This window comes from Lithobates pipiens, unplaced genomic scaffold, assembly GCF_037356315.1.
Source record: "Lithobates pipiens isolate NorthernLeopardFrog02 unplaced genomic scaffold, aLitPip1_a1.2 Scaffold_8, whole genome shotgun sequence".
NCBI lineage: Eukaryota > Metazoa > Chordata > Amphibia > Anura > Ranidae > Lithobates > Lithobates pipiens.
Window position 1 is genome coordinate 383,212,793 of NW_027507903.1, and position 907,046 is coordinate 384,119,838.

Sequence of the window (907,046 nt, forward strand, 5' to 3'; positions counted from 1 at the left end):
GTGACCGTACATGGTCGATGACTCGCTCCTGATACATTAGCAGTCTGCTTTGTCCCTCCTGTGCAATGTAAGTTATTCCTGCTTCTCCTCCCTATCTGCTGGTCCATATCTCCCTCTGAACTCCCTTCCTCTTCCTCTCTTGTGGGCACCCACGTGACATCACTAGACATGTCATCATTGACGTCACCTTCCCCACCGCTATAAGTAGAGATCTCGGAGTAGGCAGCAACACCGGGGACCAACCTCCTCATTGGGCTGATCTGGGTACTGTCGTCAGACTGCTGAGTGGCGATTGTTGCTACCTCCTCTTCCTGATCCAATGCCAAGAGTGGCTGCGCATCAGAAATGTCTTGCTATGGATCGGAAAATATTTCCTGTGACTCAAGCGGAAGGTATGTGGCGTTGGAGGTGTTGGTGGTAGTGTCTTTGGGGGTGCACATATCAGAGAGTGAAGAAGAGGGTGCAGATCGAGAGGATGAGGAGGGTGCAGAAGAGTAAGGCTGAGTGAGCCAGTCAACCAATTCTGGTGCCTCCTTTGACGTAATCGCACGCACCTTCTGCAATTTCCCACTTTGGCTCAAGCCTGTTGCTCCTGCCCTACCCCTACCACCCCTGCGGAAGGGCCTGCATCTTCCTCTGCCTGTCATTTTTTAAACGACCCTGTGACAAAACTCTCAGACCCTATACTGATAAAGGACTGCTGCAGAATAGGGCAGCAGTCAGCAGTAGTGCACCTCAACCCTATATATTGTGGACCTATACCAGTCCTTAAGGATTAGCAGACTGTACCTCACTCAACCCTATATATTCTAGTACGCTATACCTTACCAGTCCTTAGAAGGACCTTTGTGCAACTAGTAGGCTGTGATTAGCAGACTGTACCTCACTCAACCCTATATACTCTAGTACGCTATACCTTACCAGTCCTTAGAAGGACCTTTGTGGAACTAGTAGGTTGTGATTAGCAGACTGTACCTCAGTCCCTATACTCATAAAGGACTACTGCAGCAGAAGGGCAGCAGTCAAGTATAATATTCTTTCTATATTTGGAAGAAAGAATATTATAAGTGTACAACCCTATTACCATACCAGTCCTGAAAAGGACCTTCGTGGACCTAATAGTAACAGCTACTGATTAAACTGACTGTCCCTCACTGCCACACACAGCTTCCTGTCTGTCCCTATTTAAACTGACAAAACACAGGCTGCTGCAACAATAACTTGAATTGCACTCAAAACTATATCCTGTACTACTACACCATACCAGTCCTGAAAAGGACTTTTGTGGACCTAATAGTAACTAGTGATGGCCGAACGGTTCGCCCGGCGGTCGTTTCGCGGCGAATTTCCGACATTCGCGGTCCGCACGTTCGAACGCCTTTTTCCGTCGTTCGCCGCGGCGGACTTACGTGTTTAATGTATACAAGAACTTTAACCTTTGGTGACACGTTTATCATGTGATACAGGACAGCCAATTGAGACATGACAGCACATGGACACTTGTACATTCCCCCTAACCTATAAATACACCCGATCCGGTGGCCATTTTACATTCTTTCTTCTGTTAAGATAGGGACAGGTTCCTGTGTGGAGTAGGGAGAGATAAACCACTAGCTATTTGGTACACAAAAGTTCTTTTCAGGACTGGTATAGGTGTTAGGTGTTGATAGGTTTGCTGTGCTGCTGATTCTTGCAGCAGCCTGAGTGTCTTTTGTTAGTTTAGAGAAAGGGAAAGGACGGTGTATGCTACAGGGACAGCCAGATTAGTCTTTCATCATCATCATCATCATCATCATCATTAGCTGTTACTATCAAGGTCCACAAAAGAGCTGTTCCAGTAACCACTAATCGTTCTCTTTTTTTGCCAATTTGTATAGGGACAGGAAGGAAGCAGTGTTGTCAGGCAGTGAGGGTAATTTTAAAGACTTGCTGTTATTATTAGTTCCACAAAGGTTCTTTTCAGGACTGGTATCAGTGGTACAGTAATAGGCTTGTACATGTATAATATTCTTTCTTCCAAATATAGAAAGGATATTATACTTGACTGCTGCCCTTCTGCTGCAGTCTGCTAAACATTCACAACTCACTTGTTCCACAAAAGTTCTTATAAGGACTGGTAACTTGGTATAGGGTGCTACGGTACATAGGCTTGAGTGCGGTACAGTCTGCTGTTCTGTAAGGACCGCTATCGGTCCACAATAGATAGGGTTGACGTGCACCACTGCTGACCGCTGCCCTATACTGCAGCAGTCCTTCAGCGGTATAGGGACTGACGTACAGTCTGCTAATCACTAACACACAACCTGCTTGTTCCACAAAAGTTCTTATAAGGACTGGTAACTTGGTATAGGGTGCTACGGTACATAGGCTTGAGTGCGGTACAGTCTGCTGTTCTGTAAGGACCGCTATCGGTCCACAATAGATAGGGTTGACGTGCACCACTGCTGACCGCTGCCCTATACTGCAGCAGTCCTTCAGCGGTATAGGGACTGACGTACAGTCTGCTAAACACTAATACACAACCTGCTTGGTCCACAAAAGTTCTTATAAGGACTGGTAACTTGGTATAGGGTGCTACGGTACATAGGCTTGAGTGCGGTACAGTCTGCTGTTCTGTAAGGACCGCTATCGGTCCACAATAGATAGGGTTGACGTGCACCACTGCTGACCGCTGCCCTATACTGCAGCAGTCCTTCAGCGGTATAGGGACTGACGTACAGTCTGCTAAACACTAATACACAACCTGCTTGGTCCACAAAAGTTCTTATAAGGACTGGTAACTTGGTATAGGGTGCTACGGTACATAGGCTTGAGTGCGGTACAGTCTGCTGTTCTGTAAGGACCGCTATCGGTCCACAATAGATAGGGTTGACGTGCACCACTGCTGACCGCTCACCTATACTGCAGCAGTCCTTCAGCGGTATAGGGACTGACGTACAGTCTGCTAATCACTAACACACAACCTGCTTGTTCCACAAAAGTTCTTATAAGGACTGGTAACTTGGTATAGGGTGCTACGGTACATAGGCTTGAGTGCGGTACAGTCTGCTGTTCTGTAAGGACCGCTATCGGTCCACAATAGATAGGGTTGACGTGCACCACTGCTGACCGCTGCCCTATACTGCAGCAGTCCTTCAGCGGTATAGGGACTGACGTACAGTCTGCTAAACACTAACACACAACCTGCTTGGTCCACAAAAGTTCTTATAAGGACTGGTAACTTGGTATAGGGTGCTACGGTACATAGGCTTGAGTGCGGTACAGTCTGCTGTTCTGTAAGGACCGCTATCGGTCCACAATAGATAGGGTTGACGTGCACCACTGCTGACCGCTGCCCTATACTGCAGCAGTCCTTCAGCGGTATAGGGACTGACGTACAGTCTGCTAAACACTAATACACAACCTGCTTGGTCCACAAAAGTTCTTATAAGGACTGGTAACTTGGTATAGGGTGCTACGGTACATAGGCTTGAGTGCGGTACAGTCTGCTGTTCTGTAAGGACCGCTATCGGTCCACAATAGATAGGGTTGACGTGCACCACTGCTGACCGCTCACCTATACTGCAGCAGTCCTTCAGCGGTATAGGGACTGACGTACAGTCTGCTAATCACTAACACACAACCTGCTTGTTCCACAAAAGTTCTTATAAGGACTGGTAACTTGGTATAGGGTGCTACGGTACATAGGCTTGAGTGCGGTACAGTCTGCTGTTCTGTAAGGACCGCTATCGGTCCACAATAGATAGGGTTGACGTGCACCACTGCTGACCGCTGCCCTATACTGCAGCAGTCCTTCAGCGGTATAGGGACTGACGTACAGTCTGCTAAACACTAATACACAACCTGCTTGGTCCACAAAAGTTCTTATAAGGACTGGTAACTTGGTATAGGGTGCTACGGTACATAGGCTTGAGTGCGGTACAGTCTGCTGTTCTGTAAGGACCGCTATCGGTCCACAATAGATAGGGTTGACGTGCACCACTGCTGACCGCTGCCCTATACTGCAGCAGTCCTTCAGCGGTATAGGGACTGACGTACAGTCTGCTAAACACTAATACACAACCTGCTTGGTCCACAAAAGTTCTTATAAGGACTGGTAACTTGGTATAGGGTGCTACGGTACATAGGCTTGAGTGCGGTACAGTCTGCTGTTCTGTAAGGACCGCTATCGGTCCACAATAGATAGGGTTGACGTGCACCACTGCTGACCGCTGCCCTATACTGCAGCAGTCCTTCAGCGGTATAGGGACTGACGTACAGTCTGCTAAACACTAATACACAACCTGCTTGGTCCACAAAAGTTCTTATAAGGACTGGTAACTTGGTATAGGGTGCTACGGTACATAGGCTTGAGTGCGGTACAGTCTGCTGTTCTGTAAGGACCGCTATCGGTCCACAATAGATAGGGTTGACGTGCACCACTGCTGACCGCTCACCTATACTGCAGCAGTCCTTCAGCGGTATAGGGACTGACGTACAGTCTGCTAATCACTAACACACAACCTGCTTGTTCCACAAAAGTTCTTATAAGGACTGGTAACTTGGTATAGGGTGCTACGGTACATAGGCTTGAGTGCGGTACAGTCTGCTGTTCTGTAAGGACCGCTATCGGTCCACAATAGATAGGGTTGACGTGCACCACTGCTGACCGCTGCCCTATACTGCAGCAGTCCTTCAGCGGTATAGGGACTGACGTACAGTCTGCTAATCACTAACACACAACCTGCTTGTTCCACAAAAGTTCTTATAAGGACTGGTAACTTGGTATAGGGTGCTACGGTACATAGGCTTGAGTGCGGTACAGTCTGCTGTTCTGTAAGGACCGCTATCGGTCCACAATAGATAGGGTTGACGTGCACCACTGCTGACCGCTCACCTATACTGCAGCAGTCCTTCAGCGGTATAGGGACTGACGTACAGTCTGCTAATCACTAACACACAACCTGCTTGTTCCACAAAAGTTCTTATAAGGACTGGTAACTTGGTATAGGGTGCTACGGTACATAGGCTTGAGTGCGGTACAGTCTGCTGTTCTGTAAGGACCGCTATCGGTCCACAATAGATAGGGTTGACGTGCACCACTGCTGACCGCTGCCCTATACTGCAGCAGTCCTTCAGCGGTATAGGGACTGACGTACAGTCTGCTAAACACTAATACACAACCTGCTTGGTCCACAAAAGTTCTTATAAGGACTGGTAACTTGGTATAGGGTGCTACGGTACATAGGCTTGAGTGCGGTACAGTCTGCTGTTCTGTAAGGACCGCTATCGGTCCACAATAGATAGGGTTGACGTGCACCACTGCTGACCGCTGCCCTATACTGCAGCAGTCCTTCAGCGGTATAGGGACTGACGTACAGTCTGCTAAACACTAATACACAACCTGCTTGGTCCACAAAAGTTCTTATAAGGACTGGTAACTTGGTATAGGGTGCTACGGTACATAGGCTTGAGTGCGGTACAGTCTGCTGTTCTGTAAGGACCGCTATAGGTCCACAATAGATAGGGTTGACGTGCACCACTGCTGACCGCTCACCTATACTGCAGCAGTCCTTCAGCGGTATAGGGACTAAGAGTTTTGTCACAGGGTCATTTAAAAAATGACATGCAGAGGAAGAGGCAGGCCCTTCCGCAGGGGTGGTAGGGGTAGGGCAGGAGCAACAGGCTTGAGCCAAAGTGGGAAGTTGCAGAAGGTGCGTTCAATTACTTTAAAGGATGCACCAGACTTGGTTGAGTGGCTCGCTCAGCCTTACTCTTCTGCACCCTCCTCATCCTCTCGATCTGCACCCTCTTCTTCACTCTCTGCTATGTGCACCCCCAAAGACACTACCACCAACAACACGACCACCACCACCACCACCACATACCTTCCGCTTGAGTCACTGGAATTATTTTCCGATCCATATCAAGAGGACATTTCTGATGCGCAGCCACTCTTGGTATTGGATCAGGAAGAGGAGGTAGCAACAAGCGCTACTCAGCAGTCTGACGCCAGTACCCAGATCAGCCCAAGGAGGAGGTTGGTCCCCGGTGTTGCTGCCTACTCTACTTATAGCGGTGGGGAAGGTGACGTTGATGATGACGTGTCTAGTGATGTCACGTGGGTGCCCACAAGAGAGGAAGAGGAGGGGAGTTCAGAGGGAGATATGGACCAGCAGATAGGGAGGAGAAGCAGCAATGACTTACATTGCACAGCAGGGACAAAGCAGACTGCAAATGTATCAGGAGCGAGTCATCGACCATGTACGGTCACATCTGGCGCTCCCAGGACACCGGCACATGGCTCCGCAGTGTGGGCTTTTTTTAACGTGTCCGCTGCTGACAATAGCGTTGCCATCTGCAATCTTTGCAGTCAACGCGTTAGTCGCGGTAAGCCCAATACTCACCTAGGGACGACCGCCTTAAGAAGGCACATGAGCAGCCATCACCGAGCCCAGTGGGAGCAACGGAACACACAAAGCCACACTGCAGGCTCTCACCGTCCAGCCTCGTCTTCTACTTCTCCTTCTCCTCTCTCCTCACAATTGTCCTCCACTCCACCTTCCATCACGCCAAGCTCACATTTTTCTGCAAAAAGGCAGGCTTCCGTGGGCCTAATGTTTGAGCGTAAAAAAATGATGACGCCGGATAACCCTCTTGCCCAACGGTTGGCGGCTGGCTTGTCAGAACTCATAGCCCGCCAACTACTGCCATATAAACTGGTGGACTCGGAGGCCTTTCGCAAATTTGTGGCCATTGGAACACCACAATGGAAGGTCCCAGGAAGGAAGTATTTCTCAGAGAAGGGCATCCCAGAGCTATATGGCCATGTTCAGCGGCAAGTGAATGTATCTCTGGCACACAGTGTCGGTGCCAAGATACATCTGACCACAGACACGTGGTCTAGCAAACACGGGCAGGGAAGGTATATCAGTTTTACTGCCCACTGGGTGAACCTTCTGACGGCCGTCAAGCATGTAACCCGTGGCACCCGTGTAGATTTGGTTTTACCGCCACGGATTGCATGCAGGCCTGACTCTTCTTCTCCTCCTCCTACTCCATCCTCCTCCCTCTCCTCCTCAGCTGCCTCCTCCTTTTCCGCTGCTAGCGTCTCTTCCACTGCACCGCCCAAGCTCCCCAGAACCTATTCCACATGCCAGGTGAGACGTTGCCATGCCGTGCTGCGTCTGTTGTGCCTGGAAGCAAAGAGCCACACTGGCCCGGCACTCCTTTCAGCTTTGCGTTCACAGGCAGATGAGTGGCTAACACCGCTCAATTTGACAGTTGGTAAAGTGGTGTGTGACAACGGTGCCAATCTGCTTAGCGCATTGAAACAGGGCAAAATCACGCACGTGCCGTGCATGGCACACGTCTTAAACTTGGTCGTGCAGCGATTCCTTGTCAAATACCCTGGGGTCCAGGACATCTTGCGGCAGGCAAGGAAAATCTCGGCCCATTTCAGAAGATCTTACACGGCCATGGCTCGCCTTGCTGACATTCAGCGGCGACACCATCTGCCGGTCAGACGTCTTATTTGCGATTGCCCGACGCGATGGAACTCAACCTTCTATATGCTTGATAGGCTGCTCCAGCAGAAACGTGCAGTTAACGTCTACCTGTATGAACTCTGCGAAAGAAACGGTTCTGGGGAGCTGGGTTTTTTTTCACCGCGCCAGTGGCTGCTCATGCGCGACACATGCAGACTTCTGCGGCCATTTGAGGAGATCACCAAACTGGTCAGTCGCAGCCATGGCGCCATCAGTGACATGGTACCTTATGCCTTCTTTCTGGAGCGTGCATTGCGTCGTGTCATTGATCAGGCTGTGGAGGAGCAGGAGCGGGAAGATGAGGAAGTCGCAATGCTGGATGAATTCCCAGGGGGGGCTACTCTATCTGAGACAAGTCAACAACAGGAGTCTGATGAGGAGTCAGAGGAGGATGGTGCCGGGGCGGATGAGCAGGAGCAAGAAGAGCATGCTTTAAACCTTTCTGGGATCCCTGTTGTGCGAGGATGGGGAGAGGAGAATGAAGAGGACGACATTATCCTGGATGATGAGCAGGAGCCAGGCCACCACACCGCTTCCACTTTAGTGCAAATGGGGGCCTTCATGCTCCAGTGTTTTAATAGGGACCCCCGTATAAAAAGCATGAGGGTCAAGGACCAGTACTGGGTGGCAACGTACTTAGACCCCCGGTACAAACACAAAATGGCGGAAATGTTACCGCCGTCGCAGAGGGCTGTCAGAATGCAGCACTTCCAGGCCTTGCTTCGAGAAATGCTGCATTCTGCTTTTGCGTGCGCTGGCAGAGGAGCAATTCCCACTCCCAGAGAAGGATTTGCGGGTACCAATCCAACAGCGCCTGCAAGAAGAGGCCGGTTTGAAGATGTGTTGGTGACTTCGGATATGAGGTCATTCTTTCAGCCGACCCATCGACAGGTGTCATCCGGATCCAGCATCAGGGAACGCCTAGACCGTCAGGTGTCCGACTACATTGGGTTAACGGCCGATGTGGACGCTCTGAGGAGTGATGAACCCCTAGACTACTGGGTGGGCAGGCTTGACCTCTGGCCAGAGCTTGCCCAATTTGCAATCGAACTGTTGGCTTGCCCCTCATCCAGTGTCCTGTCCGAAAGGACGTTCAGCGCAGCAGGGGGGATTGTGACCGATAAGCGTACTCGCCTAGCTCACCACAGTGTTAACTACCTCACATTTCTAAAAATGAATGAGGCATGGATCTCGGAGGAATTCAACACATGTGATCAGTAGACCATGTATATGTCTATAAACAATTTTTGGAATCAAGCACACAGACCTTCTTAATTCATTTGGCTCACTTCCCTGACCCAAAAAAGCACACCGTACTATATGCCCCTACCCTCCTCTTTGAAGAGGTTGAGCGGTGTCATATTTCTACTGGGGCTGCTTATTATGAGGGGTTCCCACCATCCCTGTGCTGTGCTGACTTCCTCCTGGGTGTTCTTATTATGAGGGGCTCCCACCATCCCTGTGCTGTGCTGACTTCCTCCTGGGGGTTCTTATTATGAGGGGATCACACCATCCCTGTGCTGTGCTGACTTCCTCCTGGGGCTGCTTACGGTGCTGCTGTCAGCGCTGTATGTCACGGAGCTGCTGTCAGCGCTGTATGTCACGGAGCTGCTGTCAGCGCTGTATGTCACGGAGCTGCTGTCAGCGCTGTATGTCACGGAGCTGCTGTCAGCGCTGTATGTCACGGAGCTGCTGTCAGCGCTGTATGTCACGGAGCTGCTGTCAGCGCTGTATGTCACGGAGCTGCTGTCAGCGCTGTATGTCACGGAGCTGCTGTCAGCGCTGTATGTCACGGAGCTGCTGTCAGCGCTGTATGTCACGGTGCTGCTGTCAGCGCTGTATGTCACGGAGCTGCTGTCAGCGCTGTATGTCACGGAGCTGCTGTCAGTGCTGTATGTCACGGAGCTGCTGTCAGCGCTGTATGTCACGGAGCTGCTGTCAGCGCTGTATGTCACGGAGCTGCTGTCAGCGCTGTATGTCACGGTGCTGCTGTCAGCGCTGTATGTCACGGAGCTGCTGTCAGCGCTGTATGTCACGGAGCTGCTGTCAGCGCTGTATGTCACGGAGCTGCTGTCAGCGCTGTATGTCACGGAGCTGCTGTCAGCGCTGTATGTCACGGAGCTGCTGTCAGCGCTGTATGTCACGGTGCTGATGTCAGTGCTCTGTATTACGGTGCTGCTGTCAGTGCTCTGTATCTCCTGCACCCTCTTGTTTGCCTACCCTGGTCCCTGACCTTCCCTCTCCTCCATTGCCTTCATTAGCTCCATAGTCCTGAATTGTCAGAACAATTTCCCAAATAAAAAAAAAATGCTTGTAGTTATCGATCCCAAATTCACCTCATACATGTATTATGCTATTGTCCAGGTGGTGGGACTACGTGCTACCCCCTAATAATTACCCCGTGGCCGCAAATTCGACCTAAAGGTTTGCGAAATTCGCCTCCCATTGAAGTCAATGGAGCCCGCGGCGAACGGTCGTTTTCGCGAACGTTTGTGTCCGTTCGCGTTTCGCGTTCGCGAAACGTCCCGTCGGAAGTTCGTCCATCACTAATAGTAACAGCTAATGATTAAATTGACTGTCCCTCTCTGCAACACACAGCTTCCTATCTGTCCCTCTCTCAGCACTGACAAAATACAATCTGCTGCAACAATGACTTGAATAGCAGTGCCTCAAACCTATATCCTGAACTACACCTATACTATACCAGTCCTTAAAAGAACTTTTGTGGACCTAATAGCTAGCAATTTGGGTCACTGCAGTCTCTCCCTGCTCCACACAGCAACCTCTCCCTATAGTGACAGTAGAAAGAATTTAAAATGGCCGCCGGATCGGGTCTATTTATAAGTTGGGGGAATGTCCAAGTGTCCATGTGCTGTAATGTCTCAATTGGCTGTCCTGTACCACATGATGGATGTGTCATCATAGGTCAAAGTTTTTTTTACACAGTAAACACGTAAATCCGCCGGGCGAACAGCGGCAGTAGTCCGCCAATCGGGCGGACCGCGAACAGCCGAAATTCGCCACAAACCGACCGCCGGGCGAACCGTTCGGCCATCCCTACTTATCAGTTCTCTCCCATTCATCTTTAAATAGATCCCCTATTCACCTATAAAAGGGAAGGCTTCTGGTTCTCTTTCTTTAAGTTTGGGAAATATTTTCAAACTTTGTGGTTCCACTTTGTCTTCTTCCCAGCCGATCGCTTTGATTTTGCGAAAGGTTCGACTAGGAGAGAAATCGAATCCTGCAGACATCCCCTGATCTTCATCTCCGGAGGAGGATTTTGCCACTTGAGTGCAATGGAAATCCACTGATGATGTTCTGGGAGCTGGCCTGTCCATTAATAGTGCCGTTGTCTCCAGTATGGATTTCTGCACTGACTCTTATGAGCTCCGTAACCATCCTTACGTCTGATTCCTTTTCTTTTGTTGCTTCATTGAAGCATGAGCAGCATGCTAATTCATCTGGCAAGGCAGGAGCACCGCATACCCAGCAAAGGTTTGCTGGAGGGAGGGTGTGGGGGGCTCTGGCGGTGTGGTGAAGGTGACCGTCTGCGGTGTGACCAACTATGACGGGAACGGCTGTGGCGTGAGCGGCTATGCTTTGATCGGTGGTGGCAGGAGGAAGATCTTGAATGGCTTCTGTGGGACCTCCTGCTTGAAGCATGACTTGACCTTCGTCCATGCCTGGAACTTGTGGCTCTTGACCTGGTAGGGATGTCAAAAATGCAACATTAGTGGTTTGGCTCTCTTTTTTCTCCCCTTCTTCAATACTTACCAATGACAGACGGCCTCTTACCTAGTTTCCTGATGGTGGTCTGTGTGGGCAGTGGACTCCATAGTAAATAGAGATAGGCAGCCTGAAAGAAAATAAGAGAAAAATCTTTTTTTTTTTTTTTTTTTTTTAATAGGAAGGAAAGGCTAGAGAGAGCCCTGAAGCAGCTGGTATAAAACTTACCTGATTTGCTAAATCAATTTGGCAAGGCAGGAGTGAATCACAGTTTCCTGTGCATCTACAGCATTATACACAGGAAAAAAAATGGGTTTTTAAAACTGGTGCTGCCTTCACAGGAAAAAGACGCTCCCGCGCATGCGCAGTAGCTTCCCGAGCGTCACTGTGCCATCTTGGAGTGGGGCACAGCCTCTCATTGTCAATTACCTCATTGTGCACATGCACAGAGTGGAGGAGGAGTGCACGGCGGCCATGACAGCTATACGGGACGGCGGACAGCATGACCAGCAGTCTCTCAAGCAGGGGGGAACAATAAATGGAAAAAGAAAGAACAGGCAAGGATAAAGAGTGTAGACCACTGCAAAGTCATGATGCTTCTGAAAAGCTTAATGTGCCAGCATATCCAGATGCCTGAGACCACCAGAATGGGGGTTCCCTCCATAGAAGCTCCTTTAGAGACTGTACAGGAGGGACTTCCAAACAGGAGAAGCTGGGGCGAGTACGGTAAGAGGCTCTTTTCCTTGGTCTTGTAAATAGGAGAAACCTTGTCCATCCAATCTGTCAGGTGAAGATAAAAAAAGAGAATACAGCGGGGTGTCTCCCCTTCAAATTTATAGTTAACCAACCCTGTCTGGTTGTGGGGGCGGAGTCACAACCCAGTGTGTGCTGCCATGAAGCGTCAGGAAAAAATTTTCTTCCTCAGAGATGTAAAATATGTAGGATTAATATCATCTACAATGAGAACAAATCATTAAATACAATTTTAAAGCTATTGTTACACCAATAAACGTGCACTTTTGAATATCATATTAACTCATGCTACTGAGTGTACACACGGACCGCCATCACTTTTAAATCCTATAAACATTTTGCTGCTGTTCACTCCTCCCCAAGGAAAACCACTGGACCAGAATCTGGCCACCCATGTATTATCAAAGCCACCTGGATACATCACAGATGGGAAGCAATGAGCCCATCAATTACCCTTAATGTACTAAAATATATGTTTGAAATAGTGATTGATAGGCTGTGTGGGTCCCTCCAAGTTAGGCTAGGCCCCCGTACACATGGTCGGACATTCTGCCAACCAAATCCGTTGGATTTTGTCCGACGGATTGTGTCCGAAACTGTTGCATACACACGGTCGGACCAAGTTGTCGGATTTTGCGGTTGCCAAGAACGCGGTGACGTAAGCCGTGTACGGCGGGACTAGAAAAGGGAAGTTCAGCACCACGTCCGGCACCCTTTGGGCTCCTTCTGCTGATCTCGTGTTAGTAGAAGTTTGGTGAGAGACGATTCGCGCTTTTTAGATTTGTGATTCAGATCGCTACTGCTCTTCGGTTTGTGCTTGTCTTTGCGTATCTGATAATCAGTGCGTGCAGTCAGTAAGTATTTGTTGATCATTGTGGACTATATCTTGGTATAGTACGCTTTGAAAGGCATTTTTTATTGTCTGCTTGCTTCTGCTATTCAGGTCGTTCTTTCAGGCCTTGCTGTTTATCGGTGCTTTCTGGTGTCCGTTCTGACGAGCCAACCGTTTTCAAACCATGTTTCGTCTACGTACTCGTCGTAGAGTTTGTGCTGTGCAGGGGGTTCATGTTGGGGTTCTTACTTTGACACAAGCCCGGTCCATGAACAGGGAGGGGAGGCGTTTGTGGACCAAGAATTGGTTGCGCCAGCGTGACCAGTTCTCGCACATGCCTTTGCTCCGTGAGACCCGGGAGAATAATCCTGATGATTTCAGGAATTATCTCCGGATGACGGACCCCGTTTTTCACCGTCTGCTGGCTTTGCTGACCCCTTATAGGATACCTGCATGCGGCAAGCCATCACTCCGGAGCAGAGGCTCATCGCCACGTTGCGCTACTTGGCGACTGGGAGAAGCCTTCAGGACCTCAAGTTCTCTACAGGCGAGATGCTAGAGACCTGTTCTGCCATCATTCAGGTCCTGCAGAAGGACTATATGAAGGTAAGTTTTATCCTTTAACATCACATTCTATGTATTTCATGCTCGCTAATGTCTTGCATTTCTTTCCTCATTCCCTAATTACCATCATTTCAATATGCTCTAATTCATATGCTCTGCCCCTTTGTCCTCATGCAGATTTGCTTCACTAACTTCCCCACCATGCTCTTCTTGGCCCATAAAACTAGTATAGTCTACCAATGTCTTTTGTCAGCTCCATAGTATTGCTTTCGCCTAAACACCCCCTAAAATGTCTACAAATGTTATGTGTGTGCTTCAATTCATGCAGAGTCACTTTTTTTTGGGGGGTTGTGCCAAACTCATTAGGAACCCCCCTCCCCCCAACTGCTAGCTCAGATGATAGCAACTATACCTACCTTTTTGATGCTCACATTTATGGATGAATTCACCTAAGCATGTAGTGCAAGGGCCTGCCTCAATACTTTCAAATGCTATTATTTTTTTTTAACCTATTAATTATCTGGATATGTAATAGCAGAATGTTGAAAACAAAGTAGCACACATTATTTAGCCATTCAGCTCTCAATCAAGTGGAGAGGGTTACCTGTCCTAAACATCCCCCCTCATTTTTTAGCAAGGGCCCATCAGATGGGGGATATGGGGGGTGGGGGGTGATGACTCTCATAAGGGGACATTAGACTTTAAATACTCAGTTCCCAAAATGTTATACTAATTTTGACAAAAAATGTTGGTGTCTAATCTGCTTGCAATGTTGACTTGTCAAATTACACATTTTTGTTCTTGTTTCACTTCACAGTGTCCTTCAACGCCACAGGAATGGCAGACTGTGGCCTCCCACTTTGCCAGTAGTTGGGACTTTCCCAATTATGGAGGAGCAATAGATGGGAAGCATGTCCGCATCGTCCCACCACCCAACTCGGGGTCGTACTATTATAATTATAAGGGGTTTCATAGTATCGTGATGTTGGTGGTGGTGTCTGCGACATATGACTTTTTGTATGTGGACGTGAGGCAAAATGGACGGATGTTGGCTGGTGGAGTCTTCGCACGGATGGAGTTCTACTGGCATCTCCAGAGTGGCAGTCTGGGCTTGCCACCCCCAGAGGAGAATCAGGAAGGGCTCCCGTTCGTCTTTGTCGCGCATGAGGCGTTTGCCCTGGCGAACCATCTGATGCAGCCTTTCCCCATGAGGACCCTCACCCCAGACCAGAGGATTTTTAATTTCCGCCTGTCCAGAGCCCGAAGAGTGGTGGAGAACACTTTTGGTATACTGGCCAGCCGGTTCCGCCTTTTTCTTACGCCTATTCACATGGACGGAATACAAACTGAATCACATAGTGCTGGCGTGCTGTGTTCTGCACAATTTTATGAAAAAAGTTTCTGTGAACTATGCGGTCTCAGTTGGCCAACAGGAAGCAGACTTGCTGGAAAATGAAGATAACCTTGAACATGCTCATCCTGGCTTGCCCCCCCAAAGCGCCCGTGAGGTTAGAACACAATACATGGACTACTTTGTGGGTAGGGGGGCCATTGATATGCCAGACAATGTCTGAAACTCCATCATTTACTGCTTGGCTTGGTTTTAGGTGTCTCCTAGGTATATGTCAGGCTAGGAGCAGATAACAAGTAACAGTTCAGGTGTGCTGATTATACAAGGAGTTCAAAGCACATACCATGAGCATGTCTAAGCAGAGCAGGTCAGCTGGGACTTGTAGTACACCACTGCAGATGAAGGTAGTTGATTGCTGGACCTTGTAGTTCACTGCTGTAGATGAGGATAGATGATGGCTGGACCTTGTAGTTCACTGCTGTAGATGAGGATAGATGATTGCTGGACCTTGTGGTTCATTGCTGCAGATGAGGGTACTAGTAGAATCAGGAAAAGCGTAGTCTAGGCAAGCTGGGTCATACACGGGTAGATCAGAATCCAAACGGTACCGAATCAGAAGCAAGCAAGGAGGGTCAAACAAGCCGGGTCAAACACGAAAGACACAGAGAAAATATCAGCTGGATCAAACACAAGTGAACTCTAACACAAGCACTGACTGAATGCTGATACAGGTGATTTAAACGTGAGCTGGCCAATCACTGTTGTTTCCCAGACACAGGCTGTGTCAGGTGAGTTGTGCTGGGTCCTAAAGGGATTCTAGTGCTGACAGTATATTTAGGTTTTTTCAAGTTGTGCCTTTTTCACCAACAGTGCAAACCCAAGTTCAGAGCGAGATGAGGGGACAGTCTCTTCTTCAGATAATCTTATTATGTTGTGGGTCTGCTACACACACACCTTGTTTTTTGGTAACTAATGTATGTAGTGCATTACTGACCAAAATCGTGCTCATTTTCAGCACCATGGCAGGAAAATGGCATGATTGTCCAAATTTACACTTCACTGTGGGTGTTTTTTACAAAATAAAAACCTAAAAAATACAGCGCTGTTCCTATGTAAACTTAATGTGAAGTAATGAAACAAAAAAAAAAAATTGTGAATTATAAACGCAGCAGCAGCTTTAACCGTGAGATACCCACAATTCAAATAATTATTCCCAAATAAGCTGCGCTATACTGATCCGATAAATGCTATGTGAAGCAAATGAGTGAATAAATAAAGCATGAAATCAAAAATATTAACAAAGTGCAGACAGGGAAATGCATATACTAATGTTCAAATATTAGTCCATCATCCCATCAACAAAAAATGTTTTGCTTGTAATCTCCAACGTGTTTTAAACACACCACACCGATATAGGAAAAGTGTCATCAGAGTTTGCAGGAAAAAAGAGGACTTCCACCACCAACACTACTGCCGCTTACCAGCTACACTGATCCCATCTCAGAGACCAGATATCGCCAAATCAAAAACGCTTCCTCTGAGTCAGGACTGCATGGAGGGTGTATCCTCTTTAAGCGCTTGGTTCAAGTGGTTAGAAGAATCCTACGGCCACACCGCTTATTCCACTGGTTAGAAAAATCCTACGGCCACACCGCTCATTGTCCAGCACATATAATAACGAAAGGAATCGCCATAGTGTGATATAGTCACGAAATTTAATATAATAAAAAAGATTGCACTTACATCAAGTAGAAAAAACTTTGCTTTGTAAAACAAACAAATTCGCCGGCCGGCTTAGTAACGCTGCCCGTCGCTTCCGGGTCCAGCGTAGATCGCGGTGACGTCAGTACGTTGCTCCTCCCTACGCCGTTTCGTTATAGGTAACGTCTTCCAGGGGCACTATCAGGGGCTGGCCAATCACTGTTGTTTCCCAGACACAGGCTGTGTCAGGTGAGTTGTGCTGGGTCCTAAAGGGATTCTAGTGCTGACAGTATATTTAGGTTTTTTCAAGCTGTGCCTTTTTCACCAACAGTGCAAACCCAAGTTCAGAGCGAGATGAGGGGACAGTCTCTTCTTCAGATAATCTTATTATGTTTTGGGTCTGCTACACACACACCTTGTTTTTTGGTAACTAATGTATGTAGTGCATTACTGACCAAAATCGTGCTCATTTTCAGCACCATGGCAGGAAAATGGCATGATTGTCCAAATTTACACTTCACTGTGGGTGTTTTTTACTAAAGGCACATCCACTATGCACTACAAGTGCAGTGCAATAGTACACCAGAAACTGCACTTGGAGTGCAAAGTGGAGTTGCCTTTAGTAAATCACACTCCTTCTCAGCACAAACTTAAATTTTACTCCAAATACATTTTTGGTGCAATGAAAAAGGAAGCCACACATTGTTGATAATTAAACTTTTTAATACAAGCACATTCACATGTGCGTTTTGAAAAGGTTTTTACAACAAACCAAGAAATTGTGTGTTTCAAAAACAGAGTTTAATCAAAATTTGGTTTACTTGGTGTTTTTGGGTAAACAGGCATGTATCAAACCGTAAAATACAGAACACATCAACTTTCAAAGTTCAACTTTGAAAAGTGAAGACAATATCAGACATGAGTATGTACAAACTGGGCTGATATTGCCTTCATCACATGGGGTGTCACCCCTGAAAATTCCAAATTTGGAAGATAAACACAGTGTGTCAACATGTGCTATCTCCCATCATGGGTGATCAATGTACATGCTTTGGGGCTGCAACACCAGAAACACACTTGTGTGGTTTGGCCCATGCCCCTGCTCCTCCTCCTTCTGCCACACCTCCAGCACCACAGCCACAGCCTGGAAGGAAGCGTGGAAGGAAGACCAGAGAGTGATGACCTGGGTTCAGTCTGGTCTGACAGAAGATGCAGCCTGTTGTAGTACCACAGCCTGGGAACATAGATGTCATCTGATGCTGTTCCAGGTTTCTTGGACTTCAGGACCAGACTTCTCTCCCACAGACATGTATTCCTCAGGCCACCAATTTTTGCGTTTAACCACTTGCTTACTGGGCACTTAAACCCCCCTCCTGCCCAGACCAATTTTCAGCTTTCAGCGCTGATGCACTTTGAATGACAATTGCGCAGTCATACAACACTGTACCCAAATTAAATTTTTATCATTTTTTTCCCACAAATAGAGGTTTCTTTTGGTGGTATTTAATTACAGCTGGGAGTTTTATTTTTTGCTAAACAAACAAAAAAAGATGCAAAATAAAAAAAATAAAAAAAACATGTTTAATAGTTTGTTATAAAATTTTGCAAACAGGTCATTTTTCTCCTTCATTGAAGTGCGCGGATGAGACGCACTGATAGGCTGCACTGGTGGGCACTGATAGGCTGCACTGGTGGGCACTGATAAGCATAGTTAAGGCGCAACTAATAGGCACAGATAAGGTGGCACCGATAGGCACAGATAAGGCAGTACTGATGGGCACAGATAAGGCGGCACTGATGGGCAAAGATGGGCACAGATAAGATGGCACGGGTGGGTGGCACGGATGGGTGGCACTAAGGGGCACTGATAGGTACCACTGATAGATGGGACTGATGGGCACTGATAGGTGACACTGATAGGTGGCTCCGATAGGTGGCACTGCTGGGGACTGATGGGTGGCACTGATGGGCACTGATGGGCACTGGTAGATGACACTGATGGGCACGGATATGTGGCACAGGGGTGCAGCACCGTTGTTGAGGCAGATTGTGGGTGGCACTGTGGGCACTGCTGGGTGGCACTGTGGGCACTGCTGGGTGGCACTTACGGGGGGCACTTATTTATTCCTGAGGGGGGCAGGTGGGCACTAGTAAGCTGGCTGTGATCGGGATGTCCCGATCACGGCCGCCGGTGATTGGCGATTACCGGCTCCGTTGTATCACATGATCAGCTGTCATTGGCTGACAGCTGATCACGTGGTAAGGGGTCAGGATCGACCCCTTGCTTGGATCCATGATCAGGCGAGTCTCATAGACTCGCCGATCACAGAGCACGTCGCGGGCGCCCCTCAGGGGGCGCGCAGGCCGCTCGTGCACGGGACGACGTCAATAGACGTAGTCCCGGCAAAGGAGGTCCGCGCTGTAGCCGTCATTTGGCTATAGCGCGGGTCTCAAGTGGTTAAATAGTTGATGTGTGCCCTGGGGGCCAAAGGCTTCACGAATCTCCCCAGTTTCAACATTGCTGCCTCCTTCTTTATCTGTTACTGACACCGAAATAAAGTTATTTTTTTTGTTTGAAGAAATACTTCCAAAAGGCCAGTTTATTTGTGAGCATGCAGGTACATTTCAAAAAAACAAAGTGAAATAAAGGGGATCAGTCATGTGACCCGTGACGAACACGCGTCGGGACACAGCAACCAGGAAGTGACGTAGACCGAGCCCGCAGCTCGTTTATACACTGCTTGTACAGACTGTTTGTTTGTGAGTATTTTAAACTGTTTTAATAACAATAAACCTGTTGAAGCATCTTACACTATGGAGTATTCTTCCTCCATCTCTGCTTAAACCCATGTATATGCCATACCACTGAGGAACCCTGACTGCAATACCACAGAGGAAACCCCCTTAAAGGGACCATATCATTGGTCAGGACCTGGGCACCCCACATTAAAGGGAAAATTCCGCTAAAGGATCCCAAAAAGCTCTCTATATATACGCTGTTACCTTACAGCGGTAAGGTAAGGGGACATCCATTACTGGTATATACGGGACCACCAAGGCCACATCCCCTTCCACCAGCACCACTGCCCTTCCCATTGCAACAGCTCCACATCGTATATCTTGTTGAAGAAGTCACATCCTATGCGATTTTGAGAATAATCGCAGCACTTTGCACTGAAAACTGACTTTTTGTCTGAAACACTTATATTTTTTGTCACTTAATTATTATTTATGTTTGAAGGTTTGCCTATGTGCACCACAGCAGAACACCTGCACTTTATGCGATTTTAGGATCGCAACACGCTGCACTTTTAAATGTTATATTGTGTTTTTTCTTCTTTTTTCTTGTTTTTATTATTTCACGGTTTTATGTTGTAGATTTTACACTAATAGCAACGAACACTATTGTTTTATCAGCCACAGCGGCACATTGGAATATTTGCACTTTTATGCAACTACAGGATCACAACACGTTGCACTTTGGATTTTATATGAATTTTAACTATTTTATGTATTTATGTTGTGGACTATTAGTAGAAATGAGTGTTGCTGTTTAAACTAGTCACATAGACATACCCAGACCTGTATTGTTTACTGGATATCCCCCCATTGCGAATTTTATATACTGCTTTTATCAATAGATATATCCTCCTTGTGTACAGCGCACCACTACCCTTCTTACTCATTATTCCCTGGGGTTCAGATATTTCCCTTTCAGTGTGTGCAGCAGTACCCTATCTCCCTCTATTTCCCTGACGTAGCGCAGGAATACTTCTTTTCCATTGACTCCACTTTTGTTGAGAAAAAAAATACATTCCCAAGGATTTTGACAAACTTTGCTGCAGATTCCTACTTTTTTTACGCTACAGAAATCCCTGTGTGTTTGTCTGTGTCCATGTTCAGGAGTGAGTCTTAATTATAAACCAGATGAGGAAAGCTGCTGCACCTGCATCCCTTTTAGATGCAATTTCCTATTGGGAGTATCTCAACAAAAATTACATGTTTGTTGCAGAGGATGCCTGAAATCTGATTTGTATCTTAGTGCAGACTTCTGGGAAAGTCAGTAAGCCAATCAGACAAGCAGTAACTTACATATCTGGGGGCCTTTCTGTACACATTCTGTGTACAGAACACCTCCAGGTACTGTTGCCGCTGTGTTCGCCGCCTTCTGTTCTTCTCTTCTTCTCCTCTTCTTCCTTGAGATGTTGACTCTACGCTCTCTCTGGATACAATGACAGGGGTGCGGCGACTTATATAGGGACAACGCCGGGTGATGTCCCCGCCCATTATGATGCCACAGTCCCAGAGGATGCTGGGACTGTGGCATCATAATGGGCGAGGACATCACTTGGTGACCCGGCCCATTGTCCCTATATAAGATGCCGCGCAACACATCCCTGTCATTACGGCCAGAGACAGTGACGAGTCAACATCTCAAGGAAGAAGAGAAGAACAGAAGGTGGCGAAGACCTTGGTGACAGTAGACTGGGCTACCGCCAGCAAAAGAGTTGGAAGAAGGAGCAGAGGCCCGACAAGAAGAACCGAAGAGGGGGACAAGACCCCCCGAAGTCGGAAGAAGACCCCCGGGCTCCTCTGCTAGTAAAAGAGCTAGCAGAAGATAGCGGAGGAGTCTGGCGAGAAGACCCCCCAAGACGGAAGAAGACCCCTGGAGCTGTGCAATAAATTATTTTTAACCCTTGTGTGTTGTGTTTTATTTACATTTTTTTCACAGGTGAATGGGTAGGGGTACATTGTACCCCATACTCATTCACATAGGGTGGGGGGCCAGTATCCAGGGGCCCCCTTATTAAAGGGGGCTCCCGGATTCCGATAAGCCCCCCGCCCGCAGACACCGACAACCAACGGCTAAGCTTGTCCAGAAGAGGCCCCTGTCCTCATCAACAGGGGGACAAGGTGCTTTGGGGTGGGGGTGTTGAGGGCACACGGCCTGGTATGGCTCAGGAAGGGGGGCACTCGCTCGTCCCCACCCCCTTTCCTGACCGGCTGCTCTGCATGCTTGGATAAGGGTCTTATATGGACCTTAGGGGGGACACAAAGTGGCCAGTTTCATAGCAATGAGACAAGGGAGGGCACAAACAGGGGCATGAGGGCAGATAAATACTGCCAATGAAATCTAGGTCCCCTGCCTCCTATTTGACCAGCAGTCTCCATAAGTCCTTAGGTGCTCAGGTGCTATCCAGCCCACAGGCTACATGAAAAAAAAGATTGCAATATATGCCCAACAAGGACCAGCAACAGTAGGTTGCTGGACTTTGAGTGGTTATACCAGAATGCCTGGGGGTTTAGGTATTATCTTGGTATCATTCTTTTCAGCCAGCGGTTGGCTTTCAAGTAAAAGCAATCCTAGCAGCTAATTATCCTCTAGACTGCTTTTACAAGCAGTACAAACATATGCCCATAGCATGTGTGAGCAATATATCATTTAGTGACAACTTTGTGCAAAAAAAAAAGTTTGTCATATTCCCGCAACTTGTGACAAAATATAAAATATTCCATGGACTCAACATGCCTCTCAGCAAATAGGTTGGGGTGTCTACTTTCCAAAATGGGGTAATTTGGGGGGGTTTGTGCCATCTTGGCATTTTGTGATGAGTGAAATCAAAAATTTACGCCCTTAGAAATCCTGAAGGCAGTGCTTGGTTTCGGGGCATCGTACGCGGCTAGGCTCCCAAAAAGCCCCACACATGTGGTATCCCCTTACTCAGGAAAAGCAGCAAAATTTATTTTGGGGTGCAATTCCACATATAACCATGGCATGTGTGAGCAATATATCATTTAGTGAATTTTTTTGTCATTATTCAATTACTTGGGACAAAAAAATAAAATATTCAATGGGCTCAACATGCCTCTTAGCAATTTTCTTAGGGTGTCTACTTTTTTCATTTGGGGGTGTTTTGTACTGCCCTGCCATTTTAGCACCTCAAGAAATGATATAGGCAGTCATAAACTAAAAGCTGTGTAAATTCCAGAAAATGAAAATGTACCCTAGTTTATAGATGCTATAACTTTTGCGCAAACCAAAAAAATATTTAGGTTTATTGACATTTTTTTTACTAAAGACATGTGGATGAATACATGTTGGCCTAAATGTATGATTAAAATTGAGTTTATTGGATTTTTCTTATAACAAAAAGTAGAAAATATTATTTTTTTCAAAATTTGGGGTCTTTTTCCTTTTATAGCTCAAAAAAATAAAAATCGCAGATGCAATCAAATGCCATCAAAAGAAAGCTATGTTTGTGGGAAAAAGGGACGCAAATTTTGTTTGGGTACAACATTGCATGACTGCACAATTACCAGTTAAAGCGGTTCAATGCCAAATTATAAAAAGTCCTCTGGTCTTTGACCATCCAAATGGGCTTAAGTGGTTAACAACCGATGAGTCATAAAAACACGTGGGGCCCCCCAAAATCCATACTGGACCCTTATCCGAACGTGCAGCCGGGCAGGTCAGGAAAGGGGGGAGTCGAGCAAGCGCCCCCCTCCTGAACCATACCAGGCCACATGCCCTCAACATGAGGGGGTGCTTTGGGGCAGGGGGGCTCTGACCCCCTCATCCCCACAACTGTGGCAAGTGGTTTTGGGGGTCTGCGGGCAGGGGGCTTATCGTAATCTGGATGCCCCTTTTAAGAAGGATGCCCCCAGATCCCACCCCCCACTTGAATGAGTATTGGGTACATAGTACCCCAACCTAGCCACAAAAAAGTGTCAAAAAGTAATAAAAACACACACATACACACACAGTTTTTGACAATTCCTTTATAAAAAAATTGTGTCCCCCGATGTAAATCTACAATCGCGCCATCTGCCACACTTGAAAAATAAAAAAAACAAAGATGCTCCCGCCGTTGATGGGGCCTGACTGCCTTCTGCAGGCTCTGCCATCTGCCATTTCTTATATAGGTCGTGGACCAGTGCATGCTGGATTGTGCATCAGTTGTTAAGGACGGCATATTCGGCTTCCCAGCCCACTCCTTAGCAATCAGTTATTTGTCAAAAGACAGCGTGTGGGTCCCCTGACCCCCAGGCTGTTTTTTTGACAAAAACTGTATATGATAATGCCAGTTAAACTATGGTGGTAATTATCGCATGCTTTTTACTTTCTGGTCCATTTGTGAATTGGACTGAAGATGTCAGGGAATTCCCGTCAGACATCTGGCGCATAGATGTGTGCAAGCGCATAGAGTTTGCCTAAGAGTGGCTAACACGCGCACGCATGAGTCTGCAGGTGCGCATGCGCACACGCATAATCCCTCTTGGTGCCAGACGGCCTATTCCTAGTCTAACCTCCTATCCTTTGCTGACTTATCTTCAGCTGTGTCCTGATCTGATCATGTGTTCTTCTAGTTGCTGACCTGGCTTGTCCTCTGACCTTGGCTGTTTTCATGTTCCTGTTCTGCTGCCCACCTCTGACCCGGCTCCATTCCTGACTCTGGCTCTGTCTATGATTTGGTACCCCGATGCCTGCATGCTGACAACCCTGGCTATTCCTGAGACTCTGCTCCTATCTAAGATCCTTACTTCTGTTACCCCTCGGGTGCCTGCCTGGCTGTCTCCTGCTCCAGCTCTGCACATAGCTGCATACTCCAGTCTCCAGAACCCTGACAAGCTGCCGGTCCAGAACATCCTCATCAGGAGATATAAGAGAGGCTGACCTCATCAACCCAGTCTCCTATCAGGTACATGACAGAAGAGCTTTTTATGCAATATTTACCAGCACATTTTTTTTCTGGTAAATACATAATCATTATCTTTTGTTGTGATTTGGAATTAATGTACCGCATGAGATCATTTATGCATATGAGTAACATGATGCCCTTATCGCATACAGTAAAGCTTAGGGAATTGATCCCATGGGCTTAATTAGATACATCAAGAAATTCACAGAAATTACAAATCAATTGTTACAGATGTAAATTGAAGGAAAAGTAGGATGCCATACAGAATATAAAATAAACAAATAAACAGCCCACAATCAAACATTGAAAGATATATCTAGATCTCCATTCCTCCTGATTTACTATGTCCAGGGGGGGTACAGCCCATACAGCCCATACACTTGTAAGGAGCCCGAGCATCTAGAAGGGTCAAGCTGTCTGTACCTGTGTACATATGTGTGTGTGTCTGTGTACATGTTTGTGTCTGTGTACATATGTGTGTTGGTCTGTGTACATACATGTGTGTGTGTGTCTGTGTACATGTGTGTGTGTCTGTGTACATGTGTGCATCTAGCTGTGTACGTGTGTGTGATATATACACAAGTGAGACCATACAGGGGTTAGGGGGCTGAGTGCGTACAGGTGTGCGGGGGGCTGAGTGCGTACAGGTGTGGGGGAGGGGCTGAAAGCATAAGGTGTGAGGGGGCTGAGAGCGTACAGGTGCTAGGAGGCTGAGAGTGTACAGGTATGAGGGGGCTGAGAGCGTAAAGGTGTGAGGGGGGCTGAGAAAGAACATGTGTAAGGGGGGCTGCGAGTGTACAGCTGCTGGTTTGGGATGTCTCTTTTGGGCAAAGTATAATTTCCTACTGTTAAACCTTGAAAGCACTGATGACTTATATTACACTGTTCATTTTCATATATGACATTGTAAGAGTGTTAAGATGAAAGCGTGTCCACTGAAGGACTTGGTGGGGTGGCTAGTGGGCGAATCCAATGGGATGGCCAGTGGGCAGGCCCTGGGGAATGTTGGTGGTCAGGCCCGGTGGGGGGGGGGGGGGCCCGGCCTAAAGCTGTCTAAGCCCTTGTATACACGGTCAGAGATTCCGACGGAATGTGTCCGATTGAACCGTTTTGTCGGATATTCCGACTGTGTGTGGTCTCCATCGGACTGTTTCCGTCGGAGTATCCGACGGACCAAGTTTTCCAACTTGTTGGTAAAATTTTCAGACAAAATGCTCCAATCGGACATACTCCGATCATGTGTAGAGAATTCTGATCAGACAAAGTGCCACGCATGCTCAGATCAAATTCCTACACCAAAGCTATTGGCTACTAGCGTGAACGTAGTCCCGTCGTAACAAAATAACGTCATCACGTTCTGAACGATCGGATTTTCCGACAACTTTGTCCGACCATGTGTATGCAACAGTTTCGGACAAAATCTGATGGATTTGGATGTCAGAATGTCCGACCGTGTGTACAAGGGCTAAGGGGTCCCACAATTTCTGATGGCTGCCTCTGACTACGTTCTAGTTTAACCATTTGAAAATCAGGCATTTTTCTGACACTTGTTCACCTGATGCTTACAAGTTATAATCAGTATTTGTTGCTAGAAAATTACTTAGAAAACCCAAACATACACATATATATATATATATATATATATATATATATATATAATTAGCAGCCACCCTAGATAATAAAATGGCGGTCATTGCAATATATTATGTCACACTGTATTTGCGCAGCCGTCTTTTAAATGCAATTTTCTTGTGAAAAAATACACTTTCATGAAATAGAAAGAAAAAAAAACCAGTAAAGTTTGCCCAATTTTTTTGTGCAATGTGAAAAATTATGTTACGCCAAGTAAATAGAAACCCAACATGTCATGCTTTAAAATTGCGCACACTCGTGGAATGGCGACAAACTACAATACTTAAAAATCTCCATAGGCAGCACTTTAAATTTTTTTTAATGATTACCAGTTTAGAGAAGGCCTAGTGCTAGAATTATTGCTCTCACGATGCTGGCGATACCTCACATGTGTGGTTTGAACACGGTTTACATTTGTGGGCTCAACTTACCTATGCGTTCACTTCTGCATGTGACCACAGAAGGATGGGGCGCTTTACATTTTATTTGACATTTTCTTATTCATTTTTTTGTTTTCATTTTATTTTTTTATACTGTCCGTTTAATTTTTTTATTTTTTTTATCACTTTTATTGCTGTCACAAGGAATATAAACGTCCCTAGTGAAAGCAATAGTCACGTGTCAGTTGTTTTTTTGGAGAGATCTGGGGTCTGAATCTGGCAGTTTAAAATACTGACTTTTTAAGGCTCCAATAAACTGGAAGTTTTACATCGCTTCAGGTTCTGAGACGAGCCGTGTTCAGGTCTCCAGCCACCCGGTGGATATGCCGGCTGGTCGCTCAGGCCTCCCAGTGGTACAGGAGAGCCCGGGCGGAGCTGCTTGTGATAACAACCGAGCGGCTGTTTAGTCGCATCAGTTGTTATTACAAGATAACCGACCTACGCCTCTATAAAATGGTACCAGGGTACAGCACAGCCGGCTCTCTCCTACCCCTACATGCATGAGGCGGTCGGCAAAGGGTTACATTTGGTAATATGATCTTTTTTTTGCATTCATTTATCTGCAGGAAGTGCATCCTCCACATGTAAATGTACCGAGATGTTTATAACAAGTCAGCACTAATACCACAATCTAAGCTAGCAAAAGGGTAAATATACAGAAACCCCTCAAAGCAATCAATTTAACAAAAAAGTACAGCGCCTTAATGCATTAACCATTCGCCGACCAGGCACCATCATTATACTGCGGCAGGTTGGCTCTATTGCACGAATCACCATAGCTGTATGTCGATTCGTGCAATAGATACAATGGGAGCACGTGCCCGCGGCTTGGCATCAGAGCCAATGCGATTGACCAGCAGTCGCGGTGTCTGCCGGCCACCCACATTCACTCCACAGATGTAAACAAATAGATCCCTGTTCTGACAGGGGAGTAGAGAGAGATTGTATGTACCTAATGTAGCACTAGTCCCCTTGAGGACTGCTTAGATATACCTGCTCATCTGCATTGCCATGACCCTGTGAACCTTCCAACCCACCTGACACTCTGGGTTCAGACATCTTTCACAAGCACCTTTAAATGACACATCACACAAGTCAATATATTTGTATTATCTCAGCTTTTACTGGAGTAAGCAAAGTAGTATTAATTTACAAAAAGGAAGGACAATAGATCAACCGAGTTCTGGATAACTGTCAGGAGGATCCTGCCAGAAACAGTCGAGCTGGTGACCTGCTGGTGCATGATCGCGGATGCTGATGCACGTTAGCTATTTAAACCTCCCTGACACAGGTGGACTTTACTGTCTGCTCTACCACATTCGCTGTGTTTCTTGCCTACCATATCTGATACCTGTTCCATTGTGACCTTGTTTCCTGATGTTCCTGCCTTCTGCCTGTATCCGACCCCATCTTGTTCCTCATTCCACACCTGTCTGCTCCTTCTGCTACTTCACTGCCAGCCTGTTACTGCCCTGGAAAGTGTTCTCAAGTTAAAGGTGTCTGTACACAGTGTTCAAATAAAGTAACCAGGGAAAGATTGCCCTCTCACTAACGATTGAACTGAACTAGATGCCGAAGGGGGGCGTGGCCAGCGCATGAGCCGAATGGAAGCTCTGTGAGAGAGCTCCGTGACACGAATGGGCATATTAGCGACAATTCACAGCGAATATCGGTAAAAAAGATACGAACAGACGACGGAAGATTTCCTGTATAAAATCTGGTATAAAAATTGGGCAAATAGATAATAAAATAAGTCTGTTCGCAGATGACATAGTGCTTATAGTGTCTGATCCTATTTCATCTCTCCCGAATCTCCAAAATATACTAACGACATTTGGAGCAGCATCATATTATAAAATCAATGAAACCAAGTCCCATATTTTAGACCTAGGATTAGATAACACAACCAGGCAGTTATTGTCTAATAAATACCCCTACCACTGGAAAGATGAGGGGATTTCTTACTTAGGAATCACTCTCACTAACAAAACAAAACAGTTATTTAAAACAAACTTTTTACCATTTAAGAAACATTTTGAAACAGATCTGACAACACTTAGTAAATTCGAATTTACATGGGCTGGTCGCCTGGCAGCTTTCAAAATGATGACCTTACCAAAATTATTATATCAACTCAGGTCCCTTCCAATATGTATCCCTAAATACTACTTTAAATCCTTACAAAGCAGTTTGGGAAAATATCTATGGAATGGCAAAAAATCCCGTTGCACATACCATATACTAATTAAACATAGAAATATAGGTGGTGCGACCGTACCTGATCTACAGGATTATTATGACGCAACTCTTTTGACCCAATTGCAAGAATGGTTCTTGCCTACTCCTAAAACTTTATGGGGACAAATTGAGAAAGACATCACACGACAGCCTAATATGCAATTCTGGTTACTTAGTAGGAAAATTAAGTCCACAATTACAGCTCAATACCCACCAATGGTGAAAGCGACGCTACACTCTTGGCAGAGAATCATCACATACAAATGGGATAAAACTCCAATCACGGTGTTAAACCCTCCTCTAACAATCATACCAACATTAATTCCTGGCGTACAAATACACGACTGGAATTTGGGTCGGGATATCAAACTTGGTTCCTTCTTCCAACAGGGCTCATTAAAGTCTTTTTCTCAGTTAAGTAATGAATTACAGCTTCCGAATTCTGAGCGATCTACATATATTCAAATAGAAAAGTGTCTGCTACACAATCCACAACTCAGAGCTTCAATCCCGGTTAAAATATGGTCTTTCCTCAATAACCATGCCACCTCACAGAAAGGAGTAGCTACAATATACCCAATTCTAGGGGAAAAAAAACATACCCAGCAAACTACCTTCCTTCTTTAAATGGGAACAAGATTTGGGGCAAGACTTTTCAATTAAACAATGGATGGCTTCCCTACGAAGCATATATAGGGCCTGTCACGATCTGGAGTCAGGCTCAGAGACCAGTAGCTATAGCAGCAGAGCAGATATTCACACAGGTCACCCTGGCTGATGGCACGGGTTCACCTGAGGCGCGGGGTCTAAGCACTAACCGGTATTCACCAGAGCTCCCAAAGGTGGAGATGGGCTTGGCTGCATGTTAGTGCTAGGTCGCGGTCCTCAGGATAGCCCCACCAGGAGGTGAGCAAGCCGGGGGTCTGATAGCAGATATAGCAGGTAGAGATCAAGCAGAAGCGTAGTTGAGAAACAAGCCAAAAGTCGGTAACCAATAGTTGCAGGTTGGGATTCAGCAGAAGCGTAGTCCAGGAGCAAGCCAAATGACGGTAACGAAAGGTAGCAAGGATACGGTCGGCAGCAGGAGAGATAGAAGCAAGATATTGGCTGGTAAAGGCACAATATTCTGGCAAGGAGGAAGTGCAGAGACATGGCTTATATCAGGAAGTTCATGGGAGGAGCAAAGGGTTCAAGGTTCAAGGCAAACAAGATTCAAGACAAGATCACTAAAGGAATTGTCCAAGGAGCTGTCCAAGGAGTTGTCCAAGGAGTTGTCCAAGGAGTTGTCCAAGGAGTTGTCCAAGGAGTTGTCCAAAGAGTTGTCCAAAGAGTTGTCCAAAGAGTTGTCCAAAGAGTTGTCCAGCATTCCAGGTGGCTCAGCAAGCAGAGTCACTGCCAGACACACCAGATGTCCCAGGTTCAAGCCCAGGTCCTAACAGTACTCCCCTCCTCCCAGGACATCCCCTGGATGTCTTAGGGCCAGGTTTCTGAGGAAACCTCTGGTGGAATTCCCTTGTTAATCTAGGGGCATGAACATTCTCCTCAGGCTCCCAAGAATTTTCTTCTGGCCCATATCCTTCCCATTGAACCAAATATTGCAATTTGTTCCTAGAGATCCTGGAGTCAAGAATTTTTCCCACCACAAATTCTTCTTCACCCTGTACCTCGACAGGTGGGGGAGGAGGATGAATTCTTCCAGAAAAAGTGTTTTCATGAAATGGTTTGAGTAGTGATATATAAAACACAGGGTGAATCTTCATATTGTCAGGAAGTTTTAGGCAAAAAGTGACCGGGTTGATTTGAGCAGAAATCTCAAAAGGTCCCATAAACTTTTGACCCAACTTAGCACATGGAACTTGAACTTTTAAATTTTTGGTAGATAACCAAACTTTCTCACCTACTTGAAAAGTGGGGATAGACCTACGATGTCTGTCAGCAGCCTTCTTGTAATATTCCTGCGCCTCCTTCAATGTATCAGTCAATTTCTCCTGGATCTCATGTAATGAAGTTAGTCTGTTGGTAACAGCAGGAATTGAAGTTGAGATGGGGAGATCAGGAATAAAAACTGGATGATACCCGGTGTTTAAGAAAAATGGGCTTTGGGATGTGGAACTATGTTTAGAGTTATTATAAGCAAACTCTGCCGTAGGAAGGTAGTCCACCCAGTCATCCTGAAGATAACTCACAAAGCATCGAAGGTATTGCTCCAGAGTTTGATTGGTCCTCTCGGTCTGACCATTAGACTGCGGATGAAAAGCCGAGGACAGATTAACGGTTACACCCAAAGCTGAGCAAAAACTTCTCCAAAATTTTGAGGTAAACTGTACCCCTCTGTCAGACACCACATCATCAGGAATTCCATGAAGTTTAAAAACTTCTCTAACCATTACCTCAGCAGTATGATCGGCGGAGGGTACCCCTTTAACTGGAATAAAATGAGCCATCTTAGTGAGACGGTCAACGACTACCAGAATGGTGGTCATCCCTTTTGAAAGAGGAAGGGTCAACCACAAAGTCCATAGAAATTGACCCACATGGTCTTGATGGAACAGGTAGTGGTAGAAGTAACCCCAGAGGAGAAGATCGAGGTGTCTTATTGCGAGCACAGGTTAGACATGAAGCCACATAACTCTTAACATCTTTCTTGTACCCAGGCCACCAAAAGGAACGTGATAAGAGTTCTTCTGTTTTAGAAACCCCAAAATGACCAGCAAGCTTAGAGTCATGTACCAACCTGAGGGCTTCTACCCGAACTGATTCAGGTACATAGAGGCAATGCGCTTGAGTCCAAAAACCATTGTTGTACTTGAGGTTAATGTCCTTAGGAGGATTATTAAGAAGTGGGTCATTCTCATACTCCCTCCTTGAGAAGATTAAGGCCGCGTACACACGGGCGGACTGTTCGCCCAACCTTGTCCACTGAACAGTGTTTGGGCGGACAGTCCGCTCGTGTGTGGGGCTTCAGCGGACAGTTTCAGCGGACAGTTGGACGAACAAGGTCTTACGGAAATTCCGAAAAACTGTCCGCTGAAACAAGGTTTCAGCGGACTGTTCGCTCGTGTGTAGGCTTGTTCGGCCAACTAAGTCTCGCGCATGCTCAGAAAGGATTTCCACGTCGGAAGGTTGCATTGCAGTGTATTGGACGTCGAAATTTTCGTCCCGTCGTGCGTGCCGTTCACGTCATCGCGCACGGTTTCAGCAAACTGTTCGTCCGTCGTGTGTGGCCATGTCCGTCCATGCTAAGTTTGAGCGGACTGTTTGCCGAAACTGTTGGACGGACAAAGTTGGGCGAACAGTCCGCGCGTGTGTACGCGGCCTCAGAAATGTCTTTGAACTCATGGCCCCTAGAAAGTTCTTTTGAGGCAGGATTGTACATTCAGAGGTGCTTTCCTGGAGAGGCCCAGACAACATCCGTGATAGGGCATCAGCCTTACCATTCCTTGACCCAGGGCGGTATGAAATAACAAAATTAAACCTGGAAAAGAAAAAGGGTCCAACGTGCTTGTCTAGATGACAACCTTTTAGCAGACCTAATAAATTCTAAATTTTTATGATCGGTGAGAACGGTTACAGGGTGCTTAGCTCCTTCCAGCAGATGCCTCCACTCAGAAAATGCTTCCTTAATTGCCAGCAGCTCCTTGTTTCCAATGTCATAATTCATCTCGGCTGAAGACATCAGTCGAGAGAAATAAGCACAAGGATGAAGCTGCATTTTTTCTCCCATTCGCTGAGAAAGGATAGCTCCCACAGCAGAATTAGAAGCATCAACTTCTAACATGAAAGGTAGTTCTGGATCTGGATGTACCAGTATTGGTGCAGAAGTGAAGAGAGTTTTCAGTTTACTAAAGGCAGCCTGTGCCTCAGGTGACCACAAAAAGGGCACCCCTTTCTTTGTCAACTGTGTGATTGGAGCAATTACCCTAGAGAAATTCCTTATAAATCTTCTGTAAAAGTTGGCAAATCCAACAAATCGCTGTATCTCGTTAACATTCTTAGGGGCGGGCCAATCCACCACAGCTTTGATCTTATCGGGATCCATGCTTACCCCTTCAGAAGAGATTATGTATCCCAAGAACTGGATCTGAGTTTGTTCAAACTCGCATTTCTCTAATTTTATGTAAAGTTGATTTCGCCTTAATCTCTCGAAAACAATACAGACATGCTTGCGGTGTTCTTCCAAAGTATCAGAGAAAATGAGAATGTCATCCAAATATGCTATTACAAACTGATCAAGCAAATCTCGAAAAGCATCATTAATAAAATGTTGAAAAGTTGCAGGAGCATTGCAAAGCCCAAAGGGCATGACCAAAGACTCAAAATGTCCATATCTGGTTCTGAAAGCAGTTTTCCATTCATCACCGGAACGAATGCGGACAAGGTTGTATGCCCCCCGTAAATCTAATTTGGTAAAGAGCTTGGCAGAGCGGAGTCTCTCAAGCATTTCTGGAATCAGTGGGAGTGGATAGCGATTCTTAATTGTGATCTTATTTAAATCTCTGTAGTCAATACACGGACGCAGGTTGGAGTCCTTTTTCGTCACAAAGAATAAGGCTGCGCCAGCAGGAGAGGTTGAGTGTCTGATAAAACCCTTCTCAAGATTCTCATTAATCCACTCCCTGAGCACTTTCAGTTCAGGTTCTGATAAAGACTAAAGGCGACCAAATGGTATTTCTGCCCCTGGAAGCAATTCAATGGGACAATCATAAGAGCGATGAGGAGGCAGCTGATCTGCGTTCTTTTTATCACAAACGTCCCGAAACTCAAGATATTGTGGAGGTAGCTTGTCGTATGACTGGATAGTTGCCAAAACTGCTTGTAAATCTTGGGTTGGTGGAGGGCTTATTTGATAAGATTCTTTGCAATGTTTCTTGCAATGGTCAGCTTAAAGCTTAAAGAACGTGTCTCCCAGTTGATGGAGGGATTATGGATAGAGAACCAAGGAATGCCCAGGATAATAGGGAACTTGGGTGATGTAATCAGCTCAAAGCTGATAGTCTCCTGATGGTCAGTTTCAATTAGGAGTTTAAGTGGGATTGTCTCGTGGGTAACAGGGCCTGAAGTTAAAGGTGAGCCATCCACAGTTTCCATATCAATTGGGGCAAGTTTATTTCTTATTTGAATGTTATTACTTTGGGCAAATTCGATGTCAATTAAGTTTCCCCCAGCCCCTGAGTCCAGCATAGCAGAGCAAGGTATTTCATTGTTTTTAACAATAAGCTTTATAGGGATGACAAAATGAGTTGATAAAGAATTAACTTTATTTGCTTCCTGAATCAAAGGAGAGATGGACTGAGAAATTGAGTTTATTTGTTCAGATACTGTAACATCCATTGCTGCAATTGTTCTTTTAAATTTATTGGGACAATTAACTGCGTAATGTCCAGAGTCTCCACAATAAAGACATAAGTTTTCTGAACGTCGTCTTTCTTTCTCCTGAGTAGTAATAGATCTTTTAATAGCATCCACCTGCATAGGTTCAGGAGTGTAAGAATCAGGAAAAACTCTTGGACCCTTAGGAGGATACCGAGTAGTAGAAAAACGCATGTCACCATTACTGCCTAGGATTCCCAGTCTCTCCTTTCTCCTTTCAGTAAGTCTCTGATCAATTCGAAAACATAATTTAATAAAAGCTTCAAGGTCATCAGGACTTTCTACTCTGGTAAGCTCATCTTTTACTTGTTCCAAGAGTCCTTGACGGAACTGACTCTTCTGTGCTGCTGGATTCCAATTGGTATCTGAGATCCAACGTCGGAATTCAGTTGTGTACTCTGCAACAGAGCGTCTTCCCTGCCGTAAATTGTGCAATTTTGCCTCAGCAGTAGCACAGCGGTTAGGATCATCGAAAACTTGGTTCATCGCAGTCACAAAAGAATCAAAATTATCCAGGATGACATCATCTTTCTCCACATAAGGGGAGGCCCAGGCTAAGGCTTCCTCAGTCAGGAGGTTGATAATAAACAGCACCTTTTTCCTGTCAGAAGTGAATGCAGCAGGTTGCATCTGAAAGTATATACGACATTGATTAAGGAATCCTCTATAATGGCGGCGGTCTCCGCTAAACTTGAGTGGTAGGGGCATTCGTGCATTAGTTTCTATGGCAGCAGTATCTCGGGCATGAAAATCCCGCAATTGTTTGTGTAGATCAAGGATTTCCTCTTGTAGACCTTTCACTTCAATTTGTAACTCAGAAACTTTTTCCTGGTAGTCAACACCAAATGCCTGTAACTCAGCGATTTGAACCCTGAGAGGAGCCACGGCAGCTGCTACAACGGCCTCCATGTTTTTGGCCAGAATATTCTGTCACGATCTGGAGTCAGGCTCAGAGACCAGTAGCTATAGCAGCAGAGCAGATATTCACACAGGTCACCCTGGCTGATGGCACGGGTTCACCTGAGGTGCGGGGTCTAAGCACTAACCGGTATTCACCAGAGCTCCCAAAGGTGGAGATGGGCTTGGCTGCGTGTTAGTGCCAGGTCGCGGTCCTCAGGATAGCCCCACCAGGAGGTGAGCAAGCCGGGGGTCTGGTAACAGATATAGCAGGTAGAGATCAAGCAGAAGCGTAGTTGAGAAACAAGCCAAAAGTCGGTAACCAATAGTTGCAGGTTGGGATTCAGCAGAAGCGTAGTCCAGGAGCAAGCCAAATGACGGTAACGAAAGGTAGCAAGGATACGGTCGGCAGCAGGAGAGATAGAAGCAAGATATTGGCTGGTAAAGGCACAATATTCTGGCAAGGAGGAAGTGCAGAGACATGGCTTATATCAGGAAGTTCATGGGAGGAGCAAAGGGTTCAAGGTTCAAGGCAAACAAGATTCAAGACAAGATCACTAAAGGAATTGTCCAAGGAGCTGTCCAAGGAGTTGTCCAAGGAGTTGTCCAAGGAGTTGTCCAGCATTCCAGGTGGCTCAGCAAGCAGAGTCACTGCCAGACACACCAGAGGTCCCAGGTTCAAGCCCAGGTCCTAACAGGGCTACTGCATGTGTTACACTATGGGAATTGGCACAAAAAATTGTTCAAAGACAATACCTGACTCCACATATCCTAGCAAAATTCAAGGGGAACTCATCACCTAATTGCTGGAGAAATTGTACCCAATTGGGGACCCTATTTCATATTATGTGGGACTGCCCAACTTACATAACTACTGGCAGACAATCTCCCATTTACTCACTTCCGTAACAGGTATTGTCCTTCAACTTTCACCAGAACTAGCCATTCTGAATATGAATTTACATACGATTCCCAAACAATATCGTAAAGTAGTAACACATATACTTTTAGCTGCGAGACTATCCATAACTAGAAAATGGAAAACTGACTCTCTTCCTACTATGACAGAAGTTATAGAATTAACCCAACTCCACCACTTCTACGAATTGTTATTTCCTAATGACAAATCCCTACATATTAAGGAATAACAACTATGGGAACCTTGGAGTACATGGTACAAAAATTATACTTCCACAATTTAGATAATGCTGATTCTTTAATCATATAGAAGAAAGAACTCCTGTGCGTTTTAATATTTTTTGGATGGCATTAAAAATAATTTCATAACAAAGTGACAAATATATCACATGTCTGTTTATCTGAATTGAGCTGCGGAGTAAGAATAGATCTTTATTTTCCTTCATAAAAGATAAATACTGTGTTTGAATTTCCTTTAGGATGTTGGCCTAGGTACTCCAAGACACAGATAGATCCCTGTGAGGGGTGTCTTGGGGTCCAGAAGTGGCCATTATCCATATCGCTATTTATAAATCTTACAATAATTATATTACGGACTTTATTATACAAGTTCTAAGAGACTTACTCTTGTTCGAGTCCCTTTATGACTATGAATATTATATACTTGGGAATACTACTTTATTCTTTATTGTGGACTATTTGTTACTATGCTATATTGTGCTGAGAAAACCCTGTCACTACATTATACTGTGTTATGTTACTTTTATTACTATATATTATTATTATTTTTTTTTTTTTGTAACCCTTGTTGTAACTAACTCTGCTAAAAATCTTAATAAAAACATTAGAAAAGAACTGAACTAGATGCCTTGCAGACAGTGACCTGGGAATAGACGTCCATCACCAGCGATGACCCACGAGTGCAAAGCATGGATGAACGTGATGTCGAGCTGCTGAGTTGGTGCCACTTGGATGTCTGACGAACAGCAAGCAGAGTTGGACCTTCCAAGGCCGGGCTGGAATCACTTGGACACCGTGTGGTAGGCCACAACCTCTCTCTCCCCATCACGGAGAGGTGTGCAAGGCCCAGGAAGAAGAGAGCATGGGGCAGATCTCTGGCCTCCTTTATAGGCTTTCCCAGAAGTCTCCTTGACTGGTATCAAAGATCCCTGGGATGTGTAGTCCTGCTGTAGGTTTAGGCAATGAAATCTCTGTTCAGAAAGACCAATAATCCCACAATTGATGAGCCCATTGGGTTGGGCTCACTGATACTAATGATGACAGTCACTGGCATTAAAGAGACACAACTACAGGTAGGGATTAACGAGGAATCATAGTGTATTATGATTATAGTCCACTATTGCTACATCCTCCCCCACCTGAAATTCATTGGTCCCAGAAGACAGAACAGAACCTGTAAGATCACTTTACTGTATCATAAGAAAATAAACAATTAGTTATGCTCTGGACCAGGAGTGGTAACAGTCAGCAAGTGATCCAAAGAGGGATTCTTTAGAAGCAAATGTATACATTGTCAGGCAAAGTCATATCCATTTTGTGACAGGCCAGTAATATATCAGTGGCCCAACCAATAGTGTCACGAGGGAGATCAAGGTCATCCTCTAGCAAAGGTTCGATAAAGGAGGCAAGTATCAGGGAAGTAATTTGAATCAAACTCACCATCTACCTGCGCATAGACGCACACAAATTTGCCATGGATCAGCGCTCCGGCGCACGCACATTCGCAGCCCTACTGAGAGGCGTGCGCGAGTGAGCTCAAGCACACGCATAACGTGAATTCCCTGACCAGCCTATAAAAGGATCCTTAGCACACAGACAAGTTGCTGGTTTGTCTCAGCTCACCTGTGTTTCCCTGCTTCCTGTTCCTGTTTGCCACTTCCTGTTTTGACCCGGATTGCCTGAAGACTATGCTGATTCTCTCCTGACCTGACCCCAGGCTTGTTTAAACGGACTTCCTACTCTTAACCTTGCTGCGCACTGGACTGATACTTGTGTTTGACCCTCGGCCTGCCTCTGGATTATTCTCTGTCTGCTGCACTTAGCCTTGCTGGCTCCAGGACTGATTACTGGTGTTTGACCCTCGGCCTGTTTCTGCACTTTCTTTACTTGTTTTACAGACCTGCTGGCTGCTTACCTTCTGGTCCGGTCCATCCTGCACAAGCCTTCCTCCAGACCTTCACTCTAGTCAGGTATCCCGCTGGAGGCTTGTGCCTCTTGGTGCAACCCATTCCCTGTATCACCTCCAGGGGTGGTGTGCGCTGAGTCGCAACAGCCACCGCTCTCTGCATCTTGGCCTCGGTGAGTACCTCTTTGCTGATAGTACAAACCAGCCATGTCAGAGGCGAACAGAGCGGGTTCACCTTTGGAGATGTTGTGCCAGCAAGTTACAGCCCTTGCAGACGCTGTGCAGAAATTGCAAGAAGGGTACACCCAAATCGACAGCCGTCTTCAGCAATTAGCAGGAACACCTTCACCAGTTAATGCAGCACCAGCGCCCCCTGGCGGAGCCTCCCTACCACAGGCCCATTCACCGCCTGCCCTGGTGATGGCGACTCCTGAACCAAGGGTACCTATGCCTGAGCGATTTTCGGGCGACCGAAAAAAATTCAGGGCATTTAAAAATGCCTGCTCCTTATATCTGGCCCTGCAACCAAGGACTTTTTCTTCTGAAATAGTGAAAGTTGGATTTATTATCTCCTAACTATCCGAAGAACCCCAGGCATGGGCACATAGCCTTATGGAACAAAGAAGTCCTCTCCTGAACTCGGTGGAAACCTTCTTTAACTCCATGGGTCAGTTATATGATGACCCACAATGTACTGCTACAGCTGAAGCCACTCTGAACACCTTAACACAAGGAAAGAGACCAGTGGAGGACTATACCGTCGAGTTCCGTAAGTGGTAAGCTGACACCGGCTGGAATGAGGCCGCCCTCAGGTACCAATACCGACAAGGCCTTTCCGAAACTTTGAAGGACGAATTAGCTAGAGTGGAGACCCCCGCCTCTTTGGAGGACCTGATTCAATTAGCCACCAAGTTGGACAGGCGCATGCGGGAGCGTCGCTCTGAGCGCCTTCAGACCCCTCGGCCCAGCTGGATGCTCCCCAAGTCGACCACTCCTTACCCTCCAATTCCGGTTCCTGCCGGCCCCTTGGCCGCGGAAGGGGAACCCATGCAGCTTGGACTTGTTCGCCCTCGTCTCACCCCAGATGAAAGGCAACGAAGACGACTATGTCTGTACTGCGGAGGGGTTGGCCATTACCTTCGCAACTGCCCAGTGAGACCTTGTAAGCCACCTCTGCAATTTGTTATGAACTATCAAGCCACAAACCTCACCCAGTCTTATGTTACTCTTTCTGTTTCTCTGCAGCTGGCGGAAGAGAGGATTCAACTACCGGCCGTAATTGACTCCGGAGCATGCAGTTGTTTCCTGGACATCTCTGTGGCTCAAAAACTTCACATCCCTCTCCAAGACAAAAAACAAAATCTTCTTGTCCACTTGGCTGATGGGTCTTTACCTCGCTCCGGACCAGTTACACAAGAGACCCAGCCGATTCTCACCATCACGGACTCGGGCCACCAGGAGTTTCTACGCTTTGATTTGATTTCTTCTCCCATGTTCCCTATTATTTTAGGACTCCCTTGGTTGCAGGCCCATGACCCCCAAGTTAACTGGAGCAGAAAGAAGGTCTCTTTTACATCCTCTTACTGTTCTCAACACTGTTTTCCTCCAGTTCCAGCTACCTGTATGGCAGTCGTTCCTGCATCCGACAGTCTTCAGCATGTCCCTCCAGTATATCTCGTGTTTAAGGATGTTTTTGATAAGAAGAAGGCCGATTGTCTACCACCTCATCGGTCTTACGACTGCCCCATCGAATTGTTACCTGGATCTGAAATTCCGTTCGGGCGCATATTCCCGCTATCCGAGACTGAGCTAAACGCTCTCAAAGCCTACATCGATGAGAACCTGGAAAAAGGCTTCATTCGGCCCTCTTCATCTCCAGCCGGGGCGGGTATTTTCTTCGTTGAGAAAAAAGATGGCTCCCTCAGACCCTGTATCGATTATAGGGAACTCAATAAAATAACTGTCAAAAACCGATACCCACTCCCGCTCATCCCAGAACTATTTCAGCGCTTTCGGACTGCCAAGATCTTCTCCAAACTTGACCTACGAGGCGCTTATAACCTTGTTCGGATTCGTACCAATGACGAATGGAAAACAGCCTTCAGGTCCAGGTTTGGGCATTTTGAATATTTAGTGATGCCCTTCGGTCTGTGCAACGCCCCGGCCACCTTTCAACACCTGGTGAATGACATTTTCAGAGACTACCTTGACGACTTTGTAGTCGTATATTTAGACGACATTCTCATTTTTTCTGCCACCATTGAACTACACTGAGACCATGTAAGAAAGGTCCTTACCATTCTGAGGAAACATAAACTATACCTTAAGGCAGAAAAATGCGAATTCGAGAAGACCGTTGTCCAATTTCTTGGATTCATCATTTCCACTCAGGGGATCGCCATGAGGTCCCCCCAAAAGGTCAAGGCGATTCTTGATTGGCCCGCTCCAGGGGACAAAAAAGCTGTGCAAAGATTCATAGGCTTTGCTAACTTCTATCGAAGATTCATTGCCGGCTTCTCATCCATTGTTTCTCCGATTACGCAGCTGACCCGTCAACATGGACGCTTCCAGTGGTCCCAGGAAGCTCAGGAAGCCTTTATTAAACTGAAATCTTTGTTCACTTCAGCACCCATTCTACAGCATCCAGACACACTTTTGCCATTTGTGTTGGAAGTTGACGCTTCTGAAACCGCCACTGGAGCCATTCTTTCACAAAGACGGGGCCCCAGTAGCTTTTGCCTCCCGAAAGCTAAATCCTCCGGAAAAGAATTATGATGTCGGTGACCGAGAGCTATTGGCCATTAAGTTTGCCTTAGAAGAATGGAGGTATCTCTTAGAGGGTGCAACTCATCCTATTACAATTTTTACGGACCACAAGAACCTGGAATACCTCAGAACAGCCAAGTGCTTAAGACCACGACAAGCCCGTTGGGCACTTTTTTTTTCTAGGTTCAACTTCCACATTTCCTACCGTACCGGGTCCAAAAATGGCAAAGCGGATGCACTCTCCCGGATGTTCCCTGAATCCCCCCAGTTTACTGAACCCAGCACCATTCTGTCACCGCAAAATTTTCTGCTGCTTACACAATCGGACCTGGTAACCGCCATTAAAACAGCCTCAAGCCACTGTACCGATCCCGTAGTGTCTTCCTTGAAGAAACGCAATGATCTACTTTGGGCACATGATAAGATCTTTGTCCCTCAGGAAGTAAGGCCAGCAATCTTAAAGACTTTTCATGACCACAAGTTGGCCGGCCACTTCGGAATACGGAAGACGTCAGAATTGATTTCCCATTCCTTCTGGTGGCCTGGTTGGAGGCGGGACTGTCAGAAATTTGTCTCCTCATGCATTCCGTGCCAACGCAACAAAGGATTTAAAGCCAAACCTTGGGGATTACTGAGACCCCTACCTATCCCTGAACGGCCATGGGCAGACATTTCTATGGACTTTATTGTGGACCTGCCACCCTCAGAAGGGTTTACCACCATCTTGGTCGTGGTTGACCGTCTTTCAAAAATGGCCCACTTCTTGCCCATGATTGGTACTCCCTCTGCCTTGGACACTGCCAATACTTTTATTAAGGAAATAGTCAGACTCCATGGAGTACCTAACAGTATCGTCTCAGATAGGGGCGCTCAGTTTACTTCTAAATTCTGGAAAGAACTCTGTAAGGCCTTGGAAATCAAGGTCTGTCTCTCATCCGCTTACCATCCTCAGAGCAACGGTCAGACAGAAAGGACAAATCAATCTCTAGAACAATATCTCTGCTGTTTCTGTTCCGGCTCCCAGGATGACTGGTCTTCCCTTCTGTCTTATGCAGAATTTGCATACAACAATTCTGTACACACGGCTACTAACCAAACACCGTTTTGGTCGAATTTTGGATTCCATCCCTCCTTCCTCCCCAACTCCATCCCTGAAACGTCAGTCCCTGCTGTTCAGGATCAGATAGTCTCTATCCAATCAAATTTTCAAAAGATTCGAGCAACCATGCAAAGAGCTCAAGACGATACAGGAAGTACTATGACAAAGGGAAAAAGGAGAATCCAGCTTTTGAAATTGGCGAGAAGGTCTGGCTAGCCTCTACTCATCTCAAACTACCCTGCCCTTCACGTAAGTTACGTCCTAGGTTCATAGGCCCATTAACAATCAAGAGAATGGTGAATCCTGTGGCCTTCGAGTTAGACTTACCCAGATCATACAGAATACATCCAGTTTTTCATGTATCTCTCTTAAAACCAGTGGTTCCTAGTCCATTTCCCGGAAGAGAGGAGCCTCCCCCACCTCCAGTTGTAATAGATGGGGAGGACGAATTTGAAGTGGAAGCCATACTTAGCTGCAGAAAGTCGGGCAGACAACTTCAGTACCTAGTAAAATGGAAAGGGTAAGACAACTCCTGGGAACCTTCTGGTAATCTTCATGCTCCAAGATTGATTAGAGCTTTTCATCAGTAACATCCGGAGTTGATGGCCAGCTTGGGCGTCCGGAGGCCGCCCCTTGGGGGGGGGGCACTATCAGGGAAGACAGAACAGAACCTGTAAGATCACTTTACTGTATCATAAGAAAATAAACAATTAGTTATGCTCTGGACCAGGAGTGGTAACAGTCAGCAAGTGATCCAAAGAGGGATTCTTTAGAAGCAAATGTATACATTGTCAGGCAAAGTCATATCCATTTTGTGACAGGCCAGTAATATATTAGTGGCCCAACCAATAGTGTCACGAGGGAGATCAAGGTCATCCTCTAGCAAAGGTTCGATAAAGGAGGCAAGTATCAGGGAAGTAATTTGAATCAAACTCACCATCTACCTGCGCATAGACGCACACAAATGTGCCATAGATCAGCGCTCCGGCGCACGCACATTCGCAGCCCTACTGAGAGGCGTGCGCGAGTGCGCTCAAGCCCACGCATAACGTGAATTCCCTGACCAGCCTATAAAAGGATCCTTAGCACACAGACAAGTTGCTGGTTTGTCTCAGCTCACCTGTGTTTCCCTGCTTCCTGTTCCTGTTTGCCACTTCCTGTTTTGACCCGGATTGCCTGAAGACTATGCTGATTCTCTCCTGACCTGACCCCTGGCTTGTTTAAACGGACTTCCTACTCTTAACCTTGCTGCGCACTGGACTGATACTTGTGTTTGACCCTCGGCCTGCCTCTGGATTATTCTCTGTCTGCTGCACTTAGCCTTGCTGGCTCCAGGACTGATTACTGGTGTTTGACCCTCGGCCTGTTTCTGCACTTTCTTTACTTGTTTTACAGACCTGCTGGCTGCTTACCTTCTGGTCCGGTCCATCCTGCACAAGCCTTCCTCCAGACCTTCACTCAAGTCAGGTATCCCGCTGGAGGCTTGTGCCTCTTGGTGCAACCCATTCCCTGTATCACCTCCAGGGGTGGTGTGCGCTGAGTTGCAACAGCCACCGCTCTCTGCATCTTGGCCTCGGTGAGTACCTCTTTGCTGATAGCAAGTGTTTGACTAGAACAGGGGTCTCCAAACGACGGCCCTCCAGTTGTTAAGGAACTACAATTCCCATCATGCTTAGTCATGTCTGTGAATGTCAGAATTTTACAATGCCTCATGGGATGTGTAGTTCTGCAACAGGTGGAGGGCCGTAGTTTAGAGATTCCCGGACTAGAACATTGAACAGGGGTGATAAGTTCATCAGAATTTTCACCAAAGGTGTCATAGCTCAGTCTCTTGGGGGGGGCAGGGTGGATTTTCGGTCTCAACCTCGAATAGAAGCTTTCCAGAAACTACACCTGGATTCTGGTTCAAGCACTGGCTCAGGTTCTGGCCCCTTTAGGATGCTAGGAACACTCTTGCTTTAAACTTCCTTATTAAAGACATGTACGCAGCCGAATTGCAGAGTAGGCGTAGGACATACATGACAGGGTGTAAGTAGCTTACTATAACAAGGGGTTAAGAAAGGAAGAAAAATAAGTTTATGTCTAATGCCCCGTACACACGAGCGGACTTTTCAACATCCAAAGTCCGTCAGACCGAGTCCGTCAGACTATCCGATCGTGTGTGGGCTGCAACGGACTTTAGCTTCGCAAAAGTCTGACGGACTTTAGAAATGAAGCATGCTTCAAATTTTCCCGACGGAACTCCGCCGGACCCAGGTCCGATGTAGAAGTCCGCTCGTCTGTATGCTGTTCCGACAGTCCTAAAACGACGCATGCTCTGAAGCAAGTACGAGACGGAAGTGCTCGGTCTTGTAAAACTCCAGTTCGTATTGGAAGTAGCACATTCGTCATGCTGCAAATTCTGTGCTCGTTTAAATGTATAGCGCATCTTCTTTATAATGCTAGAAGAACGAAGCCTTTTTATTTATAATGCTAGAAGAACGAAGTTGCTTTGCTGCTCATATTCACTCACAGAGTTCTCACCAAACACATTTCTGTTTTATTTCTCCTCATCTCATGAATGATCTTGTTTTTATTTTAAAGCCCCATCTCAATATTTTTTATTTTTATTTTTTTTTAATAATTTTTTTTACTCCATATTTTTGGTACAATTCTTTACCATGTTTTTCTTGTGATCTCCATATGTAATTATTCTGTCAATTAAAACCAAAAAAAAAAAAAAAAAGTTGTTAACTTGACCGAATAATTAAATATGGAGATCACAAGAATAAAAATGTTCATGATTTCACCCAAAAATATTGATGAAAAAATTACTCCAAAAAAATAAAAAAAAACAAGAAAAAATGTTGGTGACTAATTTTTGGCCTACATATTTTTGGTACAATTCTTTACCATTTTTTTTTTATTGTGATCTCCATATTTAATTGTTCCGTCAAGTTAAAACCAAAAACTTTATTTTATTTTATTTTTTTTTTCATTACCACAATAACCTTTTTATTTTTATTCTGGTGACAAGTTACCACAATAACATTTTTATTTTGTTTATAACCTCAAGGAGGTTAGTGTCCCTTGTTAATTTCACATTGTCTTTTATAGAAAGGTATTTGACCAAAAAACACATAGGCAATTATATTTTCAAACAAAAATATCCATTTATTCTGGTTCTACAAACAAAAAAATGAAGGCAACACTGGAGAAAATTGTGACATTTGTGTAGCCTTTTGGCCCCAGGGCAAACGTGAAACTCTGTGGACAAGAAAATTCAAATATTACAAAATCCAATATGGTCCCAGAATCCCAGACATCAAGAGCAGCATCAGATGGTATATATGTCCCCAGGCTGTGGTACAACAGGCTGCATCTTTTTGGTCGGACCAGAGTGAAGCCAGGTCATCACCTTCTTCTCTTCGCTCCACCCTTCACTGCACCCTTCCCTGCAGACTTCCCTGTAGCCTTCCTGGGAGGCTGTGTCTCCGGTGGTGGACTCGTGGCAGGAGGAGGAGGAGGAGGAGGAGGAGGAGGAGGAACAGGAGGAACTTGCTCCACAATATTACTGTTGGCAGATAATTCTCCACTGAACCCCTTCTGTAACGCCAGGAAAATGAGCCTTTCACAGTGGAGACGTTGGCCCATCTCTAGTTGCTGGAGCCGGCTGGCGATGTAGCAGCCATAGGCCTCTTCTGCGTCAGGGGGGCTGTTTAAAACATTAGTAGCCTCTCTAATTAGTCGCAGGGATTCCTCTTGTGCCTGCGTATTTTTTTTGGCCCTTTTGGATGGAAGACGGAGGGGAGGCACTTGAGATGTTGTCATGCTTCTACTAGGCCCGGCCACCTCCTGCCTGACAGAGGGCATGGACTCCTCCTGGCTGAGAGTGGGCATAGCCTCCTCCTGCCTGCCACTTTCCCCACCTTCCTCCTGGCTGAGCTCCTCCTGTGTATAAAAAAGGGACATTGTTTTAGTTTTTTGTTCATCAATCCTAAACATTTTTCAGCTCCTGACTTCAAAATTCTGTTAATACATATAAAAGAGTATCATTATGACACCACTATTTCTTGTTTCTGCTGGTGACAAACATTTGTGGCCACTACTGTAAATTGATATGTCCAAATTTTAACTATTTTTTAACATCAATAATAGAGTACAAATTCGAATAACATCTAGTTAACATCATTAATATTCTGAATATCACTATTTTTGGTAAAAAAATACCTGGCTCCAGCTGGGTGCATCCGCTTCTTCCAGGATGGAAGGCTCATCAGCCTCTGCTGAGGTGGAGGGAATGCTGCAGGGAAGGGTGGAGGGAAGGGTGGAGGGAAGAGTAGAAAGCGACTCCCTGGGTCTACACCGGTCGTCCAGGAACCGTAGCTTTTCAAAGTACCACAGCCTGGGTACATACACATCACCTGGTGCTGCTCCTGATGTTTTGGATTGTTCTATTTTCCTCTTTTCCTTTCGGTACATATTTTGCAATATTTGAATTTTCTTATCCACAAAGTCCACGTCTGCCTCTGGGATCCAAGTCTGCACAAATGTCACAAATCTCTCCAGTGTTGCCCTCCTTACTGCTTTATTAAAATAATCCTTGTGCTTGGTATGCCACAGATTTGACATCTCTTTATACTTGTCGATAAACAGACTTAAAAATTCTGGATCCCTGAATTTTTGATTCATTTTTCTGCAAGACAATACACAAGCCAAAAAACATAATGTTAGCTCAGACTCTCCTAATCTTAGCCCAAGATAGACTCCAGGATCTGCCACTTATTTGGGGAAATGGTTTAAACTTACCTTCGTTTTTCTTGCTCCCAACTTCTGTTCCTATTTTCGCAAACGAACATACGACATGTGATTTTTGTCGTTATATACAGTGCGCACGCGTAGAACTACGCCTGCGTTGCCCGCCCCTGACGTTCTTTTAGTCAAGTTCATGTTTTCCCGCCCCTTTCTGCGCACTTAACGTACGTACGACATGTGCATTTTGGCTTAAGATCCAGTGCGTACGCGTAGAACTACGCCTGCGTTGCCCGCCCCTGACATTCTTTTAGTCAAGTTCATGGTTTCCCGCCCTTTCTGCGCACTTAACGTACGTACGACGTGTGATTTTGGCGTAAGATCCAGTGCGTACGCGTAGAACTACGCCTGCGTTGCCCGCCCCTGACGTTCTTTTAGTCAAGTTCATGGTTTCCCGCCCTTTCTGCGCACTTAACGTACGTACGACGTGTGATTTTGGCGTAAGATCCAGTGCGTACGCGTAGAACTACGCCTGCGTTGCCCGCCCCTGACGTTCTTTTAGTCAAGTTCATGGTTTCCCGCCCTTTCTGCGCACTTAACGTACGTACGACGTGTGATTTTGGCGTAAGATCCAGTGCGTACGCGTAGAACTACGCCTGCGTTGCCCGCCCCTGACGTTCTTTTAGTCAAGTTCATGGTTTCCCGCCCTTTCTGCGCACTTAACGTACGTACGACGTGTGATTTTGGCGTAAGATCCAGTGCGTACGCGTAGAACTACGCCTGCTTTGCCCGCCCATGACGTTCTTTTACAAGAATATTTCCCGCCCCCTTTTCTCTACGGTGCGCAGTAGGAGAAACATGGCGGAAACACAACAGGTGCTTGATATGAACGACTCCAGTAGTCAGGAATCCCCGGAGCCACAAACGTCCCGATCCGGAAAGAGGAGATTTAAGGCCTCAAATATGGCATTTCAAGAGATGGTGGAGATGGTGGGAATCTTGCGAAGTAAGGATTATGATGGCAAGCATGGACCATACACCCATCCGAACTTGCGCAAGGCCAATCATGGCCAAAGTAGTTAAGACCCTGCATAATCGTTTTGGGGTACGACGGTCAAAAGACCAATTGAGGAAACGGTGGTCCGACCTGAAATTGAGGGAGCCGGATCAATACAGAAGGATCAAGAAAGTTCTGAAAAAAAGTAAGTACTTGTCGTGTGTTCCTATTTTATGATTATTGCATACAGATCCATATGCTTTACCTTTGTACAATGTAAAAAATTGCTGCTTTCATGTTGTATACAGTAAAAGAATCGTATCGTTTTAACAAACCCTCGTAAATTGTTCGTGGCAAACCTCGTTTATGATACAGGGTTTGAACAGCATTTTTTGGGTGTGTAATTTTTAGGACACAACAAATGATTAGTACATTGTGGTTTAGATGTGTTTCAAAATACAATGACTAGAAAAGAACATTCAGTGTAATTGAAGGAGAGGACACTTGGCAGCTGGGTAAAAACACATCTGCACTCATGAGCAAAGGTGTGGGACACCAGAGAACATTTATTAGGGTAAACCACACGCCACACGGGGTTCCCTGGTATACTTGGGGGGGGGGGGGGGGGGGGGGGGTTGGGCATGTGTGAACCTTCGCACAAAAAGCTAATTATTTGCTTTTTTGGCAAAGTGAATTGATTTCTCATGTCTTCACATTTTGCATCTCTTCATAAACCGACAATTGTACAACACTTCTAATCAAGGTTTCATCTTCCTAGTTCTGGCCTTAAATATCTGTGTGCTAAAGTATACCTTTTTGTTTGTTAATTTCTCATAGGGGAGAAAAGCCTCACAAAGCAGGATCCCAGGGACCGCCACCCTTGCCAGCAGGAATGTGAGGTTAGCCCCATCCCCCCCGTGGATGTGCATGTGGAGGAAGGAGAGGTGGAAGAAGGAGAGGAGATGGGCACCCCACCAGGTGAGTGGCTGACACCACAGCTTCAGGTAATCGATGTATACCTGCATATTTCCAAACACATTTTTTTACATCTATTTTAGGTGATGTTGTGGTTGTGGAAAGCGACACATTTCCAAGCACCAGTGCCCCCCCCGAGGATGTCGAGGAAGGAGAGGTTGAGGAAGGAGAGGTGGAGGAAGTAGGGGAGCTGGGCACCCCACCAGGTGAGTGTCTGACACCCCAGCTTGTTGAAATCCATGTATGACTGCATAATTTTTGACCCAATTTTTCCCATCTATTGTAGGTGATGTTCTGTTTGTGGAAAGGGCCCCATTTTCCAGTGACAGCGCACAAAGGCTGATTGGCCAGATAATGGGCTGGAATGGGGAACTAGATGACATGCGAACTAGCCTGGATCTCATGAAGACTCAGATTGACAATATGCAGCTGGAAATGAAGAACATGATCGATATTTTGGGGAGAATATAATCCGTTTCTCCATAATATCGATCATGTTCTTCATTTCCCTTGTTTTAGTTCAAAGATTGTTACTTCACCAATTTTTACGATTGTGGCTGATTGTTGTTTTATACATTTTTCATAGAAAAATAAAAACCACAAAAAAAAAAAAAAAAAAAAAAGTTTTTAAAAAATTGAAAAAAAAGCAAACCAAAAAATGTTTGGCAAAGAAAGTTAAATAAACCCAAAAAAAAAATTTAGATCACTAAATATTCAATGGCACATGTGAATGTGGCCAAATTAAAATTTTGAATAATCAACAATGTGTGGCGTATTCTTTCAATGCTTAATACCAGTTTGGGAAAAGGGATTTTGTGTATCCAGTGACAATGGGCCTTATTGAATTTAATGAAAATACACTTGGCACTACAAGTGCACTAGGATAACATAGGAGACAGCACAAACCAAAAGCAAGCAAGAAAACACATTTCAGATTTGAGGTTATTTTATTATTTTCCTCTTTTTAAAAATTAAATATTGGGTGGCATTGCAATGGCCCCCCTACCGTTAAAATAAGTCACATATCTTTCGCGCACTTCACGTGCACTTTGGGGGGCCAAGCCAGTACGGCCAGTATCCAGGCCTGTCATGGATTCTGGACCAACTCCAGCCTCCGGCATTATTCCTGATAAGTAAGTATTGGAGTATTTGTGCAAAAAGTTGTGCAAAATGCAGCACGTAAGGATGACATAGTTCAGTTTGTATTCCGCTAGGTTTAGAGCCGTCAGAAATACACGGAACCGGCTGGCCATTATTCCAAAAGCATTTTCCACCACTCTTCTCGCTCTGGCCAGCCGGTAGTTGAAAACCCTCCTCTCCGGGGTGAGGGCTCTTTGGGGGAATGGCCGCATTATGTGGTTGTCAAGAGCAAAAGCCTCATCCGCGATGAATACGAAGGGTAGTTCCTCCACATTCTCCGAATCAGGTGGCAAGCCCAGGCCACCTGTCTGTAGACGGCGGTAGAACTCCGTCTGGGCGAAGACTCCTCCATCCGACATGCGGCCATTCTTCCCCACGTCCACATAGAGAAATTCATACTGTGCCGACACCACCGCCATTAACACAATACTGTGAAACCCCTTGTAATTAAAAAAGTATGACCCCGAATGGGGTGGTGGCACAATGTGGACGTGCTTCCCATCTATGGCACCACCGCAGTTAGGAAAGTCCCACCGGGTGGCAAAATGGGATGCCACAGTCTGCCATTCCTGTGGCGATGAAGGAAACTGGGGAGGCAAAAAGAAGAAAAAAAACAAAATAAGTACTTTTGCACATTAAACATTGTACATTACAACACAAACTTTATTTCACGCTTCTGCCTAGTCACATGACACCGATCGTCTGCTCCCTGTCATTGGGAGCAGTGATCAGGGTCATGTCACTGCTAGCCCATCCCCCAGACAGTTAAGAAAAACACTCACCCAGAACACACTTTAAACCATTCCTTGGCCCCCTTGTGCTTAATAAAACACCTTCACTGCATGTGACATTTTTACAGTAATCAAGACAATTTTTGACAGCATTGATCACTGTATTAATGACAATGGTCACAAAAATGTTTGGAAATTGGCCAATGTGTCCGCCATAATGTGGCAGTCACCAGAAAAACAAAAAACAAAAAAAAAAAAAAAAAAACGGTTAGCAACGCCATTACTATTTTCAAAAATGGCAAGATTTTACAAATGCCAGCAAAATAGACCATATTTACGAAACGATTGAACTTTTAACCAAAACAATCAAGAAACGCTTAAATTGTGATTCATTTTAACACATTTTTGTTTACTAAAAGACTACGTATCAGCATCAAATGATGTCCCAAAAAATCATGGTGATATATTTTTGTGCCTATCTTTCTTTAGAGCGAAAAGAGAGAAAAAAATGCATATTTAGAAAAATGCATTTTGGGTTTGTTGGTGGTTAATCACCAAAACTAAAAAAGCAGAGGTGATCAAAGACAACCAAATACAAAATCGCTTTGTGCTAATAAAATGAAGATAATTTACTAGGAGGAGCCATGTTACAAGGACGCACAATTGTCAATTCAAACAACGCACTGCCAAATCACCCAAAAAAGTGATGAAGGTCAGGAAGGGGGGAAAATCATTCCAGGGTTGAAGTGTGTTAAAAATACAATATATAATTCAACATTAATTTAAGGACACACAGACTCGTTGGAATTATATTAAGTGTGTGTGGGGGGGGGGGGGATCCAGTTAAAGGACACACAGACCATTTGGGATACTATTAAGGGGGGGGGGGGGGAATTCAGTTAAGGGGACACAGACCATTTGGAATAAGCTTTAAAATGTTTGGTTTTAGGATAAAGCAATAGAATGGAGCTGACAAAAGACATTTTAAGTGACTAGACTAGGTGGATATGGGCCTACCATAGCATGTTGGTGAGGTTTAATGAAGGCAAATATGCATGAAAAACAAAAAAGGAGCATTAAAAGATTGCAGCATGCATGAGGACAAAGGGGACATTCACAGCATATTGCAATCATGGTAATTAGAGATTGAGGAAAGAAATACAAGGCATTAGCAAACATTAAAGACAATAAAATGTGATGTTAAATGCTAAATCTTACCTTAATATAGTCCTCCTGCAGGACCTGTATAATGGCAGAACAGGTCTCTGGGATAATGATCCCCAGAGCCTGGGGGGAGATGCCTGTCGAGAACTTCAAGTCCTGAAGGCTTCTCCCTGTCGCCAAGTAGCGCAACGTGGCGACGAGCCTCTGCTCCGGAGTGATGGCTTGCCGCATGCAGGTATCCTGCCTGCTGATATAAGGGGTCAGCAAAGCCAGCAGACGGTGAAAAACGGGGTCCGTCATCCGGAGATAATTCCTGAAATCATCAGGATTATTCTCCCGGATCTCACGAAGCAAAGGCATGTGCGAGAACTGGTCACGCTGGAGCAACCAATTCTTCGTCCATGAACTCCTCAACACCCCGTCCAAGGACTGTTCTTGGGTTGCAGAATGAACTACAACACCAAGCGCAAGCAAAGCACGAACTCGACGACGAGTACGTACACGCAACATGGCTTCAAAACGGTCGGATTGTCAGAGCGGACTTAACAGACGTCACTGAAGAACAGCAAGGCCTGTGAAGAGCGAGCTGAAAGTCAGCGAGCGCAGTTAGATCGCACTGCAAAATACAGACACGAACTGACTACACGCACTAAAAAACAGATACAAACCTCACAAGCACAAACTGAAAAGCAGTGAAAAACGTTCTGAAAAATACGAGTCTGAAAAACGCGAATCGTCTCTCACCAAACTTCTACTAACACGAGATAAACACGAAATTAGCAGAAGGAGCCCAAAGGGTGGCGCACTTGGTATTGAACTTCCGTTTTATAGTCTCGTCGGACCTGGTGTACGTCACAGCGGACCAGACGGGCGGACTTTAGTGGGATCGTGTGTAGGCAAGTCCGTTGCGTCGGAACTCTGTCGGAACTCCGGCGGAACTCCGGCGGAAACTCCTTCGGATTTAAGTCCGCTCGTGTGTACGGGGCATTACCGGATTGGTAGCTGGGGCAGTAGGGGAGGAGTGTAGTTGGTGTCCAAGGAAGGGTCGAGCAAAGGTCAGCAGTTTGGGAAGGAGAAGCGAGGTGAGAAGTTCCCGCCCGCCCGCCCTATGGTTTTTTGACAGTACATAAGGGTAGTGGTTATGGGTGGAAAGCGGTGTTGTGGTCTTTGACGACAAGGAATAAAATTTAGGAGGTATTGATTAAATGGTGAGACTCATTTCAGGTGTGGAGTCCTCCCGGTGGTCTGGTTGAAGAATAGACTACCAGGTAACAAAATTTGGTGGGGTCTGTGGTCAGTTAGTGGTCCCCGAGGCAATTTCTGGTGGCTGGGGACAGATACTAACTTAAAGGTATTACAGACCAAAAAAGTTTGAAGATGGGGTCGTCAGGGACCAGCAACAAAAGGTATAGGGATTGGAGCTGGAAAGGTTTTGTTGTAAATAAAGTTTTTGGTTTTATTGAGTTTTTTGGTTATTTATTGTTAATAAAAGGCCGAACAGGCCATTTACATCCAGCAGGTGTCAGTGTCATTATTAATAAGTGTAAAGTCGGTAAAACATGTTTGTTTGGGGTAGTAAGGTATCGGACTGCCCTAGTCAAGGAAACAGGGGTTTCTGCCACATTAGATGTCTTCCATCTTAACTACCTCCACATTTCCGGGGGGCTTGGCCAAGAGTGGCATGTGAGTGGCCACATCTGAACGTCCTACCTGCCACATCTACTCGGCAGGGCATCCAGTGGAATTCAGGAAGCCCGATATGCTGACATGGAGAGGCAAGAACAACAATATGCAGACAGGATTACCTCCTGGTCGTCCACCGCACACCATGCTGGCATGCCTGCTTATTTAAAAAAAGATAAAGAAATTGTTCTCAGAAATGCTAGAGAACAACGCAATATCCTGCACAATGGAGTTTGCATATTCTTTTACCCAAACTTTTCAGCTGAGGTCCAGTGTAGCAGGGCCCGTTTCACAGATGTTTAAAGAATGGCTTCAATGTCTTCAGGCACCATATGCTATGCTGTTTCCAGCCCAGGTTCGTATTACTACCTGGGGCAGCATAATTTTTTTTAATCGGCCACTGAAGCCTCAGATTGGCTGGATGCAAATGAGAATGCTAAACGCCAGGCAGAGAGGAATGCCGCCGCAGCTGTCTGACGAGTCAACATCATGGTTCCCTCTTGGACCATGATGTTGACTCGTCAGATAGCTTTTGCAATGGAGATGATCCGATGGCTGGAAGAATGTTTTATCCTTTTGTCAAAAAGAGCTATACAAAGAGCGACTTCACAGATGTTTTTTCATATGTTTGTACTGGGCCCTGCTCATTGGTTTTTCTATGAAGCAACCTGTTTTCCTCTTTGTTTGTTATGTTATTCAAGTTGAAGTTGCTGGTGGTGGTGTTGTGGAAAATTTTATGAAGATGTATTGGATGTATTTTAATATGTATTGTCATAAGAGTCCCCCCAGTTTTCATTCCTGAGAGCTGACTGGGGCAGACTGACGCGGGTTGAGACCTGTTAGGCAGTGGTAAACTTCCTGTTATTTGGAGAGGTGTTTGCGCAGCGAGGACATGTCTGCCAGCGAAGTGCCCCTGTGCATTGCACAGACGATCATTGTTGTAATATATATATATATATATATATATATATATATATATATATATATATATATATATATATATATATGTCCATGTATTTTATATATGGTGTTATATGGACACTGTGACATTGGGGTGTTTAGCTCAATTGGTAGATGCATTTTTTAGTTCACATCAGGCAGGCGTTTATGGTTAAGGGCCTGGTAGCCCATGTTTATTATAAGAAAACAAAATATTAGTCCATCCAGAAATCCCACGCAGGGGTCCAAGCTTACATTAAGTACACAAAAAAATCCAAATGAAAATGCTAGCCCACCTGGCTACTCTTCAGCAGTAGTGCTGCTATAGGTACTTGCTCCGTCCACCAAACTGCTTGGACGCACACAGTGTTAGGCTCCTTGGACGCACACAGCTTCAAGCCCTTTAACACACAGCTTTGGACTCCTTGGACGCACACAGCTTCAACCCTTCAACGCACACAGCTTTGGGCTCTTTGGACGCACACAGCTTCAACCCTTCAACGCACACAGCTTTGGGCTCTTTGGACATGCACACAGCTTCAAGCTACTCCACTCCACCATCCCTCACACTCTACTCCCAACAGCCCCTTTGTTTTATGGCTGTGTGCAGCTGGGCACACACCCTGCTCGTTATCACCAAGACCTGGACACAGGGTTGGAGATCCCTTTTTCCCTCCAATTTTATAGGGACAGAGCCTCGCTCTGTCACATATCCCCCCCCCCTTTGTTTCGATCCGGAGGGAGGAACACCAGCACCCATCATGATGGTTGGGACACCTCTGTGCTGGCTGTCAGCCACGTAGGCCCAACCTTTTTCTGGGTGTGCTTCCAGGAACATTCCCCCCCTTTGTTTCGACCCAGAGGGCGGAACCCCCAAGTTACTTTTGGCACCTCTGTGCCAGATACCATTTACAGAAGTACACTCCTGTCCAACCTCGCTTCTCCTAACGGGGAACTCTACCCAATGCCTCCTTTGATGTCTCCCTCTAAGCCTTACTGTCACTCTGCTATGAGCTTTGATGCAACCTTCCCAACTTTTCTTCCGAGTGCATTTCCATAAGCACTTCCTCTCCTGAAATCTTAATGGGTTCCCGTTGGTCTTTCTACCAACCCTTCTGCCTCCACGCTTCAGGTTCCCAGGTTTCCCCAAAACTTTCTCAGCAGTACTATTCTGAGACTGTAGGGGGCCTATTTCTATAGTGTTTAGAACGGAAACCCACCTCTTATTTCTGGTACCTAACTCAGCAGTCACTAAATTGATTACCAGGTTTACCTGTACCTTTGGGCACCACATTATCATGTACCATTAACACATTATTTGGTTCATCATTGACAGACATATTCAAACCAACATTAGACCTCTCAATGTTGCACATGTCACCAATGCCTTTTTTTTCAAAATTTGCTAGGGCAGAGTCTGCAGAGGGCACACATACCAGATGGCCGCCATCACCCACAGGAACCTCACAGGACGCCACCTCCCCTGGGTTCACCCACTCTGCAGGCAGCTGTCCTACCACTTGACCCGTTCTGATGCCATCTGTATTTTTATCCACCGGAACAGGCCAGCTCTCGTCTGATCCACATACAATTTTTACCACGCTCCTTGCCCATTCCCCTGTCCCGGGGACCTTATTAGGTTTGTCACCTAAACCAAGCACTGGACTGGGGACCCCAGTCTCTTTAACCACCTTTGTTTGAGCCCTGGTCAGGATCTCTGCTGCTTTCAGGTCCACACATGGCCCTTCCACCTCATGTGGTTTTTCTACTGGTGCAGTATACACGCCCTTCACCAACTGACCAGCACCACACTGGACCATAGCAGCAGAAATGCTTCCCATCTGGCTGTTAGGAGGTGTAACCACAGACATTTTAGGCTTATTTTCAACTTCTCCAAAGTCTGTCTCAAATATTTTTTCTACACGTAGTCCAGCAGCATACGTAGCAGCAACTTTTAACAAAAGTAGCAAATTTAGGAATAAACCATTCCTGTCCCGTTTTGCTTTGCTCTGTACAGCCTGCCATACAGTGCTCCACCTAGTGGTGCTCCGCAATACCAGACCATCAGACTGTGGAGGAGACACACTAGTATAGATTGGCTGTACATCCCAAAGTTCAAGCATCTCTTTTAATGCTTCAGTTATAAACCAGGCCCTTGACTCCAGATCTACAGTAAGTCCTTCCTGGGGATTTTCATGACACTGGGGATACAGAGAGACTCACTTGCTGAGACTTGAAAAGTTGCAACGGTTAACGGAACCTTCTCGCAGCTGGAGGTAAACACAGCCTAGTGCTCCACCAGAGCGCTGCCAATTGCTGGACTCATACCCAACTTCTCAGGCTCAGCATCAGTGAACTGCTCTAGAACATTACCAGTGACACTCCATGCCAACCTCAGTTTTTGTGGGTCACGGACAATGTCTCTGCTGTGCCCTTATTTGGTTCATCCTGCTCACCAGGGTTAACCCCTGCAGCAGCCACCGCGCCCTCAGGTACAGGCTGTTCTGCAGCCCCTCCTGCTGGCACAGCAGAAACCGTGTCCACCTTATTTTTGTGCATAAAAGCCTTATCTATCAGGGAGATAAGATTTTCACCCCAACTATTCCAATCTATTGTATGTGAGCTCCCTTCTGCGGTACTCCTCAGCACCGATCCTTCTGCCCAAGGAGACACATAAGAACAGACTGGCTTAGTTGCAGACTCATAACACCAGTCATTGTAAATCATGTCAGACTGTGGTAGCACAGGTTGCAATACACCATATTCACTACCTTTCTCTGCTTGCATTTCATAAGCCTCACACACTTTTGCATTTTTCACAGGTTGTGTTAATCTACCATTTACCTGCACATTTTTAGTACTAGCAGCTTGCACTAACACATTACCATTACACAGTACAGTTCCATTCTGTCCCACCAGAGTGACATCGCAGTTGTCCAGGGCAACCTCTGACTCCAACACATGAAGTTCCCTGGAGATTCCTGTGGACAACTGTGCTGTCTTACCACCAGTTGCTACAGGCAACGGCCCATTTTTGATAACCCCAGGTTCTTTCAGAGCAAAAGTTTTCCCAACAGCATTAAACTTTTCATTAACAGTAACACTTATAGCATTTTTCGCATTTGTAGGCTGTCCTAGCCCATGGTCAACTTGAGCCTGATAGTCATTAGACACAACACTTTTAGTCATCAACACAGGTTCTATTTGGATTTTAACCCTTGCATTCCCACTATATAGGAAAAAGTCATTCTCAAGTGCACATTCAGTGGCCCCACTAACTGGGGTCACTCTCACATCGTCATGGACAGTCTCGTAACCAGTCCTTTTATACATGAAATCAGCAGTAGTTGGTGTCACCATCTTCATTTGAGTATGTCTTCTTATGCACCAGTCCTCTGCTGCACTTTTACTGGCCAACTCCTCCTGGTGGCCATGGGATGAAACTACAGCAGGTATCTCCCACCGTTTAGCACCCCCTGCAGGCACAACAGGAAACTTCTTGTTGCTAGGGGTGACTGCAAACATATTTTCACCGGAATCTGGGCCTACAGACAAAACTTTCTCAGCAACATTATCTCCAGCCGTATTCCACAACCTAGGGCAAGAAAACATGCCATGCCCCAGCTGGCCACATTCCAGGCATGGTACTGGACGATTTTTTTCCAAAGCGATTCTCTCCTGGTGATTCCCAGCTGGCCGGAATGCACAGGCCTCTTTGTGGGGATGCTGAACCAAACCTCTACTGCAGCTCCTTTCAGGCATAAATTTCACTCCGGTTGCCATGGGAGACCGCACTCTCCCAGCAGAACTTTGCTGGCTCTCTCCAACATGATAAATTGGCTCCTCCTTAAGCCACTTTCCACGATCCTTATTAGACATAGCCCATGGTACAGAGATAGCCCGACTGGCTTCCTCTGCGTTGCTATGGGCAACCACTCTCATCCTCAGCCTTTGATCAGCCTTGCTCCTTGCATATAGCATGGGCTTCTCTCTGCTGGATCCCGTCTCATGCTGTGACACATTCACATCTTTCACAATAGCTGTTTTAACTGCATCAGCTTTGCCAGGGGCAACAACAGCCCTCTTCCAGTTATGGACATCCAGCGGCTTTCCCCTTGCACTGAGGGTTGGCTTCCTTTCCTCTGTAGCTTGGTTCAGTGCTGCTAAATGCCGCTTGCACCAATCCACTACAGATTCAAATGCTGGTGGACTCTCCATAACAGCAGTCACCTGTGCACTCATTGCACCAGTGTTGCTAGGGACAACCCCAGCCCTTTTTCTCCTTGATACACTCTGATCAGGTATGTATGGGGCTCGTTCGGGCGGTAACAACCCCTCCAACCACAGAGCTCTGTCTCTCATTTCAGCAAACCTTGCCTCTTTTAGGAGCTTTGACCGCCCCAGACTCCAGAACAACTTTAAACAGTCCAGGAAAATGAAAGTGTCTCCTTTAAAGCAAGTTGCTTTTCTCTTCATGCAAGCTTTCCTCACCTGCACATTGCACACACTGATTGTGCTCTCATGCACACAAACACAGTTTATAGCAAGAAATTTTTTTTTTGACTTTTCATTCACAGGTACACCACCTGCAACACGCAATGCCTTTTGCCTGGCTGCACTTCCACACACAGCCAATAGTTCCTGACTTGAACTTACTGTAGAGCAAGGACCCGGATTCCACCGTCTTATGCCCGCATTCGAACACCACTTGTGACATTGGGGTGTTTAGCTCAATTGGTAGATGCATTTTTTAGTTCACATCAGGCAGGCGTTTATGGTTAAGGGCCTGGTAGCCCACGTTTATTATAAGAAAACAAAATATTAGTCCATCCAGAAATCCCACGCAGGGGTCCAAGCTTACATTAAGTACACAAAAAAATCCAAATGAAAATGCTAGCCCACCTGGCTACTCTTCAGCAGTAGTGCTGCTATAGGTACTTGCTCCGTCCACCAAACTGCTTGGACGCACACAGTATTAGGCTCCTTGGATGCACACAGCTTCAAGCCCTTTAACACACAGCTTTGGACTCCTTGGACGCACACAGCTTCAACCCTTCAACGCACACAGCTTTGGGCTCTTTGGACGCACACAGCTTCAACCCTTCAACGCACACAGCTTTGGGCTCTTTGGACATGCACACAGCTTCAAGCTACTCCACTCCACCATCCCTCACACTCTACTCCCAACAGCCCCTTTGTTTTATGGCTGTGTGCAGCTGGGCACACACCCTGCTCGTTATCACCAAGACCTGGACACAGGGTTGGAGATCCCTTTTTCCTCCAATTTTATAGGGACAGAGCCTCGCTCTGTCACAACACATACAGTACAAGACAGGCCAGATTTCAGTTGACTGAGTGACTTGTCCAAACCATTATAGACATGTGCAGAGTAAAAATTTTTGTTTCGTAATTTCGTTTTCGAAAAATTCATTTATTTAGTTACTCCCGAAATTCGTTTTTATTTATTTAGTTTTTCGTTAAAAAATTGCATTCGTCCGAAAATCCACATGAATTACGGTCAAATCTGTCTTTGAAGGCTTATGGTGTCTGTCGAATGTATAAAGAAGATTCGACGGAGCTAGTATATAGCATACTTCGTGTGAACTTTAGAACCCTATTAAAGTCTATGGGACTCCAATGTTCAAAATCTAAAGTGCTAATTTTAAAGGCTAATATGCAAGTTAGTGTCCTAAAAAGTGTTTGGGGACCTGGGTCCTGCCCCAGGAGACATGCATCAATGCAAAAAAAAGTTTTAAAAACGGACGTTTTTTCGGGAGCAGTAACTGGGGGGTGTCTATAGTATGCCTGTGAAGGGGTGCATGTTTCCCGTGCTTAGAACTGTATCTGCACAAAGTGTCATTTATGCAGGAAAAAAAGTCCTTTAAAATCACTCGCAGCTATTATGAATTGTTGGCTCCGTAATACAGAGAACACTCATTGAAAGTCATTGATAAAAAAATAAAAAAATAAAAAAGCGTGGGGGTCCCCCAAATTCAATTACCAGGCCCTTCAGGTCTGGTATGGATATTAAGGGGAACCCTGCGTCAAATTAGAAAAAATTGACATGGGGTTTTCCCTAAATATCCATACCAGACCCTTCAAGTCAAATTTAAAAAAAAATTGACGTGGGGGTCCCCATAAAAATCCATACCAGACCCTTTATCCGAGCACGCAACCTGGCAGGCCACAGGAAAAGAGGGGGGGGGACAAGAGAGCGCCCCCCTACCTCCTGAACCGTACCAGGCCACATGCCCTCAACATTGGGAGGATGTTTTGGGGGTCTGTGACCCCTCGAAGTACCTTGTCCCCATGTTGATGAGAACAAGGGCCTCATCCCCACAACCCTGGCCGGTGGTTGTGGGGGTCTGCGGGTGGGGTGCTTATCAGAATCTGGAAGCCCCCTTTATCAAGGGGACCCCCAGATCTCACCCCCCCTGTTTGAAATGGTAAGGGGGTACAAAAGTACCCCTACCATTTCACAAAGAAAGTGTAAAAAATAGTTAAATAAGACAAAGACACCGAAAGATTCCTTTATTAAAAAAAAAAAAAAAAAAAAAAATAAGATTCCAGCGGTGGTAATCCACTCTTGCTATCCAGCGACGGATGATCTGAACCCCGGTCCAGCGATGGCTGATCTGATCCAGCGCAGCGAATCCATCCATCTTTTGTCTCCACAGAGGAGACACTGCGGGGATCCCGGCAGCCTGACGTTTGTTATATGAGGAGGGCGGGCCATCCATCACTCCGCCTCCCTCTGACGCAAGGGGAAACCCGGGCTTCTCCAGTAACTTATGGGTGACCCAGCCCCCCTCTGATGTAACAGAAACCTGCCTGTGTATTATGGAGCCGACAATTCATAATAGCTGCGAGTGATTTTAAAGGACTTTTTTTCCTGCATAAATGACACTTTGTGCAGGGACAGTTCTAAGCACCAGAAACATGCGCCCCTTCACAGGCATACTATAGACACCCCCCAGGTATGAAATTTAAAGGAATATTACACTTTTATTGTTTCACTTTAATCATTATTAAAATCACTGCTCCCGAAAAAACGGACGTTTTTAAAACTTTTTTTTGCATTCATACATGTCCCCTGGGGCAGGACCCGGGTCCCCAAACACTTTTTAGGACAGTAACTTGCAGAATCTTTTCTCTCTGTAAAATCTTTTTTCTCTGTCGAATATTTTCTCTATATAATCTTGGACTAATAGAGGTTCTAAAGACACAGATTGTTATTGTCAGAGTCACGTCGAATCTCCTATTCTATATCGAACTGTTGTAACAACGAAAACGAAAATAAAGCATTTATTTATGTCGGATCTTTCGTTTTTCGGATTCTGTGCTTTCGTTATCATTTGTCAAAACGAAAACGAAAATACCTGAAATTCGGACGAAAACGAATGCACATGTCTAATGCTTTCTATATTTGAAAGAAAGTATATTATACGTGTATTACAACCCTATATACTGTACACCTATACCAGTATTTAAAAGGACCTTTCTGAACCTAATAGTAGCTAGCTAGTAGCTAGTGAATTGCAGACTGTCCCTGCTCCAAACACCAAACTGTCCCTACACTGAGAAACAACAGCTGCAGAATCGGTCAGCAGCACTGCACGCAGTGCACTATAATATGTTTCTATATTTGAAAGAAAGTATATTATACGTGTATTACAACCCTATATACTGTACACCTATACCACTCGTAAAAAGGACTTTTGTGGACCTAATAGTAACAGACTGACCGTCCCTGCTCCACACAGCGTCCTTTCCCTACACTGACAAAAGACAGAATGTAAAATGGCTGCCAGATCAGGTCTATTTAAAAGGTAGGGGTATGTCCATGCTGCTGAAATGTCTCAATTGGCTGTCCTGTACCCCATGATGGATGAGTCATGGGTCAAAGTTCTTCACAATGTAAACGAATATGTCCGCCTTGAACAGCGACAGAAGGCGGCCAGTTCGGCGAATCGTGAATGAGCAAAGTTCGTAGCGAAACAACCATTGGGTGAAATGCAAGGTCATCTCTAGTGGGTATTACCAAAGTATAAGCAGTGTAGAGAACAAGTTTAAGTAGTTAAGTTCATACCTTTAAAATGAGTGGGAGAGAGCTTCTTTCAGCCGTCCGGCGCTCCACAGATTTAGCTGTGGAATGCCGATGGGTCTACCATTGAGGATATATATAGGGTAGCTCCTCCAATCAGGCACCGCGAGCAATTTGCAGCAGCTGATGGAGGAGGAGAAGACAGATGGGCGGGCACAGATCCCCTCCCCGAGCAAGTTGCGCGTGGCCCCATCCCAACTGTGCATGTCAAAGACATGAGCGTCGGAGCGGGGTCCCGCCCACTCCACCCGCCGACGCAATAGGCTTCACCCGAGCACTGCGCATGTGCTCTGGGTTAGCCAATTGGAGATCGGCCGAAGGTGGAGTGCTGGCCACGATCTCCCACAGCGCCACCAAAAGCTAAACAAGCTCAGGCGGCTTGGTGTGCTGGGTGACTACCCTGTGCTCACCAGACGGACCTGAGGGGCAACGTAAGGAAGGTGCAGTGAACTTATAAAGAATGCAAAAATATAAAAATATATATGTCAAAAAAATATAAAGAAAGCATGCCAGTTGCATGTGATGTACAGTTATAAAAGGAGTTAGTTTTTTAGGCCATCCTTAATAGAATAGCAAGGAGGGGAGACTATCCGAAGCTCGGGGGTCATATACAGTCAATGGGATTATATAGTATTATATTATACAGTTATGTATTGCATTGTATACTGGAAATAACAGTCAAATATAAATAACGAAAAATCACAACTCTCATAAAAAGATACATCATACATAAAAATCATAAAAAATTCATAACTTTACATATTATTGCAAAAAAAGAAAAAATAATAATAATTTAAACCATTGATATGTTTTATACATTCACCTGTAGTGATATTCAGTTCAAGATTGTATAGAGAGGAGGTTTAATTGTGAACGTAAGCGTAAAGTCACTGTACAGTGTATAAGTAAGGCGTTGTTATTATCAATTAAACACTTGATATCAAGGTATAGAGCCAAAGAGTTTATTATTCCTCCATACCATCTGATGAAAAACCTTCAAGGAAGGGCTTAAACCAGATCTTATCATTTAAACCCGGGGGTCCAGTGGCCCTGAGTTTGTATATCCACCAAGATTCCAATTGGAGAAGGGTCTTATTCAAGTCCCCTCCCCTGGAATCTGGGTGTTTACGATCCAATATCAAAAATGATATTGATCTTGGGAAACGTTCCATTGTGTACTACAGAGGTATGGCGGCCCAGGGGCAAGTCCGGGTCGCAAGATTGCATGTTAAGAATATGTCTTATAGGCACTCTTCCAAAATTCTACTTTCGTCTTGCCGACATAAAAGCAATTGCATTCATATAATAGTAAATAGATGACACCAAACGTACGACAGTTCGCAAAACGTTCATCTTCTGAGATTTTCCAAAGCTTCTTCTGCTCCGTACTGTGCATGCACAGTACGAGGTGGACATTATCCGATAGCAGGACACTATATGCCAGAACACCGGACGGCTGAAAGAAGCTCTCTCCCACTCGTTTTAAAGGTATGAACTTAACTACTTACACTTGTTCTCTACACTGCTTATACTTTAGTTCTTTTTTGTCTCTTGTCCTTTTTTTCTCAAGGGCGCAATAATTTGTTCACCTCAATGCCTTTCCCGTGTGCTCCTCATGGATCCATCTTCCTTCTGGGGCTTTATAAAACCTGTGGCTGCATAGTGTTCACTGATTTTGCTGAATGTTACAAATTTATGGAGATCTTTGAAGCTCGGGAGTCATCTATGTACATTCTTTCATGTACTTTTTTTGCTTTTAACTATTGGCATACCATCTATACATAGCATAATTTATTGATATGTAAGTACACCATTGTAGATGACATAATTTTTCTCTCCTCCCCCCTCTCTCGGCAAATTTGTCGATTATCCTAATGCTCTGCTGTTTGTATTTTAATAGAGCTATATTCCATACTCCATATTGTACATCTGTCCCTGAAGAAGGAGATTCCCAATCCCAAGGCTCCGAAATGCTTAGGGCAATTAATACTATGGCTAACTACTATGATGATACGTATGGATAACCTATTTTTTTGTACCCCATGTATGATACTGGTTAAATTTCTGTATGGCATAATTTCATGTTATTAAATACATTTTGTAATTTGTTATATACTTTTTTGTGTATGTTCCTAAAAAGTCTACCACTAGGGGAACCACCCTCTTTTTTTTCTAGTACTATTGGATGTGGCACCTTGCCGTTCTACCCAACCTTGATAGCCAATGAATGATGACTACAATTCCAGAGAACAATGCATACCTTAATTATGCTACCCTTCCTTGTAGATGGAAGGCTATTAGCAGGTGCAGGCTGTAAATCTCGACATGTGCCGATCAGACACAGCAGAGACAATGGGCGTACATCTGCCCATTACCGATCCCTGCAGAGTGAACATATTCCCTCACTCTGCAAAAACCTCTCTCCAATGCCAGGAAGTTTTCCACTACCTAATGGATCTCAACCAGCATTTGTCTGCCCCAGTCAGCTCTTTAGAGTGGCCTGCGGGACTGCTAACACTGGGAGACTCTTATGACAATACATTAAAATACATCTTTATAAGATTTTCCACAACAAGGGTATACAGAGAGGCTATTGTATGCAGAGAGGCTAGTGTATACAGAAGACTGTCTATACATAGAGGCTAGGGTATACAGAGAGGCTGGGGTACTAGTGTATACAGACTTGCTATTGTATAAAGACGGACTAGTGTATACAGAAAGGCTGGGGTATACAGAGAGCCTATGGTATAAAGAAAACAGGCTGGGGTATACAGAGAGGCTAGGGTATAAAGTGAGGAAAGTGTATACAAAAGGCAAGCTAGGGTATACAGAGAGGATAGTGTATACAGAAAGGCAAGTGTTTACAGAGAGACTGGGTGTTAAGATCCTCAGGTGGTGAGTCTGACTTAGTGGAAGGGGACCGCTCTTACGGCTCTGGTTCTGGTCTCTCTGGAATGGGAACAGGGAGACCGGAGCACAGCGGGGTAGGAGAGTCCAGCCAGGTGCAGCAGCAGGTACCGGATAGAAGAGGATCCTCAGGAGCAGGAACTCGCAAAGGCAGGCAGGCAGCTGGGAGAAGACTGCAGGCAGGATGGCGGGCTCTTCTGGATGCAAGGTACAGATGCAGGAACGAGCAGGAACTGGCAGAGGTGTCAGGTGTAAGCAGGGGTTCGGCAACGGGTAGACAGTCCAAGAGAGGTCAAACAAGCCGGGGTCAGAGCAGGAGAGGTCAGCAGAGTCAAACGGAGCCAGGTCAGGTATCAGGTAGGTAGCAGATGAATCAACAGGTTTCTTCAGGCACAAGCTGCAGACGAACAGCACAGAATGACTGCAGCTGCTCCTTTAAAAAGGGCCACTGGCGCCAATAGCGCTAACGCGCACTCGTGCGTGCGTATGCCGCGCGCACATCCGAACGACGTGCACCCGCTCGTGCATGGAGACGCGCGTGCCCACAACGACCCGCGGGACGAGCGCGCGTGCGCGAACGGACACCGATCGTGCAGAACGGGCGGATTCCTGACATTGCCCCCCCACAAGGGGCAACCTCCGGGTGCCCCTAACGACTCTCTTCTCAGGGTGTGCAGTAAAAAAGGCCTGAATTAGTCTATCTGCATGTAAGTTGGCAGCAGGTTCCCAGGAGTTATTCTCTGGACCATAACCCTTCCATTTAATTAAAAACTGACCTTGTCCATGACGTCTTCTAAAATCCAGAATGGCCTCCACCTCATATTCCTCATTGCCGTCGATCAACACTGGATCAGGAGGACCTGTTCCTCTACCGGGAAAAGGATCAGGTACAGCCGGCTTAAGCAGAGCTACATGGAAGACCGGGTGAATTTTCATAGAATCAGGCAAAGACAGTTCATAGGAAACTTCATTGATCCTCCTTTTAACTGGAAACGGACCCAGAAGTTTGGGTGCCAACTTTTTAGAAGGGCAGGCTAATTTTAAATTAGAAGTGGAAAGCCATACCTGGTCCCCGACTTGAAGAATCAGTTCTCCCCTTCTTCCTCGATCGAAACTCCTCTTGCTATCCGCCTGAGCCTTGGCTATGGTCTCTTGGAGGATTTGGTTGTTCCGCTGCAGAAAAGATACGGTGTCCTGTACCGCTGGAACGTGGGATTCTGAAAGAATATCAGGGAGAAAGGACAGGTTAAAACCAAAATTAGCGAAAAACGGGGATTGGCCGGTGGTAGCATGGCTGGCATTGTTATAGGCGAACTCCGCCAAAGGTAAGAGGGAGACCCAATCGCCCTGGACAAAGGATGAAAAGCACCTAATGTATTGTTCAAGGGTTTGATTGGTGCGTTCCGTCTGTCCGTTGGTCTGCGGGTGGTAGGCGGAGGACAGGGCCAATTCTATTTTTAGGGCTTCACATAAGGCTCTCCAGAAACGAGAGGTGAATTGCACCCCTCTATCAGAAACAATATTGGAAGGTACCCCGTGAAGCCTGACTACCTCCTTGATGAAGATATGAGCCGTCTCCGATGCGGTGGGTGTTCCCTTCAAGGGTAGGAAATGGGCCATTTTAGACAAACGGTCACAGATCACAAAGATGGCTGTACAGTTCTCAGAAGGGGGAAGTTCCACAATGAAGTCCATCGTAATCATCCGCCAGGGGCGGTCGGGCACGGGAAGTGGTTTCAGCAGACCCCAGGCCCGGTTCCTGGGGACCTTGTTCCGGCTGCACACAGGGCAGGAATTCACATATTTCTTGCAGTACTCCCTCATGCCTGGCCACCAGAAGGAGCGCTGTACCAGCTCCAGAGTCTTGCGGACACCGAAGTGCCCGGCGAGGGGATGATCGTGGAGGTGACTCAAGACCTTTATTCGGACGTCCTCCGGGACAAAGATTAGATTGTCCTTCCAAAGCAGACCTTCTCTGGAAATAAGCGTAACTCCTGGAGGACTGGAGGACACGAGGGAAGCTCTCTTTAACAGAGACAGGAGGTCCGGCTGGACGAGCAGAAAGGTGTTGGCTGGGAGGATGGTATCAGGGGGTGCGATGTCTTTGGGGCTATCGAACATGCGGGAAAGCGCATCTGGCTTTATGTTTCTTGACCCGGGGCGGTAGGTAATATGAAAGCTGAACCGGGAGAAGAAGAGGGCCCAACGGGCCTGCCGAGGTTTCAGACGTTTGGCGGTACGGAGATACTCAAGGTTCTTATGGTCTGTGTAGATAAGTATGGGGTGTACCGCCCCTTCCAGTAGGTATCTCCACTCCTCCAATGCAGACTTGATGGCGAGTAGCTCTCGGTCCCCCACATCATAATTTCTCTCTGCCGGAGAAAGTTTACGGGAAAAGAACCCCACGGGGTACATCAGGTCATCTTTACCTTGGCGTTGGGACACCACCGCCCCTACTGCTACCTCAGACGCATCCACCTCCAGGATAAACTGTCTTGATGGATCCGGGTGCCTGAGAACGGGAGCAGAGGTGAACAGACTCTTGAGTCTCTGGAAGGCGGCCTGCGCTTCGGGTCCCCAATGAAAGCGTGTATTCTGTTTGGTGAGCTGAGTGATGGGAGCGATGATGGCCGAGAACCCCTTAATGAATCTCCTATAAAAATTAGCGAAACCCACAAAGCGCTGGATTCCCTTCTTATCAGTGGGAGCTGGCCATTCGAGCACAGCAGAGACCTTTTGCGGGTCCATTTTGATGCCTGCTGGAGAGATTTCTAGGCCGAGAAATTGGATACACTGCTGCTCAAATTTACATTTCTCGGCCTTAGCGTAAAGTCCGTGTTGCCGGAGCCGGAGTAACACTCTGCTGACATGCCCACGATGCTGTTCTAGGGACCCAGAAAAGATGAGAATATCGTCCAGGTACACAATGACGAAGATGTCCAGAAAGTCTCAGAAAACATCATTAATCAGGTGCTGGAAAGTGGCCGGGGCATTGCAAAGTCCAAAGGGCATTACTAAGTACTCGTAATGCCCAAAACGAGTCCGAAACGCAGTTTTCCACTCGTCGCCTGCTCGTATTCTGACCAGATTGTAGGCTCCCCGCAAGTCCAACTTAGTAAAAATAGAGGCTGACCTTAATTTTTGAAAAAGCTCCGGAATCAGTGGTAAGGGATAACGGTTCTTAATCGTGATCCGATTTAACTCCCGGTAGTCCACACAGGGCCGAAGGGTCTGATCTTTTTTGTAACAAAGAATATTCCGGCACCGGCAGGAGATGTGGAATGACGGATGAACCCCTTCTTAAGATTTTCGGTGATGTAGACCTTTAGGGCCTCCTGCTCTTTCTCGGACAAGGGGAAGACACGTCCGAATGGGATCTCTGCCCCAGGAAGGAGCTCGATAGGATAATCGTAGGGGCGATGTGGGGGAAGAGAATCAGCCCCCCGTTTACTGAAAACATCCAGAAACTCTTGGTAGGATTCTGGAACTAACTGACACAAGTCCTGGTCTGGATCCAGACAGAGGAGTGTTCTGGGTTGTACCGGAGCTCCGGGCAAACAGTGATCTTGGCAGTAAGAGGAGAGGAACCTCACTTCCCCGGAAGACCAGTCGATGGAGGGGTTATGTGCCTGAAGCCACGGAATACCCAAGATCACAGGAAAGAGTGGTGATGAGATAACGTCCAGGGTTAGTAGTTCAGTATGTTGGCAGGAAGTGGTAGTGGGTAGCGGAAGAGTCTCCTGGGTAACTCGGCCAGACTTAATTTGCGAACCATCAGCCAGGAAGATGGAAAGTTCATGGGGTTTCTTCCGAAGGGGGATGGAGTGCAGACTGGTGAATGCAGCGTCGATGAAGCAGCCGCAAGCCCCTGAGTCAAGGATAGCGCTGACGTGAATCATTCTTCCCTGCAGCTGGAATGAGAGCAGAAGAGCGACATGGAACGAGTTGGAAGGCAGGGTTACAGGGTTGTGAGATACAGAAGAAAGGCACTTACGTGTCTTAACAGGGCAGTTGATCACGTAATGTCCAGGGCCACCGCAGTATAGGCATAAGTTCATCTGCCGGCGGCGGGCTCGCTCTTCAGGTGACAGAGTAGGCCGGAGTAACCCGAGCTGCATGGGTTCTTCAGATGCTTGGGCGGCACTGGCAGGTCTCCCTTGAGAGGATGGTATGAAGAAGGGTGCTGAGGAAGGGGTCCTGGCGGACATCCAAGCTGGTCTTTGGGATTGGGTGGAGCGTTCTGCCCTACGTTCACGGAGCCTCCTATCAATCCGAATGGCCAAAGTGATTAAATCCTCCAAGGAATCCGGGGTTCCAACACGGGCCAACTCATCTTTGAGGCCCTCGGACAGACCCAAGCGGAATTGGTGTCTCAGGGCCGCCTCGTTCCACTGGGTATCTGCGCTCCAGCGTCTAAAGTCTGATACATAGTCCTCTGCCGACCTCCGGCCCTGCTGGAGCGCAGTTAATGCAGATTCTGCGGTAGCGGACCGCTGGGGGTCCTCGTAGAGCTGGGCCATTCCCTCAAGAAAGGTAGCAAGGGTCTGGGTGAGAGGACTGTCATTTTCCAGGAGGTGATGGGCCCAGGACTGGGGCTCTCCTTGCAGAAGGGAGATAACGAATCCCACTTTAGTAGCCTCCAGGGAAAAAGTCCTAGGCTGTAGAGCAAAGTAAAGTTGGCAGGCGTTACGGAAGGCCCGGAACTTGGAGCGGTCCCCAGAAAACCTCTCAGGAATGGGGACCCTAGGTTCAGATGGAAGCATCATCACGGTTGGTTGGATGGCAGGCTGAACAGGAGGAGGCTGAGGAGCGGTGATAGGAGGACCGGAGGTAGATAGCTGTTGCACACGTTCCTCCAGCCTGAAGTAACCATCCTGAAGGGACTTCACTGCTTGAGTCAGGGCCGCAAGATGCGAGCAGATCTCCTTCATGGCGGAGGCCCCTTCCGCAGACTCAGACATTATGGCTGTTCGTACTGTTAAGATCCTCAGGTGGTGAGTCTGACTTAGTGGAAGGGGACCGCTCTTACGGCTCTGGTTCTGGTCTCCAAGAGAGGTCAAACAAGCCGGGGTCAGAGCAGGAGAGGTCAGCAGAGTCAAACGGAGCCAGGTCAGGTATCAGGTAGGTAGCAGATGAATCAACAGGTTTCTTCAGGCACAAGCTGCAGACGAACAGCACAGAATGACTGCAGCTGCTCCTTTAAAAAGGGCCACTGGCGCCAATAGCGCTAACGCGCACTCGTGCGTGCGTATGCCGCGCGCACATCCGAACGACGTGCACCCGCTCGTGCTTGGAGACGCGCGTGCCCACGACGACCCGCGGGACGAGCGTGCGTGCGCGAACGGACACCCGATCGTGCAGAACGGGCGGATTCCTGACACTGGGGTATACAGAGAGGCGAGGGTATACAGAAAACATTCTGGTTTATAAAGAGAGAGTAGGGTAAAAAGGCTAGTGCCTATAGAAGAGAGGTACGTGTATACAGAGGACAAGATGGGGTATACAGAGAGGCTGCCGTATACAGAGAGACTAGGTTGTACAGAAAACAGGCTAGTGTATACAGAAAACAGGCTAGTGTATACAGAAGACATTCTGGGGTATACAGTGAGGCTGGGGTATACAGAAAAGTTAGGGTACACAGAAGACATGCTAGTGTATATAAAAGACAAGCTAGGGTATACAGATAGGCTGGGGTACACAGAGAGGCTAGTGTATAAAGACAGGTTAGTGAATACAGAGATGCTGGGGTATACAGGGAGATAGTGTATACAGAATTAATGAAATACTTGTATAGCACACAATGCGAACAGCCAATGGTATATTGAGGGGCTAGTGAATACAAAGAGGCTAGTGTATACAGAAGACTGGCTAGTGTATACAGAGGGTCTAGTGTGTACAGAAGATAGGCTAGTGTATAGAGAAGAGAGGCTAGTGTATACAAAGAAGCTATGGTATACAGAAGACAGGCTAGTGTATATAAAAAACAAGCTAGAGTATGCAAAGAGCCTAAGGTATACAGAGAGCCTAGTGTATACAGAAAAGCTAGTGAATACAGAGAGGCTGGGGTATACTGCAAGGCTAGTGTATACAGAAAACAGGCAAGGATAATCAGAGAGGATGGGGTATACAGAGAGACTAGGGTATACAGAAGACAGGCTAGTGTAAATAGAAGACAGCCACGTGTATACAGAAGACAGGTTGGGGTATACAGAGAGGCTAGTGTATACTGAGAGGCTAGAGGATACAGTGAGGTTATTGTATATAAAAGGCAAGCTAAGGTATACAGAGAGGCTAGTGTATAAAGATTGGCTAGTGTGTACAGACAGGCTAGTTTATACATAGAGGCTAGTGTATACAGAACACAGCCAGTGGTATACAGAGATGCTAGTGAATACAAAGAGGGTAGTGTATATAGAAGAGTGGCTAGTGTATACAGATAGGGTAGTGTGCACAGAAGACAGGCTAGTGTATACAGAAGACAGTCTGGGGTATGCGGAGAGGCTAGTGTATACAGAGACACTGAGAGTATACAGAGAAGCTATAGACAGGCTAGTGTATATAAAAGACAAGCTAGGGTATACAGAGAGCCTAAGGTATACAGAGAGCCTAGGGTATACAGAGAGGCTAGTATATTCAGAAAAGCTAGTGTATACAGAGAGACTGGGGTGTACACTAGCGAGGCTAGTGTATACAGAAAAAAGGCTAGCAAGGCTAGTGTATACAGAAAAAAGGCAAGGGTATTCAGAGAGGGTGGGGTATAGAGACAGACTAGGGTATACAGAAGAAAGGCTAGGCTGGGGTTTACAGAGAGGCTAGTGTATACAGAGAGGCTAGGGGATACAGTGAGGCTAGAATATACAAAAGGCAACCTAAGGTATACAGACAGGCTAGGGTATACAGAGAGACTGGGGTATACAGAGAGGCTAGGGTATACAGAAAACAGGCTGGGTATACAGTGAAGCTAGTGTATACAAAAGACAACCAAGTGTATACAGAGAGGCTAGAGTATACAGAAAACTGGCTAGTGTATGCAGAGAGACTAGTGTGTACAGAAGACAGGATAGTGTATACAGATAGGCTAGTGTATACAGAAGGCCCTCTGGGGTATACAGAGAGGGTTGGGTATACAGAGAGGCTGGGGTATTCAGAGAAGCTGAGGTACACAGAGAGGAGTTGTCAGGGCTGGCTTAGCCCTTCCTTCTCTGGGCTGGCTGTTCAGCTGGCGGCTAATTGCCAGCTCTCATCTCTCTCCACAGTTACCCAGCTGTTCCTGATCCTGCTCTCCTGATCTGCCTACTTAAAGCTGTCCAGCTCACTTCATCTCTACCTTCGCCTTGGTCACATCACAAGAAACCATCTCCTGCGGTTCTGTTTAAAGACTGCCTTGCTTACATCCTTTCTGGCTCCTTATCCTGCTTGCTGTTCCTCCACCTGGATCCCTGACTTCTGGCCTGGCTGATTACCCGATCTGGTTATTGAACTCTGGCCTGGCTGACTACTCGATCCAGTTACTGGACTCTGGCTATGCTTTGACTACGCTTACTCTATTTACCTTTTTATTTTTATTTAATAAACAAGTGTGATTTAATTGTACTTCTGTCTCGATCTAATTCATGGTTTCTGACAGTCGTTTGCCATCCTCATTGACTCCAGACTCCGAGAAAGGCTTTCTTTTAAGGAGTGCTTGCGGAAGCCTCCTGTACATTTGCCTCCAAGCTTTGCAGTCCCACCCGTGCCTCCCTCACCTCCCTTGCCCACTGGTACCAAGTCGGTCTGTGATGATGAACCCATGCACTTGGGCTTCACGCGTCTCTCTGCAGATGAGAGAGCCTTTAGAAGAGGGAGAGATTGTGCCTTTATTGGGGTCAGGCAGGTCACTTTTTGAAGTCTTGTCCTACCCGTCCAGGGAACGTCCAAACCTTGAAGCCCTGTCATGGACAGACCTTAGGTGGCGTTGTTTCGTCCCCAGTTATCCAGAAGGATAAGCCTCTGGTTTCGATCACCCTTTCTTGGGCTGAGTTGTCCATCGAGATACAGGCTCTAATCGACTCTGGGGCTGCAGGCCTGTTCATTGATACTGCATTTGTTTAGCAGCACTTGATTCCATTGCAGCTGTGTGACACTCCACTTGCCATTGAGGCTCTTGACAGGAGACCTTTACAGCCTGCCCATGTGACTCATGAGACGGTTCCATTGTCCATGGCCGTAGAGGCTCTTCACCATGAGATAATCCAATTCCAAGTTATTTCCTCACCCAGGTTTCCGCTGGTTATTGGTTATCCTTGGTTACAGAGGCATAACCCCTCTTGATTGGCTTCTTGCTGAGGTTCTCTCCTGGTCACCACAATGCAGAGAGACATGCTTCCTGAATGTATCCAAGGTCCTGTGCACCTCTTTGCTCTCCTCCCTGCCGGAGTAGTAGCAATGTCTTTGACAACGGTCAAGCCGGTAGTTTGCCTCCACACCGGTCTTATGATTGTGCAATTGACCTTCAACCTGGTGCAATACCTTCTAGTGGCCGGGTTTACCTGTCGGTCTTGGAGGATAAGGCCATGGAGGAGTATGTTGCAGATGCACTTTCTCGAGGTTTCATCCGCCAATCCTCGTCTCCTGTTGGTGCTGGTTTCTTCTTTGTGAAGAAGAAGAGCGGTGAACTGAGACCTTGTATAGATTATAGGGGTCTCAATCGTGCCACAATTAAGAATGCCTACCCGATTCCATTGATTACAGAATTATTTGACTGCCTCAAGGGAGCAATGGTTTTCACAAAGCTTGACTTGAGAGGGGCATACAATCTCCTGCTCATTAAGAAGGGCGATGAGTGGAAAACTGCGTTTAATACCAGAACAGGCCATTATGAGTACCTGGCAATGCCTTTTGGCCTTTGTAACGCCCCTGCAGTTTTCCAGGAATTTATTAATGATGTCCTCCCAGATTTGTTGCAGTTATGTGTGGTGGTTTATCTCGATGATATCCTCATGTTTTCCAAGTCCCTGGAGAGCCATCATACAGATGTCTGTCATGTGCTTCAGAAACTAAGAAAGAACAATCTCTATTGTAAACTGGAGAAGTGCGAGTTCCATCGTGAACAGGTTACATTCCTGGGCTATGTCATTTCCACTGCTGGTTTTTCGATGGACCCAGAGAAACTTTCAGCAGTCCTACAGTGGCCTCGACCCGTGGGTTAATGTCCTTTGCATCATTTCCTGGGCTTTGCCAACTACTATCGGAAGTTTATTCATAACTTCTCGTCTCTGGTCACAAGCCCCTGACTGATATGACCAGAAAGGATGGTAACCCACAGAGTTGGTCTCCGGAGTTCATTAAGGCCTTTGAGACTCTCAAGGCTGCCTTTGTTTCTGCTTCTGTGTTGGCACATCTTGATCCTATGCTGCCTTTTATCCTAGAAGTTGATGCTTCTGAGACTGGAGTTGGCGCCCTTCTGTCTCAACGTCCTAACTCTGAGAGCACTATGCATCTGTGTGGCTACTTTTCCAAGAAATTGTCACCTGCTGAGAGCACGTATGAGATTGATGACAGAGAGCTGAAAGAGTGGAGATATCTCCTTGAAGGTACCACTGTGCCAGTTCTTATTCTTACTGACCATAAGAATTTTACATTCTTGTCTGAGGCTAAGCGCCTCTCTCCCAGAAGGGCACGATGGGCTCTTTTCTTGTCGAGTTTTAATTACATTGTCTCATTCTTACCCAGTACTAAGAATGTAAGAGCCTTGTAAGGACAATTCTCCTCCTCTTCCAAGTCGGAGTCAGTTCCGGTTCCTGTGATTCCTGCTGATGTATCTTGGCTATGGTTCGTACCAGTCTTACTTCTCCTTTGGGTGACAAAATTCTTGCTGTTCAGGTCCATGCTCCTCCAGTGAAACCTTGTGACCGCTGCTTTGTCCCAGAGAGTCTCCATACTGCCATGCTCCAGACTTACCATTCTCCCAAGGCAGCTGGCCATCCTGGGAAGAATCAACTCATTTGGGCCATTTCCCAACAATTCTGGTGGCCTAGTCTATGAGCTGATGTTACTGCCTTCGTAGCTGCCTGTCCCGTGTGTGCTCAGAGTAAGACTCCATGACACCTTCCAGTGGGCTAACCCATACCCAATGGAGAGAGGCCCTGGACTCACCTGTCTATGGATTTCATTGTGGAATTGCCCAACTCCCAAGGCAACACTGTTATCCTTATGGTGGTTGACCGGTTCTCAAAGATGTGTCATTGTATTCCACTTAAGAAGTTGCCCACCTCTAAGGAACTGGCTTCCATTTTTGCTCGGGAGATCTTTCGCTTACATGGGCTACCCAAGGTGATTGTCACGGATAGGGGCAGTCAGTTTGTCTCCCGGTTCTGTCGAGCCCTTTGTGCACAGTTGGGAATCCGGCTTGCGTTCTCTTCTGCGTATCACCCGCAGTCTAATGACTGCGAACAAGCCAATCAGTCCTTGGAGCAATTCCTACGTTGCTATATTTCTGACCATCATAACAACTGGTCTGACCTATTACCTTGGGCAGTTTGCTCACAACAGTGCCTTGAATTCTGCCTCCCGATTGTCTCCATTTATGGCGAATTATGGTTTCCAAACTTCCATGTTGTCTGACTCATTTGTTCCGCAGAGTATTCCTGCATTAGAGGAGCATCTCTGTGGTCTTTGTTGCACTTGGGAACAAGACCAGGAGGCTTTGCGTCTGATAGATACAGACTCCATGCTGACAGCAGACGCCTGCCTGTGCCTTCCTACCATCCCGCAACCTCTGACTTTGTGTTCCCTCACTGAAGTTTTCACCTCGGTTTATTAGGCCTTTCCGTATCCTTCACGGGATTAACCCAGTGGCTTACTCTTTGGACCTTCCTCTTAGTATGCGCATCTCAAATGTGTTTCATGTCTCCTTATTGAAACCGTTGGTCTGCAACTGATTTACCACCTCGGTGCCACGTCCTCACCCTATTCAGGTTGAGAACCATGAGGAGTATGAGGTACGATCCATTGTTAACTCCCGTAGGTTCTGTGGGCGCATACAATACCTGGTGCATTGGAAGGGATACGGTCCGGAGGAACGCTCCTGGGTTGCATCCTCAGACGTACATGCCCCTGTCCTCCTCCGCAAGTTCCATAGACATTTTCCCCTCAAGCCCGGTGGCCCTCCGAGGGAGAAGGGTCATTGAGGAGGGGGTACTGTCAGGGCTGGCTTAGCTCTTCCTTCTCTGGGCTGGCTGCTCAGCTGTCCGCTAATTGCCAGCTGTCTCCACAGTTACCCAGCTGTTCCTGTTCCTGCTTGTCTGACCTGCCTACTTAAAGCTGTCCAGCTCACTTTATCTCTGCCTTCGCCTTGGTCACATCACAAGAAACCATCTCCTGTAATTCTGTTTAAAGACTGGCTTGCTGACATCCCTTCTGGCTCCTTATCCCTGACTTCTGGCCTGGCTGATTACCCGATCAGGTTATTGAACTCTGGCCTGGCTGACTACTCGATCTGGCTATGCTTTGACTACGCTTAGTCTATTTACCTTTTTATTTTAAATTAATAAACAAGTGTGATTTAATTGGACTTCTGTCTCGGTCTGATTCATGGTTTCTGACACTAGTGTATGCAGACTTGTTAGTGTATACAGACGGACTAGTGTATACAGAGAGGCTGGAGTGTACAGAGAGTCTATGGTATAAAGAAAACAGGCTGGAGTATACAGAGAGGCTAGTGTATACAGAGAGGCTAGTGTATACAAAGAGTTTGGTGTATACAGGAGACCGGCTAGTGTATTCAGAGAGGCTAGTGTATACAGAATACCATCTGGCCAGAGAGGGTGGGGTATACAGAGAGGCTGGGATACACAGAGAGGCTAGTGTATGCAGACGGACTAGTGTATACAGAGAGGCTGGGGTATACTGAGAGCCTATGGTATAAATCAAACAGGCTGGGTTATACAGAGAGGCTAGTGTATACAGAGAGGCTAAGGTATACAGTGAGGCTAGTGTATACCAAATGCAAGCTAGAGTACACAGAGAGGCTAGTGTATATAGACAAGCTAGTCTGTAAAGAGAGACTGGGGTATACAGAGAGGCTAGGGTATACGGACAGGCTAGGGTATACTGTGAGGCTAGTGTTCACAAAAGACAAACAAAGGAATACAGAGAGGCTAGTGTATCCGTACACACTAGCTTTTTGGTATTCCTTTGTCTATTCTGTACATACACAGAGACTAGGTTAAAAGAAGACAGGCTAGTGTAAACAGAGATGTTGGGGTATAAAGGGAGGCTAGGGTATACTGTGAGGCTAGTGTACAGAGAAGACAAACAATGGAATACTGAGAGGCTAGTGTGTATGGAGATGCTAGAGCATACAGAAGACAGGCTGGGGTATACAGAGAGGCTAATGTATACAGAAGACTGGCTAGTGTATACAGAGAGACTAATGTGTACAGAAGACAGGCTACTGTATACAGATAGGCTAGTGTAAACAGAAGACAGTCTGGAGTATACAGTTAGGCTGAGGTATACAGTGAGGCTGGCATATACAGAGAAGCTGGGGTATAAAGAGAGGCTGGGGTACACAGAGAGGCTAGTGTCTAAAGACAGGCTAGTGTATACAGAGAGACTAGTTTATACAGAGAGGCTAGGGTATACAGTGAGGCTATTGTATACAGAAGACAGCCAATAGTATACATGAGGCTAGTGAATGCAAAGAGGCTAGTGTATACAGAAGACTGGCTATTGTATACAGAGGGCCCATTGTGTACAGAAGACAGGGTGGTGTATCCAGATAGGCAAGTGTATACAGAAGACAGTCTGGGGTATACAGAGAGGCTAGTGTATACAGAGAAGCTGTGGTATACAGAGAAGCTATGGTGTACAGAAGACAGGTTAGTGTAAATAAAAAACAAGCTAGGGTATACAGAGAGCTTAAGGTATACAGAGAGCCTTGTGTATACAGAGAGTAGGGGTATATAGAGAGACTAGGGTATACAGAAGACAGGCTAGTGTAAATAGAAGACAGGCATGTGTATACAGAAGACAGGTTGGGGTATACAGAGAGGCTAGTGTATGCAGACTTGCTAGTGTATACAGACGGACTAGTGTATACAGAGAGTCTGGGGTATACCGAGATCCTATGGTATAACGAAAACAGACTGGGGTATACAGAGAGGCTGGTGTATACATTGTGGGAAAAAATTAGAACTTCAAAAAACTCACCATGCTTCTTACTAAATACCTTGGACTGTCTAATTTCTAAAAAGGGGTCATTTGGGGGTATTTGTACTTTCCTTGATTGTTAGTGTCTCAAGAAATGAGATAGGCCTTCAGTACATCAGGTGTGATCAGATGTGATCAATTTTCAGTGATTTGCACCCTAACTTGTAGACTCTATAACTTTCACACAGACTAAATAATATTGACTAATTTGGGTTATTTTTACCAAAGATATGTAGCAGTATAGATTTTGGCCCATATTTATGAGTAAACTTACTTATTTGCAAAATTTTACAATAGAAACTAAAATAAGTGTTTTTTTTTTTAATGTTCACTCTTTTTTCTCTTATATCGCAAAAAAAAAAACAGCGGTGATTAAATACTACCAAAAGAAAGCTCTAATTGGAAGAAAAAAATTATAAAAATTTTGTTTGGATACAGTGTAGCTTGACAGAGTAATTGTCATTCAAAATGTGAGATTACTGAAAGCAGAAAATTGGTCTGGGTGGGAAGGTGTTTAAGTGCCTTGTATTGAAGTGGTTAATGTGTACTTTTTCCTCCTTCTGACACCAATAATGTGTCATTGTTCTTTCCACTGACACCAAGGCAAGGATGGGTCACTATTCTATTCACTGACATCAATGATGGCTCACTTTTCCTCCCATTGACACCAATGAAGATTCACAATAAATCCTACTGACACCAATAATAGGTATCTTTTACTCCCATTGACATCAATGAAGGGTCACTATTCCTTCCACTGACACAAACATTGGGGCAGAAATCCTTCCTCTAACACCAATAATGGGGACTATCACTAATGTGTTATTTTTCCTCCCAGTGACACCAATTATGGGTCACTATTCCTTTCACTGACACCAGAAATGTGGAACTGTTAATTCAATAGTGGGGTACCATTCCTCCCACTAACATCAATGATAGGTTACTATTAGGTTACTATTCCTCCCACTGACATCAATGATGGGTCACTATTCTTCTCACTGACACCAACAATGTGAGACTGTTCATTCCACTGACATGAATAGTGGGGTACTATTCCTCTTTCTGACATCAATGATACATTACTATTCCTCTTTCTGACATCAATGATAGGTTACTTTTTCTCCCATTGGTTCCAATGGTGAGTCACTATTCTTTCCTCTAACACCAATAATGGGGATTATTATTAATATGTAATTTTTCTTCCCACTGACACCAATGAGAGCTCACAATTCTTTTCACGGACTCCAAAAAATTGGGACTGTTCATTTCACTGCCATCAACAATGGGGTTCTATTCCTCCCACTGACACCAGTGATATGTTATTTTTCCTCCCAGTGACACCAATGATGGGTCACTATTTCTACCACTGACAGCTATGAAGGTTTTCTATTATTTCTACAGACACCAACAATGAGAAACTGTTGGTCTCATTGACACCAATGAAGTTCAATCATCTTTTCTCTGACAGAAATAATGGGCACTGTTCCTTACACAGACACTAATAATGGGGTACTATTTTTCCCTCTAACGCTAATGAAGCTTTACCATTGCTTTCACTGAAACAAGTGATGGGTCACGATACCTTTAAGTGACACCAATGATGGGTCTCAATTCCTTCCCCCCTAAGATGATGTGACCCATCCACTGACACCAATATTGAGTCACTTTTCTTCCAACTGACACCAAATTTGGAGTAGAATTCCGCCCTTTGACACCAATAAATGGGAGTATTCCTACCACTGACAACAGTTATGTGTATTTTTCTTCCCACTGATGGGTAACTATTCCCTCCACTGACACTAATGATGCCTCGCTACTCCTCCACGATTCTTCCAACTGACACCAACAATAGGTCAATAGATCACTATTACCCACACTGACATCGATGAAGGGTCACTAATCTTTCCACTGACAAAAATATTAGCGACTATTAGTTACACTGACACCAACACCAATAATAGGGTACTATTTCTCCCACTGACACCAATGAAGTATCACCATTCACACATTCACTATGTCTCTCCCAGTGACACCACTGATGGGTCATAATTCCTTCAACTGATCCCAACTGACCCCAACAACTTTTACACCCACTGACACCAGTGATGGGTCACGATTGCTTTAACTGAAACCTATGATGCGTCACTTTTCTGTCCACTAAAACCAATATTGAGTCACTAGTCTTTCCACTGACATAAATGGGGACTATTCCATCCACTGATTGATGTGTATTTTTCCTCCCATTGACACCAATGATGACTCATTATTCTTTCTACTGACACCAGTGGTGGGGCACTATTCTTCCCACTGACACCAATGAAGGTTCACTATTCCTCCCAGTAACACAAATAATAGGGGCTGTAAGTTACACTGACACCAACAATGGGGTACTATGTCTCTCCCGGTGGCACCACTGATGGATCATAATTCCTTCAACTGTCACCAATGATGGGTCACTATTCTTTCCACTGAAACCAAAAATTTGGGACTTTCTTCCATTGACATTAAGAACGAGGTTCTATTCTTCCCGCCGACACCAATGATAGGTAACTATTCCCTCCACAGACAAGGTGTCACATACCTGGTGGTTGAGCCCACTTATGCAGGGAGCGGCTTCTCGTATTCCTCTGGCTCAAAAAACCCCTGATAGAGCAGACAGGGGCTCAGGAGTGCAAAGGGGCACAAGTGCCTGACAAGTCACAGGTGAAAGCCCTTGTACACATGGTTGGAAAATCCGATGGAAAATGTCCGATCATTCGACAATGTGTGGGCTCCATCGAACTGTTTCCGTCGGAATATCCGACGGACAAAGTTGGAGAGCTTGGCTATAAAATTTTCCGACAACATGATCCGATGCACGTCAGTTCCAATCGTGTGTAGCCTAGTCCGATGGACAAGGTGCCACGCATGCTCAGAATAAATTCTAAAAAGGAAGCGCTCGGTCAGGTAAAACTACCGCTCGTAATCGATATAGAACATTCGCCATGCTGCAATGTTAAAAATTCTTTAATGCAGCGCATTCTCTTTTTCTTTACAATGCCACAAGAATGAAGTTGTTTTGCTGCTCATATTCACACACAGTTCTCCAAAACGTATTTCTTTATTCTTTTTCCTCATTTCATGAATACAATATTTTAATTTGTCACATCTCCCCAATCATTTTTTTGTTTTTTGTTTTTGGTTTTAAATTTGGTGTTTTTTTTAATCAAGATCTAATTTTTTGACAGTTTGCTCATCTTCGCAATTTTTTTGGTGTGTTTTGTGTGTCAACTTACCACAATGCCATTATTTATTTTATTGTTTTCTTTTTTCATCTCTAGGAGGTTGTTTGGTGTTGGTGCCCCTTGTTATTAATTTGACGTTGTATTTTTGAAATGTACCTGTCTACTCAGAAATAAACTGTCCTTTTTGAAGTAAAACACATAGGCAAGTATTTCTTCAACCAAAAAAAAAACCTTTATTTAGGTGTCAGTAACAAATAAAGAGGGAAGCAGCGCTGGAGAAACTGGGGAGATTAGCGAAGCCTTTGACCCCCAGGGTACACATCAACTATTTAAATGCAAAAATTGGTGGGCAGAGGAGTACATATTTGAGGGAGAGCAGTCAGTCCAAGCAACCCGAAACAGCAGTAGATGACATCTATGATCCCAGGCTGTGGTCCTACAAGAGGCTGCATCTTCTGTCAGACCAGACTGAACCCAGGTTATCACTCTCTGGTCTTCCTTCCACACTTCCTTCTAGGCTGTGGCTGTGGTGCTGGAGGTGTGACAGACGGAGGAGGAGGAGCATGGTCCAAATCACGCAAGTGTGTGGTTTGTGTGATTTGGCCCATCAACCCCTTGTTGAGGGTGTGGATGATGAGCTCCTTCCACAAGAGGTGTTGCCCCTCCTCCATTTGCTGGAGTTTTCAGGCAGCCAAGGCGGCAAAGGCCTCTTGATATGTGGGGGTGGCTTTGAGGGCCGATGAAGCCTCCTCGATGAGCTTCAGAGCCAACTCCTCCACATTTCCCCCCTTTCTGGCCCTTTTGGGTGGAAGGCGGAGGGGAGGGACTTGGGATTCAGTCAGGCTCCTACGGCTGCCCACCTCTTGGCTGCCACTTACCCCTGCCTCCTGCTGGCTGCCACTTTCCACAGCCACCTCCTGGCTGCTGCATTCCACACACTCCTCCTGGCTGAGGTCTTCCTGTGTATAAAAAAGGGACATAGTTTTAATTTTTGGTTCATCAAAACAATTTTCAGCTCAAGACTGTTGCAGATTGTTAACAAATAGAAAAGACTATCATTCTAAGCCCAACATTTTTCATTCTTGGCCCAAATGTTTTGCCCACTACTGTCTATTGATATGTGAAACACTTTCTAAAATCAGCAATTAGTGAGCAACAATCAAGTTAATCATTCATTTTTACTCCCAAAATATGTAGAACAATACTATACCTGGCTCAAGCTGGGCTCCTCCAGTTCTTCCTGTCTGGAAGGCCCAGGTTGGGTGTCGGAAGACTCAGCAGGGGTGGAATGTAGCATAGAAGGATACATGGAAGGAAGGGTAGAGAGGGATTCCCTGACATCTGCCTGGTCTGACAGAAAATGCAGTCTCTCATAATACCACAGCCTGGGGACATAAACGTCATCTGCTGCAGCTCCAGTTTGCATGGATTTCAGCACCTTCTTTACTCTTCAGGCCACCATTTTTATTTTTTAAATAGGTGGTGTCTGCCCTGTGGACCACTGGCTTCACAAACTCCAGCAGTTTCTCCATCACTGCCTGTCTCTTTAATTTGTTACTGTAGCGTGGATGTGTAGCTTGCCACAGACAGGGCAGCTCCCTGTACTTATCGATGAACAGAGGGAGGAAACTATGGTCGTTAAACCCATCCATATTCTCTGCAAGCCACAACACAAGACAAACCCTAATGTCAGGCTAAACTCTACTAAATCTTGTCCCAATACAGGCCTCAATCTAGAAGCAGTATAGGCTAGTGATGTACCAAGTTAAAAATGGTACCTTCGTTTGGACGATCAGCGCGTCAGTTTCTCCCTCTGCTCACAGATCGTATGTACGACACATGCGTGTTGCATTTTATATACAGTGCGCATGCATGAAACTCCTCCCGCCCCTGACGTTCTTTCTAGACTATTCCCCGCCCCTTCTCTTTCGGCAGAGTGGGGAGAGCACATGGCGGATACACAGCAGTGACATGCTAATTCCACTAACGAGGAGGAGGACGAGGAAAGCCCGGAGCCTGAAACATCCCAATCCCGGAGGAGAAGATTTAAGGCCTCAAATATGTCTTTTGTTGAGATGTTGGACATATTGAAAAGGAACGACTATGATGGTAATTATGGACCTTACCCAAACCCAAATATCAGAAAGGCCAAGATCATGACTAAAGTAGTGAAGAGTCTTCAGAAGAATTTTGGGGTACGACGATCCAAGGATCAAATGAGAAAACGCTGGTCAGACCTGAAACTGAGGGAGCACGATCAGTACAGAAGGATCAAGCGAGTTCTTCAAAAAAGTAAGTAGTTGTCGTGTGTTCATATTATTATTATTATTGCTTGCATACTGCTCCATGTGCTTTGATTTAATGTTGTATAGTTTAAAATGGCCACTTGTTCATGGGTTCAATCGTTCGTAATAAACATAGTTCGTTAGCCCACTCCAAAACAATGTTTGGCCAACTTGCACTTGACTACATTTGTTCACACAACAGGTAAGTATTCCAGCTTTAGAAAGTGTCAAAAATAATGTTTTCATCTTTGAACTCTGCCAAAAAACCCAATTGTACGACAATTCCAAGCAATGTTTCATATACCTATTTCTGCCCTCTGTATGCTAAGTATTCCTTTTTTACATTCTCATAGGGGAGAGAAGACTTTGGACGTCTGAGGACACCAGGGACCCCACACCTCCCAAAGAAGGGGAAATACCAAAAGCACAAGCAGAGGAGGAGGAGGAAGGAGAGATTGTCGAAATTGGCCCCACAACAGATGAGTGTTGGAGACCACAGCTTCAGCTAAGCTAATCAATGTATGCCTGCATATTTATAATACATGGTGTGTTTTTTTTTTGGTTTCTTTTTAGGTGATGTGGATGTTGTGGAAGAAGAATCGCATTTTACCAGTGAAAGTGCCCAGATCCTCATTGGGGAGATAATGGGGTGCAATCGCGATTTAGAGAATATACAGAAAAACATCAATGATGTTCAACAAAAAATGAAGAACATCATTGATGTTTTGGGGAGAGTCTGAAACACCCTAAACTAGCTAGCATCGGTTTTAAATTTAAAAAAACCCTTTCATATTTTTAGAAAAGCCAAATTTGGAAGATGCACACAGTGTGTCAACATGTGCTATCTCCCATCATGGGGGATCAATGTATGTGTTTTGTGGGTGCAACCCCTTCCTTGCTACTAAAGTGGCTGAGATGAAGGGGTTGCACCCCCAAAACAAGTACATTGATACCGCATGATGGGAGATAGCACAAGTTGACATTAGGCATGGGATCAGGAGGAAACTGGCCACTTTATGATTCTCAATTTGTGTGCATCTTCCAAATTTGGCTTTTCCAGGGGTGACACCCCATCTGATGAAGGCAATATCAGCACAGTTTGTACATACTCATGTCTTATATTGTCTTCACTTTTCAAAGTTGAACTTTGTAACTTCCTGTGTTCTGTATGTCATGCTTTGATACATGCCTGTTTACACAAAAACGCCAAGTTATAAAAATGTTACCCAAAATAATGTTTTCTAAACACCAAATATGTTGGTTTGTTGTAAAACCCTTTTCTAAACGCACATGTAAATGTGCTTTGAGTAAAAAATTAAATTATCAACAATGTGTGGCTTCCTTTTTCAATGCGCAAAAGCAGTATTTGTAGTAAAGTTGTTGTTTTCTGTGGCAATGGGTGGTATTTACTAAAGGCAAAACCACTTTGCACTCCAAGAGCAGTTTCGGGTACACCTTTGCGGTGCACTTGTAGTGCATAGTGGATTTGCCTTTAGTCAATAACACCCACAGTGATGTTAACATTTCCCCAATCACGCCATTTTCATGACCCCATGGTTCTGCCATGGTGCTAAAAATTAGCACTATTTTTGTCAGTAATGCACTACATACATCATCAACAAAAACAAGGTGTGTGTGTAGCAGACCCACAACATAATAAGATTATCTGAAGAAGAGACTGTCATCTCATCTCGTTCTGAAATTGCACTGTTGTAGAAAAAGGCCCAAAAAAAAAACACAAAAAAACCTAGGAGACACCTAAAACAAAGCCAAGCAGGAAATGCAAACAAAGATTATTGGTATTCAAGTTTTTTTTGGGGGAGAACCCAAATACGGAGGGAAATGGGACATTAACAGTGCAATATTTTTGGTTTAACAAAAAAGAGAATTTTTTTTTACAAAAATATAAAAAGTATGTTTATTTTAACAATTCAATAAAAGAAGCCAGCATTGCTGAATATACAAAAATGTTACATATAACAATGGGTCCAAATAATAGTTCAGTTAAAGTGCTTGTAACCGCTTATCCCAACATGTTTCGCAACAGCTTCCTCAGGGGATATACAAGCTAGAAAATGAATGACATCAAAACAAATTAGTTAATGAACAAAATACATTCAAATAAAAAAACAAACCAAGAAACAAAGGAATAATAATATCAATATAGATCAGTATGCCCAAAGCTTTAAATAGAGAGGGGCGCTTACCCTTACTCCACAACTATTATTTCCTGCAGGAAAGGACCATCGGGATGTTATAAAAAGAAAAGTGCAAAAGCACTGTATCTGATAGCCGGACATTGCAGCAAGGAGGACATAGACGGGGGCCAGTCTGGACAGTAGAAAGAACAAAAAATCAATTTCCTTACAGGTCAATAAATTCTATATTTGAACCAAATAAAAAATTTAATTAAAAATAGAGGCAAAAAGAAAAGGACCTCCAAGGGAATTGTATTATTTTTATTTTTATTATCTGGGCTTTAATGGTTAGATTGCAAGCATTTAGACCATAATTGACTTATAGAAGTTAAAAATACCTTTAAAAATAGATTAATAGTATTATAGTTACTTAGTTACAAAACGTAGCATTATATCCTTTCTTCCACTCAAGTCAATAAAAAGATACCAAGTATCATACAGCCAATTGAAGATGAAAAGAACACAGTGCTGTGTAATTGCACCCACAAGCTATCCAGCTTGATTCACAGGTGTCTAAAGTATATAAGGATATACAGTAATATAAGGTATATAAAGATATAGTATATACTTTATCCACTTTCAGACCGGACCAATTTGCTGGTCAAAGACCAGACCACTTTTTGCGATTCGGCACTGCGTCGCTTTAACTGACAATTGCGCGGTCGTGCGACGTGGCTCCCAAACAAAATTGACGTCCTTTTTTTCCCACAAATAGAGCTTTCTTTTGGTGGTATTTGATCACCCCTGCGGTTTTTATTTTTTGCGCTATAAACAAAAATAGAGCAACAATTTTGAAAAAAACGCATTATTTTTTACTTTTTGTTATAATATATATCCCCCAAAAATATATAAAAAAACATTTTTTTCCCTCAGTTTAGGCCGATACGTATTCTTCTACATATTTTTGGTAAAAAAAATCACAATAAGCGATTATTGATTGGTTTGCGCAAAAGTTATAGCGTTTACAAAATAGGGATAGTTTTATAGCATTTTTATTAATAATTTTTTATTATTTTTTTTTACTAGTAATGGCAGCGATCAGCGATTTTTATTGTGACTGCGACATTGTGGGGGACCCATCGGACATTTTTGACACATTTTTGGGACCATTGTCATTTATACAGTAATCACTGCTATATAAATGCAGTGATTCCTGTGTAAATGACACTGGCAGTGAAGGGGTTAACCAGTGGGTGGCAGTGTAGGGGTTAAGTGTTCCTAGGGGTGTGTTACTAACTGTGGGGGGGTTGGGCTTTCATTTAGTGAACACTGATCTCTGCTCCAATCACATGGAGCAGAGATCAGCGTCACTAGTTGCTAGGCAGAATGGAGAAATGCTGTTTACTCGGCATTTCCTCCATTCGGGCGCTCCGTGAGACAATCGCGGGGATGCCCGCGGCGATCGAGTCCACGGGTCCCGCGACCGGACTCACGGGGGTCCCGACCAGCGCGGGAGTGTGCCGCCAGCGGTGCGCTCCCGATGGCAGGGCGGCATTGAATATTGGACGTACCTGTATGCCAATATGCCTGCCCGTGCCATTCTTTCGACGTACATCGTCGTGCGCTGGTCGGGAAGTGGTTAAAGGATAAGGATAAAGTATATACTTTAGACACCTGTAAATCAAGCTGGATAGCTTGTTGGTGCAATTACACAGCACTGTGTTCTTGACTGCCACTCTGGAGACGCCAGTAGAATTATGTCCGCGCGAACATTCCACCATCTGACAGATGGCCATTTTTCCCCACTTCCACATACAGGAAGTCATACGTCGCTGACACCACCGCCAACATCACGATTCTGTTATACCCCTTGTAATTTTAATAGTAGGACCCCGAGTTGGGGGGTGGGACGATGCGGACGTGTTTCCCATCAATTGCACCTCCACAATTGGGAAAGTCCCAACGGCTGGCAAAGTGGGAGGCCACAGTCTGCCATTCCTGTGGCGTTGAAGGAAACTGTGGAGTCAAACAAGAAAACAATTTGTCATTTTGCACATCAATATTGCAAGCAGATTAGACATAAACATTTTTGGACAATATCAGTATAACATTTTTGGAAATGGGTATTTAAAGCCTAAAGTATAAGGTCCCCTTATCAGATTCCTCACCCCCCCCCCCCATCCACCCCCCATCTGACGGCCCATTACAAAAAATGAGGGGGGAGATGTTTTGGACAGGTAACCCTCTCCACTTCATTGAGAGCTGAATGCAGAAATAATGCGTGATACTTTGGCCAGCCCGTCCTTACTTAGACTATTGGCAGCCCACCGGACAGGTAAGAAGTGTCATAATACCAAAAAAAGGATGGAATGGAAGCACATTTTGACATTCTGCTATTACCTATCAAGATAATAATAGGAGAAAAAAAAACTTTAAACTGTAGCATTTGAAAGTATTTTGGCAGGCCCTTGTACTACATGCTTCATCCATAAATCTGACCAGAAAAAGGGTAGGTATAGTGTGTATTGGGTTTGGCAAAGTCAGCAGTTAGAGGATTGCTATCAGCTGACCTAGCAGTTGGGGGAGGGGGGTTTCTAATGAGTTTGACACACCAAAAAAAACATCTCTGGCACTCTGCATGAATTTAAGCACACACATAACATTTGTACACATTTTAGGGGGTGTTTAGGGGAAAGCAATACTATGGAGCTGGGGAAGTTAGTGAAGGCAAATATACATGAAGGACAAAAAAGGAACTTGAAAAGCTTCCAGCATGCATGAGGACAAAGGGGCACAGCATATAAATTACATCATATTGCAATCATGGTAATTAGGGAATGAGGAAAGAAAGAAATGCAATACATTAGCAAACATTAAATACATAGAATGTGATGTTAAATGAGAAAACTTACCTTAATATAGTCCTTCTGCAGGACCTGAATGATGGCAGAACAGGACTCTGGAATAATGATTCCCAGAGCCTGGGGGGAGATGCCTGTCGAGATCTTCAAGTCCTGAAGACTTCTCCCTGTCGCCAAGTAGCGCAACGTGGTGATGAGCCTTTGCTCCGAAGTGATGGGTTGCCGTATGCAGGTATCCTGCCTGCTGATATAAGGGGTCAGCAAAGCCAGCAGACGGTGAAAAACGGGTCCATCATCCGGAGATATTTCCTGAAATCATCAGGATTATTCTCCCGGATCTCATGAAGCAAAGGCATGTGCAAGAACTGGTCATGCTGGAGAAACCAATTCTTGGTACTCCTCCTCGCCCTGTTCATGGACCGGGCTTGTGTCAAAGCTAAAAGCCCAACCCCAAGCCCCTGCACAGCATGAACTCTACGATGACACGAAACATGTCTTGAAAACGGTCGGCTGGTCAGAACGGACAACAGAAGGCACCGATAAACAGCAAGGCCTGAAAGAACTAACTGAAAACCAGAAACAAGCAGACAATAAGCAATGAAAATCAAAGCGTACTATATACCAAGATATAGTCCACAATGACCAACAAATGCTAACTGACTACACGCACTGATAAGCAGATACGCACAACAAGCACAAACTGAAGAGCAGTAACGATCTGAAGCACAAATCTGAAAAGCGCGAATCGTCTCTAACCAAACTTCTACTAACACGCGATAAACACAAGATCAGCAGAAGGAACCCAAAGGGTGCTGGACGTGGTGCTGAACTTCCCTTTTCTAGTCTTTCTTGGTTGTCGGAATATCCGGCCGTGTGTACAAGGGCTAAGGGCTGATCTGGACTTCAATGAACTGTGAGGAACCCAGATGCGGACTGGAGCCGAGACCAGCAGGAACAGCAGGAGAACTGGGAGCTGGACCGGAATAGGAGGTGTATCGTAGTCCAGAAGCCGGAAGCTGAAGACTGCAGACAGCAGGGTGGTACAGCAGTGCAACAGGAACAGCAGGGAGGACCGGACTGGAAGCTGGAGGCAGCAGCAACCGGGAAGTGTTCTCTAGTTCAGGACACAAGCAGGTCACAGGCAGGCCAGGTCAAACACTGGCGGGCAGGAACAGTACCGAAGCAGCAGGCAAGGCGTAGTCATGAAGCAAGCCGGGTCATACACTGGTGGGCAGCGAGGTACCAAGGAGCAGGCAGGAGAAGTATCAAGACAGGCTGGGATCAGACGCTGGCAGCAAACAGGGAATGGTCTAAGACAAGCTGGGTAACAGGAATCAGATCAGCAGACAAAAAAATCAGCAGGGGGTCTCAGGAACTCTGTACACTGGACAGCAAGGAGACACAGTAACAGATTCCTTTAAATAAGCCTCTTTGGCACCAAGTGCTGTCACACAGCACGTCCACGTTCACCTGTGAACATCTGCGCGCACCCACGCCTTAGCACGCACCAGCGTGCACCTCTTGGCCTTTCTGCTAGGAATTCTGCAGACAGGTCTTCCAGACACCAATGATGGGTCACTATTCCCTCCCAATATTCCCTATTCTTTCCACTGACACCAACATTGGGGTACTTTTACGCCCACTTGCACCAATTAAGGGTTACCATTGCTTTCACTGACACCAAACATATGTCACTCTCTCTCCCACTGACACCAGTGATGGGTCACCATTGCTTTAACTGACACCAATGATGCGTCACTTTTCTGTCCACTGAAACCAATATTGGGTCACTATTCTTTCCACTGACACAAATGGGAACTATTCCATCCACTGATACCATTGATGTGTATTTTTCCTCCCATTGACACCAACTCATTATTCTTTCCACTGACACCAATGGCGGGTCACTATTCTTCAAACTGACACCGATTAAGTTTCACAATACCTTCTCCTGCCCCCAAGATTAGGTCACTATTATTCCCTTTGACACCAATGAAGGGTCACTAGACTGGTCCTTACACTGACACAATGGGGTACTATTTCTCCCACTGACAACAATGAAGGGTCATCATTCCTTCAACTGACACTAATGATGGATCATTAATCCTTCCACTGACACCAATGATTGGTTACTATTGCTCTCACTGACACCAATAGTGGGTCACTTTTCCTCCCACTGACACCAACAATGGGTTTATTTTCCTTTTACTGACACTAATGATGGGTTACTATCTCTCCCACTTAAACCTGTGTTGGGTCAATATTCCTGTCCCAGACACCAAGAATAGTGTAGAATTCCTCCCTCTGACACCAATAATGGGGACTATGACTATCTTCTAAATAGCTGAGAAATAGTTGCAATCGTCTAAATTTAGCAGATATCCCTGTCACACTGAGATGGCTGATATTAGGTGAGTGATCGTGGTATTACACTTTGCGTTTCCTATTGCAGAGCGATAGTAGCAAAATGTCTGAATAGCAATTACAGTCTCAATTACAGTTGTATTACTCGTAATATTTGCAGTGTCAGGTAGCAATAAGGGTTCATAAGAATTTTGCATTACCGTCCTTATAAAATGGTTTTAGAGATAGCTTATGAAAAATAAATATAGCAATAAGTCAGGATAATATTGAGACAGTATATATAGGTCGAGATAAAGTTGAGATACACAAAATATATTTCTTACCGTTATATAGGGATGAGCCGAACACCCCCCGGTTCGGTTCGCACCAGAACTTTCGAACGGACCCCAAATTCGTATGAACTTTAGAACCCCATTGAAGTCTATGGGACTCGAACGTTAGAAATTAAAAGTGCTAATTTTAACGGCTAATATGCAAGATACTGTCCTAAAAAGGGTTTGGGGACCTGGCTCCTGCCCCAGGGGACATGGGTCAATGCCTAAAATGTTTTTAAAAATGGCCGTTTTGGCGGGAGCACTGATTTTAATGACGATTAAAGTGAAAAAAAAGTGAAATATTCCTTTAAATATGGAGCCTGGGGGGTGTCTGTAGTATGCCTGTGAAGTGCCACATGTTTCCCGTGTTTAGAACAGTTCCTGCACAAAATGACATTAAACGGAAATAACATCATTGAAAACTGCTTGCGGTTTTAATGTTATATCTGGTTCCTGCAATATGGTTGAAAATCATTGAGAAAAATGGCATGGGTAGCCCTCCCTGCCCATTACCAGCCCCTTTGGGTCTTGTACGCATATTAAGGGGAACCCCTTACCCATATTAAAAAAAGGAAATACGTGTGGCCCCCAGGCCCTATATACTCAGAACAGCAGTATACAGGCGGTGCAAACAAGACAGGGACTGTGTAGGTTTGTTGTGTTAAGTTGAATCTGTTTGTAATTTTCAACTGGTACATTTTTAAAGTGTAGCTCCAGTCAAAAAAACTATTTTTAAGCTTTTTGGAAAACATAGGGAAGGGTTATCACCCCTGTATAATTTGTTTTGTCGTCCATCTTTTTTCATCTCACTTGCTGTTGTCTCCTTCCGTTTGCAAGTAGGAGATGTTTGTAAGTTGGATGTTTGAAAGTAGGGGCCTGCCCTATATGCTCTGCAGAAATGGCGGAACAAGGTGTTGGTTTTGCCACAACATTGTAAGCCCTCAAAGTGACTCTTGGTGGGCGCTGGAGCGCCCTGCTGTGAACGATTATATCAAGAATTGTAATTACATGCCATTGTTGAACAGTGGTAGAAAAATTGACCTATGGTGGTTGTGGTGCTAGTGCCACAACACTATAAGTCCTCACAGTTACTCTGGGTGGACACAGGAACGGGCCCTCCTGTGAAATATTATATCAAGAATTGTAATTACATGTCCCTGTTAAACAGGGGCAGAAAAATTTTGCCTTAGGCACTGGTGCTAGTGCCACGACACTGCAACCTCTCCCATATACTCTAGTTTTATTGCAGGAATTAGCCCTGCTGCAAAGCATTGCATCAAAAATTGTAATTAAACGCCCCTGTTAAACAGGGGCAGAAAAATTGGGCTTTAGGCACTGGTGCTGGTGCCACCACACTGCAACCTCTCCCATATACTCTAGTTTTATTGCAGGAATTAGCCCTGCTGCAAAGCATTGCATCAAAAATTGTACTTAAACGCCCCTGTTAAACAGGGGCAGAAAAATTGGGCCTTAGGCACTGGTGCTGGTGCCACGACACTGCAACTTCTCCCATATACTCTATTTTTATTGCAGGAATTAGCCCTGCTGCCAAGCATTGCATCAAAAAATTTAATTAAACGCCCCTGTTAAACAGGGGCAGAAAAATTGGGCTGATGGCATCACCCAGAACCAGAAATGTTCTTCAAACATATCAGCGGAGGAGGAAGAGGATAGACAATCAACATAACAGGACAGTCATTCAGCATCAGCATAGGCAGTCTTGAAGGGATGTGATATTTTTAAAAAAATTATTCGGTTACATCAGCTTCAGGTGCTTGGTAGCTGTGGGTGATCCAAGACTGATTCACCTTGATGAAGGTCAGTCGATCAACTGATTCTGTGGACAGGCGCACCCTGTGATCGGTAACAAAGCCACCAGCAGCACTGAAGGTGCGTTCCAAAAGAACGCTGGATGCAGGACAGGCCAGTAACTCAATTGCATACTGTGCAAGCTCTGGCCAGTGATCCATCCTCAAGACCCAGTAAGCCAGAGGATTTTCGGTGGGAAAGGTGTCCAAGTCTGACCTTGCCCCTAGGTATTCCTGCACCATGTAAATCAGACGCTGGCGATGGTTGCTGGAACCAATCATACCTTGGGGCTGCGGACTAAAAAATTGTCTGAAAGCATCAGTCAGATGGCCACCTTCTCCACCGCTCCTTCTGACCGATGCCTCAGCAACACGTTGTCCAGGACCAGGAGTTTGTAACCTCCCAGTCTCTGGCAACGCGTTGCACAGACCTTTCTGCAAGGCCACCCGGAGATGTCTCATCCTCTGCTCCCTCTGCGATGGCAAGATAAGGTCGGCAACCTTACCCTTGTACCGTGGATCAAGGAGAGTGGCCAGCCAGTAATGGTCCCTCTCCTTGATCCGAAGAATACGAGGATCCTTCCGCAGGCTTTGCAGGATCAGGGAGGCCATGCAGCGTAGGTTAGCTGAGGCATTCGGTCCGGAGTCCTCTGGGTCACTAAGAGCAACATGATCCGCAGCTACCTCCTCCCAGCCACGTACAAGGCCACGTGTTTCTTGGGACTGTAAATCATCCCTACAAGACTGCTGTTGCTGCTGCTGCTGCTGCTGAGTGCCAGCCTCCACCTCCATGCTGACACAATCATCCTCCTCATCCTCTTCCTGTGTGATGGGTGGCACAGCAGGAACACTGTCTGGATAAAGGGGGCCTTGAGAGGCAAGGAAGTCCTCCTCTTCCTGCCTCTGTTCTGGCTCAAGTGCCCTGTCCATTATTCCACGCAGCGTATGCTCCAAGAGGTGGACAAGAGGTACAGTGTCACTGATGCATGCACTGTCACTGCTCACCATCCTTGTGGCCTCCTCAAACGGTGACAGGACAGTGCATGCATCCCTGATCATGCCCCACTGGCGTGGTGAGAAAAAAACGAGCTCCCCTGACCCTGTCCTGGTGCCGTAGTCGCACAGGTACTCATTGATGGCCCTCTGCTGCGTGTGCAGCCACTGCAGCATGGCCAACGTTGAGTTCCACCTGGTGGGCATGTCACATATGAGGCGGTTCTTGGGCAGGTTCAACTCCTTTTGGAGCTCAGCCAGCCGAGCACATGCATTAAATGATCGGCGGAAATGCACACAGACTTTCCTGGCCTGCTTCAGGACATCCTGTAAGCCGGGATACCTGCCCAAGAACCGCTGCACCACCAGGTTAAGGACGTGAGCTACACAGGGCACATGGGTGAGTTGTCCCTGTCGGAGGGCGGAGAGGAGGTTGGTACCATTGTCACAAACCACCATTCATGGCTTAATCTGGCGTGGCGTCAACCACCTCTCGGCCTGCCCCTGCAGAGCTGACAAAACATCCGCCCCAGTGTGGCTCCTGTCCCCCAAACAAACCAGCGCAAGCACGGCATGGCATTGTTTTGCCTGCGTACTTGCGTAGCCCCTGGAACGCCTACGGAGCACCACTGGTTCTGAGGACAGAGCACTGGAAGAGGCCATGGAGGAAGAAGAAGAGGAGGGGGTGGAGGAGAGAGGTGTGTCACAACCAATAGTAGCATTTTGGAGGCGTGGTGGCGGAACAACCTCCAACACTACTGCACCTTGTCCTGCATCCTTCCCAGCTGCCAGAAGAGTGACCCAATGGGCAGTGAAAGACAGGTAACGTCCCTGTCCATGCCTGCTGGACCATGAGTCAGCGGTAATATGCACCTTACCGCTGACCGCCCTGTCCAGCGAGGCAAGGACATTGCCTTCCACATGCCGGTAGAGAGCCGGAATCGCCTTCCATGAGAAAAAGTGGCATTTGGGGACCTGCCACTGAGGAACCGCACATTGTACAAACTCACGGAAGGGGGCCGAGTCTACCAACTGAAAAGGCAGCAGTTGAAGTGCTAGCAATTTAGCCAAGCTAGCATTCAACCGCTGGGCATGTGGATGGATGGGAGTGAACTTCTTTCGCCGGTCCAGAAGCTGGGGCAGGGACATTTGCCTGCTATAATCGGACGTGGGTGTACTGCTAGCAGAGTGCCTGGAAGCACTTGGCTGTGACACACCTAATTCTACACCTTCATTCCTCTCAGAGCAGGTTTCAGAGAGGACTGAAGGTCTAGTGGGGTTGGAGATGCCAGCTGATGAGGAGCAAGGAGAGGTCCGCTTTGTTCTTTGGTGTGGGTCTTTGAGGTACGCTTGCCAACGAGCTGCATGGCAGGTCAACATATGTCTGGTCAAGCATGTGGTGCTCAAGCGGCTGATGTTTTGGCCACGCGAGATACGCTTGAGACATATGTTGCAAATAGCAGCGGTGCGATCTGATGCACTCGTCTCAAAAAAGGCCCACACCAAAGAACTTTTAGAATAACGCGCAGAGGCAGCGCCCTGCACAGGCGGAGCTCTGCGATGTGATTCAGTAGGTGTGCTGCCCCTAAGTTGGCCCCCGGAGGGCATCCTGCCTCGTTGGACATGTGCCTCCTCCTCCTCCTCTCTCCTAGCAGACACCCACGTGGAGTCAGTGCCCTCATCATCCCCTCCCTCTTCATCGCTGGAGAAAACCTGGCAGTATGCTGCAGCTTGTGGAACATGACTGCCAGATTGCTGTCCTTCTTGAGCATCCCCTCTTTCTGCGCTCACGCTACTGCCTTCCTCTAGCTGAGTGTCATCATCAGAGCCTACAAAACACTGGGCATCCTCCTGGAGCATGTACCCAACACTGTGCTCAAAGAGTTCAGGAGACTCCTCAGGACGACGTGGTGGGTCTAGGGAAGGAGTCACTGATGATGACATTGAGAGGAGGGAAGACGATGCGTTGGCAGCTGCTTTGCTAGTACCCTGAGACTGGGTAAGAGAGGATGAGGAGGATGAAGAGGGCTTGGTCATCCACTCTACCAAGTCATTGGCATGTTGCGGTTCAACATGTCCAGCTGCCGAAAAGAAGGACAAGCGTGTCCCATGGCCACGTGCTGATGACAATGCACCGCGTCCACGACCAGCACTGTTGTCTCTAGACACAGAGCCTGCTTGCCCTCTTTTATCGGTTTGCGCCTGTCTGCCTCTCCTTGCTGGCCTTCCAGACATGGTAATGGCCTGAAGGGAGTTGGGTAAAACAGCAGTTGGGTAGTGTATATTGTGCTGGAGGCACACAACACCCACTAACTCCTGCAGATGCCTTTATTATAGAACACCAGAGATAAAGGGGTATACAGTAATGGAGTCACACAACACCCACTAAGCCCTGCAGATGGCTCTATTAGAGAACAGCAATAAACGGTAGATACAGGTGTATATTGTGCTGGAGGCACACAACACCCACTAACTCCTGTAGATGCCTTTATTATAGAACACCAGAGATAAAGGGGTATACTGTAATTGAGTCACACAACACCCACTAAGCCCTGCAGATGGCTCTATTAGAGAACAGCAATAAAGGGTAGATACAGGTGTATATTGTGCTGGAGGCACAAAAAACCCACTAACTGCTGCAGATGCCTTTATTATAGAACACCAGAGATAAAGGGGTATATACAGATGTATACTGTGCTGTGCTGGAGGCACACACAACTTCCAATAACTCCTGCAGATGGCAAGTGGGCTCAAATAGAGAAGAGCTATGTAGGTGGATATAGCGGTGTGTACTGGGTACAGAGCACGCAGATAGCACGCACAAGCTCCTAACACTACTGACTGCAAGCTCTATTATAAAAGATAGATCACAAACTATATAGGTGAGGTGAATATAGCGGTGTATACTGCGGTCAGGGCAAGCAGACAAAAACCACTACAGAAGAGCAAGATTGAAAATCGGCCGATAACGATCGGTGTGTACTGTGTTGAAGGTACACAGAACACCCACTAACTGCTTCAGACGCCAACACACTACACAAGGCCGCCGCGCTGGCGGCCTTATATATAGTGTGGGGCGTGTACTACACAGCCTGAGCTATGATTACCTAATATTACAGAGAGTAAGTATAGCAGTTAAATGGTAAGCGCTCAGAAGCGTTAGTTAGTGATGGCTGAACGGTTCGCCCGGCGGTCATTTCGCGGCGAATTTCGGCTGATCGCAGTCCGCCCGATTGGACTATTGCCACCGTTCGCCCGGCGGACTTTCGTGTTTACTGTGTAAAAGAACTTTGACCTATGATGACACATCCATCATGGGGTACAGGACAGCCAATTGAGACATTACAGCACATGGACACTTGGACATTCCCCCTAACTTATAAATAGACCCGATCCGGCGGCCATGTTACATTCTTTCTTCTGTCACTATAGGGAGAGGTTGCTGTGTGGAGCAGGGAGAGATTGCAGTGACCCAAATTGCTAGCTATTTGGTACACAAAAGTTCTTTTCAGGACTGGTATAGGTGTTAGGTGTAGTTCAGGATATAGGTTTGAGGCAGTGCTGTGCTAGTGACTGTTGCAGCAGCCTAAGTGTCTTTTGACAGTGTAGAGAAAGGGACAGGATGCCGTGTGCTGCAGGGACAGTCAGTTTAATCATTAGCTGTTACTATTAGGTCCACAAAAGTGCTATTCAAGTTATTGTTCCAGCAGCCTCTGTTTTGTCAGTTTATATAGGGACAGGCAGGAAGCTGTGTGTGAGGCAGTGAGGGTCAGTTTAATCAGTAGCTGTTACTATTAGGTCCACAAAGGTTCTTTTCAGGACTGGTATGGCAATAGGCTTGTACATGTATAATATTCTTTCTTCCAAATATAGAAAGAATATTATACTTGACTGCTGCCCTTCTGCTGCAATCTGCTAATCATTCACAACCTACTTGTTCCACAAAGGTCCTTCAAAGGACTGGTAAGGTATAGCGTACTAGAGTATATAGGGTTGAGTGAGGTACAGTCTGCTAATCCTTAAGAACTGGTATAGGTCCACAATATATAGGGTTGAGGTGCACTACTGCTGACCGCTGCCCTATACTGCAGCAGTCCTTCATCAGTATAGGGACTGACGTACAGTCTGCTAATCAGTCACAACCTAATTGTTCCACAAAGGTCCTTATAAGGACTGGTAACTTGGTCTAGGGTGTTACAGTACATAGGGTTGAGTGAGGTACAGTCTGCTATTCCGTAAGGACTGGTATAGGTCCACAATACATAGGGTTGAGGTTGCACTACTGCTGACCGCTGCCCTATACTGCAGCAGTCCTTCATCAGTATAGGGACTGACGTACAGTCTGCTAATCAGTCACAACCTACTTGTTCCACAAAGGTCCTTATAAGGACTGGTAACATGGTCTAGGGTGCTGCAGTACATAGGGTTGAGTGAGGTGCAGTCTGCTATTCCGTAAGGACTGGTATAGGTCCACAATACATAGGGTTGAGGTGCACTACTGCTGACCGCTGCCCTATACTGCAGCAGTCCTTCATCAGTATAGGGACTGACGTACAGTCTGCTAATCAGTCACAACCTACTTGTTCCACAAAGGTCCTTATAAGGACTGGTAACTTGGTCTAGGGTGATACAGTACATAGGGTTGAGTGAGGTAAAGTCTGCTATTCTGTAAGGACTGGTATAGGTCCACAATACATAGGGTTGAGGTGCACTACTGCTGACCGCTGCCCTATACTGCAGCAGTCCTTCATCAGTATAGGGACTGACGTACAGTCTGCTAATCAGTCACAACCTACTTGTTCCACAAAGGTCCTTATCAGGACTGGTAACTTGGTCTAGGGTGCTACAGTACATAGGGTTGAGTGAGGTACAGTCTGCTATTCCATAAGGACTGGTATAGGTCCACAATACATAGGGTTGAGGTGCACTACTGCTGATCGCTGCCCTATACTTCAGCAGTCCTTCATCAGTATAGGGACTGACGTACAGTCTGCTAATCAGTCACAACCTACTTGTTCCACAAAGGTCCTTATAAGGACTGGTAACATGGTCTAGGGTGCTGCAGTACATAGGGTTGAGTGAGGTGCAGTCTGCTATTCCGTAAGGACTGGTATAGGTCCACAATACATAGGGTTGAGGTGCACTACTGCTGACCGCTGCCCTATACTGCAGCAGTCCTTCATCAGTATAGGGACTGACGTACAGTCTGCTAATCAGTCACAACCTACTTGTTCCACAAAGGTCCTTATAAGGACTGGTAACTTGGTCTAGGGTGATACAGTACATAGGGTTGAGTGAGGTAAAGTCTGCTATTCTGTAAGGACTGGTATAGGTCCACAATACATAGGGTTGAGGTGCACTACTGCTGACCGCTGCCCTATACTGCAGCAGTCCTTCATCAGTATAGGGACTGACGTACAGTCTGCTAATCAGTCACAACCTACTTGTTCCACAAAGGTCCTTATCAGGACTGGTAACTTGGTCTAGGGTGCTACAGTACATAGGGTTGAGTGAGGTACAGTCTGCTATTCCATAAGGACTGGTATAGGTCCACAATACATAGGGTTGAGGTGCACTACTGCTGATCGCTGCCCTATACTTCAGCAGTCCTTCATCAGTATAGGGACTGACGTACAGTCTGCTAATCAGTCACAACCTACTTGTTCCACAAAGGTCCTTATAAGGACTGGTAACTTGGTCTAGGGTGCTACAGTACATAGGGTTGAGTGAAGTACAGTCTGCTATTCCGTAAGGACTGGTATAGGTCCACCAATACATAGGGTTGAGGTGCACTACTGCTGACCGCTGCCCTATACTGCAGCAGTCCTTCATCAGTATAGGGACTGACGTACAGTCTGCTAATCAGTCACAACCTACTTGTTCCACAAAGGTACTTATAAGGACTGGTAACTTGGTCTAGGGTGCTACAGTACATAGGGTTGAGTGAGGTACAGTCTGCTATTCCGTAAGGACTGGTATAGGTCCACAATACATAGGGTTGAGGTGCACTACTGCTGACGGCTGCCCTATACTGCAGCAGTCCTTCATCAGTATAGGGACTGACGTACAGTCTGCTAATCAGTCACAATCTACCTGTTCCACAAAGGTCCTTATAAGGACAGGTAACTTGGTCTAGGGTGCTGCAGTACATAGGGTTGAGTGAGGTACAGTCTGCTATTCCATAAGGACTGGTATAGGTCCACAATAAATATGGTTGAGGTGCACTACTGCTGACTGCTGCCCTATACTGCAGCAGTCCTTAATCAGTATAGGGACTGACGTACAGTCTGCTAATAAGTCACAACCTACTTGTTCCACAAAGGTCCTTATAAGGACTGGTAACTTGGTGTAGGGTGCTACAGTACATAGGGTTGAGTGAGGTACAGTCTGCTATTCCGTAAGGACTGGTATAGGTCCACAATACATAGGGTTGAGGTGCACTACTGCTGACGGCTGCCCTATACTGCAGCAGTCCTTCATCAGTATAGGGACTGAAGTACAGTCTGCTAATCAGTCACAATCTACCTGTTCCACAAAGGTCCTTATAAGGACAGGTAACTTGGTCTAGGGTGCTGCAGTACATAGGGTTGAGTGAGGTACAGTCTGCTATTCCATAAGGACTGGTATAGGTCCACAATAAATATGGTTGAGGTGCACTACTGCTGACTGCTGCCCTATACTGCAGCAGTCCTTAATCAGTATAGGGACTGACGTACAGTCTGCTAATCAGTCACAACCTACTTGTTCCACAAAGGTCCTTATAAGGACTGGTAACTTGGTCTAGGGTGCTACAGTACATAGGGTTGAGTGAGGTACAGTCTGCTATTCCGTAAGGACTGGTATAGGTCCACAATACATAGGGTTGAGGTGCACTACTGCTGACGGCTGCCCTATACTGCAGCAGTCCTTCATCAGTATAGGGACTGACGTACAGTCTGCTAATCAGTCACAACCTACTTGTTCCACAAAGGTACTTATAAGGACTGGTAACTTGGTCTAGGGTGCTACAGTACATAGGGTTGAGTGAGGTACAGTGTGCAATTCCGTAAGGACTGGTATAGGTCCACAATACATAGGGTTGAGGTGCACTACTGCTGACCGCTGCCCTATACTGCAGCAGTCCTTCATCAGTATAGGGACTGACGTACAGTCTGCTAATCAGTCACAACCTACTTGTTCCACAAAGGTCCTTATAAGGACTGGTAACTTGGTCTAGGGTGCTGCAGTACATAGGGTTGAGTGAGGTACAGTCTGCTATTCCATAAGGACTGGTATATGTCCACAATACATAGGGTTGAGGTGCACTACTGCTGAATGCTGCCCTATACTGCAGCAGTCCTTCATCAGTATAGGGACTGACGTACAGTCTGCTAATCAGTCACAACCTACTTGTTCCACAAAGGTCCTTATAAGGACTGGTAACTTGGTCTAGGGTGCTACAGTACATGGGGTTGAGTGAGGTACAGTCTGCTATTCCGTAAGGACTGGTATAGGTCCACAATACATAGGGTTGAGGTGCACTACTGCTGACCGCTGCCCTATACTGCAGCAGTCCTTCATCAGTATAGGGACTGACATACAGTCTGCTAATCAGTCACAACCAACTTGTTCCACAAAGGTCCTTATAAGGACTGGTAACTTGGTCTAGGGTGCTACAGTACATAGGGTTGAGTGAGGTACAGTCTGCTATTCCATAAGGACTGGTATAGGTCCACAATACATAGGGTTGAGGTGCACTACTGCTGACCGCTGCCCTATACTGCAGCAGTCCTTCATCAGTATAGGGACTGACATACAGTCTGCTAATCAGTCACAACCAACTTGTTCCACAAAGGTCCTTATAAGGACTGGTAAGTTGGTCTAGGGTGCTGCAGTACATAGGGTTGAGTGAGGTACAGTCTGCTATTCCATAAGGACTGGTATAAGTCCACAATACATAGGGTTGAGGTGCACTACTGCTGACCGCTGCCCTATACTGCAGCAATTCTTCATCAGTATAGGGACTGACGTACAGTCTGCTAATCAGTCACAACCTACTTGTTCCACAAAGGTCCTTATAAGGACTGGTAACTTAGTCTAGGGTGCTGCAGTACATAGGGTTGAGTGAGGTACAGTCTGCTATTCCATAAGGACTGGTATAGGTCCACAATACATAGGGTTGAGGTGCACTACTGCTGACCGCTGCCCTATACTGCAGCAGTCCTTCATCAATATAGGGACTGACGTACAGTCTGCTAATCAGTCACAACCTACTTGTTCCACAAAGGTCCTTATAAGAACTGGTAACTTGGTCTAGGGTGCTACAGTACATAGGGTTGAGTGAGGTACAGTCTGCTATTCCATAAGGACTGGTATAGGTCCACAATACATAGGGTTGAGGTTGCACTACTGCTGACCGCTGCCCTATACTGCAGCAGTCCTTCATCAGTATAGGGACTGACGTACAGTCTGCTAATCAGTCACAACCTACTTGTTCCACAAAGGTCCTTATAAGGACTGGTAACATGGTCTAGGGTGCTGCAGTACATAGGGTTGAGTGAGGTGCAGTCTGCTATTCCGTAAGGACTGGTATAGGTCCACAATACATAGGGTTGAGGTGCACTACTGCTGACCGCTGCCCTATACTGCAGCAGTCCTTCATCAGTATAGGGACTGACGTACAGTCTGCTAATCAGTCACAACCTACTTGTTCCACAAAGGTCCTTATAAGGACTGGTAACTTGGTCTAGGGTGATACAGTACATAGGGTTGAGTGAGGTAAAGTCTGCTATTCTGTAAGGACTGGTATAGGTCCACAATACATAGGGTTGAGGTGCACTACTGCTGACCGCTGCCCTATACTGCAGCAGTCCTTCATCAGTATAGGGACTGACGTACAGTCTGCTAATCAGTCACAACCTACTTGTTCCACAAAGGTCCTTATCAGGACTGGTAACTTGGTCTAGGGTGCTACAGTACATAGGGTTGAGTGAGGTACAGTCTGCTATTCCATAAGGACTGGTATAGGTCCACAATACATAGGGTTGAGGTGCACTACTGCTGATCGCTGCCCTATACTTCAGCAGTCCTTCATCAGTATAGGGACTGACGTACAGTCTGCTAATCAGTCACAACCTACTTGTTCCACAAAGGTCCTTATAAGGACTGGTAACTTGGTCTAGGGTGCTACAGTACATAGGGTTGAGTGAAGTACAGTCTGCTATTCCGTAAGGACTGGTATAGGTCCACCAATACATAGGGTTGAGGTGCACTACTGCTGACCGCTGCCCTATACTGCAGCAGTCCTTCATCAGTATAGGGACTGACGTACAGTCTGCTAATCAGTCACAACCTACTTGTTCCACAAAGGTACTTATAAGGACTGGTAACTTGGTCTAGGGTGCTACAGTACATAGGGTTGAGTGAGGTACAGTCTGCTATTCCGTAAGGACTGGTATAGGTCCACAATACATAGGGTTGAGGTGCACTACTGCTGACGGCTGCCCTATACTGCAGCAGTCCTTCATCAGTATAGGGACTGACGTACAGTCTGCTAATCAGTCACAATCTACCTGTTCCCCAAAGGTCCTTATAAGGACAGGTAACTTGGTCTAGGGTGCTGCAGTACATAGGGTTGAGTGAGGTACAGTCTGCTATTCCATAAGGACTGGTATAGGTCCACAATAAATATGGTTGAGGTGCACTACTGCTGACTGCTGCCCTATACTGCAGCAGTCCTTAATCAGTATAGGGACTGACGTACAGTCTGCTAATAAGTCACAACCTACTTGTTCCACAAAGGTCCTTATAAGGACTGGTAACTTGGTGTAGGGTGCTACAGTACATAGGGTTGAGTGAGGTACAGTCTGCTATTCCGTAAGGACTGGTATAGGTCCACAATACTTAGGGTTGAGGTGCACTACTGCTGACGGCTGCCCTATACTGCAGCAGTCCTTCATCAGTATAGGGACTGAAGTACAGTCTGCTAATCAGTCACAACCTACTTGTTCCACAAAGGTACTTATAAGGACTGGTAACTTGGTCTAGGGTGCTACAGTACATAGGGTTGAGTGAGGTACAGTCTGCTATTCCGTAAGGACTGGTATAGGTCCACAATACATAGGGTTGAGGTGCACTACTGCTGACGGCTGCCCTATACTGCAGCAGTCCTTCATCAGTATAGGGACTGACGTACAGTCTGCTAATCAGTCACAATCTACCTGTTCCACAAAGGTCCTTATAAGGACAGGTAACTTGGTCTAGGGTGCTGCAGTACATAGGGTTGAGTGAGGTACAGTCTGCTATTCCATAAGGACTGGTATAGGTCCACAATAAATATGGTTGAGGTGCACTACTGCTGACTGCTGCCCTATACTGCAGCAGTCCTTAATCAGTATAGGGACTGACGTACAGTCTGCTAATAAGTCACAACCTACTTGTTCCACAAAGGTCCTTATAAGGACTGGTAACTTGGTGTAGGGTGCTACAGTACATAGGGTTGAGTGAGGTACAGTCTGCTATTCCGTAAGGACTGGTATAGGTCCACAATACATAGGGTTGAGGTGCACTACTGCTGACGGCTGCCCTATACTGCAGCAGTCCTTCATCAGTATAGGGACTGAAGTACAGTCTGCTAATCAGTCACAATCTACCTGTTCCACAAAGGTCCTTATAAGGACAGGTAACTTGGTCTAGGGTGCTGCAGTACATAGGGTTGAGTGAGGTACAGTCTGCTATTCCATAAGGACTGGTATAGGTCCACAATAAATATGGTTGAGGTGCACTACTGCTGACTGCTGCCCTATACTGCAGCAGTCCTTAATCAGTATAGGGACTGACGTACAGTCTGCTAATCAGTCACAACCTACTTGTTCCACAAAGGTCCTTATAAGGACTGGTAACTTGGTCTAGGGTGCTACAGTACATAGGGTTGAGTGAGGTACAGTCTGCTATTCCGTAAGGACTGGTATAGGTCCACAATACATAGGGTTGAGGTGCACTACTGCTGACGGCTGCCCTATACTGCAGCAGTCCTTCATCAGTATAGGGACTGACGTACAGTCTGCTAATCAGTCACAACCTACTTGTTCCACAAAGGTACTTATAAGGACTGGTAACTTGGTCTAGGGTGCTACAGTACATAGGGTTGAGTGAGGTACAGTGTGCAATTCCGTAAGGACTGGTATAGGTCCACAATACATAGGGTTGAGGTGCACTACTGCTGACCGCTGCCCTATACTGCAGCAGTTCTTCATCAGTATAGGGACTGACGTACAGTCTGCTAATCAGTCACAACCTACTTGTTCCACAAAGGTCCTTATAAGGACTGGTAACTTGGTCTAGGGTGCTGCAGTACATAGGGTTGAGTGAGGTACAGTCTGCTATTCCATAAGGACTGGTATATGTCCACAATACATAGGGTTGAGGTGCACTACTGCTGAATGCTGCCCTATACTGCAGCAGTCCTTCATCAGTATAGGGACTGACGTACAGTCTGCTAATCAGTCACAACCTACTTGTTCCACAAAGGTCCTTATAAGGACTGGTAACTTGGTCTAGGGTGCTACAGTACATGGGGTTGAGTGAGGTACAGTCTGCTATTCCGTAAGGACTGGTATAGGTCCACAATACATAGGGTTGAGGTGCACTACTGCTGACCGCTGCCCTATACTGCAGCAGTCCTTCATCAGTATAGGGACTGACATACAGTCTGCTAATCAGTCACAACCAACTTGTTCCACAAAGGTCCTTATAAGGACTGGTAACTTGGTCTAGGGTGCTACAGTACATAGGGTTGAGTGAGGTACAGTCTGCTATTCCATAAGGACTGGTATAGGTCCACAATACATAGGGTTGAGGTGCACTACTGCTGACCGCTGCCCTATACTGCAGCAGTCCTTCATCAGTATAGGGACTGACATACAGTCTGCTAATCAGTCACAACCAACTTGTTCCACAAAGGTCCTTATAAGGACTGGTAAGTTGGTCTAGGGTGCTGCAGTACATAGGGTTGAGTGAGGTACAGTCTGCTATTCCATAAGGACTGGTATAAGTCCACAATACATAGGGTTGAGGTGCACTACTGCTGACCGCTGCCCTATACTGCAGCAATTCTTCATCAGTATAGGGACTGACGTACAGTCTGCTAATCAGTCACAACCTACTTGTTCCACAAAGGTCCTTATAAGGACTGGTAACTTAGTCTAGGGTGCTGCAGTACATAGGGTTGAGTGAGGTACAGTCTGCTATTCCATAAGGACTGGTATAAGTCCACAATACACAGGGTTGAGGTGCACTGCTGCTGACCGCTGCCCTATACTGCAGCAGTCCTTCATCAGTATAGGGACTGACGTACAGTCTGCTAATCAGTCACAACCTACTTGTTCCACAAAGGTCCTTATAAGGACTGGTAACTTGGTCTAGGGTGCTACAGTACATAGGGTTGAGTGAGGTACAGCCTGCTATTCCATAAGGACTGGTATAGGTCCACAATACATAGGGTTGAGGTGCACTACTGCTGACCGCTGCCCTATACTGCAGCAGTCCTTCATCAGTATAGGGACTGACGTACAGTCTGCTAATCAGTCACAACCTACTTGTTCCACAAAGGTCCTTATAAGGACTGGTAACTTGGTCTAGGGTGCTACAGTACATAGGGTTGAGTGAGGTACAGTCTGCTATTCCGTAAGGACTGGTATAGGTCCACAATACATAGGGTTGAGGTGCACTACTGCTGACCGCTGCCCTATACTGCAGCAGTCCTTCATCAGTATAGGGACTGACGTACAGTCTGCTAATCAGTCACAACCTAGTGTTCCACAAAGGTCCTTATAAGGACTGGTAACTTGGTCTAGGGTGCTACAGTACATAGGGTTGAGTGAGGTACAGTCTGCTATTCCGTAAGGACTGGTATAGGTCCACAATACATAGGGTTGAGGTGCACTACTGCTGACCGCTGCCCTATACTGCAGCAGTCCTTCATCAGTATAGGGACTGACATACAGTCTGCTAATCAGTCACAACCAACTTGTTCCACAAAGGTCCTTATAACGACTGGTAACTTGGTCTAGGGTGCTACAGTACATAGGGTTGAACGAGGTACAGTCTGCTATTCCGTAAGGACTGGTATAGGTCCACAATACATAGGGTTGAGGTGCACTACTGCTGACCGCTGCCCTATACTGCAGCAATTCTTCATCAGTATAGGGACTGACGTACAGTCTGCTAATCAGTCACAACCTACTTGTTCCACAAAGGTCCTTATAAGGACTGGTAACTTAGTCTAGGGTGCTGCAATACATAGGGTTGAGTGAGGTACAGTCTGCTATTCCATAAGGACTGGTATAGGTCCACAATACACAGGGTTGAGGTGCACTGCTGCTGACCGCTGCCCTATACTGCAGCAGTCCTTCATCAGTATAGGGACTGACGTACAGTCTGCGTATCAGTCACAACCTACTTGTTCCACAAAGGTCCTTATAAGGACTGGTAACTTGGTCTAGGGTGCTACAGTACATAGGGTTGAGTGAGGTACAGTCTGATATTCCATAAGGACTGGTATAGGTCCACAATACATAGGGTTGAGGTGCACTACTGGTGACCGCTGCCCTATACTGCAGCAGTCCTTCATCGGTATAGGGACTGACGTACAGTCTGCTAATTAGTCACAATCTACCTGTTCCACAAAGGTCCTTATAAGGACTGGAAACTTGGTCTAGGGTGCTGCAGTACATAGGGTTGAGTGAGGTACAGTCTGCTATTCCATAAGGACTGGTATAGGTCCACAATACATAGGGTTGAGGTGCACTACTGCTGACCGCTGCCCTATACTGCAGCAGTCCTTCATCAATATAGGGACTGACGTACAGTCTGCTAATCAGTCACAACCTACTTGTTCCACAAAGCTCCTTATAAGAACTGGTAACTTGGTCTAGGGTGCTACAGTACATAGGGTTGAGTGAGGTACAGTCTGCTATTCCATAAGGACTGGTATAGGTCCACAATACATAGGGTTGAGGTTGCACTACTGCTGACCGCTGCCCTATACTGCAGCAGTCCTTCATCAGTATAGGGACTGACGTACAGTCTGCTAATCAGTCACAACCTACTTATTCCACAAAGGTCCTTATAAGGACTGGTAACATGGTCTAGGGTGCTGCAGTACATAGGGTTGAGTGAGGTGCAGTCTGCTATTCCGTAAGGACTGATATAGGTCCACAATACATAGGGTTGAGGTGCACTACTGCTGACCGCTGCCCTATACTGCAGCAGTCCTTCATCAGTATAGGGACTGACGTACAGTCTGCTAATCAGTCACAACCTACTTGTTCCACAAAGGTCCTTATAAGGACTGGTAACTTGGTCTAGGGTGATACAGTACATAGGGTTGAGTGAGGTAAAGTCTGCTATTCTGTAAGGACTGGTATAGGTCCACAATACATAGGGTTGAGGTGCACTACTGCTGACCGCTGCCCTATACTGCAGCAGTCCTTCATCAGTATAGGGACTGACGTACAGTCTGCTAATCAGTCACAACCTACTTGTTCCACAAAGGTCCTTATCAGGACTGGTAACTTGGTCTAGGGTGCTACAGTACATAGGGTTGAGTGAGGTACAGTCTGCTATTCCATAAGGACTGGTATAGGTCCACAATACATAGGGTTGAGGTGCACTACTGCTGATCGCTGCCCTATACTTCAGCAGTCCTTCATCAGTATAGGGACTGACGTACAGTCTGCTAATCAGTCACAACCTACTTGTTCCACAAAGGTCCTTATAAGGACTGGTAACTTGGTCTAGGGTGCTACAGTACATAGGGTTGAGTGAAGTACAGTCTGCTATTCCGTAAGGACTGGTATAGGTCCACCAATACATAGGGTTGAGGTGCACTACTGCTGACCGCTGCCCTATACTGCAGCAGTCCTTCATCAGTATAGGGACTGACGTACAGTCTGCTAATCAGTCACAACCTACTTGTTCCACAAAGGTACTTATAAGGACTGGTAACTTGGTCTAGGGTGCTACAGTACATAGGGTTGAGTGAGGTACAGTCTGCTATTCCGTAAGGACTGGTATAGGTCCACAATACATAGGGTTGAGGTGCACTACTGCTGACGGCTGCCCTATACTGCAGCAGTCCTTCATCAGTATAGGGACTGACGTACAGTCTGCTAATCAGTCACAATCTACCTGTTCCACAAAGGTCCTTATAAGGACAGGTAACTTGGTCTAGGGTGCTGCAGTACATAGGGTTGAGTGAGGTACAGTCTGCTATTCCATAAGGACTGGTATAGGTCCACAATAAATATGGTTGAGGTGCACTACTGCTGACTGCTGCCCTATACTACAGCAGTCCTTAATCAGTATAGGGACTGACGTACAGTCTGCTAATAAGTCACAACCTACTTGTTCCACAAAGGTCCTTATAAGGACTGGTAACTTGCTGTAGGGTGCTACAGTACATAGGGTTGAGTGAGGTACAGTCTGCTATTCCGTAAGGACTGGTATAGGTCCACAATACATAGGGTTGAGGTGCACTACTGCTGACGGCTGCCCTATACTGCAGCAGTCCTTCATCAGTATAGGGACTGAAGTACAGTCTGCTAATCAGTCACAATCTACCTGTTCCACAAAGGTCCTTATAAGGACAGGTAACTTGGTCTAGGGTGCTGCAGTACATAGGGTTGAGTGAGGTACAGTCTGCTATTCCATAAGGACTGGTATAGGTCCACAATAAATATGGTTGAGGTGCACTACTGCTGACTGCTGCCCTATACTGCAGCAGTCCTTAATCAGTATAGGGACTGACGTACAGTCTGCTAATCAGTCACAACCTACTTGTTCCACAAAGGTCCTTATAAGGACTGGTAACTTGGTCTAGGGTGCTACAGTACATAGGGTTGAGTGAGGTACAGTCTGCTATTCCGTAAGGACTGGTATAGGTCCACAATACATAGGGTTGAGGTGCACTACTGCTGACGGCTGCCCTATACTGCAGCAGTCCTTCATCAGTATAGGGACTGACGTACAGTCTGCTAATCAGTCACAACCTACTTGTTCCACAAAGGTACTTATAAGGACTGGTAACTTGGTCTAGGGTGCTACAGTACATAGGGTTGAGTGAGGTACAGTGTGCAATTCCGTAAGGACTGGTATAGGTCCACAATACATAGGGTTGAGGTGCACTACTGCTGACCGCTGCCCTATACTGCAGCAGTCCTTCATCAGTATAGGGACTGACGTACAGTCTGCTAATCAGTCACAACCTACTTGTTCCACAAAGGTCCTTATAAGGACTGGTAACTTGGTCTAGGGTGCTGCAGTACATAGGGTTGAGTGAGGTACAGTCTGCTATTCCATAAGGACTGGTATATGTCCACAATACATAGGGTTGAGGTGCACTACTGCTGAATGCTGCCCTATACTGCAGCAGTCCTTCATCAGTATAGGGACTGACGTACAGTCTGCTAATCAGTCACAACCTACTTGTTCCACAAAGGTCCTTATAAGGACTGGTAACTTGGTCTAGGGTGCTACAGTACATGGGGTTGAGTGAGGTACAGTCTGCTATTCCGTAAGGACTGGTATAGGTCCACAATACATAGGGTTGAGGTGCACTACTGCTGACCGCTGCCCTATACTGCAGCAGTCCTTCATCAGTATAGGGACTGACATACAGTCTGCTAATCAGTCACAACCAACTTGTTCCACAAAGGTCCTTATAAGGACTGGTAACTTGGTCTAGGGTGCTACAGTACATAGGGTTGAGTGAGGTACAGTCTGCTATTCCATAAGGACTGGTATAGGTCCACAATACATAGGGTTGAGGTGCACTACTGCTGACCGCTGCCCTATACTGCAGCAGTCCTTCATCAGTATAGGGACTGACATACAGTCTGCTAATCAGTCACAACCAACTTGTTCCACAAAGGTCCTTATAAGGACTGGTAAGTTGGTCTAGGGTGCTGCAGTACATAGGGTTGAGTGAGGTACAGTCTGCTATTCCATAAGGACTGGTATAAGTCCACAATACATAGGGTTGAGGTGCACTACTGCTGACCGCTGCCCTATACTGCAGCAATTCTTCATCAGTATAGGGACTGACGTACAGTCTGCTAATCAGTCACAACCTACTTGTTCCACAAAGGTCCTTATAAGGACTGGTAACTTAGTCTAGGGTGCTGCAGTACATAGGGTTGAGTGAGGTACAGTCTGCTATTCCATAAGGACTGGTATAAGTCCACAATACACAGGGTTGAGGTGCACTGCTGCTGACCGCTGCCCTATACTGCAGCAGTCCTTCATCAGTATAGGGACTGACGTACAGTCTGCTAATCAGTCACAACCTACTTGTTCCACAAAGGTCCTTATAAGGACTGGTAACTTGGTCTAGGGTGCTACAGTACATAGGGTTGAGTGAGGTACAGTCTGCTATTCCATAAGGACTGGTATAGGTCCACAATACATAGGGTTGAGGTGCACTACTGCTGACCGCTGCCCTATACTGCAGCAGTCCTTCATCAGTATAGGGACTGACGTACAGTCTGCTAATCAGTCACAACCTACTTGTTCCACAAAGGTCCTTATAAGGACTGGTAACTTGGTCTAGGGTGCTACAGTACATAGGGTTGAGTGAGGTACAGTCTGCTATTCCGTAAGGACTGGTATAGGTCCACAATACATAGGGTTGAGGTGCACTACTGCTGACCGCTGCCCTATACTGCAGCAGTCCTTCATCAGTATAGGGACTGACGTACAGTCTGCTAATCAGTCACAACCTAGTGTTCCACAAAGGTCCTTATAAGGACTGGTAACTTGGTCTAGGGTGCTACAGTACATAGGGTTGAGTGAGGTACAGTCTGCTATTCCGTAAGGACTGGTATAGGTCCACAATACATAGGGTTGAGGTGCACTACTGCTGACCGCTGCCCTATACTGCAGCAGTCCTTCATCAGTATAGGGACTGACATACAGTCTGCTAATCAGTCACAACCAACTTGTTCCACAAAGGTCCTTATAACGACTGGTAACTTGGTCTAGGGTGCTACAGTACATAGGGTTGAACGAGGTACAGTCTGCTATTCCGTAAGGACTGGTATAGGTCCACAATACATAGGGTTGAGGTGCACTACTGCTGACCGCTGCCCTATACTGCAGCAATTCTTCATCAGTATAGGGACTGACGTACAGTCTGCTAATCAGTCACAACCTACTTGTTCCACAAAGGTCCTTATAAGGACTGGTAACTTAGTCTAGGGTGCTGCAATACATAGGGTTGAGTGAGGTACAGTCTGCTATTCCATAAGGACTGGTATAGGTCCACAATACACAGGGTTGAGGTGCACTGCTGCTGACCGCTGCCCTATACTGCAGCAGTCCTTCATCAGTATAGGGACTGACGTACAGTCTGCGTATCAGTCACAACCTACTTGTTCCACAAAGGTCCTTATAAGGACTGGTAACTTGGTCTAGGGTGCTACAGTACATAGGGTTGAGTGAGGTACAGTCTGATATTCCATAAGGACTGGTATAGGTCCACAATACATAGGGTTGAGGTGCACTACTGGTGACCGCTGCCCTATACTGCAGCAGTCCTTCATCGGTATAGGGACTGACGTACAGTCTGCTAATTAGTCACAATCTACCTGTTCCACAAAGGTCCTTATAAGGACTGGAAACTTGGTCTAGGGTGCTGCAGTACATAGGGTTGAGTGAGGTACAGTCTGCTATTCCATAAGGACTGGTATAGGTCCACAATACATAGGGTTGAGGTGCACTACTGCTGACCACTGCCCTATACTGCAGCAGTCCTTCATCAATATAGGGACTGACGTACAGTCTGCTCATCAGTATAGGGACTGACGTACAGTCTGCTAATCAGTCACAACCTACTTGTTCCACAAAGGTCCTTATAAGAACTGGTAACTTGGTCTAGGGTGCTACAGTACATAGGGTTGAGTGAGGTACAGTCTGCTATTCCATAAGGACTGGTATAGGTCCACAATACATAGGGTTGAGGTGTACTACTGCTGACCGCTGCCCTATACTGCAGCAGTCTTCATCAGTATAGGGACTTACGTACCGTCTGCTAATCAGTCACAACCAACTTGATCCACAAAGGTCCTTATAAGGACTGGAAACTTGGTCTAGGGTGCTGCAGTACATAGGGTTGAGTGAGGTACAGTCTGCTATTCCATAAGGACTGGTATAGGTCCACAATACATAGGGTTGAGGTGCACGACCGCTGCCCTATACTGCAGCAGTCCTTCATCAGTATAGGGACTGACGTACAGTCTGCTAATCAGTCACAACCAACTTGTTCCACAAACGTCCTTATAAGGACTGGTAATTTGGTCTAGGGTGCTACAGTACATAGGGTTGAGCGAGGTACAGTCTGCTATTCCGTAAGGACTGGTATAGGTCCACAATACATAGGGTTGAGGTGCACTACTGCTGACCGCTGCCCTATACTGCAGCAGTCCTTCATCAATATAGGGACTGACGTACAGTCTGCTCATCAGTATAGGGACTGACGTACAGTCTGCTAATCAGTCACAACCTACTTGTTCCACAAAGGTCCTTATAAGGACTGGTAACTTGGTCTAGGGTGCTACAGTACATAGGGTTGAGTGAGGTACAGTCTGCTATTCCATAAGGACTGGTATAGGTCCACAATACATAGGGTTGAGGTGCACTACTGGTGACCGCTGCCCTATACTGCAGCAGTCCTTCATCAGTATAAGGACTGACGTACAGTCTGCTAATCAGTCACAACCTACTTGTTCCACAAAGGTCCTTATAAGGACTGGTAACTTGGTCTAGGGTGCTACAGTACATAGGGTTGAGTGAGGTACAGTCTGCTATTCCATAAGGACTGGTATAGGTCCACAATACATAGGGTTGAGGTGCACTACTGCTGACTGCTGCCCTATACTGCAGCAGTCCTTCATCAGTATAGGGACTGACGTACAGTCTGCTAATCAGTCACAACCTACTTGTTCCACAAAGGTCCTTATAAGGACTGGTAACTTGGTCTAGGGTGCTACAGTACATAGGGTTGAGTGAGGTACAGTCTGCTATTCCATAAAGACTGGTATAGGTCCACAATACATAGGGTTGAGGTGCACTACTGCTGACCGCTGCCCTATACTGCAGCAGTCCTTCATCAATATAGGGACTGACGTACAGTCTGCTCATCAGTATAGGGACTGACGTACAGTCTGCTAATCAGTCACAACCTACTTGTTCCACAAAGGTCCTTATAAGGACTGGTAACTTGGTCTAGGGTGCTACAGTACATAGGGTTGAGTGAGGTACAGTCTGCTATTCCGTAAGGACTGGTATAGGTCCACAATACATAGGGTTGAGGTGCACTACTGCTGACCGCTGCCCTATACTGCAGCAGTCCTTCATCAGTATAGGGACTGACGTACAGTCTGCTAATCAGTCACAACCAACTTGTTCCACAAAGGTCCTTCTAAGGACTGGTAACTTGGTCTAGGGTGCTACAGTAAATAGGGTTGAGCGAGGTACAGTCTGCTATTCCGTAAGGACTGGTATAGGTCCACAATACATAGGGTTGAGGTGCACTACTGCTGACCGCTGCCCTATACTGCAGCAATTCTTCATCAGTATAGGGACTGACGTACAGTCTGCTAATCAGTCACAACCTACTTGTTCCACAAAGGTCCTTATAAGGACTGGAAACTTGGTCTAGGGTCCTGCAGTACATAGGGTTGAGTGAGGTACAGTCTGCTATTCCATAAGGACTGGTATAGGTCCACAATACACAGAGTTGAGGTGCACTACTGCTGACCGCTGCCCTATACTGCAGCAGTCCTTCATCAATATAGGGACTGACGTACAGTCTGCTCATCAGTATAGGGACTGACGTACAGTCTGCTAATCAGTCACAACCTACTTGTTCCACAAAGGTTCTTATAAGGACTGGTAACTTGGTCTAGGGTGCTACAGTACATAGGGTTGAGTGAGGTGCAGTCTGCTATTCCGTAAGGACGGGTATAGGTCCACAATACATAGGGTTGAGGTGCACTACTGCTGACTGCTGCCCTATACTTTAGCAGTCCTTCATCAGTATAGGGACTGACGTACAGTCTGCTAATCAGTCACAACCAACTTGTTCCACAAAGGTCCTTATAAGGACTGGTAACTTGGTCTAGGGTGCTACAGTACATAGGGTTGAGTGAGGTACAGTCTGCTATTCCATAAAGACTGGTATAGGTCCACAATACATAGGGTTGAGGTGCACTACTGCTGACCGCTGCCCTATACTGCAGCAGTCCTTCATCAATATAGGGACTGACGTACAGTCTGCTCATCAGTATAGGGACTGACGTACAGTCTGCTAATCAGTCACAACCTACTTGTTCCACAAAGGTCCTTATAAGGACTGGTAACTTGGTCTAGGGTGCTACAGTACATAGGGTTGAGTGAGGTACAGTCTGCTATTCCGTAAGGACTGGTATAGGTCCACAATACATAGGGTTGAGGTGCACTACTGCTGACCGCTGCCCTATACTGCAGCAGTCCTTCATCAGTATAGGGACTGACGTACAGTCTGCTAATCAGTCACAACCAACTTGTTCCACAAAGGTCCTTATAAGGACTGGTAACTTGGTCTAGGGTGCTACAGTAAATAGGGTTGAGCGAGGTACAGTCTGCTATTCCATAAGGACTGGTATAGGTCCACAATACATAGGGTTGAGGTGCACTACTGCTGACCGCTGCCCTATACTGCAGCAATTCTTCATCAGTATAGGGACTGACGTACAGTCTGCTAATCAGTCACAACCTACTTGTTCCACAAAGGTCCTTATAAGGACTGGAAACTTGGTCTAGGGTCCTGCAGTACATAGGGTTGAGTGAGGTACAGTCTGCTATTCCATAAGGACTGGTATAGGTCCACAATACACAGAGTTGAGGTGCACTACTGCTGACCGCTGCCCTATACTGCAGCAGTCCTTCATCAATATAGGGACTGACGTACAGTCTGCTCATCAGTATAGGGACTGACGTACAGTCTGCTAATCAGTCACAACCTACTTGTTCCACAAAGGTTCTTATAAGGACTGGTAACTTGGTCTAGGGTGCTACAGTACATAGGGTTGAGTGAGGTACAGTCTGCTATTCCGTAAGGACGGGTATAGGTCCACAATACATAGGGTTGAGGTGCACTACTGCTGACCGCTGCCATATAATTTAGCAGTCCTTCATCAGTATAGGGACTGACGTACAGTCTGCTAATCAGTCACAACCTACTTGTTCCACAAAGGTCCTTATAAGGACTGGTAACTTGGTCTAGGGTGCTACAGTACATAGGGTTGAGTGAGGTACAGTCTGCTATTCCATAAAGACTGGTATAGGTCCACAATACATAGGGTTGAGGTGCACTACTGCTGACCGCTGCCCTATACTGCAGCAGTCCTTCATCAATATAGGGACTGACGTACAGTCTGCTCATCAGTATAGGGACTGACGTACAGTCTGCTAATCAGTCACAACCTACTTGTTCCACAAAGGTCCTTATAAGGACTGGTAACTTGGTCTAGGGTGCTACAGTACATAGGGTTGAGTGAGGTACAGTCTGCTATTCCGTAAGGACTGGTATAAGTCCACAATACATAGGGTTGAGGTGCACTACTGCTGACCGCTGCCCTATACTGCAGCAGTCCTTCATCAGTATAGGGACTGACGTACAGTCTGCTAATCAGTCACAACCAACTTGTTCCACAAAGGTCCTTATAAGGACTGGTAACTTGGTCTAGGGTGCTACAGTAAATAGGGTTGAGCGAGGTACAGTCTGCTATTCCGTAAGGACTGGTATAGGTCCACAATACATAGGGTTGAGGTGCACTACTGCTGACCGCTGCCCTATACTGCAGCAATTCTTCATCAGTATAGGGACTGACGTACAGTCTGCTAATCAGTTACAACCTACTTGTTCCACAAAGGTCCTTATAAGGACTGGTAACTTAGTCTAGGGTGCTGCAGTACATAAGGTTGAGTGAGGTACAGTCTGCTATTCCATAAGGACTGGTATAGGTCCACAATACATAGGGTTGAGGTGCACTACTGGTGACCGCTGCCCTATACTGCAGCAGTCCTTCATCAGTATAGGGACTGACGTACAGTCTGCTAATCAGTCACAACCTACTTGTTCCACAAAGGTCCTTATAAGGACTGGTAACTTGGATTAGTGTGCTTCAGTACATAGGGTTGAGTGAGGTACAGTCTGCTATTCCGTAAGGACTGGTATAGGTCCACAATACATAGGGTTGAGGTGCACTACTGCTGACCGCTGCCCTATACTGCAGCAGTCCTTCATCAGTATGGGGACTGACGTACAGTCTGCTAATCAGTCACAACCAACTTGTTCCACAAAGGTCCTTATAAGGACTGGTAAATTGGTCTAGGGTGCTACAGTACATAGGGTTGAGCGAGGTACAGTCTGCTATTCCGTAAGGACTGGTATAGGTCCACAATACATAGGGTTGAGGTGCACTACTGCTGACCGCTGCCCTATACTTCAGCAATTCTTCATCAGTATAGGGACTGACGTACAGTCTGCTAATTAGTCACAATCTACCTGTTCCACAAAGGTCCTTATAAGGACTGGAAACTTGGTCTAGGGTGCTGCAGTACATAGGGTTGAGTGAGGTACAGTCTGCTATTCCATAAGGACTGGTATAGGTCCACAATACATAGGGTTGAGGTGCACTACTGCTGACCGCTGCCCTATACTGCAGCAGTCCTTCATCAATATAGGGACTGACGTACAGTCTGCTCATCAGTATAGGGACTGACGTACAGTCTGCTAATCAGTCACAACCTACTTGTTCCACAAAGGTCCTTATAAGGACTGGTAACTTGGTCTAGGGTGCTACAGTACATAGGGTTGAGTGAGGTACAGTCTGCTATTCCGTAAGGACTGGTATAGGTCCACAATACATAGGGTTGAGGTGCACTACTGCTGACCGCTGCCCTATACTGCAGCAGTCCTTCATCAGTATAGGGACTGACGTACAGTCTGCTAATCAGTCACAACCAACTTGTTCCACAAAGGTCCTTATAAGGACTGGTAACTTGGTCTAGGGTGCTACAGTAAATAGGGTTGAGCGAGGTACAGTCTGCTATTCCGTAAGGACTGGTATAGGTCCACAATACATAGGGTTGAGGTGCACTACTGCTGACCGCTGCCCTATACTGCAGCAATTCTTCATCAGTATAGGGACTGACGTACAGTCTGCTAATCAGTCACAACCTACTTGTTCCACAAAGGTCCTTATAAGGACTGGTAACTTAGTCTAGGGTGCTGCAGTACATAGGGTTGAGTGAGGTACAGTCTGCTATTCCATAAGGACTGTTATAAGTCCACAATACACAGGGTTGAGGTGCACTGCTGCTGACCGCTGCCCTATACTGCAGCAGTCCTTCATCAGTATAGGGACTGACGTACAGTCTGCTAATCAGTCACAACCTACTTGTTCCACAAAGGTCCTTATAAGGACTGGTAACTGGGTCTAGGGTGCTACAGTACATAGGGTTGAGTGAGGTACAGTCTGCTATTCCATAAGGACTGGTATAGGTCCACAATACATAGGGTTGAGGTGCACTACTGGTGACCGCTGCCCTATACTGCAGCAGTCCTTCATCAGTATAGGGACTGACGTACAGTCTGCTAATCAGTCACAACCTACTTGTTCTACAAAGGTCCTTATAAGGACTGGTAACTTGGTCTAGGGTGCTACAGTACATAGGGTTGAGTGAGGTACAGTCTGCTATTCCGTAAGGACTGGTATAGGTCAACAATACATAGGGTTGAGGTGCACTACTGCTGACCGCTGCCCTATACTGCAGCAGTCCTTCATCAGTATAGGGACTGACGCACAGTCTGCTAATCAGTCACAACCTACTTGTTCCACAAAGGTCCTTATAAGGACTGGTAACTTGGTCTAGGGTGCTACAGTACATAGGGTTGAGTGAGGTACAGTCTGCTATTCCGTAAGGACTGGTATAGGTCCACAATACATAGGGTTGAGGTGCACTACTGCTGACCGCTGCCCTATACTGCAGCAGTCCTTCATCAGTATAGGGACTGACGTACAGTCTGCTAATCAGTCACAACCTACTTGTTCCACAAAGGTCCTTATAAGGACTGGTAACTTGGTCTAGGGTGCTACAGTACATAGGGTTGAGTGAGGTACAGTCTGCTATTCCATAAGGACTGGTATAGGTCCACAATACATAGGGTTGAGGTGCACTACTGGTGACCGCTACCCTATACTGCAGCAGTCCTTCATCAGTATAGGGACTGACGTACAGTCTGCTAATCAGTCACAACCTACTTGTTCCACAAAGGTCCTTATAAGGACTGGTAACTTGGTCTAGGGTAATACAGTACATAAGGTTGAGTGAGGTACAGTCTGCTATTCCATAAGGACTGGTATAGGTCCACAATACATAGGGTTGAGGTGTACTACTGCTGACCGCTGCCCTATACTGCAGCAGTCCTTCATCAGTGTAGGGACTGACGTACAGTCTGCTAATTAGTCACAATCTACCTGTTCCACAAAGGTCCTTATAAGGACTGGAAACTTGGTCTAGGGTGCTGCAGTACATAGGGTTGAGTGAGGTACAGTCTGCTATTCCATAAGGACTGGTATAGGTCCACAATACATAGGGTTGAGGTGCACTACTGCTGACCGCTGCCCTATACTGCAGCAGTCCTTCATCAGTATAGGGACTGACGTACAGTCTGCTAATCAGTCACAACCAACTTGTTCCACAAAGGTCCTTATAAGGACTGGTAACTTGGTCTAGGGTGCTACAGTAAATAGGGTTGAGCGAGGTACAGTCTGCTATTCCGTAAGGACTGGTATAGGTCCACAATACAGAGGGTTGAGGTGCACTACTGCTGACCGCTGCCCTATACTGCAGCAATTCTTCATCAGTATAGGGACTGACGTACAGTCTGCTAATCAGTCACAACCTACTTGTTCCACAAAGGTCCTTATAAGGACTGGTAACTTAGTCTAGGGTGCTGCAGTACATAGGGTTGAGTGAGGTACAGTCTGCTATTCCATAAGGACTGGTATAGGTCCACAATACATAGGGTTGAGGTGCACTACTGGTGACCGCTGCCCTATACTGCAGCAGTCCTTCATCAGTATAGGGACTGACGTACAGTCTGCTAATCAGTCACAACCTACTTGTTCTACAAAGGTCCTTATAAGGACTGGTAACTTGGTCTAGGGTGCTACAGTACATAGGGTTGAGTGAGGTACAGTCTGCTATTCCGTAAGGACTGGTATAGGTCAACAATACATAGGGTTGAGGTGCACTACTGCTGACCGCTGCCCTATACTGCAGCAGTCCTTCATCAGTATAGGGACTGACGCACAGTCTGCTAATCAGTCACAACCTACTTGTTCCACAAAGGTCCTTATAAGGACTGGTAACTGGGTCTAGGGTGCTACAGTACATAGGGTTGAGTGAGGTACAGTCTGCTATTCCGTAAGGACTGGTATAGGTCCACAATACATAGGGTTGAGGTGCACTACTGCTGACCGCTGCCCTATACTGCAGCAGTCCTTCATCAGTATAGGGACTGACGTACAGTCTGCTAATCAGTCACAACCAACTTGTTCCACAAAGGTCCCTCTAAGGACTGGTAACTTGGTCTAGGGTGCTACAGTAAATAGGGTTGAGCGAGGTACAGTCTGCTATTCCGTAAGGACTGGTATAGGTGCACAATACATAGGGTTGAGGTGCACTACTGCTGACCGCTGCCCTATACTGCAGCAATTCTTCATCAGTATAGGGACTGACGTACAGTCTGCTAATCAGTCACAACCTACTTGTTCCACAAAGGTCCTTATAAGGACTGGTAACTTAGTCTAGGGTGCTGCAGTACATAGGGTTGAGTGAGGTACAGTCTGCTATTCCATAAGGACTGGTATAGGTCCACAATACATAGGGTTGAGGTGCACTACTGGTGACCGCTGCCCTATACTGCAGCAGTCCTTCATCAGTATAGGGACTGACGTACAGTCTGCTAATCAGTCACAACCTACTTGTTCCACAAAGGTCCTTATAAGGACTGGTAACTTGGACTAGTGTGCTTCAGTACATAGGGTTGAGTGAGGTACAGTCTGCTATTCCGTAAGGACTGGTATAGGTCCACAATACATAGGGTTGAGGTGCACTACTGCTGACCGCTGCCCTATACTGCAGCAGTCCTTCATCAGTATAGGGACTGACGTACAGTCTGCTAATCAGTCACAACCAACTTGTTCCACAAAGGTCCTTATAAGGACTGGTAAATTGGTCTAGGGTGCTACAGTACATAGGGTTGAGCGAGGTACAGTCTGCTATTCCGTAAGGACTGGTATAGGTCCACAATACATAGGGTTGAGGTGCACTACTGCTGACCGCTGCCCTATACTTCAGCAATTCTTCATCAGTATAGGGACTGACGTACAGTCTGCTAATTAGTCACAATCTACCTGTTCCACAAAGGTCCTTATAAGGACTGGAAACTTGGTCTAGGGTGCTGTAGTACATAGGGTTGAGTGAGGTACAGTCTGCTATTCCATAAGGACTGGTATAGGTCCACAATACATAGGGTTGAGGTGCACTACTGCTGACCGCTGCCCTATACTGCAGCAGTCCTTCATCAATATAGGGACTGACGTACAGTCTGCTCATCAGTATAGGGACTGACGTACAGTCTGCTAATCAGTCACAACCTACTTGTTCCACAAAGGTCCTTATAAGGACTGGTAACTTGGTCTAGGGTGCTACAGTACATAGGGTTGAGTGAGGTACAGTCTGCTATTCCGTAAGGACTGGTATAGGTCCACAATACATAGGGTTGAGGTGCACTACTGCTGACCGCTGCCCTATACTGCAGCAGTCCTTCATCAGTATAGGGACTGACGTATAGTCTGCTAATCAGTCACAACCAACTTGTTCCACAAAGGTCCTTATAAAGACTGGTAACTTAGTCTAGGGTGCTACAGTAAATAGGGTTGAGCGAGGTACAGTCTGCTATTCCGTAAGGACTGGTATAGGTCCACAATACATAGGGTTGAGGTGCACTACTGCTGACCGCTGCCCTATACTGCAGCAATTCTTCATCAGTATAGGGACTGATGTACAGTCTGCTAATCAGTCACAACCTACTTGTTCCACAAAGGTCCTTATAAGGACTGGTAACTTAGTCTAGGGTGCTGCAGTACATAGGGTTGAGTGAGGTACAGTCTGCTATTCCATAAGGACTGTTATAAGTCCACAATACACAGGGTTGAGGTGCACTGCTGCTGACCGCTGCCCTATACTGCAGCAGTCCTTCATCAGTATAGGGACTGACGTACAGTCTGCTAATCAGTCACAACCTACTTGTTCCACAAAGGTCCTTATAAGGACTGGTAACTGGGTCTAGGGTGCTACAGTACATAGGGTTGAGTGAGGTACAGTCTGCTATTCCATAAGGACTGGTATAGGTCCACAATACATAGGGTTGAGGTGCACTACTGGTGACCGCTGCCCTATACTGCAGCAGTCCTTCATCAGTATAGGGACTGACGTACAGTCTGCTAATCAGTCACAACCTACTTGTTCTACAAAGGTCCTTATAAGGACTGGTAACTTGGTCTAGGGTGCTACAGTACATAGGGTTGAGTGAGGTACAGTCTGCTATTCCGTAAGGACTGGTATAGGTCAACAATACATAGGGTTGAGGTGCACTACTGCTGACCGCTGCCCTATACTGCAGCAGTCCTTCATCAGTATAGGGACTGACGCACAGTCTGCTAATCAGTCACAACCTACTTGTTCCACAAAGGTCCTTATAAGGACTGGTAACTTGGTCTAGGGTGCTACAGTACATAGGGTTGAGTGAGGTACAGTCTGCTATTCCGTAAGGACTGGTATAGGTCCACAATACATAGGGTTCAGGTGCACTACTGCTGACCGCTGCCCTATACTGCAGCAGTCCTTCATCAGTATAGGGACTGACGTACAGTCTGCTAATCAGTCACAACCTACTTGTTCCACAAAGGTCCTTATAAGGACTGGTAACTTGGTCTAGGGTGCTACAGTACATAGGGTTGAGTGAGGTACAGTCTGCTATTCCATAAGGACTGGTATAGGTCCACAATACATAGGGTTGAGGTGCACTACTGGTGACCGCTACCCTATACTGCAGCAGTCCTTCATCAGTATAGGGACTGACGTACAGTCTGCTAATCAGTCACAACCTACTTGTTCCACAAAGGTCCTTATAAGGACTGGTAACTTGGTCTAGGGTAATACAGTACATAAGGTTGAGTGAGGTACAGTCTGCTATTCCATAAGGACTGGTATAGGTCCACAATACATAGGGTTGAGGTGTACTACTGCTGACCGCTGCCCTATACTGCAGCAGTCCTTCATCAGTGTAGGGACTGACGTACAGTCTGCTAATTAGTCACAATCTACCTGTTCCACAAAGGTCCTTATAAGGACTGGAAACTTGGTCTAGGGTGCTGCAGTACATAGGGTTGAGTGAGGTACAGTCTGCTATTCCATAAGGACTGGTATAGGTCCACAATACATAGGGTTGAGGTGCACTACTGCTGACCGCTGCCCTATACTGCAGCAGTCCTTCATCAATATAGGGACTGACGTACAGTCTGCTAATCAGTCACAATCTACCAGTTCCACAAAGGTCCTTATAAGGACTGGTAACTTTGTCTAGGGTGCTGCAGTACATAGGGTTGAGTGAGGTACAGTCTGCTATTCCGTAAGGACTGGTATAGGTCCACAATACATAGGGTTGAGGTGCACTACTGCTGACCACTGCCCTATACTGCAGCAGTCCTTCATCAGTATAGGGACTGACGTACAGTCTGCTAATCAGTCACAACCTACTTGTTCCACAAAGGTCCTTATAAAGGACAGGTAACTTGGTCTAGGGTGCTGCAGTACATAGGGTTGAGTGAGGTACAGTCTGCTATTCCGTAAGGACTGGTATAGGTCCACAATACATAGGGTTGAGGTGCACTACTGCTGACTGCTGCCCTATACTGCAGCAGTCCTTCATCAGTATAGGGACTGACGTACAGTCTGCTAATCAGTCACAACCTACTTGTTCCACAAAGGTCCTTATAAGGACTGGTAACTTGGTCTAGGGTGCTACAGTACATAGGGCTGAGTGAGGTACAGTCTGCTATTCCGTAAGGACTGGTATAGGTCCACAATACATAGGGTTGAGGTGCACTACTGCTGACTGCTGCCCTATACTGCAGCAGTCCTTCATCACTATAGGGACTGACGTACAGTCTGCTAATCAGTCACAACCTACTTGTTCCACAAAGGTCCTTATAAGGACTGGTAACTTGGTCTAGGGTGCTACAGTACATAGGGCTGAGTGAGGTACAGTCTGCTATTCCGTAAGGACTGGTATAGGTCCACAATACATATGGTTGAGGTGCACTACTGCTGACCGCTGCCCTATACTTCAGCAGTCCTTCATCAGTATAGGGGCTGACGTACAGTCTGCTAATCAGTCACAACCTACTTGTTCCACAAAGGTCCTTATAAGGACTGGTAACTTGGTCTAGGGTGCTACAGTACATAGGGTTGAGAGAGGTACAGTCTGCTATTCCGTAAGGACTGGTATAGGTCCACAATACATAGGGTTGAGGTGCACTACTGCTGACGGCTGCCTTATACTGCAGCAGTCCTTCATCAGTATAGGGGCTGACGTACAGTCTGCTAATCAGTCACAACCTACTTGTTCCACAAAGGTCCTTAAAAGGACTGGTAACTTGGTCTAGGGTGCTACAGTACATAGGGTTGAGTGAGGTACAGTCTGTTTTTCCATAAGGACTGGTATAGGTCCACAATACATAGGGTTGAGGTGCACTACTGCTGACCGCTGCCCTATACTGCAGCAGTCCTTCATCAGTATAGGGACTGACTTATAGTCTGCTAATCAGTCACAACCCACTTGTTCCACAAAGGTCCTTAAAAGGACTGGTAACTTGGTCTAGGGTGCTACAGTACATAGGGTTGAGTGAGGTACAGTCTGTTTTTCCATAAGGACTGGTATAGGTCCACAATACATAGGGTTGAGGTGCACTACTGCTGACCGCTGCCCTATACTGCAGCAGTCCTTCATCAGTATAGGGACTGACTTATAGTCTGCTAATCAGTCACAACCCACTTGTTCCACAAAGGTCCTTATAAGGACTGGTAACTTGGTCTAGGGTGCTACAGTACATAGGGTTGAGTGAGGTACAGTCTGCTATTCCGTAAGGACTGGTATAGGTCCACAATACATAGGGTTGAGGTGCACTACTGCTGACCACTGCCCTATACTGCAGCAGTCCTTCATCAGTATAGGGACTGACGTACAGTCTGCTAATCAGTCACAACCTACTTGTTAAACAAAGGTACTTATAAGGACTGGTAACTTGGTCTAGGGTGCTACAGTACATAGGGTTGAGTGAGGTACAGTCTGCTATTCCGTAAGGACTGGTATAGGTCCACAATACATAGGGTTGAGGTGCACTACTGCTGACCGCTGCCCTATACTGCAGCAGTCCTTCATCAGTATAGGGACTGACGTACAGTCTGCTAATCAGTCACAACCTACCTGTTCCACAAAGGTCCTTATAAAGGACAGGTAGCTTGGTCTAGGGTGCTGCAGTACATAGGGTTGAGTGAGGTACAGTCTGCTATTCCATAAGGACTGGTATAGGTCCACAATACATAGGGTTGAGGTGCACTACTGCTGACTGCTGCCCTATACTGCAGCAGTCCTTCATCAGTATAGGGACTGACGTACAGTCTGCTAATCAGTCACAACCTACTTGTTCCACAAAGGTCCTTATAAGGACTGGTAACTTGGTCTAGGGTGCTACAGTACATAGGGCTGAGTGAGGTACAGTCTGCTATTCCGTAAGGACTGGTATAGGTCCACAATACATATGGTTGAGGTGCACTACTGCTGACCGCTGCCCTATACTTCAGCAGTCCTTCATCAGTATAGGGGCTGACGTACAGTCTGCTAATCAGTCACAACCTACTTATTCCACAAAGGTCCTTATAAGGACTGGTAACTTGGTCTAGGGTGCTACAGTACATAGGGTTGAGTGAGGTACAGTCTGCTATTCCGTAAGGACTGGTATAGGTCCACAATACATAGGGTTGAGGTGCACTACTGCTGACCACTGCCCTATACTGCAGCAGTCCTTCATCAGTATAGGGACTGACGTACAGTCTGCTAATCAGTCACAACCTACTTGTTACACAAGGGTACTTATAAGGACTGGTAACTTGGTCTAGGGTGCTACAGTACATAGGGTTGAGTGAGGTACAGTCTGCTATTCCGTAAGGACTGGTATAGGTCCACAATACATAGGGTTGAGGTGCACTACTGCTGACCGCTGCCCTATACTGCAGCAGTCCTTCATCAGTATAGGGACTGACGTACAGTCTGCTAATCAGTCACAACCTACCTGTTCCACAAAGGTCCTTATAAAGGACAGGTAACTTGGTCTAGGGTGCTGCAGTACATAGGGTTGAGTGAGGTACAGTCTGCTATTCCATAAGGACTGGTATAGGTCCACAATACATAGGGTTGAGGTGCACTACTGCTGACTGCTGCCCTATACTGCAGCAGTCCTTCATCAGTATAGGGACTGACGTACAGTCTGCTAATCAGTCACAACCTACTTGTTCCACAAAGGTCCTTATAAGGACTGGTAACTTGGTCTAGGGTGCTACAGTACATAGGGCTGAGTGAGGTACAGTCTGCTATTCCGTAAGGACTGGTATAGGTCCACAATACATATGGTTGAGGTGCACTACTGCTGACCGCTGCCCTATACTTCAGCAGTCCTTCATCAGTATAGGGGCTGACGTACAGTCTGCTAATCAGTCACAACCTACTTGTTCCACAAAGGTCCTTATAAGGACTGGTAACTTGGTCTAGGGTGCTACAGTACATAGGGTTGAGTGAGGTACAGTCTGTTTTTCCATAAGGACTGGTATAGGTCCACAATACATAGGGTTGAGGTGCACTACTGCTGACCGCTGCCCTATACTGCAGCAGTCCTTCATCAGTATAGGGACTGACTTATAGTCTGCTAATCAGTCACAACCCACTTGTTCCACAAAGGTCCTTATAAGGACTGGTAACTTGGTCTAGGGTGCTACAGTACATAGGGTTGAGTGAGGTACAGTCTGCTATTCCATAAGGACTGGTATAGGTCCACAATACATAGGGTTGAGGTGTACTACTGCTGACCGCTGCCCTATACTGCAGCAGTCCTTCATCAGTATAGGGACTGACGTACAGTCTGCTAATCAGTCACAATCTACCAGTTCCACAAAGGTCCTTATAAGGACTGGTAACTTGGTCTAGGGTGCTGCAGTACATAGGGTTGAGTGAGGTACAGTCTGCTATTCCGTAAGGACTGGTATAGGTCCACAATACATAGGGTTGAGGTGCACTACTGCTGACCACTGCCCTATACTGCAGCAGTCCTTCATCAGTATAGGGACTGACGTACAGTCTGCTAATCAGTCACAACCTACTTGTTACACAAAGGTACTTATAAGGACTGGTAACTTGGTCTAGGGTGCTACAGTACATAGGGTTGAGTGAGGTACAGTCTGCTATTCCATAAGGACTGGTATAGGTCCACAATACATAGGGTTGAGGTGCACTACTGCTGACCGCTGCCCTATACTGCAGCAGTTCTTCATCAGTATAGGGACTGACGTATAGTCTGCTAATCAGTCACAACCTACTTGTTCCACAAAGGTCCTTATAAGGACTGGTAACTTGGTCTAGGGTGCTACAGTACATAGGGTTGAGCCAGGTACAGTCTGCTATTCCGTAATGACTGGAATAGGTCCACAATACATAGGGTTGAGGTGCACTACTGCTGACCGCTGCCCTATACTTCAGCAGTCCTTCATCAGTATAGGGGCTGACGTACAGTCTGCTAATCAGTCACAACCTACTTGTTCCACAAAGGTCCTTATAAGGACTGGTAACTTGGTCTAGGGTGCTACAGTACATAGGGTTGAGTGAGGTACAGTCTGCTATTCCATAAGGACTGGTATAGGTCCACAATACATAGGGTTGAGGTGCACTACTGCTGACCGCTGCCCTATACTGCAGCAGTCCTTCATCAGTATAGGGACTGACGTACAGTCTGCTAATCAGTCACAACCAACTTGTTCCACAATGGTCCTTATAAGGACTGGTAACTTGGTCTAGGGTGCTACAGTACATAGGGTTGAGCGAGGTACAGTCTGCTATTCCGTAATGACTGGTATAGGTCCACAATACATAGGGTTGAGGTGCACTACTGCTGACCGCTGCCCTATACTGCAAAAATTCTTCATCAGTATAGGGACTGATGTACAGTCTGCTAATCAGTCACAACCTACTTGTTCCACAAAGGTCCTTATAAGGACTGGTAACTTGGTCTAGGGTGCTACAGTACATAGGGTTGAGTGAGGTACAGTCTGCTATTCCGTAAGGACTGGTATAGGTCAACAATACATAGGGTTGAGGTGCACTACTGCTGACCGCTGCCCTATACTGCAGCCGTCCTTCATCAGTATAGGGACTGACGTACAGTCTGCTAATCAGTCACAACCAACTTGTTCCACAAAGGTCCTTATAAGGACTGGTAACTTGGTCTAGGGTGCTACAGTACATAGGGTTGAGCGAGGTACAGTCTGCTATTCCGTAAGGACTGGTATAGGTCCACAATACATAGGGTTGAGGTGCACTACTGCTGACCGCTGCCCTATACTGCAGCAATTCTTCATCAGTATAGGGACTGATGTACAGTCTGCTAATCAGTCACAACCTACTTGTTCCACAAAGGTCCTTATAAGGACTGGTAACTTGGTCTAGGGTGCTGCAGTACATAGGGTTGAGTGAGGTACAGTCTGCTATTCCATAAGGGCTGGTATAGGTCCACAATACATAGGGTTGAGGTGCACTACTGCTGACCGCTGCCCTATACTGCAGCAGTCCTTCATCAGTATAGGGACTGACGTACAGTCTGCTAATCAGTCACAACCTACTTGTTCCACAAAGGTCCTTCTAAGGACTGGTAACTTGGTCTAGGGTGCTACAGTACATAGGGTTGAGTGAGGTACAGTCTGCTATTCCATAAGGACTGGTATAGGTCCACAATACATAGGGTTGAGGTGCTCTACTGCTGACCGCTGCCCTATACTGCAGCAGTCCTTCATCAGTATAGGGACTGACGTACAGTCTGCTAATCAGTCACAACCTACTTGTTCCACAAAGGTACTTATAAGGACTGGTAACTTGGTCTAGGGTGCTACAGTACATAGGGTTGAGTGAGGTACAGTCTGCTATTCCGTAAGGACTGGTATAGGTCCACAATACATAGGGTTGAGGTGCACTACTGCTGACCGCTGCCCTATACTGCAGCAATTCTTCATCAGTATAGGGACTGATGTACAGTCTGCTAATCAGTCACAACCTACTTGTTCCACAAAGGTCCTTATAAGGACTGGTAACTTGGTCTAGGGTGCTGCAGTACATAGGGTTGAGTGAGGTACAGTCTGCTATTCCATAAGGGCTGGTATAGGTCCACAATACATAGGGTTGAGGTGCACTACTGCTGACCGCTGCCCTATACTGCAGCAGTCCTTCATCAGTATAGGGACTGATGTACAGTCTGCTAATCAGTCACAACCTACTTGTTCCACAAAGGTCCTTATAAGGACTGGTAACTTGGTCTAGGGTGCTACAGTACATAGGGTTGAGTGAGGTACAGTCTGCTATTCCATAAGGACTGGTATAGGTCCACAATACATAGGGTTGAGGTGCTCTACTGCTGACCGCTGCCCTATACTGCAGCAGTCCTTCATCAGTATAGGGACTGACGTACAGTCTGCTAATCAGTCACAACCTACTTGTTCCACAAAGGTACTTATAAGGACTGGTAACTTGGTCTAGGGTGCTACAGTACATAGGGTTGAGTGAGGTACAGTCTGCTATTCCGTAAGGACTGGTATAGGTCCACAATACATAGGGTTGAGGTGCACTACTGCTGACCGCTGCCCTATACTGCAGCAGTCCTTCATCAGTATAGGGACTGACGTACAGTCTGCTAATCAGTCACAATCTACCTGTTCCACAAAGGTCCTTATAAGGACAGGTAACTTGGTCTAGGGTGCTGCAGTACATAGGGTTGAGTGAGGTACAGTCTGCTATTTCATAAGGACTGGTATAGGTCCACAATACATAGGGTTGAGGTGCACTACTGCTGACCGCTGCCCTATACTGCAGCAGTCCTTCATCAGTATAGGGACTGACGTACAGTCTGCTTATCAGTGACAACCTACTTGTTCCACAAAGGTCCTTATAAGGACTGTTAACTTGGTCTAGGGTGCTACAGTACATAGGGCTGAGTGAGGTACAGTCTGCTATTCTGTAAGGACTGGTATAGGTCCACAATACATAGGGTTGAGGTGCACTACTGCTGACCGCTGCCCTATACTTCAGCAGTCCTTCATCAGTATAGGGGCTGACGTACAGTCTGCTAATCAGTCACAACCTACTTGTTCCACAAAGGTCCTTATAAGGACTGGTAACTTGGTCTAGGGTGCTACAGTACATAGGGTTGAGTGAGGTACAGTCTGTTTTTCCATAAGGACTGGTATAGGTCCACAATACATAGGGTTGAGGTGCACTACTGCTGACCGCTGCCCTATACTGCAGCAGTCCTTCATCAGTATAGGGACTGACTTATAGTCTGCTAATCAGTCACAACCCACTTGTTCCACAAAGGTCCTTATAAGGACTGGTAACTTGGTCTAGGGTGCTACAGTACATAGGGTTGAGTGAGGTACAGTCTGCTATTCCATAAGGACTGGTATAGGTCCACAATACATAGGGTTGAGGTGTACTACTGCTGACCGCTGCCCTATACTGCAGCAGTCCTTCATCAGTATAGGGACTGACGTACAGTCTGCTAATCAGTCACAATCTACCAGTTCCACAAAGGTCCTTATAAGGACTGGTAACTTGGTCTAGGGTGCTGCAGTACATAGGGTTGAGTGAGGTACAGTCTGCTATTCCGTAAGGACTGGTATAGGTCCACAATACATAGGGTTGAGGTGCACTACTGCTGACCACTGCCCTATACTGCAGCAGTCCTTCATCAGTATAGGGACTGACGTACAGTCTGCTAATCAGTCACAACCTACTTGTTACACAAAGGTACTTATAAGGACTGGTAACTTGGTCTAGGGTGCTACAGTACATAGGGTTGAGTGAGGTACAGTCTGCTATTCCATAAGGACTGGTATAGGTCCACAATACATAGGGTTGAGGTGCACTACTGCTGACCGCTGCCCTATACTGCAGCAGTTCTTCATCAGTATAGGGACTGACGTATAGTCTGCTAATCAGTCACAACCTACTTGTTCCACAAAGGTCCTTATAAGGACTGGTAACTTGGTCTAGGGTGCTACAGTACATAGGGTTGAGCCAGGTACAGTCTGCTATTCCGTAATGACTGGAATAGGTCCACAATACATAGGGTTGAGGTGCACTACTGCTGACCGCTGCCCTATACTTCAGCAGTCCTTCATCAGTATAGGGGCTGACGTACAGTCTGCTAATCAGTCACAACCTACTTGTTCCACAAAGGTCCTTATAAGGACTGGTAACTTGGTCTAGGGTGCTACAGTACATAGGGTTGAGTGAGGTACAGTCTGCTATTCCATAAGGACTGGTATAGGTCCACAATACATAGGGTTGAGGTGCACTACTGCTGACCGCTGCCCTATACTGCAGCAGTCCTTCATCAGTATAGGGACTGACGTACAGTCTGCTAATCAGTCACAACCAACTTGTTCCACAATGGTCCTTATAAGGACTGGTAACTTGGTCTAGGGTGCTACAGTACATAGGGTTGAGCGAGGTACAGTCTGCTATTCCGTAATGACTGGTATAGGTCCACAATACATAGGGTTGAGGTGCACTACTGCTGACCGCTGCCCTATACTGCAAAAATTCTTCATCAGTATAGGGACTGATGTACAGTCTGCTAATCAGTCACAACCTACTTGTTCCACAAAGGTCCTTATAAGGACTGGTAACTTGGTCTAGGGTGCTACAGTACATAGGGTTGAGTGAGGTACAGTCTGCTATTCCGTAAGGACTGGTATAGGTCAACAATACATAGGGTTGAGGTGCACTACTGCTGACCGCTGCCCTATACTGCAGCCGTCCTTCATCAGTATAGGGACTGACGTACAGTCTGCTAATCAGTCACAACCAACTTGTTCCACAAAGGTCCTTATAAGGACTGGTAACTTGGTCTAGGGTGCTACAGTACATAGGGTTGAGCGAGGTACAGTCTGCTATTCCGTAAGGACTGGTATAGGTCCACAATACATAGGGTTGAGGTGCACTACTGCTGACCGCTGCCCTATACTGCAGCAATTCTTCATCAGTATAGGGACTGATGTACAGTCTGCTAATCAGTCACAACCTACTTGTTCCACAAAGGTCCTTATAAGGACTGGTAACTTGGTCTAGGGTGCTGCAGTACATAGGGTTGAGTGAGGTACAGTCTGCTATTCCATAAGGGCTGGTATAGGTCCACAATACATAGGGTTGAGGTGCACTACTGCTGACCGCTGCCCTATACTGCAGCAGTCCTTCATCAGTATAGGGACTGACGTACAGTCTGCTAATCAGTCACAACCTACTTGTTCCACAAAGGTCCTTCTAAGGACTGGTAACTTGGTCTAGGGTGCTACAGTACATAGGGTTGAGTGAGGTACAGTCTGCTATTCCATAAGGACTGGTATAGGTCCACAATACATAGGGTTGAGGTGCTCTACTGCTGACCGCTGCCCTATACTGCAGCAGTCCTTCATCAGTATAGGGACTGACGTACAGTCTGCTAATCAGTCACAACCTACTTGTTCCACAAAGGTACTTATAAGGACTGGTAACTTGGTCTAGGGTGCTACAGTACATAGGGTTGAGTGAGGTACAGTCTGCTATTCCGTAAGGACTGGTATAGGTCCACAATACATAGGGTTGAGGTGCACTACTGCTGACCGCTGCCCTATACTGCAGCAATTCTTCATCAGTATAGGGACTGATGTACAGTCTGCTAATCAGTCACAACCTACTTGTTCCACAAAGGTCCTTATAAGGACTGGTAACTTGGTCTAGGGTGCTGCAGTACATAGGGTTGAGTGAGGTACAGTCTGCTATTCCATAAGGGCTGGTATAGGTCCACAATACATAGGGTTGAGGTGCACTACTGCTGACCGCTGCCCTATACTGCAGCAGTCCTTCATCAGTATAGGGACTGATGTACAGTCTGCTAATCAGTCACAACCTACTTGTTCCACAAAGGTCCTTATAAGGACTGGTAACTTGGTCTAGGGTGCTACAGTACATAGGGTTGAGTGAGGTACAGTCTGCTATTCCATAAGGACTGGTATAGGTCCACAATACATAGGGTTGAGGTGCTCTACTGCTGACCGCTGCCCTATACTGCAGCAGTCCTTCATCAGTATAGGGACTGACGTACAGTCTGCTAATCAGTCACAACCTACTTGTTCCACAAAGGTACTTATAAGGACTGGTAACTTGGTCTAGGGTGCTACAGTACATAGGGTTGAGTGAGGTACAGTCTGCTATTCCGTAAGGACTGGTATAGGTCCACAATACATAGGGTTGAGGTGCACTACTGCTGACCGCTGCCCTATACTGCAGCAGTCCTTCATCAGTATAGGGACTGACGTACAGTCTGCTAATCAGTCACAATCTACCTGTTCCACAAAGGTCCTTATAAGGACAGGTAACTTGGTCTAGGGTGCTGCAGTACATAGGGTTGAGTGAGGTACAGTCTGCTATTTCATAAGGACTGGTATAGGTCCACAATACATAGGGTTGAGGTGCACTACTGCTGACCGCTGCCCTATACTGCAGCAGTCCTTCATCAGTATAGGGACTGACGTACAGTCTGCTTATCAGTGACAACCTACTTGTTCCACAAAGGTCCTTATAAGGACTGTTAACTTGGTCTAGGGTGCTACAGTACATAGGGCTGAGTGAGGTACAGTCTGCTATTCCATAAGGACTGGTATAGGTCCACAATACATAGGGTTGAGGTGTACTACTGCTGACCGCTGCCCTATACTGCAGCAGTCCTTCATCAGTATAGGGACTGACGTACAGTCTGCTAATCAGTCACAATCTACCAGTTCCACAAAGGTCCTTATAAGGACTGGTAACTTGGTCTAGGGTGCTGCAGTACATAGGGTTGAGTGAGGTACAGTCTGCTATTCCGTAAGGACTGGTATAGGTCCACAATACATAGGGTTGAGGTGCACTACTGCTGACCACTGCCCTATACTGCAGCAGTCCTTCATCAGTATAGGGACTGACGTACAGTCTGCTAATCAGTCACAACCTACTTGTTACACAAGGGTACTTATAAGGACTGGTAACTTGGTCTAGGGTGCTACAGTACATAGGGTTGAGTGAGGTACAGTCTGCTATTCCGTAAGGACTGGTATAGGTCCACAATACATAGGGTTGAGGTGCACTACTGCTGACCGCTGCCCTATACTGCAGCAGTCCTTCATCAGTATAGGGACTGACGTACAGTCTGCTAATCAGTCACAACCTACCTGTTCCACAAAGGTCCTTATAAAGGACAGGTAACTTGGTCTAGGGTGCTGCAGTACATAGGGTTGAGTGAGGTACAGTCTGCTATTCCATAAGGACTGGTATAGGTCCACAATACATAGGGTTGAGGTGCACTACTGCTGACTGCTGCCCTATACTGCAGCAGTCCTTCATCAGTATAGGGACTGATGTACAGTCTGCTAATCAGTCACAACCTACTTGTTCCACAAAGGTCCTTATAAGGACTGGTAACTTGGTCTAGGGTGCTACAGTACATAGGGTTGAGTGAGGTACAGTCTGCTATTCCATAAGGACTGGTATAGGTCCACAATACATAGGGTTGAGGTGCTCTACTGCTGACCGCTGCCCTATACTGCAGCAGTCCTTCATCAGTATAGGGACTGACGTACAGTCTGCTAATCAGTCACAACCTACTTGTTCCACAAAGGTACTTATAAGGACTGGTAACTTGGTCTAGGGTGCTACAGTACATAGGGTTGAGTGAGGTACAGTCTGCTATTCCGTAAGGACTGGTATAGGTCCACAATACATAGGGTTGAGGTGCACTACTGCTGACCGCTGCCCTATACTGCAGCAGTCCTTCATCAGTATAGGAACTGACGTACAGTCTGCTAATCAGTCACAATCTACCTGTTCCACAAAGGTCCTTATAAGGACAGGTAACTTGGTCTAGGGTGCTGCAGTACATAGGGTTGAGTGAGGTACAGTCTGCTATTTCATAAGGACTGGTATAGGTCCACAATACATAGGGTTGAGGTGCACTACTGCTGACCGCTGCCCTATACTGCAGCAGTCCTTCATCAGTATAGGGACTGACGTACAGTCTGCTTATCAGTGACAACCTACTTGTTCCACAAAGGTCCTTATAAGGACTGTTAACTTGGTCTAGGGTGCTACAGTACATAGGGCTGAGTGAGGTACAGTCTGCTATTCTGTAAGGACTGGTATAGGTCCACAATACATAGGGTTGAGGTGCACTACTGCTGACCGCTGCCCTATACTTCAGCAGTCCTTCATCAGTATAGGGGCTGACGTACAGTCTGCTAATCAGTCACAACCTACTTGTTCCACAAAGGTCCTTATAAGGACTGGTAACTTGGTCTAGGGTGCTACAGTACATAGGGTTGAGTGAGGTACAGTCTGTTTTTCCATAAGGACTGGTATAGGTCCACAATACATAGGGTTGAGGTGCACTACTGCTGACCGCTGCCCTATACTGCAGCAGTCCTTCATCAGTATAGGGACTGACTTATAGTCTGCTAATCAGTCACAACCCACTTGTTCCACAAAGGTCCTTATAAGGACTGGTAACTTGGTCTAGGGTGCTACAGTACATAGGGTTGAGTGAGGTACAGTCTGCTATTCCATAAGGACTGGTATAGGTCCACAATACATAGGGTTGAGGTGTACTACTGCTGACCGCTGCCCTATACTGCAGCAGTCCTTCATCAGTATAGGGACTGACGTACAGTCTGCTAATCAGTCACAATCTACCAGTTCCACAAAGGTCCTTATAAGGACTGGTAACTTGGTCTAGGGTGCTGCAGTACATAGGGTTGAGTGAGGTACAGTCTGCTATTCCGTAAGGACTGGTATAGGTCCACAATACATAGGGTTGAGGTGCACTACTGCTGACCACTGCCCTATACTGCAGCAGTCCTTCATCAGTATAGGGACTGACGTACAGTCTGCTAATCAGTCACAACCTACTTGTTACACAAGGGTACTTATAAGGACTGGTAACTTGGTCTAGGGTGCTACAGTACATAGGGTTGAGTGAGGTACAGTCTGCTATTCCGTAAGGACTGGTATAGGTCCACAATACATAGGGTTGAGGTGCACTACTGCTGACCGCTGCCCTATACTGCAGCAGTCCTTCATCAGTATAGGGACTGACGTACAGTCTGCTAATCAGTCACAACCTACCTGTTCCACAAAGGTCCTTATAAAGGACAGGTAACTTGGTCTAGGGTGCTGCAGTACATAGGGTTGAGTGAGGTACAGTCTGCTATTCCATAAGGACTGGTATAGGTCCACAATACATAGGGTTGAGGTGCACTACTGCTGACTGCTGCCCTATACTGCAGCAGTCCTTCATCAGTATAGGGACTGACGTACAGTCTGCTAATCAGTCACAACCTACTTGTTCCACAAAGGTCCTTATAAGGACTGGTAACTTGGTCTAGGGTGCTACAGTACATAGGGCTGAGTGAGGTACAGTCTGCTATTCCGTAAGGACTGGTATAGGTCCACAATACATATGGTTGAGGTGCACTACTGCTGACCGCTGCCCTATACTTCAGCAGTCCTTCATCAGTATAGGGGCTGACGTACAGTCTGCTAATCAGTCACAACCTACTTGTTCCACAAAGGTCCTTATAAGGACTGGTAACTTGGTCTAGGGTGCTACAGTACATAGGGTTGAGTGAGGTACAGTCTGTTTTTCCATAAGGACTGGTATAGGTCCACAATACATAGGGTTGAGGTGCACTACTGCTGACCGCTGCCCTATACTGCAGCAGTCCTTCATCAGTATAGGGACTGACTTATAGTCTGCTAATCAGTCACAACCCACTTGTTCCACAAAGGTCCTTATAAGGACTGGTAACTTGGTCTAGGGTGCTACAGTACATAGGGTTGAGTGAGGTACAGTCTGCTATTCCATAAGGACTGGTATAGGTCCACAATACATAGGGTTGAGGTGTACTACTGCTGACCGCTGCCCTATACTGCAGCAGTCCTTCATCAGTATAGGGACTGACGTACAGTCTGCTAATCAGTCACAATCTACCAGTTCCACAAAGGTCCTTATAAGGACTGGTAACTTGGTCTAGGGTGCTGCAGTACATAGGGTTGAGTGAGGTACAGTCTGCTATTCCGTAAGGACTGGTATAGGTCCACAATACATAGGGTTGAGGTGCACTACTGCTGACCACTGCCCTATACTGCAGCAGTCCTTCATCAGTATAGGGACTGACGTACAGTCTTCTAATCAGTCACAACCTACTTGTTACACAAAGGTACTTATAAGGACTGGTAACTTGGTCTAGGGTGCTACAGTACATAGGGTTGAGTGAGGTACAGTCTGCTATTCCATAAGGACTGGTATAGGTCCACAATACATAGGGTTGAGGTGCACTACTGCTGACCGCTGCCCTATACTGCAGCAGTTCTTCATCAGTATAGGGACTGACGTATAGTCTGCTAATCAGTCACAACCTACTTGTTCCACAAAGGTCCTTATAAGGACTGGTAACTTGGTCTAGGGTGCTACAGTACATAGGGTTGAGCCAGGTACAGTCTGCTATTCCGTAATGACTGGAATAGGTCCACAATACATAGGGTTGAGGTGCACTACTGCTGACCGCTGCCCTATACTTCAGCAGTCCTTCATCAGTATAGGGGCTGACGTACAGTCTGCTAATCAGTCACAACCTACTTGTTCCACAAAGGTCCTTATAAGGACTGGTAACTTGGTCTAGGGTGCTACAGTACATAGGGTTGAGTGAGGTACAGTCTGCTATTCCATAAGGACTGGTATAGGTCCACAATACATAGGGTTGAGGTGCACTACTGCTGACCGCTGCCCTATACTGCAGCAGTCCTTCATCAGTATAGGGACTGACGTACAGTCTGCTAATCAGTCACAACCAACTTGTTCCACAATGGTCCTTATAAGGACTGGTAACTTGGTCTAGGGTGCTACAGTACATAGGGTTGAGCGAGGTACAGTCTGCTATTCCGTAATGACTGGTATAGGTCCACAATACATAGGGTTGAGGTGCACTACTGCTGACCGCTGCCCTATACTGCAAAAATTCTTCATCAGTATAGGGACTGATGTACAGTCTGCTAATCAGTCACAACCTACTTGTTCCACAAAGGTCCTTATAAGGACTGGTAACTTGGTCTAGGGTGCTACAGTACATAGGGTTGAGTGAGGTACAGTCTGCTATTCCGTAAGGACTGGTATAGGTCAACAATACATAGGGTTGAGGTGCACTACTGCTGACCGCTGCCCTATACTGCAGCCGTCCTTCATCAGTATAGGGACTGACGTACAGTCTGCTAATCAGTCACAACCAACTTGTTCCACAAAGGTCCTTATAAGGACTGGTAACTTGGTCTAGGGTGCTACAGTACATAGGGTTGAGCGAGGTACAGTCTGCTATTCCGTAAGGCCTGGTATAGGTCCACAATACATAGGGTTGAGGTGCACTACTGCTGACCGCTGCCCTATACTGCAGCAATTCTTCATCAGTATAGGGATTGATGTACAGTCTGCTAATCAGTCACAACCTACTTGTTCCACAAAGGTCCTTATAAGGACTGGTAACTTGGTCTAGGGTGCTGCAGTACATAGGGTTGAGTGAGGTACAGTCTGCTATTCCATAAGGGCTGGTATAGGTCCACAATACATAGGGTTGAGGTGCACTACTGCTGACCGCTGCCCTATACTGCAGCAGTCCTTCATCAGTATAGGGACTGACGTACAGTCTGCTAATCAGTCACAACCTACTTGTTCCACAAAGGTCCTTCTAAGGACTGGTAACTTGGTCTAGGGTGCTACAGTACATAGGGTTGAGTGAGGTACAGTCTGCTATTCCATAAGGACTGGTATAGGTCCACAATACATGGGGTTGAGGTGCTCTACTGCTGACCGCTGCCCTATACTGCAGCAGTCCTTCATCAGTATAGGGACTGACGTACAGTCTGCTAATCAGTCACAACCTACTTGTTCCACAAAGGTACTTATAAGGACTGGTAACTTGGTCTAGGGTGCTACAGTACATAGGGTTGAGTGAGGTACAGTCTGCTATTCCGTAAGGACTGGTATAGGTCCACAATACATAGGGTTGAGGTGCACTACTGCTGACCGCTGCCCTATACTGCAGCAATTCTTCATCAGTATAGGGACTGATGTACAGTCTGCTAATCAGTCACAACCTACTTGTTCCACAAAGGTCCTTATAAGGACTGGTAACTTGGTCTAGGGTGCTGCAGTACATAGGGTTGAGTGAGGTACAGTCTGCTATTCCATAAGGGCTGGTATAGGTCCACAATACATAGGGTTGAGGTGCACTACTGCTGACCGCTGCCCTATACTGCAGCAGTCCTTCATCAGTATAGGGACTGATGTACAGTCTGCTAATCAGTCACAACCTACTTGTTCCACAAAGGTCCTTATAAGGACCGGTAACTTGGTCTAGGGTGCTACAGTACATAGGGTTGAGTGAGGTACAGTCTGCTATTCCATAAGGACTGGTATAGGTCCACAATACATAGGGTTGAGGTGCTCTACTGCTGACCGCTGCCCTATACTGCAGCAGTCCTTCATCAGTATAGGGACTGACGTACAGTCTGCTAATCAGTCACAACCTACTTGTTCCACAAAGGTACTTATAAGGACTGGTAACTTGGTCTAGGGTGCTACAGTACATAGGGTTGAGTGAGGTACAGTCTGCTATTCCGTAAGGACTGGTATAGGTCCACAATACATAGGGTTGAGGTGCACTACTGCTGACCGCTGCCCTATACTGCAGCAGTCCTTCATCAGTATAGGGACTGACGTACAGTCTGCTAATCAGTCACAATCTACCTGTTCCACAAAGGTCCTTATAAGGACAGGTAACTTGGTCTAGGGTGCTGCAGTACATAGGGTTGAGTGAGGTACAGTCTGCTATTTCATAAGGACTGGTATAGGTCCACAATACATAGGGTTGAGGTGCACTACTGCTGACCGCTGCCCTATACTGCAGCAGTCCTTCATCAGTATAGGGACTGACGTACAGTCTGCTTATCAGTGACAACCTACTTGTTCCACAAAGGTCCTTATAAGGACTGTTAACTTGGTCTAGGGTGCTACAGTACATAGGGCTGAGTGAGGTACAGTCTGCTATTCTGTAAGGACTGGTATAGGTCCACAATACATAGGGTTGAGGTGCACTACTGCTGACCGCTGCCCTATACTTCAGCAGTCCTTCATCAGTATAGGGGCTGACGTACAGTCTGCTAATCAGTCACAACCTACTTGTTCCACAAAGGTCCTTATAAGGACTGGTAACTTGGTCTAGGGTGCTACAGTACATAGGGTTGAGTGAGGTACAGTCTGCTATTCCATAAGGACTGGTATAGGTCCACAATACATAGGGTTGAGGGGCACTACTGCTGACCGCTGCCCTATACTGCAGCAGTCCTTCATCAGTATAGGGACTGACGTACAGTCTGCTAATCAGTCACAACCAACTTGTTCCACAATGGTCCTTATAAGGACTGGTAACTTGGTCTAGGGTGCTACAGTACATTGGGTTGAGCGAGGTACAGTCTGCTATTCCGTAATGACTGGTATAGGTCCACAATACATAGGGTTGAGGTGCACTACTGCTGACCGCTGCCCTATACTGCAAAAATTCTTCATCAGTATAGGGACTGATGTACAGTCTGCTAATCAGTCACAACCTACTTGTTCCACAAAGGTCCTTATAAGGACTGGTAACTTGGTCTAGGGTGCTGCAGTACATAGGGTTGAGTGAGGTACAGTCTGCTAATCCATAAGGACTGGTATAGGTCCACAATACACAGGGTTGAGGTGCACTGCTGCTGACCGCTGCCCTATACTGCAGCAGTTCTTCATCAGTATAGGGACTGACGTACAGTCTGCTAATCAGTCACAACCTACTTGTTCCACAAAGGTCCTTATAAGGACTGGTAACTTGGTCTAGGGTGCTACAGTACATAGGGTTGAGTGAGGTACAGTCTGCTATTCCATAAGGATTGGTATAGGTCCACAATACATAGGGTTGATGTGCACTACTGGTGACCGCTGCCCTATACTGCAGCAGTCCTTCATCAGTATAAGGACTGACGTACAGTCTGCTAATCAGTCACAACCCACTTGTTCCACAAAGGTCCTTATAAGGACTGGTAACTTGGTCTAGGGTGCTACAGTACATAGGGTTGAGTGAGGTACAGTCTGCTATTCCATAAGGACTGGTATAGGTCCACAATACATAGGGTTGAGGTGCACTACTGCTGACCACTGCCCTATACTGCAGCAGTCCTTCATCAGTATAGGGACTGACGTACAGTCTGCTAATCAGTCACAACCTACTTGTTACACAAAGGTCCTTATAAGGACTGGTAACTTGGTCTAGGGTGCTACAGTACATAGGGCTGAGTGAGGTACAGTCTGCTATTCCGTAAGGACTGGTATAGGTCCACAATACATATGGTTGAGGTGCACTACTGCTGACCGCTGCCCTATACTTCAGCAGTCCTTCATCAGTATAGGGGCTGACGTACAGTCTGCTAATCAGTCACAACCTACTTGTTCCACAAAGGTCCTTAAAAGGACTGGTAACTTGGTCTAGGGTGCTACAGTACATAGGGTTGAGTGAGGTACAGTCTGTTTTTCCATAAGGACTGGTATAGGTCCACAATACATAGGGTTGAGGTGCACTACTGCTGACCGCTGCCCTATACTGCAGCAGTCCTTCATCAGTATAGGGACTGACGTACAGTCTGCTAATCAGTCACAATCTACCTGTTCCACAAAGGTCCTTATAAGGACAGGTAACTTGGTCTAGGGTGCTGCAGTACATAGGGTTGAGTGAGGTACAGTCTGCTATTCCATAAGGACTGGTATAGGTCCACAATACATAGGGTTGAGGTGCACTACTGCTGACTGCTGCCCTATACTGCAGCAGTCCTTCATCAGTATAGGGACTGACGTACAGTCTGCTAATCAGTCTCAACCTACTTGTTCCACAAAGGTCCTTATAAGGACTGGTAACTTGGTCTAGGGTGCTGCAGTACATAGGGTTGAGTGAGGTACAGTCTGCTATTCCATAAGGATTGGTATAGGTCCACAATACATAGGGTTGATGTGCACTACTGGTGACCGCTGCCCTATACTGCAGCAGTCCTTCATCAGTATAAGGACTGACGTACAGTCTGCTAATCAGTCACAACCTACTTGTTCCACAAAGGTCCTTATAAGGACTGGTAACTTGGTCTAGGGTGCTACAGTACATAGGGCTGAGTGAGGTACAGTCTGCTATTCCATAAGGACTGGTATAGGTCCACAATACATAGGGTTGAGGTGCACTACTGCTGACCACTGCCCTATACTGCAGCAGTCCTTCATCAGTATAGGGACTGACGTACAGTCTGCTAATCAGTCACAACCTACTTGTTCCACAAAGGTACTTATAAGGACTGGTAACTTGGTCTAGGGTGCTACAGTACATAGGGTTGAGTGAGGTACAGTCTGCTATTCCGTAAGGACTGGTATAGGTCCACAATACATAGGGTTGAGGTGCACTACTGCTGACCGCTGCCCTATACTGCAGCAGTCCTTCATCAGTATAGGGACTGACGTACAGTCTGCTAATCAGTCACAATCTACCTGTTCCACAAAGGTCCTTATAAGGACAGGTAACTTGGTCTAGGGTGCTGCAGTACATAGGGTTGAGTGAGGTACAGTCTGCTATTCCATAAGGACTGGTATAGGTCCACAATACATAGGATTGAAGTGCACTACTGCTGACTGCTGCCCTATACTGCAGCAGTCCTTCATCAGTATAGGGACTGACGTACAGTCTGCTAATCAGTCACAACCTACTTGTTCCACAAAGGTCCTTATAAGGACTGGTAACTTGGTCTAGGGTGCTACAGTACATAGGGCTGAGTGAGGTACAGTCTGCTATTCCGTAAGGACTGGTATAGGTCCACAATACATATGGTTGAGGTGCACTACTGCTGACCGCTGCCCTATACTTCAGCAGTCCTTCATCAGTATAGGGGCTGACGTACAGTCTGCTAATCAGTCACAACCTACTTGTTCCACAAAGGTCCTTAAAAGGACTGGTAACTTGGTCTAGGGTGCTACAGTACATAGGGTTGAGTGAGGTACAGTCTGTTTTTCCATAAGGACTGGTATAGGTCCACAATACATAGGGTTGAGGTGCACTACTGCTGACCGCTGCCCTATACTGCAGCAGTCCTTCATCAGTATAGGGACTGACTTATAGTCTGCTAATCAGTCACAACCCACTTGTTCCACAAAGGTCCTTATAAGGACTGGTAACTTGGTCTAGGGTGCTACAGTACATAGGGTTGAGTGAGGTACAGTCTGCTATTCCATAAGGACTGGTATAGGTCCACAATACATAGGGTTGAGGTGTACTACTGCTGACCGCTGCCCTATACTGCAGCAGTCTTTCATCAGTATAGGGACTGACGTACAGTCTGCTAATCAGTCACAATCTACCAGTTCCACAAAGGTCCTTATAAGGACTGGTAACTTGGTCTAGGGTGCTGCAGTACATAGGGTTGAGTGAGGTACAGTCTGCTATTCCATAAAGACTGGTATAGGTCCACAATACATAGGGTTGAGGTGCACTACTGCTGACCGCTGCCCTATACTGCAGCAGTTCTTCATCAGTATAGGGACTGACGTACAGTCTGCTAATCAGTCACAACCTACTTGTTCCACAAAGGTCCTTATAAGGACTGGTAACTTGGTCTAGGGTGCTACAGTACATAGGGTTGAGTGAGGTACAGTCTGCTATTCCATAAGGAATGGTATAGGTCCACAATACATAGGGTTGAGGTGCACTACTGCTGACTGCTGCCCTATACTGCAGCAGTCCTTCATCAGTATAGGGACTGACGTACAGTCTGCTAATCAGTCACAACCTACTTGTTCCACAAAGGTCCTTATAAGGACTGGTAACTTGGTCTAGGGTGCTACAGTACATAGGGCTGAGTGAGGTACAGTCTGCTATTCCGTAAGGACTGGTATAGGTCCACAATACATAGGGTTGAGGTGCACTACTGCTGACCGCTGCCCTATACTTCAGCAGTCCTTCATCAGTATAGGGGCTGACGTACAGTCTGCTAATCAGTCACAACCTACTTGTTCCACAAAGGTCCTTATAAGGACTGGTAACTTGGTCTAGGGTGCTACAGTACATAGGGTTGAGTGAGGTACAGTCTGCTATTCCATAAGGACTGGTATAGGTCCACAATACATAGGGTTGAGGGGCACTACTGCTGACCGCTGCCCTATACTGCAGCAGTCCTTCATCAGTATAGGGACTGACGTACAGTCTGCTAATCAGTCACAACCAACTTGTTCCACAATGGTCCTTATAAGGACTGGTAACTTGGTCTAGGGTGCTACAGTACATTGGGTTGAGCGAGGTACAGTCTGCTATTCCGTAATGACTGGTATAGGTCCACAATACATAGGGTTGAGGTGCACTACTGCTGACCGCTGCCCTATACTGCAAAAATTCTTCATCAGTATAGGGACTGATGTACAGTCTGCTAATCAGTCACAACCTACTTGTTCCACAAAGGTCCTTATAAGGACTGGTAACTTGGTCTAGGGTGCTGCAGTACATAGGGTTGAGTGAGGTACAGTCTGCTAATCCATAAGGACTGGTATAGGTCCACAATACACAGGGTTGAGGTGCACTGCTGCTGACCGCTGCCCTATACTGCAGCAGTTCTTCATCAGTATAGGGACTGACGTACAGTCTGCTAATCAGTCACAACCTACTTGTTCCACAAAGGTCCTTATAAGGACTGGTAACTTGGTCTAGGGTGCTACAGTACATAGGGTTGAGTGAGGTACAGTCTGCTATTCCATAAGGAATGGTATAGGTCCACAATACATAGGGTTGAGGTGCACTACTGCTGACTGCTGCCCTATACTGCAGCAGTCCTTCATCAGTATAGGGACTGACGTACAGTCTGCTAATCAGTCACAACCTACTTGTTCCACAAAGGTCCTTATAAGGACTGGTAACTTGGTCTAGGGTGCTACAGTACATAGGGCTGAGTGAGGTACAGTCTGCTATTCCGTAAGGACTGGTATAGGTCCACAATACATAGGGTTGAGGTGCACTACTGCTGACCGCTGCCCTATACTTCAGCAGTCCTTCATCAGTATAGGGGCTGACGTACAGTCTGCTAATCAGTCACAACCTACTTGTTCCACAAAGGTCCTTATAAGGACTGGTAACTTGGTCTAGGGTGCTACAGTACATAGGGTTGAGTGAGGTACAGTCTGCTATTCCATAAGGACTGGTATAGGTCCACAATACATAGGGTTGAGGGGCACTACTGCTGACTGCTGCCCTATACTGCAGCAGTCCTTCATCAGTATAGGGACTGACGTACAGTCTGCTAATCAGTCACAACCAACTTGTTCCACAATGGTCCTTATAAGGACTGGTAACTTGGTCTAGGGTGCTACAGTACATTGGGTTGAGCGAGGTACAGTCTGCTATTCCGTAATGACTGGTATAGGTCCACAATACATAGGGTTGAGGTGCACTACTGCTGACCGCTGCCCTATACTGCAAAAATTCTTCATCAGTATAGGGACTGATGTACAGTCTGCTAATCAGTCACAACCTACTTGTTCCACAAAGGTCCTTATAAGGACTGGTAACTTGGTCTAGGGTGCTGCAGTACATAGGGTTGAGTGAGGTACAGTCTGCTAATCCATAAGGACTGGTATAGGTCCACAATACACAGGGTTGAGGTGCACTGCTGCTGACCGCTGCCCTATACTGCAGCAGTTCTTCATCAGTATAGGGACTGACGTACAGTCTGCTAATCAGTCACAACCTACTTGTTCCACAAAGGTCCTTATAAGGACTGGTAACTTGGTCTAGGGTGCTACAGTACATAGGGTTGAGTGAGGTACAGTCTGCTATTCCATAAGGATTGGTATAGGTCCACAATACATAGGGTTGATGTGCACTACTGGTGACCGCTGCCCTATACTGCAGCAGTCCTTCATCAGTATAAGGACTGACGTACAGTCTGCTAATCAGTCACAACCTACTTGTTCCACAAAGGTCCTTATAAGGACTGGTAACTTGGTCTAGGGTGCTACAGTACATAGGGTTGAGTGAGGTACAGTCTGCTATTCCATAAGGACTGGTATAGGTCCACAATACATAGGGTTGAGGTGCACTACTGCTGACCACTGCCCTATACTGCAGCAGTCCTTCATCAGTATAGGGACTGACGTACAGTCTGCTAATCAGTCACAACCTACTTGTTACACAAAGGTCCTTATAAGGACTGGTAACTTGGTCTAGGGTGCTACAGTACATAGGGCTGAGTGAGGTACAGTCTGCTATTCCGTAAGGACTGGTATAGGTCCACAATACATATGGTTGAGGTGCACTACTGCTGACCGCTGCCCTATACTTCAGCAGTCCTTCATCAGTATAGGGGCTGACGTACAGTCTGCTAATCAGTCACAACCTACTTGTTCCACAAAGGTCCTTAAAAGGACTGGTAACTTGGTCTAGGGTGCTACAGTACATAGGGTTGAGTGAGGTACAGTCTGTTTTTCCATAAGGACTGGTATAGGTCCACAATACATAGGGTTGAGGTGCACTACTGCTGACCGCTGCCCTATACTGCAGCAGTCCTTCATCAGTATAGGGACTGACGTACAGTCTGCTAATCAGTCACAATCTACCTGTTCCACAAAGGTCCTTATAAGGACAGGTAACTTGGTCTAGGGTGCTGCAGTACATAGGGTTGAGTGAGGTACAGTCTGCTATTCCATAAGGACTGGTATAGGTCCACAATACATAGGGTTGAGGTGCACTACTGCTGACTGCTGCCCTATACTGCAGCAGTCCTTCATCAGTATAGGGACTGACGTACAGTCTGCTAATCAGTCTCAACCTACTTGTTCCACAAAGGTCCTTATAAGGACTGGTAACTTGGTCTAGGGTGCTGCAGTACATAGGGTTGAGTGAGGTACAGTCTGCTATTCCATAAGGATTGGTATAGGTCCACAATACATAGGGTTGATGTGCACTACTGGTGACCGCTGCCCTATACTGCAGCAGTCCTTCATCAGTATAAGGACTGACGTACAGTCTGCTAATCAGTCACAACCTACTTGTTCCACAAAGGTCCTTATAAGGACTGGTAACTTGGTCTAGGGTGCTACAGTACATAGGGCTGAGTGAGGTACAGTCTGCTATTCCATAAGGACTGGTATAGGTCCACAATACATAGGGTTGAGGTGCACTACTGCTGACCACTGCCCTATACTGCAGCAGTCCTTCATCAGTATAGGGACTGACGTACAGTCTGCTAATCAGTCACAACCTACTTGTTCCACAAAGGTACTTATAAGGACTGGTAACTTGGTCTAGGGTGCTACAGTACATAGGGTTGAGTGAGGTACAGTCTGCTATTCCGTAAGGACTGGTATAGGTCCACAATACATAGGGTTGAGGTGCACTACTGCTGACCGCTGCCCTATACTGCAGCAGTCCTTCATCAGTATAGGGACTGACGTACAGTCTGCTAATCAGTCACAATCTACCTGTTCCACAAAGGTCCTTATAAGGACAGGTAACTTGGTCTAGGGTGCTGCAGTACATAGGGTTGAGTGAGGTACAGTCTGCTATTCCATAAGGACTGGTATAGGTCCACAATACATAGGATTGAAGTGCACTACTGCTGACTGCTGCCCTATACTGCAGCAGTCCTTCATCAGTATAGGGACTGACGTACAGTCTGCTAATCAGTCACAACCTACTTGTTCCACAAAGGTCCTTATAAGGACTGGTAACTTGGTCTAGGGTGCTACAGTACATAGGGCTGAGTGAGGTACAGTCTGCTATTCCGTAAGGACTGGTATAGGTCCACAATACATATGGTTTAGGTGCACTACTGCTGACCGCTGCCCTATACTTCAGCAGTCCTTCATCAGTATAGGGGCTGACGTACAGTCTGCTAATCAGTCACAACCTACTTGTTCCACAAAGGTCCTTAAAAGGACTGGTAACTTGGTCTAGGGTGCTACAGTACATAGGGTTGAGTGAGGTACAGTCTGTTTTTCCATAAGGACTGGTATAGGTCCACAATACATAGGGTTGAGGTGCACTACTGCTGACCGCTGCCCTATACTGCAGCAGTCCTTCATCAGTATAGGGACTGACTTATAGTCTGCTAATCAGTCACAACCCACTTGTTCCACAAAGGTCCTTATAAGGACTGGTAACTTGGTCTAGGGTGCTACAGTACATAGGGTTGAGTGAGGTACAGTCTGCTATTCCATAAGGACTGGTATAGGTCCACAATACATAGGGTTGAGGTGTACTACTGCTGACCGCTGCCCTATACTGCAGCAGTCTTTCATCAGTATAGGGACTGACGTACAGTCTGCTAATCAGTCACAATCTACCAGTTCCACAAAGGTCCTTATAAGGACTGGTAACTTGGTCTAGGGTGCTGCAGTACATAGGGTTGAGTGAGGTACAGTCTGCTATTCCATAAAGACTGGTATAGGTCCACAATACATAGGGTTGAGGTGCACTACTGCTGACCGCTGCCCTATACTGCAGCAGTTCTTCATCAGTATAGGGACTGACGTACAGTCTGCTAATCAGTCACAACCTACTTGTTCCACAAAGGTCCTTATAAGGACTGGTAACTTGGTCTAGGGTGCTACAGTACATAGGGTTGAGTGAGGTACAGTCTGCTATTCCATAAGGAATGGTATAGGTCCACAATACATAGGGTTGAGGTGCACTACTGCTGACTGCTGCCCTATACTGCAGCAGTCCTTCATCAGTATAGGGACTGACGTACAGTCTGCTAATCAGTCACAACCTACTTGTTCCACAAAGGTCCTTATAAGGACTGGTAACTTGGTCTAGGGTGCTACAGTACATAGGGCTGAGTGAGGTACAGTCTGCTATTCCGTAAGGACTGGTATAGGTCCACAATACATATGGTTGAGGTGCACTACTGCTGACCGCTGCCCTATACTTCAGCAGTCCTTCATCAGTATAGGGGCTGACGTACAGTCTGCTAATCAGTCACAACCTACTTGTTCCACAAAGGTCCTTAAAAGGACTGGTAACTTGGTCTAGGGTGCTACAGTACATAGGGTTGAGTGAGGTACAGTCTGTTTTTCCATAAGGACTGGTATAGGTCCACAATACATAGGGTTGAGGTGCACTACTGCTGACCGCTGCCCTATACTGCAGCAGTCCTTCATCAGTATAGGGACTGACTTATAGTCTGCTAATCAGTCACAACCCACTTGTTCCACAAAGGTCCTTATAAGGACTGGTAACTTGGTCTAGGGTGCTACAGTACATAGGGTTGAGTGAGGTACAGTCTGCTATTCCATAAGGACTGGTATAGGTCCACAATACATAGGGTTGAGGTGTACTACTGCTGACCGCTGCCCTATACTGCAGCAGTCCTTCATCAGTATAGGGACTGACGTACAGTCTGCTAATCAGTCACAATCTACCAGTTCCACAAAGGTCCTTATAAGGACTGGTAACTTGGTCTAGGGTGCTGCAGTACATAGGGTTGAGTGAGGTACAGTCTGCTATTCCATAAAGACTGGTATAGGTCCACAATACATAGGGTTGAGGTGCACTACTGCTGACCGCTGCCCTATACTGCAGCAGTTCTTCATCAGTATAGGGACTGACGTACAGTCTGCTAATCAGTCACAACCTACTTGTTCCACAAAGGTCCTTATAAGGACTGGTAACTTGGTCTAGGGTGCTACAGTACATAGGGTTGAGTGAGGTACAGTCTGCTATTCCATAAGGATTGGTATAGGTCCACAATACATAGCGTTGAGGTGCACTACTGGTGACCGCTGCCCTATACTGCAGCAGTCCTTCATCAGTATAGGGACTGACGTACAGTCTGCTAATCAGTCACAACCTATTTGTTCCACAAAGGTCCTTATAAGGACTGGTAACTTGGTCTAGGGTGCTACAGTACATAGGGTTGAGTGAGGTACAGTCTGCTATTCCATAAGGACTGGTATAGGTCCACAATACATAGGGTTGAGGTGCACTACTGCTGACCACTGCCCTATACTGCAGCAGTCCTTCATCAGTATAGGGACTGACGTACAGTCTGCTAATCAGTCACAATCTACCTGTTCCACAAAGGTCCTTATAAGGACAGGTAACTTGGTCTAGGGTGCTGCAGTACATAGGGTTGAGTGAGGTACAGTCTGCTATTCCATAAGGACTGGTATAGGTCCACAATACATAGGGTTGAGGTGCACTACTGCTGACTGCTGCCCTATACTGCAGCAGTCCTTCATCAGTATAGGGACTGACGTACAGTCTGCTAATCAGTCACAACCTACTTGTTCCACAAAGGTCCTTATAAGGACTGGTAACTTGGTCTAGGGTGCTACAGTACATAGGGCTGAGTGAGGTACAGTCTGCTATTCCGTAAGGACTGGTATAGGTCCACAATACATATGGTTGAGGTGCACTACTGCTGACCGCTGCCCTATACTTCAGCAGTCCTTCATCAGTATAGGGGCTGACGTACAGTCTGCTAATCAGTCACAACCTACTTGTTCCACAAAGGTCCTTATAAGGACTGGAAACTTGGTCTAGGGTGTTGCAGTACATAGGGTTGAGTGAGGTACAGTCTGCTATTCCATAAGGACTGGTATAGGTCCACAATACATAGGGTTGAGGTGCACTACTGCTGACCGCTGCCCTATACTGCAGCAGTCCTTCATCAGTATAGGGACTGACATATAGTCTGCTAATCAGTCACAACCTACTTGTTCCACAAAGGTCCTTATAAGGACTGGTAACTTGGTCTAGGGTGCTACAGTACATAGGGTTGAGCCAGGTACAGTCTGCTATTCCGTAATGACTGGTATAGGTCCACAATACATAGGGTTGAGGTGCACTACTGCTGACCGCTGCCCTATACTGCAGCAGTTCTTCATCAGTATAGGGACTGACGTACAGTCTGCTAATCAGTCACAACCCACTTGTTCCACAAAGGTCCTTATAAGGACTGGTAACTTGGTCTAGGGTGCTACAGTACATAGGGTTGAGTGAGGTACAGTCTGCTATTCCATAAGGACTGGTATAGGTCCACAATACATAGGGTTGAGGTGCACTACTGGTGACCGCTGCCCTGTACTGCAGCAGTCCTTCATCAGTATAGGGACTGACGTACAGTCTGCTAATCAGTCACAGCCTACTTGTTCCACAAAGGTCCTTATAAGGACTGGTAACTTGGTCTAGGGTGCTACAGTACATAGGGTTGAGTGAGGTACAGTCTGCTATTCCATAAGGACTGGTATAGGTCCACAATACATAGGGTTGAGGTGTACTACTGCTGACCGCTGCCCTATACTGCAGCAGTCCTTCATCAGTATAGGGACTGACGTACAGTCTGCTAATCAGTCACAATCTACCAGTTCCACAAAGGTCCTTATAAGGACTGGTAACTTGGTCTAGGGTGCTACAGTACATAGGGCTGAGTGAGGTACAGTCTGCTATTCCGTAAGGACTGGTATAGGTCCACAATACATATGGTTGAGGTGCACTACTGCTGACCGCTGCCCTATACTTCAGCAGTCCTTCATCAGTATAGGGGCTGACGTACAGTCTGCTAATCAGTCACAACCTACTTGTTCCACAAAGGTCCTTAAAAGGACTGGTAACTTGGTCTAGGGTGCTACAGTACATAGGGTTGAGTGAGGTACAGTCTGTTTTTCCATAAGGACTGGTATAGGTCCACAATACATAGGGTTGAGGTGCACTACTGCTGACCGCTGCCCTATACTGCAGCAGTCCTTCATCAGTATAGGGACTGACTTATAGTCTGCTAATCAGTCACAACCCACTTGTTCCACAAAGGTCCTTATAAGGACTGGTAACTTGGTCTAGGGTGCTACAGTACATAGGGTTGAGTGAGGTACAGTCTGCTATTCCATAAGGACTGGTATAGGTCCACAATACATAGGGTTGAGGTGTACTACTGCTGACCGCTGCCCTATACTGCAGCAGTCCTTCATCAGTATAGGGACTGACGTACAGTCTGCTAATCAGTCACAATCTACCAGTTCCACAAAGGTCCTTATAAGGACTGGTAACTTGGTCTAGGGTGCTGCAGTACATAGGGTTGAGTGAGGTACAGTCTGCTATTCCATAAAGACTGGTATAGGTCCACAATACATAGGGTTGAGGTGCACTACTGCTGACCGCTGCCCTATACTGCAGCAGTTCTTCATCAGTATAGGGACTGACGTACAGTCTGCTAATCAGTCACAACCTACTTGTTCCACAAAGGTCCTTATAAGGACTGGTAACTTGGTCTAGGGTGCTACAGTACATAGGGTTGAGTGAGGTACAGTCTGCTATTCCATAAGGATTGGTATAGGTCCACAATACATAGCGTTGAGGTGCACTACTGGTGACCGCTGCCCTATACTGCAGCAGTCCTTCATCAGTATAGGGACTGACGTACAGTCTGCTAATCAGTCACAACCTATTTGTTCCACAAAGGTCCTTATAAGGACTGGTAACTTGGTCTAGGGTGCTACAGTACATAGGGTTGAGTGAGGTACAGTCTGCTATTCCATAAGGACTGGTATAGGTCCACAATACATAGGGTTGAGGTGCACTACTGCTGACCACTGCCCTATAATGCAGCAGTCCTTCATCAGTATAGGGACTGACGTACAGTCTGCTAATCAGTCACAATCTACCTGTTCCACAAAGGTCCTTATAAGGACAGGTAACTTGGTCTAGGGTGCTGCAGTACATAGGGTTGAGTGAGGTACAGTCTGCTATTCCATAAGGACTGGTATAGGTCCACAATACATAGGGTTGAGGTGCACTACTGCTGACTGCTGCCCTATACTGCAGCAGTCCTTCATCAGTATAGGGACTGACGTACAGTCTGCTAATCAGTCACAACCTACTTGTTCCACAAAGGTCCTTATAAGGACTGGTAACTTGGTCTAGGGTGCTACAGTACATAGGGCTGAGTGAGGTACAGTCTGCTATTCCGTAAGGACTGGTATAGGTCCACAATACATATGGTTGAGGTGCACTACTGCTGACCGCTGCCCTATACTTCAGCAGTCCTTCATCAGTATAGGGGCTGACGTACAGTCTGCTAATCAGTCACAACCTACTTGTTCCACAAAGGTCCTTATAAGGACTGGAAACTTGGTCTAGGGTGCTGCAGTACATAGGGTTGAGTGAGGTACAGTCTGCTATTCCATAAGGACTGGTATAGGTCCACAATACATAGGGTTGAGGTGCACTACTGCTGACCGCTGCCCTATACTGCAGCAGTCCTTCATCAGTTTAGGGACTGACATATAGTCTGCTAATCAGTCACAACCTACTTGTTCCACAAAGGTCCTTATAAGGACTGGTAACTTGGTCTAGGGTGCTACAGTACATAGGGTTGAGCCAGGTACAGTCTGCTATTCCGTAATGACTGGTATAGGTCCACAATACATAGGGTTGAGGTGCACTACTGCTGACCGCTGCCCTATACTGCAGCAGTTCTTCATCAGTATAGGGACTGACGTACAGTCTGCTAATCAGTCACAACCCACTTGTTCCACAAAGGTCCTTATAAGGACTGGTAACTTGGTCTAGGGTGCTACAGTACATAGGGTTGAGTGAGGTACAGTCTGCTATTCCATAAGGACTGGTATAGGTCCACAATACATAGGGTTGAGGTGCACTACTGGTGACCGCTGCCCTGTACTGCAGCAGTCCTTCATCAGTATAGGGACTGACGTACAGTCTGCTAATCAGTCACAACCTACTTGTTCCACAAAGGTCCTTATAAGGACTGGTAACTTGGTCTAGGGTGCTACAGTACATAGGGTTGAGTGAGGTACAGTCTGCTATTCCATAAGGACTGGTATAGGTCCACAATACATAGGGTTGAGGTGTACTACTGCTGACCGCTGCCCTATACTGCAGCAGTCCTTCATCAGTATAGGGACTGACGTACAGTCTGCTAATCAGTCACAATCTACCAGTTCCACAAAGGTCCTTATAAGGACTGGTAACTTGGTCTAGGGTGCTGCAGTACATAGGGTTGAGTGAGGTACAGTCTGCTATTCCATAAGGACTGGTATAGGTCCACAATACATAGGGTTGAGGTGCACTACTGCTGACCGCTGCCCTATACTGCAGCAGTTCTTCATCAGTATAGGGACTGACGTACAGTCAGCTAATCAGTCACAACCTACTTGTTCCACAAAGGTCCTTATAAGGACTGGTAACTTGGTCTAGGGTGCTACAGTACATAGGGTTGAGTGAGGTACAGTCTGCTATTCCATAAGGACTGGTATAGGTCCACAATACATAGGGTTGAGGTGCACTACTGCTGACCACTGCCCTATACTGCAGCAGTCCTTCATCAGTATAGGGACTGACGTACAGTCTGCTAATCAGTCACAACCTACTTGTTACACAAAGGTACTTATAAGGACTGGTAACTTGGTCTAGGGTGCTACAGTACATAGGGTTGAGTGAGGTACAGTCTGCTATTCCGTAAGGACTGGTATAGGTCCACAATACATAGGGTTGAGGTGCACTACTGCTGACCGCTGCCCTATACTGCAGCAGTCCTTCATCAGTATAGGGACTGACGTACAGTCTGCTAATCAGTCACAATCTACCTGTTCCACAAAGGTCCTTATAAGGACAGGTAACTTGGTCTAGGGTGCTGCAGTACATAGGGTTGAGTGAGGTACAGTCTGCTATTCCATAAGGACTGGTATAGGTCCACAATACATAGGGATGAGGTGCACTACTGCTGACTGCTGCCCTATACTGCAGCAGTCCTTCATCAGTATAGGGACTGACGTACAGTCTGCTAATCAGTCACAACCTACTTGTTCCACAAAGGTCCTTATAAGGACTGGTAACTTGGTCTAGGGTGCTACAGTACATAGGGCTGAGTGAGGTACAGTCTGCTATTCCGTAAGGACTGGTATAGGTCCACAATACATATGGTTGAGGTGCACTACTGCTGACCGCTGCCCTATACTTCAGCAGTCCTTCATCAGTATAGGGGCTGACGTACAGTCTGCTAATCAGTCACAACCTACTTGTTCCACAAAGGTCCTTATAAGGACTCGTAACTTGGTCTAGGGTGCTACAGTACATAGGGTTGAGTGAGGTACAGTCTGCTATTCCATAAGGACTGGTATAGGTCCACAATACATAGGGTTGAGGTGCACTACTGCTGACCGCTGCCCTATACTGCAGCAGTTCTTCATCAGTATAGGGACTGACGTATAGTCTGCTAATCAGTCACAACCTACTTGTTCCACAAAGGTCCTTATAAGGACTGGTAACTTGGTCTAGGGTGCTACAGTACATAGGGTTGAGCCAGGTACAGTCTGCTATTCCGTAATGACTGGAATAGGTCCACAATACATAGGGTTGAGGTGCACTACTGCTGACCGCTGCCCTATACTTCAGCAGTCCTTCATCAGTATAGGGGCTGACGTACAGTCTGCTAATCAGTCACAACCTACTTGTTCCACAAAGGTCCTTATAAGGACTGGTAACTTGGTCTAGGGTGCTGCAGTACATAGGGTTGAGTGAGGTACAGTCTGCTATTCCATAAGGACTGGTATAGGTCCACAATACATAGGGTTGAGGTGCACTACTGCTGACCGCTGCCCTATACTGCAGCAGTCCTTCATCAGTATAGGGACTGACGTACAGTCTGCTAATCAGTCACAACCAACTTGTTCCACAATGGTCCTTATAAGGACTGGTAACTTGGTCTAGGGTGCTACAGTACATAGGGTTGAGCGAGGTACAGTCTGCTATTCCGTAATGACTGGTATAGGTCCACAATACATAGGGTTGAGGTGCACTACTGCTGACCGCTGCCCTATACTGCAAAAATTCTTCATCAGTATAGGGACTGATGTACAGTCTGCTAATCAGTCACAACCTACTTGTTCCACAAAGGTCCTTATAAGGACTGGTTACTTGGTCTAGGGTGCTACAGTACATAGGGTTGAGTGAGGTACAGTCTGCTATTCCATAAGGACTGGTATAGGTCCACAATACATAGGGTTGAGGTGCACTACTGGTGACCGCTGCCCTGTACTGCAGCAGTCCTTCATCAGTATAGGGACTGACGTACAGTCTGCTAATCAGTCACAACCTACTTGTTCCACAAAGGTCCTTATAAGGACTGGTAACTTGGTCTAGGGTGCTACAGTACATAGGGTTGAGTAAGGTACAGTCTGCTATTCCGTAAGGACTGGTATAGGTCCACAATACATAGGGTTGAGGTGCACTACTGCTGACCGCTGCCCTATACTGCAGCCGTCCTTCATCAGTATAGGGACTGACGTACAGTCTGCTAATCAGTCACAACCTACTTGTTCCACAAAGGTCCTTATAAGGACTGGTAACTTGGTCTAGGGTGCTACAGTACATAGGGTTGAGTGAGGTACAGTCTGCTATTCCATAAGGACTGGTATAGGTCCACAATACATAGGGTTGAGGTGCTCTACTGCTGACCGCTGCCCTATACTGCAGCAGTCCTTCATCAGTATAGGGACTGACGTACAGTCTGCTAATCAGTCACAACCTACTTGTTCCACAAAGGTACTTATAAGGACTGGTAACTTGGTCTAGGGTGCTACAGTGCATAGGGTTGAGTGAGGTACAGTCTGCTATTCCGTAAGGACTGGTATAGGTCCACAATACATAGGGTTGAGGTGCACTACTGCTGACCGCTGCCCTATACTGCAGCAATTCTTCATCAGTATAGGGACTGATGTACAGTCTGCTAATCAGTCACAACCTACTTGTTCCACAAAGGTCCTTATAAGGACTGGTAACTTGGTCTAGGGTGCTGCAGTACATAGGGTTGAGTGAGGTACAGTCTGCTATTCCATAAGGGCTGGTATAGGTCCACAATACATAGGGTTGAGGTGCACTACTGCTGACCGCTGCCCTATACTGCAGCAGTCCTTCATCAGTATAGGGACTGATGTACAGTCTGCTAATCAGTCACAACCTACTTGTTCCACAAAGGTCCTTATAAGGACTGGTAACTTGGTCTAGGGTGCTACAGTACATAGGGTTGAGTGAGGTACAGTCTGCTATTCCATAAGGACTGGTATAGGTCCACAATACATAGGGTTGAGGTGCTCTACTGCTGACCGCTGCCCTATACTGCAGCAGTCCTTCATCAGTATAGGGACTGACGTACAGTCTGCTAATCAGTCACAACCTACTTGTTCCACAAAGGTACTTATAAGGACTGGTAACTTGGTCTAGGGTGCTACAGTACATAGGGTTGAGTGAGGTACAGTCTGCTATTCCGTAAGGACTGGTATAGGTCCACAATACATAGGGTTGAGGTGCACTACTGCTGACCGCTGCCCTATACTGCAGCAGTCCTTCATCAGTATAGGGACTGACGTACAGTCTGCTAATCAGTCACAATCGACCTGTTCCACAAAGGTCCTTATAAGGACAGGTAACTTGGTCTAGGGTGCTGCAGTACATAGGGTTGAGTGAGGTACAGTCTGCTATTTCATAAGGACTGGTATAGGTCCACAATACATAGGGTTGAGGTGCACTACTGCTGACCGCTGCCCTATACTGCAGCAGTCCTTCATCAGTATAGGGACTGACGTACAGTCTGCTTATCAGTGACAACCTACTTGTTCCACAAAGGTCCTTATAAGGACTGTTAACTTGGTCTAGGGTGCTACAGTACATAGGGCTGAGTGAGGTACAGTCTGCTATTCCGTAAGGACTGGTATAGGTCCACAATACATAGGGTTGAGGTGCACTACTGCTGACCGCTGCCCTATACTTCAGCAGTCCTTCATCAGTATAGGGGCTGACGTACAGTCTGCTAATCAGTCACAACCTACTTGTTCCACAAAGGTCCTTATAAGGACTGGTAACTTGGTCTAGGGTGCTACAGTACATAGGGTTGAGTGAGGTACAGTCTGCTATTCCATAAGGACTGGTATAGGTCCACAATACATAGGGTTGAGGGGCACTACTGCTGACCGCTGCCCTATACTGCAGCAGTCCTTCATCAGTATAGGGACTGACGTACAGTCTGCTAATCAGTCACAACCAACTTGTTCCACAATGGTCCTTATAAGGACTGGTAACTTGGTCTAGGGTGCTACAGTACATAGGGTTGAGCGAGGTACAGTCTGCTATTCCGTAATGACTGGTATAGGTCCACAATACATAGGGTTGAGGTGCACTACTGCTGACCGCTGCCCTATACTGCAAAAATTCTTCATCAGTATAGGGACTGACGTACAGTCTGCTAATCAGTCACAACCTACTTGTTCCACAAAGGTCCTTATAAGGACTGGTAACTTGGTCTAGGGTGCTACAGTACATAGGGTTGAGTGAGGTACAGTCTGCTATTCCATAAGGATTGGTATAGGTCCACAATACATAGGGTTGATGTGCACTACTGGTGACCGCTGCCCTATACTGCAGCAGTCCTTCATCAGTATAAGGACTGACGTACAGTCTGCTAATCAGTCACAACCTACTTGTTCCACAAAGGTCCTTAAAAGGACTGGTAACTTGGTCTAGGGTGCTACAGTACATAGGGTTGAGTGAGGTACAGTCTGCTATTCCATAAGGACTGGTATAGGTCCACAATACATAGGGTTGAGGTGCACTACTGCTGACCACTGCCCTATACTGCAGCAGTCCTTCATCAGTATAGGGACTGACGTACAGTCTGCTAATCAGTCACAACCTACTTGTTCCACAAAGGTCCTTATAAGGACTGGTAACTTGGTCTAGGGTGCTACAGTACATAGGGCTGAGTGAGGTACAGTCTGCTATTCCGTAAGGACTGGTATAGGTCCACAATACATATGGTTGAGGTGCACTACTGCTGACCGCTGCCCTATACTTCAGCAGTCCTTCATCAGTATAGGGGCTGACGTACAGTCTGCTAATCAGTCACAACCTACTTGTTCCACAAAGGTCCTTAAAAGGACTGGTAACTTGGTCTAGGGTGCTACAGTACATAGGGTTGAGTGAGGTACAGTCTGTTTTTCCATAAGGACTGGTATAGGTCCACAATACATAGGGTTGAGGTTCACTACTGCTGACCGCTGCCCTATACTGCAGCAGTCCTTCATCAGTATAGGGACTGACGTACAGTCTGCTAATCAGTCACAATCTACCTGTTCCACAAAGGTCCTTATAAGGACAGGTAACTTGGTCTAGGGTGCTGCAGTACATAGGGTTGAGTGAGGTACAGTCTGCTATTCCATAAGGACTGGTATAGGTCCACAATACATAGGGTTGAGGTGCACTACTGCTGACTGCTGCCCTATACTGCAGCAGTCCTTCATCAGTATAGGGACTGACGTACAGTCTGCTAATCAGTCACAACCTATTTGTTCCACAAAGGTCCTTATAAGGACTGGTAACTTGGTCTAGGGTGCTACAGTACATAGGGTTGAGTGAGGTACAGTCTGCTATTCCATAAGGACTGGTATAGGTCCACAATACATAGGGTTGAGGTGCACTACTGCTGACCACTGCCCTATACTGCAGCAGTCCTTCATCAGTATAGGGACTGACGTACAGTCTGCTAATCAGTCACAACCTACTTGTTACACAAAGGTACTTATAAGGACTGGTAACTTGGTCTAGGGTGCTACAGTACATAGGGTTGAGTGAGGTACAGTCTGCTATTCCGTAAGGACTGGTATAGGTCCACAATACATAGGGTTGAGGTGCACTACTGCTGACCGCTGCCCTATACTGCAGCAGTCCTTCATCAGTATAGGGACTGACGTACAGTCTGCTAATCAGTCACAATCTACCTGTTCCACAAAGGTCCTTATAAGGACAGGTAACTTGGTCTAGGGTGCTGCAGTACATAGGGTTGAGTGAGGTACAGTCTGCTATTCCATAAGGACTGGTATAGGTCCACAATACATAGGGTTGAGGTGCACTACTGCTGACTGCTGCCCTATACTGCAGCAGTCCTTCATCAGTATAGGGACTGACGTACAGTCTGCTAATCAGTCACAACCTACTTGTTCCACAAAGGTCCTTATAAGGACTGGTAACTTGGTCTAGGGTGCTACAGTACATAGGGCTGAGTGAGGTACAGTCTGCTATTCCGTAAGGACTGGTATAGGTCCACAATACATATGGTTGAGGTGCACTACTGCTGACCGCTGCCCTATACTTCAGCAGTCCTTCATCAGTATAGGGGCTGACGTACAGTCTGCTAATCAGTCACAACCTACCTGTTCCACAAAGGTCCTTATAAGGACTGGTAACTTGGTCTAGGGTGCTGCAGTACATAGGGTTGAGTGAGGTACAGTCTGCTATTCCATAAGGACTGGTATAGGTCCACAATACATAGGGTTGAGGTGCACTACTGCTGACCGCTGCCCTATACTTCAGCAGTCCTTCATCAGTATAGGGGCTGACGTACAGTCTGCTAATCAGTCACAACCTACCTGTTCCACAAAGGTCCTTATAAGGACTGGTAACTTGGTCTAGGGTGCTGCAGTACATAGGGTTGAGTGAGGTACAGTCTGCTATTCCATAAGGACTGGTATAGGTCCACAATACATAGGGTTGAGGTGCACTACTGCTGACCGCTGCCCTATACTGCAGCAGTCCTTCATCAGTATAGGGACTGACATATAGTCTGCTAATCAGTCACAACCTACTTGTTCCACAAAGGTCCTTATAAGGACTGGTAACTTGGTCTAGGGTGCTACAGTACATAGGGTTGAGCCAGGTACAGTCTGCTATTCCGTAATGACTGGTATAGGTCCACAATACATAGGGTTGAGGTGCACTACTGCTGACCGCTGCCCTATACTGCAGCAGTTCTTCATCAGTATAGGGACTGACGTACAGTCTGCTAATCAGTCACAACCCACTTGTTCCACAAAGGTCCTTATAAGGACTGGTAACTTGGTCTAGGGTGCTACAGTACATAGGGTTGAGTGAGGTACAGTCTGCTATTCCATAAGGACTGGTATAGGTCCCCAATACATAGGGTTGAGGTGCACTACTGGTGACCGCTGCCCTGTACTGCAGCAGTCCTTCATCAGTATAGGGACTGACGTATAGTCTGCTAATCAGTCACAACCTACTTGTTCCACAAAGGTCCTTATAAGGACTGGTAACTTGGTCTAGGGTGCTACAGTACATAGGGTTGAGTGAGGTACAGTCTGCTATTCTGTAAGGACTGGTATCGGTCCACAATACATAGGGTTGAGGTGCACTACTGCTGACCGCTGCCCTATACTGCAGCAGTCCTTCATCAGTATAGGGACTGACGTACAGTCTGCTAATCAGTCACAACCAACTTGCTCCACAAAGGTCCTTATAAGGACTGGTAACTTGGTCTAGGGTGCTACAGTACATAGGGTGGAGCGAGGTACAGTCTGCTATTCCATAAGGACTGGTATAGGTCCACAATACATAGGGTTGAGGTGCACTACTGCTGACCGCTGCCCTATACTGCAGCAATTCTTCATCAGTATAGGGACTGACGTACAGTCTGCTAATCAGTCACAACCTACTTGTTCCACAAAGGTCCTTATAAGGACTGGTAACTTGGTCTAGGGTGATACAGTACATAGGGTTGAGTGAGGTACAGTCTGCTATTCCATAAGGACTGGTATAGGTCCACAATACATAGGGTTGAGGTGTACTACTGCTGACCGCTGCCCTATACTGCAGCAGTCCTTCATCAGTATAGGGACTGACGTACAGTCTGCTAATCAGTCACAATCTACCTGTTCCACAAAGGTCCTTATAAGGACTGGTAACTTGGTCTAGGGTGCTGCAGTACATAGGGTTGAGTGAGGTACAGTCTGCTATTCCATAAGGACTGGTATAGGTCCACAATACATAGGGTTGAGGTGCACTACTGCTGACCGCTGCTCTATACTCCAGCAGTCCTTTATCAGTATATGGACTGACGTAAAGTCTGCTCATCAGTATAGGGACTGACGTACAGTCTGCTAATCAGTCACAACCTACTTGTTCCACAAAGGTCCTTATAAGGACTGGTAACTTGGTCTAGGGTGCTACAGTACATAGGGTTGAGTGAGGTACAGTCTGCTATTCCATAAGGACTGGTATAGGTCCACAATACATAGGGTTGAGGTGCACTACTGCTGACCGCTGCCCTATACTGCAGCAGTCCTTCATCAGTATAGGGACTGACGTACAGTCTGCTAATCAGTCACAACCTACTTGTTCCACAAAGGTCCTTATAAGGACTGGTAACTTGGTCTAGGGTGCTACAGTACATAGGGTTGAGTGAGGTACAGTCTGCTATTCCGTAAGGACTGGTATAGGTCCACAATACATAGGGTTGAGGTGCACTACTGCTGACCGCTGCCCTATACTGCAGCAGTCCTTCATCAGTATAGGGACTGAAGTACAGTCTGCTAATCAGTCACAACCTACTTGTTCCACAAAGGTCCTTATAAGGACTGGTAACTTGGTCTAGGGTGATGCAGTACATAGGGTTGAGTGAGGTACAGTCTGCTATTCCATAAGGACTGGTATAGGTCCACAATACATAGGGTTGAGGTGCTCTACTGCTGACTGCTGCACTATACTGCAGCAGTCCTTTATCAGTATAGGGACTGAGAGTTTTGTCACAGGGTCATTTAAAAGATGACAGGCAGAGGAAGAGGCAGGCCCTTCCACAGGGGTGGTAGATGTAGGGCAGGAGCAACAGGCTTGAGCCAAAGTGGGAAGTTGCAGAAGGTGCGTTCAATTCATTTAAAGGACGCACCAGACTTGGTTGAGTGGCTCACTCAGCCTTACTCTTCTGCACCCTCCTCATCCTCTCGATCTGCACCCTCTTCTTCACTCTCTGCTATGTGCACCCCCAAAGACACTACCACCAACAACACCACCACCACCACATACCTTCCGCTTGAGTCATAGGAATTATTTTCCGATCCATATCAAGACATTTCTGATGCGCAGCCACTCTTGGTATTGGATCAGGAAGAGGAGGTAGCAACACCCGCTACTCAGCAGTCTGACGACAGTACCCAGATCAGCCCAAGGAGGAGGTTGGTCCCCGGTGTTGCTGCCTACTCCGAGATCTCTACTTATAGCGGTGGGGAAGGTGACGTCGATGATGACGTGTCTAGTGATGTCACGTGGGTGCCCACAAGAGAGGAAGAGGAGGGGAGTTCAGAGGGAGATATGGGCCAGCAGATAGGGAGGAGAAGCAGGAATAACTTACATTGCACAGGAGGGACAAAGCAGACTGCAAATGTATCAGGAGCGAGTCATCGACCATGTACGGTCACATCTGACGCTCCCAGGACACCGGCACATGGCTCCGCAGTGTGGGCTTTTTTTAACCTGTCCGCTGCTGACAATAGCGTTGCCATCTGCAAACTTTGCAGTGAACGCATTAGTCGCGGTAAGCCCAACACTCACCTAGGGACGACCGCCTTAAGAAGGTACATGAGCAGCCATCACCGAGCCCAGTGGGAGCAACGGAACACACAAAGCAACACTCCAGGCTCTCACCGTCCAGCCTCGTCTTCTACTTCTCCTTCTCCTCACAATTGTCCTCCACTCCACCTTCCATCACGCCAAGCTCACGTTTTTCTTCAAAAAGGCAGGCTTCCGTGGGCCTAATGTTTGAGCGTAAAAAAATGATGACGCCGGATAACCCTCTTGCCCAACGGTTGACGGCTGGCTTGTCAGAACTGATAGCCCGCCAACTACTGCCATATAAACTCGGAGGCCTTTCAAAAATTTGTGGCCATTGGAACAACACAATGGAAGGTCCCAGGAAGGAAGTATTTCTCACAGAAGGGCATCCCAGATTTATATGGCCATGTTCAGCGGCAAGTGAATGTATCTCTGGCACACAGTGTCGGTGCCAAGATACATCTGACCACAGACACGTGGTCTAGCAAACACGGGCAGGGAAGGCATATCACTTTTACTGCCCACTGGGTGAACCTTCTGACGGCCGTCAAGCATGTAACCCGTGGCACCTGTGTAGATTTGGTTTTATCGCCACGGATTGCATGCAGGCCTGGCTCTTCTTCTCCTCCTCCTACTCCATCCTCCTCCCTCTCCTCCTCGACTGACTCCTCCTTTTCCGCTGCTAGCGTCTCTTCTGCTGCACCGCCCAAGCTCCCCAGAACCTATTTGACATGCCAGGTGAGACGTTGCCATGCAGTGCTGCGTCTGTTGTGCCTGGAAGCCAAGAGCCACACTGGCCCGGCACTCCTTTCAGCTTTGCGTTCACAGGCAGATCAGTGGCTAACACCGCTCAATTTGACAGTTGGTAAAGTGGTGTGTGACAACGGTGCCAATCTGCTTAGCACATTGAAACAGGGCAAAATCACGCATGTGCCATGCATGGCACACGTCTTAAACTTGGTCGTGCAGCGATTCATTGTCAAATACCCTGGGGTCCAGGACATCTTGCGGCAGGCAAGGAAAATCTCGGCCCATTTCAGAAGATCTTACACGGCCATGGCTCGCCTTGCTGACATTAAGCGGCGACACAATCTGCCGGTCAGACGTCTTATTTTCGATTGCCCGACGCGATGGAACTGGTTCTAGGGAGCTGGGGTATTTTTCACCACGCCAGTGGCTGCTCATGCGCGACGCATGCAGACTTCTGCGGCCATTTGAGGAGATCACCAAACTGGTCAGTCGCAGCCATGGCGCCATCAGTGACATGGTACCTTATGCCTTCTTTATGGAGCGTGCATTGCATCGTGTCATTGATCAAGCTGTGGAGGAGCAGGAGCGGGAAGATGAGAAAGTCGCAATGCTGGGGGGGCTACTCTATCTGAAACAAGTGAACAACAGGAGTCTGAAGAGGAGTCAGAGGAGGATGGTGCCAGGGCGGATGAGGAGGAGCAAGAAGAGCATGCTTTAAACCTTTCTGGGATCCCTGTTGTTGTGCGTGGATGGGGAGAGGAGAATGAAGAGGACGACATTATCCTGGATGATGAGCAGGAGCCAGGCCACCACACCGCTTCCAGTTTAGTGCAAATGGGGGCCTTCATGCTCCAGTGTTTTAATAGGGACCCCCGTATAAAAAGCATAAGGGTCAAGGACCAGTACTGGGTGGCAATGTACTTAGACCCCCGGTACAAACACAAAATGGCGAAATGTTACCGAGGGCTGGCAGAATGGAGCACTTCCAGGCCTTGCTTCGAGAAATGCTGCATTCTGCTTTTGCGTGCGCTGGCAGAGGAGCAATTCCCACTCCCAGAGAAGGAGGTGCGGGTACCAATCCAACAGCGCCTGCAAGAAGAGGCCGGTTTGAAGATGTGTTGGTGACTTCGGATATGAGGTCATTCTTTCAGCCGACCCATCGACAGGTGTCATCCGGATCCAGCATCAGGGAATGCCTAGACCATTAGGTGTCCGACTACATCGGGTTAAGGGCCGATGTGGACGCTTTGAGGAGTGATGAACCCCTGGACTACTGGGTGGGCAGGCTTGACCTCTGGCCAGAGCTTGCCCAATTTGCAATCGAACTGTTGGCTTGCCCCTCGTCCAGTGTCCTGTCCGAAAGGACGTTCAGCGCAGCAGGGGGGATCGTGACCGATAAGCGTACTCGCCTAGCTCACGACAGTGTTAACTACCTCACATTTCTAAAAATGAATGAGGCATGGATCTCGGAGGAATTCAGCACATGTGACCAGTAGACCATGTATATGTCTATAAACAATTTTTTTAATCGAGCACACAGACCTTCTTTCTTCATTTGGCTCACTTCCTTGTCCAAAAAAAGCACACCATATTATATGCCCGTACCCTCCTGTTTGAAGAGGTTGAGCGGTGTCATATTTCTACTGGGGCTGCTTATTATGAGGGGCTCCCACCATCCCTGTGCTGTGCTGACTTCCTCCTGGGGCTGTACCTCTGCTGTGCATATTATGAGGGGCTCCCACCATCCCTGTGTTATGCTTATTATGAGGGGCTCCCACCATCCCTGTGCTGTGCTGACTTCCTCCTGGGGCTGCTTATTATGAGGGGCTCCCACCATCCCTGTGCTGTGCTGACTTCCTCCTGGGGCTGTACCTCTGCTGTGCATATTATGAGGGGCTCCCACCATCCCTGTGCTATGCTTATTATGAGGGGCTAGCACCATCCCTGTGCTGTGCTGACTTCCTCTTGGGGCTGCTTATTATGAGGGGCTCCCACCATCCCTGTGGTATGCTGACATCCTCCTGGGGCTGCTTATTATGAGGGGCTCCCACCATCCCTGTGCTGTGCTGACTTCCTCCTGGGGCTGTACCTCTGCTGTGCATATTATGAGGGGCTCCCACCATCCCTGGGCTATGCTCATTATGAGGGGCTCCCACCATCCCTGTGCTATGCTCATTATGAGGGGCTCCCACCATCCCTGTGCTATGCTCATTATGAGGGGCTCCCACCATCCCTGTGCTATGCTGACTTCCTCCTGGGGCTGGTTACGGTGTAGGTGTCAGTGCTGTATATCACGGTGCTGATGTCAGTACTCTCTATCATGGTGCTGCTGTCAGTGCTGTATATCACGGTGCTGGTGTTAGTGCTTTATGTCACGCTGCTGATGTCAGTGCTCTCTATCACGGTGCTGGTGTCAGATCACTCTGTCACGGTGCAGGTGTCATTGCTGTATGTCACGCTGCTGATGTCAGTGCTCTCTATCACGGTGCTGGTGTCAGATCACTCTATCACGGTGCAGGTGTCATTGCTGTATGTCACGCTGCTGATGTCAGTGCTCTCTATCACGGTGCTGCTGTCAGTGTTGTATATCACGGTGCTGGTGTTAGTGCTTTATGTCACGCTGCTGATGTCAGTGCTCTCTATCACGGTGCTGTTGTCAGATCACTCTATAACGGTGCACGTGTCATTGCTGTATGTCACGCTGCTGATGTCAGTGCTCTCTATCACGGTGCTGGTGTCAGATCACTCTATCACGGTACAGGTGTCATTGCTTTATGTCACGCTGCTGATGTCAGTGCTCTCTATCACGGAGCTGGTGTCAGATCACTCTATCACGGTGCAGGTGTCATTGCTGTATGTTACGCTGCTGATGTCAGTGCTCTCTATCACGGTGCTGGTGTCAGATGACACTATCACGGTGCAGGTGTCATTGCTGTATGTCACGCTGCTGGTGATCATCTCCTGCACCCTCTTTGTCTATCCTGACCTTCCCTCTCCTCCATTGCCTTCATGCGCTCCACAGTCCTGAATTGTCACAACAATTTCCCATATAAAAAAAGAATGCTTGTTGTTGTCGATCCCAGATTCACCTCATACATGTGTTATGTCATTGGCCATGTGTTGGGACTATGTTTGCACAGCTATTAATTATTTTGTGGCTGCAAATTTGACCTGTAGGTTTGCAAAGTTCGCCTCCCATTGAAGTCAATGGGGCCCGCCGCGAACGTTACGGTTCGCGAACTATCGGCCGCGAAACGTCCCGTCGGAAGTTCGTCCATCACTAGCGTTAGTTGCATTAGCTTCAAAATTGCTGAGAAAGAGTTGCATTAGTCTAAATATAAAAGATATCCTGGTAGTACTGAGATGGCTGATATTAGATGAGTGATCGTTGTATTACACATTCCGTTTCCTATTGCAGAGAGATAGCAGCTAAATGTCAGAATAGCAATAAGACGGTTTACTTTGGTAGCGAGAGATAGTTGAATTACTCTTAATATGTGCAGCGTGTCAGGTAGCAATAGCATGGTTTTGTGACAATTTTGCATTAACATAAATTTAGCTAAAGATCTTATAACAGTGAGTAGGTTTACCAGGATTTAGAGGTAGTAATCTCTATAATCTCGATAATTAATATAGAAATAAGTCAGGATAATATTGGGACAGTATATATAGGTCGAGATAAAGTTGAAAAACACACAAATTATAGTGCTTACATTTATATTGTTTGAGAGATAGTTGAAAGGCAATACAGTAATTTTAAGGCAGAACATCGGATTAGCAATGAGATTAGATAGTTGCTGCATAACACCAAATGTGAGCATAGCCGTGTCTATAATTTTTTTTAGGATAGTTACATTAACATTAATTCCATTTATACTGCTTACAGTAATAGAGCAGAGTGTAAGCTGAGCAGTTAAACGGTATACATTATTTAAGGGAATGTTGAATTATCGTAAAAATTCCAAAGTCTAAATATTTACATTATCTAAATTTATCAGATATCAGGTTAACATTGAGAATGTTGATGTAAATTAATCTAATGTTCCATTATGCTGTCTTTTTCCATAATGTAATATCAGTAACCCCTAAGTGTTAAGATTGTGATCCAGTTTACATTATTTATTTATTTTTATTTTTATTTTTTTTTTTTTTTTCTTTACCACTCAGTAAGGTTTGTTTTTTATGGATTCTAATCAGATTGACTGTCTGAATCTTATCCTGTGTTCTTAACATCATTGTGGCAAAAATTTCACTTTCTTTTCTCGATCTCCCTTTTTCTTCTTCTTTTTTTTTTTTTTTTTTTTTTATTTATAATTAAATTTTTCCTTTATTAGCATAATTCAGTTTAATATTTTACATTAAAAAAAGAAAGAACCATCCACATAGAGAAGAAAAAAAAAAAAAAAAAGGGGGGAAATCGAGAGGAAAAAAAAAGAAGAACCAACAATAAAATTGACCTCTACTTAGTTGTTATTGCCTTCTTATTCTTGTTACCTTAACTCTTTAACTCTTTGACTCCTTGTTTTATTTAGTTTTTTCCCACCCACCCTTCCATCTTCTCCCCATCTGTTGACCTTCCCCATACCCACTACTCTTTATTCCAATAATGCTTGAGTATAATGCTTTGTCTTTTTAAATATTCTCCACTTTTCCCACATTTTGCGGTATTTTGTCATGTTATTTTCCTCCATTTTTCTTAGGTATTCCATATTATTGATATATTCTATTCTTTGGATCCAGTCCCTGATCAGGGGTTGTTTCACCTGTAACCAATTTATTGGTATTAAAGCTTTTGCGGCATTGAGTAAAACGGGTGTTAATGAGTTTTGTATACTTCTTTTAAGGAGCTTACCCGTTTTTACATCTACCCCTAAAAACAAACATACCCCTGGGGTTAAAGGTATTTTTTGCCCTGTTATTTTCTCTATATATACTATAATTTTACTCCAATATTGATTTATTACTGGGCATTCCCACCAGAAGTGGAATATCGTTCCCGGTATCCCACATTCTCTCCAGCATAACTTGGAGTTGGATGGTTCCATTCTATGTAATTTATCTGGTGTTAAGTGCCATCTCATTAGGCATTTATAATTTACTTCAATTGATCTAATATCAGATACAGAGTGATATACTGAGTTAATCATTTGGGTCTCATCAACCTCATAACCCAAGTCCCTCTCCCATTTAGTTATGGATGGGATTTGTCCTTGGCCTTCTATTTCCGATAACCAGTCGTATAGCTGTGAGACACAATGTTTAACTGCTCTTTTCTTTGTACATAATTTTTCCATTGCTGTTAACCTTTTTTCATTTCTTATCGGTTTTGGGATGGAATTAAAGAAGTGCTGAATCTGGAGGTATTCCCAGTCCTTCAATATTTGCCAATTATGGTTCGTCATTAAATCTTGTTTTGACATTAACTTCCCCTCCCTTATGATGTCTTTTAATTGTAAATCCCTCAATCGATTCCCTAGTGATGTGTCATGACCTGGTATAAAAAAAACTCGTTCCCTCCAGGGGGATTAATGGTGAATTATATTGCCATTTGTTTTTACGCTGTGTTGTGTCCCATTTTTTAAGTGCCGTTAAAGTGATATCGTGCGTCCTACTACTAATTGCTCTAAATTTTGGTGGAATCCATATATTTTTTTTTAATTGTGACCCGGTCAATATCTCCTCCATTTTTGCCCATTTTTTTTTCGTGTTTTGATTTGTCCATTCTACCAATCTCGTGTAAATGATTGCTAAGTAATATCTGTGAATGTCAGGTAGTGCCATTCCTCCCCTATTTTTTTTCCTGGTTAATAAATTAAATTTTATCCTGGGTTTTTTGTTTAGCCAAATAAATTTTGAAAATAACGTTCTTAATATATTGAAAAAACCTATTGGGATGTTTATCGGAAGCATTTGCATTTTGTATACAATTTTTGGTAATACCACCATCTTCAGCACATTAACCCTTCCCATCCAGGATATTTTTCCTTTGTTCATCTTCGTTAATAGCGCTTTGACTTCGTTTATCAACGGGATGTAATTAGCTTGATATAGCCCCCGGATTGTTTTTGTTATTTTGATCCCTAAATATGTTATTTCTTTTTTTTCCCATGTAAAAGGGAATTTATGCCGTATCTTTTCTTCTTCGTATAGATCTAATCCGATATTCAGGATAACGGTTTTAATTGGGTTTATTTTGAAATTGGATAGGGCCCCGTAGTCTCTGATCTCCTTCATCATACCTGATAGAGATGTTTGGGGGTTGGTCAAGTATAGGAGTATGTCGTCCGCGTATGCCGCCACTTTATGTTCCTCCCCCCCCAATCTTATTCCTTCGATATCTGCGTTGTTGCGAATTTTTGCTAGTAAGGGTTCCAGAGCTAACACATATAGCAATGGCGAAAGGGGACACCCCTGTCTTGTACCATTCTGCATATCGAACGCGGACGACATACTCCCATTTACCCCCACTCTGGCTGATGGATACGTATATAGATTGTTTACCCATTTTAACATTTTTGGGCCTAGTCCCGTTGACTGTAATGTTTCCATTATAAAGCTCCAATCGACTCGGTCAAAAGCTTTTTCTGCGTCGATCGAGACCAAAATCATTGGAGGATAGATTTCCTTATCTTTCCCCATTAATAACAGCGTTCGCAAGCTGTTATCACGACCCTCCCTCCCTGGTACAAATCCTGCTTGGTCTTCATTGATCAATTCTGGGAGTAGATTTTTTATCCTCGTTGCCAACACTTTTGCATACAGTTTAATATCTGTATTCAAGAGTGCAATTGGACGGTAATTAGAACAACTCGAAGGATCTTTACCTGGTTTTGGAATTAATGTGATATTAGCTAGGAGTGATTCTTTCCTCGGAAGCTCCTCCTCTGCCCATTTGTTCCAGAGTTTACATAACTGTGGGACCAACAGCTGTTTGAATTTTTTATAATACCTGATGGTAAAACCATCTGGTCCTGGGCTTTTCCCGTTGGGCGTGTCCTTTATTGCAAACTCAATTTCCTCTGGCGTGATTGGGGCTTCTAGGCTATTAGACACTTCAGGGGTTATCTTTGGTAGATCTGCTTCCCTCAGGTATTCTTGTATTTTAATTTTCCTGGTCTCCTTCTGACTTTCAGTCTCCTTGTTCCTGATTGACTATAGGGCGCTATAATATGTTTTAAACGCGTTAGCTATTTCTGATGTTCTATATTTTATTTCACCATTTGCGTTTTTGATTTTTTCTATATAATTCATAGCTTTTTTGTCCTTTACTATTCTGGCCAATTGTTTCCCAGGTTTATTACCCCACATGTATCTTTCTTTAGCTACGTGCTTATAGATTTTTCTTGCTTCTTGCTCCAATCTATTGTTTAGTTGCGTACGTTTATGTATTATTTCTTTATAAATGTTTTTATCAAGTTGACCCTTGTGTTTCTGTTCTAATAAGTGAAGTTCTTTTTTTAACTCGTTTAGCTTCTTTTCACTCTCTTTTTTTACCCAGGATCCTATAGATATTAATTTCCCCCTGATTAGGGCTTTATGGGCCTCCCAGAGTGTAGCCCTTGGGATCTCCTCTGAGTCATTGGCTAGAAAGTATTGTTCAATTTCATATTTAATAATGTTTTCAGTTTCCACGTCTTCCAGAAGGGACTCGTTTAGTCTCCATAACCCTTTACTATGTTCTCTTCCTAGATCTTTTAATTTTATTATTACAGGTGCGTGATCCGAGAGGGTTATAGGTTCTATTTTAACTTCTAATATATTTTCTAGTAGTTCGTGGTCTACAAATATATAGTCCAATCTAACATACATATCGTGTACTGTGGAATAATATGTGTAATCCTTTTTCCTTAAATTAAATATTCGCCAAGTGTCCATTAATTGGTGCTGCAACATCTTCTTTTTCAAGGTTCTATGTTGTTTGATTTCGTGTACCATACCCAGTGAAGTGCTATCTATATATGGGTCCATGGCGAAGTTTAGGTCCCCTCCAAAAATTATATGGCCTTGTTTGCATGTTTCTAAAATATTCAGCATTTTGTTTAGATATTTCTTTGGGCCTTTATTGGGACAGTATATATTTACTAGTGTGTATCTGTCTCTTTCTATTAATCCTTTTACGAATAAGTACCTCCCCTGTGGATCCGTTTTTATTTCTTCTACTTTCCATTTGACATTTTTAGAGATCCCAATTGCCACTCCCCTAGAGCCCCTGATTGGGGTGTCTGCATAATACCACATTGGATAATTCTGTGTGTTTAATCTGAGACTTAGATCAAGAGCCAAATGTGTTTCTTGTAAAAACACAATGTCTGCTGAATAGCCCTCCAGCTCCCTTAGTATTTTATACCTTTTTTTTGGAGAATTCATTCCTCTGACATTGTATGTTACTATTTTAATTTCCGGCATTATACGTGTTTAAAATTTTTTCTAACCTTTTTTAGTAGGAGCAATGGTTTCTTGTCAACAGATTTAACCTTACCCCCCCCTCCCTCCACCCACCTCCCATTTCCCCTTTACCCTCCCATCCCATCCCCCACCCCATCCCCCCATTAGATGTATATTTGACCAACTGGTCCGGGACCTTTTATCTGGAACTTCCTCGTTCCAGTTATCCCTTGGCCCTAGGGTGGAATTCTGCTCAAAGGTGCGATCACCCATCCCGTCTTTCATTGGCGGGGTGGTTAATCCACGTACAAGGGGCTCCCCTACCCCCACCGCACCCTCCCCCCCCCCTCCTCACCCAGAAAGAAAAACGTCCCACCCTACTGGGAGTATAACTCCCCCCCTCATTAATTTGTAACTTTATCCTTCACGTCACCCTCCATCTCCTCGTGAGAAGAGGAGGGACTAATTTTCATCTCTGCTCCCTCCCCTCACCTCGTCCCCTCCCCCCGGAACTGGGATCCCCAATTTTCCACAAAATTCTGCGGTTTCTTCTAAAAATCTTAATCTTGCTGTGCGGCCGTCCTTTCTCCCTATTAAACTTGCAGGAAAGCCCCAATTATATTGCACTTCATTCTCAACCAGGATTGTCAGTAACGGTTTAAGGGCTCTTCTCCTCTTCAAAGTTTCCAGGGAGATGTCTTGAAATATCTGAATAGCATTTCCTTCATATGTTAATGGTGCTTTTGATCTAATATTCTTCCATATTTGATATTTATCTTCTTCGTTTTGGAATCGCACTATAATGTCTCGTGGCGTTTCTTGTGGGAGACCTTTAGGTTTCCTTACTCTATGAACCGTTTCTATTTTTATCTCATTACTCCTTTCTTTGTTCATTAAAGGAATGCAAATCTTCTTAATTATAACCGTTAAATCTTCTCGTTGTTGTGCGTCTGGGACCCCTCGTATTCTTAGATTTTTTCTTCTGTGTCTATTTTCTTGATTTTCGATCTGATATGCTTGTTCTTGTTGTGTCATTTTTAAACTTTGTATTTCTGCTTCCAAATTCTTTATTATGTTCGTGTCTTTTTCCACTTTTTCTTCCACCTTTACCATCCTTTCAAGTATATGTCCTAGGTTCTGATGTAATCTTTCCATTTCTACTTTCATGGTATTTTCCAGAGCTGCAAACATAGAGATTATCTCATTTTTAGTGGGCAATACTTGAGGATTTTCTAGTTGTGTCTGTTGGGATGTTGAAAATTCAATACTTTGATCTGGTTCAGTTATTAAGCCTGTTCCTTCCTCTGGTGGAACGTCAAGTAATACATCCATGTCATGTGAATTTTGTGTTTGAAGTTTTCTTTTCTCTTTTCTGCTCTTTTCTCTTTCCCTTTTTTCGGTACTTTCTGTCTGTTGGATTTTTATGTGTTGGGATTGAGGTTTTTCTGCCTGTTGTTTCTCTGTGATTCCCGTCTGTGTAACATATTTGTTCATAGCACCTGGGCTGGCGACTAAGCTCCGACGTGGGGATTTCGGGGTTACCCCTGCTTTTGCTGTTTTTCCCTTCATCTAGCACAGCTTTAATTAATCGCCTCTATTGCTATTATTAGATGTGCCTCTTCCCCGTTCTTGCCCCCTTTTTTTTTTTTTTTTTTGTATTTTATTTAATGTCCACGGGTGTCAGCGATCTTCCTTATCTACTGCGTTATAGTTTTAAAATTTCTTATTATCACTGTGTTTTTGCGTTACCTTCGGTATGGCCCAAATAAACCCTCATTCCAACCTCTTCATATTCGTTTTTCCACTCAATAGTTTCTATTTCATTTTTAATGAAGTAGGATCACATAGTATACCAACTTTCCTTTTATTGAGGTAACTCGCTTACTTTTACTTTACCGCTTTAATTACTTGCCAATACATTTACTTGCCAAAACTTTTACGCCACAGAAAAAGTATATTCCTTGTTATTTGCAAATGTTGATCTTGCTGCTTTACCACTTAGTCCCAATATTTGACAGAAAATACAATACGGTGTACTTTCAATATTTTATATTAGTATATCCACTTACCCCGTAATTTTTTAGAGTAAGACTTTATCTTCATTATTGGGATCTATCCAAGATTCAGCAAACACAAACCCTTTTTTTTTTTTTCCTAAGCACCATACATTCTTATGTATACTATGGGCAGTATCTTACTTTGTCCAGTAGATGGCGTCCGGAGCTCTGAGCATACCTTTCCGAGGCTTACCGAACATTTCCGAGCGGAGCCTTGCGCTGCCCGCAGAGCAAATAGACCGGCGCCGGTGAACGAGCGCTCCTACGAGGGGGTCACCAAAGCCGCACTGGGGGGTCGCAGTCACCAACGAGGGTGCCGCTCAGCCCATTGTCGTGCGTCCCGGTCCGAGGGGAAGGCACGAAGGAGGAAGGTAGGGAAGATCCTTGCAGAGAGAGGCAGCCAGGGGGACGGGTCAGAAGGAGGAGATCATCGGGGAGCCGATATCGGCGGCGTTGTCCATGCGGTGGGGGCCATGGAGCTCCTGGACGTTAGATACAGACACACACCATTACAGGCTCCTCCCCCGCCTCCAGTTTACATTATGATGTAAGATTGATGTGGATGTAACATAGTTGCATTATTTTTCTTAAACTTATGGCAGTAAGACAAATTACATTGGCTGCTGTCCTTCTACACTGGTTTTCAGCATGATGTCAGGATATCAGTAACTGTAATATTAATAGTGTGAGATGGTTTACATTAAGATTTATGATTGGTGTGGATGTAAAATAGTTGCACTATTTTTAATCTTAAACATATCACAGTGAGAAGGATAACACTGGCTTATAGATACTTTAATTACCTTACTACCCCTCATTTAACGTAATCAGAACTTTATTGTTATTTTTTAGGAAATGCAACAAGCTGTCAATTATGTAAACCATCCCCCTGCTTTCCTCATATTTTGCGGCAGTGAAAAAGAACTGTGTAATGCAACGATCACATTTTACTGATATCAGCCATATTAGTGCTATCCTGATATCTGCTAAAATGAGAATAATGAAACTATCTCTCAGCCTTTGAAAGCTTGCCCAACTTCATAATAATATGGATCAAACTTTGCATGATTATAGGATAACGATCTCTAAACTAATAGAAATATCTAGGCTGACATTGTCTATTTTGTATTAGGCATCAATAATCTCCATCTCATTGCTATTCTGAAATTCTGCAATTATTAAGGTAATGCAACTATCTCTTTAAAAATATAATGTGAGCACTGCTTTTTTTAACACCCAGCTTTATTGTGTGTATTGCAAATTTATCTAGACCGTTATGTTATCCTGGCTTATTGATGCATTTATTATGGATGCAACTATCTCTCAAAGAATGTAAACCGTCTCACTTCTATACTAAACAAAAGAATAACACCACTAATCCTCTCACTGATACCAATTATGTTTTACTATTCTTAAATTAAAACACAAATGAAGGATCGCTATTCTTTCCACTGAACCTAATGTTGGGTCACTATTTTGTTCACTGAAGGGTGACTAGTCTTTCCACTGACACCAATAAATGGAGACTGTCCTTTACCAACATTACCAACAATGGGGTACCATTCCTCCCATTCCTTTCACTGACACTATTGATGGATCACTATTCTTTCCACCGACACAAATAATGGGGAGTGTACTTTACACTGACAACAACAAATGGTGTACTATTGACACCAATGAAGGGTCACCATTCTTTCAACTAACCACCAATGATGGTCACTAATCCTCCAACTGACACCAATGATTGGTCGCTATTGCTTCCCCTGACACAGCTGGTGGGTCACTATGCCTCCCACTAACACCAGTGATGGTTCACTATTCCTTCCACTGACTCCAACAATGAGGAAGAATGCCTCCCTCTAACACCAATAATGTGGACTATTAATGTGTAATTTTTCCTCCCACTGACAACAATGATGGGTCACTATTCTTTCCACTGACACTAGTGATATGTTATTTTTCCTCCACTGACACCAATGATAGGTCACTATTACTCTCACTCAACCAATAAAGTGCCACTATTCTTTTCACTGAAACAAATTTTCCCTCACTTCCTCTTCCCCTTGTCTTCCTCTCTCCTCCTATCTTAATCTTTTCCCTTCTGTTCATCTCTCCTCCTATCTTCCTCTTTCCTCTTCTGGTCCTCTTTCCCCCTTTCTTCATCTTTCTCCTTCTGCTCCTCTTTCCTCCGAGCTTCCTCTTTCCCCTTCCTTCTTCTCTCCTCCTATCTTCTGCTTTCCCCTTCCCTTCCTATCTAATCCTATCTTATCTTTCCCTTTCCATTCCTTTCTCCTCCCATCTTCCTCTTTCTCCTTCCCTATTTCTCTCCTCCCATCTCTCCTGTTTGAAGAGGTTGAGCGGTATCATATTTTTGGGGCCCAGCAGCAAGTTGCTGGTATCAGTGCTGCTGTTAGTGCTCTCTATCTTGTGCTGGTGCCAGTGCACTCTATCACCGCGTAGGTGTCAGTGCTGTATATCACAGTGCTGGTGTCAGTGCTTTATGTCACGCTGCTGATGTCAGTGCTCTCTATCACGGTGCTGGGTTAGACATGGGCGCTGTCAATAAATTTGTTTTGTTCTGTTCCATTACGATTCGTATTAAAATTAATTCGTACTTCATATTTCGTGTCCGAAATTCCGCTTCGTACGAAATACGAATTTCCATTAGGTTCGTTAATTTGTATGAACGACGTTCATTAAAGGCAAAAATATACCTCAATATGACAGTCAATGCTAATGGAAGTTTGGTTTTTATCCGAAATACAAAATTCTGTTGAAGAATTTCCTATTCGAAATACGAAGTTTCATTAGATGAGAAAGAGAGAAGCGGATTGTCTGCCATGCACCCCTGGTCCAGTTTGCACCTGCTCCTCCTTGGGCTTTTTATTATGAGGAGCTCCCACCATCCCTGTGCTATGCTGACATCCTCCTGGGGCTGCTTATTATGAGGGGCTCCCACCATCCCTGCGCTGTGTTGACTTCCTCCTGGGGCTGTACATCTGCTGTGAATATTATGAGGGGCTCCCACCATCCCTGTGCTATGACCATTATGAGGGGCTCCCACCATCCCTGTGCTATGCTGACTTCCTCCTGGGGCTGCTTATTATGAGGGGCTCCCACCATCCCTGTGCTATGCTGACTTCCTCCTGGGGCTGCTTATTATGAGGGGCTCCCACCATCCCTGTGCTATGCTGATATCCTCCTGGGGCTGCTTATTATGAGGGGCTCCCACCATCCCTGTGCTGTGCTGACTTCCTCCTGGGGCTGCTTATTAGGAGGGGCTCCCACCATCCCTGTGCTGCGCTGACTTCCTCCTGGGGCTGCTTATTATGAGGGGCTCCCACGATCCCTGTGCTGTGCTGACTTCCTCCTGGGGCTGCTTATTATGAGGGGCTCCTACCATCCCTCCCGTGCTGTGCTGACTTCCTCCTGGGGCTGCTTATTATGAGGGGCTCCCACCATCCCTGTGCTGTGCTGACTTCCTCCTGGGGCTGCTTATTATGAGGGGCTCCCACCATCCCTGTGCTATGCTGACATCCTCCTGGGGCTGCTTATTATGAGGGGCTCCCACCATCCCTGTGCTGTGCTGACTTCCTCCTGGGGCTGCTTATTATGAGGGGCTTCCACCATCCCTGTGCTGTGCTGACTTCCTCCAGGGGCTGCTTATTATGAGGGGCTCCCACCATACCCTGTGCTATGCTGACATCCTCCTGGGGCTGCTTATTATGAGGGGCTCTCACCATCCCTTTGCTGTGCTGACTTCCTCCCGGGGCTGCTTATTATGAGGGGCTCCCACCATCCCTGTGCTGTGCTGACTTCCTCCTGGGGCTGCTTATGATGAGTGGCTCCCACCATCCCTGTGCTGTGCTGACTTCCTCCTGGGGCTGTACCTCTGCTGTGCATATTATGAGGGGCTCCCACCATCCCTGTGCTATGCTCATTATGAGGGGCTCCCACCATCCCTGTGCTATGCTGACTTCCCCCTGGGGCTGCTTATTATGAGGGGCTCCCACCATCCCTGTGCTATGCTGACATCCACCTGGGGCTGCTTATTATGAGGGGCTCCCACCATCCCTGTGCTGTGCTGACTTCCTCCTGGGGCTGCATATTATGAGGGGCTCCCACCATCCCTGTGCTGTGCTGACTTCCTCCTGGGGCTGCTTATTATGAGGGGCTCCCACCATCCCTCCTGTGCTGTGCTGACTTCCTCCTGGGACTGCTTATTATGAGGGGCTCCCACCATCCCTGTGCTGTGCTGACATCCTCCTGGGGCTGCTTATTATGAGGGGCTCCCACCATCCCTGTGCTATGCTGACATCCTCCTGGGGCTGCTTATTATGAGGGGCTCCCACCATCCCTCCTGTGCTGTGCTGACTTCCTCCGGGGCTGCTTATTATGAGGGGCTTCCACCATCCCTGTGCTATGCTGACATCCTCCTGGGGCTGCTTATTATGAGGGGCTCCCACCATCCCTGTGCTATGCTGACTTCCTCCTGGGGCTGCTTATTATGAGGGGCTCCCACCATCCCTGTGCTGTGCTGACATCCTCCTGGGCCTGCTAATTATGAGGGGCTCCCACCATCCCTGTGCTGTTCTGACTTCCTCCTGGGGCTGCTTATTATGAGGGGCTTCCACCATCCCTGTGCTGTGCTGACTTCCTCCTGGGGCTGCTTATTATGAGGGGCTCCCACCATCCCTGTGCTATGCTGACTTCCCCCTGGGGCTGCTTATTATGAGGGGCTCCCACCATACCCTGTGCTATGCTGACATCCTCCTGGGGCTGCTTATTATGAGGGGCTCCCACCATCCCTGTGCTGTGCTGACTTCCTCCTGGGGCTGCTTTTTATGAGGGGCTCCCACCATCCCTGTGCTGTGCCGACTTCCTCCCAGGGCTGCTTATTATGAGGGGCTCCCACCATCCCTGTGCTGTGCTGATTTCCTCCTGGGGCTGCTTATGATGAGTGGCTCCCACCATCCCTGTGCTGTGCTGACTTCTTCCTGGGGCTGTACCTCTGCTGTGCATATTATGAGGGGCTCCCACCATCCCTGTGCTATGCTCATTATGAGGGGCTCCCACCATCCCTGTGCCATGCTGACTTCCCCCTGGGGCTGCTTATTATGAGGGGCTCCCACCATCCCTGTGCTATGCTGACATCCTCCTGGGGCTGCTTATTATGAGGGGCTCCCACCATCCCTGTGCTATGCTGACTTCCTCATGGGGCTGCTTATTATGAGGGGCTCCCACCATCCCTCCTGTGCTGTGCTGACTTCCTCCTGGGGCTGCTTATTATGAGGGGCTCCCACCATCCCTGTGCTGTGCTGACTTCCTCCTGGGGCTGCCTATTATGAGGGACTCCCACCATCCCTGTGCTATGCTGACATCCTCCTGGGGCTGCTTATTATGAGGGGCTCCCACCATCCCTGTGCTGTGCTGACTTCCTCCTGGGGCTGCATATTATGAGGGGCTTCCACCATCCCTGTGCTGTGCTGACTTCCTCCAGGGGCTGCTTATTATGAGGGGCTCCCACCATCCCTCCTGTGCTGTGCTGACTTCCTCCTGGGGCTGCTTATTATGAGGGGCTCCCACCATCCCTGTGCTGTGCTGACTTCCTCCTGGGGCTGCCTATTATGAGGGACTCCCACCATCCCTGTGCTATGCTGACATCCTCCTGGGGCTGCTTATTATGAGGGGCTCCCACCATCCCTGTGCTGTGCTGACTTCCTCCTGGGGCTGCTTATTATGAGGGGCTTCCACCATCCCTGTGCTGACTTCCTCCAGGGGCTGCTTATTATGAGGGGCTCCCACCATCCCTGTGCTATGCTGACTCCCCCCTGGGGCTGTTTATTATGAGGGGCTCCCACCATACCCTGTGCTATGCTGACATCCTCCTGGGGCTGCTTATTATGAGGGGCTCCCACCTTCCCTGTGCTGTGCTGACTTCCTCCTGGGGCTGCTTATTATGAGGGGCTCCCACCATCCCTGTGCTGTGCTGACTTCCTCCCAGGGCTGCTTATTATGAGGGGCTCCCACCATCCCTGTGCTGTGCTGACTTCCTCCTGGGGCTGCTTATGATGAGTGGCTCCCACCATCCCTGTGCTGTGCTGACTTCTTCCTGGGGCTGTACCTCTGCTGTGCATATTATGAGGGGCTCCCACCATCCCTGTGCTATGCTCATTATGAGGGGCTCCCACCATCCCTGTGCTATGCTGACTTCCCCCTGGGGCTGCTTATTATGAGGGGCGCCCACCATCCCTGTGCTATGCTGACATCCTCCTGGGGCTGCTTATTATGAGGGGCTCCCATCATCACTGTGCTGTGCTGACTTCCTCCTGGGACTGCATATTATGAGGGGATCCCACCATCCCTGTGCTATGCTCATTATAAGGGGCTCCCACCATCCCTGTGCTATGCTGACTTCCTCCTGGGGCTGCTTATTATGAGGGGCTCCCACCATCCCTGTGCTGTGCTGACTTCCTCCTGGGGCTGCTTATTATGAGGGGCTCCCACCATCCCTGTGCTATGCTGACTTCCTCCTGGGGCTGCTTATTATGAGGGGCTCCCACCATCCCTCCTGTGCTGTGCTGACTTCCTCCTGGGGCTGCTAATTATGAGGGGATCCCACCATCCCTGTGCTGTGCTGACTTCCTCCTGGGGCTGCTTATTATGAGGGGCTCCCACCATCCCTGTGCTATGCTGACATCCTCCTGGGGCTGCTTATTATGAGGGGCTCCCACCATCCCTGTGCTATGCTGACTTCCTCCTGGGGCTGCTTATTATGAGGGGCTCCCACCATCCCTCCTGTGCTGTGCTGACTTCCTCCTGGGGCTGCTTATTATGAGGGGCTCCCACCATCCCTGTGCTGTGCTGACTTCCTCCTGGGGCTGCTTTTTATGAGGGGCTCCCACCATCCCTGTGCTGTGCTGACTTCCTCCCAGGGCTGCTTATTATGAGGGGCTCCCACCATCCCTGTGCTGTGCTGACTTCCTCCTGGGGCTGCTTATGATGAGTGGCTCCCACCATCCCTGTGCTGTGCTGACTTCTTCCTGGGGCTGTACCTCTGCTGTGCATATTATGAGGGGCTCCCACCATCCCTGTGCTATGCTCATTATGAGGGGCTCCCACCATCCCTGTGCTATGCTGACTTCCCCCTGGGGCTGCTTATTATGAGGGGCTCCCACCATCCCTGTGCTATGCTGACATCCTCCTGGGGCTGCTTATTATGAGGGGCTCCCACCATCTCTGTGCTATGCTGACTTCCTCATGGGGCTGCTTATTATGAGGGGCTCCCACCATCCCTCCTGTGCTGTGCTGACTTCCTCCTGGGGCTTCTTATTATGAGGGGCTCCCACCATCCCTGTGCTGTGCTGACTTCCTCCTGGGGCTGCCTATTATGAGGGACTCCCACCATCCCTGTGCTATGCTGACATCCTCCTGGGGCTGCTTATTATGAGGGGCTCCCACCATCCCTGTGCTGTGCTGACATCCTCCTGGGGCTGCATATTATGAGGGGCTTCCACCATCCCTGTGCTGTGCTGACTTCCTCCAGGGGCTGCTTATTATGAGGGGCTCCCACCATCCCTCCTGTGCTGTGCTGACTTCCTCCTGGGGCTGCTTATTATGAGGGGCTCCCACCATCCCTGTGCTGTGCTGACTTCCTCCTGGGGCTGCCTATTATGAGGGACTCCCACCATCCCTGTGCTATGCTGACATCCTCCTGGGGCTGCTTATTATGAGGGGCTCCCACCATCCCTGTGCTGTGCTGACTTCCTCCTGGGGCTGCTTATTATGAGGGGCTTCCACCATCCCTGTGCTGTGCTGACTTCCTCCAGGGGCTGCTTATTATGAGGGGCTCCCACCATCCCTGTGCTATGCTGACTTCCCCCTGGGGCTGTTTATTATGAGGGGCTCCCACCATACCCTGTGCTATGCTGACATCCTCCTGGGGCTGCTTATTATGAGGGGCTCCCACCTTCCCTGTGCTGTGCTGACTTCCTCCTGGGGCTGCTTATGAGGGGCTCCCACCATCCCTGTGCTGTGCTGACATCCTCCTGGGGCTGCTTATTATGAGGGGCTCCCACCATCCCTGTGCTGTGCTGACTTCCTCCCAGGGCTGCTTATTATGAGGGGCTCCCCCCATCCCTGTGCTGTGCTGACTTCCTCCTGGGGCTGCTTATGATGAGTGGCTCCCACCATCCCTGTGCTGTGCTGACTTCTTCCTGGGGCTGTACCTCTGCTGTGCATATTATGAGGGGCTCCCACCATCCCTGTGCTATGCTCATTATGAGGGGCTCCCACCATCCCTGTGCTATGCTGACTTCCCCCTGGGGCTGCTTATTATGAGGGGCGCCCACCATCACTGTGCTGTGCTGACTTCCTCCTGGGACTGCATATTATTGTTGTGCTGACTTCCTCCTGGGGCTGCTTATTATGAGGGGCTCCCACCATCCCTTTGCTATGGTGACTTCCTCCTGGGGCAGGTTTTTTTTTTTTTTTTTTTTACACAATTTTTATTGAAAGGTAACAGAACATTACAATCAAGATTGAGTCGCACAGTGACGTTTGCATTTCAACACGATATCTTAAGTGTAAGCAAAGATACATAAGAGATTGCAAAATTCACAGGGATTGAACAGTTACAACATAGGATGTTTTAGACAGAAATGAAAAATTGTATTCGTCAGATAAGGCGGAAAGAGAATCAAAGCATATATAAGGATAAAATAACAATATTCTTGAGGAGGAAGGGGAAGGAGGGGGAAAGGAGGGATAAAAAAAAAAAAAAAAAGGGGGGGGGGAGTTTATATTTAGGCGTAGTGGCAGGAGGGAAGATCAGGCAGTGAGGAGGGGTGGACAGCGGCCTGCGCTGTATGAACATCTCATGTACAAAAACATAGATCAATGACAGAGAATCGGCAACAAATAATACTTAAATAGACGATTTATATTCCTGAGTATCTTTAAAAGCTAGCCATTTTGACCAGGTTGAGGTGAATTGTAATATTCTTTCCTGCGAGATACTGATAAGCTCTTCAATAGTTTCAATAGAGGTGATCCTTTTGAACCATTCTTTTTTCGTAGGGATTGAAGTTGACCTCCAGTGAGAGGGGATGCAGTGTCTAGCAGCGTTTGTCATAATCATCACTAGGGATTTCAAATATCTTTTTGAGGGGATTGTGTTGTGGTGCAGTAGAAAGTGGGCTGGGTCGAATTCTAACGGTTCTGAGGTTATGAATGTAATGGTTTCATGAACCATTTTCCAAAATGGTTGGATATGAGTGCAAGACCACCATAGGTGGAATAATGATCCCCCTTCACCACTGCACCTCCAGCACTTGTTGGAGATCTGGGGGTTGAATTTCTGTATGGTGCTGGGTGTTCTATACCATCTGGTTATAATCTTAATCCGCAGGGCAGCTTTTTATGAAGGGCTCCCACCATCCCTGTGCTATGCTTACTTCCCCCTGGGGCTGCTTATGAGGGGCTCCCACCATCCCTGTGCTGTGCTGACATCCTCCTGGGGCTGCTTATTATGAGGGGCTCCCACCATCCCTGTGCTGTGCTGACTTCCTCCTGGGGCTGCTTATTATGAGGGGCTCCCACCATCCCTGTGCTGTGCTGACTTCCTCCTGGGGCTGCCTATTATGAGGGACTCCCACCATCCCTGTGCTATGCTGACATCCTCCTGGGGCTGCTTATTATGAGGGGCTCCCACCATCCCTGTGCTGTGCTGACTTCCTCCTGGGGCTGCTTATTATGAGGGGCTCCCACCATCCCTGTGCTATGCTGACTTCCCCCTGGGGCTGTTTATTATGAGGGGCTCCCACCATACCCTGTGCTATGCTGACATCCTCCTGGGGCTGCTTATTATGAGGGGCTCCCACCTTCCCTGTGCTGTGCTGACTTCCTCCTGGGGCTGCTTATTATGAGGGGCTCCCACCATCCCTGTGCTGTGCTGACTTCCTCTCAGGGCTGCTTATTATGAGGGGCTCCCACCATCCCTGTGCTGTGCTGACTTCCTCCTGGGGCTGCTTATGATGAGTGGCTCCCACCATCCCTGTGCTGTGCTGACTTCCTCCTGTGGCTGTACCTCTGCTGTGCATATTATGAGGGGCTCCCACCATCCCTGTGCTATGCTCATTATGAGGGGCTCCCACCATCCCTGTGCTATGCTGACATCCTCCTGGGGCTGCTTATTATGAGGGGCTCCCATCCTCCCTGTGCTGTGCTGACTTCCTCCTGGGACTGCATATTATGAGGGGATCCCACCATCCCTGTGCTATGCTCATTATAAGGGGCTCCCACCATCCCTGTGCTATGCTGACTTCCTCCTGGGGCTGCTTATTATGAGGGGATCCCACCATCCCTGTGCTGTGCTGACTTCCTCCTGGGGCTGCTTATTATGAGGGGCTCCCACCATCCCTGTGCTATGCTGACTTCCTCCTGGGGCTGCTTATTATGAGGGGCTCCCACCATCCCTCCTGTGCTGTGCTGACTTCCTCCTGGGGCTGCTTATTATGAGGGGCTCCCACCATCCCTTTGCTTTGCTGACTTCCTCCTGGGGCTGCTTATTATGAGGGGCTCCCACCATCCCTGTGCTATGCTGACATCCTCCTGGGGCTGCTTATTATGAGGGGCTCCCACCATCCCTGTGCTATGGTGACTTCCTCCTGGGGCAGCTTTTTATGAGGGGCTCCCACCATCCCTGTGCTATGCTTACTTCCCCCTGGGGCTGCTTATTATGAGGGGCTCCCACCATCCCTGTGCTGTGCTGACTTCCTCCTGGGGCTGCTTATTATGCGGGGCTCCCACCATCCCTGTGCTGTGCTGACTTCCTCCTGGGGCTGCTTATTATGAGGGGCTCCCACCATCCCTTTGCTGTGCTGACTTCCTCCCGGGCTGCTTATTATGAGGGGCTCCCACCATCCCTGTGCTGTGCTGACTTCCTCCTGGGGCTGCTTATGATGAGTGGCTCCCACCATCCCTGTGCTGTGCTGACTTCCTCCTGGGGCTGTACCTCTGCTGTGCATATTATGAGGGGCTCCCACCATCCCTGTGCTATGCTCATTATGAGGGGCTCCCACCATCCCTGTGCTATGCTGACTTCCTCTTGGGGCTGCTTATTATGAGGGGCTCCCACCATCCCTGTGCTGTGCTGACATCCTCCTGGGGCTGCTTATTATGAGGGGCTCCCACCATCCCTCCTGTGCTGTGCTGACTTCCTCCCAGGGCTGCTTATGATGAGTGGCTCCCACCATCCCAGTGCTGTGCTGACTTCTTCCTGGGGCTGTACCTCTGCTGTGCATATTATGAGGGGCTCCCACCATCCCTGTGCTATGCTCATTATGAGGGGCTCCCACCATCCCTGTGCTATGCTGACTTCCTCCTGGGGCTGCTTATTATGAGGGGATCCCACCATCCCTGTGCTGTGCTGACTTCCTCCTGGGGCTGCTTATTATGAGGGGCTCCCACCATCCCTGTGCTATGCTGACTTCCTCCTGGGGCTGCTTATTATGAGGGGCTCCCACCATCCCTCCTGTGCTGTGCTGACTTCCTCCTGGGGCTGCTTATTATGAGGGGCTCCCACCATCCCTTTGCTTTGCTGACTTCCTCCTGGGGCTGCTTATTATGAGGGGCTCCCACCATCCCTGTGCTATGCTGACATCCTCCTGGGGCTGCTTATTATGAGGGGCTCCCACCATCCCTGTGCTATGGTGACTTCCTCCTGGGGCAGCTTTTTATGAGGGGCTCCCACCATCCCTGTGCTATGCTTACTTCCCCCTGGGGCTGCTTATTATGAGGGGATCCCACCATCCCTGTGCTGTGCTGACATCCTCCTGGGGCTGCTTATTATGAGGGGCTCCCACCATCCCTGTGCTGTGCTGACTTCCTCCTGGGGCTGCTTATTATGCGGGGCTCCCACCATCCCTGTGCTGTGCTGACTTCCTCCTGGGGCTGCTTATTATGAGGGGCTCCCACCATCCCTTTGCTGTGCTGACTTCCTCCCGGGCTGCTTATTATGAGGGGCTCCCACCATCCCTGTGCTGTGCTGACTTCCTCCTGGGGCTGCTTATGATGAGTGGCTCCCACCATCCCTGTGCTGTGCTGACTTCCTCCTGGGGCTGTACCTCTGCTGTGCATATTATGAGGGGCTCCCACCATCCCTGTGCTATGCTCATTATGAGGGGCTCCCACCATCCCTGTGCTATGCTGACTTCCTCTTGGGGCTGCTTATTATGAGGGGCTCCCACCATCCCTGTGCTGTGCTGACATCCTCCTGGGGCTGCTTATTATGAGGGGCTCCCACCATCCCTCCTGTGCTGTGCTGACTTCCTCCCAGGGCTGCTTATGATGAGTGGCTCCCACCATCCCAGTGCTGTGCTGACTTCTTCCTGGGGCTGTACCTCTGCTGTGCATATTATGAGGGGCTCCCACCATCCCTGTGCTATGCTCATTATGAGGGGCTCCCACCATCCCTGTGCTATGCTGACTTCCCCCTGGGGCTGCTTATTATGAGGGGCTCCCACCATCCCTGTGCTATGCTGACATCCTCCTGGGGCTGCTTATTATGAGGGGCTCCCATCATCACTGTGCTGTGCTGACTTCCTCCTGGGACTGCATATTATGAGGGGATCCCACCATCCCTGTGCTATGCTCATTATAAGGGGCTCCCACCATCCCTGTGCTATGCTGACTTCCTCCTGGGGCTGCTTATTATGAGGGGCTCCCACCATCCCTGTGCTGTGCTGACTTCCTCCTGGGGCTGCTTATTATGAGGGGCTCCCACCATCCCTGTGCTATGCTGACTTCCTCCTGGGGCTGCTTATTATGAGGGGCTCCCACCATCCCTCCTGTGCTGTGCTGACATCCTCCTGGGGCTGCTTATTATGAGGGGCTCCCACCATCCCTTTGCTGTGCTGACTTCCTCCCGGGCTGCTTATTATGAGGGGCTCCCACCATCCCTGTGCTTTGCTTACTTCCCCCTGGGGCTGCTTATTATGAGGGGATCCCACCATCCCTGTGCTGTGCTGACATCCTCCTGGGGCTGCTTATTATGAGGGGCTCCCACCATCCCTGTGCTGTGCTGACTTCCTCCTGGGGCTGCTTATTATGCGGGGCTCCCACCATCCCTGTGCTGTGCTGACTTCCTCCCGGGCTGCTTATTATGAGGGGCTCCTACCATCCCTGTGCTGTGCTGACTTCCTCCTGGGGCTGCTTATGATGAGTGGCTCCCACCATCCCTGTGCTGTGCTGACTTCCTCCTGGGGCTGTACCCAGGGCCAGATTAAGAACATCATGGGCCTGGTGCTGAGGATTTTGGTGGGGCCTTTTATAAACAATAACTAAATAAAAATGCAAACTATTTTTTGTTATAACAAATTAAATTAAAGCGAGAGAGGGAGGATGAGAGAGAGAGGAAGAGAGAGAGAGAAAGGGGATGAAAGAGGTGTGAGGGGTAAGGGAGGGAGGATGAGAGAGAAAGGGGGGGATGAGAGAGAGAGGATGCACATGAGCATGTGTGGGAATGGCATCAATGCAGCCTGGCCAAGGCAAGTGACCGAAGGCACAGAATCCAGAAGGAAGACCCGGTGAAGATGGAAGTGCCCGGGCCCCGCCAGATTGATCACAGCACAGCACTGGAGGGCTCAGTCTGACAATTTAAGTGTACCCTAATGTGCTAATATGCTGTGCATACTTGTACATTATGGCATAACCTACCCCAGGGCCTCTAAAAAGTAGTAATGTTAGAAAAGTTTACTACAGCTTTAATATCACAGGAGCCTCTCATGGGGTCCCCTACTGACCCTGTGGCCCTTGGGCAGTGCCTAAGTGCATAGTTGTCAACATTTCAAAAATAATTTCAGGAACGCTTTTTTTACAAGTGCTATATTTAGAGTAGCTGACATCCCCTATATTCCTCTATACATCACAATAGTAATTACAAAATTAAATAAGTACTAATAATGGGGCAGAACAAATATGAGGGCTTTCCTTTAGTCGAACTGGCAAAAGTGTGCCCATTCTAGAGCTGGTAACATTGAGGATATTCAGTATAATTTTAAAGAACAGTTTTTGTGGGTAAGAGGCATAGGGGAGGAGTATGGATGGTATAAAAGTGGGAAGTATGTGCAGGTGAGGGAGAGGAATGTGGAGGGTCTAACAGTGGGCACTATGTACATGAGAGGAGTGTGAAGGGTATGACAGTGGGCAGTATGCACAGCAGAGGAGTGTAGAGGGTATGACATTGGGCACTATGTATAAGAGAAGAGTGTGGAGGGTATGACAGTGAGCAATATGTACAGGAGTGTGGAGGGTATGACAGTGGGCATTATGTACAGGAGAGAAGTATGGAGAGTAGGACAGTAAGCAGTAATTACAGGAGAGGAGTGTGAAGGGGGGTATGACGGTGGGCACTATGTATAGGAGAGGAGTATGGAGGGTATGACAGTGAGCAGTATGTACAGGTATGTACAGGAAAGGAGTGTGGAGGGTATGACAGTGGGCACTATGTACAGGAGAGAAGTGTATGACAGCGGGCACTATGTAGAAGAGAGGAGTATGTAGGATATGAAAGTGGGCGTTATGCATAGGAGAGAAGTGTGGAGGGTATGACAGTGAGCAGTATGTACAGGAAAGAAGTGTGGAGAGTATGACAGTGGGCACTATGTATAGGAGAGAAGTGTGGAGAGTATGACAGTGGGCACTATGTATAGGAGAGGAGGATGAAGTAATCTGGGAAGGAAAAATGTAAAGGTTTGTGGAAGGATGTTTAGGGACTGTGTAGTGGTTAAGCGGGCCAGACATGGATTGAAATTACAGCCATAGTCAATCTATGTATGGGCTAGCTGGTTTTACACAAGTCAACCTATTAACCGACTAGATTACAACCAGCCTGTCAGGTTTTCCCCAAAACAATCAGTGCTGCCAGCTATAGTTAGCAACACTAATCATTGTATTCACTGGCAGAACACAATAACACTGCGGGAGTGATTGCCCCATTCACAGGTCAGCAGGTGAGAGGGTGTGTGGGGACAGGCTGGGGAGAGATACTGGTCAGTCCCTGGGTAGGCACTGGTTAGTATCAGAGCCAGATACACACAGGTTACATACGCCACGATCGTTAGAGCGAGAGCAATAATTCTAGCACTAGACCTCCTCTGTAACTCTAAACATCTAACCTGTAAAAAAATGTAAAGCATCGCTTAGTACACAACAAAAAATTGTGCTAACTTTAGTGTTTTTTTTTCTGAATAAAAAAGTTTATTTCCAAAAAAAGTTTGAAAAATTGCTGCGCAAATATCGTGTAACATAAAAAGTTGCAAAGACCACCATTTTATTCCATCGGGTGTCTGCTAAAACAATATATAATGCTTGAGGGTTCTGAGTAATTTTCTAGCATAAAAAAAAATTATGGTTTTTACATGTAGGAGAGAAGTCTCAGAATGGCCCTGGGTGGCAAGGGGTTAATTATCATAAGTAATATACAAATAATTATTATAAGCCCTGTGAGTTCATTCTCTCCGTCTGCTGCAGAGTGTTCCAGCTTGTATTTATACTGGCCGCTCTGTATGTAGCTTCTGACAGGCTGCGCAAGGAGCCCCGTATCTCCAGAACCATAGATGATAGCAGACCCATATTTTAACCAGTGCTGGAGTGGGTCTTTAGCTACATACCCCCCAAATGTGGGGTCTCTGTGACTCCTGATCGCCGAGCTACAATCCTCGAAGTTGATCTTTTTTTTTGGGCAAATGGGCCTATCTTGAGAAAAGGGCCTGGAGCTGCAGCTCCAATAGCCCCTATGTTAATCCGGCCCTGACCAGACGCCTTAGTATCGTCGCATATGAAGACCTGGAGCATCCAAGTGTGGTCAGGCCTTGTCGGTTTTGCGTAGGTTCTTCTCGAGGCCAGGGGAAGCATCGTCCTTACGGAGTCAGGAAGACAGCGGTACGTATTAAACCAAGCTTTATTTAAAGAACGTTTTATAATGCCATAAAACTACATAGACTCATTCATGGCTCTATTAGCAGACCTGAAGAAGCACAGGAAATGGAGATAAAAGAGGAGCAGCCAAGGTAAAAAAATATATATATATATATACAGTAATGCATCTTCTCATTTCATATGCCTGATGTACAAACCTTTATTGTACGTCCTCTTTCCCATCCCCTAGCACATCCACTTGTCGGAGCTTAGAAGAGACAGGACTCTACAAGCAACATTCGGTGGATTCTCCCTTGATCCGAGGAATTCAGAAGTATTTGGAGACATCGGGATCAAAGGAATTCATCAGACGGCAGGTAAAAATGTCAAGCGTTACACACTGCAAAGTTAGTTAAAGCGGAGCTCCACCCTAAAGTGGGCATTTAATCACTTCAGCGCCAGACCATTTGGCTGGCCAAAGACCAGAGCACTTTTTGCGATTCGGCACTGCGTCGCTTTAACCACTTGCCGACCATTGCACTCTGATGTACGTCCCTACTTTGGGGACGAACAGAGGCGTCTTTAGGGGGTGGCCGTAGTCTGGGACCAATAGCCCAGAGTCTTGAGTCTCGGTCCAGAATGCAGGGAACAGGGGCAGACTGAGCCATGGTTGGCTCCGGCTCCAGCTTTAGCTCTGCTCCACTTCCACCCGACTTTACTCTTGGTCACTGATTGCTATAGCTGCCTGGCGGCTAGCAACCATTAACGTCACTGCCCACTGTGCCCACACTGCCCAACATTCAAAGCAGAGGAGGATTGCACTTCCTCCTCCTCCGCGCTATTGCTCATGGGGCCTGGCCTACGACTTCTGGTCTGGATTGTCCCGCAGCTGTTATGGTAGTGTGGAGTGTAGAGCCCAGGAGGGAGAGAAAGGGATGACGCCACCACCCTGAGCAGCATTCGCAGCGGCTCCCTTAGCCTACACTCCTCCAATCTTAGTCCTCTCCCAGCTCGCTGTCCTGGAGCAGGAAGAAGGCAGAAATGACAATGCGGAGGCCGCACCACATCAATACCCACTTGGGCGAGCGGCACTCCTCTTCTCCTCTGGCTGCCTTGCACACCAGCAGCACGGATAAGCTGCTGCTGTAGTACCTGAACACATGAAGTCTATCTCCTCCTGGTCAGGTAGGTCAATCAAGTTTGTATGTCAGGTACCAGGTCAGTGTGTGTCAGGTAGGTCAGTGTATGTGAGTGTGTGTCGTGTAGGTCAGTGTATGTATGCCAGGTAGGTCAGTGTAGGTCAGAGTGTGTCACGTACGTCAGTGTGGGTCAGGTAGGTCAGTGTATGTATGTTGGGTAGGTCAGTGTGGGTCACATAGGTCAGTGTGGGTCACGTAGGTCAGTGTATGTATGTCAGCTAGGTCAGTGTATGTATGTCGGGTAGGTCAGCGTGTGTCGGGTAGGTCAGTGTGGGTCACGTAGGTCATCCTTTTTTCCCACAAATAGAGCTTTATTTTGAAGGTATTTGATTGCCTCTGCAATTTTTTATTTTTTTTGCGATATAAACGGAAAAATCAAAAATATTGAAAGAAATTTATATTTTCTGCTTTTTTTATAAGAAAAATCCAATAAACTCAATTTTATTCATACTTTTAGGTCAAAATTTATTCAGCCACATGTCTTTGGTAATGTTAATAAGCGTATATTTATTGGTTTGCGCAAATGTTATAGTGTCTGAAAACGATGGTACATTTTCTGGAATTTACGCCGGTGCTAATATGGCATAGTTGACTTCTTTTTTTCCCTTGTTTCCCAAGGTGACCATCTTGGTGTTTGTCAAGAGGGTTGAGGGTGCCAAAAGTGAGTGCCTATAGCAACATCACCCTGAAAGCATCTGATACTAAGCAGGGACGGGCCTGGTTAGTACCTAGATGGGAGACCGCCTGGGAATACCCTCTTGAGAAATGCCAAGATGGTCACCTTGGGGAACCACAAAAAAAGGCGGTCTCCCATCCAGGTACTAAGCAGGCCCATCTCTGCTTAGCCTTCAAGACCAGATGAGATCGGGTGCTTTCAGAGTGGAATGGCCATAGGCAATCTCTTCTGGCACCCAAAACCCTCTTGAGAAATGCCAAGAAGGTCATCTTGGGAAACCAGAAATAAAAAACAGGTCAACTCCAAAAAAAAAAAGCCTACAGCACCTGGTATTCCCAGGCAGTCTCCCATCCAGGTACTAACCAGGCCCGACCCTGCTTAACATCCGAGATCAGATGAGATCAGGCGCATTCAGGGTGATGTAGCCGTAGGCCATCTTGCTGGCCACTCTAAATCCTCTTGACAAACGGCAAGATGGTCACCTCTGCAAACAAGCAAAAAAATAAAACAGGTCGTCAACGCCAACAACATATTAAAAAAAAGCCTACAGCACCTGGTATTCTCAGGGGGTCTCCCATCCAGGTTCTAACCAGGCCCGACCCTGCTAAGCTTCCGACATCAGATGAGATTGGTTGCTTTCAGGGAGATATGTCTGTATTCAATCGCTTTGGGCACTCTCAACCCTCATAAAAAACGCAAAGATGGTCACTTTAGTAAACAAGGAAAAATAACAAGTCAACACCCAAAAAAAAAAAAAAAAAAAAGTCTATGCCACCTGGTATTCCCAGGCAGTCTCCCATCCAGGTACTAACCAGGCCTGACCCTGCTTATCCTCCGAGATTAGACAAGATTGGTTGCTTTCAAGGTGATGTGGCCATAGGAAATTTCATTGGGCGCCCTCAACTGTCTTGACAAACGCCAAGATAATGCTACTGCCTTCCTCTAGCTGAGTATCATCATCAGAGCCTAAAAAACACTGGGCATCCTCCTGAAGCATGTACCCAACACTGTGCTCAAAGAGTTCAGGGGACTCCTCAGGAGGACGTGGTGGGTCTAGGGAAGGAGTCACTGATGATGACATTAAGACGAGGGAAGAGGAATGCGTTGGCAGCTGCTTTGCTAGTACCCTGAGCCTAGGTGAGAGAGGATGAGGAGGATGAAGAGGGCTTGGTCATCCACTCTACCAAGTCTTCAGTATGATGCGGCTCAACACGTCCAGCTGCCAAAAATAAGGACAAGCGTGTCCCATGGCCACGTGCTAATGACGATGCACCGAGTCCACGACCAGCACTGTTGTCTCTAGACACAGAGCCTGCTTGCCCTCTTTTATCGGCTCGCACCTGTTTGCCTCTCCTTGTTGGCCTTCCAGACATGGTAATGGCCTGAAGGGAGATGGGAAAACCAGAAATTGGGTAGTGTATATTGTGCTGGAGGCACACAACACCCACTAACTCCTGCAGATGTCTTTATTATAGAACAACAGGAATTAAAGGGTAGATACCGGTGTATACTGTGCTGTGCTGGAGGCACACAACACCAACTGTCAGGAATCCGTCCGTTCTGTGCGACCGGGTCTCCGTTCTGTGCGACCGTGCCGTGGGTCGTCATGGGCACGCGCGTCTTCAGACGCGCGTGGGTGCACGCCGTTCGTATGTGTGCGCGGCACACGCACGCACGTGTGCGCGTTAGTGCGATTGGCGCCAGTGGCCCTTTTTAAAGGTACAGCTGCAGAGGTTCTGTGCTGTTCGTCTGCAGCTAGTACCTGAAGCAATCTGTTATTCTGCCTGAAACCTACCTGATACCTGACCCGGCTCCGTTTGACTCTGCTGACCTCTCCTGCTCCGACCCCGGCTTGTTTGACCCTTCTTGGACTGATACCTGTTGCCGAACCCCTGCTTGTTATCTGATTCTTCTGCTGGCTCCTGCTTGCTGCTGTGTCTGCTGCTCTCCCACCCAGAGATCCATCCGGGCCTGCCTCTGCCTCTCCAGACCCGTGCACCACCCGTCCTGGTTCCACGGCCTGTTTGCCAATCTCCATCGGCTGCCTTCCTGCTATAGAGAGCTCCTGCACCTGAAGATCTTCACCTTCCTAGCACCTGCTGCTGCATCTGGCCAGACACTCCTACCCCGCTGTGCTCCTGTCCCTCTGTTCCCACTTCAGAGAGACTTGAACCAGAGTCGTAAGAGAGGTCTCCTTCCACCAAGTCAGACTCACCATCCGAAAACCTAACAGTACGAACAGCCATGACTGAGTCTGCGGAAGGGGCCTCCGCCATGAAGGAGATCTGCTCGCACCTTGCGGCCCTCACCCAGGCCGTGAAGTCCCTTCAGGATGGTTACACCAGGTTGGAGGAGCGTGTTCAGCATCTGTCTACTCCCGGCTCATCAGTCACCGCACCTCAGCCTCCTCCTGTTCAGCCAGCCACCCATTCGGCCATTATGATGCTTCCACCTGAACCTAGGGTTCCCATTCCTGAGAGGTTTGCAGGGGACCGCTCTAAATTCCGGGCCTTTCGCAACGCCTGCCAGTTATATTTTGCTCTACAGCCTAGGACCTTCTCTCTGGAGGCAACTAAAGTGGGTTTCGTTATCTCCCTTCTGCAAGGAGAACCCCAGTCTTGGGCCCATCACCTTCTGGAAAATAACAATCCCCTTACCCAGACAGACTCTCTCTACCTTCTTCGAAGGGATGGCTCAACTCTACGATGATCCCCAGCGGTCTGCCACCGCAGAATCTGCATTAACTGCGCTCCAGCAGGGCCGTAGGACGGCTGAGGACTATGTCTCGGACTTTAGACGCTGGAGCGCAGATACCCAGTGGAACGAGTCGGCCCTAAGACATCAATTCCGCATGGGCCTGTCTGAGGGTCTTAAGGATGAATTGGCCCTTGTTGGTATCCCCGACTCTTTGGAAGACTTAATTGCCTTGGCCATTCGGATTGATCGGAGACTTCGTGAGCGTAGGGCCGAACGCTCCTCCCAAACCCAAAGACCAGCCTGGATGACCGCCAGAACCCCTTCTTCAGCACCTTTCTTCACTCCCCCCCCTCAAGGGGGGCCTGCCAGTGTTGCTCAAGCTACTGAGGAACCCAGGCAGCTCGGACTACTCCGGCCTACCCTGTCACCTGAAGAGCGAGCCCGCCGTCGGCAGATGAACTTGTGCCTGTATTGTGGCGGTTCCGGACATTACGTGACCAACTGCCCTGTTAAGACACGTAAGTGCCTCTCTTCTGTGTCTCACAGTTCCGTAACCCTGCCTTCCAACACTTTCCATGTTGCCCTTCTGCTCTCATTTCAGCTGCAGGAAAGAACGATTCCCGTCAACGCTATCCTTGACTCCGGGGCCTGCTGTTGTTTCATTGACGCTGCCTTTCGTCAACTTACACTCCATTCCTCTTCGAAAAAAGTCTCATGAACTTTCCATCTTCCTGGCCGATGGTTCACAAATTAAATCCAGCCGAGTCACCCAGGAGACCCTTCCACTACCAACTACCACCTCCTGCCAACATATGGAACTATTAACACTTGACGTCATCTCATCACCACTTTTCCCTGTGATCCTAGGTATACCATGGCTGCAGGCACATAATCCCTCCGTTGACTGGTCTTCCGGGGAGGTGAGGTTCCTCTCCCCATACTGCCAGGATCACTGCCTTCCTGGGGTTCCTGTACAGCCCAGAACGCTCCTCTGTCTGGACCCAGACCTGGACTTGTGTCAATCAGTTCCCGAGCCTTACCACGAGTTTCTGGACGTTTTCAGTAAACAGGGGGCTGATTCCCTTCCCCCGCATCGTCCTTACGATTGCCCCATTGAGCTCCTTCCTGGGGCAGAGATCCCGTTCGGGCGTGTCTTCCCTTTGTCCGAGAAGGAGCAAGAGGCCCTGAAGGTCTATATCTCCGAGAACCTCAAGAAGGGGTTCATCCGCCACTCCACATCTCCTGCCGGTGCCGGAATATTTTTCGTTACAAAAAAGGATCAGACCCTTTCGACCTTTTGTAGATTACCGAGAGCTAAACAGAATCACGATTAAAAATCGTTATCCCCTACCTCTGATTCCGGAACTCTTTCAAAAACTGAGGTCGGCTACTGTTTTCACCAAGTTGGACTTGAGGGGAGCCTATAATCTGATCCGTATACGAGCGGGTGACGAGTGGAAGACTGCGTTTCGAACTCGTTTTGGGCACTACGAGTACCTAGTGATGCCTTTCGGGCTTTGCAACGCCCCAGCCACCTTCCAGCATCTGATTAATGATGTTTTCCGGGACCTTCTGGACATTTTCGTCATCGTATATTTAGACGACATCCTGATTTTCTCCGGGTCCCTGGAACAGCATCGTGGGCACGTCGGCAGAGTACTGCTTCGGCTCCTGCAACACGGACTTTACGCTAAGGCCGAAAAATGCAAATTTGAGCAGCAGAATATCCAATTCCTCGGCCTTGAAATCTCCCCAGCAGGCATCAAGATGGACCCGCAAAAGGTTTCTGCCGTTCTCGAATGGCCAGCCCCCACCGATAAAAAGGGGATCCAAGGCTTTGTGGGCTTCGCCAATTTTTATTGAAAGTTTATTAAGGGGTTCTCGGCCATTATCTCTCCCATCACCCAGCTCACTAAACAAAATATACGTTTTCATTGGGGTCCTGAAGCACAGGCGGCCTTCAAGAAACTCAAGGACTTATTCACCTCTGCTCCCATTCTCAGCCACCCGGATCCGTCTAGACCCTATATTCTGGAGGTAGATGCCTCTGAGGTAGCAGTAGGGGCGGTGGTCTCCCAGCGTCTAGGTAAAGATGACCTGATGCACCCCGTGGGGTTCTTTTCCCGAAAACTCTCTCCGGCAGAGAGGAACTATGATGTGGGGGACCGAGAATTACTTGCCTTCAAGTCTGCTTTGGAGGAGTGGAGATACTTACTGGAGGGGGCGGTACACCCCGTACTCATCTACACGGATCAGAAGAACCTCGAGTACCTCCGTACCGCTAAACGTCTGAAACCTCGGCAGGCCCGCTGGGCCCTCTTCTTCTCTCGGTTCTGCTTTCACATTACCTATCGCCCTGGGTCAAGAAATGTGAAGCCGGATGTGCTTTCCCGCATGTTTGATAGCTCCAAGGACATCGCACCTCCAGATACCATCCTTCCTGCTAACACCTTTTTACTCGTTCAGCCAGACCTATTGTCCCAGTTGAAGAGAGCTTCCCTCATATCCTCCTGTCCCCCAGGAATTTCATTAGCATCCAGAGAAGGGCTGCTTTGGAAGGACAACCTGATCTTCGTTCCTGAAGACGTCCGAATAAGGATCTTGGGTCTCCTCCATGATCATCCTCTCGCAGGGCACTTTGGTGTCTGCAAAACTTTGGAGCTTGTACAGCGCTCCTTCTGGTGGCCAGGCATGAGGGAATTCTGCAAGCAATATGTGAATTCTTGCCCCGTTTGTAGTCGGAATAAGGTCCCCAGAAACCGGGCCTGGGGTCTGCTTAAACCACTTCCCGCACCTGACCGCCCCTGGCGGATGATTACTATGGATTTTATTGTGGAACTCCCTCCTTCTGAGAACTGTACAGCCATCTTTGTGGTTTGTGACCGCTTGTCTAAGATGGCCCATTTCCTACCCTTGAAGGGAACCCCCTCTGCATCTGAGACGGCCCACATCTTCATCAAGGAGATAATCAGGCTTCACGGGGTACCCACCAATATCGTATCCGATAGGGGGGTCCAGTTCACCTCCCTTTTTGGAGAGCCCTATGTGAGGCTTTGAAAATAGAATTGGCCTTGTCCTCCGCCTACCACCCGCAGACCAATGGGCAAACGGAACGTACCAACCAAACCCTCAAGCAATACATTAGATGCTTTTCATCCTTTGTTCAGGACGATTGGGTTTCCCTTTTACCTCTGGCAGAATTTGCCTACAACAATGCCAGCCATGCTACCACAGGGCAATCCCCGTTTTTTGCTAATTATGGTTTTAACCTGTCCTTTCTTCCTGATATCCTTGCAAAGTCCCATGTTCCAGCGGTACAGGACACAGTAGCTTTTCTTCAGCGGAATAACCGGACCCTACAGGAGGCCATAGCTAAGGCTCAGGCTGACAGCAAGAGGAGCTTCGATCGAGGAAGAAGGGGAGAATTAATTCTTCAAGTCGGGGATCAGGTATGGCTTTCTTCTTCTAACTTGAAATTAGCTTGCCCCTCTAAGAAGTTGGCACCCAAATTTCTGGGTCCATTTCCAGTTAAGAGGAGAATTAACGAGGTGTCATATGAACTGTCCTTACCTGATTCCATGAAAATACACCCAGTCTTCCATGTAGCTCTGCTTAAGCCTGCTGTACCTGATCCCTTCCCCGGTAGAGGAACAAGACCACCTGACCCTGTGCTGATTGATGGCAGTGAGGAATACGAAGTAGAGGCCATTTTGAACTTCAGAAGACGACGAGGACAAGGTCAGTTTTGGATTAAGTGGAAGGGCTATGGCCCGGAGAATAATTCATGGGAACCTGCTGCTAATCTACATGCTGATAGATTAATTCAGGCCTTTTTTACTGCACACCCGGAAAAAAGAGTCGCTAGGGGCACCCGGAGGTTGCCCCTTGTGGGGGGGCAATGTCAGGAATCCGTCCGTTCTGTGCGTCCGGGTCTCCGTTTGCGCACGCGCGTTCGTGCCGCGGGTCGTCGTGGGCACGCGCGTCTTCAGACGCGCGCGGGTGCACGCCGTTCGTATGTGCGCGCGGCACACGCACGCACGTGTGCGCGTTAGCTGATAGCTCAATTACAGAAGAGCAATATAGCTATATAGGTGGATAATGGTGTATACTGCACTCAGGGCACACAGACAACACCCAGAAACTCCTGCAGATGGCTTATAGCTCAATTACAGAAGAGCAATATAGCTATATAGGTGGATAATGGACGTTGTATACTGCGTTGAAGGTACACAGAGAACACCCACTAACTCCTGCAGACGCTGGCGGCCTTATATAGTGTGGGGCATGTACTACACAGCCTGAGCTATGATTGGCCACAGGGAATCATGGCTGTCCTCATTGCCGGCGCTGTAATTGGCCAAGCATGTGGGGTCACAGTGCATGCTTGGCCAATCATGAGCCAGCAATGCACTGCGATGGCGCAGAGTTCTGGCTTCCCGAACGGGCGATGAGCCGGTGTTCGAGTCGAACATGTGTTCGTCTCAAACACCAAGCTCATCCCTAATGTACATATGTTGACATTGACAGATCTTTCTAGCTACAGGGACCTGTAGTCAGGATGTACACATTATGTATATGGTTTCTGTTTGTGAAAGAAAATATATAAATCATCTTTTTTTGATACCACATATTTATTTGTACAAAGCCCTTTTCCAGGTGTATTGCCTTTTTCCCCTTCCCATTTTTGCTTATGGGATGCCCTTGCTCCTGGGTGCAGGACCAATTTTTGTTTTTCTAGACGATGGGGACACGGCTACTTTTAAGAGGGAGGTGAGTATAGCACCCTCTAGTGTGAGAGTAGAAAAAAAGCATATTTCTGCTCAGGAATAACCTGAATCATTAAATTGGGTCTGGGTTACTAGAGGCCAGGACTGGATGACTCCTCTTGGCAGCTCTCTGGTGCCTCCCCATGGTGTCTAGAAGGTTGAAGAATCTTCTAGAACTAGAAGGTAGGGGTTAGGAAGGGCTGACATGAATGTTTATGGGGTCCCCAGAAGTGGGTTGGCAAAGGACTGAGACAATCCCATAAATAGACATGGACCATACCAGCAGGGGAGTTGGGTGGAAGATGGAGAAGCAGTGCTGAGGAGAGGTTGTTGGTGGCCCTTGAGGAAACCCCTGCCGGCAAGGGGTGGTAGCTCAGGCCAGGGGCTCAGGAAAGCTGGCTTGGAAGGATCCTGACTCAGAAGGCAGTGAAAGAATCCATGCCGGAGAGGCAAAGGGAAGGAGCAAGGAGAGACAGTGAGTAGATCAGCGCGGTGCAGGAACGGACAAGGTGAGAGCCTGCCATCTGCAGCAGGCCTCCCTGGAAGACCGCATAGTGCAAAGTCTTCATCTATCCTTGCCCTTGGACGGTGATGGTGAACATTGGCACCCCAGATGTTTTGGAACTAAATTTCCAGTGATGCTCATGCAGTGTAGTTGAGCATCATGGGAAATGTAGTTCCAAAAATCTAGGGTGCCAAGGTTTCCCTTGTTTCCCAAGGTGACCATCTTGGCATTTGTCAAGAGGGCTGAGGCTGCCCAAGAAGATTGCACATGACCCTGAAAGCGCCTCATCTCAAAGGCTAGGCAGGGTCGGGCCTGGTTAGTACCTGGGTGGGAGACCGCCTGGGAATACCCAGTGCCACAGGCTTCTTCTTTCTTTTTTTTTGGCGTTGACTTGTTTTTTTCTCTTGTTTCCCAAGGTGACCATCTTGGCTTTTGTCAAGAGGGTTGAGGGTGCCCAAATAGATTGCCTATGGCCACATCACCCTGAAAGCAACCGATCTCGTCTGATCTCCAAGCCTAAGCAGGGTCGGGCCTGGTTAGTACCTGGATGGGATGCCGTAGACTTCTTTTTTTTTTGGGCATTGACCTGTTTTTTTTCCCTTTTTTCCAAAGGTGACCATCTTGGCGTTTGTCAAGAGGGTTGCCAAAGTGATTGCCTATTTCCACATCACCCTGAAAGCGTCTAATCTCGGAGGCTAAGCAGGGTTGGGTCTGTTTACTACCTGAATGGGAGACTGCCTGGGAATACCAGGTGCCGTAGGTTTCCCAAGGTGACCATCTTGGAGTTTATCAAGAGGGTTGAGGATGGCCAAAAAGATTGCCTACGGCCACATCACCCTGAAAGCGCCCAATCTCAGAGGCTAAGTAGGGTCGTGCCTCGTTAGTACCTGGATGGGAGAACGCCTGGGAATACCAAGTGCCGTGGGCTTCTATTTTTTTTTTTTTTTTTGGCGTTGACTTGTTTTTTTCCCTTGTATCCCAAGGTGACCATCTTGGCATTTGTCAAGAGGGTTGAGGGTGCCCAAAGAGATTGCCTACAGCCACATTTCCTTGAAAGCGCCCAATGTCATCTGATCTTGGAGACTAAGCAGGGTCGGACATGCTTTGTACCTGGATGGGAGACTGCCTGGGAATACCCAGTGCTACAGGCTTCTTTTTTTTTTTCTTTTTTTTTTCTTTTTTTTTGGCGTTGACTTGTTTTTTCCCTTGTATCCCAAGGTGACCATCTTGGCATTTGTCAAGAGGGTTGAGCGTGCGCAAAGAGATTGCCTACAGCCACATCACCCTGAAAGCGACAAATCTCATCTTATCTCGGAGGCTAAGCAGCGTCGGGCCTGATTCATACCTGGATGGGAGACCGCCTGGGATTACCAGGTGCCGTAATTTTTTTTTTGGCGTTGACTTTTTTCCTCCTTGTTTCCCAAGGTGAGGATCTTGGTGTTTGTCAAGAGAGTTGAGGGTGCCCAAAGAATTTGTCTACGGCCACATCATCCTGAAAGCGCCCCAACTCGTCGCATCTCTGAGGCTAAGCAGGGGCGGGCCTGGTTAGTACTGGGAAAACCAGGTGCTGTAGGTTTCTTTATTTTTGGCGTTGGCTTGTTTTTTTCCCTTGATTCTCAAGGTGACCATCTTGGCGTTTGTCAAAGAGGGTTGAGGATGCCCAAGAGATTGCTTACGGGCCATATCACCATGAAAGCGCCCAATCTCATCTGATCTCAGAGGCTACGCAGGGTCGGGCCTAGTGACCATCTTTGCATTTGTCAAGAGGGATGAGGGTGCCCAAAGAGATTGCCTATGGGTAGGGTCGGGCCTGGTAAGTACCTGGATGGGAGACCGCCTGGGAATGCAAAGTGCTGTAGGTTTCCTTTTTTTTTTTTTTTTGGGGGCGTTGACTTATTTTTTCCCTTGTTTCCCAAGGTGAATCTTGGTGTTTGTCAAGGGGATTGAGGATGTCCAAAAAGATTCGCTACGGCCACATCACCTTGAAAGAGCCCCATCTTGTCTCACCTCGGGGGCTAAGCAGGGGCTAAGCCTGGTTAATACCTGGATGGCAGACCACCTGGGAATACCAGGCCCCTGGGCTTCTTTTCTTTTTTTGCATTTACTTGTTTTTTTCCCTTGTTTGCCAAGGTGACTATCTTGGCGTTTGTCAAGATGGTTCAGGGCGTCCAAAGAAATTGCCTATGGCCACATCACCCTGAAAGCGACCAATCTCGTCTAATCTCGGAGGCTAAGCAGGGTCAGGCCTGGATAGTGCCTGGATGGGAGACTGCCTGGGAATACCAGGTGGCATAGGCTTCTTTTTTTCTTTTTTTTTTTTTGCCGTTGACTTATTTTCCCTTGTTTACCAAGGTGACCATCTTGGCGTTTTTCAAGAGTGTTTAGGGTCCCCAAAGCGATTGCCTAAGGCCACATCTCCCTGAAAGCAACTGATCTCGTCTGATCTCGGAGGCTTTGCAGGGTCGGGCCTGGTTAGAACCTGGGTGGGAGACCCCCTGGGAATACCTAGTGCCGTAGGTTTCTTTTTTTTGTTTTTTTTTGGCGTTGACTTGTTTTTTGTCCTTTGTTTCCCAAGGTGACCATCTTGGTGTTTGTCAAGAGGGTTGAGGGTGCCGAAAGAGATTTCCTACGGCCACATCACCCTGAAAGTGCTCGATCTTGTCTGATCTCCGAGGCTGAGCAGCGTCTGATCTGGTTAGTAACAAAAGGGAGACCTCCTGGGCAGTGGCGGCTGGTGAAGTTTTAGGATGGGGGGGCGCAAGACCACACCCCCTCAGATTTGCCCCCCCACTTATCACAAGCCACACCCCTTATTGAATCAACATCATATACCAGGCTGCACATTATACACTGGGCTCTACTAAAGCAGATGAATCATGCCAATCTTGTGTATAACCACATCAGGCACCTTTTCTGCAACCTGTAAATGGCACATATTTGCATTCTGCAACCTGTAAATCACACATATCTGCCTTCTGCAACCTGTAAATCAAACATATCTGCCTTCTGCAACCTGTAAATGATACATATCTGCATTCTGCAACCTGTAAATTGAACATATCTGCAATCTGTAAATCGCACATAACTGCGTTCTGCAACCTGTAAATTGCCCATATCTGCATTCTGCAACATGTAAATCACACATATCTGCATTCTGTAAATTGCACATATCTACAACCTGTAAATTGCACATATTTACAACATGCAAATCGCACCTATCTACAACCTGTAAATTGCACATATCTAAAACCTGTAAATAGCACATATCTACAACCTGTAAATTGCCCATATCTGCATTCTGCAACATGTAAATCACACATATCTGCATTCTGTAAATCGCACATATCTGCATTCTGTAAATTGCACATATCTGCATTCTCTAAATCGCATTCTGTAAATCGCACATATCTTCAACCTGTAAATCGCACATATCTGCATTCTGCAACCTGTAAATTGACCAAATCTGCATTCTGCAACATGTAAATCGCACATATCTGCATTCATTAAATCGCACATATCTACAACCTGTAAATTGCACATATTTACAAGATGCAAATCGCACATATCTACAACCTGTAAGTTGCACATATCTACAACCTATAAATAGCACATATCTACAACTTGTAAATAGCACATATCTGCATTCTGTAAATCACATTCTGTAAATCGCACATATCTGCAGCCTGTTAATAGCACATATCTACAACCTGTAAATCACACATATCTGCATTCTGCAACCTGTAAATCACACATATCTGCCTTCTGCAACCTGTAAATCACACATATCTGCATTCTGTAAATCACACATAACTGCATTCTGCAACCTGTAAATTGAAAATATCTGCATTCTATAAATCGCACATAACTGCATTCTGCAACCTGTAAATTGCACATATCTGCATTCTGCAACCTATAAATTGCCCATATCTGCATTCTGCAACATGTAAATCGCACATATCTGCATTCAGTAAATCGCATTCGGTAAATCGCATTCGGTAAATCGCACATATCTGCATTCTGTAAATCACACATCTGCATTCTGTAAATCGCACATCTGCATTCTGTAAATCGCATTCTGTAAATCGCACATATCTGCAACCTGTAAATAGCACATATCTACAACCTTTAAATAGCACATATCTACAACCTGTAAATAGCCCATATCTGCATTCTGCAACATGTGAATCGCACATATCTACATTCTGTAAATCGCATTCTGTAAATCGCATATCTGCATTCTGTAAATTGCACATATCTTCAACCTGTAAATTGCACATATCTACAACATGCAAATCGCACATATCTACAACCTGTAAATTGCACATATCTACAACCTATAAATCGCACAAATCTACAACCTGCAAATCGCATATATCTACAACCTGTGAATAGCACATATCTGCATTGTGTATATTGCATTCTGTAAATTGCACATATCTACAACCTGTAAATCGCACATATCTACAACCTGTAAATTGCACATATCTACAACCTGTAAATCTTGTTTGGGGGGGGAGTATGCTGCCGACCACCGATAATAACCCTTTTTTTTAAATCTTGTTTGGGGGGGTATGCTGCCTAACACCGATAATAAGTTATTATCTGTGGTCGGCAGCATACCCCCCAACAAGATTTAAAAAAAAAAAAAAAAAAAAGGTTATTATCGGTGGTCGGCAGCATTAACCCCCCCACCCCGCTAAACAAGATTTTAAAAATAAGGGTTATTATTGGTGGTTGGCAGCATACCCCCCCTAGACAAGATTTAAAAAAAGGGTTATTATTAATAACCGTTGTTTTTTTATAGCTTCTTGGGGGGGGGGGTGTATGCTGCCGGCCACCGATAATAACACTTTTTCTTTAAATCTTGTTTAGCAGGGGGGTGAATGGGGTTGGGGTATGCTGCCGAGTGCGACCACCATAGTCACCCTGTGGATGTGGAGGGGGTACCGGCGGCGGCTCTGAATAAATAATAAAGAATTAGTAGGCTGCCATGCGGCAGCCCCTTACCTGATCCTCTCAGAGAAGTGCTGTGCCAACGTCACTTCCTTGAGTGATGTCGGAAGCACCGCCCACCGCTCACTCAAAAAGTGCAAGTCTGTTTTTATTTATTTGAGTGTTGACTTGTTATTTTCCCTTGTTTACCAAGGTTAACATCTTGGCGTATTTCAAGAGGGTTGCGAGTGCCCAAAGTGATTGAATACGGCCACATCTCCCTGAAAGCAACCAATCTCATATGATCTCGGAGGCTTAGCAGGGTCAGGCCTGGTTAGAGCCTGGATGGAAGACCCCTTGGGAATACCAGGTGCCGTAGGCTTTTTTTTTTAACATGTTGTTGGCGTCGACGACTTGTTTTATTTTTCTGCTTATTTGCCGAGCTGACCATCTTGGTGTTTGTCAAGAGGGTTGAGAGTGGCCAGCAAAATCGCATACGGCCACATCACCAGGAATGTGCCTGATCTCATCTGATCTTGGATGCTAACCAGGGTCGGGCCTGGTTAGTACCTTGATGGGAGACTACTTGGGAATACCAGGTGCCGTATGCTTTTTTTAAATATGTTGTTGGCATCGACGACCTGTTTTTTTTTCTGCTTGTTAGCCGAGGTGACCAAGAGAGAGGGTTAAGAGTGGCCATCAAGATTACCTACGGCCACATCACCGTGAATGCGCCCGATCTCATGTTATCTAGGATGCTAAGCAGGGTCAGGACTGGTTAGAAACTGGATGGGAGACCGCCTGGGAATACCAGGTGCCTGTAAGGGCTTACCTAGATTGGAGTCCATGTTGCAGAGATGTAGGCTCACCCTTGCAAATAAACACAGCCCACAGTAACAAACAGATAAGCTACCTGGGCTGTGAATCTGTGCACGGGGGCTTGACAGGAATTTGCCAAAGGATTGTCCAGGTAAAGCCGTAGTCAGGGATTCCAGAAGACAGAATAAACGATATACAAGCCAGGGTCGGTAGCCGGGGTCAGTCTTGGAACTCAGGAACTCAGGAACTCAGGAACCTTTGGCAACAAGAGACAATGAACTGACAAAGCCCTCAGAGTGAGGCAGTGTTTTATACCCAGCTGATTAGGTAACCTGCCACAGCTGATCCAAGAGTGACAGGTACAAACAGAATTGCCCACAGTACTTATGCAAAACTAGACATGGCTGGAAAGCAGGCAGAATAGAACTGAGGTGTGGCTCAGAGGCAAGGCAACGGGAACAACCACTGGCAGCCATGAGTTCAATACCACCCAGAGCCACCCGAGGCGTGACTACACCTGGCCGTCCAAAATACACGGTAGGGACCGTGACAGTTCCCTCCCCTTAGGAATGCCCTCAGAGCATGGAACATCCTATTTCTTTTGGGCTTTCTTAGTTTTAGAAGTTCCAGTTGGGTAGGCTTTCGTCGCTCGCAAGGCTCTTTCGAAAATCTTCAGGTCCTGCTTACGGACTATGGTGCCATTTGAGGCATACGTACAGTCAGGAGATAGCGGGATCACCGGCACAGGAACTTCAAGCGGGGTCACCGGCACAGGAACTTCAAGCGGGGTCACCGGCACAGGAACTTCAAGCGGGGTCACCGGCACAGGAACTTCAAGCGGGGACACCGGCACAGGAACTTCAAGCGGGGACACCGGCACAGGAACTTCAAGCGGGGACACCGGCACAGGAACTTCAAGCGGGGACACCGGCACAGGAACTTCAACTGGGGAAACAGGCACCGACACTTCGAGCTGGATAGCAGGCAGAGATTCAGGGACAGCAGGAAGGATCCTAGAAGTACCCACTTGGAGAACCTTAGACCGAGGTGGGCGAATTGGACAGAGAGATATAAGATGCCCTCTCCCCCCACAGTAAAAACAAAGACCACAGTCTCTCCTCCGCTCTCTTTCACCTTGGGATAGCTTGAGCCGGATGGCCCCTATCTCCATGGGTTCTACGTCTCCCAGGGAAGGTGTGCGTGTGACCTTAGGAGCGTCTAGGCTTTGTGGGGTAAGGACTTCAGCTTCATGACTTGGAACATACTGTGATGGCATGGAGTCGTATCTGTACCGGGTACTTCTGTCCTTGGATTCCCGCAGGCCACGTGAGCAAAGAGTAGACTTGGGAACTCTGGTCTTAGAAACACGAATGTAAGAATCCAGAGCAAACATGAATGCCTCCCAGCTATCCAAGACTGGACTCCTTTCCTGTAAAAGCTGATGAGCCCATGTTTTGCATTGTCCAGTGAGCAGGTTGATGGAAGCACGAATCTTAATAAAGTCAGTGGCATAGGTCCTAGGCTTAAGGGCAAACAACAGCTCACAATCCATCTTAAAACAAAAGAAGGATGCACGATTACCATCAAACTTCTCAGGCATCAAAACAAACGGTTCTGGACATGCAGGTTCCAGGGTTGGGTGTACTGTGCCTCTAAACAAACGGACTTCTTGCTGCAGCTCAGCAATGGTCTGGCCCAAGCTGGAGATTTGTAGAGCAAGGGAGGTGAGCATCCTGTACATCTCTGCGGACTCCCTGTTGGTCAGTTCATTATGTAAGGGCTTACCTAGATTGGAGTCCATGTTGCAGAGATGTAGGCTCACCCTTGCAAATAAACACAGCCCACAGTAACAAACAGATAAGCTACCTGGGCTGTGAATCTGTGCACGGGGGCTTGACAGGAATTTGCCAAAGGATTGTCCAGGTAAAGCCGTAGTCAGGGATTCCAGAAGACAGAATAAACGATATACAAGCCAGGGTCGGTAGCCGGGGTCAGTCTTGGAACTCAGGAACTCAGGAACTCAGGGACCTTTGGCAACAAGAGACAATGAACTGACAAAGCCCTCAGAGTGAGGCAGTGTTTTATACCCAGCTGATTAGGTAACCTGCCACAGCTGATCCAAGAGTGACAGGTACAAACAGAATTGCCCACAGTACTTATGCAAAACTAGACATGGCTGGAAAGCAGGCAGAATAGAACTGAGGTGTGGCTCAGAGGCAAGGCAACGGGAACAACCACTGGCAGCCATGAGTTCAATACCACCCAGAGCCACCCGAGGCGTGACTACCCCTGGCCGTCCAAAATACACGGTAGGGACCGTGACAGTGCCGTAGTCTTTTTTTTAATATGTTGTTGGCGTCGACGACCTGTTTTATTTTTCTGCTTGTTTGCATAGGTGACCATCTTGGCATTTGTCAAGAGGTTTGAGAGTGGCCAGCAAGATCGCCTATGGCCATGTCACTCTGAATGTCCCTAGACCTAAGTGCAGCGTTTGATACAGTAGATCACAATATTCTACTCGTCCGACTCACAGAAGTAGCCGGAGTCCAAGACATAGATCTCCAATGGTTCGCGTCCTTGGAGCAACGGGGGGGGGGGGGGCGTCTGCGGGGGTCTGCGGCAGTCTGCCCGGAAGTGGGTGCAAATACCTGGATTATCCAGGTAACTGCACCCCCTCCCCCCTGAAAGGTGCCGATTGTGGCACCGGAGGGGGGGAGAGATCAGATTAGCGGAAATTCCCCTTTAGGGTGAAGAACCGCTTTAAGGCTCCTCATTTTCAGACATCAGTGTAAAAAGGGCTTAGCCAATCATTGGTAGTATATAAAAAAAGAAAAGGTCCTATTGGTTGTCCGCAATTCCAAACCTCTATAAATTCTACAGACACAGCCATTTCAAGCAGAACTCCTGATCCTGAGATCGCTTGCAAAATTGGATTGCCATTTTGCAGATTGCCTCTTTTAAAAATCTTTGATTTTTATCCTTTTAATATTCACATTTGCATAGATTTATCTTGTCTTTGTCTATTCCTTTTTATAGTTATAGATATTGTGTAGTTTATTATTACTGTTTATTATTGCCAGATACTGTGTACTGCATTAAAGTGGTTGTCCGGCCAAAATTAGACTTTTTAAATAAAAATAACCTATCATACACAAGCTTAATGCATTCTAGTAAAGTTAGTCTGTAAACAAAGGTCCGTTTTGCTAGGTTATTACAGCATTTTGTAACTTTATAAACTTTCAGCAGACCGTGGCCATCTTAGGTTTGGGCATCTGAAGCCATACTGTATTTCTTCCTGGATCTCAGCCTTGCAAATCTCGCACATGCTCAGTGCTACACAAGCAGTGAAATAGGTTTCAGGTCAGGTTTCCATAGCAACGGCAGTGTCAGAGGAAGTTACCGCCCCTTAGCTATGCAAACCTCTCCTCCCCTCCTCCCCCCAGGAACCAGGAAATATACTGCATTTATAACAACAAAAAACAAGCAACAAAAGGAAGGAAGCTTATAAATATACAAATTGTAAATGAAGTGCAGATATATCTAGATAACAAGAGATATATAGCTTGTTATATATGTATCTTATGTGTGTGTATGTATATATTTATATAGATATATCTATATCGCTTGTTATTTATGTATCTTGTTATGTATAGATATATACATACACATAACAAGATACATATATAACAAGAGATATAGATATATCTATATAGATATATACATACACACACATATCTCTTGTTATATATGTATCTCGTGTGTGTGTGTGTGTGTGTGTGTATATATATATATATATATATATATATATATATATATATGTATCTCGTTATGTGTGTGTGTGTGTGTGTGTGTGTATCTACACCCGGCGGCTGCTTTTTTCTGTACAGCTTTTCATTTAAAATAAATAAATAATAATCTCAGCAACAAAATTCATTTACTTGTAGGTACTTGTACTTCTGGCTGTTACTGGTGGCAGTTACTGCTGGTCGGCTCTGGTACTGGCGTCCAAATCGCGGGTTCCCATGCATTAGTGTGGCAGAAAACAGAAGCATGAGACTGCTGTAGAGAGCAGAGAGAATGTTTCCTGTCACAGGCGGTAGTACATTTGGTATCACTCCGCCTGTGAAGGAGCTGGCGCTATACAGGAAGCATCGGCTCTGCTTCCTCTAGCGACAGCTCCGTTCTTTGCACTGATGCTCGGAGATGGCGGGTCAGGAACCCGCGATCTGGGCATGCTGACCCGCCATCTCAGTGCAAGACATGGCGGGCCACATCAGAGGGCCAGCAGTTGGGCACACCTCGATTAGGTCATTGAGCTTATGTGTAAAAAAATAAAAATTATACATATATATTAACCACTTCAGCCCCAGACCATTTTGCTGGTCAAAGACCAGACGACTTTTTAGGATTCGGCACTGCGTCGCTTTAAATGACAATTGTGCGGTCGTGCGACGTGGCTCCCAAACAAAATTGACATCCTTTTTTTCCCACAAATCGAGCTTTCTTTTGGTGGTATTTGATCACCCCAGCGGTTTTTATTTTTTGCGCTATAAACAAAAATAGAGCGACAATTTTGAAAAAAGATGCATTTTTTACTTTTTGTTATAATAAATATCCCTCAAAATTAGGGGTGCACCGAATGGGTTTTTTGGTGCCAAAACCGATACCGAAAATGAACAATACACTAGGCCGAAAACCGAAACCGATACCGAAACAGCACCGATACCGAAACATATTTTTTTTTTAAATATTTTTGTACAGGAGATGGTCAGAGACAGAGGGCATGGTACAGGAGATGGTCAGAGACAGAGGGCGTGGTACAGGAGATGGTCAGAAACTGCACACATGATAAAAGAGATCTATGCAGCCTCACCAGTGCCCGTCAGATGCAGCCAACCAGTGTCCCCCTATTATTGCAGCCAGAGTGTCCCCTCATTATTGCAGCTAGCCTGTGAAGGGAAGAGAGGAGAGCTACCTCTGCCGCCTGTTTGATCACAGCACCGGGAACAATAGCTGTGTGTTCCCGGCCACACGCCGTCACATACAGCCCCTCCCCCTTGTCCGGGCACTTTGATAGACAGATCAAATCCTGCGGGTGATCTGTCTATCAAAGTGCCCGGACAAGGGGAAGGGGCTGTATGCGACGGTGTGTGGCCGGGAACATACAGCTATTGAAATGAAAGCTGTGATGTTCCCGTTGCTTTGATCAATGGGGTAGGCAATATTGATGGCAGTAAATATTGTATTGCCTTTAACCCTCTTGACAAATGCCAAGATGGTCACCTCGGCAAACAAGCAGAAAAAAAAAAACAGGTCGTCGACGCCAACAACATATTAAAAAAAAGCCTACGGCACCTGGTATTCCCAAGTAGTCTCCCATCAAGGTAATAACCAGGCCCGACACTGGTTAGCATCCGAGATAAGACGAGATAAGACACATTCCGGGTGATGTGGCCGTAGGCGATTTTGCTGGCCACTCTCAACCCTCTTGACAAACACCAAGATGGTCAGCTCGGCAAACAAGCAGAAAAATAAAACAAGTCGTCGACGCCAACATGTTAAAAAAAAGCCTACGGCACCTGGTATTCCCAGGGGGTCTTCCATCCAGGCTCTAACCAGGCCCGACCCTGCTAAGCCTCCGAGATCAGATGAGATTGGTTGCTTTTAGGGAGATGTGGCCGTATTCAATCGCTTTGGGCACTTGCAACCCTCTTGAAAAATGCCAAGATGTTAACAGGGCGGCACAGTGGTGTAGTGGATTAGCACTCTCACCTAGCAGTAAAAAAGGTCACTGGTTCAAATCCCAACCATGACACTACCTGCCTGGAGTTTGCATGTTCTCCCTGTGCCTGCATGGGTTTCCTCCGGGTACTCCAGTTTCCTCCCACACTCCAAAGACATGCAGGTAGGTTAATTGGCTTCTGTCTAAAATTGGCCCTAGTATACAACTGGGGATCTTGGATTGTGGCTCCTTGAGGGTAGGGACCAATGTGAGTGTGCAATGTAAAGGGATAGGGACAATTGTAGACACTCACTCAGGTTGAACTGGATGGACTGATGTCTTTATTCAACCTTACTAACTATGTAACTATGTAACCTTGGTAAACAAGTTTTTGGTTCTAAAGCCTAAAAACCATGGTTTACCTTAATACATTCCCTGCACTAAGGTACACATGTTTTGGTAGCAGTTGCCCCCTCACTCTATAATTACCAGAGTCCCCACTCGACCAGCTCTGTGTCAGTCGGTAGCAGCTCCCCCTTCCCTCTCGCAGGATTTGCTAAAGCAAAAGCCAATGGCTTCTGCCGTCAGTCTAAACCTATGTGGAGCAAGCATGAGGCAGGGCCAAGCCACGCTGTGTCTGTGGATGTAGGCAGTGCAGCATCAGTTTGCGATTAGGGGTGTGAAGAGAAAAAAAGGGCAGAGAGGAGCACTGACAAAAGAGGAGGGTAAGGGCCACTCTATGCAATTTCATCTCATAGAGCAGGTAAGTATACAATTTAATACACGTTAAGACTTTGCAATAATCAAGAGATTTTTTTCCCTTAGTTTCATACTTACCCAGGTGGATGCAGCATCAAACCAATGCTGCAGCTGTCCCCCACCATCTCTGCACTGATAACTGAGCCACTGGCTAGGCTCTCACAGATCTGAGAGGAGAGCTGCTGACAGTCATTCAGCATTTCTTCTCTGCTCCTCCAATAATCACCGTTTTCTCCCATTGGGACAGCTTCCCCTGCTGGGAGAAGACTATGGCCATGGAAGGAGGGATTCCTGAATCAACACTGTCTGTGCTGCTGATGGTAGAATCAAGCATCTTTCCTGCAACCCATGGTTGCAGGAAATAAATTCACTTGGTGTATGGCTGGCCTAAGTCCCAGCAAGAGAAATTGAGTTCTAGTTGCGCCCATTTATTTTCCGCCTTTGTTTTTTTTTTTTTTTTAAAGAACAATGAGAATCAAGGCTTTAAACATTTAAAAAGCCAAACCCACAAGTCTGTCTCATCCATGTTGTTGCTTGGGTCATATTATGGCTTGTGAAAAAGGTTGCTCCTGAAACAAAAACAAAAATAAGCACCTTTGCCTGATGATCAGTAATGCCGCGTACACACGATCAAACAATCGGGTGGAAAAGCCCGGCAAACTCAAGTCCGCCGGACAATCCCGCCGTGTGTAGCCTCCGGCATACTTTTTTGACCCGAAAGTACGGCGGACTTAGAAAGTAGTTTTGCACTCCAATCTTCCTGCCGAACTTGAATTTCGGTGGACAATCCGGCCGTGTGTATGCCACTTTTGAAATGAACAGACTTTTCCCACCCGGAGAAAAGTCCGCTCATTTCGAGCGGGTCTCCAGGTAGGCAGGCCCCCCTCCGAGCCGCTCCAGGCCGTGTGCCCTCAACATGGGGGGTGCCTTGGGGAAGGGGGGGCCACCCCAAAGCACCTTGTCCCCATGTTGATGAGGACAAGGGCCTCTTCCCGACAACCCTGGCCGTTGGTTGTCGGGGTCTGCGGGCGGAGGGCTTATCGGAATCCGGGAATCCTATGTGAATGAGTATGGGGTACAATGTACCCCTACCCATTCACCTGTAAAATAAAGTACACAAAAAACACAACACACAAGATAAAATAGTTTATTGCACATCTCTGAGGGGTCTTCCGTCTTCGGGGGTCTTCTCGCCGGACTCCTCCGCTATCTTCTTGTAGCTCTTTTACTAGCAGAGGAGCCCGGCTTTCTTCCTCGCCGCCGCCCTCTTCTTCCGACTTCGGGGGTCTTGTCCCCCTCTTCGGTTCTTCTGCCGGGCCACCGCGCCTTCTTCTAACTCTTTTACAGGCGGTGGCCCAGTCTTTGGGGTGGGGGGGCCGCACGGCCCCCCCTTCCCCAAGGCACCCCCCATGTTAAGGGCACGCGGCTCGGAGGGGGGGCGCTCGCGCGTCCCCCCTTTCCTGGCCGGCCGGGTAGCGTGCTCGGACAAGGGTCTGATGTGGACCTGGGGGGACCCCCACGACGATTTTTTTCGGTGTTGGGGTTCCCCTTTAAGTCCATACCAGGTGGTGGGGCCAGCGACGTCTCCTTTGCGGGCCCCGCTTACCTGGAGACCCGCTCGAAATGAGCTGACTTTCCTCCGCGTGTGTCGGCAAGTCCGTTCATTTCAAAAGTAGGGCGGATAGTACGGCGGACTTAGTACGCCGTATTAGTCGGCAAAAAAAGTGCCGTGTGTGGGCAAGTAGCCCGTTTGGAAAGTCCGACGGACAGTTTGGCGGGAAGTCCGCCAGACTAAGTCCGTCGGATAGACGGCTACATGTGTACGCGGCATAAACTCAAGTCACATCAATGGCTGTATAGAACTTACGCAGATATCCACTGTTAATTGTTAACTTGTTAAGGTTCCTTTTCTTGTGACACCGATACACAGCTCCGAGTGATGCAGTAAGGGGAATACAATGAGAGCTTTTTATAAATGCAGGTTAATTCACAAAGCAAAAAGACAAATGAGGGAGACAGAAAGAGAGGAAGAGTAAAAATGATGAGTAGGCAGGGTAAGATGTAAAGAAAAGACTTGGTAGGACAGAAATGAGCAAGGTTGATGGAGGAGAAAAAAAATGGAATGTTTGGAGGATAGATGAAGAGCAGTTTAGGAGCAGGGGAAAAATGACTTACCCTAGAGGTCATCCGGCTACCGGTACCATAGAGGCAGGCGTCAGCTGGGTTCTTATGTATTAAACCAAGCAACATCTGCCCCTTCCCCCCTGAAGGAGCGATTCGTGACCCCATAGTCGTATTTCAGCTCCGTGCCAACTGGAAGATCTTCTATGGCCACAAACAGAAGAACGGGGGTGGTGCCATCGCTCCGGTAATTCAGCCTTGGCTTCAGGTTCGGGTGCTTTTTGGAATGATTAATCTTCCTCCCAAAAGTTGTTGGTAGGGAGGGATGACAGGGGCACGGGACATTCTTGCCATCAATGCACAGCTTCCGATTGTTCCTCTTGTCCTCAAAAAAGAAGAGGTAGCCCATCTCACCTGCCAAATAAATGAAATAATAAGTGCCATGCTGCTAATAAAAAGGCAAAAATAAATAAAGGTATGTCTCAATCAGCAAAATAAGTAACTAGAAATGGACACATGTATATCAAAATATCTTTATACCCATAAAACATGCTGTTGAATAAATGAAATAACTTGAACCCCCTCAAGTGGTACACTGACTGGGTTTATTTGACCCCCTGAAAGTGATTGCAATAGAGCACTTTTTTAGAAAAGACAAAAACACAACAGATTATACTTATCTGCTCTGTGTAAAGTTTTTGCACAGAGCAGACCCAATCCTCCTTTTGTGGCCGCTTGCTATGGAGGCACATCCTCCAAGCCGCTGCTCTATTACTGGCTGTGATTGACAGCAGGGGGAGAAGTGTAGTGTGCAGAATCAATGGTATCAGATTAACACGTGTGATCGCTTGATAGTCATGTTTTGCCAACCTCACCATCTTACCTTCTGCCATGGCACTCATAAGCTCCTCTCCTCTTTCACACGGAATTAATGGTCCATGGTAGTCACAGACCACCTCACCTTTCTTGAATGGTAAGGTCGTGAAGACCGTCTCCCCAGTGTTTCCAACACGGTCTTTTATAATGGCAAGCCCCTTTCAGTCTTGCAAGGCGATGTGACTTTCTAGGTCCATTTCTTCTTTAGCCTTCCCCCTGTCCATGTTGGGTTTCCAGCTTTCAAGGATGTCTTCCATCTTTGGTTGGTTTGTTGTCCATCCCTGCGTTTGACAAAAAGAGGTTACCTGCTCTTCTGTGGGGGTATTCCTCTTGAAACGTCCTGAAAGCAGAAGACCATATATTACAATATAAGGCAAGAATAGAATATGCTTAAAAGCAGAGTTCCAGACATTTTTTTTATTCAGCATCTACAAACACTTTCGTTAGGTGAGATATTAAGCGCCAGTGATTTTTGGACATTAACTTTAAGGCCTGAGATAAGCGAAAATTCCTGTAATACAATTATAAGGTTTGGGGCAGAAGTTTGTGGTGAGGATAAAAATAGCAGGATGTCATCCGCAAATAAGCATATTTTATGATGGCATCCACCTAAATCTATACCTGTGATTGTAGGTTCCATTCTTATTCTTTCTGCTAGTGGTTCAATTAGCAATGCAAATAATAATGGAGAGAGTGGACAACCTTGACGTGTCCCTCTCTGTATATTAAATTCATCTGATTTGTACCCTGCATATTTAATGTAGGCTTTGGGATTTTGATATAATGCGGAAATCCATTGTAAAAAGTGTGGACCAAAGCCCCATTTATTAAGGGTGAATTGCATGTAGGACCATGATACAGTGTCGAATGCTTTCTTAATATCTAAGGAAAGAAAGCAGGTTGGGATTCGACGTGCCTTAGCGGCATGTGACAGAAGTGCTGCACGTCTGATATTATCGCCAGCCTGTCGGATAGGTATGAAGCCTACTTGGTCATGATGTATGAGGCTACCAATAATCTTATTTAATCTATTGGCTAAAATTTTTGCCAGAATTTTTATGTCTAGATTTAATAAAGAAATAGGACGATAGTTTGACCATATCGTTTCATCCGTATGTGGCTTGGGTATCATGCAAATAATTGCAGACAGCGATTCCCTCCTGAAGGAATGACCCTCCAATAGGGAATTAAAGGTATTCATCAAAACCGGTGATAGAATATTTGCATAAGTTTTGTAGTAGAGAGCAGAAAATCCATCAGGACCAGGCCTTTTGTTTAATTTCAGGTTCTTGATAACTTCAAGCACCTCTTCAATAGACACAGATTCTTCCATCATTTCTAATTGTGTTTTAGATAAAGTTGGGAGGGATATAGGAGAGAAGAAATCATTTGCTTTGGATAGATCTAGCTCATTATCGGATGAGTACAAATCTTTTAATTGTGATTTCAATTTATTTAAGATTTTCAGTGGATTATTTGTGTATACATCTCTGGAGGTCTTAAGACGAATAGGTTTGGTTGAGGTATGGCAGGATTTTAGAACCTTGGCTAAAAGTGTGTTTGGTTTGTTTGCATTCATATAGAAGTTATGTTGTGATCTTTTAATGGTTTTGTCTGCACATTCAGTAAGGAATAAATCAAATTCCAATTTGGCTTTATCTAATTCTGCTTTGGAAGAAGGATTGGGGTTTCGCTGAAATGCCATATGGCATGAATTAAAATTTGTTTCTAAGGTGCGACAAAGGGTTTTTCGTTCTCTATTGAATATATTGGCTTGTTGTAAACATATGCCACGAATGACAGGTTTGTGTGCTTCCCATATAGTGGCCTGGGAAACATCAGGTGTAGAATTATTTAATAGGTAATCCTTAAGTGCAAGTCCAATATTGTTTTTATATATTGGGTTTTTGATTAAAAAATCTCTCAATAGCCACGTTGAATCTTTTGCTCTTGGAACTAACGAAGACATAGTATTGAATATTGCACTGTGATCCGACCAAGGGAAGGGGATTATTTTTGAAGTTAGGATTTCTGGCACCATACCTGTGGATATAAATATATGGTCGATTCTTGAGAGTGAACGATGTGGGTGTGAGTAATGTGTAAATTGTCTCATGGTAGGATTCAATTCACGCCAGGAGTCTACCAGGTTGTATTTCGTGATGAGTTTTGAGAAAGAATGTTTATCATTTCTTTGGAGCTGTGGAATTGGTGATTTATCTAGGAATGGAGGTAGTCAATGATATGTAATAGATGGGAGAAAAAGGCGTTAGGCTGTTTATTAGGGGCGTAATATAATACAATGGTGATTGCGGTATCCAGTAAATTACCTTTAAGCATCAAATATCGGCCTTCAGGATCTTTGATTTCTTTCAATAGTGAAAATGGGGTGTTTCGATGGAATGCTATAAGCACACCACGTTGTTTTGTGGAGGCGGAGGCTGTAAAAACTTGTGGATAAGATTTACTAAAGAATTTGGGGGTGGATTGTGTAGTAAAATGGGTCTCTTGCAGACATACAATATGTGCTTTTTTAGATATAAAGGTACGAAAGGCTTTAGTTCGTTTTTGCGGAATGTTGAATCCCTGAACATTCAGGGAATGTATGTTCAGTGGAGCCATATTTTTGGAGGAGATATAGATATGATAATGTATGAATAAGGAAAATGAGAAGAAATTTTTGCCACTGGAGTGTAAGAGGAAGGGGAGGAAAGAGGGTAAAAATAAAAAAATTTAAGAAATAAAATATGACAAATATATATCATAAAGATATAGTACAACAAATGTATTCCTAACATATCCGTTAGGGGGAGAAAAAATCTCCCTCCAAGGGTACATGAGTCACAGTCAACTGCCTGCGGAAGTATACATTTCCATACATATTTGTTACAAGAGGTTGTTATAGGTGTATAAAATTCCAGAACGTCGTGATAGTATACACAATCGGCAGTAAATCTTGAGACAGTATACATATATCACACATGGAACATTTGGATCAATAGTCAACAGCATTGATTCAAAAATTTTACAGGTGATTAATGTAGTACTTAACAGTTGCAGACTTTCCTTTACATGTAAAAGGATATATACGCCTCTAAGTTAGGAAAGCAGATATATAGAAAAGGTGAAAGAAAAAGAAGACCATAGAAAAAAAAAGAAAAAGAGAACTGAGAAAAACCAAGACCAGGATTTAAGTGGTCTGGGAACAAATCCTCTAACAAAATATAATCTGAAGAGTATTATATTACCAATTTGGACCTCCAGTATGGACCTATAGGTATGTATCTGCTATGGTATAGCATAAATAACTTCCTGCCTTATCTCTTGAAAGTAATGGACTCACCCTTTTGGGCAAACTTCAGTATTTACCAGTATAATCTCACGACTACTATGGAAGTTTTTCCAGCCAGCATTTCCACCTACCATCAATCTGTCTCTTGGAACCTGATTTTACAGCCCATAAGGCTTCCCATTTGTAGTGTGTTTGTATGATAGGATATATGTCCGAAATGTTTTTGGGAACATCACTTTTTCACTTCCTAGTAATAAGTAATCCTGCAGCTACCCTTGAGGTGGCACTCCTGGGCTCTTATTCCGAACTCCTGAATTTGGTCCACAGAGGCCCTAGGTCCAATTCTGGGGTTACTCCCTCGATGCGGACCACACTGAGGGTCTGGGATGCAGTTAGGGCCAGGATAGGAAAACCGCATAGCTGGTCCCCTGCTACTCCGTTGTGGGGGAACCCGCGGCTGCCCCACTTTCAAACCATTCCGGACCCGCTGTTATGGGCCCGGAGTGGTACCAAAACTTTGGCGGATGTCTCCTCCTCACAGGGGTTGCTTCCATTTGATGAACTGAAACATAGACACGAGATGCCTAACTCCATGTTTTTTAGATGCATCCAGCTCCGGCATGCCTATCGAGCACAGTTTACATGTGCTATCACTCTGGAGGCGACCCCTGTGGAGACCATTCTGGCCCTATCGAATGAAAAGAAAACGTTGTCGACCCTATATGCTGTTTTAAACAGTATTGATACCTCTGTTGTCTCCCGTCTGTTCTCCAGATGGCAGCGAGATATACCAGAATTAGAGGAGGGGGATTGGGAGGAGGGTGTCTAACAATATCTACCTCTCATGATATCCTCTAGAGACAGATACACCCAGCTTAGGTTTCTTCACCGAGCTTACTACTCCCTGGAACGTCTGGCCAGAATTTACCCTAACAGAAATGATATGTGCCCTAAATGCGGCTTGGCCTCTGGTACTTTCTTCCATATTACATGGTCCTGTGTGTACTTGCAGACCTTCTGGAGGGGGGTGGCATCGGAGATCAGTTCTATAGGCCAGTTTGAAGTCCCCTGTCATCTGCTACCCCTTTTATTGGGAATTGTAGATACGCTCCCAGCATCGCAGGCTAAAAAACAATTTGTATTCTACTCAGCCTTCTATGCTAGGAAAGCTATCCTAATTAAATGGCAGGACCCTAGTCCCTCAATGGTTTCTCAATGGAGAGCCCTGATTGATGCGGCCTTGCCGCTCTATAAATTGACGTACCTGGGAAGAAGCTGTCCCAAAAAATTTGATAAGATATAGGGCCCCTGGACCAAAGAGAGACCACTTCCTTAGTCACTAAGCTGAAGACGGGATAAGAATCTCTAAGTAGGAAGGTGGTGGTGGTAGGGAGTGCCGGGGAATCTGTTTGCCTTTTTCAGTTAGCTGGGGATGACCTGTGTTTGGTATAGACGATGGTACCCCCCCTGTGATGATGTGTACTACACTGACCTTACTTTCTGAATGCAATTCTGGCTTGACAAGGATACTACCTGATTGTATGTTGTAATCTGATATGTTATCTATGCTGCTTAGCCCAGATTGGATTTTTCTCTCTATATACTCTTCTTGGTCTACCGCTGTAAAATGTCATGACAATCACTTCTGAGATTGTACCACTGTTCTGACATGTACTGTACAAATTTAATAAAATCTTATGTTAAAAAAAAACAAAAAACAGGCCCGACCCTGCTTAGCATCCGAGATCAAGCGCATTCAGGGTGATGTGGCCGTAGGCAATCTTGCTGGCCACTCTCAACCCTCTTGACAAACGCCATGATGGTCACCTCTGCAAACAAGCAGAAAAACAAAACAGGTCATCGACGCCAACAACATGTGGGGAGGCGGGACGTAGGCCCGCCTCCATTTGTGGGAGGAGCCTCGCCGGGGGAGCGGGGGGTAGTCGCAGGTTGTCAGAGGGGGTCATTTCAGGTTAGAGGTATGGTTGCGTTCTGATGGGGGGAGGGGGGATTGTCACAATGTGTGGTTCATTTTAATCATTTGTAGGGATGGGGGGTGGTCACAGCCAGCAGAAGTCACTGCCTAATTTTTTCGTTTCAGGGGGGAGGGGGGGTGGCACTGGTGTCATTATAGCGGTGCATTCTATAGGGGTATCACTGGCCAACATAGGTACGTTCTTGCTGGAGGTTGTGGGAGTTTCCCAGGGATCATGTTGGGGGGGAGGGTGGTCTGACAGAAGGCGCTGCCTGCTGTTTTGCTCGGGGGGTTGGTGCAGGGGGGGAGTATGTCACTGATTCACAAACAGCAGTGTTTCCATAGGGGCATCACTGTCTGGGATAGGACATTTTTGCTGGCGATATTGTAAGAAGTAGGGCGGTGTCATGGTCATGCACGGGTAACGGCTGGGGTGTTTTGCAGTCATTTATTTCCGGTTGTCATTTCATTGTCATGTTTCATTTTATGTTCCCAGGCTCTGGCTCCTCACTGCAGGGCACTGTGGAATGTTGGGGGTTTCTCTTTTCAGTTATACTGCAATGTCATTTTATGCTATGTTTTCCTTTCCTTTTCCCTCAGGAACTACTTTGGAGCTGTGTATGGTTGTGAGTGGCCAATACAAGTTATACTTTTGTCAAACCCGTAGTAAGTGCCTGTGCGGTCGGTTCTGGGTTGGTATTGTCGCTGGGAAAGTTCGGTCGGTATGGGGTCCAGGCAGGGCACACATGCAGGGTTTAGGGTGGTTTTTCTGGGAGGGGGGGGTGCGTTTGGTCCAGATGGTCAGGGGATGTTTTGGGGGAGGGGGGAAAGGGAGCCTCTCATGTTGCTGCGATCATGGCGGTTATGGTAAGCTCATTTATCATCAGGGCCTCTCTCATTTCCTTTGGGGTATTTTCTCGGTACGTTTTACACGGGTGGGATCAGTTGTATGTTACTCTGGTCAGGTCTTGGTTTCTGTTGATTCAGCCGCGAGTCGCATGGCTATTTGGCTTGTCTCATTTCTTTTGTCCTTAGTCAGTTCTACGTACTGTCAAGTGCCGGCACGGTTGCAGGACCTCAGGGGTGTTTTCTTCTTTAGATTTGCAGTCTAGGCTATTTAGGTAGGTTCGGGTTACTTAGGGGTTTGTTACCTCATGGTAAGGGCCAGGTGGGAGGTCACCAAGTTGGGTTTCGCAACACGGCTTCACCACTGAGGTACTTATTTTATTTGTATGTTTACAGGTTGGGAGAAGGTCGGTCTAGGTTGTCCAGGATTGCTTAGTGGCAAGTCGTTTATTCATTTCCCTCATTTCATGCTGTATCATTTCACCTTTCTTATTATCCTATCTGACACATTTTAAGGTTCATGGGGCCTGAGTGTACGTTTTTAATTGCCTGCGGAATCACAGGTGGTTCGGCTCTATCCATTTCATGTCAAACGCTTTTCCAGTTTTCTCTCTTTATCGCAATTTACGCACGGGAAGGTTGGTATGTTGGCAGCGGCGGCTGGTGAAGTTTTAGGATGGGGGTGCAAGACCACGTCCCTCAGATTTGGCCCCTCCCACCTCTCACAAGCCACACCCCTTATCGAATCAACATCATATACCAGGCTGCACTTTATACACAGGGCTCTACTAAAGCAGATGAATCATGCTTATCTTGTGTATAACCACATCAGGCACCTTTTCTGCAACCTGTAAATCGCACATATTTTCATTCTGCAACCTTTAAATCACACATAACTGCATTCTGCAACCTGTAAATTGCACATATCTACAACATGCAAATCGCACATATCTACAACCTGTAAATCTTGTTTGGGGGGGCAGGTATGGGGGTTAACGCTGCCGACCACCGTTAATAACACTTTTTTTTTTAATCTTGTTTGGGGGGTATGCTGTGGTGGTTGGCAGCATACCCCCCAAACAAGATTTTAAAAAAGGGTTATTATCGGTGGTCGGCAGCATACACCCCCCCTTATTATTAATAACTCTTTTCTTTTAAAGCTTCTTGGGGGGGTGTAGGCTGCCGGTCACTGATAACACTATTTCTTTAAATCTTGTTTAGCAGGGGGTGGGGGGTTGGGGTATGCTGCCGAGTGCGACCACCATAAGATAGATCGACGTGGAGGGGGTACCGGCGGCTGGGCGGAATAAACGATCAAGATTGTTTAAGCTGCCATGCAGCAGCCCCTTACCTGATCCTCTCAGGCGGGCAGAATAGAGAAGCGCCGTGCCAACGTCACTTCCTTGAGTGACGTCGGAAGCACCGCCCACAGCTCACTCAAGTGCAAGTCTATGCACTTGCTCGGCCAGTCGATCGTGCCGGAAGCTGTGGCGCGATCGGCTGCGCCATAGAGCGCTGTTTTTTTGGGCAAATGAAGCGCCTTGTCTGCAATCTTGTGATTGCATAGATGTGGTGCTTCTTATATTGCACTGCGCCCGGCGCCAGTGCACATAGGGGGGGAATTTGAAAAAAAAAAATTTTTTAAAGGGACATGTTTAAAAAAACACATATAATATATATATATATATATATATATATATATATATATATATATATATATTTTTTTTTACTTTTTTTTTTACTGCATGGGAGGGGGGCGGCGCCCCCTATGGACGGGCCTCCACTGTATGTTTGTGTCGGGAGGATTGGTAGGTTGGGGGAGGGGGGTGGGGTCATCATTTCAGAATATCAGCACTCACTCTAGTCTCGGGTTAGGTTTGTCAGGTTGGTTTTCCTAACTCACTGTCGCTTATGTCAAATTAGATCATGTCTCAGGCGGCAGATATCGAGGATTCTGAGATCGACCCTCCTTCCCAGGCGGGGGAGTCTGAACATGGCAGCACACCCTCCATGAGGTCTTGGACGGTCCCCAGGTTGATGGCTGAACTTCGTCTGGTTATGGCTGTGCTGGAAAACGATGGGGCTTCGTACATCTTGTGTTGTGTGCCAACTTTAAATTCACCAACTTTAAATTCACCAAATATTAGCATTAAAGCAGTGGCACATCTCTTGGATGGTTGATTCTTGCCATTCCTTTTTATTGCCCAACTGCATCATTTTCATACTGTACATTGACAGTGTTGCTTGGTCCCGCTCTCCCCTCACTGGCAGGAGCCAAATACACTGGCTGCTGCAGCCACTGGATTGTGTGCGATAACCCCTGCTGTCAGGTCTGTACGACATATGGACCGGACAGTGAAAGGGTTCAAATAGATTGTACACTGTATGGTCAGCCTCAGCCTGTAACTTTGCATAGTCCATACCAGACAAGCAATTTATTCTCCCAAACAATATTCAGGTATCAATGGAAGCCCAAAGATACATGCATGTTCCCTAACCAAATAGTAAAATGTATAGTGTAAACATGCTAGGTCACATGTCCCTGCAGCCATTCAATGCTGTCCATTTTTCACATTTGGGGAAAACATATAATATTTTAGTAATATAAAGCCTAGCTAGCACTTTGTTGCCTGCTCTTAAGATTCAATGTTGAAACCTGGATGCAGTCAGCTTTGTCCAAAATCATACATCCGCCCTTAAACACACGTCACCCCTTGGTGTGTGACTACATGAAAACATGATCAGTTGCTGTCGGCCTGACATGTTTGTATTGGCTGAGCGGCCATTACTCTTTGCATGCATTTTACTCCAGCCTCAATGTGCTCACTCTTGCTCCTGGAATCACGTGTATGCTGCTAAACTGCTTTGTGAAGAACAAGCGAGTACTGTTGTGATACTGCTTTGTGAAGAACAAGCGAGTACTGTTGTGAAGCTTTCAGGCAGCCCAAGGAGTACTGCTTGGTTGACAATCCCCAAAAATTGGATGCAGTAATGCAGCTACAATTTTCTCATAGAGACTTATGGATTTTCACCCCTTTATAAAAAAGGGATTTTACACTCATTGTTGCGCAAGCCTGTGATCAGTAGGACAAAATATTGCCCCATCCTTGTTGGGGGTCAGTGTATTTATGACAGTTGGTTGTTGGTAGAAAGAATAGTGCCCCAAGAGCCACAGTTTGAAGACCCATGGTCAAGATCAATAATGATCATCAGATGATTGATGGTGTAAATGTAGACAGGCTGTAATAGAATCAAGCTGTAGAAAATCCCAATGAAAATGCAAAGGAGACTGAATCAAGTGAAAAAATAAATTATATAATCTATATTTATATCTCTATCTATCACATCTTGACATATGGTGCTTACCTGTGCACTGCAGTAAATACATTGCATCTCCAGAAAGGCCAGGGATAACCACTCTGCACAAATTTTATTGTAGAATCAAGGCTGTGATAGAATAAAACCCCAATGAAAAAGCAAAGGAGACTGAATAAAGTGGAAAAAAAGATAGAAAACATTTTGACATGGTGCCTACCTGTGCACTGCAATAAAAAAAGACATTGCGTCTCCAGGGATATCCACTGTAGAGCCACTCTGAAAGATACCCACACATACGTTTACAAAAGCACTGTGTCCATAAATGGATGTTGGAGTAATCCAACTTTATTGAAGAATCAAGCTAAAAATGGTGGTATTTTTCAGAAAGTATTGGATCTAACAGTCAGTCAATCGCAGACAGGTGACTGATAGATTAGGCCATAGGCTGCCAACCCCACCACTCTAGAGCATCAAAGACCAGAACAGGCAGCCGAGTAGGTAAAAAAAAATACTCGGTAGTGCTAGCTGTAGTGTCTGACGGAGCAATATCAACCATACTCTGCCCATTATTCCTGCAAGCAGCATAACCGACAGAAAAAGTAAATTCAGGTCAGTGTCTTAAGCATATCACTGGGCATAATAAGCAGCTATACTTAGCAATGAACATAATAGCACCTAGAAAACAACAATGGAGCTAACAGCTATTATGCCACTTTCACACTGATGCGGTGCAGTTTACCAACATTTTGTGGGTTTATTTTTTATTTTATTTTATTTTATTTATTTTTTTAGCAAAAACTTCAAATAACCCAAGCACATGTTTGAAAGGATCCTTAAAAAACGACTTCCAAGAAAATAATTTAAAATACAGGATTAGTGTCATCTTCCATAGAGCCACTGGCAGAGGTGTGCATCAGTGTCATGCTGGCTGGCCATAGAAGTGGGTACACAAGCACGGACACAAATGCATGTCATTTTGGACAGGCAAACTGGAGCAGGCACACACCTGACAGCATCTCTGGATGGTGGATTATCGCAATCTGGTACAAGATAACCTTTCTATGGTATAAAGGTTCACTGTAAGATAACATTTTAACCATGTTTTTAAACCTATGCATTTTTTTAATTGATAATTTAAGAAGAATTTTACTGTAAACCTGAAAGTGGGTCTAACTATTCTCCATTTTACTGGAAAAAAATAAATAAAAAAAACCCCCACAAACCACACCTGAACACCTCTCTACCCATTTTTTTTACATTTTCAGCCATTGTTTGTTTTGTCAAAGAACTTCTTGTAATGGCTCTAACTACCTAGAACTCCACACATAGGGTTATTTGTGAAGTAAATGTAGCCCATTGTACATGAAACCTTAAGCATGCAAGTACTGCTTTTTTTGCCACAATTTGCATTTTTTCAAATTTTTTTTCACTGTATATAGTTGGTTGCTAAGCAACCACAGTGTAAAAAAAATAAAAATAAGCAAAATGCGGTAAAAACGTGTGTCCAAAAATGCGGCAAGCACTGCAAAAGGCACTGCAGAAACGCTCAAAAGAAACATGCATAGATGGGAACTCAGCCTTAGATGTTCCTGCTTCAAAAGAGTTTTAGGCTCAGTTCACACTGGTGCGATGTGGGAAACTCTGTGAATCCAGTGCACCTGAATTGCCGGCAGTTCACACTGCCCTCGGCGAACCACTACATGTGTCGATACAAAGTTGACTCCCGGATTGGATCACAGTGCAAACTGTGAATTCAGACAGGAATCAGATCGCATGGGCGTGAATACCCATGGGATCCATTTCTGGTTCAGATTAAAAAAAGAGTCTTGCATGAGTTTGCTCAGAATGCAATGCAAATTCAGCCATACCATTTGTAAGGCTATTCAGCCAAACAAACTGGTTGCATTTGCATCACATGTGATCTGCACAGCAATGTGGTGCAAATTGCATGCAATATCTGGCATTGCACCCAATGTGAACCAAGCCTTGGTGGCATTGTATATGCATTTTGAGCATCTAATTGGCTCCTGGATGCACACAATTCTATTTTCTCTCAAAGCAACTGACTGCACCTAAAATGCATTCAAAACCAGTGTGCATACCCTTTCATACTAGGGCGGTGCGGGCGTCGGCGGTAAAGTGCTGCTATTTTTAGCGGGGCTTTACCATCGTTTTAGCGACGGTATGCAGCCACTAGTGGGGCAGTTTTAACCCCAGCTAGCGGCCAAAACAGGGGTTAAAACCACCCACAAAGCGCTGCTGCAACGGCGCTTTGCCGGCAGTATAGCCGCACTGCCCCATTGATTTCAATGGGTAGGAGCGGTGAATAAACCGCTCCATAGATGCGGCTAGCAGGACTTTTTTCACTGCCCTGCTAGCGCACCACTCCAGTGTGAAAGCCCTCCGGCTTTCACACTGGAGTGAAAGGGGCTGTTTTTTTCAGGCGCTACATAAGCGCTATTTTTAGCGCTGTAGCGCCTGAAAACCACCCCAGTGTGAAGGGGGCCTTAGGCTTGATTCACATCTATGCATGTTGCTTTTGAGCGTTTTTGCAGTGCTTGTTGCGTTTTTGGACATGCGTTTTTGCCGCGTTTTTCTTTTTTTTTTCTTCACTGTGGTTGCTTGCCAACCAGTTATGTACAGTGAAAAAAAAAACCCCAAAAAAACAAAAAAATGCAAATCGCAGTAAAAATGCAGTGCTTGCGTTTTTTGATGCAGCTCCATTGACTTCTATTACATGAAAAAACGCTGCATTTTTGCATGAAAAAAATGCCCCACCCTTTCCAAAAATGCAGAGGCACAAAAATGCATTGATGCGAACATGTTCCATTGGAACCCATGTTAAAAAAAAAATGTCCCTGCATTTCTGAAAAATGCATCAAAAAAACGCGTTAGTGTGAATCCAGCCTTAAAATCCATTATATTTTATTTAGAAATTTCCTCTAATTAACTATAGATGCAGCCTTGACAGTGCCAGTGTAAATGAGGCCTAATAGTCAATAGTCTGGTGTAAAATGCATAAAAAAGCACACCTATGCTTTTTTTTTTTTGTGCATTTTCAGTTTTGCATAAACACCATTTAAAGTGGTTGTATACTCTTTTTTGTAACTTTTACCTACAGGAAAGCCTATAATAAGGCTTACCTGTAGGTAAAAAAAATATCTCCTAAACCTGTACGGTTTAGGAGATATTCCCCTCGGTATGCGCCGCTGACTGCAGCGGCGCATGCGCACGAGGGGATTCTCGGCCTGAAAATCCGGCAGTGGCCGGCGGCCGGAAAGAAATCTCCCGCGCGCATGCGCGGGAGTGACGATATCGCGGCTCCAGCCACTCACAGCGCCGGAGCCGCGATACCCGGAAGAAACGCCGAGGGAGCATGTCAGCTCCCTCGGCGTGGATCGTGCCAGATGTCGGGGCCTCGTTCTAAGGTAAGTATTTCATAATGAGCTAGTATGCAGTACTTACTAGCTCATTATGCCTTTTGCTTTGCAGGTGTTAAAAAAAAATAAAAAATAGCGGGTTTACTACCGCTTTAACAGTCCATTTAACCATTTTACAGTCCATTTAACATGGTTTCCTATGGATGTAGTTCACATCTGTGCATTTTTTGGAAAGGGCCAGGGATTTTCGATTTTTGGTTACATTAGATGGTTTAAATGGTCTAAAGATGTGCATTGAAAAATGCTAAATACACCTGCAATATGCAAACTGCAACCTGCACAAGTGTGAATCAGACCTTGGACAGATTTAGAAGCTGCAGTGTGCATGGGCACTTAGGCTGGATTCACGCCTGTGCATTTTAGAGATTTGTACTACAGAACGTGTTCCATATGAAAACATGTTAAGTGGGCTGTAGTGAAAATCTGCAGAATGCAAAAAGCACAAAAAATGCATGGGTGTGAATCAAGCCTTATAGCTTATGAAGAAAAAACTATCCAAGGAAAAACCCTTACCTTTTTTTATGTATAGGTTTTGCTTGCGAAAGCTTTCTTCTCCCAGGATGTCAGTTTTTCAGACAAGAGAATGACAGCATTTTTTTTAAATTAGGAGCACTGGCCTTTGCTTGTGACCAGACAGTGAACCCTAATTGTTACAATGTTGTATCCTCCTATCAGGACAGGTTTTGGACTTTTAAACCCGGGTGACTCTGTGCTGTTTCTTACTTTCCATTTTGGATTTTATCTAGAGTGGATTGAATTTGGGCTTTCATTTAGTGAACACTGATCTCTGCTCCAATCACATGGAGCAGAGATCAGCGTCACTAGTTGCTAGGCAGAATGGAGAAATGCTGTTTACATGGCATTTCCTCCATTCAGCCGTCCCGTGAGACGATTGCGGGTATGCGCGCGGCGATCGAGTCCGCGGGTCCCGCGACCGGACTCACGGGGGTCCCGACCAGCGCGGGAGCGCACCGCCGGCGGCGCGCTCCCGATGGCAGGGCGGCATTGAAGATTGGACGTACATGTATGCCAATATGCCTGCCCGTGCCATTCTGTCGACGTACATCGTCGTGCGCTGGTCGGGAAGTGGTTAAAGATGCATTTAGCCTTTAACTCCAGGGCACGTTCATCCCATTGGTGGTCAATGGGCAGCATGTCTCCCCTTGGTGGTCAATGATGGGCAGCATGTCTCCCCTTGGTGGTCAATGATGGGCAGCACGTCTCCCCTTGGTGGTCAATGATGGGCAGCACGTCTCCCCTTGGTGGTCAATGATGGGCAGCACGTCTCCCCTTGGTGGTCAATGATGGGCAGCACGTCTCCCCTTGTTGCTCAATGATGGGCAGCACGTCTCCCCTTGGTGCTCAGTGATGGGCAGCATGTCTCCCCTTGGTGGTCAATGAGGATTCACTATTGAGTTGGCCCACCCTTTTGCAGCTACAACAGCTTCAATTCTTCTGGGCAGGCTGACCACAAGGTTTAGGTGTGTGTCTTTGGGAATGTTTGACCATTCTTCCAGGAAGAGCATTTGTGAAGTCAGGCACTGATGTGGACGAGTAGGCTTGGCTTAGGATTCTCTGCTCTAATTCATCCCAAAGGTGTTCTATTGGGTTGAGGTCAAGAATCTGTCCAGCCCAGTAAAGCTCCTCCACCCCAAACTCACTCATCCATGTCTTTTATGGATTAAGCTTTGTACACTGGTGCACAGTCATGTTGGAACAGAAAGGAGCCTTCCTCAAACTTCCCACAAAGTTGAGAGCATGAAATTGTCCAACATTTCTTGGTATGCTGACACCTTAAGTGTTGCCTTCACTGGAATTTAGGGGCCAAGCCCAACCCCTGAAAAACAACACCACACCATAATCCCCCCTCCACCAAGTGATTTGGACCAGTGCACATAGCAAGATCCATAAAGACATGGATGAGCGTGTTCGGGGTGGAGGAACATGACTGGAATGCAGAGTCCTGACCTCAACCCAATAGAACACCTTTGGGGTGAAATAGAGTGAAGGCTGCGAGATGGGCCTTTCTCGTCCAACATCAGTGCCTGACCTCACAAATGTACTATTGGAAGAATGGTCAAATATTCCCATAGACACACTCCTAAACCTTGTAGACAGCCTTCCCAGAATAGTTGAAGCTGTTATAACTGCAAAGAGTGTGGCAACGAAATATTGAACCCTATGGACGAAGACTGATATTCCATTAAAGTTTGTGTGTGTTCGTGTGTAAAGGCACTTTTGACAATATAGTGTATGTGTAAGGGGGCACTCTGCCACACTCTGATGCAAGGGGGCGATACTCTGCTATAAAGTGGGACTCTGATGTAAGGTGTTGTGGGTGATGCAATGGGCTTTGGGGAGATTCGATGTTCAACCCCCCCACAGTTAGTAACACACCCCTAGGAACACTTAACCCCTACACTGCCACCCACTGGTTAACCCTTTCACTACCAGTGTCATTTACACAGGAATCACTGCATTTATATAGCAGTGATTACTGTGATGTGCTGCGATGTGCTGGGGGCGATGCGATGTGATGTGCTGGGGGCGATTCGATGTTCTGGGGATATGTGATGCGATTGGGCAATGGGATTCTAGGTGTTGGGGTGAAGCGATTCGATGTGCTGATGCAATTCGATGTGTTGGGGGTGATGCAATGTGCTTTGGGCGATGCGATGTGCTGGGGGTGATTCGATGTTCGTGGGAGATGTGATTCGATGTGCTGGGGGAGATGCAATTCGATGTGCTGGGGGAGATGCAATTCGATGTGATGCCATGTGCTGGGGGGCGATGTGATGTGCTGGGGTGATGCGATTCGATGTGATGTGCTGGGGGCGATTCGATGTTCTGGGGAGATGTGATGCGATTGGGCAATGGGATTCGAGGTGTTGGGGTGAAGCGATTCGATGTGCTGATGCAGTTCGATGTGTTGGGGGTGATGCAATGTGCTTTGGGCGATGCAATGTGCTTTGGGTGATGCGTTGTGCTGGGGGTGATTCAATGTGCTGGGGAGTTGCGATTCTATGTGCTGGGGGAGATGCGATTCTATGTGCAGGGGGAGATGCGATTCTATGTGCTGGGGGCATTGTGATGTGATATGCTGGGGGCGATGCGATGTGCTGTGGGCGATGCAATTCGATGTGTTGCGGGTGATGCAATGTGCTTTGGGGAGAGTCGATGTTCTGGGGAGATGCGATGCGATTGGGCGATGGGATTCGATGTGTTGGGGCGAAGCGATTCGATGTGCTGATGCGATTCGATGTTTTGGGGGTGATGCAATGTGCTTTGGGCGATGCGATGTGCTGGGGAGATGCGATTCGATGTGCTGGGGCCAATGCAATGTGCTGGGGGTTATGCGATTCGATGTTCTGGGAAGATGTGATTCGATGTGCTGGGGCGATGCGATGTGCTTGGGTGATGCGCTTCGATGCGATGTGTTGGGGCAAAGCGCTTCGATGCGATGTGTTGGGGCAAAGCGATTTGATGTGCTGATGTGATTCGATGTGTTGGGGGTGATGCAATGTGCTTTGGGCGATTTGATGCGCTGGGGCAATTTGATGTGCTGGGGGTGATGCAATGTGCTGGGGGAGATGTGATTCGATTTGCTGGGGAGATGTGATGTGCTGGGGGCGATGAGATGTGCTGGGGCTATGCGATTCGATGTGCTGATGCAATTCGAAGTGTTGGGGGTGATGCAATGTGCTGGGGTGATGTGATTCGATGTTCTGGGGGAGATGCGATTCGATGTGCTGGGGCGATTCAATGCGATGTGTTGGGGGCGGCGCGATTCGATGTTCTGATGCGATTTGATGTGTTGGGGTGATGCAATGTGCTTTGGGCGATGCAATGTGCTGGGGGCGATTCGATGTGCTGGGGGAGATGTGATTCGATGTTCTGGGGAGATGCGATTCGATGTGTTTTGGGCATTTCGATGCGCTGGGGGTGATGCAATGTGCTGGGGGAGATGCAATGTGATGGGGGAGATGCGATTTGATTTGCTGGGGCGATGAGATGTGCTGGGGTGATGCAATTTGATGTACTGATACAATTCGAAGTGTTGGGGGTGATGCAATGTGCTGGGGGTGATGCGATGCGATGTGCTTGGGTGTTGAGATTTGATGTTCTGGGAGAGATGCGATTCAATGTGCTGGGGCGATTCAATGCGATGTGCTTGGGTGATGCGATTTGATGCGATCTGTTGGGGGCGACGCGATTCGATGTTCTGATGTGTCGGGGGTGATGCAATGTGCTTTGGGCGATGCGATGAGAAGTGTTGGGGGAGATTCGATTCGATGTGCTGGGGGCGTTGTGATGCAATGTGCTGGGGCGATGCGATTTTACGGGGAGGGGGGCGATGCGATGTGCTGGGGGAATATTTTCTTATTTTTAACCCGATTATCTATGTAACATAGAGAAAGTTGTTTGTGCAAATAGTTGTAAATAAGCAGTTTTTTAAATACTCCCACCATCCCATCTAAGGCCCCATTCACACATGCGGACATTATGTGCGTATTTCATCCATCCGTTTGCGGATGAAGTACGGACATGCATGCATTCCTATGGGATAGCGGGAGTCGGCGGATGAACATCCGCCTCCGCAATTGTCCGATTCTGCAGACGGAGGAAAATCCTATTTTTCTATCCGTCTGCAGAGCGGATCGGATGAACACGGACAGACGATCCCCCATAGAGGAGAGCGGAGAGCTGACAGGGCGGTCCATGCACAGTGTACTGGGACCGCCCTGTTATCCTCCGTCTCAGCGGGGACAACAGAGCGATCCCCACTGAGCAAGTGGATCATCACGGGGCGGATCATTACTGATCCATCCCGTGTGAAAGGGGCCTAACACCAAAACACAAGCACAATTTTTCAAAATTAACCACTTGCTTACTGGGCACTTAAACACCCTTCCTGCCCAGACCAATTTTCAGCTTTCGGTGCTCTCACACTTTGAATGACAATTACTCAGTCATGCAACACTGTACCCAAATGAATTTTGTGTCCTTTTTTTCCCACAAATAGAGCTTTCTTTTGGTGGTATTTGATCACCTCTGGGGTTTTTATTTTTTGCGCTATAAATGAAAAAAGACCGAAAATTTTGAAAAAAAAACGCATATTTCTTTGTTTCTGTGACAGAATTATGCAAATTATTAATTTTTCTTCATAAATTTTGGCCACAATTTATACTGCTACATATCTTTGGTAAAAATAACCCAAATTAGTGGATATTATTTGGTCTTTGTGAAAGTTAGAGAGTCTACAAGCTGTGGTGCGAATCACACAAAATTGATCACATCTGATGTACTGGTGGCCTATCTCGCTTCTTGTGACCCAAACAAGTCAGGAAAGTACAAATACCCCCCAAATGACCCCTTTTTGGAAAGTAGACATTCCAAGGTATTTAGTAAGAGGCATGGTGAGCTTTTTGATGTTGTCATTTTTTTCCCACAATTCTTTGCAAAATGAAGATTTTTCATTTTCTTTATTTTTCTCCACAAAATTGTCATTGTAATAGGTTATTTCTCTCACGTGGCATGTGTATACCACAAATGACACCCCCCAAAAAATTCTGCTACTCCTCCTGAGTATTACAATACCACATGTGTGGGACTTTTTCGCAGCCTGGCCACATAGAGAGGCCCAACATGCAGGGAGCGCCATCACGTGTTCTAGGAGCATAAATTACACATCTAACTTGTTGACTACTTATTACACTTTTGAAATACCAGGACAATGACACGTGACACTGATGACAGATGGCACTGATACGTGGCAATGATGACACTTATACGTGGCACTGATGACACGTGGCACTGATGACAGATGACACTAATATGTGGCACTGATGACACGTGGCACTAATACGTGGCACTGATGACACGTGGCACTGATGACACGTGGCACTAATATGTGGCACTGATGACACGTGGCACTAATACGTGGCACTGATGACATGTGGCACTAATACGTGGCACTAATACGTGCCACCGGTGACAGATGGCACTAATATGTGGCACCAATGACACGTGACACTGATGACAGATGGCACTGATAAGTGGCATTGATGACACGTGACACTGACAACAGATGGCACGTGACACTGACAGGTGGCACTGATGACAAATGGCACTGATACGTGGCACTGATGACAGATGGCACTAATACGTGGCACTGATGACAGATGGCACTATGTGGCACTAATAACACGTGGCACTGATGACAGATGCCACTTATACGTGGCACTGATGACAGATGGCACTGGGGACAAATGGCACTGACAACAGGTGGCACTGGGGACAGATAGCACTGCGGGCAGGTGGCACTGGGGTGGGGTGGATTGCACTGGGGTGGATGGCACTGGGGCGGATGGCACTGGGGCGGATGGCACTGGGGCAGGATGGCACTGGGGCGGATGGCACTGGGGCGGATGGCACTGGGGCAGGATGGCACTGGGGCAGGATGGCACTGGGGCAGGATGGCACTGGGGGGGGGGCATGGCACTGGGGGGGGGGGTGGCACTGGGGGAGGATGGCTCTGGGGGAGGATGGCACTTTTTATTAAACTTTTTTTTTACTTTTTTTTTTTTTTTTTTACTTTTTTACACTGACGGCTGCTGCAGCCGTTCTTCTCTCCCCTCTCACACGCTGTCTGTGTGAGGAGGGAGAGCGGCGCTGAGAGATGATCTCATATGTTTACATATGAGATCATCTCCCATTGGACACGCCGATCACGCTGTAAACGGCCGCTGTGATTGGCCGTTTACAGCGATCTGTGTTTGCCTGTCCCCGGGGGACACGGCAAACACAGAACTTCCGCGATGCGCGCCCGCGGCGGCGCGCATTGCGGAAGTAAACACCAGGCCGTCCAGGGACGGCCAGGCACGGGAAGCCGCCCGCCCGAAGGCCGGCATTCGGCTATAGGGCGGGCAGGAAGCGGTTAATATGCACAGTTTGAACTTCATAAAGTTGTCTTCAATACGTCTAGATGCATAAATGAATTGTGTTGCTGTGATTATTATTTTTTTAATAATTTTTTTTTCTTTTTAAATGAAAAGCTGTACAGAAAAAAGTATCAGCTGAGTGTAGATATGTGTGTGTATATATGTACAGAACATAATATATATATAGTGTGTGTGTGTGTGTGTGTGTGTGTGTTTCTTGAATAATATTCCTTGTACATGCAGTATATTTACTGGTTCCTGGAGGGAGGAGGGGTTTGCATAGATATGGGTGGCAACTTCCTCTAAAACTGCTGTTGCCATGGAAACCTGACCTGAAACTTATTACACTGCTTGTGCAGCATTGAGCATGTGCGAGATCTGCAAGGCTGAAATCCAGGAAGAAATACGGTCTGGCTTTCAGATGCCCACACTTAAGATGGCTACAGTCTGCTGCTAGTTTATAAACTTTCAAAATGCTGTAATAACCTAACAAAACGGACCTTAGTTTACAGACCAACTTTACTGAATACATTAAGCTTGTGTATTATAGGGGCATTTTTATTTAAAAAGTGTAATTTTGGCCTGAGCACCACTTTAACCACTTGCTTACTGGGCACTTAAACCCCCCTCCTGCCCAGACCAATTTTCAGCTTTCAGCGCTGATGCACTTTGAATGACAATTGCGCGGTCATACAACACAGTACCCAAATGAAATTTTTATCATTTTTTTCCCACAAATAGAGATTTCTTTTGGTGGTATTTAATTACAGCTGGGAGTTTTATTTTTTGCTAAACAAACAAAAAAAGATGCAAAAAAAAAAAAAATCCTGTTTAATAGTTTGTTATAAAATTTTGCAAACCGGTCATTTTTCTCCTTCATTGAAGTGCACTTATGAGGCGGCACTGGTGGCCACTGATAGGCTGCACTGGTGGGCACTGATAGGCTGCACTGGTGGGCACTGATAGGCATAGTTAAGGCGACACTAATAGGCACAGGTAAAGTGGCACCGATAGGCACAGATAAAGTGGCACCGATAGGCACAGATAAGTCAGTATTGATGGGCACAGATAAGGCGGCACTGATGGGCAAAGATGGGCACAGATAAGATGGCACGGATAGGTGGCACTAATAGGTACCACTGATAGATGGGACTGATGGGCACTGATAGGTGGCTCTGATAGGTGGCACTGATGGACGGCACTGATGGGCACTGGTAGATGACACTGATGGGCACGGATATGTGGCACTGGGGTACAGCATCGTTGAGGCAGATTGTGGGCACTGATGGGTGGCACTGTGGGAACTGATGTGTGGCACTGTGGGCACTGCTGGGTGGCACTATGGGCACTGCTGGGTGGCACTATGGGCACTGCTGGGTGGCACTGATGGAGGGCCCCTTTTTTTATTACAGAGGTGGTACTGGCAGGGGGCAGGTGGGTACTGGTAAGCTGGCCGTGATCGGGACATCAGTGATCGGCTCTTTTTTTTCTCCTCGCGCTGTCAGCGCGAGGAGGAAAAATAGCCGATTGCCGGCTCCGTTGTATCACATGATCAGCTGTCATTGGCTGACAGCTGATCACGTGGTAAGGGGTCGGGATCTACCCCTTGCTCGGATCCATGATCAGGCGAGTCTTGTAGACTCACCGATCACAGAGCGCGCCGCGTGCGCCCCTCAGGCTGCTCATGCACGGGACGACTTCAATATACGTCGTCCCAGCAAAGGAGGTCCTTGCTGTAGCCGTCATTTGGCTATAGCGCGGGTCTCTACTGGTTAAACTGAGCCGCAGATCTAAACCATTCTGCAGAAACTCCAAAACTACTGAGGTGGACGGAGTGGTGGGGTCCCACTGCTTACTTTCTGCAAATGTTTTAAATGTATTCCATATTTTAGAATAGATAAAGTTCGTGGAAGGTTTCCTAGCCTTTAGGAGAGTAGAAATCACCCCCACTGAGAATCCTAATGACTGGATATTCTGCCGCTCAAGATCCAAAGATGTAGATTCAGTTTGTGAGGAGCTGGATGCACCAATTTCCCCTGTGAGAGAAGCTGCGGGAACACTGGGATCTTGAACAGCGGGGCATACGCTGAGGTTCACTGCCCAAGGGAACCACGGCCTCTTCAGCCAGTACGGCAGAATAGCTATCACTCTGAGACCGCGTACACACGCGGGGACTGTTCGCCCAACTTTGTCCGTCAAACAGTTTCGGCAAACAGTCCGCTCAAAATTAGCATGGACGGACATGGCCACACACGAAGAACGAACAGTTTGCTGAAACCGTGTGCGATGACGTGAACGGCACGTACGACGGGACGAAAAATACGACGTCCTATACACTGCATTATAACTTTCGGCGTGTAAATCCTTTCTGAGCATGCGCGGAACTTAGTTTGACGAACAAGCCTACACACGAGCGGACTGTTCGCTGAAACAAGGTTTCAGCGGAATTTCCGAAAAACCTTGTTCGTCAAACTGTCCGCTGAAACTGTCCGCTGAAAGCCCACACACGAGCGGACTGTCCGCCCAAACACTGTTCAGCGGACAAAGTTGGGCGAACAGTCCGCCCGTGTGTACGCGGCCTGACTGGCTCCATCGATAATCTGATTAAAAACTTTGCGATCAAGGGTCTGGGGGGAAACGCATATGCGGTCTCGCATCGCCACGGACTCGAGAGGGCATCTACTGCTTCTGCACGGGGATGAGGCAGACGGGATGGAAATCTCGACAGCTTCACATTCATTGGAGAAGCAAAGAGATCTATTTCTGGTGGCTTCTGCAGACTCATGATCCAACTGAAGTCTGATGGGTGCACTGCCCACTCGTTGCTGTCTGGAAAACAACGTGATAGGTGATCCGCCTGCTGATTAAAACGGCCCGGAAGGTAAACTGCCTTTAAATCCAACAAATTTCTTTCCGCCCATAACATAATGGGCTCTACTTCCTTTAATAATGTGATGCTGTGCGTTCACCCCTGCCGTTATATATATGAAACTGCTGCTCTGTTGTCTAGCCGAACTAGCACTTGTTTCTGCCGTAGATGTTCTTTTAGACTCAGCAGAGCTAAATACACTGCTCGCAGCTCTAAGACGTTGGAGACTACCCCCGCCACAGGGACGTCCCATTTCCCTTGCACTGCCAGGTGATCTCAGTGTGCTCCCCACCCTTTCGAACTTGCGTCGGTGGTAAGAATGGTCCAGGAAGGGCATTGCAGGAGCCGAGGCTTTGAAATGAGGTCTTCCTTTGACCCCCAGAGGAGACTTCTCTTCATAGAAGCTGAAATTGATATTCTCTGACATAGGGACTTCTTCCTCCACTGCGTCAAAAAGCCCCATTGAAAAGTCCTCAGATGCCAATGAGCCCAAGGTAACATTGGAAGGCAAGCCGCCATGGTCCCGATTAAACTCAAGCAATTCGAGGCTGACAGGTGGGAGAGAGATCTGACGTGGACCATCTTCTGAACAATCGCCTTCACCTTCTGGGGAGGGAGGTGCACTGTACCAGCCTTGGTGTTGAATAGAGCACCCAGGTAAATCATCACCTGAGTTGGGGTTAGGAGGCTCTTCTCTGTATTTACTAACCATCCAAACTCTCTCAGAGTCTTCAGAAGAATCTCCTTGTGGTCCCGTAGCTGGGCTTGATCGGACGCTAGCAGTAGAATGTCATCCAAAAAGTGAAAGACTCGAAGGTGCCAGGGCTGAAATTAGAACTTTTGAGAATATCCTTGGTGATGTGCATAGGCCAAAAGGCAGGCATTGAAACTGAAGATGTGTTGAGCCTATTGCCACTCTCAAAAATCTTTGGAACACTGGTAACACGGGAACATGGAAATAAGCATCTTGCGAGTCTACCGATACCATCCAGTCTCCTGGTTGGACCATCTGGATGAACGTCTGCAAAGATTCCATCTTGAACGAGTCGAGCTGTATGAAACGATTTAACCTCTTCAGATCCACCACTGGTCTCCACTCTCCACTCTTCTTGGGGATGAGGAAGAGAGGAGAATAGAATCCCATGAATCTCTCGGAGGGAGGGACCAGTAAAACTGCCTGTTGTACTACAAGAAGGTGAAGATATTTCTGCAGAGCTTCTGCTTTCTGCTGTGAAGTTGGACTTTTTGTTAGAACTAACAAGTCTTGTGGGGGCACATCTTGGAAGGTCCAAAAATGGGTAATATGGACTGTAGAGACCACACCCACGGATCTTCGCAACGACTGCCCGATACCTCCGCAAACCTCTTCAACCTGGCTGCAGTGGCCTTTTGTCAAAAGGACTTTGTCCCCTCCTGCGTATTGGAGAGGCTTCTCTATTTGCCTTTAGAAACGTGGCCTGAGTACTCCTCCAATTCTTTTTGGGGTCTCTGCCTTGTCTAAAGTTGGAGAAATTCCGATTCCTGGAAGCTTGGAATTTTGTTGATACCACGCGTGAATGCCTCACCCTTCTATCCTGGGGAAGTAGCCCCAACTTCCCTCCTGTCACTCTCGAGATTGCCTTTTCCAGTCTTTCTCCAAAGAGTGCCTTCCCATCAAAAGGGATTTTGCACCAGTTTTGTTTTGATGCTGCGTCGGCTGCCCATGGCTTTTATAATGTCGTCCTTTGGTACATCTTCTCGGATGACTACTTCAATGTTTTCTGTCCAAACTTTAATGGCATTAGACACCAAGGCTAAAGCCACAGCAAGTCTACATGCTCCTCCAGCCAACTGATAGGCTTTTTTCAAATCCATCTATACGCCTGTCCAGAGGATCTTTAAAAGGAGGCGGAATCCTCCATAGGTAGAGTGATGTTCTTGGTTAAACGCACCACTGCTGCATCAACTACTGGAGGTGTATCCAGGAAGGCTGTATCTGACTTGGCCAGCGGGTACAACTTCTGGAGTCTATTTAGGGAGAAGCGTTTATCCGTCCTCTTCCATTCCCCTTCTATTAAATCCTTTAATTCTTCTAGAAAGGGAAAAAAATGAATTTCATTTTCAGAAATGGAAAAAAGGTTTTTGTCTTTTTAGGAGGCTCTTCCACCTCTTCCCAGCAGATAGCTTGTTTAACCGCCAAGACAAAAGGTTGTACTAATGAAAAATTAAACCCCGAGGGTTCTGATTCATCTGAGGAATCCTCCGACTCGGCACTGTCCCCAGCAGATAAGGGAGGCGGGGTTGAAGAAGTGCCTGCTGGGTCCGCGGATGATTGACCCTGGTTAGTCATTTCTGACGTTTGACCCCTAAGCGTGGAGGGAGTTGTATGAATTAGCTCTGCTAATGAGTCTTTAACCACTTAACAACCGGCCCATAACCGAATGACGGCTACAGGGGCGCGCACTCGAGAGCATCCTTGACTGCCGGGTCCACATGATCGCTCCATCAAATGACGGAGTGATCACTTGTAAACAAACCGATCGGTACAGCGGAGGGGGAAGAGATCGGTGTCAGCAGCGCTGTGGGCTGCATCTGCAGTGCCCACATCGCTGCTAACCGAAAATTAACCCCATCATACCCTGCCATTACTCTGCAATACTCTGCTTCAATACTCTACAATACTCTGCTGCAATACTCTGCAATACCCTGCAACAACACTCTGCAATACCCTGCAACAACACTCTGCAATACCCTGCAACAACACTCTGCAATGCTCTGCAACACCCGCCAATACCCTGCAACACCCGCCAATACCCTGCAACACCCTGCAATGCTCTGCAACACCCTGCAATGATCTGCAATGCTCTGCAACACCCGCCAATACTCTGCAACACTCTGCAATGCTCTGCAACACCCGCCAATACCCTGCAACACCCGCCAATATCCTGCAACACCCTGCAATACCCTGCAACACCCGCCAATACCCTGCAACACTCTGCAATGCTCTGCAACACCCTGCAACACTCTGCAATGCTCTGCAACACCCGCCAATACCCTGCAACACTCTGCAATACCCTGCAACACTCTGCAATGCTCTGCAACACCTGCCAATACCCTACAACACTCTGCAATGTTCTGCAACACCCGCCAATACCCTGCAACACTCTGCAATACTCTGCAACACCCGCCAATACCCTGCAACATTCTGCAATGCTCTGCAACACCCACCAATACCCTGCAATGCTCTGCAACGCAATACTCTGCAACGCCATACTCTGAGATATCCAGTCATACTCTGAGATACCCAGTCATACTTGGAGATACCCAGTCATACTCAGAGATACCCAGCCATACTCGGAGATACCCAGCCATACCCAGCCATAGTCAGTGATACCCATAGATACCCCCCCTCCCGCCGCCCTCTGGTGCTTCTACCGACTCGCCAATACGATCAAAGCCAAAATCTTTTTTTTTTTTTTTTCAGGCTTCCCAGCTTAGAGGTGAGATGCGGGGTCTTATTGACCCCATATCTCACTGTAAAGAGGACCTGTCATGCCATATTCCTATTACAAGGGATGTTTACATTCCTTGTAATAGGAATAAAAGTGATCAAAAAATTTATTTTTGGGGAAAAAAAGTCAAACTAAAATAAATAAAGTAAAATGAACAATAAAATTTTTTTTTTTTAAAGCGCCCCTGTCCCCATGTGCTCGCATGCAGAAGCGAACGCATACATAAGTCCGCACACATATGAAAACGGTGTTCAAACCACACATGTGAGGTATCGCTGCGAACGTTAGAGCGAGAGCAATAATTCTAGCCCTAGACCTCCTCTGTAACTCAAAACATATAACCAGTAAAAAAAAATTAAATCATCGTCTAAAGTAAGTGAAGGGTACACATTTTTTCTTAATTTTATACATTTATTTTTCTTTAAAGATGCATTTAGCCTTTAACTCCAGGGCACGTTAATCCCATTGGTGGTCAATGGGCAGCATGTCTCCCCTGGATGGTCAATGATGGGCAGCATGTCTCCCCTTGGTGGTCAATGACGGGCAGCATGTCTCCCTTTGGTGGTCAATGATGGGCAGCACGTCTCCCCTTGGTGCTCAATGATGGGCAGCATGTCTCCCCTTGGTGGTCAATGAGGATTCACTATTGAGTTGGCCCACCCTTTTGCAGCTACAACAGCTTCAATTCTTCTGGGCAGGCTGACCACAAGGTTTAGGTGTGTGTCTTTGGGAATGTTTGACCATTCTTCCAGGAAGAGCATTTGTGAAGTCAGGCACTGATGTGGACGAGTAGGCTTGGCTCGGGATTCTCTGCTCTAATTCATCCCAAAGGTGTTCTATTGGGTTGAGGTCAAGAATCTGTCCAGCCCAGTAAAGCTCCTCCACCCCAAACTCGCTCATTCATGTCTTTTATGGATTATGCTTTGTACACTGGTGCACAGTCATGTTGGAACAGAAAGGGGCCTTCCTCAAACTTCCCACAAAGTTGAGAGCATGAAATTGTCCAACATTTCTTGGCATGCTGACACCTTAAGTGTTGCCTTCACTGGAATTTAGGGGCCAAGCCCAACCCCTGAAAAACAACAACACACCATAATCCCCCTCCACCAAGTGATTTGGACCAGTGCACAAAGCAAGATCCATAAAGACATGGATGAGCGTGTTTGGGGTGGAGGAACATGACTGGAATGCAGAGTCCTGACCTCAACCCAATAGAACACCTTTGGGGTGAAATAGAGTGAAGGCTGCGAGATGGGCCTTTCTCATCCAACATCAGTGCCTGACCTCACAAATGTACTATTGGAAGAATGGTCAAATATTCCCATAGACACACTCCTAAACCTTGTAGACAGCCTTCCCAGAATAGTTGAAGCTGTTATAACTGCAAAGAGTGTGGCAACGAAATATTGAACCCTATGGACGAAGACTGATATTCCATTAAAGTTTGTGTGTGTTCGTGTGTAAAGGCAGGTGTCCCAATACTTTTGACAATATAGTGTATGTGGAAGGGGGCACTCTGCCACACTCTGATGCAAGGGGGCGATACTCTGCTATAAAGTGGGACTCTGATGTAAGGTGTTGTGGGTGATGCAATGGGCTTTGGGGCGATTCGATGTTCTGGGGAGATGTGATTGGGCGATGGGATTTGATGTGTTGGGGCGAAGCGATTCGATGTGCTGATGCGATTCGATGTGATGCGATGTGCTGCGATGTGCTGGGGGCTAAGCGATGTGATGTGCTGGGGGCGATTCGACGTTCTGGGGATATGTGATGCGATTGGGCGATGGGATTCTAGGTGTTGGGGTGAAGCGATTCGATGTGCTGATGCAATTCGATGTGTTGGGGGTGATGCAATGTGCTTTGGGCGTTGCGATGTGCTGGGGGTGATTCGATGTGCTGGGGAGATGTGATTCGATGTGCTGGGGGAGATGCAATTTGATGTGCTGGGGGTGATGCGATTCGATGTGCTGGGGGAGATGCGATTCTATGTGCTGGGAGCAATGTGATGTGCTGGGGCGATGCGATTCGATTTGATGTGCTGGGGGCGATGCGATTCGATGTGTTGCGGGTGATGCTATGTACTTTGGGAGATGCGATGCGCTGGGGGTGATTCGATGTGCTGGGGAGATGCGATTCGATGTGCTAGGGGAGATGCAATTCGATGTGATGCCATGTGCTGGGGGCGATGCGATGTGCTGGGGTGATGCGATTCGATGTGATGTGCTGGGGGCGATTCGATGTTCTGCGTTTGGGCGATGGGATTCGAGGTGTTGGGGTGAAGCGATTCGATGTGCTGATGCGATTCGATGTGTTGGGGGTGATGCAATGTGCTTTGGGCGATGCAATGTGCTTTGGGCGATGCGTTGTGCTGGGGGTGATTCAATGTGCTGGGGGAGTTGCGATTCGATGTGTTGAGGGAGATGTGATTCTATGTGCTGGGGAGATGCGATTCTATGTGCTGGGGGCAATGTGATGTTATATGCTGGGGGCGATGCGATGTGCTGGGGCGATGTGATTCAATGTGATGTGCTGTGGGGGCGATGCGATTTGATGTGTTGCGGGTGATGCAATGTGTTTTGGGGAGATGTGATGTGCTGGGGGTTATGCGTTTCGATGTTCTGGGGAGATGCGATTCGATGTGCTGGGGCGATGCGATGTGCTGGGGTGATGACAATGGACATCCCTGTCTAGTACCGTTTTTAACTTTTAAACAGGTAATGTTTATTGAACATTATTGCAGAGATTACAATCACAGTGGCATACACCGAACATTCAAAAGGCGTTGCGTCATAACCATAACAGTAGATAAAAGACATTTTTCCATTACAGTAGCGATTATGTATCACAGTCAAGGAAAGTCCAAACATTGACATGTTATTTACTGTAACAGTACATCAAATTCCCTCATCACACGTGGCAGCCTCCTGCAGCCATTTATCCCATATTCTATGATATTTAGCTGGGCAACCCCTATTTTTATATAAGAATTTTTTGTATGGGAGCGTAAGATTAACTTCCCGTTTCCAGTCCTCAACCCGGGGTGGAAGGGGCCTCATCCACTCTCTAGCTATCACTTTTCGAACAGAAAACAAGGTTTCCTGCAGGAAAGTGCCAGTAGTTTTATCTAATACGTCAGGAAATATCCCTAGTAGACAAGGTTTGGGGTCTAGAGCCAAGGGCGAGCCCATAACATCATGTAGAAATGATACTACTTGTTTCCAAAGTCCCTGCAGTTTGGGGCAAGACCAGATAAGATGGAAGAACGTCCCCGTCTCGAGAGTACACATCGGGCAGAGCACAGATTGATTCATATTATATTTGGCGGTCCTGAGTGGGGTGAGGTATGCTTTATGCACTATGTAAATCTGAGAAAGCCTGTCCTGGAGCCTAGGGGACACCAACTTGCACGTCTCCAGAGCCTCCTCCCATTCCTCGTCTGTCAGTTCACCCACATCACCCTCCCAGCGGGACTTCAGAGCATACGCTAGTCTCGCCGAGACGGGGGCCGTAAGCATACCATAAAAGCACGAGATAAGCTTTTTGGGATCAGTGTCCTTCACTATGGCGACAATAGGATTGGGAGCAGGCCGAGGCAATGACTGCGGGAATTGTGTTCTAAGTGCATGTTGAACCTGTAGGTACTGAAATAGCATAGTGTTTGGAATACCATATTCCTCCTGCAGCGCCTGAAACGTTTTAATAGTACCATGGTGAATCAGGTGATGCAGGTAGTATATTCCCCTCGATATCCACAACTGAACACTCTGGATCTTTTGAAGTTCCGGCAATTGTTTGTTATGCCAAAGTGGGGTATAGTCATTTGGTGATGCAACATTCAGTTTAGTGGATGCCAGATCCCAAATCTTTCTGTAATGAAAAAGCATGGAGTGTTTACCTGGCTCCACGACTGAGCTCCCCGCCCCCGTCGAGATAGCAGCTATTGGATCATCTGCCATTTGTGCCCAAGTAGGGGAGAGAAGGGTAAGAAAACGTTGTTTATCAGTCTTGTCTATATGGAAAAGCTGAGACAGTTGTGAGGCAACATAGTAATGATTTAGATCTGGAAGAGCCATGCCCCCCATATCAGTCAGGCTTTTCAAAGCCTGCCAAGCAAGCTTGTGTCTATTATTTCCCCATACAAAGGGTCTAAGGAGACATTCAAGGGATTTAAAGTATTTCAGCGGCAAATATACCGGGGCATGCCACAACACATACAGTATTTTAGGTAATAGGACCATTTTAATCAGATTAACGCGCCCCCAAACCCCAAGGGGGAGACGAGACCAGGCCTGAATCTTAGTACGCACTAGGGAGAATAATGGTTCTACATTCAGCGCAATGTAATCTGCTGGATTCCTAGAGACATATACCCCCAGATACTTAATAGTACCGACTCACTGGAGAGGCAGACTGGCCTGAGATTCTGACTGTGGGAAACTGTCAATAGGCAAAATTTGGGATTTTTCCCAATTTATACGAAGACCGGAAAAGCTACTGAACCACTCTATCTTTTGTAGGGCCTTTGCGAGGGAAGGGCCCGAGTCCGCCAGGTATAACAGCGTGTCGTCAGCATATTGACTGATTTTTTCGGTTAGTCGACCCATCGTCAGTCCCCTGATCGCAGGGTCCTCACGAATCGACACCGCTAAAGGTTCAGCAGCCAAGGCATATAGCAGCGGGGACAGTGGACACCCCTGTCTGGTACCTCTACTAAGGCCAAACTCCCGGGAGGACCACCCATTCGCCACCACCTTAGCCGTTGGGTGATGATACAACAGCCTCACCCACCGGATAAAGTTCGGGCCAAAACCGTATCCCGCTAGACACTTCCACAGATACTCCCATTCCACTGAGTCAAATGCCTTAGCCGTGTCAAGTGTCACCACCACACGCTCACCCACTGCCTCATGCGTTGCCTGCAGATTTATATAGAGCCTGCGTAGATTGAACGATGTATTCCGCCCCGGCATAAAGCCCGCCTGGTCAGCCTGAATCAGGCTAAGGATCACTCCGTTCAATCTAGTAGCAAGTATTTTAGCTAAAATCTTAATATCTACCTGCAATAGGGAGATTGGGCGGTATGATTCCGGGAAACCCGGATCTTTGCCAGGTTTGGGAATCAAAACTATCGTTGCCTCCCTCATGGACGGAGGCAATGTCAGTGTATCAAAAAGACTCCCGTAGAGGGCAAGAAGCTTAGGCGCCAGCACGTCTTGGTAACGGGAATAAAATTCAATGGGAAGACCATCTGACCCCGGCGACTTGGATTTTGCAAATTCCGCAATAGCACCCACTATTTCATCGGTGGTCAGGGGGGCCTCCAGAGTCTGCACCTGTTCCTCCGTAACCTGGGGGAGGGAAACCTGAGCCAAAAAACCGTCCATCGGAGTGGTGTCGTCGGAGACTGTAGTGGTGTATAGGTCCGCGAAAAAGTCCCGAAATCTAGCTGTCACTTCAGAAGGGTCCGTGACCATTGTATCACCCTGACCCCGCAAAGAAATAACAACCGGGGGCCTGTCTGTCACTACCGAGGTAAGGAGGCCGAGATGCTGAGAGGGCTCCCCTTGCGGCCGAGTGCAGTGCAACCCTGGAGATGGCACAGGGATGCAGTGCCCACAGTAGCACAGGTTGCCGGGTAGCAGCAGTAGATGGAAATGCTGAGCAGACCAGTCTCTGGAGGCAACTGTGCAAGAAGTCCAAGGCGGGGTCAGGGTCAAGCCGAAGGTCAAACACGGGAGGTCAATCCGGAGGTAAGAAGGATGGATACTGAACTGGAGACCAGGAACGGAGGTCAAGCCAAGCCGAGGTCGGGTGCCGGGAGCAGACAAGGAGTATCAGGGACAAGCCAGAAGTCGGAGCCAGGAGAGTAATCGGAAGCAGGTCAAACAAGCCGGGTCGGTAACAGGAGATCAGGTAGCAGAGATAACAGGCACGGGTACTCAGGAAGAGCTGACGATAAACCAGCAATGTGATGCTGTCAGGTGAACGTTTAAATAGGCACGGCGCTTGGATTACGCCGTGAGCGCGCCACCGCGTTCGTACGCCTACGACGTGTAACGTAATGCGTTCGTACTACCCGGCGCACGCGTACTCGATCGGAGGCTCCATCAGGCGTTCGTCTGGGAATCATATTGCGTCTTCGTGGGCGCTGACGCGCGTTAACACGATCGCGTCCCACAAGGTAACTCCTATTTCCCTGACAGTGCCCCCCCCCAAGGGGCAGCCTCCGGATGCCTAAACGAGCTCATTTTTCAGGATGAAGACATCGAAACCTGTGTATGAGTCTAGGTGCATGTACAAAACTTGCAGGTTCCCAAGAATTTTCCTCAGCCGAATACCCCTTCCATTTAATTAGAAATTGGATTGTCCTACCTCTCCGACGACAATCAAGGATAGATTCGACTTCAAATTCGGTTTCATCACCAACCTGAACCGGAGGCGGGGGCACTTCTTCTCTACCTGAAAAAGGACTGGAGATGACACGTTTGAGAAGGGAGACATGGAAAACGGGATGAATTCTAAGAGAATTAGGCAAAGCAAGTTCGAATGCTACAGGGTTAATTACACGTCTAATCTCAAAAAGGGCCCAGGAACTTGGGTCCCAACTTCCGAGAAGGACATGACAGTTTTAAGTTCACAGCAGAGAGCCACACTTTGTCCCCTATCTTAAAGGCAGGGTTAATTCTCTTTTTCTTATCATAATGTCTTTTGTATTCCTCCTGAGCTTTCTTCATGGTATCCTGGAGCAACTGATAGTTCGTTTGGATGAGGTTTACTCTATCCTGAACGGCTGGGACCGTAGATTCAGGAATGGTATTGGGTAAGAACGAAGGGTGGAACCCGTAGTTTGCCCAAAAGGGTGATTGGTTGGTCGAGGCATGCACTGAATTGTTGTACGCGAATTCCGCGCAAGGGAGCAGGGAGGCCCAATCATCCTGGGAAAAAGAACAAAAGCATCGCAGATATTGTTCGAGCGTCTGGTTGGTTCTCTCTGTTTGTCCATTACTCTGTGGGTGGTAGGCTGAGGATAGACATATTCTAATCGATAACAACTTACAGAGCTCTTTCCAGAACCTGGAGGTAAATTGCACCCCTCTATCTGATACGATGCTGTCGGGTACACCATGTAGGCGGACAATTTCCTTAATGAAGATTTTTGCGGTATCCAAGGCGGAGGGGGTCCCTTTCATAGGCAGAAAGTGTGCCATCTTAGATAGGCGATCCACCACTACCAAGATGGTAGTGTGCTCTTCAGAAGGGGGCAACTCCACAATGAAGTCCAAAGAGATTTCCTTCCACGGTTTTTCTGGGACTGGTAGCGGCCTTAACAGGCCCCAGGGTCTAGCGTTAGACCCCTTGTTTCGTTGGCAGGTCGTACAGGAATCAACGTACTCTTTACAGTCGGATCTTAAGGTAGGCCACCATAAGGACCGCTGCACAAGATCAATCGTCTTCCGCACCCCAAAATGGCCGGCCAGTGGGTGGTCGTGGAAGGTCCTTAGTACGAGTAACCTGGCCTGCTGAGGCACAAAAATTTTGTTCTGGTGCCATAGAAGCCCGTCTTGACTTCTCAAGGAAGAAGCTTCTATGTCAGTACATTGGTTAGAGGCCTGTGCTATCGAAGCCCTTAGGTCCGGTTGCATTAGTAGGAAATTCTGGGGAGACAGAATTGTACTAGGTGTAATCTTCTCTGAGGAGTCTGGGAACATCCGGGACAAGGCATCTGCCTTGCCATTTTTTGATCCTGGACGGTAGGTCACATGAAAATTAAACCTTGAGAAGAATAAAGCCCAGCGGGCTTGTCGGGGTCTCAGACGTTTAGCTGTGCGAAGATATTCTAAATTTTTATGGTCGGTGAAGACCAGGATGGGGTGAGCGGCACCTTCCAAGAGATACCTCCACTCTTCAAGGGCGGTCTTGATTGCCAAAAGCTCCCGGTCACCTACATCGTAGTTCCTCTCTGGGGGGCTCATCTTCCGTGAAAAGAAGGCTACAGGGTGCAATAATGCCTTGGGACCTTGTCGCTGGGATAGAATTGCTCCTGTGGCCACCTCTGAGGCATCGACCTCCAGAACGTAGGGTAAGGCGGGATCTGGATGCTGCAGGATAGGTGCGGTAGTGAAGAGGGTTTTGAGTTGGTCAAAGGCAGATTGTGCTGCTGGAGTCCAGAGAAACTTGATATGTTGACGAGTGGTCTGCGTGATGGGTGCTACTATGGTGGAGAAGCTCCTTATGAACCTCCGGTAGAAATTAGCAAACCCAATGAACCTTTGAACAGCCTTCTTGTCAGAAGGAGCGGGCCAGTCTAGGATGGATTTCACTTTCTGGGGGTCCATGGCGATTCCACCTGTGGAAATGATGAGTCCCAGGAACTGAATAGATTCTTTTTCGAAGTCGCATTTCTCGGCCTTAACGAATAGTCCGTGGGTCCTGAGAATACCTAACACTTTTTTAACATGTATTCTATGGAGTTCTAGAGTGGTCGAGAAGATCAGAATGTCGTCCAAGTAGGCGACGACAAAGTGGTCCAAGTACTCCCGGAGGATGTCATTAATAAAGTGCTGGAAAGTTGCTGGGGCATTGCACAATCCGAAGGGCATGACCAAGTATTCGAAATGCCCAAATCTTGTTCTGAATGCCGTCTTCCACTCGTCCCCCTTCCGGATACGGACGAGGTTGTAGGCTCCACGTAGGTCAAGCTTAGTAAAAATGCGGGAAGTGTGGAACCTTTGGAAAAGTTCTGGGATGAGCGGAAGTGGGTAGCGGTTCTTGAGGGTGATGTTATTTAGTTCCCTGTAGTCCACGCACGGTCTCAGAGTCTTGTCCTTTTTTTCTACGAAAAAGATGCCCGCACCAGCAGGGGATGAGGAAGGACGGATGAACCCCTTTGCCAGATTCTCATCTATATATTGTCTTAAGGCCTCAAGTTCAGTCTCGGAGAGAGGGAAAATCCGGCCGAAGGGAATGGGAGCTCCCGGCAATAATTCGATGGGGCAGTCATAGGGACGGTGCGGAGGTAAGATATCCGCCTTTCTCTTGTCGAATACGTCCCTGAACTCTTGGTACGCTGCTGGTATGTTAGGAGCGGGACTGAGTACGGGTTGGACGGTCAAACAGCTGGGCAAGTTTCTAGATTCGGGGTCCAGACAGTGTTGTTGGCAGTAAGCTGAAGTGAAGGCTATTTCTTTCTTGGACCAATCAATCCGAGGATTGTGTGCCTGAAGCCACGGGATTCCTAGGATGACAGGGAACATGGGAGAACACAGGACGTCGAACTTGATAAACTCCCGATGACCAGAATCTGTGGTCGTTAGGATGGGTCTTGTTTCCCTGGTGACATGGCCAGAGCTAGGTAGGGAGCCGTCGGCCAGACGGACAGTCAGCTTTTGTTTCTTCAAGAGAAGCGGGAGAGCAAGGTTTTTAGCCAGGGTTGAGTCCAGAAAGCAGCTGCAGGCCCCAGAGTCCAGTATTGCCTGTAAGTGGATCTCCTGACCTGACATCGTCAATGTGACAGGAAGGGCGATGTGGGTTGAAGCGGGTTTCGTTACCTGGAGATGACATGGAGTGCAGAGGGTGGATTTACTTGGCCTGGTGGGACAGTGGTCAATACGATGTCCTGATTCCCCACAATAGAAGCAGAGATGTGCCTGACGGCGGCGAAGCCTCTCTTCAGTGGTCAAGGGAGAGCGGAACGGGCCATTCAGAACAGAGGATGCCGCTGGGCAGGCCGGAGGTGGAGCCTGGGTAGAGTTAAAGGTCCAAGTGGTTTCAGACCGGCGTTCACGTAGGCGCCTATCAAGCTGTGTGGTAAGTTGGATGAGTTCCTCAAGTGTTGGGGGAACCTCCAATCTGGCTAGCTCGTCCTTGAGGACCTCGGACAACCCCATCCGGTACTGATATTTTAAAGCTGCCTCATTCCAGCCGACATCTGCAGACCAAGTACGGAACTCTACTGTATAATCTTCTGCAGGCCGCTCGCCCTGGCGGAGGGAGTACAAGGTTGCTTCGGCTGTAGTTGTACGAAAGGGATCATCGTATAGGCGGGCCATAGCTTGAAAAAACTGATCCAAGGTACTAATGGAAGAGCTGCGTTGCTCTAGTAAGCCGTGAGCCCAGGTCTGGGGATCGTCCCTTAGTAGTGAGATGGTAAAACCCACTTTGGTCATTTCAGAAGTAAATGTCTGAGGCTGCAGAGAGAAGTACAAGTAGCATGAGTTCCTGAAGGTTCTAAATTTTCTTCGGTCCCCATGAAAATATTCTGGTGCAGGGACTCGTGGCTCGGGAGAGGTTGAGACTATAGCGCTAGGATCTTGGCCAGAGAGGACAGATGGCTCAGGAGGGTGCTGCAGACGTTCCTCCAATCGAAGGTATTTCTCTTGGAGACCCTTAATCGCTGGGGTCAGGGCCATGACTTCCCGTAAGATGGCCTCTATCGGGGAGTTGCCTCTGTCGGCCTCTGACATATGGCTGGTTTATACTGTCACTACCGAGGTAAGGAGGCCGAGATGCTGAGAGGGCTCCCCTTGCGGCCGAGTGCAGTGCAACCCTGGAGATGGCACAGGGATGCAGTGCCCACAGTAGCACAGGTTGCCGGGTAGCAGCAGTAGATGGAAATGCTGAGCAGACCAGTCTCTGGAGGCAACTGTGCAAGAAGTCCAAGGCGGGGTCAGGGTCAAGCCGAAGGTCAAACACGGGAGGTCAATCCGGAGGTAAGAAGGATGGATACTGAACTGGAGACCAGGAACGGAGGTCAAGCCAAGCCGAGGTCGGGTGCCGGGAGCAGACAAGGAGTATCAGGGACAAGCCAGAAGTCGGAGCCAGGAGAGTAATCGGAAGCAGGTCAAACAAGCCGGGTCGGTAACAGGAGATCAGGTAGCAGAGATAACAGGCACGGGTACTCAGGAAGAGCTGACGATAAACCAGCAATGTGATGCTGTCAGGTGAACGTTTAAATAGGCACGGCGCTTGGATTACGCCGTGAGCGCGCCACCGCGTTCGTACGCCTACGACGTGTAACGTAATGCGTTCGTACTACCCGGCGCACGCGTACTCGATCGGAGGCTCCATCAGGCGTTCGTCTGGGAATCATATTGCGTCTTCGTGGGCGCTGACGCGCGTTAACACGATCGCGTCCCACAAGGTAACTCCTATTTCCCTGACACTGTCTTCCCTGTGTACCAAATATGCTAGCAACTTACCAGCTCTTTCCCCGGATTCAAAGTATTTTTGTTTGGTAAAAAATAGTTTCTGTCGGGCCTTGTCTTGGTGTAGCTGGGAAACCACCCTCGACTGTAGTCCAAGTGCATCTGCGTTTGTCGTAGACGGGTCATCTATGTAGGTGCGTTCCCTGGAGCTCAAATCAGCCTCAATAATGGTAGTGGCCGAGTCAGCTTTGAGCCTATTAATGTGGGCAGTCAGCACCGATTGAGCGTGTAATTTAAATGTATCCCACACTGCTGGGACTGAGGCCGTGTGGTCATTATCCTCAAAAAATTTTATCCACTCCGCTTCAATAGTGTCATCTTCAGGTAACAATGTCAGCCAGAACGGATTTAGTCGCCACGCCCGCGGAGGCCTACCCAGGGGCACGTCAAGCACTACAGAGTAGGGGCTGTGGTCCGAAAGTAGCCTGGGGCAGAACAATACTTCCCTGAGTCTGGGAGTGAGTTGTTTAGATATTAGTATAAAGTCAATACGGGAGAGAGAACCATGTGTGGGTGAGAAGCATGAATACTCCTTCTTTTGAGGGAATTTGTGCCTCCAAGTGTCCACAAGGTGAATGGTGGTTATAAGCCTGGACAACCTAGTGGTCCCAGCTTGCCCCACCATCAACTCGGGGGGTTTGAGCCTATCCAGGGAAGGGTTAAGCGTAGTGTTGAAATCCCCCAGCCAGATAACAGGGACCGCCGGATGTCTGGACATAAAAGATAGACCCTCAACAACCAACGTCATGGTAAATGGAGGGGGGATATAGAAGGCCATAATAAGGTAGGGTTCCCCATACAATTTAGCATGTAGAAAAACAAACCTGCCCTGTGGATCAGTAAGAATTTCGCAAAGTTCAAATTGGACAGACTTAGCTACAAGTACTGAAACCCCCCTTGAATGAGACGTGTAGGTGGAATGAAATGCCCACCCTATCCAAGGGCGTTTAAGGGCCATCTGCAGTCCACCCTCCACATGCGTCTCAACTAGCACCATCACTTCCGCCCTTTGCTTTTTGAGGAACGTGAAGGCTGCTGCGCGCTTAATTTTATCGCGCAGGCCCCTCACGTTCCAGGTAAGAAACCGTATAGATGCCATAAAGATTCATATAAAGCAATAGGTGCAGTCGGCTTACCCCCTAACAGCCCTCCTAGAAACACACCCCAATACAGTCGTGTTTGATCAAGCCCAAACAGGGGCTGTATAGGCAGTAGTGGTAAAAAACATTCAGTAAAAGTAACACTTAGTTCAGATACATACTTCGATATATTTATAGTAATCTTCTGCATAACAACCCTAACCAAACCATCCCCCTCCCCCCACCCTACCCTGCACCAACCCCAACTTGTGCGGGTATGTTCCCTGAAAAACCAAACATGTCTGGCTGGGAAAACCAGTTCCATTAAATCAATAAAAAGGTTTAGAACAATAAGTCTGGAAGAGGGTCGCGGCCATCGGCACCAGACGGCTAGGCAAAGCAAAGCCCCCTGTATAACAGTACACAGTGGTGACCCGGGTAAATAGGCAAAAGTGCCGGTTGCCGTCCAGTTCCAGTGATCAGCTCCCTCTTGACAAAAAAAAGTCCCAGCAGACAATGGAGCAGTGTTCCGCTGCACCGTGCAATTAGCCCGTAGGCCTAACATGTCTCCCCTTGCTCCGGGAGAAAAAAAAAGGGAAAATCAAAATTGTTGAAATAAAGCAAACAGGTATGTAGTGCAGAAAAGGTCCCCCAACAGGGACACTAAGAAAAAAGGAAAAAAGTTGATCCATGAACGTTGACACCATCAGCCGGCGCAAATGTCCCAGAATCGGAAAGTTCAGCAGATCTCAAAGTAGAAAAGGGCATAAAGGTAACATACGCCGCAGATGCAAGCACCCTGGCGATAATAGAGCAGCAAGTAGAGATCAGGCGACCTGCCACAGTTCCAGAACACCAGGGGAGAGACGGAAAAAAAAATTTGTTAGCTCACACGTCCCAATGGGTCTCAGGCAGCTCCATCTTGAGGCCCTCTGCGTTCCAACCATGCTATGACCTCTCTGGGTTGTTCAAAGAAGATCGCCCGGTCTCCTGCCTCCACCCTGAGGCGTGCTGGGAATAGCATAGAGTATTTCACTTGCTGTGCACGCAGTAATCGTTTGGCCTCCATGAAACTCTGTCGGCGTTTCTGGACGTCCGCGGAAAAATCAGGGAAGATTGCAACTTTAATATTGCCCACAGGAATATTACCCTTTTCCCGAGCCATGCGGAGGGCCGCGTCTCTGTCCTTATAGTTCAGGAGTTTTGCAATGAAGGTGCGTGGAGGTGCACCCTGAGGTGGAGGCCTGGCAGGCATACGATGCGCGCGTTCAACCGCCAGCATGGGGGAAAAAGACTCTCGGCCATAGGTACTTATCAGCAATTGTTCCAGAAAAGTTGTGGGGTCCTTACCTTCAGCCCCCTCCGGGAGACCAATCAATCGGATGTTGCATCTGCGTATACGATTTTCCATTTCGTCCTGTTTAGCAATCAGGAGATCTATTTGCTTCTGCATGTGGTCAGCATCACTTTGCAGTGGTGGGAGAGCGTCTTTCATATTACTGATACGGGTCTCAGTCTCCCTCACCCGGTCGCACAGTTTCTGAAAGTCTTGCCTCAATAAAGAGATGTCCGTTTGCACTTCCTCAATTTGGGATGTAAGGGACGTGCGGCACAATGTAATAGCTTCAAGAAGCCTGTCCGTGTCTCCCGCCACACGCGGCCTTCCCGGCTCCTCCGCGCCGCCATTTTCCTCCCCCTCCTCACTCACATGTCGGCGGTATTGTGACAATCTCGCCGCCGCCGATTGTCGGGATTTCGAGTGAGACATACGTGCCGGAATGGAGGGACGCCTGCCAGACGTGGTTAGGTGAGTATCGGTGCTGTGGTGTCACAGGATCAGCGTGGGAGACAGGATTCCTCGGCGGAGCTCCGGAGACACGCGTCCTACTCCATGCAAGGTCAGGCCACGCCCCTCGTCTAGTACCGTTTTTAATAAACACTATGTCTGAAAGTGACCCATTTACCTTAAGCCTGGCCGAAGGATTCTGGTACAATGCCGAAATCCATGCCATCATGCCAGGGCCCAAACCAGTGCGTTTGCATGTCTCTAACATGTAATCCCAAGCTACTCGATTGAAGGCCTTCTCCGCGTCAGTCGACAGGAGAAAGCCCTCGATCTTTTGCTGGTGTGCTAAATGGATCAAATTCAGTGACCTCGTCACGTTATCTCTTGCCTCCCTACCAGGCATGAATCCGGCCTGAACGGGTCCAATCAGATCATGAAGTAGGGGTCTCAACCTGTTGGCCAGAACTTTTGCTATAAGTTTGACGTCAATATTCAGGAGGGAGATGGGCCTATAGCTGGAGCAGCTGAGCGGATCCTTCCCCTCCTTAGGTAGGATAGTAATAAAAGCAGACAAAAAGTCATTAGAAGTCGAACCCTGAGTTGTCAACGAATTCATAGCGTCTTTGAAAGGGGTAAGTAAAATGTCCATGAATGTCTTATAGTAGATGGCGCTAAGCCCGTCAGGCCCAGGACTTTTGCCCGTTTTCAACTCCCTAATAATCTTGATTTCCGCATCATCGAAGGGCCTGTCTAGCTGAATAAAGTCCCCCTCATCTAGCTTGGGAAGGTCCGCTGCGTCTAGGTAGGCCTGTATCGCCTGAGCCTGATCACCCTGTATATCTGATGGTTTGTGCATAGTCGGGAGGTTATAGAGGGCCGTGTAATAATTTTGGAAATGTCGGGCAATCTTCTCAGTTTCACTGTCAATTCGTCCACCCATAGCAGTAATGCCCTTAATGTGGTTGTGGGTTGTCCAAGTTTTTAGGGCTCTCGCCAAGATCTTGCCCGTTTTATCCCCGTGCTCATAGTATATTTTCTTCTTAAAAAATAAAAATCTCCTGGTGGTATTATCTAATATCTGTTTTAGAGTTTTCCTGGCTTCAAGTAATGCCCCCGCTGAGTCAACAGCAAGGGAGCGTTTATGTAGCGATTCTAATGATCAAATTTTTGTGGTCAGATCCATAATCATTTTGTCTCTCTCCCTTTTTTTACGGGTGCCCATACGTATCAGCTCACCCCTAATATGACATTTGTGGGTTTCCCAAATCACAAGGGGGCTCATCCCGGGTGTATTATTCAGCTTAAAAAATTCAGTCAAGGAGGAAACTAGATCAGGGAGCAAGGTGGGATCCGTCAGTAGAGATGAGTTTAATCTCCACATATTATGTTTGGTAGGGGTGCTCATCAAGTCCAATGATACGGAGATTGGGGCATGATCTGAAATAGTTTGCAGACCGATGTGAGCAGCGCTCAGCAGTGGTAGGTCCCTCTGTGTGATGAAGATATAATCTATTCGTGAGTGGTGGTTGTGTGGGATAGAGAAGAAGGAATAGTCCCTTCCTCCGGGTTCAGGTGGCGCCAGGTATCGACCAAGTTCATAGATTGTAAGAGCTTCTTAATGCTTTTAAGGACTTTGTAAGTGATAGTAGTCTTACCATTGGAGGTGTCCTCAGTTGGTATGAGGGGGATGTTAAAATCCCCGCCTAAAATAAATCTACCCGAGCTGAAGCACAGCAGCTCGGTGGTTAGTTTCCGACAAAAAGTAAGCTGGGCTGAATTGGGAAAGTACACGTTAGCTAGTGTCAGGGGGGCCCCCCTGCATGTCCCTTTTAGGAAGAGAAATCTCCCATCTGGGTCAACTAGTTTGTTGGTTACATCAAAGGCAGCATCCCTGCCTACCAGTATCGAGACCCCTTTTGACTTGGTCCCGGGACTGGTAGCGTGATGCGCCTCAGTGAAGTACGAGTCAGTGAGCATTGGTACGTGGCCTGTCTTAAAATGGGTCTCTTGTAGAAATATAAAACTAGGCCTACCTTTTTTAAGTTCTCTCATTAAGGTGGATCTCTTTTCAGGGATGTTAAGCCCCTTAACATTGTGGGAGATCACCGTAGGATTACGACCCAAATCGGAATATGCCATGGTTCAGACTCAGGGAGGTGCGGAGTTCAGTACCTGTAATTATAGTCCCAGCAATACACACAAAAACAAAAAGGTAGGTTTTTAGTTGCAATCAGTAGAGAACAATAAATCTTCACCAACGCGTGCGTCGTGATAAGGCAAAAGAGAGAGCTAAAGAGCAGCAAAGAGAATGAGAGAAATAAGAAAGAAATAAAGAAGGAGTTGTAGGTTACACCCCCTTTAGACGGACTGACCGTCCCGGGAGGTTAATTTTAGTGCACGTGAACAGGTCCTAAAAGAACCCGTCTGGAACACTATTGAGGGGTCCGGGGAGGCTCTCCCCGGAGACAGCAACACTCACCGTGCGAAGCACCTCAGGTTATCTAACCAGGTGCCCGCACCGTGAGAAGAAATAACAAACAGTACCGAACTATCACTAAATCAACAGTGGGTACTCAACTTATTCAAGTAGGAACCGTCGTGCGCGGCCCTAGAAAGCATATGAAAAGTATTAAACGGTCTGTTATAACAACGCACATTTAAAGCAAACCAATGACTAATAAATAGCAATGAGCATGCTTGACAGATTACGAGCATAATATCTGAGCATATTTAACCTTTTAGGACAGTAGGCACACCACCCGCCAAAATCTGAACAGAGGAAATCAACCCCTTATAAGCAACCCCCACCACCATCATAGAATGACCCACGGGGTACTCTCATCCCACGATCACTTCGGAGTCCATGCCTCTCCCCGGTCCAGACCATACAAACAAAACCACATATGTTCGGGACTCAGGGAATCAGCAATTCTCCAGCAGAGTATTAGTCCCACAATTAACAACTGCCAAAACACTCGAACTATAGCTCCAATGAGTTATGGTCAAAATCCCAAAAGCTGTCTTTGTACACTGTGCTTCCATAAGGCTCCATGTCGGGAGTATGTGAACAAACATGTAGAAGCACTCCACCCCAGACGGCAGTGGAGCAGCGTGGTCGTGGTAAGTAAGCGATGGTCGAGTGGAAAGAGAATTGCGTTAACAAAGCAAAATAGCAAAAAAGACAAAAAAGGAAAAAAAAAAGAAAAGCAAAAAGGGGGATCCCAAAATTGCAGGCGGGTATAGGTACGTCATATGCTTTAGACTTCCATCAGGTTCCTAGAAGAGTGTGGACGACTTCGGGGTGTTCCCCTTGGCGGTGTTTCATTGCGTCCCTGTCTCTGCCTCTTGGTGAGATGTTGTGAGATCCGTAATGGCTGCAGAAAACGAAGCCTTAATGTCAGCCGCAAAGCCTGACATGTCCTCATAGGTGAGTGGGTGAGTAGTGCGAACACTGCGCCTACCGTTGTCCTCCGCGGCTGACTGCGAATCCTCGCTGTAGTCCTCGTCCGCATGGACCGGCGCCATCTTGCCTTCCTCCGATACCTTCAGTGCTGAGGCCTGTGTTTTAAAGATATCCGAGATGTCGCGTCCAGAATTAGCTGCCGCTGAATGGCAGGGACGGGTCTGATGCTGATGCTTATTCTGCTTGCTCATTTTGTTTTGTTCGACGGTGAAAACAGACGAGCTGGGGCCACTAACCGACGGAGCTCTCTTTCTAGGCTGCCATCTCCGTTGCGCGCCAAGCCACGCCCCCCGATCTGCTAAATTTTATAACAGAAACAAATAAAAATTCATTTTTTTACAGAATTTTCTGTATTTTTTTCTTTTATAGCACAAAAACTAAAAAACCGAGCGTTGATTAAATACCACCAAAAGAAAGCTCTATATGTGTGAAAAAAAGGAAAAAAAATTCAATTTAGGTCCAGTGTTGCATGACTGAGTAATTGTCATTCAAAATGTGAGAGCACCGAAAGCTGAAAATTGGTCTGGTTATTAAGGGTGTTTAAGTGCCCAGTGGTCAAGTGGTTAACCACTCTTTTGATCAACTCTGTAACTTGTTCCACCTCTGCCTAAACGCGATCCGTGCAGGCTTGAAAACAGTCTTTACAGATCAGTTTATCTGTCATCGGGGGGTGCACATCATGCCCTACATTCCCTCTTTACCTGCCTGGGAGGGCTAGCTGACCGATGCCTTTTGGATCTTGCTCTTTCCTTAGAATGATGAGAGCTAGTTGAGCGGCTGTGCGCCGAACTTGGGCGTGTGCGTCTGTTGTGATGACCAGATGTCTTATTAGACGTTCTCTTGTGTATAGGGCTGAAACGAAAGTAATAGTGCAAGGCACTCTTTTAGTCTGGGATAAACACAAAAAAAACGGAAAAAAAAAAAACCATGAGGTACAAACCCTTACCTAAGTAAGCAAGGGTATTGGTCTAGCAGCGGCTGACTCATAATCGCAGGGCAGGCAAGGGCAGAAAGCGACTGGACAGAATACTAAAAAAAGCACAATAGAATCCCATGAAACCCCCTGGCCATACACCCCCCGATTTTATATATATATATATATATATATATATATATATATATATATATATATATATATATATATATATATATATATATATATATATCATAGTTGCCAACTGTCCCGAATTTCCCGGGACATTCCCGGGATTAGGACATTTGTCCCGAATTAATTTTGTCCTGGGAAATGTCCCGGGAAATTCGTTTTTTCCCGGGAAATTGAATTTCCCGTTTTTTTGCCGCCGGCCACTAGAGGTCTATGGGAGGACATTGTCTCCGCCGGCCGCCATTTTTAAGAAGACCAGAAGTTGGTCTACACCTGTGGCGCCGCCCACCCCCGCTGCCAGTGTGTGTGTGTGTCAGTGTAAAGTGCAGTGGGCGGCGCCACAGTTAAATGTCTCCGCACGGCAACGGCGACATATCGGGGGCCAGTCTGTCACTGTGGATGTCGGGGCGGGGGCCAGTCGGATGTCGGGGGCCAGTCATGGTATGTGGATGTTGGGGGCCAGTCTGTGGATGTCGGGGGCCAGTCTGTGGATGTCGGGGGCCAGTCTGTGAATGTGGGGGCCAGTCTGTGGATGTTAGGGGCCAGTCTGTGGATGTGGGGGCTAGTCTGTGGATGTCGGGGGCCAGTCTGTGGATGTCGGGGGCCACCAGATGTAAGGAGGGGCTCTGCTGATGGACACAGATGTGAGGAAGGTACCTCTGATGGGGCACCTGATGTAAGGACAGACTCCGCTTGGGATACCTGATGGCATCTGGTGGCAGGCAACATGGCTAGTGACGCGCTCAGGGCTCCCACTGATTCTGCATTATGGTGAGTTGAATGATTTCATTTCATGTTACAATGTAATAATAGAAATAATGCGCTTCAATCATCCTGACACCATAACAATCATGGTGCCGGGATGATTGAAGCGCCAACACCAGGTATTTGGAGTATCTTTATCTGCTGATTGTCAAACTCTGGAAAACACATATTGCTATTGTGGTGTAGGATCGGGGGGCTGCTGTCCCTCCTTTCCCTCCCCCCCCCGTTCCCTCTCCATCCCCCTCCTTTCCCTCTCCATCCAGCATTCATCTCAGACTCTAACCACACCCATTTGAGCCGTGCCCTATGTAAGCCACGTCCACTATTTACGTAAACCACACCCCCGTTTGCATGCCCCGAATTCCAATATAGGAAGTGGCTGCTGCCCCAAAAGACCCCCAGAAGTGGCTCCCCTCTTATTAGCGCTAGTTAGCAACCCAAGACCAGGGACTGCATCTGGGAGAGGCCAGAACCCAGACGGAAAACTGCCCAGGGCAGAGGTAAGATACGTCCAAATACTATCCGTTAGGTATGAGGAAAAAAAGGAGAATGCTGGGGAGGTAGGGTTGTCATTTTTATAAGCTATTAACTATCCTGAGGGGAGGACTTCGGGGCGGAGCTATCACAGGTATGCTGCCATGGTGGCACCAGAAAAGTTTTATTTGTGGGGAAAAAATAAAAAAATAAAGGAAAAGGACAATATTTGGGCACGATGTCGCTCTTACTGAATTTTGCGTTCGTGGCTTGAAGGTGTTACTTTTTTTTTTTTTTAGAACGGTTGGCTTTTTAGTGATAACAACCAAGGCGGCTAAAAGCCGTTCGAGAGGGGACGTCCAACCCCCCCTCCAGCTGCTCTTCCTGTCCTACTGGTAGACCTGAGCCACCAGTCGGCATGTCCGCCCTCCAAGCTGAGACCTGAACAAAGCCAGATTTGGTTTGTATCGGGTCTCCGATGTAAAATCCCAACAGCACCGATTTATTAAAAAAAAATAACAGTATTCAGAATCGCTGATTTTGGCGATCTGAATACTTGTAAGTGCAAAAGGAGGGTCTTTTAGACCCCTTATACCTCCATAAAGAGTACCATTCACATGCCTATTACTGTCACATTCCTTGTGACAGCAATAAAAGTGATCAGATTTTTTATTTTATTTTTAAAGGGACAATGCAAAAAAAGAAAAAAAAATAAGATTTTTTTTTTTAAAGCACCCCCCTCCCATCCTTACCAATCCTTAGAAGGACCTTTGAAGGACCTTTGTGCAAATAGTAGGTTGTGATTAACTGTACCTTAGTCCCTATAATCATAAAGGACTACTTTACTACTACTACTAGAAGGGCAGCAGTCAAGTATAATATTCTTTCTATATTTGGAAGAAAGAATATTATACGTGTACAAGCCTATTACCATACCAGTCCTGAAAAGAACCTTTGTGGACCTAACAGTAACAGCTACTGATTAAACTGACTGTCCCTCACTGCCACACACAGCTCCCTGCCTGTCCCTATTTAAACTGACAAAACACAGGCTCCTGCAACAATAACTTGAATAGCACTCAAAACTATATCCTGTACTACTTTACCATATCAGTTCTGAAAAGGACTTTTTAATAGTAACAGCTAATGATTAAACTGACTGTCCCTGCTGCACACAGCGTCCTGTCCCTCTCTCAGCCCTGACAAAAGACAATCTGCAGCAACAATGAGTTGAATAGCAGTGCCTCAAACCTATATCCTGAATGACACCTATACCATACCAGTCCTTAATAGAACTTTTGTGGACCTAATAGCTAGTGATTTGGGTCACTGCAGTCTCTCCCTGCTCCACACAGCAACCTCTCCCTATAGTGACAGAAGAAAGAATGTAAAATGGCCACCGGATCGGGTCTATTAATAAGTTAGGGCGAATGTCCAAGTGTCCATGTGCTGTAATGTCTCAATTGGCTGTCCTGTACCCCATGATGGATGTGTCATCATAGGTCAAAGTTCTTTTACACAGTAAACACGTAAGTCCACCGGGCGAACAGCGGCAATAGTCGGCCAAACGGGCGGACCGCGAACAGCCGAAAATCGCCGCGGCACGACCGCTGGGCGAACAGTTCTGCCATCCCTACTGGTTAGTACCTTGATGGGAGACCGCTTGGGAATACCAGGTGCCGTAGGCTTTTTGTTTAATATGTTGTTGGCGTCAACGACCTGTTTTATTTTTCTGCTTGTTTACCGAGGTGACCATCTTGGCGTTTGTCAAGAGGGTTTAGAGTGACCAGCAAGTTTGCCTAAGGCCACATCACCCTGAATGCGCCCAATCTCATCTGATCTCGGATGCTAAGCAGGGTCAGGCCTTGTTAGTACCTGAATGGGTGCCCGCCTGGGAATATCAGGTGCCGTAGGCTTTTTTTTAATATGTTGTTGGCATCGACGACCTGTTTAATTTTTCTGCTTGTTTGCCGAGGTGACCATCTTGGCGTTTGTCAAGAGGGTTGAGAGTGGCCAGCAAGTTCCCCTATGGCCACATCACCCTGAATGAGCCTGATACCATCTGATATCAGATGCTAAGCAGGGTCGGGCCTGGTTAGTACCTGGATGGGAGACCGCCTCGGAATACTAGGTTCCATAGATTTCTTTTTAATATGTTGTTGGCGTCGACGACGTCTTGTTTTTCTGCTTGTTTGCAGAGGTGGCCATCTTTGCATTTGTCAAGAGGGTTGAGAGTGGCCAGCAAGATCACCTACGGCCACATCACCCTGAATGCGCCTGATCTCGTCTATTCTTGGATGATAAGCAGGGTTGGGCCTGGTTAATACCTGGATGGGAGACCACCTGTGAATACCGGGTGCCGTAGGCTTTTTTTTTTAATATGCTGTTGCCGTCGATGACCCGTTTTATTTTTCTGCTTGTTTGCCGAGGTGACCATCTTGGTGTTTATCAAGAGGGTTGAGAGGGGCCAGCAAGATCACTTTTGGTCATATCACCCTGCATGTGCCCGATCTCGTCTGTTCTCGGATGCTAAGCAGGATCAGGCCTTGGATATACCATGTGCCATAGGCTTCTTTTTAATATGTTGTTGGCGTCGACGACCTGTTTTATTTTTCTGCTTGTTTGCCGAGTTGACCATCTTGCCGTTTGTCAAGAGGGTTGAGAGTGGCCAGCAAGATCTCTTACAGCCACATCACCCTGAATGCACCCAATCTCGTCTGATCTCGGATACTAAGCAGGGACGGGCCTGGTTAGTACCTGGATGGGAGACTGCTTGGGAATACCAGGTGCCGTAGCCTTTTTTTAATATGTTGTTGGAGACTGCCTGGAAATACCTGGTTCCGTAGGCTTTTTTTTAATATGTTGTTGGCATCGACGACCTGTTTTATTTTTCTGCTTGTTTGCCGAGGTGATAATCTTGGCGTTTGTCAAGAGGATTGAGAGTGGCCAGCAAGATCGCCTATGGCCACATCACCCTGAATGCTCCCGATCTTGTCTTATCTCGTCTGATCTCGGATGCTAAGCAGGGTCGGGCCTGATTAGTACCTGGATGGGAAACCGCCTGGTAATAACAGGTGCCATAGTTTTTTTTTAATATGTTGTTGGCGTCGACAAAGTTTTATTTTTCTGCTTGTTTGCCGAGGTGAATATCTTAGCGTTTGTCAAGAGGGTTGAGAGTGGCCAGCAAGATCGCCAAAGGCCATATCACCCTGAATGCGCACAATCTCGTCTGATCTTGGATGCTAAGCAGGGTCGGGCCTGCTTAGGTGCCTGGATGGGAGACCTCCTGGGAATACCAGGTGCTGTAGGCTTTTTTTTTATATGTTGTTGGTGTAGACGACCTGTTTTATTTTTCTGCTTGTTTGCCGAGGTGATCATCTTGACGTTTGTCAAGAGGGTTGAGAGTGGCCAGCAAGATCGCCTACAGCTACATCACCCTGAATGCTCCCGATCTTATCTTATCGAATGTTAAGCAGTGTCGGGCCTGGTTAGTACCTGGATGGGAGACAGCTTGGGAATACCAGGTGCCGTAGGCTTTTTTTTTATTATGTTGTTGGCGTCGGCAACCTGTTATATTTTTCTACTAATTTACCGAAGTGACCATCTTGGTGTTTGTCAAGAGGGTTGAGAGTGGCCAGCAAGGTCGCCTACAGCCAGATCACCCTGAATGCTCTTGATCTTGTCTGATCTCGGATGCAAAGCAGGGTCGGGCTTGGTTAGTACCTGGATGGGAGACCACCTGGGAATAACAGGTGCCATAGGCTTTTTTGTAATATGTTGTTTGTGTAGACGACCAGATTTAATTTTTCTGCTTGTTTGCCGAGGTGATCATCTTGACGTTTGTCAAGAGGGTTGAGAGTGGACAGCAAGATTGCTTACAGCCACATCACCCTGAATGCGCTCTGTTTCATTTGATTTTGGAAGCTAAGCAGTGTCGGGCCTGGTTAGTACCTGGATGGGAGACCGTCAGGGAATAACAGGTGCTGTAGGCTTTTTTTAATATGTTGTTGGCGTCGACGACCTGTTTTCTTTTTCTGCTTGTTTGCCAAGGTGACCATCTTGGCCTTTGTCAAGAGGGTTGAGAGAGATAATGAAGAACCCCTAAGGCCTCATCACCCTGAATGCGCCCAATCTCGTCTGATTTCGGATGATAAGCAGGGTCGGGCCTGGTTAGTACCTGGGTTGGAGACTGCTTGGGAGTACCAGGTGCCATAACCTTTTTTTTAATATGTTGTTGGCGTCGACGAACTGTTTTATTTTTCTTCTTGTTTGCCGAGGTGACCATCTTGGCGTTTGTCAAGAGAGTTGAGAGTGGTCAGCAAAATCGCCTTCGGCCTCATCACCCTGAATGTGCCCAATCTCCTCTGATCTCGGATGCCAAGCAGGTTTGGGCCTGGTTAGTACCTGGATGGGAGACCTTCTGGGAATACCAGGTGCCATAGGCTTTATTTTAATATGTTGTTGGCGTGGACGACCTGTTTTAATTAAGCCTCTAGTCTGGTTGCTAGGTTTACAAAAAGTTGTCACTAAATGATATATTGCTCACAAATGCCATAGTTATATGTGGAATTGCACCCCAAAATATATTCTGCTGCTTCTCCTGAGTACGGGGATACTTTTTGGGAGTCTAGCCGCGTACGGCACCCCGAAATCCAATCACTGCCTTCAGGATTTCTAAGGGTGCAAATTTTTGATTTCACTCCTCACTACCTATCAGTTTCGAAGGCCATAAAATGCCAAAATAACACAAACCCCCCCCCCCAAATGACCCCATTTTGGAAAGTAGACACCCCAAGGAAATTGCTGAGGGGCATGTTGAGCCCATTGAATTTTTTTTTTGTCCCAAGTGATTGAATAATGATACAAAAAAAAAAGTTTACAAAAAAGTTGTCACTAAATGATATATTGCTCACACATGCCATAGTTATATGTAGAATTGCACCCCAAATATATATTCTGCTGCTTCTCCTGAGTACGGGGATACCACATATGTGGGACTTTTTGGGAGCCTAGCCACGTACTGGACCCTGAAAACCAAGCACTGCCTTCCGAATTTAAATATAAAACGCTACCAAAAAACACTGTTAGCAATCGCAGGGATCAGGCCTGACTCTGTGAATGCTGCAGTTATGTGTTTTGTAAGTGACAATGATCGATCGATACTGCACTTGGGTGGGCTGAGCGGAGGGGCAAAACGCAGGTGCTAGCAGGTATCTGGGCTGATCCCGCTAACAATATGTTTTTTTGGAACCCTAAACTGCTGGGGACGTTAGTATAGATCTGATCAGTCAGATATTGATCTGTTCAGATTCTATACCACTACGGGAGGTTTATGCTGTGCCCGTGGGTGTTAGCGGTACTGGCACTAACCTAGCGCTACCTGGGGCGACGCAGACCCTGACCCTAAAATCTAATTGATATCACCCGCCGGGTGATCAGGGGCTTAAACCTTTATTAGGTAATAAATGGTGGGTGCCCTGATGCTATAAAAAGCAAACTAACTAACCAGAGTCACCCATAACACTTATACGGAGATCACTGGTGAAAGGGTTAACTAGCGGCAACCAGGGGGTTAAAATCTTTATTAGGTAGTATATGGGGGTCCCTGGCGCTATATAAAAACCTGACGGGGAACCTAAATAAGTAACTGGCTAACCAGCGTCACCAGTGACACTTATACGGTGATCGCTGGTGAAAGGGTTAACTAGGGGCAATCAGGGGGTTAAAACCGTTATTGGGTAGTATATCGGGGTACCTAGCGCTATAAAAACCTGGCGGTGAACCTAAAAAAATAACTAGCTACTTAGCGGCACCAGTGACACTAATGCAGCGATCAGAAAAACGATTGCTTAGTGACACTGGCAAAAGGGGGTGAAAGGGTTAACTCTAGCGGCAATCAGGGGGTTAAACCTTTATTGGGGGGGGTAGGGGGCTACCCTGGACCTAACATTAACTGCCCTGACAGCTTTTACTGTCACAACTGACACTAAATGCAGTGATCAATAAATAAATGATCACTGCAATCAATGAGACTGTGACTGGGAGGGGGAGGGGGGGTTTGTGTGTCTATGTGTGCCTACATGTCAGTGTAGTGTTGGTGCACACTTACTTTCACTGTTCTCCTCGTTGTCCGGTCAATAAGACCGCCCCGAGGAGAATGACATCCCTGCCTGTGTTTACTATACACAGTGGGGGAAGCTTCTCATTCGCCAGGAGCGATCGAGAGGGGATGGCCAGAGACCAACGGCCATCCCCTCATCCCGGATCGCTCCTGAAGCGAAACGGACCGCCGCATCCAGCGGGAGGGGGGTCCGATCGGACCCCCCACCCGCTGGAAGGCGAGCATGTACATGTACGTGCTTTCATAGTTTCATAGTTAGTTAGGTTAAAAAAAAGACACTAGTCCATCTAGTTCAATCTGAGTGAGTGTCTACAATTGTCCCTATTCCTGTACATTGCACACTCACATTGGTCCCTACCCTCAAGGAGCCCACAATCCAAGGTCCCTATGCATATACTAGGGCCAATTTTGAACAGAGGCCAATTAACCTACCTGCATGTGTTTGGATTGTGGGAGGAAACTGGAGTACCCGGAGGAAACCCACGTAGGCACAGGGAGAACATGCAAACTCCAGGCAGGTAGTGTTGTGGTTGGGATTTGAACCAGTGACCCTTCTTACTGCTAGGTGAGAGTGCTAACCACTACACCACTGTGCTGCCTTTGGGCCTGTTGGCGCCATTGCACCGATGTACATTGCCATGCGGCGGTCCTTAAGTGGTTAAGGATGATAAAATAAGTTGTCTAACATGCTATAGAAGCAGTGTCAGAGTTATGAGCTTTAATCATAACTCATTGCTTGGGTACATCACTGAATTTTGTGGACCCAAAAATATTGCTTGACTGCGTTAGGAATGAAAAAGTATATAGCTCAATCAACTGCCTGAGTTATGAGCTTTAATCAGAACTCATTGCTTGGGTTTACCCACTGAATTTTGTGGATCCAAAAATATTGCTGGATGGAGTTAGGAATAAGAAAGAGAGCAGGGATTTCAGTCTGATCCCTCTTGGGAAAGTCTACAGAGAGCCCCCGCTCTCTGGAAGTAAAGGGCGGCTGTTGGAAGACCATCTTACATTTCAATTGTAAGCTATAATTAAGCCTCTAGTCTGGTTGCTAGGTTATTCTGAAGTAGAAGGCTGAGGGACTGGGTCAATCTCAGTTCGTGCTGGACTTGCGGAAAAGTGCTCATTCCTCTGAGAAGGCCGGGCTAGATCTGATTCAGTCTCTCTCTCTCTTCCAACTGCTTCTAGGGCAACATGGCAGGCAGTCCAAATGTTTGGTTATGGCCTATAAAGTGAATGGCAGATCCTATTCTAACTGTTTATCCTTTCTTCCTGGGAATTCGGTGTTTTGATCTTGGAATGGTTCTTAGCTTTTCTTGGTTAGAGTATGAGGGCACCATACTACAGCCAGCAAACTTTGGCCAGGCCAAAATCAACGTGCCCTATTCTTGGTTCAGACTTTAGGGACTGGGTCAAGATGTCTTCTCCCCATAGGGGAAAAGGTATGACACATGCTATTCCCACACAAATAGGTTTAAACGTCCATAATTTAAACCATATGAAAGTTTTCAATGAAAACTATTCATTAATGTCCATGTATAGTGTAGCCAGTAGCAAGCAAAAACAGAGTAGGGTTCAGGCACAATGCACGTAGATATCACTTGCTGCCCATTTGCTAGAGCAGGATTTAGACAGGACCCCCTCCCAAGCCCACTGTAGCATTGTTTGTATATAGTGCTGTTAACTACCCGTTTGCTGCTCATTAGTATGCCCACCTTGGAGCAGTGTAGAATGCATTGCCAGTGATTTCCCCTTGCGCATATGCTCTGTGGTCCCAACAGAGCGCATTTCATAGGCAATGTAAATAGTAAATGGCTGCTCTACTAGAGCCGACCTTTGGTTTATATGAAATTCAAATGATGTGTTGTGCAATCAAGCCCACTGAAGCATTGTTTGTTTACAATGCCATTAATTCCCCTCCACTACACATTTATATGCCCAACTTGGAGCAGTGTAGAATGCATTGCAAATGATTTCACCTTGCGCATATGCTTTTTGTGGTCCCAACAAAGCAGCATTCATAAGCAATGCAGATAGTGATTGGCTGCTCTAGGGGAGCCAGTTATATGAAATGCAAATGATGTGTTGCACAATCAAGCCCACTGTAGCATTGGTTTTATACAATGCCATTAATTCGTCCTTTGCTGCTGATTCATACCCAGTCTGGCACAGCATAGAATGTATTGCGACTGATTTCCCGTTTCAGGCTCTCTGTGGTCCCAACAGAGCAGTGTTCAGATGCAATGCACATAGATTTCTTGCTGCCCATTTGTTGCAGCTAGGCTTTTGACAGGACCCCCTCCCAAGCCCACGGTAGCATTGTTTGTATACAATGCCATTAATTTGCCCTTTGCTACTGATTCATGCCCAGCCTGGCACAGCATAGAATGCATTGTGATTGATTTCCCATTGGTTTCCAGCTCTTTGTGGTCCCAACAGAGCAGTATTCAGACACAATGCACATCATGGATTTATTTTTATTTTTTTGTTAGGCTTTAGTGCGGTTATTAGTTAGCATTAGAACCATATTGTTTAATGTGAAAATTATGTATATTTTTTACTGCTGAATGCTTTATTTTTTTAGAAGCCAGGAAAGCATTTTATTGTTTTAAAATGCCTAGCTTGTCAATATTACAATTGAGTGCAGTGTGTTTTAAAGGTTGTTAATGCAATAATTGGGGCCTAAAACCCCATATCATCCTCCTTGTGTTTTTTAATGTTACCAATATCTCGTTGCAGATGACTGGAATGAGCACAAGATGTATGTGTGAAATGCGTCCACATGACCATAGTTTGGTGTCTTTGGTGTTATCTTTGTGAAACAATATAAAAGGCAATCGGAAGTTCTGGATCTGCAGTCATTTCTTTCTTCCTTCTGACTGGAATGATCCAGTATGGCTGGGCTGCTGTTCGATCTAAAGTAAGTGAAGGGTACACATTTTTTCTTCATTTTATACATTTATTTTTCTTTAAAGATGCATTTAGCCTTTAACTCCAGGGCACGTTCATCCCATTGGTGGTCAATGGGCAGCATGTCTCCCCTTGGTGGTCAATGATGGGCAGCATGTCTCCCTTTGGTATGTCAATGATGGGCAGCACGTCTCCCCTTGGTGGTCAATGATGGGCAGCACGTCTCCCCTTGGTGGTCAATGATGGGCAGCACGTCTCCCCTTGGTGGTCAATGATGGGCAGCACGTCTCCCCTTGGTGCTCAGTGATGGGCAGCACGTCTCCCCTTGGTGGTCAATGAGGATTCACTATTGAGTTGGCCCACCCTTTTGCAGCTACAACAGCTTCAATTCTTCTGGGCAGGCTGACCACAAGGTTTAGGTGTGTGTCTTTGGGAATGTTTGACCATTCTTCCAGGAAGAGCATTTGTGAAGTCAGGCACTGATGTGGATGAGTAGGCTTGGCTCGGGATTCTCTGCTCTAATTCATCCCAAAGGTGTTCTATTGGGTTGAGGTCAAGAATCTGTCCAGCCCAGTAAAGCTCCTCCACCCCAAACTCGCTCATCCATGTCTTTTATGGATTATGCTTTGTACACTGGTGCACAGTCATGTTGGAACAGAAAGGGGCCTTCCTCAAACTTCCCACAAAGTTGAGAGCATGAAATTGTCCAACATTTCTTGGTATGCTGACACCTTAAGTGTTGCCTTCACTGGAATTTAGGGGCCAAGCCCAACCCCTGAGAAACAACACCACACCATAATCCCCCCTCCACCAAGTGATTTGGACCAGTGCACAAAGCAAGATCCATAAAGACATGGAAGAGTGTGTTTGGGGTGAAGGAACGTGACTGGAATGCAGAGTCCTGACCTCAACCCAATAGAATACCTTTGGGGTGAAATAGAGTGAAGGCTGAGAGATGGGCCTTTCTCATCCAACATCAGTGCCTGACCTCACAAATGTACTATTGGAAGAATGGTCAAATATTCCCATAGAGACACTCCTAAACCTTGTAGACAGCCTTCCCAGAATAGTTGAAGCTGTTAGAACTGCAAAGAGTGTGCCAACTAAATATTGAACCCTATGGACGAAGACTGATATTCCATTAAAGTTTGTGTGTTGGTGTGTAAAGGCAGGTGTCCCAATACTTTTGACAATATAGTGTATGTGTAAGGGGGCACTCTGCCACACTCTGATGCAAGGGGGCGATACTCTGCTATAAAGTGGGACTCTGATGTAAGGTGTTGTGGGTGATGCAATGGGCTTTGGGGAGATTCGATGTTCTGGGGAGATGCGATTGGGCAATGGGATTCGATGTGTTGGGGTGAAGCGATTCGATGTGCTGATGTGATTCGATGTGATGCGATGTGCTGCGATGTGCTGGGGGCGATGCGATGTGATGTGCTGGGGGCGATTTGAAGTTCTGGGGATATGTAATGTGATTGGGCGATGGGATTCTAGGTGTTGGGGTGAAGCGATTTGATGTGCTGATGCAATTCGATGTGTTGGGGGGTGATGCAATGTGCTTTGGGCGATGCGATGTGCTGGGGGTGATTCGATGTTCGTGGGAGATGTGATTCGATGTGCTGGGGAGATGCAATTCGATGTGCTGAGGGTGATGCGATTCGATGTGCTGGGGGAGATGCAATCCTATGTGCTGGGAGCAATGTGGTGCGATGTGCTGGGGGCGATGCGATGTGCTGGGGCGTTGTGATTCGATGTGATGTGCTGGGGGCGATGCGATTCGATGTGTTGTGGGTGATGCAATGTACTTTGGGAGATGCGATGTGCTGGGGGTGATTCCATGTGCTGGGGGAGATGCGATTCGATGTGCTGGGGGAGATGCAATTCGATTTGATGCCAAGTGCTGGGGGGCGATGCGATGTGCTGGGGTGATGCGATTCGATGTGATGTGCTGGGGGCGATTCGATGTTCTGGGGAGATGTGATGCAATTGGGAAATGGGATTCGAGGTGTTGGGGTGAAGCGATTCGATGTGCTGATGCGATTCGATGTGTTGGGGGTGATGTGCTTTGGGCGATGCAATGTGCTTTGGGCGATGCATTGTGCTGGGGGTGATTCAATGTGCTGGGGGAGTTGCGATTCGATGTGCTGGGGGAGATGCGATTCTATGTGCTGGGGGCAATGTGATGTAATATGCTGGGGGTGATGCGATGTGATTTGATGTGATGTGCTGTGGGCGATGCGATTCGATGTGTTGCGGGTGATGCAATGGGCTTTGGGGAGAGTCGATGTTCTGGGGAGATGCGATGCGATTGGGCGATGGGATTCGATGTGTTGGGGCGAAGCAATTCGATGTGCTGATGCGATTCGATGTTTTGGGGGTGATGCAATGTGCTTTGGGCGATGCGATGTGCTGGGGAGATGCGATTCGATGTGCTGGGGCCAATGTGATGTGCTGGGGGCGAATCGATGTGCTGGGGTGATGCAATGTGCTGGGGGTTATGCGACTTGATGTTCTGGGGAGATGTGATTCGATGTGCTGGGGCGATGCGATGTGCTTGGGTGATGTGTTTCGATGCGATGTGGTGGGGCAAAGCGATTTGATGTGCTGATGTGATTCGATGTGTTGGGGGTGATGCAATGTGCTTTGGGTGATTTGATGCGCTGGGGCGATTCGATGTGCTGGGGGAGATGCAATGTGCTGGGGGAGATGCGAATCGATTTGCTGGGGAGATGTGATGTGCTGGGGGCGATGAGATGTGCTGGGGCTATGCGATTTGATGTGCTGATGCAATTCGAAGTGTTGGGGGTCATACAATGTGCTGGGGTGATGCGATTCAATGTTCTGGGTGAGATGCAATTCGATGTGCTGGGGCAATTCAATGCGATGTGCTTGGGTGATGCGATTCGATGCGATGGGTGATGCAATTTGATGTGCTGGGGCGATGCGATGTGCTTGGGCAATGCGTTTTGATGCTATGTGGTGGGGCAAAGCGATTTGATGTGCTGATGCGATTCGATGTGCTGAGAGATGCAATGTGCTGGGGGAGATGCGATTCGATTTGCTGGGGCGATGCGATGTGCTGGGGCGATGCGATTCGATGTGATGATGCAATTCGAAGTGTTGGGGTGATGCAATGTGCTGGGGTGATGTGATTCGATGTTCTGGGGGAGATGCGATTCGATGTGCTGGGGCAATTCAATGTGATGTGCTTGGGTGATGTGATTCGATGCGATGTGTTGGGGCGGCGTGATTCGATGTTCTGATGCGATTTGATGTGTTGGGGTGATGCAATGTGCTTTGGGCGATGCAATTTGCTGGGGGCGATTCAATGTGCTGGGGGAGATGCGATTCGATGTTCTGGGGAGATGCGATTCGATGTGCTTTGGGCATTTCGATGCGCCGGGGGTGATGCAATGTGCTGGGGGAGATGCAATGTGATGGGGAGATGCGATTCGATTTGCCGGGGCGATGAGATGTGCTGGGGTGATGCGATTCGATGTACTGATACAATTCGAAGTGTTGAGGGTGATGCAATGTGCTGGGGGTGATGCGATTCGATGTTCTGGGGGAGATGCAATGCGATGTGCTTGGGTGTTGCGATTTGATGTTCTGGGAGAGATGCGATTCAATGTGCTGGGGCGATTCAATGCGATGTTCTTGGGTGATGCGATTTGATGCGATCTGTTGGGGGCGACGCGATTCGATGTTCTGATGCGATCTGATGTGTCGGGGTGATGCAATGTGCTTTGGGCGATGCGATGAGAAATGTTTGGGGAGATGCGATTCGATGTGCTGGGGGCGTTGTGATGCAATGTGCTGGGGCGATGCAATTTTACGGGGGGGGGGGGTTGATGCGATGTGCTGGGGGAATATTTTCTTATTTTTAACCCGATTATCTCTGTAACATAGAGAAAGTTGTTTGTGCAAATAGTTGTAAATAAGCAGTTTTTTTAAATACTTCCACCATCCCATCTAAGGCCCCATTCACACATGCGGACATTATGTGCGTATTTCATCCATCCGTTTGCGGATGAAGTACGGACATGCATGCATTCCTATGGGATAGCGGGAGTCGGCGGATGAATATCCGCAAACACCCAATATCGTCCGCTTCCGCAATTGTCCGATTCTGCAGACGGAGAAAAATCCTATTTTTCTATCCGTCTGCAGAGCGGATCGGATGAACACGGACAGACGGTCCGTGCTCATCCGATCCCCCGTAGAGGAGAGCGGAGAGCTCACAGGGCGGTCCCTGCACAGTGTGCTGGGACCGCCCTGTTATCCTCCGGCTCAGCGGGGACAACAGAGCGATCCCCGCTGAGCAAGCGGATCATCACGGGGCGGATCATTACTGATCCATCCCATGTGAAAGGGGCCTAACACCAAAACAGAAGCACAATTTTTCAAAATTAATATGCACAGTTTGAACTTCATAAAGTCGTCTTCAATACGTCTAGATGCATAAATGAATTGTGTTGCTGAGATTATTATTTTTTTAATATTTTTTTTTCTTTTTAAATGAAAAGCTGTACAGAAAAAAGTATCAGCTGAGTGTAGATATGTGTGTGTGTGTATATGTACAGAACACGATATATATATATATATATAGTGTGTGTGTGTGTGTTTCTTGAATAATATTTCTTGTACATGCAGTATATTTACTGGTTCCTGGAGGGAGGAGGGGTTTGCATAGATATGGGTGGAAACTTCCTCTAACACTGCCGTTGCCATGGAAACCTGACCTGAAACTTATTACACTGCTTGTGCAGCATTGAGCATGTGCGAGATCTGCAAGGCTGAAATCCAGGAAGAAATACGGTCTGGCTTCAGATGCCCACACTTAAGATGGCCACAGTCTGCTGCTAGTTTATAAACTTTCAAAATGCTGTAATAACCTAACAAAACGGACCTTAGTTTACAGACCAACTTTACTGAATACATTAAGCTTGTGTATTATAGGGGTATTTTTATTTAAAAAGTGTAATTTTGGCCTGAGCACCACTTTAACCACTTGCTTACTGGGCACTTAAACCCCCCTCCTGCCCAGACCAATTTTCAGCTTTCAGCGCTGATGCACTTTGAATGACAATTGCGTGGTCATACAACACCGTACCCAAATGGAATTTTTATCATTTTTTTTCCCACAAATAGAGATTTCTTTTGGTGGTATTTAATTACAGCTGGGAGTTTTATTTTTTGCTAAACAAACAAAAAAAGATGCAAAAAAATTAAAAAATCATGTTTAATAGTTTGTTATAAAATTTTGCAAACAGGTCATTTTACTCCTTCATTAAAGTGCACTGATGAGGCGGCACTGGTGGGCACTGACAGGCATAGTTAAGGCGACACTAATAGGCACAGATAAAGTGGCACCGATAGGCACAGATAAAGCAGTACTGATGGGCACAGATAAGGCGGCACTGATAGGGAAAGATGGGCACAGATAAGATGGCACGGATGGTTGGCACTAATAGGTACCACTGATAGATGGGACTGATGGGCACTGATAGGTGGCACTGATAGGTGGCATTGCTGGGCACTGATGTGCGGCACTGATGGGCACTGGTAGATGACACTGATGGGCACGGATATGTGGCACTGGGTGCAGCACCGTTGTTGAGGCAGATTGTGGGCACTGATGGGTGGCACTGTGGGCACTGATGTGTGGCACTGTGGGCACTGCTGGGTGGCACTATGGGCACTGCTGGGTGGCCCTGATGGAGGGCCCCTTTTTTATTACAGAGGTAGCACTGGCAGGTGGCAGGTGGGTACTGGTAAGCTGGCCGTGATCGGGACTAATGTCCCGATCACAGCCACCGGTGATCGGCTCTTTTTTTCTCCTCGCGCTGTCAGCACGAGGAAGAAAAATAGCCGATTACCTGCTCTGTTGTATCACATGATCAGCTGTCATTGGCTGACAGCTGATCATGTTGTAAGGGGTCGGGATCGACCCCTTGCTCGGATCCGTGATCAGGCGAGTCTTGTAGACTCGCCGATCACAGAGCGCGCCGCGTGCGCCCCTCAGGCTGCTCGTGCACGGGACGACGTCAATAGACGTCGTCCCAGCAAAGGAGGTCCACGCTGTAGCCGTCATTTGGCTATAGCACGGGTCTCTACTGGTTAAACTGAGCCGCAGATCTGAGCCTGCGGAGGATTGCGTCATGACGTAGGGGGCGTGGCCGTGGAGCTCGTTCCTCCGTGTCCCCCCCGCTCTCCCTCGCTACCCCTCACCTCACGCCGCATGGAGCGCGGCGTACTCTTCAGCCCCTCGGTTCGTACGGACGGACCGGACTGCTGACACCGGGGATACGGTCTGGACGGAGAAATCGAGCGGACCGGGAAGCAGGCACAGGCGCCGGGGCCATACCGGGATGACTGGGTAGGACCCCACCGTTCGCCGTCTGCTGCTAACTCTGCATAGGCTGGCTGATGCTCCGTGCTTTAACATCCTCGTTGACCCTCGCTTCCCCAAGCTGCTCCGGGATGAAAGAAAGCATCAGGAAGATAATGCTGATGACGGGACGCTGGGACTGACTCCTCAGGGCTGCACCAGGGAGGTGGTAAGCTTATCAGCCTGTGAAGGCTAAGTCAGCTATACAGTATCTTTGCTTGGTGATACTGAGGAAGTTGTTATATTGGTGAAGCTTCGATATCGTATATGTGCTGCGGGCCCCCTCAGAGTAAACAGCGGGGAGCTTATGGACCGTTCTACACCTATTTAGAGATGAAGTAATAGTAATAGACTTTGAATGAAAATAACAGTGACTGGTACTACTCTCTGCGAATTCTGCTGGAGCTGCGGAGTAGCGGCTTAATAAACACAGGAGATATATGGACAGTATACCAGACAGGAAGGTATCCCCCTGGTTATAGCTTTGGCTTACTTCTGTGTACCTCCCCCCCCCCCTCCTTTATGGAACAAGAAGGCTGTTTTTGAACGCGGACCCCCGAAGGACAGTATTCCCCCTGCACGCCCCAAACCTGCTTCAATTAGGCTTTAAGAGTAGTTGGAGAGGAGAGGGGGAAGAGATAAGAAGAGGAAAAGTAATAATCTGCTTGCTGCTGGAACCTGCTTTATCTGCTAAAACCCCCCCCTTTTTTTTTTTTTGGAAACATAAAAGAATAGCTGAATATATACGTACATAACCAAAGGGTGAAGTTTTTGCTGTACTGAACAGTAGCCACTGGATGCATCTTGATGTTTGATATCTGATGTAAGAGTTTCTCTGGCGGGAAAAACTGGAAAATGCATTTAAAATCTTTTCCTGCGGTGGGATTGTTTTGCTTCCCCCCATTCAACAGTTAAAGGACTGGATATATTCGATACCGTTCCTTGCTTTCTGATTTCAGGGTGGGATAATTTACTACCAGTATAAGACGTACTCATTACAACAGCTATAATAATATTAATGTCAATAACTTTTCGCTGCCTAGTCTGTTACGCTATAGGTAATTCGTGGAGATATACGGTATGGACTTGGACAGATGATTTACCTGTGGCGTGGAAAGCATTTGAACTAGGTCCCATCCTTTTTGTTTTGTTGCTGAAAGTAGCTAGTGGCTGCTGTTGATACTTTTGATTTAATTGTACATCATTGTGGGTGGTATTAGTCCCCTGGGAGATTTCTCAAGGTCTGGGAGGGAGGTATATTAGACTAGGGTGGAGATAGGGGGGAAGAGGGGGAAGGAAAGAAAAGGGAGGGGGAAAATAGTAAAGAGAATAACTTGGTGATCGATAGATAGTGAGAGGTGGACCTTGGTCTGGCCAAAATGAAGGGAAAGGCAGGTAAAGCAAATAAGACGATCACCCCGGCGGCAAGCCCGGTTGGAATCCAAAAATACATGGCTGCAAATTCTAGTATAAGAGAGGATGAAGAGATCGGTAGCCCCAGAACAGAAAAACCATCCCGCTCGGGCCCAAGTAGACAGAAGGGGGAAGAGGGTAGGGGGGTAAAAAATCCTGCCATAAAGTCAAGTGAGTTTAAAAAAAAAAGCGGAGTAAACCCACAGAATGAAGGAGCAGATCAGAATAATCCCCGGGGAGAGGTGGAGATGGGTAACAGAGAGGCAGAAGAAATGGTTTCGGATAGTCACAAAGAAACCCCCCAGCCCCCACAAATTAGGGAGATGCTCTCTGAGATGTTCTCGAGAATGGAGGTCTCTCTAAGGGCAGATATCGCAACAATAAGAAGCGATATAGGCTTGGTCTTAGGGAGAGTGGAGGAGATAGAAAATAGAGTTGAGACCCAAGAGCGTAAGATGGACGGAATTTTAGAGCAGATAACAGCCCTCCGGAGGTCAAATAGAACAATTAGATATAAGTTGGAGGATCAAGAAAATAGAAGTAGGAGGAAGAACATACGGATAAAAGGTCTCCCTGAGTCACATAGCGGTTCCGCCCTGGGAGAGATAGCTCAACAGATTTTTAACCCTCTAGTGGATAAGGAAGTTACAGTCCCATTGAAAATTGATAGAATACATAGAATGACACGTCCCCTGGGGATTAGATCAGAAGCACCGCGAGACGTTATAGTGCGATTTCATAATGAAGCAGAAAAAATGCAGGTAATGAGAAGAGTGAGAATACAGTCTGGGGTGGTCCATGAGGGCATGGAACTGCAGATTTATTCTGACTTAGCGGGGGAGACACTGGGAAGAAGAAGATGTTTAAAACCACTCACGGAATTATTGAGAGCGGCGGACATCCCATATCAATGGGGATTTCCAGCATGCCTCATAGGGAAGAAAGAGGGACGATCTGCAGTTCTACGCTTCCCAGAAGACCTCCCAGATTTTTGTGAGCAGTTAGGTATACACCCTGCCCCAAAGATTGAATGGGGTTGGGAAGATGTATTAGGGGGTGAAGGGAATAACACCCAGGGGAGGAAATGGCAGGATGGACCGAGCAGTAGGAGATGAAAGCAGAATACTGGAAATGAGCTGAGTTAATGGGCAGCGCTGAGAGCTGAGGAGTGCGGGAAGAGGGGAGATGGAGGGAGGGGGGGAGGGAAGGCGGGGGGAGTGTCGGGCGGATAAGGGTACGAGCCCTAGGGACACTATGGGGGTGCGGCGAATACAAATATCGGTCCACCAGTGCCATGGGCTTAACGGGAAGGGGGGTGTCCTACCCAGTCTCATAAGACGTTCCGTTATAGGACAAGGGGGGGCTAGGGAGGGGAGAGGGGGGGAGGGAGGGAGAGGGTGGGGGGGGTTTTTGGTTGCTTTTTGGGGCTCTCACTCGGTCCTCCCATAGGGTTAAGGGGGACAGGTACCACTGGATCCACTAGACGCTTCAAGAAGGGAAGGAAAAAAGAAAAGAAAAAAAAAGAAGAAAGAGGGGGAATTACCCCGGGTAGAGAGGTATGGTAGTCCTTAATGTTATCACTTATAATGTAAGGGGTTTAAACTCAAAAAGGAAAAGATATAGGATAAATGACGAATTGCAATACATGGAAGCTAATATAGTATGTCTTCAAGAGACGCATATAACAGGTACTTCTGGGGTTAGATTGAATTCGGCTAATTTTCCGGTGTGGTTTTATGGGGATTCCCCATCCCCCTACTCAAGAGGGGTTGCGATAGGGTTTAGTAGTACAATGAGGTTTAACCTAGAAGAGCGACTAGTGGATCCGGAGGGTCGTTACCTGTGCCTAAAAGGCAGGTTGTTGAATTTTAAATGTACAATTGTCAATATTTATGCCCCAAACAAGAATACGGGTAGATTCCTGAAGAAAGTATTGAATAAAATAGAAGACTTTAAAGAAGGGAAATTAATCCTGGCAGGGGATTTCAATTGGAGTATGAACCCTAAAATAGATACTACAGGGGCGGGCCCTAGGATATCTGAACATAAACAGAAAATGTTCTTAAGGGCGTTAACTACATGTCAATTATACGATACCTGGAGAACACTGCATCCAAAAGATAGGGATTATACATGTTTCTCCTCGGTCCATGGTTCTTTCTCCCGAATAGATTATATTTTTTTGGAACATTCATTTTTAAGGGCACTCAAGAAGGCTGAAATAAAGATAAGAACAGTTTCAGATCATGCACCTGTGTTGATCCAGCTGGAGATCGGGGGGGGATCATGGACCGAGGATGAACTGGAGATTGAATGAATCCCTATTACAGGATAAAGATACAGTAGACAGGATCGAGCATGAGATTGCACAATTTTTTAGTCTGAATGACATACCGGAAACCTCTAGCCCTGTATTATGGGAAGCGCATAAGGCAGTTATAAGAGGGGTATTAATAGGGATCGGCGCAGGGAAAAAGAGAGAGGGAGAGGAGGAAAACTCTATTATACGAGGAAATTCAGAGATTGGAACAGATGGGGAGACCATGGGGGCTTCGGGACACCCAAGATTTAATAACTAAAAAACGAGAGCTAGATGAGTGCTTGGAGCAGGATAGAAGAACGGCCTACCATATTTTGGGAAGAGAAAGGTACCAATGGGGGAATAAATCAGGTAAATGGTTGGCGAGGAGGGTGAAGGAAAAGAAAAATAGAACTTTTATCCCAAAAGTAAGAAATGCTGAGGGGGACATACAAAATATGCCAGATGATATTATGAACACATTTTTTTCATATTATCGGGGCCTTTATAATATCGGGCGACAGGATAAGGTAGAGAATCGAGTAGGGGAGGAAATAAAAGATTACTTAAATCGGATAGATATCCCCAGGGCCAAGCAAATAGAAATGGAAGCACTAGAAGCCCCAATATCAAGGGGGGAAGTTGAGAGGGCGATCAAAAATACAGCTAAGGGAGGTTGCCCGGGGCCCAATGGTTTCCCGATCTCATACTACAAGCAATTCCAAAAACAGCTAGTCCCAAAATTATGCGACTATTTTAACGCAGTGGGGAAGGGCGAAAAATTCCGCGAGGAAACACTCTTGACACATGTGGTCCTGATCTTGAAAGAGGGAAAAGGACCCAACGGCAGTGGAAAGTTATAGGCCAATTTCCTTACTAAACTCAGACATTAAATTGTTTGCAAAAATGATTGCTGAAAGATTGGGACCACATGTGTCAGAGTGGATACTGCAGGATCAGGTTGGATTTATCGAAGGGAGAGAGGGTCGGGACAACACACTAAAGACCATCATGTTATGCCAAGAAGCGGTAAGACGGGGTGCCCCCACGGTACTCATGTCAATAGATGCGGAAAAGGCATTTGCCAGAGTGGGGTGGGGGTTCCTGTTTGAAGTGCTGGAAAGGTATGGATTAGGGGAGCGGATGAGGGGCTGGATAGAAGCCCTATACACCCACCCTAAAGCTAAAATAAGAATAAATGGGGCCCTGTCTTGCCCCCTTGAGCTGTTCAATGGGACAAGACAGGGTTGCCCGTTATCCCCATTATTATTTATATTGTCGCTTGAACCCCTGCTGATGGCCATTAGGAAGAATCAAAACATTCATGGGATATGGGCTGCTGAGAGGGAGTTCAAGGTCGCAGCGTTTGCGGACGATCTCTTGCTCTATGTTTCTAACCCTGGGTCTTCTATACCAGCAATAATGGAAGAATTATCAAAATATGGGAAGGTCTCTAACTTCAAGGTTAATATATCTAAATCGGAAATTTTGAATTTAAATACGCCAATAACAGAGCAAAACATCCTCCAATCTAAATTTCCCTTTAGATGGTGTGGGAGGGAATTGGCCTATTTAGGAATAAGGTTGACAGCAGAGATGAGTGATCTGTTTGAGGCCAACTATATGCCCATATTAAATAAAATTAAACAACATTTGGAAAGGTGTCAATATAAAGCTCTATCATGGACAGGTAGAATAAAATGTTTATTTTACCAATTTTCACCTATACATGCCAAATGATCCCAATAGTGTTACCACAGGTTTATTTAAATAAACTAAAAACTTTGATTAATAGATTTATATGGAAAAAAAAAGCGGCGAGGGTGGCACTGAATACCCTGATAAGAAGTAAAGACAGGGGAGGGCTGGCAATGCCGGATCTCAAAAAGTATTATGAGGCCATAGCAATTTCACGAATCCCGGATTGGATACACAATAAAAAGGGAAAGGATTGGGTTGAATTAGAAATTAAGTTAAGTAGTAGGGAATTAGGGGAAATAGTATGGATAGCTGCAAAACATAGAGAATTAGGCCATAGCACAAACACACTGACAAAAAACTTACTTCAGATATGGGACACAATAAATAAGAGACATAACTGGGGGCACAACTCACCACTAATGCCACTATTGGACACTAAATTTTTTATCCCAGGGCAAGAAGAATACTTATATTATAGTAGATGGGTTAAGAAAGACAACATTAAACTACAGGAGGTGATGGAAGGAAATAGGATGTGCACATACGAGGAAATTATAGGGAAATGGGGTCACAAACCATTAGATAAATGGAGATATTATCAATTATATTATTTTATTCAGTCTCTACCACAGCCATTACGGGGTAAGGAACAATTTAGACCACTGGAGAAGCTATTAGTGAACCGTCAGTGCCTCAAAAAAAGGATCTCAAAACTTTATAAAATCCTAATAGAAAGAATAGAGCAAAACTACCCCCCCTGTCTAGAAAAATGGGAAAGCGAAATCGGGTCCTTAAGTAACGATTACCATAGAAATAGGATAATTAGACGAACCTATTCGGTTGCCGTAGACTCACAAACACGAGAGATGTCATATAAACTTTTAACAAGATGGTATATAACCCCACAACAAGGAAATAAAATATGTAGTGCGACCCCCCGGTCATGCTGGAGAGGCTGCTTGGGGGAGGGGTCATTTGCTCATATATGGTGGCTTTGCCCTAAGATACAGACATTTTGGGGTAAAGTAATTGAAACTATTTTTGAAATAACAGGGGAAAGGATTAGGAGGGATCCATGGGTATGTCTATTTCATGATATAGAAAAAGGGGAGAGGGAGAATGGGTATTCCTTGATCCCCTGTTTATTAAATGCTGCTAAATCATTGATACCGTTAAGATGGAAAAGATCTGATCCTCCCTCGATGAGGGAGTGGGCAGAAAGATTAGAAAGGACACGAATTATTGAAGAGTCAATGTACAAACTGGATAATATGGAGGAGAGGTACCAGAATAAATGGCGTCTCTGGGTACTATTTGGTAAAACTGAAAATTATTTGAAGATGGTGGAATGTTAGCTAAAAGGAATCCCATGGAGCAGGATCGAGTGAGAGAGGGGAGGGAAGGGGGGGGAGGGAGGGTAAAGGAAGACAACCTTTATAAGTATTGATGCTGTATCTATTATTATGTGGAATGGTTTATATATGTTTTATAGCTGTCTGTAAATTTTGGAAAATCTCAAAAATAAAGAATTATAAAAAAAAAAAAAAACTGAGCCGCAGATCTAAACCATTGTGCAGAAACTCCAAAACTACTGAGGTGGACGGAGTGGTGGGGTCCCACTGCTTACTTTCTGCAAATGTTTTAAATGTATTCCATATTTTAGAATAGATAAAGTTCGTGGAAGGTTTCCTAGCCTTTAGGAGAGTAGAAATCACCCCCACTGAGAATCCTAATGACTGGAAATTCTGCCGCTCAAGATCCAAAGATGTAGATTCAGTTTGTGAGGAGCTGGGTGCACCAATTTCCCCTGTGAGAGAAGCTGCGGGAACACTGGGATCTTGAACGGCGGGGCATACACTGAGGTTCACTGCCCAAGGGAACCACGGCCTCCTCTGCCAGTATGGCAGAATAGCTATCACTCTGACTGGCTCCATTGATAATCTGATTAAAAACTTTGCGATCAAGGGTCTGGGGGGAAACGCATATGCGGTCTCGCATCGCCACGGACTCGAGAGGGCATCTACTGCTTCTGCACGGGGATGAGGCAGACGGGATGGAAATCTCGGCAGCTTCGCATTCATTGGAGAAGCAAAGAGATCTATTTCTGGTGGCTTCTGCAGACTCATGATCCAACTGAACTCTGATGGGTGCACTGCCCACTCGTTGCTGTCTGAAATTAGGTCTTCCTTTGACCCCCAGAGGAGACTTCTCTTCATAGAAGCTGAAATTGATATTCTCTGACATAGGGACTTCTTCCTCCACTGCGTCAAAAAGCCCCATTGAAAAGTCCTCAGATGCCAATGAGCCCAAGGTAACATTGGAAGGCAAGCCGCCATGGTCCCGATTAAACTCAAGCAATTCGAGGCTGACAGGTGGGAGAGAGATCTGACATGGACCATCTTCTGAACAATCGCCTTCACCTTCTGGTTAGGGAGGCTCACTGTACCAGCCTTGGTGCTGAATAGAGCACCCAGGTAAATCATCACCTGAGTTGGGGTTAGAAGGGTCTTCTCTGTATTTACTAACCATCCAAACTCTCTCAGAGTCCTCAGAAGAATCTCCTTGTGCTCCTGTAGCTGGGCTTGATCGGACGCTAGCAGTAGAATGTCATCCAAAAAGTGAAAGACTCGAAGGTGCCAGGGCTGAAATTAGAACTTTTGAGAATATCCTTGGTGATGTGCATAGGCCAAAAGGCAGGCATTGAAACTGGAGATGTGTTGAGCCTATTGCCACTCTGAAAAATCTTTGGAACGCTGGTAACACGGGAACATGGAAATAAGCATCTTGCGAGTCTACCTATACCATCCAGTCTCCTGGTTGGACCATCTGGATGATCGTCTGCAAGGATTCCATCTTGAACGAGTCGAGCTGTATGAAACGATTTAACCTCTTCAGATCCACCACTGGTCTCCACTCTCCACTCTTCTTGGGGATGAGGAAGAGAGGAGAATAGAATGCCATGAATCTCTCGGAGGGAGGGACCGGTAAAACTGCCTGTTGTACTACAAGAAGGTGAAGATATTTCTGCAGAGCTTCCGCTTTCTGCTGTGAAGTTGGACTTTTTGTTAGAACTAACGAGTCCTGTGGGGGCACATCTTGGAAGGTCCAAAAATGGGTAAAACGGACTGTAGAAACCACCCACGGATCTTCGCAACGACTGCCCGATACCTCCGCAAACCTCTTCAACCTGGCTGCAGTGGCCTTTTGTCAAATGGACTTTGTCCCCTCCTGATTATTGGAAAGGCTTCTCTATTTGCCTTTAGAAACGTGGCCTGAGTACTCCTCCAATTCTTTTTGGGGTCTCTGCCTTGTCTAAAGTTGGAGAAATTCCTATTCCTGGAAGCTTGGAATTTTGTTGATACCACGTGTGAATGCCTCACCCTTCTATCCTGGGGAAGTAGCCCCAACTTCCCTCCTGTCACTAATCCATAAAAGACATGGATGAGCGAGTTTGGGATGGAGGAGCTTTACTGGGCTGGACAGATTCTTGACCTCAACCCAATAGAACACCTTTGGGATGAATTAGAGCAGAGAATCCCGAGCCAAGCCTACTCGTCCACATCAGTGCCTGACTTCACAAATGCTCTCCCTGGAAGAATGGTCAAACATTCCCAAAGACACACACCTAAACCTTGTGGTCAGCCTGCTCAGAAGAATTGAAGCTGTTGTAGCTGCAAAAGGGTGGGCCAACTCAATAGTGAATCCTCATTGACCACCAAGGGGAGACGTGCTGCCCATCATTGAGCACCAAGGGGAGACATGCTGCCCATCATTGACCACCAAGGGGAGACGTGCTACCCATCATTGACCACCAAGGGGAGACGTTCTGCCTATCATTGACCACCAAGGGGAGACATGCTGCCCATCATTGACCACCAAGGGGAGACATGCTGCCCATCATTGACCACCAAGGGGAGACATGCTGCCCATCATTGACCACCAAGGGGAGACATGCTGCCCATTGACCACCAAGGGGAGAAATGCTGCCCATTGACCACCAATGGGATGAACGTGCCCTGGAGTTAAAGGCTAAATGCATCTTTAAAGAAAAATAAATGTATAAAATGAAGAAAAAATGTGTACCCTTCACTTACTTTAGATCGAACAGCAGCCCAGCCATACTGGATCATTCCAGTCAGAAGGAAGAAAGAAATGACTGCAGATCCAGAACTTCCGATTGCCTTTTATATTGTTTCACAAAGATAACACCAAAGACACCAAACTATGGTCATGTGGACGCATTTCACACATACATCTTGTGCTCATTCCAGTCATCTGCAACGAGATATTGGTAACATTAAAAAACACAAGGAGGATGATATGGGGCTTTAGGCCCCAATTATTGCATTAACAACCTTTAAAACACACTGCACTCAATTGTAATATTGACAAGCTAGGCATTTTAAAACAATAAAATGCTTTCCTGGCTTCTAAAAAAAGAAAGCATTCAGCAGTAAAAATATACATCATTTTCACATTAAACAATATGGTTCTACTGCTAACTAATAACCGTACTAAAGCCTAACATAAAAATAAAAATAAATCAATTATGTGCATTGTGTCTGAATACTGCTCTGTTGGGACCACAAAGAGCTGGAAACCAACGGGAAATCAATCGCAATGCATTCTATGCTGCGCCAGGCTGGGCATGAATCAGCAGCAAAGGGCAAATTAATGGCATTGTATACAAACAATGCTACCGTGGGCTTGGGGGGGGGGTCCTGTCGAAAGCCTAGCTGCAACAAATGGGCAGCAAGAAATCTATGTGCATTGCATCTGAACACTGCTCTGTTGGGACCACAGAGAGCCTGAATAGGGAAATCAGGCGCAATACATTCTATGCTGCGCCAGACTGGGTATGAATCAGCAGCAAAGGGCGAATTAATGGCATTGTATAAAACCAATGCTACAGTGGGCTTGATTGTGCAACACATCATTTGCATTTCATATAACTGGCTCCCCTAGAGCAGCCAATCACTATCTGCATTGCTTATGAATGCTGCTTTGTTGGGACCACAAAAAGCATATGCGCAAGGTGAAATCATTTGCAATGCATTCTACACTGCTCCAAGTTGGGCATATAAATGAGTAGTGGAGGGGAATTAATGGCATTGTAAACAAACAATGCTTCAGTGGGCTTGATTGCACAACACATCATTTGAATTTCATATAAACCAAAGGCCGGCTCTAGTAGAGCAGCCATTTACTATTTACATTGCCTATGAAATCTGCTCTGTTGGGACCACAGAGCATATGCGCAAGGGGAAATCACTGGCAATGCATTCTACACTGCTCCAAGGTGGGCATACTAATGAGCAGCAAACGGGTAGTTAACAGCATTATAACAATGCTACAGTGGGCTTGGGAGGGGGTCCTGTCTAAATCCCGCTCTAGCAAATGGGCAGCAAGTGATATCTATGTGCATTGTGCCTGAACCCTACTCTGTTTTTGCTTGCTACTGGCTACACTATACATGGACATTAATGAATAGTTTTCATTGAAAACTTTCATATGGTTTAAATTATGGACGTTTAAACCTATTTGTGTGGGAATGGCATGTGTCATACCTTTTCCCCTATGGGGAGAAGATATCTTGACCCAGTCCCTAAAGTCTGAACCAAGAATAGGGCACGTTGATTATGGCCTGGCCAAAGTTTGTTGGCTGTAGTATGGTGCCCTCATACTGTAACCAAGAAAAGCTAAGAACCATTCCAAGATCAAAACACTGAATTCCCAGGAAGAAAGGATGAATAGTTAGAATAGGATCTGCCATTCACTTCATAGGCCATAACCAAACATTTGGAACTGCCTGCCATGTTGCCCTAGAAGCAGTTGGAAGAGAGACTGAATCAGATCTAGCCCGGCCTACTCAGAGGAATGAGCACTCTTCTGCAAGTCCAGCACGAACTGAGATTGATCCAGTCCCTCAGCCTTCTACTTCAGAACAACCTAGCAACCAGACTAGAGGCTTAATTATAGCTTACAATTGAAATGTAAGATGGTCTTCCAACAGCCGCCCTTTACTTCCAGAGAGCGGGGGCTCTCTGTAGACTTTCCCAAGAGGGATCAGACTGAAATCCCTGCTCTTTCTTATTCCTAACTCCATCCAGCAATATTTTTGGGTCCACAAAATTCAGTGGGTAAACCCAAGCAATGAGTTCTGATTAAAGCTCATAACTCAGGCACTTGATTGAGATATATACTTTTTCATTCCTAACGCAGTCAAGCAATATTTTTGGGTCCATAAAATTCAGTGGCTAAACCCAAACAATGAGTTATGATTAAAGCTCATAACTCTGACACTGCTTCTATAGCATGTTAGAAAATTTATTTTATCATCATCCATGATTTTTATGTAGGTACCCACCATCTGCTAATGCTGCAGAAGCAGAAAAGGGATTGCTGGAAGAGGCAGAAGACAAGTCACCCACCAGAGAAGAGACTCAAACCCAGCTGTCACCTGATTCCTGGCTTTAAACTCATCCGGCACCCCGCAAAGAACCCCAATCTCATCTATGTAGATCTGAGAGTCAAATGACCCCAAGGGAGAGGTGTCCCTACGATAGAAGTGAGGATCCATATTACCTAATAGTTAGTTTCATAGTTAGTTAGGTTGAATAAAGACACCAGTCCATCCAGTTCAACCTGATTGAGTGTCTACAATTGTCCCTATCCCTGTACATTGTACACTCACATTGGTCCCTACCCTCAAGGAGCCCACAATCCAAGGTCCCCATTCATATACTAGGGCCAATTTTGGACAGAAGCCAATTAACCTACCTGCATGTCTTTGGATTGTGGGAGGAAACCGGAGTACCCGGAGGAAACCCACGCAGGCACAGGGAGAACATGCAAACTCCAGGCAGGTAGTGTCATGGTTGGGATTCGAACCAGCAACCCTTCTTACTGCTAGGTGTGAGTGCTAACCACTACACCACTGTGCTGCCCATAAATCTTTAAGCTGGGACTGGCCCTCTAGTGGCGGAATTGTATCACTACATCCCTCCTTTGGATTTCCTGATGGCTATTATTTATGAATGAAATAAGAGAATCCTGGAGTTTGTTTGATCAGCTTATTCACTTCGTTTGAAGGTGAGAGTTCTGGGAGCCTTGAGTAGCGGATATTCTATCATTGATCCCTCCTCCATTTTATATATTTTTATCCGTGCTTTTTTATGGACTATTTTTTTCACGGCATTGAATGTATGCACATATTTATATTAATTTGAATTTGTGTGTTTTATTTGAGTGGCACGATTTGCGCAGAACCCACCCCTCTATATCCAGGTACCCCGATACTACCCAATAATGGTTTTAACCCCCTGATTGCCCCTAGTTAACCCTTTCGCCCCCTTTTGCCAGTGTCACTAAGCGATCGTTTTTCTGATCGCTGCATTAGTGTCACTGGTGCCGCTAAGTAGCTAGTTATTTTTTTAGGTTCACCGCCAGGTTTTTATAGCACTAGGTACCCCGATATACTATCCAATAACGGGTAGTATATCCCCCTTTTGCCAGTGTCACTAAGCGATCATTTTTCTGATCGCTGCATTAGTGTCACTAGTGTCGCTAGGTAGCTAGTTATTTTTTTAGGTTCACCGCCAGGTTTTTATAGCGCTAGGTACCCCCATATACTACCCAATAATGGTTTTAACCCCCTGATTGCCCCTAGTTAACCCTTTCACCAGCGATCACCGTATAAGTGTCACTGGTGATGCTGGTTAGCCAGTTCGTTATTTAGGTTACCCGTCAGGTTTTTATATAGCGCCAGGGACCCCCATATACTACCTAATAAAGATTTTAACCCCCTGGTTGCCCCTAGTTAACCCTTTCACCAGTGATCACCGTATAAGTGTTATGGGTGACTATGGTTAGTTAGTTTGCTTTTTATAGCAGCAGGGTACCCACCATTTATTACCCAATAGAGGTTTAACCCCCTGATCACCCGGCGGGTGATATCAATTAGGTTTTAGGGTCAGGGTCTGCGTCGCCCCAGGCAGCGCTAGGTTAGTGCCAGTACCGCTAACACCCACGCGCAAAGCATAAACCTCCCGTAGTGGTATAGAATCTGAACAGATCAATATCTGACTGATCAGATCTATACTAGCGTCCCCAGCAGTTTAGGGTTCCAAAAAAATGCATCGTTAGCAGGATCAGCCCAGATACCTGGTAGCACTTGCGTTTTGCCCCTCTGCCCAGCCCACCCAAGTGCAGTATCAATCGATCACTGTCACTTACAAAACACTAAACACATAACTGCAGCGTTCGCAGAGTCTGGCCTGATCCCTGCGATTGCTAACAGTTTTTTTGGTAGCGTTTTATATTTAAATCCGGAAGGCAGTGCTTGGTTTTCGGGGTGCCGTACGCGGCTAGACTCCCAAAAAGTCCCACATATGTGGTATCCCCGTACTCAGGAGAAGCAGCAGAATATATTTTGGGGTGCAATTCCACATATGACTATGGCATGTGTGAGCAATATATCATTTAGTGACAACTTTTTGTAAACATTTTTTTTGTGTCAATATTCAATCACTTGGGACAAAAAAAATATTCAATGGGCTCAACATGCCCCTCAGCAATTTCCTTGGGGTGTCTACTTTCCAAAATGGGATCATTTGGGGGGGGGTTTGTACAGCCCTGCCATTTTAGCACCTCAAGAAATGAGATAGGCAGTCATAAATTAAAAGCTGTGTAAATTCCAGAAAATGTACTCTAGTTTGTAGACGCTATAACTTTTGCGCAAACCAATAAATATACGCTTATTGACATTTTTTTTACTAAAGACATGTGGCTGAATAAATTTTGCTCTAAATGTATGACTAAAATTGAGTTTATTCGATTTTTCTTAGAACAAAAAGTAGAAAATATATTTTTTTCTCCAACTTTTCGGTCTTTTTCCATTTATATCGCAAAAAATAAAAATTGCAGAGGCAATCAAATACCATCAAAAGAAAGCTCTATTTGTGGGAAGAAAAGGACGCAAATTTCATTTGGGTACAACATTAGGCTGACAATTGGTCCGGGGCTGAAGTGGTTAATGAGTTTTATGTAGGTACCCACCATCTGCTAATGCTGCAGGAGCAGAAAAGGGATTCCATCTTGCTTGAAGAGATCATGGCTTGCCATCTTGCTTGAAGAGATCATGGCTTGCCATCTTGCTTGAAGAGATCATGGCTTGCCATCTTGCTTGAAGAGATCATGGCTTGCCATCTTGCTTGAAGAGATCATGGCTTGCCATCTTGCTTGATGAGATCATGGCTTGCCATCTTGCTTGAAGATTTAATGGCTTCCCATCTTGCTTGAAGTTTTCATGGCTTCCCATCTTGCTTGAAGATTTCATGGCTTCCCATCTTGCTTGAAGATTTCATGGCTACAGTGGGCTTGGGAGGGGGGTCCTGTTTAAAGCCTAGCTGCAAGAAATGGGCAGCAAAAAATCTATGTGCATTGCGCCTGAACACTGCTGTTGATTGAGCTATATACTTTTTTATTCCTAACTCAGTCTAGCAATATTTTTGAGTCCACAGAATTGAGTGGTTAACCCAAGCAATGAGTTATGATTAAAGCTCATAACTCTGACACTGCTTCTATAGCATGTTAGAAAATTTATTTTATCATCATCCATGATTTTTATGTAGGTACCCACCATCTGCTAATGCTGCAGAAGCAGAAAAGGGATTCCGTCTTGCTTGGAGTGTGCCTGGCTTCCCATCTTGCTTTGAGAGATCATAGCTTCCCATCTTGCTTGAAGATTTCATCGCTTATCAAACAGTCAGGAAAAAGAGAAAATTTACAATGGCATTATGCTTACTTATCCAGAGATAATGAAATCTGAGGTTTGGGTTAAAAATACACAATCGAAACCATGGCACGATATACATTTTTTTTTACTGTTAACCTAAAATGCTTACTTCATGGTTAAACCTGGCTTAATAATAAGGTTGAATATAGACAGGCACAGGGAGAACATGCAAACTCCAGGCAGGTAGTGTCATGGTTGGGATTTAAACCAGCAACCCTTCTTACTGCTAGATGAGAGTGCTAACCACTACACCACTGTGCTGCCCAAACCACTGTGGTTCAATATCTCCATGTCACTTAACCCCTGAATCTCTAACGCTGGCCATGCACATGTCAGTTTTTTTTATTCAGCTAGTGGGTTAAATTTAAAAAACAACACCTGACTGCATTCCTTCATCCACACACTCAATGTCACGATCTGGAGTCAGGCTCAGAGACCAATAGCTATAGCAGCAGAGCAGATATTCACACAGGTCACCCTGGCTGATGGCACGGGTTCACCTGAGGTGCGGGGTCTAAGCACTAACCGGTATTCACCAGAGCTCCCAAAGGTGGAGATGGGCTTGGCTGCGTGTTAGTGCCAGGTCGCGGTCCTCAGGATAGCCCCACCAGGAGGTGAGCAAGCCGGGGGTCTGGTAGCAGATATAGCAGGTAGAGATCAAGCAGAAGCGTAGTTGAGAAACAAGCCAAAAGTCGGTAACCAATAGTTGCAGGTTGGGATTCAGCAGAAGCGTAGTCCAGGAGCAAGCCAAATGTCGGTAACGAAAGGTAGCAAGGATACGGTCGGCAGCAGGAGAGATAGAAGCAAGATATTGGCTGGTAAAGGCACAATATTCTGGCAAGGAGGAAGTGCAGAGACATGGCTTATATAGGAAGTTCATGGGAGGAGCAAAGGGTTCAAGGTTCAAGGCAAACAAGATTCAAGACATGATCACTAAAGGAATTGTCCAAGGAGCTGTCCAGCATTCCAGGTGGCTCAGCAAGCAGAGTCACTGCCAGACACACCAGAGGTCCCAGGTTCAAGCCCAGGTCCTAACACTCAATGTGGGTGCTGGAATCCTCTCCACTGTATTATTGAATTCTGACAGCAGGAAGGCTACCTTGCTGTCAAAATATACAGATTATCTCTCCAGCCTACAGCCCTGACTGATTGGGAATATCCTGACTTCTGTTCAACCACAGTGGCCACACATGGATCCAAATTCATCTTTAGTTACTCTTATGCCGCGTACACATGATCAAACAAGCGGGTGGAAAAGTCCGGCAAACTCAAGTCCGCTGGACAATCCCCCCGTGTGTAGGCTTCTGGCATACTTTTTTGACCCGAAAGTACGGCGGACTTAGAAAGTAGTTTTGCACTGCAATCTTCCCGCTGGACTCGCATTTTGGCGGACAATCCGGCCGCGTGCGTGCCAGTCCGCCGTACTTTTGAAATGAATGGACTTTTCCCGCCCGGAGAAAAGTCCGCTCATTTCGAGCGGGTCTCCAGGTAGGCGGGGCCCGCGAAGAAGACGCCGCTGGCCCTGCCACCTGGTATGGACTTAAAGGGGAACCCCAACGCCGAAAAAAATCCGCGTGGGGGTCCCCCCCAGTCCACAACAGACCCTTGTCCGAGCACGCTACCCGGCCAGCCAGGAAAGGAGGGGCGAGCGAGCGCCCCCCCCCCCTCCTGAGCCGTACCAGGCCGCGTGCCCTTAACATGGGGGGTGCCTTGGGGAAGTGGGGGCCGCGCACCCCCCCTACCTCGAAGCACCTTGTCCCCATGTTGATGAGGACAAGGGCTTCTTCCCGACAACCCTGGCTGTTGGTTGTCGGGGTCTGCGGGCGTGGGCTTATCGGAATCCGGGAGCCCCCTTTAATAAGGGGGCCCCCGGATACCGGCCCCCCACCCTATGTGAATGAGTATGGGGTACAATGTACCCTTACCCATTCACCTGTAAAATAAAGTACAAAAAAAAACACAACACACAAGATAAAATAATTTATTGCACAGCTCCGGGGGTCTTCCGTCTTCGGGGGTCTTCTCGCCGCACTCCTCCGCTATCTTCTTGTAGCTCTTTTACTAGCGGAGGAGTCGGGCTTTCTTCCTCGCCACCGCCCTCTTCTTCCGACTTCGGGGGTCTTGTCCCCCCTCTTCGGTTCTTCTGCTGGGCCACCGCGCCTTCTTATAGCTCTTTTACAGGCAGTGGCCCGGTCTTCTGTCGCCGCTGTCACCGCCGCTGCCGCCGCCTTCTGTTCTGTTCTTCTCTTCTTCTTCTTCTTCAGATGTTGCCTCGTCGAGTCCTCCGCTCACAATGGCTCTGACCGGGCACGCGGTGACTTATATAGGGACATCACCGGATGATGTCCCCGCCTATTATGATGTCACAGTCCCAGCATCCTCTGGGACTGTGACACCAAAATGGGCGGGGACATCATCCGGTGATGTCCCTATATAAGTTGCCGCGTGCCCGGTCAGAGCTATTGTGAGCGGAGGACTCGACAAGGCAACATCTGAAGAAGAAGAAGGGTCGTCGAAGTCAACATATTATAAAAAAGCCTACGGCACCTGGTATTCCCAGGCGGTCTCCTATCCAGGTACTAAGCATGCCCAACCCTGCTTAGCATCCGAGATCAGACGAGATCAGGCCTATTCCGGGTGATGGGGCCGTAGGCGATCTTGCTGGCCACTCTTAACCCTCTTGACAAATGCCAATATGGTCACCTCGGCAAACAAGCAGAAAAATAAAACAGGTCATCGACGCCAATAACATATAAAAAAAAAGGCTACGGCACCTGGTATTCCCAGGCGGTCTCCCATCCAGGTACTAACCAAGCCCGACTGCTTAGCATCTGAGATCAGACGAGATCAGGTGCATTCAGGGTGATAAGGCCATAGGCAATCTTGCTGGACACTCTCAACCCTCTTGAAAAACGGCAAGATGGTCACCTCAGCAAACAAGCAGAAAAATAAAACAGGTCGTCGACGCCAAAAACATATAAAAAAAAAAAGCCTACGGCACCTGGGGTTCCCAGGCGGTGTGCCATCCAGGTACTAACCAGGCCCGACCCTGCTTAGCATCCAAGATCAGACAAGATCGGGTGCATTCAGGGTGATGTGGCCAAAGGCAATCTTGCTGGCCACTCTCAACCCTCTTGACAAACGCCAAGATGGTCACCTCTGCAAACAAGCAGACAAACAGAACAGGTCGTCAATGCCAACAACATACTAAAAAAATGCCTACTGCACCTGGTATTCCCAGGCGGTCTCCCATCCAGGTACTAACCAGCCCTGACCCTGCTTAGCATCCGAGATCAGATGAGATCGGGCGCATTCAGGGTGATATGGGCGTAGGCAAACTTTCTGGCCACTCTAAACCCTCTTGACAAATGCCAAGATGGTCACTGTTATCTGGGGGCTGCTTACCTATGGCTTTCTTGCGGAACCAGGCTCGTCCACCTGACAGGCTTCTATATACATGTGCCCAGAGATCAAGCTCATCTACGAGATAATACCGCCCAGCTGAATTCTGGACGGCTGTTTTTTCTTTTCTTTTCTTTTTTATTTTTTGGTTATAGTTATGGTTCTAAAAGTTACTATGATGCATCTGTTAATTGTTTTTTGATTCACATGTTTCAACCGACTGACTTAAGGTGACATTGGCCCTTTCTCGGTACGCACAAACCAACATCCCTCCACATCATTCACTCTAACATGCAGACACACAAACTATTTAAGGAAAAGGTCATCGGTTTCCACACGCTCTGGGATAAACATCCCATCCCCTCTCAAGCTTGCCAAGGTGACCATCTAGGCGTTTGTCAAGAGGGTTGAGAGTGGCCAGCAATATCGCCTACGGCCCCAACACCCGAAATATGCTTTATCTCGTCTGATCTCAGATGCTAAGCAGGGTCGGGCCTGATGGGAGACCGCTTGTGAACACCAGGTGCCGTAGGCTTTTTTTTTTTAATATGTTGTTGCCGTCAACGACCTGTTTTATTTTTTTGCTTGTTTACTGAGGTGACCATCTTGGCGTTTGTGAAGAGGATTTAGAGTGGCCAGAATGTTTGCCTACGGCCACATCACCCTGAATGCGCCTGATCTCGTCTGATCTTGGATGCTAAGCAGCGTTGGGCCTGCTTAGTACCTGGATGGGAGACCGCCTGGGAATACCATGTGCCGTAAGCTTTTTTTAATATGTTGTTGGCGTCGACGACCTGTTTTATTTTTCTGCTTGTTTGCCGAGGTGACCCTCTTAGCGTTTGTCAAGAGGGTTGAGAGTGGTCAGCAAGATTGCCACATCACCACATCACTGCTCACGCTCAACCCTCTTGACAAAAACCAAGATGGTCACCTCGGCAAACAAGCAGAAAATTAAAGAGGAAGTAAACCCTTCCAAACAACTTGGACCTATAGGTAAGCCTAGATTAAGGCTTACCTGTAGGTCCAAGCAATATCTCCTAAACCTATATGGTTTAGGAGATATTTGCCCGAAAATGGGCACCGCTGTCTATGGCGCATGCGCCGTAGACAGCGGCGCGCATGCGCACTAAATGCGGCAAATCCAAGAATGGATTTGCCAAATTTGTCGACTCCCGTGCGCATGCGCGGGAGTGACGTCATCGCGGCCTCGCCGTATGACAGCGGCGGAGCTGCGAGGCGCGACTCCCGTGCGCATGCGCGGGAGTGACGTCATCGCGGCTTCGCCGCTGTCATTGGTCGGAGCTGCGAGACGCCACAAGCAAGATGGACGCGGCGGACTACAGGGATCAGCGGCGACTTCGCTGGCTCCTGTGTCAGGTAAGTGACACATAATGAGCTACTATGCGATGCATAGTAGTCCATTATGCTTTACCTTTGCAGGGAAAAAAAGAGGAAGTAAACCCATCAGGGTTTACTTCCTCTTTAAAACAGGTCGTAGACACCAACAACATATTAAAAAAAAAGCCTACAGCACCTGGTATTCCCAGGTGGTCTCCCATCCATGTACTAACCAGTTCCGACCCTGCTTAGCATCCGATATCAGATGAGATCGGGCACATTCAGGGTGTCGTGGCTGTAGGCGATCTTGCAGATCACTCTCAACCCTCTTGACAAATGCCAAGATGGTCACCTCGGCAAACAAGCAGAAAAATAAAACAGGTCGTCGACGCCAAAAACATATTAAAAAAAAAAGCCTACGGCACCTAGTATTCCCAAGTAGTCTCCCATCAAGGTACTAACCAGGCCCGACCCTGCTTAGCATCCAAGATCAGACGAGATCAGGCACATTCCGGGTGATGTGGCCGTAGGCGATTTTGGTGGCCACTCTCAACCCTCTTGACAAACACCAAGATGGTCAGCTTGGCAAACAAGTAGAAAAATAAAACAAGTCGTCGACGCCAACAACATATAAAAAAAAGCCTACGGCACCTGGTATTCTCAGGGGGTCTCCCATCCAGGCTCTAACCAGGCCCGACCCTGCTAAGCCTCCGAGATCAGATGAGATTGGTTGCTTTCAGGGAGATGTGGCCGTATTCAATCGCTTTGGGCACTCGCAATCCTCTTGAAAAACGCCAAGATGTTAACCTTGGTAAACAAGGGAAAATAACAAGTCAACACCCAAAAAAAAAAAAAGACTTGCACTTTGATTGAGCGGTGGGCGGTGCTTCCGACGTCACTCAAGGAAGTGACGTTGGCACAGCACTTCTCTGTTCTGCCCGCCTGAGAGGATCAGGTAAGGGGCTGCCGCATGGCAGCTTACAAATTCGTTATTATTTATTCAGTGCCTCCGCAGGTACCCCCTCCAAATCCACAGGGTTACTATGGTGGTCGCACTCGGCAGCATACCCCAACCCCCTTCACCCACCCTGCTAAAAAAGATTTAAAGAAAAAGTGTTATTATCGGTGGCCGGCAGCATACATCCCCCCCAAAAAGCTTTAAAAAAAGGGTTATTAATAATAACCCTTTTTTAAAAAAAACTCTTGTTTGGGGGGGCAGGTATGGGGGTTAATGCTGCAGACCACCGATAATAACCCTTTTTTTTTTAAATCTTGTTGGGGGGGTTTGCTGCCGACCACCAATAATAACTTATTATCGATGTTTGGCAGCATATCCCCCAAACAAGATTTAAAAAAAAAGGGTTATTATCGGTGGTCGGCAGCATACTCCCCCCAAACAAGATTTACAGGTTGTAAATACGGGGAGGGAGTTGTATGAATTAGACTCATTAGCAGAGCTAATTCATACAACTCCCTCCCTGCAAGACACGCTTAGGGGTCAAACGTCAGAAATGTCTAACCAGGGTCAATCATCCGCGGACCCAGCAGGCACTTCTTCAACCCCGCCTCCCTTATCTGCTGGGGACAGTGCCGAGCGTCGACGTCCTGTTTAATTTTTATGCTTGTTTGCCGAGGTGCCCATCTTGGAATTTGTCAAGAGGGTTGAGAGTGGCCTCCAAGATCGCATACGGCCGCATCACCCTGAATGTACTCAAGCTTGTTTGATCTTGGATGCTAAGCAGGGTCGGGCCTGGTTAGTACCTGAATGTGAGACCGCCTGGGAACACCAGGTGCCATAGGCTTTTTTTAATATATTGTTGGCGTCGACGACCTGTTTTAATTTTCTGCATGTTTGCCGAGGTGACCATCTTGGCGTTTGTCAAGAGGGTTGAGAGTGGCCAGCAAGATCTCCTACGGCCACGTCACCCTGAAAGTGCTCAATCTCATCTGATCTCAGATGCTAAGCAGGGTCGTGCCTGGTTAGTACCTGGATGGGAGCCCGCCTGGGAATACGAGGTGCTGTTGGCTTTTTTTTTTAATATGTTGGCGTCAACGACCTCTTCTATTTTTCTGCTTGTTTGCTGAGGTGTACATTTTGGCGTTTGTCAAGAGGGTTGAGAGTGGAAAGCAAGATTGCCTACGGCAACATCACCCTGAATGCGCCCGATCTCATCTGATCTCAGATGCTAAGTAGTGTCAGGCTTGGTTTTTTTTATATGTTGTTAACATCAACGCCCTATTTTATTTTTCTGCTTGTTTGCCGAGGTGACCATCTTTGTGTTTGTCAAGAGGGTTGAGAGAGGCCAGCAAGATCGCCTATGGCCACATCACCCAGAATCCGCTCGATCTCGTCTGATCTCGGATGCTAAGCAATGTCGGGCCTGGTTAGTACCTGAATGGGAGAGCGCCTATGAATACCAGGTGCCGTAGGCTATTTTTTAATATGTTGTTGGCGTTGACGACCTGTTTTATTTTTCTGCTTGTTTGCCGAGGTGACCATCTTGGCGTTTGACAAGAGGGTTTAAAGTGGCCAGCTAGACAGCCTATGGCTACATCACCCTGAATGCACCCGATTTCGTCTGATCTCGGATGCTAAGCAGAGTCGGGGCCTGGTTAGTACCTGGATGGGAGACCGCCTGGTAATATCAGGTGCCGTTGGCTTTTTTTTAATATGTTGTTGGCGTCAATGGCCTGTTCTATTTTTCTGCTTGTTTGCTGAGGTAAACATCTTGGTGTTTGTCAAGAGGGTTGAGAGTGGACAGTAAGATTGCCTATGGCAACATCACCCTGAATGCGCCCGATCTCAGATGCTAAGCAGGGTCCGGCTTGGTTAGTACCTGGATGGGAGACCGCCTGGTAATACCAGATGCCGTAGGCTTTTTTTTTAATATGTTGTTGGCATCAATGACCGGTTCTATTTTTCTGCTTGTTTGCTGAGGTAACCATCTTGGTGTTTGTCAAGAGGGTTGAGAGTGGACAGTAAGATTGCCTATGGCAACATCACCCTGAATGCACCCGATCTCATCTGATCTTGGATGCAAAGCAGGGTCTGGCTTGGTTAGTACCTGGATGGGAGACCGCCTGGTAATACCAGATGCCGTAGGCTTTTTTTTAATATGTTGTTAACATCAACGACCTATTTAACTTTTCTGCTTGTTTGCTGAGTGTTTGTCAAGAGGGTTGAGAGTGGCTAGCAAGATCCCCTACGGCCACATCACCATGAATGTTCCCGATCTCGCCTGATCTCGGAATGCTAAGCAGTGTCAGGCCTGGTTGGTACCTGGATGGCAGACTTCCTGGGAATACTAGGTGCCGTAGGCTTTTCTTAATATGTTGTTGACGTCAACGACCTATTTTATTTTGCTGCTTGTTTGCTGAGGTGACCATCTTGGCATTTTTCAAGAGGGTTGAGAGTGGCAAGCAAGATCCTCTATAGCCACATCACCATGAATGTTCCTGCTAAGCAGGATCGTGCCTGGTTAGTACTTGGATGGGAGACTGCCTGGGAATACGAGGTGCCGTTGGTGTTTTTTTAATATGTTGTTTGTGTTAACGACCATTTTTCTGCTTGTTTGCTGAGGTGAACATCTTGGCTTTTGTCAAGATGGTTGAGAGTGGACAGCAAGATTGCCTACGGCAACATCACCCTGAATGCGCCTGATCGCATCTGATCTCAGATGCTAAGCAGTGTCAGGCTTGGTTAGTACCTGGATGGAAGACCGCCTGGGAATCCCAGGTGCCGCAGGCTTTTTTTTAATATGTCGTTAACATCAACGACCTATTTTATTTTTTTGCTTGTTTGCCGAGGTGACCATCTTTGTGTTTGTCAAGAGAGTTGAGAGTGGCTAACAAGATCCCTATGGCCACATTACCCTGAATGTGCCCAAGCTTGTCTGATCTTGGATGCTAAGCAGGGTCGGGCATGGTTGTTACCTGGATGGGAGGCCGCCTAAGAATACAAGGTACCGTAGGCTTTTTTTTTATATGTTGGTGGCGTAGACGACCTGTTTCTTTTTGATTGTTTGCCGAGGTGACCATCTTGGCATTTGTCAAGAGGGTTGAGAGTTGCCATCAAGATCCCCTGATGTGGCCGTAGGCGATTTTGGTGGCCACTCTCAACCCTCTTGACAAACACCAAGATGGTCAGCTTGGCAAACAAGTAGAAAAATAAAACAAGTCGTCGACGCCAACAACATATAAAAAAAAGCCTACGGCACCTGGTATTCCCAGGGGGTCTCCCATCCAGGCTCTAACCAGGCCTGACCCTGCTAAGCCTCCGAGATCATATGAGATTGGTTGCTTTCAGGGAGATGTGGCCGTATTCAATCGCTTTGGGCACTCGCAACCCTCTTGAAATACGCCAAGATGTTAACCTTGGTAAACAAGGGAAAATAACAAGTCAACACCCAAATAAAATAAAAAAGACTTGCACTTTGAGTGAGCGGTGGGCGGTGCTTCCAACATCACTCAAGGAAGTGATGTTGGCACAGCACTTCTCTGAAAGGATCAGGTAAGGGGCTGCCGCATGGCAGCTTACTAATTCTTTATTATTTATTCAGCGCCGCCGCCGGTACCCCCTCCACATCCACAGGGTGACTATGGTGGTCGCACTCGGCAGCATACCCCAACCCCATTCACCCCCCCCTGCTAACAAGATTTAAAGAAAAAGTGTTATTATCGGTGGCCGGCAGCATACGCCCCCCCCAAGAAGCTATAAAAAAACAACGGTTATTAATAATAACCCTTTTTTTTAAATCTTGTCTGGGGGGGGGGGTATGCTGCCAACCACCAATAATAACCCTTATTTTTAAAATCTTGTTTAGCGGGGTGGGGGGGTTAATGCTGCCGACCACCGATAATAACCTTTTTTTTTTTTAATCTTGTTGGGGGGTATGCTGCCGACCACAGGTAATAACGTATTATCGGTGTTAGGCAGCATACCCCCCCAAACAAGATTTAAAAAAAAAGGGTTATTATCTGTGGTCGGCAGCATACTCCCCCCCAAACAAGATTTACAGGTTGTAGATATGTGCAATTTACAGGTTGTAGATATGTGCGATTTACAGGTTGTAGATATGTGCAATTTACAGGTTGTAGATATGTGCGATTTACAGGTTGTAGATATGTGCAATTTACAGAATACGATTTACAGAATGCAGATATGTGCTATTCACAGGTTGTAGATATATGCGATTTGAAGGTTGTAGATATGTGCGATTTATAGGTTGTAGATATGTGCAATTTACAGGTTGTAGATATGTGCGATTTGTAGGTTGTAGATATATGCGATTTGCAGGTTGTAGATATGTGCGATTTACAGAATGCGATTTACAGAATGCAGATATGTGCTATTTACAGGTTGTAGATATGTGCAATTTACAGGTTGTAGATATGTGCGATTTGCATGTTGTAGATATGTGCAATTTACAGGTTGTAGATATGTGCAATTTACAGAATGCAGATATGCGATTTACAGAATGGGATTTACAGAATGTAGATATGTGCAATTCACATGTTGCAGAATGCAGATATGGGCTATTTACAGGTTGTAGATATGTGCTATTTACAGGTTGCAGATATGTCCAATTTACAGAATGCAGATATGTGCGATTTACAGAATGCGATTTACAGAATGCAGATGTGTGATTTACAGAATGCAGATATGTGCGATTTACCGAATGCGATTTAATGCAGATATGGGCAATTTATAGGTTGCAGAATGCAGATATGTGCAATTTACAGGTTGCAGAATGCAGTTATGTGCGATTTATAGAATGCAGATATTTTAAATTTACAGGTTGCAGAATGCAGTTATGTGTGATTTACAGAATGCAGATATGTGTGATTTACAGGTTGCAGAAGGCAGATATGTGTGATTTACAGGTTGCAGAATGCAGATATGTCTGATTTACAGGTTGTAGATATGTGCTATTTACAGGCTGCAGATATGTGCGATTTACAGAATGTGATTTACAGAATGCAGATATGTGCTATTTACAGGTTGTAGATATGTGCAATTTACAGGTTGTAGATATATGCGATTTGCATGTTGTAAATATGTGCAATTTACAGGTTGTAGATATGTGCGATTTAATGAATGCAGATATGTGCGATTTACATGTTGCAGAATGCAGATATGGGCAATTTACAGGTTGCAGAATGCAGATATGTGCGATTTACAGGTTGTAGATATGTGCTATTTACAGGTTGAAGATATGTGCGATTTACAGAATGTGATTTAGAGAATGCAGATATGTGCGATTTACAGAATGCAGATATGTGCGATTTACAGAATGCGATTTACAGAATGCAGATATGTGTGATTTACATGTTGCAGAATGCAGATATGGGCAATTTACAGGTTGTAGATATGTGCTATTTACAGGTTTTAGATATGTGCAATTTACAGGTTGTAGATAGGTGCGATTTGCATGTTGTAAATATGTGCAATTTACAGGTTGTAGATATGTGCGATTTAATGAATGCAGATATGTGCGATTTACATGTTGCAGAATGCAGATATGGGCAATTTACAGGTTGCAGAATGCAGATATGTGCGATTTACAGGTTGTAGATATGTGCTATTTACAGGTTGCAGATATGTGCGATTTACAGAATGCGATTTAGAGAATGCAGATATGTGCGATTTACAGAATGCGATTTACAGAATGCAGATATGTGCGATTTAATGAATGCAGATATGTGCGATTTACATGTTGCAGAATGCAGATATGGGCAATTTACAGGTTGCAGAACGCAGTTATGTGCGATTTACAGATTGCAGATATGTGAAATTTACAGGTTGCAGAATGCAGATATGTATCATTTACAGGTTGCAGAAGGCAGATATGTTTGATTTACAGGTTGCAGAAGGCAGATATGTGTGATTTACAGGTTGCAGAATGCAAATATGTGCCATTTACAGGTTGCAGAAAAGGTGCCTGATGTGGTTATACACAAGATTGGCATGATTCATCTGCTTTAGTAGAGCCCAGTGTATAATGTGCAGCCTGGTATATGATGTTGATTCAATAAGGGGTGTGGCTTGTGATAAGTGGGGGGGAAAATCTGAGGGGGTGTGGTCTTGTGCCCCCCATCCTAAAACTTCACCAGCCGCCACTGCCCAGGAGGTCTCCCTTTTGTTACTAACCAGGTCAGACGCTGCTCAGCCTCCGAGATCAGACAAGATCGAGCACTTTCAGGGTGATGTGGCCGTAGGAAATCTCTTTCGGCACCCTCAACCCTCTTGACAAACACCAAGATGGTCACCTTGGGAAACAAAGGACAAAAAACAAGTCAACGCCAAAAAAAAAAAAAAAAAAGAAACCTACAGCACTAGGTATTCCCAGGGGGTCTCCCACCCAGGTTCTAACCAGGCCCGACCCTGCAAAGCCTCCGAGATCAGACGAGATCAGTTGCTTTCAGGGAGATGTGGCCTTAGGCAATCGCTTTGGGCACCCTGAACACTCTTGAAAAACGCCAAGATGGTCACCTTGGTAAACAAAGGAAAATAAGTCAACGGCAAAAAAAAAAAAAAAGAAGCATATGCCACCTGGTATTCCCAGGCAGTCTCCCATCCAGGCACTATCCAGGCCTGACCCTGCTTAGCCTCCGAGATTAGATGAGATTGTTCGCTTTCAGGGTGATGTGGCCATAGGCAATTTCTTTGGACGCCCTGAACCATCTTGACAAACGCCAAGATAGTCACCTTGGCAAACAAGGGAAAAAAACAAGTAAATGCAAAAAAAGAAAAGAAGCCCAGGGGCCTGGTATTCCCAGGTGGTCTGCCATCCAGGTATTAACCAGGCTCAGTCCCTGCTTAGCCCCCGAGGTGAGACAAGATGGGGCTCTTTCAAGGTGATGTGGCCGTAGCCAATCTTTTTGGACATCCTCAACCCCCTTGACAAACACCAAGATTCACCTTGGGAAACAAGGGAAAAAATAAGTCAACGCCCCCAAAAAAATAAAAAAAATAAAAAAAAAGGAAACCTACAGCACTTTGCATTCCCAGGCGGTCTCCCATCCAGGTACTTACCAGGCCCGACCCTACCCATAGGCAATCTCTTTGGGCACCCTCATCCCTCTTGACAAATGCAAAGATGGTCACTAGGCCCGACCCTGCGTAGCCTCGGAGATCAGATGAGATTGGGCGCTTTCATGGTGATATGGCCCATAAGCAATCTCTTGGGCATCCTCAATCCCTCTGTGACAAACGCCAAGATGGTCACCTTGAGAAACAAGGGAAAAAAACAAGCCAACGCCAAAAATAAAGAAACCTACAGCACCTGGTATTCCCAGTACTAACCAGGCCCGCCCCTGCTTAGCCTCAGAGATGCGACGAGTTGGGGCGCTTTCAGGATGATGTGGCCGTAGACAAATGCTTTGGGCACCCTCAACTCTCTTGACAAACACCAAGATCCTCATCTTGGGAAACGAGGGGGAAAAAGTCAACGCCAAAAAAAAAATTGCGGCACCTGGTAATCCCAGGCGGTCTCCCATCCAGGTATGAATCAGGCCCGACGCTGCTTAGCCTCCGAGATAAGATGAGATTTGTTGCTTTCAGGGTGATGTGGCTGTAGGCAATCTCTTTGCGCACGCTCAACCCTCTTGACAAATGCCAAGATGGTCACCTTGGGATACAAGGGAAAAAACAAGTCAACGCCAAAAAAAAGAAGCCTGTAGCACTGGATATTCCCAGGCAGTCTCACATCCAGGTACTAAGCATGTCCGACCCTGCTTAGTCTCCAAGATCAGATGACATTGGGCGCTTTCAAGGAAATGTGGCTGTAGGCAATCTCTTTGGGCACCCTCAACCCTCTTGACAAATGCCAAGATGGTCACCTTGGGATACAAGGGAAAAAAACAAGTCAACGCCAAAAAAAAAAAATAGAAGCCCACGGCACTTGGTATTCCCAGACGTTCTCCCATCCAGGTACTAACGAGGCACGACCCTACTTAGCCTCTGAGATTGGGCACTTTCAGGGTGATGTGGCCATAGGCAATCTTTTTGGCCATCCTCAACCCTCTTGATAAACTCCAAGATGGTCACCTTGGGAAACCTACGGCACCTGGTATTCCCAGGCAGTCTCCCATTCAGGTAGTAAACAGACCCAACCCTGCTTAGCCTCCGAGATTAGACGCTTTCAGGGTGATGTGGAAATAGGCAATCACTTTGGCAACCCTCTTGACAAACGCCAAGATGGTCACCTTTGGAAAAAAGGGAAAAAAAACAGGTCAATGCCTAAAAAAAAAAGAAGCCTACGGCATCCCATCCAGGTACTAACCAGGCCCGACCCTGCTTAGGCTTGGAGATCAGACGAGATCGGTTGCTTTCAGGGTGATGTGGCCATAGGCAATCTCTTTGGGCACCCTCAACCCTCTTGACAAAAGCCAAGATGGTCACCTTGGGAAACAAGAGAAAAAAACAAGTCAACGCCAAAAAAAAAGAAAGAAGAAGCCTGTGGCACTGGGTATTCCCAGCGGTCTCCCACCCAGGTACTAACCAGGCACGACCCTGCCTAGCCTTTGAGATGAGGCGCTTTCAGGGTCATGTGCCCATAGGCAATCTTCTTGGGCAGCCTCAGCCCTCTTGACAAATGCCAAGATGGTCACCTTGGGAAACAAGGGAAACCTTGGCACCCTAGATTTTTGGAACTACATTTCCCATGATGCTCAACTACACTGCAGAGTGCATGAGCATCCTTGGAAATTTAGTTCCAAAACATCTGGGGTGCCAATGTTCACCATCACTGTCCAAGGGCAAGGATAGATGAAGACTTTGCACTATGCGGTCTTCCAGGGAGGCCTGCTGCAGATGGCAGGCTCTCACCTTGTCCGTCCCTGCACCGCGCTGATCTACTCACTGTCTCTCCTTGCTCCTTCCCTTTGCCTCTCCGGCATGGATTCTTTCACTGCCTTCTGAGTCAGGATCCTTCCAAGCCAGCTTTCCTGAGCCCCTGGCCTGAGCTACCACCCCTTCCCGGCAGGGGTTTCCTCAAGGGCCACCAACAACCTCTCCTCAGCACTGCTTCTCCATCTTCCACCCAACTCCCCTGCTGGTATGGTCCATGTCTATTTATGGGGTTGTCTCAGTCCTTTGCCAACCCACTTCTGGGGACCCCATAAACATTCATGTCAGCCCTTCCTAACCCCTACCTTCTAGTTCTAGAAGATTCTTCAACCTTCTAGACACCATGGGGAGGCACCAGAGAGCTGCCAAGAGGAGTCATCCAGCCCTGGCCTCTAGTAACCCAGACCCAATTTAATGATTCAGGTTATTCCTGGCCAGAAATATGCTTTTTTTCTACTCTCACACTAGAGGGTGCTATACTCACCTCCCTCTTAAAAGCAGCCGTGTTCCCATCGTCTAGAAAAACAAAATTGGTCCTGCACCCAGGAGCAAGGGCATCCCATAAGCAAAAATGGGAAGGGGAAAAAGGCAATACACCTGGAAAAGGGCTTTGTACAAATAAATATGTGGTATCAAAAAAAGATGATTTATATATTTTCTTTCACAAACAGAAACCATATACATAATGTGTACATCCTGACTACAGATCCCTGTAGCTAGAAAGATCTGTCAATGTCAACATATGTACATTAGGGATGAGCTTGGTGTTTGAGATGAACACATGTTCGACTCGAACACCGGCTCTTCGCCCGTTGGGCGAAGCCAGAACTCTGCGCCATCGCAGTGCATTGCTGGCTAATGATTGGCCAAGCATGCACTGTGATCCCACATGCTTGGCCAATCACAGCGCCGGCAATGAGGACAGCCATGATTCCCTGTGGTCAATCATAGCTCAGGCTGTGTAGTACATGCCCCACACTATATAAGGCCGCCAGCGTCTGCAGGAGTTAGTGGGTGTTCTCTGTGTACCTTCAACGCAGTATACAACGTCCATTATCCACCTATATAGCTATATTGCTCTTCTGTAATTGAGCTATCAGCCATCTACAGGAGTTTCTGGGTGTTGTCTGTGTGCCCTGAGTGCAGTATACACCATTATCCACCGATATAGCTATATTGCTCTTCTGTAATTGAGCTATCAGCCATCTGCAGGAGTTTCTGGGTGTTGTCTGTGTGACCTGAGTGCAGTATGCACCATTATCCACCTATATAGCTATATTGCTCTTCTGTAATTGAGCTATCAGCCATCTGCAGGAGTTTCTGGGTGTTGTCTGTGTGCCCTGAGCACAGTATACACCTTTATCCACCTATTTTGCTCTTCTCTAATTGAGCCATCTGCCATCTGCAGGAGTTAGTTGGTGTTGTGTGCCTCCAGCACAGCACAGTATACACCGGTATCTACCCTTTAATTCCTGTTGTTCTATAATAAAGGCATCTGCAGGAGTTAGTGGGTGTTGTGTGCCTCCAGCACAATATACACTACCCAATTTCTGGTTTTCCCATCTCCCTTCAGGCCATTACCATGTCTGGAAGGCCAACAAGGAGAGGCAAACAGGTGCGAGCCGATAAAAGAGGGCAAGCAGGCTCTGTGTCTAGAGACAACAGTGCTGGTCGTGGACTCGGTGCATCGTCATCAGCACGTGGCCATGGGACACGCTTGTCCTTATTTTTGTCAGCTGGACGTGTTGAGCCGCATCATACTGAAGACTTGGTAGAGTGGATGACAAAGCCCTCTTCATCCTCCTCATCCTCTCTCACCTAGGCTCAGGGTACTAGCAAAGCAGCTGCCAACGCATCCTCTTCCCTCGTCTCAATGTCATCATCAGTGACTCCTTCCCTAGACCCACCACGTCCTCCTGAGGAGTCCCCTGAACTCTTTGAGCACAGTGTTGGGTACATGCTTCAGGAGGATGCCCAGTGTTTTTTAGGCTCTGATGATTATACTCAGCTAGAGGAAGGCAGTAGCGTGAGTGCAGAGAGAGGGAATGCTCAAGAAGGACAGCAATCTAGCAGTCATGTTCCACAAGCTGCAGCATACTGCCAGGTTTGCTCCAGCGATGAAGAGGTAGGGGATGATGAGGGCACTGACTCCACATGGGTGCCTGGTAGGAGAAAGGAGGAGGAGGCACCTCTCCAACGATGCAGGATGCCCTCCGGGGGCCAGCTTAGGGGCAGCACACCGACTGAATCACACCGCAGAGCTCCGCCTGTGCAGGGCGCTGCCTCTGCGCGTTATTCTAAAAGTTCTTTGGTGTGGGCCTTTTTTGAGACAAGTGCATCAGATCACACTGCTGCTATTTGCAACATATGTCTCAAGTCTATCTCTGGGCACCACATGCTTGACCAGACATATGTTGATCTGCCATGCAGCTCGTTGGCAAGTGCACCTCAAAGACCCACAAGAAAGAACAAAGCGGACCTCTCCTTCCTCCTCATCAGCTGGGATCTCCAACCCCACTAGACCTTCAGTCCTCTCTGAAACCTGCGCTGAGAGGAATGAAAGTCTAGAATTAGGTGTGTCACAGCCAATTGCTTGCAGGCACTCTGCTAGCAGTACAGCCACGTCCGATTGTAGCTGGCAAATTTCCCTGCCCCAGCTGCTGGACCTTAGAAAGAAGTTCACTCCCAGCCATCCACGTGCCCAGCAGTTGAATGCTAGCTTGGCTAAATTGCTAGCACTTCAACTGCTACCTTTTCAGTTGGTAGACTTGGCCCCTTTCGTGAGTTTGTGCAATATGCGGTTCCTCAGTGGCAGGTCCCCAAACGCCACTTTTTCTCACGGAAGGAGATTCCGGCTCTCTACCGGCATGTGGAAGGCAATCTCCTTACCTCGCTGGACAGGGCGGTCAGCGGTAAGGTGCATATTACTGCTGACTCATGGTCCAGCAGGCATGGACAGGGACGTTACCTGTCTTTCACGGCCCATTGGGTCACTCTTCTGGCAGCTGGGAAGGATGCAGGACAAGGTGCAGTAGTGTTGGAGGTTGTTCCACCACCATGCCTCCAAAATGCTACTACTGGTTGTGACACACCTCTCTCCTCCACCCCCTCCTCTTCTTCTTCCTCCATGGCCTCTTCCAGTGCTCTGTCCTCGGAACCAGCGGTGCTCCGTAGGCGTTCAAGGGTCTATGCAAGCAAAACGATGCCATGCTGTGCTTGCACTGGTTTGTTTGGGGGACAGGAGCCACACTGGGGCAGATATTTTGTCAGCTCTGCAGGGGCAGGCCGAGAGGTGGTTGACGCCACGCCAGCTTAAGCCAGGATTTGTGGTTTGCGACAATGGCACCAACCTCCTCTCCACCTTCCGACAGGGACAACTGACCCATGTGCCCTGTGTGGCTCACGTCCTTAATCTGGTGGTGCAGCGGTTCTTGGGCAGGTACCCGGGCTTACAGGATGTCCTGAAGCAGGCCAGGAAAGTCTGTGTGCATTTCCGCTGATCATTTAATGCCTGTGCTCGGCTGGCTGAGCTCCAAAAGGAGTTGAACCTGCCCAAGAACCGCCTTATATGTGACATGCCCACCAGGTGGAACTCAACGTTGGCCATGCTGCAGCGGCTGCACACGCAGCAGAGGGCCATCAATGAGTACCTGTGCGACTACGGCACCAGGACAGGGTCACGGAAGCTTGTTTTGTCACCGTTTGAGGAGGCCACAAGGATGGTGAGCAGTGACAGTGCATGCATCAGTGACACTGTACCTCTCATCCACCTGTTGGAGCATACGCTGCGTACAATAATGGACAGGGTACTTGAGGCAGAACAGAGGCAGGAAGAGGAGGACTTCCTTGCCTCTCAAGGCCCCCTTTTCCAGACAGTGTTCCTGCTGTCCCACCCATCACACAGGAAGAGGAGGATGATTGTGTCAACATGGAGGTGGAGGCTGGCACTCAGCATCAGCAGCAGCAGTCTTGTAGGGATGATTTACAGTCCCAAGACTTGTACGTGGCTGGGAGGAGGTAGCTACGGATCATGTTGTCCTTAGTGACCCAGAGGAATCCGGACTGAATGCCTCAGCTAACCTACGCTGCATGGCCTCCCTGATCCTGGAAAGCCTGTGGAAGGATCCTCGTATTCTTCGGATCAAGGAGAGGGATCATTACTGGCTGGCCACTCTCCTTGATCCACGGTACAAGGGTAAGGTTGCGGAGCTTATCTTAACATCGCAGAGGGAGCAGAGGATGAGACATCTCCGGGAGGCCTTGCAGAAAGGTCTGTGCAATGCATTCCCAGAGACTGGGAGGTTAGAAACTCCTGGTCCTGGACAACGTGTTGCTGAGGCATCGGTCAGAAGGAGCAGTGGAGAAGGTGGCGTCTGACCGATGCGTTCAGACAATTTTTTAGTCTGCAGCCCCAAGGTATGATCGGTTCCAGCAACCATCACCAGCGTCTGATTTACATGGTGCAGGAATACCTAGGAAAAGGTCAGACTTGGACACCTTTCCCACTGAAAATCCTCTGGCTTACTGGGTCTTGAGGATGGATCACTGTCCAGAGCTTGCACAGTATGCAATTGAGCTACTGGCCTGTCCTGCATCCAGCGTTCTTTCGGAACGCACCTTCAGTGCTGCTGGTGGCTTTGTTACCAATCACAAGGTGTACCTGTCTACCAACTCGGTTGATCGACTGACCTTCATAAAGATGAACCAGTCTTGGATCACCCACAGCTACCAAGCACCTGAAGCTGATGTAACCGAATAATTTTTTTTGAAATATCACATCCCTTCAAGACTGCCTATGCTGATGCGGAGTGACTGTCCTGTTATGTTGACTGTCTATCCTCTTCCTCCTCCGCTGATATCTTGGAGGAACATTTTTGGTTCTGGGTGATGCCACCAGCCCAATTTTTAATGTAATGCTTTGCAGCAGGGCTCATTCCTGCACTACAACTAGAGTATATGGGAGAGGTTGCAGTGTCGTGGCACCAGCACCAGTGCCTAAGGCCCAATTTTTCAGCCCCTGTTTAACAGGGGCATGTAATTACAATTTTTGATGCAATGCTTTGCAGCAGGGCTCATTCCCGCACTACAACTACAGTATATGGGAGAGGTTGTAGTGTCATGGCACCAGCACCAGTGCCTAAGGCCCAATTTTTCAGCCCCTGTTTAACAGGGGCGTTTAATTACAATTTTTTATGCAATGCTTTGCAGCAGGGCTCATTCCTGCACTACAACTAGAATATATGGGAGAGGTTGCGGTGCCTAAGGCCCAATTTTTCAGCCCCTGTTTAACAGGGGCATGTAATTACAATTTTTGATGCAATGCTTTGCAGCAGGGCTTATTCCTGCACTACAACTAGAGTATATGGGAGAGGTTGCAGTGTCGTGGCACCAGCACCAGTGCCTAAGGCCCAATTTCTCAGCCCCTGTTTAACAGGGGCATGTAATTACAATTCTTGATATAATATTTCCCAGCAGGGCCCATTCCTGTGCCCACCGAGAGTAACTGTGAGGACAAATAGTGTTGTGGCACCAGCACCACCACAACCACCAAAAGCCCAATTTTTCTACCACTGTTCATCAATGGCATGTAATTACAATTCTTGATATCATCGTTCACAGCAGGGCGCTTCAGCGCCCACCAAGAGTCACTTTGAGGGCTTACAATGTTGTGGCAACACCAACACCTTGTTCCGCCATTTCTGCTGAGCATATAGGGCAGGCCCCTACTTTCAAACATCCAACTTACAAACGTCTCCTACTTGCAAACTGAAGGAGACAACAGGAAGTGAGATGAAAAAAGACGTATGGCAAAAAAATTATACAGGGGTGATAACCCTTCTCTATGTTTTCCAAAAAGCTTAAAAATTTATTTTTTGACTGGAGCTACACTTAAAAAATTTACTAGTTCAAACTTACAAACAGATTCTACTTAACACAACAAATCTACACAGTCCCTGTCTTGTTTGTACCGCCTGTATACTGCTGTTCTGAGTATATAGGGCCTGGGGGCCCCACGTCTTTCCTTTTTTTTAATATGGGTACGGGGTTCCCCTTAATACCCGTACAAGACCCAAAGGGGCTGGTAATGGGCAGGGGGTCTACCCATACCATTTTTCTCAATGATTTTCATCCATATTGCAGGAACCAGATATTACATTAAAACCGCAAGCAGTTTTAAATGACTTTTTTTAAATGTCATTTTGTGCAGGGACTGTTCTAAACACGGGAATCACGTGGCACTTCACAGGCATACTACAGACACCCCCCAGGCACGATATTTAAAGGAATATTTCACTTTTTTTTCACTTTAATCGTTATTAAAATCAGTGCTCCCGAAAAAACTGCCATTTTTAAAAACATTTTAGGCATTGACCCATGTCCCCTGGGGCAGGAGCAAGGTCCCCAAACCCTTTTTAGCCATTCAAATTAGCACTTTTTATTTCGAACGTTCGAATCTAATAGACTTCAATGGGGTTCTAAAGTTTGCACAAATTTGCAGTCCGATCGAAAGTTCTGGTGCGAACCGAACCGGGGGGTGTTCAGCTCATCCCTAATGTACATGTTTTCTAGAGCACCTCCCCCAAAAGAGGAGCCCTCCCAGCATGACTGTAAGAATAGCAGGTCCTAAAAGTCCAGAACTAGACGACAGCCGTTCATGATGGTACTGCAAGAAACAGAAGAAAATACATCCTCAGACTAAATGAATTATCTGTACATTCTGCTAACAGGAGGTTATAATCCTGCTGGCAAAAAATAAAACTTTGTACATAAAAGTTTGTGAAGGAGGAGCCCCTCCACAGTAGTGATGCCACATGACACTAGGCCTCATCCAAGGATCTTCTTCAGGAGACCATCACTGGAAGCAGATTAGGGAACTAGTCCACAAGAAAGGAATTTAAGGGGTAGCAGACCCTTGTTTGCAGCTAGAGTTTGGTGAACAGTTTGAGCCAAGCAAAAGTTCGGGCCGAACATCGCCTGTTTAGTGAACACCTGAATTTGCGGGGCTCTTAGGGTTGCCACCTTTTCCTCAAGCCAAACCTGAACACTTTAGTGGCGCATGGCAAATTTTTTTGTAGTATGCACTATAGGATTTTACTGAAACTACTGGTACCATCCACTGCTCTACCGACACCGTCCTCTGCTCTACCGACACCGTCCTCTGCTCTACCGACACCATCCTCTGCCCTACCGACACCGTCCACTGCCCTGTTGACATCGTCCACCTCCCTCCCCACAGACTCCCCTTCCTTATATTGGTCACCCCCCTCAATTAGATCAGGGAACCCACCCAAAACCCCTGCCCCAAAAGACCCCCATTGGACTGCCTTACCGAGAGCTGCTATGAGCCAGGAAGTGTAGGAGCTGGAGTTTGGGGGTGGAGCTCCTCTACTGTAGTGCTGTTTTCCTTCCTTCCATTGTGTGGGGAGCCTTGGGGAGAAGTGTGCCGGCAAAACACAGGATTCAGGACACGTGAAATTGTGCATTCACTCACTAGGCTGCTGTTAGCAATTATTGGGGCCCCATAGAGCTATACTCATGGGGCCCCCATCCCCTGAGGAGGGAAAGAGGTGGGGGGAGGGAGGCGAGAAAGAGGAAGGTAAGAGGAGGAGGTGAGAGAGAGGCGGTGGTGGAGGGTGAGAGAGGGGAGGGGGGTTAGTGAAAGGGTGTGAGAGTGGGGTGAGATGGTGGGGGTGAGAGGGATGGGGGTGAGAGGATGGGGATGAGAAGGTGGGGGTGCAAGAGGGGGAATTAGAGAAAAAAGTGGTGGGTGCGAGAGGGGGGGTGAGCGAGAGGCAGAGAGAGAGAGAGGGGGTGAGAGAGAGGGGGTGAGCGAGAGAGAGGTGGTGAGCGAGAGAGAGAGAGGGTATTGAGAGAGAGAGAGAGGGTGTTGAGCGAGAGAGAGGGAGTTGAGCGAGAGAGAGAGGGTGTTGAGCGAGAGAGAGAGGGTGTTGATCGAGAGAGAGAGAGAGAGAGAGAGGGTGTTGAGCGAGAGAGAGAGAGAGAGAGGGGGTGTTGAGTGAGAGAGAGAGAGGGTGTTGAGCGAGATAGAGAGAGGGTGTTGAGCGAGAGAGAGAGAGAGGGTGTTGAGCGAGAGAGAGAGAGAGGGTGTTGAGCGAGAGAGAGAGAGGGTGTTGAGCAAGAGAGAGAGAGAGAGAGGGTGTTGAGTGAGAGAGAGAAGGGGGGTGGGTGAGTGAGAGAGAGAGGGGGTGGGCGAGAGAGAGAGAGGGGTGGGCGAGAGAGAGAGGGGGTGGGCGAGAGAGAGGGGGGTGTCACGTACCTGGTGTAGGAGCCCAGAATGCAGGGAGCGGCCTCTCGTAAGCCTCTGGCTCGAGAACCCCTGAAAGTGGGGACAGGGACTCTAGAGTTCAGAGGGCACAAGTGCCAAGCAGGTGTAGGACTGGTCCGGACCTCAGGGAAGGCGTAAGAACACAGGAACACTGGATCAGCAGGCAGCAGGAGATGCACAGGAACTTGGCAGAGCACTGGATCAGCAGGCAGCAGGAGATGCACAGGAACATGGCAGAGTGCTGGATCAGCAGGCAGCAGGAGATGCACAGGAACGTGGCAGGGACACTGGAGCAGCTGACAGTGAGGAGGTGTCCTGAAGCACAGAAGAAGCTGGAGGCCGGTACACTCGGTAGGCAGGCTGGAGCAGAAGGTAGCAGAAGGAACACAACAGTCGAGCAGGAACAGCGGAAAGCCAGGGGTAGTCAAGGTACAAGCCAGGTCGGTAACAGACGGGCAGCAAACAGTTCCAAGGAAGAGGCAAAAGCGTAGTCAGACAGGCCGAGGGTCGGAGGCTGGCAGCAAACAGACGTCGTCAGGATCAGGCCGGGTAAACAGGAATCAAGGACAACAGAGTAGCAGAAAGCAGGAACACCGGACACGCTGTAGACTGGACAGCAGGGAGGCACAGTAACAGGTTCCCTTAAGTAGCCTTCTGGGTGGCAAAAACGGTCGAACGGCGCATCTGCGCGCACCCGCGTGTAACCGTGCGCCCGTTCGTGACATCACGCACCCGCGTGCACCCGTTTGTAACCTCGCGCACCCGCGTGCACCCGTTTGTGTCATCGCGCACCCGTGTGCGCCTGTTCGTACCAACGCACACCCACGTGCGCCCGTTCACGACAGCGCGCGCCCTAGGATACCGGTTAGTTCTTAACATAGGAATTCTGCGGGCAGGCCTCCCATGTACCATTGGATTACTGGAACGACCATGACATTGCCCCCCCCCCCCCAAGGGGCAGCCTCCGGATGCCCAACTGTGCCATCTTACCTGGATGGGACTTCTCAAAGGCAACAATCAATCTCCTGGCATGGATATTGGATTCTGGCTCCCAGGAATTTTCCTCAGGCCCATACCCCTTCCATTTCACCAGAAATGTAATCTAATTACGTCTTCTCCTGCAATCCAAAATGGATTCAACTTCGTATTCGACTTCTCCATCGACGATCACAGGTTCAGGGGGACCGACCTTCCGGTTGGCAAAGGAATCTGGAACTGCAGGTTTGAGTAGGGCCACATGAAAAACCGGATGGATCCGAAATGATTCTGGTAACTTCAGCTCATATGCCACGCTATTCACCTTCCTTACAACCGGAAAGGGACCCACAAACCTTGGACCCAATTTCTTGGATGGGCAAGCCAGCTTCAAATTCAAGGTGGATAACCAAACCTGATCCCCGACCTTGAGATCAAGTTTCCCCCTTCTTTTTCTGTCAAACACCTCCTTGTTGTAGTTCTGAGTCTTTGTCATGGTCTCCTGTAGAAGCCTATTGTTTGCCTTGAAGAAGTTAAGGTTTTCTTGGACAGCTGGTACTGGGCATTCAGGGAGGTTGTTGGATAGGAACAGAGGATGAAAACCATAATTCCCAAAAAACGGGGATTGCTTCGTGGCAGAATGAACAGAATTATTGTATGTGAATTCGGCAAGGGGTAGAAGCGGAGCCCAGTCATCTTGAGAGAACGAGGAAAAGCAGCGCAAATACTGTTCCAGCGTCTGATTCGTTCTCTCAGTTTTACCATTGGTTTGGGGATGATAGGCAGAGGAGAAGCAGAGATCTATCTTCAGAGTCCCACAAAGTGCCCTCCAGAACTTGGAAGTGAATTGCACCCCCCTATCTGACGTGATATTTGCGGGGATGCCATGGAGCCTCACAATTTCCCTGATAAACGTCTTGGCCATCTCCGCGGCAGAGGGAGTGCCCTTCATTGGCAAAAAGTGGGCCATTTTAGATAGTCTATCCACCACCACAAAGACAGTAGAATAATTATACGAAAGTGGCAGCTCGACAATGAAGTCCATGGAGATCATCCTCCATGGTCTGTCCAGGACGGGTAACGGCTTCAACAAACCCCATGCTTTAGACTTGCTGACCTTGTTCTGAATGCAGGTGACACATGCCTCCATATACTCTTTACAATCCTTCTTCAATTTTGGCCACCAGAACGCACGTTGAAGCAGTTCAGTGGTCTTAAGTACCCCAAAATGGCCAGCCAGTAAGTGGTCGTGACAGGAACTCAGGACCGAAACTCGCACTTCCTGGGGGACGTAGATCTTATCCTCATACCATAGGAGGTCATCCCTGGCCAGTAGGGGGTATCAGGCGGAAAAACAGCACTAGGGGAAGCTTGCTTGATTTGGGACAATAAATCCCCCTGGAGCAGGAGTAAGTTTCCTGAGGACAGGATGGTGTCTGGGGACAAAGGAGTTTCAGGTTCGCTGTACATACGTGACAAGGGGTCAGGCTTGGTGTTCTTCAAACCGGGGCGATAGGTGATATGGAACGAGAATCTGGTGAAGAAAAGTGCCCACCTGGCCTGTCTCAGTCTTTTAGCAGTCTTCAAGTATTCTAGATTCTTATGATCCGTATACACAAGGATCGGGTGGGCTGCTCCTTCCAGAAGATAGCGCCATTCTTCAAGTGCCGCTTTAATAGCCAGTAGCTCGCGATCACCTACGTCGTAGTTCCTCTCTGCCTCGGATAATTTACGAGAGAAGAATGCGACTGGGTGCAGAAGGGATTTAGGCCCTTGTCTCTGAGAAAGCACTGCTATCTCTGAGGCATCCACTTCTAAGATATATGGCAGGGTCAAGTCGGGATGCTTTAGAACTGAGGCTGAGATGAACAAGTCCTTCAGAGTAGTAAAGGCTTCTTGAGCTTCGGGAGTCCAATGGAACTTTAAGCCCTGCTTGGTCAGTCCTGTGATGGGAGAAATGATAGTGGAGAATCCCTTTATGAATTTCCTATAAAAGTTTGCGAAGCCCACAAACCGTTGGATCCCCTTCCTGTCAGTAGGTGCGGGCCAGTCCCGGATGGCAGAAATTGTCCATCTTAATGCCTTCCACTGAGATGATCAGACCAAGGAACTGGATACTTCGTTGCTCAAAGACACATTTTTCTGGCTTGGCGTAAAGACCGTGAAGTCGGAGTCGCGATAAAACGTTTCTAACGTGTTCCCGATGTTCGGCTAGGGAGGAAGAAAAGATTAGAATATCATCCAAATAGATAATTACGAATAGATCAAGGTAGTCTCTGAAAATGTTGTTTACAAAGTGTTGGAACGTGGCGGGGCATTGCACAGACCAAAAGGCATAACCAAATATTCAAAGTGCCCGAAACGTGTACGGAAGGCGGTCTTCCACTCATCTCCTCTCCGAATGCGAACGAGATTGTAGGCACCCCGAAGATCCAACTTGGAAAATACTACAGCTGATCCCAGTCTTTGAAACAATTCGGGCACTAAAGGCAAAGGATATTGGTTCTTGATGGTGACCTTATTAAGAGCCCGATAATCAACACAAGGACGTAGGGAGTGGTCTTTCTTCTCAACGAAGAAGATTCCTGCACCCGCCGGGGAGGTGGAAGGTCGGATGAACCCCTTCTCCAGGTTGTCGTCCAGGTAAGATCTCAGGGTCCCTAATTCCCTTTCTAATAGAGGAAAAATTCTTCCAAAGGGAATCTCTGCTCCGGGAAGTAGTTCTATCGGACAGTCGTACGGCCTATGTGGAGGTAGGGTTTCTGCACCCTTCTTACTAAAAACGTCCAAGAAGCTGTGATAGACTTCGGGTACAGCTTGTCGGACCTCAGCGTCTACTTCCATGCAAAGTAGAGGAGAAGGGGCTTCGTTGACACCCGGAAGACAATGCTGGAGACAGTAGAGTGAGAGAAATTCGATTTTCCCAGAGATCCAGTTGATTCGTGGATTGTGGACTCTCAGCCAGGGCATGCCTAGTATGATAGGAAATAGAGGAGACTTGATGACGTCTAAGCACAGTAACTCCTGGTGAGTCCCGGCAATGGTGGTAAGCAAAGGCGAAGTCTCCTGGGTCACCGGTCCGGATTCAAGGGTAGAGCCATCAGCCAGATACACAGAAAGTCCTTTCGCCCTAGGCCGAAGGGGAATGTCATATTTTAAGGCGAAGGACGAGTCCATGAAGCCACTACAGGCCCCAGAATCAATTATTGCGCTGGTTCGGATAGTCCCTCCGGGAGCTGCAAGAGAATAGGAACAGCCAGATGAGAAATGGCAAAACAGGAGGAAGAGCAGGAGAGATGGAAAAGCATTTACGAGGTTTAGCAGGGCAAGTGCGAACATAATGTCCTGGTTCTCCGCAGCACAGGCAAAGGTTGCCCGCCCGACGGCATTGGCGCTCTTCAGGTGTCAAGGAAGGTCGGAGCAAACCCAGCTGCATGGGTTCTGGAGTGTCCAGGGCGGCCGTAGCTGAAGCAGAAGAGGCTGAATGGGAGGAACTAGGCACTCGTGGTAACATCCAAACGGGACAAGGGGTTGCAGAAGAACGTTCCAAGCGACGCTCTCTTAGGCGTCTGTCAATCTGAACGGATAGATCTATGAGGGCTTCCAGAGTCTCAGGGATGCCCACTCGGGCCAGTTCATCTTTCAAAGGCTCTGAAAGACCCATACGAAACTGGTATCGTAAGGTAGCATTATTCCAGTCTGTGTCAGAACTCCAGCGTCTAAATTCCGACACATAGTCTTCCACGGGTCTGCGGCCTTGCTGCAGCACGTGCAAAGCTGCCTCTGCGGTGGCAGTTAGCTGAGGGTCCTCGTACAATTGCGACATAGGTTGAAAGAAGGTATTCAAGGTATCCAGAGAGGGATCTTTCCATTCCAGGAGACGATGGACCCAGGCCTGGGGTTCATCTGCCAGCAGAGAGATGACAAACCCCACTTTGGTAGCCTCAAGAGAGAAGGTCCTTGGTTGCAAGGCAAAGAAAAGTTCACAGGAGTTGCGGAAAGCCCCGAATTTACCCCGGTTGCCAGAAAATCTTTCAGGTGTAGGAACCCTGGGTTCAGGCGGCATCATCACCACCAAAGGTGGAGCAGAAGTCCTGGAAACAGCTGGCGTAGATACAGATAGGGCTTGGATACGTTCCTCCAGTCGGCCATAGCCTTCCTGCAGACTGTTCAGCGCCTGAGTAAGTCCAGCTAAGTGGCGGCAGAGTTCATCCATAGGGGAGGCTCCCTGCATGGGCTCGGACATGGCTGTCCAGTACTGTCACGAACCTGGTGTAGGAGCCCAGAATGCAGGGAGCGGCCTCTCGTAAGCCTCTGGCTCGAGCACCCCTGAAAGTGGGGACAGGGACTCTAGAGTTCAGAGGGCACAAGTGCCAAGCAGGTGTAGGACTGGTCCGGACCTCAGGGAAGGCGTAAGAACACAGGAGCGCTGCATCAGCAGGCAGCAGGAGATGCACAGGAACTTGGCAGAGCGCTAGATCAGCAGGCAGCAGGAGATGCACAGGAACGTGGCAAGGACACTGAAGCAGCTGACCATGAGGAGGTGTCCTGAAGCGCAGAAGAAGCTGGAGGCCGGTACAGTTGGCAGGCAGGCTGGAGTAGAAGGTAGCGGAAGGAACACAACAGTCGAGCAGGAACAGCGGAAAGCCAGGGGTAGTCAAGGTACAAGCCGGGTCGGTAACAGACAGGCAGCAAACAGTTCCAAGGAAGAGGCAAAAGCGTAGTCAGACAGGCCGAGGGTCGGAGGCTGGCAGCAAACAGACGTCGTCAGGAACAGGCCGGGTAAACAGGAATTAAGGACAACAGAGTAGCAGAAAGCAGGAACACCGGACACGCTGTAGACTGGACAGCAGGGAGGCACAGTAACAGGTTCCCTTAAGTAGCCTTCTGGGCGCCAAAAGCGGTCAAACGGCGCGTTTGCGCGCACCCGCGTGTAACCGTGCGCCCGTTCGTGACCTCGCGCACCCGTTTGTAACTTCGCGCACCCGCGTGCACCCGTTCGTGTCGTTGCGCACCCACGTGCGCCCGTTCGTACCAATGCGCACCCGCACCAACGCGCGCCCTAGGATACCGGTTAGTTCTTAACATAGGAATTCTGCGGGCAGGCCTCCCATGTACCATTGGATTACCGGAACGACCATGACAGGGGGGGGTGGGCGAGAGAGAGAGAGAGAGAGGGGGGTGAGCGAGAGAGAGGGGGGTGAGCGAGAGAGAGGGGGGTGAGCGAGAGAGAGATGGGGGGATGAGCGAGAGAGATGGGTGGTGAGCGAGAGAGAGGGATGGGGGGTGAGCGAGAGCGAGGAGGGGGGTGACACAGAGGAGATGGGGGGTTACACAGAGGAGATGGGGGGTCACACAGAGGATGAGGGGATCACACAGAGGAGATGGGGGTCACACAGAGGAGGAGGGGGTCGCACAGAGGAGGAGGGGGGTCACACAGAGGAGGAGGGGGGTCACACAGAGGAGGAGGGGGGTCACACAGAGGAGATGGGGGGGCACACAGAGGAGGAGGGGGGTCACACAGAGGAGATGGGGGTCACACAGAGGAGATGGGGGGCACACAGAGGAAGAGATGGGGAGCACACAGAGGAGGAGATGGGGGGGTCACACAGAGGAGGAGATGGGGGGGTCACACAGAGGAGCTGACAGAGCAGATGAGACCTCAAGAAACACATTGTGAGGCAGGACTCTGGAAGGAAGCAGGTGCGATGATCAAATCCACAGTGCAGCCCTACCCCCGCCTCCACACCTGACCAGCACCAGCTCCGCAGGGCCATTAACAGACCCCCATGTCTGCCGCCCGGCCCGTCCCGCACATGGCCCATTCGGCCAATCGCAGGGCTCCTGCTGGCTCAGAGCACCGTGCACCTGTGTCATAGTGATAGCGGGCACGGAATCCTGCACGCAGCCCCTCTAGATGTTGCGGCCGGGGACAGAGATCTGGCGGCCATAGGTCCGTGGAATGTGTGCCCGGGTTTCCAGCAGGCGGAAACCCGGGCACATGTGTCAAAGCCCGGACTGTCCGGGTCAAAACCGGACAGGTGGCATCCCTAGGGGCTCTCTGTGGGATGCTCGCCCACCAAGCACCCTACAATGCACAGTGCATAGTAGGGCCCTGATTGGCTGAAGCAATGCTTCTGACCGCTGGTCAGGTGCAAAGCTTCACCTAATCGGTGCACAGAACACTGAAGACTTTGCTTAATGATTTCTCAGTGATCATAGTCCCACCCCACACTATAAAAGGTTCCTTCCCACAGGAAGCTTTTGCAGTGTGTTGTTGGAGTGGCGATAGATAGAGCAGGGCTTAGTTTGCTACTAGAGAGTTAGTGTGTTATTGTGGCTCAGTGGAAAGTGTTAGTATAGTGTGAGTATCGTTTGAGTATAGTGTGTCAATATTGTGTAGTTTCAGTATGGTATGAGTATAGTGTACTGTGTCAGTATAGTGGGATTATAGTGTAGTGTGTGCTTCCTAAATCCACAAACACAAGACCAATATTTTGGCTATTGCGCGGTCAGCATGTGGTTAACCACTTCCCCCCCATATAACAAAATTACATCTGAGAAGTGGTTTCATTATCCTGACTGGGCGACATATGGCGTCCAACAGGATAAGACGCGATTGTGTGCCCGTAAGGGCGTGCATCGCAGCGATCGGTGGTGTGTCAGTTTGACATACTGCATCTTCGATCGAGCTAAGGAGCCTCTAACATAGGTTCTTTACCCGACCCTGCTTAGCATCCGAGATCAGGCGCATTCAGGGTGATGTGCCTGCAGGCGATCTTGCTGGCCATACTCAACCCTCTTGACAAACAGCAAGATAGTCACCTGAGCAAACAAGCAGAAAAATAAAACAGGTCGTAGACGCCAAAAACATATTAAAAAAAGTCTACGGCACCTGGTATTCCCAGGCTGTCTCCCATCCAGGTAGTAACCAGGCCCGACCCTGCTTAGCATCCGAGATCAGACAAGATAAAGCGCATTCCGGGTGATGTGGCCGTAGGCGACCTTGCTGGCCACTCTCAACCCTCTTGACAAACAAGCAGAAAAAAAAAAATACGGTAAGTATGAAACAATTTTCCATTTTCCTGGTGCCACCATGGCAGCATACCTGTGATACAATAAATAGCTAAGACCAGGGTGGGTACTGCTTCAAAGAAAAAAATAGTATTTAAGGAAATGCGAGAGCTACCTCAATCGCCCTTTCCCTAAATTCTACTCAAGTGAGTGCTCTGGGGGTGATGTAATGTGCTGGGTGTGATGCGTGTTGATGTGCTGGGGGAGATGCGATGAGCTGGGGCAATGCGATGTGATGTGCTGGGGGCAATGCGATTTGATGTGTTGCGAGTGATGCAATGTGCTTTGGGGCGATTCGATGTTCTGGTGAGATGCGATGCGATTGGGCGGTGGGATTCGATGTGTTGGGGCGAAGCTATTCGATGTGCCGATGCCATTCGATGTGCTGATGCGATTCGATATGCTGGGGTGATGCAATGTGCTTTGGGAGATGCAATGTGCTTTGGGAGATGCAATGTGCTGGGGGAGATGCGATTTGATGTGCTGGGGGAGATGCGATTCGATGTGCTGGGGGAGATGTGATTCGATGTGATGCCATGTGCTGGGGGCGATGCGATTGCCATATCACCCTGAATGCGCCAGATATCGTTTGATCTCGGATGCTAAGCAGGGTCGGGCCTGGTTAATAACTGGATGGGAGCCCGCCTGGGAATACCAGGTGCCGTAGGCTTTTTTTTAATATGTTGTTGGCGTCGACGACCTGTTTTTTTTCTGCTTGTTTGCCGAGGTGACCATCTTGGCGTTTGTCCATCAAACCATCATCTTGATGGCCATTTGTGGCTATCAAGATCGCCTACAGCTTCATCACCCTGAATGCGCCCGATCTCGTCTGATCTCGGATGCTAAGCAGGGTCGGGCCTGGTTAGTAGCTGGATGTGAGACCGCCTGGGAATACCAGGTGCCGTAGGCGTCTTTTTAATATGTTGCTGGCGTCGAGCACCTGTTTTATTTTTCTGCTTGTTTGCCGAGGTGACCATCTTGGCGTTTGTCAAGAGGGTTGAGAGTGGCGAGCAAGATCTCCTAATGCCACATCACCCTGAATGTGCCAGATATCGTTTGATCTCAGATGCTAAGCAGAGACGGGCCTGGTTAGTCCCTGGATGGGAGACCTTTGGAAATACCAGGTGCCATAGGCTTTTTTTTTAATATGTTGATGGCTTCGACGACCTGTTTTATTTTATTGCTTGTTTGCCGAGGTGACCATCTTGGCGTTTGTCAAGAGGGTTGAGAGTGGCCACCAAGATCTCATACGGCCACATCACCCTGAATGCATTCAAGCTCATTTGATATCGAATGCTAAGCAGGGTCGGGCCTGGTTAGTACCTGGATGGGAGAACGCTTGGGAGTAACAGGTGCTGTAGGCTTTTTTAAATATGTTGTTGTCGTCGACGTCTTGTTTAATTTTTCTGCTTGTTTGCCAAGGTGCCCATCTTGGCGTTTGTCAAGAGGGTTGAGAGTGGCCACCAACATTGCATACGGCCACATCACCCTGCATGCATTCAAGCTTGTTTGGTCTCAGATGCTAAGCAGGGTCGGGCCTGGTTAGTACCTGAATGGGAGACCGCCTGGGAACACCAGGTGCCATAGGCTTTTTTTTTTTAATATGTTGTTGGCGTTGACGTCCTGTTTTATTTTTCTGCTTGTTTGCCAAGGTGACCATCTTGGCGTTTGTCAGGAGGGTTGAGAGTGGCCTGCAAGATCACCTACAGCTACATCTCCCTAAATGCGCTCGATCTCGTTTGATCTCGGATGCTAAGCAGGGTCGGGCCTGGTTAGTACCTGGATGGGAGACCACATGGGAATACCAGGTGCCGTAGTCTTTTTTTTTTATGTTGTTGGCATCGACGACCTGTTTTATTTTATTGCTTGTTTGCCGAGATAACCATCTTTGAGAGGGTTGAGAGTGGAAAGCAAGATAGCCTACAGCCACATCACCCTGAATGCGCCTGATTTCGGATGTTAGGCAGGGTTGGGCCTGGTTAGTAACTGGATGGGAGACCGCTCGGGAGTACCAGGTGCTGTAGTGCTGTAGGTTTTTTTAATATGTTGTTGGCAACAACGAACTGTTTTATTTTTCTGCTTGTTTGCCGAGGTGACCATCTCGGCCTTTGTCAAGAGGATTGAGAGTGGTAAGGAAGATTGCTTATGGCCTCATCACCCTGAATGCGTCCGATCTCATCTGATTTCGGATGCTAAGCAGGGTCGGGCCTGGTTAGTAACTGAATGGGAGAACGCCTGGGAATATCAGGTACCGTAGGCTTTTTTTTAATATGTTGTTGGCATCAACGACCTGTTTTATTTTACTGCTTGTTTGCCGAGGTGACCATCTTGGCGTTTGTCAAGAGGGTTGAGAGTGGCGTTCAAGATCGCCTATTGCCATATCACCCTGAATGCGCCAGATATCGTTTGATCTCGGATGCTAAGCAGGGTCGGGCCTGGTTAATACCTGGATGGGAGACCGCCTGGGAATACCAGGTGCCGTAGGCTTTTTTTTAATATGTTGTTGGCGTCGACGACCTGTTTTTTTTCTGCTTGTGTGCCGAGGTGACCATCTTGGCGTTTGTCAAGAACGCTTGGGAGTACCAGGTGCCGTAGGCTTTTTTAAATATGTTGTTGTCGTCGACGTCCTGTTTAATTTTTCTGCTTGTTTGCCAAGGTGCCCATCTTGGCATTTGTCAAGAGGGTTGAGAGTGGCCACCAACATCGCATACGGCCACATCACCCTGCATGCATTCAAGCTCGTTTGATCTCGGATGCTAAGCAGGATCGGGCCTGGTTAGTACCTGAATGGGAGACCGCCTGGGAACACCAGGTGCCATAGGCTTTTTTTTTTAATATGTTTTTGGCATCGACGTCCTGTTTTATTTTTCTGCTTGTTTGCCAAGGTGACCATCTTGGCGTTTGTCAGGAGGGTTGAGAGTGGCCTGCAAGATCACCTACAGCCACATCTCCCTAAATGCGCTCGATCTCGTTTGATCTCGGATGCTAAGCAGGTTCGGGCCTGGTTAGTACCTGGATGGGAGGCCACATGGGAATACCAGGTGCCGTAGGCTTTTTTTTAATATGTTGTTGGCACCGACGACCTGTTTTATTTTATTGCTTGTTTGCCGAGATAACCATCTTGGCGTTTGTCAAGAGGGTTGAGAGTGGAAAGCAAGATTGCCTACGGCCACATCACCCTGAATGCGCCTGATTTCGGATGTTAGGCAGGTTTGGGCCTGGTTAGTAACTGGATGGGAGACCGCTCGGGAGTACCAGGTGCTGTAGGGTTTTTTTAATATGTTGTTGGCAACAACTAACTGTTTTATTTTTCTGCTTGTTTGCCGAGGTGACCATCTTGGCCTTTGTCAAGAGGATTGAGAGTGGTAAGGAAGATCGCTTATGGCCTCATCACCCTGAATGCGTCCGATCTCGTCTGATTTCGGATGCTAAGCAGGGTCGGGCCTGGTTAGTAACTGAATGGGAGACCGCCTGGGAATATGAGGTACCGAAGGCTTTTTTTTAATATGTTGTTGGCATCGAAGACCTGTTTTATTTTACTGCTTGTTTGCCGAGGTGACCATCTTGGCGTTTGTCAAGAGGGTTGAGAGTGGCGTTCAAGATCGCCTATTGCCATATCACCCTGAATGCGCCAGATATCGTTTGATCTCGGATGCTAAGCAGGGTCGGGCCTGGTTAATACCTGGATGGGAGACCGCCTGGTAATGCCAGGTGCCGTAGGCTGTTTTTTAATATGTTGTTGGCGTCGAGGACCTGTTTTTTTTCTGCTTGTTTGCCGAGGTGACCATCTTGGCGTTTGTCAAGAGGATTGAGAGTGGCCAGCAAGATTGCCTACGGCTTCATTACCCTGAATGCGTCCAATGTCGTCTGATCTCAGATGCTAAGCAGGGTCGGGCCTGGTTAATAGCTGGATGTGAGACCGCCTGGGAATACCAGATGCTGTAGGCGATTTTTTAATATGTTGCTGGCGTCGACTACCTGTTTTATTTTTATGCTTAAATCAACTGTACACGAAAGGCCGCGCTTATGGAACAGGTCACAGTCACACAGGGATATATGTGAATGCCTATATCTCCCCCTGACTCTATTGATAATGTATTACTAATTGCAGTATTTTATGAGGTATAGCAGTGTAGAAAATACATATATAAAAGTTGGACCTATTTATATTAGTCACTATGAGGTTGCTGCCTCCCTAAGAACACAATCTGAAACCCAGGTTATGTTTAAAAGTAAAATGGTAATAATGGGCTAATGGCGCTACCTCAAACCTATTGTTTTGTGTTTATATCCAACTAATTCTTTCTATTATTCCAAATTCAACCCTGTGCCACTACAAGTCAAATATATTCCTTACCCTAAAAAAGGTGAGCACGCACAGTTCTTCACTAACGTGATCGAACACTCAGTCAAAATCCCTAAAAAGCACCCACACTACATGTAAAATCCAAGGATCCCAAACAATATTCAAAATAATTTTGTGATAGTAATTTTTGTGATCCCAAAAAATATTAATATACTACACAGCCGACTACCATACACAGTGTGCAAGACCCCTATTCGGGGGAAAGTTTACACTTATAGTCGCACTGCGTTTGTGCAGTTCCTGTGCAATTGCTATCACTGGGGAATCAGTTTTCCCCTTTAAGAGAATACACATACAACACATACCCGCAGGAGGACGTTCAATATAGGAGAGAATCTAGATATCCACCTAGGAAGCCAATGAGAGGCTATGGGGATTTTCGCGGGAATGGCCCCAGAGACAGACCACCGGGCAGATGGACTGCAAGGGTACCTTACAGAACCCCGAGATGGAGAGGAGGCAATGGAGAGAGAAGACATTTCAGAGAAGGCCCGTACAGGAGAGAACAACACAGGGAAGATCACAGAGAAGACAGGGGACAATGGATCCCGAGAGGGAACTGGAACAACCAATACAGGAGGAGAATGGAAGACACTCAAGGTTATGGCGAAAGAGAGGAAAATACAGGGGATGCCGAGGAGGAAAGAACAAGAAAAAGAAGAAGAACATAATAGGAAAAGGGATATATAATCTAAGTAAAGTAGAATTCAGTGAAGAGGAAATGAAAATCTTGGATTTAGGTTTAAAATATGCCCCGGAAAAACACCTTAATAAGTTTGAAACTTTTATAGACCTCAAAAAATTTATGAGAAAATTGAATTTAAAAAAACACTTTGCAATAAATACGGAAAGCAAAGTGAGAACGGAATCATTATACACCCAAACAGAACTGAAAAATAAATCAGTGTTCAATCCAAACACAGCAGGAAACCAATGTCTGACAGCTTTCAGCAAAATGGTAGAAAATGATTTGAGAAAACTCAAAGATAGTAAAAATAAGAGATCAAACAATGTATGGAAAACGATCAAAAAATTGGGGGATAATAAAGAAGTAGTGATAAGGCCGGCAGATAAGGGAGGAGGCCTAGTTATTCTGAATAAAAATGACTATCAAGAGGAAATGAAAAATCTATTACAAGTCGAGAATACATATAAAAAACTGAAGGGTAACCCCAAATCAAGATATGAAGCCCAATTGAAAGCCTATGTGAAAAAAGGGCAGACAATGGGGATACTCAATGATAAAGAGGCCGAATATTTGGTGTCAAATTCAACGAAAACACCTGTTATGTATTACAATCCAAAAATACATAAAAGACTTGATAAACCACCTGGAAGGCCAATCATCAGTGGTATAAACTCCGTTTTCTCAAGATTGGGGGAATACCTAGATATCTTCTTGAAGCCGTTGGTACTGAAGGGCAAGTCCTACCTCAGGGATAGTGCCCAACTTATAGAGCTTCTGAATAACATCCAAGGCACAGACCAATATCTATTAGCAACTATAGATGTAAATTCGCTGTATACAAGCATTGTGCAGGAGGACGGTCTAATAGGGGTAGAAAGAGCACTACATAAACACACGAACATGAAACAAGAACAAGTGCAATACATCTTAGAGGGCCTTAAGATGGCCATGGCCTGTAATTATTTCTGGTACGGACATCATTATTATGTACAGACCACAGGAGTGGCTATGGGTGCACGTTATGCACCAAGTGTCGCCAACCTGCTTATGAATCTGTGGGAGGAGGAGTATATATACTCAAGGAAAATACCCCAGCTAAAGTTTTTTCGACGGTATATCGATGATCTGGTGATCTTATGGGATGGAACCCCAGAAGAATTTGAAAGATTTCTATCTAATCTGAATAACAACAAGTATGGACTCACATTTAGTGGGAAATGTCACAAACAAAAGATAGAATTCCTTGATTTGGAAATCTTTAAGAGGAATGATGTTCTTCATACAAAAACCTTCTTCAAAGAAACGGACAGAAACAGCTACATCCCTACTTCAAGCTGCCATCATCCTAAATGGAAAGCAAATATTCCAAAAGGACAGCTTTTAAGAATCAGGAGGAACTGTAACTCTATTGAGGATTTCTCTTCCCAAGCAGACAAATTGGTCGCACAATTCATCGAAAAGGGATATAAGTATGAGTCGTTGGTTAAAACAAAAACTGAAGTTGGGAATACTGATAGAAATACCCTGATAAGAAAAACCATAAAAGAAAAACAAAAATTTGATCTAGCATTTATCACCGGATACAATGTACAATATTATGAAATAGAGAAAATAATAAAAAAATATTGGCCTATCCTTCAAGAAGACAAAGTCTTGTCAACAATCCTCCCAAAGAAACCAAGATTTATCTATAGGAGAGCGCCGACACTACGTAACATGCTAGCACACAATGTAGTCGATGGCCCTAAGAATAGTACCTTTCTGGAAGAATTGAAAGGGTTTTATAAGTGTAACAAATGCTTGGCTTGTAGGGCTAGTAAACCCCAACCTCGAAGGAGGAAAACATTTAGATCTAAAACAGACCACACAGAATACAAAATCAGAGAACTCATTACATGTCGCAGTACACACGTGATATATGTGCTGGAATGTCCATGCAATTTACAATATGTGGGCAGAACCACTAGACCACTATACATTAGGATTAGGGAACATGTTAATAACATCAAGAAGGGGTTCCCTAATCATAATGTATCTAGACATTTTGATCTTTTCCATCAAAGAGATCCTTCTAAAATGGTATTTTATGGTATCGATTGCATAAAACAAAACTGGAGAGGGGGCAACATGACCACCCTTATATCTCAGAATGAGACTAGCTGGATATATAGACTGAATACTTTGGCCCCTAAAGGGCTAAATATCGATATAGATCTTAATTGCTTTATAGCAAATCCATAGACAGTAAGGTGGGACATATCTTTGTCCAAGGCTCACTGTCTGCTAGGCAGTCCTAGAGCCCCCCCTTATATATATATATGAAATTCTATGTGGTAGGTGTAGGTGAACTGGAATTGCTAAAACGTGGTACATGTAAAATGTAGATTACACCTATCTACGGTTTTTTTTGTGTGTGTTCTCTCATCTCCTTTTGATTCATTGTATGGTTTAGTTCCTTAATTGACTATATAATGGACTGAACCAAAAAATCTCATCTCCTTTTGATTCATTGTATGGTTTAGTTCCTTAATTGACTATATAATGGACTGAATCAAAAAAGGTGTTTTCAGAGGTTTTTTTAGCGTCAGACATAAAAAATACAAAATAAAAAATTAAAAACCAGATTGATTATAATATAGATACGTACATTGATGATGGCATATGGGTGTATGTATATATATATGCTTTCAAATATTAATCATTTATTATAGAAATATAGAATAGGATTGGGGATGACCCTATGTCTTAATGATGGCATATATATATATATATATATATATATATATTGCAAAGATTAACTATTCACATTGGAAATGTAGGATAAGGATGAGGCTCTAATTTGCGAATAATATGCGAATAATCAAGTTAAATAAATATAAACCTACTAATGTGAATAAGTAATCTAAGTTCCCCATTTGAGGTTCATAGGATATTATCTGAGAATGAAGAGGTTAATATAGGTATAAAAGCAGGAAGAACCTCTTGAATATTGATAAGAGGTTCATATTTAAAACCTAAAAAATTTATAAAAACTCCCTAACTCACATCAATTTTAAAAGGTAATATCTGGTATATAAAATAGTAAATAGAAGTTTCCGTGAAATTACCAGAATGGGATAAGAAATAGGGAAATTAATTCAAGAAATCATAGGAAATTTAATATTGAAAACAACACCTCCTTGATTTACTATTAGATTCAAAATGATACCGGGTAAAGGTATTGGGACACTCGGGATGAGCAAAATATAGCAAGGATGGTCCCATGCGTATAAACAACTTAGAGGGCAATGTAGAACCTATTTGTTAACTAAATAATTAAAAAACCCCCTTTCCCTGAAATAAAAATCAATATAAGTGAAATAAAATTAATTAGCTAGGTGGGTACATTAAAAATCCTACTAAAAAATATTTCCCCTTTATTCCTGTGAAAGTCCGGTTCTCTTTCTCTTTAAAGAGCATTATGTACAAAGTAAGGAGTATTGAGAATATATCCACTATTATTGTTATGGCCCCTTATGATAATAAAAAACATTGTTTTAGTATATAAACGTTAGTAGTATGATCACAAAGATTAGTCCGTATGAGCTAATGAAGAACGCAATAAGTAAACAAACCGGCAGATCCGCCCAGTTCAGTGATTGGCTGAAGGCTGGGAATGGGCAGTGCAGGCACCTTTAAAGACGTGGTTATGGGTGTACGTGATATCGCTGCTGAGGACGTCTATGACGAAACGCGTCCAGCGTCATTACGTACACCACGTCACTTCCGGTGCGCCTGACCCGGTGGAGCGCAGTTGGAGCGCATGCCGTTCGAATAGGGGATTACCCTTGCGGATGGGCGAACCGGGCTGGTGCTAAAATTTCTTTCAAACCTCCATTCATAGGAGGAATACTGCTTCATTAAGATAAGTAGTTTTGCATCCAGTATATGGGAAGCCTGTAGTGCCTAAACAAACGGGACCCCCCAGAGAATTGAGTACTTAGGCTCCATACAACTGTGTATAGCGCTGGTTTGCACTAAAAAGGACTGTTGTTTTTAAGATATATTTTATTTTTTACTTTTTATTTTTTAATATTTTTCTGCTGTTCGGGTTTTTATTTTATTTTTGTTTTTGCCATTTTTTGTTAAACTTTTCTGAGACACATTATTGGTATATATATATATACTAAATTTACAGGCGTATAGTGCTATTGCTGTAGATCGCATTTTTGGTTTAAAGGGACATTTTTGTAAAAAAGCGTTTCCTTGCACTAAGCACTGTAAACTAAATTTTTTAGCATATGTGAAATCTGTCTCTCTCTCTTTTTTGTAATTATATAACATTTTTGTAATAAAACATATTTTGAGTGATCATTAGTCCTCTGCTATATACATATTAATAAGATATATAAATCATTGCAGAAGCTATTATTTTGGGAAAGCCTATTTTTGAAGAACTTTTTTTGTAGCCCGTTTCCCTTTCTCTCAAGTGGTCAGTTATTGAGAATACTACACCATGAGCAGATTTTTTCTTTCTTGAGGACCCACTGGCGGATAATAAAGCCTCCTTCTCTCATCATTTCCAATAAACCCTGGGGAAGACCAGCTGAAGACAGAGTTAATTAGAAGAATCCTCAACCTAGTGGAGCACAGATTACAGGCAACATACCCCCTAGGGGGTGCGTGGATTCGGTGAGTGGGGACCCTTGAGGGGGAACGAGCACGGAAGTCACCAATAAGCAGGCTTAATCACAAAAGTCACCTTCCTGTTATTTGAAAAAGAATAATCGCATGGTTGAAAGCACATGATAAGAGACTCCTTGTGGACCTTATATATATAGATACATAAATCTATTGATATCTTTTGGATTTTTATTTACACTTTTTTCAGGTTTTTTACACTTTTTTCAGGTTTTTTGTATTTTTCACATTTGTAAGGGGGTTAGGAATCACCCCGCACATTTACTATATTTTTTTATTTTGCTGCCTTTGACTTTTCTATTTTTATATTTTTTATTGTCTTATTTTTTGTATTTTTCATGGTCTCGGTGGTTTTTGTTCTTTCATTGTAATATATATTTTTTCCATCCACGGGGTATTATAGTGGTAATATAAATTGTGCACAGTGATAGCAATTGCACAGGAACTGCACAAACGCAGTGCGACTATAAGTGTAAACTTTCCCCCGAATAGGGGTCTTGCACACTGTGTATGGTAGTCGGCTGTGTAGTATATTAATATTTTTTGGGATCACAAAAATTACTATCACAAAATTATTTTGAATATTGTTTGGGATCCTTGGATTTTACATGTAGTGTGGGTGCTTTTTAGGGATTTTGACTGAGTGTTCGATCACGTTAGTGAAGAACTGTGCGTGCTCACCTTTTTTAGGGTAAGGAATATATTTGACTTGTAGTGGCACAGGGTTGAATTTGGAATAATAGAAAGAATTAGTTGGATATAAACACAAAACAATAGGTTTGAGGTAGCGCCATTAGCCCATTATTACCATTTTATTTTTATGCTTGTTTGCTGAGGTGACCATCTTGCCGTTTGTCAAGAGGGTTGAGAGTGGACTGAAAGATTATCTAAGGTCACATCACCATGAATGTTCCCTATCTCGTCTGATCTTGCATGCTAAGCAGGGTTGGGCCTGTTTAGTCCTTGGATGGGAGACCTTTGGGAATACCAGGTGCTGTAGGCTTTTTATTTATATGTTGTTGGCATCGACGACCTGTTTTATTTTTCTGCTCGTTTGCAGAGGGGATCATCTTGGCTTTTGTCTAGAGGGTTGAGAGTGGCGACCAAAATTGCCTATGGTCATATCACCCTGAATGTGCCAGCTGTCGTCTGATCTCGGATGCTAAGCAGGGTCGGGCCTGGTCAGTAACCGAATGGGAGACCGCCTGGGAATATCAGGTGCCGTAGGCTTTTTTTTTAAATATGTTGTTGGCATTGACGACCTGTTTTATTTTACTGCTTGTTTGCCAAGGTGACCATCTTGGAGTTTGTCAAGAGGGTTGAGAGTGGCAAGCAAGATCACCTAATGCCACATCACCCTGAATGCGCCCGTACGGGACCCTGAAAACCAAGCACTGCCTTCCGAATTTAAATATAAAACGCTACCGAAAAAAACTGTTAGCAATCGCAGGGATCAGGCCTGACTCTGCGAACGCTGCAGTTATGTGTTTAGTGTTTTGTAAGTGACAATGATCGATCGATACTGCACTTGGGTGGGCTGGGCGGAGGGGCAAAACGCAGGTGCTAGCAGGTATCTGGGCTGATCCCGCTAACAATGCGTTTTTTTTAACCCTAAACTGCTGGGGACGTTAGTATAGATCTGATCAGTCAGATATTGATTTGTTTAGATTCTATACCACTACGGGAGGTTTATGCTTTGCGCGTGGGTGTTAGCGGTACTGGCACTAACCTAGCGCTACCTGGGGCGACGCAGACCCTGATCCTAAAACCTAATTGATATCACCCGCCGGGTGATCAGGGGCTTAAACCTTTATTGGGTAATAAATGGTGGGTGCCCTGATGCTATAAAAAGCAAACTAACTAACCACAGTCACCCATAACACTTATACGGTGATCACTGGTGAAAGGGTTAACTAGGGGCAACCAGGGGGTTAAAATCTTTATTAGGTAGTATATGGGGGTCCCTGGCGCTATATAAAAACCTGACGGGGAACCTAAATAACTAACTGCCTAACCAGCGTCACCAGTGACACTTATACGGTGATCGCTGGTGAAAGGGTTAACTAGGGGCAATCAGGGGGTTAAAACTATTATTGGGTAGTATATCGGGGTAGCACTATAAAAACCTGGTGGTGAACCTAAAAAAATAACTAGCTACTTAGCGACACCGAATGCAGCAATCAGAAAAACGATTGCTTAGTGACACTGGCAAAAGGGGGTGAAAGGGTTAACTAAGGGCAATCAGGGGGGTTAAAACCATTATTGGGTAGTATATCGGGGTACCTAGCGCTATAAAAACCTGGCGGTGAACCTAAAAAAATAACTAGCTTCCTAGGGACACTAGTGACACTAATGCAGCGATCAGAAAAATGATCGCTTAGTGACACTGGCAAAAGGGGGTGAAAGGGTTAACCAGGGGAAATCAGGGGGTTAAAACTGTTATTGGGTAGTATATCGGGGTACCTAGCGCTATAAAAACCTGGCGGTGAACCTAAAAAAATAACTAGCTACTTAGCGGCACCAGTGACAATAATGCAGCGATCAGAAAAACGATTGCTTAGTGACACTGGCAAAAGGGGGTGAAAGGGTTAACTCTAGGGGCAATCAGGGGGTTAAACCTTTATTGGGGGGGTAGGGGGCTACCCTGGACCTAACATTAACTGCCCTGACAGCTTTTACTGTCACAACTGACACTAAATGCAGTGATCAATAAATAAATGATCACTGCAATCAGTGACACTGTGACAGGGAGGCGGGTTTGTGTGCCTATGTGTGCCTACATGTCAGTGTAGTGTTGGTGCACACTTACTTTCACTGTTCTCCTCGTAGTCCGGTCAATAAGACCGCCCCGAGGAGAATGACATCACTTCCTCCCTGCCTGTGTTTACTATAAACAGCGGGGGAAGCTTCTCATTCGCCAGGAGCGATCGAGAGGGGATGGCCAGAAGCCAACGGCCATCCCCTCATCCCGGATCGCTCCTGAAGCGAAACGGACCACCGCATCCAGTGGGAGGGGGGTCCGATCGGACCCCCCACCTTCTGGAAGGCGAGCACGTACATGTACGTGCTTTCATAGTTTCATAGTTTCATAGTTTTATAGTTAGTTAGGTTGAAAAAAGACACCAGTCCATCCAGTTCAACCTGAGTGTCTACAATTGTCCCTATTCCTGTACATTGCACACTCACATTGGTCCCTACCCTCAAGGAGCCCACAATCCAAGGTCCCCATGCATATACTAGGGCCAATTTTGGACAGGGGCCAATTAACCTACCTGCATGTCTTTGGATTGTGGGAGGAAACCAGAGTACCCAGAGGAAACCCACACAGGCACAGGGAGAACATGCAAACTCCAGGCAGGTAGTGTTGTGGTTGGGATTTGAACCAGTGACCCTTCTTACTGCTAGGTGAGAGTGCTAACCACTACACCACTGTGCTGCCCTTGTGCATGTCGGTGCCATTGCACCGACGTACATTGCCATGCGGCGGTCCTTAAGTGGTTAAGCATGATAAAATAAATTGTCTAACATGCTATAAAAGCAGAGCTTTAATCATAACTCATTGCTTGGGTTCATCACTGAATTTTGTGGACCCAAAAATATTGCTGGATGGAGTTAGGAATAAGAAAGAGAGCAGGGATTTCAGTCTGATCCCTCTTGGGAAAGTCTACAGAGAGCCCCCGCTCTCTGGAAGTAAAGGGCGGCTGTTGGAAGACCATCTTACATTTCAATTGTAAGCTATAATTAAGCCTCTAGTCTGGTTGCTAGGTTGTTCTGAAGTAGAAGGCTGAGGGACTGGGTCAATCTCAGTTCATGCTGGACTGGCGGAAGAGTTCTCATTCCTCTGAGAAGGCCGGGCTAGATCTGATTCAGTCTCTCTTCCAACTGCTTCTAGGGAAACATGGCAGGCAGTCCAAATGTTTGGTTATGGCCTATGAAGTAAACGGCAGATCCTATTCTAACTGTTCATCCTTTCTTCCTGGGAATTCGGTGTTTTGATCTTAGAATGGTTCTTAGTTTTTCTTGGTTAGAGTATGAGGGCACCATACTACAGCCAACAAACTTTGGCCAGGCCAAAATCAACGTGCCCTATTCTTGGTTCAGACTTTAGGGACTGGGTCAAGATGTCTTCTCCCCATAGGGGAAAAGGTATGACACATGCCATTCCCACACAAATAGGTTTAAACGTCCATAATTTAAACCATATGAAAGTTTTCAATGAAAACTATTCATTAATGTCCACGTATAGTGTAGCCAGTAGCAAGCAAAAACAGAGTAGGGTTCAGGCACAATGCACGTAGATATCACTTGCTGCCCATTTGCTAGAGCAGGATTTAGAAAGGACCCCCTCCCAAGCCCACTGTAGCATTGTTTGTATATAATGCTGTTAACTACCCTTTTGCTGCTCATTAGTATGCCCACCTTGGAGCAGTGTAGAATGCATTGCCAGTGATTTCCCCTTGCGCATATGCTCTGTGGTCCCAACAGAGCAGATTTCATAGGCAATGTAAATAGTAAATGGCTGCTCTACTTGAGCCGACCTTTGGTTTATATAAAATTCAAATGATGTGTTGTGAAATCAAGCCCACTGAAGCATTGTTTGTTTACAATGCCATTAATTCCCCTCCACTACACATTTATATGCCCAACTTGGAGCAGTGTAAAATGCATTGCAAATGATTTCACCTTGCGCATATGCTTTTTGTGGTCCCAACAAAGCAGCATTCATAAGCAATGCAGATAGTGATTGGCTGCTCTAGGGGAGCCAGTTATATGGAATGCAAATGATGTGTTGCACAATCAAGCCCACTGTAGCATTGGTTTTATACAATGCCATTAATTCGGCCTTTGCTGCTGATTCATACCCAGTCTGGCGCAGCATAGAATGTATTGCGAATGATTTCCCGTTTCAGGCTCTCTGTGGTCCCAACAGAGCAGTGTTCAGATGCATTGCACATAGATTTCTTGCTGCCCATTTGTTGCAGCTAGGCTTTCGACAGGACCCCCTCCCAAGCCCACGGTAGCATTGTTTGTATACAATGCCATTAATTTGCCCTTTGCTGCTGATTCATGCCCAGCCTGGCACAGCATAGAATGCATTGCGATTGATTTCCCGTTGGTTTCCAGCTCTTTGTGGTCCCAACAGAGCAGTATTCAGACACAATGCACATAATTGATTTATTTTTATTTTTTTGTTAGGCTTTAGTACGGTTATTAGTTAGCATTAGAACCATATTGTTTAATGTGAAAATTATGTATATTTTTACTGCTGAATGCTTTATTTTTTTAGAAGCCAGGAAAGCATTTTATTGTTTTAAAATGCCTAGCTTGTCAATATTACAATTGAGTGCAGTGTGTTTTAAAGGTTGTTAATGCAATAATTGGGGCCTAAAGCCCCATATCATCCTCCTTGTGTTTTTTAATGTTACCAATATCTTGTTGCAGATGACTGGAATGAGCACAAGATGTATGTGTGAAATGCGTCCACATGACCATAGTTTGGTGTCTTTGGTGTTATCTTTGTGAAACAATATAAAAGGCAATCGGAAGTTCTGGATCTGCAGTCATTTCTTTCTTCCTTCTGACTGGAATGATCCAGTATGGCTGGGTTGCTGTTCGATCTAAAGTAAGTGAAGGGTACACATTTTTTATTAATTTTATACATTTATTTTTCTTTAACCACTTTCAGACCGGACCATTTTGCTGGTCAAAGACCAGACCACTTTTTGCGATTCGGCACTGCGTCGCTTTAACTGACAATTGCGCGGTCGAGATTTGATGCGATCTGTTGGGGGCGACGCGATTCGATGTTCTGATGCAATTTGATGTGTCGGGGTGATGCAATGTGCTTTGGGCGATGAGAAGTGTTGGGGGAGATGCGATTCGATGTGCTGGGGGCGTTGTGATGCAATGTGCTGGGGCGATGCGATTTTACGGGGAGGGGGGTGATGCGATGTGCTGGGGGAATATTTTCTTATTTTTAACCCGATTATCTATGTAACATAGAGAAAGTTGTTTGTGCAAATAGTTGTAAATAAGCAGTTTTTTTAAATACTCCCACCATCCCATCTAAGGCCCCATTCACACATGCGGACATTATGTGTGTATTTCATCCATCCGTTTGCGGATGAAGTCCGGACATACATGCATTCCTATGGGATAGCGGGAGTCGGCGGATGAACATCCGCAAACACCCGATATCGTCCGCCTCCGCAATTGTCCGATTCTGCAGACGGAGGAAAATCCTATTTTTCTATCCGTCTGCAGAGCGGATCGGATGAACACGGACAGACGATCCCCCATAGAGGAGAGCGGAGAGCTGACAGGGCGGTCCATGCACAGTGTACTGGGACCGCCCTGTTATCCTCCAGCTCAGCAGGGACAACAGAGCGATCCCCGCTGAGCAAGCGGATCATCACGGGGCGGATCATTACTGATCCATCCCGTGTGAAAGGGGCCTAACACCAAAACACAAGCACAATTTTTCAAAATTAATATGCACAGTTTGAACTTCATAAAGTCGTCTTCAATACGTCTAGATGCATAAATGAATTGTGTTGCTGACATTATTATTTTTTTAATTATTTTTTTTTTCTTTTTAAATGAAAAGCTGTACAGAAAAAAGTATCAGCTGAGTGTAGATATGTGTGTGTGTGTATATGTACAGAACACGATATATATATAGTGTGTGTGTGTGTTTCTTGAATAATATTTCTTGTACATGCAGTATATTTACTGGTTCCTGGAGGGAGGAGGGGTTTGCATAGATATGGGTGGCAACTTCCTCTAACACTGCCGTTGCCATGGAAACCTGACCTGAACCTTATTACACTGCTTGTGCAGCATTGAGCATGTGCGAGATCTGCAAGGCTGAAATCCAGGAAGAAATACGGTCTGGCTTCAGATGCCCACACTTAAGATGGCCACAGTCTGCTGCTAGTTTATAAACTTTCAAAATGCTGTAATAACCTAACAAAAATGACCTTAGTTTACAGACCAACTTTACTGAATACATTAAGCTTGTGCGTTATAGGGGTATTTTTATTTAAAAAGTGTAATTTTGGCCTGAGCACCACTTTAACCACTTGCTTACTGGGCACTTAAACCCCCCTCCTGCCCAGACCAATTTTCAGCTTTCAGCGCTGATGCACTTTGAATGACAATTGTGCGGTCATACAACACCGTACCCAAATGGAATTTTTATCATTTTTTTCCCACAAATAGAGCTTTCTTTTGGTGGTATTTAATTACAGCTGGGAGTTTTATTTTTTGCTAAACAAACAAAAAAAGATGCAAAAAAATAAAAAAATCATGTTTAATAGTTTGTTATAAAATTTTGCAAACAGGTAATTTTTCTCCTTCATTGAAGTGCACTGATGAGGCGGCACTGGTGGGCACTGATAGGGATAGTTAAGGCGACACTAATAGGCACAGATAAAGTGGCACCGATAGGCACAGATAAAGTGGCACCGATAGGCACAGATAAGGCAGTACTGATGGGCACAGATAAGGCGGCACTGATGGGCAAAGATGGGCACAGATAAGATGGCACGGATGGGTGGCACTAATAGGTACCACTGATAGATGGGTCTGATGGGCACTGATAGGTGGCACTGATAGGTGGCTCTGATAGGTGGCATTGCTGGGCACTGATGGGCACTGGTAGATGACACTGATGGGCACGGATATGTGGCACTGGGGTGCAGCACTGTTGTTGAGGCAGATTGTGGGCACTGATGTGTGGCACGGTGGGCACTGATGTGTGGCACTGTGGGCACTGCTGGGTGGCACTGTGGGCACTGCTGGGTGGCACTATGGGCACTGCTGGGTGGCACTGATGGAGGGCCCCTTTTTTTATTACAGAGGTGGCACTGGCAGGGGGCAGGTGGGTACTGGTAAGCTGGCCGTAATCGGGACTGATGTCCCAATCACGGCCACCGGTGATCAGCTCTTTTTTTTCTCCTCGCGCTGACAGAAAAATAGCCGGTTACCGGCTCCGTTGTATCACATGATCAGCTGTCATAGGCTGACAGCTGATCACGTGGTAAGGGGTCGGGATCGACCCCTTGCTCGGATCCGTGATCAGGCGAGTCTTGTAGACTCGCCGATCACAGAGCGCGACGCGTGCGCCCCTCAGGCTGCTCGTGCACGGGACGACGTCAATAGACGTCGTCCCAGCAAAGGAGGTCCACGCTGTAGCCGTCATTTGGCTATAGCGCGGGTCTCTACTGGTTAAACTGAGCCGCAGATCTAAACCATTGTGCAGAAACTCCAAAACTACTGAGGTGGACGGAGTGGTGGGGTCCCACTGCTTACTTTCTGCAAATGTTTTAAATGTATTCCATATTTTAGAATAGATAAAGTTCGTGGAAGGTTTCCTAGCCTTTAGGAGAGTAGAAATCACCCCCACTGAGAATCCTAATGACTGGAAATTCTGCCGCTCAAGATCCAAAGATGTAGATTCAGTTTGTGAGGATCTGGGTGCACCAATTTCCCCTGTGAGAGAAGCTGCGGGAACACTGGGATCTTGAACGGCGGGGCATACGCTGAGGTTCACTGCCCAAGGGAACCACGGCCTCTTCGGCCAGTACGGCAGAATAGCTATGACTGGCTCCATTGATAATCTGATTAAAAACGTTGCGATCAAGGGTCTGGGGGGAAACGCATATGCGGTCTCGCATCGCCACGGACTCGAGAGGGCATCTACTGCTTCTGCACGGGGATGAGGCAGACGGGATGGAAATCTCGGCAGCTTCGCATTCATTGGAGAAGCAAAGAGATCTATTTCTGGTGGCTTCTGCAGACTCATGATCCAACTGAAGTCTGATGGGTGCACTGCCCACTCGTTGCTGTCTGGAAAACAACGTGATAGGCGATCCGCCTGCTGATTCAAACGGCCCGGAAGGTAAACTGCCTTTAAATACAACAAATTTATTTCCGCCCATAACATAATGGGCTCTACTTCCTTTAATAATGTGATGCTGTGCGTTCACCCCTGCCGTTATATATATGAAACTGCTCCTCTGTTGTCTAGCCGCACTAGCACTTGTTTCTGCCGTAGATGTTCTTTTAGACTCAGCAGAGCTAAGTACACTGCTCGCAGCTCTAAGACGTTGGAGACTACTACGTCCCATTTCCCTTGCACTGCCAGGTGATCTCAGTGTGCTCCCCACCCTTTCGAACTTGCGTCGGTGGTAAGAATGGTCCAGGAAGGGCATTGCAGGAGCCGAGGCTTTGAAATGAGGTCTTCCTTCGACCCCCAGAGGAGACTTCTCTTTATAGAAGCTGAAATTGATATTCTCTGACATAGGGACTTCTTCCTCCACTGCGTCAAAAAGCCCCATTGAAAAGTCCTCAGATGCCAATGAGCCCAAGGTAACATTGGAAGGCAAGCCGCCATGGTCCTGATTAAACTCAAGCAATTCGAGGCTGACAGGTGGGAGAGAGATCTGACGTGGACCATCTTCTGAACAATCGCCTTCACCTTCTGGGGAGGGAGGCGCACTGTACCAGCCTTGGTGTTGAATAGAGCACCCAGGTAAATCATCACCTGAGTTGGGGTTAGGAGGCTCTTCTCTGTATTTACTAACCACCCAAACTCTCTCAGAGTCTTCAGAAGAATCTCCTTGTGGTCCCGTAGCTGGGCTTGATCGGACGCTAGCAGTAGAATGTCATCCAAAAAGTGAAAGACTCGAAGGTGCCAGGGCTGAAATTAGAACTTTTGAGAATATCCTTGGTGATGTGCATAGGCCAAAAGGCAGGCATTGAAACTGGGGATGTGTTGAGCCTATTGCCACTCTCAAAAATCTTTGGAACGCTGGTAACACGGGAACATGGAAATAAGCATCTTGCGAGTCTACCTATACCATCCAGTCTCCTGGTTGGACCATCTGGATGATCGTCTGCAAGGATTCCATCTTCAACGAGTCGAGCTGTATGAAACGATTTAACCTCTTCAGATCCACCACTGGTCTCCACTCTCCACTCTTCTTGGGGATGAGGAAGAGAGGAGAATAGAATCCCATGAATCTCTCGGAGGGAGGGACCGGTAAAACTGCCTGTTGTACTACAAGAAGGTGAAGATATTTCTGCAGAGCTTCCGCTTTCTGCTGTGAAGTTGGACTTTTTGTTAGAACTAATGAGTCCTGTGGGGGCACATCTTGGAAGGTCCAAAAATGGGTAAAACGGACTGTAGAAACCACCCACGGATCTTCGCAAAGACTGCCCGATACCTCCGCAAACCTCTTCAACCTGGCTGCAGTGGCCTTTTGTCAAATGGACTTTGTCCCCTTCTGATTATTGGAGAGGCTTCTCTATTTGCCTTTAGAAACGTGGCCTGAGTACTCCTCTAATTCTTTTTGGGGTCTCTGCCTTGTCTAAAGTTGGAGAAATTCCTATTCCTGGAAGCTTGGAATTTTGTTGATACCACGTGTGAATGCCTCACCCTTCTATCCTGGGGAAGTAGCCCCAACTTCCCTCCTGTCACTAATCCATAAAAGACATGGATGAGTGAGTTTGGGATGGAGGAGCTTTACTGGGCTGGACAGATTCTTGACCTCAACCCAATAGAACACCTTTGGGATGAATTAGAGCAGAGAATCCCAAGCCAAGCCTACTCGTCCACATCAGTGCCTGACTTCACAAATGCTCTCCCTGGAAGAATGGTCAAACATTCCCAAAGACACACACCTAAACTTTCTGGTCAGCCTGCCCAGAAGAATTGAAGCTGTTGTAGCTGCAAAAGGGTGGGCCAACTCAATAGTGAATCCTCATTGACCACCAAGGGGAGACGTGCTGCCCATCATTGAGCACCAAGGGGAGACGTGCTGCCCATCATTGACCACCAAGGGGAGATGTGCTGCCCATCATTGACCACCAAGGGGAGACGTGCTGCCTATCATTGACCACCAAGGGGAGACGTGCTGCCCATCATTGACCACCAAGGGGAGACATGCTGCCCATTGACCACCAAGGGGAGACATGCTGCCCATCATTGACCACCAAGGGGAGACATGCTGCCCATTGACCACCAAGGGGAGACATGCTGCCCATTGACCACCAATGGGATGAACGTGCCCTGGAGTTAAAGGCTAAATGCATCTTTAAAGAAAAATAAATGTATAAAATGAAGAAAAAATGTGTACCCTTCACTTACTTTAGATTGAACAGCAGCCCAGCCATACTGGATCATTCCAGTCAGAAGGAAGAAAGAAATGACTGCAGATCCAGAACTTCCGATTGCCTTTTATATTGTTTCACAAAGATAACACCAAAGACACCAAACTATGGTCATGTGGACGCATTTCACACATACATCTTGTGCTCATTCCAGTCATCTGCAACGAGATATTGGTAACAATAAAAAACACAAGGAGGATGATATGGGGCTTTAGGCCCCAATTATTGCATTAACAACCTTTAAAACACACTGCACTCAATTGTAATATTGACAAGCTAGGCATTTTAAAACAATAAAATGCTTTCCTGGCTTCTAAAAAAATAAAGCATTCAGCAGTGAAAATATACATCATTTTCACATTAAACAATATGGTTCTAATGCTAACTAATAACCGTACTAAAGCCTAACAAAAAAATAAAAATAAATCAATTATGTGCATTGTGTCTGAATACTGCTCTGTTGGGACCACAAAGCGCTGGAAACCAACGGGAAATCAATCGCAATGCATTCTATGCTGCGCCAGACTGGGTATGAATCAGCAGCAAAGGGCAAATTAATGGCATTGTATACAAACAATGCTACCGCGGGCTTGATTGTGCAACACATCATTTGCATTTCATATAACTGGCTCCCCTAGAGCAGCCAATCACTATCTGCATTGCTTATGAATGCTGCTTTGTTGGGACCACAAAAAGCATATGCGCAAGGTGAAATCATTTGCAATGCATTCTACACTGCTCCAAGTTGGGCATATAAATGAGTAGTGGAGGGGAATTAATGGCATTGTAAACAAACAATGCTTCAGTGGGCTTGATTGCACAACACATCATTTGAATTTCATATGAACCAAAGGCCGGCTCTAGTAGAGCAGCCGTTTACTATTTACATTGCCTATGAAATCTGCTCTGTTGGGACCACAGAGCATATGCGCAAGGGGAAATCACTGGCAATGCATTCTACACTGCTCCAAGGTGGGCATACTAATGAGCAGCAAACGGGTAGTTAACAGCATTATATACAAACAATGCTACAGTGGGCTTGGGAGGGGGTCCTGTCAAAATCCCGCTCTAGCAAATGGGCAGCAAGTGATATCTATGTGCATTGTGCCTGAACCCTACTCTGTTTTTGCTTGCTACTGGCTACACTATACGTGGACATTAATGAATAGTTTTCATTGAAAACTTTCATATGGTTTAAATTATGGACGTTTAAACCTATTTGTGTGGGAATGGCATGTGTCATACCATTTCCCCTATGGGGAGAAGACATCTTGACCCAGTCCCTAAAGTCTGAACCAAGAATAGGGCACGTTGATTTTGGCCTGGCCAAAGTTTGTTGGCTGTAGTATGGTGCCCTCATACTCTAACCAAGAAAAGCTAAGAACCATTCCAAGATCAAAACACCGAATTCCCAGGAAGAAAGGATGAATAGTTAGAATAGGATCTGCCATTCACTTCATAGGCCATAACCAAACATTTGGACTGCCTGCCATGTTGCCCTAGAAGTAGTTGGAAGAGAGACTGAATCAGATCTAGCCCGGCCTTCTCAGAGGAATGAGCACTCTTCCGCAAGTCCAGCACGAACTGAGATTGACCCAGTCCCTCAGCCTTCTACTTCAGAACAACCTAGCAACCAGACTAGAGGCTTAATTATAGCTTACAATTGAAATGTAAGATGGTCTTCCAACAGCCGCCCTTTACTTCCAGAGAGCGGGGGCTCTCTGTAGACTTTTCCAAGAGGGATCAGACTGAAATCCCTGCTCTCTTTCTTATTCCTAACTCCATCCAGCAATATTTTTGGGTCCACAAAATTCAGTGGGTAAACCCAAGCAATGAGTTCTGATTAAAGCTCATAACTCAGGCAGTTGATTGAGCTATATACTTTTTCATTCCTAACGCAGTCAAGCAATATTTTTGGGTCCACAAAATTCAGTGATGAACCCAAGCAATGAGTTATGATTAAAGCTCATAACTCTGACACTGCTTCTATAGCATGTTAGACAATTTATTTTATCATCCTTAACCACTTAAGGACCGCCGCATGGCAATGTATGTCGGTGCAATGGCACCGACAGGCACAAGGGCACCGACAGGCACAAGGGCAGCACAGTGGTGTAGTGGTTAGCACTCTCACCTAGGAATAAGAAGGGTCACTGGTTCAAATCCCAACCACAACACTACCTGTTCTCCCTGTGTCTGCGTGGGTTTTCTCCGGGTCCTCCGGTTTCCTCCCACAATCCAAAGACATGCAGATAGGTTAATTGGCCTCTGTCCTTGGATTGTGGGCTCCTTGAGGGTAGGGACCAATGTGAGTGTGCAATGTACAGGAATAGGGACAATTGTAGACACTCACTCAGGTTGAACTGGATGGACTGGTGTCTTTTTTCAACCTAACTAACTATGAAACTATGAAAGCACGTACATGTACGTGCTTGCCTTCCAGTGGGTGGGGGGTCCGATCGGACCCCCCTCCCGCTGGATGCGGCGGTCCGTTTCGCTTCAGGAGTGATCCGGGATGAGGGGATGGCCGTTGATTTCTGGCCATCCCCTCTCGATCGCTCCTGGCGAATGAGAAGCCTCCCCCGCTGTGTATAGTAAACACAGGCAGGGAGGAAGTGATGTCATTCTCCTCGGGGCGGTCTTATTGACCGGACTACGAGGAGAACAGTTAAAGTAAGTGTGCACCAACACTACACTGACATGTAGGCACACAAACCCCACCCCGCCCCCCCCTCCCCCTCCCAGTCACAGTGTCACTGATTGCAGTGATCATTTATTTATTGATCACTGCATTTAGTGTCAGTTGTGACAGTAAATACTGTCAGGGCAGTTAATGTTAGGTCCAGGGTAGCCCCCTACCCCCCCAATAAAGGTTTAACCCCCTGATTGCCCCTAGAGTTAACCCTTTCACCCCCTTTTGCCAGTGTCACTAAGCGATCGTTTTTCTGATCGCTCCATTAGTGTCACTGGTGCCGCTAAGTAGCTAGTTATTTTTTTTAGGTTACAAAAGAAATTAGAAATCTGCGCTTAGTAAAATAAAATAAAATGATATAAAAACAGCAGCTGAACACTATAACCCGGATACTGGGCACACAAAAGCAGAAAAAAGTAAAAGTGCAGCGCTTGCCCTCTTAAATATAAATGTGACTTAATAGGAAAAATGTGTGTTTATGGAAAATGTGAAAAACCTAAATAATGTGAAAAATCATTAGTGAAAAATACTTTGAAAACCCAAATGTCCAATGAAGTCAAAAGAAATTAATCTGTAACTCAAATGTCCATTAAAGTGAAAAACCAAATAATCATAAAAAATAATGTGACACAATATAAAGTCCCATGTGAAATATAAGACAAAAAATGATGATTGATCTTGTATGTTCAAAACAACAATAATAATGCTTGACCACGTGGACCCTTCACCTCTGTAAACCAATAATGAATGGAGGCTTACCAGATCTCCAGTGACCCCCTGTTAAGGGAGGTCTGTCTGCGCAGATACGATCAACATAGACGTTTCGATAAGGAAGCCGAAAGCCGACCCAATCGTTCGGTGCAAGAAGCCGGGAAACGACCCAATCCTTCGGATATCACGTAGTCTCCAAATACGCTCGGATCCTCTCTTAGGCCTCAAAACGTCATATCACTGGTGCTGCTCCTGGATAATGCTAATGCACCTGGGGTGATTAGGGTGTGCCCAGGCACGCTGCGTGCCTGGGCACACCCTAATCACCCAAGGTGCATTCATTATTGGTTTACAGAGGTGAAGGGTCCACGTGGTCAAGCATTATTATTGTTGTTTTGAACATACAAGATCAATCATCATTTTTTGTCTTATATTTCACATGGGACTTTATATTGTGTCACACTATTTTTTATGATTATTTGGTTTTTCACTTTAATGGACATTTAAGTTACAGATTAATTTCTTTTGACTTCATTGGACATTTGGGTTTTCAAAGTATTTTTCACTAATGATTTTTCACATTATTTAGGTTTTTCACATTTTCCATACACACACATTTTTCCTATTAAGTCACATTTATATTTAAGAGGCCAAGCGCTGCACTTTTATTTTTTTTAGGTTCACCGCCGGGTTTTTATAGCGCTAGGTACCCCGATATACTACCCAATAGCGGTTTTAACCCCCTGATTGCCCCTAGTTAACCCTTTCACCCCCTTTTACCAGTATCACTAAGCAATAGTTTTTCTGATCGCTGCATTAGTGTCACTGGTGCCGTTAGGTAGCTAGTTATTTTTTTAGGTTCACAGCCAGGTTTTTATAGCGCTAGGTACCCCGATATACTACCCAATAATGGTTTTAACCCCCTGATTGCCCCTAGTTAACCCTTTCACCCCCTTTTGCCAGTGTCACTAAGCGATCATTTTTCTGATCGCTGCATTAGTGTCACTAGTGTCGCTAGGTAGCTAGTTATTTTTTTAGGTTCACCGCCAGGTTTTTATAGCGCTAGGTACCCCGATATACTACCCAATAATGGTTTTAACCCCCTGATTGCCCCTAGTTAACCCTTTCGCCCCCTTTTGCCAGTGTCATTAAGCGATCGTTTTTCTGATCGCTGCATTAGTGCCACTGGTGCCGCTAAGTAGCTAGTTATTTTTTTAGGTTCACCGCCAGGTTTTTATAGCGCTTGGTACCCCGATATACTACCCAATAACGGTTTTAACCCCCTAATTGCCCCTAGTTAACCCTTTCACCCCCTTTTGCCAGTGTCACTAAGCGATCATTTTTCTGATCGCTGCATTAGTGTCACAAAGTAGCTAGTTATTTTTTTAGGTTCACCGCCAGGTTTTTATAGCGCTAGGTACCCCCATATACGACCCAATAATGGTTTTAACCCCCTGATTGCCCCTAGTTAATCCTTTCACCAGCGATCACCGTATAAGTGTCACTGGTGACGCTGGTTAGCCAGTTAGTTATTTAGGTTCCCCGTCAGGTTTTTATATAGCGCCAGGGACCCCCATATACTACCTAATAAAGATTTTAACCCCCTGATTGCCCCTAGTTAACCCTTTCACCAGTGATCACCGTATAAGTGTTATGGGTGACTCTGGTTAGTTAGTTTGCTTTTTATAGCAGCAGGGTACCCACCATTTATTACCCAATAAAGGTTTAACCCCCTGATCACCCGGCGGGTGATATCAATTGGGTTTTAGGGTCAGGGTCTGCGTCGCCCCAGGCAGCGCTAGTTTAGTGCCAGTACCGCTAACACCCACGCGCAAAGCATAAACCTCCCATAGTGGTATAGAATCTGAACAGATCAATATCTGACTGATCAGATCTATACTAGCGTCCCCAGCAGTTTAGGGTTCCAAAAAAATGCATTGTTAGCGGGATCAGCCCAGATACCTGCTAGCACTTGCGTTTTGCCCCTCCGCCCAGCCCACCCAAGTGCAGTATCGATCGATCACTGTCACTTACAAAACACTAAACACATAACTGCAGCGTTCGCAGAGTCTGGCCTGATCCCTGCGATTGCTAACAGTTTTTTTGGTAGCGTTTTATATTTAAATCCGGAAGGCAGTGCTTGGTTTTCGGGGTGCCGTACGCGGCTAGACTCCCAAAAAGTCCCACATATGTGGTATCCCCGTACTCAGGAGAAGCAGCAGAATATATTTTGGGGTGCAATTCCACATATAACTATGGCATGTGTGAGCAATATATCATTTAGTGACAACTTTTTGTAAACATTTTTTTTTGTGTCAATATTCAATCACTTGGGACAAAAAAAATATTCAATGGGCTCAACATGCCCCTCAGCAATTTCCTTGGGGTGTCTACTTTCCAAAATGGGATCATTTGGGGGGGTTTGTACTGCCCTACCATTTTAGCACCTCAAGAAATGAGATAGGCAGTCATAAATTAAAAGCTGTGTAAATTCCAGAAAATGTACTCTAGTTTGTAGACGCTATAACTTTTGCGCAAACCAATAAATATACGCTTATTGACATTTTTTTTACTAAAGACATGTGGCTGAATAAATTTTGCTCTAAATGTATGACTAAAATTGAGTTTATTCGATTTTTCTTAGAACAAAAAGTAGAAAATATATTTTTTTCTCGAACTTTTCGGTCTTTTTCCATTTATATCGCAAAAAATAAAAATTGCAGAGGCAATCAAATACCATCAAAAGAAAGCTCTATTTGTGGGAAGAAAAGGACACAAATTTCGTTTGGGTACAACATTGCATGACTGCATAATTACCATTTAAAGCAGTGCAGTGCGAAATTGTAAAAAGACCTCTGGTCCTTAGGCTGACAATTGGTCCGGGGCTGAAGTGGTTAATGAGTTTTATGTAGGTACCCACCATGTGCTAATGCTGCAGGAGCAGAAAAGGGATTCCATCTTGCTTGAAGAGATCATGGCTTGCCATCTTGCTTGAAGAGATCATGGCTTGCCATCTTGCTTGAAGAGATCATGGCTTGCCATCTTGCTTGAAGAGATCATGGCTTGCCATCTTGCTTGATGAGATCATGGCTTGCCATCTTGCTTGAAGATTTAATGGCTTCCCATCTTGCTTGAAGATTTCATGGCTTCCCATCTTGCTTGAAGATTTCATGGCTTCCCATCTTGCTTGAAGATTTCATGGCTACAGTGGGCTTGGGAGGGGGGTCCTGTTTAAAGCCTAGCTGCAAGAAATGGGCAGCAAAAAATCTATGTGCATTGCGCCTGAACACTGCTGTTGATTGAGCTATATACTTTTTTAATCCTAACTCAGTCTAGCAATATTTTTGAGTCCACAGAATTGAGTGGTTAACCCAAGCAATGAGTTATGATTAAAGCTCATAACTAAGGCAGTTGATTGTAGCTATATACTTTTTCATTCCTAACTCAGTCTAGAAATATTTTTGGGTCCACAAAATTCAGTGGCTAAACCCAAACAATGAGTTATGATTAAAGCTCATAACTCTGACACTGCTTCTATAGCATGTTAGAAAATTTATTTTATCATCATCCATGATTTTTATGTAGGTACCCACCATCTGCTAATGCTGCAGAAGCAGAAAAGGGATTCCGTCTTGCTTGGAGTGTGCCTGGCTTCCCATCTTGCTTTGAGAGATCATAGCTTCCCATCTTGCTTGAAGATTTCATCGCTTATCAAACAGTCATGAAAAAAAGAAAATTTACAATGGCATTATGCTTACTTATCCAGAGATAATGAAATCTGAGGTTTGGGTTAAAAATACACAATCGAAACCATGGCACGATATACGTTTTTTTTACTGTTAACCTAAAATGCTTACTTCATGGTTAAACCTGGCTTAATAATAAGGTTGAATATAGACAGGCACAGGGAGAACATGCAAACTCCAGGCAGGTAGTGTCATGGTTGGGATTTAAACCAGCAACCCTTCTTACTGCTAGATGAGAGTGCTAACCACTACACCACTGTGCTGCCCAAACCACTGTGCTTCAATATCTCCAGGTCACTTAACCCCTGAATCTCTAACGCTGGCCATGCACATGTCAGTTTTTTTCATTCAGCTAGTGGGTTAAATTTAAAAAACAACACCTGACTGGATTCCTCCATCCACCCACTCAATGTGGGTGCTGGAATCCTCTCCACTGTATTATTGAATTCTGACAGCAGGAAGGCTACCTTGCTGTCAAAATATACAGATCATCTCTCCAGCCTACAGCCCTGACTGATTGGGAATATCCTGACTTCTGTTCAACCACAGTGGCCACACATGGATCCAAATTCATCTTTAGTTACTCTTATGCCGCGTACACACAATCAAACAAGCGGGTGGAAAAGTCCGGCAAACTCAAGTCCGCCGGACTTAGAAAGTAGTTTTGCACTCCAATCTTCCCGCTGGACTCGCATTTCGGCGGACAATCTGCCCACGTGTGTGCCAGTCTGCCGTACTTTTGAAATGAATGGACTTTTCCCGCCCGGAGAAAAGTCCGCTCATTTCGAGCGGGTCTCCAGGTAGACGGGGCCCGCGAAGAAGACGCCGCTGGCCCCGCCACCTGGTATGGACTTAAAGGGGAACCCCAACGCCGAAAAAAATCCGCGTGGGGGTCCCCCCCAAGTCCACAACAGACCCTTGTCCGAGCACGCTACCCGGCCAGCCAGGAAAGGAGGGGCGAGCGAGCGCCCCCCCCTCCTGAGCCGTACCAGGCCGCGTGCCCTCAACATGGGGGGTGCCTTGGGGAAGTGGGGGCCTCGCGGCCCCCCACCTCGAAGCACCTTGTCCCCATGTTGATGAGGACAAGGGCCTCTTCCCGACAACCCTGGCCGTTGGTTGTCGGGGTCTGCGGGCGTGGGTTTATCGGAATCCGGGAGCCCCCTTTAATAAGGGGGCCCTCGGATACCAGCCCCCCACCCTATGTGAATGAGTATGGGGTACCCATTCACCTGTAAAATAAAGTACAAAAAAAAACCCACAACACACAAGATAAAATAATTTATTGCACAGCTCCGGGGGTCTTCCGTCTTCGGGGGTCTTCTCGTCGCACTCCTCCGCTATCTTCTTGTAGCTCTTTTACTAGCGGAGGAGTCCGGCTTTCTTCCTCGCCACCGCCCTCTTCTTCCGACTTCGGGGGTCTTGTCCCCCCTCTTCGGTTCTTCTGCTGTGCCACCGCGCCTTCTTATAGCTCTTTTACAGGCGGTGGCCCGGTCTTCTGTCGCCGCTGTCACCGCCGCTGCCGCCGCCTTCTGTTCTGTTCTTCTCTTCTTCTTCTTCTTCTTCAGATGTTGCCTCGTCGAGTCCTCCGCTCACAATGGCTCTGACCGGGCACGCGGCGACTTATATAGGGACATCACCGGATGATGTCCCCGCCAACATCCTCTGGGACTGTGACACCAAAATGGGCGGGGACATCATCCGGTGATGTCCCTATATAAGTTGCCGCGTGCCCGGTCAGAGCTATTGTGAGCGGAGGACTCGACAAGGCAACGTCTGAAGAAGAAGAAGAAGAAGGGTCGTCAAAGTCAACATATTATAAAAAAGCCTACGGCACCTGGTATTCCCAGGCGGTCTCCTATCCAGGTACTAAGCATGCCCAACCCTGCTTAGCATCCGAGATCAGACGAGATCAGGCATATTCCGGGTGATGGGGCCGTAGGCGATCTTGCTGGCCACTCTCCGCCTGGGAATACCAGGTGCTGTAGGCTTTTTTTTAATATGTTATTGGCGTCGATGACCTGTTTTATTTTTCTGCTTGTTTGCCGAGGTGACCATATTGGCATTTGTCAAGAGGGTTGAGAGTTGCCAGCAAGATCCCCTACGGCCACATCACCCTGAATGCGCCCGATACCATCTGATCTTGGATGCAAAGCAGGGTTGGGCCTGGTTAGTACCAGGATGGGAGACCGCCTGGCAATACCAGGTGCCGTAGGCTAATTTTTAATATGTTGTTGGCGTCGACAACCTGTTTTAATTTTCAGCTTGTTTGCTGAGTTGACCATCTTGGCGTTTGTCAACAGGGTTTGCAGTGACCAGCAAGATGGCATATGGCTAAATCACTCTGAATGCGCCCAATCTCGGATGCTAAGCAGGGTCTGGACTGGTTAGTACCTGGATGGGAGACCGCCTGGGAATACCTGGTGCCGCTGGCTTTTTTTTAATATGTTGGCATCGACGAGCTGTTTATTTTTATGCTTGTTTGCCGAGGTGACCATCTTGGTGTTTGTCAAGAGGGTTGAGAGTGGCCGCAAGAACCCCTATGGCCACATCACCCTGAATGTGCTGATCTCATCTGATATCGATTGCTAAGCAGGGTCAGGACAGGTTAGTACCTGAATGGGAGACCGTCTGGGAAGACCAGGTGCCATAGGCTTTTTTTAAATATGTTTTTGGCGACCTGTTTTATTTTTCTGCTTGTTTGCCGAGGTGACCATCTTGGCGTTTGTCAAGAGGGTTTAGAGTGACCAGCAAGATGGCCTACAGCTACATCACCCTGAATGCGTCCGATCTCGTCTGATTGTGGATGCTAAGCAGGGACGTGCCTGGTTAGTACCTGGATCGGAGACTGCCGGAGAATACCAGGTGCCGTGGGCTTTTTTTTATATGTTGTTGGCATCGATGACCTGTTTTATTTTACTGCTTGTTTGCCGAGGTGACCATCTTGGCGTTTGTCAAGAGGGTTGTGAGGGGCCAACGAGATCCTACAGCCCTATCACCTGGAATATGCCTGATCTCGGATGCTAAGCAAGGTTGGGCCTGGTTAATACCTTGATGGGAGACCGCTTGGGAATACCAGGTGCTGTAGGCTTTTTTTTATTATGTTGTTGGCGTCAATGACTTGTTTTATTTTTCTGCTTGTTTGATGACCATCTTGGCATTTGTCAAGAGGGTTGAGAGTGGCCTGCAACATTGCCTATGGCCACATCACCCTGAATGCACCCGATCTTGTCTGATCTTGAATGCTAAGCACGGTCAGGCCTGGTTAGTACCTGGATGGGAGACCGCCTGGGAATGAATGAATGAATGAAATACTTGTATAGTGCACAATGCGCACTGAATCACCTCTAGGCGCTGTGGCGAGCATTGATCATCTGCTAAAAGAGGAAGGTCTTGAGGTTTTTCCTAAAAGCCAGGTGATTTTCTTCCAGGCGGATGTTGATTGGTAGAGCATTCCATAGCCGAGGCCCTTGGACAGCGAATCTCCAATCCCCCTTGGATTTAAGACTGCGGTTTGGTGTGTAATGATTTATTTTCTCCATTAGGTATTGCGGAGCTTCTCTATGCACGCATTTGTGGGTGAGGCAAAGGGTCTTGAACGTGATCCAATTTTTTATGGTTAGCCAATGTAAGCTCCTCAGCGAAGGAGAGATGGATTCCCAGGGTTTTTTTTTCCTGTTATCAGCCTTGCCGCCGTGTTTTGGATCAGTTGTAATCACGCAAGTTGATATTGTGGTAATCCTATGTAAAGCGAATTTGCGTAGTCCAGTGGTGAATTAATGATTGTTCCAACTACCACTGCTTTGTCATTCTTTGGGATAAAAGGGATGAGTCTGCGAAGCATGCACAGCAGATGGTGAGATCCACTGACTACTGCTCCTATATGCGCATCCATTGACATTTGTGCGTCTAAAATAACCCCGAGACTCTTCGCTTTGGTCTTTGGGGAGATAGTCTGCCCAAAGACGGTTGGTGGAGACCAGGAGGTTTTGGTTTTGGGCTTATGATTTGGGTGTAAGATAAGAAGCTCTGTCTTTGATTCGTTCAGCTGGAGGGAGTTAGTGGTCATCCAGTCCTCTATTGATTTGAGGCAGTTTTCAAGTTGTTGTTGGTGATCTTTTTTTCCATTGATCCGGAAATAAAGTTGTGTGTCGTCAGCGTAAGAGTGGAAGCAGAGATCTGAGCATCTGATGATTTGAAGGAGTGGGCGAATGTAAATGTTGAAGAGAACGGGTGACAAAGGAGAGCCTTGAGGGACTCCGCAGGTGACTGCCTGAGTTTCGGAGAGGAATTTTACTAGTTTCACTGTCTGTGACCGATTTCCTAGCAAGGACGCGAACCATTGGAGATCTATGTCTTGGACTCCGGCTACTTCTGTGAGTCGGACGAGTAGAGTATTGTGATCTACTGTATCAAATGCTGCACTTAGGTCTAGGGACATTCAGGGTGACATGGTTAGCACCTGGATGGGAAACCGCCAGGGAATACCAGGTGCCGTATACTTTTTTTTAATATGTTGTTGGCGTCGATGACCTGTTTTATTTTTCTGCTTGTTTGCCGAGGTGACCATCTTGGCATTTGTCAAGGGGGTTGAGAGGGGCCAGAAAGATCGCCTACGACCAAATCAGCCTGAATTTGCCCGATCTCATCTGATTTTGGATGCTAAGCAGGGTCGGGCCTGTTTAGTACCTGGGTGGGATTCCGCCTGGGAATTCCAGGTGCCGTAGGCTTTTTTTTAATATGTTGTTGGCGTCGACGACCTGTTTTATTTTTCTGGTTGTTTGCCAAGGTGAATATGTTGGCGTTTGTCAAGAGGGTTGAGAGTGGCCAGAAAGATCGCTTACTGTACATCACCCTGAATGCGCCCGATCTCATCTGATCTCGGATGCTAAGCAGGGTCGAACCTGGTTAGTACCTGGATGGTACACTGCATGGGAATACCAGGAGCTGTAGGCTTTTTTTTTATATGTTGTTGATGTCGACAACCTCTTTTATTTTTCTGCTTTTTTGCCGAGGTGACCATCTTGGTGTTTTTCAAGAGGGTTGAGAGTGGCCAAAAAGATCGCCTATGGCCACATCACCCTGAATGCGCCTGATCTCGTCTGATCTCGGATACTAACCAGGGTCGGGCCTGGTTAGAGCCTGGATGGAAGACGCCCTGGGAATACCAGGTGCCCTGCTTTTTTTTAACATGTTGTTGGCGTCGACGACTTGTTTTATTTTTCTGCTTATTTGTCGAGCTGACCATCTTGGCATTTGTCAAGAGGGTTGAGAGTGGCCAGCAAGATCGCCTACAGCCACGTCTCCCTGAATGTGCCCGATCTTGTCTGATATCGGATGCTAAGCAGGGTCTGAAATGGTTAGTACATAGATGGGAGACCACCTGGGAATACCAGCTGCCATAGGCTTTTTTTTTATATGTTTTTGGCGTCAACGACCTGTTTTAATTTTCTGCTTGTTTGCCGAGGTGACCATCTTGGTTTTTGTCAAGAGGGTTGAGAGTGACCAGCAAGATGGCCTAAAACAGGTAAAAACAAATAAAATAAAACAGGTCGTTGACGCCAACAACATATTAAAAAAAAGACTACGGCACCTGGTACTCCCAGGCGGTACATACTCTGCAATACTCTGCAATACATACTTTGCAATACATACTCTGCGATACATACCCTGCCAATACTCTGCAATACTTACTATGCCAATACCCTGCCAATACTCTACAATACTTACCCTGCCTATACTCTGCAATACTTACCCCGCAAATACTCTGCAATACATACCCCGCCAATACTCTGCAATACTTATCCTGCCAATACCCTGGCAATACCCTGCCAATACTCTGCAATACTCTGCAATACTTACCCTGCCAATACTCTGCAATACATACCCCGCCAATACCCTGCCAATACCCTGGCAATACCCTGGCAATACTCTGCAATACTTACCCTGCCAATACTCTGCAATACTTACCCTGCCAATACTCTGCAATAAATATCCTGCCAATACTCTCCAAAATCGCATTTTATTTATTTGTTTTGTTTGTATTACATATAGATATAAAAGAGGTATGTTCTCATCTGAAAACAGTATTTCTTTTGGATAATCAAACCTATAACTGACTGGAGAAAAACAAATGTCACTTGTAGACAAACCTACACTTTGTTTCAAGGCGGGGTCTGGGGAGGGGCAATGGGTGGGACCAGGGGTGGGGCTAAATGAGGGACCAGGGGCGGGGCCAGGGTGGAGCTGAAGGGGGCCCCATCAGGTAGGCTGTACGGGGCCCCATGATTTCTATCAGCGGCCCTGCCTACGGCCATATCACCCTGAATGCGCCCGATCACATCTGATTTCAGATGATAAGCAGGGTCGGTCCTGGTTAGTACCTGGATAGGAGACCGCTTGGGAGTACCAGGTGTAGTAGGCTTTTTTAAATATGTTGCTGTCATCAACGTCCTGTTGAATTTTTCTGCTTGTTTGCCGAGGTGCCCATCTTGGCGTTTGTCAAGAGGGTTGAGAGTGGCCACCAAGATCGCATATGGCCACATCACCCTGAATGCACTCAAGCTCGTTTGATCTCAGATGCTAAGCAGGGTTGTGCCTGGATAGTACCTGGATGGGAGACCGCCTGGGAACACTAGGTGTAGTAGGCTTTTTTAAATATGTTGCTGTCACCAACGTCCTGTTTTATTTTTCTGCTTGTTTGCCAAGGTGACCATGTTGGCGTTTGTCAGGAGGGTTGAGAGTGGCCAGCAAGATCGCCTACGGCCACATCTCCCTGAATGCGATCGATCTAGTTTGATCTCGGATGCTAAGCAGGGTCGGACCTGGTTAGTACCTGGATGGGAGACCGCATGGGAATACCTAATGCCATAGGCTTTTTTTTAATATGTTGTTGGCATCGATGACCTGTTTTAATTTATTGCTTGTTTGCCAAGATAACCATCTTGGCGTTTGTCAAGAGGGTTGAGAGTGGCCAGCAAGATCTCCTACGGCCACATCACCCTGAATGCGCCTGATCTTGGATGCTAAGCAGGGACGTGCCTGGTTAGTACCTAGATGGGAGACCGTCAGGGAATAACAGGTGCTGTAGGCTTTTTTTTAATATGTTGTTGGCGTTGAATACCTGTTTTATTTTTCTTCTTGTTTGCCGGGGTGACCATCTTGGCGTTTGTCAAGAGGGTTGAGAGTGGCAAGCAAGATCGCCTAAGGCCACATCACCCTGAATGCGCTAGATATCATCTGATCTCGGATTCTAAGCAGGGTCAGGCCTGGTTAGTACTTGGATGGGAGACAGCCTGGGAATACCAGGTGCCGTAGGCTTTTTTTAATATGTTGTTGGCGTCGACGACCTGTTTTATTTTTCTGCTTGTTTGCCGAGGTGACCATCTTGGCATTTGTGAAGAGGGTTGAGAGTGGCCAGCAAGATTGCCTATGGCCATATCACCCTGAATGTGTAATACGGATATATATATTTGGTTATAATGTTTGTTGTAAAATGTATTTATATGCATTAAGTTATTTTGTTTCTAAGAATTTTGTATTTTCATCTGCTGGTAATAAAAAGGCTGCTATGGCCATTCGACTCCAAAGAGAATGTGTCGTCTGGTCAATCATAAGTTATTTAAGACAAAGGTATAGGTTTTTTTTGGGGGGGGGACCTCACAAAATAGGCACATCATGAAACTTTTCTCTAATCAACTTCTCTCGAACCGGCTTGTTGGAAGGTTTTACTTTCAATAAGTGCTGATTATTTTATTTTGACAGTGGGGTCATCTCCCCTTTTGTCAGAATACAATAACCCAGAAAGAAGGATTTCTCTATTGACCCCACTTGTGTCAATGTGATAATCGGTTCAGTTGTTTTTGCTTTTTTTTGATTAGCCCACTTTAACCACTTAACCACTTGCCGACCGCCGCACGACGATGTACGTCGACAGAATGGCACGGGCAGGCATATGGGCGTACCTGTACGTCCCTGCGTTCCCGCGGGTGGGGGCCCGATCGGGCCCCCCCCCCGGTGCCTGCGGCGGTCGGTATTCGTTCGGGAGCGATCCGGGATGAGGGGGCGGCCATTCATTCATGGCCACCCCCTCGCGATCGCTCCCGACGAATGAAAATGCTCCGTGACATCACTTCCTCTCCTGTAATGTAAACACAGGAGAGGAAGTGATGTAATCTCTCCTCCGTGTCGGTATTTTTCGTTCCGACACCGAGGAGAGAGGATCGGTGAGTTGCACCAACACGACACTACACAGTAGAACATGCCAGGCACACTCACACCCCCCCGATCACCCCCCCAATTACCCCTGCCCCCCAGTCACAGTGACACCAATGTCATTTTTATTTTTTTTGCATTGGTGTCATTTGTGACTGTAATAACTGTTAGGGCAGTTAGGGTTAGCCCCCTTTAGTTCTAATGTACCCCCCTAACCCCCCCAATAAAGGTTTAACCCCGTGATCACCCCCCGTCGCCAGTGTCACTAAGGCTGGGTTCACATTGCAGCGGTTTATGAGAACGAATGTGATTCGCACCGCACTGCAGTGCAAATCACATCCGATCTCTGTGCGATTCGAGTTCAGCCATACAGATAGTATGGCTGAATTCGCGCCGCACCCGCCGCAAATTCGCACGGGACCCTTTTTTTGGTCCGCAGCAGAATCGGATCGCATGGGTGTTCACACCATGCGATCCAAGTTTGCAGATCGCACTGCGATATGCGAACTGATCTGGGGGTGTCATTAACATTTCACTGACACTCCCAGCAGTTCGCATAGGGCAGTGTGAACTGCCGCCGGGAGGCATGCGATGCGGGAACCCGCCGCGGATTCGTGGCGTTCCCGCATCGCTCCAGTGTGAACCCAGCCTAATAAGCGATCGTTTTTCTGATCGCTGTATTAGTGTCACAGGTGACGCTAGTTAGGCAGGTAGGTATTTAGGTTCGCCGCAGCTTTTTATAGCGCCAGGGACCCCCATATACTACCGCATAAAGCCCCCTGATTGCCCCCTAGTTAACCCTTTCACCAGTGATCACCATATAACTGTTACAGGTGACGCTGGTTGGTTAGTTATTTTTTTATAGTTTCAGGGCACCCGCCATTTATTACCTAGTCTCACTAGTGTACCCCTAAATTTAGGGGTGTCTACTTTCCAAAATGGGGTCATTTGGGGGGGTTGTGCCATCTTGGCATTTTATGGCCTTCAAAACTGTAACGCCCTTAGAAAGCCTGAAGGCGGTGCTTGGTTTTCGGGGCCCCGTAAGCGGCTAGGCTCCCAAAAAGTCCCACATATGTGTTATCCCCGTACTCAGGAGAAGCAGCAGAATTTATTTTGGGGTGTCATTTCACATATGCCCATGGCATGCGTGAGCAATATATCATTTAGTGACAACTTTGTGGAAAAAAAAAAAAGTTTGTAATTTTCCCGCAACTTGTGGCAAAATATAAAATATTCCATGGACTCAACATGCCTCTCAGCAAATAGCTTGGGGTGTCTACTTTCTAAAATGGGGTCAATTGTGGGGGTTTTGTGCCATCTTGGCATTTTATGGCCTTCAAAACTGTAATAGGTAGTGAGGAGTGAAGTCAAATATTTACGCCCTTAGAAAACCTGAAGGCGGTTCTTGGCTTTCGGGGCCCCGTACGCGGCTAGGCTCCCAAAAAATCCCACACATGTGGTATCCCCGTACTCAGGAGAAGCAGCAGAATTTATTTTTGGGTGTCATTTCACATATGCCCATGGCATGTGTGAGCAATATATCATTTAGTGACAACTTTGTGAAAAAAAAATAAAAAAAAATTAGTTTGTAATTTTCCCGCAACTTGTGGCAAAATATAAAATATTCCATGGACTCAACATGCCTCTCAGCAAATAGCTTGGGGTGTCTACTTTCTAAAATTGGGTCATTTGTGGGGGTTTTGTGCCATCTTGGCATTTTATGGCCTTCAAAACTGTAATAGGTAGTGAGAAGTGAAATCAAAAATTTACGCCCTTAGAAAGCCTGAAGGCGGTGCTTGGTTTTCGGGGCCCCGTACGCGGCTAGGCTCCCAAAAAGTCCCACATATGTGGTATCCCTGTACTCAGGAGAAGCAGCAGAATTTATTTTTGGGTGTCATTTCACATATGCCCATGGCATGTGTGAGCAATATATCATTTAGTGACAACTTTGTGAAAAAAAATAAAAAAAAATTAGTTTGTAATTTTCCCGCAACTTGTGGCAAAATATAAAATATTCCATGGACTCAACATGCCTCTCAGCAAATAGCTTGGGGTGTCTACTTTCTAAAATTGGGTCATTTGTGGGGGTTTTGTGCCATCTTGGCATTTTATGGCCTTCAAAACTGTAATAGGTAGTGAGAAGTGAAATCAAAAATTTACGCCCTTAGAAAGCCTGAAGGCGGTGCTTGGTTTTCGGGGCCCCGTACGCGGCTAGGCTCCCAAAAAGTCCCACATATGTGGTATCCCTGTACTCAGGAGAAGCAGCAGAATTTATTTTGGGGTGTCATTTCACATATGCCCATAGCATGTGTGAGCAATATATCATTTAGTGACAACTTTGTGTAAAAAAAAAAAAAAATTTTTTTTTGTCATTATTCAATCGCTTGAGGCAAAAAAATAAAATATTCAATGGGCTCAACATGCCACTTATCAATTTCCTTAGGGGGTCTACTTTCCAAAATGGGGTCATTTGGGGGGGGGTTTGTACTGCCCTGCCATTTTAGCACCTCAAGAAATGAGATAGGCAGTCGTAAACTAAAAGCTGTGTAAATTCCAGAAAACGCACCTTAGTTTGTAGATGTGACAACTTTTGCGCAAACCAATAAATATACAGTTATTGACTTTTTTTTTACCAAAGACATGTGGCTGAATACATTTTGGCCTAAATGTATGACTAAAATTGAGTTTATTGGATTTTTCTAATAACAAAAAGTAGAAAATATAATTTTTTTTCAAAATTTGCGGTCTTTTTACGTTTATATCGTTTCCCTCCGGGAGCGATCCGTGATGAGGGGATGGCCGTTGGTTTCTGGCCACCCCCTCTCGATCGCTCCTGGCCAATGACGAACTTCCTCCCACTGTGTATTGTTTACACAGGAAGGAGGAAGTGATGTCATTCTCCTCGGGGCGGTCTTTTTGACCGGACTACGAGGAGAAGACTAAAAGTAAGTGCACCAAAACACTACACTGACACATAGGTACACATAGGTACACAAAACCCCCCCCGATCCCCCCCCCCCGCCCCCCCTCCCCCCCCAGTCACAGTGTCACTGATTGCATTGATCATTTCTTTACTGATCAATGCATTCAGTGTCAGTTGTAAAAGTAAAAACTGTCAGGGCAGTTAGTGTTAGGTCCAGGGTAGCCCCCTATCACCCCCCAATAAAGATTTAACCCCCTGATTGCCCCTAGAGTTAACCCTTTCACCCCCTTTTGCCAGTGTCACTAAGCGATCATTTTTCTGATCGCTGCATCAGTGTCGCTAGGTAGCTAGTTATTTTTTTAGGTTCACCGCCAGGTTTTTATATCGCTAGGTACCCCGATATACTACCCAATAATGGTTTTAACATCCTGATTGCCCCTAGTTAACCCTTTCACCCCCTTTTGCCACTGTCACTAAGCGATCATTTTTCTGATCGCTGCATCAGTGTCGCTACTGTCGCTAGGTAGCTAGTTATTTTTTTAGGTTCACCGCCAGGTTTTTATAGCGCTAGGTACCCCGATATACTACCCAATAATGGTTTTAACATCCTGATTGCCCCTAGTTAACCCTTTCACCCCCTTTTGCCACTGTCACTAAGCGATCATTTTTCTGATCGCTGCATTAGTGTCGCTACTGTCGCTAGGTAGCTAGTTATTTTTTTAGGTTCACCGCCAGGTTTTTATATCGCTAGGTACCCCGATATACTACCCAATAATGGTTTTAACATCCTGATTGCCCCTAGTTAACCCTTTCACCCCCTTTTGCCAGTGTCACTAAGCGATCATTTTTCTGATCGCTGCATCAGTGTCGCTACTGTCGCTAGGTAGCTAGTTATTTTTTTAGGTTCACCGCCAGGTTTTTATAGCGCTAGGTACCCCGATATACTACCCAATAATGGTTTTAACATCCTGATTGCCCCTAGTTAACCCTTTCACCCCCTTTTGCCAGTGTCACTAAGCGATCATTTTTCTGATCGCTGCAGCAGTGTCGCTACTGTCGCTAGGTAGCTAGTTTTTTTTTAGGTTCACCGCCAGGTTTTTATAGTGCTAGGTACCCCGATATACTACCCAATAATGGTTTTAACATCCTGATTGCCCCTAGTTAACCCTTTCACCCCCTTTTGCCAGTGTCACTAAGCGATCATTTTTCTGATCGCTGCATCAGTGTCGCTACTGTCGCTAGGTAGCTAGTTATTTTTTTAGGTTCACCGCCAGGTTTTTATATCGCTAGGTACCCCGATATACTACCCAATAATGGTTTTAACATCCTGATTGCCCCTAGTTAACCCTTTCACCAGCGATCACAGTATAAGTGTCACTGGTGACGCTGGTTAGCCAGTTAGTTATTTAGGTTCCCCGTCAGGTTTTTATATAGCGCCAGGGACCCCCATATACTACCTAATAAAAATTTGAACCCCCTGATTGCCCCTAGTTAACCCTTTCACCACTCCGGGAGCGATCCGTGATGAGGGAATGGCCGTTGGTTTCTGGCCACCCCCTCTCGATCGCTCCTGGCCAATGACGAACTTCCTCCCACTGTGTATTGTTTACACAGGAAGGAGGAAGTGATGTCATTCTCCTCGGGGCGGTCTTTTTGACCGGACTACGAGGAGAAGACTAAAAGTAAGTGCACCAAAACACTACACTGACACATAGGTACACATAGGTACACAAAACCCCCCCCGATCCCCCCCCGCCCCCCCCTCCCCCCCCAGTCACAGTGTCACTGATTGCATTGATCATTTCTTTACTGATCAATGCATTCAGTGTCAGTTGTAAAAGTAAAAACTGTCAGGGCAGTTAGTGTTAGGTCCAGGGTAGCCCCCTATCACCCCCCAATAAAGATTTAACCCCCTGATTGCCCCTAGAGTTAACCCTTTCACCCCCTTTTGCCAGTGTCACTAAGCGATCATTTTTCTGATCGCTGCATCAGTGTCGCTAGGTAGCTAGTTATTTTTTTAGGTTCACCGCCAGGTTTTTATATCGCTAGGTACCCCGATATACTACCCAATAATGGTTTTAACATCCTGATTGCCCCTAGTTAACCCTTTCACCCCCTTTTGCCACTGTCACTAAGCGATCATTTTTCTGATCGCTGCATCAGTGTCGCTACTGTCGCTAGGTAGCTAGTTATTTTTTTAGGTTCACCGCCAGGTTTTTATAGCGCTAGGTACCCCGATATACTACCCAATAATGGTTTTAACATCCTGATTGCCCCTAGTTAACCCTTTCACCCCCTTTTGCCACTGTCACTAAGCGATCATTTTTCTGATCGCTGCATTAGTGTCGCTACTGTCGCTAGGTAGCTAGTTATTTTTTTAGGTTCACCGCCAGGTTTTTATATCGCTAGGTACCCCGATATACTACCCAATAATGGTTTTAACATCCTGATTGCCCCTAGTTAACCCTTTCACCCCCTTTTGCCAGTGTCACTAAGCGATCATTTTTCTGATCGCTGCATCAGTGTCGCTGCTGTCACTAGGTAGCTAGTTATTTTTTTAGGTTCACCGCCAGGTTTTTATAGCGCTAGGTACCCCGATATACTACCCAATAATGGTTTTAACATCCTGATTGCCCCTAGTTAACCCTTTCACCCCCTTTTGCCAGTGTCACTAAGCGATCATTTTTCTGATCGCTGCATCAGTGTCGCTACTGTCGCTAGGTAGCTAGTTTTTTTTTAGGTTCACCGCCAGGTTTTTATAGTGCTAGGTACCCCGATATACTACCCAATAATGGTTTTAACATCCTGATTGCCCCTAGTTAACCCTTTCACCCCCTTTTGCCAGTGTCACTAAGCGATCATTTTTCTGATCGCTGCATCAGTGTCGCTACTGTCGCTAGGTAGCTAGTTATTTTTTTAGGTTCACCGCCAGGTTTTTATATCACTAGGTACCCCGATATACTACCCAATAATGGTTTTAACATCCTGATTGCCCCTAGTTAACCCTTTCACCAGCGATCACAGTATAAGTGTCACTGGTGACGCTGGTTAGCCAGTTAGTTATTTAGGTTCCCCGTCAGGTTTTTATATAGCGCCAGGGACCCCCATATACTACCTAATAAAAATTTGAACCCCCTGATTGCCCCTAGTTAACCCTTTCACCACTGATCACCGTATAAGTGTTACGGGTGACTCTGGTTAGTTTGCTTTTTATAGCATCAGGGCACCCACCATTTATTACCCAATAAAGGTTTAACCCCCTGATCACCCGGCGGGTGATATCAATTAGGTTTTAGGGTCAGGGTCTGCGTCGCCCCAGGCAGCGCTAGGTTAGTGCCAGTACCGCTAACACCCACGCGCAAAGCATACACCTCCCGTAGTGGTATAGAATCTGAACAAATCAATATCTGATCTGATCAGATCTATACTAGCATCCCCAGCAGTTCAGGGTTCCAAAAAAACGCATTTTTAGCGGGATCAGCCCAGATACCTGCTAGCACCTGCGTTTTGCCCCTCTGCCCAGCCCACCCAAGTGCAGTATCGATCGATCACTGTCACGTACAAAACACTAAACACATAACTGCAGCGATCGCAGAGTCAGGCCTGATCCCTGCGATCGCTAACAGTTTTTTTGATAGCATTTTATATTTAAATCCGGAAGGCAGTGCTTGGTTTTCGGGGTCCCGTACGTGGCTAGGCTTCAAAAAAGTCCCCCACATGTGGTATCCCCGTACTCGGGAGAAGGAGCAGAATTTATTTTGGGGTGTAATTTGACTTCTGCCCATAGCATGTGTGAGCAATATGTCATTTAGTGACAACTTTGTGCAAAAAAAAAAAAAGTTTGTAATATTCCCGCAACTTTTGGCAAAATATAAAATATTCCATGGACTCAACATGCCTCTCAGTAAATAGCTTGGGGTGTCTACTTTCCAAAATGGGGTCATTTGGGGGGGTTTTGTGCCATCTTGGCATTTTATGGCCTTCAAAACTGTGATAGGTAGTGATAGGTAGTGAGGAGTAAAATAAAAAATGTATGCCCTTAGAAATCCTGAAGGCGGTGCTTGGATTTCGGGGTCCCGTACGCGGCTAGGCTCCCAAAAAGTCCCACACATGTGGTATCCCCGTTCTCAGGAGAAGCAGCAGAATGTATTTTGGGGTGTCGTTTCACATATGCCCATAGCATGTGTGAGCAATATATCATTTAGTGACAACTTTGTGCAAAAAAAAAAAGTTTGTAATATTCCCGCAACTTGTGGCAAAATATAAAATATTCCATGGACTCAACATGCCTCTCAGTAAATAGCTTGGGGTGTCTTCTTTCCAAAATGGGGTCATTTTGGGGGGTTTTGTGCTATTTTGGCATTTTATGGCCTTCGAAACTGTGATAGGTAGTGAGGAGTTAAATCAAAAATTTGCACCCTTAGAAATCCTGAAGGTGGTGATTGGTTTTCGAGGTGCCGTGCGCGACTAGGCTCCCAAAAAGTCCCACACATGTGGTATCCCCATACTCGGAAGAATTAGCGGAATATATTTTGGGGTGCAATTCCACATATAACCATGGCATGTTTGAGCAATATATCATTTAGTGACAACTTTTTGTAAAAATTATTATTATTTTTTTTTTTGTCATTATTCAATCCCTTAGGACAAAAAAAATTAATATTCAATGGGCTCAACATACCCATCAGCAATTTCCTTGGGGTGTCTACTTTCCAAAATGGGGTCATTTGGGGGGGGGGTTTGTACTGCCCTGCCATTTTAGCACCTCAAGAAATGAGATAGGCAGTCATAAATTAAAAGCTGTGTAAATTCCAGAAAATGTACTCTAGTTTGTAGACGCTATAACTTTTGCGCAAACCAAAAAATATACGCTTATTGACATTTTTTTTACTAAAGACATGTGGCTGAATAAATTTTGCCCTCAATGTATGACTAAAATTTAGTTTATTCGATTTGTCTTATAACAAAAAGAAGAAAATATCTTTTTTTTTCAAAATGTTCGCTCTTTTTCCATTTATATCGCAAAAAAAAAAAAATCGCAGAGGCAATCAAATACCATCAAAAGAAAGCTCTATTTGTGGGAAGAAAAGGACGCAAATTTCGTTTGGGTGCAATATTGCATGACCGCGCAATTAGCAGTTAAAGCAGCGCAGTGCGAAATTGGAAAAAGACCTCTGGTCCTTAAGGTGTTTATTGGTCCGGAGCTGAAGTGGTTAAAAAAAACTTCCATGTATGGCAAGCCTTAGAGTAACTAAAGATGAATTTGGATCCATGTGTGGCCACTAGGGATGAGCTTCGTGTTCGAGTCGAACGTACGTTCGACTCGAACATTGGTCGTTCGGGCGCTCGCCGAATTCCGAACGTTTGGGCCGTTCGCGGCAAAATTCGTCTGGCCCACAATGCACTGCGATGGCGCAGTGCATTGCTGGCTCATGATTGGCCAAGCATGCACTGTGACCCCGCATGATTGGCCAATCGCAGCGCCAGCAGCGAGGAGAGCCATGATTGGCCACGGGCGTCCTGCCTGGGGCCAATCATAGCTCAGGCTGTGTAGTGCACGCCCCACACTATATAAGGCCGCCTTTGAGGCGGCCTCGTGTAGTGTGTTGGCATCTGAAGCAGTGGGTGTTCTGTGTACCTTCAACACAGTTACACACCAATCGTTTTTGGCTGATTTCCTATCTTGCTCTTGTGTAGTGGTTACTGTCTGTGCCCTGACCGCAGTATACACCACTATATTCACCTCACCTATATAGCTAGTGATCTAGCTTTAATAATAGAGCTTGCAGTCAGTAGTGTCAGGAGATAGTGCGTGCTGTCTGCGTGCTCTGTACCCAGTACATACCACTATAATCCACCTACATAGCTGTTCTCTATTTGAGCCCAATTGCCATCTGCAGGAGTTATTGGAATTTGTGTGTGCTTCTAGCACAGCACAGCACAGTATACATCTGTATATACCCCTTTAACTCTGCTGTTTTCTGGTTATTGTCTGCGTGCCCTGACCGCAGTATACACCATGATATTCACCTCACCTATATAGCTAGTGGTCCATCTTTAATAATAGCGCTTGCAGTCAGTAGTGTCAGGAGATAGTGCGTGCTGTCTGCGTGCTCTGTACCCAGTACATACCGCTATAATCCACCTACATAGCTGTTCTCTATTTGGGCCCAATTGTCATCTGCAGGAGTTATTGGAAGTTGTGTGTGCTTCCAGCACAGCACAGTATACATCTGTATATACCCCTTTAACTCTGCTGTTTTCTGGTTATTGTCTGCATGCCCTGACCGCAGTATACACCGTGATATTCACCTCACCTATATAGCTAGTGGTCCATCTTTAATAATAGAGCTTGCAGTCAGTAGTGTCAGGAGATAGAACGTTCTGTCTGCGTGCTCTGTACCCAGTACATACCGCTATAATCCACCTACATAGCTGTTCTCTATTTGGGCCCAATTGTCATCTGCAGGAGTTATTGGAAGTTGTGTGTGCTTCCAGCACAGCACAGTATACATCTGTAAATAGCCCTTTAACTCTGCTGTTTTCTGGTTATTGTCTGCGTGCCCTGACCGCAGTATACACCACTATATTCACCTCACCTATATAGCTAGTGATCTATCTTTAATAATAGAGCTTGCAGTCAGTAGTGTTAGGAGATAGTGCGTGCTGTCTGCGTGCTCTGTACCCAGTACATACCGCTATAATCCACCTACATAGCTGTTCTCTATTTGGGCCCAATTGTCATCTGCAGGAGTTATTGGAAGTTGTGTGTGCTTCCAGCAAAGCACAGTATACATCTGTATATACCCCTTCATCTCTGCTGTTTTCTGGTTATTGTCTGCGTGCCCTGAACGCAGTATACACCGTGATATTCACCTCACCTATATAGCTAGTGGTCCATCTTTAATAATAGAGCTTGCAGTCAGTAGTGTTAGGAGATAGTGCATGCTGTCTGCGTGCTCTGTACCCAGTACATACCGCTATAATCCACCTACATAGCTGTTCTCTATTTGGGCCCAATTGTCATCTGCAGGAGTTATTGGAAGTTGTGTGTGCTTCCAGCACAGCACAGTATACATCTGTATATACCCCTTTATCTCTGCTGTTCTATAAAAAAGGCATCTGCAGGAGTTAGTGGGTGTTGTGTGCCTCCAGCACATTATAAACTACCCAACTACTGTTTTACCCAACTCCCTTCAGGCCATTACCATGTCTGGAAGGCCAGCAAGGAGAGGCAGACAGGCGCGAGCCGATAAAAGAGGGCAAGCAGGCTCTGTGTCTAGAGACAACAGTGCTGGTCGTGGACGCGGTGCATTGTCATCAGCACGTGGCCATGGGACATGCTTGTCCTCCTTTTCTGCAGCTGGACATGTTGAACCGCAACATGCCAACGACTTGGTAGAGTGGATGACCAAGCCCTCTTCATCCTCCTCATCCTCTCTCACCCAGTCTCAGGGTAGTAGCAAAGCAGCTGCCAACACATCGTCTTCCCTCGTCTCAATGTCATCATCAGTGACTCCTTCCCTAGACCCACCACGTCCTCCTGAGGAGTCTCCTGAACTCTTTGAGCACAGTGTTGGGTACATGCTCCAGGAGGATGCCCAGTGTTTGGTGGGCTCTGATGATGACACTCAGCTAGAGGAAGGCAGTAGCGTGAGCGCAGAGAGAGGGGATGCTCAAGAAGGACAGCAATCTGGCAGTCATGTTCCACAAGCTGCAGCATACTGCCAGGTTTGCTACAGCGATGAAGAGGGAGGGGATGATGAGGGCACTGACTCCACTTGGGTGCCTGGAAGGAGGGAGGAGGAGGAGGAGGCACATGTCCAACGAGGCAGGATGCCCTCCGGGGGTCAGCTTAGGGGCAGCACACCAACTGAATCACACCGCAGAGCTCCGCCTGCGCAGAGCGCTTCCTCTGCGCGTTATTCTAAAAGTTCTTTGGTGTGGGCCTTTTTTGAGACGAGTGCATCAGATCGCACCGCTGCTATTTGCAACATATGTCTCAAGCGTATCTCACATGGCCAAAACATCAGCCGCTTGGGCACCACATGCTTGACCAGACATATGTTGACCTGCCATGCAGCTCGTTGGCAAGCGTACCTCAAAGACCCACACCAAAGAACAAAGCGGACCTCTCCTTGCTCCTCATCAGCTGGCATCTCCAACCCCACTAGACCTTCAGTCCTCTCTGAAACCTGCTCTGAGAGGAATGAAGGTGTAGAATTAGGTGTGTCACAGCCAAGTGCTTCCGGGAACTCTGCTAGTGGTACATCCACATCCGATTATAGCAGGCAAATGTCCCTGCCCCAGCTGCTGGACCGGCGGAAGAAGTTTACTCCCAGCCATCCACATGCCCAGCGGTTGAATGCTAGCTTGGCTAAATTGCTAGCACTTCAACTGCTGCCTTTTCAGTTGGTAGACTCGGCCCCCTTCCGTGAGTTTGTACAATGTGCGGTTCCTCAGTGGCAGGTCCCCAAACGCCACTTTTTCTCACGGAAGGCGATTCCGGCTCTCTACCGGCATGTGGAAGGCAATGTCCTTGCCTCGCTGGACAGGGCGGTCAGCGGTAAGGTGCATATTACCGCTGACTCATGGTCCAGCAGGCATGGACAGGGACGTTACCTGTCTTTCACGGCCCATTGGGTCACTCTTCTGGCTGCTGGGAAGGATGCAGGACAAGGTGCAGTAGTGTTGGAGGTTGTTCCGCCACCACGCCTCCAAAATGCTACTATTGGTTGTGACACACCTCTCTCCTCCACCCCCTCCTCTTCTTCTTCCTCCATGGCCTCTTCCAGTGCTCTGTCCTCAGAACCAGCGGTGCTCCGTAGGCGTTCCAGGGGCTACGCAAGTACGCAGGCAAAGCGATGCCATGCCGTGCTTGCGCTGGTTTGTTTGGGGGACAGGAGCCACACTGGGGCGGATGTTTTGTCAGCTCTGCAGGGGCAGGCCGAGAGGTGGTTGACGCCACGCCAGCTTAAGCCAGGAATGGTGGTTTGCGACAATGGCACCAACCTCCTCTCCGCCCTCCGACAGGGACAACTGACCCATGTGCCCTGTGTAGCTCACGTCCTTAACCTGGTGGTGCAGCGGTTCTTGGGCAGGTACCCCGGCTTACATGATGTCCTGAAGCAGGCCAGGAAAGTCTGTGTGCATTTCCGCCGATCATTTAATGCCTGTGCTCGGCTGGCTGAGCTCCAAAAGGAGTTGAACCTGCCCAAGAACCGCCTTATATGTGACATGCCCACCAGATGGAACTCAACATTGGCCATGCTGCAGCGGCTGCACACGCAGCAGAGGGCCATCAATGAGTACCTGTGCGACTACGGCACCAGGACAGGGTCAGGGGAGCTTGGTTTTTTCTCACCACGCCAGTGGGGCATGATCAGGGATGCATGCACTGTCCTGTCACCGTTTGAGGAGGCCACAAGGATGGTGAGCAGTGACAGTGCATGCATCAGTGACACTGTACCTCTTGTCCACCTCTTGGAGCATACGCTGCGTGGAATAATGGACAGGGCACTTGAGGCAGAACAGAGGCAGGAAGAGGAGGACTTCCTTGCCTCTCAAGGCCCCCTTTATCCAGACAGTGTTCCTGCTGTGCCACCCATCACACAGGAAGAGGGTGAGGAGGAGGAAGAGGAGGAGGAGGATGATTGTGTCAGCATGGAGGTGGAGGCTGGCACTCAGCATCAGCATCAGCAGCAGCAGTCTTATAGGGATGATTTACAGTCCCAAGAAACACGTGGACTTGTACGTGGCTGGGAGGAGGTAGCTGCGGATCATGTTGTCCTTAGTGACCCAGAGGACTCCGGACCGAATGCCTCAGCTAACCTACGCTGCATGGCCTCCCTGATCCTGCAAAGCCTGCGGAAGGATCCTCGTATTCTTCGGATCAAGGAGAGGGACCATTACTGGCTGGCCACTCTCCTTGATCCACGGTACAAGGGTAAGGTTGCCGACCTTATCTTGCCATCGCAGAGGGAGCAGAGGATGAGACATCTCTGGGAGGCCTTGCAGAAAGCTCTGTGCAACGCGTTCCCAGAGACTGGGAGGTCACAAACTCCTGGTTCTGGACAATGTGTTGCTGAGGCATCAGTCAGAAGGAGCGGTGGAGAAGGTGGCCGTCTGACTGATGCTTTCAGACAATTTTTTAGTCCGCAGCCCCAAGGTATGATTGGTTCCAGCACCCATCGCCAGCGTCTAATTTACATGGTGCAGGAATACCTAGGGGCAAGGTCAGACTTGGACACCTTTCCCACTGAAAATCCTCTGGCTTACTGGGTCTTGAGGATGGATCACTGGCCAGAGCTTGCACAGTATGCAATTGAGCTACTGGCCTGTCCTGCATCCAGCGTTCTTTCGGAACGCACCTTCAGTGCTGCTGGTGGCTTTGTTACCGATCACAGGGTGCGCCTGTCCACCGAATCAGTTGATCGACTGACCTTCATCAAGATGAATCAGTCTTGGATCACCCACAGCTACCAAGCACCTGAAGCTGATGTAACCGAATAATTTTTTTTGAAATACCACATCCCTTCAAGACTGCCTATGCTGATGCTGAGTGACTGTCCTGTTATGTTGATTGTCTATCCTCTTCCTCCTCCGCTGATATGTTGGAAGAACATTTTTGGTTCTGGGTGATGCCAGCAGCCCAATTTTTCAGCCCCTGTTTAACAGGGGCGTTTAATTACAATTTTTGATGCAATGCTTTGCAGCAGGGCTAATTCCTGCAATAAAACTAGAGTATATGGCAGAGGTTGGAGTGTGGTGGCACCAGCACCAGTGCCTAAGGCCCAATTTTTCTGCCCCTGTTTAACAGGGGCGTTTAATTACAATTTTTGATGCAATACTTTGCAGCAGGGCTAATTCCTGCAATAAAACTAGAGTATATGGCAGAGGTTGCAGTGTGATGGCACCAGCACCAGTGCCTAAGGCCCAATTTTTCTGCCCCTGTTTAACAGGGGCGTTTAATTACAATTTTTGATGCAATACTTTGCAGCAGGGCTAATTCCTGCAATAAAACTAGAGTATATGGCAGGGGTTGCAGAGTGATGGCACCAGCACCAGTGCCTAAGGCCCAATTTTTCTGCCCCTGTTTAACAGGGGCGTTTAAGTACAATTTTTGATGCAATACTTTGCAGCAGGGCTAATTCCTGCAATAAAACTAGAGTATATGGCAGAGGTTGCAGTGTGATGGCACCAGCACCAGTGCCTAGGGCCCAATTTTTCTGCCCCTGTTTAACAGGGGCGTTTAAATACAATTTTTGATGCAATGCTTTGCAGTAGGGCTAATTCCTGCAATAAAACTAGAGTATATGGCAGAGGTTGCAGTGTGATGGCACCAGTGCCTAAGGCCCAATTTTTCTGCCCCTGTTTAACAGGGGCGTTTAAGTACAATTTTTGATGCAATGCTTTGCAGCAGGGCTAATTCCTGCAATAAAACTAGAGTATATGGCAGAGGTTGCAGTGTGATGGCACCAGTGCCTAAGGCCCAATTTTTCTGCCCCTGTTTAACAGGGACATGTAATTACAATTCTTGATATAATATTTCACAGGAGGACCCCTTCCTGTGCCCACCGAGAGTAACGGTGAGGACTTATAGTGTTGTGGCACCAGCACCACATCCACCAAAGGTCAATTTTTCTACCACTGTTCAACAATGGCATGTAATTACAATGGGCTTACAATGTTGTGGCAAAACCAACACCTTGTTCCGCCATTTCTGCAGAGCATATAGGGCAGGCCCCTACTTACTAACATCCAACTTACAAACATCAGACAGCAGAAAGTGAGATGAAAAAAGATGGACGACAAAACAAATTATACAGGGGTGATAACCCTTCCCTATGTTTTCCAAAAAGCTTAAAAATAGTATTTTTTGACTGGAGCTACACTTAAAAAATGTACCAGTTGAAAATTACAAACAGATTCAACTTAACACAACAAACCTACACAGTCCCTGTCTTGTTTGCACCGCCTGTATACTGCTGTTCTGAGTATATAGGGCCTGGGGGCCACACGCATTTCCTTTTTTTAATATGGGTACGGGGTTCCCCTTAATATGCGTACAAGACCCAAATAGGCTGGTAATGGGCAGGGAGGGCTACCCATGCCATTTTTCTGAATGATTTTCAACCATATTGCAGGAACCAGATATAACATTAAAACCGCAAGCAGTTTTAAATGGTGTTATTTCCGTTTAATGTCATTTTGTGCAGGGACTGTTCTAAACACGGGAAACACGTGGCACTTCACAGGCATACTACAGACACCCCCCAGGCACCATATTTAAAGGAATATTTCACTTTTTTTTTTCACTTTAATCGTCATTAAAATCAGTGCTCCCGCCAAAACGGCCGTTTTTAAAACCTTTTTTTGCATTGACCCATGTCCCCTGAGGCAGGAGTCAGGTCCCCAAACCCTTTTTAGGATAGTATCTTGCATATTAGCCGTTAAAATTAGCACTTTCCATTTCGAACGTTCGAGTCCCATAGACTTCAATGGGGTTCTAACGTTCGTTTCTAACGCGGGGTCCGTTCGAAAAGTTCTGGTGCGAACCGAACCGGGGGGTGTTCGGCTCATCCCTAGTGGCCACTGTGGTTGAACAGAAGTCAGGATATTCCCAATCAGTCAGGGCTGTAGGCTGGAGAGATGATCTGCATATTTTGACAGCAAGGTAGCCTTCCTGCTGTCAGAATTCAATAATACAGTGGAGAAGATTCCAGCACCCACATTGAGTGTGTGGATGGAGGAATCCAGTCAGGTGTTGTTTTTTAAATTTAACCCACTAGCTGAATGAAAAAAACTGACATGTGCATGGCCAGCTTTAGAGATTCAGGGGTTAAGTGACCTGGAGATATTGAAGCACAGTGGTTTGGGCAGCACAGTGGTTTGGGCAGCACAGTGGTTTGGGCAGCACAGTGGTTTGGGCAGCACAGTGGTTTGGGCAGCACAGTGGTTTGGGCAGCACAGTGGTTTGGGCAGCACAGTGGTTTGGGCAGCACAGTGGTGTAGTGGTTAGCACTCTCATCTAGCAGTAAGAAGGGTTGCTGGTTCAAATCCCAACCACTCCCTCCCTGTGCCTGTCTATATTCAACCTTTTTATTAACCCCTTCCCGCCGAGCGTACGCAGATGTGCGTACTCGGCTTCCGGGCGGTATACCGGGATGATGCCCGCACCTGCAGGCATCATCCCGGTACCGTTTTTTTCAGCAGGCAATTGGCTATCCAGCCATAACAACCGATGCGGCTAAAAGCCGCTCGGCTGTTATGCTGGAGGAGCGGGAGGGGACGTCCCCCCCTCCCGCCGCCTCCCGCCGCTGTTATCGGTGCTCCCGCTCGATACGGAGCACCGATTCCTGGTGCGATGCCGCTGGGGAGGAACTGGAACGAAGCCGTAATCGGCTTCGTTCCAGTCTCCTCATAGTAAACACGGAAGCGACGTCATGACGTCACTTCCCGTTTACTCAGCTGCCAATGGTGCCGATTTAAAAAAAAATATCCGGTATTCAGAATCGCCGTTTTCAGCGATCTGAATACATTGAAGTGTAAAGGAGGGGTGGGGGGTCTTTTAGACCCCCGATCCCTCCATAAAGAGTACCTGTCACCGCCTATTACTGTGACAAGGGATGTTTACATTCCATGTGACAGCAATAAAAGTGATCACATTTTTTATTTTATTTTTAAAAACAATTTAGTCATTTTAAAATAAATTAAAAAAAAATTTTTTAAGCGCCCGCCGTCCCCGCGAGCTCGCGAAGCAAAGAAAACGCATACGGAAGTCGTGCCCGCGTATGTAAACGGTGTTCAAATCACACATGTGAGGTATCGCCGCGATCGTCAGAGCGAGAGCAGTAATTCTAGCACTAGACCTCCTCTGAAACGCTAACCTGGTAACCGTAAAAACAATTTTAAAGCGTCGCCTATTGAGATTTTTAGGTACCGTACTTTGTCGTCAATCTACAAGTGCGTGCAATTATAAAGTGTGACATGTTTGGTATCTACAGTGGTGTGAAAAAGTGTTTGCCCCCTTCCTCATTTCCTGTTCCTTTGCATGTTTGTCACACTTAAGTGTTTCGGAACATCAAACCAATTTAAACAATAGTCAAGGACAACACAAGTAAACACAAAATGCAATTTGTAAATGAAGGTGTTTATTATTAAAGGTGAAAAAAAATCCAAACCATCATGGCCCTGTGTGAAAAAGTGATTGCCCCCTAAACCTAATAACTGGTTGGACCACCCTTAGCAGCAACAACTGCAACCAAGCGTTTGCGATAACGTGCAATGAGGCTTTTACAGCGTCCTGGAGGAATTTTGGCCCACTCATCTTTGCAGAATTGTCCTAATTCAGTTACATTAGAGGGTTTTCGAGCATGAACGGCCTTTTTAAGGTCATACCACAACATCTCAATAGGATTCAGGTCAGGACTTTGGCTAGGCCACTCCAAAGTCTTAATTTTGTTTTTCTTCAGCCATTCGGTGGTGGACTTGCTGGTGTGTTTAGGATCATTGTCCTGCTGCAGAACCCAAGTTCGTTTCAGCTTGAGTACACGAACAGATGGTCGGACATTCTCCTTCAGGATCTCTTGGTAGACAGCAGAATTCATAGTTTCTTTTATCACGGCAAGTCTTCCAGGTCCTGAAGCAGCAAAACAGCCCCAGACCATCACACTACCACCACCATATTTTACTGTTGGTATAATGTTCTTTTTATGAAATGCAGTGTTCCTTCTACGCCAGATATACTTGGACACACACCTTCCAAAGAGTTCCACTTTTGTCTCATCGGTCCACAGAATGTTGTCCCAAAAGTCTTGGGGATCATCAAGATGTGTTGTGGAGAAATTGAGACGAGCTTTGATGTTCTTTTTGCTCAGCAGTGGTTTTCTCCTTGGAACTCTGCCATGCAGGCCATTTTTGCCCAGTCTTTTCCTGATGGTGGAGGCATGAACGCTGACCTTAACTGAGGCAAGTGAGGCCTGCAGTTCCTTGGACGTTGTTGTGGGGTCTTTTGTGACCTCTTGGATGAGTCGTCTCTGCGCTCTTGGGGTAATTTTGGGCGGCCGGCCACTCCTGGGAAGGTTCACCTCTGTTCCATGTCTTCGCCATTTGTGGATAATGGCTCTCACTGTGGTTCGCTGGATTCCCAAAGCTTTGGAAATGGCTTTATAACCCTTTCCAGACTGATAGATCTCAATTACTTTCTTTCTCAATTGTTCCTGAATTTCTTTGGGTCTCGGCATGATGTGTAGCTTTTAAGGATTCTCTGGTGGACCTTACTGTGTCAAGCAGCTCCTATTTAAGTGATGCCTTGATTGTGAACAGGTGTGGCAATAATCAGGCCTGGGTGTGGCTAGAGAAATTGAACTCAGGTGTGGACAACCACAGTTATAGTATGTTTTAACAAGGGGGGCAATCACTTTTTCACACAGCGCCATGATGGTTTGGATTTTTTTTCACCTTTAATAATAAACACCTTCATTTACAAATTGCATTTTGTGTTTACTTGTGTTGTCCTTGACTATTGTTTAAATTGGTTTGATGTTCCGAAACACTTAAGTGTGACAAACATGCAAAGGAACAGGAAATGAGGAAGGGGGCAAACACTTTTTCACACCACTGTATTTACTCAGCGTAACATTATCTTTCACATTATGCAAAAAAAAATGGGATAATTTTACTGTTTTTTTTTTTTTTATTATTCATGAAAGTGTCCCTTTTCCCAAAAAGTTGCATTTAAAACACCGCTGCGCAAATACCGTGTGACATAAAATATTGCAACAATCGCCGTTTTATTCTCTAGAGTCTCTGTTAAAAAAAATATATATGTATATATATATATATATATAATGTTTGGGGGTTCCAAGTAATTTTCTAGCAAAAAATATGGATTTTAACTTGTAAACACCAAATGCCAAAAATAGGCTTGAAAGGGTTAAGCCAGGTTTAACCATGAAGTAAGCATTTTAGGTTAACAGTAAAAAAAATGTATATCGTGCCATGGTTTCGATTGTGTATTTTTAACCCAAACCTCAGATTTCATTATCTCTGGATAAGTAAGCATAATGCCATTGTAAATTTTCTCTTTTTCATGACTGTTTGATAAGCCATGAAATCTTCAAGCAAGATGGGAAGCTATGATCTCTCAAAGCAAGATGGGAAGCCAGGCACACTCCAAGCAAGACGGAATCCCTTTTCTGCTTCTGCAGCATTAGCAGATGGTGGGTACCTACATAAAAATCATGGATGATGATAAAATAAATTTTCTAACATGCTATAGAAGCAGTTATGAGCTTTAATCATAACTCATTGTTTGGGTTTAGCCACTGAATTTTGTGGACCCAAATATGTTTCTAGACTGAGTTAGAAATGAAAAAGTATATAGCTCCAATCAACTGCCTGAGTTATGAGCTTTAATCATAACTCATTGCTTGGGTTAACCACTCAATTTTGTGGACTCAAAAATATTGCTAGACTGAGTTAGGAATGAAAAAGTATATAGCTCAATCAACAGCAGTGTTCAGGCGCAATGCACATAGATTTTTTGCTGCCCATTTCTTGCAGCTAGGCGTTAGACAGGACCCCCCTCCCAAGCTCACTGTAGCCATGAAATCTTCAAGTAAGATGGGAAGCCATGAAATCTTCAAGCAAGATGGGAAGCCATAAAAACTTCAAGCAAGATAGGAAGCCATTAAATCTTCAAGCAAGATGGGAAGCCATTAAATCTTCAAGCAAGATGGCAAGCCATGATCTCTTCAAGCAAGATGGCAAGCCATGATCTCTTCAAGCAAGATGGAATCCCTTTTCTGCTCCTGCAGCATTAGCAGATGGTGGGTACCTACATAAAACTCATTAACCACTTCAGCCCCGGACCAATTGTCAGCCTAAGGACCAGAGATCTTTTTACAATTTCGCACTGCACTGCTTTAACTAGTAATTACGCGGTCATGCAATGTTGTACCCAAACGAACTTTGCGTCCTTTTCTTCCCACAAATATAGCTTTCTTTTGATGGTATTTGATTGCCTCTGCGAATTTTTATTTTTTGCGCTATGAATGGAAAAAGACCAAAAATTTCGAGAAAAAAAGATATTTTCTACTTTTTGTTATAAGAAAAATCGAATAAACTAAATTTTAGTCATACATTTAGAGCAAAATTTATTCAGCCACATGTCTTTAGTAAAAAAAATGTCAATAAGCGTATATTTATTGGTTTGCGCAAAAGTTATAGCGTCTACAAACTAGAGTACATTTTCTGGAATTTACACAGCTTTTAATTTATGACTGCCTATCTCATTTCTTGAGGTGCTAAAATGGCAGGGCAGTACAAACCCCCCCAAATTACCCCATTTTGGAAAGTAGACACCCCAAGGAAATTGCTGAGGGGCATGTTGAGCCCATTGAATATTTTTTTTTTTTGTCCCAAGTGATTGAATATTGACACAAAAAAAAAAGTTTACAAAAAGTTGTCACTAAATGATATATTGCTCACACATGCCATAGTTATATGTGGAATTGCACCCCAAAATATATTCTGCTGCTTCTCCTGAGTACAGGGATACCACATATGTGGGACTTTTTTGGAGTCTAGCCGCGTACGGCACCCCGAAAACCAATCACTGCCTTCAGGATTTCTAAGGGTGCAAATTTTTGATTTCACTCCTCACTACCTATCACAGTTTCGAAGGCTATAAAATGCCAAAATAACACAAACCCCCCCAAATAACCCCATTTTGGAAAGTAGACACCCCAAGGAAATTGCTGAGGGGCATGTTGAGCCCATTGAATATTTTTTTTTTGTCCCAAGTGATTGAATAATGACACAAAAAAAAAAAAAAGTTTACAAAAAGTTGTCACTAAATGATATATTGCTCACACATGCCATAGTTATATGTGGAATTGCACCCCAAATATATGTTCTGCTGCTTCTCCTGAGTACGGGGATACCACATATGTGGGACTTTTTGGCACTGCCTTCCGGATTTAAATATAAAACGCTACCAAAAAAAACTGTTAGCAATCGCAGGGATCAGGCCTGACTCTGCGAACGCTGCAGTTATGTGTTTAGTGTTTTGTAAGTGACAGTGATCGATCGATACTGCACTTGGGTGGGCTGGGCAGAGGGGCAAAACGCAGGTGCTAGCAGGTATCTGGGCTGATCCCGCTAACAATGCGTTTTTTTGGAACCCTAAACTGCTGGGGACGCTAGTATAGATCTGATCAGTCAGATATTGATCTGTTCAGATTCTATACCACTACGGGAGGTTTATGCTTTGCGAGTGGGTGTTAGCGGTACTGGCACTAACCTAGCGCTGCCTGGGGCGACGCAGACCCTGACCCTAAAACCTAATTGATATCACCCGCCGGGTGATCAGGAGCTTAAACCTTTATTGGGTAATAAATGGTGGGTGCCCTGATGCTATAAAAAGCAAACTAACTAACCAGAGTCACCCATAACACTTATACGGTGATCACTGGTGAAAGGGTTAACTAGCGGCAATCAGGGGGTTAAAATCTTTATTAGGTGGTATATGGGGGTCCCTTGCGCTATATAAAAACCTGACGGGGAACCTAAATAACTAACTGGCTAACCAGCGTCACCAGTGACACTTATACGGTGATCGCTGGTGAAAGGGTTAACTAGGGGCAATCAGGGGGCTAAAACTATTATTGGGTAGTATATCGGGGTACCTAGCGCTATAAAAACCTGGCGGTGAACCTAAAAAAATAACTAGCTACCTAACGGCACCAGTGACACTAATGCAGCGATCAGAAAAACTATTGCTTAGTGATACTGGTAAAAGGGGGTGAAAGGGTTAACTAGGGGCAATCAGGGGGCTAAAACTATTATTGGGTAGTATATCGGGGTACCTAGCGCTATAAAAACCTGGCGGTGAACCTAAAAAAATAACTAGCTACCTAACGGCACCAGTGACACTAATGCAGCGATCAGAAAAACTATTGCTTAGTGATACTGGTAAAAGGGGGTGAAAGGGTTAACTAGGGGCAATCAGGGGGCTAAAACTATTATTGGGTAGTATATCGGGGTACCTAGCACTATAAAAACCTGTCGGTGAACCTAAAAAAAAACTAGCTACTTAGCGGCACCAGTGACACTAATGCAGCGATCAGAAAAACGATCGCTTAGTGACACTGGCAAAAGGGGGTGAAAGGGTTAACTCTAGGGGCAATCAGGGGGTTAAACCTTTATTGGGGGGGTAGGGGGCTACCCTGGACCTAACATTAACTGCCCTGACAGTTTTTACTGTCACAACTGACACTAAATGCAGTGATCAATAAATAAATGATCACTGCAATCAGTGACACTGTGACTGGGAGGGGGGAATCTGTGTGCCTACATGTCAGTGTAGTGTTGGTGCACACTTACTTTCACTGTTCTCCTCGTAGTCCGGTCAATAAGACCGCCCCGAGGAGAATGACATCACTTCCTCCCTGCCTGCCTGTGTTTACTATACACAGCGGGGGAAGCTTCTCATTCGCCAGGAGCGATCGAGAGGGGATGACCAGAAACCAACGGCCATCCCCTCATCCCGGATCGCTCCTGAAGCAGAACGGACCGCCGCATCCAGTGGGAGGGGGGTACGATCGGACCCCCCACCCGCTGGAAGGCGAGCACGTACATGCTACGTGCTTTCATAGTTTCATAGTTAGTTAGGTTGAAAAAAGACACCAGTCCATCCAGTTTAATCTGAGTGAGTGTCTACAATTGTCCCTATTCCTGTACATTGCACACTCACATTGGTCCCTACCCTCAAGTAGCCCACAATCCAAGGTCCCCATGCATATACTAGAGCCAATTTACCTACCTGCATGTCTTTGGATTGTGGGAGGAAACTGGAGTACCTGGAGGAAACCCACACAGGCACAGGGAGAACATGCAAACTCCAGGCAGGTAGTGTTGTGGTTGGGATTTGAACCAGTGACCCTTCTTACTGCTAGGTGAGAGTGCTAACCACTACACCACTGTGCTGCCCTTGCGCCTGTCGGTGCCATTGCACCAACATACATTGCCATGCGGCGGTCCTTAAGTGGTTAAGGATGATAAAATAAATTGTCTAACATGCTATAGAAGCAGTGTCAGAGTTATGAGCTTTAATCATAACTCATTGTTTGGGTTCATCACTGAATTTTGTGGACCCAAAAATATTGCTTGACTGCATTAGGAATGAAAAAGTATATAGCTCAATCAACTGTCTGAGTTATGAGCTTTAATCAGAACTCATTGCTTGGGTTTACCCACTGAATTTTGTGGACCCAAAAATATTGCTGGATGGAGTTAGGAATAAGAAAGAGAGCAGGGATTTCAGTCTGATCCCTCTTGGGAAAGTCTACAGAGAGCCCCCGCTCTCTGGAAGTAAATGGCGGCTGTTGGAAGACCATCTTACATTTCTTTTCAAATGTTTTTATTGAGATTTTTAGCAGAGTTGGTTACAACAAGGGATACAAAACAAAAAAAATAATATATAGTAATAAAAGTAACATAACAGTATAATGTAGTGACAGGGTTTTCTCAGCACAATATAGCATAGAAACAAATAGTCCACAATAAAGAATAAAGTAGTATTCCCAAGTATCTAATATTCATAGTCATAAAGGGACTCGAACAAGAGTAAGGCCGTGTACACACGGGCGGACTGTCTGGCCAACTAAGTCCATCAGACAATCCGACAGACAGTCCGTCCTACGTTCGAATGAACGGACTTGACCACACACGATGAACAGACAGTTCGCCGAAAGCTTGCGCGATGACGTACAGCACGTACGATTGGACTAGAAATAGGAAGTCCAAGACACAGCAAAGCACCCTTTGGGCTCCTTCTGCTGACTTTGCGTTAGTAGAAGTTTGGTTAGAGACGATTCGCGCTTTTCAGACTTCAGCTTAATTTGTCCGTTTACTGCGGCGCAGTCTAACTGTGAGGTTTGTATCTGTCTTTCGGTACGCGTGGATCAGTTGGTACCTGTTGTTAGGCGCTTCTGGTCCGCTTGTTTCTGGGTTTCAGGTCGTTCTTCATAGGTCTGGCTGTTCTTCAGTGCGTTCAGTTGAGCTTGTTTGTCCAGCCGACCGTTTCAAAGCCATGGAGAGTGGACGTACTCGGGAACGAGTTCGTGCTATATTGGGGCTTGGTGTTGGGGTTAATACTTTGACCCGAGCCCAGTCTGTGAACAGGGTGAGGAGGAGTTCATGGACAAAGAATTGGTTGCGCCAGCGTGACCAATTCTCGCATATGCCTTTACTCCGTGAGATCCGTGAGAATAATCCTGATGATTTCAGGAATTATCTCAGGATGACGGATCCCGCTTTTCACCGTCTGCTGGCTTTGCTGACCCCTTATATCAGCAGGCAGGATACCTGCATGCGGCAAGCCATCACTCCGGAGCAGAGGCTCGTCGCCACGTTGCGCTACTTGGCGACAGGGAGAAGCCTTCAGGACCTCAAGTTCTCGACAGGCATCTCCCCCCAGGCTCTGGGGATCATTATTCCAGAGACCTGTTCTGCCATTATTCGGGTCCTGCAGAAGGAATATATGAAGGTAAGTTTGTTCTTTTAATATTGCATTATATGCATTGTATGTTTGTATTCATTTCATCATGACTTTTAATATCCATGACAGGAATATGATGTGAATGTCCCCTTTATATGAATGCATGCATTTTTTTTTTGATGGTTTTTTTCAAAAAAAAATTGTGTCATTTTTTTGGAGCTTTTTACCTTTTTGTGTCCCACGTGCATATTTGCTTTCACTAACGTCCTCAGCATGCAATCCTGGGCCCCTATACACCCACAGCCGAGACTGTTTTTCTCTATAATTCATATTGTCAGCTCCATTGTACAATTTTACTGCCCCCCCACCCTTTGTATACTCTTTGTATACACCCTGTGTGTATATATATATATATATATATATATATATATATATATATAAATATATATATATATATATATGGATTGTATACTCATTAATTAGTCCCCCACTCAAATTGGTTGCAGGTATTGTCTACTCATTAATTAGTCCCCCCACCCCACTCAAATTGGTTGCAGGGATTGTCTACTCATTAATTAGTCCCCCCACCCAACTCAAATTGGTTGCAGGTATTGTCTACTCATTAATTAGTCCCCCCACCCCACTCAAATTGGTTGCATCGATTGTCTACTCATTAATTAGTCCCCCCACCCAACTCAAATTGGTTGCAGGTATTGTCTACTCATTAATTAGTCCCCCCACCCCACTCAAATTGGTTGCAGGTATTGTCTACTCATTAATTAGTCCCCCCACCCCACTCAAATTGGTTGCAGGTATTGTCTACTCATTAATTAGTCCCCCACCCCACTCACCCACCTAACTTATGTCCCCTGGTCCATCAGAGGGCTGAGTAATCTGTGAATTGGGTTGTCTGTTTTTTTTTTTTGGCAGAATTTTTTTTTCAATATTTCTGTTTAACTGTTGTTCCAAAATGTTTTTGAGTTTTATTTGTTATGAATTGTTTTGATTTAATGACTAATTTTTATTTTTTTCCTGTGTTTGACTCCCCAGTTTCCTTCCACGCCACAGGAATGGCAGACTGTGGCTTCCCAATTCGCTGCCCGTTGGGACTTTCCCAACTGCGGAGGGGCGATCGACGGGAAACATGTGAGGATTGTGCCCCCACCCAATTCGGGGTCCTACTATTGGAATTATAAGGGGTTCCATAGTGTGGTGCTAATGGCGGTGGTGTCAGCACAATGTGACTTTCTATATGTGGATGTGGGGAAGAACGGCCGGATGTCTGACGGAGGAGTCTTTAGGCAGACCGAGTTCTGCCACCGTCTCATCACTGGTGGCCTGGACTTGCCACCAGATGCCGAGAATGTGGAGGGTCTACCGTTTGTGTTTCTAGCTGATGAAGCGTTCGGTCTGAGTGACCATCTGATGAAACCCTTCCCCCAAAGGACCCTCACCCCGGAGAGGAGTGTTTTTAATTACCGGCTGGCCAGAGCAAGAAGGGTTGTGGAGAATGCCTTTGACATTATGGCCAGCCGGTTCCATCTGTTACTGACAGCGATCAACTTAGCAGAGTATAAACTGAACTATGTGATTCTTTGCTGTTGCATTTTGCACAATTTTCTCCGCAAACTTTCAGGGAACCAGTACCTGCATCCTATTGGGCCTGAGGCCGGACTAATATTACCAGAACTCACAGGGCTGGATCATGCCCTTCCTGGCTTAGCCCCCCAAACAGCACGTGAGGTGCGTGACCGGTATGTCAGCTATTTTAATGGTAGGGGGGCTATTCCAATGCCAGCTGACCAATAAAAATTTATTTTTCTTGAAATATGTATTGTCTGTTCAAATTTTTAAGTTTGGTTCTTGTTTGCTTTTCACGGTGCTTGTCTCCTACATTCTCCTAATTCAGGGATATGCAATTGGCCAACCTCCAGCTGGTGCAAAACTACAAGTCAATCATGCCTCTGGGTCTCATGCTTGTGGCTGTCAGTCTTGCTATGCTTCATGGGACTTGTAGTTCTGCAACAGCTGGATTTCCACTAATTGCATATTCCTGTCCTAGTGCATTTGTATTGCAAAGTGGTTTTTGCCAATAGTAAATAAGGCCCTTTGTGACAGAAAACACAAAATGACTTCCCAAACTGGTATTGAGTATTGAAAGAAGTAGACACACACACACACACACACACACACATCTTTTTTTTGGAATTTTTAATAGTGCACATTCCAACCAGTGCCTCTTTTTTAGATATTTTTCTTTTTGTTTTTTGTAATTTTTTTTGTTTTTTTGGAAACATATAAATATATAGATATATCTATATATATATCTATAAAATAAAATTATAAAAAAATACATAAAATCTAATTTTGAACTATTTACAGAAAACAAGGGGTAAAGCCAAATTTTGAAGATGCACACCAAAAATTGGTAATGTCAACATGTGCTATGGACCATCATGAGTGATCAATGGACGTGTTTGGTGGGTGCAATCCCTTCCTCTCACATACTAGAATGAGGAAGGGTTTGCAAACACCAAATGCGTACATTGCGATCCTCTGATGGCACATAGCACATGTTGACACACCGTGTGCATCTTCAAAATTTGGCCTCTAAAAACAATGTTTTAAAAACATTAAAAACTTTTTGACAAGGAAATGAAGAACATGATCTTTCGATTTAGGGAAAAGGGGCTTAGATTCTCCCTAAAACATCGATCATGTTCTTCATTTCCTGCCTCATAGTGTCCAGTTGTTGTTGCATGGCATGGATTTGTTGTTGCATGGCATGGATGTTGTTCTCCATCAAATCAATCCTGCCATTCCAGGCCATGATCTGACCAATGAGTCTCTGGGCACTATCGGTCGTAAATGGCTCCGCGGCTTGTCCTTCCACAACCAGATCACCTAAAAACATGTGTATATAAAAAATTGGTTAAAATATACAGCCATTAATTGTTTACCTTAAGCTGGGTTGTCAGACACTCACTTTGTGGGGTGCATATCTCCACCACCTCTTCCTCCTCCACATCTAGCCCTGGGCTGGGCTGATCCAGCTCGGACACTGGGCTGGGCTGCTCCCTCTCGGACACTGGGCTGGGCAGCTCCATCTCGGACATGGGGCTTGGGCTAACTGCCCAATCAGGCTGGTGAGGTTGGGGGGTCCTGGGCTGCTCCGCCTCTTGTCTGAGTCTTTGTTCCCCTATGAGAATGAAAAAAACAAAAAAAAAGTATACTTTTAAGCATAGTGATATTTGAGTTCAGAAATTGGAATCTGAAACATTGGTTTGAAGTGGTGTACAATTATTAGCTGGTTATTACAAGATCCTAGTTTAATACATCATTAAAATGACATTTTAACCACTTTCAGACCGGACCAATTTGCTGGTCAAAGACCAGACCACTTTTTGCGATTCGGCACTGCGTCGCTTTAACTGAAAATTGCGCGGTCGTGCGACGTGGCTCCCGAACAAAATTAACGTCCTTTTTTTCCCACAAATAGAGCTTTCTTTTGGTGGTATTTGATCACCCCTGCGGTTTTTATTTTTTGCGCTATAAACAAAAATAGAGCGATAATTTTGAAAAAAACGCATTATTTTTTACTTTTTGTAATAATAAATATCCCCAAAAATATATAAAAAAACATTTTTTTCCCTCAGTTTAGGCCGATACGTATTCTTCTACATATTTTTGGTAAAAAAAAAAATCGCAATAAGCGATTATTGATTGGTTTGCGCAAAAGTTATAGCGTTTACAAAATAGGGATAGTTTTATAGCATTTTTATTAATAATTTTTTATTATTTTTTTTTACTAGTAATGGCGGCGATCTGCGATTTTTATTGTGACTGCGACATTGTGGGGGACCCATCGGACATTTTTGACACATTTTTGGGACCATTGTCATTTATACAGTAATCACTGCTATATAAATGCAGTGATTCCTGTGTAAATGACACTGGCAGTGAAAGGGTTAACCAGTGGGTGGCAGTGTAGGGGTTAAGTGTTCCTAGGGGTGTGTTACTAACTGTGGGGGGGTTGGGCTTTCATTTAGTGTACACTGATCTCTGCTCCAATCACATGGAGCAGAGATCAGCGTCACTAGTTGCTAGGCAGAATGGAAAAATGTTGTTTATACAGCATTTCCTCCATTCGGCCGCTCCGTGAGACGATCGCGAGGATGCCCGCGGCGATCGAGTCCGCGGGTCCCGCGACCGAACTCACGGGGGTCCCGACCAGCGCGGGAGCGCGCCGCCGGCGGCGCGCTCCCGATGGCACGGCGGCAACGAATATTGGACGTACATGTACGCCAATATGCCTGCCCGTGCCATTCTGTCGACGTACATCGTCGTGCGCTGGTCGGGAAGTGGTTAATGACTAAAAAAAGGGCCATGTACAAGTTTGGGCCGGATGCGATGCGAATTCAGCCATACTATATGTATGGCTGAAATCGCATCACACAGAGATCACATGTGATTGCACTGCAGTGCGGTGCAAATCACATTCGATCTCGTACATTGCAGCAATGTGAACCTAGCCTTTAACCAAACTGTGATACTTTATATCTTTTGTCCAAGTTTCACAGACGGACACACTCGAATCATCCCCTGGAGTACCTGTGTGTGATTATGACAAAAAATGTTCTATGATGTCCCAAACTACACTAAATGATTCCCAGTCCAGATGTTGAACCAGCATTTTATCTATCTATCTATCTATCTATCTATCTATCTATCTATCTCATTTTTTTTATGGAGACTACATTACACTGAATAAATTTATGAAACTTTATTAAAAATGTATATCCCAAACTGAGTGTGACAATTCAGTTTATCATGAACAATACCAAAAAATTAATAACTAATTAAAATCTAATCAAACACCAGATAAATTTACACCATATACAAATCCATGCTATTTACGTCCACATATACGAACAAGCATATTCACGCATTACATGAACTATTAACCACACGAACGATCAAATTCGCCAGATTTACAAATATATCGTATACCTATACGAACAATTATGTCCGACAGTCACGATAAACGCAGAGTTTACTCACTTTTTTTCAGGGCCTTTTTGATTCGATGGTATTGGTCCGGCTCCCTGGATTTGATGTCCGACCATCGTTTCCGGAGCTGATCCTTGCCTCTTCGGACCCCAAATTTGCTGTGCAAAGTTTCGGCAACTATATCCATGATGCCGTTTTTGCGGATATTGGGTTTGGGATACGGGCCATTTTCCCCATCGTAATCCTCCCTTCTCAATATATCCACCATCTCCACCATCTCTTCAAAGGCCATGTTTGTGGCCTTATATCTCTTCCTTGTTCCGGAAGCATGTGGTTGAGGGCTTTCCTCCGCGCTGCTCACTGAAATTCCGTCCGCCATTTTCACCTATCAATCTCCCACAGCGGAACGAGGGTAAAAGGGGCGGGGAAATGCGGTCACACGGGAACGTCAGGGGCGGGCAACGTGGGCGACGCAGGCGGAGCTTGAACGCATGCGCTGTATATAAAGCGTTACCGCGAGCCGTACGCTTGTCCGAACGGAAGCAGCGAGTGCTACACGCGACAGTAAGATGGTTATCTTTTTAATTTTATTTTAATTTTAAGCCTGCGTTAGGAATGTATATAGTGAGATTTCACCTTGTTGATGGTTAATTGATTTTTATGTGGGTTGGTGGTTGAGTGGGGTTGGTGTTTTGTGTGGTAGTGTGGGGGTGGGTGTATGGGGGGGGGGTAGTGTGTGTGTGTGTGTGTGTGTGGGGGGGGGGGTGGGTGTATGGGGGGGTAGTGTGTGTGTGGGGGGGTAGTGTGTGGGGGTAGGGTGTGTGTGTATGGGGGGTAGTGTGTGTGTGTGGGGGTAGTGTGTGTGTGTGTGTGTGGGGGGGTAGTGTGTGTGTGTATGGGGGGTAGTGTGGGTGTGGGGGGTAGTGTGTGTGGGTGGGGGGGGGTAGTGTGGGGGGTAGTGTGTGTGTGTGGGGGGGGTAGTGTGTGGGGGTGGTGTGGGGGGGTAGTGTGTGTGTGGGGGGGGTAGTGTGTGGGGGTTGGTGTTTTGTGTGGTAGTGTGGGGGTGGGTGTATGGGGGGGGGTAGTGTGTGTGTGTGTGTGTGTGTGTGTGTGTGTGTGTGTGTGTGTGTGTGTGTGTGTGTGTGGGGGGGGGGGGTGGGGGGTGGGGGTGGGTGTATGGGGGGGTAGTGTGTGTGTGGGGGGGTAGTGTGTGGGGGTAGGGTGTGTGTGTATGGGGGGGTAGTGTGTGTGTGTGGGGGTAGTGTGTGTGTGTGTGGGGGGGTAGTGTGTGTGTGTATGGGGGGTAGTGTGGGTGTGGGGGGGGTAGTGTGTGTGTGTGTGGGGGGGTAGTGTGTGGGGGTAGTGTGGGGGGTAGTGTGTGGGGGTAGTGTGGGGGTAGTGTGTGGGGGTAGTGTGGGTGTGGGGGGGTAGTGTGTGTGTGGGGGGGGGTAGTGTGTGGGGGTAGTGTGTGTGTGTGGGGGGGTAGTGTGTGGGGTAGTGTGGGTGTGGGGGGGTAGTGTGTGTGTGTGTGTGGGGTAGTGTGTGGGGGTAGTGTGGGTGTGTGGGGGGGTAGTTTGGTGTGGGGGGGGTAGCGTGTGTGGTAGTGTGTGTGTGGGTGTAGTGTGGGTCTCGCCTACATTGTCACAATATAAATAGTGTGCATTTGGTCTGACATTATTTATTTATTTTTTTTTTTCAGAAATCAAAATGCAAAAGTATACCCCAGACCCCTTTAAGGTGGAGGCCTTCCTCTCCATATTTATTGATATAATAGAGTCGCACAGGAGCCTGTGGGATTCCAAACACACACAATATTCCAGCCGTCCTGGCCGGAGGAAGACACTGGGGACAATTTTGACGTTTGTGCAAACCCGACTCCCCCAGGCAGACATTGACTTTGTGAGCAACAAAATTCAGAACCTGCGTAACGTGTATAGGCGGGAGCGCAAAAAGGTCCTAGACTCCCAAACATCAGGAGCAGCAGCAGGTCAGATCTATGTACCTAGGCTGTGGTATTACGACAGGCTGCGTTTTCTGGATGACACGTCAGAAGCCAGGCAGTCACTTTCTACTCTTCCGTCTACCCTTCCCTCCACCCTTCCCTCCACCTCAGGTGAGCCATCCCTGGAAGATCCAGACCCTTCCTTGCTGGACGAAGTTGGTGCGCCCAGCTGGAGCCAGGTATATTTTAGTTTCTAAAGTTAGGATTGCTCAAATATTAATGATGTAAAGTTCAAGTTTGAATTGCTTCCAAATCTAGGATTTCATCACAAATTAAATTAGATATAGGGATACAGTAGTTTCCACAAATGTGGCTCAAATCTTGGTGAACTGATGGAAAAATGATGGTGTCAAAATGATAGCCTTTTGTATTTCAAGACAAATGTATTTGCAAGTGAGAACTGTAAAATTGTTAGTGATTGATGATTTCAAAATATAGACATATTTTAGTTATTGATTTCTTTGTTTTTTACACAGGATGAGCTCACCCAGGAGGAGGCCGGGACCAGTGGTATGGAGGAGGAGGCCGGGACCAGCCACACACAGGAGCTAGCTGGGCCCAGCAGGAGTCGGACCGAAAGCCAGGTCCCTCCCCTCCGCCTAGCCAGCAAAAGGCCCAGGAGGATGACACGGACAGAGGAGGAGTCATTGGCACTTATACACCAAGCCACCCAAGTGCTGAGCAAACCCCCCAATCCTGAGGAGGCCTACGGTACATACTTGGCAAGCAAGTTGCTAGAAATGGAGAAGGCACAGCGCAACTTGTGCGAAGCCATTTTTTTTGATGCGATTCAACGGGGTCTGAAGGGTGAGCTAACACCGACCACCAGACTGTATAACACAGACCCTACTGCTCCTCCTCCTCCTCCTCCTCCTCCTCCTACCACAAGTCCACCACCAGAGGCACAGCCTCCAGCGAAGCGTGGAGGGAAGACTAGACGGAAGAGTCGGAAGTGACTGCCTGGCTTCAGTCTGCTCTGACAGAAGACGCAGGCTGTTGTAGTACCACAGTCTAGGGGACATAGATCTCATCTGCTGCTGTTCCTGGTCTTTGGGATTCTAGGACCATGTTTTGCTCCCTATTTACATGTTACACAGGTTCTGAATTTTGGTGGCCACTCACTTGATGTGTGCCTGGGGGACAAAAGGCTTCACAAACTTCAAAATTGTCTCCAGTGTTGCCTCCCTCTTGATTTAGTTTTGTTCTGACGAAAAATAAATATTTTTTATTTCCAAAAATATTGTATGTTTTTTTTTTGTTATTTTGGCTTAAAAAAACAGAGTTTATTTGTGAGTAGGCAGGTACATGTCAAAAGACTCTGGGGGTTATTTACAAAACACACGTTCATGTTAATAGAAATATGCTAACTTCAAGTGCAATTTTTAAAGCACTGCAAGTGCACTTGGAAGTGCAGTCGCTGTAAATTTGAGGCTTAACATTTGAAATGAGGGGAAGCTCTGCTGATTTTGAACATTCAATCATGTGTAAGCTAAAATGCTGGTTTGGGTATCTATCCATCTATCTATCTATCTATCTATCTATCTATCTATCTATCTATCTATCTATCTATCTATCTATCTCTACTTACATAGTCCTGCTTGGCCAAAAAAAAACAAGTCCATCTTGTTTCAAACCCCCCCCCCCCCCCCCAACAAAAAAATAAATAAATAAATAAATAATTTTTAACTGACAATAGTAGTTCCAAAAATATATAGTAATATATAAATTCTATAATTTATATATATATATATATATATATATATATATATATATATAATTTTATATATATATATATATATATATATATATATATATATATATATATATATATATATATATATATATATATATATATTTTTTTTTTTTTTTTATATTTTTATAAAATTGGAATATTAATCATAGGATGAGGATGAATAAAAACATTTGGGATAACTCTGTGTGAATATAAGCAGCAAAGCTACTTCACTTTTCTTGCATTATGAAGAAGAAAAGAACGGGCTATATTAAAAAAACACAAAATTAGCAGCATGACGAATATGCTAGCTTCAATACGAACACTAGTTTTACAAGACCGAGCGCTTCCGCCCTGTAAATCCTTTCTGGGCATGCGTCATACTTAGTCCGTCCAACTTGCCTACTCACGAGCGGACTGTCCGCTGAAACCAAAGTTGGACGGACAATATTACGGAAATTCCGAAAGACTTAGTCCGCCAGACTGTCCGCTGAAAAAGTCCGCTGAAGCCCACACACGAGCGGACTGTCCGCTGAAACACGTTTCAGCGGACCAAGTCCGTCAGACAGTCCGCCCGTGTGTACGCGGCCTAAGTCTCTTAGAACTTGTATAATAAAGTCCATAATATAATTATTGTAAGACTTATAAATAGCGATATGGATAAAGACAACTTCTGGACCCCAAGACACCCCTCACAGGGATCTATCTGTGTCTTGGAGTACCTAGGCCAACATCCTAAAGGAAATTCAAACACAGTAGTTATCTTTTATGAAGGAAAATAAAGATCTATTCTTACTCCGCAGCTCAATTCAGATAAACAGACATGTGATATATTTGTCATTTTGTTATGAAATTATTTTTAAAGCCATCCAAAAAATATTAAAACGCACAGGAGTTCTTTCTTCTATATGATTAAAGAATCAGCATTATCTAAATTGTGGAAGTGTAATTTTTGTACCATGTACTCCAAGGTTCCCATAGTTGTTGTTCCTTAATAGGGATGAGCTTCGTGTTCGAGTCGGACATACGTTCGACTCGAACATCGGCTGTTCACCCGTTCGGCGAAGTCCGAACGTTTTGGTCCGTTCGCGCCAAATTCGTGTGGCACAGTGCATTGCTGGCTCATGATTGGCCAAGCATGCACTGTGACCCCGCATGCTTGGCCAATCGCAGCGCCAGCAGCGAGGAGAGCCATGATTGGCCACAGGCAGGATACCTGTGGCCAATCATAGCTCAGGCTGTGTAGTGCACGCCCCACACTATATAAGGCCGCCAGCGCGGCGGCCTTGTGTAGTGTGTTGGCGTCTGAAGCAGTGGGTGTTCTGTGTACCTTCAACACAGTACACACCGATCGTTTTCGGCCGATTTTCGATCTTGCTGTTGTGTAGTGGTTGTTGTCTGCGTGCCCTGACCGCAGTACACACCGCTATATTCACCTCACCTATATAGCTAGTGATCTATCTTTTATAATAGAGCTTGCAGTCAGTAGTGTTAGGAGCTAGTGCGTGCTGTCTGCGTGCTCTGTACCCAGTACATACCGCTATATCCACCTACATAGCTCTTCTCTATTTGAGCCCACTTGCCATCTGCAGGAGTTATTGGAAGTTGTGTGTGCCTCCAGCACAGCACAGTATATACCCCTTTATCTCTGGTGTTCTATAATAAAGGCATCTGCAGGAGTTAGTGGGTGTTGTGTGCCTCTAGCACAATATACACTACCCAACTGCTTTTTTACCCAACTACCTTCAGGCCATTACCATGTCTGGAAGGCCAGCAAGGAGAAGCAGACAGGTGCGAGCCGATAAAAGAGGGCAAGCAGGCTCTGTGTCTAGAGACAACAGTGCTGGTCATGGACGCGGTGCATTGTCATCAGCACGTGGCCATGGGACACGCTTGTCCTTCTTTTCGGCAGCTGGACATGTTGAGCCGCAACATGCCAACGACTTGGTAGAGTGGATGACCAAGCCCTCTTCATCCTCCTCATCCTGTCTCACCCAGTCTCAGGGTACTAGCAAAGCAGCTGCCAACGCTTTGTCTTTCCTCCTCTCAATGTCATCATCAGTGACTCCTTCCCTAGACCCATCACGTCCTCCTGAGGAGTCTCCTGAACTCTTTGAGCACAGTGTTGGGTACATGCTCCAGGAGGATGCCCAGTGTTTTGTAGCCTCTGATGATGACACTCAGCTAGAGGAAGGCAGTAGCGTGAATGCAGAGAGAGGGGATGCTAAAGAAGGACAGCAATCTGGCAGTCATGTTTCACAAGCTGCAGCATACTGCCAGGTTTGCTACAGCGATGAAGAGGGAGGGGATGATGGGGGCACTGACTGCACCTGGGTGCCTGGTAGGAGAGAGGAGGAGGAGGAGGCACATGTCCAACGAGGCAGGATGCCCTCCGGGGGCCAGCTTAGGGGCAGCACACTGACTGAATCACACCGCAGAGCTCCGCCTGTGCAGGGCGGTGCCTCTGCACGTTATGCTAAAAGTTCTTTGGTGTGGGCCTTTTTTGAGACGAGTGCATCAGATCGCACCGCTGCTATTTGCAACATATGTCTCAAGCATATCTCGCGTGGCCAAAACATCAGCCGCTTGGGCACCACATGCTTGACCAGACATATGTTGACCTGCCATGCAGCTCGTTGGCAAGCGTACCTCAAAGACCCACACCAAAGAACAAAGCGGCCCTCTCTTTGCTCCTCATTAGCTGGCATCTCCAACCCCACTAGACCTTCAGTCCTCTCTGAAACCTGCTCTGAGAGGAATGAAGGTGTAGAATTAGGTGTGTCACAGCCAAGCGCTTCCGGGCACTCTGCTAGCAGTAGACCCACGTCCGATAATAGCAGGCAAATGTCCCTGCCCCAGCTGCTGAACCGGCGAAAGAAGTTCACTCCCAGCCATCCACATGCCCAGCGGTTGAATGCTAGCTTGGCTAAATTGCTAGCACTTCAACTGCTGCCTTTTCAGTTGGTAGACTTGGCCCCCTTCCGTGAGTTTGTACAATGTGCGGTTCCTCAGTGGCAGGTCCCCAAATGCCACTTTTTCTCACGGAAGGCGATTCCGGCTCTCTACCGGCATGTGGAAGGCAATGTCCTTGCCTCGCTGGACAGGGCGGTCAGCGGTAAGGTGCATATTACCGCTGACTCATGGTCCAGCAGGCATGGACGTTACCTGTCTTTCACGGCCCATTGGGTCACTCTTCTGGCAGCTGGGAAGGATGCAGGACAAGGTGCAGTAGTGTTGGAGGTTGTTCCGCCACCACGCCTCCAAAATGCTACTATTGGTTGTGACACACCTCTCTCCTCCACCCCCTCCTCTTCTTCTTCCTCCATGGCCTCTTCCAGTGTTCTGTCCTCAGAACCAGCGGTGCTCCGTAGGCGTTCCAGGGGCTACGCAAGTACGCAGGCAAAACGATGCCATGCCGTGCTTGCGCTGGTTTGTTTGGGGGACAGGAGCCACACTGGGGCGGATGTTTTGTCAGCTCTGCAGGGACAGGCCGAGAGGTGGTTGATGCCACGCCAGCTTAAGCCAGGATTGGTGGTTTGCGACAATGGCACCAACCTCCTCTCCGCCCTCCGTCAGGGACAACTGACCCATGTGCCATGTGTAGCTCACGTCCTTAACCTGGTGGTGCAGCGGTTCTTGGGCAGGTTCCCCCGGCTTACAGGATGTCCTGAAGCAGGCCAGGAAAGTCTGTGTGCATTTCCGCTGATCATTTAATGCCTGTGCTCGGCTGGCTGAGCTCCAAAAGGAGTTGAACCTGCCCAAGAACCGCCTTATATGTGACATGCCCACCAGGTGGAACTCAACGTTGGCCATGCTGCAGCGGCTGCACATGCAGCAGAGGGCCATCAAAGAGTACCTGTGTGACTACGGCACCAGGACAGGGTCAGGGGAGCTCTGATTTTTTTCACCACGCCAGTGGGGCATGATCAGGGATGCATGCACTGTCCTGTCACCGTTTGAGGAGGCCACAAGGATGGTGAGCAGTGACAGTGAATGCATCAGTGACACTGTACCTTTGTCCACCTCTTGGAGCATACGCTGCGTGGAATAATGGACAGGGCACTTGAGGCAGAACAGAGGCAGGAAGAGGAGGACTTCCTTGCCTCTCAAGGCCCCCTTTATCCAGACAGTGTTCCTGCTGTGCCACCCATCACACAGGAAGAGGATGAGGAGGAGGAAGAGGAGGAGGAGGATGATTGTGTCAGCATGGAGGTGGAGGCTGGCACTCAGCATCAGCAGCAGCAGCAGTCTTGTAGGGATGATTTACAGTCCCAAGAAACACGTGGACTTGTACGTGGCTGGGAGGAGGTAGCTGCGGATCATGTTGTCCTTAGTGACCCAGAGGACTCCGGACTGAATGCCTCAGCTAACCTACGCTGCATGGCCTCCCTGATCCTGCAAAGCCTGCGGAAGGATCCTCGTATTCTTCGGATCAAGGAGAGGGACCATTACTGGCTGGCCACTCTCCTTGATCCACGGTACAAGGGTAAGGTTGCCGACCTTATCTTGCCATCGCAGAGGGAGCAGAGAATGAGACATCTCCAGGAGGCCTTGCAGAAAAGTCTGTGCAACGCGTTCCCAGAGACTGGGAGGTTACAAACTCCTGGTCCTGGACAACGTGTTGCTGAGGCATCGGTCAGAAGGAGCAGTGGAGAAGGTGGCCGTCTGACTGATGCTTTCAGACAATTTTTTAGTCCACAGCCCCAAGGTATGATCGGTTCCAGCAACCATCGCCAGCGTCTGATTTACATGGTGCAGGAATACCTAGGGGCAAGGTCAGACTTGGACACCTTTTCCACCGAAAATCCTCTGGCTTACTGGGTCTTGAGGATGGATCACTGGCCAGAGCTTGCACAGTATGCAATTGAGCTACTGGCCTGTCCTGCATTCAGCGTTCTTTCAGAACGCACCTTCAGTGCTGCTGGTGGCTTTGTTACCGATCACAAGGTGCGGCTGTCTACCGAATCAGTTGATCGACTGACCTTCATCAAGATAAATCAGTCTTGGATCACCCACAGCTACCAAGCACCTGAAGCTGATGTAACCGAATAATTTTTTTTTTAAATATCACATCCCTTCAAGGCTGCCTATGCTGATGCTGAGTGACTGTCCTGTTATGTTGATTGTCTATCCTCTTCCTCCTCCGATGATATGTTGTTCTGTTTCTGGGTGATGCCATCAGCCCAATTTTTCTGCCCCTCTTTAACAGGGGCATTTAAGTACAATTTTTGATGCAATGCTTTGCAGCAGGGCTAATTCCTGCAATAAAACAAGAGTATATGGGAGAGGTTGCAGTGTCGTGGCACCAGCACCAGTGCCTAAGGCCCAATTTTTCTGCCCCTGTTTAACAGGGTCGTTTAATTACAATTTTTGATGCAATGCTTTGCAGCAGGGCTAATTCCTGCAATAAAACTAGAGTATATGGGAGAGGTTGCAGTGTCGTGGCACCAGCACCAGTGCCTAAGGCCCAATTTTTCTGCCCCTGTTTAACAGGGACATGTAATTACAATTCTTGATATAATATTTCACAGGAGGGCCCGTTCCTGTGCCCACCCAGAGTAACTCTGAGGACTTATAGTGTTGTGGCACCAGCACCACAACCACCAAAGGTAAATTTTTCTACCACTGTTCAACAATGGCATGTAATTACAATTCTTGATATAATCATTCACAGCAGGGCGCTCCAGCGCCCACCAAGAGTCACTTTGAGGGCTTACAATGTTGTGGCAAAACCAACACCTTGTTCCGCCATTTCTGCAGAGCATATAGGGCAGGCCCCTACTTTCAAACATCCAACTTACAAACATCTCCTACTTGCAAACAGAAGGAGACAACAGCAAGTGAGATGAAAAAAGATGGACGACAAAACAAATTATACAGGGGTGATAACCCTTCCCTATGTTTTCCAAAAAGCTTAAAATGTTTTTTTTTGACTGGAGCTACACTTTAAAAATGTACCAGTTGAAAATTACAAACAGATTCAACTTAACACAACAAACCTACACAGTCCCTGTCTTGTTTGCACCGCCTGTATACTGCTGTTCTGAGTATATAGGGCCTGGGGGCCACACGCATTTCCTTTTTTTAATATGGGTACGGGGTTCCCCTTAATATGCGTACAAGACCCAAAGGGGCTGGTAATGAGCAGGGAGGGCTACCCATGCCATTTTTCTTAATGATTTTCAACCATATTGCAGGAACCAGATATAACATTAAAACCGCAAGCAGCTTTAAATGACGTTATTTCCGGTAAATGTCATTTTGTGCAGGGACTGTTCTAAACACAGGAAACACGTGGCACTTCACAGGCATACTACAGACACCCCCCAGGCACCATATTTAAAGGAATATTTCACTTTTTTTCCCACTTTAATCGTCATTAAAATCAGTGCTCCCGCCAAAACGGCCGTTTTTAAAACATTTTTTCTTGCATTGACCCATGTCCCCTGGGGCAGGAGCCAGGTCCCCAAACCCTTTTTAGGACAGTATCTTGCATATTAGCCGTTAAAATTAGCACTTTTAATTTCGAACGTTCGAGTCCCATAGACTTCAATGGGGTTCTAACGTTCGTACGGATTTGGGGTCCGTTCGAAAGTTCTGGTGCGAACCGAACCGGAGGGTGTTCGGCCCATCCCTATTCCTTAATATATAGGGATTTGTCATTAGGAAATAACAATTCGTAGGAGTGGTGAAGTTGGGTTAATTCTATAACTTCTGTCACAGTAGGAAGAGAGTCAGTTTTCCATTTTCTAGTTATGGATAGTCTTGCAGCTAAAAGTATATGTGTTACTACTTTACGATATTGTTTGGGAATCGTATGTAAATTCATATTCAGAATGGCTAGTTCTGGTGAAAGTTGAAGGACAATACCTGTTACGGAAGTGAGTAAATTGGAGATTGCCTGCCAGTAGTTATGTAAGCTTGGGCAGTCCCACATAATATGAAATAGGGTCCCCAATTGGGTACAATTTCTCCAGCAATTAGGTGACGAGTTCCCCTTGAATTTTTCTAGGATATGTGGAGTCAGGTATTGTCTTTGAACAATTTTTTGTGCCAATTCCCATAGTGTAACACATGCAGTGGCCCTATATATGCTTCGTAGGGAAGCCATCCATTGTTTAATTGAAAAGTCTTGCCCCAAATCTTGTTCCCATTTAAGGAAGGAAGGTAGTTTGCTGGGTATGTTTTTTGCCCCTAGAATTGGGTATATTGTAGCTACTCCTTTCTGTGAGGTGGCATGGTTATTGAGGAAAGACCATATTTTAAACGGGATTGAAGCTCTGAGTTGTGGATTGTGTAGCAGACACTTTTCTATTTGAATATATGTAGATCGCTCAGAATTCGGAAGCTGTAATTCATTACTTAACTGAGAAAAAGACTTTAATGAGCCCTGTTGGAAGAAGGAACCAAGTTTGATATCCCGACCCAAATTCCAGTCGTGTATTTTTACGCCAGGAATTAATGTTGGTATGATTGTTAGAGGAGGGTTTAACACCGTGATTGGAGTTTTGTCCCATTTGTATGTGATGATTCTCTACCAAGAGTGTAGCGTCGCTTTCACCGTTGGTGGGTATTGAGCTGTAATTGTGGACTTAATTTTCCTACTAAGTAACCAGAATTGCATATTAGGCTGTCGTGTGATGTCTTTCTCAATTTGTCCCCATAAAGTTTTAGGAGTAGGCAAGAACCATTCTTTCAATTGGGTCAAAAGAGTTGCGTCATAATAATCCTGTAGATCAGGTACGGTCGCACCACCTATATTTCTATGTTTAATTAGTATATGGTATGCGCAACGGGATTTTTTGCCATTCCATAGATATTTTCCCAAACTGCTTTGTAAGGATTTAAAGTAGTATTTAGGGATACAAATTGGAAGGGACCTGAGTTGATATAATAATTTTGGTAAGGTCATCATTTTGAAAGCTGCCAGGCGACCAGCCCATGTAAATTCGAATTTACTAAGTGTTAGACCATCTTACATTTCAATTGTAAGCTATAATTAAGCCTCTAGTCTGGTTGCTAGGTTGTTCTGAAGTAGAAGGCTGAGGGACCGGGTCAATCTCAGTTTGTGCTGGACTGGCGGAAGAGTGCTCATTCCTCTGAGAAGGCCGGGCTAGATCTGATTCAGTCTCTCTTCCAACTGCTTCCAGGGCAACATGGCAGGCAGTCCAAATGTTTGGTTATGGCTTATGAAGCGAATGGCAGATCCTATTCTAACTGTTCATCCTTTCTTCCTGGGAATTCAGTGTTTTGATCTTGGAATGGTTCTTAGCTTTTCTTGGTTAGAGTATGAGGGCACCATACTACAGCCAACAAACTTTGGCCAGGCCAAAATCAACGTGCCCTATTCTTGGTTCAGACTTTAGGGACTGGGTCAAGATGTCTTCTCCCCATAGGGGAAAAGGTATGACACATGCCATTCCCACACAAATAGGTTTAAACGTCCATAATTTAAACCATATGAAAGTTTTCAATGAAAACTATTCATTAATGTCCATGTATAGTGTAGCCAGTAGCAAGCAAAAACAGAGTAGGGTTCAGGCACAATGCACATAGATATCACTTGCTGCCCATTTGCTAGAGCAGGATTTAGACAGGACCCCCTCCCAAGCCCACTGTAGCATTGTTTGTATATAATGCTGTTAACTACCCGTTTGCTGCTCATTAGTATGCCCACCTTGGAGCAGTGTAGAATGCATTGCCAGTGATTTCCCCTTGCGCATATGCTCTGTGGTCCCAACAGAGCAAATTTTATAGGCAATGTAAATAGTAAATGGCTGCTCTACTAGAGCCGGTGCCACATCACCAGGTGGCACCAGGAATACCAGGTGCCGCAGGCTTTTTTTAATGTGTAGTCGGCGTCGAAGACCTGTTTTATTTTTCTGCTTGTTTGCCGAGGTGACCATCTTGGCATTTGTCAAGAGGGTTGAGATTGGCCAGCAAGATTGCCTATGGCCACATCACCCTGAATGCACACGATCTTGTCTGATCTCGGATGCTAAGCAGGGTTGGGTCTGGATAGTACCTGGGTGGGAGACCGCTTGGGAGTACAAGGTGCCGTAGGCTTTTTATAATATGTTGTTGGCGTCGACGACCTGTTTTATTTTTTTGCTTGTTTGCCGAGGTGACCATCTTGGGGTTTGTCAAGAGGGGTGAGAGTGGCCAACAAAATTTCCTACGGCCACATCACCCTGACGGTTTTCAGATCCACAAGCTTGTCCTCCGGCAACCTGCATTCCATCGCTTCAGAATCCAACACAATACCCATAAAGGTGATGACCTTCCTGGGCCCTTCCGTCTTGTCGGGTGCCAACGGGATGCCGAACCGTTCCGCTACGTGTTCCAGCGTCGCCAGCAACACCCCGCACACTCTGGAATCTGGCGGACCCACGCAGAGAAAGTCATCCAAATAATGGATAACAGAGTTCAGCCCTGCGACATCCCGCACCACCCATTCCACAAATGAGCTAAATGTTTCAAACACCACGCATGAAATGGAGCACCCCATGGGGAGGCAACGGTCAACATAAAACATGTTGTCCCAATGACACCCCAACAACCGAAAACTTTCGGGATGGACGGGGAGCAACCGAAAAGCCGACTCAATGTCTGTTTTCGCCATCAGCGCCCCCCACCCATATCGGTGGACCCATCTCACCGCCGCATCAAAGGACGTGTAGCTAACTGTACACTCCTCAGGATCAATGGCATCATTGACCGACCCCCCTTTCGGAAAAGACAAGTGGTGAATTAGCCGAAATTTCTGCGTTTCCTTCTTTGGAACCACCCCCAAAGGAGAAACCACAAGATCAGGGAAAGGTGCCACCAGAAAAGGGCCTCCCATCCGTCCCAACTCTACCTCCTTACGCAGCTTCATAGAAACCATGTCAGGATGCAGCAAGGCCGACTTCAGGTTCCGCGGTACATCTAACCTACCCGGTATCCGAAACCCCTCTGTGAAACCCTCCTCCAAGAGGCGTGCTGCCTTCCTATCCTTTCCACCATCACTGGCGTCCTCCCTCTTTTGCGCAGCATCTCTAGATCTGTTCCTGCCCTGTTTAAAACAGCGTGACAACGGGCGCGTTCCCCCGCAGCCGGAACACTCGTGCTTGTACCGACAGGATCCGCCGAACTTACAGAATCCCTCGTTGAACTGCCAACACGTTCCCTTCTTTCTACTGGCCGATTGTCCGGGAGCGGAAGATCCACTGCCCCCCCCCTGAAAAAACTGGCCCAGTGCCCTCGTCGACGTCATCGGGCGCATCCACAAACTAATGTCCTTGTGGTCCCATCTCAGCGACGGCCGCACCGCTCTCCGCTGGCAAAACTATTCATCGTATCTCAGCCACGCGGTTCCCCCGTACACTCGGTAAGCTTCCCCAACCGAGTCCATGTAACAGAAAAGAGCCGAGCAATGCTCAGCGTTCTTTTCACCAATCACACTCGCCATGATGGCGAATGCCTGCAGCCAATTCGCAAAGGTCCTCTGCATCAGTCTGTACCGCCGCTTCAACTCGTCGTCTTTTTTAGTATCATCCGGCTTGACCCTGTCCAGGTTTAACTTCTCTAGTGGTAGTAGTGAAAATATCTCCATATACTCACCCTTCCATATTTTCTCCCGTACCTCTGGCTTCAAATGAGCCCCCAACGGCCCTTCAAAGCAGACATACACCTCGCATTTCGAAGAGTCCGCCAAATGCACAATGTCTTGTCTAGTAGAGGACTCGCTCCCGCTCGATGCCTTAATGGGCACTGGCGGCTCCTGCCCCGCGGGCCCAGCCACTGCCGGGACCACCACTTCCGTGCCTTTTGCGACACCCCCGGACACCCCGCCAGAAGGGACCCACGCCGCCGCCGGGCCAGCAGCAGCCCTCTTCTGGTGCTCAAACCTGCCCACCAGCTCCTTGATCCCAGCCAGAAAACCCAACAGCCCACTCTCTGCCCTGACAGCCCCACCTGTCCTCAAACCCCCCTGCTCCACCACCTCCTGTGTACCCGCACTCACAGCACCACCGGCACCCGCCGAAACAATCCCCCCACCAATAGGTAAACTTAAAGGGTACTCACCGGGCTGCACAGGAGCGATCCCACCAGCCGATCTCTCGGACACCCTAGCAGGGATTGGACTCTCGGAACCTCCTCCTCCGATTCGGACACCTTACCCTCCGACCTGTGACCGGACATCAGCGCATCCTCTCCAGACAGCCCACCAGGGGACACTGCCCTGGCTGCCGAGGTTAAAACAGCCGACCTGGCCTGCCGCCGTGCTGCGTACCCGCCAGTGGATTTTTGCGTTGCCTTTGTAGGGCCGGTGCGGACCACCTCAGCCCCGTCCGATCAACCACCAATCGCCGACGCCAGTCTCCGTCCCTGCATCCACTCCTACTGCTCTCCTATGGGGCCCAGAGGCTCCAGTAGATCCCCCTTCCGGCCTGCTCCTCTGTCCCAGCCTCCTTGGGGATGGGCTCCTCAGTCTCCCCCCTCCAGTCCTGGTGGCTCTCTTCACCGGGGGCCCGATGGAGCCCTCCCCGGACTGCTGGCATCAGCCCTCCCTCTCCTGGGGGGTTCAGGTGAAAACCTGGATGGGGGTCGTGACCTCCGTGGGCGCCCCCCCACCCCCCCTCCGTCCGTGGATGTCCCCCCGGCTGCCCCAGCAAAACCCCCAGTGTCTCCTGCACCCATGCCTCCCCCCGAGTGGCTGCCTCCTCTCTAACCTTTGCAATCAGCTCCTCTATGGCTGCCATGCTGCTGTCCCATACAAACTTTTTTCTTGAATGCTGCCTCGTGGAGGGGGCGGGATCAACTTCTCTGCACTGAGTAACTCCCACCCTACTCCCCTCGGCCAATCCCCCGCCCCCTATCATGCAGGGCTGACATGCACTGTTCACACAGTCATGCCAGCCCTCTGCCTACGGGGTTTTGTTAACCCCTGCGGCGCCGGGCTTTTCTGGAAAGCATTTTATTGTTTTAAAATGCCTAGCTTGTCAATATTACAATTGAGTGCATTGTGTTTTAAAGGTTGTTAATGCAATAATTGAGGCCTAAAGCCCCATATCATCCTCCTTGTGTTTTTTAATGTTACCAATATCTCGTTGCAGATGACCGGAATGAGCACAAGATGTATGTGTGAAATGCGTCCACATGACCATAGTTTGGTGTCTTTGGTGTTATCTTTGTGAAACAATATAAAAGGCAATCGGAAGTTGTGGATCTGCAGTCATTTCTTTCTTCCTTCTGAATGGAATGATCTGGCTTTGTTCAGGTCTCAGCTTGGCGGGCGGACGTGCCGACTGGTGGCTCAGGTCTACCAGTGGGACAGGAAGAGCGGCTGGAGGGGGGGTTGGACGTCCCCTCTCGAACGGCTTTTAGCCGCCTTGGTTGTTATCACTAAAAAGCCAACCGTTCTAAAAAAAAAAAAATAGTAACACCTTCAAGCCACGAACGCAAATTTGCATACAGTAAGAGCGACGTCGTGCCCAAATATTGTCCTTTTCCTTTATTTTTTTATTTTTTCCCCACAAATAAAACTTTCCTGGTGCCACCATGGCAGCATACCTGTGATAGCTCCGCCCCGGAGTCCTCCCCTCAGGATAGTTAATAGCTTATAAAAATGACAACATCTCATTTTTTTCCTCATACCTAACGGATAGTGTTAGGACGTATCTTACCTCTGCCCTGGGCAGTTTTCCGTCTGGGTTCTGGCCTCTCCCACATGCAGTCCCCGACATCCACAGACCGCCCCCCCCCCCACATCCACAGACCGCCCCCTCACATCCTGCACAGAACGGCCCCCACATCTCCAGACTGGCCCCCGACATACCACTGGCCCCCAACATACCACTGGCCCCCAACATCCACAGACTGGCCCCCGACATCCACAGACTGGCCCCCACATCCACAGACTGGCCCCTAACATCCACAGACTGGCCCCCAAAATCCACAGACTGGCCCCCACATTCACAGACTGGCCCTCGACATCCACAGACTGGCCCCCGACATCCACAGACTGGCCCCCGACATCCACATACCATGACTGGGCCCCGACATCCGACTGGCCCCCGCTCTGACATCCACAGTGACAGACTGGCCCCCGACATGCCGCCGTTGCCGTGCGGAGACATTTAACTGTGGCACCGCCCACTGCACTTTACACTGATACACACACACACTGGCAGCGGGGGTGGGCGGCGCCACAGGTGTAGACCAACTTCTGGTCTTCTTAATAATGGCGGCCGGCGGAGAAATTGTCCTCCCATAGACCTCTAGCGGCCGGCGGCAAAAAAATGGGAAATTCAATTTCTTGGGACAAACCGAATTTCCCGGGACATTTCCCGGGACAAAATTAATTCGGGACAAATGTACTAATCCCGGGAATGTCCCGGGAAATTCGGGACAGTTGGCAACTATGATATATATATAATCAGGGGGGGTATATGGCCAGGGGGTTTCATGGGATTCTATTGTGCTTTCTTTAGTATTCTGTCCAGTTGGTTTCTGCCCTTGCCTGCCCTGCGATTATGAGTCAGCCGCTGCTAGACCAAGACCCTTCCTTTCTTAGGTAAGGGTTCGTACCTCATGTTTTTTATTTTTTATTTTGTTTTTTTTGTGTTTATCCCAGACTAAAAGAGTGCCTTGCACTATTACTTTCGTTTCAGCCCTATACACAAGAGAACGTCTAATCAGACATCTGGTCATCACAACGGACGCACACGCCCAAGTTCGGCGCACAGCCGCTCAACTAGCTCTCATCATTCTAAGGAAAGAGCAAGATCCAAAAGGCATCGGTCAGCTAGCCCTCCCAGGCAGGTAAAGAGGGAATGTAGGGCGTGATGTGCACCCCCGATGACAGATAAACTGATCTGTAAAGACTGTTTTCAAGCCTGCACGGATCGCGAAAAGGCAGAGGTGGAACAAGTTACAGAGTAGATCAAAAGAGTGGTTAACCACTTGACCACTGGGCACTTAAACACCCTTAATAACCAGACCAATTTTCAGCTTTCGGGGCTCTCACATTTTGAATGACATTTACTCAGTCATGCAACACTGGACCTATATGAAATTTTTGTCCTTTTTTTCACACAAATAGAGCTTTCTTTTGGTGGTATTTAATCACTGTTCGTTTTTTTTTTTTTTTTTGTGCTATAAAAGAAAAAATACGGAAAATTCAGTAAAAAAATGAATTTTTATTTGTTTCTGTTATAAAATTTAGCAGATTAGTAATTTTTTCTTCATAAATTTTGGCCAAAATTTATACTACTGCATATCTTTGGTAAAAATAAGTACAAGTTGGTGGATATTATTTGGTCTTTGTGAAAGTTATAGAGTCCACAAGCTATGGCGCCAATATCTGAAAATTGATCACACCTGAAGTACTGAGACCCTAACATGCCAGAAAAGTACAAATACCCCCCAAATGACCCCTTTTTGGAAAGAAGACATTCCAAGGTATTTAGTAAGAGGCATGATGAGTTTTTTTTAAGTTGCCATTTTTTCCCACAATTCTTTGCAAAATCAAGATTTTTTTTATTTTTTATTTTTTCTCACAAAATTGTCATATTATCAGTTTATTTCTCACACACAGCATATGCATACCACACATTACACCCCAAAACACATTCTGCTATTACTCCCGAGTACGGCGATACCACATGTGTGAGACTTTTACACAGTGTGGCCACATACAGAGGTCCAACATGCAGGGAGCTCCATCAGGCGTTCTGGAGCACCCAGGACAATTCTGACATTTCTCTCCTACATGTAAAAATCATCATTTATTTGCTAGAAAATTACAAAGAATCCCAAAACATTATATATGTTTTTTAGCAAACACCCTGGAGAATACAATGGTGGTCGTTGCAACTTTTTATCTCGCACGGTATTTGCACAGCAATTTTTCAAATGCTTTTTAAAAAAAAAAAAACAGTTATGTGCTTAAAAAAAAAAACACAGTAAAGTTAGCCCAATTTTTGCATAATGTGAAAGATGAAGTTACACTGAGTAAATAGATACCTAACATGTCACTCTTCAAAATTGCACACGCTCGTGGAATGGCGCCAAACATCTCTACTTAAAAATCCCCATAGGCGATGATTTAGATTTTTTTTACTGGTTATATGTTTTGAGTTACAGAGGAGGTCTAGGGCTAGAATTATTGCTCTCGTTCTAACGTTCGCAGCGATACCTCACATGTGTGGTTTGAACACCGTTTTCATATGTGGGCGGGACTTACGTATGCGTTCGCTTCTGCATGCGAGCACATGGGGACAGGGGCGCTTTAAAAAAAAAATTTATTGTTCATTTTACTTTATTAATTTTAGTTTGACTTTTTTTCCCCAAAAATAAATTTTTTGATCACTTTTATTCCTATTACAAGGAATGTAAACATCACTTGTAATAGGAATATGGCATAACAGGTCCTCTTTACAGTGAGATATGGGGTCAATAAGACCCTGCATCTCACCTCTAAGCTGGGAAGCCTGAAAAAAAAATAAAAAATAAAAAAAAGATTCTGGCTTTGATCGTATTGGCGAGTCGGTAGAAGCACCAGAGGGCGGCAGGAGGGGGGGATGTCTATTGGTATCACCGACTATGGCTGGGTATCTCCGAGTATGGCTGGGTATCTCCGAGTATGGCTGGGTATCTCCAAGTATGACTGGGTATCTCAGAGTATGACTGGATATCTCAGAGTATGACTGGATATCTCAGAGTATGGCGTTGCAGAGTATTGCGTTGCAGAGCATTGCAGAGTATTGGCGGTTGTTGCAGAGCATTGCAGAGTGTTGCAGGGAATTGGTGGGTGTTGCAGAGCATTTCAGAGTGTTGCAGGGTATTGCAGAGTGTTGCAGGGTATTGCAGAGTGTTGCAGGGTATTGGTGGGTGTTGCAGAGTGTTGCAGAGTGTTGCAGGGAATTGGTGGGTGTTGCAGAGCATTTCAGAGTGTTGCAGGGTATTGCAGAGTGTTGCAGGGTATTGCAGAGTGTTGCAGGGTATTGCAGAGTGTTGCAGGGTATTGGTGGGTGTTGTAGAGTGTTGCAGGGTATTGGCGGGTGTTGCAGAGCATTGCAGAGTGTTGCAGGGTATTGGCGGATGTTGCAGAGCATTGCAGAGTGTTGCAGGGTATTGGCGGGTGTTGCAGAGCATTGCAGAGTGTTGCAGGGTATTGGCGGGTGTTGCAGGGTATTGGCTGGTGTTGCAGAGCATTGCAGAGTGTTGTTGCAGGGTATTGCAGAGTGCTGTTGCAGGGTATTGCAGCAGAGTATTGCAGAGTAATGGCAGGGTATGATGGGGTTAATTTTCGGTGAGCAGCGATGTGGGCACTGCAGATGCAGCCCACAGCGCTGCTGACACTGATCTCTTCCCCCTCCGCTGTACCGATCGGTACAGAGAGGGGGAGGGAGGAACGCCGTTATGTTATGTTATGACGCCGGTTTGTTTACAAGTGATCGCTCCGTCATTTGACGGAGCGATCACGTGGTAAACGGCCGCGATGAGCGGCCGTTTACCGTGATCCGCCGGGTCCTGTGGACCCGGCAGTCAAGGATGCTCTCAAGTGCGTGCCCCAGGGGGCGCGTGAGAGCGGAATTCTGGGAGGACGTCATATGACGGCCTCCCAGAGTTAAACAACCGCCCTGTAGCCGTCATTCGACTATGGGCCGGTTGTTAAGTGGTTAAAGACTCATTAGCAGAGCTAATTCATACAACTCCCTCCACGCTTAGGGGTTCAAACGTCAGAAATGACTAACCAGGGTCAATCATCCGCGGACCCAGCAGGCACCTCTTCAACCCTGCCTCCCTTATCTGCTGGGGACAGTGCCGAGTCGGAGGATTCCTCAGATGAATCAGAACCCTCGGGGTTTAATTTTTCATTAGTACAACCTTTTGTCTTGGCGGTTAAACAAGCTATCTGCTGGGAAGAGGTGGAAGAGCCTCCTAAAAAGACAAAAACCTTTTTTCCATTTCTGAAAATGAAATACATTTTTTTCCCTTTTTAGAAGAATTAAAGGATTTAATAGAAGGGGAATGGAAGAGGACGTATAAACGCTTCTCCCTAAATAGACTCCAGAAGTTGTACCCGCTGGCCAAGTCAGATACAGCCTTCCTGGATACACCTCCAGTAGTTGATGCAGCAGTGGTGCGTTTAACCAAGAACATCACCCTACCTATGGAGGATTCGGCCTCCTTTTAAAGATCCTCTGGACAGGCGTATAGATGGATTTGAAAAAAGCCTATCAGTTGGCTGGAGGAGCATGTAGACTGGCTGTGGCTTTAGCCTTGGTGTCTAATGCCATTAAAGTTTGGACAGAAAACATTGAAGTAGTCATCCGAGAAGATGTACCAAAGGACGACATTATAAAAGCCATGGGCAGCCGACGCAGCATCAAAACAAAACTGGTGCAAAATCCCTTTTGATGGGAAGGCACTCTTTGGAGAAAGACTGGAAAAGGCAATCTCGAGAGTGACAGGAGGGAAGTTGGGGCTACTTCCCCAGGATAGAAGGGTGAGGCATTCACGCGTGGTATCAACAAAATTCCAAGCTTCCAGGAATAGGAATTTCTCCAACTTTAGACAAGGCAGAGACCCCAAAAAGAATTGGAGGAGTACTCAGGCCACGTTTCTAAAGGCAAATAGAGAAGCCTCTCCAATACGCAGGAGGGGACAAAGTCCTTTTGACAAAAGGCCACTGCAGCCAGGTTGAAGAGGTTTGCGGAGGTAACGGGCAGTCGTTGCGAAGATCCATGGGTGTGGTCTCTACAGTCCGTTTTACCCATTTTTGGACCATCCAAGATGTGCCCCCACAAGACTTGTTAGTTCTAACAAAAAGTCCAACTTCACAGCAGAAAGCGGAAGCTCTGCAGAAATATCTTCACCTTCTTGTAGTATAACAGCCAGTTTTACTGGTCCCTCCCTCCGAGAGATTCATGGGATTTTATTCTCCTCTCTTCCTCATCCCCAAGAAGAGTGGAGAGTGGAGACCAGTGGTGGATCTGAAGAGGTTAAATCGTTTCATACAGCTCGACTCGTTCAAGATGGAATCTTTGCAGACGATCATCCAGATGGTCCAACCAGGAGACTGGATGGTATCGGTAGACTCGCAAGATGCTTATTTCCATGTTCCCGTGTTACCAGCGTTCCAAAGATTTTTGAGAGTGGCAATAGGCTCAACACATCTCCAGTTTCAATGCCTGCCTTTTGGCCTATGCACATCACCAAGGATATTCTCAAAAGTTCTAATTTCAGCCCTGGCACCTTCGAGTCTTTCACTTTTTGGATGACATTCTACTGCTAGCGTCCGATCAAGCCCAGCTACGGGACCACAAGGAGATTCTTCTGAGGACTCTGAGAGAGTTTGGATGGTTAGTAAATACAGAGAAGAGCCTCCTAACCCCAACTCAGGTGATGATTTACCTGGGTGCTCTATTCAACACCAAGGCTGGTACAGTGCGCCTCCCTCCCCAGAAGGTGAAGGCGATTGTTCAGAAGATGGTCCACGTCAGATCTCTCTCCCACCTGCCAGCCTCGAATTGCTTGAGTTTAATCGGGACCATGGCGGCTTGCCTTCCAATGTTACCTTGGGCTCATTGGCATCTGAGGACTTTTCAATGGGGCTTTTTGACGCAGTGGAGGAAGAAGTCCCTATGTCAGAGAATATCAATTTCAGCTTCTATGAAGAGAAGTCTCCTCTGGGGGTCAAAGGAAGACCTCATTTCAAAGCCTCGGCTCCTGCAATGCCCTTCCTGGACCATTCTTACCACCGACACAAGTTCGAAAGGGTGGGGAGCACACTGAGATCACCTGGCAGTGCAAGGGAAATGGGACGTCCCTGTGGCGGGGGTAGTCTCCAACGTCTTAGAGCTGCAAGCAGTGTATTTAGCTCTACTGAGTCTAAAAGAACATCTACGGCAGAAACAAGTGCTAGTGCGGCTAGACAACAGAGCAGCAGTTTCATATATATAACGGCAGGGGTGAACGCACAGCATCACATTATTAAAGGAAGTAGAGCCCATTATGTTATGGGCGGAAAGAAATTTGTTGGATTTAAAGGCAGTTTACCTTCCGGGCCGTTTGAATCAGCAGGCGGATCACCTATCACGTTGTTTTCCAGACAGCAACGAGTGGGCAGTGCACCCATCAGACTTCAGTTGGATCATGAGTCTGCAGAAGCCACCAGAAATAGATCTCTTTGCTTCTCCAATGAATGCGAAGCTGCCGAGATTTCCATCCAGTCTGCCTCATCCCCATGCAGAAGCAGTAGATGCCCTCTCGAGTCCGTGGCGATGCGAGACCGCATATGCGTTTCCCCCCAGACCCTTGATCGCAAAGTTTTTAATCAGATTATCGATGGAGCCAGTCAGAGTGATAGCTATTCTGCCGTACTGGCCGAAGAGGCCGTGGTTCCCTTGGGCAGTGAACCTCAGCGTATGCCCCGCCGTTCAAGATCCCAGCTTCTCTCACAGGGGAAATTGGTGCACCCAGCTCCTCACAAACTGAATCTACATCTTTGGATCTTGAGCGGCAGAATATCCAGTCATTAGGATTCTCAGTGGGGGTGATTTCTACTCTCCTAAAGGCTAGGAAACCTTCCACGAACTTTATCTATTCTAAAATATGGAATACATTTAAAACATTTGCAGAAAGTAAGCAGTGGGACCCCACCACTCCGTCCACCTCAGTAGTTTTGGAGTTTCTGCAGAATGGTTTAGATCTGCGGCTCAGTTTAACCAGTAGAGACCCGCGCTATAGCCAAATGACGGCTACAGCGAGGACCTCCTTTGCTGGGACGACGTATATTGACGTCGTCCCGTGCATGAGCAGCCTGAGGGGTGCACGCGGCGCGCTCTGTGATCGGTGAGTCTACAAGACTCGCCTGATCACGGATCCGAGCAAGGGGTAGATCCCGACCCCTTACCACGTGATCAGCTGTCAGCCAATTTTTCCTCCTCGCGCTGACAGCGCGAGGAGAAAAAAAAAAGAGCCGATCACTGATGTCCCGATCACGGCCAGCTTACCAGTACCCACCTGCCCCCCTGCCAGTGCCACCTCTGTAATAAAAAAAGGGGCCCTCCATCAGTGCCACCCAGCAGTGCCCATAGTGCCACCCAGCAGTGCCCACAGTGCCACACATCAGTGCCCACAGTGCCACCCATCAGTGCCCACAATCTGCCTCAACAACGGTGCTGTACCCCAGTGCCACATATCCATGCCCATTAGTGTCATCTACCAGTGCCCATCAGTGCCGCCCATCAGTGCCAAGCAGTGCCACCTATCAGAGCCACCTATCAGTGCCCATCAGTCCCATCTATCAGTGGTACCTATTAGTGCCGCCCATCCGTGCCATCTTATCTGTGCCCATCTTTGCCCATCAGTGCCGCCTTATCTGTGCCCATCAGTACTGCCTTATCTGTGCCTATCGGTGCCACTTTATCTGTGCCTATCGGTGCCACTTTATCTGTGCCTATCGGTGCCACTTTATCTGTGCCTATTAGTGTCGCCTTAACTATGCCTATCAGTGCCCACCAGTGCAGCCTATCAGTGCCCACCAGTGCAGCCTATCAGTGCCCACCAGTGCCGCCTCATCAGTGCACTTCAATGAAGGAGAAAAATTACCTGTTTGCAAAATTTTATAACAAACTATTAAACACGATTTTTTTTTCATCTTTTTTTGTTTGTTTAGCAAAAAATAAAACTCCCAGCTGTAATTAAATACCACCAAAAGAAATCTCTATTTGTGGGAAAAAAATGATAACAATTTAATTTGGGTACTGTGTTGTATGACCGCGCAATTGTCATTCAAAGTGCATCAGCGCTGAAAGCTGAAAATTGGTCTGGGCAGGAGGGGGGTTTAAGTGCCCAGTAAGCAAGTGGTTAAAGTGGTGTTCAGGCCAAAATTACACTTTTTAAATAAAAATGCCCCTATAATACACAAGCTTAATGTATTCAGTAAAGTTGGTCTGTAAACTAAGGTCCGTTTTCTTAGGTTATTACAGCATTTTGAAAGTTTATAAACTAGCAGCAGACTGTAGCCATCTTAAGTGTGGGCATCTGAAGCCAGACTGTATTTCTTCCTGGATTTCAGCCTTGCAGATCTCGCACATGCTCAATGCTGCACCAGCAGTGTAATAAGGTTCAGGTCAGGTTTCCATGGCAACGGCAGTGTTAGAGGAAGTTGCCACCCATATCTATGCAAACCCCTCCTCCCTCCAGGAACCAGTAAATGAGAGTAGGGGGAGCATACTAGCGCCCCCTACATATGGGAATAGGGACAAGGGAATTTCAGTTAGATTTTATAACAGTAATTAATTGGTTACTTACCTGGTCACCTGATCAATCCTCCAGAATATTCTACAGTTAGATCAGGTGATCCAACGAACCTATGAAAATAAACAGAAGGTTATAAAAGGAAAACAACCAACGAATTTCTTCAGAACGACGGTTGCAGCAGAAGAAAAAGGCACCCCTACGTCGTTCTCTTACCTGCCTTGCATTCTTTGCTGCGTCAGCTGATGGAGAGGGCCTCTGCTCCGAATGGTGATGCCTGGGTGAGGTTCTGTTTGTCTTCCGGCCCATCTACGGCTTCTTCGCCTCCTTTGTCTCCCCCTTTCCAGGCTGTAGTTCCAGGTCTTCCTCTTTCTTCATCCGCTCTGCCCTCCGCCGTTCTGATGCGATTCTGCGATTATGCGATCCTGCTTGTCCTCAGGCCAGTCTTCAGCTTTTTCTCCGGCGTTGCCTCCTCCCTTCCATGCCATAATTCCGGGCCTTTCTCCTGCTTCCTCAGCTCTCCCCTCTGCCGTTCCGCCGCCATCTATTTCAATTATAGAGGATACAGTTGCTCAGCTGTCCTCTCTTCCTTCACAGTCCCTTCCTCCTATGGCTCCTCCTCCTGTGCATCGAATTATTCCCCCCTCCGGAAACTCAGAAGTTGGCTTCTTGGTTCCTCTGCAAATGAGTGATTCCTCCACTGCAGCGTCATCTGTTGCTGGGCAGACTTCGGAAAGCGATGCTGGAGCATGCGCAGTTGCCACTGGACGTCCACAAAGGAATAGACAGAGGTCGGTTCGCTGGATCGAATCCAGGTAACAGCCTGTGAAGAAGAAAGCAAAAGTTAAAGGTAACAGTAATAGCTCCCAATTTCATTGTAATTCTTCTTTTAAAAATGATTTTGATATGCATTCTTTGAGGGTCAGAGAGCAAGTTGATGAAGGGATGGAAAATATTATTTCATCGGCTGTTCCATTTATTGCTAATTCATTCGCTGATGATAATGCTTTATTAACGTCTACTGAATTGATTGATTCTACACCTTTACCGAATAATTCTGTGAATACTGTTCCATCTCCTTCATTTTGCAATATATTGCCTACTTTTTCTTTACCGTTTCCTAATACTTTGTCTGCTGTTTCTCATTCCTCTACTTCTGTTACAGAATCGCATGACTTATTGGCACATTCTGCATCGCTTGCAGATGTGCAGCCGGGAAATTCTGCACAAGTTTCGTCTTTGACGACTGCATCTTCTCAGGCTTGGGTACAGCCTGTGGAAAAAGGTGAGTCTGCTCAATTATGATCGTTGTTGTCTTCGTTTAATTCCTTTACTGATTATTTCAAGCGTTGCATTAACAATTTATCGGTTAATTCTGATTCTCCGTTGTTGCAAGCTTGGAAGGATGTTGCTTAACCTATTTCAATTGTTGTGCATTCAGAAGTTTTGCCTTCGGCGTTTTATGCGCCGGCTATTGCTCAGATGTCGGTTCCTTCAATCCCTGAGAGTTGCTTTAAAGAAGCATTGGTTTGTGAATTGTCACCTCTTGGCTTTCATTTGCCAGCAACTATTAAGGAAAAAATCTGGAAGGGTGATTATGTTGATATTCTTTCCCTTCTCCCTTCTTTTAAAGAGAACCGTTTAGAATAGAAGGAATCTGAAGATGGCAGAAGCAAATCGGCTCCTCGTTCTTTTAATAACTGGCTTCAAGCCTTTTGCATTTTTGCAAGCGTTATGGGTGAAAAACACCCTGAATTGTGTTGTGGAATGTTTCAACATGTTGAGATTATTCTTGAAGCTTTTAAAAAATTTTCTGGACTCCCATGGTTCTATTATGACGAATCGTTCCGTCAAAAGTTGGCAATCCATAAAAAATTTGAAATGGGGTTCCAAGGGTGTTGGTTTGTGGCTCAATCTCTTGATTCCTAAGAAACAATTGCTTCCTTCTCTATCTTTGCAGCCGGCTCCTTTCCGGAAAGGTCTCTGTTTCGGATTTGATGAGGGACAATGTAATTGGTCTAATTCTGGCCGTTACAAACACGAATGTGCCATATGTTCTGGTAATCATCCGTCTTTTCGTTGTTTTAAAAAAATCGTCTACTAATGTCCCATCTAATGTGCGGGATAATTTTCGTCCTAGCGGCAGCTCCAGTGAAGTTAGTCGAAATGTTGCCATTTCTGCAATTTTGGCCAGATCGTCTGACAGTGGATCTCATAATTAATTGCGAGGGCCGTGTGGCAGGGCCATTTTTCTTCGCCACCTTTTCTGAATTTTGGAGTGTCACCTCTTGGTTTGATACATAAAAAGACAAAGGTGGTTTTCGTTTAATACATCATCTGTCATACCCTTTGGGCTCTTCGTTAATTGATTGCTTTAATCCTCTAGATAGTTCCGTTACGTTTTCTTCGTTTGACGATGCGGTTTCCAAAATTCATCTGTTTAGTCAATCCGCTTTACTAACGAAGGCCGACATCATGTCGGCTTTTCGTTTACTGCCTATTCATCGCTCTGCTTACAGCTCCTTGGGTTTTTGTTTCGCTGGTGCGTTTTATTACGATAATAGCCTTCCAATGGGTTGTTCACTATCTTGTAAATATTTTGAAGCTTTTGCATCTTTCTTTGAATGGGCAGTTTCATATCAAGCTAATTCGAATAATGTTATTCATTATTTAGACGATTTTTAATTTCTGGCCCCGCTGATTCTTTACATTGTTTTTATTTGTTTAGTGAATTCCGTGTTTTATGTGCGCGTTTTGGTGTTCCCTTGGCGCTTGCAAAGACTGTGTGGCCCGCTACCTGTCTGGAATTTTTTTGGGGATTACTATTGCTACTTCTTTGATGGAATGTCGCCTCCCTTCGGAAACAGTTGTTAAGTTGCGTCATTTAGTTTCCTTTGTTGTATCTAAACGAAAAGTCTGTTGGGCATGCTTGCCTTCGCAACTCGCATAATTCCTATGGGTCGTGTTTTTTTATAAAGGCTCTACAAGGTCTTCGCTGATTATAAGTCGCCGTTTCATTTTGTTCGTCTTTCCTCTGAATTGATCTCAGATATATTAGTTTGGGATCGATTTTTATCCACTTATAATGGTTGTTCCATTTGGCGAGCCCCGTTTTGTGACTCTTCAGCTTTTTCACTATATACTGACGCGGCAGGTTTGATTGGTTACGGCGCATTTTGGCAGGGTCACTGGTCTATGGCCTTTTGGCCTACTTCTTGGGTTGAGCAGGGTCTTACAAAAAATATAGTTTTGCTTGAAATTTTCCTATTTTGGTGGCCCTTGATCTTTGGGGCAATCGATCTAGGAATTCTCGCATTCTCTTTCACTCTGATAACAAAGGCGTTGAATATGCAGTAAATTGTTTAACATCTAAATCTTTACCAGTATTAGCAGTTTTGAAGAAGTTGGTTTTTTATTGTTTGAATTTCAATTTGTGGATTAAGGTCAAGTATATTCCAGGTAATATTGATTTTATTGCTGATTCTTTGTCACGCTTTCAGCTCGATCGATTTCGCAGTTTGGTACCCGAAGCGGATCCAATTGGTTGTCCTTGCCCGGAAGCGTTGTGGTCAGTGGTTTGCCCACCGTAGTTTCATCCATTACCAATTCTTTGGCACCTTCAACGCGGGCGCAATACAACGCTGCGTGGTCACTTTGGTGTTCCTTTTTAACTTCTAACCTCATTGATGTGAATCAATTTTCTGAAGCATTGGTTTTAGCCTTTGTTGAATTTGTGATGCTGGATTCTTATTCATATTCTCATCTCGTTAAGATATTAGCAGGCGTTTCCTTTTTTAATAAAATGAGAGGGTGGTCTCCTTGCAACCATTGTTTTTCGGTTGTTCAGGCACTCATGGGATATCGCAAATTGCGCTTCCAAGTTAATAATAGAGTACCTATTACCTTGATCATTTTACGACGTCTCTTGATTGCGTCATCTGACGTTTGTTTTTAGGATTATGAATCCATTCTTATGCGAGTTTCCTTTTGCCTTTGTTTTTTTGGTGCATTTCGCATTTCCGAATGGTTGCCTAAATCTTCTTCGGCTTCTGGAGGTCTGATGTTGTCCGATGTTTTTTATGAAGGATGATCACGTTAAAAATTTTATTATGCTTCAGCAAAACTGACCAGTTTGGGAAGGGTCGCTGGATTGCAATTCATAAAATGAGCGATTCCCCTCTTTGCATTTTTTCTTTGTTATCAAAATTCTTATTGTTACGTCCACTACACAGTAGCCATCTTTTGGTACATGCTTCAGGTATCCCACTTACACAATACCATTTCAGAGTTGTTTTGAAAAAATGCCTGATGTTTTTGGGATTACAGCATTTGAAAATCACCACTCATTCTTTTCGCATCGGAGCGGCAACTGTAGCAGCTGCGCTAGGTTTTTCTTCCAATGCAAATAAAAGTTTGGGTGGTTGGCAATCTAACTGTTTCTAAATGTTTTTCTGCTTTGTAGGGACACCTTGTGTGGTGTGGATAATCGGACGTTCATTCGTTTTTTGGGCTGAAAACAGAGCTTCATTACGCTACTACGGCCTCAACCTAGGTCTGGATGATTCCTCCTATAAAGTAATTTGGTTTGGATGCAGAGGAATGTCGTGGTTCGAACTTCATTCGTCGATTCGTGCTCGGCTTTCTTCTCACACTCAACCATCAATTATTATTTTCGTGTAGCTGGTGATGATTTAGGTTCTGTTAAAACTTTGGATCTGGTTGTGCAAATGAAAACGGATCTTACTCATCTTCACGATATTCTACCATCAACTGTTTTAGTTTTTTTTTTTCTGAAATTATCCCTCGGTTAAAATGGTTGGTTGATCCAACGCATTTCTTTTTAGAAAAAATTCGTAGACGTGTAAATAGATTTCTTGAGAAATTTATGCCTTTGATAAATGGACTGTCCTTCCGTCATGTCGATTTGGAGGGTGGTTTGCCTGGTTTATATCGTTCAGATCAGGTGCATTTATCTGATATTGGCAATGATATTTTAAATTTGGATTTTATTGCTTGTAGTGAATTGGCCGTGGCCTGGGTGGGGTGCCAGGCTCCTTGAGTTTAAGGAGCCTGGCGTGTGGTATAGTGTTTTGTTATTACTTTATGGGTTCGAGCTTTCAAAGCTGAACCTTTTTTGGTATTTTATAATCTAAAGATGATTATAAAGGTTATATCCTCACAATGTTTATACTCTCGTGCCCCAAATCCAAAAAATGTATAAACACAAGCGCTTAGTAGGCAGCAGTGGAAATCATAAAAAATCTGCAGCTGCTTAAAATTACTATTCGTATGAATAGTATTCTAAAACTGAGAAATTATTGTACCATATACCAGAAGAGACAATCTGTGACCACACAGTCACAGCTTTCCACTGGTACACTGGAAAGCAGCGCTATATAACAGTGAACCTTTGCTGTAAATACATTCAAATAATAATATGTGTATACATGTGCGATTTCTGTATGACCATCACATATATCATACACTGTGCAATCACTTTACGATATTGTTATAAAATCCGGATGAGGATATTTTTACTCCCCCCTTACTCTTCTCCCAAGTTCAAAAGCAATGTCACTACAGGAGGCAATGCACCGCTGTAGCCTGTGTGCACAAGCCACAATTCATTCCAGGAGAGTAAAACCACACATTTCGAACAAATAGTCTTTTAGTGTTGGAAAAGACTGATCACCGCCACCGTCCTTCTTATCACACCTCCACACGTGGTTTCCACAAACAGGGGGTTCTTAGTGACAGGTGGAAAGACACCCCCTTTTGGTAGAACTCTTACCGGAATATATAGGTCAAATCAGCACTTCATATATACTCAGTGGGGTCCACTCTTTCCATCATCCTCCCTTAGATCATGGTTGTGACTGTTACTTCAACCGTCCCAATAGTTGTAACGTGAATGTAGAATCAAAAAATATATATAGTGTGATACCGTAAAACACTCCAATTTATTTAAATACAACAAAGAATACACTCACAAACAATAATTCAAAATCAGGCATATTCAGATTATCACCACAGCATAATCCACTGGATCACCTTCCCCCTGGACTGCATCGGGCATACAACTGAATGTGTACCTCTAACCTTCTCTTATGGTGCGTCCTTGTATCGTTACTGTGGTGATAATCTGAATATGCCTGATTTTGAATTATTGTTTGTGAGTGTATTCTTTGTTGTATTTAAATAAATTGGAGTGTATTGGGACGGTTGAAGTAACAGTCACAACCATGATCTAAGGGAGGATGATGGAAAGAGTGGACCCCACTGAGTATATATGAAGTGCTGATTTGACCTATATATTCCGGTAAGAGTTCTACCAAAGGGGGGTGTCTTTCCACCTGTCACTAAGAACCCCCTGTTTGTGGAAACCACGTGTGGAGGTGTGATAAGAAGGACGGTGGCGGTGATCAGTCTTTTCCAACACTAAAAGACTATTTGTTCGAAATGTGTGGTTTTACTCTCCTGGAATGAATTGTGGCTTGTGCACACAGGCTACAGCAGTGCATTGCCTCCTGTAGTGACATTGCTTTTGAACTTGGGAGAAGAGTAAGGGGGGAGTAAAAATATCCTCATCCGGATTTTATAACAATATCGTAAAGTGATTGCACAGTGTATGATATATGCGATGGTCATACAGAAATCGCACATGTATACACATATTATTATTTGAATGTATTTACAGCAAAGGTTCACTGTTATATAGCGCTGCTTTCCAGTGTACCAGTGGAAAGCTGTGACTGTGTGGTCACAGATTGTCTCTTCTGGTATATGGTACAATAAAGGTTATATCGTCAATGTGTGCATATTTTCAATGTTAAGTTGGCTAATATGTATATCGTCATGCCAATAAAATAAAGGGCCGCGGCCATTCATACCACAGATGTGAGTTATTAGCTTTATTTTATTTAAAGTCATTAAGAAATTACATTTGTCCTCTAGTCCCATGAGAGTAGGGGGAGCATACTAGCACCCCCTACATATGGGAATAGGGACAAGGGAATTTCAGTTAGATTTTATAACAGTAATTAATTGGTTACTTACCTGGTCACCTGATCAATCCTCCAGAATATTCTACAGTTAGATCAGGTGATCCAACGAACCTATGAAAATAAACAGAAGGTTATAAAAGGAAAACAACCAACGAATTTCTTCAGAACGACGGTTGCAGCAGAAGAAAAAGGCGCCCGCCCTCCCCTCCCAATGTCGCGGTCCTTCCCTTCCCTCCCCCGTTTTTACTTGGTAGCCATCTTTTGATTTTCATTGTTGGTATAGTGTTTTGTTATTACTTTATGGGTTCGAGCTTTCAAAGCTGAACCTTTTTTGGTATTTTATAATCTAAAGATGATTATAAAGGTTATATCGTCAATGTGTGCATATTTTCAATGTTAAGTTGGCTAATATGTATATCGTCATGCCAATAAAATAAAGGGCCGCGGCCATTCATACCACAGATGTGAGTTATTAGCTTTATTTTATTTAAAGTCATTAAGAAATTACATTTGTCCTCTAGTCCCATATACTGCATGTACAAGGAATATTATTCAAGAAACACACACTATATATACATCGTGTTCTGTACATATATACACACACATATCTACACTCAGTTGATACTTTTTTCTGTACAGCTTTTCATTTAAAAAGAAAAAAAAATAATTAAAAAAATAATAATCTCAGCAACACAATTCATTTATGCATCTAGACGTATTGAAGACGACTTTATGAAGTTCAAACTGTGCATATTAATTTTGAAAAATGGTGCTTGTGTTTTGGTGTTAGGCCCCTTTCACACGGGATGGATCAGTAATGATCCGCCCCGTGATGATCCGCTTGCTCTGCGGGGATCGCTCTGTTGTCCCCGCTGAGCCGGAGGATAACAGGGCGGTCCCAGCACACTGTGCAGGGACCGCCCTGTCAGCTCTCCGCTCTCCTCTACGGGGGATCGGATGAGCACGGACCGTCTGTCCGTGTTCATCCGATCCGCTCTGCAGACGGATAGAAAAATAGGATTTTCCTCCGTCTGCAGAATCGGACAATTGCAGAGGCGGACGATATCGGGTGTTTGCAGATGTTCATCCGCCGACACCCGCTATCCCATAGGAATGCATGTATGTCCGTACTTCATCCGCAAACGGATGGATGAAATACGCACATAATGTCCGCATGTGTGAATGGGGCCTTAGATGGGATGGTGGGAGTATTTAAAAAAACTGCTTATTTACAACTATTTACACAAACAACTTTCTCTATGTTACATAGATAATCGGGTTAAAAATAAGAAAATATTCCCCCAGCACATCGCATCGCCCCCCTCCCCGTAAAATCGCATCGCCCCAGCACATTGCATCACAACGCCCCCAGCACATCGAATCGAATCTCCCCCAACACTTCTCATCGCATCGCCCAAAGCACATTGCATCACCCCCGACACATCAAATCGCGTCGCCCCCAACAGATCGCATCAAATCGCATCACCCAAGCACATCGCATTGAATCGCCCCAGCACATTGAATCGCATCTCTCCCAGAACATCAAATCGCAACACCCAAGCGCATCGCATCTCCCCCAGAACATCGAATCGCATCACCCCCAGCACATTGCATCACCCCCAACACTTCGAATTGTATCAGTACATCGAATCGCATCACCCCAGCACATCTCATCGCCCCAGCAAATCGAATCGCATCTCCCCCATCACATTGCATCTCCCCCAGCACATTGCATCACCCCCAGCGCATCGAAATGCCCAAAACACATCGAATCACATCTCCCCAGAACATCGAATCACATCTCCCCCAGCACATCGAATCGCCCCCAGCACACTGCATCGCCCAAAGCACATTGCATCACCCCAACACATCAAATTGCATCAGAACATCGAATCGCGCCGCCCCCAACACATCGCATTGAATCACATCACCCAAGCACATCGCATTGAATCGCCCCAGCACATCGAATCGCATCTTCCCCAGAACATCGAATCACATCACCCCAGCACATTGCATCACCCCCAACACTTCGAATTGCATCATCACATCGAATCGCATTGCCCCAGCACATCGCATCGCCCCAGCAAATCGAATCGCATCTCCCCCAGCACATTGCATCTCCCAGCACATCGAATCGCCCCAGCACATGGAATCGCCCAAAGCACATTGCATCACCCCCAAAACATCGAATCACATCAGCACATGAAATCGCTTTGCCCCACCACATAGCATCAAAACGCATTGCCCAAGCACATCACATCGCCCCAGCACATCAAATCGCATCACCCATCGCATCGAATCGCATCACCCAAGCACATCGCATTGAATCGCCCCAGCACATCGAATCGCACCTCCCCAGAACATCGAATCGCATCACCCCAGCACATTGCATCACCCCCAACACTTCGAATTGCATCAGCACATCGAATCGCAAAGCCCCAGCACATCTCATCGCCCCCAGCACATCACATCTCCCCAGCAAATCGAATCGCATCTCCCCCAACACATTGCATCACCCCCAGCACATTGAATTGCCCCAGCGCATCAAATCGCCCAAAGCACATTGCATCACCCCCAACACATCGAATCACATCAGCACATCAAATCGCTTTGCCCCACCACATCGCATCGAAACGCATCACCCAAGCACATCGCATCGCCCCAGCACATCGAATCGCATCTTCCCAGAACATCGAATCGCATAACCCCCAGCACATTGCATCACCCCAGCCCATCGATTCACCCCCAGCACATCACATTGGCCCCAGCACATCGAATCGCATATCCCCAGCACATCGCATCGCCCAAAGCACATTGCATCACCCCCAAAACATCGAATCGCATCAGCACATCGAATCGCTTCGCCCCAACACATCGAATCCCATCACCCAATCGCATCGCATCTCCCCAGAACATCGACTCTCCCCAAAGCACATTGCATCACCCGCAACACATCGAATCGCATCGCCCACATCACATCAAATCACATCGCCCCAGCACATCGCATCGCCCTCAGCATATCACATCACATTGCCCCCAGCACATAGAATCGCATCTGCCCCTGCACATAGAATCGCATCTCCCCCAGCACATCGAATCGCAACTCCCCCAGCACATTGAATCACCCCCAGCACAACGCATCACCCAAAGCACATTGCATCGCCCAAAGCACATTGCATCACCCCAATACATCGAATTGCATCAGCACATCGAATCGCTTCACCCCAACACCTCGAATGCCATTGCCCAATCGCATCACATCTCCCCAGAACATCGAATCGCCCCCAGCACATCACATCGAATCGCATCACCCCAGCACATCACATCGCCCCCCAGCACATGGCATCACATCGAATTGCATCTCCCCCAGCACATCGAATTGCATCTCCCCCAGCACATCGAATCACATCTCCCCAGCACATCGAATCACCCCCAGCGCATCACATCTCCCAAAGTACATTGCATCACCCGCAACACATCGAATCGCATCGCCCCCAGCCCATCACAGCGAATCGCATCGCCCCAGCACATCACATCGCCCCCAGCACATCGCATCACATTGCTCCCAGCACATAGAATCGCATCACCCCCAGCACATCAAATTGCATCTCCCCCAGCACATCGAATCACATCTCCCACGAACATCGAATCACCCCCAGCACATCGCATCGCCCAAAGCACATTGCATCACCCCCAACACATCGAATTGCATCAGCACATCGAATCGCTTCACCCCAACACCTAGAATCCCATCGCCCAATCGTATCACATATATCCAGAACATCGAATCGCCCCCAGCACATCGCATCGCCCGCAGCACATCGCATCACATCGAATCGCATCAGCACATCGAATCGCTTCGCCCCAACACATCGAATCCCATCGCCCAATCGCATCTCCCCAGAACATCGAATCTCCCCAAAGCCCATTGCATCACCCACAACACCTTACATCAGAGTCCCACTTTATAGCAGAGTATCGCCCCCTTGCATCAGAGTGTGGCAGAGTGCCCCCTTACACATACACTATATTGTCAAAAGTATTGGGACACCTGCCTTTACACACGAACACACACAAACTTTAATGGAATATCAGTCTTCGTCCATAGGGTTCAATATTTAGTTGGCACACTCTTTGCAGTTATAACAGCTTCAACTATTCTGGGAAGGCTGTCTACAAGGTTTAGGAGTGTGTCTATGGGAATATTTGACCATTCTTCCAATAGTACATTTGTGAGGTCAGGCACTGATGTTGGACGAGAAAGGCCCATCTCGCAGCCTTCACTCTATTTCACCCCAAAGGTGTTCTATTGGGTTGAGGTCAGGACTCTGCATTCCAGTCATGTTCCTCCACCCCAAACACGCTCATCCATGTCTTTATGGATCTTGCTATGTGCACTGGTCCAAATCACTTGGTGGAGGGGGGATTATGGTGTGGTGTTGTTTTTCAGGGGTTGGGCTTGGCCCCTAAATTCCAGTGAAGGCAACACTTAAGGTGTCAGCATACCAAGAAATGTTGGACAATTTCATGCTCTCAACTTTGTGGGAAGTTTGAGGAAGGCCCCTTTCTGTTCCAACATGACTGTGCACCAGTGTACAAAGCTTAATCCATAAAAGACATGGATGAGCGAGTTTGGGGTGGAGGAGCTTTACTGGGCTGGACAGATTCTTGACCTTCCAATAGAACACCTTTGGGATGAATTAGAGCAGAGAATCCTGAGCCAAGCCTACTCGTCCACATCAGTGCCTGACTTCACAAATGCTCTTCCTGGAAGAATGGTCAAACATTCCCAAAGACACACACCTAAACCTTGTGGTCAGCCTGCCCAGAAGAATTGAAGCTGTTGTAGCTGCAAAAGGGTGGGCCAACTCAATAGTGAATCCTCATTGACCACCAAGGGGAGACATGCTGCCCATCACTGAGCACCAAGGGGAGACGTGCTGCCCATCATTGAGCACCAAGGGGAGACGTGCTGCCCATCATTGAGCACCAAGGGGAGACGTGCTGCCCATCATTGAGCACCAAGGGGAGACGTGCTGCCCATCATTGACCACCAAGGGGAGACGTGCTGCCCATCATTGACCACCAAGGGGAGACGTGCTGCCCATCATTGACCACCAAAGGGAGACATGCTGCCCATCATTGACCACCAAGGGGAGACATGCTGCCCTCATTGACCACCAAGGGGAGACATGCTGCCCATTGACCACCAATGGGATGAACGTGCCCTGGAGTTAAAGGCTAAATGCATCTTTAACCACTTCCCGACCAGCGCACGACGATGTACGTCGACAGAATGGCACGGGCAGGCATATTGGCATACATGTACGTCCAATCTTTAATGCCGCCCTGCCATCGGGAGCGCGCCGCCGGTGGTGCGCTTCAGCGCTTATTATAACTAAAAGTAAAAAATAATGTGCTTTTTTCAAAATTGTCGCTCTATTTTTGTTTATAGCGCAAAAAATAAAAACCACAGGGGTGATCAAATACCACCAAAAGAAAGCTCTATTTGTGGGAAAAAAAGGACGTCAATTTTGTTTGGGAGCCACGTCGCACGACCGCGCAATTGTCAGTTTAAGCGACACAGTGCCGAATCGCAAAAAGTGGTCTGGTCTTTGACCAGCAAAATGGTCCGGTCTGAAAGTGGTAAAAGAAAAATAAATGTATAAAATTAAGAAAAAATGTGTACCCTTCACTTACTTTAGATCGAACAGCAGCCCAGCCATACTGGATCATTCCAGTCAGAAGGAAGAAAGAAATGACTGCAGATCCAGAACTTCCGATTGCCTTTTATATTGTTTCACAAAGATAATACCAAAGACACCAAACTATGGTCATGTGGAGGCATTTCACACATACATCTTGTGCTCATTCCAGTCATCTGCAACGAGATATTGGTAACATTAAAAAACACAAGGAGGATAATATGGGGCTTTAGGCCCCAATTATTGCATTAACAACCTTTAAAACACACTGCACTCAATTGTAATATTGACAAGCTAGGCATTTTAAAACAATAAAATGCTTTCCTGGCTTCTAAAAAAATAAAGCATTCAGCAGTAAAAATATACATCATTTTCACATTAAACAATATGGTTCTAATGCTAACTAATAACCGTACTAAAGCCTAACAAAAAGATAAAAATAAATCAATTATGTGCATTGTGTCTGAATACTGCTCTGTTGGGACCACAAAGAGCTGGAAACCAATGGGAAATCAATCGCAATGCATTCTATGCTGTGCCAGGCTGGGCATGAATCAGCAGCAAAGGGCAAATTAATGGCATTGTATACAAACAATGCTACCGTGGGCTTGGGAGGGGGTCCTGTCGAAAGCCTAGCTTCAACAAATGGGCAGCAAGAAATCTATGTGCATTGCATCTGAACACTGCTCTGTTGGGACCACAGAGAGCCTGAAACGGGAAATCAGTCGCAATACATTCTATGCTGCGCCAGACTGGGTATGAATCAGCAGCAAAGGCCGAATTAATGGCATTGTATAAAACCAATGCTACAGTGGGCTTGATTGTGCAACACATCATTTGCATTTCATATAACTGGCTCCCCTAGAGCAGCCAATCACTATCTGCATTGCTTATGAATGCTGCTTTGTTGGGACCACAAAAAGCATATGCGCAAGGTGAAATCATTTGCAATGCATTTTACACTGCTCCAAGTTGGGCATATAAATGTGTAGTGGAGGGGAATTAATGGCATTGTAAACAAACAATGCTTCAGTGGGCTTGATTGCACAACACATCATTTGAATTTCATATAAACCAAAGGTCGGCTCTAGTAGAGCAGCCATTTACTATTTACATTGCCTATGAAATCTGCTCTGTTGGGACCACAGAGCATATGCGCAAGGGGAAATCACTGGCAATGCATTCTACACTGCTCCAAGGTGGGCATACTAATGAGCAGCAAACGGGTAGTTAACAGCATTATATACAAACAATGCTACAGTGGGCTTGGGAGGGGGTCCTGTCTAAATCCTGCTCTAGCAAATGGGCAGCAAGTGATATCTATGTGCATTGTGCCTGAACCCTACTCTGTTTTTGCTTGCTACTGGCTACACTATACATGGACATTAATGAATAGTTTTCATTGAAAACTTTCATATGGTTTAAATTATGGACGTTTAAACCTATTTGTGTGGGAATGGCATGTGTCATACCTTTTCCCCTATGGGGAGAAAACATCTTAACCCAGTCCCTAAAGTCTGAACCAAGAATAGGGCACGTTGATTTTGGCCTGGCCAAAGTTTGTTGGCTGTAGTATGGTGCCCTCATACTCTAACCAAGAAAAGCTAAGAACCATTCCAAGATCAAAACACCGAATTCCCAGGAAGAAAGGATGAACAGTTAGAATAGGATCTGCCGTTCACTTCATAGGCCATAACCAAACATTTGGACTGCATGCCATGTTTCCCTAGAAGCAATTGGAAGAGAGACTGAATCAGATCTAGCCCGGCCTTCTCAGAGGAATGAGCACTCTTCCGCCAGTCCAGCACGAACTGAGATTGACCCAGTCCCTCAGCCTTCTACTTCAGAACAACCTAGCAACCAGACTAGAGGCTTAATTATAGCTTACAATTGAAATGTAAGATGGTCTTCCAACAGCCGCCCTTTACTTCCAGAGAGCGGGGGCTCTCTGTAGACTTTCCCAAGAGGGATCAGACTGAAATCCCTGCTCTCTTTCTTATTCCTAACTCCATCCAGCAATATTTTTGTGTCCACAAAATTCAGTGGGTAAACCCAAGCAATGAGTTCTGATTAAAGCTCATAACTCAGGCAGTTGATTGAGCTATATACTTTTTCATTCCTAACGCAGTCAAGCAATATTTTTGGGTCCACAAAATTCAGTGATGATCCCAAGCAATGAGTTATGATTAAAGCTCTGCTTTTATAGCATGTTAGACAATTTGTTTTATCATCCTTAACCACTTAAGGACCGCCGCATGGCAATGTACGTCGGTGCAATGGCACCGACAGGCACAAGGGCAGCACAGTGGTGTAGTGGTTACTTAGCACTCTCACCTAGCAGTAAGAAGGGTCACTGGTTCAAATCCCAACCACAACACTACCTGCCTGGAGTTTGCATGTTCTCCCTGTGCCTGTGTGGGTTTCCTCTGGGTACTCTGGTTTCCTCCCACAATCCAAAGACATGCAGGTAGGTTAATTGGCCTCTTTCCAAAATTGGCCCTAGTATATGCATGGGGACCTTGGATTGTGGGCTCCTTGAGGGTAGGGACCAATGTGAGTGTGCAATGTACAGGAATAGGGACAATTGTAGACACTCACTCAGGTTAGGGTTGCCACCTTTTCTTCAAGCCAAATCCGAACACTTTAGCGGTGCATGGCAAATTTTTTTGTGCTATACTCTCTAGGATTTTAAAGACCAGGAGGAGAGCAATAATGCGTCACACTTAGCACTCCACGGCAAACAGTTTGTGTGGCCAATTTTAACAGGTGGCAATGGATTGGTATCCGACCATCTTGGTAACTTGCGAAGCCACAGTTCGATCTGAATAATGTGACTGGGTCTTAGGCAGAAATTCAGACACGATTGAAAACCTGAGCTATTCAAGTGGACAGGTGGCAATCCTAGGCGACATAATACAGGGGTCAGTATCACCCCCCCCCCCTTTTCAATACAAGGGTCAGTGTTAACCCCCATAACACAGGGTCAGTGCCACACACTTAATATAGGGGTCAGTATTACACCCCTCATAATACAGGGACCCCCATAGATCAGAATCCCTTTATATCAGTCCTCACCTTAGAGACCCAAAAAATAATTAAATTGTAAAAAAAATGCAGCACAACCTCAATAATTGTGAATGATGGTGGAAACCCCCAAGGATAATCCAAGTATTAATACACTCCAATCTTTAAAAAAAAAAAAAAAACATACGTATTGTTCATTTCCACACACATACAATAGTGTATGAATAATGGTGTAAATCCATTCCAAAATGTGTTGTGGTAATATCCAATTTATAAACACCTTTTGAGTTAGATACGTTGGATATTAGCACAACACCTTGTGGAATGGATTTACACCACTATTCATACACTATTGTATGTGTGTGGAAATTGAACAATATGTATGTTTAAATAAGATTTGAGTGTATTAATACTTGGATTATCCTGGGGGGTTTCCACCATCATTCACAATTTATTTTTTCACATTTTAATTAATATAATTATAAGGGGAGGTTGCACTGCATTTTTTTTTTTTAGATAAGGGTCCCCTATATCGGATTCTCTTTAGAGACCAGTCAGAGAAGAGAGGGGGGTCTGACATAGAAGAGAGGGGGGTCTGACAGAGAAGAGAGGGGGGTCTGACAGAGAAGAGAGGGGGGTCTGGCAGAGAGGAGACCAGTCTCTAAAAAGGGGGTTGATATAAGGACACACTGATCCTTATATCATAATGTGGGTCTCTAAAGGGGTGCTTATATAACGAGAGTTCCCCTTATCTAATAGAGGTCTCCAAGTAGGGGGAGGGGGTGCTGATATAATAGGGGGTCTCTAAGTGGTCAACAGCAGTCAGAACCCCCCTCCCCACAGACTCCCCCCATTAGCTCAGATTCCCCTTCCCTTATAGCGGTCCCCCCCTTGATAGATCAGGGATCCCCACATCAGTGTCCCCTGCCCTGAAAGACCCCCATTAGACTGCCTTACCGAGAGCTGCTTTGAGCCAGAAAGTGTGGGAGCTGGAGCATTCACTCACAGGCTGCTGTTAGAAATGATTAGGGCCCCCATCACCTGAGGAGAGAAAGAAGTGGGGGGAGGGAGGTAAAAAAGGGGCAGGAGAGAGATAGAGATACAGGAGAGAGGGGGGTCTGGCAGAGAAGAGAGGGGGGTCTGGCAGAGAAGAGAGGGGGGTCTGGCAGAGAAGAGAGGGGGGTCTGGCAGAGAAGAGAGAGAGACAGAAGAGGGGAAGGGGGGTCTGGCAGAGAGGAGAGGGGGGTCTGGCAGAGAGAGAGACAGGAGAGGGGGGTCTGGCAGAGAGGAGAGAGGGGTCTGGAAGAGAAGAGAGAGAGACAGAAGAGGGGAAGGGGGGTCTGGCAGAGAGGAGAGGGGGGTCTGGCAGAGAGGAGATGGGGGGTCTGGCAGAGAGGAGATGGGGGGTCTGGCAGAGAGGAGATGGGGGGTCTGGCAGAGAGGAGATGGGGGGGTCTGGCAGAGAAGAGAGAGAGACAGAAGAGGGGAAGGGGGGTCTGGCAGAGAGGAGAGGGGGGTCTGGCAGAGAGAGAGACAGGAGAGGGGGTCTGGCATAGAGGAGAGGGGGGTCTGGCAGAGAGGAGAGGGGGGTCTGGCAGAGAGGGGAGGTGGGGTCTGGCAGAGAGGGGAGGTGGGGTCTGGCAGAGAGGGGAGGTGGGGGAGTGGCAGAGAGGAGATGGGGGGACTGGCAGAGAGGAGAGGGGGGACTGGCAGAGAGGAGAGGGGGTCTGGCAGAGAGAGAGACAGGAGAGGGGGGACTGGCAGATAGGAGAGGGGGGACTGGCAGAGAGGAGATGGGGGTCTGGCAGAGAGGAGATGGGGGGACTGGCAGAGAGGAGATGGGGGGACTGGCAGAGAGGAGAGGGGGGTCTGGCAAAGAGAGAGACAGCAGAGGGGGGTCTGGCAGAGAGGAGAGGGGGGTCTGGCAGAGAGGATAGGGGGGTCTGGCAGAGAGGAGAGGGGGGTCTGGCAGAGAGGAGAGGGGGGACTGGCAGAGAAAGAGACAGGAGAGGGGGGTCTGGTAGAGAGGGGAGGGGGGACTGGCAGAGAGAGAGACAGGAGAGGGGGGTCTGGCAGAGAGGAGAGGGGGGGTCTGGCAGAGAGGAGAGGGGGGGGTCTGGCAGAGAGGAGAGGGGGGGGTCTGGCAGAGAGGAGAGGGGGGGTCTGGAAGAGAGGAGGGGCGGGTCTGACAGATAGAGAGACAGGAGAGGGGGGACTGGCAGGGAGGAGAGGGGGGTCTGGCAGAGAGGGGAGGGGGGTCTGGCAGAGAGAGACACAGGAGAGGGGGGACTGGCAGAGAGGGGAGGGGGGACTGGCAGAGAGAGAGACAGGAGAGGGGGGGGTCTGGCAGAGAGGAGAGGGGGGGGGTCTGGCAGAGAGGAGAGGGGGGGGTCTGGCAGAGAGGAGAGGGGGGGGTCTGGCAGAGAGGAGAGGGGGGTCTGGCAGAGAGAGAGAAAGGTGAGGGGGGACTGGCAGAGAGGAGAGGGGGGACTGGCAGAGAGGAGAGGGGGGACTGGCAGAGAGGAGAGGGGGGACTGGCAGAGAGAGAGAGACAGGAGATGGGGGTCTGGCAGAGAGGGGAGGGGGATCTGGCAGAGAGGGGAGGGGGGGACTGGCAGAGAGGGGAGGGGGGGACTGGCAGAGAGGAGAGGGGGGTCTGGCAGAGAGGAGAGGGGGGTCTGGCAGAGAGAGGAGGGGGGACTGGCAGAGAGAGAGACAGGAGAGTGGGGTCTGGCAGAGAAGGGAGACAGAAGAGGGGGGTCTGGCAGAGAGGAGAGGGGGTACTGGCAGAGAGAGAGAGACAGGGGAGGGGGGACTGGCAGAGAGAGAGAGACAAGAGAGGGGGGGTCTGGCAGGGAGGGGAGGGGGGACTGGCAGAGAGGAGATGGGGGGTCTGGCAGAGAGGAGATGGGGGGACTGGCAGAGAGGAGATGGGGGGACTGGCAGAGAGGAGAGGGGGGGACTGGCAGAGAGGAGAGGGGGGACTGGCAGAGAGGAGAGGGGGGTCTGGCAGAGAGAGAGACAGTAGAGGGGGGTCTGGCAGAGAGGAGAGGGGGGACTGGCAGAGAGAGAGACAGGAGAGGGGGGTCTGGCAGAGAGGGGAGGGGGGGGCTGGCAGAGAGGGGGGGTCTGGCAGAGAGGGGAGGGGGGACTGGCAGAGAGGGGAGGGGGGACTGGCAGAGTGGAGAGGGGGGACTGGCAGAGAGAGAGACAGGAGAGGGGGGTCTGGCAGAGAGGAGAGGGGGGGGTCTAGCAGAGAGGAGAGGGGGGGTCTGGCAGATAGAGAGACAGGAGAGGGGGGACTGGTAGAGAGGGGAGGGGGGACTGGCAGAGAGGGGAGGGGGGACTGGCAGAGAGAGAGACAGGAGAGGGGGGTCTGGCAGAGAGGAGGGGGGGGGTCTAGCAGAGAGGAGAGGGGGGTCTGGCAGATAGAGAGACAGGAGAGGGGGGACTGGTAGGGAGGAGAGGGGGGTCTGGCAGAGAGGGGAGGGGGGTCTGGCAGAGAGAGAGACAGGAGAGGGGGGACTGGCAGAGAGGGGAGGGGGGACTGGCAGAGAGAGAGACAGGAGAGGGGGGTCTGGCAGAGAGGAGGGGGGGTCTGGCAGAGAGGAGAGGGGGGTCTGGCAGAGAGGAGAGGGGGGTCTGGCAGAGAGGAGGGGGGTTCTGGCAGAGAGGAGAGGGGGGTCTGGCAGAGAGGAGAGGGGGGTCTGGCAGAGAGGAGAGGGGGGTCTGGCAGAGAGGGGAGGGGAGTCTGGCAGAGAGGAGAGGGGGGTCTGGCAGAGAGGAGAGGGGGGTCTGGCAGAGAGGAGAGGGGGGTCTGGCAGAGAGGAGAGGGGGGTCTGGCAGAGAGGGGAGGGGAGTCTGGCAGAGAGAGAGCCAGGAGAGGGGGGCGGCTGACAGAGCGGACGAGAGAGACGGACAGGAGACTGACACACAGCGTGCGTGGGTTAGGACTCCGGAGCATGCAGGGCTGTCGCAATGATCCAGACACAGTGCAGCCCTGCATCCACATGTGACCAGCAGCTACGGCTTGAGACAAATTATTCAGGGACCTTCATGTTCCCCATCCGGTCCATCCCACACATGACCTGCAGCTTACTCGGCCAATCACAGAACACCTGCTGCTGCCCTTTGCTGAGCTGGGCTCAGACTCGGAGTACACCGATGTTTAGGCACTTAGGCAGTGTGAACTGAACATTGATAGCATTGATGACCCAGAGATCCGGCTGCCACAGGACGGTTGATGTGTGCCCGGGTTTCCGACGGGGGGAAACCCGGGCACATGTGTCCAAACCCGGACTGTCTGGGTCAAAACCGGACAGGTGGCAACCCTAACTCAGGTTGAACTGGATGGACTGGTGTCTTTTTTCAACCTAACTAACTATAAAACTATGAAACTATGAAAGCACATACATGTACGTGCTCGCCTTCCAGCGGGTGGGGGGTCCGATCGGACCCCCCTCCCGCTGGATGCGGCGGTCCGTTTCGCTTCAGGAGCGATCCGGGATGAGGGGATGGCCGTTGGCTTCTGGCCATCCCCTCTCGATCGCTCCTGGCGAATGAGAAGCTTCCCCCGCTGTGTATAGTAAACACAGGCAGGGAGGAAGTGATGTCATTATCCTCGGGGTGGTCTTATTGACCGTACTACGAGGAGAACAGTGAAAGTAAGTGTGCACCAACACTACACTGACATGTAGGCACACATCGCTGCATTAGTGTCACTAGTGTCCCTAGGTAGCTAGTTATTTTTTTAGGTTCACCGCCAGGTTTTTATAGCGCTAGGTACCCCGATATACTACCCAATATTGGTTTTAACCCCCTGATTGCCCTTAGTTAACCCTTTCACCCCCTTTTGCCAGTGTCACTAAGCAATCGTTTTTCTGATCGCTGCATTAGGGGTCGTTAAGTAGCTAGTTATTTTTTTAGGTTCACCGCCAGGTTTTTATAGCGCTAGGTACCCCGATATACTACCCAATAATAGTTTTAACCCCCTGATTGCCCCTAGTTAACCCTTTCACCAGCGATCACCGTATAAGTGTCACTGGTGACGCTGGTTAGCCAGTTAGTTATTTAGGTTCCCCGTCAGGTTTTTATATAGCGCCAGGGACCCCCATATACTACTTAATAAAGATTTTAACCCCCTGGTTGCCCCTAGTTAACCCTTTCACCAGTGATCACCGTATAAGTGTTATGGGTGACTCTGGTTAGTTAGTTTGCTTTTTATAGCATCAGGGCACCCACCATTTATTACCCAATAAAGGTTTAAGCCCCTGATCACCCGGCAGGTGATATCAATTAGGTTTTAGGGTCAGGGTCTGCGTCGCCCCAGGTAGCACTAGGTTAGTGCCAGTACCGCTAACACCCACGCGCAAAGCATAAACCTCCCGTAGTGGTATAGAATCTGAACAGATCAATATCTGACTGATCAGATCTATACTAACGTCCCCAGCAGTTTAGGGTTCCAAAAAAATGCATTGTTAGCGGGATCAGCCCAGATACCTGCTAGCACCTGCGTTTTGACCCTCCGCCCAGCCCACCCAAGTGCAGTATCGATCGATCATTGTCACTTACAAAACACATAACTGCAGCGTTCGCAGAGTCAGGCCTGATCCCTGCGATTGCTAACAGTTTTTTTCGGTAGCGTTTTATATTTAAATTCGGAAGGCAGTGCTTGGTTTTCAGGGTCCCGTACGTGGCTAGGCTCCCAAAAAGTCCCACATATGTGGTATCCCCGTACTCAGGAGAAGCAGCAGAATATATATTTGGGGTGCAATTCCACATATAACGATGGCATGTGTGAGCAATATATCATTTAGTGACAACTTTTTGTAAACTTTTTTTTTTTTGTGTCATTATTCAATCACTTGGAACAAAAAAAAATATTCAATGGGCTCAACATGCCCCTCAGCAATTTCCTTGGGGTGTCTACTTTCCAAAATGGGGTCATTTGGGGGGGTTTGTGTTATTTTGGCATTTTATGGCCTTTGAAACAGTGATAGGTAGTGAGGAGTGAAATCAAAAATTTGCACCCTTAGAAATCCTGAAGGCAGTGATTGGATTTCGGGGTGCGGTACACGGCTAGACTCCCAAAAAGTCCCACATATGTGGTATCCCCGTACTCAGGAGAAGCAGCAGAATATATTTTGGGGTGCAATTCCACATATAACTATGGCATGTGTGAGCAATATATCATTTAGTGACAACTTTTTGTAAACTTTTTTTTTGTGTCATTATTCAATCACTTGGGACAAAAAAAAAATATTCAATGGGCTCAACATGCCCCTCAGCAATTTCCTTGGGGTGTCTACTTTCCAAAATGGGGTCATTTGGGGGGGTTTGTGTTATTTTGGCATTTTATGCCCTTTGAAACTGTGATAGGTAGTGAGGAGTGAAATCAAAAATTTGCACGCTTAGAAATCCTGAAGGCAGTGATTGGATTTCGGGGTGCGGTACGCGGTTAGACTCCCAAAAAGTCCCACATATGTGGTATCCCCGTACTCAGGAGAAGCAGCAGAATATATTTTGGGGTGCAATTCCACATATAACTATGGCATTTGTGAGCAATATATCATTTAGTGACAACTTTTTGTAAACCTAGCAACCAGACTAGAGGCTTAATTAAAACAGGTCGTCCACGCCAACAACATATTAAAATAAAGCCTACAGCACCTGGCATTCCCAGAAGGTCTCCCATCCAGGTACTAACCAGGCCCAAACCTGCTTAGCATCCGAGATCAGAGGAGATTGGGCACATTGAGGGTGATGAGGCTGAAGGTGATTTTGCTGACCATTCTCAACCCTCTTGACAAACGCCAAGATGGTCACCTCGGCAAACAAGCAGAAAAATAAAACAGTTCGTCGACGCCAACAACATATTAAAAAAAAGCCTATGGCACCTGGTACTCCCAAGCAGTCTCCAACCCAGGTACTAACCAGGCCCGACCCTGCTTATCATCCGAAATCAGACGAGATTGGGCGCATTCAGGGTGATGAGGCCTTAAGGGTTCTTCATTACCTCTCTCAACCCTCTTGACAAAGGCCAAGATGGTCACCTCGGCAAACAAGCAGAAAAACAAAACAGGTCGTCGACGCCAACAACATATTAAAAAAAAGCCTACAGCACCTGTTATTCCCTGACGGTCTCCCATCCAGGTACTAACCAGCCCCAACACTGCTTAGCTACCGAGATCAAACGAAATGGAGCGCATTCAGGGTGATGTGGCTGTAGGCAAATTTGCTGGCCACTCTCACCCCTCTTGACAAACGCCAAGATGGTCACCTCGGCAAACAAGCAGAAAAATAAAACAGGTCATCGACGCCAACAACATATTAAAAATAAGCCTACAGCACCTGTTATTCCCTGACGGTCTCCCATCAAGGTACTAACCAGGCCCGTCCCCGCTTAGCATCCAAGATCAGACAAGATCGGGCACATTCAGGGGATGTGGCCATAGGCTACTTTGCTGGCCAATCTCAACCCTCTTGACAAATGCCAAGATGGTCACCTCGGCAAACAAGCAGAAAAATAAAACAGGTCGTCGACGCCAACAACATATTATTAAAAGCCTACGGCACCTGGTACTCCCAAGCGGTCTCCCACCCAGGTACTAACCAGACCCAACCCTGCTTAGCATCCGAGATCAGACAAGATCGGGCGCATCCAGGGTGATGTGGCCATAGGCTACTTTGCTGGCCACTCTCACCCCTCTTGACAAATGCCAAGATGGTCACCTCGGCAAACAAGCAGAAAAATAAAACAGGTCGTCAACGCCAACAACATATTAAAAAAAGCATACCGCACCTGGTATTCCCAGGAGGTCTTCCATCCAGGTACTAACCAGGCCCAAACCTGCTTAGCATCTGAGATTAGACGAGATCAGGAACATTCAGGGTAATGTGGCCGTACGAGGTCTTGCTGTCCACTCTCAACCCTCTTGGCAAACGCCAAGATGGTCACCTCGGCAAACAAGCAATAAAATAAAACAGGTCGTCGATGCCATCAACATATTAAAAAAAGCCTATGGTACCCGGTATTTCCAAAGGTCTCCCATTAAGGGACTAACCAGGCCCGACCCTGCTTAGCATCCGAGATCAAACGATATCTGGCGCATTCAAGGTGATGTGGCATTAGGCAATCTTGCTTGCCACTCTCAACCATCTTGACAAACTCCAAGATGGTCACCTCGGCAAACAAGCAGTAAAATAAAACAGGTCGTCGATGCCAACAAAATATTTAAAAAAAAGCCTACGGCACCTGATATTCCCAGGCGGTCTCCCATTCGGTTACTGACAAGGCCCGACCCTGCTTAGCATCCGAGATCAGACGTGCTATGACCATAGGCAATTTTGGTCGCCACTCTCAACCCTCTAGACAAAAGCCAAGATGATCCCCTCGGCAAACAAGCAGAAAAATAAAACAGGTCGTCAATGCCAACAACATATAAATAAAAAGCCTACGGCACTTGGTATTCCCAAAGGTCTCACATCCAAGGACTAAACAGGCCTAACCCTGCTTAGCATGCAAGATCAGACGAGATAGGGAACATTCATGGTGATGTGCCCTTAGATAATCTTTCAGTCCACTCTCAACCCTCTTGACAAAGGGCAAGATGGTCACCTCAGCAAACAAGCAGAAAAATAAAACAGGTAGTCGACGCCAGCAACATATTAAAAAATTGCCTACAGCACCTGGTATTCCCAGGCGGTCTCACATCCAGCTACTAACCAGGCCAGACCCTGCTTAGCATCTGAGATCAGACGACATTGGATGCAGGGTAATGAAGCCGTAGGCGATCTTGCTGGCCACTCTCAATCCTCTTGACAAACGATCAAACGATATCTGGCGCATTCAGGGTGATATGGCAATAGGCGATCTTGAACGCCACTCTCAACCCTCTTGACAAAGGCCAAGATGGTCACCTCGGCAAACAAGCAGAAAAATAAAACAGTTCGTTGTTGCCAACAACATATTAAAAAAAGCCTACAGCACCTGGTACTTCCAGGTGGTCTCCCATCCAGTTACTAACCAGGCCCAACTCTGCCTAACATCAGAAATCAGGCGTATTCAGGGTGATGTGGCCGTAGGCGATCTTGCATTCCACTCTCAACCCTCTTGACAAACGCCAAGATGGTTATCTCGGCAAACAAGCAATAAAATAAAACAGGTTGTCGATGCCAACAACATATTAAAAAAAAAGACTGGTATTCCCATGTGGTCTCCCATCCAGGTACTAACCAGGCCCGACCCTGCTTAGCATCCAAGATCAAACGAGATCGAGCGCAATTAGGGAGATGTGGCTGTAGGTGATCTTGCAGGCCACTCTCAACCCTCCTGACAAATGCCAAGATGGTCACCTTGGCAAACAAACAGAAAAATAAAACAGGACGTCGACGCCAACAACATATTAAAAAATAAAGCCTATGGCACCTGGTGTTCCCAGGCGGTCTCCCATTCAGGTACTAACCAGGCCCAACCCTGCTTAGCATCCGAGATCAAACGAGCTTGAATGCATTCAGGGTGATGTGGCCATATGAGATCTTGGTGGCCACTCTCAACCCTCTTGACAAACGCCAAGATGGTCACCTCGGCAAACAAGCAATAAAATAAAACAGGTCGTCGACGCCATCAACATATTAAAAAAAAGCCTATGGCACCTGGTATTTCCAAAGGTCTCCCATCCAGGGACTAACCAGGCCCGTCTCTGCTTAGCATCCGAGATCAAACGATATCTGGCACATTCAGGGTGATGTGGCATTAGGAGATCTTGCTTGCCACTCTCAACCCTCTTGAAAAACGCCAAGATGGTCACCTCGGCAAACAAGCAGAAAAATAAAACAGGTGCTCGACGCCAGCAACATATTAAAAAGATGCCTACGGCACCTGGTATTCCCAGGCACGCTCCCATCCAGTTATTAACCAGGCCCGACCCTGCTTAGCATCCGAGATCAAACGATATCTGGCGCATTCAGGGTGATATGGCAATCGCATTGCCCCCAGCACATGGCATCACATCGAATCACATCTCCCCCAGCACATCGAATCGCATCTCCCCCAGCACATCAAATCGCATCTCCCCCAGCACATCGCATCTCCCAAAGCACATTGCATCTCCCAAAGCACATTGCATCACCCCAGCATATCGAATCGCATCAGCACATCGAATGGCATCGGCATATCGAATCGCTTCGCCCTAACACATCGAATCCCACCGCCCAATCGCATCGCATCTCACCAGAACATCGAATCGCCCCAAAGCACATTGCATCACTCGCAACACATCAAATCGCATCGCCCCCAGCAATTCACATCGCATTGCCCCAGCTCATCGCATCTCCCCCAGCACATCAAAACGCATCACACCCAGCACATTACATCCCCCCCAGAGCACTCACTTCAGTAGAATTTAGGGAAAGGGCGATTGAAGTAGCTCTCGCATTTCCTTAAATACAATTTTTTTCTTTGAAGCAGTACCCACCCTGGTCTTAGCTATTTATTGTATCACAGGTATGCTGCCATGGTGGCACCAAGAAAATGGAAAATTGTTTCATACTTACCGTAATTTTTTTTTTCTGCTTGTTTGCCAAGGTGACCATCTTGGCGTTTGTCAAGAGGGTTGAGAGTGGCCAGCAAGGTCGCCTACAGCCACATCACCCTGAATGCGCTTTATCTCGTCTGATCTCAGATGCTAAGCAGGGTCGGGCCTGGTTACTACCTGGATGGGAGACAGCCTGGGAATACCAGGTGCCGTAGACTTTTTTTAATATGTTGTTGGTGTCTACGACCTGATTTATTTTTCTGCTTGTTTGCTCAGGTGACTATCTTGCTGTTTGTCAAGAGGGTTGAGTATGGCCAGCAAGATCGCCTGCGGGCACATCACCCTGAATGCCCCTGATCTCGTCTGATCTCGGGTGCTAAGCAGGGTCGGGTAAAGAACCTATGTTAGAGGCTCCTTAGCTCGATCGAAGATGCAGTATGTCAAACTGACACACCACCGATCGCTGCGATGCACGCCCTTACGGGCACACAATCGCGTCTTATCCTGTTGGACGCCATATGTCGCCCAGTCAGGATAATGAAACCACTTCTCAGATGTAATTTTGTTATATAGGGGGGGGAGTGGTTAACCACATGCTGACCGCGCAATAGCCAAAATATTGGTCTTGTGTTTGTGGATTTAGGAAGCACACACTACACTATAATCCCACTATACTGACACAGTACACTATACTCACACCATACTGAAACCCTACACTGAAACTACACAATATTGACACACTATACTCAAACTATACTCACACTATACTAACACTTTCCACTGAGCCACAATAACACATTAACTCTCTAGTAGCAAACTGAGCCCTGCTCTATCTATCGCCACTCCAACAACACACTGCAAAAGCTTCCTGTGGGAAGGAACCTTTTATAGTGTGGGGTGGGACTATGATCACTGAGAAATCATTGAGCAAAGTCTTCAGTGTTCTGTGCACCGATTAGGTGAAGCTTTGCACCTGACCAGCGGTCAGAAGCATTGCTTCAGCCAATCAGGGCCCTACTATGCACTGTGCATTGTAGGGTGCTTGGTGGGCGAACATCCCACAGAGAGCCCCTAGGGTTGCCACCTGTCCGGTTTTGACCCGGACAGTCCGGGCTTTGACACATGTGCCCGGGTTTCCGCCTGCTGGAAACCCGGGCACACATTCCACGGACCTATGGCCGCCAGATCTCTGTCCCCGGCCGCAACATCTAGAGGGGCTGCGCGCATGATTCCGTGCCCGCTATCACTATGACACAGGTGCACGGTGCTCTGAGCCAGCAGGAGCCCTGCGATTGGCCGAACGGGCCATGTGCGGGACGGGCCGGGTGGCAGACATGGGGGTCTGTTAATGGCCCTGCGGAGCTGGTGCTGGTCAGGTGTGGAGGCGGGGGCGGGGCTGCACTGTGGATTTGATCATCGCACCTGCTTCCTTCCGGAGTCCTGCCTCACGATGTGTTTCCTGAGGTCTCATCTGCTCTGTCAGCTCCTCTGTGTGACCCCCCCATCTCCTCCTCTGTGTGCTCCCCATCTCCTCCTCTGTGTGCCCCCCATCTCCTCTGTGTGCCCCCCATCTCCTCTGTGTGACCCCCCATCTCCTCTGTGTGACCCCCCATCTCCTCTGTGTGACCCCCATCTCCTCTGTGTGACCCCCCCTCCTCCTCTGTGTGATCCCCCCATCTCCTCTGTGTGACCCTCCTCCTCCTCTGTGTGACCCCCCTCCTCCTCTGTGTGACCCCCCTCCTCCTCTGTGTGACCCCCCATCTCCTCTGTGTGACCTCCCTCCTCCTCTGTGTGACCCCCCTCCTCCTCTGTGCGACACCCTCCTCCTCTGTGCGACCCCCATCTCCTCTGTGTGATCCCCTCCTCCTCTGTGTGACCCCCTACTCCTCTGTGTGACCCCCATCTCCTCTGTGTCACCCCCCATCTCCTCTGTGTCACCCCCCCTCCTCGCTTTCGCTCACCCCCCATCCCTCTCTCTCGCTCACCACCCATCTCTCTCGCTCATCCCCCCATCTCTCTCTCGCTCACCCCCCCTCTCTCTCGCTCACCCCCCCTCTCTCACTCACCCCCTCTCTCTCGCCCACCCCCCTCTCTCTCTCGCCCACCCCCCTGTCATGGTCGTTCCGGTAATCCAATGGTACATGGGAGGCCTGCCCGCAGAATTCCTATGTTAAGAACTAACCAGTATCCTAGGGCGCGCGTTGGCGCGAACGCGGGTGCGCATTGGTACGAACGGGCGCACGTGGGTGCGCAACGACACGAACGGGCGCACGCGGGTGCGCGAGGTTACAAACGGGCGGGTGCGCGAGGTCACGAACGGGTGCACGGTTACACGTGGGTGCACGCAAACGCGCCGTTTGACCGTTTTTGGCGCCCAGAAGGCTACTTAAGGGAACCTGTTACTGTGCCTCCCTGCTGTCCAGTCTACAGCGTGTCCGGTGTTCCTGCTTTCTGCTACTCTGTTGTCCTTGATTCCTGTTTACCCGGCCTGTTCCTGACGACATCTGTTTGCTGCCAGCCTCCGACCCTCGGCCTGTCTGACTACGCTTTTGCCTCTTCCTTGGAACTGTTTGCTGCCCGTCTGTTACCGACCCGGCTTGTACCTTGGCTACCCCTGGCTTTCCGCTGTTCCTGCTCGACTGTTGTGTTCCTTCCGCTATCTTCTACTCCAGCCTGCCTGCCAAGTGTACCAGCCTCCAGCTTCTTCTGCGCTTCAGGACACCTCCTCACGGTCAGCTGCTCCAGTGTCCTTGCCACGTTCCTGTGCATCTCCTGCTGCCTGCTGATCTAGCGCTCTGCCAAGTTCCTGTGCATCTCCTGCTGCCTGCTGATCCAGCGCTCTGCCAAGTTCCTGTGCATTTCCTGCTGCCTGCTGATGCAGCGCTCCTGTGTTCTTACGCCTTCCCTGAGGTCCGGACCAGTCCTACACCTGCTTGGCACTTGTGCCCTCTGAACTCTAGAGTCCCTGTCCCCACTTTCAGGGGTTCTCGAGCCAGAGGCTTATGAGAGGCCGCTCCCTGCATTCTGGGCTCCTACACCAGGTTCGTGACAGTACTGGACAGCCATGTCCGAGCCCATGCAGGAAGCCTCCCCTATGGATGAACTCTGCTGCCACTTAGCTGGACTTACTCAGGCGCTGAAAAGTCTGCAGGAAGGCTATGGCCGACTGGAGGAATGTGTCCAAGCCCTATCTGTATCTATGCCAGCTGTTTCCAGGACTTCTGCTCCACCTTCGGTGGTGATGATGCCGCCTGAACCCAGGGTTCCTACACCTGAAAGATTTTCTGGCAACCGGGGTAAATTCAGGGCTTTCCGCAACTCCTGTGAACTTTTCTTTGCCTTGCAACCAAGGACCTTCTCTCTTGAGGCTACCAAAGTGGGGTTTGTGATCTCTCTGCTGGCAGATGAACCCCAGGCCTGGGCCCATCGTCTCCTGGAATGGAAAGATCCCTCTCTGGATACCTTGAATACCTTCTTTCAACCTATGTCGCTGCAGCAAGGCCGCAGACCCGTGGAAGACTATGTGTCGGAATTTAGACGCTGGAGTTCTGACACAGACTGGAATAATGCTACCTTACGATACCAGTTTCGTATGGGTCTTTCAGAGCCTTTGAAAGATGATCTGGCCCGAGTGGGCATCCCTGAGACTCTGGAAGCCCTCATAGATCTATCCGTTCAGATTGACAGACGTCTAAGAGAGCGTCGCTTGGAACGTTCTTCTGCAACCCCTTGTCCCGTTTGGATGTTACCACGAGTGCCTAGTTCCTCCCATTCAGCCTCTTCTACTCCAGCTACGACCGCCCTGGACACTCCAGAACCCATGCAGCTGGGTTTGCTCCGACCTTCCTTGACACCTGAAGAGCGCCAACACCGTCGGGCGGGCAACCTTTGCCTGTACTGCGGAGAACCAGGACATTATGTTCCCGATCGGTACAGCGGAGGGGGAAGAGATCGGTGTCAGCAGCGCTGTGGGCTGCATCTGCAGTGCCCACATCGCTGCTCACCGAAAATTAACCCCATCATACCCTGCCATTACTCTGCAATACTCTGCTTCAATACTCTGCTGCAATACTCTGCAATACTCTGCAACAGCACTCTGCAATACCCTGCAACAACACTCTGCAATGCTCTGCGACACCCGCCAATACCCTGCAACACCCTGCAATGCTCTGCAACACCCTGCAACGCTCTGCAATGCTCTGCAACACCCGCCAATACCCTGCAACACTCTGCAATGCTCTGCAACACCCGCCAATACCCTGCAACACTCTGCAACACCCGCCAATACCCTGCAACACCCTGCAATACCCTGCAACACCCTGCAACACCCGCCAATACCCTGCAACACCCGCCAATACCCTGCAACACTCTGCAATGCTCTGCAACACCCTGCAACATTCTGCAATGCTCTGCAACACCTGCCAATACCCTGCAACACTCTGCAATGCTCTGCAACACCCGCCAAAACCCTGCAACACTCTGCAATGCTCTGCAACACCCGCCAATACCCTGCAACACTCTGCAACACCCGCCAATACCCTGCAATACCCTGCAACACCTGCCAATACCCTGCAACACTCTGCAATGCTCTGCAACACCCGCCAATACCCTGCAACACTCTGCAATACTCTGCAACACCCGCCAATACCCTGCAACATTCTGCAATGCTCTGCAACACCCGCCAATACCCTGCAATGCTCTGCAACGCAATACTCTGCAACGCCATACTCTGAGATATCCAGTCATACTCTGAGATACCCAGTCATACTCGGAGATACCCAGCCATACTCGGAGATACCCAGCCATACTCGGAGATACCCAGCCATACTCGGAGATACCCAGCCATACTCGGAGATACCTAGCCATACTCGGAGATACCCAGCCATAGTCGGTGATACCCATAGACACCCCCCCTCCCGCCGTCCTCCGGTGCTTCTACCGACTCGCCAATTAGATCAAAGCCAGAATCTTTTTTTTTTTTTTTCAGGCTTCCCAGCTTAGAGGTGAGATGCGGGGTCTTATTGACCCCATATCTCACTGTAAAGAGGACCTGTCATGCCATATTCCTATTACAAGGGATGTTTACATTCCTTGTAATAGGAATAAAAGTGATCAAAAAATTTATTTTTGGGGAAAAAAAGTCAAACTAAAATAAATAAAGTAAAATGAACAATAACATTTTTTTTTTTTTAAAGCGCCCCTGTCGCCATGTGCTCGCATGCAGAAGCGAACGCATACATAAGTCCCGCCCACATATGAAAACGGTGTTCAAACCACACATGTGAGGTATCGCCGCGAACATTAGAGCGAGAGCAATAATTCTAGCCCTAGACCTCCTCTGTAACTCAAAACATATAACCAGTAAAAAAAAATTAAATCATCGTCTAAAGTAAGTGAAGGGTACACATTTTTTCTTAATTTTATACATTTATTTTTCTTTAAAGATGCATTTAGCCTTTAACTCCAGGGCACGTTCATCCCATTGGTGGTTAATGGGCAGCATGTCTCCCCTTGGTGGTCAATGATGGGCAGCATGTCTCCCCTTGGTGGTCAATGATAGGCAGCATGTCTCCCTTTGGTGGTCAATGATGGGCAGCACGTCTCCCCTTGGTGGTCAATGATGGGCAGCACGTCTCCCCTTGGTGGTCAATGATGGACAGCACATCTCCCCTTGGTGCTCAATGATGGGCAGCACGTCTCCCCTTGGTGGTCAATGAGGATTCACTATTGAGTTGGCCCACCCTTTTGCAGCTACAACAGCTTCAATTCTTCTGGGCAGGCTGACCACAAGGTTTAGGTGTGTGTCTTTGGGAATGTTTGACCATTCTTCCAGGAAGAGCATTTGTGAAGTCAGGCACTGATGTGGACGAGTAGGCTTGGCTCGGGATTCTCTGCTCTAATTCATCCCAAAGGTGTTCTATTGGGTTGAGGTCAAGAATCTGTCCAGCCCAGTAAAGCTCCTCCACCCCAAACTCGCTCATTCATGTCTTTTATGGATTATGCTTTGTACACTGGTGCACAGTCATGTTGGAACAGAAAGGGGCCTTCCTCAAACTTCCCACAAAGTTGAGAGCATGAAATTGTCCAACATTTCTTGGTATGCTGACACCTTAAGTGTTGCCTTCACTGGAATTTAGGGGCCAAGCCCAACCCCTGAAAAACAACACCACATCATAATCCCCCCTCCACCAAGTGATTTGGACCAGTGCACAAAGCAAGATCCATAAAGACATGGATGAGCGTGTTTGGGGTGGAGGAACGTGACTGGAATGCAGAGTCCTGACCTCAACCCAATAGAACACCTTTGGGGTGAAATAGAGTGAAGGCTGCGAGATGGGCCTTTCTCGTCCAACATCAGTGCCTGACCTCACAAATGTACTATTGGAAGAATGGTCAAATATTCCCATAGACACACTCCTAAACCTTGTAGACAGCCTTCCCAGAATAGTTGAAGCTGTTATAACTGCAAAGAGTGTGGCAACTAAATATTGAACCCTATGGACGAAGACTGATATTCCATTAAAGTTTGTGTGTGCTCGTGTGTAAACGCAGGTGTCCCAATACTTTTGACAATATAGTGTATGTGGAAGGGGGCACTCTGCCACACTCTGATGCAAAGGGGCGATACTCTGCTATAAAGTGGGACTCTGATGTAAGGTGTTGTGGGTGATGCAATGGGCTTTGGGGCGATTCGATGTTCTGGGGAGATGTGATTGGGCGATGGGATTCGATGTGTTCGGGCAAAGCGATTCGATGTGCTGATGCGATTCGATGTGATGCGATGTGCTGCGATGTGCTGGGGGCGATGCGATGTGATGTGCTGGGGGCAATTCGATGTTCTGGGGATATGTGATGCGATTGGGCGATGGGATTCTAGGTGTTGGGGTGAAGCGATTCGATGTGCTGATGCAATTCGATGTGTTAGGGGTGATGCAATGTGCTTTGGGCGCTGCGATGTGCTGGGGGTGATTCGATGTGCTGGGGGTGATTCGATGTGCTGGGGAGATGTGATTCGATGTGCTGGGGAGATGCAATTCGATGTGCTGGGGGTGATGCGATTTGATGTGCTGGGGAGATGCGATTCTATTTGCTGGGAGCAATGTGATGTGCTGGGGCGATGTGATTCGATTTGATGTGCTGGGGGCGATGCGATTCGATGTGTTGCGGGTGATGCAATGTGCTTTGGGAGATGTGATGCGCTGGGGGTGATTCGATGTGCTGGGGAGATGTGATTCGATGTGCTGGGGGAGATGCGATTCGATGTGCTGGGGGGAGATGCAATTCGATGTGATGCCATGTGCTGGGGGGCGATGTGATGTGCTTGGGTGGTGCGATTCGATGTGATGTGCTGGGGGCAATTCGATGTTCTGCGTTTGGGCGATGGGATTCGAGGTGTTGGGATGAAGCGATTCGATGTGCTGATGCGATTCGATGTGTTTGGGGTGATGCAATGTGCTTTGGGTGATGCAATGTGCTTTGGGCGATGCGTTGTGCCGGGGGTGATTCAATGTGCTGGGGGAGATGCGATTCTATGTGCTGGGGGAGATGCGATTCTATGTGCTGGGGGCAATGTGATGTGATATGCTGAGGGCGATGCGATATGCTGGGGCGATGTGATTCGATGTGATGTGCTGTGGGCGATGCGATTTGATGTGATGCGGGTGATGCAATGTGTTTTGGGGTGAGTCGATGTTCTGGGGAGATGCAATGCGATTGGGCGATGGGATTCGATGTGTTGGGGCGAAGCGATTCGATGTGCTGATGCAATTCGATGTTTTGGGGGTGATGCAATGTGCTTTGGGCGATGCGATGTGCTGGGGAGATGCGATTCGTTGTGCTGGGGCCAATGTGATGTGCTGGGGGCGATTCAATGTGCTGGGGTGATGCAATGTGCTGGGGGTTATGCGATTCGATGTTCTGGGGAGATGCGATTCGATGTGCTGGGGCGATGCGATGTGCTTGGGTGATGCTTTTCGATGCGATGTGGTGAGGCAAAGCGATTCGATGTGCTGATGTGATTCGATGTGTTGGGGGTGATGCAATGTGCTTTGGGCGAATTGATGCGCTGGGGCCATTCGATGTGCTGGGGGAGATGCAATGTGCTGGGGGAGATGCGATTCGATTTGCTGGGGAGATGTGATGTGCTGGGGGCGATGAGATGTGCTGGGGCTATGCGATGAGATGTGCTGATGCAATTCAAAGTGCTGGGGGTGATGCAATGTGCTGGGGTGATGCGATTCGATGTTCTGGGGAGATGCGATTCAATGTGCTGGGGCGATTCAATGCGATGTGCTTGGGTGATGCGATTCGATGCGATGGGTGATGCGATTTGATGTGCTGGGGCGATGCAATGTGCTTGGGCAATGCGTTTTGATGCTATGTGGTGGGGCAAACCGATTTGATGTGCTGATGTGATTCGATGTTTTGGGAGTGATGCAATGTGCTTTGGGGCGATTCGATGTGCTGGGGCGATTCGATGTGCTGGGAGATGCAATGTGCTGGGGGAGATGCGTTTCGATTTGCTGGGGCGATGCGATTCGATGTTCTGATGCGATTTGATGTGTTGGGGTGATGCAATGTGCTTTGGGCGATGCGATGTGCTGGGGGCGATTCGATGTGCTGGGGGAGATGCGATCCGATATTCTGGGGAGATGCGATTCGATGTGCTGAGGCGATGCGATGTGCTTGGGCGATGCATTTCGATGAGATATGGTGGGGCGAAGCGATTCGATGTGCTGATGCGATTCGATGTGTTGTAGGTGATGCAATGTGCTTTGGGCATTTCGATGCGCTGGGGGTGATGCAATGTGCTGGGGGAGATGCAATGTGATGGGGGAGATGCGATTCGATTTGCTGGGGCGATGAGATGTGCTGGGGCGATGCGATTCGATGTGCTGATGCAATTCGAAGTGTTGGGGGTGATGCAATGTGCTGGGGGTGATGCGATTCGATGTTCTGGGGGAGATGCAATGCGATGTGCTTGGGTGTTGCGATTTGATGTTCTGGGAGAGGTGCTGCGGCGATTCAATGCGATGTGCTTGGGTGATGCGATTTGATGCGATCTGTTGGGGGCGACGCGATTCGATGTTCTGATGCGATTTGATGTGTCGGGGTGATGCAATGTGCTTTGGGCAATGCGATGAGAAGTGTTGGGGGAGATGCGATTTGATGTGCTGGGGGCGTTGTGATGCAATGTGCTGGGGCGATGCGATTTTACGGGGAGGGGGATCGATGTGCTGGGGATATATTTTTTTTATTTTTAACCCGATTATCTATGTAACATAGAGAAAGTGGTTTGTGCAAATAGTTGTAAATAAGCAGTTTTTTTTAAAGTACTGCCACCATCCCATCTAAGGTCCCATTCACACATGCAGACATTATGTGCGTATTTCATCCATCCGTTTGCAGATGAAGTACGGACATACATGCATTCCTATGGGATAGCGGGTGTCGGCGGATGAACATCCGCAAACACCCGATATCGTCCGCCTCCGCAATTGTCCGATTCTGCAGACGGAGGAAAATCCTATTTTTCTATCCGTCTGCAGAGCGGATCGGATGAACACGGACAGACAATCCCCCATAGAGGAGAGCGGAGAGCTGACAGGGCGGTCCATGCACAGTGTACTGGGACCGCCCTGTTATCCTCCGGCTCAGCGGGGACAACAGAGCAATCCCCGCTGAGCAAGCAGATCATCACGGGGCGGATCATTACTGATCCATCCCGTGTGAAAGGGGCCTAATACCAAAACACAAGCACAATTTTTCAAAATGCATATGCACAGTTTGAACTTCATAAAGTCGTCTTCAATACGTCTAGATGCATAAATGAATTGTGTTGCTGTGATTATTATTTTTTTCTTTTTAAATGAAAAGCTGTACAGAAAAAAGTATCAGCTGAGTGTAGATATGTGTGTGTATATATGTACAGAACACGATATATATATAGTGTGTGTGTGTGTTTCTTGAATAATATTCCTTGTACATGCAGTATATTTACTGGTTCCTGGAGGGAGGAGGGGTTTGCATAGATATGGGTGGCAACTTCCTCTAACACTGCCGTTGCCATGGAAACCTGACCTGAAACTTATTACACTGCTTGTGCAGCATTGAGCATGTGCGAGATCTGCAAGGCTGAAATCCAGGAAGAAATACGGTCTGGCTTCAGATGCCCACACTTAAGATGGCCACAGTCTGCTGCTAGTTTATAAACTTTCAAAATGCTGTAATAACCAAACAAAACGGACCTTAGTTTACAGACCAACTTTACTGAATACATTAAGCTTGTGTATTATAGGGATATTTTTATTTAAAAAGTGTAATTTTGGCCTGAGCACCACTTTAACCACTTGCTTACTGGGCACTTAAACCCCCCTCCTGCCCAGACCAATTTTCAGCTTTCAGCGCTGATGCACTTTGAATGACAATTGCGCGGTCATACAACACCGTACCCAAATTACATTTTTATCATTTTTTTCCCACAAATAGAGCTTTCTTTTGGTGGTATTTAATTACAGCTGGGAGTTCTATTTTTTGCTAAACAAACCAAAAAAAGATGCAAAAAAAAAAAAAATCATGTTTAATAGTTTGTTATAAAATTTTGCAAACAGGTCATTTTTCTCCTTCATTGAAGTGCACTGATGAGGCGGCACTGGTGGGCACTGATAGGCTGCACTGGTGGGCACTGATAGGCATAGTTAAGGCGGCACTAATAGGCACAGATAAAGTGGCACCGATAGGCACAGATAAAGTGGCACTGGTAGGCACAGATAAGGCAGTACTGATGGGCACAGATAAGGCGGCACTGATGGGCACAGATAAGATGGCACGGATGGGTGGCACTAATAGGTACCACTGATATATGGGACTGATGGGCACTGATAGGTGGAACTGATAGGTGGCACTGCTGGGCACTGATGGGCGGCACTGATGGGCACTGTTAGATGACACTGATGGGCACGGATATGTGGCACTGGGGTGCAGCACCGTTGTTGAGGCAGATTGTGGGCACTGATGGGTGGCACTGTGGGCACTGCTGGGTGGCACTATGGGCACTGCTGGGTGGCACTGATGGGGGGCACTTTTTTATTACAGAGGTGGCACTGGCAGGGGGCAGATGGGTACTGGTAAGCTGGCCGTGATCGGGACTGATGTCCCGATCACGGCCGCCGGTGAACGGATCTTTTTTTTTCTCCTCGCGCTATCAGCGCGAGGAGGAAAAATAGGCGATTACCGGCTCCGTTGTATCACATGATCAGCTGTCATTGGCTGACAGCTGATCACATGGTAAGGGGTCGGGATCGACCCCTTGCTTGGATCTGTGATCAGGCGAGTCTCGTAGACACGCAGGCCGCTCGTGCACGGGACGACGTCAATAGACGTCGCCCCGGTAAAGGGGGTCCACGCTGTAGCCATCATTTGGCTATAGCGCGGGTCTCTACTGGTTAAACTGAGCCACAGATCTAAACCATTCTGCAGAAACTCCAAAACTACTGAGGTGGACGGAGTGGTGGGGTCCCACTGCTTACTTTCTGCAAATGTTTTAAATGTATTCCATATTTTAGAATAGATAAAGTTCGTGGAAGGTTTCCTAGCTTTTAGGAGAGTAGAAATCACCCCCACTGAGAATCCTAATGAAATTCTGCTGCTCAAGATCCAAAGATGTAGATTCAGTTTGTGAGGAGCTGGGTGCACCAATTTCCCCTGTGAGAGAAGCTGCGGGAACACTGGGATCTTGAACGGCGGGGCATACGCTGAGGTTCATTGCCCAAGGGAACCACAGCCTCTTCGGCCAGTACGGCAGAATAGCTATCACTCTGACTGGCTCCATCGATAATCTGATTAAAAACTTTGCGATCAAGGGTCTGGCGGGAAACGCATATGCGGTCTTGCATCGCCACGGACTCGAGAGGGCATCTACTGCTTCTGCACGGGGATGAGGCAGACGGGATGGAAATCTCGGCAGCTTCGCATTCATTGGAGAAGCAAAAAGATCTATTTCTGGTGGCTTCTGCAGACTCATGATCCAACTGAACTCTGATGGGTGCACTGCCCACTCGTTGCTGTCTGGAAAACAACGTGATAGGCGATCCACCTGCTGATTCAAACGGCCCGAAAGGTAAACTGCCTTTAAATCCAACAAATTTCTTTCCGCCCATAACATAATGGGCTCTACTTCCTTTAATAATGTGATGCTGTGCTTTCACCCCTGCCGTTATACTCAAAACATATAACCAGTAAAAAAAATTTAAATCATCGCCTATGGGGATTTTTAAGTAGAGACGCTTGGCGCCATTCCATGAGCGTGTGCAATTTTGAAGAGTGACATGTTAGGTATCTATTTACTCAGCGTAACTTCATCTTTCACATTATGCAAAAATTGGGCTAACTTTACTGTGTTTTTTTTTTTAAGCACAAAACAGTTTTTTTTCCAAAAAAAAGCATTTGAAAAATTGCTGTGCAAATACCGGGCGAGATAAAAAGTTGCAACGACCACCATTGTATTCTCCAGGATGTTTGCTAAAAAAACATATATAATGTTTTGGGATTTTATGTAATTTTCTAGCAAATAAATGATGATATTTACATGTAGGAAAGAAATGTCAGAATTGTCCTGGGTGCTCCTGATCGCCTGATGGCGCTCCCTGCATGTTGGGCCTCTGTATGTGGCCACACTGTGTAAAAGTCTCACACATGTGGTATTGCCGTACTCGGGAGTAATAGCAGAATGTGTTTTGGGGTGTAATTTGTGGTATGCATATGCTGTGTGTGGGAAATAAACTGATAATATGACAATTTTGTGAGATTTTCGGGTCCACATTTCACCCAACACCCACAGCACTGAAGATCTCATGGAAACTCAACTGTCCAGATCTCGCAGACATAGGTCGCCATCCACTTTCAGACCACTTGGGGGACACCGACCCCGCCACCCACCGACGAGCCCGACTTCGGCCACGCTACCTCACAGAGCACGCAGGGACCGCTAGACCTGTCGCCTCACGAGAGCTCCGGGACACTCATGCGACGGTGGATTAGCCTACATGCTTCATACCCTGCCTCGTGCCGCTCTCCTTTCCTCTGCCGTGCATATGGACCATTCCCTTACTCACCTGCCTTGAAAGACTACAGACACTAGCTTCAATATCCCCGACTCCGGTTAACACCATGATTTCTACCTGGAGCAGTCCTGGGCCTCCAATCCGTCAGACGAGAGAGCATTCAACGCACGCACTCGACTAGACACCATTCCTGCTCGGATCCCATATAGTTGTAGCCTTTTACTCTCTAACTGAACATTACCACAGCCGAATGAGCGCCCAGAAGGACCCGAGACACCTATCGGTAAAGTATACATCGAACAGAGCACTTGGTATATTTTAGTGACTGATCCGATCTTGTGCCCTGCTGCGACATTTATATTGGCACTTACCTCTATGCCTTATATGAACTATTCTTCATATTGCAGACCTCATATCATCATAGAGGAGCTAGTAATTCTATATACTTTACTAAACATCATACTACCCTGAAAGCAGGAGCCCGTTCACTACCTTACAATATTGCAGGCATTGGGTGGTCAATTTATCAAGTGATACCCCCCTTACTAGCCTTATCCCTGATCCAGGATATACAGGAGCCATGATTTATATGATTTTTAGGCCCACCCAAACCTACCCCCCAGTACCCCCCTCTTACAAACCATCTGGGAATACCAGGTGCCATAGGCTATTTCTTTAATATGTTGTTGACGTCGATGACCTGTTTTATTTTTTTGCTTGATTGCAGAGGTGACCATCTTGGCGTTTGTCAAGAGGGTTGAGAGTGGCCAGCAAGATTGCCTACAGCCACATCACCTTAAAAGCGCCCGATCTCGTCCGATCTCGGATGCTAAGCAGGGTTGGGCCTGGTTAGTAGTGATGGACGAACTTCCGACGGGACGTTTCGCGAATGCGACCGATAGTTTGCGAACCGTAACGTTCGCGGCAGGCCCCATTGACTTCAATGGGAGGAGAACTTTGCAAACCTACAGGTCAAATGTGCAGCCACAAAATAATTACTAGCTGTGCAAACATAGTTCCACCACATGGCCAATGACATAACACATGTATGAGGTGAATCTGGGATCGACAACTACAAGCATTCTTTTTTTATATGTGAAATTGTGACAATTCAGGACTGTGGAGCACATGAAGGCAATGGAGGAGAAGGAAGGTCAGGGTAGGCAAAGAAGAGGGTGCAGGAGATGATCACCAGCAGCGTGACATACAGCAATGACACCTGCACCGTGATAGAGTGATCTCACACCAGCACCGTGATAGAGAGCACTGACATCAGCAGCGTGACATACAGCAATGACACCTGCACCGTGATAGAGAGCGCTGACATCAGCAGCGTGACATAAAGCACTGACACCAGCACCGTGATATACAGCACTGACACCAGCACCGTGATATACAGCACTGACACCAGCACCGTGATATACAGCACTGACACCTGCACCGTAAGCAGCCCCAGGAGTAAGTCAGCATAGCACAGGGATGCTGGGAGCCCCTCATAATGAGCATAGCACAGGGATGGTGGGAGCCCCTTTATAATAAGCATAGCACAGGGATGGTGGGAGACCCTCATAATATGCACAGCAGAGGTACAGCCCCAGGAGTAAGTCAGCATAGCACAGGGATGGTGGGAGCCCCTCATAATAAGCAGCCCCAGGAGGAAGTCAGCCCAGCACAGGGGTGGTGGGAGCCCCTCATAATAAGCATAGCACAGGGATGGTGGGAGACCCTCATAATATGCACAGCAGAGGTACAGCCCCAGGAGGAAGTCAGCACAGCACAGGGATGGTGGGAGCCCCTCATAATATGCACAGCAGAGGTAAGTTTTCCTGGTGCCACCATGTGATACAATAAATAGCTAAGACCAGGGTGAGTACTGCTTCAAAGAAAAAAATTGTATTCAAGGAAATGCGAGAGCTGCCTCAATCGCCCTTTCCCTAAATTCTACTGAAGTGAGTGCTCTGGGGGTGATGCAATGTGCTGGGTGTGATGCGTTTTGATGTGCTGGGGGAGATGCGATGAGCTGGGGCAGTGCGATGTGATGTGCTGGGGGAGATGCGATTTGATGTGTTGCGAGTGATGTAATGTGCTTTGGGACGATTCGATGTTCTGGTGAGATGCGATGCGATTGGGCGGTGGGATTCGATGTGTTTGGGCGAAGCGATTCGATGTGCCGATGCCATTCGATGTGCTGATGCGATTCGATATGTTGGGGTGATGCGATGTGCTTTGGGAGATGCGATGTGCTGGGGGAGATGTGATTCGATGTGCTGGGGGAGATGGGTTTCGATGTGATGCCATGTGCTCGGGGCGATGCGATTGCCATTTCACCCTGAATGCGCCAGATATCGTTTGATCTCGGATGCTAAGCAGGGTCGGGCCTGGTTAATACCTGGATGGGAGACCGGCTGGGAATACCAGGTGCCGTAGGCTTTTTTTTAATATGTTGTTGGCATCGACGACCTGTTTTATTTTTCTGCTTCTTTGCTGAGGTGACCACCTTGGCGTTTGTCAAGAGGGTTGAGAGTAGCCAGCAAGATAGCCTACGGCCATATCGCCATGAATGCGCCCGATCTCGTCTGATTTCAGATGATAAGCAGGGGCGGTCCTGGTTAGTACCTGGATGGGAGAACGCTTGGGAGTACCAGGTGCCCTAGGCTTTTTTAAATATGTTGTTGTCGTCGACGTCCTGTTTAATTTTTCTGCTTGTTTGCCGAGGTGCCCATCTTGGCGTTTGTCAAGAGGGTTGAGAGTGGCCAACAAGCTCGCATACGGCCACATCACCCTGAATGCACTCAAGCTCGTTTGATCTTGGATGCTAAGCAGGGTCGGGCCTGGTTAGTACCTGAATGGGAGACCGCCTGGGAACACCAGGTGCCATAGGCTTTTTTTTAATATGTTGTTGGCGTCGACGTCCTGTTTTATTTTTCTGCTTGTTTGCCAAGGTGACCATCTTGGCGTTTGTCAGGAGTGTTGAGAGTGGCCAGCAAGATCACCTATGGCCACATCTCCCTGAATGCGCTTGATCTCGTTTGACCTTGGATGCTAAGCAGGGTCGGGCCTGGTTAGTACCTGTATGGGAGACCACATGGGAATACCAGGTGCCGTAGTCTTTTTTTTAATATGATGTTGGCATCGACGACCTGTTTTATTTTATTGCTTGTTTACCGAGATAACCATCTTGGCGTTTGTCAAGAGGGTTGAGAGTGGCCAGCAAGATTGCCTACGGCCACATCACCCTGAATGTGCCTGATTTAGGATGTTAGGCAGGGTTGGACCTGGTTAGTAACTGGATGGGAGACCGCTCGGGAGTACCAGGTGCTGTAGGCTTTTTTAATATGTTGTTGACAACAACGAACTGTTTTATTTTTCTGCTTGTTTTCCGAGGTGACCATCTTGGCCTTTGTCAAGAGGATTGAGAGTGATAAGGAAGATCGCTTATGGCCTCATCACCCTGAATGAGTCAGATTTCGTCTGATTTCAGATGCTAAGCAGGGTCGGCCTGGTTAGTAACTGAATGGGAGAACGCCTGGGAATATCAGGTACCGTGGGCTGTTTTTTAATATGTTGTTGGCATCGACGACCTGTTTTATTTTACTGCTTGTTTGCCGAGGTGACCATCTTGGCGTTTGTCAAGAGGGTTGAGAGTGGCCAGCAAGATCGCCTATGGCTTCATCTCCCTGAATGCGCCCGATCTCGTCTGATCTCAGATGCTAAGCAGTGTCGGGCCTGGTTAGTAGCTGGATGTGAGACCGCCTGGGAATACCAGGTGCTGTAGGCGTCTTTTTAATATGTTGCTGGCGTCGAGGACCTGTTTTATTTTTCTGCTTGTTTGCTGAGGTGACCATCTTGCCATTTGTCAAGAGCGTTAAGAGTGGACTGAAAGGTCATCTAAGGCCACATCACCATCATCATCATCATGAATGTGCCCTATCTTGGCTGATCTCGCATGCTAAGCAGGGTTGGCCTTATTTAGTCCCTGGATGGGAGACCTTTGGGAATACCAGGTGCCGTAGGCTTTTTTTAAATATGTTGTTGACATCGACGACCTGTTTTATTTTTCTGCTTGTTTGCCGAGGGGATCATCTTGGCTTTTGTCTAGAGGGTTGAGAGTGGCGATCAAAATTGCCTATGTTCATATCACCCTGAATGCGCCAGCTATCGTCTGATCTCGGATGCTAAGCAGGGTCGGGCCTGGTCAGTAACTGAATGGGAGACCGCCTGGGAATATCGGGTGCCGTAGGCTTTTTTTTAAATATGTTGTTGGCATCGATGACCTGTTTTATTTTACTGCTTGTTTACCGAGGTGACCATCTTGGAGTTTGTCAAGAGGGTTGAGAGTGGCAAACAAGATCGCCTAATGCCACATCACCCTGAATGCGCCAGATATAGTTTGATCCCGGATGCTAAGCAGGGTCGGGCCTGGATAGTCCCTGGATGGGAGACCTTTGGAAATACCATGTGTCATAGGCTTTTTTTTAATATGTTGATGGCGTCGACGACCTGTTTTATTTTATTGCTTGTTTGCCGAGGTGACCATCTTGGCGTTTGCCGAGGTGACCATCTTGGCGTTTGCCAAGAGGGTTGAGAGTGGACAGCAAGACCTCTTACGGCCACATTACCCTTAATATTTCCGATCTCATCTGATCTCGGATGCTAAGCAGGTTTGGGCCTGGTTAGTACCTGGATGGGAGACCTCTTGGGAATACCACGTGCTGTAGGCTTTTTTTAATATGTTGTTGGCGTCGACGACCTGTTTTATTTTTCTGCTTGTTTGCCGAGGTTACCATCTTGGCCTTTGTCAAGAGGGCTGAGAGTGGTCATCACCCTGAATGTGCCCAATCTCCTCTGATCTCGGATGCTAAGCAGGTTTGGGCCTGGATAGTACCTGGATGGGAGACCTTCTGGGAATACCAGGTGCCGTAGGCTTTATTTTAATATGTTGTTGGCGTGGACGACCTGTTTTAATTAAGCCTCTAGTCTGGTTGCTAGGTTTACAAAAAGTTGTCACTAAATGATATATTGCTCACAAATGCCATAGTTATATGTGGAATTGCACCCCAAAATATATTCTGCTGCTTCCCCTGAGTACAGGGATACCACATATGTGGGACTTTTTGGGAGTCTAGCCGCGTACGGCACCCCGAAATCCAATCACTGCCTTCAGTGCAATCACTGCCTTCAGGATTTCTAAGGGTGCAAATTTTTGATTTCACTCCTCACTACCTATCAGAGTTTCGAAGGCCATAAAATGCCAAAACAACACAAAACCCCCCCAAATGACCCAATTTTGGAAAGTAGACACCCCAAGGAAATTGCTGAGGGGCATGTTGAGTCCATTGAATATTTTTTTTTCCCAAGTGATTGAATAATGATACAAAAAAAAAGTTTACAAAAAGTTGTCACTAAATGATATATTGCTCACACATGCCATAGTTATATGTAGAATTGCACCCCAAATATATATTCTGCTGCTTCTCCTGAGTACGGGGATACCACATATGTGGGACTTTTTGGAAGCCTAGCCACGTATGGGACCCTGAAAACCAAGCACTGCCTTCCGGATTTAAATATAAAACGCTACCAAATGAGCTTTAATCATAACTCATTGCTTGGGTTCATCACTGAATTTTGTGGACCCAAAAATATTGCTTGACTGCGTTAGGAATGAAAAAGTATATAGCTCAATCAACTGCCTGAGTTATGAGCTTTAATCAGAACTCATTGCTTGGGTTTACCCACTGAATTTTGTGGACACAAAAATATTGCTGGATGGAGTTAGGAATAAGAAAGAGAGCAGGGATTTCAGTCTGATCCCTCTTGGGAAAGTCTACAGAGAGCCCCCGCTCTCTGGAAGTAAAGGGCGGCTGTTGGAAGACCATCTTACATTTCAATTGTAAGCTATAATTAAGCCTCTAGTCTGGTTGCTAGGTTGTTCTGAAGTAGAAGGCTGAGGGACTGGGTCAATCTCAGTTCGTGCTGGACTGGCGGAAGAGTGCTCATTCCTCTGAGAAGGCCGGGCTAGATCTGATTCAGTCTCTCTCTCTCTCTCTTCCAACTGCTTCTAGGGCAACATGGCAGGCAGTCCAAATTTTTGGTTATGGCCTATGACGTGAATGGCAGATCCTATTTTAACTGTTTATCCTTTCTTCCTGGGAATTCGGTGTTTTGATCTTGGAATGGTTCTTAGCTTTTCTTAGTTAGAGTATGAGGGCACCATACTACAGCCAACAAACTTTGGCCAGGCCAAAATCAACGTGCCCTATTCTTGGTTCAGACTTTAGGGACTGGGTCAAGATGTCTTCTCCCCATAGGGGAAAAGGTATGACACATGCCATTCCCACACAAATAGGTTTAAACGTCCATAATTTAAACCATATGAAAGTTTTCAATGAAAACTATTCATTAATGTCCATGTATAGTGTAGCCAGTAGCAAGCAAAAACAGAGTAGGGTTCAGGCACAATGCACGTAGATATCACTTGCTGCCCATTTGCTAGAGCAGGATTTAGACAGGACCCCCTCCCAAGCCCACTGTAGCATTGTTTGTATATAATGCTGTTAACTACCCGTTTGCTGCTCATTAGTATGCCCACCTTGGAGCAGTGTAGAATGCATTGCCAGTGATTTCCCCTTGCGCATATGCTCTGTGGTCCCAACAGAGCACATTTCATAGGCAATGTAAATAGTAAATTGCTGCTCTACTAGAGCCAACCTTTGGTTTATATGAAATTCAAATGATGTGTTGTGCAATCAAGCCCACTGAAGCATTGTTTGTTTACAATGCCATTAATTCCCCTCCACTACACATTTATATGCCCAACTTGGAGCAGTGTAGAATGCATTGCAAATGATTTCACCTTGCGCATATGCTTTTTGTGGTCCTAACAAAGCAGCATTCATAAGCAATGCAGATAGTGATTGGCTGCTCTAGGGGAGCCAGTTATATGAAATGCAAATGATGTGTTGCACAATCAAGCCCACTGTAGCATTGGTTTTATACAATGCCATTAATTCGGCCTTTGCTGCTGATTCATACCCAGTCTGGCGCAGCATAGAATGTATTGCGACTGATTTCCCGTTTCAGGCTCTCTGTGGTCCCAACAGAGCAGTGTTCAGATGCAATGCACATAGATTTCTTGCTGCCCATTTGTTGCAGCTAGGCTTTCGACAGGACCCCCTCCCAAGCCCACGGTAGCATTGTTTGTATACAATGCCATTAATTTGCCCTTTGCTGCTGATTCATGCCCAGCCTGGCACAGCATAGAATGCATTGTGATTGATTTCCCATTGGTTTCCAGCTCTTTGTGGTCCCAACAGAGCAGTATTCAGACACAATGCACATCATTGATTTATTTTTATTTTTTTGTTAGGCTTTAGTGCGGTTATTAGTTAGCATTAGAACCATATTGTTTAATGTGAAAATTATGTATATTTTTTCCTGCTGAATGCTTTATTTTTTTAGAAGCCAGGAAAGCATTTTATTGTTTTAAAATGCCTAGCTTGTCAATATTACAATTGAGTGCAGTGTGTTTTAAAGGTTGTTAATGCAATAATTGGGGCCTAAAGCCCCATATCATCCTCCTTGTGTTTTTTAATGTTACCAATATCTCGTTGCAGATGACTGGAATGAGCACAAGATGTATGTGTGAAATGCGTCCACATGACCATAGTTTGGTGTCTTTGGTGTTATCTTTGTGAAACAATATAAAAGGCAATCGGAAGTTCTGGATCTGCAGTCATTTCTTTCTTCCTTCTGGGCAATGGGATTCTAGGTGTTGGGGTGAAGCGATTTGATGTGCTGATGCAATTCGATGTGTTGGGGGTGATGCAATGTGCTTTGGGCGATGCGATGTGATGGGGGTGATTCGATGTTCGTGGGAGATGTGATTCAATGTGCTGGGGGAGATGCAATTCGATGTGCTGAGGGTGATGCGATTCGATGTGCTGGGGGAGATGCGATCCTATGTGCTGGGAGCAATGTGGTGCGATGTGCTGGGGGCGATGCGATGTGCTGGGGTGATGCGAGTTGATGTGATGTGCTGGGGCGCTGCGATTCGATGTGTTGCGGGTGATGCAATGTACTTTGGGAGATGCGATGTGCTGGGGGTGATTCGATGTGCTGGGGAGATGTGATTCAATGTGCTGGGGGAGATGCGATTCGATGTGCTGGGGGAGATGCAATTCGATGTGATGCCAAGTGCTGGGGGGCGATGCGATGTGCTGGGGTGATGCGATTCGATGTGATATGCTGGGGGCGATTCAATGTTCTGGGGAGATGTGATGCGATTGGGCAATGGGATTTGAGGTGTTGGGGTGAAGCGATTCGATGTGCTGATGCGATTCGATGTGTTGGGGGTGATGCAATGTGCTTTGGGCGATGCAATGTGCTTTGGGCGATGCGTTGTGCTGGGGGTGATTCAATGTGCTGGGGGAGTTGCGATTCGATGTGCTGGGGGAGATGCGATTCTATGTGCTGGGGGAGATGCGATTCTATGTGCTGGGGGCAATGTGATGTAATATGCTGGGGGCGATGCGATGTGCTGCGGCGATGTGATTTGATGTGATGTGCTGTGGGCGATGCGATTCGATGTGTTGCGGGTGGTGCAATGTGCTTTGGGGAGAGTCGATGTTCTGGGGAGACACGATGCGATGCGATTGGGCGATGGGATTCGATGTGTTGGGGCGAAGCGATTCGATGTGCTGATGCGATTCAATGTTTTGGGGGTGATGCAATGTGCTTTGGGCGATGCGATGTGCTGGGGAGATGCGATTCGATGTGCTGGGGCCAATGTGATGTGCTGGGGGCGAATCGATGTGCTGGGGTGATGCAATGTGCTGGGGGTTATGCGATTCGATGTTCTGGGGAGATGCGATTCGATGTGCTGGGGCAATGTGATGTGCTTGGGTGATGTGTTTCGATGCGATGTGGTGGGGCAAAGCGATTTGATGTGCTGATGTGATTCGATGTGTTGGGGGTGATGCAATGTGCTTTGGGCGATTTGATGCGCTGGGGCGATTCGATGTGCTGGGGGAGATGCAATGTGCTGGGGGAGATGCGAATCGATTTGCTGGGGAGATGTGATGTGCTGGGGGCGATGAGATGTGCTGGGGCTATGCGATTCGATGTGCTGATGCAATTCGAAGTGTTGGGGGTGATACAATGTGCTGGGGTGATGCGATTCAATGTTCTGGGTGAGATGCAATTCGATGTGCTGGGGCGATTCAATGCGATGTGCTTGGGTGATGCGATTCGATGCGATGGGTGATGCGATTTGATGTGCTGGGGCGATGCGATGTGCTTGGGCAATGCGTTTTGATGCTATGTGGTGGGGCAAAGCGATTTGATGTGCTGATGCGATTCGATGTGCTGGGAGATGCAATTCGATTTGCTGGGGTGATGCGATGTGCTGGGGCGATGCGATTCGATGTGATGATGCAATTCGAAGTGTTGGGGGTGATGCAATGTGCTGGGGTGATGTGATTCGATGTTCTGGGGGAGATGCGATTCGATGTGCTGGGGCAATTCAATGCGATGTGCTTGGGTGATGTGATTCGATGCGATGTTTTGGGGGCGGCGCGATTCGATGTTCTGATGCGATTTGATGTGTTGGGGTGATGCAATGTGCTTTGGGCGATGAATTTGCTGGGGGCGATTCAATGTGCTGGGGGAGATGCGATTCGATGTTCTGGGGAGATGCGATTCGATGTGCTTTGGGCATTTCGATGCGCTGGGGGTGATGCAATGTGCTGGGGGAGATGCAATGTGATATGGGAGATGCGATTCGATTTGCTGGGGCGATGAGATGTGTTGGGGTGATGCGATTCGATGTACTGATACAATTCGAAGTGTTGGGGGTGATGCAATGTGCTGGGGGTGATGCGATTCGATGTTCTGGGGGAGATGCAATGCGATGTGCTTGGGTGTTGCGATTTGATGTTCTGGGAGAGATGCGATTCAATGTGCTGGGGCGATTCAGTGCGATGTGCTTGGGTGATGCGATTTGATGCGATCTGTTTGGGGCGACGCGATTCGATGTTCTGATGCGATTTGATGTGTCGGGGTGATGCAATGTGCTTTGGGCGATGCGATGAGAAGTGTTGGGGAGATGCGATTCGATGTGCTGGGGGCGTTGTGATGCAATGTGCTGGGGCGATGCGATTTTACGGGGAGGGGGGTGATGCGATGTGCTGGGGGAATATTTTCTTATTTTTAACCCGATTATCTATGTAACATAGAGAAAGTTGTTTGTGCAAATAGTTGTAAATAAGCAGTTTTTTTAAATACTCCCACCATCCCATCTAAGGCCCCATTCACACATGCGGACATTATGTGCGTATTTCATCCATCCGTTTGCGGATGAAGTACGGACATACATGCATTCCTATGGGATAGCGGGAGTCGGCGGATGAACATCCGCAAACACCCGATATCGTCCGCCTCCGCAATTGTCCGATTCTGCAGACGGAGGAAAATCCTATTTTTCTATCCGTCTGCAGAGCGGATCGGATGAACACGGACAGACGATCCCCCATAGAGGAGAGCGGAGAGCTGACAGGGTGGTCCATGCACAGTGTACTGGGACCGCCCTGTTATCCTCCGGCTCAGCAGGGACAACAGAGCGATCCCCGCTGAGCAAGCGGATCATCACGGGGCGGATCATTACTGATCCATCCCGTGTGAAAGGGGCCTAACACCAAAACACAAGCACAATTTTTCAAAATTAATATGCACAGTTTGAACTTCATAAAGTCGTCTTCAATACGTCTAGATGCATAAATGAATTGTGTTGCTAACATTATTATTTTTTTTATTATTTTTTTTTTATTTTTAAATGAAAAGCTGTACAGAAAAAAGTATCAGCTGAGTGTAGATATGTGTGTGTGTGTATATGTACAGAACACGATATATATATAGTGTGTGTGTGTGTTTCTTGAATAATATTTCTTGTACATGCAGTATATTTACTGGTTCCTGGAGGGAGGAGGGGTTTGCCTAGATATGGGTGGCAACTTCCTCTAACACTGCCGTTGCCATGGAAACCTGACCTGAAACGTATTACACTGCTTGTGCAGCATTGAGCATGTGCGAGATCTGCAAGGCTGAAATCCAGGAAGAAATACGGCCTGGCTTCAGATGCCCACACTTAAGATGACCACAGTCTGCTGCTAGTTTATAAACTTTCAAAATGCTGTAATGAGCTAACAAAGCGGACCTTAGTTTACAGACCAACTTTACTGAATACATTAAGCTTGTGTATTATAGGGGTATTCTTATTTAAAAAGTGTAATTTTGGCCTGAGAACCACTTTAACCACTTGCTTACTGGGCACTTAAACCCCCCTCCTGCCCAGACCAATTTTCAGCTTTCAGCGCTGATGCACTTTGAATGACAATTGCGCGGTCATACAACACTGTACCCAAATGGAATTTTTATCATTTTTTTCCCCACAAATAGAGCTTTCTTTTGGTGGTATTTAATTACAGCTGGGAGTTTTATTTTTTGCTAAACAAACAAAATAAGATGCAAAAAAATAAAAAAATCATGTTTAATAGTTTGTTATAAAATTTTGCAAACAGGTCATTTTTCTCCTTCATTGAAGTGCACTGATGAGGCGGCACTGGTGGGCACTGATAGGCATAGTTAAGGTGACACTAATAGGCACAGATAAAGTGGCACCGATAGGCACAGATAAAGTGGCACTGATAGGCACAGATAAGGCAGTACTGATGGGCACAGATAAGGCGGCACTGATGGGCAAAGATGGGCACAGATAAGATGGCACGGATGGGTGGCACTAATAGGTACCACTGATAGATGGGTCTGATGGACACTGATAGGTGGCACTGATAGGTGGCTCTGATAGGTGGCATTGCTGGGCACTGATGTGCGGCACTGATGGGCACTGGTAGATGACACTGATGGGCACTGGGGTGCAGCACCGTTGTTGAGGCAGATTGTGGGCACTGATGGGTGGCACTGTGGGCACTGATGTGTGGCACTGTGGGCACTGCTGGGTGGCACTGTGCGCACTGCTGGGTGGCACTATGGGCACTGCTGGGTGGCACTGATGGAGGGCCCCTTTTTTTATTACAGAGGTGGCACTGGCAGGGGGCAGGTGGGTACTGGTAAGCTGGCCGTGATCGGGACTGATGTCCGAATCACGGCCACCGATGATCGGCTTTTTTTTTTCTCCTCGCGCTGTCAGCGCGAGGTAGAAAAATAGCCGATTACCGGCTCCGTTGTATCACATGATCAGCTGTCATTGGCTGACAGCTGATCACGTGGTAAGGGGTCGGGATCGACCCCTTGCTCGGATCCGTGATCAGGCGAGTCTTGTAGACTCGCCGATCACAGAGCGCGCCGCGTGCGCCCCTCAGGCTGCTCGTGCACGGGACGACGTCAATAGACGTCGTCCCAGCAAAGGAGGTCCACGCTGTAGCCCTCATTTGGCTATAGCGCGGGTCTCTACTGGTTAAACTGAGCCGCAGATCTAAACCATTGTGCAGAAACTCCAAAACTACTGAGGTGGACGGAGTGGTGGGGTCCCACTGCTTACTTTCTGCAAATGTTTTAAATGTATTCCATATTTTAGAATAGATAAAGTTCGTGGAAGGTTTCCTAGCCTTTAGGAGAGTAGAAATCACCCCCACTGAGAATCCTAATGACTGGAAATTCTGCCGCTCAAGATCCAAAGCTGTAGATTCAGTTTGTGAGGAGCTGGGTGCACCAATTTCCCCTGTGAGAAAAGCTGCGGGAACACTGGGATCTTGAACGGCGGGGCATACGCTGAGGTTCACTGCCCAAGGGAACCACGGCCTCTTCGGCCAGTACGGCAGAATAGCTATCACTCTGACTGGCTCCATTGATAATCTGATTAAAAACTTTGCGATCAAGGGTCTGGGGGGAAACGCATATGTGGTCTCGCATCGCCACGGACTCGAGAGGGCATCTACTGCTTCTGCACGGGGATGAGGCAGATGGGATGGAAATCTCGGCAGCTTCGCATTCATTGGAGAAGCAAAGAGATCTATTTCTGGTGGCTTCTGCAGACTCATGATCCAACTGAAGTCTGATGGGTGCACTGCCCACTCGTTGCTGTCTGGAAAACAACGTGATAGGCGATCCGCCTGCTGATTCAAACGGCCCGGAAGGTAAACTGCCTTTAAATCCAACAAATTTATTTCTGCCCATAACATAATGGGCTCTACTTCCTTTAATAATGTGATGCTGTGCGTTCACCCCTGCCGTTATATATATGAAACTGCTGCTCTGTTGTCTAGCCGCACTAGCACTTGTTTCTGCTGTAGATGTTCTTTTAGACTCAGCAGAGCTAAGTACACTGCTCGCAGCTCTAAGACGTTGGAGACTACTACGTCCCATTTCCCTTGCACTGCCAGGTGATCTCAGTGTGCTCCCCACCCTTTCGAACTTGCGTCGGTGGTAAGAATGGTCCAGGAAGGGCATTGCAGGAGCCGAGGCTTTGAAATGAGGTCTTCCTTCGACCCCCAGAGGAGACTTCTCTTTATAGAAGCTGAAATTGATATTCTCTGACATAGGGACTTCTTCCTCCACTGCGTCAAAAAGCCCCATTGAAAAGTCCTCAGATGCCAATGAGCCCAAGGTAACATTGGAAGGCAAGCCGCCATGGTCCCGATTAAACTCAAGAAATTCGAGGCTGACAGGTGGGAGAGAGATCTGACGTGGACCATCTTCTGAACAATCGCCTTCACCTTCTGGGGAGGGAGGCGCACTGTACCAGCCTTGGTGTTGAATAGAGCACCCAGGTAAATCATCACCTGAGTTGGGGTTAGGAGGCTCTTCTCTGTATTTACTAACCACCCAAACTCTCTCAGAGTCTTCAGAAGAATCTCCTTGTGGTCCCGTAGCTGGGCTTGATCGGACGCTAGCAGTAGAATGTCATCCAAAAAGTGAAAGATTCGAAGGTGCCAGGGCTGAAATTAGAACTTTTGAGAATATCCTTGGTGATGTGCATAGGCCAAAAGGCATGGATGCGGCGGTCCGTTTCGCTTCAGGAGCGATCCGGGATGAGGGGATGGCCGTTGGTTTCTGGCCATCCCCTCTCGATCGCTCCTGGCGAATGAGAAGCCTCCCCCGCTGTGTATAGTAAACACAGGCAGGGAGGAAGTGATGTCATTCTCCTCGGGGCGGTCTTATTGACCGGACTACGAGGAGAACAGTGAAAGTAAGTGTGCACCAACACTACACTGACATGTAGGCACACAGATCCCCCCTCCCCCTCCCAGTCACAGTGTCACTGATTGCAGTGATCATTTATTTATTGATCACTGCATTTAGTGTCAGTTGTGACAGTAAAAACTGTCAGGGCAGTTAATGTTAGGTTCAGGGTAGCCCCCTACCCCCCCAATAAAGGTTTAACCCCCTGATTGCCCCTAGAGTTAACCCTTTCACCCCCTTTTGCCAGTGTCACTAAGCCATTGGTTTTTCTGATCGCTCCATTAGTGTCACTGGTGCCGCTAAGTAGCTAGTTATTTTTTTTAGGTTACAAAAGAAATTAGAAATCTGCGCTTAGTAAAATAAAATAAAATAAAATGATATAAAAAACAGCAGCTGAACACTATAACCCGGATACTGGGCACACAAAAGCAGAAAAAAGTAAAAGTGCAGCGCTTGCCCTCTTAAATATAACTGTGACTTAATAGGAAAAATGTGTGTTTATGGAAAATGTGAAAAACCTAAATAATGTGAAAAATCATTAGTGAAAAATACTTTGAAAACCCAAATGTCCAATGAAGTCAAAAGAAATTAATCTGTAACTCAAATGTCCATTAAAGTGAAAAACCAAATAATCATAAAAAATAATGTGACACAATATAAAGTCCCATGTGAAATATAAGACAAAAAATGATGATTGATCTTGTATGTTCAAAACAACAATAATAATGCTTGACCACGTGGACCCTTCACCTCTGTAAACCAATAATGAATGGAGGCTTACCAGATCTCCAGTGACCCCCTGTTAAACATAGACGTTTCGATAAGGAAGCCGAAAGCCGACCCAATCGTTCGGTGCAAGAAGCCGGGAAACGACCCAATCCTTCGGATATCACGTAGTCTCCAAATACACTCGGATCCTCCCTTAGGCCTCAAAACGTCATATCACTGGTGCTGCTCCTGGATAATGCTAATGCACCTGGGGTGATTAGGGTGTGCCCAGGCACGCTGCGTGCCTGGGCACACCCTAATCACCCAAGGTGCATTCATTATTGGTTTACAGAGGTGAAGGGTCCACGTGGTCAAGCATTATTATTGTTGTTTTGAACATACAAGATCAATCATCATTTTTTGTCTTATATTTCACATGGGACTTTATATTGTGTCACATTATTTTTTATGATTATTTGGTTTTTCACTTTAATGGACATTTAAGTTACAGATTAATTTCTTTTGACTTCATTGGACATTTGGGTTTTCAAAGTATTTTTCACTAATGATTTTTCACATTATTTAGGTTTTTCACATTTTCCATACACACACATTTTTCCTATTAAGTCACATTTATATTTAAGAGGCCAAGCGCTGCACTTTTATTTTTTTTAGGTTCACCGTCAGGTTTTTATAGCGCTAGGTACCCCGATATACTACCCAATAACGGTTTTAACCCCCTGATTGCCCCTAGTTAACCCTTTCACCCCCTTTTACCAGTATCACTAAGCAATAGTTTATCTGATCGCTGCATTAGTGTCACTGGTGCCGTTAGGTAGCTAGTTATTTTTTTAGGTTCACCGCCAGGTTTTTATAGCGCTAGGTACCCCGATATACTACCCAATAATGGTTTTAACCCCCTGATTGCCCCTAGTTAACCCTTTCGCCCCCTTTTGCCAGTGTCACTAAGCGATCGTTTTTCTGATCACTGCATTAGTGCCACTGGTGCCGCTAAGTAGCTAGTTATTTTTTTAGGTTCACCTCCAGGTTTTTATAGCGCTTGGTACCCCGATATACTACCCAATAACGGTTTTAACCCCCTAATTGCCCCTAGTTAACCCTTTCACCCCCTTTTGCCAGTGTCACTAAGCGATCATTTTTCTGATCGCTGCATTAGTGTCACTAGTGTCGCTAGGTAGCTAGTTATTTTTTTAGGTTCACCGCCAGGTTTTTATAGCGCTAGGTACCCCCATATACTACCCAATAATGGTTTTAACCCCCTGATTGCCCCTAGTTAACCCTTTCGCCCCCTTTTGCCAGTGTCACTAAGCGATCGTTTTTCTGATCACTGCATTAGTGTCACTAGTGTCCCTAGGTAGCTAGTTATTTTTTTAGGTTCACCGCCAGGTTTTTATAGCGCTAGGTACCCCGATATACTACCCAATAATGGTTTTAACCCCCTGATTGCCCCTAGTTAACCCTTTCGCCCCCTTTTGCCAGTGTCACTAAGCGATCGTTTTTCTGATCACTGCATTAGTGCCACTGGTGCCGCTAAGTAGCTAGTTATTTTTTTAGGTTCACCTCCAGGTTTTTATAGCGCTTGGTACCCCGATATACTACCCAATAACGGTTTTAACCCCCTAATTGCCCCTAGTTAACCCTTTCACCCCCTTTTGCCAGTGTCACTAAGCGATCATTTTTCTGATCGCTGCATTAGTGTCACTAGTGTCGCTAGGTAGCTAGTTATTTTTTTAGGTTCACCGCCAGGTTTTTATAGCGCTAGGTACCCCCATATACTACCCAATAATGGTTTTAACCCCCTGATTGCCCCTAGTTAACCCTTTCACCAGCGATCACCGTATACGTGTCACTGGTGACGCTGGTTAGCCAGTTAGTTATTTAGGTTCCACGTCAGGTTTTTATATAGCGCCAGGGACCCCCATATACTGCCTAATAACGATTTTAACCCCCTGATTGCCCCTAGTTAACCCTTTCACCAGTGATCACCGTATAAGTGTTATGGGTGACTCTGGTTAGTTAGTTTGCTTTTTATAGCAGCAGGGTACCCACCATTTATTACCCAATAAAGGTTTAACCCCCTGATCACCCGGCGGGTGATATCAATTAGGTTTTAGGGTCAGGGTCTGCGTCGCCCCAGGCAGCGCTAGTTTAGTGCCAGTACCGCTAACACCCACGCGCAAAGCATAAACCTCCCGTAGTGGTATAGAATCTGAACAGATCAATATCTGACTGATCAGATCTATACTAGCGTCCCCAGCAGTTTAGGGTTCCACAAAAATGCATTGTTAGCGGGATCAGCCCAGATACCTGCTAGCACTTGCGTTTTGCCCCTCCGCCCAGCCCACCCAAGTGCAGTATCGATCGATCACTGTCACTTACAAAACACTAAACACATAACTGCAGCGTTCGCAGAGTCTGGCCTGATCCCTGCGATTGCTAACAGTTTTTTTGGTAGCGTTTTATATTTAAATCCGGAAGGCAGTGCTTGGTTTTCGGGGTGCCGTACGCAGCTAGACTCCCAAAAAGTCCCACATATGTGGTATCCCCGTACTCAGGAGAAGCAGCAGAATATTATTTGGGGTGCAATTCCACATATAACTATGGCATGTGTGAGCAATATATCATTTAGTGACAACTTTTTGTAAACATTTTTTTTTTTGTCAATATTCAATCACTTGGGACAAAAAAAATATTCAATGGGCTCAACATGCCCCTCAGCAATTTCTTTGGGGTGTCTATTTTCCAAAATGGGATCATTTGGGGGGGGCGTTTGTACTGCCCTGCCATTTTAGCACCTCAAGAAATGAGATAGGCAGTCATAAATTAAAAGCTGTGTAAATTCCAGAAAATGTACTCTAGTTTGTAGACGCTATAACTTTTGCGCAAACCAATAAATATACGCTTATTGACATTTTTTTTTACTAAAGACATGTGGCTGAATAAATTTTGCTCTAAATGTATGACTAAAATTGAGTTTATTCGATTTTTCTTAGAACAAAAAGTAGAAAATATATTTTTTTCTCGAACTTTTCGGTCTTTTTCCATTTATATCGCAAAAAATAAAAATTGCAGAGGCAATCAAATACCATCAAAAGAAAGCTCTATTTGTGGGAAGAAAAGGACACAAATTTCGTTTGGGTACAACATTGCATGACCGCATAATTACCATTTAAAGCAGTGCAGTGCGAAATTGTAAAAAGACCTCTGGTCCTTAGGCTGACAATTGGTCCGGGGCTGAAGTGGTTAATGAGTTTTATGTAGGTACCCACCATCTGCTAATGCTGCAGGAGCAGAAAAGGGATTCCATCTTGCTTGAAGAGATCATGGCTTGCCATCTTGCTTGAAGAGATCATGGCTTGCCATCTTGCTTGAAGAGATCATGGCTTGCCATCTTGCTTGATGAGATCATGGCTTGCCATCTTGCTTGAAGATTTAATGGCTTCCCATCTTGCTTGAAGTTTTCATGGCTTCCCATCTTGCTTGAAGATTTCATGGCTTCCCATCTTGCTTGAAGATTTCATGGCTACAGTGGGCTTGGGAGGGGGGTCCTGTTTAAAGCCTAGCTGCAAGAAATGGGCAGCAAAAAATCTATGTGCATTGCGCTTGAACACTGCTGTTGATTGAGCTATATACTTTTTCATTCCTAACTCAGTCTAGCAATATTTTTGAGTCCACAAAATTGAGTGGTTAACCCAAGCAATGAGTTATGTTTAAAGCTCATAACTCAGGCAGTTGATTGGAGATATATACTATTTCATTCCTAACTCAGTCTAGAAATATTTTTGGGTCCACAAAATTCAGTGGCTAAACCCAAACAATGAGTTATGATTAAAGCTCATAACTCTGACACTGCTTCTATAGCATGTTAGAAAATTTATTTTATCATCATCCATGATTTTTATGTAGGTACCCACCATCTGCTAATGCTGCAGAAGCAGAAAAGGGATTCCGTCTTGCTTAGAGTGTGCCTGGCTTCCCATCTTGCTTTGAGAGATCATAGCTTCCCATCTTGCTTGAAGATTTCATCGCTTATCAAACAGTCATGAAAAAGAGAAAATTTACAATGGCATTATGCTTACTTATCCAGAGATAATGAAATCTGAGGTTTGGGTTAAAAATACACAATCGAAACCATGGCACGATATACATTTTTTTTACTGTTAACCTAAAATGCTTACTTCATGGTTAAACCTGGCTTAATAATAAGGTTGAATATAGACAGGCACAGGGAGAACATGCAAACTCCAGGCAGGTAGTGTCATGGTTGGGATTTAAACCAGCAACCCTTCTTACTGCTAGATGAGAGTGCTAACCACTACACCACTGTGCTGCCCAAACCACTGTGCTTCAATATCTCCAGGTCACTTAAGCCCTGAATCTCTAACGCTGGCCATGCACATGTCAGTTTTTTTCATTCAGCTAGTGGGTTAAATTTAAAAAACAACACCTGACTGGATTCCTCCATCCACACACTCAATGTGGGTGCTGGAATCCTCTCCACTGTATTATTGACTTCTGACAGCAGGAAGGCTACCTTGCTGTCAAAATATACAGATCATCTCTCCAGCCTACAGCCCTGACTGATTGGGAATATCCTGACTTCTGTTCAACCACAGTGGCCACACATGGATCCAAATTTATCTTTAGTTACTCTTATGCCGCGTACACACAATCAAACAAGCGGGTGGAAAAGTCCGGCAAACTCAAGTCCGCCGGACAATCCCCCCATGTGTAGGCTTCTGGCATACTTTTTTGACCCGAAAGTACGACGGACTTAGAAAGTAGTTTTGCACTCCAATCTTCCCGCTGGACTCGCATTTCGGCGGACAATCTGGCCACGTGTGTGCCAGTCCGCCGTACTTTTGAAATGAATGGACTTTTCCCGCCCGGAGAAAAGTCCGCTCATTTCGAGCGGTCTCCAGGTAGAAGACGCCGCTGGCCCCGCCACCTGCTATGGGCTTAAAGGGAAACCCCAACGCCGAAAAAAATCCGCGTGGGGGGTCCCCCCCAAGTCCACAACAGACCCTTGTCCGAGCACGCTACCCGGCCAGCCAGGAAAGGAGGGGTGAGCGAGCGCCCCCCCTCCTGAGCCGTACCAGGCCGCGTGCCCTCAACATGGGGGGTGCCTTGGGGAAGTGGGGGCCGCGTGGCCCCCCCACCTCGAAGCACCTTGTCCCCATGTTGATGAGGACAAGGGCCTCTTCCCGACAACCCTGGCCGTTGGTTGTCGGGGTCTGCGGGCATGGGTTTATCGGAATCCGGGAGCCCCCTTTAATAAGGGGGCCCCCGGATACCGGCCCCCCACCCTATGTGAATGAGTATGGGGTACAATGTACCCCTACCCATTCACCTGTAAAATAAAGTACAAAAAAACCACAACACACAAGATAAAATAATTTATTGCACAGCTCCGGGGGTCTTCCTTCTTCGGGGGTCTTCTCGCCGCACTCCTCCGCTATCTTCTTGTAGCTCTTTTACTAGCGGAGGAGTCCGGCTTTCTTCCTCGCCGCCGCCCTCTTCTTCTGACTTCAGGGGTCTTGTCCCCCCTCTTCGGTTCTTCTGCTGGGCCACCGCGCCTTCTTATAGCTCTTTTACAGGCCCGGTCTTCTGTCGCCGCTGTCACCGCCGCTGCCGCCGCCTTCTGTTCTGTTCTTCTCTTCTTCTTCTTCTTCAGATGTTGCCTCGTCGAGTCCTCCGCTCACAATGGCTCTGACCGGGCACGCAGCGACTTATATAGGGACATCACCGGATGATGTCCCCGCCTATTATGATGTCACAGTCCCAGCATCCTCTGGGACTGTGACACCAAAATGGGCGGGGACATCATCCGGTGATGTCCCTATATAAGTCGCCGCGTGCCCGGTCAGAGCTATTGTGAGCGGAGGACTCGACAAGGCAACATCTGAAGAAGAAGAAGAAGAAGAAGAAGAAGAAGAAGAAGGGTCGTCGAAGTCAACATATTATAAAAAAGCCTACGGCACCTGGTATTCCCAGGCGGTCTCCTATCCAGGTACTAAGCATGCCCAACCCTGCTTAGCATCCGAGATCAGACGAGATCAGGCATATTCTGGGTGATGGGGCCGTAGGTGATCTTGCTGGCCACTCTCCACCTGGGAATACCAGGTGCCATAGGCTTTTTTTTAATATGTTATTGGCGTCGATGACCTGTTTTATTTTTCTGCTTGTTTGCCGAGGTGACCATATTGGCATTTGTCAAGAGGGTTGAGAGTTGCCAGCAGGATCCCCTACGGCCACATCACCCTGAATGCGCCCGATACCATCTGATCTTGGATGCAAAGCAGGGTCGGGCCTGGTTAGTACCAGGATGGGAGACCGCCTGGCAATACCAGGTGCCATAGGCTAATTTTTAATATGTTGTTGGCGTCGACAACCCGTTTTAATTTTCAGCTTGTTTGCTGCGTTTGTCAACAGGGTTTGCAGTGACCAGCAAGATGGCATATGGCTAAATCACTCTGAATGCGCCCAATCTCGGATGCTAAGCAGGGTCTGGACTGGTTAGTACCTGGATGGGAGACTGCCTGGGAATACCTGGTGCCGTTGGCTTTTTTTTAATATGTTGGCATCGACGACCTGTTTATTTCTCTGCTTGTTTGCCGAGGTGACCATCTTGGTGTTTGTCAAGGGGGTCGAGAGTGGCCGCAAGAACCCCTATGGCCACATCACCCTGAATGTGCTGATCTCATCTGATATCGATTGCTAAGCAGGGTCAGGACTGGTTAGCACCTGAATGGGAGACCGTCTGGGAAGACCAGGTGCCGTAGGCTTTTTTTTAATATGTTTTTGGCGACCTGTTTTATTTTTCTGCTTGCTTGCTGAGGTGACCATCTTGGCGTTTGTCAAGAGGGTTTAGAGTGACCAGCAAGATGGCCTACAGCTACATCACCCTGAATGCGTCCGATCTCGTCTGATTGTGGATGCTAAGCAGGGACGTGCCTGGTTAGTACCTGGATCGGAGACTGCCGGAGAATACCAGGTGCCGTGGGCTTTTTTTTTAATATGTTGTTGGCATCGATGACCTGTTTTATTTTACTGCTTGTTTGCCGAAGTGACCATCTTGGCATTTGTCAAGAGGGTTGTGAGGGGCCAACGAGATCCTACAGCCCCATCACCTGGAATATGCCTGATCTCGGATGCTAAGCAAAGTTGGGCCTGGTTAATACCTTGATGGGAGACCGCTTGGGAATACCAGGTGCTGTAGGCTTTTTTTTATTATGTTGTTGGCGTCAATGACTTGTTTTATCTTTCTGCTTGTTTGATGACCATCTTGGCATTTGTCAAGAGGGTTGAGAGTGGCCAGCAACATTGCCTATGGCCACATCACCCTGAATGCACCCGATCTTGTCTGATCTTGAATGCTAAGCACGGTCAGGCCTGGTTAGTACCTGGATGGGAGACCGCCTGGGAATGAACAAATGAACGAATTAATGAATGAATGAAATACTTGTATAGTGCACAATGCGAACTGAATCACCTCTAGGCGCTGTGGCGAGAATTGATCATCTGCTAAAAGAGGAAGGTCTTGAGGTTTTTCCTAAAAGCCATGTGATTTTCTTCCAGGCGGATGTTGATTGGTAGAGCATTCCATAGCCGAGGCCCTTGGACAGCGAATCTCCGATCCCCCTTGGATTTAAGACTGCGGTTTGGTGTGTAATGATTTATTTTCTCCATTAGGTATTGCGGAGCTTCTCTATGCACGCATTTGTGGGTGAGGCAAAGGGTCTTGAACGTGATCCGATTTTTTATGGTTAGCCAATGTAAGCTCCTCAGTGAAGGAGAGATGGATTCCCAGGGTTTTTTTTCCTGTTATCAGCCTTGCCGCCGTGTTTTGGATCAGTTGTAATCGCGCAAGTTGATATTGTGGTAATCCTATGTAAAGCGAATTTGCGTAGTCCAGTGGTGAATTAATGATTGTTCCAACTACCACTGCTTTGTCATTCTTTGGGATAAAAGGGATGAGTCTGGGAAGCATGCACAGCAGATGGTGAGATCCACTGACTACTGCTCCTATATGCGCATCCATTGACATTTGTGCGTCTAAAATAACCCCGAGACTCTTCGCTTTGGTCTTTGGGGAGATAGTCTGCCCAAAGACGGTTGGTGGAGACCAGGAGGTTTTGGTTTCGGGCTTATGATTTGGGTGTAAGATAAGAAGCTCTGTCTTTGATTCGTTCAGCTGGAGGAGTTAGTGGTCATCCAGTCCTCTATTGATTTGAGGCAGTTTTCAAGTTGTTGTTGGTGATCTTTTTTTACATTGATCCGGAAATAAAGTTGCGTGTCGTCAGCGTAAGAGTGGAAGCAGAGATCTGAGCATTTGATGATTTGAAGGAGTGGGCGAATGTAAATGTTGAAGAGAACGGGTGACGAAGGAGAGCCTTGAGGGACTCCGCAGGTGACTGCCTGAGTTTCGGAGAGGAATTTTACTAGTTTCACTGTCTGTGACCGATTTCCTAGCAAGGACGCGAACCATTGGAGATCTATGTCTTGGACTCCGGCTACTTCTGTGAGGTGGACGAGTAGAGTATTGTGATCTACTGTATCAAACGCTGCACTTAGGTCTAGGGACATTCAGGGTGACATGGTTAGCACCTGGATGGGAAACCGCCAGGGAATACCAGGTGCCGTATTCTTTTTTTTAATATGTTGTTGGCGTCGATGACCTGTTTTATTTTTCTGCTTGTTTGCCGAGGTGACCATCTTGGCATTTGTCAAGAGGGTTGAGAGTGGCCAGAAAGATCGCCTACAACCAAATCAGCCTGAATTTGCCCGATCTCATCTGATTTTGGATGCTAAGCAGGGTCGGGCCTGTTTAGTACCTGGGTGGGATTCCGCCTGGGAATTCCAGGTGCCGTAGGCTTTTTTTTAATATGTTGTTGGCGTCGACGACCTGTTTTATTTTTCTGGTTGTTTGCCAAGGTGAATATGTTGGCGTTTGTCAAGAGGGTTGAGAGTGGCCAGAAAGATCGCTTACTGTACATCACCCTGAATGCGCCCGATCTCATCTGATCTCGGATGATAAGCAGGGTCGAACCTGGTTAGTACCTGGATGGTACACTGCATGGGAATACCAGGAGCTGTAGGCTTTTTTTTTATATGTTGTTGATGTCGACAACCTCTTATTTTTCAGCTTTTTTGCCGAGGTGACCATCTTGGTGTTTTTCAAGAGGGTTGAGAGTGGCCAAAAAGATCGCCTATGGCCACATTGCCCTGAATGCGCCTGATCTCGTCTGATCTCGGATACTAACCAGGGTCGGGCCTGGTTAGAGCCTGGATGGAAGACCCCCTGGGAATACCAGGTGCCGTAGGCTTTTTTTTAACATGTTGTTGGCGTCGACGACTTGTTTTATTTTTCTGCTTATTTGTCGAGCTGACCATCTTGGCATTTGTCAAGAGGGTTGAGAGTGGCCAGCAAAATCGCCTACAGCCACGTCTCCCTGAATGTGCCCGATCTCGTCTGATATCGGATGCCAAGCAGGGTCTGAAATGGTTAGTACATAGATGGGAGACCACCTGGGAATACCAGCTGCCATAGGCTTTTTTTTATGTTGTTGGCGTCAACGACCTGTTTTAATTTTCTGCTTGTTTGCCGAGGTGACCATCTTGGTTTTTGTCAAGAGGGTTGAGAGTGACCAGCAAGATGGCCTAAAACAGGTAAAACAAATAAAATAAAACAGGTCGTTGACGCCAACAACATATTAAAAAAAAGACTACGGCACCTGGTACTCCCAGGCGGTACATACTCTGCAATACATACTCTGCAATACATACTCTGCAATACATACTCTGCAATACATACCCTGCCAATACTCTGCAATACATACTCTGCCAATACTCTGCAATACTTTATACTTACCCTGCCAATACTCTGCAATACTTACTCTGCCAATACCCTGCCAATACTCTACAATACTTACCCTGCCTATACTCTGCAATACTTACCCCGCCAATACTCTGCAATACATACCCCGCCAATACTCTGCAATACTTATCCCGCCAATACCCTGGCAATACTCTGCAATACTTACCCTGCCAATACTCTGTAATACATACCCCACCAATACTCTGCAATACATACCCCGCCAATACCCTGGCAATACCCTGGCAATACCCTGGCAATACTCTGCAATACTTACCCTGCCAATACTCTGCAATAAATATCCTGCCAATACTCTCCAAAATACCATTTTATTTATTTGTTTTGTTTGTATTACATATAGATATTAAAGAGGTATGTTCTCATCTGAAAACAGTATTTCTTTTGGATAATCAAACCTATAACTGACTGGAGAAAAACAAATGTCACTTGTAGACAAACCTACACTTTGTTTCAAGGCGGGGTCTGGGGAGGGGCAATGGGTGGGGCTAAATGAGGGACCAGGGGCGGGGCCAGGGTGGAGCTGAAGGGGGCCCCATCAGGTAGGCTGTACGGGGCCCCATGATTTCTATCAGCGGCCCTGCCTACGGCCATATCACCCTGAATGCGCCCGATCACATCTGATTTCAGATGATAAGCAGGGTCGGTCCTGGTTAGTACCTGGATAGGAGACCGCTTGGGAGTACTAGGTGTAGTAGGCTTTTTTAAATATGTTGCTGTCATCAACGTCCTGTTGAATTTTTCTGCTTGTTTGCCGAGGTGCCCATCTTGGCGTTTGTCAAGAGGGTTGAGAGTGGCCACCAAGATCGCATATGGCCACATCACCCTGAATGCACTCAAGCTCGTTTGATCTCAGATGCTAAGCAGGGTCGTGCCTGGATAGTACCTGGATGGGAGACCGCCTGGGAACACTAGGTGTAGTAGGCTTTTTTAAATATGTTGCTGTCATCAACGTCCTGTTTCATTTTTCTGCTTGTTTGCCAAGGTGACCATGTTGGCGTTTGTCAGGAGGGTTGAGAGTGGCCAGCAAGATCGCCTACGGCCACATCTCCCTGAATGCGATCGATCTCGTTTGATCTTGGATGCTAAGCAGGGTCGGACCTGGTTAGTACCTGGATGGGAGACCGCATGGGAATACCTAGTGCCATAGGCTTTTTTTTAATATGTTGTTGGCATCGACTACCTGTTTTAATTTATTGCTTGTTTGCCAAGATAACCATCTTGGCGTTTGTCAAGAGGGTTGAGAGTGGCCAGCAAGATCTCCTATGGCCACATCACCCTGAATGCGCCTGATCTTGGATGCTAAGCAGGGACGCGCCTGGTTAGTACCTAGATGGGAGACTGTCAGGGAATAACAGGTGCTGTAGGCTTTTTTTTAATACGTTGTTGGCGTTGAATACCTGTTTTATTTTTCTGCTTGTTTGCCGGGGTGACCATCTTGGCGTTTGTCAAGAGGGTTGAGAGTGGCAAGCAAGATCGCCTAAGGCCACATCACCCTGAATGCACTAGATATCATCTGATCTCGGATTCTAAGCAGGGTCAGGCCTGGTTAGTACCTGGATGGGAGACAGCCTGGGAATACCAGGTGCCGTAGGATTTTTTAATAGGTTGTTGGCATCGACGACCTGTTTTATTTTTCTGCTTGTTTGCCGAGGTGACCATCTTGGCGTTTGTCAAGGGGGTTGAGAGTGGACAGCAAGATTGCCTACGGCCATATCACCCTGAATGTGTAATACGGATATATATATTTGGTTATAATGTTTGTTGTAAAATGTATTTATATGCATTAAGTTATTTTGTTTCTAAGAATTTTGGATTTTCATCTGCTGGTAATAAAAAGGCTGCTATGGCCATTCGACTCCAAAGAGAATGTGTCGTCTGGTCAATCATAAGTTATTTAAGACAAAGGTATAGGTTTTTTTTGGGGGGGGAACCTCACAAAATAGGCACATCATGAAACTTTTCTCTAATCGACTTCTCTCGAACCGGCTTGTTGGAAGGTTTTACTTTCAATAAGTGCTGATTAGTTTATTTTGACAGTGGGGTCATCTCCCCTTTTGTCAGAATACAATAACCCAGAAAGAAGGATTTCTCCATTGACCCCACTTGTGTCAATGTGATAATCGGTTCAGTTGTTTTTGCTTTTTTTTGATTAGCCCACTTTAAAAAAAACTTCCATGTATGGCAAGCCTTAGAGTAACTAAAGATGAATTTGGATCCATGTGTGGCCACTGTGGTTGAACAGAAGTCAGGATATTCCCAATCAGTCAGGGCTGTAGGCTGGAGAGATGATCTGCATATTTTGACAGCAAGGTAGCCTTCCTGCTGTCAGAATTCAATAATACAGTGGAGAAGATTCCAGCACCCATGTTGAGTGTGTGGATGGAGGAATCCAGTCAGGTGTTGTTTTTTAAATTTAACCCACTAGCTGAATGAAAAAAACTGACATGTGCATGGCCAGCTTTAGAGATTCAGGGGTTAAGTGACCTGGAGATATTGAAGCACAGTGGTTTGGGCAGCACAGTGGTGTAGTGGTTAGCACTCTCATCTAGCAGTAAGAAGGGTTGCTGGTTCAAATCCCAACCATGACACTCCCTCCCTGAGTTTGCATGTTCTCTCTGTGCCTGTCTATATTCAACCTTGTTATTAACCCCTTCCCGCTGAGCGTACGCAGATGTGCGTACTTGGCTTCCGGGCGGTATACCGGGATGATGCCAGCACCTGCAGGCATCATCCCGGTACTGTTTTTTTCAGCAGGCAATTGGCTATCCAGCCATAACAACCGATGCGGCTAAAAGCCGCTCGGCTGTTATGCCGGAGGACGTCCCCCCCTCCCGCCGCCTCCCGCCGCTGTTACCGGTGCTCCCGCTCGATACGGAGCACCGATTCCTGGTGCGATGCCGCTGGGGAGGAACTGGAACAAAGCCGTAATCGGCTTCGTTCCAGTCTCCTCATAGTAAACACGGAAGCGACGTCATGACGTCACTTCCCGTTTACTCAGCTGCCAATGGCGCCGTTTTAAAAAAAAATATCCGGTATTCAGAATCGCCGTTTTCGGCGATCTGAATACATTGAAGTGTAAAGGAGGGGTGGGGGGTCTTTTCACTGTTCTCCTCGTAGTCCGGTCAATAAGACCGCCCCGAGGAGAATGACATCACTTCCTCCCTGCCTGCCTGTGTTTACTATACACAGTGGGGGAAGCTTCTCATTCGCCAGGAGCGATCGAGAGGGGATGACCAGAAACCAACGGCCATCCCCTCATCCCGGATCGCTCCTGAAGCGGAACGGACCGCCGCATCCAGTGGGAGGGGGGTACGATCGGACCCCCCACCCGCTGGAAGGCGAGCACGTACATGCTACGTGCTTTCATAGTTTCATAGTTAGGTTGAAAAAAGACACCAGTCCATCCAGTTTAATCTGAGTGAGTGTCTACATTGTACATTGCACACTCACATTGGTCCCTACCCTCAAGTAGCCCACAATCCAAGGTTCCCATGCATATACTAGAGCCAATTTACCTACCTGCATGTCTTTGGATTGTGGGAGGAAACTGGAGGAAACCCACACAGGCACAGGGAGAACATGCAAACTCCAGGCAGGTAGTGTTGTGGTTGGGATTTGAACCAGTGACCCTTCTCACTGCTAGGTGAGATTGCTAACCACTACACCGCTGTGCTGCCCTTGTGCCTGTCGGTGCCATTGCACCGACATACATTGCCATGCGGCGGTCCTTAAGTGGTTAAGGATGATAAAATAAATTGTCTAACATGCTATAGAAGCAGTGTCAGAGTTATGAGCTTTAATCATAACTCATTGCTTGGGTTCATCACTGAATTTTGTGGACCCAAAAATATTGCTTGACTGCGTTAGGAATGAAAAAGTATATAGCTCAATCAACTGCCTGAGTTATGAGCTTTAATCAGAACTCATTGCTTGGGTTTACCCACTGAATTTTGTGGACCCAAAAATATTGCTGGATGGAGTTAGGAATAAGAAAGAGAGCAGGGATTTCAGTCTGATCCCTCTTGGGAAAGTCTACAGAGAGCCCCCGCTCTCTGGAAGTAAAGGGCGGCTGTTGGAAGACCATCTTACATTTCTTTTCAAATGTTTTTATTGAGATTTTTAGCAGAGTTGGTTACAACAAGGGATACAAAACAAAAAAAATAATATATAGTAATAAAAGTAACATAACAGTATAATGTAGTGACAGGGTTTTCTCAGCACAATATAGCATAGAAACAAATAGTCCACAATAAAGAATAAAGTAGTATTCCCAAGTATCTAATATTCATAGTCATAAAGGGACTCGAACAAGAGTAAGTCTCTTAGAACTTGTATAATAAAGTCCGTAATATAATTATTGTAAGACTTATAAATAGCGATATGGATAAAGGCCACTTCTGGACCCCAAGACACCCCTCCCAGGGATCTCTCTGTGTCTTGGAGTACCTAGGCCAACATCCTAAAGGAAATTCAAACACAGTAGTTATCTTTTATGAAGGAAAATAAAGATCTATTCTTACTCCGCAGCTCAATTCAGATAAACAGTCATGTGATATATTTGTCATTTTGTTATGAAATTATTTTTAAAGCCATCCAAAAAATATTAAAACGCACAGGAGTTCTTTCTTCTATATGATTAAAGAATCAGCATTATCTAAATTGTGGAAGTGTAATTTTTGTACCATGTACTCCAAGGTTCCCATAGTTGTTGTTCCTTAATAGGGATGAGCTTCGTGTTCGAGTCGAACATACGTTCGACTCGAACATCGGCTGTTCACCCGTTCGGCGAAGTCCGAACGTTTTGGTCCGTTCGCGCCAAATTCGTGTGGCACTCACGGCCCACAATGCACTGCGATGGCGCAGTGCATTGCTGGCTCATGATTGGCCAAGCATGCACTGTGACCCCGCATGCTTGGCCAATCGCAGCGCCAGCAGCGAGGAGAGCCATGATTCGCCACAGGCAGGATACCTGTGGCCAATCATAGCTCAGGCTGTGTAGTGCACGCCCCACACTATATAAGGCCGCCAGCGTGGCGGCCTTATGTAGTGTGTTGGCGTCTGAAGCAGTGGGTGTTCTGTGTACCTTCAACACAGTACACACCGATCGTTTTCGGATGATTTTCGATCTTGCTGTTGTGTAGTGGTTGTTGTCTGCGTGCCCTGACCGCAGTATACACCGATATATTCACCTCACCTATACAGCTAGTGATCTATCTTTTATAATAGAGCTTGCAGTCAGTAGTGTTAGGAGCTAGTGCGTGCTGTCTGCGTGCTCTGTACCCAGTACATACCGCTATATCCACCTACATAGCTCTTCTCTATTTGAGCCCACTTGCCATCTGCAGGAGTTATTGGAAGTTGTGTGTGACTCCAGCACAGCACAGTATACATCTGTATATACCCCTTTATCTCTGGTGTTCTATAATAAAGGCATCTGCAGGAGTTAGTGGGTGTTGTGTGCCTCTAGCACAATATACACTACCCAACTGCTTTTTTACCCAACTCCCTTCAGGCCATTACCATGTCTGGAAGGCCAGCAAGGAGAGGCAGACAGGCGCGAGCCGATAAAAGAGGGCAAGCAGGCTCTGTGTCTAGAGACAACAGTGCTGGTCATGGACGCGGTGCATTGTCATCAGCACGTGGCCATGGGACACGCTTGTCCTTCTTTTCGGCAGCTGGACATGTTGAGCCGCAACATGCCAACGACTTGGTAGAGTGGATGACCAAGCCCTCTTCATCCTCCTCATCCTCTCTCACCCAGTCTCAGGGTACTAGCAAAGCAGCTGCCAACGCTTTGTCTTCCCTCCTCTCAATGTCATCATCAGTGACTCCTTCCCTAGACCCACCACGTCCTCCTGAGGAGTCTCCTGAACTCTTTGAGCACAGTGTTGGGTACATGCTCCAGGAGGATGCCCAGTGTTTTGTAGCCTCTGATGATGACACTCAGCTAGAGGAAGGCAGTAGCGTGAATGCAGAGAGAGGGGATGCTTAAGAAGGACAGCAATCTGGCAGTCATGTTCCACAAGCTGCAGCATACTGCCAGGTTTGCTACAGCGATGAAGAGGGAGGGGATGATGAGGGCACTGACTCCACGTGGGTGCCTGGTAGGAGAGAGGAGGAGGAGGAGGAGGGGGAGGCACATGTCCAACGAGGCAGGATGCCCTCCGGGGGCCAGCTTAGGGGCAGCACACTGACTGAATCACACCGCAGAGCTCCGCCTGTGCAGGGCGCTGCCTCTGCACGTTATGCTAAAAGTTCTTTGGTGTGGGCCTTTTTTGAGACGAGTGCATCAGATCACACCGCTGCTATTTGCAACATATGTCTCAAGCGTATCTCGCGTGGCCAAAACATCAGCCGCTTGGGCACCACATGCTTGACCAGACATATGTTGACCTGCCATGCAGCTCGTTGGCAAGCGTACCTCAAAGACCCACACCAAAGAACAAAGCGGCCCTCTCCTTGCTCCTCATTAGCTGGCATCTCCAACCCCACTAGACCTTCAGTCCTCTCTGAAACCTGCTCTGAGAGGAATGAAGGTGTAGAATTAGGTGTGTCACAGCCAAGCGCTTCCGGGCACTCTGCTAGCAGTAGACCCACGTCCGATTATAGCAGGCAAATGTCCCTGCCCCAGCTGCTGAACCGGCGAAAGAAGTTCACTCCCAGCCATCCACATGCCCAGCGGTTGAATGCTAGCTTGGCTAAATTGCTAGCACTTCAACTGCTGCCTTTTCAGTTGGTAGACTTGGCCCCCTTCCGTGAGTTTGTACAATGTGCGGTTCCTCAGTGGCAGGTCCCCAAATGCCACTTTTTCTCACGGAAGGCGATTCCGGCTCTCTACCGGCATGTGGAAGGCAATGTCCTTGCCTCGCTGGACAGGGCGGTCAGCGGTAAGGTGCATATTACTGCTGACTCATGGTCCAGCAGGCATGGACAGGGACGTTACCTGTCTTTCACGGCCCATTGGGTCACTCTTCTGGCAGCTGGGAAGGATGCAGGACAAGGTGCAGTAGTGTTGGAGGTTGTTCCGCCACCACGCCTCCAAAATGCTACTATTGGTTGTGACACACCTCTCTCCTCCACCCCCTCCTCTTCTTCTTCCTCCATGGCCTCTTCCAGTGTTCTGTCCTCAGAACCAGCGGTGCTCCGTAGGCGTTCCAGGGGCTACGTAAGTACGCAGGCAAAACGATGCCATGCCGTGCTTGTGCTGGTTTGTTTGGGGGACAGGAGCCACACTGGGGCGGATGTTTTGTCAGCTCTGCAGGGGCAGGCCGAGAGGTGGTTGACGCCACGCCAGCTTAAGCCAGGATTGGTGGTTTGCGACAATGGCACCAACCTCCTCTCCGCCCTCCGACAGGGACAACTGACCCATGTGCCCTGTGTAGCTCACGTCCTTAACCTGGTGGTGCAGCGGTTCTTGGGCAGGTACCCGGGCTTACAGGATGTCCTGAAGCAGGCCAGGAAAGTCTGTGTGCATTTCTGCCGATCATTTAATGCCTGTGCTCGGCTGGCTGAGCTCCAAAAGGAGTTGAACCTGCCCAAGAACCGCCTTATATCTGACATGCCCACCAGGTGGAACTCAACGTTGGCCATGCTGCAGCGGCTGCACACGCAGCAGAGGGCCATCAATGAGTACCTGTGCGACTACGGCACCAGGACAGGGTCAGGGGAGCTCGGATTTTTCTCACCACGCTAGTGGGGCATGATCAGGGATGCATGCACTGTCCTGTCACCGTTTGAGGAGGCCACAAGGATGGTGAGCAGTGACACTGTATCTCTTGTCCACCTCTTGGAGCATACGCTGCGTGGAATAATGGACAGGGCACTTGAGGCAGAACAGAGGCAGGAAGAGGAGGACTTCCTTGCCTCTCAAGGCCCCCTTTATCCAGACAGTGTTCCTGCTGTGCCACCCATCACACAGGAAGAGGATGAGGAGGAGGAAGAGGAGGAGGAGGAGGATTGTGTCAGCATGGAGGTGGAGGCTGGCACTCAGCATCAGCAGCAGCAGCAGCAGTCTTGTAGGGATGATTTACAGTCCCAAGAAACACGTGGACTTGTACGTGGCTTGGAGGAGGTAGCTGCGGATCATGTTGTCCTTAGTGACCCAGAGGACTCCGGAGTGAATGCCTCAGCTAACCTACGCTGCATGGCCTCCCTGATCCTGCAAAGCCTGCGGAAGGATCCTCGTATTCTTCGGATCAAGGAGAGGGACCATTACTGGCTGGCCACTCTCCTTGATCCACGGTACAAGGGTAAGGTTGCCGAACTTATCTTGCCATCGCAGAGGGAGCAGAGGATGAGACATCTCCGGGAGGCCTTGCAGAAAGGTCTGTGCAACACGTTCCCAGAGACTGGGAGGTTACAAACTCCTGGTCCTGGACAACGTGTTGCTGAGGCATCGGTCAGAAGGAGCTGTGGAGAAGGTGGCCGTCTGACTGATGCTTTCAGACAATTTTTTAGTCCGCAGCCCCAAGGTATGATCGGTTCCAGCAACCATCGCCAGCGTCTGATTTACATGGTGCAGGAATACCTAGGGGCAAGGTCAGACTTGGACACCTTTTCCACCGAAAATCCTCTGGCTTACTGGGTCTTGAGGATGGATCACTGGCCAGAGCTTGCACAGTATGCAATTGAGCTACTGGCCTGTCCTGCATCCAGCGTTTTTTCGGAACGCACCTTCAGTGCTGCTGGTGGCTTTGTTACCGATCACAGGGTGCGGCTGTCTACCAAATCAGTTTGCCTGACTGACCTTCATCAAGATGAATCAGTCTTGGATCACCCACAGCTACCAAGCACCTGAAGCTGATGTAACCAAATAATTTTTTTTTGAAATATCACATCCCTTCAAGGCTGCCTATGCTGATGCTGAGTGACTGTCCTGTTATGTTGATTGTCTATCCTCTTCCTCCTCCGATGATATGTTGTTCTGTTTCTGGGTGATGCCATCAGCCCAATTTTTCTGCCCCTCTTTAACAGGGGCGTTTAAGTACAATTTTTGATGCAATGCTTTGCAGCAGGGCTAATTCCTGCAATAAAACTAGAGTATATGGGAGAGGTTGCAGTGTCGTGGCCCCAGCACCAGTGCCTAAGGCCCAATTTTTCTGCCCCTGTTTAACAGGGGCGTTTAATTACAGTTTTTGATGCAATGCTTTGCAGCAGGGCTAATTCCTGCAATAAAACTAGAGTATATGGGAGAGGTTGCAGTGTCGTGGCACCAGCACCAGTGCCAGTGCCTAAGGCCCAATTTTTCTGCCCCTGTTTAACAGGGACATGTAATTACAATTCTTGATATAATATTTCACAGGAGGGCCCGTTCCTGTGCCCACCCAGAGTAACTCTGAGGACTTATAGTGTTGTGGCACCAGCACCACAACCACCAAAGGTAAATTTTTCTACCACTGTTCAACAATGGTATGTAATTACAATTCTTGATATAATCGTTCACAGCAGGGCGCTCCAGCGCTCACCAAGAGTCACTTTGAGGGCTTACAATGTTGTGGCAAAACCAACACCTTGTTCCGCCATTTCTGCAGAGCATATAGGGCAGGCCCCTACTTTCAAACATCCAACTTACAAACATCTCCTACTTGCAAACAGAAGGAGACAACAGCAAGTGAGATGAAAAAAGATGGACGACAAAACAAATCATACAGGGGTGATAACCCTTCCCTATGTTTTCCAAAAAGCTTAAAATGTTTTTTTTTGACTGGAGCTACACTTTAAAAATGTACCAGTTGAAAATTACAAACAGATTCAACTTAACACAACAAACCTACACAGTCCCTGTCTTGTTTGCACCGCCTGTATACTGCTGTTCTGAGTATATAGGGCCTGGGGGCCACACGCATTTCCTTTTTTTAATATGGGTACGGGGTTCCCCTTAATATGCGTACAAGACCCAAAGGGGCTGGTAATGAGCAGGGAGGGATACCCATGCCATTTTTCTTAATGATTTTCAACCATATTGCAGGAACCAGATATAACATTAAAACCGCAAGCAGCTTTAAATGACGTTATTTCCGTTAAATGTCATTTTGTGCAGGGACTGTTCTAAACACGGGAAACACGTGGCACTTCACAGGCATACTACAGACACCCCCCAGGCACCATATTTAAAGGAATATTTCACTTTTTTTCCACTTTAATCGTCATTAAAATCAGTGCTCCCGCCAAAACGGCCGTTTTTAAAACATTTTTTCTTGCATTGACCCATGTCCCCTGGGGCAGGAGCCAGGTCCCCAAACCCTTTTTAGGACAGTATCTTGCATATTAGCCGTTAAAATGAGCACTTTTAATTTCGAACGTTTAAGTCCCATAGACTTCAATGGGGTTCTAACGTTCGTACGAATTTGGGGTCCGTTCGAAAGTTCTGGTGCGAACCGAACCGGAGGGTGTTCGGCTCATCCCTATTCCTTAATATATAGGGATTTGTCATTAGGAAATAACAATTCGTAGGAGTGGTGAAGTTGGGTTAATTCTATAACTTCTGTCACAGTAGGAAGAGAGTCAGTTTTCCATTTTCTAGTTATAGATAGTCTTGCAGCTAAAAGTATATGTGTTACTACTTTACGATATTGTTTGGGAATCGTATGTAAATTCATATTCAGAATGGCTAGTTCTGGTGAAAGTTGAAGGACAATACCTGTTACGGAAGTGAGTAAACAGTAGTTATGCCAGCCAGTAGTTAAGTAAGCTTGGGCAGTCCCACATAATATGAAATAGGGTCCCCAATTGGGTACAATTTCTCCAGCAATTAGGTGACGAGTTCCCCTTGAATTTTTCTAGGATATGTGGAGTCAGGTATTGTCTTTGAACATTTTTTTGTGCCAATTCCCATAGTGTAACACATGCAGTGGCCCTATATATGCTTCGTAGGGAAGCCATCTATTGTTTAATTGAAAAGTCTTGCCCCAAATCTTGTTCCCATTTAAGGAAGGAAGATAGTTTGCTGGGTATGTTTTTTGCCCCTAGAATTGGGTATATTGTAGCTACTCCTTTCTGTGAGGTGGCATGGTTATTGAGGAAAGACCATATTTTAACCGGGATTGAAGCTCTGAGTTGTGGATTGTGTAGCAGACACTTTTCTATTTGAATATATGTAGATCGCTCAGAATTCGGAAGCTGTAATTCATTACTTAACTGAGAAAAAGACTTTAATGAGCCCTGTTGGAAGAAGGAACCAAGTTTGATATCCCGACCAAAATTCCAGTCGTGTATTTGTACGCCAGGAATTAATGTTGGTATGATTGTTAGAGGAGGGTTTAACAACGTGATTGGAGTTTTATCCCATTTGTATGTGATGATTCTCTGCCAAGAGTGTAGCGTCGCTTTCACCGTTGGTGGGTATTGAGCTGTAATTGTGGACTTAATTTTCCTACTAAGTAACCAGAATTGCATATTAGGCTGTCGTGTGATGTCTTTCTCAATTTGTCCCCATAAAGTTTTAGGAGTAGGCAAGAACCATTCTTGCAATTGGGTCAAAAGAGTTACGTCATAATAATCCTGTAGATCAGGTACGGTCGCACCACCTATATTTCTATGTTTAATTAGTATATGGTATGCGCAACGGGATTTTTTGCCATTCCATAGATATTTTCCCAAACTGCTTTGTAAGGATTTAAAGTAGTATTTAGGGATACATATTGGAAGGGACCTGAGTTGATATAATAATTTTGGTAAGGTCATCATTTTGAAAGCTGCCAGGCGACCAGCCCATGTAAATTCGAATTTACTAAGTGTTAGACCATCTTACATTTCAATTGTAAGCTATAATTAAGCCTCTAGTCTGGTTGCTAGGTTGTTCTGAAGTAGAAGGCTGAGGGACTGGGTCAATCTCAGTTTGTGCTGGACTGGCGGAAGAGTGCTCATTCCTCTGAGAAGGCCGGGCTAGATCTGATTCAGTCTCTCTTCCAACTGCTTCCAGGGCAACATGGCAGGCAGTCCAAATGTTTGGTTATGGCTTATGAAGCGAATGGCAGATCCTATTCTAACTGTTCATCCTTTCTTCCTGGGAATTCGGTGTTTTGATCTTAGAATGGTTCTTAGCTTTTCTTGGTTAGAGTATGAGGGCACCATACTACAGCCAACAAACTTTGGCCAGGCCAAAATCAACGTGCCCTATTCTTGGTTCAGACTTTAGGGACTGGGTCAAGATGTCTTCTCCCCATAGGGGAAAAGGTATGACACATGCCATTCCCACACAAATAGGTTTAAACGTCCATAATTTAAACCATATGAAAGTTTTCAATGAAAACTATTCATTAATGTCCATGTATAGTGTAGCAAGTAGCAAGCAAAAACAGAGTAGGGTTCAGGCACAATGCACATAGATATCACTTGCTGCCCATTTGCTAGAGCAGGATTTAGACAGCACCCCCTCCCAAGCCCACTGTAGCATTGTTTGTATATAATGCTGTTAACTACCCATTTGCTGCTCATTAGTATGCCCACCTTGGAGCAGTGTAGAATGCATTGCCAGTGATTTCCCCTTGCGCATATGCTCTGTGGTCCCAACAGAGCAGATTTCATAGGCAATGTAAATAGTAAATGGCTGCTCTACTAGAGCCGGTGCCACATCACCAGGTGGCACCAGGAATACCAGGTGCCGCAGGCTTTTTTTAATGTGTAGTCGGCGTCGAAGACCTGTTTTATTTTTCTGCTTGTTTGCCGAGGTGACCATCTTGGCATTTGTCAAGAGGGTTGAGATTGGCCAGCAAGATTGCCTATGGCCACATCACCCTGAATGCACACAATCTTGTCTGATCTCGGATGCTAAGCAGGGTTGGGTCTGGTTAGTACCTGGGTGGGAGACCGCTTGGGAGTACAAGGTGCCGTAGGCTTTTTATAATATGTTGTTGGCGTCGACGACCTGTTTTATTTTTTTGCTTGTTTGCCGAGGTGACCATCTTGGGGTTTGTCAAGAGGGGTGAGAGTGGCCAACAAAATTTCCTACAGCCACATCACCCTGACGGTTTTCAGATCCACAAGCTTGTCCTCCGGCAACCTGCATTCCATCGCTTCAGAATCCAACACAATACCCAGAAAGGTGATGACCTTCCTGGGCCCTTCCGTCTTGTCGGGTGCCAACGGGATGCCGAACCGTTCCGCTACGTGTTCCAGCGTCGCCAGCAACACCCTGCACACTCTGGAATCCGGCGGACCCACGCAGAGAAAGTCATCCAAATAATGGATAACAGAGTTCAGCCCTGCGACATCCCGCACCACCCATTCCACAAATGAGCTAAATGTTTCAAACACCACGCATGAAATGGAGCACCCCATGGGGAGGCAACGGTCAACATAAAACATGTTGTCCCAATGACACCCCAACAACCGAAAACTTTCGGGATGGACGGGGAGCAACCGAAAAGCCGACTCAATGTCTGTTTTCGCCATCAGTGCCCCCCGCCCATATCGGTGGACCCATCTCACCGCCGCATCAAAGGACGTGTAGCTAACTGTACACTCCTCAGGATCAATGGCATCATTGACCGACCCCCCTTTCGGAAAAGACAAGTGGTGAATTAGCCGAAATTTCTGCGGTTCCTTCTTTGGAACCACCCCCAAAGGAGAAACCACAAGATCAGGGAAAGGTGCCACCAGAAAAGGGCCTCCCATCCGTCCCAACTCTACCTCCTTACGCAGCTTCATAGAAACCACGTCAGGATGCAGCAAGGCCGACTTCAGGTTCCGCGGTACCTCTAACCTACCCGGTATCCGAAACCCCTCTGTGAAACCCTCCTCCAAGAGGCGTGCTGCCTTCCTATCCGGATACCTACTGAGAAACGGTCGCATCCTTTCCACCATCACTGGCGTCCTCCCTCTTTTGCGCAGCATCTCCAGATCTGTTCCTGCCCTGTTTAAAACAGCGTGACAACGGGTGCGTTCCCCCGCAGCCGGAACACTCGTGCTTGTACCGACAGGATCCGCCGAACTTACAGGATCCCTCGTTGAACTGCCAACACGTTCCATTCTTTCTACTGGCCGATTGTCCGGGAGCGGAAGATCCACTGGCCCCCCCCCTGAAAAAACTGGCCCAGTGCCCTCGCCGACGTCATCGGGCGCATCCACAGACTAATGTCCTTGTGGTCCCATCTCAGCGACGGCCGCACCGCTCTCCGCTGGCAAAACTGTTCATCGTATCTCAGCCACGCGGTTCCCCCGTACACTCGGTAAGCTTCCCCAACCGAGTCCATTTAACAGAAAAGAGCCGAGCAATGCTCAGCGTTCTTTTCACCAATCACACTCGCCATGATGGCGAATGCCTGCAGCCAATTCGCAAAGGTCCTCTGTATCAGTCTGTACCGCCGCTTCAACTCGTCGTCTTTTTTAGTATCATCCGGCTTGACCCTGTCCAGGTTGAACTTCTCTAGTGGTAGTAGTGAAAATATCTCCACATACTCACCCTTCCATATTTTCTCCCGTACCTCTGGCTTCAAATGAGCCCCCAACGGCCCTTCAAAGCAGACATACACCTCGCATTTCGAAGAGTCCGCCAAACGCACAATGTCTTGTCTAGTAGAGGACCCGCTCCCGCTCGATGCCTTAATGGGCACTGGCGGCTCCTGCCCCGCGGGCCCAGCCACTGCCGGGACCACCACTTCCGTGCCTTTTGCGACACCCCCGGACACCCCGCCAGAAGGGACCCACGCCGCCGCCGGGCCAGCAGCTGGCCCTCTTCTGGTGCTCAAACCTGCCCACCAGCTCCTTGATCCCAGCCAGAAAACCCAACAGCCCACTCTCTGCCCTGACAGCCCCACCTGTCCTCAAACCCCCCTGCTCCACCACCTCCTGTGTACCCGCACTCACAGCACCACCGGCACCCGCCGAAACAATCCCCCCACCAATAGGTAAACTTAAAGGGTACTCACCGGGCTGCACAGGAGCGATCCCACCAGCCGATCTCTCGGACACCCTAGCAGGGATTGGACTTCTCGGAACCTCCTCCTCCGACCTGGACACCTTACCCTCCGACCTGTGACCGGACATCAGCGCATCCTATCCAGGCAGCCCACCAGGGGACACGGCCCTGGCTGCCGAGGGTAAAACAGCCGACCTGGCCTGCCGCCGTGCTGCGTACCCGCCAGTGGATTTTTGCGTTGCCTTTGTAGGGCCGGTGCGGACCACCTCAGCCCCGTCCGAACGACCACCAATCGCCGACGCCAGTCTCCGTCCCTTCTCACCCGACCTGGCGATGCTAGCCCTGGGGGGGGGTGGACTCACCCCCGTAGCCTGAGATCTCCCCCGCTGAGGTCCTAACCCTGCGTGTTCCATGCTGGGTGGGGGGGCTGCATCCACTCCTACTGCTCTCCTATGGGGCCCAGAGGCTCCAGTAGATCCCCCTTCCGGCCTGCTCCTCTGTCCCAGCCTCCTTGGGGATGGGCTCCTCAGTCTCCCCCCTCCAGTCCTGGTGGCTCTCTTCGCCGGGGGCCCGATGGAGCCCTCCCCGGACTGCTGGCATCAGCCCTCCCTCTCCTGGGGGGTTCAGGTGAAAACCTGGATGGGGGCCGTGACCTCCGTGGCCGTTTATTGTTTTAAAATGCCTAGCTTGTCAATATTACAATTGAGTGCATTGTGTTTTAAAGGTTGTTAATGCAATAATTGAGGCCTAAAGCCCCATATCATCCTCCTTGTGTTTTTTAATGTTACCAATATCTCGTTGCAGATGACCGGAATGAGCACAAGATGTATGTGTGAAATGCGTCCACATGACCATAGTTTGGTGTCTTTGGTGTTATCTTTGTGAAACAATATAAAAGGCAATCGGAAGTTGTGGATCTGCAGTCATTTCTTTCTTCCTTCTGAATGCAATGATCTGGCTTTGTTCAGGTCTCAGCTTGGCGGGCGGACGTGCCGACTGGTGGCTCAGGTCTACCAGTGGGACAGGAAGAGCGGCTGGAGGGGGGGTTGGACGTCCCCTCTCGAACGGCTTTTAGCCGCGTTCTAAAAAAAAAAAAAAAGTAACACCTTCAAGCCACGAACGCAAATTTGCATACAGTAAGAGCGACGTCGTGCCCAAATATTGTCCTTTTCCTTTATTTTTTCCCCACAAATAAAACTTTCCTGGTGCCACCATGGCAGCATACCTGTGATAGCTCCGCCCCGGAGTCCTCCCCTCAGGATAGTTAATAGCTTATAAAAATGACAACATCTCATTTTTTTCCTCATACCTAACGGATAGTGTTTGGACGTATCTTACCTCTGCCCTGGGCAGTTTTCCGTCTGGGTTCTGGCCTCTCCCACATGCAGTCCCCGACATCCACAGACCGCCCCCCCCCCCCCACATCCACAGACCGCCCCCTCACATCCTGCACAGACCTGCCCCCACATACTCCACAGGCCGGCCCCCACATCTCCAGACTGGCTCCCGACATACCACTGGCCCCCAACATACCACTGGCCCCCAACATCCACAGACCGGCCCCCGACATCCACAGACTGGCCCCCACATCCACAGACTGGCCCCTAACATCCACAGACTGGCCCCCAAAATCCACAGACTGGCCCCCACATTCACAGACTGGCCCCCGACATCCGACTGTCCCCCGCTCTGACATCCACAGTGACAGACTGGCCCCCGACATGCCGCCGTTGCCGTGCGGAGACATTTAACTGTGGCACCGCCCACTGCACTTTACACTGATACACACACACACTGGCAGCGGGGGTGGGTGGCGCCACAGGTGTAGACCAACTTCTGGTCTTCTTAAAAATGGCGGCCGGCGGAGACATTGTCCTCCCATAGACCTCTAGCGGCCGGCGGCAAAAAAATGGGAAATTCAATTTCTTGGGACAAACCGAATTTCCCGGGACATTTCCCGGGACAAAATTAATTCGGGACAAATGTACTAATCCCGGGAATGTCCCGGGAAATTCGGGACAGTTGGCAACTATGATATATATATAATCACCTTATGATTATATACAAACCTTCCTTTCTTAGGTAAGGGTTCGTACCTCATGTTTTTTATTTATTTTTTCGTTTTTTTTGTGTTTATCCCAGACTAAAAGAGTGCCTTGCACTATTACTTTCGTTTCAGCCCTATACACAAGAGAACGTCTAATCAGACATCTGGTCATCACAACGGACGCACACGCCCAAGTTCGGCGCACAGCCGCTCAACTAGCTCTCATCATTCTAAGGAAAGAGCAAGATCCAAAAGGCATCGGTCAGCTAGCCCTCCCAGGCAGGTAAAGAGGGAATGTAGGGCGTGATGTGCACCCCCGATGACAGATAAACTGATCTGTAAAGACTGTTTTCAAGCCTGCACGGATCGCGAAAAGGCAGAGGTGGAACAAGTTACAGAGTTGATCAAAAGAGTGGTTAACCACTTGACCACTGGGCACTTAAACACCCTTAATAACCAGACCAATTTTCAGCTTTCGGGGCTCTCACATTTTGAATGACAATTACTCAGTCATGCAACACTGGACCTATATGAAATTTTTGTCCTTTTTTTCACACAAATAGAGCTTTCTTTTGGTGGTATTTGATCACCGCTCGTTTTTTTTTTTTTTTGTGCTATAAAAGAAAAAATACAGAAAATTCTGTAAAAAAATGAATTTTTCTTTGTTTCTGTTAGAAAATTTAGCAGATTAGTAATTTTTTCTTCATAAATTTTGGCCAAAATTTATACTACTGCATATCTTTGGTAAAAATAAGTACAAATTGGTGGATATTATTTGGTCTTTGTGAAAGTTATAGAGTCCACAAGCTATGGCGCCAATATCTGAAAATTGATCACACCTGAAGTACTGACGGCCTATTTGAATTCTTGAGACCCTAACATGCCAGAAAAGTACAAATACCCCCCAAATGACCCCTTTTTGGAAAGAAGACATTCCAAGGTATTTAGTAAGAGGCATGATGAGTTTTTTTTAAGTTGCCATTTTTTCCCACAATTCTTTGCAAAATCAAGATTTTTTTTATTTTTTATTTTTTCTCACAAAATTGTCATATTATCAGTTTATTTCTCACACACAGCATATGCATACCACACATTATACCCCAAAACACATTCTGCTATTACTCCCGAGTACGGCGATACCACATGTGTGAGACTTTTACACAGTGTGGCCACATACAGAGGCCCAACATGCAGGGAGCTCCATCAGGCGTTCTGGAGCACCCAGGACAATTCTGACATTTCTCTCCTACATGTAAAAATCATCATTTATTTGCTAGAAAATTACAAAGAATCCCAAAACATTATATATGTTTTTTAGCAAACACCCTGGAGAATACAATGGTGGTCGTTGCAACTTTTTATCTCGCACGGTATTTGCGCAGCAATTTTTCAAATGCTTTTTAAAAAAAAAAAAAACAGTTTTGTGCTTTAAAAAAAAACACAGTAAAGTTAGCCCAATTTTTGCATAATGTGAAAGATGAAGTTACGCTGAGTAAATAGATACCTAACATGTCACTCTTCAAAATTGCACACGCTCGCCAAACATCTCTACTTAAAAATCCCCATAGGCGATGATTTAGATTTTTTTTACTGGTTATATGTTTTGAGTTACAGAGGAGGTCTAGGGCCAGAATTATTGCTCTCGTTCTAACGTTCGCAGCGATACCTCACATGTGTGGTTTGAACACCATTTTCATATGTGGGCGGGACTTACGTATGCGTTCGCTTCTGCATGCGAGCACATGGGGACAGGGGCGCTTTAAAAAAAAAAAATTTATTGTTCATTTTACTTTATTTATTTTAGTTTGACTTTTTTTCCCCAAAAATAAATTTTTTGATCACTTTTATTCCTATTACAAGGAATGTAAACATCACTTGTAATAGGAATATGGCATAACAGGTCCTCTTTACAGTGAGATATGAGATATAAGACCCTGCATCTCACCTCTAAGCTGGGAAGCCTGAAAAAAAAAAAAAAAAAAGATTCTGGCTTTGATCGTATTGGCGAGTCGGTAGAAGCACCAGAGGGCGGCGGGAGGGGGGGATATCTATTGGTATCACCGACTATGGCTGGGTATCTCCGAGTATGGCTGGGTATCTCCGAGTATGACTGGGTATCTCCAAGTATGACTGGGTATCTCCAAGTATGACTGGGTATCTCAGAGTATGACTGGATATCTCAGAGTATGGCGTTGCAGAGTATTGCGTTGCAGAGCATTGCAGGGTATTGGCGGTTGTTGCAGAGCATTGCAGAGTGTTGCAGGGAATTGGTGGGTGTTACAGAGCATTTCAGAGTGTTGCAGGGTATTGCAGAGTGTTGTAGGGTATTGCAGAGTGTTGCAGGGTATTGCAGAGTGTTGCAGGGTATTGGTGGGTGTTGCAGAGTGTTGCAGGGTATTGGCGGGTGTTGCAGAGCATTGCAGAGTGTTGCAGGGTATTGGCGGATGTTGCAGAGCATTGCAGAGTGTTGCAGGGTATTGGCGGGTGTTGCAGAGCATTGCAGAGTGGTGCAGGGTGTTGCAGAGCATTGCAGAGTGTTGCAGGGTATTGGCGGGTGTTGCAGGGCATTGGCGGGTGTTGCAGAGCATTGCAGAGTGTTGTTGCAGGGTATTGCAGAGTGCTGTTGCAGGGTATTGCAGCAGAGTATTGCAGCAGAGTATTGCAGAGTAATGGCAGGGTATGATGGGGTTAATTTTCGGTGAGCAGCGATGTGGGCACTGCAGATGCAGCCCACAGCGCTGCTGACACTGATCTCTTCCCCCTCCGCTGTACCGATCGGTAAAGAGAGGGGGAGGGAGGAACGCCGTTATGTTATGTTATGACGCCGGTTTGTTTACAAGTGATCGCTCCGTCATTTGACGGAGCGATCACGTGGTAAACGGCCGCGATGAACGGCCGTTTACCGTGATCCGACGGGTCATATGGACCCGGCAGTCAAGGATGCTCTCGAGTGCGCGCCCCAGGGGGCGCGTAAGAGCGGAATTCTGGGAGGTCGTCATATGACGGCCTCCCAGAGTTAAACAACCGCCCTGTAGCCGTCATTCGACTATGGGCCGGTTTTTAAGTGGTTAAAGACTCATTAGCAGAGCTAATTCATACAACTCCCTCCACGCTTAGGGGTCAAACGTCAGAAATGACTAACCAGGGTCAATCATCCGCGGACCCAGCAGGCACCTCTTCAACCCTGCCTCCCTTATCTGCTGGGGACAGTGCCGAGTCGGAGGATTCCTCAGATGAATCAGAACCCTCGGGGTTTAATTTTTCATTAGTACAACCTTTTGTCTTGGCGGTTAAACAAGCTATCTGCTGGGAAGAGGTGGAAGAGCCTCCTAAAAAGACAAAAACCTTTTTTCCATTTCTGAAAATGAAATAAAAATGTTTCCCTTTTTAGAAGAATTAAAGGATTTAATAGAAGGGGAATGGAAGAGGACGGATAAACGCTTCTCCCTAAATAGACTCCAGAAGTTGTACCCGCTGGCCAAGTCAGATACAGCCTTCCTGGATACACCTCCAGTAGTTGATGCAGCAGTGGTGCGTTTAACCAAGAACATCACCCTACCTATGGAGGATTCGGCCTCCTTTTAAAGATCCTCTGGACAGGCGTATAGATGGATTTGAAAAAAGCCTATCAGTTGGCTGGAGGAGCATGTAGACTGGCTGTGGCTTTAGCCTTGGTGTCTAATGCCATTAAAGTTTGGACAGAAAACATTGAAGTAGTCATCCGAGAAGATGTACCAAAGGACGACATTATAAAAGCCATGGGCAGCCGACGCAGCATCAAAACAAAACTGGTGCAAAATCCCTTTTGATGGGAAGGCACTCTTTGGAGAAAGACTGGAAAAGGCAATCTCGAGAGTGACAGGAGGGAAGTTGGGGCTACTTCCCCAGGATAGAAGGGTGAGGCATTCACACGTGGTATCAACAAAATTCCAAGCTTCCAGGAATAGGAATTTCTCCAACTTTAGACAAGGCAGAGACCCCAAAAAGAATTGGAGGAGTACTCAGGCCACGTTTCTAAAGGCAAATAGAGAAGCCTCTCCAATACGCAGGAGGGGACAAAGTCCTTTTGACAAAAGGCCACTGCAGCCAGGTTGAAGAGGTTTGCGGAGGTAACGGGCAGTCGTTGCGAAGATCCGTGGGTGTGGTCTCTACAGTCCATTTACCAATTTTTGGACCTTCCAAGATGTGCCCCCACAAGACTTGTTAGTTCTAACAAAAAGTCCAACTTCACAGCAGAAAGCGGAAGCTCTGCAGAAATATCTTCACCTTCTTGTAGTACAACAGGCAGTTTTACTGGTCCCTCCCTCCGAGAGATTCATGGGATTCTATTCTCCTCTCTTCCTCATCCCCAAGAAGAGTGGAGAGTGGAGACCAGTGGTGGATCTGAAGACGTTAAATCGTTTCATACAGCTCGACTCGTTCAAGATGGAATCTTTGCAGACGATCATCCAGATGGTCCAACCAGGAGACTGGATGGTATCGGTAGACTCGCAAGATGCTTATTTCCATGTTCCCGTGTTACCAGCGTTCCAAAGATTTTTGAGAGTGGCAATAGGCTCAACACATCTCCAGTTTCAATGCCTGCCTTTTGGCCTATGCACATCACCAAGGATATTCTCAAAAGTTCTAATTTCAGCCCTGGCACCTTCGAGTCTTTCACTTTTTGGATGACATTCTACTGCTAGCGTCCGATCAAGCCCAGCTACGGGACCACAAGGAGATTCTTCTGAGGACTCTGAGAGAGTTTGGATGGTTAGTAAATACAGAGAAGAGCCTCCTAACCCCAACTCAGGTGATGATTTACCTGGGTGCTCTATTCAACACCAAGGCTGGTACAGTGCGCCTCCCTCCCCAGAAGGTGAAGGCGATTGTTCAGAAGATGGTCCACGTCAGATCTCTCTCCCACCTGTCAGCCTCGAATTGCTTGAGTTTAATCGGGACCATGGCGGCTTGCCTTCCAATGTTACCTTGGGCTCATTGGCATCTGAGGACTTTTCAATGGGGCTTCTTGACGCAGTGGAGGAAGAAGTCCCTATGTCAGAGAATATCAATTTCAGCTTCTATGAAGAGAAGTCTCCTCTGGGGGTCAAAGGAAGACCTCATTTCAAAGCCTCGGCTCCTGCAATGCCCTTCCTGGACCATTCTTACCACCGACACAAGTTCAAAAGGGTGGGGAGCACACTGAGATCACCTGGCAGTGCAAGGGAAATGGGACGTCCCTGTGGCGGGGGTAGTCTCCAACGTCTTAGAGCTGCAAGCAGTGTATTTAGCTCTGCTGAGTCTAAAAGAACATCTACGGCAGAAACAAGTGCTAGTGCGGCTAGACAACAGAGCAGCAGTTTCATATATATAATGGCAGGGGTAGGGTTGCCACCTGTCCAGGATTCACCCGGACAGTTCGGGTTTGGAATCATGCGTCCAGGTTTCAGACTGTCTGAAACCCGGACACATTATTTAGACTGGACTATGGTTTCCCAGCAGGGTTTCTGGCTGCAGTTTTCACTGCTGAGAGTGTCTGTTACACTGTCTTTCACACTGCCCAAAGCCACCACTAACAAACCATACCCTCCACCCCCCACCAACACATACAGACGGGAGAAGAGAGAGGGCTTGATCTGCACCTCTTCCCCCCCATCCCTACCCCTCTGTGTCTGCCCACACTCCAATCCCCGGCGCTGTGCCTCAGAAAAGGAAAGTTGAGGCTAGAAATTTGAAGTGCTGCAGCCTCAGATCCATCTGAATGAGAGGTGCAGACTGCCAAGGGGTGAGTGAGCTCACCATCCATCCCTGTCTCTGAATGAAGTCTCCCCTCTTCCCTCTCCTTCCTCAGAGAGAGTACACTAAGTCAAATCAGGGTTCTCAGAGCACCCCTTATATCAGAGTTACCCTTTACACCAGTGTTTCCCCTTACAGAAGAGTCCTCTCTGTACATCAGAGTACTCAGTGTTCCCCCATAAATCAGGGTTCACAGAGCATCCCTTATGTCAGAGTCCCCAGAGTTCAGAGGTAAAAGGGGAACTCTGTGGACTCTGATGTAAAAGAGGACTTTTGTTATTAACTTATATACATATGATTAGAAATGTTATTTAGTAGCAAAATATATGTATAGCTTATACTATAAAAAATAAATTTTTGTGCGCCACAAAATTGTTCGGGTTTGACTTGAAGAAAAGGTGGCAACCCTAGGCAGGGGTGAACGCACAGCATCACATTATTAAAGGAAGTAGAGCCCATTATGTTATGGGCGGAAAGAAATTTGTTGGATTTAAAGGCAGTTTACCTTCCGGGCCGTTTGAATCAGCAGGCGGATCACCTATCACGTTGTTTTCCAGACAGCAACGAGTGGGCAGTGCACCCATCAGACTTCAGTTGGATCATGAGTCTGCAGAAGCCACCAGAAATAGATCTCTTTGCTTCTCCAATGAATGCGAAGCTGCCGAGATTTCCATCCCGTCTGCCTCATCCCCGTGCAGAAGCAGTAGATGCCCTCTTGAATCCGTGGCGATGCAAGACCGCATATGCGTTTCCCCCCAGACCCTTGATCGCAAAGTTTTTAATCAGATTATCGATGGAGCCAGTCAGAGTGATAGCTATTCTGCCGTACTGGCCGAAGAGGCCGTGGTTCCCTTGGGCAGTGAACCTCAGCGTATGCCCTGCCGTTCAAGATCCCAGTGTTCCCGCAGCTTCTCTCACAGGGGAAATTGGTGCACCCAGCTCCTCACAAACTGAATCTACATCTTTGGATCTTGAGCGGCAGAATATCCAGTCATTAGGATTCTCAGTGGGGGTGATTTCTACTCTCCTAAAGGCTAGGAAACCTTCCACGAACTTTATCTATTCTAAAATATGGAATACATTTAAAACATTTGCAGAAAGTAAGCAGTGGGACCCCACCACTCCGTCCACCTCAGTAGTTTTGGAGTTTCTGCAGAATGGTTTAGATCTGCGGCTCAGTTTAACCAGTAGAGACCCGCGCTATAGCCAAATGACGGCTACAGCGAGGACTTCCTTTGCTGGGACGACGTATATTGACGTCGTCCCATGCATGAGCAGCCTGAGGGGCGCACGTGGCACGCTCTGTGATCGGTGAGTCTACAAGACTCGCCTGATCACGGATCCGAGTAAGGGGTAGATCCCGACCCCTTACCACGTGATCAGCTGTCAGCCAATGACAGCTGATCATGTGATACAACGGAGCCGGTAATCGGCTATTTTTCCTCCTCGCGCTGACAGCGCGAGGAGAAAAAAAAGAGCCGATCACTGATGTCCCGATCACAGCCAGCTTACCAGTACCCACCTGCCCCCTGCCAGTGCCACCTCTGTAATAAAAAAAGGGGCCCTCCATCAGTGCCACCCAGCAGTGCCCATAGTGCCACCCAGCAGTGCCCACAGTGCCACACATCAGTGCCCACAGTGCAACCCATCAGTGCCCACAATCTGCCTCAACAACGGTGCTGTACCCCAGTGCCACATATCCATGCCCATCAGTGTCATCTACCAGTGCCCATCAGTGCCGCCCATCAGTGCCAAGCAGTGCCACCTATCAGAGCCACCTATCAGTGCCCATCAGTCCCATCTATCAATGGTACCTATTAGTGCCACCCATCCGTGCCATCTTATCTGTGCCCATCTTTGCCCATCAGTGCCGCCTTATCTGTGCCCATCAGTACTGCCTTATCTGTGCCTATCGGTGCCACTTTATCTGTGCCTATTAGTGTCGCATTAACTATGCCTATCAGTGCCCACCATTGCAGCCTATCAGTGCCCACCAGTGCAGCCTATCAGTGCCCACCAGTGCCGCCTCATCAGTGCACTTCAATGAAGGAGAAAAATGACCTGTTTGCAAAATTTTATAACAAACTATTAAACAGGATTTTTTTTTGCATCTTTTTTTGTTTGTTTAGCAAAAGATAAAACTCCCAGCTGTAATTAAATACCACCAAAAGAAATCTCTATTTGTGGGAAAAAAATGATAACAATTTAATTTGGGTACTGTGTTGTATGACCGCGCAATTGTCATTCAAAGTGCATCAGCGCTGAAAGCTGAAAATTGGTCTGGGCAGGAGGGGGGTTTAAGTGCCCAGTAAGCAAGTGGTTAAAGTGGTGCTCAGGCCAAAATTACACTTTTTAAATAAAAATGCCCCTATAATACACAAGCTTAATGTATTCAGTAAAGTTGGTCTGTAAACTAAGGTCCGTTTTCTTAGGTTATTACAGCATTATGAAAGTTTATAAACTAGCAGCAGACTGTAGCCATCTTAAGTGTGGGCATCTAAAGCCAGACAGTATTTCTTCCTGGATTTCAGCCTCGCAGATCTCGCACATGCTCAATTCTGCACAAGCAGTGTAATAAGGTTCAGGTCAGGTTTCCATGGCAACGGCAGTGTTAGAGGAAGTTGCCACCCATATCTATGCAAACCCCTCCTCCCTCCAGGAACCAGTAAATATACTGCATGTGCATGTACAAGGAATATTATTCAAGAAACACACACTATATATACATCGTGTTCTGTACATATATACACACACATATCTACACTCAGTTGATACTTTTTTCTGTACAGCTTTTCATTTAAAAAGAAAAAAAAATAATTAAAAAAATAATAATCTCAGCAACACAAATTATTTATGCATCTAGACGTATTGAAGACGACTTTATGAAGTTCAAACTGTGCATATTAATTTTGAAAAATGGTGCTTGTGTTTTGGTGTTAGGCCCCTTTCACACGGGATGGATCAGTAATGATCCGCCCCGTGATGATCCCCTTGCTCTGCGGGGATCGCTCTGTTGTCCCGCTGAGCCGGAGGATAACAGGGCGGTCCCAGCACACTGTGCAGGGACCGCCCTGTCAGCTCTCCGCTCTCCTCTACGGGGGAACGGATGAGCACGGACCGGCTGTCCGTGTTCATCCGATCCGCTCTGCAGACGGATAGAAAAATAGGATTTTCCTCCGTCTGCAGAATCGGACAATTGCGGAGGTAGACGATATCGGGTGTTTGCGGATGTTCATCCGCCGACACCCGCTATCCCATAGGAATGCATGTATGTCCGTACTTCATCCGCAAACGGATGGATGAAATACGCACATAATGTCCGCATGTGTGAATGGGGCCTTAGATGGGATGGTGGGAGTATTTAAAAAAACTGCTTATTTACAACTATTTACACAAACAACTTTCTCTATGTTACATAGATAATCGGATTAAAAATAAGAAAATATTCCCCCAGCACATCGCATCGCCCCCCTCCCCGTAAAATCGCATCGCCCCAGCACATTGCATCACAACGCCCCCAGCACATCGAATCGAATCTCCCCCAACACTTCTCATCGCATCGCCCAAAGCACATTGCATCACCCCCGACACATCAAATCGCATCAGAACATCGAATCGCGTCGCCCCCAACAGATCGCATCAAATCGCATCACCCAAGCACATCGCATTGAATCGCCCCAGCACATTGAATCGCATCTCTCCCAGAACATCAAATCGCAACACCCAAGCACATCGCATCGCATCTCCCCCAGAACATCGAATCGCATCACCCCCAGCACATTGCATCACCCCCAACACTTCGAATTGTATCAGTACATCGAATCGCATCGCCCCAGCAAATCGAATCGCATCTCCCCCAGCACATTGCATCACCCCCAGCGCATCGAAATGCCCAAAACACATCGAATCACATCTCCCCAGAACATCGAATCACATCTCCCCCAGCACATCGAATCGCTCCCAGCACATTGCATCGCCCAAAGCACATTGCATCACCTCAACACATCAAATCGCATCAGAACATCGAATCGCGCCGCCCCCAACACATCGCATTGAATCACATCACCCAAGCACATCGCATTGAATCGCCCCAGCACATCGAATCGCATCTCCCCCAGAACATCGAATCACATCACCCCAGCACATTGCATCACCCCCAACACTTTTGCATCATCACATCGAATTGCATCGCCCCAGCACATCGCATCGCCCCAGCAAATCGAATCGCATCTCCCCCAGCACATTGCATCTCCCAGCACATCGAATCGCCCCAGCACATCGAATCGCCCAAAGCACATTGCATCACCCCCAAAACATCGAATCACATCAGCACATCAAATCGCTTTGCCCATCGCATCGAATCGCATCACCCAAGCACATCGCATTGAATCGCCGCAGCACATCGAATCGCACCTCCCCCAGAACATCAAATCGCATCACCCCAGCACATTGCATCACCCCCAACACTTCGAATTGCATCAGCACATCGAATCGCAAAGCCCCAGCACATCTCATCGCCCCCAGCACATCACATCTCCCCAGCAAATCGAATCGCATCTCCCCCAACACATTGCATCACCCCCAGCACATCAAATCGCCCAAAGCACATTGCATCACCCCCAACACATCGAATCACATCAGCACATCAAATCGCTTTGCCCCACCACATCGAATCCCATCACCCAATCGCATCGCATCTCCCCAGAACATCGACTCTCCCCAAAGCACATTGCATCACCCGCAACACATCGAATCGCATCGCCCACATCACATCGAATCACATCGCCCAACCACATCGCATCGCCCCAGCACATCGAATCGCATCTTCCCAGAACATCGAATCGCATAACCCCCAGCACATTGCATCACCCCAGCCCATCGATTCACCCCCAGCACATCACATTGGCCCCAGCACATCGAATCGCATATCCCCAGCACATCGCATCGCCCAAAGCACATTGCATCACCCCCAAAACATCGAATCGCATCAGCACATCGAATCGCTTCGCCCCAACACATCGAATCCCATCACCCAATCGCATCGCATCTCCCCAGAACATCGACTCTCCCCAAAGCACATTGCATCACCCGCAACAGATCAAATCGCATCGCCCACATCACATCGAATCACATCGCCCCAGCACATCGCATCGCCCCCAGCATATCACATCACATTGCCCCCAGCACATAGAATCGCATCTGCCCCTGCACATAGAATCGCATCTCCCCCAGCACATCGAATCACAACTCCCCCAGCACATTGAATCACCCCCAGCACAGCGCAATACCCAAAGCACATTGCATCGCCCAAAGCACATTGCATCACCCCAATACATCGAATTGCATCAGCACATCAAATCGCTTCACCCCAACACCTCGAATCCCATTGCCCAATCGCATCACATCTCCCCAGAACATCGAATCGCCCCCAGCACATCACATCGAATCGCATCACCCCAGCACATCACATCGCCCCCCAGCACATGTCATCACATCGAATTGCATCTCCCACAGCACATCGAATTGCATCTCCCCCAGCACATCGAATCACATCTCCCCAGCACATCGAATCACCCCCAGCGCATCGCATCTCCCAAAGTACATTGCATCACCCGCAACACATCGAATCGCATTGCCCCCAGCCCATCACAGCAAATCGCATCGCCCCAGCACATCGCATCGCCCCCAGCACATCGCATCACATTGCTCCCAGCACATAGAATCGCATCACCCCCAGCACATCAAATTGCATCTCCCCCAGCACATCGAATCACATCTCCCACGAACATCGAATCACCCCCAGCACATCGCATCGCCCAAAGCACATTGCATCACCCCCAACACATCGAATTGCATCAGCACATCGAATTGCTTCACCCCAACACCTAGAATCCCATCGCCCAATCGCATCACATATATCCAGAACATCGAAGCGCCCCCAGCACATCACATCGCCCCCAGCACATCGCAGCACATCGCATCACATCGAATCGCATCAGCACATCGAATCGCTTCGCCCCAACACATCGAATCCCATCGCCCAATCGCATCTCCCCAGAACATCGAATCTCCCCAAAGCCCATTGCATCACCCACAACACCTTACATCAGAGTCCCACTTTATAGCAGAGTATCACCCCCTTGCATCAGAGTGCCCCCTTACACATACACTATATTGTCAAAAGTATTGGGACACCTGCCTTTACACACGAACACACACAAACTTTAATGGAATATCCGTAGGGTTCAATATTTAGTTGGCACACTCTTTGCAGTTATAACAGCTTCAACTATTCTGGGAAGGCTGTCTACAAGGTTTAGGAGTGTGTCTATGGGAATATTTGACCATTCTTCCAATAGTACATTTGTGAGGTCAGGCACTGATGTTGGACGAGAAAGGCCCATCTCGCAGCCTTCACTCTATTTCACCCCAAAGGTGTTCTATTGGGTTGAGGTCAGGACTCTGCATTCCAGTCATGTTCCTCCACCCCAAACACGCTCATCCATGTCTTTATGGATCTTGCTCTGTGCACTGGTCCAAATCACTTGGTGGAGGGGGGATTATGGTGTGGTGTTGTTTTTCAGGGGTTGGGCTTGGCCCCTAAATTCCAGTGAAGGCAACACTTAAGGTGTCAGCATACCAAGAAATGTTGGACAATTTCATGCTCTCAACTTTGTGGGAAGTTTGAGGAAGGCCCCTTTCTGATCCAACATGACTGTGCACCAGTGTACAAAGCTTAATCCATAAAAGACATGGATGAGCGAGTTTGGGGTGGAGGAGCTTTACTGGGCTGGACAGATTCTTGACCTTCCAATAGAACACCTTTGGGATGAATTAGAGCAGAGAATCCTGAGCCAAGCCTACTCGTCCACATCAGTGCCTGACTTCACAAATGCTCTTCCTGGAAGAATGGTCAAACATTCCCAAAGACACACACCTAAACCTTGTGGTCAGCCTGCCCAGAAGAATTGAAGCTGTTGTAGCTGCAAAAGGGTGGGCCAACTCAATAGTGAATCCTCATTGACCACCAAGGGGAGACGTGCTGCCCATCACTGAGCACCAAGGGGAGACGTGCTGCCCATCATTGACCACCAAGGGGAGACGTGCTGCCCATCATTGAGCACCAAGGGGAGACGTGCTGCCCATCATTGACCACCAAGGGGAGACGTGCTGCCCATCATTGACCACCAAAGGGAGACATGCTGCCCATCATTGACCACCAAGGGGAGATATGCTGCCCATCATTGACCACCAAGGGGAGACATGCTGCCCATTGACCACCAATGGGATGAACGTGCCCTGGAGTTAAAGGCTAAATGCATCTTTAACCACTTCCCGACCAGCGCACGATGATGTACGTCGACAGAATGGCACGGGCAGGCATATTGGCATACATGTACGTCCAATCTTCAATGCCGCCCTGCCATCGGGAGCGCGCCGCCGGCGGTGCGCTCCCGCGCTGGTCGGGACCCCCGTGAGTCCGGTCGCGGGACCCGCGGACTCGATCGCCGCGGGCATACCCGCAATCGTCTCACGGGACGGCTGAATGGAGGAAATGCCGTGTAAACATCATTTCTCCATTCTGCCTAGCAACTAGTGACGCTGATCTCTGCTCCATGTGATTGGAGCAGAGATCAGTGTTCACTAAATGAAAGCCCAACCCCCCACAGTTAGTAACACACCCCTAGGAACACTTAACCCCTACACTGCCACCCACTGGTTAACCCTTTCACTGCCAGTGTCATTTACACAGGAATCACTGCATTTATATAGCAGTGATTACTGTATAAATGACAATGGTCCCAAAAATGTGTTAAAAATGTCCGATGGGTCCCCCACAATGTCGCAGTCACAATAAAAATCGCTGATCGCTGCCATTACTAGTAAAAAAAAAAATAATAAAAAATTATTAATAAAAATGCTATAAAACTATCCCTATTTTGTAAACGCTATAACTTTTGCGCAAACCAATCAATAATCGCTTATTGCGATTTTTTTACCAAAAATATGTAGACGAATACGTATCGGCCTAAACTGAGGGAAAAAAATGTTTTTTTATATATTTTTGGGGAATATTTATTATAACGAAAAGTAAAAAATAATGTGCTTTTTTCAAAATTGTCGCTCTATTTTTGTTTATAGCGCAAAAAATAAAAACCGCAGGGGTGATCAAATACCACCAAAAGAAAGCTCTATTTGTGGGAAAAAAAGGACGTCAATTTTGTTTGGGAGCCACGTCGCACGACCGCGCAATTGTCAGTTTAAGCGACGCAGTGCCGAATCGCAAAAAGTGGTCTGGTCTTTGACCAGCAAAATGGTCCGGTCTGAAAGTGGTTAAAGAAAAATAAATGTATAAAATTAAGAAAAAATGTGTACCTTTCACTTACTTTAGATCGAACAGCAGCCCAGCCATACTGGATCATTCCAGTCAGAAGGAAGAAAGAAATGACTGCAGATCCAGAACTTCCGATTGCCTTTTATATTGTTTCACAAAGATAATACCAAAGACACCAAACTATGGTCATGTGGACGCATTTCACACATACATCTTGTGCTCATTCCAGTCATCTGCAACGAGATATTGGTAACATTAAAAAACACAAGGAGGATGATATGGGGCTTTAGGCCCCAATTATTGCATTAACAACCTTTAAAACACACTGCACTCAATTGTAATATTGACAAGCTAGGCATTTTAAAACAATAAAATGCTTTCCTGGCTTCTAAAAAGATAAAGCATTCAGCAGTAAAAATATACATCATTTTCACATTAAACAATATGGTTCTAATGCTAACTAATAACCGTACTAAAGCCTAACAAAAAAATAAAAATAAATCAATGATGTGCATTGTGTCTGAATACTGCTCTGTTGGGACCACAAAGAGCTGGAAACCAACGGGAAATCAATCGCAATGCATTCTATGCTGTGCCAGGCTGGGCATGAATCAGCAGCAAAGGGCAAATTAATGGCATTGTATACAAACAATGCTACCGTGGGCTTGGGAGGGGGTCCTGTCGAAAGCCTAGCTGCAACAAATGGGCAGCAAGAAATCTATGTGCATTGCATCTGAACACTGCTCTGTTGGGACCACAGAGAGCCTGAAACGGGAAATCAGTCGCAATACATTCTATGCTGCGCCAGACTGGGTATGAATCAGCAGCAAAGGCCGAATTAATGGCATTGTATAAAACCAATGCTACAGTGGGCTTGATTGTGCAACACATCATTTGCATTTCATATAACTGGCTCCCCTAGAGAAGCCAATCACTATCTGCATTGCTTATGAATGCTGCTTTGTTGGGACCACAAAAAGCATATGCGCAAGGTGAAATCATTTGCAATGCATTTTACACTGCTCCAAGTTGGGCATATAAATGTGTAGTGGAGGGGAATTAATGGCATTGTAAACAAACAATGCTTCAGTGGGCTTGATTGCACAACACATCATTTGAATTTCATATAAATCAAAGGTCGGCTCTAGTAGAGCAGCCATTTACTATTTACATTGCCTATGAAATCTGCTCTGTTGGGACCACAGAGCATATGCGCAAGGGGAAATCACTGGCAATGCATTCTACACTGCTCCAAGGTGGGCATACTAATGAGCAGCAAACGGGTAGTTAACAACATTATATACAAACAATGCTACAGTGGGCTTGGGAGGGGGTCCTGTCTAAATCCTGCTCTAGCAAATGGGCAGCAAGTGATATCTATGTGCATTGTGCCTGAACCCTACTCTGTTTTTGCTTGCTACTGGCTACACTATACATGGACATTAATGAATAGTTTTCATTGAAAACTTTCATATGGTTTAAATTATGGACGTTTAAACCTATTTGTGTGGGAATGGCATGTGTCATACCTTTTCCCCTATGGGGAGAAACATCTTAACCCAGTCCCTAAAGTCTGAACCAAGAATAGGGCACGTTGATTTTGGCCTGGCCAAAGTTTGTTGGCTGTAGTATGGTGCCCTCATACTCTAACCAAGAAAAGCTAAGAACCATTCCAAGATCAAAACACCGAATTCCCAGGAAGAAAGGATGAACAGTTAGAATAGGATCTGCCGTTCACTTCATAGGCCATAACCAAACATTTGGACTGCCTGCCATGTTTCCCTAGAAGCAGTTGGAAGAGAGACTGAATCAGATCTAGCCCGGCCTTCTCAGAGGAATGAGCACTCTTCCGCCAGTCCAGCACGAACTGAGATTGACCCTGTCCCTCAGCCTTCTACTTCAGAATAACCTAGCAACCAGACTAGAGGCTTAATTATAGCTTACAACAGCCGCCCTTTACTTCCAGAGAGCGGGGCTCTCTGTAGACTTTCCCAAGAGGGATCAGACTGAAATCCCTGCTCTCTTTCTTATTCCTAACTCCATCCAGCAATATTTTTGGGTCCACAAAATTCAGTGGGTAAACCCAAGCAATGAGTTCTGATTAAAGCTCATAACTCAGGCAGTTGATTGAGCTATATACTTTTTCATTCCTAACGCAGTCAAGCAATATTTTTGGGTCCACAAAATTCAGTGATGAACCCAAGCAATGAGTTATGATTAAAGCTCTGCTTTTATAGCATGTTAGACAATTTGTTTTATCATCCTTAACCACTTAAGGACCGCCGCATGGCAATGTACGTCGGTGCAATGGCACCGACAGGCACAAGAGCAGCACAGTGGTGTAGTGGTTAGCACTAGGACTGAAACAACTAATCGATTAATTGACAACAAATCGATTATGAAATTAGTCGATTACTATTTTCATAATCGATTAATCGGCCAGTAAAATAATGGTGTTAAAAAAAACTAAAATGAGCTCTTGATAGTACAAAAAGAGCAAATAATGGCTACTGTAAAAATATTACTTTCACTGTTCTACAGTAAAAAAATAAACCCCTACAGTAGTGATTATCTGCTTTTTTCTACTATAAAGGGCTCATTTTCATTTTTTTAACCCCATTATGTTACTAAACGTCTTAGACCTGGTTCACAGCTATGTGTTTATTGGTGCTTTTTGCAGAAATGCACTACAGTTCATTTACATGGTTTCCTATGAGACACGTTCACATCTGAAAGGGTCAGGGACTTTCAACGCAAAATGGTGCTTTATTGGTTCAACATACTTCAATGGAGAAGCTGCAGAAAAAGCATATAATGAGTTTTTGCAGCAATTTGTGTTTTTTAATCTGCCCAAAAAAATGCAAAAATGCGAATTGCATTAAAATCACATGCGCAAAAATCAAAACGTACTGCAAAAAGCACGGCAGAAACAGATCAAAAGCAAACTGCATAGGTGTATACCGAGCCTTATGCTGGCCACACCGATCAATTTTCAGATGAGAATATTCAGACGAAAAATCTTTGTACATTCGCTGAATGAAAGAATTTTGTTTGAAATTTTCACTTGTTTTTTACATTCTGTTTTTAAAATGAATGTAATTTCTGAACGAAAACCACAAACACCGTCTGAGAATTCCTTTTGACTAAGAAGTTTTCTATGATTTCCAAATTTGCCTGTCACTGTGGTTGAAAATGAACGTCAATTTGACACACTTTTTTTTTTAAAGGTTATTAACCGATTAATTGATTAATCGAAACAATAATCGGCCAACTAATCGATTATAAAAATAATCGTTAGTTGCAGCCCTAGTTAGCACTCTCACCTAGCAGTAAGAAGGGTCACTGGTTCAAATCCCAACCACAACACTACCTGCCTGGAGTTTGCATGTTCTCCCTGTGCCTGTGTGGGTTTCCTCTGGGTACTCTGGTTTCCTCCCACAATCCAAAGACATGCAGGTAGGTTAATTGGCCTCTTTCCAAAATTGGCCCTAGTATATGCATGGGGACCTTGGATTGTGGGCTCCTTGAGGGTAGGGACCAATGTGAGTGTGCAATGTACAGGAATAGGGACAATTGTAGACACTCACTCAGGTTAGGGTTGCCACCTTTTCTTCAAGCCAAATCCGAACACTTTAGCGGTGCATGGCAAATTTTTTTGTGCTATACTCTCTAGGATTTTAAAGACCAGGAGGAGAGCAATAATGCGTCACACTTAGCACTCCACGGCAAACAGTTTGTGTGGCCAATTTTAACAGGTGGCAATGGATTGGTATCCGACCATCTTGGTAACTTGCGAAGCCACAGTTCGATCTGAATAATGTGACTGGGTCTTAGGCAGAAATTCAGACACGATTGAAAACCTGAGCTATTCAAGTGGACAGGTGGCAATCCTAGGCGACATAATACAGGGGTCAGTATCACCCCCCCCCCCCCTTTTCAATACAAGGGTCAGTGTTAACCCCCATAACACAGGGTCAGTGCCACACACTTAATATAGGGGTCAGTATTACACCCCTCATAATTAAATTGAAAAAAAAATGCAGCACAACCTCAATAATTGTGAATGATGGTGGAAACCCCCAAGGATAATCCAAGTATTAATACACTCCAATCTTTTAAAAAAAAAAAAAAACATACGTATTGTTCATTTCCACACACATACAATAGTGTATGAATAATGGTGTAAATCCATTCCAAAATGTGTTGTGCTAATATCCAATTTATAAACACCTTTTGAGTTAGATACGTTGGATATTAGCACAACACCTTGTGGAATGGATTTACACCACTATTCATACACTATTGTATGTGTGTGGAAATTGAACAATATGTATGTTTAAATAAGATTTGAGTGTATTAATACTTGGATTATCCTGGGGGGTTTCCACCATCATTCACAATTTATTTTTTCACATTTTAATTAATATAATTATAAGGGGAGGTTGCACTGCATTTTTTTTTTTTTTTTTTTAGATAAGGGTCCCCTATATCGGATTCTCTTTAGAGACCAGTCAGAGAAGAGAGGGGGGTCTGACATAGAAGAGAGGGGGGTCTGACAGAGAAGAGAGGGGGGTCTGGCAGAGAGGAGACCAGTCTCTAAAAAGGGGGTTGATATAAGGACACACTGATCCTTATATCATAATGTGGTTCTCTAAAGGGGTGCTTATATAACGAGAGTTCCCCTTATCTAATAGAGGTCTCCAAGTAGGGGGAGGGAGTGCTGATATAATAGGGGGTCTCTAAGTGGTCAACTGCAGTCAGAACCCCCCTCCCCACCCATTAGCTCAGATTCCCCTTCCTTTATAGCGATCCCCCCCTTGATAGATCAGGGATCCCCACATCAGTGTCCCCTGCCCTGAAAGACCCCCATTAGACTGCCTTACCGAGAGCTGCTTCGAGCCAGGAAGTGTGGGAGCTGGAGCATTCACTCACAGGCTGCTGTTAGAAATGATTAGGGCCCCCATCACCTGAGGAGAGAAAGAAGTGGGGGGAGGGAGGTAAAAATGGGGCAGGAGAGAGATAGAGATACAGGAGAGAGGGGGGTCTGTCAGAGAAGAGAGGGGGGTCTGGCAGAAAAGAGAGGGGGGTCTGGCAGAAAAGAGAGGGGGGTCTGGCAGAGAGGAGAGGGGGGTCTGGCAGAGAAGAGAGGGGGGTCTGGCAGAGAAGAGAGGGGGGTCTGGCAGAGAAGAGAGGGGGGTCTGGCAGAGAAGAGAGGGGGGTCTGGCAGAGAAGAGAGAGAGACAGAAGAGGGGAAGGGGGGTCTGGCAGAGAGGAGAGGGGGGTCTGGCAGAGAGAGAGACAGGAGAGGGGGGTCTGGCAGAGAGGAGAGGGGGGTCTGGCAGAGAAGAGAGAGAGACAGAAGGGGGGAAGGGGGGTCTGGCAAAGAGGAGAGGGGGGTCTGGCAGAGAGAGAGAGACAGGAGAGGAGGGTCTGGCAGAGAGGAGAGGGGGGTCTGGCAGAGAGGAGATGGGGGGTCTGGCAGAGAGGAGATGGGGGGGTCTGGCAGAGAAGAGAGAGAGACAGAAGAGGGGAAGGGGAGTCTGGCAGAGAGGAGAGGGGGGTCTGGCAGAGAGAGAGACAGGAGAGGGGGTCTGGCAGAGAGGAGAGGGGGCACTGGCAGAGAGAGAGACAGGAGAGGGGGGTCTGGCAGAGAGGAGAGGGGGGGGTCTGGCAGAGAGGAGAGGGGGGGTCTGGCAGATAGAGAGACAGGAGAGGGGGGACTGGTAGGGAGGAGAGGGGGGTCTGGCAGAGAGGGGAGGGGGGTCTGGCAGAGAGGAGAGGGGGGTCTGGCAGAGAGGGGAGGTGGGGTCTGGCAGAGAGGGGAGGTGGGGTCTGGCAGAGAGGGGAGGTGGGGGACTGGCAGAGAGGAGATGGGGGGACTGGCAGAGAGGAGAGGGGGGACTGGCAGAGAGGAGAGGGGGTCTGGCAGAGAGAGAGACAGGAGAGGGGGGACTGGCAGATAGGAGAGGGGGGACTGGCAGAGAGGAGATGGAGGGTCTGGCAGAGAGGAGATGGGGGTCTGGCAGAGAGGAGATGGGGGTCTGGCAGAGAGGAGATAGGGGACTGGCAGAGAGGAGAGGGGGGTCTGGCAAAGAGAGAGACAGGAGAGGGGGGTCTGGCAGAGAGGAGAGGGGGGACTGGCAGAGAGAGAGACAGGAGAGGGGGGTCTGGTAGAGAGGGGAGGGGGCAAAGGCAGAGAGAGAGACAGGAGAGGGGGGTCTGGCAGAGAGGAGAGGGGGAGGTCTGGCAGAGAGGAGAGGGGGGGGGTCTGGCAGAGAGGAGAGGGGGGGACTGGCAGAGAGGGGGGGGGTCTGTCAGATAGAGAGACAGGAGAGGGGGGACTGGCAGGGAGGAGAGGGGGGTCTGGCAGAGAGGGGAGGGGGGTCTGGCAGAGAGAGAGACAGGAGAGGGGGGACTGGCAGAGAGGGGAGGGGGGACTGGCAGAGAGAGAGAGACAGGAGAGGGGGGGTCTGGCAGAGAGGAGAGGGGGGTCTGGCAGAAAGAGAGAAAGGAGAGGGGGGACTGGCAGAGAGGAGAGGGGGGACTGGCAGAGAGGAGAGGGGGGACTGGCAGAGAGGAGAGGGGGGACTGGCAGAGAGAGAGAGACAGGAGATGGGGGTCTGGCAGAGAGGGGAGGGGGATCTGGCAGAGAGGGGAGGGGGGTCTGGCAGAGAGGGGAGGGGGGACTGGCAGAGAGGGGAGGGGGGGACTGGCAGAGAGGGGAGGGGGGGACTGGCAGAGAGGAGAGGGGGGTCTGGCAGAGAGGAGAGGAGGGTCTGGCAGAGAGAGGAGGGGGGACTGGCAGAGAGAGAGACAGGAGAGGGGGGTCTGGCAGAGAGGAGAGGGGGTACTGGCAGAGAGAGAGAGACAGGGGAGGGGGGACTGGCAGAGAGAGAGAGACAAGAGAGGGGGGGTCTGGCAGGGAGGGGAGGGGGGACTGGCAGAGAGGAGATGGGGGTCTGGCAGAGAGGAGATGGGGGGACTGGCAGAGAGGAGATGGGGGGACTGGCAGAGAGGAGAGGGGGGGACTGGCAGAGAGGAGAGGGGGGACTGGCAGAGAGGAGAGGGGGGTCTGGCAGAGAGAGAGACAGGAGAGGGGGGTCTGGCAGAGAGGAGAGGGGGGACTGGCAGAGAGAGAGACAGGAGAGGGGGGTCTGGCAGAGAGGGGAGGGGGGACTGGCAGAGAGGGGAGGGGGGGCTGGCAGAGAGGGGGGGTCTGGCAGAGAGGGGAGGGGGGACTGGCAGAGAGGGGAGGGGGGACTGGCAGAGAGGAGAGGGGGGACTGGCAGAGAGAGAGACAGCAGAGGGGGGTCTGGTAGAGAGGGGAGGGGGGACTGGCAGAGAGGGGAGGGGGGACTGGCAGAGAAAGAGACAGGAGAGGGGGGTCTGGCAGAGAGGAGAGGGGGGGTCTGGCAGAGAGGAGAGGGGGGGTCTGGCAGATAGAGAGACAGGAGAGGGGGGACTGGCAGGGAGGAGAGGGGGGTCCGGCAGAGAGGGGAGGGGGGGTCTGGCAGAGAGAGAGACAGGAGAGGGGGGAGTGTCAGAGAGGGGAGGGGGGACTGGCAGAGAGAAAGACAGGAGAGGGGGGTCTGGCAGAGAGGAGGGGGGGGTCTGGCAGAGAGGAGAGGGGGGTCTGGCAGAGAGGAGAGGGGGGTCTGGCAGAGAGGAGGGGGGGTCTGGCAGAGAGGAGAGGGGGGTCTGGCAGAGAGGAGAGGGGGGTCTGACAGAGAGGAGAGGGGGTCTGGCAGAGAGAAGAGGGGGGTCTGGCAGAGAGGAGAGGGGGGTCTGGCAGAGAGGGGAGGGGAGTCTGGCAGAGAGGAGAGGGGGGGGTCTGGCAGAGAGAGAGCCAGGAGAGGGGGGCGGCTGACAGAGCGGACGAGAGAGACGGACAGGAGACAGACACACAGCGTGCGTGGGTTAGGACTCCGGAGCATGCAGGGCTGTCGCAATGATCCAGACACAGTGCAGCCCTGCATCCACATGTGATCAGCAGCTACGGCTTGAGACGAATTATTCAGGGACCTTCATGTTCCCCATCCGGTCCATCCCACACATGACCTGCAGCTTACTCGGCCAATCACAGAACACCTGCTGCTGCCCTTTGCTGAGCTGGGCTCAGACTCGGAGTACACCAAAGTTTAGGTACTTAGGCAGTGTGAACTGAACATTGATAGCATTGATGTTTGTTTCGGCCGCGCCGGCCGGAGCCAGAGATCCGGCTGCCACAGGACGGTTGATGTGTGCCCGGGATTCCGACGGGGGGAAACCCGGGCACATGTGTCCAAACCCGGACTGTCCGGGTCAAAACCGGACAGGTGGCAACCCTAACTCAGGTTGAACTGGATGGACTGGTGTCTTTTTTCAACCTAACTATAAAACTATGAAACTATGAAAGCACGTACATGTACGTGCTCGCCTTCCAGCGGGTGGGGGGTCCGATCGGACCCCCCTCCCGCTGGATGCGGCGGTCCGTTTCGCTTCAGGAGCGATCCGGGATGAGGGGATGGCCGTTGGCTTCTGGCCATCCCCTCTCGATCGCTCCTGGCGCATGAGAAGCTTCCCCCGCTGTGTATAGTAAACACAGGCAGGGAGGAAGTGATGTCATTCTCCTCGGGGCGGTCTTATTGACCGGACTACGAGGAGAACAGTGAAAGTAAGTGTGCACCAACACTACACTGACATGTAGGCACACATAGGCACACAAACCCGCCCCCCGATCCCCCCGCCCCCCTCCCCCTCCCTGTCACAGTGTCACTGATTGCAGTGATCATTTATTTATTGATCACTGCATTTAGTGTCAGTTGTGACAGTAAAAGCTGTCAGGGCAGTTAATGTTAGGTCCAGGGTAGCCCCCTACCCCCCCAATAAAGGTTTAACCCCCTGATTGCTCCTAGAGTTAACCCTTTCACCCCCTTTTGCCAGTGTCACTAAGCAATCGTTTTTCTGATCGCTGTATTAGTGTCACTGGTGCCGCTAAGTAGCTAGTTATTTTTTTAGGTTCATCGCCAGGTTTTTATAGCGCTAGGTACCCCGGTATACTACCCAATAATGGTTTTAACCCCCTGATTGCCCCTAGTTAACCCTTTCACCCCCTTTTGCCAGTGTCACTAAGCGATCATTTTTCTGATCGCTGCATTAGTGTCACTAGTGTCCCTAGGTAGCTAGTTATTTTTTTAGGTTCACCGCCAGGTTTTTACAGCACTAGGTACCCCGATATACTACCCAATAATGGTTTTAACCCCCTGATTGCCCTTAGTTAACCCTTTCACCCCCTTTTGCCAGTGTCACTAAGCAATCGTTTTTCTGATCGCTGCATTAGGTGTCGCTAAGTAGCTAGTTATTTTTTTAGGTTCACCGCCAGGTTTTTATAGCGCTAGGTACCCCGATATACTACCCAATAATAGTTTTAACCCCCTGATTGCCCCTAGTTAACCCTTTCACCAGCGATCACCGTATAAGTGTCACTGGTGACGCTGGTTAGCCAGTTAGTTATTTAGGTTCCCCGTCAGGTTTTTATATAGCGCCAGGGACCCCCATATACTACTTAATAAAGATTTTAACCCCCTGGTTGCCCCTAGTTAACCCTTTCACCTGTGATCACCGTATAAGTGTTATGGGTGACTGTGGTTAGTTAGTTTGCTTTTTATAGCATCAGGGCACCCACCATTTATTACCCAATAAAGGTTTAAGCCCCTGATCACCCAGCGGGTGATATCAATTAGGTTTTAGGGTCAGGGTCTGCGTCGCCCCAGGTAGCGCTAGGTTAGTGCCAGTACCGCTAACACCCACGCGCAAAGCATAAACCTCCCGTAGTGGTATAGAATCTGAACAGATCAATATCTGACTGATCAGATCTATACTAACGTCCCCAGCAGTTTAGGGTTCCAAAAAAACGGATTGTTAGCGGGATCAGCCCAGATACCTGCTAGCACCTGCGTTTTGCCCCTCCGCCCAGCCCACCCAAGTGCAGTATCGATCGATCATTGTCACTTACAAAACACTAAACACATAACTTCAGTGTTCGCAGAGTCAGGCCTGATTCCTGCGATTGCTAACAGGTTTTTTTGGTAGCGTTTTATATTTAAATTCGGAAGGCAGTGCTTGGTTTTCAGGGTCCCGTACGTGGCTAGGCTCCCAAAAAGTCCCACATATGTGGTATCCCCGTACTCAGGAGAAGCAGCAGAATATATATTTGGGGTGCAATTCCACATATAACTATGGCATGTGTGAGCAATATATCATTTAGTGACAACTTTTTGTAAACTTTTTTTTTGTGTCATTATTCAATCACTTGGGACAAAAAAAATATATTCAATGGGCTCAACATGCCCCTCAGCAATTTCCTTGGGGTGTCTACTTTCCAAAATGGGGTCATTTGGGGGGGTTTGTGTTATTTTGGCATTTTATGGCCTTCGAAACTGTGATAGGTAGTGAGGAGTGAAATCAAAAATTTGCACCCTTAGAAATCCTGAAGGCAGTGATTGGATTTCGGGGTGCCATACGCAGCTAGACTCCCAAAAAGTCCCACATATGTGGTATCCCCGTACTCAGGAGAAGCAGCAGAATATATTTTGGGGTGTAATTCCACATATAACTATGGCATTTGTGAGCAATATATCATTTAGTGACAACTTTTTGTAAACCTAGCAACCAGACTAGAGGCTTAATTAAAACAGGTCTTCCACGCCAACAACATATTAAAATAAAGCCTACGGCACCTGGTATTCCCAGAAGGTCTCCCATCCAGGTACTAACCAGGCCCAAACCTGCTCAGCATCCGAGATCAGAGGAGATTGGGCACATTCAGGGTGATGAGGCCGAAGGTGATTTTGCTGACCATTCTCAACCCTCTTGACAAACGCCAAGATGGTCACCTCGGCAAACAAGCAGAAAAATAAAACAGGTCGTCGACGCCAACAACATATTAAAAAAAAGCCTACAGCACCTGTTATTCCCTGACGGTCTCCCATCCAGGTACTAACCAGCCCCGACACTGCTTAGCTTCGGAGATCAAACAAAATGGAGCGAATTTAGGGTGATGTGGCTGTAGGCAAATTTGCTGGCCACTCTCACCCCTCTTGACAAACCCCAAGATGGTCACCTCGGCAAACAAGCAAAAAAATAAAACAGGTCGTCGACGCCAACAACATATTATAAAAAAGCCTACGGTACCTGGTACTCCCAAGCGGTCTCGCACCCAGGTACTAACCAGACCCAACCCTGCTTAGCAGCCGAGATCAGACAAGATCGGGCGCATTCAGGGTGATGTGGCCATAGGGAATATTGCTGGCCATTCTCAACCTTCTTGACAAACGCCAAGATGGTCACCTCGGCAAACAAGCAGAAAAATAAAACAGGTCATCGACGCCAACAACATATTAAAAAAAAGCCTACAGCACCTGTTATTCCCTGACGGTCTCCCATCAAGGTACTAACCAGGCCCGTCCCCGCTTAGCATCCAAGTTCAGACAAGATCGGGTGCATTCAGGGGGGTGTGGCCATAGGCTACTTTGCTGGCCAATCTCAACCCTCTTGACAAATGCCAAGATAGTCACCTTGGCAAACAAGCAGAAAAATAAAACAGGTCGTCGACGCCAACAACATATTATAAAAAGCCTACGGCACCTGGTACTCCCAAGCGGTCTCCCACCCAGGTACTAACCAGACCCAACCCTGCTTATCGTCCGAGATCAGATGAGATCGGGAACATTCAGGGTAATGTGGCCGTACGAGGTCTTGCTGTCCACTCTCAACCCTCTTGGCAAACGCAGGATGGTCACCTTGGCAAACAAGCAATAAAATAAAACAGGTCGTCGATGCCATCAACATATTAAAAAAGCCTATGGTACCTGGTATTTCCAAAGGTCTCCCATCCAGGGACTAACCAGGCCCGACCCTGCTTAGCATCCGAGATCAAACGATATCTGGCGCATTCAGGGTGATGTGGCATTAGGCAATCTTGCTTGCCACTCTCAACCCTCTTGACAAACTCCAAGATGGTCACCTCGGCAAACAAGCAGTAAAATAAAACAGGTCGTCGATGCCAACAACATATAAATAAAAAGCCTACGGCACCTGGTATTCCCAAAGGTCTCCCATCCAAGGACTAAACAGGCCCAACCCTGCTTAGCATGCAAGATCAGATGAGAGAGGGAACATTCATGGTGATGTGACCTTAGATAATCTTTCAGTCCACTCTCAACCCTCTTGACAAACGGCAAGATGGTCATCCCAGCAAACAAGCAGAAAAATAAAACCAGTAGTCGACGCCAGCAACATATTAAAAAATCGCCTACAGCACCTGGTATTCCCAGGCGGTCTCACATCCAGCTACTAACCAGGCCCGACCCTGCTTAGCATCTGAGATCAGATGACATTGGACGCATTCAGGGTAATGAAGCCATAGGTGATCTTGCTGGCCACTCTCAATCCTCTTGACAAATGCCAAGAAGGTCACCTCGGCAAACAAGCAGAAAAAAAAACAGGTCGTCGATGCCAACAACATATTAAAAAAAAGCCTACGGCACCTGGTATTCCCAGGCGGTCTCCCATCCAGGTATTAACCAGGCCCGACCCTGCTTAGCATCCGAGATCAAACAATATCTGCCGCATTCAGGGTGATATGGCAATAGGCGATCTTGAACACCACTGTCAACCCTCTTGACAAACGCCAAGATGGTCACCTCGGCAAACAAGCAGTAAAATAAAACAGGTCGTCGATGCCAACAACATATTAAAAAAAAAGCCTACGGTACCTGAGTTTCCCAGGCGGTCTCCCATTCAGTTACTAACCAGGCCCGCTCCTGCTTAGCATCCGAAATCAGACGAGATCGGACGCATTCAGGTTGATGAGGCCATAAGCGATCTTCCTTACCACTCTCAATCCTCTTGACAAAGGCCAAGATGGTCACTTCGGCAAACAAGCAGAAAAATAAAACAGTTCGTTGTTGCCAACAACATATTAAAAAAAGCCTACAGCACCTGGTACTCCCGAATGGTCTCCCATCCAGTTACTAACCAGGCCCAACCCTGCCTAACGTCCGAAATCAGGCGCATTCAGGGTGATGTGGCCGTAGGCGATCTTGCTTTCCACTCTCAACCCTCTTGACAAACGCCAAGATGGTTATCTCGGCAAACAAGCAATAAAATAAAACAGGTCGTCGATGCCAACAACATATTAAAAAAAAGACTACGGCACCTGGTATTCCCATGTGGTCTCCCATCCAGGTACTAACCAGGCCTGACCCTGCTTAGCATCCGAGATCAAACGAGATTGAGCGCATTTAAGGAGATGTGGCTGTAGGTGATCTTACTGGCCCCTCTCAATCCTCTTTACAAACGCCAAGATGGTCACCTCGGCAAACAAGCAGAAAAAAAAACAGGTCGTCGACGCCAAAAACATATTAAAAAAAAGCCTACGGCACCTGGTATTCCCAGGCGGTCTCCCATCCAGGTATTAACCAGGCCCGACCCTGCTTAGCATCCGAGATCAAACAATATCTGCCGCATTCAGGGTGATATGGCAATAGGCGATCTTGAACACCACTGTCAACCCTCTTGACAAACGCCAAGATGGTCACCTCGGCAAACAAGCAGTAAAATAAAACAGGTCGTCGATGCCAACAACATATTAAAAAAAAAGGCCTACGGTACCTGAGTTTCCCAGGCGGTCTCCCATTCAGTTACTAACCAGGCCCGATCCTGCTTAGCATCCGAAATCAGACGAGATCGGACGCATTCAGGGTGATGAGGCCATAAGCGATCTTCCTTACCACTCTCAATCCTCTTGACAAAGGCCAAGATGGTCACTTCGGCAAACAAGCAGAAAAATAAAACAGTTCGTTGTTGCCAACAACATATTAAAAAAAGCCTACAGCACCTGGTACTCCCGAGCGGTCTCCCATCCAGTTACTAACCAGGCCCAACCCTGCCTAACGTCCGAAATCAGGCGCATTCAGGGTGATGTGGCCGTAGGCGATCTTGCTTTCCACTCTCAACCCTCTTGACAAACGCCAAGATGGTTATCTCGGCAAACAAGCAATAAAATAAAACAGGTCGTCGATGCCAACAACATATTAAAAAAAAGACTACGGCACCTGGTATTCCCATGCGGTCTCCCATCCAGGTACTAACCAGGCCCGACCCTGCTTAGCATCCGAGATCAAACGAGATCGAGCGCATTCAGGGAGATGTGGCCGTAGGTGATCTTGCTGGCCACTCTCAACCCTCCTGACAAATGCCAAGATGGTCACCTTGGCAAACAAGCAGAGAAATAAAACAGGACGTTGACGCCAACAACATATTAAAAATAAAAGCCTATGGCACCTGGTGTTCCCAGGTGGTCTCCCATTCAGGTACTAACCAGGCCCGACCCTGCTTAGCATCCGAGATCAAACGAGCTTGAGTGCATGCAGGGTGATGTCGCCGTATGCGATCTTGGTGGCCACTCTCAACCCTCTTGACAAACGCCAAGATGGGCACCTTGGCAAACAAGCAGAAAAATTAAACAGGACGTCGATGACAACAACATATTTAAAAAAGCTTACGGCACCTGGTACTCCCAAGCGTTCTCCCATCCAGGTACTAACCAGGCCCGATCCTGCTTGAGTGCATTCAGGGTGATGTGGCCGTATGAGATCTTGGTGGCGACTCTTAACCCTCTTAAAAAAACGCCAAGATGGTCACCTCGGCAAACAAGCAATAAAATAAAACAGGTCGTCGACGCCATCAACATATTAAAAAAAAGCCTATGGCACCTGGTATTTCCAAAGGTCTCCCATCCAGGGACTAACCAGGCCTGACTCTGCTTAGCATCCGAGATCAAATGATATCTGGCACATTCAGGGTGATGTGGCATTAGGAGATCTTGCTTGCCACTCTCAACCCTCTTGACAAACGCCAAGATGGTCACCTCGGCAAACAAGCCTAAAAATAAAACAGGTCTTCGACGCCAGCAACATATTAAAAAGACGCCTACAGCACCTGGTATTCCCAGGCGGTCTCACATCCAGCTACTAACCAGGCCCGACCCTGCTTAGCATCCGAGATCAGACGAGATCGGGCGCATTCAGGGTGATGAAGCTGTAAGCGATCTTGCTGGCCACTCTCAACCCTCTTGACAAACGCCAAGATGGTCACCTCGGCAAACAAGCAGAAAAAAAACAGGTCGTCGACGCCAACAACATATTAAAAAAAAAGCCTACGGCACCTAGTATTCCCAGGCGGTCTCCCATCCATTTATTAACCAGGCACGAACATGCTTAGCATCCGAGATCAAACAATATCTGGCGCATTCAGGGTGATATGGCAATCGCATCACCCCCAGCACATGGCATCACATCGAATCACATCTCCCCAGCACATCGAATCGCATTTCCCCAGCACATCGAATCGCATCTCCCCCAGCACATCGCATCTCCCAAAGCACATCGCATCTCCCAAAGCACATTGCATCACCCCAGCATATCGAATCGCATCAGCACATCGAATGGCATCTGCACATCGAGTCGCTTCGCCCCAACACATCGAATCCCACCGCCCAATCGCATCGCATCTCACCAGAACATTGAATCGCCCCAAAGCACATTGCATCACTCGCAACACATCAAATCGCATCGCCCCCCAGCACATCACATCGCATCGCCCCAGCTCATCGCATCTCCCCCAGCCCATCAAAACGCATCACACCCAGCACATTGCATTACCTCCAGAGCACTCATTTCAGTAGAATTTAGGGAAAGGGCGATTGAGGCAGCTCTCGCATTTCCTTAAATACAATTTTTTTCTTTGAAGCAGTACCCACCCTGGTCTTAGCTATTTATTGTATCACAGGTATGCTGCCATGGTGGCACCAGGAAAACGGAAAATTGTTTCATACTTACCGTAATTTTTTTTTTCTGCTTGTTTGCCGAGGTGACCATCTTGGCGTTTGTCAAGAGGGTTGAGAGTGGCCAGCAAGGTCGCCTACAGCCACATCACCCTGAATGCGCTTTATCTTGTGTGATCTCGGATGCTAAGCAGGGTCGGGCCTGGTTACTACCTGGATGGGAGACAGCCTGGGAATACCAGGTGCCGTAGACTTTTTTTAATATGTTGTTGGCGTATATGACCTGTTTTATTTTTCTGCTTGTTTGCTCAGGTGACTATCTTGCTGTTTGTCAAGAGGGTTGAGTATGGCCAGCAAGATCGCCTGCGGGCACATCACCCTGAATGCGCCTGATCTCATCTGATCTCAGATGCTAAGCAGGGTCGGGTAAAGAACCTATGTTAGAGGCTCCTTAGCTTGATCGAAGATGCAGTATGTCAAACTGACACACCACCGATCACTGCGATGCACGCCCTCACGGGCACACAATCGCGTCTTATCCTGTTGGACGCCATATGTCGCCCAGTCAGGATAATGAAACCACTTCTCAGATGTAATTTTGTTATATAGGGGGGGGGGGGGAAGTGGTTAACCACATGCTGACCGCGCAATAGCCAAAATATTGGTCTTGTGTTTGTGGACTTAGGAAGCACAGACTACACTATAATCCCACTATACTGACATAGTACACTATACTCACACCATACTGAAACCCTACACTGAAACTACACAATATTGACACACTATACTCAAACTATACTCACACTATACTAACACTTTCCACTGAGCCACAATAACACATTAACTCTCTAGTAGCAAACTGAGCCCTGCTCTATCTATCGCCACTCCAACAACACACTGCAAAAGCTTCCTGTGGGAAGGAACCTTTTATAGTGTGGGGTGGGACTATGATCACTGAGAAATCATTGAGCAAAGTCTTCAGTGTTCTGTGCACCGATTAGGTGAAGCTTTGCATCTGACCAGTGGTCAGAAGCATTGCTTCAGCGAATCAGGGCCCTACTATGCACTGTGCATTGTAGGGTGCTTGGTGGGCGAACATCCCACAGAGAGCCCCTAGGGTTGCCACCTGTCCGGTTTTGACCCGGACAGTCCGGGCTTTGACACATGTGCCCGGGTTTCTGCCTGCTGGAAACCCGTGCACACATTCCACGGACCTATGGCCGCCAGATCTCTGTCCCCGCCCGCAACATCTAGAGGGGCTGCGCGCATGATTCCGTGCCCGCTATCACTATGACACAGGTGCACGGTGCTCTGAGCCAGCAGGAGCCCTGCGATTGGCCGAATGGGCCATGTGCGGGACGGGCCGGGCGGCAGACATGGAGGTCTGTTAATGGCCCTGCGGAGCTGGTGCTGGTCAGGTGTGGAGGCGGGGGCGGGGCTGCACTGTGGATTTGATCATCGCACCTGCTTCCTTCCGGAGTCCTGCCTCACGATGTGTTTCCTGTGGTCTCATCTGCTCTGTCAGCTCCTCTGTGTGATCCCCCCATCTCCTCCTCTGTGTGCTCCCCATCTCCTCCTCTGTGTTCCCCCCATCTCCTCTGTGTGCCCCCATCTCCTCTGTGTGACCCCCCCATCTCCTCTGTGTGACCCCCCTCCTCCTCTGTGTGACCCCCCCTCCTCCTCTGTGTGATCCCCCCATCTCCTCTGTGTGACCCTCCTCCTCCTCTGTGTGACCCCCCTCCTCCTCTGTGTGACCCCCCTCCTCCTCTGTGTGACCCCCATCTCCTCTGTGTGACTCCCCATCTCCTCTGTGTGCCCCCCATCTCCTCTGTGTGACCCCCCTCCTCCTCTGTGTGACCCCCTCCTCCTCTGTGCGACCCCCATCTCCTCTGTGTGATCCCCTCCTCCTCTGTGTGACCCCCCATCTCCTCTGTGTGACCCCCATCCTCCTCTGTGTGACCCCCCTCCTCCTCTGTGTGACCCCCATCTCCTCTGTGTCACCCCCCATCTCCTCTGTGTCACCCCCCATCTCCTCTGTGTCAACCCCCTCCTCGCTCTCGCTCACCCCCCATCCCTCTCTCTCGCTCACCACCCATCTCTCTCGCTCATCCCCCCTCTCTCTCGCTCACCCCCCCTCTCTCTCGCTCACCCCCCCTCTCTCTCACTCACCCCCCTCTCTCTCACTCACCCCCTCTCTCTCTCTCGCCCACCCCCTGTCATGGTCGTTTCCGGTAATCCAATGGTACATGGGAGGCCTGCCCGCAGAATTCCTATGTTAAGAACTAACCGGTATCCTAGGGCGCGCGTTGGCGCGAACGAGGGTGCGCATTGGTACGAACGGGCGCACGTGGGTGCGCAACGACACGAACGGGCGCACGCGGGTGCGCGAGGTTACAAACGGGCACACGGTTACACGCGGGTGCGCGCAGATGCGCCGTTCGACCGTTTTTGGCACCCAGAAGGCTACTTAAGGGAACCTGTTACTGTGCCTCCCTGCTGTCCAGTCTACAGCGTGTCCGGTGTTCCTGCTTTCTGCTACTCTGTTGTCCTTGATTCCTGTTTACCCGGCCTGATCCTGACGACGTCTGTTTGCTGCCAGCCTCCGACCCTCGGCCTGTCTGACTACGCTTTTGCCTCTTCCTTGGAACTGTTTGCTGCCCGTCTGTTACCAACCCGGCTTGTACCTTGACTACCCCTGGCTTTCCGCTGTTCCTGCTCGACTGTTGTGTTCCTTCTGCTACCTTCTGCTCCAGCCTGCCTACCGAGTGTACCGGCCTCCAGCTTCTTCTGTGCTTCAGGACACCTCCTCACTGTCAGCTGCTCCAGTGTCCCTGCCAAGTTCCTGTGCATCTCCTGCTGCCTGCTGATCCAGCGCTCTGCCAAGTTCCTGTGCATCTCCTGCTGCCTGCTGATCCAGCGCTCTGCCAAGTTCCTGTGCATCTCCTGCTGCCTGCTGATCCAGTGCTCTGCCAAGTTCCTGTGCATCTCCTGCGGCCTGCTGATCCAGCGTTCCTGTGTTCTTACGCCTTCCCTGAGGTCCGGACCAGTCATACACCTGCTTGGCACTTGTGCCCTCTGAACTCTAGAGTCCCTGTCCCCACTTTCAGGGGTTCTCGAGCCAGAGGCTTACGAGAGGCCGCTCCCTGCATTCTGGGCTCCTACACCAGGTACGTGACACCCCCCTCTCTCTCGCCCACACCTCTTTCTCGCCCACCCCTCTCTCTCGCTCACCCCCTCTCTCTCTTGCCCACCCCTCTCTCTCTCTCGCCCACCCCCTCTCTCTCTCTCTCACTCACCCACCCCCTTCTCTCTCTCGCTCAACACCCTCTCTCTCTCTCTTGCTCAACACCCTCCCTCTCTCTCGCTCAACACCCTCTCTCTCTCTCGCTCAACACCCACTCTCTCTCTCTCTATCTCTCTCGCTCAACACCCTCTCTCTCTCGCTCAACACCCTCTCTCTCTCTCTCGCTCAACACCCTCTCTCTCTCGCTCAACACCCTCTCTCTCTCGCTCAACACCCTCTCTCTCTCTCTCTCTCTCGCTCACCACCTCTCTCTCGCTCACCCCCTCTCTCTCACCCCCTCTCTCTCTCTGCCTCTCGCTCACCCCCTCTCTCGCACCCACCACTTTTTTCTCAAATTTCCCCTCTTGCACCCCCACCTTCTCATCCCCATCCTCTCACCCCCACCCCCTCTCTCTCATCCCCATCCCTCTCACCCCCACCCCCTCTCTCTCATCCCCATCCCTCTCACCCCCACCATCTCACCCCACTCTCACGCCCTTTCACTAACCCCACTCTCCTCTCTCACCCCCCCCACCACCGCCTCTCTCTCACCTCCTCCTCTTACCTTCCTCTTTCTCGCCTCCCTCCCCCCACCTCTTTCCCTCCTCAGGGGATGGGGGCCCCATGAGTATAGCTCTATGGGGCCCCAATAATTGCTAACAGCAGCCTAGTGAGTGAATGCACAATTTCACGTGTCCTGAATCCTGTGTTTTGCCGGCACACTTCTCCCCAAGGCTCCCCAGACAATGGAAGGAAGGAAAACAGCACTACAGTAGAGGAGCTCCACCCCCAAACTGCAGCTCCTACACTTCCTGGCTCATAGCAGCTCTCGGTAAGGCAGTCCAATGGGGGTCTTTTGGGGCAGGGGTTTTGGGTGGGTTCCCTGATCTAATTGAGGGGGGTGACCAATATAAGGAAGGGGAGTCTGTGGGGAGGGAGGTGGACGATGTCACCAGGGCAGTGGACGGTGTCGGTAGGGCAGAGGATGGTGTCGGTAGAACAGAGGACGGTGTCGGTAGAGCAGAGGACGGTATCGGTAGGGCAGTGGATGGTACCAGTAGTTTCAGTAAAATCCTATAGTGCATACCACAAAAAAATTTGCCATGCGCCACTAAAGTGTTCAGGTTTGGCTTGAGGAAAAGGTGGCAACCCTAAGAGCCCCGCAAATTCAGGTGTTCGCTAAACAGGCGATGTTCGGCCCGAACTTTTGCTTGGCTCAAACTGTTCACCAAACTCTAGCTGCAACCAAGGGTCTGCTACCCCTTAAATTCCTTTCTTGTGGACTAGTTCCCTAATCTGCTTCCAGTGATGGTCTCCTGAAGAAGATCCTTGGGTGAGGCCTAGTGTCATCACTACTGTGGAGGGGCTCCTCCTTCACAAACTTTTATGTACAAAGTTTTATTTTTTGCCAGCAGGATTATAACCTCCTGTTAGCAGAATGTACAGATAATTCATTTAGTCTGTGGATGTATTTTCTTCTGTTTCTTGCAGTACCATCATGAACGGCTGTCGTCTAGTTCTGGACTTTTAGGACCTGCTATTCTTACAGTCATGCTGGGAGGGCTTCGCTTTTGGGGGAGGTGCTCCAGAAAACATGTACATTAGGGATGAGCTGAACACCCCCCGGTTCGGTTCGCACCAGAACTTTCGATCGGACTGCAAATTCGTGCAAACTTTAGAACCCCATTGAAGTCTATTGGATTCGAACGTTCGAAATAAAAAGTGCTAATTTGAATGGCTAAAAAGGGTTTGGGGACCTTGCTCCTGCCCCAGGGGACATGGGTCAATGCCTAAAATGTTTTTAAAAACGGCCGTTTTTTCGGGAGCACTGACTTTAATAACGATTAAAGTGAAAAAAAAGTGAAATATTCCTTTAAATATCGTGCCTGGGGGGTGTCTATAGTATGCCTGTGAAGTGCCACGTGATTCCCGTGTTTAGAACAGTCCCTGCACAAAATGACATTTAAAAAAAGTCATTTAAAACTGCTTGCGGTTTTAATGTAATATCTGGTTCCTGCAATATGGATGAAAATCATTGAGAAAAATGGTATGGGTAGACCCCCTGCCCATTACCAGCCCCTTTGGGTCTTGTACGGGTATTAAGGGGAACCCCGTACCCATATTAAAAAAAAGGAAAGACGTGGGGCCCCCAGGCCCTATATACTCAGAACAGCAGTATACAGGCGGTACAAACAAGACAGGGACTGTGTAGATTGTTGTGTTAAGTAGAATCTGTTTGTAATTTTGAACTAGTACATTTTTAAAGTGTAGCTCCAGTCAAAAAATCTATTTTTAAGCTTTTTGGAAAACATAGAGAAGGGTTATCACCCCTGTATAATTTTTTTGCCGTACGTCTTTTTTCATCTCACTTCCTGTTGTCTCCTTCCGTTTGCAAGTAGGAGATGTTTGTAAGTTGGATGTTTAAAAGTAGGGGCCTGCCCTATATGCTCAGCAGAAATGGCGGAACAAGGTGTTGGTGTTGCCACAACATTGTAAGCCCTCAAAGTGACTCTTGGTGGGTGCTGAAGCACCCTGCTGTGAACGATGATATCAAGAATTGCAATTACATGCCATTGATGAACAGTGGTAGAAAAATTGGGCTTTTGGTGGTTGTGGTGGTGCTGGTGCCACAACACTATTTGTCCTCACAGTTACTCTCGGTGGGCACAGGAATGGGCCCTGCTGTGAAATATTATATCAAGAATTGTAATTACATGCCCCTGTTAAACAGGGGCTGAGAAATTGGGCCTTAGGCACTGGTGCTGGTGCCACGACACTGCAACCTCTCCCATATACTCTAGTTGTAGTGCAGGAATGAGCCCTGCTGCAAAGCATTGCATCAAAAATTGTAACTACATGCCCTTGTTAAGCAGAGGCTGAAAAATTGGGCTTTAGGCACTGCAACCTCTCCCATATACTCTAGTTGTAGTGCAGGAATGAGCCCTGCTGCAAAGCATTGCATCAAAAATTGTAATTACATTCCCCTGTTAAACAGGGGCTGAAAAATTGGGCCTTAGACACTAGTGCTGGTGCCACGACACTGCAACCTCTCCCATATACTCTAGTTGTAGTGCAGGAATGAGCCCTGCTGCAAAGCATTACATTAAAAATTGGGCTGGTGGCATCACCCAGAACCAAAAATGTTCTTCCAAGATATCAGCGGAGGAGGAAGAGGATAGACAGTCAACATAACAGGACAGTCACTCCGCATCAGCATAGGCAGTCTTGAAGGGATGTGATATTTCAAAAAAAATTATTCGGTTACATCAGCTTCAGGTGCTTGGTAGCTGTGGGTGATCCAAGACTGGTTCATCTTTATGAAGGTCAGTCGATCAACCGAGTTGGTAGACAGGCACACCTTGTGATTGGTAACAAAGCCACCAGCAGCACTGAAGGTGCGTTCCGAAAGAACGCTGGATGCAGGACAGGCCAGTAGCTCAATTGCATACTGTGCAAGCTCTGGACAGTGATCCATCCTCAAGACCCAGTAAGCCAGAGGATTTTTCAGTGGGAAAGGTGTCCAAGTCTGACCTTTTCCTAGGTATTCCTGCACCATGTAAATCAGACGCTGGTGATGGTTGCTGGAACCGATCATACCTTGGGGCTGCAGACTAAAAAATTGTCTGAACGCATCGGTCAGACGCCACCTTCTCCACCGCTCCTTCTGACCGATGCCTCAGCAACACGTTGTCCAGGACCAGGAGTTTCTAACCTCCCAGTCTCTGGGAACGCATTGCACAGACCTTTCTGCAAGGCCTCCCAGAGATGTCTCATCCTCTGCTCCCTCCGCGATGGAAAGATAAGCTCCGCAACCTTACCCTTGTACCGTGGATCAAGGAGAGTGGCCAGCCAGTAATGATCCCTCTCCTTGATCCGAAGAATACGAGGATCCTTCCACAGGCTTTCCAGGATCAGGGAGGCCATGCAGCGTAGGTTAGCTGAGGCATTCAGTCCGGATTCCTCTGGGTCACTAAGGACAACATGATCCGTAGCTACCTCCTCCCAGCCACGTACAAGTCTTGGGACTGTAAATCATCCCTACAAGACTGCTGCTGCTGATGCTGAGTGCCAGCCTCCACCTACATGTTGACACAATCATCCTCCTCTTCCTGTGTGATGGGTGGGACAGCAGGAACACTGTCTAGAAAAGGGGGCCTTGAGAGGCAAGGAAGTCCTCCTCTTCCTGCCTCTGTTCTGCCTCAAGTGCCCTGTCCATTATTGTACGCAGCGTATGCTCCATCAGGTGGATGAGAGGTACAGTGTCACTGATGCATGCACTGTCACTGCTCACCATCCTTGTGGCCTCCTCAAACGGTGACAAAACAAGCTTCCCTGACCCTGTCCTGGTGCCGTAGTCGCACAGGTACTCATTGATGGCGCTCTGCTGCGTGTGCAGTCGATGCAGCATGGCCAACGTTGAGTTCCACCTGGTGGACATGTCACATATAAGGCGGTTCTTGGGCAGGTTCAACTCCTTTTGGAGCTCAGCCAGCCGAGCACAGGCATTAAATAATCGGCGGAAATGCACACAGACTTTCCTGGCCTGCTTCAGGACATCCTGTAAGCCCGGGTACCTGCCCAAGAACCGCTGCACCACCAGATTAAGGACGTTAGCCACACAGGGCACATGGGTCAGTTGTCCCTGTCGGAAGGTGGAGAGGAGGTTGGTGCCATTGTCACAAACCACAAATCCTGGCTTAAGCTGGCGTGGCGTCAACCACCTCTCGGCCTGCCCCTGCAGAGCTGACAAAACATCTGCCCCAGTGTGGCTCCTGTCCCCCAAACAAACCAGTGCAAGCACAGCATGGCTTTGTTTTGCTTGCATAGCCCCTTGAACGCCTACGGAGCACCGCTGGTTCCGAGGACAGAGCACTGGAAGAGGCCATGGAGGAAGAAGAAGAGGAGGGGGTGGAGGAGAGAGGTGTGTCACAACCAGTAGTAGCATTTTGGAGGCATGGTGGTGGAACAACCTCCAACACTACTGCACCTTGTCCTGCATCCTTCCCAGCTGCCAGAAGAGTGACCCAATGGGCCGTGAAAGACAGGTAACGTCCCTGTCCATGCCTGCTGCACCATGAGTCAGCAGTAATATGCACCTTACCACTGACCGCCCTGTCCAGCGAGGCAAGGAGATTGCCTTCCACATGCCGGTAGAGAGCCGGAATCTCCTTCCGTGAGAAAAAGTGGCGTTTGGGGACCTGCCACTGAGGAACCGCATATTGCACAAACTCACGAAAGGGGCCGAGTCTACCAACTGAAAAGGTAGCAGTTGAAGTGCTAGCAATTTAGCCAAGCTAGCATTCAACCGCTGGGCATGTGGATGGCTGGGAGTGAACTTCTTTCTACGGTCCAGCAGCTGGGGCAGGGAAATTTGCCAGCTACAATCGGACGTGGCTGTACTGCTAGCAGAGTGCCTGCAAGCAATTGGCTGTGACACACCTAATTCTAGACCTTCATTCCTCTCAGCGCAGGTTTCAGAGAGGACTGAAGGTCTAGTGGGGTTGGAGATCCCAGCTGATGAGGAGGAAGGAGAGGTCCGCTTTGTTCTTTGGTGTGGGTCTTTGAGGTACACTTGCCAACGAGCTGCATGGCAGATCAACATATGTCTGGTCAAGCATGTGGTGCCCAGAGATAGACTTGAGACATATGTTGCAAATAGCAGAAGTGTGATCTGATGCACTTGTCTCAAAAAAGGCCCACACCAAAGAACTTTTAGAATAACGCGCAGAGGCAGCGCCCTGCACAGCCAGAGCTCTGCGGTGTGATTCATTCGGTGTGCTGCCCCTAAGCTTGCCCCCGGAGGGCATCCTGCATCGTTGGAGATGTGCCTCCTCCTCCTCTCTCCTACCAGGCACCCATGTGGAGTCAGTGCCCTCATCATCCCCTACCTCTTCATCGCTGGAGCAAACCTGGCAGTATGCTGCAGCTTGTGGAACATGACTGCTAGATTGCTGTCCTTCTTGAGCATTCCCTCTCTCTGCACTCACGCTACTGCCTTCCTCTAGCTGAGTATCATCATCAGAGCCTAAAAAACACTGGGCATCCTCCTGAAGCATGTACCCAACACTGTGCTCAAAGAGTTCAGGGGACTCCTCAGGAGGACGTGGTGGGTCTAGGGAAGGAGTCACTGATGATGACATTGAGACGAGGGAAGAGGATGCGTTGGCAGCTGCTTTGCTAGTACCCTGAGCCTAGGTGAGAGAGGATGAGGAGGATGAAGAGGGCTTGGTCATCCACTCTACCAAGTCTTTAGTATGATGCGGCTCAACACGTCCAGCTGCCAAACATAAGGACAAGCGTGTCCCATGGCCACGTGCTGATGACGATGCACCGAGTCCACGACCAGCACTGTTGTCTCTAGACACAGAGCCTGCTTGCCCTCTTTTATCGGCTCGCACCTGTTTGCCTCTCCTTGTTGGCCTTCCAGACATGGTAATGGCCTGAAGGGAGATGGGAAAACCAGGAATTGGGTAGTGTATATTGTGCTGGAGGCACACAACACCCACTAACTCCTGCAGATGCCTTTATTATAGAACAACAGGAATTAAAGGGTAGATACCGGTGTATACTGTGCTGTGCTGGAGGCACACAACACCAACTAACTCCTGCAGATGGCAGATGGCTCAATTAGAGAAGAGCAAAATAGGTGGATAAAGGTGTATACTGCGCTCAGGGCACACAGACAACACCCAGAAACTCCTGCAGATGGCTGATAGCTCAATTACAGAAGAGCAATATAGCTATATAGGTGGATAATGGTGCATACTGCACTCAGGTCACACAGACAACACCCAGAAACTCCTGCAGATGGCTGATAGCTCAATTACAGAAGAGCAATATAGCTATATAGGTGGATAATGGTGTATACTGCACTCAGGGCACACAGACAACACCCAGAAACTCCTGCAGATGGCTGATAGCTCAATTACAGAAGAGCAATATAGCTATATAGGTGGATAATGGACATTGTATACTGCGTTGAAGGTACACAGAGAACACCCACTAACTCCTGCAGACGCTGGTGGCCTTATATAGTGTGGGGCATGTACTACACAGCCTGAGCTATGATTGGCCACAGGGAATCATGGCTGTCCTCATTGCCGGCGCTGTGATTGGCCAAGCATGTGGGGTCACAGTGCATGCTTGGCCAATCATGAGCCAGCAATGCACTGCGATGGCGCAGAGTTCTGGCTTCGCCGAACGGGCGAAGAGCCGGTGTTCGAGTCGAACATGTGTTCGTCTCAAACACCAAGCTCATCCCTAATGTACATATGTTGACATTGACAGATCTTTCTAGCTACAGGGACCTGTAGTCAGGATGTACACATTATGTATATGGTTTCTATTTGTGAAAGAAAATATATAAATCATCTTTTTTTGATACCACATATTTATTTGTACAAAGCCCTTTTCCAGGTGTATTGCCTTTTTCCCCTTCCCATTTTTGCTTATGGGATGCCCTTGCTCCTGGGTGCAGGACCAATTTTTGTTTTTCTAGACGATGGGGACACAGCTGCTTTTAAGAGGGAGGTGAGTATAGCACCCTCTAGTGTGAGAGTAGAAAAAAAGCATATTTCTGGCCAGGAATAACCTGAATCATTAAATTGGGTCTGGGTTACTAGAGGCCAGGGCTGGATGACTCCTCTTGGCAGCTCTCTGGTGCCTCCCCATGGTGTCTAGAAGGTTGACGAATCTTCTAGAACTAGAAGGTAGGGGTTAGGAAGGGCTGACATGAATGTTTATGGGGTCCCCAGAAGTGGGTTGGCAAAGGACTGAGACAACCCCATAAATAGACATGGACCATACCAGCAGGGGAGTTGGGTGGAAGATGGAGAAGCAGTGCTGAGGAGAGGTTGTTGGTGGCCCTTGAGGAAACCCCTGCCGGGAAGGGGTGGTAGCTCAGGCCAGGGGCTCAGGAAAGCTGACTTGGAAGGATCCTGACTCAGAAGGCAGTGAAAGAATCCATGCCGGAGAGGCAAAGGAAAGGAGCAAGGAGAGACAGTGAGTAGATCAGCGCGGTGCAGGGACGGACAAGGTGAGAGCCTGCCATCTGCAGCAGGCCTCCCTGGAAGACCGCATAGTGCAAAGTCTTCATCTATCCTTGCCCTTGGACAGTGATGGTGAACATTGGCACCCCAGATGTTTTGGAACTAAATTTCCAGTGATGCTCATGCACTCTGCAGTGTAGTTGAGCATCATGGGAAATGTAGTTCCAAAAATCTAGGGTGCCAAGGTTTCCCTTGTTTCCCAAGGTGACCATCTTGGCATTTGTCAAGAGGGCTGAGGCTGCCCAAGAAGATTGCCTATGGGCACATGACCCTGAAAGCGCCTCATCTCAAAGGCTAGGCAGGGTCGGGCCTGGTTAGTACCTGGGTGGGAGACCGCCTGGGAATACCCAGTGCCACAGGCTTCTTCTTTCTTTTTTTTTGGCGTTGACTTGTTTTTTTCTCTTGTTTCCCAAGGTGACCATCTTGGCTTTTGTCAAGAGGGTTGAGGGTGCCCAAATAGATTGCCTATGGCCACATCACCCTGAAAGCAACCGATCTCGTCTGATCTCCAAGCCTAAGCAGGGTCGGGCCTGGTTAGTACCTGGATGGGATGCCGTAGGCTTCTTTTTTTTTTGGGCATTGACCAGTTTTTTTCCCCTTTTTTCCAAAGGTGACCATCTTGGCGTTTGTCAAGAGGGTTGCCAAAGCGATTGCCTATTTCCACATCACCCTGAAAGCGTCTAATCTCGGAGGCTAAGCAGGGTTGGGTCTGTTTACTACCTGAATGGGAGACTGCCTGGGAATACCAGGTGCCGTAGGTTTCCCAAGGTGACCATCTTGGAGTTTATCAAGAGGGTTGAGGATGGCCAAAAAGATTGCCTACGGCCACATCACCCTGAAAGCGCCCAATCTCAGAGGCTAAGTAGGGTCGTGCCTCGTTAGTACCTGGATGGGAGAACGCCTGGGAATACCAAGTGCCGTGGGCTTCTATTTTTTTTTTTTTTGGCGTTGACTTGTTTTTTTCCCTTGTATCCCAAGGTGACCATCTTGGCATTTGTCAAGAGGGTTGAGGGTGCCCAAAGAGATTGCCTACAGCCACATTTCCCTGAAAGCGCCCAATGTCATCTGATCTTGGAGACTAAGCAGGGTCGGACATGCTTAGTACCTGGATGGGAGACTGGGAATACCCAGTGCTACAGGCTTCTTTTTTTTTTCTTTTTTTTTTGGCGTTGACTTGTTTTTTTCCCTTGTATCCCAAGGTGACCATCTTGGCATTTGTCAAGAGGGTTGAGCGTGCGCAAAGAGATTGCCTACAGCCACATCACCCTGAAAGCGACAAATCTCGTCTTATCTCCGAGGCTAAGCAGCGTCGGGCCTGATTCATACCTGGATGGGAGACCGCCTGGGATTACCAGGTGCCGCAATTTTTTTTTTGGCGTTGACTTTTTTCCCCCTTGTTTCCCAAGGTGAGGATCTTGGTGTTTGTCAAGAGAGTTGAGGGTGCCCAAAGCATTTGTCTACGGCCACATCATCCTGAAAGCGCCCCAACTCGTCGCATCTCTAAGGGCTAAGCAGGGGCGGGCCTGGTTAGTACTGGGAATACCAGGTGCTGTAGGTTTCTTTATTTTTGGCGTTGGCTTGTTTTTTTCCCTTGTTTCTCAAGGTGACCATCTTGGCGTTTGTCAAAGAGGGTTGAGGATGCCCAAGAGATTGCTTACGGGCCATATCACCATGAAAGCGCCCAATCTCATCTGATCTCCGAGGCTACGCAGGGTCGGGCCTAGTGACCATCTTTGCATTTGTCAAGAGGGATGAGGGTGCCCAAAGAGATTGCCTATGGGTAGGGTCGGGCCTGGTAAGTACCTGGATGGGAGACCGCCTGGGAATGCAAAGTGCTGTAGGTTTCCTTTTTTTTTTTTTTTTTTTTTTTTTGGGGCGTTGACTTATTTTTTCCCTTGTTTCCCAAGGTGAATCTTGGTGTTTGTCAAGGGGGTTGAGGATGTGCAAAAAGATTGGCTATGGCCACATCACCTTGAAAGAGCCCCATCTTGTCTCACCTCGGGGGCTAAGCAGGGGCTGAGCCTGGTTAATACCTGGATGGCAGACCACCTGGGAATACCAGGCCCCTGGGCTTCTTTTCTTTTTTTGCATTTACTTGTTTTTTTCCCTTGTTTGCCAAGGTGACTATCTTGGCGTTTGTCAAGATGGTTCAGGGCGTCCAATGAAATTGCCTATGGCCACATCACCCTGAAAGCGACCACTCTCGTCTAATCTCGGAGGCTAAGCAGGGTCAGGCCTGGATAGTGCCTGGATGGGAGACTGCCTGGGAATACCAGGTGGCATAGGCTTCTTTTTTTCTTTATTTTTTTTGCCGTTGACTTATTTTCCCTTGTTTACCAAGGTGACCATCTTGGCGTTTTTCAAGAGTGTTCAGGGTGCCCAAAGCGATTGCCTAAGGCCACATCTCCCTGAAAGCAACTGATCTCGTCTGATCTCGGAGGCTTTGCAGGGTCGGGCCTGGTTAGAACCTGGGTGGGAGACCCCCTGGGAATACCTAGTGCCGTAGGTTTCTTTTTTTTTTTTTTTTTTGGCGTTGACTTGTTTTTTGTCCTTTGTTTCCCAAGGTGACCATCTTGGTGTTTGTCAAGAGGGTTGAGGGTGCCGAAAGAGATTTCCTACGGCCACATCACCCTGAAAGTGCTCGATCTTGTCTGATCTCGAAGGCTGAGCAGTGTCTGACCTGGTTAGTAACAAAAGGGAGACCTCCTGGGCAGTGGCGGCTGGTGAAGTTTTAGGATGGGGGGGCGCAAGACCACACCCCCTCAGATTTGCCCCCCCACTTATCACAAGCCACACCCCTTATTGAATCAACATCATATACCAGGCTGCACATTATACACTGGGCTCTACTAAAGCAGATGAATCATGCCAATCTTGTGTATAACCACATCAGGCAACTTTTCTGCAACCTGTAAATGGCACATATTTGCATTCTGCAACCTGTAAATCACACATATCTGCCTTCTGCAACCTGTAAATCAAACATATCTGCCTTCTGCAACCTGTAAATGATACATATCTGCATTCTGCAACCTGTAAATTGCACATATCTGCAATCTGTAAATCGCACATAACTGCGTTCTGCAACCTGTAAATTGCCCATATCTGCATTCTGCAACATGTAAATCACACATATCTGCATTCTGTAAATCGCATTCTGTAAATCGCACATATCTGCATTCTCTAAATCGCATTCTGTTAATCGCACATATCTGCAACCTGTAAATAGCACATATCTACAACCTGTAAATCGCACATATCTGCATTCTGCAACCTGTGAATTGCCCATATCTGCATTCTGCAACATGTAAATCGCACATATCTGCATTCATTAAATCGCACATATCTACAACCTGTAAATTGCACATATTTACAACATGCAAATCGCACCTATCTACAACCTGTAAATTGCACATATCTAAAACCTGTAAATAGCACATATCTACAACCTGTAAATTGCCCATATCTGCATTCTGCAACATGTAAATAACACATATCTGCATTCTGTAAATCGCATTCTGTAAATCGCACATATCTGCATTCTGTAAATCGCACATATCTGCATTCTCTAAATCGCATTCTGTAAATAGCACATATCTACAACCTGTACATCACACATATCTGCATTCTGCAACCTGTAAATTGCCCATATCTGCATTCTGCAACATGTAAATCGCACATATCTGCATTCATTAAATCGCACATATCTACAACCTGTAAATTGCACATATTTACAACATGCAAATCGCACCTATCTACAACCTGTAAATTGCACATATCTACAACCTGTAAATAGCATATATCTACAACCTGTAAATAGCATATATCTGCATTCTGTAAATCACATTCTGTAAATTGCACATATCTGCAGCCTGTAAATAGCACATATCTACAACCTGTAAATCACACATATCTGCATTCTGCAACCTGTAAATCACACATATCTGCCTTCTGCAACCTGTAAATCACACATATCTGCATTCTGTAAATCACACATAACTGCATTCTGCAACCTGTAAATTGAAAATATCTGCATTCTATAAATCGCACATAACTGCATTCTGCAACCTGTAAATTGCACATATCTGCATTCTGCAACCTATAAATTGCCCATATCTGCATTCTGCAACATGTAAATCGCACATATCTGCATTCAGTAAATCGCATTCTGTAAATCACACATCTGCATTCTGTAAATCGCACATCTGCATTCTGTAAATCACATTCTGTAAATCGCACATATCTGCATTCTGTAAATTGCACATATCTGCAACCTGTAAATAGCACATATCTACAACCTTTAAATAGCACATATCTACAACCTGTAAATAGCCCATATCTGCATTCTGCAACATGTGAATCGCACATATCGACATTCTGTAAATCGCATTCTGTAAATCGCATATCTGCATTCTGTAAATTGCACATATCTACAACCTGTAAATTGCACATATCTACAACATGTAAATCGCACATATCTACAACCTGTAGATTGCACATATCTACAACCTGTAAATAGCACATATCTGCATTCTGTAAATCGCATTCTGTAAATCGCACATATCTACAACCTGCAAATCGCACATATCTACAACCTGTAAATTGCACATATCTACAACCTATAAATCGCACATATCTACAATCTGCAAATCACATATATCTACAACCTGTGAATAGCACATATCTGCATTCTGTAAATCGCATTCTGTAAATTGCACATATCTACAACCTGTAAATCGCACATATCTACAACCTGTAAATTGCACATATCTACAACCTGTAAATCTTGTTTGGGGGTGAGTAAGCTGCCGACCACCGATAATAACCCTTTTTTTTAAATCTTGTTTGGGGGGGTATGCTGTCTAACACCGATAATAAGTTATTATCTGTGGTCGGCAGCATACCCCCCAACAAGATTTAAAAAAAAAAAGGTTATTATCGGTGGTCGGCAGCATTAACCCCCCCACCCCGCTAAACAAGATTATAAAAATAAGGGTTATTATTGGTGGTTGGCAGCATGCCCCCCCCCCCTAGTCAAGATTATTATTAATAACCGTTGTTTTTTTATAGCTTCTTGGGGGGGGTATATGCTGCCGGCCACCGATAATAACACTTTTTCTTTAAATCTTGTTTAGCAGGGGGGGTGAATGGGGTTGGGGTATGCTGCCGAGTGCGACCACCATAGTCACCCTGTGGATGTGGAGGGGGTACCGGCGGCGGCACTGAATAAATAATAAAGAATTAGTAAGCTGCCATGCGGCAGCCCCTTACCTGATCCTTTCAGAGAAGTGCTGTGCCAACGTCACTTCCTTGAGTGATGTCGGAAGCACCGCCCACCGCTCACTCAAAGTGCAAGTCTTTTTTTATTTTTTATTTGGGTGTTTACTTGTTATTTTCCCTTGTTTACCAAGGTTAACATCTTGGCGTATTTCAAGAGGGTTGCGAGTGCCCAAAGCGATTGAATACGGCCACATCTCCCTGAAAGCAACCAATCTCATATGATCTCGGAGGCTTAGCAGGGTCAGGCCTGGTTAGAGCCTGGATGGAAGACCCCCTGGGAATACCAGGTGCCGTAGGCTTTTTTTTTAACATGTTGTTGGCGTCGACGACTTGTTTTATTTTTCTGCTTATTTGCCGAGCTGACCATCTTGGTGTTTGTCAAGAGGGTTGAGAGTGGCCAGCAAAATCGCATACGGCCACATCACCAGGAATGTGCCTGATCTCGTCTGATCTCGGATGCTAACCAGGGTCGGGCCTGGTTAGTACCTTAATGGGAGACTACTTGGGAATACCAGGTGCCGTATGCTTTTTTTTAATATGTTGTTGGGGTCGACGACCTGTTTTTTTTTCTGCTTGTTAGCCGAGGTGACCAAGAGAGAGGGTTAAGAGTGGCCATCAAGATTACCTACGGCCACATCACCGTGAATGCGCCCGATCTCATGTTATCTAGGATGCTAAGCAGGGTCAGGACTGGTTAGAAACTGGATGGGAGACCGCCTGGGAATACCAGGTGCCGTAGTCTTTTTTTTTAATATGTTGTTGGCGTCGACGACCTGTTTTATTTTTCTGCTTGTTTGCATAGGTGACCATCTTGGCGTTTGTCAAGAGGTTTGAGAGTGGCCAGCAAGATCGCCTATGGCCATGTCACCCTGAATGTCCCTAGACCTAAGTGCAGCGTTTGATACAGTAGATCACAATACTCTACTCGTCCGACTCACAGAAGTAGCCGGAGTCCAAGACATAGATCTCCAATGGTTCACGTCCTTGCTAGGAAATCGGTCACAGACAGTGAAACTAGTAAAATTCCTCTCCGAAACTGAGGCAGTCACCTGCGGAGTCCCTCAAGGCTCTCCTTTGTCACCCGTTCTCTTCAACATTTACATTCGCCCACTCCTTCAAATCATCAGATGCTCAGATCTTTGCTTCCACTCTTATGCTGACGACACGCAACTTTATTTCCGGATCAATGGAAAAAAAGATCACCAACAACAACTTGAAAACTGCCTCAAATCAATAGAGGACTGGATGACCACTAACTCCCTCCAGCTGAACGAATCAAAGACAGAGCTTCTTATCTTACACCCAAATCATAAGCCCGAAACCAAAACCTCCTGGTCTCCACCAACCGTTTTTGGGCAGACTATCTCCCCAAAGACCAAAGCGAAGAGTCTCTGGGTTATTTTAGACGCACAAATGTCAATGGATGCGCATATAGGAGCAGTAGTCAGTGGATCTCACTATCTGCTGTGCATGCTTCGCAGACTCATCCCTTTTATCCCAAAGAATGACAAAGCAGTGGTAGTTGGAACAATCATTAATTCACGACTGGACTACGCAAATTCGCTTTACATAGGATTACCACAATATCAACCTGCGTAATTACAACTGATCCAAAACACGGCGGCAAGGCTGATAACAGGAAAAAAACCCAGGCAATCCATCTCTCCTTCGCTGAGGAGCTTACATTGGCTAACCGTAAAAAATCGTATCACGTTCAAGACCCTTTGCCTCACCCACAAATGCGTGCATAGAGAAGCTCTGCAATACCTAATGGAGAAAATAAATCATTACACACCAAACCGCAGTCTTAAATCCAAGGGGGATCGGAGATTCGCTGTCCAAGGGCCTCGGCTATGGAATGCTCTACCAATCAACATCCGCCTGGAAGAAAATCACCAGGCTTTTAGGAAAAAACTCAAGACCTTCCTCTTTTAGCAGATGATCAATGTTTGCCACAGCGCCTAGAGGCGATTCAGTTCACATTATGCACTATACAAGTATTTCATTAATTTGTTCATTCCCAGGCAGTCTCCCATCCAGGTACTAACCAGGCCTGACCGTGCTTAGCATTCAAGATCAGACAAGATCGGGTGCGTTCAGGGTGATGTGGCCATAGGCAATGTTGCTGGCCACTCTCAACCCTCTTGACAAATGCCAAGATGGTCATCTCGGCAAACAAGCAGAAAAATAAAACAAGTCATTGACGCCAACAACATAATAAAAAAAAGCCTACAGCACCTGGTATTCCCAAGCGGTCTCCCATCAAGGTATTAACCAGGCCCAACCTTGCTTAGCATCTGAGATCAGGCATATTCTAGGTGATGGGGCTGTAGAATCTTGTTGGCCCCTCACAACCCTCTTGACAAACGCCAAGATGGTCACCTCGGCAAACAAGCAGTAAAATAAAACAGGTCATCGATGCCAACATATAAAAAAAACCCCACGGCACCTGGTATTCTCCGGCAGTCTCCCATCCAGGTACTAACCAGGCACGTCCCTGCTTAGCATCCACAACCAGACGAGATTGGGCGCATTCAGGGTGATGTAGCTGTAGGCCATCTTGCTGGTCACTCTAAACCCTCTTGACAAACGCCAAGATGGTCACCTCAGCAAACAAGCAGAAAAATAAAACAGGTCGCCAAAAACATATTAAAAAAAGCCTATGGCACCTGGTCTTCCCAGACGGTCTCCCATTCAGGTACTAACCAGTCCTGACCCTGCTTAGCAATCGATATCAGATGAGATCGGTGCATTCAGGGTGATGTGGCCATAGGGGTTCTTGCAGCCACTCTCAACCCTCTTGATAAACACCAAGATGGTCACCTCGGCAAACAAGCAGAAAAATAAACAGGTCGGTGATGCCAACATATTAAAAAAAGCTAACTAACCAGTCCAGACCCTGCTTGGCATCTGAGATTGGGCGCGTTCAGAGTGCTTTAGCCATAGGCCATCTTGCTGGTCTCTCCAAACCCTGTTGACAAACGCCAAGATGATCAACTCAGCAAACAAGCTGAAAATTAAAACAGGTTGTCGACGCCAACAACACCTGGTATTACCAGGCGGTCTCCCATCCTGGTACTAACCAGGCCCGACCCTGCTTTGCATCCAAGATCAGATGGTATCGGGCGCATTCAGGGTGATGTGGCCGTAGGGGATCTTGATGGCAACTCTCAACCCTCTTGACAAATGCCAAGATGGTCACCTCGGCAAACAATCAAAAAAGAAACAGGTCGTCGATGCCACCAACATATTAAAAAAAAGCCTACAGTACCTTGTATTCTTAGGCGGTCTCCCATCCAGGTAACAACCACGCCCGACCCTGCTTAGCATCCAAGATCAGACAAGCTTGGGCACATTCATGGTAATGTGGCCATTGGGATCTTGCTAGCCACTCTCAACTCTCTTGACAAACACAAAGATGGTCACCTCGGCAAACAAGCAAAAAAATAAAATAGGTCGTTGATGTTAACGACATATTAAAAAAAAGTAGGGATAGGGGAAAACACTGCGCTAAAATCAAATATACATAAAAAAGCACAGCAGCCAACTGCGCTAAGATCAAATATACGTAAAAAAGTACAGCAGCCAACACTCAAACAAACAAAGTTCAACAAACAGAAATAAAAAATAGTGTAGCGCTTCTAAGGTGAAAAATATGTTGAAGGAATGCTCCTATAACAAAGAACATATAGATGTGTAAATAAACAAAATAAAGTCCAAAGAAATGGATGTAAGCTTCCGTGGAAGGACCGGCACAATGGTAGTCAGACCGTATCACAATACGAGGCAAATCTCATTAAACGGACATGTCCATGTACAACAGCTTGTCTGGAAACATTGGGAAAGAATAGATGGGTACTTCTTACCAGATCTGTTGGACTCACACAGTCATATGACGGTTGAGTCAGTAAGGCTTGGGGTCACAATCTGGGACCGAGGAGTGGATCAAAGTGGGTTCATCAGCCTGGTGGAGAGACTTCAAAAGACCGTATATCCAAATGATGAATCTCACCGATGGAACTTCGGAATGGTTAAGAAATCCAACTCAGGTATAGCTCACTGCACTCCGATACTCCAAATACCCCAAATGGAGGGGAAGATATTTAAAGGGTTTAAACCAAAAAAGAAAAAAGAAAGAAAAAGCTCCACATGGTGCGGGTCAGGCGATAAAAAATGGTAATTTATTAAAAGTCAAAAGAGTAACAAATGACTTAGTGATCACAAAGCAATAAGGTAAAAATTAAAGTAAAAGCAATGTGGGGTGCCAACAGCTAGCCCGACGCGTTTCAACACATATGTCTTCGACAGGGGCTTTTTTTTTATATGTTGTTGGCGTCAACGACCTGTTTTAATTTTCTGCTTGTTTGCCGAGGTGACCATCTTGGTTTTTGTCAAGAGGGTTGAGAGTGACCAGCAAGATGGCCTAAAACAGGTAAAACAAATAAAATAAAACAGGTCGTTGACGCCAACAACATATTAAAAAAAAGCCTACGGCACCTGGGATTCCCAGGTGGTCTCAGGTACTAACCAAGCCTGACACTGCTTAGCATCTGAGATCAGATGCAATCAGGCGCATTCAGGGTGATGTTGCCGTAGGCAATCTTGCTGTCCACTCTCAACCATCTTGACAAACGCCAAGATGTTCACCTCAGCAAACAAGCAGAAAAATGGTCGTTAACACAAACAACATATTAAAAAAACACCAACGGCACCTCGTATTCCCAGGCAGTCTCCCATTGCAGAGTATGTACCGCCTGGGAGTACCAGGTGCCGTAGTCTTTTTTTTAATATGTTGTTGGCGTCAACGACCTGTTTTATTTTATTTGTTTTACCTGTTTTAGGCCATCTTGCTGGTCACTCTCAACCCTCTTGACAAAAACCAAGATGGTCACCTCGGCAAACAAGCAGAAAATTAAAACAGGTCGTTGACGCCAACAACATATAAAAAAAAAGCCTATGGCAGCTGGTATTCCCAGGTGGTCTCCCATCTATGTACTAACCATTTCAGACCCTGCTTAGCATCCGATATCAGACAAGATCGGGCACATTCAGGATGACGTGGCTGTAGGCAATCTTGCTGGCCACTCTCAACCCTCTTGACAAATGCCAAGATGGTCAGCTCGACAAATAAGCAGAAAAATAAAACAAGTCGTCGACGCCAACAACATGTTAAAAAAAAGCCTACGTTTTCTGTTCCGCACCTCCCCCAATGCGGGGTGCTCACCACCTTTCCTTTTACCCCCAATCCTTCTTTCTTTTCTCCCCTTTCTTTATAGACACTTACAATTCACCCCCACCATTTGCAAGTATCTTAATATATGGACCATCGGGGGTTTATGGTCGATTACCTCATCAGATTCCGCATTTACAGAGGTCCTGATTTATGTTGGGAGGGGGTCCCCCCCTTTCTCGGGCCTCCCCTCCATGCTGCTTAATGTTACCGAAATATAAGGTACTCTGTAACGGTATCTAGGACTGAACGATATGATATGCTGTGCATTGTGGGTTTGATCCCACGACTGTTCCTTAGTTTTTATTGTACTATATTGTGATGTCAAATGCTTCAATAAACTTTATTGGTTAAAAAAAAAAAAAAAAAGCCCACGGCACCTGGTATTCCCAGGGGGTCTTCCATCCAGGCTCTAACCAGGCCTGACCCTGGTTAGTATCCGAGATCAGACGAGATCAGGCGCATTCAGGGCGATGTGGCTGTAGGCGATCTTTTTGGCCACTCTCAACCCTCTTGAAAAACACCAAGATGGTCACCTCGGCAAAAAAGCAGAAAAATAAAAGAGGTTGTCGACATCAACAACATATAAAAAAAAAGCCTACAGCTCCTGGTATTCCCATGCGGTGTACCATCCAGGTACTAACCAGGTTCGACCCTGCTTAGCATCCGAGATCAGATGAGATCGGGCGCATTCAGGGTGATGTACAGTAAGCGATCTTTCTGGCCACTCTAAACCCTCTTGACAAACGCCAACATATTCACCTTGGCAAACAACCAGCAAAATAAAACAGGTCGTCGACGCCAACAACATATTAAAAAAAAGCCTACGGCACCTGGAATTCCCAGGCGGAATCCCACCCAGGTACTAAACAGGCCCGACCCTGCTTAGCATCCAAAATCAGATGAGATCGGGCAAATTCAGGCTGATTTGGTCGTAGGCGATCTTTCTGGCCACTCTCAACCCTCTTGACAAATGCCAAGATGGTCACCTCGGCAAACAAGCAGAAAAATAAAACAGGTCATCGACGCCAACAACATATAAAAAAAAAGAAAACGGCACCTGGTATTCCCTGGCGGTTTCCCATCCAGGTGCTAACCATGTCACCCTGAATGTCCCTAGACCTAAGTGCAGCGTTTGATACAGTAGATCACAATACTCTATTCGTCCGCCTCACAGAAGTAGCCGGAGTCCAAGACATAGATCTCCAATGGTTCGCGTCCTTGCTAGGAAATCGGTCACAGACAGTGAAACTAGTAAACAAGATTGCCACATCACCACATCACTGGTCACTCTCAACCCTCTTGACAAATGCCAAGATGGTCACCTCGGCAAACAAGCAGAAAAATAAAACAGGTCGTCGACACCAACAACATATTAAAAAAAAGCCTACGGCACCTGGTATTCCCAAGTAGTCTCCCGTCAAGGTATTAACCAGGCCCGACACTACTTAGCATCCAAGATCAGATGAGATCAGGCACATTCCAGGTGATGTGGCCGTAGGCGATTTTGGTGGCCACTCTCAACCCTCTTGACAAACACCAAGATGGTCACTAGGCCCGACCCTGCTTAGCCTCCGAGATCAGATGAGATTGGGCGCTTTCATGGTGATATGGCCCGTAAGCAATCTCTTGGGCATCCTCAACCCTCTTTGACAAACGCCAAGATGGTCACCTTGAGAAACAAGGGAAAAAAACAAGCCAACGCCAAAAAAAAAGAAGCCTATGGCACCTGGTATTCCCAGGCGGTCTGCTATCCAGGTACTAACAAGGCCTGAACCTGCTTAGCCTCTGAGATCAGACACTTTGAGGGTGATGAATCCATAGGCAATCTCTTTGGGCACCCTCAACCCTCTTCACAAACGCCAAGATTGTCACCATGGGAAAAAAAAAAAGTCAATGGCAAAAAAAAGATGCCTAGAGCACCTAGTATTCCCAGGCGGTCTCCCATCCAAGTACTAACCAGGCCTGCCACTACTTAGTCTCCGAGATCAGATGAGATGGTGCGCTTTTAGGGTGATGTGGCCGTAGGCAATCTCTTTGTGCACCTTCAATCCTCTTGACAAATGCCAAGATGGTATCCATGGGTAAAAAGAGAAAAAAAGAAAAGAAACCTACAGCACCTAGTATTCCCAGGCGGTCTCCCATCTACGTACTAACCAGGCCCACCCCTACTTCTCCTCAGAGATGCGACGAGATGGGGCGCTTTTAGGGTGATGTGGCTGTAGACAATCTCTTTGGGCACCCTCAACCCTCTTGACAAATGCCAAGATTGTCACCTTGGGAAACAAGGGAAAAAAAACAAGTCAACGGCAAAAAAATAAACAAAATAAACCTATGGCACCTGGTATTCCCAGGCGGTCTCCCATCCAGGTATGAACCAGGCCCGACCCTGCATAACCTCCAAGATCAGATGAGATGGGGTGCTTTCAGGGTGACGTGCCCGAAGGCAATTGCTTTTGGCACCCTCAACTCTCTTGACAAACACCAAGATTGTCACCTTGGGAAACAAGGGAAAAAAACAAGTCAACACCAAAAAACATTTACGGCACCTGATATTCCCAGGTGGTCTTCCATCCAATTACGAATCAGGCCAGATGCTGCTTAGCCTCCGAGATAAGACGAGATTTGTTGCTTTCAGGGTGATGTGGCCATAGGCAACCTCTTTGCGCACGCTCAACCCTCTTGACAAAATGCCAAGATGGTCACCTTGGGAAACAAGGGAAAAAACAAGTAAACGCCAAAAAAAAGAAAAAAAAAAAGAAGCCTGTGGCACTGGGTATTCCCAGGCATTCTCCCACACAGATACTAACCAGGCCCAACCCTGCTTAGCCTTTGAGACCAGGCGCTTTCAGGATCATGTGCCCATAGGCAATCTCTTTGGGCAGCCTCAGCCCTCTTGACAAACGCTATGATGGTCACCTTGGAAAACAAGGGAAAAAAAAAAGTTGATGGCAAAAAAAAAAAAGAAATTTACGGCACTTGGTATTCCCGGGGGTCTCCCATCCAGGTTCTAACCAGGCCCAACCTAGCCTCTGAGATCAAACGAGATTGGTTGATTTCAGGGTGTCGTGGCCATAGGCAATCTCTTTGGGCACCCTCAACCCTCTTGACAAGCACCAAGGTCACCTTGGGAAACAAGGGAAAAAAACAAGTCAATGCCAAAAAAAACAAAAAGAAGCCCGTGGCACTGGGTATTCCCAGGAGCAGTGGAGGCCCGTCCATAGGGGGCGCCCGGGCGCCACCCCCCCCCCCCCCCCTCCCATTTAGTAAAAAAAAATACAAAAAAAAATCCATATTGACCATATTGGCGTTTGTCAAGAGGGTTGAGAGTGGCGAGCTAGATTCCCTACGGCCACATCACCATGAATGTTCCCGATCTCATCTAATCTCAGATGCTAAGCAGGGTCGTGCCTGGTTAGTACGTGGATGGGAGCCCGCCTGGGAATACGAGGTGCTGTTGGCTTTTTTTTTTAATATGTTGGCGTCAACGACCTCTTCTATTTTTCTGCTTGTTTGCTGAGGTGTACATTTTGGCGTTTGTCAAGAGGGTTGAGAGTGGAAAGCAAGATTGCCTACGGCAACATCACCCTGAATGCGCCCGATCTCATCTGATCTCAGATGCTAAGTAGTGTCAGGCTTGGTTTTTTTATATGTTAACATCAACGCCCTATTTTATTTTTCTGCTTGTTTGCCGAGGTGACCATCTTTGTGTTTGTCAAGAGGGTTGAGAGAGGCCAGCAAGATCGCCTATGGCCACATCACCCAGAATCCGCTTGATCTCGTCTGATCTCAGATGCTAAGCAATGTCGGGCCTGGTTAGTACCTGAATGGGAGAGCGCCTATGAATACCAGGTGCCGTAGGCTATTTTTTAATATGTTGTTGGCGCTGACGACTTGTTTTATTTTTCTGCTTGTTTGCCGAGGTGACCATCTTGGCGTTTGACAAGAGGGTTTAAAGTGGCCAGCTAGACGGCCTATGGCTACATCACCCTGAATGCACCCGATTTAGTCTGATCTCGGATGCTAAGCAGCGTTGTGCCTGGTTAGTACCTGGATGGGAGACCGCCTGGGAATACCAGGTGCCATTGGCTTTTTTTTAATATGTTGTTGGCGTCAATGACCTGTTCTATTTTTCTGCTTGTTTGCTGAGGTAACCATCTTGGTGTTTGTCAAGAGGGTTGAGAGTGGACAGTAAGATTGCCTATGGCAACATCACCCTGAATGCGCCCGATCTCATCTGATCTCGGATGCTAAGCAGGGTCCGGCTTGGTTAGTACCTGGATGGGAGACCGCCTGGTAATACCAGATGCCGTAGGCTTTTTTTTAATATGTTGTTGGCGTCAATGACCGGTTCTATTTTTCTGCTTGTTTGCTGAGATAACCATCTTGGTGTTTGTCAAGAGGGTTGAGAGTGGACAGAAAGATTGCCTATGGCAACATCACCCTGAATGCGCCCGATCTCATCTGATCTCGGATGCTAAGCAGGGTCCGGCTTGGTTAGTACCTGGATGGGAGACCGCCTGGTAATACCAGATGCCGTAGGCTTTTTTTAATATGTTGTTAACATCAACGACCTATTTAATTTTTCTGCTTGTTTGCTGAGTGTTTGTCAAGAGGGTTGAGAGTGGCTAGCAAGATCCCCTACGGCCACATCACCATGAATGTTCCCGATCTCGTCTGATCTCGGAATGCTAAGCAGTCTCAGGCCTGGTTGGTACCTGGATGGCAGACTTCCTGGGAATACTAGGTGCCGTAGGCTTTTCTTAATATGTTGTTGACGTCAACGACCTATTTTATTTTGCTGCTTGTTTGCTGAGGTGACCATCTTGGCATTTTTCAAGAGGGTTGAGAGTGGCAAGCAAGATCCTCTATAGCCACATCACCATGAATGTTCCTGCTAAGCAGGGTCGTGCCTGGTTAGTACTTGGTACTCTGCAATACATACTCTGCAATACATACTCTGCAATACATACCCTGCCAATACATACCCTGCCAATACTCTGCAATACTTACTCTGCCAATACCCTGCCAATACTCTACAATACTTACCCTGCCTATACTCTGCAATACTTACCCCGCCAATACTCTGCAATACATACCCCGCCAATACTCTGCAATACTTATCCCGCCAATACCCTGGCAATACCCTGACAATACTCTGCAATACTCTGCAATACTTACCCTGCCAATACTCTGCAATACATACCCCACCAATATTCTGCAATACATACCCCACCAATACTCTGCAATACATACCCCGCCAATACCCTGCCAATACCCTGGCAATACTCTGCAATACTTACCCTGCCAATACTCTGCAATACTTACCCTGCCAATACTCTGCAATAAATACCCTGCCAATACTCTCCAAAATACCATTTTATTTATTTGTTTTGTTTGTATTACATATAGATATTAAAGAGGTATGTTCTCATCTGAAAACAGTATTTCTTTTGGATAATCAAACCTATAACTGACTGGAGAAAAACAAATGTCACTTGTAGACAAACCTACACTTTGTTTTAAGGCGGGGTCTGGGGAGGGGAAATGGGTGGGGCCAGGGGTGGGGCTAAAGGAGGGACCAGGGCCAGGGTGGAGCTGAAGGGGGCCCCGTCAGGTAGGCTGTACGGGGCCCCATGATTTCTGTCAGCGGCCCTGCCTACGGCCATATCACCCTGAATGCGCCCGATCACATCTGATTTCAGATGATAAGCAGGGTCGGTCCTGGTTAGTACCTGGATAGGAGACCGCTTGGGAGTACCAGGTGTAGTAGGCTTTTTTAAATATGTTGCTGTCATCAACGTCCTGTTGAATTTTTTCGCTTGTTTGCCGAGGTGCCCATCTTGGCGTTTGTCAAGAGGGTTGAGAGTGGCCACCAAGCTCGCATATGGCCACATCACCCTGAATGCACTCAAGCTCGTTTGATCTCAGATGCTAAGCAGGGTCGTGCCTGGATAGTACCTGGATGGGAGACCGCCTGGGAACACTAGGTGTAGTAGGCTTTTTTAAATATGTTGCTGTCATCAACGTCCTGTTTTATTTTTCTGCTTGTTTGCCAAGGTGACCATGTTGGCGTTTGTCAGGAGGGTTGAGAGTGGCCAGCAAGATCGCCTACGGCCACATCTCCCTGAATGCGATCGATCTCGTTTGATCTCGGATGCTAAGCAGGGTCGGACCTGGTTAGTACCTGGATGGGAGACCGCATGGGAATACCTAGTGCCATAGGCTTTTTTTTAATATGTTGTTGGCATCGAAGACCTGTTTTAATTTATTGCTTGTTTGCCAAGATAACCATCTTGGCGTTTGTCAAGAGGGTTGAGAGTGGCCAGCAAGATCTCCTACGGCCACATCACCCTGAATGCGCCTGATCTTGGATGCGAAGCAGGGACGCGCCTGGTTAGTACCTAGATGGGAGACCGTCAGGGAATAACAGGTGCTGTAGGCTTTTTTTTAATATGTTGTTGGCGTTGAATACCTGTTTTATTTTTCTGCTTGTTTGCCGGGGTGACCATCTTGGCGTTTGTCAAGAGGGTTGAGAGTGGCAAGCAAGATCGCCTAAGGCCACATCAACATGAATGCGCCAGATATCATCTGATCTCGGATTCTAAGCAGGGTCAAGCCTGGTTAGTACCTGGATGGGAGACAGCCTGGGAATACCAGGTGCCGTAGGCTTTTTTTAATATGTTGTTGGCGTCGACGACCTGTTTTATTTTTCTGCTTGTTTGCCGAGGTGACCATCTTGGCATTTGTCAAGAGGGTTGAGAGTGGCCAGCAAGATTGCCTACGGCCATATCACCCTTAATGTGTAATACGGATATATATATTTGGTTATAATGTTTGTTGTAAAATGTATTTATATGCATTAAGTTATATTGTTTTTTAAGAATTTTGTATTTTCACCTGCTGGTAATAAAAAGGCTGCTATGGCCATTCGACTCCAAAGAGAATGTGTCGTCTGGTCAATCATAAGTTATTTAAGACAAAGGTATAGTTTTTTTTTTGGGGGGGAACCTCACAAAATAGGCACATCATGAAACTTTTCTCTATTCGACTTCTCTCGAACCGGCTTGTTGGAAGGTTTTACTTTCAATAAGTGCTGATTAGTTTATTTTGACAGTGGGGTCATCTCCCCTTTTGTCAGAATACAATAACCCAGAAAGAAGGATTTCTCTATTGACCTCACTTGTGTCAATGTAATAATCGGTTCAGTTGTTTTTTCTTTTTTTTGATTAGCCCACTTTAAAAAAAACTTCCATGTATGGCAAGCCTTAGAGTAACTAAAGATGAATTTGGATCCATGTGTGGCCACTGTGGTTGAACAGAAGTCAGGATATTCCCAATCAGTCAGGGCTGTAGGCTGGAGAGATGATCTGTATATTTTGACAGCAAGGTAGCCTTCCTGCTGTCAGAATTCAATAATACAGTGGAGAAGATTCCAGCACCCACATTGAGTGTGTGGATGGAGGAATCCAGTCAGGTGTTGTTTTTTAAATTTAACCCACTAGCTGAATGAAAAAAACTGACATGTGCATGGCCAGCTTTAGAGATTCAGGGGTTAAGTGGCCTGGAGATATTGAAGCACAGTGGTTTGGGCAGCACAGTGGTGTAGTGGTTAGCACTCTCATCTAGCAGTAAGAAGGGTTGCTGGTTCAAATCCCAACCATGACACTCCCTCCCTGAGTTTGCATGTTCTCCCTGTGCCTGTCTATATTCAACCTTATTATTAACCCCTTCCTGCCGAGCGTACGCAGATGTGCGTACTCGGCTTCCGGGCGGTATACGGGGATGATGCCCGCACCTTATCCCAGGCAATTGGCTATCCAGCCATAACAACCGATGCGGCTAAAAGCCACTCGGCTGTTATGCGGGAGGGGACGTCCCCCCTCCCGCCGCCTCCCGCCGCTGTTACCGGTGCTCCCGCTCGATCGGGAGCACCGATTCCTGGTGCGATGCCGCTGGGGAGGAACTGGAACGAAGCCGTAATCGGCTTCGTTCCAGTCTCCTCATAGTAAACACGGAAGCGACGTCATGACGTCACTTCCCGTTTACTCAGCTGCCAATGGCGTCGGTTTTAAAAAAAATATCCGGTATTCAGAATCGCCGTTTTCGGCGATCTGAATACATTGAAGTGTAAAGGAGGGGTGGGGGGTCTTTTAGACCCCCGATCCCTCCATAAAGAGTACCTGTCACCGCCTATTACTGTCACAAGGGATGTTTACATTCCTTGTGACAGCAATAAAAGTGATCACATTTTTTATTTTATTTTTAAAAACAATTTAATCATTTTAAAATAAATAAAAAAATAATAAAAAAATTTTTTAAAGCGCCCGCCGTCCCTGTGAGCTCGCGAAGCAAAGAAAACGCATACGGAAGTCGTGCCCGTGTATGTAAATGGTGTTCAAATCACACATGTGAGGTATCGCCGCGATCGTCAGAGCGAGAACAATAATTCTAGCACTAGACCTCCTATGAAACGCTAACCTGGTAACCGTAAAAAATGTTTAAAGAGTCGCCTTATTGAGATTTTTAGGTACCGTACTTTGTCGTCAATCCACAAGTGCGTTCAAATTATAAAGTGTGACATGTTTGGTATCTATTTACTCGGCGTAACATTATCTTTCACATTATGCAAAAAAAAATGGGATCATTTTACTGTTTTGTTTTTTTTATTCATGAAAGTGTCCCTTTTCCCAAAAAGTTGCATTTAAAACACTGCTGCGCAAATACCGTATGACATAAAATATTGCAACAATCGCCATTTTATTCTCTAGAGTCTCTGTTAAAAAAAATATATATATAATGTTTGGGGGTTCCAAGTAATTTTCTAGCAAAAAATATGGATTTTAACTTGTAAACGCCAAATGCCAAAAATAGGCTTAGTCATGAAAGGGTTAAGCCAGGTTTAACCATGAAGTAAGCATCTTAGGTTAACAGTAAAAAAAATGTATATCGTGCCATGGTTTCGATTGTGTATTTTTAACCCAAACCTCAGATTTCATTATCTCTGGATAAGTAAGCATAATGCCATTGTAAATTTTCTCTTTTTCATGACTGTTTGATAAGTCATGAAATCTTCAAGCAAGATGGGAAGCTATGATCTCTTAAAGCAAGATGGGAAGCCAGGCACACTCCAAGCAAGACGGAATCCCTTTTCTGCTTCTGCAGCATTAGCAGATGGTGGGTACCTACATAAAAATCATGGATGATGATAAAATAAATTTTCTAACATGCTATAGAAGCAGTTATGAGCTTTATTCATAACTCATTGTTTGGGTTTAGCCACTGAATTTTGTGGACCCAAATATATTTCTAGACTGAGTTAGGAATGAAAAAGTATATAGCTCCAATCAACTGCCTGAGTTATGAGCTTTAATCATAACTCATTGCTTGGGGTAACCACTCAATTTTGTGGACTCAAAAATATTGCTAGACTGAGTTAGGAATGAAAAAGTATAAAGCTCAATCAACAGCAGTGTTCAGGCGCAATGCACATAGATTTTTTGCTGCCCATTTCTTGCAGCTAGGCTTTAGACAGGACCCCCCTCCCAAGCTCACTGTAGCCATGAAATCTTCAAGTAAGATGGGAAGCCATGAAATCTTCAAGCAAGATGGGAAGCCATGAAAACTTCAAGCAAGATGGGAAGCCATTAAATCTTCAAGCAAGATGGCAAGCCATGATCTCTTCAAGCAAGATGGCAAGCTATGATCTCTTCAAGCAAGATGGAATCCCTTTTCTGCTCTTGCAGCATTAGCAGATGGTGGGTACCTACATAAAACTCATTAACCACTTCAGCCCCAGACCAATTGTCAGCCTAAGGACCAGAGATCTTTTTACAATTTCGCACTGCACTGCTTTAACTGGTAATTACGCGGTCATGCAATGTTGTACCCAAACGAACTTTGCGTCCCTTTCTTCCCACAAATAGAGCTTTCTTTTGATGGTATTTGATTGCCTCTGCGAATTTTTATTTTTTGCGCTATAAATGGAAAAAGACCAAAAATTTCGAGAAAAAAATATATTTTCTACTTTTTGTTATAAGAAAAATCGAATAAACTAAATTTTAGTCATACATTTAGAGCAAAATTTATTCAGCCACATGTCTTTAGTAAAAAAAATGTCAATAAGCGTATATTTATTGGTTTGCGCAAAAGTTATAGCGTCTACAAACTAGAGTACATTTTCTGGAATTTACACAGCTTTTAATTTATGACTGCCTATCTCATTTCTTGAGGTGCTAAAATGGCAGGGCAGTACAAACCCCCCAAATTACCCCATTTTGGAAAGTAGACACCCCAAGGAAATTGCTGAGGGGCATGTTGAGCCCATTGAATATTTTTTTTTGTCCCAAGTGATTGAATATTGACACAAAAAAAAAGTTTACAAAAAGTTGTCACTAAATGATATATTGCTCACAAATGCCATAGTTATATGTGGAATTGCACCCCAAAATATATTCTGCTGCTTCTCCTGAGTACAGGGATACCACATATGTGGGACTTTTTGGGAGTCTAGCCGCGTACGGCACCCCGAAAACCAATCACTGCCTTCAGGATTTCTAAGGGTGCAAATTTTTGATTTCACTCCTCACTACCTATCACAGTTTCTAAGGCTATAAAATGCCAAAATAACACAAAAACCCCCCAAATGACACCATTTTGGAAAGTAGACACCCTAAGGAAATTGCTGAGTGGCATGTTGAGCCCATTGAATATTTTTTTTTGTCCCAAGTGATTGAATAATGACAAAAAAAAAAGTTTACAAAAAGTTGTCACTAAATGATATATTGCATACACATGCCATAGTTATATGTGGAATTGCACCCCAAATATATATTCTGCTGCTTCTCCTGAGTACGGGGATACCACATATGTGGGACTTTTTGGGAGCCTAGCCCCGTACGGGACCCTGAATCCAAGCAATGCCTTCCGGATTTAAATATAAAACGCTACCAAAAAAAACTGTTAGCAATCGCAGGGATCAGGCCTGACTCTGCGAACGCTGCAGTTATGTGTTTAGTGTTTTGTAAGTGACAGTGATCGATCGATACTGCACTTGGGTGGGCTGGGCGGAGGGGCAAAAGGCAGGTGCTAGCAGGTATCTGGGCTGATCCCACTAACAATGCGTTTTTTTGGAACCCTAAACAGCTGGGGAAGCTGGTATAGATCTGATCAGTCGGATATTGATCTGTTCAGATTCTATACCACTACGGGAGGTTTATGCTTTGCGCGTGGGTGTTAGCGGTACTGGCACTAACCTAGCGCTGCCTGGGGCGACGCAGACCCTGACCCTAAAACCTAATTGATATCACCCGCCGGGTGATCAGGGGCTTAAACCTTTATTGGGTAATAAATGGTGGGTGCCCTGATGCTATAAAAAGCAAACTAACTAACCAGAGTCACCCATAACACTTATACGGTGATCACTGGTGAAAGGGTTAACTAGCGGAAATCAGGGGGTTAAAATCTTTATTAGATAGTATATGGGGGTCCCTTGCGCTATATAAAAACCTGACGGGGAACCTAAATAACTAACTGGCTAACCAGCGTCACCAGTGACACTTATACGGTGATCGCTGGTGAAAGGGTTAACTAGGGGCAATCAGGGGGTTAAAACTATTATTGGGTAGTATATCGGGGTACCTAGCGCTATAAAAACCTGGAGGTGAACCTAAAAAAATAACTAGCTACCTAATGGCACCAGTGACACTAATGCAGCGATCAGAAAAACTATTGCTTAGTGATACTGGTAAAAGGGGGTGAAAGGGTTAACTAGGGGCAATCAGGGGGTTAAAACCATTATTGGGTAGTATATCGGGGTACCTAGCACTATAAAAACCTGGCGGTGAACCTAAAAAAAACTAGCTACTTAGCGGCACCAGTGACACTAATGCAGCGATCAGAAAAACGATCGCTTAGTGACACTGGCAAAAGGGGGTGAAAGGGTTAACTCTAGGAGCAATCAGGGGGTTAAACCTTTATTGGGTGGGTAGGGGGCTACCCTGGACCTAACATTAACTGCCCTGACAGTTTTTACTGTCACAACTGACACTAAATGCAGTGATCAATAAATAAATGATCACTGCAATCAGTGACACTGTGACTGGGAGGGGGAGGGGGGGATCTGTGTGCCTACATGTCAGTGTAGTGTTGGTGCACACTTACTTTCACTGTTCTCCTCGTAGTCCGGTCAATAAGACCGCCCCGAGGAGAATGACATCACTTCCTCCCTGCCTGCCTGTGTTTACTATACACAGCGGGGGAAGCTTCTCATTCGCCAGGAGCGATCGAGAGGGGATGACCAGAAACCAAGAGGGGATGACCAGAAACCAACGGCCATCCCCTCATCCCGGATTGCTCCTGAAGCGGAACGGACCGCCGCATCCAGTGTGAGGGGGGTACGATCGGACCCCCCACCCGCTGGAAGGCGAGCACGTACATGCTACGTGCTTTCATAGTTTCATAGTTAGTTAGGTTTAAAAAAAGACACCAGTCCATCCAGTTTAATCTGAGTGAGTGTCTACAATTGTCCCTATTCCTGTGCATTGCACACTCACATTGGTCCCTACCCTCAAGTAGCCCACAATCCAAGGTCCCCATGCATATACTAGAGCCAATTTACCTACCTGCATGTCTTTGGATTGTGGGAGGAAACTGGAGTACCCAGGGGGAAACACACGCAGGCACAGGGAGAACATGCAAACTCCAGGCAGGTAGTGTTGTGGTTGGGATTTGAACCAGTGACCCTTCTTACTGCTAGGTGAGAGTGCTAACCACTACACCACTGTGCTGCCCTTGCGCCTGTCGGTGCCATTGCACCGACGTACATTGCCATGCGGCGGTCCTTAAGTGGTTAAGGATGATAAAATAAATTGTCTAACATGCTATAGAAGCAGTGTCAGAGTTATGAGCTTTAATCATAACTCATTGCTTGGGTTCATCACTGAATTTTGTGGACCCAAAAATATTGCTTGACTGCGTTAGGAATGAAAAAGTATATAGCTCAATCAACTGCCTGAGTTATGAGCTTTAATCAGAACTCATTGCTTGGGTTTACCCACTGAATTTTGTGGACCCAAAAATATTGCTGGATGGAGTTAGGAATAAGAAAGAGAGCAGGGATTTCAGTCTGATCCCTCTTGGGAAAGTCTACAGAGAGCCCCCGCTCTCTGGAAGTAAGGGGCGGCTGTTGGAAGACCATCTTACATTTCTTTTCAAATGTTTTTATTGAGATTTTTAGCAGAGTTGGTTACAACAAGGGATACAAAACAAAAAAAATAATATATAGTAATAAAAGTAACATAACAGTATAATGTAGTGACAGGGTTTTCTCAGCACAATATAGCATAGAAACAAATAGTCCACAATAAAGAATAAAGTAGTATTCCCAAGTATCTAATATTCATAGTCATAAAGGGACTCGAACAAGAGTTATGCCGCGTACACACGAGCGGACTTTTCAACATCCAAAGTCCGAAGGACTGAGTCCGTCAGACTATCCGATCGTGTGTGGGCTGCAACGGACTTTTGACTCGCCAAAGTCCGAAGGACTTTAGAATATGGAACATGCTTCAAATTTTTCCGAAGGAACTCCGCCGGACCCGGTCCCCTTCGAAAAATCCGCTCGTGTGTATGCTACTCTGACGGACTAAAACCGACGCTAGGGCAGCTATTGGCTACTGGCTATGAACTTCCTTATTCGAGCCGAGTCGTACGTCATCACGTTCAAATCCGTCGGAGTTTAGTGTGATCGTGTGTGGCCAAGTCCGCTCAGCCGAAAAGTCTGTCAGAACTCCGTCGGAATTCCAGCAGAACTCCGACGGAACTCCTTCGGAAGTCTGTCGGACATAAGTCCTCTCGTGTGTACGGGGCTTAAGTCTCTTAGAACTTGTATAATAAAGTCCGTAATATAATTATTGTAAGACTTATAAATAGCGATATGGATAAAGGCCACTTCTGGACCCCAAGACACCTCTCACAGGGATCTATCTGTGTCTTGGAGTACCTAGGCCAACATCCTAAAGGAAATTCAAACACAGTAGTTATCTTTTATGAAGGAAAATAAAGATCTATTCTTACTCCGCAGCTCAATTCAGATAAACAGACATGTGATATATTTTTCATTTTGTTATGAAATTATTTTTAAAGCCATCCAAAAAATATTAAAACGCACAGGAGTTCTTTCTTTCTATACGATTAAAGAATCAGCATTATCTAAATTGTGGAAGTATAATTTTTGTACCATGTACTCCAAGGTTCCCATAGTTGTTGTTCCTTAATAGGGATGAGCTTCGACTCGAACATCGGCTGTTCGCCCGTTCGGCGAAGTCTGAATGTTTTGGTCCGTTCGCGCCAAATTCGTGTGGCACTCACGGCCCACAATGCACTGCGATGGCGCAGTGCATTGCTGGCTCATGATTGGCCAAGCATGCACTGTGACCCCGCATGCTTGGCCAATCGCAGCGCCAGCAGCGAGGAGAGCCATGATTGGCCACAGGCAGGATACCTGTGGCCAATCATAGCTCAGGCTGTGTAGTGCACGCCCCACACTATATAAGGCCGCCAGCACGGCGGCCTTGTGTAGTGTGTTGGCGTCTGAAGCAGTGGGTGTTCTGTGTACCTTCAACACAGTACACACCGATCGTTTTTGGACGATTTTCGATCTTGCTGTTGTGTAGTGGTTGTTGTCTGCGTGCCCTGACCACAGTATACACTGCTATATTCACCTCACCTATATAGCCAGTGATCTATCTTTTATAATAGAGCTTGCAGTCAGTAGTGTTAGGAGCTAGTGCGTGCTGTCTGTGTGCTCTGTACCCAGTAAATACCGCTATATCCACCTACATATCTCTTCTCTATTTGAGCCCACTTGCCATCTGCAGGAGTTATTGGAAGTTGTGTGTGCCTCCAGCACAGCACAGTATACATCTGTATATACCCCTTTATCTCTGGTGTTCTATAATAAAGGCATCTGCAGGAGTTAGTGGGTGTTGTGTGCCTCTAGCACAATACACACTACCCAACTGCTTTTTTACCCAACTCCCTTCAGGCCATTACCATGTCTGTTAGGCCAGCAAGGAGAGGCAGACAGGCGCGAGCCGATAAAAGAGGGCAAGCAGGCTCTGTGTCTAGAGACAACAGTGCTGGTCGTGGACGTGGTGCATTGTCATCAGCACATGGCCATGGGACACGCTTGTCCTTCTTTTCGGCAGCTGGACATGTTGAGCCGCAACATGCCAACGACTTGGTAGAGTGGATGACCAACAGGGGCGGACTGACCATCGGGCAGTTCGGGTGCTGCCCGAGCGCCCGTTCACCAGTAGGGGCCCCATGACAGCTTCCACATCAATCATCCCATCTATCACAGATAGCCGACGGGTAGATCGATCCGAAGCACTGCCCTTAAGAGACAGCTGCAGTGTAAACAGACCCCTTGTGATGCGCTCCTCCCCGCCGGCCCCTCCTTCCCTTCCGTTCACCCCAGGTGCTTGTATTTGTCATCACCTCGGACGGACGAGAAGAGAGGAGGGACCGGCGGAGAGGAGCGCATCACGAGAGGTCTGTGTACAGCAGCTTCCCGCACTACTCTGCATGTAGGAAGGAAAGTGCAGCAGCAGCTTGTATGCTGTCCTGTGCTTAAGTGTGTACCACATGCGGCTATTAGAAAGTTGCTGCACAGCTTCCCACCCCCCACAGTGTCCCCCTGTAATACCCCCCACAGTGTCCCCCTGTGCCCTCCACCCCCCCGCTGTGTCCCTCTGTAACACCCCCCACAGTGTCCCCCTGTGTCCTTCACCCCCCACATTGACTCCCTGTAACACCCATCCACAGCGTCCCCTTGTGCCACCTCCACACAGTGTCCCCCTGTACCCTTCACCCCCCCCCACAGTGTCCCCCTGTGCCCTTTACCTCCCCACAGTGTCCCCCTGTAACACCCCCCACAGTGACCCCCTTTAACACCCCCCACAGTGTCCCCCCGTGCCCTCCACCCCCCCACAGTGACCCCCTGTAACACTCCCCCAACAGTGACCCCCTGTGCCACTTCCCCACAGTGTCCCCTTGTACCCTCCACCCCCCCCCCCACAGTGACCCCCTGTAACACCCACCCAGTGTCCCCCTGTAACACCCCCCACAGTGACCCCTTTAACACCCCCACAGTGTCCCCGTGTACCCTCCACCCCCCCCCCCCACAGTGACCCCCTGTAACACCCACCCACAGTGTCCCCCTGTAACACCCCCCACAGTGACCCCTTGTACCCTCCACCCCCCACAGTGACCCCCTGTAACACCCACCCACAGTGTCCCCCTGTAACACCCCCCACAGTGTCCCCTTGTACCCTCCACCCCCCACAGTGACCCCCTGTAACACCCACCCACAGTGTCCCCCTGTCACACCTCCCCACAGGGTGCCCTCCACCCCCCCATAGTGTCCCCCCTGTGTCCTCCACCCCCCACAGTGACCCCCTGTAACACCCACCCACAGCGTCCCCTTGTGCCACCTCCACACAGTGTCACCCTGTGCCCTCCACCCCCCCCCCCCCACAGTGTCCCCCTGTGCCCTTTACCTCCCCACAGTGTCCCCCTGTAACACCCCCCACAGTGACCCCCTTTAACACCCCCCCCACAGTGTCCCCCTGTGCCCTCCACCTCCCCACAGTGTCCCCTTGTACCCTCCACCCCCCACAGTGACCCCCTGTAACACCTCCCCACAGGGTGCCCTCCACCCCCCCACAGTGTCCCCCTGTGTCCTCCACCCCCCACATTGACCCCCTGTAACACCCATCCACAGCGTCCCCTTGTGCCACCTCCACACAGTGTCCCCCTGTACCCTTCACCCCCCCCCCACAGTGTCCCCCTGTGCCCTTTACCTCCCCACAGTGTCCCCCTGTAACACCCCCCACAGTGACCCCCTTTAACACCCCCCACAGTGTCCCCCCGTGCCCTCCACCCCCCCACAGTGACCCCCTGTAACACTCCCCCAACAGTGACCCCCTGTGCCACTTCCCCACAGTGTCCCCTTGTACCCTCCACCCCCCCCCACAGTGACCCCCTGTAACACCCACCCAGTGTCCCCCTGTAACACCCCCCACAGTGACCCCTTTAACACCCCCACAGTGTCCCCGTGTACCCTCCACCCCCCCCACAGTGACCCCCTGTAACACCCACCCACAGTGTCCCCCTGTAACACCCCCCACAGTGACCCCTTGTACCCTCCACCCCCCACAGTGACCCCCTGTAACACCCACCCACAGTGTCCCCCTGTAACACCCCCCACAGTGTCCCCTTGTACCCTCCACCCCCCACAGTGACCCCCTGTAACACCCACCCACAGTGTCCCCCTGTCACACCTCCCCACAGGGTGCCCTCCACCCCCCCATAGTGTCCCCCTGTGTCCTCCACCCCCCACAGTGACCCCCTGTAACACCCACCCCCAGCGTCCCCTTGTGCCACCTCCACACAGTGTCACCCTGTGCCCTCCACCCCCCCCCCCCCACAGTGTCCCCCTGTGCCCTTTACCTCCCCACAGTGTCCCCCTGTAACACCCCCCACAGTGACCCCCTTTAACACCCCCCCCCACAGTGTCCCCCTGTGCCCTCCACCTCCCCACAGTGTCCCCTTGTACCCTCCACCCCCCCACAGTGACCCCCTGTAACACCTCCCCACAGGGTGCCCTCCACCCCCCCACAGTGTCCCCCTGTGTCCTCCACCCCCCACAGTGACCCCCTGTAACACCCACCCACAGCGTCCCCTTGTGCCACCTCCCCACAGTGTCCCCCTGTGCCATCCACCCCCCCCCCCAAACAGTATCTCCCTGTAACACCCACCCAAAGTGTCCCCCTGTGCCCTCCACCAACCTTTCCCCCTGATGGCTACCCTGGGAGACACTGTGCTGAGTCTGGAGGATCCCAGTGCTCTACTGTGTGCCCTGTGTTTTGGTTTGTGCCCTGCTATTTGCCCTACTGCGTGCCCCATGGCCTTTGATGTGCCCTGCTGTGTACCCCCTGATGTGCTCTGCTGTGTGCCTCTTGCCCTGTGATGTGTCCTGTGCCTTGTGATGTGCCCCATGCCCTGCTGTGTACCACCTGTTGTGCTCTACTGTGTGCCCTGTGATGTGCTCTACTGTGTGCGCTATGCCCTGGGATGTGTGCCTCATGCCCTGTGGTGTGCCCTGATGTGTACCGCCTAATGTGTCCTGTTCCCAAGGATGTGCCCTGGGATGTGCCCTACTGTGTGCCCTGTGCTCTGCTGTGTGCCCTACTATGTGCCACATGCCCAGTGATGTGCGGCATCCCCTGCTCTGTATCTCCTGATGTGCCCCGCTGTGTACCCACTGATGTGCCCTGTACCCCCTGTGATGCACCATGCTGTGCTCGATAATGTGCCCTGTTTTGTACATAATAAACCCTGCTGTGTGCCCCGTGCTCTGCTGTGTGCCATGTGATGTGCCTTACTGTGTGCCCCATGATTATTGTAGGTGGGGCTTTGTGTAGGTGCGGCTTGAGTGTGAGCGGAGACAAAGGGGGCCCCATGATCTTCTATTGCCCAGGGGCCCCATGAGTTGTCAGTCCACCCCTGATGACCAAGCCCTCTTCATCCTCCTCATCCTCTCTCACCCAGTCTCAGGGTACTAGCAAAGCAGCTGCCAACGCATCGTCTTCCCTCCTCTCAATGTCATCATCAGTGACTCCTTCCCTAGACCCACCACGTCCTGCTGAGGAGTCTCCTGAACTCTTTGAGCACAGTGTTGGGTACATGCTCCAGGAGGATGCCCAGTGTTTTGTAGCCTCTGATGATGACACTCAGCTAGAGGAAGGCAGTAGCGTGAATGCAGAGAGAGGGGATGCTTAAGAAGGACAGCAATCTGGCAGTCACGTTCCACAAGCTGCAGCATACTGCCAGGTTTGCTACAGCGATGAAGAGGGAGGGGATGATGAGGGCACTGACTCCACGTGGGTGTCTGGTAGGAGAGAGGAGGAGGAGGAGGCACATGTCCAACGAGGCAGGATGCCCTCCGGGGGCCAGCTTAGGGGCAGCACACTGACTGAATCACACCGCAGAGCTCCGCCTGTGCAGGGCGCTGCCTCTGCACATTATGCTAAAAGTTCTTTGGTGTGGGCCTTTTTTGAGACGAGTGCATCAGATCGCACTGCTGCTATTTGCAACATATGTCTCAAGCGTATCTCGCGTGGCCAAAGCATCAGCCGCTTGGGCACCACATGCTTGACCAGACATATGTTGACCTGCCATGCAGCTCGTTGGCAAGCGTACCTCAAAGACCCACACCAAAGAACAAAGCGGCCCTCTCCTTGCTCCTCATTAGCTGGCATCTCCAACCCCACTAGACCTTCAGTCATCTCTGAAACCTGCTCTGAGAGGAATGAAGGTGTAGAATTAGGTGTGTCACAGCCAAGTGCTTCCGGGCACTCTGCTAGCAGTAGACCCACGTCCGATTATAGCAAATGTCCCTGCCCCAGCTGCTGAACTGGCGAAAGAAGTTCACTCCCAGCCATCCACATGCCCAGCGGTTGAATGCTAGCTTGGCTAAATTGCTAGCACTTCAACTGCTGCCTTTTCAGTTGGTAGACTTGGCCCCCTTCCGTGAGTTTGTACAATGTGCGGTTCCTCAGTGGCAGGTCCCCAAACGCCACTTTTTCTCACGGAAGGCGATTCCGGCTCTCTACCGGCATGTGGAAGGCAATGTCCTTGCCTCGCTGGACAGGGCGGTCAGCGGTAAGGTGCATATTACCGCTGACTCATGGTCCAGCAGGCATGGACAGGGACGTTACCTGTCTTTCATGGCCCATTGGGTCACTCTTCTGGCAGCTGGGAAGGATGCAGGACAAGGTGCAGTAGTGTTGGAGGTTGTTCCGCCACCACGCCTCCAAAATGCTACTATTGGTTGTGACACACCTCTCTCCTCCACCCCTCCTCTTCTTCTTCCTCCATGGCCTCTTCCAGTGCTCTGTCCTCAGAACCAGCGGTGCTCCGTAGGCGTTCCAGGGGCTACGCAAGTACGCAGGCAAAACGATGCCATGCCGTGCTTGCGCTGGTTTGTTTGGGGGACAGGAGCCACACTGGGGCGGATGTTTTGTCAGCTCTGCAGGGGCAGGCCGAGAGGTGGTTGACGCCACGCCAGCTTAAGCCAGGATTGGTGGTTTGCGACAATGGCACCAACCTCCTCTCCGCCCTCCGACAGGGACAACTGACCCATGTGCCCTGTGTAGCTCACGTCCTTAACCTGGTGGTGCAGCGGTTCTTGGGCAGGTACCCCGGCTTACAGGATGTCCTGAAGCAGGCCAGGAAAGTCTGTGTGCATTTCCGCCGATCATTTAATGCCTGTGCTCGGCTGGCTGAGCTCCAAAAGGAGTTGAACCTGCCCAAGAACCGCCTTATATGTGACATGCCCACCAGGTGGAACTCAACGTTGGCCATGCTGCAGCGGCTGCACACGCAGCAGAGGGCCATCAATGAGTACCTGTGCGACTACGGCACCAGGGCAGGGTCAGGGGAGCTCGGATTTTTCTCACCACGCCAGTGGGGCATGATCAGGGATGCATGCACTGTCCTGTCACCGTTTGAGGAGGCCACAAGGATGGTGAGCAGTGACAGTGCATGCATCAGTGACACTGTACCTCTTGTCCACCTCTTGGAGCATACGCTGCATGGAATAATGGACAGGGCACTTGAGGCAGAACAGAGGCAGGAAGAGGAGGACTTCCTTGCCTCTCAAGGCCCCCTTTATCCAGACAGTGTTCCTGCTGTGCCACCCATCACACAGGAAGAGGATGAGGAGGAGGAAGAGGAGGAGGAGGAGGATTGTGTCAGCATGGAGGTGGAGGCTGGCACTCAGCATCAGCAGCAGCAGCAGCAGTCTTGTAGGGATGATTTACAGTCCCAAGAAACACGTGGACTTGTACGTGGCTGGGAGGAGGTAGCTGCGGATCATGTTGTCCTTAGTGACCCAGAGGACTCCGGAGTGAATGCCTCAGCTAACCTACGCTGCATGGCCTCCCTGATCCTGCAAAGCCTGCGGAAGGATCCTCGTATTCTTCGGATCAAGGAGAGGGACCATTACTGGCTGGCCACTCTCCTTGATCCACGGTACAAGGGTAAGGTTGCCGAACTTATCTTGCCATCGCAGAGGGAGCAGAGGATGAGACATCTCCGGGAGGCCTTGCAGAAAGGTCTGTGCAACGCGTTCCCAGAGACTGGGAGGTTACAAACTCCTGGTCCTGGACAACGTGTTGCTGAGGCATCGGTCAGAAGGAGCGGTGGAGAAGGTGGCCGTCTGACTGATGCTTTCAGACAATTTTTTAGTCCGCAGCCCCAAGGTATGATCAGTTCCAGCAACCATCACTAGCGTCTGATTTACATGGTGCAGGAATACCTAGGGGCAAGGTCAGACTTGGACACCTTTTCCATCGAAAATCCTCTGCCTTACTGGGTCTTGAGGATGGATCACTGGCCAGAGCTTGCACAGTATGCAATTGAGCTACTGGCCTGTCCTGCATCCAGCGTTCTTTCGGAACGCACCTTCAGTGCTGCTGGTGGCTTTGTTACCGATCACAGGGTGCGGCTGTCTACCGAATCAGTTGATCGATTGACCTTCATCAAGATGAATCAGTCTTGGATCACCCACAGCTACCAAGCACCTGAAGCTGATGTAACCGAATAATTTTTTTTGAAATATCACATCCCTTCAAGACTGCCTATGCTGATGCTGAGTGACTGTCCTGTTATGTTGATTGTCTATCCTCTTCCTCCTCCGATGATATGTTGGAAGAACATTTCTGTTTCTGGGTGATGCCATCAGCCCAATTTTTCTGCCCCTGTTTAACAGGGGCGTTTAAGTACAATTTTTGATGCAATGCTTTGCAGCAGGGCTAATTCCTGCAATAAAACTAGAGTATATGGGAGAGGTTGCAGTGTCGTGGCACCAGCACCAGTGCCTAAAGCCCAATTTTTCTGCCCCTGTTTAACAGGGGCGTTTAATTACAATTTTTGATGCAATGCTTTGCAGCAGGGCTAATTCCTGCAATAAAACTAGAGTATATGGGAGAGGTTGCAGTGTCGTGGCACCAGCACCAGTGCCTAAGGCCCAATTTTTCTGCCCCTGTTTAACAGGGACATGTAATTACAATTCTTGATATAATATTTCACAGGAGGGCCCGTTCCTGTGCCCACCCAGAGTAACTGTGAGGACTTATAGTGTTGTGGCACCAGCACCACAACCACCAAAGGTCAATTTTTCTACCACTGTTCAACAATGGCATGTAATTACAATTCTTGATATAATCGTTCACAGCAGGGCGCTCCAGCGCCCACCAAGAGTCACTTTGAGGGCTTACAATGTTGTGGCAAAACCAACACCTTGTTCCGCCATTTCTGCAGAGCATATAGGGCAGGCCCCTACTTTCAAACATCCAACTTACAAACATCTCCTACTTGCAAACGGAAGGAGACAACAGCAAGTGAGATGAAAAAAGATGGACGACAAAACAAATTATACAGGGGTGATAACCCTTCCCTATGTTTTCCAAAAAGCTTAACATTTTTTTTTTTGACTGGAGCTACACTTAAAAAATGTACCAGTTGAAAATTACAAACAGATTCAACTTAACACAACAAACCTACACAGTCCCTGTCTTGTTTGCACCGCCTGTATACTGCTGTTCTGAGTATATACGGCCTGGGGGCCACGCGCATTTCCTTTTTTTAATATGGGTATGGGGTTCCCCTTAATATGCATACAAGACCCAAAGGGGCTGGTAATGGTCAGGGAGGGCTATCCATGCCATTTTTCTCAATGATTTTCAACCATATTGCAGGAACCAGATATAACATTAAAACCGCAAGCAGCTTTAAATGACGTTATTTCCGTTAAATGTCATTGTGTGCTAGGGACTGTTCTAAACACGGGAAACACGTGGCACTTCACAGGCATACTACAGACACCCCCCAGGCACCATATTTAAAGGAATATTTCACTTTTTTTTCCACTTTAATCGTCATTAAAATCAGTGCTCCCGCCAAAACGGCCGTTTTTAAAACATTTTTTCTTGCATTGACCCATGTCCCCTGGGGCAGGAGCCAGGTCCCCAAACCCTTTTTAGGACAGTATCTTGCATATTAGCCGTTAAAATTAGCACTTTTAATTTCGAACGTTCAAGTCCCATAGACTTCAATGGGGTTCTAACGTTCGTACGAATTTGGGGTCCGTTCGAAAGTTCTGGTGCGAACCGAACCGGGGGGTGTTCGGCTCATCCCTATTCCTTAATATATAGGGATTTGTCATTAGGAAATAACAATTCGTAGGAGTGGTGAAGTTGGGTTAATTCTATAACTTCTGTCACAGTAGGAAGAGAGTCAGTTTTCCATTTTCTAGTTATGGATAGTCTTGCAGCTAAAAGTATATGTGTTACTACTTTACGATATTGTTTGGGAATCGTATGTAAATTCATATTCAGAATGGCTAGTTCTGGTTAAAGTTGAAGGACAATACCTGTTACGGAAGTGAGTAAATGGGAGATTGCCTGCCAGTAGTTATGTAAGCTTGGGCAGTCCCACATAATATGAAATAGGGTCCCCAATTGGGTACAATTTCTCCAGCAATTAGGTGACGAGTTCCCCTTGAATTTTGCTAGGAAGCTGTAATTCATTACTTAACTGAGAAAAAGACTTTAATGAGCCCTGTTGGAAGAAGGAACCAAGTTTGATATCCCGACCCAAATTCCAGTCGTGTATTTGTACACCAGGAATTAATGTTGGTATGATTGTTAGAGGAGGGTTTAACCCAGTGATTGGAGTTTTATCCCATTTGTATGTGATGATTCTCTGCCAAGAGTGTAGCGTCGCTTTCATCGTTGGTGGGTATTGAGCTGTAATTGTGGACTTAATTTTCCTACTAAGTAACCAGAATTGCATATTAGGCTGTCGTGTGATGTCTTTCTCAATTTGTCCCCATAAAGTTTTAGGAGTAGGCAAGAACCATTCTTGCAATTGGGTCAAAAGAGTTGCGTCATAATAATCCTGTAGATCAGGTACGGTTGCACCACCTATATTTCTATGTTTAATTAGTATATGGTATGCGCAACGGGATTTTTTGCCATTCCATAGATATTTTCCCAAACTGCTTTGTAAGGATTTAAAGTAGTATTTAGGGATACATATTGGAAGGGACCTGAGTTGATATAATAATTTTGGTAAGGTCATCATTTTGAAAGCTGCCAGGCGACCAGCCCATGTAAATTTGAATTTACTAAGTGTTAGACCATCTTACATTTCACTTGTAGGCTATAATTAAGCCTCTAGTCTGGTTGCTAGGTTGTTCTGAAGTAGAAGGCTGAGGGACTGGGTCAATCTCAGTTCGTGCTGGACTGGTGGAAGAGTGCTCATTCCTCTGAGAAGGCCGGGCTAGATCTGATTCAGTCTCTCTTCCAACTGCTTCCAGGGCAACATGGCAGGCAGTCCAAATGTTTGGTTATGGCTTATGAAGCGAATGGCAGATCCTATTCTAACTGTTCATCCTTTCTTCCTGGGAATTCGGTGTTTTGATCTTGGAATGGTTCTTAGCTTTTCTTGGTTAGAGTATGAGGGCACCATACTACAGCCAACAAACTTTGGCCAGGCCAAAATCAACGTGCCCTATTCTTGGTTCAGACTTTAGGGACTGGGTCAAGATGTCTTCTCCCCATAGTGGAAAAGGTATGACACATGCCATTCCCACACAAATAGGTTTAAACGTCCATAATTTAAACCATATGAAAGTTTTCTTTTACAAATATTTTATTGAAAATGAAGCATAACATAGCAATTCAGACATGTGACTGAGACATCAGACAGAAAAATGAGGGAAAAAGAAACGAATGTCTCGATGAGGGGAGGATACATAAGTGTTATAATGTTCCACAAGACAATAAAGGTAGCAAAAGAAGAGAAAAAAAACAAAAAAAAACAAAGGCCCAGTATAAACAGATAATCATATTGTAAATTCAATTGCGTCTCAAAAAGGCCATATATAGTGCAGCCTAGCTCAGGTAACATCAAAAATATTGATATAAAGACACATAGGTGCCGGGCTGTGCTGCTAAACAGACATATAGAAGGAGCGGTGGAAAAAAATAAAGATAAAAAGAAAATGGAATTTTCCTCTCTAAGATGAGCCATCTCATCTTCAAAATATCTCATATCAGTATAATCTTCAACCACATGTCGACTCCTCTAAATGGGAGTCACCAAAAAGGACAAATAGAAAAAAAAAGATGAATAGATAGAATACAGACCGTGGGTAAGAGTACCCACAAAGAGGGAGTAAAGAAAAAGGTAAAAAGCAAAGAAAAAGGGGGGAAAAGAAGAAAGAAAAGAGAAGGGGAAGAGGTGGAAGAGGTCCTCCGGGGCCGCGCCCATGCGCCCTTAGATTGAAAGAAGTTGGTCATTAAACCTAGAGGGCCGGATATAAGTTATCCATGGTTGCCACACTCTGAGGAATTTGGCATGGGTGTCAGAGGTAAATGATGTCAGTTTTTCGTTAATCATTATATCGTTCATGCGGTTTTTAACAGCTTGAAAGCTAAGTGTTGGAGTTTTCCACGCTCTTGCAATGGTAATCTTAGTGGCACTAAAAAGATGCTGGGCTAGCTGCCTCTCCGGGCGAAAAAGTTCTGGGATAGGTTTACATAAAACGGCTACGAAGGGGTCCCTTCTAAAATTAGAGTGGAGCATATTACGCAGTAGGGTATAAACCCTAATCCATAATCTACAGGCCTTAGGGCATGACCACCAAATATGGGCCATGGTGCCTGCACTTGCACAGCCCCGAAAGCAATTGGGTGAGTAGGAGGGGATAAAGCGAGCTATCCTGGATGGCGTATAATACCACCTGTAAAAAACGTTATATGCATTCTCGAGGATGGACACATTCCTGGAACTTTTCATAAGGGACAATGTCATGGTCTGCCAGTCCTCTACATCCAACCTCCTGCCCAGGTCCGTTTCCCATTGAAGATGATACTTCCTAACGGGGGGTTTCTTAAAAGTAGTAATAAAGGAATAAATCAAAGATATTAGTCCGGAGGAATGAGGTTGGGACCTACAGACACGTTCAAAAGGGGTCAATACGTACGGGGTAGGAAGAGCTTTGAGAAGCTGTTGAATAAAATGCTTGAGTTGAAGGTAACTGTAATGCTCTCTAAGGGGGATATCATGGGAAGATCTCAGGGAGTCAAATGTAAGCACTCTCATTGGGGTGAGCAGAGAATGGACATCCGTAAAACCATTATCCACCCACCAGGAGAATTGCCTAGGATTTTAGCAGCTAGGAGGCAACAAAGGGCAATGAACAAGACGTAATATTGGCAGATGGGGGGACAGTAATCCCGCCGAGTATTTGACAGAATCCCAGACCCGGAGGGAGTGAGTCATACAAGGCCCAAACCCACTTGGGCGATCCTTTGGGGGCAACCATGGTATTGAGGAGATAGGAATAGGATGAGAATCAACAAGGTCCATGGTAGCCCACAAAGGCATTTGATAAGTGTCGTGAAGGTGGGCCAAGGGAGCCACGGTCGCGGGAGCATAATAGGCTTGAAGGTTAGGGACCGAGAAGCCTCCATTAATTCGACGAGCGTACATTATTTGCTTATGAATTCGGGGCCTAGAGGAGCTCCATATAAATTTTAGCAATCTCTTTTGATGAAGTCGGAGGATATGGGAAGCTACCCGCACCGGTAACACTCGAAAAAAGTACAATAATTTTGGGAGATAAGTCATGCATACCGCGACTATTCTGCCGAACCAGGAGAGCGGAAGGTGAGTCCAAGAAGATAACGAGTCAGTAAGTTTCCTAAATAGAGGGGGAAAATTTGCCTGGTACAAGCCCTCATAGGTAGGAGTAAGACGTATCCCTAAATAGGGCAGCGAGGGGAGCCACTGAAAAGAGAAATTCATTTTCAAGGAGGCCAATTCTGATAGAGGGAGATTTACCGACATAGCTTTTGATTTAGTGGGATTGACTCGTAGACCAGAGAAAGATGCAAAGGAGTCCAATAGGGAGAATAGGTTGGGTAAGGAGACTCTAGGAGACGTCAGTGTCAATAGGATATCATCTGCAAATAATGACATTTTGTGCTCAAAACCAGCAATCGGAATGCCTTTTATGTCTGGATGTGAGCGAATCGCCTCGGCCAGCGGCTCCAAGGCCAAGATAAACAATAGGGGTGAGAGCGGACAGCCCTGCCGAGTACCCCTCCGTATGGGAAAAACAGGAGATTCAAATCCATAATATTTTATTTTAGCTTGAGGGGCATCATATAGGGCCTCCAACCACCGCATAAACGGGGCACCAAATCCATAATGGCGGAGCACTGACATAAGGTAAGGCCAGGATAGAGTGTCAAAGGCCTTATTCACATCCAGAGATAAAAGCATAGTCTCCAAACAGCGGTTACGAGCTACAAACTGTAATTCAATGATTCTCCTGATGGCATCCCCTGCTTGTCTCATGGGGACGAACCCCACCTGGTCCTTCTTAATTAAACGGGGAAGAAAAGAATTGTGTTAGTTTTTGTCCGTTTTTAACTGCATTTAACATGTTGGTCAGAGGAGAAGTTATTGCATCCACCATCTTTCTATAATAGAGGGCTGTGAAGCCATCTGGACCAGGCTTCTTACCAACCTTTAAATCCCTAATACATTGTTTCACCTCAGATTCTTGTATGTCACGGTCCATAAGCTCCCTGTGTGTCTCAGACAAGGTCGGGAGCGAGATGTGTTGCAGAAAATCTGCCCGAGCTCGCTCACTACCTGAGTCAAGAGCAGAATATAGCTTAGAGAGTCTGTACCGGAATTCTTCTAGTATACGGATTGGATTGCTGGTGAGCACATTGTGTCGAGTGCGTAGGGTAATAGGGGAAGGTTTGGGGTTAAAAGTCCGTAGCCTTTTAGCCAACATCGCGTTAGGTTTGTTCGCTTTAACGTACCAATGTTGTCTAGACCAGCGGAGCACACGCTCCGCCTGGTCTGTGAGGCTAAGGTCCAATTCCATACGAGCCTGGTCCAGAAGCCTACGATTATTTGGGGTGGGGGATTGTTTAAAAGATGTGGAAATGGTCTCGAACCGGGATTCTAACATCGCTTGCAGTTTTAGCCTCTCTTTTTTCCGTTTAGATGCTATCTGTATAATGTGCCCCCGAAGCACGGCCTTATAGGCTTCCCAGAGGGTCACCGGGGAGGAGACGGTTTGAGAATTAATACGAAAGTATTCCTCGGAAGCTCTAAGAAGATCTTCCCTAATATCTGGGAGTGCCAATAAGGAGTCATTCATAATCCATGCGGATCTGTGGGGGTTATGTACTAAGGACCGACAGACCACCAGTATTGGGTCATGATCCGTCCAGGGAGCCGCCAAAATAGAGACGGATTCTATCAGTGGGAGGTGTTTTCTGAGCATTATCATGTGGTCTATTCTAGAATAGGAATGGTGTGGATGGGAATAGTACGTAAAATCTCTACTCGTTGGGTGAAATTCCCTCCACAAGTCTACTAAATCATGGGAACGTAGGGAATGGGAAAAAGTTTTAGCAGCGGATGTCGCAACCAAACATTCCGATGGATATTTGTCCAATCTTGGATCAAGGGCAACATTTGAATCCCCGGCTAAAAGCAAGGTCCCCATTTGGTGAGATAACAAAAGAGAACAAACGTGCGATAAAAAAGGGCCCGGGTTGGAGTTAGGAGCATAATACGTCATCACAGTTACCTCAACATCCTGAATTGATCCTACCAACAAGAGATACCTACCGTCGGGGTCAGCTATTTGTTTAGTACATTTGAAAGGGGCAGACTTATGAAAAGCTATCAGCACTCCCCTCTGTTTGGTCGGTCCATTAGCTAAAAATACCTGGGGGTATTGGGCGTCAAAGTACTTAGGGCTAGAGGAAGAGGAGAAATGGGTTTCTTGCAAACATACTACATGTATACGCTGTTTTTTAAGGTATTTAAATATCTTTACCCTTTTTTGTGGGGTATTCATGCCCTGAACATTCAGGGATAACCAATGCAAAGTCATCGTCAGGGGGTATTAGACATCATATACATGGCAGCGGGCACGACCCCAAAGGACCTGAAGAAGAGCAAATAAAAAGAGGGATGGAAAGGGAGAAGAGGTAAGCAGTAGAAGAGGAAAGAAAGAACAAGCACAATAAAGCCGGGAAAATCCCGGTGTATTAATCGTGGGCTAAACATTAGTGCGAACAAACGTGGGTCCGACAGCCCACTAAAAGGTCGGTGGTTGGCTGGGACCATAGTCCCAGACAAGTATTGACTCCTTAGGGGCGCAGTGGTCCACCGGACCCCTTCGGCCTATATTATCTATAAACCATAGAAAAAAAACAAAAACAACATGAGCACACATAATACCAGTAAACATATATTACCAACGTAGTGGGAGTAGACACTAGCTCCCAAGTCAAACCTGAAATTGGTGGGGTCCTCAAGGGATCCCCCACCCAAAAAAAAAACAAAAAAAAAAAAACACACGCGGTCCATAACCAGTAGGGGGAAAAAAAAAACGAACAGATAAAATAATAAGTATACCCCCCAAGAAAAAAGGTTACCATCAGTACGGCTCCAAAGAGCCTCTACGGGATACTGGACCCGAGGGAGACAACAGTTCCAGTCAGAAGTAGTTCAGGTTTTCATCCATTAGAAGCTACCTGGAAGCGCTGGGCTTGAAGTGAACGAAGGGCCTGGGAGCCCTGTCTGGGGACTTGCGAAGGACCGCGGAGAGGCTGAGACCTCTGTGGATGCAGAGTAGAGGGGCCTTCTTGAGATGCAGGGAGATCCAGGTAAAGTTATTGGAAGTGGCGTTTCAGATCAGACACAGAAGAAGCTTGGACGTGGCGACCTTGGTAGAAAAAGGAAAGTTTGAAAGGAAAACCCCATCTGTATTTAATACCGTTGGATTGCAAAACTTGAAGGTAAGGTTTCAGGGTTCTCCGCTTGGCAATTGTAACCAGAGAGAGATCAGAGAACAATTGCAAAGAATGATTTTGGAAAGAAATTTCCGGGCGATCTCTTGCTGCCTGCAAAAGTCTTTCTTTGGTGCGATAAAAATGAAGCTTGATAATAACATCCCTAGGTGGTCCATCGGTAGGTTTGGGCGCCAAGGATCGATGGATACGATCAAATTCGAGACGTTCAAGTGGGATCTCTGGGGCCAACTCCTGAAAAAGAGCCGTGACCGTGCCTTGCAAATCAGTGATAACTTCAGGAAGTCCTCGGAGCCTCAGATTGTCTCTGCGGGCCCTATTTTCAGAATCTTCTAATTTATCACGCAGCACATCCAGCTCAGCATGCAATTTGTCAACTTCCTCCTCATGGCCCTCAAGAACTGTAGTAGTTAAGTCCATGCGCTGTTGTAGTTGGATTGTGCGGTGGCCTAGTTCTTTAAGGCCCCGCATGAGGTCTGAGGAGAGCTTGCGTGAGGCTATAGTAATCTCATCCCGCACTATGGAGCGGAATTTTACCAGCATGTCATCTTCTTGCTGATTATCAGGGCTTACCAGATCCGAGGGATATTGCAGCAGGCTGTCCGTGGGGGAAGCTGGAGGAGCTGCAGAGAGCCTGGTAGTATCATCTTCTGGCTCCGAAGGTTCGGGCGCCATCTTGTCCCTATTTTAGGCTGTTTAGGGAATTTAAGTTTGTGTTCTTGCGAACGGTGCATATCCACGGGTGCCCGGTGCTCTCCGCCGTTCCAGGAGCTATGCTGTCTGCGGTGGTTCGGCAGTAGTGCTCTATTGGCCGAAGGTGAAGCGGCCGGTGGCGCGGAGCACGGGGATTAGGCTGCCATCTCCCGCGATCGCGCGCATGCGCCCCCATATGAAAGTTTTCAATGAAAACTATTCATTAATGTCCATGTATAGTGTAGCCAGTAGCAAGCAAAAACAGAGTAGGGTTCAGGCACAATGCACATAGATATCACTTGCTGCCCATTTGCTAGAGCAGGATTTAGACGGGACCCCCTCCCAAGCCCACTGTAGCATTGTTTGTATATAATGCTGTTAACTACCCGTTTGCTGCTCATTAGTATGCCCACCTTGGAGCAGTGTAGAATGCATTGCCAGTGATTTCCCCTTGCGCATATGCTCTGTGGTCCCAACAGAGCAGATTTCATAGGCATTGTAAATAGTAAATGGCTGCTCTACTAGAGCCGGTGCCACATCACCAGGTGGCACCAGGAATACCAGGTGCCGCAGGCTTTTTTTAATGTATAGTCGGCGTCGAAGACCTGTTTTATTTTTCTGCTTGTTTGCCGAGGTGACCATCTTGGTGTTTGTCAAGAAGGTTGAGAGTGGCAAGCAAGATCGCCTAAGGCCACATCACCCTGAATCCGCTAGATATCATCTGATCTCGGATTCTAAGCAGGGTCAGGCCATGTTAGTACCTGGATGGGAGACCTCCTGGGAATACCAGGTGCCGTAGGCTTTTTTTAATATGTTGTTGGCGTCGACGACCTGTTTCATTTTTCTGCTTGTTTGCCGAGGTGACCATCTTGGCATTTGTCAAGAGGGTTGAGATTGGCCAGCAAGATTGCCTATGGCCACATCACCCTGAATGCACACGATCTTGTCTGATCTCGGATGCTAAGCAGGGTTGGGTCTGGTTAGTACCTGGGTGGGAGACCGCTTGGGAGTACAAGGTGCCGTAGGCTTTTTATAATATGTTGTTGGCGTCGACGACCTGTTTTTTTTTTTGCCGAGGTGACCATCTTGGGGTTTGTCAAGAGGGGTGAGAGTGGCCAACAAAATTTCCTACGGCCACATCACCCTGACGGTTTTCAGATCCACAAGCTTGTCCTCCGGCAACCTGCATTCCATCGCTTCAGAATCCAACACAATACCCAGAAAGGTGATGACCTTCCTGGGCCCTTCCGTCTTGTCGGGTGCCAACGGGATGCCGAACCGTTCCGCTACGTGTTCCAGCGTCGCCAGCAACACCCCGCACACTCTGGAATCCGGCGGACCCACGCAGAGAAAGTCATCCAAATAATGGATAACAGAGTTCAGCCCTGCGACATCCTGCACCACCCATTCCACAAATGAGCTAAATGTTTCAAACACCACGCATTAAATGGAGCACCCCATGGGGAGGCAACGGTCAACATAAAACATGTTATCCCAATGACACCCCAACAACCGAAAACTTTCGAGATGGACGGGGAGCAACCGAAAAGCTGACTCAATGTCTGTTTTCACCATCAGCGCCTCCCGCCCATATCGGTGGACCCAACTCACCGCTGCATCAAAGGACGTGTAGCTAACTGTACACTCCTCAGGATCAATGGCATCATTGACCGACCCCCCTTTCGGAAAAGACAAGTGGTGAATTAGCCGAAATTTCTGCGGTTCCTTCTTTGGAACCACCCCCAAAGGAGAAACCACAAGATCAGGGAAAGGTGCCACCAGAAAAGGGCCTCCCATCCGTCCCAACTCTACCTCCTTACGCAGCTTCATAGAAACCACGTCAGGATGCAGCAAGGCCGACTTCAGGTTCCGCGGTACCTCTAACCTACCCGGTATCCGAAACCCCTCTGTGAAACCCTCCTCCAAGAGGCGTGCTGCCTTCCTATCCGGATACCTACTGAGAAACGGTCGCATCCTTTCCACCATCACTGGCGTCCTCCCTCTTTTGCGCAGCATCTCCAGATCTGTTCCTGCCCTGTTTAAAACAGCGTGACAACGGGTGCGTTCCCCCGCAGCCAGAACACTCGTGCTTGTACCGACAGGATCCGCCGAACTTACAGGATCCCTCGTTGAACTGCCGACACGTTCCCTTCTTTCTACTGGCCGATTGTCCGGGAGCGGAAGATCCACCGCCCCCCCCCTGAAAAAGCTGCCCCAGTGCCCTCGCCGACGTCATCGGGCGCATCCACAGACTAATGCCCTTGTGGTCCCATCTCAGCGACGGCCGCACCTCTCTCCGCTGGCAAAACTGTTCATCGTATCTCAGCCACGCGGTTCCCCCGTACACTCGGTAAGCTTCCCCAACCGAGTCCATGTAACAGAAAAGAGCCGAACAATGCTCAGCGTTCTTTTCACCAATCACACTCGCCATGATGGCGAATGCTTGCATCCAATTCGCAAAGGTCCTCTGTATCAGTCTGTACCGCCGCTTCTCCTCGTCGTCTTTTTTAGTATCATCCAGCTTGACCCTGTCCAGGTTGAACTTCTCTAGTGGTAGTAGTGAAAATATCTCCACATACTCACCCTTCCATATTTTCTCCCGTACCTCTGGCTTCAAATGAGCCCCCAACGGCCCTTCAAAGCAGACATACACCTTGCATTTCGAAGAGTCCGCCAAACGCACAATGTCTTGTCTAGTAGAGGACTCGCTCCCGCTCGATGCCTTAATGGGCACTGGCGGCTCCTGCCCCGCGGGCCCAGCCACTGCCGGGACCACCACTTCCGTGCCTTTTGCGACACCCCCGGACACCCCGCCAGAAGGGACCCACGCCGCCGCCGGGCCAGCAGCAGCCCTCTCCTGGTGCTCAAACCTGCCCACCAGCTCCTTGATCCCAGCCAGAAAACCCAACAGCCCACTCTCTGCCCTGACAGCCCTACCTGTCCTCAAACTCCCCTGCTCCACCACCTCCTGTGTACCCGCACTCACAGCACCACCGGCACCCGCCAAAACAATCCCCCCACCAATAGGTAAACTTAAAGGGTACTCACCGGGCTGCACAGGAGCGATCCCACCAGCCGATCTCTCGGACACCCTAGCAGGGATTGGACTTCTCGGAACCTCCTCCTCCGATCCGGACACCTCACCCTCCGACCTGTGACCGGACATCAGCGCATCCTCTCCAGACAGCCCACCAGGGGACACGGCCCTGGCTGCCGAGGGTAAAACAGCCGACCTGGCCTGCCGCCGTGCTGCGTACCCGCCAGTGGATTTTTGCGTTGCCTTTGAAGGGCCAGTGCGGACCACCTCAGCCCCGTCCGATCGACCACCAATCGCCGACGCCAGTCTCCGGCCCTCCTCACCCGACCTGGCGATGCTAGCCCTGGGGGGGGTGGACCCACCCCCGTAGCCTGAGATCTCCCCCGCTGAGGTCCTAACCCTGCGTGTTCCACGCTGGGTGGGGGGGCTGCATCCGCTCCTACTGCTCTCCTATGGGGCCCAGAGGCTCCAGTAGATCCCCCTTCCGGCCTGCTCCTCTGTCCCAGCCTCCTTGGGGATGGGCTCCTCAGTCTCCCCCCTCCAGTCCTGGTGGCTCTTTTCGCCGGGGGGCCCGTTGGAGCCCTCCCCGGACTGCTGGCATCAGCCCTCCCTCTCCTGGGGGGTTCAGGTGAAAACCTGGATGGGGGCCGTGACCTCCGTGGGCCCCCCCTCACCCCCCCACCCCCCCCTCCGTCCGTGGATGTCCCCCCCGGCTGCCCCAGCAAAACCCCCAGTGTCTCCTGCACCCATGCCTCCCCCCGAGTGGCTGCCTCCTCTCTAACCTTTGCAATCAGCTCCTCTATGGCTGCCATGCTGCTGTCCCATACAAACTTTTTTCTTGAATGCTGCCTCGTGGAGGGGGCGGGATCAACTTCTCTGCACTGAGTAACTCCCACCCTACTCCCCTCGGCCAATCCCCCGCCCCCTATCATGCAGGGCTGACATGCACTGTTCACACAGTCATGCCAGCCCTCTGCCTACAGGGTTTTGTTAACCCCTGCGGCGCCGGGCTTTTCTGGAAAGCATTTTATTGTTTTAAAATGCCTAGCTTGTCAATATTACAATTGAGTGCATTGTGTTTTAAAGGTTGTTAATGCAATAATTGAGGCCTAAAGCCCCATATCATCCTCCTTGTGTTTTTTAATGTTACCAATATCTCGTTGCAGATGACTGGAATGAGCACAAGATGTATGTGTGAAATGCGTCCACATGACCATAGTTTGGTGTCTTTGGTGTTATCTTTGTGAAACAATATAAAAGGCAATCGGAAGTTGTGGATCTGCAGTCATTTCTTTCTTCCTTCAGAATGGAATGATCTGGCTTTGTTCAGGTCTCAGCTTGGGGGGCGGACGTGCCGACTGGTGGCTCAGGTCTACCAGTGGGACAGGAAGAGCGGCTGGAGGGGGGGTTGGACGTCCCCTCTCGAACGGCTTTTAGCCGGCTTGGTTGTTATCACTAAAAAGCCAACCGTTCTAAAAAAAAAAAAAAGTAACACCTATAAGCCACGAACGCAAATTTGCATACAGTAAGAACGACGTCATGCCCAAATATTGTCCTTTTCCTTTATTTTTTTATTTTTTCCCCACAAATAAAACTTTCCTGGTGCCACCATGGCAGCATACCTGTGATAGCTCCGCCCCGGAGTCCTCCCCTCAGGATAGTTAATAGCTTATAAAAATGACAACATCTCCTTTTTCTTCCTCATACCTAACGGATAGTGTTTGGACGTATCTTACGGGGTCTTTTGGGGCAGCAGCCACTTCCTACATTGGAATTCGGTTCTGCTTACATATATATATATATATATATATATATATCTCATAGTTGCCAACGTTGTAAAAAAAAAATCGGACACTTTTTTGGCAGTAGGCGGAGCCGTGGTATAATTAGGGGGTGTGGCATGCAAACGGGGGTGTGGTTTACATAAATAGTGGGCGTGGCTTACATAGGGTGTGGCTCAAATGGGTGTGGTTAGAGTCTGAGATGAATGCTGGATGGAGAGGGAACGGAGGGGGGGGAGGGAAAGGAGGGACAGCAGCCCCCCGATCCTACACCACAATAGCAATATGTGTTTTCCAGAGTTTGACAATCAGCAGATAAAGATACTCCAAATACCTGGTGTTGGCACTTCAATCATCCCGGCGCCATGATTGTTATGGTGTCAGGATGATTGAAGCGCATTATTTCTATTATTACATTGTAACATGAAATGAAATCATTCAACTCACCATAATGCTGAATCAGTGGGAGCCATGAGCGCGTCACTAGCCATGTTGCCTGCCACCAGATGCCATCAGCTGTCCCAAGCGGAGTCTGTCCTTATATCAGGTGCCCCATCAGAGGTACCTTCCTCACATCTGTGTCCATCAGCGGAGCCCCTCCTTACATCTGGTGCCCCTCTGACATCCACAGACCGCCCCCCCCCACATCCACAGACCGCCCCCCCACATCCTGCACAGACCTGCCCCCACATACTCCACAGGCCGGCCCCCACATCTCCAGACTGGCTCCCGACATACCACTGGCCCCAAACATCCACAGACTGGCCCCCGACATCCACAGACTGGCCCCCGACATCCACAGACTAGCCCCCACATCCACAGACTGGCCCCTAACATCCACAGACTGGCCCCCAAAATCCACAGACTGGCCCCCACATTCACAGACTGGCCCTCGACATCCACAGACTGGCCCCCGACATCCACATACCATGACTGGCCCCCGACATCCGACTGGCCCCCGCTCCAACATCCACAGTGACAGACTGGGCCCCGACATGCCGCCGTTGCCGTGTGGAGACATTTAACTGTGGCGCCGCCCACTGCACTTTACACTGATACACACACACACACACTGGCAGCGGGGGTGGGCGGCGCCACAGGTGTAGACCAACTTCTGGTCTTCTTAAAAATGGCGGCCGGCGGAGACATTGTCCTCCCATAGACCTCTAGCGGCCGGCGGCAAAAAAAATGGGAAATTCAATTTCCTGGGACAAACCGAATTTCCCGGGACAAAATAAATTCGGGACAAATGTACTAATCCTGGGAATGTCCCGGGAAATTCGGGATAGTTGGCAACTATGATATATATATAATCAGGGGGGGGTGTATGGCCAGGGGGTTTCATGGGATTCTATTGTGCTTTCTTTAGTATTTTGTCCAGTCGCTTTCTGCCCTTGCCTGCCCTGCGATTATGAGTCAGCCGCTGCTAGACCAAGACCCTTCCTTTCTTAGGTAAGGGTTTGTACCTCATGTTTATTTTTTTTTTTTCGTTTTTTTTGTGTTTATCCCAGACTAAAAGAGTGTCTTGCACTATTACTTTCGTTTCAGCCCTATACACAAGAGAACGTCTAATCAGACATCTGGTCATCACAACGGACGCACACGCCCAAGTTCGGCGCACAGCCGCTCAACTAGCTCTCATCATTCTAAGGAAAGAGCAAGATCCAAAAGGCATCGGTCAGCTAGCCCTCCCAGGCAGGTAAAAAGGGAATGTAGGGCGTGTTGTGCATCCCCGATGACAGATAAACTGATCTGTAAAGACTGTTTTCAAGCCTGCACGGATCGCGAAAAGGCAGAGGTGTAACAAGTTACAGAGTTGATCAAAAGAGTGGTTAACCACTTGACCACTGGGCACTTAAACACCCTTAATAACCAGACCAATTTTCAGCTTTCGGTGCTCTCACATTTTGAATGACAATTAATCAGTCATGCAACACTGGACCTATATGAAATTTTTGTCCTTTTTTTCACACAAATAGAGCTTTCTTTTGGTGGTATTTAATCACCACTCGTTTTTTTTTTTTTGTGCTATAAAAGAAAAAATACAGAAAATTCTGTAAAAAAATGGATTTTTATTTGTTTCTGTTATAAAATTTAGCAGATTAGTAATTTTTTCTTCATAAATTTTGGCCAAAATTTATACTACTGCATATCTTTGGTAAAAATAAGTACAAATTGGTGGATATTATTTGGTCTTTGTGAAAGTTATAGAGTCCACAAGCTATGGTGCCAATATCTGAAAATTGATCACACCTGAAGTACTGACAGCCTATTTGAATTCTTGAGACCCTAACATGCCAGAAAAGTACAAATATCCCCCAAATGACCCCTTTTTGGAAAGAAGACATTCCAAGGTATTTAGTAAGAGGCATGATGAGTTTTTTTTAAGTTGCCATTTTTTCCCACAATTCTTTGCAAAACCAAGATTTTTTTTAGTTTTTTTTTTTTTCTCACAAAATTGTCATATTATCAGTTTATTTCTCACACACAGCATATGCATACCACAAATTACACCCCAAAACACATTCTGCTGTTACTCCCGAGTACGGCGATACCACATGTGTGAGACTTTTACACAGTGTGGCGACATACAGAGGCCCAACATGCAGGGAGCTCCATCAGGCGTTCTGGAGCACCCAGGACAATTCTGACATTTCTCTCCTACATGTAAAAATCATCATTTATTTGCTAGAAAATTACAAAGAATCCCAAAACATTATATATGTTTTTTAGCAAACACCCTGGAGAATACAATGGTGGTCGTTGCAACTTTTTATCTCGCACTGTATTTTTTCAAATGCTTTTTTTTATTTTTAAAAACAGTTTTTTGCTTAAAAAAAAAACACAGTAAAGTTAGCCCAATTTTTGCATAATGGTAAAGATGAAGTTACGCTGAGTAAATAGATACCTAACATGTCACTCTTCAAAATTGCACACGCTCGTGGAATGGCGCCAAACATCTCTACTTAAAAATCCCCATAGGCGATGATTTTGATTTTTTTTTACTGGTTATATGTTTTGAGTTACAGAGGAGGTCTAGGGCTAGAATTATTGCTCTCGCTCTAACGTTCGCAGCGATACCTCACATGTGTGGTTTGAACACCGTTTTCATATGTGGGCGGGACTTACGTATGTGTTCGCTTCTGCATGCGAGCACATGGGGACAGGGGCGCTTTAAAAAAAAAAATGTTATTGTTCATTTTACTTTATTTATTCTAGTTTGACTTTTTTTCCCCAAAAAAAAATTTTTTGATCACTTTTATTCCTATTACAAGGAATGTAAACATCCCTTGTAATAGGAATATGGCATAACAGGTCCTCTTTACAGTGAGATATGGGGTCAATAAGACCCTGCATCTCACCTCTAAGCTGGGAAGCCTGAAAAAAAAAAAAAAGATTCTGGCTTTGATCGTATTGGCGAGTCGGTAGAAGCACCAGAGGGCGGCGGGAGGGGGGGGATGTCTATTGGTATCCCCAACTATGGCTGGGTATCTCCGAGTATGGCTGGGTATCTCCGAGTATGACTGGGTATCTCCGAGTATGACTGGGTATCTCCAAGTATGACTGGGTATCTCAGAGTATGACTGGATATCTCAGAGTATGACGTTGCAGAGTATTGCGTTGCAGAGCATTGCAGGGTATTGGCGGTTGTTGCAGAGCATTGCAGAGTGTTGCAGGGAATTGGCGGGTGTTGCAGAGCATTTCAGAGTGTTGCAGGGTATTGCAGAGTGTTGAAGGGTATTGCAGAGTGTTGCAGGGTATTGCAGGGTGTTGCAGGGTATTGGTGGGTGTTGCAGAGTGTTGCAGGGTATTGGCGGGTGTTGCAGAGCATTGCAGAGTGTTGCAGGGTATTGGCGGATGTTGCAGAGCATTGCAGAGCAGAGTGTTGCAGAGTATTGGCGGGTGTTGCAGAGCATTGCAGAGTGTTGCAGGGTGTTGCAGAGCATTGCAGAGTGTTGCAGGGTATTGGCGGGTGTTGCAGAGCATTGCAGAGTGTTGTTGCAGGGTATTGCAGAGTGCTGTTGCAGGGTATTGCAGAGTATTGCAGCAGAGTATTGCAGAGTAATGGCAGGGTATGATGGGGTTATTTTCGGTGAGCAGCGATGTGGGCACTGCAGATGCAGCCCACAGCGCTGCTGACACTGATCTCTTCCCCCTCCGCTGTACCGATCGGTACAGAGAGGGGGAGGGAGGAACACCGATATGTTATGTTATGACGCCGGTTTGTTTACAAGTGATCGCTCCGTCATTTGTTGGAGTGATCACGTGGTAAACGGCCGCGATGAGCGGCCATTTACCATGATCCGTGATGCGCCGGGTCCTATGGACCCGGCAGTCAAGGATGCTCTCGAGTGCGCACCCCAGGGGGCACGCGAGAGCGGAATTCTGGGAGGACGTCATATGACGGCCTCCCAGAGTTAAACAACCGCCCTGTAGCTGTCATTCGACTATGGGCCGGTTGTTAAGTGGTTAAAGACTCATTAGCAGAGCTAATTCATACAACTCCCTCCACGCTTAGGGGTCAAACGTCAGAAATGACTAACCAGGGTCAATCATCCGCGGACCCAGCAGGCACTTCTTCAACCCCGCCTCCCTTATCTGCTGGGGACAGTGCCGAGTCGGAGGATTCCTCAGATGAATCAGAACCCTCGGGGTTTAATTTTTCATTAGTACAACCTTTTGTCTTGGCGGTTAAACAAGCTATCTGCTGGGAAGAGGTGGAAGAGCCTCCTAAAAAGACAAAAACCTTTTTTCCATTTCTGAAAATGAAATAAAAATGTTTCCCTTTTTAGAAGAATTAAAGGATTTAATAGAAGGGGAATGGAAGAGGACGGATAAACGCTTCTCCCTAAATAGACTCCAGAAGTTGTACCCGCTGGCCAAGACAGATACAGCCTTCCTGGATACACCTCCAGTAGTTGATGCAGCAGTGGTGCGTTTAACCAAGAACATCACTCTACCTATGGAGGATTCGGCCTCCTTTTAAAGATCCTCTGGACAGGCGTATAGATGGATTTGAAAAAAGCCTATCAGTTGGCTGGAGGAGCATGTAGACTGGCTGTGGCTTTAGCCTTGGTGTCTAATGCCATTAAAGTTTGGACAGAAAACATTGAAGTAGTCATCCGAGAAGATGTACCAAAGGACGACATTATAAAAGCCATGGGCAGCCGACGCAGCATCAAAACAAAACTGGTGCAAAATCCCTTTTGATGGGAAGGCACTCTTTGGAGAAAGACTGGAAAAGGCAATCTCGAGAGTGACAGGAGGGAAGTTGGGGCTACTTCCCCAGGATAGAAGGGTGAGGCATTCACGCGTGGTATCAACAAAATTCCAAGCTTCCAGGAATAGGAATTTCTCCAACTTTAGACAAGGCAGAGACCCCAAAAAGAATTGGAGGAGTACTCAGGCCACGTTTCTAAAGGCAAATAGAGAAGCCTCTCCAATACGCAGGAGGGGACAAAGTCCTTTTGACAAAAGGCCACTGCAACCAGGTTGAAGAGGTTTGCGGAGGTATCGGGCAGTTGTTGCGAAGATCCGTGGGTGTGGTCTCTACAGTCCGTTTTACCCATTTTTGGACCATCCAAGATGTGCCCCCACAAGACTTGTTAGTTCTAACAAAAAGTCCAACTTCACAGCAGAAAGCGGAAGCTCTGCAGAAATATCTTCACCTTCTTGTAGTACAACAGGCAGTTTTACTGGTCCCTCCCTCCGAGAGATTTATGGGATTCTATTCTCCTCTCTTCCTCATCCCCAAGAAGAGTGGAGAGTGGAGACCAGTGGTGGATCTGAAGAGGTTAAATCGTTTCATACAGCTCGACTCGTTCAAGATGGAATCTTTGCAGACGATCATCCAGATGGTCCAACCAGGAGACTGGATGGTATCGGTAGACTCGCAAGATGCTTATTTCCATGTTCCCGTGTTACCAGCGTTCCAAAGATTTTTGAGAGTGGCAATAGGCTCAACACATCTCCAGTTTCAATGCCTGCCTTTTGGCCTATGCACATCACCAAGGATATTCTCAAAAGTTCTAATTTCAGCCCTGGCACCTTCGAGTCTTTCACTTTTTGGATGACATTCTCCTGCTAGCGTCCGATCAAGCCCAGCTACGGGACCACAAGGAGATTCTTCTGAGGACTCAGAGAGTTTGGATGGTTAGTAAATACAGAGAAGAGCCTCCTAACCCCAACTCAGGTGATGATTTACCTGGGTGCTCTATTCAACACCAAGGCTGGTACAGTGCGCCTCCCTCCCCAGAAGGTGAAGGCGATTGTTCAGAAGATGATCCACGTCAGATCTCTCTCCCACCTGTCAGCCTCGAATTGCTTGAATTTAATCGGGACCATGGCGGCTTGCCTTCCAATGTTACCTTGGGCTCATTGGCATCTGAGGACTTTTCAATGGGGCTTTTTGACGCAGTGGAGGAAGAAGTCCCTATGTCAGAGAATATCAATTTCAGCTTCTATGAAGAGAAGTCTCCTCTGGGGGTCAAAGGAAGACCTAATTTCAAAGCCTCGGCTCCTGCAATGCCCTTCCTGGACCATTCTTACCACCGACGCAAGTTCGAAAGGGTGGGGAGCACACTGAGATCACCTGGCAGTGCAAGGGAAATAGGACGTCCCTGTGGCGGGGGTAGTCTCCAACGTCTTAGAGCTGCGAGCAGTGTATTTAGCTCTGCTGAGTCTAAAAGAACATCTACAGCAGAAACAAGTGCTAGTGCGGCTAGACAACAGAGCAGCAGTTTCATATATATAACGGCAGGGGTGAACGCACAGCATCACATTATTAAAGGAAGTAGAGCCCATTATGTTATGGGCGGAAAGAAATTTGTTGGATTTAAAGGCAGTTTACCTTCCGAGCCGTTTGAATCAGCAGGCAGATCCCCTATCACGTTGTTTTCCAGACAGCAACGAGTGGGCAGTGCACCCATCAGACTTCAGTTGGATCATGAGTCTGCAGAAGGCACCAGAAATAGATCTCTTTGCTTCTCCAATGAATGCGAAGCTGCCGAGATTTCCATCCAGTCTGCCTCATCCCCATGCAGAAGCAGTAGATGCCCTCTCGAGTCCGTGGCGATGCGAGACCGCATATGCGTTTCCCCCCAGACCCTTGATCGCAAAGTTTTTAATCAGATTATCGATGGAGCCAGTCAGAGTGATAGCTATTCTGCCGTACTGGCTGAAGAGGCCGTGGTTCCCTTGGGCAGTGAACCTCAGCGTATGCCCCGCCGTTCAAAATCCCAGTGTTCCCTCAGCTTCTCTCACAGGGGAAATTGGTGCATCCAGCTCCTCACAAACTGAATCTACATCTTTGGATCTTGAGTGGCAGTATATCCAGTCATTAGGATTCTCAGTGGGGGTGATTTCTACTCTCCTAAAGGCTAGGAAACCTTCCACGAACTTTATATATTCTAAAATATGGAATACATTTAAAACATTTGCAGAAAGTAAGCAGTGGGACCCCACCACTCCGTCCACCTCAGTAGTTTTGGAGTTTCTGCAGAATGGTTTAGATCTGCGGCTCAGTTTAACCAGTAGAGACCCGCGCTATAGCCAAATGACGGCTACAGCAAGGACCTCCTTTGCTGGGACGATGTATATTGACGTCGTCCCGTGCATGAGCAGCCTGAGGGGCGCACGCGGCGCGCTCTGTGATCGGTGAGTCTACAAGACTCGCCTGATCACGGATCCGAGCAAGGGGTAGATCCCGACCCCTTACCACGTGATCAGCTGTCAGCCAATGACAGCTGATCATGTGATACAACGGAGCCGGCAATCGGCTATTTTTCCTCCTCGCGCTGACAGCCGATCACTGATGTCCCGATCACGGCCAGCTTACCAGTACCCACCTGCCCCCTGCCAGTACCACCTCTGTAATAAAAAAAGGGGCCCTCCATCAGTGCCACCCAGCAGTGCCCATAGTGCCACCCAGCAGTGCCCATAGTGCCACCCAGCAGTGCCCACAGTGCCACCCATCAGTGCCCACAATCTGCCTCAACAGTGCTGTACCCCAGTGCCACATATCCGTGCCCATCAGTGTCATCTACCAGTGCCCATCAGTGCCACCCATCAGTGCCCAGCAGTGCCACCTATCAGAGCCACCTATCAGTGCCCATCAGTCCCATCTATCAGTGGTACCCATTAGTGCCACCCATCCGTGCCATCTTATCTGTGCCCATCTTTGCCCATCAGTGCCGCCTTATCTGTGCCCATCAGAACAGACTTATCTGTGCCTATCGGTGCCAATTTATCTGTGCCTATTAGTGTCGCCTTAACTATGCCTATCAGTGCCCACCAGTGCAGCCTATCAGTGCCCACCAGTGCAGCCTATCAGTGCCCACCAGTGCCGCCTCATCAGTGCACTTCAATGAAGGAGAAAAATGACCTGTTTGCAAAATTTTATAACAAACTATTAAACAGGATTTTTTTTTGCATCTTTTTTTGTTTGTTTAGCAAAAAATAAAACTCCCAGCTGTAATTAAATACCACCACAAGAAATCTCTATTTGTGGGAAAAAAATGATAACAATTTCATTTGGGTACTGTGTTGTATGACCGCGCAATTGTCATTCAAAGTGCATCAGCGCTGAAAGCTGAAAATTGGTCTGGGCAGGAGGGGGGTTTAAGTGCCCAGTAAGCAAGTGGTTAAAGTGGTGCACAGGCCAAAATTACACTTTTTTTTTTTTTTTTTTTTTAAACAAAAGTTTTTTTTGAGGTATAACAAACAAAAATTTTTTACAGGCACCAAGAGTACAATAAGTACAATTGCGAGGTAAGGTACAACAGCTTATGAGTACATCTCTCAAATGTCTTTTTATTTATTTTATAATTATTTATTCTTTTTTTATCCCCTTACTTCTTCCACCCCCCTCCCCCTCCCTATGCTAACTAACTTTATATACACATACATACATACCCATATATATAATAAAGAACAGGAAAGAAGCGTATACATATTATTCCATATATCCTACGTGTTACTGATAGCAGAAGGGCATACAGTGAGTAAAGCACAGAAATTCCAAAACCGGAGTCTCGAGTAACATCGTATGTAAAAGAGGACAAGAGTAGGTATAGGGTGATAACTGGTGCCAGCCGTATGGGTCCGCCTGACCTCTGGCTATACTCCCAGTGAGGGGCAAACTACTCATCTGGAAACATATATTCAAGGTACCTTACATGCAGGTGTCGGGGTCTCGTAACCAACGATCCCATATTTTGTCATACTTGGTCGGGCATTCTCTGTTAATATACATAACCTTTTTATATGGTAAATTATTATTGACCTCCACCTTCCACTCCACCAGCCCAGGGGGTATGGGACGCATCCAATTTCGGGCAATAACTTTGCGCACTGAGAACAGCGTCTCATGCAAGAATGCCTTCGTGTATTTGTCTGTGGTTTCTGGAAGCACCCCAAGTAGGCATTGTTTTGGGTCCAATGTGACCGGAGAGCCCATGTGATCATGTAGAAAGGTGACAACTTGCGCCCAGAGGCCTTGTATTTTGGGACACGACCATATTAAATGAAAGAATGTACCCACCTCCTTCCCACACATCTGACAGAGGGTAGATTGAGAGTTTCTATATCTGGCAACCCGCAGGGGGGTGAGATATGCCTGGTGGATAATATAAATTTGAGTCAGTCTGTCATTAATTTGGGTGAGACAGTCTTACAGGATTCCAAAGCCTCCTCCCATTCCGCATCCTCCAGAGGGCCTATCACCCTTTCCCAGCGAGGTTTGAGTTTGTATGCCAATTTGGTGGAGACTGGGGTAGTAAGCATGTCATAGAAGGACGAGGTTAATTTACGGGGATCAGAGCTCTTGATTATGGCCATAAGTGCATTAGGGGCAGACTGTGGTGCGGATTCCAAAAACTGAGCCCGAGCCACATGTCTCATCTGTAGAAACCGAAAGAGCATGGATCTGGGAAGTGAAAATTCTGCGCTAAGCGTGGCAAAAGTTTTAAAGGTTCCGTCGACAAACAATTGGTGCATATAGAGAATACCATATGTAAACCAAAGGTCCGTATCGGGAAGTCTTAGAAATTCCGACAAAGTTTTATTGTACCACAATGGAGTATAATCATTATAGAGTGGTATCCCTAGCTTGGCGGAAGCTAAGTCCCAAATGCGTCTGTAATGGTATAGCAAGGTCTGTCTGTTGTCCCCCTGACCCGCACCGCTAGAGCCCATCGCCAACGCGTAAATTGAGTCTCCAGTACGTCGAGCCCATCTCGGGCAGAGCAGTTGGAGAAACCGCTCCCTGTCCGTCTTGTCAATATGATACAGTTGGGATAACTGTGATGCGATATAATAGAGATTAAAATCGGGAAGGGCAGTGCCCCCTAGGTCCGTGGGGCTTTTAAGCGCCTGCCAAGCTAATTTGTGTCTGTTGTTTCCCCACACAAAGGGTTTGAGCAGGGCCTCAAGGGACCTAAAATGCTTCAGGGGTAAGTACACCGGGGAGTGCCAGAGGATATAGAGTATCTTAGGTAAAAGGACCATTTTAATAAGATTTATCCGACCCCAAATCCCCAGTGGCAGTCGGGCCCAGTTTGGACTGAATGTGGGAAATTAGAGGGCTTAAATTTAAATGTGTATAGTCCGCCGGCGATCTGGAGACACACACCCCCAGATACTTAATGACACTGACTCGTCGGAATGGCAGACTGTCCTGAAACTCAGTCGGTGGGAAGCTGTCAAGTGGAAGAATTTGGGACTTCCCCCAATTAATTTTTAACCCAGAAAAGGTCCCAAACCTCTCGATTGTCTCAAGAGCCGCCTGCAGAGAGGGGCCCGAGTCCGCCAGGTATAGCAGTGTGTCGTACATGCTGATCTTTTCTGTCAGGGTGCCATGGCTCAGTCCCCTGATCTTTGGGTTAGCTCGGATGGATATGGCCAAGGGTTCCGCAGCCAGGGCGTATAACAGTGGTGAAAGAGGGCAGCCTTGTCTCGTGCCTCTGCCGAGGCCAAACATTCGAGACGGCCAGCCATTAGCCACCACCCGGGCCGTGGGCGCCTGATACAGCAGTTGAACCTACTTAATAAAACGTGGTCCAAAGCCATAGCCCTCCAAGCAGCTCCAGAGATAACTCCATTCCACCGAGTCGAACGCCTTTGCCGTGTCCAGTGTCACCACCACCCTTGACCCAACTTCTGCGTGCGTAGCCTGGAGGTTAATATACAGTTTGCGTAGATTAAAGGATGTGTTGCGGCCTGGCATAAAGCCTGCTTGATCTGCATGTATGAGGGACAGAATGACTTGGTTCAATCGAAGGGACAGTACTTTAGCTAGTATTTTTATATCTACTTGCAGTAGAGAAATAGGACGATAGGATTCGGGGTAACCCGGGTCCTTCCCCGGTTTGGGGATGAGGACTATTGTCGCTTCCCGCATGGAGGGGGGCAGGGTGAAGGTATCAAATAGGTGATTGAATAGTGCAAGCAGTTTGGGAGTTAGTAATTCTCTAAATTGGGAGTAAAATTCAACAGGGAGTCCATCAGATCCAGGGGATTTGGATCTAGCAAAGCTGGAGATTGCGGCGTCTATTTCTTCCGTGGTAAGGGGTGCATCAAGTGAATCTTTTTGTTCTTTCGTCAACTGGGGGAAGGTAATGCTGTGAAGGAAAGTGGTCCGTACGTCTGTCAGGTCTGTCACTGTTGTTTTATAGAGATCCGCAAAAAACTCTCTGAACTGAGAGGTAACACTGCATGGGTCCGTGATCTGACTCCCCCCCGGGCCATGTAGGGTAATGACAACTGGGGGCCTGTCTTCACTATGCACTAGGTAAGCAAGGAGCTTGCCTGCCTTTTCACCATATTCAAAGAGTTTCTGCTTAGTAAAGAAGAGCTTTTGACGAGCTTTCGTATACTGGAGTTGAGTCACCACTCTAGTCTGCAGTTTAAGCTGGGCCGCTGTCGCTGGGGTGGGATTGGCTGCGTATTCCCGTTCAGTGGAGACAAGCTCCGCTATTGCCCTGTCGAACACTCCAGCGGAATCTGATTTGATTTTGTTTATGTGTGAGATCAGGGTAGTACGGGCGTACATTTTAAATGAATCCCATATTGCAGCAACAGATGCTGTGTGGTCATTTTCCAAGAAGTATTGCTTCCATTGGGTGATGAGCCCATCATCCTCTGGAAGCAGTGAGAGCCAGAACGGGTTCAATCGCCACGGCCTTGGTGGTTTATCAATAGGGATGCTAAGGGTGGTCCAGTATGGACTGTGGTCGGATAGTAACCTGGGGCAAAACGCTGTTTCAAGGATCCGTGGAGCTAGGGTGTGGGAAACAAGAATGAAATCTATGCGGGACATAGAGTTGTGAGTAGGAGAGAAACAGGAATAGGCTCGAGTGTACGGGAAGTTGTGCCTCCATGTGTCTACAAGGTGAAAGGTGGAGATGAGTTTAGAGAATTTAGTCGCAGCAGCACTGGCTACTGTTGTCTGCGATGTCTGTAGTCTATCCAAGGCCGGACATAGTGTTGTGTTAAAGTCGCCTAACCAGATCGCTGGTATCGTGGGGTTACGGGACATGAAGGTAAAGCCATCTAGGAGCACTGTTACACTAAAGGGAGGAGGTATGTAGAAAGCCATGAGAAGGAACGGTTCACCGTAGAGCTTAGCATGAAGAAATACATACCGACCGTGGGGATCAGTTAGGAGTTCACAGAGCTCAAAATGTACCGATTTGGCTATCAATAATGAGACACCCCTAGCATGAGACGTATAGGTGGAGTGGTACGCCCACCCAACCCAAGGGCGGCGAAGAGCCATTTGGAGTCTGCCCTCAACATGTGTCTCGACCAGCACCACTACGTCAGCACATTGTTTTTTGAGGAATGCCAGGGCGGCCGAGCGCTTAATTTTCTCGCGCAGGCCCCTCACATTCCACGTGAGAAATTTTATAGTTGCCATGGTGCTGCGTAGGGTGCGTGACCTTGCCTCAGTAGGACACATAACTTGAGGTCTAGCGAAAAATATAATATATAGAAGAACTGGAGTACATCAAACACTGTATGCGGCACCTCTGCAACAGATATACATTTTCCCATATTTGGTTCCTGAGACACTGTATGCACATGTACAAATTGCAAAAATAACTGTTGAACAACCCCCTCCCCCCTCCCCGCCTTACACCCACCCCAACTTGTGCAGGCATGATCCCTTAACAACTTTAAACTTCCATCTGGGAAACAACATAACTTCGCATGCAAGGAGAAGATAATGAACAGTTTTAGCCACTGGGACAAGTAGTGGTTCCGTGCCAGCCACCACAAAGATGAATGAAAATGGGGCCTAATTGCGCGCCCCCACATGTTATTGTAGAGAAGAGGCAGTGAGACCCAGTCGCTCTGTTCATTTGCATAGTTATAATTCCCAGTGGTTAGTGGGGCAAAAATTCGCTGCACTATGCATGAGGCTTGTAGGACCAACACACCTCTGCAGCCCCGTGTGGCAAATAAGTTCAGGTGTATATAAAAAAAAATAAAAAAAGATATAGAACCCCCGCGGAGGGGGGTAGTGAGATATAGTAAGTCCACTCAAAATATCCGAAATCACAGGAGGATGTTTTAGAAATCCAGTGCTCTGTATTTCGTAGGAAGGAATATATATCAGCGGTCGTGGCAGTAGGGTCAGTAGAAAAACCGAGGTCCACCTGTCTCCCCGGCCCAGCAAAGCACAACAACGTGAACCCGCCAATGTGGGGCGCAAGTCAGGGTGACTATGTTGCAAGTGCGATTAAGTCAGGCCAAGTGGTGATGGAGATATGGAACAGTATCGGCATGCCATACGGCTCACCTGATGTGCAGTCAGTCGCCCCTGCCCTGTGCAGGCCTGCGCTCCAGCCAGGAGATGTCCTTGCGAGGATCCTCGAAGAATGATACGCGGCCATCATGTTCCACCCTCAGGCGTGCAGGAAAAAGCATGGAATACTTCAGGTGGCGGTCGCGCAGTCTTCGTTTGGCTTCCAGAAAGCCCTGTCGACGTCTCTGTATCTCGGCCGAGAAGTCAGGAAATATTGCCACTTTGACGTTTCCCACCGGGATGTTGCCCCTCTCTCTCGCCAGCCGCAACGCAGCATCCCGATCTTTGTAATTTAAAAGTTTTGCAATAAAGGTACGGGGGGGAGCCCCTTGAGGAGGAGGCTTAGCTGGCATCCTATGAGCTCTTTCCACCACCAGCACCGGGGAGAAGGCCTCTCGACCGTATGTGGTTATCAGCAGTTGTTCAAGGAATGATGTCGGGTCTTTACCTTCCGCTCCCTCCGGGAGACCGACGAAGCGGAGATTACACCTCCTCAGGCGATTTTCCATGTCGTCCTGCTTGGCGAGCAACTGGTTAATCTGTCCCTGCATTCGTTCAGATCTAGCCTGTATTGGCGGGAGGATATCTTCCACCGCACTGATGCAGGTTTCCGTCTCCGTGACCCGTTCACGGATTTTCTGAAAATCTTGTCTAATTAGAGATACAGTGGTGTGAAAAAGTGTTTGCCCCCTTCCTCATTTCCTGTTCCTTTGCATGTTTGTCACACTTAAGTGTTTCGGAACATCAAACCAATTTAAACAATAGTCAAGGACAACACAAGTAAACACAAAATGCAATTTGTAAATGAAGGTGTTTATTATTAAAGGTGAAAAAAAATCCAAACCATCATGGCCCTGTGTGAAAAAGTGATTGCCCCCCTTGTTAAAACATACTATAACTGTGGTTGTCCACACCTGAGTTCAATTTCTCTAGCCACACCCAGGCCTGATTATTGCCACACCTGTTCACAATCAAGGCATCACTTAAATAGGAGCTGCTTGACACAGTAAGGTCTACCAGAAGATCCTTAAAAGCTACACATCATGCCGAGACCCAAAGAAATTCAGGAACAATTGAGAAAGAAAGTAATTGAGATCTATCAGTCTGGAAAGGGTTATAAAGCCATTTCCAAAGCTTTGGGAATCCAGCGAACCACAGTGAGAGCCATTATCCACAAATGGCGAAGACATGGAACAGTGGTGAACCTTCCCAGGAGTGGCCGGCCGCCCAAAATTACCCCAAGAGCGCAGCGACGACTCATCCAAGAGGTCACAAAAGACCCCACAACAACGTCCAAGGAACTGCAGGCCTCACTTGCCTCAGTTAAGGTCAGCGTTCATGCCTCCACCATCAGGAAAAGACTGAGCAAAAATGGCCTGCATGGCAGAGTTCCAAGGAGAAAACCACTGCTGAGCAAAAAGAACATCAAAGCTCGTCTCAATTTCTCCACAACACATCTTGATGATCCCCAAGACTTTTGGGACAACATTCTGTGGACCGATGAGACAAAAGTGGAACTCTTTGGAAGGTGTGTGTCCAAGTATATCTGGCGTAGAAGGAACACTGCATTTCATAAAAAGAACATTATACCAACAGTAAAATATGGTGGTGGTAGTGTGATGGTCTGGGGCTGTTTTGCTGCTTCAGGACCTGGAAGACTTGCCGTGATAAAAGGAACTATGAATTCTGCTGTCTACCAAGAGATCCTGAAGGAGAATGTCCGACCATCTGTTCGTGTACTCAAGCTGAAACGAACTTGGGTTCTGCAGCAGGACAATGATCCTAAACACACGAGCAAGTCCACCACCGAATGGCTGAAGAAAAACAAAATGAAGACTTTGGAGTGGCCTAGCCAAAGTCCTGACCTGAATCCTATTGAGATGTTGTGGTATGACCTTAAAAAGGCCGTTCATGCTCGAAAACCCTCTAATGCAACTGAATTAGGACAATTCTGCAAAATGAGTGGGCCAAAATTCCTCCAGGACGCTGTAAAAGCCTCATTGCACGTTATTGCAAACGCTTGGTTGCAGTTATTGCTGCTAAGGGTGGCCCAACCAGTTATTAGGTTTAGGGGGCAATCACTTTTTCACACAGGGCCATGATGGTTTGGATTTTTTTTCACCTTTAATAATAAACACCTTCATTTACAAATTGCATTTTGTGTTTACTTGTGTTGTCCTTGACTATTGTTTAAATTGGTTTGATGTTCCGAAACACTTAAGTGTGACAAACATGCAAAGGAACAGGAAATGAGGAAGGGGGCAAACACTTTTTCACACCACTGTATGTCCATTTTAACTTCCTCGATCTGGGCGGTGAGGGATGTCCTGCAGAGTGTGATCGCTCCTAGTAGTTTATCCGTGTCTCCCTGCCCACGCTCTCCTCCTGCTCTCTCAGCGACACCATCCTCCTCAGCCTCCTCTCCCTCATTCCGACGGTACTGTGCGAGCTTTGCCGCGGCAGATTTACGGCTCCCCGGAGGGGACATAGTATGGAGCTTATGTGTGACAGGTACAGCCAGACAGGGTATTACAGGCAGAGAAGGGAGAAGACAGCAGACACAAGGCCCAGTGAAGGCTGAAGGATGGGGTGTACCAAAATGGCCGCGGACCTCCAGGCACAGGCCAGAGCCCAAGACCTGCCCAGTCACAGTAGTGCAGGAGACTCACCCCTCTGTGCAGGCAGCTGGATGGCTGTACAGTATAGTAGGCAGGCTGGCTGGGAGGACGGCATGCACAAGGCCCAGCGCTGGTCCGGAGCCTGGGTGTACCAAGATGGCCGCGGACCTCCGTGGGTAGGCCGAAGCCGCGGTCTCGCCTAAATGCGGCCTCCGTGCGGGTCGGCGCCGCTCCGACCGGGTCGCCGGGAGGCCGAAAAAACGGTAGGGTATACAGGGGGTCCCCAGGCAGGTAGCCCACACGGGTGGAAGGATTAAAGGAGTGGAGGATCACTGCAAACCAGGATTAATAAACGGAGCCCTGGGTGTGCAGGTCCTACTCCATGCTCAGTCAGGCCACGCCCCCCAAAATTACACTTTTTAAATAAAAATGCCCCTATAATACACAAGCTTAATGTATTCAGTAAAGTTGGTCTGTAAACTAAGGTCCGTTTTCTTAGGTTATTACAGCATTTTGAAAGTTTATAAACTAGCAGCAGACTGTAGCCATCTTAAGTGTGGGCATCTGAAGCCAGACAGTATTTCTTCCTAGATTTCAGCCTTGCAGATCTCGCACATGCTCAATGCTGCACAAGCAGTGTAATAAATTTCAGGTCAGGTTTCCATGGCAACGGCAGTTTTAGAGGAGGTTGCCACCCATATCTATGCAAACCCCTCCTCCCTCCAGGAACCAGTAAATATACTGCATGTACAAGGAATATTATTCAAGAAACACACACACACACTATATATATATTGTGTTCTGTACATATATACACACACATCTACTCTCAGCTGATACTTTTTTCTGTACAGCTTTTCATTTAAAAAGAAAAAAAACTTATTAAAAAAATAATAATCACAGCAACACAATTCATTTATGCATCTAGACGTATTGAAGACAACTTTATGAAGTTCAAACTGTGCATATTAATTTTGAAAAATTGTGCTTGTGTTTTGGTGTTAGGCCCCTTTCACACGGGATGGATCAGTAATGATCTGCCCCGTGCTGATCCGCTTGCTCAGCGGGGATCGCTCTGTTGTCCCCGCTGAGCCGGAGGATAACAGGGCGGTCCCAGTACACTGTGCATGGACCGCCCTGTCAGATCTCTGCTCTCCTCTATGGGGGATCGTCTGTCCGTGTTCATCCGATCCGCTCTGCAGACGGATAGAAAAATAGGATTTTCCTCCGTCTGCAGAATCGGACAATTGCGGAGGCGGACGATATCGGGTGTTTGCGGATGTTCATCCGCCGACCCCCGTTATCCCATAGGAATGCATGCATGTCCGTACTTCATCCGCAAACGGATGGATGAAATACGCACATAATGTCCGCATGTGTGAATGGGGCCTTAGATGGGATGGTGGGAGTATTTAAAAAAACTGCTTATTTACAACTATTTGCACAAACAAATTTCTCTATGTTACATAGATAATCGGGTTAAAAATAAGAAAATATTCCCCCAGCACATCGCATCGCCCCCCTCCCCGTAAAATCGCATCGCCCCAGCACATTGCATCACAACGCCCCCAGCACATCGAATCGAATCTCCCCCAACACTTCTCATCGCATCGCCCAAAGCACATTGCATCACCCCCGACACATCAAATCGCGTCGCCCCCAACAGATCGCATCACATCGCATCACCCAAGCACATCGCATTGAATCGCCCCAGCACATTGAATCGCATCTCTCCCAGAACATCGAATCGCAACTCCCCCAGCACATTGAATCACCCCCAGCACAACGCATCACCCAAAGCACATTGCATCACCCCAGCACATTGCATCACCCCCAACACTTCGAATTGCATCATCACATCGAAATCGCATCGCCCCAGCACATCGCATCGCCCCAGCAAATTTAATCGCATCTCCCCCAGCACATTGCATCTCCCAGCACATCGAATCGCCCCAGCACATCGAATCGCCCAAAGCACATTGCATCACCCTCAAAACATCGAATCACATCAGCACATGAAATCGCTTTGCCCCACCACATAGCATCAAAACGCATTGCCCAAGCACATCACATCGCCCCAGCACATCAAATCGCATCACCCATCGCATCGAATCGCATCACCCAAGCACATCGCATTGAATCGCCCCAGCACATCGAATCGCACCTCCCCAGAACATCGAATCGCATCACCCCAGCACATTGCATCACCCCCAACACTTCGAATTGCATCAGCACATCGAATCGCATAGCCCCAGCACATCTCATCGCCCCCAGCACATCACATCTCCCCAGCAAATCGAATCGCATCTCCCCCAGCACATTGCATCACCCCCAGCACATCAAATTGCCCCAGCGCATCAAATCGCCCAAAGCACATTGCATCACCCCCAACACATCGAATCACATCAGCACATCAAATCGCTTTGCCCCAACACATCGCATCGAAACGCATCACCCAAGCACATCGCATCGCCCCAGCACATCGAATCACATCTTCCCAGAACATCGAATCGCATAACCCCCAGCACATTGCATCACCCCAGCACATCGATTCACCCCCAGCACATCACATTGGCCCCAGCACATCGAATCGCATCTCCCCAGCACATCGCATCGCCCAAAGCACATTGCATCACCCCCAAAACATCGAATCGCATCAGCACATCGAATCGCTTCGCCCCAACACATGGAATCCCATCGCCCAATCGCATCGCATCTCCCCAGAACATCGACTCTCCCCAAAGCACATTGCATCACCCGCAACACATCGAATCGCATCGCCCACAGCACATCACATCGAATCACATCGCCCCAGCACATCACATCGCCCCCAGCATATCACATCACATTGCCCGCAGCACATAGAATCACATCTGCCCCTGCACATAGAATCGCATCTCCCCCAGCACATTGAATCACCCCCCAGCACAACGCATCACCCAAAGCACATTGCATCGCCCAAAGCACATTGCATCACCCCCAACACATCGAACTGTATCAGCACATCGAAACGCTTCACCCCAACACCTCGAATCCCATTGCCCAATCGCATCACATCTTCCCAGAACATCGAATCGCCCCCAGCACATCACATCGAATCGCATCACCCCAGCACATCACATCGCCCCCCAGCACATGGCATCACATCGAATTGCATCTCCCCCAGCACATCGAATTGCATCTCCCCCAGCACATCAAATCACCCCCAGCGCATCGCATCTCCCAAAGTACATTGCATCACCTGCAACACATCGAATCACATCGCCTCCAGCCCATCACATCGAATCGCATCGCCCCAGCACATCGCATCACATTGCTCCCAGCACATAGAATCGCATCACCCCCAGCACATCGAATCACATCTCCCACGAACATCGAATCACCCCCAGCACATCGCATCGCCCAAAGCACATTGCTTCACCCCCAACACATCGAATTGCATCAGCACATCGAATCGCTTCACCCCAACACCTAGAATCCAATCGCCCAATCGCATCACATATCCCCAGAACATCGAATCGCCCCCAGCACATCACATCGCATCGCCCCAAGCACATCGCATCACATCGAATCGCAGTAATCACTGCTATATAAATGCAGTGATTACTGTGTAAATGACACTGGCAGTGAAAGGGTTAACCAGTGGGTGTTAAGTGTTCCTAGGGGTGTGTTACTAACTGTGGGGGGGTTGAACATCGAATCTCCCCAAAGCCCATTGCATCACCCACAACACCTTACATCAGAGTCCCACTTTATAGCAGAGTATCGCCCCCTTGCATCAGAGTGTGGCAGAGTGCCCCCTTACACATACACTATATTGTCAAAAGTATTGGGACACCTGCCTTTACACACGAACACACACAAACTTTAATGGAATATCAGTCTTCGTCCATAGGGTTCAATATTTAGTTGGCACACTCTTTGCAGTTATAACAGCTTCAACTATTCTGGGAAGGCTGTCTACAAGGTTTAGGAGTGTGTCTATGGGAATATTTGACCATTCTTCCAATAGTACATTTGTGAGGTCAGGCACTGATGTTGGACGAGAAAGGCCCATCTCGCAGCCTTCACTCTATTTCACCCCAAAGGTGTTCTATTGGGTTGAGGTCAGGACTCTGCATTCCAGTCATGTTCCTCCACCCCAAACACGCTCATCCATGTCTTTATGGATCTTGCTCTGTGCACTGGTCCAAATCACTTGGTGGAGGAGGGATTATGGTGTGGTGTTGTTTTTCAGGGGTTGGGCTTGGCCCCTAAATTCCAGTGAAGGCAACACTTAAGGTGTCAGCATACCAAGAAATGTTGGACAATTTCATGCTCTCAACTTTGTGGGAAGTTTGAGGAAGGCCCCTTTCTGTTCCAACATGACTGTGCACCAGTGTACAAAGCTTAATCCATAAAAGACATGGATGAGCGAGTTTGGGGTGGAGGAGCTTTACTGGGCTGGACAGATTCTTGACCTCAACCCAATAGAACACCTTTGGGATGAATTAGAGCAGAGAATCCTGAGCCAAGCCTACTCGTCCACATCAGTGCCTGACTTCACAAATGCTCTTCCTGGAAGAATGGTCAAACATTCCCAAAGACACACACCTAAACCTTGTGGTCAGCCTGCCCAGAAGAATTGAAGCTGTTGTAGCTGCAAAAGGGTGGGCCAACTCAATAGTGAATCCTCATTGACCACCAAGGGGAGACGTGCTGCCCATCACTGAGCACCAAGGGGAGACGTGCTGCCCATCATTGAGCAACAAGGGGAGACGTGCTGCCCATCATTGAGCACCAAGGGGAGACGTGCTGCCCATCATTGACCACCAAGCGGAGACGTGCTGCCCATCATTGACCACCAAGGGGAGACGTGCTGCCCATCATTGACCACCAAAGGGAGACATGCTGCCCATCATTGACCACCAAGGGGAGACATGCTGCCCATCATTGACCACCAAGGGGAGACATGCTGCCCATTGACCACCAATGGGATGAACGTGCCCTGGAGTTAAAGGCTAAATGCATCTTTAACCACTTCCCGACCAGCGCACGACGATGTACGTCGACCGAGAATGGCACGGGCAGGCATATTGGCATACATGTACGTCCAATCTTCAATGCCGCCCTGCCATCGGGAGCGCGCCGCCGGCGGTGCGCTCCCGCGCTGGTCGGGACCCCCGTGAGTCCGGTCGCGGGACCCGCGGACTCGATTGCCGCGGGCATACCCGCAATCGTCTCACGGGACGGCTGAATGGAGGAAATGCCGTGTAAACAGCATTTCTCCATTCTGCCTAGCAACTAGCGACGCTGATCTCTGCTCCATGTGATTGGAGCAGAGATCAGTGTTCACTAAATGAAAGCCCAAATTCAATCCACTCTACATAAAATCCAAAATGGAAAGTAAGAAACAGCACAGAGTCATCTGGGTTTAAAAGTCCAAAACCTGTCCTGATAGGAGGATACAACATTGTAACAAGTTAGGGTTCACTGTCTGGTCACAAGCAAAGGCCAGTGCTCCTAATTTTAAAAAAATGCTGTCATTCTCTTGTCTGAAAAACTGGCATCCTGGGAGAAGAAAGCTTTTGCAAGCAAAACCTATACATAAAAAAAGGTAAGGGTTTTTCCTTGGATAGTTTTTTCTTCATAAGCTATAAGGCTTGATTCACACCCATGCATTTTTTGTGCTTTTTGCATTCTGCAGATTTTCACTACAGCCCACTTAACATGTTTTCATATGGAACACGTTCTGTAGTACAAATCTCTAAAATGCACAGGCGTGAATCCAGCCTAAGTGCCCATGCACACTGCAGCTTCTAAATCTGTCCAAGGTCTGATTCACACTTGTGCAGGTTGCAGTTTGCATATTGCAGGTGTATTTAGCATTTTTCAATGCACATCTTTAGACCATTTAAACCATCTAATGTAACCAAAAATCGAAAATCCCTGGCCCTTTCCAAAAAATGCACAGATGTGAACTACATCCATAGGAAACCATGTTAAATGGACTGTAAAATGGTTAAATGGACTGTTAAAGCGGTAGTAAACCCGCTATTTTTATTTTTTTTAACACCTGCAAAGCAAAAGGCATAATGAGCTAGTATGCACCGCATACTAGCTCATTATGAAATACTTACCTTAGAACGAGGCCCCGACATCTGGCACGATCCACGCCGAGGGAGCTGACATGCTCCCTCGGCGTTTCTTCCGGGTATCGCGGCTTCGGCGCTGTGAGTGGCCGGAGCCGCGATATTGTCACTCCCGTAAACCGTACAGGTTTAGGAGATATTTTTTTTACCTACAGGTAAGCCTTATTAGGCTTTCCTGTAGGTAAAAGTTACAAAAAAGAGTATACAACCACTTTAAATGGTGTTTATGCAAAACTGAAAATGCACAAAACAAAAAAAAAGCATAGGTGTGCATTTTTATGCATTTTACACCAGACTATTGACTATTAGGCCTCATCTACACTGGCACTGTCAAGGCTGCATCTATAGTCAATTAGAGGAAATTTCTAAATAAAATATCATGGATTTTAAGGCTGGATTCACACTAACGCGTTTTTTGATGCATTTTGCAGAAATGCAGGGACATTTTTTTTTAAACATGGGTTCCTATGGAACATGTTCGCATCAATGCATTTTTGTGCCTCTGCATTTTTGGAAAGGGTGGGGCATTTTTTTCATGCAAAAATGCAGTGTTTTTTCATGTAATAGAAGTCAATGGAGCTGCATCAAAAAACGCAAGCACTGCATTTTTACTGCGATTTGCAGTTTTTTGTTTTTTTTGTTTTTTTTTTTCACTGTACATAACTGGTTGGCAAGCAACCGCAGCGAAGAAAAAAAAAAGAAAAACGCGGCAAAAACGCATGTCCAAAAACGCAACAAGCACTGCAAAAACGCTCAAAAGCAACATGCATAGATGTGAATCAAGCCTAAGGCCCCCTTCACACTGGGGTGGTTTTCAGGCGCTACAGCGCTAAAAATAGCGCTTATGTAGCGCCTGAAAAAAACAGCCCCTTTCACTCCAGTGTGAAAGCCGGAGGGCTTTCACACTGGAGTGGTGCGCTAGCAGGGCAGTGAAAAAAGTCCTGCTAGCCGCATCTATGGAGCGGTTTATTCACCGCCCCTCTGACGCTGGAGAGGGAAGCCAGGGGTTCCCCAGTGACGTGTGGGTGACCCCGCCCCCTCTGATGTAACGCATGTTTCCGTTACTTCAGAGGGGGCGGGTCACCCATACGTCACTGGGGAACCCCTGGCTCCCTTCACCAGCGTCAGAGGGGGCGGGGTCAGGTGACGGGTGGCCCCGCCCTCCTAATATAAGAAACGTCAGCGCTGGGCTTTCTGCAGTGTCTCCGCAGTGGAGACAGAAGAAGGATGTATGGACAGCGCTGGACTGAGAGATCCCCGTCGCTGGATATGATCATCCATCGCTGGACCCCGGAGACCCGTCGCTGGATAGCAAGAGTGGATTAGCACCGCTGGAATCTTTTTTTTATTTTTTTTATTTTTAATAACGGAATTTTTCAAAAGTGTGTTTGTCTTATTTAACCATTTTGACACTTTCTTTGTGAAATGGTAGGGGTACTTTTGTACCCCCTTACCATTTCAAACAGGGGGGGGCCGGGATCTGGGGGTCCCCTTGTTAAAGGGGGCTTCCAGATTCTGATAAGCCCCCCGCCCGCAGACCCTCACAACCAACGGCCAGGGTTGTGAGGATGAGGCCCTTGTCTTCATCAACATGGGGACAAGGTGCTTTGAGGGGGTCACAGACCCCCAAAGCATCCTCCCAATGTTGAGGGTATGTGGCCTGGTACGGTTCAGGAGGGAGGGGGGCCGCTCTCTCGTCCCACCCTCTTTTCCTGCGGCCTGCCAGGTTGCGTGCTCGGATAAAGGGTCTGATATGGATTTTTAGGGGGACCCCACGTCAATTTTTTTTTAATTTGATGCGGGGTTCCCCTTAACCACTTTCAGACCGGACCATTTTGCTGGTAAATGACCAGAGGTCTTTTTACACTTTGGCACTGCGCTGCTTTAACTGGTAATTGCGCGGTCATGCAATGTTGTACCCAAACGAAATTTGCGTCCTTTTCTTCCCACAAATAGAGCTTTCTTTTAAAGGTATTTGACTGACTCTGCGATTTTTATTTTTTGCGATATAAACGTAAAAAGACCGCAAATTTTGAAAAAAAATGATCTTTTCTACTTTTTGTTATTAGAAAAATCCAATAAACTCAATTTTAGTCATACATTTAGGCCAAAATGCATTCAGCCACATGTCTTTGGTAAAAAAAAAGTCAATAATTGTATATTTATTGGTTTGCGCAAAAGTTGTCACATCTACAAACTAAGGTACATTTTCTGGAATTTACGCAGCTTTTAGTTTATGACTGCCTATCTCATTTCTTGAGGTGCTAAAATGGCAGGGCAGTACAAAACCCCCCCAAATGACCCCATTTTGGAAAGTAGATACCCTAAGGAAATTGATAAGAGGCATGTTGAGCCCATTGAATATTTTATTTTTTTGCCGCAAGCGATTGAATAATGACAAAAAAAAATTTTTTTTTTTTTTTTACACAAAGTTGTCACTAAATGATATATTGCTCACACATGCCATGGTTATATGTGGAATTGTACCCCAAAATACATTCTGCTGCTTCTCCTGAGTACGGGGATACCACATGTGGTCGACTTTTTGGAAGCCTAGCCGCGTACGGGGCCCCGAAAGCCAAGCACCGCCTTCAGGATTTCTAAGGGCATACATATGTCATTTTACTCCTCACTACCTATCACAGTTTTGAAGGCCATAAAATGCCAAGATGGCACAAAACCCCCACAAATGACCCCATTTTCGAAAGTAGACACCCCAAGCTATTTGCTGAGAGGCATGTTGAGTCCATGGAATATTTTATATTTTGCCACAAGTTGCGGGAAAATTACAAACTTTATAAATTTTTCACAAAGTTGTCACTAAATGATATATTGCTCACACATGCTATGGGCATATGTGAAATTACACCCCAAAATAAATTCTGCTGCTTCTCCTCAGTACGGGGATACCACATATGTGGGACTTTTTGGGAGCCTAGCCGTGTACGGGGCCCCGAAAACCAAGCACCGCCTTCAGGCTTTCTAAGGGCGTAAATTTTTTATTTCACGCCTCACTACCTATTACAGTTTTGAAGGCCATAAAATGCCAAGATGGCACAAAACCCCCCAAAATGACCCCATTTTAGAAAGTAGACACCCCAAGCTATTTGCTGAGAGGCATGTTGAGTCCATGGAATATTTTATATTTTGCCGCAAGTTGCGGGAAAATTACAAACTTTTTATTTTTATTTATTTTTTTCACAAAGTTGTCACTAAATGATATTTTGCTCACGCATGCCATGGGCATATGTGAAATGACACCCCAAAATAAATTCTGCTGCTTCTCCTGAGTACGGGGATACCACATATGTGGGACTTTTTGGGAGCCTAGCTGCGTACGGGGCCCCGAAAGCCAAGAACCGCCTTCAGGCTTTCTAAGGGCGTAAATTTTTGATTTCACGCCTCACTACCTATTACAGTTTTGAAGGCCATAAAATGCCAAGATGGCACAAAACCCCCACAAATGACCCCATTTTAGAAAGTAGACACCCCAAGCTATTTGCTGAGAGGCATGTTGAGTCCATGGAATATTTTATATTTTGCCACAAGTTGCGGGAACATTACAAACTTTTATTTTTTTTTATTTTTTTTCACAAAGTTGTCACTAAATGATATATTGCTCACACATGCCAGGGGCATATGTGAAATGACACCCCAAAATAAATTCTGCTGCTTCTCCTGAGTACGGGGATACCACATGTGTGGGACTTTTTGGGAGCCTAGTCGCGTACGGGGCCCCGAAAACCAAGAACCGCCTTCAGGATTTCTAAGGGTGTAAATTTTTGATTTTACACCTCACTACCTATCACAGTTTTGAAGGCCATAAAATGCCAAAATAGCACAAAACCCCCCAAAATGACCCCATTTTGGAAAGTAGACACCCCAAGCTATTTGCCGAGAGGCATGGTGAGTATTTTGCAGCTCTCATTTGTTTTTGAAAATGAAGAAAAAAAAAAATTATGTATATTTTTTTTCTTTTTTTCAATTTTCAAAACTTTGTGACAAAAATGAAGGTCTGCAAAATACTAACCATACCTCTCGGCAAATAGCTTGGGGTGTCTCCTTTCCAAAATGGGGTCACTTGGGGGGATTTTGTGCTATCTGGGCATTCCATGGCCTCCGAAACTGTGATAGGCAGTGAGGAATGAAATCTAAAATTTACACCCTTAGAAATCCTGAAGGTGGTGCTTGGATTTTGGGGTACCGTACGCGGTTAGGCTCCCAAAAGGTCTCACACTTGTGGTATCCCCGTACTCAGGAGAAGCAACAGAATGTGTTTTGGGGTGTAATTTTACATATAACCATGGCATGTTTGAGCAATATATCATTTAATGACAACTTTGTGCAAAAAAAAAAATAAATAATAATAATAATGTATTTTTTCCACAACTTTTGTCAAAATATAAAATATTCCATGGACTCGACATGCCTCTCAGCAAATAGCTTGGGGTGTCTACTTTCTAAAATGGGGTCATTTGGGGAGGTTTTGAACTGTCCTGGCATTTTATGCACAACATTTAGAAGCTTATGTCACACATCACCCACTCTTCTAACCACTTGAAGAAAAAGCCCTTTCTGACACTTTTTGTTTACATGAAAAAATATTTTTTTTTGCAAGAAAATTACTTTGAACCCCCAAACATGAAGTGTTTTTTTAAAGCAAAAGCCCTACCGATTAAAATGGTGGGTGTTTCATTTTTTTTTTCACACGGTATTTGCACAGCGATTTTTCAAACGCATTTTTTTGGGGAAAAAACACACTTTTTTTTATTTTAATGCACTAAAAATCACTATATTGCCCAAATGTTTGATGAAATAAAAAATATGATCTTAGGCCGAGTACATGGATACCAAACATGACATGCTTTAAAATTGCGCAGAAACGTGCAGCGGCGACAAACTACGTACATTTTTAAAAGCCTTTAAATGCCTTTACAGGTGACCACTTTAGATTTACGGAGGAGGTCTACTGCTAAAATTAGTACCCTCGATCTGACCTTCGTGGTGATACCTCACATGCATGGTGCAATTGCTGTTTACATATGCCACCAGACCAATGCTTGCGTTCCACGTTGCGCCTTAGCAGGGGGGTACAGGGGTGGTTTTTTTTATTAATTTTTTTTTTATTATTTATTTTGCTTTTTTATTTTATTTTTAAACTGTTCCTTTCATTTATATATATTTTTTTATGATTTTTATTGTTATCTCAGGGAATGTAAATATCCCCTATGATTGCAATAGATAGTGACAGGTACTCTTTTTTAAAAAAATTAGGGTCTATCAGACCCTAGATCTCTCCTCTGTCCTCAAAGCATCTGACCACACCAAGATCGGTGTGATAAAATGCTTTCCCAATTTCCCAATGGCGCTGTTTACATCCCGCAAAATCTAAGTCATGAAATGCTCGTAGCTTCCGGTGTCTTAGGCCATAGAGATGATTGGAGCCATTCTGGTCTCTGATCAGCTCTATGGTCAGCTGGCGGAACCACCGGCTGCATTCTCAGGTTCCCTGTTGGGACAGGAGAGCCTGAGAAAACCATGGAAGATGGTGCGGGGGGGGGGACATTCCCTCCCACTGCTTGTAAAAGTAGTCTAGAGGCTAATTAGCCGCTAGGATTGCTTTTACATAAAAGCCGACCGCTGGCTGAAAAGAATGATACCAAGATGATACCTAAACCTGCAGGCATCATTCTGGTATAAGCACTCAAAGTCCCGCAACATACCAGTATGTTGCTGGAACTGGTTGGGCATATATTGTAATTTTTTTTTCATGCAGCCTGTGGGCTGAACGAAAAAAAAATATTGATCGGTGGGTATGCCCACCATTAGATACCACCCTTCATCCACCCACTTTCTAATGGTGGGCATACATGCACCATTTATATATGCCGAAGCATGGGGGCATCCTCCCGCAAAAGGTAGGAGCAGATCGCTCCTCCACCCCTTATGCCCCCATGCTTCGGCATATATGCTCTTTTTTAACTGTGGTGGTGAAATCACCCCCGACAGTGCTGGAGTCGCGGCTTTATGTATCATGGGAGCAAACGCTGTTGCTGTCAAGATAAATAAATCCGCTCTGCAGCAGAATGGCATACCTGCTAAGCAAATGATGGTTAACAATAAAACAAAGTAACATTACAGTATAACAGTAGGACTTACCATACCTGCAAAGCAAATACAAAAAAAATCGCAAAAAATAACACATTTAACACAATCTGTGCCTAAAATATATATATGCCGAAGCATGGGGGCATCCTCCCGCAAAAGGTAGGAGCAGATCGCTCCTCCATCCCGTATGCCCCCATGCTTCGGCATATATGCTCTTTTTTTAACTGTGGTGGTGAAATCACCTCCGACAGCGCTGGAGTCGTGGCTTTACGTATCGTGGGAGCAAACGCTGTTGCTGTCAAGATAAATAAATCCACGCTACAGCTGAATGGCGTACCTGAAAACAAAAAATGGTTAACAATAAAACATTGCAGAATAGAATACAGTACAAAGGAGCAGAACAATAGAGAGAGAATAGAGAGAGAGAGAACAATAAAACGACAACTATTTTTGGTTTTTTTATTTTATATATTTTTTTTTTTTTTTGTTTTTTTTCCTTTTTTTTTTGTTTTTTAAACACTTTTTTATGTAACTTTAACACTTCTGTTGTAACGGTTCCAGCGGTTTGGGTCTCTCAAAATGCGATGGCATCTTGGGAGACCCTGTGAACGTGTGCCTAGCCTGTGCAATGCTGTACCCTACGCTAATACTCAACTAGTTCATGGTAGCGTTCAAAACATTCACCAATGCAAAGACCAGGATTGTCAGGACAGCGGGGACAACAATAACGGGTGTCACGCCTAAATCCGCGCTTTCTGCAGACACGACATTTTCTTTGGGGGGCTCGTTGGGTAGGGGTACTCGGGAGGGCATAAAGATAATGCCTCTCATGCAGCCGGCTTACTGCATCTGGTAGGGGAAGGTGAGGTGGAGCACCGTCTGGATACAGAAGGGCTCTGACGATATCCTCCTGGAATTTAAGGAAGGATCCAGTCCGTCCTGAAGCTTTGTGTAGTACATAAGCATTCAGTATAGCCAATTGGAATAAATAAACAGACACTTTTTTGTACCAGCGTCTGGCCTTACGGGCAACTAGATACGGCGCCAACAACTGGTCATTGAGGTCCACCCCTCCCATGTTAAGGTTATATTTGTGGACACAGAGGGGTTTCTCCACAATACCAGTCGCCGTAGGAATTTGGACCGTCGTGTCTGCATGAAGGGAGGTAAGAACGAAAACATTCTTATTATCACTCCACTTCATAGCGAGCAAATTATTACTGCGCAAGCAGGCTCTCTCCCCCAGCCTAAGAGGGGACTCTACAAGCCGCTGGGGAAAGCCCCGGCGATTAGGTCGCACGGTGCCACATGCTCCAATCTGCTGATCAAACAAGTGACTAAACAGTGGCACGCTTGTGTAATAATTGTCCACGTACAAGTGGTACCCCTTTCCGAATAAGGGTGACACCATGTCCCACACTATCTTGCCAGCGCTTCCTATGTAATCAGGGCAGTTCTCCGGCTCTACGTGACTATCTCTACCCTCATAAACCATGAAACTACGTGTATAGCCTGTAGCCCTGTCACAGAGCTTATACATCTTGACCCCGTATCTGGAACGCTTGTTGGGGACGTATTGTTTGAATGACAAGCGACCAGAAAACTTAATCAGGGACTCATCAACGCAGACAACTTGATGGGGAGTAAACATGTCTGCAAAACGTTGGTTGAAGTGGTTTATGAGGGGCCGAATTTTGTAGAGCCGATCGTATTCAGGGTCTCCACGAGGACGACAGAGTTCATTGTCGCTGAAGTGCATGAACCGCAAAATCATCTCGTATCGTGCCCTGGACATGGAAGCAGAGAACACGCGCATATGGTGAATTGGGTCAGTGGACCAATATGACCGCAACTCACTCTTTTTGGTTATGCCCATGTTGAGGGAGAGGCCCAGAAAGATTTTAAATTCGGAAACCGTAACTGGTTTCCATTGTTTGGCAAGGGCGGACTGGGGAAAAGTGGCGATGTGTTGACCAGCGTACAAATTGGTTTGGTCCACAATAGATCTATAGAGATCTTCGGTGAAAAACAGTGAGTAAAAGTCAAGTGTCTTAAAATCAACTGTTTCCACGTTAATGCCAGGTTGGCCAGTGAATGGGGGAAGTACGGGTTCTGCAGAAGATGTGGGCACCCAAATAGGATTGGCGAATTCTGCAGGAAGGGCACTATGGGTACGACGGGCCTGTCTTTGTCTTCTTCTTGGTGGCAGCGGGACACTACTTGTGCTTGCCACCTCGCCAGCTTGAACTGCACTTATGGGACTCGCCACGTCACCACGTGTTACTGCAGTGCTGGATGTACGTCCAGGGTGTACTAGGCTGCTGGTGCTTGCCAGTTCACCAGAAGGATGAGCGGCTCTAGTACGTCTCTGCTCCATACGAGTGACCTGCGGTTCCTGCACCTCAACAACAGAATACATACGGGATTGGGCACACCTGTTCTTAGCAGCGGCCTCATCTCCGTCGTCAGAGCTATCTGTCATGGAGCCGCTGTCCTCTACAGGATCGTATTCTGAGCCTGAATCTGACAGATGAGTGACGTCCTCTTCACTATCTGTCATGCTCAGAAACGTGTAGGCCTCTTCACTAGTGTACCTTCGCTTTGCCATTTTGGGCTCTAAATTTAGGGGTACACTAGTGAGACTCACAGGTAAAAAAGCACCTAGCCTGTCAGCGACTGTTTCAAAACGCTACAAAAAAAACTGTTAGCGATCGCAGGGATCAAGCCTGACTCTGCGAACGCTGCAGTTATGTGTGTTGTGTTTTGTAAGTGACAGTGATCGATCGATACTGCACTTGGTTGGGCTGGGCTGGGCTTGGCGGAGGGGCTAAACGCAGGTGCTAGCGGGTATCTGGGCTGATCCCGCTAACAGTGCGTTTTGGGAAACCTAAAATGCAGGCAACGCTAATATAGATCTGATCAGATACTATATTACTAAGGGAGGTGTATGCTTTGCGCGTGGGTGTTAGCGGTACTGGCACTAACCTGACGCTGGGGCGACGCAGGCCTTATCTGACCCTCAAACTTATATCACCCGCCGGGTGATCAGGGGGTTAAACCTTTATTAGGTAATAAATGGCGGGTGCCCTGAAACAAAAAAAAAATAACTAACCAACCAGCGTCACCTGTAACAGTTATATGGTGATCACTGGTGAAAGGGTTAACTGGGGGGCAATCAGGGGGCTATGCGGTAGTATATGGGGGTCCCTGACGCTATAAAAAGCTGCCTAACTAGCGTCACCTGTGACACTAATAAAGCGATCAGAAAAAAATCGCTTATTAGTGACACTGGCGACGGGGGGTGATCACGGGGTTAAACCTTTATTGGGGGGGTTAGGGGGGCACCCTAGAGCTAAAGGGGGCTAACCCTAACTGCCCTAACAGTTATTACAGTCACAAATGACACCAATGCAAAAAAAAAAAAAAAAAATGCACTTGGTGTCACTGTGACTGGGGGGGCAGGGGTGATTGGGGGGGTGATCGGGGGGGGTGAAAAGTGTGCCTGGCGTGTTCTACTGTTAGTGTAGTGTTAGGTGCAACTCACCGATCCTCTCTCCTCGGTGCCGGAACGAAAAAGACCGACACGAGGAGAGATTACATCACTTCCTCTGCCTGTGTTTACAATACAGGAGAGGAAGTGATGTCACGGAGGATTTTCATTCGTCGGGAGCGATCGCGAGGGGGTGGCCATGAATGAATGGCCGTCCCCTCATCCCTGATCTCTCCCGAACGAATGCTGACCGCCGCAGGCACCGGGGGGGGCCCGATCGGGTCGACTTATATATATGCCCATATGCCTGCCCGTGCCATTCTGCCGACGTATATCGTCGTGCGGCGGTCGGCAAGTGGTTAATATCCATATCAGACCTGAAGGGTCTGGTTATGGATATTTAGGGGGACCCCCACGTCAATTTTTTTTTTTTATTTGACACGGGGTTCCCCTTAATATCCATGTCAGACCTGAAGGGCCTGGTAATTGAATTTAGGGGAACCCCCACGCTTTTTTTTTTATTTATTTTTTTAATCAATGAATGAATGAATTGTCGGCTAATGCAGAGAACACTCATTGAGTGTTCTCTGTATTACGGGACCCGACAATAGCCACAAGTGATTTTAAAAGACTTTTTTTCCTGCACAAATGACACTTTGTGCAGGGACAGTTCTAAGCAGCAGAAACATGCGCCCCTTCACAGGCATACTATAGATACCCCCCAGCTACGAAATTTAAACGAATATTACACTTTTATTGTTTCACTTTAATCATTATTAAAATCACTGCTCCTGAAAAAACGGCAGTTTTTAAAACTTTTTTTTGCATTGATCCATGTCCCCTGGGGCAGGACCCGGGTCCCCAAACACTTTTTAGGACAGTAACCTGCATATTACCCTTTAAAATTAGCACTTTAGATTTCTCCCATAGACTTGTATAGGATGTTCCGGCTTTTCGAATTTGCTGCGAACAGCCCAAATTGTTCACTGTTCGCTGAACAGGCAATGTTCGAGTAGAACATGAGTTCGACTCGAACTCGAAGCTCATCCCTATCTTACAGTGAACCTTTATACCATATAAAGGTTATCTTGTACCAGTCCAGATGTTCCCAGCCCTATCAAGGCTCATACAGAGGGTAGATTGCGATAATCCACCATCCAGAGATGCTGTCAGGTGTGTGCCTGCTCCAGTTTGCCTGTCCAAAATGACATGCATTTGTGTCCGTGCTTGTGTACCCACTTCTATGGCCAGCCAGCATGACACTGATGCACACCTCTGCCAGCGGCTCTATGGAAGATGACACTAATCCTGTATTTTAAATTATTTTCTTGGAAGTCGTTTTTTAAGGATCCTTTCAAACATGTGCTTGGGTTATTTGAAGTTTTTGCTAAAAAAATAAATAAAATAAAATAAAATAAAAAATAAACCCACAAAATGCTGGTAAACTGCACCGCATCAGTGTGAAAGTGGCATAATAGCTGTTAGCTCCATTTTTGTTTTCTAGGTGCTATTATGTTCATTGCTAAGTATAGCTGCTTATTATGCCCAGTGATATGCTTAAGACACTGACCTGAATTTACTTTTACTGTTGGTTATGCTGCTTGCAGGAATAATGGGCAGAGTATAGTTGATATTGCTCCGTCAGACACTGCAGCTAGCACTACCGAGTATTTTTTTTTACCTACTCGGCTGCCTGTTCTGGTCTTTGATGCTCTAGAGTGGTGGGGTTGGCAGCCTATGGCCTAATCTATCAGTCACCTGTCTGCGATTGACTGACTGTTAGATCCAATACTTTCTGAAAAATACCACAATTTTTAGCTTGATTCTTCAATAAAGTTGGATTACTCCAACATCCATTTATGGACACAGTGCTTCTGTAAACGTATGTGTGGGTATCTTTCAGAGTGGCTCTACAGTGGATATCCCTGGAGACGCAATGTCTTTTTTTATTGCAGTGCACAGGTAGGCACCATGTCAAAATGTTTTCTATCTTTTTTTCCACTTTATTCAGTCTCCTTTGCTTTTTCATTGGGGTTTTATTCTATCACAGCCTTGATTCTACAATAAAATTTGTGCAGAGTGGTTATCCCTGGCCTTTCTGGAGATGCAATGTATTTACTGCAGTGCACAGGTAAGCACCATATGTCAAGATGTGATAGATAGAGATATAAATATAGATTATATAATTTATTTTTTCACTTGATTCAGTCTCCTTTGCATTTTCATTGGGATTTTCTACAGCTTGATTCTATTAAAGCCTGTCTACATTTACACCATCAATCATCTGATGATCATTATTGATCTTGACCATGGGTCTTCAAACTGTGGCTCTTGGGGCACTATTCTTTCTACCAACAACCAACTGTCATAAATACACTGACCCCCAACAAGGATGGGGCAATATTTTGTCCTACTGATCACAGGCTTGCGCAACAATGAGTGTAAAATCCCTTTTTTATAAAGGGGTGAAAATCCATAAGTCTCCATGAGAAAATTGTAGCTGCATTACTGCATCCAATTTTTGGGGATTGTCAACCAAGCAGTACTCCTTGGGCTGCCTGAAAGCTTCACAACAGTACTCGCTTGTTCTTCACAAGGCAGTATCACAACAGTACTCGCTTGTTCTTCACAAAGCAGTTTAGCAGCATACACGTGATTCCAGGAGCAAGAGTGAGCACATTGAGGCTGGAGTAAAATGCATGCAAAGAGTAATGGCCGCTCAGCCAATACAAACATGTCAGGCCGACAACAACTGATCATGTTTTCATGTAGTCACACACCAAGGGGTGACGTGTGTTTAAGGGCGGATGTATGATTTTGGACAAAGCTGACTGCATCCAGGTTTCAACATTGAATCTTAAGAGCAGGCAACAAAGTGCTAGCTAGGCTTTATATTACTAAAATATTATATGTTTTCCCCAAATGTAAAAAATGGACAGCATTGAATGGCTGCAGGGACATGTGACCTAGCATGTTTACACTATACATTTTACTATTTGGTTAGGGAACATGCATGTATCTTTGGGCTTCCATTGATACCTGAATATTGTTTGGGAGAATAAATTGCTTGTCTGGTATGGACTATGCAAAGTGACAGGCTGAGGCTGACCATACAGTGTACAATCTATTTGAACCCTTTCACTGTCCGGTCCATATGTCGTACAGACCTGACAGCAGGGGTTATCGCACACAATCCAGTGGCTGCAGCAGCCAGTGTATTTGGCTCCTGCCAGTGAGGGGAGAGCGGGACCAAGCAACACTGTCAATGTACAGTATGAAAATGATGCAGTTGGGCAATAAAAAGGAATGGCAAGAATCAACCATCCAAGAGATGTGCCACTGCTTTAATGCTAATATTTGGTGAATTTAAAGTTGGTGAATTTAAAGTTGGCACACAACACAAGATGTACGAAGCCCCATCGTTTTCCAGCACTGCCATAACCAGACGAAGTTCAGCCATCAACCTGGGGACCGTCCAAGACCTCATGGAGGGTGTGCTGCCATGTTCAGACTCCCCCGCCTGGGAAGGAGGGTCGATCTCACAATCCTCGATATCTGCCGCCTGAGACATGATCTAATTTGACATAAGGGACAGTGAGTTAGGAAAACCAACCTGACAAACCTAACCCGAGACTAGAGTGAGTGCTGATACCCTGAAATGATGACCCCACCCCCCTCCCCCAACCTACCAATCCTCCAGACACAAAATTACAGTGGAGGCCCGTCCATAGGGGGCGCCGCCCCCCTCCCATGCAGTAAAAAAAAGTAAAAAAATATATATATATATATATATATATTATATGTGTTTTTTTTAACATGTCCCTTTAAGAAAAACTTTTTTTTTTCAAATTTCCCCCCCTATGTGCACTGGCGCCGGGCGCAGTGCAATATAAGAAGCACCACATCTATGCAATCACAAGATTGCAGACAAGGCGCTTCATGTGCCCAAAAAAACAGCGCTCTATGGCGCAGCCGATCGCGCCACAGCTTCCGGCACGATCGACTGGCCGAGCAAGTGCATAGACTTGCACTTGAGTGAGCTGTGGGCGGTGCTTCCGACGTCACTCAAGGAAGTGACGTTGGCACGGCGCTTCTCTATTCTGCCCGCCTGAGAGGATCAGGTAAGGGGCTGCCGCATGGCAGCTTAAACAATCTTGATCGTTTATTCCGCCCAGCCGCCGGTACCCCCTCCACATCGATCTATCTTATGGTGGTCGCACTCGGCAGCATACCCCAACCCCCCACCCCCTGCTAAACAAGATTTAAAGAAATAGTGTTATCAGTGACCGGCAGCATACACCCCCCCAAGAAGCTTTAAAAGAAAAGAGTTATTAATAATAAGGGGGGGGGGTATGCTGCCGACCACCGATAATAACCCTTTTTTTTTAATCTTGTTTAGGGGGTGGGGGCAGGTATGGGGGTTAATGCTGCCGACCACCGATAATAACCCTTTTTTTTTAAATCTTGTTTTGGGGGGTATGCTGCCAACCACCACAGCATACCCCCCAAACAAGATTTAAAAAAAAAGGGTTATTATCGGTGGTCGGCAGCATTAACCCCCATACCTGCCCCCCCAAACAAGATTTACAGGTTGTAGATATGTGCGATTTGCATGTTGTAGATATGTGCAATTTACAGGTTGCAGAATGCAGTTATGTGTGATTTAAAGGTTGCAGAATGCAAATATGTGCGATTTACAGGTTGCAGAAAAGGTGCCTGATGTGGTTATACACAAGATAAGCATGATTCATCTGCTTTAGTAGAGCCCTGTGTATAAAGTGCAGCCTGGTATATGATGTTGATTCGATAAGGGGTGTGGCTTGTGAGAAGTGGGAGGGGCCAAATCTGAGGGGCGTGGTCTTGCACCCCCATCCTAAAACTTCACCAGCCGCCGCTGCCAACATACCAACCTTCCCGTGCGTAAATTGCGATAAAGAGAGAAAACTGGAAAAGCGTTTGACATGAAATGGATAGAGCCGAACCACCTGTGATTCCGCAGGCAATTAAAAACGTACACTCAGGCCCCATGAACCTTAAAATGTGTCAGGTAGGATAATAAGAAAGGTGAAATGATACAGCATGAAATGGGGAAATGAATAAACGACTTGCCACTAAGCAATCCTGGACAACCTAGACCGACCTTCTCCCAACCTGTAAACATACAAATAAAATAAGTACCTCAGTGGTGAAGCCGTGTTGCGAAACCCAACTTGGTGACCTCCCACCTGGCCCTTACCATGAGGTAACAAACCCCTAAGTAACCCGAACCTACCTAAATAGCCGAGACTGCAAATCTAAAGAAGAAAACACCCCTGAGGTCCTGCAACCGTGCCGGCACTTGACAGTACGTAGAACTGACTAAGGACAAAAGAAATGAGACAAGCCAAATAACCATGCGACTCGCGGCTGAATCAACAGAAACCAAGACCTGACCAGAGTAACATACAACTGATCCCACCCGTGTAAAACGTACCGAGAAAATACCCCAAAGGAAATGAGAGAGGCCCTGATGATAAATGAGCTTACCATAACCGCCATGATCGCAGCAACATGAGAGGCTCCCTTTCCCCCCTCCCCCAAAACATCCCCTGACCATCTGGACCAAACGCACCCCCCCTCCCAGAAAAACCACCCTAAACCCTGCATGTGTGCCCTGCCTGGACCCCATACCGACCGAACTTTCCCAGCGACAATACCAACCCAGAACCGACCGCACAGGCACTTACTACGGGTTTGACAAAAGTATAACTTGTATTGGCCACTCACAACCATACACAGCTCCAAAGTAGTTCCTGAGGGAAAAGGAAAGGAAAACATAGCATAAAATTACATTGCAGTATAACTGAAAAGAGAAACCCCCAACATTCCACAGTGCCCTGCAGTGAGGAGCCAGAGCCTGGGAACATAAAATGAAACATGACAATGAAATGACAACCGGAAATAAATGACTGCAAAACACCCCAGCCGTTACCCGTGCATGACCATGACACCGCCCTACTTCTTACAATATCGCCAGCAAAAATGTCCTATCCCAGACAGTGATGCCCCTATGGAAACACCGCTGTTTGTGAATCAGTGACTCCCCCAGTGCACCAACCCCCCGAGCAAAACAGCAGGCAGCGCCTTCTGTCAGACCACCCTCCCCCCCAACATGATCCCTGGGAAACTCCCACAACCTCCAGCAAGAACGTACCTATGTTGGCCAGTGATACCCCTAAAGAAAATGCATCCGCTATAATGACACCAGTGCCACCCCCCCTCCCCCCTGAAACGAAAAAATTAGGCAGCGACTTCTGCTGGCTGTGACCACCCCCCATCCCTACAAATGATTAAAATTAACCACACATTGTGACAATCCCCCCTCCCCCCATCAGAACGCAACCATACCTCTAACCTGAAATGACCCCCTCTGACAACCTGCGACTACCCCCCGCTCCCCCGGCGAGGCTCCTCCCACAAATGGAGGCGGGCCTACGTCCCGCCTCCCCACATGTTGTTGGCGTCGACGACCTGTTTTGTTTTTCTGCTTGTTTGCAGAGGTGACCATCATGGCATTTGTCAAGAGGGTTGAGAGTGGCCAGCAAGATTGCCTACGGCCACATCACCCTGAATGCGCTTGATCTCGGATGCTAAGCAGGGTCGGGCCTGTTTTTTTTTTTTTTTTAACATAAGATTTTATTAAATTTGTACAGTACATGTCAGAACAGTGGTACAATCTCAGCAGTGATTGTCATGACATTTTACAGCGGTAGACCAAGAAGAGTATATAGAGAGAAAAAAAAGACTAAGTTAGACTTACCGGTGACGGTATTTCTAAGAGCCTTTCAGGACAACCCCGGAGAGAGTGTAGCTCCACCTTGTCATTAGGAAACACATGCCCACTTTAAAAACACCTCCTCTTCCTCCATGGCTTCAGTTATTGTGGCCTTCCGACACTGGAAAACAAAGCACAGAAAGCACAACACCATGGTAGAACTTAATACATTTACTAAGCATAACCTAGGGAGGGAAGTAACGGTTGTCCTGAAAGGCTCTTAGAAATACCGTCACCGGTAAGTCTAACTTAGTCTTTCTCAAATCGCCTTTCAGGACAACCCCGGAGAGGATAACCGAGAAACTTACCCTAGGGCGGGACTACTGCCTGCAGTACCTTCCTGCCGAAGGCCTGATCTGCTGCAGACAGTAGATCTAACCGGTAGTGCCGGAGAAATGTCAAATAACTGGACCAAGTGGCAGCCTTGCAGATTTGTTCAGGCGTTGCACCGGCCCTTTCAGCCCAGGAAACTGCCGTGGATCTAGTAGAGTGGGCAGCAATACCTGAGGGAGGTATTTCTCCTTTTGCTTTATAGGCTTCTGTTATAGCCAACTTAAGCCACCTACCCAGCGTACTTTTAGAAGCTTTCTCCCCCTTGCGTGATCCAGAAAATATCACAAAAAGGGCGTTTGATTTTCTAAAATCTTTAGTCATTTTCAGAAACTGTAATAGACACCTTCTCACATCCAATGTGTGAAAAAACTTCCTCTCCTGCATTCGCTCGGGTTGCAGAGAATGTAGGTAACACTATTTCCTGCGATCGATGGAAAGCTGAGGATACTTTCGGTAGGAATGCTGGATCCGTCCTCAGTACCACCCTGTCCTGATAAACTCTAAGGAAGGGTTCTGTAATAGCTAGAGCTTGGAGCTCGCTGACTCTCCTGGCCGAGGTGATGGCCACCAAAAAGATTGTTTTTAAATTGTTTTTAAAACCACCTTCTGTAAAGAAGCTTCTTGTAAGGGTTCAAACGGTGCTCCCGAGAGACCCTGTAAAACTGTAGACAAATCCCAACTGGGAAAGTCTTTAAGGGCTACTGGTCTACTTCGAGCAAGAGCCCTAAAAAATCTAGAAATTAAAGTTTCTTTAGATAAAGTCTTTTCAAAGAAAACTGATAAGGCAGCCACCTGAGTCTTCAGGGTACTGGCTGCGAGACCCTTCTCCATTCCCTCATGGAGAAACTCCAATACGGACACCGTGCTCTTGACCTTGAGTTCTCTAGAACTACACCAGGAGTTGAACTTTTTCCAGACTTTCATGTAAATTGCCTGTGTAACTGCCTTCCTGCTAGACAGCAGGGTCTTTACTACTTTATCTGAAAGACCTTTGGCTTTTAATAGGTCCTCCTCAGAAATCAGGCGGTTAGCTGTAGAAGTTCCACCTCTGGATGATTTACTGTCCCCTGGGATAACAAATCTTTTCTGAGTGGTAACCTCCATGGGGGCTTCGAGGCTAGGTTTCGAAGACCCGCGAACCAAGGCCTTTTTGGCCAAAAAACTCTGCTGAAAGGCCACTAATCCCAGAAAGATCGCCTTCAACTCCCTCCAGTTGGATGATCTTTGAGCTTCCTGTTTGGACCAGACCCCCTGAGATGTCTGACCATCCAGGTGGGCTCCCCAGCCCCAGGCACTTGCGTCTGTAGTAAGGCGCTTGTCCACAGGAAAGGTCCACACCAGGCCCCTTGAGAGGTTTGCCTGGTCTCTCCACCACCAAAGAGCCCTTTTCGTCCTTGACTAAATTTTTAGCTGTTTTTCCAAAGGATCCTGATGGGACCAGCTTGACAGAACCTCCCTCTGTGAGGGGGTCAGGATTGACTTCCCTAGATTTAGAAGCCATCCCAGGCCCTCGAGGTGAGACTGGGCCCTCTGGAGATTGACTAGGACCTGCTCCCTGGAGTCTGCAAAAAACAAAAGGTCGTCCAGATAAGGGACGACTGGAATCCCCTTCAACTTCAGGGGCTCCAAAGCCTCTGCCATAATCTTCGTAAATACCCTGGGAGAGGACGAGAGTCCGAATGGCAGAGCCCTGAATTGGAGGTGCCATACCGAACTCCCCACCTTCAATGCCAGGCGCAGGAACTGCTGCGATGCCTGATGAATGGGTATATGAAGGTAGGCATCCCTTAGATCCAGGGATGCCATGAAGCATTCTAGGGTCAACAACTTTGTGATGGAGAAAATTGTATCCATCCTGAAATGTTTGTACCGAATGAACCTGTTCAGAACTTTCAGATTCAGGATTAAACGGTACTTCCCTGAGGGTTTTTTCACCAGAAAAATATGTGAGTAAAAACCCCTGCCCTGCTGGTTTACTGGGACTTGAATCAGAACCTCTTGCTGTATCAGCTCCTGTAACAAAAGCTTCATTGCAGAGGCCTTCTCCTGATCCCTTGGCAATGTTGTCACATAAAACCTGCTCAGGGGTGGTTCTGAAAATTCCAACCTGTACCCCTGATCGACAATATTCTTCACGAACAGATTTGGAGACAGCCTGTCCCATTGTTCGCGAAAAGCTGACAGTCTCCCCCCCACTGGGGAGATATTGTCACTTGCTCTTAGGGGACTGCTCTGGGGGAGATCTAAAGAGGACTCCACCCTTGCCTTTGCCCTTCTGTGAACCCCATCTGCTCTTGCGATCCTGGTCTTTTTTATGGGACTGCTGAAAAGCACGAAAATTCTTTTTGGCAACCTGCTTTTTCTTAGCTGGAAAAGCCTTCTTTTTATCGGCTGTCCTATCCAGCACAGACTCTAAATCGGGTCCAAAGAGCAAGTCACCCGAGAAGGGTAGACCACACAGTTTGACCTTAGAAGCAGTGTCCCCAGACCATGTTTTCAGCCAAACTGCTCTCCTGGCTGAATTTACAAGAGCCGAAGACCTAGCGGCCAGTTTAACCGATTCTGCTGATGCATCCGCCATATATTTGACTGCATTCAGGATCAGTGGAAAGGACTCTAAGAGATCCTTGCGGGGTGTCCCCGCTTCAATATGGCTCTTCAGCTTCTCTACCCAACATTCCAGATTCCTGGCCACAACTGTAGCTGCCATAGCTGGTTTTAGACTGACTGACGCAGCATCCCAAGCCTTTTTAAGGATGGAGTCAGCTTTTTTGTCCATTGGGTCTTTAAGGATCCCCATATCCTCAAAGGCTAGATCCGTTCGTCTGGATACCTGCGAGAAAGCTGCATCGACTCTGGGTTTTTTGTTCCAAACCTCTGAGTCTTTATCTTCGAAGGGAAACCTTCTTTTGAGAGCTTTAGAGAAGAAAGGGGCTTTTTCTGGGTCCTTCCACTCTTTTCTCACCGAATCTGAGAGGACCCTGTGGACTGGAAAAACTCTCCGTTTTGTTTCGTCCAACCCCTGGTACATTTTGTCATGAATTGACAGTTGTACTTTTTCTTCTTGAATTTCTAGAGTAGTGTAGATTGCTTTAAGAATGTCATCTACTCCCTCTAGTGATAGCTTGAATTTAGAGCCCCTGCTATCTTCTTCCTCTTCCTCCTCCTCAGAATCCCTGAAGGAGATGAGAGTACTACCCCCTTCGTCTCCAGAATCCTCGGTATCCACCTGTCTGGACGACGACGCCCTGGGGCTGGGCGGTAAGTTCTGAGGCTCGGTCTGTGCGGGAGGGTTTTGTATCAGGATGGACCTGACTGAACTCAAGGAATTTGTCAGCTCTTTAACCGAAGAAAACAAATCCTTATATTGCTGGGATGTTTCCTCTTCCACCAATTCTCTGATACAATTTCTGCACATTGCCTTCTGCCATGAATCTCTGAGGGGGGTCTTGCAAGAAGGACATTTTCTCTGACCTGGTCTAGCTTTTCCTAGTGATTTTTCCTGAAACGACATGCAGGTTTAACTCACTAAAAGCTCACAACAACCAGTTGCTTAACACCAAGCCAGTGCAGAGACCCACCACCAAACAGACCACTAGTGAGACCCCAGAACCAGGCTGCAAAAGGTCCGAGCGAAGTCACCTCTGACCTGCAGCGACAGGCCCCCAAGAGGGGGGAACAGACAAAGACATAGCCCAACAGTGAAGCAGAGGGTGCCAGTGCACCTTACGTACCTGGGCTGGACCGGTGTTAGGGGCGCCTGTCTCCGCCATAGCTGGCTTACACTCCTCCATCGCTTGAGTAAGGCAGCTATCACAAACAGCTCCGTAATTTTTTTAAATTTTCCCGGCCGCCGCGTCATCAGGGCCGGCCGGAAGCGGAAGCACGCGGTCACCTGACCCGCCCCATGATCCCTGCGTTCCAGGCGCTTGAACCACGGCGCCACGCCCCCTCAGAGTGCCTGCGCGTCACCGTAAACGATGCTGTCGCCGCCCGGGACCCGGCGCCGAAAACGGAGCCATGCCGCTGACCTGCAGCGACCTCCGCCAGCAACAGAGCCCTCCCTGTGCTAAATCAGCGGACACCGGGCACCCGACGCCGGCACTCCGAGGGTCCTTACTCCCGTGAGACGGCGGGACCAGGAGCTCCAGGAGTCCTCCCCCACTGGAGATGCTGCTGGGGGTCAAAAGAAGAAACAACCTGTAATGAAAGGTAAGCCTTACTCCCCTGCAGAGAGTGTAGCTCTCCCCTGGTTCAGGCACATGCTTCCTCCAAGGAGGAAACACAATAACTGAAGCCATGGAGGAAGAGGAGGTGTTTTTAAAGTGGGCATGTGTTTCCTAATGACAAGGTGGAGCTTCACTCTCTCCGGGGTTGTCCTGAAAGGCGATTTGAGAAAATCTAATCTGGGCTTAGCAGCATAGATAACATATCAGATTACAACATACAATCAGGTAGTATCCTTGTCAAGCCAGAATTGCATTCAGAAAGTAAGGTCAGTGTAGTACACATCATCACGGGGGGTACCATCGTCTATACCAAACACAGGTCATCCCCAGCTAACTGAAAAAGGCAAACAGATTCCCAGGCCCTCCCTAACACCACCACCTTCCTACTTAGAGATTCTTATCCCGTCTTCAGCTTAGTGACTAAGGAAGTGGTCTCTCTTTGGTCCAGGGTCCCTATATCTTATCTAATTTTTTGGGACAGCTTCTTCCCAGGTACGTCAATTTATAGAGCGGCAAGGCCGCATCAATCAGGGCTCTCCATTGAGAAACCATTGAGGGACTAGGGTCCTGCCATTTAATTAGGATAGCTTTCCTAGCATAGAAGGCTGAGTAGAATACAAATTGTTTTTTAGCCTGCGATGCTGGGAGCGTATCTACAATTCCCAATAAAAGGGGTAGCAGATCACAGGGGACTTCAAACTGGCCTATAGAACTGATCTCCGATGCCACCCCCCTCCAGAAGGTCTGCAAGTACACACAGGACCATGTAATATGGAAGAAAGTACCAGAGGCCAAGCCGCATTTAGGGCACATATCATTTCTGTTAGGGTAAATTCTGGCCAGACGTTCCAGGGAGTAGTAAGCTCGGTGAAGAAACCTAAGCTGGGTGTATCTGTCTCTAGAGGATATCATGAGAGGTAGATATTGTTAGACACCCTCCTCCCAATCCCCCTCCTCTAATTCTGGTATATCTCGCTGCCATCTGGAGAACAGACGGGAGACAACAGAGGTATCAATACTGTTTAAAACAGCATATAGGGTCGACAACGTTTTCTTTTCATTCGATAGGGCCAGAATGGTCTCCACAGGGGTCGCCTCCAGAGTGATAGCACATGTAAACTGTGCTCGATAGGCATGCCGGAGCTGGATGCATCTAAAAAACATGGAGTTAGGCATCTCGTGTCTACGTTTCAGTTCATCAAATGGAAGCAACCCCTGTGAGGAGGAGTCATCCGCCAAAGTTTTGGTACCACTCCGGGCCCATAACAGCGGGTCCGGAATGGTTTGAAAGTGGGGCAGCCGCGGGTTCCCCCACAACGGAGTAGCAGGGGACCAGCTATGCGGTTTTCCTATCCTGGCCCTAACTGCATCCCAGACCCTCAGTGTGGTCCGCATCGAGGGAGTAACCCCAGAATTGGACCTAGGGCCTCTGTGGACCAAATTCAGGAGTTCGGAATAAGAGCCCAGGAGTGCCACCTCAAGGGTAGCTGCAGGATTACTTATTACTAGGAAGTGGAAAAGTGATGTTCCCAAAAACATTTCGGACATATATCCTATCATACAAACACACTACAAATGGGAAGCCTTATGGGCTGTAAAATCAGGTTCCAAGAGACAGATTGATGGTAGGTGGAAATGCTGGCTGGAAAAACTTCCATAGTAGTCGTGAGATTATACTGGTAAATACTGAAGTTTGCCCAAAAAGGTGAGTCCATTACTTTCAAGAGATAAGGCAGGAAGTTATTTATGCTGTACCATAGCGGATACATACCTATAGGTCCATACTGGAGGTCCAAATTGGTAATATGATACTCTTCAGATTATATTTTGTTAGAGGATTTGTTCCCAGACCACTTAAATCCTGGTCTTGGTTTTTCTCAGTTCTCTTTTTCTTTTTTTTTTCTATGGTCTTCTTTTTCTTTCACCTTTTCTATATATCTGCTTTCCTAACTTAGAAGCGTATATATCCTTTTACATGTTAAAGGAAAGTCTGCAACTGTTAAGTACTACATTAATCACCTGTAAAATTTTTGAATCAATGCTGTTGACTATTGATCCAAATGTTCCATGTGTGATATATGTATACTGTCTCAAGATTTACTGCCGATTGTGTATACTATCACGACATTCTGGAATTTTATACACCTATAACAACCTCTTGTAACAAATATGTATGGAAATGTATACTTCCGCAGGCAGTTGACTGTGACTCATGTACCCTTGGAGGGAGATTTTTTTCTCCCCCTAACGGATATGTTAGGAATACATTTGTTGTACTATATCTTTATGATATATATTTTTCATATTTTATTTCTTAATTTTTTTTATTTTTACCCTCTTTCCTCCCCTTCCTCTTACACTCCAGTGGCAAAAATTTCTTCTCATTTTCCTTATTCATACATTATCATATCTATATCTCCTCCAAAAATATGGCTCCACTGAACATACTTTCCCTGAATGTTCAGGGATTCAACATTTCGCAAAAACAAACTAAAGCCTTTCGTACCTTTATATCTAAAAAAGCACATATTGTATGTCTGCAAGAGACCCATTTTACTACACAATCCACCCTCAAATTCTTTAGTAAATCTTATCCACAAGTTTTTACAGCCTCCACCTCCACAAAACAACGTGGTGTGCTTATAGCATTCCATCGAAACACCCCATTTTCACTATTGAAAGAAATCAAAGATCCTGAAGGCCGATATTTGATCCTTAAAGGTCATTTACTGGATACCGCAATCACCATTGTATTATATTACGCCCCTAATAAACAGCCTAACGCCTTTTTCTCCCATCTATTACATATCATTGACTACCACAAAATAGGTACTGTAGTCCTATGTGGCGACTCCAACCAGACTATCTTTCCATTCCTAGATAAATCACCAATTCCACAGCTCCAAAGAAATGATAAACATTCTTTCTCAAAACTCATCACGAAATACAACCTGGTAGACTCCTGGCGTGAATTGAATCCTACCATGAGACAATTTACACATTACTCACACCCACATCGTTCACTCTCAAGAATCGACCATATATTTATATCCACAAGTATGGTGCCAGAAATCCTAACTTCAAAAATAATCCCCTTCCCTTGGTCGGATCACAGTGCAATATTCAATACTATGTCTTCGTTAGTTCCAAGAGCAAAAGATTCAACGTGGCTATTGAGAGATTTTTTAATCAAAAACCCAATATATAAAACCAATATTGGACTTGCACTTAAGGATTACCTATTAAATAATTCTACACCTGATGTTTCCCAGGCCACTATATGGGAAGCACACAAACCTGTCATTCGTGGCATATGTTTACAACAAGCCAATATATTCAATAGAGAACGAAAAACCCTTTGTCGCACCTTAGAAACAAATTTTAATTCATGCCATATGGCATTTCAGCGAAACCCCAATCCTTCTTCCAAAGCAGAATTAGATAAAGCCAAATTGGAATTTGATTTATTCCTTACTGAATGTGCAGACAAAACCATTAAAAGATCACAACATAACTTCTATATGAATGCAAACAAACCAAACACACTTTTAGCCAAGGTTCTAAAATCCTGCCATACCTCAACCAAACCTATTCGTTTTAAGACCTCCAGAGATGTATACACAAATAATCCACTGAAAATCTTAAATAAATTGAAATCACAATTAAAAGATTTGTACTCATCCGATAATGAGCTAGATCTATCCAAAGCAAATGATTTCTTCTCTCATATATCCCTCCCAACTTTATCTAAAACACAATTAGAAATGATGGAAGAATCTGTGTCTATTGAAGAGGTGCTTGAAGTTATTAAGAACCTGAAATTAAACAAAAGGCCTGGTCCTGATGGATTTTCTGCTCTCTACTACAAAACTTATGCAAATATTGTCGGGTACCCTGAGCAGATTAGAATTGGCCCTCCACACAAAATCTCCCAAATAAGCGTTCCCCTCCGCCACCGCGACTGACACTGGAGTGTGGTCAGACCATGAGATGTCGTGGATGGTGGAGGAGGACAGCTGTTGCAACAAAACTCTATCTACTAAAATCATGTCAATACGAGAGTAGGAATTATGTCTGGCAGAGTGGAATGAAAAGTCCCTTTCTCCTGGGTGCTGACACCTCCAGGCATCGTAGAGCTCTTCCGAATGAAAGAGCGTTTGTAGGGAAGACAAAGGGCGTCTGGACTTAGTGGTAGTGTCGATTGCATAGTCGGCGGTAAGATTGAAATCTCCAAAAACCACCAAGGCCCCTTTCTTAACAGTGGATATCCTCTTTAATAGCCGTTTTAGGAAATGCATCTGGTGGGAGTTTGGAGCATAGAGACAAACGATCGTGTAGGTTTTGTTGTTTATATCTCCTATTAAGATCAAATACCTCCCTTCCTTATCCGAGATTGTCTCCAGTACTTTAAAAGAAACAGTATCTCTAATGGCGATGGCAACTCCTCTGGTTTTTTGTGTAGCAGAAGCAAAAAAGATTTGGGGATATCTGGGATGTTTTAATCGAAACTGATCAGATGGTAGCAGATGGGACTCCTGGATGCAGTTTCAGAGCTTCCTTCCATAGAGCAGTTCTTTTCACAGGGTGATTTAAGCCGTGAGTATTAAAAGAGATTATGTTCAACATTTTACCTTACTATCGGATGATAGGTAGTTGCGTTCGTATTGGACGTGATTACGTCTATAAAAGATCCACGAGTCCATATTCGAGGGTTCAGTTCCGCAGAGTGACAAGAAGTAAACATGCTTGGTACTGAGGTCCATCCTGGAGAGAGTAGAGGAGTAAAAACAAAAAAGCAAACCAAAACTAGCAAAAATAAACATAGTAGAAACAGGTAAAGGTCTGTATCCCAAACAATAGGAGTAAAAAGAGGGATTACGAATTGAATTCTGAGGCAGTAGGACTGCTCAACAATATTTGGGGTGAAGTATAATGTCTTAGCCATCTAAGTGGCCATGGGAACTAAAACGTTGCGTTAAAGTGGTAGCGTAGGGTGTTCAACCGGTGTATTTTCATTTCTTAGCTTTGTGCTTGCGAGAAACTGTTTGGCCAGGATTTATCTGTGTAGCAGTGGAAGTTGGGGTAACTGTTGAAGATTCTGGAATGATGTCACATGTCCGTAATAGAGCCAGCCCTTCTTCTAACGTAGTCACTACTTCAGTGTGATCATCTCTTGAAATAGTTTGCTTTGAAGGGTATCCCCAGCGATATACAATGGCATGGGATCTGTGTTTTGTTCCTGGATCTGTACACTGGTTGTTCCCACGTCTGTACACCTGCTGGCTGCTGTGGCCATTATGAGTGGTACATACCATCCCTCTGCTGAGCTCTTGAGTCTGTACACCCGCTGACCCCATTATGAGGGGGTTCTCACCATCCCTGTGCAGAGTTCCCGCATCTGTAGACATGTGCACATTGAGGAGTTCTCACCGTTGCTGTGCTGAGCTCCTGGGTCTGTACAGCTGCTGGCTGCTGTGCCCATTAAGAGTGGTTCCAACCATCCCTGTGCTGAGTTTCCAGTTATGTACACCTGCTGTGCCCATTCTTAATGGTTCCCACCATCCCTGTGCTGTGTTCCCAGGTCTGTATAACTTTTTCCCCATTATGAGGGGCTCCCATGTTTGTACACCTGCTGGCTGCTATGCCAGTTGTGATTGGTTCCCACCATCCCTGTGCTGAGCGCTTGGGCACAGGTGTACAGACCCATGAGGGGTTCTCACCATCCCTGTGCTGTGCTCCCAGTTCTGTAAACCTGCTGGCACCAAACCTGTGATGATTTCCCAGGTCTTTACACCTGATGTGATTATGAGGGGTTCCCACCATCCTGGTGATGTGTCCCATGTCTATACAACTTACAACTGCTATGCCCATTATGTAGGCTTCCCACCATCCCTGTGCTGAGTTTCCAGGTGTGTACACCTGCTGTGGCCATTATTAGGGGTTCCCAGGGCAGATGGAAGAATTTGGCACATTAGAGTATATATTTAAGAATTTTAAGACCCTTTTGCATTTACCCAACTTTGAAGCATCAGCATGCAAGAAAAATCCATGCGTTTTAGGCTACTTTCTCACTGAGGCGTTAAAAATAGCACTTGCAAAGCGCTCTGAAGAAGCGGCTCCTCACACTGTAGCGGATGTTGTTAGGATCCTGTGGACCTGTAACCTGTAATTATCCTGTGTTAGGAGGGTAACTTTATGCTTTTTTTATAGTAATTCCTTGAATCAGACAAGACAAAGAGGGCACTTCGTTATCCAACAGTTGGTCCAGATGTTAAGTTATCTATCCAGTCAGCATTGTGTATACGATACTTTTGTGAGATAATGTACATACAGCTACACACCACAATGAGGATTACACCCGTCACATTTTTGTAAATATTTTATTATATCTTTTCATACGACAATACTGGAGAAATGCACATGCTCAGCGTCATATCCTGAGGTTATGCCTTTGGGATCAGCCGGTCATTGCTCAGACCATACACTGCATCAAATTGGTTTGCATGGCAGTCATCCTGGAAGAAAGCCTGCAAACAGTTTGCTGAAGATGAGCAGACTAAGGACATAGATTATTGAAACCAAGATACATTTATTTGGTTCACATGGTGTCAAGCGTGTGCAGTGGCAACCAGGTGAGGAGTACAAAGACGAGTGTGTCTTGCTTACAGTCAAGCGTGGTGGTGGGAAGGTCATGTTTGAGACTGCATGATATCTTCTGGCAATGGGGAGCTACAGTTCATTGAGGGAACCATGAATGCCAATATGTACTGTGACGCCGGGCAGTATTCCAGCAGGACAATGGCCCCAAAAACACCACCAAGATGTCCACTGCCTTGCTAAAGAAGCTAAGGGTAAAGATGATGGACTTGCAAAGTATGTCTCCAGACCTAAATCCTATTGAACATCTTCAAACGGAAGGAAGAAAAGTACAAGGTCTCCTGTGGCAACCTGTGAAGCTCTGGTGAACTCCATGCCTAAGATGGTTATGGCAGTGCTGGAAAACGATGGGGCTTCGTACATCTTGTGTTGTGTGCCAACTTTAAATTCACCAAATATTAGCATTAAACCTGCTCAGTGGCACATCTCTTGGATGGTTGATTCTTGCCATTCCTTTTTATTGCCCAACTGCATCATTTTCATACTGTACATTGACAGTGTTGCTTGGTCCCGCTCTCCCCTCACTGGCAGGAGCCAAATACACTGGCTGCTGCAGCCACTGGATTGTGTGCGATAACCCCTGCTGTCAGGTCTGTACGACATATGGACCGGACAGTGAAAGGGTTCAAATAGATTGTACACTGTATGGTCAGCCTCAGCCTGTCACTTTACATAGTCCATACCAGACAAGCAATTTATTCTCCCAAACAATATTCAGGTATCAATGGAAGCCCAAAGATACATGCATGTTCCCTAACCAAATAGTAAAATGTATAGTGTAAACATGTTAGGTCACATGTCCCTGCAGCCATTCATTGCTGTCCATTTTTCAATGTATAATATTTTAGTAATATAAAGCCTAGCTAGCACTTTGTTGTCTGCTCTTAAGATTCAATGTTGAAACCTGGATGCAGTCAGCTTTGTCCAAAATCATACATCCGCCCTTAAACACACGTCACGCCTTGGTGTGTGACTACATGAAAACATGATCAGTTGCTGTCGGCCTGACATGTTTGTATTGGCTGAGCGGCCATTACTCTTTGCATGCATTTCACTCCAGCCTCAATGTGCTCACTCTTGCTCCTGGAATCGCGTGTATGCTGCTGAACTGCCTTGTGAAGAACAAGCGAGTACTGTTGTGAAGCTTTCAGGCAGCCCAAGGAGTACTGCTTGGTTGATAATCCCCAAAAATTGGATGCAGTAATGCAGCTACAATTTTCTCATGGAGACTTATGGATTTTCACCCCTTTATAAAAAAGGGATTTTACACTCATTGTTGCGCCTCCAGAAGATTAAATGAAGTGAAATCTCCAACCAGGTAAGGAGTACCTTTTAACTCTTCTCTGAAAAAGTAATAACATGTGGTTGTTCTAGACCAGAGATCTCCAAAAGTTCCAGTGTACTGCCTGTGGCACAGGGGAGTAGAAAATGTCTCAGCATTGGGGGTAAGCAATAATTTAGGATTGGAGTGCAAGCCTGTGATCAGTAGGACAAAATATTGCCCCATCCTTGTTGGGGGTCAGTGTATTTATGACAGTTGGTTGTCGGTAGAAAGAATAGTGCCCCAAGAGCCACAGTTTGAAGACCCATGGTCAAGATCAATAATGATCATCAGATGATTGATGGTGTAAATGTAGACAGGCTGTAATAGAATCAAGCTGTAGAAAATCCCAATGAAAATGCAAAGGAGACTGAATCAAGTGAAAAAATAAATTATATAATCTATATCTATATCTCTATCTATCACATCTTGACATATGGTGCTTACCTGTGCACTGGAGTAAATACATTGCATCTCCAGAAAGGCCAGGGATAACCACTCTGCACGTATGTTGCAGTAATCCCACTTAAACTGTATCAAGTCTAGAATCAAGGCTGTGATAGAATAAAACCCCAATGAAAAAGCAAAGGAGACTGAATAAAGTGGAAAAAAAGATAGAAAACATTTTGACATGGTGCCTACCTGTGCACTGCAATAAAAAAAGACATTGCGTCTCCAGGGATATCCACTGTAGAGCCACTCTGAAAGATACCCACACATACGTTTACAGAAGCACTGTGTCCATAAATGGATGTTGGAGTAATCCAACTTTATTGAAGAATCAAGCTAAAAATTGTGGTATTTTTCAGAAAGTATTGGATCTAACAGTCAGTCAATCGCAGACAGGTGACTGCTAGAGTAGGCCATAGGCTGCCAACCCCAACACTCTAGAGCATCAAAGACAGTGCAATTAGAATCAGGACTATTTGGGAAAATGAGCCAATGCCAGCAATGTACAGAACAGGCAGCCGAGTAGGTAAAAAAAAATACTCGGTAGTGCTGGCTGCAGTGTCTGACGGAGCAATATCAACTATACTCTGCCCATTATTCCTGCAAGCAGCATAACCGACAAAAAAAGTAAATTCAGGTCAGTGTCTTAACCACTTGCCGACCGCCGCACGACGATATACGTCGACAGAATGGCACGGGCAGGCATATGGGCGTACCTGTACGTCCCTGCCTTCCAGCGGGTAGGGGGGCCCAATCGGGCCCCCCCCTGGTTCCAGCGGCGGTCGGTATCCGTGCAGGAGCGATCCGGGATGAGGGGGCGGCCATTCATTCATGGCCACCCCCTCGCAATCGCTCCTGACGAATTGAAGTGAAGCATTGCATCACTTCCTCTCCTGTAATGTAAACACAGGCAGAGGAAGTGATGTAATCTCTCCTCCGTGTCAGTATTTTCCGTTCCGGCACCGAGGAGAGAGGATCAGTGAGTTGCACCAACACGACACTACACAGTAGAACATGCCAGGCACACTCACACCCCCCCTTCACCCCCCGATCACCCCCCCCCCCAATTACCCCTGCCCCCGCAGTCACAGTGACACCAATTGCATTTATTTTATTTTTTTTATTTTTTTTTGCATTGGTGTCATTTGTGACTGTAATAACTGTTAGGGCAGTTAGGGTTAGCCCCCTTTAGTTCTAATGTACCCCCCTAACCCCCCCCAATAAAGGTTTAACCCCGTGATCACCCCCCGTCACCAGTGTCACTAAGGCTGGGTTCACATTGCAGCGGTTTATGAGAACGGATGTGATTCGCACCGCACTGCAGTGCAAATCACATCCGATCTCTGTGCGATTCGAGTTCAGCCATACAGATAGTATGGCTGAATTCGCGCCGCACCCGCCGCAAACTCGCACGGGACCCTTTTTTTGGTCCGCAGCAGAATCGGATCGCATGGGTGTTCACACCATGCGATCCGAGTTTGCAGATCGCACTGCGATATGCGAACTGATCTGGGGGTGTCATTAACATTTCACTGACACTCCCAGCAGTTCGCATAGGGCAGTGTGAACTGCCGCCGGGAGGCATGCGATGCGGGAACCCGCCGCGGATTCGTGGCGTTCCCGCATCGCTCCAGTGTAAACCCAGCCTAATAAGTGATCGTTTTTCTGATCGCTGTATTAGTGTCACAGGTGACGCTAGTTAGGCAGGTAGGTATTTAGGTTCGCCGCAGCTTTTTATAGCGCCAGGACCCCCCTAGTTAACCCTTTCACCAGTGATCACCATATAACTGTTACAGGTGACGCTGGTTGGTTAGTTATTTTTTTATAGTTTCAGGGCACCTGCCATTTATTACCTAGTCTCACTAGTGTACCCCTAAATTTAGGGGTGTCTACTTTCCAAAATGGGGTCATTTGGGGGGGTTTGTGCCATCTTGGCATTTTATGGCCTTCAAAACTGTAACGCCCTTAGAAAGCCTGAAGGCGGTGCTTGGTTTTCGGGGCCCCGTACGCGGCTAGGCTCCCAAAAAGTCCCACATATGTGGTATCCCTGTACTCAGGAGAAGCAGCGGAATTTATTTTGGGGTGTCATTTCACATATGCCCATGGCATGCGTTAGAATTTATCATTTAGTGACAACTTTATGAAAAAAAAAAAAAAAAAGTTTGTAATTTTCCCGCAACTTGTGGCAAAATATAAAATATTCCATGGACTCAACGTGCCTCTCAGCAAATAGCTTGGGGTGTCTACTTTCTAAAATGGGGTCATTTGTGGGGGTTTTGTGCCATCTTGGCATTTTATGGCCTTCAAAACTGTAATAGGTAGTGAGAAGTGAAATCAAAAATTTACGCCCTTAGAAAGCCTGAAGGCGGTGCTTGGTTTTCGGGGCCACGTACGCGGCTAGGCTCCCAAAAAGTCCCACATATGTGGTATCCCCGTACTCAGGAGAAGCAGCAGAATTAATTTTGGGGTGTTATTTCACATATGCCCATAGCATATGTGAGCAATATATAATTTAGTGACAACTTTGTGAAAAAAAAACAAAAAAAAAAAGTTTGTAATTTTCCCGCAACTTGTGGCAAAATATAAAATATTCCATGGACTCAACATGCCTCTCACCAAATAGCTTGGGGTGTCTACTTTCTAAAATGGGGTCATTTATGGGGGTTTTGTGCCATCTTGGCATTTTATGGCCTTCAAAACTGTAATAGGTAGTGAGAAGTGAAATCAAAAATTTACGCCCTTAGAAAGCCTGAAGGCGGTGCTTGGTTTTCGGGGCCACGTACGCGGCTAGGCTCCCAAAAAGTCCCACATATGTGGTATCCCCGTACTCAGGAGAAGCAGCAGAATTTATTTTGGGGTGTCATTTCACATATGCCCATAGCATATGTGAGCAATATATAATTTAGTGACAACTTTGTGAAAAAAAATAAAAATAAATAAAAGTTTGTAATATTCCCGCAACTTGTGGCAAAATATAAAATATTCCATGGACTCAACATGCCTCTCAGCAAATAGATTGGGGTGTCTATTTTCTAAAATGGGGTCATTTGTGGGGGTTTTGTGCCATCTTGGCATTTTATGGCCTTCAAAACTGTAATAGGTAGTGAGAAGTGAAATCAAAAATTTACGCCCTTAGAAAGCCTGAAGGCGGTGCTTGGTTTTCGGGGCCCCGTACGCGGCTAAGCTCACAAAAAGTCCCACATATGTGGTATCCCCGTACTCAGGAGAAGCAGCAGAATTTATTTTGGGGTGTCATTTCACATATGCCCATAGCATGTGTGAGCAATATATCATTTAGTGACAACTTTGTGTAAAAAAAATAAAAAAAAATTTTTTTTGTCATTCAATCGCTTGAGGCAAAAAAATAAAATATTCAATGGGCTCAACATGCCTCTTATCAATTTCCTTAGGGGGTCTACTTTCCAAAATGGGGTCATTTGGGGGGGTTTTGTACTGCCCTGCCATTTTAGCACCTCAAGAAATGAGATAGGCAGTCGTAAACTAAAAGCTGCGTAAATTCCAGAAAACGTACCTTAGTTTGTAGATGTGACAACTTTTGCGCAAACCAATAAATATACAGTTATTGACTTTTTTTTTACCAAAGACATGTGGCTGAATACATTTTGGCCTAAATGTATAACTAAAATTGAGTTTATTGGATTTTTCTAATAACAAAAAGTAGAAAATATTTTTTTTCAAAATTTGCGGTCTTTTTACGTTTATATCGCAAAAAATAAAAATCGTAGAGTCAGTCAAATACCTTTAAAAGAAAGCTCTATTTGTGGGAAAAAAAGGACGCAAATTTTGTTTGGGTACAACATTGCATGACCGCGCAATTACCAGTTAAAGCAGCGCAGTGCCAAATTGTAAAAAGACCTCTGGTCATTGACCAGCAAAATGGTCCGGTCTGAAAGTGGTTAAGCATATCACTGGGCATAATAAGCAGCTATACTTAGCAATGAACATAATAGCACCTAGAAAACAAAAATGGAGCTAACAGCTATTATGCCACTTTCACACTGATGCGGTGCAGTTTACCAGCATTTTGTGGGGTGTTTTTTTTTTTTTTTTAGCAAAAACTTCAAATAACCCAAGCACATGTTTGAAAGGATCCTAAAAAAATAAATTCCAAGAAAATAATTTAAAATACAGAATTAGTGTCATCTTCCATACAGAGCCGCTGGCAGAGGTGTGCATCAGTGTCATGCTGGCTGGCCATAGAAGTGGGTACACAAGCACGGACACAAATGCATGTCATCTTGGACAGGCAAACTGGAGCAGGCACACACCTGACAGCATCTCTGGATGGTGGATTATCGCAATCTACCCTCTGTATGAGCCTTGATAGGGCTGGGAACAACTGGACTGGTACAAGATAACCTTTCTATGGTATAAAGGTTCACTGTAAGATAACATTTTAACCATGTTTTTAAACCTATGCATTTTTTTAATTGATAATTTAAGAAGAATTTTACTGTAAACCTGAAAGTGGGTCTAACTATTCTCCATTTTACTGGAAAAAAATAAATAAACCCCCCCCCCCCCCCCCACAAACCACACCTGGACACCTCTCTACCCATTTTTTTTTTTTTCAGCCATTATTAGTTTTGTCAAAGAACTTCTTGTAATGGCTCTAACTACCTAGAACTCTACACATAGGGTTATTTGTGAAGTAAATGTAGCCCATTGTACATGAAACCTTAAGCATGAAAGTAAAAAATAACTTCCAAGAAAATAATTTAACCCCTTCCCGCCGAGCGTACGCAGATCTGCGTACTCGGCTTCCGGGGGGTATACCGGGATGATGCCCGCACCTGCAGGCATCATCCCGGTACCGTTTTTTACAGCGGGCGATTGGCTTTCCAGCCATAACAACCGATGCGGCTAAAAGCCGCTCGGCTGTTATGCCGGAGGAGCGGGAGGGGACGTCCCCCCTCCCGCCACCTCTCGCCGCTGTTACCGGTGCTCCCGGTCGATCGGGAGCACCGATTAGTGATCCGTCGGCTCTGGCTGCTGGGAAGGAACTGGAACAAAGCCGTAATCGGCTTCGTTCCAGTCTCCTCATCGTAAACACGGAAGCGACGTCATGACGTCACTTCCCGTTTACTCGGCTGCCAATGGCGCCGGTTTTAAAAAAATATCCGGTATTCAGAATCGCCGTTTTCGGCGATCTGAATACATTGAAGTGTAAAGGAGGGGTGGGGGGTCTTTTAGACCCCTGATCCCTCCATAAAGAGTACCTGTCACCGCCTATTACTGTCACAAGGGATGTTTACATTCCTTGTGACAGCAATAAAAGTGATCAATTTTTTTTTTTTTTTTAAACAATTTAGTCATTTTAAAATAAATAAAATAAATAAAAAAATAAAAAAAAAATTTTCAAAGCGCCCGCCGTCCCCGCGAGCTCGCAAAGCAAAGAAAACGCATACGGAAGTCGCGCCCGCGTATGTAAACGGTGTTCAAATCACACATGTGAGGTATCGCCGCGATCGTCAGAGCGAGAGCAATAATTCTAGCAGTAGACCTCCTCTGTAACGCTAACCTGGTAACCGTAAAAAAATTTTAAAGCGTCGCCTATTGAGATTTTTAGGTACCGTACTTTGTCGTCAATCTACAAGTGCCCGCAATTATAAAGTGTGACATGTTTGGTATCTATTTACTCGGCGTAACATTATCTTTCACATTACGCAAAAAAATTGGGCTAATTTTACTGTTTTGTTTTTTTTTTTATTCATGAAAGTGTCCCTTTTCCCAAAAAGTTGCGTTTAAAACACCACTGCGCAAATACCGTGTGACATAAAATATTGCAACAATCGCCATTTTATTCTCTAGAGCCTCTGCTAAAAAAAATATATATAATGTTTGGGGGTTCCAAGTAATTTTCTAGCAAAAAATATGGATTTTAACTTGTAAACACCAAATTCCAAAAATAGGCTTAGTCATGAAAGGGTTAAAATACAGAATTAGTGTCATCTTCCATACAGAGCCGCTGGCAGAGGTGTGCATCAGTGTCATGCTGGCTGGCCATAGAAGTGGGTACACAAGCACGGACACAAATGCATGTAATCTTGGACAGGCAAACTGGAGCAGGCACACACCTGACAGCATCTCTGGATGGTGGATTATCGCAATCTACCCTCTGTATGAGCCTTGATAGGGCTGGGAACAACTGGACTGGTACAAGATAACCTTTCTATGGTATAAAGAATCACTGTAAGATAACATTTTAACCATGTTTTTAAACCTATGCATTTTTTTAATGGATAATTTAAGAAGAATTTTACTGTAAACCTGAAAGTGGGTCTAACTATTCTCCATTTTACTGGAAAAAAATAAATAAAAAACCCCCCACAAACCACACCTGGACACCTCTCCACCCATTTTTTTTTTTTTCAGCCATTATTAGTTTTGTCAAAGAACTTCTTGTAATGGCTCTAACTACCTAGAACTCTACACATAGGGTTATTTGTGAAGTAAATGTAGCCCATTGTACATGAAACCTTAAGCATGAAAGTACTGCGTTTTTTGCCACAATTTGCATTTCTTCAATTTTTTTTTCACTGTATATAGCTGGTTGCTAAGCAACCACAGTGTAAAAAATAAATAAAAATAAGCAAAATGCGGTAAAAATGTGTGTCCAAAAATGCGGCAAGCACCGCAAAAGGCACTGCAGAAACGCTCAAAAGCAACATGCATAGATGTGTCGATACAAAGTTGACTCCCGGATTGGATCACAGTGCAAACTGTGAATTCAGACAGGAATCAGATCGCATGGGCGTGAATACCCATGGGATCCATTTCTGGTTCAGATTAAAAAAAGAGTCTTGTACGAGTTTGCTCAGAATGCAATGCAAATTCAGCCATACCATTTGTAAGGCTATTCAGCCAAACAAACTGGTTGCATTTGCATCACAAGAGAGGACCGGAGCGAAAATAGAGCTGGGAGGAATGTAGAGGAGGGCCGGGCATGACAGTGTGTCAAGTGACACACTAAGGTGGTGGTTTAGAGCAGGTGGGCGGAGGAACGAAGGGGAGCGGCCATATAAAAAGGGGGCGGAGCTACGAACGGGCAGTCGAAGGGAGAACGCGCGAGGAGGCAGTTTTTTCACTGCTCCTCGTTTTTTCCAGTTTGCAGATGGCGGACGCGGCGGCGTTGCTGGAGCAGCTCAGAACGGCGGCGGCATCCTGGGGGCCCGATTGGTTGCAGTGGCAGGTCGCGGCGGTGCTGGCAGAAGAGGACGGACGGCAGGACGATGGCGGACGGGCTGGAGAGGACGGCGCGGCAACACGCGGCAGGATCTCGAGGCCGCCATCAAGGTACTCTCCCGGGGCTATAGCGGGGCCTTCCCGGGGGGCCAGGAGTCCGAGGGGGGATCACTCGGTGCCGCCAGCAAAGAGGAGCCAGCCAGCTTTCCCGGCGGGGCCTGGACGGCCTGCACGCCGCGGCCCCGTGACGGGGGGCGGGGCCACGGGCCGACATGGCGCCGCTTCCCTGGGGGTGAGGAGGAGAAGATCCCCGACCTTATCGTCCCCGGTGGCGCTGCACGTGCCAGGGGGAAGGGGCGGACACACAGCCAGGAGCCTTGCTGGGGATGGGGACTTGCGGGTGGGGCGGGGGGACCGGGACTCTTCCTTGGTATCGCCCCCGGCAGCTCTGCACGAGCTGAGGGGGAGGGGTGGGAGGTTTGCACGGGACTCTTCCTTGGTATCGCCCCCGGCAGCTCTGCACGAGCTGAGGGGGAGGGGTGGGAGGTTTGCACGGGACTCTGCTGGGAAGGGGAGGGAGCCGGATCCGGTGGTAGCGGGACCAGTCACCCCTGCAGCTCTGCACGAGCCGAAGGGGGTCCGTGGCGGGATGTCACGCAGCGCACAGAAGAGGAAGAAGCCGGCGGCCATCGGGCGGGACACGCCGGGCACCCCGGCGGCTTCGCACGAGCCGCGGGGGGGGGTCACCAGTGAAGCGTCAGCTCCAGCCTCTGCGGATCATGCTTGCGGGTCTCTGGACGGCACAGTGGGTGGGCGGACGCCACCGTGTGCACGGGGACAGGACTTTCGTGGCAGGAGTGGTGCCAGGACCGGCCCACCTGCGTGCTCGAAGGGAGGTCAGCGCCGTCGCTGGGCCGACTCGGCGCCGGCGGAAGATCGGGCCGGGGCGCGGAGGCGCCCGGCGTCCAGGAGCACCTCCCCGGAGGGGCTGCCGCTCCGCGAGAGTCAAGATGACGGGAGTCGGTCTGAGGGCGAACTGTCGGAGGACGTGGAGGAGCAAGCGGCGGGGGAGGTCAGCTCAGCGGCTGTTGGAGCGGCGCCCAGTCAGCCCGGTAAGTCCCATGAAAATGTTGATTTTGCCAATGTGTTGCGGGGTTTATTGGGTGGGGCTGCTGGGCGGGGGGGGGAGGCGGTGCCTCCCGCTACGCTGTTGGCGGGTCCTGTCCAACCGCGGGTGGGGAGTGGGGCTGCGGTCCCGGGTGCTGGGGGTCCGTTACTGGCGTTGCTGGAGGGTCTGCGGGCTTTGGTGGGCCAGTTCGAGGGTGGTCAGGGGGCCGCGCCGACTGGGGCCCCCCCGGGCGGGTCCACGGTGGGCGTGGTGCCGGCCGCCGGCGGTGTACAGGGGCCCTCCACCGCGGAGTCGCAGCCGGTCCCGGCAGCGGTGCAGGCGGCGGAGAAGGTGAGTGCGGCAGGGTCAGGGACCACGGAGACCACTGGGAGAGCCGACATCGTGCGGATCGCGGATGCGGCGCACTGCGAGGTGTATGTGTGCTTCGAGGGACCGTTAGGGGCCCACTTAAAGCAGGATGTCCGGGACAAGATTTGGAAAGGGGAGTATGTGGAGATTTTCTCCTTGCTGCCTCTTGAGAAGTTTAATCTGGACAGGGTAAAACCGGACGATACGAAAAAGGAGGACGAAGAAAAACGGCGTTACCGCCTGATTCCAAGGACGTTTGCCAATTGGCTACAAGCCTTTGCTATCTTTGCTAGTGTAGTCGGCGAGAAGAACCCCGAACACTGTTCGGCGTTATTTTGTTACATGGACGCCATCGGGGAGGCGTATCGTGTTTACGGGGGATCCGCATGGCTGCGCTATGACGAGCAGTTTCGGCAGCGCAGGGCGGTACGCCCGGCCTTGCGCTGGGATCATAAGGATATTAGCCTCTGGATGCGGCTAATGGCGTCGGCCAGGACCCCGCCTCAGTCTTTTCAAGGGGGGGCCGGGGGTAGCAACTCCTCGGGATCGCCGGCCGGAAGAAAGTGGGGAGTGTGCTGGCAGTTCAACGAGGGCTCTTGCAAGTTCGGCGGTGGCTGCAGATTTAAGCACGAATGTTCGGGATGCGGGGGGGCACATGCCCTCGCTAAGTGCTTCAAGAAAGGAAAGCGTGCCGGTGAGCCTGCGAACAAGAGGGACGACTCCGGTGATGCGGGAAAGGATGCTGCCTTTTCTAAATAGATACCCGGATAGCGCGGCAGCGAGGTTGATCAACGCTGGATTTCAGGACGGTTTTAGGATTCCGTGTACATTGACTGTGATTCCCCCGATTGCGAGTAATTTGAAGTCGGCTATGCAACACCCGACGGTGGTCACTGAGAAGTTGGCGAAGGAGGTGGCATTGGGGAGGATGGCTGGGCCGTTCGCTCAGGTTCCTTTCGACGATTTAGTGGTGTCCCCGCTGGGGGTGGTTCCTAAGAAGGAGCCAAACAAGTTTAGATTGATACACCACTTGTCGTTCCCGAAAGGGGGTTTCATCGACCCCGAGGCCTGCACGGTTTCTTACACCTCGTTCGACGCGGCGGTACGATGGGTTCGCCGTTATGGCCAGGGGGCGCTGATGGCTAAGGCCGATGTGGAGTCGGCGTTTCGGCTGTTGCCGGTGCACCCCGATAGTTTTCATTTGCTGGGTTGTTGTTGGCAGGGCAGCTTTTACGTAGATAGGTGTTTGCCAATGGGCTGTTCGGTTTCTTGTGCTGTGTTTGAAGCATTTAGTTCCTTTTTGGAGTGGGTTGTGCGGGACGTGGCTGGCTTGGATTCCGTCATCCACTACTTGGATGATTTTCTCTGCGTGGGCCCTCCGTCGTCCAATGTGTGTGCGATTTTGTTGTCCACGTTGCAACACATTGCGGCGAAGTTTGGTGTGCCATTGGCTGCCGATAAAACGGAGGGCCCGCGGACGGAGCTGAGTTTCCTGGGCATTGTGATCGACTCCGTGGCTATGGAGTGCAGGTTGCCGGAAGGGAAGCTCAGGGATTTGCAGGCGGAGATTAGGGCGGTTCATGGTTGTAAGAAGGTTCAGTTACGGGCTTTGCAGTCTCCGCTGGGCAAGTTGAACTTTGCTTGCCGTATCATTCCCATGGGGAGGGTTTTCTGTCGGCGGCTGTCGGCCGCTACGGCGGGTGTACGGGCTCCTACGCACTTTATTCGGCTGAGTAGGGAGCATAGGGAGGACCTCCGGATTTGGTGTTTGTTCCTTGCCGAGTACAACGGCAGGTCAGTGTGGATGTCGGGCCCGGTGAGCAACTTCGACGTGGAATTGGTTACTGACGCCGCGGGATCTACGGGATACGGAGCGTTTTTTCAAGGAAGTTGGAGTGCGGCACCGTGGCCTCAATCGTGGGTGGAGGCAGGTTTCTTAGGGAATTTGGTGCTGTTGGAACTGTTTCCGGTGGTGCTGGCTTTGGAATTGTGGGGGCAGGCATGCCGGAACCTGAAACTGCGTTTGAATTGCGACAACATGGGTGTAGTGCAGGTTATCAATAGCATGTCGGCGTCCTCGCCGCCTGTCATACGTTTAATGCGACAGTTGGTGTTGCGCTGCTTGCAATTGAATGTTTTTATCTATGCTGTACATATTCCGGGAGTGGATAACACCCTAGCTGATTCTTTGTCTCGCTTCCAGTGGGACAAGTTCAGGGCCCTGGCGCCAGAGGCGGACATGGAGGGAGTGCCGTGCCCGGATTGGATCTGGGAATTGGCGTTGGAATCGTCGCACGGTGGATACAACGATCAGTGAGTATGTCCACGTGGTCGGCGTACCAGAAGGTATGGCAGGAGTGGTCGGAGTTCATTTTGGAGTCAGAGGGTTGTGGGGGCGGGACCGATTTTCGGTTGCTGGTGAAATGGATATTTTGATGATAGGCAACTCCTATCCTCATATTGATTAGTGGTTCCAAATTAATAACTACTGCAGTAGGGAACAGACACAAAAGATACGCTCAGCATCTTTCCAAATAACCGTTCTCCTTTATTATGACGCATTTGAAGGCTTTTATACACATGATTACGTAGGTATCACGTTAATATTACAATTGTACGTTTATGGTAACAAGGGGCGTTACATAGGCAGGCTAATTCTAATCGGAACTCGAAAGAATGCAAAACATGTACTGAAAACATTGTTAGTGCCGTGTGCACAGTGAGGGCATTGTGCAATACATATAAAATAGAATACAATTATATACAGAACCTACAAATTTCCATTACAGTCTCCTCTCTTTTGATCAATATTTTGATCACTAACCATACCTGCTATCACCTTTAACCTGGAACCTCCACACGCTTAGGTGGAGGTAGTCCTGGCCAAAGAGGCAAAAACTCCATTGTGGAGAAAATAATAGCTGAGCAGCTTTTTTCATTACAAAACGACTTTTCACTGTGAAAAACAAATGATTGATAAGACATATTTACAGAGTACTGGCTGTACACTCCTGTGGCCAGAATGGCCTTCTAGCTTAATTGCTGGTATGCTGACTTATCAGCACATGTAAACACAGACAATTCTACATAAAATGGAAGAGGTACAAAAGACAAATATGACTTCAACATGGCTAAACTACTTTTCAAATATATGTATCCCTTACAATTAAAGTAATTGAATCAAAAAATACCCTAGACTGTGATCGCAAGAGGGAAACAAATCAAACACAGAGATTTCTTTCATTTAGTCATATTACAGTGTCTGGAGTGGATCCAGGTGACTTTTCCTTCAAGTTTTGCAAAACTGTACATGAAATAGATGCTGCATTGAGTCTCCAAACATTTCCTTATATATAAATGTCTCTTAACAATCCACAAGTCAGGCTTTAGTTTTAGATCCTTCCAAACTTTTAGGATCTGGAATTGGGGAGAAAACACATAAATGAGTTTGTCAAAAACCTTAAAAAATCAGCAACATTCTCTGTGAGATCCGAATGGAGGACGTCAGCAGCTGAGACAAAATATAAGCAAGTGAGTAACCCACTCCCAAACCAAATCCCATAGGGAGAGAGTCCAACATCCCTCTACGGGCTTGATAAAATATAATAAAACATTCAGGCAAAAGTTTTCTAGTTTCTTACTCTACTTTGTCCACTACATTGTAGACAGTAGTTGGTGTAAAAATAAAACCTCAAAACTTCTAATAAGGACTCTCTTATAAAAATAATTTCCTCTGTTACTCTCTGTAGATTCTGCACTCTGTACTTACAAACTACTTCTGATAACACTTTTTACTGTGGCCTTTGCAGTAGCATTTGCCACTGGATATCCAGAAAACATGTCCATACAAACAAAATACATTCTCATAAGATCCTGACTTGGGCATCTGGATATATCTTTTTGTTATCTCTGGAAGGGATGTTCAGCTTTTGGTAACACCTTTGGTAACAGGTAAAACAAGAAGTGGTATGTTATAAAAACAACTGTGGAGAACCCTGGCTCTATCCCACGCTCATTTACTAAGGCAGCCATAACTACTTGTGACTGATGACACGGTCCATGTGTCAAGCTGAAGGGAAAAGAGTGTCTGGCAGACATAAATGATCACCTTTTCCAAAGTCTTGTTTCGTAAGAAGTTGCCCTCTGTGGACCACTTGTGCTTCTCGTTCTGGGGTCCTTAAAGTTGAATTATTAATCCCAGCTATACTGGGCCAGAACTAGTTGTGGAATCTGTGAGTTGCACAGACCCAGCAAGTGTCCAGGGCTGTAAATGCAGCATCTTTAGAGTCGCCTGGTCTGCTTCCATATGTGAGTTTTACTGTTAGTATGGCTACCTCAGCAAGGACCTGGAAGGCTGAAAACAGCCGATCGAATTAACTTGGCATGCTTGATTGGTTTACCTGCCGAAGTAAAAACAAACTTCTGGCCCTTCAAATGGAACCAAAAGCTCTCTATATCTCGACTATCTATATAAATATATACTCTTTTTATAGCTCACAGGCTTTTCTAAAACATGGAGCTCTGCTTCTTGAGCTGGGGAAAAAGGATCCAATGACTCTGAATACAGAGTTTCCTTCTGGGTGATAAACTTCATCCTCGGTATAAAACCAGGAATAACACTACAAAAAAGTAAATACTCGGGTCTTCAGGGAGAGTGTCCTGCACTGGGCTCACAGCAGATGATTCCTATGTCATCAATTTAACACATGTGCTTTTTCTTTGTCTCCAGCCTCCTCCAATAGAGGCAATAAGGTGGCTGGATTCAAATGTACTCATTTTTCATTGTTAGATTTGTACATAAACACACAAAACAAATTCATATTTTGAACCTTTCATTAGACAAACACTTAGCTATATATTTGCTGTGCAGAATGTCGGACTATTAAAAATTAAATATTCAACCAAAATAATATCTGTAACTTTGTCTAATAGCAACTTTCCATAAAGTTACAGCTCTGATATATCGGAGTGAACCCTTCATTACTGGGTCCAGCTTGCATAAATATAACAATGGCTTGTTTTCTATCATGCTGTTTGTGTAAGAACTCCAGTTTAATGTTTCAAAAAGACAACTTTGTCCTGGCAATATTATAATAAATGATAACAATACCCTGCAGTCATGCAGAGATGTCCATAAATCCTAAATATTCTTCTACTTATACCCACTGCACTTACAAGGAAAAGGGGCACATCATTTCACAATCCACACATTCTGCTTTGGATTTCAAAAATAAAAATACATAAAAACAAAAGGACCAACAATATGTATGACGGACCAGAAAGCACTTGGCCATCAAAAACTATAAATCAACTGGCTGCAGGCTGCAGCTATCCTAACAGGATGTATGGACTTGATGTGATGGGTCTGTTATATTTACATGTTATTATTACTCTCACATCATGGACCGCACATTAAGTTATTATCAGACTTTAAAATTTCATTTCTGTAGAAAAACTTCCTTATGTATCCCATCCATCTTGGCTTTGTTAAACATTATTGCAGCTGTATTCAAATCAACAACCTCATCTTAATATTTTTTCTTTCCACTCAATAAATGTAAAATTACAAAATTGTTATCTTAATCTAAACTAATTCAATTTTTACCAATTTCCCCATTAACCTTGATTTCATTTCCAACCAAAGGTTGTCTAAACCAGTTTCAATATATCTATATTTATTAATAAAATTGTTAAACTCATATTAGAAATTAATACTCATATGATAATTTCAATATCACACACTAATATATATGCACAGATAAATGTCCTTAAAGGGGGACATATTACTTAATTTTACTCAATTTCTCTCTCTTTTTTTTTTTTAATGCACTGTTTCCACTATCACAGGATATTAAATTTGTGTAAGACACGGTTAATTTGTAACCTTCATTTTACCATGTTTGGAAAACAGATTCAAAAATAATTGTGATCACATTGTTTATCATTAGATTCGTTAACCCGGCACATTTTGTTATAAATGTTTTGTCTAAAAAACTGAAATTGGCATGGTGTCCTCCAGCTTATCACCAATCTCTCATGTCAGCCACATTCTTTCTGGAGAGCACAAAGTAGGGGGGTCACATCTGCGTACATGACACAAGCGATAGAACTAAAAGTTCCAGCATTCACAAACATACACAAGTATATCTCTAAAATTGCTTACATTATTCCCATTTGTACACAACACATGCATATCATTCTCTCACTTTCTTTTAACGCTTTTTTAATACTTCCTTGCTTAAACTTCTGCTTTCTTTATTTTGTTCTGATATCCTTTGCATCCAATGTATTGTAATACCATACTTCACATACTGTACCTTCTATGATCAGACGGGCAGCCATAGTGCTCATCCCATCTTCCCTCTCTGACAACATATAAAGCATTCTGTTTTAACTCTCATTACTGTTTCTTGACTTTACTAGTTGTAGTGCCTGACCCCAAATTCAGCCCACAACTTAACATCAAAAAGTCCCTTTCTGTCTAGTGTTAATGTCACTCTTGATCCATCCTGCTCACATAAATAGCCGTTTCTCTAGCTGTATACTCTGCATGATTCTTTGTCCCTGTGGACTTTGGTGGTAACCCAGTTACCCTTTGTGGATCCCTGTCCACTTTAACCATTAATCTAGGGGCTCAGTATAGGCGGAACCGCACCTTTGGTTCATATATAGCGCTCCTCTTGCGCTGGGCATTTTTGAGGGTCTCTTACCCATCATTCCCTTACTTAATTTAATGCCCATAATGACTGGCCAGTCTTCTCTACGTGTGCCTATACCCTTTTGCCTCTAAACTACTTTATCTAGCAGATGTACTACATATACCTGTGAACAGCACTATTCTTCTCTTTCTCTATAACACTCTGATGGACAGTAGACAGTGACAACATAATATATAACCACTAATCAATACAGTTCGATTAAGGGGAGTAAAATAGGTACCCTTTGTCCCGAAAATGCCTTACCGATCAAGGAAGTCTGATAACTCAAATGTAAGCAAAAGGCTTACCTCAGCCGGCTGATTATCAGAAATTCCCAGATCGTCTTAAGCTCCTCGTTTCGGATACTCAGGGTAACCTGATAACCCCTGCTGGGCTGGCTTCGCCACCTGAAATGGATATTTTGATGATAGGCAACTCCTATCCTCATATTGATTAGTGGTTCCAAATTAATAACTACTGCAGTAGGGAACAGACACAAAAGATACGCTCAGCATCTTTCCAAATAACCGTTCTCCTTTATTATGACGCATTTGAAGGCTTTTATACACATGATTACGTAGGTATCACATTAATATTACAATTGTACGTTTATGGTAACAAGGGGCGTTACATAGGCAGGCTAATTCTAATCGGAACTCGAAAGAATGCAAAACATGTACTGAAAACATTGTTAGTGCCGTGTGCACAGTGAGGGCATTGTGCAATACATATAAAATAGAATACAATTATATACAGAACCTACAAATTTCCATTACACTGGTTTTGTACTTTGTGTCCAGGAATATGGAGGCGGGGAAGTCCGCTTCGGCGATTGACAAGAAGATGGCGGGCATAGCGTTTTGGTTTAAGCTGCGGGGTATGTCGGATTTGACTAAGGACTTTTGGGTGCGGCAAGCCATGAAGGGGTACAGGAAGGGGCACAGGAGGCAGGATGGGAGGCGGCCTATTACGTTTGCGAATTTGTGGATGTTGGGAGAGCAACTGGAGTCGGTGTGTTCCTCGATTTATGAGGTTGTTTTGTTTTTGGCCGCTTTTTCGTTGGCCTTTTTTGGGGCATTTCGCATTGGCGAATTGGTGAGCCCTTCCCGGCGGATGGTGGGCGGATTGGGTAACCAGGATGTCGAGGTGTTTGAGGATAAGGTGTCGGTGCGGCTGCGGAGGTCAAAAACTGATCAAAGGGGAGTGGGAGTGCAGTTGGGATTGTACGCTATCCCGGGGTGTGCGGTATGCCCTGTGCGGACGGTGGGGGAGTTTGTACGGGTGAGGCCCGCAGGAGAGGGGCCTTTCTTGGTACATGAGGACGGGTCGCACCTGTCGAAGTTCCAGTTCGTGGCAGTGCTGCGCAAATGTTTGGGGCGGATGGGCATGGACAGTTCCGCATACGCCTCACACTCCTTCCGCATTGGGGCGGCTACTGAGGCTGCCAGGTGCGGGTTGGATGAGGCGGCGGTGCGCAGGTTGGGTAGATGGGAATCTAAGCGATTCCGCTCTTACATTCGGCCTCAGTTGGTCTGTGAATAAAAAAAAAAAAAAAAAAAAGGGAAGGACGGTTGAACACTGTGTACCGGGGGTTTTTTGTGTGTTTTGGTGCTGTTTTGGGATACGGGGATGTTATTGGTTCGCTGACAGTTGGGTTATGTTTTGTCTTTTCAGCTGGAGGGCCTCCACGCCTCGTCTGGATCCTGGGGCATTCCTATGTGTGTTGGGGTGCCCGGAGGGGGGACGCACGACAAGGTGGGAGACAGTTGGGTATCTCTAGGAGGGAGGCGGTGCTACGGTGGCTGGGCAAGCCGGGTATGTTGTGGGGCGGGGTGGTCCCGGAAGTAGAGCGTTATGCGAGGCTGGACAGGCCACCGGATGTATTGGTGATCCATGCTGGGGGCAATGACTTGGGAGTGCGGACTGTCAGGGACCTGATAGCGGACATCAAGTCTGATCTAGTGTACTTGCACGTGACCTTCCCAGATACCTTGATACTCTGGTCAGACATGGTGGCGCGGACTGCTTGGCGCATGGCTCGGTCGGTGTATAGGCTGAATAAGGCGCGAATTCGGGTGAATAAAGTAGTCGGGCGCTTTCTGGCACGGGATGGGGGGTTGGTGATTCGCCATAAGGAATTGGAGATTAATGTGGGTCTCTATTTACGGAAGGATGGGGTCCACCTCACTGACGTGGGTATCGACCTTTGGTCTTTGGGGCTGCAGGAGGGTATTAGGGCGGCCCTGCGGGTGTGGGGGTGCCATCAGGGTTGAGGTTTCACCCCTTCCGGCTGTGGCGGTATTTATTGTTGGTCAGTGACGGTAGCATAAAAAGAGGTGGTTAAGTAGGTGGGGGGCTCATCGGGAGATGGCCCCTCCGGTGTGTACATCAAATTTTGATGTTAATGTTTTGTTGCACTGCGGGACAAAGTGGTTGTCTCCGAGCGGCACAGCTGGAGGCCGGTAAGGTGGTGGTAAAGGTCCCGCAGTGCCCCCTAGTGTGTATACAGATATGTATACTTGGAAAAAGTAGCTCCGTCACTGACCAACAAAAATTTGGGTAAAACATGTTGTTTATCATATGTTGTTTATCATATGTGGTTTTCCACATGTTGTGGAAAAGTTTTAGGATATTAATATTAAAATTAAAATTTGGAGTTTTATTTGTTTTTGGTTTTAATAAAGGCTGTTGTGGCCATTTTACTCCAAAGAATGGTGTGGTCTCTTAATGGTAAGGGTTTGAAGGGTTAGGACTCGGAGTAAAAGGGTTGGTTACAACAGACTGAGTCATATCTGGGCTACACTAGTCATGTGATCTGCACAGCAATGCGGTGCAAATTGCATGCAATATCTGGCATTGCACCCAATGTGAACCAAGCCTTGGTGGCATTGTATATGCATTTTGAGCATCTAATTGGCTCCTGGATGCACACAATTCTATTTTCTCTCAAAGCAACTGACTGCACCTAAAATGCATTCAAAACCAGTGTGCATACCCTTTCACACTAGGGCAGTGCGGGTGTCGGCGGTAAAGTGCTGCTATTTTTAGCGGGGCTTTACCGTCGTTTTAGCGACGGTATGCGGCCACTAGTGGGGCAGTTTTAACCCCGGCTAGCGGCCAAAAAGGGTTAAAAGTGCCCGCAAAACGCCGCTGCAACGGTGCTTTGCCGGCAGTATAGCCGCACTGCCCCATTGATTTCAATGAGTAGGAGCGGTGAATAAACCGCTCCAAAGATGCGGCTAGCAGGACTTTTTTCACTGCCCTGCTAGCGCACCACTCCAGTGTGAAAGCCCTCCGGCTTTCACACTGGAGTGAAAGGGGCTGTTTTTTTCAAGCGCTGTAGCTCCTGAAAACCACCCCAGTGTGAAGGGGGCCTTAGGCTCGATTCACATATATGCATGTTGCTTTTGAGCGTTTTTGCAGTGCTTGTTGCGTTTTTGGACATGCGTTTTTGCCGCGTTTTTTATTTTTTTTTCTTCTCTGTGGTTGCTTGCCAACCAGCTATATACAGTGAAAAAAAACTGCAAATCGCAGTAAAAATGCAGTGCTTGCGTTTTTTGATGCAGCTCCATTGATTTCTATTACATGAAAAAACGCTGCATTTTTGCATGAAAAAAATGCCCCGCCCTTTCCAAAAATGCAGAGGCACAAAAATGCATTGATGTGAACATGTTCCATAGGAACCCATGTTAAAAAAAAAATGTCCCTGCATTTCTGCAAAATGCATCAAAAAACGCGTTAGTGTGAATCCAGCCATAAAATCCATTATATTTTATTTAGAAATTTCCTCTAAATGACTATAGATGCAGCCTTGACAGTGCCAGTGTAAATGAGGCCTAATAGTCAATAGTCTGGTGTAAAATGCATAAAAAAGCACACCTATGCTTTTTTTTTTGTGCATTTTCAGTTTTGCATAAAAACCCTACAGTCCATTTAACATGGTTTCCTATGGATGTAGTTCACATCTGTGCATTTTTTGGAAAGGGCCAGGGATTTTCTGTTTTTTGGTTACATTAGATGGTTTAACCACTTCCCGACCAGCGCACGACGATGTACGTCGACAGAATGGCACGGGCAGGCATATTGGCGTACAGGTACGTCCAATATTCAATGCCGCCCTGCCATCGGGAGCGTGCCGCCGGCATCTCACGGAGCGGTCGAATGGAGGAAATGCCGAGTAAACAGCATTTCTCCATTCTGCCTAGCAACTAGTGACGCTGATCTCTGCTCCATGTGATTGGAGCAGAGATCAGTGTTCACTAAATGAAAGCCCAACCCCCCCACAGTTAGTAACACACCCCTAGGAACACTTAACCCCTACACTGCCACCCAATGGTTAACCCCTTCACTGCCAGTGTCATTTACACAGGAATCACTGCATTTATATAGCAGTGATTACTGTGTAAATGACAATGGTCCCAAAAATGTGTCAAAAATGTCCGATGGGTCCCCCACAATGTCGCAGTCACAATAAAAATCACTGATCGCCGCCATTACTAGTAAAAAAAAAAATAATAAAAAATTATTAATAAAAATGCTATAAAACTATCCCTATTTTGTAAAGCCGCGTACACACGCGGGGACTGTTCGCCCAACTTTGTCCGTCAAACAGTTTCGGCAAACAGTCCGCTCAAAATTAGCATGGACGGACATGGCCACACACGACGGACGAACAGTTTGCTGAAACCGTGCGCGATGACGTGAACGGCACGTACGACGGGACGAAAAATACGACGTCCTATACACTGCATTATAACTTTCGGCATGTAAATCCTTTCTGAGCATGCGCGGAACTTAGTTTGACGAACAAGCCTACACACGAGGGGACTGTTCGCTGAAACTTTGTTTCAGCGGACAGTTTTTCGGAATTTCCGAAAAACCTTGTTCAGCGGACTGTTCGCTGAAACTGTCCGCTGAAAGCCCACACACGAGCGGACTGTTTGCCGAAACACTGTTCAGCGGACAAAGTTGGGCGAACAGTCCCCGCGTGTGTACGCGGCCTAAACGATATAACTTTTGCGCAAACCAATCAATAATCGCTTATTGTGATTTTTTTGACCAAAAATATGTAGAAGAATACGTATCGGCCTAAACTGAGGGAAAAAAATGTTTTTTTATATATTTTTGGGGGATATTTATTATAACAAAAAGTAAAAAATAATGCGTTTTTTTCAAAATTGTCGCTCTATTTTTGTTTATAGCGCAAAAAATAAAAACCGCAGGGGTGATCAAATACCACCAAAAGAAAGCTCTATTTGTGGGAAAAAAAGGACGTCAATTTTGTTTGGGAGCCACGTGGCACGACCGCGCAATTGTCAGTTAAAGCGACGCAGTGCCGAATCGCAAAAAGTGGTCTGGTCTTTGACCAGCAAATTGGTCCGGTCTGAAAGTGGTTAAATGATCTAAAGATGTGCATTGAAAAATGCTAAATACGCCTGCAATATGCAAACTGCAACCTGCACAAGTGTGAATCAGACCTTGGACAGATTTAGAAGCTGCAGTGTGCATGGGCACTTAGGCTGGATTCACGCCTGTGCATTTTGGAGATTTGTACTACAGAATGTGTTCCATATGAAAACATGTTAAGTGGACTGTAATGAAAATCTGCAGAATGCAAAAAGCACAAAAAATGCATGGGTGTGAATCAAGCCTTATAGCGTATGAAGAAAAAACTATCCAAGGAAAAACCCTTACCTTTTTTTTTATGTATAGGTTTTGCTTGCAAAAGCTTTCTTCTGTCTCCCAGGATGCCAGTTTTTCAGACAAGAGATTGGCAGCATTTTTTTTAAATTGGAGCACTGGCCTTTGCTTGTGACCAGACAGTGAACCCTAACTTTTTACAATGTTGTATCCTCCTATCAGGACAGGGATGGACAACAAACCAACCAAAGATGGAAGACATCCTTGAAAGCTGGAAACCCAACATGGACAGGGGGAAGGCTAAAGAAGAAATGGACCTAGAAAGTCACATCGCCTTACAAGACTGGAAGGGGCTTGCCATTATAAAAGACCGTGTTGGAAACACTGGGGAGACGGTCTTCACGACCTTACCATTCAAGAAAGGTGAGGTGGTCTGTGACTACCATGGACCATTAATTCCGTGTGAAAGAGGAGAGGAGCTTATGAGTGCCATGGCAGAAGGTAAGATGGTGAGGTTGGCAAAACATGACTATCAAGCGATCACACGTGTTAATCTGATACCATTGATTCTGCACACTACACTTCTCCCCCTGCTGTCAATCACAGCCAGTAATAGAGCAGGGGTTTGGAGGATGTGCCTCCATAGCAAGCGGCCACAAAAGGAGGATTGGGTCTGCTCTGTGCAAAAACTTTACACAGAGCAGATAAGTATAATCTGTTCTGTTTTTGTCTTTTCTAAAAAAGTGCTCTATTGCAATCACTTTCAGGGGGTCAAATAAACCCAGTCAGTGTACCACTTGAGGGGGTTCAAGTTATTTCATTTATTCAACAGCATGTTTTATGGGTATAAAGATATTTTGATATACATGTGTCCATTTCTAGTTACTTATTTTGCTGATTGAGACATACCTTTATTTATTTTTGTCTTTTTATTAGCAGCATGGCACTTATTATTTCATTTATTTGGCAGGTGAGATGGGCTACCTCTTCTTTTTTGAGGACAAGAGGAACAATCGGAAGCTGTGCATTGATGGCAAGAATGTCCCGTGCCCCTGTCATCCCTCCCTACCAACAACTTTTGGGAGGAAGATCAATCATTCCAAAAAGCACTCGAACCTGAAGCCAAGGCTGAATTACCGGAGCGATGGCACCACCCCCGTTCTTCTGTTTGTGGCCATAGAAGATCTTCCAGTTGGCACGGAGCTGAAATACGACTATGGGGTCACGAATCGCTCCTTCTGGGGGGAAGGGGCAGATGTTGCTTGGTTTAATACATAAGAACCCAGCTGATGCCTGCCTCTATGGTACCGGTAGCCGGATGACCTCTAGGGTAAGTCATTTTTCCCCTGCTCCTAAACTGCTCTTCATCTATCCTCCAAACATTCCATTTTTTTTTCTCCTCCATCAACCTTGCTCATTTCTGTCCTACCAAGTCTTTTCTTTACATCTTACCCTGCCTACTCATCATTTTTACTCTTCCTCTCTTTCTGTCTCCCTCATTTGTCTTTTTGCTTTGTGAATTACCCTGCATTTATAAAAAGCTCTCATTGTATTCCCCTTACTGCATCACTGGGAGCTGTGTATCGGTGTAACAAGAAAAGGAACCTTAACAAGTTAACAATTAACAGTGGATATCTGCGTAAGTTCTATACAGCCATTGATGTGACTTGAGCTTATGCCGCGTACACATGTAGCCGTCTATCCGACGGACTTAGTCTGGCGGACTTCCCGCCAAACTGTCCGTCGGACTTTCCAAACGGGCTACTTGCCCACGCACGGCACTTTTTTAGCGGACTAATACGGCGTACTAAGTCCGCCGTACTATCCGCCCTACTTTTGAAATGAACGGACTTGCCGACACACGCGGAGGAAAGTCAGCTCATTTCGAGCGGGTCTCCAGGTAAGCGGGGCCCGCGAAGGAGACCTTCGCTGGCCCCACCACCTAGTGTGGACTTAAAGGGAAACCCCAACACCGAAAAAAATCGTCGTGGGGGTCCCCCCAGGTCCACATCAGACCCTTGTCCGAGCACGCTACCCGGCCGGCCAGGAAAGGGGGGACGCGCGAGCGCCCCCCCTCTGAGCCGCGTGCCCTCAACATGGGGGGTGCCTTGGGGAAGGGGGGGCCGTGCGGCCCCCCCACCCCAAAGACCGGGCCACCGCCTGTAAAAGAGCTAGAAGACGCGGTGGCCCGGCAGAAGAACCGAAGAGGGGGACAAGACCCCCGAAGTCGGAAGAAGAGGGCGGCGGCGAGGAAGAAAGCCGGGCTCCTCCGCTAGTAAAAGAGCTACAAGAAGATAGCGGAGGAGTCCGGCGAGAAGACCCCCGAAGACGGAAGACCCCCCAGAGATGTGCAATAAACTATTTTATCTTGTGTGTTGTGTTTTTTTTGTACTTTATTTTACAGGTGAATGGGTAGGGGTACATTGTACCCCATACTCATTCACATAGGGTAGGGGGCCGGTATCCAGGGGCCCCCTTATTAAAGGGGGCTCCCGGATTCCGATAAGCCCCCCGCCCGCAGACCCCGACAACCAACGGCCAGGGTTGTCGGGAAGAGGCCCTTGTCCTCATCAACATGGGGACAAGGTGCTTTGGGGTGGGGGGGCCCCGCGGCCCCCCCTTCCCCAAGGCACCCCCCATGTTGAGGGCACGCGGCCTGGGGCGGCTCGGAGGGGGGCGCTCGCGCGTCCCCCCCTTTCCTGGCCAGCCGGGTAGCGTGCTCGGACAAAGGTCTGATGTAGACCTGGGGGGACCCCCACGCCGATTTTTTTCGGCGTTGGGGTTCCCCTTTAAGTCCATACCAGGTGACGGGTCCAGCAACGTCTCCTTCGGGGGCCCTGCCTACCTGGAGACCCGCTCGAAATAAGCAGACTTTTCTCCGGGTGGGAAAAGTCTGTTCATTTCAAGAGTGGCATACACACGGCCGGATTGTCCGCCGAAATTCAAGTCCGGCAGGAAGATTGGAGTGCAAAACTACTTTCTAAGTCCGCCGTACTTTCGGGTCAAAAAAGTATGCCGGAGGCTACACACTGCGGGATTGTCCGGCGGACTTGAGTTTGCCGGGCTTTTCCACCCGATTGTTTGATCGTGTGTACGCGGCATTACTGATCATCAGGCAAAGGTGCTTATTTTTGTTTTTGTTTCAGGAGCAACCTTTTTCACAAGCCATAATATGACCCAAGCAACAACATGGATGAGACAGACTTGTGGGTTTGGCTTTTTAAATGTTTAAAGCCTTGATTCTCATTGTTCTTTAAAAAAAAAACAAAGAAGGAAAATAAATGGGCGCAACTAGAACTCAATTTCTCTTGCTGGGACTTAGGCCAGCCATACACCAAGTGAATTTATTTCCTGCAACCATGGGTTGCAGGAAAGATGCTTGATTCTACCATCAGCAGCACAGACAGTGTTGATTCAGGAATCCCTCCTTCCATGGCCATAGTCTTCTCCCAGCAGGGGAAGCTGTCCCAATGGGAGAAAACGGTGATTATTGGAGGAGCAGAGAAGAAATGCTGAATGACTGTCAGCAGCTCTCCTCTCAGATCTGTGAGAGCCTAGCCAGTGGCTCAGTTATCAGTGCAGAGATGGCGGGGGACAGCTGCAGCATTGGTTTGATGCTGCATCCACCTGGGTAAGTATGAAACTAAGGGAAAAAAATCTCTTGATTATTGCAAAGTCTTAACGTGTATTAAATTGTATACTTACCTGCTCTATGAGATGAAATTGCATAAAGTGGCCCTTACCCTCCTCTTTTGTCAGTGCTCCTCTCTGCTCCTTTTTTCTCTTCACACCCCTAATCGCAAACTGATGCTGCACTGCCTACATCCACAGACACAGCGTGGCTTGGCCCTGCCTCATGCTTGCTCCACATAGGTTTAGACTGACGGCAGAAGCCATTGGCTTTTGCTTTAGCAAATCCTGCGAGAGGGAAGGGGGAGCTGCTACCGACTGGCACAGAGCTGGTCGAGTGGGGACTCTGGTAATTATAGAGTGAGGGGGCAACTGCTACCAAAACATGTGTACCTTAGTGCAGGGAATGTATTAAGGTAAACCATGGTTTTTAGGCTTTAGAACCAAAAACTTGTTTACCAAGGTTACATAGTTACATAGTTAGTAAGGTTGAATAAAGACATCAGTCCATCCAGTTTAACCTGAGTGAGTGTCTACAATTGTCCCTATCCCTTTACATTGCACACTCACATTGGTCCCTACCCTCAAGGAGCCACAATCCAAGATCCCCAGTTGTATACTAGGGCCAATTTTAGACAGAAGCCAATAAACCTAACTGCATGTCTTTGGAGTGTGGGAGGAAACCGGAGTACCTGGAGGAAACCCACGCAGGCACAGGGAGAACATGCAAACTCCAGGCAGGTAGTGCCATGGTTGGGATTTGAACCAGTGACCTTTTTTACTGCTAGGTGAGAGTGCTAACCACTACACCACTGTGCCACCCTGTTAACATCTTGGCATTTTTCAAGAGGGTTGCGAGTGCCCAAAGCGATTGAATACGGCCACATCTCCCTAAAAGCAACCAATCTCATCTGATCTCGGAGGCTTAGCAGGGTCGGGCCTGGTTAGAGCCTGGATGGAAGACCCCCTGGGAATACCAGGTGCCGTAGGCTTTTTTTTAACATGTTGGCGTCGACGACTTGTTTTATTTTTCTGCTTGTTTGCCGAGCTGAGCATTTTGGTGTTTGTCAAGAGGGTTGAGAGTGGCCAGCAAAATCGCCTACGGCCACATCACCCGGAATGTGTCTTATCTCGTCTTATCTCGGATGCTAACCAGGGTCGGGCCTGGTTATTACCTTGATGGGAGACTACTTGGGAATACCAGGTGCCGTAGGCTTTTTTTTAATATGTTGTTGGCGTCGACGACCTGTTTTTTTTTTCTGCTTGTTTGCCGAGGTGACCATCTTGGCATTTGTCAAGAGGGTTAAAGGCAATACAATATTTACTGCCATCAATATTGCCTACCCCATTGATCAAAGCAACGGGAACATCACAGCTTTCATTTCAATAGCTGTATGTTCCCGGCCACACGCCGTCGCATACAGCCCCTTCCCCTTGTCCGGGCACTTTGATAGACAGATCACCCGCAGGATTTGATCTGTCTATCAAAGTCCCCGGACAAGGGGGAGGGGCTGCATGTGACGGCGTGTGGCCGGGAACACACAGCTATTGTTCCCGGCGCTGTGATCAAACAGGCGGCAGAGGTAGCTCTCCTCTCTTCCCTTCACAGGCTAGCTGCAATAATGAGGGGACACTCTGGCTGCAATAATAGGGGGACACTGGTTGGCTGCATCTGACGGGCACTGGTGAGGATGCATATATCTCTTTTATCATGTGTGCAGTTTCTGACCATCTCCTGTACCACGCCCTCTGTCTCTGACCATCTCCTGTACCATGCCCTCTGTCTCTGACCATCTCCTGTACCATGTCCCCAGTCTCTGACCATCTCCTGTACAAAAATATTTTTAAAAAAAATATGTTTCGGTATCGGTGCTGTTTCGGTATCGGTTTCGGTTTTCGGCCTAGTGTATTGTTCATTTTCGGTATCGGTTTTGGCACCAAAAAACCCATTCGGTGCACCCCTAATTTTGAGGGATATTTATTATAACAAAAAGTAAAAAATGCATCTTTTTTCAAAATTGTCGCTCTATTTTTGTTTATAGCGCAAAAAATAAAAACCGCTGGGGTGATCAAATACCACCAAAAGAAAGCTCGATTTGTGGGAAAAAAAAGGATGTCAATTTTGTTTGGGAGCCACGTCGCACGACCGCACAATTGTCAGTTAAAGCGACGCAGTGCCGAATCCTAAAAAGTCGTCTGGTCTTTGACCAGCAAAATGGTCTGGGGCTGAAGTGGTTAATATATATGTATAATTTTTATTTTTTTACACATAAGCTCAATGACCTAATCGAGGTGTGCCCAACTGCTGGCCCTCTGATGTGGCCCGCCATGTCTTGCTCTGAGATGGCGGGTCAGCATGCCCAGATCGTGGGTTCCCGACCTGCCATCTCCGAGCATCAGCGCAAAGAACGGAGCTGTCGCTAGAGGAAGCAGAGCCGATGCTTCCTGTATAGCGCCAGCTCCTTCACAGGCGGAGTGATACCAAATGTACTACCGCCTGTGACAGGAAGCATTCTCTCTGCTCTCTACAGCAGCCGCATGCTTCTGTTTTCTGCCACACTAATGCATGGGAACCCGCGATTTGGACGCAAGTACCAGAGCCGACCAGCAGTAACTGCCAACAGCCAGAAGTACAAGTACCTACAAGTAAATGAATTTTGTTGCTGAGATTATTATTTTTATTTTTTTAATGAAAAGCTGTACAGAAAAAAGTAGCCGCCGGGTGTAGATACACACACACACACACACACACACACACACACACATAACGAGATACATATATTATATATATATATATACATACACACACACACACACGAGATGCATATATAACAAGAGATATGTGTGTGTATGTATATATCTATATAGATATATCTATATCTCTTGTTATATATGTATCTTGTTATGTGTGTGTATGTATATATCTATAACAAGATACATATATAACAAGCGATATAGATATATCTATATAAATATATACATACACACACACACACACATAAGATACATATATAACAAGCTATATATCTCTTGTTATCTAGATATATCTGCACTTCATTTACAATTTGTATATTTATAAGCTTCCTTCCTTTTGTTGCTTGTTTTTTGTTGTTATAAATGCAGTATATTTCCTGGTTCCTGGGGGGAGGAGGGGAGGAGAGGTTTGCATAGCTAAGGGGCGGTAACTTCCTCTGACACTGCCGTTGCTATGGAAACCTGACCTGAAACCTATTTCACCGCTTGTGTAGCACTGAGCATGTGCGAGATTTGCAAGGCTGAGATCCAGTGTAGTGTCACAGTTTGATGCCTATCACAGGATGGTGCGGAAGTGACGTTTTGCGTACTGCGCATGCGCGATGCGCTCCAAACGCTCGCGCCGTGCGTTCCAACATAGTTTCGGCAATACAGTTCAGCGAAACCATCACATAATGTTACGGAAGTGATGTTACACACAACACAAACACGGGCCACGTTGTTGCGTACTGCGCATGCGCGATGCGTTCCAAACACTTGCGCCGTGCGTTCCAACATAGTTTCGGCAATACAGTTCAGCGAAACCATCACATAATGTTACGGAAGTGAAGTTACACACAACACAAACACTGGGCCGTTCGTTACAACACTAATACTTCCCTTGTTACCTAGTAGGTTTTGCATTGCTGGGACTTGTAGTGCCTATCCTGAGCTACATGCTTCAATGTTCAGTGTCCTCATCCCTATCCCCATGCTTCAATGTTCAGTGTCCATCCTTATCCCCGTGCTTCAATGTTCAGTGTCCTCATCCTTATCCCCGAGCTTCAATGTTCAGTGTCCATCCTTATCCCCGTGCTTCAATGTTCAGTGTCCTCATCCCTATCCGCGAGCTTCAATGTTCAGTGTCCTCATCCTTATCCCTGTGCTTCAATGTTCAGTGTCCTCATCCCTATCCCCATGCTTCAATGTTCAGTGTCCTCATCCCTATCCGCGAGCTTCAATGTTCAGTGTCCTCATCCTTATCCCTGTGCTTCAATGTTCAGTGTCCTCATCCCTATCCCCATGCTTCAATGTTCAGTGTCCTCATCCCTATCCGCGAGCTTCAATGTTCAGTGTCCTCATCCTTATCCCTGTGCTTCAATGTTCAGTGTCCTCATCCCTATCCCCATGCTTCAATGTTCAGTGTCCTCATCCCGATCCGCAAGCTTCAATGTTCAGTGTCCTCATCCTTATCCCTGTGCTTCAATGTTCAGTGTCCTCATCCCTATCCGCAAGCTTTAAATGTTCAGTGTCCTCATCCTTATCCCTGTGCTTCAATGTTCAGTGTCCTCATCCTTATCCCTGAGCTTCAATGTTCAGTGTCCTCATCCCTATCCCCCTGCTTCAATGTTCAGTGTCCTCATCCCTATCCGCGAGCTTCAATGTTCAGTGTCCTCATCCTTATCCCCCTGCTTCAATGTTCAGTGTCCTCATCCCTATCCGCAAGCTTTAAATGTTCAGTGTCCTCATCCTTATCCCTGTGCTTCAATGTTCAGTGTCCTCATCCCTATCCCCATGCTTCAATGTTCAGTGTCCTCATCCCTATCCGCGAGCTTCAATGTTCAGTGTCCTCATCCTTATCCCTGTGCTTCAATGTTCAGTGTCCTCATCCCTATCCCCATGCTTCAATGTTCAGTGTCCTCATCCCGATCCGCAAGCTTCAATGTTCAGTGTCCTCATCCTTATCCCTGTGCTTCAATGTTCAGTGTCCTCATCCCTATCCGCAAGCTTTAAATGTTCAGTGTCCTCATCCTTATCCCTGTGCTTCAATGTTCAGTGTCCTCATCCTTATCCCTGAGCTTCAATGTTCAGTGTCCTCATCCCTATCCCCCTGCTTCAATGTTCAGTGTCCTCATCCCTATCCGCGAGCTTCAATGTTCAGTGTCCTCATCCTTATCCCCCTGCTTCAATGTTCAGTGTCCTCATCCCTATCCGCAAGCTTTAAATGTTCAGTGTCCTCATCCTTATCCCTGTGCTTCAATGTTCAGTGTCCTCATCCTTATCCCTGAGCTTCAATGTTCAGTGTCCTCATCCCTATCCCCCTGCTTCAATGTTCAGTGTCCTCATCCCTATCCGCGAGCTTCAATGTTCAGTGTCCTCATCCTTATCCCCCTGCTTCAATGTTCAGGGTCCTCATCCTTATCCCCGAGCTTCAATGTTCAGTGTCCTCATCCCTATCCCCCTGCTTCAATGTTCAGTGTCCTCATCCCTATCCGCGAGCTTCAATGTTCAGTGTCCTCATCCTTATCCCCCTGCTTCGATGAGGACACTGAACATCGAAGCATGGGGATAAGGATGAGGACACTGAACATTGAAGCTTGCGGATAGGGATGAGGACACTGAACATTGAAGCACGGGGATAAGGATGGACACTGAACATTGAAGCTCGGGGATAGGGATGAGGACACTGAACATTGAAGCAGGGGGATAGGGATGAGGACACTGAACATTGAAGCTCAGAGATAAGGATGAGGACACTGAACATTGAAGCACAGGGATAAGGATGAGGACACTGAACATTTAAAGCTTGCGGATAGGGATGAGGACACTGAACATTGAAGCACAGGGATAAGGATGAGGACACTGAACATTGAAGCTTGCGGATCGGGATGAGGACACTGAACATTGAAGCATGGGGATAGGGATGAGGACACTGAACATTGAAGCACAGGGATAAGGATGAGGACACTGAACATTGAAGCTCGCGGATAGGGATGAGGACACTGAACATTGAAGCATGGGGATAGGGATGAGGACACTGAACATTGAAGCACAGGGATAAGGATGAGGACACTGAACATTGAAGCTCGCGGATAGGGATGAGGACACTGAACATTGAAGCATGGGGATAGGGATGAGGACACTGAACATTGAAGCACAGGGATAAGGATGAGGACACTGAACATTGAAGCTCGCGGATAGGGATGAGGACACTGAACATTGAAGCACGGGGATAAGGATGGACACTGAACATTGAAGCTCGGGGATAAGGATGAGGACACTGAACATTGAAGCACAGGGATAAGGATGGACACTGAACATTGAAGCATGGGGATAGGGATGAGGACACTGAACATTGAAGCATGTAGCTCAGGATAGGCACTACAAGTCCCAGCAATGCAAAACCTACTAGGTAACAAGGGAAGTATTAGTGTTGTAACGAACGGCCCAGTGTTTGTGTTGTGTGTAACTTCACTTCCGTAACATTATGTGATGGTTTCGCTGAACTGTATTGCCGAAACTATGTTGGAACGCACGGCGCAAGTGTTTGGAACGCATCGCGCATGCGCAGTACGCAACAACGTGGCCCGTGTTTGTGTTGTGTGTAACATCACTTCCGTAACATTATGTGATGGTTTCGCTGAACTGTATTGCCGAAACTATGTTGGAACGCACGGCGCGAGCGTTTGGAGCGCATCGCGCATGCGCAGTACGCAACAACGTCACTTCCGCACCATCCTGTGATAGGCATCAAACTGTGACACTACACCAGGAAGAAATACAGTATGGCTTCAGATGCCCAAACCTAAGATGGCCACGGTCTGCTGAAAGTTTATAAAGTTACAAAATGCTGTAATAACCTAACAAAACGGACCTTTGTTTACAGACTAACTTTACTAGAATGCATTAGGCTTGTGTATGATAGGTTATTTTTATTTAAAAAGTCTAATTTTGGCCGGACAACCACTTTAACCACTTAACAACCGCCCATTGCCGATTAACGGCTTCAGGGCGGTTGTTTAACTCTGAGAGGCCGTTAATTAACCCCTGGGGCGCACACACGAGAGCATCCGTGACCGCTGGGTCCAGTGGACCCGGCGCATCACGAATCATGGTAAACGGCCGCTCATCGCGGCCGTTTACCACGTGATCGCTCCGTCAAATGACGGAGTGATCACTTGTAAACAAGCCGGCGTCATGTTATGACGCCGGTTCCTCCCTCCCCCTCTCTGTACCGATCGGTACAGCGGAGGGGGAAGAGATCGGTGTCAGCAGCGATGTGGGCTGCATCTGCAGTGCCCACATCGCTGCTCACCGAAAATTAACCCCTCGATTCCCTGCATTACTCTGCAATGCCCTGCCATTACTCTGCAATGCCCTGCCATTACTCTGCAATGCCCTGCCATTACTCTGCAATGCCCTGCAACACTCCGCAATGCCCTGCAACACTCCGCAATGCCCTGCAACACTCCGCAATGCCCTGCAACACTCTGCAACACTCTGCAACACCTTGCAACACCCTGCAACACCCTGCAACACTCTGCAACACTCTGCAACACTCTGCAACACCCTGCAACACCCTGCAACACTCCGCAACACCCGCCAATACCCTGCAACACTCTGCAATGCTCTGCAACACCCGCCAATACCCTGCAACACTCTGCAATGCTCTGCAACACCCGCCAATACCCTGCAATGCTCTGCAACGCCATACTCTGAGATACCCAGCCATACTCTGAGATACCCAGCCATAGTCGGTGATACCCTGCAATACCCAGCCATAGACATCCCCCCTCCCGCCGCCCTCCGGTGCTTCTACCGAATCGCTAATACGATCAAAGCCAGAATCTTTTTTTTTTTTCAGGCTTCCCAGCTTAGAGGTGAGATGCAGGGTCTTATTGACCCCACATCTCACTGTAAAGAGGACCCGTCATGCCATATTCCTATTACAAGGGATGTTTACATTCCTTGTAATAGGAATAAAAGTGATCAAAAAAATTATTTTTGGGGAAAAAAATGTCAAACTAAAATAAATAAAGTAAAATGAACAATAAAAAAAATGTTTTTTTTTTAAAGCGCCCCTGTCCCCATGTGCTCGCATGCAGAAGCGAACGCATACGTAAGTCCCGCCCACATATGAAAACGGTGTTCAAACCACACATGTGAGGTATCGCTGCGAACGTTAGAGCGAGAGCAATAAGTCTAGCCCTAGACCTCCTCTGTAACTCAAAACATATAACCAGTAAAAAAAATGTAAATCGTCGCCTATGGGGATTTTTAAGTAGCGACGTTTGGCGCCATTCCACGAGCGTGTGCAATTTTGAGGAGTGACATATTAGGTATCTATTTACTCAGCGTAACTTCATCTTTCACATTATGCAAAAATTGGGCTAACTTTACTGTGTTTTTTTTTTTTTAAGCACAAAACAGTTTTTTTTCCAAAAAAAAGCATTCGAAAAATTACTGCGCAAATACCGTGCGAGATAAAAAGTTGCAAAGACCACCATTGTATTCTCCAGGGTGTTTGCTAAAAAAACATATATAATGTTTTGGAGTTCTATGTAATTTTCTAGCAAATAAATGATGATTTTTACATGTAGGAGAGAAATGTCAGAATTGTCCTGGGTGCTCCAGAACACCTGATGGCGCTCCATGCATGTTGGGCCTCTGTATGTGGCCACACTGTGTAAAAGTCTCACACATGTGGTATCGCCATACTCGGGAGTAATAGCAGAATGTGTTTTGGGGTGTAATTTGTGGTATGCATATGCTGTGTGTGAGAAATAACCTGATAATATGACAATTTTGTGAAAAAAAAAAAAAAGTAAAAAGAATCTTGATTTTGCAAAGAATTGTGGGAAAAAATGACAACTTCAAAAAACTCACCATGCCTCTTACTAAATACCTTGGAATGTCTTCTTTCCAAAAAGGGGTCATTTGGGGGGTATTTGTACTTTTCTGGCATGTTAGGGTCTCAAGAATTGAAATAGGCCGTCAGTACTTCAGGTGTGATCAATTTTCAGATATTGGCACCATAGCTTGTGGACTCTATAACTTTCACAAAGACCAAATAATATCCACCAATTTGTACTTATTTTTACCAAAGATATGTAGTGGTATAAATTTTGGCCAAAATTTATGAAGAAAAAATGACTAATCTGCTAAATTTTCTAACAGAAACAAAGAAAAATTAATTTTTTTACAGAATTTTCGGTATTTTTTCTTTTATAGCACAAAAAATAAAAAACCCAGCGGTGATTAAATACCACCAAAAGAAAGCTCTATTTGTGTGAAAAAAAGGACAAAAATTTCATATAGGTCCAGTGTTGCATGACTGAGTAATTGTCATTCAAAATGCGAGAGCACCGAAAGCTGAAAATTGGTCTGGTTATTAAGGGTGTTTAAGTGCCCAGTGGTCAAGTGGTTAAGAGACACACAGCGCGACTCGCGCATGCGCAGTAGGGAACCTGGCAGTGAAGCTGTAATGCTTCACTTCCCGATTCCCTGACAGAGGATGGTGGCGGGGGCAGCAGTGACACGAGTGATCGCTCGTCATCTGGCGCCGACATCGCTGGACCCTGGGACAGGTAAGTGTGATTTTATTAAAAGTCAGCAGCTGCAATATTAGTAGCTACTGGCTTTTAATATTTTTATTTTAGGTGCCCCTTACGCCCCTTTCCGCAAGTGCCCGCCCCTTCCCGCAAGTGCCCCGCTGCCTGCTGGGAAACACACAGATCCCAGAGGCAGCGGGGAGCGTCCTTATTGCGCAGCGCGATTCGCGCATGCGCAGTAGGGAACCGGGAAATGAAGCCGAAAGGCTCCATTTCCTGATTCCCATACCCAAGATGCCGGCGGCAGGACCCGACAGACGACCTAGAGATCGGCTTCGGGTGCCGACATCGCGGGCGCGCTGGACAGGTAAGTGTCACTATTTTAAAAGTCAGCAGCTGCAGTATTTGTAGCTGCTGGCTTTTAAAAAAAAAAAACGCGGAGTCCCGGTGGACTCCCGCTTTAATAGATGTCGTTTTAGTTTTCTGCCTTAGTACCTGAAATTTTAAGTTTTAGCCCAGTTTCACACTGCTGCGATCTCAGACATAGCATGTGATTCGCCCCCGCACTGCAGGTGTCGATCACATGCGCTTTCTATGTAATGCCAGTACAGGCACACAGTTGTATGTCTGAACTCACATTAAATTCACAGGGAAAAACAAAAGTAATGGGACCCCCTCCCACACTGAAAATCGGATGGCATAGGTGTTCTTACCTATGCAAGTTCACAGTTCACACTGCGATCTGTGAACCAATCTGGTGGTGTCAATAACAATGTAATGACATCTGCCGTGGTTTGCAGAAGCCAGTGTGAACTGCCTGTGGGAGAGGAGCGATGTGGGAACAAATGCTGGAATTGCACTTGTTCCTACATTGCAGCAGTGTGAACCTAGGCTTAGGGCCAGTTCACACCAGATGCCGTTCTGTGTGATTTTCTCTGCGCTAAAAAAGCATATTTATCTAATACATTTTCCATGTATTCCAATGGCTCTAGTTCACACCAATGCAGTCAGTTCGTCAGTTTCTGCATGGTAAACTGACTGGAACTGACTGCACTGGTGTGAACTAGAGCCATTGGAATACATGGAAAACACTGTGTATGCATATAATGCATAAAAAAGCGCACGGAACTGCATGCAGTCAGACTTTGGGGTGATTTTTCAGACATTTATGTGGGTTCATACAAATAAATCCCTTCAAATCACCCTTGAAGTCGCCAAAAGTAGTACAGGCATTACAACAAAGTCGGCGTTGCACCAATTTGGACGGTGCCATTGCCGGCAATAGTCAAATCGACTTAATGTGAATGTGGGCTATTTTTTTTTTTAACAAAGTTACATGGCCCTTTGTCATTTCCAGCAGCAATGCACATGATGATGGTGGCTCACATTTTTAAAACCATCATACCTCCTTCCTGGTCAACGGGGAATGGCGGTAACGTCAGGGTGAGCGGCGTGCTGACGTTACCGCCATTCCCCGTTGACCAGGAAGGACGGGCAGTGTTAATAGGAGAGAGCCGGCCGGCTCGTGATTGTACTTACGCTTGTACTCAACTGGAAATTTGTGAGTTTGTTTTACTTTTATTTTGTTCGGATTAAAATTTTTATGCGGAATTACGCTATGGGAGCCTTTCTTTCTTTTTTTACCTAATAATTACGGTGGAATGTGAGACGCTGTAAGAAAGAGATATAAGAGGTGGAGACGCCAGCAGAACCCATTGGAGAGACCAGGAACGATCGTTTTTCTTCATGCTTGTACGATCTCCCTAAAAAGAGATCTTGGCAGCTGGTAAGCCTCATTGAAATAGGTGGTGGATAGAACTTTTTCTTTGGGCGCACCTGCTATACATCTGAAGGGTGTTTGTAAAGAGTCACTTCAATGGACTAAATTCATACCTTTGTGCTTCCCTCCTTTTGGACTTTTTATGTGTTTTAAGTTTGATGATTTTTTACACAATTTTTGATAGTACACACTGTCAAGCCTTATTATAGGCTTTCCTGTAGGTAAAAGTTAAAAAAATTAGTTTACAACCACTTTAAGGCTGATAGTACATTATTAATGTTAGGTGCCTTTCACACATGGCATGTCCATTTTGACAGACTGCTAGCTCAGCGAGGATCACTCTGTTTATGAGTTGCATTTAAAAATGGAAAGGTAGAAAAAGTAAAAAGCCCCACCTACTCAATGGGCAGGGGCATTTTGAAAGCTCTAAATACAGTGCTTCCAAGCCGCTCAAAAATGCTGCTTGGAGGAATTTTTCTAACATCCCGCAAGTGCACTGCCCAGGTGTGAAAGCACACAATGCACAGAATGGGAGGCAGTTTCCAGGCACTTTTTAGAGGCCATTTCTAGTGCTAAAATGTCTGAAAACTGCCTCAGTGTGAAAGGGGTCTTAAAGCAGAGGTCCACCCTAAAATGGACCATCCGCTCATTGGAATCCTCCCCCCTCCGGCGCCACAATTGGCACCTTTCAGGGGGGAGGGGGGTGCAGGTACCTGTACAGTACAGGTATCTGCACCCACTTCCGGCGTAGATTCTGCAGAAGGTACGCCCCTTTCCGCAGAATCTACGCCCCTTTCCGAAAGTCCCCCGCTGCCTGCTGGGAAACACACGGATCCCAGAGACAGCGGGGACCATCCTTATTGCGCAGCGCGACTCGCGCATGCGCAGTAGGGAACCGGGAAATGAAGCCGAAAGGCTCCACTTCCTGATTCCCATACCTAAGATGGCGGCGGCAGCACCCGAGAGACGATCGAGAGATCGGCTTCGGGTGACGACATCGCGGGCGTGCTGGGCGGGTAAGTGTCACTATTTTAAAAGTCAGCAGCTGCAGTATTTGTAGCTGCTGGCTTTTAAAAAAAAAAAAACGGTGGACTCCCGCTTTAAGGAGATTGTATAGTGTATGACCACCCTAAATGTGCATAACAAGACAGAAAAACTAGATCTATGCAATGCGTTTTTGTTATGGTTGAAGTCAAGATCTCAAATAGGATACAAGTCCCTGGCATATTCCCTAATCTGTAGTGTCTTAAAGCGGAGGTCCACCCTAAAGTGGACCTTCCGCTCATCGGAACCCTCCCCCCCTCCGGCGCCACAATTGGCACCTTTCAGGGGGGAGGGGGGTGCAGATACCTGTACAGTACAGGTATCTGCACCCACTTCCGGGATAGCTCTCTGCGGAAAGGGGCGTAGATTACGCCCCTTTCCGCAAGTGCCCACCCCTTTCCGCAAGTGCCTCGCTGCCTGCTGGGAAACACACAGATCCCAGAGGCAGCGGGGACCGTCCTTATTGCGCATGCGCAGTAGGGAACCGGGAAATGAAGCCGAAAGGCTCCATTTCCTGATTCCCATACCCAAGATGGCGGCGGCAGCACCCGAGAGATGATCTAGAGATCGGCTTCGGGTGCCGACATCGCGGGCGCGCTGGACAGGTAAGTGTCACTATTTTAAAAGTCAGCAGCTACAGTATTTGTAGTTGCTGGCTTTAAAAAAAAAAAAAAAAAACGCGGAGTCCTGGCGGACTCCCGCTTTAATACAGTAAACATAAGGAACACAGCAAATCAATTTCCCTCATGCTTCATTCACACATAGAACATAATCGACAACTTACAGTAAACTGAAAGATATGGGTATCTGCACTTCAAAATAAGCCCCTCTATCACCTGGACTGTTATTGACAAGAGGCACTAAAATCAGCTGGCCATACAAGAGACAATCTGATTGTACAGAGGTTGTGCTTTAGAGTTAGCCTGGCTGTACATGGAGTCAAAAAATTCTGCTTGTTTAGCAGGAATGGCTGAATTTTGATCCATGTATAGGCTGGCTGGTTATACAGAAGTTGATCTATTGGATGACTTGTGTACAATAGTGATGTCCAGTTCATGAACGAATCGTTCTTTTGAATCGATTCTTTTTAGTGAACTGGATGAATCGATTCTTTTCAGTGAACTGATTCGTTTGAAACAGTTCACTCTGCACTCAGTACATAGCAGAGCAGCAGAGCTGGCAGTGGTAATATGATCCTAGAGTGAGAGAGCTCGGCCCCTCCCTGCAACCAATCAGCTGACTCGAAGCACAGTGATACTCAGGAACTGGATACAAACTTAAAGCGGAGGTCCACCCTAAAATGGACCTCCGCTCATTGGAATCCCCCCCCCCTCCGGCGCCACAATCGGCACCTTTCAGGGGGGAGGGGGGTGCAGTTACCTGGATAATCCAGGTAACTGCACCCACTTCCGGGCTAGCTCTCTGCGGAACGGGGCGTACGTTCCGCAAGCGCCCGCCCCCTTCAGCAAGTGCCCCGCTGCCTGCTGGGAAACACACAGCTCCCAGAGGCAGCGGGGACCGTCCGGATTGCGCCGCGCGGCTCGCGCATGCGCAGTAGGGAACCGGGTCCCGGTGGACTCCCGCTTTAAAACAAGAGCCAGGAGTACACAGTACACCGAGTTAAAGAATTGAACAGTACACCGAGTTAAAGAATCGAACAGTACACCGAGTTAAAGAATCGAACAGTACACCGAGTTAAAGAGGAGCTGCACCTAAAAAAAAAATATGAAAAGCCAGCAGCTACTAATATTGCAGCTGCTGACTTTTAATAATATCACACTTACCTTTACCAGGTTCCAGCGATGTCCTCTGTCAGGGAATCGGGAAGTGAAGCATGAGGGCTTCACTGCCCGGTTCCCTACTGCGCATGCGCGAGTTGCGCTGCGCTTCTCTTATGGTCCCCCGCTGTGTCTCTGGGAACTGTGTGTTTCCCAGAACACAACGGGGGGGGGCGGAGCGATGCGGGGGTCTGCGGCGGTCTGGCCGGAAGTGGGTGCAGTTACCTGGATTATCCAGGTAACTGCACCCCCCTCCCCCGCGAAAGGTGCCGATTGTGGCACCGGAGGGGGGAGGGATAATACTAGCGGAACTTCCCCTTTAGGGTGAAGAACCGCTTTAAAGAATCATATCCGTTTTTAGAACACAGTACACTGAAAGAACCATGAGTCACCACCAGTAGTTATAACACATTTCCCTATGATCCAATTGATTATAACTCTGATCATACTGATCAAAAAGGAAGGAAAGTGTTAAATTCTCAATGGATGACAATTTAAAAGCCTGTACAGTACATTCGTTAACCATGAATTATATTTCTAGAATTATTGCAGTCACTCTAGCGTTTGTGGTGACACCGAACGTGTGAAGCAATCATCGTTTATGTACACGTGCAAATGCTACGTACATTTATTCACATGCAGATATCAGGGTTGGTGGGGATGGTTTTAGTTTTTATTTTATTAATTTTTTCACTTAACAAGGCCCTTTGTGATAGTTTGTTGAAGTGACAGGTTCTCTTAATTGCATATGAGGTCTGGTATATGATTATATGAGTATAGGATTGTGCTCAGTAACCTGGGTAGCAGGTGTTCTGTCAGATCAAGCAATCTATAGGAGCAGCCAATATTGCGACTTACGGTGATGCACAAACAGTTGTGTAAATGAAAAGCATGTTTTTGTGTGTGTTTTCTGCATTCTGATGGGCCAACTTCACAGGTAAGATTGTTAGCCATCAGATTTGTCTGTAGTCTTTGCAGTGCATAATGAGGCTCCTTTTACACTTGTGTGACTTATCATGCAACTTGGGACTACAAAGTCGCATGACAAGTCGTACCCCAAGATTTCCAATGAGTACCATTCATATCTGTGGGTCTTCCAGTCACAGCGACTTCAAAGTAGTTACTGCACTACTTTGGTCCGATTTTGATGCGACTTGAGGCAGAGACCTCAAGAGTACATAAGTATTCCTTCAAGTCACATCAAAATCGCATCAAAGTCACGGTACAAATCGTGGCAAAAATTGCATGACTTTCAAGTCGCACAAGTGTGAAAGGAGCCCAACGATGGGATTTTACTACCGTGGATACTTCGCCTGCACGCGGAAGTAAAATACAATCATTTTTCCTGTGCATGCACTGTAAAGAGAACGGAAAAATCTGATGTCTAGCAATGTTAACTGTGTAGTTGGCCCATCACATGCACAAAAAATCCGCTTTTCATTTTCACAGCTTTATGTGTGTCACCAAAATTGATGACGCGGCTGATCTGACAAATTGTGGTCTGACAGAATAATAGGATTGTGATTGTAGCAATGAACTAAATGCAAGTAAACCTCCCCAGGACCTGCCAACCTTCTGAGAAGAATCATTCTTTTGATTCTAATCATTTAAGAAGGTTGAGTCAGAGCTTCGGTTCACTTGCTTGTCAGTAGACTCAGCAAGTGAACCCTAGAACCGAAGAATCGGTTCATTGAATCGTTTCATTTTACTGAGTAGTTCTAAATGAACCGATTCAGTTAAAAGATCCGGACTTCCCATCACTAGTGTACAACCAGACAATTTTCCCCAATGATCAGTGTGGCTATAGCTGACAACACTAGTAATTTGAAAACAGCCCACTGTCATACTGCAATGCCACAGTGGGAAAGATTACCCCATGCAAAGAGAAATGTGTGAATGCTTTTCCCTCCTTCAACCTGCATGTTAAAGTATAAAAAAAAATAAAAAAAAAACACCATGTGTATGGCTTGAATAAAAATATGCGAAAGAACACAAATGGACAGTCACTTGCACCGTATAGTTTCCGGTAGTTCTAAAGAAGGTTGTAAAATCACATTGTACAGTGTATGGCAAGCTTAAGTGTGCTTAAAATACAGAAAAACTACAGAATGCAAGATGTTTGCATTAAATATCACATACTACACAATATAGAGTATACAGTAGTATGCTCTACCCTTGCATTCTAAGTATATAACATTGAAAAATAAAAAAGGAAGAAGAAACCCTGCAAACCAACTTTCCAGATAAATCCCTCATTCATAGCATCACGCAAGTTTACAAAAGCGGCAAACTGCACTTCAAAAATAAGCCCACATGTCACCTCTCTAGTGACTGACAAACTTCACAACATGACTTGATATTCACTTCTTCCAACGCACTGGATGATCTGGTCACAGACTCTGATAAATTCAATCCACTCTAGATAAAATCCAAAATGGAAAGTAAGAAACAAAACAGCACAGAGTCACCTGGGTTTAAAAGTCCAAAACCTGTCCTGATAGGAGGATACAACATTGTAACAAGTTAGGGTTCACTGTCTGGTCACAAGCAAAGGCCAGTGCTCCAAATTTTAAAAAAATGCTGCCAATCTCTTGTTGGAAAAACTGGCATCCTGGGAGACAGAAGAAAGCTTTTGCAAGCAAAACCTATACATAAAAAAAAAGGTAAGGGTTTTTCCTTGGATAGTTTTTTCTTCATACGCTATAAGGCTTGATTCACACCCATGCATTTTTTGTGCTTTTTGCATTCTGCAGATTTTCATTACAGTCCACTTAACATGTTTTCATATGGAACACGTTCTGTAGTACAAATCTCCAAAATGCACCAATGTCTGATTCACACTTGTGCAGGTTGCAGTTTGCATATTGCAGGTGTATTTAGCATTTTTCAATGCACATCTTTAGACCATTTAACCACTTTCAGACCGGACCAATTTGCTGGTCAAAGACCAGACCACTTTTTGCGATTCGGCACTGCGTCGCTTTAACTGACAATTGCGCGGTCGTGTGACGTGGCTCCCAAACAAAATTGACGTCCTTTTTTTCCCACAAATAGAGCTTTCTTTTGGTGGTATTTGATCACCCCTGCGGTTTTTATTTTTTGCGCTATAAACAAAAATAGAGCGACAATTTTGAAAAAAACGCATTATTTTTAACTTTTTGTTATAATAAATATCCCCCAAAAATATATAAAAAAACATTTTTTTCCCTCAGTTTAGGCCGATACATATTCTTCTACATATTTTTGGTCAAAAAAAATCGCAATAAGCGATTATTGATTGGTTTGCGCAAAAGTTATAGCGTTTACAAAATAGGGATAGTTTTATAGCATTTTTATTAATAATTTTTTATTATTTTTTTTTACTAGTAATGGCGGCGATCAGTGATTTTTATTGTGACTGCGACATTGTGGGGGACCTATCGGACATTTTTGACACATTTTTGGGACCATTGTCATTTACACAGTAATCACTGCTATATAAATGCAGTGATTCCTGTGTAAATGACACTGGCAGTAAAGGGGTTAACCAGTGGGTGGCAGTGTAGGGGTTAAGTGTTCCTAGGGGTGTGTTACTAACTGTGGGGGGGTTGGGCTTTCATTTAGTGAACACTGATCTCTGCTCCAATCACATGGAGCAGAGATCAGCGTCACTAGTTGCTAGGCAGAATGGAGAAATGCTGTTTACTCGGCATTTCCTCCATTCGACCGCTCCGTGAGACGATCGCGGGGATGCCCGCGGCGATCGAGTCCGCAGGTCCCGCAACCGGACTCACGGGGGTCCCAACCAGCGCGGGAGCGCGCCGCCGGCGGCACGCTCCCGATGGCAGGGCGGCATTGAATATTGGACATACCTGTACGCCAATATGCCTGCCCGTGCCATTCTGTCGACGTACATCGTCGTGCGCTGGTCGGGAAGTGGTTAAACCATCTAATGTAACCAAAAAACAGAAAATCCCTGGCCCTTTCCAAAAAATGCACAGATGTGAACTACATCCATAGGAAACCATGTTAAATGGACTGTAGGGTGTTTATGCAAAACTGAAAATGCACAAAAAAAAAGCATAGGTGTGCTTTTTTATGCATTTTACACCAGACTATTGACTATTAGGCCTCATTTACACTGGCACTGTCAAGGCTGCATCTATAATCATTTAGAGGAAATTTCTAAATAAAATATAATGGATTTTATGGCTGGATTCACACTAACGCGTTTTTTGATGCATTTTGCAGAAATGCAGGGACATTTTTTTTTTAACATGGGTTCCTATGGAACATGTTCACATCAATGCATTTTTGTGCCTCTGCATTTTTGGAAAGGGCGGGGCATTTTTTTCATGCAAAAATGCAGCGTTTTTTCATGTAATAGAAGTCAATGGAGCTGCATCAAAAAACGCAAGCACTGCATTTTTACTGCGATTTGCAGTTTTTTTTCACTGTATATAGCTGGTTGGCAAGCAACCACAGAGAAGAAAAAAAAATAAAAACGCGGCAAAAACGCATGTCCAAAAACGCAACAAGCACTGCAAAAACGCTCAAAAGCAACATGCATAGATGTGAATCGAGCCTAAGGCCCCCTTCACACTGGGGTGGTTTTCAGGAGCTACAGCGCTAAAAATAGCGCTTATGTGGCGCCTGAAAAAAACAGCCCCTTTCACTCCAGTGTGAAAGCCGGAGGGCTTTCACACTCGAGTGGTGCGCTAGCAGGGCAGTGAAAAAAGTCCTGCTAGCCGCATCTTTGGAGCGGTTTATTCACCGCTCCTACCCATTGAAATCAATGGGGCAGTGCGGCTATACTGCCGGCAAAGCGCCGTTACAGCGGCGTTTTGCGGGCACTTTTAACCCTTTTTGGCCGCTAGCGGGGGTTAAAACTGCCCCACTAGTGGCCGCATACCGTCGCTAAAACGACGGTAAAGCCCCGCTAAAAATAGCAGCACTTTACCGCCGACACCCGCACCGCCCTAGTGTGAAAAGGTATGCACACTGGTTTTGAATGCATTTTATGTGCAGTCAGTTGCTTTGAGAGAAAATAGAATTGTGTGCATCCAGGAGCCAATTAGATGCTCAAAATGCATATACAATGCCACCAAGGCTTGGTTCACATTGGGTGCAATGCCAGATATTGCATGCAATTTGCACCGCATTGCTGTGCAGATCACATGTGATGCAAATGCAACCAGTTTGTTTGGCTGAATAGCCTTACAAATGGTATGGCTGAATTTGCATTGCATTCTGAGCAAACTCATGCAAGACTCTTTTTTAATCTGAACCAGAAATGGATCCCATGGGTATTCACGCCCATGCGATCTGATTCCTGTCTGAATTCACAGTTTGCACTGTGATCCAATCCGGGAGTCAACTTTGTATCGACACATGCAGTGGTTCGCCGAGGGCAGTGTGAACTACTGGCAATTCAGGTGCACTGGATTCACAGAGTTTCCCACATCGCACCAGTGTGAACTGAGCCTAAAACTCTTTTGAAGCAGGAACATCTAAGGCTGAGTTCCCATCTATGCATGTTGCTTTTGAGCGTTTCTGCAGTGCCTTTTGCGGTGCTTGCCGCATTTTTGGACACACGTTTTCACCGCATTTTGCTTATTTTTATTTATTTTTTACACTGTGGTTGCTTAGCAACCAGCTATATACAGTGAAAAAAAAAATTGAAGAAATGCAAATTGTGGCAAAAAACGCAGTACTTTCATGCTTAAGGTTTCATGTACAATGGGCTACATTTACTTCACAAATAACCCTATGTGTAGAGTTCTAGGTAGTTAGAGCCATTACAAGAAGTTCTTTGACAAAACTAATAATGGCTGAAAAAAAAAAAAAAATGGGTAGAGAGGTGTCCAGGTGTGGTTTGTGGGGGGGGTTTATTTATTTTTTTCCAGTAAAATGGAGAATAGTTAGACCCACTTTCAGGTTTACAGTAAAATTCTTCTTAAATTATCAATTAAAAAAATGCATAGGTTTAAAAACATGGTTAAAATGTTATCTTACAGTGAACCTTTATACCATAGAAAGGTTATCTTGTACCAGTCCAGTTGTTCCCAGCCCTATCAAGGCTCATACAGAGGGTAGATTGCGATAATCCACCATCCAGAGATGCTGTCAGGTGTGTGCCTGCTCCAGTTTGCCTGTCCAAGATGACATGCATTTGTGTCCGTGCTTGTGTACCCACTTCTATGGCCAGCCAGCATGACACTGATGCACACCTCTGCCAGCGGCTCTGTATGGAAGATGACACTAATTCTGTATTTTAAATTATTTTCTTGGAATTTATTTTTTTAGGATCCTTTCAAACATGTGCTTGGGTTATTTGAAGTTTTTTTTTTTTTTTTTTTAGCAAAAACACCCCACAAAATGCTGGTAAACTGCACGGCATCAGTGTGAAAGTGACATAATAGCTGTTAGCTCCATTTTTGTTTTCTAGGTGCTATTATGTTCATTGCTAAGTATAGCTGCTTATTATGCCCAGTGATATGCTTAAGACACTGACCTAAATTTACTTTTTCTGTCGGTTATGCTGCTTGCAGGAATAATGGGCAGAGTATAGTTGATATTGCTCCGTCAGACACTGCAGCCAGCACTACCGAGTATTTTTTTTTACCTACTCGGCTGCCTGTTCTGTACATTGCTGGCATTGGCTCAGTTTCCCAAATAGTCCTGATTCTAATTGCACTGTCTTTGATGCTCTAGAGTGGTGGGTTTCGCTAGCCTATGGCCTACTCTAGCAGTCACCTGTCTGCGATTGACTGACTGTTAGATCCAATACTTTCTGAAAAATACCACAATTTTTAGCTTGATTCTTCAATAAAGTTGGATTACTCCAACATCCATTTATGGACACAGTGCTTCTGTAAACGTATGTGTGGGTATCTTTCAGAGTGGCTCTACAGTGGATATCCCTGGAGACGCAATGTCTTTTTTTTATTGCAGTGCACAGGTAGGCACCATGTCAAAATGTTTTCTATCTTTTTTTCCACTTTATTCAGTCTCCTTTGCTATTTTTATTGGGGTTTTATTCTATCACAGCCTTGATTCTACAATAAAGTTTAAGTGGGATTACTGTAACATACGTGCAGAGTGGTTATCCCTGGCCTTTCTGGAGATGCAATGTATTTACTGCAGTGCACAGGTAAGCACCATATGTCAAGATGTGATAGATAGAGATATAGATATAGATTATATAATTTATTTTTTCACTTGATTCAGTCTCCTTTGCATTTTCATTGGGATTTTCTACAGCTTGATTCTATTACAGCCTGTCCACATTTACACCATCAATCATCTGATGATCATTATTGATCTTGACCATGGGTCTTCAAACTGTGGCTCTTGGGGCACTATTCTTTCTACCGACAACCAACTGTCATAAATACACTGACCCCCAACAAGGATGGGGCAATATTTTGTCCTACTGATCACAGGCTTGCACTCCAATCCTAAATGATTGCTTACCCCCAATGCTGAGACATTTCTACTCCCCTGTGCCACAGGCAGTACACTGGAACTTTTGGAGATCTCTGGTCTAGAACAACCACATGTTAATACTTTTTCAGAGAAGAGTTAAAAGGTACTCCTTACCTGGTTGGAGATTTCACTTCATTTAATCTTCTGGAGGCGCAACAATGAGTGTAAAATCCCTTTTTTATAAAGGGGTGAACATCCATAAGTCTCCATGAGAAAATTGTAGCTGCATTACTGCATCCAATTTTTGGGGATTATCAACCAAGCAGTACTCCTTGGGCTGCCTGAAAGCTTCACAACAGGACTTGCTTGTTCTTCACAAGGCAGTATCACAACAGTACTCGCTTGTTCTTCACAAGGCAGTTCAGCAGCATACACGCGATTCCAGGAGCAAGAGTGAGCACATTGAGGCTGGAGTGAAATGCATGCAAAGAGTAATGGCCGCTCAGCCAATACAAACATGTCAGGCCGACAGCAACTGATCATGTTTTCATGTAGTCACACACCAAGGGGGGAAGTGTGTTTAAGGGCGGATGTATGATTTTGGACAAAGCTGACTGCATCCAGGTTTCAACATTGAATCTTAAGAGCAGGCAACAAAGTGCTAGCTAGGCTTTATATTACTAAAATATTATACGTTTTCCCCAAATGTGAAAAATGGACAGCAATGAATGGCTGCAGGGACATGTGACCTAACATGTTTACACTATACATTTTACTATTTGGTTAGGGAACATGCATGTATCTTTGGGCTTCCATTGATACCTGAATATTGTTTGGGAGAATAAATTGCTTGTCTGGTATGGACTATGTAAAGTGACAGGCTGAGGCTGACCATACAGTGTACAATCTATTTGAACCCTTTCACTGTCCGGTCCATATGTCGTACAGACCTGACAGCAGGGGTTATCGCACACAATCCAGTGGCTGCAGCAGCCAGTGTATTTGGCTCCTGCCAGTGAGGGGAGAGCGGGACCAAGCAACACTGTCAATGTACAGTATGAAAATGATGCAGTTGGGCAATAAAAAGGAATGGCAAGAATCAACCATCCAAGAGATGTGCCACTGAGCAGCTTTAATGCTAATATTTGGTGAATTTAAAGTTGGTGAATTTAAAGTTGGCACAAAACACAAGATGTACGAAGCCCCATCGTTTTCCAGCACTGCCATAACCATCTTAGGCATGGAGTTCACCAGAGCTTCACAGGTTGCCACAGGAGACCTTGCACTTTTCTTCCTTCCGTTTGAAGATGTTCAATAGGATTTAGGTCTGGAGACATACTTTGCAAGTCCATCATCTTTACCCTCAGCTTCTTTAGCAAGGCAGTGCCAGAAGATATCATGCAGTCTCAAACATGACCTTCCCACCACCACGCTTGACTGTAAGCAAGACACACTCGTCTTTGTACTCCTCACCTGGTTGGATAGATAACTTAACATCTGGACCAACTGTTGGATAACGAAGTGCCCTCTTTGTCTTGTCTGATTCAAGGAATTACTATAAAAAAAAGCACAAAGTTACCCTCCTAACACAGGATAATTACAGGTTACAGGTCCACAGGATCCCAACAACATCCGCTACAGTGTGAGGAGCCGCTTCTTCAGAGCGCTTTGCAAGTGCTATTTTTAACGCCTCAGTGAGAAAGTAGCCTAAAACGCATGGATTTTTCTTGCATGCTGATGCTTCAAAGTTGGGTAAATGCAAAAGGGTCTTAAAATTCTTAAATATATACTCTAATGTGCCAAATTCTTCCATCTGCCCTGGGAACCCCTAATAATGGCCACAGCAGGTGTACACACCTGGAAACTCAGCACAGGGATGGTGGGAAGCCTACATAATGGGCATAGCAGTTGTAAGTTGTATAGACGTGGGACACATCACCAGGATGGTGGGAACCCCTCATAATCACATCAGGTGTAAAGACCTGGGAAATCATCACAGGTTTGGTGCCAGCAGGTTTACAGAACTGGGAGCACAGCACAAGGATGGCGAGAACCCCTCATGGGTCTGTACACCTGTGCCCAAGCGCTCAGCACAGGGATGGTGGGAACCACTCACAACTGGCACAGCAGCCAGCAGGTGTACAAACATGGGAGCACCTCATAATGGGGAAAAAGTTATACAGACCTGGGAACACAGCACAGGGATGGTGGGAACCATTAAGAATGGGCACAGCAGGTGTACATAACTGGGAACTCAGCACAGGGATGGTTGGAACCACTCTTAATGGGCACAGCAGCCAGCAGCTGTACAGACCCAGGAGCTCAGCACAGCAACGGTGAGAACTCCTCAATGTGCACATGTCTACAGATGCGGGAACTCTGCACAGGGATGGTGAGAACCCCCTCATAATGGGGTCAGCGGGTGTACAGACTCAAGAGCTCAGCAGAGGGATGGTATGTACCACTCATAATGGCCACAGCTGCCAGCAGGTGTACTGACGTGGGAACAACCAGTGTACAGATCCAGGAACAAAACACAGATCCCATGCCATTGTATATCGCTGGGGATACCCTTCAAAGCAAACTATTTCAAGAGATGATCACACTGAAGTAGTGACTACGTTAGAAGAAGGGCTGGCTCTATTACGGACATGTGACATCATTCCAGAATCTTAAACAGTTACCCCAGCTTCCACTGCTACACCGATAAATCCTGGCCAAACAGTTTTTCGCAAGCACAAAGCTAAGAAATGAAAATACACTGGTTGAACACCCTACGCTACCACTTTAACGCAACGTTTTAGTTCCCATGGCCACTTAGATGGCTAAGACATTATACTTCACCCCAAATATTGTTGGGCAGTCCTACTGCCTCAGAATTCAATTCGTAATCCCTCTTTTTACTCCTACTGTTTGGGATACAGACCTTTACCTGTTTCTACTATGTTTATTTTTGCTAGTTTTGGTTTGCTTTTTTGTTTTTGCTCCTCCTCTCTCTCCGGGATGGACCTCAGTACCAAGCATGTTTACTTCTTGTCACTCTGCGGAACTGAACCCTCGAATATGGACTCGTGGATCTTTTATAGACGTAATCACGTCCAATACGAACGCAACTACCTATCATCCGATAGTAAGGTAAAATGTTGAACATAATCTCTTTTAACACTCACGGCTTAAATCACCCTGTGAAAAGAACTGCTCTATGGAAGGAAGCTCTGAAACTGCAGGCTGATATTTTATGCATCCAGGAGTCCCATCTGCTACCATCTGATCAGTTTCGATTAAAACATCCCAGATATCCCCAAATCTTTTTTGCTTCTGCTACACAAAAAACCAGAGGAGTTGCCATCGCCATTAGAGATACTGTTTCTTTTAAAGTACTGGAGACAATCCCGGATAAGGAAGGGAGGTATTTGATCTTAATAGGAGATATAAACAACAAAACCTACACGATCGTTTGTCTCTATGCTCCAAACTCCCACCAGATGCGTTTCCTCAAACGGCTATTAAAGAGGATATCCACTGTTAAGAAAGGGGCCTTGGTGGTTTTTGGAGATTTCAATCTTACCGCCGACTATGCAATCGACACTACCACTAAGTCCAGATGCCCTTTGTCTTCCCTACAAACGCTCTTTCATTCGGAAGAGCTCTACGATGCCTGGAGGTGTCAGCACCCAGGAGAAAGGGACTTTTCATTCCACTCTGCCAGACATAATTCCTACTCTCGTATTGACATGATTTTAGTAGATAGAGTTTTGTTGCAACAGCTGTCCTCCTCCACCATCCACGACATCTCATGGTCTGACCACACTCCAGTGTCAGTCGCGGTGGCGGAGGGGAACGCTTATTTGGGAGATTTTGTGTGGAGGGCCAATTCTAATCTGCTCAGGGTACCCGAACATGCGACCTTCATATCAAACAAATTAAAGGAATATTGTGAAATGAATTCATCCTCAGTCTCTGACCCGTCAGTTCTGTGGTGTGCCCATAAGGCATACATAAGGGACATAATGATACAACAAAATTTGAGAATTAATTAACAAAAAACTAAACAACTAGATCTCCTATTACAAGAGATTAAATCACTTGAAATCCAGAATAAGGTCGCACCCATGGTTTCTCTGGCAGATAAATTGACCAAACTCCGTTGTGATCTTAGACGTATGCTTTTAGAACGCTATGATAAATATATCACAGCTATTAAGGTTAATCATTAGGCTCTGGGCAATAGAGCAAGTAAATTACTGGCCTATATTTTAAAAGAACACAGAGCCCGTACCAGAATCCCTTATATTAAATGCTCTGTGGGCAACGGCAGGATCATTGATCCTAAGGGTATTGCTGATGCCTTCGCTAATTATTATTCTACCCTGTACAACCTCCAGCAGGATGGAAACACCTATCAACCCTCAGAATCAGACATACAAGTTTTTTTGGAGGAGATAGCTCTCCCAGCCCTTTCCCGGGAACAACTACAATCTTTAAATGCACCAACCTCACCACTAGAAATACAGAAAGCAATCCACTCTCAACCGATTGGCAAATCCCCAGGTCCAGATGGGCTACCCAATGATTATTACAAAACATTCGCCTCCACTCTAGTGTCTCCTCTAAAAGATACATTTACTCATGCAATACACACATTTTCATTCCCCCCCTGAAATGCTTAAAGCATACATTGTCACTATACCCAAACCGGGGAAAAGCCCTGATGAGCCCGCCAATTTCCGTCCAATTTCTCTTTTAAATACAGATGTTAAATTATACGCTAAAATAATTGCCCAGAGACTAGCCCAGTTTATTCCTCTTTTGATTAATCCTGACCAATCGGGTTTCACACCTGGTAGGCAGCCATCGGACGCAACTCGCAGGGTGGTGGATATCCTCCACTATAAAAATTCCTGTCGGACGCCTTCTCTGCTCCTATCTTTGGATGTGGAGAAGGCGTTTGACAGGATACACTGGGAATACATGGTCCATACCCTTAAAAAGTTTGGCCTTGGGGGACCTATATTGTCAGCCATATTAGCCTTGTACTCCTCACCTTCCGCACAAGTATACACATCCAATACACTATCGCGATCCTTTACAATCTCCAACGGGACTAGACAGGGGTGCCCCCTCTCCCCTTTTATTTTCAATCTTCTTATGGAGCCTCTAGCGGAAAAAATTAGATCCCACCCAAATATCACAGGTTTCTCTTTCCCCAATCATACTCATAAAATAAACGTATTTGCCGACGATGTTATTTTATTCCTAACCTCCCCGTCACATTCCTTAATCAATGCCCACACAGTCCTTAACGAATTTAGGAAAATCTCCTATTATAAAGTTAATTTCACCAAATCACTAATTCTCCCTATACATGTCCCACCTGCTCTTCAAAATCGACTACAACTCCAATTCCCCTACTCATGCACTGCAGAACAAATAACTTATCTTGGCCTCCAAATTACCAAAGACCCCTCTAAATTAGCAGATATTAACTATCATGCCCCTATACAGAAATGAACCTTACAAACCGCTCGACTTGCCAAATCCGAATTAACATGGTCTGGACGCCTAGCGTCTTTTAAGATGTTACTTCTTCCCCAAATCTTATACATCTTCCGCACCCTCCCAATACCCCTCAAGACCACCCATTTAAAAGCACTAGATTCCATACTGACAAAATATATCTGTAACTCAAAAAAAACTGAGATGTACCACAGTCATATTAGCTAAACAAAGAGGGGCGGGGGGTATGGGGTTCCCAGTCCTGCTGGACTACTACCGTGCATCTCTGCTCACTCAACTTAGAACATGGTTCCTATGTGGAGTGGACATTCCGTGGCGCAAACTAGAACAGACCCTAAGCCCCACCAGAGATCTTTCTCACCTTCTTTTCCTTGATAGTTGGAGCCATGTTCCTTTACAAAACTTACCCATGACCCTCCGGGCCTCATTAAAAGCTTGGAGGGATCTATGTGGTGCCTTAACCCCGTCGGATAAACAAATAGAAATACCAATACCCCTGGTTACAATTGAAGGTGCTATTCCAAACATTAGACTTATTAATTGGACGTCCAGGGGGATTACCCAGTTAAGTGATATGTTCCATAACGACTTCCTAAAAAGATTTCCACAGCTGCAAGAACAATACGGTCTTCCAAGTAGTGAACGTTACACATATGATCAGATCTCCCATCTCTTAAAACCGTTAGGGGTTCATCATTTATATATTCAAGAGGCTGTGTGGAAATGTTTCACAGTCTCTGCTGCTACCCCAAAAGGGATCTCCATTTTTTACACGCTTTTTCAACGCAAAACCACCTTTATTAAATCAGTACCATTTCAGAAATGGGAGACAGAAATGCAGACCACATTTACATCTCAACAATGGCAAAAAGCCCTAAACACTGTGTATAAATCATCAAAGTGTGTGAATCACTGGGAATTGACTCAGAAAATCACGTTGAGATGGTACTTGACTCCATACCGTCTTCATAAGTTTTTTCCAGGTCATTCCTCTTTATGCTGGAGGGGATGTGGAGAGGTGGGTAACATTATGCACATCATGTGGACCTGTAAACATATAACTAGTTTTTGGAATGCTGTGTTTCGATTAATTTCCTCTATTACCGGGTTGATTACATATCCAAAGAACAGCTTGGCTCTATTGAACTTGGGAATTGAGGTATTTCCGCCAGATTTTCGCACGGTGGTTACACATATACTAATTGCGGCTAGATTACTTATTACTAGGAAGTGGAAAAGTGATGTTCCTAAAAACATTTCGGACATATATCCTATCATACAAACACACTACAAATGGGAAGCCTTATGGGCTGTAAAATCAGGTTCCAAGAAACAGATTGATGGTAGGTGGAAATGCTGGCTGGAAAAATTTCCATAGTAGTCATGAGATTGTACTGGTAAATACTGAAGTTTGCCCAAAAGGGTGAGTCCATTACTTTCAAGAGATAAGGCAGGAAGTTATTTATGCTGTACCATAGCGGATACATACCTATAGGTCCATACTGGAGGTCCAAATTGGTAATATAATACTCTTCAGATTATATTTTGTTAGAGGATTTGTTGCCAGACCACTTAAATCCTGGTCTTGGTTTTTCTCAGTTCTCTTTTTATTTTTTTCTATGGTCTTCTTTTTCTTTCACCTTTTCTATATATCTGCTTTCCTAACTTAGAGGCGTATATATCCTTTTACGTGTAAAGGAAAGTCTGCAACTGTTAAGTACTACATTAATCACCTGTAAAATTTTTGAATCAATGCTGTTGTCTATTGATCCAAATGTTCCATGTGTGATATATGTATACGGTCTCAAGATTTACTGCTGATTGTTGATACTATCACGACATTCTGGAATTTTATACACCTATAACGACCTCTTGTAACAAATATGTATGGAAATGTATACTTCTGTTATGTTCTGAAAATATTTCTAATAAAAACTAAACTAAAAAAAAAAAAAAAAAAGAGGGTTGAAGGTGCCCAAAGAGATTGCCTACGGCCACATCACCCTGAAAGCGCACCATGTCATCTGATCTCGGAGACTAAGCAGTGGCGGTCCTGGTTAGTACTTGGATGGGAGACCGCCTGGGAATACCAGGTGCTCTAGGTTTTGTAGGTTTCCTTTTTTTTTTTTTTGGGGCGTTGACTTGTTTTTTCCCTTGTTTCCCAAGGTGAATCTTGGTGTTTGTCAAGGGGGTTAAGGGTGTCCAAAAAGATTGGCTACGGCCACATCACCTTGAAAGAGCCCCATTTTGTCTCACCTCGGAGGCTAAGCAGGGGCTGAGCCTGGTTAATACCTGGATGGCAGACCGCCTGGGAATACCAGGCCCCTGGGCTTCTTTTTTTTTTGCATTTACTTGTTTTTTTTCCCTGGTTTCCCAAGGTGACTATCTTGGCGTTTGTCAAGATGGTTGAGGGCGTCCAAAGAAATTTCCTATGGCCACATCACCCTGAAAGGGACCAATCTCGTCTAATCTCGGAGGCTAAGCAGGGTCAGGCCTGGTTAGTACCTGGATGGGAGACTGCCTGGGAATACTAGGTGGCATAGGCTTCTTTTTTTTTTTGGCGTTGACTTGTTATTTTCCCTTGTTTACCAAGGTGACCATCTTGGCGTTTTTCAAGAGAGTTCAGGGTGCCCAAAGCTATTGCCTAAGGCCACATCTCCCTTAAAGCAACCGATCTCGTCTGATCTCGGAGGCTTAGCAGGGTCGGGCCTGGTTAGAACCTGGGTGGGAGACCCCCAGGAATACCATGTGCCGTAGGTTTCTTTTTTTTTGGGCGTTGACTTGTTTTTTTCCTTTTTTTCCCAAGGTGACCATCTTGGCGTTTGTCAAGAGGGTTGAGGGTGCCCAAAGAGATTGCTTGTGGCCACGACACCCTGAAATCAACCGATCTTGTTTGATCTCAGAGGCTAAGCAGGGTCAGGCCTGGTTAGAACCTGGATGGGAGACCCCCAGGAATACCATGTGCCATAGGTTTCTTTTTTTTTTGCCATCGACTTTGTTTTTTTCCCTTGTTTCCCAAGGTGACCACCGTAGCGTTTGTCAAGAGGGCTGAGGCTGCCCAAAGAGATTGCCTATGGGCACATGACCCTGAAAGCGCCTGATCTCAAAGGCTAAGCAGGGTTGGGCCTGGTTAGTATCTGGATGGGAGACTGCCTGGGAATACCCATTGCCACAGGCTTCTTCTTTTTTTTTTTTTTGGCGTTGACTTGTTATTTCCCTTGTTTCCCAAGGTGACCATCTTGGCATTTTGTCAAGAGGGTTGAGCATGCGCAAAGTGGTTGCCTAAGGCCACATCACCCTGAAAGCGACAAATCTCATCTTATCTCGGAGGCTAAGCAGCTTTGGGCCTGATTCGTACCTAGATGGGAGACCGCCTGGGAATACCAGGTGCCGTAAACATTTTTTTTTTTTTTTGGTGTTGACTTGTTTTTTTCCCTCGTTTCCCAAGGTGACAATCTTGGCATTTGTCAAGAGGGTTGAGGGTGCCCAAAGAGATTGTCTACGGGCACATCACCCTAAAAGCGCCCCATCTCGTCGCATCTCCGAGGAGAAGTAGGGGCGGGCCGGGTTAGTACGCAGATGGGAGACCGCCTGGGAATACTAGGTGCTGTAGGTTTCTTTTCTTTTTTTCTCTTTTTACCCATGGATACCATCTTGGCATTTGTCAAGAGGGTTGAAGTTGCACAAAGAGATTGCCTACGGCCACATCACCCTGAAAGCGCACCATCTCATCTGATCTCGGAGACTAAGCAGTGGTGGGCCTGGTTAGTACTTGGATGGGAGACCGCCTGGGAATATCAGGTGCTATAGGCTTCTTTTTTTTTCTTTTTCTTTTTGGCATTGACTTGTTTTTTTCCCTTGTTTCTCAAGGTGACCATCTTGGCGTTTGTCAAAAAGGGTTGAGGATACCCAAAGGGATTGCCTACAGCCATATCACCGTGAAAGAGCCCAATCTCATCTGATCTCGGAGGCTAAGCATGGTCGGGCCTAGTGACCATCTTTGTGTTTGTCAAGAGGGATGAGGGTGCCCATAGAGACCACCTAGGAATACAAGGTGCTGTAGGCTTCCTTTTTTTTTCATTTGGGGCGTTGACTTGTTTTTTCCCTTGTTTCCCAAAGTGCATTTTGGCATTTGTCAAGGGGGTTGACGGTACCCAAAAAGATTGGCTACGGCCACATCACCTTGAAAGCGCCCCATCTTGTCTCACCTTGGAGGCTAAGCAGGGGCTAAGCTTGGTTAATACCTGGATGGCAGACCGCCTGGGAATACCAGGTGCCGTAGGCTTATTTTTTTTTTGCGTTTACTTGTTTTTTTCCCTTGTTTCCCAAGGTGACTATATTGGCGTTTGTCAAGATGGTTGAGGGTGTCCGAAGAAATTGCCTATGGCCACATCACCCTGAAAGTGACTAATCTCGGAGGCTAAGCATGGTCAGGCCTGGTTAGTACCTGGATGAGAGACTGCCTGGGAATACCAGGTGCCATAGGCTTCTCTTTTTTTCTTTTTTTGGCTTTTTTTTCAAGAGGGTTCAGGGTGCCCAAAGCAATTGCCTACAGCCACATCTCCCTGAAAGCAACTGATCTCATCTGATTTCGGATGCTTAGCAGGGTTGGGTGTGGTTAGAACCTGGATGGGAGACCCCCTAGGAATACCAAGTGCTGTAGGTTTCTTTTTTTTTTTGTTGTTGACTTGTTTTTTTTCCCCTGTTTCCCAAGGTGACCATCTTGGCGTTTGTCAAGAGGGTTTAGGGTGCCGAAAGAGATTGCCTATGGGCACATGACCCTGAAAGCGCCTGATCTCGGAGGCTTAGCAGGGTCCGGCTTGGTTAGAACCTGAATGGGAGACCCCCTAGGAATACCAAGTGCTGTAGGTTTCTTTTTTTTTTGTTGTTGACTTGTTTTTTTTCCCTTGTTACCCAAGGTGACCATCTTGGCGTTTCTCAAGAGTTTTGAGGGTGCCGAAAGAGATTTAATATGGTTACATCACCCTGAAAGTGCCTGATCTTGTCTGATCTCGGAGGCTGAGCAGCGTCTGCCCTGGTTAGTAACAAATGTGAGACCTCCTGGCAATAACCAGTCCCATTTGCTTCTTTTTTTTTTTTTTGGCGTTTACTTGTTTTTTTCCCTACTTTCCCTAGGTGACCATCTTGGTGCTTGTCAAGAGGGTTGAGGGTGCCCAAAGGTATTGCTTATGGCCACGACACCCTGAACACACCCGTTCTCGTTTGATCTCAGAAGCTAAGCAGGGTTGGGCCTGGTTAGTACCTGAGTGGAAGACCGCCTGGGAATACAAGGTGCCGTTATTTTTTATTTTTTTGCCGTTTGTTTGCCTTGTTTTTTTCCCTTGTTTCTCAAGGTGACCATATTGGCGTTTGTCAAAGAGGGTTGGGGATACCCAAAGAGATTGCCTACAGCCATATCACTGTGAAAGCGCCCAATCTCGTCTGATCTCGGAGGCTAAGCAGCGTTGGGCCTAGTGACCATCTTTGCATTTGTCAAGAGGGATGAGGGTGCCCAAAGAGATTGCCTATGGGCAGGGTATGGCCTGGTTAGTACCTGGATGGGAGACCGCCTGGGAATACAAGGTGCTGTAGGCTTCCTTTTTTTTTTTTGCGGGGGGGGGGGATGCCTTGACTTATTTTTTTCCCTTGTTTCCCATGTTTATTATCTTGCCATTTGTCAAGATGGTTGAGGGCACCCAAAGAGATTTCCTATGGCCACATCACCTTGAAAGCGACCAATCTCGTCTAATCTTGGAGGCTAAGCAGGCTCAGACCTGGTTAGTACCTGGATGGGAGACTGCCTGGGAATACCAGGTAGCATAGGCTTCTTTTATTTTTATTTTTTTTGGCGTTGACTTATTTTTCCTTGTTTTCCATGGTGACTATCTTGGCATTTGTGAAGGAGGTTTAGGGTGCCCAAAGAGATTGTCTATGGCCTCATCACCCTGAAAGCTCAAAATCTCATCTTATCTCGGAGGCTAAGCAGGGTCGGGCCTGATTAGCATCTGGAGGGGAGACCGCCTGGGAATACCAGGAGCTGCAGTCTCCTTTTTTCTTTTTTTTTTTTGCGTCGACTTGTTTTTTTCCCTTGTGACCATCTTGGCATTTGTCAAGAGGGTTGACGGTGCCCAAAGAGATTGCCTGAGGCCACATCACCCTCAAAGCCCTAATCTCGTCTGATCTCGGAGGCTAAACAGGGTCAGCCCTGGTCACTACCTGGATGGGAGACCGCCTGAGAATAGCATGTGCTGTAGGCATCTTTTTTTTTTTTTTGCCTTGTTTCCCAAGATGACCATCTTGGCGTTTGTCAAGAGGGTGGAGTGTGCCCAAAGAGATTGCCTACAGCCACATCACCCTGAAAGCACCTGATCTTGGAAGCTAAGCAGAGTCGGGCCTGGTTAGTACCTGCATGGGAGACTGTCTGGGAATACCAGGTGCTGTAGGTTTTTTTTTTGGGAGTTGACCTGTTTTTTATTTCTGGTTTCCCAAGATGACCTTCTTGGCATTTCTCAAGAGGGTTTTGGGTGCCAGAAGAGATTGCCTATGGCCACTCCACTCTGAAAGCACCCAATCTCATCTGGTCTTGAAGGCTAAGCAGAGATGGGCCTGCTTAGTACCTGGATGGGAGACCGCCTTTTTTTGTGGTTCCCCAAGGTACCACAAAATCTTGGCATTTCTCAAGAGGGTATTCCCAGGCGGTCTCCCATCTAGGTACTAACCAGGCCCGTCCCTGCTTAGTATCAGATGCTTTCAGGGTGATCTTGCCATAGGCACTCACTTTTGGCACCCTCAACCCTCTTGACAAACACCAAGATGGTCACCTTGGGAAACAAGGGAAAAAAAGAAGTCAACTATGCCATATTAGCACCTCAAGAAATGAGATAGGCAGTCATAAACTAAAAGATGCGTAAATTCCAGAAAATGTACCATTGTTTTCAGACGCTATAACATTTGCGCAAACCAATAAATATATGCTTATTACATTACCAAAGACATGTGGCTGAATAAATCTTGACCTAAAAGTATGAATAAAATTGAGTTTATTGGATTTTTCTTATAACAAAAAGCAGAAAATATAATTTTCTTTCAATATTTTAGATTTTTCCGTTTATATCGCAAAAAAAATACAAATTGCAGAGGCAATCAAATACCTTCAAAATAAAGCTCTATTTGTGGGAAAAAAGGATGACCTACGTGACCCACACTGACCTACCCGACATACATACACTAACCTACGTGACCCACACTGACCTACCCGACATACATACACTGACCTACCTGACCCACACTGACGTACGCGACACACTCTGACCTACACTGACCTACCTGACATACATACACTGACCTACACGACACACACTGACATACACTGACCTACCTGACACACACACTCTGATTGACCTACCTGACCAGGAGGAGATAGACTTCATGTGTTCAGGTACTACAGCAGCAGCTCATCCATGTTGCTGGTGTGCAAGGCAGCCAGAGGAGAAGAGAAGAGCCGCCCGCCCAAGTGGGTATTGATGTAGTGCGGCCGCCACGTTGTCATTTCCACTTTCTTCCTGCTCCAGCACAGCAAGCTGGGAGAGGACTAAGATTGGAGGAGTGTAGGCTAAGGGACCCGCTGCGAATTCTGCTCAGGGTGGCGGCGTCATCCCTTTCTCTCCCTCCAGCGGGACAATCCAGACCAGAAGTCGTAGGCCAGGCCCCACGAGCACTAGCGCGGAGGAGGAGGAAGTGGAATCCTCCTATGCTTTGAATGTTGGGCAGTGTGGGCACAGTGGGCAGTGACGTTAATGGTTGCTAGCCGCCATGCGGCTATAGCAATCAGTGACCAAGAGTAAAGTCGGGTGGAAGCGAGGCAGAGCTAAAGCTGGAGCTGGAGCCGGAGCCAACCATGGCTCAGTCTGCCCCTGTTCCCTGCATTCTGGACCGAGACTCTGGGCTATTGGTCCCAGACTACGGCCACCCCCCAAAGTAGGGACGTACATCAGAGTGCAATGGTCGGCAAGTGGTTAAAGCGACGCAGTGCCGAATCGCAAAAAGTGCTCTGGTCTTTGGCCAGCCAAATGGTCCGGTGCTGAAGTGATTAAATGCCCAAAATGGTCCTTGGTGACTAAAAAAGGCACACTCCTGACCTTTGAATGCCAAAAGGGTCCTCGGTGACCAGGGGCGGACTGACAACTAATAGGGCCCCCAGGCAATAGAAGCTCATGGGGCCCCCTTGGGCGTCACACCAGCACAGGGAGACACGGGGGGAGCACACAGGGGGAAACTGGAGGAAGAACGCACACGCACACACAGGGACACACACACACAGGGAGACACACTCGTACACACACTAAGGGGGACACACACACACAGGGGGAACCACTCACACACACACGGGGACACACTGACGCACACAGGGGGACACGCACACAAGGGAAGACAAACACAAACACACACAGGGGGACACACACACAGGGGGACACACTCGCACACAGGGGGAAAGACACACACAGGGGGAGAGACACAGGGGAAGAAACACACACACACACACACACACACACAGGGGAAGAAACACACACAGGGGGAGACACACACACACAGGGGAAGAAACATACACACAGGGGGAGACACACACACACACAGGGGAGACACGCACACTCACACGGGGGGCACACACACTCACACAGAGGGACACACAATCACACGGGGGGGACACACAATCACATGGGGGGACACACACACTCACACGGGGACACACACACAGGGACACACACACACACACACCACACAGGGGGACACACTCACACAGGGACACTCACACAGGGGGACACTCTCACACACACACACACACACACACACACACACACACAGGGGGAAGACTCTCTCACACGCACACAGGGGGAGACACACACACACACAAGCGGAGACACACACAAGGGGAGGCACACACAGGGGGACACTCACACACACACACACACACACACACAGGGGGATATACTCTCACACACACACACAGGGGGATATACTCTCACACACACACACAGGGGGATACACTCCCACTCACACAGGGGGACACTCTCACACACACACACACACACACACACACACACACACAGGGGGAAGACTCTCTCACACGCACACAGGGGGAGACACACACACACACAAGCGGAGACACACACAAGGGGAGGCACACACAGGGGGACACTCACACACACACACACACACACACACAGGGGGATATACTCTCACACACACACACAGGGGGATATACTCTCACACACACACACAGGGGGATACACTCCCACACACACAGGGGGATACACACACACACACACACACACGGGGATACACACTCACACACACGCGCAACACAAAGGGGGACACGCACACTCACTCACACAGGGGGACACACACAGGGGGGCACACACACACACTTACAGGGACACTAGACACACACAGGGGGACACTAGACACACACAGGGGGACATTCACACGGGGACACTCACACAGGGGGACACTCACACACACACAAACACAGGGACACACACACACACACACACACATGGGGACACAAACACAGGGGGACACACACACACACACACAAGGGGACACACACACACGCACACACAGGGAGACACACTCACTCACACAGGGGGACACACACTCACACCACACAGGGGTACACTCTCACACACACACACAGGGACACTCACACACGGGGAGACACAAACAGGGGGACACTCACATAGGGGGACACTCTCACACACACACACACAAACACAGGGACACATACACACACACAAACACAGGGACACACACAAACACAGGGACACACACACACACATGGGGACACAAACACAGGGGGACACTCACACAAGGAGAAAACACTCACACAGGGGGACACTCACACAGGGGGACACACTCGCACACACACACACGGGGACACACACACAGGGGAAGACACACACAGGGGACACACACACACACAGGGGGACACACTCGCACACACACACACACACACACACACACACACACACACAGGGGGATACACTCTCACACACACACAGGGGGATACACACTCACACACACGCGCACACACACAGGGGGACACGCACACTCACTCATACAGGGGGACACACACAGGGGGACACACACACACACTTACAGGGACACTAGACACACACAGGGGGACACTAGACACACACAGGGGGACATTCACACAGGGGGACACTCACAAAGGGGGACACTCACAAAGGGGGACACTCACACACACACATGGGGACACACACACATGGGGACACACACACACACAGGGGGACACACACACAGGGGGGGGACACACACACAGGGGGACACACACACACACACAGGGGGACACACAGGGGAAGACACACACAGTGGGAGACACACACACACAGGGACACACACACACGCACACAGGGGGACACACACACACAGGGGGAGAGACACACACAGGGGGAGAGACACACAGGGGAAGAAACACACACCCAGGGGGAGACACATACACACAGGGGAAGAAACATACACACACACACAGGGGGAGACACACACACACAGGGGGAGACACACACACTCACACGGACACACACACACAGGGGGGGACACACACACACACAACACAGGGGGACACTCTCTCACACACACACAGGGGGAGACACACACACACACACAGGGGGACACACACACACAAGGGGAGACACACACAAGGGGAGGAACACACACAGGGGGACACACACACAGGGGGACACTCACACACACCACACACAGGGGGACACACACACACTCACACCACACTCACACACACAGGGGGATACACACTCACACACACAGGGGAACACGCACACTCACTCACACAGGGGGACACACACACAGGGGGACACACACACACACACACACACACAGGTGGACACACACTCACCACACAGGGGGACACACACTCACCACACAGGGGGACGCACACTCACACCACACAGGGGGACACTCTCACACACACACAGGGACACTCACACACGGGGGGAGACACACAGGGGGAGACACACAGGGGGACATTCACACAGGGGGACACTCACACAGGGGGACACTCACACACACACAAACACAGGGACACACACACACACACAAACACAGGGACACACACACACATGGGGACACAAACACAGGGGGACACTCACACAAGGAGAAAACACTCACACAGGGGGACACACACACACAGGGGGACACACACACACAGGGGGGACACACACACAGGGGTGACACACACACACAGGGGGGGACACACACAGGGGGGGGACACACACACAGGGGGACACACTCGCACACACACGGGGACACACACACAGGGGAAGACACACACACACAGGGGACACACACACAGGGGGACACACACACACAGGGGGGCACACTCGCGCACACACACAGGGGGACACACACACAGGGGAAGACACACACACACAGGGGAAGACACACACAGTGGGAGACACACACAGGGGGACACACACACACAGGGGGAGAGACACACACAGGGGGAGAGACACACACAGGGGAAGAAACACACACACAGGGGGAGACACACACACACAGGGGGAGACACACACACACAGGGGGAGACACACACACACACACAGGGGGAGACACACACACAGGGGGACACACTCACAGAGATACACACACACTCATACAAGGGGATACTCTCTCACACACACACAGGGGGAGACACACACACAGGGGGAGACACACACACACACACACAAGGGGAGACACACACAAGGGGAGGCACACACACAGGGACACACACACACACACACGGGGACACACTCTCTCAAACAGGGGGACACACACACACACCACACACACACTCACACACACAGGGGGATACACACTCACACACACAGGGGGACACGCACACTCACTCACACAGGGGGACACACACACACAGGGGGGCACACACACAGGGGGACACACACACACATGTGGACACACACTCACCACACAGGGGGACACTCTCACATACACACATACAGGGACACACACACGGGGATACACACACACAGGGACACACACACAGGGGGACATTCACAAACACACACACACACAGGGACACACACACAGGGGGACATTCACAAACACACACACACATGGGGACACAAACACAGGGGGACACTCACACACACATGGGGACACAAACACAGGGGGACACTCACACAGGGGGGGACACATACACAGGGGGGCACACTCACACGGGGGGCACAGGGGGACAAACACACAGGGGGGGCACTCACAGAGGGGGACACTGTGGGTTGGGGGGATCCAGGGCCCCATGCATTCTGTACCGCCGCCTCCCATCACTTGTGGCAGGCCCAGGCTTCACTTACCGGATGTCGATAATAACGTCGCAGCTCCCCGCCGGCCCCTCCACTCTTCTGCTGTGCCCGTATCACATGCCACGATCATGCCAATCACAGTACTGCTAATGGCGCGCTGCTCCCCGCCAGCCCCTCCTCCCCTCCTCACACACACACACAGGGGGAGACACACACACAAGGGGAGACACACACAAGGGGAGGCACACACACAGGGACACACACACACACACAGGGGGACACACACACACACACACACGGGAACACTCACACACACCACACAAAGGGGGACACACACACACTCACACCACACACACACGCGCACACACAGGAGGACACGCACACTCACACAGGGAGACACACACAGGGGGGGCACACACACAGGTGGACACACACTTACACCACACAGGGGGACACTCTCACACAGGGGGGACACTCTCACACACACATACAGGGACACTCACACACGGGGAGACACACACAGGGGGACACTCACACACACAAACACAGGGGGACACAAACACAGGGGGACACTCACACAAGGGGAAAACACTCACACAGGGGGAAAACACTCACACAGGGGGACATACACACTCACACAAGGGGACACTCTCTCACACACACACACAGGGGGAGTCACACACACACACACAAGGGGAGGCACACACACAGGGGGGACACACACACAGGGGGACACACTCTCTCAAACACGGGGACACACACACACACTACACAAAGGGGGGGACACACACACTCACACCACACACACACACACGGGGATACACACTCACACACAGGGGGGGCACACACACAGGGGGACACACACACACACAGGTGGACACACACTCACCACACAGGGGGACACTCTCACACAGGGGGACACTCTCACACACACACATACAGGGACACTCACACACGGGGAGACACACACACACACGGCGAGACACACACACACACACACACGGGGAGACACACACACGGGGAGACACACACAGGGACACACACACGGGGACATTCACACAGGGGGACATTCACACACACACACACACGGGGACACAAACACAGGGGGACACTCACGCACACACATGGGGACACAAACACAGAGGGACACTCACACAGGGGGACACTCACACACACACACACATGGGGACACAAACACAGGGGGACACACTCACATGGGGGCAGAGGGGGACAAACACACAGGGGGACACTCACACACGGGGGGCACTCACAGAGGGGGACACTGTGGGTTAGGGGGGATCCGGGGCCCGATGCATTCTGTACCGCCGCCTCCCATCACTTGTGGCAGGCCCAGGCTTCACTTACCAGATGCCGATAATAACGGCGCAGCTCCCCGCCGGCCCCTCCACTCTTCTGCTGTGCCCGTATCACATGCCGCGATCATGCCAATTACAATACTGCTAACGGCGCGCTGCTCCCCGCCGGCCCCTCCTCCCCTCCCGTCCATCTTAGGTGCTTGTATGGTATGCGTTGTGACATCACCTGGGACGGACAGGAGGGAAGGAGGGGGCGGCGGGGAGCAGCGCGCCGTTAGAAGTACCGTTAGCAGTATTGTAATCGGCATGATCGCGGCATGTGATACGGCACAGCCGCTTCAAGTGGCCTCTCATGTGGCCGAGACCGGGCCGGGCCCCTAATGACCTCGGGCGGCACCCGAGTGACCAACTGGTCAGTCCGCCCCTGTCAGTAACCAAAAACAGCTGGGTGTGCTGTTTTTTTTCACTGGAGCCCATTTTTGGCCTCCAAGGATAATATTTAGCCTAGAAGGGCTGGGCTTTTTTTGGTCACTGAGGACCATTTTTGGTATTCAATGTTTGGTTGTTTGTATTTCACAGTGACCTTTCTGTAACCTCTAGCCTCCCTCTGCTGTGATTTATTACAATGTACAGTAGGTAAAAGTACCTCTGCCGGGTTAGCCCCCCCATATTAATATTTAAAAAAAATCTTATTCAGTTTGTTAGATCTTTTTTAGATCTGGTTAGATCAACTGTTGTTTGTGTTAGATCTCAAACAGAAGAAGCAATATTAACAGTTATTTGCAGGGGGGGCTAACCCGTCATCAGCCCGCCTTATCAAATTTTCTGGCCAAAAATCATTCAGGCTGATAAATATTTGTTAGATCCGGTAAGATCAAGTGGTTTTAATGTTAGATCTCACATAATTAGAGACTTATTAAGAGATTAAGAGATTAATGAGGGGGGCTGCCCTCTCCCCTTATCTCCTCTCCCATCAAAATAGAGATATTAGGTGGTACATATGGATGGGTTAGCCCCCCACATGCAATTTTGGCCAGAAAAAAATATTCGTTAGATCCGGTAAGATCAAGTGGTTTTGACGTTGGATCTCACATAATAAGAGACTTATTAAGTGAATAATGAGGGGGGTTGCCCCCCCCTTATTTAATTTTCTGGCCAAAAAACATTCAGGCTAATAGATATTGCTTAGATCCGGTAAGATCAAGTAGTTTTAATGTTAGATCTACCATCATTTCAGAGATATTACACATCAAAATACAGATATTACGTGGTACATATGGACGGGTTAGCCCCCCCACATGCAATTTTATGCCCAAAAATCATTCAGGCTAATAGTGTCAGAAACCATGAATCAGACCGAGACAGAAGTACAATTAAATCACACTTGTTTATTAAATAAAAATAAAAGGGTAAGTAGAGAAAGCGTAGTCAAAGCATAGCCAGACTCCAGCAACCCGATCGAGTAGTCAGCCAGGCCAGAGTTCAATAACCAGATCGGGTAATCAGCCAGGCCAGAAGTCAGGGATCCAAGTGAAACAGCAGCAAGCAGGAAAAGGAGCCAGAAGGGATGTCAGCAAGCCAGTCTTTAAACAGAACTGCAGGAGATGGTTTCTTGTGATGTGACCAAGGCGAAGGCAGAGATGAAGTCAGCTGGACAGCTTTAAGTAGGCAGGTCAGGCGAGCATGATCAGGAACAGCTGGTAACTGTGGAGAGAGATGAGAGCTGGCAATTAGCCGACAGCTGAGCAGCCAACCCAGAGAAGTAAGGGCTAAACCAGCCCTGACAAATAGATATTCATTAGATCCGGGAAGAGCAATTGGTTTTAACGTTTGATCTCACATAATTTCAGAGATATTCCACATCAAAATAGAGACATTAGGTGGTACATAAGGAAGGGTTAGCCCCCCTTATCAAATTTTCTGGCCAAAAATCATTCAGGCTAATAGATATTCGTTAAATCCGGTAAGATCAAGTGGTGTTAACGTTACCTAATGGATCTCAACCAGTGTCAGTCTGCCCCAGTCAGCTCTTTAGAGCGGGCTAGGGGAGAATGAACACAGGGGGACTCTTATGACAATACATATAAAAATACATCTAACATTTTCCACAACGTGCCACCAGAGCCAGATTTACAGTCCACACCCATGGACTCACAAAGATCCCAGCCAGTGACTGTATCTCACTCTCTACCCGTTGCTGAAGATGAAAACAGCGAGGATAAAGAGAAAGATTGTCTGTGGCCATCTCAAATGTCAGGGCCTGCCATCTCCCCTTTTCTTCTCCTCCCAAGGTGACTGAGGTGACTCTCAGGCCAGAGGATCCTGAGTTTGGACCTTAAAGTCCACCCTTTGAAGAGTTGGAAGACCCTCAATCTTACCTGCTGACAACAGACCCCTAAGACTTTCCATCCTTCATTGAGGAAACTGAAGCTGATATGCAGGAAGAAGAAGAGACCAGTGTGCCTGTAACCCCAGAACCTAAAGAACAGCAAGAGCAAAGGGTTATTCACCCACCCAAAAGACTGCTCTGAGGAGGTTGTTCTCATTGTAAAAAGGACTCTTGAAGTAACTGACCTTCCACCGCAGATTTGGTGGTGGCAGGGCTGGTGCAAGGGCTTTTGACATTCTAGGCAAAAAGTCCTTTTGCCACCCCCTGGCTCCACCCCTGACCCCACCCCCTTTCCCATGCCCATGTAAACCCCACCTTTTTAATGAAGCACCCATCGAATCCAGCTTCACCAGTGCCCATCAAATACAGCCTTATGCCGCGTACACACGAGCAGACTGTATGGCCTACTTAGTCCGCCGAAACACATTTCAGCGGACAGTCCGCTCGTGTGTGGGCTTCAGCGGACTTTTTCAGCGTGCAGTCCGGCGTACTAAGAATTTATTTTTTTTCGAAATTCTGTCCGTCGTACTCGCATTTCGGCGGACAATCCGGCCGTGTGTATGCCAGTCCGCCGTACTTTTGAAATGAGCGGACTTTTCCTACCCGGAGAAAAGTCCGCTCATTTCGAGCGGGTATCCAGGTAGGCGGGGCCCGCGAAGGAGACGTCGCTGGCCCCGCCACCTGGTGTGGACTTAAAGGGGAACCCCAACGCCGAAAAAAATCGGCGTGGGGGTCCCCCCCAAGTCCACAACAGACCCTTGTCCGAGCACGCTACCCGGCCGGCCAGGAAAGGGGGGCGAGGGAGCGCCCCCCCCCTCCTGAGCCGTACCAGGCCGCGTGCCCTCAACATGGGGGGGTGCCTTGGGGGAAGGGGGGGCAGCGCGGCCCCCCACCCCAAAGCACCTTGTCCCCATGTTGATGAGGACAAGGGCCTCTTCCCGACAACCCTGGCCGTTGGTTGTCGGGGTCTGCGGGCGGGGGGCTTATCGGAATCCGGGAGCCCCCTTTAATAAGGGGGCCCCCGGATACCGGCCCCCCACCCTATGTGAATGAGTATGGGGTACAATGTACCCCTACCCATTCACCTGTAAAATAAAAGTACAAAAAAAACACAACACACGAGATAAAATACTTTATTGCACAGCTCCGGGGGTCTTCCGTCTTCGGGGGTCTTCTCGCCGGACTCCTCCACTATCTTCTTGTAGCTCTTTTGCTAGCGGAGGAGTCCGGCTTTCTTCCTCGCCGCCGGCCTCTTCTCCTGACTTCGGGGGTCTTGTCCCCCTCTTCGGTTCTTCTGCCGGGCCACCGCACCTTCTTATAGCTCTTTTACAGACGGTGGCCCGGTCTTCTGTCACCGCCGCCGCTGCCTTCCGTTCTTCTTCTTCTTCTTCTTCTCCAGGAGATGTTGACTCGACGCTCTCTCCGGCCACAATGCCAGGGCCGCACTGCACGGCCACTTATATAGGGACAAGGGGCGGTGTCACATGGCTTTATGTCACATGGGTTGGTCACATGGGTTGATGTCACATGGGGACTATGACATCGTAAGGGGGCGGGGTCACCATGTGACACCAACCCATGTGACACCGCCCCTTGTCCCTATACAAGTGGCCGCGCAGCGCGGCCCTGGCATTGTGGCCGGAGAGATCGTCGAGTCAACATCTCCTGGAGAAGAAGGAGAAGAAGAAGAAGAACGGAAGGCGGCGGCGGCGGCGACAGAAGACCGGGCCACCGCCTGTAAAAGAGCTATAAGAAGGCGCGGTGGCCCGGCAGAAGAACCGAAGAGGGGGACAAGACCCCCGAAGTCGAGAGAAGAGGCCGGCGGTGAGGAAGAAAGCCGGACTCCTCCGCTAGCAAAAGAGCTACAAGAAGATAGCGGAGGAGTCCGGCGAGAAGACCCCCGAAGACGGAAGACCCCCGGAGCTGTGCAATAAAGTATTTTATTTCGTCTGTTGTGTTTTTTTTTGTACTTTTATTTTACAGGTGAATGGGTAGGGGTACATTGTACCCCATACTCATTCACATAGGGTGGGGGGCCGGTATCCGGGGGCCCCCTTATTAAAAGGGGGCTCCCAGATTCCGATAAGCCCCCTGCCCGCAGACCCGACAACCAACGGCCAGGGTTGTCGGGAAGAGGCCCTTGTTCTCATCAACATGGGGACAAGGTGCTTTGGGGTGGGGGGGCCGCGCGCACCCCCCCATGTTGAGGGCACGCGGCCTGGTACGGCTCAGGAGGGGGGGCGCTCGCTTACCCCCCTTTCCTGGCCGGCCGGGTAGCGTGCTCGGACAAGGGTCTGTTGTGGACTTGGGGGGAACCCCCCACGCCGATTTTTTTCAGCGTTGGGGTTCCCCTTTAAGTCCATACCAGGCGGCGGGGCCAGCGACGTCTCCTTCGCGGGCCCCGCCTACCTGGAGACGCGCTCGAAATGAGCTGTCTTTCCTCCGCGTGTGTGGGCGAGTCCGTTCATTTCAAAAGTAGGGCGGATAGTACGGCGGACTTAGTACGCCGTATTAGTCCGCTCAAAAAGTGCCGTGTGTGGGCAAGTAGCCCTTTCGGAAATTCCGACGGACAGTCTGGCGTACTTTTCCGCCAGACTAAGTACGTCATACAGTTTGACCGTGTGTACGCGGCATTACCAGTACCCATAAACGCTACATCACCAGCGTCCATCCATAGCAGCCTTACCAGCATCCATCAATGCAGCCTCACCAGCGCCCATCAAATACAGCCTCACCAGAGCCCATCAAATGCAGCCTACCAGCGCCCATCAAATGCAGCCTACCAGCTCCCATCAATGAATGTTTGCTTGCTTCAATTCATTCATGAGATGAGATGCAGCACAGTATACACCCGTATCTACCCTTTATTGCTGGTGTTCTCTAATACAGGTATCTGCAAGAGTTAAAGTGGGCATTGTGTGCCTCCAGCACAGTATTCACCTGAAGATACCCCTTATTGCTGGTGTTGTCTGTTGCTTATCTTGCATATTAGCCTTTAAAATTAGCACTTTTGATTTCGAACGTTCGAGTCCCATAGACTTTAATAGGGTTCTAAAGTTCGTACGAAATTTTGGTCCGTTCAAAGGTTCTGGTGTTCGGCTCATCCCTAATACAGAAGGAGAAGGAGAAGAACTGAGATAGAGATAGAGAAGGAGAAGAACTGAGATAGAGAAGGAGAAAAAGAAGAAGAAGAAGAACTGAGATAGAGAAGGAGAAGAAGAAGAACTGAGAGATAAAGAAGAAGAAGAATAAGGAGAGGGAGAAGGAGAAGGAGAAGACATGAGATAGAGAAGGAGAAGAAGAACTGAGATAGAGAAGGAAAAGGAGAAGGAGAAGAACTGAGATAGAGATAGTGTCAGAGCCGATTACTCGTTCTGGTTAATGAACTTTGGACTGGCTGACTACCCGATCTGGCTACAGGACTCTGGCTATGCTTGACTACGCCTTTTTCTATTTACCTTTTTATTTTTATTAATAAACAAGTGTGATTTGATTGTACTTCTGTCTCAGTCTGTTTCATGGTTTCTGACAGTACGCGAAAGCCATGAATTCAGAAGATACAGTCAATCCACTTGTTGGTAATATTTTTTCCAGATTGAATGAGCAAGATCACCGCATGGATCAGTTTGCCTTGGCGTTACAAACGCTCCTGAATCGCACGGCTCACCTGGAATCCCCCACGGTGGCTGCTCCGGTACAACCTGAGTCGCAGGCCGTCCCTGCTTCTGCGCCAGTCTCTGTGCAGGCACCCGCCTCGAGTATTACCTCTATAAGAGGTATGTCTGGTTCTGCTCCACTTCCCCAGTGATTTGGGGGTGATCCAGTTCAATACAGAGGGTTTCTCAATCAGGTTGAGATATACTTTGAAATGCTGCCCCAGGCGTTTCCCACGTACAGAAGTAAAGTAGGTTTCATGATATCTTTGCTTTCTGAGAGAGCCTTGGCCTGGGCTAACTCTCTACGGGAGACGCAAACACCTGTTTCCTGAGTTACCCTCCTTTAAAAGGGTTTTTCCCGTACACTCTGCTTCTGCTGCCAAGTGCCTCATGTCCATCAAACAGAGTATGAGAACTGTTGCCGACTATGCCATTGAATTCCGTAATCTGGCAGCAGAGGTTGCTTGGAACAATGAGGCCCTCATGGCTGCTTTTTCTCATGGTCTCTCGGATTCCATCAAGGATGAGATAGCAGCCCGAGATATACCCACTGAGCTGGAGAGCTTGATCTCGTTTGCCATTCTCATTGACTCCAGACTCAGAGAAAGACTCTCTCTTAAGGAGCGCTTGCGGAAGCCTCCTGTACGTTTGCCTCTGAGCTTTGTAGTCCCACCCATGCCTCCCTCACCTCCCATGCCTCCTGGTACCGAGATGGTCAGTGAAGATGAATCCATGCACCTGGGCAGGAGGAGGGAGAGATTGTGCCTTTATTGTGGCCAGGCATGTCACTTTTTGAAGTCTCGTCCTACCCGTCCAGGGAACGCCCGAACCTTGAGGTCCTGTCATTGACAGACCTTAGGGGGCGTTGTTTCGTCCCCAGTTATCCAGAAGGATAAGCCCCTGGTTTTGGTCACCCTTTCTTGGGCTGAGTCATCCATCGAGATACAGGCTCTAATCGACTCTGGGGCTGCTGGCCTGTTCATTGATCCTGCATTTGTTTTGCAGCACTCGATTCCGCTGCAGCTGCGTAACACTCCACTTACCATTGAGGTTCTTGACGGGAGACCTTTACAGCCTGCCCATGTGACTCATGAGACAGTTCCGTTGTCCATGGCCGTAGGGGCTCTTCACCATGAGATAATACAATTCCAAGTTATTTCCTCACCCAGATTTCCACTGGTTATTGGTTATCCTTGGTTACAGAGGCACAACCCCTCTTTTGATTGGCTCCGTGCTGAGGTTCTCTCCTGGTCACCACAATGCAGTGAGACATGCTTCCTGAAGGTGAAGGTATCCAAGGTCCTGTGCACCGCTTCACTCCCCTCCTTGCCGGAGGAGTACCGTGATTTTGGCGATGTCTTTGATAAAGGTCAAGCTGATAGTTTGCCTCCACACCGGCCTTATGATTGTGCAATTGACCTTCAACCTGGTGCCATACCTCCTCGTGGCCGGGTTTACCCTTTGTCGGTCTTGGAGGATAAGGCCATGGAGGAGTATGTTGCTGACGCACTTTCTCGAGGTTTCATCCGCAAGTCCTCGTCTCCTGCTGGTGAAATTTTAACAAAAAATAAATAAATAAATGTTATATATATATATATATATATATATATATAAAATGTAATTAACCATTATACAGTTTTAATAATTTAATTAAAAGTTTTCCTTTAAAAAAATTGTATATATTATAATTTATAGAACTAGTTATTTAAAAAAAAAAAAAAAAAGAATATTACATAAAAATAGAAATATAAAAAAAAATTATAATAAAAAATAATGATATGTGAGAATTACAATATAGATTAAATAATATATAATTACACACTATTTGTGGCATTTCTTTTAATAATAGATAAAAGATGAAAAATAAATAAATAAATAAAAAAAAAAAATCGAGGAAATTAATTTTTTTCAAATTATATGTGCATCAAGTTACAAAATACAATGCATTTTGACATTTAATACAATACTTTATTATTTTAAAAGAACTAATGAAACTTACTTTGATTTTGCAGATTGTTGGTTGGTTTCTTTGTTGAATGCACGCTGGAACACCTTGCTCCTCATGGTTCTCATTCTCTTCTTGCTCTCAGGTATTATCAGGTATACTGGTCAGTATTACCTTTTTTCCTCTTTTTGGCGGTTTTTGAACCGCCCTCTGAACGTGACTGTCATAATGACGTCACTTCCGCTTTCTAAATCACACCATAACTCGCGACTGGCCGCCGCACAGACTCCTGGGAACAAGAAAAGAGGATCCCAGAAGACAGTGCGGCACAGAGAAAGTATAGACCTCGCCGATGCAACCCCGCCCACACAGGGCCAGATTAAGAACATCATGGGCCTGGTGCTGAGGATTTTGGTGGGGCCTTTTATAAACAATAAATAAATGAAAATGCAAACTATTTTTTGTTATAACAAATTAACTTAAAGAGTGAGAGGGAGAATGAGAGAGAGAGAGAAAGAGAGATAAAGGGGATGAAAGAGGTGTGAGGGGTAAGGGAGGGCGGATGAGAGAGAAAGGGGGGGTGAGAGAAAGAGGATGCACATGAGCATGTGTGGGAATGACATCAACGCAGCCTGGCCAAGGCAAGTGACCGAAGGCACAGAACCTAGAAGGAAGACCGCGTGAAGATGGAAGTGCCCGGGCCCCGCCGGATTGATCACAGCACAGCACTGGAGGGCTCAGTCTGACAATTTAAGTGTACCTTAATGTGCTTATATGCTGGGCATACTCTAAAAAGTAGTAATGTTAGAGAAGTTTACTACCGCTTTAAAGAGGAAGTAAACCCCTTCAAACAACTTTGACCTACAGGTAAGCCTAGATTAAGGCTTACCTGTAGGTCCAAGCAATATCTTCTAAACCTATATGGTTTAGGAGATATTTGGCTGAAAATGGGCACCGCTGTCTACGGCGCATGCGCCGTAGACAGCGGCGCGCAGGCGCACTAAATGCGGCAAGTCCAAGAATGGATTTGCCTAATTTGTCGACTCCCGTGTGCATGCGCGGGAGTGACGTCATCGCGGCTTCGCCGAATGGCAGCGTCGGAGCTGCGAGACGCGACTCCCGTGCGCATGCGCGGGAGTGACGTCATCGCGGCTTCGCCGCTGTCATTGGTCGGAGCTGCGAGACGCCACCAGCAAGATGGACGCGGCGGACTACAGGGATCAGCGGCGACTTCGCTGGCTCCTGTGTCAGGTAAGTGACACATAATGAGCTACTATGCGATGCATAGTAGTCCATTATGCTTTACCTTTGCAGGGAAAAAAAGAGGAAGTAAACCCATCAGGGTTTACTTCCTCTTTAATATCACAGGAGCCTTTCATGGGGCCCCCTACTGACCCTGTGGCCCTTGGGCAGTGCCTAAGTGCATAATTGTCAGCATTTCAAAAATATTTTCAGGGACGCTTTTTTTACAAGTGCTATATTTAGAGTAGCTGACATCCTCTATGTCCCTCTATACATCACAATAGTAATTACAAAATTAAATAAGTACTAATAATGGGGCAGAACCAATATGAGGACTGTGAGATTTCCTTTAGTTGAACTGACAAAAGCATGCCCTATTCTAGAGCTGGTAACATTGAGGATATTCAGTATTCATTTTAAAGAACGGTTTTTGTGGGTAAGAGGCATTGGGAAGGAGTATGGATGGTATAAAAGTGGGAAGTATGTGCAGGTGAGGGAGAGGAATGTGGAGGGTCTAACAGTGGGCACTATGCACATGAGAGGAGTGCAGAGGGTATGGCAGAAGGCACTATGTACAGGAGAGGAGTGTGAAGGGTATGACAGTGGGCAGTATGCACAGCAGAGGAGTATAGAGTGTATGACATTGGGCACTATGTATAAGAGAAGAGTGTGGAGGGTATGACAGTGAGCAATATGTACAGGGGTGTGGAAGGTATGACAGTGGGCACTATGTACAGGAGAGAAGTGTGGAGAGTAGGACAGTAAGCAGTAATTACAGGAGAGTAGTGTGGAGGGAGGGTATGATGGTGGGCACTATGTATAGGCGAGGAGTATGGAGGGTATGACAGTGAGTAGTATGTACAAGAGAGCAGGGCCGGTGCTACCACTAGGCGAACTAGGCAGGCGCCTAGGGCGCCCAGCCACTGGTGTTTCTACTCCCTCTCTCCCTCAGCAACTGCCGCTCTGCTCTCGGGTCCCTCCATACAGTATCAAAGGCGCCAGTGCAGCGGTGGCGGGGTACTGTATCCATTAAGGAAAGGAAACATCCCATGTGCCGCTGCGCGCCCCTGATGATCATAGTGCCAATGAGTGTGACCTCGGTCACATCGTCACTGTCTCTGATGTTCCCTAGCGGCGGCAGTGAGAAGAGGAGGGGAGAGAGCCCGGGGAAAGAGCAGCATCAGCCAGCCTTGAAGTGCTTGCCTGCAGGCTGCAGGATACATAGAACCGGCCGGGGCAGATGAGATGGAAGCCCGGCTGCATATAGGTTCGGGATTGGTGCCATTTCACCGCCCTCCTCCCCCTGGACCATCGGGATCGTTTGTGAGAACAGACAGCAGCGCCGCTCTGCTCAGTGAGGTTACCAGAGCATCAGACAGGTAGTGGAAAAACAGCACTGAGTAACCTAAATTAAAAAATAAAAGGTTTTCTGCTGACAGGTTTATATTGTATTATGTACAGAGGGGGACAGAGGTGTGGGGGGTGGGCGCAGAGAAGAACTAAAGTGCTTGGGGGGGGGGGGGGGTTGGCAGAGGAGAAAAGATATGTGGGGGAAGGGGTTGGGGGGGTGCAGAAGAAAACATATGTGTGTATGTGGGGGAGGAGGTTACAGAGGAAAACAAAATTGTGTGTGTGTGTGTGTGTGGGGGGGAGGGGACAGAGGGGAACATATGTGTGGTGGGGGGGACAGAGGGGAACATATGTGTGGGGGGCAGAGGGGAACATATGTGTGGGGGGGGGCAGAGGGGAACATATGTGTGGGGGGCAGAGGGGAACATATGTGTGGGGGGGGCAGAGGGGAACATGTGTGTGTGGGGGGTAGAGGGGAACATATGTGGGGACAGAGGGGAACATATGTGTGGTGGGGGGGGGCAGAGGGGAACATATGTGGGGACAGAGGGGAACATATGTGTGGGGGGGGGCAAAGGGGAACATATGTGTGTGGGGGGACAGAGGGGAACATATGTGGGGACAGAGGGGAACATATGTGTAGGGGGGGGCAGAGGGGAACATATGTGTGTGGGGGGGACAGAGGGGAACATATGTGTGGGGGGGGACAGAGGGGAACATATGTGTGTGGGAGGGGGACAGAGGGGAACATGTGTGGGGGGACAGAGGGGAACAAATGTGGGGACGGGGGGGACATGTGTGGGGGGGACAAAGGGGAACATATGTGTGGGGGGGGGCAAAGGGGAACATATGTGTGTGGGAGGGGGACATAGGGGAACATATGTGTGGGAGGGGGACATAGGGGAACATATGTGGGGACAGAGGGGAACATATGTGTGGGAGGGTGACAGAGGGGAACATATGTGGGGACAGAGAGGAACATATGTGTTGGAGGGGGACAGAGGGGAACATATGTGTGGGGGGGGACAGAGGGGAACATATGTGGGGACAGAGGGGAACATATGTGTTGGAGGGGGACAGAGGGGAACATATGTGTGGGGGGGGACAGAGGGGAACATATGTGGGGACAGAGGGGAACATATGTGTGGGAGGGGGACAGAGGGAAACATATGTGGGGACAGAGAGGAACATATGTGTGGGAGGGAGACAGAGGGGAACATATTTGGGGACAGAGGGGAACATATGTGGGGACAGAGGGGAACATATGTGTGGGAGGGGGACAGAAGGGAACATATGTGTAGGAGGGGGACAGAGGGGAACATATGTGTGGGAGGGGGGCAGAGGGGAACATATGTGTGGGAGGGGGACAGAGGGGAGCATATGTGTGGGGGGGGCACAGAGGGGAACATATGTGTGGGAAGGGAACAGAGGGGACCCCCATTATGAGGGGTTGCCAACAAACCTGACCCAACTTCTCTGATCTGTACACCCACTGATCCCATTATGAGGGGTTCCCAAAATCCCTGTGCTAAGATCCCAGGACTGTACACCACCCTCTGCCCATTATGAGGGGGTTCCCATGAGCGCTGTGCTGAGATTCCCAGGTCTGTTCTCCCCAAACACATGCTGAGTTCCAGGGTCTGTAAACCCGCTCATCCCATTATGAAGTGTTCCCACCAACCATGTGCTGAGTTTCCAGGTCTGCACACCTGCTGGGCATATTATGAGGCATTCCAACAATCCCTGTGCTGAGTTCCCAGGTCTGCACACCCACTCTGCCCATTATGAGGGGTTCCCACCAAACCTGTCCCAAGTTCCCAGGTCTGTAAACCCACTGATCCCATTATGAGGGCTTCCCAAAATCCCTGTGCAGAGTTCACGGGTCTGTACACCACCTCTGCCCATTATGAGGGGTTTCCCATGAGCCCTGTGCTGAGATTCCCAGGTCTGTACACCTGCTGGGCCCTTTATGAGGCATTCAAACAATCCCTGTGCTGAGTTCCCAGTTCTGTACACCCACTCTGCCCATTATGATGGGTTCCCACCAAACCTGACCCAAGATCCCTGATCTGTACACCCACTGATCTCATTATGAGGTGTTCCCAAAATCCCTGTGCAGAGTTCACGCCTCTGTACACCACCTTTGCCCATTATGAGGGGGTTCCCATGAGCCCTGTGTTGAGATTCCCAGGTCTGTACACCTGATGGGCCCATTATGAGGGGTTCCCCCCAAACATGTGCTGAGTTCCCGGGTCTGTAAACTCATCCCATTATGAGGTGTTCCCACCAACCATGTGCTGAGGTCCCAGATCTGTACACCTGCTGGGCCCATTATGAGGCATTCCAACAATCCCTGTGCTGAGTTCCCAGGTCTGCACACCCACTCTGTCCATTATGAGGGGTTCCCACTAAACCTGACCCAAGTTCCCAGGTCTATACACACAGTGATCCCATTATGAGGGGTTCCCAAAATCCCTGTGCCTAGATTACAGGTATGTACACCACCTCTGCCCATTAGGAGGGGTTACCATGAGCCCTGTGCTGAGATTTCCAGGTCTGTAAATTTGCTGGGCCCATTATGAGGCATTCCAACAATCCCTGTGCTGAGTTCCCAGGTCTGTACACCCACTCTGCCCATTAGGAGGGGTTCCCACCAAAACTGTCCCAAGTTCCCTGGTCTGTAAACCCACTGATCCCAATATGGAGGGGTTCCAAAAATCCCTTTGCCGAGTTCACGGGTCTGTACACCACCTCTGCCCATTATGAGGGAGTTCCCATGAGCCCTGTGCTGAGATTCCCAGGTCTATACACCTGCTGGGCCCATTATGAGGCATTCAAACAATCCCTGTGCTGAGTTCTCAGGTCTGTACACCCACTCTGCCCATTATGATGGGTTCCCACCAAACCTGACCCAAGATCCATGATCTGTACACCCACTGATCTCATTATGAGGGGTTCCCAAAATCCCTGTGCAGAGTTCTCGCCTCTGTATACCACCTTTGCCCATTATGAGGGGGTTCCCACCAGCCCTGTGTTGAGATTCCCAGGTCTGTACACCTGCTGGGCCCATTATGAGGGGTTCCCCCCAAACACGTGCTGAGTTCCCGGGTCTGTAAACTCATCCCATTATGAAGCGTTCCCACCAACCATGTGCTGAGGTCCCAGATCTGTACACCTGCTGGGCCCATTATGAGGCATTCCAACAATCCCTGTGCTGAGTTCCCAGGTCTGTACACCCACTCTTTCCATTATGAGGGCTTCCCACCAAACCTGTCCCAAGTTCCCTGGTCTGTACACCCACTGATCCCATTATGAGGGGTTCCCAAAATCCCTGTGCCGAGTTCATGGGTCTGTACACCACCTCTGCCCATTATGAGGGGGGTTTCCATGAGCCCTGTGCTGAGATTCCCAGGTCTGCAAACATGCTGGGTCCATTATGAGGCATTACAACAATCCCTTTGCTCAGTTCCCAGGTCTGTACACCCACTCTACCCATTAGGAGGTGTTCCCACCAAACCTGACCCAAGTTCCCTGGTCTGTATACTCACTGATCTCATTATGAGGGGTTCCCAAAATCCCTGTGCCGAGTTCCCAGGTCTGTACACCCACTCTGCCCATTATGATGGTTTCCCACCAAACCTTTCCCAAATTCCATGGTCTGTAAACCCACTGATCCCATTAGGAGGGGTTCCCATGAGCCCTGTGCTAAGATTCCCAGGACTGAAAACCTGCTGGGCCCATTATGAAGCATTCCAACAATACCTGTGCTGAGTTCTCAGGTCTGTATACCCACTCTGTTTATTATGATGGGTTCCCACCAAAACTGTCCCAAGTTCCCTGGTCTGTAAACCCACTGATCCCATTATGAGGGGTTCCCAAAATCCCTGTGCTGAGTACAATCTCCTACAACTGACTGCAAGCTCTATTTAAAAAAGAGCAAGATAGTTAGCTATATAGGTGGATATAGCGGTGTATACTGGGTTCAGAGCACGCACAATCTCCTACAACTGACTGCAAGCTCTATTAAAAAAGAGAAATATAGCTAGCTATATAGGTGGATATAATGGTGTATACTGCGGTCAGGGCACGCAGACAACAACCACTACAGAAGAGCAAGAACGCAAAATCGGCCGATAACGATCGGTGTATACTGTGTTGAAGGTACACAGAACACCCACTAACTCCTACAGACGCCAACACACTACACAAGGCCGCCGCGCTGGCGGCCTTATATAGTGTGGGGCATGTACTACACAGCCTGAGCTATGATTGGCCACAGGCATCCTGCCTGTGGCCAATCATGGTTCTCCTCGCTGCCGGCGCTGTGATTGGCCAAGCATGCGGGGTCACAGTGCATGCTTGGCCAATCATGAGCCAGCAATGCACTGCAATGGCGCAGTGCATTGTGGGCCGTGAGCGCCACACGAATTTGGCGCAAACGACCCATAACGTTCGGAATTCGCCGAACAGGCGAACAGCCGACGTTTTATTCGAACGTATGTTCGACACGAACACGAAGCTCATCCCTAGTGAGGAGTGGGTCTGTGGGGGGGCAGCACAGCATAGTACATTACACGGGGGGGGGGGAAATAGCACAGTACATTACATGGTTGGCACAACACATTACATGGTGGATACAGCACATTTAATGGTGGGCAAAGCACAGCAAATTACATAGTGGGCACAGCACATTACATGGTTGGCACTGCCCAATACAGCACATTACAAGGTAGGCACAGCACATGACATGGTTGGCACAGCACTTGACATGGTTGGTACTGCACAACACAGAAAATACACAAAGTGGGCATAGGACCTAATATGGTGGGCACATCAGATGACATGGCGGGCACAGCTAAGCACATTACATGGTGGGCACTGCACATGGCATAGTGGGCACTGCACAGCACATGACAGGTGGGCACTGCATGACACCACATGACATGATGAGCCCTGCACAACACAGCACATTGCATGGTGGTCACAACACAGCACAAGGTGGGCACAGGACCTTATATGGTGGGCACAGCACATGGCATGGCGGGCACAGCTGAGCACATTACATAGTGAGAACTGCACATTACAAGTGGGCACTGCACAGCAATTTACATGGTGGGCACTGTACATAACCTGGTGGGCACTGCATGACACATCACATTACATTGTGGGCACTGCATGGCACAGCACATTACATGGTGGGCACAACACATTACATGGTGGGCACTGCATGGCATAGCACATTTCATTGTGGGCAATGCAACTGCACATTACATGTTAGGAATGGCATATTACATGGTGGGCACTGCTGAACAGCACAGCACATTACACAGTGGGCACAACACACTACATTCTGAGCACAACACATGGCAGGGTGGGCCCAGAACAGCACATGACAAGGTGGGAACTGCACATGATGTGGTGGGCACTGCATGGAACAGCACATTACATGGTGGGATCACTGCATGGCACAGCACATGACATGGTGGACACGGCAAATTATATAGTGAGAAGTGCAATGCACAGCATATGACATGGTGGGCACTGAATGGCACAGCACATGACATGGTGGGCATTGCACATGACATGGTGGGCACTGCATGGCACATGACATGGTGGGCACTGCATATTACATGGCAGGCACTGCATGGTGCATGGTACATCACATGACATGGTGGGCACAGCACATTACATGGTGGGAACAGCACATGACATGGTGGGCACTGCAAGGCACAGCATGACATAGTGGGTACTGCAAGGCACAGCACGACATAGTGGGCACTGCACATCACATGAAGAGCAATGCAATGCACAGCACATTACATGGAGGGCACTGCAATGTACAGCACATGGCATGGTGGGCACTGCACATTACATTGTGAGCACTGCAATGCACAGCAAATTACATACTGGGCACAGCACATTACATGGGGGCACTGCAATGCACATGACATGGTGGGCACAGCATGACATGGTGGGCACTGCACATGACAAGGTGGGCACTGCACATTACATAGTGGGCACTGCATTGCACAGCACATGACATGGTGGGAACTGGGTACAAGAGAGCACATGACATGGGGGGAATCAGCAGTGTATCCCCTAGCACAATAATTACACAACACCTCCCTAACAAATTTACTAACCTTATGTCAACAGCATGGGAGATGTCCTTCCTCCCGAGCTCCTGCTGGTTAGGCCAACATTAGCGCCCCTCCCCCAGACAACTCCCAAACACAGAGGATCTGTGTGAGTGTAACTAGTGATGGGAAGTACGGATCTTTAAAGTGAATCGGTTCATTTCGAACTTCTCACTGAAATGAACCGATTCAATGAATCGGTTCTTCGGTTCACTTGCTGAGTCTACTGACAAGCAAGTGAACCGAAGCTCTGATTCAACCACATTAAATGATTAAAATCAGAAGAGTGATTCACACAGAAGGTTGGCAGGTCCTGGGGACGTTTACTTTGATTTAGTTGATTGGAGCAGAGCACAAGCCTATTGTTGTCACATTAGCTCAGTGTCATGAATTTTGGTGATACACAAACAGCTGTGTTAGGCTGGGTTCACACTTGTGCGATGCGGGAACCCTCCGATTCCACTACGGGTTCCTGAATCGCACCCGACTCGCACGACAGTTTACAATGACATATGCAAACTGCTGGGGAGTGTCATACAATGTTAATGACACCCCCATTTCAGCTCGCATGTCGCACTGCAAAAGTGTCAGTTTGGACATGAATCGGATTGCTTGGGTGCCATGCGATACGATTCTGCTGCGGACCAAAAAAAGGGTCCTGTGCGAGTTTAGTCCAAATGCGATACGATTTCAGCCATACTATCTGTATGGCTGAAATCGCATTGCACGGACATCGCCTGTGATTTGCACTGCAGTGCAAATCACATGCGATTTTGCACGATGCAGCAGTGTGAACTGGCCCTGAGCCTAGGTTTCCGCAAATTTGATGGATAGCAATGTTAACTATGAAGTTGCCCCAGAATGCAGTTCACATGCACACAAACCCCGCTTTTCATTTAGGCTCTGTTTCCACTTGTGCAACTTGTCCTGCGACTTGGGACTGCAAAGTTGCATGACAAGAAGTACCCGATTTCCAATGAGTACCATTCATATCTGTGCGACTTCAAGTCACAGCAACTTCAAAATAGTCCCTGCACTACTTTGGTCCCATTTTAATGTGACTCGAGGTCCCTGAGGCCGCGTACACACGGGCGGATTGTCTGCCCAACTTAGTCCGCTGAACCGTGTTTCAGCGGACAATCCGCTCGTGTTTGGGCTTCAGCGGACTTTTTCAGCGGACAGTCTGGCGGACTAAGTCTTTCGGAATTTCCGTAATTTTGTCCGTCCAAACTTGGTTTTGTCCGTCCAAACTTGGTTTCAGCGGACAGTCCGCTCGTGTGTAGGCAAGTTGGACGGACTAAGTATGGCGCATGCTCAGAGAGGATTTACACGGCCGAAGGTTGCATTGCAGTGTATTGGATGTCATTTTTCTAGTCCCGTCGTACGTGCTGTACACGTCATCGCGCAAGCTTTCAACAGACTGTCTGTTCATCGTGTGTGGTCAAGTCCGTTCATTCAAATGTTGGACGGACTGTCTGTCGGATTGTCTGACGAACTTAGTTGGCCAGACAATCCGCCTGTGTGTACGCGGCCTAAACCTCCAGAATACACAGGCATTGCTTCCAGTCGCGGCAGAATCATGCAACTTTCAGGCTTTTTAGGCTAACGCAGCCTGAAAGTTGCACAATTCTGCCGCAATTTTGATGCGACTTTAAAGCAATGCCTGTGTATTCCGGAGGTCTATGGATCTCAAGTTGCATCAAAGTGGGACCAAAGTAGTGCAGGGACTACTTTGAAGTTGCACAGATATGAATAATACTCATTGGAAATCATAGAGTACAAAGTCGCAGGACAAGTTGCACAAGTGGAAATGGAGCCTAAATGAAAAGTGGGTTTTTGTGCATGTGAACTGCATTCTGATGGGCCAACTTCACAGTTAACATTGATAGCCATCAGATTTGCCCATAGCCTTTACAGCGCATACGCAGTAATGATGATCAGATTTTACTACCACTACCATGGGCGAAGTACCCCTGGTAGTAAAATTCAATCGTTAAGGCTATTTTCACACTTGTGCGACTTGAAAGTCAAGTGCTTTTGCCATGATTTTTGCCATGACTTGAAGCAATGTCTGTGTAATCTTGAGGTCTCTGCCACAAGTCGCATCAAAGTAGTACAAAAACTACTTTGAAGTCGCACAGATATGAACTGAACTCGTAGGAAATCACGGGTTATGACTTGTCATGTGACTTTGCAGTCTCAAGTCGCACGAGTGTGAAAGGGCCTTAGGCTGTCCGTACCACCTTATCACTGCTGCTACCTCATTGGTTTAGTGTATTGTTTTACTGGTGGTGACTTGTGGTTCTTTCAGTGTTCTGGGTTCTAAAAACTGATATGATTCTTTAACTCGGTAATTTGTATGATTCTTTAACTCGGTAACTTGTATGATTCTTTAACTTTGTAACTTGTATGATTCTTTGACTAGGTAACTTGTATGATTATTTAACTCAGTGTACTGTGTACTCCTGACTCTTGTTTTAAGTTTGTATCCAGTTCCTGAGCGTCACTGTGCTGTGAGTCAGCTGATTGGTTGCAGGGAGGGGCCGAGGTCTCTCACTCTAGGATCATATTACCAGGCCTGCTCTACTGTGTACTGAATGCATAGTGAACTGTTTCAAACGAATCAGTTCACTCAGATGAATCGATTCATCCAGTTCACTGAAAAGAATCGATTCAAAAGAACGATTCGTTCATGAACTGGACATCACTAAGTGTAACAGATCTTGTGATAGGAGTCAGACATCTGCAGAAACAAGCCTTGGCTGCAGTGACTAACACTTGTCTCCTCCATGTGTGCAGTGGAGGCACACAGATATTGATAAACCACTGGCATGGGCCTATATTGAGGGAGGGGCCTGGAGCTGCAGCTCCACAAGACCCTATGTTAATCCGGCCCTGTATGTTTGCAAGGGTAATGGTTCGGCCCGCGTAGAAGCCTTTTAGATAGAGGAACCTGCCTTCTTTATCGGATTGCATGTTGGTGTACTGGAATGGACAATTTTTGTGTATCAGAATGGCCACACCCTTTGTTTTGGCTAATGGGTTCGTAGCATGGTATACTATAGGGAAATGGCGACTAAACAGTTAAGGAATGGCATTAGAGCGGAAGTGAGTTTCTTGAAGGAATACAATATTGGCTTTGTGTTTCTGCATCTCAAGGAGGGTTTGGGAGCATTTTTCCGGGGTATTCAAGCCTTTGACATTCAGTGATATAATTTTTGCAGTTAGACTGGTGGCCAGCTTGGTGGCACTATTACGCTTGAGTGGCATGGCTGATACAAGTAGCTAGATTTACTTAGGTAGGATAGGTGTCAAATAGGGGAGTCTGACTCAGGAGCAGAATTGTGGTTTTGGAGGTAACGCTAAAAGGCTCTCAAGAGCCTATTGGAGGGGGTTCTAGTAAAAAGTCGCAGGTATGGGGATGGGGGAACGAGGTGGGTTAAGGGGAGTGTCTTGTGTATCGGTGGTGTCTCTCACCCCTTGATAGGAGGGAGGGAGATACTGCGTGGGTTATACCAATGAAAGTCAGTGGTATACTATGTAATCGTGTTAATGAAAGTGTGGTTACGACCACTGTGTGGGAGGTGACCGGTCTATTGAGAAGATAGATATTCGTTAACTACCAAATATGTCGATTCTGTCCTTCCCACCCTCAGCCCAAACAAAATTTTTCGGTATATAGGCGAGGATGTGGCTCTAATAGCCTTAGAATCCGGAAACAGTAAGGGATGGGAAATAAAGAGTGTTCTAAGGCTTGTGAGGGAGTGGGATGTTTATCCCAGAGCGTGTGGAAACCGATGACCTTTTTCTTAAATAGTTTGTGTGTCTGCATGTTAGAGTGAATGATGTGGAGGGATGTTCGTTTGCGCGTACCGAGAAAGGGCCAATGTCACCTTAAGTCAGTCGGTTGAAACATGTGAATCAAAAAACAAATAACAGATGCATCATAGTAACTTTTAGAACCATAACTATAACCAAAAAATAAAAAGGAAAAGAAAAAACAGCCGTCCAGAATTCAGCTGGGCGGTATTATCTCGTAGAAGAGCTTGATCTCTGGGCACATGTATATAGAAGCCTGTCAGGTGGACGAGCCTGGTTCCGCAAGAAAGCCATAGGTAAGCAGTCCCCAGATAACAGTAATATCTAGCTTCAGTAAACGTAACCTGTGAACCTTAGGGACAAGGGGATCCTCTGCAGTGCCTATGGAGCCCATTCGAGCGGTGTCCTACTTGTAGGCTAATCCACCGTCGCATGGGTGTCCCGGAGCTCTCGTGAGACGACAGGTCTAGCGGTCCCTGCGTGCTCTGCGAGGTAGCGGGGCCGAAGTTGGGCTCGTCTGTGGGTGGCGGGGTCGGTGTCCCCCAAGTGGTCTGAAGGTGGATGGCGACCTATGTCTGCGAGATCTGGACAGTTGAGTTTCCATGAGATCTTCAGTGCTGCGGGTGTTGGGTGAAATGTGGACCCGAAAATCAGCATACCAATTAGGTACTTCAACCAGTGGCAGGTCCAGCGTTTTTCAGAAGGTTTCTAGATCTTCTGGCACTTTTAAGATGGCAGTGCGGCCCTGGTAAGAGGCTTGCAGAGCGAACAGAAACTTCCAGCAATAGCGGATGTCTCTCTGCCTCAGCACGTCAAGTAATGGGCGCAAGTCTCTTCGATATTTCAGCGTGATCGCCGAAAGATCCTGATATATCTGGATCGAATGGCCTTCAAATGTCAGGTTCGGATCGCTCCTAGTTTTTTTAGGAACCTATTCTTTGAGGGTATAGTCGTTAAAATAACAGATGACATCCTGTGGGGGATCAGAATCTTTGCCCTTAGGCCTAAGGGCTCTATGTATCCGCTCCATAGCTATAGGTGTACCGGAGGGTCGGACTAGCAGCTGGTTGAATATGGATGTGACCGCTGGGAGGATTTGCTCGGGCTCGATCGACTCCGGGAGGCCTCTAATCCTCAGATTGTGTCTTCGTCCCCTATTGTCGATATCTTCGACATGGCGCTGGAGGTCTCTGAGCCGCCAGGTGTGTGTGTCGACTTTGCCTTGAGCCATCTGCAATTCATGCTGTTGTTGCGCCGCCATTAGCTCCATGGAGTTTACTCTCCCTATGATTGCTTGTATCTCGTGGCTGAGGTCCGAGATGGCCGTGGTCAGAGTGCTCTTTATATCGGCCGCGACAGTCCTCAGGTCGTGGATATTTAGTTGTTGGTGATGGGGAGATGGGATGTGGTTAGCGGTGGGAGAACAGGCCGCCATGTCGGCCCCCTGGTTCCTGAAGAGATCCAGTATTGTCTGAGTATTACGGGATCCCAGGTCCCTTGGTGAGCGGGATCTAGATGCAGAGGGTCCGCATGAGGAGGTCCCCATGATGTGACAGTGTTTTTCAGGTAAAATCCTCTGTGATTGATCTTTTTTAGGCTGAGGTAAGACGGAGCAAAAAGCTTAAGCAGCCATCCTCTCTCTCTAGGCAAGCCACGCCCTCCCGGCATTTTTATTTTAATATGTTGTTGACGTCGACGACCTGTTTTATTTTTCTGCTTGTTTGCCGAGGTGACCATCTTGGCGTTTGTCAAGAGGGTTGAGAGTGGCCTGCAAGATTGCCTACAGCCACATCACCCTGAATGCACCCGATCTTGTCTGATCTTGAATGCTAAGCAGGGTCAGGCTTGGTTAGTACCTGGATGGGAGACCGACTGGGAATACCAGGTGCCATAGGCTTTTTTTTTAATATGTTTTTGGCGTCGACGACCTGTTTTATTTTTCTGCTTGTTTGCCGAGGTGACCATATTGGCGTTTGTCAAGAGGGTTGAGAGTGGCAAGCAAGATCGCCTACGGCCCCATCACCCGAAATATGCCTGATCTCGTCTGATCTCGGATGCTAAGCAGGGTTGTGCATGCTTAGTACCTGGATAGGAGACTGCCTGGGAATACCAGGTGCTGTAGGTATTTTTTAATATGTTTTTGACATCGACTACCTGTTTTATTTTTCTGCTTGTTTGCTAAGATGACCATCTTGGCGTTTGTCAAGAGGGTTTAGAGTGGCAAGCAAGTTCGCCTACGGCCACATCACCCTAAATGCTCCTGATCTCGTCTGATCTCGGATGCTAAGCAGGGTCAGGCCTGGTTAGTACCTGGATGGGAGACCACCTGGGAAAACCATGTGCCGTAGGCTTTTTTTAATATGTTGTTGGCGTCGACGACCTGTTTTGTTTTTCTGTTTATTTGCCGAGGTGACTATCTTGGCGTTTTTCAAGAGGGTTGAGAGTGGCCAGCAAGATTGCCTACGGCCACATCACCCTAAATGCGCCCGATCTCGTCTGATCTCGGATGCTAAGCAGGGTTGGGCATGGTTAGTACCTGGATGGGACACCGCCTGGGAATACCAGGTGCCGTAGGCTTTTTTTTTATTTGTGCTCAGAGACTCTTATAACAATGATGAAATGGGAATAACAGATACTGAAAGAAAGTGACCTGAAGTTGTGCCGTGGTCACCTCCGGAAACATCCTAAAGGGCAGGGAGGAACCGAGGCTGTCTTATAACAGTGAGGCTCCTCCCACAAATGACGGCGGGCCTACGTTCCGCCTCCCCACTTGTCCTCAGAGACTCTTATAACAATGATGAAATGGGAATGACAGCTACTGAAAGAAAGTGACCTGAAGGTGTGCTGTGGTCAGTATGCCTAAAAGGGGGCAAAAAGTACAACAGACAGGGAGATGAAAATACAAAGTTTATTCAACCTGAACCAATCAATCAGTCGAATGAAGAAACACTTGGGACATCTCTGTTACCGGCTCCGGGATATACCTGGCATAGCATTAAGACCTCCACCTACCCAATCTCTTATTGATATGCACGGGGACCCCCTGAGGTGAAACTGCAGAGGCTGCCCCGATCCTAAAGGAGTGACCCGAGTAGGACTTGGGGTTGAGCCCCAAACTCCCTAAAAGTGTGCGGCAGTATTTGATGAAAAGTGATGATGTGAGCGGGGCCCCGTTAAAGGGCAAAAGAGGACCATCCCTGGGTTGTCCTGCCAACTGGAGCAACAACAGATCAAAAACCATGACCGGGCACCGAATTGATCTTGAAAAACCTGATATCTGTGCCGGACCCAATCTGTTGCGTCTTACAAACCTCTAAATGTAATAAAAAATTATCAGGATACCTAACTAATTGATTAATGGACAACGTGCTAGACCCAGCCCCGGTACAAGCAAATTCCCCTGGCCTAAGAAAACCATAGAGGGACAAATAAATTGCCGCCATTTGCACCAGACTAGTTAAAACCCCGAAAGGAGATCTAGATAACGTGACCGACAAGGCCCGGAAAATGTCCCCGGTGATAGGAAACCTATTGCTGGGGCTCGGCGAGCTACCCTTCTGAATACCCCTCAGAACCGCCTTGAACGCATGAGTCGCAAACACCAAGGGTCTGCCGGGATATTGTAAAGAGAAAAAATACTGCACGCCCGCCAAGTAACCCCTGATTGTGCCGTGAGATAACCCGAGCTGAGAATGACAGTAAGCTACAAACACTAAAATGTACCGCACGTCCAAACAATCCGACCTGGGGAACAGGGTACGAAACGTCTGAAAAGCTTTCCAAGCTGTGTGGTAAGCCCGCCTGGTGTTGATGGACAGAGACCTGTCGATCATCCCCAATGCGCCTGTCAAGTGCAACCCTAATCCATCTTCAGAAGTGAAAACTGCGGGGAGGGGGTCGCCGATACGTCTGCGTCCGGAACCTGCCGGAAAAAAGATGAAAAATCAAACCGGGACAGAGCATCCGCTGCAGAATTTTGCACGCCACTAATAAACCTGCAGGGTATGTGAAACCTAAAATTAAGTGACAACCAAGTGAGCCTGCATAAAAAAAGACATGATGAGCAAGGAACTAGACCTGCCTTTATTGATGACCTCCTAAATTGCCTGATTGTCCGTGAAACACGTGACAGTATTGCCCGTCCATAAATGTCCCCAAACCTGGGCTGCCGCCACTATGGGGTCAATCTCAAATAATGCCGACATCTGAAAGAACCTGGGAATCATGCCACATTCTTCTGACTATGCCCCGCCAGCCAATGCGTATCAAAAATGGCTGCATAACCTTTAGAGGCGGCGGTATCGGTAACTACTTGCAAAGAAGACAACGACACTGCTGGGATAAACATGGAAATTCCGTTCCAGTGATGGAGGAACTTATCCCACATGTGCAAATCGGACAAAGCTGCGGAATCTAAAATGACCCTAGAATCCGAGTCCGGGGCCATTGGTAGCAAAGCCAGCAACTGGGAAATGAAGGACCTGCCCTGAGGAATGATCCTCATGGCAAAGTTCAACATGCCCAGTAACGACTGCAAATCCTTCCTAGTAGCGGCCTGGGAAATTAGAAACCCATGGATCCGCTCTCTGATCCTGACCAACTTATCCTCCGGCAGGCTGGTCCTGCATGGCCTGGGAGTCCAGAACGATACCAGAAAGCTCAGAGTGGTAGCCGGGCCCTCCATTTTTTTGTCTGCCAATGGAACATTGAGAGCGGAAAAAACAGCTACCAACTTCTGAAGATCCGAAGGTACCTGACCCTCACTCTCAATCAGAAGGTAGTCATCCAGGTAATGAATAACCTCCTGACAATGCTCCTTCTGCTTGGGAATCCAATTGAGCGCCTCCGCAAACACATTAAAAAGCCAAGGACTACTTCTAGACCCAAAGGTAAGCTTGGTGGCAAAATAATACAAATCCCTCCATTTGACCCCATGCCACCGCCAAAGCGCTGGCTGAATAGGAAGGAGCTTAAAAGCATCAGAAATATATGCTTTAGACAGCCAAGCATTCCTTCCTGCACAGATGATGCGTTGGATAGCTAAATCCACTGATGCGTACTTCAGTGAAAATTCCTCAGAGGGAACCAGGGAATTCAAGCTAGGCACTACTGAACAATGAGGCGCAGACAAGTCATAAATTAACCTTAATTTATTGGAGAATTTCCCCCTGACCAACCCCAAAGGGTTGACCCTCCACTCGTGAAACGGAGGTGTGGAAAAGGGGCCGATGACGAACCCCTTCCCCAGCTCCGATTGAAGCAGCCGATCCACCGCTTCCATGTCTGTGCCTGCGGACAATAAATTCTTGCACTCAAAGGTGCCCTGCGGTAAGGTGATGAGCCCATATGAAACCCGTGTGAAACCCTCCACCAAGAATTGCCGTAAAGAGGGAGACAGATGAAACTCCAAAAAGGCCTGTAAAACCAAGGCGTTGATCCGGCTTAGTCAGGAAGATTTCCCCTGCTTGAGTGAACACAATGATTTGGGATGTGCCCTAAAGCAGCTGGCACAGACATGAAGGAGACGACACTGGCTGTAATTACATGAACCCTGATTGAAATTGTTACAGACCTGCGATTTCCCCAAAAACTGAATAGGGCGGCCCAGTTTATCAAAAGAAGTGGAAAGCCCTGGGGAAGGTAAAACACCAGAGAGGCCCCTGGAAGTGCCCCGCACTGATGGGGGACCCATGAGAAGGCACCAGTAAGTAGTATGTGCTGAGGACTGGCCAGTGGCGCAGACTGGGGACCTCAACCCAGCAAAATGCTGACAAAAAAGTTCAGTGTCCACCTTGCTCCAGTCAGTTGTGACCTGGTGCTGAGCGAACACCGCCCCTGCTTTAGCTGAAAAGGACTGATGATAATCGTAAAATGCCGACCCACCATACTTCTCTCCCAACTCCACCACACTTCTATCCCAACTCCACCACCGCGTACAAATATAGGTCAAGCTCCTCCCCTTTCTGAGGACTGACTGAGCAAACCACATCCCTGAAGATGCTAAAGGCTAACAAGAAATCAGGGATGGAAAGTTTGCGACGGAGCCTATGGTCCATGGTCTTGGCTACCACCGACACGTCGCCACAAGAATATGACTTGTTGTCCGCGATGTCATGGGCCACGATCAAGAGGGAGGCCAAGTTAACGTCCTTACCCTCCAAGATAACCCCGAGACTGCTGCTATGTCAAGACCCACAGGTGCCACTGGTGCCCGGCACGGAGGACACTCCAAAACCTCCTCCTAGGATCGTAACTCCTGAAAAGATGTCGCCAACACACTAAGTGAGGAGTCAATCAACATGAGTGACGCACCCACTTGTTCAGGGGTAGCACCCGAAGCAGTGGGGAATAAAAGTCTGAAAAGTTCAGTTTTACGAGCCGAAGCCAGATAAGCGACACCTCTACGACGAAGTTCAGCCATCAACCTAGGGACCGTCCAAGACCTCATGGAGGATGTGCTGCCATGTTCAGACTCCCCTGCCTGGGAAGGAGGGACGATCTCAGAATCCTCGATATCTGCCGCCTGAGATATGATCTAATTTGACATAAGCGACAGTGAGTTAGGAAAACCTACCTGACAAACCTAACCCGAGACTAGAGTGAGTGCTGATACCCTGAAATGGTGAACCCACTCCCCTCCCCCAACCGACCAATCCTCCCGACACAAACATACAGCGGAGGCCCGTCCATAGGGGGCGCCCGGGCGCCACCCCCCCTCCCATGTAGTAAAAATATATATATATATTTTTTTTTTAAACATGTCCCTTTAAGAAAAAAATAATTTTTTTTTTCAAATTCCCCCCCCTATGTGCACTGGCGCCGGGCGCAGTGCAATATAAGAAGCACCACGTCTATGCAATCACAAGATTGCAGACAAGGCGCTTCATTTGCCAAAAAAAAGCGCTCTGTGGCGCAGCCGATCGTGCCACAGCTTCCGGCGTGATTGACTGGCCGAGCAAGTGCATAGACTTGCACTTGAGTGAGCGATGGGCGGTGCTTCCGACGTCACTCAAGGAAGTGACGTTGGCACGGCACTTCTCCATTCTGCCTGCCTGAGAGGATCAGGTAAGGAGCTGCCGCATGGCAGCTTAAACAATCTTGATCGTTTATTCCATCCAGCCGCCGGTACCCCCTCCACATCGATCTATCTTATGGTGGTCGCACTCGGCAGCATACCCCAACCCCCCACCCCCTGCTAAACAAGATTTAAAGAAATAGTGTTATCAGTGACCGGCAGCATACACCCCCCCAAGGAAGCTTTAAAACAAAAGGGTTATTAATAATAAGGGGGGTATATGCTGCCGACCACTGATAATAACCCTTTTTAAAATCTTGTTTAGGGGGGGCAGGGATGGGGGTTAATGCTGCCGACCACCGATAATAACCCTTTTTTTAAAAATCTTGTTTGGGGGGTATGCTGCCGACCACCGCAGCATACCCCCCAAACAAGATTTAAAAAAAAGGGTTATTATCGGTGGTCGGCAGCATTAACTCACATACCTGCCCCCCCAAACAAGATTTACAGGTTGTAGATATGTGCGATTTGCATGTTGTAGATATGTGCGATTTACGGGTTGTAGATATGTGCGATTTGCATGTTGTAGATATGTGCGATTTACAGGTTGTAGATATGTGCGATTTCCAGGTTGTAGATATGTGCGATTTGCAGGTTAGCTACACAGGGCACATGGGTCAGTTGTCCCTGTCGGAGGGCGGAGAGGAGGTTGGTGCCATTGTCACAAACCACCATTCCTGGCTTAAGCTGGCGTGGTGTCAACCACCTCTTGGCCTGCCCCTGCAGAGCTGACAAAACATCCGCCCCAGTGTGGCTCCTGTCCCCCAAACAAACCAGCGCAAGCACGGCATGGCATCGTTTTGCCTGCGTACTTGCGTAGCCCCTGGAACGCCTACGAAGCACCGCTGGTTCTGAGGACAGAGCACTGGAAGAGGCCATGGAGGAAGAAGAAGAGGAGGGGGTGGAGGAGAGAAGTGTGTCACAACCAATAGTAGCATTTTGGAGGTGTGGTGGCGGAACAACCTCCAACACTACTGCACCTTGTCCTGCATCCTTCCCAGCTGCCAGAAGAGTGACCCAATGGGCCGTGAAAGACAGGTAACGTCCCTGTCCATGCCTGCTGGACCATGAGTCAGCGGTAATATGCACCTTACCGCTGACCGCCCTGTCCAGCGAGGCAAGGACATTGCCTTCCACATGCCGGTAGAGAGCCGGAATCGCCTTCCATGAGAAAAAGTGGCGTTTGGGGACCTGCCACTGAGGAACCGCTCATTGTACAAACTCACTGAAGGGGGCCGAGTCTACCAACTGAAAAGGCAGCAGTTGAAGTGCTAGCAATTTAGCCAAGCTAGCATTCAACCGCTGGGCATGTGGATGGCTGGGAGTGAACTTCTTTCGCCGGTCCAGCAGCTGGGGCAGGGACATTTGCCTGCTATAATCGGACGTGGGTGTACCGCTAGCAGAGTTCCCGGAAGCACTTGGCTTCGACACACCTAATTCTACACCTTCATTCCTCTCAGAGCAGGTTTCAGAGAGGACTGAAGGTCTAGTGGGGTTGGAGATGCCAGCTGATGAGGAGCAAGGAGAGGTCCGCTTTGTTCTTTGGTGTGGGTCTTTGAGGTACGCTTGCCAACGAGCTGCATGGCAGGTCAACATATGTCTGGTCAAGCATGTGGTGCCCAAGCGGCTGATGTTTTGGCCACGCGAGATACGCTTGAGACATATGTTGCAAATAGCAGCGGTGCGATCCGATGCACTCGTCTCAAAAAAGGCCCACACCAAAGAACTTTTAGAATAACGCGCAGAGGCAGCGCCCTGCACAGGCGGAGCTCTGCGGTGTGATTCAGTCGGTGTGCTGCCCCTAAGCTGGCCCCCGGAGGGCATCCTGCCTCGTTGGACATGTGCCTCCTCCTCCTCCTCTCTCCTTCCAGGCACCCACGTGGAGTCAGTGCCCTCATCATCCCCTCCCTCTTCATCGCTGTAGCAAACCTGGCAGTATGCTGCAGCTTGTGGAACATGACTGCCAGATTGCTGTCCTTCTTAAGCAACCCCTCTCTCTGCATTCACGCTACTGCCTTCCTCTAGCTGAGTGTCATCATCAGAGGCTACAAAACACTGGGCATCCTCCTGGAGCATGTACCCAACACTGTGCTCAAAGAGTTCAGGAGACTCCTCAGGAGGACGTGGTGGGTCTAGGGAAGGAGTCACTGATGATGACATTGAGAGGAGGGAAGACGATGTGTTGGCAGCTGCTTTGCTAGTACCCTGAGACTGGGTGAGAGAGGATGAGGAGGATGAAGAGGGCTTGGTCATCCACTCTACCAAGTCGTTGGCATGTTGCGGCTCAACATGTCCAGCTGCCGAAAAGAAGGACAAGCGTGTCCCATGGCCACGTGCTGATGACAATGCACCGCGTCCACGACCAGCACTGTTGTCTCTAGACACAGAGCCTGCTTGCCCTCTTTTATCGGCTCGCGCCTGTCTGCCTCTCCTTGCTGGCCTTCCAGACATGGTAATGGCCTGAAGGGAGTTGGGTAAAAAAGCAGTTGGGTAGTGTATATTGTGCTAGAGGCACACAACACCCACTAACTCCTGCAGATGCCTTTATTATAGAACACCAGAGATAAAGGGGTATATACAGATGTATACTGTGCTGTGCTGGAGCACACAAAACTTCCAATAACTCCTGCAGATGGCAAGTGGGCTCAAATAGAAAAGAGCTATGTAGGTGGATATAGCGGTATGTACGGGTACAGAGCACGCAGACAGCACGCACTAGCTCCTAACACTACTGACTGCAAGCTCTATTATAAAAGATAGATCACTAGCTATATAGGTGAGGTGAATATAGCGGTGTATACTGCGGTCAGGGCACGCAGACAACAACCACTACACAACATCAAGATCGAAAATCGTCCGAAAACGATCGGTGTGTACTGTGTTGAAGGTACACAGAACACCCACTAACTCCTGCAGATGCCTTTATTATAGAACACCAGAGATAAAGGGGTATATACAGATGTATACTGTGCTGTGCTGGAGGCACACACAACTTCCAATAACTCCTGCAGATGGCAAGTGGACTCAAATAGAGAAGAGCTATGTAGGTGGATATAGCGGTATGTACTGGGTACAGAGCACGCAGACAGCACGCACTAGCTCCTAACACTACTGACTGCAAGCTCTATTATAAAAGATAGATCACTAGCTATATAGGTGAGGTGAATATAGCGGTGTATACTGCGGTCAGGGCACGCAGACAACAACCACTACACAACAGCAAGATCAAAAATCGGCCGAAAACGATCGGTGTGTACTGTGTTGAAGGTACACAGAACACCCACTGCTTCAGACGCCAACACACTACACAAGGCCGCCGCGCTGGCGGCCTTATATAGTGTGGGGCGTGCACTACACAGCCTGAGCTATGATTGGCCACAGGTATCCTGCCTGTGGCCAATCATGGCTCTCCTCGCTGCTGGCGCTGCGATTGGCCAAGCATGCGGGGTCACAGTGCATGCTTGGCCAATCATCAGCCAGCAATGCACTGCGCCATCGCAGTGCATTGTGGGCCGTGAGTGCCACTTGAATTTGGCGCGAACGGACCAAAACGTTCGGACTTCGCCGAACGGGCGAACAGCCGATGTTCGAGTCGAACGCACGAAGCTCATCCCTATTAAGGAACAACAACTATGGGAACCTTGGAGTACATAGTACAAAAATTATACTTCCACAATTTAGATAATGCTGATTCTTTAATCATATAGAAGAAAGAACTCCTGTGCGTTTTAATATTTTTTGGATGGCTTTAAAAATAATTTCATAACAAAATGACAAATGTATCACGTCTGTTTATCTGAATTGAGCTGCGGAGTAAGAATAGATCTTTATTTTCCTTCATAAAAGATAACTACTGTGTTTGAATTTCCTTTAGGATGTTGGCCTAGGTACTCCAAGACACAGATAGATCCCTGTGAGGGGTGTCTTGGGGTCCAGAAGTGGTCTTTATCCATATCGCTATTTATGAGTCTTACAATAATTATATTACGGACTTTATTATACAAGTTCTAAGAGACTTACTCTTGTTCGAGTGCCTTTATGACTATGAATATTAGATACTTGGGAATACTACTTTATTCTTTATTGTGGACTATTTGTTTCTATGCTATATTGTGCTGAGAAAACCCTGTCACTACATTATACTGTTATGTTACTTTTATTACTATATATTATTTTTTTGTTTTGTATCCCTTGTTGTAACCAACTCTGCTAAAAATCTCAATAAAAACATTTGAAAAGAAATGTAAGATGGTCTTCCAACAGCCGCCCTTTACTTCCAGAGAGCGGGGGCTCTCTGTAGACTTTCCCAAGAGGGATCAGACTGAAATCCCTGCTCTCTTTCTTATTCCTAACTCCATCCAGCAATATTTTTGGGTCCACAAAATTCAGTGGGTAAACCCAAGCAATGAGTTCTGATTAAAGCTCATAACTCAGGCAGTTGATTGAGCTATATACTTTTTCATTCCTAACGCAGTCAAGCAATATTTTTGGGTCCACAAAATTCAGTGATGAACCCAAGCAATGAGTTATGATTAAAGCTCATAACTCTGACACTGCTTCTATAGCATGTTAGACAATTTATTTTATCATCCTTAACCACTTAAGGACCGCCGCATGGCAATGTACGTCGTTGCACCAACAGGCACAAGGGCAGCACAGTGGTGTAGTGGTTAGCACTCTCACCTAGCAGTAAGAAGGGTCACTGGTTCAAATCCCAACCACAACACTACCTGCCTGGAGTTTGCATGTTCTCCCTGTGCCTGTGTGGGTTTCCTCTGGGTACTCCAGTCTCCTCCCACAATCCAAAGACATGCAGGTAGGTAAATTTGCTCTAGTATATGCATGGGGACCTTGGATTGTGGGCTACTTGAGGGTAGGGACCAATATGAGTGTGCAATGTACAGGAATAGGGACAATTGTAGACACTCACTCATATTAAACTGGATGGACTGGTGTCTTTTTTTCAACCTAACTAACTATGAAACTATGAAAGCACGTAGCATGTACGTGCTCGCCTTCCAGCGGGTGGGGGGTCCGATCGTACCCCCCTCCCACTGGATGCGGCGGTCCGTTCCGCTTCAGGAGCGATCCGGGATGAGGGGATGGCCTTTGGTTTCTGGTCATCCCCTCTCGATCGCTCCTGGCGAATGAGAAGCTTCCCCCGCTGTGTATAGTAAACACAGGCAGGCAGGGAGGAAGTGATGTCATTCTCCTCGGTCGGTCTTATTGACCGGACTACGAGGAGAACAGTGAAAGTAAGTGTGCACCAACACTACACTGACATGTAGGCACACAGATCCCCCCCTCCCCCTCCCAGTCACAGTGTCACTGATTGCAGTGATCATTTATTTATTGATCACTGCATTTAGTGTCAGTTGTGACAGTAAAAACTGTCAGGGCAGTTAATGTTAGGTCCAGGGTAGCCCCCTACCCCCCCAATAAAGGTTTAACCCCCTTTCACCCCCTTTTGCCAGTGTCACTAAGCGATCGTTTTTCTGATCGCTGCATTAGTGTCACTGGTGCCGCTAAGTAGCTAGTTTTTTTTTAGGTTCACCGCCAGGTTTTTATAGTGCTAGGTACCCCGATATACTACCCAATAATAGTTTTAACCCCCTGATTGCCCCTAGTTAACCCTTTCACCAGCGATCACCGTATAAGTGTCACTGGTGACGCTGGTTAGCCAGTTAGTTATTTAGGTTCCCCGTCAGGTTTTTATATAGCGCAAGGGACCCCCATATACTACCTAATAAGATTTTAACCCCCTGATTGCCGCTAGTTAACCCTTTCACCAGTGATCACTGTATAAGTGTTATGGGTGACTCTGGTTAGTTAGTTTGCTTTTTATAGCATCATTATTCAATCACTTGGGACAAAAAAAAAATATTCAATGGGCTCAACATGCCACTCAGCAATTTCCTTAGGGTGTCTACTTTCCAAAATGGTGTCATTTGGGGGGGGGGGGGTTTGTGTTATTTTGGCATTTTATGGCCTTCGAAACTGTGATAGGTAGTGGGGAGTGAAATCAAAAATTTGCACCCTTAGAAATCCTGAAGGCAGTGATTGGATTTCGGGGTGCCGTACGCGGCTAGTCTCCCAAAAAGTCCCACATATGTGGTATCCCCGTACTCAGGAGAAGCAGCAGAATATATTTTGGGGTGCAATTCCACATATAACTATGGCATGTGTGAGCAATATATCATTTAGTGACAACTTTTTGTAAACTTTTTTTTTTGTGTGTCATTATTCAATCACTTGGGACAAAAAAAAAAAAATATTCAATAGGCTCAACATGCCCCTCAGCAATTTCCTTGGGGTGTCTACTTTCCAAAATGGGGTTATTTGGGGGGGGGGTTTTGTGTTATTTTGGCATTTTATAGCCTTCGAAACTGTGATAGGTAGTGAGGAGTGAAATCAAAAATTTGCACCCTTAGAAATCCTGAAGGCAGTGGTATCCCCGTACTCAGGAGAAGCAGCAGAATATATTTTGGGGTGCAATTCCACATATAACTATGGCATGTGTGAGCAATATATCATTTAGTGACAACTTTTTGTAAACTTTTTTTTTTTGTGTCAATATTCAATCACTTGGGACAAAAAAAAATATTCAATGGGCTCAACATGCCCCTCAGCAATTTCCTTGGGGTGTCTACTTTCCAAAATGGGGTAATTTGGGGGGGTTTGTACTGCCCTGCCATTTTAGCACCTCAAGAAATGAGATAGGCAGTCATAAATTAAAAGCTGTGTAAATTCCAGAAAATGTAATCTAGTTTGTAGACGCTATAACTTTTGCGCAAACCAATAAATATACGCTTATTGACTTTTTTTTACTAAAGACATTTGGCTGAATAAATTTTGCTCTAAATGTATGACTAAAATTTAGTTTATTCGATTTTTCTTATAACAAAAAGTAGAAAATATATTTTTTTCTCGAAATTTTTGGTCTTTTTCCATTTATAGCGCAAAAAATAAAAATTCGCAGAGGCAATCAAATACCATCAAAAGAAAGCTCTATTTGTGGGAAGAAAAGGATGCAAAGTTTGTTTGGGTACAACATTGCATGACCGCGTGATTACCAGTTAAAGTGGTTGTAAACCCTTACAAACCACTTTGACCTACAGGTAAGCCTAGATTAAGGCTTACCTGTAGGTTCAAGCAATATCTCCTAAACCTATATGGTTTAGGAGATATTTGCCCGAAAACGGGCACCACTGTCTACGGCGCATGCGCCATAGACAGAGGCGCGCAGGCGCACTGAACGCGGCAGTTCCAAAAATGGAGCTGCCGCATTTGTCGACTCCCGTGCGCATGCGCGGGAGTGACGTCATCGCGGCTTCGCCGAATGACAGCGGCGGAGCTGCGAGACGCCACAAGCAAGATGGATGCGGCGGACTACAGGGGACAGCGCGACTTCGCTGGCTCCTATGTCAGGTAAGTGACACATAATGGGCTACTAATGCGATGCATAGTAGTCCATTATGCTTTACCTTTGCAGGGAAAAAAAAGAGGAAGCAAACTCATCAGGGTTTACTTCCTCTTTAAAGCAGTGCAGTGCGAAATTGTAAAAAGATCTCTGGTCCTTAGGCTGACAATTGGTCCGGGGCTGAAGTGGTTAATGAGTTTTATGTAGGTACCCACCATCTGCTAATGCTGCAGGAGCAGAAAAGGGATTCCATCTTGCTTGAAGAGATCATGGCTTGCCATCTTGCTTGAAGAGATCATGGCTTGCCATCTTACTTGAAGATTTAATGGCTTCCCATCTTGCTTGAAGATTTAATGGCTTCCCATCTTGCTTGAAGTTTTTATGGCTTCCCATCTTGCTTGAAGATTTCATGGCTTCCCATCTCACTTGAAGATTTCATGGCTACAGTGAGCTTGGGAGGGGGGTCCTGTCTAAAGCCTAGCTGCAAGAAATGGGCAGCAAAAAATCTATGTGCATTGCGCCTGAACACTGCTGTTGATTGAGCTATATACTTTTTCATTCCTAACTCAGTCTAGCAATATTTTTGAGTTCACAAAATTGAGTGGTTAACCCAAGCAATGAGTTATGATTAAAGCTCATAACTCAGGCAGTGGATTGGAGCTATATACTTTTTCATTCCTAACTCAGTCTAGAAATATTTTTGGGTCCACAAAATTCAGTGGCTAAACCCAAACAATGAGTTATGATTAAAGCTCATAACTGCTTCTATAGCATGTTAGAAAATTTATTTTATCATCATCCATGATTTTTATGTAGGTACCCACCATCTGCTAATGCTGCAGAAGCAGAAAAGGGATTCCGTCTTGCTTGGAGTGTGCCTGGCTTCCCATCTTGCTTTGAGAGATCATAGCTTCCCATCTGGCTTGAAGATTTCATGGCTTATCAAACAGTCATGAAAAAGAGAAAATTTACAATGGCATTATGCTTACTTATCCAGAAATAATGAAATCTGAGGTTTGGGTTAAAAAGACACAATCGAAACCATGGCACGATATAATTTTTTTTACTGTTAACCTAAAACGCTTACTTCATGGTTAAACCTGGCTTAACCCTTTCATGACTAAGCCTATTTTTGGCATTTGGTGTTTACAAGTTAAAATCCATATTTTTTGCTAGAAAATTACTTGGAACCCCCAAACATTATATATATATTTTTTTTTTTAACAGAGACTCTAGAGAATAAAATGGCGATTGTTGCAATATTTTATGTCACACGGTATTTGCGCAGCGGTGTTTTAAATGCAACTTTTTGGGAAAAGGGACACTTTCATGAATAAAAAAACAGTAAAATTATCCCATTTTTTTTGCATAATGTGAAAGATAATGTTACACCGAGTAAATAGATACCAAACATGTCACACTTTATAATTGCACGCACTTGTGGATTGACGACAAAGTACGGTACCTAAAAATCTCAATAGACGATGCTTTAAACATTTTTTACGGTTACCAGGTTAGCGTTTCAGAAAAGGTCTAGTGCTAGAATTATTGCTCTCACTCTGACGATCGCGGCGATACCTCACATGTGTGATTTGAACACCGTTTACATACGCGGGCACGACTTCCGTATGCGTTTTCTTTGCTTCGCGAGCTCGCGGGGACGGCGGGCGCTTTAAAAAAATTTTTTTTTCTTTTTTTATTTATTTTAAAATGACTAAATTGTTTTTAAAAATAAAATAAAAAATATGATCACTTTTATTGCTGTCACAAGGAATGTAAACATCCCTTGTGACAGTAATAGGCGGTGACAGGCACTCTTTATGGAGGGATCGGGGGTCTAAAAGACCCCCCACCCCTCCTTTACACTTCAATGTATTCAGATCGCCGAAAACGGCGATTCTGAATACCGGATATTTTTTTTAAAACCGGCGCCATTGGCAGCTGAGTAAACGGGAAGTGACGTCATGACGTCGCTTCCGTGTTTACTATGAGGAGACTGGAACGAAGCCGATTACGGCTTCGTTCCAGTTCCTCCCCAGCGGCATCGCACCAGGAATCGGTGCTCCCGATCGAGCGGGAGCACCGGTAACAGCGGCGGGAGGGGGGGACGTCCCCTCCCGCTCCTCCGGCATAACAGTCGAGCGGCTTTTAGCCGCATCGGTTGTTATGGCTGGATAGCCAATTGCCTGCTGAAAAAAACGGTACCGGGATGATGCCTGCAGGTGCGGGCATCATCCCGGAATACTGCCCGGAAGCCGAGTACGCACATCTGCGTACGCCCGGCGGGAAGGGGTTAATAATAAGGTTGAATATAGACAGGCACAGGGAGAACATGCAAACTCAGGGAGGGAGTGTCATGGTTGGGATTTGAACCAGCAACCCTTCTTACTGCTAGATGAGAGTGCTAACCACTACACCACTGTGCTGCCCAAACCACTGTGCTTCTATATCTCCAGGTCACTTAACCCCTGAATCTCTAAAGCTGGCCATGCACATGTCAGTTTTTTTCATTCAGCTAGTGGGTTAAATTTAAAAAACAACACCTGACTGGATTCCTCCATCCACACACTCAATGTGGGTGCTGGAATCTTCTCCACTGTATTATTGAATTCTGACAGCAGGAAGGCTACCTTGCTGTCAAAATATACAGATCATCTCTCCAGCCTACAGCCCTGACTGATTGGGAATATCCTGACTGCTGTTCAACCACAGTGGCCACACATGGATCCAAATTCATCTTTAGTTACTCTAAGGCTTGCCATACATGGAAGTTTTTTTTAAAGTGGGCTAATCAAAAAAAAGCAAAAACAACTGAACCGATTATCACATTGACACAAGTGGGGTCAATAGAGAAATCCTTCTTTCTGGGTTATTGTATTCTGACAAAAGGGGAGATGACCCCACTGTCAAAATAAACTAATCAGCACTTATTGAAAGTAAAACCTTCCAACAAGCCGGTTCGAGAGAAGTCGATTAGAGAAAAGTTTCATGACTAAGGGATGTGCCTATTTTGTGAGGTCCCCCCCCAAAAAAAAACCTATACCTTTGTCTTAAATAACTTATGATTGACCAGACGACACATTCTCTTTGGAGTCGAATGGCCATAGCAGCCTTTTTATTACCAGCAGATGAAAATACAAAATTCTTAGAAACAACATAACTTAATGCATATAAATACATTTTACAACAAACATTGTAACCAAATATATATATCCGTATTACACATTCAGGGTGATATGGCCGTAGGCAATCTTGCTGTCCACTCTCAACCCTCTTGACAAACGCCAAGATGGTCACCTCGGCAAACAAGCAGAAAAATAAAACAGGTCGTCGACGCCAACAACATATTAAAAAAGCCTACGGCACCTGGTATTCCCAGGCTGTCTCCTATCCAGGTACTAACCAGGCCTGACCCTGCTTAGATTTCGAGATCAGATGATATCTAGCGCATTCAGGGTGATGTGGCCTTAGGCGATCTTGCTTGCCACTCTCAACCCTCTTGACAAACGCCAAGATGGTCACCCCGGCAAACAAGCAGAAAAATAAAACAGGTATTCAACGCCAACTACACATTAAAAAAAGCCCGCGGCACCTGGTATTCCCAGGTGGTCTCCGATCCAGGCCCGACCCTGCTTAGCATCCGAGATCAGGCGCATTCAGGGTGATGTGGCCAAAGTCAATCTTGCTGGCCACTCTCAACCCTCTTGACAAACGCCAAGATGGTCAGCTCAGCAAACAAGCAGAAAAATAAAACAGGTCGTCGACGACAACAACATATTAAAAAACGCTTACAGCATCTGGTATTCCCAGGCAGTGTCCCATCCAGGTACTATTCAGGCCGACCCTGCTTATTATCCGAGATCAGACGAGATCGGACGCATTCAGGGTGATGTGGCAGTAGGCGATCTTCCTTACCACTCTCAACCCTCTTGACAAAGGCCAAGATGGTCACCTCGGCAAACAAGCAGAAAAATAAAACAGGTCGTCGACGCCAACAACATATTTTAAAAAAGCCTATGGCACCTGGTATTTCCAAAGGTCTCCCATCCAGGTACTAACCAGGCCCGACCCTGCTTAACATCCGAAATCAGATGGGATTGGGCGCGTTCAGGGTGAAGTGGCTGTAGGCGTTCTTGCTGGCCACTTTCAACCCTCTTGACAAACGCCAAGATGGTCACCTCGGCAAACAAGCAGAAAAAAAAACAGGTCGTCGACGCCAACAACATATTAAAATAAAGCCTAAGGCACCTGGTATTCCCAGAAGGTCTCCCATCCAGGTACTAACCAGGCCCAACCCTGCTTATCATCTGAGATCAGAGGAGATCGGGCACATTCAGGGTGATGAGGCTGTATGCGATTATGCTGACCACTCTCAACCCTCTTGACAAACGCCAAGATGGTCACCTCGGCAAACAAGCAGAAAAATAAAACAGTTCGTTGACGCCAACAACATATTAAAAAAAAGCCTACGGCACCTGGTACTCCCAAGCAGTCTCCAACCCAGGTACTAACTAGGCCCGACCCTGCTTATCATCCAAAATCAGATGAGATTGGGCGCATTCAGGGTGATGAGGCCTTAGGGGTTCTTCATTACCCCTCTCAACCCTCTTGACAAAGGCCAAGATGGTCACCTCGACAAACAAGCAGAAAAATAAAACAGGTCGTCGACGCCAACAACATATTTAAAAAAACTACAGCACCTGTTATTCCCTGACAATCTCCCATCCAGGTACGAACCAGGCCCGACCCTGCTTAGCTTCCGAGATCAAATGAGATCGAGCGCATTCAGGGTGATGTGGCCGTAGGCATTTTTGCTGGCCACTCTCACCCCTCTTGACAAACCCTAAGATGTTCACCTCGGCAAACAAGCAAAAAAATAAAACAGGTCGTCGACGCCAACAACATATTATAAAAAGCCTACGGCACCTGGTACTCCCAAGCGGTCTCCCACCCAGGTACTAACCAGACCCAACCCTACTTGGCATCCGAAATCAGACAAGATCGGGCACATTCAGTGTGATGTGGCCATAGGCGATATTGCTGGCCACCCTCAAACTTCTTGACGAACGCCAAGATGGTCACCTCAGCAAACAAGCAGAAAAATAAAACAGGTCGTCGACGCCAACAACATATAAAAAAAAGCCTACAGCACCTGTTATTCCCTAACGGTCTCCCATCTAGGTACTAACTTAGGCGCGTCCCTGCTTAGCATCCACAATCAGGTGCATTCAGGGTGATGTGGCCGTAGGAGATCTTGCTGGCCACTCTCAACCCTCTTGACAAACGCCAAGATGGTTATCTTGGCAAACAAGCAATAAATTAAAACAGGTCGTCGATGCCAACAACATATTAAAAAAAAGCCTATGGCACTAGGTATTCCCATGCGGTCTCCCATCCAGGTACTAACCAGGTCCGACCCTGCTTAGCATCCGAGATCAAACGAGATCGATCGCATTCAGGGAGATGTGGCCGTAGGCGATCTTGCTGGCCACTCTCAACCCTCCTGACAAACGCCAACATGGTCACCTTGGCAAACAAGCAGAAAAATAAAACAGGACGCCAACATATTAAAAAAAAGCCTATGGCACCTGGTGTTCCCAGGCGGTCTCCCATCCAGGCACGACCCTGCTTAGCATCTGAGATCAAACGAGCTTGAGTGCATTCAGGGTGATGTGGCCATATGCAATCTTGGTGGCCACTCTCAACCCTCTTGACAAACGCCAAGATGGGCACCTCGGCAAACAAGCAGAAAAATTCAACAGGACGTTGATGACAGCAACATATTTAAAAAAGCCTACTACACCTGGTACTCCCAAGCGGTCTCCTATCCAGGTACTAACCAGGACCGACCCTGCTTATCATCTGAAATCAGATGTGATCGGGCGCATTCAGGGTGATATGGCCGTAGGCAGGGCCGCCGATAGAAATCATGGGGACCCGTACAGCCTACCTGACGGGGCCCCCTTCAGCTCCACCCTGGCCCCGCCCCTGGTCCCTCCTTTAGCCCCACCCCTGGCCCCACCCATTGTCCCTCCCCAGACCCCGCCTTGAAACAAAGTGTAGGTTTGTCTACAAGTGACATTTGTTTTTCTCCAGTCAGTTATAGGTTTGATTATCCAAAAGAAATACTGTTTTCAGATGAGAACATACCTCTTTAATATCTATATGTAATACAAACAAAACAAATAAATAAAATGGTATTTTGTAGAGTATTGGCAGGGTATTTATTGCAGAGTATTGGGAGGGTAAGTATTGCAGAGTATTGGCAGGGTAAGTATTGCAGAGTATTGCCAGGGTATTGGCAGGGTATTGGCGGGGTATGTATTGCAGATTATTGGTGGGGTATGTATTGCAGAGTATTGGGGGGTATGTATTGCAGAGTTTTAGGCCATCTTGCTGGTCACTCTCAACCCTCTTGACAAAAACCAAGATGGTCACCTCGGCAAACAAGCAGAAAATTAAAACAGGTCGTTGACGCCAACAACATATAAAAAAAAGCCTATGGCAGCTGGTATTCCCAGGTGGTCTTCCATCTATGTACTAACCATTTCAGATTCACATTCAGGGTGACGTTGCTGTAGGCGATCTTGCTGGCCACTCTCAACCCTCTTGACAAATGCCAAGATGGTCAGCTCGACAAATAAGCAGAAAAATAAAACAAGTCGTCAACGCCAACAACATGTTAAAAAAAAGCCTACGGCACCTGGTATTCCCAGGGGGTCTTCCATCCAGGCTCTAACCAGGCCCGACCCTGGTTAGTATCCGAGATCAGGCGAGATCAGGCGCATTCAGGGCGATGTGGCCGTAGGCGATCTTTTTGGCCACTCTCAACCCTCTTGAAAAACACCAAGATGGTCACCTCGGCAAAAAAGCAGAAAAATAAAAGAGGTTGTCGACATCAACAACATATTTAAAAAAAGCCTACAGCTCCTGGTATTCCCATGCGGTGTACCATCCAGGTACTAACCAGGTTCGACCCTGCTTAGCATCCGAGATCAGATGAGATCGGGCGCATTCAGGGTGATGTACAGTAAGCGATCTTTCTGGCCACTCTCAACCCTCTTGACTAACGCCAACATATTCACCTTGGCAAACAACCAGAAAAATAAAACAGGTCGTCGACGCCAACAACATATTAAAAAAAAGCCTACGGCACCTGGAATTCCCAGGCAGAATCCCACCCAGGTACTAAACAGGCCCGACCCTGCTTAGCATCCAAAATCAGATGAGATCGGGCAAATTCAGGCTGATTTGGTCGTAGGCGATCTTTCTGGCCACTCTCAACCCTCTTGACAAATGCCAAGATGGTCACCTCGGCAAACAAGCAGAAAAATAAAACAGGTCATCGACGCCAAAGAATACGGCACCTGGTATTCCCTGGCGGTTTCCCATCCAGGTGCTAACCATGTCACCCTGAATGTCCCTAGACCTAAGTGCAGCGTTTTATACAGTAGATCACAATACTCTACTCGTCCGCCTCACAGAAGTAGCCGGAGTCCAAGACATAGATCTCCAATGGTTCGCGTCCTTGCTAGGAAATCGGTCACAGACAGTGAAACTAGTAAAATTCCTCTCCGAAACTCAGGCAGTCACCTGCGGAGTCCCTCAAGGCTCTCCTTTGTCACCCGTTCTCTTCAACATTTACATTCGCCCACTCCTTCAAATCATCAGATGCTCAGATCTCTGCTTCCACTCTTACGCTGACGACACGCAACTTTATTTCCGGATCAATGGAAAAAAAGATCACCAACAACAACTTGAAAACTGCCTCAAATCAATAGAGGACTGGATGACCACTAATTCCCTCCAGCTGAACGAATCAAAGACAGAGCTTCTTATCTTACACCCAAATCATAAGCCCGAAACCAAAACCTCCTGGTCTCCACCAACCGTCTTTGGGCAGACTATCTCCCCAAAGACCAAAGCGAAGAGTCTCGGGGTTATTTTAGACGCACAAATGTCAATGGATGCGCATATAGGAGCAGTAGTCAGTGGATCTCACCATCTGCTGTGCATGCTTCGCAGACTCATCCCTTTTATCCTAAAGAATCACAAAGCAGTGGTAGTTGGAACAATCATTAATTCACCACTGGACTACGCGAATTCGTTTTACATAGGATTACCACAATATCAACTTGCGCGATTACAACTGATTCAAAACACGGTGGCAAGGCTGATAACAGGAAAAAAAACCCTGGGAATCCATCTCTCATTCGCTGAGGAGCTTACATTGGCTAACCATAAAAAATCGGATCACGTTCAAGACCCTTTGCCTCACCCACAAATGCGTGCATAGAGAAGCTCCGCAATACCTAATGAAGAAATAAATCATTACACACCAAACCGCAGTCTTAAATCCAAGGGGGATTGGAGATTCGCTGTCCAAGGGCCTCGGCTATGGAATGCTCTACCAATCAACATCCGCCTGGAAGAAAATCACCTGGCTTTTAGGAAAAACCTCAATACCTTCCTCTTTTAGCAGATGATCAATGCTCGCCACAGCGCCTAGAGGTGATTCAGTTCGCATTGTGCACTATACAAGTATTTCATTCATTTGTTCATTCATTTGTTCATTCCCAGGCGGTCTCCCATCCAGGTACTAACCAGGCCTGACTGTGCTTAGTATTCAAGATCAGACAAGATTGGGTGCATTCAGGGTGATGTGGCCATGGCAATGTTGCTGGCCACTCTCAACCCTCTTGACAAATGCCAAGATGGTCATCAAACAAGCAGAAAAATAAAACAAGTCATTGACGCCAACAACATAATATAAAAAAGCCTACAGCACCTGGTATTCCCAAATGGTCTCCCATCAAGGTATTAACCAGGCCCAACCTTGCTTAGCATCCGAGATCAGGCATATTCCAGGTGATGGGGCTGTAGGATCTAGTTGGCCCCTCACAACCCTCTTGACAAACACCAAGATGGTCACCTCGGCAAACAAGCAGTAAAATAAAACAGGTCATCGATGCCAACAACATATAAAAAAAAGCCCACGGCACCTGGTATTCTCCAGCAGTCTCCGATCCAGGTACTAACCAGGCACGTCCCTGCTTAGCATCCACAATCAGACGAGATCGGACGCATTCAGGGTGATGTAGCTGTAGGCCATCTTGCTGACAAACGCCAAGATGGTCACCTCAGCAAACAAGCAGAAAAATAAAACAGGTCGCCAAAAACATATTAAAAAAAAGCCTACGACACCTGGTCTTCCCAGACGGTCTCCCATTCAGGTACTAACCAGTCCTGACCCTGCTTAGCAATTGATATCAGATGAGATCGGCACATTCAGGGTGATGTGGCCATAGGGGTTCTTGCGGCCACTCTCAACCCTCTTGACAAACACCAAGATGGTCACCTCGGCAAACAAGCAGAAAAATAAACAGGTCGTCGATGCCAACATATTAAAAAAAAACCTACGGCACCAGGTATTCCCAGGCGGTCTCCCATCCAGTTACTAACCAGTCCAGACCCTGCTTAGCATCTGAGATTGGGCGCATTCAGAGTGATTTAGCCATATGCCATCTTGCTGGTCACTGCAAACCCTGTTGACAAACGCCAAGATGGTCAACTCAGCAAACAAGCTGAAAATTAAAACAGGTTGTCGACGCCAACAACATATTAAAAATTAGCCTACGGCACCTGGTATTGCCAGGCGGTCTCCCATCCTGGTACTAACCAGGCCCGACCCTGCTTTGCATCCAAGATCAGATGGTATCGGGCGCATTTAGGGTGATGTGGCCGTAGGGTATCTTGCTGGCAACTCTCAACCCTCTTGACAAATGCCAAGATGGTCACCTCGGCAAACAATCAAAAAAGAAACAGGTCGTCGACGCCACCAACATATTAAAAAAAAGCCTACGGTACCTTGTATTCTTAGGCAGTCTCCCATCCAAGTAACAACCCTGCCCGACCCTGCTTAGTATCCAAGATCAGACAAGCTTGGGCACATTCAGGGTAATGTGGCCATTGGGAGCTTGCTAGCCACTCTCAACCCTCTTGACAAACACAAAGATGGTCACCTCGGCAAACAAGCAAAAAAATAAAATAGGTCGTTGATGTTAACGACATTTAAAAAAAAAGCCTACGGCACCTGGGATTCCCAGGCGGTCTCCCATCCAGGTACTAACCAAGCCTGACACTGCTTAGCATCTGAGATCGGGCGCATTCTGGGTGATGTTGCCATAGGCAATCTTGCTGTCCACTCTCAACCCTCTTGACAAACGCCAAGATGTTCACCTCAGCAAACAAGCAGAAAAATAGAAGAGGTCGTTAACACAAACAACATATTAAAAAAACAGCAACGGCACCTCGTATTTCCAGGCAGTTTCCCATCCAAGTACTAACCAGGCACGACCCTGCTTAGCAGGAACATTCATGGTGATGTGCCTATAGAGGATCTTGCTTGCCACTCTCAACCCTCTTGAAAAATGCCAAGATGGTCACCTCAGCAAACAAGCAGCAAAATAAAATAGGTTGTTGACGTCAACAACATATTAAAAAAAGCTTACGGCACCTAGTATTCCCAGGTAGTCTCCCATCCAGGTACCAACCAGGCCTGACACTGCTTAGCATCCAAGATCAGACGAGATCGGGAACATTCATGGTGATGTGGCCGTAGGGGATCTTGGTGGCCACTCTCAATCCTCTTGACAAACACTCAGCAAACAAGCAGAAAAATGCAATAGGTCGTTGATGTTAACAACATATTAAAAAAAAAGCCTACGGCATCTGGTATTCCCAGGCGGTCTCCCATCCAGGTACTAACCAAGCCGGACCTTGCTTAGCATCCGAGATCAGATGAGATCGGGTGCATTCAGGGTGATGTTGCCATAGGCAATCTTACTGTCCACTCTCAGTCCTCTTGACAAACGGCAAGATGTTCACCTCAGCAAACAAGCAGAAAAATAGAACAGGTCATTGAAGCCAACAACATATTTAAAAAAGCCAAGGGCACCTGGTATTCCCAGGCGGTCTCCCATCCAGGTACTAACCAGGCACGACGCTGCTTAGCATCCGCGATCAGACGAGATCGAGCGCGTTCTGGGTGATGTTGCTTTAGGCAATCTTGCTGGCCACTCTCAACCCTCTTGACAAACACCAAGAGGGTTACCTCAGCAAACAAGCAGAAAAATAAAACAGGTCGTTGATGCCAACAACATATTAAAAAAGAGCCCACGCAACCTGGTATTCCCAGGCGGTCTCCCATCCAAGCACTAACCAGGCCCCAACCCTGCTTAGCATCCGAGATCAGACAAAATCGGGTGCATTCAGGGTGATGTAGCCATAGGCCGTCTAGCTGGCCACTTTAAACCCTCTTGTCAAACGCCAAGATGGTCACCTCGACAAACAAGCAGAAAAATAAAACAGGTCGTCAACGCCAACAACATATTAAAAAATAGGATTGCATTGATCAAGCGATTACACTGTATATCTGTGAGCTCTTTCGTTGCTGTATCATATTTTTACCTGTGTAAGCCTGTTTGTTATATTTCGAAACTCCAATAAAATACTTTGAAACAAAAAAAAATAGCCTACGGCAAATGGTATTCATAGGCGCTCTCCCACTCAGGTACTAACCAGGCCCGACATTGCTTAGCATCCGAGATCAGACGAGATCGAGCGGATTCTGGGTGATGTGGCCATAGGAGATCTTGCTGGCCACTCTCAACCCTCTTGACAAACACAAAAGATGGTCACCTCGGCAAACAAGCAGAAAAATAAAATAGGGAGTTGATGTTAACAACATATTAAAAAAACCAAGCCTGACACTACTTAGCATCTGAGATCAGATGAGATCGGGCACATTCAGGGTGATGTTGCGGTAGGCAATCTTGATTTCCACTCTCAACCCTCTTGACAAACGCCAAGATGTACACCTCAGCAAACAAGCAGAAAAATAGAAGAGGTCATTGACGCCAACATATTAAAAAAAAAGCCAACAAAAAACAGCACCTCCTATTCCCAGGCGGGCTCCCATCCAGGTACTAACCAGGCACGACCCTGCTTAGCATCTGAGATTAGATGAGATTGGGAACATTCATGGTGATGTGGCCGTAGAGAATCTTGCTTGGCTCTCTCAACCCTCTTGACAAACGCCAATATGGTCAATATGTATTTTTTTTTATTTTTTGTTTACTAAACGGGAGGGGGGGGTGGCGCCTGGGCGCCCCCTATGGACGGGCCTCCACTGCTCCTGGGAATACCCAGTGCCACGGGCTTCTTTTTGGTTTTTTTGCCATCAACTTGTTTTTTTTTCCTTTGTTTCCCAAGGTGACCATCGTAGCGTTTGTCAAGAGGGCTGAGGCTGCCCATAGAGATTGCCTATGGGCACATGACCCTGAAAGCGCCTGGTCTCAAAGGCTAAGCAGGGTTGGGCCTGTTTAGTACCTGTGTGGGAGACTGCCTGGGAATACCCAGTGCCACAGGCTTCTTTTTTTTTTCTTTTTTTGGCGTTTACTTGTTTTTTCCCTTGTTTCCCAAGGTGACCATCTTGGCATTTTGTCAAGAGGGTTGAGCGTGCTCAAAGAGGTTGCCTATGGCCACATCACCCTGAAAGCAACAAATCTCGTCTTATCTCGGAGGCTAAGCAGCATCGGGCCTGATTCGTAATTGGATGGAAGACCACCTAGGAATATCAGGTGCCGTAAATGTTTTTTGGTGTTGACTTGTTTTTTTCCCTTGTTTCCCAAGGTGACAATCTTGGTGTTTGTCAAGAGAGTTGAGGGTGCCAAAAGCAATTGCCTTTGGGCACGTCACCCTGAAAGCACCCCATCTCGTCTGATCTTGGAGGTTATGCAGGGTCGGGCCTGGTTCATACCTGGATGGGAGACCGCCTGGGAATACCAGGTGCCGTAGGTTTATTTTGTTTATTTTTTTGCCATTGACTTTTTTTTTTTTTTTCTCGTCCGATCTTGGATGCTAAGCAGGGTCGAAACTGGTTAGTACATGGATGGGAGACCACCTGGGAATACCAGGTGCTGTAGGCTTTTTTTTTATATGTTGTTGGCGTATACGACCTGTTTTAATTTTCTGCTTGTTTGCCGAGGTGACCATCTTGGTTTTTGTCAAGAGGGTTGAGCGTGAGCAGTGATGTGGTGATGTGGCAATCTTGCTGACCACTCTCAACCCTCTTGACAAACGCTAAGATGGTCACCTCGGCAAACAAGCAGAAAAATAAAACAGGTCATCGACGCCAACAACATATTAAAAAAAAGCTTACGGCACATGGTATTCCCAGGCGGTCTCCCATCCAGGTACTAAGCAGGCCCAACGCATTCGAGATCAGACGAGATCAGGCGCATTCAGGGTGATGTGGCCGTAGGCAAACATTCTGGCCACTCTAAATCCTCTTCACAAACGCCAAGATGGTCACCTCGGTAAACAAGCAAAAAAATAAAACAGGTCGTTGACGCCAACAACATATTAAAAAAAAAAAGCCTACGGCACCTGGTGTTCACAATCGGTCTCCCATCAAGGTACTAACCAGGCCCGACCCTGCTTAGCATCTGAGATCAGACGAGATCAAGCATATTTCGGGTGTTGGGGCCGTAGGCGATATTGCTGGCCACTCTCAACCCTCTTGACAAACGAAAAGATGGTCACCTTGGCAAGCTTGAGAGGTAATGGGATGTTTATCTCAGAGCGTGTGGAAACCGATGACCTTTTCCTTAAATAGTTTGTGTGTCTGCATGTTAAAGTGAATGATGTGGAGGGATGTTGGTTTGTGCGTACCGAGAAAGGGCCAATGTCACCTTAAGTCAGTCAGTGAAACATGTGAATCAAAAAACAATTAACAGATGCATCATAGTAACTTTTAGAACCATAACTAGAACCAAAAAATAAAAAATAAAAGAAAAGAAAAAACAGCCGTCCAGAATTCAGCTGGGCGGTATTATCTCGTAGATGAGCTTGATCTCTGGGCACATGTATATAGAAGCCTGTCAGGTGGACGAGCCTGGTTCCGCAAGAAAGCCATAGGTAAGCAGTCCCCAGATAACAGTGACCATCTTGGCGTTTGTCAAGAGGGTTTAGAGTGGCCAGAAAGTTTGCCTACGCCCACATCACCCTGAATGCGCCCGATCTCATCTGATCTCGGATGCTAAGCAGGCTCAGGCCTGGTTAGTACCTGGATGGGAGACCGCCTGGGAATACCAGGTGCAGTAGGCATTTTTTTAGTATGTTGTTGGCGTTGACGACCTGTTCTGTTTGTCTGCTTGTTTGCAGAGGTGACCATCTTGGCGTTTGTCAAGAGGGTTGAGAGTGGCCAGAAAGATTGCCTTTGACCACATCACCCTGAATGCACCCGATCTCGTCTGATCTTGGATGCTAAGCAGGGTCGGGCCTGGTTAGTACCTGGATGGCACACCGCCTGGGAACCCCAGGTGCCGTAGGCTTTTTTTTAATATGTTTTTGGCGTCGACGACCTGTTTTATTTTTCTGCTTGTTTGCTGAGGTGACCATCTTGCCATTTTTCAAGAGGGTTGAGAGTGTCCAGCAAGATTGCCTATGGCCTTATCACCCTGAATGCACCTGATCTCTTCTGATCTCAGATGCTATGCAGTCGGGCTTGGTTAGTACCTGGATGGGAGACCGCCTGGGAATACCAGGTGCCGTAGGCTTTTTTTTAATATGTTATTGGCGTCGATGACCTGTTTTATTTTTCTGCTTGTTTGCCGAGGTGACCATATTGGCATTTGTCAAGAGGGTTGAGAGTGGCCAGCAAGATCGCCTACAGCCCCATCACCCGGAATATGCCTGATCTCGTCTGATCTCGGATGCTAAGCAGGGTTGGGCATGCTTAGTACCTGGATAGGAGACCGCCTGGGAATACCAGGTGCCGTAGGCTTTTTTATAATATGTTGACTTCGACGACCCTTCTTCTTCTTCTTCAGATGTTGCCTCGTCGAGTCCTCCGCTCACAATAGCTCTGACCGGGCACGCGGCGACTTATATAGGGATATCACCGGATGATGTCCCCGCCCATTATGGTGTCACAGTCCCAGAGGACTATATAAGTCGCCGCGTGCCCGGTCAGAGCCATTGTGAGCGGAGGCCTCGACGAGGCAACATCTGAAGAAGAAGAAGAAGAAGAGAAGAACAGAACAGAAGGCGGCGGCAGCGGCGGTGACAGCGGCGACAGAAGACCAGGCCACCGCCTGTGAAAGAGCTATAAGAAGGTGCAATGGCCCAGCAGAAGAACCGAAGAGGGGGGACAAGACCCCCGAAGTCGGAAGAAGAGGGCGGCAGCGAGGAAGAAAGCCGGACTCCTCCGCTAGTAAAAGAGCTACAAGAAGTTAGCGGAGGAGTGCGGCGAGAAGACCCCCGAAGACGGAAGACCCCCGGAGCTGTGCAATAAATTATTTTATCTTGTGTGTTGTGTTTTTTTTTTGTACTTTATTTTACAGGTGAATGGGTAGGGGTACATTGTACCCCATACTCATTCACATAGGGTGGGGGGCCGGTATCCGGGGGCCCCCTTATTAAAGGGGGCTCCCGGATTCCGATAAGCCCCCCGCCCGCAGACCCCGAAAACCAATGGCCAGGGTTGTCGGGAAGAGGCCCTTGTCCTCATCAACATGGGGACAAGGTGCTTCGAGGTGGGGGGGGGCCGCGCGGCCCCCACTTCCCCAAGGCACCCCCCATGTTGAGGGCACGCGGCCTGGTACGGCTCAGGAGGGGCTCGCTCGCCCCTCCTTTCCTGGCTGGCCGGGTAGTGTGCTCGGACAAGGGTCTGTTGTGGACTTGGGGGAGACCCCCACGCGGATTTTTTCCGGCGTTGGGGTTCCCCTTTAAGTCCATACCAGGTGGCGGGGCCAGCGGCGTCTTCTTCGCGGGCCCCGCCTACCTGGAGACCCGCTCGAAATGAGCAGACTTTTCTCCGGGCGGGAAAAGTCCATTCATTTCAAAAGTACGGTGGACTGGCACACACGCGGCCGGATTGTTCGCCGAAATGCGAGTCCAGCGGGAAGATTGGAGTGCAAAACTACTTTCTAGGTCCGGCGGACTTGAGTTTGCCGGACTTTTCCACCCGCTTGTTTGATTGTGTGTACGCGGCAGAAGAGTAACTAAAGATGAATTTGGATCCATGTGTGTCCACTGTGGTTGAACAGAAGTCAGGATATTCCCAATCAGTCAGGGCTGTAGGCTGGAGAGATGATCTGTATATTTTGACAGCAAGGTAGCCTTCCTGCTGTCAGAATTTAATAATACAGTGGAGAGGATTCCAGCACCCACATTGAGTGTGTGGATGGAGGAATCCAGTCAAGTGTTGTTTTTTAAATGTAACCCACTAGCTGAATGAAAAAAACTGACATGTGCATGGCCAGCGTTAGAGATTCAGGGGTTAAGTGGCCTGGAGATATTGAAGCACAGTGGTTTGGGCAGCACAGTGGTGTAGTGGTTAGCACTCTCATCTAGCAGTAAGAAGGGTTGCTGGTTTAAATCCCAACCATGACACTACCTGCCTGGAGTTTGCATGTTCTCCCTGTGCCTGTCTATATTCAACCTTATTATTAAGCCAGGTTTAACCATGAAGTAAGCATTTTAGGTTAACAGTAAAAAAAATGTATATCGTGCCATGGTTTCGATTGTGTATTTTTAACCCAAACCTCAGATTTCATTATCTCTGGATAAGTAAGCATAATGCCATTGTAAATTTTCTCTTTTTCATGACTGTTTGATAAGCGATGAAATCTTCAAGCAAGATGGGAAGCTATGATCTCTCAAAGCAAGATGGGAAGCCAGGCACACTCCAAGCAAGACGGAATCCCTTTTCTGCTTCTGCAGCATTAGCAGATGGTGGGTACCTACATAAAAATCATGGATGATGATAAAATAAATTTTCTAACATGCTATAGAAGCAGTTTCAGAGTTATGAGCTTTAATCATAACTCATTGTTTGGGTTTAGCCACTGAATTTTGTGGACCCAAAAATATTTCTAGACTGAGTTAGGAATGAAAAAGTATATAGCTCCAATCAACTGATTGAGTTATGAGCTTTAATCATAACTCATTGCTTGGGTTAACCACTCAATTCTGTGGACTGAGTTAGGAATGAAAAAGTATATAGCTCAATCAATAGCAGTGTTCAGGCGCAATGCACATAGATTTTTTGCTGCCCATTTCTTGCAGCTAGGCTTTAAACAGGACCCCCCTCCCAAGCCCACTGTAGCCATGAAATCTTCAAGCAAGATGGGAAGCCATGAAATCTTCAAGCAAGATGGGAAGCCATGAAATCTTCAAGCAAGATGGCAAGCCATTAAATCTTCAAGCAAGATGGCAAGCCATGATCTCATCAAGCAAGATGGCAAGCCATGATCTCTTCAAGCAAGATGGCAAGCCATGATCTCTTCAAGCAAGATGGCAAGCCATGATCTCTTCAAGCAAGATGGCAAGCCATGATCTCTTCAAGCAAGATGGCAAGCCATGATCTCTTCAAGCAAGATGGAATCCCTTTTCTGCTCCTGCAGCATTAGCAGATGGCGGGTACCTACATAATACTCATTAACCACTTCAGCCCCGGACCAATTGTCAGCCTAATGACCAGAGGTCTTTTTACAATTTTGCACTGCACTGCTTTAACTGGTAATTATGCGGTCATGCAATGTTGTACCCAAACGAAATTTGCGTCCTTTTCTTCCCACAAATATAGCTTTCTTTTGATGGTATTTGATTGCCTCTGCAAATTTTATTTTTTGCGATATAAATGGAAAAAGACCAAAAATTTCGAGAAAAAAATATATTTTCTACTTTTTGTAACAAGAAAAATCGAATAAACTCAATTTTAGTCATACATTTAGAGCAAAATTTATTCAGCCACAAGTCTTTAGTAAAAAAAATGTCAATAAGCGTATATTTATTGGTTTGCGCAAAAGTTATAGCGTCTACAAACTAGAGTACATTTTCTGGAATTTACACAGCTTTTAATTTATGACTGCCTATCTCATTTCTTGAGGTGCTAAAATGGCAGGGCAGTACAAACCCCCCCCCCAAATGATCCCATTTTGGAAAGTAGACACCCCAAGGAAATTGCTGAGGGGCATGTTGAGCCCATTGAATATTTTTTTTGACCCAAGTGATTGAATATTGACACACAAAAAAAAGTTTACAAAAAGTTGTCACTAAATTATATATTGCTCACACATGCCATAGTTATATGTGGAATTGCACCCCAAAATATATTCTGCTGCTTCTCCTAAGTACGGTGATACCACATATGTGGGACTTTTTGGTAGTCTAGCCGGGTACGGCACCCCGAAAACCAAGCACTGCCTTCCGGATTTAAATATAAAACGCTACCAAAAAAACTGTTAGCAATCGCAGGGATCAGGCCAGACTCTGCGAACGCTGCAGTTATGTGTTTAGTGTTTTGTAAGTGACAGTGATCGATCGATACTGCACTTGGGTGGGCTGGGCGGAGGGGCAAAACGCAAGTGCTAGCAGGTATCTGGGCTGATCCCGCTAACAATGCATTTTTTTGGAACCCTAAACTGCTGGGGACGCTAGTATAGATCTGATCAGTCAGATATTGATCTGTTCAGATTCTATACCACTACAGAAGGTTTATGCTTTGCGCGTGGGTGTTAGCGGTACTGGCACTAACCTAGCGCTGCCTGGGGCGACGCAGACCCTGACCCTAAAACCTAATTGATATCACCCGCCGGGTGATCAGGGGGTTAAACCTTTATTGGGTAAAAAAATGGTGGGTACCCTGCTGCTATAAAAAGCAAACTAACTAACCAGAGTCACCCATAACACTTATACGGTGATCACTGGTGAAAGGGATAACTAGGGGCAATCAGGGGGTTAAAATCTTTATTAGGTAGTATATGGGGGTCCCTGGCGCTATATAAAAACCTGACGGGGAACCTAAATAACTTACTGGCTAACCAGCGTCACCAGTGACACTTATACGGTGATCGCTGGTGAAAGGGTTAACTAGGGGCAATCAGGGGGTTAAAACCATTATTGGGTAGTATATCGGGGTACCTAGCGCTATAAAAACCTGGGGGTGAACCTAAAAAAATAACTAGCAACTTAGCGGCACCAGTGACACTAATGCAGCGATCAGAAAAACGATCGCTTAGTGACACTGGTAAAAGGGGGTGAAAGGGTTAACTAGGGGCAATCAGGGGGTTAAAACCGTTATTGGGTAGTATATCGGGGTACCTAGCGCTATAAAAACCTGGCGGTGAACCTAAAAAAATAACTAGCTACTTAGCGGCACCAGTGATACTAATGCAGCGATCAGAAAAACGATCGCTTAGTGACACTGGCAAAAGGGGGTGAAAGGGTTAACTCTAGGGGCAATCAGGGGGTTAAACCTTTATTGGGGGGGTAGGGGGATACCCTGGACCTAACATTAACTGCCCTGACAGTATTTACTGTCACAACTGACACTAAATGCAGTGATCAATAAATAAATGATCACTGCAATCAGTGACACTGTGACTGGGAGGGGGAGGGGGGGGGCGGGGTGCGATCGGGGGGGGGGGGGTTTGTGTGCCTACATGTCAGTGTAGTGTTGGTGCACACTTACTTTCACTGTTCTCCTCGTAGTCCGGTCAATAAGACCGCCCCGAGGAGAATGACATCACTTCCTCCCTGCCTGTGTTTACTATGCACAGCGGGGGAAGCTTCTCATCCGCCAGGAGCAATCGAGAGGGGATGGCCAGAAACCAACGGCCATCCCCTCATCCCGGATCGCTCCTGAAGCGAAACGGACCCCCCACCCGCTGGAAGGCGAGCATGTACATGTACGTGCTTTCATAGTTTCATAGTTAGTTAGGTTGAAAAAAGACACCAGTCCAACCTGAGTGAGTGTCTACAATTGTCCCTATTCCTGTACGTTGCACACTCACATTGGTCCCTACCCTCAAGGAGCCCACAATCCAAGGTCCCCATGCATATACTAGGGACAATTTTGGACAGAGGCCAATTAACCTACCTGCATGTCTTTGGATTGTGGGAGGAAACCGGAGTACCCGGAGAAAACCCACGCAGGCACAGGGAGAACATGCAAACTCCAAGCAGGTAGTGTTGTGGTTGGGATTTGAACCAGTGACCCTTCTTATTTCTAGGTGAGAGTGCTAACCACTACACCACTGTGCTGCCCTTGTGCCTGTCGGTGCCATTGCACCGACGTACATTGCCATGCGGCGGTCCTTAAGTGGTTAAGGATGATAAAATAAATTGTCTAACATGCTATAGAAGCAGTGTCAGAGTTATGAGCTTTAATCATAACTCATTGCTTGGGTTCATCACTGAATTTTGTGGACCCAAAAATATTGCTTGACTGCGTTGGGAATGAAAAAGTATATAGCTCAATAAACTGCCTGAGTTTGAGCTTTAATCAGAACTCATTGCTTGGGTTTACCCACTGAATTTTGTGGACCCAAAAATATTGCTGGATGGAGTTAGGAATAAGAAAGAGAGCAGGGATTTCAGTCTGATCCCTCTTGGGAAAGTCTACAGAGAGCCCCTGCTCTCTGGAAGTAAAGGGCGGCTGTTGGAAGACCATCTTACATTTCAATTGTAAGCTATAATTAAGCCTCTAGTCTGGTTGCTAGGTTGTTCTGAAGTAGAAGGCTGAGGGACTGGGTCAATCTCAGTTTGTGCTGGACTGGCGGAAGAGTGCTCATTCCTCTGAGAAGGCCGGGCTAGATCTGATTCAGTCTCTCTTTCAACTGCTTCCAGGGCAACATGGCAGACAGTCCAAATGTTTGGTTATGGCTTATGAAGCGAATGGCAGATCCTATTCTAACTGTTCATCCTTTCTTCCTGGGAATTCAGTGTTTTGATCTTGGAATGGTTCTTAGCTTTTCTTGGTTAGAGTATGAGGGCACCATACATAAATACCTTACTAAATACCTTGGAATGTCTTCTTTCCAAAAAGGGGTCATTTGGGGGGGTATTTGTACTTTTCTGGCATGTTAGGGTCTCAAGAATTCAAATAGGCCGTCAGTACTTCAGGTGTGATCAATTTTCAGATATTGGCACCATAGCATGTGGACTCTATAACTTTCACAAAGACCAAATAATATCCACCAATTTGTACTTATTTTTACCAAAGATATGCAGTAGTATAAATTTTGGCCAAAATTTATGAAGAAAAAATTACTAATCTGCTAAATTTTATAACAGAAACAAATAAAAATTCTTTTTTTTACAGAATTTTCTGTATTTTTTCTTTTATAGCACAAAAAATAAAAAACCGAGCGGTGATTAAATACCACCAAAAGAAAGCTCTATTTGTGTGAAAAAAAGGACAAAAATGTCATATAGGTCCAGTGTTGCATGACTGAGTAATTGTCATTCAAAATGTGAGAGCACCGAAAGCTGAAAATTGGTCTGGTTATTAAGGGTGTTTAAGTGCCCAGTGGTCAAGTGGTTAACCACTCTTTTGATCAACTCTGTAACTTGTTCCACCTCTGCCTAAACGCGATCCGTGCAGGCTTGAAAACAGTCTTTACAGATCAGTTTATCTGTCATCGGGGGTGCACATCACGCCCTACATTCCCTCTTTACCTGCCTGGGAGGGCTAGCTGACCGATGCCTTTTGGATCTTGCTCTTTCCTTAGAATGATGAGAGCTAGTTGAGCGGCTGTGCGCCGAACTTGGGCGTGTGCATCCATTGTGATGACCAGATGTCTGATTAGACGTTCTCTTGTGTATAGGGCTGAAACGAAAGTAATAGTGCAAGGCACTCTTTTAGTCTGGGATAAACATAAAAAAAACGAAAAGAGGTACGAACCCTTACCTAAGAAAGCAAGGGCAGACAAGGGCAGAAAGCGACTGGACAGAATACTAAAGAAAGCACAATAGAATCCCATGAAACCCCCTGGCCATACACCCCCCCCAGATTTTATATATATATATATATATATCATAGTTGCCAACTGTCCCGAATTTTCCGGGACATTCCCGGGATTAGGACATTTGTCCTGAATTAATTTTGTCCGGGGAAATGTCCTGGGAAATTCGGTTTGTCCCGGCCGCTTGAGGTCTATGGGAGGACAATGTCTCCGCCGGCCGCCATTTTTAAGAAGACCAGAAGTTGGTCTACACCTGTGGCGCCGCCCACCCCCACTGCCAGTGTGTGTGTGTGTTAGTCTAAAGTGCAGTGGGCGGTGCCACAGTTAAATGTCTCCGCACGGCAACGGCGGCATGTCGGGGGCCAGTCTGTCACTGTGGATGTCGGGGCGGGGGCCAGTCGGATGTCGGGGGCCAGTCATGGTATGTGGATGTCGGGGGCCAGTCTGTGGATGTCGAGGGCCAGTCTGTGGATGTTGGGGACCAGTCTGTGGATGTGGGGGCTAGTCTGTGGATGTCGGGGGCCAGTCTGTGGATGTCGGGGCCAGTGGTATGTCGGGGGCCAGTCTGTGGATGTGGGGGGCCAGTCTGTGGATGTGGGGGGCCAGTCTGTGGATGTGGGGGGCCAGTCTGTGGATGTGGGGGGCCAGTGGTATGTTGGGGGCCAGTGGTATGTCGGGGCCAGTCTGGAGATGTGGGGGCCAGTCTGTGGAGTATGTGGGGGCAGGTCTGTGCAGGATGTGGGGGGGCGGTCTGTGGATGTGGGGGGGGCGGTCTGTGGATGTCAGAGGGCCACCAGATGTAAGGAGGGGCTCCGCTGATGGACACAGATGTGAGGAAGGTACCTCTGATGGGGCACCTGATGTAAGGACAGACTCCGCTTGGGACACCTGATGGCATCTGGTGGCAGGCAACATGGCTAGTGACGCACTCATGGCTCCCACTGATTCGGCATTATGGTGAGTTGAATGATTTCATTTGTAATAATAGAAATAATGCGCTTCAATCATCCTGACAACATAACAATCATGACGCCGGGATGATTGAAGCGCCAACACCAGGTATTTGGAGTATCTTTATCTGCTGATTGTCAAACTCTGGAAAACACATATTGCTATTGTGGTGTAGGATCGGGGGGCTGCTGTCCCTCCTTTCCCTCTCCCCCTCCCTCCGTTCCCTCTCCATCCCCCTCCTTTCCCTCTCCATCCAGCATTCATCTCAGACTCTAACCACACCCATTTGAGCCTCGCCCTATGTAAGACACGCCCACTATTGCGTAAACCATGCCCCCGTTTGCATGCCCCACCCCCTAATTATACCACGGCTCCGCCTACTGCCAAAAAAGTGTCCCGATTTTTTTTTTTTACAATGTTGGCAACTATGATATATATATATATATATATATATATATATATATATATATATATATAAGCAGAACCGAATTCCAATGTAGGAAGTGGCTGCTGCCCCAAAAGACCCCCAGAAGGGGCTCCCCTCTTATAAGCGCTAGTTAGCAACCCAAGACCAAGGACTGCATCTGGGAGAGGCCAGAACCCAGACGGAAAACTGCCCAGGACAGAGGTAAGATATGTCCAAACACTATCCGTTAGGTATGAAGAAAAAAAGGAGAATGCTGGGGGGGTAGGGTTGTCATTTTTATAAGCTATTAACTATCCTGAGGGGAGGACTCCGGGGCGGAGCTATTACAGGTATGCTGCCATGGTGGCACCAGGAAAGTTTTATTTGTGGGGAAAAATAAAAAAATAAAGGAAAAGGACAATATTTGGGCACAACGTCGCTCTTACTGTATGCAAATTTGCGTTCGTGGCTTGAAGGTGTTACTTTTTTTTTTTAGAACGGTTGGCTTTTTAGTGATAACAACCAAGTTGGCTAAAAGCCGTTCGAGAGGGGACGTCCAACCCCCGCCCTCCAGCCGCTCTTCCTGTCCCACTGGTAGACCTGAGCCACCAGTCGGCACGTCCGCCCCCCCAAGCTGAGACCTGAACAAAGCCAGATTTGGTTTGGATCGGGTCTCCGATGTAAAATCCCAACAGCACCGATTTATAAAAAAAAATAACAGTATTCAGAATCGCTGATTTTGGTGATCTGAATACTTGTAAGTGCAAAAGGAGGGTCTTTTAGACCCCTGATACCTCCATAAAGAGTACCATTCACATGCCTATTACTGTCACATTCCTTGTGACAGCAATAAAAGTGATCAGATTTTTTTTTTTTTTTAAAGGGACAATGCAAAAAAATAAAAAAAAATAAGATTATTTTTTAAAGCACCCCCCTCCCAATTTCGCATGCTTGCGCAGCAAAGAAAACGCTTATGTAAGTCACACCTCATATATAAATGGTGTTCAAATCACACATAAGGTATTGCCACAATCGTCAGAGTAAGCGCAATAATACTAGCACTAGATCTCCTCTGTAACTCTAACCTGGTAACCGTTACATTATTTTTAAAACCGCTGTCTATGGAGATTTATTAGGTTCCTTAGTTTTAAAGCAAATAGTACATGGATAAAAATCAGTTTATGTCCTGAAAATATCAGTACTAACACAGCGCTAAACAATAAACAAATTAAAGTCCCAAATAACAGCATAAAAATCCAAAAGGAGATTGTGCAGAAAGGGTGACAATGATGGTATAATCAACGCTGTGAGGTGATAATAATGTTCATCAAAAAGTGCTGTAACTACTCCATCCACCAGGATTGCACCAATATTTCACCGCGTGAAGTTTGTATCCCCTCAGGGGGTTAAACTCACCAGATATAAGAATAATAAGCGCCTTTAAGGGAATAATCCCGTTTTTATATACCGCAATTCAAATGTCCTCCACCAGGGTTCGTCTGCCAAACATGCTTCCTTGCTTACTTCTGGGCTCTCACTCTCTCTGCTACACCCTATCTTCTCTCTTCTCGTGCCAGATGCATTTTCAGGACATGAACTGATTTTTATCCATGTACTATTTGCTTTATGACTTTTTCTACTTTAACGGCTGCTGCCCTATAGACCCTCAAGACTAATTCGATAGGTCATTATTATATCTGTTTACTATTTTTCTGAATGTTTGGTCTGCTGAAATAGGCGCTGAGTGGGTACTGTGGGCCTATCTTATACCCTTTTTGTTCTATAGTTCCTTAGTTTGTCGTCATTCCAGTAATGTTCACAAGCATGAAATTGACATTAAGTATTTATTTACTTGGCATAACATCATCTTTTACATTATAGAAAAAAATTGGGCTAACTTTATGGTTTCTTTTTTTTTTTCATAAAAGTGTATTTTTCCCCCCAAAAATGTGTTTGAAAGAGCACTGCGCAAATATCATGAGACAAAAAAACCCGATTTCAACAATCACCAATTTATTCGCTAGGGTCTATGCTAAAATATATATATATATATATATATATATATATATATATATATATATATATATATATATATATATATATATATATATATATATATATACATACACAGTAGATTCCGCCATTTTCCTATAGTAGCGAGAGCGAGAGAGCGGCGATAATGTCTCGGGGGCATACCAGGCCCTTAGGTCCGGTAGGAATTTTAAGGGGAATCCCCTACGCCGAAAAAAAGGCGTGGGGTCCCCTCAAAATCCATACCAGACCCCTATCCGAGCAAGCAGCCCGGCCGATCAGGAAAGGGGGTGGGGACGAGCGAGCGCCTCCCCCCCCTCCTGAGCCATACCAGGCTCAACATGGGGGGTGCCTTGAGAAAGGGGGGGCGGCGCGGCCCCCCCACCCCAAAGCACCTTGTCCCCATGTTGATGAGGACAAGGGCCTCTTCCCGACAACCCTGACCGTTGGTTGTCGGGGTCTTATTGGAATCTGGGAGCCCCCTTTAGAAGGGGGCCCCCGGATAGCGTCCCCCCACCCTATGTGAATGAGTATGGGGTGCAATGTACTTTTAAGATCAGCCTAACTTCCTTATCCTTTGGATTACAAATTATAAAGGACCATCATAGCTAGCAGAAGAAAAGAAGATTAAAGAATGTTTACTATTAACAAGATCTTGCAACTAGCTATTAAAGTAGGGGGAGCTCCCTTGTGGTTTCACCTTGTAAAATTGTTGTTTTGCATTCATTGTTCTGTCATTTTACGTTAGGATGACAGTACAATTATTCTAACCACCTGTTTATCATAATTACAGTAAAGTATATTTATGGTTAAGTACTTCAATTGTGTGGAGTATTGTTTTCTCTCAGCAGGTGGAGCCATCGGGTGTCCTGGTAATAATACAGGTATATTATATTGTATTGTGGCGTTACCTCTCACCATTTCATTACACATTCATATTGCACCACAGCTGTGTCAAGGGGACTGAGTCAAGTCAAGGGGGATTCATTAGCAAAGTGCAGGTCCAAATAAAACCAGCAGCTCCTTCAGGGGTTAGTGCTACATGGTAATGGGGGGAAAAAAAATCAAGCCGTTTTTGTTCAACCCACTGGTTGAGCACAAAGAAACATTCTGATGTATGGACTGAGCTTACATGAAAGAAGAACTTCATTAAAACCAGCAACAGTTGAGACAATGAACGCATCGTCTTCCCTCCTCTCAATGTCATCATCAGTGACTCCTTCCCTAGACCCACCACGTCCTCCTGAGGAGTCTTCTGAACTCTTTGAGCACAGTGTTGGGTACATGCTCCAGGAGGATGCCCAGTGTTTTGTGGGCTCTGATGATGACACTCAGCTAGAGGAAGGCAGTAGCGTGAGCGCAGAGAGAGGGGATGCTCAAGAAGGACAGCAATCTGGCAGTCATGTTCCACAAGCTGCAGCATACTGCCAGGTTTTCTACAGCGATGAAGAGGGAGGGGATGATGAGGGCACTGACTCCACGTGGGTGCCTGGAAGGAGGGAGGAGGAGGAGGAGGAGGCACATGTCCAATGAGGCAGGATGCCCTCCGGGGGCCAGCTTAGGGGCAGCACACCGACTGAATCACACCGCAGAGCTCCGCCTGTGCAGAGCGCTGCCTCTGCGCGTTATTCTAAAAGTTCTTTGGTGTGGGCCTTTTTTGAGACGAGTGCATCAGATCGCACCGCTGCTATTTGCAACATATGTCTCAAGCGTATCTCACGTGGCCAAAACATCAGCCGCTTGGGCACCACATGCTTGACCAGACATATGTTGACCTGCCATGCAGCTTGTTGGCAAGCGTACCTCAAACCCACACCAAAGAACAAAGCGGACCTCTCCTTGCTCCTCATCAGCTGGCATCTCCAACCCCACTAGACCTTCAGTCCTCTCTGAAACCTGCGCTGAGAGGAACGAAGGTGTAGAATTAGGTGTGACACAGCCAAGTGCTTCCGGGAACTCTGCTAGCGGTACACCCACGTCCGATTATAGCAGGCAAATGTCCCTGCCCCAGCTGCTGGACCGGCGGAAGAAGTTCACTCCCAGCCATCCACATGCCCAGCGGTTGAATGCTAGCTTGGCTAAATTGCTAGCACTTCAACTGCTGCCTTTTCAGTTGGTAGACTCGGCCCCCTTCTGTGAGTTTGTACAATGTGCGGTTCCTCAGTGGCAGGTCCCCAAACGCCACTTTTTCTCACGGAAGGCGATTCCGGCTCTCTACCGGCATGTGGAAGGTAATGTCCTTGCCTCGCTGGACAGGGCGGTCAGCGGTAAGGTGCATATTACCGCTGACTCATGGTCCAGCAGGCATGGACAGGGACGTTACCTGTCTTTCACGGCCCATTGGGTCACTCTTCTGGCAGCTGGGAAGGATGCAGGACAAGGTGCAGTAGTGTTGGAGGTTGTTCCGCCACCACGCCTCCAAAATGCTACTATTGGTTGTGACACACCTCTCTCCTCCACCCCCTCCTCTTCTTCTTCCTCCATGGCCTCTTCCAGTGCTCTGTCCTCAGAACCAGCGGTGCTCCGTAGGCGTTCCAGGGCCTACGCAAGTACGCAGGCAAAACGATGCCATGCCGTGCTTGCGCTGGTTTGTTTGGGGGACAGGAGCCACACTGGGGCGGATGTTTTGTCAGCTCTGCAGGGGCAGGCCGAGAGGTGGTTGACGCCACGCCAGCTTAAGCCAGGAATGGTGGTTTGCGACAATGGCACCAACCTCCTCTCCGCCCTCCGACAGGGACAACTGACCCATGTGCCCTGTGTAGCTCACGTCCTTAACCTGGTGGTGCAGCGGTTCTTGGGCAGGTACCCCGGCTTACAGGATGTCCTGAAGCAGGCCAGGAAAGTCTGTGTGCATTTCCGCCAATCATTTAATGCCTGTGCTCGGCTGGCTGAGCTCCAAAAGGAGTTGAACCTGCCCAAGAACCGCCTTATATGTGACATGCCCACCAGGTGGAACTCAACGTTGGCCATGCTGCAGCGGCTGCAAACGCAGCAGAGGGCCATCAATGAGTACCTGTGCGACTACGGCACCAGGACAGGGTCAGGGGAGCTCGGATTTTTCTCACCATGCCAGTGGGGCATGATCATGGATGGTGAGCAGTGACAGTGCATGCATCAGTGACACTGTACCTCTTGTCCACCTCTTGGAGCATACGCTGCGTGAAATAATGGACAGGGCACTTGAGGCAGAACAGAGGCAGGAAGAGGAGGACTTCCTTGCCTCTCAAGGCCCCCTTTATCCAGACAGTGTTCCTGCTGTGCCACCCATCACACAGGAAGAGGATGAGGAGGAGGAAGAGGAGGAGGAGGATGATTGTGTCAGCATGGAGGTGGAGGCTGGCACTCAGCATCAGCATCAGCAGCAGCAGTCTTGTAGGGATGATTTACAGTCCCAAGAAACACGTGGACTTGTACGTGGCTGGGAGGAGGTAGCTGCGGATCATGTTGTCCTTAGTGACCCAGAGGACTCCGGACCGAATGCCTCAGCTAACCTACGCTGCATGGCCTCCCTGATCCTGCAAAGCCTGCAGAAGGATCCTCGTATTCTTCGGATCAAGGAGAGGGACCATTACTGGCTGGCCACTCTCCTTGATCCACGGTACAAGGGTAAGGTTGCCGACCTTATCTTGCCATCGCAGAGGGAGCAGAGGATGAGACATCTCCGGGAGGCCTTGCAGAAAGGTCTGTGCAACGCGTTCCCAGAGACTGGGAGGTTACAAACTCCTGGTCCTGGACAACGTGTTGCTGAGGCATCGGTCAGAAGGAGCGGTGGAGAAGGTGGCCGTCTGACTGATGCTTTCAGACAATTTTTTAGTCTGCAGCCCCAAGGTATGATCGGTTCCAGCACCCATCGCCAGCGTCTGATTTACATGGTGCAGGAATACCTAGGGGCAAGGTCAGACTTGGACACCTTTCCCACCGAAAATCCTCTGGCTTACTGGGTCTTGAGGATGGATCACTGGCCAGAGCTTGCACAGTATGCAATTGAGCTACTGGCCTGTCCTGCATCCAGCGTTCTTTCGGAACGCACCTTCAGTGCTGCTGGTGGCTTTGTTACCGATCACAGGGTGCGCCTGTCCACCGAATTAGTTGATCGACTGACCTTCATCAAGATGAATCAGTCTTGGATCACCCACAGCTACCAAGCACCTGAAGCTGATGTAACCGAATAATTTTTTTTGAAATACCACATCCCTTCAAGACTGCCTATGCTGATGCTGAGTGACTGTCCTGTTATGTTGATTGTCTATCCTCTTCCTCCTCCGCTGATATGTTGGAAGAACATTTCTGGTTCTGGTTGATGCCATCAGCCCAATTTTTCTGCCCCTGTTTAACAGGGGCGTTTAAGTACAATTTTTGATGCAATGCTTTGCAGCAGGGCTAATTCCTGCAATAAAACTAGAGTATATGGCAGAGGTTGCAGTGTGGTGGCACCAGCACCAGTGCCTAAGGCCCAATTTTTCTGCCCCTGTTTAACAGGGGCGTTTAAGTACAATTTTTGATGCAATGCTTTGCAGCAGGGCTAATTCCTGCAATAAAACTAGAGTATATGGCAGAGGTTGCAGTGTGGTGGCACCAGCACCAGTGCCTAAGGCCCAATTTTTCTGCCCCTGTTTAACAGGGGCGTTTAAGTACAATTTTTGATGCAATGCTTTGCAGCAGGGCTAATTCCTGCAATAAAACTAGAGTATATGGAAGAGGTTGCAGTGTGGTGGCACCAGCACCAGTGCCTAAGGCCCAATTTTTCTGCCCCTGTTTAACAGGGGCGTTTAAGTACAATTTTTGATGCAATGCTTTGCAGCAGGGCTAATTCCTGCAATAAAACTAGAGTATATGGAAGAGGTTGCAGTGTGGTGGCACCAGCAGCAGTGCCTAAGGCCAAATTTTTCTGCCCCTGTTTAACAGGGACATGTAATTACAATTCTTGATATAATATTTCACAGGAGGGCCCCTTCCTGTGCCCACCCAGAGTAACGGTGAGGACTTATAGTGTTGTGGCACCAGCACCACAACCACCAAAGGTCAATTTTTCTACCACTGTTCAACAATGGCATGTAATTACAATTCTTGATATAATCGTTCACAGCAGGGCGCTCCAGCGCCCACCAAGAGTCACTTTGAGGGCTTACAATGTTGTGGCAAAACCAACACCTTGTTCCGCCATTTCTGCAGAGCATATACTTTCAAACATCCAACTTACAAACATCCAACTTACAAACATCTCCTACTTGCAAACGGAAGGAGACAACAGCAAGTGAGATGAAAAAAGATGGACGACAAAACAAATTATACAGGGGTGATAACCCTTCCCTATGTTTTCCAAAAAGCTTAAAAATAGTTTTTTTGACTGGAGCTACACTTTAAAAATGTACCAGTTGAAAATTACAAACAGATTCAACTTAACACAACAAACCTACACAGTCCCTGTCTTGTTTGCACCGCCTGTATACTGCTGTTCTGAGTATATAGGGCCTGGGGGCCACACGCATTTCCTTTTTTTAATATGGGTACAGGGTTCCCCTTAATATGCGTACAAGACCCAAATAGGCTGGTAATGGGCAGGGAGGGCTACCCATGCCATTTTTCTCAATGATTTTCAACCATATTGCAGGAACCAGATATAACATTAAAACCGCAAGCAGTTTTAAATGGTGTTATTTCTGTTTAATGTCATTTTGTGCAGGGACTGTTCTAAACACGGGAAACACGTGGCACTTCACAGGCATACTACAGACACCCCCCAGGCACCATATTTAAAGGAATATTTCACTTTTTTTCCACTTTAATCGTCATTAAAATCAGTGCTCCCGCCAAAACGGCCATTTTTAAAAACATTTTAGGCATTGACCCATGTCCCCTGGGGCAGGAGCCAGGTCCCTAAACCCTTTTTAGGACAGTATCTTGCATATTAGCCGTTAAAATTAGCACTTTTCATTTCGAACGTTCGAGTCCCATAGACTTCAATGGGGTTCTAACGTTCGTTCGAATTTGGGGTCCGTTCGAAAGTTCTGGTGCGAACCGAACCGGGAGGTGTTCGGCTCATCCCTACTTACCAGTCCTTAAAAGGACCTTTGTGCAAATAGTAGGTTGTGATTAGCAGACTGTACCTCAGTCCCTATACTCATAAAGGACTGCTGCAGAATAGGGCAGTAGTCAGCAGTAGTGCACCTCAACCCTATATATTGTGGACCTATACCAGTCCTTAAGGATTAGCAGACTGTACCTCACTCAACCCTATATACTGTAGTACGTTATAACTTACCAGTCCTTAGAAGGACCTTTGTGGAACTAGTAGGTTGTGATTAGCAGACTGTACCTCTGTCCCTATACTCATAAAGGACTGCTGGAGAATAGGGCAGCAGTCAGCAGTAGTGCACCTCAACCTTATATATTGTGGACCTATACCAGTCCTTAAGGATTAGCAGACTGTACCTCACTCAACCCTATATACTGTAGTACGCTATACCTTACCAGTCCTTAGAAGGACCTTTGTGCAGTGAATCTGGAATCGACAACTACAAGCATTCTTTTTTTATATGTGAAATTCTGACAATTCAGGACTCTTGAGACAATGGAGGCGAGGGAAGGTCAGAGTAGGCAAAGAAGAGGGTGCAGAAGATGATCACCAGCACCAGCACCGTGATATAGAGCACTGACACCTGCATTGTGATAGAGCGATCTGACACCAGCACCGTGACATAACACATGTATGAGGTGAATCTGGGATCGACAACTACAAGCATTCTTTTTTTATATGTGAAATTCTGACAATTCAGGACTCTTGAGACAATGGAGGCGAGGGAAGGTCAGGGTAGGCAAAGAAGAGGGTGCAGGAGATGATCACCAGCACCAGCACCAGCACCGTGATATACAGCACTAACACCTGCACCGTGATAGAGTGCACTGACACCAGCACCGAGATAGAGAGCACTAACAGCAGCACTGATACCAGCAACTTGCTGCTGGGCCCCAAAAATATGACACCGCTCAACCTCTTCAAACAGGAGGGTACGGGCATATAGTACGGTGTGCTTTTTAGGTTGTGATTAGCAGACTGTACCTCACTGAACCCTATATACTGTAGTACACTATACCTTACCAGTCCTTAAAAGGACCTTTGTGGAACTAGTAGGTTGTGATTAGCAGACTGTACCTCAGTCCCTATACTGATAAAAGGACTGCTGCAGAATTGGGCAGCAGTCAGCAGTAGTGCACCTCCCCCCTATATATTGTGGACCTATACCAGTCCTTAAGGATTAGCAGACTGTACCTCATTCAACCCTATATACTGTAGTACGCTATACCTTACCAGTCCTTAGAAGGACCTTTGTGCAAATACTAGGTTGTGATTAGCAGACTGTACCTCAGTCCCTATAATCATAAAGGACTGCTGCAGAATAGGGCAGCAGTCAGCAGTAGTGCACCTCAACCTTATATATTGTGGACCTATACCAGTCCTTAAGGATTAGCAGACTGTACCTCACTCAACCCTATATACATACTGTAGTACGCTATACCTTACCAGTGCTTAGAAGGACCTTTGTGGAACTAGTAGGTTGTGATTAGCAGACTGTACCTCAGTCCCTATACTCATAAAGGACTGCTGAAGAATAGGGCAGCAGTCAGCAGTAGTGCACCTCAACCCTATATATTGTGGACCTATACCAGTCCCTAAGGATTAGCAGACTGTACCTCACTCAACCCTATATACTGTATTACGCTATACCTTACCAGTCCTTAGAAGGACCTTTGTGCAAATAGTAGGTTGTGATTAGCAGACTGTACCTCAGTCCCTATACTCATAAAGGACTACTGCAGCAGAAGGGCAGCAGTCAAGTATAGTATTCTTTCTTTATTTGGAAGAAAGAATATTATACGTGTACAAGCCTATTACCATACCAGTCCTGAAAAGAACCTTTGTGGACCTAATAGTAACAGCTACTGATTAAACTGACTGTTCCTCACTGCCACACACAGCTTCCTGTCTGTCCCTATTTAAACTGACAAAACACAGGCTCCTGCAACAATAACTTGAATAGCACTCAAAACTATATCCTGCACTACTTTACCATACCAGTCCTGAAAAGGACTTTTGTGGACCTAATAGTAACAGCTAATGATTAAACTGACTGTCCCTGCTGCACACAGCGTCCTGTCCCTCTCTCAGCCCTGACAAAAGACAATCTGCAGCAACAATGACTTGAATAGCAGTGCCTCAAACCTATATCCGTGCCACCCATCCATGCCATCTTATCTGTGCCCATCTTTGCCCATCAGTGCCGCCTTATCTGTGCCCATCAGTATTGCCTTATCTGTGCCTATCGGTGCCACTTTATCTGTGCCTATCGGTGCCACTTTATCTGTGCCTATTAGTGCCGCCTTAACTATGCCTATCAGTGCCCACCAGTGCAGCCTATCAGTGCCCACCAGTGCAGCCTATCAGTGCCCACCAGTGCCGCCTCATCAGTGCACTTCAATGAAGGAGAAAAATTACCTGTTTGCAATATTTTATAACAAACTATTAAACATGATTTTTTTTTGCATCTTTTTTTGTTTGTCTAGCAAAAAATAAAACTCCCAGCTGTAATTAAATACCACCAAAAGAAAGCTCTATTTGTGGGGAAAAAATGATAAAAATTTCATTTGGGTACGGTGTTGTATGACCGCGCAATTGTCATTCAAAGTGCATCAGCGCTGAAAGCTGAAAATTGGTCTGGGCAGGAGGGGGGTTTAAGTGCCCAGTAAGCAAGTGGTTAAAGTGGTGCCCCGGCCAAAATTACACTTTTTAAATAAAAATACCCCTATAATACACAAGCTTAATGTATTCAGTAAAGTTGGTCTGTAAACTAAGGTCTGTTTTGTTAGGTTATTACAGCATTTTGAAAGTTTATAAACTAGCAGCAGACTGTGACCATCTGAAGTGTGGGCATCTGAAGCCAGACTGTATTTCTTCCTGGATTTCAGCCTTGCAGATCTCGCACATGCTCAATGCTCCACAAGCAGTGTAATAAGTTTCAGGTCAGGTTTCCATGGCAACGGCAGTGTTAGAGGAAGTTGCCACCCATATCTATGCAAACCCCTCCTCCCTCCAGGAACCAGTAAATATACTGCATGTACAAGGAATATTATTCAAGAAACACACACACACACTATATATATATCGTGTTCTGTACATATACACACACACACACATATCTACACTCAGCTGATACTTTTTTCTGTACAGCTTTTCATTTAAAAAGAAAAAAATAATAATTAAAAAAATAATAATCACAGCAACACAATTCATTTATGCATCTAGACGTATTGAAGACGACTTTATGAAGTTCAAACTGTGCATATTAATTTTGAAAAATTGTGCTTGTGTTTTGGTGTTAGGCCCCTTTCACACGGGATGGATCAGTAATGATCCGCCCCGTGATGATCCGCTTGCTCAGCGGGGATCGCTCTGTTGTCCCCGCTGAGCCGGAGGATAACAGGGCGGTCCCAGCACACTGTGCATGGACCGCCCTGTCAGCTCTCTGCTCTCTTTTATGGGGGATCGTCTGTCCGTGTTCATCCGATCCGCTCTGCAGACGGATTGAAAAATAAGATTTTCCTCCGTCTGCAGAATCGGACAATTGCGGAGGCGGACGATATCGGGTGTTTGCGGATGTTCATCCGCCGACACCCGCTATCCCATAGGAATGCACGTATGTCCGTACTTCATCCGCAAACAGATGGATGAAATACGCACATAATGTCCGCATGTGTGAATGGGGCCTTAGATGGGATGGTGGGAGTAGTTAAAAAAACTGCTTATTTACAACTATTTGCACAAACAACTTTCTCTATGTTACATAGATAATCGGGTTAAAAATAAGAAAATATTCCCCCAGCACATCGCATCGCCCCCCTCCCCGTAAAATCGCATCGCCCCAGCACATTGCATCACAACGCCCCCAGCACATCGAATCGCATCTCCCCCAACACTTCTCATCGCATCGCCCAAAGCACATTGCATCACCCCCGACACATCAAATCACATCAGAACATCGAATCGCATCGCCCTCAACAGATCGCATCAAATCGCATCACCCAAGCACATCGCATTAAATCGCCCCAGCACATTGAATCGCATCTCTCCCAGAACATCAAATCGCAACACCCAAGCACATCGCATCGCATCTCCCCCAGAACATCAAATCGCATCACCCCCAGCACATTGCATCACCCCCAACACTTCGAATTGCATCAGCACATCGAATCGCATCGCCCCAGCACATATCATCGCCCCAGCAAATCGAATTGCATCTCCCCCATCACATTGCATCTGCCCCAGCACATTGCATCACCCCCAGCGCATCGAAATGCCCAAAGCACATTGCATCACCTACAACACATCGAATCGCATCAGCACATCGAATTGCTTCGCCCCACCTTATCGCATCAAAATGCATCACCCAAGCACATCGCATCGCCTCAGCACATCGAATCGCAACTTCCCAGAACATCGAATCACATCTCCCCCAGCACATTGGATCGCCCCCAGCACATCGCATCACCCAAAGCACATTGCATCACGCCAACACATCAAATCGCATCAGAAAATCGAATCGCGCCGCCCTCAACACATCGCATCGAATCACATCACCCAAGCACATTGCATTGAATGGCCCCAGCACATCGAATCGCATCTCCCCCAGAACAACGAATCACATCACCCCAGCACATTGCATCACCCCAACACTTCGAATTGCATCATCACATCGAATCGCATCGCCCCAGCAAATCGAATTGCATCTCCCCCAGCACATTGCATCTCCCAGCACATCTAATCGCCCCAGCACATCAAATCGCCCAAAGCACATTGCATCACCCCCAAAACATCGAATCACATCAGCACATCAAGTCGCTTTGCCCCACCACATCGCATCGAAACACATCACCCAAGCACATTGCATCGCTGGTAGAAGGGAATTAATTAATTTACAGTTAAATGTTGTTAGAGTACTTACCTTTGATTGGTCCAGAGGCTTAGTAACGGTTGCCACAAACAGGAGACCCTATAAAAGAGAAAAAAGTGTGTCAGTTGCCGCAGTATAACGGACAAAGAAGATCAGAACACCTCCCTGCTGTTTCGTTATGGAGTCCTTACTGCGACAGGTGATCGAACAGGCTGGTGCCGTGGATGGAGAGCGGTGGCTTCGTTCCTGTCTGTCGGCTTATCCGGTGGCTGGTTCTGGTAGTGTTCCGTCTGTGGATGTCCCTCTGGTGGAGCAGTTTGATTTCCTCAGTGCATTCTCTCGGGTACCCCAGGATCTTCCGGTTTCGGCGGCTTCCTCTTCCTCCCGGTCGGTCCCTCCTCTTGACACGGTGACGCAAGAACCTTTCGGAGATGTCTGCAGGTGTTCGGCCTATTCTCCGATCTCCGAGGACGGCGCAGGTGTAGTGGACCATCGGGCTGCCCGGAAAAAAACGAGAAGGAGACTGCGAAGATTTGAATCGGTGGATTCACCCCTGCAAAACAAAAAAGGTACTGGGTCTGCTTGTTTGAAGAAAAAGAAAAAATCGAATCATTTGAATGTTACTGGGCATACTGTCACTGCTAGGGACAATGTCTATAGTGCTTTACATGTATCTGATGCGGTGGCTGCTACAGTTGATAATGCTTCACTGGTGCTTGATAACGTTGCCATGGTGAATGACAGAGCTCCTGTAATGGCTGCAGATTGCTCCATTTCGGAAGGATTTCAGCAGGCAGCTGTTCCTACTGCTCAAGAAGTTTCACGTTTAAATGGAGGTGAGTCGATTGATGCCTCTATTCTGCAAAACTTTATGATTAATGTCACAACTTTTATCTAATTTATTGCCTAAAACTGCTTCTTCTCGCTCTGCTGATGACGCTGCTCTTATGTCAGTTTCAAAAGATAGTGTTCATACTGCTTCAAATTCTTCTGTTTTACTTAATGTCGATTTGACTTCCTCTGGTTTATCATTAGTTCCCTCTTGTGCTACTGTTTCTAATGTTCCTGAACCTTACATTAAAGAAGTACTTACGTGTGAATTGTCTCCATTAGGTTTTCACTTACCTATTTCAGTTAAAGAAAAGATTTGGAAAGGGGATTATATTGAATTGCTTTCCTTATTGCCGTCATTTAAAGAATATAGGTTTGATAAAAAATATGGTGAGAAATCTGATGATGACAGGAGACGTTTAGGCACACGCAATTTTAATAGTTGGTTACAATCTTTTTGTATTTATGATAGTGTAATGGGCGAATGTCATCCTGAGTTATGTGGCGGTATGTTTCATCATGTTGAAATAATTTTAGAAGCTTATAAAAATGTTCCAGGTTTAGCTTGGTTCTCTCATGATGAAGCCTTTCGACAGAAGCTTTCGGTTCATAAGTCTTCTTTTGGAGCAGGGAGAGACTGCAGTGACCCAAATCGCTAGCTATTAGGTCCACAAAAGTTATTTTAAGGACTGGTATGGTGTAGGTGTAGTTCAGGATGGGTGGCACTAATAGGTACCACTGATAGATGGGACTGATGGGCACTGATAGGTGGAACTGATAGGTGGCTCTGATAGGTGGCACTGCTGGGCACTGATGGGCGGCGCTGATGGGCACTGGTAGATGACACTGATGGGCACGGATATGTGGCACTGGGGTGCAGCTCCGTTGTTGAGGCAGATTGTGGGCACTGATGTGTGGCACTGTGGGCACTGATGTGTGGCACTGTGGGCACTGCTGGGTGGCACTGATTGGGGGCACTTTTTTATTACAGAGGTGGCACTGGCAGGGGGCAGGTGGGTACTGGTAAGCTGGCCGTGATCGGGACATCAGTCCCGATCATGGCCGCCGGTGATCGGCTCTTTTTTTTTCTCGTCGCGCTGTCGGCACGAGGAGGAAAGATAGCCGATTACCGGCTTCGTTGTATCACATGATCAGCTGTCATTGGCTGACAGCTGATCACATGGTAAGGGGTCGGGATCGACCCCTTGCTTGGATCTGTGATCAGGCGAGTCTGATAAACGGGCAGGGCGCTCGTGCACGGGACGATGTCAATAGACGTCGTCCCGGCAAAGGAGGTCCGCGCTGTAGCCGTCATTTGGCTATAGCGCGGGTCTCTACTGGTTAAACTGAGCCGCAGATCTAAACCATTCTGCAGAAACTCCAAAACTACTGAGGTGGACGGAGTGGTGGGGTCCCACTGCTTACTTTCTGCAAATGTTTTAAATGTATTCCATATTTTAGAATAGATAAAGTTTGTGGAAGGTTTCCTAGCCTTTAGGAGAGTAGAAATCACCCCCACTGAGAATCCTAATGACTGGAAATTCTGCCGCTCAAGATCCAAAGATGTAGATTCAGTTTGTGAGGAGCTGGGTGCACCAATTTCTCCTGTGAGAGAAGCTGCGGGAACACTGGGATCTTGACCGGCGGGGCATACGCTGAGATGTTCTTAGATGTAGATGTTCTTTTAGACTCAGCAGAGCTAAATACACTGCTCGCAGCTCTAAGACGTTGGAGACTACCCCCGCCACAGGGACGTCCCATTTCCCTTGCACTGCCAGGTGATCTCAGTGTGCTCCCCACCCTTTCGAACTTTCGTCGGTGGTAAGAATGGTCCAGGAAGGGCATTGCAGGAGCCGAGGCTTTGAAATGAGGTCTTCCTTCGACCCCCAGAGGAGACTTCTCTTCATAGAAGCTGAAATTGATATTCTCTGACATAGGGACTTCTTCCTCCACTGCGTCAAAAAGCCCCATTGAAGAGTCCTCAGATGCCAATGAGCCCAAGGTAACATTGGAAAGGCAAGCCGCCATGGTCCCGATTAAACTCAAGCAATTCGAGGCTGACAGGTGGGAGAGAGATCTGACGTGGACCATCTTCTGAACAATCGCCTTCACCTTCTGGAGAGGGAGGCGCACTGTACCAGCCTTGGTGTTGAATAGAGCACCCAGGTAAATCATCACCTGAGTTGGGGTTAGGAGGCTCTTCTCTGTATTTACTAACCATCCAAACTCTCTCAGAGTCCTCAGAAGAATCTCCTTGTGGTCCCATAGCTGGGCTTGATCAGACGCTAGCAGTAGAATGTCATCCAAAAAGTGAAAGACTCGAAGGTGCCAGGGCTGAAATTAGAACTTTTGAGAATATCCTTGGTGATGTGCATAGGCCAACATGTGTTGAGCCTATTGCCACTCTCAAAAATCTTTGGAACGCTGGTAACACGGGAACATGGAAATAAGCATCTTGCAAGTCTACCGATAGCAAGCAGTCTCCTGGTTGGACCATCTGGATGATCGTCTGCAAGGATTCCATCTTGAACGAGTCGAGCTGTATGAAACGATTTAACCTCTTCAGATCCACCACTGGTCTCCACTCTCCACTCTTCTTGGAGATGAGGAAGAGAGGAGAATAGAATCCCATGAATCTCTCGGAGGGAGGGACCGGTAAAACTGCCTGTTGTACTACAAGAAGGTGAAGATATTTCTGCAGAGCTTCCGCTTTCTGCTGTGAAGTTGGACTTTTTGTTAGAACTAACGAGTCTTGTGGGGGCACATCTTGGAAGGTCCAAAAATGGGTAAAACGGACTGTAGAGACCACCGACGGATCTTCGCAATGACTGCCCGATACCTCCGCAAACCTCTTCAACCTGGCTGCAGTGGCCTTTTGTCAAAAGGATTTTGTCCCCTCCTGAGTATTGGAGAGGCTTCTCTATTTGCCTTTAGAAACGTGGCCTGAGTACTCCTCCAATTCTTTTTGGGGTCTCTGCCTTGTCTAAAGTTGGAGAAATTCCTATTCCTGGAAGCTTGGAATTTTGTTGATACCACGTGTGAATGCCTCACCCTTCTATCCTGGGGAAGTAGCCCCAACTTCCCTCCTGTCACTCTCGAGATTGCCTTTTCCAGTCTTTCTCCAAAGAGTGCCTTCCCATCAAAAGGGATTTTGCACCAGTTTTGTTTTGATGCTGCGTCGGCTGCCCATGGCTTTTATAATGTCGTCCTTTGGTACATCTTCTCGGATGACTACTTCAATGTTTTCTGTCCAAACTTTAATGGCATTAGACACCAAGGCTAAAGCCACAGCCAGTCTACATGCTCCTCCAGCCAACTGATAGGCTTTTTTCAAATCCATCTATACGCCTGTCCAGAGGATCTTTAAAAGGAGGCCGAATCCTCCATAGGTAGGGTGATGTTCTTGGTTAAACGCACCACTGCTGCATCAACTACTGGAGGTGGATCCAGGAAGGCTGTATCTGACTTGGCCAGCGGGTACAACTTCTGGAGTCTATTTAGGGAGAAGCGTTTATCCGTCCTCTTCCATTCCCCTTCTATTAAATCCTTTAATTCTTCTAGAAAGGGAAAAAAATTAATTTCATTTTCAGAAATGGAAAAAAGGTTTTTGTCTTTTTAGGAGGCTCTTCCACCTCTTCCCAGCAGATAGCTTGTTTAACCGCCAAGACAAAAGGTTGTACTAATGAAAAATTAAACCCCGAGGGTTCTGATTCATCTGAGGAATCCTCCGACTCGGCACTGTCCCCAGCAGATAAGGGAGGCGGGGTTAAAGAAGTGCCTGCTGGGTCCGCGGATGATTGACCCTGGTTAGTCATTTCTGACGTTTGACCCCTAAGCGTGGAGGGAGTTGTATGAATTAGCTCTGCTAATGAGTCTTTAACCACTTAACAACCGGCCCATAGTCGAATGACGGCTACAGGGCGGTTGTTTAACTCTGGGAGGCCGTCATATGACGTCCTCCCAGAATTCCGCTCTCGCGTGCCCCCTGGGGCGCGCACTCGAGAGCATCCTTGACTGCCGGGTCCATAGGACCCGGCGCATCACGGATCATGGTAAACGGCCGCTCATCGCGGCCGTTTACCGCGTGATCGCTCCGTCAAATGACGGAGCGATCACTTGTAAACAAACCGGCGTCATAACATAACATAACGGCGTTCCTCCCTCCCCCTCTCTGTACCGATCGGTACAGCGGAGGGGGAAGAGATCAGTGTAAGCAGCGCTATGGGCTGCATCTGCAGTGCCCACATCGCTGCTCACCGAAAATTAACCCCATCATACCCTGCCATTACTCTGCTGCAATACTCTGCTGCAATACTCTGCTGCAATACTCTGCTGCAATACTCTGCAACACCCGCCAATACCCTGCAACACCCGCCAATACCCTGCAACACCCTGCAATGCTCTGCAACACCCTGCAATGCTCTGCAATGCTCTGTAACACCCGCCAATACCCTGCAACACTCTGCAACACCCGCCAATACCCTGCAACACCCTGCAATACCCTGCAACACCCTGCAACAACACTCTGCAATACCCTGCAACAACACTCTGCAATACCCTGCAACAACACTCTGCAATACCCTGCAACAACACTCTGCAATACCCTGCAACAACACTCTGCAATACCCTGCAACAACACTCTGCAATGCTCTGCAACACCTGCCAATACCCTGCAACACCCGCCAATACCCTGCAACACCCTGCAATACCCTGCAACACCCGCCAATACCCTGCAACACCCGCCAATACCCTGCAACACCCGCCAATACCCTGCAACACCCGCCAATACCCTGCAACACCCGCCAATACCCTGCAACACTCTGCAAAACCCTGCAACACTCTGCAATACCCTGCAACACTCTGCAATGTTCTGCAACACCCGCCAATACCCTGCAACACTTTGCAATACTCTGCAACACCCGCCAATACCCTACAACACTCTGCAATGTTCTGCAACACCCGCCAATACCCTGCAACACTCTGCAATACTCTGCAACACCCGCCAATACCCTACAACATTCTGCAATGCTCTGCAACACCCACCAATACCCTGCAATGCTCTGCAATGCAATACTCTGCAACGCCATACTCTGAGATATCCAGTCATACTCTGCGATACCCAGTCATACTTGGAGATACCCAGTCATACTCTGAGATACCCAGCCATACCCAGCCATAGTCGGTGATACCCATAGACACCCCACCTCCCGCCGCCCTCTGGTGCTTCTACCGACTCGCCAATACGATCAAAGCCAGAATCATTTTTTTTTTCAGGCTTCCCAGCTTAGAGGTGAGATGCGGGGTCTTATTGACCCCATATCTCACTGTAAAGAGGACCTGTCATGCCATATTCCTATTACAAGGGATGTTTACATTCCTTATAATAGGAATAAAAGTGATCAAAAAATTAATTTTTCGGGAAAAAAAGTCAAACTAAAATAAATAAAGTAAAATGAACAATAAAATTATTTTTTTTTAAAGCGCCCCTGTCCCCATGTGCTCGCATGCAGAAGCGAACGCATACATAAGTCCCGCCCACATATGAAAACGGTGTTCAAACCACACATGTGAGGTATCGCTGCGAACGTTAGAGCGAGAGCAATAATTCTAGCCCTAGACCTCCTCTGTAACTCAAAACATATAACCAGTAAAACATTTTTAAATCATCGTCTAAAGTAAGTGAAGGGTACACATTTTTTCTTAATTTTATACATTTATTTTTCTTTAAAGATGCATTTAGCTTTTAACTCCAGGGCACGTTAATCCCATTGGTGGTCAATGGGCAGCATGTCTCCCCTGGGTGGTCAATGATGGGCAGCATGTCTCCCCTTGGTGGTCAATGATGGGCAGCATGTCTCCCTTTGGTGGTCAATGATGGGCAGCACGTCTCCCCTTGGTGGTCAATGATGGGCAGCACGTCTCCCCTTGGTGGTCAATGATGGGCAGCACGTCTCCCCTTGGTGCTCAATGATGGGCAGCACGTCTCCCCTTGGTGGTCAATGAGGATTCACTATTGAGTTGGCCCACCCTTTTGCAGCTACAACAGCTTCAAATCTTCTGGGCAGGCTGACCACAAGGTTTAGGTGTGTGTCTTTGGGAATGTTTGACCATTCTTCCAGGAAGAGCATTTGTGAATTCAGGCACTGATGTGGACGAGTAGGCTTGGCTTAGGATTCTCTGCTCTAATTCATCCCAAAGGTGTTCTATTGGGTTGAGGTCAAGAATCTGTCCAGCCCAGTAAAGCTCCTCCACCCCAAACTCGCTCATTCATGCCTTTTATGGATTATGCTTTGTACACTGGTGCACAGTCATGTTGGAACAGAAAGGGGCCTTCCTCAAACTTCCCACAAAGTTGAGAGCATGAAATTGTCCAACATTTCTTGGTATGCTGACACCTTAAGTGTTGCCTTCACTGGAATTTAGGGGCCAAGCCCAAGCCCTGAAAAACAACACCACACCATAATCCCCCTCCACCAAGTGATTTGGACCAGTGCACAAAGCAAGATCCATAAAGACATGGATGAGCGTGTTTGGGGTGGAGGAACGTGACTGGAATGCAGAGTCCTGACCTCAACCCAATAGAACACCTTTGGGGTGAAATAGAGTGAAGGCTGCGAGATGGGCCTTTCTCGTCCAACATCAGTGCCTGACCTCACAAATGTACTATTGGAAGAATGGTCAAATATTCCCATAGACACACTTCTAAACCTTGTAGACAGCCTTCCCAGAATAGTTGAAGCTGTTATAACTGCAAAGAGTGTGGCAACTAAATATTGAACCCTATGGACAAAGACTGATATTCCATTAAAGTTTGTGTGTGTTCGTGTGTAAAGGCAGGTGTCCCAATACTTTTGACAATATAGTGTATGTGTAAGGGGGCACTCTGCCACACTCTGATGCAAGGGGGCGATACTCTGCTATAAAGTGGGACTCTGATGTAAGGTGTTGTGGGTGATGCAATGGGCTTTGGGGTGATTCGATGTTCTGGGGAGATGTGATTGGGTGATGGGAATCGATGTGTTGGGGCGAAGCGATTCGATGTGCTGATGCGATTCGATGTGATGCGATGTGCTGTGATGTGCTGCGATGTGCTGGGGGCGATGCGATGTGATGTGCTGGGGGCGATTCGATGTTCTGGGGATATGTGATGCGATTGGGCGATGGGATTCTAGGTGTTGGGGTGAAGCGATTCGATGTGCTGATGCAATTCGATGTGTTGGGGGTGATGCAATGTGCTTTGGGCGTTGCGATGTGCTGGGGGTGATTCGATGTGCTGGGGAGATGTGATTTGATGTGCTGGGGGAGATGCAATTGGATGTGCTGGGGGTGATGCGATTCGATGTGCTGGGGGAGATGCGATTCTATGTGCTGGGAGCAATGTGATGTGCTGGGGCGATGCGATTCGATTTGATGTGCTGGGGGCGATGCGTTTCGATATGTTGCGGGTGATGCAATGTACTTTGGGAGATGCGATGCGCTGGGGGTGATTCGATGTGCTGGGGAGATGCGATTCGATGTGCTGGGGGGAGATGCAATTCGATGTGATGCCATGTGCTGGGGGCGATGTGATGTGCTGGGGTGATGCGATTCGATGTGATGTGCTGGGGGCGATTCGATGTTCTGCGTTTGGGCGATGGGATTCGAGGTGTTGGGGTGAAGCGATTCGATGTGCTGATGCGATTCGATGTGTTGGGGGTGATGCAATGTGCTTTGGGCGATGCAATGTGCTTTGGGCGATGCGTTGTGCTGGGGGTGATTCAATGTGCTGGGGGAGTTGCGATTCGATGTGCTGGGGGAGTTGCGATTCGATGTGCTGGGGGAGATGCGATTATATGTGCTGGGGAGATGCGATTCTATGTGCTGGGGGCAATGTGATGTGATATGCTGGGGGCGATGCGATGTGCTGGGGCGATGTGATTCAATGTGATGTGCTGTGGGGGCGGTGCGATTTGATGTGTTGCGGGTGATGCAATGTGTTTTGGGGAGATGCAATGTGCTGGGGGTTATGCGTTTCGATGTTCTGGGGAGATGCGATTCGATGTGCTGGGGCGATGTGATGTGCTGGGGTGATGCGTTTCGATACGATGTGGTGGGGCAAAGCGATTCGATGTGCTGATGTGATTCGATGTGTTGGGGGTGATGCAATGTGCTTTGGGCGAATTGATGTGCTGGGAGAGATGCAATGTGCTGGGGGAGATGCGATTCGATTTGCTGGGGAGATGTGATGTGCTGGGGGCGATGAGATGTGCTGGGGCTATGCGATTCGATGTGCTGATTCAATTCGAAGTGTTGGGGTGATGCAATGTGCTGGGGTGATGCGATTCGATGTTCTGGGGGAGATTCGATTCGATGTGCTGGGGCGATTCAATGCGATGTGCTTGGGTGATGCGATTCGATGCGATGGGTGATGCGATTTGATGTGCTGGGGCGATGCGATGTGCTTGGGCAATGCCTTTTGATGCTATGTGGTGGGGCAAACCGATTTGATGTGCTGATTTGATTCGATGTTTTGGGATTAATGCAATGTGCTTTGGGCGATTCGATGTGCTGGGGCGATTCGATGTGCTGGGAGATGCAATGTGCTGGGGGAGATGCGTTTCGATTTGCTGGGGCAATGCGATTCGATGTGATGATGCAATTCGAAGTGTTGGGGGTGATACAATGTGCTGGGGTGATGTGATTCGATGTTCTGGGGAGACGCAATTTGATGTGCTGGGGCGATTCAATGCGATGTGCTTGGGTGATGTGATTTGATGCAATGTGTTGGGGGCGGCGCGATTCGATGTTCTGATGCGATTTGATGTGTTGGGGTGATGCAATGTGCTTTGGGCGATGCGATGTGCTGGGGGCAATTCGATGTGGTGGGGGAGATGCGATTCGATATTCTGGGGAGATGCGATTCGATGTGCTGAGGCGATGCGATGTGCTTGGGCTATGCATTTCTATGCGATATGGTGGGGCGAAGCGATTCGATGTGCTGATGCGATTCGATGTGTTGTAGGTGATGCAATGTGCTTTGGGCATTTCGATGCGCTGGGGGTGATGCAATGTGCTGGGGGAGATGCAATGTGATGGGGGAGATGCGATTCGATTTGCCGGGGCGATGCGATTCGATGTGCTGATGCAATTCGAAGTGTTGGGGTGATGCAATGTGCTGGGGGTGATGCGATTCGATGTTCTGGGGGAGATGCGATGCGCTTCGGTGTTGCAATTTGATGTTCTGGGAGAGATGCGATTCAATGTGCTGGGGCGATTCAATGCGATGTGCTTGGGTGATGCGATTTGATTCGATCTGTTGGGGGCGACGCGATTCGATGTTCTGATGCGATTTGATGTGTCGGGGGTGATCCAATGTGCTTTGGGCGATGCGATGAGAAGTGTTGGGGAGATGCGATTTGATGTGCTGGGGGCGTTGTGATGCAATGTGCTGGGGCAATGCGATTTTACGGGGAGGGGGATCGATGTGCTGGGGGAATATTTTATTATTTTTAACCCGATTATCTATGTAACATAGAGAAAGTTGTTTGTGCAAATAGTTGTAAATAAGCAGTTTTTTTTAAAAATACTCCCACCATCCCATCTAAGGCCCCATTCACACATGCGGACATTATGTGCGTATTTCATCCATCCGTTTGCGGATGAAGTACGGACATACATGCATTCCTATGGGATAGCGGGTGTCGGCGGATGAACATCCGCAAACACCCGATATCGTCCGCCTCCGCAATTGTCCGATTCTGCAGACGGAGGAAAATCCTATTTTTCTATCCGTCTGCAGAGCGGATCGGATGAACACGGACAGACGATCCCCCATAGAGGAGAGCGGAGAGCTGACAGGGCGGTCCATGCACAGTGTGCTGGGACCGCCCTGTTATCCTCCGGCTCAGCAGGGACAACAGAGCGATCCCCGCTGAGCAAGCAGATCATCACGGGGTGGATCATTACTGATCCATCCCGTGTGAAAGTGGCCTAACACCAAAACACAAGCACAATTTTTCTAAATTAATATGCACAGTTTGAACTTCATAAAGTCGTCTTCAATACGTCTAGATGCATAAATGAATTGTGTTGCTGAGATTATTATTTTTTTAAATGAAAAGCTGTACAGAAAAAAGTATCAGCTGAGTGTAGATATGTGTGTGTATATATGTACAGAACACGATATATATATATAGTGTGTGTGTGTGTGTGTGTGTTTCTTGAATAATATTCCTTGTACATGCAGTATATTTACTGGTTCCTGGAGGGAGGAGGGGTTTGCATAGATATGGGTGGCAACTTCCTCTAACACTGCCGTTGCCATGGAAACCTGACCTGAAACTTATTACACTGCTTGTGCAGCATTGAGCATGTGCGAGATCTGCAAGGCTGAAATCCAGGAAGAAATACAGTCTGGCTTCAGATGCCCACACTTAAGATGGCCACAATCTGCTGCTAGTTTATAAACTTTCAAAATGCTGTATTAACCATTAAACTTTACTGAATACATTAAACTTGTGTATTATAGGGGTATTTTTATTTAAAAAGTGTAATTTTGGCCGGAGCACCACTTTAACCCCTTGCTTACTGGGCACTTAAACCCCCCTCCTGCCCAGACCAATTTTCAGCTTTCAGCGCTGATGCACTTTGAATGACAATTGCGCGGTCATACAACACCGTACCCAAATGAAATTTTTAGCATTTTTTTCCCACAAATAGAGCTTTCTTTTGGTGGTATTTAATTACAGCTGGGAGTTTTATTTTTTGCTAAACAAACAAAAAAAGATGCAAAAAATAAAATAAAAATCATGTTTAATAGTTTGTTATAAAATTTTGCAAACAGGTAATTTTTCTCCTTCATTGAAGTGCACTGATGAGGCGGCACTGGTGGGCACTGATAAGCTGCACTGGTGGGCACTGATAGGCATAGTTAAGGCGGCACTAATAGGCACAGATAAAGTGGCACCGATAGGCACAGATAAGGCAGTACTGATGGGCACAGATAAGGAGGCACTGATGGGCAAAGATGGGCACAGATAAGATGGCACGGATGGGTGGCACGGATATAGGTTTGAGGCACTGCTATTCAAGTCATTGTTGCTGCAGATTGTCTTTTGTCAGGGCTGAGAGAGGGACAGGACGCTGTGTGCAGCAGGGACAGTCAGTTTAATCATTAGCGGTTACTATTAGGTCCACAAAAGTCCTTTTCAGGACTGGTATGGTAAAGTAGTAAAGGATATAGTTTTGAGTGCTATTCAAGTTATTGTTGCAGGAACCTGTGTTTTGTCAGTTTAAATAGGGACAGGCAGGAAGCTGTGTGTGGCAGTGAGGAACAGTCAGTTTAATCAGTAGCTGTTACTATTAGGTCCACAAAGGATCTTTTCAGGACTGGTATGGTAATAGGCTTATACACGTATAATATTCTTTCTTCCAAATATAGAAAGAATATTATACTTGACTGCTGCCCTTCTGCTGCAGTAGTTCTTTATGAGTATAGGGACTGAGGTACAGTCTGCTAATCACAACCTACTATTTGCACAAAGGTCCTTCTAAGGACTGGTAAGGTATAGCGTAATACAGTATATAGGGTTGAGTGAGGTACAGTCTGCTAATCCTTAAGGACTGGTATAGGTCCACAATATATAGGGTTGAGGTGCACTACTGCTGACTGCTGCCCTATTCTTCAGCAGTCCTTTATGAGTATAGGGACTGAGGTACAGCCTACTAATCACAACCTACTAGTTCCACAAAGGTCCTTCTAAGCACTGGTAAGGTATAGCGTACTACAGTATATAGGGTTGAGTGAGGTACAGTCTGCTAATCCTTAAGGACTGGTATAGGTCCACAATATATAGGGTTGAGGTGCACTACTGCTGACTGCTGCCCAATTCTGCAGCAGTCCTTTATGAGTATAGGGACTGAGGTACAGTCTGCTAATCACAACTTACTAGTTCCACAAAGGTCCTTCTAAGGACTGGTAAGGTATAGCGTACTACAGTATATAGGGTTGAGTGAGGTACAGTCTGCTAATCCTTAAGGACTGGTATAGGTCCACAATATATAGGGTTGAGGTGCACTACTGCTGACTGCTGCCCTATTCTGCAGCAGTCCTTTATGATTATAGGGACTGAGGTACAGTCTGCTAATCACACCCTACTATTTGCACAAAGGTCCTTCTAAGGACTGGTAAGGTATAGTGTACTACAGTATATAGGGTTCAGTGAGGTACAGTCTGCTAATCACAACCTAAAAAGCACACCGTACTATATGCCCGTACCCTCCTGTTTGAAGAGGTTGAGCGGTGTCATATTTTTGGGGCCCAGCAGCAAGTTGCTGGTATCAGTGCTGCTGTTAGTGCTCTCTATCTCGGTGCAGGTGTCAGTGCTCTATATCACGGTGCTGGTGCTGGTGATCATCTCCTGCACCTCTTCTTTGCCTACCCTGACCTTCCCTCGACTCCATTGTCTCAAGAGTCCTGAATTGTCAGAATTTCACATATAAAAAAATAATGCTTGTAGTTGTCGATCCCAGATTCACCTCATACATGTGTTATGTCACGGTGCTGGTGTCAGATCGCTCTATCACGGTGCAGGTGTCAGTGCTCTATATCACGGTGCTGGTGATCATCTCCTGCACCCTCTTCTTTGCCTACCCTGACCTTCCCTCGCCTCCATTGTCTCAAGAGTCCTGAATTGTCAGAATTTCACATATAAAAAAAGAATGCTTGTAGTTGTCGATCCCAGATTCACCTCATACATGTGTTATGTCACGGTGCTGGTGTCAGATCGCTCTATCACGGTGCAGGTGTCAGTGCTCTATATCACGGTGCTGGTGATCATCTCCTGCACCCTCTTCTTTGCCTACCCTGACCTTCCCTCGCCTCCATTGTCTCAAGAGTCCTGAATTGTCAGAATTTCACATATAAAAAAAGAATGTTAAATATAAAAAAAGAAGTTATCGATTCCAAGATTCACTGCACAAAGGTCCTTCTAAGGACTGGTAAGGTATAGCGTACTACAGTATATAGGGTTGAGTAAGGTACAGTCTGCTAATCCTTAAGGACTGGTATAGGTCCACAATATATAGGGTTAAGGTGCACTACTGCTGACTGCTGCCCTATTCTGCAGCAGTCCTTTATGAGTATAGGGACTGAGGTACAGTCTGCTAATCACAACCTACTAGTTCCACAAAGGTCCTTCTAAGGACTGGTAAGGTATAGCGTACTACAGTATATAGGGTTGAGTGAGGTACAGTCTGCTAATCCTTAAGGACTGGTATAGGTCCACAATATATAGGATTGAGGTGCACTACTGCTGACTACTGCCCTATTCTGCAGCAGTCCTTTATGAGTATAGGGACTGAGGTACAGTCTGCTAATCACAACCTACTATTTGCACAAAGGTCCTTCTAAGGACTGGTAAGGTATAGCGTACTACAGTATATTGGGTTGAGTGAGGTACAGTCTGCTAATCCTTAAGGACTGGTATAGGTCCACAATATATAGGGGTGAGGTGCACTACTGGGTGGGACTTTAGAGACACGGATGTAAAGGAGAACCCTGTTGTGAATGTGGCAGTTATCCTTACTGCTGTACTCTGTTTTGTTTATTGCTTGCTCTTAATCACTGTACTCTATACAATATGCATAGATATACTGTACATAGACCTGACCAAGGTGTTCATTGTCTCAACTGTTGCTGGTTTTAATTAAGTTCTTCTTTCATGTAAGCTCAGTCCATACATCAGAATGTTTCCTTGTGCTCAACCAGTGGGTTGAACAAAAACGGCTTGATTTTTTTTCCCCCCATTACCATGTAGCACTAACCCCTGAAGGAGCTGCTGGTTTTATTTGCACCTGCACTTTGCTAATGAACCCCCCTTGACTTGACTCAGTCCCCTTGACACAGCTGTGGTGCAATATGAATGTGTAATGAAATGGTGAGAGGTAACGCCACAATACAATATAATATACCTGTATTATTACCAGGTCCAGGACACCCGATGGCTCCACCTGCTGAGAGAAAACAATACTCCACACAATTGAAGTACTTAACCATAAATATACGTTACTGTAATTATGATAAACAGGTGGTTAGAATAATTGTACTGTCATCCTAACGTAAAATGACAGAACAATGAATGCAAAACAACAATTTTACAAGGTGAAACCACAAGGGAGCTCCCCCTACTTTAATAGCTAGTTGCAAGATCTTGTTAATAGTAAACATTCTTTAATCTTCTTTTCTTCTGCTAGCTATGATGGTCCTTTATAATTTGTAATCCAAAGGATAAGGAAGTTAGGCTGATCTTAAAAGTACATTGCACCCCATACTCATTCACATAGGGTGGGGGGACGCTATCCGGGGGCGCCCTTAATAAAGGGGGCTCCCAGATTCCGATAAGCCCCCCGCCCGCAGACCCCGACAACCAACGGCCAGGGTTGTCGGGAAGAGGCCCTTGTCCTCATCAACATGGGTACAAGGTGCTTTGGGGTGCGGGGGCCGCGCCGCCCCCCCTTCCCCAAGGCACCCCCCATGTTGAGCCTGGTATGGCTCAGGAGGGGGGGGGGGGCGCTCGTTTAACCCCACCCCCTTTCCTGACCGGCCGGGCTGCGTGCTCGGATAGGGGTCTGGTATGGATTTTGAGGGGGACCCCACGCCTTTTTTTGGCGTAGGGGATTCCCCTTAAAATTCCTACCGGACCTAAGGGCCTGGTATGCCCCCGAGACATTATCGCCGCTCTCTCGCTCCTATAGGAAAATGGCGGCACCTACTGTATATATATATATATATATATATATATATATATATATATATATATTTTAGCATAGACCCTAGCGAATAAATTGGTGATCGTTGAAATCATTTTTTTTTGTCTCATGATATTTGCGCAGTGCTCTTTCAAACACATTTTTGGGGGGAAAAATACACTTTTATGAAAAAAAAACCCCCATAAAGTTAGCCCAATTTTTTTCTATAATGTAAAAGATGATGTTATGCCAAGTAAATAGATACTTAATGCCAATGTCATGCTTGTGAACATTACTGGAATGACGACAAACTAAGGAACTTAATAAATCTCCATAGACAGCACTTTTAAAAATAATGTAACGGTTACCAGGTTAGAGTTACAGAGGAGATCTAGTTTGTGGCAATACCTTATGTGTGATTTGAACACCATTTATATATGAGGTGTGACTTACGTAAGCGTTTTCTTTGCTGCGCAAGCATGCGAAGATGGGAGGGGGGTGCTTTAAAAAAAAAAATCTTATTTTTTTTTCTTTTTTTGCATTGTCCCTTTAAAAAAAAAAAATAATCTGATCACTTTTGTCCACTCTCAACCCTCTTGACAAACGTCAAGATGATCACCTCAGCAAACAAGCAGAAAAATAAAATCTGGTCGTCTACACAAACAACATATTACAAAAAAGCCTATGGCACCTGTTATTCCCAGGCGGTCTCCCATCCAGGTACTAACCAAGCCCGACCCTGCTTTGCATCCGAGATCAGACAAGATCAAGAGCATTCAGGGTGATGTGGCTGTAGACGACCTTGCTGGCCACTCTCAACCCTCTTGACAAACGCCAAGATGGTCACTTCTGCAAATCAGTAGAAAAATATAACAGGTTGTCGACACTAACAACATATTGAAAAAAAGCCTACGGCACCTGGTATTCCCAGGAGGTCTCCCATCCAGGCACTAAGCAGGCCCAACCCTGCTTAGCATCCGAGATCAGACGAGATCGTGCGCATTGAGGGTGATATTGAACCTAGAAGAAAATTCGATCGATTGATTGTGAAAGACCGGAGAATTTCAGATATACAGAAGTCTTGAAAGATGGTGGACAGCGGGAAAACTGACGAGTTTTATATTTGGTGAGTAGAAAAGTAATATGGAATTTGTAGATGTTTTAGCTGATTAAAGTGCATTAGAATTTAAAGGTTTAGCGAAACAGGTTTCTGATGCTGTCATCAGTTGCTGTCAGTTTATCTGTCATCGGGGGTGCACATCACTCCCTACATTCCCTCTTTACCATCTTTACCTGCCTGGGAGGGCTAGCTGACCGATGCCTTTTGGATCTTGCTCTTTCCTTAGAATGCACATTGAATCGCCCCCAGCACATCGCATCGCCCAAAGCACATTGCATCACCCCAACACATCAAATCGCATCAGAACATCGAATCGCGCCGCCCCCAACACATCGCATCAAATCACATCACCCAAGCACATCGCATTGAATCGCCCCAGCACATCGATCCGCATCTCCCCCAGAACATTGAATCACATCACCCCAGCACATTGCATCACCCCCAACACTTCGAATTGCATCATCACATCGAATCGCATCGCCCCAGCAAATCGAATCGCATCTCCCCCAGCACATTGCATCTCCCAGCACATCTAATCGCCCCAGCACATCAAATCGCCCAAAGCACATTGCATCACCCCCAAAACATTGAATCACATCAGCACATCAAATCGCTTTGCCCCACCACATAGCATCAAAACGAATTGCCCAAGCACATCGCATCGCCCCAGCACATCAAATAGCATCACCCATCGCATCGAATCGCATCACCCAAACACATCGCATTGAATCGCCCCAGCACATCAAATCGGATCTCCCCCAGAACATCGAATCGCATCACCCCAGCACATTGCATCACCCCCAACACTTCAAATTGCATCAGCACATCGAATCGCATAGCCCCAGCACATCTCATCGCCCCCAGCACATCACATCTCCCCAGCAAATCGAATCGCATCTCCCCCAGCACATTGCATCTCCCCCAGCATATCGAATCGCCCCAGCGCATCAAATCGCCCAAAGCACATTGCATCACCCCTAACACATCGAATCACATCAGCACATCAAATCGCGTTGCCCCACCACATTGCATCGAAACGCATCACCCAAGCACATCGCATCGCCCCAGCACATCGAATCGCATCTCCCTAGAACATCGAATTGCATAACCCCCAGCACATTGCATCACCCCAGCACATCGAATCGCCCCCAGCACATCACATTGGCCCAAGCACATCGAATCGCATCTCCCCAGCACATCGCATCGCCCAAAGCACATTGCATCACCCCAAAACATTGAATCGCATCAGCACATCGAATCGCTTCGCTCCAAAACACATCGAATCCCATCGCCCAATCGCATCGCATCTCCCCAGAACATCGACTCTCCCCAAAGCACATTGCATCACCCGCAACACATCAAATCGCATCGCCCACAGCACATCACATCGAATCACATCGCCCCAGCACATCGCATTGCCCCCAGCATATCACATCACATTGCCCCCAGCACATAGAATCGCATCTCCCCCAGCACATAGAATCGCATCTCCCCCAGCACATCGAATCGCAACTCCCCCAGCACATTGAATCACCCCCAGCACAACGCATTCCCCAAAGCACATTGCATCACCCCAACACATCGAATCGCATCAGCACATCGAATCACTTCATCCCAACACCTCGAATCCCATCGCCCAATCGCATCACATCTCCCCAGAACATCGAATCGCCCCCAGCACATCACATCGAATCGCATCACCCCAGCACATCGCATCGCCCCCCAGCACATGGCATCACATCGAATTGCATCTCCCCCAGCACATCGAATCGCATCTCCCCCAGCACATCGAATCACATCTCCCCAGCACATTGAATCACCCCCAGCGCATCGCATCTCCCAAAGTACATTGCATCACCCGCAACACATCGAATCGCATCACCCCCAGCACATTACATCGAATCGCATTGCCCCAGCACATCGCATCGCCCCCAGCACATCGCATCACATTGCTCCCAGCACATAGAATCGCATCTCCACCAGCACATCGAATCGCATCACCCCAGCACATAGAATCGCATCTCCCCCAGCACATCGAATCGCAACTCCCCCAGCACATTGAATCACCCCCAGCACATTGCATCGCCCAAAGCACATTGCATCACCCCCAACACATCGAATTGCATCAGCACATCGAATCGCTTCACCCCAACACCTAGAATCCCATCGCCCAATCGCATCACATATCCCCAGAAAATCAAATCGCCCCCAGCACATCGAATCGCCCCCAGCACATCGCAGCACATCGAATCACATCAGCACATCGAATCGCTTCGCCCAATCGCATCTCCCCAGAACATCGAATCGCCACGAAGCCCATTGCATCACCCACAACACCTTACATCAGAGTCCCACTTTATAGCAGAGTATCGCCCCCTTGCATCAGAGTGTGGCAGAGTGCCCCCTTACACATACACTATATTGTCAAAAGTATTGGGACACCTGCCTTTACACACGAACTTTAATGGAATATCAGTCTTCGTCCATAGGGTTCAATATTTAGTTGGCACACTCTTTGCAGTTATAACAGCTTCAACTATTCTGGGAAGGCTGTCTACAAGGTTTAGGAGTGTGTCTATGGGAATATTAATAATAGTGGGAGGGGCAAGAATGGTAGAAGGGAATGGTAGAAGGGAATTAATTAATTAATTAATTTACAGTTAAATGTTGTTAGAGTACTTATCTTTGATTGGTACAGAGGCTTAGTAACGGTTGCCACAAAGAGGAGACCCTATAAAAGAGAAAAAAGTGTGTCAGTTGCCGCAGTATAACGGACAAAGAAGATCAGAACACATCCCTGGAGATGCCCAAAGCACATTGATACTCTGAGATATCCAGTCATACTCTGAGATACCCAGTCATACTTGGAGATACCCAGTCATACTTGGAGATACCCAGTCATACTTGGAGATACCCAGTCATACTTGGAGATACCCAGTCATACTTGGAGATACCCAGTCATACTTGGAGATACCCAGCCATACTCGGAGATACCCAGCCATACTCGGAGATACCCAGCCATACCCAGCCATAGTCGGTGATACCCATAGACACCCCCCCTCCCGCCGCCCTCCGGTGCTTCTACCGACTCGCCAATACGATCAAAGCCAGAATCTTTTTTTTTTTTTCAGGCTTCCCAGCTTAGAGGTGAGATGCGGGGTCTTATTGACCCCATATCTCACTGTAAAGAGGACCTGTCATGCCATATTCTTATTACAAGGGATGTTTACATTCCTTGTATAGGAATAAAAGTGATCAAAAAATTTATTTTTGGGGAAAAAAAGTCAAACTAAAATAAATAAAGTAAAATGAACAATAAATGTTTATTTTTTTAAAGCGCCCCTGTCCCCATGTGCTCGCATTCAGAAGTGAACGCATACATAAGTCCCGCCCACATATGAAAACGGTGTTCAAACCACACATGTGAGGTATCGCTGCGAACGTTAGAGCGAGAGCAATAATTCTAGCCCTAGACCTCCTCTGTAACTCAAAACATATAACCAGTAAAAAAAATGTAAATCATCATCTAAAGTAAGTGAAGGGTACACATTTTTTCTTAATTTTATACATTTATTTTTCTTTAAAGATGCATTTAGCTTTTAACTCCAGGGCACGTTAATCCCATTGGTGGTCAATGGGCAGCATGTCTCCCCTGGGTGGTCAATGATGGGCAGCATGTCTCCCCTTGGTGGTCAATGAAGGGCAACATGTCTCCCTTTGGTGGTCAATGATGGGCAGCACGTCTCCCCTTGGTGGTCAATGATGGGCAGCACGTCTCCCCTTGGTGGTCAATGATGGGCAGCACGTCTCCCCTTGGTGCTCAATGATGCTGGGGGAGATGCAATGTGATGGGGAGATGCGATTCGATTTGCTGGGGCGATGAGATGTGCTGGGGTGATGTGATTCGATGTACTGATACAATTCGAAGTGTTGAGGGTGATGCAATGTGCTGGGGGTGATGCGATTCGATGTTCTGGGGGAGATGCGATGCGATGTGCTTGGGTGTTGCGATTTGATGTTCTGGGAGAGATGCGATTCAATGTGCTGGGGCGATTCAATGCGATGTTCTTGGGTGATGCGATTTGATGCAATCTGTTGGGGGCGACGCGATTCGATGTTCTGATGCGATTTGATGTGTCGGGGTGATGCAATGTGCTTTGGGCGATGCGATGAGAAGTGTTGGGGAGATGCGATTCGATGTGCTGGGGGCGTTGTGATGCAATGTGCTGGGGCGATGCGATTTTACGGGGGGGGGGGTGATGCGATGTGCTGGGGGAATATTTTCTTATTTTTAACCCGATTATCTATGTAACATAGAGAAAGTTATTTGTGCAAATAGTTGTAAATAAGCAGTTTTTTTAAATACTCCCACCATCCCATCTAAGGCCCCATTCACACATGCGGACATTATGTGCGTATTTCATCCATCCGTTTGCGGATGAAGTACGGACATGCATGCATTCCTATGGGATAGCGGGAGTCGGCGGATGAACATCCGCAAACACCCGATATCGTCCACTTCCGCAATTGTCCGATTCTGCAGACGGAGGAAAATCCTATTTTTCTATCCGTCTGCAGAGCGGATCGGATGAACACGGACAGACGGATGAACATGGACAGATCTTCCATAGAGGAGAGCGGAGAGCTGACAGTGTACTGGGACCGCCCTGTTATCCTCCGGCTCAGCGGGGACAACAGAGCGATCCCTGCTGAGCAAACGGATCATCACAGGGCGGATCATTACTAAAACATCCCGTGTGAAAGGGGCCTAACACCAAAACACAAGCACAATTTTTCAAAATTAATATGCACAGTTTGAACTTCATAAAGTCTTCTTCAATACGTCTAGATGCATAAATGAATTGTGTTGCTGACATTATTATTTTTTTAATTATTTTTTTTTCTTTTTAAATGAAAAGCTGTACAGCTGTACAGAAAGCTGCACGGATCGCGTGAATGCCTCACCCTTCTATCCTGGGGAAGTAGCCCCAACTTCCCTCCTGTCACTCTCGAAATTGCCTTTTCCAGTCTTTCTCCAAAGAGTGCCTTCCCATCAAAAGGGATTTTGCACCAGTTTTGTTTTGATGCTGCGTCGGCTGCCCATGGCTTTTATAATGTCGTCCTTTGGTACATCTTCTCGGATGACTACTTCAATGTTTTCTGTCCAAACTTTAATGGCATTAGACACCAAGGCTAAAGCCACAGCCAGTCTACATGCTCCTCCAGCCAACTGATAGGCTTTTTTCAAATCCATCTATACGCCTGTCCAGAGGATCTTGAAAAGGAGGCCGAATCCTCCATAGGTAGGGTGATGTTCTTGGTTAAACGCACCACTGCTGCATCAACTACTGGAGGTGGATCCAGGAAGGCTGTATCTGACTTGGCCAGCGGGTACAACTTCTGGAGTCTATTTAGGGAGAAGCGTTTATCCGTCCTCTTCCATTCCCCTTCTATTAAATCCTTTAATTCTTCTAGAAAGGGAAAAAAATTAATTTCATTTTCAGAAATGGAAAAAAGGTTTTTGTCTTTTTAGGAGGCTCTTCCACCTCTTCCCAGCAGATAGCTTGTTTAACCGCCAAGACAAAAGGTTGTACTAATGAAAAATTAAACCCCGAGGGTTCTGATTCATCTGAGGAATCCTCCGACTCGGCACTGTCCCCAGCAGATAAGGGAGGCGGGGTTAAAGAAGTGCCTGCTGGGTCCGCGGATGATTGACCCTGGTTAGTCATTTCTGACGTTTGACCCCTAAGCGTGGAGGGAGTTGTATGAATTAGCTCTGCTAATGAGTCTTTAACCACTTAACAACCGGCCCATAGTCGAATGACGGCTACAGGGCGGTTGTTTAACTCTGGGAGGCCGTCATATGACGTCCTCCCAGAATTCCGCTCTCGCGTGCCCCCTGGGGCGCGCACTCGAGAGCATCCTTGACTGCCGGGTCCATAGGACCCGGCGCATCACGGATCATGGTAAACGGCCGCTCATCGCGGCCGTTTACCGCGTGATCGCTCCGTCAAATGACGGAGCGATCACTTGTAAACAAACCGGCGTCATAACATAACATAACGGCGTTCCTCCCTCCCCCTCTCTGTACCGATCGGTACAGCGGAGGGGGAAGAGATCAGTGTAAGCAGCGCTGTGGGCTGCATCTGCAGTGCCCACATCGCTGCTCACCGAAAATTAACCCCATCATACCCTGCCATTACTCTGCAATACTCTGCTGCAATACTCTGCAATACCCTGCAACAGCACTCTGCAATACCCTGCAACAACACTCTGTAATGCTCTGCAACACCCGCCAATACCCTGCAACACTCTGCAATGCTCTGCAACACTCTGCAATGCTCTGCAACACCCGCCAATACCCTGCAACACCCGCCAATACCCTGCAACACTCTGCTCTGCAATGCTCTGCAACATCCGCCTATACCCTGCAACACTCTGCAATGCTCTGCAACACCCGCCAATACCCTGCAACACTCTGCAATACCCTTTAACACTCTGAAATGCTCTGCAACACCCGCCAATTCCCTGCAACACTCTGCAGTGCTCTGCAACAACCGCCAATACCCTGCAATGCTCTGCAATGCAATACTCTGCAACGCCATACTCTGAGATATCCAGTCATACTCTGAGATACCCAGCCATACTCGGAGATACCCAGCCATACTCGGAGATACCCAGCCATACTCGGAGATACCCAGCCATACTCGGAGATACCCAGCCATACTCGGAGATACCCAGCCATACTCTGAGATACCCAGCCATAGTCAGTGATACCAATAGACATCCCCCCCCCTCCCGCCGCCCTCTGGTGCTTCTACCGACTCGCCAATACGATCAAAGCCAGAATCTTTTTTTTATTTTTTATTTTTTTTTCAGGCTTCCCAACTTAGAGGTGAGATGCAGGGTCTTATTGACCTCATATCTCACTGTAAAGAGGACCTGTTATGCCATATTCCTATTACAAGGGATGTTTACATTCCTTGTAATAGGAATAAAAGTGATCAAAAAATTTATTTTTGGGGAAAAAAAGTCAAACTAAAATAAATAAAGTAAAATGAACAATAACATTTTTTTTTTTTAAAGCGCCCCTGTCCCCATGTGCTCGCATGCAGAAGCGAACGCATACGTAAGTCCTGCCCACATATGAAAACGGTGTTCAAACCACACATGTGAGGTATCGCTGCGAACGTTAGAGCCAGAGCAATAATTCTAGCCCTAGACCTCCTCTGTAACTCAAAACATATAACCAGTAAAAAAAAATCTAAATCATCGCCTATGGGGATTTTTAAGTAGAGATGTTTGGCGCCATTCCACGAGCGTGTGCAAAATTGAAGAGTGACATGCTAGGTATCTATTTACTCAGCGTAACTTCATCTTTCACATTATGCAAAAATTGGGCTAACTTTACTGTGTTTTTTTTTTAAGCACAAAACTGTTTTTTTAAAAAAAAAAAAAGCATTTGAAAAATTGCTGCGCAAATACCGTGTGAGATAAAAAGTTGCAACGACCACCATTGTATTCTCCAGGGTGTTTGCTAAAAAACATATATAATGTTTTGGGATTCTTTGTAATTTTCTAGCAAATAAATGATGATTTTTACATGTAGGAGAGAAATGTCAGAATTGTCCTGGGTGCTCCAGAACGCCTGATGGAGCTCCCTGCATGTTGGGCCTCTGTATGTGGCCACACTGTGTAAAAGTCTCACACATGTGGTATCGCCGTACTCGGGAGTAATAGCAGAATGTGTTTTGGGGTGTAATTTGTGTTATGCATATGCTGTGTGTGAGAAATAAACTGATAATATGACATTTTTGTGAGAAAAAAACTAAACTAAAAAAAATCTTGATTTTGCAAAGAATTGTGGGAAAAAATGGCAACTTAAAAAAAACTCATCATGCCTCTTACTAAATACCTTGGAATGTCTTCTTTCCAAAAAGGGGTCATTTGGGGGGGTATTTGTACTTTTCTGGCATGTTAGGGTCTCAAGAATTCAAATAGGCCGTCAGTACTTCAGGTGTGATCAATTTTCAGATATTGGCACCATAGCTTGTGGACTCTATAACTTTCACAAAGACCAAATAATATCCACCAATTTGTACTTATTTTTACCAAAGATATGCAGTAGTATAAATTTTGGCCAAAATTTATGAAGAAAAAATTACTAATCTGCTAAATTTTATAACAGAAACAAATAAAAATTCATTTTTTTACAGAATTTTCTGTATTTTTTCTTTTATAGCACAAAAAAAAAAAACGAGCGGTGATTAAATACCACCAAAAGAAAGCTCTATTTGTGTGAAAAAAAGGACAAAAATTTCATATAGGTCCAGTGTTGCATGAGTAATTGTCATTCAAAATGTGAGAGCACCGAAAGCTGAAAATTGGTCTGGTTATTAAAGTGGTTGTAAACCCTTACAAACCACTTTGACCTACAGGTAAGCCTAGATTAAGGCTTACCTGTAGGTCCAAGCAATATCTCCTAAACCTATACGGTTTAGGAGATATGTGCCTGAAGACAGGCACCGCTGTCTACGGCGCATGCGCCGTAGACAGCGGCGCGCAGGCGCACTGAACGCGGCAGTGCCAAAAATGGAGCTGCCGCATTTGTCGACTCCCGTGCGCATGCGCGGGAGTGACGTCATCGCGGCTTCGCCGAATGACAGCGGCGGAGCTGCGAGACGCCACAAGCAAGATGGATGCGGCGGACTACAGGGGACAGCGCGACTTCGCTGGCTCCTGTGTCAGGTAAGTGACACATAATGGGCTACTAATGCAATGCATAGTAGTCCATTATGCTTTACCTTTGCAGGGAAAAAAAGAGGAAGTAAACTCATCAGGGTTTACTTCCTCTTTAAGGGTGTTTAAGTGCCCAGTGGTCAAGTGGTTAACCACTCTTTTGATCAACTCTGTAACTTGTTCCACCTCTGCCTTTTCGCGATCCGTGCAGGCTTGAAAACTGTCTTTACAGATCAGTTTATCTGTCATCGGGGGTGCACATCACGCCCTACATTCCCTCTTTACCTGCCTGGGAGGGCTAGCAGACCGATGCCTTTTGGATCTTGCTCTTTCCTTAGAATGATGAGAGCTAGTTGAGCGGCTGTGCGCCGAACTTGGGCGTGTGCGTCCGTTGTGATGACCAGATGTCTGATTAGACGTTCTCTTGTGTATAGGGCTGAAACGAAAGTAATAGTGCAAGGTACTCTTTTAGTCTGGGATAAACACAAAAAAAACGAAAAAAAAAAAAAAAACATGAGGTACGAACCCTTACCTAAGAAAGGAAGGGTCTTGGTCTAGCAGCGGCTGACTCATAATCGCAGGGCAGGCAAGGGCAGAAAGCGACTGGACAGAATACTAAAGAAAGCACAATAGAATCCCATGAAACCCCCTGGCCATACACCCCCCCTGATTATATATATATATCATAGTTGCCAACTGTCCCGAATTTCCCGGGACATTCCCGGGATTAGTACATTTGTCCCGAATTAATTTTGTCCCGGGAAATGTCCCGGGAAATTCGGTTTGTCCCAGGAAATTGAATTTCCCATTTTTTTGCCGCCGGCCGCTAGAGGTCTATGGGAGGACAATGTCTCCGCCGGCCACCATTTTTAAGAAGACCAGAAGTTGGTCTACACCTGTGGCGCCGCCCACCCCCGCTGCCAGTGTGTGTGTGTATCAGTGTAAAGTGCAGTGGGCGGCGCCACAGTTAAATGTCTCCGCACGGCAACGGCGGCATGTCGGGGGCCAGTCTGTCACTGTGGATGTTGGAGCGGGGGCCAGTCGGATGTCGGGGGCCAGTCATGGTATGTGGATGTCGGGGGCCAGTCTGTGGATGTCGAGGGCCAGTCTGTGAATGTGGGGGCCAGTCTGTGGATTTTGGGGGCCAGTCTGTGGATGTGGGGGCTAGTCTGTGGATGTCGGGGGCCAGTGGTATGTCGGGGGCCAGTCTGGAGATGTGGGGGCCGGCCTGTGGAGTATGTGGGGGCAGGTCTGTGCAGGATGTGGGGGGGGGGGCGGTCTGTGGATGTCAGAGGGGCACCAGATGTAAGGAGGGGCTCCGCTGATGGACACAGATGTGAGGAAGGTACCTCTGATGGAGCACCTGATATAAGGACAGACTCCGCTTGGGACAGCTGATGGCATCTGGTGGCAGGCAACATGGCTAGTGACGCGCTCATGGCTCCCACTGATTCAGCATTATGGTGAGTTGAATGATTTCATTTCATGTTACAATGTAATAATAGAAATAATGCGCTTCAATCATCCTGACACCATAACAATCATGGCGCCGGGATGATTGAAGTGCCAACACCAGGTATTTGGAGTATCTTTATCTGCTGATTGTCAAACTCTGGAAAACACATATTGCTATTGTGGTGTAGGATCGGGGGGCTGCTGTCCCTCCTTTCCCTCCCCCCCCCTCCGTTCCCTCTCCATCCATCATTCATCTCAGACTCTAACCACACCCATTTGAGCCACACCCTATGTATGCCACGGCCACTATTTACGTAAACCACGCCCCCGTTTGCATGCCACACCCCCTAATTATACCACGGCTCCGCCTACTGCCAAAAAAGTGTCCCGATTTTTTTTACAATGTTGGCAACTATGAGATTATATATATATATATATATATACAGTGGTGTGAAAAAGTGTTTTCCCCCTTCCTCATTTCCTGTTCCTTTGCATGTTTGTCACACTTAAGTGTTTCGGAACATCAAACCAATTTAAACAATAGTCAAGGACAACACAAGTAAACACAAAATGCAATTTGTAAATGAAGGTGTTTATTATTAAAGGTGAAAAAAAATCCAAACCATCATGGCCCTGTGTGAAAAAGCGATTGCCCCCCTTGTTAAAACATACTATAACTGTGGTTGTCCACACCTGAGTTCAATTTCTCTAGCCACACCCAGGCCTGATTATTGCCACACCTGTTCACAATCAAGGCATCACTTAAATAGGAGCTGCTTGACCCAGTAAGGTCCACCAGAAGATCCTTAAAAGCTACACATCATGCCGAGACCCAAAGAAATTTAGGAACAATTGAGAAAGAAAGTAATTGAGATCTATCAGTCTGGAAAGGGTTATAAAGCCATTTCCAAAGCTTTGGGAATCCAGCGAACCACAGTGAGAGCCATTATCCACAAATGGCGAAGACATGGAACAGTGGTGAACCTTCCCAGGAGTGGCCGGCCGCCCAAAATTACCCCAAGAGCACAGCGACGACTCATCCAAGAGGTCACAAAAGACCCCACAACAACGTCCAAGGAACTGCAGGCCTCACTTGCCTCAGTTAAGGTCAGCGTTCATGCCTCCACCATCAGGAAAAGACTGGGCTAAAATGGCCTGCATGGCAGAGTTCCAAGGAGAAAACCACTGCTGAGCAAAAAGAACATCAAAGCTCATCTCAATTTCTCCACAACACATCTTGATGATCCCCAAGACTTTTGGGACAACATTCTGTGGACCGATGAGACAAAAGTGGAACTCTTTGGAAGGTGTGTGTCCAAGTATATCTGGCGTAGAAGGAACACTGCATTTCATAAAAAGAACATTATACCAACAGTAAAATATGGTGGTGGTAGTGTGATGGTCTGGGGCTGTTTTGCTGCCTCAGGACCTGGAAGACTTGCCGTGATAAAAGGAACTATGAATTCTGCTGTCTACCAAGAGATCCTGAAGGAGAATGTCCGACCATCTGTCCGTGTACTCAAGCTGAAACGAACTTGGGTTCTGCAGCAGGACAATGATCCTAAACACACCAGCAAGTCCACCACCGAATGGCTGAAGAAAAACAAAATGAAGACTTTGGAGTGGCCTAGCCAAAGTCCTGACCTGAATCCTATTGAGATGTTGTGGTATGACCTTAAAAAGGCCGTTCATGCTCGAAAACCCTCTAATGTAACTGAATTAGGACAATTCTGCAAAGATGAGTGGGCCAAAATTCCTCCAGGACGCTGTAAAAGCCTCATTGCACGTTATCGCAAACGCTTGGTTGCAGTTGTTGCTGCTAAGGGTGGCCCAACCAGTTATTAGGTTTAGGGGGCAATCACTTTTTCACACAGGGCCATGATGGTTTGGATTTTTTTTCACCTTTAATAATAAACACCTTCATTTACAAATTGCATTTTGTGTTTACTTGTGTTGTCCTTGACTATTGTTTAAATTGGTTTGATGTTCCGAAACACTTAAGTGTGACAAACATGCAAAGGAACAGGAAATGAGGAAGGGGGCAAACACTTTTTCACACCACTGTATATATATATATGTAAGCAGAACCGAATTCCAATGTAGGAAGTGGCTGCTGCCCCAAAAGACTCCCAGAAGGGGCTCCCCTCTTATAAGCGCTAGTTAGGAACCCAAGACCGGGGACTGCATCTGGGAGAGGCCAGAACCCAGACGGAAAACTGCCCAGGGCAGAGGTAAGATACGTCCAAACACTATCCGTTAGGTATGCGGAAAAAAAGGAGATGTCATTTTTATAAGCTATTAACTATCCTGAGGGGAGGACTCCGGGGCGGAGCTATCACAGGTATGCTGCCATGGTGGCACCAGGAAAGTTTTATTTGTGGGGGAAAAAATAAAAAAATAAAGGAAAAGGACAATATTTGGGCACGACGTCGCTCTTACTGTATGTAAATTTGCGTTCGTGGCTTGAAGGTGTTACTTTTTTTTTTTTTTAGAATGGCTGGCTTTTTAGTGATAACAACCAAGGCGGCTAAAAGCCGTTCGAGAGGGGACGTCCAACCCCCCCTCCAGCCGCTCTTCCTGTCCCACTGGTAGACCTGAGCCACCAGTCGGCACGTCCGCCCCCCAAGCTGAGACCTGAACAAAGCCAGATCATTCCATTCAGAAGGAAGAAAGAAATGACTGCAGATCCAGAACTTCCGATTGCCTTTTATATTGTTTCACAAAGATAACATCAAAGACACCAAACTATGGTCATGTGGACGCATTTCACACATACATCTTGTGCTCATTCCAGTCATCTGCAACAAGATATTGGTAACATTAAAAAACACAAGGAGGATGATATGGGGCTTTAGGCCTCAATTATTGCATTGCATTATTGCACATTTAAAACACAATGCACTCAATTGTAATATTGACAAGCTAGGCATTTTAAAACAATAAAATGCTTTCCAGAAAAGCCCGGCGCCGCAGGGGTTAACAAAACCCCGTAGGCAGAGGGCTGGCATGACTGTGTGAACAGTGCATGTCAGCCCTGCATAATAGGGGGCGGAGGATTGGCCGAGGGGAGTAGGGTGGGAGTTACTCAGTGCAGAGAAGTTGATCCCGCCCCCTCCACAAGGCAGCATTCAAGAAAAAAGTTTGTATGGGACAGCAGCATGGCAGCCATAGAGGAGCTGATTGCAAAGGTTAGAGAGGAGGCAGCCACTCGGGGGGAGGCATGGGTGCAGGAGACACTGGGGGTTTTGCTGGGGCAGCCGGGGGGGACATCCACGGACGGAGGGGGGGTGGGGGGGGCACACGGAGGTCACGGCCCCCATCCAGGTTTTCACCTGAACCCCCCAGGAGAGGGAGGGCTGATGCCAGCAGTCCGGGGAGGGCTCCATCGGGCCCCCCGGCGAAGAGAGCCACCAGGACTGGAGGGGGGAGACTGAGGAGCCCATCCCCAAGGAGGCTGGGACAGAGGAGCAGGCCGGAAGGGGGATCTACTGGAGCCTCTGGGCCCCATAGGAGAGCAGTAGGAGCGGATGCAGCCCCCCCACCCAGCGTGGAACACGCAGGGTTAGGACCTCAGCGGGGGAGATCTCAGGCTACGGGGGTGGGTCCACCCCCCCCCCAGGACTAGCATCGCCAGGTCGGGTGAGGAGGGACGGAGACTGGCGTCGGCGATTGGTGGTCGATCGGACGGGGCTGAGGTGGTCCGCACCGGCCCTACAAAGGCAACGCAAAAATCCACTGGCAGGTACGCAGCACGGCGGCAGGCCAGGTCGGCTGTTTTACCCTCGGCAGCCAGGGCCGTGTCCCCTGGTGGGCTGTCTGGAGAGGATGCGCTGATGTCCAGTCACAGGTCGGAGGGTGAGGTGTCCGGATCGGAGGAGGAGGTTCCGAGAAGTCCAATCCCTGCTAGGGTGTCCGAGAGATCGGCTGGTGGGATCGCTCCTGTGCAGCCCGGTGAGTACCCTTTAAGTTTACCTATTGGTGGGGGGATTGTTTCGGCGGGTGCCGGTGGTGCTGTGAGTGCGGGTACACAGGAGGTGGTGGAGCAGGGGGGTTTGAGGACAGGTGGGGCTGTCAGGGCAGAGAGTGGGCTGTTGGGTTTTCTGGCTGGGATCAAGGAGCTGGTGGGCAGGTTTGAGCACCAGGAGAGGGCTGCTGCTGGCCCGGCGGCGGCGTGGGTCCCTTCTGGCAGGGTGTCCGAGGGTGTCGCAAAAGGCACGGAAGTGGTGGTCCCGGCAGTGGCTGGGCCCGCGGGGCAGGAGCCGCCAGTGCCCATTAAGGCATCGAGCGGGAGCGAGTCCTCTTCTAGACAAGACATTGTGCGTTTGGCGGACTCTTCGAAATGCAAGGTGTATGTCTGCTTTGAAGGGCCGTTGGGGGCTCATTTGAAGCCAGAGGTACGGGAGAAAATATGGAAGGGCGAGTATGTGGAGATATTTTCACTACTACCACTAGAGAAGTTCAAACTGGACAGGGTCAAGCCGGATGATACTAAAAAAGACGACGAGGAGAAGCGGCGGTACAGACTGATACAGAGGACCTTTGCGAATTGGCTGCAAGCATTCGCCATCATGGCGAGTGTGATTGGTGAAAAGAACGCTGAGCATTGCTCTGCTCTTTTCTGTTACATGGACTCGGTTGGGGAAGCTTACCGAGTATACGGGGGAACCGAGTGGCTGAGATACGATGAACAGTTTTGCCAGCGGAGAGCGGTGCGGCCGTCGCTGAGATGGGACCACAAGGACATTAGTCTGTGGATGCGCCCGATGACGTCGGCGAGGGCACTGGGCCAGTTTTTTCAGGGGGGGGTGGTGGATCTTCCGCTCCCGGACAATCGGCCAGTAGAAAGAAGGGAACGTGTCGGCAGTTCAACGAGGGATCCTGTAAGTTCGGCGGATCCTGACGGTACAAGCACGAGTGTTCCGGCTGCGGGGAACGCACCCGTTGTCACGCTGTTTTAAACAGGGCAGGAACAGATCTGGAGATGCTGCGCAAAAGAGGGAGGATGCCAGTGATGGTGGAAAGGATGTGACCGTTTCTCAGTAGGTATCCGGATAGGAAGGCAGCACGCCTCTTGGAGGAGGGTTTCACAGAGGGGTTTCGGATACCGCGGAACCTGAAGTCGGCCTTGCTGCATCCTGACGTGGTTTCTATGAAGCTGCGTAAGGAGGTAGAGTTGGGACGGATGGGAGGCCCTTTTCTGGTGACAACTTTCCCTGATCTTGTGGTTTCTCCTTTGGGGGTGGTTCCAAAGAAGGAACCGCAGAAATTTCGGCTAATTCACCACTTGTCTTTTCCGAAAGGGGGGTCGGTCAATGATGCCATTGATCCTGAGGATTGTACAGTTAGCTACACGTCCTTTGATGCGGCGGTGAGTTGGGTCCACCGATATGGGCGGGAGGCGCTGATGGCGAAAACAGACATTGAGTCGGCTTTTCGGTTGCTCCCCGTCCATCCCGAAAGTTTTCGGTTGTTGGGGTGTCATTGGGACAACATGTTTTATGTTGACCGTTACCTCCCCATGGGGTGCTCCATTTCATGCGTGGTGTTTGAAACATTTAGCTCATTTGTGGAATGGGTGGTGCGGGATGTCGCAGGGCTGAACTCTGTTATCCATTATTTGGATGACTTTCTCTGCGTGGGTCCGCCGGATTCCAGAGTGTGCGGGGTGTTGCTGGCGATGCTGGAACACGTAGCGGAACGGTTCGGCATCCCGTTGGCACCCGACAAGACGGAAGGGCCCAGGAAGGTCATCACCTTTCTGGGTATTGTGTTGGATTCTGAAGCGATGGAATGCAGGTTGCCGAAGGACAAGCTTGTGGATCTGAAAACCGTCAGGGTGATGTGGCCGTAGGAAATTTTGTTGGCCACTCTTACCCCTCTTGACAAACCCCAAGATGGTCACCTCGGCAAACAAGCAAAAAAATAAAACAGGTCGTCGACGCCAACAACATATTATAAAAAGCCTAAGGCACCTTGTACTCCCAAGCGGTCTCCCACCCAGGTACTAACCAGACCCAACCCTGCTTAGCATCCGAGATCAGACATGATCGTGTGCATTCAGGGTGATGTGGCCATAGGCAATCTTGCTGGCCAATCTCAACCCTCTTGACAAATGCCAAGATGGTCACCTCGGCAAACAAGCAGAAAAATTAAACAGGTCGTCGACGCCAACAACATATTAAAAAAAGCCTACGGCACCTGGTATTCCCAGGAGGTCTCCCATCCAGGTACTAACATGGCCTGACCCTGCTTAGAATCCGAGATCAGATGATATCTAGCGGATTCAGGGTGATGTGGCCTTAGGCGATCTTGCTTGCCACTCTCAACCCTCTTGACAAACACCAAGATGGTCACCTCGGCAAACAAGCAGAAAAATAAAACAGGTCTTCGACGCCGACTACACATTAAAAAAAGCCTGCGGCACCTGGTATTCCTGGTGCCACCTGGTGATGTGGCACCGGCTCTAGTAGAGCAGCCATTTACTATTTACATTGTCTATGAAATCTGCTCTGTTGGGACCACAGAGCATATGCGCAAGGGGAAATCACTGGCAATGCATTCTACACTGCTCCAAGGTGGGCATACTAATGAGCAGCAAACGGGTAGTTAACAGCATTATATACAAACAATGCTACAGTGGGCTTGGGAGGGGGTCCTGTCTAAATCCTGCTCTAGCAAATGGGCAGCAAGTGATATCTATGTGCATTGTGCCTGAACCCTACTCTGTTTTTGCTTGCTACTGGCTACACTATACATGGACATTAATGAATAGTTTTCATTGAAAACTTTCATATGGTTTAAATTATGGACGTTTAAACCTATTTGTGTGGGAATGGCATGTGTCATACCTTTTCCCCTATGGGGAGAAGACATCTTGACCCAGTCCCTAAAGTCTGAACCAAGAATAGGGCACGTTGATTTTGGCCTGGCCAAAGTTTGTTGGCTGTAGTATGGTGCCCTCATACTCTAACCAAGAAAAGCTAAGAACCATTCCAAGATCAAAACACCGAATTCCCAGGAAGAAAGGATGAACAGTTAGAATAGGATCTGCCATTCGCTTCATAAGCCATAACCAACATTTGGACTGCCTGCCATGTTGCCCTGGAAGCAGTTGGAAGAGAGACTGAATCAGATCTAGCCCGGCCTTCTCAGAGGAATGAGCACTCTTCCGCCAGTCCAGCACGAACTGAGATTGACCCAGTCCCTCAGCCTTCTACTTCAGAACAACCTAGCAACCAGACTAGAGGCTTAATTATAGCTTACAATTGAAATGTAAGATGGTCTAACACTTAGTAAATTCGAATTTACATGGGCTGGTCGCCTGGCAGCTTTCAAAATGATGACCTTACCAAAATTATTATATCAACTCAGGTCCCTTCCAATATGTATCCCTAAATGCTACTTTAAATCCTTACAAAGCAGTTTGGGAAAATATCTATGGAATGGCAAAAAATCCCGTTGCGCATACCATATACTAATTAAACATAGAAATATAGGTGGTGCGACCGTACCTGATCTACAGGATTATTATGACGCAACTCTTTTGACCCAATTGCAAGAATGGTTCTTGCCTACTCCTAAAACTTTATGGGGACAAATTGAGAATGACATCACACGACAGCCTAATATGCAATTCTGGTTACTTAGTAGGAAAATTAAGTCCACAATTACAGCTCAATACCCACCAACGGTGAAAGCGACGCTACACTCTTGGCAGAGAATCATCACTAGGGATGAGCTTCGTGTTCGAGTCGAACGTACGTTCGACTCGAACATTGGCTGTTCGGCCGTTCGGCGAATTCCGAACGTTTGGGCCATTCGCGTCAAAATTCGAGTGACGCGCGCGCGGACCACAATGCACTGCGGTGGCGCAGTGCATTGCTGCCCCATGATTGGCCAAGCATGCACTGTGACCCCGCATGCTTGGCCAATCGCAGCGCCGGCAGCGAGGAGAGCCATGATTGGCCACAGGCATCCTGCCTGTGGCCAATCATAGCTCAGGCTGTGTAGTGCACGCCCCACACTATATAAGGCCGCCTTTGAGGCGGCCTCGTGTAGTGTGTTACTTAGCATCTGAAGCAGTGGGTGTTCTGTGTACCTTCAACACAGTACACACCAATCGTTTTTGGCTCATTTCCTATCTTGCTGCTGTGTAGTGGTTGTTGTCTGTGCCCTGACTGCAGTATACACCACTATATTCACCTCACCTATATAGCTAGTGATCTAGCTTTAACCACTTAACAACTGCCCATTGCCGATTAACGGCTTCAGGGGGGTTGTTTAACTCTGAGAGGCCGTTAATTAACGGCCTCCCAGAATTCTGCTCTCGCGTGCCCCGAGGTGTGCGCACTCGAGAGCATCCGTGACCGCCGGGTCGCATCACGGATCACGGTAAACGGCCGCTCATAGCGGCCGTTTACCACGTGATTGCTCCGTCAAATGACGGAGTGATCACTTGGAAACAAACCGGCGTCATGTTATGACGCCTGTTCCTCCCTCCCCTCTCTGTACCGATCGGTACAGCGGAGGGGAAAGAGATCGGTGTCAGCAGCGATGTGGGCTGCATCTGCAGTGCCCACATCGCTGCTCACCGAATTTAACCCCTCAATTCCCTGCCAATACTCTGCAATACCAGTGCATACTCTGCAGTACCCTGCCATTACTCTGCAGTACCCCGCCATTACACTGCAGTAACCCCCATTACTCTGCAGTAACCCCCATTACTCTGCAGTAACCCCCATTACTCTGCAGTAACCCCCATTACTCTGCAGTACCCCCCAATACTCTGCAGTAACCCCCAATACTCTGCAGTAACCCCCAATACTCTGCAGTACCCCCCAATACTCTGCAGTACCCCCAATACTCTGCAGTACCCTGCCATTACTCTGCAGTGCAGTACCCTGCCATTACTCTGCAGTAACCCCCATTACTCTGCAGTAACCCCCATTACGCTGCAGTACCCCCCAATACTCTGCAGTACCCGCCATTACTCTGCAGTACCCCCAATACTCTGCAGTACCCCCAATACTCTGCAGTACCCTGCCATTACTCTGCAGTACCCTGCCATTACTCTGCAGTGCAGTACCCTGCCATTACTCTGCAGTACCCCCCATTACTCTGCAGTAACCCCCATTACTCTGCAGTAACCCCCATTACTCTGCAGTACCCGCCATTACTCTGCAGTACCCGCCATTACTCTGCAGTACCCCCAATACTCTGCAGTACCCTGCCATTACTCTGCAGTACCCTGCCATTACTCTGCAGTACCCTGCCATTACTCTGCAGTGCAGTACCCTGCCATTACTCTGCAGTACCCCCCATTACTCTGCAGTAACCCCCATTACTCTGCAGTACCCCCCAATACTCTGCAGTACCCCCCAATACTCTGCAGTACCCGCCATTACTCTGTAGTAACCCCCAATACTCTGCAGTACCCTGCTATTACTCTGTAGTACCCCGCCAATACCCCGCCAATACTCTGTAATACCCTGCCATAAATTGCCATACCCAGCCATACTCAGAGATACCCAGCCATACTCGGTGATACCCTGAAATACCCAGCCATAGACGCCCCCCACCCCTCACCACCCTCCGGTGCTTCTACCAACTCGCCAGTACGATCAAAGCCAGAATCTTTTTTTTTTATTTTTTTTTTCAGGCTTCCCAGCCTAGAGGTGAGATGTGGGGTCATATTGACCCCCCAGATTTCACTGTAAAGAGGACCTGTCACCCCATATTCCTATTACAAGGGATCTTTACATTTCTTGTAATAGGAATAAAAGTGATCAAAAATATATTTTTGGGGAAAAAAATGTCAAACTAAAATAAATAAAGTAAAATGAACAATTAAAAAAATAAAATAAAAATTAAAGCGCCCATGTCCCCATGTGCTCGCATGTGCCATACATGTGAGGTATCACTGAGAATGTTAGAGCGAGAGCAATAATTCTAGTCCTAGACCTCCTCTGCAACTCAAAACATGTAACCAGTAAAAAAAAATTAAAGCGTCGCCTATGGGGATTTTTTAAGTAGCGACGTTTGGCGCCATTCCACGGGCATGTGCAATTTTGAAGAGTGACATGTTTGATATCTATTTACTCAGCATAACTTCATCTTTCACTTTATGCAAACATTGGGCTAACAAGTGGTTAATAATAGAGCTTGCAGTCAGTAGTGTTAGGAGATTGTGCGTGCTGTCTGCGTGCTCTGTACCCAGTACATACCGCTATAATATAGGGCAGGCCCCTACTTTCAAACATCCAACTTACAAACATCTCCTACTTGCAAACGCAAGGAGACAGCAGCAAGTGAGATGAAAAAAGATGGACGACAAAACAAATTATACAGGGGTGATAACCCTTCCCTATGTTTTCCAAAAAGCTTAAAGATAGTTTTTTTGACTGGAGCTACACTTTAAAAATGTACCGGTTGAAAATGACAAACAGATTCAACTTAACACAACAAACCTACACAGTCCCTGTCTTGTTTGCACCGCCTGTATACTGCTGTTCTGAGTATATAGGGCCTGGGGGCCACACGCATTTCCTTTTTTAAATATGGGTACGGGGTTCCCCTTAATATGCGTACAAGACCCAAATAGGCTGGTAATGGGCAGGGAGGGCTACCCATGCCATGTTTCTCAATGATTTTCAACCATATTGCAAGAACCAGATATAACATTAAAACCGCAAGCAGTTTTAAATGATGTTATTTCCGTTTAATGTCATTTTGTGCAGGGACTGTTCTAAACACGGGAAACACGTGGCACTTCACAGGCATACTACAGACACCCCCCAGGCACCATATTTAAAGGAATATTTCACTTTTTTTTTTTCACTTTAATCGTCATTAAAATCAGTGCTGCCGCCAAAACGGCCGTTTTTAAAACTTTTTTTTGCAGTGACCCATGTCCCCTGAGGCAGGAGGCAGGTCCCCAAACCCTTTTTAGGACACTATCTTGCATATTAGCCGTTAAAATTAGCACTTTCCAATTCGAACGTTCGAGTCCCATAGACTTCAATGGGGTTCTAACGTTCGTACCGAACGCGGGGGTCATTCGCAAGTTCTGGTGCGAACCGAACCGGGGGGTGTTCGGCTCATCCCTAATCATCACATACAAATGGGATAAAACTCCAATCACGGTGTTAAACCCTCCTCTAACAATCATTACAACATTAATTCCTGGCGTACAAATACACGACTGGAATTTGGGTCGGGATATCAAACTTGGTTCCTTCTTCCAACAGGGCTCATTAAAGTCTTTTTCTCAGTTAAGTAATGAATTACAGCTTCCGAATTCTGAGCGATCTACATATATTCAAATAGAAAAGTGTCTGCTACACAATCCACAACTCAGAGCTTCAATCCCGATTAAAATATGGTCTTTCCTCAATAACCATGCCACCTCACAGAAAGGAGTAGCTACAATATACCCAATTCTAGGGGAAAAAAACATACCCAGCAAACTACCTTCCTTCCTTAAATGGGAACAAGATTTGGGGCAAGACTTTTCAATTAAACAATGGATGGCTTCCCTACGAAGCATATATAGGGCCACTGCATGTGTTACACTATGGGAATTGGCACAAAAAATTGTTCAAAGACAATACCTGACTCCACATATCCTAGCAAAATTCAAGGGGAACTCGTCACCTAATTGCTGGAGAAATTGTACCCAATTGGGGACCCCATTTCATATTATGTGGGACTGCCCAAACTTACATAACTACTGGCAGGCAATCTCCCATTTACTCACTTCCGTAACAGGTATTGTCCTTCAACTTTCACCAGAACTAGCCATTCTGAATATGAATTTACATACGATTCCCAAACAATATCGTAAAGTAGTAACACATATACTTTTAGCTGCAAGACTATCCATAACTAGAAAATGGAAAACTGACTCTCTTCCTACTGTGACAGAAGTTATAGAATTAACCCAACTTCATCACTCCTACGAATTGTTATTTCCTAAAGACAAATCCCTATATATTAAGGAATAGGAATGAGCCGAACACCCCCCGGTTCGGTTCGCACCAGAACTTTCGAACGGACCCCAAATTTGAACGAACGTTAGAACCCCATTGAAGTCTATGGGACTTGAATGTTCGAAATTAAAAGTGCTAATTTTAACGGCTAATATGCAAGATACTGTCCTAAAAAGGGTTTGGGGACCTGGCTCCTGCCCCAGGGGACATGGGTCAATGCAAGAATTTTTTTTTTTTAAACGGCCGTTTTGGCGGGAGCACTGATTTTAATGACGATTAAAGTGGAAAAAAATAAGTGAAATATTCCTTTAAATATGGTGCCTGGGGGGTGTCTGTAGTATGCCTACGAAGTGCCACGTGTTTCCCGTGTTTAGAACAGTCCCTGCACAAAATGACATTTAACGGAAATAACGTCATTTAAAGCTGCTTGCGGTTTTAATGTTATATCTGGTTCCTGCAATATGGTTGAAAATCATTGAGAAAAATGGCATGGGTAGCCCTCCCTGCCCATTACCAGCCCCTTTGGGTCTTGTACGCATATTAAGGGGAACCCCGTACCCATATTAAAAAAAAGGAAATGTGTGTGGCCCCCAGGCCCTATATACTCAGAACAGCAGTATACAGGCGGTGCAAACAAGACAGGGACTGTGTAGGTTTGTTGTGTTAAGTTGAATCTGTTTGTAATTTTCAACTGGTACATTTTTAAAGTGTAGCTCCAGTCAAAAAAAAAATTTTTAAGCTTTTTGGAAAACATAGGGAAGGGTTATCACCCCTGTATAATTTGTTTTGTCGTCCATCTTTTTTCATCTCACTTGCTGTTGTCTCCTTCCGTTTGCAAGTAGGAGATGTTTGTAAGTTGGATGTTTGAAAGTAGGGGCCTGCCCTATATGCTCTGCAGAAATGGCGGAACAAGGTGTTGGTTTTGCCACAACATTGTAAACCCTCAAAGTGACTCTTGGTGGGCGCTGGAGCGCCCTGCTGTGAACGATTATATCAAGAATTGTAATTACATGCCATTGTTGAACAGTGGTAGAAAAATTGACCTTTGGTGGTTGTGGTGCTGGTGCCACAACACTATAAGTCCTCACAGTTACTCTGGGTGGGTACAGGAACGGGCCCTCCTGTGAAATATTATATCAAGAATTGTAATTACATGTCCCTGTTAAACAGGGGCAGAAAAATTGGGCCTTAGGCACTGGTGCTGGTGCCACGACACTGCAACCTCTCCCATATACTCTAGTTTTATTGCAGGAATTAGCCCTGCTGCAAAGCATTGCATCAAAAATTGTAATTAAACGCCCCTGTTAAACAGGGGCAGAAAAATTGGGCTGATGGCACTGGTGCTGGTGCCACGACACTGCAACCTCTCCCATATACTCTAGTTTTATTGCAGGAATTAGCCCTGCTGCAAAGCATTGCATCAAAAATTGTACTTAAACGCCCCTGTTAAACATGGGCTGATGGCATTACCCAGAAACAGAAATGTTCTTCCAACATATCATCGGAGGAGGAAGAGGATAGACAATCAACATAACAGGACAGTCACTCAGCATCAGCATAGGCAGTCTTGAAGGGATGTGATATTTCAAAAAAAATTATTCGGTTACATCAGCTTCAGGTGCTTGGTAGCTGTGGGTGATCCAAGACTGATTCATCTTGATGAAGGTCAGTCGATCAACTGATTCGGTAGACAGCCACACCCTGTGATCGGTAACAAAGCCACCAGCAGCACTGAAGGTGCGTTCCGAAAGAACGCTGGATGCAGGACAGGCCAGTAACTCAATTGCATACTGTGCAAGCTCTGGCCAGTGATCCATCCTCAAGACCCAGTAAGCCAGAGGATTTTCGATGGAAAAGGTGTCCAAGTCTGACCTTGCCCCTCCTGCACCATGTAAATCAGACGCTGGCGATGGTTGCTGGAACCGATCATACCTTGGGGCTGCGGACTAAAAAATTGTCTGAAAGCATCAGTCAGACGGCTACCTTCTCCACCGCTCCTTCTGACCGATGCCTCAGCAACACGTTGTCCAGGACCAGGAGTTTGTAACCTCCCAGTCTCTGGGAACGCGTTGCACAGACATTTCTGCAAGGCCTCCCGGAGATGTCTCATCCTCTGCTCCCTCTGCGATGGCAAGATAAGGTCGGCAACCTTACCCTTGTACCGTGGATCAAGGAGAGTGGCCAGCCAGTAATGGTCCCTCTCCTTGATCCGAAGAATACGAGGATCCTTCCGCAGGCTTTGCAGGATCAGGGAGGCCATGCAGTGTAGGTTAGCTGAGGCATTCAGTCCGGAGTCCTCTGGGTCACTAAGGACAACATGATCCGCATCTACCTCCTCCCAGCCACGTACAAGTCCACGTGTTTCTTGGGACTGTAAATCATCCCTACAAGACTGCTGCTGCTGCTGCCGATGCTGAGTGCCAGCCTCCACCTCCATGCTGACACAATCATCCTCCTCCTCCTCTTCCTCCTCCTCATCCTCTTCCTGTGTGATGGGTGGCACAGCAGGAACACTGTCTGGATAAAGGGGGCCTTGAGAGGCAAGGAAGTCTTCTTCTTCCTGCCTCTGTTCTGCCTCAAGTGCCCTGTCCATTATTCCATGCAGCGTATGCTCCAAGAGGTGGACAAGAGGTACAGTGTCACTGATGCATGCACTGTCACTGCTCACCATCCTTGTGGCCTCCTCAAACGGTGACAGGACAGTGCATGCATCCCTGATCATGCCCCACTGGCGTGGTGAGAAAAATCCGAGCTCCCCTGACCCTGTCCTGGTGCCGTAGTCGCACAGGTACTCATTGATGGCCCTCTGCTGCATGTGCAGCCGCTGCAGCATGGCCAACGTTGAGTTCCACCTGGTGGGCATGTCACATATAAGACGGTTCTTGGGCAGGTTCAACTCCTTTTGGAGCTCAGCCAGCCGAGCACAGGCATTAAATGATCGGCGGAAATGCACACAGACTTTCCTGGCCTGCTTCAGGACATCCTGTAAGCCGGGGTACCTGCCCAAGAACCGCTGCACCACCAGGTTAAGGACGTGAGCTACACAGGGCACATGGGTCAGTTGTCCCTGTCGGAGGGCGGAGAGGAGGTTGGTGCCATTGTCGCAAACCACCAATCCTGGCTTAAGCTGGCGTGGCGTCAACCACCTCTCGGCCTGCCCCTGCAGAGCTGACAAAATATCCGCCCCAGTGTGGCTCCTGTCCCCCAAACAAACCAGCGCAAGCACGGCATGGCATCGTTTTGCCTGCGTACTTGCGTAGCCCCTGGAACGCCTACGGAGCACCGCTGGTTCTGAGGACAGAGCACTGGAAGAGGCCATGGAGGAAGAAGAAGAGGAGGGGGTGGAGGAGAGAGGTGTGTCACAACCAATAGTAGCATTTTGGAGGCGTGGTGGCGGAACAACCTCCAACACTACTGCACCTTGTCCTGCATCCTTCCCAGCTGCCAGAAGAGTGACCCAATGGGCCGTGAAAGACAGGTAACGTCCCTGTCCATGCCTGCTGGACCATGAGTCAGCGGTAATATGCACCTTACCGCTGACCGCCCTGTCCCGCGAGGCAAGGACATTGCCTTCCACATGCCGGTAGAGAGCCGGAATCGCCTTCCGTGAGAAAAAGTGGCGTTTGGGGACCTGCCACTGAGGAACCGCACATTGTACAAACTCACGGAAGGGGGCCAAGTCTACCAACTGAAAAGGCAGCAGTTGAAGTGCTAGCAATTTAGGCAAGCTAGCATTCAACCGCTGGGCATGTGGATGGCTGGGAGTGAACTTCTTTCGCCGGTTCAGCAGCTGGGGCAGGGACATTTGCCTGCTATAATCGGACGTGGGTCTACTGCTAGCAGAGTGCCCGGAAGCACTTGGCTGTGACACACCTAATTCTACACCTTCATTCCTCTCAGAGCAGGTTTCAGAGAGGACTGAAGGTCTAGTGGGGTTTGAGATGCCAGCTAATGAGGAGCAAGGAGAGGGCCGCTTTGTTCTTTGGTGTGGGTCTTTGAGGTACGCTTGCCAACGAGCTGCATGGCAGGTCAACATATGTTTGGTCAAGCATGTGGTGCCCAAGCGGCTGATGTTTTGGCCACGCGAGATACGCTGGAGACATGTGTTGCAAATAGCAGCGGTGCGATCTGATGCACTCGTCTCAAAAAAGGCCCACACCAAAGAACTTTTAGCATAACGTGCAGAGGCAGCGCCCTGCACAGGCGGAGCTTTGCGGTGTGATTCAGTCAGTGTGCTGCCCCTAAGCTGGCCCCCGGAGGGCATCCTGCCTCGTTGGACATGTGCCTCCTCCTCCTCCTCCTCCTCTCTCCTACCAGGCACCCACGTGGAGTCAGTGCCCTCATCATCCTCTCCCTCTTCATCGCTGTAGCAAACCTGGCAGTATGCTGCAGCTTGTGGAACATGACTGCCAGATTGCTGTCCTTCTTAAGCATCCCCTCTCTCTGCATTCACGCTACTGCCTTCCTCTAGCTGAATGTCATCATCAGAGGCTACAAAACACTGGGCATCCTCCTGGAGCATGTACCCAACACTGTGCTCAAAGAGTTCAGGAGACTCCTCAGGAGGACGTGGTGGGTCTAGGGAAGGAGTCACTGATGATGACATTGAGAGGAGGGAAGACGATGCGTTGGCAGCTGCTTTGCTACTACCCTGAGACTGGGTGAGAGAGGATGAGGAGGATGAAGATGGCTTGGTCATCCACTCTACCAAGTCATTGACATGTTGCAGCTCAACATGTCCAGCTGCCGAAAAGAAGGACAAGTGTGTCCCATGGCCACGTGCTGATGACAATGCACCGCGTCCACGACCAGCACTGTTGTCTCTAGACACAGAGCCTGCTTGCCCTCTTTTATCGGCTCGCGCCTGTCTGCCTCTCCTTGCTGGCCTTCCAGACATGGTAATGGCCTGAAGGGAGTTGGGTAAAAAAGCAGTTGGGTAGTGTATATTGTGCTAGAGGCACACAACACCCACTAACTTCTGCAGATGCCTTTATTATAGAACACCAGAGATAAAGGGGTATATACAGATGTATACTGTGCTGTGCTGGAGGCACACACAACTTCCAATAACTCCTGCAGATGGCAAGTGGGCTCAAATAGAGAAGAGCTATGTAGGTGGATATAGCGGTATGTACTGGGTACAGAGCACGCAGACAGCACGCACTAGCTCCTAACACTACTGACTGCAAGCTCTATTATAAAAGATAGATCACTAGCTATATAGGTGAGGTGAATATAGCGGTGTATACTGTGGTCAGGGCACGCAGACAACAACCACTACACAACAGCAAGATCGAAAATTGGCCGAATACGATCGGTGTGTACTGTGTTGAAGGTACACAGAACACCCACTGCTTCAGACGCCAACACACTACACAAGGCCGCCGCGCTGGCGGCCTTATATAGTGTGGGGCGTGCACTACACAGCCTGAGCTATGATTGGCCACAGGTATCCTGCCTGTGGCCAATCATGGCTCTCCTCGCTGCTGGCGCTGCGATTGGCCAAGCATGTGGGGTCACAGTGCATGCTTGGCCAATCATGAGCCAGCAATGCACTGCGCCATCGCAGTGCATTGTGGGCCGTGAGTGCCACACGAATTTGGCGCGAACGGACCAAAGCGTTCGGACTTCGCCGAACGGGCGAACAGCCAATGTTCAAAACGAACGTATGTTCGACTCGAACATGAAGCTCATCCCTATTAAGGAACAACAACTATGGGAACCTTGGAGTACATGGTACAAAAATTACACTTCCACAATTTAGATAATGCTGATTCTTTAATCATATAGAAGAAAGAACTCCTGTGCGTTTTAATATTTTTTGGATGGCTTTAAAATAATTTCATAACAAAATGACAAATATATCACGTCTGTTTATCTGAATTGAGCTGCGGAGTAAGAATAGATCTTTATTTTCCTTCATAAAAGATAACTACTGTGTTTGAATTTCCTTTAGGATGTTGGCCTAGGTACTGCAAGACACAGATAGATCCATGTGAGGGGTGTCTTGGGGTCCAGAAGTGGCCTTTATCCATATCGCTATTTATAAGTCTTACAATAATTATATTACGGACTTTATTATACAAGTTCTAAGAGACTTACTCTTGTTAGAGTCCCTTTATGACTATGAATATTAGATACTTGGGAATACTACTTTATTCTTTATTGTGGACTATTTGTTTCTATGCTATATTGTGCTGAGAAAACCCTGTCACTACATTATACTGTTATGTTACTTTTATTACTATATATTATTTTTTTTTGTTTTGTATCCCTTGTTGTAACCAACTCTGCTAAAAATCTCAATAAAAACATTTGAAAAGAAATGTAAGATGGTCTTCCAACAGCTGCCCTTTACTTCCAGAGAGCGGGGGCTCTCTGTAGACTTTCCCAAGAGGGATCAGACTGAAATCCCTGCTCTCTTTCTTATTCCTAACTCCATCCAGCAATATTTTTGGGTCCACAAAATTCAGTGGGTAAACCCAAGCAATGAGTTCTGATTAAAGCTCATAACTCAGGCAGTTGATTGAGCTATATACTTTTTCATTCCTAACGCAGTCAAGCAATATTTTTGGGTCCACAAAATTCAGTGATGAACCCAAGCAATGAGTTATGATTAAAGCTCATAACTCTGACACTGCTTCTATAGCATGTTAGACAATTTATTTTATCATCCTTAACCACTTAAGGACCGCTGCATGGCAATGTACGTTGGTGCAAAGGCACCGACAGGCGCAAGGGCAGCACAGTGGTGTAGTGGTTAGCACTCTCACCTAGCAGTAAGAAGGGTCACTGAATCAAATCCCAACCACAACACTACCTGCCTGGAGTTTGCATGTTCTCCCTGTGCCTGCATGGGTTTCCTCCAGGTACTCCAGTTTCCTCCCACAATCCAAAGACATGCAGGTAGGCAAATTGGCTCTAGTATATGCATGGGGACCTTGGATTGTGGGCTACTTGAGGGTAGGCACCAATGTGAGTGTGCAATGTACAGGAATAGGGACAATTGTAGACACTCACTCAGATTAAACTGGATGGACTGGTGTCTTTTTTAAACCTAACTAACTATGAAACTATGAAAGCACGTAGCATGTACATGCTCGCCTTCCAGCGGGTGGGGGGTCCGATCGTACCCCCCTCCCACTGGATGCGGCGGTCTGTTCCGCTTCAGGAGCGATCCGGGATGAGGGGATGGCCGTTGGTTTCTGGTCATCCCCTCTCGATCGCTCCTGGCGAATAGGAAGCTTCCCCCGCTGTGTATAATAAACACAGGCAGGCAGGGAGGAAGTGATGTCATTCTCCTCGGGGCGGTTTTATTGACCGGACTACGAGGAGAACAGTGAAAGTAAGTGTGCACCAACACTACACTGACATGTAGGCACACAGATCCCCCCCTCCCCCTCCCAGTCACAGTGTCACTGATTGCAGTGATCATTTATTTATTGATCACTGCATTTAGTGTCGGTTGTGACAGTAAAAACTGTCAGGGCAGTTAATGTTAGGTCCAGGGTAGCCCCCTACCCCCCGATTGCCCCTAGAGTTAACCCTTTCATCCCCTTTTGCCAGTGTCACTAAGCGATCGTTTTTCTGATCGCTGCATTAGTGTCACTGGTGCCGTTAAGTAGCTAGTTATTTTTTTAGGTTCACCGCCAGGTTTTTATAGTGCTAGGTACCCCGATATACTACCCAATAATAGTTTTAACCCCCTGATTGCCCCTAGTTAACCCTTTCACCAGCGATCACCGTATAAGTGTCACTGGTGACGCTGGTTAGCCAGTTAGTTATTTAGGTTCCCCGTCAGGTTTTTATATAGCGCAAGGGACCCCCATATACTACCTAATAAAGATTTTAACCCCCTGATTGCCGCTAGTTAACCCTTTCACCAGTGATCACCGTATAAGTGTTATGGGTGACTCTGGTTAGTTAGTTTGCTTTTTATAGCATCAGGGCACCCACCATTTATTACCCAATAAAGGTTTAAGCCCCTGATCACCCGGCGGGTGATATCAATTAGGTTTTAGGGTCAGGGTCTGCGTCGCCCCAGGCAGCGCTAGGTTAGTGCCAGTACCGCTAACACCCACGCGCAAAGCATAAACCTCCCGTAGTGGTATAGAATCTGAACAGATCAATATCTGACTGATCAGATCTATACTAGCGTCCCCAGCAGTTTAGGGTTCCAAAAAAACGCATTGTTAGCGGGATCAGCCCAGATACCTGCTAGCACCTGTGTTTTGCCCCTCCGCCCAGCCCACCCAAGTGCAGTATCGATCGATCACTGTCACTTACAAAACACTAAACACATAACTGCAGCGTTCGCAAAGTCTGGCCTGATCCCTGCGATTGCTAACAGTTTTTTTTGGTAGCGTTTTATATTTAAATCCGGAAGGCATTGCTTGGATTCGGGGTCCCGTACGGGGCTAGGCTCCCAAAAAGTCCCACATATGTGGTATCCCAGTACTCAGGAGAAGCAGCAGAATATATATTTGGGGTGCAATTCCACATATAACTATGGCATGTGTATGCAATATATCATTTAGTGACAACTTTTTGTAAACTTTTTTTTTTTGTCATTATTCAATCACTTGGGACAAAAAAAAAATATTCAATGGGCTCAACATGCCACTCAGCAATTTCCTTGGGGTGTCTACTTTCCAAAATGGGGTTATTTGGGGGGGTTTTGTGTTGTTTTGGCATTTTATAGCCTTCGAAACTGTGATAGGTAGTGAGGAGTGAAATCAAAAATTTGCACCCTTAGAAATCCTGAAGGCAGTGATTGGTTTTTGGGGTGCCGTACGCGGCTAGACTTCCAAACAGTCCCACATATGTGGTATCCCTGTACTCAGGAGAAGCAGCAGAATAAATTTTGGGGTGCAATTCCACATATAACTATGGCATGTGTGAGCAATATATCATTTAGTGACAACTTTTTGTAAACTTTTTTTTTTTTGTGTCAATATTCAATCACTTGGGACAAAAAAAATATTCAATGGGCTCAACATGCCCCTCAGCAATTTCCTTGGGGTGTCTACTTTCCAAAATGGGGTAATTTGGGGGGGTTTGTACTGCCCTGCCATTTTAGCACCTCAAGAAATGAGATAGGCAGTCATAAATTAAAAGCTGTGTAAATTCCAGAAAATGTACTCTAGTTTGTAGACGCTATAACTTTTGCGCAAACCAATAAATATACGCTTATTGACATTTTTTTTACTAAAGACATGTGGCTGAATAAATTTTGCTCTAAATGTATGACTAAAATTTAGTTTATTCGATTTTTCTTATAACAAAAAGTAGAAAATATCTTTTTTTCTCGAAATTTTTGGTCTTTTTCCATTTATAGCGCAAAAAATAAAAATTTGCAGAGGCAATCAAATACCATCAAAAGAAAGCTCTATTTGTGGGAAGAAAAGGACGCAAAGTTAGTTTGGGTACAACATTGCATGACCACGTAATTACCAGTTAAAGCAGTGCAGTGCGAAATTGTAAAAAGATCCCTGGTCCTTAGGCTGACAATTGGTCCGGGGCTGAAGTGGTTAATGAGTTTTATGTAGGTACCCACCATCTGCTAATGCTGCAGGAGCAGAAAAGGGATTCCATCTTGCTTGAAGAGATCATGGCTTGCCATCTTGCTTGAAGAGATCATGGCTTGCCATCTTGCTTGAAGATTTAATGGCTTCCCATCTTGCTTGAAGATTTAATGGCTTCCCATCTTGCTTGAAGTTTTCATGGCTTCCCATCTTACTTGAAGATTTCATGGCTACAGTGAGCTTGGGAGGGGGGTCCTGTCTAAAGCCTAGCTGCAAGAAATGGGCAGCAAAAAATCTATGTGCATTGCGCCTGAACACTGCTGTTGATTGAGCTATATACTTTTTCATTCCTAACTCAGTCTAGCAATATTTTTGAGTCCACAAAATTGAGTGGTTAACCCAAGCAATGAGTTATGATTAAAGCTCATAACTCAGGCAGTTGATTGGAGCTATATACTTTTTCATTCCTAACTCAGTCTAGAAATATATTTGGGTCCACAAAATTCAGTGGCTAAACCCAAACAATGAGTTATGATTAAAGATCATAACTGCTTCTATAGCATATTAGAAAATTTATTTTATCATCATCCATGATTTTTATGTAGGTACCCACCATCTGCTAATGCTGCAGAAGCAGAAAAGGGATTCCGTCTTGCTTGGAGTGTGCCTGGCTTCCCATCTTGCTTTGAGAGATCATAGCTTCCCATCTTGCTTGAAGATTTCATGGCTTATCAAACAGTCATGAAAAAGAGAAAATTTACAATGGCATTATGCTTACTTATCCAGAGATAATGAAATCTGAGGTTTGGGTTAAAAAGACACAATCGAAACCATGGCACGATAAACATTTTTTTTTACTGTTAACCTAAAATGCTTACTTCATGGTTAAACCTGGCTTAACCCTTTCATGACTAAGCCTATTTTTGGCATTTGGTGTTTACAAGTTAAAATCCATATTTTTTGCTAGAAAATTACTTGGAACATCCAAACATTATATATATATATTTTTTTTTTAACAGAGACTCTAGAGAATAAAACGGCGATTGTTGCAATATTTTATGTCACACGGTATTTGCGCAGCGGTGTTTTAAATGCAACTTTTTGGGAAAAGGGACACTTTCATGAATAAAAAAAAAAAAAAAACAGTAAAATTATCCCATTTTTTTTGCATAATGTGAAAGATAATGTTACGCCGAGTAAATAGATACCAAACATGTCACACTTTATAATTGCACGCACTTGTGGATTGACGACAAAGTACGGTACCTAAAAATCTCAATAGGCGACGCTTTAAACATTTTTTACGGTTACCAGGTTAGCGTTTCAGAAAAGGTCTAGTGCTAGAATTATTGCTCTCGCTCTGACGATCGCGGCGATACCTCACATGTGGGATTTGAACACCGTTTACATACGCGGGCACGACTTCCGTATGCATTTTCTTTGCTTCGCGAGCTTGCCGGGACGGCGGGCGCTTTAAAAAAAATTTTTATTATTTTTTTATTTATTTTAAAATGACTAAATTGTTTTTAAAAATAAAATAAAAAATGTGATCACTTTTATTGCTGTCACAAGGAATGTAAACATCCCTTGTGACAGTAATAGGCGGTGACAGGTACTCTTTATGGAGGGATCGGGGGTCTAAAAGACCCCCCACCCCTCCTTTACACTTCAATGTATTCAGATCGCCGAAAACGGCGATTCTGAATATCGGATATTTTTTTTAAAACCGGCGCCATTGGCAGCTGAGTAAACGGGAAGTGACGTCATGACATCGCTTCCGTGTTTACTATGAGGAGACTCGAGCGAAGCCGATTACGGCTTCGTTCCAGTTCCTCCCCAGCGGCATCGCACCAGGAATCGGTGCTCTCGATCGAGCGGGAGCACCGGTAACAGCGGCGGGAGGCGGCGGGGGGGACGTCCCCTCCCGCTCCTCCGGCATAACAGCCGAGCAGCTTTTAGCCGCATCGGTTGTTATGGCTGGATAGCCAATTGCCTGCTGAAAAAAACGGTACCGGGATGATGCCTGCAGGTGCGGGCATCATCCCGGTTTACTGCCCAGAAGCCGAGTACGAGTAGGCAGGAAGGGGTTAATAATAAGGTTGAATATAGACAGGCACAGGGAGAACATGCAAGGGAGGGAGTGCCATGGTTGGGATTTGAACCAGCAACCCTTCTTACTGCTAGATGAGAGTGCTAACCACTACACCACTGTGCTGCCCAAACCACTGTGCTTCAATATCTCCAGGTCACTTAACCCCTGAATCTCTAAAGCTGGCCATGCACATGTCAGTTTTTTTCATTCAGCTAGTGGGTTAAATTTAAAAAACAACACCTGACTGGATTCCTCCATCCACACACTCAATGTGGGTGCTGGAATCTTCTCCACTGTATTATTGAATTCTGACAGCAGGAAGGCTACCTTGCTGTCAAAATATACAGATCATCTCTCCAGCCTACAGCCCTGACTGATTGGGAATATCCTGACTTCTGTTCAACCACAGTGGCCACACATGGATCCAAATTCATCTTTAGTTACTCTAAGGCTTGCCATACATGGAAGTTTTTTTTAAAGTGGGCTAATCAAAAAAAAGCAAAAACAACTGAACCGATTATCACATTGACACAAGTGGGGTCAATAGAGAAATCCTTCTTTCTGGGTTATTGTATTCTGACAAAAGGGGATATGACCCCACTGTCAAAATAAACTAATCAGCACTTATTGAAAGTAAAAACTTCCAACAAGCCGGTTCGAGAGAAGTCGATTAGAGAAAAGTTTCATGATGTGCCTATTTTGTGAGGTTCCCCCCCCCCAAAAAAAACTATACCTTTGTCTTAAATAACTTATGATTGACCAGACGACACATTCTCTTTGGAGTCGAATGGCCATAGCAGCCTTTTTATTACAAGCAGATGAAAATACTAATTTCTTAGAAACAACATAACTTAATGCATATAAATACATTTTACAACAAACATTATAACCAAATATATATATCCGTATTACACATTCAGGGTGATATGGCCGTAGGCAATCTTGCTGGCCACTCTCAACCCTCTTGACAAACGCCAAGATGGTCACCCCGGCAAACAAGCAGAAAAATAAAACAGGTATTCAACGCCAACAACATATTAAAAAAAAGCCTACAGCACCTGTTATTCCCTGACGGTCTCCCATCTAGGTACTAACCAGGCCTGACCCTGCTTAGAATCCGAGATCAGGCGCATTCAGGGTGACGTGGCCGTAGGAGATCTTGCTGGCTACTCTCAACCCTCTTGACAAATGCCAAGATGGTTATCTTGGCAAACAAGCAATAAATTAAAACAGGTCGTCGATGCCAACAACATATTAAAAAAAAGCCTATGGCACTAGGTATTCCCATGCGGTCTCCCATCCAGGTACTAACCAGGTCCGACCCTGCTTAGCATCCGAGATCAAACGAGATCGATCGCATTCAGGGAGATGTGGCCGTAGGCGATCTTGCTGGCCACTATCAACCCTCCTGACAAACGCCAGCATGGTCACCTTGGCAAACAAGCAGAAAAATAAAACAGGACGTTGATGACAGCAACATATTTAAAAAAGCCTCCTACACCTAGTGTTTCCAGGCGGTCTCCCATCCAGGTACTATCCAGGCACGACCCTGCTTAGCATCTGAGATCAAACGAGCTTGAGTGCATTCAGGGTGATGTGGCCAAAAGCGATCTTGGTGGCCACTCTCAACCCTCTTGACAAACGCCAAGATGGGCACCTCGGCAAACAAGCAGAAAAATTCAACAGGACGTTGATGACAGCAACATATTTAAAAAAGCCTACTACACCTGGTACTCCTAAGCGGTCTCCTATCCAGGTACTAACCAGGACCGACCCTGCTTATCATCTGAAATCAGATGTGATCGGGCGCATTCAGGGTGATATGGCCGTAGGCAGGGCCGCTGATAGAAATCATGGGGCCCCGTACAGCCTACCTGACGGGGCCCCCTTCAGCTCCACCCTGGCCCCGCCCCTGGTCCCTCATTTAGCCCCACCCCTGGCCCCACCCATTGCCCCTCACCAGACCCCGCCTTGAAACAAAGTGTAGGTTTGTCTACAAGTGACATTTGTTTTTCTCCAGTCAGTTATAGGTTTGATTATCCAAAAGAAATACTGTTTTCAGATGAGAACATACCTCTTTAATATCTATATGTAATACAAACAAAACAAATAAATAAAATGGTATTTTGGAGAGTATTGGCAGGGTATTTATTGCAGAGTATTGGCAGGGTAAGTATTGCAGAGTATTGGCAGGGTAAGTATTGCAGAGTATTGCCAGGGTATTGCCAGGGTATTGGCAGGGTATTGGCGGGGTTTGTATTGCAGAGTATTGGTGGGGTATGTATTGCAGAGTATTGGTGGGGTATGTATTGCAGAGTATTGGCAGGATAAGTATTGCAGAGTATTGCAGAGTATTGTCAGGGTATTGCCAGGGTATTGGCGGGATAAGTATTGCAGAGTATTGGCGGGGTATGTATTGCAGAGTATTGGCGGGGTAAGTATTGCAGAGTATAGGCAGGGTAAGTATTGTAGTGTATTGGCAGGGTATTGGCAGAGTAAGTATTGCAGAGTATTGGCAGGGTAAGTATAAAGTATTGCAGAGTATTGGCAGAGTATGTATTGCAGAGTATTGGCAGGGTATGTATTGGCAGGGTATGTATTGGCAGGATATGTATTGGCAGGGTATGTATTGGCAGGGTATGTATTGCAGAGTATGCACCGCCTGGGAGTACCAGGTGCCGTAGTCTTTTTTTTAATATGTTTCTGGCGTCAACGACCTGTTTTATTTTATTTGTTTTACCTGTTTTAGGCCATCTTGCTGGTCACTCTCAACCCTCTTGACAAAAACCAAGATGGTCACCTCGGAAAACAAGCAGAAAATTAAAACAGGTCGTTGACGCCAACAACATATAAAAAAAAAGCCTATGGCAGCTGGTATTCCCAGGTGGTCTCCCATCTATGTACTAACCATTTCAGACCCTGCTTAGCATCCGATATCAGACGAGATCGGGCACATTCAGGGTGACGTGGCTGTAGGCGATCTTGCTGGCCACTCTCAACCCTCTTGACAAATGCCAAGATGGTCACCTGGGCAAAAAAGCAGAAAAATAAAAGAGGTTGTCGACATCAACAACATATTAAAAAAAAGCCTACAGCTCCTGGTATTCCCATGCGGTGTACCATCCAGGTACTAACCAGGTTCGACCCTGCTTAGCATCCGAGATCAGATGAGATCGGGCGCATTCAGGGTGATGTACAGTAAGCGATCTTTCTGGCCACTCTCAACCCTCTTGACAAACGCCAAGATGGTCACCTCGGCAAAAAAGCAGAAAAATAAAAGAGGTTGTCGACATCAACAACATATTAAAAAAAAGCCTACAGCTCCTGGTATTCCCATGCGGTGTACCATCCAGGTACTAACCAGGTTCGACCCTGCTTAGCATCCGAGATCAGATGAGATCGGGCGCATTCAGGGTGATGTACAGTAAGCGATCTTTCTGGCCACTCTCAACCCTCTTGACAAACGCCAAGATGGTCATCAAACAAGCAGAAAAATAAAACAAGTCATTGACGCCAACAACATAATAAAATAAAGCCTACAGCACCTGGTATTCCCAAGCGGTCTCCCATCAAGGTATTAACCAGGCCCAACCTTGCTTAGCATCCGAGATGAGGCATATTCCCGGTGATGGGGCTGTAGGATCTTGTTGGCCCCCTCACAACCCTCAAAACATATTCACCTTGGCAAACAACCAGAAAAATAAAACAGGTCGTCGACGCCAACAACATATTAAAAAAAAGCCTACGGCACCTGGAATTCCCAGGCGGAATCCCACCCAGGTACTAAACAGGCCCGACCCGGCTTAGCATCCAAAATCAGATGAGATCGGGCAAATTCAGGCTGATTTGGTCGTAGGCGATCTTTCTGGCCACTCTCAACCCTCTTGACAAATGCCAAGATGGTCACCTCGGCAAACAAGCAGAAAAATAAAACAGGTCATCGACGCCAACAACATATTAAAAAAAAGCCTACGGCACCTGGTATTCCCAAGTAGTCTCCCATCAAGGTACTAACCAGGCCCGACCCTGCTTAGCATCCAAGATCAGACGGGATCAGGCACATTCCAGGTGATGTGGCCGTAGGTGATTTTGGTGGCCACTCTCAACCCTCTCAACCCTCTTGACAAACACCAAGATGGTCACTAGGCCCGACCCGATATCGATTGCTAAGCAGGGTCAGGACTGGTTAGTACCTGAATGGGAGACCGTCTGGGAAGACCAGGTGCCGTAGGCTTTTTTTAATATGTTTTTGGCGACCTGTTTTATTTTTCTGCTTGTTTGCTGAGGTGACCATCTTGGCGTTTGTCAAGAGGGTTTAGAGTGACCAGCAAGATGGCCTACAGCTACATCACCCTGAATGCGCCCGATCTCGTCTGATTGTGGATGCTAAGCAGGGGCGTGCCTGGTTAGTACCTGGATGGGAGACTGCCAGAGAATACCAGGTGCCGTGGGCTTTTTTTTATATGTTGGCAGCGATGACCTGTTTTATTTTACTGCTTGTTTGCCGAGGTGACCATCTTGGCGTTTGTCAAGAGGGTTGTGAGGGGCCAACAAGATTCTACAGCCCCATCACCTGGAATATGCCTGATCTCAGATGCTAAGCAAGGTTGGGCCTGGTTAATACCTTGATGGGAGACCGCTTGGGAATACCAGGTGCTGTAGGCTTTTTTTTATTATGTTGTTGGCGTCAATGACTTGTTTTATTTTTCTGCTTATTTGCCGAGATGACCATCTTGGCATTTGTCAAGAGGGTTGAGAGTGGCCAGCAACATTGCCTATGGCCACATCAGCCTGAATGCACCCGATCTTGTCTGATCTTGAATGCTAAGCACGGTCAGGCCTGGTTAGTACCTGGATGGGAGACCACCTGGGAATGAATGAATGAATGAATGAATGAATGAATGAATGAATGAATGAAATACTTTTATAGTGCACAATGTGAACTGAATCGCCTCTAGGCGCTGTGGCGAGCATTGATCATCTGCTAAAAGAGGAAGGTCTTGAGTTTTTTCCTAAAAGCCAGGTGATTTTCTTCCAGGCAGATGTTGATTGGTAGAGCATTCCAAGCGTACCTCAAAGACCCACACCAAAGAACAAAGCGGCCCTCTCCTTGTTCCTCATTAGCTGGCATCTCCAACCCCACTAGACCTTCAGTCCTCTCTGAAACCTGCTCTGAGAGGAATGAAGGTGTAGAATTAGGTGTGTCACAGCCAAGTGCTTCTGGGCACTCTGCTAGCAGTAGACTCACGTCCGATTATAGCAGGCAAATGTCCCTGCCCCAGCTGCTGAACCGGCGAAAGAAGTTCACTCCCAGCCATCCACATGCCCAGCGGTTGAATGCTAGCTTGGCTAAATTGCTAGCACTTCAACTGCTGCCTTTTCAGTTGGTAGACTTGGCCCCCTTCCGTAAGTTTGTACAATGTGCGGTTCCTCAGTGGCAGGTCCCCAAACGCCACTTTTTCTCACGGAAGGCGATTCCGGCTCTCTACCGGCATGTGGAAGGCAATGTCCTTGCCTCGCTGGACAAGGCGGTCAGCGGTAAGGTGCATATTACCGCTGACTCATGGTCCAGCAGGCATGGACAGGGACGTTACCTGTCTTTCACGGCCCATTGGGTCACTCTTCTGGCAGCTGGGAAGGTTGCAGGACAAGGTGCAGTAGTGTTGGAGGTTGTTCCGCCACCACGCCTCCAAAATGCTACTATTGGTTGTGACACACCTCTCTCCTCCACCCCCTCCTCTTCTTCTTCCTCCATGGCCTCTTCCAGTGCTCTGTCCTCAGAACCAGCGGTGCTCCGTAGGCGTTCCAGGGGCTATGCAAGTATGCAGGCAAAACGATGCCATGCCGTGCTTGCGCTGGTTTGTTTGGGGGACAGGAGCCACACTGGGGCAGATATTTTGTCAGCTCTGCAGGGGCAGGCCGAGAGGTGGTTGACGCCACGCCAGCTTAAGCCAGGATTGGTGGTTTGCGACAATGGCACCAACCTCCTCTCCGCCCTCCGACAGGGACAACTGACCCATGTGCCCTGTGTAGCTCACGTCCTTAACCTGGTGGTGCAGCGGTTCTTGGGCAGGTACCCCGGCTTACAGGATGTCCTGAAGCAGGCCAGGAAAGTCTGTGTGCATTTCCGCCGATCATTTAATGCCTGTGCTCGGCTGGCTGAGCTCCAAAAGGAGTTGAACCTGCCCAAGAACCGCTTTATATGTGACATGCCCACCAGGTGGAACTCAACGTTGGCCATGCTGCAGCGGCTGCACACGCAGCAGAGGGCCATCAATGAGTACCTGTGCGACTACGGCACCAGGACAGGGTCAGGGGAGCTCGGATTTTTCTCACCACACCAGTGGGGCATGATCAGGGATGCATGCACTGTCCTGTCACCGTTTGAGGAGGCCACAAGGATGGTGAGCAGTGACAGTGCATGCATCAGTGACACTGTACCTCTTGTCCACCTCTTGGAGCATACGCTGCGTGGAATAATGGACAGGGCACTTGAGGCAGAACAGAGGCAGGAAGAGGAGGACTTCCTTGCCTCTCAAGGCCCCCTTTATCCAGACAGTGTTCCTGCTGTGCCACCCATCACACAGGAAGAGGATGAGGAGGAGGAAGAGGAGGAGGAGGATGATTGTGTCAGCATGGAGGTGGAGGCTGGCACTCAGCATCAGCAGCAGCAGCAGCAGTCTTGTAGGGATGATTTACAGTCCCAAGAAACACGTGGACTTGTACGTGGCTGGGAGGAGGTAGCTGCGGATCATGTTGTCCTTAGTGACCCAGAGGACTCCGGACTGAATGCCTCAGCTAACCTACGCTGCATGGCCTCCCTGATCCTGCAAAGCCTGCCGAAGGATCCTCGTATTCTTCGGATCAAGGAGAGGGACCATTACTGGCTGGCCACTCTCCTTGATCCACGGTACAAGGGTAAGGTTGCCAACCTTATCTTGCCATCGCAGAGGGAGCAGAGGATGAGACATCTCCGGGAGGCCTTGCAGAAAGGTCTGTGCAACGCGTTCCCAGAGACTGGGAGGTTACAAACTCCTGGTCCTGGACAACGTGTTGCTGAGGCATCGGTCAGAAGGAGCGGTGGAGAAGGTGGCCGTCTGACTGATGCTTTCAGACAATTTTTTAGTCCGCAGCCCCAAGGTATGATCGGTTCCAGCAACCATCGCCAGCGTCTGATTTACATGGTGCAGGAGGGGCAAGGTCAGACTTGGACACCTTTTCCATCGAAAATCCTCTGGCTTACTGGGTCTTGAGGATGGATCACTGGCCAGAGCTTGCACAGTATGCAATTGAGCTACTGGCCTGTCTTGCATCCAGCGTTCTTTCGGAACGCACCTTCTGTGCTGCTGGTGGCTTTGTTACCGATCACAGGGTGCGGCTGTCTACCGAATCATTTGATTGACTGACCTTCATCAAGATGAATCAGTCTTGGATCACCCATAGCTACCAAGCACCTGAAGCTGATGTAACCGAAAAAATTTTTTTGAAATATCACATCCCTTCAAGACTGCCTATGCTGATGCTGAGTGACTGTCCTGTTATGTTGATTGTCTATCCTCTTCCTCCTCCGATGATATGTTGGAAGAACATTTCTGTTTCTGGGTGATGCCATCAGCCCATTTTTTCTGCCCCTGTTTAACAGGGGCGTTTAAGTACAATTTTTGATGCAATGCTTTGCAGCAGGGCTAATTCCTGCAATAAAACTAGAGTATATGGGAGAAGTTGCAGTGTCGTGGCACCAGCACTAGTGCCTAAAGCCCAATTTTTCTGCCCCTGTTTAACAGGGGCGTTTAATTACAATTTTTGATGCAATGCTTTGCAGCAGGGCTAATTCCTGCAATAAAACTAGAGTATATGGGAGAGGTTGCAGTGTCGTGGCACCAGCACCAGTGCCTAAGGCCCAATTTTTCTGCCCTTGTTTAACAGGGACATGTAATTACAATTCTTGATATAATATTTCACAGGAGGGCCCGTTCCTGTGCCCACCCAGAGTAACTGTGAGGACTTATAGTGTTGTGTCACCAGCACCACAACCACCAAAGGTCAATTTTTCTACCACTGTTCAACAATGGCATGTAATTACAATTCTTGATATAATCGTTCACAGCAGGGCGCTCCAGCGCCCACCAAGAGTCACTTTGAGGGTTTACAATGTTGTGGCAAAACCAACACCTTGTTCCGCCATTTCTGCAGAGCATATAGGGCAGGCCCCTACTTTCAAACATCCAACTTACAAACATCTCCTACTTGCAAACGGAAGGAGACAACAGCAAGTGAGATGAAAAAAGATGGACGACAAAACAAATTATACAGGGGTGATAACCCTTCCCTATGTTTTCCAAAAAGCTTAAAATTTTTTTTTTTGACTGGAGCTACACTTTAAAAATGTACCAGTTGAAAATTACAAACAGATTCAACTTAACACAACAAACCTACACAGTCCCTGTCTTGTTTGCACCGCCTGTATACTGCTGTTCTGAGTATATAGGGCCTGGGGGCCACACGCATTTCCTTTTTTTAATATGGGTACGGGGTTCCCCTTAATATGGGTACAAGACCCAAAGGGGCTGGTAATGGGCAGGGAGGGCTACCCATGCCATTTTTCTCAATGATTTTCAACCATATTGCAGGAACCAGATATAACATTAAAACCGCAAGCAGCTTTAAATGACGTTATTTCCGTTAAATGTCATTTTGTGCAGGGACTGTTCTAAACACGGGAAACACGTGGCACTTCACAGGCATACTACAGACACCCCCCAGGCACCATATTTAAAGGAATATTTCACTTATTTTTTTCCACTTTAATCGTCATTAAAATCAGTGCTCCCGCCAAAACGGCCGTTTTAAAAAAAAAAATTCTTGAAGTTGAAGGACAATACCTGTTACGGAAGTGAGTAAATGGGAGATTGCCTGCCAGTAGTTATGTAAGCTTGGGCAGTCCCACATAATATGAAATAGGGTCCCCAATTGGGTACAATTTCTCCAGCAATTAGGTGACGAGTTCCCCTTGAATTTTGCTAGGATATGTGGAGTCAGGTATTGTCTTTGAACAATTTTTTGTGCCAATTCCCATAGTGTAACACATGCAGTGGCCCTATATATGCTTCGTAGGGAAGCCATCCATTGTTTAATTGAAAAGTCTTGCCCCAAATCTTGTTCCCATTTAAGGAAGGAAGGTAGTATGCTGGGTATGTTTTTTTCCCCTAGAATTGGGTATATTGTAGCTACTCCTTTCTGTGAGGTGGCATGGTTATTGAGGAAAGACCATATTTTAACCGGGATTGAAGCTCTGAGTTGTGGATTGTGTAGCAGACACTTTTCTATTTGAATATATGTAGATCGCTCAGAATTCGGAAGCTGTAATTCATTACTTAACTGAGAAAAAGACTTTAATGAGCCCTGTTGGAAGAAGGAACCAAGTTTGATATCCCGACCCAAATTCCAGTCGTGTATTTGTACGCCAGGAATTAATTATGATTGTTAGAGGAGGGTTTAACACCGTGATTGGAGTTTTATCCCATTTGTATGTGATGATTCTCTGCCAAGAGTGTAGCGTCGCTTTTACCGTTGGTGGGTATTGAGCTGTAATTGTGGACTTAATTTTCCTACTAAGTAACCAGAATTGCATATTAGGCTGTCGTGTGATGTCTTTCTCAATTTGTCCCCATAAAGTTTTAGGAGTAGGCAAGAACCATTCTTGCAATTGGGTCAAAAGAGTTGCGTCATAATAATCCTGTAGATCAGGTACGGTCGTACCACCTATATTTCTATGTTTAATTAGTATATGGTATGCGCAACGGGATTTTTTGCCATTCCATAGATATTTTCCCAAACTGCTTTGTAAGGATTTAAAGTAGTATTTAGGGATACATATTGGAAGGGACCTGAGTTGATATAATAATTTTGGTAAGGTCATCATTTTGAAAGCTGCCAGGCGACCAGCCCATGTAAATTCGAATTTACTAAGTGTTAGACCATCTTACATTTCAATTGTAAGCTATAATTAAGCCTCTAGTCTGGTTGCTAGGTTGTTCTGAAGTAGAAGGCTGAGGGACTGGGTCAATCTCAGTTCGTGCTGGACTGGCGGAAGAGTGCTCATTCCTCTGAGAAGGCCGGGCTAGATCTGATTCAGTCTCTCTTCCAACTGCTTCCAGGGCAACATGGCAGGCAGTCCAAATGTTGGTTATGGCTTATGAAGCGAATGGCAGATCCTATTCTAACTGTTCATCCTTTCTTCCTGGGAATTCTGTGTTTTGATCTTGGAATGGTTCTTAGCTTTTCTTGGTTAGAGTATGAGGGCACCATACTACAGCCAATAAACTTTGGCCAGGCCAAAATCAACGTGCCCTATTCTTGGTTCAGACTTTAGGGACTGGGTCAAGATATCTTCTCCCCATAGGGGAAAAGGTATGACACATGCCATTCCCACACAAATAGGTTTAAACGTCCATAATTTAAACCATATGAAAGTTTTCAATGAAAACTATTCATTAATGTCCATGTATAGTGTAGCCAGTAGCAAGCAAAAACAGAGTAGGGTTCAGGCACAATGCACATAGATATCACTTGCTGCCCATTTGCTAGAGCAGGATTTAGACAGGACCCCCTCCCAAGCCCACTGTAGCATTGTTTGTATATAATGCTGTTAACTACCCGTTTGCTGCTCATTAGTATGCCCACCTTGGAGCAGTGTAGAATGCATTGCCAGTGATTTCCCCTTGCGCATATGCTCTGTGGTCCCAACAGAGCAGATTTCATAGACAATGTAAATAGTAAATGGCTGCTCTACTAGAGCCGGTGCCACATCACCAGGTGGCACCAGGAATACCAGGTGCCGCAGGCTTTTTTTAATGTGTAGTCGGCGTCGAAGACCTGTTTTATTTTTCTGCTTGTTTGCCGAGGTGACCATCTTGGTGTTTGTCAAGAGGGTTGAGATTGGCCAGCAAGATTGCCTATGGCCACATCACCCTGAATGCACACGATCTTGTCTGATCTCGGATACTAAGCAGGGTTGGGTCTGGTTAGTACCTGGGTGGGAGACCGCTTGGGAGTACAAGGTGCCATAGGCTTTTTATAATATGTTGTTGGCGTCGACGACCTGTTTTATTTTTTTGCTTGTTTGCCGAGGTGACCATCTTGGGGTTTGTCAAGAGGGGTGAGAGTGGCCAACAAAATTTCCTACGGCCACATCACCCTGACGGTTTTCAGATCCACAAGCTTGTCCTCCGGCAACCTGCATTCCATCGCTTCAGAATCCAACACAATACCCAGAAAGGTGATGACCTTCCTGGGCCCTTCCGTCTTGTCGGGTGCCAACGGGATGCCGAACCATTCTGCTACGTGTTCCAGCATCGCCAGCAACACCCCGCACACTCTGGAATCCGGCGGACCCACGCAGAGAAAGTCATCCAAATAATGGATAACAGAGTTCAGCCCTGCGACATCCCGCACCACCCATTCCACAAATGAGCTAAATGTTTCAAACACCACGCATGAAATGGAGCACCCCATGGGGAGGCAACGGTCAACATAAAACATGTTGTCCCAATGACACCCCAACAACCGAAAACTTTCGGGATGGACGGGGAGCAACCGAAAAGCCGACTCAATGTCTGTTTTCGCCATCAGCGCCTCCCGCCCATATCGGTGGACCCAACTCACCGCCGCATCAAAGGACGTGTAGCTAACTGTACACTCCTCATGATCAATGGCATCATTGACCGACCCCCCTTTCGGAAAAGACAAGTGGTGAATTAGCCGAAATTTCTGCGGTTCCTTCTTTGGAACTACCCCCAAAGGAGAAACCACAAGATCAGGGAAAGGTGCCACCAGAAAAGGGCCTCCCATCCGTCCCAACTCTACCTCCTTACGCAGCTTCATAGAAACCACGTCAGGATGCAGCAAGGCCGACTTCAGGTTCCACGGTATCCGAAACCCCTCTGTGAAACCCTCCTCCAAGAGGCGTGCTGCCTTCCTATCCGGATACCTACTGAGAAACGGTCACATCCTTTCCACCATCACTGGCATCCTCCCTCTTTTGCGCAGCATCTCCAGATCTGTTCCTGCCCTGTTTAAAACAGCGTGACAACGGGTGCGTTCCCCGCAGCCGGAACACTCGTGCTTGTACCGACAGGATCCGCCGAACTTACAGGATCCCTCGTTGAACTGCCGACACGTTCCCTTCTTTCTACTGGCCGATTGTCCGGGAGCGGAAGATCCACCACCCCCCTGAAAAAACTGGCCCAGTACCCTCGCCGACATCATCGGGCACATCCACAGACTAATGTCCTTGTGGTCCCATCTCAGCGACGGCCGCACCGCTCTCCGCTGGCAAAACTGTTCATCGTATCTCAGCCACGCGGTTCCCTCGTACACTCGGTAAGCTTCCCCAACCGAGTCCATGTAACAGAAAAGAGCCGAGCAATGCTCAGCGTTCTTTTCACCAATCACACTCGCCATGATGGCGAATGCTTGCAGCCAATTCGCAAAGGTCCTCTGTATCAGTCTGTACCGCCGCTTCTCCTCGTCGTCTTTTTTAGTATCATCCGGCTTGACCCTGTCCAGTTTGAACTTCTCTAGTGGTAGTAGTGAAAATATCTCCACATACTCACCCTTCCATATTTTCTCCCGTACCTCTGGCTTCAAATGAGCCCCCAACGGCCCTTCAAAGCAGACATACACCTTGCATTTCGAAGAGTCCGCCAAACGCACAATGTCTTGTCTAGTAGAGGACTCGCTCCCGCTCGATGCCTTAATGGGCACTGGCGACTCCTGCCCCGTGGGCCCAGCCACTGCCGGGACCACCACTTCCGTGCCTTTTGCGACACCCCCGGACACCCCGCCAGAAGGGACCCACGCCGCCGCCGGGCCAGCAGCAGCCCTCTCCTGGTGCTCAAATCTGCCCACCAGCTCCTTGATCCCAGCCAGAAAACCCAACAGCCCACTCTCTGCCCTGACAGCCCCACCTGTCCTCAAACCCCCCTGCTCCACCACCTCCTGTGTACCCGCACTCACAGCACCACCGGCACCCGCCGAAACAATCCCCCCACCAATAGGTAAACTTAAAGGGTACTCACCGGGCTGCACAGGAGCGATCCCACCAGCCGATCTCTCGGACACCCTAGCAGGGATTGGACTTCTCGGAACCTCCTCCTCCGATCCGGACACCTCACCCTCCGACCTGTGACCGGACATCAGCGCATCCTCTCCAGACAGCCCACCAGGGGACACGGCCCTGGCTGCCGAGGGTAAAACAGCCGACCTGGCCTGCCGCCGTGCTGCGTACCCGCCAGTGGATTTTTGCTTTGCCTTTGTAGGGCCGGTGCGGACCACCTCAGCCCCGTCCAAGCGACCACCAATCGCCGACACCAGTCTCCGTCCCTCCTCACCCGACCTGGCGATGCTAGCCCTGGGGGGGGGGGTGGACCCACCCCGTAGCCTGAGATCTCCCCCGCTGAGGTCCTAACCCTGCGTGTTCCACGCTGGGTGGGGGGGCTGCATCCGCTCCTAATGCTCTCCTATGGGGCCCAGAGGCTCCAGTAGATCCCCCTTCCGGCCTGCTCCTCTGTCCCAGCCTCCTTGGGGATGGGCTCCTCAGTCTCCCCCCTCCAGTCCTGGTGGCTCTCTTCGCCGGGGGGCCCGATGGAGCCCTCCCCGGACTGCTGGCATCAGCCCTCCCCGGACTGCTGGCATTAGCCCTCCCTCTCCTGGGGGGTTCAGGTGAAAACCTGGATGGGGGCCGTGACCTCCGTGTGCCCCCCCCACCCCCCCTCAGTCCGTGGATGTCCCCCCCGGCTGCCCCAGCAAAACCCCCAGTGTCTCCTGCACCCATGTCTCCCCCCGAGTGGCTGCCTCCACTCTAACCTTTGCAATCAGCTCCTCTATGGCTGCCATGCTGCTGTCCCATACAAACTTTTTTCTTGAATGCTGCCTCGTGGAGGGGGCGGGATCAACTTCTCTGCACTGAGTAACTCCCACCCTACTCCCCTCGGCCAATCCCCCGCCCCCTATCATGCAGGGCTGACATGCACTGTTCACACAGTCATGCCAGCCCTCTGCCTACGGGGTTTTGTTAACCCCTGTGGCGCCGGGCTTTTCTGGAAAGCATTTTATTGTTTTAAAATGCCTAGCTTGTCAATATTACAATTGAGTGCATTGTGTTTTAAAGGTTGTTAATGCAATAATTGAGGCCTAAAGCCCCATATCATCCTCCTTGTGTTTTTTAATGTTACCAATATCTCGTTGCAGATGACTGGAATGAGCACAAGATGTATGTGTGAAATGCGTCCACATGACCATAGTTTGGTGTCTTTGGTGTTATCTTTGTGAAACAATATAAAAGGCAATCGGAAGTTCTGGATCTGCAGTCATTTCTTTCTTCCTTCTGAATGGAATGATCTGGCTTTGTTCAGGTCTCAGCTTGGGGGGCGGACGTGCCGACTGGTGGCTCAGGTCTACCAGTGGGACAGGAAGAGCGGCTGGAGGAGGGGTTGGACGTCCCCTCTCGAACGGCTTTTAGCCGCCTTGGTTGTTATCACTAAAAAGCCAACCGTTCTAAAAAAAAAAAAAAAAGTAACACCTTCAAGCCACGAACGCAAATTTGCATACAGTAAGAGCGACGTCGTGCCCAAATATTGTTCTTTTCCTTTATTTTTTTATTTTTTGCCCACAAATAAAACTTTCCTGGTGCCACCATGGCAGCATACCTGTGATAGCTCCGCCCTGGAGTCCTCCCCTCAGGATAGTTAATAGCTTATAAAAATGACAACATCTCCTTTTTTTCCTCATACCTAACGGATAGTGTTTGGACGTATCTCACCTCTGCCCTGGGCAGTTTTCCGTCTGGGTTCTGGCCTCTCCCAGATGCAGTCCCCGGTCTTGGGTTCCTAACTAGCGCTTATAAGAGGGGAGCCCCTTCTGGGGGTCTTTTGGGGCAGCAGCCACTTCCTACATTGGAATTCGGTTCTGCTTACATATATATATATATATATATATATATCTCATAGTTGCCAACATTGTAAAAAAAAAATCTGACACTTTTTTGGCAGTAGGCGGAGCCGTGGTATAATTAGGGGGTGTGGCATGCAAACGGGGCGTGGTTTACGTAAATAGTGGGCGTGGCTTACATAGGGTGTGTCTCAAATGGGTGTGGTTAGAGTCTGAGATGAATGCTGGATGGAGAGGGAACGGAGGGGGGGGAAAGGAGGGACAGCAGCCCCCCGATCCTACACCACAATAGCAATATGTGTTTTCCAGAGTTTGACAATCAGCAGATAAAGATACTCCAAATACCTGGTGTTGGCACTTCAATCATCCCGGCACCATGATTGTTATGGTGTCAGGATGATTGAAGCGCATTATTTCTATTATTACATTGTAACATGAAATGAAATCATTCAACTCACCATAATGCTGAATCAGTGGGAGCCATGAGCGCGTCACTAGCCATGTTGCCTGCCACCAGATGCCATCAGCTGTCCCAAGTGGAGTCTGTCCTTATATCAGGTGCCCCATCAGAGGTACCTTCCTCACATCTGTGTCCATCAGCGGAGCCCCTCCTTACATCTGGTGCCCCTCTGACATCCACAGACCGCCCCCCCCCACATCCACAGACCGCCCCCCCAACATCCTGCACAGACCTGCCCCCACATACTCCACAGGCCGGCCCCCACATCTCCAGACTGGCCCCCGACATACCACTGGCCCCCAACATACCACTGGCCCCCAACATCCACAGACTGGCCCCCGACATCCACAGACTGGCCCCCGACATCCACAGACTAGCCCCCACATCCACAGACTGGCCCCTAACATCCACAGACTGGCCCCCAAAATCCACAGACTGGCCCCCACATTCACAGACTGGCCCTCGACATCCACAGACTGGCCCCCGACATCCACATACCATGACTGGCCCCCGACATCCGACTGGCCCTCGCTCCAACATCCACAGTGACAGACTGGCCCCCGACATGCCGCCGTTGCCGTGCGGAGACATTTAACTGTGGCGCCGCCCACTGCAGTTTACACTGATACACACACACACTGGCAGCGGGGGTGGGCGGCGCCACAGGTGTAGACCAACTTCTGGTCTTCTTAAAAATGGCGGCCGGCGGAGACATTGTCCTCCCATAGACCTCTAGCGGCCGGCGGCAAAAAAATGGGAAATTCAATTTCCTGGGACAAACCGAATTTCCCGGGACAAAATTAATTCGGGACAAATGTACTAATCCCGGGAATGTCCCGGGGAATTCGGGACAGCCAGCAACTATGATATATATATAATCAGGGGGGGTGTATGGCCAGGGGGTTTCATGGGATTCTATTGTGCTTTCTTTAGTATTCTGTCCAGTCGCTTTCTGCCCTTGCCTGCCCTGCGATTATGAGTCAGCCGCTGCTAGACCAAGACCCTTCCTTTCTTAGGTAAGGGTTCGTACCTCATGTTTTTTATATTTTTTTTGTTTTTTTTGTGTTTATCCCAGACTAAAAGAGTGCCTTGCACTATTACTTTCGTTTCAGCCCTATACACAAGAGAACGTCTAATCAGACATCTGGTCATCACAACGGACGCACACGCCCAAGTTCGGCGCACAGCCGCTCAACTAGCACTCATCATTCTAAGGAAAGAGCAAGATCCAAAAGGCATCGGTCAGCTAGCCCTCCCAGGCAGGTAAAGAGGGAATGTAGGGCGTGATGTGCACCTCCGATGACAGATAAACTGATCTGTAAGACTGTTTTCAAGCCTGCACGGATCGCGGAAAGGCAGAGGTGGAACAAGTTACAGAGTTGATCAAAAGAGTGGTTAACCACTTGACCACTGGGCACTTAAACACCCTTAATAACCAGACCAATTTTCAGCTTTCGGTGCTCTCACATTTTGAATGACAATTACTCAGTCATGCAACACTGGACCTATATGAAATTTTTGTCCTTTTTTTCACACAAATAGAGCTTTCTTTTGGTGGTATTTAATCACCGCTCGCTTTTTTTTTTTTTGTGCTATAAAAGAAAAAATACAGAAAATTCTGTAAAAAAATGAATTTTTATTTGTTTCTGTTATAAAATTTAGCAGATTAGTAATTTTTTCTTCATAAATTTTGGCCAAAATTTATACTACTGCATATCTTTGGTAAAAATAAGTACAAATTGGTGGATATTATTTGGTCTTTGTGAAAGTTATAGAGTCCACAAGCTATGGTGCCAATATCTGAAAATTGATCACACCTGAAGTACTGACGGCCTATTTGAATTCTTGAGACCCTAACATGCCAGAAAAGTACAAATACCCCCCAAATGACCCCTTTTTGGAAAGAAGACATTCCAAGGTATTTAGTAAGAGGCATGATGAGTTTTTTTTAAGTTGCCATTTTTTCCCACAATTCTTTGCAAAATCAAGATTTTTTTTAGTTTAGTTTTTTTCTCACAAAAATGTCATATTATCAGTTTATTTCTCACACACAGCATATGCATAACACAAATTACACCCCAAAACACATTCTGCTATTACTCCCGAGTACGGCGATACCACATGTGTGAGACTTTTACACAGTGTGGCCACATACAGAGGCCCAACATGCAGGGAGCTCCATCAGGCGTTCTGGAGCACCCAGGACAATTCTGACATTTCTCTCCTACATGTAAAAATCATCATTTATTTGCTAGAAAATTACAAAGAATGCCAAAACATTATATATGTTTTTTAGCAAACACCCTGGAGAATACAATGGTGGTCGTTGCAACTTTTTATTTCGCACGGTATTTGTGCAGCAATTTTTCAAATGCTTTTTTTTTTTTTTTAAACAGTTTTGTGCTTAAAAAAAAAAACACAGTAAAGTTTTAGATTTTTTTTACTGGTTATATGTTTTGAGTTACAGAGGAGGTCTAGGGCTAGAATTATTGCTCTCGCTCTAACGTTCGCAGCGATACCTCACATGTGTGGTTTGAACACCGTTTTCATATGTGGGCGGGACTTACGTATGCGTTCGCTTCTGCATGCGAGCACATGGGGACAGGGGCGCTTTAAAAAAAATAAAAATTTTATTGTTCATTTTACTTTATTTATTTTAGTTTGACTTTTTTCCCCCAAAAATAATTTTTTTGATCACTTTTATTCCTATTACAAGGAATTTAAACATCCCTTGTAATAGGAATATGGCATAACAGGTCCTCTTTACAGTGAGATATGGGGTCAATAAGACCCTGCATCTCACCTCTAAGCTGGGAAGCCTGAAAAAAAATAAAAAAATAAAAAAAAGATTCTGCCTTTGATCGTATTGGCGAGTCGGTAGAAGCACCAGAGGGCGGCGGGAGGGGGGGATGTCTATTGGTATCACCGACTATGGCTGGGTATCTCCGAGTATGGCTGGGTATCTCCGAGTATGGCTGGGTCCCCCAGCACATTGAATCAACCCCAGCACAACCCATCGCTCCCAAAGCACATTGCATCGCCCAAAGCACATTGCATCACCCCCAACAGATCGAATCGCATCAGCACATCGAATCTCTTCACCCCAACACCTCGAATCCCATTGCCCAATCGCATCACATCTCCCCAGAACATCGAATCGCCCCCAGCACATCACATTGAATCGCATCACCCCAGCACATCGCATCGCCCCCCAGCGAATTGCATCTCCCCCAGCACATCGAATCGCATCTCCCCCAGCACATCGAATCACATCTCCCCAGCACATCGAATCACCCCCAGCGCATCGCATCTCCCAAAGTACATTGCATCACCCGCAACACATCGAATCGCATCGCCCCCAGGACATCACATCGAATCGCATCGCCCCAGCACATCGCATCGCCCCCCAGCACATCGCATCACATTGCTCCCAGCACATAGAATCGCATCTCCCCCAGCACATCGAATCGCATCACCCCCAGCACATCGAATTGCATCTCCCCCAGCACATCGAATCACATCTCCCACGAACATCGAATCACCCCCAGCACATCGCATCACCCCAAAGCACATTGCATCACCCCCAACACATCGAATTGCATCAGCACATCGAATCGCTTCACCCCAACACCTAGAATCCCATTGCCCAATCGCATCACATCTCCCCAGAACATCGAATCGCCCCCAGCACATCACATTGAATCGCATCACCCCAGCACATCGCATCGCCCCCCAGCGAATTGCATCTCCCCCAGCACATTGAATCGCATCTCCCCCAGCACATCGAATCACATCTCCCCAGCACATCGAATCACCCCAGCGCATCGCATCTCCCAAAGTACATTGCATCACCCGCAACACATCGAATCGCATCGCCCCCAGGACATCACATCGAATCGCATCGCCCCAGCACATCGCATCGCCCCCCAGCACATCGCATCACATTGCTCCCAGCACATAGAATCGCATCTCCCCCAGCACATCGAATCGCATCACCCCCAGCACATCGAATTGCATCTCCCCCAGCACATCGAATCACATCTCCCACGAACATCGAATCACCCCCAGCACATCGCATCACCCCAAAGCACATTGCATCACCCCCAACACATCGAATTGCATCAGCACATCGAATCGCTTCACCCCAACACCTAGAATCCCATTGCCCAATCGCATCACATATCCCCAGAACATCTAATCGCCCCCAGCACATCACATCGCATCGCCCGCAGCACATCAGCACATCCAATCGCTTCGCCCCAACACATCGAATCCCATCGCCCAATCGCATCTCCCCAGAACATCGAATCTCCCCAAAGCCCATTGCATTACCCAAAACACCTTACATCAGAGTCCCACTTTATAGCAGAGTATCGCCCCCTTGCATCAGAGTGTGGCAGAGTGCCCCCTTACACATACACTATATTGTCAAAAGTATTAAGACACCTGCCTTTACACACGAACACACACAAACTTTAATGGAATATCAGTCTTCGTCCATAGGGTTCAATATTTAGTTGGCACACTCTTTGCAGTTCTAACAGCTTCAACTATTCTGGGAAGGCTGTCTACAAGGTTTAGGAGTGTGTCTATGGGAATATTTGACCATTCTTCCAATAGTACATTTGTGAGGTCAGGCACTGATGTTGGACGAGAAAGGCCCATCTCGCAGCCTTCACTCTATTTCAACCCAAAGGTGTTTTATTGGGTTGAGGTCAGGACTCTGCATTCCAGTCATGTTCCTCCACCCCAAACACGCTCATCCATGTCTTTATGGATCTTGCTTTGTGCACTGGTCTAAATCACTTGGTGGAGGGGGGATTATGGTGTGGTGTTGTTTTTCAGGGGTTGGGCTTGGCCCCTAAATTCCAGTGAAGGCAACACTTAAGGTGTCAGCATACCAAGAAATGTTGGACAATTTCATGCTCTCAACTTTGTGGGAAGTTTGAGGAAGGCCCCTTTCTGTTCCAACATGACTGTGCACCAGTGTACAAAGCATAATCCATAAAAGACATGGATGAGCGAGTTTGGGGTGGAGGAGCTTTACTGGGCTGGACAGATTCTTGACCTCAACCCAATAGAACACCTTTGGGATGAAATAGAGCAGAGAATCCCGAGCCAAGCCTACTCATCCACATCAGTGCCTGACTCCACAAATGCTCTTCCTGGAAGAATGGTCAAACATTCCCAAAGACACACACCTAAACCTTGTGGTCAGCCTGCCCAGAAGAATTGAAGCTGTTGTAGCTGCAAAAGGGTGGGCCAATCCTCATTGACCACCAAGGGGAGACGTGCTGCCCATCACTGAGCACCAAGGGGAGACGTGCTGCCCATCATTGACCACCAAGAGGAGACGTGCTGCCGATCATTGACCACCAAGGGGAGACGTGCTGCCCATCATTGACCACCAAGGGGAGACATGCTGCCCATCATTGACCACCAAGGGGAGACGTGCTGCCCATCATTAACCACCAAAGGGAGACATGCTGCCCATCATTGACCACCAAGGGGAGACATGCTGCCCATCATTGACCACCAAGGGGAGACATGCTGCCCATTGACCACCAATGGGATGAACGTGCCCTGGAGTTAAAGGCTAAATGCATCTTTAAAGAAAAATAAATGTATAAAATGAAGAAAAAATGTGTACCCTTCACTTACTTTAGATCGAACAGCAGCCCAGCCATACTGGATCATTCCAGTCAGAAGGAAGAAAGAAATGACTGCAGATCCAGAACTTCCGATTGCCTTTTATATTGTTTCACAAAGATAACACCAAAGACACCAAACTATGGTCATGTGGACGCATTTCACACATACATCTTGTGCTCATTCCAGTCATCTGCAACGAGATATTGGTAACATTAAAAAACACAAGGAGGATGATATAGGGCTTTAGGCCCCGATTATTGCATTAACAACCTTTAAAACACACTGCACTCAATTGTAATATTGACAAGCTAGGCATTTTAAAACAATAAAATGCTTTCCTGGCTTGTAAATAAATAAAGCATTCAGCAGTAAAAATATACATAATTTTCACATTAAACAATATGGTTCTAATGCTAACTAATAACCGTACTAAAGCCTAACAAAAAAATCAAAATAAATCAATTATGTGCATTGTGTCTGAATACTGCTCTGTTGGGACCACAAAGAGCTGGAAACCAACGGGAAATCAATCGCAATGCATTCTATGCTGTGCCAGGCTGGGCATGAATCAGCAGCAAAGGGCAAATTAATGGCATTGTATACAAACAATGCTACCGTGGGCTTGGGAGGGGGTCCTGTCGAAAGCCTAGCTGCAACAAATGGGCAGCAAGAAATATATGTGCATTGCATCTGAACACTGCTCTGTTGGGACCACAGAGAGCCTGAAACGGGAAATCAGTTGCAATACATTCTATGCTGCGCCAGACTGAGTATGAATCAGCAGCAAAGGCCGAATTAATGGCATTGTATAAAACCAATGCTACAGTGGGCTTGATTGTGCAACACATCATTTGCATTTCATATAACTGGCTCCCCTAGAGCAGCCAATCACTATCTGCATTGCTTATGAATGCTGCTTTGTTGGGACCACAAAAAGCATATGCGCAAGGTGAAATAATTTGCAATGCATTCTACACTGCTCCAAGTTGGGCATATAAATGTGTAGTGGAGGGGAATTAATGGCATTGTAAACAAACAATGCTTCAGTGGGCTTGATTGCACAACACATCATTTGAATTTCATATAAACCAAAGGTCGGCTCTAGTAGAGCAGCCATTTACTATTTACCGTATATACTCGAGTATAGGCCGACCCGAATATAAGCCGAGGCCCCCAATTTACCCCCAAAAAAACTGGCAAACTTATTGACTCGTGTATAAGCCGAGGGTGAGACATGCCTGTCCATCCCTGTGTGTGTGTCCGTCCATCCCTGTGTGTCCGTCCATCCCTGTGTGTCCGTCCATCCCTGTGTGTCCGTCCATCCATCCCTGTGTGTGTGTGTGTCCATCCATCCATCCATCCCTGTGTGTGTGTGTCTCCATCCATCCATCCATCCATCCCTGTGTGTGTGTGTCTCCATCCATCCATCCATCCATCCCTGTGTGTGTGTGTCTCCATCCATCCATCCATCCCTGTGTGTGTGTGTATCCATCCATCCCTGTGTGTGTGTGTGTCTCCATCCATCCATCCATCCGTGTGTGTGTGTCTCCATCCGTGTGTGTGTGTGTGTGTGTGTGTGTGTGTGTGTGTGTGTGTGTGTCCAGCCTACCTGTGTCCCGAGCCTTTGTCCCGAGCCTCCGTCCCGTGTCGTGCCTTGCCTTCGTCCCGTCCCGTCCCGTCCCGTCCCGTGCCGTGCCTTGCCTTGCCTCCGTCCCGTGCCCTCTTCGTCGGCGGCCATTGTAAAATTCAAAAGCCGCGCCTCCTCCTTCGCCTGTGATAGGCGGAACACTGAATTTCCCAGCAGCCTGTGTTCCGCCTATCACGGACGTCGTATCATCCTCGTCCGTAGTACGAGGATGAGCGGATGCCCGTGATAGGCGGAACACAGGCTGCTGGGAAATTCAGTGTTCCGCCTATCACAGGCGAAGGCGGAGCCGGAGGCGCGGCTTTTGAATCATAGAATGGCCGCTGTCTGTCTGCTCGACACGCTGATCGAGCGGGCAGACAGCGATGACTCGAGTATAAGCCGAGGGGGGCACTTTCAGCCTCAAAAAAGAGGCTGAAAATCTCGGCTTATACTCGAGTATATACGGTACATTGCCTATGAAATCTGCTCTGTTGGGACCACAGAGCATATGCGCAAGGGGAAATCACTGGCAATGCATTCTACAAGGTGGGCATACTAATGAGCAGCAAACGGGTAGTTAACAGCATTATATACAAACAATGCTACAGTGGGCTTGGGAGGGGGTCCTGTCTAAATCCTGCTCTAGCAAATGAGCAGCAAGTGATATCTATGTGCATTGTGCCTGAACCCTACTCTGTTTTTGCTTGCTACTGGCTACACTATACATGGACATTAATGAATAGTTTTCATTGAAAACTTTCATATGGTTTAAATTATGGACGTTTAAACCTATTTGTGTGGGAATGGCATGTGTCATACCTTTTCCCCTATGGGGAGAAAACATCTTAACCCAGTCCCCAAAGTCTGAACCACGAATAGGGCACGTTGATTTTGGCCTGGCCAAAGTTTGTTGGCTGTAGTATGGTGCCCTCATACTCTAACCAAGAAAAGCTAAGATCCATTCCAAGATCAAAACACCGAATTCGCAGGAAGAAAGGATGAACAGTTAGAATAGGATCTGCCATTCACTTCATAGGCCATAACCAAACATTTGGACTGCTTGCCATGTTGCCCTAGAAGCAGTTGGAAGAGAGACTGAATCAGATCTAGCCCGGCCTTCTCAGAGGAATGAGCACTCTTCCGCCAATCCAGCATGAACTGAGATTGACCCAGTCCCTCAGCCTTCTACTTCAGAACAACCTAGCAACCAGACTAGAGGCTTAATTATAGCTTACAATTGAAATGTAAGATGGTCTTCCAACAGCCGCCCTTTACTTCCAGAGAGCGGGGGCTCTCTGTAGACTTTCCCAAGAGGGATCAGACTGAAATCACTGCTCTTTCTTATTCCTAACTCCATCCAGCAATATTTTTGGGTCCACAAAATTCAGTGGGTAAACCCAAGCAATGAGTTCTGATTAAAGCTCATAACTCAGACACTGCTTCTATAGCATGTTAGACAATTTATTTTATCATCCTTAACCACTTAAGGACCGCCGCATGGCAATGTACGTCGGTGCAATGGCACCGACAGACACAAGGGCAGCACAGTGGTGTAGTGGTTAGCACTCTCACCTAGCAGTAAGAAGGTTCACTGGTTCAAATCCCAACCACAACACTACCTGCCTGGAGTTTGCATGTTCTCCCTGTGCCTGTGTGGGTTTCCTCTGGGTACTCCGGTTTCCTCCCACAATCCAAAGACATGCAGGTAGGTTAATTGGCCTCTGTCCAAAATTGGCCCTAGTATATGCATGGGGACCTTGGATTGTGGGCTCCTTGAGGGTAGGGACCAATGTGAGTGTGCAATGTACAGGAATAGGGACAATTGTAGACACTCACTCAGGTTGAACTGGATGGACTGGTGTCTTTTTTCAACCTAACTAACTATGAAACTATGAAACTATGAAAGCACGTACATGTACGTGCTCGCCTTCCAGTGGGTGGGGGGTCCGATCGGGCCCCCCTCCCGCTGGATGCGGCGGTCTGTTTCGCTTCAGGAGCGATCCGGGATGAGGGGATGGCCGTTGGTTTCTGGCCATCCCCTCTCGATCGCTCCTGGCGATTGAGAAGCTTCCCCCGCTGTGTATAGTAAACACAGGCAGGGAGGAAGTGATGTCATTCTCCTTGGGGCGGTCTTATTGACCGGACTACGAGGAGAACAGTGAAAGTAAGTGTGCACCAACACTACACTGACATGTAGGCACACATAGGCACACAAACCCCCCTCCCAGTCACAGTGTCACTGATTGCAGTGATCATTTATTTATTGATCACTGCATTTAGTGTCAGTTGTGACAGTAAAAGCTGTCAGGGCAGTTAATGTTAGGTCCGGGGTAGCCCCCTACCCCCCCACAATAAAGGTTTAACCCCCTGATTGCCCCTAGAGTTAACCCTTTCACCCCCTTTTGCCAGTGTCACTAAGCAATCGTTTTTCTGATCGCTGCATTAGTGTCACTGGTGCCGCTAAGTAGCTAGTTATTTTTTTAGGTTCACCGCCAGGTTTTTATAGCACTAGGTACCCCGATATACTACCCAATAACGGTTTTAACCCCCTGATTGCCCCTAGTTAACCCTTTCACCCCCTTTTGCCAGTGTCACTAAGCGATAATTTTTCTGATCGCTGCATTAGTGTCACTAGTGTCCCTAGGTAGCTAGTTATTTTTTTAGGTTCACCGCCAGGTTTTTGTAGTGCTAGGTATCCCGATATACTACCCAATAATGGTTTTAACCCCCTGATTGCCCCTAGTTAACCCTTTCACCAGCGATCACCGTGTAAGTGTCACTGGTGATGCTGGTTAGCCAGTTAGTTATTTAGGTTCCCCGTCAGGTTTTTATATAGCGCCAGGGACCCCCATATACTACCTAATAAAGATTTTAACCCGCTGATTGCCCCTAGTTAACCCTTTCACCAGTGATCACCGTATAAGTGTTATGGGTGACTCTGGTTAGTTAGTTTGCTTTTTATAGCAGCAGGGCACCCACCATTTATTACCCAATAAAGGTTTAACCCCCTGATCACCCGGCGGGTGATATCAATTAGGTTTTAGGGTCAGGGTCTGCGTCGCCCCAGGCAGCGCTAGGTTAGTGCCAGTACCGCTAACACCCACGCGCAAAGCATAAACCTCCCGTAGTGGTATAGAATCTGAACAGATCAATATCTGACTGATCAGATCTATACTAGTGTCCCCAGCAGTTCAGGGTTCCAAAAAAACGCATTGTTAGCGGGATCAGCCCAGATACCTTCTAGCACTTGCTTTTTGCCCCTCCACCCAGCCCACCCAAGTCCAGTATCGATCGATCACTGTCACTTACAAAACACTAAACACATAACTGCAGCGTTCGCAGAGTCAGGCCTGATCCCTGCGATTGCTAACAGTTTTTTTTGGTAGCGTTTTATATTTAAATCCGGAAGGCAATGCTTGGTTTTCGGGGTGCCGTACGCGGCTAGACTCCCAAAAACTCCCACATATGTGGTATCCCCGTACTTAGGAGAAGCAGCAGAATATATTTTGGGGTGCAATTCCACATATAACTATGGCATGTGTGAGCAATATATCATTTAGTGACAACTTTTTGTAAACTTTTTTTTTTGTGTCAATATTCAATCACTTGGGACAAAAAAAAATATTCAATGGGCTCAACATGCCCCTCAGCAATTTCCTTGGGGTGTCTACTTTCCAAAATGGGATCATTTGGGGGGGGTTTGTACTGCCCTGCCATTTTAGCACCTCAAGAAATGAGATAGACAGTCATAAATTAAAAGCTGTGTAAATTCCAGAAAATGTACTCTAGTTTGTAGACGCTATAACTTTTGCGCAAACCAATAAATATATACGCTTATTGACTTTTTTTTTACTAAAGACATGTGGCTGAATAAATTTTGCTCTAAATGTATGACTAAAATTGAGTTTATTTGATTTTTCTTATAACAAAAAGTAGAAAATATATTTTTTTCTCGAAATTTTCGGTCTTTTTCCATTTATATTGCAAAAAATAAAAATTGCAGAGGCAATCAAATACCATCAAAAGAAAGATCTATTTGTGGGAAGAAAAGGATGCAAATTTTGTTTGGGTACAACATTGCATGATCGCATAATTACCAGTTAAAGCAGTGCGAAATTGTAAAAAGACCTCTGGTCCTTAGGCTGACAATTGGTCCGGGGCTGAAGTGGTTAATTAGTTTTATGTAGGTACCCACCATCTGCTAATGTTGCAGGAGCAGAAAAGGGATTCCATCTTGCTTGAAGAGATCATGGCTTGCCATCTTGCTTGAAGAGATCATGGCTTGCCATCTTGCTTGAAGAGATCATGGCTTGCCATCTTGCTTGAAGAGATCATGGCTTGCCATCTTGCTTGAAGATTTAATGTCTTCCCATCTTGCTTGAAGTTTTCATGGCTTCCCATCTTGCTTGAAGATTTCATGGCTTCCCATCTTGCTTGAAGATTTCATGGCTACAGTGGGCTTGGGAGGGGGGGTCCTGTTTAAAGCCTAGCTGCAGGAAATGGGCAGCAAAAAATCTATGTGCATTGCGCCTGAACACTGCTGTTGATTGAGCTATATACTTTTTCATTCCTAACTCAGTCTAGCAATATTTTTGAGTCCACAAAATTGAGTGGTTAACCCAAGCAATGAGTTATGATTAAAGCTCATAACTCTGAAACAGCTTCTATAGCATGTTAGAAATTTTATTTTATCATCATCCATGATTTTTATGTAGGTACCCACCATCTGCTAATGCTGCAGAAGCAGAAAAGGGATTCCGCCTTGCTTGGAGTGTGCCTGGCTTCCCATCTTGCTTTGAGAGATCATAGCTTCCCATCTTGCTTGAAGATTTCATGGCTTATCAAAAAGTCACGAAAAAGAGAAAATTTACAATGGCATTATGCTTACTTATCCAGAGATAATGAAATCTGAGGTTTGGGTTAAAAATACACAAACGAAATCATGGCACGATATACATTTTTTTAACTGTTAACCTAAAATGCTTACTTCATGGTTAAACCGGGCTTAATAATAAGGTTAAATATAGACAGGCACAGGGAGAACATGCAAACTCCAGGCAGATAGTGTCATGGTTGGGATTTGAACCAGCAACCCTTCTTACTTCTAGATGAGAGCGCTAACCACTACACCACTGTGCTGCCCAAACCACTGTGCTTCAATATCTCCAGGTTACTTAACCCCTGAATCTCTAAAGCTGGCCATGCACATGTCAGTTTTTTAATTCAGCTAGTGGGTTAAATTTAAAAAACAACACCTGACTGGATTCCTCCATCCACACACTCAATGTGGGTGCTGGAATCCTCTCCACTGTATTATTGAATTCTGACAGCAGGAAGGCTACCTTTCTGTCAAAATATACAGATCATCTCTCCAGCCTACAGCCCTGACTGATTGGGAATATCCTGACTTCTGTTCAACCACAGTGGCCACACATGGATCCAAATTCATCTTTAGTTACTCTTATGCCGCGTACACACGATCAAACAAGCGGGTGGAAAAGTCCGGCAAACTCAAGTCCGCCGGACAATCCCCCCGTGTGTAGGCTCCGGCATACTTTTTTTTTTTTGTAATTCCTTTATTGAATGCAAGAAGAAAAAAACAGGCACATGGACAACAGTGATATAACAGACATAGTTCCAAAACAAAAACATCCTAGTATCCTAATAGCACCTGGGTGGGAGATATAGAGACCATCCCAGATTTAAGCTTAAACATAACCTGAAAGCATTCCTGGACAGGGGGCTAAATTCCCCTCTACGACCTCTGACACCAATAGGCAATGTGAACCCACCCAGGTGAGCTGTAATCATTGCATGGCCATGCAGTACAGTAAGATGCACAACATTTTTTGTCATTTTATAAAGAAAGGAAAGAGGAGGGAGATGGGCGATGGGCCGGGCCCCAGGCGGGCAGAGCTTACACTAATAAAAACTAGTAATTTCCGGAGAGGCCCACAACCCACCTTGTCCTACATAGATTAGCCGGTAAAATCAACTGTGAAGGAAAAAGGACTGAATAGGTGGAGAAATAGAGGGGAAGGGGTTGTTGAAAAAGGGGGACTACAAGGGTGGACAAGTGGAAGGGGGGTCAGAGAGAAAGGGAGAGGAACCAGAACAGAGAGACATAACAAGTATAGGAAACAATAGGAGACTTCAGGCAGACTGCAGCAAAGGAACCTGACACAAAAGAAAAAAGAGCAGAGTAATGACCATGGGCGTCATCCGGCTGCAGGGGGGGGGGGCAAGGGGGCTCAGGAACCAAAGAAAAGAGACCCTCTCTCAACGGGCGTCCATAGCCACCTCCCGGAGATAAGCCTCAGTGTAAGTGAAATGTTGCCATGGTCTCCAGGTCTCACGGAAGGCCTCCTCCCCATTATGAAGCGTCGCTGTGAGGTCTGCCATATCTCTTAATTCGTTCACTTTAGAGAACCATAGAGACTTAGCCGGTGGGTTCTCCGATCTCCAGCACAAAGGGATGCAGGCCTTCGCCGCATTCAGCAATTGAATAGTCAAAGAGTTCCTATACTTCTTAATGGATCGCTCCGACAGGTGCAGCAGACAGGCCGCAGGATTCCCCTCCAGGGAGACACCCGTCAGACGACCGATCGTGTTGGTCACCTCACGCCAGAAGGGGACCAGCTTGGGACAGGCCCAAAAGACATGCAACATGGTTCCCTCCGCCCCCCCACAACGCCAGCCAAACCACGTCAACGTAAGTGAATGCCAATGCAGGAGATCTGCCCTTAAGCGATCCACCAAAGGCACAAAATTGGCTGAGTAGAGGGTCGCTGGGTCGGGGGTAACATCTACTCCGAGGTAGCGGATATGATCCGTAGCCCACCGCAGCGGGTACGTCCCCTGCAGACGCCGAACCACCTCTCCCCCCACGGTGATGTTAAGGATGGAGGATTTAGTTAAATTGATTTCGAATAAAGAGAGGGAACCATACTCCGCCAGAGAGGATAGCAGGGTAGGCAGTGACGTAAGAGGGTCCGTTAAAAAGAAAATCAAGTCGTCCGCAAATGCGGCCACCTTGTGAGTGCCTGACGCCTTAGCATATCCAGCAATGTCCGTATTTGACCGAATATGACACAGAAGGGGTTCAAGAGACAGAATAAAAATCAGTCCGGCATACTTTTTTGACCCGAAAGTACGGCGGACTTAGAAAGTAGTTTTGCACTCCAATCTTCCCGCTGGACTCACATTTCGACGGACAATCCGGCCGTGTGTGTGCCAGTCTGCCGTACTTTTGAATTGAACGGACTTTTCCCGCCCGGAGAAAAGTCCGCTCATTTCGAGCGGGTCTCCGGGTAGGCGGGGCCCGCGAAGGAGACGCCGCTCGCCCCGCCACCTGGTATGGACTTAAAGGGGAACCCCAACGCCGAAAAAAAAATCGGCGTGGGGGTCCCCCCCAAGTCCACAACAAACCCTTGTCCGAGCACGCTACCCGGCCAGCCAGGAAAGGAGGGGCGAGCAAACGCCCCCCCTCCTGAGCCGTACCAGGCCGCGTGCCCTCAACATGGGGGGTGCCTTGGGGATGTGGGGGCCGCGCGGCCCCCCCACCCCAAAGCACCTTGTCCCCATGTTGATGAGGACAAGGGCCTCTTCCCGACAACCCTGGCCGTTGGTTGTCGGAATCCGAATAAGGGGGCCCCTGGATACTGGCCCCCCACCCTATGTGAATGAGTATGGGGTACAATGTACCCCTACCCATTCACCTGTAAAATAAAGTACAAAACAAAAACACAACACAAGATAAAATAATTTATTGCACAGCTCAGGGGGTCTTCCATCTTCGGGGGTCTTCTCGCAGGACTCCTCCACTATCTTCTTGTAGCTTTTTTACTAGCGGAGGAGTCCGGCTTTCTTCCTCGCTGCCGCCCTCTTCTTTCTGACTTCGGGGGTCTTGTCCCCCTCTTCTGTCGCCTCTGTCACCGCCGCCGCCGCCTTCTGTTCTGTTCTTCTCTTCTTCTTCTTCTTCAGATGTTGCCTCGTCGAGTCCTCCGCTCACAATGGCTCTGACCGGGCACGTGGCGACTTATATAGGGACATCACCGGATGATGTCCCCGCCTATTATGATGTGACAGTCCCAGCATCCGACACAGTAACAGTCTCAACCCTCTTGACAAATGCCAAGATGGTCACCTTGGCAAACAAGCAGAAAAATAAAACAAGTCGTCGACGCCAACATATTAAAAAAAGCCTGTGGCACTTGTTATTCCCAGGCGGTCTCCCATCCAGGTATAACCAAGGCCCATCCCTGCTTAGCTGAGATCAGACGAGATCGGGCGCATTGAGTGTGATGTGGCCGTAGGTGATCTTGCCGGCCACTCTCAACCCTCTTGACAAAGGCCAAGATGGTCACCTCGGCAAACAAGCAGAAAAATAAAACAGGTCGTCGACGCCAACAACATATTTAAAAAAAGCCTACGGCACAAGGTACTCCCAAGCAGTCTCCCATCCAGGTACTAACCAGGCCCGACCCTGCTTAACATCCAAAATCAGACGAGATCAGGCGCGTTCAGGGTGAAGTGGCTGTAGGCGATCTTGCTGGCCACTCTCAACCCTCTTGACAAACGCCAAGATGGTCACCTCGGCAAACAAGCAGAAAAAAAAAACAGGTCGTCGATGCCAACAACATATTAAAATAAAGCCGACGGCACCTGGTATTCCCAGAAGGTCTCCCATCCAGGTACTAGCCAGGCCCAAACCTGCTTAGCATCCGAGATCAGAGGAGATCGGGCACATTCAGGGTGATGAGGCTGTAGGTGGTTTTGCTTACCACTCTTAACCCTCTTGACAAACGCCAAGATGGTCACTTCGGCAAACAAGCAGAAAAATAAAACAGGTCGTCGACGCCAACAACATATTAAAAAAAGGCTACGGCACCTGGTATTCCCAGGAGGTCTCCCATCCAGGTACTAACCAGGCTCAATCCTGCTTAGCATCCGAGATCAGATGAGATTGGGAACATTCAGGGTAATGTGGCCATAAGAGGTCTTGCTGTCCACTCTCAACCCTCTTGGCAAACGCCAAGATGGTCACCTCGGCAAACAAGCAATAAAATAAAACAGGTCGTCGACGCCATCAACATATTAAAAAAAGCCTATGGCACCTGGTATTTCCAAAGGTCTCCCATCCAGGGACTAACCAGACCTGACCCTGCTTAGCATCCGAGATCAAACGATATGTGGCGCATTCAGGGTAATGTGGCATTAGGCGATCTTGCTTGCCACTCTTAACCCTCTTGACAAACGCCAAGATGGTCACCTCGGCAAACAAGCAGTAAAATAAAACAGGTCGTCGATGCCAACAACATATTAAAAAAAGCCGACAGCACCTGGTACTCCCGAGCAGTCTCCCATCCAGTTACTAACAAGGCCCGACCCTGCCTAACATCTGAAATCGGGCGTATTCAGGGTGATGTGGCCGTAGGCAATCTTGCTAGCCGCTCTCAACCCTCTTGACAAACGCCAAGATGGTTATCTTGGCAAACAAGCAATAAATTAAAACAGGTCGTCGACGCCAACAACATATTAAAAAAAGCCTACGGCACCTGGTATTACAAGGCGGTCTTACAAGAATGGACCAGAGGGGCGAAAAGTGACTGGATTTCATGTTTAAAAAGCCAAGAAACTGCATAGCTAACTGCCATTTCCTGAAACCGGAAGTGACCTCCTCCACACCGGAATTTTTTTTAAATATGTTGTTGGCGTCCTGTTTTATTTTTCTGCTTGTTTGCCGAGGTGACCACCTTGGCATTTGTCAAGAGGGTTGAGAGTGGCCTGCAAGATGGCCTACGGCCATATCACCCTGAATGCCCCCTATCTCATCTGATTTCAGATAAGCAGGGTCGGTCCTGGTTAGTACCTGGATGGGAGAACGCTTGGGAGTTCCAGGTGCCGTAGGCTTTTTTAAATATGTTGTTGTCGTCGACGTCCTGTTTAATTTTTCTGCTTGTTTGCCGAGGTGCCCATCTTGGCGTTTGTCAAGAGGGTTGAGAGTGGCCACCAAGATTGCATACAGCCACATCACCCTGAATGCGCTCGATCTCGTTTGATCGCGGATGCTAAGCAGTGTCGGGCCTTGTTAGTAACTGGATGGGAGACCGCTCGGGAGTACCAGGAGCTGTAGGCTTTTTTTAATATGTTGTTGGCAACAACGAACTGTTTTATTTTTCTGCTCGTTTGCCGAGGTGACCATCTTGGCGTTTGTCAAGAGGGTTGAGAGTGGCCAGCAAGATTGCCTACAGCTTCATCACCCTGAATGCGCCCTATCTCGTCTGATCTCAGATGCTAAGCAGGGTCGGGCCTGCTTAGTAGCTGGATGTGAGACCGCCTGGGAATACCAGGTGCCGTAGGCGTCTTTTTAATATGTTGCTGACGTCGAGGACCTGTTTTATTTTTCTGCTTGTTTGCCAAGGTGACCTTCTTGGCGTTTTTCAAGAGGGTTGAGAAAGGGCCAGCAAGATCGCCCATGGCCACATCACCCTGAATGCGCCCGATCTCGTCCGATCTCGAATACTAAGCAGGGTCGGGCCTGGTGAGTACCTGCATGGGAGACAGCCTGGGAATAACAGGTGCTGTGGGCGATTTTTTAATATGTTGCTGGCGTCAACTACCTGTTTTATTTTTCTGCTTGTTTGCTGAGGTGACCATCTTGCCGTTTGTCAAGAGGGTTAAAATGGAAGTAAACCCTTCCAAACAACTTTGACCTACAGGTAAGCCTAGATTAAGGCTTACCTGTAGGTCCAAGTAATATCTCCTAAACCTATATGGTTTAGGAGATATTTGCCCGAAAATGGGCACCGCTGTCTACGGCGCATGCGCCGTAGACAGCGGCGCGCATGCGCACTAAATGCGGCAAGTCCAAGAATGGATTTGCCAAATTTGTCGACTCCCGTGCGCATGCGCGGGAGTGACGTCATCGCGGCCTCGCCGTATGACAGCGGCGGAGCTGCGAGGCGCGACTCCCGTGCGCATGCGCGGGAGTGACGTCATCGCGGCTTCGCCGCTGTCATTGGTCGGAGCTGCGAGACGCCACCAGCAAGATGGACGCGGCGGACTACAGGGATCAGCGGCGACTTCGCTGGCTCCTGTGTCAGGTAAGTGACACATAATGAGCTACTATGCGATGCATAGTAGTCCATTATGCTTTACCTTTGCAGGGAAAAAAAGAGGAAGTAAACCCATCAGGGTTTACTTCCTCTTTAAAAGTGGACAGAAAGATCATCTAAGGCCACATCACCATGAATTTGCCCTATCTCGTCTGATCTTGCATGCTAAGCAGGGTTGGGCCTGTTTAGTCCCTGGATGAGAGACCTTTGGGAATACCAGGTGCCGTAGGCTTTTTTTTAATATGTTGTTGGCATTGACGACCTGTTTTATTTTTCTGCTTGTTTGCGAAGGTGATCATCTTGGCTTTTGTCTAGAGGGTTGAGAGTGGCGAGCAAAATTGCCTATAGTCATATCACCCTGAATGCGCCAGCTATCGTCTGATCTCGGATGCTAAGCAGGGTCGGGCCTGGTCAGTAACTGAATGGGAGACCGCCTGGGAATATCAGGTGCCGTAGGCTTTTTTTAAAATATGTTGTTGGCATCGACGACCTGTTTTATTTTACTGCTTGTTTCCCGAGGTGACCATCTTGGCGTTTGTCAAGAGGGTTGAGAGTGGCCAGCAAGACCGCCTACGGCCACATCACCCTGAAAGTGCTCGATCTCATCTGATCTCGGATGCTAAGCAGGGTCAGGCATGGTTAATACCTGGATGGGAGACCTGCTGGAAATACCAGGTGCCATAGGCTTTTTTTTAATATGTTGTTGGCGTCGGCGACCTGTTTTATTTTTCTGCTTGTTTGCCGAGGTGACCATCTTGGCGTTTGTCAAGAGGGTTGAGAGTGGCCAGCAAGATCGCCTACAGCTTCATCACCCTGAATGCACCCTATCTCGTCTGATCTCAGATGCTAAGCAGGGTCGGGCCTGCTTAGTAGCTGGATGTGAGACCGCCTGGGAATACCAGGTGCTGTAGGCGTCTTTTTAATATGTTGTTGGCGTCGACGACCTGTTTTATTTTTCTGCTCGTTTGCCGAGGTGACCATCTTGGCGTTTGTCAAGAGGGTTGAGAGTGGTCAGCAAAATCGCCTACAGCCTCATCACCCTGAATGTGCCCAATCTCCTCTGATCTCGGATGCTAAGCAGGTTTGGGCCTGGTTAGTACCTGGATGGGAGATCTTCTGGGAATACCAGGTGCCGTAGTCTTTATTTTAATATGTTGTTGGCGTCGACGACCTGTTTTAATTAAGCCTCTAGTCTGGTTGCTAGGTTGTTCTGAAGTAGAAGGCTGAGGGACTGGGTCAATCTCAGTTCATGCTGGACTGGCGGAAGAGTGCTCATTCCTCTGAGAAGGCCGGGCTAGATCTGATTCAGTCTCTCTTCCAACTGCTTCCAGGGCAACATGGCAGGCAGTCCAAATGTTCGGTTATGGCTTATGAAGTGAATGGCAGATCCTATTCTAACTGTTCATCCTTTCTTCCTGGGAATTCGGTGTTTTGATCTTGGAATGGTTCTTAGCTTTTCTTGGTTAGAGTATGAGGGCACCATACTACAGCCAACAAACTTTGGCCAGGCCAAAATCAACGTGCCCTATTCATGGTTCAGACTTTAGGGACTGGGTCAAGATGTCTTCTCCCCATAGGGGAAAAGGTATGACACATGCCATTCCCACACAAATAGGTTTAAACGTCCATAATTTAAACCATATGAAAGTTTTCAATGAAAATTATTCATTAATGTCCATGTATAGTGTAGCCAGTAGCAAGCAAAAACAGAGTAGGGTTCAGGCACAATGCACGTAGATATCACTTGCTGCCCATTTGCTAGAGCAGGACTTAGACAGGACCCCCTCCCAAGCCCACTGTAGCATTGGTTTTATACAATGCCATTAATTCGCCTTTTGCTGCTGATTCAGACCCAGTCTGGCGCAGCATAGAATGTATTGCGACTGATTTCCCGTTTCAGGCTCTCTGTGGTCCCAACAGAGCAGTGTTCAGATGCAATGCACATAGATTTCTTGCTGCCCATTTGTTGCAGCTAGGCTTTCGACAGGACCCCCTCCCAAGCCCACGGTAGCATTGTTTGTATACAATGCCATTAATTTGCCCTTTGCTGCTGATTCATTCCCAGCCTGGCGCAGCATAGAATGCATTGCGATTGATTTCCCGTTGCTTTCCAGCTCTTTGTGGTCCCAACAGAGCAGTATTCAGACACAATGCACATAATTGATTTATTTTTATTTTTTTGTTAGGCTTTAGTACGGTTATTAGTTAGCATTAGAACCATATTGTTTAATGTGAAAATTATGTATATTTTTACTGCTGAATGCTTTATTTTTTTAGAAGCCAGGAAAGCATTTTATTGTTTTAAAATGCCTAGCTTGTCAATATTACAATTGAGTGCAGTGTGTTTTAAAGGTTGTTAATGCAATAATCGGGGCCTAAAGCCCCATATCATCCTCCTTGTGTTTTTTAATGTTACCAATATCTCGTTGCAGATGACTGGAATGAGCACAAGATGCATGTGTGAAATGCGTCCACATGACCATTGTTTGGTGTCTTTGGTGTTATCTTTGTGAAACAATATAAAAGGCAAACGGAAGTTCTGGATCTGCAGTCATTTCTTTCTTCCTTCTGACTGGAATAATCCAGTATGGCTGGGCTGCTGTTCGATCTAAAGTAAGTGAAGGCTACACATTTTTTCTTCATTTTATACATTTATTTTTCTTTAAAGATACATTTAGCCTTTAACTCCAGGGCACGTTCAACCCATTGGTGATCAATGGGCAGCATGTCTCCCCTTGGTGGTCAATGATGGGCAGCATGTCTCCCCTTGGTGGTCAATAGGGATGAGCCGAAGACCCCCCTGTTCGGTTCGCACCAGAACTTTCGAACGGACCCCAAATTCGTACGAACGTTAGAACCCCATTGAAGTCTATGGGACTCGAACGTTCGAAATTAAAAGTGCTAATTTTAACGGCTAATATGCAAGATACTGTCCTAAAAAGGGTTTGGGGACCTGGCTCCTGCCCCAGGGGACATGGGTCAATGCAAAAAAAAGTTTTAAAAACGGCCGTTTTGGCGGGAGCACTGATTTTAATGACGATTAAAGTGGAAAAAAAAGTGAAACATTCCTTTAAATATGGTGCCTGGGGGGTGTCTGTAGTATGCCTGTGAAGTGCCACGTGTTTCCCGTGTTTAGAACAGTCCCTGCACAAAATGACATTTAACGGAAATAACGTCATTTAAAGCTGCTTGCGCTTTTAATGTTATATCTGGTTCCTGCAATATGGTTGAAAATCATTGAGAAAAATGGCATGGGTAGCCCTCCCTGCCCATTACCAGCCCCTTTGGGTCTTGTACGCATATTAAGGGGAACCCCGTACCCATATTAAAAAAAGGAAATGCGTGTGGCCCCCAGGCCCTATATACTTAGAACAGCCGTATACAGGCGGTGCAAACAAGACAGGGACTGTGTAGGTTTGTTGTGTTAAGTTGAATCTGTTTGTAATTTTCAACTGGTACATTTTTAAAGTGTAGCTGCAGTCCAAAAAATTTTTTTTAAGCTTTTTGGAAAACATAGGGAAGGGTTATCACCCCTGTATAATTTGTTTTGTTGTCCATCTTTTTTCATCTCACTTGCTGTTGTCTCCTTCCGTTTGCAAGTAGGAGAAGTTTGTAAGTTGGATGTTTGAAAGTAGGGGCCTGCCCTATATGCTCTGCAGAAATGGCGGAACAAGGTGTTGGTTTTGCCACAACATTGTAAGCCCTCAAAGTGACTTTTGCTGGGCGCTGGAGCGCTCTGCTGTGAACGATTATATCAAGAATTGTAATTACATGCATTTGTTGAACAGTGGTAGAAAAATTTACCTTTGGTGGTTGTGGTGCTGGTGCCACAACACTATAAGTCCTCACAGTTACTCTGGGTGGGCACAGGAACGGGCCCTTCTGTGAAATATTATATCAAGAATTGTAATTACATGTCCCTGTTAAACAGGGGCAGAAAAATTGGGCCTTTTGTGCTGGTGCCATGACACTGCAACCTCTCCCATATACTCTAGTTTTATTGCAGGAATTAGCCCTGCTGCAAAGCATTGCATCAAAAATTGTAATTAAATGCCCCTGTTAAACAGGGGCAGAAAAATTGGGCCTTAGGCACTGGTGCTGGTGCCACGACACTGCAACCTCTCCCATATACTCTTGTTTTATTGCAGGAATTAGCCCTGCTGCAAAGCATTGCATCAAAAATTGTAATTAAACACCCCTGTTAAACAGGGGCAGAAAAATTGGGCTGATGGCATCACCCAGAAACAGAAATGTTCTTCCAACATATCATCGGAGGAGGAAGAGGATAGACAATTAACATAACAGGACAGTCACTCAGCATCAGCATAGGCCAGTGATGGCGAACCTTGGCACCCCAGATGTTTTGGAACTACATTTCCCATGATGCTCCAGTACACTGCAGAGTGCCAGAGCATTATTGGAAATGTAGTTCCAAAACATCTGGGGTGCCAAGGTTCGCCATCACTGGCATAGGCAGTCTTGAAGGGATGTGATATTTCAAAAAAATTATTCGGTTACATCAGCTTCAGGTGCTTGGTAGCTGTGGGTGATCCAAGACTGATTCATCTTGATGAAGGTCAGTCGATCAACTGATTCGGTAGACAGCCGCACCCTGTGATCGGTAACAAAGCCACCAGCAGCACTGAAGGTGCGTTCCGAAAGAACGCTGGATGCAGGACAGGCCACTAGCTCAATTGCATACTGTGCAAGCTCTGGCCAGTGATCCATCCTCAAGACCCAGTAAGCCAGAGGATTTTCGGTGGGAAAGGTGTCCAAGTCTGACCTTGCCCCTAGGTATTCCTGCACCATGTAAATCAGACGCTGGCGATGGTTGCTGGAACCGATCATACCTTGGGGCTGCGGACTAAAAAATTGTCTGAAAGCATCAGTCAGACGACCACCTTCTCCACCGCTCCTTCTGACCGATGCCTCAGCAACACGTTGTCCAGGACCAGGAGTTTGTAACCTCCCAGTCTCTGGGAACGCGTTGCACAGACCTTTCTGCAAGGCCTCCCGGAGATGTCTCATCCTCTGCTCCCTCTGCGATGGCAAGATAAGGTCGGCAACCTTACCCTTGTACCGTGGATCAAGGAGAGTGGCCAGCCAGTAATGGTCCCTCTCCTTGATCCGAAGAATACGAGGATCCTTCCGCAGGCTTTGCAGGATCAGGGAGGCCATGCAGCGTAGGTTAGCTGAGGCATTCAGTCCGGAGTCCTCTGGGTCACTAAGGACAACATGATCCGCAGCTACCTCCTCCCAGCCACGTACAAGTCCACGTGTTTCTTGGGACTGTAATCATCCCTACAAGACTGCTGCTGCTGCTGCTGCTGATGCTGAGTGCCAGCCTCAACCTCCATGCTGACACAATCATCCTCCTCCTCCTCTTCCTCCTCCTCATCCTCTTCCTGTGTGATGGGTGGCACAGCAGGAACACTGTCTGGATAAAGGGGGCCTTGAGAGCCAAGGAAGTCCTCCTCTTCCTGCCTCTGTTCTGCCTCAAGTGCCCTGTCCATTATTCCACGCAGCGTATGCTCCAAGAGGTGGACAAGAGGTACAGTGTCACTGATGCATGCACTGTCACTGCTCACCATCCTTGTGGCCTCCTCAAACGGTGACAGGACAGTGCATGCATCCCTGATCATGCCCCACTGGCGTGGTGAGAAAAATCCGAGCTCCCCTGACCCTGTCCTGGTGCCGTAGTCGCACAGGTACTCATTGATGGCCCTCTGCTGCGTGTGCAGCCGCTGCAGCATGGCCAACGTTGAGTTCCACCTGGTGGGCATGTCACATATAAGGCGGTTCTTGGGCAGGTTCAACTCCTTTTGGAGCTCAGCCAGCCGAGCACAGGCATTAAATGATCGGCGGAAATGCACACAGACTTTCCTGGCCTGCTTCAGGACATCCTGTAAGCCGTGTACCTGCCCAAGAACCGCTGCACCACCAGGTTAAGGACATGAGCTACACAGGGCACATGGGTCAGTTGTCCCTGTCAGAGGGCGGAGAGGAGGTTGGTGCCATTGTCGCAAACCACCATTCCTGGCTTAAGCTGGCGTGGTGTCAACCACCTCTCGGCCTGCCCCTGCAGAGCTGACAAAACATCCGCCCCAGTGTGGCTCCTGTCCCCTAAACAAACCAGCGCAAGCACGGCATAGCATTGTTTTGCCTGCATACTTGCGTAGCCCCTGGAACGCCTACGGAGCACCGCTGGTTCTGAGGACAGAGCACTGGAAGAGGCCATGGAGGAAGAAGAAGAGGAGGGGGTGGAGGAGAGAGGTGTGTCACAACCAATAGTAGCATTTTGGAGGCGTGGTGGCGGAACAACCTCCAACACTACTGCACCTTGTCCTTCATCCTTCCCAGCTGCCAGAAGAGTGACCCAATGGGCCGTGAAATACAGGTAACGTCACTGTCCATGCCTGCTGGACCATGAGTCAGCGGTAATATGTACCTTACCGCTGACCGCCCTGTCCAGCGAGGCAAGGACATTGCCTTCCACATGCCGGTAGAGAGCCGGAATCGCCTTCCGTGAGAAAAAGTGGCGTTTGGGGACCTGCCACTGAGGAACCGCACATTGTACAAACTCACGGAAGGGGGCCGAGTCTACCAACTGAAAAGGCAGCAGTTGAAGTGCTAGCAATTTAGGCAAGCTAGCATTCAACCGCTGGGCATGTGGATGGCTGGGAGTGAACTTCTTTCGCCGGTCCAGCAGCTGGGGCAGGGACATTTGCCTGCTATAATCGGATGTGGGTGTACTGCTAGCAGAGTGCCCGGAAGCACTTGGCTGTGACACACCTAATTCTACACCTTCATTCCTCTCAGAGCAGGTTTCAGAGAGGACTGAAGGTCTAGTGGGGTTGGAGATGCCAGCTGATGAGGAGCAAGGAGAGGGCCGCTTTGTTCTTTGGTGTGGGTCTTTGAGGTACGCTTGCCAACGAGCTGCATGACAGGTCAACATATGTCTGGTCAAGCATGTGGTGCCCAAGCGGCTGATGTTTTGGCCACGCGAGATACGCTTGAGACATATGTTGCAAATAGCAGCGGTGCGATCTGATGCACTCGTCTCAAAAAAGGCCCACACCAAAGAACTTTTAGAATAATGCGCAGAGGCAGCACCCTGCACAGGCGGAGCTCTGCGGTGTGATTCAGTCGGTGTGCTGCCCCTAAGCTGGCCCCCGGAGGGCATCCTGCCTCGTTGGACATGTGCCTCCTCCTCCTCCTCCTCCTCGCTCCTACCAGGCACCCACGTGGAGTCAGTGCCCTCATCATCCTCTCCCTCTTCATCGCTGTAGCAAACCTGGCAGTATGCTGCAGCTTGTGGAACATGACTGCCAGATTGCTGTCCTTCTTGAGCATCCCCTCTCTCTGCATTCACGCTACTGCCTTCCTCTAGCTGAGTGTCATCATCAGAGGCTACAAAACACTGGGCATCCTCCTGGAGCATGTACCCAACACTGTGCTCAAAGAGTTCAGGAGACTCCTTTAGGAGGACGTGGTGGGTCTAGGGAAGGAGTCACTGATGATGACATTGAGAGGAGGGAAGACGATGCGTTGGCAGCTGCTTTGCTAGTACCCTGAGACTGGGTGAGAGAGGATGAGGAGGATGAAGATGGCTTGGTCATCCACTCTACCAAGTCATTGACATGTTGCAGCTCAACATGTCCAGCTGCCGAAAAGAAGGACAAGTGTGTCCCATGGCCACGTGCTGATGACAATGCACCGCGTCCACGACCAGCACTGTTGTCTCTAGACACAGAGCCTGCTTGCCCTCTTTTATCGGCTCGCGCCTGTCTGCCTCTCCTTGCTGGCCTTCCAGACATGGTAATGGCCTGAAGGGAGTTGGGTAAAAAAGCAGTTGGGTAGTGTATATTGTGCTAGAGGCACACAACACCCACTAACTTCTGCAGATGCCTTTATTATAGAACACCAGAGATAAAGGGGTATATACAGATGTATACTGTGCTGTGCTGGAGGCACACACAACTTCCAATAACTCCTGCAGATGGCAAGTGGGCTCAAATAGAGAAGAGCTATGTAGGTGGATATAGCGGTATGTACTGGGTACAGAGCACGCAGACAGCACGCACTAGCTCCTAACACTACTGACTGCAAGCTCCATTATAAAAGATAGATCACTAGCTATATAGGTGAGGTGAATATAGCGGTGTATACTGCGGTCAGGGCACGCAGACAACAACCACTACACAACAGCAAGATCGAAAATTGTCCGAAAACGATCGGTGTGTACTGTGTTGAAGGTACACAGAACACCCACTGCTTCAGACGCCAACACACTACACAAGGCCGCCGCGCTGGCGGCCTTATATAGTGTGGGGCGTGCACTACACAGCCTGAGCTATGATTGGCCACAGGCATCCTGCCTGTGGCCAATCATGGCTCTCCTCGCTGCTGGCGCTGCGATTGGCCAAGCATGCGGGGTCACAGTGCATGCTTGGTCAATCATGAGCCAGCAATGCACTGCGCCATCGCAGTGCATTGTGGGCCGTGAGCGCCACGCGAATTTGGCGCGAACGGACCAAAATGTTTGGACTTCGCCGAACGGACGAACAGCCGATGTTCGAGTCGAACGTATGTTCGACTCGAACACGAAGCTCATCCCTAGTGGTCAATGATGGGCAGCATGTCTCCCCTTGGTGGTCAATGATGGGCAGCACGTCTCCCCCTGGTGGTCAATGATGGGCAGCAAGTCTCCCCTTGGTGGTCAATGATGGGCAGCACGTCTCCCCTTGGTGGTCAATGATGGGCAGCACGTCTCCCCTTGGTGGTCAATGAGGATTCACTATTGAGTTGGCCCACCCTTTTGCAGCTACAACAGCTTCAATTCTTCTGGGCAGGCTGACCACAAGGTTTAGGTGTGTGTCTTTGGGAATGTTTGACCATTCTTCCAGGGAGAGCATTTTTTAAGTCAGGCACTGATGTGGACGAGTAGGCTTGGCTCGGGATTCTCTGCTTTAATTCATCCCAAAGGTGTTCTATTGGGTTGAGGTCAAGAATCTGTCCAGCCCAGTAATCTGCAGAAATGGCGGAACAAGGTGTTGGTTTTGCCACAAGATTGTAAGCCCTCAAAGTGACTCTTGGTGGGCGCTGGAGCGCCCCTGCTGTGAACGATTATATCAAGAATTGTAATTACATGCCATTGTTGAACAGTGCTGGTGCCACAACACTGTGAGTCCTCACAGTTACTCTGGATGGGCACAGGAACGGGCCCTCCTGTGAAATATTATATCAAGAATTGTAATTACATGCCCCTGTTAAACAGGGTCAGAAAAATGGGCTGGTGGCATCACCCAGAACCAAAAATGTTCTTCCAACAGATCAGCAGAGGAGGAAGAGGATAGACAATCAACATAACAGGACAGTCACTCAGCATCAGCATAGGCAGTCTTGAAGGGATGTGATATTTCTAAAAAAATTATTCGGTTACATCAGCTTCAGGTGCTTGGTAGCTGTGGGTGATCCAAGACTGATTCATCTTGATGAAGGTCAGTCGATCAACTGAGTCGGTGGACAGGCGCACCCTGTGATTGGTAACAAAGCCACCAGCAGCACTGAAGGTGCGTTCCGAAAGAACGCTGGATGCAGGACAGGCCAGTAGCTCAATTGCATACTGTGCAAGCTCTGGCCTGTGATCCATCCTCAAGACCCTGACCTTGCCCCTAGGTATTCCTGCACCATGTAAATCAGATGCTGGCGATGGTTGCTGGAACCGATCATACCTTGGGGCTGCAGACTAAAAAATTGTCTGAAAGCATCGGTCAGAAGGCCACCTTCTCCACCGCTCCTTCTGACTGTAGCCTCAGCAACACATTGTCCAGGACCAGGAGTTTGTAACCTCCCAGTCTCTGGGAACGCGTTGCACAGACCTTTCTGCAAGGCCTCCCGGAGATGTCTTATCCTCTGCTCCCTCTGCGATGGCAAGATAAGGTCGACAACCTTACCCTTGTACCGTGGATCAAGGAGAGTGGCCAGCCAGTAATGGTCCCCCTCCTTGATCCGAAGAATACAAGGATCCTTCCGCAGGCTTTGCAGGATCAGGGAGGCCATGCAGCGTAGGTTACCTGAGGCATTCGGTCCGGAGTGCTCTGGGTCACTAAGGACAACATGATCCGCAACTACCTCCTCCCAGCCACGTACAAGTCCATGGGTTTCTTGGGACTGTAAGTCATCCCTACAAGACTGCTGCTGCTGCTGAGTGCCAGCCTCCACCTCCATGCTGACACAATCATCCTCCTCCTCCTCCTCATCCTCTTCCTATGTGATGGGTGGCACAGCAGGAACACTGTCTGGATAAAGGGGGCCTTGAGAGGCAAACGTTGACAGGACAGTGCATGCATCCCTGATCATGCCCCACTGGCGTGGTGAGAAAAAACCGAGCTCCCCTGACCCTGTCCTGGTGCCGTAGTCGCACAGGTACTCATTGATGGCCCTCTGCTGCGTGTGCAGCCGCTGCAGCATGGCCAACGTTGAGTTCCACCTGGTTCTTGGGCAGGTTCAACTCCTTTTGGAGCTCAGCCAGCCGAGCACAGGCATTAAATGATCGGCTGAAATGCACACAGACATTCCTGGCCTGCTTCAGGACATCCTGAAAAGCCCGGGTACCTACCCAAGAACCGCTGCACCACCAGGTTAAGGACGTGAGCCACACAGGGCACATGGGTCAGTTGTCCCTGTCGGAGGGCGGAGAGGAGGTTGGTGCCATTGTCGCAAACCACCATTCCTGGCTTAAGCTGGCGTGGCGTCAACCACCTCTCGGCCTGCCCCTGCAGAGCTGACAAAACATCCGCCCCAGTGTGGCTCCTGTCCCCCAAACAAACCAGCGCAAGCACGGCATGGCATCGTTTTGCCTGCGTACTTGCGTAGCCCCTGGAATGCCTACGGAGCACCGCTGGTTCTGAGGACAGAGCACTGGAAGAGGCCATGGAGGAAGAACAAGAGGAGGGGGGTGGAGGAGAGAGGTGTGTCACAACCAATAGTAGCATTTTACCAACACTACTGCACCTTGTCCTGCATCCTTCCCAGCTGCCAGAAGAGTGACCCAATGGGCCGTGAAAGACAGGTAACGTCCCTGTCCATGCCTGCTGGACCATGAGTCACCGGTAATATGCACCTTACCGCTGACCGCCCTCTACAGCGAGGCAAGGACATTGCCTTCCACATGCCAGTAGAGAGCCGGAATCGCCTTCCGTGAGAAAAAGTGCATCACTATATGGCACAGCACATGACATGGTGGACACAGCAAATTATATAGTGGGCAGTGCAAGGCGCAGCATATGACATGGTGGGCACTGAATGGCACAGCACATGACATGGTGGGCATTGCACATGACATGGTGGGCACTGCATATTACATGGCAGGCACTGCATGGCACAGTACAGGACATGGCGGGCACTGCATGGTACATCACATGACATGGTGGCACAGCACATTACATGGTGGGAACAGCACATGACATGGTGGGCACTGCAAGGCACAGCAAATTACATACTGGGCACAGCACATTACATGTAGGCACTGCAATGCACATGACATGGTGGGCACAGCATGACATGGTGGGCACTGCACATGACAAGGTGGGCAGTGCACATGACATGGTGGGCACTGCACATTACATAGTGGGCACTGCATTGCACAGCACATGACATGGTGGGAACTGGGTACAAGAGAGCACATGACATGGGGGGAATCAGCAGTGTATCCCCTAGCACAATAATTACACAACACCTCCCTAACAAATTTACTAACCTTATGTCAACAGCATGGGAGATGTCCTTCCTCCCAGGCTCCTGCTGGTTAGGCCAACATTAGCGCCCCTCCCCCAGACAGCTCCCAAACACAGAGGATCTGTGTGAGTGTAACTAGTGATGGGAAGTCCGGATCTTTAAAGTGAATCGGTTCATTTCGAACTGCTCACTGAAATGAACCGATTCAATGAATCGATTCTTCGGTTCACTTGCTGAGTCTACTGACAAGCAAGTGAACCGAAGCTCTGATTCAACCACATTAAATGATTAAAATCAGAAGAGTGATTCACACAGAAGGTTGGCAGGTCCTGGGGAGGTTTACTTTGATTTAGTTGATTGGCGCAGAGCACACATTAGCTCAGTGTCATGAATGTTGGTGATACTCAAACAGCTGTGTTAGGCTGGGTTCACACTTGTGCGATGCGGGAACCCTGCGATTCCACTACGGGTTCCTGCATCGCACCCGACTCGCACAACAGTTTACAATGACATATGCGAACTGCTGGGGAATGTCATACAATGTTAATGACACCCCCATTTCAGCTTGCATGTCACACTGCAAAAGTGTCAGTTTGGACATGAATCGCATTACATGGGTGCCAATGCGATACGATTCTGGTGCGGACCAAAAAAAGGGTCCTGTGCGAGTTTAGTCCAAATGCGATACGATTTCAGCCACACTATCTGTATGGCTGGAATCGCATTGCACGGACATCGCCTGTGATTTGCACTGCAGTGCAAATTGCATGCGATTTTGCACGATGCAGCAGTGTGAACTGGCCCTTTGCCTAGGTTTCCGCAAATTTGATGGATAGCAATGTTAACTGTGAAGTTGCCCCAGAATGCAGTTCACATGCACACAAACCCCACTTTTTATTTAGGCTCTGTTTCCACTTGTGCAACTTGTCCTGTGACTTGGGACTGCAAAGTTGCATGACAAGAAGTACCCGATTTCCAATGAGTACCATTCATATCTGTGCGACTTCAAGTCACAGCCACTTCAAAATAGTCCCTGCACTACTTTGGTCCCATTTTAATGTGACTTTGAGGTCCCTAAACCTCCAGAATACACAGGCATTGCTTCAAGTCGCGGCAGAATCGTGCAACTTTCAGGCTTTTTAGGCTAACGCAGCCTGAAAGTTGCACAATTCTGCCGCAATTTTGATGTGACTTTAAAGCAATGCCTGTGTATTCCGGAGGTCTATGGATCTCAAGTTACATCAAAGTGGGACCAAAGTAGTGCAGGGACTACTTTGAAGTCGCACAGATATGAATAATACTCATTCGAAATCATAGAGTACAAAGTCGCAGGACAAGTTGCACAAGTGGAAATGGAGCCTAAATGAAAAGTGGGTTTTTGTGCATGTGAACTGCATTCTGATGTGCCAACTTCACAGTTAACATTGATAGCCATCAGATTTGCCCGTAGCCTTTACAGCGCATGCGCAGTAATGATGATCAGATTTTACTACCACTACCATGGGCGAAGTACCCCTGGTAAGAAAATTCAATCGTTAAGGCTATTTTCACACTTGTGCCACTTGAAAGTCAAGTGCTTTTGCCATGATTTTTGCCATGACTTGAAGCAATGTCTGTGTAATCTTGAGGTCTCTGCCACAAGTCGCATCAAAGTCAGACAAAAGTAGTACAAAAACTACTTTGAAGTCGCACAGACATGAACTGAAGTCGTAGGAAATCACGGGTTATGACTTGTCATGTGACTTTGCAGTCTCAAGTCGCAGGACAAGTCGCACGAGTGTGAAAGGGCCTTAGGCTGTCCGTACCACCTTATCACTGCTGCTACCTCATTGGTTTAGTGTATTGTTTTACTGGTGGTGACTTGTGGTTCTTTCAGTGTACTGGGTTCTAAAAACTGATATGATTCTTTAACTCGGTAACTTGTATGATTATTTAACTCGGTGTACTGTGTACTCCTGACTCTTGTTTTAAGTTTGTATCCAGTTCCTGAGTGTCACTGTGCTGTGAGTCAGCTGATTGGTTGCAGGGAGGGGCTGAGGTCTCTCACTCTAGAATCACATTACCAGGCCTGCTCTACTGTGTACTGAGTGCATAGTGAACTGTTTCAAACGAATCGGTTCACTCAGATGAATCGATTCATCCAGTTCACTGAAAAGAATCGATTCAAAAGAACGATTCGTTCATGAACTGGACATCACTAAATGTAACAGATCTTGTGATAGGAGTCAGACATCTGCAGAGACAAGCCTTGGCTGCAGTGACTAACACTTGTCTCCTCCATGTGTGCAGTGCACAGAGGGCTCCTCTTCTTTCAAGAAGGCACACAGATATTGATAAGCCACTGGCATGGGCCTATATTGAGGGAGGGGCCTGGAGCTGCAGCTCCACAAGCCCCTATGTTAATCCGGCCCTGTATGTTTGCAAGGGTAATGGTTCGGCCTGCGTAGGAGCCTTTTAGAAAGAGGAACCTGCCTTCTTTATCGGATTGCATGTCGGTGTACTGGAATGGACAATTTTTGTGTATCAGAATGGCCACACCCTTTGTTTGTTGTTGTTTTGTTTTGTTTTGGCTAATAGGTTCGTAGCATGGTATACTATAGGGAAATGGCGACTAAACACTTTAGGAATGGCATTAGAGCGGAAGTGAGTTTCTTGAAGGAATACGATATTGGCTTTGTGTTTCTGCATCTTAAGGAGGGTTTGGGAGCGTTTTTCCGGGGTATTCAAGTCTTTGACATTCAGTGATATAATTTTTGCAGTTAGACTGGTGGCCAGCTTGGTGGCACTATTACGCTTGATTGGCATGGCTGATACAAGTAGCTAGATTTACTTAGGTAGGATAGGTGTCAAATAGGGGAGTCTGACTCGGGAGCAGAATTGTGGTTTTGGAGGTAACGCTAAAAGGCTCTCAAGAGGTCTCACAGAGAATTATCAGAAAGCAATCTTCAAAGCCAAAAAGGACCACTTCTCATATACAATCTCAACGGCCGCAAACCAACCACGGGAACTGTTTAAATTGGTTAATCAATCAATGAATCCGGTGTGCCTAGAACCCCCAGAAAGTGAATCCCAGGATTACTGTGACAAACTGTCGGATTTTTTCATTGATAAAGTCAAAACCATCTGGGAAACAATCTGTCAGAAGAAAACATCCAACCTCAGCCAGCAAATACATAAAGAGGATGTCTGCACCAACATACCACAACCGCCAAAATTTTCACTATCCCCAATTACCGTAGACACCGCAAAAAACACCATTAATAAACTGCGTGACAGTACCTCACCTATTGACATCATCCCCACAAAACGACTGAAAGAATGCTCCGACATCGTGGCTCCAACCATAACCCACCTTAGAAACCGATCATTTCACGAAGGGATTGTTCCCAGCATCCTCAAACAAGGCATTGTCAAACCTCTACTCAAGAAACCAAACCTGGACCCTCAGGATCCAAACAACCGTAGGCCAATTACAAGCCTCAACAGCATTTCTAAGATCATGGAGAAAGCTGTAGTACATCAGCTACAACTCCACCTGGATACTCACAAACTCCTGGACCCGCTGCAATCAGGCTTCCGTCCGGGTCATGGAACAGAAACAGCTCTCCTCAAGATTTCGGACGACGCTCTCGAAGCAGCAGATGACGGAGAGCCGTGTCTCCTAGTATGCTAGATCTAAGTGCAGCGTTTGATACAGTAGATCACAATACTCTACTCGTCCGCCTCACAGAAGTAGCCGGAGTCCAAGACATAGATCTCCAATGGTTCGCGTCCTTGCTAGGAAATCGATCATAGACAGTGAAACTAGTAAAATTCCTCTCCGAAACTCAGGCAGTCACCTGCGGAGTCCCTCAAGGCTCTCCTTTGTCACCCGTTCTCTTCAACATTTACATTCGCCCACTCCTTCAAATCATCAGATGCTCAGATCTCTGCTTCCACTCTTACGCTGACGACACGCAACTTTATTTCCGGATCAATTGAAAAAAAGATCACCAACAACAACTTGAAAACTGCCTCAAATCAATAGAGGACTGGATGACCACTAACTCCCTCCAGCTGAACGAATCAAAGACAGATCTTCTTATCTTACACCCAAATCATAAGCCCGAAACCAAAACCTCCTGGTCTCCACCAACCGTCTTTGGGCAGACTATCTCCCCGCCTAGGAAAACCGAGTGCCGTAGGCTTTTTTTTAATATGTTGTTGGCATCGACGACCTGTTTTATTTTTCTGCTTGTTTGCCGAGGTGATCATCTTGGCGTTTGTCAAGTGAGTTGAGAGAGGCCAGCAAGGTTGCTTACGGCGACATCACCCCGAATGCACCTGATCTTGTCAGATCTTTAATGCTAAGCAGGGTCTGGCCTGGATAGTACCTGGATAGGACAACACCTGGGAATACCAGGTGCCGTAGGCTTTTTTTTTTAATATGTTGGTGGCGTCGACGACCTGTTTCTTTTTTGCTTGTTTGCCGAGGTGACCATTTTGGCATTTGTCAAGAGGGTTGAGAGTGGCCAGCAAGATCCCCTATGGCCACATCACCCTGAATGCGCCCGATACCATCTGATCTCGGATGCTAAGCAGGGTCACCACCTGGGAATACAAGGTGCCGTATGCTTTTTTTTAATATGTTGTTGGCATCGACGACCTGTTTCTTTTTTGCTTGTTTGCCGAGGTGACCATCTTGGCATTTGTCAAGAGGGTTTAGAGTGACCAGCAAGATGGCCTACAGCTACATCACCCTGAATGCGCCCTATCGCGCCCTATCTCGTCTGATCTCGGATGCTAAGCAGGGATGGGTCTGGTTAGTACCTGGATGGGAGACTGCCGGAGAAAACTAGGTGCTGTGGGATTTTTTTTATATGTTGTTGGCATCGACGACCTGTTTTATTTCTCTGCTTCTGTTTTGTTTATTGCTTGCTCTTAATCCCTGTACTCTATACACCATTAAAGTTCGTGTGTGTTCATGTGTGAAGGCGTCCCAATACTTTTGACAATATAGTGTATGTGTAAGGGGGCACTCTGCCACACTCTGATCATTAATCAATTAGTTAGTGTTACAAGTTTTTGAGGTAATTAATATTTTAAATCATAAAAGTTTCTGAAAATATATGTAAGTTATATGTTCGGTGGTAAGTGATGGTTTCTGAAGGTCACACAACAGCAGATCATATAGGGAGGAGGGGATTTGCTGAGTAGGTATTTCTATTTTTGAGTTACTAGTCAGAACAATGGGTGGAGTTATGCTACTTATCTATAGACTGAACCATATTGGGTATATATGCAAATGTGGGTGTTATTAGGATATGCTGACATAACATCTTGAAACAGTATAAGAATGGACTAGGGTTATAGGAAAGGGAGGATTGGTGGGAAGAGAAAGGATTCTACACTTTGGAGAATGTAGATCAGAAGACCCTATCCTCCTTCTGAGGCCATCACCATGCCATATGTTACCAGATGTCAATCTTGTCTTTGCCTGTCTTTCTGAAAAATAAACCAACTATTGAACGGACGAAGGATTCTTCAATTTCTACTCCTGAAAGTACGTTTGAAATGCCTTGGATAAGAAATACATATCTCCGCTATACACACCCTCATATGGAGAAGGGATACTGATTCACATATTACACAAAGACTTTGCTATTCATTAAGAAACGCCCCTGTGAGTGAGTATGTAGAGTTTCTACTACGTTTACACTACATTTGTATTTACTCTCTACTTTCACTTTTAACAGTTAGGTATCCTGATAATTTTTTATTACATTTAGAGGTTTGTAAGACGCAACAGATTGGGCCCGGCACAGATATCAGGTTTTTCAGGATCAATTCTAGTTGGTGCCCGGTCATGGTTTTTGATCTGTTGTTGCTCCAGTTGGCAGGACAACCCAGGGATGGTCCTCTTTTGCCCTTTAACCCCGCTCACATCATCACTTTTCATCAAATACTGCTGCACACTTTTGGGGAATTTGGGGCTCAACCCCAAGTCCTACTCGGGTCACTCCTTTAGGATCGGGGCAGCCTCTGCAGCTTCACGTCAGGGGGTCCCCGTGCATATCAATAAGAGATTGGGTAGGTAGAGGTATTAATGCTATGCCAGGTACATCCCGGAGCTGGTAACAGAGATGTCCCAAGCGTTTCTTCATTCGACTGATTGATTGGTTCAGGATGAATAAACTTTGTATTTTCATCTCCCTGTCTGATGTACTTTTTGCCCCCTTTTAGGCATACTGACCACGTGACCACGGCACACCTTCAGGTCACTTTCTTTCAGTAGCTGTCATTCCCATTTCATCATTGTTATAAGAGTCTCTGAGGACAAGTGGGGAGGCGGAACGTAGGCCCGCCGTCATTTGTGGGAGGAGCCTCGTCGTTATAAGACGGCCTCGGTTCCTCCCTGCCCTGTCGGATGTTTCCAGAGGTTGTCCCACCCTCCCTTCCCCCTTTTTGTTTTTATCCTGTTTTCTTTTTTAGTATTACTTAGGAATGCCCCCTTTTAGGCATACTGACCACGTGACCACGGCACAACTTCAGGTCACATTCTTTCAGTATCTGTCATTCCCATTTAATCAGTTATAAGAGTCTCAGAGCACAAATAAAAAAAAGCCTACGGCACTTGGTATTCCCAGGCAGTCTCCCATCCAGGTACTAACCAGGCCTGATCCTGCTTAGCATCCAAGATCAGACGAGATTGGGTGCATTCAGGGTGATGTGGCCATAGGACATCTTGCTGGCCACTCTCAACCCTCTTGACAAACGCCAAGATGGTCACCTCTGCAAACAAGCAAAAAAAAAAAAACAGGCAGTCGACGTCAACATATTAAAAAAGAAGCCTACGGCACCTAGTTTTCCCAGGCGGTCTCCCATCCAGGTACTAACCAGGCCCAACTCTGCTTAGCATCCGAGATCAGACGAGATTGGGAGCATTCAGGGTGATGTGGCCGTAGGCGAACTTGCTAGCCACTCTAAACCCTCTTGACAAACGTCAAGATGGTCACCTCAGCAAACAAGCAGAAAAATAAAACATGTCGTCGTTGCCAACAACATATTTAAAAAAAGCCTACGGCACCTGGTATTCCCAGTCGGTCTCCCATCCAGGTACTAACCAAGCCTGACCCTGCTTAGCATTCAAGATCAGACAAAATCGAGTAGTTTCAGGATGATGTAGCCGTAGGCAAACTTGTCAGCCACACTCATCCCTCTTGACAAACGCCAAGATGGTCACCTCGACAAACAAGCAGAAGAATAAAACAGGTCGTCAAAGTCAACAACATATTATAAAAAAGCCTACGGCACCTGGTATTCCCAGGCGGTCTCCTATCCAGGTACTAAGCATGCCCAACCCTCCTTAGCATCCGAGATCAGGCATATTCCGGGTGATGGGGCCGTAGGCGATCTTGCTGGCCACTCTCAACCCTCTTGACAAACGCCAATATGGTCACCTCTGCAAACAAGCAGAAAAATAAAACAGGTCGTTGACGCCAATAACATATTAAAAAAAAGCCTACGGCACATGGTATTCCCAGGCTGTCTCCCATCCAGGTACTAACCAAGCCCGACTCTGCTTAGCATCAGAGATCAGACGAGATCGGGTGCATTCAGGGTGATGTGGCCATAGGTGATCGTGCTGTCCACTCTCAACCCTCTTGACAAACGCCAAGATGGTCACCTCGGCAAACAAGTAGAAAAATAAAACAGGTCGTCGACGTCAACAACATATAAAAAAAAAAAGCCGGTAGGGCGTGGCTTGCCTAGAGAGAGGATGGCTGCTTAAGCTTTTTGCTCCGTCTTACCTCAGCCTAAAAAAGATCGATCACCGAGGATTTTACCTGAAAAACACTGTCACATGGGGACCTCCTCACGCGGACCCTCTGCATCTAGATCCCGCTCACCAAGGGACCTGGGATCCCGTAATACCCAGACAATACCGGATCTCTTCAGGAAGCAGGGGGCTGACATGGTGGCCTGTTCTCCCACCACTAACCACATCAGGATTACCCTGACGCTGACTGATCCACAGCACACCATGGCAGACAGTCCATCTCCCCATCACCAACAACTAAATATCCACGACCTGAGGACTGTCGCGGCCGATATAAAGAGCACTCTGACCGCGGCCATCTCGGACCTCCGCCACGAGATACAAGCAATCACAGGGAGAGTAAACTCCATGGAGCTAATGGCGGCGCAACAACAGCATGAATTGCAGATGGCTCAAGGCAAAGTCGACACACACACCTGGCAGCTCAGAGACCTCCAGCGCCATGTCGAAGATATCGACAATAGGGGACGAAGACACAATCTGAGGATGAGAGGCTTCCCGGAGTCGATCGAGCCTGAGCAAATCCTCCCAGCGGTCACATCCCTATTCAACCAGCTGCTAGTCCAATCCTCCGGTACACCTATAGCTATGGAGCGGATACATAGAGCCCTTAGGCCTAAGGGCAAAGATTCTGATCACCCACGGGATGTCATCTGTTATGTTAACGACTATACCCTCAAAGAAGAGGTTCTTTAAAAAACTAGGAGCGATCCGAACCTGACATTTGAAGGCCATTCGATCCAGATATATCAGGATCTTTCGGCGATCACGCTGAAATATCAAAGAGACTTGCGCCCATTACTTGACGTGCTGAGGCAGAGAGACATTCGCTATCGCTGGAAGTTTCTGTTCGCTCTGCAAGCCTCTTACCAGGGCCGCACTGCCATCTTAAAAGTGCCAGAAGATCTAGAAACCTTCTACAAAATGCTGGACCTGCCACTGGTTGAAGTACCTAATTGGTATGCTGATTTTCGGGTCCACATTTCACCCAACACCCACAGCACTGAAGATCTCATGGAAACTCAACTGTCCAGATCTCGCAGACATAGGTCGCCATCCACCTTCAGACCACTTGGGGGACACCGACCCCGCCACCCACCGACGAGCCTGACTTCGGCCCCGCTACCTCACAGAGCACGCAGGGACTGCTAGACCTGTCGCCTCACGAGAGCTCCGGGACACCCATGCGATGGTGGATTAGCCTACATGCTTCATACCCTGCCTAGTGCCGCTCTCCTTTCCTCTGCCGTGCATATGGACCATTCCCTTACTCACCTGCCTTGAAAGACTACAGACACTTACACTAGCTTCAATATCCCCGACTCTGGTTACCACCATGATTTCTACCTGGAGCAGTTCTGGGCCTCCAACCTGTCAGACGAGAGAGCATTCAACGCACGCACTCGACTAGACTCTATTCCTGCTTGGATCCCATATAGTTGTAGCCTTTTACTCTCTAACTGAACATTACCACGGCCGAATGAGCGCCCACAAGGACCCGAGACACCTATCGGTAAAGTATACATCGAACGGAGCACTTGGTATATTTTAGTGACTGATCCGATCTTGTGCCCTGCTGCGACATTAATATTGGCACTTACCTCTATGCCTTATATAAACTATTCTTCATATTGCAGACCTCATATCATCATAGAGGAGCTAGTAATTCTATATACTTTACTAAACATCATACTACCCTGAAAGCAGGGGCCCGTTCACTACCATACAATATTGCAGGCATTGGGTGGTCAATTTATCAAGTGATACCCCCCTTACTAGCCTCATCCCTGATCCAGGATATACAGGAGCCATGATTTATATGATTTTTATGCCCACCCAAACCTACCCCCCAGTACCCCCTCTTACAAACCGCCTGGGAATACCAGGTGCCATAGGCTATTTTTTTAATATGTTGTTGACGTCGACGACCTGTTTTATTTTTTTGCTTGATTGCAGAGGTGACCATCTTGGCGTTTGTCAAGAGGGTTGAGAGTGGCCAGCAAGATTGCCTACGGCCACATCACCCTAAAAGCGCCCGATCTCGTCCGATCTCGGATGCTAAGCAGGGTTGGGCCTGGTTAGTAGTGATGGACGAACTTCCGATGGGACGTTTCGCGAACGCGGACCGCGAACGTGGCCGATAGTTCGCCAACCGTAACGTTCGCGGCAGGCCCCATTGACTTCAATGGGAGGCGAACTTTGCAAACCTACAGGTCAAATTTGCAGCCACAAGATAATTACTAGCTATCCAAACATAGTCCCACCACATGGCCAATGACATAACACATGTATGAGGTGAATCTGGGATCGACAACTACAAGCATTCTTTTTTTATATGTGAAATTCTGACAATTCAGGACTCTTGAGACAATGGAGGCGAGGGAAGGTCAGGGTAGGCAAAGAAGAGGGTGCAGGAGATGATCACCAGCACCAGCACCGTGATATACAGCACTGACACCTGCACCGAGATAGAGAGCACTAACAGCAGCACTGATACCAGCAACTTGCCGCTGGGCCCCAAAAATATGACACCGCTCAACCTCTTCAAACAGGAGGGTACGGGCATATATTACGGTGTGCTTTTTAGGTTGCGATTAGCAGACTGTACCTCACTGAACCCTATATACTGTAGTACACTATACCTTACCAGTCCTTATAAGGACCTTTGTGGAACTAGTAGGTTGTGATTAGCAGACTGTACCTCAGTCCCTACACTGATAAAGGACTGCTGCAGAATTGGGCAGCAGTCAGCAGTAGTGCACCTCAACCCTATATATTGTGGACCTATACCAGTCCTTAAGGATTAGCAGACTGTACCTCACTCAACCCTATATACTGTATTACGCTATACCTTACCAGTCCTTAGAAGGACCTTTGTGCAAATAGTAGGTTTTGATTAGCAGACTGTACCTCAGTCCCTATACTCATAAAGGACTACTGTTGCAGAAGGGCAGCAGTCAAGTATAATATTCTTTCTATATTTGGAAGAAAGAATATTATACGTGTACAAGCCTATTACCATACCAGTCCTGAAAAGAACCTTTGTTACAGCTACTGATTAAACTGACTGTTCCTCACTGCCACACACAGCTTCCTGCCTGTCCCTATTTAAACTGACAAAACACAGGCTCCTGCAACAATAACTTGAATAGCACTCAAAACTATATCCTGTACTACTTTACCATACCAGTCCTGAAAAGGACTTTTGTGGACCTAATAGTAACAGCTAATGATTAAACTGACTGTCCCTGCTGCACACAGCGTCCTGTCCCTCTCTCAGCCCTGACAAAAGACAATCTGCAGCAACAATGACTTGAATAGCAGTGCCTCAAACCTATATCCTGAACTACACCTATACAATACCAGTCCTTAAAATAACTTTTGTGGACCTAATAGCTAGCGATTTGGGTCACTGCAGTCTCTCCCTGCTCCACACAGCAACCTCTCCCTATAGTGACAGAAGAAAGAATGTAAAATGGCCGCTGGATCGGGTCTATTTATAAGTTAGGGGGAATGTCCAAGTGTCCATGTGCTGTAATGTCTCAATTGGCTGTCCTGTACCCCATGATGGATGTGTCATCATAGGTCAAAGTTCCTTTACACAGTAAATACATAAGTCCGCCGGGCGAACAGCGGCAATAGTCGGCCGAACGGGCGGACCGTGAACAGCCGAAATTCGCAGCGACACGACCGCCGGGCGAACAGTTCGGCCATCCCTACTGGTTAGTACCTTGATGGGAGACCGCTTGGGAATACCAGGTGCCGTAGGCTTTTTGTTTAATATGTTGTTGGCGTCAACGACCTGTTTTATTTTTCTGCTTGTTTACCGAGGTGACCATCTTGGCGTTTGTCAAGAGGGTTTAGAGTGACCAGCAAATTTGCCTAATGCCACATCACCCTGAATGCGCCCAATCTCGTCTGATCTCAGATGCTAAGCAGGGTTGGGCCTTGTTAGTACCTGAATGGGTGCCCCCGTCTGGGAATATCAGGTGCCGTAGGCTTTTTTTTAATATGTTGTTGACGTCGACAACCTGTTTTATTTTTCTGCTTGTTTGCCGAGGTGACCATCTTGGCGTTTGTCAAGAGGGTTGAGAGTTGCCAGCAAGATGGCCTACTGCTACATCACTGTGAATGCGCCCGATCTCGTCTAATCTCAGATGCTAAGCAGGGTAAGGACTGGTTAGTACCTGGATGGGAGACTGCCTGGAAATACCAGGTGCCGTAGGCTTTTTTTTAATATGTTGTTGGCATCGACGACCTGTTTAATTTTTCTGCTTGTTTGCCGAGGTGACCATCTTGGCGTTTGTCAAGAGGGTTGAGAGTGGCCAGCAAGATCCCCTATGGCCACATCACCCTGAATGAGCCCGATACCATCGGATCTTGGATGCTAAGCAGGGTCAGGCCTGGTTAGTACCTGGATGGGAGACCGCCTCGGAATACTAGGTTCCATAGATATTTTTTTAATATGTTGCTGGCGTCGACGACATGTCTTGTGTTTCTGCTTGTTTGCAGAGATGACCATCTTTGCATTCGTCAAGAGGGTTGAGAGTGGCCAGCAAGATCACCTACGGCCACATCACCCTGAATGCGCCTGGTCTTGTCTATTCTTGGATGATAAGCAGGGTTGGGCCTGGTTAATACCTGCATGGGAGACCACCTGTGAATACCGGGTGCCGTAGGCTTTTTTTTTTATATGTTGTTGCCGTCGATGACCCGTTTTATTTTTCTGCTCGTTTGCCGAGGTGACCGTCTTGGTGTTTATCAAGAGGGTTGAGAGGGGCCAACAAGATCACCTATGGTCACATCACCCTGCATGTGCCCGATCTCGTCTGTTCTCGGATGCTAAGCAGGATCAGGCCTTGTTAGTACCTTGATGGGAGACTGCCTTGGATATACCAGGTGCCATAGGCTTCTTTTTAATATGTTGTTGGCGTCGACGACCTGTTTTATTTTCTGCTTGTTTGCCGGGGTGACCATCTTGGCTTTTGTCAAGAGGGTTGAGTGTGGCAATCAAGATCGCCTATGGCCACATCATCTTGAATGTGCCTGATCTCGCATGCTAAGCAGGGTTGGGCCTGGTTAGTACCTGTATGGGGGACTGCCTGGGAATACCAGGTGCTGTAGGCTTTTTTTTAATGTTGTTGGCGTCGACGACCCGTTTTATTTTTCTGCTTGTTTGCCGAGCTGACCATCTTGCCGTTTGTCAAGAGGGTTGAGAGTGGCCAGCAGGATCTCTTACAGCCACATCACCCTGAATGCACCCAATCTCGTCTGATCTCGGATACTAAGCAGGGTTGGGCCTGGTTAGTACCTGGATGGGAGACCGCTTGGGAATACCAGGTGCCGTAGGCTTTTTTTTAATATGTTGTTGGCGTTGACGACCTGTTTTATTTTTCTGCTTGTTTGCCGAGGTGACCATCTCGGGCCTGGTTAGTATCTGGATTGGAGACCGCCTGGGAAAATCAGGTGCTATAGGCTTTTATTTTTCTGCTGCTTGCAGAGGTGACCATCTTGGCGTTTGTCAAGAGGGTTGAGAGTGGCCAGCACGATCGCGTACAGCCACATCATCCTGAATGTTCCCGATCTTGTCTTATCTTGTCTGATCTCGGATGCTAAGCAGGGTCGGGCTTGGTTAGTACCTGGATGGGAAACCGCCTGGTAATAACAGGTGCCATCGTTTTTTTTTAATATGTTGTTGGCGTCGACAAAGTTTTATTTTTCTGCTTGTTTGCCGAGGTGAATATCTTAGCGTTTGTCAAGAGGGTTGGGAGTGGCCAGCAAGGTCACCAAAGGCCATATCACCCTGAATGCGCACGATCTTGTCTGATCTCAGATGCAAAGCAGGGTCGGGCTTGGTTAGTACCTGGATGGGAGACCGCCTGGGAATAACAGGTGCCATAGGCTTTTTTGTAATATGTTGTTTGTGTAGACGACCAGATTTTATTTTTCCTGCTTGTTTGCCGAGGTGATCTCAATCCTCTTGACAAATGCCAAGATGGTCACCTTGGCAAACAAGCAGAAAAATAAAACAGGTCATCGACGCCAACAACATATTAAAAAAAAGACTACGGCACCTGGTATTCCCAGGCTGTCTCCCATCCAGGTACTAACCAGGCCCAACCCTGCTTAGCATCCGAGATCAGACGATATAAAGCGCATTCAGGGTGATGTGGCCATAGGGAATATTGCTGGCCACTCTCAACCTTCTTGACAAACGCCAAGATGGTCACCTCGGCAAACAAGCAGAAAAAAAAAAATTACGGTAAGTATGAAACAATTTTCCGTTTTCCAGGTGCCACCATGGCAGCATAACTGTGATACAATAAATAGCTAAGACCAGGGTGGGTACTGCTTCAAAGAAAAAAATTGTATTTAAGGAAATGCGAGAGCTGCCTCAATCGCCCTTTCCCTAAATTCTACTAAAGAGAGAGCTCTGGGGGTGATGCAATGTGCTGGGTGTGATGTGTTTTGATGTGCTGGGGGAGATGCGATGAGCTGGGGCAATGCGATGTGATGTGCTGGGGGCAATGCGATTCGATGTGTTGCGAGTGATGCAATGTGCTTTGGGGCGATTCGATGTTGTGGTGAGATGCGATGCGGCGGTGGGATTCGATGTGTTGGGGCGAAGCGATTCGATGTGCCGATGCCATTCGATGTGCTGATGCGATTCGATATGCTGGGGTGATGCAATGTGCTTTGGGAGATGTGATGTGCTTTGGGAGATGCGATGGGGAGATGCGATTCTATGTCCTGGGAGCAAAGTGATGCGATGTGCTGGGGCGATGTGATTCGATGTGTTGCGGGTGATGCAATGTACTTTGGGAGATGCGATGCGCTGGGGGTGATTCGATGTGCTGGGGAGATGTGATTCGATGTGCTGGGGGAGATGCGATTTGATATGCTGGGAGAGATGTGATTCGATGTGATGCCATGTGCTGGGGGGCGATGCGATGTGCTGGGGTGATGCGATTCGATGTGATTTGCTGGGGGCGATTCTATGTTCTGGGGAGATGTGATGCGATTGGGCGAAGGGATTCGAGGTGTTGGGGTGAAGCGATTCAATGTGCTGATACGATTCGATGTGTTGGGGGTGATGCAATGTGCTTTGGGCGATGCAATGTGCTTTGGGCAATGCGTTGTGCTGGGGGTGATTTAATGTGCTGGGGGAGTTGCGATTCGATGTGCTGGGGGAGATGCAATTCTATGTGCTGGGGGAGATGCGATTCTATGTGCTGGGGGCAATGTGATGTGATATGCTGGGGGCCCTGCGATGTGCTGGGGCAATGTGATTCGATGTGATGTGCTGTGGGTGATGCGATGTGCTTTGGGGAGAGTCGATGTTCTAGGGAGATGCGATGCGATTGGGCGATGGGATTCGATGTGCTGATGCGATTCGATGTTTTGGGGGTGATGCAATGTTCTTTGGGCGATGCGATGTGCTGGGGAGATGCGATTCGATGTGCTGGGGCCAATGTGATGTGCTGGGGCGATTCGATGTGCTGGGGTGATGCAATGTGCTGGGGGTTATGCGATTCGATGTTCTGGGGAGATGCGATTCGATGTGCTGGGGCGATGCGATGTGCTTGGGTGATGCGTTTTGATGCGGTGTGGTGGGGCAAAGCGATTCGATGTGCTGATGTGATTCGATGTGTTGGGGGTGATGCAATGTGCTTTGGGCGACTTGATACGCTGGGGCGATTCGATGTGCTGGGGGAGATGCAATGTGCTGGGGGAGATGCGATTCGATTTGCTGGGGAGATGTGATGTGCTGGGGGCGATGAGATGTGCTGGGGCTATGCTATTCAATGTGCTGATGCAATTCGAAGTGTTGGGGGTGATGCAATGTGCTGGGGTGATGCAATTCGATGTTCTGGGAGAGATGCGATTCGATGTGCTGGGGCGATTCATTGCGATGTGCTTGGGTGATGCGATTCGATGTGATGGGTGATGCGATTCGATGTGCTGGGGTGATGCAATGTGCTAGGGGTTATGCGATTTGATGTGCTGGGGCGATGCGATGTGCTTGGGCAATGCGTTTTGATGCTATGTGGTGGGGCAAAGCGATTCGATGTGCTGATGTTTTGGGGTGATGCAATGTGCTGTGGGCGATTCGATGTGCTGGGGTGATTCGATGTGCTGGGAGATGCAATGTGCTGGGGGAGATGCGATTCGATTTGCTGGGGCGATGCGATGTGCTGAGGTGATGCGATTCAATGTGATGATGCAATTCGAAGTGTTGGGGGGATGCAATGTGCTGGGGTGATGAGATTCGATGTTCTGGGGGAGATGCGATTCGATGTGCTGGGGCGATTCAATGCGATGTGCTTGGGTGATGTGATTTGATGCGATGTGTTGGGGGCGGCGCGATTCGATGTTCTGATGCGATTTGATCTGTTGGGGTGATGCAAAGGGCTTTGGGCGATGCGATGTGCTGGGGGTGATTCGATGTGCTGGGGGAGATGTGATTCGATGTTCTGGGGAGATGCGATTCGATGTGCTGAGGCGATGCGATGTGCTTGGGCAATGCATTTTGATGCGATATGGTGGGGCGAAGCGATTCGATATGCTGATGCGATTCGATGTGTTGTAGGTGATGCAATGGGCTTTGGGCATTTCGATGCGCTGGGGGTGATTGCAATGTGCTGGGGGAGATGCAATGTGATGGGGGTGATGCGATTCGATTTGCAGGGGCGATGAGATGTGCTGGGGCGATGCGATTCGATGTGCTGATGCAATTCGAAGTGTTGGGGTGATGCAATGTGCTGGGGTGATGCGATTCGATGTTCTGGGGGAGATGCGATGCGATGTGCTTGGGTGTTGCGATTTGATGTTCTGTGAGAGATGCGATTCAATCTGCTGGGGCGATTCAATGCGATGTGCTTGGTTGATGCGATTTGATGCGATCTGTTGGGGCGACGCGATTCGATGTTCTGATGTGATTTGATGTGTCGGGGGTGATGCAATGTGCTTTTGGTGATGCGATGAGAAGTGTTGGGGGAGATGCGATTCGATGTGCTGGGGGCGTTGTGATGCAATGTGCTGGGGCAATATTTTCTTATTTTTAACCCGATTATCTATGTAACATAGAGAAAGTTGTTTGTGCAAATAGTTGTAAATAAGCAGTTTTTTTAAATACTCCCACCATCCCATCTAAGGCCCCATTCACACATGCGGACATTATGTGCGTATTTCATCCATCCGTTTGCGGATGAAGTACGGACATACATGCATTCCTATGGGATAGCGGGTGTTGGCGGATGAACATCTGCAAAAACCCGATATCGTCCGCCTCCGCAATTGTCCGATTCTGCAGACGGAGGAAAATCCTATTTTTCTATCCGTCTGCAGAGCGGATTGGATGAACACGGACAGACGATCCCGCATAGAGGAGAGCGGAGAGCTGACAGGGCGGTCCCTGCACAGTGTGCTGGGACCGCCCTGTTATCCTCCGGCTCAGCGGGGATAACAGAGCGATCCCCGCTGAGCAAGTGGATCATAACGGGGCGGATCATTATTGATCCATCCCGTGTGAAAGGGGCCTAACACCAAAACACAAGCACAATTTTTCAAAATGAATATGCACAGTTTGAACTTCATAAAGTTGTCTTCAATACGTCTAGATGCATAAATGAATTGTGTTGCTGTGATTATTATTTTTTTAATAATTTTTTTTTTTCTTTTTAAATGAAAAGCTGTACAGAAAAAAGTATCAGCTGAGTGTAGATATGTGTGTGTATATATGTACAGAACACAATATATATATATATATATATATATATATATATATATATATATATATATATATATATATGTATATATATATATATATATATAGTGTGTGTGTGTGTGTTTCTTGAATAATATTCCTTGTACATGCAGTATATTTACTGGTTCCTGGAGGGAGGAGGGGTTTGCATAGATATGGGTGGCAACTTCCTCTAACACTGCCGTTGCCATGGAAACCTGACCTGAAACTTATTACACTGCTTGTGCAGCATTGAGCATGTGCGAGATCTGCAAGGCTGAAATCCAGGAAGAAATACAGTCTGGCTTCAGATGCCCACACTTAAGATGGCCACAGTCTGCTGCTAGTTTATAAACTTTCAAAATGCTGTAATAACCTAAGAAAACGGACCTTAGTTTACAGACCAACTTTACTGAATACATTAAGCTTGTGTATTATAGGGGTATTTTTATTTAAAAAGTGTAATTTTGGCCTGAGCACCACTTTAACCACTTGCTTACTGGGCACTTAAACCCCCCTCCTGCCCAGACCAATTTTCAGCTTTCAGCGCTGATGCACTTTGAATGACAATTGCGCGGTCATACAACACCGTACCCAAATGAAATTTTTATCATTTTTTTACCACAAATAGAGCTTTCTTTTGGTGGTATTTAATTACAGCTGGGAGTTTTATTTTTTGCTAAACAAACAAAAAAGGTGCAAAATAAAAAATAAATCATGTTTAATAGTTTGTTATAAAATTTTGCAAACAGGTCATTTTTCTCCTTCATTGAAGTGCACTGATGAGGCAGCACTGGTGGGCACTGATAGGCTGCACTGGTGGGCACTGATAGGCTGCACTGGTGGGCACTGATAGGCATAGTTAAGGCGGCACTAATAGGCACAGATAAAGTGGCACCGGTAGGCACAGATAAGGCAGTACTGATGGGCACAGATAAGGCGGCACTGATGGGCAAAGATGGGCACAGATAAGATGGCACGGATGGGTGGCACTAATAGGTACCACTGATAGATGGGACTGATGGGCACTGATAGGTGGCACTGATAGGTGGCTCTGATAGGTGGCACTGCTGGGCACTGATGGGCGGCACTGATGGGCACTGGTAGATGACACTGATGGGCACGGATATGTGGCACTGGGGTGCAGCACCGTTGTTGAGGCAGATTGTGGGCACTCATGGGTGGCATTGTGGGCACTGATGTGTGGCACTGTGGGCACTGATGTGTGGCACTGTGGGCACTGCTGGGTGGCACTGTGGGCACTGCTGGGTGGCACTATGGGCACAGCTGGGTGGCACTGATGGGGGCCCCTTTTTTATTACAGAGGTGGCACTGGAAGGGGGCAGGTGGGTACTGGCAAACTGGCCATGATCGGGACTGCTGTCATTGGCTGATAGCTGATCACGTGGTAAGGGGTCGGGATCGACCCCTTGCTCGGATCCGTGATCAGGTGAGTCTCGTAGACAGGGGGCGCGCAGGCCGCTCGTGCACGGGACCGGCAAAGGAGGTCCGCGCTGTAGCCATCATTTGGCTATAGCGCGGGTCTCTACTGGTTAAACTGAGCCGCAGATCTAAACCATTCTGCAGAAACTCCAAAACTACTGAGGTGGACGGAGTGGTGGGGTCCCACTGCTTACTTTCTGCAAATTTTTTAAATGTATTCCATATTTTAGAATAGATAAAGTTCGTGGAAGGTTTCCTAGCCTTTAGGAGAGTAGAAATCACCCCCACTGAGAATCCTAATGACTGGAAATTCTGCTGCTCAGGATCCAAAGATGTAGACAGTGGCGGCCCGTCCATAGGGGGCGCCCGGACGCCGCCCCCCCTCCAGGCAGTCACAAAAAAAAAAAAAATTGAAAAAAAAATTTTTTTTTTTTTGAAATGGCCCTTTAAAAAAAAAAAATGAAAAAAAGTCCTTAAGTGCACTGTGTACGAGCGCCGGACACAGTGCAGCGCTGGGCACAGTGCACTATGCGAAGCGCCACGTCAACGCAATCACAAGATTGCAGACGCGGCGCTTCATTTGCGGGGTTTTAACCCGCCTTGTGGCGCAACTAAAAATGCCGATCTGCATCCGCCCGGCACCTGCTATGGGCTTGAGTGACAGACTAGTTAGTCACTTCCGGTCTTCGTCAGATCAGTGCGCCGAGCGGAGGAGCAGAGGAGAGAACTGCAGTGCCAGTGCAGTGAGTGCACTATGAAACAAGGTAGACCGTAGCGTAGATGCATTGCTGGAAATCCACAGGAGGGGGGCAGAGCTACAGGATGGATGGAGGGGGAGGCTTCACACGGGCTGTGTGTTTTGTCAAGTGCTGATCGTCAGTGCTTCTGTTTATCTCCACTGATGTTGCTGTGTCTCGGTTTGGCAGCCTACTGTCAGACTATGAATTGATGATTTTCCTGTGGGCATTCTAAAACTTTACCAATTACTCTCTAGTCAGGAGTGTTCAGCCAGATTTGATAACATACACAGAATCCGGTGACGTCTGGTAGTACTCCCCTTCCTGCTCTATATGCATAAGGAGGGCAGTTTTAGAAAAAATCTCATTCTAGTTATACTCTAGAAGGGTTAAATGGACATTTACTCTGCAATGGAATAACTTAACTTTTTATTTGTCATCCAAGCTAATGTTTCCTGTTTGTTCTGGCAGATACAAAGCTGCATGTAAAACTCTTATTTTAGAATCTTGTAATTTCTAATATTTACTGGCATTAGCATTGAACAATGTTCTTGTTTAAATGAGCAATGCCAAAACTCTAAATTTATATGTAAAAACGTACGTTTTAAAAAACGAATTATTTTGTCACATTTTACTTATAAAAAATCTGTCCCTGATCCATCCCACCGTCCTTCTCTCCCTGATCCATCCCACCCACCATCTCTCTGTCCCTGATCCATCCCACCGTCCTTCTCTCCCTGATCCATCCCACCCACCATCTCTCTGTCCCTGATCCATCCCACCGTCCTTCTGTCCCTGATCCATCCCACCTATCATCTCTCTGTCCCTGGTCCATCCCACCCACCATCTCTCTGTCCCTGATCCATCCCACCGTCCTTCTGTCCCTGATCCATCCCACCTACCATCTCTCTGTCCCTGGTCCATCCCACCCACCATCTCTCTGTCCCTGATCCATCCCACCCACCATTTCTCTGTCCCTGATCCATCCCACCATCCTTCTGTCCCTTATCCATCCCACCTATCATCTCTCTGTCCCTGGTCCATCCCACCCACCATCTCTCTGTCCCTGATCCATCCCACCGTCCTTCTGTCCCTGATCCATCCCACCTACCATCTCTCTGTCCCTGGTCCATCCCACCCACCGTCCTTCTGTCCCTGATCCATCCCACCAACCATATCTCTGTCCCTGATCTATCCCACCCACCATCTCTCTGTCCCTGATCCATCCCTCTGTCCCTGATCCCATCCCACCCACCACTGATCCAACTCCCCACCCCACCTCCATCCTTCTGTCTCTGATCATCACCATCCCTCTGATCCCACCCCCAAAGGCAAACATGTAAGATATTGCATTATTGCAGTCACTAAATGTGATGACTGTATTTGTTTTATTTTATAAGGCTTTCTTGTACTTCATTGTCTGCGGTGACCTCTGCCTATTGCTGTTTCCCGAGCACCTTTTTTGTGTTTCCTGTTTTTTTTTCTCTGGTGAACGAGGAGTGTGGCTGGGCTGTCAGACATATTGATGTGCCATTAGAACCTGGTGTATAATGTAGAGCCTGGTATATGATGTACAGAGCCCTGTGTATAATGTAGAGCCTGGTATATGATGTACAGAGCCCTGTCTATAATGTAGAGCCTGGTATATGAAGTATAGAGCCCTGTGTATAATGTAGAGCCTTGTATATGATGTACTACAGGGGACGGAGTTGGTGGATTCTATAATGGGTGGGGCTTATGAGAAGTGGGATGGGTCAAAAGGGTGGGCGTGGTCTAGCGCCCCCCCATCTTAAAACTTCACCAGCCGCCACTGGATGTAGATTCAGTTTGTGAGGAGCTGGGTGCACCAATTTCCCCTGTGAGAGAAGCTGCGGGAACACTGGGATCTTGAACGGCGGGGCATACGCTGAGGTTCACTGCCCAAGGGAACCACGGCCTCTTCGGCCAGTACGGCAGAATAGCTATCACTCTGACTGGCTCCATCGATAATCTGATTAAAAACTTTGCGATCAAGGGTCTGGGGGAAAACGCATATGCGGTCTCGCATCGCCACGGACTCGAGAGGGCATCTACTGCTTCTGCATGGGGATGAGGCAAACGGGATGGAAATCTCGGCAGCTTCGCATTCATTGGAGAAGCAAAGAGATCTATTTCTGGTGGCTTCTGCAGACTCATGATCCAACTGAACTCTGATGGATGCACTGCCCACTCGTTGCTGTCTGGAAAACAACGTGATAGGCGATCCGCCTGCTGATTCAAACGGCCCAGAAGGTAAACTGCCTTTAAATCCAACAAATTTCTTTCTGCCCATAACATAATGGGCTCTACTTCCTTTAATAATGTGATGCTGTGTGTTCACCCCTGCCGTTAAATATATGAAACTGCTGCTCTGTTGTCTAGCCGCACTAGCACTTGTTTCTGCCGTAGATGTTCTTTTAGACTCAGCAGAGCTAAATACACTGCTCGCAGCTCTAAGACGTTGGAGACTACCCCCGCCACAGGGACGTCCCATTTCTCTTGCACTGCCAGGTGATCTCAGTGTGCTCCCTACCCTTTCGAACTTGCATCGGTGGTAAGAATGGTCCAGGAAGGGCATTGCAGGAGTCAAGGCTTTGAAATGAGGTCTTCCTTCGACCCCCAGAGGAGACTTCTCTTCATAGAAGCTGAAATTGATATTCTCTGACATAGGGCTTCTTCCTCCACTGCGTCAAAAAGCCCCATTGAAAAGTCCTCAGATGCCAATGAGCCCAAGGTAACATTGGAAGGCAAGCCGCCATGGTCCCGATTAAACTCAAGCAATTCGAGGCTGACAGGTGGGAGAGAGATCTGACGTGGACCGGGTTCTGAACAATTGCCTTCACCTTCTGGGGAGGGAGGCGCACTGTACCAGCCTTGGTGTTGAATAGAGCACCCAGGTAAATCATCACCTGAGTTGGGGTTAGGAGGCTATTCTCTGTATTTACTAACCATCCAAACTCTCTCAGAGTCCTCAGAAGAATCTCCTTGTGGTTCCGTAGCTGGGCTTGATTGGACTCTAGCAGTAGAATGTCATCCAAAAAGTGAAAGACTCGAAGGTGCCAGGGCTGAAATTATAGAACTTTTGAGAATATCCTTGGTGATGTGCACAGGCCAAAAGGCAGGCATTGAAACTGGAGATGTGTTGAGCCTATTGCCACTCTCAAAAATCTTTGGAACGCTGGTAACACAGGAACATGGAAATAAGCATCTTGCAAGTCTACCGATACCATCCAGTCTCCTGGTTGGACCATCTGGATTATCGTCTGCAAGGATTACATCTTGAACGAGTCGAGCTGTGAAACGTATGAAACAATTTAACCTCTTCAGATCCACCACTGGTCTCCACTCTTCTTGGGGATGAGGAAGAGAGGAGAATAGAATGCCATGAATCTCTCGGAGGGAGGGACCAGTAAAATTGCCTGTTGTACTACAAGAAGGTGAAGATATTTGTGCAGAGCTTCCGCTTTCTGCTGTGAAGTTGGACTTTTTGTTAGAACTAACGAGTCTTGTGGGGGCACATCTTGGAAGGTCCAAAAATGGGTAAAACGGACTGTAGAGACCACCCACGGATCTTCGCAACGACTGCCTGATACCTCCGCAAACCACTTCAACCTGGCTGCAGTGGCCTTTTGTCAAAAGGACTTTGTCCCCTCCTGAGTATTGCAGAGGCTTCTCTATTTGCCTTTAGAAACGTGGCCTGAGTACTCCTCCAATTCTTTTTGGGGTCTCTGCCTTGTCTAAAGTTGGAGAAATTCCTATTCCTGGAAGCTTGGAATTTTGTTGATACCACGCGTGAATGCCTCACCCTTCTATCCTGGGGAAGTAGCCCCAACTTCCCTCCTGTCACTCTCGAGATTGCCTTTTCCAGTCTTTCTCCAAAGAGTGCCTTCCCATCAAAAGGGATTTTGCACCAGTTTTGTTTTGATGCTGCATCGGCTGCCAATGGCTTTTATAATGTCGTCCTTTGGTACATCTTCTCTGATGACTACTTCAATGTTTTCTGTCCAAACTTTAATGGCATTAGACACCAAGGCTAAAGCCACAGCCAGTCTACATGCTCCTCCAGCCAACTGATAGGCTTTTTTCAAATCCATCTATACGCCTTTCCAGAGGATCTTTAAAAAGAGACCGAATCCTCCATAGGTAGGGTGATGTTCTTGGTTAAACGCACCACTGCTGCATCAACTACTGGAGGTGTATCCAGGAAGGCTGTATCTGACTTGGCCAGCGGGTACATCTTCTGGAGTCTATTTAGGGAGAAGCGTTTATCCGTCCTCTTCCACTCCCCTTCTATTAAATCCTTTAATTCTTCTAGAAAGGGAAAAAATTTTATTTCATTTTCAGAAATGGAAAAAAGGTTTTTGTCTTTTTAGGAGGCTCTTCCACCTCTTCCCAGCAGATAGCTTGTTTAACCGCCAAGACAAAAGGTTGTACTAATGAAAAATTAAACCCCGAGGGTTCTGATTCATCTAAGGAATCCTCCGACTCTGCACTGTCCCCAGCAGATAAGGGAGGCGGGGTTGAAGAAGTGCCTGCTGGGTCCACGGATGATTGACCCTGGTTAGTCATTTCTGATGTTTGACCCCTAAGTGTGTCTTGCAGGGAGGGAGTTGTATGAATTAGCTCTGCTAATGAGTCTTTAACCACTTAACAACCGGCCCATAGCCAAATGATGGCTACAGGGCGGTTGTTTAACTCTGGGAGGCCGTCATATGACGTCCTCTCAGAATTCCGCTCTTGCGCGCCCCCTGGGGCACGCACTCGAGAGCATTCTTGACCGCGGGGTCCACAGGACCCGGCGCATCACGGATCACGGTAAACGGCTGCTCATCGCGGCCGTTTACCACGTGAACGCTCTGTCAAATGACGGAGTGATCACTTGTAAACAAACCGGCGTCATGTTATGACGCCGGTTCCTCCCTTCTCCTCTCTGTACGATCAAAGCCAGAATCTTTTTTTTTTTTTCAGGCTTCCCAGCTTAGAGGTGAGATGTGGGGTCTTATTGACCCCATATCTCACTGTAAAGAGGACCTGTCATGCCATATTCCTATTAACAAGGGATGTTTACATTCCTTGTAATAGGAAAAAAAGTGATAAAAAAAATTTTTGGGGGGAAAAAAAGTCAAACTAAAATAAATAAAGTAAAATGAACAATACATTTTTTTTTTTTTTTTAAAGCGCCCCTGTCCCCATGTGCTCGCATTGCAGAAGCGAACGCATACGTAAGTCCCGCCCACATATGAAAACGGTGTTCAAACCACACATGTGAGGTATCGCTGCGAACATTACAGCGAGAGCAATAATTCTAGCTCTAGACCTCCTCTGTAACTCAAACATAAACCCGGTAAAAAAAACAATTAAATCATCGCCTATGGGGATTTTTAAGTAGAGACGTTTGGCGCCATTCCACGAGCGTGTGCAATTTTGAAGAGTGACATGTTAGGTATCTATTTACTCAGCGTAACTTCATCGTTCACATTATGCAAAAATTGGGCTAACTTTACTGTGTTTTTTTTTTTTTAAGCACGAAACTGCTTTTTTTTCCAAAAAAAAGCATTTGAAAAATTGTTGCGCAAATACCGTGCGAGATAAAAAGTTGCAACGACCACCATTGTATTCTCCAGGGTGTTTGCTAAAAAAACATATATATAATGTTTTGGGATTCTATGTAATTTTCTAGCAAATAAATGATGATTTTTACATGTAGGAGAGAAATGTCAGAATTGTCCTGGGTGCTCCAGAACGCCTGATGGCGCTCCCTGCATGTTGGGCCTCTGTATGTGGCCACACTGTGTAAAAATCTCACACATGTGGTATCGCCGTACTCGGGAGTAATAACAGAATGTGTTTTGGGGTGTAATTTGTGGTATGCATATGCTGTGTGTGAGAAATAAACTGATAATATGACAATTTTGTGAGAAAAAAAAAGTTAGAAAAATCTTGATTTTGCAAAGAATTGTGGGAAAAAAAATGACAACCTAAAAAAACTTATCATGCCTCTTACTAAATACCTTGGAATGTCTTCTTTCCAAAAAGGGGTCATTTGGGGGGTATTTGTACTTTTCTGGCATGTTAGGGTCTCAAGAATTCAAATAGGCCGTCAGTACTTCAGGTGTGATCAATTTTCAGATATTGGCACCATAGCTTGTGGACTCTATAACTTTCACAAAGACCAAATAATATCCACCAATTTGTACTTATTTTTACCAAAGATATGCAGTAGTATAAATTTTGGCCAAAATTTATGAAGAAAAAATTACTAATCTGCTAAATTTTATAACAGAAACAAATAAAAATTATTTTTTTTTTACAGAATTTTCTGTATTTTTTCTTTTATAGCACAAAAAATAAAAAACAGAGCGGTGATTAAATACCACCAAAAGAAAGCTCTATTTGTGTGAAAAAAAAGGACAAAAATGTCATATAGGTCCAGTGTTGCATGACTGAGTAATTGTCATTCAAAATGTGAGAGCACCGAAAGCTGAAAATTGGTCTGGTTATTAAGGGTGTTTAAGTGCCCAGTGGTCAAGTGGTTAACCACTCTTTTGATCAACTCTGTAACTTGTTCCACCTCTGCCTTTTCGCGATCCGTGCAGGCTTGAAAACAGTCTTTACAGATCAGTTTATCTGTCATCGGGGGTGCACATCACGCCCTACATTCCCTCTTTACCTGCCAGGGAGGGCTAGCTGACCGATGCCTTTTGGATCTTGCTCTTTCCTTAGAATGATGAGAGCTAGTTGAGCGGCTGTGCGCCGAACTTGGGCGTGTGCGTCCGTTGTGATGACCAGATGTCTGATTAGACGTTCTCTTGTGTATAGGGCTGAAACGAAAGTAATAGTGCAAGGCACTCTTTTAGTCTGGGATAAACACAAAAAAAAACGAAAAAAAAATAAAAAACATGAGGTACGAACCCTTACCTAAGAAAGGAAGGGTCTTGGTCTAGCAGCGGCTGACTCATAATCGCAGGGCAGGCAAGGGCAGAAAGCGACTGGACAGAATACTAAAGAAAGCACAATAGAATCCCATGAAACCCCCTGGCCATACACCCCCCCTGATTATATATATATATCATAGTTGCCAACTGTCCCGAATTTCCCGGGATTAGGACATTTGTCCCGAATTAATTTTGTCCCGGGAAATGTCCAGGGAAATTCGGTTTGTCCGTTTTTTTTGCCGCCGGACGCTAGAGGTCTATGGGAGGACGATGTCTCCGCCTGCCGCCATTTTTAAGAAGACCAGAAGTTGGTCTACACCTGTGGCGCCGCCCACCCCCGCTGCCAGTGTGTGTGTGTGTCAGTGTAAAGTGCAGTGGGCGGCGCCACAGTTAAATATCTCCGCACCGCAACGGCGGCATGTCGGGGGCCAGTCTGTCACTGTGGATGTCGGGGCGGGGTCCAGTCGGATGTCGGGGGCCAGTCATGGTATGTGGATGTCAGGGGCCAGTCTGTGGATGTCGGGGGCCAGTCTGTGGATGTCGGGGGCCAGTCTGTGAATGTGGGGGCCAGTCTGTGAATGTTGGGGGCCAGTCTGTGAATGTTGGGGGCCAGTCTGTGGATGTGGGGGCTAGTCTGTGGATTTTGGGGGCCAGTCTGTGGATGTCGGGGCCAGTGGTATGTCGGGGGCCAGTCTGTGGATGTGGGGGGCCAGTGGTATGTCGGGGGCCAGTCTGTGGATGTTGGGGGCCAATGGTATGTCGGGGGCCTGTCTGGAGATGTGGGGGCCGGTCTGTGGAGTATGTGGGGGCAGGTCTGTGCAGGATGTGGGGGGGGCGGTCTGTGGATGTCAGAGGGCCACCAGATGTAAGGAGGGGTTCCGCTGATGGACACAGATGTGAGGAAGGTACCTCTGATGGGGCACCTGATGTAAGGACAGACTCCGCTTGGGACACCTGATGGCATCTGGTGGCAGGCAACATAGCTAGTGACGCGCTCATGGCTCCCACTGATTCTGCATTATGGTGAGTTGAATGATTTCATTTCATGTTACAATGTAATAATAGAAATAATGCGCTTTAATCATCCTGACACCATAACAATCATGGCGCCGGGATGATTGAAGCGCCAACACCAGATATTTGGAGTATCTTTATCTGCTGATTGTCAAACTCTGGAAAACACATATTGCTATTGTGGTGTAGGATCGGGGGGCTGCTGTCCCTCCTTTCCCTCTCCCCCCCCCCTCCGTTCCCTCTCCATCCCCCTCCTTTCCCTCTCCATCCAGCATTCATCTCAGACTCTAACCACACCCATTTGAGCCTCGCCCTATGTAAGACACGTCCACTATTTACATAAACCACGCCCCCGTTTGCATGCCCCACCCCCTAATTATACCACGGCTCCGCCTACTGCCAAAAAAGCATCCCGTTTTTTTTTTTTACAATGTTGGCAACTATGATATATATATATATATATATATATGTAAGCAGAACCGAATTCCAATGTAGGAAGTGGCTGCTGCCCCAAAAGACCCCCAGAAGGGGCTCCCCTCTTATAAGCGCTAGTTAGCAACCCAAGACCGGGGACTGCATCTGGGAGAGGCCAGAACCCAGAAGCAAAACTGCCCAGGGCAGAGGTAAGATACGTCCAAACACTATCCGTTAGGTATGAGGAAAAAAAGGAGAATGCTGGGGGGGGGGGGGGGGGGGTAGGGTTGTCATTTTTAGAAGCTATTAACTATCCTGAGGGGAGGACTCCGGGGCGGAGCTATTACAGGTATGCTGCCATGGTGGCACCAGGAAAGTTTTATTTGTGGGGAAAAAATTAAAAAATAAAGGAAAAGGACAATATTTGGGCACGACGTCACTCTTACTGTATGCAAATTTGCGTTCGTGGCTTGAAGGTGTTACTTTTTTTATTTTTTAGAAAGGTTGGCTTTTTAGTGATAACAACCAAGGCGGCTAAAAGCCATTCGAGAGGGGACGTCCAACCCCCCCCCCCCCCCCATCCAGCAGCTCTTCCTGTCCCACTGGTAGACCTGAGCCACCAGTCGGCATGTCCGCCCCCCAAGCTGAGACCTGAACAAAGCCAGATTTGGTTTGGATCAGGTCTCCGATGTAAAATCCCAACAGCACCGATTTATAAAAAAAAATAACAGTATTCAGAATCGCTGATTTTGGCGATCTGAATACTTGCAAGTGCAAAAGGAGGGTCTTTTAGACCCCTGATACCTCCATAAAGAGTACCATTTACATGCCTATTACTGTCACATTCCTTGTGACAGCAATAAAAGTGATCAGATTATTATTTTTTTTTTAAAGGGACAATGCAAAAAAGAAAAAAAAAATCGTATTTTTTTTTTTTTTAAAGTACCCCCCTCCCATCTTCGCATGCTTGCGCAGCAAAGAAAACACTTACTTAAGTCACACCTCATATATAAATGGTGTTCAAATCACACATGAGGTATTGCCACAATCGTCAGAGTAAGAGCAATAATACTAGCACTAGATCTCCTCTGTAACTCTAACCTGGTAACCGTTACATTATTTTTAAAAGCGCTGTCTATGGAGATTTATTAGGTTCCTTAGTTTGTCGTCATTCCAGTAATGTTCACAAGCATGACATGTTAGGTATCTTTTTTTTACTTGGCATAACATCATCTTTTATATTATAGAAAAAAATTGGGCTAACTTTATGGGGGGGGGGTTTTCATAAAAGTGTATTTTTCCCCCCAAAAATGTGTTTGAAAGAGCACTGCGCAAATATCCTGAGATAAAAAAAAACGATTTCAACGATCACCAATTTATTCGCTAGGGTCTATGCTAAAATATATATATATATATATATATATATATATATATATATATATATATATATATATATATATATACAGTAGGTGCCGCCGATATTGTGTTTCCAGCGCGACCCTGTCATTTTCCTATAGTAGCGAGAGCGAGAGAGCGGCGATAATGTCTCGGGGGTATACCAGGCCCTTAGGTCCGGTAGGAATTTTAAGGGGAATTCCCTACGCCGAAAAAAAAACGGTGTGGGGTCCCCCTCAAAATCCATACCAGACCCCTATCCGAGCACGCAGCCCGGCCGGTCAGGAAAGGGGGTGGGGACGAGCGAGCACCCCCCCCTCCTGAGCCATACCAGGCTCAACATGGGGGGTGCCCTGGGGATGGGGGGGGCGGCGCGGCCCCCCACCCCAAAGCACCTTGTCCCCATGTTGATGAGGACAAGGGCCTCTTCCCGACAACCCTGGCCGTTGGTTGTCGGGGTCTGCGGGCGGGGGGCTTATCGGAATCTGGGAGCCCCCTTTAATAAGGGGGCCCCCGGATAGCGTCCCCCCGCCCTATGTGAATGAGTATGGGGTGCAATGTACTTTTAAGATCAGCCTAACTTCCTTATCCTTTGGATTACAAATTATAAAGGACCATCATAGCTAGCAGAAGAAAAGAAGATTAAAGAATGTTTACTATTAACAAGATCTTGCAACTAGCTATTAAATTAGGGGGAGCTCCCTTGTGGTTTCACCTTGTAAAATTGTTGTTTTGCATTCATTGTTCTGTCATTTTACGTTAGGATGACAGTACAATTATTCTAACCACCTGTTTATCATAATTACAGTAAAGTATATTTATGGTTAAGTACTTCAATTGTGTGGAGTATTGTTTTCTCTCAGCAGGTGGAGCCATCGGGTGTCCTGGTAATAATACAGGTATATTATATTGTATTGTGGCGTTACCTCTCACCATTTCATTACACATTCATATTGCACCACAGCTGTGTCAAGGGGACTGAGTCAAGTCAAGGGGGGTTCATTAGCAAAGTGCAGGTCCAAATAAAACCAGCAGCTCCTTCAGGGGTTAGTGCTACATGGTAATGGGGGGAAAAAAAATCAAGCCGTTTTTGTTCAACCCACTGGTTGAGCACAAAGAAACATTCTGATGTATGGACTGAGCTTACATGAAAGAAGAACTTAATTAAAACCAGCAACAGTTGAGACAATGAACACCTTGGTCAGGTCTATGTACAGTATATCTATGCATATTGTATAGAGTACAGGGATTAAGAGCAAGCAATAAACAAAACAGAGTACAGCAGTAAGGATAACTGCCACATAAACAACAGGGTTCTCCTTTACATCCATGCCTCTAAAGTCCCACCTTAGATCAGAGTCACACTTTATAGCAGAGTATCGCCCCCTTGCATCAGAGTGTGGCAGAGTGCCCCCTTACACATACACTATATTGTCAAAAGTATTGGGACACCTGCCTTTACACACGAACTTTAATGGAATATCAGTCTTCGTCCATAGGGTTCAATATTTCGTTGGAACACTCTTTGCAGTTATAACAGCTTCAACTATTCTGGCTGTCTACAAGGTTTAGGAGTGTGTCTATGGGAATATTTGACCATTCTTCCAATAGTACATTTGTGAGGTCAGGCACTGATGTTGGACGAGAAAGGCCCATCTCGCAGCCTTCACTCTATTTCACCCCAAAGGTGTTCTATTGGGTTGAGGTCAGGACTCTGCATTCCAGTCACGTTCCTCCACCCCAAACACGCTCATCCATGTCTTTATGGATCTTGCTTTGTGCACTGGTCCAAATCACTTGGTGGAGGGGGGATTATGGTGTGGTGTTGTTTTTTAGGGGTTGGGCTTGGCCCATAAATTCCAGTGAAGGCAACACTTAAGGTGTCAGCATACCAAGAAATGTTGGACAATCTCAACTTTGTGGGAAGTTTGAGGAAGGCCCCTTTCTGTTCCAACATGACTGTGCACCAGTGTACAAAGCATAATCCATAAAAGACATGGATGAGCGAGTTTGGGGTGGAGGAGCTTTACTGGGCTGGACAGATTCTTGACCTCAACCCAATAGAACACCTTTGGGATGAATTAGAGTAGAGAATCCCGAGCCAAGCCTACTCGTCCACACAAGTGCCTGACTTCACAAATGCTCTTCCTGGAAGAATGGTCAAATATTCCCAAAGACACACACCTAAACCTTGTGGTCAGCCTGCCCAGAAGAATTGAAGCTGTTGTAGCTGCAAAAGGGTGGGCCAACTCAATAGTGAATCCTCATTGGCCACCAAGGGGAGACGTGCTGCCCATCATTGAGCACCAAGGGGAGACGTGCTGCCCATCATTGACCACCAAGGGGAGACGTGCTGCCCATCATTGACCACCAAGGGGAGACGTGCTGCCCATCATTGACCACCAAGGGGAGACATGCTGCCCATCATTGACCACCAAGGGGAGACATGCTGCCCATCATTGACCACCAAGGGGAGACATGCTGCCCATTGACCACCAATGGGATGAACATGCCCTGGAGTTAAAGGCTAAATGCATCTTTAAAGAAAAATAAATGTATAAAATGAAGAAAAAATGTGTACCCTTCACTTACTTTAGATCGAACAGCAGCCCAGCCATACTGGATCATTCCAGTCAGAAGGAAGAAAGAAATGACTGCAGATCCAGAACTTCCGATTGCCTTTTATATTGTTTCACAAAGATAACACCAAAGACACCAAACTATGGTCATGTGGATGCATTTCACACATACATCTTGGGCTCATTCCAGTCATCTGCAACGAGATATTGGTAACATTAAAAAACACAAGGAGGATGATATGGGGCTTTAGGCCCCAATTATTGCATTAACAACCTTTAAAACACACTGCACTCAATTGTAATATTGACAAGCTAGGCATTTTAAAACAATAAAATGCTTTCCTGGCTTCTAAATAAATAAAGCATTCAGCAGTAAAAATATACATCATTTTCACATTAAACAATATGGTTCTAATGCTAACTAATAACCGTACTAAAGCCTAACAAAAAAATCAAAATAAATCAATTATGTGCATTGTGTCTGAATACTGCTCTGTTGGGACCACAAAGAGCTGGAAACCAACGGGAAATCAATCTCAATGCATTCTATGCTGTGCCAGGCTGGGCATGAATCAGCAGCAAAGGGCAAATTAATGGCATTGTATACAAACAATGCTACCGTGGGCTTGGAAGGGGGTCCTGTCGAAAGCCTAGCTGCATCAAATGGGCAGCAAGAAATCTATGTCCATTGCATCTGAACACTGCTCTGTTGGGACCACAGAGAGCCTGAAACGGGAAATCAGTCGCAATACATTCTATGCTGCGCCAGACTGGGTATGAATCAGCAGCAAAGGGCGAATTAATGGCATTGTATAAAACCAATGCTACAGTGGGCTTGATTGTGCAACACATCATTTGCATTTCATATAACTGGCTCCCCTAGAGCAGCCAATCACTATCTGCATTGCTTATGAATGCTGCTTTGTTGGGACCACAAAAAGCATATGCACAAGGTGAAATCATTTGCAATGCATTCTTCACTGCTCCAAGTTGGGCATATAAATGAGTAGTGGAGGGAAATTAATGGCATTGTAAACAAACAATGCTTCAGTGGGCTTTATTGCACAACACATCATTTGAATTTCATATAAACCAAAGGCCGGCTCTAGTAGAGCAGCCATTTACTATTTACATTGCCTATGAAATCTGCTCTGTTGGGACCACAGAGCATATGCGCAAGGGGAAATCACTGGCAATGCATTCTACACTGCTCCAAGGTGGGCATACTAATGAGCAGCAAACGGGTAGTTAACAGCATTATATACAAACAATGCTACAGTGGGCTTGGGAGGGGGTCCTGTCTAAATCCTGCTCTAGCAAATGGGCAGCAAGTGATATCTATGTGCATTGTGCCTGAACCCTACTCTGTTTTTGTTTGCTACTGGCTACACTATACACTACACTATACCCCCGCCACCATCCTTACAGGAGGGAAGGCATAACACAGGCCGAACTGCCAAGGATTGGCAAGGGCGTCTATCCCCCTGGCCCGATCCTGTGGGTGAACCGAAAAAAAATTGTGTCACCTTCCTGTTGCTTTCTGTTGCAAATAGGTCTATTTCTGGCCTTCCCCAGCATGACACAATCTCCTCGAACACTTCCTTGTTGAGGGACCACTCGTCCTGGCCTATCTTCTGCCGACTGAGAAAGTCAGCCAGCAAATTCTGAGTTCCCTTCAGGTGAATGGCTGATATCGAGGACAAGTTCTTCTCGGCCCAGCAGAAGATTCTGTCCGCAATAGCCTGCAGCGTGGGGCTTCTGGTTCCCCCTTGTTTGTTCAGATAAGCTACTGCTGCTACATTGTCTGACCGAACCTGCAGATCCCTGCCCTGTAACTGGGACTGGAAGGTTTCTATAGCATTCCAAACTGCCAGAAGCTCCTTCTGGTTTGAGAAATGACCTGCCTCTAAATTCGACCAGGTTCCTTGGGCTAAGATTCCCTCTAGGTGGGCACCCCAACCCAGCGCACTGGCATCATTCGTGACCACCAGCGTAGCTTGTGGGGACCAGGGAAGACCCTTGTCCAGGTTGACCTGGGCCCGCCACCACCACAGAGACCTCCTTACGGCAGAAGATAGGGGCATAACCTGATCCAGGCTCTGCTCCCTGCCATCCCAATAGCGGAGCATAAGTCTCTGCAAAGGGCGCTGATGATGCCTTGCCCACGCCACCGCTGGAAAGCATGATGTCATCAATCCCAGGACTCTCATAACCTCCCTGATCTGGGCTTCCCGACCCGATTGAAGCTGGGCTACCGCCTGCTCTAGCTTGTTGATCTTCTCCGCAGGAAGAAACACCCTCATCTCCACCGAAGAGATCCTGTATCCTAAATACAGGACTTCCTGTGAAGGGGTCAACTGGGATTTTTCCTGGTTTATCAGCCACCCCAGTGAGTGCAGGAAACCCAAGGCCTCCTGCACGTCCTTCTGCAGCTGTTGGGCCGACTGAGCTATAAACAGTAGATCGTCCAGATATGGAATCACCGTTATAGCCTTGAACCTTAACGGGCCAGCGCCTCTGCCAGAACCTTTGTAAAGATCCTTGGTGAGGCCGAAAGCCCGAAAGGGAGAGCTCAAAACTGGAGGTGTACCACTCCCGTGTTCATCCTCACGGCCAACCTAAGAGACCTCTGGGACTCCAGATGAATCGGGATATGCAAATATGCATCCCTGAGATCCACGGTGGCCATGTGACAACCCTGAAACAGGAACTTGGTTACCGAGAAGATTGACTCCATACGGAACCACTTGTATTTAATGAACCTGTTCAGGGAGCGGAGATTCAGTATCAGCCTGAATTTCCCCGAAGGTTTCTTTACCACGAATACGTGGGCGTAAACCCCCAAGCCTCGCTCCTCCGGAGGCACCTGCACCAGTACTTCTTGGTCCACCAGATCCCCCAGAAGAAGACCCAGAGCCTTTGCCTTCTCTTGGTCCCTTGGTAACCTGGTTACCTGAAAATTCGGGAGGGGAACTGAACCAAACTCCAACCTGTAACTGTTCCTTATTACATCTTGTATGAACAGACTTTCGGTTGAGGTATCCCATTGGGGAAGGAACTTCCCCAGCCTTCCTCCCACCGGGACACAGGAGTCACTGGGTTTTAGGGGAGGGTATGTCTTCTACATATTTTTGGTAAAAAAAAATCCCAATAAACGTATATTGATTGGTTTGAGCAAAAGTTATAGCTTCTACAAACTAAGGGATATTTTTATGGAATTTTTATAGATTTCTTTTAACTAGTAATGGTGGCGATCTGTGATTTTTAGCGGGACTGTGACTTTGTGGCAGACAGATCAGACACTTTTAACATTTTTTGGAGACCAGTGACACCAGTCCAGTGATCAGTGCTAAAAATATGCACTGTCACTGTACTAGTGACAGTGGAGGAGAAGGGGTTAACATCAGGGGTGATAAAAGGGTTAAACTTGTTCCCTAAGGGGTGCTTTCCAACTGGGGGGGTTGCTGTGACTGGAGAAAGAAAGAGATCAGAAACACAAGAATGCTATCTTTCCCTCACAGATTGGCAATCTGCCTTGTTTACATAGGTAGACTGCCGTTCTGCCATTCCTGTGAACAACCAGCTGGTCCCGGTGGACATTGCGTCCCGTTGGACCCGATGATTGGCTCCCACTGTGTCCAAACGCAGCGCGAGCGAGTCACACGCGCCCCCCAAACCTTGTGCACTAAATCACGTACGGGAACATGATTTCCTTACGGCAGAAGATAGGGGAATAACCTGATCCAGGCTCTGCTCCCTGCCATCCCAATAACAGAGCATAAGTCTCTGCAAAGGGCGCTGATGATGCCTTGCCCACGCCACCGCTGGAAAGCATGAAGTCATCAATCCCAGGACTCTTATAACCTCCCTGATCTGGGCTTCCCGACCCGATTGAAGCTGGGCTACCGCCTGCTCTAGCTTGTTCCTTGGTAACCTGGTTACCTGAAAATTCGGGAGGGGAACTGAACCAAACTCCAACCTGTAACCGTTCCTTATTACATCTCGTATGAACGGACTTTCGGTTGAAGTGTCCCATTGTGGAAGGAACTTCCCCAGCCTTCCTCCCACCGGGACACAGGAGTCACTGGGTTTTAGGGGAGGGTTGAGGAGGATTGAATAAGATTCCTCCTCTGCCCCTTCCCTTGTGACCCGACCAATGTTTTTTGGGGTGAACCTCCCTTTCCTGCAGGTTCTGCTGCCTAGAGCCTCGAAAAAAGCGCCTTCCTTCAGCTTTCTTTTTCTTTTCTGGGAAAACTTTCTTCCTATCCTGCGTGCGCTCTAACGCCTCTTGCAGGCCTGGCCCGAACAAATGGTCCCCTGAAAAGGTAATCCACATAGCTTGAATTTCAAAGCTGCGTCGCCTGTCCAGGTTTTAAGCCAAACGGCCCTTCTGGCAGCGTTCACTAATGCGGCAGATCTAGCAGCCAATTTGACTGATTCTGCAGAGGCATCGGCCAAAAACCCCACTGCCTTGAACAGTAGCGGAAAGGACTGAAGTGCCACTGAAATATGCGATTGTAACTGTGTAAGCCAACACTCTAAGTTTCTGGCCACACAGGTAGCTGCTAAGGCTGGTTTAAGCCCAATGGAAGAGGCATCCCAGGCCCTCTTAAGCAGTACGTCTCCCCTCTTATCCATGGGATCCCTGAGAGAACCCATATCATCAAAGGCCAAATCTGTCTTTTTAGAGACTTTAGCCAAGGGAGCATCAAGTTTGGGAACTTTGTTCCAGGGATGCACTCAGGGCCGGATTAACATAGGGGCTATTGGAGCTGCAGCTCCAGGCCCCTTTCTCAAGATAGGCCCATTTGCCAAAAAAAAAAAAAAGATTGACTTCGAGAATTGTCTCTTGTAAATAGTGCCCACTGTCATACACTTCTCTCCTGTACATATTGCCCACTGTCATACCCTCCATACTCCTCTCCTATACATACTACTCACTGTCATACCCTCCATACTCCTCTCCTATACATAGTGCCCACTGTCATACCTCCAACACTTCTCTCCTATGCATAGAACCCACTGTCATACCCTCCGCACTCCTCTCCTGTACATACTACCCACTGTCATACCCTCCGCACTCCTCTCCTGTACATACTACTCACTGTCATACCCTCCGCACTCCTCTCCTGTACATACTACTCACTGTCATACCCTCCATACTCCTCTCCTATACATAGTGCCCACGTCATACCCTCCCTCCACAATCTTCTCCTGTAATTACTGCTTACTGTCCTACTCTCCACACTTCTCTCCTGTACATAGTGCCCACTGTCATGCCCTCCACACTCCTGTACATATTGTTCACTGTCATACCCTCCACACTCTTCTCTTATACATAGTGCCCAATGTCATACCCTCTACACTCCTCTGCTGTGCATACTGCCCACTGTCATACCCTTCACACTCCTCTCCTGTACAAAGTGCCTTCTGCCATACCCTCTGCACTCCTCTCATGTACATAGTGCCCACTGTTAGACCCTCCACATTCCTCTCCCTCACCTGCACATACTTCCCACTTGTATACCATCCATACTCCTCCCCTATGCCTCTTACCCACAAAAACTGTTCTTTAAAATTATACTGAATATCCTCAATGTTACCAGCTCTAGAATGGGCACCTTTGTCAGTTCAACTAAAGGAAACCTCACAGTCCTCATATTTGTTCCGCCCCATTATTAGTACTTATTTCATTTTGTAATTACTATTGTGATGTATAGAGGAACACGGGGGATGTCAGCTACTATAAATATAGCACTTGTAAAGAAAAGCGTCCCTGAAAATATTTTTGAAATGTTGACAACTATGCACTTAGGCACTGCCCAAGGGCCACAGGGTCAGTAGGGGGCCCCATGAGAGGCTCGTGATATTAAAGCGGTAGTAAACTTTTCTAACATTATGACTTTTTAGAGGCCCTGGGGTAGGTTATGCCATAATGTACAAGTATGCACAGCATATTAGCACATTAGGGTACACTTAAATTGTCAGACTGAGCCCTCCAGTGCTGTGCTGTGATCAACTGGCGGGGCCCCGGGCACTTCCATCTTCACCCGGTCTTCCTTCTGGGTTCTGTGCCTTCGGTCACTTGCCTTGGCCAGGCTGCGTTGATGTCATTCCCATCCTCTCTCTCTCACCCCCCCTTTCTCTCACATCCTCCCTCCCTTACCCCTCTTTCACCCCCTTTCTCTCTCTCTCTCATCCTCCCTCTCTCTCTTTAATTTAATTTGTTATCACAAAAAATAGTTTGCATTTTTATTTATTTATTGTTTATAAAAGGCCCCACCAAAAGCCTCAGCACCAAGCCCATGATGTTCTTAATCTGGCCCTGGATGCACCGCATCCGTCTCAAAAGGGAACCTCCTTTTAAGGCTACCTGAAAAAAATTGCCTTTTTTCCGGTTGTTCCCACTCCAGCAGAATCGCCTCAATCAGCGATTTATGGACGGGGAATACCCTGTCTTTCAGTACACTCGACCCCTGATACATCATGTCGTGTTTTGAAAGCTGGACCTGTTCTTCCCTGATCTCCAAAGTGTCATATATTGCCTTGAGTAGGTCACCCACATCGTCCAAAGACAGCTTGTATCTGGATGATCTAATGGATTCTTCCTCCCCCTCTGATTCAGAAGTAGACTCTGTCCTAGAAGAGGCTAATGACCTTGGTAACCTCTCCTTATCCACCTCCTCCTCCTGACTTGGTTCAGACAAGGAGGGCATACTCACGGCCCTGGGTAAAGAGACAGAAGGACACTGCATCCTATCCATCATGCTCTTGAATGACTGGAAGGTGGATGCTATTTCATCCTTTACGGATGTCAAAACTTTGTGGCAAGCTGCCACTGAGTCCTCTTTCACCAGGCTACTGATACAATCCGGGCAAAGCGGCTTCTCCCAACCGGTGCCTAACTTAGCCCCACACACGGCACATTTCCTTCTGGGCAAAGGTATCTGGGCTCTGTCCTGTTTGACCTAAAAGCAAAGAAAAACCGGGTCCCATTAAAATACCACCCCTGACCACACCACTGTGCTTCTAGGGTCTGCCTAGGAAGTGCCCCCCTCATCAGCAGGTTCCCCACCCAGGGAGGGTACTAAGGTCAGAGTGACCCCTCCACCCAGAGGCGGCTCTCTAATTAGGCAAATTAGGCAGTCGCCTAAGCCTCGCGCTCACAGGGGCCTCGTGACCATCCAATTTGCCTGACAATGGGAGAGGAGGAGAGCCCAGCATCGGAAAGGATTGCCTACGGATGGGCGGAACCAATCTAGAGCAACGGGACTGCACTGTCTGCTATACCAACACCCTCCCCTGCCGCATTCTCATCTCTTTTATGGGCTTGGGCAGCGCTGTACGGGGTGAGTACATTCCTGTAAGAAAAAGACCGGCACCGGCGATCACAGGGGAGGTGAGCAGTGTCCGCTCAGCCTGTCCTGTACAGGTCCTCTATGATTGCCTATGAGGATGCTGGAATCAGCTCACACACTGCCCGCTTTCTCCTCTGCACATCCTTCAGATAGGTGTGTTGGAGTGCTGACAGGTGGGCGCTGCATGCGGTGTGCTCAGCGGATGCCAAACATCTCACTGCTCGTCGTGCTCGACCGGAGTCTAATTGGGCTGCAGACTGCGGG

General features: G+C 47.2%; 1 protein-coding gene, 1 long non-coding RNA gene, 5 other non-coding genes and 163 pseudogenes across 7 annotated transcripts; 95 read left to right on the plus strand and 75 right to left on the minus strand.

The window, feature by feature from the left end:
• Window positions 1-193,545: 193,545 nt before the first annotated feature.
• LOC143965548 (5S ribosomal RNA) lies at window positions 193,546-193,664 on the minus strand. Its single transcript, XR_013271615.1, has one exon. It is a non-coding gene; the product is annotated as a 5S ribosomal RNA (ribosomal RNA).
• A 108-nt stretch (window positions 193,665-193,772) lies between these two features.
• LOC143965491 (5S ribosomal RNA) lies at window positions 193,773-193,891 on the minus strand (annotated as a pseudogene).
• Window positions 193,892-203,378: 9,487 nt separating this feature from the next.
• LOC143965492 (5S ribosomal RNA) lies at window positions 203,379-203,497 on the plus strand (annotated as a pseudogene).
• A 103-nt stretch (window positions 203,498-203,600) lies between these two features.
• On the plus strand, window positions 203,601-203,719 carry LOC143965538 (5S ribosomal RNA; annotated as a pseudogene).
• Window positions 203,720-206,623: 2,904 nt separating this feature from the next.
• Window positions 206,624-206,742, plus strand: LOC143965011 (5S ribosomal RNA; annotated as a pseudogene).
• A 57,531-nt stretch (window positions 206,743-264,273) lies between these two features.
• Window positions 264,274-264,392, plus strand: LOC143965268 (5S ribosomal RNA; annotated as a pseudogene).
• A 108-nt stretch (window positions 264,393-264,500) lies between these two features.
• On the plus strand, window positions 264,501-264,619 carry LOC143965460 (5S ribosomal RNA; annotated as a pseudogene).
• A 106-nt stretch (window positions 264,620-264,725) lies between these two features.
• On the plus strand, window positions 264,726-264,844 carry LOC143965324 (5S ribosomal RNA; annotated as a pseudogene).
• Window positions 264,845-265,155: 311 nt separating this feature from the next.
• On the plus strand, window positions 265,156-265,274 carry LOC143965316 (5S ribosomal RNA; annotated as a pseudogene).
• A 159-nt stretch (window positions 265,275-265,433) lies between these two features.
• Window positions 265,434-265,562, plus strand: LOC143965357 (5S ribosomal RNA; annotated as a pseudogene).
• Window positions 265,563-265,667: 105 nt separating this feature from the next.
• Window positions 265,668-265,787, plus strand: LOC143965260 (5S ribosomal RNA; annotated as a pseudogene).
• A 334-nt stretch (window positions 265,788-266,121) lies between these two features.
• On the plus strand, window positions 266,122-266,240 carry LOC143965274 (5S ribosomal RNA; annotated as a pseudogene).
• Window positions 266,241-266,349: 109 nt separating this feature from the next.
• Window positions 266,350-266,468, plus strand: LOC143965322 (5S ribosomal RNA; annotated as a pseudogene).
• A 334-nt stretch (window positions 266,469-266,802) lies between these two features.
• LOC143965303 (5S ribosomal RNA) lies at window positions 266,803-266,921 on the plus strand (annotated as a pseudogene).
• Window positions 266,922-295,645: 28,724 nt separating this feature from the next.
• On the minus strand, window positions 295,646-295,764 carry LOC143965337 (5S ribosomal RNA; annotated as a pseudogene).
• A 108-nt stretch (window positions 295,765-295,872) lies between these two features.
• LOC143964653 (5S ribosomal RNA) lies at window positions 295,873-295,989 on the minus strand (annotated as a pseudogene).
• A 110-nt stretch (window positions 295,990-296,099) lies between these two features.
• Window positions 296,100-296,218, minus strand: LOC143965554 (5S ribosomal RNA; annotated as a pseudogene).
• A 108-nt stretch (window positions 296,219-296,326) lies between these two features.
• Window positions 296,327-296,445, minus strand: LOC143965549 (5S ribosomal RNA; annotated as a pseudogene).
• Window positions 296,446-297,158: 713 nt separating this feature from the next.
• LOC143964960 (5S ribosomal RNA) lies at window positions 297,159-297,277 on the plus strand (annotated as a pseudogene).
• A 757-nt stretch (window positions 297,278-298,034) lies between these two features.
• LOC143965157 (5S ribosomal RNA) lies at window positions 298,035-298,153 on the minus strand (annotated as a pseudogene).
• A 110-nt stretch (window positions 298,154-298,263) lies between these two features.
• LOC143964560 (5S ribosomal RNA) lies at window positions 298,264-298,382 on the minus strand (annotated as a pseudogene).
• Window positions 298,383-298,489: 107 nt separating this feature from the next.
• On the minus strand, window positions 298,490-298,608 carry LOC143965489 (5S ribosomal RNA; annotated as a pseudogene).
• A 925-nt stretch (window positions 298,609-299,533) lies between these two features.
• Window positions 299,534-299,652, plus strand: LOC143965488 (5S ribosomal RNA; annotated as a pseudogene).
• A 107-nt stretch (window positions 299,653-299,759) lies between these two features.
• Window positions 299,760-299,878, plus strand: LOC143965409 (5S ribosomal RNA; annotated as a pseudogene).
• A 286-nt stretch (window positions 299,879-300,164) lies between these two features.
• On the plus strand, window positions 300,165-300,283 carry LOC143965453 (5S ribosomal RNA; annotated as a pseudogene).
• Window positions 300,284-300,391: 108 nt separating this feature from the next.
• LOC143965223 (5S ribosomal RNA) lies at window positions 300,392-300,511 on the plus strand (annotated as a pseudogene).
• A 326-nt stretch (window positions 300,512-300,837) lies between these two features.
• On the plus strand, window positions 300,838-300,956 carry LOC143965265 (5S ribosomal RNA; annotated as a pseudogene).
• Window positions 300,957-301,479: 523 nt separating this feature from the next.
• LOC143965047 (5S ribosomal RNA) lies at window positions 301,480-301,598 on the plus strand (annotated as a pseudogene).
• Window positions 301,599-323,845: 22,247 nt separating this feature from the next.
• Window positions 323,846-323,964, minus strand: LOC143965502 (5S ribosomal RNA; annotated as a pseudogene).
• Window positions 323,965-324,827: 863 nt separating this feature from the next.
• Window positions 324,828-324,946, plus strand: LOC143964641 (5S ribosomal RNA; annotated as a pseudogene).
• A 335-nt stretch (window positions 324,947-325,281) lies between these two features.
• On the plus strand, window positions 325,282-325,400 carry LOC143965531 (5S ribosomal RNA; annotated as a pseudogene).
• Window positions 325,401-325,507: 107 nt separating this feature from the next.
• Window positions 325,508-325,626, plus strand: LOC143965535 (5S ribosomal RNA; annotated as a pseudogene).
• A 111-nt stretch (window positions 325,627-325,737) lies between these two features.
• Window positions 325,738-325,856, plus strand: LOC143964570 (5S ribosomal RNA; annotated as a pseudogene).
• A 321-nt stretch (window positions 325,857-326,177) lies between these two features.
• LOC143965368 (5S ribosomal RNA) lies at window positions 326,178-326,296 on the plus strand (annotated as a pseudogene).
• A 108-nt stretch (window positions 326,297-326,404) lies between these two features.
• LOC143964691 (5S ribosomal RNA) lies at window positions 326,405-326,523 on the plus strand (annotated as a pseudogene).
• Window positions 326,524-326,741: 218 nt separating this feature from the next.
• On the plus strand, window positions 326,742-326,860 carry LOC143965403 (5S ribosomal RNA; annotated as a pseudogene).
• Window positions 326,861-326,970: 110 nt separating this feature from the next.
• Window positions 326,971-327,089, plus strand: LOC143965193 (5S ribosomal RNA; annotated as a pseudogene).
• Window positions 327,090-327,413: 324 nt separating this feature from the next.
• On the plus strand, window positions 327,414-327,532 carry LOC143965508 (5S ribosomal RNA; annotated as a pseudogene).
• A 108-nt stretch (window positions 327,533-327,640) lies between these two features.
• On the plus strand, window positions 327,641-327,759 carry LOC143965335 (5S ribosomal RNA; annotated as a pseudogene).
• Window positions 327,760-334,881: 7,122 nt separating this feature from the next.
• On the plus strand, window positions 334,882-335,000 carry LOC143965429 (5S ribosomal RNA; annotated as a pseudogene).
• Window positions 335,001-353,916: 18,916 nt separating this feature from the next.
• On the minus strand, window positions 353,917-354,035 carry LOC143965247 (5S ribosomal RNA; annotated as a pseudogene).
• Window positions 354,036-354,190: 155 nt separating this feature from the next.
• On the plus strand, window positions 354,191-354,309 carry LOC143965545 (5S ribosomal RNA; annotated as a pseudogene).
• A 764-nt stretch (window positions 354,310-355,073) lies between these two features.
• Window positions 355,074-355,182, plus strand: LOC143965523 (5S ribosomal RNA; annotated as a pseudogene).
• Window positions 355,183-356,702: 1,520 nt separating this feature from the next.
• LOC143965327 (5S ribosomal RNA) lies at window positions 356,703-356,821 on the plus strand (annotated as a pseudogene).
• Window positions 356,822-356,929: 108 nt separating this feature from the next.
• LOC143965290 (5S ribosomal RNA) lies at window positions 356,930-357,047 on the plus strand (annotated as a pseudogene).
• Window positions 357,048-358,396: 1,349 nt separating this feature from the next.
• On the plus strand, window positions 358,397-358,515 carry LOC143965256 (5S ribosomal RNA; annotated as a pseudogene).
• A 107-nt stretch (window positions 358,516-358,622) lies between these two features.
• LOC143965471 (5S ribosomal RNA) lies at window positions 358,623-358,741 on the plus strand (annotated as a pseudogene).
• Window positions 358,742-358,848: 107 nt separating this feature from the next.
• LOC143965402 (5S ribosomal RNA) lies at window positions 358,849-358,967 on the plus strand (annotated as a pseudogene).
• A 325-nt stretch (window positions 358,968-359,292) lies between these two features.
• On the plus strand, window positions 359,293-359,411 carry LOC143965487 (5S ribosomal RNA; annotated as a pseudogene).
• A 19,828-nt stretch (window positions 359,412-379,239) lies between these two features.
• Window positions 379,240-838,390, plus strand: LOC143962780 (uncharacterized). The gene is made up of 5 exons (XM_077472215.1): window positions 379,240-379,451; window positions 407,133-407,283; window positions 495,918-496,068; window positions 584,606-584,756; window positions 838,303-838,390. Exons 1-4 carry the CDS (start codon window positions 379,340-379,342, stop codon window positions 584,627-584,629), a joined length of 438 nt encoding a protein of 145 aa, XP_077328341.1. The 5' UTR covers window positions 379,240-379,339; the 3' UTR covers window positions 584,630-584,756; window positions 838,303-838,390.
• On the plus strand, window positions 402,425-402,543 carry LOC143964571 (5S ribosomal RNA; annotated as a pseudogene).
• Window positions 437,123-437,241, minus strand: LOC143965394 (5S ribosomal RNA; annotated as a pseudogene).
• LOC143965501 (5S ribosomal RNA) lies at window positions 437,350-437,468 on the minus strand (annotated as a pseudogene).
• LOC143965373 (5S ribosomal RNA) lies at window positions 437,577-437,695 on the minus strand (annotated as a pseudogene).
• LOC143965381 (5S ribosomal RNA) lies at window positions 437,804-437,921 on the minus strand (annotated as a pseudogene).
• On the minus strand, window positions 438,029-438,147 carry LOC143965233 (5S ribosomal RNA). Its single transcript, XR_013271601.1, has one exon. It is a non-coding gene; the product is annotated as a 5S ribosomal RNA (ribosomal RNA).
• Window positions 438,255-438,373, minus strand: LOC143965300 (5S ribosomal RNA; annotated as a pseudogene).
• Window positions 439,881-439,999, minus strand: LOC143965228 (5S ribosomal RNA; annotated as a pseudogene).
• Window positions 441,100-441,218, plus strand: LOC143965345 (5S ribosomal RNA; annotated as a pseudogene).
• Window positions 456,373-456,491, plus strand: LOC143965536 (5S ribosomal RNA; annotated as a pseudogene).
• LOC143965469 (5S ribosomal RNA) lies at window positions 456,600-456,718 on the plus strand (annotated as a pseudogene).
• Window positions 456,826-456,944, plus strand: LOC143965547 (5S ribosomal RNA; annotated as a pseudogene).
• On the plus strand, window positions 457,053-457,171 carry LOC143964777 (5S ribosomal RNA; annotated as a pseudogene).
• On the plus strand, window positions 457,721-457,839 carry LOC143965333 (5S ribosomal RNA; annotated as a pseudogene).
• On the plus strand, window positions 458,186-458,304 carry LOC143965470 (5S ribosomal RNA; annotated as a pseudogene).
• LOC143965244 (5S ribosomal RNA) lies at window positions 458,664-458,782 on the plus strand (annotated as a pseudogene).
• On the plus strand, window positions 458,871-458,987 carry LOC143965509 (5S ribosomal RNA; annotated as a pseudogene).
• LOC143965326 (5S ribosomal RNA) lies at window positions 474,956-475,074 on the minus strand (annotated as a pseudogene).
• LOC143965145 (5S ribosomal RNA) lies at window positions 475,230-475,348 on the plus strand (annotated as a pseudogene).
• Window positions 477,743-477,861, plus strand: LOC143965448 (5S ribosomal RNA; annotated as a pseudogene).
• LOC143965341 (5S ribosomal RNA) lies at window positions 477,970-478,087 on the plus strand (annotated as a pseudogene).
• Window positions 478,194-478,312, plus strand: LOC143965389 (5S ribosomal RNA; annotated as a pseudogene).
• On the plus strand, window positions 479,461-479,579 carry LOC143965338 (5S ribosomal RNA; annotated as a pseudogene).
• On the plus strand, window positions 479,687-479,805 carry LOC143965503 (5S ribosomal RNA; annotated as a pseudogene).
• On the plus strand, window positions 479,913-480,031 carry LOC143965224 (5S ribosomal RNA; annotated as a pseudogene).
• On the plus strand, window positions 491,599-491,717 carry LOC143965249 (5S ribosomal RNA; annotated as a pseudogene).
• Window positions 520,602-520,720, minus strand: LOC143965340 (5S ribosomal RNA; annotated as a pseudogene).
• Window positions 521,056-521,174, minus strand: LOC143965291 (5S ribosomal RNA; annotated as a pseudogene).
• Window positions 521,283-521,401, minus strand: LOC143965418 (5S ribosomal RNA; annotated as a pseudogene).
• On the minus strand, window positions 521,509-521,627 carry LOC143965542 (5S ribosomal RNA; annotated as a pseudogene).
• On the minus strand, window positions 522,411-522,529 carry LOC143965364 (5S ribosomal RNA; annotated as a pseudogene).
• LOC143965465 (5S ribosomal RNA) lies at window positions 522,639-522,757 on the minus strand (annotated as a pseudogene).
• On the minus strand, window positions 522,865-522,973 carry LOC143965519 (5S ribosomal RNA; annotated as a pseudogene).
• On the minus strand, window positions 523,082-523,200 carry LOC143965386 (5S ribosomal RNA; annotated as a pseudogene).
• On the minus strand, window positions 523,308-523,426 carry LOC143965365 (5S ribosomal RNA; annotated as a pseudogene).
• LOC143965371 (5S ribosomal RNA) lies at window positions 523,537-523,655 on the minus strand (annotated as a pseudogene).
• Window positions 523,763-523,871, minus strand: LOC143965497 (5S ribosomal RNA; annotated as a pseudogene).
• Window positions 523,980-524,098, minus strand: LOC143964979 (5S ribosomal RNA). The gene has a single exon (XR_013271410.1). It is a non-coding gene; the product is annotated as a 5S ribosomal RNA (ribosomal RNA).
• LOC143965246 (5S ribosomal RNA) lies at window positions 524,209-524,327 on the minus strand (annotated as a pseudogene).
• LOC143965553 (5S ribosomal RNA) lies at window positions 524,866-524,984 on the minus strand (annotated as a pseudogene).
• On the plus strand, window positions 539,443-539,561 carry LOC143965540 (5S ribosomal RNA; annotated as a pseudogene).
• LOC143964936 (5S ribosomal RNA) lies at window positions 542,741-542,859 on the plus strand (annotated as a pseudogene).
• On the minus strand, window positions 544,990-545,107 carry LOC143965440 (5S ribosomal RNA; annotated as a pseudogene).
• On the minus strand, window positions 545,367-545,485 carry LOC143965287 (5S ribosomal RNA; annotated as a pseudogene).
• LOC143965059 (5S ribosomal RNA) lies at window positions 548,158-548,275 on the minus strand (annotated as a pseudogene).
• On the minus strand, window positions 548,384-548,502 carry LOC143965329 (5S ribosomal RNA; annotated as a pseudogene).
• On the minus strand, window positions 548,947-549,065 carry LOC143965435 (5S ribosomal RNA; annotated as a pseudogene).
• LOC143965424 (5S ribosomal RNA) lies at window positions 549,892-550,010 on the minus strand (annotated as a pseudogene).
• LOC143965527 (5S ribosomal RNA) lies at window positions 550,907-551,025 on the plus strand (annotated as a pseudogene).
• LOC143965468 (5S ribosomal RNA) lies at window positions 551,308-551,426 on the plus strand (annotated as a pseudogene).
• LOC143965544 (5S ribosomal RNA) lies at window positions 551,535-551,653 on the plus strand (annotated as a pseudogene).
• On the plus strand, window positions 551,762-551,880 carry LOC143964888 (5S ribosomal RNA; annotated as a pseudogene).
• LOC143964900 (5S ribosomal RNA) lies at window positions 551,989-552,107 on the plus strand (annotated as a pseudogene).
• LOC143965257 (5S ribosomal RNA) lies at window positions 553,220-553,338 on the plus strand (annotated as a pseudogene).
• Window positions 553,446-553,564, plus strand: LOC143965505 (5S ribosomal RNA; annotated as a pseudogene).
• On the plus strand, window positions 553,672-553,790 carry LOC143964592 (5S ribosomal RNA; annotated as a pseudogene).
• Window positions 578,923-579,041, plus strand: LOC143965512 (5S ribosomal RNA; annotated as a pseudogene).
• On the plus strand, window positions 579,149-579,267 carry LOC143964558 (5S ribosomal RNA; annotated as a pseudogene).
• LOC143965511 (5S ribosomal RNA) lies at window positions 689,119-689,236 on the plus strand (annotated as a pseudogene).
• Window positions 690,171-690,289, plus strand: LOC143965289 (5S ribosomal RNA; annotated as a pseudogene).
• LOC143965455 (5S ribosomal RNA) lies at window positions 691,024-691,142 on the plus strand (annotated as a pseudogene).
• Window positions 691,662-691,780, plus strand: LOC143965420 (5S ribosomal RNA; annotated as a pseudogene).
• On the plus strand, window positions 692,814-692,922 carry LOC143965399 (5S ribosomal RNA; annotated as a pseudogene).
• On the plus strand, window positions 722,441-722,559 carry LOC143965309 (5S ribosomal RNA; annotated as a pseudogene).
• LOC143965437 (5S ribosomal RNA) lies at window positions 722,669-722,787 on the plus strand (annotated as a pseudogene).
• LOC143965430 (5S ribosomal RNA) lies at window positions 722,895-723,013 on the plus strand (annotated as a pseudogene).
• LOC143965102 (5S ribosomal RNA) lies at window positions 723,121-723,239 on the plus strand. The gene has a single exon (XR_013271512.1). It is a non-coding gene; the product is annotated as a 5S ribosomal RNA (ribosomal RNA).
• LOC143965376 (5S ribosomal RNA) lies at window positions 738,512-738,630 on the minus strand (annotated as a pseudogene).
• LOC143965315 (5S ribosomal RNA) lies at window positions 739,169-739,286 on the minus strand (annotated as a pseudogene).
• LOC143965323 (5S ribosomal RNA) lies at window positions 739,394-739,512 on the minus strand (annotated as a pseudogene).
• Window positions 739,621-739,739, minus strand: LOC143965447 (5S ribosomal RNA; annotated as a pseudogene).
• Window positions 739,846-739,964, minus strand: LOC143964559 (5S ribosomal RNA; annotated as a pseudogene).
• On the minus strand, window positions 740,072-740,190 carry LOC143965288 (5S ribosomal RNA; annotated as a pseudogene).
• On the minus strand, window positions 740,516-740,634 carry LOC143964604 (5S ribosomal RNA; annotated as a pseudogene).
• LOC143965259 (5S ribosomal RNA) lies at window positions 740,949-741,067 on the minus strand (annotated as a pseudogene).
• Window positions 741,849-741,967, minus strand: LOC143965375 (5S ribosomal RNA; annotated as a pseudogene).
• On the minus strand, window positions 742,076-742,193 carry LOC143965071 (5S ribosomal RNA; annotated as a pseudogene).
• On the minus strand, window positions 742,302-742,420 carry LOC143965416 (5S ribosomal RNA; annotated as a pseudogene).
• Window positions 744,788-744,906, minus strand: LOC143965109 (5S ribosomal RNA; annotated as a pseudogene).
• LOC143965515 (5S ribosomal RNA) lies at window positions 745,662-745,780 on the minus strand (annotated as a pseudogene).
• On the minus strand, window positions 745,877-745,995 carry LOC143965552 (5S ribosomal RNA; annotated as a pseudogene).
• LOC143965496 (5S ribosomal RNA) lies at window positions 746,103-746,221 on the minus strand (annotated as a pseudogene).
• LOC143965314 (5S ribosomal RNA) lies at window positions 746,330-746,449 on the minus strand (annotated as a pseudogene).
• On the plus strand, window positions 747,900-748,018 carry LOC143965396 (5S ribosomal RNA; annotated as a pseudogene).
• LOC143965334 (5S ribosomal RNA) lies at window positions 748,595-748,713 on the minus strand (annotated as a pseudogene).
• Window positions 749,208-749,326, plus strand: LOC143964548 (5S ribosomal RNA; annotated as a pseudogene).
• Window positions 749,435-749,553, plus strand: LOC143965546 (5S ribosomal RNA; annotated as a pseudogene).
• Window positions 749,662-749,778, plus strand: LOC143965035 (5S ribosomal RNA; annotated as a pseudogene).
• On the plus strand, window positions 749,887-750,005 carry LOC143965366 (5S ribosomal RNA; annotated as a pseudogene).
• On the minus strand, window positions 787,544-787,662 carry LOC143965310 (5S ribosomal RNA; annotated as a pseudogene).
• LOC143965459 (5S ribosomal RNA) lies at window positions 787,771-787,890 on the minus strand (annotated as a pseudogene).
• On the minus strand, window positions 797,014-820,968 carry LOC143962779 (uncharacterized). Its single transcript, XR_013270788.1, has 3 exons — window positions 820,303-820,968; window positions 797,256-797,338; window positions 797,014-797,159 (listed from the first exon to the last, which is right to left on the minus strand). It is a non-coding gene; the product is annotated as an uncharacterized LOC143962779 (long non-coding RNA).
• LOC143965225 (5S ribosomal RNA) lies at window positions 804,139-804,257 on the minus strand (annotated as a pseudogene).
• On the minus strand, window positions 804,365-804,483 carry LOC143965513 (5S ribosomal RNA; annotated as a pseudogene).
• LOC143964617 (5S ribosomal RNA) lies at window positions 823,045-823,163 on the minus strand (annotated as a pseudogene).
• Window positions 823,497-823,615, minus strand: LOC143965330 (5S ribosomal RNA; annotated as a pseudogene).
• Window positions 824,868-824,985, minus strand: LOC143965083 (5S ribosomal RNA; annotated as a pseudogene).
• Window positions 825,094-825,211, minus strand: LOC143965095 (5S ribosomal RNA; annotated as a pseudogene).
• Window positions 825,521-825,639, minus strand: LOC143965434 (5S ribosomal RNA; annotated as a pseudogene).
• On the minus strand, window positions 825,748-825,866 carry LOC143964557 (5S ribosomal RNA; annotated as a pseudogene).
• LOC143965500 (5S ribosomal RNA) lies at window positions 826,117-826,235 on the plus strand (annotated as a pseudogene).
• On the plus strand, window positions 832,735-832,853 carry LOC143965235 (5S ribosomal RNA; annotated as a pseudogene).
• Window positions 838,391-852,894: 14,504 nt separating the features above from the next.
• On the minus strand, window positions 852,895-853,013 carry LOC143965311 (5S ribosomal RNA; annotated as a pseudogene).
• A 108-nt stretch (window positions 853,014-853,121) lies between these two features.
• Window positions 853,122-853,240, minus strand: LOC143965205 (5S ribosomal RNA; annotated as a pseudogene).
• Window positions 853,241-853,347: 107 nt separating this feature from the next.
• On the minus strand, window positions 853,348-853,466 carry LOC143964580 (5S ribosomal RNA; annotated as a pseudogene).
• Window positions 853,467-854,265: 799 nt separating this feature from the next.
• LOC143965457 (5S ribosomal RNA) lies at window positions 854,266-854,381 on the plus strand (annotated as a pseudogene).
• Window positions 854,382-854,488: 107 nt separating this feature from the next.
• On the plus strand, window positions 854,489-854,607 carry LOC143965532 (5S ribosomal RNA; annotated as a pseudogene).
• A 107-nt stretch (window positions 854,608-854,714) lies between these two features.
• Window positions 854,715-854,833, plus strand: LOC143965533 (5S ribosomal RNA; annotated as a pseudogene).
• Window positions 854,834-854,942: 109 nt separating this feature from the next.
• LOC143965297 (5S ribosomal RNA) lies at window positions 854,943-855,061 on the plus strand (annotated as a pseudogene).
• An 865-nt stretch (window positions 855,062-855,926) lies between these two features.
• Window positions 855,927-856,045, plus strand: LOC143965441 (5S ribosomal RNA; annotated as a pseudogene).
• A 109-nt stretch (window positions 856,046-856,154) lies between these two features.
• LOC143965286 (5S ribosomal RNA) lies at window positions 856,155-856,273 on the plus strand (annotated as a pseudogene).
• A 108-nt stretch (window positions 856,274-856,381) lies between these two features.
• Window positions 856,382-856,500, plus strand: LOC143965397 (5S ribosomal RNA; annotated as a pseudogene).
• A 108-nt stretch (window positions 856,501-856,608) lies between these two features.
• On the plus strand, window positions 856,609-856,727 carry LOC143965318 (5S ribosomal RNA; annotated as a pseudogene).
• Window positions 856,728-873,926: 17,199 nt separating this feature from the next.
• LOC143964727 (5S ribosomal RNA) lies at window positions 873,927-874,045 on the minus strand (annotated as a pseudogene).
• A 107-nt stretch (window positions 874,046-874,152) lies between these two features.
• LOC143965245 (5S ribosomal RNA) lies at window positions 874,153-874,271 on the minus strand. The gene has a single exon (XR_013271603.1). It is a non-coding gene; the product is annotated as a 5S ribosomal RNA (ribosomal RNA).
• A 108-nt stretch (window positions 874,272-874,379) lies between these two features.
• Window positions 874,380-874,498, minus strand: LOC143965325 (5S ribosomal RNA; annotated as a pseudogene).
• Window positions 874,499-874,823: 325 nt separating this feature from the next.
• Window positions 874,824-874,942, minus strand: LOC143964948 (5S ribosomal RNA; annotated as a pseudogene).
• A 5,435-nt stretch (window positions 874,943-880,377) lies between these two features.
• Window positions 880,378-880,496, plus strand: LOC143965516 (5S ribosomal RNA; annotated as a pseudogene).
• A 433-nt stretch (window positions 880,497-880,929) lies between these two features.
• On the plus strand, window positions 880,930-881,048 carry LOC143965358 (5S ribosomal RNA; annotated as a pseudogene).
• A 158-nt stretch (window positions 881,049-881,206) lies between these two features.
• On the minus strand, window positions 881,207-881,325 carry LOC143965443 (5S ribosomal RNA; annotated as a pseudogene).
• Between the last annotated feature and the right edge of the window lie 25,721 nt (window positions 881,326-907,046).

Excerpts from the sequence above, each read along its gene's own strand:
- LOC143962780 (XM_077472215.1), top strand. The coding sequence starts at position 379,340 with ATGAAATCTTCAAGCAAGATGGGAAGCTATGATCTCTCAAAGCAAGAT. Across the intron at positions 379,452-407,132 it reads TTCTGCAGCATTAGCAGATG|CCCTATACACAAGAGAACGT; the intron begins GTGGGTACCTAC and ends CTTTCGTTTCAG. Across the intron at positions 496,069-584,605 it reads CAGCTAGCCCTCCCAGGCAG|CCCTATACACAAGAGAACGT; the intron begins GTAAAGAGGGAA and ends CTTTCGTTTCAG.